The 1,153,433-nt window shown below is 46.7% G+C and overlaps 1 protein-coding gene across 2 annotated transcripts; it reads left to right on the plus strand.

Moving 5' to 3' along the window:
- Nucleotides 1–111,269: 111,269 nt before the first annotated feature.
- Nucleotides 111,270–971,054, plus strand: DIS3 (DIS3 homolog, exosome endoribonuclease and 3'-5' exoribonuclease). Of its 2 annotated transcripts, XM_069639429.1 has the most exons (21): nt 111,270–111,557; nt 138,559–138,716; nt 167,690–167,883; nt 207,854–207,927; nt 249,046–249,213; nt 292,356–292,520; nt 307,266–307,379; nt 307,484–307,621; nt 322,639–322,785; nt 429,816–429,932; nt 456,284–456,385; nt 524,552–524,616; nt 525,377–525,461; nt 554,906–555,033; nt 632,888–632,974; nt 712,569–712,725; nt 762,874–763,088; nt 839,140–839,308; nt 846,706–846,864; nt 878,051–878,173; nt 970,814–971,054. In XM_069639429.1, the coding sequence occupies exons 1-21, from the start codon at nt 111,330–111,332 to the stop codon at nt 970,898–970,900; spliced, it is 2,880 nt and encodes a 959-aa protein (XP_069495530.1). In that variant the 5' UTR covers nt 111,270–111,329; the 3' UTR covers nt 970,901–971,054. The 2 variants fall into 2 exon arrangements, with proteins under 2 accessions (XP_069495530.1, XP_069495531.1); XM_069639430.1 differs by lacking the exon at nt 138,559–138,716 and having other exon boundaries at nt 111,273–111,557.
- The last annotated feature ends 182,379 nt before the right edge of the window (nt 971,055–1,153,433 follow it).

Here is a 1,153,433-nt window from a genome sequence, read left to right on the forward strand (position 1 = left end):
GGGAACATTGGGCACAATTACGCTTATGGCTGAAACAATAAAAATAATGACGTGGAACGTCAGAGGCATGAACAGTTATGTGAAACAACGCCGGATTCACACATATCTGCGACGCTGCAAGGTCGGAATTGCTATGCTCCAAGAGACACACCTAACGGAGGAGAAACTGAAGGAGCTAGCCAAAACATGGCGAGGGACCATGATCGGATCCACCTATTCCTCATATGCAAGAGGGGTCCTGATATGGATCGACCCGACCGTCCCCTTCAGGATAACGAGCACCAAGACGGATGAGGAGGGTAGGATGGCACTTGTGCAGGGTACGGTGGAGGGGAGAGACCTGTGCCTGGTTAGCACTTATGCACCTAATCACGACGCCACCCCCTTCTTCCACTCCCTATATTCCAGACTAGGCCCATATGTAAACTGTGTTGTGATTTGGGGCGGTGACCACAACTGCACCCTTGACCCACTTAAAGACAGGTCCGATGCCAAACACTCCCGCCCATCCCCCCCAGCCAAGATATTGTCCAAACTAATGACCCAACTATCACTCTGTGATCTGTGGAGGGAACTAGACCCGGAGCGACGAGAATACTCCTTCTCCCCACCGCACAAAGTCCACACCAGGCTGGACTACATGCTGGTCAGTCAGGAGCAGCAAGCCACCTTTCGTGAAGCACAGTACTTACCTAGAGTACTGTCAGACCATTCCCCCTTGATAGTCACGTGGGAGGTATTCCCGCCCAGACCCCCGGTTCCCACGTGGAGACTGCGGGCCGAGGCCCTGCTGGATGCTGCCTTCCGGGATCACATACAAGACAGCACAGACGAATACTGGCAAAACAATCTAGGCAGTGTAGATTGTATAAGCACCGCATGGGAGGCATATAAGGTGGTCATGAGAGGGGACATGCTAGCAGCGGGGGGAGGGGCTCAGAGATCCATTGTGAACTCCCTGGTAGACGCAGAAAAGAAGCTGGGGGAGCTGGAGAACAAGGTAGACATGACTCCCGAGTGTCTACACGAAATAATCAAACTGCGACAAGCCTGTCTGTCCCACTGGGAGACACTGGGGAAATTAAATTATGCCAAACATATAGAAAGGTCACACGCCCTGGGAGATAAACCTGGCAAACTCTTAGCTTGGCTGTACAAAAGGGAGACCCCTAGCACCCCCATTTGCCACATACGCAAACCCGATGGCACCACCGCACACACACAAGCTTAATAAGGTTTTTTCTGAGTTCTACCGTGACCTTTATTCCCAGACCCCTCCCTCATCCGACACCGGGATCGAAGACGCCCTAGATTGCATTAAGTTACCCAGGCTAGACCCGCAACGGGTTGAAGCCCTAGACGAACCGATTACCCCTGATGATGTGAAGACAATAATCAGATCACTACCCTCCGGAAAGGCGCCGGGCACGGATGGCCTCCCTGGGGAATTTTATAAGACATACGAAGAGACCCTCTCCCCCCTGCTTGCACAAGTATATAACGAGGCTTTCGAGCGAGGCTCCCTCCCGAACTCCATGAGTGAAGCAATAATAATTCCCACACTGAAGCCTGGTAAAGATGGGACAGATTGCGGGTCGTATAGACCACTTTCTATGTTAAATGTTGACAGCAAAATACTGACGGCGCTGCTCGCCAATAGACTACGCAGAGTGATTCCCCTTCTAATCCATCAGGACCAAACGGGCTACGTGCCCAGGCGTTCTATTACCGAAAACTTACGTAGGTTACACCACATCATATATAGTACCGAGAGGAAATCCCAGAAATACGCCGTAGCGTCACTTGACGCCACCAAGGCCTTCGACTCGGTTAGATGGGAGTGGTTGTATGCCACCATGGTCAGGATGGGGATCGGACCCGCCTTCCTTAAATGGACTAAATTGATCTACACTAATCCCACCGCCAGAGTGCGCACCAACAAGACTTATTCTGACAAATGGTCCCTCCATAGAGGCACACGGCAGGGATGCCCCTTATCCCTCATGCTCTATATCATAGCTGCAGAGCCGGTGGCCGCATATCTCCGTCAGGAATATGGTGACGGAGGCATTGAACTAGATGGGTGTCACATCTCATCTCCATGTATGCAGACGACATGCTACTCTACCTGCATGATCCCGAGCTCCGTCTGCCCTACATTCTGGAGACATTAGATTGCTTCCACACACACACAGTCATACAGATAAATAGGGATAAGTCCTGCCTCTACCCCCTCGCTGCACTGTATAGCGGGAAGTACGGATCCCTGCCCCCACTAGACCTCCAGTGGCAAGTAACATCCTTTAGATACTTGGGTGTTACCATACACCGCAACCCGAGTACCGAACACATCCTTAACACGGTTAGGGCAAAGGACGCACTTGCAAAATCCATGGAATTTTGGGGGAAGCTCCCTCTCTCTGTGGCTGGGCGGGTGGGACTCCTCAAAATGGTAGCGCTCCCACGCCTACTACACTGCTTCACTAACGTCCCCTTCAACATCCCCCCCGCTTTCTTCAGAGACCTGAACAAGCTCTGCAGGGGATTCCTGTGGCGGGGGGGGGGTAGGCACAGGGTGGCGCTGGACATTCTCCAAAGACCCTATGAGAAGGGGGGATTGAAAGTCCCCAATTTCGAACTGTATTACCTGGCTAGTCAACTGAGGCACGTAACGCACTGGATGGCGGATGAAGCCACCACTGACACCCGACTCCTCCAACCGGCCCTGCCGCGACTGCTACTCCGAGACCTACTTTGGGTCGAGAAGGGGGCTCTTCAGCATCACCCTTACCTAATCAAACTTGGAACTCAGCTCTGAAAGCGAGCCTGCAAGGCAGTGGGGGTGGCAGACCCATATTCCCCGCAGATCCCCATTGCGGCCGTCATGGTGAAACCCTCATGGGGATATACAGACACGCGCACTCAGTGGGAACCCTATGGGGTGGCGGTACTCGGAGACCTCATCCATGAACAAGAGCTCATGACGTTTACTGACCTCAGCGAGTCCACGGGCCTGCCCACGGGCCAGTTCTTGCTCCACAGAGCAGTAATGAAGGCCCTGAAGGAGAGATGGCTAGAGGCCGCCAACCAACTCATGGAGAATGAAGCCATCGAATCATTGCTGGATACTGCCGAAGGAGGTCATGAAACCTCCAGAATGTATGAAGCCCTACTGCAGAGCACGACAAAGGACGCACTGAAATGCAAAAGTAGATGGGAGAGTGAAATGGGCCTCGAATTTGAGGACAAAGCATGGGAGAAAATAACCCATTACCATAAAAAAGTCTCCAGAAATGCTCGCCTCCAACTTATTCAGCTGTACAACACCAATAGAGCCTACCTTACGCCCGACGCCATATCTAAGTTCAAAGGAGCCACGATCCAGACATGTCCCAAATGTCACGAGCCAAGGGCGGGTATGACCCACATGTTTTGGAGCTGCCCGATAGTCGAGAGGTTCTGGGCCCGAGTGAAAGAAAAAGTGGCGACAGCTGAGATTGAGGTGGAGATCCAGGAGCCAGCAGCCTGCATATTGGGGAGTTACAAGCGAAACAGCAAGAATAAGTCCCTAAATAGACTCACTGACTTGATATACATAACAGCAAAAAGGCGCATAGCCATGGGTTGGAAGAGCGCAGGGGGGCCGAGCGAAGCCCTTTGGTGGGACGACCTCAAGAGATGGATAGCCGCTGAGACTGCGGCTTGGGAAACGGCGATTCAGGTACAAAGGCTGGACTCCAGCGCAGATCTACTCCGATGGGTAGCGCTAACGGTGCCACTACTCCACCCAGTGATGCATGATGGCGCCTCGAACAGCACTGACAGTCCCGACCCGGCTCGTGCCTAAGGAAATCTGAGGACTTCACTGTGGTCTCGGAGGGAGGGGGGGGGGGGAAGGTTGGGTATGTTAAGACATGTTGTTCCTGATTCATACATATTGCATTGTCTAACCACTGTTTCATATGTGTTGAAAAACCAATAAAGAAATTAAAAAAAAAAAAGAAAATGGCTGCAAAACCCCTATGCGTGCCAAAACCCATGGAAATCACGCTTTGCAACACGAAAAGATGGCTGCCAAATCTACCATTCATATTGCCAGTGATGGAATGGAGAACTCACCCCTGAAACATGACACCTAACAAGTAAAAATGGAGACTGCATGAAAAGCAGTGTTTTGCTGAAAGGAATCCAGAATCTTGTTTTCAAATCCTTTTTCTTGGTTGCTGAAACTGCAGAATGCCGGTCCAAAACACCATAAAACATCCAATATTCTTGCTGGATGTTACAAATCACTTCATTCAAGAAATCATTATGAACATACAATGTCATGAAAAGCGGAATCTGTCATCAAAACATTCACAGCAAAAATGTGCCTGCCAGTGAAATTTGTCAAAATATGGGGGAAGTACCAGCGGCTGCCTGTATGACAGCTGTCAGTGGATTGCATCATAAGGATTTAAACATGTACAACTGAAATCTAATGTCTGAAATTTAAGTGACCTGTCATTGAGAGTAACCTAGGTTGTCACTATTTATATCTCATGGTTTAGAAGCTGAAATAAGTGTTGTAGCTGCTTGTTTGGAAATTAGAAAGTTTATTTTAAACCAAGGAAAATTTGCAACAAAATGACATTTGAATTTAAGCCTGACTCAAACCCAAACCAGTATAACAACTTCCCCCCACAAAGTCTAGGCCTCTCTCTCCACCAGGAACTCACATCCATGTGATGATTAATGGGTAGGAGGAGATTTTGGGCTGCTGTAGGAAGGGGACAATGGACTTCCTCCAGCTCAAGGAGATGCTAATTAGGAAGGATCGTAAATGGCCTCTGCCAGAAGGAAATGGGAGGAGATTGCCCTTGAGCTGCAAGAAGAGGAAGGAGGCGGGGACAGACAACCATTTGTTGATTCACAAGGACAAAAAGCAAATGTTAAAAAGACTGATAATTTATTGTGTAAAATTGTGAAAAATATGTAAACCCCAGATTTATGAATCACATTTTTGGCTGCACATTGTAAGAGGTGCTAGAACTCTGTGCTATGTTCTGAGAAGTAACCATGGAAATTATGGTTTTATACCAAATGTATTTATGTCAAAAGCATGAAACTTCACACGCTTATGCCCATATACAATGCGCACATTTGTGGAAATTTGCCCTGAAATTCAACCATGCGTTCAGGACAAAAAGGCCAAAATTCTGTCAAAAGCAGACCCAAGATCCTACAGCAACGGGGCTTGGAAGAGGATCTGTTCCACAAAATATGTAATTTATATGTTATTGTTAGAAAGATTGCACACTTGTAAATATGTATTGTACAAAAAGTAGATTTTATGTTCAAAAGCCAAGGGGAGGATTCTCTGACTCATAAACCCACATCATCATGGTGACACCCTGTTTTCTCCTCCAATCAAGGGAGAGAGGAGACTCTAGACAAGAGTCTGAAAGGGGGCGCGCTTAGGATTATCCAGCATACACCCCCCCTTATCATATGCATAAATAGAAAAAGCTGAGGACTTAGAAAGACACACAGATTCACCCACTAACCAATTGCTGGCGTAGCACCCTGTTTGAGAACTTGACATCTTCATTGCTCCAGACTCCAGAAACCTGGAAAGCAGAAAGGCCCATTCCATTAGTTGAATCATTTTGAACTAGGCCTTCTAATTCCAGACACCAGAAGTCACCCCCAGAAACCTAAGGGGAACAAAAGAAACAGCTGGGCTGTGCTGTAACTGCTTTCCTGCTAAAAGAATTATCACCAGAATCAAAAGACCCAATCCAGTTGTGCTGTGCCGTGCTGTGACCAGATAACTGTGACCAGAGCCATTGCAGACCCAGTCCAGTCCGGTGTGCCCAGCATCCTGTCCAGCCCAGTGTGCCCAGCAGAATTTCTGAGCAGAATCCCTGATCTTGACGGACCAGAATTCTTGACGGTTCTGTCAAACATATATAGTGAGTATCCATAGTATAGGACTGTGTCACTAGCATATGTTCTATCCATAGTCTATCCCTATCCGAATCCATCCTATCTTGTCTTCAGGACCCGCATTGTTAGAAATCTTTTTGAATTGCCTGAACTCTCTATTTTATCCCTACTATCTTCCTTCTGTACTGGTATTGTTAAAAATATCTTTGCGCTGATATATTGCATCTGAAGAAGGCAAGCTCCTCAGCAAGGCGGTCGCCCTGATCCAGTGGCTGTGCTTCCGTGTGGTATTTCTTCTTCATAGTCATCCCCTAGTATAAGAAATCCTATTTGTCTTTTAAAAGCGTTTCCCTGTTTTTCCTTTCTTGCGCCTATCTCAGAAAAACGACCTCCACTAAACAACTTTCTCAATTTTCATGCTAGAAACGAATTCTGCTTGTAGCCAACATCCTCTGCTTTCCATAGAACCAAAAACCGCATCTCAAATCCATATAGTTTTCCCGCAATCACGATTACTGCGCATGGAAAAGTTTGCAGCGAATTTTGTTTTAGGAAATTTCTATAACGTGTAAAACAACTTTTCAATGCACCCGACCTCAGTTCTAAGTTTTCACCCTGAAGACACAGAATGCACGTATGCATACTCCTGTCACGACCCAAGAAAAGATATGCACACCTCCATCCACCTTCCCCAACCTAAAAGGTGCACTAATTAACGCTAGATCCATGATTGCTCATGCCATTGAGATTGCTGATCTTATCTAGACCAAAAACCTTGACTTCTTGGCCATTAAGGAATCTTGGCTTCATGCCGCCGCAGGACCGTCCATCATGTTAGCGATCCCAAATGGTTACACCATCCTAAGATCAGACAGAAGCGAAGCCCGCGGAGGAGGCATAGCCCTTATTGTTAAATCTAACTTATCTACCAGGCTAGCTCCATCTAATGACACTAATTCCTGCGAAAGCCTAACAGCTAAATTAGATATTAACAACTCTCAAACCGTCACCATCCACCTTATTTATAGACCTCCAGGCCCTATTGGAGCCTTCGAGGAGGACATCTCCACCATTCTATCTCATAACCTAAAACAATCATCACAGGTTATCCTGCTAGGGGACGTCAACCTGGGTTTCAACGACCAAAGCGACCCACATGCAAGCAGAGTGGCTAACCTACTCACTGAACTAGGCTTCTCACAAAGAGTACTTCACCCTACCCACAACAAAGGTAGAATACTCGACTAGGTGGCAGACTACAATTGTAATGCCTCCATCCTATCGATTTCCCCCCCAATTTGGACAGACCACCACCTTATAACATTTGCTCTAGAAATGGACATACCTACTCCTATCTTAGCCCAGCCAGTATTGTCCATCCCGACAAGGAATAAGAAAAACATCACCCCAGATAACCTACTTCCGCTCATCCTCCCTACACTTAATTCACTACCAGATAACTTGGACCCTGAAATTTTAGTGAATGAGTACAACAAAATTATGTCCTCTGCCCTGGACGTAATTGCACCACTTAAATTGAGACAAAGCAAACCCAAAACCCACCTCAATTCCTGGTAGACTGTCATGATGCCTACCCCCGGGGACCCAGACCACGTCCAGCAACCCCGGAAGCAGGCATCAAGTTATCCTAAGCAAGAGCAACAAACCCTGCTAGGGGCTATTTAGGTCCAGTCCTGGCACCTATGGCGCCAAGCTTATATGGAGAGTCAGTCCTGGCGCCATAGGCGCCAGGCTCATAGATTAAAACGTACCTGATGCAGTCCATGCTGCAAACTTACCTGATGCAGACCATGCTGCAAGAGCTCCAAGACATTAGAGGCTTGGAAGGGACTATTTTTATTTTTTTTACTCGGGCGGGGCTGCGGAGGAATACTTACCTGGGACTACTTTGGAGGCTATTTAAACCACAGCCGAAAGGTGGCAGCCAGTGTACACCGTATGTTTCCATCATTTCCTTGTGAACCTGAAGTCAATATGGCACTAGGATACATTTACACAGGGGGGACTCAGAAAATTACAGCCTCCACCTTGTATAAAATTATAGTACAGACACGACCAGTGGTGGTCCATGCAGCCAAGGGCAGATGGGAGCATGATTTGGGGCAACTGATATCATGCAACTCAAGATTCAGGCTGATTCATTATAAGATAACACATAGGACACACTACTCCCCGGCTAAGCTTAAGAAAATATACCCCACCATGCCCGGAACCTGCCCAAGATACCACACTGAAAATGCTAAGATATTTCATATGTTGTGGGACTGTACAGAACTGAAACAATATTGGTCGGAGGCCTGCGGAGCACTGGATATGATGGCAGATTAACCAGTCGAGTGGTCTCCACGAATATGCATGCTAGGGGCGGTGGGGAAAATTAACCCGACGTGGCGTAGATTGTTAAATCTGAGTCTGCTGATAGCCAAAAGAATAATATTGATGAGGTGGAAGAATGTACAACCGCCGACAATAAAAGAGTGGACCAAAGACATGATGTGGGCTAACGATAATGAGGAACTGTATATTGACTCAGTGTTGCATCCCTCCAAACCCAGGAACATATGTGCAAGGTATAAACAATACTTGACAGAGCTAGCAGAGCGGGAATGCCAGACATTAGAAGGAAGCCAATTAGTGTAAGTTGTACAACCACTGAAATGATTGTCGCAAATGTATGTGTATAACCTGTGTGCAAATATAAATAAAGAGTTAATAACCCCGCCCGAAGAGCAGCACACGCTTCGCGTTATTCTGCATCCAGCAGCGTAATGCTCACCGTGCCTGCAAGTCTGCATCCAGCCTTCTGCCACGCCTGCCTCGAGTTTGGAGCCCCTAGAAAAAGGGAGAAAGAAGGAGAAAAGGTTAGAACAAGAGCAATACCTTTAATCCTTACCTGAATTCCCGATCCATCGCACCTTCGAGCTGGAAGAAAGAAGTTATTTTATGCGCGTCACCTTGCCTGCTGCAGCGCCGCGCTGAACTCACCGGCCTTCGCAGCATCTTCACATTCCCCCGCATCCTCCTGCATGTTCCCACCGCACTCCGGCAACTAAAGAGAAGACAAGAACAGCAAGGTGAACTAAGGGAATACACAGAGAAATATTAGTTACCCCCGCATAGACTTACTTAATTTTACCACCGGGGGTACTATTCCTCTTCATGGGTCGGCGCAGCTTCCACTGCATCTTCGCCAAACCCCGGCCCCTAAGGGGAAACAAAAGGACAGCAAGGTGAAACAAAGGGACTAACAAGGGGAACCCTCCTCACCACAATAGACTTACCTGATTTTACCGCCGGACGTATTATTCCCCAAGACTTCATACTTTCTCTCAGCGCCTGAATAAGGGAGAAAGCAACAGGTTACATATTGACATTATTCTATCGAACTGTGTTGGAAAATACAAATCCTTACCAGAATACTACCGGTTGCCACGAGGAACTCTTCATTAGGGTCAAGCTTTAACCTGCAAGGAATCGGACAAGAGTGAAAGTCAGGCATTTGAACTCTTACGAACTTTATACTTACGGCGTCTTGCCGGGAATCTCGGAGTCAATGTTGTTCTGGAACTCACCAATTCCTTCGAGCCAGTGAAGCAACTGGTTATCAACGCGCCCCTGCGCTCAATGCAGGATGGAGAGCTCATCTTTTCAAACCATCAGATGAGACTATAAGAGGGGACATCAAAGGTGATCTGTGGGGAGAACAGCGGAGGTGGGGCTATTTACGCTCAACTCCACGGGTGGTTAATTCCCTTTCTCCATTTGCAGAAGAATATTCCTATGGGCCAAGCAAAACGAAGTTAGGTGGGCCAATCCAGTCCGTCATCTCGACCCTATGCTTCACATTGGTGGAGACCACAGCTGTCCAGTTCCGATTGACGCCTCTGTGGGAGCCAGGTGAGCGTAACATACACCCCCTACTTAAAAACTCTTCGCACTGAAAAAAGACAATGTGAGGTCGCATGGAAACTACAACCCTCCGAAGAAAATAACAGCACTCTGAGAGACATATCTACCCTCTACAAAAAGGAAATACTGTCGGCTAAACGGGAAACCTACATAGCTAGAATAGTCCAAGCCAACTCTAGCATGAAGGAACTCTTCATCATCCTAAAGGAAATAGAATCTCCCATTCCAGTGCCAGACAACTGTGTCAAAGATAAAATATGGTGCACCAATATTCAGCAAGCCGTAGCTAACAAAGTGACAACTCTCCAATCTAAAATTGCCAAGAAAAAATCCTCACTTAGCCTGGATACTAAGCCCAAAACAACTATCACCCCTCCTAAAATTAACATTGACAATCCTCGTTTCAAGTTCTCTAAAGTATCTATTATTGAGACTGAAAAAATCATACTATCACTCAAACCATCTAACTGCCAGGGGATCAATGCCCGGCCCAACTGATAAAGGACGCAGCTAGAGACCTGGCTCCCTTTATCTCAAAACTCATTAACGCTTCATTCGCAACAGGGTCTATACCTAGTAACCTAAAAGAATCCTGGGTACTCCCACTGCTTAAAAAACATACACTAGACCCAGCCATACCCACGAATCACCGCCCAATCACCACCATTCCATTCCTCCTAAAAATCATAAAGTGGCGTATTGAAAAATTCAGAAACACCTTGAAACTAACAACTTGCTAGGAGTATGGCAGTCTGGCTTCCGTCCTCAGCATGGGACCGAAACAGCGCTCTTAGACCTAAAGGCGCAAATCGATGAGCTAAGGGATCAAGGCAAACCAGCCTTACTCCTCCTTCCTGACCTATCAACTGCATTCAACCTTGTTGACCACAAGCTCCTTTGTAGGCATTTGGATATGGCTGCGCACTTCTCTGAAGAAGCCACAGATTGGATCCAATCTTTCCTCAATAATAGGACCATGAGAGTCTTCTCCACCACCGCGGCAGCAGACTCCATCCCCATCACATGCGGCTTGCCCCAGGGATCTTGCGTTTCTCCTACACTCTACAACATCTTCACGAAGCCCCTTTTTGATGATCTAGACCTTCTTCGTATCACCTACACTAATTATGCAGATGATACTCAGATTATCTTACCACTTACTGGTGATTATGACAAGGATTTGGCCTTGGTGAACAGGGTGTATCTCATCATCCAGGCATGGATGGCCACTCACGGACTATGCCTAAATGATGACAAAACTGAAATCATTATCCTTGGCACACCCTCTACCCTCAAAAAACTGGGCCCCAACTACTCCTCTTTTAACATTGATAATAACCTAATCACAACCGCACACATGGTAAAAACTCTGGGCTTCTACCTGGAGTCCATCCTCTCTTTCAACAAGCAGGGCAACGCGATGGCTTCTGCCACCGCCACAGCTGCAAATCGATAAGAGCAGGCAAACCCTTCCTATCAAACAACAGCTGCATCACACTTGCGAGAGCGCGTGTGTTATCAAAGTTGGACCATTGCAATTCGTTCTACATTGGGGTCAACAAGGAAGTTATCAAAAGAATTCAAATCTTGCAGAACAACGCGCTTAGAGCAGCACTAGGTATTCCCAGGAGAGCCCACATCACTGCACTTAGAAGAGCCAATAAATGGCTTTCTACTCAGGAGAAAATCCAGCTAAAAGTAACCTCACTTGTTTACAAATGCCTAAACAATGCCGCACCACGTTACCTTTCTGCGAGATTCATGAAAACAAAACCTACTATACTCACCAGATCTGCTCACTCCAACAATATTTCTACACCTAGATTTAAACTGTACAGAGTCGATGGCTGCAGCTTTCAGGTGAAAGCAGCTCCACTTTGGAACTCTCTACCATCCACCCAGAGGACAGATCAACCATACCTCACTTTCCGTCATAACCTCACAAGGTGGATCAAAGACGCAGACAAACAATAGACCACCCATTGCCTGGACCTATCCTGCACGTCCCTCCACCTTTTGTACTTTTGCACATACCTTCTTCCTAGCAGTTTCTGCCTGCCTGATTAGGACTGTAAATACGTGTATCAACATTTTTCCCTATTGTATATTCTTGTATATTTCGTGTTTCTCGTGTCTTTCTATTGTATATTGTCATGTGTTCTTGTAACTAAGCTGTAAGTTGTCACTTATTAGTGCCAAATCATTGCTATTGTTTGTTTGTAACTATCTAAAGTGGCTCCCATTAGAATTTAAAGAATTTCAGCAATTTAGTCCAAATTTTGTGTTTCACCCAATCCATTCCAAGATAACTTTAAGGCCATTTTGACAGTTTGCCAATCAATTCTGTTTCTCTCTTGCATTTGCTGGGGTGGGAAATCGGGATTGACATTTTGTTTGAATTCTTGTCATGATTCCTGCCCCTCATGTCCTCAGCCCTCCAAGATGTCAGGCCACGATCACCTACATGGCCCCCAAGGGCCTCTCCATCCCTCCAAAGACCCACTTGGAGTCAGACTTGGCGCTTGTGGCACCAGACTCACTCACTCCCATAGGATAACATTGGGGATTGGACTTGTAGTGATTTGATGGGGACAAGATGGATGCCCCCACATATTTCGGTGCCCAGAACTGCATGTGCAGTCTAGTCTTTTGGGTGTGGTTCAGCCCAGAAACACCTGGGATACCCAGAGACTATTTAAGCCACGCCCAGGCTGATTAATATGCTTTGTGTTTTCTGCACCTGCAGCGTGACACTCACCGTGTTCGGATCGGTCTCCAATAGGCCCGCATCTTTCTTCTGCGCTCAGCTCCTGCAAGAACAAGAACACCGTTAGGAACAGCCTTACCTTGCGGGGCGCTTCTGCCCATCAGTCATCGGTTCTTCTGTTCTGCGGGCATCTTCGGCGGTGTCATTTCCATCCCGGCACGCCGCTTCCTAAGGAAAAGGGAAAAGAACAGAAAAAAGGCATTAGTAAGCATTCAGCAAATCTTCGCTTATTTTTAAAGACTGTACGAGCTTCAAACGCTTACCTGAATCCCAGCCACTCTGGGGGAACTCTGTCTACGGAACTTCTCATCCATCTGCAAGAGGGAAAAGACACTCCAGGTTAGCGTGGAAACATCTAGAGGCGCTGCATACCGCGCTTACTCACCGCATTTCTTCTTCATAACCGGCTTCCACGCTGAAAACGTCGCGGCACCTGAAAGACACAGAAAAATAATGCAGTTCAATACAAATACGAAAGGGTCGCATCGCGCATCGCACTCTCACTCACCTTCAGCGCTACTCATCTCAGCAGCACGTTGCCATCCCCGGACGCCGGCCATCATCTAAGGAAGGAAAGGAACGAAGTAAGAGAACTGTTCAAAAGACTCATTATACTTACCTGTCGGACTCTTGCCAGTGAAGTAACTAGGCAGCAACGAGCCAGCATCAATCAACGCGCCCCTGCGCTGAAAGCAGGAAGGAGAGCACAGTTTCCAAGAAAACAAGGTGAGCTGTGGATCAAAGGGGAGGGTTGGACCCCGGGGAAGAAGGGGTTCAAGCACACAGAGACAATAGGGAGTTAAACTCTATCAATCCTGTGTTTCAGGCCCAGTCTCCTGTCGAGTAGACTCCAGGGAAGGGTTCAAGGTCGTAAGAGGTCAGAACAGGCTGACTGACATCCCCGTGGATACCAGGTAAGCGTTACATCAAGACTAAGTTTAACTTTAAGTTTACCTATATCTTTCATTTAAACATATAAAATTAACACAGTTTATAGGTGGATTTTTACATTAGCAATCCTTTGACATTTCTTAAAGAATTAAGCCTTTGCACAAAAACATGCTTTCACAACAGGCGATTTTGCACTTTCTTCATGGAAAAGCACATTAAACTGAGTTATTTTAAATCTGATTTTCCTATGCAGCACATACACATTTTATTCAGCATTAGGTCTTCCCTTGAGTGCTGGGATTGTTTGCAGTCTGGATACATTAGAGTTTCTCCCTGTACTGCAAATTCTGTTACTTGTTGCAATTTTAGCCGCGTTTTTCCTGTGGAAATGAAAACAAAGGTTCCTGGTTTGTTTTTCCTTAGATACATTTTATAGAGCTGTCAGACAATGAGGCCTGGTTCCTCTGAGCCACACTGGATGATCCTGGGCATTTCAGTACCCTTTTAATCTCAATGATTCACTGGAAATAAATGGATCTAGCGCCAAAAGCAGCACTTTTTAATGTTTCAAAGCTAACATTTTCAAAGGCATTTTCGGTTTTCAGCACAATTCTGCTGCTTTGCTCCATGTTGACTATGGCAGAGCCCACTGGCATGCTCCTGCAGTGAAAACTCTGTTTTTCACCCCCCTGGAGTTGTAGTTTGTAACATTGTGATAATGTTTTTAAAAAATAATGTTTTTATTGGTTTTTAACAAATTAACGTATAGACTTTACAAATGTTCACAAGATCATGAAACACAACATTGCGCCTGCACAAACACCCCCAACCCTCCTCCCTAGCCTATTCCACTTATATTGTCTACTTGTGTTATGCATCTGACTATACCAAGTGTGCCTAAAATTCTATCCCACCGTTTGCATTGGTGCTTGTGTCTGAGTCTGGTTGTCCTTGTGTGCAGCGGTCAATAGATCATGCAGCATATGTTTCCAAGCATCTAAGTATACATTCTGCTCTTCTAGACCCCAGGGGGATGCTTCTTGCCACACTGCAGTTTCTGCCAGCGACCATGTCTGGAGGTCCCCCAGCCACACCCTTACTACTGGACTTTTGTGTGCTTTCCAACCCAATGCTATCCTTCGTATCGCCAAGATGTATGCTAGGTCTTTCAACTTACTAATGTGTCTCTCATGTTTTGGTCTTGGAAATATTCCTAACAAGCCAGCTGTGGGAGATTCGGTATATATTGTTATGCCTGCCTTAGCCAGGGCCTGAGCTATTTCTGCCCAATACTGACAAATCTTCGTGCAGGCCCAGAACATATGCACCAGGTCAGCATTGGTTAGGCCGCATTTTGGGCGAGACTGTACCGTCGCTTTGCTGAACTTAGCAATTTTCATCAAATCAGCTGGAGCCTCGCCGTTCTGGATATGCCATCGCCCTATCCCAGACTTCGTCTGACAGTTGCTCTTGCAAGTCCGCTTCCCAGCTACGCCTGTCTGTATTGATTTATCGGCTGGCCTTGCCATTAATAACTCATATTTTCTTGATATTGTAATACCACCCTCTGAGATATCATAGAGCGTTTCTATCGTCTCATCTGCCTGCAGCACTCAGTCTACTCCCCACCATCTCTGCTTTATTATATGGACGAGTGAGGCATAAATTATGTGTTTCCCTTCTTGGACACCTGTTTCTGAAGTGACTGTACTGAAGGCCATCGGTCTCCCTTCCCGTAACACATCACTTATTATCACCTCCCCTTTGGGCTCCCAGTGCTTCCTCAAATTCAACCTAAGTTGGGCGTCATCACTCTTTAGTGCCACCAATGGGATCTGGGGGAGTAAGGTGTGTCTTTATTTAAAAAGCGACAAGTCTGATGCCAAATTTGTCCCAGAAAGTCATGGATTTCTCAATTATGCCGACCGCCTTTAACGTATTCTGTATGGGTTCTTACTTGATCTATTGGCGCCGTTCGATTTGGTAGACCACATAGTCCTCTGTAACCATATGGACTCGGCTGTGCACTTTTCACAAGAAGCAATAGGCTGGATACAATTCTTCTTGAATAACAGGACCATGGGGGTCTTTTCACCATCAGCATCTGCTGACCGCATGCCCTTTACCTGCGGGCTGCCACAGGGTTTATGTGTTTCACCTATGCTGTACAACATATTCACTAAGCCCCTTTTCGATGATCTGGATGATCTTGGTATCACCTACACTAACTATGCAGATGATACCCAGATCCTCATACCGTTGACGGGAGATTATGACAAGGATTTGGCCTTGGTGAATAGGGTTTACCTCATCATCCAAGCATGGATGGTCACTCATGGTCTATGCCTGAATGATGACAAAACTGAGCTCATCATCCTAGGCACCACCTCTAATCGTAATAAACTCGGTCACAAATACACCAGCTTCAACATTGATGGCAACACCATCATAGTTGCTAAAGAAGTTAAAACACTAGGTTTCTACTTAGACGCCGCCCTCTCATTCAGGACAGGTCAACTCCATGACCTCCGCCACTGCTTACACTTGAAAGCTAATTAGAGCTGCCAAGCCTTTCCTCTCCACGCACAGCTGCATTACACTGGCCTGAGCCCTCATTTTATCGAAACTAGACTATTGCAATGGCCTATATCTGGGGGCCAATGAGTACATTATTAATAAAAATCCAGATAGTACAAAACAACGCCCTTAGAGCGCAGCTGGGCCTAGCTAAAAAAGTTCACATCTCTGAGACAAGGAGAATGAATAACTGGCTCACCAGCAACAATAAAATTCTGTTAAAAATGGCCTCACTTACACATAAGTGCCTTAACAACGCTGCCCCTAGCTATCTTATAGGAAGATTTAAGAGACAAACCTCTAACCGTCCAACAAGAATGGCCAAAACCAATCTCTTGACGGTACCTAGGTTCAAACTCTCCCAAACTGGAGGGTGTAGCTTCCCAGTAAAAGCCGCTCAGCTGTGGAACTCCCAACCCCCTGCCTTAAGGGAAGAAAAAACATACCCACTCTTCAGACACAATATCACCAACTGGATTAAAGAGAATGACCACTAAAACTGGGCGCCTCCCAGTGGCTCCACTCTACTTTCCTACACTGTATATAATGGCGCTTCTCCACTACACACCACGTGTTAGCTCTTTGCTATCTCCACCTGTATATATCACGCTGAATCTGTCGACCATTATCTGTGTTGTATATACCTATTGTCTTTATCCTTCCTGTATTCTCTTGTACAGCATTGTAACCAAGCTGAAAATATTCTTGTCTTTTTCTGCGCCCTGATACCCCTGGATCTGGCACGCATTATAAATAATAAAACAAACAAACAAATAGATCCGGGTAGCCTGCTCTATTACCCAGTCTAGGGTCCTTTTATCATGAAAATCTCTCACCAGCTGGGTCATGATGTATTTTGGAAGTGCATGAAAGTAGGTAGTTTGTGCAAAGGCACGCTTTAGCTCCTGCACAAATTCTCGTGAGGCCTGATCTTCTCTGCATTGCAAATTGTAGGCCACTTTGCGAGCCTCTTGAGGGTTTCTATGGGCAGAAAAGTGCCTCAAGATGGCCGCCTTGTAGGTGGACCATCTTGAATGGTTTTGGTCTTCCAGTCCAGCAAAGAAGCTGGAGTACTCCGGAGAGAATGTCCATTTGACATAATCTATGCAGTTCTGGCTATCTTTAAGGTGAAAAGTGTCCATCATTTGTTCGTAGAGTTCCAAATGCTCCCAAACAGATGATTTTGTGTTTTTGTGGTACGTGTTATGAAATTCCTAATTGCCTTGATTTGCCTAATGGGGTCTTTCACCAGTGCTCTCTTTTGTTTATTTGCCTTCTTTTTTCAGGTCACCTGATTCCACTCGCCCTCTGACTAAGAGGCGCTACTGTTTGAGGACCCCTCATGATCTTCTAGGCGTTCCCTGATTCTTTGAGCTTGTGAGGGGCTCGCAGAATGGTGGGGCATAGTTTCTTTCCCCCTGTGGCACACAGGGGAGTAGTCTTCTGACTCCTCCCTGCTTCCAGGGTTGGCGGAGGATCCCCCCACTGGCCTGATTGGGTGGAGGTCTTGAGAATGCTCTTTTGGGGCCTGATTTCCTGTTTTTTCTGTACAAATCGAACCAAATGGTCCCTTTGGAGATAGTGCTTTCGCAGATCTAATTCCCTGATTTTCTCCTCATAGGAGTTTTCCTGGTCAGAGACATCAACCAAAATATTTTTGTATCTATACAGGGACGCCCGTCCGTCAATTTTTGAGGGGCGCTGCCCTGTCAGCTCCATCATGCTAGGCCTATTTAATTCTGATGGCCTCATGGTTTCTGGCTCATGTGAACCAGTAAACATGAAGTCAGCAGTGCACAAAATGTACACCAATTGGTATTCTCTAAGGTCAGGAGGCAAGGAGTTCCACAATTGGGCTGCCTTAACTGGGAAGCTGTGTCCCCCAATGGTGGTGACTTTGAAACGTGGTACTAGGAGGCAATTAGAGTTGGCTGATCTTGTCGGTCTGAGAGAAGTTTTTCTGCTAATCCTATCAGTGAGGTATGGCGGTGCTTTATTATTGAGGCATTTGTGGGTGAGGAAGGCAATTTTAAGTTGGATTTTGTCAAAGGTTGATTGTAAAGAGCATTACAGTAATACAATTTAGAGAGTATGAGGGCTCTAGAGAGGATTAGGCAGCTGTCAGTGGAAAGGAATTGTTGACTTGCTCTAATTAATTTACATGTATAAACCGTAGCAGAGGCTAGGGAGTTGACTTGTTTAGTGAAGTTCAGGGTGGCATCCAGGTAGAAACCTAAGGTCTTCACTTCCTTAGCTACTTTTATGATATTACCATCAATGGTGAAGTTGCCATAATCTGGGTTTAGTTTAGCTAGGTGAGCCGTGGTGCCTAGGATGATAAGCTCAGTTTTGTCATCGTTCAGGCATAATCCATGGGTGGCCATCCATGCCTGAACGATGCCATACATTCTATTCACCAAAGCCAAATCCACAACGTAATCCCTGGTAAGAGGTAGGAGGATTTGGGTATCGTCTGCATAGTTTGTGTAGGCGATACCCAAATGGTCCATTTCGTCAAAGAGGGGCTTGGTGAATACATTGTAGAGTGTCGGTGACACACATGATCCCTGGGGTACACCGCAGGTTATAGGGATATGGTCTGCTGATGCCGAAGGTGAAAAGACTCTCATAGTCCTGTTGCTCAAGAATGACTCAATCCATATTATGGCCTCCTTAGAGAAGTGTCCTACAGAATCTAGGTGGCTACATAAGACTTTATGGTCAACCAAGTCGAATGCAGCCGAGAGGTCTAGTAGGAAGAGTAGGGCTGATTGGCCCTTATCTCTAAATTCATCCATTTGGGTCTTGAGGTCAATCAGAGTTGTCTCTGTCCCATGTTGGGGGCGGAATCCGGATTGGCGAGAACCTAGTAGGAGGGTAGATTCCAAGAAGTTCTGTATTTGAATGTAGGCCACTTTATCCAGAATTTTTAAGAGAAATGGCACAGTCGTGATAGGTCTGTAATTCGTGGGTATGGTGGGGTCAAGGGTTTCCTTTTTGAATAATGGTAGTACCCAAGATTCCTTCAAATTATTCGGGACAGTACCAGTTGTGAATGAGGAATTGATAAGTTTAGTTATGAAAGGCGCAAGTTCTCTCGCAGCGTCCTTAATGAGTTGTGCAGGGCATTGGTCACCCTTACAGTTGGACGGTTTGAGTCCCAGTATGACCTTCTCCACCTCAATGACAGAGACTTTTGAGAAGCTTAAGCGTGTTTCTTGTTTGCAATGCGGCGGCGGTACTATGCTGGGAGTAGTTGGAGGTGCTAGTGAAGCTTTCTTGTGGGCAGTTTTGGTTTGTAGATTGGAATCTTTGTTAGTTAATGCGTGCTGGATGCTGGAGCACCACATTTTATCTTTGGTACAATTTTCTTGCGGTATGATAGGTGTTTCCAGTTCCTTTAGAATGGTGAACAATTCTTTGATGCTGGATTTAGATTGTGATATTCTGTTGTTGTACTTCTGCTGTTTGGCTAGGAGAATGTCTTTCTTGTATTGGGTTGTTATATTGGTAAGGTTTAGTTTATTTTCTGCTGAGGGTGAGAGTCTCCAAGCAGTTTCAAGTTTTCTTTTGAGTAATCTAAGGTTTTTTAGGTGAGGGGTGAACCAAGTGTTGAAGTGTTTTTTAGGTTTACTCTTCCTTAGTTTGAGGGGTGCAATATTATCGAGGGCCGTTGTCATGGCTTTGTTGTAATGTTCGACTAGAGAATTAGGGTCCAGGTTGCCTGGTAGGGAGTTAAGATTGGGTAGTATGTGGGGCAGCAGTTTGTCAGCTGTCATATTTTTTTTTGTTCCTCGTAAGGGTACGTGGGGCAGGCGGGGTGGTCTGAACTGTGGCTAATTTAGTTGCCAATGTAAATGCCAGGAGATGATGGTCAGTCCAGATCTGGGGAGCAATAGACGTGATAGTAACATTACATTTGTACTCTGCAATCCAGTCGAGAGTTCGACCTTTGTCATGCGTGGGTAGGTTCACTTTCTGAGTAAAGCCTAGTTCTTTCAAAGTAGTGGCATGACGGTAGAATGGGTATCCTTGACATCGTTGTAACCTAAGTTGAAATCACCTAGCACTAGGTTTGGTAAGTGTTTTTTAAGTTATTGGACAAGGTCATGGATATATCTTCCAGGAAGGTTCCAATAGGACCTGGTGGTCAATAGATAAGAAAGATATTCAACGTTTGGGAATTGGCAATGGGTACTTTGACCGAGAGGCATTCACAGGAATTCATAGTGGGTGGGTGTGGAAACTGCTCTCATAGCTAGGTTGGTTTTAGCAATAATTGCAATTTCTCCACCTCGGGAGATGTGTCTGTCTGCTCGCAGGATGGTGTAATGATCAGGGACTGCCAGAGAAAGGGCGGGGCCTGCGGCATCAGGTAACCACAATTCTGAGATGGCCAGGAAATCAAGGTTGTCTGTTAGGATAATGTCAGATATTTCGGTTTCATGTACGACTAAGGACCTTGCATTTATTAGAGCTCCTTTAAGATTCGGTAGGTGGCTTTTTGAAACATCAGGAGAGATGGCACTAGGAATGTCTATAGTCATCTGCCTGGGACGGTTGGGTTTAGGTCTTTTATGATTGGCGAAGCTTGTAGTAAGCTCTGTGGCTACTTTGTGAGGTAGGCACTTATTATTATTATTTTTTTTTTAACTTTTATTTTTGTTGACAGCGGCCTATAGCATTCACAGACAGCAGAGCAGTCAAAAAAAACAAATTTGGTACATGTATAGATAACCACAAGGGCATATAAACATCAGTAGGACAACAGTGGTTAAGTCACGAAATATCATGGAGCTTCAAGTTTTCAAACAGTTGCTGAAGAGGGCTGGGGGGACTCGTCCACCGAGGAGGTGTCATTTAAGCTATTCAAGTAGCTGTTGAAGGCGGACCATATATTTTGGGGATGAGAGCGGTCTGGGAGCATACCCAGGAACTCTTCCTCACAATTCCGGGACCACATGAATACATTTTTACCATTTCTGGAATGCGGAGCGGGGTCGGGCTCTTCCAATTCTGCAAGACACATTTCTTGGCTACTACACAACTCATGTTTAGGAACTTATCAATGTCTTTAGCCCCCCCGGACTGCCACACCCCAAACAGAACCCCCATCGGGTCAGGATCAACAGCAGAATCAGTGATTACATACAGCGTTTCCATGATCTTACTCCAGAATGTGGCTAATTCCGGGCAATCCCAGAACATGTGTAAAAGACCCGCATCCTCTGTGCCGCAGCAAGGGCAGAGCCGGGGGTCAGAGCGCATAAACCTGGAGATCCTGCGCGGGGTGTAATACAGCCTGTTTAGCAAATTTATATTGTATGGTGCAGTAGCGGAAATTTAGGGACACCCTGTTGGTGTGAGAGCACATCCTCTCCCACTGTTGATCAGTGAGTTCCAACTCCAGCTTGGATGCCCAGTCGTCCCGGGCCTTGGATGGCTGGGAGGAGGCAGTGGTCAGTAAGAGTTTGTATAGTGAAGAAACCACCCCACGGGCGCCACCTGAGTTGGCGATGTAGGCAATCCCAGGGGAGTCCTGGGGTTCATCGGGAAAGTCAGGCCATGCATTTTGGAAAGCAGCGCAGAGTCTGTAGAACTGCAAAAGTTCCAGAACGGAACCCGAGTGACCTGGCCTCCATGTCTGCGGTGTTATAAACTGCCCCTCTGGATAGAAGTCAGTGAGGGCGCGGTATCCCAGGGCCTCCCAGTGTCACGCCAGGGCGGTATCATGTGTGGGTTCCAACCCGGGAAACTTCCAGGGGGGGCGCCACTTGTAGTATGGGTATTGTTCGGCACAAGTTTTGAACATCTGACCCCAGGCTTGCACTGTGGTTTGAACCGGGTCAACGGGCGAATCCGGTTCGTACTGCCGGTTTAGAATCAAGGACATTACGTTGGTGCCTGCCGCTGCCAGAGCCTCCAGTTAGACGTGAGGACGGGGTGGGGCCCAGGGTACCAGTAAGATGCGAACTGTACCTGTGATGCGGTCCAATATCGTAGCATATGTGGGGCGGTGAAGCCCCCTCTATCATAGGGTAGTGGCATGTCTGACCACTTATTACGCACCGCGCCAGAGTGCCATAAGAATTGGGCGAACAGCTTGTGCAGGTTCGCAAAGTATCTCCTACCTGGCCAGACGGGGACATTACTGAATATGTATAGCAACTTGGGGAGCAAAATCATCTTTACCAGTGAGAGTCTTCTGGCTAGCGATAGTGGAAGGGTGCGCCAGCGCATAATTTTGGCCTTGGCCTGCTCTGCCACAGCCCGGTAGTTGTCTGCTAGTACCGAATCTTTGGTAAGGGACACCTGGACTGCCAGGTAGTTGATCCCATTCGGGACCAGCGGAGCGGGTACTCAGTGGTGGGTTGTAGCGTGGAGCTGGTAAGGGGGAAGATCTCGGTTTTAGTATAGTTTATAGTGAACCCAGAGTATGTGCCTATACGGGTGATATCGTGTAAGATTGGGTCTAGATGAACTGCTGGGTCTCTTATGAAAAGTAACACATAATCCGCGTAGAGCGAGATAATCTCAGGGGAGTCTTTCAACCGTATCCCCATGCGTGCGTGCCGCCACCTGACGTAGTCACCCATTAGCTCTATAGCCACGACGAACAGGATCGGGGAAACAGGCATCCCTGTCAGGTGCCTCTAAAGAGAGGGAGCAGACCGGACGTCTGGGAGTTAACCCGAACCGTGGCCACGGGGGAAGTGTACAGCAACTTAATATATGCGATCATATTAGGCCCTATACCCATAGTCTCCAACACCAACCAAACATACTTCCAAGACACCATGTCGAACGCATTCTGGGTATCCATTGTGACTGCAACTGCGCTCGCACCTTGGTCAATGCGTGACATGACATTAAGCAGCCTTCTAATGTTGTGGGATGTTGATCTTCCAGGTACAAAGCCCGACTGGTCGTCGTGGACCATGTACGACATGACCGGGAGGAAGCGGTTGGCAATTACTTTGGCAAAGATTTTGGTGTCCAAATTCATTAGCGAGAGGGGTCTGTACGATCCGCACTCGTCAGTGGGTTTACCGGGTTTGAGTAAGACCGTGATGATGGCCTCACGCAGTGTTGGGGGAAGGGTGTCCAGCCGGAGTGACTTGTTCCAAACTTCAAGCAGTTTGGGGGCCAGAATGGCCACGTGCTCCTGATAGAACTCTGCTGTCAGCCCGTCGGGACCAGGTGCTTTTTCTTTGGGGAATTTGGATATAGCCTCAACTATTTCGTCCAACAGGATGGGGGAGTCCAGTCGGTCTCTGGTTGAGGGGGAGACGGTAGTCATGGGGATCTGTTCGAAGAGATCACGCATATGGGACTCACTATGCACGGGGGGTTGAGAAGAAAGTTCTGAGTAGAAGTCTGTGAAGACTTCCAAGATTTGCTGGTCGGACCATCGTTCTGACCCCAGGTTGTCCTTGACGCAGGTAATCTGAGTTTGGCCCCACTCACCCCTAGCCAATGCAGCCAGCGTCCTGCCGGGTCTATCCCCCTCTCCATATTTACGGGCCGCCTGTGGGCGGCTGAAGTATTGCACCTCCCTGGTGGCCTGTTCATTAAAGAATTGAAGTTCTTTGCTGATCTGGGAGAGGGTGGCTGGGTCGACGGATGAAGGGTGAGCACTCTCTAGTTCACGCAATTTAGCTTCAGAGCGGGCAAGGGCCGCTCTAATGGCTTTGAGGACTCGCGCCTCCCTTGAAATGGACATTTTCCTAATGAAGACATTGAAAGCCTCCCAACGGACCCCCAAGAAAGTGGACTGGGGTGTCGGAAAAAATGTCAGCCTTAAATACTATATCCTATAGGGCTAAGGACTTAAAACGCCATGTATTAATGGTAGGGGCAGGCACCCCTAATTCTAGGGATATCCGGATCGGCGAATGGTCTGTTAGGGTACGCGCCAATATCTGAGTTTCCACCACCCTCCCCAGCAGTGCACTGGACAGAAGGAACATATCAATTCTGGAGGAGCTATCATGCACAGAGGAGTAGTGGGTGTATTCACGCGTCTGTGGATGCAATGCCCGCCATGCGTCTCGAATGTCAAGTGTCATGCTGTGTACTAGGAGTCTACGCGCCGCACTGGAAAGCGGTCTGGGGCTGTGCCTGTTCTGTCCAGTGTGCAGTCTAATATAAAATTCATGTCCCCCCCAGAAGATCTGCACCCCCACATAGCCCAGCAATTTGGATACCACCTGGTCGACAAAGTCGGGAGAGTCCACATTAGGGCCATAAGTATTCACTAGTAAGTATTCCCTGTTAGCTATTGCGCAATGTAAAATAATATATCTCCCCTCTGGGTCTATATAGCTCTTGTGGAGTACAAACTTAAGTGACCTATGGATCATTGTCAATATCCCTCTAGCATGGGTCGAGTAAGAGGTGGAATATCTATGGGGACCCCCATTAACCGCACTGTCTTGGGTGAAGCACCTGATGGGAGTCTAATGGGATATCGAAGGTACATAATGACAATAAGTTATAAGCAATCCTAGTTAGCCCCAAGGGCTGGGTTTTAAAGGCCAGTGATGTACTTAGTACAGTGATGTGCTTAGTACAGGACAGTGATGTACTTGGTGCACAGGGCAGGTTAGTTTTGGCTACGAGGCGTTGGCTAGGTTACAGCAAAGCAAATAGGTGCTAAACAATAAGTTGTGAGCAATCCTAGTTAGGCACGAGGGCTAGGTTGTACAGGACAATGCTAAGCAATGGTAACATGGGCGATTAGATAGGCAAGTGCCTAAACATTTGTAGCATGAAACAATGGACTACTGAGCCATTAAGCACTGGTAACATGGCAAATTAGATGGGCGAGTGCCTAAACATTTATAGCATAAAACAATGGACTAACTGGCTGAAAGAAAATGACAAGTAAATACCCTGATAACCATCCACTTACCATGTATACTCGTTATCATTGTATACTCTTCTGTATTTTGTTTCGCTTACCATGGGGGTCATTACGACCCTGGCGTTAAGGGTTTAACGGCGCCGTAAAAGGTGTCGGCACCGTTAAACCCTTAACGCCTGATTACGAGGTCCCTTTGCGGGACCCGACCTTAACGGCTGGTTTTACCAGCCGTTAAAGTAGGGTGCCGCAAAGGGACCTCGGTGCTAATTACAGTACCACAATTTGCGGTACCGTACTTAGCGCCTTCCCCAGTCCCATTGAGCCCTATGGTGCGAAAATGGGAATGTGGAAGGGCCATGGTGAAATGGGGAAATACCGCCCCGCCAACCTTGGAATGGGGCGGTATTTCCCCATTCCACCATGGCGGACTCGTTACAACACCGGCACCAACCATGGTGCTAATAGCGCCATGGTTTAGCGCCGGGTTTGTAATGAGGGCCCATGTGTTAGTCTACTTGGACACCCTCTCTGCGTTGTACCTTGAATACTTTGTATTTAGCCATTCATGTATGTTACACTGTATTTATTCCTTTGCATCTTATGTACTATGTAACTAAGCTTAACGTATCCTTTATATCTTGCGTCCTGATGCCCCAGGGTCTGGTGTGCACTATAAATAAAACAAACAAACAAACAAACAAACAAACAAACAAACAAAGTACTAAATGGGTTTGAGTCCCTTGGTACAGAGCGCACGACACTGGGATCAGGGGTAGCCCTGTCCCTCTCTACTTGTTCAGGATCCCTCAAGTTTGGATTTAGCCTAGCATACTCTTTCTCCAACCTCCCTAGTTTTTCCTTCTCAGCCCCTACCTCTTGATAATAGGCACAGGTCTGAGCTTTTTGCTCCGCTATCAGGGCTTGACTGGCCTCTATGACCCTCTCTATGACCCTCTCTTGAGCTGCCATCTGCTTGTTGAGTCCCTTGTTCTCCTCACAGAGGCCCTCATTTTCTTTTTGCGCTGCCTGTACGGTTTGCGAACAATGAGACAATTTCTGTTGCAGGAGGTGAACCTCCTTTTTCTGCACATTTAGAGCCTCTATGGCCTGCTCTAACTCGATTTCCATTTGTCTCCTATGTCCCATTAATTTTTCACATTCTTCTTTTATGCCAGTCAGTCTCTGGTGGTCTGACTCCCTCCGCTCCAGATTGTTTTTTAAACTGCATATTTCCTGGTATAGGGCCTCTTTCTCCTTATACCGAGCGCCCCTTTGTTCAGCCAGATCATCCCTTTGTCGTGTTATGGCACCTAATTTCTGGCACTCTTCATCAAATTCTGATTGAGGGTGGAGTTCTCCCATAATTAATTTATTATTTTCCTCTTCCAATGTTTTTATCTGATTCTGTAAAGTGACCATTTGCTCTGCACTGGCGTTATTGTATCTCACTTGTTGTTTTAATTTCAGTTGACCCTCTTCCAAAGAGTCAACCTTTTCTTGACACTCCATTCTTAAGGCATTTAATTGGGCCTCTTGGTCTGCATCATTTTGCTGTTGTAGAGCCAAGTCCTCTTTTAACTGTTTGATGTAGTTTTCAACTTGGACCTCAGAATCTTGGCTCTTTTGAAAATTTTGTTCCGCTAATTTTAGCTCAGTCTGGATTTGAGTTAAGAGTTCAGATTGGTTTTGCGCAAGAGTTCTAATTACTTCATGTTTTGCCTGAATCACTCCCATATGGAGATACATGTAGGCTGTGATTCTGACAATTTTCATCTGCTCCTCTTTAACTTTCGGAGTCATGTACAACTCGCTCAAACCTTGATGTAATAGGGCACCATCCTGCCACGTGTCCATTGCAGTAACCTGTTGCATCATTTCTTCTAGCCAGACTTTCTCATCTTGTTCATGCCATTCCCCTCTGACAAATAATTTATGCATAAGGTGCTCCCTGGCCATATTTATCTCTACTGTGGTCATTTTGGAAAGTGTTCTTTCTTTAGTAATTTATTTATGTCACGGTAATCTGTACTCTGTTGCTCTTTGTCTATTTTGGGGTTGATTTAGCTTTATTTATTTATTTATTTTAATTTATTTATACCTTTTCAAGAAAACAGAATTAATCAAACAATAATAATAATGCAAGAGAGAAGGAGCACATATGTCAATTCATCAATTTTCAGTCCAGAATGCCTTCCCTCAAGTCCAACTGTATTCAGAAAGACATAACATTACATTATCAGTTCATCAATCCAACTTTAACTAAACCATGAACAATTCATTTGTCAACAATCAATTAGGGAACAATGCAATTTTGACCAATCAAACACAGCGGAAAGAAAGAAAGAGGAGAAGAGAAAAAAAAAGGAATCAAAATCAGAGCCTGTGCAAACCATAGCAATGTCCATTCTGTGCAAGGTACGCAGTTTCAAGTCTGTCAGGAGTTCATAACGTGCCTCATCAGATCTGGCCTAAAATACATCTGCTTCCTATCCTCCACATAGTTCAAGAAGGGGGTCCAAATCCGCCTGAACCGCAATAGCTTCCCGTCTAATGTTGCTGTGAGCTTTTCAAGACCCATCAATTCCCACACCTTCACCCACCAATATGCCACCTGTGGTCCCTCCACCGTTTTCCAAAACCGTGCCCTGGTGATTCGTGCCGCAGTAAGCAACTGTGCAATTAGGGCTGCTCTGGACCCCGTCATCGGGAAGGATCCATCCACCGGCACGATTTAGCTTTAATTTTATACACAGGCCTGGTGCTTAGGGTCTATGTTTGAGGAGGTGCTTTTTACAGCGTAACAGAGTTTTCTAGCCATACAAAGTATCACTACCTTGAAGCCTGCTGTGTTAAGCTGCCACGGGTGGCAACACTTAGCCAATCCCCGGCACGAGCCCCCATTTTGTTAAGAATTCTAATCATGCGTCACACACCGGACCAGGACCCTTGCCCTTAGCCTAGGATGTAGCGCTCAATGAGAATATATATATATATATATATATTATTTAAACTTTTATTTATTAGCAGGAAGTTGTGACAGGTACAGCATACGTTTCATGGATGCAGAAAGGAACTATAGTATTACATTGTCCATAAACATTTACAATATTTCGAGCATTGTACCATGGGGGGGGTAAGCCTACGGCATGATTGAACGTGCAGAGATCAGGACTTAGGGGCCTCCAAGCGGTGAGAGGGTGGATCTCCACTCGACACTGTCTCTATTGTTCAAATAGGTACAAAACTCAGTCCACACATTTCTGGGTCGAGATCAATGAGAATATTTTTGACTTTATTTCCTATAATTCAGATTGAGCTGGCACCCAACCCGTCTCACACCCCCTTTCACAAATACCCCGGGTCACAATGGACCATGATCCAGGCCGGTTGGTGGAATACAATATTTATTTATTTTAAATTCAAAGAAAATCACACAATTTTAATATTGGGCAGCAATCACCAATGGGGTGATAATTACAATGTAAACTGATGAAATACACTTGGTTGACCTTCTACTAGAACATATCCAAAGCACAAATGAACAGGAGCAATTTTAGTGTTCGGGTAGATAGCACCCGAGTTAAGATTTTACCCTGCAATTCTGCCTCAAACCCAAATTAATCAAGTGGATAGAAAGGAGCAGCAAGGAGCCAGGGATACTATGCAGCAAACAGAATGAAAATCCGACCTTCCCTCACGAAATGGGAGGCAAAATCTAGTTTGAAAACCGTTGCAATTGCATTAATGACACTCAGAATTGGTAAATAATTAATTTACGTGTGCGGTTGAATGAATTAGGTAAATATGATTTCTAACAGTATCAGCGATGTAAGAACACTAGCAACTATAAGGCAAGGTATGAACAAAGGACATACAGTTCAAAAATCAACTTGAAAGTAAGAACACAGTGCAGCCAAAATTACACGTTGGAAAGTTGCATTTTCTGCTTTTTACAGTTTTAAATGTCAAAACGGTTTTGAAAAGAAATGGGTGAAATTGACAGAATCAGAATGTGGTTTTTAGGCTGGATGATAGATGCACATCACAGGGATGATAAGAGTCTGAAAGAGGGACTGTCGCTGGAGAACTGGATGAGATTTTCAAGGTGAAATGATATTCGGATTTGGGAAAATAAAGCAGTTAAAAGAGAAAATCGGTTTAATTCACTTAAACTAGATTTAATAACTAGGTTGTTAAAGAAAGACACGGTACGCTCCAAGGTTAATTTGCAAGGTTAACCTTTTCACCCCGCATTCAGCTCTATGTGGGAATTAATTTAAATGATTCAAAATATGACTAATGAACTATGCAAGACAGAAATGGATGGAAGAATTGCACTAACACTAGAAAATCAAGGAACAGAATACACAGAGGATTCAGACTATCTTAAACATGTTATCATGGTATTGATGGGATTACTAAGAGAGTGGAACAAACACAAGGGGCCTCATTACGAGTTTAGAGGTTGCCATGCCCTTAAGAAGGGCATGGCTGCCTCCAAACTCGGGTCCGGGTTCCTTGAATGAGGAATTACCGGGCCATTCCAACCTTGGAGGACCTGATAATTCCTCATTCAAAATACCCATCCCCGTTCCCATTCGAGCCCCCATAGGGCTCAATGGGAATGGAGAGGGAGCTAACAACGGGCCTGTCAAAAACTGGCCCGTTGTTAGCTCCCTGGTCCCCTCCCGGGACCCGCAAAGGACGTCTGGTCTGACCAGACGTTCAGAGCGGGTCCCGCAAGTGAACCTCGTGATAGGGCGGAATGAGTTTAACGCACCAACACCATTACCGGTGCCGTTAAACCCATTCCGCCTGCCTCATAATGAGGCCCAAGGTATCAAGATAGGGTATACTATGTGTTACTATGGGATTATGGGATGGGGAAATGCTCACAATCAGCGCTTACGTTTGGGATTTGGGACAGCCAACAGGGTTTCTGGACTCAAAGGATCTGCTCACCGCGGCAGACTCTCCTGGCAGAAGACAGCTGGACAAAGGTCTGGTCACGGCACAGCGATGTGTCAGCTGGATGTAGCGGGTAGCAGGGCAAGCAGGCGGCACTGGAGAATCCCAAAGCGGGCTCAGCCACCTTTCCCCTTTCTCCCTGAATTTAGTGGGATTTTGTTATGGGGTTTAGTTCTGAAGGGTGGTTCTGCCTGGATAAGAGGGCCTGAACCAACTATCCCTTTCCTGGCAGTGGAGTCTGGAATCTGCAGGGTGGGTCTGGAATCAGCACGATGAATATGAAAAGTCTGGATACGCAGCAGCTGGAAAATTCAGAAGAGTGTCCCTTGTCTCTGTGAGCCTCTACCTTTTATGAGGCGGGTGACATCACAGGATTTATTGTTGGGCAGAACTAAGCTAGACCTACCCCTAAGAGTCGGATAGGTCAGCCTATGTTATGTCGCCTCCTCCTTAGGGGCAGATTGAACTGAAGGAGGGGACTGAGTTTTATGGGATGTGTTTTTATGAGGTACAAAGCCATCCCACATTCACTTTTGCCAAAATCAGTTTAGGACATAAATCACACATTTTTACAGTAGTGGTGCTTCCACAAATCATATAGGCAAATTACATATTCCACACAGAGCATAATACTCCCACTCCCACATTTGTAGGACTTTGTTTCGTCCTTCTAATCATTTGTCATGATTTTCAGTGAAAAATATTTTACGTAAAATTCTATAACTTTATACATGTACACCTAATATCATAAGGCATGCTAGTATCGAATTTCAAAGTGGCACCATATACACCTTCCTCAGAATATACAATTTTCCATCATTTCAGGCCCCAACATGCTAGAGAAGGCTACCACGTCTTAATTTAAAGCCACCAAAATTGCCTTTAAACTGCAAAACCTTTACATTCTGGCGTGGTCCAGTTGCAGAGATCAACGTTGCTGCTGCGTGTGTTTGTTGCAGTATTATGGCGGTCCAGCAAAGTTGTTTTCCGGTGGCGTCTCCTCGCCCTCGGCTGAGGCTCCTGCTCTGTTGGCGGCAATGCGCGTGTCTGGGCTACAGTAATTGAGGGCCCTCTGTTCCGGCGCCGATGTGGTAGTGGGTCTGTCTGTCATTGGGGCCCCCGCTTGGGCTCATGGTCCATAGCTTTGTGTGTTTTCGGTCATGGTACGGCCATGGGCTCTTCCTGTTTGCAGCCACTATGTTGGTGTGCTCATGGCCGTGGTGCAGTTGACGTGGTTTGGGTCCACTGTGGGCCTTTGTTCCTTAGTGCGCGTCTGCGTTTTAGCTCTCTCCTCCTGGGGTCGTTTGGTCCAGGAATTTCGTTGGGTGGCACTGTTCTGCTCTGCGGCCTGCTGCTGGGGGAAGGGCTCCTCACCTCCTCTGCAGCCTGCGTAGCTGGGCTCACTACGTTCTCCTGTCCGCTCGGCACTGCACTGCTGGGCCTCCTGCACTCGACCCTCTGCTGGGTCGTCTCCTGCACCTCCCGTCCTCTGCAGCCTGCACAGCTGGGCACTCTTCGCAGGCCGCTCCTGGGTTGCGGTACGTGTTGCTGGGCTCTTCACACCCACCTCACCTCCTGCGGGGCCCCTCTCACCCGTCATGCTGCAGGGTAGCCCTCGTCTTCTGTATTGCTGTCCTGCCGTGTCCGGTCCGCTCTGCTGGACGATCCTCGCCTGTCACTCTGCTGGGCTCTGCGCGCCCCATGTATTGCTGGGCTCACTGTGCCCCCATCTGTCATCGACCATGCACCGTATCATAGATGTAGTTCCATCAGCTGCACAACGTAGGGTTCGACTGACTTCGTTGCCAGTTGTTGTAGTCCTCATTTGGACCACAGTAGGGTGTCAGCATACACTCCTGCACCTGCGAGCCAAGAGGGGGCCATAGCATATAAAGACACGCGGTAGCCAGTTTATGGAACAACCTCCTTTATTGCCCTCTACATACTTCTGGTCCCAGGCTCTAGTAGCCCCTCCTCTTCGTCCCCTGTCCCTCGTGTCAAGTCCTTCCTCCTTGCCTTAAGGTGGCCCGCTCACTTTCACCCTGCAACAAACCCTAGGCAGCCATCTTGTCGGCTGCTCAGCAGCATCCCCCACTTGAGGCCTTTTCAATTGCAAAGGCAGCTGCTGCCAAAGATTGCTCACAAGGATAATGTCCTTCCATGACTGGATCTAAGATCCCACTGTAATAAGCCAATGGTTTATGACCATATCCTAATGTGGTTTTCTGCGTGAGCACTGCCGTCATGACTTTTTGATGAGAGAATAAATAACATTCTTCACTATAATTTGGAATCCCTCATACCAGGGCTGTGCAGATTGCCTTTTTTAATTCCTGAAATCCTCCAGTCATCTCTTCTGTCAATTATTAGTTTATTTCTAGCCATCTGTGCCTCTTTAAGCCCTTTTTAAAGTGGTTGAATATATGTACTGTAATCGAAGACCCAGGCTCTGCAATAGTTTCACAGGCCTAAACATTGTTGCATTTGTCTTACTGTATTTGGCTGTTCAGTCCTCATAATGGCCTCTGCTCTTTCGGGTGTCACTTTTCTCTCTTCGTTTGAAATCAACTGCCCTATATATAATACTTCTTCTTGGCAATATTGTAATTTCTCCTTAAACTCTTTGTACCCTTTCTCTGCTAATATAGTCATAAGCTTGACAGAGTCTTCTCTGCAACTTTCTTCTATCTCACTGCACACTAAAATGTCAACATATTGAATTATGGTACTCTCAAGTTGAACATTACCCAAGTCCATCTGAAGCACTCTGTTAAAAATTGAGGGGGACTCACAATACCCCAGAGTCAAACGAGTATGTTTCAGACAAATTGTTCTATATTAAAAGGAAATTAAATATTGTGAGGTTTCATGAGGGTGAATTGAGAAAAATGCATTTTGTAACTCCACAACAGTGTAATACCTTGCTTTTGATGGAATGTTGCACAATATTGTTGCAGGGTTCGGAACAAAAGGAAATTCTGCTTCAACTACATTGTTTAGGGGTCTCAAATCCTCTATAAATCTCCACGTCTCTCACGTTGATTTTTTGACAGGGTACACGGCCGTGTTACACAGAGAATCAGATGGTACCAAAATGCCTTGCCTCATTAAAGCGGATATGGTTTCAAATATACCTTCATCCACTTCTATAGAGATAGGAAACAGTTTTGCACGTGGCAACATTTCTCCTGGTTTGAGCTTACATTTCACTGCTCCTACTCCTTTCAATAGACCCACATCATATGGACTTGTCGTTCATAGATATTGGCACCTTTCCCAGGTTTTCCTGAAAAAATGGAGGTTTCTTTTTTGCCAATGCTATTCTCTGCAGTATTTCTAAATTCTCTACTTTAATCCAATAAGTAAGATTTATGAAAAATACTGTCTCCTCATTTGAACAATCATCTCATAATAGTTCCTCATCCGTCAAATCTGTCAAACTGTATCTTTTATCGAGAGCTATCACCGTTCTCCATCTCCTTTCCTCAACGTCTGTCCCATGAAGCATCACCCTTTCTTCTCTCACTTTGGATGCTTCTAGTTCTAAAGGGATCGTTTGCCCTTCTTCATCATCCATAGGAATCTCTGGCCTGAACAAAAACGTATAGTTACTCCATAGAAAAACATGTCATCGTCTAACGGTACACCTTGTAGAGCTTTCTTCCCTGTAAATGCTAATATAAGCTCCCTCAGATTTACATAATGTATTCCTGGAGTGAGAGACACTATTCCTTCATCAGAAAAAGATATTGGGCCTCATTACACGGTAGGCAGAGAACCATGGCGCTATTAACGCCATGGTTCATGCCGGTAAAATACCGACACCACCTTGGTGGAAAGGGGAATTACCGCCCCATTCCAAGGTTGGCGGGGCGGTAATTCCCCCTTCCACCATTGCCCTTCCCCATTCCCATTTTTGCCCCATAGGGCATAATGGGAATGGGGAAGGCGCTAATTACGGCACCGCAAATTGCTGTACCGTAATTAGCTCCCTGGGTCCCTTTGTGGGTTGGTTTTTAACGCCTGCAAAAAGCAGGCGTTAAATACACCAATGCGCAAAGGGACCTCGTAGTAAGGCGGTAAGGATTTACCGGTACCGGTAAAATACCGGTACCGGTAACCCCTTACCGCCTACCGTGTAATGAGGCCCATTGTCATGTTAAGTTCTGTCATCAATTTGCAGTCTAGCATGTTTACCAGCGTTTGTTTAGAATATAATAATGGCATACGCATGTTGTGTTCAACTACAGAAATTGGTAATTCGTCTGTAAATGGAACTAAATTTGTTGCCCCGGAAAATCGCATTCATGATAACACCTGAAATTGGATATTTGTCCTCACAGACACGGGAACAAGTTGCCCCAGTGTCCACAAGAAATGAAAACGTCTTGCCTCCTATCGTCACCCTGACCCTTGGTTTCTCTTTGGGGTCCGGTGTTACAGATAGCACTGAACACATCAGGGCCCTCATTACAACTCAGGGGTTAAGGGTTTAACGGCGCCGTCGGCGCCGTTAACCCTTAACGCCTGATTACAAGTGTCCCTTTGCGGGTTGGTGTTTAACGCCTGCTTTTAGCAGGCGTTAAAAATCCAACCCGCAAAGGGACTTTGGAGCTAATTACAGCACCATAATTTACGGTACCGTAATTAGCGCCTTCCCCATTCCCATTATGCCCTATGGGGGCAAAAATGGGAATGGGGAAGGGCAAATGGTGAATGGGGAATAACCGCCCCACTCACCTTGGAATGAGTTAAACCCTTAACGCCTGAGTTGTAATGAGGGCCCTGATGTGTTCAGTGCTATCTGTAACACCGGACCCCAAAGAGAAACCAAGGGTCAGGGTGACGATAGGAGGTTTTGAAATCCCCCTCGTCCTCCTCCTCAAGGCCCATTCCCTCTGCCTTTCTGCATAAAATTATACCCATTCTGATTCATGCCGTGTGCCGCATTATTTGGTTGTGGCAACTGTACTGCCATTACTCACTCATTATTTGTCAATAATGCTCCTTCTATGGTATATTTAGATACTTTTTTCTGCGCCAACTTCACATCTTCCTATTTTTCCATGATTCATGCGTTTCCAAATTCCATCTGTCCGGAATCTCCTGAATAAAGGCAATGGGGTCTTCAGTCTGCCCCAGCTTCCTAGCCATTATTGGCCCAATATCCGATGTATCAGGATATTGTACTCTAAGTGATCGCCATACATCTGCTCCACAATCATTAAATGGCGCAACATCGTGCACCGTGTTTTGTGCAATGACTTTAGGATACCCTGCTCTTTTCCACACGTCATGAGCTCTCTCCCCTAGGATGGCTGATAATAGGCCTTTAATATCGCCTATGGCTAAAGTCGCTCCTGACAGTCTTTTTTCTAGCTCAGAAATCCATTTCCCCATGCCCCAAAGTTAAGCCTGGTAGCATACACTTTAAATTCTCTTTATTCATCTGGGGCCATGGAATATATTGTGATTGACCCCCCGCTTTCTCTAATAGTGGGAATTGCGACAATCTTGGTTCGCAATCATACCCACCCACGCTCCTTGTTTTCCAAGCAGCGTTTTCCTCGCTGGTTTGTCTTTGACCTGGTAATGCTCTTAATCTGCTTATATAAGGCAGGGACATATCTTATCTTATCTTAACAAAATGTATACAGCGCAGCATAAGCCCGAAGGCACCTTGGCGCTAGCGAGAGGCAAGGATCAAGTTCACAGAATTAAAACAGGAAAGTCTTGAGGGCACGGCGGAATGCAATGTAGGACTCTGTGCTGCGGAGCAAAAAAGGAAGTTGGTTCCAGGCTTTAGCAGCAGCCACCGAGAATGCACAGGGCCCTGTACGGGATAGCCTGAACCTTGGGGTTGTAAGGTCCTCAGATCCTGAGACTGAAGGGGCCGAGCAGGGGTGTACAAAACAAATTTGTTCTGAAGAAATTCCGCACCCACACCATGAATAGCCCTATGCACAATACAGAGTGCCTTGAACCGTATAAACTGCTCAACAAGGAGCCAGCGAAGTTCTCGTAGCAGCTGGGTCATGTGGGCTTCCCAGGGAGGATGAACAATAGCCCTGGCGGCCGCATTCTGTAAAAGCTGAAGGCGGCGCAAGAGGTATTTAGGGAGAGCCAAGTAGAGGGCATTACAGTAATCAATGTTACTGATAACTAGGGCTGACACAACCGGTGCATGGAGCTTGGCCAGGATATACGGGAGAACCTTGCGCAGCATACGTAGCTTGAAATAGGCCATTTGACATACAGAGGAGACCTGATCAGCCATAGACATAGAAGCCGAATGCTTGACACCCAGATCTTTGACAGATGAAACCGGTTGGGGGAAAGGGCCAAGACTCACTGGCCAAAACTCTGGGGTCCAATACAGAGATGGCGTAGTGGAACCCACCACCAATACCTCTGTTTTTCCACTGTTGAGCTTAAGCCAGTTTCTTGCCATCCACTCACCAATAGCTAGCAGGCATTTTTCAGTTGGCCAGCCGATTCTGAATTGGAGAGATCCAGCCATTTAAAGATGTGGGTATCATCAGCATAAGAATAGTAGAGCAGACCAAAAGCGTGAATTATAGCCAGTCGAGGGTGGATGTAAAGATTGAACAGAATAGGAGAGAGAAAAGAACCCTGAGGAACACCACAGAACAGAAACATAGCTCAGGAACAAAAAGGGGGCAAAGAGACAGAGTACGACCTGATAAAAAGGAGGAGAACCAAGCCAGTACACAGCCCAAGATACCTGCGGTGGAGAGCCGGGAGATCAGGGTAGGGTGGTCGATGGTATCGAATGCTGCTGATAAATCAAGCAGAATCAGAGCACCAACCCACCGTGATAAACCAGGCGAGTCAGATCATCCTGCACTGAGATCAGGACTGACTCATTTCCTCTACCAAGGCGAAACCCAGATTTAAATGGATCAAAAGAATTAGAGGATTCAAGAAAAGTGCTAAGGAGGGGGACACCAGTGATTCCATAAGCTTTATCAGACAAGGAAGCAGGGAAATGGGCCGAAAATGTGAAAGGACCGTCGGGTCAAGCCTCGGCTTCTTCAGCAGCGGAATTACCAGAGCATGTTTCAAGTTATCGGGGATGATGCCTGAAATAAAGGAGTCATTAACTGCCTCAGTGAGTTGGGTAAGAATATCCCAGTAAATGTTTTTAAATACAGAAAGAGGAACCGAGTCCTCGGGAGAAGTTGACTTAAGGCGCTCCAGTGCCCCAAGCACTTCATCCTCTGTGACCACAGGGAAGGAAGACCACAGAGAAAGCTGTGGGATAGAATCGACAGTACTCATGCTCACAGAAGGATACTGTACAACAGGCAGACAGGAGACAGCAATACCATTTCATATATTTACAATTTTTTCCTCAAAAAAGAGAGAGAGAGAGTCGCATATTTCCTGGGACACAGGAACATCTGACTGAGGATGTTGCCCTCACCGCAATGACCTCAAATAGAGCCCTATGCTGATGTATGGCCTGTTCAATACTATAACTAAAATAAAGCTGTTTTGCACCCCTAATGGCTTTATGATATTGAAGAGTCGCACGCCGATAAAGAAGTCGATGCTCAGCTAAATACGCATGTCTCCATGTCCTTTCAGCTTGTCCCTTACAGAGTTTGAGAACTTTTAGCTCTTCAGAGAACCAAGGCTCAGAACGCTGAGTCCTAATAGGACAACATTGACGAGAGGCCAATTTATCAGCCACACAGGTCAAAGTCTGCGGAAAAAGTAGCCAAGATACAATTGGGAACAATGGCCAGTTCTTTAAGGATAGTAGACAAGTGTTCTGGGAGAGAGACTTTGTGCCAGCCGCACTTAAGTGCGAACTGCCAAGGGCCAGACACTGGGTGGGACATTATAGGTATAGAAAAGAATACCACCACATGGTCGGACCAGATAATGGGTAGTGCCGGGGCAACAGAGAAGGATGTGGGTACAGCAAAAATAATATCAAGGGTATTTCCAAGCCGATGTGTGGGATAATCATTCAATTGAAGAATGCCCAGGAAGCACAGATCTTCCATAGAGAGCGAGAATTGCTTGGCCAACAACCCACCGGTTTCATTAATGGGCAGATTAAAATCGCCCATAACATCCAAATCCGGATATTTCTGAAGGAGCAGAGTAATCAGCCCAGGACATTCCTCACAAAGCCTCCTGTCATAACCAGGAGGGCAGTATATCAAAAGTAGGTATAGCGTACTTGAAGCAGATATAGACAGACCGACTAACATCGCATCCATACTAAGATCATGCACCAATGGTAGAGCACGAGGTTGAAACTTGGATTTAGAAACCACAGCAACACCTCTACCTATCCCGGGGGGTTACGGTCACACCTAAGTATAACATATTCAGGTGGTAGCAATTGAATGATTACAGGGTCAGGGTAAGGGCCTTACCATGTTTCTGATATAATCAGGCTGAATATCCTCCAAGAGGTCACAGCAGCTTAGTGCATGCGCTCCCAGGGAGCAGGCATTTAATAGTAAGCCAGCACCTGAGGATTTAGAGCGGAGCATGAGGTGACAGTACCGGGAAAATTGTACAGGATGGTGCCAATACTAACAGCTCGTCACGCGTATAACAGTGAGCATGTGAGCAGAAATTGGTGCTGTAGCGCATCCAGGGTCCATCCTGGGCACGGACGGGCACAGACGGGCTTGCCTTAAGCGCGCCTTTGGTGTGCTGACGGCACGCCCGCTGCGCACACCTGCTGCGCGGGTGAGACAGCTGACACATAAGTGCCGGCGAAGATCTAAAACGAGGCGTTGGAGTGCCTATTACTCATAGAGAGAGGACTAGCTACGTAACAGTAGTCTAGCAGTAATAATCACAGTTCTCAACAGTGTGCAATGTTATAGTTTCACAGTATTCTTATTATTAAAACATACAGTTTAAAATATAGAGCCCAATAACAGCAGTAGTAGGCTAAAACAATTACAGCACCGAGTAGCTTTAAAATGGTAATACCAGAGCAGGACACCTCACCTCTCGTACGATCGCGGGTGAGACAGCTGACACATAAGTGTCAGCGAAGATCGAAAACGAGCAGCAGGAACGCCTATTACTCATAGAGAGAGTACTAACTACGTAACAGTAGTCTAGCAGCAATAATCACAGTTCTCAACAGTGCGCAATATTATAGTTTCACAGTATTCTTATTATTAAAACATACAGTTTAAAATATAGAGCCCAATAACAGCAGTAGTAGGCTAAAACAATGACAGCACTGAGTGGCTTTAAAATGGTAAACCTAGAGCAGGACACCTCACCTCTCGTTCCCCTGTACCACGCGATCGTGCTTGCGGTCGTTCAACATATGATGTTAATTCTTGTGTTTTTCCCATGGTGTCTTCTAAATCTGGCCATTTTATCCCTTCATCTGTGCTCAATCCCCATGAAAATCTGGATGCACCCTCTTTCTGTGCCCTCTCTTTCTTCGTCTGACATCATTATGCCCCAAATCGTGTGGCTGTTATCTTCTTCTATAACCCCAAAATCTAACCTATGTAAGGAAAGCATGGTGGCAATAGTAAGACAGACACAAGTGACCACAGTTCAAGGGTGTTTATGGAACTTTCTCAAGGGTGTGATAAACGCCTATCTAAACCTAAATCTACAGATGCGAGCAAGCTACGACCATCAAATAATAAAAATGCAGTCGTATTGGAGTCTTGTCAAATAAGGAGGGTCTGTACTAAAAATAAAACTATTGCCTATCCTTACCACTAATTTACAAATAATGTGGGGTAATGTTCATGAAAAAGAAAGAAGTGCTCACAAAATGATATGGCAGGATGCTCGGCCTCCCTTCCCCACGTTTTCAGCACGGGTCAAGGCGGGTCACTCGAGCAAAGCACACTCTCTGACTTCTGCGGCACGAGGATACAGTTCCGTTTTCACAGTTCAAGACTTTTTGTGTTCAAGTCTCTTTACTTCTTGCAAGTCTCTTGACCCAGAGGGTCTGCTGCACAAAACAATAAGAAAACGTTGTTTCCCCTTCAGTATTTTGCATGTACAGAGTTTGTGTGTTCACCCTGGATCCCCCTCAGCCGGGCTCAGATCCCTTCAAAGCAAAAGTTGAACTCAAAAGTTCCAGGTTGGAACCCCCTCTGCTGAGCTCAGATCTTTTCAAAGCAAAAGTTTAACTCAAAAGTTCCAGGTTGGATCCCCTTCTGCTGGGCTCAGATTCCACTCAATTAGTCTCCCTCAGCCGGGCTCGGACCAATGGCGATGTACTTTAAACTATCAAAGACTTTCGAATGTGCACAGGGTTTTAGTTTGACGGCTGCATGACTACTTTGATCTCATTCTTCCTTTTCTTACACTCAGCATCAGTTAGATACCAAACAGAGACTTTTTAATGAGCGCCCACGTGGCTCCGGACCACTCTGTATATGGTATCTTGGCTTGACTTCCCAAAGTCCAATTACTCTTGTTAGTTTCCAATTATATTTGTGTTGCTCATCACCAATGCCTTTCACACTCTTCTCTTTTTACAAAGTTGCTGCTTGCAGCCTTCATTCAAATCACAAGCTGGTTTGGTATCAGTCTCTCCGACACACCGGCTGTGCTGTCTTTTCTGATGCCACTTTGTTGTAGGAGCCAAGGACAGTACCACGGCAGCAATCGCTCCTCTCCGCCTGGGTTATTGACGCGGGAGAGGCCCGGGTACCCTCGACACACTGCACAGGTTTGCTCAGCCTTCATTCCTGGTCTTTGCTTTCTTACGTTATTTATTTATAATTTACATAGCGCAGCCACTGACCAGGGGATTTAAGGGCGCTAAACATATACAACATAGAAAACAGGCCGATTATACACTGAAAGGGCATTATGTCAGATGGACACGGAAGCTGGGGAATGTTACTAGTTAAATAGAAGGGTCTTCAGTCCCTTTCTAAATATCCTGATAGAGGGTTCTTCTCTCAGGTTGATGGGAAGTCCATTCCAAAGAATTGGAGATGCCGAGAAGAAGGCTCCAGTTTTGGTGTGTGTAAGCCGGCAGACGGGAGTCTTAAGAAGGGAGCAGTTGTTGGATCGCAAGTTATCATTACTGGTTTTAGGAACCAGATCATCCTTAAGATAGATTGGGCCCGCATTTTTCAGGCAGTTAAAGGTGATCACCAATAACCGAAACCAAATTCTCTCCTTGATTGGGAGCCAATGTAGGTCTCTTAGGTCTCTTCTTGCGTCCGAGATGTGATCCCTTCTGTTCCAGTTCACAATGACTTTGACAGCATTATTCTGCATCACTTTGAGTCTATTGATCTGGCAGTTGGGTAGACCAATCAGGAGGCTACTACAGTAGTCCATTCTTTAACTAATTAGAGCATGCGCTAATGATTCCCTGCTTGTTCTAGATAGGAAAGGTTGGGCATGAGACAAAAGTTTGATGTAGAAGGCTGTGGAGGCAACAAGACTGTTGACCTGTGCCTTCATGTTCAGACTACGGTCCAAACAAAGCCCTACATTTTTTATCTTCTTTTTAGTTTCAATAGTGCAGCTCCAAGGTTCACGAAAGTAACGGTCTTTAGAGTCCAAGGTTACATCCCCCCCTTGTGACCCACGCTGGTCTCGCTGTCTTTCTCCTTGAATTAAACTGCCATCTTGGAACTGCTGTCTCCTCGTGTATTTTGCCTCGCTCAGAGTGTGCTTACATGCTCCGCCTTTTATCCACATGGGGAAGTGTGAAGGAGGTCAGATGTGTTAAATGATCTGTAATTGCCTGACCTTACCTGACCATGGTGTTGAGACATGTCAGGTATATGGCTCTGGTGTTAGTCTGTTGTCGCTTTCAGTGGTCTGTCCATGAGAAAGTGTTTGTGTTGGCAAAGGGGGGGTTGTGTTCCTAGGTATCCTACCTGGTAGGATGGGGAAAAGGTGTTATAGGGAAGGGGATACCACGTCTCACCCTCCAGTGTCCCACTTCCACTCCCCAAATACCCCTCATCCAGGTGATCCTCCAACACTGGTCCATCCTGTCATGATGCCTACCCCCAGGCATCCAGACCAAGTCGATCAACCCCGGAAGCAGGCATCATGTTACCTGGAGCAAACCCAGCAACCCCTGCTAGGGTCTTTCTGGGTACAGTCCTGGCGCCTATGGCGCCAGGCTCATATGGGACATCAGTCCTGGCGCAATAGGCGCCAGGCTCATATGTTAAAACTTACCTGATGCAGACAATGCTGCAAGGGATCCAAGCATCCAAGCCCATGTGAGGCTTGCAGGGACTATTTTATCTTAGGGACTATTTTGTTACTCGGAAGTGGCTGTGGAGGAATACTTACCTGGGACTACTTTGAAGGCTATTTAAACCAAGCCCGAAGAGCAGCACATGCTTCGCGTTATTCTGCACCCAGCAGCGTAACGCTCACCGTGTCTGCAGTCAGCATCCAGCATCCTGCCACACCCGCCTCGAGTCCAGAGCGCCTAGAAAGAAGGGAAAGAAGAAGAAAGGTTAGAACAAGAACTTTACTGGATTTCTTACCTGATTTCGGATTCAGCGCATCTTCGAACTAGAAACAGACTTAATTTTAAACGCGTTGCATCGCCAGCAGCAGCGCCGCGCCATACTCACCTTTCCTCGCAGCATCTCTACGATCCAGTGCTGTCTCCATCACCTGATTGCCGCATTCCAGCACCTAAGGGGGACAAGAAAACAACAAGGTGAGCCAAGAGAACAAACAAGGACAATCTCTGTAACGCTCACCTGATTCCCGCAGAGGCGCCGGTCTTGACTGGGTGAATGCCGTATCTTCAAAGGTGATGTGTAACACATGGTTGGCTCTTTGGGCTGGACCTCTGTGCACTGTATGTCTGACTCGAAGAGTAAGATGTCTGCAGATAGAAAATATGGGATTAATGAACTGGGGTTTTTGGGTGCCTCTCTCCTCTTCCCTTTCTCTTCTCCTGTAGAACCCCAAAGGTTAACACCCTCACCTTAGGTAAGTGAACGCCGAGCTCTCCATCTGCCTCGGGGCAGGGTGCCGTAACCAGTTTCTTCACTGGATAAGGGTGCAGGCCTCTTGACCTCAGAGGACTGCTGTCCGTCGTTAACTGCACGAATGGTAAGTTCTGGGCACTTCAAATGTCTTAAAAGTCTTTTGTAATGATATCTCTTGTTTTGCAGGGTTCCGGCGATGGCGGATGGCGGGCTGATGAGAGTTGAGGATCGAACACGCGTGAGGAATAGAAGCGCCTGGAAGCACGTAAGTAAGCGCTTGTAGCCTGCTTCACGATGCGCACTAACTGTCCCTTTTATCTTGCAGGTACAAGTTCGGAGCTTTAGAGAAGCTGAAGGGTGCTGGAATACCCACTGGATTCGGCGTGGGAAGGAGTAATGGCACGTGAGTAATAAAGTTGCCCAATGTCTTTAAACGCACCTTCTTTTGTCTTTCAGATGCGGGATGCAGCGCCGAAGGCCTCCGGAGCGTGCAAAGAGCTGGTAAGCTTTTGTCTTTCAGATGCCGGAATGCAGTGCGAAGACCTCCGGAGCATGCGAAGAGTAGGTAAGCCTTTGTCTTTCAGATGCCGGAATGCAGCGCGAGGCGTTGGTGACAGCCGATGGACCAGGTAAGAGATGCGCTGCCACTGAAGACCGTAGTGCTAACCTGTTCTTTCTTTGTCTTTACAGGTGCTGCTGAAGACTGGATTCCAGGATGGTAAGCCTTTGTTCCCTTAGGCCCAGGATCAGAAGCAGAAGACACGATGAGCGTTCGGAGCTTTAGAGAAGCTGAAGGGTGCTGGAATACCCACTGGATTCGGCGTGGGAAGGAGTAATGGCACGTGAGTAATAAAGTTGCCCAATGTCTTTAAACGCACCTTCTTTTGTCTTTCAGATGCGGGATGCAGCGCCGAAGGCCTCCGGAGCGTGCGAAGAGCTGGTAAGCTTTTGTCTTTCAGATGCCGGAATGCAGTGCGAAGACCTCCGGAGCATGCGAAGAGTAGGTAAGCCTTTGTCTTTCAGATGCCGGAATGCAGCGCGAGGCGTTGGTGGCAGCCGATGGACCAGGTAAGAGATGCGCTGCCACTGAAGACCGTAGTGCTAACCTGTTCTTTCTTTGTCTTTACAGGTGCTGCTGAAGACTGGATTCCAGGATGGTAAGCCTTTGTTCCCTTAGGCCCAGGATCAGAAGCAGAAGACACAATGAGCGTTCTGCTGCAGAGAATGCAGAATAACGCAAAGCAAGATTCATCCATCGGGTGTGGTTTAAATAGCCTCCTGTAGTGCTTAGAAGTCTCCTTCCACAGCCACGCCTAAGAAAAGAGTTCCTGCTTTCCAGAAGAGTTCCAGTGTTCTGAACCTAGGGAGTGGCTCCTGCCCCACCCAACAGGAAAAGTAGTCCCAAACAGAAGAGGATCAGGGGTTCAACTGGCAGGTAAGTAAGCAGCATGGTCTGCTGCAGGTAAGTCCACCCAAGCATTATGAGCCTGGCGCTTCCAGCGCTGGGACTGGGCATCTTTATGAGCCTGGTGCCACTGGCGCCAGGACAGGGTCCAAAAGGTCCCAACTGGGACTGGCTGGCACTCGGAACCGGGGTTATGGGTCTGCTTCCAAGGGAGTCAGGCAAGTCCTGATCTTTTGGAAGCAGAGATCATGACAATCTCTTGCCACCACATGCTTACCTGATTTTACCGCAGGAGGTATTATCCACCAGCACTCCAAATCTTCCTACGGTGCACCTGCAAGAAAAGAGAAAGCAGCAAGTTAAACCTTGGCATCATTTACCAGACAGTGTTACAAAACACAGACTCTTACCTGAATGCTTTCAGCTGCCACAAGACGATCATCTTTTGGGTCTAAGCTGCAAAAGAAACAAGGAATTGGACAAGAGTGATTAATCTAACATTTTGAACTCATTAGAACTATATAATTACGGCCTTTCGCGCAGAGGTTTGGAGCCAAGATTTGTCCAGAACTCTTCCAATATCCTCAAGCCAGTGAAGTAACTGGCCATCAACGCGCCCCTGCATTCTTCGCAGGATGGAGAGCTCATCATACAAAACTATAAGGTGAGCTTTGTGAAAGGAAATGTCAGAAGTGATAAGTGGGGACGCAGTGAGGTGTTAATACTCAAATCCACGGGTGGCTAATTCCCTTTCCCCGTCTTTAGGCGACTACTTCTACGGATCAAGCAGATGAAGCTAGGTGGGCCAGTCCAGTCAGTCATCTCTGCACTACGCATCACGTTGGTGGAGACTGGCTGTCCAGTTCCGCTCAACACCCCTGTGGGAGCCAGGTGAGCGTAACACATCCCCAGGAACTGGATCCAAAAGCGATGGCTGTGTCCTGGCCACCTCTATGACAGATCCCTGGGGATTAGCGGGTGAGACACCTTCAGGTTTCTCACATACCCTTCTCCTATGTGCGGTGGATATGATTGGTCTTTGTCCAGGTACTTCAATGTTAAAACCTGGGAAAGAACAGAGATGAGGTATATCCAGGGACTCTTGCATAATCCACTGATCTTTTTTTGATGATATAGTTAGAGGTGCAGTGGTTTCATGGGTTTCTCGAAAATAACCCACAAACTGGTCTCTAGAGGTTGACTCTGGTTTTATAGGTTCTTTATATCTTGGAGGGGTTTCATGGGGTTCTGTCTTTTGCCAATCCCATATTGGAGAGTTCTGGGATTAGTAATTGAGTGCCAGCAGTCCTGGGGTGAAAACTCTCTATTGGGAGGTGGGGTTTCCTGCAAGAGAGTGGAAAAGGTAGGGAAATCCCGACCTAGAATAACTTCTTTGGGGAGTCCAGGAAAGATGGACGAAGATATTAAACAGGCTTCGGCCCTGATGTAATGTGTACGGGTATTTTTGGGTATACTTCATTGACCCCATGTACACAGGTAACTCTAACTAGGCTAGCATTCTCGAGGTCTCTTGTTGTGACCAAGTCAGCTCTTAGAGCGGTTTGCTTGCTACCTGAGTCGAATAGAGCCTTTACTTGCTTCCCATTCACCCAAGCCTTTTCATATGTGAAGTCAGCGGAGGATTGACACAAACATATTCTGAAGGTCTCTAGATCTTCTTTGGGTTCTTCCCACTATTATCCCTTTTAACAGCCTATCTCGATAGGTTTGTCTTTCAAATTTTTCAGACAGTGCCTAGCCAAATGCCCAGTTTCTCTACATGAAAAACAGATAAGAGGGGGTGGTCTGCTTCCTTTAGGTTCCTCTCTTTTACTTTTGTCTTTGGTTTTAGGGTCCGATCTCTTGACTTCTCGTCTTCCTTTTGGTATCCATTCTTTAATTGTATATGACCCTCCTTGTTTGTCTATTCCCTGAGGTTGGGGTCGGTGGATAGGTTTGTAATCTTTCCGTTCCTCACCTCGATCTACCAAGTGGAAGTGTTTGGCTGCATCTGAGTGGTTTTGGGCAGTTTCAATGACCATGGCTAGGGTAGGTCGACTTAATTGTAAGACTGCTTTTTGTAAAAAAGGGGGCAAGGAATTGGTGAACTGTTCTAGTGTGATAATTTCTACTAACTGTTCTAAGAATTTGTTATTGATCCAAAGGGCTACAGTGTTTTTGATACGTTCACCCATTTCCAGGGGGGTTTCTCCCAGATTTAATCTAATGGCCCTCAATTTTTGCCAATAGAAAATACAAGTTTGCCCCACTCTTTTCAAAAGCCTTTCTTTGATGGATACAAAGGTGGCTTCCTGGGCAAGATTAAGTAGTTGGTATGTGGTCTGTAGTTCACCTTTCAATAAAGGACCCAAATAGCATCTTTTTAGGTTTTCTTCCAATCCTAGCTGTTCGCCTAACTGTTTGACATTCAAAAAGAAGTTCCCTAGATCTTCGCCTTCTAGGTACGGTTGAAGTACCCCCTGTGGTAGTAGGGGTCTGGCTTGCAACACAACCAATTTCGTTACGTTTTCTTGGATCCTAGCTTCGGCCTGCATTTTATTGGCTGCTAATTGGGCTAAAATTTCTGCTAGATCAGCCTTTTCTTCCGGTGGGGTAAGGGTTCCTTCGGTGGTATTTTCTAAATTGGAAAAAAACAGTTCTCGACTCATTCGGACAAACTTTAGAAGTCGTCGGATTCTTCTGAGTCTCACTCCGCCGAAGGGAATGATTTTGCTAGGTTGGTCTCAAACCCTGATGGCCCCGCAACGGATGGTAATTGGGTACCAAAGGCTCACGAGCAGGGGGGTTTAGGGCACTAGGCCGAATAAAGGTAAAGGCTTGTATAACTTTCAGTATTATTCAATCACACTGTTGTATGTTATAATGAGAGAGTGGAAGGATGTCCAAGAGATCTTGTTGACCAGTCGGGATAAGTGGTGAGAAAGCAAAAGCTCTTTTAAAGTGGATACACGGTCAGAGTCCAGGAGTTCAATTATTCTATTTTCCCCTTCTGATGGTACGACAATTATCAGCATGGATTTTCAATTTTTATGAATTGAATCACATTCCACTCCTGACACCATATGCAAGGAACGCATGGAGGCAATAGTTAGACAGACACAAGTGACCACAGTTCAAGGGTGTTTGTTGAACTTTCGCAATGGTGTGATAAACGCCTATCTAAACCTAAATCTACAGATGGGAGCAAGCTACGACCATCAAATAATAACAATGCAGTCCTAGTGGAGTCTTGTCAAATAAAGAGGGCCTATACTAAAAAACCTATTGCCAATCCTTACCACTAATTTACAAATAATGTGGCGTAATGTTCATGAAAAAGAAAGAAGTGTTCACAAAATGATATGTCAGGGTGCTCGGCCTCCCGTCCCCATGTTTTCAGCACGGGGCAAAGTGGGTCACTCGAGCCAAGCACACACTCTGGCTTCTGCGGCTCAAGGATACAGTTCAGTTTCCACAGTTCAAGACCTTCTGTGTTCAAGCCTCTTTACTTCTTTCAAGTCTCTTGACTCAGAGGGTCTGCTGCGCAAAACAATAAGAAATCATTATTTTCCCTTCAGTACTTTGCATGTACACAGTTCGGGTGTTCACCCTGGATCCCCCTCAGCCGGGCGCAGATCCCTTCAAAGCAAAAGTTTAACTCAAAAGTTCCAGGTTGGATCCCTCTGCCGGGCTCAGATCCTTTCAAAGCAAAAGTTTCACTCAAAGGTTCCAGGTTGTATACCCCTCTGCCGGGCTCAGATCCCACTCAATAAGTCTCCCTCAGCCGGGCTCGGACCAATGGCGATGTACCTTAAACTATCGAAGACTTTTGAATGTGCACACAGTTTAGCTTGACCTGCTGCATGACCACTTTGATCTCAATCTTCCTTTTCTTACACTCAGCATCAGTTAGATACCAAACAGAGACTTTGGAATGAGCGCCCACGTGGTGCCTGACCACTCTGTATATGGTATCTTGGCTTGACCTCACAAAGTCCAATTACTCCTGTTAGTTTCCAATTATATTTGCGTCGCTCATCGCCAACGCCTTTCACACTCTTCTCTTTATACAAAGTTGGCGCTTGCAACCTTGATTCAAAACACAAGCTGGTTTGGTATCAGTCTCTCCGACTCACCGTCTGCTTTGTTGTAGGAGCCAAGGACAGTACCACGGCGGCAATCGCTCCTCCCTGCCTGGGTTATCGATGTGAGAGAGCCCTGGGTACCTCTGGCAAACTGCACAGGTTTGCTCAGCCTCCGTTCCTGGTCTTTGGTTTCTTACGTTCTAAGATTCACAAAAGTAACCGTCTTTAGAGTACAAGGGTACTTCTCTCCTTGTGACCCTCTCTGGTCTCGCCATCTTTCTCCTTGTATTAAACTGCCAGCTTGGAACTGAAGTCTCCTCGTGTGTTTTGCCTCGCTCAGAGTGTGCTTGCATGCTCAGCCTTTTAGCCGTGTGTGGAAGTGTGATGGAAGTCAGGTGTGTTTAGTGATCCGTAATTGCCTGACCTTGCCTGACCATGGTGTTGAAACATGTCAGGTATACGGCTCTGGTGTTAGTCCGTTGTACTCACGGTGGGCTGTCCATGAGAAAGTGTTTATGTTGGGAAAGGTGGGGTTGAGTTCCCAGGTATCCTACCTGGTAGGATAGGGAAAAAAGGTGTTATAGGGAAGGGGATTCTGGATCACATTCAGGGAAACGATGAGTAATGGTTCAAAGTTTTTCCGAAGTGTTAATTGAAACAATGTTTTAACACACATGAACACTTTTGGGGTGGTCCACCTTATTTCAGTGTGGAAGCTGATTCTTGCTCTAGTGCCGATTAGTGGATGACCTCAAAGAGCAATATTCACAGAAGATTCCTCATATTATATGGGGGCTTATGTCCTTAGGCATGGGGTGTATGGGGCTTCTGCCCATTTCTGGGGTGACTGTTTTGTTTCAGAGGAACTTGGGGCCACATTTCAGAGAGGAACTGTTTTATCTTCTTTTAATGACCTTCATAGGAAGTGTGTGGTCCCCGAGTTACAAATCACTCGTTGATGGTTCAGGAAACAAACAAATAGTTCGTAAAAAGTGGTTAAAAACAAGGAACTACATCCATAGTACAGTGTTTTTATGGTCTAGTTCACGGGGTATCCCTGGTTAATTTCTGAGATATCCTTGGTTAAAAGGTGGTCGACCGGTTTCGATGATGGCTATTTATTATCTTCTTCAGGACCATAATTTTCTTATGTCTCAAGGAGATCAAGGGCAGGTGAGGGGCATGTGGTCTGTTGGCCTATTCACCTTGGCTTGCCTGCAGTTACGGTCATCTCGCGGTTTGGGACAAGGCAATACAAGGTGCTCCTGCTTGGTGATGGCATGCTCCAGCTCTCCTGCTCCCAGTTCTGTGCACAGGATACAGAAACTCCCCTCTCGTGTAACTCCCAACGGCTTCCACGGCAGGCCTGTCCGCATGGGCAACTTGTAATGTTCTCCCGTTCAGAAAGGCAGACAGTCACTTTTGTGGTATTTTTTGCGGGTCTTGTATGCACTGCCGAGTCCACATGCCGCCAAAGTACAGTTCAAGAGTGCTTGGAGCGGTACACCCCATTTCCGCGCGGCCAGTTCCACGCGGGCCGATTTGACATGAACCGGTTGGCGGGGAAATAGGGAAGGGGATACCACATCTCACCCTCCAGTGTCCTACTTCCACTCCCCGAAGACCCCTCATCCAGGTGATCCTCCCGCACTGGTCCACCCCCAGGAACTGGGTTCAAAAGTGATGCCGGTATTCTAGCCCCCTGAATGACAGATCTCCGGGGACTAGAGGGTGATACACCTTCAGGTTTCTCACACCTACTTAGGGACATCGTTCTATGGTTTTCTGTTAAGGTGCCCCTTGTTTACCTTCAGTTGCCTTTAGTCAGGAACTTTCAATATTCTCTTGAGTCTCATACCTTTCGCTATCCCTCATCTGCCTATATCATTTCCTAAGCCTCTGCTCGATGTCTTCTGTGTCCTGCCCACCAGTCCATGTTGATTGTGGCATTCCTTGCAAATCCCTTCAGGGCTGTTTTGACCCTCTTTCTTCTTCCAATTGTTCTTGTGCTTCTATGGGCACTATACTTCTGTGGCATAAATATTTTACGTTGTGACATCTTAATCCCCTTCTCCTGTCCATTTCTTCCTTTCTTCTCCTTAAATCCCTTACCTCCCCTTTTTATCCCCTTCGTTACAACCTACATACTTTCAATCTTTGGGCTTCTGCCTCTTTTTGTTTCTCCTCTTCCAATCTCTCCTTTTCTTTCCTTATCACACACCTTTTTTTGTTCCACCCTTTGCTTACATTCTTGGTCCATTTCTTCTTTGTATAATCTCTCTTCTTCTTTCTCTTTCTCTCTTCTCTTGTTACCCACTTTCTTCTCTTTCCCATTGTTCATCTATGCCCTTAGCATCTAGTTTGAGCAATATTTGTCCTCCCATCCATACATTTAGCTATATTCTTTGTTCCCTTCTGCCTTTGTGCCCTTTCCTCTATCTCTATTTGTTTGTTTTGGCTTTCCTTTCTCTCATTACGCTGTTTATTTTCATTGCATGTTAATATACTTTGTTGTTATCTATTCCTGTCTCTTCTGAGGTGTCTTTGCTGTTATAAGCAAGGGCCTCATATATTGGATTAACTTATCCCGCTGCTGCCTTTAATTCCTTTAAAGGATAAAATCCCTTTTCTTCAACTTTTACATCTTGCTTTTCACGAGGTAAAATAGGAGCCAAATGTATTACATCTTCTCATTTATTCTGATTAAGCATCCACTCTCTCTCAACGGGCTCTTGTTTCTCACTCTGATACATTTTCTAGAGTTCTAAAACTGCCAACCTTTTCCAACTTTTCTCCTTTCTGAGTGGCATGTATGTTGTCATATGAAGTAATATCGATTTCGATAATGAACCCTCTTGAGGCCATGACATAAGTGCTTTATTAGTTGTGCACTTGACCCATTCGGAATGGTATTTTTAAATTGTGGCTGTATGTATCAGCAATGTTCTGTATAGGTGTAAAAGTGGTGTGTCATCCATGGTGACAAGTCAATTCAGACTGTCAATACTTACCCAGTCTGTTATTCTTCTTCCTATCTTTATTAAATATATTGTTTTAGTCCTTTTGAGCGAGCACTATCATCGCTGCTCATAATCTGTGAATCATTTAAAAAGAAACATTTTGCCCCACTAGTCTTTTCGCTCCTTCATTTACACTTTCTATCAAATATTTTTATATCGTTCTTGGTTTTCTAGTATCTTAAGGTTCTCTTCTTTATATATTAATTTCATCTGATTTTAACCTTCTGATTTACGTCAATCCTTTGTTTAAAAAGTGCACCAAAAATCATTTTTATTGATCTATTTTTATTCGTTTTATATCCATCAGTTTAAACATGCAAAAAACTTTATAAAAATGTATTAATCCCCATATACATGTGCACTTCAATGTATTCCTCTATGTACATCTTCCTTTACTTTTTTTAGTAAATGTATCTCATCTCTTATTGGCTCCATATCGGAGCTTAATACACGTCCTTCTTATTGGTTTTTAACGTTTCAGGAATCCCTTAACACTCCTAGATGGAGTTATGGCATCTTTTCTTTCCGTCCTTCATGGGCACGTAAAATCGAGGTATCCTTCTCTTCTCTATGATCCCTAAAAAATCCAGTTACTCTTTCTATATATGTCTATCCAACACATCACAACACAATCCCTCCCCCTTTTACTTTTTACCATATTCAATGGTCTACTCACATCCACTACTCAGCTTGAGTCCCTCTGCATCGACTCTCCGACAATCGACCAGTTTGTCTTCAGTTTGCGGGTCGCCTGCAGGAACCGGACCTGAATTTCATCAAACGAGGACCTGAAAAACCGAATCTTGATCACATGATTTTGTACGCTCCATTCTCCTAGGGAAACTCTGTGATCACCTGTCTAGTGGTAGCAGCCAACGATTGTCGGGGTCTGGATCTGGGGCTAGATTAGACCAGAACCATCATCTGCTACCAAATGTGCTCTAGCACCTTGAAGTGTCTTCTGTGTGCTAGATGGAATTACCAATAATTATCACAGACCAAATAATCGGACAGACCAAAGGAAGACGGTAAAATACTGCTTTAATCTCAATGAAAGAAAGCAGGGAGAAATACAGCTATCAAGGTAGATGCTCGATATTCACAAGTTTGCTTGCACAGAGTTTATATACTTTTACACACGTCATTCATGACGTCATCCTACGTGGCATTTCACAAAAACCTAATGCCAGGAGGGATTGTGTCATGCATCCCCGATGGAAACTGTGGCATTCATGGAGACTCCATTGACTTTGCTGCCACATTCTTGGCCGTTCGTCTTCATTCTTTGAGCTTACGCTCTGTCCTTTTCTGTCTCTGCACTCTCTGTCTCTCCCTTGCAGTGGTCTCTTCGCCCGAACCTCTTGTACTGGACCAACCGACCTTTGCGTATCTCCAGCGCTCCTTGTTGCTCGGGGCTCTCTTGTTCTGGCTTTCTATCCCTATTTCTCCTGTTACCTTCGACTAACGCCGGTAGCCTCTTTCAGTTCTGTCTTCACGGACTACAGTCCTACCTCGTTTGATTTGACTTCATCAAAGAAAAGACTGTTCACCAACATTTATACTTGCAACAACCTGCTCCTGTTACGGGAATTACACCCGGGATTTCTCCGTCTGCTACCTTCAATACAGGAGAGACTATACCAGGGTTTTTTCAGCCAGGAGGCTTTTTCCCTGTTTGAGGACTGGCTCCCGGGATACCCGGTGGTCTGGTGCTGTAACACCCAGACAACGTGGCCTCCAACTGAGCCCGTTCTTACTTGCATGACAAAAAGATAAAGAAAAGATCAGGAGAAACAAAAGCGGTTTGCAGAAGAAGAAAGACAGACACCCAAGAAAGTTCCACAGAAGACCCAGGTGAGGAGTAAGGGGGGGAGGCGTTCACTGAGTTTGACAGCGTACAATGCCCGGAAGTGACCATGGCATCTCTTGAGCAATACCAAGAATTGGTTGGAGTTATACAGAGTTTAACAGCAGAAGTGCAGACCCTCCACAATGAGAACTTTGCATTAAGACAACAGGTTAACTCCCGGGATGAGAATAGAGGAGATCAGCCTCCTCTTCCCTTACCCTTCGGAAAGTATGATGGTAACCCGAAGACGTTAAGAGAATTCATGGACTCCTGCTTGATGTATTTCACGTTTCGTCCAAGGGCATTTGACTCAGATAGAGCGAAGGTGGGTTATTTGGTGTCGAATCTAGTCGCAATACCCTGGCATGGCCCACCCCCCTTATAAACCAGTCGGACCCTGCAACTAATGACAACACCACCTTTACACAATTGTTCAAGGCACGCTTTGAACGTCCAGAGGTGCAGTTCTCCTCATTTGAAGCAATACTTGATCTCAAGCAAGGGGCACAGGATGTGCAGAGATATGTATCAACCTTTATGAGGCTGGCTACTCATTCTGGTTGGCCTGACAAGGCTCAACAGACACTGTTTCGCCGAGGACTTCATGAAGACATAAAGGATGAGCTAGCCAGGGTCACAAGGCCTCAGTCCTTTCAAGAACTGGTTTCACTCGCCCTACAAACAGAATTCCGCTTAGGAGAAAGGCGGCAAGAAAGGAGAAGGAATCGTCCTGTGCAGATGCCCTTATTCAATACATCTGCATCGGGGGAACGTGCTGTGCCTCAACAGGGAGATGAACCAATGCAAGTAGGAGCCGCAAGATGCCTACTGACTGCAGAGGAAAGAAGGAGGAGAAAGGAACTTGGTCTCTGTATGTACTGTGGGTCCCAGAAACATCTCCTACGGAACTGCCCGGAAGTCCCTCCGTGTCGGCAGGAAAACGCTACACCCTGGACCTGAACAGGGAAAGGTCCGGGGACAAGTGTCAGAATCCCTGCATCAATTAATTACCAGTTTCATCTAAGGAAGACACGCAATTTATGGTATTCCACGTACATCTCGCGGTCGATGCCTCTACATCTTGGGACGTGATTGCCATGTTGGATTGCGGAGCAGCAGGTAATTTCGTAGATATACAATGGGCAGAAGAAAATGGCCTACCCTTCTGCAAGAAGATCTTGTCAGTCCTGGTGGAAGGGGTAGACAGAACTCCCCTGTCTTCTGGTCCCATCCACTTTGAAACAGAACCCATCCAGGTCAACCTGTTCCAGCATCATGAGATAGTGGTATTTGATCTGATCCGGGCAGCCCACTTCCCCGTCATTCTGGGGATTCCCTGGCTGCGTCGTCATAATCCCACCATAGACTGGTCAGCAAATACCATACACTTCCAGTCCTCGTTCTGTTTGGAGGAATGTCTGCAACAATTGGAAACCCCTCCGCAGGCCAATCCGGAAAGGTCCATGTCTGCTGCTTCAGTACATTTGGTTCCTCTGCATTACCAGGACTTCCTTGAGGTATTTTTGGATCATCAGCCTCGCACCATTCCTCCTCACAGGAATGAAGATTGCGCCATTGAGACCATATCAGGAGCTTCCATACCCTTTGGCAGGATGTTTCGCTTCTCCTTACCCAAACGTCAGGCACTCAAGGAGTATCTTTATAGCAACCTTCAACATGGCCTCATTCAAGAATCTAGGTCCCCAGCTGGAGCCTCACTATTCTTTATCCCGAAGAAGGGATCTTCTGAACTAAGACCCTGTATTGACTATCATGGGCTCAACCAATTAACCATCAAGGACCGGTATCCGATGCCTTTGATAAAGGAAGTACTCCAGGCTGTCCAAAGGGCAATAGTTTTCACCAGGTTGGATCTGAGGAGGGCCTAGCATCTGCTCAGGATCAGGGCCAGCGACAAATGGAAGACCGCATTTCGCACACCCCTTGGGCACTTCGAATACAGGGTGATGGCCTTCGGTTTGGTGAACACACCAGCGGTTTTCCAGCGGTTTATTGGTAAACTATTTGCTGACCTGTTATATTCCACTGTGGTGGTTTACCTAGATGACATCTTGGTTTTTTCCACCTCACTCCCAGACCATCGCAAACATGTCCGTGAAGTCCTTGAGAGGCTCTTACAGAACCAGCTTTACGCCAAACCCGAAAAGTGTATTTTCGATTCTTCCGCCGTTTCCTATCTGGTCTTTATTCTCTCTGGAGATGGGATCCGCATGGATCCTGGTAAGATCAGAGTCATTCTTCAGTGGCCAGCACCCAAGAACGTGAAGGACATTCAGTGTTTTTTGGGCCTAGCCAACTTTTACAGGCAATTCATCTTGGGTTTCTCTGACATGGTGCTTCCCATTACAGCTCTACTCAAGAAGGGTGTGCAGTTAGTTTGGTCTCCAGAAGCAGATCAAGCTTTCCTTACGCTGAAGCAGGCTTTCACCTCGGCACCCATATTAATACAACCCAAACAAGACCGTCCTTTCATTGTCGAGTCCGACGCTTCAGGAGGAGCTATAGGAGCCACCCTGTTACAGAAGGATGCAGACGGTCAGGAACACCCCGTGGCATACCTGTCACGCACCCTTTCGCCCAGTGAACGGAATTATTCTGTGATAGAGAGAGAGTTGTTGGCGATTAGACAAGCATGCAAAGAGTGGCGTCATCTTTTACAAGAAGCCTTACATCAGTTCACTGTTCGAACAGACCACAGCAACCTGAAAATCCTTCAACAGATGAAGAGATTTCTCCTGTTACCTTGGACTTACCTCTCACACCGGTAGCCTCTTTCAGTTCTGTCTTCACGGACCACAGTCCTACCTCGTTTAATTTGACTTCATCAAAGAAAAGACTGTTCACTAACATTTATACTTGCAACAACTTGCTCCTGTTACGGGAATTACACCCGGGATTTCTCCGTTTGCTACCTTCAATACAGGAGAGACTATACGAGGGGTTTTTCAGCCAGGAGGCTTTTTCACTGTTTGAGGACTGGCTCCCGGGATACCCCGTGGTCTAGTGCTGTGAGACCCAGACAACGTGGCCTCCAACAGAGCCCGTCCTTACTTGCACGACAAGAAGATAAAGAAAAGATCAGGAGAAACAAAAGCGGTTCGCAGAAGAAGAAAGACAGACACCCAAGAAAGTTCCCCAGAAGACCCAGACTGATTGGATTAGGGGAACATATCTACTTATAGAATAATATAAGTGTTAATATCTCATTGGCTGTCCCTTGTCTGTAGGACATGCCTGAGCTACTTCTACGTACATCACATACTGATAATAGCAGAGAATATGGCAGTGAGCTAATAACTGCAACATTGTATATGAAAGTGCTTGGCAGGGCTTGTGATTGGTTGGCAACCCTATACAACCTTGAACTTTCGGCTTGTCTAGCAGCATGTGGACAGAACGAAACTTAGGTATTTATGCTGCGTCAACTTGTTCTCTTTTTTCCCAATTAGTCCATTGTATGTCATCGACCTGTTCCTTAGCCAAGGTCTATCGTTTTGTAGTTGACCTTGTAGTCTGCTCACTGTTCTGACACATTTCGAGGGAGTGTGAGCACACCACTATCTTAACTAAAAGCTCTAATGAATAGCCTTTTGTTAGCAATATGTATTAAAATTGTAGGCTTTGCAAGTGTTTAACATAAATTCTCCAAAAACACTTACTGCAAAAATGTTTTAAAGAAGTCTTAGCCTACAAAAACACAGACTGTCCTTGCTAGGTCCCAGCTGTTGGGCCTGCGTCGAGAGCACATATGAACAGTGTTAAATTAGCCAAGAGCAGGTGTAGGAGGAAATGTGAAACTAGGACTGCCTGTTCAATTTTAGCACTATGTCAATGGCTGTTGTAAGGTAATACATGTTGTAAATTGTATTAATAGTCTCTTTATGAATAGAAGAGAGGAGAGCCGGAGAAAGGGCTCAGATGGATTCTTCACACCATGCTGAGTAAATCTGCAGCAGTTAATAAACCAGTCTATCTCTGAGCGTTTAAAAAACAAACACTCTGTCATGGTGCTTCATGGTGTCTTGAAATTATTTGCTAGACTCAAAGGAAAATAGAAGTAGTATTATTTGTTTATCTATCACTTTGTTTTGAGTTCTTCAACATGTGTTAGGAGACCACGATTTCTTTCATTTCAGCTTCTCAATTACTGTTATTTGATTTAATTAAGCAGGGTGCCATTACCCTCTCTGGCCTTTAGAGCCTTGCACACTCCACCTCACATAGGCTTTTGCATTTGTGGATATCCAATACTTGGCATCCTCAAATGTCCTTGTACTCCTAATCTTACCAGAAATATGCCTCATGCACGTTGTCTATTCATTTGCCCGTCTCTGTGCCTTGTGCCCATCTCGTGAAATAGCTCCCTTGACTTCAGGCCAACATACTCCCTTATTCTGCACATGAAAACAGCTTTGTCATCAATTCTTCAATTTGAGATTCTAGGCTTGTTTGGTTTTTTGAGGTAGCTGGGTTTATTCTTTACCACGGGCCATCACACATTTTCTTCCAATGGTCGTCCTAAATGTTATATATACCTCTTGTTAGCAAACCTCTATATGCTTTTTCTACCTTACGTTACAGTGTATTTACAGTTATTGGCCGACAAGTTACTTCATCTTCTTATTTTCACAATAACATCATCTGTTGGTACATGTTTCTCTTAGTACTTCTGTTACACCGTCAGTCTTAAGTATTTTCATATTGTTTCGGTTTAGGCTTATGTATCGTCTTTATGACATCATATTGCTGTTGTCAAACTTTTGTTTAGAGTTCATCCATGATTCTCATAGCCGCTTCCTGGCACTTAGACAATTAGTGTGGAACAGTTGCAGGGGGAACAACGCGTTTGCAAGAGGGAGAATGGGACAGACACGAAAGGTCACAGGGTTGCGTGGAGAGTAGCAATGCTACTCTCCCTCCCCACACCTTCCTACCTTGCGGCCGCAGAATGGAGGGTGTAGTCATCCACGCTCACAATCTGCGCCGCTACCCCATCGCTGCCAAAAACATGCATTGCTCAAAGGCTCGGAAGCGTGGACATAGCATTGCATGCTACGTATCGTCGGGCAGCGTCTCCAGCACACCTGCGTTGCTCAACACCACGGTCTTGTCCTGCCAGGGCTTTGCTGCAGAGGGTCCGATCCTCGGTTCTTAAAGGCTCGGAAGCGTTGATGTAGCATTGCATGCTACGTATTGTCGGGCAGCATCTCCTGTGCGCCTGCATCACTCAAAACCGCGGCCTTGTCCTGCAAGGGTTTAGCATAGGCGTATCTTGTGTTTCCCTCCCATTACACAAACATCCCCCCCAAAACCAACCAAACAGTAAAAGTTTTGAATCTAAGAACATGACTCCAATACAACTCTGAAAGCAAAAGAGAGCCAATGCAAGGTAGCAGACAGGGACAACCTCACTGCCGCTGCCTGCATCCTTGCATGCTTGAACTCCCGGGTCAAGAATGATAGCCATGGTGCCTGAGCAGTGCCATAGCCTCGCAACAGACAAGTAGGGACCAGCAGTTACCCCCCAGTGATGAGCCCCATCATAGCAGCCCTTCCCAGCAGACCTGTTTTAGGAATTTCAGTGATTCAGCCTGCAGATAGGTGTGACATTGTACATCACTAGCGGCCAAGAGGCGGTATTGCTTTGACTTTGTGTATTTGACAGACCAAAGTGTTCAGCAGTCCCAGGAGGACAACATATTCAAGCTAGGGGACACTTGGCATCCCCGTGAAGGAGCACATACTGCTATCAAGCAGCCCACTAGGATTATAGCACTGGATCCTCTTGCCATCTACCCAATGCTCAGAGCTGCCCACCTTCTTGCATCCTTCTCAAGATTGTGTTTGCTGTTGTGTGCGGGGCTGTGTATGTACCCCGTCTGGTTGTGGCGCTGCTCCACCCCAGCGGTATATTCTGTGGTGATCACATCTCTCCATTTTGAGAAGTGCCATGCTTACTCAGGGTCTTCGAATGAGTGCCATTGGCGGTTCAATTAGATGGACCATACTGATGGGAATTTGAGATAGCGTTTATGTTTGGATCCTTTCAATACCTCAAATAGCGGGTTGAAAGCCTTCCTGCGTTTGGACACTTCAAGGGAATAGTCATTGAATATGCATATTGTGTTGTTCTCCACTCGAAGGGCCACAACTTCCCGTTAGGCCTTGAGTATGACCAGCTTATGCTGGAAGTTCAACAGGTGCATCGTGATGGTACGTGGGTGCTCGCCTGGCGGAGGCTTGGAGATGGGGGCCAGTGAACTCACTCATTGATGTAAGTTTGGGGGTTCTCCAGATTATTTATTATTATTTAGCATTTATATAGCGTTACAAACCCTTAGGTATCTGAGCGCTGCTTATTTCTCACGGTGTGTGGTGCTCATTTATTGACCTCGGAAGGATGAAAGTCTGAGTTTGGCACTGCCGGGGTTCTGCACAGATGTCAAAGCGAGCGCTCTACTCGCTGTGCTATTGGACCGGCTGTAATTTGTCCTGTAGAAGACCGTAGATAAAGTTCTCCAGGTCACTCCGCTCAGCATTTTCTGGAAGGCCGACCAGACAAAGGTTGTTGTGCCTGGATCTATTCTCTTGATCCTCCATCTTGGCCCCCAGACGTTGCACCTCTAAGATAAGCCTGTCCAGATCCGTATTTGCTGCTTTGTAGTTATCTTAGAGCGTGCTTGTTACGCTCACCTGGTATCCACAGGGACGCCACCCAGCCGGGTTACTCGCTGGCATGCTTCTCAGCTTTGCCCAGATATGGTCTGCGGTGAACGTTCTGCCTGAAAATACAGGAGGACTGTGTTCAAGACTGACCGACCGGGGTAAGTATCCTCCCTCCAACCCCGTATGATTTCTGCCCCTCTGGGGCCCTCTCCTCACCTTGTGGTAGAGTTAGACGTGCTCTCCGTCCTGCCTTCTTTGCAGGGGCACGTTGTCTTTAATGGGCATGTGCCGTCCAGTTACTTCACTGATGCCGGCCCGTTTGATATTGTTCAGGTAGGTCCTATTGCTGTTCTTTAGTTTTGTTGCTATCCTGCATGCATTTCTTTGTTTAAAATGTCTCTTTTTTCTCTCTTTTTTCTCCCTTAAGTATGCAGAGCTTCAGCGTGGCGAAATGGCTTGGTTGAGCCCCGCTGGTAAATGATTGTGCATTAAGAGCGCTATGATGCGGTAAGTAAGCGCTATGCGCAGCGCTGCAAAGTCTTGCCTTTGCTAACTTGTGTTTTCCTCCCTTGTAGGTCATGGTGTTCTTCAGCGCGAGTGGGGTGTCCGGAGTGGTGCCAGCCGTGAGGCAACCAGCCAGGTAAGCCTTTTGAGCAGTTCGTAATTTACAAATGTCCCTACTGCTTTCTTTAATGTTGCCTCTATCTACCTCTTTCAGGTCGTTCTGTCCGGGAGGCGTGCAGATTCGAGGTAGCTGTTCTCAGTAGCTGCGAGTGGTAAAAGATGAAGACTGCAGGTAAGATGCTGCTGCTAATGATGTTCCTTTTGTCTCCTTGCAGGTTCTGCTTCTCCGAGGATCGAGGGAATAGCTGGACACGGTGAGCATCACGCTGCAAGCTGCAAAGTAACGCAAAGCGTGTTGTCTTGCTCGGGTGTGGTTTAAATAGCCCCAACAAAATAGTCCAGGTAAAGTAGTCCCTAGGCTGCCACACCCAAAACACTAGACCGCATAGCTTGGTTCCTGGGAACCAAGCTATGTGGATGCCTCCATGTTGGCTGACAACACAATAAGTAGTTCCCAAGCACATGTTTCTCATGGTGCCAGGAGTGGCCCCAAGAGGGTTTTGGAAAAGGATGCCAGGCTCTAGAGGCCCGAGTCCTGACTCCACCTGGCCAATGGGTTTGCCAGAGGGGTTTTGGGCGAGGGTCGTAACAGCACTCCCCCCTAAGGCCCCTCCCATGGTGTTCCTTCTGTCTGGCCCAGGTTTGGTTGGGAAGTTCCGATTGAATTTCCTGGTTAGACGTGGTGCGTGGATATTCTCACTGGGCTCCCAGGATCTATCTTGTGGTCCAAATCCTTTCCAATCGACGAGATAATATAGCTTGTTCCTAGAGTATTTAGAGTCCAAGATATCTTTGAATTCGAATTCTGGTTCTCCGTCAACAAGTATGGGCTTAGGTGGTGTCCCAATCCGTGTGCCGGGTTGCATTGGTTTCAGGAGGAACACATGAAATACCGGGTGGATTTGTAGATTAGGTGGTAAATCCAGTTTCACGGCTACTGGGTTGATAATTGCCTTAATCGTATAGGGTCCTAAGAATCTGGGATGAAAGGTCCGGGTTCCCTTGATGGGTACGAATTTAGCGGCTAACCAAACTTTGTCTCCTACTTGATAATCAGGGGCCTTTTTCCGGTGTTGGTCGGCGAATCTCTTTTGTTTTTCTTTGGCATGAATAAGGTGTTCCTTTGCCCTTTTGAAATCCTGGGTAATGGTTGTGTGTAGAGTCTTTACAGCTGGCATTTCCAAGCTGGCTGGAAGGTCTAGTTCAGAGGTACGTGAATGTCTGCCATAAAGGGTATAGATGGGCGTTTGTCCCGTGCTTTAATGCAAAGAATTGTTATATGCATATTTGGCTATCCATAGTAGATCTTTCCAATTCCTTTGTTCGTGGTGCAGCATGCACCGTAAATATTGCTCGAGTGTCTGATTGGTTCTCTCGGTTTGGCCGTCCGTTTGGGGATGGTGACTGGTAGATAGCTGAATGTCGATCTGCGCCATTGTACAACATTTTTTCCAGAAGTTTGAAACAAACTGGCTGTCTCGATCAGAGACCAGAACCGAAGGGAAGCCATGTAGCTTAACCACACCCTCCAGGAACACTTTTGCTAAAGTGGCTGCGTCTGGGAGGCCTTTGAGGGGAATACATTGGGCCATCTTTGAGAATAAGTCCACAACTACAAGGATGGTGTTGAACCCTTGGCTTGGAGGTAGATCAGTGATGGAGTCAAGGGAAAGAGTGTGCCATTGAACTGGAGGAATGTCCAATGGTTGTAGGAGACCAGATGGTTTTTGTTTCTGTGATTTATTTTGTGCACAGACACCGCAGGACTGAATATACTGAATGATGTCCTTACGCCAGGTAGGCCACCAAAAGTTCTCTTTCACCTTAGCTAGGGTTTTGGCGATCCCAGGATGCCCTTCGATCAGTGAATCGTGATAGTTTGAAATAATATGCTGTTGTAATTCCTTCTTGGGTACATATAGGCGATCCCTAAAAAAGGGTAGATGGTCCTTGATGGTATATTGTTCTCCTTGGGTTTGCCATGCGAGGAAGGCATCGGGATTCATTGGCTGTTGGATTTCTTTTCGTAGTTCTGCTTGTGTTAAGGCTGTCATGATACGCAAGAGTTTGTCTTCAGGTATAATAGGTACTGGGTCTGGAGTTGTATATACCATTTCGTCTATGCCCATGCGAGATAAGGCATCCGCCTTTCCGTTCCTGACTCCTGGTCGAAATGTGATTACATAATCATATTGGGCGAAGAAAAGGGCCCACCGTAATTGGCGCGAGGACTGGGCCTTGGCTGTTTCGAGATATTGCAGGTTTCGGTGGTCTGTGATGACTGCAATAGTGTACCGGGCCCCCAGAAGGTAGTGCCTCCAGGCTTTAAAGGCAGATTTGATAGCCAGGAGTTCCTTGTCCGTGATGGCATAATTAATCTCTGGAGGTGAGAACTTTTTCGACCAGAAGGCCACAGGATGTAGCTGGCCGGTTTCCGGGTCTCTCTGTGAAAGGACAGCCCCCATTGCGAGACTGGACGCATCAGTTTCAATGACATAAGGGATGTGTGGACGAGGATGTCGCAGGATTGGAGTGGAGGTAAACCTTTGTTTAAGTTCCTGAAAGGCTTCTTCTGCTTCTTCGGTCCAAGCAAACTTTTTATTGTTTTTTTGTTATAGTACTGTGATTGAGTGCACAACCTGAGAGAAGTCTGGGATGAAACGGCGGTAGAAGTTCGCAAAGCCCAGCATGCTTTGTACCCCTTTCAGAGAGGTCGGTGAAGGCCATTTCAGAATGGCATCTTCCTTGTGCACGTCCATTCTGATGCCTCCTGGAGTAAGGATAAAACCAAGAAACTCTACTTCGGTGATGTGAAAAAAGCATTTTTCAAGCTCTGTAAACAAGCGATGTTGACGGAGCTTAGTGAGGACTGAACGTACGTGCCTGACATGATCTTGTTTCGAGGCTGAGTATACTAAGATGTCATCTATGTACACTAAGGCGCACACATCAATCAACTCCCTTAAGATGTCATTCATTAAATATTGGAATGCCGCAGGAGCGTTGCATAACCTGAAGGGCATGACTTGATATTCAAACAAGCTGTACTTAGTACGGAAGGCAGATTTCCATTCATCTCCTTTTCTGACTCGGACCAGGTGGTACGCTCCTCGAAGGTCCAGTTTGGTATAAATCTGGGCATCTTTAACTTGGTCTAGCATCTCAGGGATATGTGGCAAGGGGTAGCGGTTCTTCACGGTGATCTGGTTCAATGCGCGGTAGTCAATACAGGTTCTCAAGTCTCCTTCCTTTTTCGGTACGAAGAACAAAGGACTGGCTGCGGGGGACTTCGAAGGACAGATAAATCAGTTTGCAAGGTACTGGTCTAAATAAGATTTCAAATGAAGGTTTTCCGGTTCTGTGAGAGCGTAGATCCTGCCGTAAGTGATTTGTGCAACAGGAACAAGGTCGATCAACAGTCATAGGGCCTGTGCGGCGGCAATATATTGGCTTGATCCTTTTGGAAAACATCCTGGAAATCATGGTATTCAATTGGCAAGGTATTAGTTGCCCCCAGGGTTGATACTGTCGCTCCGGGAGTCATGGGGATACAGATGTCGGGTTTCTCCTCCTGGTAATAGCAAGCAGGGGAGCAGTCACCAGGAAAGGTTAATCTTTGTGCCCGCCAGTCTATCAAAGGGTTGTGAGCAACCAACCATGGCATCCCTATTATAAGCCTGAACTGAGGTGCCCTGATGAGATCAAATGGAATAGACTCCCGATGTCCGTCCTGGCATAGCAAGGTTACACTGGCTGTGCACTGGGTCACTGGTCCGGAAGCGATTTCTGTCCCATCCACGGTGGTTACCTTGCCCATAGTTGGCTTAGAACACAAAGGAAGCCCCATCTCTGCTGCCAGTTCTTGATCAGTATAATTTCCAACTGCTCCGCTATCAATGTATACTTCAACGGCATGCATTCTTGACAACTGTTGGTGATTAATTAAGATCACTGGTATTGCAAAGTGCGAGGTCAGCAACTCTTTCTTCTCACTCGACAAACCGACCTCTACGTTTGTCGAGGTTGGTAGTTTTCCGATTCCTTAGCTTCATCCTTCTCTGTGGCCCCGACTGTTCTTCTTGGGGGTTTTACTGGGAAGTCCTTCAGGAAATGTCCTGGTTTCCCACAAAACAAACAAAGTTGTTGTTGTCTTCTTTTGTCCCGCTCTTGTTTTGTTAATGGAGGCCGTATCCCTCCAATCTGCATGGGTTCCACAGCATTTTCAGGTACACGGGGTGTGTTTTCCCTTGGTCGAACATACATGGTCCGAGGGTCCGTCTTAGACTGGTCTGTTTTTCGGTCCTGCAACCGGTGGTCTAACTGCACAACCAGATTTATGAATTTGGCACAGTCTCTGGGTGGATCAACCACCTGGGCTAAGACGTCCTTTAATTCGCCTCGTAAGCCTCGATGGAATAACGTGGTTCTTTTGTTTTCTGGCCACCTAGCTTCAGCAACCAGTCTGTTGAAGGTAGCAATGTACGTTAACAAGTCCTGATTCTCCTGTCAGAGGGACAAGAGTTGATGGTCTACTGCTTGTTCCTGGGTATGGCGAGCAAAACGTTTTTCCATTTCTCTCTGGAACCCCCCAAAGTCATGTAATAGAGGATCGTCATGGGTTACCAACGCACCGACCAATCTGCTGCGCTACCACTCAGGTATAATAAGACAAAAGCTACCCGAGCTTGGTCATTTGGAAATGCTCCCGGCCTACAAAGAAAATGAAGGCGACACTGATTGATGAATGCCGCATACTTCCGTGGATCGCCTGAGAACCTTTCTGGTGGCGCCAAGGGAACTGTTCCAGGTAACGTGATCTGTAACGGAGTGGATGATATGGCAGGGTTTTGCATCATTGGATTGCTTCCAGGTAGAGGCGTCTGTCCTGCCTGTGATTGCAAGTATTGCCTACTAATCTCTTCAGTGCGTTCTTTGGTCACTATTAGGTCTCCCCGGAGGGCATTAGTCTCTTGTCGAGCAGAATGAACCTCAGCACGGAGCTCTCCTAGTAATTGGGCCAATTGGTCCATTTCTGATTTTTCCATGGCGCCCAGGTGGATTTGTTATGGCAGGCTTTGCGTTCTGTTACGCTCACCTGGTATCCACAGGGACGCCACCCAGCCGGGTTACTCGCTGGTATGCTTCTCAGCTTTGCCCAGATGTGGTCTGCGGAGAAGGTTCTGCCTGAAAATACAGGAGGACTTTGTTCAAGACTGACCGACCGGGGTAAGTATCCTCCCTCCACCCCTGTATGATTTCTGCCCCTCTGGGGCCCTCTCCTCACCTTGTGGTAGAGTTAGGCATGCTCTCTGTACTACCTTCTCCGCAGGGGCGCATTGTTTTTCATGGGTGTGTGCGGTCCAGTTACTTCACTGACGCCGGCCCGTTTGATATTGTTCAGGTAGGTCTTATTGCTGTTCTTTAGTTTTGTTGCTATCCTGCATGCCCTTTTTTGTTTAAAATGTCTCTTTTTTCTCTCTTTTTTCTCCCTTAGGTATACGGAGCTTCAGCGCGGCGAACTGGCTTGGTTGAGCCCCGCTGGTAAATGATGGCACATTAAGAGCGCTATGATGCGGTAAGTAAGCGCTATGCGCAGCGCTGCGAAGTCTTGCCTTTGCTAACCTGTGTTTTCCTCCCTTGTAGGTCACGGTGTTCTTCAGCACGAGTGGGATGTCCGGATTGGTGCCAGCCGTGAAGCGACCAGCCAGGTAAGCCTTTTGAGCAGTTCGTAATTTACAAATGTCTCTACTGCTTTCTTTAATGTTGCCTCTATCTTCCTCTTTGAGGTCGTTCTCTCCTGGAGGCGTGCAGATTCGAGGAAGCTGTTCTCGGTAGCTGCGAGTGGTTAAAGATGAAGACTGCAGGTAAGATGCTGCTGCTAATGATGTTCCTTTTGTCTCCTTGCAGGTTCTGCTTCTCCGAGGTTCAAGGGAATAGCTGGACATGGTGAGCGTCCCGCTGCAAGCTGCAAAGTAACGCAAAACGTGTTGTCTTGCTTGGGTGTGGTTTAAATAGCCCCAACAAAATAGTCAAGGTAAAGTAGTCCCTAGGCTGCCACACCAAAAGCACTAGACTGCATAGCTTTTTTCCTGGGAACCAAGCTATGTGAATGCCTCCATGCTGGCTGACAACACAATAAGTAGTTCCCAAGCATATGTTTCTGGTGGTGTATGAGCCTGGTGCCATAGGCGCCAGGAGTGGCCCCAAGAGGGTTTTGGAAAAGGATGCCAGGCTCTAGAGGCTCGAGTCCTGACTCCACCTGCCCTATGGGTTTGCCAGAGGGGGTTTTGGGCGAGGGTCGTGACAGCGCTAAACCATTGTTCATTGTCTGCAATCCTGTTGCCCTGGGCCTTCATCCGTGTGTTAACATCCTGAATCTACTTCTTGATATCCTGGACTGTAGCATTGGTCTCCTGCATTCACTGGCCAGTAAGCTTCATTTCCCCCAGGATTGCTTGCAATTGCATCTGACGATCCATTTTTATGGGGCGTCTGGCAGATCTACGAAGCTAAGTGTTGATAGGGTTGCTATCTTCTCTGCTATCTGACTCAGGGACCCTGGTGTGTCTTGCATGCCCCTGCGTCCACAGTGCCATTAGTGTAGTAGAGCTGTAGTTTGTGACCCTCCAGATCTGTGGTGCTATGGGTCGTTCCACCCTCAGACAGCGTGCTCAGCGTATGTGTCGTCTTGCCTTCACTGTACCCCATTAATAGCGTGCTGTCAGCATACTGTAGTGGGGGTGTTGGTGTGCAACTAATGATGTCTCCAAGAAGGTGATAGAAGCGCCATATACCTGGCATCAGATATTGCGATATACCCACCAGATTTAAAGGATTATGCTGGAGTGATGTGCCGAAAGTACATGACGCATGGCCCCCCTGGGGGCCTCCTCTGAGTCCAGGCCAGTCAAGCACACTAATTAAAGTCTCAGAGGCCGTAGATGGGCGCTACAGCGGTGGGAGCCCAGCCCTCTAATGCCTTCTGCTCCGCCTCTATTTGGTGCCGTGGAAATCATGGGGCTGCATATCAGGTGTGCATAGTATGGTCACAATCGGGCACCGGGCACACCTAGGCACAGAATGCAGTGGATTTTCACAAGCGTCTTGATTGCCTGCTAGGAAGCGTGTGCAGAGCGTGTTGGTGCTGATGGGCAAATACAGTGGCTCCCACGGCAGTGCCACTCCGCCGAACTCACTAAGTGTTTTGTCGGATGCGTCCGGTACATGGCGGGAGTAGGAAGAGTAATTGTATAATATGGGTAGCTGCAGCAAACTCTTACCCTGCTCCTCGCCTGACACAACAAACCCCTCTCCTCCACAGTGGCTTGGATCCTCTGACAGGGCTCGCACTCAGTCCCACGTCGCACTCTTCTCCACTGTTGATGTGCGTTCTCCCACGTAACGGGTCATCCGGTGCTGGTCTCATTGGATGGGGCACTGTTTGATGCAACGCTTGGTTTCCCCATTATGCTGCGTGCTCACTCAGTTAAAAGCTCCCGGGCACTGGCTCCCGGTCTCAACCCAGTGGCGTAACACAATATGTGGCGGCCCCCCTACGAGCCATGCTGAGTGGGCCCCCCAACTCATCAATAAATTACTGGTCACGCCACACTCTGGGCCTCCATAAATCATCACGCTTGTGCAATACTCACGAATGTGCTGCTGAAGGTATATGCTGCACACTGCACTAGCAGAACGATATAAATATGTGTTTTAATGCACACACCCTCGCTCCAGCCTTGGCCGATTTCTGTAATCACACTTTCACCACTGGCACGTTCCCCTCTCCCCTTAAGCACTCCCTTATGCATCCACTCCTCAAGCAGCTGTCTGCCGATCCTGCCTGCCTGGCAATCTATCGCCCAATCTCCATCACCCCTTTCCTGGGCAAACTGTTGGAAAAGCTGTCCATCTCCCAGCTTACTCTCCAAACGGAATCTGTTGGTTGTGCTGCATGACCTTCAGTCTGGCTTCAGAGCTGCCAGAGTCACGGAAACTGCTCTCCTGAACACCTGTGAAGATCTGCTCTCTAACCCTGATTCCAGCATTCCTTCTGTCCTCATCCTCCTTGATCTTTCCTCTGCTTTCGACAGGGTCAACCATGCCATCCTGATCAATCGACTCCATGAGAACATGGGCATCACGGATCAGGCCCTTGAGTGGCTGCCCTTCTTCCTCTTGGACATCCCCTCCCAGGTCCAACTTGGTCCCTTTCTCTCTGCTCCATCCTCTCACCCTGGTTTTTTCAACCTCTACTTGGCCCCTCTGGCCCACCTGATCTCTACCTTCGCCTCTAACCTTCAGTGTTATGCGGATGACACTCTGCTTTCCTTCAGGCTCCCCTCAGACTCCTCTCCTCTCTCGCTCATTCCTGACTGTCTATCTGCGATTCAGGATTGGTGTGCCTCTAATGATCTCTGCCTTAATGTCAGTAAAATGGAGATCTTTCTCATTTGGACGCCTGCCCCTGCTTTCCCTCTCTCACTCTGGCAGCCCGACTTGGGCCCTCTTCCTTCGACATTCTGTGAGGCCAACAACCTTGGTGTCATCTTTGATTCCACTCTCTCATTCTCTCCTCACATCTCGGACGTCGCCAGGAAGTCCCACTACCAGCTGCCCCTCCTCAAAGGTACTTTTCCCTTTCTCACTTTCCCCCAGAAGCTCACTGTCTCCATAGCCTTGGTTCTCTCTAGGCTGGACTACTGCAACGGCCTCTTTCTCAATCTGACTTCCTCTACTCTCCACCCTCTGCAACTAATCCAGAACAGGACTCAAGCCCAGGGAATCGTATCTCTCCAGCCCTGAAATCTCCCCACTGGCTCCCAGTCTCTGCAAGGATCAAGTTCAAGACCCTTTGCATTGTCTACAAGGCTTTCTGGGCCTGGGGCCCACACTGCATCCAACGCTCTCTTCCAAAATATCTTCCTTCTTAAGCCCTTTCCTCTGTTACCTACAACTTTCCAAGAGTTAAACACTTTTCCAGGCAGAGAGTGGGTGGTAGATCTCTCTCCTCTGCAGGCACCTCCCTCTGGAATAGCCTCCCTGCCCCTCTCAAACTTGAGCCGGACCACCTGAAGTTCCGGAAGCAGCTCAAACCTTTCCTCTTCTCTTCTGCTTTCTCTCTCTCCCTCCCCTTCTGGCCTACCTGACCTACCTGTCTGCTGTACCTACTGGTTGCTTGGCTACCCTCAGAGTCTCACTGAGTCCAGACTCTTTCTTGACAGTCACCATTGCACTGCCTCTGGGCCTACCACGAATTTAGGGACTGTAACTGTAATCCTACAGTCCCTTGTTCTCCTTGCACTACCCAGAGCCACGCTGCACTTACTCAGAGCATTGCTGCCCTGTTTTTCCCTCTCCTCTCCCTTGCACTTCCCCCCTCGCTTTCCCCTTGCACTTCTCCTTCTTGCACTTGCACGATCTGAATGACACAAGGCCTAGTAAGATTGTTTGTCGTGTCCTCCCTCTATTTTCCCGCATTTTTCTTGTTGCGCCTAGAAACACTTGTGTACAGGCGCGTTATAAATGACTTATATCTTATCATTTGATCACAGATGCCCAGAAAAATATACAAAGCCGCAGTAAGAAGCGGCAGCACCCAAATGGCAGTCTAGCCAGGGAATTCACTTAGCAGGAGTGCTTTATTAGAAATGGCCAGTTAAAAAAATGTCATACCAAACTGAGGAATGACTAGACTGGCTACACCAAAATGCCTCTCTAGCCACTAATACCACATATCATGCCTGATTAGCCTGGAGATGGACAGCCTTTATGATTTGTTGCACAAGCCTGCACCTCTCACACATCCCTTCTCCCTCCCAACCCTACCCCAACCTCCAAACTCAGCTTCTGTGCTCAGAATTACCTCCACGTCCCTCTTCCTTGTCCCAGAGCTTATGGATGAGGCTCTTTGCCTCTTAGGTAAGTACTGGGATGAGGAAAAGTGGGACTAGGAGTAATGATGATTACAGGTAGTTAAGTTAGGCATTACCTCCATGTACCTCTACCTCATCCCAGTACTTGTGTATAAGGCACTATGCCTCTTACACAAGTGCTGTCTCATACACACTGGGACGAGGAAGAATAGGGCTAGGAGTAATGAGTAATCAAGGCGTTAAACACAAGTATTGGTGCAACACCATTGAGTTAACTGGGATTCAGCACTCCCTCCCCCCTGAAATTTTGGGCTATGATGACTCAACCTGGTCGACCTTCACAGCAGTTGCCAGACAGAACAGGACACAGATCTTAAATGGCACCCGGGTTTTTCTGTTAACAAGAGCCCAGCAATTACTAACATAAAGCATTTCACTGTTAGCACCTGCATTCAAATGCACCATTTTTTAGGCAATTGAAATCGTGATGTGGGTTCAATATTTGCATGCCAGTGGAGTGATTGGAAGGGTAGGAAGGCAGCAGGAGACCGCTCATTCTCACAGCAGTCCATAAGTGGGTGCTTTCAAACTTAAAGGAGAGAGTTAACTGCTTGTAACATGGAAGCTGCACTAGAATAGTCTAATTAAAATGCGTAAAGAAATGAGATGCCCCAAACAAATAAGTTTACCCCTCCCTCACCGCCCATGAAATTAGCACCTCTATCAACATTTGAAGGGTTAGCCCCCCAAAATGTATATTTGTTGAGCCCCTGAACGCAAGCACACACACCATTCTCCATATACACACACGCACCCAGCAATCCATATATTTGAGTGTGCATTCTTTCACCATACAGGGACACCCAAGCAGCCACCCGTACATTTAAGTGTGCACCCTTTCACCATAGAGGCACACACTACCAGGCACCCACCCATACATTTAAGTGTGCACCCTTTCACCATATGCTCACACAGGCAGCCACCTATACATTTAAGTGTGCACCCTTTTACCATACAGGCACACCCAGGCAGCCAACTGCACATTAAAGTGTGCACTCTTTCACCATACACTCACAAAGGCAGCCACCTATACATTTACAGGGTAATTCATAGAATTTCGTGAAAAGTGTCGCAAGCGGCTGGCGCAGAGTGTCCGCGTGCGATTGACTGCGCCAGGCACGTGCGCTAAAACCGATTTCCGCGCACAGCGTATTCATGGATTTCATGCTCCCAAACCAGCCGTGGCGCAGAGTATCGCAGCGACCCTGCAGCAGCGCCAGTAACGCCCCCAAGAACGCCCTCGCGCAAGGAAAAGCCATCAAAATCGCTAAATCATCGCAAAGGGCTGCGCTAACCCTGGACCAGTTTACAGGGCTGCCAAACAAGGAACGCAAAGCGGGTAACGTGCATATCAGGGGTACGCGTGAAGTCATACACGCGATTAGCCAGGGTACGTGTATTACAGGGGTACGCGGGAAGTTTAACACGCGATTGGCCAGGGTACGTGTATTACAGGGGTACGCGGGAAGTTTAACACGCGATTAGCCAGGGTAAGTGTATTACAGGGGTACGCGGGAAGTTTAACACGCGATTAGCCAGGGTACGTGTATTACAGGGGTACGCGGGAAGTTTAACACGCGATTGGCCAGGGTACGTGTATTACAGGGGTACGCGGGAAGTTATACACGCGATTAGCCAGGGTACGTGTATTACAGGGGTACGCGGGAAGTTTAACACGCGATTGCCCAGGGTACGTGTATTACAGGGGTACGCGGGAAGTTTAACACGCGATTGCCCAGGGTACGTGTATTACAGGGGTACGCGGGAAGTTTAACACGCGATTAGGCAGGGTACGTGTATTACAGGGGTACGCGGGAAGTTTAACACGCGATTGGCCAGGGTACGTGTATAACAGGGGTATGCGGGAAGTTTAACACGCGATTAGCCAGGGTACGTGTATTACAGGGGTACGTGGGAAGTTTAACACGCGATTGGCCAGGGTACGTGTATTACAGGGGTATTCGGGAAGTTTAACATGCGATTGGCCAGGGTACGTGTATTACAGGGGTACGCGGGAAGTTTAACACGCGATTAGCCAGGGTAAGTGTATTACAGGGGTACGCGGGAAGTTTAACACGCGATTAGCCAGGGTACGTGTATTACAGGGGTACGCGGGAAGTTTAACACGCGATTGGCCAGGGTACGTGTATTACAGGGGTATTCGGGAAGTTTAACATGCGATTGGCCAGGGTACGTGTATTACAGGGGTACGCGGGAAGTATAACACGCGATTAGCCAGGGTAAGTGTATTACAGGGGTACGCGGGAAGTTTAACACGCGATTAGCCAGGGTACGTGTATTACAGGGGTATGCGGGAAGTTTAACACGCGATTGGCCAGGGTACGTGTATTACAGGGGTGCGTGGGAATCATCACACGCGATTAGGCTGGGTGGGTCCTCACAGGTGTTCCCTGTACACCCTCCATGGCCCCTGCAGGCAGCCTACAAAACAGGGGACTACCCTGCACACCTGCTCATGTCCCCCTGCACCCCCACCCCCCAGCAGTGCAGGGGCAGCCTCCACCAGGCCCCCACCCATGTCTCCCACCACCCCCACCCCCCCGCCACCAGGGGCACTCTCCACCAAGCCCCCACCCATGTCTCCCACCACCCCCACCAGTGCAGGGGCACCCTCCACCAGGCCCCCACCCATGTCTCCCAACACCCCCACCCACCAGCACTGTGGGGCACGTGGCCAGCAGGCAGTCAGGCAGCAGCAGATGGCAGGTGGGAGCGTGCTCAGGGCTCTGGGGGGCAGTAATTTGGCCTCCTGGCCAGGAGCGTGGTCTCTCGTGTGTGAACGCGTGGACAGCCTGATAGGGAGTGAAATCCCACACGTCAGCAAAGGCCCTTAGCGCGTAAACCCGTCAACAGCATATGCGCGCCTAGAGTCACCTGCACGTGCAGGAAATTGTTGCGTGACACGTCCCAGTGTCAAAGCGTGTGATTGGTGAAAATGGATGTACACGTAGAAGTGACAAAGCGTGTGAATGGTGAAAATGGATCTACACGCAGAAGTGACAAAGCGTGTGATTGGTGAAAATGGATCTACACGCAGGAGTGACAAAGCGTGTGATTGGTGAACGTACACGCCGCGTAAGTGACGCTGTACGTGTGGGCCTGTATATAAGGTACATGTAGAACACCATTTCCTTGTACGTGCTTTTCGTGGAGAGCGAGTGGGTGAATTCTGTACTTCTTGTCGTTTCACACGCGATTTACTTCACGGCGTTTCCAGTTCGTATTCCCTGTTACCTCTGACAGCTTTTTCTTTTTTTTCTCTTTTACTGGTTTACCTGGGCCTGTTCCCTCAAACAGTGTCCCCTTCTACTGTTGTCCTGTCTTCTCAGACAGCGTACACATCTTCTTTTGGCGGGGGTTTAGCCAGCCAAACGCGCTCATTCTTCACGCTCTTTTACCTGGCAGACGGTGAGTCACGCACGTATCCAACTTCTGTGCTTGCCCCGTGTGTAGCCTACCCCTTCAGAGGTCATTCTAGGCTGCGTGTGACACGCATACGTTCATTCTTGTGTTACTGGGTGCCACAGCGTAGTGCAGGTTTTTCTTTCTGCACACGTGGTCTAGGAGGGGTTGCGTGCACGTCATCTCCCTTTTTTGGGCCTCCTGTGCGTTGCGTGACCCGTCATCTTTCCCCAGGGGTTACAATCAGCCGTGCTAGAGCACTAGGGTACAATTACCATCTGGTACCCAACCCCTTTGACCCCCAATTGCCCAGGACAATTGTCTACAGCCACTCCCATACGCACATTAATATCAGTGCCATGGCTGGGAGGCGAGGATTCCGTAAGGGTGGCAAAGGTGGAAGAGCCACAAGTGGTGGCCGTGGTGGATCCGGTAGGGGACGTGGTCGTAACTTGCAGGGTGAGCCTGTCCCCCCATGTGTGGAGGACCAGTCAAGGGCACCCATCATCCCCCCCCCCCTCCCCCCCTCCCGTTGAGGCTGAAGTGGCTGACACCATCCATGCTCAGCCCTTGTTGGACCAGCCCATTGTGGCACCAGACCTGGCTGACTCCATGGCTGACTTCCAGGTCAGCAGGGCTACGACACGTGCGCTGGTGCACGTTGATGCCATCATGCCACGTGGATCTGGGGCAGCAAGGTCATCTGCTGCACCAAGGAGGCAGGGCGGAGTGGCTGCAGGGGCAGCTGCGGCTCCATCCACCCCAGCCCTCACACACCCAGCCAGGACAGTGTCGGTCCTAGTCCATGCTGCTGACATTCCCCCTGACACCATCACACTAGAGCCAATGCCTGCACCAACTCCCATGCTGAGTGTGCAATCCCACACTCCTGATACAGAGTCCACCAGGGCTCCTGCCCCTAGTGTCCAGAGCGGCGCAGGACACTCAGGATCACCACCACCTTCCAAGCGGAAGAGGAAGAGTGCTCGTCCGGCACAGGCTGATGCCCCAGACACGGCTACACAGTCCGGCCCGTCCAGGAAGCCCAGCTTCACGGATGACGAACTGAATGCACTTGTCGAGTATGTGTCCGGACATGACAACGAGATGGTCATTGTTGCAGGATCCAAGACCACACCTGCACAACGCCAGGCACACTGGCAGACCGTTGCGGACATCGTAAGTGCCCTTGGAATCGTGAGGCGCACAGCCAATGATTGCCATAAGCGCTGGAATGACCTAAAGCGCAGGGCAAAGAGTAAGCTGGCCTCAAGTCATGCCGCAACTCTAGTGACTGGAGGTGGGTCTCCAGTAGTAGACATGGAACTCACTCCACATGAGTCAGTCGCTGGGACCTACGTCACGGAGGAACAGATCCAAGGCGTGGGAGATCTGGCTGATTACGAGGCATTGTCCGGTGAGTGCACATGCATGGGTGTGTCATCCATGTGCATGGTGTGTGTGTGAGGGCTTCTGTTTGGGTGCCAGGTGAGAGTGTGTGCGCCTCAGTCGTATGGGTCAGCCATGTGCTTCATGCAATACTTCCTGCGCAGCTGCATTTGGCCATAGCAGTATCCCTTCTGCCAACAGTAGACATCTAGCACAACTGCACGCCAGTTGCCCTTGAAGTGTCACCTTGACACAACATATTTGCTTATTTTTCACTGTTCATTCAGTCAGTTTGTTTGCATTCCACCACTTTCACTAGGCATGTCGCTGTCCACTAGTCACATGTCTGACATGGGTATGGTAAAGTGGAGTGACTTTGTTACCTGGATATCATTTGTACACACATGTCCCTGTGCAATTTGACCATTTCAGACTGGCAGCTCCAGGTGAAAAATCTGACCTGTTAGAATCAGAAAAGCTATTACATGCGGGAACTGGACTGAATGAATAGGTGCTGCCCTCCTCTCCATCTTCACTCAATAGCAATGGTACATGCCATCTGTGTGATGGCATGTGTGTTTCACCTGCCAATCACAGGCCAATGTGTGATGCCACTGCCAGGCAGCATGCAGAAAATTTGTTCATCTACCATCTTGGTGTCATCAGTGTGTGCCATTTGCCTGCACTTCATACGCAGTGAGGGTGCATGCATGGGAGGGTTTTAGTCATGTGGGACATGTGTCAATCAAGTACTGGTTCTCTTGCTTCTCAGCCCTCAATGTGTGCCATGGTGCTAATGCCTGTTTCCATTACTTTGTTTTCATGTCTTTGCAGGGGAAGACGCACCTGATACTGCTGGGGTTGTGGAGATGGTGCAGACCCAGGAGGTGTCCCAGGGCCGACCAACCACCAGTGAGGGACGTGGTGTGGTGGTGGGGGAGAACCCACAAGTGCTGCAGGTCGTGCTCTCAAGGGGTGTCTCTGGCTGCACCTCCCCCGAGCTGTACTCAGGTGTTGATTCGGATGAGACCTACGTGCCGTCGCTGGTGAGTGTTCCAGGGAGGGATTCTGTTCTGTCTCACCCACCTGCACCAGGGTCAGTACCCTCCATGGGGATGTCAGTGTTGGCAGCTACGCCTTCGGTGGTTACGGATGCAGGGTCACACTCCGCGACATCTGATCCTGTTCCTGGGCCAGCAGATCAGAGGGGGAATGTAGTCCTGCAGCCTCAGGCAGTGCCGGCACAGCAAGGCGCAGTTCGCCTTGCCCCAGACAGGTGTGGTGCCCGCCGACGTGGTGGCCGTACGCCACCCGGCAATACCGCATGGGAGCAATCCATTTACGGTATGGCTACCCAACAGGCTGCATCATCCGAGATGATGGCTCAGGCCATGGATAGGGTGGCCACTTCCATTGTCCCCCCAGAAAGGCTGATGGAGCGACTAGAGCAGGCAACCGACTCCATCTGCCAGTCACACAGGGAGGACATGTTGGGGTCCAACAGGGACAGGCGGGCGGCACTGGCGACTCTGCAGGAGGCCATCTCCATTGAGTCCCAGGGCCACAGGGAAGCCCTGAGGCAGGAGCTCCTACACCTCAGGACGACTCTTGTTGAGCTTGAGGCTTCAACACACCAAAGGACAGAACAGCAGCTGGAGCGTCTCACCTGTACGCTCTCAGCTGAGATGCAGGCAACGAGGGCGGAGGTCCGGGCATCCCGTGAGTTGTTGCATGGGGACCTCCGCACACTCATCCTCCAGAACCAGACCTACCACACCCGCATGCTTGCAGCCATGGAGGAGCAGACTAGGGCCTTGCGTGGGCTGCCTCCCATAGTGCAACCACCTCCGGATGCAGCTGCACAGGGTGATAATAGCGACAGCAGTGATACTCCCACAATAGGGTAGCCGTGTGGGCCATGAGCCCATGGAGGTGTTTTATCTTCCCAGGATCCACGCAGGTGGGTTCTGGTGTGCATCCTGTCCTCGGACCTCCTGGGTGGCCTCCCCAACCCCCCCGGGCCCATCAATGGCCATTTTTGATTGTTTCTTATTTTTATTTTTATTTTGATTTCTTTTATTCCCAATTTTTTTGGGGCGATCTGTTGGCTCCGATCTGTTGGCTCCGATCTGTTGGCTCCGATCTGTTGGCTCCGATCTGTTGGCTCCGATCTGTTGGCTCCGATGTGTTGGCTTCGATGTGTTGGCTTCCGTGGTTCCTGTGGGCATACGCTGCATTGTGGCTGGGCACATGCAGGCTTGTAATGTATTTGGTTCAGATGCTTGGGTTTGAGTCACACACACCCCTCCTGCTTCCCGTTTCCATGGGCTTGCAAAGGGTGTGCCCAAGTGACAGTGAATTACACAGTGACGTTGGACTCCCATGAGCTGTGTGGCCAGTCTGTAGTCAATACTGTGTATACATTCATAGTGCATATTGCTGTTGTGTTGTACACTGCATGTTGCATTGATGTGTAACTCTTCTTCTGTGTCTACCTCCCAATTTGCAGGTCCCTTCCTCAAGTCCACACAAGGACCTCTAGTCTGGCGATGGGGACCATGTTGGCAGCAGTGCACCTACAACTCTACATGGCGCCAACACTGCACAGTTGGTAGTGGTGGGAGTGCAGGCATTTCCAGGTGGTGAGACTACTAATATGTAACATTTTTGATGTCATGTTAATGGTACTACGTGCTCAAGTATGTTGTTGGTCCGGCATTGCTGTGAGCATTTCAGGTGTTGCAGGTTTCTAATAGTGCCACTGTACATAGTGAGAGTGATGTCATGTTGTGGGGATTACTTTGTTTACCTGCAATTAGCATGACATGGCACGGTGTGTCGTGTGGCAGTGCTGGGGTTGGGTTGGCTGACATGGCACTGTCCTCTTGTTGCATTTTGCAAGTGGGTATTCATTTTAGCTGCTTCAATGTGTAACTTCACAAAACTGCATTGGTGGTGTCTGTGTGGGTAGGGATGCACACATTGTGACACTTCCAGGTGAACAATCTCAGGCTGACATGGAATTCCCGGTTCATTCTCCACACATTCAGGATCAGTGTCAGGTTGAGTCATCATTGATTGTCAGATGGAATGTGCCAGGGCAGTGTGCACTCCACAGGGGTGTGATTTCTATGTGAAGTAATTAGCCACTAGCTGTGTACGGGCTGCCTCCCCCTGTGCCCTTTCCCCTCCCATGCGCAGCGGCTGTGCATGTGGTTGGGGATGTGGGGCCACCACCATGTCCACGGCCAGGCCCCGGCGTGTTGCAAAGTTGTGCAGGACACATGCTGCCACTATGATCCTGCACACTACTGGGGGAGCGTATAACAGCTGCCCGCCAGAACGGTCAAGGGAGCGAAAGCGTGACTTCAGCACTCCGAATGTGCGCTCCACTATGCCCCTGGTTGTAATGTGGGCTGTGTTAAATCTTACCTGGGGTGGCGTGGTGGGGTTCCGAATTGGCGTCATCATGTGGGGGCTGAGAGGGTAGGCACTGTCCCCTGTGGAGGTGGGGATTGGTATCATTGGTGAGGTTGTGACCTTGCTCAGTATCCAACATGCATGCATGTGCAGTGGCATACATACTCACCAAGCAGCCATGTATCGCCATGCCGCCCAGCTTCTAGGTCCCGGCTTAGGGTGGACATTCGGTAAATGAAGCTGTCGTGGGTGGAGCCGGGATAGTTGGCATATACTGAGGTGATGATTCCCTTGGCATTACATGCTACCTGCACGTTGATGGAATGCCAGTGCTTGCGGTTCCTATAGATGTGCTCAGATGCCCTGGGGGGACGTAGAGCCACATGGGTGCAGTCGATGGCACCTAGCACTTTGGGGAATCGTGCCACTGCGTAAAAATCCAGGGCGGCAGCATGCCTTTCTGCAGGTGTTCTGGGCAGGTATATGTGCCTGCGGACTGATGGGCGTGCAGTCATGATGTTCAAGACCTGGTGTAGGCAGCGTGACTGGGTGGCCTGTGACACCCCACCCACTATGGCACTTGTCCGCTGAAATGATCCAGTGGCTAAGAAGTGCAGTACATTGAGGACCTTCTCCAGGGGGCTGAGTGCTTGGGAGCACAGGGTGGGTGATGTGAGGTCATCCTCCCACTCACTCACCAGGTCCAGTATGATGTGTGGTGGAAACCTGTACCTCCCATACACCTGGTCATCAGGCATCCCGAAAAGGCTGGTTCTGGGTGTGAATATTCTGGCCCTGACTATCCTCCTCCTCCTCCTTTGGTAGCCCACTGCCACTGCTGCTAGGAACGGTATGTTCATCCTGGCGTCTGAGCTTGTTATTGTTGAAGTCCGCAATTTATGCTTAGCGCGTGTTCTAGGCGAGCGTGTGACCCGCGCACCCCTGGAATCCAGTTCCCAGTCCAATAGCGTGTGGAAATTCACACGCACCACGGGATACAGCGTGTGACCCGCGCAGCCCTGGAATCCAGTTCCCAGTCCAATAGCGTGTGGAAATTCACACGCACCACGGGATACAGCGTGTGACCCGCGCACCCCTGGAATCCAGTTCCCAGTCCAATAGCGTGTGGAAATTCACACGCACCACGGGATACAGCGTGTGACCCGCGCACCCCTGGAATCCAGTTCCCAGTCCAATAGCGTGCGGAAATTCACACGCACCACGTGATACAGGTTCGCTGACGTACTTGCGTGTGTAAGTGGCCGCGCACCCATTAAATACACGTACATAGGCCAATCGCGTGTACGCGCACTTTTGTCCAATTACACGCGATGACACTCTGACGTGCAGTATCTCCACGTGTGCCCCGTCATCACGTGCTGAGTGGGGAACACCCGTGCGGGTCACGTCACAGACGCGCTTACGCGCTGAGGGACTCTGGTCCAATAGAATCGCGTATGCGTGCTGACGCGCTTACGCGCTAAGGGCCTTTCCTCGGATTTCACGCTGACGTGCAGGATTTTCACGTGCCAAATCACTCCGTATCAAGCTGGCCACGCGAAAACACACGGAAGCCCACGCTCCTGCCCAGAAGGCCGAGTTACTGCCCCCCAGTGCCCCAAGCAGCCTCCCACGTGCCATCTGCTGCTGCCTGCCTGCCTGCCTGCCTGCTGCCACCGTGCCCTGCCATTTGGTGCCTGCACATCAGCCATCTGCAGGGGTCCAGTTGCTGTGTCCACCCCTGCTGGAACTGAAGACTCCCGACTGGTATTACATCGCTCCACAGCCCAGCCCCAGGACCCAGTTGCCCACCCACACCTGCCTCTGGGGTTGCCATGTCGGGCACTTCCACATCTGGCACCAGTGGCAACCCCAGGCCAGAGGGGCAGAGGGGCACCAGCTTCACTGTCACCGAAGTTGGTGTCCTGGTGGAGCATGTCCTGGGGCAGTATGATGCCCTCTTTGGATCGTCCCGCGCCAGCAAGGAAGGACGGCAGAGGATCTGGGCCGACTGTGTGGTTGCCATCAACGCGGAGGGGGTGGCAACCCGCGACGTCCTGAAGATCAAGAAGCGCTGGGAGGACTTGAGGTCCAGGACCCTTGTGAAGGCCCGGCGCCTCGTGGAGGGGGGCCGGGGCCGCATGAGTTCCATCCAGATGAGGGTCCTGGAACGCGTACGCCCAGCGCTCCACGCCCAGATCCTTGAGAGGGAGGCCCGTCTGGAGTTGAGCGGTAGGTGTCCATGCATTACTGTGTGAGACAGGGCATGTTGCGGTGTGCTGGTTCTATGATACTTGCCTGTATGTGTGCCATAGGCCATGTATGCATGTATGTGTGCAGGGACATCATGGTAATGCATGTGCGACCAGTGATGTGTGATGCACATGGTTGTTGCATGTGTTGAAATGCCGCATGGGGAGCCCTATTCAGATTTTGAACATGAGAGCATGCCAGTCTCTGTACGTGGACATGGGTGGGGGTGAGGGATGGGTGCTGATGCCAGGTACATATATGGTAGCCATGTCTGTGTGCCTGACCTGCGTGTCTGTGACTTGTGCATGCCATGGATGCATGACACATGTGTGTGACAATGCAGAGATACAGTAAAGCAGCCAAATTACCCTTGTAACCGCTGTGTTTGGTGTGTTTGGGGCCAGATGGATGTGACTGAGGTGAAGTGTGTGCATGTGATGGGCATGAGGCATGATGCATGTGAGTTACATATCATTGAATGTTTCAAGAGTCCATTGGACATGCATGGAAATGTCCATGGCATGCACCATGCCTGTTACTGTGTGTGTTTTGCCTGGACTGACCCATGTGTTGTGGAGGGACATGATGGAAGTGTACTTTGACAGTGGTGCTCATCTGCTATTGCTTCCTGTCTAGGGGACCATTGTACAGTGCCCTGATGCTTGTGTTCTTTGTCTCCCTCTACGCAGCGGCTAGTGAAGAAGATGGCGGAGACGGCGCTGTGGAGCAAGGCGGCGGGGATGCCCCACGGCTGCAGCGGAAGGGGTGGGTGAGCCCCCACAGGGGCCTGCTACGGTGGGAGACGGTGAGGAGCCATCCAGGTTGGTGGTTTGCACAGACGAGGAGGAGGCCGCCACTGGGGCACACATGGGGCCTGGTGGGGGCATCCCTGCTGGTGCAAGTGGTGCAGTCCAGGGCCAGGGGCAGGAGGCAGCACAGGTCACCGTGGAGGGGCCTGTGCATGTCGCTGTCCCTGACCCTGTGAGTGCACCACCATGCACCAGCAGGGATGCCCCGTCCCAGGCCTGTCCGCAGGTAGAGGGGATGTCCATGTCACCTGACTCCCCTCCACCTGCGGACGTGGGAACCCCTGGCCGTGCGGAGAAGGTCCTGATTGGGGTCGCGATGCGCACGGCTGTGATTCGTGATGCCGTGCGTGCTTCCCGGGAGGAGCACGCACGTCATCACGAAGTGCACCGTGCCGACGTGGCCCAATTGGGATCGGCCATGTTCGGGGGTTTCCTGCATGTGTTGGCCAATGTGGCGGCCCTCTCCTCCTCTGTGCAGGCTATCCACCATCCCTGCCACAGTCGGGAGTCAGAGATCCAGCAGGGGTGGACACCAGAGCAACTGGACCCCAGCAGATGGAGGATGTGACGGCATCATCGGGCAGGGCACGTGCACGACGGCGTCGGTGGTTTCCATCAGCCTGGATGCCGTCGTGCTGGCACAGGCAGTTGCGTCGGAGGCAGCAGCAGGCTCAACGTGGGAGGCATCATGGCTCGGGGCCATCAACATCAGGGGTGCAGGCATCGGCCGGAGGGCAGGAGAACCCTGGAATGGGAGTGGCTTCCGTGTGGGAGAGGTTGTGCCAGCGGATAGGTGCGGAGCGGCAGCGGGCAGAGGAGGAACGGCTCACGATGGTCAGGGCGGAGGACTCCATGCGGAGGGCGCTGAGGCGGGCTGAGTGCCTCGAGGGTCTTCGCAGGGAGTTTGAGCTGGACACTGCGTTATCCCTGCGGGACCTCGGGGCCAGGGAACATGCCCGCCTCCAAGCCATTGACCAGGAGTTCGATGATGCCCTGGCCCATGACAACAACCAGTGAGCCGTCCGAATAGCCCGCTGCCTTTGTATATAGTTGTATAGTTAGGGTTAGGTTTCCTTTGTTTTTTTTATTTTTTTTTGGTTGCGATTGGACAATGCACCACTTTTTTGTATATAGTTCACTTTTTAGTTAGTAGTCAGTTAGGTTTAATTTGGTAGGGCTCATGGACCCAGGATGATCTTCTTAATTGGCTTATTTTAATTTTTCAGAATTTTTTCTTGGACATTCATCTTGTTTTGTTTGATTTGCTTTGTGTTTTTTCTTATTTGCTGTTCAATACATATTATTTTTTTAATCTTCAATGTGTCGTATCATCTCATTGCTTTCAGGCATGTCATGTTGGGTGTTTTGTCATTCACTTGCAGCCATTGTGTGTGACAGACATGTGTTAAATTGCATTATTTACATTGGGGGTGTAACATGTAATTGCCTTTGATATGTGGGTGGGTGTGATAGTTGGTTGGGCCTTTTGGCAGGGGAGGATGGGCATTACGGACATGATTGGGGAATGTTGGGACCCAGGTGCAGGGGGGCATGGATTGGACATGGGTGGGGGCCTGCTGGCAGGTCCCACACAGTGCTGGGGGGTGGGGGTGGTGGGAGACATGAGTGGGGGCCTGGTGGAGGGTGACCCTGCACTGCTGGGGGGTGGGGGTGGTGGGTGACATGAGTGGGGGCCTGGTGGAGGGTGACCCTGCACTGCTGGGGTGTGGGGGTGGTGGGTGACATGAGTGGGGGCCTGGTGGAGGGTGCCCCTGGTGGCTGGGGGGTGGGGGTGGTGGTAGACATGAGTGGGGGCCTGGTGGAGGGTGACCCTGCACTGCTGGGGGGTGGGGGTGGTGGGAGACATGAGTGGGGGCCTGGTGGAGGGTGACCCTGGTGGCTGGGGGGTGGGGGTGGTGGGAGACATGAGTGGGGGCCTGGTGGAGGGTGACCCTGGTGGCTGGGGGGTGGGGGTGGTGGGAGACATGAGTTGGACATGGGTGGGGGCCTGCTGGCAGGTGCCCCACAGTGCTGGGGTGTGGGGGTGGTGGGTGACATGAGTGGGGGCCTGGTGGAGGGTGCCCCTGGTGGCTGGGGGGTGGGGGTGGTGGTAGACATGAGTGGGGGCCTGGTGGAGGGTGACCCTGCACTGCTGGGGGGTGGGGGTGGTGGGTGACATGAGTGGGGGCCTGGTGGAGGGTGACCCTGCACTGCTGGGGTGTGGAGGTGGTGGGTGACATGAGTGGGGGCCTGGTGGAGGGTGACCCTGGTGGCTGGGGGGTGGGGGTGGTGGGAGACATGAGTGGGGGCCTGGTGGAGGGTGACCCTGGTGGCTGGGGGGTGGGGGTGGTGGGAGACATGAGTTGGACATGGGTGGGGGCCTGCTGGCAGGTGCCCCACAGTGCTGGGGTGTGGGGGTGGTGGGTGACATGAGTGGGGGCCTGGTGGAGGGTGCCCCTGGTGGCTGGGGGGTGGGGGTGGTGGTAGACATGAGTGGGGGCCTGGTGGAGGGTGACCCTGCACTGCTGGGGGGTGGGGGTGGTGGGTGACATGAGTGGGGGCCTGGTGGAGGGTGACCCTGCACTGCTGGGGTGTGGGGGTGGTGGGTGACATGAGTGGGGGCCTGGTGGAGGGTGACCCTGGTGGCTGGGGGGTGGGGGTGGTGGGAGACATGAGTGGGGGCCTGGTGGAGGGTGACCCTGGTGGCTGGGGGGTGGGGGTGGTGGGAGACATGAGTTGGACATGGGTGGGGGCCTGCTGGCAGGTGCCCCACAGTGCTGGGGTGTGGGGGTGGTGGGTGACATGAGTGGGGGCCTGGTGGAGGGTGCCCCTGGTGGCTGGGGGGTGGGGGTGGTGGTAGACATGAGTGGGGGCCTGGTGGAGGGTGACCCTGCACTGCTGGGGGGTGGGGGTGGTGGGTGACATGAGTGGGGGCCTGGTGGAGGGTGACCCTGCACTGCTGGGGTGTGGGGGTGGTGGGTGACATGAGTGGGGGCCTGGTGGAGGGTGACCCTGGTGGCTGGGGGGTGGGGGTGGTGGTAGACATGAGTGGGGGCCTGGTGGAGGGTGACCCTGGTGGCTGGGGGGTGGGGGTGGTGGGAGACATGAGTTGGACATGGGTGGGGGCCTGCTGGCAGGTGCACCACAGTGCTGGGGGGTGGGGGTGGTGGGAGACATGAGTTGGACATGGGTGGGGGCCTGCTGGCAGGTGCCCCACAGTGCTGGGGTGTGGGGGTGGTGGGTGACATGAGTGGGGGCCTGGTGGAGGGTGACCCTGGTGGCTGGGGGGTGGGGGTGGTGGGAGACATGAGTTGGACATGGGTGGGGGCCTGCTGGCAGGTGCCCCACAGTGCTGGGGTGTGGGGGTGGTGGGTGACATGAGTTGGGCCTGGTGGAGGGTGACCCTGGTGTCTGGGGGGTGGGGGTGGTGGGAGACATGAGTGGGGGCCTGGTGGAGGGTGACCCTGGTGGCTGGGGGGTGGGGGTGGTGGGAGACATGAGTTGGACATGGGTGGGGGCCTGCTGGCAGGTGCCCCACAGTGCTGGGGGGTGGGGGTGCAAGGGGACATGAGTTGGTGTTCATTAGTTCAAGGAGACATGTGCCTTTGCTGGGGGGCATGCCCATGGTGGGTGGGCTGCCTGCGGGACATGACCAGGGATGCAGGGTAGTCCCCTGTGGTGTGGGCTGCCTGCAGGGGCCGTGGAGGGTGTACAGGGTACACCTGGGAGGACCCACACTGTGAAATCACATGTGGAACTTCCCGCGCACCCCTGAAATACACGCGCCCAGGCTGTTCGCGTGTGGCACTTCCCGCGCACCCCTGAAATACACGCGCCCAGGCTGTTCGCGTGTGGAACTTCCCGCGCACCCCTGAAATACACGCGCCCAGGCAATTCGCGTGTGGAACTTCCCGCGCACCCCTGGAATACACGCGGCCAGGCTGTTCGCGTGTGGAACTTCCCGCGCACCCCTGAAATACACGCGCCCAGGCTGTTCGCGTGTGGAACTTCCCCCGCACCCCTGAAATACACGCGCCTAGGCTATTCGCGTGTGGAACTTCCCGCGCACCCCTGAAATACACGCGCCCAGAACTTCCCGCGCACCCCTGAAATACACGCGCCCAGGCTGTTCGCTTGTGGAACTTCCCGCGCACCCCTGAAATACACGCGCCCAGGCTATTCGCGTGTGGAACTTCCCGCGCACCCCTGAAATACACGCGCCCAGGCTATTCGCGTGTGGAACTTCCCGCGCACCCCTGGAATACACGCGCCCAGGCTATTCGCGTGTGGAACTTCCCGCGCACCCCTGAAATACACGCGCCCAGGCTGTTCGCGTGTGGAACTTCACCCGCACCCCTGAAATACACGCGCCTAGGCTATTCGCGTGTGGAACTTCCCGCGCACCCCGGTATACACGCACAGGTATTTTTTGTCCGCGGGTGTCCGTGTTTGTGGGTACCCCTTTGCACGTCTTTTTTCCTGGAGGGCCACAGTATGGGACATTCATCATGGCAGTATATAGGTGCGATTTGTTGGCGCACCTTTTGGCGCACATTTCTTACAGCCGCAGAGACGCTACCGCCTGCTTTCTTGTGGCGGTCGTGTTTGTGCCTGTGCGCTGGTTTGAGCGTGCGCTTTTTTCCCCTATTCTATTCCATGAATACGTGTTGTAGGCGAGCGTGTGGGCGTTCCGCGCACTTGTGCCCTGTACTTCCCCCGTGACGCCCACGTTTTGGCAAGTTGTTCCCCATTCCGAGTGTTACGCCCGTGTTCCGCTTACTTTTGTTGCGTGCGCCGCGCTATGTGCGATTTTCGCTGTGGCCTGTGCGATTTTCGCAGTGACCTGGCGCACGCTGTTAGATGGCCTGTGCGCCAACGTGCGCCGCGCACTTTTTATCGCACATCCGCTGGTTTTCTCGCGCACGGCCTTCCATGAATCAACGTGCGCTGCTTTTCGTGCGATTTTCGCAATTGCACTGCGATTTTCGCTATTCCACTGCGATTCGCACGTTTTTGCCCACTTGCGCCGCGCTAATTATTCCATGAATCGGCCTCTTAATTGTGCAGCCTTTCACCATACACTCACACACACACACACGTCATGGGGTTGAGGGGAGCCCTAATACTTCCCAAAGAATTGGGCCTCATTACAACTATGCCGGTCCGGAAACAATGGTGCCGGTAAGCTTACCGGCACCGTTGTTTCCGGACCGACATATTACAGCTCTGCGGACGGTTGCTATCCCGCCCGGAAGGTTAGACCAGACCTGCCAGGTGGAACGACACCCACCCGCAGAGTTTTCATGGAAGCACCGGCACCATTATTAATGGTGCCGGTGTTTCCATGGACCCCATTCCCATAGAGTCCAATGGAAATGGGGACTTATCGTTTGCCGGCGCCTGACTCCCCGGACTGACGGGCTTGTAATCTCCTTGTGTTCCCGGGAAGTCGGGCACCGGTAAATTATTACGGGTCCGGCAGCAACCTGCTGGTAGCACCGGCACAGTTACCGCCAAACCCGTAATGATACCCATTGTTTCTTTTTGAAGTCACTCTGACTTCATAAAGAAATTATTTCCGTTAAGGACCGAACCATAACGGCAGTAATTTCTTTGGGAAGGCAGAGTGACTTAAAAAATAAACTATTTCTTTTTTAAGTCATAGGGCTCCCACCACCCCATGTCATGGAGGCCTCCAGCCTAGGGTCAGCCATGCCATGGGGGGGCGGGCAGAGCCCTCAGACTTCAAAAAGAACATTTATTTTTGTAGTCACTGCCTTCATAAAGAAATGATTTATGTTACAGAAATAATTTCTTTATGAATGCAGAGTAAATTGAAAAAGAAAAAAAAATGTTGGGAAAAAAAACATTTTTCTTTTTTTTATCCGGGGGCCCCCCCCACACAACATGTGCTGGCGGTGCCCCCGCACCGTGGGGGCTGCGGGTGCCCCTGTTACACCAGTGTCTCAACCCTGCATTCGGCCTCCCAGCAGCAAAATTTGCTTCTGCATTTGCAGATTCTCAGCATGCATGCAGGCGATGGCTGGGTCAGGTGGGCCACATCCTCATGTCCCGGGCAGCTTTGCTGCTGTTCTGCATCGTCAAATTGTCGGTCGGCCAGTAGGGTAGAAGCAAGGGGACCTCCCCACCTCATCAGCAGGTGGTGTTACAGTTCATTCAATCGCTTTATTTTTCAGTCTGCTCCTTGGAGTCACAGTCACTCCTATCCACCTCCAGGCGTCCAGCGTGGCTCAATGAGCGGCGTTGAGAGGAGGCTCCAGTGATCCCCCAAGGCGCTGCAGGTCAGCTCCAGACACCATGATGCCCAGGCATAGCAGACCAGCTCGTTCACAGTCCCTCTGTCACGCCAAGCTGTCCCCAGCAGCGAGCTGTATGCCACATGTGGATCATCTAGCCTCTGGCACCTTCAGCACCAGAGCACGGGAAGCTGCCTGGCCTTCGCGCTCAGAGTAACGGCTCCATTAGCATCCACTCGTCAATCTGGGGCAGGCAGTCGGTAGGAGTCCCCAATGTGTTACCGGTATTGCCCCACACGCTTAGGTACAGCCTGAGGCCATTCTTTCCAAAAACCGATGCATGGAAATTGACGCTCGTCATATTCGGAGCTCGTTCACCCGGCAGTCATCTTGCTCGGGCTCTCGAGCGCCCCCCATGGTTCAGTTTTAAAAATAGTCAACCTCTGTACACTTGCTGTCAACAAACATGCCCTTTTGCCTGTCGCTATCCCCCCAGCATCTGTAAAATACCCTAATTTGACACTTGCTGGGGAGATGCTGAGAATTTCAACAACAACTTATGCTAGCTTGTACAAGACAGCTATGTTTTCTGCCTGTACTGGAGGGGTTTACTTAGGGTATTTATCCTGCATATGGGGTGTTACAGGCTCTGAGACTCTAGACGGACCATGCACATCTTGAATATGAGACACCAGCAAAGAGTCCAACACCTGAAAGGTGGCAATCACACTAGAGGTTGCTGCATTTACCCGTGCAGGGAGGCTTTCTATCCCTGTTGTGATGAATCACAGGATTCAGTCATGTCTCCCCAAGGGGCAGCCTTTCCCTCTGATTTTAGGGGTGAGCTACGCAATACCCTTCCAAGGGATAGAGGTAAGCAGGACCTCCCCGGGGGAGAGTCTCCTTCTGGGGACAAGGACTCTGGTTTTTGTGAGGAGCTTGCTGAGCTACAAATCACGAACACACCTTTAAGGACATCTCCTGAAGAAAGATATGAAGAACAAATCAGAATGTATGATTGTAGTCCAAATACTTCAATTGTACCTGTGACGGAAAACCTGTGTTATACTGAGACAAAAAAAACCATGCAAAGAACACAGAATACAAGTCAAACAGAAAGGACTGACTTTGATGCTCCGCTGCGGTCGTCTTCACTTAGAACGAAGAAAGAGAAATAGAGAAGGCCCCGGAGGCAGGTGGCTATTGTAAGGGTGCAGAAGTGCGAGTCTGACACAGTGGTGGCATGATTGTTGGCAAATACTTGTATTATGAAATTAAAGAAAAGGAGAAACCTATCTTGCCCTGCTTCTATGAGGGGTTGCTCTACCTCAACAAAAACACTAAGGACTCGGTCAGAATGTCTTGTAAGATAAAATGTCCACCATCCTGTGTCCAAACCTATTCCCGTCACTTACACTAAACTAACTAAGAAAAACGGGGCATCTTCTTCATCCAGAGGGAGGCTTTCCTTGTTCTGGATACAGCCCCTGTAAAGTTCAGTTTGTGTTGTGAAAACACAATGAGTGACTCTTTAAGTATAGTTCCTCAGTATCAAATGGAGGAGTCTCTTCCACTTGTTCTTGTCTTGAATTCAAAACTGTAGCGCCAGGTCTGGTACACTATCCTGCCAGACTTGACTATTGAATTCAGAATTCCACCAAATGTCTATTCCTTTAGAAGTGGCTCCTCAACCCCTTGGTTCAACTTCTTGTACTCTTTCATATGAATCCCAGATCCCTCTGGGTTCTCCCCGACTCGTCCTTTCTCTTCTGTGTGGGTCGCAGACGCCTTTATATTCTCTCTGGCTCTCCCTGACTTGCTTTGGGCATCAGTCCCTTAAAAATGTCTCTTCCTCGTGCATGTTTCCCTGACCCATGTGCCTTGCTCTTGTGGGCCTTGCCGAACCTCATACGAGTCCCAGAGCGTGGTGTGTTCCTCTCGCGGGTTCTCTACCCTTACTTCACTCTCATTCGATGTCCAACTGAACAGACCTGGTGTACTCTCCTGCCAGGTACTGTTCCTCGTAGGTTATTCTATAAAGTTCCTTTTTGCTTTTCATTTCCCTTGTATTTCTTTCTGGTCTTTGACCTGTTTTTTGGGGTTTGCCTCTGTGGTTCACTTGGGTCCCAGACCCCTTTGTAGTGGCCCTCGAGGACATTTGGTTTACTCTCTTGCCAAGTGTCCACTGATGCGGCATATGACTGTGTCCTTATATTTCTCTTAGGGTCCTTGACCCATGTATTATCAGCTTTAGTTCGTATCGGGTCCCTGGCCCTCTTTAGGTTCCCCCTGTTTGGTTCCCAGCCCCTCTCATGCACCTAGGCAGCACCTGTACCTTGTTTTCGGGGTTCCCGCTCCATGGCGGCCTGCTCGGGCTCCTTCGACTCTCCGGGCAGCCTTTAGATTTTCCTCTCTCAGCGGCCGCTGTCTTCCGCATCTCTGCTTTGCCTCCAGCGAGGTGTCCCAAGTCTTCCACGTACTTCGTTCTTTTCTGCTTTCTCGTGGTCTGCCGGTTCTTGCAGCACCTTTAGAGACGGAGTCTCCACTCCACCATCATCCTGGTCTGCAGGTTCTTCCTGTGTCTGTCTGCGGTATTCAAACTTCGCTCTCGCTTCCTCGGGGCAGGCTTGACGTATGGCTTAGTCCTTCTTCTAATCTGTGGTCCTGGTAACCAATAGGCAGTCTCCTGCAACTAGACTGTGTATTCTGGTTCCTATAAGTATTTCTCATTGTTCTACCATTCCTCCTCTTCACAGTACTGAACTGATGATCATTATAGAGATCAGTATCACTCTTCTTCATCCCAGTAGTCTTTTGGGACTGGGTTTCCTCATCTCTACATGGACAGATAGAGGTGTGGGGTACCATAGGGTACTGAGTGGGGTGAAAGGAAGGAGGGGACAGAAATGAAGGAGGGAATACTGCGTTCTCCCAAGGTGATTGCCACTGGTCCCATGGAGGGCTTCCCTCCCCATGAGAGCCACCTGCTGAGTACCACCCCCAGGGGTACTAACGGGTAGCAACCTCACCTGCCTGGCCTCATGGAAAGGGGCTTCCTCCATGGAAGCAGTGACAATACCCTGGAATTCGTCACACTATCTACTCTGCTGAAGAGTGCCACTGACCCCTGGCTCCAGTTTTAAGATGTGCACTGGGCCACGGGTGATTGACCACCAGCGCAATCCCCTGGCAACCATCCCAGCATCTTTTAGGGGTCACCAGGGCAGACAAGGGAACGAACCACCTGCTCCCAGTGTGACTGTCAACTGGGGAGGCCTATCCTCAGTGTACCTGGACCACATACATTGCCATGTGGGGAAGCCCACAAAGAGTGACAGGGTTCTGGAGTGATTTCGGTTATCCACATGTACAAGTTGGAGAGCCAAACGAAAGCCTGTTGCACTATGGCAGTGAGGGCCGGCGTACAGACAGCTGAAGTGTGATCCAATTGCACCGTGCATTCCACCAGCACCTCTCGTCCCCTCTTATGTGGAGGTGTTGCATGAGTGTGCATGATAGGACTTGAGACATGGTGCCCTATGCCTGGGCAGGGTGATGGCAGAGGGTACTGTGGTGGAGGTCCATAGCGGTCATGACATGCTAATCGTTTGTCCGGCATGGGTATAGGGTCAGATGAGCCATCAGACATCTAGTGTCTGGTTCCCTCTGATGTTTCACTCCTCCGGATAGCTGGCACTCAGATACCCCAGTTTAATCTGCTGAGGCAAACGATTAGAGGTCTTGGAGGCCAAAGAACCTCAACCCACTATCATACACAATATGGCTGAGGAGGCAATAGGGAAAATCTGCCATCTGTGTGATTATAAATAAATGCCTCAAAGTCAGTGTGCCCTCAAAACAATGATGCTAACCCATCACTGTGGTGCCTCGGTTGGCCTGAGATAGACAGCCTGTGTGCCGGTGCACAGAGCTGCTTGCATCAGGACTCATTTGGGGACATAAGTGGTCAACCTCTCCCACCCGTCGTGCAACTCATGTTTGAGGGGAATGTGGTGCATGATGATTTGTAGACAACCTGATTCTGGGTCAGGTGTTTGTGAGTGGCAGAGCAGCTACCTCGATGTAATCTGTAAGTAGTTATACTCTGAGGCAGTTTCATCAATGGCGCTGCCGCAGTACTGGTACCACAAGGTTCTCTATCCTTCCTGCTTCTGCAGCACCACAGTGTGCACAGGAAACTCCCATGCACCCTGGGTGCACCTGTGGGAATGTGGGATGACGGTTGAGCTCTGTTCCCCCTTTCCGGTAAGCCCAGCAGACCAGATGGGTTTGGCCCAGCCAACGGCAGAGTGGAAGGATCCAACTCATGGGAGTCTGGAAAAAGAGGGAGGCCTTGGTTGCATATAGCAAGACCCTGGATGGTGGCCTTAAGGCAGACAGAGCCTCATGGCTGCCTCATGGCTGCACAGCAATGTGGTAATGTGTGACTGTCCCAGGCTATCTGGTTCTTCGACTGGGCCAAACTTGCCATATGGCCACAGAGTCGCGCCTGGCACAGTTGTCTCTTACATTTGTCTGCAGCCAGGCTCCATGATAGCAGATGTGAAGTGTCTCACCGTGGGACAGATGTGTGTCATGGGAGCTGGACGGGCTCCTCCATTTTGGGATGTGTTCCCAGAGCGGGTTGGGAGCAACAGACCTGGCCACAGAGGAAGTGGCTAAGGCAGCCAGCAACTGGAGACCCAGGTAGATACCACGGTCCAGTAGGTGTCCCAGGGAAGTGCTACTGGGGCGGGCCAGGTGGTCAGGGTCAACAGCAGGGCTCACGTAAACTCCTCATCCGCTCACATAGACATGCAGTGTGGGTAATCAACAGAAACAGGACTGGGGGAAGAGGTCCTTCATGGAAAAAAGGGTGACTTGACAGCTAGGGTTTACCAAGTGCCACCCCCAGCTGTCCGGGGCTCTGCCCTCAACAATTTAGAGGTTGACCCTCCTGAGAGGGCCAGGGCTCCCTCCAGTTTCTTTGGGATCCTTTGTGTTACCGCACTGTACAGCATGAGGGCACCCATCTCTGCCACTCCTGGTTTGGGTATCCAAACCAAACTCCCTTTCAATCAGCTGAGGTCAATGGAGGCCATCGCCCGTCCCTTCCGAATTGCTCCCGCCCTTCTCTTGGGACCAACTTTCCCATGTTCAACTGTTGTCCACATGGAACCCTCCTGCACTTCAGCCTTTAAAGTTGTCTTTTGAAATGTTGCCACCAAGATCTGCACCTGTGGTGGCTCCACCCAGACCTTTGCCACAGGCGTCATTGCGCACGACAGCGGCCCTCCTACTCATCAGGGCTTTGCCCCATGGCTCTCAGTATCGACAATGAGCACTGACAATGGTCTGCTATGGGCCTGACGCTCGGGCTCCATCCATTTCAGGGCCAGTTGATTAAGTAGGTGAGTTGTTATTAGCAGATTCCATCTTCCAGGGCCACTGTCCAGCTGTCTGTATCAACCACACATTTTCTGAGGTCTAGTGAGTGTTGGCATGGGTCGTCTTAACCCAGCATTAGGTTCATCCCTCAGTGCCAAGTCAGGAGTGCTACAGGCCTCCACCAGTGCTTCCTCTAGTTTTACCCTGCCCAGGCATTGTTCACCATCTTGTTGGTCTTATCACACATGCTCATGCTCCACTTCCCCTGGCTATCGGTCTCATGTTTGTATTTGGCCTTACATGAAGTTTACCACCCACTTTGGCCTGCATTCCCAAGCAACCTAACTCCAAGATTACCCGATTCCAGTTTGCCCGGGGAGGAGGTGATGACGTCCTCACCCTGCTGCCGGACGTGGATTCTGCACTGGGTTCTTCCCTCTTCACTTGCCATTTGTGATGGAATACTGGTTAGTCTCTTTTCCTCTGCTTACTACTATGCTTCAATTCAACAGGTCGCCAAGTCTAATCTGAGGTCATGGTCGGGGAGCCAAAGTTCAGGAAGCCTAGTTGAGGGCCTGGGCTGTTTGAGGGGGTTTGCCTCAGCCCTGTGTCTCTGGCACAGCCATGTGTGCGCTGTTCTGATCTGCGCTGAAGAACGCCTAGGAGGGGTTGGCCATTGGATGCAGTTGCAAGACCTGCACTCCAGGGCTGTCCCACGCAGGCAGACATGGGACACCACAGATGGCGACAAGTGGCATTGCCAGCTGCCCTGGGGTAGGGGAAGGTGCATCAGGTATTTAGGCTGCCGCCACCACCACCACTGGGGCCCACCGGATGCCTGCCCTTCCCAACCTTAAGGGGTGGGAAAACGGAGGCCAGGATGCTCCAGCAACAAGCCTCTGCAGCGGGTCCAAGGATCTTGCGACTGTGCTGATCGTGGTCTGACCTTAGGGGGACGAAGGGAACAGGGTCCGTGCAAGAGCCCCAGCCATGCAACCCGCGAAGTTTCCCTGAGCTATTGACATTTAAGAGACCCTCAGACAGGTAGAGCCATAGGAGGAATCCAAGGCTTCATAGACACGTGAGCTAAGTGGTTCACCCCCAGGAGTCACAGGCAACGTTTTTCTCCAGACATCGGCCCAAACCTGCAAAGGCAGGAGGGCTGGGGGAGACAGCACCACTTGTCCCACCCACCCTTGCAGCGGGACAGCCAAATGCCCCACCTAGCTTCCCAGTAGGGAGTCAGCCAAGACCATTGCAGCTTTCAAAGGAACATGTTCCAGATGCTCAGCCTGGGAAGCCCACCCACCATCTCCTGCAGAAGCTCAACAGAGACTTCCCAACATAACGAGGGCAGGCAGCTCCACAGCTGGCCCACCGCTTATCCACTAGTAGAAGTAGAGTAGGAGTAGTAGGAGCAGAGGTAGCAGTAGTAGTTGTTGGGTGTAAAGGTAGTAGGTGGTGGGAGTAGCGACCGAAGCACATTAGTAGTAGAAGGGTGAGCATGGCACCATATCCCTGGAAGTCCCTGAAGGTTGAATAGAGGCTATTAGAGGGTGGGAAAGGCACCATAGCCCTGGGTGTCTGCAACAGTGAGAGTGGTGTGCAGGGCAAAATATCTCTGAGTAACTTGGAAGGTAGTAGAAAGAGGTTGTGGTATTAGGGAAATAGGAACAGTAGTAGAGAGGGATGAGTGACAGTTAGTAGGAAAGTAGGAGGGGCTATTGGCATTAAATCAGACAGAAATGATAACAAGGGGAATAGCAGGAGGTGGGGAAGTAGAGTGAGAGGAAGGAGTAACGGAAGTAGAAGGATAGTTGGAAGTAGAAGTTTTAAAGAATAGAAGTGGGAAAGGAAGTGAGATCAGAGGGTGGAGGTGGAAAGGCAGAGTGAGAGATTGGAAAGGACAGTGACGTGGTGGGAGGAGAGTAGCTTACAGGGTCAGATTAGTGACGGGTCAGGAGTGAGAGGTTGTGAAAGGAGTGTACGTGATGCAGTGGGAAAGAAGGCACCATTCCCTATTCCCAGAGAGACTAACCAACGATAAGAGAGGGAAAGTTAGTAGTTCCCTAAGGAGCCAAATAGCCATTGTATTAGGGTATACCCCTGAAGATTAGAGAAGTAGAAGACAGAGAGGGTTTACCGATCTGAAGATTAATAACAGCCCTATAGGGACGTCTGGGGCTGGGAGGTGGGATCCACGCCTGTGGAAGTCGAGAGAGGAAAGGGACGGCCCTAGCAGGAATCATTCCCAGTCCCTTAGATCCCAGAGAATTAAGGAGAGAAGCAGCCATTCTGACCATTTTTATTGAAATAAACACTCTTGGACTTTTCATAAGAGTCAGCGTGGCTATTTGTGGCAGACCGCCCGGTCTCACCCCCTCTAAACAATTGCTTATATCTCCTGTTCTGTAGCGGATCTAACGTTAAAAATTGTTGATCTTACCGGATCGAACAAATAAGTATTGAAATTAATTTGTTTATTTCCAAAATTTTGTTGAGGGGGACCAGCCCCTGCTCCTTTGCTGCCAAGCATTTCAGCAGCTGTGTGTGATCTAACAAAATAAATGCCTGATCCTACTGGATCTAATATATATCTAACCGATAACATTGATTTTTGTGCAATTTTGATTGAGCGGGGGCTAACTAGCTCACTACGGGTTAGCCCCCCCTAAATAATTGCAACTCCTGTTCTGTAGCGGACCGAACATTGAAAATGGTTGATCATACCGATCTAGTGAAGATCTAGCAAATCACATATGTTTTTGTACTATTTTTGATTGGGGGGTGACTAGTTTACCACAGGTTAGTCCGCCCTCTAAATAATTGCTTATAACTCCTGTTCTGTAGCAGATCTAATGTTGAAAATGGTTGATCATACCGGTTCTAACAAAGATCTAACAAATGACATATGTGTTTGGACTATTTTCGATTGGGGGGGTGACTAGCTTACTATGGGTTAGTCCGCCCTCTAAATAATTGCTTATAACTCCTGTTCTGTAGCAGATCTAACATTGAAAATGGTTGATCATACCAGATCTAACAAAGATCTAACAAATGGGTGATTTTGTCAGCAAGGGCTTGCTGTATTTTAGTGCACCATTCTGCATCTTTAACGCAATCCTGGGCGGCAGGTGTGGGAGCTTCGAGCTCTTTTAAGATGCTGAAGGGCTCCTTGATGCTAGATTTGGCGTTGTGGATTCTTAGGTTGTAGGCTTCTTTTTTAGCCGATAAGATTGCTGTTTTGTAATTTGTGGATGCTGACGTGAATGCACTTTTGGTTTAAGTGGTAGGCGATTGCCGCCAGGTGGATTCTGTTGGTCTTTTAATGTTTCTGAGGATTTTTTATGCTGGTGTGTACCATTTATTGAGGTGTGCGATAGGTTTCGCTTTTCTTAGTTTGAGTGGTGCTGCAGTATCTAGTGCTGATTTGAGAGTATCATTATAGAGGAATACCAATGTGGTAGGATCAAGGCTGGTGAACTTGGTCTCATCGAGGGTATTATTGATGAGAGGCTGGAGGCTTTCAATGGTGATGCTATGACAGTTTCTGGAGAGGGTAGGGGGGGCTGATATGACTTTGGAGTGGGAAGATCCATGAATGGATAACAGGATGAGGTGGTGATCCGACCAAGCAACTGGGGAGTTTTGGAGGATGGTGATGGTACAATTAAGGTCTGACACCCAGTCCAGTGTTCGCCCTTTGTAGTGTGTGGGTGATGTCATTCTGTGTTTGAAACCCTGATTTGTGATGGTGTTTTCCAGAGCTAGGACCGGTGTATCGTTAGGGTCATTGAGACCAAGGTTACGGTCTCCTAGGAGTATGGTTTGGGAATTAGTTTTAGTGTTGGCAGAGAGGAGATTAGTAATGTCTTCCTCGAAGGAGAGAACTGGGTCTGGGGGCCTATAGAGGAGGTGAATGAGAATAGTTTGAGAGGGCGAGAGTGTGAGTTTCACTGAGAGGAGCTCTGCAGAGGTGAAGTTGGTAGGGGGTTAATGCTCTGCTGGCGAGATGCGATTTGGTGATGAAGGCGACCCTTCCGCCTTTGCTAGAGTTTCTATCAGCTCTAATGATGGTATAGCCATCTGGAAGGGCAAGGGAGAGTGCTGGGCCAGCTGCGTGGTGTAGCCATGTTTCTGTGATCGCCAGGAAGTCCAAGCTGTTGACTATGATGAGATCGCCAATTTCAGTGGCATAGGCTACAAGTGAACAAGCATTGATAAGTGCTCCCTTAATGTCAGTAGGTGACAGTGTGTGACTGGTGTTTTTAGCACATGAGACAGGTGGGGGAGCGCTGTTCGTTGAATGAGTTAGCCCCCTTTCTCTAAATATTTGCTTATAATTTCTGTTCTGTAGCAGATCCTATGTTAAACATTTTTGATCTTACCGGATCTAACGAATATGTATTGAAATGAATTATTTTTTTCCCAAAATGTTATTGAGGGTGGGCCAGTCCCCTCCTTTGTAGGCAAATATTTCAGCACCTGTGTGTGATCTAACAAAAACAAATGCCTGATCATAACGGATCTAAAGTATATCTAACCAATGACATTGAATTTTGTAATTTTTTTGATTGGGGGGCTAACTAGCCCACTATGGGTTAGCCCCCCCTCTAAATAATTGCTTATAGCTCCTGTTCTGTAACTAATCTAATGTTGAAAATGGTTGATCATACCGGATCTAATGAAGATCTAACAAGATCTAACAAGTGGCATCTGTTTTTGTACTATTTTTGATTGAGGGGGGGTGACTAGCTTATGACGGGTTAGCCCCCCCTCTCTAAATAAATGACTATAACTCTTGTTCTTTAGTGGATTTAACGTTGAAAATGGTGGATCTTACCGGATCTAACGAAGATTTAACAAATTACATACATTTTGGTCCATTTTGTTAATTGAGGCAGGGCTGGCTACGGATTAGCCCCCCTCTAAATAATTGCTTATAACTCCTGTTCTGTAGTGGATCTAACGTTAAAAATGGTTGATCTTACCAGATCTACCAAATATGTATTGAAATTAGTAACTTTTTTCCACAATGGGCTATCTAGCTCACTACGGGTTAGCCCCCTCTCTAAATAATTGCTTATAACTCCTGTTATGCAACTAATCTAATGTTGAAAATGGTTGATCATACCGGATCTAACGAAGATCTAACAAATGACATCTGTTTTTGTATTATTTTTGATTGAGGGGCGTAACTAGCTTACTACGGGTCAGCCCCCCTCTAAATAAATGCCTATAGCTCTCAACCATTTGTGTCACAAAGGCTGGTGAAAATATCCAATTTTGTTTTTGGCAGGTGAGAGCTCATTGAAATTAATGGGCATGCAGGAGGCTTGGCAGTGAGTCCGCTGTTTACAAGGCGGGTGACACCCACCAAAAGCATGTGAGTTGAGAGCTATGGCTATGCTATAACTTGTGGGGACATCACGTGATCACGGGAGCGCGGTCTCGCGAGATCTCGGCCAACGTGATCTCGCGGACCCGCGCTCTGCATGCGGGAACTCTTGGCGCGAGGTTGGAGGCTGGTGGAGCGCCAGACAGGTCGGTCTGGACAGCACTGCTCCTTATGAGGGGCCAATGTGACTGAAGGCCCAAGTCAATACCGGCTCACTTCCAGGGCGTAAGTCCAATGCCATAGGAGGCCTCCTGGGGGCCCTGGAAGTACACTGCGTGCAGTCCCCTGCACACCCGCTTCCAGTGGGGTTAACTGGGAAGCCCAGCCAAGACTGTGAGTACTCGCCCTGTCCAATCTCCCAGAATATTGCTACCTCCGTTCTGTTGTTGAATAAAAGCAGTTGCAACTACCTTGGGCGTCCTGTCGTCCTTCGAGGCCACAATATAACTGGCGACGAGGATACCTGAATACCCACGGCCCACTATGCAAGGCGCCACGCCGCCCCCAGCGTTTCTCCCCTTGCCCGGGATCACGGCAATTCCGTGGATGCAGTGGGAGCCACTTTTCTCCACGTACCTTGAGGCTGTAGGCGGCACGGGATACGCCCCTCCCAGGAAGAAAGCGATGTTGCTGAACGCAATGGGAGTCGAACGGCAGCGCATTTTTGCCAGTTTGTCAGCCATACCAGTGGACGACGACGAAAACGTCTACAAAGAGGCATTGTAAAGCGTTTCACCAACAAGGAGAACATAGTCTTACACAGGCTGAGGTTCTACACCCGCAAACAAGAAGGGAGCGAACCCGTGGACGACTACATCACCCAGATGAGGGAGCTGGCGTCCTTATGCGCTTTCAGTGAAAACCCTTGGAACAGGTCATCTGCGTCCACACAAACTCTAGAAAAGTACAAGAAAAGCTCATACAAGAAAAGGAGGTAACCCTCGACAAGGCTGTCCAAATCGCCACGGCGGAGGAAGAAACCTCCAGCAGGCGCAAGGAGACGGGAAGCCATTCACCCGCACCGGAATTGACGGCGCTGCAATGGAGAGGGCGCAGAGACAAGCAGTCCCGCGACAGCCCCAGAGAAAAAGGCCCCAAGCAAAGGGATTTTCCCAAATTCTACAGGTGTGCCAGTGCCAAACACATGGCGAACGATCGCGACTGCCCCGCCAGAAACAAGGAATGCTCGAAGTGTGGACGCATTGGTCACGTGGCTCCTGCATGCACGTGGTGGGTAAAGACCGTTTCCCGTGTCGATGGCGACCGTGCTTCAAGCGATAAGGACGAGTCACATGACAGACCGATGGTCGTCATGGTCAACGCCCTTCACGCCAGGAGGGAAAAGCCCCACTGCACCATTAAAGTCGATGGGATGGAAACACGTGTCATGGCGGACTTCGGTTCAGACCTCACCATCCTTCCAATAGACACATATAAGGAGATGATGGGGAAGGACAAAGTGGAGATCAGATCGACCCGACAAAAACCGACCGTGTTCAGGGGCGCAACCGTCGACCTACTGGGCTACATCAGGGCTCAAATTGAGTTCAAAGGGAGGTCTACCAACTCCAAAGTGTACTTCTCGACTAGAGGGCCGGCTGTGCTCGGGTGGGTCGATCATCACAGACTCAGCATCAAACTAGACCCCAGCACTCCGGAACAGGTACTCATGGTCTCCTCAGGAGCAGCGCTAAACTTCAAGGAGATGTTCCCAAGCCTGTTTTCCGAGAAACCTGGGAAAGTGAAAGACTTCGTCCACAAGATTCGGCTGAAACCAAATGCTGTACCGGTGAAACACAAGGTCAGACCGGTGCCCGCCACAGCAAGACCGGCACTAGAGGCCCACCTCCGAAAGATGGTTGAAGAAGGGACCATTGAGACCGTGGAATCCTCAGAGTGGCTGAGTCCGGTGGTTCTAGTCAAAAAGAAGTCCAGCAGCGACCTCAGAATATGCATCGACTTGCGGAGTCTAAACCTGGAGGTCATTCCCGATAGCTTCCCGCTCCCCAGTATCAGCGAAATTGTCTTGATGATGAAGGAAGCAACAATTTTTTCAAAGCTCGACATGTGCGACGCTTATCACCAGATTCCGTTGCACAAGTCTTTGCGCCCCCTAACGGCTTTCATCACTCCTTTCGGCACCTTTCAATACACCCGCATGCCGTATGGGCCGTCCTCGGCAGCGTCAGCATTCCAAAGGATGATGAATGCCCTCCTCAAGGACCTCACAAACGTCTCATTCTTTCAGAACGACATCCTCGTATATGCCAGAGACAACGAGACTCATGACCAGGCCCTCAAGGCAGTCCTAAGCAGGCTCCAGGAGGCAGGAGTTCATCTTCGCCACGAGAAATGCATCTTCCGAGTCAGGAAAGTAGAATACCTAGGGTACTGCATCTCGAGCGAAGGAGTGAGCCCCAAGAAAAACCTGATGGAGGCCATAGCAGATGCCCCAGCTCCGAGGTCCAGAGAGGAACTCCACTCATTCCTGGGCCTAGCGGAGTACTACGCGAAGTTCGTCCCTAGGTTCTCCAAAACCACTTCCCCCATGAGGGATCTCTTTGTCACAACTCAGAGGTTGTTTTCTGGTCGTTGCAGATAATCCTTCCCCTAGGGAAGCTCCTTTCACTCAAGGAACCTTGGGTCTTTATGGTGATGTGCCAAAGACTTCCCTCCCAAGAGCTCAGCCTACAGGGATCAATACACCTGGCAGGCCGGGGGCTTGAGCGAAAAGGCCGGAGCAGAATCTTCAGAGCTAGAGGGACAAACAACAATACAGTTGTTCAGGAAATGCAGCCAAGTTGTGCCGGAGAATAAACAGCCAACACCGCCCACAATTACCCACTCTTACCTGCTCCGTAGGAACTAAATACCAGTAACCTACTAGTATCGAAATGCAGAAAACAAGGAGGATGAAGGGGTGAAGGGAAGGTGTGCCAGTATCCTAGGAACACCACGGTGAAAGCAGCAGGGCGTTCCAAGAAATGTTCAAAGTAATCCAGTGTCAATGCAGCAGCACGTCCCAAAAAGATTCAAAGCAATCCAAAGTGTAAACAGCAGAGCGTCCCAAAAAAGGTTCAAAGCAATCCAAAGTGTAAACAGCAGAGCGTCCCAAAAAAGGTTCGAAGCAATCCAAAGTGTAAACAGCAGAGCGTCCCAAAAAGGTTCAAAGCAACAGGAGTGGGCAAGGAAAGAAATTAAAAGATCAGGGAAGCGAGCGTTCGCCTCACGCTATTTCCCTTACGGAAATGTTCGGGTTATCGTGTCATCAAAACTTAAGGATTTAGAAGTGGGAGGTCAATAATGGGTAAGCCGGGTTCATATAATCCAAGGGGAACAATCGAAGGAGGCAGGCGTCGGGAGGCAGACAAGGACAAGGCAAAGACAATAACTTGATTCAAGCGCCAGGTAGTCAAGGATTGAAACGGGTATCCGGGAACAGAGCTCGTAACTAACAGCAGTTTAGGAGCACTCGATCTCCGGATAGATGGGAGTTAAATGTAGTTCCCAACAAATGAAAACACAGCAACGTCATGCGTGTATGTCACGTGGCTATAATAGCAAGAGTTGTGGGAGTTGTAGTTTCAAGGAGTTTTACGTGCCGGATAGCGCTCAGACAATCGCCAAGGCAGTTTCCAATTTAGCCGTGACGTGACAGTACCCCTCCACAATGAGCGCTCTCTCCTGAGTCTTCGCAAGCGTTGAGACCAAAAGGCACGTAACAAACGGGGTGCGTTCAAATTAGAGGCCGGTTCCCAGGACCTGTCCTCTGGACCATACCCCTTCCAATCAATCAGGTAAGACCGAACCCCACGACATAGGCGAGTGTCCATGATGGCACGCACCTCATACTCGTCCTCCCCATGGACGTTAACTGGGGTGGGGACAGCAGGTAACCGTGTGCCAGGTACAAAAGGGCGAAGCAAGGAGACATGGAATACCGGGTGCACCCGCCAATGAGATGGAATCTCTAGACAAACAGTGACAGGGTTAAGGCACCATAGAATCGTATAAGGACCCAGGTAACATGGCAACAGTTTCCTTTTACCGTTAATGGCCAGATGTTTTGAAGAGAGCCATACACGGTCACCACAAGAATACGAAGGAGCCGGTGCGCGTCGCTTGTCAGCCTGCATTTTGGTACGACGTTGCGCAGTTTGTAAATGGGATAACACTGATTTACGGATGGCAAGTAAGGAATCCTTCACGGCATTAGCTGCGGGAAACTGCTTTAAAGAAGGCAAGAAAAGCGGCAGAGTCCTTGGGTGCAGACCATATAAAGCATAAAATGGAGAGCAGCCAATTGATGAATGTATAGAATTGTTATAGGCAAATTCTGCTGCACCCAGTAGCGAGAACCAGTTAGACTGATGTTGCAGACACAGACAGCGAAGAAACTGTTCCATAGTGCCATTGGTACGTTCAGTCTGGCCATCCGTCTGAGGATGGTAGGCCGAGGACAAGCGGGCATCGATACCCAAAGAGGAAGTAACGGAGCGCCAAAAGCGCGAGGTAAATTGAGACCCCCGGTCAGAAATCAGAACCGTAGGAAGTCCAAAAAAAGTACCACATGGTCAAAAAACAGACTCGCTAACATAGAAGCAGTAGGTATTCCCGAGCACGGTATAAATCGTGCCATTTTGGTGAAAACATCCACAACCACAAGAATGGTGGACATGCCCCCGATACAAGGGATTTCCACCACAAAATCAAGGGTGACCGTATGCCACGGATACGGGGGTAATGGCATGCTCATTAGAAGACCTACGGGTTTGCCCGGTTGTCTTTTGCACTGTGTACATACGGCACACTTGGAGACATATTGTTCGGTGTCCTTCTTCATACCAGGCCACCAGCACCATTGGTGGAGAAGATCATAGGTTTTAGCCCGACCAGGGTGAGTGAGCTGCCAACGGGAGATCATGGGACCATTCGAGAGCTTTTCGCCGAGTTTGATTATCAGGCAGGTATAGTAAGCCTTTGACATATGGAAGACCGGTGATGAGTTTGGCGTCCAACTCCTTAAGAATAGGAGCATGATCCTTAGCCCATCTTCTTAACCCATCTAGGATGGACGGAGAAACCGAACAAACACACACTACAGTCCCTGAGGACAATACTGGGGTTGACTGTTTCATAGTTTCCATATCTGTACCAATACGTGACAATGCGTCCGCCTTTCCATGTAACGGACCGGGGCGATATGTCACCGTGAAATCAAACATGGTAAAAAACAAATGCCACCGTATTTGCCTAGCATTGGTGCATTTCACATGGGACAATGCTTGGAGATTCCGATGATCCGTATACACAGTAATGGGATGCTTAGCACCTAATAGATGATGTCTCCACTCATTAAATACCACCTTAATCGCCAGTAATTCTCTCTCCATGATCGTATAATTTCGTTCGGCTGGCGTAAGTTTCCGAGAATGGAAAGCCACCGGATGTAGTCGATGGGTAGCTGGACAAATTTGCGACAGTATGGCCCCCACGGCAATTGCAGAGGCATCGGCTTCCACGATAAATGGAAGGGCCGGATTAGGGTGCTGCAAGACGGGAGCGGTGGTAAAAGCCTCCTTCAATTTGTGAAATGCAGATTGCGCTTGTTCATCCCAAAGGAAAGGGACGTTCGGACTAGTCAACCGAGTTAGTGGCGCAACTATTTCGGAAAAGGAAGCGATGAAGCGTCTGTAGAAGTTAGAAAAACCCAAGAATGATTGGAGGGCTTTTACTGAAGTCGGGACAGGCCAATCCAGTACTGCCCGGACCTTGGAGGTGCACATAAGCACTCCCTTTTGAGATATTTGAAATCCCAGGAACTCTACAGACGATGCATGGAACACACACTTCTCCAGTTTTGCAAAGAGGGAGTGCTCTCTTAGACGGAGTAGGACAGAGCGTACATGTTGTATGTGCTGAGATAAGGATTCTGAATATATCAGGATGTCGTCCAAATATATTACGACGCAACAATCCAACAAGTCCCTGAAAATATCATTAACAAAGTGTTGGAACGTCGCTGGGGCATTGCAAAGCCCAAAGGGCATTACACAATATTCATAAAGCCCGAATTTCGTCTTGAATGCGGTTTTCCATTCATCCCCCTTACGTATCCTCACCAAGTTGTATGCTCCCCGTAAATCCAACTTGGTGAAGACGGTAGAGGAGGTCATTTTATCAAGGAGCTCCGTGATAAGTGGCAGTGGATACTGGTTTTTTATCGTGACATTATTGAGGGCAAGATAATCCACACATGGGCGTAAATCCCCTTCCTTCTTAGGTACGAAGAATATCGGGGAGGCCGCTGGTGAACGGGATGGACGTATGTGTCCCAAGCGCAAAGCATTGTCCACATAGTCTCGCAGGTGTTCTTCTTCCTTTTGAGTAAGTGAGTAGATACGACCGTGTGGAATGACTGCCCCAGGTATGAGATCAATGGGGCAGTCATAGTCTCTGTGTGGAGGCAGTTTTTCTGACAAGCCTTTATCGAACACATCCGAGTACTCTCAGTATTCCAATGGAAGTACAGGGACCGGGATAGAGGATAAGGCACTGATGGAAGGAACACTAGTCACCAGGGCCAGGCAAGGAGAGAAGACTGCTGCCTCGTGAGACCCAAGGCATTTCTGTATGCAAAAAGAGGAAGAGAACCGCACGGTTTGTTCAACCCAATCGATTACAGGATTATGGGTTTGCAGCCAAGATAGACCCAGAATCATACCGAACTGGGGGGCCGTAATAAGGTCAAATGTGATAGATTCTGAATGACCTTGTAAGGTGGACATTTGTAGTGAAGTCGTTTGCTCCGTAACTTGTCCGGATATCAAACGGGAACCGTCTACAGCATGTATGTCCTCAGGTCGTATTTTGGGAATTATGGGTAGTCCGTAATGTTCGGCCAACCTAGAATCCATATAATTCCCACTAGCCCCTGAGTCTATCATTACAGGCTTGGAAAAAGATTTGATGCCAGGGGCCTTGAAACACATAGTAAGATACACATGTGAAGACGGAAAACACTCATCTGAGCCCGGGTACATTTGACTCATCCTAAAGGCCCGGTTTATGGACGAGTCCTGGCGTTTCCCGCCGGTTTGGCGGGCCTTTTAGGACATAACCGAATATAGTGTCCTGACTGGCCACAATATAAACATAGAGGTTATTCAGTACCCGTTTCTCTCGTTCTGCCTTGGACAATGGACCCCTGACGGCCCCAATTTGCATGGGTTCGGCTTCGCCTTGAGAAACAGGAGTAGTGCCATCTGATCGGGAAGAGGTACGAATATCAGGATACCGACGTTCGCCCCGTCTTTGCCGAATCCGAGCATCAACTTGAAGAACCAGGTCGAGTAACTCGGGAAAACCAGGTGGAAGGGCGGGCACCACTGTTAAGGCATCTTTTAGATCATCCGACAAACCTTTGTAGAAAACAGCCGCTTTCTTCTGTTCTGGCCACGTGGTCTCAGCCGCCAACTGGTTGAAACGAGCCAAGTAGGTCAAGAGATCCGTCTTGCCTTGATTAATAGCCAAAAATTCCAAATCCGAGGTTTGTGCTTTATATCGCATATCAAAAACGCTGTTCATGGATTGAATTAGCATATCGAAATCATAAAGAGCCGGATCATTAGCTTCCAGCAAAGGATTAGCCCATGCTGCGGCAGTGCCACCTAGATAGGAGAGAACGAAGGCCGCCTTAGTGGTAGCGTCTGGGAACGCCAAGGGACGACAAAGAAAGTGAAGGCGACATTGATTCACGAAAGTCCGATACGCCTTGGGATCCCCCAAAAAGCATTCGGGTGGGGCCAAAGGAAAGGGCCCAGGAAGGACAACCGGAGCTGGAGCTGGGGGGATACAGGAGGAGGTGTTGCTGCAGCGGCATCACCGAATTCCTCAACATGGGGTAATGGCTGCACGAAGCTCTGTAATACATCCATGCGTTGATGTAAGGTCACATGGGCGGATGCCATATCGGTACGCAAGGCAGAAAAAGCCTGCATGAGTGCTGCCATCGGGTCTGATGCAGCCTCCATAACCAATAGGCGTTATTGTAAGGCTCCTAAATCTGTCACAACTCAGAGGTTGTTTTCTGGTCGTTGCAGATAATCCTTCCCCTAGGGAAGCTCCTTTCACTCAAGGAACCTTGGGTCTTTATGGTGATGTGCCAAAGACTTCCCTCCCAAGAGCTCAGCCTACAGGGATCAATACACCTGGCAGGCCGGGGGCTTGAGCGAAAAGGCCGGAGCAGAATCGTCAGAGCTAGAGGGACAAAGAACAATACAGTTGTTCAGGAAATGCAGCCAAGTTGTGCCGGAGAATAAACAGCCAACACCGCCCACAATTACCCACTCTCACCTGCTCCGTAGGAACTAAATACCAGTAACCTACTAGTATCGAAATGCAGAAAACAAGGAGGATGAAGGGGTGAAGGGAAGGTGTGCCAGTATCCTAGGAACACCACGGTGAAAGCAGCAGGGCGTTCCAAGAAATGTTCAAAGTAATCCAGTGTCAATGCAGCAGCACGTCCCAAAAAATTCAAAGCAATCCAAAGTGTAAACAGCAGAGCGTCCCAAAAAAGGTTCAAAGCAATCCAAAGTGTAAACAGCAGAGCGTCCCAAAAAAGGTTCGAAGCAATCCAAAGTGTAAACAGCAGAGCGTCCCAAAAAGGTTCAAAGCAACAGGAGTGGGCAAGGAAAGAAATGAAAAGATCAGGGAAGCGAGCGTTCACCTCACGCTATTTCCCTTACGGAAATGTTCGGGTTATCGGGTCACCAAAACTTAAGGATTTAGAAGTGGGAGGTCAATAATGGGTAAGCCGGGTTCATATAATCCAAGGGGAACAATCGAAGGAGGCAGGCGTCGGGAGGCAGACAAGGACAAGGCAAAGACAATAACTTGATTCAAGCGCCAGGTAGTCAAGGATTCAAACGGGTATCCGGGAACAGAGCTCGTAACTAAAAGCAGTTTAGGAGCACTCGATCTCCGGATAGATGGGAGTTAAATGTAGTTCCCAACAAATGAAAACACAGCAACGTCATGCGTGTATGTCACGTGGCTATAATAGCAAGAGTTGTGGGAGTTGTAGTTTCAAGGAGTTTTACGTGCCGGATAGCGCTCAGACAATCGCCAAGGCAGTTTCCAATTTAGCCGAGACGTGACACTCTTGAAGAAAGGGTCAACCTACTCTTGGGGCCCAGAGCAAGACGGGGCTTTCTCTGAAATCAAACGCAGAATTCTGCACGCACCGTGCCCAAAGCCCTTCAACCCCGAATGGGACACCTGCATCACCACGGATGCCAGCGCATACGGATTGGGGGCCACCCTGACCCAAAGAAAGGGAGACACCGAAAACATTGTAGCTTTTGCATCCAAGGCCCTGTCACCAGCGGAGAAGAATTACTCCACCGTGGAGAAAGAAATGTTGGCGTGTGCCTGGGCCGTTGACTACTTCAGGTCGTACGTTTGGGGCACAAGGTTTAGGCTGGTCACAGACAACAAGCCCCTCATCCACATGTTGAGCTCAGGTGGCACCAAGACTGCCACCCTGAGACTGGCCAGAATTGCCGCAAAACTCCAAGAATACACGTATGAAATAGCCCACATTGCGGGCTGGAGAAACGCACAAGCGGACTGCATGTCCAGGCTCCTTAAACAAGATGCCCCAGGGACCACATTCCTAGAAGATAAATGTGTCGTAGCCTCAATAAGCGACCCAAGGAACGGCGAGTATATGGACATGAGTGAGCGCCACTGGCAGGTGGAGAATGATCAAGACGATGCCCTAAGGTGCGTGACAGGCTGGGTCCGCGGAGGATGGCCTGACGAGAGGGCGATTCCCGAAGGTATATGCCCCTACTGGAAGGTGACGAAGAAATCACTGCCATGAACGGCCTCATCTTGAGAGGCGACCGAGTGATCCCGCCAAACGGAATTCACAAAGTGATACTGTGCAGAGCGCACTCAGGCCATTTGGGGTGCAACATGACCAGGTGCAGGGTACGCGATGCCTACTGGTGGCCAGGCATGGATCAGGACATACGGCAAATGGTTGAGAGGTGCCACGAGTGTGCCAACAGTGACAAGCGCTTGTCCTTAAGGCAAGCCCCCATGCTACCCACCGATGTCCCCAAAGGTGTGTGGCGGAAACTGGGATTGGACTTCATCGGACCGCTGGATAGCATGCCCCCAGAACACAAATACGGCATAGTCACGGTTGACTATTTCTCTAAGTGGGTCAAAGTCGATTTCACCTCGGACATCACCACCAAAACCGTCATAGAAGCACTTACCGCCATATTACAGCGCGAGGGCCTACCCGAACAAATTGCGACGGACAATGGGGTCCAGTTTACCTCTCGTGAAATGAAAAAATTTCTCAAACACAACAACATCCAACAGCGTAGAGCAAGTCTCTAACATCCTCAGGCCAACGGCCTTGTCGAGCGGGCTAACCGCTTCATCAAAGGGGCGCTGCAACTTGCGAATGCCTCAGGCTTGGACCCACATAAGACGGTCAAAGAGGCCGTTGCAGCCCACCGCATCACTCCAAACGCGGTCACCGGCGTTTCACCTTTCCAACTGCTGAGGGGGAGAAGGGCAGCATCCACACTGGTACCACCGTGGATCCAACAAGTGAGAGCTGACGAAGAGGTGGACATGGATACGTAGTCTTCCGCATGCAGCGGAGCAAGGAAGCCATGAGGACGCAAGGAGACATGCGGCGGGCTGCCCGTCGCACATCAGTCAACAAAGGCGACCTGGTCAAGATACGGCTTCCCCACAAGGACACAGTGACAGGCTCCAGGTACAGCAGTCCCATAGAAGTCGCAGCCAAAGGGCCCAACCACATCTGCATCAGCGACGGAAGAAAATGGAACCTAGAAAGCTTGGCCATGTACCGGCGCAAGGAACCTTGCACACAGCCACCGTGGGAAACCGGAGAAGACCAAGACCCTCCAGAACCACCTGAAAGTCCCTGCCAGCCAGAAAGGGGTGCCCCAGAGCCACCCTACAGCATTGAGTACTAAAGCAGCAGCTCCCCCGCTTCACCCAGAGAGTTGCAGCAGAAAGCAAGACAAGGAGGACCCGAATCACCTGCACCTCCCCAGGAGTACCCCCACAACCCTGCTCCCCGCTTAGACCAGGACAGACCGCAAAGGGAGAAGAGAAAACCCAGCAGGTTTGCTGACTTCGTCATGGGGTGACTCTCTGTCCTTTTTCCCAGCAAAGGAGGTGCGTGGGGACATCACGTGATCGCGGGAGCATGGTCTCGAGATCTTAGCCAACGTGATCTTGCGGACCTGCACTCCACGAGCGGGAACTCTTGGCGCGAGGTTGGAGGCTGGTGGAGCGCCAGACAGGTCGGTCTGGACAGCGCTGCTCCTTATGAGGGGCCAATGTGACTGAAGGCCCAAGTCAATAACGGCTCACTTCCAGGGCGTAAGTCCAATGCCATAGGAGGCCTCCTGGGGGCCCTGGAAGTACACTGTGTGCAGTCCCCTGCACACCCGCTTCCAGTGAGGTTAACTGGGAAGCCCAGCCAAGACTGTGAGTACTCGCCCTGTCCCATCTCTCAGACTATTGCTACCCCTGTTCTGTTGTTGAATAAAAGCAGTTGCAACTACCTTGGGCGTCCTGTCGTCCTTGGAGGCCACAACATAACTCCTGTTATGTACCAGATCCAATGTTAAAAATAACCAATAACGACCTAACACATTACATACATTTTCGTCAATTTTTTGATTGGGGGTGGGGTGGGGCGAGGGGGGGGTTAGCCACCCAAACCCCCAACCCCCTAAATAATTGCTTATAACTGCTGTCCTGTAGTGGATCTAACCATAAACAGAGATCTAAAGAAACAGATCATATTTTGTAAAAGATCATGAAAAGAAGGGGGTTAACCCGGGTGAGGTGTGAGGGGGTAACACAGTTTGAATACCACTGCTCCAAGAGAAGAGGCTGGACACCGTATATACAGAAGACGGAAAGTTCGAAAACCAGAATTAGTAAATGAAAAAGGACAAGAGCAGCAGAACCGTGGACTGAGGGTAGTAAACGCAGCGCCATTTTAAAATGGGGAAGCTCGATTGATTCAGCATAGAATAACTAAAATGTAAAGCTATTTCCCTGTGAAAGGATTATATAAATGATGTTTTAAATATTTAGTTACGTTTTGTCTTTCTCGTAATATAATGTGCGTAATGTTTGTTGATTTATATCAATACTTTATACATATATTACTTCATACAACAGTTTCTATTATTTATACTGTTGCTGAAAACCTTTTTTTTATGTTTCAAGTGTTTTCTTTTTTGGGTATTTCGGCCTTTCTGCTTTTACAATTAATGAGAAGCTTGACCAGTCTAAAATGGCCTCCGCGTTTGCTCACTGTCCCCAGTTGAGGGCGGTCACTGCATTGTTTAGTTCCGCCTCCGTATTGGAACCCATGCTGCGGGCTGCAGAGTTGTTCTTACTGGACACGTATCGGGTTTTGGAGAGATGCTGAAGTCTAAGACTTTTATGAAGAAGACCCGCTCGGGTGGGGTACTGAAGATCGTCCGTGAGCATTACCTTCGTGATGACATCGGCTGTGGAAGCCCGATCTGCCTGCACTGCCCCCCGCCTGAGCCCGACAGGACTGTCCTGCAACCACAGCCACCTCTGCAGAGTCGTCTACTCCCCGGGTCTCACTACTTGCTTCCAGACACCAACGTGTTATTGCACCAGGTGAGCCCTTTAAAATTGATACAACTGCTCCTTGCACCACCTCGTCTTTCAATTTCAGCACCCCGCTGGTTCCAAAAATTGCCTTCTTCAGAAGTTCTTCTCCTCACAATTGCCGAAAAGTGCCCTTGTGAAAACACTTCCAGACTGCTTCCATTTAGACATGCTTCAGAACTGTATCCTTTTATTTGCTTTGCAGAACTGTACCCTTTTCGTGCTCCTTCCAGAACTGCACCCTTTTCAGGACCGTCACCAAACTGCCTGGGTTTTGGCACAGTCAGTTTTAAATGGATGGGGGTGGGCAGAGAGAATGGAGTGTTATACCCTCCCTATATTTATCCTGATGTCAGGACCGTCTTTTGAAATTTGGAGGTGTACGTGGTGGTCAGAGCTGTCAATAGGGGTTCACTAAAGACCCCTGCTGGTTTGCCAATTATTTTGTACGTTTTTCGCGCATTGTTTCCAGGGACTGCTAGGGAAATGTCTCCTCGAGGGTATCTCGGAATTCATCTGCCATGAGCTAACCTGGAAGAACACTGAAAGGTCCATAACTGGCACCCTGCTTCCTCACACCACATTATACTGTAAAAACAAACCTGTCCTTGGCCCTCATTACAACACCGGCGCTAAACCATGGCGCTGTTAGCACCATGGTTGGTGCCGGTGTTGTAACGGGTCCGCCATGGTTCAATGGGGAATTACCACCCCATTCCAAGGTTGGCGGGGCGGTAATTCCCCATTGAACCATGGCCCTTCCCCATTCCCATTTTCGCCCCACAGGGCTCTATGGGAATGGGGAAGGCGCTGCGGTACCGTACTTGGCACCAAGGTCCCCTTGCAGGTCTCTACTTTAATGGCTGGTCTAGACCAGCCGTTCAGGTCGGGTCCCTCAAAGGGACCTCGTAGTAAGGCGCTAAGTGTTTAACGGCGCCGCAGCCTTTTACGGTGCCGTTAAAGACTTAGCGCCAGGGTCCTAATGAGGCCCCTTATGTCTGAATTTTGGTAAATGGGGCAAAGCGATTTTCTCACTGCATTGTCAAGACTTGCACAGGTCTCCTGCTTGAAGTCTGTCATAATCTTAGCTTGCAGCTTGATTATGTGGCTCACTGCTACTGAGTGGGTTGTGACATCAGAATGGAACCTGGGAGGGGACTATTGGATTCCAGGGTTGGCAGTTGGTCTTGCTGATCTGGATGGGAAAGAATGTCCCGGTATTTTCTCCACGTATTAACTTATGCGTTAATAAACTCACATTGATAACTTACCTTTTGGTAGTTATTTCACTGGCGACAAGGAGGTTTGTGCTGCCTGGAAGGGGCAGCTGGAGTGGAGTACCGCCTTCCAGAGGTGACATTCCACATTTGAACCGGGTTCGGACGGCCAGAAGGAGTTGGCTCGGTGGATCCTGCCAACGGGGCGGTAGCAGGAGCAACTGAGGTGCCCCATGTGAGGTGTTTTGACCAAGGGGGAAGGATCACATGGTCGTTTGATCCGCACGTGCGCCAGGTGGCTGTCGGAAGGCTGAGGTGGCTGGGAGGAACAGCTGCTGGACCGTGGGCTGACTGGAGGCTGTGTTGCCCGCCGTCAGCGGGTGCACTGTGCAAGTTGGCCGGTGTACTATTTCCGTGGTCTACTAGAGGCTGTTGTCAGTGGTGTGCCGTGGAAGATTGCCAGTCTCTGCAGTGGATGTTTCTGCAGCAATTAGGATGACTGACTGCAGGGGATCTGCGCCGCAACAAGGTATCAGGGGTTTGTTTGCAGTGGTTGGGCAGGCAGATGGCGGTGGTTGCCCTTCGCTGCCAGATAAGGGAATGACAACGTATGCGGGTATTCAGGGTGACCGCAGCACGGGTGCTGATAGCCTGGGCCAGCAAAGTGGTGCGGCTCTGGAGGGGCTGAGGTCAGCTTTTGTCTCAGCTGAGTCTGTGTCAGGAGCTCCAGGGCTAAGTGACTGTGTTGTGTGGAGCAGGGGCATACGGCCCGTCCCAGTAGAACCCGTTGTTCATTTGTCGGAAACAAAGGCTGGCGTTCCTGGACAAGGGGCTTCATGGCGCTGTGAGGAAATTGGTCTCAAGGGGCTGTGGTGTCGTTTCGAACATTGACATGGTGCAGAGAATGGACATGGGACAATGGACGACCATGGCAAGGGAAAAGGTGGTGCTACTGTCGGAAGAGCCCATGAGGGAAGTTCCATGCAGCAGCCACAGGTTTTCTGCAACAAGTGTTGTGGCATTGCAGAAAGTTTGAGAGACTTGGATCCGGATCTGTGGGGTTTGTACATCTGGATGAAGGCTCTCACGAGTCCTGAGGACTAATTGAGGTAGGTGTTGGGGGCGGGGTAAGACGGTCATGCTGTTGTGTATATGTTGTGGCCTCGGGGTTAGTACGTGTATTGGGTTGGGCCCTGGGTTTGTTAGCTGTTTAAGGCCTGTAAATTAAGTGCAGGGGATAGTTGTGTTCATGTTGTGGTCTGTTTTTGTTTAGGACACTGTGGGGGTGGCGGTGAGGACTTGTGGGTGCAGGGTTCTTGGCCATGTATTGTGTTGATGTGACATAGCTTCTTTTTGCAGGGGGGTGGACTCTTCTCTGCGGGGCTGTTTGCATTTCTTGTATCGTAGGACATGAGGGTACGGGGCTCGGTGCTGATTTAGGCGCGGTGACATTTGGTTGTAAGTTTACCCACGTACGTCCCTATTTGGGATGTAATACTCATTTGTCATATCTGTTTGTGCAGTGGTGTTTTGTTTGTAGGGTAGTTTTCTCCTGGTAATTGCTGGAGTGGCCGGGTGGGCTCTTGCGGGGGCAGTGAGGTGCTGTCCATTTTGCCGGTGGCAGTTAGGTGCTGTCTATTTCGCGGCTATGGGGCAGTGGGTACTGTCTATTAGGTTGGGCAGTTAGGTTTTGCATTTGCTTGGGTTGCCTTGTAGTGGGTATGTTGGGCATGGACATGGTGGCCACACGTCTGTGTGGTGGGTGGTCTAGTTTAGTGGTTGTGGTGTGCAGGGTGCCTACTGGGTAAGGTCTGTCATGATTTAAATGGTTGTTTCATCAGCGGGTTGTTAGCTGGTGTGGGCGTACAGGCTTTAGGGATGGTCTGTGGCATTTTGTAATAGTGGTTTGTTTGTTTGTTTATAATGCGTACCAGACCCAGAGGTATCAGGGCGCAGGGTACAGATAAGGTTACAAGATTACTTTCAGCTTAAGGATAATTGGGATACAAGGATACAAAACAGCAGTAAGCAACAATCCCTAGTACAGAACAATTTAGGGAGTGGTAAACATAGTTTACGTGTAGGCAAATTACAATGATGATCATCACAAGTGAGCAGATATATGAATATATAAGGTCAATTATAAATTCCATATTTACAAATGTTATAGGTGCCTGAAGCACATGGGCCAGTAGGGGATCATGCGATCCTGTCAGATTTGTGTGAGAGCCATAAAGCATGCTAGTTGGGTAGTCAGTATGATGGTTAGTGATCGTTTTCCCTTAGCCAGTTGATTTCAGAAATGTTTGGTCAGTCCTCAAGGCTGGTGGGAGGGAGTTCCAAAGCTGGGCTGCCCCACTGGCTTTGGCTAGTTTGAATCTAGGTACGATTAGACAGTTGGCGTTGACAGTTCTAGTGGGTCGATAAGACGTTTTGTTTGGTGATTCTCTGCACAAGGTATCGTGGAGCAGCGTTATTGAGGCATTTGTGAGTGAGTGACACCGTTTTCAGTCTGTTTTTCAGTATAAGATTCTTTAGGGATTTTCTGAGGCATGGCATGTTTGTTCCAGTGGTAATTTTACCTCTGGGCTAGTGTGAGTCGCAGATGTCCTTTATGATGATATATACTTTCTTCCATCTGTTTGGTTGGTGGGGCGCAGTGTTGCAGATAGGATGTTGTTCACCAGCGGGTGTTTGTTGTTAGCAGGGGTTGTTAGGGAGAATATCTTCTAAGGCTAATTTCCATTACCTATAGAGTCCCCCAGCAGCTTTGCTGGACTTGAAGGGTTTATTTTTTTTCTCCTGCTAAGAGTGAGACCTTTTTTCTCCCACTCTTAGACAGATTGCTAGTGTGTGTTTTAGGCTATCTTGTGTGCTTATGGTCTATGGGGATTTTCTCCCCCTCATAGGAATCATCTTTTTAACGTGTGTTACATAGCACCCTCAGTGCAGTACCACAGGGGTGTCGTAGCGACCCCCAAACATAGACTCCATACCCTGGCACTGACTACTGTCTCCCAGGGCATGTAAAGTCCCCATTGACTTTACTAGTCAATAATTATGAACTAAACCAGTACAACCCATTTTACTATGGAAGTACTGGAAAGGGTCAATAGTTTTTCCCTAGTGTTCATTTTCGAGGGGTTACCGTACAGTCCCTCTCTCCAAAAGTTTCTGGCTGGTGGCAGTGGTTACTACTGTAAATATTCAACCGCCAATATTTCCCTATGGGATTTTCCCATTGTTCGAGGCTACCACTTTTACTGATGGCCTCTAAAATACTGCTGGTTTATTTTAATATTAACTTTACTCCAGTATGTTTTTATTGCCAGAACTTTAATAATATTTCTTTCTCGTCTTTCTCTGAAATCCTAACCCAGGTCGGGGATCCTTTGTTCGTCCTTTTGGCGGGCTTCTGCACAGAAGCCCTCCTTTTGGCATCACTGAGTCTGGGGTTGACGGGATGTGTGGCAGGGAGAATAGGCACCCTGGACAGGGTTACCTAGGCAACCCAAGTCGCACTCTGCCCTGGTAGGCTGGGGGGGTTATCCCGCCAGGATAGCCACCCCACTGTGAGTGACAGCTAGGGTGTATGAATGGGGGTCTTGCTGCATAAAAGCAGGGTCCTGAGGACTGGAGGACAAGACTTCGCCACTGGAGGAGAGAAGCCAAAGACATCTGCAACGACTGAACCACCAGTGAAGCCCTGCTGCAGATCCTCACCACTTTTCTCCAACGACTCGAGAAGATCTTCACCTGCAAGAGTCTTCTTCCCTTGAGCTGGTGGGGCAAACCAGGTCGCCAATCGCCTTCCAGGACCTGCCTTGGTTGAATCGCCAGTGCCAAGCACTAGGAGACCGGATAGCCAGACACCCATCCACTACAACCGCTATTTAAAGGAGTGCACCTTTTATTCCGTTTCGGCAGCACCGCAGCTGGTTTCATCCCTGGGCAGTGCAGTAACTTGAACCTTCCTCCACGACGAGAGCCTCTCTTCCTCTGCAGGATCTTCCGAACTACCAGGAACTACCTCCAACGCAGGAGCCTCTTCCACTTTCAAGGTACATTGTTCCGCCAGGCCTCCCTTTTCGCTGGGTATTGCTGAAGGTGTTTTAAATCCTTTACTTACCTTCTGGGCTGGCCACCTTTTCGTCCAACATTATCTTTCTACGTCCTGCAACTGCCTTTTCAATCGTTTAACAAAGACTTGACTGCAGCTACTAGAACATTTTGAACCTAGGCACTTTGCCTTGCACCACTGACTCTGGCACAAGCCTCTTGACTCTGGCTAAATCTGTTACAACTGCCTTCTCTAGACTGTTTCTCTTCAAGAAATGTGTTGGTGCACCTAAACCTCTTATAACAACCTTTCCTTCCCCTTTATCAATTGCTGAAGTGCCATTTTGCTCGGTTTTCACCCAAGTACTGTTGATGCTAAAGTGCTGACTTGCTTGATTTGTTCACAATCCAATTGGGAAGTGTTGCTGGTGTGTTGTAGGGGTTAAAACCTGTATAACTTGTTCTTTCCCTCCCTCTGAAGAAATTGATAGAGTGCCATTTCTGCTTAGTTAACACTGTGCCGTTTTGCTCAGTTTTCACTCTTGCTCAAACTTGTCAACAATTTAAATGGGGAGTTGTGTATACTTTTCCTGATGTTTTTAACTTACTTTAATAATAGTGATTTGTGTGTGAACATCAGAGGGTGTAAAATAAATATATATTCTTTTTGATACAAAGCTTTGGTCCGTGTTTCCTTGTTCCATAGTATTGTAGTCCTATGGTGTAAACCCTGAATACTGCTCATCTCCCTCTTGAGATAAGTCTGACTGCTTAGCCACAGCTAAATCTTTGTGGTACAGACTGATACCAACGGGGGTTTATTGCATATACCTGTAGTCTTAATCTTCTGTAGTGCTCCCTAAGGGAACTGCACAGGATTCTGCCAGGGGTAAGGAGGGAGAAGTGTCATAATCTTAGCTTGCAGCTTGATTATGTGGCTCAGTGCTACTTAGTGGGTTGTGACATCAGAGTGGAACCTGGGAGGGGACTTTTGGATTCCAGGGATGACAGTTGGTCTTGCTGCTCTGGATGGGAAAGGATGTCCCCTTATTTTCTCCATGTATTAACTTATGCGTTAATAAACCCACCTTTATAACTTATCTTTCGGTAGTTATTTCAAAGTCCTTGTCTAGCGGATGTCTTTTACAGAGCAAGGGTACATGTGAGTGGCTCAGACAGGCTTGGGCATGCAAGCGGACACTGAGATGATCCCAACCAAATGAATTACCAAACGAGTATTCAATGCTTGGCATCTTACCACACCTCTTACCTGACTCACCTGGATCCCGCTGCTCCCTCGTTCTGAGGTAGCCACAGGACTTTCTGAAGGTACAGACTTGATGAAAGGGTGGTGATTTCGGGGCTTTTTCAATGTTAAAAGCATATGTCCATGTGGATTCCATTCTAGACAGTTCCATTAGTCCCATTGCTGGCGGACCTTTTTGACATGCTCTTGGCCCCCAAAATCGATGGACAAAGTTTCAGTCCCGACAAATGAGGCTCAAGGTGGGCTGCCATTTATGAACTGTGTCAGTACCTGGCCCAATCCTACCAGGGCGCACACTGTATGCTGAACAGGTGTTTAGCGACATTAGCAGCTTGCATGTCACCAGGTATGAACTTCTTATTGTAACTATGAGACATAGAACCTAATGCAGACCGCAGAGAGAAGGCCAGGGAAGGTAACACGGTTTGTTTATTTATTTATAACACGCACCAGACCCGAGGGTATCGGGGTGCGGGGACAAGGATATTTTCAGCTTACAAAGTTACAAAAATGCAATGCAAAATACAGTGTAAAGTACAGTAGATGGTAATGACAGGCAGAAAAGTATACAGTGGATATGTTACAAGATATCAAATGCATAGTCATTTTTGACAGTATATTACAGTAGTGAGGTAAGTATATACAGTACATCTGTGGGGCGTGGGGGTGAACTACATATATACGAAAGGTAGTAAAGATTCGAAGGGTCATGCTAGTGTTATTGTTTGTTTTCTTTGAACCAGTTGATAATGTTAAGTCTGAAGTTAGAATAAGTTTGGTTCGCCCTTAGAGATGGAGGGGAAGGGAGTTCGAGAGTTGGGCAGCTTTGACTGGGAAATTGTTGCCGCCAACTTGCGTCATTTTGAATGTGGACGCATCAGTAGAAATCCATGCTAGACGGTAGAAATCCATGCTTCTTCATGCCAGGGATCACTCTCCAACTGCCCGTTGGCAAGTTTTTTTTTTTTTCCCCCACCAATACTCCAGAGCAGTCCAGGTATACCATGGTGGCTTGTGGTATATTCCTTTTAGACATTTAAATGATTATGGAGAAACCAGACTTTATTGATTTAGACATTTATAGCAGCGCACATAGCCCGCAGGCATCTAGGTGCTAGTTACAGTACAGAAGTTCAGAGCATAGAGAAAAACAGTGCAGTAATTAGTTAAGAAGGTGTGTTTTAAGTTTCTTTCAGAACACAAGGTACGATAGTTGAGCCTGCAAGTGAGTGGGGGAGGTTGTTCCAGAGGCTAGACGCACAGACTGGGAAACTTTAGCCTCCTGCTCTTTTGCGGTTGAATCTTGGTACAGTCAGGCAGTGTTAGTAGGCAGGTCGCTGAGACCTCATGTGGGCCTGTCTTTTAAGTTTCTGGGTGAGGTATGTTGATGCATGGTTAGATAAGCAACGGTTGGTGATGGAGAGAGTCTTGAATTTGATTTCTCTCTCTGACTGGGAGCTAGTGAACGTATCTCCTTGCTTCAGAGATGTGTGCGTATTTACCCAGGTCCATAGCTCCCCGGAAGGCATTGTTCTGTGTGACTTTGTTTTACTTCTCAAAAAGTGCACGATATATATTGCTTATTTTTCTCTCCAGTACACTAACTGAAAAACAACCTTGGACGCTGGGAGACAATTATTCACAGACACAGACACACACTCAGTTAGATTATAAAATGGCTCTTATATGGCCTATTTATTCACCAAAAGCATAGATACATGCATAAAAACAACAAGGATAAGTAATAAAAGTAGTTAAGAAAAAATACATCACCGTTGATACAGGGTTTAAAGAATGCCTTCATCTTGCCAGAAAAACTGCACTGGAAAGCACCTCCACAGGCAGGCAGAGAGATCTTAATATCAACAGGCCTGGCACGATGCGTCTGTCTACCAGCAAAGCTTTCTCTGTCTGACTTTCCGGGCGCCCCCTTTATAAGCTATTGCAAATGCATGATGGCATTTTCCTACACTTTCTGGCTTTTTTTCCAAGTCTCTGCCGATTTAAAAAGTTCCCATCGGCCCCGACCGGAGTGACCCATAGCAACCCAAAAAGGCAAAGCTTTTCCCTTTCTCATGAAAGCAGTAAAATAGCTACATTCCACAACGTTATCAATTACCAGATGGCACGTGGCTCAGTTTTAGCTGTCTATTTGTGTAGCTTCTCTCCAACGTGCCCTTGAAGAATTGCAAAATAACATGAGCACTAGACAGTATTGAAAACATGTTTACCAATGGAATAAAATGAAGCGTGCATCGAGCAGCTTCCACTGAGGCCTGAAGCAATTGTTCATTATAGCTCTGGGTGTACTGCACACAAGCGGTATATTTTTGTAAAAAGCGCACATTGGCGCTATGCTTTAGTTAAAATCATTACAGACTTGTAGTTTATGTACGTTTTTTTCTGAGGTGCCATAGAGTAGTGAATTGCAGATGAGTGTTCTGGCGACAGTAAGGCTATTTTTTCTTTGGAGAGAAACAGTTTACTAGCGTTGTTAGGCTTTGTGGCGTAGGCTGAATTTGAGGCGATGTGGTTGATCTGCCTGTGACATGTTAAGGGAGGCATCTAGGTAGACGCCCAGTGATTTTGTGGCCATCAATGATGAAGGATTTATTTCTTTTGTTCTAGAGGTGTGTGTATTCTGTTTAAAAGGAACTTGTCGATTACTGAGATGAAATGTGAGAAGGATGATGAAGGGAGGATTGTCTGTGTCACTGCAAATATTCAGGATGTTCTGTATTGATTCTGCAACATATATGCTCCGAATTGTGGAGATGGTAGTTTTTTCGTCTAGCACAGTTTTTACAGAATATGCAAGTAAGTAATGTTATTGTGGGAGGGGACTTTAATGTTGTTCTGGAGCCTGAACTTGATAAAAGCATGGGGGCAGACGACAGTGCAAATCATTTGAAAAGGACAGCATTAAAAAGACTAATGGGTGAATGGAACCTCTCGGATGTATGGAGACTGCAGAACCCTTCAACGAGACAATACACTTTCTTCTCTGCCAGACATAAGGTATATTCAAGGATTGACCTCCTTCTGACTTCTGGTCTCTGCATGCAATCATTCCAAAGGGGAGACCTTGGAGCTTTATTGATTTCAGATCATGCTCCGATCTCCATAGACTTGCAATTGGCCTTTTCTGTTCCGAAGTCTAATACATGGCGGATGAATGTCACACTGCTGGAGGACAATGAAATTGTGGATAAAATAGTTCAAGAGGCAAAATTCTTTGTAGTGGAAAATTGGACTGGAGAAGTCAGGGTGGAGTTTGTGTGGGAAGCCTTCAAGGCATACACGAGAGGTATGCTGACTGGATTGTCAAGCAAGAAAAAGAAATTGAGGGATGCTGAAGTGAAAAAGCTCAATGAAGAAATTCAGGGTCTTGAAAGGGGTAATATGCAAAGCTCTTCAAGTGATACTTTGAGAGATTTGAGACTGAAAAAAGAAAAATTGGAGGATATGTATTCTACGAAGGCTGAGTGGTTACTTTTTCGAACCAAGAGTAATTACTATGAAAAGGGAGAAAAATGTGATCAGCTTCTTGCTCATCGTTTGAGAGTCATGGATAACGAGAGAACTGTTAATGCAATAGAGAAACCAGATGGGGTGGTGACTTTTGATCCTATGGAAATTAATGCAACGTTTCAGTGATATTACAAAACCCTATATTCTTCAGAAGTCAACTTATCTGCGAGTGAGATATGTCAATTCATTGATGACTGTCTTTTGAAGAAAAATAGTTCTGAATCTTTGGAATGCATGGAAAGAGAGTGAAGTGTGGAGGATCTCAGGACGGCAGCTTGTGCAATGAACTCTGGGAAATGTCCAGGTCCAGATGGACTGCCAGCGGAACTTTACAAAATATTTCCAAATGAGGTTTTTGAACTTCTGTTGGAAATGTTGCATGTATCTCTAAGGGATGGTTGTCTTCCAGTTTCAACAAGGCACGCATCGATCTGTTTTTCTGAAGGAGGGGAAACCACCAGTTAAAACGGACAGTTATCGTCCAATAAGTTTGCTGAATATTGACAACAAAATTTTAGCCAAAGCATTGTCCTTAAGGATTGAGACTTCTCTAATGGATATCATAGATCAAGGTCAGTCAGGTTTTGTGAAAGGAAGACCTACATCGGAAAATATGAGAAGACTTTTGCTGACTGTATTTGAAAGCAGGGAACATCAGAATGATGTGGTGACGTTATCATTGGATGCGGAAAAAGCATTCGATCGTATTGAGTGGAAATATCTTTTCAGTGCCTTGGAGGGATTCGGATTTGGGGGAAACGTGATCGGATGGATAAGACTACTTTACTCACGCCCTACTGCATGTGTTCGGACTAATGGCATGAACCCTGACATTTTTTAACTTGAAAGAGGCACGAGACTGGGTTGTCCATTGTCACCCATCCTGTTTGTAATTGCTATGTGTGAGGATAAGGGAAGAGGTGAGAATTGAAGGTATTTTATGGTGAAGCCAGTCAAAAGGTTTGGCTATATGCGGATAATATGTTACTGGTAGTGCAGAATGTTGAGAACTCCATTCCTGTGCTGATTGAGTTGATTGGTGTATTTCACAGAATATCTGGATACAAAATCAATTGGTCCAAATCGGAAGCACTACCAGCGGCGAATTTGTGCACTGTAACGCTCACCTGGTATCCACGGGGACGTCACTCAGCCTGTTCTGACCTCTTACGACCTAGAACCCTTCCCTGGAGTCTACTCGACTGGAGACTGGGCCTGAAACACAGGATTGGTAGAGTTTAATTCCCTATTATCTCTTTGTGCTTGAACCCCTTCTTCCCTGGAGTCCAACCCTTCCCTTTGATCCACAGCTCACCTTGTTTTCTTGGAAAGTGTGCTCTACGTCCTGCTTTCAGCGCAGGGGCGCGTTGATTGATACGGGCTCGTGCTGCCTAGCTACTTCACTGGCAAGAGTCTGACAGGTAAGTATAATGAGTCTTTTGAACAGTTCTCTAACTTCGTTCCTTTCCTTCCTTAGATGATGGCCGGCGTCCGGGGATGGCGACGTGCTACTGAGATGAGTAGCACTGAAGGTGAGTGAGAGCGCGATGCAACCCCTTTTTCGTATTTGTATTGAACTGAGTTCTTTTTCTGTGTCTTTTAGGTGCCGCGACGTTTTCAGCGTGGATGCCGGTTATGAAGAAGAAATGCGGTGAGTAAGCGTGGTATGTGGCGCCTCTAGATGTTTCCACGCTAACCTGGAGTGTCTTTTCCCTCTTGCAGATGGATGAGAAGTTCCGGAGACAGAGTTCCCCCAGAGCGGCTGGGATTCAGGTAAGCGTTTGAAGCTCGTACAGTCTTTAAAAATAAGCGAAGATTTGCTGAATGCTTACTAATGCCTTTTTCTGTTCTTTTCCCTTTTCCTTAGGAAGTGGCGTGCCGGGATGGGAATGACACCGCCAAAGATGCCTGCAGAACAGAAGGAGCGATGAATGATGGGCAGAAGCGCCGCAAGGTAAGGCTGTTCCTAACGGTGTTCTGCGCTCAGCTCCTGCAAGAACAAGAAGAAAGTTGCAGGTCTACTGGAGACCGATCCGAACACAGTGAGTGTCACGCTGCAGGTGCAGAAAACACAAAATATGTTTCTCAGCCTGGGCATGGCTTAAATAGTCTCTGGGTATCCCAGGTGTCTCTGGGCTGAACCACACCCAAAAGACTAGACTGCACATGCAGTTCTGGGAACCGAACTATGTGGGGGCATCCATCTTGTCCCCATCAATGCACTACAAGTCCAATCCCCAATGTTATCCTATGGGAGTGAGTGAGTCTGGTGCCACAAGCGCCAAGTCGGACTCCAAGTGGGTCTTTGGAGGGATGGAGAGGCCCTTGAGGGCCATGTAGGTGATCGTGGCCTGGCTCCAGCCTGACATTTTTGAGGGCTGGGGACATGAGGGGCAGGAATCATGCACTATTTTGAAAATTAGCAAATTTGCCTTCAATTGGTGTCCGAACAAGATGAGATATCTTGGGATTTGGTTGACCAGTGATGTCTCAAAAATTATGGATGTCAACCTTACTAATGTGGTTCAATCCTTGGAGTTTGATTTGAAGAGATGGAGTGAGCTTAAGTTGAGTCTATGGGGGAGAGTACATGCAATCAAAATGACAACACCGCGGGTCCATTATGTGCTTAGTATGCTCCTCTTGAACATTAAAAAGAGCTTTTTGAAGAAAATTGAAAGTCTAATCCAGTCCTTTCTCTGGGAGAATAAACAGCCGCGCCTTAAATAGTGGAAATTGCAGTTGCCCCAGGACTGTGGAGGTTTAGGGGTTCCAGATTTTGAAAATGACCATTTGGCTTTTGGTGCCAGACATCTGGTTCCCTTTGTTGAAAATTCAAATGATGTCTGGATGCTGGGGGAGTCAAGTCGTTCATCTGCGTTGCCGCCTAGGGCTATGCTGTCCACGGTGGATGGATCTGGATATCTGTCATTTCCGCCAACAAAATTTCTACGAACATGTTGGAAGGAGCTTTGGAAGAAGAGTAAACGTAAGGTCTGTGATAATGATTTTACCCCAATCTGGCTGAATCCAGGGATATTGTTGAATGGGAGACCGTTACATTGGTTGAACTGGTTCCTGAGTGGAGTAATGTGGTTGAGCGATTTGATTGAAGATGACAAATGGATCAGTTATAAAAGACTTGCGAGAGTTAAAGATCTCAGAGACTGCACGATGGGAGAATATAGGAAATTGAGGAAAATACTGCAGAATGAAGGTGCAGTATTGCAGTATGGCAATGGATGGCAGATTTGGTTGTCTGAATATAAGGCAGGAGGTGGTATGGCGTCAAAGGTGTACAAAAATCTGGGCCTTCGTCATTGACCGGCAGAAGGATTGTTGTCAAAGTGGTCTGAGATAATTGGCTCAGATATGTCTGAGGACAGATGGAGGTATATCTGTAAAAATGTGGCTCTGACTTCTATTAATCTGGGAGAGCAAAGCCGACAAATCAAAATTCTAAATAGGGTATTTTGGACTCCCCAAAGACTACATGCGAGAGGAATGATTGATTCAGAGGCTTGTTGGAGGTGTAAACATGCAGTTGGCTCTTTTGAGCACATGATCTGGGATTGCTACGAACGAGGACTTTTTGGAGGAAAGTCACTGAGCGGATGAATGAGCTCCTTTTGTTGCAGGAAGATTTTGATTACAATACAGTCATCTTAGGTGAGGATGATAGGGTGGAAGAACTCACTTACCCACAGAAATGCGGGTTTTTCAGGGCTGCAAGTTCGGCAAAAAAAATCATTTTGAGGAAATGGAAATGTGATGAGAGACCAACCTTTTCAGAGTGGGTGGAGGACTTAAGGCAGGTTTCCAGAATTGTGAAGATTGTTATTCGCAGGAACACAAAAATGAATTTGTTTGATCAAATGTGGGGTAGATTTTTGGATGAGTTATAACACTGTTTTTCGATAAATTTCTATTGCTTTCTGTTAAGGTATAGGGTGGTGGTACTTGATGAGATGAATTGTGAAGAGTTCTATAGTTGTAATGTTGATAAATCTGACGTTCTGCTTGGTTATATGTAAATTTCAATAAACTAAATAATAAAATTAAAAAAAGAATTTGTATTAGATTAATGCAATTTTTATTATTGTGTTTTATGTACATTTTGTAATTTTTATGTTTTCACTCAAAATAAAGATAAAGCATAGAGTTTGCATAATTAAACTGATGATCATGTCTTAGCTACTGTACCACTACTTAAACATACAGTTTGAGAATGCTGGATAATGTAAATTAGCTCCCAGAAGTGCCCTGTCTCTGCCTACGAGGTGTCATGCCTCAAACACAACTATCACAATCTCTTTGAAGTTCCTAGCAGGCCTCAATAACTTCCAGGAAGCCCAGTCTAGGGCCTGTAACTTTCTGAACAGTGGAGAAGGTTGCTGATCCCTCAGACCTGGCCCGGGTGGGGGTGGTCATGCAAGGGGCCTAATACTAATGCACAAAATACTGTTTGCCATGCTTGGGCCGACATTCTAAGATGGATGCCGCTTGCCAAGATGGCGCTCACCCCCGCACCTTCCATATAGCTTATAATGCGTGCACTAGGTGATTGCGTACCCCCCTATATGTGAACCACCCTACTCCCTGGAAGTGCTCTATTAGCGTCTAGTTCTTGTTCGGTATCGCCTAGGGGGGTTGGAAGACCCTCTTTCCTTCCCAGCAGTACCTTCACCCATGATTACAGCCCTAATGTTGTTCCATAGCCATCAACGAGCCATCACCAGGAACAACCACAACATCCTTACTCCCGCTAACTACGCGAACCTAGATGCTGACAAACCTGCTGACCTCTATAATAAAACACTCGAATCAGCAGTAGATCTCATCACCCCTATCAAACTCACTAAAGCTTAACCAGCAGCTCACCTGAACAAATGGTTCACCCCTGAACTTAAAATCCTCTGGAACGCCAAACGAGCAGCAGAAACTACCTGGAGAAAAACACCCAACAGGCTAACAAAAAACTACTCACAATAGCAGCCACCACTTACAAAACCTCTATCCTCAGGGCCAAAAAAGAGACCTATGACCACAGAATTGAGAACGCCAAATCTGAAACAAAAGCGCTCTTTGCCATCCTTAGGGCACTTCAGTCACCCTCCACACCCCCAGAAACCTGTGTGAAAGATGCAGACTGGTGTGAGAGAATCCAAAAAGCCTTGGAATACAAAACTGCCATGCTTCAAGCCAGGATTTTACAGAAAAAGCTCAGCCTAGCAAAATCTCCAACATGCCCCTCCTTTTCCATTACCCCGGTGTCCACAAAAGAAGTGGAAAGCATCATCAAAGGCCTGAAGCCACCGAGATGCCAAGGGGAGTCCTGCCCAGCTCCCATTATCTAGGAAGGTGCCAACAACCTGGCCCCTTTCATTACAACCCTAATCAACGCCTCCTTCAAAAGAAGCTCAGTCCCTAGCAGCCTCAAGGAGGCTTGGGTCATGCCCTTCTAAAAAAAACCTAACCTAGACCCCAATAACCCAACCAACTACAGGCCAATCACCACTGTCCCCTACATCCTAAAGATCTTAGATAGAGTGGCCTACCTGCACAAATCCAGAAGCATCTGGAAGAGAACAACCTCCAGGGCCTTAGACAATCTGGCTTCAGACCATGGCACGGAACAGAGACTACCCTCCTGGACTTAAAAATCCAGATGGACGAGACAAAGGATAAGGGCAATTTAGCCATTCTCCTGCTCCTTGACCTCTCGGCAGCCTTTGACTTTGTCGACCATCAGATCCTCACAGAACATCTGACTGCCTCTGCTGCTTTCTCTAACCAGGCGACTGCCAGGGTCCAATCCTTCCTGGCCGACCGATCCACCCGGGTCTTCTCTCCGGGGGCTTCACCCCATCCCCATCCCCATCCTCTGTGGTGTTCCACAAGGCTTGTGCGTCTTGCCGACCTTATACAATATTTTAACAAAGCTATTGTTCGACCGCCTTGATAACCTGGGTGTCACATACACTAATTATGCTGACGATACCCAGGTTCTCATCACACTATCAGGCTGCTCTGAGGAGGACTCCACACGGATTAACAACCTCTATCTGGAGATCCAAGCCTGGATGGCAGAATACGGCTTATGCCTCAACGACGAGAAAACTGAGCTCCTTCTTGACGGCTCCCAACCACGGCTAAACAAACCGGACCCCCGTTATATGCTTCTACCAACATAGATGGTAATCGAATCACTGTGGCCAAAGAAATTAAAACGCTAGGGGTCTATCTAGATTCCACACTATCGCTCAAAAAACAAGTGAAAGCCACAGCCTCCGCCACAGCTTATACAAATAAGCTCATCAATGCCTGCAAACACTTCCTCTCACCCTCCAGCTGCATCACACTAGCCAGAGCGCTAGTGCTCTCAAAAATGGACTACTGCAATACCCTCTTTCTCTGCTCCTCAGAACGCAATTCAAACAAACTGCAGGTGCTTCCGAACAATGCCCTCCGACCTGCTCTGAGTATCCCGCGATACTCGCACATCTCTAGCTTCAGACAAGATGCCCACTGGCTCCCTGTACCAGACAAAATCTCCCTCAGATCCCTCGTCATCGTCCACAAATGTCTCTCCAATGACGCCCCCAAATACCTGGCAGACAAGTTCTCCAAACACACCTCTTCCAGACCAACCAGAACGTTGTACTCACACTGCCTCTCCATCCCCAAATTCTCCCTGAAAAAAGCAGGCAGATCCAGCTTCCCGGTCCTAGCAGCCAAACAATGGAAGGCTATACCGCTGAACCTCAGAGCAGAACCTTCCTTCTGGACCTTAGAGCAAAAACAAAGGCCTGGCTCACCAAAAAGAATTCCACCACCGTCTGACACACTTATTAATGTACTCGTTCCTTCGTCAACCACCATGTAACCCGGTCAACTGCACTTACTGTTATTATCATGCTCGTCTACACTCTTCTATGTATATATATACTCTGTTGTAACCTCTTCCTAAGTCTCCGGCGCCAAGTTACCTCGAGGTTCGGCGCGCGGTATAAATTAACAAATGAAACTAAACTAAGTCCTTCTCTCCTTAGTGCCAGGCTTGCAACATCTCCTAGAACTCATATCAACCGACCACCATACTGCGCCCCCTCCCCCCACCCCCTCACCACCTCCCTTATGTTCTCCAACCACATTCCAACTTCCACATGGTCTGTTGCTGATGAGCCACTCCTGGCCCAGGCACGGCAGTTTTCCTGGAATTACCTTTCCAGATCTGACTGAGTCGTATATTAACAACAAACCAGGTCAAAAGCCTCCACCAGTTCAACTAAGCGGTTCTTCGCCCCATCACTTTCCCAAACCCTGTAAGAGCATTGCATAAATATTATCCCTGGAAGTCCACTTGCATAGATAATTGAATTTGAGCAAAGTATATCTATACATCTGGGGGGGAGGGGAGGCGAGGGACCCATTTCAACCTGGAGTAGCTGGGCAAATATAGTTATGAAAACATATTCTTCTAGGATTAGCTGAACTGTTGTCAGGCCTATTATGCTATTATTACTGTATATCATTCAGAATCTCCAAGGCCTTATGAATAATTGTATCCCATGTTCCCCCTCCCGTCTTGGAGCGTCTTGAAGCACTCGTTTTGTGTATAAGCGCTTTATAAATAAACAATACCATACTAGTCACTAGATTATGATTATACTTTTTTTTTCTTTTTTTTTTTTCAAGAAGACCTTTTATTGAGATTTATGTTAACACACAAAGATGCTGTAGCCATCATTCAGGTCATTATGCAGTAAAGAGCAAATAAACAACTTACAAAACATAACCTCCGGAGAAGATAGCAAATCAGGGGGAAACTATCAGGGGGGGATTTCTGGGAGGGAGGGCAGCTTCAGTTCATGGCTAAGAAAGTCGCACAAGTGACACATGGTCCACTCAAAGAATCCACATGCATCCAGTGTCGGGTTCAAAGGAGGCAGAGGGACACTTGGTCACTTGATTATGCGAAGTTAAGAACCATAATGTGTTACAATCCCCACAATCAATTCAGTGGATTTTATTGATATGTTTGCAAATTTGAATCTTTTCATAACTTTACAAAAATTATTTTTTAGTGAGCCTACGCACAGAAAGACATATAATAAATGCTCTGACTTGACATTGTAGTTGCTTAATCAGTTGGGCATAGAGCATAAGTGGTTGGGATACAGAGCAATGGGGAACATGCGGGCAGTTCTGGACTTGTGATATTTTGATCTCTTTGATCAGGCCTGGTTTTACACTTATTGGTATTATAAAACCTCTGTGTTGGTACATGCTTGCTTATTAAGGTACATACACACACTTATTGGCCTCAAAATGTTCTGGTGGACCCATTGTACGGGCATGTGCTCTTCACACCAGGGTGGAAACCTCTGAACCCTGTTGCGCTTAGCTGTTTTTGTACAGGATTGAGGATCACTTGATTACTTTAGAACCCAGGATTGTCAATGGATTGGATGATTTGGGCTTTGTTAAAGCTCAGTATCTGCTCTCAGATGGGAGTTCTTTTCACTATTTACACATATCGAGATTAGGAGCAAGACCTCTATGTAGCCCCTCTGATACTGGAGGGTTTACTTCTCTAGCTTTCCAGATGAAGTCCCGAAAGTGTGATGCTGTGTTTGCTAACTGGTCCAGATTTCTAGCCTAAGCCACTCACTGTATTATGTACATTTGATTTTATCCCTAAACTGTGGACTGTTGCCCTAAAGAGGTGTTTGGAGAGGAGGAGGTCGGCGGCGGGGGGAGGCTACTGGGACATGATTTATCAGATGGCACATGGAATACTCTCTTGGAATTGGCACACTCCAAAACATTATCCTTGAACTATATACATGTGTTTCAGTGGAAGTACGTCATGCAGGTATTTTACACATAGGTAAAATTGCTAGCTCTCCAGTGGAGTCATTTTGGGATGTAGTGTGAGCCAAGATCACTCTGATAATTTACCAATCATTTCTCAAGGCTCCACAGATATGGCTATTGGTTTCCCTCAACACTGTAGCAAAACGGTCCAGAAATGTTGGGATACCATGCTTAATGGCTGAACTCATTATAACAAAGAAATGGATGGCTGGGTGGATGTGGCTCGGTGCATAACCATGGCAGCCGCACTCCAGCTGAGCTCTGTGACTCCAGGGCCTCTTTACAGCGGACAAGCCGTACCTGAACACACAAGGAGGTACTGATGGCGTGTGGAGGAGTTCTAAGGGGCAGTTGTTTGGTGGGGCGAACTGAGAGTAGTCCATCCGCAGAGGAAAAGGAGAAAAGGATGGTGCCTGTTGCCGTCAGCCGGAGCAGTGGGCTCTGCCTCTGTGGCAGCCCACACTGAAATGCCATGAGGCCAGGTGGCTTTTGCAGCAAAGACATTGAGAGGGTCTGCTCAGGGGTGGTGGTGTTAGGGGGTATTCAGCTCACAGGGGATGAGCCCTCCGTTACACAGAGCATGGACACACCTGTGGATCTATTCGGTAAGTTAATATTTGCTTCATATTTGAGGGGAGACACTGAAGAGGAATGGTAAATCAGAGCTGTTTCTTCCTCAGAGGACTTTCAGCTCAACCCTGAAGAGGGGGACTTGGGTGGTGAGGGGACGGTAGCTTGAAGAAGACAGCCAGCGGTAATCGAGCTATGAACAGGGATCGTTAGCTTGGAGGTCCAATGGGCAGAAATGGAAAGGCTTGCGGGTTGAAGAGTGAAACAAGGTCTACCCCTTGATAAAGAGTAGCAGCAGAAAATATGCAGCTTTTTGAATGGGGTGGGAAATCGCCATGGGTCTCAAAATATTATCCTGCGTTCAGGTGGGTTGAGAGGTCTGTCGGTTCACAGATCTTTCCTGGAGGCCTAAATGGTTCCACTCTTAAAGAGATACAGTTTAAGTTTAGCCTTTTTCAAAGAGGGCGATATAGATATATTTAATTGAGACATTGGATAACCAATCCCTCTGTTAGGGCAGTTGCTACTCAATAGGCAACCCCTCAAACTCACCTTGCAAGATTACATAACTGAAGGCAAAAGCTCAAAATGGTGTCGCTGCTCAGAAGACTGGTTGCAATTTATGGTACGATGGGAGGAAGACCTGTGGATAGGAATTTCAAGTGGGGCTAGGAGAGGGAAAGCTACAAGGCCCCTAAGGAGTTACTCAGCCAACTGCTCAGGGAAAACAATGCAGCACCAGATGGAAAACCAACTCGCTAAGGCCAACCTCCCTGTTAGGTACGCCTGGGCTTGGGAGTTGGACAACCGTTGGGAATAGAGTATGAGAGGGACGGTCTTAGCACCAAGTTTCCAAAGCATCACAGTGTGCCCAAAGTTCCCAGGCGCATGCATCTGTCATTCTCTCTTTTTTGCTACAAAAATAAACATCCTTGAAACTTTCATTGTCCGGCTGGCTGATTTTAGTGACGCTATGTGTCGCATACCTACCTGACATTAACACTATGCGTTTGTAAATGTGTCTAAAGGAGCATTAGGATCCATTTAGAACATTTTGGAAACTATAATGGGTAACATATGAAGGCCAAAAGGTTATAGATTGACTCGTATGAAAGTTACATTTGCAACTATCTATGCACAAGCGCCTCATTCATCAAAAGTTGCTCCTGCTTTTTGGGTGTTTGGGCAATTTTACTCAAGCCCTGTGGTCCGGGCTTAAAGAATTGCCTTCCTGACTAAGGGGTACCAGACCAGCGATGAGGCTGGGGTTTGGGGGTTGAGTAGAGATAAGGGTACATAGTCCTGTCTCCTGTTGCTTGTGGGAGTGTCATGCAAGCTCAGGGATGTCCTCCTGGCAGGGAACATCACAACTATTCATCTTATAGCTGCAAAGCCAGCCTTTTTAATTGTCTGCGCTCTCTAACTATTCGCCAGGACTTGTCACTTGTCCTCAAGGGGGAGCTCTTTTCTATGAGGCTAGGAAGGTGAGGCAGTTGCCCAATAGTTCGCCTAGGGGTGGTAATATGCGGGAGGACCTCATAGGGAGGGACTCCCCTCCTGGGGATAAGCACAGTATAGATTTTTTGATAATCTCCATGTTAAATCGCGGTATACTGTGGTTATCGTGATACAGCACACGCGCACAGTACAGTCAGACACATGTTATTAAATAGGGCAGTGGCAAACCGCAGCAAGTGTAGTGTAGCAACGATGGTTAGGGTACCATTAGTGGTCAAAGAACAGTGCTATTGGAAAAGGGACCCAATCACTGAGTGGTTCGAGCTTGGCTTTACCAGTCGTGAGGTTGGACGTTCAAATCCAAGTACTGACTTCAAATACTCAAATGAGTATGTTGTATGCTTCAAAACCCTGGAGAAGATTTCCATCATCCGAGTGTTCATTGGAAGCAAATCAAGCGATGAGTTTTTCTACTTCCCAAGTTTTCTGCAAAAGTGCTTAAAGACCACTGTGGAGAACTTTTATAGAAGGAGAAGGAGAAGGGAGTCATTCCCCTGATCCCTTGTGATGGAACATTGAAGGAGTTACTTCTACTATAAGACTGAAGCAGCCAGGACAATGGAGCCATTCTCCTGGTGAAGGAAACGCAGACACCACTTGTTATGTTTATAGTATTAGATTAGTTGGTTTCTGACGGAGAACATTTTATTTAGGCGGACATTCTGAAAGCTCACGAAAGTTTTCCAAGGTTGAAGCATTGCAAGCCCCTTAGAATTAGTGAGAGATTTTTTTATTTAATAGTGTGTAGCCCACATGACCCCTCCTTGTCAGTTTCCTTCTTCTACACCCACACAGCTCTCACACTGACGTTAGACAACTTCTGAATTCTGTCCAATTTAATAGGCTTGTTTTCTGTTTGTGTGTAGTGCATGAACCTATGTGAATGGCTACACTGCTGAAGTGGGCGGATCCTCTAATTTGGCCCACAGAGATCTTCATCTGTATAATGTACCAATTCTGCTCTAGATTTATGTATATATGTGTGTGAATTTGGCATTGTGCATTGGCTTTTCTTCGAACACTATAAGGCAAAACTAGCACAATATTACTAAATTTAACGAGCCTATCCTTCACCTACGAGCAAGTATTCAGCAATGTTTCAGGTAAGTAAACAAGCGTTGGGGACTCTGGAGTATAACAGCTGTCTGTTCAATAGGTGAGTACAATTGAAAGTGAAACATTTCATAATAAAATAAAGATAGGTTTCCCTTGTAGGGTGGCGCAGATGCCAATCCTAGATGCCTATTGCGACCCCAGACAGGATTCCTATACCTGGGTTCCACTACAGGTATGACCAGGGTTGCTGCAGGGTAGGACTTTATGCCCAGTAAGAATGAATGGGGAGCATGTGAGATTGACAGCTATGCTCACCAGCCCCTCAAGCCCCAATCAGGACGACCGACCACCATGGGTAGGTCTATGACCAGGGCTGCACAACTTGTTTCACTGGAGGGCCGAATGTACCACACAAGTGCTATACAGTGGGCCGAACTATCCATGTCAAAGTTGGTCGGTAGCGGCATCGGTGCGTGAGAGTTTTTAAAAAAACATGGCTTTTTAATTTTTATTTTTTTTAAAACAAATTTTATTATTTTATTTTTTTTTGTAATACGTGATACAAAGCCTTCTGATTTATTAGTATTGTGGCACTGAAATTATGTTTTGTAAATATAAAAAACGGCATGTAGCATGATGCAAAGACAATAAAGAAACCCCAGATGCTTCACACACCTGACATGACACACTTAGTGACTGATTATCTGACCAGGCAATACTTCATAATTAAACTTGTGGCTTGGAGGGCCATACATAATGCCCTGAAGGGCCGCTTCGTCCCAGGGGTTGCATGGTGTGCACCATTGGTGTAGGCCATTGGGGATGTCTGTTCTCACTGTAGTTGGGTGAGGGGGGGGTGGGTTACAGGAGTCGCAGGTGCAGCACTGCTTCTTCTGAGAAATATGAAAGCTGGGTCCTGCGGTTCTGATCTCCGTCAGTGACCTAAGTGTTCCAAAGACCGCCAGGATGAATAAGGGCTTCCACAATGATTAATCGCCACCACGAGATGAGAACCAGCAATGGAAGGCAGGACTCAAGCTCCATCATGGCTCCTCTTCTTGGCAATGAGTAGTAGTAGCAGCAGCTGCAGATGTACAGTGTTCATGCCCAGCGACGAGGATGCACTGCATGTTTAGCAGCAATGCACTGCACATTTCTCAGCACCATGCTGTCCCAGGTCAAGGCAAAATGAGTCGTCCCCAGTCCGGATGAAGTGTGCCAACTACAGGCCCATGACTGTTCTGATCTCCAGGACGAGACTCTCGGTGATGCAGAACTCTGAGGCACGGAGGCCCCCCAGTTCAAGGGATGGTGGCACTGTAAATCTCCCCTGTCGATGAAAAAGCAGAGCCTTGCCTTGTGGTAGATGGCTTGGGCGATGGTTTTCCCAGCAGCAGTGTTCCAGCGTCCCATAATGGCCTCTGGTGCTTTGGAACCTTGGCTCCAATTGTTGACTAAAACAATGGCTCCAGCTCCTCTCCTGATAAACAAAATCCCTGCTTGGCAGGGACCCCAGCCTGACGATCGGGTGGTCCGCAGTGTTAAAACTCCAGGCAGCGCTCTAATCATGGACAGCACGTTCAGGTACAGTCATAACTGAACACATAGTAGGGGATGTCTGAGGACTATCAGGAGCCCATTTTCCCAAACCAAACCAGTTCCACACCCAAAGGACTCTTGCCAGGCTCCTGCAAAAAGAGACTATACATGGACACCAGCTCAAACAATCCATTGAAAATCCAGTGCATTTCGAATGTATCACGTATCGCGCATTATAATCGGCCATGTGTCGATTTCTACCCGCACCTGAGAATAAGGCGGCCAAAAGGACAGTGAGCTACAGTGGCTGGACATAAACAACATGAGGAGCCATTTTGACCACTAGTGAACATAAAGCTGCAAATCAGTAAAATATAAAGGGTGCATGGCAGTGTACCCAAAATGTGCCCACTTTAACACTGCCATCAACCAGCCTGTCTAGTCTTCTCTGTTCTTTGGCTGCATAGTTCATTTTTTGGGGAGTTTTGATGTCTCATTTTATAGCACCTACAATGTTTGCTTTCCATTATCTTTTGCATTTTCTAAGTTATTTTGGTGGTCATAAGGACTCTATTGAAGTCCCCTTGCCACTACATCCCTTTTTACCTTACTTAAGTCATGTGGTATTAGGTTCGCTAATAAGGCACCCTGTCCTAGGGGTGACTCTAAGGCAACACCATGTTGGCAATAGGGGGATTATTTTTTGTATCGCTCTACATTGGCATTGGAAGATAGGTTGGTGGCAGCTAATATTTAGATATGGCTTCACCAGGGGTGCTAATGTTTTTTTTTTTGTTTTTTTTCTCAGCCATTGTGTTATAGGAATTTCCTTTGCTCGGGAAAACCGAGGAAGGCCTTAAAATGGCCGTTAGGCCACTGTAGGCTATTTGTGAGACCAGGATGGCAGCCACAATATTGGCTTGGACTGGTTTAGAGCAGATCCTGACCAGCACACTCCGTTTCTTGTGGGGGTGGGGTATAGGTGTTTAAATGTCTTTGGAGCCAAACTGAATAGCAGGCTGACACTTATTTTTAAACTCTCCTAATAGGATTGGTGGGCTGGCATCTTGACACCCTTTTTATATGTGTATTCATTATTTTATTCCGTGGAGCCTATAGGCCTTATTGACATTTATACTGGCATAATAAAGGAAGTGTTGACGTGTCTTGATTTTCAATTGGCCTACTTTACTAGTGATCAGCCATGCACCTTTTGTTAGGCAAGATTGTATGCAGTAACCTTTTGGGTGCACTAGAACAACCCTGACCTCCTGGCAATAGGAACCCAACCTTTGGTATAAGTCTGTACTGCACAGGTTGTTCACGTGTTGAGCAGTCATATTTATCTTAAGAGGGGTCAATGTGAGCTGTAGGGGAGTTAGACAGAGATTCACAGTGCCAAGTATTCAAATAAACTCTTACACACAAGGTTTCCTGATTAAACCATTATTAATTTATTGAACAGTCAGTTTGAGTAGGCCTTATTCAAAAGGGGCAATATCGTAGTAACACACAAACACGCTCCAAAATACACACTCTTAGATTCTCTAATTCAGCAAATACCCATTTGGGATGGCACACACACTTCCTACACCCTCGGGTGACTTAAATAACTAGGACACTGTGGACATTAATATATCACTGTTGCATTTAGAGTAATACTGAGGAGTATGTCAAAGAAAAGGATTATTAGAATACAACAAGAGATCACGCAAATATTCTGAAACAGGTAAGTACTTTTGAAACCCCCCAATATAAAGTTAACCGCTTCCTGGAAGGAAGACCAAACACAATGTCAGAGGGAAGATAAGTCAATCAGCGAGCCAGACAACGCCAAAGTCAATTGGGCAAAAGTATAGGTGAGCTGAAGCACTTCTTGCAGGTAGGTAAAAGTCTTGCACAATGTAAGAAGTCTTTGTAGAAAAGAAGAAATCAAAGCAGGACCACAAGCTCATTAGGCTTGTGAGGTAAAGAAGCTGATAGCAACTCTACAAAAGCAACCAAGACAAGTCCCAGCTGTGAACAAGTGAGGTTACACAACAAGAGATACGTTCTCCGAGTGTACAATAACTTTGGTTAGAAGAAAAGATCTTTGGCTGGCTTCTGTTCCTGAGCAGCTCTGAAGATACCGTGTTTTTGGGCCTCAATCATGGGGACAAAAGGGAGGACGTCTGGAGGACTCCTGCACTGCAACGGGATGGTCGGCGACAGAAAAGGACCAACTTCTATTTGGTGGCACTTCACGGTTTCAGCTCCTCGTGTCTAAGCAAATAGCAACACTGCAGACTCTTGGCTGTCGAGATGGGCTTTCCTTGCATCTGGGGTCCAGCACTCTGTTGTGGTGGCTCAGGCTCGGTCAGTCCTGCTTCCTGGGAGTCCGGAGCATCTTCCTGGAGCTCTTGGCCAATTTAAAAGCAACGCACATGAACTGGTGTTCCTCTCGCTGGCTCTACGGTTTACAGCAGCAACTGCAGTGGAAATTCAACCAGATTCGAGAGGATGTCCAGGTGGCTTACTTTGGAGTTGATTGGTCACACCAACTCAAGGGGAGAAGTCGTCCTTGTAGGGCTTCTCTAGACGAGGTGAATTCGGAGCTTAAGCTCAGCAGCAGGGCTTCACCAGGCAAACCGATCGTCTAGGAGTTGAAGCAGGCGTCTCTTCCAAGTTCTTCTTCGGATTCCTTCGTCCCAAGTTCTTCTTCGGATTCCTTCGTCCAGTGGTCGACTCTGCCTTCCAAGCCAAAAAGCCTCGCCTTTTATGCAGGTTTCTCCCATTCATTCGAGCCTAGCTGTCAATCACACAGCATGGTATATACCAAAAGTTGTCAAAGAGGATACAGTTAAAAGGACACTATGGAGAGTCTTAAAAATGACACCTGTGAGTGTGGAAATAGGTCCAGCAAAAAGTTCTGGGGTTCTCACAAGTCGGGTCGATTTAGCTCTAGAGTTAAAATCTTACCCAACACTTGCCTTCCCTTGAGTTGTTTATGGTTCATACTGGAATATCTGGGTCGGAACTAAGAGTGCTGCCAGTATTGAAAGATGACAATATTTACCACTGAAAGAAAATGTCTTTTATTTTACTAAATATTTGGTGATGCCCCTTCTTAATATAAAATCATCAAAACAATTCGTTTTGTGCTGGAATCTGAGTGGATTTCTGTGCAATGTTCACAGATCGACACTGTTAGAATCCCTCTTTGCATAATCGCAGAACAACGTTTCCTTTTTTTTATATATGCAAGAATTCCCATTGTTACACTCCTGCTTTGCAAGGTTCTCAATTGAAACAATGGAAAGACTGTATTTGCAGAAAGAAATCAATTTGTGGTGATTGGAATATCCACTATTTACAATGTGACTTTTTCTTTTAGATTGACATTTTAGAAGATCCACTTATTCAGAATGTCATTATCCTTCAAACGGTTCTTCAGGAAGTTAGGAATCGAAGTGGGCCAGTGTACAAGCGAATTAAAGATGTGGTTAACAATCCAGACAAACATTTCTATACGTTCACCAATGAACACCACAGGTAAAGTATCCTCTTTTTCAAACATCTTTTAAACAGTAATAATTAAGAGTGCACATCAGAACTCGGCTCATTTGCGTATATTAACCAATACATTTTGTAATACCAACATTGATATAACTGTCTGCAACGCATTAACATACTGTCTACACTGCATTAACATACCAGGTGCACAGATTCTCTCTAGGGTGTATCTTGCCACTGTCAACGTGTTAATTTTTCACCAACTCAGTGATCATTTTGTTCTCAGTGTACGTACAGTGTTGGGTAAGATTTTATAAATATGAATAATCTTCCTGACCTGTGTCAACCCCAGAACATTTTGCTTGGACTTGGTAATTATTTTATCTTGTCTTTAGGTGAGTGGGAATCTTTTTCCCCATCTCTCCTAGTCTTTTGCTCTTTTTATGGGTGACCTTTTTATGTCTCTCCCTAGTGTGCGCGCTTGGATTTATAGTTCCCCCATAACTTTTGGGCTTAGGCTGAGTTGCCCCTTTGGGCTTCCCTTTTTCATTCGCTTATTATTTCTTGGGTGAACTACTGTGCCAAAGTAGTAAAGTGGGATTCCCATCCCCTTTACATTTATTTTAGTGAGTCAGCACACCCCACATTATGTGGAGTTCTGGGGGAGGGGTGCGGTACAGTGTATCCCCTTCCTTACTTACCTGGTTACATTTGCAAGTTTACATGAATGGCTGGTGGCAGTAAAACTGCTTTTATGACTTTTCTAGTCATTATTTCTTTCAGGCTGTCAAATCAGCCTCGGTATTGCACAGTAGGGTCACCATTCTGCTAGAATGGTGGGCTCCTTTTTTTCACCATTTCCCGTTTGCTTGTTGTTTCCTCAGTCGTCCTCTGCCATTATAGGTGGGAAAGACCTTAGTTGAAGTTTTGTCTTCAATGAGAATCCTTTGTATTCCCTGCCAAGTCTACAGAATCTCTGAGAAGGCAGGAAGTGAGGGAAGAGTCCACAACTCTGCAGCCCTTTGACTTTCACCTTGCCTGAAAGGAACCAGGTCCCACTGGGGGTGCTGGCTGTCCTTATTGGACAGCCAGACCGCCCCTTTCTGTAAACTGCAGGGAGAGTTTGCAGAAGGTGTGCTGTAGTTCCTGATAAATACCCTGAATCTGGAAGCTGCTGACAAGTTGACCACTGGAGTTGAATCCGAAGATGAAGAAAAAAGGTCTGTAGCGATTTCCGGAGATCCTGCTGTGTAACTGCAGCCTGATGCAACCCTTCCTTCCAATCGACCTGTGCATCCCGAATGCGATGACTCCTACTCAGAGGCTGGAGAGAACTAGTCTTGAGAAGCCCTGCAAAACGAGCAATCCCTCAACGTACTGTGACCTTGCTCGGATGTAAGCGGCCATTACTAGGGGACCTCGAGCCTAAGTGCAGTGCAGGGTCTTCCGAAGTTCAAATCCTGCTAAAACTTTGGTGGACACCTGCTTGGTTTCTAGAGACACGCTTCAAATCCCTGAAGTCCCCTCACCAGAATGTAGGAGAAAGAGAGTGAAGAGAATCCAACTAGCCATATTCATTCTTCATCTGGCTCCTGTAAACTGGTGCCAAATCCAAAGAGCCACGAGAATCTTAGAGAATCCTTTTGTTAGACTCCTCCGTTGATGAATGCCACCAGTTTTCCTTCAGTGTCCATTTCTTGAGTCTCCAGAAAAATAACTGAAGGACCGGATCCTGTGCTGCTGCATCCTGAAGGCATCCACCCATTAGCTCTTCTTTTCCCCAAAGGTACTTTGTTGCTTGGGTAATACCTTTTAAGTCTTGTGTGCATCCAGTGGGGCTGAGTTGGTGATTAGTGTGGTTGGGAATTTGCCCATACCATTTACCCAGGCCTTATGCTAGACCACATATAGGGAGCTTTCTGTGAAGTCCCTGAACACTTTCAACTAACTCTTAAGTGATACTTGTCTGAAGAGAAATCCTCTGGAGCTCTGACTTTCCTGCAACTGAATCCTACCCTGACCTGCCTACAGCTGGCTCCTAGATCACTAGGCCCCTCTTCTGCCTCTGAGAAAACTCATGCTAAAGTCTAGTTGAAAATATAACAAGTGTAAAAGTACTTACTTGTAAATGAGTTGACGTGGTAACTGTATCTCTGCAATAGAATAAGTAGTGTCTAAGAGTTAATACTATACTTATCTTCACGTTGCTGGTTGCTCCTTTTAAAAGTATAGACGTTATATTACTTACTTTGGTGCCCCCCCCTTCCTTCTAAAAAGTAATGCCTGTTAGTACTGTTTTAATATTTCTAAAGTGAATGAGTGTAAAAGCTAACCAATATGGTTTACTGACCTTGAATAACTGTGTGTTCTTCTTAAAGTGTACCATTGGGTTGTGCTTTCCCTGATCTACGTTGGACAGAGGTAATACTTGGCTTTGTGTTGCTTGTAGCCCCTCTGAAAGTATAATGGGTTACTTGCTGATCTTGAATAGCTGCTGCTCTTCTTAAACTGTAATACTGCTGAGTTAATTCAAATAAGCGCTCTTACTTGTCTGACTGAAGTCACTCCGTGTGTTGGTAGAAGAGTACATGGTATATTACTCACCTGTTGGGTTGTGCTAGCCCATAAGTGCTTCTGGGCACTTCGAAAATAGTTTCACTAAGTTTATACCCATCGTTGATTAACTGAAAGCCTCTAGGTAGTATACAAGTTAAGTTACTCCCTCTGAACTGTGTTCTAAAAAGTAACATTGGTGTATAACTGTATCCATTCTTGTTAGAAGATAGTTATTCTTGCTGCAAGATATCCTTGTAACAGTGTTGGTCTAATTAAGTGTGTCTAAACTGAATAACACTGTATATTGGGACTAACCGGGTCTACTACGTTTGATTTCTGATTGTAATCAAAAAGTAACTTGAATGTGGTTTTACTCCCCAAGAATAGCTTAATTCCATTCTGAATGTGTTAGATGTTTGACTTGCCTTGACTGCTGATTGTAATCTAAATTAGGTTATTCCTTGGTTTGTGTACCAAAAGTATTGTTTTTTATTTTTATAATTGTGTTTATATGATATGTTTGACTTCCCCAAGATTTATCTTGGCCTACTTGTATTTAAATAAACCATGCATTTTTACGGTACATAGAGTTTGTGTTTATTTGGACCATATGTATAATACTACTACTACTTTGTACCTTCCTGCAGCCCTCTCTCCCGCCTAAGATAAGCCTGGCTGCTCTGTCCATTCTACCAATATTCTCAGGTGGTACAACCATATACTAAGAGTGGAGTTTTGTACTTCCTCAGATATGGTTTTATGACGCCCTTAGTTGGACTTTAGAAAAACTGTCCCCAACATACGGTAGGCCCAAAACCCGATCGATGAAAAAAACAATCCAAGGAATCACCAAGGAGTGCACGATTTGCAAGAAAAATAGGAATTACATGCAAATACATTTCTGAGGGGGGTGTGGTGCCGGGACGGGGGGTGGGAGGGGGTCATTCAGCTTCGTAGAACTGAAAACCATTTTGAAACGCTCATATCAGTTACCTGTTTTTTTTAGACGAAATCCACAAAACATCATTTGTTATAAATATCAAGTAGATGTTAATCCCAGCCTCCCCATTGGCTAGCCCATTTACAAAAATCTAAACACAACCTAAACCCATTGGTCAGAATGGGTTCCCTTGTTATAACCGTAACACACACAAATAGAACATGATAATGTGTGATGTTTACTGTTCAAGCTTTATATATTAACTAGTAGAATATATGTTGCTTGGTTACATAATAACAGTGTGTTAGTAGATTGGTGACTTGTTGTCATACCCAATACTAGAGGAAGGTGTGTCGACACTCTCCCCCGAACCACAGAAGCCGGATGAAGTCGACCCTCCACCCGTGGTTGGCACAGATACCTGATATATATAGATACAGAATACCACATGGCAGCCAATGGGGGGGGAAGAGGGTTTGGAAGAGGTTGTGGTCAGGGAAGGGAATGTTAGGGAAACCGGATAGAGGGTTAGGAAACAGCTAAGTTGGACAGGATGGGGGACGTAACCAGGAAAAAACCCTACCCTGCCTAACATGAGATAAGTACCAAAGAACCTAAAATACACACAGGGCAACAGTAATGTCCTCTTAATACTAGACACTACTGCACCACTACTAAGGTCGCAGCACCTCCTAGTACCTTCTTGCTACAGGTACACATAATACTCCCGTTACATGAAATACATATATGCAAGCACGAAATGAAACAAACTCATGGGAGAGTATCACAACATGAAGCACATAACACATGGCCCTATGGGCAAGCAGTAGCACATTGACACACATAAAACATGCAGGACCCTGTGGTCTGAGTAACAACACTAAACATAGCACTGTGTTCCCAAGAACCCACACGGTGTAACTAGTTCATGGCCCTAGCACTCAGACGTAGGCTGTCCTTCTTGTCAGGTTAATGCCCTTACACATAAAAAACACCAAGGGTCCATTTTAAACCATTGCAAGTGGCAATTGCCGAGTTCAGTTCTGCCCAATGCAACTACACAAAAAGAAAACCCAACCAGCACTTATCATAGTGTCTGGGAAGCTCGAAAGCCTTCCTAGACGTAAGCTGATGATGCCGTAATTGCAGCGCGAGTCAGACCTCTGCCGCCTCGCGTTCTCCGTGCCGCGTTCAGGGAAAGAATGCAGAGCGGCAACCTCCGCCGCCTCGCGTTCTCCGTGCCGGTTTCAGGGGAAGAAGGCAGAGTGGCATGGGAACAGCACGTAGCCTCGGTGCGCTGCTCTTCCTTATTTCAATTTCCTGCTTGGACCTGCAGGCGGGCGTTATTCCGCGAAATCCTCCGGCATGGCTTCGCCTCCAAACACAAAAAAAAAAGCCACACCTGCCGTGCGCCATTGAGCCCTAATAAGCTGTTACTAATTACAGACAGCTGGCTCAACGCGCGTACGGCCAGAACAACACAATTCCCAGAGGCTGCTGGGTAATGTTTTTTGTCATTATCACGTCTTTTAAGCGTTCTGAGGACCCTGACACCTCTTCCTCCTCCACCACCCCAAATTCCTGACACTTGTAAACCTGACATATTAGTCTAATGTGCCGCCAAACCCATTGGTCACTAACCTATCCATATAATTTAAATGCCACCCCCTACGGATTACCTAATTATGTAGTCCGCAAAGAATTCCCAGTTTTGATTGAACAACATTATTGATATTACTGTAGCTACAAAGGCCTTTTCCCATTGGCCAGTACGACTTCATGATGTGCATGCCCCCCGAGATGACCCAATCCTGAAGCAAGCGTGAACAGTGAAGTCCGTACCCTGTGGCAACAGAAGGGACACAATACTACTTTCTCATGATGGCAGACAACCTGGCACCACTCAGAGACTCTGACCTTGCAGTTGTACATTTGGCAACACCTCAGGCGACTCCCATCTTGAAACATGTTGCTTTCCTAGCACATATCCTCCAATTTCTCTCTTGGTAACCAGCCGTCTTCATAAAAACGCAACCGAGGTACTGCTGTTGTGGTCTAATTCCTCCGATGAACTTGCTATTTAGCCTGTCAACTGCAGTTCGAATGGCCAACCACTTCTCAATGGTGGCAGTATAAACACAACCTAGTTCAATACACTAACTAGTTCTTGCCTCTCGGTCTTGTTCACACTAAAATGTGTCCTTCACTGTCATCATACTTATCTAATGTTGGGAACACAGCGTTACCTACTTGAAACCTCTGGGAACAGTCAAGTCTTAAGTCTTGCAACAACAACAATCTGTGTGGCTCTTCACCCTTCCTCAAAGGGCCTTGGCTATCTGGACACTCGCCGGGCGATTGCAGCGAGGTGGGGGGGGCAAGAATAAAATCTAATTAAACAGAACAGAAGCTCAGAAATGCGGCCTACTGTCCTAAATGGCAGAAAGCGACAAACTCTTAACTGGGCCTAGTTCAAAATGGCAGGGCTGTGGCTAAGGTGGCAGGGGGCCTTTATGTTCATAATGATTAATATCTACCCTACTGAATGCTTACACTACCTAGCACTTCAGCAATATACTCAACACTAACAAAAAGTGTGTCCCAATGCAATAGTGACACAATCTAATTCTTCCCACTGCAACAAAGACATAATCTACTTCAATGATGCTTGCTAGGAAACTATGGCTTACTAGTGTAATGGGCAGTATATTTTTCTGAAAAAGGGGAGAATGTGGGCACCACCAGATTTCAAAATCTGGTTGGTCACAAGATTGAGAGGTCTCAGCCCTGATGAAGGAGTATGGCACTCCGAAATGCACAACTTATCCATCAGTTGTGAAAGAACATAAGGATAGTGAGGCGTTATACTGTTCTCCAAGAACCTTGCAATAACAGTTTGTTTTTAAAACTTATAATTAAAGAAATATGTGCAAAACAATTGGGTTACCAGATTGGCAGCAGCCCCTGTGCTTACCTTGACCTCCAATTGGGCCCCCACTTCCCTAACCCCTATTCCCACAATGATTCTCCAATATTGGTAGACAAGCACCAGGTGATCCCTTCTGTCTAGATCTATCCCTCATCTAAGTGGGAGCTGGGGCTAAAGACCGTGACTCTCTCATTCAGTCCTTCTAAGGTTTTTTTCTATGTTTGACTTTACATATCCCCTCCTTCACACTCTGTCTCCATCTCCCCCACTCTCCTTCCCCCGAATTTACTGGTCCCTCGCACTTCTCCTATTTCCACCCTTCAACTGGTCTCTCCCCGCTCCATGTGTTTCACTTTGTGGTTTTACCCTTCTCCCCTTACTCTCTGCCCACACTGTTTTCACTTTCTCACTCTTTCCTCTTTAACCCCTTCTCTCAAAGCACATCTTCTGCTCCCGACCTCACTCGAAGAGCTTTCACCCTCCTTTACGCCTGGTGGCTTTTTATAACCCTGTTTTCCCTGTCTAAACCCTGCCATTGGACATTTACGTTTGCTGTTTCACTTGGCTAATCTCTAGCTGAGAATGCCCTGGGGTCCTGAAGTTCCCCTGGAAATATTTAAGAAGACTTCTAGCCCCAAGACCTTTTCTGTCTTTGTTCTTATTCTGGCAGGCATGTGCTCGGGCTGCTCATTTTCCCTGTGTTTCTCTTCAAACTTTGTTGGATTTTACTACTGTATTGGGGTCTGGATGATCCCACCTCTTGAGGCCACCTATGACCTGTGGTGTCAGAACACCCACTTTCATAGACATTTCAGTAAGGGCTGTCCCTTCTCTAGGCTCTGCCAGGTGGATCCGTCCCTAGCCCAGGAGTCTGTCCCACTCCAGGATGGTCACTAGAGATAATTAACCCCTACTCTACAATCTAATCATCGACTGGCATTCGTGATTGCCAATGGACAAATACCCTTTCTATAGGTCTCCTCCGTGAATGTTCTAGGGCAACCTAAGTTTGGTTCCACAACACAATTGATAAAAGAAATGCCTTCTAAACACTTGGGTCTCTTGTAGTCCATTACTGGCACACCCTTGCACTCCTCATCCTGATGTTCTATCCTGCCTTTCCCTGTTTTCTAATTTCCTCCCTTTCTTCCTCCAACTCTTCTCTCCCTCGCTCTTCCCTTCTGATTTTCACCTTCTTACTCCTACTCTACTCCGCTCTATTATGACTGACCCTCTCCACACAGCTATTCTTCCCTCTCCACTATTATTTCTCTACCCTCTCCACATGGCTACTCACCACTACTACTCTCCCCTGCAATTACTCCCTCCTATCCACTACTAATCTCACCTCTATACTACTGCTCTATTCTCCACCCACACCTACTACCTCAGTTAATCTCTTTTCATTCTCTCGCTCACCATCTCAGTTACTCTCATTCACACTCTACTCTGCCACTATAAGCTTCACTCTTGAATGCCCACTCCAACCGAAGTACCGCTTTCTCCCATCGCCTAGTACGTCACCTTGCACACTCCTTCAGCAATCATTCTCCATGCTCCTCTGCAACGGTCTTCCTCTGTTTGGTCTTTTTGTCCTACTTCTCATCCCTTGACCTAACCCAAACTACCCACACCTTCCTGTGCCCTGTTTTTATCCTCCTCTTTACCTGCCGTTTGTTCTCCCCCTTAGCTGGTTTCCACAGAAAACTGCTAGCTTCTCTTCCCCAAGGGCCGGGTTACAAATGCAGAAGTGTACATATGCGGGTCCGGTCCGCCTGTGACTGGAAAATGGTGGTCCACTAAACCTTAAGTTGATCACAGAGCATGTGACCTATATAAATTTAGTGTCCAGATTTCCACTTTGATGTACGGACTGTGCTGTAATCTCACTGATAGTATGAACACGGTTACAGTCTGTCAGCTGGAGCATCTAGATTGCTGGTTTGACGCACAGACCGTTCTGTGGTCTTGCTGCAGGTAAGATTGGGGTTTCAGTCTGGCCCCTGGAGTGTGTTTGGATCACCTGTTAATTATGAGTGTAGCACAGCGGTGTGGCAGTTTCTTGCTGGTTCTCTCCCAGTTGGGTTGCTCTATTCCTTCTTGTTTGGGAGATTTATCATGTTTGCGCTTCATCCCCTCTCCTAGTGAGACCCCAGGCATTTTTGCTGGACTTTTGTACCTTTTCCTTTAATCATGAATGAGTGGAGCCCTTTTCCACCCCTTCTTTCTTGTGGGCTCTGTCTTTTGGAAATTCTTTGTATTCTACCTGTACTAGTCTCCAGAGTGTCTGGGCAGGCAGGAAGTCCTAAAGGTTTGAATACCTTTTCTTGGATAAACTACTGTTTCCAAGAGCAGTGAATTGAAATTGATTTTACTTAAACTTGTAACTTTCTAGACCCAGCACACACTACCTTGCAATAGTGTGCTGGAGGGGTTTGTTAGTATCCCCTTTGTCTAGCTTCTCATGTAACAGTTTTGTTACCCTTTCCTCGATTAATGGCTGGTGGCAGTGGTTTACTTTTAACTACCTTGGTGTGCATTTGCTGCGTTCACGGCTGCAGTAAAGAACCCAAGGGTGCCATTTTGTTGTCAAAATGGCCCCATTCTTCCTATTTAGCCATTTCTTTGTGGAAAGGTCCTTCTTGAGATTTACCCTGTGCGCCAAACCAGTTTTGGTTCGTTTTGCCTTTGGTGGGATTCACGAGTGAAGCCCACTTCTGGCTCCAGGGTGTCTGGCGGGGGCAGGAAGTGAGGGAGGTGCCCCGAACTCCTGTGCTTAATCTCCTAGGAGACCCAAATGCACTCTGGCGTGATTGGCTGGCTGACTGTCCGGCAAAGACAGCCACCCTGCTGGATGAGGGGCAGCTAGGCTGGAATGAATGGGAGAAAACTGTTTAAAAGTCGAGTCTCTTGGACTGGAAAAGGGAGTTGACCACTGGAACGAAAGAATCGAAGACGGGCTGGAAGAGGACGGCTGCTGCAACTCCTGGACCGTTGGTTTGCCCGGTGAAGCCCTGCTGCAGGTCCAAATTGCCAAGTTCATCTCGACCGAGAAGCCCCTTCAAGGACGACTTCTTCCTTTGAGTTGGTGGGACAAATCAACTCGTAAACCACCTGGATACCATTCTCGAAGCTGGTTAGGATTAACCAGGGGGAAAGGACACCAGCTTGTGTGCTTGAATTACAGACGATCCCGTGCAGTGCAGGAGTTCCCCGACATACTCCCTCTTGTCCCCATGACTGAGGCTCAGGAACCGTGAGATCAGCAGGAACTGCCAGGAACCAATGTCTTCAGCTGCATCTTTTGCTTCATACTAAGGTACTGTGCCAACCCGATTGAGAGAACACATCTCTCGCGGTGAAAGTTCGTGAAACTTTCCCAACTTGCAGGCCTAATAGCTTGTGAGCCAACATATGATTCTTTTTCGTACAAACTACTTCTGAGAACTTTTGCAAAGACTTGAACGTTTACTTCAAGAACTGTTCTTTCCTATCCAAGACACTAGTCCATTGACTTTGGCCTAGGTCTATTGAACTGAATCGAGTCCTCTAGTGAACTGAAACTATTTGCACTGCCTAAGAAAGTATTTGTGATCTATTCTGCTAACTTGTGCCTTTTTACTCCCATTGAAAGTAACTGAAATGCCATTTTGCTCCTATTTCAGGGGAGCCTAATTTGTTCAGAAACTCCTTTGTTATTGAAGTGTGTTTGTGTATAATATTAAGTTGCCTCCTTCTGGTGAAAGTTTTCTGAATGATTGTGTAATAAATTAATAAGGGTTTTACCAAGAAACCTTGAGTGTAAATGTCTACTTGAACCACTGTGATTGTAAGACCTCTGTGTAACCTCTTGTACTGCACACATTCCCTCTTGAGATAAGCCTGGCTGCTCAGCTTGCTACCACAAAACTGTGTAGTACAGACTTATACCAAAGGTTGGTTTTGCTTACACCTGTAGTCCTAATTGTATGTGGTTGTCCCAGAGGGTACTGCATGCAATTGTGCCTAACAGAGAAGGCCCTGCAAGGACGACTTCTCCCCTTGAGTTGGTGGGACCAGTCAACTCCAAAGTAAGCCACCTGGACATCCTTTCGGAGCTGGTTGAAATTCCACTACAGTTGCTGCTGGCACCGAATAGCCAGGGAGAGGAACACCAGATCGTTTGCGTTGCTTTTAAGCTGGCCAAGAGCTCAAGGAAGATCCTCCAGACTCCCCGGAAGCAGGACTGACCGAGCCTGAGCCACCTCTACAGAGTGCTGGACCCCAGATGCAAGGAAAGCACATCTCGACAGCCAGGAACCGCGGTGTTATTTGCGGTAAACGCGAGGAGCTGAAACACTGAACAGTCACTGATTTGAAGACTGTCTGTTGTGTTCGGTGACCGTCCCATTGCAGTGCAGGAGTCCCCAGACATCCTCCCTCTTGTCCTCACGACTGAGGCCCAGGAACCCCAGGATCTGCACAGGAACTGAAATCATCTGCTGCCCTTTTTCTTCAACCTAAAGGTACTGTACAGTCTAAGAGAACTTATCTCTTGTTGTGTAACTGCACTTGTTCTCTGTTGGTGAGACCTATTGTGGTTACTCTGTAGAGCTGCTGACAGCTTCTTTACCTCACAAGTTTAAACAGTTTGTGGCACTGCTTTGAATTCTTCTTTTATACAAAGACTTCTAAAACATTGTGCAAGACTTTTACTTACCTGCAAGAAGTGCTTCAGCTCAACTAGACTTTTGCCCAATTGACTTTGGCCTAGCCTGGCTCCCTGGATGACTCTTCTGCCCTCTGACATTGTGTTTTGTCCTCCTTCCAGGAAGGGGTTAACTAACTTTGCGTTGGGGGTTACCAAAAGTACTTACCTGCTTCAGAATATTTGTGTGATCTCCTGTTCTGTTCCAATAACTCTTTTCTTTGCCAAACTCTTAAGTCTGATTCTAAATGAAAACTGTGGTATATTAATGTCCACAGTGTCCTAGTTACTAAAGCCACCTGAGGGTGTAGGAAGTGTCTGTGTGCCATCCCAAAAGCCGTGAGGCGAAGCCGGGTCCGCGCATTTAAGGGCAGCGCTTAAGGGCTCCTTCCTGTCTTTTCCCTGTCCTTTCCATGGACTTGCCTGCAACCTACCCCCCTGGTCACCCAGCGTTCTTGGCAACACCATATTGCAGAGTCACGGCACAAAGGTAAGGTGTGCAAGCACCTCCGCTTACCCCTCCTGTTCCTGTTCCGCCTCCCTCCTCAGAACCTACCGAATAACCCAGCACCGCTGTGATCTTGACTTTTGCAGCACGAACGTGACTCTTCACTGCCCTCCATCACCAGTTGACTCTTGTTTCGGCCTCTCTACCTGTCAGTGGACCCTTACCCTCAGTGCCACTACAATCACTCGCGTTGTGGGGATATCTTATCTGCATGCCATCTTCTACAGTCTCTAATTCCACCGCAGTGGAATATTGTATCTTAACACTGTTAATACTGCTTGTAGTGATCTTTGCACTAATTCTGTTACCACACATCTGCCGTCCATTGCTTTAGGGGACTTACCCTAACCTCATTCATGTTTCCCCCTTCCTCTAAACAAACGCACTGCATTTGCTTGCTCCATCATCTATGCATGTTCCTGTGTTGCATTCACTGTTTTTTAACTGTTTAAACCCACCTTGATTGCCTACTTCTGCATACCTGTGCCCTGTACACCTGCTCTGACCCTTCCACCCTCCTCTACTTCCTACTCTCACTTGCTTGCATCTCCCCCCTCCTCTTGGGACTTAAACTCTTCCTCGAGTTCTTTCCTCCTTGCACTTACTCCTATCATCTGTTCTTGACCGATGATATCAGCTTGTCTGTCCCCCCCCTCCTACCCTTTGTACTCCTTTCCCCCCCCCCTGCTTCTAAATTTACCTGATGAATTTGGCTCAGCAGTTGTCTCGTTCCTCCTCACCGCCTCTATCCCTGCCCCCCCCCTCCCAACCCTCCTCCTCTTGTATTCCTCCTGCACTGCGTAAATTGTCGTCAGACATAGTAATGTTACTGCTTGCTTTGTTCTCCTTCTCCATTCCCTCATACCCTACGTGTTTTTTGGCACTTGCACTATCAGAAATGTCGTCAGGCCTATTATGGTAGCTATTTTTCCACATTCTATATTGCTCAAGGACTTTACTGAATGTACTGTATTTCCCATGTTCCCTCCCTCCTTGAAGCGCTTTGAAACACTTCTGTGTATAGGCGCTATATAAATAAACAATCATATTTGCTGATTTAGAGAAACTAAGTGTGTATTTTGGATTGCATTTGTGTGTTACTATTATATTGCCCCCTTTTGAAGAAGGCCTACTCTAAGTGACTGTTAAATTAATAATTGTTTAATCAAGAAACCTTGTGTGTAAGAGTTCATTTGAATACTTGTCACTGTGAATCTCTATGTAACTCCAGTACAGCTCACATTGACCCCTCTTGAGATAAGCCTGGCTGCTCAACACGCTACCAACCTGTGTAGTACAGACTTATGCCAATGGTTAGTGAGCTGGGTGTTCTCTCAGACAGCCCTTTAAGATAAGTAGCGATACCCTGGAGATGCAGATTTTATTCATACATCAATAATTAAGATGACACAAATAGTTTATCAAAGTTTGTCTGTTTTAATGTGTCAAACAGGGAGTACAACGAACACCGGCAATCGCTCAATCCTCTGACTCTACATACTTCATTAAAAAACTGGGCTTTTATACCCACAATTGGTCATCATTGACATTTTGAACTGCGTCATTACCAACGTCATCCTACGTGGCAAACTACAAAAACCTAACAGAGGGTGTGATTGGGTCTTAGTGTATTTCTAGGTATAGGCTCTATCTCTGTATAGAGCAGTGGAGGAAGGTGATAGGATACTTAACATCAGGTGGGGCAACTAAGCCCTCCCCTCAAAATGGCCACTATGAACGTCACTAAATGTATGACGTTCCATTGGCTAAACAAACTATAGGACCCTTAATTACATGGTCCCCTACAATTGGTTAGCTCCTAACCCCCGTCAATACTTTTCCACCTACGTCTAGCAGCACGCAGACTGACCAACCAGGTGCGGGTGAGCTAGTCTTAGCACCAGCTTCCCACCAATTAGCGTATCATCCATCACCTCAATGGTCCAGTGTCAATTAGTGTCTGAAGTATGGCCTTGAGTCTGTACTGTGTTCTGAGAATTTTTAGGGAGTGTGGGCACCAGCCGGCCTTTTTGCATAGGTCTGACCATCTTGCCTGTCTTCCCTCTACCACGTGACTGGACACAATGAAATAGAGCTTTTAGTGTATTTGATTTTATTCTCCAATAGTCTTTTGTTTTTGCTTGACCTCTCTGAACAGGAGGCTCTGTTCTTTCACGTTAATTGTATCCAATGTCAGCCAATTCCAGTTTGATAACACCTTTGCTTTCTTTGCTCAGTCATTTTATTCTGTTTAATTCAATTGCATTTCTTAACTGCTTTTTGACACAGGGACATAAGCTACCCCAACTGTATGACACTTGCCGGTAGTGTGATGTCGCATAAAAGATTATAACATTTAGTCTTTTTATAAATTGGAGAGCACCAATATTAGTTTTCACATATAACAATTTATTTTCTAGTTAATACTTAAAAAGCCTATTTAGGCTACTGTATGTATGTCACAATTTTTCAACTTCCTTTTCATGGGGAGTTACATACAAAAGCAATCATATTAAATCTTCATATGACTAACACATTGCAGTGCTGATATTTTGTGAGGGTTAGTACAAGTTGTGACTTATGATGTGGTTAATCTACACAACACATCTATCTAGTCGACACTTCTGGTGTTTCTGGCACGAGCTTGGTGGTTGGCTGTGCTAGTGCCGTCTTCAGAACTATGTAAGTGGACTTGATGGTATCCCTTGTGAACCCCTATGGTGGGACATCTAAAAGAATAGAAAAATAAAATCAGATCTTGGTGTCTCTCTGCAGGGGCAATAATTGCCTGCTTGGTGTGCTGCGACATCGTCCTACCTGAGCCAATAATTGTGGTGTCACAGGTGTTGAGAAGAGTTGCAGCGTTCTTCTATAAAGGTGCCTACTGTGCGCCTTATGTGACTTGATCCTAATCGAATGTGGTCTGGTCAGTACCCACGTGGATAAACTGCAAAGTTAATGGAGACTATTAGTCTATTGCAGGTATCCATGGCTGTTTAGACAGATAACATGTTTAGTTGTAACTTTGGCATTGCTTGAGTCATTCGTGAAGGCCATATAGTTATATTGTGCTTAATGGCTAGTGTCGGCAGCCCTGCCAGGCGACTGCCAGCTCGTGAGTCGCTAAAAGCATTTGTAATAAATTACGTAACAAAAATGGCTGTGTGGCCGTAATTTGTTCAGGTGCCCCAAGTGGGGGCATCCTTACGTTATGTCATTTACATGAAAACTCTGCCCCTCGCATGGTGGGGCCGCTAGGTGGGATCCACCTGATTTGGTCATCCTTGAGCCTCGTAGTGGGTGTGGGAGCAAAAACACCCCCTGAGCAGGGAGACGGTTTTACCTGCGTGCTGTTCCTTCGCAGTGAAGCTGTGTCCAGGGTAGTGATCCTGGCCCGCGCATAACTACATATAGACGCGTCACGCGTGGCTAGGCAACCCCAATGAGAACCACGCATGCGCGTATGAATATTGTTCCTGTGAGCTGGGAATCGTCTTGGTAACAGGGTATACAGGAAGTTTTGAATGATGTGGGAAAGCCTAAGTGCATTCTTCTTTGAACACTTGCATGCTATGTCAGACATTATTGGGTGATGCATGCTACTCTGCAGTCGTGTAGTGCCTTCGTGTGGCTGTGCTACTGTGTTTGTGCATATAAGATTGCTACAGGGGCTGGTTACTTATTAGAAAGTCAGCGGATCATAAATTGTTATACATCAAATTTGCATCACCATAATTCATTTTGTTATGCTAGTTTGTACAATCTTAAATACAGGTACAATGGATCATAAAACACGGGACTTTCAGCAGATATTTTTTACATGCACATATTGTGTGGAGAAAATGTCTCTGTGATGTTGCTGCTTTGATGACGGGGAATGGCCATTTGAGTATGCATAACATTCATATCAAATTGCAAGCGTGAGCCCCATTTTATAGAGCTGGGAGGTGTTTTGGTGATGTCACTCAGAGATAAATATTAAATATTATTGTGCCTGTACACTTGGTTTATCAGTACCCCACGAAAAAAATATTTCTAAAAATTTCTTCAAAAAAATAAGTTCCACTCAATTGAAACATTTAGTCCGTTTTTCACTGTGTCTAAACGGTGTATTAATTTCTGTTCCAACTTTGAGTTCCAGATCTCGATCTCCTCTGGCTTTGGCATTGACAGTTTGGATGACACACCACCTTAGTTCTGTGTGTTTATGCTTTTCTTTGAGAAAATGGGCCAATGACGTTGTTTCTTAGGCAAGATCTGTGTTCACAGATTCTTTGCCGCACTTCTCGTTTAATTTTCCCAATGTACATCAGATTGCATGGGCATTTTATCATATAGATGCTCCATTTGGTCTGGCAGTTGGAGAAGGTTTTGTATTTCCAAGTGATGTCCTTGAGTAAGATTTTTTTGATCTTGTGTGAGATGGCATACTGAACACTTGCCGCATCTAAAGTGTCCGACTACAGGGGGAAGGTGCCATAGCGTGGTTTGGTCTGTCTTTTCGATTTTCGCAGTAGGGTAGGTGTGTACTAGACAATCTTTCAAGTTCTTACTTCTTTTGAATGCAACCTTTGGTGTTTCTGGGGCAAACGTCTCTGTTTGTAGTAAATTCCAGTTCTGCAAAATCGTTTTTCTGATGGCATTGCTGACTGGAGTGAATGTCGTCACGCATGTCATTTTCTCTTTGTGTTCCTCTCTTGGACATTTCGTCAGACAATCTGTCCTGTTGGCATACTAATGACGGCTGACGGGTATCCTCTGGCTTTGAGGCGATTCTCTAACTCCTTGCCAGGTGGTCGTACTCTGGTAGCGTGGTGCAGTTCCTTCTTATTCTCAGGAACTGCCCGTACGGCAGATTTTCTTTTAAAGCCTGTGGATGGAAGCTGGTAAATTTAAGAAGCGTGTTCTTGTCCGTCAGTTTTCGGTATAGAGTGGTGGTAATGGTGCTGTCTTCTGACCGGATAATGTTAAGGTCTAGAAAAGCTATGCTGGTCGTATCATGGTGCATGGTAAAGTTTATGCAGGGGTCAACACTGTTGAGCCAAGTGTGGAAGTCCTGTAGTTGTGTCGTCGTTCCTCTCCAGATGGTGAAGATGTCGTCTATGTATCGAACCCAACCAATCAGGTGGTCTTTGTGTATGTTGTTGTCGTCGTAGACACATTTGTTTTCCAAATTGTCTATAATTAAGTTTGCAGTGTCCGGTGCAAAGGTAGAGCCCATGCTGGTCCCTCTCAGTTGATAGAATTGATCCTTGTGTATGAAATAATTCTCAGTGAGTGCCAGTCGGATGCATTCTTTGATATAGGAGGTGGGCGTTGATAAGTCTGTTCTTTCATCTAGATATCCTTTCAGTGTGTTGATGCATTCATTTTGCGGGATAGGTGACAAAAATGTCTTGTTGTGATGTCTGTATGTTATTGAGATGGTGTATCATGGCTGTAGTGTCCTGAATAAATGATTTCATTTTCCTGACAAATGGACGAAGGTAGAAATCTGTGTAGATAGATAGGGGCTCCAGAAGTGATCCAATTGCGGATACTATTGGTCTTCCTGGTGGTTTGGTGACGTTTTTGTGCATTTTGGGGATGCAATAAAATGCTGGTATCACTGGGTGCTCTTTGATTAGGAAGGACTTCTCATCTTCGTCGATCCAACCTTGTGTGGTGGCAAAAAGCATGAGACTTTTTTGATTTCCTTGAGGATACGAGTAGTGGGGTTGGTATCCAACTTTTTATAGAAACGTGTGTCGCTCAGTTGTTTAATGGTTTCTGCTTCGTATAGGTATTTGCCCCACAGGACAATGCCTCCACCTTTGTCGGCCGGTTTGACTACAAAGAGGTCATTTGTTTCCAGATTCTTTAAGGACTGTCTTTCCGACTGTGTGAGGTTGTCTCTGTAATTATTTTTGGTTTTGAAGAGGGTTTCCATTTCTCTTAGAATGTTGTTTTCAAAGGTGAGTATTTCTGGGCAGACCATAGATGTGATGGGTGTGAAAGTGGATTTAGGTTTAAGTCCCGTCTTGGTGTGATCTGTTGGTTTTTTTCCTGTGGAATTTCGGAAGAAATATCGTAGCCGTATTAGCCAGAAAAATTTCCTGATTTCGACCTCAGTGTTGAAGCGGTCTGCTTTGCTTTTTGGAACAAAGCTTAATCCTTTGCTTAGGACCTCTGTGTCTTGTGCTGTCAGGATGTATTTGCTTCGGTTAAATATTGGGATCACCAGGTTTGCTGCTGGGGTTGCATAGTCCACTGCCGTGTTCGCATCCCGTGGTAACCCTGTTGTCGCGGTCTTCCCCGTTTGCCCCGACCTTGAAAAAATGGTTGTCCTCTTGATTTTTTGCCTCCTGTTGATGATGTTGATGGTCCCCTTGGTGGGGAACCTGACCCACTACTGTTTGATGAGTTTGAGAAGGATACAAATGTTCTTGATGGCCTTTGTTGGTTGTACGGGCCTCCCCTTGTAGCGTTGTTGGAGTTTTGTTGTTGATAGAAGCCTGGTTGAAGGTCCGTCTTTTCCTCCTTATAATTTTGGATGTCCTTTTTTGAGTTTCCAAATTTTTTTGTCCTGTGTGAATTCCTTGAATTTCTTGATTTCTTCTATTTTTTCTAATCGTTTCTTGATATCTGGAATTATTGATTCTGTGTTCATTTTGTCTTCCAATTGTTTGATCTCCTCTGTCTGTTTCTTCCCTTTCTCTTCGGCTGTTTCTATGATTAGTAGAACCCAGTCCCTGTAACATTTGTTCCCCACTCCGCTTAATCTGACCTGGAATTTAGTGTTGTCGATAAACACTTGAGGTATATTTTTTACCTGCAGGCCTTCTGGGATAACTCCCGCCTTTTAGATATTCCAGCATAAGTAATCCATGTGACTCGGTACGTACCAATTTTTTCTTTTTCTGTAAGTGTATCCAGTTCAGATGATGAGGTGTTCGTTGCTTCTGCTGCTATCGGTGGTGCCTGTCCCAACAGAGATGGTTTGTCTAAAAAGTGGCGATATTGATCGTCTGAGATTGACACAACGTTGACATTCTCCATTGATTTCTTTTGTGAGTGATTTGCACCCACCAACCGTACGGTTGTCCAAACACGTTTATAATACCAAGGGGTGTATGTAGCCCTCTTTTTTGATTAGGGGGGCCTATGTCATGAGGTTGTAAAATAATGTTTTTTGACACAGGGACATAAGCTACCCCACCTGTATGGCACTTGCCGGTAGTGTTTTCTTAACTGCAACACTGAAATGAGGCCCTCTTGCTTTGTTCAGTTCTGCTTATATGCGTAGTGGAAACATCCATCCTTTTACTTGTCCATATGTGTGTGTATATATATATATATATATATATATATATATATATATATATATATATATATATATATATATATTGGTGCTTGCCGCGGTCTAATCTATTCAAAAGCATGTGGCTAGCTTCATGATTGATTTGCTGCTTGCGTTTCATTGCATCTGTACACGTTTAAACTAATTTAAGTATCTTCATCAGACCTATGGCATACGTTTTTTCATCTTAATCCCAAAATGTCACTTATCCTTGATACTTTCTTGCTGGTTTATAAATCGTCTGCATCCTCTTGTCTGTTTATCTCTTCTATGGGTGTCAATTCGATTTTGTATGACGTCACCATTCATCTTTGCCTTTTTAGTTTCTCAGCTTCTTCAGAAATCTCGTTCAAATGGCCATCATATTGACTTGTATGCAGGCATGGTTTCCTTAATGGGTACTTTACCTCCCATATTCTCTTAGGTATATGTACTCTTAGGGTTACTGCACAGAGCCCATGCTCTTCTCTTTGTTGGTTTAACTGTTCTGTGTACGTCACATACTTTGGTTCATACTTTTCAGGTAATGTAGGCGGGCAGTTGGAGTGGTTGTACTTGGCTCCTCCTCTACACTGGGTTCCTATTGCCAGGAGGTCAGGGTTGTTGTTGTACACCTAAAGGGTACTGCATACAAGCTTGCCTAACAACCCTCTAGCACCTTTATCATATTGTGTATGCCCTTTCTCTGGATCATGATGCACATTAACACCCAATTATCTAAATGTGTGCTCTTTCCACTGCAGGGCCAGCACTGGTAGTCTTCCTCGCTTTGTTTTACACAGTCCTGCTATCGGAAATAATGCAGATTTTATCCATGCTTAAGGTGATCTCCAACAGTTTCTCAAAGAGAGCCATAGCCTCTAACAGCAGCTCCCAGTTATCCTCCGGATTATGAATATGAGGTGTCGTCTGCTTACAAGGATATCAAGTGTCTGGTCCTGTCTATTTCGGTACCTGCATCCCTGTATTCCATCTTAAGATACTGAGCAGTCGTCTCCATAGCTAGGACATAAAGCAGCAGTGATGAAGGGCAGCCTTACCTAGTGCCTTTACCGAGTTCCCACGCCTCCGAAATATGTTTACCCGTTTTAACCCTTGCCATGGGTCTGGTGTATACCAGTTGGACTCATTTAATGTACGCCAGCCCAAATCCAAATCTACGCAGTTGTGCTTCGAGACAGTCCCAACTCACTGAATTAAAGGCTTTTACTGCGTCCAATGTGGCTGTGACACACAGGGTGTCCCAGTTTGCTATCCTGTCTATCACACGGTGTAATCTCCTCAATTTCCAGGCCATACTTCGACCTGGGACATAACCTGTCTGATCCGCTGTACTAACTTGTGTATCACTCTTTTCATTCTCGTCGCTAGTATAGATGTCAGTATCTTATTATCCTGGATGAGCATCAAGAGAGGTCTATAGGAGCTACATTCCGTCGGGATTTTATGGGGTTTGAGTAGGGGTATAATAATAGATTCCCTCAGGCTGAGTGGGAGTATGCCTTCTTCATAAGAATCATTGAAGGTACTAAGCAAATTCACAAGGTAGTCCATCAGACCCTGGCATTTTCCTGGTCCGCAACCCCTGAATTGTGCTTTCAATATCGTCCAGCATAATGGGGTCTTCTAGGCTTTCTCTCTCCTCTTGGGACAGTCCAGGGAGCTCAATCTCGTTCAGCGCATCCATCAAGTGGTTGCCTGGTACCTGGGGCCCCTCTTGGTATAGTTGCTGGTAAAAGTCACAAAAAGCCTTGTTAACCCCTTTCTAAGTATAGCATAGGTTCCCCTGTCGCAGGTTCACCGCGTGTATGGGGCCCCTGCGCCCTTCATTCTTATATGACCATACTAGCAGTCGGCCCGTTTTGTCCCCCTCTCAATGTGGTCTTTCTGTGTATTTGGCAAAACTGTGCTTGCCCAGTTTCTGAAGAACGCACTTGGGGACTATTAGTGGGTATTGGACCTGATGGTAACTTAATCACACATATGACGACAGGTCTGTAACTCTATTCATTTATATTGTTTAGGGTTACCCTGTGTGTAACTAGAAACAACTTGCCCTTCAACCATTCTATCTAGTCCCTCATGTGGTGTCTGACCCTAGATTGTGCTGGTGTGCCATTTTATTTAGGGTTAGGGTATGGATGAGAAGAGGCTTGCCCAAACTCATTCTGGCAATTGAATGTTTTGTCAAATCCTAATGACATCAAAAGCACATCTATCTATGGGTCTTTTGAAGTAAACCCTAGGGTGTGCTGCGGGTTATACATGTGAAACCCTTTCTCATTTATTTTTTCCCTGTAGAAACACTTTGAAGGTTTAAAAAGTTTGTGAACCCTGCTTCGCGATTATACACATAGGGTCCTCAAAGTCCTGGCAGGAGGTGCAGGTTTAGTACATTTGGTGTCCGACCTGTCTAGGGTTGGGTTCAACGTGCAATTGAAGTCTCCTCCCCAGAACATGTTCCTCTCCCTGTAGGGGCCTAGCCATGGGTATAAGGTCTGAAAAAATTCAGCTGCTGTGTGGTTAGGAGCATAGGTGTTGACTAGACATGTTTCCACTTGTTCTAGGAGGCCAGTACCATCCTGCCCGCATTGTCCTTTTTAATATGTGTGACTTGGAATGGCACCAAGGGCGCTATCCATATTAATACCCCATAAGCGTAAGCAGAATACGTGGAACCAAATGTTTGCCTTTTCATTTACTCGTTAGCAATGCCTGTTTTTCAGTCATGAGATGTTTTTCCTGCAGGAAGGCGATATCCACTTTGTTCCTTATGAGGCATGCAAACGCCCCATATAGTCCTTGCCATTTGCTTCCATTCCCAGCCATTCGACCGCCCCTCCTTAATAGTCCCGTAAGCATCTGCTTCCATCCTCGGTGTTCCCCACAAAATGCTGTGCTGTTCCTCCATTTCAACATACGTGAAGGCGACCCAATTGTCCCACAAACTTCCCCAACTAGAAACAACTGCCTAGCTTTGTTGGCCTTGCTCAGGCTTATATGCTTCCTACAACCCCTCCACCCACCAAGCTGACCAGCCTGGGGCTGGTTCCCAATGGTTGGGCCCAAAAACAAGTTTCCCTAAAAGAAAAAACTTCGAGAATGAGGTGGGGGCAGCCATGGGTACAGGCTCCTCTTCCCTGTTGTATAGCTTAACTGCTAATAGACCCCGCCATATAAAAAACCCATTTGCAAGCAACTAGGATCCATGTGCCAAGTACGTGACCCATAATTAAAGCTCTCTGGGCTAGTATGCCGTCCCTACTCGGTTCTGCCGGCACAGTCCTCTGAGTAAATCATACAGTCCAAAGTACCTTAATTATCTCTCGCTTCGGGTTGCGTAGTGCTCTCTTGGTGTCTTCCTCCATTGTCCTCTTGTTCCTTTCTGCCAGGCCCAATCCTCTTTGTCCATTCATGCTTGTGCTTCCTCCGGGAGGTCAGAAAACCACTAGTTGCTCTTATATATGACCTTAAGTCGCGCTGGGTATATCAACATGTATTTCAGCCCAGCTTCTCTGAGTCTTGCTTTGGCTGTTACGAACTGTGGGGCGCTCCAGGAGGGGGGTCGCCTGGTTAGTGCTCTATGCGCTCTCTCAATCCCCGGGGTCAATCTCCTGGAGCAGCAGATTTTCCACATACGCTGTCGGGTCCGCACCTTCCCCTCCTTCAGGCAGGCCTACTATTCAAATGTTATTCCTTTGGGCCCGTCCCTCTGTGTTAGGACAGTTTTTCTGAAGTCCAACTAAGGGCTTAGTAAAACCATTCACCTGAGGCAGTACAAGACTCCACTCTTAGTATAAGGCTGTACGGTTTATAGTGATATTTTCAAATTCCATTATGTCGAAAGTCATAATGTCGGAAAAAAAGTTTAATATTTTTTTTCGAATGTCTATTTTTGTTTGTTTTTTGTTCGCAATGGGGGGGTTCCCACCAACCCCCCTTTTTTGTAATTTATTTTGTTTTACCCCTTTTTTTACTTGCGGAACCCAAAAAAACCATGTATATAAAAAAAGAAAACATTAGAAAAAAAAATGTCGACATTTTTTTCGACATTTTTGGCATTCGACCTAATGTTTTCGACTTTTTCACTGCACACCAGGCTGTACCACCTGAGTTCAGGTTAGCGTAGACAGAGCAGCCAGGCTAATGTTAGAAGGGAGAGAGAGCTGTAGAATCAGTACACATACAAATGGTCCAAAGAAACACAGAAACACTATGTATGTAAAAATAAATGATTTATTTAAATACAGTTAGGCCCAGATAAATCTAGGAGTAAATAAGTACCATCACACTGTATTTGTATTCACAATTATAAAAACGCCACACTATACTTGAAGGTACACAGACCAAAGTATAAACCTTATTTGGAACACCGGGAAGTCACAACCTTTTCATACATATTCAGTATAGGTCACACCTATTCTTGGGGAGTAAAAACCAATTGTTACTTTCACAATTACTGTTAAGGATTTCAATCAGGCGACACACACACACACACCTTGGTCTCGGCCTAATATGTAGCGCCTAACTGAGGTGCTTTTCTCCTTATTGATGTGGATTCAAATTTGGGATGATACACCACTCGTATCACACCCCCTTTTCAAATACCCCGGGTCATAATGGACCATGAACCAGATTGGTTGGTCAAATGCAATATTTATTTAAAATTCAAAAGAAATCCCACACTTTTTAATATGGGGCAGTATTCACCAATGGGGGTGATGAATGACCATGCGAATGTGAGCAATGCACTGGGTTTGACTTTTTAATGGAGCATACACAGCACAGCAGAATAGGAGCACTTTATGATTTGGGACAGATGGCACCCAAGTTAGAATTTCCCCCTGCAAGGTTCCCTCAACCCACAAATAATCAATTCTGAGTGGATACAAAGAAGCATTCGGGGAATATGAAACTGAAAACGGAATCTAAATCTGACCTTCCCTCCCCAAATAAGAAAGGAAACGGATTTTAAACCCCTTGCAACGTTGTGAAATGACACTCGGAACTGGATGAATCAATAATGAATGTGTGTTAAACCTTCAAGCAGATACGATTCTTTACTAATGCAACAATGCAAAGATACTAACAATCACAAAGAATGGGTTACCAAAAGTATACAGTTGAGAAATAAGTGGAAAGTTTAAAACAGATTGCAGACAAATAACGCGTTTAAAATTTAAACTTTTGCAATTCCCGCCTAAAATTACCCAAACGGTTTTTAATGAAAACGGGTGAAATACACTGATTTGGAGTGCAATGTTTATGTTGGGGAATAGATATAGATCACAGGTACCAAATGGAATTGGAAGCAAGTGTCTAGCTGGTAAATTGAAAGAGTTATGCAATATAGAAGGAGGCACGCTTTGAGTAAAATGAAGGGTGAAATTGGAAAGGAAATCAGTTTGTGAAAAGAACCGTTTACTTTAACTAGATTTAAGGGCTAGGAAAAGAGGAACACCACCCGTGAATTCTCTAGGGTATGCTGCAGATGTAACCCTTCACGTAGTGTACCCCTTTTCTTTAAGGAAAATTACTTTATTTAATCAAAATATCGCTAATGACATATGCTCTATGTGAGACAGAAATGAAAAGAAAAGTAGCGCTAATGCTTGGAGATTAATGACAAATTGCACAAAGAATTCTGAGTGTTGGACAGGTTATCGGGATAAGGATAGAATGACTTGTAGAGGGGAATAAGGACAAGGCAAGGTATACTATAGATTTCTATGGGTTGATGAAATACGCATAATCCACTTTTCAGTTTTGGGCTTTTTGGACAGTCAACCGGGTCTGGCCACTACACGGCAGGGCATCTGGCAAACAGCTGTGCGGTTCTGGTCACCGGCTGGCAAGGATTGGACAGGCAATTATGGTCACTGGATACTAAAGGTCATCAGGGTAGCAGGATGGCAGCAGCATGCAGTGAGTGGCAGCAAGCCAGGCTGGATCAGGATGCAAAAAGGTACTACAGCTGTCCCCTTGTTAATGGGAGATTTAGTGTTTTTTTTAGATTAGAGGCCTTGCTGGGAATGGGACCAGCACTGCTTTGGTTTTGCAGTGGTCCCTGGAGCAGGATCAGCAATGCTCTGGCCTTGTAGTTGGAGTCTGGATTTGGAAGATGACAGGAACACAGCACAGGAAATCGAGAAGAGTGTGTGTCTAGAGTCTTGTCGGGGACCCTTATTTATAGTGCATAATGACATCATCAAAGTATAGGCTGGGCAGGGTTAACTAAGCACGCCTCTAAACTACTTGGATTGGACAGGGGAGCTAATCTCTGCCTCACTCTGAAGTGGTTGGATTTCCAAGAGAATGATGTCAGATTTATGATGGGGGTTTTACAATGTCCAAAAACTCCCACATTTACTTTACTTCAAATCCGATTTTGCCAAAAACATACATTTATACAATTGCAATCTCTTAGCAAATTATATACACAGGTTACATATTTTGTGCAGCACATATCAGTCCAATCCTCCAGTCTGTGGGACCTTGTTCCGCCCTTCTGCTACGTTTTGGTAATTTTGAGCATGAAAGATTCGGCCTAAAATTCCATCACTTTATACACAGATGCGAATTATCCCAAGGGATGTATGTATAAAACTGTATGTTTACAACATCGATACTTTTCGATTTATCCTCAATACTCTACCCTTTCTGTCCCCAAGGTGTCAGTGACTTCTATCACGTCAAAAGAAAGCACAAAAATATAACTTTTAAAACTGGGAAATGTTTACAATTTTTCAAAGTCTTGCTGCAGAGATAGAAGTCTTTAAAGTTTATTCCTGAAATAGTCTTTGGGAACAAATGGCAGTCCCTTTGTCCCTGCGTCATTTTTTTTTCTTTCCTTCAACTGCTGCCAACTATCATTTCCTTCAGAGCATGGTGGGGGTTTCTTCCTTGATTGAAGTTTTATTGCCATCTTCACACTTCAGACTGGGAGCTTCATTGTCAGGGTCCCAGCAGAGACGAAAGTCTGTTCAACCCTGTAATTATCAGGGGGCTGTTAGTATCTGCTGAGAGAGAGCCCTCCTTTTGGTGCCACCCCTCCAAGCCGAAAACCTGTTTTTCAATTTGCAGCTCCAGCCACCATAGTTTTAACATTTTATTTTCTGATCTTAGATCCAGAATTAAAACAGGCCTGTTGCACAAAATAACACATGTTATATTGTCTCACCAGCAACAAACCTCTCCATATTGCTAAAGAATGCAGGCTTTCATTCACCAGTGTACTGTTCCAAAACACAGGCATTTGTTTTTCTTTAATTTGCGAAGGCCCAATATTTTTACACGTGGTGCAACTGGCCTTCCTTCTTAAATTCAACTTTTCATCTCTAGCAGATTCACACATTGTCTTGTAGCTATAGTTATTCTCTTGAAATGCTGGAGTTGGTCTGAAGCATGGATACATTGAAATAGGGAGGACTCAGCTAGTTAGAGTCTCTCTGAACAGTTGAGTTTTGGATACTTTTCCAAGGAAAATTAACGCGCTTCCCGTGTCAGTAAAAGTAAAGTTCCTGGTTGATTCTTATTTAAAAAAAAAAAAATTTAAGAGTTGGCTTGACAGGGCTTGTCAATTCAGAATCATGCCTGGTTTTGCTGAGGCACGGTATGACACACAGGGCTTGGTAGGACTTATTAATCACAGTGGCTTTAAGGAACACAGGGAATTATCGTCACAGCAGCATTTTTTTAATGGTGAAAAAGGGTTTCTTTTCAATGGAGATTTCGGCTTTTGCAGCAAAACGCTGCTTTTTCCACCTTCTTCATTTTGTTTGTCGGAACCCACTGGCAATCTCCTTCAATGGGCCCCTTTGTTCCATCCTGCTCGATGTGTGCTTTGGCCGGACGGTGCAGCCATTTTTGGTTGTTGTTGCAAAATGCAGTTTGGAGCCATGGCACTCTCAGGAGCCAGCGCAGCCATTTGGTTGTTTCTGCGCAAATGCAGCTTGGTGATGTGGGGAAATGCTGTTGAGTGGGTCAATATATCCCACATTACATTCAGTAATGCAAGGGCAGAAGACTCTACCAGTTGTACAGTGACTGTCAGTAAAAATCACATAGTCTTACTGGACAATATACTTTTTGTGTATAGTGGAACACTTATTCCAGGTACAGTTAAAAACCTATAACTACCTTTCTGATAACACACTGTTATAATAGGTGAGTAAATCCTAAGGATGTAATATTCAATTACAGGTGCTTCTAAGATCGGTGAAACTCAGATTGAGATAAGCAGTAACTGGTGTAACTTATTTTTGGGATGGCACACAGCTAACTCAAGGTAAGTAAACCCCATATACTTTTTTTAACCTCACAATGGAGTCCAGGTTAGATCTTTCCCAGCTATACAAGTACCTTAGGTATGACTCATAAGGGACAGTTAGAACCGAAGACTCGGTGTGAGTCTGACTACAACAGTACAGGGAAAGCAAAGCCTAATGTTAAACTTTACTGAATGACTCAGTTATTCTAGGTAGGCAGCAACCTAATACAGACCTATTGTGGACAGGCTAGCAGCAAGTCAGAGGAAGCAAGAGCCAGTTGGGGGACACTCATACAATTATCCTGCAGGAATAATCTGGTGAAACCAACATATTAAATTTGGGAAGCGGCACAACCAAATCACAGGTGAGTAATATACCTTCACATCTACTTTCTATTAGAATGGCAAAACGGTTTCTAAGGAAAGAAAGATGTTAACCATACTTTTGAGAATAGTTCATCACACATCCCAGATAAGTAAGAATGTTTGTAACTGTTCACCTTTAGAGTTACAGTTACCAACCAACTCTTTACAAGTAAGTGCCTTTTTAAACACTTATTTTCTTTTCTAGGCAAAAGGCCCAATCCCTTAAGTCTTTCCCTGGTTCTTGGAGCATGAGTGTTCTCAGTGGCAGAAGGGGGCTCACTAGGGACTAGTGACCAACAGACAGTGTCAGAATAGGTCATTTGGTAGCAAAAGTCAGAGTCGTTAGGAAGACTGGGCAAATAGGTAAGTACTTTACTTCTAGGCTTAGAAGTGGGTCCAGGGGCTTCGCAGAAGACACCCTGGATTCTAGCAGTGGGACAGTGTGTACTGGATGAGAGGCCTCCTAATCACAGAAAACGCCCCACAGCTACACAGAAATCCCAAGAGACTTAAGTTAAGTACATACTAAAGCCAACACAGTACCTCAGCATTGAAGATTTTGCAGCAGGAGGACATCAGGATCTGCAGCCAAAAACCCAGTCAGTGGATTCCTTGTTGTGGTGACTGAAAACTGGACCTTGGAAGGGCCTTTGCAGCAGGGGCTCAAGGCAAGGTTTTCCTTGTGGCTGAATGTGGTTCTATGGATTTGGCGCCTTTTAAAGGAGCACAGAAGATGACAGAAAATCACAGTTGAATTCTTGTTGTTACAAAGGTCCACCACTCTGTTGAGGGGGCTCGGGCTCGGTCAGTCCTGCTTCCTGGGAGTCTGGAGGATCTTCCTGGAGCTCTTGGCCAGCTTAAAAGCAACACGCACAATCTAGTGTTGGTTCCAGCAGCAACTGCAGTGGAATTTCAACCAGCTCCGAGAGGATGTCCAGGTGGCTTACTTTGGAGTTGATTGGTCCCACCAACTCAAGGGGAGAGTGGGGGGGGGGGAGGGTCTCACTCTCTCCAGGTAGAAAATCAAAGTCCTAGAGTCCTGCAAAAGAGCTGGGGGTCTCTAAGGTAGAGAGGAATTAGCACATTTCGGAGAATTCTCCCTAACAAGGGATACCGCTCACACAACCAAGACCAAATAACTACAAAGCCCTAAGTTGTACCCCTCGAAGGTGACGTTTTTATAAATCACAGTTCTAGCACAATTTTATAACCATTCTGTAGAGCTCTTGTTTTTTAATTGTAGTACTGCAAATGTGAATTGTAAGGGCCTCATTCTAGAAGTAACTTTTCACAAAGAAGGCGCAGCACTCGGACAGTAAATGTGATTGACCTTAAAACCTTGACAAGTGTGCTGGTCCCTGCAGTTGTATGGTTTCAGGCTGATTTTATCTCATTCATAAGTATGTTTTTTGTTTCAGAGATACGTACATCGAGCAGGAGCAAGGTGAGGGTGCCAATGATCGAAACGATAGAGCCATACGTACAGCTGCAAAATGGTACAATGAGCACCTGAAACAATCAGGAGAAACACAGCAGATTTGTATTCTTTTAATTACAAATGACAGGAGGAATAAAGAGAAGGCTGTGGAAGAAGGGATAATTGCTTATACATGTAAGTGGGATCCATGTCATAAATTTAATCCTTTTTGTGAAAAATGTCAAGTTGCATGCTACTATTTGGGAAGAGGTCACTCGCCCCTGCCATTATTGCCATTTCTCCACATGCACACAGCAGGCCTTTTCTTGGTCTCCAATCACTTGTCAACCACTAGTGGTGAATGCAGTATTGAATACTGCAAAGTCATATATTCCAAATGTTTTTTAAAAACCAGAAGTCTACCATCCCAATAGTTCAATGTCTGTGTGTTGTGTAGGGGATTACAATAATGTTATTTCTAGTGTGCCATGAAGGTTTCCTCTTGCTTGAAGTACCATTGAAATGGTGGCGTTATTACCCGATTTAATGGTAATCCATCGATCTTGGAAGGGTGTAGGGCTAGGTTGGCCTTTCATTGATAACACTTGCTAACATCAAGCTGGTCCCATATCCGATTCAAAGAGTTCACTAGCTGACCATTCTTCCTTTTGTCACAAATGGTCTTAAGAACACACCAACTCCCAAGGACAGTTCAGGGGTTTTTATTTTTATTTGTAGAAAAGGGCTGTCTAAGGGCCGTCCCTCTCTAGCTAGCCTATAGATGGTCAGTCCCACCCTAGCCAAGGCTGCACTGACACTAGACTGGTCACTAGAGATCAGTCACCCCTACTGTCTAAATACTGCCTTGCTTAAGGTGATGACCTAAAGCAAAGCAAAAGATTGTCTGTTTGATCTTACTCAGGGAATAATCTAGGGGCCAGTACTCTAAGCCCCAATAACATGTTTTTGTGCCATCCACACATGCAAGCCCCACTTGATCTTTTTCTTCCACGCTCAGTTGCTCCTCTCCCTATATCTCCATCACTCTGCTTTTTATCTTTCTACCCTCTTGTTAGGGAGTTTTTTCTAAAGTCCATCAAAGGACTTTATAAAGCACTCTACTTGGCTATACAGAGCTCCAACTTCTAGTATAAGTCTGTACCACTCAAGGTAAGTAGCAATGTTGGAGCAGCCAGTCTTAGCTTAGGAGGGAGAGAGGCCTGTAGGAAGGTACAAAGAACTTGTAGCATACATATGGTCCAAAGGAACACATATACACTTAGATATATAAATGGAGAAATAATGGTTTATTTTATATAAACGCAGGCAAAGAGCAATTCTTCAGAAAGGTAAGAACTATCGCAATTTAGCAAACACAGTGTAAAACCAATACAATACTTCCGGTAAGTAAACCACAAGGTAAAAGACTTCTAGAATGGCAGTATGCTTTTCAGGGTAAGTAAAAACCACTTTGTAGTAAACTTTGTTATACATTTTAGAATGGCAGTATGCAATTCAAAGGAAAGTAATAACTCTGTAACACTTGTAACGTATTCTGTTTCAGGAATAATACAGTTAAACTACCAACAGTAGCAATTAAGTACTTGGCAACACTTGGAATACTTTTCTTCACAGAAGCCTTATGCTTTAGAAGTCCTTCCCGAATCTAGACATGAGTGTTCTCAGAGGCAGAAGGGGACACTGGTGGTCCAGCGGCCAGCTGTACACTGAACAGGGTAAGGCACAAACTGTAGGAAAGTCAGAGTTGCAGAGGATTTCTCTTCCAACAAGTAAGTACAATACTTTGGGGTTACTTTTTAGAATAGTAGACACAATTCAAAGATAAGTAAGAACTTTACATTGTTTCAGATCCTTATGTCAGAAACAGCACCAACACAAGGTAAATTGCTTAACAATCTCTTCACAGAGCTTAGGCTTTAGGAGTCCTTCGCTATCTAGTTCTGAGTCTCTTTAAGGGTCAGATTGGAGGTCAAAAATGCAGGCACAAGCTGTAGAAGGAGCAAGAGTTCCTGTAGAATTCTTCTGTAGCAGTAAAGTAACAGTTCTTGTGGGGGAAAAAGGGTTCAGGGACTTCGTAAAAGGTGTCCTGAATGTGTTCCATCGTTAGGCCTGGGCGAACCTCCAACTACACGAATTACCCTCCTAGCCACTCGGGAGCACCAGAACTACTCTAGGTAAGTATTATATCGAGTCTCACAGTACCTCAGCAGTGAAGATGGTGACGCTGGTGGATTCAGCAGCTACAGGACCCGTTCACTGGATTCTTGGTCTTCAGATGAAAACAAGAACACTGGAAGGAATTTTGCAGCAGCAATCGAGTGGTAAATCTCCCAGCAAAGGATTCTTCTTTGCTTCTCGCATCTCTGTTATTTTGGCTCCTTTTTCAGGATAGCAGATGAAGAGTGGTTCTCGCCCGAATTATTCACCTCGCTATCTCGGACCAGCACTCTGGTGAGGGGACTTCAAGGAGTGGAATCTTACTTCTGGAGGTCGAGCAGGAGCCAACCTAAGTTTCGGAGAGATTTGTTCTTTGGAAGACGATGCACAACACTCAGCCTCGAGGTCCCAGGGTATTGGCGGTTTGCAGCCCGGGAAGGTCAGAGCTTGTCTGGGATGGTTCTAAATGCGGAATTAAGACTGATTGGTCCCAGCAGTCCAAGGGAAGGAGACGTTGTTGGGCAAGAATTGATGTAGTAACACTGTGTGAGACTACACAACACTTGTCCTCTTGGCATTAGGTAACCCACATTTTGGTATAGGCAAGTACAAATACAAGTAGCCAAGTAACACTTACACTCAAGGTTTTAGTTCTAAATAGTTATTTATTTAACATCAGTTTTTTAAATAAGCATTCTTTAAAAAGGGCAATATATGTAACAATCAAATATACTTTAAAATACTTTTTCCAGAATCAGCATAAGTTTAGTGGATATTCTTTTGAGAGGCTTTTTACACACTTCCTACACCCAGAGGTGTCTTCATTCACAAGGACAGTAATGGCATTTATACCTTCCCGGGCTGCATCTCGGAGGTAAGAAGCAGAACTATAACATACCTCGTACATACCCATGCCTTCATACTAGATGCTTCAGATTACACAGCCGCATGCAGCAGGCCACCCTCAACTCCCATCCCCTCCCCACGAGCACCCGCAATGCTCGCCTATGCTCACGCACCTTGCCGCCCTCGCCACTTGTGATCACGGCTAGACTCCTCCGCCCAAAGCCTACAGCTACTACGAATACAGACAATATAGCGGAAAATAATGTACTCTACCACTCCGACATTTGTACCACTCCCAAACAAAATGTGTTAGCACTTGTGTCCACCACCACTGAAAAAGAGCCCCCCAGTGTAAAATCTGTGATTTGCAATTCTTCTACCACCATTTTGAATGCTACTGTGCCAAATGTGTTACCACTTGTGTCCACCACCACGAAAATGAGCCCCCCCAGTGTAAAATCTGTGGTTTGCAATTCTTCTACCACCATTTTGAATGCTACTGTGCCAAATGTGTTACCACTTGTGTCCACCACCACTGAAAATGAGCCCCCCAGTGTAAAATCTGTGGTTTGCAATTCCTCCTACTCCCGTAGCACAACCATGCACACCACCCCACCTACGCTCCCCACTCCCCACCCCCGAACCCCACCTTAGATATACACGACCTCCTAACCACCCACGACCTCGATCTGCTCATGGTCTCAGAAACATGGCTACACAATGCCTCCGGCCCGGCGCTCGCCCTCGCACTACCACTTGGATACTCCATCACTAGACAAGATCGGCTATCCAAAGTTGGAGGTGTAGCAATTATTGCCAAAGACTGCTTTTCTATCAGGAAGGTAGAGAAATCCTTGCACAACAACAGTGGCTACCTTCAAGTTAAAATCAACCTATCTCCCCAATGTACCATTGCTGTCCACATGGTCTACCGCCCCCCCAGGCCCAACCGGTGGCTTCCCAGCCTCTCTCATCCACCTCCTCTTTGACAACCTCAAAAAACAATCGAAAGCCATTCTCCTTGGGGATGTTAACCTAGGTCTCCTGGACAGTAAGGACCCAGCAGCCAAAATCCCTTGACTCAGCCTTCAAAGCTCTGGGCTACAATAACACCATCTTTAGCCCAACCCACACCCAGGGCAGAACTCTTGACTGGATCGCACAACATAACTGCCCACTCATCACTGGAAACTCCCCCACCCCATGGTCAGACCACACATCACCTTCAGCATCCTCACCACCTGCTCCACCACCCCCTAACCCCGACCACTGCCACCCTGCCTTGCCAGAAGCTTCCGTCAGCTCACTAAGGAAAGGCTACTGCCCTTCCTTCAAGGCCCAGCCTTCAGACCCCCTTTTTCCTCAGACCCAGAAACACTTGCAACAGCCTACGAAGTTGCCATCAAAGCAGCGATTAACTCCATTGCCCCCCTTAAACACCGTAAGTCCAGACCACCACCCATTCCAACTCCTGGTTCACCCCGGACCTCCTCGCTCTCTGCATCGAAAAAAAGGCTGCTCTCACTCAGTGGCAAATGTCTCACTCTGACAGACAAGATGACTTTTAAATCCTGCTCCACTAGATATAAAAAAGCAATCACCCAAGCTAAGGCCAAATCCTTTGAATCCAGAATCTCTGAAGCCCAATCCAGCACTAAAGAAATCTTTGCCATTTTTAGGGAGCTAGAGACACCCACCCCACCCCCCAAAACTTCACCAAAGACCAGGCCTGGTGTGATGATATACAAACAACCATGAAAAGTAAATTGAGCCTGCTCCAATACAAAAATACTAGCCACTAAGCAAGCCCTACCCAACACACACACCCCTGTCCCACCACCAGCTCCGGATCCTCCCCAACCTTTTTCATTCAAACCCATTCTAGAAAAAGACATCACTAACATAATGAGGAACATCAAACCCTCCAACTGCAAAGGTGATGCATGCCCAGCCACCATTATCAAAGACTGCTCTGTAGCATTAGCTCCCTTCCTTACAGCCTTTGTAAACGCCTCCTTTTGCTACAGGGAAAGTCCCTGCCTCCCTCAAGTAAGCCTGTGTACGCCCTCTCTTAAAAAAAACAACTCTCAACCCCACCTCCCTCAACAACTATAGACCCATCACCACTGTCCCTTTCCTCCTCAAAATACTGGACAAAGAAGCCTACCTGCAGGTTCAACACTTCATTGAAGAGAACAAACTCCTAGGACTCAGTCAATCTACTTGACCTGAAAAACCAAATGGACGATGCCAGAGACATGGGCAAACCAACACTTCTCTTATTTCTCGACCTATCCGCGGCTTTCGACCTCATAGATCATGACGTCTTATGCCACCACCTCTCCTCTACTGCCAAATTCTCCCCTGAAGCCACAGCATGGATCACCTCCTTCCTACAAGACAGAACCATGCAAGTTTTCTCGGACCTAGCATCCGCCTCACCAACTATCATACTCTGCGGTGTGCCCCAAGGCTCCTGCCTCTCACCCACCCTCTACAACATCTTCACACGACCCCTTTTTCTCATCCTCGACACCATGGGCATTTCATACACCAACTATGCCGACAACACACAGCTCCTCTTCACCCTCACTGGCAACTATGACACTGACTCCATGACCCTCAACAACCTCTACAACGCCATCCAAGCCTTGATGGCAGACAATGGACTATGCCTCAACTCCGACAAGACTGAACTCCTCCTGGTAGGCTCATCCGACACGCTGAAAAATCTAGACTCCCAATTTAGTCATTTTACCATAGACTCCATCAAAATACCTGTCTCAGAATCAGTCAAAACCCTTGGAGTTTACTTGGATTCCAACCTATCCATGGACAAACAAGTCAACGCTATAGCCTCTGCAGCCGCATATCATGCCAAACTAAACGCAGTCAGGCCCTTTCTCTCCAAAGAGAACTGCACTAACATAGCCAGAGCCATCACTGGATCTAGGCTTGACTATTGTACTCTTTCTAGGCACCTCCAACAAAAACCTAGAGAGGTTACAAATCCTACAGAATAGTGCTCTCCAGGCAGCCCAAGGCATTGCCAAAAGAGAACACATTTCGGAGGCCAGAAAACTAGCACACTGGTTCCCAATAAAAGAAAGGATCATCTTTAAGACTCTGACACTGACCCACAAGTGCATTCATCTTACTGCCCCCGACTACCTCTCCCAAAGGATCCACCCCGTCTCCTCTACGAGGCCAACCAGATCACCGTATACTAACATGCTCTCTGTGCCATTAGTAAAAAAAGCCAGAGCAGGCGGATCCAGCTTCCCATATCTCGCACCCACTCACTGGAACACCCTACCTCCCACAATCTGAGGTGAGGCCTCCCTCAGCGCCTTCCGCAAAACCATGAAAACCATCTTATTCACATAAGATGCCTCGCACCAGTTGAATACATATCATATGTTCCTAATGCATAAACAGTATTGTAATGACTAACTGTACCAACCAAAATATCAGCTCTATGCCTTTTGGAATTCATAATGTACCACTGAATGCCTCTATTCCTGTAACTAAGCTCTTGCAAGTAACAGCGCCTCAATGCCCATGGACTACTTGCGCGCTATATAAATATAAATAAATATCACTAGTACGCTTTGCAGATTCAGAGGTTGCAGAAAGGGAAGGTTAGAGGAAGGAAAAAGGTTAAACGGGTTCTCGGGACATGTGAGCATACTTAAATCTTCTTATGGTATGGTATTTATTCATAAAGCGCCTATACACGGGCAAGTGTTTCAAAGCACTCAAGGAGGGTGGAGCAGGGGAGAAAACAGTCACTCGGAGCCTTTGAAATTCTGAGACGACAATGGTCTACACAGGCAGAGTAAGTGCGTAAAATACATTTAACACTTTGAGATGCAGCAAATGGGCCTGACAGCGATTCTGCAGTTTAACCAGTGCACATTGAGGGGTGAAGACAGGGGGGAACAGACAGACGATCTTCAGGCATAGTGCGTACGCATCGTGCAAGTGCACAGATGGTCCTAGGAAGGGGGAGGTCCGAGTGCACCCAGTTGGTCGAGACTGGCGTACGTGCAGAGATAGCCAATCTCTTGGGTTAATTCTCAAGTGCAGTGAGTGTGAGTGAGGTGTAGGGCCCCGAGGCAAGTGCGAAAGAGGAATGGCAGAGGTGCCAGGGACCTGTGAGACTCTGGGGTACACCTGGCTGCAAATAAGCAAGCTGTAAGGAAGAGGAGGGAGAGGGGACAGAGCAGAGAGCTAGGTTTGCAGGGTAGAGGGAGGGAATGAAGTCTAGACAAAGCCTTTCCCAGCAATAACAATCTAAAACCAAGTTATCACCACTGAGGGACAGAAAATATCAAAGTCAGTGGACTAGAGCAGCCTACAGGGAGCCGGGACAGTCAGTCAATTGGAGCACAGTCTATGAAGCTGAGGCACTTCGTAGTTAATAAATGTCTTGCATAAAGTTAGAGAGTTTTTGTAGAAAATCACTGTAGGGTCACAAGCTGTTATACTTGTGGAGAGAAGAACTGAAATCCACTCTAACAAAAGTAGCCACTGCAAGTCTCAACTGAGAAGAGCAAAGCTAAAGACACTGAGGTAAATACCTCAAGTCTGAACAGTACCTCTGGTTTGAAGAAGAGTGGTCCATGTGGCTTCTGTCCTGTTGCAGCGATGCAGCTCCTGGGTTCCTGAGCCTCAGTCGTGGAACAAGCGGGAGGACTGCTGGAGGACTCCTACAACAGCAATTTGGAGGTTGCGGCAGCTACTGGCTCTTTTCGGATCAGCAGCACTTAGTGGTTTCATCGCGCGGTAAACAGCACCACCGCAGATCTTGGATACTGGTTGGGCTTCCTTCACTCCTTGAGTCCTGCACTCTGGTGAGGGGACTCGAGCTCTGGTTGTCCTGCTTCTGGAGGGTCCTGGAGCTTCTGGCCAGATTGCAGACGTTGCACTCGACTATGGATTTCTCGACCCCTGGCACTTGGTTCCTGCAGCAGCAAAGAAGTACAGCCAGTCGAGGAAGATGGTCCAGTGGAGTTCGTCTCGGGGTAAGTTGGCCCCACTAACCCAAGGGAAGGAGTCGTCCCTTCCAAAGCTTTTCTTGTCGATTAGAAAATGGAGTTTCAGCACAGCAGCAGGGCTTCACCGGGCAATTCAAAGGTCCAGGAGGATGCAGCAAGCTTTGTGCATGGTTTCTTTGTGACGGTGCACTGAAGGTGCACCAAGGAATCCGGAGGTCGGTCCAGAGCTGCAACATTGTGGAGCATCTGGCACAAACATTTTGTTCTAACCTAAAGTCCTGTGGGGGGAAAAAGGTATTGCTTACCTGATTCCAAGAAGTCGCTCCAGATCATTGAATTGCAACTAGCGGTGTCCAGGCCTCCACCCCCTACCTCTGACTCAAGCCGCTGCTTGTGTCCCTTCATCAAGTCCTCTTACAGGTTTCCCTTGTTAGTTGTTCACTTGCTGCTTCTATACCACTAGAGAATGGAAGAAATCCTCAGGAACTCTTTGTATTCTGCGGCTTGCCAAGACTTTGAGCCCTCTTCGAACCGCCTTTAGCTAGGGTTGTGTTTTTGGAACCAGTAAGCCCAGCGGGAGCGAATGGGACACAAGGGCTCTTCAGGGTGAATGCCGGGTACCGTTGACAGCACGAGAGAGCCTAATTAAAGGAACTGGAATAGTTAATGCAAACATTGTTAAAGGGTTGGTAACCCAGTCATTGAAAAGCATTATTTCCTGGATGCAAGAGAGAGTAGAGAATGGAAAAGACTGGGTAGGATAGTGAACCAGGCAAACAATGTGTCTGGGACTCACACCAATGAGAGGACATAAAAAGCCCTGACAGGAAAGTAAACCAGGCAGTGTGTGAGTCTGGGACTCGCACCCAAGTGCGATACCCTGGCAGGAGAGTGAACCAGGGGTAAGAAGAGAAGTGACATAGTCAGGGGTAAAAAAACCTGTCCTGAAATTGTAGAATAGTGATAACCAATATAAAAAGGGAAGAACTATACCCCTTTTAGGAATAAGTAACACAGTTGCGAATACCCTGGCGGGAGAGTACACCAGAGGTGGAAAAAAGATTAAGTAATCTCCGGGTTCAAAACCCCCTCCTTGAAATTTTGAAACAGTGACCATCATTGGAAAAAGGGAAGAACCATACCCCTTTAAGGATAATTGAGATTCAGAGAGTGAGAGATTGAAACATTCAAAATAACTGTGTGCTTTAGGGAGAATCAAGGTGGGAGTCTCCCCCCTTGAAACAGTGAAATAAAACATTGTATGAAAGGAGAAACACAGGGGAAGATTTGTTCTTCTTTGAAGCAGTGGAACATTATCGACTCTTTCCGGAAGTACCAGTGTTAGGCAAGATTTGGAGCAGTACCCTTTGGGTGCACTACAACAAACTTGTCCTCCTGGCAATAGGAACCCAACTCTTTGGTATACGTCTGTACTACACAGGTTGGTAGCATGATGAGCAGCCAGGCTTACCTCAAGAGGGGTCAATGTGAGCAGTAGGGGAGTTACACAGAGATTCACAGTGACAAGTATACAAATAAACACTTATACTCAAGGTTTCTTGATTAAACAATTATTAATTTATTTAGCAGTCAGTTTGAATAAGCCTTCTTCAGATGGGAGCAATATAGTATTTGCACACAAATAACTCCAAAATACACACTTAGATTCTCCAAATCAGCAAATACCCATTTGGGATGGCACACAAACACTTCCTACACCGTCAGGTGACTTAAATAGCTAGGACACTGTGGACATTAATATATCACTGTTGCATTTAGAGCAATACTTAGAAGTATTTCAAAGAAAAAGGTTATTAAAATAAAATACGAAATCACAGAAGCAGGTAAATACTTTTGGAAACCCCCAATGCAAAGTAAGTTAACCCCTTCCTGGAAGGAAGACCAAACACAAAGTCAGAGGAAAGAAGATTTATATCATGGAGCCAGGCCAGGCCAATGTCAATTGGGCAAAAATCCAGGTGAACCGAAGCACTTCTTACTGGTAGGTAAAAGTCTTGCACAATGTTTTAGAAGTCTTTGTAGAAAAGAATAAGTCAAAGTAGGGCTACAAGCTGTTTAGGATTGTGAGGTAAAGAAGCTGTTTGCAACTCTACAGAAGCAACCAAGACAAGTCTCAACTGAGAACAAGTGAGTCTACACAACAAGAGGTGAATTCTCTTAGACTGTACAGTATACCTTTGGTTAGAAGAAATTGTTGCAGCTGGCTTCTGTTCCTGTGCAGCTCTGCAGATCCTGTATTCCTGGGCCTCCGTCGTGGGGACAAGTTGGAGGACGTCTGGAGGACTCATGCACTGCAATGGGATGATCAGCGACGGAAAAGGACCAACTTCTATTCAGTGGCACTTCACGGTTTCAGCTCCTCGCGTCTCACCAAATGGACCACTGCAGTTCTTGGCTGTCGAGATGGGCTTTCCTTGCATCTGGGGTCCAGCACTCTTATTGAGGTGGCTCAGGCTCGGTCAGGCCTGCTTCCTGGGAGTCCAGAGGATCTTCCTGGAGCTCGGGTCCGACTTAAGTGATGCACTCCAATCTGGTGTTCCTCTCCCTGGCACTTTGGTTCCTGCACAGCAAGGAAGTCCGAGAGGAAATCCAGACAGGCTTATTTTGGAGTTTATTGGTCCCACCAACTCAAATGGAGAAGTCGTCCTTGCAGGGCTTCTCTAGTCAAGGACTATTCGGAGCTTTAGCACAGCAGCAGGGCTTGACCAGGCAAACCAACGGTCCAGGAGTTGCAGCAGGCATGTCCTCCAAGTTCTTGTTCGGATTCCTTCGTCCAGTGGTCGACTCTGTCTTCCAAGCCAAAAAGCCTTGGCTTTTATGTAGGTTTCTCCCATTCATTCCAGCCTAGCTGTCAGTCAAACAGCAGGGTTGCTGACCTTGCCGGACAGCCAGCCGGCCAATCCCCTTTGGTTGCCGTTCTGTAACCAAGGGGATTAAGCACAGGGAGTTTCGTGCAACTCCCTCACTTCCTGCCCTTGCCAGATTCTCTGGAGCCAGAGGCGGGCTTCACTCGTGAATCCCACCAAATACAAAACAAAGGGACCAAACCTGGTATGGCGCGCAGAGTAAACCTTTCCACAAAGAAATGGCAAAAAAAGACAACTTGGGCCATTTTAACAAAAATGGCACCTTTGGGTGCTTTGCTGCAAATGCAGCCCGCGGTAAAAGCACACCACAGTCATTAAAAGTAAACCACTGCCACCAGCCATTCATCGAGGAAAGGGTTACAAGAAGTTGTTAGATGAAAAACTAGACAAAAGGGGATTGTAAGTAACCCCTCCAGCACCCTATTGTGAGATAGTGTGTGCGGGGGTCTAGAAAGGTACAAATGGAAGTAAAGTAAATTTCACTTTTCTGCTCTTGGAAGTGTTTATCCAAGAGAAGGTATTTGAACCTTCGGGAAATCAAGAAGACTTCCCTGTGCCACCGCACGGAAGGTGCTGTGCGGCACAGTTTAAAAGATGATGCCTATGGAGTTTGTCAGACTCCACAACCAAAAGAAACAGTGTTCAAATTATGCCAAAAATACATGAGAGAGTGGGGAAAAAGGGTCTCGCTCTCTCCAGGTTATAAATGACGTCCTGGAAATCCAGCAAAGTTGCTGGGTGTCTCTAAGGTAAAGAGGAATTGGCACATTTCCAAGAATTCTCCGTAACAGAAAAGTATCTATACATCTATTGTCGGCCGGACCAAATAGACACAAGTAACTTTAGCTATGAGAAAAACAATGATCACTCAAATCCTTAATCTATACAATATATTTCTGAGGCTTGTGGAATCTGCTTAGATCACATGCTGTGCATAGGCCGACATCTAGTGGAAGCTGCGGAGTATTAGTTTGTTTTTCGAAACTCGAAAATGGGCGTCGATACAGGGCGTGCCAGTAATACTATCCCTAGTGTGACGTCCCCTGTACCCATGATCCCTCACGCGTCTAGGACCCTCAGATTGTTTTTTTCCGCCATACTGGTCGGAAGCATTTCGCGAAGTTCCTTGCACTAAGCCATAATTTTGCAAAATATTGATAATTTTACCCCTTCTCCACCCCAACGTCGAGATACCAAATTTCTACACTTGACGCCCGATCGGAGAGGATTTCGACCGTCGACTGCACGACGACTTTGGGCCTCGAGGCTTCCATCTCGGCCCGGGCCTGGGCCGCTGGCCAAGGCCCTGCAAGTAGGGAGAGTGGGGGGTGGTCATACTCTACACTCTTGTAATATATAGACACACTTATATATTCCTACATTTACCAGTCCGCTGCAACAAGGTGCGTATGGAGGGTACCTCTTTCCAATTGTGCCCCAAGTGCAATCGCAAATACCCTTGGGTCGACGGGCACGCCACGTGCAACCTCTGCTTGCCGAGGGACCACCCCGAGGCAAATTGCAGAGCCTGTAGTAGGTTTAAGCCTAAAACACTTAAGGACCGTTCAATCAAGCGTTGGGCCCACCACGCCAGGCGTCAAGAGGCCATGGCAGCGGAGGGCGGCTTCAGCAACGGCAGCGACGCCGTACTTTCAGACGGCGAGGGCTTTATGGTGTCGAAAGACAGCCGAGCGCAAGTCCCCGACCTCGGAAGGTCGACCGGCAGGCCGGCTATGGGGAACACCCCCGGCGACACAAGCGCTTCCCATGACACCTTCACAAAACACACAAAGTCCAACCGAGACTCGACGCGCATGTCGAGTTCTCGGAAAGAGGCACGTAGAGAACGGTCCGAATCAGCGCCCTCTGGGCGCTCTCGATCTAGATCGCCACACGACGCCAGGCAAGCATCCACTATTGCCAAGAGTGCCTCGCTCCCTAAGGTCACGGAAGCTCGATCGTCGGGAGACGAAGCTGACTTCCACCCTCAGGCCGCACTCCAAGAGTCGGCGCCCGCAGACCGAATTACTACAGATCCCGAACCCCTACCTCCACGCTCGAAGGATAGGGTCAAGACCCCCGAACCTCGACGCCAGGCGTCGAAAAGCTCAGAGGGCCCTAAAACACACAGGAAACACTCCTCCAGTCACGGGGAGGGAGGGAAACAGCAAAGGAAGCAGTCTCTACCCACTTCCAAGCCCGTAGAACACTCCACTCCTCAAAAACAGAAAGACAAGTCCACGTCTTCTAATAACACCAAAACCCCTGCACAGGCTACCAAGTCTAGTCAGGATAAATTTGGAAAACTCCCAGAAAGGGTCATTCCCAGTTCCAGAGAATGGACCAGTGTTGACATATTTAGGGTAATGTCAAGAATGTCATCTTTGGCAGATTTGTATGCAAAAAACCCAGAACACTTTCTTGCTTATACACCCGACGGGTCAGCACCCTCTGGCTCTAAGGATCCTATACCTCCAAGTGCAAGGTCCCACTTTGAGACACCAACAGGGTCTTCAGACCCCTTCTACGTCCAGCCCTACTCTCATTACCAGGGAGAGACATCCTTTGTTGAGGATCCAGATTTGGCATTGGTGGAGGAACAAACTGGGACAGGCTACTATGGGGATGATGAGGATCAAGATGAGGAGGAGGAAGACCCCTACAGGGTAGACTCCCCAGTAGAAAGAGAGGCCCCCATTACCGACTCCCCTGTCGACAACCAGCCACTCCTGAATGAAGTGCTGTCTCGAGCAGCCGAACATTTCCACGTCGACACCCAGGGTGCCCAGGAGGAAAGAGACTTCGCCGAAGAGTTAGTGGGGGAGAGGAGGCCTGTTGCTCAGGCCATCCCTATCCTAAAATCTATTCAAAGAAGAATAGACCCGTCACTCCTCAATCCTAACCTCACCAGAGCAGTGAACCCTAGGATTGAAAAACTTTTCAAGGCGGCCCAATCAGACCCACTATATATAAGAGGGCATCTGAAGCCCGACTCTCTGGTTGTTACTAACACCCGTAAGAGGGCTGGAACACCCTTATCATCGTCTGAGGCTCCTCCCGACAAGGAGAGCAAAAAACTGTACAGGTTAGGCAGGAAAGTGGCCTCCACTTCCGCCTACCAGGCAAGGATTGCCAACTCCACCACCCTGTTGGTCAGCTACAACTGCCATCAGTGGGAAGAGGTCGCGGCACTCATAGACTCCGCACCAGAACCCTTAAAGAGCCAATTGGCACGAGTTTCAGCGGAGGGAAGAGCCTTACACCCCACCACTTTTCTGTGAGACTACGCAGAGTTGGCGAACGTCTCTTGTCCAGAAGAAGGTTGAATATAATACACAAAGGGAATCAATTGCCCACGTTAAGAACTCAATCGAAACATGTTGACAAACAGTTTTTCTATCCTCTGAATGTTTTCAGATGGACACATTGTAAATTAATCAAGTGTTGAATTAAGAAATGCTTTAATTGCCATTGTTATTGTGATATGAACAAAATATAATTTTCTATCGTTTGTGAATATGATGAATGCATGAAGTTGTGAATGAAGTTTGTATGGAGGGATGTGTTTGTTCTGGTTCAAAGAGCCACATTTTTACATGAATATAATTGTCGTGTAATTTGATATACGGTTTTTGTAAAATAAATAGCTAACGATTACAATTGAAAGAGTAATCAGATGTCATCTCTGGTCTGGATGGTCTAATTTTCTACAGTAGAATTCAGAGCGCTTCAAGCTTTCGAACCCTACCTTTTAAACCTGTCAGTGCAAATCCGGACAGACAGCACTACAGCCATGTTCTACCTGAACAAACAAGGAGGGACTTGCTCGCCAAATCTGTCCAAGCTTGCCCAGAAAATCTGGATATGGGCACTCGGACGGAACATCTTCCTGTCATCACAACATGTTCCAGGGGATCTCAATTCCCTAGCGGATGCTCTGAGCAGAGACTCCCTCCCAGAGGAACACGAGTGGTGTCTACACAGAGAAGTCGTAGAAGACATCTTCTCTCAGTGGGGTTTCCCCACTATAGACCTATTCGCCACAAGCGAAAACAGACAATGCCCAGGATTCGCATCCAGGTTCCCCCAACCAGACTCCCAGGGGAACGCCCTGTGGATGAACTGGTCAGGGATGTTTGCGTACGCTTTTCCACCAACTCCTCTAATCAGGAAGGTGGTCAACAAGATGAACAGAGAATCTATGACGCTTGTCCTGGTTGCTCCCATGTGGGCGAGACAACCATGGTTCCCACACCTACGCAGACTGGCGGTGTGCGAACCCATCAGACTTCCGAGCTGGTACAACCTATTGTCCCAGCACCAAGGTCAAACGGTGCACCCTCAACCCAATGCAATGAACCTGGCAGCATGGCTCCTGAGGTCATAGAGTTTGGACATCTCAAATTACCACTGCTACCTTGACAAATGGAAGAGATTCGTAATCTGGTGCCAGAGTAAGCAAATCAACCCAGTTGATTGCACTCCTTCCACTATTGTTACTTACATGCTCCACCTGCTGGATGCGGGGCTGGTTTTTAACTCACTGAAGGTACACCTGGCAGCCCTGTCAGCATACACCACTTCCCATAACAAGCTGTCCTGGTGGAAAGTACCAGTAGTTAAGGCCTTCATGGAAGGAGTAAAGAGACTTCACCCTCCTATTTCTAACCCACCACCAGGATGGGACCTGAAGGTGGTGCTATCTAAACTCATGGGCTCCCCATTCGAGCCCATGCATAAGACGAGTCTCAAACACCTGACCTATAAGACTGCCTTCTTAGTAGCCATTACATCCATAAGAAGGGTCAGTGAAATTCAGGCTCTGTCAGTGCAGGATCCTTTCTTTACTATTCATAAGGATAAATTGGTTTTAAGGACACACCCTAGGTTCTCACCTAAGTTTATTTCCAAATTCCATGTAAACCAGTCCATTGAGCTTCCGGCTTTCTTCCAAAACCCACAAAGCTCGGCTGAGGTTAAACTACACACCCTAGATGTGCGTAGGGCGGTCCTTTACTACGTAAACAAGACCAGACTGCTTAGGAAAACAGATCAACTGTTTGTCTCCGTAGCCACAGGCAAGGAGAGAGATCGCGTCTCTAAGGGTGCCATCTCCAGGTGGATTGTAAACTGTATCCAGTTGTGTTGCTCTCTTTCTGACAAAACTTTGCCTTTTACGCCCAGAGCCCACTCGACAAGAGGCATTGGGGCCACTCTGGCTTTCATTGCAAATGTTCCCCTTGACACCATTTGCAAAGCAGCTACTTGGAGCTCTATTCACACTTTTACTCAGCACTACTGCATTGACACCCATTCCAAGACAGATACTCAAGTGGGACAAGCGGTTCTAAGACATTTATTTGCTCATGACCCTTCTCAAATCCCACCTCCTTCTAACACTGCTCGCTAATCTATGCACAGCATGTGATCTAAGCAGATTCCACAAGCCTCAGAAGGGATACATTACTCACAGTAATCGTATTTCTGATGCTTGTATCTGCTTAGATTCACATGCGACCCACCCTTCCTCCCCTCTGAGAGAAGGCGCATGGATGCTTGTAGTCTTATCTTATCTATCTTCTATCTGCTTGGATCATCTGTACTCGCGCTACTCCTCATGCTACCTCATGTCAGAAAAAATACAATATGAGGGTCCTAGATGCGTGAGGGATCATGGGTACAGGGGGCGTCACACTAGGGATAGTATTACTGGCACGCCCTGTGTCGACACCCATTTTCGAGTTTCGAAAAACAAACTGGAATACTCCGCAGCTTCCACTAGATGTCGGCCTATGCACAGCATGTGAATCTAAGCAGATACAAGCATCAGAAATACGATTACGGTGAGTAATGTATCCCATAAATATATATTACATTTCCTAGTGCAATTTAGTTATAAGCTACAACCACAACCTGTGAAGAGAGGGTGAAGTTTAGTACACAAATGGCAATAGGCAATTCTCCAGAGTTCGTTCCCTAACTTTTGAGTCCAACCCTAAGAAGTGGGGAACCTTCTGCTCAACAGTACAGTTGTGCGTAAAAACGCACGATCGCTGGCGGTTCTATCTCTGGATGCACATAAAGCCTTTGATTTGGTGCACTGGGGGTACATCGGAGCTGTGCTAGAGCACTTTGGCTTCGGCCCAAATTTTACCACATGGGTGATGGCCAATTATCAAACTCTCCCACTACCCAATTACAGGTTAACGGCACCAGATCTGAGGCAATACGCATATCTATGGGCACTAGGCAGGGCTGCCCACTCTCGCCCTTAATTTTCGCCCTTTCCATGGAACCTTTCGCAGCGAGAATTAGGCAGAACACGAAGATAGAGGGGATTACCGTGGGAGGCCACAAATAGAAAATTGCGTTATACGCGCACAACGTGACAGCGTCAAATCTGGCGTTGTCTCTGGGGGCCCTATGGCAAGAAATCAAAGAATTCAGAGATCTATCCGGGTTCAGGATAAACCTGGACAAATCCTCTTCCCTAGCAATTAACCTCCCTAAACTGGAAAGAGATAGCCGATCCCATGGGTGAAAGGAGCACTCGAATACCTTGGGGTACATATCACCAGAGACCCGTCGCGCTTGTACTCAAGTAACTTCCCGCAGTTAATTAAGGAATTCCAAAAAGACTTAAAGCAATGGAAGACCCAAGAAATCTCCTGGTTCGGGCGGATCTCAGCCTTAAAAATGAATATAATTCCCAGGTGGCTGTACCACTGTACAGCATTACCGATCCACATTCCGGGTCCCGTCCTAGCAGCTCTGCAAAAGAAAATGCTGGAATTTGTCTGGGAGGGAGGGGGGGGGGGGGAGAAAAGGCCCCGAATCGGAAGAAGAATTATGATGCGGGGGAAAGTGCAAGGGGGCCTCGGGGTTCCCGATGTTGCCAGATATGCCCTAGCGGCGCAGTTGTCGCACGCATACTCCTGGGTCCAAGAGTTGGATCTCCCACGATGGACTCAAATGGAGGAGGTCTGGTCCCCGGTCACCCCATCAGAGCTCACACACCTGCTAAATATAAAACCACAAGCAAAGTATGGGCCCCTCTCCGCGACAATCACAATCGTTCGCAGCTGGAAAGCCGCTGCCCGGAAATGGGAAATCCGAAGCCCGTTGGGTCCCCTGACCCCCATCTGGAACAACCCCGATTTTTCACCAGGCAACCCCCCACGTGGCTGGAAGGAGGGAGGATTACAAAAAACAAGTGACTTCCTAGAAGAGGGAATACCCATACCGTTCGAGAGATGCAAGGCAAAATTCGGGGTGGGTGAGCAGTAAAGATTTAATTTATGCTCAAATTCGACATTGGCTGTCCCATAGGGTCACCAGGGAAAAATGCTCCAGAGAGTTAACTGCACTGGAACTCTCTCTTACTACCCCAACCAAAAAATGGAGAACATCAGCTCTTTATCGACTTCTAGATAGGTCAGATCCCTCCAAAAAAGAAAGGTACATGCTGGAGTGGGAGAAGGACCTGGGGCGGGAAATAGAGGTTGAGGAATGGCAGAAAATCTGGTCTAGATTGCACAAGAGCTCACAGTGCATCACGTACAGGGAAGGGGGGCTACAAACTCTGTTATAGGTATTATGTTACCCCAGTTCAGCTAAACAAGGCTAACCCTGACATCCCCTCGGCCTGGGTGTCCCGCTCCTGGGTCGCTATTTCACATGGTCTGGACCTGCCCCAAAGCAGAGGGATATTGGAGAGAGGTAACGAGCCACATCAAGGAAATCACCGGTCTCTCCATTCCCTGGGACCCTGGGATAATCCTTCTGGGGGAAACAGGAGGCGGGGTGTTCCCAGTTTTGGGTTATATCCCTCGTTTATGCACGCACCTACTCCTGGCAGCAGAAATTGCAACGGCCCGGTTGTGGAAAAATGAAGATGGTCCTTCGGTAGCGTTATGGTGGTCCAATTGTTGGGACATAGCCGTCGCCGAAAATGTTACAGCAATTCGAGCAGGCTCTCTGAACCGAGCCCTAAACATTTGGGACCCCTTTATGGACTATGCAGCTAAGTTTCCATTGCTCACCAGAAGACCACCATTCACCAGATGGCTCCAAGGTAGTCCGCTTTATTAAGCTAGAGATTCGGGCAGGAATGACCCAGACCACGGGTTCCTACTCGGCCTCCCCGGGAACAACATGGCCAGGGTCAATTATGGACAGGACATTAACTATTGCATCCCCTATTATCCGGCTTGATCTGCATTGGTGTGTTGGTATGATTTTTGTTTATTGCAATGCTGATGATGTTGTGTTAAATTGAAAAACCAATAAAATATTGTCATGAAGAAAAAAACGCACGATCGCGCAGATGAACAAAAAGCAGGTCTTCTTTGCAGGCCTGTAGCAAGTCAGGAAGGGGCTTGAGGCAATGAAGAATAAGTTCCCACTATTCGAGTAGGCTCTGCCCTTGGCGGCAAAGCCCTGTTGAACAGGGGAGAATAGCTAGGGAGCGCAGGCTAACCCGGCCAAGTTCGAATACCTTTAAGGGATACTTGTGCGTAAAAACGATCGGCTGTGCCAGGGGGCCACAGGTAAGTTATGCAAGTACTCCCCGACCCGTGGCACAATCCAGACCAAGCTTTGCCAGTTCAGTTGTGGTTGCTAGTAGGTTCGAGTCCTGCACTTTTGCGGTGCTCTGGCTCTCATTGGCTGCGGTGGAGAACGATCCTCCGTGGCGGGACAGTTGCCTTTCCTCAGCTTCCGAAGGAGGTATGAAGAAAATTCCGGTGCAGCGACCTTCAGGGCACAGGAGAGCAAAACAGCAAGGGGTATACAGCAACCGTCATCAACCAGTATTGGCGCTGAAATCAGGAGTGTGCCGTGTTACGCACTTTCCTAATTCGGGACCCAATGGAGCTAGGCCTGCAAAATGTGGCAGGAGGATGCACAGGACCACAGGCAAGCGATGTCCCAAGTCCCGGGTTTGCACTCAAGACTGCGGCGGTTCTGCAGGATACCCTGAGGTAGAACTGGACAGTTCACTGGATGTCCTAGGAACACTTCCAAAGAGGCTTGTTCGGTGGGGTAGCAAGGGGGGCGCATAGAGTAGTTGGTCCCACTACTCCAAAAGTGCAAAGCGCCTTGGCCGGCCTTCTGGTTCGATGAAGAATGCAGGGATCCGAAGGGACAGCAGAGGGCTAAGGGTGCCAAAACCTTCCAAAGCGTCTTCAGCGGTTTCGCTTGTATGTTTCTTTGTGCAGGAGTCTTGGCTCCTTCTGTAGATCAGTGAGAACATAGGTGATCGACCTGGAATGGCTGCGGAGCCCCTTCTCTTATCCAAGATTAGCTTCACGCCAAAATCGAGGACTTCCAATAGAAGATCTGCTCTCTTGTAGGAATCCCAGACGTGGACCAATCACGGCCCACAGTGGTTTGTCATTCCGGCACTCCAGAAATCCTGGGACCACTAGTGTGGATTGGGTCTAGACAGTCCCAGCCCTCTTCCTGGGCACACATACGTGACCGCCAGAAGCCTGCGAAAGAGATTGGTTTTTGCGGGAGGCTGCATGCCCAAATAAAAAACACCCGGGTTACTCGACCTGGGTAAAGGCAAGGGACAAAATGGGCCTGGGACAGAACAAAAGACTTTGTGGCTCGCCCATTTTCGCACCTGGCCACAGTCTTCAGCCAAACGCAGCAAACACGGTTTAACTCAGTAAAAATAAGTAAAACATTAGAAAAAGTAACTGATTCCAACAGTTCGTCCCAGGCACACTCGCACAGTCACCCAAAAAATCCTTTGAGGGTGTCTCGAGCCTTAAACCAAAAAGGGACCCCAGCGCATTATACAGGAAGGTACATTGCGCACTGTTAAAAAGTTACAAAGAAATGGCAACATAGTCAAAGACATAGTTTCCCAGTACTGACAGTCTGAAAGATGTGTCAGTTTCCCCATAACAAGTGAGCAAAAGCCCAGGGGAGTTCAGCAGAAGGCTGGGCACCACTGAAAAAAGTATGATTAGGCTAGCCAAACAAAAGCAAAGTTTGGGGAGTCCATAATTGGAGGGAAAATTACACATAAATGAAATCTTTCCTAACAAAAAGTCTGTGGTCCAATATTCCCAAACTTACGAGGTCCCTCCAGATTCAAGAAATATGGGTAAAGCTTGTGCTACAATGGCACCTAACCCCAGTAAAACACCACAAATTCTACCCCTCAGTGTCCAACTCATGCTGGAGGGAATGTGGAATGGAAGGAACCTGGAATCGTATCTGGTGGGAATGCCCGCGTATCCAACAGTATTGATGGTAATACAAGAGGCACTAGAGGAAACCCTCGGAGTAGAGGGAGGGAGTAATAGAGGCATGGCAATGATAGGCATAGGAGGAACCTTGGATGAACTGCCCTTGAGAGCGCAACACAAATTTACGTGATCCTGATCATGGCGGAAGCACTAGTACTAGCACAAAAGTGGAAATCAAAGGACCACCCGAAAGAGCACGAATGGGTGGGAAGAGTGTGGAACTTTGCAGCTCTTGAATGGGTATCTTACTTTCTAAAAGTTGATCACCAAGGCTATTTGGCTGATTGGTCCCTGGTGCTGATGTTTCTACAGAAAGGAGCCAGGGGGGCTTGGTGCCCGAGGAGAATGAGACTGTTGGGCTATTGTGATTATTCTTGGACATTAATTCCAGGGGAGCTAGGGTCGCTGGTCTCCTAAAAAGAGGGGACTTCCAACAACCTAAGGGAGCGCAAGAATCAAAGGAGGAGGAAGATATGGAAGGAGGGGGGGGGGACGAACGAAGGGTCAAAATCGGACTGGGCAGGGGTGACAGGAAGGTGGGGGGGGGGAGTGGAAATGTTTTGAAAATGCTAAAAAAAATGTACTTGGAAAAAAAGAGTAGTTGCATTTCTTACGCAGTTGAAATCGCCTCCCCATATGACTAGTGCGTCCCGTTTCAATGCCATGATTTGGGAAGTAGGAATTCACAATATGGTTCCGGATTGTCGCAGTAAGCCTGTAGTATTAAGTATCTCCCTTCCTTGTCTTCTTCCATTTCTAGCAATTGGAATGGTATCGCCTCGTCTATCCACGTGAAGACCCCTCTTGCAAACTTAGAATATGTGGCTCTGTGTCACGTTCCTCCCCAGCGGGCTTTCCGCCGTGATATAGGTCTCTTGCAATAACGCTATAGTTAGTTTCTTTCTGCGTAAATATGATTTCATCCTGTTTATGTGCATGTAGGAACACATACCCCTAACATTCCATGTCATGACAAACTCTGTCAGCACCGCCATCCCAGTTCCCAAACTGCTTCCCCAGTGAATTGGCATGTCAGCCCTAGATATCCCGACTTGAGGTGCGAGGCCTGCACACCCAGATCTTTTTCCAACACACTCGGTGCATTCATAAGAAACATGCATTATCTCCTCCCCATAGTCGAGCAGCGATACAGAGCAAACCGTACAACACAACTCGCACAAAAAACAGAACAATGAACCAAACTCAAAAGAACATTGCCCAACAGGAGGTCCCTGTTGGCACACGCCTGTACGCCTTAGGCCTACCATGATATGATATGGTATGGCATTTATAACGCGCCTATACACAAGTGTTTCAAGGCGCAACGAGGCAAGGGAGGGGGAACAGAGGGAAAACGGACAACGATCTTACTAGGCCAAGTGTCATTCAGATCACGCAAGTGCATGGGAAGGGGGAAAGGAAAAAGTGCGAGGGGGAAGGGAGAGGGGAAAGTGCAGTACATAGGATAGTAGAATAAATAAGAGAAATAAACTGCATGATGGTGGCAAGTGCATTGTAAGAGAAGACATAAGTGCTGGTGGGGGACTGTAGGGATACAGAATACAGTCCCCAGGTGCGGGGTTGCAAGGGGGAGGCAGTGCAGGTGTGCAAATGACGGGGCCTGGGCCCAAAGTCACAAAGGGTGGCCATGTAGCCAGTACAGGTTTAGCCTGGATTTCAGCAGGGGATAGGGGGAGAGAAAGCAGAAGCAAAGAGGAAGGTTTTGAGGTGCTTCTGGAACCAGAGATGGTTCTCCTCAAGTTTCAGGGAGGCAGGAAGGCTGTTCCCGAGGGAGGCCCCAGCCGAGGTGAGAGATCTACCACCAACTCGTTGCTTGGAGAAGTGACTGACCCTGCGGGAGTTGGAGGCGGTTGAGCTAAGGCAAGTGAGCCAGCAACAGGCTGGTGCCAGTTAGCAACCTGAACGAGTCTGACCAAGCTCACTGTTAGGGAGAATTCTCATAAATGTGCAAGATGATGCCTTATGGGGTTGTCAAACTCCATAACCAAAGAACAAAAGAGTAAAACACATTAAAAATGAAAAGTTCAAAGTCCCAAAATATAGCAAAAGAGCTGGAGGGCTCTAAGGTAGAGGGAATTTAGCACTTGGGTGAGAATTCTCCCTAACAGTCGGGATAAATCATGGTAGTTTGTAAAACCACTGCCACCAGCCATTTTGATAGGAAAGGGTAGCATGTGACTGCTACATGAGTTTCTAGACACACGGGATACTAGGTAACCCCTCCAGCACTCTATAGGAAGATGGTGTGTGCTGGGTCTAGGAATTTAAAAAGACTAGTAAAGTAAATTTAACCTTACATTCTCTTGGAACTTTTGCAACTCACAGGCCTAATCAGCTTGTGACCCAACATATGATTCTTGTTGCTGCAAACTACTTCTAAGAACTTGTGCAGAGACTTTTCCGTTTAACTACCGGAACTGCTTTATCCTATCCAAGACTTGAGCCCATTGACTTTGGCCTAGCCTATTGAATTGAATCGACTCTGCTGGTGAACTGCAAGTATTTGCACTGTCTAAGAATAATTGTAACCTTTTATGTTCTAATAACCTTTGCCCTTTACTCCTCTTGAAAAGTATTCTGAATGCCAACAGTAAGATACTCATGTCCCCAGCACCCTTGTTACTCAAGTTACCTGTGGTTGTAGGTTGTCTGTGGGCCATCCCAAAAGGGTCTTATCTGATTCAGAAACTTAAGGGTGTACAGTATTGAAGTATATTTGTTATTATGATTGCCTGCGTCTATTGAGTGTTTTATAATTGAACTGATAAATGATTCATTATTATAGAAGAATCCTCAAGTGTAAGAGTCTATTTGAATACCTGTGATAGTAGACCTCTGTGTAACATAATTACTGCTCACATTTCCCCTCTTGAGATAAGCCTGGCTGCTCAACATGCTACCAAAACTGTGTAGTACAGACTTATACCAAAGGTTGGTTTGCTTACACCTGTAGTCATAGTTGCTTGTAGTGCTCCCAGAGGGTACTGCATTCAAACTTTGCCTAACACTTCTCTCCCAAGAGGGTCTGGAGGGCAGCTCCGTTATCCTTTCAAGGGTCCTTACCCTCCATATCCAGCAAATTATTATGCTCAAGCCACATGTTTATCGCATCTGGGCTATCGAACAAGTGTTATTTGCCACTGTACAGCACCTTCATCCTAGCCCGGTACATCAGCATATATTCAAGCCCCAGTTGCCTGAGCCTTGCCTTGGTGGGAATAAACATGTTCCTCTCTTTTTGCACTGCTGGTGTATAGTGTGGGTACATGGTGATCTTTGAGTTGTCTTTGTATTTCGCTCCCCTCCCTGGAGAACTGCAGGATCACTTCCCTGTCCCTGAAGTTTCATATTTTGGCTATGATGGGTCTGGGGTAGGACCCTGAGGTAGGACCCTGGTGGTTTTTTTTTCAGAAGTGATTGTTGTTCTCTTTTCCACCGCAAAGCCCTGTGATAACTTCCCAGGGCCAATTTTGTGAGGGATTACATTCTCAATGTAGGAGCTCCAGAGGTATGCCCGTACTACAGTTATCCTGGGCCGGGGTCGACAGCGCCTCAGTCCACTTTGACAGAATGCAGGTGATTTTCAAAGTTCAGGGCAGGCATCCCTCAAACGTCCGTCGCGGGATGCCCAGCATCCATACAGCTAGGTGTAAACTCTCTATGTAGCCTTGGCCATTGGGAGAAGCTCGCTGCATCTCCTACGCGTCTTATCACTCTCCCCACTCCGTTTGTCTCTGTGACGAAGCTGCTCCTGTAGAGATTGGGTTCCCCTGCAAGAATATGATTTTGGAATCTCCAGAAAATGCTTTTGTTGCCTCAATCGGGATCTGTGAGCAGGATTATGGTGGGAGTTCGGTGCAGCCATGACTTCACTGCATGAGCTCAGGCCACGCCCTGCCTACCCCCCACCCCCAATAACTGGTGGGTGCTTGCACTTGTGCCTGCAGGGGGCCAAAGTCTGGGTTGGAGCACATGGGCATAGCGGCTTGATCCCTGGTACCTGCACAAAGTGAAAAACCTGTGCACTGCGGCTGCCCCCCCCTCCACCCTGCGAGGGTTTGAGGGGAGGCTATTGCAATCGGTGACTGTGTGGGTCTTACACTTCCTCCTCCCCAATAGTGTATTTCTCCTCTCAGGGAAAAGCCTTGATCTGCAACATCAGATCAAGGGGTTGGTTCCACGATCCCCAGCTTTATTCAACACATCCATGGAGGATTGGTGGAGGTGGGGTCTCCATGAGATGTCTCTGACTTCCCCTGCTCCTTGACCGACGTCTCCTATCCAGCTCCCACACAAACCACTTGGCTCAGCTCCTTTCCAGTTGCAATGCTGGTCTGAATTTCATGAGGGGGCCCTGAAGAGCCTGGACACAGTCTTTGCTGCCTTCATGTCCTCAACCTCTTCTGTTTCACTGCTTGGCCGCCTTGTGAGTTTGCCGTGCATTGCGTAGTGCCTTTCTCCTTCTCTCGCTTGCTATCCTGCGCCTTCTCCTTCCTTGCATGGTGCTCTCTATTTCACCTATTTTTCCCAACTGCTACTCTCATCTATCCTGCCTCACTCTCAAAGCCTTGAAGAACAAAGTTCATAAAGGGCTTCCTGGCCGCCAATCCAGGCCTGCCTATTGCTGACATCTACATCAATGTCTTTTCCAGGCAGACAGTCACTGATATCATCTTTGTTGTTCCCTCTCTGGACCTATGGACTCCACATTTGGTGTCTGTCCTCTTTCCTTTCTTTTCAAATCAGAATAATGGGGGCACCAGATGGTAAGTGCTCTTGGCAGGCTTTTCTTCCATGTGCATCATTAATGTCTATCATAATGGCACTGCCATGGCCCAGGGCTCTCGGCCCACCATTCTCTTTCTGGACAGGCGTCTTCTGTCTCTCCTCAACTTCCTCCCTTCTCCAGCCACTCCTCCTATAACCCACCCCTCTCTCCTCCCCACTCTCTCCATCTCTGACTGGCGTACCACGTCCCTGTACCCCTCCACGGAAGTCCTTCAAAGGAGGCAACCTGCTCCACCTAGCCACCCTCAGTCATGACCCTTGCCCCTGGCCCTCACTGGCAAGTCAGCCTTCCAGTTAGGGCAGGTCAAAGGCCTTAAAACCTCATCCAAGACTCTCTTAGAGTCAGTCCTGGCGCCTTTGGCTCCAGGCTCATAACCATCATGAAGACCAACATTAGAATGGGACTATTTACTTGGGATTATTTAATTTGGGGGGGTGTGGGGGTTCAGCTAACATGGAGGGACACACATAGCTCAGTTACAAGGAACTGAGCTATGCGGTCTAGTCTTTTGGCTGTGGCAGGCCTGGGACTACTTTACCTGGACTACTTTGGGTGTGGCAGGCCTGGGACTATTTTACCTGGACTACTTTACCTGAGACTATTTAAACCGCACCCAAACAGCAGAACATGCTTTGCGTTATTCTGCTTTGGGCAGCGTAACGCTCACCGTGTCCAGTTGTTTGATGCAAGCTTCCCTGAAACAAAGGACCTGCAGAGAGAGAGAGAGAGAGAAAGAACACTGCGAAACTTACTGGGAACAGTATCCTGTCTTCAATCCATCGCTGACTTCAGTTCCACTCATCTGAAGGTATGAACTCCATCATCCAGCATGGCATGCATCCTGGAATACCATATCCTGGAAAGAGGAGAAAGAAAGACAGCATTAGTAAGCGTTTACTCACGTTTCCTCCCGAATGAAGAAAGCCACACAATTCTTACCTGGTTAGTCAGCTCCTGGTCAGTATCCTTGCTGGAACATTACGGCGCTCAGCAAGGAACATCGCAACCTGCAAGGAGAGAAAAGAGACAGGATAGCAATATAAAAGGCGAAACAGCGCCGCGCATCGCACATTACTCACCGGACAGCATTGTGTGCACACTGCGCTTTCGCCTACCGGCCCATGCTCGTATTCAAACTGCATGACAACACCAAAATACCTTTCCATACCTAAAAGGAAAGAAGCGAGACATTATTATTCAAACTAAGAGGAACATAAGAACTGCATATGAAGACTGTAAAGCAGCAAACCTACGGAGTCGCAGCAGGCCTGGATTCCCACAGGGGGGCTTGCATCAGTGAAGTAACTTGGTCGCTGCTCGCCCCCCCCCCCCCCACCTCTACGCACCCCTGCCACGAGGGGGAGGACGGAGAATCCGCCTTTTACAATATTGAGGTGAGGAGAGGGCCCAAGGGGGAGGAAGGAGTTGAGGCCAAGGGAGGTGGGAAAACATAAAGACAATCTGGTATTGAATCCAGCTCTCCTATATTGCAGACCCATCTTTAACCAGAGGCCTTACCAAGGGACCGGGAGAGGGTTTGAGAGTGCAAATCATCCAACCAGGGCTGGGTGGCGTCACCGTGGATACCAGGTGAGCATAACACCCTCAACTCTCACTCTGCCGTCAAATATGCTTCTGATATGTCTCCTCCTCGAAGACTTTGACCTCGACGTTCTCGCTCTCACCGAGATGTGGTTCACACTCCTCTCTGAGGGTTACAAGATCCTCTCCTATCCCATATCCAATCGGCCCGGAGGCAGAGTGGCCTTGATCTTCCCTGAGTGGATCCCTGCCACTATCATTCCTACTCTTTCCTATTTTTCCTTTGAATGCCTCGTCTGCAGGCTTGGCGTCTCTCCTACCCTCTCTGGCTATCACCACTATCTACAGACACCCTGGTCTGGTTTGTTCTTCCTCTCAAGTGTGGTCTGATCTCTCTTCAGCCCCTTCTTGCCCCTAGCTCTAACCATCTCCTCCATGGTGACTTCAATATCCACCTTTTTAAAAAAAAAAAAATTTTTTATTGCATATCCAAACAAATAAAACCAATACAAACCAAACACACAGTGCAAATGTCACTAATATAATTACACATTTTCATTACACAATTTTAGTCACTGTTCCCTTTATCCCACCCCCCCTTACGAGCATAATTGTACCATTCACTCCGTATCCGCTCCATGTGGTGGGGTCTCCTTTCCGGAGGATTCTGTCTGATCTTGTAACGTTCCGAACAGTTCCGCTATCAACAATTTCCATGCCATCAGGGTTCCTACTTCTTCCTCTCCCCCTGTGTTGCTTGCCTCCTGCCATACCATGGTCTCCGCTTCCGCCCACTTCTGCAGCTCCTTCCACCATATCTCTACCCGTGGTCTATGACAAGCTTTCCATCCCATGGCAATCCTTCTCTTTGCCAGTACATATGCTAAATCCTTCAGTTTATTGACATGTCTAAGCTTCTGCGGTCTGGGGAACCCCCCCAGCAAGCACGCCCAGGCTGAGTCTATAACAATATTGACCCCCCTTACCCGCTAGTTTCCTCGCTATGTCTCCCCAGAAACACTCGATCACCGGGCAGGACCAGAACAAATGCACCATGTCAGCCCGCTCTGCATCGCATTTAGGACATGTCTGTCTCCTGGCACCTTCAAACCTCGATATCTTCAGGGGTGTCATGTACGCCCTATGCGTAATATATAGTTGTATCTGTATTAATCTAGCGTTTCTTGACGCCTTTTTATGATAACCCAGGGCACGCTCCCACATCCCGTCCTCCATCGGGGCACCTACTTCCGCTTCCTAGTCTAGTCTCAGTTGCGTTAATTCCCTTTCAACCTTGGACATCATCATCTCATACAATCTGGCGATCTCATGCCCACCCTCCGCTATGTCGTATATCGTGTCTATGGTAACGTCTGGCTCTACCTCCAGTACTGTTTCAGGCCAAGTTTTCTTAAACTTCTGCACCATTCTATGATAAGTAATGTATTGACCTACATGTAACCCCATCTCCTCTACTAGCTCTTCAAAATTTATGATGATCCCATCCCTCCAGACATCTCCCATCGTTACCAATCCCACCAGTTCCCAGTGGTTCCTAATTGTCATCCGCAGCTGCGCATCTCCCCCAGCCAACGCAACCAACGGCATCTGCTGGGAGCATGGGACTGGGTTTCCCATCATCTGGCACGCTCTGCGCCACATCCTCCACCCAAGCAACATCATTTTAGGGCGCGCTTCCATTTCTGTCTTGGGCAGCCAAATCACCTCCTTTAAGTAAAATGGGGAACAGTCTGCCCCAAACAACCTGGATTCAGGGGTCACTTCATCTGAGAGCCATTTGGCGACATACTGTAGTTGGCTCGCTCCGTAATAGACCTCATAGTTAGGCAGTTTTATTCCTCCCCTATCATAAAAGTTCTGCAGCTTCCATAGTGCCACTCTTTCTGGTGCCATGCCACAGTAAGTCCCTGAATATGCCGTTTAGTTTGGTGAAAAACTTCTTAGGTATCAGGTGCGGAATGTTCCCGAAATGATGCAGGAGCCTGGGCAGGAACACCATCTTAAGCATTGCCCCTCGTCCCATCATTGCCAGGGGCAACTTCGCCCAAAATTTCATACTGTTCTCAATTTTCACTACGGCTGCCTCGGTATTGTGCCTATGTTCTTCCTCCACCGTGTGGTATACATCTATCCCAAGGTACCGAAAAGTATCAACCGCCCAAGGAATTTGCAACACCGGCAGCCGCCCGACAGGGATCCCCTTGTAACCACCCAGCGGGAAAATAATAGATTTCTGAGGGTTTACCGCTATGCCTGACAACCCCGCATATCTATCCATGACTTCTAAGATATACTGAAGATTCTCTTCCGCGTGCCTTAGGTACAGTAGAAAATCAACCGCCTACAAGGAGATCAAATGTCGCTCCCCTCCCACCTCGATGCCTATGGTGTCATACTGTTGTCTGAGGTATATCGCCAAAGGCTCCAAGGCTAATATGTACAGCATAGGGGACCATGGGCACCCCTGTCTGGTACCTCTGCTTAATTGCCACTTCTCGGAAATAACTGCTCCTGTCTTGACCCTGGCCAGTGGTTCACTATATAGCATCTTTGCCCATCTTGCGTATGCAGGCCCCATACCATAACTCGCCAAGGCCGCCAGCAGCCATGGCCATTTGATAGAGTCGAAGGCCTTCACAGCGTCTAAGGACACTATTGCCATTTCACTCTTATTCCCGTTCCCCCATTCAACAATCTGATGGAGTCGTCTGTGATTAGGAGTTATGTTCCTATTCGGGACGTAGCCCGTCTGATCAGGGTGTATTAGCTTACCTATAATTCTCCTTAGTCTACTTGCCAAGACAGCTGTCGATATCTTGCTATCCCGGTTGCCTGCACTGTCTCCATCATTATTTCTGACGTGGCAAAGACGTAGTCTAGCCTCGTGTGTAATTGTTGTCGGGCAGAATAGTGCGAGTACTGTCTTTCTTGGGGGTGTTTCATTCTCCACACATCTGCCAGACCAAAGTCATCTAGCAATGTCTGCAGCGCTCTTGCCGCCGCGGCAGGTCTATCGAACTTCCGATCGGTCTACTTTAGGGTTTAGTACACAATTAAAATCCCCACCCCAGATCACCGCACTCCCCATACACATGCTAAGGTTAGTACTCAGGGTTTTATAGTATGTTGTCGTGTTCTGGTTGGGGGCGTATGTATTCACAATGCTCATCTCCCTGTTCTCCACCAACCCCCTCAGCATGACCATCCTCCCATCTGGCTCCGCGGTTACTTGCAACACATGAAATGGGACATGCGGAGCCACCCAGGTGAGCACTCCTCTAGCATAGGCAGAATAAGTTGAGCCCACCACAACCCCCTTCCATTTCTTCACAACTGTTTCCAACTTTTCCCGTGTCAGGTGGGTCTCTTGTAGCAGTGCGATATCTATCTTTTGCCTGCGCAAATACAGCATAACTTTGTTTCTCTTTAAGTAATTATTGAGGCCCCTGACATTCCATGTAATTATTTTAAGGTCCCCCATGGCCTGCTAGAGTTCCCAGTCTCCTCCCAACAGTGCGGACCAACACTCGTCCTTGTATCTGTCTATATAGGCTCGTACCCCAATTCAAACTACCCTTAACTACAAACAACCCTTCCCTTCTCCCTCCCACCACCCTTCCCTTCCCAAACTTCACCCCCCAAACAATTGCCCAGCTCCATCCCTGGATCTATGGCACCCCCGCATCTAGCCCTTTCTGGCAATAGCCTCTACTCGAAGCTCAGCAGGTGAGGTAGCCCTAATGACTATCCTTCTACTTCTACTGCTATTGGGGGTTAGGTGCCTATGTTCTGCCGCTCCCATTTGCCACAATCCAGATACACACTAATATCTAATTTGCCCATACAATCAAGGCTCTATATTCCAGTCCAATGTTATTCGATAGGATCAAGGACATCCGAACCTGGTGTCCGCACTACTCATCTCTAGTATGCATGAATTGTTTCAGTCACTTATCTTATTCTCCTTGAGGCTGTGCAGCATCCTGTTCCGGGCAGCCCTGCTGGTCTAGCCATGCAGTGGCCTCCTCTGGGGTATCAAAGAAAAACATTCGACTCTTGTGTAGTATTTTCAATCTTGCAGGGTACAGAAGCATATATTTCATTCCAGCCGCGCGCAACTGTCTCTTCAATGCTACATAGCTATATCTCTGCCTCTGGACTAGCATTGTATAATCCGGATATGCAGTGATGGTAGCCGAAGCCCTATCTATCGTTCCTCCTTTCCTGAAATACTCCAAAATCTTCTCGCGGACTTTATAGTTCAAAATTTTGGCGATTATTGCTCGAGGGGGCGCTCCGGGCTTTGGTTTCCTCGTGAGGGCTCTATGTGCACGTTCCACCGTGAATCCTTGCGAAAGTTTGTCAGCGCCTATTTCCTGCAGGATCATGTTCTCCACATAGTCTGTAGGATCCTGCCCTTCCTCACCTTCCGGCAGACCAACCACTCGAATGTTGTTACTTCTCGCTCTCCCTTCCGCCTCCTCCGCATGGTTCTCCAAGTTAGCCACTTGCTGCTTTAGTATATGGACTTCTTTTGCATTGTCAGTGCTGGTGGTAGTGTTAGTTTTGACCGCACTTTCCAGGGTACTTGTTCTGTCCGCCAGCGCCCTGACATCCTGTCGTAGCAAGTTTACATCTATCCCCACCGCATCGATCTTAGCCTCTAGGGAGGTCCTTAAGTCTGCCATTGCTATCCCCCAGGAGTTCTTTAGTTCTGTTATGGCGGCCAGTATATGGTGATTATCAGTACCAGTTGGGCGTCCCATGGATACACCTGCGTCCGCTGTCGCCGATGCGGCTGGAGACTGCTGCGCCTTGGCAAACGCCTTCATCGTAGGTTGCTTGCTCTTGCCTTTGACCACTTGTCCAGTCATCTTGTGGTTCAGGGCGCACTGCTCTATCCATAGCACAGCAAGCCCACTGCTCTGTTCCACTGTAACTTTTATGGGGCAATACCGGTTTCAGTAATTAGTTCGGGTGCTCTCATGGATACCTGCGCACTGAGCGATGCACTCAAGTGGGTTGCATCCCCCCACGCAATTCCACACCTTGCGCCAATCAGATTGCGCTTTTGGGGTACAATCTCTATGTTGTACAGGTTATTCACCTCGATTGATGCAGGGAGCCCTCTCCTTTTCCTTTTCTCGCAAACACAGCCCTCCAATCCACCTGCTTTAGGCACTTCAGTGGGCCCCTTTATGCCCAATGGCTGTTATAATTGCTGCCTGACCCCAGGCCTCCGGTCTCCTCTATGGCAACACCAAGGGCCGCTGCACTTCGTTCCCACAGTGCTTCTTTACCGGTGCCTCCCCTCCAGCTGGCTTGCCGTGAGGAGGAAAGAACATATCAATGACGGCAATCCGATTTCCGTTTCCCTTAAGTACCTTTTTTTTATTGTTTGTGGCAGCAGGATACTATCCTTCGTTCTGCAGGCACTGTTATGTGTGATGCTGGTGCATCCAGCGACGATGGGGGCCCTCCCCCATACATCGCACCGGAAAAACAAGGAAATGTGTTTCAAAAGGTCGCACAGCTCCCCTATTGTGCGCGGCCCGGTGCCCAGCTTCACTGGACTCGATGAGTCCCGGCACTGTATCGGGTGTCAGTATATGCTTCCCAGGCGCCCGACACCCGTTCCTCAGGCCTCTGCTCTATCAGCGAACACACGGCAGCTGTCCGCTGCCCCGGCTTTCAGCTGCGCCTCCACCTTTCGTACGCGGCGCATGCACTGCGTCTGCGCTCGCAGGCAGCAGGGTGCTGCTCACTCGTTCCCCACGCTGTTGGGGGGGCCGCAAAGCTTCCAGTCACCGGCCCCCAACTTCTATATGCACGGCTTCCACAGCAACAGTGCTAGCACACACGCTCTTCTGCTCCTCTCAGGCTGCGCGGCCACACGCCCGGTCGCAGCCACCCGTTCAGTCGGCAGACCGACTTTAGGCAACAATGTGTCCCGATTCACGCTGCATTCTCTCCTTCTGGATCGCGTCCGAGGCCGCTCGCCCATTGTTGTCCGCCATTTTAGAAACAACATGTCAGGGTCGCCGAACGTTCCATCTCTCGTTACAATGTTACTGCTCACCCGATCAGCTCTGTATTTCCAGCGGTGGCAGAGACACTGTTCACACGCCTATGATTCAATTATTGAGGTAGGATGGTCGTTTTCAGTATGTGTAAGCACGGATCAATGTCGGATCTTCGGAGCAGCTCCCATCAGGCACGACCTGTTACATGGCCAGTTAGCCACGCCCCCCCTTCAATGTCCACCTTGATGCTCCCGTGGTTGCCTTTGGACTCTTCGCAACGTTTGCAACACTCTCCCTCACCATTCATCCCTCTGGCCCGACGCACTCTGCCGGACATACCCTGGATGCCCTAATTTCTTCGGACATTCCTATCTCCAACCTTCTCACTACTCCCCTTTACTGGTCTGATCATTCCCTTCTGTCCTCTCAGCTCGACCTTTTAGGTCCCCTTACTAAGCCTCCGCCTTCACTGCCGGTCTCCTTCACCGTCATTCGACAATGATCGAGTGTCATTTGATGCCTGTTACGCTCACCTGGTATCCACAGGGACGCCACCCAGCTGGGTTACTAGCTGGTATGCTTCTCAGCTTTGCCCTGATGTGGTCCCGGCGGAAGGTTCTGCCTGAAAATACAGGAGGACTGTGTTCAAGACTGACCGACTGGGGTAAGTATCCTCCCTCCACCCCCGTATGATTTTAGTCCCCCTGGCGCCCTCTCCTCACCTTGTGGTAGAATTAGGCGTGCTCTCCATCCTGCCTTCTTTGCAGGGGCGCGTTGTCTTTCATGGGCGAGTGCGGTCCAGTTACTTCACTGAAGCCGGCCCGTTTGATATTGTTCAGGTAGGTCTTATTGCTGTTCTTTAGTTTTGTTGCTATCCTGCATGCCTTTCTTTGTTTAAAATGTATCTTTTTTCTCCCTTAGATATGCAGCGCTTCAGCGCGGAGAACTGGCTTGGTTGAGCCCCGCTGGTAAATGATGGCGCATTAAGAGTGCTATGATGCGGTAAGTAAGCGCTATGCGCAGCGCTTCAAAGTCTTGCCTTTGCTAACCTGTGTTTTCCTTCCTTGTAGGTTGCGGTGTTCTTCAGCGTGAGTGGAATGTCCGGAGTGGTGCCAGCCGAGAGGCGACCAGCCAGGTAAGCCTTTTGAGCAGTTCGTAATTTGTAAATGTCTCTACTGCTTTCTTTAATGTTGCCTCTATCTTCCTTTTCAGGTTGTTCTGTCCGGGAGGCGTGCAGATTCGAGGAAGCTGTTCTCAGTAGCTGCGAGTGGTTAAAGATGAAGACTGCAGGTAAGATGCTGCTGCTAATGATGTTCCTTTTGTCTCCTTGCAGGTTCTGCTTCTCCGAGGTTTGAGGGAATAGCTGGACACGGTGAGCGTCACGTTGCAAGCTGCAAAGTAACGCGAAGCGTGTTGTCTTGCTCGGGTGTGGTTTAAATAGCCCCAACAAAATAGTCCAGGTAAAGTAGTCCCTAGGCTACCACACCCAAAACACTAGACCGCATAGCTTGGTTCTTAGGAACCAAGCTATGTGGATGCCTCCATGTTGGCTGACAATACAATAAAGTAGTTCCCAAGAACATTGTTTTTCATGGTGTATGAGCCTGGCGCCATAGGCTTTTGAAGAGGATGTCAGGCTCTAGAGGCCCGAGTCCTGACTCCACCTGGCCAATGGGTTTGCCAGAGGGGGTTTTGGGCGAGGGTCGTGACAATGCCTTTGCCTCCACTTACATTCCCCCTCCCACTTCTTCCTCTGACTCCCACACTGACTCTGCTCTTGCTAATCTTCACCTTTCTATCACTACCACCCTTGATATCCTTGCCCCTGTCATGAGGATCTGAATGAAGCCTACCTTCAAGTGCAACAGCTGGTACGGCTCTGACTTAACCTCTCTGAAAGGCTACTCTCATTAACATGCCCGTCGAGCCCAATGTTCTCTTTGGCTAGGCCGTCGAGGACGCCTTGAAGACAGCCAAGGAAGAATATGACACTCTAAAGTCATTGGGACAATTGTCCAATAAACCTCCTGGCCAAAGGGGAAATGTAAATTTTCATCGCTCACGCTGACAATTCTCCCAGAGGGGTTCCAACTACATCCAAAGTCGGGGAACAGTGTGGGGAAATAATCAAGGCCAAGCCTCTCAGAATTACCAGAGAGGACCACATAAATCTTGCAGCCAAGGAAGGGGTTCCTCCTCCAGAGGTGGTACCCCACCTCAGAAACTATGACATCCCGCTTTGGGTGCCCTTCCATGCCTCTCCAGTAGGAGGGCGCATTTCCAACTTCACCCAAGCATGGGAGGGAATCCCCTCAGACAGATGGGTGCTGTCCACCGTAGCAAGAGGATATTGTATAGAGCGCCTAGAGCAACCCCAGAAGAACCCCCACGCCAAAAGACCCACTCCAAAGAAGACCAGCGCATCCTCCTCGAGGAAAGGACGCCATCGAAATCGTCCCGGCCAACCAGGTAAACAGGGGTATTTATTCAACTTAATTCCTTGTGCCAAAGAAAGATCTAACTATGCGCCCAGCATTAGATGTGCGCCCTGCAAATAAATAGGTCAAGCCACAAAAGTTCTGCATGACTACACTACAAGAGGTAATCCCTCTACTAAAAAAGAAAGTTGGATTACATGGGAACGCCAGATATGAAAGATGCCTATTTTCATATTTCAATGTTCCCAGCGCACAGAAGATTCTTGCGTTTCAAGATAGCGAACCAGCACTACCAATTCAAAGTGCTGCCCTTTGGAATAGCATCTCCTACAAGGGTATTCACAAAGCTACTGGCGGTGGTGGCAGCACACCTGCGCAGGGAGGCAATCCCAGTGTACCCTTTCCTGGACGACTGACTGATTACAGGGAGTCTCCCCTAATTTGCAGGCAAAACATTCAAAGAACCATCAACCTTCTCTTTCAATTGGGCTTCTCCATCGAGAAAAAAATCAAGCCTAGTGCCAAGCACAACCAAACAGTTACTAGGAGCTGTCTTAAGCACACAAGAGGGATTGGTCTTTCCGTCAGAGGAAAGAGTCCAAAACATGTTACTGCAAATACTGCATTATCAGGCCGGCCGCCAGATAAAAGTGCGCAAAACAATGCGTTTGCTAGGTATGATGGCATCTTGCATTTACCTGGTACCTCACGCGCGCCTGCGCATGCGACCCATGCAGGAGTGGTTGGCAAAACAGTGGTCTCAGGCAAGTGGTCAATGGGACGATCTAGTGGTCATTCCGCCAACACTTGTACAAAATCTTTGCTGGTGGACAAGAAAAAATCTGTTGAAGGGGAAACCCTTCTACGATCCGGAAGTACAGGCGATTGTCTCAACAGATGCCTCACTCGCGGGGGGGGGGCTCATTAACTTCACCACACAGCTCAGGGTCTGTGGTCTCGTGCAGCGGCACAGAACCACATCAATCTGCTAGAACTACTGGCAGTATTCAAAGCCCTTCAGGCATTCGAAGTTCACCTAGCGAACCAATCTGTCCAAGTCCTGACAGACAGCACTACAGCAATGTTTTACATTAACAAACAGGGGGCACACGTTCTCCAAATCTGTCCAGGCTTGCGCAACAAATGAGAAATTGGCACTCAAACGGAAGATATTCCTATTGTCCCAGCACGTTCCAGGATAACTCGACTCTCTGGCAGACTCATTGAGCAGAGATCCCCTACCAGAAGAGCATGAGTGGCAACTACACGCAGGGGTCGTAGAACACATCTTCTCCCAATGGGGTTTCCCCACAATAGACTTGTTCGCTACAAACTAAAACAGTCAATGCTCAGACTTAGCATCCAGGTTCCCCATGCCAGTCTCCAAGGGGAATGCCCTATGGATGAACTGGTCAGGGAAATTTGCTTCTGCTCCCCCCCCCCCCCCTCCCCTACTCCAACACCTCTCATGAGGAAGGTGGTGAACAAGATACACAAGGAACAGGTGACGCTCATCCTAGTTGCTCCTATACAGGCAAGGCAACCCTGGTATCCACATCTGTGCAAACTGGCCATGGTCAATCCTGTGCCTGTACAATCTGCTCACTCAGCACGGGGGACTAACAGTTCACCCTCAACCTCACTCAGTGAACTTGGCAGCATGGCTCTTGAAGAGTTTGGACATCTTAATCTACCACAAAGGTGTATGGATATCTTGAAGGAAGCAAGAAAGCATAACACTAGGTACTGTTATTTCGACAAGTGGAGGAGATTTGTAATTTGGTGCCAGTCTAAACAAATTAACCCCATAGAATGTGCTCCATCCCACATTCTATCTTACATGCTCCACTTGCTAGATTCAGGGTTAGTATTCAACTCTTTAAAGGTCCACCTGGCGGCCTTGTCAGCCTCCACCACCTCCCACAGTAAGGTGTCGTGGTGGAAGGTGCCTGTCATCAAGGCATTCATGGAAGGGGTCAAGAGACTTCACCCTCCAATTTCTAATCCGCCGCCAGGCTGGGATCTCAACTTTGTACTTGCTAAACTCATGGGACCTCCCTTCGATCCGATGCGTAAGCCTAGTCTTAAACACCTAACTTACAAGACTGCTTTCTTAGTGGCTATCACTTCATAAGAAGAGTTAGTGAAATACAAGCATTGTCAGTGCAGGATCCTTTCTTTGTTATACACAAAGACAAGCTGGTTTTACGTACCCGCCCTAGGTTCTCCCCTAAGTTCATCTTTAAATTTCACGTAACCAGTCTATTGAGCTACCAGCTTTCTTTCAGGACCCAACCAGCTCAGCTGAGGTTAAGCTCCACACACTAAATGTGAGGAGAGCGGTCCTTTACTATGTAACCAAGACCAGACCGCTTAGACAAACAGACCAACTGTTTGTCTCCATAGCACCAGGCAGAGAAGGAGACCGCATTTCAAAGAATGCCATCTCCAGGTGGATAGTCTGATGTATACAATTGTGCTATTCCCTGTCAGATAAGAAACTGCCTTTTACGCCCAGAGCTCACTCCACAAGGAGCACAGGATCCACACAGGAGCCACTCTGGCTTTCATTGCAAATGTCCCTCTCAACGGCATTTGCAAAGCAGCTACATGGAGCTCAGTACACACTTTCACTCCGCATTACTGCATTAACACTCATTCCAAGAAAGATGCACAGGTGGGACAAGCGGTTCTAAGACAACTGTTCGCCCATGAACCTTCTCACATCCCACCACCACCTTCTAACACTGCTCGCTAATCTATGCACTGCATGTGATCTAAGCAGATTGCACAAGCCTCAGAAGGGATACATTACTCACCGTAATCGAATTTTTGATGCTTGTATCTCCTTATATTCACATGCGCCCACCCCTCCTCCCCTCGGAGAGAAGGCGCATGGATGCTTATGAGCTTGTCTGATACGTATCTGCTTGGATACAACTGTACTCGCTCTACACTTCATGCTACCTCATGTCAGAAAAATAACAATCTGAGGGACCTCGACGCATGAAGGATCATGGGTACAGTGGATGTCGCACTAGGGATAGTATTACTGGCACGCCCTGTCGACGTCCCTTTTCGAGTTTCGAAAACAACAACTGTAATACTCTGCAGCTTCCACTAGATGTGGCCCTAAGCACAGCATGTGAATCTAAGCAGATACAAGCATCAGAAATATGATTACGGTGAGTAATGTATCCCATATTTCTTTCTGCTTTTTAAAAAAGTAACCTTTTTTAAAAACATTTTTATAGCTACTGGCATACAGCGTTCCTTTTGGCTTTCGTTCGTTTGTTCATGCAGATAAGCCTGCAAAAATCCAAACAACCAACTTACTCTTTCAGCTGCCAGCATCCTGATGTTTGCACGGTCAATCTGTAAGTCTCCCCTCAAACTATTTAGGCAATGTACTGCATGTTTGGTGGTGTACAGAGCCGGTAATGGCCTTGGCAAAGCAGGGACTTGGGAACTTTTTTGGCCCTGTGTGCCCCTAAACATGGAGGTGATTGCTATTTGTATCCAGGTTGAAGGGATTTATTTTTTGGATGGGAGATTGGGACTAGCAATACCTGTGAAGCCCAAATCTTGGGCAACTCTGGAACTTTTTTGGCCTGGTGTGCCCCTAAACATGGAGGTGATTGCTATTTGTATCCAGGTTGAAGGGATTTATTTTTTGGACGGGAGATTGGGACTAGCAATACCTGTGAAGCCCAAATCTTGCATAAAAAAAGACAGCCGACACTGTGGGAGTGAGAAGGGCGAAAGTCCATTTTCTGATGCGGGCCCCAGGCCAAGCAGTTAAGTCGGATGCAGAGGATGGGGGCCATGGGATGGCAGGGGACAGTTGGGTACTGGGAGGCAGGTGGGGGCGAGGGCAAGGGGGAATCCTTACAAAATAATAGCAGCGAACTGGGGGCTCAGGTGGCCAGGAGAATAGACGTTTACTAGCAGATTCCGCACATCCTGACCCCCCTGACTGGCTTAACACTACCGCGGGTATGAAGATTTAGTTTTTCAATTTTTTTTATTGGTGGTGATGTTTTTCACATTTTATAAAAATGCTTATTGTTTGTTTTACAAAATTCAGGTTTATTTTGGTGAATGATCGTTTCATAGGATATTGGTTATTGGTAATAAAATTATGTTTTGACTTTCAGGTGAAGAATACATTAAGAGCCTGGATGCAAATCCCGAACTTGTAGACCGACTGGCGTGTGTATCTGATGAAGCGGTATGTTTGTGTTGCTTTTCCATCGGTTGATCGGACCTCTTAGGTTCACTTTTCTACTTAATTTTATCAGGCTGTAAAGCTTTAAAATGTCAGAGGATTATGTGAGGAATCTGAGGGCATGCTCACTTCTTTTCCACCTGTAGCCTCCTCTCGGGTGTTTAGTGTTTGGCAAGAATTGATGTAGTAACCCTGGCGGAGACTACACAACCCCTGTCCTCTTGGTATTGGGTAGCCCATGTATTGGTATAGGTCTGTACTACACAAGTTGGTAGTGTGACTGAGCAGCCAGACTTATCTCAAGAGGGGTAAATGTGAGCTGTAGAGCTGTAGCAATGAAATCCACAAATACAAGTATCCAAGTAACATTTACACTCAAAGGTTTTTAGTTAAAATTATTATTTAACAGTTGTTTTTAAATAAGCATTCTTTAAAAAGGGCAGTGTATCCAGCAACCAAATACACTTTAAAATACTTGTTCGGAATCAATACAAAGTTAGTAGATACTTTAGAGATGCTTCTTACACACTTCCTACACCCTGAGGTGACTTCACTAACTAGGACAGTAATTGCATTTATATATCACTAGTGCACTTTGTAAATTCTGAGTTCGCTAAAAGGAAAGGTTAAAGGAAAGATGAAGCTTAAAACTGGTTCTCGGAGCATGTGAGCACTTTAAATCTCCCAATGAAGTCTAGATAAAAAACCTTTCTCAGCAATATTAGTTTAAAACCAATGTATCACCTATGAGGGACAGTAAGACTCAGTCAAATGGAATAGAAGAGTCTGCAGGGAGCCAGGACAGCCAAAGTCTATGGAGCTGAGGCACTTCTTAGATAGAAAAAAGGTCTTGCACAAAGTTAGTTTGTTGAAGAAAAATCACTGTAGGGTCACAAGCTGTTACACTTGTGAACGTTGGAGCTGAGATCAACTCTAGTAAAGCAGCTACTGCAAGTCTCAACTGAGGATATCAAGCTACAGACAACAAGTTAAGTACCCCAAGTCAGAACAGTACCTTTGGTTAGAAGAGGGTCCATCTGGTTTCTGTCTGGTTGCAGCGATGCATATCCTGTGTTCCTGGGCCTCAGTCGTGGTGACAAGAGGGAGGACGTCTGGGGACTCCTGCAGAAGCAATTCGGAGGTCGGCGGCAGCTACGGGCTCTTTTCGGATCTGCAACACTTCGCGATTTCAGCTCTCTGTAAACAGCACCACCACGGATCTTGGAGACAGGTCGGGCTTCCTTCGCGCCTTGAGTCCTGCACTCTGGTGAGGGCACTCAAGCTCTGGTCGTCCTGCTTCTAGATGGTCCTGTGGAGACTCCTGGAGCTTTTGACCGGTTTACAGACGTTGCACTAGACTACGGATTTCTCGACCCCTGGCACTCAGTTCCTGCAGCAGCAAAGAAGTGCAGCCAGTTGGGGGAAGGTGTTCCAGTGGAGTTTGTCTCGGGGTTAGTTGGTCCCACCAACCCAACAGAAGAAGTCGTCCCTTCCGTAGATTCTCTTGTCGATCAGAAAAAGGAGTTTCAGCATAGCAGCAGGGCTTCACCGGGCAAATCAAAGGTCCAGGAGGATGAAGCAAGCTTCGTTCACGGTTTCTTCCTTTGGATGTCCTTCCCAGTGGTCGACTGTCTTCAGTCCCAAAACCCTCGCCTTTTAAGCAGGTTTCTCCCATTCATGCACAGCCTAGCTGTCACTCAAACAGCAGGGTGGCTGTCCTGTAACGACAGCCAGCCAGCTATTCAGGACTGGGAGCATTCAGGCATTCCTAACAAAGGACAGGGAGGTTTCGGGAACCTCTCACTTCTTGCCCTTCCAGACACACTAGAGTCAGAGGCGGGTTTCAGTACTGAAGCCCGCCAAAGGTAAAACGAACGAAGGGCTTAAACATGGTTTGGCGCACAGAGTAAAACCCAAGAAAGATCACACAAACGGAAAATGGCGAAAAAAGACGACCAGGGCAATTTTGACAAAATGGTCACCCATGGGTGCTATACTACAGCTGAGGATTCAGCCTGCGGTAGAAAAGCACAATGGTAGGAAAATTTAAACCACTGCCACCAGCCAATTAAAGTAGTGACGGTAACATAAACATTTTTACATGAGTAAGTAGGAAAAGGGACTACTACGTAACCCTCTAGCACTCCTGATTAGATGGGGAGTGCTGGACCTACAAAGAGAAAAGGTGGGTAAAGTCAATTTCACTTTACTATTCTTGGGAACAGTAGTTCTCGCATGAAAAGGTATTTAACCCTTAGGAGAAATCTAAAGGATTTCTCTGTGACACTGCACTGAAGATGTGTGTCACCATTCAAAAAGTTGATGCCTATGGATTTTGTCAGACTCCAAAAACAAAGGAAACACATAATCCAAATCAGATTAAAACATACAAGAGAGTGAGACAAAGGGCTCACTCATTCCAGGGTTAAAATTTTAAAGACCTAAAGTCCAACAAAAGAGCTTGGGATCTCTAAGGTTGAAGGGAGTTAGCACAGAAATGATAATTCTCCCTAACAGATAGGTAAAGGCCATCACTTGTGGATTCTGACCCTGGGGCTGGATATACAAGGGAGGATCACCTGGGAGAAGGGGACTTGGGGAGATAACGTCCTTAAGTGAGACATGGTATGCACCATTTCCCTTTCACAACAAACCCTCCATCCCTCAAGTCTTTATAGCCTTTGTCAGCCCTTTCCCTGTGCTTGCCCCAAAACACACTAGGATGCTACTGGGATGAAGAAGAGGATAACTAGAACACATCCTCATTTTATTAATGCAGACACATATCGACCCCACGCAAGTACTGAGACGAGGAGGAGGACAACACGAGTAAAGCAGGACTACTACTTTAATGATGAGCTGTCTAGACCTTTTTGGAAGACTCATTGAGGCAGGAACATTAAAAGCCAGAATAAAGAGGGAAATGGAGTCTGCTGTGAAGCTCGACGAAGCAGCCAGGAAAGCAACTCCAGGTCAGCGGTGTGCCAAGGGGAATGCTTGAGACCCGTGTGCAGATGCAGAGTTTATGCAGCAAGAAGCTGGGAGCAGTCTGTGAGAGGGAGACCGCCATAACCGAGCAAAGTGGTCACAGGAATCCCGACCTGCAAGTGGAGCATCGCTGGCGAGCCACACCACGAAGAGCTGCTGAGAGAGGAAAACCAGGTAACACACAGGAAAGCAGAGACCCGTGGAGGCAGAGACCTTGCAGCGCCATAAGCTCTGACCGGTGAGTGTGGGAGACACCGGGATGGCAGGCAAATATGCGGTGAGCATGCTTTTGAATGCTGAACGAAATGAAAACCATTACAAGTACTTTGAATAGCGAACAAACTGAAAAGTCATTATAAACACTTTTGAATGCAGAGCAAAAGCAACTTTTGAGCACTCGTGAGTGGAGTGAAATTAATGGATACTACGAACTGTATTTTGTGAAACACAAGTATTGGCAAAGTCAGTTTAACACCCAGAAGGGTATGGTATGAGAAACAAGTGCTAGCCAAGCCAATAGAACACAAAAACCTGCATGTATGCTAAGAGAAAGCAAGCATTGGCAAGAACCAAGAGAAGCCAAGAAAGGGGGCTTGGTTGCATGACCTGTAATGGGTGGACCGTGTGGTCCAACAACTGTGCCTAGACTGAGGGCCCCTTATGGAGAAGCCATTGAAAGTATTGTGAGGAACCTGACGGTATTCTCCCACCCACTCCCTCAAGATCTTCCATTAGGTGGCCAGGGAAGGGCCATCGCTTTTGGATCCTGACTCTGGGGGTGGACAAGCGAAGGAGGATCACCTGAGTGGAGGGTTACGAGAGATTGGAAGGAGGATACCCAAAGGAAAGACATGGTATTTCCCCAGTCCAAAAAATACCCCAACCTACTCTCCCTCAGCCTTTATGGGGTATCTCCAATCTCCCCTCCCCATTTTCAACAAGTACTGAGACGCGGAAGAGGCAACTAACATCAGTAAAGATTACCCATAGGCATAACATGGGGAAAGTAACGGCAACCTACCCTAGAAAGAACTTACGTTGTCCCACTCAGTCAGGCAGGATCAGGCAATTTAATAGTGAACACTTAACCCTGACTCCACGTGACTGTTTTTTTCACTATAAAAGGTGTGGTTTTACAGAGATGGATGAGCGAGCTGGGGAAGCATTTTGGACCAGAGAGGCCACAAAGCTGGGAGTTGCAGGAAGAAAGATCCGGAGGAGAGCGGCGTGCTCGACCCTGGCCCTTTGTGTAAGGAGGGCTGCAGCGTGGCTGGGGAGCCGTGTCTCCTGAGAGCCGGAGCGAGGCAGCTGGCAGAAGCCGTACAATTGCTTGTTCCTTTGGGCCGTGTGCCAGTCCCAAGGGTGTTTGATCGGCAGATGGTGAGACCCGGACCTCGATCCAAAGTATCCCGGAGCGACTGGTCACCAGCGCTACGCTACCCAGTGAGTTTTGCATGACGGAGAGAGAAACACGGGAGCGTGGGGGTGGCTGGAGCGGGAAAGGAAGGAAAAAGCAAGATTGGTAAAATGGCACAAGGCAGAAAGCAAGGACTGTTTTAAGAAGAATTGGGGAGATTATTGGAAGACAGAGTGGCAAAGTATAGTCATATACCATAAGAAAGTCTCTAGAAATGCTAGGCTGCATCTGCTCCAACTTTACGTTGCACAGAGGGCATATCATCTGACGCCAGCGGCGATAGCAAAGTTCAAAGGAGTGGGTAATCGGACCTGTCTTAAATGCAAGGAAGAAAACCTAGGCATGATACACATGTTTTGGGAATGTCAGAGTATACAGGAATTTTGGAGGCATGTGGCAGAGCGGCCCCTGGAGGCATTGACCTTGACATCCAGTCCAAGGAGGCATGCATATTGGGGCTATTCAATAGAGGCACTAACAAAAAACCATGGGGAAGATTAAAGATCTAATATGTGTTGGCCAAACGCAGCATAGCTATGCAGTGGAAATCTACCAATGGGCCGAGCATCAACAGATGGTGGGAAGACCTGAGGAAATGGTCAACAGCAGAAACAGGTGGGGGCGGGCAAAGGCACTAGGGGAGCAAGAACCTGGAACAGACATACTGCAGTGGATCGCCCTAACGGTAACATTGTTCCATCAAAGTAATGGCGTAATGCTGCTCAAATCATACAGGATGGAGCTGAGGCGAGTGTGTAGCAAAATGGGATCTAAATGTTGCAAGATTATACTCAGGCAGTTGAGGGTGGGGGGAGGGGAAGTCTCTCTACCCTCTCTACTCTTTCAGTAGTGGGTGGACCCACATACACCGGTGATCTGAGCGGAGCGGCGAGCGGAGCTAGAGGCGAGGTAGAGGCAGTCATCGGCAGTCTCTCTACCCTCTCTACTCTTTCAGTAGTGGGTGGACCCACATACACCGGTGATCTGAGCGGAGCGGCGAGCGGAGCTAGAGGCGAGGTAGAGGCAGTCATCGGCAGTCCGCGGTCATGTCCGCGGTTCGCAACCCGCCTACGATGAAACCTCTCGTATCCAGCGAAGAGCCTACGCTCTCTACACTCCTAGAACCCCAAGAACTGCAAGAAGTAAGTTCAGAGTCCACTTCGGAGCAAAGACTCCTTAGAAGTAACTTCAAAATTCCTGGTGCGATGGTGGCGGCGGCGAAACCATCTGGAATGAAACCAAGGGCATCAATGAACATTACGTTGACACCGGTGGCTAGTGAAAGTCCTGGCGACACCACGCTACCCTCGAAAATATGCTTCGATTTCAAAAACACCTTTAGCAGGAGCGGGAGCAGCTTTTCGTTACATTCGCCACATTCGCCACATGCATCCTCTGGCTCACCAACGAAGCCGGCTTCCAGTGCTACCAAGGATTTAAAAACTTCAGAAGCAGACCACTCTCTACCGACCCCTCAGTACCCCGCAATAAACCAAGATGCGTTTACCTTGGATTCTGGCGGCTCACCAGCTGTGGGGGGTTGTGGCGTGGATGGTCCCGCGGACTTGTCGGGACGCCAGGATGTGTCTCTCTTTCCAGTCCCTTTGCCTTTGGCCCTGCGGGGCCCGACTTCCTCCTCCCCTCCCGTATCGGCATCCAGTCTGTTCAGCCCTCCCGCCAGGCCCCGACGGTGGCTAGAGATGCGGTCGATTCGGCGGTCGGAGGACCGCCGGCGTCTACACCTGTGCTCGCAGGTTGGGTGCTCGGTCGAGAGGGGGCGGGGCAACATGAGATCTTCCAGTCTGGCACCGAAGGCGACATCACGGACTCAGAGGCTCAGCCCCAAGGTAGGCCGCCGACGTTTTCTCCTCATGGCAACGCCTTGTCTTCATTAGCGACATCTTCCGTTATAGTAAAGGAGCCCATAATTGATTTAACAGAGCCCTATAAGAGCCCGCCAACAGCCATTAAAACGCTCGATATACACCGGTCGCCGGTCTCTTTAGAGCCCAAATCCACGCCACCAGTGAACTTTCCCCTTTAAAGAGCCCACAAAGGAAAAACAACGTGGGTACTTATCCAGGACCCAAAAATCCCTCGGCGCCCGGACCACCCAAAGTAGACAATACAATCACTTTAAATTAACACATCGAGGGAATAGCGGAAGAAATGGCCTCAGAATTTCCCGCACCAAAAGTAATTGCTAAGATCCCAAATCATGATGCCCAACCTAAAAAAATATCAAACCTTAAAAAGAAATATAAGAAAAAAGACTTAGGGAAAAAACTCTACCTCGTCCACTGCTATCTTCAGCGCTAAAGGACTTTTTTAAAAAACAATGCAAAAGAAAACTGGATGAAGTCAACGAACTCTCGGATGCAGAAATCTTGGAAGCTATACAAGACCTCCCGCCTGCAACTAAAGCAAGAAAAACCTCTCCATATGCTAAAAAAACGGATTCAGTAGACACCAACAAAAAGGATCCCGACGTAGTCAATTCACAAAATAAAGAAATTCCTCCTACGATAACCAAGGTAAGAAATACTCAACCAACTCTAAACGAAAACATCCAAAATCCTATCTCCGATTTACGGAAACCTGTTCAATTATCGCCTCTAAGTTTGATCAACTTAGGCCCAACGGAGGCTCAAAATAATACCAAACCTCCTACATCTGCGAAAGGAAAAGAGCAAATTGGTGGATTGCTGCTCCAAACCATCGTACTACCTCCGGAAAAAAAACTTGACAGTGGTAATGTACCACAATGTCCTCAAGACCTAAGTAACCAACATCCGGCGGAGCTACAACCAGAGCCTCAATCCTCGTGGGAGAAACAAATACAAAAACCTAAAAATCAAGATCAGCTCACTCAAACAGATGAATGTATATTCTCTCAGGAACAATCTTCATTCACATCCCCACGTCCTCGTTCGCCATTAAGGAACAGGAGACTTAGTGAAATAATCCCTCCTAACCCAAAAGACTCCCCTTCAAAAAAAATGACCTAGCAACCATTATGTCGGCGATCACAATATCCTTGGCTCCTTTTGGGAAACTTTACGAAAACATTAACGATTCATTAAAAGACAGCATCACGGTGTCGGCAATGATGCACACAAAACTGATTTTCGTAGAAGGATTTATCACCGCCTTGGAGCAAACTAATAAGAATCACAGAGAAACTTGGGACCTGAAGTTATCAATCCTCGAGGAAAAACTACGGCAGTTACAAACGGCGAATCCTGGAAAAAGTCCACTGGCTGAGAAAGAAATCTCGACCTCAGCGCAAATACATCATACAAAAACAGCCCCGCTCTTTCTTAACGAAAAAATTAAATCTCCTTATAGAAAAGCGGAGTCTGTTAAAACTTGCTCACAAAAATAAACTCCAAAAAAACGCAATCTACATCTTTTAACCAACCTCTACTGAAGTTAACAAAAACTTCAGTACCAGACTCAGCCAAGAGACAGTTTGAATCAATAATAGAGCAACCATCTACCTCCAAGGAAACCTCTAAAGAGACAAACATTCTCACAACAGATAAAGAAATGGAATATGAAAATGGCTCTATGGACGTAAACCAGCCCATCCAATCGCCTCGTTCTGTCGAGGAGTTCATTTGCCAAAGTTCACTGATAGATGTCTCTCAACATGAGGATTTAATAGAAATCACTGAGTCTGATACCGCAACGGGAGACTTCAACAGACATTCCGATAAAACCAAATCCTCATCAAAAAAAGAAGAAAGAAATACACCTATACTTAGCCATGTTGACAAGGGTGAGAACGATCCCAAACAGGCGAAGGATCTGAGTATTGTTCAACTGTACGAAAAACTAAAATCCACCAATTCTCCCATCTCAAGTAGATCACCATCTAATAAGGAAAAAATAGCTCAACCTCAATACCAACAGGAAACTTTTGTAAGAGCCAACGAAAAAATCCTCGATTCAGTGCGACTCTTCAAGATTGAACAAAAACCAGATGAAGACTACTATATGATCTTGAATAGGAGATCCGTCCTCAAAATCCTCAAACGGGTCGACATACTTAACGCACTTAAATCTGACGATTTTACGCTCATTGAGCCGTACCACAGAAATAATCAAGCGAAGGCCTATCTTCATATCAGGAACTCAGCGCTTCAAGCCGTTCCTCAAGAAGCCTACGCAAAAGTGGCACAAGAAGGTTTCATTCTCACAGAGATCACACCTCAAAAAACCATCAAGAGCCAGTTGGAAAGTAACAAAACCCCAGCAGCAAAAAAAAAATACAGATATATATATGACAGACTGAAGATTTATACAGATCAAAAAGACGGGAAAGAACACCGCCGCGCTGGGAAAAACGAGTCTCCTATGAAACTAAAACGTCGGGGTTAGTACAATCTAGATCTGCCCATTCAAGGCCTTACCACCAGGCAATAGAGAGAAAGATGGACAGAAAGGACATAAAAAACTGGAAAGATTACAGAAGATCAACATCGCCAACGGACTCAGCGCGCTACCGAAACCAACGACGTCCCTCTCTAAGACATACTCCACGACCCAAACAAGATGCAGCCCAGTCCGCTCCACATCGACATGGCACATCGACATGGCACATCGATTAAGGACACGTGGTCCTGGCTTCGTAATGCTTTTACTCCGGGACAAAAGAAATAGCAGCAAACAAGGGGAGCCTCCTCTTTTCATCGGCGCCCCGAACTTATACATCAAGTCCAAACAAATGCTATAATATCCATAGCATCATGGAACACGAGAGGTCATACGCATCTTACTAAAATTGGCAGTTACAACTTGGGAATCCATGACATTATTTGCCTTCAAGAAACGTGGCTTTTGAATAAACCTGCACTTGATGGCTACACTATTGCGATCTCGCCAGCGCTACAAGGGCCTTTCGGTAGACTGTCCTCCGGCCTCCTGACCGCCATCCGGTCTGGGGCCAACCTCCAACTACTTAAGACAGTTGTTGCTACCTATGCCTTCTTGGGAGTGCTTGTAAGAACAACCTACGAAAATGACTCTGAGATCTGGGCAATTATTAATACATACTGGAACCCTCAAAGAATGTCTACTGCTAAATTCTGTGATGAAGCCACAAAGACCATCGATGAAATTATGATTGAATATAAAACCTCGAATATTCTCATCTGCGGCGATCTGAACTGTAACTGTCTAAAAACAACTGACTCAACGCCTTCATCTGAAAGAGGCACAACGTGGCTCGAGCTAATGATCTCCAAAAACGTACGCAATGTGGCGAACTCGTGTAACCATCCCACTATTCCTACATGGGAGTGGGAGCAATCTTCAGCAACCTTGGATTATATTTTTGTTGCAGAAAATATCTATTCGACCATTGTTTCCTTTGAAGTAACTAGAACGGAAAAAAGTGACCACAACCTGCTACATCTCACATGCAGAACGAAAAGATGTGATCAGCAATTTTACTACTCAAAGGTTGAGCCAAACATCCAGCTCTCTCGTTTGCGCATGACTGCAAATGACGTTAAATGTTTGACTAAAGATTATGTAGCGCTCACTAGGGATATCAAAGCCAAAGAAGAAACATCTAAGAGCAGCTACATCCCCTTACTTCTGCAATACAAAAAACCTCGGAAAGGAGGGACTAATCGACCAGAGAACTCTACCCATATTTATAATCGGGCTCTAGTGCTTAGACGGCGTCATTTAAGGAAACTAAAAAAAGAAGCATCTATGATGAACTCTCCTAACATATGGGAAGCATACCGATTAGAGCTCAGATCGTATAAACAGTGGCTTAGAAGTAACAGAGCGTCACTCTATCAAGCGGATGCGGAAAGCATGATCGCAACCATGGCCAACAAAAAAACGAGGGAATTCTGGAAATTGATTAACGATACGAAATCTAACTCGATTTCTTCAATGATAAATGCCATGTCGGAAGACAGGTGGTTTAACCATTTCCACAACCTATTTGATCATCCTCCTTCTGATACTGAGAGGGTACACCCACCACTTAAAGCCAAAGCCAACTGGGTGGACTTATCCGATATTGACGATATCAAGGAAATTATCGTGAAACTGAAACCCTCGCGTGCACCGGGACCGGACGGGCTGGCAAATACCGACTTGAAGCAACATCCAGAAGAATGGTCTTCAGCCCTGAGCCTGATTTTCAATCAGTGTATGGAACGAAGGATAATTCCAAGTTCCTGGACGCGAGCAATTATCGTACCGATATTTAAAAAGGGTACGAGGGACGATCCATCTAATTACCGCCCAATCGCTTTACTAGATGTTATTGGAAAAGTCTTCGCCACTTCTCTGTTGAAACACTTTCGGAACTGGACAAAAACATCGCCAGCTATGGATCCACTTCAAACCGGCTTCCAAAAAAACGCCAGCACTGCAGCCAATCTAATGATTCTTAACATCTTAAAAGAAAAAGTTCTGCTTGGTTCACCGAAAATCTACCTTGCCTTTGTCGATCTGTCTCAAGCGTTTGACAGAGTAGACAGAGACAAATTGTGGCTCAAACTGAACAAGTGGAATTGCCCGAGCCAGATCCTCGATCCCATCATAGCTTTGCATACGGGCACCCAAATATCGATCAGGTTAAACAACAGTGGCCTTCTCTCCAAGCCTATAAATTCAAATCGAGGAGTCAAACAAGGCTGCCCCCTGGCACCAGCCCTTTTTATCTCTTTCCTCTGAGATTTTCAAAACTCACAAGAATCTATCAGATCGTTTCTGCCAAAAATAGGAACTACTATGGTTGCGAGACTTTTCTACGCAGATGACCTCATTATTCTAGACCAGACGCAGGTGGGTCTCCAACGCCAACTGGACAACCTGCAAAAATACATGGAAGAAAACAACTTGGAAATAAACAACTCTAAAACGAAAATTTTGACCCTCGAAAAGCTAGGTTGTAAGAAAAAGGATACGTCGAAGTGGTTTCTGAATCAATCACAAATTGAAACAGTACCCTCTTTTAAATACCTGGGAATAACCATTGACAGTTCAAAAAAATCTTTCAGCATGCAAAAAATTTTGTGGTCTAAAACCAAAAATTTAACAGCACAACTTCGTGCAGTAGATAGAAAGTATGGTAAATTCAGTCTTCTTCCTGCAATTCAATTCTACAGGTCCAAAATAGTGCCAGCCTTGACATACGGCATGGACGCTAATCTTTCCATTCCAACGACCCTCTGGGCGAAGTTAGAAGGTTTTATTTGGAGAACAACTTTAGGACTGCCCAAATCGACAGCAGTGGCGCCGATAAGGCGTGAACTCGGGCTGCTCTCCTTGGAGGCGGTTGTTGCACAGAGCACGATTCAGCTCTACAGAAAATTGCGGGATCAAGATAGTCTGGAAATTTATAAAATGATTTCTGAAGAAATATCGAAGGGAACCAACAAATCCCTTACCAAATGCGCAGAGAAACAAAAACCTATGCTACAAGAAATAGCTTGCTCAGAAGAGGAATTAATTCGGAATCCCATGCGAATAAAATCAAAAATGGAATGGTTGGATTGGATAAGAACAAATGACAGTGCAATAATCGCTAACAAGCTATTAATCCATCTGCCACCAATTTGCAACAAACTAAAGCAACCTACGGACTATTGTCTGAGATATCCGAACAAAAGTCTTATGAGAACCCTACTTAAAGCCTGCGTAAATGTTCTCCCGACACAAGAAGTTTTGGCAATTCGGACCGCATCCAAAGTAAAATCCTGCAGACTTTGTAAAGACCCAAAAACAATAGAAACTATTAAACATCTTCTGATGGCATGCCCTTCGATTAATCACGAAAGAGAAGCCTTCCTTGGCCACATAGTCCAATCATCTTCCTACGTCATCGATCACAATGTATGGTGGAACCGTTTGATCACGGGTGCTAAAACAAGCTGGCTAATAACGGTCTCCATGCTAATAGACATTGCCTTGGAGAAAATCCGGAAAAACCATGAATTCCAAACCTTCGACCAACATGACGTTGTTGTTTGTTGAACATTTTTCTTACATAGGAGATGGAAGACTATTTCTATTTTTCTTCAGTTGATGACAAAGAAAGAAAGTTCCTCTTCTTCCACTTTTGTAAAAATCTAATTTTGATTAAATACAAAAAAAAAAAGGGGGGGGGAACAGTTTCATTTTGAGTTTGAAAAGAATGTGATTATCCATGCCACTGTATTGTAACTGTTAAATGTTTTAAAAATGTATGGATATTCCAAAAAAGAAAAGGACAGAAACGGACAGTTTTAAGAAACAGAAAAGAAGAAAGAGAGAAAGCGAGTGAAAGAAAGCAACAGAAGAGAAATGGTGCGCGTGAGTGGCGCAGAAATAAAGACAGAAAGCAAATGGATTTGAAAGAAAGGGCAACCGGCCCATATGCAAAAGTAAGGAAAAGGTGCGAGAAGGCAAAGGGAAGGAAAGTGACAGTTTAAAGGTGCAAGGATGCACAGCAAAGGAAAGAAAGTGCAAGTGTGCACGACCAGAGACAGAAGTGAGTGAAACGGAAGGGTGCAAGAAGCACAATAAAGCAGGAAGGTGCATGAGGCACAGAAGAGGTAGAGTGGAAAATAAAAGCGCAAGTGTGCACAACAAAGTGAAAGGAATAAAAGACAGTGCAACTGTGCACAACAAGGACCTGAAGATAAAAGGTACAAAGGAAAGTGCAAGTAGGAAACAAAGAGGGGGGGGCAAAGGATCAGAGTGGTCGTGTTTAGGAAAAGCAAAGAGCCTAGTGTTTTCGAAAGCCAGTGGTTCTACCTCATGAGAGGATTGAATGTAAGAAAAGCTGCAATTAAGGAAAAGGCATATCCTAACCAGCTGAATAGCTGTGATATATTTTGTTTTGTGTTGAAAGTTGGAAGAGGCCTGTGGTGGGGAATGGAACCCTGAGAGGCCTTCTTAAGAAATCAAAGTGCATCCTGATAAAACTGACTTTGTTTTTGAGCTGGAAGGGGCCTGATCTGGGTGAAGGGAACCCTAAGAGACCTGGCCGAGTTGGAGACTTATTGATTTGCTTTACAGTGTTGAAAGGACTGAAGCATGGGGAAGGGAGCCCTGAGAAGCTTCAAACGGAACTGTGATACATTTCTTTTGTGGTGTTTGAAACTTGGGGAAGTGAATCCCAAGGAACTCAAGGACGCTGAGGGTATTTGAATTCGCTGCAGGGACTCTGTGGCAAAGGTCTTGCAGGCCGTTTTGTTTGAACTCATTTCTTTTGTGAGCTTAAAAACACGCCTGGCAAGAAAGCCACCGGAAACCAACCCTGGTTTCCTTTTTTCCTGTTGAACCACTACTTTTCATTTTTGACAAAGGAAACCCTTAAACATTTTTGCATAGACTGAGGACAAGCTTTCACACACTTTCTCAGTGAGGTAAGTTCTCTCGGTCGGGTTTTCATAGTACCTTAGATTGAAGAAAAAGATGCACCTGACGACTTCTGATCCTGGCAGTCCCTGCCTATATTGCTGTTCCTGAGCCTCAGTTGTGGGGACAAGTGGAGGACGTCGGGGGACTCCTGCACTGCTCGGGGACTGGTCACAAAGCTGACAAACTGGCAATTCTTCGATTGCGGTAGCTGTCTTCAAGCACACAAACTGGTGTCCCTCTCCCTGGTTATTCGGTTTCCTGCAGCACTCTGAGGAAAATACAACCATCTCTGAGAATGGTGTCCAGGTGGCTTATGAGTTGATTGGTCCCACCAACTCAAGGGAAGAAGTCGTCCTTGAAGGGCTTCTCCGTCGAGATGAAGTTGCCGATTCGGGCCTGCAGCAGGGCTTCACCGGGCAAACCAACGGTCCAGGTATATGTTGCAGCCATCCTCTTCCAGCTCGTCTTTGGTTCTTTTGTTCCAGTGGTCGACTCTGCCTTCCAAGCCAAGAGACTCGCCTTTTAAACAGTTTTCCCCCATTAATTCCAGCCTAGCTGCCACTCACCCAGCAGGTTAAGAATTAGTCACAAGGCGCGCACTCTGTTGCCAGTCAAGTTTTCCTGCATTGACTTCTCCTCCAAACAACCGTTTTCATGACTCCATCAATCTTCAGGGAGGCTATATTTCTTTAACTTTTCAGACGTGTCTTCATTTCCTTTTCAGGTGTTGCAGGTTAATTGATAAAATGTCTCGAAGGATTCTGGTACTTGTATTGTTCACACTTTGTTTCTCTTGCAGGTGACTGGAAACAACTCCCTCCAGCTCACCCAGCAGGGTGGCTGTCCTTGCCGGACAGTCAGCCAGCCAATCACGGCAGACTGCATTTGGGTCTCCTAGGAGACTAAGCACAGGGCGTTTCGGGCACCTCCCTCACTTCCTGGCCACCCCAGACTCCTGAGGCGGTCTTCAGTCCTGAAGCCTGCCAAAGGCATAGGAACAAAGGGACGAAACCTGGTTTGGCGCGCAGAGACAAACTCTAGAAGGACCTTTCCAAAAAGAAATGGCGAACAAAGACCGGGAACCGTTTAAACAATGGCTCCTGCGATTTAACGCTACCAGTGTTCGCAGTCGGGAAAAATCATGGTAGTTTGTTGTAAAACCACTGCCACCAGCCATTTTGAGAGGAAAGGGTAGCATTTGATTGCTATAGGTGATACTAGGTAACCCCTCCAGCACTCTATTGCAAGATAGGGTGTGCTCGGTCTAGGAATTTAACTTTACTTTCTCTGGGAAACCGTACTTTATTCCAGAGAAGGTATTTCAACCTTGGAACAGCCTAAAAAGGCTTCCCTGTATCACTGTACTGAGGGTGCTGTGTGATGCACATGAAAAGATGATGCCTATGGAGTTGTCTGAAACTCCATAATCAAAGAACACAAGAGTAAAACACACATCAAAATACATGAGAGAGTGGGGGAAAAAAGGCTCACACACTCCAGGTTAAATAAATCAAGTCCTCGAAATCCAGCAAAGTTGCTGGGGGTCTCTAAGGTGAAGGGAATTAGAACATTTATGAGAATTCTCTTTAACAGTCATATTGCCCCTAGCCAATTACTGCCCTCTCCTCTGGAGCCATCTTCAGATTTTTACTGCACGTATAGGTGTTGGGTGTCCTCGTGTTTTGCTTCGAGAGCTTTTCTACGTTTTCGTACTTTTTTAAGTAGAAAAGTTCCTATTTTTGTCAAGAGCCTGTGTGCTCTTCGTTTCTTTGACGGGCAAACAGGGATCCGTTGTCAGTGTCTTTCACTGCCCGTCAAGGGCAAGAATCATCGAGAGTTCATCGAAGATTCCAGAAGGCCATCGGACCTACGCTGCACCATGTCGGAGGAAAAGAAGGAGGAAAAGAAGGACGGATGTTCCCTCTTCAAGCTCTGCTCCAACTGCGGTTTGAGAGATGTGTTTGTGGAGGACAAACACTCCCAGTGCCTCTGCTGTCTCCACCCGGATCAAAAAGAAGCTGATTGTGAGATCTGCTGCCTTCGTTTCATCAAGCTCACTGTCTAGGATCGGCACAGTAGATTGGCTGCGTGGCTCAACGCCAAGGCCTCTACCCCGTGTGGCAAACAGGGGCATGCCTCACCCAGGACCGGATGGTCCGAGGAGCATTCTTCTAAGTCCTTTGAGGGCACTCTATCCGTGGGGGCCCAAGACAAGACCAAGTCCATTTCCGTCTGGGTCGCCACACAAGCGGGTCCCGTGACAAGCAGGGCACACTCATCTTCACCATGTCCCTCCATCACAAGTCATCGCTTCAGCTCCTCCTCGAAGAGGAAGTCTGCTAACCCCGGGAAGCTGTGGGAGAAGCCGGAGAAGGCAAAGGCGCAGGGTAAAGTGTCCAACCTACCCTTGAAGGCCCAGGTAGTCCAGGAAAAGTCATCCTCGACGATCGAGCTGAAGGCGGACGCCCTCTCGAAGGCGAAAGGGGCTGACCAAGTCCCGGGGACCCCTGCAGCACCCAGAGTGGCTCTTACTCCCGGGCGGGAGGCTTTGGCCAAGCCGGTGGAGAGAACACCAGAGAAGAGGAGGCCGTCTCTGAGCCTGAGACCCCTCAGAACACAAAAGGGGGGGGCTTGGAGGCCTCCAACGTGCTGCAGGGCACAGATCTTTCTTCTTCAGAAGAAGAGGGGCTGGTGTCTGTTCACATGGATGGTCCCAGAGGACATGGGGAATGACGACGACGACAATCCGGAAAGGTCGAGGGGGACGATGTCAGCAGAGCCAGCTACGACGTAGGTGCTGGGCCCAGCGGGCATTCTACCCCACCCCCTTCGACACCTTCCATGGATGTATCACTGGACATCCTTTCCACTCTTCACATCCTGGTGTCAGAGATACAAAAGAGGATGCTGAGGGCATTCCCGGCACTGGTGGCACCGGGTGCCCTGGTGAAGAAGAGGAAACGGCACCCTACGCCGCCTCATCAACCGCCGCACCTGCCTCCCCCCCCCATAGGGACACAGGGACAGACACAGCGACGATGTACACAGACGACAGCGGCAGCATTCTCCTGCCGCCAAGAGCTTCTCCCCCGGACTAAGTGGGTTTCGTTCCACTCCATGGTCGCCCGCGCGTCTGCGCTCTTCCAGCTGTTGCCAGAAGAGACTAAGAAGGAAGGTTTACTTTACCAGCGAGGGGAGGCTAAGAGGAAGACCATTCTGGTGGTGCCACTCCTGGACGACGTTTGGTATGAGGGCCTGGCGGCGGTGATGACGAATCCCGCTTCAACCCCAGCAAAAAGAGACGGGCTGGAAAAGAAGTACTGGGTGCTGGACTCTGCACCCAAGTGCCTACAGTCGCAGCCCTCCCGGACTCGGTGGTCTCAGTGGCTGCGAGGAAGAAGTCCTCAAATCCATCATCTTTGGCCTCCGTTCCCCCAGACAGCGAGGGGAAGAAGTTGGACGCCATAGGTAGAAAGGTGATCTACTCGGCGGCGACGACGGTCAAGGCAGCAAATGTTCTTGCGATCCTGGCCAGATACGACAGGGAGCTTTGATACAAGATGGACCCACTGCTGGACTTTCTCCCCGACGATAATCTTGTTGGAGCACTTGAAATTCTCCAGGAGGGCGAGGTGGCATCGAACCATGCCATCACTGTGGCCCTGGACATAGTGGAAACAGGGTTCCGATAGATGGGGAACAGTATCTGCCTCCGTCGTCTTTGCTGGTTGAAAGCCACCAATTTTCGGCAGGAAGTTCAGACAAGGGTCCTGGACATGCCTTTCGACTGAGACAAAATCTGGCATTTCATCGAAGGGTTTCAGCAGGGGATCATCCTCGTACCGCCAGCACTCGCGTTCTACGACCCAGGAGGCCTACAGCGGTCGTTCCAAGGTTTTCGAAGGTGGCCGCCGTCATTGTCTCTCCCAAGGCGGCACGCAGTCCCCGAAGCAGGATTGAACATGTCAGGACGTCGGGCCCCACCCTTGCACCCCGGTGGGAGGCCGGCTGGTGGGCTTAGTCAGCGAGTGGGAAAAGATCTCCACCGACCGTTGGGTGCTAGAGGCTCTCTCCTACAGACACACTCTCGAATTCTAGCAGAGGTGTCCGCGGATACCACTGGTGGCCCGGCAGGAGCAGCACATCCCTCAACTCCTGCAGGAAGTAGTTACGAAAAGGGGCGATAGAGCTGGTTCCAATGCGACTCCAGAGTCTACCCCAGATAATTCATAGTAAAAAAGAAGACGGGGGCGTGGGGCTGGAGACCCATTCTCGACCTGCGACGTCTAAACAAGCACCTCAAGTCCCAAAAATTCAGGATGGTTACGTTGCAGTATGTGCTCGGCCAACTGGAGGTAGGCAATTGTGTCTGTACTGGCACTTGCTGAAACTGCTGTGGTTGTGGCATATATGCCTGATTTTGCGTGTGATCTTGGGCATCATATCCTTGTGCATCTGTATTGCATTATGGAGCATATCCCATGCCCCCTCTTGGAGATTGCCAGTTCTGTTATTTCTTCTGTACCAACTTCACCTCTTCTTGCTTTCTACCCAGAGCTTTCTTCTTGTCTTTTTCTTTTAACGTTCTGCAATAATGCACAATTGCCCATTATGTCTCTGGCCGTGGCTTTGCTTCCATTCCCACCTATTTCTTTTACTGTCTTTGTACTGGTTCTGGCAGCCCTTGACTTAGTATGTGATAAAATAACGCTACTGTTTTATCCCACAGTTCGTGCGTCTCTGAACTCCATGTATCCTGAATAAAAGCAATGGGGTCTTCATCCTCACTCATCTTCTAAGCCAGTGTATCTAGATATTGTACTCTAAGCGCTCACCATATGTCTGCTCTACAATTATTGAATGACACTGCATTGTGTTTTGCGCAGTTAGTTATGGATACCCTGCTCTTTTCCAACTGTCGGCTCTCTCCCCCAGGATAGCTGATAATAGGCCTTTTACGTCACCTATAATCATTCAGGTCGTGTTTTTCTCTAATTCTTTGATCCATTTTTCTGCACCAGTGGTTAAACTCGGCAGTGTGCACTTACATTTTCCTTATCCGTCTGGGCCCATGGTATATGTTGTAGTCGACCCGATCCTTTATCTTATAGTGGGAACTGTGAAAACCCTGGTCCTTGGCCATACCTACCCACACACCTTGTTCTCCACTTAGCATTATCATTGCCTGCTTGTTGTCTACCTGACAATACCCTTGGTCTGCTCACATAGGGCGGAGATACATCCCCAGTACTGTGCAATTGTGCTTGTGGTCGTACATTATATGGTATTGGTTCTGGTGTTCTTCCTATAGGGCCCTCTAAATCTGATAATTGTACCCCTTTGTCTATACTTGTTTCTCTTGCAAATCAATATGCACCCTCTTTTCGCGGCCTCTCGTTTTGTTTCCTTTCTTCGTCTGACATTATTACACCCCAACTCATATGACTTGTCCTCTTCCGCCTCATCAAGATCTAACCTACTGAAAGATAATTTTCATCCTCTTGAGTTCTATATGCTTCCTTATCCGTCACTTGGTCTGTGTCTTTTTCTGTCCATGTTGGTATTTCTAATAATTCTCGCAACCACCCACGGATGGTTGTGACCCTCTGTCCTCATCATCTTTAAATCCCCTACTTCTGCTCATTTCTTCCCCTCCTCTTTATTTCCCTCAGTTGCTCTTCCTCTCGCCTTGTTTGCAACCTGCGTACTTTCAATCTTTGGGCTTCTGCTTCTTCTAGTCTCTAATTTTCTCTCTTTTCCTCATGCTCTCTTCGTTCTTCCCTTTGCTTACATTCTTTGTCTCTTTCTTGTTTGTATAGTCTCTTCTTCCTTCTCTTTCTTTCTCATCTCGCTCTTCTTTCCTCTTTCTCGAACTCCATCAATACCGTTATCATCTAGTTTAAGCAATATTTGTCTTCCCATCCATTAGTTCTGTACTATGTTCCTACCTTTTAGCTGTATATTGTATTCTTTTTTGTTTCTCTGTCTCTTTCTCTATCTGTTTATTCTGTCTATCCTTTTTCTCATCACGCCGTTTACTTTCATCGCGCCTCAGTATATGTTTGCATTCTCTGCTTTTACTTTCCATCAGTCTCTCCACTGGTATAGGCAGGGTGTTCGTATGGTGGATTAACATACCCCGCTGCTGCTTTCAATTCTTTTAGAGGGTAAAATCCCCTCTCTTTATCCTCTATTTCTTGTTTCTCGGGAGGAAAAAGAGGAGCTGAAGGCGTTGCATCTTCCCCTTTATGTTGATTAAGCATCCACGCCCTATATACTGAGTCTTCTTTCCGATTCTGGTACATTTTCCAAAGCTCTAGTAATGCTAATCTTTTCTCTAGCTTCTTTCCCTTATGTGTAGCATGTAAATATGTTGCCAGATTACGTGATCCCTTATTTGACAAAGAACCTCCTGGAGGCGAGGGCATAAATGTCTTATTGGTTGTGCCCTTAATCCATTCAGAATATACTGCCTAATTTTGGCTGTATATCTTGGTAATGTTCTGCATAAATGTGTGAGAGATATTTATTCCATGATGACAAGTCAATTCAGACTGTGAATACTTACCCAATCTTTTCCTCTTTGTCTTTAGATACTTGCTCACTCTATTCTATATAACCTTTGTATGCTTTTAATTGTCCCATACTTGGCATCTGTAGATGTTCGTGTTCCTTCTAATCTTGAGAAATATGTCCTACGCAAATTATCTGCTCACTGGACTCCCTTCGTACTTTGCCTTCATCTCTGGAAATAGCATCCTTGTTCGCAGGCCAATGAACTCCTTTATTTTACAAGGGAATAACAGCCTCTTCATCGTCTTTTCACTTCATGATCCTGAGTTTGTATTTTGAGGTAGCTAGGTTGATTGACACAAGCCGTTGTTCATCTTCTTGTAATGGTCGTCCTTAACATTGAATATATACCTCTATAAGCAAGCTTCTATATGTTCTTTCTACCTTGAGTTACAGCGTATTTACAGTTATTGACCAGTCACTTCATTCTTCTTTGTGTTCATGAATACTGTATCATTGGGTACATGTTTCTCTTAGTGCTCCAGTTACATCGTCATTCTCAATTATTTTCATACCGTTTCAGCATAGGATCTTATATCTACTTTATGACATTCTTTTGCTGTCATCAGACTTTGTTTTAAGGTACATCAATTCTGTTAATGGCTGCATTTCAACAGCACGGCAAGGGGCATCCTTCTTGATGGCCTTACTCCACTATGTTAGCTTGTGGGGTACACTCTAAATAGTTGCCAGAGTGCATATGGTCTCTCATTTACTCAACATTGTACAGGAATATCGCAAGGAATCATGCACAGGTTCCCAATTGTGGCTCTTGGTCTGTCATTCCAATAGGATGGTGCTAAGGGGTGGGCGGAGACCAGGGAGAAGGTATCCACCTTCTCCTCTAAGACTGCGATTGGGCGAAAGGTCTGCTGGTATTCACAGTTTGCAGCTGTGGAACGCCACAGCACCTCAGCAAATGGCTCAAATTGTAGTTCGTCTCAGGGCCGGTTGGTCCCACCAGCCAAATGGAACAAGTCGTCCTCTTTGTAGTTCCTCTGTCGCATAGGAAACGGGGTCAGGACAGCAGTGGTCGCTTCAGTGTTGCAAAGGATCTGCAGGCGTCTCTGTTCGTCTTCTTCAGTTACTTCAGTTTCCAGGGGTCGGCTTGCCTTTCGCCTCAGCATCCTCACCTTTTATTCAGTTTCAGCAAACACACCTGTGCAATCTCTCTCAGCAGTTTACAGAAAAGGGCGGGTGGCTGTCCAATCAGGATAGCCAGACCCCCAGTTAGAGGTTGTTCCATTCAGGCAGACAAAGGGCAGGGGATTGAGAAACCCCTCTGTTAACTTCTTGCCTGCCCAGAAACACTGGAGCCTAGGCGGGGACACCCAAGGGTTCTCGCCAAAGGCAAAACGCACACAGACCTCCCCCTCCCAAAATAGTAGAAGAAAAGCGAACAAAGAACAACCACGCTAGAAATGGCAAAAAATGAAAGAAGGCACCAAGTTAGTATTTAGGTGACCCTATTGTGCACAACCGGGACTAGTTGATGGAACACGTCCACTGCCACTAGTCATAACTAGGTTGTCTGTGACTAATAAGTCACAGGAGCAGAGAGAAGGGGGATAATAGGTATTCCCTTGGCACTCCACATAAGGTGGTGTGTGCCAATCTCACAGAATATAAAGTTTTAGGAGGGATACAAAGTAACGGTCTATCCTTAAGAACTGTAGTAAGTGAAGATAAAGAAAGAATCTCAAAGGCAAACCCAAAGGTTTCCCAGCAACAGTGCCCATAAGGATCTGTGTGCTGCAATAGTAAAATACAGATGCCTTAAAAGAGATAGGGAGGAAAGTAGACTCCATAGTAAAGGTAAAACACAGACAACAGAGTTCCAAAAGACAGAGCCCATAAGAATGAATGAGTGAAAAAAGGCTCAACGCATTCTGGATTTAAAGAAAAAGGTCCATAAGTCGAGCAAAAAGTGCTGGGGTTCTTACTAGGAGAGGGGATGAAGCATACAAATGATACATCCTCCTAACACTGTGTACCAAGGGGGTTGTTTTTATAAAGTTCTACCATAAGTGGACGTTAGAAAAACGGCCCTAACGGAGAGCTCGAGAGAACTGAACGGGCACATGCCATATGCAAAACAGAGTGAAATAGATGCAAACACTTTATACCAAGGCTGGAAAAGCAGACAACGGTGTGAGGAACTGATAAAGCTGGAAAAGTATGCATCCTATGTAAAACACATTGAAAGGAGTATGAATACTTTGTAACATGGCCTGTAAAGCCCACTAAATTACAGGAAACTGCAACACCCGAGCGGGCAGGCGCCCTACATCTATTAAGTTGATGGAGAGCCAATATGCTACTTTTTTGAAGGCATTAAATGACTCTTATGGTAACATCTCTCTTAGAAATTTAAATAAAATTAGGGACTTGGACAGTATTAAACACACAATAGGATCTCATATAGTGTTTGAGGGAAGCATTGTGAGTTGTAAAGGGGCACTTGTTAATGCAAGGTCAGCAGGGGCTCATGCTACTGAAATTTCAGAGCTCATTAAACATCATGACCAGGATTTACTGCTCATCACTGAAACCTGGTTTACTGAGGCTTCTCAGAGCTCATTTCATGAGCTGGTTCCAGAGGATTGCTTGATTAAATATATTAACAGGGCAGCAAAAAAAAAGATGGAGGCATTGCAGTTGTTTACAAAGCTGCGCTGCATATCGCACACTTACATACTCTCAAGTAGGGTGATGATGCTCAGGTTGGGCAATTTACCTTTCACATCTCCCCTAAAGCCTCTATTCATATAATTCTGGGAAATAGAACACCAGGCCCTTGTAAACATTTTCTGGAGAACCTTGACACCTTCCTTAGCAGTGGAGGGAGTAAATATAAGGAATTACTATTGATGGGCAATTGGAACATCTGGTTGGATGATCAGACAAAACCACACTCTAATGAGTTATGGCATCTCCTGAACACTCTGTCTTTATCCCCTGGGTGTTTTGAAGGACATTATGCCTATCCACTGGTCTGATCATTTCGTGCAGTTTTTCTCTTTCAGCCTGCCCAAGGGGGATAAAGTTAATTTCAAGGACAGACTGTTATCTATTCTCGGAAAACCAAAGATTTGGATAGCATTCATGGTTATGAAATTATTGAGGCTCTTGCCTCCATTGATTCTTTGCTCCCTTGTGGAGATTTTTTTACAGCCAGAGTTTTGACCTTGGGCGCTATTTGCGCCAAGATCGCCCCATTTTAAAACCCAAAAATAAGAGAATCTCCAATCCCTGGTTTTCACAGAACCTAATTTCTCTGCGCAAACTACTCAGCAGGAACAATCGGAAATGGCAACAGAAGCAGACTTTGGAGAATAAAGCTAGGGCTAAGAGAGCATTAACGGACAATAAACTGGCTATTTTTCAAGCCAAGAAAGATTTTATGGGTAAAAATGTAAAAGCTGCCATTAATCTTCTGAGGGAATTGTTTTCCATCATTTCTAAATTCTGTAACCCTAGCTGTAAAGCTACTTAGATTGATCCTTCTGTGGTGCAGGGCAATCTTTTCAACTTTTTTTTTTTTTTATTGAAAGGATTGAACGCATCAAATTAGTTTCTTTATTTGGTAATGCGCACCAAACCCTGAGGAAGCTGGGCGCAGCAGTTGCAAGAATATTTTAAGCTTAGTTACAACATAGAAGTCAATACAACATAAACAATTACAGTGCATACAATTGTGTATGGGGGTGCAAAGTACACATAGATTAAATAAACGGGTCAGTAGAGTGATACGCATAGACGTATGCTGGCTATCCTGACGGTCTGGAGCATAAGTAAGTGGGGAGGGAAAGCAGTTTCTTAGGTGTCCTTGGTGGGAAGCCAGTGTAATAGATTACGTCTGAATCTAGGGTATGGTTGTTCCACTCTGAAGGCAGCGGGAGTGCATTCCAGGAGAGTGCCGCTTTGACTGGGAAGCTGCCTCTACCAGCTTTGGAGAGTCTGAATCTGGGAGTTTCTAGGTAGAGAAGGTTAGATGATCTAGTATGGCGAGGATATACTTTTCTGGTCAGTCTGGCAGAGAGATAGGGAGGTGCGGTGTTATTGAGACATTTGAAGGTGAGGGATATCGTTTTAAGGAGTATCCTGTCACTAATTTTCAACCATTGCTGGCCTCTTCTGATGGAAATGTGCTCTCTACGGGTTATATTCAATGCTGCTTTAAGGGCATTGTTTTTTAGTATTTGCATTTTGTTTAGGATGGTTTTGTTGGCTTCTACGTAGAGGGCATTGCAGTAGTCTAGCTTGGACATTATTAGTGCATTGGCGAGCGTAATGCAACTGGCTTTAGATAAAAAGGGTCTGCAGGCCCTAATAAATTTACAGGTAAAAGCTGTAGATGAAGCCATGGAGCTAACTTGTTTTTTAAGTGTTAATGTAGAATCAAGGTCAAATCCTAATTTTTTTACTTCGGTTACTATTTTTATAACGTTGCCATCAATGTTAAAGGCGGCATAGTTGGGGCTGAGTTTTTTTAGGTTAGAGTCAGAACCCAGAATCAGGATCTCAGTTTTGTCGTCATTCAGGCAGAGGCCATGTGAGGCCATCCATGCCTGAATTAGGAGGTATATCCTATTTACCAGAGCAGTGTCTTCGACGAAGTTGGCCGAAAGGGGTATGAGAATCTGGGTGTCATCAGCATAATTGGTAAATGTAACACTCAGTCTGTCAAGTTTGTCAAAGTGGCTTGGTAAAGATGTTATACATTGTCGGTGAGACGCATGAACCTTGTGGGACAAACACAACACCACTGGTGATTTGGATAGGGTCTGCTGCGGCTTAAGGGGAGAAGACTCTCATCGTACGGTTAGCTAGGAAGGAGTGTACCCAGGCTATAGCATCACTGGAGAAATGTGCAGCTGACTCTAAGTGTTCGCATAACACTGCATGATCCACCAGGTCAAAGGCTGCCGATAGATCGAGGAGGAGTAGCATAGCTGCTTTACCTTTTGTCCTTCAACTCGTCAATTTGTGTCTTTAAATCATTTAAGGCCGTTTCAGTCCCATGTTGTGGTCTGAATCCTAATTGGCGCGAACCTAGTAAGAGGTTAGCGTCGAAGTAATTATGGATTTGGAGGTAGGCTACTCTATCGATAAATTCTGAGGGGCAATGGACTGTAGTAATGGGTCTGTAATTAGTGGGGATGGCCGGGTCTAGGGTCTGTTTCTTAAGGAGCGGAAGTACCCAAGATGCTTTGAGATTGATTGGGACAGTGCATGATTTGAAGGAGGCGTTAATTAGCTTGGAGATGAAGGGTGCTAAATCTCTAGCTGCATCCTTTAATTATTTGGGCTGGGCAGCTGTCGCCCTGACAGTTAGATGGCTTCAGGGATAATACAACCTTCTCGGTTTCCAATATGGAGATATTGGTGAATCTAAAAGGTGTATTGCTTTTTGGAGTAGCAGTGGGTGGGGTAGGATGTGTCTCAGTGGAGTCCAAGGATGCTTTTTTTATCAGCTATCTTAGTCTGCAGAGTGGCTATTTTATTCGATAAAGCATTTTGGATGTTGGTGCACCATTGTTTATCTTTTGGGATGTTCTCTTTGGATGGAATGGGGTTTTCCATTTCATGAAGGATGGTGAAAAGCTCCTTGGTGTTGGAGTTAGCCTTAGTGATTCTTTCATTGAACGTATTACTTTTTGTGAGGATTATTTCTTTCTTGTATGTATTAGCGAAATTAGTTAGTAAGGTTTTGTTCTCGACCGTAGGGGAGTGTCGCCAGATGGCTTGAAGTTTCCTTTTTTGGAGTCGTAATTCTTTCAGCTGGGGTGTGAACCAGGTGTTAAGGTGTGACTTTTGCTTGCTTTTGCGTAATTTGACTGGTGTGATAGTGTCAAGGGCGTTGGTCATAGTTTTGTTGAAGGTCTCTACTAATGCGTTAGTCGGAATTGTTGGTCATTGAGGAGAGGGTAGGTAGGAGGAGGGGGGGGAGTCGTTTTTCAGCAGTGATGTCTTTTTTGCTTCTGGTTGGGAGCTGTGGTACTATTGAAATATTTTTCTGCTTTTGGGGTTCTATTGAAGAAGAGAAACTAATTGGGTGATGGTCGGTCCAAGGTTGTGGGGTTACTTTGGTGATGGTGATAGAACAGTTCAGGTTGGTTACCCAGTCTAATATTCGCCCTTTATATGAGTAGGAGCAAAGGAGCTGTGTGGTATCCTTAATGTTGTTGGTGAGGAGGCTGGAGAGGCGATATTGTTCAGGTTTGTTGCCATAAGTCCATCTGTGCCATTAAACAATCAACCTGTGGTTAACTTGACTGACCCACAGAGTCAGACTTTACTGTCTACTTTTGATTTTCGTCTAGTAGTAGAAAATGATATATATCAATTACTGGAGACTCTCAAGCCTATCATTGATTCTGTCTCCCCTTCCTGCTTGTGCAGCAAAGCGCTTGGCGCTGGATTTGACTCCTTTCGTAACTGTTTGTCAACAAGTCATTGTTATGTGGGATTGTACCTGATAGCTTAAAGCATTCTATGGTCACCCCCCTACTGAAAAAGACAACGCTGGACTGCAAGATTCTCCAGAATTATCGTCCTATTGCAGGGCTCCCTTGGCTGGCCAAAATCCTTGAAAAATTGTAGAACATGAACTGCTATTAGACATGTTCCGATCGGGTTTCAGACCAAGATTTGGAACTGAGACTGCTCTCCTATCTGTACAGTATGACTTGTTAAGGGCTGCGGACCAAGGTGAACTTTCTCTTTTGGTAATGCTGGATTTGTCTGCGGCCTTTGACACAGTGAATCATCACATCCTCCTTGAGAGATTGCAAGAGGTAGGAAGAGTTTACGATCTTGCTATAGGCTGGTTTAGGTCTTTCTTGACAGACCGTCAACAACAGGTGAGATTAGGTGAGTTCCCTTCAGATACCATTAGGCTGAATTGCAGAGTTCCGTAGGGATCATCCCTCTTACCTTTTGTTATTTCATTTGTATATTCAGCCTCTTTTGGAGATCCTGCGATGCCACGGTTGAACTTCCACTACTACGCGGATGATACCCAGATCTTCATTAGAATTGTCAACTTTGTGGAAGCATTTAGCAGATTGGGGCAGTGTCTGGATGAAGTAAGCGGGTGGATGTCCAAAAATCTATTACAACTAAATGCAGCCAAGACCGAACTCATTTTGTTTGGACCAAGACATCTGTTCACCGCAGCCAAGAAACTGCCCAATTCCAACCCTCCTATAAAACAGACTAATATTAGTATCCAGGGTAAAGAATTTGGGTTGTGTGTGGCAAGATGTCCTTGGCAGCAAGGGCCAGGTTGGAGCAAAGGTTCAGGCGGTGCATTTTGTTCCGAGACTCCTACGCCAGGCACTTCTCTATATCCCTAAAGAAGATCATGCGTCTGTGGTTGGCGCTTTGACCAGTGCTCATTTGGATGACTGTAATAGTCAGCTGATTGGTATCCCATCTAAACAAATCCAAAGACTCCAAAAAGCAGAAAACGCAGCAGTCAGGATGGTTTTTAAGCTGGGCAGAACTGCTCATTTGTCATCATTTCGCCGTGACTTGCATTGGCTGTTGATAGATCGTATAAGGTTTAAGGGAGCCTGTCTTTAAATGTGTAAATGGCACTGCCCCTCTATACTTGAGGGACCTGATTGATTTATACCAGCCTGCAAGACAGTTGAGCTCTAGTGATTGTCACCTTCTATCTATACCCCACTCAGTGTACAAATCACAGGGTGACGGAAGATTTTCTGTTTTTGGTCCAGAATTATGGAACTCCTTACAACTAGAATTAAGGACCCTTAGATCACTCTACCAGTTCCGTAGAGCATTGAAAAACCTTTTGTTTAGGTAGGGTTTTCTTATATTTACTGGTGGTCCTTTATATGGGCTGGGCCGTGTTCTGTATGACTCATGTTTCCACGTGCGCCTCTATATGGTTCGGTCCGTCTTGTGCGCATTACAAATTCTTAAGTACAAATACAAAAACGTTGAGCATAAAGACTTGTGTTTAAAGGTGATTCTGTATGGATTTGAATATTTATCAAAATCTGAGAAATGTGATCTGAGGAGAACCCTTCTTTTTCTAGCGGGATGAGAATACAGTACAGAGGATATTTGTCCTTTTAATTAACAGAATCTACAAGAAGACTGTGAACTGTCATTATATTCTATAGGAACTTTGAGACTGAAAATAAGTCATGCTATATGTTGTGTGTTCTATGTTAGCCTGTACGCTTGGTTCAGTGTTTTGGTTAGGATTGTCTACTAAATAAGTTAGTATACGTTTTTTTTTTAGCTGTTCACAGTATTTTATGTTCATTCAACTTCTCAATAAATATTCACATAATTGTTCCAGACATCAATGTTAATACAGTAATGCCAACAAACTCAGTTAGGAGGCACATGCATACATTTTGCCCTTGCTCTGGCTTTTTCAAGGCACAAGTATAATAAATCATTACATAATTTGATGTTCTTTTCCAACATTAGTCTTTTAACATATTGTCAGTTTTGTCTAAGCAGCATTCATATTAGATAAACATTTTTCTTCTTGTTATTGTAGTCTATGATGCTGAGTGGACGAGTGTCTTGTGGTTCTTAGGGTTAGGTAAGATTGTACCAGCTTGAGGTTATTAGTTTGGCATGTTCTTATTGCCTTGTGGGTTTCTGGGTGTCCAGGGTCCTTCGAGGTTGCTCATGTTGTGGTCCTTAGTTCTGTATCTTTCTGTTTTGGATCCTTATCTTGATTGAGTCTTAAATTCCGTGGTTATGGTTAGCTCCTGTGCATTTCATTCCTCCTGTGGAACAGCCTCAGGCTAACATAGAACACACTTATACCTACACATTTATTGACGGGTTGGTGGATATCAGTCGCTATAAGCCGTGCATCTATTGGCCCTCACAGACTTAACCAATTAGTAATAACAAAAATGTGAATAGCAGATGGGAAGAGTGCACTGACTAATTTACTCACCCTTGTATGAAAATAAACCATCTAGGTGTTTGGGGCAGACAGAGGCTGTTGCTCTGGCCTCCTTTTTTTCTTTTAGTTGGATTTTCTGAAGTGGCAGGGACAGTTGGTTAACTAGGATTTAGACAGTAGTATTTCTTTTGGAATTCGAAGAACACCCTTAGTTTTGTATTAGAATGTTAGGGAATTTCCCTCAAAGCAGTGGAGCCATATGGGTATTTTTCTTGCATTTCGAATAAATGCTCTTGAATCGTGACCCACTGTAATCCGAGTCCTCTGTGAGAAACCTGAATGTGTCTCAACCGCTAGTCCCCGGGATCTGTCATCCAGGTGGCCAGGACACGGCCATCTCTTTTGGATCCAGTTCCTGGGGGTGGACCAGTGCGGGAGGATCACCTGGATGAGGGGTTTTCAGGGAGTGGAAGTGGGACACCGGATGGTGAGACGCAGTATCCCCTTCCCTGTAACACCTTTTCCCCATCCTACCTGTTAGGCAAGATTGTATGCAGTACCCTTTGGGTGCACTTCAACAACCCTGACCTCCTGGCAATAGGAACCCAACATTTGGTATAAGTCTGTGCTACACAGGTTGATGGCGTGTTGAGCAGTCAGGCTTCTCTCAAGAGGTGTCAGTGTGAGCTGTAGGGGAGTTACACAGAGATATTCAAATAAACTCTTACACACAAGGTTTCTTGATTAAACACTTATTAATTTATTTAACAGTTAGAGTAAGCCTTCTTTAGAAGGGGGCAATATTATAGTAACACACATACACTCCAAAATACTCACTGTTAATATTTCTAAATCAGTAAGTACCCTTTTGGGATGGCACACAGACACTTCCTACACCCCCAGGTGACTTCAGTAACTAGGACACTGTGGACATTAAAATACCTCTGTTTGCATTTAAAATCAGATTTAGGAGTATGTCAAAGGAAAAAGGTTCTTGGAACAGAACAAGAGATCACGCAAATATTCTGAAACAGGTAAGTACTTTTGGTAACCCCCAATGCAAAGTTAATTAACCCCTTCCTGGAAGGAAGACAAAACACAATGTCGGAGAGAAGATGAGTCATTCAGGGAGCCAGGCTAAACCAAAGTCAATTGGGCAAAAGTCTAGGTGAGCTAAAGCACTTCTTGCAGGTGAGTAAAAGTCTTGCACAATGTTTAGAAGTCTTTGTAGAAAAGAAGAAATCAAAGCAGGGCCACACACTCTACAGAGCAACCACAACAAGTCTCACCAACAGAGAACACGTGCAGTTACACACAAGAGGTAAGTTCTCCTAGACTGTACAGTACCTTTAGGTTGAAGAAAAGTGCAGCAGATGGCTTCTGTTCCTGTGCAGCTCTGCAGATCCTGGTGTTCATGTGCCTCAGTCGTGGGGACAAGGACGACGTCTGGGGACTCCTGCACTGCAATGGGACGGTCACTGACCGCAACCGGCAATCTTCAAACAAGTGGCACTTCGGTGTTTCAGCTCCTCGCGCCTACCGCAAATAGCAACACTGCGGTTACTGGCTATCAAGATGGGCTTTCCTTGCATCTGGGCTCCAGCACTCTGTTGAGGTGGCTCAGGCTCGGTCAGTCCTGCTTCCTGGGAGTCCGGAGGATCTTCCTGGAGCTCTTGGCCAGCTTAAAAGCAACGCACACGATCTAGTGTTCCTCTCCCTGGCTATACGGTTCCAGCAGCAACTGCAGTGGAATTTGAACCAGCTCCGAGAGGATGTCCAGGTGGCTTACTTTGGAGTTGATTGGTCCCACTAACTCAAGGGGAGAAGTCCTCCTTGCAGGGCTTCTCTAGTCTATACGAAATTGGAGTTTCAGCACAGCAGCAGGGCTTCACAGGGCAAACCAACGGTCCAGGAGTTGCAGCAGGTGTCCTCTTTAAGTTCTTCTTCGAATTCCTTCGTCCAGTGGTCGACTGCCTTCCAAGCCAAAAAGCCTCGCCTTTTTTGCAGGTTTCTCCCATTCATTCCAGCCTAGCTGTCAGTCACCCAGCAGGGTGGCTGTCCTTGCAGGACATCCAGCTGGCCAATCACCTAAGAGTGCATTCCTGTCTCCTACGAGACTAAGCACAGGGAGTTTCGGGCACCTCCCTTGCTTCCTGCCCCCGCAGATACCCTGGAGCCAGAGACGGGCTTCACTCATGAATCCCGCCATAGGCAAAACAAACAAAGGGACCAAACCTGGTTTGGTGCGCAGAATAATTGTCAAGAAGGAGCTTTGCACAAAGAAATGGCGAAAAAAGACGACTTGGGCCATTTTGACAAAAATTGCACCCTTGGGTGCTTTAATGCAGCTGCGAACATAGCTCGCGGTAAATGCACACCACAGTAGTTCAGAGTAAACCACTGCCACCAGCCATTCATTGAGGAAAGGGTAAAATGAAATTGTTACATGAGAAGCTAGACAAAGGGGATACTAAGTAACCCCTCCAGCACCCTATTGTAAGATAGTGTGTGCTGGGTCCAGAAAGTTACAAGTGTAAGTAAAGTCAATTTCACTCTACTGTTCTTGGATACAGTAGTTTACCCAAGAGAAGCTATTTAAACCTTTGGGAAATCTGAAAGACTTACCTGTGCCACTGCACTAAAGGTGCTGTGTGACAGTGTAAAAGATGATGCCTATTGAGTTTGTCAGACTCCACAACCAAGGGAAACAGTGTTCAAAATCACATTAAAATACACGAGAGAGTGGGGAAAAGGGGCTCACTCTCTCCAGGTTAAAATGCAAGTCCTCAAAATCCAGCAAAGTTGCTGAGGGTCTCTAAGGTACATAGGAATTGGCACATTTCTGAGAATTCTCCCCAACAATTTATTTATTTTTTTTAACAAATTTTATTATTTGCCAAGTTTACAAACAACACAGCACACCTGACAGTGAAAGTTATAAATGTCCGAACATCATATGCATCACCATGTATTTGCCACTGCCATCCCATCCCTCCCCCCATAACTTGAGCTTACTCCATTGCACTTTTAGTCCTATTCCTCCAAAGGTGCCCCTCCTTCCATGCTCCCAGAGGTATCCTGTTCGCTTGGACTGGTCCGGATGGGCTTGGTTAATGAGGCCACTAGCTGTCTACATGCCATCAACGTTCCTACTTCATCATCCTCCCGCCGTAGGCCTCTTCATACCATGCTGCCGTTTCCGCCCATTTTAGTAGGTCATGTCACCACACTTCTATCCTGGGTCTCTGACCCGCTTTCCACCCCAAGGCTATTCTGCGTTTGGCCAAAATATAAGCCAAGTCCTTCAGTTTGCAGACATGCTTCATTTTACGTGGTCTGGTAAATCCTCCCATCATGCACGCCCACACCGATTCTACGTCTAACTTAATTCCTTTCTCAGAGGAGCGGTGGGTGACCTTCCTCCAACATTTCTGAATCCCTGAACATGCCCAAAACATATGGATCATACCTGTATATACTTCCCCACATTTGGGGCACATTTGTGCTTCTGTGCTCTTAAATTGGGCTATCTTTTGAGGGGTCCTGTACGCCCTGTGGGTTATATGTAGCTGGATCTGTTGTAATCTCGCATTTCTGGATACCTTCTTGTGGTACCACTGTGCTCTTTCCCATTGCCCGTCCTGCATAGGTTCTCCCGCGTCCTCTTCCCACTCCCGTCTCAACTGGGTCACCTCTTTCCCCACCCTGGACATTACCAGTTCATAAATCTGGGATACCTCATGCCCTCCCTCTGAGATATCGTATATTGTCTCTATGGCCGAATCTGGTTGGTTTTCTAGTGCTGTTTCTGATCATGTGGCTTGTATCTGCTTTACCAGTCTAGTGTAGGTAATGTACTGCCCAGGGTGTATTCCAGTTTCTTCCATTAGTGTTGTAAATTCCAGTGCCCTCCCATCCCGCCGTACGTCTCCCAGTGTTGCTATGCCCACCGGTTCCCAGTATCTGCGTATTGTCTTTCTTAGTTGTGCGTCCACTCCCTTCAGCGCCACTAGTGGCACTTAGGGGGGGGGAAACACAGTCAGGTTCCCCATGGCCTGGCATGCCTTGCACCATGTCTTCCACCCCAATTCGAACAGCTTTGATCGCCCTTTGAGCTCTGATTTGGGCAGCCATATCGGTTCTTTCGGAAAGAAGGGTGCGCATTCTGACCTCAGCAGTCTGGACTCTGCTATTGTGTCTTCATCTAGCCATTTGGCCACATACTGTAGTTGCCCGTCCTGATGGTATATCTCAAAGTTAGGCATTTTTATACCCCCTCTCTCATACGCATTTTGTAACTTCCTTAAGGCGATCCTATTTTTAGTATTGTGCCAGATGAAACCTCTACATAAGCTCTGTAGTTTATTAAAAAAGCGTTTGGGCAACATGTATGGGATATTCACAAAGAAATGCAACAGCCTAGGCAATACAACCATTTTCAACAGTGCCGCGCTTCCCATCATAGCCAGGGGGAGTTTAGCCCAGAACTTCATGCTGTTTTCGATGTTAACTACTGCCTTCTCTGTGTTATGTTTATGTTCCTCTTCTATCTCGTGGTAAATATCAATCCCCAGGTATCTGAACGTGCTAGTCTCCCAGGGTATTTGTAGTACCGGTAGGTTATCCTGCGCAATACTTTCATATCTCCCTAAGGGAAATATGCATGACATCTAGGGGTTAACCGCAATGCCGGAGAGTGACGCAAATCGTTCCATTACTTCGAGGATGTATTGCAGGTTTTCTTCTGGATACCTCAGATATAACAGCATGTCGTCTGCATACAACGATATTGGGTGCGGTCCCTCCCTAGTGTGTACCCCTGTCTCTTCATATTGTTGCCTCAAATATATCGCTAGGGGTTCCAATGGGAGGATATACAGCATCGGAGACCATGGGCAGCGCTGTCTGGTGCCCCAACTGAGCTGCCATTTGTCCGAGATGATCATTCCCATTTTGACTCTAGCAATAGGCGAGCTATACAACAGTTTCACCAACCTCATGTACCCAGGTCCCATTCCATATTCCTTCAAGGCCGCCATCAGCCATGGCCACCTTACTGAATCAAAGGCTTTCACCGCGTCTAGTGAGACGATTGCGACCTCGTTTGCATCTCTGTTCCATGATGTGATGTGGTTATCGGCTATACTCCTACACGAAACAAATCATGTCCGATCATGGTGTATCAGTTTGCTTATAACCCGTCTAAGTCTGTTTGCTTGCACCACAGTGAGTATTTTACTATCCTGGTTTAGCATGGACAGCGGTCTGTACGACCCACAATCTGTGCTGGGCTTATTTGGTTTGAGAAGCGGGATGATTATTGCCTCTCTCTGGGATTCCGGTAGTTTCCCTATCTCAAAGGCCTCGTTTAACATGGCCAGCAATGGGGGGGGGGGGCACCTCCGACCTGTATGTTTTATAAAACTCACTAGGGAGCCCATCCGTTCCCGAGGCTTTGCCAGTAGGTAATTGTCTGACAACCATTTCTAGCTCCTCCAATATAATGGGGGCGTCTAGGCTCTTTTTCTCTTCAGCACTCAGTTTGGGTAACCCGATGTCCTCTAGTATCTCCCTCATCTCGTTGTCATCCGCCCTTCCTGCATCTTCGTATAGGTGTTGATAAAATTGAAGGAATTCCCCATTTAAGCTCTCTTGGGTATCCGCTATTTGACCACTCACTCCCCTTATCTCCCTTATCACTAATCTAGGTGTCTCCTATTTGTATAGCCATGCCAACGGCCTACCCGGTTTATCTCCCCCAGCGTGTTGTCTTTCCATATATTTCTTGTAGTTTAAGTTGCATAGTCTCTCCCAGTATTCCCCGCATTCTTGTTGCAATTGGCTTATAGCTTCGGCATCTTCCTGTGAGATGCCCCCTTTACTCATAATTTCTTCTCATTCCCTTTGTTTTTTGCAGCTCTTTTATTATGCCCCCTTGGAGCCCTTTGGATTTTGATATTGCTGCCCCTCTCACCACTAGTTTGAATGCCTCCCACAAGGTGCTTTCCGATTCTACGCTACCGGTGTTCTTTTCAAAATATTCTATTATCTCCTCTCTGAGCCCAGTATCTTTCAGTGCCTCAGCCCTAAGCCCCCAGGTTGGGATCTTGGCTCTGGAGGGCTGATGCTGCCACATTAAGATCAAGGGTGAGTGGTCCGATAAAGTCCTTGCTTTGTATTCTGAGCTCACTATCTCCCCGGTAAGTTCCGGGTTGACGAACATGTAATCGAATCGTGCATACAGGTTTTGTGGGGCGGAGTAATGGGAGTAATGCCTATCCTCTGGGTGGTGTTGCCTCCATATATCTTCTAGCTGAAGATCGCCGAGCAGGGTTCTCAGGGTTTTGGCTGCAGGGGTAGGCCTGTCTAGTTTCCTATCTGATCTGTCCACTCTGGGGTCTAGCGTACAGTTGAAATCCCCTCCCCATATGACCGGGCCCCCTACATATGGACTAACTTTACCATAAAGGGTCTTAAAATAGGTCACGGTGTCCTGAATTGGGGCATATGTGTTGATAATACACGATTTTCTATTATTCAGCATTCCACGAATCGCCACCATTCTCCCATCTGGGTCTACTGCTGACTGCATTAACTGAAAAGGCCCGTGTGGTGCGACCCAAGTGGCCACCCCCCTTGCATATGCTGAATACGTTGCTCCAATAGTGGTCCCCTTCCGTTTTTTCTCCATCATCCTTGGTTTTTCTCTTGTGAGGTGAGTTTCTTGCAATAAGGCTATGTCTATTTTTTGCCTCCTCAGTTATAACATGACTTTGTTTCTCTTCAAATAGCTATTGAGTCCCCTGACATTCCAGGTTATTATCTTGAGGTCTCCCATTCCTTATCCATGCCCCGTCCCGCCCCTGTCCTCCCTTGTCCTCTGTAGAAGGCGCTTCAGCGCATGGGTGTAAGCTCAAGCCCCAAAAAACTCAACTACAAACTCCCCAACTCTCCCCCCCCGCTGGCCATCCCATCCCCAACGGTTCCCTCCCCTTTCCCCAATCCCCAACTGGTACCCAGCTCCATCCCTGGATCTCGGGCTATCCCGCATCGTGCTCCTTTCCTAGCTACTGCCGATACTAGGTGCACAGCGGGGGGTTATCGCCCTACTGGCGATCTGACTACTCTAACTATTGGGGGTAGGTCATGCTCCGACTGTGGTACTCCCTGTAAGCAATAGCTTGGAGCGTGATAGTCATCTTTATTTGAAGGTTTAGGCGACTATGTTCCAGTCCATACAAGTCCTTATGTTGAAATATTAATTCACTAATGCCCACACATTATTGGCAGGCCCCTGCGGCAACATTACATTTCCCGCTACTGTCCCCCCTTAAATCAAGATTTACTGGTGTAGCGTTGGTTCACTTATCCTGTCTGCCTTGCTCCGACCCATTTTCCTCATCTGGGCAACCCTAGGTATTCAGCCAGTTCGTCGCCTCCTCTGGATCATCGAAGAAGTGTGCTTTGCCCTTGTGTAAGATCTTTAGCTTTGCAGGATATAGCAGCATATATTTAAATCCTGCCACCCTTAGTCGCCTCTTCACTGCAACATAGCTGAAGCATTGCCTCTGCACCAACATGGTGTAGTCAGGATACACTGTGACTGTCGCTGGCACTCGGGTTATTGTTCCGCCCTTTCGAAAAACTTCCAGGATCTTTTCCCTGTCTCTATAATTTAAAATCTTAGCAATGATCGCTCGTGGGGGGCTCCCGGTTGCGGTCTCCTTGTTAGGGCTCTATGCGCACGTTCGATCGCAAACCCTTGGGAGAGCTTGCCAGCCCCAATTTCCTGCATCAGCATATTTTCAACGCAGGCAGTGGGGTCTGGTCCTTCCTCTCCTTCTGGCAGTCCCACCACGCGGATGTTGCGTCTCGCACGCCCTTCTGCCTCTTCCGCTCGGTCCTCCAAATTACGTACTTGTTGTTTCAGTATGTGGACCTCCTCGGCATTCGTAGTGCTGACTTCTGTGTTGTTCTTCACCGAGCTCTCGAGAGTACTTGTGCGCTCCACTAGCGTCCTGGCGTCTTGTTGCAGAAGGTTAACATCCACGCCAAGCGCATCGATCTTGAATTCAAGTGCCGCTCTGAGATCCGTTATCATAGTAGTCTACGAGGATTTCATGTCCGTGATGGCCTGCAGGATCAAATGATCCTCCCGTGGCAGGGCCAGCGTGTCCTGCGGGCCAATTTTCTCTTGTGCTGTCGTGGTCAGGGATTGGGGTGGTTTAGTGAAGATGTCCATCGTTGGTTGCTTTACTTTGGTCTTGCCACTCTTTTGCGCCATGATCTCTGTTGCCTGCCTGTTGGCTTTTCACACAAAGTCTTATGTCTGTATTGCAATGCTATTCTTTTGGTGGGTTGTAGACCCCTTATTGCTGGTGTTCGATGCCTTCAGCTTCTGCTCTGCACACGCGGTACGTCTCTTGTTGGTACAATGTATCAAGGCGTGTTTTATTGTTCGTCGCGTCACTCAGTGCACCAGCTGCAGGTGTACTGTGTGCTTCAATTTTCGATCTTCTGAAGCGCACTGCCTTTCTTCTTGCCAGTCTGTGCTTTGGCTCAATATATTGCAGCCCTCTCACGGCTCTGAGTCCCATTGTGATCTTCGGGCAGGCGCCATCTTCTTTTTTTTGGTTGCGAGGACCGCCGCACTTCCTCGATGTCGTGTGATTCAGTGCAGGCTTCTTTTTCTCAGGACGACAGTCCAGCGTATGCTATCCACCTTCATACCGCAGGAGCTTCAATACCATCTGCTACGAAGTGAATTCAAAGCTCTTTTTTTTTTCCGGATCGATGCCGGATCTCGGGAGCCCTCGGGAACTGCGACCTAGCTCGTGGCTCTGTGGCCACGTCTGTCGGGTTGCCTTAGACTTATAGTGTACTTTGGTGCTATCCTGACACGGCACCCGTCACCTGCGCCAGTATCTGTCTGCAGATTTCCTTATTACATCATTCACTATTTGTCCTATTATGGGCCATATTCGGTGGATGTATTCCGCATTACGTTATGTTGTCTGTGTTATGTGACCCTGCCTTCGCATGTGCTGGGCCGTCATTTTTCTTAGTTTCCTCACTGCTACATTCCCTATTCTGTTTCTGTGGTATGTCGTACGTGGCACCCTAGTGACCGGGTTTCCCTGCGAGCCTTTGGTGGTGTTGTAGCTCGCCTGGTATTATTTTTCTGTGGCCTACCTGGCCGTGTTATGCATCCATTTCGCTCCCGCAGCGGGATATAATTCCTATTGCTCTGTTCGGATGTCGATTTCACTGTATTAGCAGGCCCCCGCTCTGCCGTTCTGTGGCTGCTACAATGTCGCATTGCGCAGTTACTGTTACAATGTCTTTTGCAATATTCGAGGTGTTCCGCTTCAGAGCCGTCTGCCTGCGCCGCCCGTATGCTGCTTCCATGAAAGGCTACCAATCCCATCCGTTGCTGTGCTGATGTCCGACTTTTCCACAGTCATGAGTACCTTGCAGGCCATCCTTTTAATCTGCCATCGTGGTGCACATCCGTGTGACTCTGTATATTCGTGAGCTCAATCCTTCGCACTGCCGTCCTAAGTGTCCTTCTTTCGTGCTCGCCACTCCGGCACGCACGTCTTGACCTCCCAGACTTCCTGCTTGCTCGTTGTTAATTTGTATCTTCAAGCTGGCTCTCAACAACACTATTGCAGGCACTGTTGTGTTCAGCAGCCTTACTCACAGTCGCTATCGCCTGTCCTCCTCTCCCGATCCCTCATTCAGCTATCAGGGACCTCTCACATTGGACTGCGGTGCAGCTCTTCATTCTGCGGTGCAATTATCCTATGGCTCATCCCTTTGTTCTCTGCCGGGCGCCATCTTGTTTTATCAGCCGACTGGATTTTGCAAGCTTCTCCGGCTCCCGGTTCACTTCTCGTGCAGCAATTTGCACCAGACTTTCAACCACAGCATGCCCCTTACATTCATGTCTCTATACTTTCAGAGTGGCATCTCACCGCAGGCTCTGCACGCGTCTTATCTGCCAGATCATTGAAGGATCAGCAGGAGCACATAGGAAGCACGTCCTACTCCATGGCCATGTAGCCACGCCCCTGAAAAATCTCCCTAACTATGATCTTGGTATGTTACTAGCTCCGATCATTCTATGAGTGGCTAGGTCCCCAGTCTGCCATAGAAAGATCTTTCACCTCCCATACCTCTTTTTTCTGGGCTACCTACAAGGTTGTTTGACCTTACCTAGGTACCGTGGCTACGTGCTGTAATGCTTTTAGAGGGAAATAGTGCAGGAAATAACTACAAACTCTGACTGCTGTCCTGTGTGGGACTGTGAATTGCCATGTTTCTCTTCTGCAAAAAGAAGGAAGAGTGGTGGAAATGAGACTGAAAAATTGAGGCCTTCGTAAGTATTCAATATTTTCTAAAACGTAGAATCAGAATGCCTGAATGCACCCAGTCCTAATTGGCTGTCTGGCTGTCCTTTCAGGACATCCTCCCTGCTGTTTGTGTGACAGCTAGGATGACCACGAATGGGAGGAACCTGCTTAAAAGGCGAGGGTTTTGGGACTAGAGGCAGAGTTGACCACTGGAAGACCACCCGACGAAGAAACCGTGAACGAAGCTTGCTGCATCCTCCTGGACCTTTTTGACTTGCCCGGTGAAGCCCTGCTGCTGTGCTGAAACTCCTTTTTCTGATCGACAAGAAAAGCTCCGGAAGGGACAACTTCTTCCCTTGGGTTAGTGGGACCAACTAACCCCAAAACGACCTCCACTGGACCATCTTCCCCGACTGACTGTACTTCTTTGCTGCTGCAGGAACCAAGTGCCATGGGTCGAAAAATCAATTAGTGCAACGTCTGCCACCCCCCGAGAAGCTCCAGGAGTCTTCTAAGGGCCCTCCAGAAGCAGGACGACCAGAGCTCAAGTCCCCTCACCAGAGTGCAGGACTCAAGGAGTGAAGGATGCCCAACCGGTATACAAGATCTGTGGTGGTGCTGCTTACCTTGCGCTGAAACCAGAAAGTGCCTCTGACCCGAAAAGAGTCTGTAGATGCCGCCAACCTCCGAATTGCTGCCGCACGAGTCTTCCAGACGTCCTCCCTCTTGTCCCCATGACTGAGGCTCAGTAACCCAGGATCTGCATCGCTGCAACCCGACAGAAGCCAGCTGGACCACTCTTCTTATAACCGGAGGTACTTTTCAGACTTGGGGTACTTACCTCGATGTCTTTAGCTTTGCTCTTCAATTGAGACTTGCAGTAGCTACTTTTGTTAGTTGGTTTCAGCTCTACCCTCCGCAAGTGTAACTGCTTGTGACCCTACAGTGATTTTTCTACAACAACTCTCTAATTTTGTGCAAGACTTTTTTTTTATCGAAGAAGTGCCTCTGCTCCATATACTGTGCTCCAATTGACTTTGGCTGTCCTGGCTCCCTGCAGACTCTTCTAGCCCATAGACTTTGATATTTTCTGTCCCTCAGAGTTGATAACGTGGTTTTAAACTATTATTGCTGGGAAAGGTTTTGTCTAGACCTCATTGGAAGATTTAAGTATATGCACATGCCCTGAGAACCTGTTTAACGTTTTTCCTTTCTGCAAACCTCAGAATCTGCAAAGTGCACTAGTGATATATAAATGCCATTACTGTCCTTGCACTCCCCTCTACCCATTCCAGCTTCGCCTGCTACCTTGGCACCCTACTTATAATCCTATGGGTGCATCCCCTATGTGCAGAGCTCTATTGGTTTCCAGCTAGGTTTGCATTTTGTAAAATCTCAAACATACATTGATATCTTCTAGAGTAAAATGACAATACAGCACAAACTTATTTAATCATTCTGCCAGTTTTCAATTTGGTTCATGTTCATTTGTTTTCCTTCCCCAGAACGACATAGAAAGTGGAAGAGTTATTTTCCCAGATCACGTTGCCTTATCCAAGTTGCAGCAAGGTATCAAATCGGGCATCTACCTGCAGGGAACGTACAGAGCCAGCAGAGACAATTATCTGGAGGCCACAGTGTGGGTTCATGGTGACGGCGCTGACAACAAGGAGGCAAGTTATTACATCATACATTTTGCTATTACAGTTTAAGTGTTTGCTTTGATGAATTTAAACAAACTTTGTTTTAGATGTCAAATTTTCATGTTTTCAAAACGATTGGATAGGACTGATTTTATTAAGCTAAATGTTACCATTTTTTATTTTATTTTTTTAAATTGATCTTTCTTTTTTCATTCAGCTTCCTTTGTAGGTAGCTTCCTTTGTAGGTTTGCATACCACATCTCTTTTGTTACCCACTCAGTTGTTTTCTTTGTATTTCTTTTCAATTTTGCTCTTAACACGTGACCTAATGAACTTTTCTGATACGAGTAATTTGTCATTAAATTAAAAATGTGTTGACCGTCGATGTGTCATAACTGTGACAAAATTAGTGACATCCATCTATGAGTGCAGAGCTCTACAGCAGGAAAAAGTAAATGTTTTTCAATAAATAAATCACAGGATTTAGGCAATGATTTTAAAATGTGAGGATTGAAACAGTATGTTGGTGGGTACCGTAGACAGCCGGGATGTTTAGGAGTGTCATTTGAGCATCAGTCGTTTCTTGCTGGCGGAAGCATAACACTACGCATAATCTTCTGCTATTGTAAATATATTCTGGTGCCTCCATGCTGTTAATTGATGTGCTGTCCAAAAATGTTCTGGGCAGTGCAGTCTAATCGGCTCATAAAGAAGACCTAATCTAACAGCCTGATTACAGCATGATGAGTGCATTCAGCTTGATGGGAAAGATTAGAAATGTACCAGTGTTTTGATGCTCGCTCTTTGCCTCCCAATCGATCATTTTCTTTACACATCAAAAGAATACAAACTGCCTTTCTTTTGTGTGGCATAACATTTTTGAGGAGTTTGCTTCTTGTTTGAAATATGATCGAATACATTGAATGTATGCTTTGCTGATAGGGGCGTGGACGTTTTCTAGCCCAGAGACCTGGGAAAGTACTAGGGACAGCACTTTTTACAAGCAGTATATTTGCTATGCCCTTTTTTCTGTTGGTTCTCTTTAAATATAAAGATAAACACATGTTCACCCCTTTAGTGCCAAGGATTTGTGTGGTCACGTCATGGTTCTATGATATTTCACAGTAGAGATTTTGCTAAATTATCTGGAGTATTGTTTTATTTGATTTTATTGTTCAAAGCCCGTCCATTGGAATTAATCCTTGGTCAGGTGTTGTTAAAAGAGCCATGAGTATCTCTTGGAATTCGGAACTCAGCATGCCCATCTGCCCCGTACCAGCCTCAGTGTCTGCCAAAGGACTTGATCAGCTTTGCCCTTGACTTGCCAGATCAGTGAGATTTAACTTCTGCTTAACCTGTGCTTTACATGATGTCTCTGGACTAGTGCTCCAGGCACTGACTTGAAGCTGATATTCCTACCTGGGAAATGCATACAAGAGCCCGGAGAAGTCCCAACCTGCTCCGGCAGACTAAACTCCAATTCGTGCTAGTTATAGTCAATGACAAGTGCAGGGCCATGGGCCAACTTCCCGTTGGCTATAGAAATGAATGGTAGAACCACATGGCCAGGCTACTCCGAAATTTGGATTAAGGGTTGTTTGACATTTTTCTCCAATTTATTCTATGTTCTATAAATTGGCCTGCTACATTTGCTCATGTCTTCCAGTAAACAATTACAAAAAAAAGCGTGTTCGCATTCTGCTGGATTACTATAGGAGGCGAGTATACGACCTCACATTCTATGTTGTCTAGGTAATCTACCAGGTCCAAGGAGGAGCTCTAGATTCTCTCAAGCACGCTTGAGAGGGTGGGGATGGGGCAGGGAGAGGAGAAGAAAACTCAACCTCCTCTAGAGAACCAGTCTTGCTTCCAGTTTTAGATTCAGGAAGAACACAGGCACGGGTGTGTTATGTTCCTGGTGTGAGACTCCAGACACCAACCTGAGGTGCAAGTCCTACACAGGGCACAGTTCGATAAGTCACAGGTGGAATTTCAGACCTTTCGAGGGAGCCCCATCTGAGGCAAAGAGTTCATGTCTAAAGCAGGGAACTACATAAGCCCTGGCCCAACGCCCTTTGGAATAAATGTGACTAGATGGCCGGTATCTCTGGAAGTCAGATGAAAACGCATTTTATATTTTTATCAACTTGGGATGGACACATTTGCTCAAACTTCACCCACTGAGTCATTCAGGGTACCCAGAACGCATAGTTACCCTGCTACAGATTCATATGGGAAGTGCAGACTGAACCCAAATGCCTGGTGTTAGGCAGAATTGCAGGCAGTATCCTCTGGGACCACTACACACAATTAGGACTACAGGTGTTAGCCAAACCAACCTTTGGTATAAGTCTGTACCACACAGTTATTGGTAGCGAGCTGAGCTGCCAGTCCTATCTCGAGAGTGAATGTGAGCAGTACAAGGAGTTGCACAGAGGACTTTCAATCAGTGGTTCAAGTAAACACTTGTACTCAAAGTTTCTTGGTAAAAACATTTATTAATTTTTTACACAATCATTTAGAAAACATTTAACTAGAAGAAGGCAACTTAATATTAATATTAATTTTTTGGGACAGTTTGAGCTTCACTGAAATAGGAGCCAAATAGCAGTTCAGTACTTAGAAAGGAGCAAAAGGCACAAGGTAAGTAAAATAGATCATATATACTTTTTAGACAGTGCAAATAGTTTCAGCTCACCAGAGGAGTTCAATTCAAGTCAATAGGCCAGGCCAAAGTCAATGGGCTAATGTTCTGGATAGGAAAGCGCAGTTCTGGTATCAAACGGTGAAGTCTTTGTGAAAGTTCTTAGACAGAAACAGAATCATATGTCGGGTCACAAGCTGATTAGGCCTGCAAGTTGGGAAAGTTTCACGAACTTTCACCGCGAGAGTGGCGTTCTCTCAATCGGGCTGGCACAGTACCTTTTTATATGAAGAAACAAATGCTGCTGAAGTCCTGGTTCCTGGCCGGTCCTGCAAATCTCTCTATTCCTGAGCCTCAGTGGTGGGGACAAGAAGGATGACGTCTGGGGACTCCTACACTGCACGGGATCGTTGAAGAAAGCTAACAAGATGGTGTCACTTCAGTTCCAGTAGCTGTGGATTAAAGATCACAAACTGGTGTCCCTCTCCCTGGTTAATCCTAACAAGCCTTGCGAATGGTATCCAGGTGGCTTGTGAGTCGTTTGGTCCCACCAACTCAAAGGAAGAAGCCGTCCTTGATGGAGCTTCTCTGTCGAATGGAACTTAGGCAATTCGGACCTGCAGCAGGGCTTCACCGGGCAAACCAATGGTCCAGGAGTTGCAGCAGCCGTCCTCTTCCAGCTTGTCTTTCGTTTTTTCGTTCCAGTGGTCGAATCTGCTTTCCAGTCCTGGAGACTCGCCTTTTAACCAGTTTTCTCCCATTCATTCCAGCCTAGATGTCACTCACCCAGTAGGTTGGCTGTCCTTGCTGGACAGTCAGCCAGCCAATCACGCCAGAGTGCATTTGGGTCTCCTAGGAGACTAAGCACAGGGAGTTTCGGGCACTTCTCTCACTTCTGCCCACCCCAGGCACTCAGACGCCAGAGGCGGTCTTCAGTCCTGAAGCCCGGCAGAGGCAAACAAAGGGACCAAACTAAGCCCGGCAGACACCACAAATTAATGAAGATATCGTTAAGCAGATATTAGCTATGGCTGCTGTACTTTCTGGCAATAACAACAAACCCCAAGTGATGCCGATGACAACATCGACAGCATTCCCCTAACCATGTGCATCACAGTAAATTATTCAAATGTTTGTCATGGAACAGCTGTGGGATGGCAAACTTCAATAGATGGTGGGGTACCATTGATGAAAATGTACTTCCTGCTGTAATTTTACTCCAAGAAACTATGCATGTTTCCCATTTTAATACGGAAGGATTTGATTGCTTTTCGCAACTAGCAACCAGAGGGGCTAAGGGTAGACCTTCAGGGGGTTTAGCTATTCTCGTTAATAATGTTTGTAAATTTTCTACGAAGCTTATCTATAAGGACGCACATGTAATAGCTATAGAACTAACCCCTACTGATCTAAGTGACAATCCCCTTCTTATTATGTGCATCTATTTGAACAGAAGCATAATCTTTTTCAATGACATTACTGATATTTTGGACTCAATATTAGAAGGTGCGTATATGCGACATGCACAGGTGGGAGTAATTGCTGGGGGTGACTTTAATTCTTCCTGCTTGGCTCAAAAAAAAAGGTTCTGCCTCGATTTATATGCCATCTGCTAGTACGGTGAAGAGCGGGAAAAAATGGGTGGAATTCTTCCTCAACTGGGATATTCAAGTAATTCCCACTGATGAGAAGGATCCCTCCCACACATGGTCAAGAGGTGATTTGTGCTCACATATTGACAATTTTTTAAAATCCTCAACTCTTATTAACTTATTTGATATTGTTGTCATTAAGAATCTGGGTCTCGGTGATCCTCATGCCATTTCCATAAAATTGATACTAGATGGCTGGGACCTTCCCCCCCAATGAGACTTTAAAATTGATTGAAAATGATTGGGTAGGACTATCAGTGAGATGGAATCCCTCTATATGCCATCAGATATCACTGCAAATTAAAGCTGACCTTGAAATGAATTTGATCCTGCCAGCTTCCCTTTTCGATTCGCTTCGAGTAGACACAACCATCTCTAACAGGATTGATTTTCATCTATCTGAACTGATGAAGCATAGAAAAGCCGACCTTAATAAAAAACATCATACTCATATCTTTTAATGCAGAAATCTTTCAACTAAAGAAGCTGAAGAACTATAAACTTCACCAACTTTCTAGGATGTCTCAAAATATTATCTTTTAAAAAAGAATATCCTTTCAACCTATAAAACCTTCCGTGAATAACTTAAGATTAAAACTTTACTTGAATGATAACCGAAATATGATGTATTATATTCTTAAGTGACACACGGAAAATTTGGTCCATTTTAAGATTGATCAACGGCTCGACAGAAGGTCAAAAGGAAAATGGTATATCTGCAAATCAGTGGGTAAATTATATGAAAAAGAAATGACTTTCCCGATAATCTCGAATACATACCTACAGATGTATATCAGAATAGCATACTGCCGCGCTCTGCCTGGAGCCTAGAAGACGTAATTCGGGCTATCATGAAAGTAAATCCTTCGAGGGCTATGGGACCTGATGGGATTCCTGCTTGTCTATTTAGATCAGATGTACAATTATGGGCAGTGATTCTGAAAAAAAATGTGATGCAATATTTCTCTCTCAAACCATACCAATATCATGGTGCTCTGCAATTATTATTCCCATCTATAAAAAAGGTCCCATTGATGATCCCGGTAACCTCAGACCGATTGCCCTTACGGATGCATCTTCTAAGGTATTCTGCCAATTAATTCTCGAAGAACTTCAAGAACATATGAAAACAAATTCCATTCTCTCTAAATATCAGACAGGATTTCGACGCCAAATGGGTTGTACTCTTAATGCCACCTTGATTGCCCATGTTCAATGGAATTCTAAGCATAATCATATGGGTGCGGTCTATATGGCTGCCCTTGACATCGAGGAATGTTGGGGGAAGGAAATTATTTATCCCATTACAATTGGCCTGACTAAATTTAACTATATTGGTTTCGGGGATGATCTCCTCATCTTTGACAAAACCCCTTTTGGACTACAGAACAAATTCAATGCTTTTATTTGCTATGCTTCTGCTCATAATCTAAAGATAAATCATATGAAATCTCAAATTCTGATACTAACTGATGGGAAAAAAAGAGCTGCTCCTTTAAGTGGATGATAGATGGAACCAAAGTTTCTATTAATCAAGAAATTACATATCTGGGGTATCCTCTATCGGACTCTTTCTCTAAGGTTTGGTGGAAGGGAAAAATTCAAGAGAAAACCAAACCATTAGTCTCTCAAATGAGACTGATTATGGCTAAATTTTGCGCATTCTCGCTTTTACCTGTCATCCAATTCTACCTCCTTAAAGTGGAACCATCAATCCTTTATATTCTAGATATATGTATATTTGAAATAGATGACATCTTAGATACTATACAAGGTGGAATATGGAAGAGAGTTCTTGGGTTACATGTTTCTGTCCCCAATGACATTGTTCGTCATGAACTGGGTCTTTTACCTCTATCTGCTAAACGTAACTGGCGGTTACTAAACAATTATGCAAAAATTCTTAATCCTCCTGGTAACTCCCTTTATGAAGTCCTGCATGAACATCTTACTACAGGGTGTATGAGATCATTAACTAAGCATGCTGTAAGAATGAATGATGTATTAGAACTGCTAGGAATTGCAAAAGAAGATTTATTATTAGGTGTACCTAGTTGTAAATCTAAGTTGCATTTGTATTACTGGTGCTGCCAGGCACATAGAATTGGATCTTATCGATTGTACTATGAGTATGCCCAATTCATAAGAAAATGGGGTCATAGATCACGTTACATCATGCAATTTCCGTCTGTATTTGGTCGTAATTTATATCTGCGATACAAACTTAACTTATTTCACACCAACGAATGATTGTTACAATGGGGAATATGTAACAACAAGATTAGAAATGGCTCCTGCAGATTTTGTAAAGATGTGTCAACTCCTGAAACCCTAAAACATCTGGTTATGTACTGTGATTACTATGAGGGACTGCGACTCTCTTGGTTTGAGAACTATATGCACTCATGTTCTATCTTGTCTCGTGAAGCTTTTTGGCAGAGATGTATGTATGGTGATAGTATCAAGCTTATTATAAGATCTTGGCAGAAATTGACTGTAAATTGAAGGAAATCAATGAATTATAAGAGTATGATAAGTATGTAGATTAGAGAGTATTATTTTTGTCTCTTCTGCAATTTAGTTTGTACATAGTAAATTTTTTACAGTGTTAGCGAAATTGAAGTTTTTCTCCTATTATGTATCTGATGTTTTAACAAAATGTGAATATGTAATTTTGTAAAGGTTTTTAACCAAATACAATAAAAAAAAAAAAGGGACCAAACCTGGTTTGGCACGCAGAGACAAACACTAGAAGGACCTTTCTAAAAAGAAACGGCGAAAAAAGAGGACAGAGACCTATTTAAACCAAGGGGCTTAAGGTGCCATCTTGAAAAACATGCTCCTATGATTTTTAGCTAACGGTGTTCGCGGTCGGGAAAAATCATGGTAGTTCACTATAAAACCACTGCTACCAGCGTTTTCAATAGGAAAGGGTAGGATTTGACTGCTACATGAGTATTTAAACACAGGGGATACTAGGTAACCCCTCCAGCACTCCATTGTAAGATGGTGTGTGCTGAGTCTAGTAATTTGGAAAGACTAGTAAAGGCAAGTTCACTTTACATTCTCTGGGAAACAGTAGTTTATCCCAGAGAAGGTATTTAAACCTTTGGGAAGTCTAAAAAGACATCCCTGTGTAACACACATGAAAAGATGCCTATGGAGTTCTCTTAATACTCCAAGTACACAAATGTAAAATGGACATCAAAATACATGAGTGGGGAAAAAAAGGCTCCCACTCTTTCCAGGTAAAAAGATCAAGTCCTCAAAATCCAGAGAAGTTGCTGGGGGTCTCTAAGGTGAAGGAAATTGGCACATTTATGAGAATTCTCCCGAACACATGGCTAGCTGACCTCTCATGTCTGAGGTCCAGGAGGCTGGCAAGCATCTTCAGAGGAAGTATTTGGACTGCGGCTCCAGCCACCGATGCAAGGTGACTGTTCTAAGCAGTGCAGAGTTACACAGGGCCAGAAAGGACCGTCAACCTCTCACCCAGAATGCCAAGCTGCTCTGTAAGTCATCCTAGTTCAAGCTCCAGTAGGCCTGCAGACACATTAGGGTTGCTGGCCAGGGTGTTGGGCAAACCACCACCGAGATGGCTGTCCATATTCTGTTGCAGGTTTCACAAGCCCCTTGAGGAGTCCCATTCTTTTCTGGTGGGAGTAAGCTTTTGTGTACTGTCTGAGCCCTGGCAGTTCCAGCAGCACACCCTCATGGCTTCCTCTGGCTTTTGGTTTCAGCTATAAACACAAGTTGACTCTCCCTATTCTGTTGCAAATTTGACAAACCCCAGCCTTCCCTGGAGGTGTAAGCTCTAATGTGTCTCAATCTGAGCTCCAATTGTCCCACCACACTCATGGTGCTTCTCCTGGTCTTTGGCTCCAGCTGCCTTATGATGGTGTGGGTGCTATGAACCGTTAAATGCATCCCAGCCTCCTTCTGAGGGGTAAGGTTTGTGTTCCAGTGGAGAACCTCCAGCAAATGCTGGGTTGCATCCCTATTTCTACTCATAGGTGGCGCAGACGCATTCTAATTAGAAGTGATGTTTAAAGCAACATAACGGCCATCAACTGGATATAAGAAGACAGTTGCATGGGCAAATGCTAGAAAGGTTTGCAGTGCTTAAAATAGAATTGAAGTAATACGGCTGTTAATAGAATGTTAGAAAAAAGCTTAACAGCGTTCTAATTTATAATGGCAACAAAGCATATTATTGCTATTTACAATATGTTAGAGTATTTCAATTTGCAAGGGCTAAAAGCCAGTAGGTTTTGTGATCAGTGGGAGTCTGATGAAATTCTGTAAAAAATGGCTTATTGCTAATGAAGATGGTCTGAAAGAAACATGTAGGACAATGTACTGTGACTGATTAAATGTTTGATTTGAAGTCTGTATGTGTGTGAATGTATTGGCCAAAAGGGCTAATGCAATATTGAATGAATTGATAGGTATCTCAGCTGACACTGTCCGTTGCACTGCCAGGGAAGAAACCAGCCGCAGAGTTCTCTGGTAAAAGGAGCGGTCCTTTTATTCGCGGTCCAGTGGTAAACGGGGTGCTTGGCACGGGCAATTCGACCACAAGACGTCCTGGGATGCGAAGAAGAGAAGGTAAACTGGTTGTGCCCACCAGTCAGGGGAAGAAGCCTCTCCAGCCGGGAGATCTTCTCTGTCGTCGGGACGTGGTGAGTCGGGTCCGCAGGGCTCCACTGGTGGTGTCGTCGTGGTAGGTCGGCTCAGCTTCTCCCTCGTCGGATTCTCAGGTCCTGTGGCGACTTCTGAAGTTCCAGTCCCCAAAGCCATGCTTTTATGCAGCACACCCCCATTCACTCAGCCTAGCTGTCAATCAAACATGCTAAGCGGTGAGCCGGCCGGCTCACCACTTGGGCCAATCACACAAGAGTGCGACTTGAGTTACCAAGGTAACTCAGTCCAGGGTGCCTAAACCCGCTCCCACACCCCCTGTGGTACCCAGACAGAGTGGCACCACTTTTGGAGGCTTCTGTGGAGAAGCCCGCCAAAAAGTGGAACAAAGGGTTCGACTTGGGTTGGAGTCACAGAAGAGAACACAAACGCCAATTTAGAATCGAGTCCTGGCAAAAAATACCAACCAGCGAATTAATATTAAATAAATAAACCGGCGGTATGTTCGAGGCTATGAGAATTAAATAGTTAAAGTTGGTAGCCTCGAACAATTGGAAAATCCCATAGGGATATATTCGCGTTCGAATATAAAAAGTAGTATCCACTGCCACCAGCCAAAACTCGATCAGGGGGGATGGAGACGTGCCCCCTCGACTAACAGGCCCCGGGGCAATCGAATTGCCCCGACCAGTACGTCAACAATATGATGGTTTGTACCGGTTTCTGTAAATAATTTGGGACTAGTAAAGCCAATGGTGACTTTACATGCCCTGGGAGACAGTAGTCAGTCCCAGGGTATGGAGTCTATGGTGGGGTGTCACTATGACACCCCTGGGTTTACTGCACGGAGGGTGCTGTGTAACACACATAGTAAAAACACATGAGACCCTATGGAGTAAAGGACCCCATAGCCCATAAAACACATTAACAGTCAAAGGAACACCATAAATCATGTCCAAGAGTGGGAGAAAAAGAGTATCACTCTTGGCAGGAAAAAAAACTAACTCCAGAAATCCAGCAAAGCTGCTGGGGGACTCACTAGGTTAGGAAATTCAGCCTAAAGAGAGAATTCTCCCTAACATATACAACTAAAGAAAAGATTCTTCAACCATCGAGGAGCATAAGGCACCATACTGTTTCAAGGACAGTCCCTCCTGATCTTTCAAGACATCTGAACACTAACCCTCCAAAGAAGGCAAGCTTTTCAAGTAAACATGGAGATATTGCAAAAAGGTGAGGTACAGGTGGACCTTCTTTTTTGTCCTTTTATTCTGCTTGACTGGGAAGACGGTTCGCTGCACAACCCCAGAAGAGGCGGCACAGATCATCGGTCTGCAATTGGCGGTGGAACCAATGGACTCGGGTGGACAGGGGTTAGTCAAGGGTCCCAGCGAGAAGGGGGAGGGGTCACTCGCTGATGGGGGCCTGACCTCCACCACTGGAACGGCAGCAGCCAACTTAAGTACAATGAGCATTTTTCCCTCATGCAGTGTGTAGAGGGGGCATTTCCCCAGGGCTTTAGCAGGGTGGGCAATGATCGATGGAGGGCAGGGGAATGTTTCCAGTCTAGATCATGCTATCCTTTCATGCCTAGGTTTGATATTGTTAGGTTTTGTCATGTCATATTGGAAGTTTCTCGTTATGTTTTCAGTTGTGGTGTTCACAATCCACACCACCTGCTAGCTAGACTTGCAGTGTTCTCTGGGGTGATCCCTGACTATGCTCGTAGTGTCTGCTGTTATAAACCCACTTGGTGGGCACCCCCAATACTTCGCAGAGCCTCTCTTAATTCTAAACACGGACAATTCAAGGTCCTCGGGTATAATGTGAGGGGTTTGAATTCCCCTCGAAAGAGATTGAAGCTGCTTGCTTAACTTAGATGACAACGAGTGAACAGACGCCCCTGCTGAGGGGACACACGGTCAGGCTATGGTCCAAACAATTTCCTCATCAGTTCTTCGCGTCCACTGCGAAAAAGAACAAGGATGTGGGTATTTTGATTGGGAGCAACGTTTGATTTTGCCTGGGAAGACATAAACTGATAAGGGTGGTAGATATTTGTTCCTGGAAGGTTGGTTTAATGTAGTGCAATTTACATTGGCTTCGATAAACCACCCTAATACAAGACAGAATTAACTCTGCTGTTCGGTACTGAGGGAGTTGGTTGCCTTCTCAGATTGGCGGGAGGGTTATCTGGTCGTTAAGGGGGTTATCTGGTCGTTGAGGGGGACATACATTTGGCCTTCAATCCTAATCGGGACATCTTGGAGGGTTCCTATGTGGGCAAGACTCAACCGTCCCGGAGTCTTCACAGCGTTGTGGCCGAATCAGGGTTGACTGACTCCTGGAAGCATGTACACCCATGGATTAACGACTTAACTTTTTACTCCATTGTTCACAGAATGTAATCAAGAATTGATTACATTCTATTGGGTCCCGGGATTCTTCCGTAAATAGATGAGGCCGGAATAGGGGGATTCACCTTCTTGGACCATGCTCAAGTATAGGTGAACTGGGTTGTCCGACCCAGTCCTTTAAAACGAAGTAGCAATACATAGAGATGGATGGATCTGCAGAATATACTCAAACATCAATAATCAAACTGACTCAGGAAGTTGGCAAAGTATGTCTGTTTTAATATCAGTTATCTAAAACGGAGTTACAGCATACATCAACAAACTCACTCGATCTTCTCACTCGATGCAGGTTATGAAAAAAAAGCTTTTATACTAAAATCTCATCACTGACGTCAATCTACGTGGCAAACTACAAAAACCTACTTGGGGATGTGATCGGATTACAGGGAACATCTAGCTATACGTTCCATACTGGTCAGGGAAGGTGATTGGGTCTCTAACATCAGGTGGGGCAACTAAGCCCTCCTTGAGTGCAGGTTTCTACGAACGTCACCAAATACACAACGTCCCATTGGTTATACAAACTATAGGCCTCTCTATTACGTGCCCCTCTATAATTGGTTGGCACCCTTGTACCCCCCTGTAATAATCCACACACGCAAGCAGCACGCAGGCTGGCATCCAAGTGCTGGTGGGCTGGTCATAACCATAGCTTCCCACCAATTGGCTTGTCTTCCCTCATCACTCTTGCAGTCTGCCAGTCAATTAAGGCTTCGAACTCGGCCATGGAAATGTTCTCTGTGCTTGAGAATAAGAGGGAGTATAGGCATGCTCTGTCTTCTTGGTTTCGATACAGCTCGTCCTAGTGTCTATTTTCATCCAACCACGTGACTGCAGACCATGATCTTGAGCCTTTTTGTATTTCAAATGCCATTAAATGATGAACCTCTGATGTCTTCAATGTTCTCGCTCCTCACCTAAAAAAGGAGTTTTGTTCTTTTCACACGTTCTGAAACTACTGTTTGAACTTTCAGGCCCAAGGCCCAAACACTTCTTTGATTGACCGCCATGGTTAAGCCTTCAATTTCTAACTGTGACACACTGAAAAATCCTTTATGCCCACGGTGTCCAGCTCTGCTAAACTGTATTGTGGAATATCTGTAGTCCATGTATTCCTATACGTATATATTGGTGCATCGCCGCAATCTATTCACTATATAGCCAGCCTTTAAGAATGCTGGTCTACTTGCATGGCTGGCTGCGATATACATTTGTAAAATGACTTGAATATCTTCTTTATTATCTCTGTAGCATGAACATCTTAATTTCGAGCTCGAAATGTTTCTCATCTTTAACACCTCCTCCTTTGCTTCTATAGAATGCTTATGTTCTCTTGTCTCTGCATCTCTTCTGGCTGCATCAGCTCTGCTTCTCCATGACGTCACCCATCTGCACCCTTGCTTGTTTTTTCCACGTCCTCTGGGATTTCATTCAAATGGCCATCATATTGTTGTGAATGCATGTATGGCTTCCTCAATGGGAACCTTACTTCCATTATCCTTTTCGGTATAGGTATTCTCACTGGCATTGCACGTGTCTCATACTCTGGCTCCCAACATATAGGCAGCATGGGGGAGGAGCTTTGGGTGGGGGTATTTGACTCCACCTCTACAAGGGTCTTGTGGGTTGTATGCCCGCGGGAGCCTATGCCAAGGTCCTGGAAACTGATCCCACTCTTCTTAAAGACCCTGTAAATTTAAGGGAGATTGGGGAAGGAATTGACCATTGCTTCCCAGAAAACCCAGACGGGGACACAGATGACTGGGTCAGATGGAATGCTTTTAAAGCATATCTAAGAGGGACTCTTCTTTCCAAGGGGGTGGGGCTGAACCGTATTGGGACGGAAGAGCACTATCAACTTTTGGGCCAGCTTAAGGGTCAGAGGAGGCTTACCATTCTTCAGGATCTCGCAAGAGCTATAGAGAACTTCAGGCAGTGGGTAATGAGGCAGAATACTTCCTAATGAAAACTAAACAGAAGTATTATGAGCACAGTAATAAAGCTGGCAGACAACTTGCTTGGAAGTTAAAGACGATGGCCTCTCGCCAGAGTATTGAGGAGTTATGTGGGCCTGGCAGTAGAGCGGCAAGATATGAGGCAGAGAAGCTGGAAGCCTTTGAAGAATACTATAGGGCCATGTATGCTTCGGATGGGCCCAGCCGGAATGGCATACGCTCTTTCTTGGAGGGGTCCACATTCCCAGTGGCCTCAGAGGCCCGACAGCAATTGTTAAATGGGGAAATTACTAAGGAGATCATGTGTGCTACATCATCCCTGAAGTTGAAAAAAGTCGCTGGGTTGGAAGGTTTCACGCCGAGCTTCTACAAGGCATTCTCTGGGAATCTAATAAATCCACTTCATGTTCTCTTTATATGTGATGCTGGGGGCTGTAGGTCAGGCACTATGGGTCAATCAAGGATATAACTGATCCATAAGGAGCGGAGGGATCCTAAGTTCTGCTCCTCATACCGACCTATAGCAATATTGAACACCGCCATAAAACTATAGGCTAAGGTCTTTGCAGCCCGATTGGATAGGGTACGTCCTGATCTCATGGGGTGAACCAATCTGGCTTCGTAGCGGTTTGGCAGGCCAGGGACAATACACAGAGGATGATTAACCATAACGACATCGCACATAGTGTTAGGGGAGCTAGTCTTAATCAGGTTATGCTTTGTTGTGTATAGTGTTAGGTGAGTTTTCTTAAGTCCCACTTGGAGGTAAGACTTTAGTAAGCTATCCCAGTGGTTTCATGTGTGAGAAACCTGAAGGTGTCTCCCTACCTAGTCCCCGGGGATCAGTCATTTAGCTGGCCAGGACACAGCCTTCGCTATTGGATCCAGTTTTTGGGGGTGGACCAGTGAGGGAGGATCACCTGGATGGGGGGGGGTCCACGAGGAGTGGGACGCTGACGGGTGAGATGCGGTATCCCCCTTCTTTCAACACCTTTTCCCCATCATACCATGCAGGACATTAAAAAACACTACCCCCCACCACCCTTTTCCGACACAAACATTTTCGCACAACATAAAAGAGAACGGACTAACACCACGGCGGTTTATCTGACATGTCCCGATACAAGGGTCAGGCAAAGTCAGGCAATTGACCAGAATCACAGACTTGACGGCACTTTCCCTTCCTCACAGGGATAAAAGGTGGAGCAAGAGAGTACAGTACGAGCAAGACAGTCCGCACGACGAGACAGCTAATCAAGCCCTGCAGTTCAAGAGAAGGAGAAAGGCGGCGAGAATCTAGCGGGTGACAAGGAGAGACCTTGCCCTTTCCGACCCAAACCCGCAAAACCTTCAATGAAGAAAACGCAAGCCAGAGAACAATAGCTATACAGTCTTGCAGTAGATGTGAACGGTACACGGGGCATGCCTATGCCGATAAGCAGGAGCGAGAGACACCTGCTACTGTGGTACCATGTTGGACTCCAGATACTGAAGAAGCCAAGCGGTTTACACAGCCGGTGAGTCGAGGGGAGAGCCGATAATCAACCCAGCTGTGTTGAAGGAACGTTGCAAAGTGGCATATTGAGAAAAGTTCAAAGAACTGTAAAACTGTTAAGCTAAGACCAGCTGCAAAGGGGACCGGTACCACGTGGGTGCTGTCTCGATAAACTCTGGTTCATCCCATATTAATTGAAACTACTGATACCGGAAGGCCGTAGGAGAGCCGCCAAGACAGGCCAAATTGGTCATACAGGAGGTCTACCAAAATCCCAGTACAGTCGAAAGTCTTTGACCGACAAACTGTTAAGAAAGCAATGGAAGTGAATCCTTGTTACACATTATCAACGTTGGTCATGGTGGCAAAGCCGTAGAATAGGGAGAACGGCGCATAACGTGATAATGCAGGCTCCCATAACGGTCACTTTTCCTAGAGACAACAACGTTCTAGTTGTTTCACGTACATCTGACGCACTCGCGCCGAGTCACGTGACTCCTGATAAGGAAGGAAGTGCTGTCTGTATATGTGCCTTTGTGGACGCTCAGTAAGTTCGCTTCTAGGACTCGCACTCCTTTCCTCTACTGACTCAGAGTTTCTCCTTATTCCTTACTTCTGTTGTGATTTCTATTCCCTTGCTTAGACTCAGCTGCTGGCCGTATTTGGTGGGATTCGTGGGTTTTCTGGCGGGTTGGCCGCCCGTGTTAGTGAGTAAAATCAGACTCATCTCCCTTCTGTAGATTTCTCTCCCCGGCATTCTAAAGCTTACTTTCTATTCTCTGTTTGCTAGCGCCACCACATCCCCGGAACAGGACAGACTTCTCAAGCACTCTGACACTTCCGAGAGCAGTCTCTTTCCTTAGAGGACACCCTCCTTAATCCCTTGTACGTAGTTTCACACTTCCCACTCGCACTTATTTCTCGCTACCAGTCTTCCTGGAACTTACCTGTTCTATCTTGTTTCCTTGGAAAGGTCTCCGACCCTCTTCGTTGTCCAGCACGCATAGAGGATCCGTCCAGACTTCCACCTCCCGTTCCAAAGAGTTGCAGTGGCTCAGGGTTTTTTCCCCCAGGAGGGTTTCCCTGGGGATCCTGCTCTCCTCCTAACTGGTTTATCATTCAGGGAGCTGGGAAGCCGGACTCCCACGGGGGATTCATCCATTTCCACGACATCCGCCAGTTGTCTCCATTCCGGGTCGCAGTCTGCCCAGGTTAGTGCAATTTGTTACCGATTTGACAATCCTGCATCAAGAGAAAGCAAGGGAAGTGAATCCTGCAATCGTTGACAGCAAATGGAATTGTAAAGTGGCATCAGTGAACCCGGCAGAGGGTTGCCATTAAAGAGGTGCAAAGCCTTAGATGCAGAAAAGGCCTTTGACCGGGTTGAGTTGGCCTACCTGAGAGCAGTTCTTAGTACATCTGGACTGGGGGAGGATTTTGGGGGTGCTCGGTAAATGGATATCTATCAAGCGAGTTTTGGTTTGGGCTGACGAGGGTTACTAGGCAGAGGTGTCTGTTGTCACCCCTGCTTTTTGCCCTCTATGTCGAACCTTGTCATCCAGGGTGAGAGCGAACCCACAGTGTTTGGGAGGACAGTTGTTGTGCCAATTCCCCCAACATGAGGAACCCCCAGCACCTTTGCTGGATTTCTGGGATTTTTTGCTTTACTGTACTGAGTGAGTGGGACTTTTTACCACTCATTCCTTTTTGCTCTGAGATGGGAACCCTATTTTTTCTGCAACTATATTCTTTTTACATTTAATGGAGTCATGCTTCCCGCCATATATTTTACTCCAGGCATCTGTAATAAATTCTTGCAGCACACAGATCCATGTGTGCAGTGTTGCTGAGGAGTCCCTTAGATTCCCTTCCTATTCTTTATTACTATTGCCTTAGAACTACTGGTCTCAAGGATAGTAAATGTGAAGGCATCATGAAGCAAGACACAGAGAACAGATTCAAAGTTCAAACAAAAGGTTTTTATTAACTTACATTTCAGGATGGTGTAAGGCCTAACGTGCCCTATACTAAGTTGGGGTTTCCCTACCTAAATAAACTAAGGATAGTCTAAGTCAGTAAGTTCAACTAAAAGTCTTTCTGTGTCTAATCCAATACTTGCCCTCACAACTAAAGCTAAACAATGTGTAGGGATGTCTACAACCAAATACATTGTTCAAACTAAAGTTCTGAGCTTCATCCCGCTTCAGGTTTGCTCTTGGCTCCCCTTCCCAAGTTCAAACAGTTCCAACAAAATGGCCTTTGGGTTACCTTCCCCAAGTTTAACCCAGTTCCACAAGATGGACTCAGGATTCCCTTCCTCAAGTTCGACTCAGTTCAACAAGGCTTTAAATTCACAGTCAAATCCACTTGTTTAGATTGCCTTCTCTTTTCTATCACTTGAACAACTGATTTGCTCCAAGGAGAACGGTTCATCGGTCAAGGCGCAGCTGTCGGACCGCATGGTCCACCCATCACAGGTCATGCAACTGATAACCTTTGGTGCTTTACAACAGTTCATACTTTCTCATAGGATTTCCTTGACAACACAGGTTTCCTTTCTGCATCTGTGTTTTAGAAGTCCACGCATTCTTCAGGTGCATTTAAATGGCATCTTGCCTTTACCAACATGTGAATCTCACACACTTTCCTTCGTGGTATTTCTTCTAGTTAGCACTGTACTTTCACACTACCCAATAGTGTTTTGATTTGATCGCTTTTCACTTTGTTTGCAAATGCTGTCTCTTTAACTTCATCTCATTCGAAAATGCATTCAGTTTCTTTCATCCAATATTCTCATATCGTTTCTTCAATTCAGTATTCAAACTTATATGCTTGTCAGCTTGTTCAGTGTTAAATAGTAAATCTTTGGTCTCCGACCCATTCATCATTATTCAAAACTCGTTTCGTGATTGGCAATCGGTTCGGTATTCAATAATTCACTTTTTGGTCTCCAGACCCTTTTATTGTGTATTCCTGTTCATTCGAAATTCACAGTCACCCACACCATGCCCCCGACCCCCCCCGTCCTGAGTTGAACCTTCCCTGTTACTCACCTGTGTGCGGCTGCTCCTCCGGGTGCACTGGCTTCGCTCCTTGGTTCTCGATCACTCCTCCCTTAGTCATGACGAGCTCCAGCGAGCAACGCTCGCTCTCTTCAATCTTTCCAGCAGCAGTCAGCAGCGTCTTTGTGTTCCCCCACTCCCAACGGGGAACACACAGGGGTGGACTGGCCTATACGGAACTCTGGAGATTTCCCGGTGGGCCTCTGCACCCTGGGCCTCTTTTCTGTGGTATTTCCACATTTTTTCATAGGAAAAGCATTGGGCTTGCTGAAAATGTGTCATTTGGGGCCACTTTGAACTTTATTTCCAGGGCCTCTTTTGGTCCCCAGTAATTAGTTCCAGGGCCTCTTTTAGTTCCCAGTCCAGCCCTGGGAACACACAGCGATGGGCTTCGCTCAGCTTCAGGCCCTCTCCCGGCCCGCAGTGGCTTCAGTGTCTTCCTGACTTCCCTTCTCTCTGCGTCCTTTTCACTGGCCCATATGTTGCCTGCTCCACCTCGAATGGCTGCACTTTCCAGCCTAGCTGCTTCCCTGCTCTGCTGTTTCTGTCTCCTTTTATACACCTGCAACCATTTAACAGGTTGCGGGTGTGGACACTCAATTTCAACTGCCTGACCATAGTTATTGGGTCATGCCCGACCCTCGCCACAATTCCCAGGCCTCTTCCTCGTCTCAGTACCAGAGTGGTGAAATGACACATTGGTGTTCACTACTCTTAGTTGCCTCTTCCTCGTCCCAGTACTATAAAAAAAAGATTTGAATGTGGGAAAATGAGGGGACTTAGTTTACAACAGTCTGTAAAGGAAATGGGAGGGTAAGGTTGGTTCTCACCATAAAAGGGGGGATACCATGTCTTGTCTATGGACCTCTTCTTCTTCGCCCTCTTCCATGTGTTCCTGTATTGATGAGGTCTTATAATATTATCCCGGGAAATAGGAAAAGGGTAGCAATATCCCATGAATGCGGCGGGGACTGAGGGTTCATCATGGAATGGAAAAGGGGGATACAGCGTCTCACCCAAAGACATCAGCCAAGTCTCCCATACCCAGGTTATCCTCTCTCCCATTTCCACCCCCAGGGTTGGGATCCAAGAGCTCCCATTTCCACCCCCAGGGTTGGGATCCAAGAGCCATGACCCTTCCCTGGCCACCTGAGCAGAGGATGATGGGAGAAAGAAGTGAGGACCCCCTCAGGTTCCTCACATAAGATACGTTTATCTTACTTAACTTCTTTTTGTGGGATCAGCGCACCCCACATTATGTGGAGTGCTGAGGGCGTACATTTTAGCTCCTTTCACACTGCTCCTGAAACTTTTTAGTTAAAGTAACAGACCAACTTAAATGGCTGGTGGCAGTGGATACCCGTTTCCCATTTGCGTGTTAGTTACTCTCAGGCTGTTTTACCAGCTGCAGAACAGAATCCATGGGTGACCATTTTCCCAAAATGGCCCCAGTTTTCTTTTATCACAATTTTTCGTTTGTGTTCCTTCTTGGCCCTTCTTCTTCCATTCCAGGTGGAGATGGGTCCTCTTTTAGTTTTGCCTTTGGTGGGATCCCAATGCTCCAGTGTGTCTGAGGCAGGAATTGAGGGAGGAGCCCGAAACTTATCTGCCCTTTGTCTTAGGGTATGCTTGGCTGGCACCAGTTTGAACTGCAAGGACAGCCACCCCCAGGTGATCGACAGGTCCATAGGACTGAATGAATGGGTTCCTGCATAAAAGGTGAGGCTTTTGCGACAAAAGGCGAGTCGACCACTGGAACTGAAGCTCTGAAGAAGACGACGACCAGTTACTGCAGAAGCACTGCTGTTGTACCACTGCTGTCCTTACTCCGTTTTTGAATTGATGGAGAAGCTCTGCCAAGGATGGCTTCCTCTTCTGGGCTGGTGGGCATAACCAGCCTCAAGACACTCTTTAAATTGAGCCGTCCTGCGCCCTTCCTGGGCTGTAGAATCCCAATACCCGGGATACCTCGACCACGTGCATTGCCTTGCCATTGACGAATCTCGCTGGAACTTCTGTGGCATCTGTGTGGATCTCCGGAAGCACAAATCCTCTCCTCATATTTCCCTAACCAGAGTGCAGGACGAGAGAAACAAAGAAGATTCCACCGGCCGTGATCGTTAGCTACTGGTGCTAAGAACAAGACCCCAAAACCACAAACTGACACAGGAATAAGAATAATTATTTGCTGGCGAGTCCCTCTCTTGACTAATGCTGCAGGAGCCCATCCAGGGTCCCCCCTTTAGTCACCACGACCAAGGATCAGGAGACCGGGTTTGCAGGAATGGATCCAGAAGGCGCACAGCTGCATCATCTACTTCACTCTCAAGGTACTGTGGGGGCTGTTGGTAATCTATCCAGAAGCCACTTGTGTCGCTCCTTTGCTTTTGGTGCACTGTTTCTACTGTTTGGGTGTTCACTCCTTTTGAGTCGCCTAGGCCTAACGGACGATACGCAGATCCTGGGTCCCCTTGATCTCTCTCGCCCTGAAACTGCCTCCCGGCTTAGAAGCTGTCGAGAGGATCTGGGCGCCTGGATGGCTAATAACTCGCTAAAACACAGTGGCAGCAAGACTGAGGTTCTTGTGGTAGGCACAATTAGCCCACTTTCCTTCTGGACTCCTGAGTTCTGGCCAGTTTCTCTTGGTCCATTCCCTCTTCCATCCCCTTTAGTGAGAAATTTGGGGAGGAAGTTCTCAGGTTCCCTCTATGACAGAGCAGGTTGGTGCAGTCTGCAAATCTGGCCACTTCAAGCTGCGCACCCTGAGGAAGGTTCTCCCTTTTATTCCCTGTAATCTTCATGCCCCTGTGGTAGCTGCACTTGTTCTTAGTACAGCGGATTATATTGCTATTCACTGTACTATGGCCACATCATCTGATAAATCGCATCCAGTTACTCCAGAACGCGGCGGTCAGAGCAACCTTGCGCCCCTCTCCATGAGCACATATGTCACAGCTCTTGAAACGGCTGCACTGGCTTCCGATTGAGAAACTGATTTTGTTTAAATCAATGTGCCTGGTACATCGAGCCTTGTACAAGCTAGGAGCAGAGTACCTTCAGCAAATATTTGTCCACTATGTTCGTTCTCGTCCCCTCCATTCTCATAATGCCCTCTTGCTATCAGTACCTTGTGTTCGACGGTCACAAACTGGTGGCCGTGCCTTTTCTGTAGTAGACGCAAGGGCGTGGAATCTGCTGCCTTTGGCTCTCTGTGCGATCACCAACCATCTGGCCTTTCGGCACTCTCTGAAGACACTCCTTTTTTAGGTTTTCTCTATTAAATTACTTGCTCATCTCGACTGCTTAGCGCCAAGATGCCCTTGGGCGTATGTGCGCTGTATAAATACATAGAACACAACATATCTAGGTTAATGTACTTGTTGTAGACATTCCTGGTAGAAGTACAGAGGTGCACTCTGAAGACACTGTTAGGGAGAATTCTCAGAAATGTGCTAATTCCCTTCACCTTAGAGACCTCCAGCAACTTTGCTCGATTTTGAGGACTTGATTTTTTTTACCTGGAAAGAGTGTGGGCCTTTTTTTCCCACTCTTTCATGTATTTTGATGTGTATTTTACATTTCTGTTCTCTGATTATGGAGTTTTAGATAACTCCATAGGCATCATCTTTTCATGTGTGTTACACAGCACCCTCAGTGCAGTGACACAGAGATGTCTTTTAGACTTCCCAAAGGTTTATATACCTTCTCTGGGATAACTACTGTTTCCCAGAGAATGTAAAGTGAAAATTACTTCTTTTCCAAATTCATAGACCCAGCACACACCATTTTACAATGGAGTGCTGGAGGGGTTACATAGTATCACCTGTGTCTAAACACTTATGTAGTAGTCAAATGCTACCCTTTCCTATTGAAAAGGCTGGTGGCAGTGGTTTTACAATGAACTGTCATGATATTTCCCGACTGCGAACACCGGAAGCTTAAAATCACGGGAGCCATGTTTTTCAAGATGGCGCCTTAAGCCCCTTTGTTTAAACTGGTCCCCGTCTTCTTTTTTTGCCATTTCTTTTTGGAAAGGTCCTTCTAGTGTTTGACTCTGCGCGCCAAACCAGGTTTGGTCCCTTTGTTCGTGTGCCTTTGGCAGGCTTCAGGAGTGAAGACCGCCTCTGGAGCCCGAGTGTCTGGGGTGGGCAGGAATTGAGGGAGGTGCCCGAAACTCCCTGTGCTTAGTCTCCTAGCAGACCCAAATGCACTCTGGCGTAATTGGCTGGCTGGCTGGCTGACTGTCCGGCAAGGACAGCCACCCTGCTGGGTGAGTGACAGCTAGGCGAGTGACAGCTAGGCTGGAATGAAAAGGAGAAAACTGTTTAAAAGGCGAGTCTCGTTGACTGGAAGGCAGAGTCGACCACTGGAACGAAAGAACCGAAGACGAGCTGGAAGAGGACGGCTGCTGCAACTCCTGGACTGTTGGTTTGCCCGGAGAAGCCCTGCTGCAGGTCCGAATTGCCAAACTCCATTCGACAAAGACGCTCCTTCAAGGACGGCTTCTTTCTTTGAGCTGGTGGGACCAATCAACTCACAAGCCACCTGGATACCATTCTCAAGGCTGGTTAGGATTAACCAGGGAGAGGGACGCCACTTCGTGTTCTTGAATCTACAGATACTGGAACTGAAGTGGCTCCATTTTTTTTGCTTTCTTCGATGATCCTGTGCAGTGCAGAAGTCCCCCGACATCCTCCCTCTTGTCCCCACGACTGAGGCTCAGGAACAGCGAGATCTGCAGGAACTGCCAGGAACCACAACTTCAGCAACATTTGTTTTCTTCATAAAAAGGTACTGTGCCAACCCGATTGAGAGAATGTCCCTCTCGCGGAGAAAGTTTGTGAAACTCTCCCAACTTGCAGGCCTAATCAGCTTGTGACCCCTCAAATGATTCCTTTTCTCCTAAACTACTTCTGAGAACTTTTGCAAAGACTTTACCGTTTGATACCAGAACTGCTCTTTCCTATCCAGAACACTAGCCGTTGACTTTGGCCTGGCCTGTTGGCCTGAATTGACCAGAAGGTGTACTGAAACTATTTGCAAAGCCTAGAAAGTAATGATAAAGATAATGATGTGTTATTTATATAGCGCCTTTATTCAAAGTGCTTTGCAGAGCATATATTTATATACAATATCACCCAACCGAAATTGGTACTCATTTATCGACCTCGGAAGGATGAAAGGCTGAGTTGGCCTTGCTGGGATTCCAACCTGCGACCTGCAGATCACGCTCCGATCGCAGCAGCGAGTGCTCAACCCACTGAGCTATCTTAACGGCAAGTACCAGAAAGTACATAGAATATAATCTATTCTACTTACTTTTGTCCTTTTTGCTCACTGCTAAGTAATTGAACTGCCATTTTGCTCCTATTTCAGGGTAGCTCAAACTGCCTTAAAAGCATACAGTTCCGTATTGAAGTGTATCTGTTTGATATTAAGTTACCTTCTTCTAGTGAAATGTTTTACAAATGATTGTGTAAATAAATTAATAAGTGTTTTACCAAGAAACCTTGAGTATAAGTGTCTACTTGAACCACTGTGATTGAAAGTCCTTTGTGTAACTATTTGTACTGCTCACATTCACTCTTGAGATGAGCCTGGCTGCTCAGCTCACTACCAACAAACTGTGTGGTAAAGACTTATACCAAAGGTTGGTCTTGCTTACACCTGTAGTCCTAATTGTGTGTGGCGGTCCCAGAGGGTACTGCATGTAATTCTGCTTAACAGACACTTCAACCAGAAGTTGTGGCTTTTATTTCGTAGAACACCCCTCCCCCTCCCACCGAGTAGCCCACCCGACCCTTAAACAGACTAAAGCACAAGAAGGGGCTTGGCAGTACCTGCAGCGCCACCTTGAGGCCATCCAGGAACCTCAGATGCCTGTAGCAGGGACCGGAGTCCCATTCACTGCAGGAGAGGAGACGCGCAGTAAAATGGCTGCCGCAGCGGCACATGCTCTGCCGGGCTCTCAGCAGCACCAGATGCGCCGGCAGTCAGCTGATTGGCCGATGTGCGTAACCTATGGGCCACCAATACCTAGCCGGCAGGCGACGCCGTCCACCACCTTAGGTCAAGGGAGTTGGGCCGGAGCGTCTCTGCTGGTGCCGGGACCGCACCGCTTCACAGGTCCTTGCATCCGGAGGAGAAGCCGCAAGTCCACGTACTCCCTCCTGCAGCAGCCCGTATTACAGAAACACTTGACCCGGATCAGCTGCTGTGCCATCTGGTCCGGTCGGCATGTCTCTACTAGCATGGAAGGTAAGCACCTTGGCTCCCAGAAGGTATTTACTCCCACTGGCCTCTTTCCATAGCAGGAGGGCCCCCTGTCGCATGCTTTCCCCAAACTTGTCCTCGCCATTTCGATAGGTGCCTCCTATGACCCTGACCATGTAAAATATCCTCCCTTGTCAGCCAGGAACTTGTCTTGCAGTACCCTCTTGCCTTACCTTGCCACTGGATACCTACCGCCAACCGATCTCGCACCTCCGTCTCCACTACTTCCATTGGTGAGCATCAGTATGGCTCACAAGCTGCCTGTTCATACGAGTATCCCACCTTCCCTCTTCCTACCCACTGTGCTTCCTGTATGCAGCCATGGTCTCTCCATGCCAAATCCCCACACGCCCATGTGCAAAAACAGGGTCAATACATCCTGCACTCCTGGGGCTCGCAACAAGTGTCTTTTCACGCGCCTTATGAGCCATAATCTGGGGACCGCTACTCCTATCTCTAACTTACCAGAGAAATGCTTGGTTAGGCTCATGGACTGCTGCACCTTGTACAAGGCAGGCCTCTCACCAACGACTTCAGTTCTGGCCTTCACCATGCACGCTCCATTAGTTTAGTTTAGTTTTTTTATTTATAGAGCGCACCGAACCCGAAGGTATCTGGGCGCTATAGCTTAGTGAAGTTACAGCGAGAATAGAGACCATACATGAAATACAGGGCAGTAGCGTTGTGTTGAAGCCCCGGCTACATACTGTACATTACTTAAGTTACAAGCATACATAATTGAAGATACTTAACAGACGCCTAGTGTTACATGTCTAGGCATATATACGTAGATAGGTATCGAATAGCGCCAGATGTGTTTGTTAACAAAGGACCTGCTGGTTGAAGAGCCAGGATTTTGCATTTTTCTTGAATGTCCCAAAAGACGGATCAGCACAAAGTGAGACCGGTAGTGAATTCCACAGCTTGGCTGCAAGCACTGGAAGCTAGAACCACCAGATATTACTGCCCACTGCCAATTCTGTAGGTAATCGTACAGGGCCAGCCCCCGGGCTCACCTCCACACAATCTGGGCCTACGACTGACATTGCAACACTCGAGGTCCCCAAGATCTTCACCTCATGCCCACTCACATCAGAAGGCTGCACTATGGTCAGGCCGGCAACTACCTCCACAATCCCTGACGTTTAGGGAACAAGGAACCAACATGCCACCGCTTGCACATGTCACCCTGGACTTTAAACCAGTTGACAACTCAACTCTGCATTCGCATGTCACCCGCTGTCTAATTGCAATGTTTCTTTTATGTTATGTAATTCTACTGTCACCAGAGTTTATAAGGTCACTACGGCCAGGCCTGCACTGGTTAAAGATGCTCTTCCCGCCTTGTGCAATGCATCTGTGGCTGACGCCAAAGTGGCTAGCCCCATCTCTACCAATGTTATGCTCACCTGACTCCCACGGAGGCGCTGGCCAGGATCGTGCTGCTGTGACCTCTTCTAAGGTGTTGCCCGGGGCTCAGAAGATGGACTGGATCGGACTCCCAACTCCTGCTTGTCCGGCTTGCAAAAGTATCCTTCTGTAGGCGAGAATAAGGGATTAACTGTCTGCAGGGAATGCTACCAGCCTCCCCCTTTCCCCTCTCACCCTCCTCGAAACCCTTCTGTGCTTCCCGTGGCGTCTCACCTTAGGGTCTTGAAGGGCGAGCTCTCCTTCCTGCTTCTGATGCAGGGGCGCGTTGGTATCCAGTTACTTCACTGGATTCTTGGTTTTATGAGAACCAAACTTGCTTGGCTTCCAGGTAAGTTCCTTGAAAGGTTCCCCTTTTGTCCTTGCATCAATATGCTAATGTCAGTGTCTTTTTCCCCATAGGGGCCGGGGTACGGAATGCCGGGGAAAAGGCACCGACCCGAGATGCGAGGTGCAATACCTGTAGAAATCAGGTAAGTCTTGATGAGCGTTTTTGGGTAATGTCTTTTCATTCGCTCATTGACGCTAATGTCTTTTTCCCCATAGGGGCCGGGGTCCGGAAATGCCTGGATGCGGCGCGGACCCGAAATGAAGAGGGAATGACCCAACAGGTAAGTCTTAACATGGAGGTTTAGGTTTCCTCATTCCCTTCTCTCTCTCACCTTTGCTCTTGGCTTTTTCTCCCTAGGCGTGGAAGCATGTCTGCGAATCCGGGTGATCGCTGCTGAACATGGAGGCGCCCTGTGAAGGTGAGTGGAATGCGGCGCTGCGGCGGTCGATGCGATGTGCTTTTAAATTAAGTGTCTTCCTTTGCAGGACCGTCGGCGAGCTGACTCCGGAATGCGGATCTTGCAGGTAAAGTCTTTTCCTTCTCCTATTCTCTCTTTCTCTTCCTTTGTAGGTGATCAGGATGCTGGCAGGCGTGGCAGAAGTCCGAATGCAGGAGCAAACACGGTGAGCGTCCAGCTGCTAGATGCAGAACAACGCGAAGCATGTGCTGCTCTTTGGGTGTGGTTTAAATAGCCTGTAAAGTAGTTCCAGGTATGTATCCTTACACTCAGGTATGTATTCTTCCTCAGACCACACCCGAGTGATAAAGTAGTCCAAAAGATAAAGTAGTCCCATTCCTCAAGAGGGCCTGGATGTAGCAGCACGGTCTGCTTCAGGTAAGTGCACATTAAAACACTTACACACATGTCTTGCTTTATAAGCCTGACGCCTAAGGCGCCAGGACTGGGGTCCATAATGACCCTGGCGCCAAAGGCGCCAGGACTGCGTCCAAAAGGCCCCAACTTGGGCCCGCTGAGACGTCCTTGGGGAAAATGATGTCTGCCTCTGGGGTTGCTGGGCTGGCCCTGGCTCCTTGGAGGTAGACATCATGACAACCAATGACACTATTGCTAACTGTATTACTCTGCCTTGTGTAATACTTTTGTTAGCCTTGCTATTGCCACTAATGCTGTCACTCCTGCCTTGTGCAACTCATTAGTCATTGACGCCAAAATGATTAGCCTGACCTCTACAACTGATACCAATGCTGATCATGACAATGGGCCTCATTACAAGTGTGGCGGTCTGGAAATAAGGGTGGCGGTCGCACTGCACAACCCTGCGGGTGGGGGCAGTTTTGTAACGGCACCCGCCGTTAGCAATGGTACCGGTGCTTCTGTGTCCCAAATTAATGGGGACTTACACTTTCCGCTACCTTATATACCGGGCTGCTGGGACTTGTAAAATCCTGGTGGCACCGGGATCACAGGCAGTGGAAACAGTGTAACAAGTCGGTTACCGCCAGACTTGTAATGAGGCCCAATGCAACAAACCTTTTAGCCTGTGCACCTTCCAAGATCAGCAAACGGGATGCCACCCCAAGACTATTTGCTTGCGCCGGTAGGAAATAGTTACTGCCTCCTCCACTATCTGCACAGTGTCTGTCTCACTTCTCAAGGTTATCCCTCCGACTGAGCCCCAGCCCTCTTCCAACCCTAATATTAGCAACCATATAGATGCTATGACCAGTGCTGTGATCAAGGCACCTAGACTCCCTAGCCTTGATTCAATCACGTCGGCACCTTTCAAAGGAGCACTAATTCATGCCAGGTCATTACTGGCACATGCACTAGACATTTCTGACCTCATCGCCTGCAACCACGTTGACGTCCTGGCCATTGCAGAAACCTGGCTACACCCCGCCGCTGGTCCTTCACTTTCCTTGGCTATCCCAGACAACTACACTACCTACATGAAAGACTGACCAATAGCAAAATGGGGGTGGGAATAGCCTTCATCGCTAAAAAAAGTGCTTGCTATTAGAGAAATAAGTGAACCGGTATTCCAATCTGGCAAAATCCTGTCGATCAAACATACCCTCTCCCACACAACTACACTTACCCTTCACCTCATGTAAAGGCCCCCTGGGCCAATTTTGTCATTTGAGGAAGACCTCTCACTACTCCTCTCCCTAGAGGCCAAGCCCTCCTCCAGAATTGCTCTGCTAGGAGACTTTAACCTAGGCTTTAACAACCCTACAGATGTCCATGCACTCTCACTCGCCAAATCTATAGAAGTATTAGGGTTCTTCAAATGCATTTGTTAAGCAGGATTACACACAAGATTTCTTGATTAAACAATTATTAATTTATTTAACAGTCAGTTTGAGCAAGCCTTCTTCAGAAGGGGCAGTATAATAGTAACACACAAATACATTCCAAATACACACTCTTAGTTTCTACATCAGTAAGTACCCTTTTGGGAGGGCACACACACTTCCTACACCCTTAGGTGACTTAAATAGCTAGGACACTGTGGACATTAATATATCACTGTTGCATTTAGAACCATACTTAGTAGCATGTTAAAAATAAAGATTATTAGAACAAAACAAGAGATCTCACAAATATTCTGAAGCAGGTAAGTACTTTTGGAAACCCCCAAAGCAAAGCAAGTTAAACCCTTCCTGGAAGGAAGACCAAACACACAGAGGGAAGACTAGTCATTTAGGGAGCCAGGCCAGGCCAAAGTCAATTGGGCAAAAGTCTAGGTGAGCTGAAGCAATTCTTAAAGGTTGGTAAAAGTCTTACACAATGTTTTAGAAGTCTTTGTTGAAAAGAAGAAATCAAAGAAGGGCCACAAGCTGATTAGGCTTCTGAGGTAAAGAAGCTGTTAGCAACTCTACAGAAGCAATCACGACAAGTCTCCACTGGGAACAAATGCGGCTACATAACAAGAGGCAAGTTCTCTTAGAGTGTACAGTACCTTTGGTTAGAAGAAAACTGTTCCAGCTGGCTTCTGTTCCTGTCCAGCTCTGCAGATCCTGTGTTCCTGGGCCTCAGTCATGGGGACAAGAGGGAGGATGTCTGGAGGAATCCTGCACTGCAATGGGACGATCGGCGACAGAAAAGGACCAACTTCTATTCAGTGGCACTTCGTGGTTTCAGCTCCTCGCGTCTCTTGGCTGTCGAGTTGGGCTTCTCTTGCATCTGGGGTCCAGCACTCTGTTGAGGTGGCTCAGGCTCGGTCAGTCCTGCTTCCTGGGAGTCCGGAGGATCTTCCTGGAGCTCTTGGCCAACTTAAAAACAACACACACAATCTGGCGTTCCTCTCCCTGGCTCTTCCGTTCCAGCAGCTGCAGTGGAAATACAACCAGCTTCGAGAGGATGTCCAGATGGGCTTACTTTGGATTTGCTTGGTCCCACCAACTGAAGGGGTGAAGTCATCCTTGCAGGGCATCTCTAGATGAGGGGAATTTGGAGCTACAGCACAGCAGCAGGGCTTCACCGGGCAAACCAACAGTCCAGGAATTGCAGGTGGCGTCCTCTTCAAGTTCTTATTCGGTTCCTTTATCCAGTGATCGACTCTGCCTTCCAAGCCAAAAGCCTTGCCTTTTAATCAGTTCTCTCACATTCATTCTAGCCTAGCTGTCAGTCACCCATCAGGGTGGCTGTCCTTGCCGGACAGTCTGCTGGCCAATCACCACAGAGTGCATTTGGGTCTCCTAGGAGATAAAGCACAGGGAGTTTCGGGCACTTCCCTCCCTTTCGGCTTACCCCAGACACCCTGGAGCCAGAGGCGGGCTTCACTCTTGAATCCTGCCAAAGGCAAAGCGAACAATGGGACCAAACCTGGTTTGGTGCGCAGAGTAAATCTCAAGAAGGACCTTTCCACAAAGAAATGGCGAATGGTCCTCGGCGCGATCCTCATCAGGAAACTTTGAGGTCCCGTTCGGACAAGGCTCAGGATGGTCACAAGAGACGTGCTTCCAGGTCTCAGTCCTCGTCCCCAGCGAGACCGCAAAAACCTGTTAAGGGCTCGAGGTGCGCGTTGACTACCTCGGCCCCATGTCCGTCGGATACAGACGTCGAAGCTGTACCTTCATATCAGCCCTCGGCACCAAAGCTGTCGACGCCCTCTGCGCTGAAGCCATCGGCACACTCGACGCTGTCGGGGCCTTTTGGCCGGAATCTGCCATCGGAGATCCCTGGTACTGTGGATCCTCCCACGAAGGCTACTTCCAAGTCTGTGAGGCCTGTTATGGACTCCAGACCCTCGGCTGCTCCCAGACAAGTTTTCTACCTCCCCCTGGATGACATCTATGAGGAGGAGGAGCGGTCAGATTTAGAATTTGACCCTATTGAGCCTGAGGTGGCTCCTGTCTTCCCTGCAGACAGTCAGTTGGAGGAGTTGAGTCAATCTCTTCATGATGCCATCGGTTTGGACACTTCTCCGGAAGTGGAATTTGGCAGGCCTGAGCCTGGGGCTCATGTTGAGTCGTCCTACAGGAGGCTCATGGCTAGAGTAACGGAGTACCTGGGCTGGTCCAGTCCTCCTGAAGCTTTTGCACAGGATGATCTCACAGACATTTTAGATCAAGGTCCGTCCTCGGACCCGGTATTACCTTTTCATCTTGCATCACAGAAAAGGGTGGCGGCTGCTTGGCAGTCGCTGGAATCTCTTCCGGCTGTTAACAAATCGTTAACCAAAAAATATCACTCTTCCAGTAGTGACCCCAGCTACCTTTCATCTCACCCCACTCCTGAGAGTTTGGTGGTTCAGGCGGCTACGGCCACATCGAGGCAGGCGGCGTACCCTACCATCCCTCCTGATAGGGACGACAAACACTTCGACGGTTGGGCATGTAAGGTGTTTTCTGCGGGGAGTATGGCATTGAAATCAGCCAACTCCTCTTGTGCCTTGGCAAGATTTTCACACACTCTGTGGAATTGTGTTGCTCGTGCGGCTGAGCATATTACCAAAGGGGAAGAAAGGGATGGGTTCCTTGCTCTCGTGCAAGATGGCAAGGATACCTTCCAGCGCTACCTTCCTTTAACCAATTCAAACACAAAGCCAAGCTTTGGTTAGCAACATCCCACTAACAACCGCTCTTCTATTTGGACCGGCCTTCTGGGTCCTACTTCTGTTCTACTCCGCCCTGATTATTGCCCTGATTTTGTAACGTCATCTGTATACTCTGTGTACAACCTGCTGGGACCTCTATGATGATTTGTCTACTATGTTCCACTACCTGTAATGTAAAGGGACTTCTATGTTGCTATGTATACTACTGTAATGTAATGTTCCACTACATGTAATATAATGTTCCTCTAATATATGCGCCCGGTTGCCCTTGGGCCTGGTCTGCGCTATACAAATAAAACAAATACAAATGTGTGAATCCCGTCAGTCGGGTTTGACACGGCCAACTGTGTTAGCCGGTCCATGGCTGCTAGCACCGTTATACGCAGATTTGTGTGGTTGCGGAAGTTGGGTTTGCTCCGGATGTGCAAGCCTGTCTTTTGAACATGCCCTTTGATGGCGCGCATTGGTTTGGCAGCAAGGCTGATGAGGGCCTTGAGAGGTTGTAGACCTCAAAGGTTGCTGCTAAGTCTTTGAGCGCAACTGTGCGTCAACCTCTGCCTTTTTTGTCCTAGGGGACAGTGGTGGAGGGGAGGTTCTTTTCGTTACTACTACTTCTTTGCTAGAACGAAAGGAGCCGCCAATCAAAGGGGTCCGCGTAAAAGTATCCGTGGTGGGCGGGGAAATGGAGGTGCCAAAGCTACTCAGGCAGCTGCCTCTTTGCCTTCAGGCGCTGCCGCAGCCACTCCTCAACAGTCATGAGACCATGTCCCATGGTTCGCCAGTTGGGGGCAGACTGTCCCAGCATCTCGAAGAATGGTGAGCCATTACTTCGGATGGGTGGGTACTGGATATGATAGCCTACGGCTACTGACTTCCCTTCCTGTCACAACCTTAACCCCTGGCCTGGACACTCGGGGCCTCTGGCCCTCGCCACGGTATTTCAACAAAGCCCCAAGGGCCCAATCATGCCCCTCTCAGGTGCCCTGGAGCCCGTCCTGGCGCCAGGCTCATATGGCAGGTGTAGTTTCCATTGGGCAGCGGACCAACATGGCTGCCCCCACAAGGATCAACGTGGAACTGCAGCATGCAGTCTAGCATCCAGGGCGTGGCCTGCCCCGAAGGCACCTGTGATACCTGCTGGCTATTTAAACCACGCCCGACTGGAGGCACGCGCTTCGCGTTATTCTGCTCTTGCAGCGTGACGTTCACCGGGTCCTGCTCAGCATCTTTGGCCTGCATGGGTGAGAGAAGAAGAAGAAGAACCACATTATTTATCCTTACCTGCTCAGCATCCAGCTCCTCTAATAATCCAGAGTCTTCCCTGGAATTTGTTATCTTCATCCAGCAACATCCTAAGGAAAAGAGACGAGAAGACAATTAGTGACTATTCATCCAATCCATCATCGCCAGGCTTCACTTACTTATCAAACTCTCCTGGAAGTCTACTGCAGTACGGATACTGCCCATCCGGCGTCTTGTTCCATTTAGCCACAATCTTCCAGGAGTCTTCGGCATCCTGCAAGGAACAACGGCACAGGTTAGCCCAGTTCAAAGGACGCTCATAGCGCCGCGCCTTGCGCTTACTTACCTCCTCGAGCTTAGCCCTCCACATCAGCTCGACGTCTCAATCATCCGTTCCGCATCTGCAAGGAAGAAGGCGAAGGTTATTCAGGGCAACCACAATTACGGACATTCATTCTTAATCATCATACTAGAGACTTAACTAAAGAGTGGAGTCACAGCCAGTTTGGACTCCAGGGCCACGCCAGTGAAGTAACTCAGTGGATCGGTGCCCAGTCACGACATCCTGCTCTACACGGCTGGACGGCGAGCACACCTTAACGAAAACCAAGGTGAGAAGGGCTCCCAGGGAGGCATCACCAGGGGAGCACGGGGAAGGTGGGCTCCGAGAGAGAGGGTTGTAGCTAAACCGAACTCCTGTTTTCCAGAACTGGCCCTCAGCAGTGCGAGCCCCGGAGAAGGTGCAGCGGTCCCAGAAGCATTCCAGACCAGTCGGGTGGCGTCTCTGTGGATACAAGATGAGCGTTACATTCCTACAGCAGCCTCACAACAATCCACAATCCACCGGGGAATCTCTTTGAAGCTTCCGGATCCGCTCCTTGTACAGGAAATCTAGCACCTGCTAGAGAAAGGTGCTATAGAACTGTTGACTGTAGCGGAGAGGAACAAGGATTAGTATTCCACATATTTTTTGATTCCGAAGAAAGACGGGGGAGTGAGACCCATCCTGGATGTGCGTTGGTTGAACGAACTTCTCACTCAGGACAAGTTCAAGATGGTAACTCTTTCTCAAGTCCTCCAGGCCCTTCAACTTCAGTATTGGTTGGTGTCTCTGGACCTACAGGATGCTTACTTTTATGTGCCGATTCACCCCAAGCACAAAAAATGCTTGTGGCTGGCGACTGGCACTTTCAGTTCCGGGTCCTGCCATTCGTATTGACTTCCGCCGAGGGTCTTCACCAAGCTGATGGTGTTGGTGGCAGTGTATTTCAGGCGAGGGGGGGGGTCACGTCTACCCCTACCTGGACAACTGGCTGATAGGTGCGCGCTCTCCCGAGCAAGCATTGGCTCACCTCGGTCTCACCTACCGCTCCCTCCACAAGCTGGGCTTCTCCCTAAATTTCAAGAAGTTGCATCTGACATCTTTTCAATAGCTCCAGTACATCGGGGCTGTTTTGCACACGTCCTTGGAAGTGCTCTCCTCCCGAGGTTAGGGCTCATCACATTGTGCAGATGGTGGACAAGTTTCAACATGCCCAGAGTCTCCCGGCTTTCGAATTCTTAAGGTTGCTCGGCATCCTGCACTTTTCTTGTGCCAGAGGCCAGGCTGAGGATAAGATTCCCTGCAATGGGTCCTCAAAATGCAGTGGTCGCAGTTCTCAGGCAAGATGTCGTATCCTGTTCAGATTCCACTCTGTCTCCCAGGACCTTCTGTGGTGGGCCAACGAGGGGAACCTGATGAAGGGGGAGCCGTTTTGGCAACCTTGGCCATAGTTGACTGTTGTGACCGACAATTCCCTCACAGGATGGGGAGCTCATGCTGAAGACTTGACCTCCAGCAGTCGTTGGTCTCTGTCGGAGTCCAAACTCCACATCAACCTGTTAGAGCTGAGGGCCATCAGGCTGACCCTGAAGACTTTTCTGCCATCTGTGCGTGGAAGAAGGTCCTGATCATGACGGACAACACAGTGGCCATGCATTACCTCAACAAAAAAGGGGGGTAGGGTCACGCCCGTTGTGCAGAGGCGCAATACAGCTCTGGTTCTGGGCAATCCAGCAGGGAATTTCGCTCTCGGCAGTTCATCTGGCCAGAGAGGACAATGTGGCGGTGGACGCTCTGAGCAGGCAGAGCACGATCTCATGAGTGGAAGTTGGCTCAGGAAGTCCTTCTGGAGATATTCGCCCTTTGGGGAACCCCACAAGTGGATCTCTTCGCCACCACTGCCAACCGGAAGTGCAAGAGATTCTGCTCAAGGGAATTTCCTCCGAGAGGAGCCTTAGGAGAAGCGTTTGTGGTGGATTGGTCATTCCCACTACTGTATGCGTTTCCTCCAATCCCCGTCATTCCTCAAGTGTTACTGAGGTTACAGAAGTTTGGATCCCACATAATCCTCATTGCTCCGGATTGGGGCAGGAGAGCGCGGTACCCGGACCTTCTAGAAATGTCCATCTGCCCTCCACGCCGCCTTCCCTACAGAGAGGATCTGCTCTTGCGTGAAGGGGTTCAGGTTCTCCATCCAGAGGTCAGGACTCTCAACCATCACGCTTGGTATCTGAAAGGCTGAGGCATAACGATTGGGACCTCCCGGATGACGTGATGGAGGTGTTGCGTTCCGCCAGGCAGCCAGCAACAAAATCCCTGTACCGTTGCCGTAAGTTCTGCGACTGGTGCAGAGGGCAAAATGTTGATTCTTTTCAGTGTTCCATTCCCATGGTTTTGTCTTTCTTGCTTTCTTTAGCCCACAGGGTCCTTCAAGTGGGTACCATTAAAGGTTACCTGGTGGCGCTGTCGATCTTCAAGTGCTCGTCTGAACAATGTTCTTACTTTAAGATTCCTTTGATTTCCCATTTTCTTAAAGGCCTCACTAATGTGTTCCCGCCATCCCCTTTCCAGGTGCTGGTTTGGGATCTGAATTTGGTTTTGAAATTCCTTATGGCTGCTCAGTTTGAACCTTTGCACTCTTGTCCTTTGAGGTTATTGTCTTTCAAGACAGTGTTCTTGGTTGCGATTACGTCCTCTTGCAGAGTGAGTGAATTGCAGTCTAAGCCGTCCTTTAATGTTCCACAAGGATAGGGTTGCACTGAGGGTACGTCCATCCTTTCCATCTAAGGTAGTGTCCGAATTTCATTTGAACCAGAAAGTGGTTCTTTCTATCCTCCTCTTCATCGTGGTAAGGACGAGGAGCGACTCCATAGGTTGGACCCTAGAAGAGCTCTGAGCTTTTATATTTCTAGGATGTACAGGGTCAGAGTGGACAATCAACTCTTTGTGGGGTATGCTGGTCACTGATTGGGCCACTGATTAGGCCAGGTTGTTACAAAACAGACAACTGCCGAGTGGAGTTCCTATTCGGAATATTTGTAATGCAGCCACATGGGCTTCTATCCATACCTTTGTTAAACGTTACTCCCTTAATACTATTAATTGTCAAGATATGGCCTTTGGTAAGGCGGTACTTTATTCTGCCATCTGATTGGGTACTCTAAATTCTGTCCCTCTTCCATTTTCTGGTACTGCTTTGGGAGTCTGTCAAAGATGTGGAATACGTTGGAGGACACAATCCATTTGAAGAACAAGTTACTAACCAACTGGTAACGTTCTTTCAACTGGATGTTCCTCCAACGTATTCCACATCGCCCTCCCAGCCTGCCCTTCTGGAAAATGTCCTATTCGATTGCAGCTTACGTTTCCGCAAGGCTATGTGCAGTCAAGCAGACATTGGATATGTGCATGTCACACGTTATGGTGGAAAAAACATAAACGGGCACCGTGCGTCCTATTTATAACATCTGGTGACGTCGCCCTCGACGGAGACCTTCGAAGGACAACGTCCTGACGGCAACGACGCAGGACGCCCTCTGCCAAAAAAGTTTCTGAACTACACAGCTGTGGACATTACATATCAAAGATGTGGAATACGTTGGAGCAACATCCGGTCGAAAGAAAGTTACCTGTTGGTAAGTAACTTGTTCTTCTCTGGCATCCCTCCTTCAGGTTCACTCTTCCCATCTCTTTACTTTTGCTTTCACTTTCAGCAATTGTTGGGGAGACAACTTTTCACCTTTGGATCCCCCTCTGCCGGACCCCGACCTCGCTCAATTCTTTGCCTCCCTGTTAGGAAGAATTCTCATAAATGTGCTAATTCCCTTCACCTTAGAGACCCCCAGCAACTTTGCTGGATTTTGAGGACTTGATTTTTTTTTACCTCGAGAGAGTGTGAGCCTTTTTTCCCACTCTCTCCTGTATTTTGAATGTGTTCTACTCTTGTGTTCCTTTGGTTATGGAGATTTAGACAACTCCATAGGAATCATCTTTTCATGTGTGTCACACTGCACCCTTAGTGCAGTGACACAGGGAAACCTTTCCAGGCTTTCCCAAGGTTTAAATACCTTCTCTGGGATAAACTACTGTTTTCCAGAGAAAGTAAAGTGAAATTGACTTTACTAGTCTTTTAAAATTCCTAGACCCAGCACACCCTATCTTACTATAGAGTGCTGGAGGGGTTACCTAGTAGCCCCTGTGTCTAGAAACTCATGTAGCAGTCAAATACTACCCCTTCCTTTCGAAATGGCTGGTGGCAGTGGTTTTACAACAAACTACCATGATCTTTCCCAACCGCGAACACCGGTAGCGTTACTTCGCGGGAGCCATGTTTTTCAAGATGGCGTCTGAGCCCCCTTTGTTTAAACAGGTCCCGGTCTTCTTTTTTCACCATTTCTTTTTGGAAAGGTCCTTAAAGTGTTTGTCTCTGTGCGCCAAACCAGGTTTGGTCCCTTTGTTCCTTCGCCTTTGGCGGGCTTCAGGAGTGAAGACCGCCTCTGGCGCCCAAGTGTCTGGGGTGGCCAGGAAGTGAGGGAGGTGCCCGAAACTCCTTATGCTTAGTCTCCTAGGAGACCCAAATGCACTCTGGCGTGATTGGCTGGCTGACTGTCCGGCAAGGACAGCCACCCTGCTGGGTGAGTGGCAGCTAGGCTGGAATGAATGGGAGGAAACCGTATAAAAGACGAGTCTCTTGGCTTGGAAGGCAGAGTCCACCACTGGAATGAAAGAACTGAAGACTAGCATGAAGAGGACGGCTGCTGCAACTCCTGGACAGTTGGTTTGTCCGGTGAAGTCCTGCTGCAGATCCAAATCACCAAGTTCATCTCGACAGAGAAATTCCTGCAAGGATGACTTCTCTCTTTGAGTTGGTTGGACCAATCCGCTCGAACCGTAAGCCACCTGGATACCATTCTCGGAGCTGGTTGTATTTTCCTCAGGGTGCTGCAGGAAACCGAATAACCAGGGAGAGGGACACCAGTTTGTGTGCTTGACTACAGCTACCGGAATTGAAGATTTGCCAGTTCCCAGCTTTGCAACCAGTCCCAGTGCAAGAGTCCCCCGACTTACTCCCTCTTGTCCCCACGACTGAGACTCAGGAATAGCGAGATCTGCAGGAACTGCCAGGAACAGAAGTCTTCAGCTGCATCTTTTTCTTCATTGTAAGGTACTGTGAAAATCCGACCGAGAGAACTTACCTCTCACTGCGAAAGTGCTTGGAACTTTTGCAACTTGCAGGCCTAGTCAGCTTGTGACCCAACACATGAATCTTTCTTTAACAAACTACTTCTGAGAACTTTGGCAAAGGCTTTTCCGTTTAACTACCAGAACTGCTTTATCCTATACAAGACTTTAGCCCATTGACTTTGGCCTAACCTATTGCATTGAATTGGCTCCTCTGGCAAACTCAACAATTTTTTATTAACCTATGCCTTTTTGCTCCTACTTCAAAGTATCCTGAATGCCATTTTGCTCCTCCTTCAAAGTAGTTTAAATGCCTCAGACCCGTACCTTGTAAAGTACTGAAGTATATTTTTGTGTGATATAGATTGCCTCCTTCTAGTAAATGTTTTATAACTGACTGTGAAATAAATTAATAAGTGTTTTACCAAGAAACCTTGAGTGTAAGAGTCTGTTTAAATACTTGTGATTGTAGACCTCTGTGTAACATTATTCTAGCTCGCATTCCCCTCTTGAGATGAGCCCGGCTGCTCAGCAACGCTACCAAAACTGTGTAGTACAGATTTATACCAAAGTTTGATTTTGCTTACACCTGTAGTCCTAGTTGTGTGTAGTGATACCGAAGGGTACTGCATTCAAACTTTTCCTAACACTCCCTTCACCAGGTTTACTGTGACTTTCGATTAGGGTGATAGTGGCTCTCTTCTGGGCGCTGATCCCTCTTTACTTTCAATGTTCTCTTTTTACACAGTTCAATGTTTGCGGGATTAACCTCCCTTTCTTTCACACAGTTTGTAGATCAGTCTTTCGATTGTATGGGGATTTTGCTTGAGCCTCAGTATGACCACTTTGAGCCATTCTGCCGACTCTCCTACGACCTTCTGGTATCTGTAGTTTTTCAATCGGTGATCAACCAGAGTCTCTCGAGTTAGCACCCACGTGGTGCTGGCTCCTTCTGCAGATGGTCTCCCCTTTGCACTTTTACAGTTCTTTCACAGTTCTTTGAACATGGTTCAAACTTGACACTTTGCAATTCTGAATTTAAAACAGCTTGGTTCTTATCGGTTCTCGTCTCACCGGCTGTGATGAACCGCTTGGCTTCTCTCTCGTCTGGAGTCGAGGCTGGTTTCACGGGCGCGGGAGCTTCCCTCACTCTTGTTTATCGGTGTAGGCTTGCCCTGTGTGCCATTGACATCTGCTGCAAGCCACTTGTTCTATTGTTTGCGGTCTTAGCGTCTCTTCCACAAAGGTTCCGCGGGTCTGGGATGAAAAGGGCAAAGTCACTTCTCTCTTCGCCACCCTCTTGATTCCTGCCGCCTTGTTCATTCTCTTGAACTGCTGCGCTTGGTTAGCCGTCTCGTCGTGCTGTCTGCCGTGCTCGCCTTGCTCCTCTTGTGCTCTTTTGCTCCACCTTTTATCCCTGTGGGGAAAAGGAAGGGCCCCTTCGGTTGGGACATGTCGGGTATAAATCTTAATTCGACAATTGTTTGTGATATGCGCAAGTGTTTGTGTTGGAAATGGGGAAGGTTTGAGAGTCGGAAGGAGAAGAGGTTATATATTGAGTCATATCCTTTGTATTCGGGTTTGGGGTGATCTCGGAAGAGTAGGTTTTAGAGGGTTTGTTAAATTGTCGAGAATGACTTGGATGGTGAACAGAACCGAGGGGATTATGGGAACGTTAGTGTTTGGTCATAGTGGATTGGATGTTCAGAAAATGATAATCGGAGGGACGGGGATTTGTAGGATTTGTGAGGCAAATGGGAATAGCTGGGACCGTGAAATAAACTAGAGGGATTGTGGGAGCTGTAGTATTTTACCTGAGTAGGTTTTGAGTGCAGATAATAATCAGAGGGACAGGAAGAAGAATCATTGGGTTTGTGCGTGTGAGAGATTTAATGGGAGGAAGGGCGGCAGATGTGGCACAGCCCATAAAGGTCTCCTAGATTTCACCCTCCCCTTCTCCTTCCTCTGTAACATACTGCGTCTCCCTTTGGGCATTCTCCTGAGCATAGCCCCAGGTCCTCCTACCCAGGTGGCCTTTCCGTGCTTGTTTGCCTTCAGGGTTGGGATAAAACAGGGCCAGTTATTTTGTGGCCACCTGAATAAGGCGTTCCCGGGATCAACTTGGGAGAACACCCTCTGGTTTTTCACAGTGCAGACATGGTTATGACTCCAGGGGCATTAGGGCTCCCTGTGTGTGCCTGGTTTCAGCGTCCAGGCACTGTGTACCGTTTCTCATGGGCAAATGTAACAATGCTGCTTCGTGGGTTCCGTGGCCTGCGCAGCATGGGGTCTTTCCCCTCACTGCTGGGGCCGCGCCACTTGGCCCTCTGTCGGCCGTTGTTCCCCTTATGCCTGGCGGCCCCCCAGCACGTCACGACCAAGGTGGTGCTCTCGCCACAGGCCATCGGACCGCCGTTCTTCAATGCCCGATGCCCATGGGCTCCTCCAGTCACTGTTTCTTCTATCGCTGCACCACCGCTCTTCTCCCATTCTCAAATCCAGCTAGTTTCCCATGCAAGCTGGTACCGTGCCTACACCTTGCCCCTGGGCTCCTCCTCCGCTTCCAGTCCTGGGTGGCCCAGCTCTCAGCCGCTGCGATCGGGTTCCCCGTCTGCCATTTCGGTCGCTGCATTTGGGATTTTTGGTTGCTTTGTTCGCACCAGCTTCTCAACGGTAACACTCTGGCTTCTCCAGTGTTAGTTTGTGATGCCTCGGCTCTCCTTCCCCGCAATGCCACACAGAATCGAGCGGTAGTTACTATCATTTCTTTAGGATCTAGCGGGAGCTGCACGGAGTTGCTGCCTCACTGCATGCCGGCTGGCTGAGCCAACAAATAGTTGTGTTTTAAAAGTTCAGTAAAAACAAGAGGAAAGATTTTACAATACCTTCTCGCAAACCAACCACTTGGAGGAGACCATAGGGAGGATATAGGTTTGAACACCACCGTTCAGGTCTAGGCAAGGGAGAGATATAGGGCTAGAACGCCCATAGAGCCTTATGGAGACATGGGATTGGCGAGTGCCAAAAGAGGTATGTTTGTTCAATCGGGGGGTGGGGAGGGGCACTGTAGGAGTTTTGAAATAGTTGTGCCTTCTGGAATCTTGTCTTGGTTCTGTTGTAGGAAGCCCAGAGGTTGCGGGTGGTATAGAGGTCTCTTCAGATGTCTGGCTAGTTTAAAGTTCCATGCTTTGTCGGACTGGATTCTAGACAGGTGGACGTTCAGGACAAATGGACTTTGGGACCACCACTCTGGCGTCAACCTCTGGGTAGGGGGATTCTCAGGATGTGATGCAAGTGGTGTGCAGCTATGGCCACTAGAACAGAATGGCGGTTGACTACCCTTGCAGCACGAACAAAGACACTGGTCCTGTAAGGCCTCTCTTTGTGGTGGAGAGTTGGAACTTCAGAGAAATGCTTCCAGTTCTATAAGCTGATGATCTGCAGAGCCCTATGGCTCAACTCGAAATGGCGACTGGCAGCGAAGGAGCCCAGGAGTATATCTGGCTAGCCCACAGGATGGTTCTGGGACTGTTCCGAGCACTTCCAGTGTCCGGATCATTGAGCAGAGTATGGGACCGGTTGTTCCCACTGGTCCAGGAGTTGAAGCACAGATGAGTCTTCTTGTGATCGGCAGAGAGGTAGGTCTTCATGGGGCAAGTGAAGAAAAGGCTGCTAGCTATCTTCCAACTTCATGAGTTCCGGGTCTTCAACTGGCTGCCCTCCTTGGTAAGAGCGTCTTCGCTCCAACGATGATATGAAGAATGATTGCAGGAGTTTTTCTTTTATCCAGGATCCCGGCTGGATATAAGCCTCTGGCCACTGCATCTTCCCAGCAACGGACACACCGAGCCAGGATGCGGACTGGGTCCAGACAGACCCGGCTCAACTCATCCGGCAATGTACACAGACCACCACTTTGCCCACAAGAATTGCATTTCCCCGTGATATTGCTTGCAATATATGGAAAATATGGCTATGCAAGGGGAGGAAAAAACCCAGAAGACAATATGGTGAAAGGATGGGATAAAATCTGGTAGCATGGCCATTTTAGAGTATATGGTACTCTAATTGGCATTAAGTGGTACAATTCAAAAGTGCATCGGCTATAAAGAATGAAAATACTGTGAAGTATCCGCTGCCACCGGCCCATCCTGAGCACATCGTACAGGTAACCAGAAAGTTGCTAGAAGTAAAGTTACAGGGACACAGTGTACCTACCACAAGTCACAGAAGGGGGTGTGTGCAGGAAAAATAAACAAAGAACTTTACAACAGGAACATAATTCTCTTACAGTGACAATCTTAGGGACTGATCAGTGCTATTAAAACATATGAACTTTAGTCTTATGGAGGGAGAGCACTAAAAATTAAAATCAGCCTTCTTGATCCAGGCTTTGTTTACAATTCACTCAAAGTGCATTTGGCTACATTGGCAGCCTACACCAAATCTCAACACAAGTTATGTTGGTGGAAGGCTCCTGTAGTTAAAGCAATTATGGAAGGAGTGAAACTGATCTACCCTCTGGTGGCACCCACCTGCAGGTTGAGATCTAAATACTGTTCTACAAAAACGAATTCCCTCCCTCGCCCCCTTTGAATCTATGCATACAATATAGTTAAGAGCTTTCATATAATGTGGCTTTCCTTATTGCTGTCACATCAATTGGAATAATAAGTAAACTGCAGGCTTTATTGTTTTCTGGACTGTTTGTTACAACTCATAAGAACACATCAAAGAAGACTACCTAAATTTACATCCAAATTTCATGTCAACCAGTCCATTGAGTTTAGCAGCATTCTTTCCTCCTGCAATGTGCTGTACAGTTTTCTAATAAAATTATAGAAGGCCATAATTGCCCTAAATGATTTGTAAGTAACACTAGGCTGCACTTATTCTCACTTTACATGCACTATTTAATGCAGGGTTCTGGTAACCGGACACTCGCTTATCAAGTTTGGAAGAGTCTTGTAGTGTTCAGAAAGGTCAGTGTTGGCACCAAATGTAGTATCACCGTTTCACTCTTTTACTTGTCAACGGGTCTTGTCACTCTGTGGAACATCGCCAGAATGTTATGTACAAAAAGGTATTTTTTTTTAAACTGGGCACTAATTCCCAACTGCGTAGTTATGAGAATGTGCCTTTTCCCCCTCTACCCTTGACTTCTTTTATACAACTCACAAATGGGGGTGTTACTAGGTGTCTTGGCAACCAGCTCTTCAGATTACAGAAATGAATTTCGTCTTTTTCCATTAGTTTTGCTCTGAGTAAGTAATCCGTATCATTTCTATTTTTAGCTTTTCGGCAGTTTCTGTCACTTAACATCTATATTTGATTGTCCCGGTTTTTAACACATATTTGACTGCAGTATCAATACTGTGAGAGTGGAATATTTGTATGCAAATGGTTAATTAATAAAGAACAAAACCAGTATATATGGTCCCCTGCACAACTAGTTATGTAGCCATAACCGGAACCCAATTCACAGTTGCAAATTCTTTTTTGCAGATACTCATACAAGGGCTTCGAAATCTAAACCGAGCAGTACATGAAGACATTGTAGCAGTGGAGCTTCTGCCTAAAGAAAAATGGGTGGCGCCCTCCTCCGTGGTGCTGCAGGATGAGGCTGAAAATGAAGAGGACATTGAAAAAGAAGAGGAGAAAGAAAAGATGGTAAACCATATCAGTGTGGATATTCCTTCCTGCTAATGAGCCGCTCAACAAAATATTGAATAGATTTCACAAACATGCTTTAAAAATGTAAATGTAAAGTGGGCTCCAGAAGTAGTAATCCAAGTGGCAGTCTGCAATATTTGCCGATCTTTCTTCTTGCTGCCTTCCTGTTTGGCCTGCTGTGCTGTTTGGTGCTACCTGGCTCCTCCCACAACTTTTCATACAGCTCCTGCAGACGGGCCGGGAAGTGGTCCTCCAAGTGGCAGTCTGCAGTCCGGAGTCTGCTGGCAGCAAGGGGGCGGCCTCGTCTGCTTTGTGTCATTGTGAAGGTTTAGCACTATCGGGGAATTCCCTCCAGGTACATTTGTCAATCGTGAGCTCCATTTCTCCTCTCGCGCGCCTTGCATTTCCATTAGTCGCTGTGTTCACCGGCGAAGAATTCTTACTTGGTGCAAACCTGAGCGCCTGGGTTGGTAAATATGTAGGATGCAAAATTGACTGTGCAAAGTATTTTTGGGATCTACACGTTCACTAGTCCCTCCTGGGAGACAGAGTGGGAGGATTACTCTAACAAGTCAGCAAGGAGTTTTGTCTTTCTTCACGTTCTGTCTCTCAATAAATTGGGCCTCTGGGGGCCAAGGGCCGGTGAACCTAATAGAAACCTTTAAATCATTCCCATACTGGTGACTGTGGACTAAGAACCTTTGAGCCGGGGGAAAATTCATCTCATAAGCCATCCTGGTGACTGTGGGCCTGGTGCCTTTAAACCAGTTTGGAAATCAAATTATAGCTAACTAGGTGACTGCGGGCCAGAGGCCTTTGATCCTGTTGGTAGATCACCCTAACTGGGTGACTGCGGGGTGAGAGCCTTTGAGGCAGTTGGAAGTAATCATTCTTTTTTCTCTCTTATTCCAATTAGTGGACTAAGAGCGGATCGATTTTTCATTGGAACTAACTGAACACCTCATATGTCCTGCAGGCATATAAGGTGCTCGCCAATTAGGAGGAAAGTCTGTTGTGGTTAGAGCATCTTATTGTGCAAATTTAGTTTGTCTGGAGACAGTAAGTTATGTCCAGAATCTATTATTTAAGAAGCAGGCTCTTGGAGGATGATTTAAGAGCTCCGGAATTGGACTATTCAGTGATACTAAGCAACCTGAAAGACCAAAGAATTTAATCTAAAGGGCGGTTGGCTCAATCTTCTCAGAGGGTCCAGCAAAGGAAGCAAACTGGACCAGACCCCGTAATAGGGGTGCTAGATAATACCTGCGAGATGGAAGCAGAACTCCCCTCTAAATACTCTGTTACTGAAACCACTATTCTGGAAATCACTCTGACAGCAAGCACTATGATAAAAACAATAAAAAACGTTTTCCTTAGTCAGAAATGTCGTAGTGCAGGGGAGATTGACCAGTGTGACCAGTGACTATGAAAAGGATGATTGTGAGCATACAAAACATGATGGGGACAAAAGAAGTTGTTCACTGAAAGAGGGTCATAACAAGCGGGACCACACAGCTACTACATCCATTCCCATAGCCCCTGGCTTGGCTTTTAGCCCTATACAGATGCCTGGAGGCTCGCCGATGAAAACTATAGGTAAAGAGTATAGCAATGGGAAGTCCCCTGGGGGAAGGGGTCACCTGAGGAAGATTCATATAAAAGGACTAATGAAGCTACTCTTTTGGCACTTATCTTTTTGCTAAATTCCTTGCTGAATGTTCTTGAGCTGTTAAGGGGAGAAGTACAAACACAGTCAGGGATACTACTCAAACTTACTCCGGAAGTAGGTGAAGGCAAGCGTCCCCAACCAGCACGATCCTCCCCGCAATGAGAGACAATGACGGACTCTCCCAAGTCGGGAATAAATCCAAGACAGAGTGCGGGTGAGCTTAAATGGGAGTTTATCAATCAGAATAGGGCATGCAAAGAACTCTGCAAACTCGGAGAGCGCTCTGTCTGACAATAGCAAAGACAGGCGTATATATTTACAAAAAACGTCATAAGGACCTACATACTATAGGGGGCACAAGTTCAATGGGATTGGGTGGCGATGACTAGCTATAGGTGCTGCTGCGATGTGGTTGGCCTTGGCTGGAGGACGTCACTGGTCAGCCTCGTGGGTTGGGCTGGGCCTGGCAGGTCAGCTGAGTTCATCCGGGCGGTGTTGTTGTGCCATTGTGGCCAGTGTCAGAGATGAATGCCTTTTCCTGACTTATTTGCCCTATGCCATGCACACCGCAGTCATTCAGTCATTGCAATATTATCTTCTTTAGTAAATCTTCCAAAGGTTATTCTACAGGTTAATGCAACACAGGAGGAATGCACCTAGTGAGGGGTCTGATGGTCATTCGTCAGGGCATGGTTACCAGTGTCCTGTTGACCGGTGCCATAGGTTGAGGGGCTAAGCTTCAGGGCATGGGACGGGCGGTACATGCCTTCCTGTCTTGTTAGATGTTGTTATGAATGTGCCGCTGTGTGTTGCTACAGTATTGGGTGTCCTGATTGCACAGGGCCATAAGTCTAAGATGATCCGGTGGGTTGTAGGGTTTACGAGGGGGCGCCTTTGGATTTGTGTATTCAGGCAGAGGTTTACTGCTGTGCTGTAAATAATGCAGGTGGCGGGCCGTGGCCTTGGGTGCTGCAGAGGGGACTACAAATCTTTGAAGCGGCTCCAGTCTTGTTGGGGGAGGTGGAGCAGCGCGGCGCGGGCCTCTGTTCTCTTGTTTGGCAGTCTTTGCAGGGTGGGAGGGGGAATGGCCTTGCACATATTCACAAAAGGTATCTTCCTCGCGTGTTGCCGACTTTAGGTAAAAATATCACAAACATTTGAACACTCTATAATACTTATTTGAATCACTCGGAAACGTACATTTCAATTTTACTAAATGTGTCTCAAATATAGCCAGTCTGAGCACCTTATTCGTACACTATGTTTTACCAATTACAGCATTTAGTTATATGCATATACATTTTGCAGTGAGTGAGGTAGTAGCGAGGTTGGTGGAGCACATAGAAAATGGCTCGCCACCGTACGTGGCGGTAGTAGCACATGAGGGGCTTAGACACAAACGCATGACACGTGCATTCGCGCGTGTCCTTCACATGGGCCCTCTGTATGAGTACATTCGCCTTCCCTTGTACTCTAGCAGCATTAGTTCGGTTATTTTGCGGGTCCACGGGGTGTAAGCTTCTCATGAATGCACATAATGAACAGTCCCCTGGAAGGCTTCTTAATTGTTAGCACCCACCTGCAGTGGTGGGGGTTCTTTATTGCTATTATCGTGTGAGCATGCATTCTACCATGTTTATATATTTTACAGGTTTCCTAAATAGAAGAAGCTTTGTGGAGAAATACACACTTTGCAAGTAGTCCTGGCATTAATATTCGGGAATTTTCTGCTGTCATCCGATGACCATTTTACAGTTCTCTTCATCACCCAGGCCTTGCTGACCGGGTCATGCTAGGGGCAATGATACACTGCGGAAGGTGAAATGTTACAATGTTAGTATCTTATGCTAGCTCATGTCCGTCTTGTTGGTGGGAACGGGCTCACAGCGGATCTGCCAGGGTGCTGCGGTAACAGGGATAACAAACTCTCCGAGGGTGGGGGCCGCGCTACAGTGCGCTGAGCTCACACCATCTTTATTAGGCAAAATGGTTTCTGAGGCCTAGCTAAATTCAATACGTGTGGGCAATGTCTTCAGCAGGTGAGCCATCCACCACCTGGGCCCTGGTGGTATGGAGGGGACGCCCGATGAGCCATGGCCCTCACCTGGGGTGGGGATGTAGGCAAGGGGGGTCTTTTGGACCACTCCTCCCCTACATAGGCTCATCTGAAAGCTCAATGGTGGGCTTAAAATCCACCATAAACGTAAATCTTTCTGTACAGTTGGCGGAAATTAAAATTATAGATTAAACCGCAGTCAAAGGGAATTGATGAACTAAGAGGTATATGGTCTAATACCCAAGGTGCTATTGATATACTGACCGCCTTGGGGATTCAGTGGTAAAGGTAGCTCAAAGAAGGTCAGGGACAGAGTTAGGACCAGAGAATCCCAATCGGGAACAGGAATTATAGGAATTCAATGATACGCCTCTCTGAGTCTGTGATGGAGGAATTTATTTGCATGGCACAGTCCTGCGACCTCCCAGGGGATGGGATAAGGAAGAAGGGGGTATGTTGCTTACTGAGCAAAAATAAAAGTTGTAAGTGAGCTGGGGATCAAACCAACCAAACGTAACGGTAAAACAAAAAAGAAGCTTGAGAAAAGAAGTGCGGACAGGGCTTCTAATGTATCTCAAAGTACAGTCTCCAAACAAAAAACTTAAAATCAGAAAACTCCAAAGAAAAATAAGTCTGCTGTATTGCCGTTTGTAAAATCTATTACCATTGATGATAACCCAGAAACGTCCAAGTGTGTAGAAGGAAAAGAAAACTCGGGCCAAGGAAACACTATCTAAAGTAGACCCCCAAAAACAGGAGTGTTAACATCTAAATCAACTATTGGAGTTCTAGCTATGACCCCATTAAAACCCCTAAGAATTGCCCCTATATTTCTGAAAAAGCCTGAGTTAAACTCTACTCTTTCGGGGAGACCGATAGCCCAGGTGGAGACTGAGGGTACTGTTAGTCTAGAAACATGGATACCTCTACTTTGTGACCGCAAACGCATTTTGGTGGCCGTGGGTCAACCTTTTCATGCACGATATGACAGAATATAGGTTTTCGAGATTTGCCAATGAACGACCATTTTGATGTAACAAGAATCACCATTTTGTTTTCTAACCATTGCTCATTGCTTTCTGTTCCTATTGCTTCGCAGTATGTTTTCTGCTTACACTGCTCGACTGTAAAACGTTGTTGTCTGTATGTGAAAAGGACAAGGCCGCAGGCCCAAGAGAATGACTAGAGTTCGTTGAAACACAAACGTAGGCAGCGCCAGGAAGAATGCCCGGCTCCCTCCTGAATGTAGCCTTGAAGCATAGCTGCAGGGCATTTAATCATTTCGCAGCTGCCAGCCAGTCTCGTTATATGGTACAATATGTTAGAATAATACTGCTAAAGGCTTGAATTATGCTTTTCTTAAGGCCCCCCTTTGCTGAGCCCCCTAGAGCGTGTCGGATCCCAGGACCCGAATAGCACCTAATAGATAGCAATGTCCGGAATGCAACTCTTCCCCCACCCCCGTATGTAGCTCGCTTCCAAGAACAGAAGCGCTGTGTTCTATTCAACAACTGAAAGATGCCTTTGCACTCACAAATTGCAAATTGTTACTAGAATAGATGTTTGAAGGTGTCATAGTTGTTGGAGATGTCCATCATCACACCAAGTTGAAAGAAACCCAATAAAAGGGGGGTGTTGAACATGTCATAGCTGATTGTTTGATATGCATTTTGTATATATGTAACTGATGTACGTAATTCACTCTCTTGCGTCCCTCGAGGTCTAGAGATACATGTAGCGAGGCGTGAGACCGAGTTGGCCAACTGAGACTTTTGTTTTGCAATAAACCCTAGCTTTGGGAATACAACCTCGTGTCTGGCGTATCTATCGTGTGTGGTGACTCGCCTTGTTTCCATAGACGTCAGGGTCCCCTAGGGGCCCCTTTCAGTACGGTGGATAGGGTTGCTAGCCATAACATAGCTAATAACGTAAGAATCTGAAAAGAGTGCCAATCAATCTGTAAAACATGCAAGCCCTGCAATGCCCAATTTGATGGGAAATGGTGAAGGCCCAAATATAGAGTATAAACAAGTGAAGGGCGGTAGCATAGCAGAAAATCCTGCAATGGATTTAAATACCTTTGCTATATCTAAAATATGGGTTAAACGTATTGATGCCGGAAAAAATGCAAAATCAGTTAATAGAGGTGGTACCTTAACAATCTTTTGGCGAGTGGATGAATTATTCCTGCTCTCAACCCATGATATGGAGTATGTAAAATTCCCTGACTTAAGAAACAACAGTATATCTGAATTGGGGTTAAAATCTAGACTAGGAGAAAAGGCAATTCTAAATGCTGCTCCAATATTAAGGGCTCTAGGCATAGAGGCCTCTCCGGTGCCTTTCATTGAACAAGGAGCGCAGGTGAGCCAAAGAACCAAAAGTCAAGAGCCGGGAGAAAGCACAGGCGGTTCAGTGAATATCAATAAAATAAGTAACAACCCAAAACTAATCAAAACTTGGGTTACCTCACCGACTAAGCAATATAGGAATCCTAATCCTTGATCCATGGTTCTGGAGATAATCTATCAGGTCTTTCAGAAACTGGGACTGGTGGAGACCTCACTCTAGTCTCAAGAGATCTGAAATGATTAAACTGGAATACGAGGGGCTCCGGCTCCTTTGGAAATAAGACAATCGGAAATAAAATCTTTGATAAATACGATTGTTAGGCAAGATTGTATGCAGTACCCTTTGGGTGCATTAGAATAACCTTGACCTCCTGGCAATTGGTCTAAGTCTGAACTACACAGGTTGGTAGTGTGCCTGAGCAGCCCAGGCGTATCTCAGGAGGGGTCAATGTGAGCAGTAATGTTGTGATACAGAGTTTCACACTATAGTTATTCAAATAAACCCTTGCACTCAAGGTTTCTTGTTAAAACAATTATTAATTTATTTCACGGTCAGTTGTATAAGCCTTCTTCAGAAGGGAGCAACATATGTAACAATTAAAATGCACTTCAAAACACACTCTTAGTTTCTCTAAATCAGATGATACCCATTTGGGATGGCACACAGACACTTCTTACACCCTCAGGTGACTTAAATAGCTAGGACACTGTGGAGATAAAGCACAGAGTCAAAGGGAGGAAGAGTCTCTCAGGGAGCCAGGACAGCCAATGTTAATTGCACACTGTCAAAGGGAGCTGAAGATTTTCTTTGTAGGTAGGTAAAAAGTCTTGGACAATGTTTTTAGAAATGTTTGTAGAAAATAGAACACTTGAAGGGCCACAAGCTGGGAGGCTTGTGAGGGGCAAAGCTCTAGCAGCTCTGCAAGGTAACCAAGACAGGTCTCCACTGAGAGCAATTAAGGCTACACAACAAGAGGTACGTTCTCTTAGACTTTACAGTACATTTGGTTAGAAGAAATGGTTCCAGCTGGCTTCTATTCCTGTACAGCTCTGCAGATCTTGTTACTGAGCCTCAGTCGTGGGGACAAGAGGGAGGACGTCTGGGGACTCCTGCTCTGCAATGGGAAGGTCAGCGGCAGCAATGGGCAAACTTCAAATCAGCGGTCCTTCAGTGTTTCAGCGCCTCACATCTGACGGCAAATAGCAACACCGCGGTTCATGGATACCACTATGGACTGTCCTCGCATCTGGGGTCCAACACTCTATTGAGGTGGCTCAGGCTTGGTCAGTCCTGCTTCAGGGAAGTCCGGAGGATCTTCCTGGCGCTCGGGTCTGACTTAAAAGCAACACACACAATCTGGTGTTCCTCTCCCTGGCACTTCATTCCAGCAGCAGCTATGGAAGTACAGCCAGCTCAGAGAGGATGTCCAGACAGGCTTACTTAGGAGTTGATTGGTCCCACCAAATCAAAGGGAGAAGTCGTCCTTGCAGGGCTTCTCTAGTCGAGGCGAATTCGGAGCTTCAGCACAGCAGCTGGGCTTCACCGGGCAAACCAACGGTCCAGGAGTTGCAGCAGGCGTCTCTTCCAAGTCCTTCTTCGGATTCCTTCGTCCAGTGGTCAACTCTGCCTTCCAAGCCAAAAAGCCTTGCCTTTTATGCAGGTTTCTCCCATTCATTCGAGCCTAGCTGTCAATCACACAGCATGGTGGCTGTCCTTGCCGGACAGCCAGCCGGCCAATCACCTTTGGGTGCATTCCTGTAACCAAGGGGATTAAGCACAGGGAGTTTCGGACACCTTCCTCACTTCCTACCCCTGCCAGACATACTGGAGCCAGAGGTGGGCTTCACTCATGAATCCCGCCAAAGACAAAATGAACAAAGGGACCAAACCTGGTTTGGCACGCAAAGTAAATATCAAGAAGGACCTTTCCACAAAGAAATGACAAAAAAAACGACCAGGACCATTTTGACAAAATGGGTATCCATGGGTGCTTTGCCAAGGCTGCAATTGCAGCCCGCGATAAAATCACACAATGTTAGTAAAAAGTAAACCACTGCCACCATCCATTAACTGTAGAAAGGGTAACACAATTGTTACATGAGAAACTAGACAAAGGGGATACTAAGTAAGCCCTTCAGCACCCTATGGTAAGATGGTGTGTGCTGGGTCTAGAAAATGACAATGCAAGTAAAGTAAATTTCACTTCACTACTCTTGGAAACAATAGTTTATCCAAGAGAAGGTATTTAAACCTTTGGGAAATCCAAGAGACTTCCCTGTGCCACTGCACTGAAGGTGCTGTGTGTCAAAATGTAAAGATGATGCCTTTGGAGTTTGTCAGACTCGAAAGTTAAAAGAAGCACATTGTCCAAATAACATAAATACATGAGAGGGGGATTCCAAGATGGCCGCGCACTGATAACACCGCGGCTCCAAGCTCCCGACTCCGCGAGGGATTTAAGCACATAAAACAGCAGATATAGCCCTCTCTGGGGTCCGAAAATAACACGCTTCCTCGCCGGAACGAAGTAGCTACCTGAGGAGCACAATAAGACTACCCTGTGTGTTCCAACTCCACAGGCTCTAGGGGGTGCAGCGCTACGTGGCCCGGAGCGGCCTGCTGACGTGGGACGTAGTCAGTGGGCAAGACTGCCGGAGAGCACACCTCTGTAGGGCCGCCATAAAGCAGCAGGGGGATGGCCCATAGCCCGACAGGGGAGAGCCGGCTCCAGAGAAGAACTGCGCACCTGTGGGCTCAGCTTGCAATCAATACCGCCTGGCACACCATGCGGGCCCCGGTGATGGAGCAATCGGAACGCCCGCCCCACAGGCAATCTGAAGAACCTACTGGCTACCCCCATCGGCAGCAACGTGCTACAAGAGAAAAGGCAGAACTGCTAACCAGTGCAGGCCCGGATGCAGGACAAATCCTCTGGCCCTTCTGCCACTGACGCCGGAACCAGGTGGGTCCCCCCCTGCGTCTCAACAGGTCCCCCACCGAAGGCTAAGATGCAGCAGTTGTCTGATTGCTGCAGGAAAGGGGACGGGAACACCAGTCACTGCAGGGGCCGACTGAGGCCATTTGGGGGAAGGATCCTGCCCTGCACCCTACCGCTCAGCATAAGCGAACCGCAAGCACTGACATAAACCCCCCTCCACACGGTGACCGCGGGGGACTAGCACTCCATTCCCACTATGAAGCGTACTGCCTCACAGCAGGGTCATGGCAGCACCCTGCCAACGCTACCCACCCCCCCATACAGACCTTCCACCCGGACCTCCAGCTTGCGGAAGGGGTCCAGAGAAGAGAGTCGAGCCAATACGGGCAGAGCGGACTGGTAGGGAAGGATACACCACCCCACCAGGTGTCAAGTTCCAACACCCCGGACGGGGAGGCAGCAGGAAAGGGGGGTACTCTGGATCAGCCTGCAAACCCCATTCAAAAGAGCAGAACGGACACTTAAACCCCAAGCAAGGGCCCCAAGCCCCCGGGACAACATCGCTCAATTCTACAACACCAGAGCTCCCCCGCCCACTCTGGCTTCGGGCCGGGAAAACCTTGCAAGGAGAGGTGTAAGGAGCAGACAGGGGGGCAACAACCAACGCCTCCTGAACAAATGGGACCTAACAGGCACCTCCGCGCGCCAACTAGATAAGCTAGGAGGCTGTAAGTACTCCGAACGGGACGGCCACCTTGGGCTCCAACCAGCACACCCGGATTATAAAGGGTCATTGACGAGCACATATCCCACGACACCCCAGAGGGGACGCTGGAAAACTCTCTCTAAGCACACCGGGGAGCACAACCATAAGTAACTTTTTTTAGGGAGAATTCTCATCTATGGCTAATTTCCCTCACCTTTGCTGGACTTCTGGAGTGTATTTGTTTACACTTGGTAAGAGTGAGAGCTTTTTCCCCCACTCTTACCTGTGTTTTGCTATGTGTTTCTACCTGTTTTTGTGATTGTGGACTCTGAAGTACACCACTTCAGTAACCCCCTTCTTTTTGTGTGTCACACAGCACCTCCAGTGCCGTGGCACAGGGTTGTCTTTGAGACTTCCCTCGACTCCATTTCTGAGGAGACTACCATCCCCCAGAAAAGGGTAAAGTTACCATTAACTTTACTTAGTCAATCTACCACAGATCCAGTACACCCCATCTTCAATGGAGTACTGGAAAGGGTTAATTCGTATCCCTTTTTATCAGTACCTCCTAGAGCATTTTTTCGCTCTTTTAACATTTAGGCTTGGCTGGTGGCAGTGGTATCTACCCTAACTTTTCTACCGCGATTATATTAGATAAACGTGGTACTGTTCTTGGCTATTCTATTAGCCTCGAACATAAACCCGCTTGACCAAAATGGCTCTGGTTGGGTTTATTCGCCATTTCTTTTTGTTAAAGTCCTTCTTGTGTCTTACTTTGCGCAGCAAACTAGGTTCGCTGCCTTTGTTCACTGTCTTTTGGCGGGCTTCTGCTCAGAAGCCCTCCTCTAGGCGCCTGGATGTCTAGGTGGGCTGAATGTGAGGGAGGGGTGTAGTCACCCCCTGCACAGGGTATCCTAGGAAACCCAAGTCGCACTTTGTCATGATTGGCCAGGGTAGTTGTCCGGGCTGGACAACCCCCCTGCTGGGTGATTGACAGCCAGGCTGTGTGAATGGGGTTTTTTCGCATAAAAGGCAGGTCTTTTGGGCTAGAAGTCGGAGAGTCGCCACTGGAACTACAACGAACAGAAGAGAAGCGGAGAGAACGACGGCTGCTGCAACTACCCCGTCCCGGTGAAGCCCTGCTGCAGTCCTGAGCTATCTTCCCTTCAACGACTCAGAGAAGATCCAGTCCGGAGTCTTCTTCCCTTGAGCTTGGTGGGGATCAACAGCTCATCTTCCACAGCCAGAGGATCCTCTTCCTTGGTGGAAATCGCTGCACGCTGCTGTAGTAGTCCGGATAGCCACCTGAAGAGCCTCTCCTGTTTTTAAGGAGCGCACCTTTTATTCCTCGTCGCTGCTACCGGCTTCATCCCTGTGTGGTGCAGACACCCTTCAGACATCCTCCTTCACAACGAAGCGCCAGGAATCGTGGGTCTGCGGGAAACAAACAGGAACAACTGCCAGGGCACCAGCTGCACCATTGGAACAAGGTACTGTGTTCTACTTGAGGGAACTGGGTGAATCCCTTTTCTTCATTTCCAAGGCTTGCCCTTGTCTGCCCTCCTTCTTATAACTTTTGCTTCCTAACATTGACAATCTCGAAGTACTTTTGGCTACGTTGAATTGTGAACTGTGACTGTGTGATCTTCGGCAACAGACCCCGGTGTCTTTCGACCCTGGCTCTGGCCCTTTGACTTTTGAACTCCTGTCTCTGAGTGTTTCTTGATTCTGCCTGCCTAACCAAAATATTGCCTGTGATTTTTTGCCTCCAACTCCCTCTGGGTATCTCAGGTGCTAAGTGTGTTTTTGCCCCGGTAGCATTTCATGTCACCGATAGGCGTTTATTCAGTAGACCGAACTGTCAAACTTTTCGCAATCGTATTCACAGTAACATGTTTTGTTCGTAACACCGGTTCATTCAAACACAGGGTACTTACCTTGAGACTTCTGTACAAAGTGAATTGGTTAGTTGTAGTATTGTGTGGTTTTTATTTAAGTTTAATAGAAGTGTTTTGTTTATAACGAATGGTTTAAAAAATAAATGTACTTATATTTTTTACCTGAAACCTTGAGTCAGTGTTTGCTTGACTCATAGTAATTGTGGTCCCTTTGTGTAATCTCTGCTACTGCTCATATATTCTTGAGGTAAGCCTGGCTGCTCCGCCACTGCTACCACTCTGACATAGTAGTACAGGCTTGTACCAAAGGTAAAACTTGTATTGCCACCTGTAGTCTTAATTGTGGGTAGTGGTCCCTAAGGGCACTGCACAGGATTTTGCCAACAACCTTCAGGGAAGGTTGCCCAAACAATCTAACTGGAGGGCCCCCAATTACCTGCAGGCCCGACCCAAAAGATACAGGCCGACAACTGCAGAAGCTGGGGTTAGCACGGCAGGACAGAGCCCAACCACTCGCAACCCACGCCTGCAATGTCAAGAAACCGGAATAAGGAGATCCCGCAGCGTTAAAGAACACACAACACAAAAAATGGAGGAAAGGCCCTTGGAAAAAATATGGGCCAAGGAAGCTGACCAAGCGGGGGGCCAACCAGGGATCGACTGGTCCGCAGAACAAGACACAACCTCCACACAAGAGGACTGGGATAGACCAGTGACCCACGCCTCTCTAAAGCTATTCCTGGGGGAGATGGTGTAAAAAATCACAGCGGCAGGACAGAAACAAATGAATACCCTGAGGGAAGACTTGGCGGAGGGTATACAAGAAATAAGTAGGGACATTAACAAAATAGAGGAAAGAGTGGACACCAACGAGCGCACCATACAGGAACTCTGAGGGCACAAAGAAAGCCGACACTCTTCTGGAAAGTCTGGCAGCGGCTACACACAACCTCGAGCTACAAAAAGAAGACCTAGAAAATCGATCCAGTAGATCCAACATCTAAGTCAAGTGCCTACCGGAGGAGACACAAGACCAAGACCTAGCGCAGGCTCCCAAGAGCTTCTTCGCCTACCTGTTGGACTCGGGAGCAGGGCCTGAGATCCAATTTGACAGGATTGATAGGGTGGGCCCGAGAAGGTTGGAACCGGGTGCAAGACCAAGAGATGTCCTGGCAGCTTTCCACAGCTACACTGTCAAGGAACAAATTCTGGCAAAGGCAAGAAAGGCAACCCAAATCACTTATATCGGAGTGGAAATCTTCCTGTATCGAGACCTGTCACAAATAACCCTCACCAAAAAGAGGTGGATGGGCCCAGCCCTGGCCTATTTGAGAGCACAACAGATCAGATGCAGATGGTCACACCAGTTTGGGCTGAACTTCAATTGGCAGGGCAAGCAGCACAAGGTAACGACATGTGAGCAGGGAATGAGTGCTGGGAATCGAGGAGGAAGACCACTGCCCTCTCCAGCAGGCAACTAATCATGCAAGTGAATGCAGACCATGGGAATGGTCCACTGTGAAACACAGAAAAACAAAAAGGGGGAAAGGCACACCAGCTGCAAGACACTTATCGGCCAGCCAACAAATGGGAGGCGGAGGAAGCCCCTGCGGGACTACAGACTGATGGCAGAAGACGGAGGAGCGACATCCCCAAGATTGCTTGCCCGGGGAGGGTGCAAGTCAAGTTATGTGCAAGTGCTTTAATATAACCAGATGAGATATATGCTCCTAGTGGAGAGGTAGTGAGGAGGGGATCCTGGAATGGGATGGGGATTGGGATATCCCGCGTGAGACATTTCTGGGGCTGACCTAGCGCTCAACTCTCAAGCTCACAATTCGAGGGGGGGCCAAGAGCCAGTTGAGCCCACCCAGTAACAAGGTGTGAGCCTGTGGGGAGGTGGGAATGGGGACAGGTAGGGGGTATCCGGGGTCAACGCGAACAACAGGAGCAGCCATTCACGATGGGGGGAGAAGTCCCAAAGGGTCGCCCGCGAGACGACAGGGGTATGACCAATCGCCTAATACACGGGGGGGGGGGCACCAATGGATAGCGCTGTAAAACTCCTACTCGCTTGCACATCGATCACATTCAAGGATCTAATATATTTGGCTTTCCAGGGTGTTGCTCAGGAGGGTAACAAACATCAAACTAGGAGCCATTATACGCCCTGGCCATGCCCCAATAACCCTAGCAGTACAAAGGAACAGTAGGCCCTCTGGCCTATGGACATGGCTCTACCCGATCCCACTATTTAAGGATGTAACACTAACCTGAGAAGTAGCAGAAGAGGCAGAAGCATTCGTAGAGCGTAACCGAGTAGAAGATACCACTCTGCAGACATGGTGGGATGCCCTTAAAGCTACACTAAGAGGGAGGATCATAGCTATAAACGTGAGAAGGGAAAGGAAGATGAGTCTGCAAGAAGAGCAGCTAGCGGAGAGGTTGAAGGCAGTGATGGCCAAGATGGGCTCAGCACAGACGCCAGCTATAAAAAGGGAATACAGGGCGCTACGAGGGCAGATGGACCTCATCCAGACAAGGGCGGCAGAACGCAATTTATTGCATCTTTAGCAGAAGTACTATATCAAGGCTAATAGGTCAGACCGCCTCCTGGCCAGAATGCTGAGGAGGGAGAATAAAGATAAAACAATCCTGAAAGTCAAAGTAGAGGGAGGTACGACTACCACGAATAACAAGGCCATAGAAAGAGAGTTTATAAAAAACATTAAATTAACTTGGCTTATTGTTTGTAATGGCTGTATGGTGTTGTTTTTTTTAACCATGTAAGGATTTACTTAAAAACATTTAAATATTGTAAAACGGACATCATTCATACCTTCATTAGATTGTGTTTCTCTGTCCCAACATGTTATGTTCAATTGTGATACATTTTTGAGTAAAAAATAAAGTTGCACAAGCATTTTAGATATTGTTGGCATAGTAGCTAGAAATCTCAGAAGCCCATTGGACGGCTTCTTGGAACTATGCTGCATTATTATTCAGATGATGTCATAATCCCTATTGGCTTGTATCAGGAAATTGTTTGTTCTTCTCTATTTGATGTGCATCATGTAAGGTCCATGGCCTCCATCATAGCCTCTCTTAATCGTTGCCTTATAGTTGAAAACCACAGTGATAAAGAGCATGTCAAAACCTTCCGGACGAGTTATTGGCATAATCAAGCGAAATTGGAGACCATATTGTGGCATGCTGTCTAAGTCACTTATTAAGGAGGTAAGCCAAAACACTAGTAAACTTTGGAAATGTTGCTCTTTTATGTGCTGCCTCCTTGTGTACACCAGGTATCACCAATGCAATGATTGATGTATTATTGACAGGCAAGAAAACATTTATTCACGCCGGCTGATCGCTCCATTCCTAGAATACGAATCGAGACCCGACAAGCGGATGCCTTGGAAGGACAGAGAATTATTGTTGCTGTAGATGGTTGGCCCAAAAACTCCAGATATCCTAATGTAAGTTTCGCTCAGCCCTTTCTTTTTGTTTGATGCTTTACTTTAACTTTCCATAGATTTCTTGTGATTTAGGGGGAAAGGTAAAAATGTGTATTGTATCTTATTGGCATTTGTTGAGCACAACGTATGCCCAATGACATCTTGGCGCTATAACAGAAGGCATAGTTAGGCAGGCAGTGAGGGAAATGTATTTAAACAGAAAAGTCTTCAGTAGGAGACGGAAGTATAGGTGGTCCTTAGTAGCGCGTAACGGCTGCGGAAGCAAGTTCCACAGTTTAGCTGCGGCAACGGAGAAAGCGCGACCACCCACCCTGTTCAGCCGAACACTTGAAGGTAAGTGATTCCTGAGAGATTCCTGAGACCGCAAACGGCAATTAGGCAGATACGGGCAAAATTTGAGCAGCAAGTTTTCCGCTCCAATGCTATCAAGGGCCTGGTGCACTATGCACATAGATTTAAATTGGACTCTTTGAATGACAGGAAGCCAATGCAGCTGGCTCAAGGCAGGGGAAATGTGCATAGAAAGTGGGATCTGAGTTAACAGTCTAGCTGCTACATTTAGCAAGAGCTGGAGGCGACGCACCAGATAGTGGCTGGCCTCGGTAGAGGGAATTGCAGTCGTTGATTGAGCACCAAAGAGGCTGCTGCAGGTGCATGCAGCCATGGTGGAATGAAAAAAAAAGCACCATCTCAAGACCCTGAGTTTGTAGTACCCAGATTGGCAGACAGACGCTACTTGTGCCTCAAGAGAGAGAGGATGAGCGCTTGACACCTAAAACACTCGCTGATGACAACGGTGCCATGAAAGAACCAAGAGAGGGGGGCTAAAAAGATGCAGTCCAAAGAGAGAGAGCAGAATGGGTCTCCCCACTAAAATGTCCGTATTGTCCCCAATCAACTTTAAACTTTTGCCACTCATACAGCAGCACAGTCTCAAGGCATCCTCGCAGCTGATTCGCTGGACCGGGCTGAGACAAATCCAGCCAAAAGATTAAAAATTCTGAGATAGAAAAGAAAAAAGTTGAACACAAAAACTGTAAAATTGAGGTTAACGCATCTGGGTATAAGAATAAGTTGTTAACCTCTCTGGTACTCACTGCGACTGAATGGAGCCTTAGTGCTTAGGTGTGACATGGGTCAGTTGGGGACTGTGGCTGAATAGTTGTGGTTCAACCGGATCCAGGACACCCTGCTTCTTCGCGTTCTTTTTTTTATTTGGGCCTAGCCCTACATGCCCCCCTGTTACCCTCCACTCTCCCCTTTTTACTGCAGTGCAAAGTCCTGTGGAAAAATGCACTGAAAGGCTATAGGGAAATAGGAGGGATACTGAATGTACCGGTGGGTGCCCCTGTTGGGTAAGACTTTCATATTTATGATATATCTTACTGACCTGTCAACCCCAGAACTTTTTGCTTACTTAGTGATTATTTTTCCTTGTCCCTACATGAGTGGGAATCTTTTTCCCCTCCCACCTAGTCTTTTACTCTTTTTATGGGTGACCTTTTTATGTCTCTCCATAGTCTGTGTATGGATGTATACTTTCCTATAACTGTTGGGCTTAGGCTGGATTCTTCATTGCTTTCTTAGATTACAAATAACAGTTCTCAACGTTTCCTTGGCTCAACAACAAAAGTTACCTTCAAACTGTTTCTTTCTTTTTAGGAGTGGTCAGGATACATGGTGTATTCTCCTGGCAGGGTTATTTTGTCCCCAAGTCTCTTAAACCAACACAGCCTTGTTGGCTAGTCCTTGTGTCGTATTCACTTCCAACTTTCCTGGTATATTTCCCAACCAGGCTTTCTTGTTCACATTTACAACTGCCTGGGCTTCTTTCAAATGTGAGCTCCTGTTCACTCTCTCACCTTTGGTTCCACTCTTTAGCCCCTGGCTAATATACTTGGTTTCATGTATATTGCCTCTTTAGTGTCTCTCTTATATGCTGTCAACCTGCATTGACAAACTTAACAGTCTCCCCTCTTTGAAAACTGCTCTTTCAGTCTTTTGCTCTCTGTTTTTTTAAACCATTCGTTTTCTGTCTCTTTCTTGGTTTTGTTAAGTGTAATTATCTTAGTTTGGTGTGGCTGCCAATACGCCCCGGTGTTCCCTTTGTTACTCATTTCTTGATGGTGTTCTTGATGGTGTTTTTCGTTTCCTCTGCAGCCCGCTGGTGACGGTCTTGTGCTGCTTTGGCACTGCTTCTCCACTGTTTTCATTTTTCCTGAGGCTTCTACTGCGCTCATCTGCTTTTGCATGGGACTTTGGTGAGGAAAGCGCTGTTATCTGATGCTGGGGAACGCTCAGAATACTTTGAAGGAGGAGCAAAAAGGCACAGGTTATCAGAACATAGAAAGAATACAGTTATTTCTTAGACAGTGCAGGTTTTTTGAGTTCACCAGAAAAGTCAATTCAGTTCAGTAGGCTAGGCCAAAGTCAATGGGCTAAAGTCTTGGATAGGATAAAGCAGTTCTGGTAGATAAACTGAAACGTCTCTGCCAAAGTTCTCAGGAATAGTTTGTAATAAGAAGAATCATATGTTGGGTCACAAGCTGGTTAGGCCTGTGAGTTGGGAAAGTTTCAAGAACTTTCACTGCGAGAGGTAAGTACTACAAGTCTGGTTTTACAGTACCTTTACAAATGAAGAAAAAGATGCAGCTGGTGACCTCTGTTCCTGGCGGTTCCTGCAGATCTCGCTGTTCCTGGGCCTCAGTCGTGGGGACAAGAGCGAGGACGTCGGGGGACTCCTGCACTGGGACTGGTTGTCACACCTCAGGGAACCTGGCGGCTTTGGTCTAAATGGAAGCCATTGCTGGTTCCTTCACGCACGGCGAAGCGCAGAGTACGGGTCTAGTCTTTTGCCCCGCACATTCCGACGCCGGCTCTTTAGCCTCCCACTTCCGGAGTCGGATGCGTTGCAACGAACAGTTTCTCTGATCGCCTGCGCTGTCGTACTCCTTGTACTTCGCTCCTCAGACTTTTGTCTCCTTCCCGGTTCTAGTCTCCCTGTTCTATTTCATCCCTTTCTTCTTTCCAGCTATCATCTCGCCTCTGTTACCCTCGCCCTTCCTCCTTCTACTTTTCCGCTCCCGTCTTCCGCCCGTCCCTTCCTTCTGTGTTGTTTTCCCTCAGGCTCGTCTTCTTTCACTCCTTTCTACTCCGCCCCCCCTGCCTTCAGTCCTCTGTCATCCAGTGTATCGACCTCCGCCTGTACTACGGACTGCCTTGCCTTTTCCTGATCGGCATTATCCTGTTCTTTCTGTGTACCCACCTCTGCCTGTCCAACGGATTGCTTGCCTCTTCCTCGATTGAATTGTTACTACCGGAACTTTCTACCAGTGTTTCTCTGGCACTCAACTGCAGTTCATACGTTATTGTTTTCTACCCCTGGAGTTTCCTGATCGCAACACATCTCATCAGCAGAGGAGTACCTTACTGGGGCTTTTTATGCCACTGGCTTTTTCCCCACTGTTCAACGGCTGAGGGCAGCCAAAGTTCACCCATTGGGTGTCACTGTGGCGTCCTTTCACGGTTGTCCTTATCTACATAAAAAAAGGTGAAGACTCAAACCCAGGATAATCCGAAGCTTGCATTACACCGGAAAATAAGAGGTGAGGAGGAAGGGGAGGACAGGGAATCAGACTCTTCACAAGTGGAAGAGGATATAACAGATCTATCTGACACTGGTCAAAAAGATGGCAATGGCAAACTTCAATTCCGGTAGCTGTAGTCAAGCACACAAGCGGTGTCCCTCTCCCTTGTTATTCAGTTTCCTGCAGCACTCTGAGGAAAATACAGCCAGCTCCAAGAATGGTATCCAGGTGGCTTAGTGTCGAGTTGATTGGTCCCACCAACTCAAAGGGAGAAGTCCTCCTTGGAGGGCTTCTCTGTCGAGATGAACTTAGCGATTCGGACCTGCAGCAGGGCTTCACCGGGCAAACCAACGGTCCAGGAGTTGAAGCAGCCGTCCTCTTCAAGCTCGTCTTCGGTTCTTTTGTTCCAGTGGTCGACTCTGCCTTCCAAGCCAAGAGACTCGTCTTTTATCCAGTTTTCTCCCATTCATTCCAGCCTAACTGTCACTCACCCAGCAGGGTGGCTGTCTTTGCCGGACGGTCAGCCAGCCACTCACCACAGAGTGCATTTGGGTCTCCTAGGAGACTAAACACAGGGAGTTTCGGGCACCTCCCTCACTTCCTGCCCACCCCAGACACTCGGGTGCCAGAGGCGGTCTTCACTCTTGAAGCCCGCCAAAGGCGAATGAAGAAAGGATCCAAACCTGGTTTGCCGCGCAGAGCTAAACTCTAGAACGACCTTTCCACAAAGAATTGGCGATAAAAGAAGACGGCCCTGTTTTTACAGAGGGGGCTCCGACGCCATCTTGAAAAACATGCCTCCTGCGATTTAACGCTACCGGTGTTCGTGGTCGGGAAACAACGTAGTTTGTTGTAAAACCACTGCCACTTCGAGAGGAAAGGGTAGCATTTGACTGCTACATGAGTATCTAGACACATGGGATACTAGGTAACCCCTTAGGCACTCTATTGTAAGATAGGGTGTGCTGGGTCTAGGAATTTAAAAAGACTAGTAAAGTCAATTTCACTTTAATTACTCTGGGAAACAGTAGTTTATCCCAAAGAAGGTATTGAAACCTTGGCAAAGCCTGACAAGATTTCCCTGTGCCACTGCACTGAGGGTACTGTGTGACACAAATGAAAACATGTTGCCTATGGAGTTGTCTAAAACTCCATAACCAAAGAAAACACATTTCAAAACACATGAGAGAGTGGGAACAAGGGTCACACTCTCTCCAGGTAAAAAAAAAAACAAGTCCTCAAAATCCAGCAAAGTTGCTGGGGGGGGTCTCTAAGGTGAAGGGAATTAGCAAATTTTGGAGAATTCTCCCTAACATCCACTATTCACAAAACGTATACTGTCCAGGTGACTATGTGATTTGTTACTGAGCGTCACTGTAAAACTGGTAGGGTCTACTACCCTTGAATTACTCAATTGTAATCTGAAAGTAACCATTGGTTTTTACTCAACAAGAATAGGTGTGACCTATACTGAATGTGCATGAAAAGGTTTGACTTTCCTAGAACTACTGTTAGGTGTTGCAAATAAGGTGTATGCTTTGGTCTTTGCACCTTCAAGCATAGTGTTGTGTTTTTATAATTGTGATTACATATAATGTGTGATGGTACTTATTTACCCCTAGATTTATCTGGGCCTACTTGTATTAAATTCAGTGTTTTTTTGGACCATTTGCATTACAATTTAATTTGTACTAATTCTACAACCCTCTCTGCCTTCTAAGATGAGCCTGGCTGCTCTGTCTACGCTATGATGAACTCAGGTGGTACAGCCTTATACTACGAGTGGAGTCTTGTACTGCCTCAGTTGAATGGTTTCACTAACCCCGTAGGTCGACTTCAACTGTCGTAACAATTGTTTCACACACTATTTGTAATTGGAAGTAAGGATTGGCCATAGGTTTATTAGTTTAGGCCCTTTTTATTTTGACAGACTCGAATAGGACTGCGTTATTATCATTTGATGGTCGTAGTTGGCTCCCATCTTTAGATTTAGGATTAGATGGGCGTTTTTAAACCCAATTAAAGTTCAATAAATTCCCGTGAACTGTGATCACTTGCGTCTGTCTTACTGTTTGGTACCATGCCTTCCTTACACTGCCTTTGTACGGGAGTCGATAAGTAAAAATTAAAAACTGGACAGCCAAACACCCCTTTCTGTAAAATGCTGAGAGAGATTGCAGAGGAGTGCGTGCTGGAACTGTATAAAAGGTTAGGCTTCTGGAGTGTAAAGCAAGCTGACCACTGGAAACAGAAGTAACCGAATAAGACGACGACAAGAGACGCCTGCTGACCCTTTGCAAGACCGTGAGGCGATTCCTGCTGGCCTGATCCTAGTTTCTATGCGACAGAGGCGCTCCAAAGAGGAATCCTTCCCTTTGGCTTGTGGGAACAACCAGTTAGAAAACAAACTTTGAAACTAGCCATCTCCCGAGGTCCTAGGAGCTTCCAGAGCTGCGGAACCCAAATACCAGGAGACCTGCCCATTTCGAGTGCATCGTTGTGGAAAGGCCGTAACCGTCCAAATCTGTGCTGAGCCTGTAAGGACACTCCAGAAGTCAGATCCAACTTGCCCAGACCCACTCACCAGAGTGTGGGACTGCAGGAAGCAAAGAAGCTTGACCGGGCGATCTGTGTCTTCTGTTGGTGCTGCTGAAAAGGTGCCAAAAACACAGAGTGAACCACGAAGTTGATGAAAGTTGTGCTACAGGTCCTTTCTCGAGATTGCTGCTGAAAGACACCGTCAATTGTCTGCCTTTCGTCACCAGACCAAGGAATCCGGAGGTCGGGTCCAGAGTTGCTACATTGTGGAGGAACCAACACAAACACTTTCTTCAAACCAAAGGTACTGTGGGGGAAAAAGGTATTGCTTACCTGATTACAAGAAGTCGCTCCAGAGCATTGGAGTGCACGTAGATGTGTCCAGGGAAGCCCCCTCTTATCTTTGACCCAAGCTGCTGCTTAGTTGCTAACTTGCTGCTTCAATAACTTTAGACATTGGTAGAAATCTGCAGCAACTCTTCATTATTTGCTGTTTGTCAGGACTCCGAACTGCCTTAATTCGGGTGCGTTTTGGGACTTTAAAGACTTACCAGGCGAAGAAAGCGTCTCTAGAACCTTGAACTAAGCTCATGTTGCACGAACCACTTATTTCCCTTTCTTCAAGTGACTTTTCTGTATGTGTTTGCAGAGTAAATGCTTTGCCGTATGATCTGTTGAAAACCGCATGAGTGCGCAATTAACGATAGTACGAAAAACTCGTCTTTTTCCCTTTCTAATGTTGCTACAATTGTAACAACGAACAAACACAAAAGTGAAAGTGCCCTTTGAAGTGTATTATCTAATATTCCTAAGTGTTGTACCGTAAACATCTGAACTATTTAAAGTGATCCTGGTGTAAATATAATAAATATATATCTTTTATATAAATATGTGTAAGTGCTTCTTTGCTGTACCTTTGTAACTAAGATTCAGAGTACTTAACTAAAGCTCACATCTTCCTCTTAAAATAAGCCTGACTGCTCTTCCACACTACCAAGGTCCTGAGCTAGTACAGACTGATACTAAGAGTTGGATCTACAAACCACTGGGATAGCTTACTAAAGACTTACTGTCAGTAGGACTTTAGAAAAACTTCCCAAACACCATGTTCTCAAATAAAAAGGGGTGTGACAAACACACATCTTTCTCTAGCCTAACAAGGATTTCAAATGGATTGTGTCCTCCAACGTATTCCACATCTTTGACATTTAATGTCCACAGCTGTGTACTTCGGAAACTTTTTCGGCAGAGGGCGTCCTGCTTCGATGGCATCGGGTCGATGTCGCTCGAAGGCCTCCGTCGAGGGCGACGTCACTGGATGTTATAAATAGGACACACGGCGCCCGTAGCCTCAGTTACGTTTTTGCTGCAAATGTGTTTGCTTCGGAGACTCGGCGCGCCTCAAGTATTCCTTGTGACTAGGTCTTCTTCGACCCCTCCGACTCCACGGTCTGGCTTCAAGACTTGCCGGGACTGCAAGTCGAAAATGTTGATTTACCGACCTCCATCGTGTTTGTTTGTGGTGCTTGGGCGAGAGTCACGACACCAACGACTGTTCCAAATGCCAGTCGCTGATTGCTAAGGCCTTGCGGGAGCATAAGGTAAAGCTTCAGGGAGGTAGAGGTTCTAAACCCAGTAAGTCCCGTAAATCTAGGTCCCAGGGGATGTCCACCGAAGATTCGCGGGGCGACTCTCCATGTTGGAAGGAGTCCCGGGAGTCTCGGTCCCGGAGTGGTTCCCGCCATTCGTCCTCCTCGTCTTGGCATTCTAGGAAGCCCCGTCACTGGTCGCCTTCCCCGTCCTCCTCAGAGGATGGAGCCACGAGGAAAGTGGCTTGTCCAACCAAGTCCTTCACTCCGGAGGAATGGGCTGCCTTCAGGGAGCAGATGTTAGTGATTTTTCAATCGCAGGGCACAGTTCCGTCTGTGCCTTTTGATGAAGCCGGCAAGGGACAGTCTCGATCTGTGGCTCGCACGCCTTTGGGATTGGGTCCTCGATGCGACTCATTGGGAACCTTCGAGGTCCCGTTCGGACAAGGCTCAGGATAGTCGCAAGAGACGTGCTTCCAGGTCTCGGTCCTTGTCTCCAGCAAGACCGCAGAATCCTGATAAGGGCTCAAGGTTGGCGTCGACTCAGTCGGTGCCGTGTCCATCTTATACCGGCATCGAAGCTTTGCCTTCGCACCAGCCCTCGGCCCCACTATCGACGCCGAAGCCTTTGGCGCCCTAGATGCCTTTGGGACTTTTTGCTCGAAATGTACTGATGGAGATCCCTGCTACTGGGGATTGGGTTCCTCCAAGGAAGGCTACTTCCAAGTCGGTGAGGCCTGTGGTGGACTCCAGACCCCCTTCTGTTCCAAGGCAGGACTTTTACCTCCCTCTGGATGACATCTATGAGGAGGAGGAGGAGCGGTCAGACTTCGATGTTGAGCCTGATGTGGCTCCTGTCTTTTCTGGACACAGTCAATTGGAAGAGTTGAGGCAATGTCTTCATGATGCCAGTGGTTTGGACACTTCTCCGGAGGTGGAATTTGGCAGGCCTGAGCCTGGGGCTCATGCTGAGTCATCCTACAGCTGAGCCATGAGGCTAGGGTTACAGAGTATCTGGGCTATTCCAGTCCTCCTGAGGCTTTTGTACAGGATGATCTAATGGACATTTTGGATCAAGGTCAGTCCTCTGACACGGTGTTACCTTTTCATCTGATCTTGCAGAAAAGGGTGGCAGCTGCTTGGCAGTCACCAGAATCTCTTTGGGGAGTTAACAAATCGTTAACCAAAAAATACCCTCTTCCGGTAGCGACCCCAGCTACCTTTCATCTCACCCCACTCCCGAGAGTTTGGTGGTTCAGGTGGCTACGGCCACCTCAAGGCAGGCAGCGTACCCTACCATCCCTCCTGATAGGGACGACAAACGCTTCGACGGTTGGGCACCCAAGGTGTTTTCTGCAGGGAGTATGGCGCTGAAATCTGCCAATTCCACATGTGCCTTGGCAAGATTTTCACACACTCTGTGGAATTGTTTCTCTTGCAGCTGAGCATATTCCCAAAGGGGATGAAAGGGATGGGTTCCTTGCTCTCGTGCAAGATGGCAAGGATACCATGTGTGAATCCCTTCAGTCGGGATTGAACACGGCTGGCAGTTAGGCGGTCCATGGCTGCGAGCACTGTTATACGCAGATTTGCGTGGTGGCGGAAGTCGGGTTTTGCTCCGGATGTGCAAGCCCGTCTTTTGAACATGCCCTTTGATGGCGCGCATTTGTTTGGCAGCAAGGCTAACGAGAGCCTTGAGAGGTTGCAGAACTCAAAAGCTGCTGCTAAATCTTTGAGCGCAGCTGCGCGTCAACCTCTGCCTTTTCATCCTGGGGGACAGCAGTGGAGGGGAGGTTCCTTTCCTTTCTACTCCTCTTTTGGTAGGACGAGAGGAGCCGCCAGTCAAAGGGGTCAACATAAAAGTACCTGTGGTGGTCGGGAGAAATGGAGGTGCCAAAGCCGCTCAAGCAGCAGCCTCTTTGCCTTCAGGCTCTGCCGCAGCCGCTCCAAAACAACTATGAGACCATGTTCCATTGTTCGCCGGTTGGGGGCAGACTCTCGCAGCATCTCGAAGAATGGCGAGCTATTACTTTGGATGCGTGGGTTCTGGATACAATAGCTCACGGCTACTGGCTTCTCTCCCTCAAGCGGCTTCACGACAATCCACCGGGGAATGTCGCTTCCGGATCAGCTCCTTGTGCAGGAAATCTTGACCCTGTTGGAGAAAGGCGCTATAGAACTGGTGCCTGTAGCGGAGAGGAACAAGGGATGGTATTCCCCATATTTTTTGATTCCTAAGAAAGACATGGTTTGAGACACATCTTGGACTTGAGTTGGTTGAACAAACTTCTCAGGAAGGACAAGTTCAAGATGGTCACTCTTTCTCGGGTCCTCCAGGCCCTTCGACTTCAGGATTGGTTGGTGTCTCTGGACCTACAGGATGCCTACTTTCATGTGCCGATTCATCCAAAGCACAGAAAGTACCTGAGGATTGCGGCTGGCAGCTTGCAGTTTCAGTTTCGGGTTCTTCCATTCGGATTGGCATCGGCCCCAAGGGTCTTCACCAAGCTAAGGGTGGTGGTGGCTGCGTATCTCAGGCGAGGGGGGGGGGAGATTCACATCTACCCCTACCTGGATGACTGGCTGATCGGTGCGCGCTCTCCCGAGCAAGCAATAGATCATTGTGGTCTCACCTGCTGCTCCCTCCACAAGCTGGGCTTCTCCCTCAATTTCAAGAAGTCGCATCTGACACCTTCTCAACAGCTCCAGTACATCGGGGCAGTGTTGGACATATCCTTGGGGAAGTGCTCACCTCCCAAGGTGAGAGCTCTTCACATTGTGCAGATGGTGTGCAAATTTCAACATGCCCAGTGTTTCCCGGCTTTCGAATTCTTAAGGTTGCTCGGCCTCATGGCATCCTGCATTTTTCTGGTGCCAGAGGCCAGGTTGAGGATGAGATCCCTGCAATGGGTCCTCAAGATGCAGTGGTCACAATTCTCAGGCAAGATGCCGGATCCCGTTCAGATTCCACTCTCGGTCTCACAGGATCTTCTCTGGTGGGCCAACGAGGGGAACATGATGAAGGGGGAGCTGTTTTCGCAACCGTGGTCGGAGGTGACAGTAGTGACGGACGCTTCCCTTACAGGATGGGGAGCTCATGCTGATGATTTGACCGCCAGCGGTCGTTGGTCTCCGTCGGAGTCCAAACTCCACATCAACCTGGCCCTGAAGACTTTTCTGCCGTCTGTTCGGGGGAAGAGTGTCCTGATCATGATGGACAACAGTGGCCATGCATTACCTCAACAAAAAAAGGGGGTAGGGTCACTCCCGTTGTGCAGAGAGGCAATGTAGCTCTGGTTCTTGGCAATCCAGCAGGGGAGATCACTCTCGGCAGTACATCTGGTCGGAGAGGAGAATACGGCGGCGGACGCTGTGAGCAGGCAGAGCACTGTCTCTCACGAGTGGGAGTTGGCTCAGGAAGTCCTTCTGGAGATCTTCGCCCTTTGGGGAACCCCACAAGTGGATATCTTCGCGCTCAGTGCCAACCGGAAGTGCAAGAGATTCTGCTCAAGGAAATTTCCTCCGAGAGGCGCCTTAGGAGACGCCTTTGTCGTGGATTGGTCATTCCCACTTCTTTACACGTTTCCTCCGGTCCCTGTTATTCCTCAAGTGTTAAGGAGGTTGCAGAGGTTCGGATCCCACATGATCCTCATTGCTCCGGATTGGGCCAGGAGAGCATGGGACCTGGACCTTCTAGAAATGTTCACCTGCCCTCCACGCCGTCTTCCCTACCGGGAGGATCTGCTTTTGCACGAGGGGAGTGGTCGGATTCTCCATCCAGAGGTCAAGACTCAACCTTCACGCTTGGTATCTGAAAGGTTGAGATATAAGGATTGGGACCTCCCGGATGACGTGATGGAGGTGTTGCTTTCGGCCAGGTGGCGGCAACCAAATCCCTGTACCTGTTACCATAAGTTTTGCGACTGGTGCAGAGGACACAATGTCGATCCTTTTCAGTGTTCCATTCCCATGGTTTTGACTTTCTTGCTTTCTTTGGCCCACAGGGGCCTTCAAGTGGGTACCATTAAAAGTTACCTGGCTGCGGTAGCTATCTTCAAGCGCTCGTCTGAAGAATGTTCTTATTTTAAGATTCCATTAATTTCCCAATTTCTAAAAGGGCTCACTAATGTGTTCCCGCCGTCCCCGTTTCAGGTGCCGGTTTGGGATCTGAATTTGGTCTTGAAATTTCTGATGGATGCTACATTTGAGCCTTTGCACTCTTGTCCTTTGAGACTGTTGTCTTTCAAGATGGTTTTCTTGGTTGCGGTTATATCCGCTTGCAGAGTGAGTGAATTACAGGCACCTTCATCTAAGCCACCCTTTACTGTGTTCCACAAGGATAGGGCTGTACTGAGGGTATGTCCATCCTTTCTATTGAAGGTAGTGTCTGAGTTTCATCTGAGCCAGAAAGTGGTACTTCCTGCTTTCTATCCTCCTCATCCTGGTAAGAAAGAGGAGCTACTCTATAGGTTGGACCCTAGGAGAGCTCTGAGCTTTTATATTTCTAGGATGTCCAGGGTCAAAGTGGACAATCAACTCTTTGTGGGGTGTGCTGGACACCGATTGGGTCAGGCTGTTACCAAACAGACCTTGTCCAGGTGGATTATCCTCAATATTACTGAATGTTACAGATTGGCGGGCAAGGACCCTCCTGAGGGATTGAGAGCTCACTCCACTAAGGGCGTGGCTACTTCCACAGCCGTTCAGGGGGAGTTCCTATTAGGAATATTTGTGACGCAGCGACATGGGCTTCTATCCACACCTTTGTCAAACTTTACTCCCTGGATACGATCCGTGGTCAAGATATGGCCTTTGGTAAAGTGGTTCTTTATTCAGCCATCTGATTGGGTATTATAAATTCTTTTCCCTCCTTCATTTTCTGGTACTGCTTTGGGAGTCTGTCAAAGATGTGGAATACGTTGGAGGACACAATCCATTCGAAGAACAAGTTACTTACCAACTGGTAACGTTCTTTAGACTGGATGTTCCTCCAACGTATTCCACATCACCCTCCCAGCCTGCCCCTCTGGAGAATTTCCTATGCTGTTGCAGCTTACGTTCCCTCAAGGCTATGTGCAGTTAAGCAAGCATTGGGTACAAGCATGTTGCACGTTATGGAGGAAAAAAACATAAACTGAGGCTACGGGCGCCATGCGTCTTATTTATAACATCTGGTGATGTCGCCCTCGACTGAGGCCTTCGAGGGATATCTACCCGACGCCATCGACGCAGGATGCCCTCTGCCGAAAAGTTTCCGAAGTAACACAGCCGTGGACATTACAAGTCAAAGATGTGGAATACGTTGGAGGAACATTCCAGTCGAAAGAACGTTACCAGTTGGTAAGTAACTTGTTCTACTGTCCCTATGATTGAAGTCACCTCCGGGTGTAGGAATTGTGTAAGAAGCATATACAAAGATTATCCACTAACTTGTTCTGATTCTGAAAAGTATTTTTAAACTATATTTTCATGGTTACAAAAATTGCCGTTTTAAAGAATGCTAATTTAAAACTTGATGTTAAATGAATAACTATTTATAACTGAAACCTTGAGTGTAAGTGTTACTTGGATACTTGTATTGATGAATTTCATTGCTACAGCTCACATTTACCCCTTTTGACATAGGCGTGTCTGCTCAGTCACATTACCAACTTGTGTAGTACAGACCTATACCAAAAGGTGGGTTACCTAATACCATTGTGTAGTCTCACACAGTGTGACTGCATCAATTGTTACCTAATACACCCCACCCCCTTCCCATGCAGGGAGGGACCTTGGTGGGGGCCTCCTGTTCGTGCCTCCCCCCTTTCTCAATTGTTGCGCAGGGAGTGTAGGCATTTCTGTGAGCAGGAGTACCTGTGGGCACACGAACAGAGAGGCAGATCTCGTCTGGGTGTGGGCCCCATCCGGTTAGTTATGTTCTCACGTCCAAGTACGCCCAGTTTCATGCCCACAAGTGTGTATTACTGTCTACGAGAGTGCAGCCCGCAGAATGATTGTGCCCTGCGGTGAGTCGCTGTTATCTTCTCAAGTCTACAGATCCCGCAGACCGCCAGGGGGAGAGGAGGAGACGGGGCAGGAGCTGCTCTCACCTTGATGGTCTTCCCCCTCTCTACGGGCCCCATGAGGCCTCGGCGCGAGCGGGATCTCGTATCTCGTCCCACACTCCTGGATCTGCATTCCCAATGTGGGACACTTTCCGATCCGTGTGCTGGCGTTCCGAGTCCACGTTGGCCCATCAGGCTTGCGGGCAGCATCTCCAGGGCACCCTACCGCTCTGGCTATTAGTGCTCCGGTGGTTGGGGTGGCTCACACAGGTCTCGTTCACCCTTTTCCAGTGCTCCGACCGGGCTCTTGTGTTTTACAGCGCTCCACACACAGGTCTTCTCTCCTTCTCTCACCCTTATGTCCACAATCGGAGGGGGTCGCAAGTAGATCTCCTCTGCCTCTCGTTACTGCCGCACAGCTCCCGCGCCTCATGTCTCGCCCGGCTGGTCACGTCCTGATGTACACCATGCACGGGTGAGGCCCACCACTTGTTTGTGGTCTGTGTGGCACCCAGGACTCTAAGAGTTTCTGTGGGCGTTCCCCCACCTACTCAGGCACCCCGTCAGGCATTGCAGTGGCTGAGGCAATTTTGGAATTCCACAGGATATTTCCTGGAGATCTTGGGCTGCTCGGAGCTCACAGGCCTGCAGCCATCTTGGATGACCTCTCTAGCGCCCTTTTTTGACTGCTATGGTTAACGACTCTATGGGGTCTTCATCAGGAATGGGGCATGTTCCTTCTGAAATGGGGATTTTCGAAACCTTGCATAAAGGATTGGGCATAGATAGACCTTCCAGTAGGCCAATGAAAATAGTGCACACCTTTGGGAGACTGGAACACTGAGGTTCCTCTCTGGTGGAACAATCAGATTAATTATGGTAATTCACAAGGTGGAGCTCAGACTGACATCAATGAATGATATATATCCTGGGTGTGGTGTTATGTTTTTTAGCCCTAGCTTTTCTCTTAAGATGGTAAGATCAGTAGTACAACCAGAAGTGCACCAGTTGTATTGTGGGGTTGGGACGGGCAGGAGGGGCGGGAGGGGCGGTTTGGTTAGTTTATTATTGAATAACATTCAGAAACTATGCAATGTCTGTAACCTTGAGAAAAATGTTAATATCTATATATTTTTTAAAAATAGATTGGAAGCATACTTGTTTAAACCTACAGATGTTTTAAGAGCAGTTGAAAGTCATGTGGACAACATTAAAGGAAGTGCAATTCTAAACATATTGGCAAATTTGATTTTTAGGGTCACTTTGTCAGGAATTTGGGAACTGCTGGTGATAAGGAGACAGAGACCGAAGTTCTTTTGCTTGAACACGATGTGCCACACCAGCCTTTCTCCCAAGCTGTTCTCAGTTTCCTCCCACAGATGCCGTGGCGTATTAAAGATGAGGTGAGGAAACATAAATGCATTTGTTAACTTCTTGCAAAGTGTCATAAAGGTACCTGATATAGATAGGCTGGTGGCTAAAATTACCTTAGTTTAATTACAGTATTGTTCCTAGAGCACTGACCACATACTGGTTCCTTGTTAGCAGAGCTCTGGACATGGCAAGAGGCACACAAAGGCATTTGGTCTTGAGTCACCCATGGCATTTACACGTGTAGCTGCTTTCATGCTTTGAGTGGATGCCTTAGTCATCTCTTTGAAGGGGTGGGTTTTATGTTTACGATTTTTCCCGAAGGGGTCAGTATCAATGTTAGTGCTTAATGCCTGATGTCACTCGCTTGCAAGCTGAGCTGAGAATGTATGTTTTCAGTCTTTTTGGCGTATGATATTTCCAGTCTGAGGTAGTAGCAGTTTTATTTTGCAGAGGAGGTAATGTAGGGCGCAATAGCAATGGGTCCTATAGACATTGTCGAGGTGCTTCAACTCATTTCCATTGTATGGGAGCCAGCATAAGTGTCTAAGGCATAGGAAGATCGGATGCAATTTCCTGGCCTCCACTACAGCATGCCTCATTAACAAACTTGTTTTTTTAATAAACGGCAAGACTGATGTTCCAGTCGTGCAAATGCAACAGCACATTTTCATCCTTCCTAGTCAGTAAATTGAGTACCATATACTTTTGTAATGCATACTAGTTGGGTAGGATTTTCATTTGTGATACATTTTCCTGACCTTTGTCAAGCCCAGGACTTTTTGCTGGACTTTGTGATTATTTTTCCCTTATTTCTAGATGAGTGGGAATCTTTTTCCCCTCTCAACTAGTCTTTTACTCTTTTTGTAGGTGACCTTTTTATGTCTCTCCATAGTGTGTGCTTGGAGAGACATAACAACTTTTGGGTTTGGGCTAGGTTGGCCCGTTGGGCTTCCATTTTTAATTTCTCTTATTACCTCTACGATGAACTATTGTTCCCAAGAAGTAACGTGGGATTCTCATCCCCTTTACATTTATTTTAGTGAGCCAGCACACCCCACCTTATGTGGGGTGCTGGGCGGATACAATTTATCCCCTTGCTTAACATTTTTGTTACAATTACAAGTTACCTTGAATGGCTGGTGGCAGTTGTTAGGATAGTTTTTCTAAAGTCCAACTAAGGGCTTCATGTTAGGGAGATGTAACAGCTTTGTATTTATGATTGCCGTGCCTTTTGTTTCAAGTCTGCCGAGCTCCCCCCGAACCGGGGGAGCCTGGGAGAGTTAAAGCGATACTACCAGCAATTAAAAATACAACCTTGTTGTATTTATGATTGCTGCACCTTTTGTTTTAAGAAGTCCAGGCAATTGTGAATACTTCGCTGGCAGCCTGCAGAGTATTCATAATTGCAGCGTCTTTAGTTTTCAGTTTCCCGTGCTCGGGAAACTTTTTAAAAGAAAGTTGCAGCAATTATGAAAACTCGGCAGGCGAAGTATTTATAATTGCTGTGCCTTTAATTTTACATTTTCTGTGCTTCCGAAGGCTTGAGGAGCATAGAAAACTTAACATGACAGTCAAGACAAATACTGTGGCGGCCTCCTCTCTTCATGTTAAGCTCTGCTCTCTGGAAGCAGTAAGCAAAAGCTCCCAGTAGGGGGCTTTTGCTTGATTATTGCCACCAGAGCAGAGCTTAACATGAACAGAGGAGGCTGCTTCATTTCACAAAATGGATGCCCCGATGTCAAAACTGTGAGCCTCATTTGCACAAAAATTTACATAGGAACTTTCTTTAAAAATATTTTTCATATATAATTTTTCAGTGGCTACATGACCACGGAGTAGGCTGTGATTCCTGGGGGCTCCCGTGGATCTGTTTATCATCCTGGCAAGCAGAAGCGCTGAAACCTGGCAGACGAGTCTTGAAAACACCCACAGATGTGGGAACATACTGGGGATGCAGCGGACCTACGCTCGAGGGAATCGGAAGGAAAGTGATAAAGATATGAGGATATAAAGTTGAAAGCACCCAGGCTGCGGTGGAAACAAGATGGTGCAGCTGGAACAAAGGAGGATTAACAGCGAGACTGCGCAGCCAATCGTAGAGGAAACCAGCAGTCACTGAACTTCTACCCATAGGCAGACACAAAATTCAGTGCCATGTTAGACAGAGAACCAGGAACGGTGACTGAAAGAACAATCGGCTACAGCAGATTAGGGAGCCTGGAGAACGCTAATCAGACCCACGGCTTCATAGTGCACATATGAGGCGAACAAACATTTATTAGCATTGGACACAAATGTTGCGGAGGGGTGCATGGGGCACTCTGGGGATCGGAGGACTTGCTTGACGAGTGGAATGGAAAGACAGCTGGGAACGAGTTTATCTCTCCGACACAGCTGAGCGGGGGAGAGACGAGACAGCAGCATTACAAGTTGGGCGTGGCAGATTTCCCAAGTACGACACAATAAGAGGCAACATTGTGGCGGGTTGACAGAGCATATAAAGAAGCCAGAAGCCTTGCTGGCTTGGAAATTGACTTTGCCGGGAGGAGCGGCAGGAGCACTCAATCAGGCACAACATGGACATTATAAAACAGAACACCCAGCCAGAACGAAACAAGAGTGCTGCAGCGGATTGCTGCAGGACAGAAAGGTTGTGAAGTCCCCTACAGTAAACCGCCTTAGCGTTGTAAAAGGGGAGCTGAGGAGCAGCGCAGGTGGACGGCAGGGCGGACGAAGGAGGCCACGCTGAGGGCGACCTGCAGGAGGTTTACAAAAGGACCGGGAGTGTTGCATTGAAGGAGCTAAACACATGCTATGAGCAGCAGATTACCCAACATTCTCGGGGTTTTACACTACATTTAAATACCCACAAGCCTGACGCGATTAGATAGGCCCGGGTTAAGACCGAAGTGCACAGGTGTCCCCCTAAGGATGAGTAAACCCCCGTAACAAGGTGGACTGGGGGAGCTCCACAATAACCAAGAGGGTAGGCGAGGGTGGACGCCCCTCCTACTGAGAAGTGCCCTCAATAACGAGAAGCGCCCAGTTGTTGGGGTGACCGCTGGCTTGCGGCCCCTCACATAAGCGAAGATGGCAAACAGATTGCTAAAAGTTAAAGGGAAACAATCCACCATGGAAGAGTTCGCCAAGTCACTGCAGGCGATGGAGGGGGCCAGCGGAAAGAGTCTGGGCACACGAGAAGGTGAGAAGATGGCGCCCAACAACCAACAGATACTGGACGCTATAGCTGAACTTAAAGGAGCGTGGGAAAGTAAGATGGACACTGCGATCTCGGACTTGAGGACCGCGCTGGAGTCTAAAATTGACGCAGTGAGTATCGATGTGAATTTACTGCGACAAGATGTACGTACATTGGCCGACCGCACAGGAACCCTGGAAAAGGAAGTGAAAGCCAACATGAGTACATGCACGACTAATGCTAAAGAAGTCCACATGTTGCAACAACAGGTGCAAAATATCGAGAATAGAACTGAAGAAGCGGAAGGGCGGGCTCGTAGAAACAACGTGCACATAGTGGGGCTTCCCGGAAGGTGAGGAGGTATCGGACCCGACTAACTATGTCAAAAACATGTTGCTGCAGGAGATTGCGGGAGGAGCGCTGAGCCAAGGGTTCGCAGTGGAAAGAGCGCACAGGGCTCAGTCAAGAAGGTTGCCGCCGGGTGCCCTACCACGCCCTATCATTGTCAAGATCTTGAACTATAAAGAAGGGGAGAAGGTCCTGGAGCATTTCTGCAAAGTGGGTATGATAAGCAGAGCGTCAGCAACCATCACTTTATACCCAGACTATACACTCATGGTGCAGAGGCAATGCTTGAATTATGTGGCAGTGAAGAGAAGGGTGTGTGTGGCAGGCTACAGAAATATGCTGCTATATCCTGCGAAAATTAAGGTGCTCCTTAGGAATGAAAGCGATATTCTTCGAATCACCAGAGGATGTGACAGCATGGCTGGACTAGAGGAACGGCCCAATGGCAACGGAAGAGCAGAAGTAAAGTGCGACGGAAAAATGAACTGGAACCTCAACAGTGCCACACTGCTGCACAAGATGACTATATGAGAGATAAGTACGGCACACATAGTGACACTGGGACTGGATTACAGCAGTGAATAGGAGTTGATAGGTGGTTTATATGGTCCTACAGGGCAATGTGCTGTCCGCATATAGCAGGAGGCACAGCACCAGGAGACGCGCTACCAACCCCCCAGTGGTAGTTTGGTGGGATACTATTAGGGTTGTATCCCCCTGCAGAGTACAGAGTATCGGTTGTACCAAGAAAAGGGCTGGATGCGGGGTAGCCTGAGGTCCATGGATGGAGCTGGGCATCAGTTTGGGGAAGTTGGAGGGGCGTGGGGGGAGTGCAACGGTTGGGTTTGGGTAGGGTGGGGGGGAGGGAAGGGGCTTGGGGAGTTTGAAGGGATGTTGGGGTTGGGTAAGATGGATTGGAAGACAAGGGAGGATAGAGGCAGCACTGGATATGGATGAGACATGGGAGACCTTAAGATAGCAACTTGGAATGTCATGGGGCTCAATAGTTATTTGAAGAGGAATAAGATCATTATGTATCTAAGGAGGCAGAGAATAGACATCGCCCTATTACAAGAAACTCACCTTCCGAAGGAAAAACAGGATGTGATAAGGAAGAAATGGAAGGGGACCACTGTATGGGCAGCGTATTCAGCAATCGCTTGGATAGCACCACATGTCCCCTTTCTGTTATTACAGTCCACCGTGGAGTTGGATGGGAGGATGGTGGTGATACAGGATTTGTAGAATATAGAGAGCTGTGCATTATTAACACATATGCCCCGAACCAAGATACTGTGGCCTATTTTAAGACCTTATATAGCAAAGTTAGCCCGTACCTTTGGGGCGCAGTTATTTGGGGAGGAGACTTAAATTGCACGCTGGACCCCAGGGTGGACAGATCAGATGGGAAGCTAGATAAACCTACCCCTGCAGCCAAAACCTTGAGGACTTTCATCTGGAGGATGTACGGAGACTGCACCACCCACATGAAAGACAATATTCTCATTACTCGGCCCCACAAAACTTGTAAACATGGCTAGATTATATGTTTGCTACTCCGGAGCTGACGGGGGAGCTAGTTCTGTTGGAATACAAAGCGAGGGTCCTCTCAGACCACTCGCCACTGATCTTAACATTGCAATGTGTGCCTCCTAGAGCTAGGATCCCAACGTGGTGGCTTGGAGCCGAAGAATTGAAAGACACAGTGATCAGAGGGGACTTGAGAAAAGAAATTGTAGAATATTTGGAAAATAACACTGGAAGCGTACAATTGGCTGGCACTCTATGGGAGGCATTTAAGGTGGTGGTGAGGGGAGAAGCTATATCTAAATCCAAAGGTCTGCAAGGAGGTATAATGCAGGAGTTGCAAAAGGCAGAGGTGAAATTAGAGGCAATTATGCATAGAGAAGAGAACTCCCATGAGGAAGTCAAAACCATAAGACAATTGCAGCAGGAATGTGGAGGGCACTGGGAGAGATTATGCAACTTTAACTACAAGAAATACATAGAGAGGCAGCATGCTGGTGGGGACAAGCCGGGGAGGTTGCTAGCATGGTTGTACAAAAAAGAGACGCCCAGACCAACGATTAGAGCAATAAAGGGGGAGAATGGGCAAATACACGACACCCAAGAGGGCGTGAACGGTAGGTTCCTTGAGTTCTACCAACAATTGTATGGAGACGCTGAAGGGGGTGATTGGAATGAGATGGTTGAAACACTGGAGGATATTGGCTTGCCCAAATTGGGAACTGACGAGAGGGAGAACCTAGAGGCCCCAATTACTTTGGAGGAACTAGGAGTGATAAAGCAATTACCTACAAGCAAGGCCCCGGGAGCGGACAGACTCCCTAGTGAGTTCTACAAAACATCTAAGACTGAAGTGCTCCCCCTGTTACTGGCAATGTTGAACGAAGTGTTATAAATAGGGATACTGCCGGAATCCTTGAGAGAGGCAATTATTATTCCGCTTCCCAAGCCTAACAAACCGAGCATGGACTGCGGGTCACATAGACCGCTATCCATGCTGAACCAGGACAGCAAGATACTCATGACCGTGCTGGCAAATAGACTGAGACAGGTTTTCCACAAACTCATACATCCTACCAGATATGTCCCGCACAGAAGAATATCCGACAATCTCAGAAGGCTCCACCATGTCATAGAGCAAACAGAAAGGGACTTGCATGAAGTTGCAATTATCTCATTAGATGAAGTGAAGGCCTTCGACTCTGTCAAATGGCTTTGGCTGATGTCAGCCCTAAAAGAATATGGAATAGGGCCTGGGTACCTGAAGTGGGTGAAACTACTGTACAGTATGTCACTAGCCAGAGTCAAGACGGGAGTAATCATTTCAGAGAGGTGGCAACTCAGTAGGGGCACCAGACACGGATGCTCTTGGTCCCTGGTGCCGTTTATCCTTGCATTGGAACCCTTAGCGATATATCTGAGGCAACAATATGAGGAGGTGGGGATCTATACGAAAGAAGGGCCACGTTTAATATCAATGTATGCTGATGAATTGCTGCAGTACCTGAGGTATCGTGAGGAAAACTTGCAATACATCTTAGAAGTAATGGAGTGATTTGCGGTGCTCTCTGGCATTGCAGTCAATCCCAAGAAATCATGTGTAGTCCCCTTGGGGAGATAGAAGGGGATTGCGCGAGAAAATCTACCAGTATTACAAATACATTGGGAGACTAGAACCTTTAGATACCTGGGGATTGATATGTATCACACGGTAGAGGATGAATACACACATAACACAGAGAAGGCAGTGGCAAACATTGAGAATAGCATGAGATTCTGGGCTAAGCTCCCTTTGGCCATGGAAGGCAGGGTGGCACTGTTGAAGATGGTTGTATTGCCGAGGTTGTTACACTTTTTTGGGAATATACCACTTATGATACCCAAGCGATTCTTCGGTAAACGCCAAAGCATATGTAGGGGGTTCATATGGCATAATACCAGGAATAGAATAGCCCCGTGGAAACTGCAGAACATGTATGACAAAGGGGGCATAAGATTGCCCAACTTTGAGGTTTATCATCTGGCCAGTCAACTACAATATGTATCTAAGTGGTTAACGGAAGACTTAACATCAGAGTCCAGATTGTTGAGGTCTGAATGTGTTCCGTATTTTTTGAAAGAATGGATATGGCTGCCAAAACCAGAGCTAAAGGGGGGGCACGAGGATGTTAGAACTGGGATGGAAGATGTGGCGCAAGGCCTGCCAGGTCATGGAGAACCTGTCCCCGTGTTCTCCGCAGGTGCCGCTAGTGGCATTGACCGGAGTGGACGAGCAACTGAGGAAGACAATTCGTAACCATTGGGCAATGGTCGGCATTGCAATGCTGGGAGATGTATGGCAAGATGGGAAGGTGATGGAATTTAATGCATTGGTAGAAGACACTGGTCTACACTCAGGGCAGTACATTACTTACACCAGATTGGTGTGGCGGATGAAATAGACATGATCAGAAATAGTGCTAGAAGGTCAACCCGATACGGCCATAGAAACAATTTACGTTATCTCAGAGGGAGGGCATGAGGTCTCTCAGATCTATGAACTGATAATGTCCACGGTGGGAAAGGAGGTGACCCAGTTGAGACGGTATTGGGAAGAGGAAGCGGGGGAACCCATGAATGATGGGTTGTGGGTGAGGGTTCAGAGATACCACAAAAAAGTGTCCAGGAATGCGAGGCTGCAACAGATCCAGCTATATGTTACTCCCAGAGCGTACATGACCCCCCCCCAGAGGATTGCTCAATTCAAGAACGCAGGAATACAAACATGTCCCAAATGTGGGGAAGTGAACGCAGGGATGATGCATATGTTCTGGGCATGTCCGGAAATTGGAAAATTCTGGAAAGAAGCAGCCCACCACTTAACCGAGAAAGGGATCACAGTAGATGTGAAATCTGTGTGGGCATGCATGGTAGGGGGGGTTTTCTAGACCGCGCGAACTGAAACACGTGAGTAAACTCAAGGACATGGCCTATTTACTGGCCAAACGCAGAATTGCCATGGGTTGGAAAGCAAACAATAGACCAAAGATAGATGTTTGGTGGCGCGATCTCCAGAAGTGGGCAAAGGTGGAAACGGTGGTATGGAATGAAGCGGCCAATAGAGGGGGCGGGGGGTGAAGAAGCAGAAACTCTGATGGCCCTTGAGACACTTAGTGGGCACACTGTCTGGGTCCACCCAGGCCTGCCTAGGTTTGTTCGTTTGTTTCTTTATTTGATAATGCGCACCAAATCCTCAGGTAGCTGGGTGCAGCATGTACAAGAATATTTAAGCTTAATTACAACATGATAGAGGAGTATAGGCATAAAGTAATTACATTGCATGTAGTAAGGAAATATAATGTGGTAGGTGGTACAGGCACAGTGAGGACGTTGGTAGTGAGTAGTAACATACATAATGAAAAGCGGAAGGTGTCTTAACAAAGGGTCTGGGTGTTCTGGTGCGGGTGATGTCTAGGTGTCCTTGGAACGGAGCCAATTCAGTACGTTGGATCTGAATCTAGCATATTGCTGTTCCACTCTGAATGCTGTTGGGAGGGAATTCCAGGAGAGGGCCGCTTTGATAGGGAAAATGCCTCTGCCAGCTTTGGCAAGCCTGAATCTCGGAATATCAAGACCGAGATGGTTAGATGATCTAGTGTTGTAGGAGGGGGCTTTCCTCGTCAGTCTGGCAGAGAGATAAGGTGGTGCGATATTATTCAGACCTTCAAAGGTGAGGGAAACTGTTTTGAGGAGTATCGTATCACTAATTTTTAACCAGTGCTGATCTCTTCTGAGATTGGATATATGCTCACTTTGGGGTATGTTCAGTGCTGCTCTCAGGGCGTTTTGTAAAATTTGAATTTTATGTAGTATTTTTTTGTTAGCACCTACTTACAGGGTATTACAATAGTCTAGTTTAGACATTACTAAAGCGTTGGCAAGCGTTATGCATCTGGCTTTGGATAGGAAGGGTCTACAGGCCCTTATCAGTTTGCAGGTGTAAGCTGTAGATGAGGCCAAGGAGCTAACTTGTTTGTTTAGTGAAAGTGTGGAATCAAGGTAAAAACCAAAAGTTTTTACCTCAGTTGCTACTTTGATATCATTGTCGTCGGTATTGAAGGCTGAGTAGTTGGGGCTAAGTTTCTTTAGGTTGGAATCGGAACCCAGGATCAGAATCTGTTTTATCATCATTCAGGCAGAGGTCGTGAGAGGCCATCCGTGCCTGAATGATGAGGTATATGCTGTTCACCAAAGCCGTGTCTTTGACAAAGTTGCCTGAGAGGGGTATGAGGATCAGGATGTCATCAGCATAGTTGGTGTATGTGATGCCCAGCCTGTTAAGTTTGTCGAAGAGTGGCTTGGTGAAGATATTCTACATTGTTGGTGAGACGCATGAACCTTGTGGAACACCACAGGTGATTTGGATTGGGTCTGGTGAGGCTGAAGGGGAGAATACTCGCATCATACGGTTGGCGAGGAAGGATTGCACTGAGGCTACGGCATCCCTCGAAAAATGTGCAGCTGACGCTAGGTGTTCGCATAACACTGCATGATCCACCAGGTTGAATGCTGCAGATAAGTCTAGGAGGAGTAGCATAGCTGTTTTACCATTGTCCTTCAACTCATCAATGTGTGTCTTTAGGTCGATCAAGGCTGTTTCAGTCCCATGTTGTGGTCTGAAACCAGAGTGTTGTGATCGTAGTAGGAGATTGGCCTCGGGTAGCTTTGGATTTGGAGGTAGGCTACTCTATCAATAATTTTAAGGAGGAATGGTGCCATCGTAATGGGTCTGTAGTTAGTCGGGATGGCTGGATCAAGGGTCGTTTTTTTGAGGAGTGGTAACACCCAGGATTCCTTGAGGTTGATAGGGACAGAGCATGAATTGAAGGCAGCGTTGATAAGCTTGGAGATAAACGGTGCTAGATCTCTGGCTGCATCCTTGATTATTTGTGCTGGGCAACTGTCTCCCTGGCAGTTGGAGGGCTTCAGAGATAGTATGACCTTTCCCGTATCAAGTATGGAGATCTTAGTGAATCTGAAGGGTGTAACGCTATTAGGAATAACAGTGGGTGGGGTAGGGTGCATCTCAGTGGAGCGCAATGAGGCTTTTTTATTTGCTATTTTAGACCGCAGGGTGGCAATTTTATTGGAGAGAGCATTTTGGATGTTAGTTCACCATTGTTTGTCTTTTGGGATATTGTCTGTAGGGGGAATTGGATTTTCCATTTCGCGCAGAATGGAGAAGAGCTCCTTGGTGTTGGAGTTGCCCTTCGTGATCCTTTCATTGAATGTATTGCGCTTAGTAAGGATAATTTCTTTCTTGTAGATGTTTGCGAAGTTGGAGAGTAGGGTTTTGTTCTCGGCCGTGGGTGAGTGTCGCCAAATGGCTTGGAGTTTCCTCTTTTGAAGTCTTAGCTCTTTTAGTTGGGGAGTGAGTGAACCAGGTGTTGAGGTGAGACTTTTGTTTACTTTTGCGGAGTTTGACTGACGCAATAGAGTCGAGGGCATTAGTCATGGTATTATTGAAGGTCTCTACTAGTGTGAAAGAGTCTGGACTACTGGTATTAGAGGAGAAGAGGAGAGGGTAGGGAGGAGTAGAGGGAGTAATGTTTCGGCAGTGATGTCTTTTTTACTTCTGGAGGTAGAGGAGGAGCTATGTCAGTGTGTTTTGATTTTTTGGCATTAAGGAGGAGAAACCAATAAGGTAGTGATCGGTCCAGTGTTGAGGGGTTATTTTGGTGATGGTGGTGGAGCAGTTTAGGTTGGCCACCCAGTCCAGTATCCACCCTTTTATGTGAGTGGGAGCAAGGACTTGTTGGGTCAGTCCATGTTCTGTCAGGATGCTATTAATGGATTGGGCCTGTTTATCCTCGTGGTCATTGAAGCCCAGGTTGAAGTCTCCAAAGCACTAGGAGTTGTGAGTTGCTTTTGATATTATTAGAGAGGAGGCTAGAGAAGTCTTCCTCAAAGGTTCCTATTGGACCCGGAGGTCTGTATAATAGGAGGATAGACAACGTGCTATTATTAGAGGTAGGGAGTTTGGCTGTGAGCAGTTCAAAATAATTGATTTCAGGGGGGGAGGGTGGTATGTCTTAATGCCAGATTGGTTTTGCCTATAATAGCCAGGCCACCGCCTTTGGAATTAGGTCTGTCGACCCTAAGTATGTGATAGTTATCTGATATCGCTAGCATGAGTGATGGACCAGCAGCTTCATGTAGCCAGGATTCAGTGACAGCCAAAATGTCTGAATCATCATTAGCAAGTATGTCTGCAATATCAGTAGTGTGTGCCAAGAGGGATCTAGCATTAATTAGGGCTCCTGAAATGGTCATTTTGTTCTGTCCTTGGAGAGGGGGGCGTTTAGATTTAGGGAGGTTAGTTCTGCCGTGATTACGAGGAGAGTGGGCAGAGGGGTGGGTCTGCGTTTTTTGTGAGGGTCCAGGGGTAGGTATGGCCAGAGTGGGGTTGTTGTTGAAGATAATAGGTCTACGATGAGCGTCTAGAGCTCTGGTACTGGTCGTTTTAGGTTCATATATCCGAGATAGTCTTGCTCGGAGTCTGATGTTTCTCTCCCGCAAGGTGCAAGGTAAGAGGTTGTTAAGGGCCATAGTCATGAGGGCACAGAGGAGTGTCAGTTGTAGAATAGGCGATTGAGTCTTTGAGGTGTGCATAGTTCTGTAAGACTAGGAGGTTGTAGTTTCATGGGAAGAGGTGGGGCCACGGGTGGGTGCTGAGTGAATGGTGAAAGCTTACCAGGTATAGTGGTACCTTGGGTTAAACCTAAGTGGGCAGGTGAGTATTGTAGGGTACATTTATGGGCGGGTGGCTGAGCTGACTGTTAGTGCGATCATGTAGTCAGCTAAAGCAGATTAGGCAGATTCAGTGTCAATTCAGGTATCAGGTTCTGGGGTGACTGTAGGAGCAGTCGGGTATAGCCGACCCAAGCATGGGCACAATCGTATAGGGAAACTCTAGCTGCTGCAGGTGCAGTCAGACATATGATAGTTGGGCATTACAGTTTGTTAAATGTTAAAGGTATTTGTACCGCGCACCGTCACCAACGGAATTGGTCCCCAGGTGCTCAGGCGGATCTGCAAACGATAAAGGTGGAATGGGTTAGTAGGTTGAAGAAGGGAGTAGGATAGTGAGAGAAGTGGTGTGCTGTTGGCAGCTTCAACTCAGTATACACCGGGTGCTGAGCTTTGGTGCAGGTATCGGATTGGAGTCAGTCCACATGTGCTGTTGTTCCGGTTTATGTGTTGTTGCAGTGTTGTGAAGTGCGTGCGGTTTGTTGTGCGAGAGATGGTTGTGTGAGTTTTTGAGTGAGATAAGTATGCAGAGTTTGAGCTTATTGGTTAGTGGGTTACCTGACCTTTACCAATGCTAGTACTCGCGGTTCTGGGGAGAGTGGCACTTGTTGGCCCTCGCATTCCCATCTCGGCGCGGCGCAGGCCAATGATTGGGGCTCCATACTGGTGATCATGCCAACATTCACACTTTTATCTGGTCGCGGCGCAGGCTAGTGTTTAGAGATCGGTCCAGGAGTGGGCAAGCTAGCGTTCACAACTCCATCCGAACGCCACGCAGGTTGGTGTTCACGGCTTTGATTGTGGCATAAGCTAGCATTCACGTTTCCTAGGCGCGGGCGTGTTATCCTTCGAACAGTCCTATCCACATGCGACGCAGGCCAACGTCTATCTAGATGCGTCTGCCAGTCTGGCTGTGTTCGTCCGGTGCGTAAGAGCGGGAGAGTGTAGGTCTAGGTTTCGTCTGGGTCTAGTTAGGTGGTCAGTCTCTGTAGCCTTCCTTTGCGGCTGTCTTCCATGATGTCTTATGCTCTGTCGAGTGGTTGGTTCTTTGGCTTGAGCGTTTGTTCAATTTGAGAGTGGCCGAAGTTGGGGTTATTCTCATCATTGTTTTAGTGTATGGGCATTCCGGTGCGTCTCCGTAGTGGTTACGCTTTGAAGAGCCATGATTTGAGGAGTTTCCTGAATGCTAGGTGGTTTGTTGTATTCCGTATATTCTTAGGTAGGTCGTTCCAAGTTTTGGGTGCCTGGTGAGAGAAAGACGATCCTCCGAATTTTTTCCTGTTGTAGGGTTTTGGTTCCAGGCGTATATCTGTGCTTGATCTTAGTGTTCTTGTCGGTTGATGTAGGCGCAGTTTTGCGCTTAGGAATTCTGCGCCTTGTTTGTGTATTGCTCTGTGCGTGATGCACATGGCTTTGAACTTTATTCGCTGTTTCAGCGGTAGCCAGTGTAGTATTTTTAGCGCAGGTGTGATGTGTTCTCTTCTGGGTAGCGTGAGGAGAAGTCTGGCTGCTGCATTTTGTATGCGTTGCAGTTTTTTTAGAAGTCGTTCGGGCATGCCCATGTATAAGCTATTGGCATAGTCTACTCTGGACATGATCAGAGCGATGATGGTAAGTGTATTGTTGGTGAACAACTGGAACGGTAGGACCCTTTTTGCTGCTCGCAGGAGGAAGAAACATTTCTTGATTACTGAGTTTACTTGTGGCTCCAGGGTGAGGTTGTTATCCATCAGGACCCCCAGATTTTTCACCGTAGATGAAGGTTCTGGTGTGGTGCCGAGCTCTCTTGGCCATGGGATGTAGTTGATGTCTCTTCCCTTTTTTGAAACAATCATTATCTCTGTTTTACCTGGGTTGATTTTGAGATGGTTGAGGTTCATCCAGTTGAATATGTCTCGAAGGCAATTCTCTAGTGGGGTGCTTTCTTCTCCGGTGTCTTGTATGTTGAAGATTATTTGCGTATCGTCGGCGTAGTTGTAGCATGTGAGGCCGTGTTTTTTGATGAGTTTGATTAATAGTTACATGTAGATGTTGAATAGAAGTGGGGAGAAGGATGATCCTTGTGGTACTCCGCACGTGGAGACTCTGGGTTTGGATTTACAAGGTTTCATCCATATTGTTTCTGTTCTGTTTGTTAGGAAGGATTTGATCCATAGTAGGACAGTGTCCGTTATCCCTAGTCCTTCTAATCTCTTTATGAGGATGGCGTGGTTGACGGTGTCGAAGGCTGTAGACAGATCAAGGAGAATCAGGGCGGTGCTGTTGTTTGAGTCTGCGTTTGTTTTTAGGTCGTCCCATATTGAGAGGAGAGCCGATTCTGTTCCTCTCATGGGTTTAAAGCCAACTTGTGCCTGGTCTAGTAGGCAGTGCTCTTCTATGAATTCTTGGGTTATTTGGTAGACGTACGTTTCTAGCAGTTTGGCTGTGTAGGGTATGTTGGAGATGGGTCTGTAGTTAGATGGGTCCTCCACGTTTCCTGTTGTGTCTTTAAGTAGTGGCTTGATGTAAGCCGTTTTGAAAGCCTGCGGTACTTTGCCTGTTGAGATTGAGAGGCTGAGGAGATTCCTGTGGTATTCCATGGGGGTTCCTTGTTTGAGAATTGTTTTGTATATGTCCGGAGGGCAAGGGTCTTCAGGAGAGCCTGATTTGTTGCTTCGGTTTACCAGTTTGACGAAAGCCTCAACTGATATTTCTGGGAAGTTTCGTAGCTTGTTTGTGTGTTCCTCGTCTGTGTCGGTGGGGTTTGAGTTGTGGGCGCTCGGATTGTTTCGTATGGTGTGTTGGATGGAGGTTATTTTGTTTTTGAAGTGGTCTCCGAGGTCCTCGCAGAGTTTCGTCGATGGGATTGGCGTGTTGTTGCAGGCCGGCAGGTTTTTTTATTTCGTTTATGATTTTGAATAGTTCTTTTTGAGCGTTTGGTGCTCTGGTGATTCGGTTGTCGTAATGTTTCCTCTTCGCTTTTTGTATTTCCTTTTTATATGCGCGGATCTGTTGTAGGAATTCCATTTTGTTTGCAGTGGTATTGTTGGTCCTCCATTCAGCTTCTAGTTTTCGGTTTTTCCTTTTCATGGCGTTGAGTAGTGGGGTGAACCATTTTGCTGATGTTTTCTTGCGTGATGGGGTGAAAGGCTTTTCTTTGGCGATGTCGTCAAGGGTTGTTGTGATCCAGGTATGAAGTAGGGCAACTTTTTTGTCTAGGTCTGCTTCTTCCATTGTTGATGCTTGTGGTTTGCTTAGTTCTAGGAGCTCGGTTAGGTTGGAGTTTTTTATGGTTCTCCAGTTTCTTTCCATTACGATGGGTTGTTTTTCTTGTTGCTTTTTTGTCGGAGCGGCCGTTGTGATTATGAACGGAATAATGAGGTGATCGCTCCAAAGTATTTGAATTGGGGGTGCCGTGGTGATGAGATCCTTGTTGGCGAAGATTGCGTCAAGTGTGTGCCCTGCTGAGTGGGTTGCTCCTTTGACTAGTTGTTGCAGGTTCATGGTTGCTAGTTGGGCGGTTAATGATTTTTGTGTGGTTGTGGTTTCTTCGTCGAACCAGATGTTGAAATCTCCAAGGATGATCAGATGGTCGTGCTTGATGGCTAGGGTAGTGATTGCTTCCGTGAAGGCGTCTATGAAAGTCGCATCGTAGGTTGGTGGTCTGTATATCAGTATGAATTTCAGGTTGGTTTAGTGGGTCTTCCATTTTGATGGTCAGTTGTTCCTTGTGGATGATCGCTAGTCCCCCCCCTCTTTTGGATTTCCTGTTTGTTTAGATGCATTTGAAGTCTTCGGGCAGGCAGTTGTTGAGGGTGATCTTGTAGTTGTCGTCTAGCCATGTTTCGGTTACAAATAGGATGTCTATGCCTCCTTCTGACAGCAGGTCGTATATTTCCGTTGAGTGTTTGGCCATTGACCTTGCGTTTATTAGGTTACAGTGGATTCTCTGGGTGAGGTTCTGTTTTGAGGTTATATGTTGTTCGATTCTGTAATTGTATGTTCGTGGAGTTTCTGCATTGATGTTGGTAGGATGAAGAACGGCGACAGCTGCTTCTTCATTGAAGCGGTCTAGTAAGTTGATAACAGGGCTGATTAATCTTGGCATTTCTGCTGTGATGCTACTTGGATGAAGATCGGCAGTGGTTTCTTCTTTGGGTTCGATTGTTGGGTGGGGAGTGGCGTTGCTGGTTGTTCGTACTTCGCCGTGTTGTGCAGGGCGTGGTGGGAATTGGTGTTGTCCCTCTGTTCTTGTAATGTAAGGGGTAACGGGGTCGGAGCCTTCCCATTCTCTTTTTGATTGCCCCCGTCTTTTTCCGGCGTCTGTCAGGAAATTCTTTGCATGTTTCGAGGTTTCCGTGTTGGGGTGTCGGTGTACCGTAGTTGTTGCGAGGTAAGGTGTGAGGTATAGGGATTTTTCTCTTGTGGATTTTGTTCCGGTTGTGTCTGCTTTAGGCGTGTTTTCTTGCAATGGGGCTGTTTCTTGTGGGTTCTGTCGGTGTTGTGTGTTCGCGTCTCTTGTTGCTCGGTCTTGTTCTCTTTCTCGGCGTCCTTTTCTGGTACGGGCCATTTTCCAGTCTAGATGCAGGCGTAGTGTGGTAGTTGGTCCTCTATGCTGTGTTGTGCGGTTGCCGTGACCTCGGTTTCCTTCTCTGGGTACGCTGGGGTGTTCTCTGGCTCAGTGTTGCTTTCTGTCGGTGGGTGGGGGGGTGTTTCCTAAGGGTAAACTGTCAGGGGGTGTGGGGGGTTAGGGTGTTAGTGGTCTGTGGGTATGGAATTTAGTTGAGTTGGGTAGTGGCGGGTTTTCGGGATTAGTGGGTACTGAACTAAGCGCGGTTAGATTATTTGAGAGACCTGTATAGTGGGAGAGAGGCCTATCAGTGGAGTCTAGATATCATACAGTGCAATTAGGAGACAGAGCCCTGCTAAATTTGGGAGACCTGTATAGTGGGAGAGAGGCCTATCAGTGCAGTCTAGATATCATACAGTGCAATTAGGAGACAGAGCCCTGCTAAATTTGGGAGACCTGTATAGTGGGAGAGAGGCCTATCAGTGCAGTCTAGATATCATACAGTGCAATTAGGAGACAGAGCCCTGCTAAATTTGAGAGACCTGTATGGTGGGAGAGAGGCCTATCAGTGCAGTCTAGATATCATACAGTGCAATTAGGAGACGGAGCCCTGCTAAATTTGGGAGACCTGTATAGTGGGAGAGAGGCCTATCAGTGCAGTCTAGATATCATACAGTGCAATTAGGAGACAGAGCCCTGCTAAATTTGGGAGACCTGTATGGTGGGAGAGAGGCCTATCAGGGCAGTCTAGATATCATACAGTGCAATTAGGAGACAGAGCCCTGCTAAATATGAGAGACCTGTATGGTGGGAGAGAGGCCCATCAATACAGTCCAAATATCATGCAATGCAATTAGGAGACAGAACCCCTGCTATAGTGGGAGAGGAGCCCATCAATACAGTCCAAATATCATGCAATGCAATTAGGAGACAGAACCCCTGCTAAATTTGAGAGACCTGTATAGTGGGAGAGAGGCCTATCAGTAGAGTCCAAATATCATACAATGCAATTAGGAGACAGAACCCCTGCTAAATTTGAGAGACCTGTATAGTGGGAGAGAGGCCTATCAGTGCAGTCCAAATATCATACAATGCAATTCGGAGACAGAGCCCCTGCTATAGTGGGAGAGAGGCCCATCAATACAGTCCAAATATCATGCAATGCAATTAGGAGACAGAACCCCTTCTAAATTTGGTACATTGATGTTAAACATCTAGAATTACTATGGTCACAGCAGGCATGGGCAGTTAAGAGATAGTTGGGTACAATCAGGGGAGGCAGCTACTTAGAAGCACAATTCAGGTATGGGCATGTATTAATAGTAATAGCAGGCACAGTTTCGGTATCAGCAACAATAATGATTGCAGGCACAATTCAGGTCAGGGCAACAGTAATGATAGCAAGCAATCAGGCATGGGCCATCAGAAAAGCAGTTTCGGCACGATCAGGTGAGGCAGCTACTTAGAGGCACAATTCAGGTATGGGCATGCATCAATAGTAAAAGCGGGCCCAATTTCGGTATGGGCAACAATAATGATTGCAGGCACAATTCAGGTCAGGGCAACAGTAATGAAAGCAAGCAATCAGACATGGGCAACCAGGAAAGCAGTTAGGTGCGATCAGGTGAGGCAGCTACCTAGAGACACAATTCAGGTGTGGGCAATAATAATGGTAGCAAGCACAATCGGGCATGGGCAACCAGGAAGGCAGTTAGGTGCAATCAGGTGAGGCAGCTACTTAGAGGCACAATTGAGGTGTGGGCATGCATCAATAGTACTAGCAGGCACAATTTAGTTATGGGCAACGATAATGACGACAAGCACAAACGGACATAGGCAAGCAGAAAAGCAGTTTAGGTGCAATCCGGTGGGGCAGCTACTTAGATACACAAATCAGGTATGGGCAGAAATGATGGTAGCAAGCACAACCGGGCATGGGCAACCAAAACAGATTGGGCACAGCCAGTGGAGGCAGTTAGAGTTAATACAGGTGCAATCAGATGAAGTGGCAGTTGGGCTTAGTTATTCGGCAAGTTCAGTTAAGGGTAATTGTAACTGATAGTCAGATCAGTCAAGGCATGGACAGCATGGTCCGCTGGTTTATCAAGCGAAGCAAGGGGGACAGAGCGTGATGGTGCGAGGCCCGGAAAGCAGGAGCCACAGCTCGGGAGCTCTGTAGACGGTACCTACGAGGTAGGATCGGAAGTGTGCTGTGATCAAAGAGAAACAGGGGGCCTGTGCACTCGTGAGGCTGGAGCCTGATAGACGGCGGGTGTAGAGATGAGAGGGCGCCGACACGGCAGGAGGCGCATGTGCTGCAAGGCGTTTTGCGAGCAGTTGTGGATAGCTGGGTGATGAGTGAGGAAGGGCAATAGCAGGCTATCCTACCCAGTGAGCAGCATTGCAGGATGGGGTGGCAGCTGGAAGATTAGATGAATGAGTCAACGGTCAACAGCTCTTTCGGCTCCTGTCAGGCTCACGATAGGGGTCGTAGCCTTGGAGGTGTGCCTTTGCTGGTGGGTGAGAATAAAGATGTAGGGTATTCCGGACATCAGGTATGTCCACGACAAATTAAGGGGCAGTTTGGAAATTCTTCCGGCGCCCAGATGAAGAAGACTGCAATTCGATCTTTTGCAGTCTAATAAGCCCCACAGGCGTATCTTTGGGTGGGTGATGTTGGGAGGCTTCTCTGCTCTGGCAAGCACTGCTCCAGCAGTGTGGGGGCTCCTGCTCCCCAGGGCAGACACAGGCACTAGGTGAAAATGATTGCTCAGGAAATACAGAGGGGGAGGTACCCCTAGAGGAAACAATGGCAGATGGCGAAGTGGAGTAGGCTCGCGTTTGGGGGGAGGGTAATAGGGAGACAGTGGACACTTTACGAGATTGTATATGATGCTCGTTTCAAATGATATGCACTGTTGGGTTTGTTCCTTTTTTTGTTGATTGGTTGTTGTAAAAGTTAATAAAACATTTTTAAACAAATATATATATTTTTGATTATGGCCCATCTTTTGAGATAATACAATTTTTGACTGAACTTCCCCTTTAAGGATAAAGGGCTTCTTTGTATCCTTCCTAAAACTTTATACTATGAGAGATTAACACACACCACCTTATTTCGAGTGCTAAGGGGATACTGTGTATCCCCCTTCTCTCTGCTCCTGTGACTTTTTAGTCACATATACAACCCTATAGTTATGGCTGGTGTCAGTGGACGTGTTCTACAAATTATTGTGCTTTTTTTAGCGCACACTGTATTCAGTCTCGGTTGTGCACAATAGGGTCACCTGAGACTCCAAGATGGGGGCGACATGTGAAGATGTGAGTGGGCTGAGCTCCGTCCCCGACGAGGCCTTTGAGTGCTGGCAAACCCAAAATAAAGGCTGTGGAAAGGAGTTTGACACGGTGCAGGGTCCAACTTAAGCCTGGCGGATAGAAATATGAGGTTTACCGGGAAGCAGCTGGCAGAACTGGGCCTGACACCGGCCTGGGGTTGAGGCGTGGGTGAGCCTGGCAGACGTATCATGCGAAGGGACCCTTTGCGGTGGTCCGCCCTGGCGGCCTAGAAGTGTGACTGCACCATGACTTGGGACACTGCACTGCTCTGCCGTGAGAAAGCCAACTGTAGCACCCGGTGGTGAGAGCAGCACAAGAGTGTGCGTGCAGGGAGTGCCCGCCCCAGACCACAGAGAAGGTGCGGCGAGCGACTGACGAGGGCAACGGAGAAGTGGTGTCCCGCAGCAACGCAGTGAGTTCAGGGAATACCAAACCAGAAGCGGTGGGCTAAACTCCAGGCCGGTGAATGGAGGCCACAGGGCAGCCGACCCCGACAGCTAGAGGATGGAAGCAACCGAGGGCCCCAGCAGCGTTGGGCCGATCCAGAGGAAGATACCTACAGGGGCTGCAGCACTGACCCAGGGGGTTCTCTCCTGGCAGCGAGTTATTAGAGGCCTGCAGGAGGGTCACCCATCAGCTTGACCCCCACCCCAATACAGCCATTGGGCCCCCAGGGAGAGCCCGGGGATTCTCCATCGGGGAACAGCATGTCTCCAAGTGTTAGGGGGAATTTCATTTTAGTGCTCAATTCCTCCCACCTTAGAGACCCCTAGCTCTTTTTCTGGACTGTAGGACTTTTTAATTTTAACCCTGGAGTAAGTGAGCCCTTTTTCTCACTCTCTCATGTGTTTTGACCTGATTTGGATTTGGACCTGATTTGGATTATGTTTCCTTTGTTTTTGGAGTCTGACAAATGCCATAGGCATCTACTTTTTGTATGGTGACACTTGTGTGAACTACTGTTCCGAAGAACAATAAAGTGAAATTGACGTTACTTACCTTTTCTCTTTGTAGGTCCAACACACACCATTTTATGTGAAGTGCTGGGGGGTTACTTAGTAGCCCCTTTTCCTACCTACTCATTCAAAAAATGTTATGCTACACTCACTACTTTAAATGGCTAGTGGCAGTGGTTTAATTTTCCTTCCATTGTGCTTTTCTACCGCAGGCTGAATCCTCAGCTGCAGTATAGCACCCGGTCTTCTTTTTTTGCCATTTTCTGTTTGTGAGGTCTTTCTTGGGGTTTACTCTGCGCGCCAACCCAGGTTTGAGCCTTTTATTTGTTTTTTGCGGGCTTTAGTACTGAAACCCGCCTCTGGCTCCAGTGCGTTTGGAAGGGCAGGAAGTGAGGGAGGTTCCTGAAACTCCCCTGACCTTTGTCTTTAGGAATGCCTGAATGCATCCAGTCTTGATTGGCTGGCTGGCTGGCTGTCCTTGCAGGACAGCCACCTTGTTGTTTGAGTGACAGCTAGTCTGTGCATGAATGGGAGAAACCTGCTTAAAAGGCGAGGGTTTTGGCACTGTAGACAGTCGGCCACTGGGAAGAACAACCCGATGAAGAAATCGTGAACGAAGCTTGCTGCATCCTCCTGGACCTTTTAATTGCCCGGTGAAGCCCTGCTGCTGTGCCGATACTCCTTTTTCTAATCGACAAGAGAAGCTCCGGAAGGGACGACTTCTTCACTTTAGTTGGACCAACTAACCCCGAGACAAACTCTACTGGACCACCTTCCCTGACTGGCTGTGCTTCTTTGCTGCTGCAGAAACCGAGTGCCAGGAGTCAAGAAATCTGTAGTCGAGTGCAACGTTTGCGATCCGGCCAGAAGCTCCAGGAGTCTCCCCAGGACCCTCCAGAAGCAGGACGACCAGAGCTAAAGTCCCCTCATCAGAGTGCAGGACTCAAGGAGTGAAGGAAGCCCGACCAGTATCCAATATCCGCGGTGGTGCTGTTTACTTAGCACTGAAAACGTGAAGTGCTGCTGACCTGAAAAGAGCCTTTAGCTGCCGCGGACCTCAGAATTGCTGCCACAGGAGTCCTCCCTCTTGTGCCCACGACTGAGGCCCAGGAACCCAGGATCTGCATTGTTGCAACCAGACAGAAGCCAGCTGGACCACTCTTCTTCTAACCAAAGGTACTGTTCGGACTTGGGGTACTTACATCAGTGTCTTTAGCTTTACTCAGTTGAGACTTGGTAGCTACTTTGCTAGAGTTGATTTCAGCTGTACCCTTCACAAGTGTAACCACTTGTGACCCTACAGTGATTTTTCTTCAACAAACTCTCCAACTTTGTGCAAGACCTTATCTAAGAAGTGCCTCAGCTCCATAGACTGTGCTCCAATTGACTTTGGATGTCCTGGCTCGCTGCAGACTCTTCTAGTCCATTTGACTTTGATATTTAACTGTCCCTCGTAGGTGATAACTTGTTTTTTAACTATTATTGCTGGGAAAGGTTTTTATCTAGACTACATTGGAAGATTTAAAGTGCTCACATGCTCTGAGAACCTGTTAACCTTTTTCCTTCCCTTAACCTTTCCTTTCTACAAATCTCAGAATCTACAAAGTGTACTAGTGATATATAAATGCTATTGGGCAGATGAGGAGCAGGTGCTAGTGGGTCTAGGTCACCTGGCCTAAGCCCCGCGCACCTGGTGCCTTCCTGGTTGCTGCTCTTTTTCCCTACTTAAGGAGCCCTCCAGCCTCTTTCTTTGCAGATGGGGAGCAGGTGCTAGTGGGTCTAGGTCACCTGGCCTAAGCACCACCCACCTTCTTAGCCCTGCCTCTTCCTTCCTTCCTTCCTTCTCTTAACTCTTAGATCAAGGGCGTCTCTCGCCCAAGCATCCGAAGCGAAGAGCAGACAAAGAAAAGGGAAATTCCTGTTTGGACCAGGAGGACACTGGGCCTGAACCCCTGCTCAGACAGCAGGTAAGCATGCTGTGATGTTGTGTGCCGTTCTTGTTTGCATGGGTTTCCTGCCTTGGTTTACTCCTGTCTATCCTACCTTCCCATCCCCCTTAGCCCTTTCCCTCTGCCAATATCATAACAATGCAGGAGTTTTGTCTTGATACACTATTGCTCTTCCATCACTGTGTTGTTGCAAATGCTTGGTTGTGACTTTGTGGACTCTTTTGACTCTTGTATCATGCTGTGCCATTTTCACCCTGAATCCTGTCTTGCATTGGCTGTTCCCTGCAACATTATGTTACCACCGACTCTGCAACGGCATGAGTCTCTCCCTACGTGCCTCTCCACTCTTTTCCAATGCTCAATATGTTTTCTCCTCTTCTCCCCTTCTTACTTTTCCTTCTCTCCTCTCCTGCTTTCCCTTCTTTACTCTATGCACTTACTCCATCAGAATTGTTCTTGGACATAGTATGAGCGCTACATTGTTTGTCTCCCACCCCCCCCCACCCTCTCGTTTCCCTTCCTCCACTTTCCTCTCCAGCACTATCTAAAATGACGTCAGGCCTAGTACGAGAATTGCTTGTTTTGTTCCTCTCCTTCCTTCTCCTCACCCACTCCTCTTGTAATCCTGTGGCTCTATCAGTAATGTCTTCAGGCCTAGTACGTTAGACACCGGTCTGTTTCCTTTTCCTTCCTTCCCACCCACCTCCTCCCTCCCTTATCTGTGTCTTAGCTCTTGCACTATCTGAAATGTCGCCAAGCCGAGTACGATAGTAAATTTCACATTCTCTTGTTCAAGGTCTTGTAAGAATGTTCACTGTTTGTATTTTTCCCGTGTTCCCTCCCTTGCCTTCAAGCGCTCTGAAACACATTTTGTTATAAGCGCTATACAAATAAACTATCTTCTGATGTTTGTTAATCTGCTTAGAATCAAATGCTGTGCATAATCCGATATCCAGTGGTCACTGCAGAGTATTGCATCTTGTTTTTCGAAAGTCGAAAAGGGGACGTCGACATAGGCGTGTCTGTAATACTATCCCTATAGTGACGTGTAGTGTACCCAAAATCCCTCACGCGTCGAGGTCCCTCAGATTGTTTATTTCCGCCCAGAATACTGGTCGCCTTATGCGGAGCTTGTAAGAGACATTGCCATTTACCATTTACTCGACCCTTTGTTGATTTTTCACTTATTATTAACTTATACCACCTCAGCCCTCTTTTGACGGCCATTCAACATCCCCGCTGAGTCAAGATCTTCGACGGCGGTGGTTTCAACGGAGGTGATCCTATCGGCGCTGCCGAACACGTGGCCCGGCCTCGCCGCCCTACACAGTAGGGAGAGTGGGGGTTGGTGTGGACATATCTGCTTCTTCTAGAATGCCTTTCCTTTTCTCCCCCCTTTCCTTCCGGGTCGTTATCACTGGTTACGCCCTCAGCTATGTAGAGGACTCCTTTTAGATTTTGCCCACGTTGTAAGGGCAAATTTCTGTGAAAGGACAAGCATAAGCGGTGTAACTGCTGCTTACCCCTCGACCACAACGAGGCCGGGTGTGCGGCCTGTAAGCTCCTTCGTCCAAAAACTTTGAAGGAACGCAGGGTCAAAAGGTGGGCAGCCTATGGCATGTCGAAGGCTGATTCCTCACCTGCCGCCGCTGTGTGTGACGAGGGGGATAGTGATAACGCTACCTCCGTAACAGAGGTTAACCTCTCATTGGAGCGCTCCCGCTCCATTGCGTCTGTCCCTGTTTCCGAAAAGCTCAGCTCCGACCCTACTTATGGGGATGTACACCCCGGCGACGCTGACGCACATGAAAAAGTCACTAAACACACAACCCACGGCCATTCGTCGAGTAAATGGAAGACCTCAGCGCCAACGGAGACGTCGAATCAACCGGCTGCCTCCGCCGACCGTAAGGGCCGGCAGCCCCCCCCCCCGCAGCCGCATGCACGCCTAGCGACTGGGCCGTCTACAACTAAGGGCGCTACCACCAAAACATCTGTTGAAACGCCTCAGAAGAGGGCGTCTGTCGACGGTGAGGTTCTGGCTCAGCCGAAAACTATTCACAACCAGCCCTCGACTGAGAAGTTAGTCGTGGAAAGCATAGCTAGAATAGTCTCCAAAGACTCGCAGAAACGGCTGGTAAAGGAGTCACCAAAGCCTGCTCAGAAGGTCAGGGAGACGCCGAAATCTACGTAGGGTACGCCGGAACCTCCCCCCACGTCGAAGGGAAGACCCAGAGATACGTCCCCATCGTCGTGCCCACAAGAAGGTTTCTCAGAGGGTGACGGGGGTATATCCTCCACGCTATGGGAGAGATCTCGACGCCTAGAGGCGGAGCAGCAAGCCTTTCCGCCACTAGACCACTCAGGGTTATCCCAGTGGACTAGGGAAAGATTTGAATCATGTATGGACAGGCTAGTTAGGTTTGTGTCCACTTCTGAACACATTTCACCTAAAAGGCCAAGGGAGGTGCTCCCTGAAGACCCTAGAGCCAAATTCCCAAGACTTTTTGATCCACTTGAGGAAGACATAGATACATATGACCTCACTGAAGAGGATCCCCACTTTCAGGAAGAGGAAGAATTCTGTCATGATTCCTGTCCCTCATGTCCCCAGCCCTCCAAGATGTCAGGCTGGAGTCAGGCCACGTACATGGCCCTCAAGGGCCTCTCCATCCCTCCAAAGACCCACTTGGAGTCAGACTTGGCGCTTGTGGCACCAGACTCACTCACTCCCAAAGGATAACATTGGGGATTGGACTTGTAGTGCATTGATGGGGACATGATGGATGCCCCCACATATTTCGGTTCCCAGAACCTCATGTGCAGTCTAGTCTTTTGGGTGTGGTTCAGCCCAGAGACACCTGGGATACCCAGAGACTATTTAAGCCACGCCCATGCTGAGAAACATGCTTTGTGTTTTCTGCACCTGCAGCTTGACACTCCCCTTGTTCGGATCGATCTCCAGTAGGCCTGCATCTTTCTTCTGCGCTCAGCTACTGCAAGAACAAGAACACCGTTAGGAACAGCCTTACCTTGCGGCGCTTCTGCCCATCATTCATCGCTTCTTCTGTTCTGCGGGCTTCTTCGGCTGTGTCATTCCCATCCCGGCACGCCGCTTCCTAGTTAAAAGAACAGAAAAAAGGCATTAGTAAGCATTCAGCAAATCTTCGCTTATTTTTAAAGACTGTACGAGCTTCAAATGCGTACCTGAATCCCAGCCGCTCTGGGGGAACTCTGTCTCCGGAACTTCTCATCCATCTGCAAGAGGGAAAAGACACTCCAGGTTAGCGTGGAAACATCTAGAGGCGCTGCATACCGCGCTTACTCACTGCATTCCTTCTTCATAACCGGCATCCAAGCTGAAAACATTGCAGCACCTAAAAGACACAGAAAAAGAACTTAGTTCAATACAAATACGAAAGGGTCGCATCGCGCTCTCACTCACCTTCAGCGCTACTCATCTCAGCAGCACGTCGCCATCCCCGGACGCCGGCCATCACCTAAGGAAGGACAGGAACGAAGTTAGAGAACTGTTCAAAAGACTCATTATACTTACCTGTCGGACTCTTGCCATTGAAGTAACCAGGCAGCAACGAGCCCGCATCAATCAACGCGCCCCTGTGCTGAAAGCAGGACGGAGAGCACACTTTCCAAGAAAACAAGGTGAGCTGTGGATCAAAGGGAAGGGTTGGACCCCGGGGAAGAAGGGGTTCAAGCACACAGAGACAATAGGGAGTTAAACTCTGCCAATCCTGTGTTTCAGGCCCAGTCTCCAGTCGAGTAGACTCCAGGGAAGGGTTCGAGGTCGTAAGAGGTCAGAACAGGAGTGACGTCCCCATGGATACCAGGTAAGCGTTACAAATTCCTAAATACTGAAGATTTACAAGACCCTGTTGGGGACTTTGAGGAAGACCCAGACATATGTGAACCACAGCCCTGGCAGTCCCCAGGGGCGTCAACAGACCCTGATGTTTTAGATCTGCCCTCTCATCAGAGAACCTTCACCTGTGGACGATCAACCCACATTTAATGCAATGCTACGCAAGGCGGCAGCACATTTTCAAATTGATACGGGGGAGACTACCCCAGAAGTAGATTTTGTTGAAAGAATAATCAAGGAAAAGCCGCCTGCTAGCCAAACCATACCCCTTCTCGCCTCAATCAAGAGACGCCTCGTTCCCTCTTTATCTACACCTGCATTAGAGGTGTCAATCCAAGAATCGAGAAGCTTTTTAGCGCCTGACCTTCTGATCCCTTATATATTAGGGGTCATTCCATACCAGATTCCCTGGTAGTAACTACCACGAGGAAAAGGGTGGGGGGGGGTTCCGCTATCTACTAGCGAAGCACCTGTGGACAAAGAGGGGAAGAAGCTTTATGCCTTAGGGAAGAGGATTACATCCTCAGCAGCTTTTGCCACGCGTATTGCCAGCAATACAACTTTGTTGGCTAGTTACGCCGATGCCTAATGGGGACTGTTGCGCGAAGGCATACAAGAGGTCCCTGGGCCCTTGCAAACCCGCTTATTAGCCACTGTGACAGAAGGTACTCGGGTAAACCAAAGCATCATCAAGAACACCTTAGATGCTGTGGAAATGGCTAGCCGTTCCCTAGTCCAGAGCGTGCGTACTTAAGCGACATGCTTGGCTCAGAAACTCCGGTTTCAAGCCAGAAACACAGGCGTCCCTCATCAACAAACCGCTTGAAGACTCAAACTTGTTTGGTAAGGCGGTCGATGACGCACTGGAAACAGCTAAGAAGGAACACGAAACATTAAAAACCCTGGACCTCCTAATAAGCGAGGTTATGGCAACAGGCACTTTTTTCGTGGCCAACGACAAACTCAACAACAGTACACCTCAGCCAGCAACTGCTCCTCCCCTCAGGGAACCAGTGGATAGTATGCTCAAAGAGGACAACGTTGTGGCAAGGGAAGAGGTCGGGGCCCCACTCCTAGAGGCTCCCCGGCTACCACCACCACCAAATTACCCAAAAGTTCGGGTCCCCTCCCATGCATCTCCGGTCGGGGGCCGGTTAACATTTCTGCAAGCATGGGAGGGAATTACCACAGACCGTTGGGTACTGTCAACAATAGCCCACGGTTACTGCATCGAATTCAGTCGGTCCCCAACATTCAGACCCCCAAGGGGAAGACGTTTATCACCAGAACACCTCTCCATCCTGCTTCAGGAAGTCAAACTGCTGCTGGAAAAAGGAGCCATAGAGGTCATGCCTCGATCACAGGTAAAGGAGGGTATTTATTCAGTGTACTTCCTCGTACCCAAAAAGGATTTAACCATGCGCCCAGTATTAGATCTGCGCCCAGCGAACAAATTTGTAAAACCTCAAAAATTTAGTATGGTGACTTTGCAGGAGGTAATCTCCCTGCTCTCACAAGGGGATTACATGGCAACACTGGACATGAAAGATGCGTACTTTCATATTTCAATGTTGTCAGCGCACAGAAAATACCTCAGGTTCATGATCGAAGGCAAACGCTATCAGTTCAAAGTGCTACCCTTCAGCATAGCCTCAGCGCCAAGGGTATTCACGAAGGTACTGGCAGTGGCAGTGGCACACATGCGCAGGTTGTCCATTCCGGTCTATCCTTACCTCGACGACTGGCTCATAACAAGGGATTCTTACGAAACATGCTTCTCAAATACCCAAAAGAATGTAGACCTCTTGTTCCACCTGGGCTTCTCCATCAATGAGAAGTCGTCCAGTCTAGACCCCAGCCAAGTCAAGCAATTCCTAGGGGCTCTAATTCGAACAAAGGACGGCCTCGTCTTCCCCTCCAATGAGAGGGTCCAAAACATGCTGTTTCATATCCCTCAATATGTAGCCGGTCGAGAGGTGACGGTACGCAAAGCCATGCGATTGCTAGGAATGATGGCGTCATGTATTTATTTGGTCCCTCACGTGCGCCTGCGCATGCGCCCAATGCAAGAGTGGCTCAACAGCCAGTGGTGTCAGGCCAGCGGACAATGGGACAATCTAGTGGTTGTCTCGCAAGCCTTGGTTCTCTCGCTGCAGTGGTGGTCGAGGGAAAACCTCATGTTGGGGGGAAATCCTTTGCCACCCCCACAGTGGACGCCACTCTAACCACAGACGCATCCCTCACAGGATGGGGGGGCCCAACTATCCCATCAGACTGCACACAGAGTTTGGACTCCAAGTGTGGCGCCCAAACACATAAACCTGCCGGAATTGTTGGCGGTCTTCAAAGCACTGAAGGCTTTCCAGACACACCTACAAGGAAAAACGGTGCTGATCCTCACAGACAGCACCACAGCCATGTACTACCTGAACAAGCAAGGGGGCACTCACTCTCCAGGACTCTCCAAGCTGTCCCAGAACATCTGGAAGTGGGCTCTCAAACACATGTTCCTGTTATCTCAACATGTATCAGGGGAACTCAATCTTCTGGCAGACGGACTCAGCAGAGACTTCCCTCTGCCCGCAGAGTACGAATGGCGATTACACGAAGACATTGTCCAACGGTTTCGCAGAATGGGGCTTCCCAGAGATCGACCTGTTCGCAACTCTGGAGAACACCCAATGCCAAGATTACGCCTCCAGGTACCGCCAGAACCGCTCCAAGGGGAACGGTCTCTGGATAACCTGGTCAGGGAAATTTGTCTACGCTAACCCCCCACCCCCCCCTCCGCCGCCGACTCCCATTATCAACGAAATAGTGCACAAGATGCACCAGGAACCAGTTACCATGATACTGGTGGCCCCCATGTGGGCCCGCCAACCCTGGTTCAGTCATCTGATGGAGATGTCACTGTCTCCTCCAGTGAAACTACCCTGCCCGTAAAACAGTCACAGGACAGGGGCCAAACGCTGCATCCATGCCCACAGACCCTGAACTTGGCAGCCTGGCTCCTGAGGTCATAGAATTTGGACATTTGCAGCTCCCTCAGAGATGCATGGACATTCTCAGAGAGGCAAGGAAACCGAACACTTGTTACTGCTACTCCAGCAAGTGGAAACGGTTCGTCATCTGGTGTAACTCAAAGAGCATCAACCCCGTTGACTGCTCTCCCACACACATTGTTCTATACCTGACTCCCTTGCTGGACTCAAGTTTAGTCTTTAATTCTATTAAAGTTCACCTAGCTGCACTCTCCGCCTACACTACGTCTCAACATAAGGTGTCATGGTGGAAGGTTCCAGTTATTAAAGCCTTCATGGAAGGAGTAAAAAGAATTCACCCTCCTAGATCTAACGCAGCTCCCGGATGGGACCTGAACGTTGTATTAACCAGGCTAATGTGGGCTCCCCCTTCGAGCCCATGCATAAAGCGACCCTTAAGGATCTCACTCTTAAGACTGCTTTCTTGATAGCCATCACCTCCATTAGGAGAGTGAGGTAACTACAAGCGCTCTCTATATTAGATCCCTTTGTAACAGTTCACAAAGATAAGGTGGTTCTACGCACACACTCTAGGTTTGCACCGAAATTCATTTCAAAATTTCATGTCAACCAGTCTATAGAACTACCAACGTTCTTTCAAAACCCATCAATCTTGGGAGAAAAGAGCCTGCCCACACTTGATGTGCGCAGGGCGGTCATGTTTTATATGGAAAGAACTTGACCACTAAGAAAGACTAATCGGTTCTTTGTCTCAGTGGTGGTAGGAAGAGAAGGAGATGCAGTTTCCAAATCCACTATATCTAGATGGATTGTCCAGTGCATCACTCTCTGTTACACTCTTGCTAAGAGAGAACTGCCCTTGAAGCCTAGAGCACATTCTACTCGAGGCACTGGGGCATCCATAGCATTCATTGCAAATGTTCCCCTTGAGTCCATTAGCAAGGCGGCAACCTGGAGTTCTGCACGCACCTTTACAAAACACTATTGTATAGATGCCCATTCTAGATCTGATTCCCAGGTGGGACAAGCAGTACTAAGACATATTTTCTCTACTGTTCCTTCTCACAACCCACCTCCAACTCCGAGTACTGCTCGCTAGTCTGTGCACAGCATGTGATATTAAGTAGATTAACAAACATCAGAAGACATGCATTACTTACCGTAAAAGCATTTCTGATGGTTGGATCTGCTTAGATTCACATGCGCCCACCCTTTCTCCCCGTTCGGATGGAAGGAACATAGATGTCTTATTACTTTCTCTCTTTTCTGTACTCACTCACATTAGTCATAAGGCTCCCTCATGGCAGACAAAATACAAACAGAGGTACCTCGACGCGTGAGTGATTTTGGGTACACTACACGTCACTATTGGCTTAGTATTACAGACACGCCTATGTCGACGTCCCCTTTTCGACTTTTGAAAAACAAGATGCAATACTCCGCAGTGCCACTGGATATCGGACTTAGATACAACCATCAGAAATGCTTTTACGGTAAGTATTGCATGTCATATCATCTATCATATCATTACTGTCCTAGTTAGTGAAGTCACCTCACGGTGTAGAAAGAGTATAAGAAGCATATCTAACGAGTATTTACTAGCTTTGTGTTGATTCTGGAAAAGTATTTTAAAGTATATTTGATTGTTACATACATTGTCCTTTGTAAAGAATTTTTTTTTTTAAAATTGCTGTTAACTAAATAAATATTTATAACAAAAACCTGGAGTGTAAGTGTTACTTGGCTACTTGTATTTGTGGATTTCATTGCTAGAGCTCTACAGCTCACATTTACCGCTCTTGAGATAAGCCTGGCTGCTCAGTCACCCTACCAACCGGTGTCGAACAGGCCTATACCAAAAGGTGGGTTGCCTAATTGATATTGATATTTTATTTCTATCGTGCTCGTACACAAGTGTTTCAGAGCGCGACAAGGCAAGGGAGGGGAACAGGGGAGAACAAAACAGCAATCTTATTAGGCCCAGTGACATTGAGAATGCGCAAGTGCATGGGAGATGGGGAGGGGAAAAGTGCATGGAAGGGGGGAGAAGTGGAAAGTGCGAAGCGGAGGAGAAACAGATAAATAACAATAAATAAATAATAAAGGCAACAAACGGTGGTAGTGCAGCCAGAAATTTGCAAGTGCTAGGTTTAAGGTAGCAGACAGGGTAGGTCTGATAAGTGCAGGAAGAAAAAGGGGGAGGGCTGTATGGGTACAGATATAGACCCCAGTGCAAGGGGTGGCCCGGAGGCAGTGCGGGAGGGTGGCAGATTGAGCAGGTATCTGGGCCTGCAGGACAGAGGGTGGCCAGGTGCACATTGCCAAGAGAGAACAGATCAGTAGGGGGGAGGGGAAGCGAAGGCAGAAGAAAAGAGAAAGGTCTTTAGGTGCTTACGGAATCGGAGATGGTTCTCCTCAAGTTTTAGAGTGGCAGGGTGGCTGTTCCAGAGAGAGGCCCCAGCCGAAGACCGAGATCTACCCCAGCTTGTTTCTTTGAAAAACAACTGACCCTGAGGGAGTTGGAGGTAGAGGAGCGAAGAGCTCGAGAGGGAAGGTATTTGTGGAGGGATAGCTGAAAGTATTTTGGACTCAGGGTCCAGAAAGCCTTGTCTCTAATGCAGAGGGTTTTGAATGTAATCCTTGCATCCACTGGGAGCCAATGGAGAGATGTATTTAATACCAAGAGGACAAGGGTTGTGTAGTCTCCCACAGGGTTGCTACATCAATTCTTGCCGAACTCCAAGCGGAGAGGCGGCTCTCAGCCTCAGGCCCAATCCCCCTGGGGAACAACGACTTGAGCTCCCGGTAGGGGCGCTCGCCGCTCATCTCACATGGAGAAACATTACGAACAATTGGTATACCAGGATCTGGAGGAACAAGCTACATACCATCGCTTGTGTTAGGAAAGATTTCGTAATTGTAGGGAATTTTCCTTCCATGTGGCAACCCCTAAACTTTTTGCTATTGTTTTTAACCTTGTTCTTGACTTTGCCAGAGAAGTACAGCCTTCTGCCGCACTTGTCTGGGCTTTCGCTCCTTTCTTACGGGGAAACTGACATGCCCTTAAGACAGTCAGTACCGGGGAACGTGGTTTCCCGTAGTTTTTTATCGTGTCGCAGCTTTAGTGCAACACGACACAAGAGGGCACTGTAAGCTAAGTTACAGCTCTCTTGGGTCTCTAGCCTTCTACAGGCCCTAGATACTCTTTTAGGATGGTATTTGATCGGTGCAAGTCATTCAGGGACTGGAATGGTGGCAGCGATCGTTTTGTTTATTTTGAGCTCCTTTTGGCGTTCTGAGCCCGTTTTTGCACTGAACCCAAAATGGTGGCCTGGCTCCCAAAATGGCCAGACCACGAGGCTCCTTTGTCCTGTCCACTGTCCGTCTTGCTCCCTTCACCTTCCCCAGGTCCGGCGACCCGGGGCCTTCCTTATTTGGGCATGTACTTTCCCGCGAAACGTGGTTGCTTTCGCGGGCTTCTACATGTCGTTTGTGTGCCTCCAGGGTGTGGGCTGGGATGTCTGGTCCCAATACACATCCTGGGTGCCAGAGAGTCTAGGGTGGTGTGAATGCCTGGGCCCACCGTGGTCCGTGATTGGTCCACGTATGGTATGTGTGTTGATGAGCGGATCTCCCATTGGCTCCCCTCCGTTTTGGCGCGAAGGGAACCGTGGATAAGAGGGAGCTGGAAACACCACTACCAGGTCGATCTCCTGAGTTCTCACGAACGAAGGAATACAGGAGCCAAGTATCCTGCAACTACGAGGCTGGACCGAGGAATCGCTGGTGACCCGCTGAAGGAATCCTCCTTTGCACTGCTGTCGTCCGGAGAGCCCCTGTCCTCCTTTGATCGAACCAGAAGGCCTGTACTGGTGCTTCGACCTTTGGAATAGCAGGAACAGCTATTCCCGGCGACTTCATCATCTCCTGCCAAGTAAGCCTTCGGAAGTGTCTCTGGGCCATCCAGTTGACTGACCAGCTTACAAGGGAGTCCTGCTCTGTAACTGCCGCCAGGTTGTGTTGTATTTCGAGTCCTTGTCACTCTCCCACGCTTCGTACGCTTGGCGTCCCCAGGTCTGAAGGGAGGAGTGTACATTTGGCTTGAATACACACGGCCGCTCCGTTGTCCTGCTGCGGCAACAAACTGTGCTGGTTTCGTCGATTGGGACGTCTTTTTGCTCTACACGACTACGAGGCGTTCCCTGCTCTTCTGAACCTGCCAGCTGCTGAAACTATCGTGGAGAAGCCTGGGTCTGCTTGCTTCGGGGACCGGTGAGTAGTATATCTAGGATCTGGTCGCCCTCCTGCAGTATCCCATTGCTTTTCCCTGCTGTGTAAAAACAGCCACCTTTTGCCGCGCTCGCGCTCTGCTTCTGCCCGCTGTGGAGGCTGCGCTTGAGTTGCGGAACCTGTTCTTCTGCTGTGCACTAACGTGAACCGCCTGACTTCCTCCAAAGAGCTTCCCCTTGTGCCCGTCGGCACCGGCGTGGCAGGTACTTTGAGCACAAGGCTCCACTCTTCGCAGGGCTCGGACTTCCATCTAGTTAGGTGCCTATGAAGGCGAACTGAGTCGAAAGCATTATCGCACTGCCTGTTTTCCTTCCCTGGCAGGTGGACTACATATTTCGTGCTTTAAACGCTTGCGACTGTGTATTTGTATATATATTGTGTTGATATGGTATGTGTTGGTTTAATATTGTGATATTGTGATTTTCTCGCTACGGTCATTATTTTAAAGGCCTTAAAATAAATGTGTATCTATTTTTGATATAACAACTGTTTGGAGTAGTTTGTTAGCGCTCTTGCTTTGTGTGCTCATTGCGGGCCTTCAGTCACCCTCACCCCTCTTGAGACCTAGTCTTGACCGCCGCGATCGCTACCTTGATTGGTCTGGCTTGTCCAGAGGTTACCCTGTTCCAAGTAATTAGGTTGGCCTTCTGAACTTCTGCGCCACCAGGACAGAGTTCAGAAATCCGTCTTAACAGCTTGTGGAAAGGTGGAAGGACCCCCTCAACTATTAAAAATAGCCCCGGCCCCAGTCAGATGCAGAGGCTCTGGACAGGGCCCTTGAGCATTAACTGGTCCAACAGGGGTCTTACGAACTACAAAGTTTGATCAGTGAGCCCAATGCCGGGGGAAAAGGGAAAGGGCACCCCCGGTAAGCGACCACTGATTACAACGCTAGGAAATGGCATGCTGCAATGCTGCTGGTCCAAAGAACAGGAGCCCCTGGAGGACACAGAGATAGGAACAAACCTGAACATGGCAGCTCCAAAGCAGACATAGAAGCGTGCTTCAAGGACTTCCAGGACAGACTCATGTCCTCCTTTCAGGCGCAGTTCACAACCTTCCCCACTGAGGTCCTCTGTGCACTCGAACTCCTGGTCGCCCCATGACAGGCCCCGTAAGACAAAGGACGCCACCCTTAAACCTCCTTCGACCGAAAGTCTACAGATGGGGCGGAGGTCCCTTCCAATGCCGAAACTCGACATATTGCGTTGAAACCGGCTGGAAAGTACAAAAACACAAGGTTATCTCACCTGATTAAGAAACATGTCCCAGAGGACTGTTTAAGCCTTCTAATTCTAAAAAATCTTCCTTAAAAAAAACTCTGATCATAGAGAAAAGTCTCATAAGAACAAAGAAAAGGCTCATAGGGACAGGTCTACCCCTTCAAAAGATATTGTAACTGTCCCACAGGAAGAAGAAGAGGGTTCCTTAAGTGAGGCCTTACAAAAAAAGGCCTACCTACTTCTACAACCCAAGTCTCTGCCATACCCTACCCGGGGGTCATCCCTAGCTCGGCCCCATGGTCAGCAGATGACATGGAGTGATGTCCAGAATGACTTTTTTGCACATTTCTTGGAGAGAAAAACACTCATGCACTAGAACATTTTCAAAATACACCCCCTACTGCTCAAGCTCACAGCTCTTGTCGACATCTAGTGGAAGCTGCGGAGTATTACAGTTGTTGCTTTCGAAACTTGAAAATGGACATCAACAGGGCGTGCCAGTAATACTATCCCTATTATGACGTCCACTGTACCCGTGGTCCTTCACGCGTCGAGGTCCCTCAGATTGTTTTGTTCTGACATGAAATTGCATGATGTGTATCGTGAGTACAGGTGTTTCCAAGCAGATAGATACCAGAAAAGCTCATATAACATCTATGCACCTTCTCTCGTGTGAATCTAAGCAGATACAAGCATCAGAAATAAGATTACAGTGAGTAATGCATCTCTTCTGAGGCTTGCGGAATCTGCTTAGATCACATGCTATGCAGAGATTAGCGAGCAGTGTTAGGAGAAGGTGGTGGGTCGTGAGAAGGAGCCGCAGCAAATAGATGTTTTAGAACCGCTTGTTCCACATGTGTATCTGCTTTGGAATTGGTGTCAATGTAGTAGTGCTGAGTGAGTGTGTACTGAGCTCCATCTAGCTGCTTTGCAAATGCTGTCTATGGGGACATTTGCGATAAAAACCAGAGTAGCTCCTGTGCTCCGTGTGGAGTGAGCACTTGGTGTAAAAGGCAGTGTTTTGTTTGATAATGAATAGCATACTTGTATACATCTGACTATCCATCTGGAGATGGCATTCTTGGAAATGCTGTCTCCTCCTCTGCCTGGTACTACGGAGACAAACAGTTGGTCTGTTTTTCTAAGCGGCCTGGTCTTGTTTACGTAGTAAAGGACCGAACTCCTCACATCCATTGTGTGGAGTATTAACTCAGCCGAGCTAGTTGGATTCTGAAAGAAAGCCGGAAGCTCAATGGATTAGTTCACGTGAAATTTGGAAATGAATTTAGGGGAGAACCTAGGATGAGTACATAAAAACAATGTATCTTTATGGATGATAAAGAAAGGGTCCGGCACTGACAATGCTTGCAATTCACAAACTCTTCTTATGGAAGTAATAGCCACTAAGAAGGCAGTCTTGTATGTCAGGTGTTTAAGACTTGACTCGTGCATAGGATCGAATGGGGGTGGGTTCGAAATTGGAGGGTGGAGTCTTTTTACTCCCTCCATGAATGATTTGATGACTGAAATTTTCCACCACAATATTTTACTTTGAGAGGTGATATATGCTGATAAAGCCACCAGGTGGACCTTTATGGAGTTGAATACTAACCCTGAATCTAACACGTGGAGCATATCATTTAGAATGTGTGATAGAGTACATTCTATGGGGTTTATTTGTTTAGACTGGCACCAAATTTCCAGTCTAGTCTAGTGTTTGGTTTTCGTGCCTCCTTGAGGATGTCCATACACCGTTGTGGTAGATTAAGGTGTCCGAACTCTAACTTCAGGAGCCATGTTGCCAAGTTCATTGAGTGTGGTTGAGGGTGCACTGTTGTTCCCCCATGTTGGGTGACCAGGTGGACTGACACAGGAGTTTGATGGGATCGCACATCGCCAGCTTGCGCAGATGTGGATCCCACGGCTGTCTCTCCCACATTGGAGCAACTAGGATGAGCGTCATCTGTTCTCTGTGCATCTTGTTCACTATTCTGCTCATTAATGGAGTCGGGGGAACAGGGGTGGGAGCGTAAGCACATTTCCCTGACCAGTTCATCTATAGGGCTTTCCCCTTGGAGTCTGGTTGGGGGAACCTGGGTGCGAAGTCTGGGCATTGCTTGTTTTCTCCTGTAGCGAACAAGTCTAGTGTGGGGTAACCCCACTGAGAGAAGATGTGGTCTTCGACACTTGAGTCTAGTTGCCACAAGTGTTCCTCTGGTAGGGGATCTCTGCTCATAGTCTGCTAGAGTGTTGAGTACCCCTGGAACGTATTAGGTGGATAGGGCTATCCCCCGTCTGCGTGCCCATTTCCATATTTTCTACACCAACTTGGACAGATTTGGAGAGTGTGTGCCCACCTGTTGATATAAAACATTGCAGTGGTGCTGTCCGTTAGAATTTGAACCGACTGGTTCGTCAATTGCGCTTCGAATGCTTGAAGTGCTTTGAATACTAGTTCCAGCAGGTTGATATGATTCTGTGGTGTGATGTGAGTCCACAGACCATGTGCTGTGTGGTGAAGGTAATGAGCTCCCACCCGGAGAGTGATGCGTCTGTTGTAACAATCGCTTGCGCTTCCGAATCCTGGAAAGCTTTTCCCTTTAACAGGTTTTCTCTTGTCCACCAGTGTAGGTTCTGAACTAGTTGGCAAAACGACCACTAGATTGTCCCACTGACCTCTTGCCTGAGACCACTGTTTCGCCAACCACTCCTGCATCGGTCGCATGCGCAGACGTGCTTGTGGGACTAGATATATGCACAGTGCCATCATGCCTAGCAAACGCATTGCTTTGCGTACGCTTATCTGGAGACCGGCTTGATACTGGGGTATTTGCTGAAGCATATTCTGCACTCTTTCCATGGATGGAAAGGCTAAGCATGTTCTTATATCTAACACAGCTCCTCGGAACTGCTATGTTGTATTTGGTACACGATTTGACTTTTTCTCGTTTATTGAGAAGCCCAATTGGAAGAGAAGGTCTATGGTTCTTTGCATGTTTAGTTTGCAAAGATGGGGTGTTTCTCCTGTGATCAGTGAGTCGTCCAGGTAGGGGTACACTGGGATTGCCTCCCTGCAAAGGTGCGCTGCCACCACCGCTAGTACCTTGGAGAATACCCTTGGAGCTGAAGCTATTCCAAAGGGTAGCACCTTGAATTGGTAGTGCTGGTATGCTACCTTGAACTGCAAGAGTTTTCTGTGCGCTCGGAACTTTAAAATAGTTGAATACTGGGTGCATAGTTGGATCTTTTTTTGGCACAAGGAAGTATGTTGAATAAATTAACTTTTTACCTCGTTGGACGGTACAATCTCGATGGCATCCTCGAGAAGCAACGTGTTGATTTTTTCCATCAGGGTGAGCTGTTCTTCCTTTGGCACGGGGGATGGTTCGATGGTTTTTCGAGGAGCTCCACACAAATAACCTCCCTCTACTGTTGATAGCACCCACTTGTCTGTGGTTATTCCCTCCTATGCGTGGGTGAAGTGTGAAATCCGTCCCTCTACTAGGGAGGAATGGGATGGGACCTGTAGCGGCTTTCATTGTTTGGGAGGTGTTCCTCCACCTCTAGATGTGGAGGCTCTCCCCCGGCCACGGGATCTGCGCTGGCCTCTTGGGTATCCCAGGGACGCTTGACCCTGGTTGTTGTTCCATGATGAGTTTTGACTTTGTCCGTATCCGGAGCCTCTTTGGGAATTTTGGCCACGAAAACAGCGAAAATTACTCCCGTCCCTCTGGCAGGTTGTTTATTAGTCAGTTGCCCAAAAGATTTGAAGGATATCAAATTCGTCTTTGGCTGATTTCAGAGTGTCCTCGACCGATTTGCCGAATAGCACGGTCGATTCCACTGGCATGTTGAGTAACGTTGCCTGGGTCTCAAGCTTGAAGGCAGACTGGCGTAGCCAGCATGGCGCTCGATAATGGTTCCTTCTGCAATAATACGGCCTGCATTATCTGCAGCGTCGAGGTTGTTATTGAGAATGCAGTTGGCAGTGGCTTTGCCTTCTGCTGCTACTAGGGCAAGTCTAGACTCTAAAGGCTCTGGAGCAGAGTCAATGAGGGCAGTAATCTCATCCCATTTATGGCAATCGTAGCTCACCAACAGTGTGGAATTGTTGGCGATCCTAGTTTGAAACGCTGCTGAATTCGCAACTTTCCTTCCCATGGTATAGAACTTCTTGCTCTTCTTGTCTGGGGGAGCCTCAGAAGAGGCTAGTCGTGTACTTGCCCTGTTTCGGGTAGTTGTGACAATGAGCAAATCGGGCTTAAGCTGTCCCCTGATATATAAAGGGTCAGATGGCGCTGGGCGATAAAGTTTTTATACCAGCGGGTTTACTGCCCATGTTTAATTGGGTGTTTCCAGTGAAGGTTGGATTTTTCTCTGGATAGACTTTAAGATGGAGATGAACTGGGTGGCGGCTTTCTTGTCTCCTAGGATATCTTCGACAAAATCTTTGTCTTGCTGAGTCTCCTGTGTTTGAATACCGAAGTGCTCATTATGTCGTTGAATAGGGGCTGATTATCTACCATAGACTGGGGAATCCTGTTGAATTGGTCAAGACATAGTATACACCTCTGCCGCCGCCTCCTCTTCATCATCACCATCATAGTATTCATCAGTGTTTTGGTAGTCCTCATTTTCCCCTTCCCTGTCTGTATGAATGTCATAAAGGTCAGCAGTAGTGCGTGACCTTTTTGCTGTTGGCTGGGATGGAAGACAGTGGCTGAGAAGTGGAAGACAGGGGCTGCGAGCTGGAAGCCTGAGCAGTAGGTGCAATTTAAACATTTTGACAGCCTGAGTTTAAAAAAATTATGCAAGAAACTTAATTCTCGACATCACCCTATCTATAGCCTCTGCTGTCCATACGTCTCAACTGGGGATGACCCCAGGCTAAGGTGTGGCAGGGACTTGTGCTGAAGGTGTAGGAGTGGGTAGGCCCTTATTCTGTGGGATAGGTAAAGTTTCCTTAGAAGTGGTAAACTTGTCCCTATGAGACTTTTCTTTGTCCTTATGGGACTTGTCCTCGTGGTTAGAACTCTTGGAAGAAGATTTCTTGGAATGAGAAGCCTTTAACATGCCTTCTGGTACATGTTGTTTTTTAACCAGGTGCGACAACCCAGTGTTTTTAGTCTTTACAGCCGATTTCGACGGGATGTGTCCAGTTTCGTAATTGGAAAGGACTTCTGCCTCATCTGCCGACGTACGGCGTTCGGTCGATGTAGTTTAATGGGTGGCGTCTTTTGGTTTACGTGGCCTGTCATGGGCCGATCGGGACCTCGAGTGCCCAGATGACAGGGAATGTACAGATCCCCACCCAGATGCCGTATCCGGATGTTTGGTCGGCAAAGCCGACATATCGCCACAGGGTGTGTGCTTAGCATGGGAAGTGGGTGTGCTCTTGCCGCCGGGTGTCGTCACCGTAACAGGGCTACCGGCTAGTCTATTAGGGTCGGGGGCTTGCACTTGGGAACTTGCCTGTTCCCCGTCACCCTCGCTGTCTGAAAAGACGGCGACGCTGCTGTCACTGGAAGCTCCCTCCACATCCATGGCGTGATGGGCCCAGTGCTTGGGACTGCGATCTTTAAGGGTCTTAGATTTAAAGAGCTTGCAAGCTCGACAGTGCCAATCGTCGTGGTTCACACCCAGGTTGCACACTCCTGTGTTTGTCGATCCACTGACATTTTGTATTACATGTGGGGTATAATTTGAAGGGTGTTTTATCCATGTCTGGGAAAGGCAGCAAGGCGATAAAGGGAAGGGTGTCATGGTTAGGCACTTGGGACACCTATACAGACTGGGTGTCAATAATGTTTTTCCCACGACAGCAGCGTCTGAGAGTTCAGAGGGCTTGTTTTCCTGGTAACTGGAGATTGCCATGGAAGCTTGGGACTCTGTTGCTAAGAGGAAGGAGCCGGCGTCCACGACGTCGATCGTAATCTCACGTGACTAACCCTCATAGTCCCGCCTCTGCTGACATTCAATGTTTCTGATTAACGCTGTTTTCCTTGTATCTGAAGTTGTGTGATTTCCTTGTTTATGCCTATCGACCTTGCCTTTTGGAATTGCCCTAGTCGGTTCTGTTAACTTGGATTTGGTTCTTTCTGTGGTTGGTGAAACCGCTGTCTTCAACCAAGTAGCTACGCTTAGCATCACGTTTTTTGTACTGTTCTCGTCTGCCAAGCCTACGACCCGGACCGCTCTTTGGACATTGCCTCTGCTAACTCCCCGGCTGCTTGTATTTTGCCCGTCAGCTCCACCACCCGGACCGCTTCTTGGACCTCACTTCTGCTGAATCCCCTGCTTGTCTTTTGCCCTTCAGCTCCACGACCCGGACGGCCTTTTGGACCTTGCTTCTTTTCAACCCACGGATTTGTGTTTTCTTTCAGCTCTAGGACCCGGAACGTTTCATTGGATTGCTTACGCCTAGTGACTTTGTGCTGCAACATCCCGTAAAGTTTCTTGGAATTGGTTTCTACTTCACACACGGACTAGAGACTTCCTTTGTGTGTGCCTCAGGCGTCCTCGTTCTGTCGGGACAGGTTGTTGGAAACATTAGGCGTACACATGCCTATGGGAATAGTCTATTTTGGAACTTCTTTTAATTAACACAAACTTTGCCTCATTTTTTGGACTTTTCATGAATCAAGGACCCCTCTTGGTAAACCTCATATCTTTTTTACCTTATTTGATTGTCTTCTTACTCAAATCCATTATTGATTCCTTGCAGACCATATTAACATTTACTGTGAAAGTGTTGAACCTTAGAACTTTCACTCCAACTCATGGTACACGGAGGACTTATTAAAGCTACGCCAATGCAAGCGCCAAGCCCTCAAAACATGGCAGGCCAATCCCTGTGATGCCACCAAAGGAGACTTTCTTTGTATTTCTAAAAAATACAAAAGTGCCATATTTAAGGCGAAGTTAGAAACCTACAATAAACGTATCATGGAAGCCAACTCCCACTCTAAAGAGCTTTTCACCATCTTTAAAGAGCTCACTGTCCCCCCAATCTGTACAGATGAGATTGTCAAGGAAGAAGCCTGGTGCAATAGCATCCAAACAGCGATGTTAAATAAAATAGACCTTCTTCAAAATAAAATAGCAGAACACTTGAAGGCTCTGCACCCCAAACAGACCCTCTCCGTCAATACCGCTAAAGATAAGCACACCTCCAAATTCAACTTTTCTCCAATCACCGAATCAGATGCTCTCCACATCCTCAAACAGCTCAAACCATCTCAATGCAAAGGCGATATAAGCCCCCCCAACATCATTAAAGAGTGTGCGGCACCCCTCACACCGATCATCACAGCATTCATTAACGCCTCATTCAAGATGGGCAAAGTCCCTGACAGCCTTAAAGAGGCGTGGGTGCGCCCGCTCTTAAAGACACCTGCCCAACCTAACAACTACCGGCCAATTACAACGTTTCCATTTCATCTAAAAATCTTAGATAAAGCTGCACACATGCAGATACAGTCCTACCTGGAAAACAACGCTGTCCTAGGTAAAAGGCAGTCCGGATTCCGCAAAGGTCATGGCACTGAAACCGCTTTACTAGATCTGAAGAACCAAATTACCCTAATTCTAGATAAAGGCAAGCCGGCCCTTCTGCTCCTCCTAGACCTCTCGGCGGCATTTGATTTAGTCGATCATTCCATCCTCACGAACCATCTCACGCAGGTCACACATTTCTCCAAACAAGCCACAAACTGGATCACCTCCTTCCTCGAAGGAAGAGTGATGAAAGTGTTCTCCAATATAGCTAACGCAGAGCCTACCACCATCAGTTATGGAGTCCCTCAGGGCTCATGTACGGCTCCTACCTTCTATAATCCTTTTACCAAACCTCTCTTTGATAAACTGGACGCACTCGGGATCACATACACCAACTACGCTGACGATACCCAGGTACTCCTCCCGCTCACAGGACTCTACCATCAGGAAGCAGCCACCCTCCAGATTATATACGCCACCATCTAAGCATGGATGGCCACAAACGGCCTATGTCTTAACGGAGATAAGACCGAAATTCTCATCCTGGGTCAAAAATCCTCTCTCACGAACCTCGACCCACTCTACACCAACTTCTGCATAGACCATTGTGTCATCCCAGTTCTACCTTCTGTTAAAACACTAGGAGTCCACATTGACACCTCACTCTCCATGGACAAGCAAGTCAGCTCCATTGTTTCTGGCTACGCCCTGAGCACTAAGCTCATTAATGCCATCAAACCCTTCCTAACCAAAGATAATTGCCTTTCTATTGCCAGAGCCACCATTGGAGCCAAACTAAATTATTGTAATGCGCTATTGGCTGGCACCTCCAACTCCAATCTCAATAAACTCCAAACAACACAGAATAATGCACTAAGAGCAGCTCTCAATATAGCAAAAAGGGACCACATCGCGCAAGCCATAAAGGCAGCACACTGGCTACCTGTCAAAGAGCGCATTACATTCAAAATACTTACCAACGCACACAAATGTATCAACCTGTCTGCACCCTCATACCTGTCTGATACGCTAGCCAGATTTCACTCCACCAGACCAACTAGGCAATGTCACACAAACCAACTTAGGGTCCCACACATCAAATGAGCTAGAGCAGGTGGAATAAGTTTCCCCTACATTGCCCCTAAGCTATGGAACTGTCATGATGCCTACCTCCAAGGAGCCAGGTCCGACCCAGCAACCCCAGAGGCAGGCATCATTTCCCCCAGGGGAGTGCCAGCGGGCCCAAGCTGGGGCCCTTTGGACGCAGTCCTGGCGCCTTAGGCGCCAGGCTCATGTTGGACCTCTGTCCTGGCGCCTTAGGCGCCAGACTCATAAAGCTAGACATGTGTTCAAGTGTTTTAATGTGCACTTACCTGATGCAGACCATGCTGCCACATCCAGGCCCTCTTGAGGCCTGAATAGGAACTACTTTACCTGTGGGACTACTTTCCACCCGGGTGTGGTCGGGGAAGGATACATACCTGATCGGAGGAAGGATACACACTTGGAACTTCTTCCAAAGCTATTTAAACCACACCCGATCAGCAACTCACGCTTCACGTTGTTCTGCTCCTTGCAGCTGGACGCTCACCGTGTCAGCTCCTGCATCTGGACTTCAGCCACGCCTGTCAGCATCCTGGGTCACCTGCAAAGGGAGACAAGAGACCTATCAGCTAATCTGAACCACGGAGACATCACCGACGATCCTGAAAGGGAAGACATCATTTTTAAAAGCATTTTGTTACGATCGCTGCAGCGCTGCATTTCACTCACCTTTCCTGGGTTCCTCCATCTTCAGCAGCGATCATCCGGATACACAGCCACTTCCCAGAGCCTAGAGAAAAAGACCAGAATAAGAGGTGAGAGAAGGAAGGGAATAGGAAAAGCTCAGTTTCCTTCCAAGACTTACCTGTTGGGTCATTCCCATTTCATTTCGGGTCTTCCTGCTTTCAAGCATTTTCCGGACCCCGGCCCCTATGGGGAAAAGACATCAACATTAGCGCTTTGTTGCAAGAAGTCTCCAAAGGAATCTTCATTCATCACCTGAAAAAAGACAATGAACATTATTATTTAAAGCTTGAACTTTTGAACTTGCAACAGAACTTTTACAGCGCCTTACCAGTATAATCAAGCTTACCTGAACTCCCATCCAACCTCAATCCAGTGAAGTAACTGGGTTCAACGCGCCCCTGTGTCAGAAGCAGGATGGAGAGCTCGTCCTTTCAGACCCTAAGGTGAGACTTCACGGGGAATCGTGGAAGGGTATCGTGGAGGGTTGGAAGAGAGTGGGAGGCTTGAGCATAACTCAGTCAGTAGGTAATACTCCCCTTTCACGCACAGGGGTATATTCCTACGAGCCGGAGAAGCCAGAGTAGAGGGCCCTTCCTGTCCATCTTCAGAGTCCTGCGCTTCACCATTGAAGAAGCATCAGCACTCGAAGCCAGACCTGCGCCTCCGTGGGAACCAGATGAGCGTTACAGAAACGCACTACCTAGCACGCTCGGAGCAGAAACCTCTCTCACCGCCTCCCGAAAAAAAATGAAAACCACCTTGTTTAACTAATTCCTCTTCCTTCGTGTCGTTTACTCTCTCCTCCTCCTCCTCCTCTCCTGTAGCTACTACTCTTCTCTTGCAACTAAGTAATGACTTCACTGTATGTACAACAAGTCATGTTCATACCTGTAACACGCGCCACGATGCCCACTGGTCTGCCTGTGCGCTAAACAAATGCAAATAAATAAAACTCATTGGGGGATCTGTTACATTTGCACAGGTTAATGGGGTTCCGGCCTTGTTATTACTTGGAATACGTAGTGGTATCATTAAACATTAACCTTGCATTTTTCTCATGCAGCCACTGTTGTCTCTGGGGTATCCAGTCTTTCAATTAATTGATCCCTCTGCATGTTATTTATTACATCCAGAGGGTTACTTTAGTGAGAAGAATTCTTCTTCTTCACGACGGGGTCAAGTTTTGGAAGAAAAATTCTGACAAAGGCGAGGAAAAATGCATTGTACAATGACGGCCTCCACTCTCCCTACTGTAAGGGCCTAGGCCCGGTGGGCCTTCCAAGGCTGAAAGGGTCGATCAAAACTTGACTTTGTCCGATGGCGCTGTCTTGTGTTTTCCACCGCGTTGATAAATTTCTCGATGCCGGAAGGAAAAGGACAGAAAGAGTAACTATATTTAAACTTATTAATAAGCAAATGGCGTCAGCTGAAATTTGAACTCCGCAAGAAGCGTGCGCTCACGATGGCGGGAAAACACAATCTGACGGACCTCGACGCGTGAAGGACCATGGGTACACTGGACGTCACACTAGGGATAGTATTACTGGCACGCCCTGTCGACGTCCCTTTTCGAGTTACGAAAACAACTGTAATACTCTGCAGCTTCCACTAGATGTCGGCCTATGCATAGTATGTGATCTAAGCAGATTCCACAAGCCTCACAAATATATATATATATATATATATATAGACAAGCACTTAAAGCAGAGTTCCTCTTTCGGCTTATCGCCATTTATTATCCTCAAATTAACGATAGTTCTTCTTGCTATCCTTTATACTCACCGACTATCCATACAACACGGCGCCGGCGAAAAACAACAAATTACTGTCGAAAGACTCCCGTGGACGGATTGGTTCCGGCCTTGGAAGGCCGCTACGGGCTTCGGCCCTAACAGTAGGGAGAGAGGGGGGGGGGTCATTTTAGAATGTATATACCCTTTTTCGTACAATACATTCACCTAGCTGCCGAGTCATTCGGTTATGGAAAGGACCCCCTTTAAGTTGTGCCCTAAGTGCAACAAGAAGTTCCCGTGGGTCAATAAACACCTTGTGTGTAATCTGTGTCTCCCGCGAGACCACGTCAAGGGTTCTTGTCGAGCATGTACACTCTTCAAACCCAAGACTTTGAAGGACCGATTAACTATAAACGCGGGGCCCGCCACGCCAGGCAGCTCGAGGCCATGGAAGTGGAGGGTGCCTTCAGCGACGGCAGCAATGCCGCGGTATGCGAAGGCGACGGGGTTACTCCGGTTTCCCAGGCGCAGAACCCCAACAGACAGGCCGGTGGCCCTGTTACTGGGACAACATCTGGCGGCGTAAGCGCTCCCACTACCTCCCACACCAAACAACCCACCGCCGAGACTCGATACATGTGTCGCGCTAACGGCAACACACGACGTTCAGGGAAAGGTCTGTTGATTCTTTGTCCTCTGAGCACTCCAGATCGAGATCGCCTCATGACAAATCCCGACTGTCAAAAGGCAGATCGCACGTCGTGGATAAAGAAATTCCCGAATATTTTGAATCGGATGACGACACTTCGGATCGGCCCGTAGTCGAGATTCGACGTTTTACGTTGAAATCTTTTAAAGAGCCCATACAGGCGGGACTAGCCCATCTAATAGTAAAGCACGTCTCAGCAGGCCTTACTAAGACACCTCATGGAGATATATCACAGGAAGGCCCTTCTCAAGAGTATGGAACCTCACGATTCCCTATCTTCCACCTTAAAGAAAAAGTCTACGCCTTCTACTATACTCCCACCCACTCAAGAAGACTTGGGTCTCCCACCTCAACCTAGGGTCTTTCCTAGTTCTGCCCAATGGTCATCTGAAGATATAGATGGGGTCATGAGTAGAATGTCTTTCATGGCAATTTTGTATGAAAAGGACCCTAACTACTTCACAAGTTTTCATTCCACCCCTCCCACAACAGCAGCCTCTGGGTCTCTAAACCCTGTTCAATCCCCTACTAAAAGGTCTCGAGCCAGTGCACGATCCCACTATCATTGAACTTTATGACCCAGACACTGATCATGAGGATCTGTATAGTCAGGAGGCCGCAGATCTTTATTATGGACATAATGAGGACGATGAGGGTGATCCAGGCACGGTCATGTACAACATCGACTCCCCAGTGGATAATGACCTCCCTGTGGTAGACTCGCCCGTAGATAATCAGCCTCTTTTAAATGAAGTACTCATTAAGGTGGCTGAGCACTTCCAAATATCTACTCAAGAAGATCTGCAAGACAAGGATTTCCTTGACGAGATCTTGGGAGATAAAAAGGCTGTTTCTCAATGTATTCGCCTGCTATAATCTGTACAGCGAAAGGTACAACCCTCGCTAGAAACACCAAATCAAACGCGAGCGGTGACCCCCGCATAGAAAAACTTTTCAGGCCTGCCCCATCGGACCGGCTGTACATCAGGGGTCAGCTAAAAACTGGCTTGCTCGTCTTTACTACACGGAAAAGGGCAGGTACTCCTCTAGCCTCCCCTGAGACTCCTCCGGACAAGGAAAGTAAAAGGCTATACACAATGGCCATACAGGTTGCCTCTTCCACTGCTTTCCAGACCAGAATAGCTAGTCGAAATCGTCCTGGCCAACCAGGTAACAGGGGTATTTACTCAGCTTACTTCCATGTGCCAAAGAAAGATCTTACAATGTGCCCAGTATTAGATTTGCGCCCTGCAAACAAATATGTCAAGCCACAAAAGTTCTGCATGACTACGCTGCAAGAGGTAATCCCTCTACTAAAAAAGGGGATTACATGACAACACTGGATATGAAAGATGCCTATTTCAATGTTCCCAATGCACAGAAGATTCTTGCGTTTCAAGATAGTGAACCTTCACTACCAACTGAAAGTGCTGTCCTTCGGAATAGCATCTGCTCCAATGGTATTCATGAAGGTACTGGCGGTGTTCGCAGCACACCTGCGCAGGGAGGCACTCCCAGTGTACCCTTACCTGGACGACTGGCTGATTACAGGGGAATCTCCCCTAATTTGCAGGCAAAACATTCAAAGAACTATCAACCTTCTCTTTCAATTGGGCTTCTCCATCAATGAGAAAAAATCAAGCCTAGTGCCAAGCACAACCAAACAGTTCCTAGGAGGTGTCTAAACACAGAAGAGGGGTTAGTCTTTCCGTCAGAGGAAAGAGTCCAAAACATGTTACTGCAAATACCACATTATCAGGCTGGCCACAAGACAAGGGTGCGCAAAGCTTTGTGTATGCTAGGCATGTTGGCATCTTGCATTTACCTAGTACCACATGCATGCCTGCACATGCGACCCATGCAGGAGTGGTTGGCGAAACATGCAAGTGGTCAGTGGGGCGATCTAGTGGTTGTTTCGCCAACACTAGTACAAAATCTTGGCTGGTGGACAAGAGAGAATCTCCTGAAGGGGAAACTCTTCCACAATCTGGAAGTACAGGCGATTTGTCACGACAGACGCATCACTCTCCGGGTGGGGGGGCTCATTACCTTCACCACACAGCTCGGGGTCTGTGGTCTCGGGCAGCAGCTCAGAACCACATCAATCTGCTGGAACCTCTGGCAGTATTTTGAGGCATTTGAGTTTCACCTAGCAAACCAATCTGCGTAAATCCTGACAGACAGCACTACGGCGATGTTCTACATCAACAAACGGCGGGGGGCACACGTTCTCCAAATCTGTCCAGGCTTGCACAACAAATTTGGAGATGGGCACTGAAGGCGAGCGTCCCCCAGATAGCACGATCCTCCCCTCAATGAGAGACAATAATGGACTCTCCCGGAATGGGAATAAGGCCAGGACAAAGTTGCGGGTGAGCTTAAATGGGAGTTTATCAATCAAAATAGGGCATGCAAAGAACTCTGCAAACTCTGAGAGTGCTCTGTCTGACAATAGCAAAGACAGGCGTATATATTTACAGAATGCGTCATAAGAACCTACATGCTATAGGGGGCACAAGTTCGTGGGGATTGGGTGGCGACGACTAACTATAGGTGCTGCTGCGATGTGGTTTGCCGTGGTTGGTGGACGTCACTGGTTACCCTCGTGGGGTGGGCTGGGCCGGGCAGGTCAACTGGGCTCATCCGGGCTCATCCGGGCGGTGTTGTTGTGCCAGCCGCGACCAGTGTCAGTGATGAACGTCTTTCCTGACTTTCTGCCCTAAGGCCACGCACACCGCAGTCATTCAACATTGCAATATTATCTTCCCCGGTAAATCTTCCAATAGGTTATTCTACAGGTTAATGCAACACAGGAGGAATGCACCTAGAGTGGGGTCTTTTGGCGATACATCAATACATGGTTACCATCGTCCTGTTGACCGGGTATCATAGGTCGCGAGGTTGGGTCTCAGGGCATGGGACAGGCTGTCCGCCTTATCATGTCTCGTTAGAAGTCATAATGGATGTTTCCTGTAGTGTTGCCATAATATTGGGTGTCCTAATTTTACAGGGGCCATTAACCTAAGGTGAGCCGGTGGGTCGTGGGGCTTAAGAAAGGGCGCCTTTGGATCTGTGTTTTAAGGCCGGGTTTACTGCTGGGTTGTAAATAATTCAGGTGGCAGGCCATGGCCTTGGGTGCTGCGGGGGAATGTGGATGTTTGAAGTGGCTCCAGCCGAATTGGGGGAGGTGGAGCAGAGCACCACAGGCCTCTGCTTTTTCGTCTGGCAGGCTTCACTGGGAGGAAGGGGGAATGGCCTTGCATGTGCTCACAAAGGTATTTTCCTCGTGTGTTGCAGATTTAGGTGGAAGCGACATAAAAATTCACATAATATACAATACTCTGAGTCTTTTCAAAGCTCACGTTTTTGACATTGTTAGTGCCTTTCATATGGCCATTTCGAACACGTTACTTATACACTAAGTATTTAACAACCACAACATTTTGTTACATGTCTATACATGTGCGGTAAGTGAGGTAGTAGTAAGGTTAGTGGAGCGCGCAGCAACAACCCGCCAATAAGACTGACGGCAGTGACACATGGTGAGCTTGGACATACATATGGTGCATTTTCATGCACCCCTTACGTCAGCTCCCAATAGGGTTGCATTTGTCTTCCCTTGCACTCTAGCAGCATTAGTTCAGTTATGGCATGGGACCTTGGGGTGCAGTCTTCTTGGTGAAACACAAAACATGAAAACCCCCCGGGACACTTTTACTATTTGCGCATAGCTACAGGGATGTGGGTGCTTCATCCCGAATGTCATATAAGCACACATTCTGCCATCTTCATGGAGGTTACAGGTTTTTAGTCAGAGAGGTCGTGGAGAGAAAAGTTTCATCACAGGTGGTTTGCTCATTAGTATTTGGGGACTCTGCTTTTGTCAGGGGACCATTTTACAGTTCTTTTCCACCCCGGCCCTGCTGGCCGGGTGTCATACTGGAAACAGCGATACACTGCGGAAGGTGAAATGTTACAGGGTTGGTGTCTAACACTAGCTCATGTCCGTCTGTTCGTGGGAACGGGCTCTCAGCGGATCTGCCAGAGAGCTGCGGCCACAGGGATAATTGAAACTCTCCAAGGGTGGGGGCCGCGCTGCGGTGCACAGGGCTCAAACCATCTTTATTTCACAAAATGGTTTCCAGGGCCTAGCTAAATTCAGCATGTTTGGTCAATGTCTTCAGCCAATGGCCCACCCACCACCTGGGCACTGGTGGCAGGGGGAACCCCTGACGAGCCATGGACTTCACCGGGGGAGAGGATGCAGGGGAGGGGGGTCTCTTGGACCAATCCTCCCATACAGCACTCAAACAGAAGATATTCCTATCGTCGTAGCGCGTTCCAGGGGAACTCCACTATCTGGCAGACTCGCCTAGCAGAGATCCACTACCAGAGGAACACGAATGGCGACTACACACAGGAGTCGTAGAGCACCTCTTCTCTCAATGGGGTTACCCGACAATAGACTTGTTCACTACAAGTGAAAACAGTTAATGCCCAACTTCGCGTCCAGGTTCCCCCAGCCAGGCTCTAAGGAGAACGCCCTATGGATGAACTGGTCAGGGAAATGTATGCTTTTCCTGCAACACCTCTCATGAAGAAGGTGGTCAACAAGATCCACAAGGAACAGATTACGCTCATCCTAGTTGCTCCTATGTGGGCAAGGCAACTTTGGTATCCATATATGCGCAAACTGGCGATGTGAGATCCCATCAAGCTCCCGTGCCCGACAAACTACTCACTCAGCACAGAGGGCTAACAGTGCACCCTCAACCTCACTCAATGAACTTGGCAGCATGGCTCCTGAAGTCATAGAGTTCGGACATCTTAACCTACCACAGAGGTTTACGGATATCTTGAAAGAAGCAAGAAAACCTAACACTAGACACTGTTACTTTGACAAGTGCAGGAGATTTGTAATTTGGTGCCAGTAGAATGGGTATGCTTACAAACTATCACCACCGAAAATATCGCCGTACATATGGCATTTGTCTCGCCATAGGCAATATTTTTGTGGGGGATATTTTGTGGGAGCGGGGGTTGCGGAGGTGTCCCCCTCACATTTTAAAATAATGCAGGGGTGTCCCCAGCAGGGTCCATGGGTCAATATGGCAATATTTTTGCGGGGATATTAACACATGGAACCGTAGAATGTACTCCATCCCACTTTCTAATTTATATGCTCCACTTGCTAGATTCAGGGTTAGTCTTCAACTCCTTGAAGGTCCACCTGGCAGCCTTGTCGGCGTACAACACCTCCCACAGTAAGGTCTCATGGTGGAAGGTGCCCGTCATTAAAGCATTCATGGAGGGGGTAAAGAGGCTTCACCCTCCAATTTCAAATCCGCCGTCAGGGTGGGATCTCAATGTTGTACTCGCTAAGCTCATGGGACCTTCTTTCGAGCCGATGCACCAGTGTAGTCTTAAACACCTAATTTACCAAACTGCCTTCTTAGTGGCTATTACTTCCATAAGAATAGTGAGTGAAATACAAACATTGTCAGCGCAGGATCCTTTCTTTGTAGTACACAAGGATAAGCTGGTTTTAAGTTCATCTCTAAATTTCACATAAACCAGTCTATTGAGCTACTGGCTTTCTTTCAGGACCCCGCCAGCTCAGCTGAGGTAAAACTCCACACACTAAATGTGAGGAGAGCCGTCCTTTACTGTGTAAACAAGTCGAGACCGCTAAGAAAAACAGACCAACTGTTTGTCTCCATAGCTACAGGCAGAGAAGGAGACCGCATTTCCAAAAATGCCATCTCCAAATGGATAGTCAGATGTATACAATTGTGCTATTCATTATCAAACAAAACACTGCGTTTCACGCCTAGCGCTCGCTCTACAAGGAGCACAGAAGCCACTTTGGCTTTCATTGCAAATGTCCCTCTAGACAGCATTTGCAAAACAGCTACATGGAGCTTGATACACACTTTAACTCGGCATTACTGCATTGACACTCATTCTAAGACAGATACACATGTGGGACAAGCGGTTCTAAGATATCTGTTAGCCCATGAACCTTCTCACATCCCACCACCTTCTCCTAACACTGCTTGCTGATATATGCACAGCATGCGATCTAGGCAGATTCCACAAGCCTCAGAAGGGATACATTACTCACCGTAATTGTATTTCTGATGCTTGTATCTGCTTAGATTCACATGCGTCCAGCCTTCCTCCCCGCGGAGAGAAGGCGCATGGATGCTTATGAGCTTTTTCTGATACGCATCTGCTTGGACACAACTGTACTTGCGCTACACTTCATGCTACCTCATGTCAGAAAAATAACAATATGAGGGACCTCGATGCGTGAAGGACCATGGGTACAGTGGCCATCACACTAGGGATAGTATTACTGGCACACCCTATCGACGTCCCTTTTTGAGTTTCAAAAACAACTGTAATACTCTGCAGTTTCCACTAGATGTCGGCCTATGCACAGCATGTGAATCTAAGCAGGTACAAGCATCAGAAATAAGATTACGGTGAGTAATGTATTGTATTATATATATATATTTCTCTGAGGCTTGTGGAATCTGCTTAGATTCACATGCTGTGCATAGGCCGACATCTAGTGGAAGCTGCGTAGTATTGTGTTTTTTTTTTTAAACAATTTTTATTATTTTCAAAATAAACAAAACAAAACACCAACCAAACACGCAGTACAAGCAACAATACAGTTCCGCAGTATTAACACTCAATATTAACCACTGCTCCCCTTATCCCACCCTCCCCTTCGAGCCTATTGTTCTTCTCGCTCTGCGTCCGCAACGCGTGGTGGGGTCACCTTTCCTGTGGATTCTGTCAACTCTTGTTTTGTTCCGAACAGTTCCGCTACCATCAGTTTCAATGCCATCGGGGTTCTTCCTCTCCCCCTATATTACTTGCATCCTGCCATACCATGGTCTCTGCCTCCGCCCATTTCTGCAATTCCTTCTACCACATCTCCACCCGTGGCCTGTGACAAGCCTTCCATCCCATGGCAATTCTTCTTTTTGCGAGCACATATGCTAGATCCTTCAATTTGTTAACATGCTTAAGTTTCTGCGATCTGGGGAACACTCCCAGTAAACAAGCCCAGACTGAGTCTATGACAATAATAACCCCCATTGCCGCCAGTTTCCCTGCTACCTCGCTCCAGAAGCGCTCAATCACCGGGCAGGACCAGAACATATGTACCATATCGGCCTTTTCCTCATTGCATTTGGGGCATGCCTGTCTGCCAGCGTTCTCAAACCTCGATATCCTCAGGGGTGTCATGTATGCCCTATGCGTGATATATAGTTGTATCTGTTTTAATCTGGCGTTTCTCGACACCTTTTTGTGGTATCCCAGGGCACGCTCCCACATCCCATCCTCCATCGAGGCTCCCACCTCCACTTCCCAGTCTGATCTTAATTGCGTTGGTTCCTTTCCAACCCTGGTCATCAGCATTTCATACAATCTAGATATCTTGTGCCCTCCTTCCGTTATATCATATATCGTATCTATGGTAGCATCAGGCTCTCCTCCCAGTAGTGTCTCAGGCCAAGTTTTTTAAATTTCCTGAACCATTTTGTAATATGTAATATATTGACCCACATGTAGCCCCACTTCCTCTTCTAACTCTTCAAGATTTATGATAGCCCCTTCCCGCCAGACATCTCCCACAGTCACCAACCCCACCGACTCCCAGTGGCCCCTAATTGTCCTTCTTAGCTGCTCGTCTCCCTTGGTCAATGCCACTAGCGGTATCTGTGGGGAGCATGGGGCTGGGTTTTCCATCATCTGGCACGCTCGGCGCCAGATCCTCCACCCGAGCATCATCAACATAGGACGCGCTTTCATTTCTGTTTTAGGCAGCCAGATCATTTCTTTTAAATAGTATGGGGCACAATCTGTTGTAAACAACCTAGACTCGGGTGTCACATCGTCCGAGAGCCATTTGGCAACATATTGCAGCTGACTAGCTACATAATAAACCTCATAGTTAGGTAGTTTTATTCCCCCTTTTTCATAGAAGTTCTGCAACTTCCATAGCGCCACCCTATTCCTAGTACCCTGCCACAGGAAGTCTCTGCATAGGCCATTCAATCTAATAAAAAACTTCTTGGGTATTAGAGACGGAATATTTCCAAAATAATGTAGGAGCCTGGGCAAAACTACCATTTTGAGCATTGCACTTCGCCCCATCATTGCTAGAGGGAGCTTTGCCCAAAATGTCATGTTTTTCCGGTTTTTCTTATGGCTACCTCGGTATTATGCCTATGCTCTTCTTCTACTGTATGATACACATCTGTCCCAAGGTACCGAAAAGTATCAACAGCCCAAGGAGCCTGCAGCACTGGCAATCGCTCAGTAGTGAGCCCAATGGAAAAATAATAGATTTCTGTGGGTTCACCGCTATGCCAGACAGCCTCGCGTACCTGTCCATGACCTCCAAGACATACTGGAGATTCTCTTCTGGGTATCTCAGGTACAGCAGCAGATCATCCGCATATAAGGAGATCAAATGTCACTCCCCACCCACTTCAATACCTATCATATCGTATTGTTGCCTAAGGTATATAGCCAAAGGCTCTAAAGCTAATATGTACAGCATAGGGGACCATGGGCACCCCTGTCTGGTGCCCCTGCCTAGTTGCCATCTTTCAGAAATCACCGCTCCTGTTTTGACCCTGGCCAACGGCTTGCTATATAACATCTTTGCCCACCTTATGTATCCAGGCCCCATACCATAACCTGCCAAGGCTGCCAGTAACCATGGCCACTTGACAGAATCAAAGGCCTTCACAGCGTCTAAGGACACTATCGCCATTTCGCCATCATTTCTACACCCCCATTCAACAACCCGATGGAGTCGCCTATGGTTATGAGTTATGTTCCTGTTCGGGACATACCCTGTCTGGTCTGGGTGTATTAGCTTGCCAATGACCCTACGCAGTCTGCTTGCCAGGACAGCTGTCAGTATCTTGCCGTCCTGGTTCAGCATTGAGAGCAGCCTATAAGAACCACAGCTGTGTCCAGGCTTATTGGGTTTGGGAAGTGGTATTATTATCGCTTCTCTAAGTGACTCTGGCAGCCGTCCCATCTCAAATGCTTCATTTAGCATGTCCAGCATCAGGGGGAGCACTTCTGCCTTATACAATTTATAAAATTTGCTTGGAAAGCCATCTGCCCCCGGGGTCTTGCTAGTAGGTAGCTGCCTCACTACTTCTTCCAGCTCCTCCATGGTAATCGGTGCATCCAGTTCCTCTCTTTCTTCAATGCTTATTGTTGGTAGACCTATGTCATCTAGTGTCTCCCTTATTTCTCCACAACTGCTTCCCTCCACATCCCCGTATAGGTCCCTGTAATACTTTGCAAACTCCAGATTAACTTCCTCCTGAGTATCAGCTACACTGCCATCTTCTCTTGTAATTGTCCTGATGGCGGGCCTGGGGACCTCGCTTTTGTATAACCATGCCAAGAGCCTTCCCGTTTTATCACCTCCCGCATGCTGTCTTTCAACATATTTCTTATAATTAAGGTTAGACAGTCTATCCCACAGCTCCGCACATGTCTGTTGCCATTTGAGTATCAACTCCACATCTATCCCTGTATCATCTCTTCCCTTCAGCGCCTATTCCAATTCCCTTTCTGCATTATTTAGCTCAGCCAGGATTCCCTCTTGAAGGGCTTTAGATTTTGCTATGGCTGTGCCCCGCAGCACCACCTTAAAAGCTTCCCATAGCGTGCTCGCTGAGTCCACACAGCCCGTATTCACCTCAAAGTAATCTATAATCTCCTCCCTTATATCTTCTCTAAAAAGGGGGTCCTTGAGTGCATCCGCCCGGAGGCGCCACATCGGTATCCTCGCTCTTGGGGGGCGGTATTGCCAGCTAACTACCAGGGGCGAGTGGTCCGACAGGACCCGCGCCTTATATTCTGCTTGCACTACCTCTGCCACAGTTTTAGACGTGACAAAGACGTAGTCTAGCCTCGTGTGCAGCTGCTGTGGGGCAGAATAATGCGAGTACTGCCTTTCGTGGGGATGTTTTACTCTCCATACGTCCACCAGGCCGAAGTCGTCTAGCAGTGTCTGTAACGCTTTTGCTGCTGGAGCAGGTCTATCAAATCTCTGGTCTGATCTGTCTATCAGTTGAAATCGCCTCCCCAAATCACTGCGCTTCCCATACGCATACTAAGATTAGTACTAGGGGCTCTGAAATATGTCGCCGTGTTCTGATTGGGGGCATAAGTGTTCACAATGCATACATCCTTGTTCTCCACCAGTCCCCTCAACGTAACCATCCTCCCGTCTGCTTCCGCAGTTTCTTGCAACTTGTAAAGTAAAATGGGACATGCGGTGCCACCCAGATAAGCACACCTCTGGCATATGCAGAGTATGTCGAGCCCACTACGACCCCTTTCCTCTTCTTCACAACTGTTTCCAGCTTTTCCCGCGTCAAGTGAGTCTCCTGTAACAGTGCAATATCTATCTTTTGTCTACGCAAGTATAACATCACTTTGTTCCTTTTTAAATAACTATTGAGGCTCTGATGTTCCACGTAATTATTTTAAGGTCCCCCATGGCATGTTAGTATTCCCGTTCCCCCCCGCCAGTGCAGGCCAGATCCTCTTTCCATTTCTGACTATATAGGCTCGTTCCCCGATACCAACTAAAACACCCCTTAACCAAAAACACCCCAAACTTCCCGCTCCACCCCTCCACCCCCCACCCATCCCTTACCCAACAACTGTTGCCCAGCTCCATCCCTGGATCTCAGGCTCCCCCGCATCTAGCTCTTTCTGGCTCACGCCTGTACTCGAAGCACCGCAGGGCGAGGTCGCCCTCGTGGCACACCTACTACTACTACAACAACAATAAATCGGGGGTTAGGGTGCTGTCGTCCTGCCGCTCCTACTGAGCTTAAAGTTGACTACACATTGCTACACAGTTTGCGTATGTATTCGCGCTACTATATTCAGGTCCTTCAAATACGTTGCATTGGCGGCAACTTATAAAAAAAAATCAGCATCATTTTGCCACACCCATTAATCAACGTTTTTAACTAATCACCCCTAGAGTGCCCATCTTACACCATGACAATGTGTATACAATGTCATTCACTTATCCTGTTCCTCTCGGGCCTCCTCCGTATCTCCATCCGGGCAACCCTGCAAATCCAGCCATGTCGATGCGTCCTCCAGAGTGTCAAAGAACATTTTACTCTTGTGCACCACCTTCAGTTTAGCTGGGTACAGATGCATATATTTTATCCCAGCCGCCCGTAGTCTCCTTTTGATAGCCACATAGCTGTACCGTTGTCTCTGAACCAGCATTGTGTAATCCGGATACGCCGTGATGGTGATTGAAGCTCTTTCGATTGTCCCACCTTTTCGGAAGTACTCCATTATCTTCTCACGGTCTTTATAGTTCAATATTTTGGCGATCATAGCACGGGGAGGGGCCCCTGGTCGCGGTTTCCTCATGAGGGCTCTGTGTACACGTTCCACTGCGAATCCTTGCGAGAGTTTTTCGGCTCCAATTCCCTGTAAAAGTAAGTTCTCAACATAGTCCGTCGGGTCCCGTCCCTCCTCTCCCTCTGGCAGGCCCACCATGCAAATGTTATTCCTTCTCGCTCTCCCTTCTGCTTCCTCTGTGCGAGACTCTAAATTGGCTACCTGTTGTTTGAGCACGTGCATCTCCTTTGCGTTGCTGGAGCTGGTATACGCGTTGGTCTTCACCGCACTTTCCAAATTGCTTGTCTGTTCTGCCAGACCCCTGACATCTTGTCTCAGCAGGGTGACCTCTATGCCTACCGCGTCTATCTTAGCCTCCAAGGAAGAGCGTAGGTCTGACATTGCTATCCCCCATGAGTCTTTTAGTTCCGTGATAGCAGCTAATATGTGATGGTTTTCCGTTGCCGCTGCACTCTCCGCTGGTGTCATAGAGTTTATGGGTGTCGTGGCAGCGGTAGACTGTTGTGTTTTAGCAAAAGTGTCCATTGTGGCTTGCTTAGTCTTGCTTTTACTTGCGACCCCTCGCGCCGCCATTCTGAGGCCTGTGTCTTGCGCACAAGGTTGCCGGAACCCCGGTGTGACAGTCCTGCTTCCCTGTATCGATTTTGCGCCACTGCATCTTCCTAGCCGTGGGGTGATTACCATAGAGTAGCCGTTATTAAGAGTGGGTTGTGCCCTCCCACGTATTAAGTTTCTTACAGTGTCTCAGAGGCCACTTTTTCCATTTGTGTGGCCACCTTACGGACAGGCTTTGGGTGATCTGCGCATCATTGATTATGCCTTTTGCCACTGAAGCTTGTCTTCCCTGTTGTGCTTCCACGTGGTAAAGTCCTCCTATCGCCCCCTGGCCTCTCAGAGGGCAACTACCCCTTGTAACCGTCCATTATATCACCAGCCCCTTCCAGATGCCAAGGTGCCTTACCTCCTCACAGAGACTCAGCACCTAGCTATCATTTCGTGGAAGCTGTGTGCTAGTCATGCTGGTTATGGTCTCAAGTCACTGTGCCCCGGGGGTGTATATTGTTTCCTTTCCGTATGGGTAATCAGCCTATTATTTTGTCCTACTCGCTTCCTGCGCGTATTATTTGCCCTCTATTCGTGTGGGCTAAGCCTCCCCTCCTCAGTAGTGCATGGAGGGGTGCGACAAAGTTACCTCCACTTCTGTTCCAGTCAGCCGTGTCCCGGTTGGGAGCAGTGTGGTCACGTAGATTTAGGCAGGAATTAAATGCCTCTTGTGTTCAGTGTCCCCCCTGCCAGCCGCTGCACGCCTGCAGCAGAGGCACTCGCAGCGGTCCTCGCCGGGCGCTCCGAAACCTCACAGAGCCTCGGACGGCTCCCGCTGCTACAAATGTAGCCGCCTGAGCAACTTCTGTTCAAGCAGATGCCTGCCGCCGCCGCTCAGAGCTTCTCCGCTCCGCTATTGCTGCATACACTGTATTAATATTCTTCAGGGCTGCCGGCTCTGCAATGCGAGCACTCGCAGCCGGCAGCACTCTGCACAAACCCTGACTCATTTGCCTCCATTCCTAGGCGCCATTAGTTATTTGAAGCGTGTGTTTTCACGGATCGATCACGGATCCATAGAAGCAGCTCCAGAAGATGCGTCCTACAGCATGGCTAGCTGGCCACGCCCCCGCGCGTAGTATTGTTGTTTTCGAAACTCGAAAAGGGACGTCGACAGGGTGTCCCAGTAATACTATCCCAAGTGTGAACTCCACTGTACCCATGATGCCTCACGTGTCGAGGTCCCTCAGATTGTTTTTTTCCACCATGCTAGACGGATGCGTATAGCGGAGTTCCTTTTGGCCATAAGCCATTGACTTTGTATAATTACGATAGTTTTTCTTTCTATACTTTCATCGGCTACCGTAACACTATGCCGAAGAAAGAGAAAGAATACTGCCCGTCGGAGACCATCGCGATGGACCGTACAGCGTTGGAAGGCCGCCCAGGGCCTCGGCCCAGACAGGAGGGAGAGAGGGGGGAGGCTATTGTTAGGAGGCCATTTTAGAATGCATATTCTCCCCTTCCTACACTTTGTTCAACCAGCTGCCATCCCCATAACCCAGAATTATGGAAAACACACCATTTAAGTTTTGCCCTAAGTGTAACCGTAAATTTCCCTGGGTAGACAAACACTAGTTTGCAACTTATTTCTCCCGAGAGACCATGTCTAAACGTCTTGTTGAGCGTGCAGGCTCTTTAAGCCTAAGACGTTGAAGGACCGTTCCACTAAGCGCTGGGCCCACTACACCAGGCAACTCGAGGCCATGGAGGTAGAGGGAGCCTTCAGTGATGTCAGCGACGCCGTACTTTCGGACGGCTAGGGCACCGGTGTAACTTCGGCTACTCAGGCGCAGGCCCCAGTCCCCGTAAGACAGGCCGGCGGCCATGTTGTCGGGTCTACACCCGGCGGCGGCAGCGTTACAAAAGCACACACCACAAAACACATAAGCCCCAGTAGACATTCGACAGATGAGTCGAATACTCGACATTGTTCGACACCCCGTGAACGGTCCACTGAGTCCCGGTCCTCTGGGCAATCTCGTTCAAGATCACCACACGACAGGGTTAAGACGTCGAAAGACGCCAAGGGTGTCACATGAAAAACTCCTCCGAAGGTCGTTCGTCCGCTGACGAAGCCTCGGCTCCCGCATCCGAATTTCGACGTTCATCTAATAAAACATCAGGCCCCAAAAAGTCAGTTTCACACTCTTCTGGGGCACAGGGTGGGGAGAAACATCATAGAAAATCATCTAAGACCCCTCATAGGGGCAAGAGTCCTGTTGGAGACAAGTCTTCACAGAAGGGAATACTATCCAAATCCATAGGGAAACCTAAGGACTCTACACCTGAAATCATTCCTCCCTCTAATGAAGATATGGGTATTCCAACACAACTCGTTGTAATTCCAAGTTCAAAGGAATGGTCTTCACAGGACATCGATAGGGTTATGCGAAGGATGACCTTTAAGGCAAATTTCTTTGAAAAAAATCCAGATTTTCTTCAAAGTTTTCAAGCCACTCCTCCCACCTCAGCCCCTTCGGGCTCTCAACTCTCTACCCCCTGCTAAAAGGTCTTGCTCTGATGTCCCCACACATGGCAGAATTGTAGATCTATATGACCCTGAAATAGATCCAGAAGACCAGGAGGATCTTTCATTTGTGGAAACATCTGACCCTCAACATATGGATGAGGATGCAGACGAATTGTATTATGGGGATGATGAGGACCCAAACGCAGACCAGGAGGCGAACCTGTATTCTATAGATTCTCCTATTAATCAGGACACTCCAGTGGTATATTCCCCTGTAGACAATCAACCCCTCCTCAACAAAGTCTTAGCCAAAGTGGTGGAACACTTCCGTATTGACACTCAGGAGGTACAGGAAGACAGAGACTTCGCTGAACAATTATTGGGAGACAAGAGAACAGTAGGGCAGTTTATCCCACTGCTAAAATCGATGCAATGTAGAATTCAATCTTCCTTGGAGACACCCAATCTCAAACGGGCAGTTAACCCGCGTATGGAAAAACTGTTCAGGCCTGCACCCTCAGACCCCTTATACATAAGAGGTCAGTTAAAACCAGATTCCTTGGTGGTTACCACCACAAGAAAAAGAGCGGGCACACCCCTTGCTTCCTCCAAGGCTCCACCGGATAAAGAGAGCAAGAAAATATATGCAATGTTCAGAAAAGTTGCCTCTTCTGCTGCCTACCAAACAAGAATTGCTGATAATGCTACACATTTGGCAAGTTACAACTGCCATAAGTGGGAGGAGGTTTCCGCCTTACTTTCATCCGCACCAGAGCCACTTAAATCTCAACTAACTCAGGTAGCAGCAGACGGGAGAGCTGTATCTACTTGTCTTCTCAAGTCAAATTTCGACGCGGCTGACAATGCAGGGAGAGTCATTGCAGAAGGCAATATTATAAAGAGGCACGCCTGGCTTCGCGAGTCAGGCTTCAGGCCAGAAACATAGGCCACCCTAATAAATTTGCCAGTAGAACCTAATGTGCTCTTTGGCAAAGCTGTAGAAATGCACTTAAGACAGCTAAGGATGAGTATGACACTCTTAAATCCTTAGGTCAACTCACAAATAAGCCCAACGGGGAAAAGAGGTAACAGTAATTTTTGCTGCTTTCGGGGCCAAAATTCTCAAAGGGGATCAGGATACAGCCAAGGCCAAGGCTCCTATGGCAACAACCAAGGACAAGCCTTTCAGGGCTATCCACGAGGACAACGTAGAGGTTGTGGTAACCGGGGCAGGGGCCCAGCTCGAGGTGGCACCCCACCTCAGAGCAAGTGACATTCCGCTCCAGGTACCCTCCCATGCATCTCCAGTAGGAGGAAGCATTTCCAACTTCACCCACGCATGAGAGGGTGTCACCTCGGACAGATGGGTGCTGTCCACGGTAGCAGGGGGCTACTGCATAGAACTTCAACGTCCTCGCGACCACCCCCAGAGACAAAAGAGTCAACTCAGAGGAACATCAGCGGATCCTTCTTGAAGAAATAACAGCACTTCTATCAAAGGACGCCATAAAAGTGGTCCCAGCCAACCAGGGGTCTTTATTCAACTTACTTCCTTGTGCCAAAAAAAGATCTAACAATGAGCCCTGTATTAGATTTGCGGCCTGCAAACAAGTATGTCAAGCCACAAAAATTCTGCATGACTATGCCACAAGAGGTAATCCCGCTTCTAAAAAAGTGGGATTACATGGCAACACTGGATATGAAAGATGCCTATTTTCATATTTCAGTGTTCCCAGCGCACAGAGGATTCTTGCGTTTCAAGATAGCGAACCAGCACTACCAATTCAAGGGGCTGCCCTTCGGAATAGCCCCGGCTCCAAGGGTATTCAGCAAGGTACTGGCGGTGGTGGTAGCGCACCTGCGCACGGAGGCAATCCAGTGTACCCTTACTTTGGACGACTGGCTCATAACAGGGGAATCACCTCTGATTTGCAAAACATCCAAACAACCATCAACCTCCTCTTTCAATTTGGGGTTCTCAATCAACGAAAAAAAATCAAGCCTAGTGCCAAGCACTTCCAAACAGTTCCTAGGAGCTATCTCAAATACAGAGGATGAATTGGTCTTTCCCTCAGAGGAGAGAATAAAAAATGTGTTACTGCATATACCACATTATCAGGCCGGCTGCCAGATAAGGGTGCGCAAAGCGATGCGCTTAATAGGCATGACGGCATCTTGCATATACCTGGTTCCTCACGCGCGCCTGTGCATGCGTCCTATACAAGAGTGGTTGGCGAAACAATGGCCCCAGTGTGATTGTTGCATAGCGCCTCCTTGGCCCCACTGTGATTGTGCATAGCGCCTCCTTGGCCCCACTGTGATTGTTGCATAGCGCCTCCTTGGCCCCACTGCATAGCGCTACTAACTCATGCTCAATATGTACTCCTCGCACCTCCACACCTGCCTACTGAGTGCGATACTAACCCTCTCGAACACACCACTCCTCAGCAGCCAAGAGCCTCACCACCACCACCAAATCTCCCGAAATCATCCGTCCACGATGGGCCTCTTATCCACGCCCTCACACCCACTAGAAATCACCGCGCTGACTCTCAATACTAGCCTCAGACTAGACGGACTCAGAGCGCGCACCTCTCCCACCCAATAGCAGGCTACACCTGCACACACACCGCAAAGAAATTGTAGACTTAGCTCCCGCACCATAAAAGTCAACACACCCCACCGCCGAAAGAACATTGCCTCATGTCATAGCAGCACGCCAACATATACCACACCTAACAATAATCTCTGCTCTCCAGGAACTGCTATACCTAAAGTAGACCCTCTTACCACAGGCCCTAAGAACCCATGCCACACTCCATACAAATGCGCATTAATCAATGTAAGATCCCTCAATGCCCACACCTTAGAAATATATGACCTTATAACCACCCATGATCTAGACATTCTCGCCATTACGGAGACCTGGCTGCACGCAGCGTCTGGCCCAGCCATCACACTAGCCCTACCTCAAGGCTATGCCATCATCAGACAAGATAGGATCGCTAAATCAGGAGGGGGGTAGCCCTTATCCATAAAGAAACCCTATCTATCAGAACCCTACCCCACCAAGAGGAAGGAAATGTTGACATTCTATCAATCAAGCTAGCACTCACGCCCAACAGCACTATAAATATTAATACAATATACCGCCCACCTGGCCCTACCACCAACTTCCAAGGTCAAATTAATCACCTCATAGGAAATAATTTCAAAAAATCTACTAAAGCACTCCTGATAGGAGACCTTAACCTAGGTTTCAACGATCCCAAGGACAAAGCTGCTATATCCCTAGCCAAAGACCTCCACAACCTGGGCTTCTCCCAAAAGATCACTTTGCCCACACACGCCAAAGGACGCACCCTAGATTGGATTATAGACCACAACTGTAACATAGCAATCACCGCCGATTCTAGCCTCCCGTGGACAGACCACAATCTCATCTTATTCGACATCCCTGTCACAACAAGCTCTAAAGTGCCCACTACTGACTCGGCAACCCTAGCCAGAAATGCCAAAAAGCTCACGGCAGCCAATATCAGCGCTCTCCTCAACGTGTCTTGTCTAAAGCCCCCTTTCTCATCAGACCCCCAATATTCTCGCTGATATATTCAAAGAGTCCATTACAAGGGCTGTCAACACAGCTGCCCCCCTAGAACACAAAAAAAGAGAAAAAATCCTTCCACTCTAACTCTTGGTTCACGGAGGATCTCCAAATTCTGCACGCAGACAAACATCAGGCGCTAAAAAACTGGCAACGTAACCCTGGTGACAACACAAAAGAAATATTCAAAGCCATAGCCCAAAAATCCTTGCTAAATCTGAAGCCTACAACCGCTGCATCCCCGCTGCTAACTCCCAATCTAAAGAACTTTTCAGTATCTTTAAAGAACTAACTGTACCACCAACGTGCCCAGATGAGATCGTCAAAGACGAGGCCTGGTGCACAGGCATACAATCAGCCATGCTAAAAAAAATAAACCTCCTCCAAAACAAAATATCCCACCACTACAACTCCTTACCCAAGCAAAGTACACATGTACAGATGAAACCTAGCGTTAAAGCTACCAACTTAACCAAATTCACATTCACCAAGATTTCCGAAACCGATGTCATTAACATCCTCAAACATCTCAAACCCTCACAATGTAAGGGTGATGTATGCCCCCCTAAAATCATCAAAGACTGTGCAGAACAGCTCGCCCCTCTACTCACGGCTTTCATCAATGCCTCATTCAAGACCGGCATAGTCCCGGACAGCCTCAAAGAGGCCTGGGTACGCCCCCTCCTAAAAAAGCCTACGCTAGACCCCGCCAACCCCAATAACTACCGACCCATAACCAGAGTTCCATTCCTCCTAAAACTACTTGACAAAGCCGCCCACATTCAGATCAAACTCTACCTTGAATCAAACTCAATCCTAGGTCAAAGACAATCAGGGTTTCGTAAGGGGCAGGGAACTGAAACCGCCCTTCTAGACCTAAAAAACGAAATCACAAACATTCTGGACAAAGGTAAGCCCGCACTCCTCCTTCTCCTCGACCTATCAGCGGCATTTGACTTGGTAGATCACACCACTCTCACCAGTCACCTAACGCATGCAGCACACTTCTCTAAGGACGCTGCTTCTTGAGTAACTTCCTTCCTACAAGGCCGAGCTATGAAAGTATTCTCCAACACAGCTCACGCAACACCCGCCATCATACACTGTGGGGTCCCACAAGGTTCTTGTAAAGCCCCCACTCTATATAACCTTTTCACCAAACCCTTATTTGACAAACTAGACGCTATGGGGATCACCTACACCAACTACGCCGACGACACGCAGATTCTCCTTCCTCTGACAGGGAACTATCACCAAGACTCCACCACCCTACAACTAATATACTCCACCATACAAGCTTGGATGTCTACCAACGGCCTTTGCTTGAATGGGGACAAGACCGAAATCCTCATCTTAGGTCAGAAACCCACCCTGTCCAACCTAAACCCGCTATACATCAACTTTAACATAGACAACTGCATCATCCCAGTCTTATCCTCAGTCAAAACGCTAGGAGTGCACTTAGATGCCACCCTATCCATGGACAAACAAGTTAGCTCCATAGTATCGGCGTCTGCTCTGAGTACCAAACTCATTAACGCAATAAAACCCTTCCTAACTAAAGATAACTGCCTATCCATCGCCAGAGCCACTATAGGAGCCAAATTGGACTACTGTAATGCTCTCCTAGCCGGCACCTCTAAGAACAACTTATCCAGGTTCCAACCACTCAAAACAACGTGCTCAGAGCAGCCCTCAGCATACCTAAAAGAGATCACATCACCCAAGCGAGAAAGGCAGTCCACTGGCTCCCAGTCAAGGAACGGATCACCTTCAAAATTCTCACAACCACACATAAATGCATCAACCATACAGCACCCTCCTACCTATCCGACACACTGCACAGATCTCAATCCACCAGGCCTATCAGATCTACCTACACCAACCTACTTACCATTCCACGCATCAATAGAACCAAGGCTGGAGGTATAGGCTTCCCATACCTCGCACCTAAGCTATGGAACGCGCACCTCAGAGCCGAGGCATCTCTCCTCTCCTTCTGCAAACAACTCAAAACTACCCTCTTCAACTAACTTACCATTCTGATCTAGATGAACAAAACATGTATGTCATTAAAGTACAATGTATGGCCACTGTAACCACGGGCACCAATCTGTATGTAACTAAGTCTAAGAATCACTGTAACAAGCGCCACGATGCCTCCGGTCTGCTGCGCGCTCAACAAATGCGAATGAATAAATAAATAAATAAATAAATGGTCTCAGGCAAGCAGTCAGTGGGACGATCTAGTGGTCGTTTCGCCAACACTGGTACAAAATCTTTGCTGGTGGACGAGAGAAAACCTGTCGAGAGGGAAACCCTTCTACGATCCACAGATACAGTCAGTGGTCACAACGGACGCTTCACTGGCAGGGTGGGGGGCTCACTATCTTCACCACAAAGCTCAGGGTCTGTGGTCTCAAACTGCAGCTCAGAACCACATCAATGTGCTGGAACTTCTGGCAGTATTGAAAGCTCTTCAAGCATTCAAACCCCATTTAACAAACCTGTTGGTGCAGATCCTAACAGACAGCACCACAGCGATGTTTTATATCAACAAACCGGGGAGGGGGGACATGTTCTCCAAATCTAACCAGACTTGATCAGAAAATCTGGAAATGGGCACTCAGACGGAAAATGTTCCTGTCATCACAACATGTTCCAGGGGAACTCAACGCTCTAGTATACTCATTGAGCATATATCCCCTGCCAGAGGAACAAGAGTCGTAGAACACCTCTTCTCTCAATGGGGTTTTCCAACTATAGATTTATTCACCACAAGCGAAAATCATCTGTGCCCAGACTTCGCGTCCAGGTTCCCCCAGCCAGGTTCCAAGGGGAGCGCCCTATGTATGAACTGGTCAGGGAAGTTTGCTTACGCCCCCCCCCCCCCTTGACTTCCCTCATGAGGAAGTTGGTGAACAAGTTACACAAGGAACCGATGACTCATCCTTGTTGCTCCTATGTGGGCGAGACAACCGTGCTATCCACATCTGTGCAGACTGGCAATGTGCGATCCAATAAAACTCCCGTGCGAGTACAACCTACTCACCCAGCACGAGAGACTAACGGTGCACCCACAGCCACACTCTATGAACTTGGCAGCACAGAGATGCATAGATATCTTGAAGGAATCAAGAAAACTAAACACTAGGCACTACTACTATGATAAATGGAAACAATTCATTATTTGGTGCCAGACTAAGCAAATCAATCCCATTGAATGTACTCCATCTAACATTCTTACATATATGCTCCACCTTTTAGATGCAGGGTTAGTCTTCAACTCCCTTGAAGTCCATCTGGCGGCCTTGTCAGCCTACACCACTTCCCATAATAAAGTGTCATGGTGGAAGGTACCTGTCATCAAAGTGTTAATGGAAGGGGTAAAGAGACTCCACCCTCCAATCTCTAACCCACCACCAGGTTGGGATCTAAACATGGTACACGCTAAGCTCATGGGACCCCCATTCGAGCCTATGAACAAGTCTAGTCTCAAAGACCTGACTTATAAAACTGCCTTCTTAGTAGCCATCACGTCCATAAGAAGGGTCAGTGAAATCCAAGCTCTGTCAGTGCAGGATCCTTTCTTTGCTATACATAAGGACAAACTGGTTTTACGGACTCACCCTAGGTTCTCGCCTAAATTCATTTCAAAATTCCATGTAAACCACTCTATTGAGCTACCGGCTTTCTTCCAAGAACCCAAAAGCTCTGCTGAGGTAAAACTCAAAACACTAGATGTGAGGAGAGCGGTCCTCTATTACGTAGACAAAACCAGACTGCTAAGAAAGACAGATCAACTGTTTGTCTCCATAGCGCCAGGCAGAGAAGGAAATCAGATCTTTAAGAATTCCATCTCTAGGTAGATAGTCAGATGTATCCAACTGTGCTATTCCCTATCAAATAAGACACTGCCTTTTACGGCAAGGGCCCACTCCACTAGAGGTACTGGAGCCACTCTGGCTTTCATTGCAAATGTTCCCTTAGACAGTATTTGCAAGGCAGTTACATGGAGCTCAGTACATACTTTCACTCGGCACTACTGCATTGACAATCATTCCAAGACGGATACACGAGTGGTACAAGCGGTTCTAAGACATTTATTCGCTCATGAACCTTCTCACATTCCACCTCTTTCTTCCACTGCTCGCTAATCTATGCACAGCATGTGATCTAAGCAGATTCCACAAGCCTCAGAAGGGATACATTACTCACCGTAATCATATTTCTGATGCTTGTATCTGCTTAGATTCACATGCAACCCACCCTTCCTCCCCTTGGAGAGAAGGTGCTTGGATGCTTATGAGCTTGCCTGATACGCATCTGCTTGGATACAACTGTACTCGCGCTACACCTCATGCTACCTCATGTCAGAAAAATATAATCTGAGGGACCTTGATCCATGAGGGATCATGGGTACAGTGGATGTCATACTAGGGATAGTATTACTGGCACACCCTGTCGACGTCCTTTTTCGAGTTTCAAAAACAACAACTGTAATACTCTGCAGCTTCCACTAGATGTCGGCCTATGCATGTGAATCTAAGCAGATACAAGCATCAGCAATACGATTATGGTGAGTAATGTACCATTTCTGATGCTTGTTAATCTGCTTAGAATCACATGCTGTGCATATGGTCCGACATCCAGTGGTAACCGCAGAGTATTGCATCTTTTTCGGGGACCGAAAGGGGACGTTGGCATAGTCGTGTCCATAGCACTATCCCTATCGTGACGTGTGTAGTACCCAAAATCCCTAATGCGCCGAGGTCGCTCAGATTGTTTTTTTCCGCACAGATAACTGGTCGCCCTATAGCGGAGCTCTTACTAGAGACATTGTTCATCTTTACCAAATTGTCGGTTTATTCCCCTTTAAGTCACTTCGCCAATAAGAACATCTTTGACGAAGACTACAGGGGAATCGTCTACGGCTGTGGATTTTGGCGCCTAGATCTGGCGGACGGAATTTCCACATGGTCGGGCCCTCTGGCCGACCTATACACTAGGGAGAGTGGGGTCGGTGTGGCCATATTGTTTAGTATGTCTTTCCTCCTTTCCCCTCTTTTCCCTTTCAGTCTCATCATCCTTCCCTTTTGCTATGGAAAGGACTCCTTTTTTAGATTCTGCCCTAAGTGTAGGGTTAGATATCCTTGGAAGGACGAACACAGGACGTGTAACGGCTGTCTCCCCCTAGAGCAGGACGAGAATCGGTGTGCGGTATGTCACGCGTGGAGCCCCCCTCCCCCACGTCAGCCGAAAGTGACGGGGGTACTTCGGATGACCAAACGTCCAACGCGGATGTTCTAGACCTTGAGGCGGACACTTCTAGGTCTGCCACGCCCGTTCCCGACCCTTCCAGGCTTGACTCTGGTCTTGCTACAGGGACTACACCCGGCAACGGAGGAGTACAAGCGCATCGAACTAAGCACACAACCCCTACGCCAATTTCGACGCTTTCGTCGAAAAAGGCGAAAGTGCCAGCGGGGCGGCCGAAAACTTTGCCGGTTCCCACAGATCGCACAGATCTAAAGCCTTCCCCACATCCGCAGCAGCGTATTGCGACTGGGCAATCAAAACAAACCAAGCGTGCTACTCCAATACCCACATGCGTCGAAGTTCGGGAGCCCGACGCTTCGATTTCCAAGGCCTCTGTAGGCCCGAAAACTACGGCTAGGCCTCTACCCGGAAAACCGACCGCTAGGCCTCCTGGTGACGCGTATGGTATTTCTACTGCCGACAGATCATCGGAGATTTTGTCTCCCGACGATTCGGCGACTATCCAGAGTAGCATCGGAAGAATCGCAGCGGCGGTGGGCTTTACTCTGGTTCCACCTAAAGTTATGGGCCAAGCCGCAGAGAAGATTTTGACGGATTTGATCCTCGATTCCGATGTGTCTTACGTAGATGGTCAAGAGCCCCCCTCCGACGCCCTGAGAGGTTCCTCGCGACGCCACAGTGCGGAGAACACTGTTTCTCCTCATGTAGGCCCGTTTGGGTCCTCTAAGTGGACTACGGAAACATTTGAGGGTTACATGGATCGGCTGGAACAGATTATTGGTTCTTCTGATCATCTTCCCCTGAAAAGGGCTCGGGTAGACCCTAACGCCCAAATTCAGGAATTTCAGTCTCCTGTTTTCCAACAAGAAGACGTGGTCCATATGGACACATATAGAGACATCTATAATGAAGAAAAAGAAGCTGCTTCTTTTCTCGAACACTATGAGGAAGATTAACAGGATACGACGGACAACTGGGAGGAAACCCAGCAGGAAGGTCTAGACCATTGGCCTCCCCTGTGGATGACCAAATGGCTTTCAACTCCATGTTGAAAAAAGCAGCTGAATATTTTAAAATTGACACTCAAGAGGTGGTACCAGAGCAGTATTTTGTGGAGGATATTAAGGAAAAACCTCCGGCGAGTCAATCCATTCCCCTCCTTAACTATGTTAAGAGACGGGTAGCTCCCTCATTGGTCACACCTGCTCAGACACAGGCAGTGAACCCGAGAGTTGAAAAACTATTTCGACCTTCCCCCTCTGACCCTCTGTATATCAAAGGACACGCCATCCCAGACTCACTGGTAGTGACTACCACTCGAAAGAGGGCAGGGGTGCCCCTTGCCACGGGAGAATCGCCACAGGTCAAGGAGTCTAAAAGATTGTATGCTCTGGGCAAACGTGTCACATCAGCAGCTGCATACACCATTCGGGTTGCTAATAATACTACGTTATTAGCAAGTTATGCTGATGCTCAATGGAACTTACTCCAAGAAGGCCTCCAGGAGGTTCCTGAACCTGCTCGAACAAAGCTTCTCGCCATTGTTTCGGAGGGAAGACTGGTTAACCAGAATGTGGTGAAGAACACCCTGGACACTGCAGAAACAGCAGGCAGGTCTCTTGCACAAGGTACTCTTCTGAAAAGACACACATGGCTGCGTACATCGGGCTTCAGACCTGAGACTCAGGCCTCCCTCATTAATAAACCCATTGAGGAGACTAACCTCTTCGGGAAAGCAGTGGATGAAGCGTTGGAGACGGCCAAGAAGGAGCATGAGACTATAAGGTCCTTGCAACAAATTACACAGAAACCCTCCTCCCCAGAGGGGTAATAATTCTCGGCTGTCCTTTCGAGGGCAAGCCCGTGCTGGTCAGAACAACTACGGCACGGGTAACTTCAACACACAATCATCTGGAAGCCCTATTTACTACCCCTCAAGGGGTCAGAAACGTGACAAAGGTAGAGGCAGAGGCCCCAATCCCAGAGGAGCCACAGCCTATGGTCAGAAATGACCACCAAGTCCAGGTCCCCTCCCATGTCTCCCCGGTCGGGGGCGATTAACATCTTTCCTCAAGGCATGGGAGGGGATAACCTCCGACCAGTGGGTCTTAAAGACGGTCGCCCACGGTTATTACGTGGAATTCGCCCGACCTCCACAGTTCAGACCGCTGCGCTCACGGCGCCTTTCACCGTACCATCTGGAGATCCTGATCCAAGAGGTGAAAGTACTGCTGGGAAAGGACGCCATAGAAGCCGTCCCCATTCTTCAGGTAAAGAAGGGTATTTATTCAGTGTACTTCCTTGTACCCAAAAAGGATCTCACCATGCGTCCTGTTCTAGATCCTTGCCCAGCGAACAAGTTTATAAAACCCCAGAGGTTTCTCATGGTAACACTGCAGGAGGTGATCCCATTGCTGAAACGGGTGGACTTCATGGCAACATTGGACATGAAAGATGCATACCTTCGTATTTCAGTGTTGCCAGCGCACAGAAAATACCTAAGGTTCATGATCGAGGACAAACACTACCAATTCAAGGTACTCCCCTTCGGCATCGCCTCGGCGTCAATGGTGTTTACCAGTCCTGGCAGTGGCAGCAGCACACCTGCTCAGACTATCAGTCCCAGTTAACCTTACCTCGACGACTGGCTCATTACGGGGGACTCGTTCGACGCTTGTTTTTCGAACACCCAAAAAACAGTAGATCTCCTTTTCAGCCTGGGCTTTTCAATCAACGAAAAGAAATCCAGCTTAGTCCCCAGCCAAGTAAAACGATTTTTGGGAGTGCTAATTCGGACGGAAGACGGCCTTGTCTTCCCCTCCAGCGAGTGGGTTCAGAACATGCTCTCTCAGATTCCTCAATATGTAGCCAGTCGGGAGGTGACGGTACGCAAAGCGATGCATTTGCTATGGATGATGACGTCATGTATATACTTGGTTCCCCACACGCGGCTGCGCATGCGTCCCATGCAAGAGTGGCTCAACATCCAGTGGCGTCAGGCCAGCGGACAATGGGAAGATCTGTTAGTTGTCTTGCCAGCCCTCGTTCTGTTGCTGCAGTGGTGGTCAAGAGAAAACCTCTTGAAGGGGAAGACCTTCACCACCCCTGCAGTGGAAGCCACTCTCACGACAGATGCATCTCTCACGGGGTGGGGGGCTCACCTGCTTCAGCAGACAGCACACAGAGTGTGGTCCCCTCAAGTAGCGTCCAACCATATAAACTTACTGGAGCTACTAGCGGTGTTCAAAGCATTGAAAGCCTTTCAGGTGCAATTGCAAGCGAAGACAGTACTGATCCTAACCGACAGCACTACAGCAATGTATTACCTGAACAAACAGGGGGGCACTCACTCTCCAGGGCTATCCAAGCTGTCCCAAAACATTTGGATATGGGCTCTCAAAAACAAGATGTTTTAGTTGTTCCAACATGTTCCAGGGGAACTCAATCTTCTGGTAGACGTACTCAGCAGAGATTTTCCTCTGCCAGAAGAATACGAATGGCGACTGCACGAAGACATTGTATCCAACGTCTTCGCACAATGGGGTTTCCCAGAGATCGACCTGTTCGCTTCTCAGGAGAACGCCCAATGCCAAGACTACGCCTCCAGGTACCCACAGAACCAATCCAAGGGGAACGGTCTCTGGATAACTTGGTTGGGGAAGTTTGTCTATGCTTTCCCCCCCCCCGACTCCCCACAAGATGCACAAGGAGCCAGTTACCATGATAATGGTGGCCCCCATGTGGGCCCACCAACCTTGGTTCGTGCACCTGATGGAAATGTCCCTCTCCCCACCAGTCAAGCTGCCCTGCCAGGACAACATGTTCTCTCAGGACAGGGTGGAGACCCTACACCCATGCCCACAAACTCTGAACTTGGCAGCCTGGCTCCTGAGATCATAGAGTTTGGATACCTGCAACTCCCTCAAAGATGCATGGACATACTCAGGGAAGCGAGGAAACCTAATACAGGTTATTGCTATGCCAGCAAATGGAAACATTTTGTCATCTGGTGCAATTCCAAGGGCGTCAATCCCATCGATTGCTCCCCCTCACACATTGTGTTGTATCTAACCCACCTGTTGGACTCTGGTTTAGTCTTCAATTCCCTAAAGGTTCATCTGGCTGCTCTGTCAGCCTACACCACATGACAACAAAAAGTATTGTGGTGGAAAATACCAGTAATTAAAGCTTTTATGGAATATATATATATATATATATATATATCTCATCTTAGAAAAAGCCCTCTGTAACAAGTACATGTAGCCAGATGGACTGCACTCCCAGAGCAGCCAGAGAATAAGTGTGCACAGCGGATTTCGCGGTAGCAGCCCAGCTAACTCCAGTTAGCACCCACATTTTATTAGCAATGTGCTGAAAGGGAAAACCGTGGAACAGGACGACGCGTTTCGCGATGCTCTGACCGCTTGATCACGTGGTTCAACAGACACAAATGATGGACAAGAAATATACAAACAACTCTGTGGCCGGCAATACCTCCAGGAAGATGAGGAGTGTTTGGGTGGAGAGGAAGAACATGAGGAAGAGGGGTTTGAAGAAGACCCTTACACTAGTGCAGGAGCTTTTGAAGAAGATACAGCTACCTCACAGCCCTGGCAATCCCCATCAGTGCAGCCTTGGCAATCCCCATCAGTGCACTTAGACCCTGATGTCTTTCACCCTTCTCCCAAGGACTCACCTATTGGAAACACCTCCCCCATAGATGACCAACCTTCACTTAATGCACTATTGCGCAAGGCAGCAGCGCATTTTGAAATGGACACAGGGGAGACTCTTCCGGACATAGACTTTGTAGAAAAAGTTATTAAAGAAAAAGCCCCGGTTAGTCAGTCTATTCCGCTCCTGGCTTCTATAAGGAGAAGAATAACTCCTTCCCTTTCCAATCCGGCCTTAGTCAGAGGGGTCAACCCTCGGATAGAAAAGCTCTTCAGCCCTTCGTCCTCTGACCCTTTGTACATCAGGGGACATTCTATTCCGGACTCCCTTGTAGTTACTAATACAAGAAAAAGAGCGGGGGTACCACTATCCACTAGTGAGGCACCACCTGACAAAGAGGGCAAGAAGCTCTATGCACTTAGGAAGAGAATCACGACCTCCGCCGCCTTCTCAACTAGGATTGCAAATAATAATTCCCTACTAGCTAGCTACGGAGATGCACAGTGGAGCAAGCTGCGCAGCGAAGCAGAGGACGCACCAGAACCCCTGCGTTCACGCCTGCTACCTATAATCTCAGAGGGAACTCTCGTAAAGAACTCCTTAGATGCCGCAGAGACGGCTGGCCGTTCCCTGGTTCAGGGAATACTTCTCAAACGCCATGTCTGGCTGCGCAATTCGGGATTTAAGCCGGAAACCCAGGCTTCCCTGATAAATAGGCCCATAGAACAAACACATCTGTTTGGGAAAGCAGTTGATGAGGCCCTAGAACATGCGAAGAAAGAGTTTGATACCATCAAGACTCTTGACCAAATTTCTAGGCCTCCTAACAGACGCAGCTATGGCAATAGACGCTCCTTTCGTGGCCAACGCCAGCAGCAAAGCCAACAGCAATTTTACTCTGCTACCAACTGGCCCTCTAACCAAAGCACCCAGTTCAGTCAAAGAGGCCAACGTCGTGGCAGAGGAAGAGGGCGCGGCTCCAGTCCCAAAGGCCCCACGCCCAATACCAACAAATGACCCGAAGATTCGGGTCCCCTCCCATGCATCACCGGTCGGGGGCCGGCTAACATCGTTCCTTTCAGCATGGGAGGGAATAACGTCAGACCGCTGGGTATTATCCACCATAGCCCACGGATACTGCATCGAATTCAACGGTTCCCCGAAATACAGACCCCCACGGAACCGACGCATGACACCGGAACACCTCACTATTCTTCTTCAAGAAGTAGAAGAGCTACTGAAAAAAGAAGCTATAGAGGCTGTCCCCCTATCTCAGGTAACAGAAGGTATTTATTCAGTGTACTTCCTTGTACCCAAAAAGGATTTAACCATGCGCCCTGTATTAGATCTGCGCCCAGCGAACAAGTTTGTCAAACCCCAAAAGTTTCGTATGGTGACCTTGCAGGAAGTAATCCCACTGTTATCACAGGGGGATTACATGACAACACTAGACATGAAAGATGCATACTTTCATATTTTAATGTTGCCAGCGCACAGAAAATACCTCAGGTTCAAGATAGAGAACAAACACTACCAGTTCAGAGTACTACCCTTCGGGATAGCATCTGCACCAAGGGTATTCACGAAAGTACTGGCAGTGGCCCACCTGCGCAGGTTATCCATCCCGGTATACCCTTACCTCGACGACTGGCTCATAACAGGGGATTCTTACGAAACATGCTTCTCCAATACCCAAAAGACCGTAGACCTTTTGTCCCAACTGGGCTTCTCCATCAACGAAAAGAAGTCTAGCTTAGACCCCAGCCAAATCAAACAATTCCTAGGGGCTCTAATTCGAACAAAGGACGGCCTCGTCTTCCCCTCCAACGAGAGGGTCCAAAACATGCTGTTTCAGATCCCCTGTTATGTGGCAGGTCGAGAGGTGACGGTACGCAAAGCAATGCGCTTGCTAGGGATGATGGCGTCATGTATTTATTTGGTACCTCACGCGCGCTTGCGCATGCGCCCAATGCAAGAGTGGCTTTACAGCCAGTTGGTGTCAGGCCAGCGGACAATGGGACGATCTAGTGGTGGTCTCGCAGGCCTTGGTTCTCTCGCTACGGTGGTGGACAAAGGAAAACCTGTTATTAGGGAAAACCTTTGCCACACCCGCAGTGGAAGCCACTCTTACCACAGACGCATCCCTTACAGGATGGGGGGCTCACCTATCCCATCAGACTGCTCACGGAGTGTGGACTCCGAGCTTAGCATCCAAGCATATAAACCTGCTGGAACTACTAGCGGTGTTCAAAGCACTGAAAGCCTTTCAGGAACACTTACAAGGAAAGACAGTGATGGTCCTCACAGACAGCACCACAGCCATGTACTACCTCAACAAGCAAGGGGGCACTCACTCTCCAGGACTGTCCAAGCTGTCCCAGAATATATGGAAGTGGGCTCTCAAACACAACATGTTCCTACTATCACAACATGTACCAGGGGAACTCAATCTGCTAGCAGACAAACTCAGCAGAGACTTCCCCCTGCCCGAAGAGTACGAATGGCAATTGCACGAAGACATCGTCTTAGACGTCTTCACGCAATGGGGATTCCCGGAAATAGACCTGTTCGCAACCCTGGAGAACTCACAATGCCAAAGTTACGCCTCCAGGTACCCCCAGAACCAGTCCAAGGGGAACGGTCTGTCAATTCAATGGTCAGGGAAATTTGTTTACGCCTTTCCCCCGACTCCCCTCCTCAACAAAGTGGTGCACAAGATGCATCAGGAGCAGGTTACCATGATACTAGTGGCCCCAATGTGGGCCCGGCAGCCATGGTTCGCTCACTTGATGGAGATGTCCCTATCTCCCCCAATGAAACTTCCCTGCCCGTACAACATGCTGTCACAAGACAAGGGCAGGACACTGCATCCATGCCCTCAGACCATGAACTTAGCAGCCTGGCTCCTGAGATCATAGAATTTGGACATTTACATCTCCCACAGAGATGTACGGACATCCTCAGGGAAGCCAGAAAACCTAATACTCGCCACTGCTATTCTAGCAAGTGGAAAATATTTGTCATCTGGTGTAGAGGTAAGAACATCAACCCGGTTGACTGCTCTGCCACTAACATTATTCTGTACTTGACCCATTTACTGGATTCAGGTCTAGTGTTTAATTCTATTAAAGTCCACCTAGCGGCACTTTCTGCATACACCACTTCCCAACTTAAAGTGTCGTGGTGGAAGATACCAGTTATCAAGGCCTTCATGGAGGGGGTAAAGAGAATACACCCTCCGATAGCTAACCCAGCTCCCGGATGGGACTTAAACGTGGTACTTTCTAGACTCATGGGCACTCCTTTCGAACCCATGCACAAGGCAACTCTTAAATACCTCATTCTTAAGACTGCTTTCCTAATAGCTATCACCTCCATTAGGAGAGTAAGTGAACTACAGGCTCTTTCTGTACTAGACCCCTTCGTAACAGTTCACAAGGATAAGGTGGTTCTACGCACACACCCAAGGTTTGCACCAAAATTCATCTCGAAATTTCATGTAAACCAGTCTATAGAACTACCAACATTCTTTCAAAACCCTTCCAGCTTGGGAGAAAAAAGTCTGCATACACTAGATGTACGCAGAGCTGTCATGTTCTACATGGAAAGAACCAGAACACTGAGAAAGACTAATCAGTTCTTTGTCTCGGTGGCAGCAGGAAGAGAAGGAGATGCAGTTTCCAAGTCCACTATATCTAGATGGATTGTACAATGCATCACTCTCTGTTACACTCTTGCTAAGAGAGAACTACCCTTCAAGCCAAGAGCACATTCCACTCGAGGCACTGAGGCTTCCATAGCATTCATTGCAAATGTTCCCCTTGAGTCCATCTGCAAAGCGGCTACCTGGAGTTCTGTGCACACCTTTACAAAACACTACTGTCTAGATGCACACTCTAGATCTGACTCCCAGGTGGGACAGGCAGTATTAAGACATCTTTTCTCTACTGTTCCTTCTCATAACCCACCGCCAACTCCGGGTACTGCTCGCTAGTCTATGCACAGCATGTGATTCTAAGCAGATTAACAAACATCAGAAGACAATGCATTACTTACCGTAAAAGCATTTCTGATGGTTGTATCTGCTTAGATTCACATGCGCCCGCCCTTCCTCCCCGCTCGGATGGAAGGAACATAGACATCCTTTCCTATATTTCTCTCTTTTCTTTACTCACTCACGTCTAGAAGGCTCCCTCAGGGCAGAAAAATACAAACAGAGGGACCTTGACGCGTGAGGGATTGTGGGTACAACGCACGTCACTATAGGGATAGTGTTACAGACACGCCTTGTCGACGTCCCCTTTTCGACTACGAAAAACAAAATGCAATACTCCGCAGTGACCACTGGATGTCGGACCTATGCACAGCATGTGAATCTAAGCAGATACAACCATCAGAAATGCTTTTACGGTAAGTAATGCATTGTCATATATATATATATATCACATTACACAGCGCGCGGTAGTGGTCATGTAGTTATGGTTAAGTTGCTAAACTCATAGGAAGAACACTTTTTCAGCGGCTCATTACTTCGCTCCCCCTGGACGAATCCTCACCAAACTTTGCATAAAAAGTATATGGCCGGCTCAGAATTTTTTCGCTAAATTGGGTGAGGTTTCGTGCGGGGGGAGAGGGGTTATAGGGGGGAGCCCCAACATTTTTTTTTCTCCTAAAACTGAATGGGGAAAAACTTTGCGCACGGCTATAGCCCGAACGACTGGATGGATTTTCACCAAATTTGCGCCAGTAGCGGGGGCTTGGGCCAGACAGCGTGCTTTTGTGTGTCGTTGTTTGGAAATCTGACAAGTAATTTCTTAAATATTGAAATGTACGTCCCAAAGAAATTGAAATATGGGTCCGCTGGGCAGACCCATTTCCCTGTTCGCTCCGCGGACAGAAGGGTCATTGGATCATGGTACGGCGTGGTGTCGGAGAAGTTTGGACGTGGCCGGTGGATGGCTGGAGAGAAGCGTGCTGTGCCTCACCATTCTTTTGGGAAAGCTGCCATGGTGTATCGGAGGACATTACGGCGGCGGAAGGGTCTGGAAAATGTACCGTATGCATTGTGTTGGCCGCAATGAGGGAGCGAATGGCTGTGGGAGTGAGAAGTGGTTCATGTGACAAACGTTGGGTAGTATTTTCTGTGGCGATTGGAGGCAGCTGTCGTACCGGTCCCTTAACGTCTGCCGCGACCTGTTCGCAGAAAACTCTTTTCGTGGTGAGTGGTGGCAGGTCATTTGCAGTTGGGGAGTGAATTGCACATAGGTTGGGTGGGAGTGCGGGTGGCGGTGTGCTGCAGATGGAATGCGGTAGTTGGCCACATGGAGGCATGCATGGGTGAATGAAGGTGTGGTGGGTCTGTGGAAGTATTACACTATTGGGTGCATTGCCGAAGTCCGTAGGCTGTAGGGCATGCACGTAGGAGTGTAGGGCTGAAACATTCACACTGCAGGAAAGCATGTTTGACTCTACATGCGGTACAGGGTGATGCTTGCATAGTGCAATGTGTGCAGATTGGTTGCAATAGCTATAGTGCTGCAAACTGAATGTGGGTAGGTTGACAGTGACACAGTACTTTGTGAATGGGAGTGGGTACGCCTATAGTATGTGAATGAAAGTGTATAGGGGTGAACGAGAGAGTGTTTTCTTTCCACATTGTGTGAACTGTTGCAATTTGTTTGCTGGATATCTACATGGTGGTGCGCAGGTTGGGTAGGATTGCTGGTGGCAGTTGTGTGTATGTCAATGGTTTTAGTTTGTGAAAGGCATGGTGGCATTACGTTGCTGTAGGTGTGTTCAAGGCCTATGCTGTGTGCAGAATTGTTGAACTAGGCCGAATGTTGCGAAAATGTTTCGATTAGTGACACAATACTTTCTGAATGGCTGTGGTGGAGGATGTGGTATGTTTGTGCATTCTGGTAAGTGCGACCTGTGTTCGTGATTGGGTGTTTTATGGTGTTGGGGTGAAGTGCTGCTACCTACGTGTGGCACGTTTGTGCAAAATGGTAGCTGTCCACATGGCCATTATGTTAATTGTTGCTATTTGTTGCTGCGTAGCGCCATGGCGGTGTACAGGTTGGGTAGGAGTGTTATTGGCAGTGGTGTCTATGTGGATTGTCGCAGTTGCTGTTATGGAGACCTGCAAGGTGGCATTACGTTGCCGTGAGTGTGTTCAAGGCCTAGACTATTGGATGCATGTCCAAAGGCCATAGGCCATGCATTCAAGAGCATAGGCCTTGATGACACGCACTGCAGTAATGTATTTTTCATTGTGCATGAGTTAGAGGGTGGTGACATGTAAGGAATGGGCGTGGAGCACATTTAAGCCGTTATAGGCCACTGTTGCAAACAGATTGTGAGTAGGTTGGCAGTGGCACAATACTTTGTGCATGGTAGTGGGTACGCCCATAGTATGTGATTGAAAGTGCACAGGGATGCAGGAGAGAGCGTCTAGTTTGTACATTATGGTAACTGTTGCAATTTGTTACTGCATAGTTCCATGCCGGTGCCTTGTGGTTGGCGATGCTGCAGTGAAAAGTCACGCTGTTTGTGCACTGGGTGCAATGCTTGTATACTGTCAGTATGTTGCAGGGTATGGTTGAAGGGCAGCTTATATGTGGTTGGTTACTCTGCTGTGTACAGATTTATTGAAGTAGGCCCAATGTTGTGAAGGTGGTGTGCATAGGTTGGCAGTGACACAATAGCGTGTGCATGGTAGTGCCTAGGGGTGGTGCAGGCTGCGCTATGTTTGTGGCTTCTGTTAAGTGTGACAAGTTTTCGTGAATGGGTGTTTTATGGTTTGGGGAGATGGGTAGAACTGCTGCTACGTATGTAACGTTTGTGCATAATATCAGGTTCCCACATGGTTGCTTCTTTGGATGTATAATGTTGTGGTGGGTGTAGAAAGGGTTGCAATGTTGTGTGCATAGCCAAAGGTGTGCTGGGGGCGTGTTAGGATGTTTGTGGATGCTGCAATAGTGCATTCTTTAACAGAAGTTTCTGGTGGAGGGGCTTTGCAGTCAAACGGAACCTGTACTGAGAGTGTTTAACGGTAAATAAGGAGTGGTGTATAGAAATGACAGTGTGCAATGCAGAGGTTTTGTATGTGATTGGTGCATGCATGTTTTGAAATGTGACAGCACCCAATTGGGGGAGTGCTGCAAAAAGTAAACGTGCAAAGGGAAGAATTATTGTCGGAGGTTTACTGGGCCGTGGCCCTCACTGTAGATTGGAAAGCGCACATGCACATCCTCCCATTATGAGCAGGGTGGAAATGGAATTGTGGGAAATAGGCAATTAGGAGTTTAGGGCGTGGTGCATAGGAAGGGGGTGGTACCATTTTGTCACAATACTGTGTCGTGAGGGTGGTCGACATGGAGAGACGCACAGTGCATATCGTCGGTGGTACCTTTGTGCACCATCTGCACAGGTGTTGCATGCAAAGAGGTGTTGCCCGTAATTTCGGATTGGAAGGAGTGGACGCTTTCTGGGCCTGTCGGGGTGACAGCAGTTTCGGCGGGATGGTTCACCTTTGCAGATATGTGGTGTCCGTCCCAAACGTGGACTGTCGTGGTGCACTATGGAAGTAAACATTTGGGTTAGATGCTGTGTGGCTGATTAATCCGTCTCCTGAAGAGGTTGCTGACCGCAGTGATGCATATTTTTCCTACTGCCAAGGTGGTTTTCTCATGCATAACACCAAGAGCAGTGTGGGTCCATGACGGTCCAATTTGTCCCACGGTCAGAAGGTGTGTTATACACAGAATTATGCATCAGTTTATGCAGACTGCTGGCATGTTCTCCACCCACTATGGGATCATGAGGTCACAAAATATGCAGTGGTTTCGTAGAAATTACATATATTTGAGCGCCATTGGCAATGCCGTTTTTCTTTTACACTGCGCAAGAAGCATTGACCAGAATATTGTAAAAATGTGAGGACAGGCAAGCAAACGCATATAAAGAGAAAATACAAATAAAAATTGCTTGCACGCACGTAAAAAAGAAACAGCTTTATACATATACACTGGAAGACTGAATCCCCTGCCCAGTTCGGTTGCACATTATACTCTGCATACTGAGGGTGGCTGACATGGCGAAACATATTGTGTTGACTGTAGGTGATCCCTTTGTAATAGATCTGCACAACTATGCCCTGCAAAGAAACTTTGACAGCAATTTTGGTTTGTAAGGAGTGGACTGTTAGGGAGGAGTCTCAAAATGTGCTAATTCCTCCCTACCTTAGAGACCCCCAGCTCTTTTGCTGAACTTTGGGACTCTGTACTTTTTAATTCTGTTTGTTTTCTGTGTTTATTTCTTTTGGTTATGGAGTTTTAAGATAACTCCATAGCCATATTTGCATGTGTGTTACACAGCACCCTCAGTGCAGTGACACAGGGATGTCTTTTTAGACTTCCCAAAGGTGTAAATACCTTCTCTGGGATAAACTACGGTTTCCCAGAGAATGTAAAGTGAAATTGACTTTACTAGTCTTTCCAAATTCCTAGATCCAGCACACACCATCTTACAATTGAGTGCTGGAGGGGTTACATAGTATCCCATCTGTCTAAATACTCATTTAGCAGTCAAATGCTACCCTTTCCTATTGAAAAGGTTGGTGGCAGTGGTTTTACAACAAACTACCATGATTTTTCCCAACCACAAACACTGGTAGCTAAAAATCACAGGAGCCATGTTTTTCAAGATGGCACCTTAAGCCCCTTTGTTTAAACGGGTCCCGGTCTTCTTTTTTTGCTGTTTCTTTTTGGAAAGCTCCTTCTAGAGTTTGTCTTTGCGTGCCAAACCAGGTTTGGTCCCTTTGTTCGTGTGCCTTTGGGGGGCTTCAGGGCTGAAGACCGCCTCTGGTGTCTGACTGTCTGGGGTGGGCAGGAAGGGAGGGAGGTGCCCGAAACCCCCTGTTCTTAGTCTCCTAGGAGACCCAAATGCACTCTGGCGTGATTGGCTGGCTGACTGTCCGGCAAGGACAGCCACCCTGCTGGATGAGTGACAGCTAGGCTGGAATGAATGGGAGAAAAGTGTTTAAAAGGCGAGTCTCTTGGACTGGAAAGCAGAGTCGACCACTGAAACGAAAGAACCGAAGACAAGCTGGAAGGCTGCTGCAACTCCTGGACCTTCGGTTTGCCCGGTGAAGCCCTGCTTCAGGTCCGAATTGCCAAACTCCATTCAACAGAGATGCTCCTTCAAGGACGGCTTGTTCCTTTAAGTTGGTGGGACCAATCAACTCATAAGACACCTGGATACCATTCTCAAAGGTGGTTAGTATTAACCAGTGAGAGGGACACCAGCTTGTGTTCTTGAAGCTACAGCTACTGGAACTGAAGTCACTCCATTTTGTTTGCTTTCTTCGACGATCCTGTGCAGTGCAGGAGTCCACCAATGTCCTCCCTCTTGTCCCCACGACTGAGACTCAGGAATAGCGAGATCTGCAGGACCTGCCAGGAACTCCGACTTCAGCAGAATTTGTTTCTTCATACAAAGGTACTGCGCCAACCCCATTGAGAGAACGCCACTGTTGCGATGAAAGTTTGTGATACTTCCCCAACTCGCAGGCCTAATCGGCTTGTGACCCCACAAATGATTCTTTTTCGCCTAAACGCTTTTTCCCCTCCACCAAGGTGCTTTTCTCATCTATAATACCGCGAACAGTATGGCCTACTGCTCATGGATGTTCCGAGCCAGACGAGGGAAGGTGTCTTATCAACAGAAGCATGTACACGTTTTTGTCCGCTCGTGGAATGTTCTTCTGCAACAATGACCTTATTACTTGTGGAAATGCAGAGTTTTTCCAAGAAAATGCCATTTTGTTGTCATCCATTGGCAATGCAGTTTTCTTTGCTTGTATACAGGATGCTGTGAAGAGGTAACTGAACTAATGTGCATAGAAGAAAACACAAAAGCTACTAAAAACAGACAAAAAAGGTGTTTTTGTAGAAGGATCTACACCAAAAACAAAAAAAAAACACTCTTAAGAGTCGCCCCTTACTACGAACTCCCCCTGCCCCGGTTGCAAGTTATTCCTGCACGCCTGCACGCAGCACAAAAGTCGCATGCAGGCATTTTGCGGGTGGCGGCCACGAAAATGGAACTTTGGGGACTGTCCATTGAGTTGCTTAGGATGTGCGGCAATAGGAAGAGGGACTCCTGCTGCACTGGAGACCGGCCCTCGACGTACTTGGGGACCTGCACGTGCCACATTCGACACGCCCCACCATGCTGGCCTATGGAAATGGGACTGTAGCGATTGTCCTATCATGTGCTACTCAGGGTGTGCGTCAGCGGAAAGCATGCCAATAGGAAGGACGACGACTCCTGCTTTACTGGGGTGCGGCCCTGGCGGTACTTGGAGAAAGGCACGTGCCACATTCTGCGTTTGTGAGCATGCTGGCCAATAGAAATGGGACTATGGCCTTTGGCCTATCAGGTGCTCTGGGTGTGCGTCACGGGAAAGGGAGGCGTTCACTTTTCCATCTTTGTGTACACCGGCTGGCAAACATGGCAAGATGCACAGTTTTCGTCGTGGGTGATTATTTTGTGGAAGACCTGTGCGTGTATGCCCTCCAAGAAGACTTGTCTAGCAATTTAGGTTTGGAGGGAGTAGACGTTTTGTGGAGTGGTATGGAATCGTGCTGTTTCGGCGGACTGCTTCTAGAATGTCGACGTGTGGCCTCTTCGGCAACTGTACATGTTGTGACTGTGCAATTTGGAGGCTTCTTTTTGGGTTACATGCCTTGTTCCCGTGTGTTGAGTCACTGAAGATTTTGATGAAAGCAGTGCAGCACATTTTTCCTACTGCCAAAGTGCTTTTCTCATGTATACTGCAGAGAATTGTGTGGCATTATTCCAATGCTTCATGTCGCCAGCCAGAGGTTGGAAGGGGTCTCATCAACAGAAGCATGTGTGACTTCTTGAGTGCTGCTAGGATGTTCTCCTGTGAGAATGAGAACATTTGTTCCCGATACATACACATTTCAAGGCAAATGGCATGTCTTTGTCGGCCAGTGGCAATGAAATGTTCGTTCACAATCTACAGACTGCACCGAAGACCTTACTGTAAGAATGTGAGCTGAAGTTGAAAACGCACATTTCACGTATGAAAACCCCCAAAAAAGTGTTTCTAGGGAAGCACCTTAAAAAAAAAAAGTATGATGTCATATTTGATGTCATGGGTGTTAGTCCTTTCAGTGAACAGTGGTAGCGTGAGTTATGTGTGCGTAGCGTACCATAACTTGCGAATTTCTGGGTTTTTTAGGTTTTACCTGTAACCACAACGTCCCTGTAGCTACGGTTTTCCATTGAATTTCGTAGGTTTTGTAGTGGTGCAACTTAACCATAACGTCCCTTTAACAAGGTTTTCTGTTAGTGATATATATAGTAACCAGTATTTCTATATAACTCCCTAACTGTATGACGGTTTCTTTGGACCATATGTATGCTATAAGTTCTTTGTACCTTCCTACATCCCTCTCTCCCTCCTCAGATAAGCCTAACTACTCTGCCATAGCTACCCTTACCTTGAGTGGTACGGGCCCATACTACAAGTTGGAGCTCTGTTTTGCCAAGTAGAGAGCGTTTTATAATGTCCTAGATATGTGGACTTTAGAAAAACTCCCTAAGAGCTTCTCTCTGTTCTGCATAGTCAGCTATCCTCTATTCTTGATCTTTCTGCGATACAGTCGATCACCCTATTCTACTTTGTTCTCTTTCCTCTTTGGGCCTTTCTGGGTCTGTTCTCAAGTAGTTCATATCTTATCTTTCAAACCGTTGTTACCTGATCTCGTGGTAACAACTCGTGATCTCGTGATTACAACTCTTCCTGCCTGCCCGGTTCTTTTTGGGGTTCCTCATGGTCTGTGGCCCTTTTCTTTTCTCTCTGTTCTCATCAGCTCTTTTAATCTTTCATTTCACTTTTACGCTGATGGAACTCAAATCTTATTTTCCTTCTCTTCTTTCTCTTCCTCTCTCCAAGACACTGGGCCTCATCAGGAGTTGGGTGGAGTGGGACAGTGCGGCGGTAATGCTATTACCTCTGCATTTACCGCTCCGCCCTATCCCGAGTATGGCCATACCTCAATGCATTCACCTCCAGCTGTGCTGGAGATTAATGTGCCGGTGGTACAGGCATTTTTGGCGCCATTACCGCTGGCGGTAGCTGTGCTTGATATAATTGCGCCGTGCATACCCATTGGGTCCAATGGACCCAATGGGAATGGGGAATTTACCGCCCCGCAACTTGTGATCCGGTGCAAATTGCAGCAGTCCAAGTTGTGGTAATGCTGGTAGCGTTGGGTGGTATCCCGGCACAATTGAGGCCGGGATACCGCCCAACTCCTGATGAGGCCCACTGTCTCTCCCACTCTTATCAGCTGTTACAACATGGATGGCCTCACGCTTCCTTCATCTCAACAGTTCTCAGAACGAGATTCTCTAGTTTCCTTCGGCATCCTCTTACCCTTTTCCAATGCCCTCTGGTATTTAATTCCCCCAACTTTGCTCCGATTCTCCCCTTCAGCTCACAGTCTTAGGTTCATTTTTCATTCCTTTTTCTCTCTTCATATATCTACCACAGCTCATTCTGCTTGACATCATCTTTATAATCTTTGTCTTTGTTTTTTCCCAACTTAATTACTGTTCCGTTCTTTTTCATGGTGTCCTCTTCTCTTATATTGCTCCCTGGCCCTCGGTCTTTACTCCGCTATCCCACCTTTTATTTCAGCTCCCTTCCTGCTCCTCTGTAACTCCTTTTCTCATGTCAGCCTCTCTACTTCCCTTTATCTATTCTTTCACTTTTGTTTTCTTGGTTTTCAAATCCTTGCACAGTCCTGCTCCTCCATGTCTCTTTTCTCTGGTCTTCCTATAAGCCCCTGCAGTTTCTCTTCACTACCAGTCCCTCTTTCTTCTCTGTTCACAGACCACCCTGTGCCCCTTCTCGCTTTCGTTCATTCACGCTTCCTGCACGCAAACGCTGGAATGCCCTTCCCCTTCATATTCACTCCTCCTCTTCCCCTTCATATTCACTCCTCCTCTTCCTTCCATGTCTTTCGAAGTTAAAAACTAGTTTGCTTCAGATGCTTTCCCATTCATAATTCTGTTGTCATGCTTTGCCTACCCTTCATTGTTAATTTGTACTGTTGCTCAATCGTTATTGTCAAACTGCTTTTGCAAAAGCACTCTATTAAAGAAAATGTATATTCCAAATTCATTACTGAGAAGACCAGATGATCCCTTGTATTATTCTGAGCCTAATGAGTTTTCATGGCAACAGACAGTAAAACATTCCACACCAGATGGCCCAGCCAAGAATCTCCTGGGAAACGCAAACCTTTCCTCACATTTGACCATGTCTTTGGGGCTGGAGTGAAGAAAGGAGGTTGTCAGAGATTTCACTGGAGCGCTAACAAGCATTGCCCAAACCAACTCAGAACATCCATATTATGTGTATGCTTGAAGGGCTTATTGACTTCTTTTGTAATGAAAATGTGTAGGCCAATATTATGAAATAACATTTCAATTATGTCATTCCTTTGTGTTTCATGTTCTAAGAATCATTTGCAATTTAAACACTGCCAGTAAAGTAGAAAAATGGTAAACTGTGATGCTTCATTTTGAACACATGCCAACGTTTTGATTTATAGCATTACAAGTGAGTGCTTAGGCTTGTTTTCAACATTGTTTTCCTGCTTGTAGAAACGTGTGTTGATTTTCTTTAGCTTTGAGCACATTGTTCCAGTGGGACAAAGTACCCCTTTATATGACTACAAATAGTTATATTTTAGTAATATTTTTAGCACTTCTAGTTGTGAGTTTATCACAGTTTTACCTACCTGCATCCCGTAGTTACACCCTGTTTGAGGTAATTGAAAGAACCATACACACATGCAAATGAAGCAAGACGTTATTCTGGCGCCTCTTTCACTTATAATTGAAGCTCTCTCAATGTTTCTTGTTGGGTGATGTCCATTACGTGAGGTGTCAGCTATCTGCTTGCTTGATCAGCATAATATTTCTCAGTTCAATTAAATTATATGCACCACACACTATTCATTGCACATTTGTATGACGCCTATACACAAGTGTTTCCAGGTGCCACAAGACAAGATGGGGGATAGGGAGGGGGGCAGGAGAGGGGGAGCATGGGAATCACAAAGGTAGACAACAAAAACGGTTATATTGGCCTTGAGACAATCGTACCGTGCAAGTGCATGACAAGGTGGTAAGTGAAGGGGGGAGGCGGGGGAAAGTGCAGGAGTGGGGTGCCCACAAGGGTGGGGGCAGGCAAGTGCTGGACGGGCCAAAGGCAGCAAGTGCCATGGGAAGGGGGCTGGGAGAGGTTGAGTGCGGTGAACAGTGAGGACCAAGCTGAGCTAGTCAGGGAAAGGGGGCCTGAAGGCAAGTTCTGGCAAAGGATGCTGCGGGGACTGGTAGGGGGTGGTCTGAACCATGTACGACTCTGAAGGGACCATGCCCCAGTCGCCGCGGCAGAGGGAGAAATTAGCACGGGAGGGTGAGGGGAGGTAAGGAAGAGGAGAAAAGGAGTCTTGAGAGGTTTCTGGAACTTAAGAAGAACCGGCTCAAGTCTGAGGGGTGTTAGGGGGGGGCGTTCCTGAGGGAGGGGCCAGCCGAGGAAAGGTATCAACCTCCCACTGTCTGCTTGGAGGAACGTTTGACCTGCAGAGAGTTGGAGCCAGAGGGCTCAAGGACTCTAGCCGGGAGGCAGTTAGGGAGGGAAAGCTGGATGTAAAGAGGTCCCAGGCACCAGACAGCCTTGTGGATGATGCAAAGGGTATTGAATTTGATCCTTGTGGTCACTGGGAGCCAGTGGAGATATTTTAGGGCTGGAGAGAAGTGGTCCCTGGGCTTGAGGCAAAGGGTAAGTCTTACAGTCCTATTCTGGATTAGTTGAAGTGGGCGAAGGGACGAAAAAGGCATTGAGGACGAGGCTGTTGCAGTAGTCTATCCAGAGAGAACCACGGCTCTGGGGATATTGAACTTCTGGGAGAAGGTGAGGAAAGGTAAAGGCCCCTGAGGAGATGCAACTGAAAGTTGGACTTCTTGGCAAGATCCGTGATGTGTGGAGAGAAAGAGAGAGACAAGTCAAAGATGATCCCAAGGTTTTTTGCCTCACAAATGGATGATGGGAGGGGGCTGTGAGAAACCTAAAGGTGCCTCCCTGACTAGTCCCTGGGGATCTGTCATCCATGTGGCCAGGACACGGCCATCGCTGTTAGATCCAGTTCCTGGGGGAGGATCACCGGGATGGGGGTCCTCGGGAGTGAAGTGGGACACCGACAGGTGAGACACGGTATCCCCCTGCTTTCAACACCCTTTCCCCATCCTACCACGTAGGACCGTCAGAAACACTGCCAACCCTCCTCCTTTCCAACATAAACACTTTTGCATACCATGACAGACAACGGATTTACACCAAAGCTGTTTACCTGACATGTCCCAACGCAAGGGTCAGGTAATTGACCAGAATCACACATACACCTGACAGCCCTTGCCCTTCCCCAAAGGAATAAAAGGTGGAACACAACAGCACAATTCAAGCAATGCAGGACGCACAACAAGGCGGCTATCCAAGTGCAACGATTCAAGGGGAGGGGAGACTCTGCGAGCACCAAGGGGGCGACAAGGAGAAAAGACCAGCGAAACCTCCAGGAAAGGAATAGTAAGACCGCAAACAATAGCCAGCGTGTGTTGCAGCACATGCCAACGGTACAGGGAGCATGCCTATGGTGATTATCAGGACAGTGAGAGATGCCTGCTACCGTGGTACCGTCCTTGACTCCAGATACAAGAAACGCCAAGCGGTTCATCACAGCCGATGAGTCGAGGGTAGAGCCGTTAAGAAACCAGACTGTGTTGTACTGATGCAAAGGGAAAACCAGCTGAAGAGGGGTCCGACGCCACTTGGGTGTTCACTGGAGGGACTCTGATCCCTCCCGTGTTTGTTGAAACTACTGATACCAGAAGGCCTTAGGAGGACTGCAAGGGAACCGTCGAAGCGGTCATACAGGGGGGTCTAACAAAATCCTCTGTAAAGTCGAAAGTCTTTGACCGACAAACCATTGAAAGCTACGGGAGACTAATCCCGTTCTATGAGCAAAGAGAAGGGAACTGTGTGTTTGGCAAGAGTGAACCCGACAGAGGGATGTCAACAGTTCATTGTTTAAAAATACATTAAGGCTTGTGATTGCAACGGGTACTAGGGTTTTGAGCAGATGTTAACAGCCGAGAGGGGTCTCCGCCCGGAAGAGGGTGGGACCCAGAGGTGAAGAAACATCACCCTAATCGCCATAGAAAGGAACATTTATTATTTTGAATATACCAAATCCTCGAAGGCAAGAGACTTTTGAGAGAAAATAGACTTGCCCATCGAGGCTCCTGATATCTGAGAACAGCACTATCGTCTTGTGCTGGGAAAGCTTGAGTGTGTTGTGCTTGAGGGTCCCAACTTGTCCTGTGCTCAAAACCCGCAGAAGGGAGAACCCCAGCAACCACATCGTGAGTTATTATTTATGAACACTTTTTCTTTATTGTAAACCCTATCCCACACTCTTTCTATATTTAGTTGTAATGATTGGCAATAGTTTTTTTTTAGTATAGGCCCTTTTACTTTGACAAGACGCCACAAGGACTGCCTTATTTTTTGTTTGATGGTCGAAGCTTGCTCCCATCTTAGGTTTAGATTAGGCGTTTTTCCAACTTGTTTATTTAGTTTAATAAACACCCTTGAACTGTGACCACTTGTCTGTCTTTACTGTTGCCACCATGAGTTTGTTACAGGACCCAGGGAGTCATGCCATAGAGAGGGGGGAAACAAGGAGCAGGCGTCCCAATGAGAAGGATCTCTGTTTTACTGGCATTACAGAGCACCGTGTCTGAATAGCAGTCAGACAGTCCGGTATGAGGGAGCAGGTGGAGGAGGTAGGGGATGGCAGCTTGAAAGAGAGCTGTGTGTTGTCTGCATAAAACTGGAAATGAGGGAAGAAAGTGGATATCAGGGGGGCCAGGTAGATATTGAAGAGCCATGGTGATAGGATAGAGCCCTGAGGGACGCCACAGGTAGAGAGTGAAGTGAGGTGGAGGAAAGAAAAGGACTCATTTGCACTTGGGAGGGTCTGTTTGAAAGGAAGGAGGTAGGCTACGTCAGTACCCTGTCCGTGATGGCCAGGGTATCATGGAGACGGTTTATGAGGATGGAGTGGTTGACTGTGTCAAAGGCAGCGGAAAAATCGAGGAGGATCAGTACAGAGGGAGTGTTTGAGTCCATGTTGGAGAGTAGAACTTCACAGGTGTTCAAGAAAGCAGTTTCCGTGCCTCTTCGGTGTGGAGGGTCTGTTGGGGGATGACCAGCTTCTCCACGAGTATGCCCAAAAAAGGATTGATTGAGATAGGGTGATAGTTAGCCAGACAAGAAGGGTCAGCAGACTTTTTAGTAGAGGGTGCACAAGGGAGTGCTTAAGGGGAGGAGACGGTGGCAAATGAATGGTTGCAGAGATCAGCCAAGACTGGGGCAAGAGAGGCGATGTTGTCCTTGATGGTTCTGGAAGAGCAGGGTAGCACCTGTTTAAAAGAGACTTTCATGGGGGCGTGACCTGGAGCGCCGACGATGCGGTCGCTCCTTTGACGGCCTCCGTGGGATGCACGCTGCCGCAACATTAGGCTAGCTCGACGAACCGAAACATGACCAAGGCTTGTTGAGTGCCTGCTGCAGTGGTGGCCGCGCTCTGGGAGTCTTCCGAGGACCAGCCGCAGAGATATGATTCTTAATCCCCCCCACCCGTACCTTACTCCAAGATGGCGGACCGAGGCTTGGGAGACCGCAGAGGCCGAAGAGTGGCGTAAGAGGGGGAGGAGCTCCCACCCCCGGAAGATCACCGCTGTGGTCCCCCCATGGCGGCGGCCCCCGTATATAGTACTCTTCGCCTGGGGTTACCATCCCCCATCCTGTCTTTGCAAACAACGCTGAGGCCACGACAAAACAGCCCAACACGGCCCTAGCCGAGGCACACTGGCCTGGTGGCCAGAAAGAGGGAGCCTTCTGCGGACGTCCCGGCGGCCCTGCCCAGGGAGCTGGGGAGTGGCCGGGAGGATCCCGCTCCGGGCGCAGCTTGCCACGCCGACAACAATTGAATAAGCCCCGTCCTGGAGAGGAGGTGGGCCAGGGGAGGGGGACATCGATGGGGCTGCTACAGTGCCTTCCCACATTGAACCACCACAGGCAGCGGTGGCCGCTACAGCTCCGATCAGCTTGCCAGGCTCTGGGTGAGACAAGCTACTGCTTTGGAAATGGGCTAGGAGCTACACAGCGGGTCCTGTGCAGGCCTGGTGAGCTCCCTCCAGCAACCAAGAGGGGGTGGACAGACACAACTACCCCCTTACCTACCTGACACACGATAAGATCTTCCATCCTCCTGGGGCGCCCCGGCCCACCTTCTGCAACCCCCTATCTATCCACTCTGACTCTCTGGCCCCCAACACCCCAGTAATCTCCCCCTCAACGCCTCACAGAAGCCCTGTTTCGCATAGGGGAACAAGATGTTCAAACAAGCCAAAACCGTCAAAAACCGGACATTGAAACAATGCTGATGTCGATGGATAAATCTAAAAAACAAGAACCCCCTGGTTCCACCCTTCTGGAGGCCCCGGAAGACAAGGGTACCCTCACTACGAAAAATATTAGGGCTTTCATGGCGGACATTAAAGCAGAATTCAGATCATGCATGCTGGAATTATCTACCAAACTGGAAAACACCGACCAAAGAGTAACGGACACTGAACAGAGGCTAGGAGAAGTCGAAGATCGGACACAGGACCAAGCGTCCACCCTGGCGGAGGTTCAGCACTCAATCAAACTCCTCCAGGATAAATGTGAAATATTGGAATTTAAACAAGAAGATCTAGAAAACAGGGCCCGACGCAACAACCTGCGCATCCGAGGGGTCCCAACCTCAGTTCCGGATAGAAACCTGGCGGAATACTTGGGGGACCTATTCCAAGCTCTCCTACTGGATTTTGATAAGTCGCAACTCCTCCTGGACCGCACTCGCAGGATGCGCCCTCGCCGGGGAGTGGAAGCGGACTCTCCACAGGACGTCATTACCAGAGTGCACTTCTTCACGACAAAGGAAGCCATTTCTGCAATCAGTCGCTCTTGCGACGAAATAACTTTTCAGAGCACCCCATACAAATTTACCAAGATCTATCCGTCCTCAATCTCCAGAAGAGGGGAGCTCTTCGACCCCTGGCTGTCTTTTACAAGACCAACAAATTCGTTATTGTTGGCTCTTCCCCACAGCCCTACAATTCTCCTACAAAGGCACCCAAAGAAGAATCGGCCACCTGGAAGACGCCGAAAAGGTAATGAACCTGACGCCCTCTGAAGCGCGGTCACCCATGAATTCTGAGAAGGCCTCTAACTCCGACCTCTTGAGATTACCCATCACTAAGGCAAACTCCTGGACCAGAGTCCCGAGGTTCAGAAGGAAGAAATAGCCTCACCCAAAAGAACCCAATCAGCCATAAGAAACTAAAGATGCCCCCGACGGTCGGGGCGCGGGCCCCACCCCACGGCCTATGCCCACTTCCGAGGTTCAATCCATCTAAGTCTTTGGAAGGCGATACCTACAAGTTTAGCCATGTTGGCTATGAACAGTTACGTGGCCATGTTGGCCAAGGGGTGGTGCTGGACACACAAACCTGCCCCCCCCCCAGTTAAATCTCTGCCTCCTTGTTGGAGGCCGGAGCAAAAATCTCAATGGCAGGGAAACGCGCATCCGCAGTACCCACGAGATGCTGGCTGACACAACCTCATCCCCCGCACCACCACCAGACATAGTGACTCCCTCGTCTTGCATCCCAGATCACTGCACCCAGAATTTCGTTTCAGTGAATGTTAGAGGTCTAAACTTCCTAGCCAAACGCAAGTCAATATTGCAAAAACTCCAAAACAAAGGGGCCGCGGTAGCCATGCTGCAGGAAACGCACTTATTGCCAACCGACTTTGGACGTTTACGCTCCCGCCTCTTCCCGAAACAATTTGTTGCATCTGGAAACTCCAAAAAAGAGGGCACTGCCATTCTCTTCAGGAAGGGGGTGGACCCCCAGATTCTCGACACGAAGCTCTGCCTGTAGGGTCGGTTCGTTGCTGTGAAATGCCTGCTACTTGGGGGAACTATACTCCTTTGTGTCGATATATGCTCCTAACTCTGCTCAAACCACATTCTACGAGGCCTTATGCGCTACTCTTCCCTCCTTCCTAGAGGGCCAAGTCATCATTGGCGGCGACTTCAACGGAGTGCTGGACCCTACAATGGACCAATCCCACCCCCCATCATCCGGAGACTTCACCTTAGCTTTGGCACTGCTACGGCTATTCAGGACCCTGGATGTGGTAGACGCATGGATGGGTCTTCACCCCTCCGAAAAAGACTTTTCATTCTACTCGCACTTCCACAGAACATTCTGTAGGATTCATCTCCTTTTGGTCTCCCCCCCAAATCCTCTCATTCACCAATGAGGTCACCATAGGCCCGTGGATTCCGTCGGATCATGGCCCAGTGTCCTTGGAAATCCGAATCCAGGACCCCCCCCATCCGGCCCGACGTAGATGGACACTCTATGATCCAATTCTCAACGAAATGCTGCTTAGGGACTCGATCGCCACTACGATCAAGAACTTCTTTCTGGAAAATCCCGTAATGGACACATCGCCCACCAACACCTGGGACGCCATGAAAGCGGTCGTGAGGGGGGAATTAATAGCACAGGGAGTTGCCTTCCACAAAGCCAGACGTCAAACCGCCTGGCCCTCGAAGACGACCTCCGGAAAGCGGAGCAAACTCATAAAGAAAAAGGATGTTCCCCGAGAATCCAACGAGCCATTCGCACGGCACAGAAAAAGATTGAGGCCCACTACGCCAAACATACAGCACACCAAATGGCAAAGGCCAAGCAATTCTATTACGCCAAAAAACAATAAAGCAAATAAATTACTGGTGGCCAAACTAGCCAAAGCTAAACGAAACAACACGATTATTGGGCTCCGGGACACGTATGGCTGAATCCAATACGCAGAACAAGACAAACAACGCCTGGCAGCTGAGCATCTGAAACGGATAATGACTGCTCCACCACGGGACGTGAGGGAACAAAGGGAATACCTCCGCAAAGCAGCACTCCCTCGAATTCCGGACTCCACGCGAGACCTCCTGGACGCACCAATCTCTACTGAGGAGGTAGATGAGGCTATAAAATCACTTAAATCTCGTGCACCAGGCCCAGATGGCTACACAACCAGGTTCTACAGGGTTTTCAAGCACCAACTACTCGCCCCACTGGCACATCTGTTCAACTCCTTTAGAGAGACCGGCGTGATAATCCCCTCCATGCAAGAGTCAATCACCATCCTGCTCCCCAAACCTGGAGGTGACCTGAGATGTCCAGCTTCATATAGACCCATCGCCCTCCTCAACATTGATGCCAATATCTACTCTAAGATTCTGGCAACTTGCCTAGCCCACATCCTCCCGGATATAATTCAGCCCGACCAGTGCGGCTTCCTGAAGAACCGGTCTCCAGCGGACAATATTCGCAGAGCTTTGAACCTGGTGGATCTAGCCACACGTGGAGAAAGAGGGATGGTGCTCATGGCACTGGACGCAACCAAGGCGTTTGATAAGGTGGATTGGACATTTATGAGGCTTACCCTAGAGACATTTGGATTTGGGCCGAAATTCCACAAAATGATTCTAGCCAACTACAAAGCACCCAGAACCCTATTTAGAATCAATGGCAATCTCTTGGTCCCCATCACACTGACCTGCGGAACGAGACAGGGATGCCCGCTTTACCCACTTCTATTCGCCTTGATTATGGAGCCCTTCGCCCAACGGATTAGGCCGAACCACCTAATCAAGGGGCTCCAAGTAGGCCTCTCGCACCATAAACTGGCCCTCTACGCGGACAATGTCCTTTTAACCATCACTGACCCCCGCAGCTCCTTGGCAGACGCCTTGGCTGAACTAAACAACTACGGAAGGGTCACAGGCTTCACTGTTAACTTCAATAAATCAGCAGCGCTGGGAATAAGGATTTAATCGAGAGAGCGAGAAGACCTAATTCCAATGTGCCCGATCCAATGGAAAGCGAAAGCTATCAACTACCTGGGGGTCCAGATTCCGGCTAAACTGACAGATGTCTATTGCATGATCTTCCTGCCGCTCTTCCAAGAGTTGGAGACCGACCTGTAACGCTGGGTGTCCCAGGAGATCTCCCTGATGGGCAGGATCACAGCTTGTAAAATGAACCTGCTGCCGAGATTCCTGTATTCGTGCTCCGCCCTTCCAGTGATGATCCCGACCCCTGCACTTCAGAACCTACAGAGGAAAATGCTGCAATTCATCTGGAGGGGGAAAAAAGCCAGAATACCAAGAGACTCGATGATGGGGAATGCAAAGCTAGGCGGCCTGGGGGTCCCAGACCTCCAGAAATACCAGATAGCAGCCCAACTAGCGTGCACCCAAGCATGGCAAACAATTAATAATCGCCCCAGATGGGTGGACATGGAACAATCGCGCCTAGCTCTTCCCCTACGCTTTCTCCCCCACATCCCACCGGCGACTAGACGACCATGGCAAGAGCTATTACTGTCCACCAGGCACACTGTCGCCATATGGGATAAAACGCTGAAGCAAAAGAAGATCTCAAGGGGACTCAAACCCTCATCCCCAGTCTTTCTGAACCCTGCCTTTTCTCCAGGAACAGCTCCCAAAAATGTTTGTGGGCGGATTGGAGACTATAGGGCAACTCTTTGAGGGAGGACAACCACTCTCCTACGAACAATGTAAAGAAATCTTCCACCTCCAAGAAACAGACAGGTTTACTTACCTCCAACTGCGGCATTGGTGCTCCCGCCCACAGACACGCCAAGCAGCAACCTGACTTCCCACACCCATAGAACTTACTCTCAAAGACCTACCACTCCGAGTTAAGATTTCAGCATTATATAAGCTTCTCCAAAAAGACTTTCTCACCTCCAAATCCTAGGCCATGGCACAATGGGAGGCAGACCTGGGACACCCCATAGAGGACCAAGCCTGGGTGGACATCTGGCCCGCACCCAATCAGCATCCACCTGTGTTACGAATAGAGAATGCGTCCACAAAATCTTGCTACGCTGGTACTCCTCCCCCCCCTCCCCCTTAAGACTGCACCACATGAATCACTCGGTGGACCCAGCTTGCTGGAGACGATGTGGCCAAGTAGGATCCTTTTTCCACATGTGGTGGACCTGTCCCAAGGCCCAGAACTTCTGGAAGGAATGCCTGGCGGTCATTGCTGAAATCATGCACATTACACTCCCACTAGAGCCCAAACCTTTTCTCCTGGGCACCCCGGTCCCGGGGATTTATCCACGCACAGGCCCTAAAGCTAAACTGTTGTCCCAATGCCTGTTGGCGGATAGAATAGTGGTAGCCCGCACATGGAAATCGGTGGAGGGCCCACTCCTGCCCTTGTGGTGGGTGAAGCTTTGGGATGTGCTCATCGCTGAGAAGGTGACCGCGGCCAGAGCAGGTCTTCTCCACCGCTTACAGAACATTTGGAACCCGGTCCTCGAATTTGATCGAGACGTCCCAGCATTAACATACAAACCCCAGCTGGCCAGGAGGGTCCTAGAGAGCTGGCCCACCCCACAGAGACAGGAACAAGAAGAGCACCTGAATACGGGATGAACTCAGGGAGGGGGTGGGGGAAGTAATGCTCTTGTGTAATAATGCATACTAAATGTTGACTTCAAATGAATGTAATGTTTCCTGCCTTGTTCAAAAATAAACATATTTAAAAAAATAAATAAGAGACTTTCGCAGAGCAGACAACTGTAGAGATCTCATCTAGTGCAATGAGAAGGAAAGAAGAGAGTATGAGGGAGAAAAGGGAGGCCAAGGGAGGCGAGTGAAGCAGAGTGGGTTGCGGGGGTGGAGACAGATGACCGAGGAGACAGGATGTCCAGAGTTTTGGAGGAGAACTGGGCGGCCATTGCAGAGCAGAGGGCATGGCAGGGAGGGGAAGGCTAAGGTAGAATTGGCAAGTTCCTTGCAGATTTTAAAGAGTTAAGCCGTGGTGTTGGTGGTTCCAGAGATGGGGGCTTGGCCATGACCCCTCTTCTTGGAGCAGATGGCGAGATGATATTGCCTTTTGGAGTAGGCGGCAGGCTAGTTTGTCAGAGGATGAGCTAGATGCCTGCCACTTCCGCTCTGCAGCTTTGCACTTGTGTTTCAAAGCAGCAAAGTCGGAGCCATACCAAGAGTTGCACTTGGAGGCAGGCTTCATGCGGATCCTCATGACTGGGACAAGAATGTCCAGGGTGTTAGAGATAGAAAGCTGTAGGTTAGCTAGAACAGAGTCAGAAGGAGAGTCAAATTAAGGGGGAGGAGGAATGAAGGAAGAGGCAAATGCAGCGACTGACGCACGTTTAATCGGTCGAATGACGGAGAATGAGACTGTCGTTGCGGGCAGAGGCATCATCAGGGGAGTTCAAGGTGGGTAGAGAGGAGAGAGTGGTCAGGCCAGGAGAGAGGGGTAGTAAGAGGGTTGGAGAGAGGGATATCTGTTGAGATGAGAGCATCCAAGATGTGGCCGGCTGAGTGGGTTGGGCCAGAAGAAAGGGTTGTGAGGGAAATAGTGTTGCTAAAGAGAACAGCGGCCACATCAGGAGAGTCGAGAGGATGTTAAAGTCCCCAGGGAAGATACATTTGGGGGAGGAGGCAAGAAGAGAGAAAGACAGGTCGGCCAATTCAGAGAGGAAGAGGGAGGGAGGTCGGTCGGTCCGGGAGGCCGGTCCGGGAGGCCTGTAGATTGTAGCGAGAGTAAGAGAGAAGGTAGGTGTTAGGGAGAATTATCAAAAATGTGCTAATTCCCTCCACCTTAGAGACCCCCAGGAACTTTGCTCGATTATGAGGACTTGATATTTTTACCTGGAGAGAGTGAGACCCTTTTTTAATGCGATTTTATACACTGTTTCTTTTTGGTTATGGAGTCTAACCAACTCCATAGGCATCATCTTTTACAATTGTGTCACAAAGCACCTTTAGTGCAGTGCCCCAGGGAAGTCTTCCAGATTTCCCAAGGTTTAAATACCTTCTCTGGGATCAACTACTGTTTCCCAGAACAGTAAAGTGAAAATGACTTTACTTAGCATTGTAACTTTCTAGACCCAGCACACCCTATCTTAGAATGGACTACTGGAGGGGTTACTTAGTATCTCCTTTGTCTAGCTTCTTATGTAGCATATTATATTTGTATTTTATTGAATTTATATAGCGTTTTAATCCAAAACGCTTTACAAGAGGAACCAACAATATACAGCAAGCATTACATAACAATTGAATTAAACCAAAAAGCAGTACAAAAAACAATTTACATTATCGAAGGAGAAGAAGAGAAGGGAGGGGTCAAGAAGATAGAAGAGAAAGTGGGTGGGATGGAAGGTGAGAGTACAATGTTAATGTTAAAGGACATTGGTACCGCGCACTATCACCACCGGAATGGTCCCCTGGCGCTCTGGCGGCTCTGAAAGAGGAAGGGAGGGTGAGTTAGTGGGAGGAAGCTGGAAAAGTGCAAGAGAGCAGTGATGTGCTGTTGGCGGCCTCAACCAGGTGGGTCCGTTGGCTGGGCCTGGGGTGTTTGCGGCCGGTAGTCATCATGTACTGTTGTGCGAGTCTGTGTTTTTGTTTTGTTGTTGCAATGTAGTGAAGTTTGTGCGGTTTGTTGTGCTGTAGGTTTGTGGTTGTGTTTGGTTTGGAGTTTGAGAGATGTATGCAGAGGGGGAAATTGTTAGTGGAATTGGTTAGTTGGCATCTCTATCCTGAATTGAGGCGCTGACAGAAACCCACCTATGGCGCCCGAGTGTCTGGGGTAGGCAGGAAGTGAGGGAGGTACCCGAAATTCCCTTTGCTTAGTCTCCTAGGAGACCCAAATGCACTCTGTGGTGATTGGCTGGCTGACTGTCTGGCAAGGGCAGCCACCCTGCTGGGTGAATGACAGCTAGGCTGGAATGAATGGGAGAGAGCTGAATAAAAGGCGAGTCTTTTGGCTTGGAGGAAGGCAGTCGACCACTGGACGAAGGAACAGAAGAAGAGCTTGCAGAGGATGCCTGCTGCAACTCCTCGACCATTGGTTTGCCCGGTGCACAAGCCCTGCTGCAGTGACTACTTACCAAGTTCGCATCGACGGAGAAGCCCCTGCAAGGACGACTTCTCCCTTTGAGTTGGTGGGGCCAATCAACTCCAAAGTAAGCCACCTGGACACCCATCTCGCAGCAGGTTGAATTTCCTCAAAGTTGCTGCAGGAAACCGTATAGCCAGGGCGAGGGACACCAGATTGTGTGCTTTACTTTTAAGCTAGCCTAAAGCTTTTGGAAGATCCTCCAGACTCCCACGAAGCAGGACTGACCAAGCCGGAGCCCCCTCAGCAGAGTGCGGGACCCCAGAAGCAAGAAAGTTCCACCTTGACAGCCAGGAACCGCGCTTATAGCTATTTACTGTACCGCAAGGAGCTGAAAAGCGAAACAGCCACTCAAAGTGAAGTTTGCCGTTGCCAGTTTGAACAGTCCCAGTGCAGTGGAGGAGTCCTCTGACGTCCTCCCTCTTGTCCCTTTTGGGCAAAGTTTGAATGCAGTACCATCTGGGAACACTACAAACTATGACTACAGGTATAGGCAACCCAACCTTTGGTATAAGCTTGTAATGCACAATTTTGGTAGCGTGTTGAGCAGCCAGGCTTATCTCAAGAGGGGAAATGTGAGCTGTAGTGGAGTTACACAAAGATTCACAATTACAGGTATTCAAACCAACTCTTACACTCAAGGATTCTTGTATAAACAATAATGTATTTATCAGTCAGTTATAATCCTTCTTCAGAAGGGAGCAATAGAATAGTAACACACAAATATACTTCAATACTGTACACTTTGAGTTCCTGAATCGGACAAGGTCCTTTTGGGATGGCCCACAGACACAACCTACACCCACAGGTGACTTCAGTAACAAGGGTGCTGGGGACATTAAAACCTTATTGTTGGCATTCAGAATACTCTTTAAAAGTTGGTAAAAGGCAAAGGGTATTAGAACACAAGAGACCACAAATATTCCAAAGCAGTGCAGATACTTTTAGAGTTCACTAGAAGAGTCATTCAATTCAATAGGCTAAGCCAAACTCAATGGCCAAAAGTCTTGGATAGGATAAAGCACTCCTGTTAAGTAATGGGAAAGTCTTTGCACAAGTTCTTTGGAGTCTTTGATGAAAAGAAGAATCAAATGTAGGGCCACAAGCTGATTAATTAGACTTGTGAGTTGTGGATGTTACAAGCACTTCTACAGTAAGAGGTAAGTTCTCTTAGACTTGTTTTACAGTACCTTGGTAAAAAAAGAAAAGATGCAGCTGATGACTTATGTTCCTGTGCAGCTCTGCAGATCTCGCTGTTCCTGGGCCTCAGTCGGGGGGACAAGAGGGAGGACGTCGGGGGACTCCTGCACTGGGGCTGGTCAAAAAGCTGGAAAAGGCAGATCTTCCATTCCGGTAGTTGTAGACAAGCACACAAACTGGTGTCCCTCTCCCTGGTTATTCGGTTTCCTGCAGCACTCTGAAGAAAATACAACCAGCTCCGAGAATGGTATCCAGGTGGCTTACGGGTCGAGTTGATTGGTCCCACCAACTCAAAGGGAGAAGTCGTCCTTGAAGGGCTTCTCTGTCGAGATGAACTTGGCGATTCGTACCTGCAGCAGGGCTTTACCGGGCAAACCAACGGTCCAGGAGTTGCAGCAGCGGTCCTCTTCCAGCTTGTTTTCGGTTCTTTCGTTCCAGTGGTCGAATCTGCCTTCCAAGCCAAGAGACTCGCCTTTTATCCAGTTTCCTTGCATTCATTCCAGCCTAGCTGCCACTCGCCCAGCAGGGTGGCTGTCCTTGCCGGACAGTCAGCCAGCATATCACGCCAGAGTGCATTTGGGTCTCCTAGGAGACTAAGCACAGGGAGGCTCGGGCACCTCCCTCCCTTCCTGCCCACCCCAGACACTCGGGCGCCAGTGACGGTCTTCAGTCCTGAAGCCCGCCGATGGCGCAGGAACAAAGGGACAAAACCTGGTTTGGCACGCAGAGACAAACTCTGGAAGGACCTTTCCAAAAAGAAATGGTGAAAAAAGAAGACCGGGACCTGTTTAAACAAAGGGGGCTTAGATGCCATCTTGAAAAACATGGCTCCCCCGATTTAAGGCTACCGGTGTTCGCGGTCTGGAAAAATCATGGTAGTTCATTATAAAAGCACTGCCACCAGCCATTTCGTGAGGAAAGGGTAGCATTTGACTGCTACATGAGTTTCTAGACCTAGGGGATACTCAGTAACACCTTCAGCACTCTACTGTAAAATTGGGTGGGCTGGGTCTAGGAATTTAAAAAGACTAGTAAAGTCAATTTCACTTTACTTTCTCTGGGAAGCAGTAGTTTATCCCAGAGGAGGTATTTAAACCTTGGGACAGCCAAAAAGGCTTCCCCTGTGTCACTGCACTGAGGGTGCTTTGTCACACACATGCAAAGATGATGCCAATGGAGTTGTCTAAAACTCCATAATCAAAAACTCCATAATCAAAGAACACATTCAAAACACATGAGAGAGTGGGGAAAAAAGGCTCACACTCTCTCCAGGTAAAGAAATCAAGTCCTCAAAATCCAGCGAAGTTGCTGGGGGGGTCTCTAAGGTGAAGGGAATTACCACATTTATGATAATGCTCCCTAACAAGCACTCCTTGTGGATTTCCGCTAACTCGTGCAAGGTGCAGCAGTGGAGGAGGTTCCCCTCTTTCGAAGAGGCTTACGGTTCTACTCATGGATTTTTGCAATACAGAAAAAGAACCAGGCAGGCCTGCGAGTGGTCTTGAATCTGGCCTTCCTGAACCTATCCCTACCCCTCCAAAAGTTCAAGATCGTTACTCCAGCTCTGATATCGGAGTCTCTGTGTTGGGGGAGATTGGAGAGGCTCCCTGTACTTGAAGGATGCATATCTACAAGTCCAAATTTGGCAGCACCAGCGCTCCCTCCTATGGTACAGAGTGATGGGCTTGCATTTCCAGTACAAGGTACTCCCATTTGGGCTGAACTCAGCCCCACAGGTATTCACAAGGGTTTTGATTGCAGTGGTGGCATTGCTCAGGTCGGAGGGACACCATGTATACCCATACCTCGATGACTGGCTAGTCCGAGCGGAATCCCCAGGTAAGGTTCGGAATTCGGCCTCCAGACTCATGGATACCCTATACAAATTGGCGTTCTCCATCAACCACAATAAAACCCAGCTTTTTCACAAGGGTTTTGATTGCAGTGGTGGCATTGCTCAGGTCGGAGGGACACCATGTATACCCATACCTCGATGACTGGCTAGTCCGAGCGGAATCCCCAGGTAAGGTTCGGAATTCGGCCTCCAGACTCATGGATACCATATACAAATTGGCGTTCTCCATCAACCACAATAAAACCCAGCTTCAGCCTACCCAGACCTTAGTCTTCCTGGATCTGTTGTGTGATACAAAAGCGCAAAGGATTTTCCCCACCATGGAAAAGGTGATGGCTATCATGGCGGCTACTGGTCACTTGCTTAACAAGATGTGGACATCGGCCTGGTGGTACCAACATCTGTTGGGAATTATGGCAGCCTGCCTGCTAGCGGTCCTGCATACCAGACTAAAAATGAAAGCGCAATTGCACCTCTTGGCCTCCTGGAACCAGACAACGGGCTCCCAGGCAGCATCGATCTCCATCCCGGCGGACCTCCACCAGGATCTGATATGATGGAGGCAGGACAAATGTAAGTAAAGTCAATTTCGCTTTACTGCTCTGGGAAACAGTAGTTTATCCCAGAGAAGGTATTTAAACCTTTGGGAAGTCTGAAAGACTTCCCTGTGCCACTGCACTGAAGGTGTTGTGTGACGCAATGTGGTTATGGAGTCTGGCAAACTTCATAGGCATCATCTTTTAGAGAGTTCAAAATAACATTTAAAATGCATGAGAGAGTGGGGAAAAAGGGTCTCACCCTCTGCAGGTTAAAATAATCAAGTCTTCAAAATCCAGAAAAGTTGCTGGGGGTCTCTAAGGTGGAGGGAATTAGCACATTTCTGAGAATTTTCCCGAACAACCCTTCGCAGGGGCAGGGTATGATGCTCCTCTCCCAGCGGGGGAGGGCGTGGGGGGGGTGGGAGGCAGTAGTTCACCCCGCCCCGGAGCGGCCTGGTTCCTGAGCACGTAACCCTGCAACATCTTCATCCTTCTCTGGACAAGCTGAAAATAATTCAGTCAGCAAGAAGCGACTCCACCAGGAAACAATACAAGAGCAAATGTGCTAGGTTTTGCTTCTGGGACAAGGAAAGTGGCATAGACCCGTTAAGCTGCACATTGTATCAGGTACTATCGCTCTCAGCACATTTAGCAGTGTCGGGGGTTCAGGTGGACAAATGCTGCTCCTACCTAGCCGCTATAGGTGCATATAGCAATTCAAACGACGAATCATTCGCCACCACCAACCCGGTGGTTAAAAGTTACCTGATGGGGCTAACAAAGCTGTACCCCCCCACTCCCTCATCAAAAGACTGCACCCGTTATGGGATCTAAATGTGGTGCTGGGCGCTTTGGCGCATAAACCATTTGAGCCCATGGCTTCCGTGGACATAAGACTGGTCACAATCAAGACCGCTCTACTGATGTGCCTCACTTCAGCGCGAAGAGTGAGTGAAGTTCAGGCCCTTGTGGTGTCTGAACTCTATACCATGTTCCATCGAGACAAGGTGGTACTCTGCACCCACCCTACTTGGGCTACCCCCTCAGCATTCTGCCTGCACTATTGCCTAGGTGGCAGCGCAACATCAGACTCTGCTTTCGGTCCTTTTCTCTTAGAGTATGTCATCTCACCTCCCAGTGGCGTAAATCGTTGGTAATCACCCATGCAGTATGGAAGAAAAGGGACAGGACCTAGGAGAAATTAAAGTTACTCACCATAGGGACTAACGTACTCCTAGTCCATAGTCCGTCTTATGTCCCACCGTCCTTAAAAAGGTACGTAGTTAAGCAGTTCAACCTGGCTGACGCATCAAAGGGACAGAGGTGTGATGCGGAGTCAAGGGAGCCCATGCTCCCAGGGTCACGCCCCTCCACATGTCTTAATTTGAAGGGGCAGAGCAATGTTTTCTGGTAAAACTTCCGTTCCTATCACTAGCGAGGGACGCACATGCAGTATGGAGGAAAGGGACTATGGAATAGTCACTACGGTGAGTAACTTATTCTTTTACCGAGAAATGTTTACCAAAAAAATACTGTTTAAAAAAAATATATATGGGTGTGTGTAAGGTGTTACAACGGGTGGGGAGGGGTTTAAAAACATGGGGAAACATGGGGAAACAGTGCGGGGTTTGGGGATGTGAGCCCCCACATAAAAAACTTTTTGTATTTTTTCAGTAAAAATGTTTTGGTAAAAAATGCCTCACATAAAAGAATCTTCGCTAAAATTACATAGAACCCCATGAACATGTGTGCGTTGTGACTGTCTGGGACAGAAAACCAGGCTAAACCAGTTTGAGCCACAGTCGAGCAGCCCATATTAGTACAACACTCATTTTATGCCTGCCTGGGGTCCAAGCAGACAAAGGGATAGCCCAAAACAAAATGACGGGGGGTTTGGGGTAGGGCTTGGAAACATGCCTTAGTGGCCCAATTATAAAAATGCCTTCACTCCTGGTGAAGCCAAATCTAAAATTGCTGCTGCCACCAGTCTACTGCCCAACACAGAATCATATTGGGACCACAATGGGGCACTTAAAAGCATCCCTATCCTATGAGCCAAATGAGCTGTTATAGAACAGCACACGAGTTACATTGACTGTGGGCTTCAGTAAAAGTTACTCTGTTCACAAAAATAAAGTCACAGATTCAGGGAAAAAGCAAAACGTTCAGCAGTCCTGTGAATTGGGACACGAGAACCCCAAAAATGAAATTGTCCTAACAAAACGAAAAAGTGTACTGTTGACATTTTAACAGTGATATAATTGTGTTTTGGACATCATAATATCGTTTTGTTATTGCCATTTATTTTTCTGGCATATGCTCAACTGTCCACTAAACTATATTTGAATCTGATTGTAGGACATGAAGCACAGAATTGACCTGAGACACCTTTGTGTATGCAGTGTGGATCCCCCTGGGTGTACTGACATTGATGATGCTTTGCATTGCCGGGACATGGAAAATGGTAATCTTGAGGTAAGCATGCCTCTTTTTTTCTTACATTGTCTGCGTTTATTTATTTATAAGGGAGTCTCTGACTTTTAGATCCCTAGCATTACAGAATGTTAAAACATTGACATTGCAACAGACCAGTAAGCACTGCATAGGGAGCGAACACAATTGGTTCCGCTAAAAATGTTATTTTTTACTAAATTAGTATTTTGCAGCAGTACAACCGTCTGTAGAATAATGGGCTTAAGTGTGTCCTACTAGAAACCCAAATTGAGGTGGTCCAGGATAAGCCTAGGTAAAGGGCTCAAAGTGGTGTAGCCTGATAAAGCATGCTTTATGTAAAGAGTTAGTTGGGTTATCGAAGATAATGTTTGGTATTAGCTGATTACATGGCACTCTGTTAATTGATCCTGATCTTTTCCAAAGGTATGGTATTTGTTTTTTTAAAGCTAGATAACTCTATCAGTAGCTAGAGAGAACCGATTCTGCAAGCTCTACGCCATGTTTAGTATAGATATATATTTTTTAAAACATCAGAGTGATTCTTTTTTCTGATCACAATTGTTTTTATGAAAATGTTTTGCTGAATGGATCTTTCATGGTTTAGTTAGAAATGTCATTGGGTAAAGTTGCATCTTCAATTCCCATTTTGTGGGCATATGGCGCTACTTAGCTTTAATTAGCAGGAGATCTGGTGGGCGTCTGAATTTGTTGACTCTTCCCTTCTGTGGTTGACCTAGTGTTAGGAAAGATTTCTCTTTTTGAAACTTGCCCTCCAAACTTTCCTGTGCAACCCCATTCTTTATCTGCTTTTATGCTGTCCTGACTTTTTTAAAGGGAATTAAAGCCTGCAGCTACACTTCACCTGCCTTTTGCTCATTGTTATGGGGAAACTGATCCACCCTTCAGACTATCAGTACTGGGAAACAGTTTCCTTTTTTAATTCTTATACTTTTTAACATTGCACACAACACCTTACCATGCAGTGGGGATGCTTTTGTATCCCCCTAGCTTTTTTACACATGGGATTTTTGGTTACTTTTAAATGTGCCCAAAGACAAGCTGGTGGCAGCAGATATAGTTTTACTGTATTAGCATTAATTTCGGTGTGCGCATTCGCGTTTCCCACATATATCTACTAAACGTGACCAGTGCCCTAAAATGTCAGTGCCACGAGATTTTCGCTTGTTCTTTTGCGTATTGTAGATTGGCCTTCTTAGGTTAGGAAAGTCCTTATAACCGGGAAAGCTGATGCTTTCGCGGGCTATTAATGCCTTGTTTTGTGTTTGGTGGCCAGGAAGGAGGTGGGGCTGTCTAGTCCCAGTCCATTGGTGGGCTTGGCCTTGCTTCCAGCTCCGATTTTGGATAAGAGCAGGGTCGGTCTGGGGCATAAAACTGTCTCTGGCACCTAGAAAAAAGTGTCCCACAGTTGCAAATGACAATTCATTCCTTTTGTAACAGACTGTTTTGAGTAGTAACCAAGGGGGAAGTTTTTGATAAAATGTGATGCAAATTGTGCATTTAAAGAATATTTATTCAGCAACATTACTCAAAGCTACTAGCCGCACAGCGAAGTAACTCCTCAAAGTGGCCCACATTGGCCACAAAAGTGTCCCACTTTGACCAAAAAACCTGGCCCACACTAGCATTTAACATTCTTGTTTCAGGCATTGCCCTTTTGCCCTAAAGGCCAGTCTAAGCCTGAAGAAGAGGGCTTAATACCCTCTCCTAGTGAGACCCCAAGCCCTTTTTACTGGACGTCTGGTCTTTTTTCTTGTTCACCTGAATGAGGGGAGCCTTTTCCCCCTCATTCATTCTTACATGCTCGAACCATTGGAACTCTGTTCTTTGTTTGACCTATTTTTATGGAGTCTTGCTACCATATCTCTTAAAGGCATCTGTGTTACACTTTGGCAGAAACAGCACCCGCTGTGCAGTGTTGCTGAGTACCCTTTGGGTTCTCCTTTCTATATTTATTTAGGTTGTAGGTGAAAGGGTCGAATGAAAAGATTTGAAATACAATTGCAGCATTGATTAACTCCAGGTCCCACACTGCCCATGCCCTTGACATGGCTGATCTGATCACCACTCATGACCTCAACCTTATAGCCGTCACTGAAACCTGGCTCCATGCGGCCTCAGGACCTCTACTATCCCTTGCAATCCCTGAAGGCTACTCTATCATCAGAAGCGATCGCAACACTACCCAAACCAAAGGAGGAGGCATAGCTATCATTTACAAAACCGCGATAAATCTGCATCTCTCCACTCCTTGCCAATTTAAATCAGCAGAATCCCTCACAGCTAAGCTTGCCATCTCCCCTAACCAGACCATCACTGTCCACATTATATACAGACCTCCCGGCCCTTTATCCACCTTTACTGAGAATCTCGCCCCACACCCTGTCTGAAAACCCCAAGACTACCTCTCAAATCATCGCATTAGGTGATTTCAATCTAGGCCTCCTAGACCCCAACGATGCACCTGCCCATGTTGTCAATAGCCTACTACTCAACCTAGGCTTGACACAACGGGTTACCGCAACAACTCACTCCAAAAGCAGAATCCTAGATTAGATAGCTGACCTCAACTGTGACTCTGTCAATGCCAACTTACCATGTGCCTGGACGGACCATCACCTTATCACCTTTAGCATCCCCACTAAAACCATCCACTCCATCCCCAATATAGCACCTGCTACATCCACCAGGAACAAGCGCAACATAACCTGCGCCAAACTTCTCCCACTCATCCTCCCTGCCCTTAATGATCTAGCTTCTGCATGTGCGGATCCTACTGTCTTGGTAGACACTTATAATCAAACTATGCTAAAAGCACTCGATCTTATGCATCCCTGCAAACTACGTAAACCTAAACCCGGGGCCCACCTTAACTCCTGGTTCACCCCTCAGCTGAGAACCTTACGCAAGGAAAAAAGGACCCTTGAAACTCGCTGGAGAAGTCACCCTACGGAGTCTAGTAAAGCAAGTATAGCACTAGCGACTCTAAACTACAAAGAAGCCATACTGTCTGCTAAAAAAACGTATTGAAAGTGCCCAATCTAACACCAAGGAGCTATTCAAAATCTTAAGGGGACTGGAATCCCCTGTCACTCCCCCAGATACCTGTTCCAAAGACAGCACCTGGTGTACAAACATCCAAAAGGCTCTCTTGGGGAAAATCATCATGCTCCAAACTAAAATGAATGAAAAATAAACAGCCTGCACTAATTTATATCACAGCTTGCCCCTCAGGCTAACCACAAACCTAACACTGTATCCTTGCAACCTTTCTGCTTCTCACCTCTTTCTACCTTGGAAGTTGAACACATTAACAGCCTTTAGCCCTCTAATTGTCAGGGAGACTCTTGCCCTGCCACCATTATCAAGGAGGCCTCACATGACCTGGCGCGTTTTATTACCACACTCATAAACTCCTCCTTCAGTTCAGGGATTGTCCCTGATAACCATTGAGGATTCCTGGTTTTTTCCTCTTCTGGAAAAACCAACCTTGGACACTAACATTCCCACTAATTACAGACCAATCATCACTGTGCCATTTCTTCTAAAAATTCTTGATCAAGCTGCATACCTGCAGATCCAAGATTATCTCAAAACTAACAACCTCCTGGGCCTAAGGCAATCGGGTTTCCGCCCTCGCCATGGCACAGAAACTGCGCTTTTAGACCTAAAAACACAAATTGAAGACTTAAGAGACACGGGAAAATTACTCCTATTAGACCTCTTTGCAGCATTTGCCTTAGTTAATCATCAAATACTATGCCACCACCTTTAAAACTGCTGCCAACTTCTCGTAGAAAGCTACTGCTTGGATTACCTCCTTCTTGGACAATAGATCCATGAGGGTCTTTTCCCCCTTCGCCACTGCTGAACCTTCCCCCATCACATGTGGAGTCCCTCAAGGATCCTGTGTGTCCCTGACACTCTACAATGTCTTCACAAAACCCCTATTTGACATCTTGGACCGCATGGGTGTCTCGTACACCAACTACACTGACAACAACCAAATACTTATTCCTATCACAGGTGATCACAAAACTGACTCCCTAGCTATCAACGCCATTTACCAAGTCATCCAGGCTTGGATGGCGCAGCATGAACTGTGCTTAAACGACGAGAAGACTGAGCTCCTCATCTTAGGCTCATCTCAAAAACTCAGTAAACTTGATCCTTCATTCAAGTCCTTCACCATTGATGGTAACTCCATCAAAGTGGCCAAAGATACTAAGACACTAGGTATTTACCTTGATTCCACTCTCTCCTTATCTAGACAAACCAATGCAGTCTCTTCAGCCGCATCCTACACATGCAATCTTATCACAGCTTGCAGCCCCTTTCTGTCACGAGCCAACTGCACAAGTTTAGCCAGGATGCTGGTCCTCTCCAAAATTGACTACTTCAATGCCCTTTATCTGGGTACCAACCAATGCAACATCAGAAAACTTCAAATTATCCAGAACAACACTATTAGAGCGGCCCTCAACATCCCTAGGACCTCACATATCTCCGAATACAGACGGAACCTCCACTGGCTCTGTCACCCAAAGAGTCTCTCTTAAAGCGCTAGCACTTATACACAAAAGCATCGCTAACCAAGCCCCAAGCTACCTATCCAACAGGTTCACATCTCATTCAGCTGCAAGACCTCTCAGAAGTGCCCAATCTAACTGCCTTGTCATCCCACGCTTCAACCTCCAAAAATCGGTAGGTCGCAGCTTCCCGGTCCTCACAGTCAAGCTGTGGAACACATTACGTAACCCACTCGGAGCTGAACCATCTTTCCCTACCTTCAAGCGTAATGTCAAAGCCTTGCTATCCATCCATGACCTTGTATGACCTGGATTGTAACATCTAACTTTGTATAATAGGCCTTTTGCATTATTTCTTGCCTTTTTGCTAAGCATGTGTAACCTGCATACCCTATTATGAAACATGTATATTTTGTATATTTCAATGTAAATACGTCTAACTGTATCATGTCTGTAACTAAACAATGCGCCTGGTTGCCCTTGGGCCTTGTGCGCTATACAAATAAATAAAATGCAATAACAAATTGTTTCGAATCAAAAGGACCGAAAACCAAAAAATCGAATGCATTTTTTTTTTAAATATATTTTTTGGGGGGGGTGTCCCTGCCCAGACCCCTGTATTTTGCTCAAAAACCACAATTTTTACCTCTACCAAGCCCAAAAAAAACATTTAAAAAAAAGCATTCGATCATTTTATTTTCGATCCTTTTGGGTTGAGCGTATTGTATTCGACTCTTTTTCATTCGACCCTTTGATTGAACACCATTTTATTTTCCGTAATAACTACTGTTCTTAAGGAAAGAGGGATACTTTGTACCCTTCCTAAAAACATTACCATGTGAGACATTAGCACACCCCACCTTATGTGCAGTGCTAAGGGTATAGCTAGTATCCCCCTTCTCTCTGCTCCTGTGACTTTTTGGTTGCAGAGACAACCCTATAGATTTGGCTGGTGTCATTGGATGTGCTCTAACAGTGATTGTGCTATTGTCTACGGCTGGCTGTATCCTCAGCCCCGATTATGCACAAAAGGGTCACCTATGTTCTAAAATGGTGGCTCCTTCTTTTTTCACCATTTCTTGTATGGTTGTCCTTTGATAGCCCTTCTTCTACCATTCTGGCAGCGGGAGGTCTGAATGTGTGTTTTGCCTTTGGCGGGAACCCTTTGTGTACGCTTTAGTGTTTCTATGAGTACAGGAAGTATGGGAGGAGTCCGAAACTCTCCTGTCCTTTGTCTGCTAATGTGCCTGAATGGAAGCGCTTTCTCCTGGGGGGGGCTGGCTGTCCTGATTGGACAGCCAGTGCCCCTTTTTGTAAACTGAAATGAACTGGATTGAAATGGGAAATCCGAATAAAAGGTGAGGTTCCTGAGGTCAATCGACCACTGTAACAGAAGATCCGAAGCTGAAGATGACCAGAAATGCTGGCAGACCCTTCCAGTAACCATGCATGAAGCAATCACTGCTGTCCTGATCCCGTTTTCTTATCGACAGATGAGCTCTGAAGAAGACATCTCCTTCCCTTTGGCTGGTGGGACCAACCAATCCTAAGACGAACTGCAGATCGAGCCATCCCGCGACGTGCTGTGACCTTCCAGGGCTGCAAACCGCGAATACCAGGGGACCTCCGACCCATTTGCAGTGCAACGTCTTTGCGTGAACGAATCCTGACAGAACTTTGGTGAGCTCCAGCTGGACCTTCAGCGGCACAATCCCACTCATCCAAGTCCCCTCACCAGAGTGCAGGGCTGCAGAATCGAGGAAGATTTACTGGGCGGTAAACGTTCATTGTTGGAGCAGTTAAAAAGGCACCAAAGCCACAGACCGACGTGGGAGACAGAAGAAATCCTTGTTTAGGGTCCTTTCTCACGACTGCTGCTGTGATATCCCATTCAGAGTACTTCCTTTCGTCACCATTCCAAAGAATCGGGAGAATGGGTCTGTCGCTGCTGCACAGTAAAGAAACCAGCTCCATTTTAGTCAACCACACTAAGGTGCTGTGGTGCTTAAGGTAGAACTTGCATCATGCCGAATAGTCGCCCCAGTGTGATTGGAGTGCAATACTAGGTTTTTGGGTGTTGGAAGGGAGGCATGGTATCACAAGTATGACACTGACGCAAGAGCTTCAAAACCTTTATTCAATTCTTGGGGTTTGGAAAAACTCCTACTTTGCCCTATAGCTATGATGGGAGTAGTCTCTACAATCAAATAAAAAAGAAAGCACATTCCTAGTCAGTCTGTCAAATTAAAATGGCCTATACTAAAACAAAAAAATGCCTGCCCTATCTCTTATACCAAAAGTGTGTAAAGGGGCATGCATATGCAAAGGAAAGTCAGTGTTATAACATAAAGGATCAAGATGGCTGAGTCCGCTCTTCTCCCCACGTTGGCCAGTTCGTAGTAAGGCGGCCCCCGTAGACAGGATGACACACTCTGGCTCAGGTTATCCCAAAAATGTGTTCAAAACGTGGGTCGAGGCCCACTTGGCCTTCCATGTTACAGTCACTTAGTTCACCAAAAAGTGATTTCACGGTTCAGCATAATTCACGTAGGTCTCCCTCAGTCGGGCTCGTACCTCTTAAGAAAAAGTACTTGATTCAGGGTAGATCTCCGTCAGCCGGGCTCTGTCCTTGTAAGCACATTGCTTGTAGAGGCTCCCTTCCCCAAGCTTTATTCGCTTTCTTTAGAGGTTCCCTTCCCCTACCTTACCTCATGTTCCAGGTCTCCCTCAGTCAGGTTCTGACCTTTTGATGTCACCGACTTTCGAATGTGCGAGGCTTTGCCACAAACCTCTGTAGGACCATTTCGACTTTCACTTCAGCTCTCCCTTGTGGTATTTGCCCCAGTGTCTCTTGGTCTGGGTAGTTCCACAACACAATCGGGAAAGTTCAAAGAAATAATTCTCTTAAAGCAATCACCTTTTAGCTTCCTCTTTCGTCGGGGTTAATCTTGACTATCGCGTATTTCAGAGTTCATTCACTTGGTCGCTTTATAACAAAACATCAAACATTTCGCTGAGACTTTTCAGTGAGCTGTTTCCTTTCGCCGGACCTCTCTGCTACTCTATATCACTGGCTTCACAGTTACCGCTGGCTTTAAAGTTCACTACAGGTTTGCTTTCCTTCACGTCTCATCAGCATGCACGCAGCTTTCAATTCAGAGATATACACTGTTGCAGCTTCAATCTTTCGTTGACACAAACCGACCTTTCATGTCTTTCGCTAACTCACTGGTGTTGGGTAAGAATTGGTGCAGCCACACTGTGTGAGACTAGACAACACCTATCTGCTTGGTATTAGGTAAATCACCTTTTGGTATAGGCAAGTACTACATAAATTGGTATTGTGGCTGAGCTGAGCAGCCAGGCCTATCTCAAGAGGGGTAAATGTGAGCTGTAGAGCTGTACAAATGAAATCCGTGAATACAAGTAGCCAAATAACACTTACACTCAAGGTTTCAGTAATAAATATTTGTTTAACATCGGCTTTAAATAAGCATACTTTGAAAAGGTAAAAGGTTGTAACAATATGAATCAACTTTGAAATTACTTTTCAGAATTGAACAAGCCAGTGAATAATCTTTGGATATGCCTCATAGACTACTCCTACACCCGGGGGTGACTTCAATCCCAAGGATAGTATTTACGTTTATATATTCCCATGTTATACTTTGCAGATTCAGAGTTGCAGAAAGGAAAAGGTTAAAGGAAGCAAAAAGGTTAGAACAGATTCTCGGAATATGTGAAGACAACAAAACCTTCCACGGAAGTCTAGATAAGGCCTTTGCCCAGCAGTAACAGTGTTCACAAGCTACAACCTATGGAGGGACAAGCAGTATCAAAGTCAATGGATTAAGAAGAGTGCCTTCAGGGAGCCAGGACAGCCAAAGTCATTTGAACACAGTCTATGGATCTGTTGCACTTCTCTGATAGTCTTGCGCAAAATTAGAGAGTTCATAAAAATCACTGTAGGGCCATAGGCTGTAAAACGTGTGAGAAGGGAGTTGCAATCCACTTGAAAAGGTAAGCCAATGCAATTCCCAATTGAGAAGAGCGCGGCTAAAGGCAATAAGTTAAGTACCCCAAGCCTAAACAGTACCTCTTGTTAGAAGAAGAGTGGTCCAGCTGGATTCCGTCGTGCTACAGCTGTGCAGACCCTGGTTCCTGACCCTCAGTTGTGGTGACAAGAGGGAGGACATCTGGAGGGCTCCTGCGGTGGTACTTGGGAGGTCATCGGCATCTACAGGTTCTTTTCGGTTCAGCAGCACTTGTGGTTTCAGCGCTTAGCAAACCGCACACATGCGCATCTTGGATACCGGTTGGACTCTCTTCGTTCCCTCGCTCCTGCACTTTGGTCAGGGGATTCTAGATCTGGAGGTCCTGCTTCTCGATGGTCCTTAGGAGTCTACTGGAGCTTCTACCCGGATTCATTCCGCAGCAGACGTTGCACTCGACTATGGACACTTGACCCCTTGCATTGGGCTCTCGCAGCAACAGAGAAGCACAGCAAGCCGGGGATGGTGATCCAGTGGAGTTCGTCTCGGGGTTAGTTGGTCCCACTAACCCAGGGGGAGAAGTCGTTCCGCCCGGAGCTTCTCTGTCGAGGTGAAAAAGGAGGTCGGCACAGCAGCAGGGCTTCACCAGACAATTCAAAGGTGCAGGAAGTTGCAGCAAGCTTTTTTCACGGCTTCTTCATCTGGTGCTTCTCCCAGTTGCTGACTCTGCCTGTAGTCCCCAAACCCTCCCCTTTTTTTTAGTTTTCTCCCATTCATGCACCACCTAGGCTGTCAATAACACAGCAGGGTGGTTGTCCTGAAAGGACTGCCAGCCTGGCCAATCAGGACTGTGTTAATTCACCCATTTCTAGATACAAAGGATGGGGGCGTTTCGGGAACCTCCCTCACATCCTGTCCTCCGAGACACACTGGAACCAGGGGTGGGCTTCAGGGCTGAAGCCTGCCAATGGCAAGACAAACAAAGGGCTCGAACCTGTCTCCAGGCACAGAGTTAAACCCAAGAAAGACCTCAAAAACAGAAAATGGTTACAAAAGAAGACCCGGTGCCATTTTGACAAAATGGTCACCCATGGGTGCTGTACTGCAGGTGAGGGTTCAGCCTGTGGTAGAAAAGCACAATGGTAGGAAAAGGTAAACCACTGCCATCAGCTATTTAAAGTAGTGAAGGTAACATACACATGTTACATGAGAGAGTAGGTTATGGGGCTACTAAGTAACCCCCCAGCACTCCACATTAGATGGTGTGTGCTGGACCTACAAAGAGAAAAGGTAATTAGTCAATTTCACTCTACTATTCTTGGGAACTGTAGTTCACATAAGAAAAGGTATTTAAACCTTATAAGAAATCTAAAGGAGTTCTCAGTGACACTGCACTGAAAGTGCTGTGTGTCACCATACAAAAAGCAGATGCCTATGGAGTCAGACTCCAAAAACAGTGAAAACACAAAATCCAAATCAGGTAAAAACACATGAGAGAGTGAGAAAAAGGTCTCATTCCAGGGTTAAAATTAAAAAGTCCTAAATCCAGCAAAAGAGCTTGTGGTCTCTAAGGTTGAAGGGTATTAGCACGGAAATTAAAAATCTCCCTAATAACTGGTTATGTGCATTCTTTTCTGTTCTATGCGGCGTTTATTCACAAATCATGGTTAATATCACAGGCTTGGCCTCGCCTCCCCAACGCTGCCGTTCACCCGGGAGGGTCGCTGGTGTCCTTGAATCACAATGCAGGCTTCTTCTTGTCTGGATTTTGGCTTGCTCACGCACCCTTCAAGGTTTCCCAGAGGCAACAACCTCCTGTAGGGACGTTTAGGGTTTCCCTTCCCCTCGCTCTGGCCCCTCGATGGGTCGTCTTGCTCCAGTGGGTTTGCTGCTGCACTGGACGAACTGCTCCTTGTAGTATTCCACCTTGCTCAGAGTATGCCTCCATGTTCCGCCTTTTATCTGTGTGGGGGGAGCTAATGGCATCAGATGTATGTGATTAAGGTCAAGTGCCTGACCTTATTAACAGGACTTGTCCAATGGGATATGCAACGGTTAGCCTCTTACTGTGTCCTCTTCCTCTGCCCAGTTTTTGTTTATAAAGGGGCTGGGGGGGTTTTGGAACGTCAGAGAATCCTTTACAATAGGATGGGGTATGGGCACGGGAACCACATCTCACCATCGGTTGTCTCACCCTCACTCCCTGAGGATCCCTCACCCAGGTGATCCTCCCACGTTGGTCCACCCCCAGGGTCTAGATCCAAAGGCGATGGCTGTGCCCTGGCCACCTGAGAGAGAGATCCCCGGGGACTAGCAAGTGAGACACCCTTTGGTTTCTCAGTGTCTACCGATATCTCTGACCCAGACTTAACAGCTTGTGCTCTTTTAGGGAGTCCTTTGCGAGGTCCCTATAAATTGTGTTATTCTACTAAAGCATGTTATCCAATGTAACTGGAAGTTTGCCTTTTCTGCTGCTGCATAAGACTTTGCTCCCATCCTACACTGACTTTTTGAAGAACTCCTGACTAGTTAGGGATTGGACTGCTAAAGTATTAGAAGCCTTGAAATGTGTTGCTAAGAAGTACATCACTGTTGCTAATACTGAATAACCTCTTTTTCCGCCCTACAAACTTAGTCTGAGTGACTTTATAAATGAAAATCTGTCATTCCACTGTGACAGATGTGGGCGCGAGCCACTCCTATTGAAGCAGTCACCTAAGAAAAGTATTGCTTGTGTTTCCTATGTGTATTGGTTAGTTTAAAATAGTATTTACTTACTTTGCCTTGTCCAACGCAATGTGAGAGTTACAGTTCTGCAGGAGAGACTGTGCCAGAGAACGCTGTGGCAAAGCCAGTCTGCCTTTTCTTTCTACTTTTGATCACACACGCTCCACCTTAAATATCTAATAGCAGCACAGTGTGAGGTAGCGTGAGAGCTACCGTTCTGCAGTTCGGCGAGGGAGGCGTGCCGGGTGCCTATGTAGCGCTCCCATTCTCACAGCCGGTTTGTCTGCCGATCCGTTGTTTTCTGATTAAGTCGCGTGCCTCAACATGCTTGAACTTGTGTAAGGAGTGGACTTTAAATGAGGCGTTGTGTGACGGAGCGCCTTCACTTTGTTGCATGCCGACGTCTTTGTATGATTTGAGAAGCGGAAGTAACTCTCAAGGTAAGCCCACTCCAACGCTCCCTGACCAGGAAGTAGCGGGTTGGAGCACTGTAATGGCCTTTCTCATGCTGTTAGCAGCAGTGGCATGCACACACTCTGAGATGCTGCTCCCGGAGTCTAAATTGATATATAATGGTAAGAGTCCCTTTTTCTTTACCCCCCTTTTGCAACTACCTTTATGACTAAGAACATTGATACTGACTGGGGAAGCAACAAAGCAAATGGGGCCAAGCTTTTTGCCCTTCTTTTACTCAAGGAAGTTGAGAAACATATCAAAACAGAAAAAACTCTAAATAAAGTACAGACGGGCTTTAGAAAAAATATGGGGACTCAGCTGAATGCTTCCGTTCTTGCTCACCTACTTGCGGAGGCTCATAATTCTGCACATGGTCCGATTTTCATTGCATCACTCGACCTATCTTCAGCATTTGATTCTGTAATTCGTAATAGGTTGTGGAAAAAAATGATAAATCTTAATTTTCCACAAAGTTTGGTGGCGCTCATTGCTCTCTTGCACCAACATACTTCCATCAGAGTACGTATTTCAAGTAAAGGTATTCTAACAGATTCTATTCCAACGGCAATTGGCGTTAAACAGGGATGCAACCTCGCAGCAGTGCTTTTTAACTTATACCTCCATGATATTGAAGGCATTTGGGATCCCTCTAAATCTTACTCTGTGAAGTTGGGGAAGATTCATTTCTCGTGGTTGGCTTATGCCGATGACATATTACTATTTGATAGTACGCAATCTGGGCTGCAATATAAATTGGAGACATTTTTGTTGTATTGTAGAACAAATAATCTTACGATAAATCCCTCAAAATCAAATATCCTGATACTTTCTTCGAAAAAAAAGATTCGGAAGTTTCGGTGGCACTTAGAGTCCTCTATCATTCAAATTGCAGTCCAGATAACCTACTTGGGATATAATCTGGCAAACAATTCATCTGCACTTTTTTGGCAACGTGCGATTGCAGAAAAAGTGACACCTTTACAGAATCAAATGAGAATTATTTGCCGTAAACTTTGTAAATTCTCCCTAAGTCCACTATTTGAATTTTATTCAAAAAAAGTTGAAGCTATCATTCTTTATGGTTTGGACATGAACTTAAACAATCTAGCAAGCTTTTTGAATAAACTGCAAGCCAAGCTATGGAAAACAACGTTATGTCTTCCTTCTTTTCTTCCGAATGCTATACTTCGTCATGAGCTAGGTTTAAACTCTCTGGCAGCACGCTATAATTGGCGTCTTCTGAAAACTTATTTAAAAATGAGTTTCCCAGAGGAAAATTCGCTGTATGAGGACTTTTGTCATATGCTAAGAGCATCACAGCCGAGATCTATTGCTGACTTTAAGCAGCGTATATTATCTGTCCTTGAAAGTATCAATATTTCTGCTAAAGAGCTTCAAAGCAGATCTCATATTGCACATAGGCGTGTTTTTTTGAATGATTGGGCAGAGACTTGCACTCAAATATCGAGCTACTCTTCTTTTTCTGAATATGCACGTTTTAGGCACGCTCAGGTACCTCGGCAGCAATATCTCATTCTTAGTCCGAGTGCTGAAACCCGCTCAGATTACATGCGCTTTCGTCTGGATTTACTGCACACGAAAGCAAGAACGAAACAATGGGGCTCCAGAGTTAGAGAAGAGGTTGATATTAGTTGTAGATTTTGTAAAAAACTTGAATGCACAGAGACTTTGAAACATCTTTTTTTGTTCTGTACAGTGTTTGAATTGGCGAGAGTAAAAAATATTTCATTATTCAGTACTAGTAATACCCACATGGGAAGAGAATTAATCTGGACCCGTTGTATGTGGGGCTCTAGTAATTCCATAATTTTGGCAACGGTGCGATTAGTAAAAACAATTGAGTCTGCACTCTTTTCTCTGTGTTGATGGTAAATGTGTGGTTTGGACAATTTGGGGCCGTTATTGAGTCCCTGTGTTTCTGCGTTTTATGTTTTTACGTTTGATGTGTTTATATGATGTGACGGGCTTTGTGGTCCTTGTTTAAGTAAAGAATATGTTTGTGGTTAAGTAACAGCTAGGGAATATAAATGCTTGTTTTACGTAAATGTTAGTTTTTAAATAATATGTATTAATGTGTAATGTAATTGGTGTAATTGTTGTAAATTAATTTTGTAAAGATGCGTTTGCATCAAAAACAAAATAAAAAAAAAAGTAAAAAGTAAAAAAAAAATGGGGTTCTCGCTGTGTCTGCACCCCCCGTATTATCTTCACGCAAAGTGGTTTGCTTCCATGCTTATACCCCGTTTGCTTTGTCTTCAACCACCTCGGAAGTAACAAGTTCTGAAAATTCTAATTATGGCTTGATTGGTACTGCTTTGCCAGCCCAATGTGGCATTGGTGTGACAGCACTGAAACCAGCGTTTTTCATTTTTGGAAAATCAGGCTCTGGTAATACAACTACCGGTCCTCCTTTGGGCTACCGATGTTGGGGAGAATTCTCATAAATGTGCTAATTCCCTTCTCCTTAGAGACTCCCAGCAAATTTTCTGGATTTTGAGCACTTTATTTTTTTACTCATGTATTTTGATGTGTGTTTTACTCTTGTTCTTTGATTATGGAGTTTTAGACAACTCCATACGCATCATCTTTTCATGTGTGTTCCACAGCACCTTCAGTGCAGTGACACAGGGATGTCTTTTAGACTTCCCAAAGGTTTAAATACTGTCTCTGGGATAAACTACTGTTTCCCAGAGAATGTAAAGTGAAATTGACTTTACTAGTCTTTCCAAATTCCTAGACCCAGCGAACACTATCTTACAATAGAGTGCTGGAGGGGTTACATAGTATCCCATGTGTCTAACTACTCATGTAGCAGTCAAATGCTACCCTTTCATATCGAAATGGCTGGGGGCAGTGGTTTTACAACGAACTAGCATGATTTTTCCCGACCGCAAACACCGGCAGCGAAAAATCACGGGAGCCATATTTTTCAAGATGGCGCCTTAACTCCTTTGTTTAAACAGGTCCCGGTCTTCTTTTTTCGCCTTTTCTTTTTGGAAAGGTCCTTCTAGAGTTTGTCTCTGTGCGGCAAACCAGGTTTAGTCCCTTTGATCGTACGCCTTTGGCGGGCTTCAGGACTGAAGACTGCCTCTGGTGCCTGAGTGTCTGGGGTGGGCAGGAAGTGAGGGAGGTGCCCGAAACTCCCTGTGCTTAGTCTCCTAGGAGACCCAAATGCACTCTGGCGTGATTGGCTGGCTGGCTGATTGGCAAGGACAGCCACCCTGCTGGGTGAGTGACAGCTAGGCTGGAATGAAAGGGAAAAACTGTTTAAAAGGCGAGTCTCTTGGACTGGAAAGCAGAGTTGACCACTGGAACGAAAGAACTGAAGACGAGCTGGAAGAGGACGGCTGCTGCAACCCCTGGACCGTTGGTTTGCCCGGAGAAGCCCTGCTGCAGGTCCGAATTGCCAAGTTCATCTCAACAGAGAAACCCTTCAAGGACGACTTCTTCCTTTTGAGTTGGTGGGACCAATCAACTCGTAACCCACCTGGATACCATTCTCAGAGCTGGATAGGTTTAACTAGGGGGAAGGACACCAGCTTGTGTGCTTGACTACAGCTACTCAAACTGAAGTGACTCCATTTTGTCAGTGTTTTCCGACAATCCCGTGCAGTGCAAGAGTCCCCGACATCCTCCTTCTTGTCCCCACGATTGAGGCTCAGGAACAGTGAGATCTGCAGGAACTTCCAGGAACCAATATCTTCAGCTGCATCTTGTTTTTCATATTAACCCTTTAAGTGCCAAGGACGAGGTATCTCGTCCTTGGGATTACCTCCCCAGTGCCAAGGATGAGATAGCTCGTCCTTGGCACTTAAGGGGTTAATGAAGGAGAAAATGTTAGAAGGCTTTGCATGGTGAAATACTGAAATCACCAAAAAGGCCTTGGCACTGGGGGAAAACCCATGGCAGTTATAAAATGAAGGTACTGTGCCAACCCGATTGAGAGAACTTACCTCTCGCAGTGAAAGTTCGTGGAACTTTCCCAACCTGCAGGCCTAATCAGCTTGTGACCCAACATATGATTCTTTTTTCGTGCAAACTACTTCTGAGAACATTGGCCAAGACTTTACCGTTTACTACAAGAACTGCTCTTTCATATCCAAGACACTAGTCCATTGACTTTGGCCTAGGCCTATTGAACTGAATTGAGTCCTTTAGTGAATTGAAACTATTTGCATTGCCTAGGAAGGTATTTGTGATCTATTGTATTAACCTGTGCCTTTTGCTCCCATTTTAAAGTAACTGAAATGCCATTTTGCTCCTATTTCAGGGGAGCCTAATTTACTCAAACTTATTGATTCAGTACTGAAGTGTGTTTGTGTATAATATTAAGTTGCCCCCTTCTAGTGAATGTTTTCTAAATGATTGTGTAATAAATTAATAAGTGTTTTACCAGGAAACCTAGAGTGTAAGTGTCTGCTTGAACCACTGTGATTGAAAGACCTCTGTGTAACCTCTTGTACTGCTCACATTCCCTCTTGAGATAAGCCTGGCTGCTCAGCTCGCTATCACAAACTGTGTAGTACAGACTTATATCAAATGTTGGTTTGCTTACACCTGTAGTCCTAATTGTAAGTGGTGGTCCCAGAGGGTAATGCATGCAATTCTGCCTAACAACCGTGATGCATCTTCCTCTCGTATGCACTTAAAAGCCATGAAGCCTGTTCCATTTGTTTTGCCGGCTCCAGTACTTTTAGGTTGGCCTGTTCTGGAAGACTCTTTTCAGGCCCTGCTGTTAGCCAGCAAGGGTCTTCTATGGGAGTTGACTGATCTGGAAATCTTGTCTATACATGACTCTGCCGTGCAAGCTGAAAGGGGGAGGAGGCAGGGTTAAAGTTGTCAAATGTAAATCTTGGTCCTTTGGCCGTCTCTGATGAGGGCCCCATTTTGGATTTTCTTCTGATGGTGTACTATTTGGCTCTGGCTGGGATGGTCTTGTGGTTACGGAAGATATCGCAGAAGGGAGCGGAAGTTATGCTTAGGGCTGTTGTCAACTGCCATTGGCCCTCGAATAAAGAGCTTGGTGAGCTACTTGGGTGTAGTACCTCCCACGGTTGTATATCTTTATTTTTTTATTAGTGGCTTGGTTTTACAAACTTTTCACTTTCATCCTTATCTTAAACAGGTACAAAATGTACGTCCTTGTGCAACATAAAGTGTCAAGTTCCTTCCAGAATTGTAGTACTGTGAAAATGAATGACTGTTGTTCTCCCAAGAGGAAAGATTTCCATCGTTCTTCCGAGGTACGAGAGAGTGAATCAAAAAGAAGCCTATCTCGATATTTATTTCTGATAGAAGTCAGAGCCGTACAGTCAGTCAGCAAATGTCTGAGTTTCTTGGTGGGTGGAATGGTGCCTATCTGGCCATTCAATTACTTCCGGTGTGCCAAAACCTCCCAGGTAGGCAGAAGGCTTAGCCTCATGCGCAAAAAAAGGTCTATGGACTTTGCACATGGACATTTCTTTAGATACAATGGAAGTTGGTTCAGCGCATAACTCTCTATTGGACAGTTAATGGATAGTTTGAATCTTGCTTTCGCCACCTGTGTTTCAATCCAGTCCCTCCACTGGATTTTTTTTCCAGATCTTGTTAGGGTTGGACTTCAAGGTTTCTGATTAAACAACAAAGGGCAACCATCCAGTCCATACATATGGACTTCCAAGCATTGAGGTCACTTTGCTGGCTTATAGTGGTTGATCTCAAAATATTCACTGGTGGCTGATCTTCATCTAGAAGAGTTTTCCGGTATAGGTCTATTGATTTCCACACTACCATCGAATGCAGTCACTAGGTAGCTAGCTTGAATCTTATTCTAGCTACACGAAAGGATTGCGGTAGTGAAAGATCCCAATCCGCCATGTTAACTTGAGAGCTGGTTCCACTCCAGAAGTTAAAATAGGAGTAACGTTTTGACGGTAGAAAGTAAGAACTGGATGTTAGGCAAAGTTTGCATGCAGTACACTTTGGGTGCACTACACACAACTCTGACTACAGGAATAGGAAACCGAACCTTTGGTATAATCTTGTACTACCCAGTTTTGGTAGCGTGTTGAGCAGCCAGGCTTGTCTCAAGAGGGGTCAATGTGAGCTGAAGGGGAGTTACACAGAGATTCACAGTGACAAGTATTCAAATAAACTCTTGCACTCAAGGTTTCTTGAATAAACAATTATTAATTTATTTATCAGTCAGTTAAAATAAGTCTTCTTCCGAAGGGAGCAATATAATAGTAACACACAAATACACTTCAATACTGTACACTCTTAGTTCCTAAATCAGTAAAGACCCTTTTGGGATGGCCCACAGACACAACCTACACCCTCAGTTGACTTCAATATCTAGGGTGCTGGGGACATTAATATCTTACTGTTTGCATTTAGAATACTGTTGAAATTAGTAAAAGTAAAAGGTTTTTAGAACAACAAGCAACCACAAATATTCTTAAGTAGGCAAATACTTTTGGATCCCCTAAGCAGAGTCATTCAGTATAATAGGCTAAGCCAAAGTCAATGGGCAAAAGTCTTATATAGGATGAAGCACTTCTGGTAAATAGAAAAGTCTTTGCAAAATGTTTTAGACGTCTTTGAAGAAAAGAAGCATCAAATGTTGGACCACAAGCTGATTAGACTTGTGAGTTGTAGAAGATGCAAGCAACTCTAAACCAAGAGGTAAGTTCTCTCAGACTTTGTACAATACCTTTGAATGGAAGAAAAAGTGCAGCAGATGACTTCTGTTCCACTGCAGCTCTTCAGATCTCACTGTTCCTGGGCCTCAGTCATGGGGACAAGAGGGAGGACTCCTGGGGACTCCTGCAATGGGATGGTCACCACTTGAAAACCGGCAATCTTCCAATCAGTGGCTGTTCAGTCTTTCAGCTCCTCGCGTCTACCGCAAATGGCAACACTGCAGTTCCTGGCTGTCCAGATGGGCTTTCCTTGCCTCACTCCAAAGTAAGCCACCTGGACATCCTCTTGGAGCTTGTTGAATTTCCACAGAGTTGCTGCTGGAAACTGAAACGCCAGGGAGAGGATCACCAAATTGTGTGCACTTCTTTTAAGCTGGCCAAGAGCTCCAGGAAGATCCTCCTGACTCCCAGGAAGCAGGACTGACCGAGCCCGAGCCCTCTCAACAGAGTGCGGGACCCCAGATGCAAGGAAAGCCCATCTCGATCGCCAGGAACCGCTATGTTGCTATTTGCAGTAGACGCGAGGAGCTGAAAGACTGAACAGCCACTGATTTGAAGATTGCCGGTTTGCGAGTGGTGACCATCCCATTGCAGTGCAGGTGTACCCAGGAGTCTTCCCACTTGTCCCCACGACTGAGGCCCAGGAACAGCAGGATCTGCAGAGCTGCCCAGGAGCCGAAGTCATCGACTGCACTTATTCTTCAACCTAAAGGTACTGTAAAGTCTGAGAGAACATACCTCTTGTTGTGCCACCTTGCTTGTCCTCGTTGGAGACTTGACTCGGTTGCCTCTGTAGAGTTGCTAACAGCTTCTTTACCTCAAAAGCCTAATCAGCTTGTGGCCCTACTTTGAATTTCTTCTTATTCTACAAAGACTTCTAAAACATTGTGCAAGACTTTTACCTAGCTACAAGAAGTACTTCAGGTCACCTTGACTTTTGCTAACTTACCATTGGCTGGCCTAGGCTCCCTGAATGACTCTTCTCTCCTCTGCTTAGGGGTTGTGTCCTCCTTCCAGGAAGGGGTTAACTATTTTTGCATTGGGGGTTGCCAAAAGTACTTACCTGCTTCAGAATATTTGTGTGATTTCTTGTTTTGTTCTGATAACCTTTTTCCTTTGACATATTCGTAAGTCTGATTCTAATGTCCCCAGCACCCTAACGATTGAAGTCACCCGAGGGTGTAGGTAGTGTCTGTGGGCCATCCCAAATGGGCATTTGCTGATTTAGAAATATTAAGAGTGTCTATTTTTTTGGAGTGTATTTGTGCGTTACTATTATATTGCCCCTTCTGAAGAAGACTTACTGTGACTGTTAAATTAATGATTGTTTAATCAAGAAACCTTGTGTGTAAGAGTTTATTTGAATACTTGTCACTGTGAATCTCTGTGCAACTCCCCTACAGCTCACATTGACCCCTCTTGAGATAAGCCTGGCTGCTCAACACGCTACCAACCTGTGTAGTACTAATTTATAGCAAAGGTTGGGTTCCTGTTGCCAGGAGGTCAGGGTTGTTGTAGTGCACCCAAATGGTACTACATACAATCTTGCTTAACAGTGGTATAGACCTCCTCTAATTTAGTTAAACCTAGGAATAAGGGAAACTTCCCCTAGCTGTATCCTTGTTGGTTACAGAAAGACAAGACTTGAGTTTTTAAAGATTAAACAAAATAGGCGCCAGGGGGCAACCCTGTTTCAGACCATTCCAAGTTTAGATTTTCTCCGAAATGGCACCTGCTCCCGAGAGTGTCACCTGAACCGAGGTAGTTGAATAGCGCTCTCGTATTGCAGCAACTAGATCTGGGGGACAGTTACACGACGATAGTTTATGCCATAATTTGTTGCGGTCCACGCTGTCAAAGGCCTGTTTGAGGTCAATGAAGGCTACATGTGTTTTAGTTTTTGATCTAATCACTTCCAATTTAATAGATTGAGCAAAAGGAGATTGACATTTGTCCCCACTCCTTTAACGAAACCAGTCTGTCTAGGGTCTCTCCTATTTGTTTAGACCAGATGGTTAGATGAGGAAGGAGGTTGGAGGCAAACGGCTTTCCCAATGGTTCCAGGAGTGAAATTGGGTGATCATTTGCTGGAATAGATCTATCTCCCTGCTTAAAAATTGGGATTAGTCTAGCATTTTCCCATTATTCTGGTAATTGTTTATTGTCCATTATCGCAGTAAATAGCAATGTGCAGAAATTCTCCCATGCATCTGTATTTCAATTTCAGTATGCTATTGTTTAACTGTTCCGGGCTAGGGGCTCTTGAGATTTTCAATTTTTTGATTAAGCTCAATATTTCATCTCTGTCCCAATCAAGTTTCCATATACCTTGTTCGAGTAGTCCAAGTAGGTCTCTTTGCATAGAGGGTGGATAAGTGGGCAATCCGTGCTGCTTCTGGCACTGCAGCTGTCAATTGGTTGGATAATTTATATTGACCATTCAGTAGAGACCACAATTCTCATGTGTTATGATTGGCCAAAGTATTCAGCATTGTTTCAGCGTCCAACTGTATACATTGTGCCTTTGACATACGAAGCCAGTTAATATATTGTTTGCTTTCTTTTTTTGATTAGGCGCATCTGGTCTTTCTTTGCACACATTTTTCATTTTCTTAAATCTGCTCGGTAGTTCTTCCTCTTTTCGACCAGCTCGATGTTGTATGCGTGGTTGTTTTCGGGTGCAATTTTGGGTCTTTTTACATCTGGGACTCAATACGGTTTGAGCACCCAGTTGTATTCCTGCCTCAGCGAGTCTGCTAGAGAGTTAGATAAGTAGGTTTCCATCAGCACTGGGACGTCTGAGGGGAAAAACTGGAAACTGGTTTTTCCCAGTGGATGGGTTAAATTTCAGAAAATTACTCGGGGATCAACCTTCTTGCTTTCCTTTCCAAGGTAATGCTAGCAGACAATGAGCACTCTGTCATATGAACCACCTTCAAGGACTTCAGCTCCGAGATCATTTGTTTATCCTCCTATTGATGCTTCAATTCACACAACCCTGGAAAAAATGTGTGCCTCATGATTCAGTACCTATTATCACTCCTGGGTTGAATACGACCATCGATTTGTGCTTTTTTCCCCCGTCTGCCCTGAAGTTTTGGGATGCGTCATTACTCCTGGGTTGAATACGACAGGCGATTTCAGCTTTTTTCCCTGTCTGCTCTGCAGTTTGGGGATGCTTCCCTAATTTTAGTCATGGCGGGCTTGCGTTCAACAAAAGAGCAAGTTTCTGATGCTAGGGTCGATTCGATGTTAACCTTAATTTCTACCTTGCATGCAAGTTTAAAACTGGCTCTTCAGGCCCTGACCGACACTCGTGAAAGGATAGGCGGGGTCCTTGGGGACCAGGCTCTCGGCATCAACAGATTAAATGACAAATTCACGTATATTGAGGGATACATTAAGGTAAAGGAAAATGCGTGCATGCATCAAGGGTGTGGTGTGGGGTATGTTGTAAAGGCGGTGCATTTGGTAGACAGATCAGTATCCTTACCAACCCTGTCCGTGACCAATGGTAGTTGTAATGGCAGTAATGTTTCTGCAGAGGCGGGTGAGGTTATAGTTGTGGAGGATACATCTATTCCCAGTTCATTGCCACTGGTTGATCGTTGTTTTTTTAATCCATCAGGTGACAACTCCCCCCACCATTTCCCCCGGAGAGAAAGTGTTTTGCAGTTAGCAGAGGATTTGTTGGGAGAGGGGGAGATTGAGGGGGAAGGGGTCATGGATGCGGTTGCAGAGGGGGGGAGCCTGCGGGAGTGAGGTAAGGGATGAGTTCCCTATCTTCCACCAGAGAAAAAATAAGAAAGGTAAGAAAAAGGGAGAGGTGGTAATTGAGCTCCAAACACCTAAAAGCAAAAAAAGATAAGAAATTAAAACTGACGTGGTTCGCGCGCATTTTTGCAAAGGCTATTCTTTCCTCATGCTATTACTACCGCCTCAACAGGATGGTGGCTCTACTAACGAAATGTGGGTGGAGAGAGGGGAGATTATCCTAACAATCTGTCCTCTTCGGAATCTTCAGTGCCTGAGATGGTAACATCAGTGCCACCTACAGAAGTCACTGAGGTTTTGGGGCTTAGTCCGGAGGTCGTAGGAGGAGTGGGGCGATCGCTTTATTTTGCGATTTCCCCCAGGTGCCGTCTGCTGGTGCTTAATTGCCATCAATCCCTCTGGCTGCTGAATTCAGACCACTTTTCTCTTCTCAATGGGGGTTGAGGCAAGGACAACCCCATTGGAGGTTATTCAAGAATATTTGGGTGAAGTGACTATTCCAAACGCCCAGCCACTATCCCGTGATTTTGTGCATTCAGGGTCTGACCTCTCTGTGCCTATCTTCCATACTTTGGAGGAGAGGAGACGCATGAGTGTTACAGCCAGTGTAACCTGCAGTTTCAGTGGGGGAGGGGGCCTGCCTCAGGCTGGGTCAGTTCCTAATAAACTTTGGTTAGAAATGATAATTCAGGGCAGGGCGTACATGGTCCTTAATAGAGAAAATGTTCTCAGCCTACTGAGGAGTGTTCCCCTGCTCTCAGATAGAGCTACAGATGTTATCAATCAGGTTGCGTTTTGGAAAGCCCAACGGTTAGACAAGGTTGTCCTCCACTTGCATTCATGCTTGGTATTGAATCAGATTGTTGATGCTTCTGATTACATCAGAACGTGGGGTTATGATGTAAGTCAATTTGACTCAAAGCCGCTCTCTCTCAACTGAAAATTCTGTTACTATAGTGAGAAAGGGGGGTTTAAATTTACCATCGCAACCCATGTTTGAAATAAAATGTTTTTTGGGTGATGACAGGCGTACAGGTTTTTGCTCCTGGCGTCTGTTTGAATAGCATAAACGATAACTCAGACTGCAGTTGGTTGGCGCCCTTTCTGACCCCCAAATCCAACCTCCGGGGGTAGCAATCTTAAGCTGCCCCTGGTAAAGATGTTAAGGTTATCTCATGGAATACCAGGGGATCAGATCATTTATTTCAGGATTGCAGTGTCAATTTGGCAGAGGCAGAGTTTTTCTGCCTCCAGGAAACGTGGCACTTGGAAACTCCAACGCTAGATTGGTGTACTCTTCTGTTAAATCCTGCCTGTAAAGGGGAAATGGGGCGCACAGCATCTGGTCTGTAGTGTGGTATTCGAACGTTTCTCTCTGTTGATCCTACATTTTTCGCTCAACCGAATGTGAATATACAGGCTATTGACCTTGAGTGGGATCACTCAATATATCTGGACCTTACCCATACCCTCTTACTGAACCTCTAGTGCAATCTGATAAAAATCACCCAAGAAGAATTGTTTGACGGCATAGAAGAGATTCTCTTTAGTTGGCGTTGGCAAACGGATAGGAATTGAAATTGCATCATTATTTGTGGTTTTTTGAATGCCTTGTGCATTGATTGGCAGATAGGTAATAAGGATACCAAGGCCAATTCTGCTATTCTGCTGTGTCCTTGATGGAAGCTTGGAAGCTAATGTACTAGATCATTTTTTTGTTTCGCCTGAGATATTTATATCCGTTACATCTCTAAATATAAATCCCACCACAATGAGTGGTAACCTTTTTCTCCATTTGAACAGGAGAGTGTATGCTAAGGATCCTGAAGCTGTTGGTTATCAGCTGGTACTTAAGGTTGATCCAGGGGGGAAATTGCATGGCCTGGAATGACCTCAATATTGGGTCTTTCAATAACATTTTGGTGACCTTATTGGAGGGCAAAAATGTTTGTCCTATTATAGATAATTCTGCACAAAATGTAGTGTTAAACTCTGTTTTCAATCAAATGCATCACCGTACCAAGCATTGGTAGTTCATAATCACGTTAATGACCCGGTGACACAAGGTAATAAAAAGGTATTACGAGGAGTGTTAGGGAGAATTCTCATTTCTGTGCTAATTCCCTTCAACCTTAGAGACCCCCAGCTTTTTTGCTGAACTTTTTAATTTTAACCCTGGAGTGAGGGAACCTTTTTTCTCACTCTCCCGTGTGTTTTGACCTGATTTGGATGATGTGTTGCCTTTGTTTTTGGAGTATGACAAACTCCATAGGCATCTGCTTTTTATATGGTGCCACACAGCACCTTCAGTGCAGTGTCGAAGAGAAATCCTTTAGATTTCTTATAAGGTTTAAATACCTTTTCTTGTGTGCACTACTGTTCTCAAGAATAGTAATGTGAAATTGACTTTACTTACCTTTTCTCTTTGTAGGTGCAGCACACACCATCTTATGTGGAGTGCTTGGGGGGGGGGGGTTACTTATTATCCCCTTTTCCTAGTTACTCATGTAACATTTATTATGTTACCCTCGCTACTTTTAATGGCTGGTGGCTGTGGTTTAATTTTTCTACCTGTTAGGCAAGAATTGGAATAGTACCCTTTGGGTGCACTACAGCAACCTTGACCTCCTGGCAATAGGAACCCAACCTTTGGTATAAGTCTGTACTACACAGGTTGGTAGCGTGATTAAGCAGCGAGGCTTATCTAAAGAGGGATCAATGTGAGCAGTAGGGGAGTTGCACAGAGATTCACAGTGACAAGTATTCAAACTCTTACACACAAGGTTTCCTGATTAAACAAGTATTAATTTGTTTAACAGTTGGTTTGAATAAGCCTTCAGAAGGGGCAATATAATAGTAACACACACCTAGACTCCAAAATACACTCTTAGCTTCTCTAAATCAGCAAATACCCATTTGGGATGACAGACACTTCCTACACCCTCAGGTGACTTAAATAGCTAGGACACTGTGCGCATTAATATATCACTGTTGCATTTAGAGCAATACTTCGAAGTATGTCAAAGTAAAGGGTTATTCGAATAAAACAAGAGATCACACAAATAATCTGAAGCAGGTAAGTATGTTTGAACCCCCCAATGCAGAGCAAGTTAACCCTTTCCTGGAAGGAAGGTAAAAACACACAATCAGAGGAGAGAAGAGTCATTCAGGGAGCCAGGCCACACCAAAGTCAATTGGGCAAAAGTCTAGGTGAGCTGAAGCACTTCTTGTAGGCAAATAAGTCTTGCACAATGTTTTAGAAGTCTTAGTAGAAAAAGTAGAATCACTATAGGGCCACAGCTGGTTAGGCTTGATAGGTAAAAAAGCTATTGCAACTCTACAGAACAACCAAGACAAGACTCAACTGAGATCCAGTGAGGCTCCACAAGAAGTATGTTCTCTTAGACTGTACATTACCTTTTGTTTAGAAGAAATGGTTCCAGCTGGCTTCTGTCCCTGTGTGGGGTTTGCAGATCCTGTTGTTCCTGTGCCTCAGTCGTGGGGACAAGAGGGAGGACTTCTGGGGACTCCGGCAACACAACGGGAAGGTCAGCGACAGAAAAGGACAAACTTCTATTTAGTGGCACTTCGCGGTTTCAGCTCCTCGTGTCTCAGCAAATAGCACCACCGCAGACTCTCGGATACCACCTTGGACTTTCCTCGCATCTGGGGTCTAGCACTCTGTTGAGGAGGCTCAAGCTTTGTCGGTCCTGCTTATTAGGAGTCTGTAGAATCTTCCAGCAGCTCGGGTCGGACTTAAAAGTGATGCACTCCTAATCTGGTGTTCCTCTCCCTGGCACTTCTGTTCCTGCAGCAGCAAGGAAGTACAGCCAGCTTTGAGAGGATGTCCAGACGAGTCCAATATTAACCAGAGCTTTGCTTCAGAAACACCCAAAGAAATAGGACTCCTTGAAGGAAAATCTGGAACACCTATTTTGTAAAAAATGAAAAATACTTTGGGTATTGTGCTTTTGTGATGGTATGAAACATTCAGACTGCCAACAAGTATCCGCCTGACTTGTGTGCATGATAGATCACATTTATGATAACAATGACACTTCTAGGATTTCTCTTAAGTATTTTTAAATATTAAGTATCTAGAAATAATAGTGGATCAATGCAGTTTCTGTGAAGCAGCTTTATTGACCAATACTGTATTTCCGCTTTAATAGGTTGGGGTACACATTGCAGACGTGAGCCATTTTATTCGGCCAGGAAATGCTTTGGATGAAGAGTCAGCAAACCGAGGAACAACAGTGTATCTCTGTGACAGGGTAAATATTGATGGTCACTGTTATACCCTAATGTTTTAGATTGGTAATGCTTTTGTGTTTTGTACAATGAAATGAAATGTTAATATGAAGAGCTGAAGTGGCTGCGGAAAGAGAAGGTTTTCAGGTGGCTAATAGCCTCTTATTCACCTTTTGATTGCTGCTGTGTTAGACAACATAGTCCTATGTAGCCTCTTCAGTCACATACTGTTAGGTAAGATGTTAACTTAAGAGTTAAATCTACCTCACTTGTGAGAACCCCAGAACGTTTTGCTGGACTGGTAGATCATTTTTCCCTATACTTCAGTGAGTAGGAACCTTTTTCCACACTCACAGATGCTTTAACTCTTTATATGGGTGTCATTTTTAAGACTGTCCATAGTGTCCTTTTAATTGTATCCTCTTTGACAACTTTTGGTATATACTTTATTATTGTTACAGGGTTGCCCTGTGGGGCTCCCCTTTCACTTTCTCTGGCTAACTTTCTGAGAACTACAGTTCCCAAGGGTCGAAAGGATATTTCTATTCCTTCTACATTTTTTTAGGTGAAACCAGCACACCCCACCTTAGATAGAGTGCTGGGTAGATACAATGTATCCCCTTTCTCACTAGCAGTGTAAACATTTTGTTGCAGGGACAAGCTTACCTTAAAAGGCAGGTGTCAGTGAACCTTTTTACAAATGTGGTGCCCCGAAATGGCCCCTGTCTTTTGTGTGTTGCTATTTCCGTGCTTCTTGTCCCTTCTTGGTCTTACATCTGCCCTCCAGTGCGGGAAATTCCTTTGTGTGATTTGTATCTTTGGTGGAAGACCTCGGTCAAGCCCGCCCAGGCTCCAGAGTGTCTGCGAAGGCAGGAAGCGAGGGAGTAGTCCAAAACTCTGCAGCCTTTTGTCTTCCAGCCTGCATGTGAGAAGCCAGTTCAAACTGGGAGGCTGGCTCTCCTGAAAGGACTGCCACCCTCCCACCCCCCAAGTTTGAATGTTCCAAGGCTGTTTGATTGGCTGGGTTCCTGCATTAAAATCCGAACCTGGAAGCTGAAGAGGTAGTCGATCACTGGAACCAAAACCAAAGAGGAATGTGAAGAAACCGCAGCTGAGATGATTTCCAGCGACCAAAGAGCCTGCTGTGTAACAGGAGCCTGCGTAGCCCTTGCTTCCAATTGGCCTGGTAGTCCAGAACATGATACTTCGTACCCAGAGGCTGGTGAGATCCACTGGTCCCAAGAAGACCTGCATTTTGAGCCATTGCACGTCATGCTGCGACCTTGCAGGGCTGCAATACCCCGATACCCCGAGCCATTGTGCAGTGCACAGTCTTCCAAATCTCGCTGAAACTTTGTGGGCATCCTGCTGGATCTCCAGAGGCACGATTCAGGTCTGAAGCGTCTCCTCAGCGTGCTGGACCTTGCAAACGACGAGAATCCGACCAGCGATAATCTGTCTTCTGTGCTCCTGAAAAGGAGACCGATCCACAGAGCCTCATCCAGCCGCGAGGAAACTCTTGCCTGGAGCCTTCTCCTGTGATCCCTGCTGCAAGAGACCTTCTAAAGTACTGTCTTCCGTCTTCCTGACAAAGGAATCCATTGCCCAGGTTTTTGTCTGCAGATCCGGAAGTCTTCCTGCTGCAACTCTTCTTCTGTGCTGTGGTACTGTGTTGGCTGGGGTATTTTACCTACTTTAAGCCTTTGTGATTTCTGTATAGCTTTGAGGTGTTTTCTGTGATTGGGAGTCCAATCATCCAGCTCACCCAGGCCCACGGCGGAATCCTCCCAGGGTGTCTTCTCTGAAGTCCCTGGACCCGCAACTAACTTTAAAGTGAAATAATTATTGTTTGAAAAGTCTTCCTCTGGAACTCTGACTTTGCCTGCAACTGAACCCTGTCTCTCCTACAGCTGGCACCTACACCACTAGGGTCCATCTACTGCCTCTGATTAAACTTATGCTATAAAATAATGGAAGGGCTGGATAAGAACGGGTTATGCCTTGAAAAGAATAACAAGTGTTCAAAAGTTACTTACTTCTAAAAGAAGTTGGTTGGTAACTGTAACTCTGAGATGCACAGTTACAAAAGTTCTTACTTAACTTGAATGTGTTGCACTATTCTGAAAAATGTATATATAAGGCTAATTTACTCACCTGTGAATTGGTTGTGTCTCTTCCCTAATGCTGTTGGTTTCACTTTACTATTCCTGTTAGGATAGATGTACGAGTGTTCGTTCCCAAGTGGGCCTTGCTTCCCCTGACTTGCTGTTAGTCTGTTGCAAATGTCTGCCTAACGTTATACTTAACTTTAAGTTGCTGATATCCCCTTTAAAAAGTATATAGGTTTTACTTACCTTGTGTTAGCTGTGTGCCATCCTAAATCAAGTTAGAGATATTGCTTATCTCAATCTGTTGCACTGATCTGAAAAGCAACTGTAATAGTATATTACAACATTAGGTATTAACTGCCTAGAATAGCTGTGTGCCATTCCTGAAGTGTTCCTTTAGGTGTAGCGGACCTTAGTGTAAAGAGTTCATGCTTATCTTAGACGGTGTTCCCTGAGTGGAAAAGCAGCTGTAATTGTATATTACACCAACAAGTTCTTATTCACCTGGTATAAATGTGTTATCACAAAAGTAGTAGAGGTATATACTGTTCCTTGAATCTGTGTTCCACTATTCAGAAAAGTATATTTGGAAGTTGTTTGACTGTGTGATTTCCTTGTTAAGTGTCACTGCATAACTGACGGGGTCTAATACCTTTGTATTACTGAAAGTAATCAGAAAGTAATCTATGGTTTTATCCCCCTAGAAATATTGTTAGGTGTTCTAAATAAGGTCTGTGCTTTGATCTGTGTATTTAAAGCATAGTGTTGGGTGTTTATGATGTGTTTTTATGCTTTATGATATTACTTGCCCAAGAATCTCTTGGTCTGCTTGTATATAAAATAAACCCCTTTATTTTTACAATACATAGTGTGTCAGTGTTTCGTTGGACCATCTGTATAATACAATTTCTTTGTACTGATTCTACAGCCCTCTATCCCTCCTAAAATGAGCCTGGCTGCTACGGTCTAGTCTACCGAAGACTCTGGTGCTACAGCCTTATACTAAGAGTGGAATCTTGTACTGTCTCAGTTGAATGGTTTTACTAAACCCTTTGTTGGACTTCATGAAAATAAGACATCGGAAGATGAAAAATCTCCCATCAGTAAACAACATCCCCAAACTAAATCGCCTATCCAAAGTACTCCAGTTCAAACTTATCCCGCCTCTCAGAAATCCCCCATAACAAGTCTCTATTACACTCACTGGATGCAAGTGTAACACACCAACTAAGCTCTAAACTCACTCCTTTTCAAAGTGACCATGGGTTTTTAGAGGACGCTGCAATCAACACTGGCGGGGTCCCGGAGGAGGGAGGATCGGGACAATCGAGTCCAACAGGGGAATAGGCTGAGTTCAGCACGGTTGCAGAGGGGGTAGCCCGTGGTGAGACAGGATCAATTCTGCAACTAAACATTACTCCAAGCTGTATGAGCTTTGGGAAAATTGCGGATGAAAATGCCTCCTCGTTTGTGACAGAAGAAGTCTTCGAGGAGGCAGTGACTTCTGCCTATGAGCAGCCCCTGTGGAGCACCCCAATAAGAAACATCAGTAAAATGCACGCATCATTTAAACTCCAAAATGTACACAAATCGTCACCAACTAACTGCGAAGAGTTTGAATTTATAACAGAAGTAAGAAACGGCAAAAGCGAACAAACTCATGTGTATCACAGTGCGATCGCTTTGCAAAATGAAGCTTCAAAGGAAATCTTAAACAAATATACAAATATAACATTACGACCGAAATAGATATCCATCCGATACCGATTGTTTAAAACTCTTCAAAGTCCACCTACACAAACTAAGGACCACAAGTCTGCAAATGAAAACAACATAGAGGTCTCGGACAATAGAAAAAACGCGCAAATGATGGAAGAAAGAGACACATGCTCAGAAGATCTCTCAGACCTCATGAGAGAACTGGAAAACCTAATGACCTCAATTGGTTTAGATGGCCATTATTCTACATTGGAGGAAAAAACATATACTGAGACCCCGACTAAAAAGACTCAAGTAAAAGAAATAAGAAAAATAAAAATATAAAATCACTGAGAAAGACGGGGAAATCTCGTGGTCAACAACCTATAATTAAAAGAAGTTGCCTCATAAAACAAATTCAAAAGATGATAAAACTAAAAGATTCTACAAAATGATGAATACGAGGAAACAGGTGAACATAATAGGAGGAAGTTCACTATTGTATTTTTTTCACAAAAAAACAACCTGAAATTCAGACAAACCCTGGAGAGTTATCGGATGCAGACATTTGCAGGGGCCTGACACTGAACAACCAGCCCACGAAACCGGAACCCGGGGATTCGTGTGGTCCGTTCTTTCCTCGGTGATGAACAATCAGATCATTGATGCGGCTGATCCATCTCAGCCCACATCAGTGCCTTCAATAAATGAAAAAAACGAAAAAAGACTTTCATTTTGGAACCCCAAATGGGATTATGGAGGACCCAGGCAACGATGCAATGATAATCTCACATAAGAAAACATGTGAGAGTAACTTAAACATGGATAAACTGCAAAACAAGTGCCCGGTCCATTATAAATCCCTGATAGTGGAATTAAGAGGCTGATTAACATCTCCTGAGACTATACCCAGCAAAGTGACGGATTCAGTAATAAATGTGCCTCGAGGAGCACCATCAACGGGAGAGTAAAACACTAACCTCAACAGCTCGAAAGAAAACTTGAACGAAGGAACACCAATAAAAAGAACCATCCCACTAAACGTAATGAACCTAAGCAAACGGCGCAATCCCTTCTATCCAGAAAAAAAGATTAATGAAAACCCTGAATTAGATTATGTATCAAAACCATTCGTTTCGAGAAGGAGAAAATCTCAAGGCTATTGGAAATCAATGAAAAAGAAACTCCATCTAAAAAAGAAAAAAAAATCTTCTGGCAATTATGTCAACAATAACTATCACTTTAGCGCCCTTACGTTATATGAGGCGCTGAAAAATACATTGAAGGACCACACATCAATAATTGCCTTGATGTACACAAAATTGACCTACTTGGAAGGATACATCAATGCTTTTGAAAAAATGAAAGAACAAATAGAAATAAACAACATGAGAAATAAAACGTCAAATCGGAATGAAACTTAACATAAAGATAAAACTTCGGAAACAAACAAAAGTGAAATGGTACCACGTAGCATGCAGACAATTCCAACAAATGGAAATTTTGAGGAAACCAAGCTATCATCTCAACGTCAAATCGAGGAGGATGCCGTAAGGAAAAAAAAAACAAAGGGAGATTTTCAAACAAAACCTCCCTCCTTCACAAGGACGGAAACTGGGAGAAGAACAAACGTTACCTGGAGACAAAAAAAGTGTAAACAATCAACAACCGGCGAAAGTGACCCAAAATTGATGCGTTGTCTTAGAACTCAAAGTGAGTAACAATTGTCCATCTCTGCAAAACAAAATTCATGAACAAGACCAAATCGTTCAACTAAATACATACAAAGTCTACCCCTTATTTTCCCAACCAGTGGGTATCAGAACTTCAGTAGGGAGACAAGTGACTTTTGAAAGGGAACAACAGAAATTGACTACAGTGAACAAAATAGACCATGATGAAGGGAAAAAACAAACTTTAGTCTCAGCACCAAGAAACACTCCTGAAAGAAACAGTCTAAAGGATACAACAACATCAGTAGGTACTCAACCTCCAAGACACCCAAATAACAACTGCATAGTGATCAAAGAATCCTCTGATAGCATAGAACTAATGGAATTATCTCAATACGCCGTGGAGGAGTCTGAACCGGAGTTACCCAGTTCATCACTTGAAGATAAAAAGATGAAAAGGCAAGGGAAAAAAGTGGAGGAAAACAAACAAAAAAGCCACTCTTCTGAAAACACCACCATTTATGACCCTTGCAAACAGATGTCAAAAAATTGATAACGAAAGTCAGCAGATTTTAAATAACCTGCAACAGCGGGAAAGGTCACGTTCTATGGAATCAAACAAAGCCCAGAATGTTCACACACTGAAAAAAAGACTGAGCCCGCCTCGACAACCTCTAAAATAATAGAAATGGGTCTGATGACTACCGTGAAAGAGAAAGTCTTGGATCGAAAACGAGGATAAAAAGAGCAAACGACAGAGAAAGACAAGTCTCCAGGAGAGAAAACCAGAGATCGCAAATGAGAGAAGAACCAAGAAGGGAGGAAAGAGCCACGTACAGGGAAAAAAGAAACGGTGAGAAATTTTAGGCTCAAACTATTTTGGACAAAATCAGATGCCACTTTCTTAAACAGAAAAAATGTAATGACTCTCCTCCTTTATTTTATCCCAAGCCTGTGACTAATAAGAACGGATGATATAGCAATTGTTGAATTTGGAGTTAGAGGAAAATTAGATAGTGTTTACCACCACGTCCCTTCTCCAGTAGGTTAGATCACCGATATCGCAAGCAACTGAAAACTTTTTAATGTTGGGTTATGATCTAACTGGGTATCTGGATAACAGATTGAGATTATGTCACCCAGAACGGGACAGAAACCCTCCAGAAAAACTGAACTACTCATCCAGAGAAACAAAAATACGAAGTAAATCTAGGAGGGAAGAAGAGATGGCAGGTAGAAGATCAGAAGAAGACCAAACTGTGACCCAAGACAAAATCAACCCTAGGAAACAGGATGAACAGATCATAACGCAACGGAACTCACAACTTGAAAATCAATGTGAAGGCGACCAAATGTTGAAAACTGAATTTTCAAAAAATTTCAAAGTCCCCCTTGCAAATTTGATGTTTCCCTAAGGGCCCAATGCCAAAACTTACGATAACCTTTTTACCAGAGGAAAGTTCCTCATAGGAGCCAGAAGTATCAGACCACTGTGAGGAACAACTTCCATCCCAAGGAACCCAAAATTGGACCTGGATATCAAAAGCACTGGTGCAGGGAAACCAAATATAGCCATCCTTGGGGGTAGCCATGGATCCTAGAGGTGCAAAGGAATCCTTGGGGAAACAAACCTCCATAAAACTGGGATCTTGGAACACGAGAGGTTTCACCCATCTACTCTCACCCAGCGATATACATCTAGGAGAGTGACATTCTTTGTCTCCAAGAAACTTTGCTATTGGATAAACCCCACATGGATGGATACAAGACCTATCTTTCACCGTCAGCCAAAGGACCGCTAGCACACCCCTCATCGGGCCTATTGATTCTGATTCGATCAAACACTGAAGTTCATGTTGTACAAACCTTGGAATCAAGCTTATTCTTTCAAGTCCTGCTCTTAAACTGGAGGGGAAAAACCCTATTAGCTCATAGAACTAATGGAGATAGTGTAATTATAATTAACACATACTGGAACCCCCTAGTTACGAGCGTTGAACAGTTTTTAAACCAAGCGAGTAACATCTTAGATAAAATATCTACAGACCACCATCCAAAACATCTAATTCTATGTGGAGATTTAAATAGGTTATATCCTAAAATACGACTGGAAAACATCTCCAGAAGCTCTAAATCATTGACGATAATAAGAGGCAACAAATGGGCAAAAATAATGAAGTGGAGAGAGCTGCATAATCTCCACCTTTTGAGAGGTGAGGATGAAGAACTCGTCCTGACTTGGGAAAAGGATGGACTTTCTGCCACATTGGACCACATTTTTGTAACGAGAGAACTTCTCTCGTATATTATAAAATTTCATGTCATTCGCACCAAACATAGTGATCATAATCTTCTCGAATTTGATTGGGATTCGAAGCACGATACAAGAAAGCGAATGACAGCAAAAAGTGAGGAAACAAGTGGTGGAAACAGACTGAGACTAAACGCAATGGCGATTAAGTTTTTACTGCATCACTAACTCCGGTTTAGGTAAACACCCAAACGGAATAAATACTGAATTTGACTAACTGTTAATCGCCTATCGATAAGAACGCTAGAGGAAAAAACAAACAAACTGAAAATAGTCACATCTACGACAAACTGGTTGAAGAGAGAAGAAAAGTAAGAAAAGCAAAGCACTTAGCAAAAAAAACTAAAAACATAAAGTACATAGAAACAGCAAGAACCCTACAAAAATCCTTCCAAAACTGGTTAAGATCTTACAGAGCACTTCTGTACCAATCAGATGTAGAAGAAATGTTAAGTGTAATGAATGGACGTAAATCGAGATTTGGTTGTTCATGAAAGCGACAACAGCCGATGTCAACAACAGAATCCATAACTACGTTGGAGACGAGAAATGGATAAAGCATTTCACGGCCCTCTTTCAAAATCCTGTTGAGGGGATATCAGCAACGCAGCAATTATGGAAAGCAGAGTGGGCACTATCTTTTGACACCACAATAATTGCAGGCAAAATACGAAAACTGAATAGCTCGAGGGACCCTGGACCTGATGGCCTAACAAATGCCCACTTGAAACAGGCTCCAGATGAATGGGCTGAATTAATCTATGAAGTAATAACAAAAATTACGATGACAAAAATAATACCATTTACCTGGAAGACGTCTATCGTAGTTCCGATATATATAAACGGTGCCATAGAAAGTCCCAAAGACTATAGACCGATAGCGCTACTAGATGTCATTGGAAAGCTCTACGGTTCTATACCGTTGGACCAATTTCAAAATTGGGTGAAGGAGAAAGACGTTGTAGACCCTTTCCAAATGGGTTTTGTGAAGAACACTGGGACATCGGCTAATATCCTACTGATAAATATTTTGAAAGGTAGGATAAAGGAAGGTAGACCTCAAAATGTTGTGGCCTTTGTTGACCTGATCCAGGCCTTGGACCAGGTTAACCTATTATGGGAAAAACTACAGGTGAAGGACTGCCCAAGAAGTATTATGGAACACATTCAAGCACTGCACACAGACACTTCCATGTCAGTGCGACTGAACCAATATGGAACCCTTTCAAAATCTATCCAGACAGCAAGAGGGATGAAACAAGGGTGCCCACTGGCCTCTTCCCTCTTTAACATTTACTTATGGAATTTGAAAGATAGAGAAGTCCGTGTGATCTTTCCCACCGACTCTGGGAGGCACAACAATACCTTGCCTATTATACGCGGACAATCTAATTCTTTTAGATTAGACTCCCATAGGCCTGCAACGTCAGCTGCATAACTTGAGTCATTACATCAGAAAAAACAACCTGGAAATTAACACAACAAAAACAAAGATAATGATCCTACAAAAAGCACCAACAAAAAAGGACAAATTTAAATGGCACTTGACGTGTGTAAAAATCCAGACAGTGACAGAATTTAAATACCTGGGAGTCATCCTGAGTAACAATCCCACTGAAGTGAACATACAGTTAAGGTTATTGTATAAAATCAAAAGGTTGACAACTCAAGCGAAGGTAATCAACAGAAAATGTTGCTGCTACTCGCTGACCCCAATTCTTCAATTCTACCGGACCAAGGTAGTACCGTCACTGACCTACGGAGCTGATGCCATTTTAAAAATCCCAGACCAGCTATGGCAGAAGCTGGAAAGTTATTTCTGGAGAAATCTCTTAAACCTACCGACATCGACGCCAGTGACTTTGATCCGAAGAGAACTGTGTATATCTTCATTACAGGCCATTGTCGATAGAAACCGGCTGATGCTATTTAGAAAGATAATTCTACCAGAGTGCTCAAACATTTTTGAAATTATCTACAAGGAAATGTATGTATCAAAGTACAGCCTCTGACGTCTGGATATAGAACAACCAACATAAACTGGATGAAATAGGATGATCAGAAGAACTACTAAAGAATAACCCGACTAAAGTAGTAACCAATCTTGAAAGACACGACGATAACATCGGACAAAGCAGTAGGATATAAATTGGCATCCCACTTAACATCTGTCAATAGAAAATTGAATGACACAAGACCATACTTGAAGAAATTTCCTAATAAGCAGTCGTGACAAACATTCATGAAAGCTTGTCTCAACCACTTGATGACACTCTTTATCTTCCCCCGTCTCTCCTAAGTTCTCCTCTCTTCCTACTACTCACTTTACTCCCTACTCTTTCTCCTTCTTCCTCTCTTCTTCATCCTCATATGCAAATTGTTCTACATACTTGTTTTTTCTGGTTTGATTCATGTATATTATTGCTTCTACTGTTCATGTTCGATGTATTCTTGTTCAACAGTAGAGCGCCTTAGAGTAAGGTGCTATGTAAAAATAATAAATACAAATGAAATAAGGGCCTTTAGAGGAATATCGAGCACAAATACCTGTTTCTGTGAGCTGTCCGGACAAATTTGAAACAGTGAGGTGGAAGCGCTTGATAGAGGGTGAAAAGATAAGAGACGTGATTGCAGTGACACCGTTTTTGCAACAAATTGATTTCTTAAAAACATGAGTGGCCTCTGAGTGGAAAGAATATAGACACACCTAACCAAAAGGAGTATAAGCAATAGCTAACTTCAAGAAGAACTTATGAAAAGTTTGCCCTTGATGTCTCTCCTCCTTTCTCTGTCAACACTTTTCCCCTTTTCTCACCTGCCTGTCTCCATCCTTAATTCGCTTCTTTTTCCACCCTTCAAATGTGGATGAAAGTGATGCTTTACGAGGATGAAACAAATTGTAAAATAAATTTGCATGCATTTTAAACCAAGTAAAAAACATTATTTTTTTAAAAAGCACCCCAGTATGCATAAAAATAGTAATGGGTTGAATGAACAATGTTCCCTTCTACCACCAAAATCTTGTATAACAAAGAAATTCTTACAAGGAATTACCATAAATATATTATAGCTGAAAGGAGGGAGGAAAGTGATTAACCAATCGGGCAGAACAGAGGTCATCACAGCAGGTGAGTAATATAAAATAGTATACCACTGGGCCAATGCATGACCCAGTCCGCTCATAAAACCTAGCAGACAGAAGTAGTAACAATGTAGCTAAAGTAGGAAATGTAAAGGAATGAGAAGTAAGGATGTATAATTCTAAAATTAATTTTACATCACCAGTACTTTATAAAAAAAACTAATTGTCATGAAAACTCCAGGGCCCCAATGAACCCCAGGGAGAACTGTCAAAGTCCAGGTTTTAGTTACATGAACATAGTTTTCGGAGTTCTGTAAGGTTTACCTATAGGGAACAACAGGACAAGGATAATATGAAGTCGAACTAGGGAAGTATAACTTAGTCTAAGGATGCTGCATAAGGAGCAACCATCAGGCTGGTGAATCTGAGGCACACTCGGAGAAATCCCAGGCCAAAGATCAAATACGAACAGCCTTGAGACCGCTGATAGCCGAGTGATCCAAGCTCACAAGCACTGTAGTATGGTGGTGGTAAGGGTGCATGGAATCGAGACTGCACCTGAAGCAAGCAGACGTTGGAAGGAATTCACCAACTACGGAATCTTGGTTTAGGGACCCTGTGTTAGGGAGAATTCTCTTATAAGGCTAATTTCCCAAATCTAGTGAGTCCCCCAGCAGCTTTGCTGGATTTTTGGGGTTTGTTTTTTTCTCCTGCTAAGAGTGAGACTCTCTTACTCCCACTCTTAGGCATGATTTGAGCTATGTCTTTGACTTGTTATGTGCTTATGGGCTATGGAGTTTCTTTTTACTCCATAGGGTATCATCTGTTTTTCTGTATGTGTGGTACACAGCACCCTCTGTACAGTACCACAAGGGTGTCCCAGCGACCCCCAAACATAGACTCCATACCCTGGGACTGACTACTGTCTCCCAGGGCATGTAAAGTCACCATTGGCTTTACTAGTCCAAAATTGTGAACAGAACCAGTACAAACATTCATATTGTGGAAGTACTGGTAACGGGTAATTCGATTGCCCCAGGGTTTGTTTTCAAGGGGGCACTGTCCCGTCCCCCCTCATCGAGTTTCTGGCTGGTGGCAGTGGTTACCACGCGAAATATTCCAACAGAATATTCTCTATGGGATTTTCCCATTGATTTTAAATGCACCACTTTTTGGTGCAATGTTAAAGATACTTCCGGTTTATTTATTTAATATTAAATCACCGATTGGGTCTTTGTGCCAGAACTCAATTCTAAAATGGCGTTTGTGTCCGTCTCTGTAACTCTGACCAAGGTCGAGCCCTTTGTTCCACTATTTTGGCGGGCTTCTCCACAGAAGCCCTCCAAATGGTGCCACTCTGTCTGGGTTCCACAGGAAGGTTGGAGGGGGGGAATTGGCACCCTGGACTGCGTTGCCTTAGCAACCCAAATCGCACTCTACTCTGATTGGCCCAGTGGTGAGCCACCCGGCTCACCACTTAGCATGTGTGATTGACAGCTAGGCTGATGAATGGGGGGTTTTCTGCATAAAAGCAGGGCCTTTGGGACTGGAACTTCAGAAGTCGCCACAGGACCTAAGAATCCGAAGAGGGAAGAAGCTGAGCCATCTGAAACAACGACACCACCGGTGAAGCCCTGCTGCAACTACCTCACCACTTTCCCCACGACAAGAGAAGATCTTCTGCTGGACGAGTCTTCTTCCCCCGAGCTGGTGGGATCAACCAGTTCACCCTTTTCGCCTTCCAAAGAAGTCTCTTGGTCGAATCGCCCGTGCCAAGCACCCCGGCGGCCGGATAGCCAAGCTCACCACTTTTGACTGCAAATTAAAGCGCTCACATCTGTTCTAACAAATAGTAGTGTTTTAACCCTAACTTGTCTGATAACTATTAAGGGAGGTGTGTATACTTTACCTGACTGTGTTCTAACTTGCTTTTGATTGATTGCGAGTGCTAGTATATGCCAAAAAGTGTGTTTTAAATAAATCATTATATACTTTTTATACAAAGCTCTGGTCAGTGTTTTTTCTACTGTGTTTTGGCCCTATTGTGTATACTCTGCATACTGCCCTACTCTTCTTGAGAGAAGTCTGACTGCACAGCCACAGCTACCAGGTAAATCTGGGTGGTGCAGACTGCTACCAATTGGGTTTACTGCTTACTCCTGTAGTCTTAATCTTTTTGCAGTGTTCCCCAAGGGAACTGCACAGGATTCTGCCTAACACCCCGGGAAAGGGTACTCATTGTTGGGTGTGGTGCAAACACTTCAGGAACAGAGTGTGCACAGATGAGTTTCGCTCATGGATTGGCTCTCTCTAGGCAGTTGTTGGGGTTTCTGGTCAGTGTAACGTGAAACTCTGTTACAGAAAAGAACCAGATGAGATCCCAGCAATGAAAAGAATTGTGAATGGGAACAACGTGGAAGAAGACAAAGCAATAACAGAAGGAGCACTACGGAAGACTCAACAAGCAGATCAGATCAGCTCTGGGAAGAATCAAGGAATGTTAGGGGTGTTTTCCTAAAGTCCACCTGGAGGTAAGACTCTATAAAACGATCCCTTTGGTATACAGGTCCCCAACTCTTAGTAGATTTTTCTACTACCCAAAGGATTGGTAGAATGGCAGAGCAGCCAGGCTTATTTTAGGAGGAGGATGTGAGCTGTAGGTAAGTACAATTAACTCAATCAATACAATAGTACACAAACGCTTGCACGCTGAGAGTTATATTAAAATATACATTCATTCTTTGTTAGGAAGAATTCTCATTTCTGTGCTAGTTCACTTAACCTTAGGGAACCCCAGCTCTTTTGCTGGATTGAGGACTTTTTAATTTTAACCCTGGAGAGAGTGGGACCTTTTCTCACTCTCATATGTTTTGACCTAATTGGGATTTTAAGTATTTCAATCAGCCGATACACACTGGTCTCAGCCTAGTATGCAGCGCACAACTGAAAAGCGGTAGCGTCCATGTAGTTATGGTTAAGTTGGTGTTTCCATAGGAAAAGCATTTTTTGGGTGGCTTATAACTTCGCTCCCCCTGGACGAATCCTCACCAAACTTTGCAAAAGAAGTATATGGCCCACTCTGAATGTTTTTGCAAAGTTTGGAGAGGTTTGGTCCGGGGGGGGCAAAGTTATAGGGGGGGTCCCTAAACTTTTGTTTTTTCCCATAGACATAATGGGAAAAAACTTTGCGCACGCCTCAGCCCAAACCTCTGGACGGATTTACACCAAATTTGCGGCAGGAGCGTGGGTTTGGTCCCGAAAGCGTGCTTTTGCAAATTTGGTGTAAATCCATCCAGTAGTTTTTTTTAAAATGACTGAAATGTAAGGCAAAAAAATTAGTGCCCTGATTGGCCGAGCGGCTTGCGTGATGTCCGCGGACATGCAACGTGTTCGCTGATTGGACAGCGTGAAGCGTGTCAGATTTTCTGTGGCGCCCGCCATCTTGCATTCGTGGACGACCGCGGACAGCGTGGTGAAACTTGGATTAAAAATTGTATTTCGTAGAGTGTCTTGGTGTGTAAGAGTGTTTGGGGAGGGTGGGGGAGTATGAGATAGGTTCAATGTTCTGTTTTTTTATATGCTAGACACTTTTGTTGTGTTCGATATGTCTGCGGACAACACGGCTGTTCGGAAATTTTCTATATAAACTAAATGGTGGGGTGTTCTGAGGACAGAGTATGTGTCCATTTTGTTCGCAAGCAAGCTAAAATTGAGCTAAGAACACTCGCGGTGTCCTTAAATGTTCGTACATAATCAAAATGGGGGTGTCCTGAGGACGCTGTCCGTATTGTACTCTGGCAAGTTGAATGTGTTCTAAGAACACTCGCCGTGTCCTGAAATGCTCTGATTACTTACCGGTTAATCTTCATTACTCCTAGTCCTACTCTTCCTCGTCACATTACTGACGACCCTCCTCACCCTCCCTGCGGGGAAGGTCCCATGCTCCGGCTTGGTAATATGAAACTGAGTGATGTGGATGTGGGGGAGGAGTTATAGGAATTTAAAGAAATAGAAGAAGATCCTGTGTCGGAGGCAGGGGCCTCGGCCTCATGAAGTAAGTACTGGGACGAGGAAGAGTTGACGTGGAGGTAATGTTTGCAATTAAACAAAATGGGGGTGTTCTGAGAACGCTGTTCGTATTGTTCGTTGTCACGTTGAAAGTGTTCTAAGAACCCTCCTTATGTCCGTTGACATTACAATTTCCTATGGCCCTTACTCAACTTTTTGTCCACTAAACAAACGATAAATCAGGCTGCTGTGCGTCGACATTATGTGATAATCCTATCACTTGCCCCATCGACCTAGCTGACCTGCTTTTGCGACACTAAATCATATCTCCCGCCCCTAAGCCTGACATTATCAAAGCATTCATATTCCCCGTCTCTCTCCGTGACGATACAGGGTGCGTAGGCAAACGCGCCCAGTCGTCTCCAGTCCTACGCGACTTTACACAGAACCCGGAAAACAACACAGATCATCGCACAACACAGCGCGCAACAATTCGGAATATGAAACTGTGATTTAAAAGCAAACAGCAAGATTGTACATTTCGTAAAGTACTTTTATTTGACATCAAATGTTTAGAGAATATTCAGCGATTTGCATTTGTCTTTGCTGTCGATCCGCAAAAGTTCATCTTGAGTCACGCGCTGCTCCTTTGCGGTACACAGGGTGTTGGTTTATGATAAAAGAAGCACTATGGTCGCACTGATAATCGGAAGGCTGTTCCAACAACGAGGCATTAGACCACCATAATGGTTGGTATGTTGCTTCTAGCCGCTAGTACCTGGCGATTGCCCCATAAAATGGTGAGGGTCATGAAGTTGTTTAGAAGTAGCTGCACCTGGCAGTTAAAAAATCCATCGGCCGGGGTCTGAAAACCGTGGCATTGACAGTACGGAAGGACATACCTGTTTTAAAAAACATAAATTAGTCTCACCAGCCGATCTTCATTAAAAATATTCATTTTATTTATTAGGCCGTGAAACTATTTGCTAGCGAGGATAGTGCAACAGAGTATGTTAACTTATTCCCATTAACCCACCCTCTGCCTTTTTCAGAACCCTCTAAGCGACAGGGGACCAATTCGGCGGTGATAGTGCGCGGTAGAAAACACTATGCCACATTGAACGAACAAGTACAACTTAACCGGGCTTTAACGCCACGCTATTGTTATTATATTCCGGTATAAAATAATCTAAAGGGTTACTTACATTATATTGGCATTTTCCATTGTCTAAGCGTAGTGCAGTCCCAAAATACGACTCCGTCTGTGCCAACGATCTTTCTCATAGTGATATAATATATAAAAGTGGTTTCGTTTCAGAAATGTCATCCTTATCGTGTCTTACGTTTTTGCAACACTCCTTCAAAAGAAGTCTTTTAGCACGATCCCTGTCTGTCAAGGTCAAAAAACAATAGAACCTTATAGTGCCAGTCGTGGGCCTCTCCGGCACGAGAGCAAAAAATGGAAGCAGCTGACCTTCACTGTAAACGACCATACATTCTTAGTTTGCAACATTCTGTGTTCAGCCATCTCTGAGAAATTGCTTTTTACACTCCATCTTTGTATATTGTTTGCGTGCTAATAAAAAAACTTTGTTAAAGGGACGTTATGGTTCCAAGTAAAACCGAAAACCCCCTGAAATTCGCCAGTTATGGTAAGCTAAGTAAACATAACTCACGCTACCACCGTGCATTGCTAAGACTAACACCCAGGACATCAAAGATGACATCACAAATGTCATTGATGACATCACATGTGTATGTACTTTTCATGATATATGTGTACAAGGGATTCTTATTATAATGTTGCGAAAAAGTGTCAAGGATCATTGCAATAAATATCATACCCTAATTAGTGCTTTGAATGATGCATTGATATAAATAGCATTCTATTATGGGGTTCTATCTAGTATACTAAGCTACTAATGCAGAAACATAGCATTGTGTGCAGCGTACAAGATGAAGGTATAATATTCGTAATGTTAATATGTTGAATAATGAAATGATAATTGTTTTCTTAATAGATTTTTGTGTATTGTGAAATATGTAATAAGTAGCTAATAAAACCCATGTATTACATAATTGCATTACTATAGAGAAAACAAAAAGAGACAAGAACACATACCAATATACATATACATAGGGTAAATAGCAGCTTTGAAACAGAGAAATCATCATTTATTTGCTTGAAAATAATGCTGTCTTTAAAGCTTGTATCTTCCCCTCTGTATATGTTTCATATGATGTGACTGGACTCTAGGGGAATTACTATAAGAACCTACTTGTAGGATACGTCTACAAATAAAATACAATTTTTAGTTTGACTGTTACTGAAGAAAACCATGTGGCCTAGATATGTCAGCAAAAGAAAAAAGAGTGAGCCAGATGAACACTCGCGGTGTCCTGAAATGTTCTAAAATAAACAAAATGAGGGTGTTCTGAAGACGTTCTCCGTATTGTGTGACTGCTTAGCTGTATGTAATGAGGGAATGGCACAGAGTGAAGTGGAAATGGTAGAAGGGCTGTCCAAGAGTTACGTGGTCCGCGGACACCGCGGCTGTCCGTGGACAGGGCGTGCTACATCTGTGGTTTTCCAGCAAATCCAGCATGGAAAGAAGACTGTAGGGATCGGCCAATCAGATGTTGAGGTTGTGGATTTGTGTTGAAAGAGACTGTGTGTAGTGAAGATGGCAGAAGTGGAGAAAGTCAGGGTGTTGGTGCTCGGAGATATGTTTGTGCATGGTTTACAACCGTATGCTCAATACAGGCATGTTGCAAAGAATTTTGATGTTAAAAGGAGTGGAGGTCGTGTGGAGCACTGTGCCTGATTGCAATGTACAGGGAATTGTACAAGTTTGTGAAGATATGGGCAGGATCAACAGTCCCCATATGGTAGTTTTGCACTATGGTGCTTTCCGTTTGGACTATGTCAGTGCCCCTACTTTTTTGGCAGATTTGGAACACTTGGTTCAAGCAGTAATGAACATCCTTCCAAATGCCAAAGTGCCCTCAAGAGCAGCCGAAATCCTGCGCACCATTCTTCAACTGGTAAAAACGGCTGTTGTTGCATGAGCAAAGCATGTGCCCCCTCACTACCAGACGCATCATTCGTTGTTGACACTGCTAGAATATCCCTGCATTCGCTGCTTCCGGATCTTGATATCAGCAACTTCAGAAAATTAGCATCATTTGACACCAAGTGGCTCCTACCATACCCACCACTGTCCAACCACTTAGGCTTTTTACCCCCATTAACTAACCAGATCCAATAGTCCATACTGGGCACTGCTAGGCCGCTGAGACACTGCCCTCAATACATCAGACAATCAGACATAGTCTGCTTTAACTGTGTTGTGCCTTTTGGTCGATATCGGACCTCCTTAATTATGTGTGCCAGGATCATTAATAGACCACCTTAGTGCGCTGGGCCCTTTGGACGCTATCTGACCACTTTAACTTTGTTGTGCCTTATGATCGCCACTCTATTGTGCTGTGCCCATGGTCGCCATCAGACCACTTTAACTGTATTGGGCCTTATGGTCGCCATCAGACCACTTTAACTGTATTGGGCCTTATGGTCGCCATCTGACCTCATTAACTGTATTGTGCCTTATGGTCGCCTTCAGACCACCTTAACTGTATTGTGCCTTATGGTCGCCTTCGGACCACTATAATTTGTGTTGTGCCTTATGGTCGATATCTGACCACTTTAATTGTCTTGTACCTAAGGTCACTAATAGACCACTTTTAACTGCGTTGTGCCTTATGCTCGCTATAGTCCACATTGTTTATGCTGATTTGAGCCTGCACCCCTGGTCACTATAAACATCACTGATCTGAGCTGGTCACCAACAGTCCACATTGATTGTGCTGTGGCTCATAGCTACTTGCCAGCTACTTCCCGAACCACCATCTGAACTATGCCACCCTGGCTAGCTCTCATGTTCCCTTTCTGTATCATGCCCGACTGCACACCCTGCAGCAGAAATGGCTTTGTCCCACTCAATAATGGTTTAGCAAAGCTTGCCTGCCCTAGACACCACCCCATTCCCTGCCCCACTTCCTTCCTACCCTCCCTACCTCCTTTCTCACTCAGTGCATCATCGGACCATAGCACTAAAGCTAGTGCCACCTCAGGTTACACTCCACCTAACCGTACCACTGATGATCACGCAGACAACATCAATACCAACGATCCCTCGCCACTATGCTCACCTAGTGTCCTATCCCCAAGCCAACAGAGCAAACCTTGTCCCACTACAGTCAGGAATCTAAGACTTGCAACCAGATGTCACCATTGGTCCTACCACCGGAACACAGTCATTAGGTTCAACCCTATCAACTCTACCCAGACCATAGATGTCCCATCAGAGGCAGAGGCCCCACCAGCCAACATTCCCAAGCCCCTAGCTAATCTCAAAGGGGCGCTCATTAACGCCCGCTCGGTCCCTGCTCATGCGCTAGACATCGCTGACTTAATTGTGACTGAAAACCTGGACTTTCTGGCTATCACGGAAACTTGGTTACATGCAGCGTCTGGCCCCGCCCTATCCCTTGCCATACCAGATAACTACTCTATCATTAGATGCGATAGGGACAACAATCAAACCAAAGGAGGTGGTTTAGCATTTATATTTAAGAGCTCTCTCAACCTAAGAGTTGCTAACAATCACCAGCTGCCATCTGCTGAACTACTCTCAATTAAACTCCCAATCTCACCCAATTATACCGCCCTTGTGTACCTCATCTATCGGCCACCTGGTCCCACGTCCACATTCATAGAAGACATCTCTTCCATCCTAGCCTCTAGCACCAAGCCTAAATCCCAAATTATCCTACTTGGAGACCTTAACCTAGGATATCTGGACACAAACTACACTAAAGCTTGTGACCTTGCCAACGTTCTATCCGACTTTGGCCTAACCCAGCATGTCAATGTACCCACCCATATCAAAGGCTGCACATTAGATTGGGTCTCAGACATGAATTGCCCACTAAACATAACCTCAGCACTACCATGTGCATGGTCTGACCATCACAAAATAACATTCTCCCTCAATTCTTGCCCACCTGTGCACAAACCTTGTACTGTGCCACCCACACTTTCTCGCAACAAGAAGGATATTACAACTGAGAAACTACTCCCACTCATCTTCCCACTATTAAACTCTGTCTCCACAACCTGTGCGGACCCTACCGTCCTTGTGGACACCTACAATCGTGCTATGTTAAAAGCACTGGACACCATTGCACCTCTTAAACAGCGCAAAGAAAAACCACGCAACCACCTCAACTCCTGGTTCACCCCACACCTACGTGAACTTAGGAAAGACGAGCGTAAAGCCGAGACCCTCTGGAGAAATTCACCCACACCAGCAAATAAAATCAACCTTCTAACCATCACCCTCTTGTATAAAGAAGCCATACTAGCAGCAAAAAAAGAAGTTTACAATAACAGAATCATGCAAGCTCATTCCAATACCAAGGAACTCTTTAAAATTCTCAAGGAATTAGAGTCCCCAGTTGCTCCCCTTGACACTTGCACCCCGGACACCGAATGGTGCGCCAACATTCAAAAAGTTTTACTCAACAAAATCACCACTCTCCAAACCAAAATCAACACAAAAAAAAACTATCTCCTTGACTCAGTAGGTAACTCCCAACCCGCCATTCTCTCCTCCCACAATCACCACCTCAAACCTTTCAGTTTCTCTCCCCTAACCATTAAGGAAGTGGAAATTATCATCAAGAAGTTAAAGCCTTCTAATTGTCAAGGCAATGCCTGCCCAGCTCCTATCGTACGGGAAGCAGCGCTTGAGCTCGCCCCCTTTATCACCACCCTTATCAATTCCTCCTTTAAATCTGGCATAGTACCAGATAACCTCAAGGATGCTTGGGTAATCCCCCTAATCAAAAAACCTAACCTAGACCCTAACATCCCTACCAACTATAGGCCCATCACCACGGTACCATACCTTCTAAAAATCTTGGACCGGGCGGCATACATCCAAATTCAAAGCTATCTTGACAAGAACAACCTACTAGGACTTAGGCAATCCGGTTTCCGGCCGAGACACGGCACAGAGACCGCTCTAATAGACCTAAAAACACAAATTGAGGACCTGAAAGACAAGGGCAAACAAGCGCTCCTACTCCTCCTAGATTTATCAGCCGCTTTTGATCTGGTAGATCACCAAATCCTTTGCCAGCATCTTAAAACGGCTGCCCATTTCTCTGATGCAGCTACCTCCTGGATCAGTTCATTCCTTGCAAACAGATCCATGAGAGTCTTCTCATCTCATGTCGCAGCTGACCCAGCACATGTTCCTTGCGGTGTCCCACAAGGCTCATGCGTATCACCCAAGCTTTATAACGTCTTTATGAAACCACTCTTTGATATTCTTGACCATCTGGGTGTCACCTATACAAATTATGCGGATGACACCCAGATACTCATCCCTATCACGGGTGACTACGCAACTGACGTCAAAGCTCTCAATGCAGTTTACACCGTCATCCAGGCGTGGATGGCCCACCACGGTCTCAACCTCAACGACGAGAAGACTGAGCTACTCATCTTAGGCTCCCAATCTAAACTTGCAAAACTTGACAGCAAATATGACGCTTTCAACATTGATGGCAACATTATTAAGGTCTCCAACGTTACTAAAACACTTGGAATCTACTTAGACTCCACCCTCTCGCTCACCAGACAAACTAACTCAGTAGCTTCAGCTTCGGCTTACACGTGCAAACTAATCACTGCCTGCCGTCCTTTCCTAACTCTGGACAACTGCCTGATCCTTGCCAGAACCCTTATTTTATCCAAAATTGATTACTGTAATGCCCTGTACCTCGGAACTAATCAAAGAAACATCGACAAACTTCAGGTAACCCAGAATAACGCCATCAGGGCTGCTCTCAACATTCCTAGGCGCACCCACATCTCATCCACGAGACGCAACTTGCGATGGCTCTCTATCCCACAGCGTATTGCCTTCAAAACTCTTATCTTAAGTTACAAAGCACAGAACAACGCAGCACCAGCCTACTTGTCTGAGCGCTTTACACAACACACAGCGCACAGACCACTAAGAGCTGCGCAAGCACATACACTCATTATTCCCAGCTTTAAACTACAGACTGCCAGAGGCTCAAGCTTCCCGGTATTGGCAGCTAAGCTCTGGAACTCACTACCCAATGACCTCAGGAACGTCCCCTCCCTCCAATCCTTCAAACATAGAACAAAACAATGGCTCTATGAGCAAGACGAAGAGTTGACCACCATGTGGTAATCATCCATTGCATGCTCTACAACCCCACCCACTGTTGTATTTATTGTGACGACTTTCTATGTATGCTTATTTACTATGCAATTTGTAATCTGTCTTTCTGTTAACTTATGTAACCCTTCTAAACATGCGCCCTGATGCCTTTGGGCAGGCTGCGCAATATAAATAAATAAATACAAATACAAAGTAATTTTTTCTGGATTACTACCTAGGGCAATATGGGACAATAGTTCAGTTTTTTGTCCTCAGCAAAACAATGCTAGGTGTGTAATCAACCGAGGCATGTGTGCCTTCATGCTTAGAGAATGTATGTTCTTCTGTAATAATGAGAATATTGATTCCAGTAATGCTGTTTATTTTAAAGAAGATGACATTTCCTTATCTTTTATGGGAAATGCCATGCTGTTTTGGAATGTAATGGTTGCTTTGGAGAAGGTTATGTGAAGATTTTAGGAGTAAAGTAAGAAAAAAAATAAGAAAAAAAATAAAAAAATAACAGGTGTCTGTCAAGCATCTGCAAAAAAACTGTTAAAAACGTCTCTTTTCAGAGCCAACCTCAAAGGGGAAATAGGGCACACTATTTAAATTTACATTCACCACGCTCAGATTTTCGATATGTTCGCGGACATGGCAGTAGTCTGCGGACATCGAAATCTCTAGCTAAGGGTTCAGTATGTTCTATGTTACATGTATTTAAAGTCAGGGATATTATGGTTAAGTTGTGCTACTAAAAACCTATGAAATTCAGTAAAAAAACTTTGTTAAAGGGACGTTATGGTTAAGTTGCGCTACTAAAAACCTATGAAATTCAGTGAAAAAACTTTGTTAAAGGGACGTTATGGTTCAAAGTAAAACCGAAAACCCCCTGAAATTCCGCAGTTATGGTAAGATAAGCAACCATAACTCGTGCCATCGTGCACTGCTAACACTTAACACCCAGGACATCAAAGATGACATCACAAATGTCATTGATGACATCACTGATGACATCACACGTGCATTTACTTTTCATAAAAAACTCTGTACAAGGGATTCTTATAATGCTGACCAAAAACTGTCAAGGATCATTGGGATAAATATCATGAGCTAATTAGTGCATTAAGCAATGCATTGATATAAATAGCATTCTATTATGAAGTTCTATCCAGTATACTAAGCTACTCATGCAGAAACATAGGCAGTGTGTGCAGCATACATGATGAAGGTGCCATATTCATAATCTTGCCATGTTGAATAGTGAAATGATAACTGCTTTCTTATTAGAGGTTTGCGTACTGTGAAACTTGTAATAAGTAGATAATAAAACCCACTTAATACATAATTATTACAGACAAAACACAAAGAGACAACAACACATACAAATATGAGTATATACTGGGACAGTGAAGTAAACAAAAAAGCAGAAGTAGTAGCAGAAAGAGTTCATAACCTAACTGAATGTCTTTATGCAGAGAAACTATTGCTCTGTTTCAAAGCTGCTACTTACCATATGTATGTGTATCACATGATGTGACTGCATCCAAAGGAAAGGAGAGTGAGTATAATGTATACAAATATGAGCATATACAGGGAAGGTAGAGTAAAACTATGAGAAAGTGCTGATAACCCTAATGATTATCTTCATGCACAGAAAGGATTGCTCTCTTTCAAGCCTGTGTCTTCCGCTATGTATATGTTTCATATGATGTGACTTGACCCTAAGTCTACAAATATAGTACCTTTTCACTTTTTCTTCCTGACTGTTACTGAAGAAAACTATGTGGCCTAGATATGTCAGTAAAGGGAAAAAAGGGAGAGCCAGACATGTCATCAGTGATGTCATCAATGACATTTGTGATGTCATCTTTGATGTCCTGGGTGTTAGTGTTAGCAGTGCACGGTGGCGCGAGTTATGGTTGCTTATCTTACCATAACTGCCGAATTTCAGGGGTTTTCGGTTTTACTTTGAACCATAACGTCCCTTTTAACAAAGTTTTTTCACTGAATGTATATATATATATATATATATATATATATAATTTTCAATATTTGAGTGATGCACTACTCAGATCACACCCCTTATTCAAATACCCCGGGTAACGATGGACCAGCAATCAGGCTGGTTGGTAAAGGTAATATTTATTTATTTAAAAATTCAAATCAAACATATACTTTTTAATAGGGAGCAGCAATCACCAATGTGGTGACAATAACAGATAAGAAGGTATGTAATGCACTTAAATTCACTCTTTAGCAACACAGATGGAAAACACCAGAGAATTGCAACACTTCTGGCTTGTTTGGAAAGATAGCACTTAAGTTAGGATTTCCCCCTGCAATATTCCTCAACCCACAAATAAGCAATTCTAAATAGATATAACGAAACAGCAGGTAATCAGGATTAAGGAACAAGAAACAGAAATCAAATCCAACCTTCCCTCCCCAAACAAGAGAGAAAAACTGATTTGAAACCTGACAAGTTTAAATTGACACTCGGAAATGGCTGAATAAAACAATGAATGTGTGCAAAAATCCTTAAATAAGTACAAATTTCTATGGGGCCAACATTGGAAAGATACTAGCAGTCATACGCAATAGTTTGAGCAAAAGTAAACAATTTGAATGGAAGGTTGAAGACTTTAGAATAAAAATAACACGCGTAAAACTTTGCAAACATGTTGATTCCCGCCTAAAATTAACCAAACAGTTTTTAATAAAAACAGGTGAAATTGAATGCGGTTTTTGGGTCGTGATGTAGCTATAGGTCTTAGGTACACTCTGGAAGTGAAATTAAGTCTCTAGCTATAAAACTGAGGGGGATATGCAATGTGGAATGAGGGGCGTTTTTAGAAAATCGGGTAGTGAAAACAGAAAAGAAATTCAATTGGGACAAGAACAGTTTTACTCTACGTTTTACTCTATACTAGAGCATTCCGGCTAGAATAACAAAGAGGGACACAGTAAGCTCTAGAGTTGATTCATGACTTCAACCCCAGATCCCCAGCGCCCGCCCTGGCGGAACCAGTCAGATCACTCGAAATAGGATTGATAGTTTAGGATTTACACAAGATAAAAATGACTAAAGAAATGGCGCTTAGCAAGATAAATCAAGGACAGGGTTGCAATAAGGATTCTGACAATGTTACAAGTTATTAAGGTAAGGATATAATGGGTTAGAGATTGGGATAGAGCAAGGCAAGGTATGCTATCATTTTCTATGATTCTTATTAATACTTACAGTCCACTTTAATTTAGGATTTTGGACCGTCAAGGGTTCTGGTTATCACACGGATCGCGTCTAACCAAGGACAGCTGGGCAAATCTAGCGGGACAGGATCAGCTGGGCCGTTCTGGTCACCGGACTGGCACTTCTGGTTACTGGATACTACAGATCAGCGGGATGCCAAGTTGCAGCAGGCATGCATTTAGTAGTAGCAAGCCAGGTTGGATCTAGATGCTTCCCTTGGGTTTTTGGGATTTTTTTTTTTAGAGTTTGAGGCCTAGCTGAAAAGGGGTTCAGCAATGCATAGGCATTGGCTTTGCAATGAAAATCTGGAATCAGGATGAAGGAATCAGGAACAGAACGCCACACAGGAATTCAGGAGAAATATATATATATATATATATATTTGTGTGCGTGCGTGCGTGTGTTCGTGTGTGTGTGCGTGCGTGTGTGTGTGTGCGCTTGTGCTTACTACCCACACCCATAATGCAAGGATTGGGCAAGAGCATAGTTTCTAAGGATGTCATGTTTATGAGATGATTTTTTTTATAGTGTTTAGAAACCTCCCCTAGCTACTAGAACCAAAATCTAATTTTGCTACAAACGCATATTTATGCATTTGCAACCTCTGAGAAAATCAGATACACAGGTTACATATTTTGTTCGTCATATTTCAATCCAAACCCAAGTCTCTGGAACCTGGTTTTGCCTTTCTGCTACATTTTGTTAATTTTAAACATGAAAGATTTGGCCTTTCCCCATGATCTGTCATTTTTTTTTTATAACTTCTGTTCCTTATGCAGTAATGAGTTCTACCAAGTTTTCAAAGAAAGAGGATAAAATTAGATTTAGAACTACAAACTTTTCATATTTTTCCTCATTCTTGCTGCAAAGTTAAACGTCTTTAAAGTTCAGTTACAAAATAGGCTTTTAAAACCAAAAGAGGAAGTCCATTGTCACTTGATCAGTTTTTTCTTTCCCCCCAACTGCTGTCAAATTTCACTTCCTTTGAAGCAGGATGAGGGGCCTCTCTCTTGATTGAAGGTTTTATTGCCCCTCATACTTGACAGGTGAGAGTCTCAGCCTGCGATTGTCCCAGCCTGGAACAAAGACTAATGTCTGATGAGCTTGTGAGGTTTCTTTGTCCTAGTGCATTCAAAGTCTTCCAGCAGCAATCGGCGCTTTCCTGTCCCAGAAGTTTAAGGTGTCACCCTTTCTCAGGGCTAGCAACTGGCATAGCAAGTTTTTTTTATATAGTTTGCCAACTTAGCCTATGAGTTTTAGATTTTATTTTCTCATTTTACATCTTGACTTAAATCTGTGGAATCAAAACAGTTTATAGGTTTATTTTTACCAGCAACAAATCCTTTTAAATTAAGTAAGTAGGCCTTCACACAACAATTTACTTTTAAATAGGTGATTTTCTCTCTTCAGTCAGAAAAAGCACATTTTACTATTTCTTTAAATTCGGTTTTCATCTCCAGCAAATACACACTTTCTGCAGCTATAGTTCTTTTCTTGAGTGCTGGAGTTGTTTTGCAGCATTGATACATTAAACAAGCATCTATTTAGAGTCTCTTTCTGAACAGCTGATTCTTGATTCTTGAAAATAGACATGTTTCCCGTGTAAAATCAAAACGAAGCCCCTGGTTGATTTTTGAAAGATACTTTTGACAGGAGCTGTCATTCAAATGAGGCCCGGTTCCTCCGAGTCACAATGGATGATCCTGGGCATTGCAGGGCCTTTTTAACCACAGTGGTTCTAAGGACTGGATGAGTTTAGCGCCATGCAGCACTTTTAAAGGTTGAAAAAGGTGTCATTTTAAAGAGGAATTTTGGGTTTTCAGCAAAATAATGCTGCCTCTTTCACTTCACTCCATGTTAAATGTTTCAGAGCACACTGGCACATTCCTGCAGTGAATACTCTGTTCCACCCCACCTGAAATGTGTGTGGCAGGGTGGTGCAGCCATTTTCTGGTTGTTGCAAAAACGCGGTTTGGAGATCTTTGCACGCCCAGGAGTCAGCACGGCCATTTTGCTGTTTCTTGCCTCAATGCAGCAAGTGATGTGGTAAGGCACAATTTTGTGTTTTAACAGTTTTTGGAGTCTGACAAACTCCATAGGCATCTACTTTTTGAATGGTGACACACAGCACCTTCAGATTTCTCATAATGTTTAAATACCTTTTCTTTTGTTAACTACTGTTCCCAAGAATAGTAAAGTGAAATTGAGACTCTTACCTTTTTTCTTTGTAGGTCCAGCACACACCATCTTACGTGGAGTTCTGGGGGGGTTCCTAGTAGCCCCTTATACTACATTCTTATTTAACATTGTTTGTTACCCTCACTACTTTTAATGGCTGGTAGCAGTGGTTTAATTTGACCCGAGTGTTGGGGTACTTGACTTGCCAATTCTCCCCAAATTTAAATACTTCTAGTATAAGAAGGTGTTTGGTGTCTGTTTCTGTTGGCACTTGATCTTTGGGGACTGCGGGCCAGTTTTGGCCTTGGACCCAAGTGTAGCGGTCGGATACATCCTGCTCTGTTAATGTATGATTTACGAAGCTCAGCTCAAGGAGCTATAAATTCCGGCAGTATAAATTGTAAGACTTCTGAAATGGCCAAGAAGTCACAGTGCACTGAAAAAGGGGGACTAACGTCAAGTTGCTTTAAGCCCTACAAAACAGGGGGTGGGTATCTTTGAACCTCCCCTGAGTGTCTATCCAGTGGACAATCAGTCACCAGTGGGGTCTGGCTTAACGCAAGACTGAGTAGGTTTTAGACACAAAGGAGGTGAGTCTACCCCAAAAAAATCACCCCATTCGAGCTCTGTTTCAGGGAAACCTGGATTATACCTTAAGGGTGTTACGCTCACCTGGTATCCACAGGGACGCCACCCAGCCGGGTTACTCGCTGGTATGCTTCTCAGCTTTGCCCTGATGTGGTCTGCGGGGAAGGTTCTGCCTGAAAATACAGGAGGACTGTGTTCAAGACTGACCGACTGGGGTAAGTATCATCCCTCCACCCCCGTATGATTTCAGTCCCTCTGGCGCCCTCTCCTCACCTTGTGGTAGAATTAGGCGTGCTCTCCATCCTGCCTTGTTTGCAGGGGCGCGTTGTCTTTCATGGGCGAATGCGGTCCAGTTACTTCACTTATGCCTGTCCGTTTGATATTGTTCAGGTAGGTCTTATTGCTGCTCTTTAGTTTTGTTGCTATCCTGCATGCCTTTCTTTGTTTAAAATGTCTCTTTTTTTCTCCCTTAGGTATGCGGAGCTTCAGCGCGGGGAACTGGCTTGGTTGAGCCACGCTGGTAAATGATGGCGCATTAAGAGCGCTATGATGCGGTAAGCATAGCGCTGCAAAGTCTTGCCTTTGCTAACCTGTGTTTTCTTTCCTTGTAGGCCGCAGTGTTCATGAGCGCGAGTGGAATGTCCGGAGTGGTGCCAGCCGAGAGGCGACCAGCCAGGTAAGCCTTTTGAGCAGTTCGTAATTTGTAAATGTCTCTACTGCTTTCTTTAATGTTGCCTCTATCTTCCTCTTTCAGGTCGTTCTGTTCGGGAGGCGTGCAGATTCCAGGAAGCTGTTCTCAGTAGCTGCGAGTGTTTAAAGATGAAGACTGCAGGCAAGATGCTGCTGCTAATGATGATCCTTTTGTCTCCTTCCAGGTTCTGCTTCTCCGATGTTCGAGGGAATAGCTGGACACGGTGAGCGTCACGTTGCAAGCTGCAAAGTAACGCGAAGCGTGTTGTCTTGCTCGGGTGTGGTTTAAATAGCCCCAACAAAATAGTCCAGGTAAAGTTGTCCCTAGGCTACCACACCCAAAACACTAGACCGCATAGCTTGGTTCTCAGGAACCAAGCTATGTGGATGCCTCCATGTTGGCTGACAATACAATAAAGTAGTTCCCAAGCACATTGTTTTTCATGGTGTATGAGCCTGGTGCCATAGGCGCCAGGACTGGCCCCATGAGGGCTTTTGAAGAGGATGCTAGGTTCTAGAGGCCAGAGTCCTGACTCCACCTTGCCAATGGGTTTGCCAGAGGGGGTTTTGGGCGAGGGTCATGACAAAGGGCGACTACTATGAAAAATGTGATCGCGAATCACTTACTGACACCATCAGAACCTCAGACGAACAGGAGTGTGGAGGGTCTGCACACGCAAGGAGAGCCTCCAACTGAATATGAAGACCTCCAGTGTCAGGTGCATCCCAATCTTAGTGACCCGAGAAATGAAGAGCTATTGGAATTAGAAATTGATATCCCAGTTACCAGACCTAGTCAGCATGACTCTAGCATCAAGGGAAAAGAGCAAACGGAAGACAAGGCTATGGGCCCACAAAAATCCAGTAATCTTGCTCCAGGCACACAATCAATCTTAAGTTCCCATCCAGTAAACTCATCGTAGGAACTGGAACTCCCCCCCACCCCCCACGATATATTGGCTTTAAACTTTGTCCTAACATCGCTGGTCAAAGTGTTTGAGAACTTAAAGCTGGAAGTGCAACAACACACGGGTATATTACTGGAAGTCAAAACAGAATTGGGGATAAATGAATCAACTATGGTTGCTTTAAAAACTGCAATCAATGAGTCTTTAGGGGAAGCGGTGAGAGATCGCCAAAAAGAAGTCAGGGAGCAATCAGGTAAAATGGATCAGTTTACGGCTTTATGTGGAGATTTGGTGAAAAGTTCAGCTATCATCTCAGAGAAACTTGAGCTCAATGATAGACGATCGGAGAATCAAGAGAAAATTTCTCCTCAAAAAACTAGCAAGGAATCTTTCTCACAAGATACTCCGCTTTCAGCCTCCGTAATGGAAGAATTCCTGAGCATGGCACTGGCGGTGGATAATGATCTTTGGCAAGCGGACAAAGAGTGTCTAAGATATCTTCAGGTGAGTCTGTCCAGGCGGTTTCACACAAAGAAAGTGAATGGAAAAATGAAAAAGAAGAGAAAAAGAAGGGCAATAGCAATGTGTGAAACTTCACCCCAGTTGAATATTCAGGGAAAGAAAAAAAAGAAGTGCAAGTCTGCAGACTTTAACCAATTCTTGAAAAAGTTAAAGGAGGGCATGAAAAGTGATGAAAAAAAACAGAAATAGATTGCGTCTAAAAAGGCCCTGGGGAAAAAGGCGATGAAGACAATTAAAGTAACCAAAGAAGTCCTTAATGATTAAATGGAAAGAGGAAAAACTGTGGATACATTAACAGTGGGAAGTCAAAGAGAGATACCTGAGATTCAAACGGAAATCTTCGGCATCCAGGGCCATGGGACCGAATGGTCTGAGCAATTCAATCCTAAAATGGATCCACCATTGTGGGCAAGGGTTTTGAAAACATTGTTTGCTAATATAATCTTGAGGATGACCCTCCCCGACTCTTGGAAAAATTCCATAGTCATTCCGATATATAAAAAGGGAGACAGATTGCTAGCAGCTAAATACCGGCCAATTTCCCTGTTGGATGCAGACAGCAAAATGTTTGCAGGTCTCATCCTAGGGGAATTGGAAGCATGGGCAAAAAAGGTGGGTATCATACCAAGGCAGCAATCGGGTTTTAGAAAGGGTCTTTCCACTTCACGTAATGGTCTGGTTTTGAGTTGTTTGACAGAGTCGTCTCTCAGAAAAGGGGGAACTTCTCTGATTGGGGAATGGCTAGACCTGTCCCAAGCTTTTGATACTGTTGATAGGAACCTCCTTTGGAAAAAACTGGATGGTTGGGGTATTCCCCCCCCAATTTATTATCAATTCTGAGAGAGATGCATTCAAACAATTCGATGCGGGTGAGGCTGACTAGAGCAGGCCTATTGACATATCCGATCAGGATAGAGAGAGGGGTCTGTCAGGGGTGTCTATTAGCCCTGTTTCTGTTTATCCTGTTTATGGCAGACCTTGGGGGGTGGTTAAAAGACACAGGTTTAATATCTCCTGTAATTGGAAATTCAAAAATTAATTAGTTGGCTTATGCAGATGATGTTGTAGTCCTGGATCATTCTCAAGTAGGGCTGCAACGTCTCCTGTCTGCAGTAGAAAATTATGCCAGAAAAAATAATCTCACTATTAATGCATCGAAGTCCAAGATAATAAGGTTTAAACAACCCAGGAGGATAGTGAAGCACTATGTCTGGAACTTGGACCAATTACCTATTGAATTAGTTTTGGAATTAACCTATTTGGGAGCATCGATCAGCTCTTTTCCCAAAAAAAATGCAACCTGTTGCGATCAATTGATTTAAAAATAGTAAAGTTGGGAGCGTAAACGGAAACCATTTAAAATCAATTTTTGCAAATTTTCCTTACTCCCGTTAGTAAGATTCTATATAGGCAAGGTGGTGCCAATAGTTCTTTTTGGTCTGGATTATAATGGTCTAGCCATGGAGATTGAATGGGACACAATTGAAGCCAAGTTATGGAAACATACACTGGGGCTACCAGACTCTGTCCCTATGGCCTCTCTTCATTATGAATTAGGTCTTGCCTCTCTTAGATATTGGTTGCAATGGAAATGGATGCCCTTATATAGAGCGGTTTTAGATCCTCCCAAGAACTCTCTATTTGAGGAAATAGCATTAGAGCTTCAAGTGGGTAAAAATGTTTTTTTGTCCAAATTCCAGCAAAGATACTCAGAAATATTCACGAAAGCGTACTGTGAAGTTGATCTCCTCCTCCTTGAAAAACCGGATTGGGTGAAAGAAAAGATGAAGCAGAGTGATTGGATAGATACCATAGATAGCATGAGGAGGGCAAAGAGATCTGCCTCTTTCGCAAAGGTTGATAAGCGATTATCTATGCTCCCTACCTACCTAAAAGAAAAGTCACCGGATTTGCGTCTGGGATTAGCTATTTTAAGATTCAGTCTAAATCTACTTCAGGCTTTAGAGATTCTGGCAACTAGAGACAGTGATGGGAAAATATCTCTGAGGTGTGACAAGTGTGATAATAGTGATATTCAGACATCTAACACTTACTAACAAATTGCCCAGGTACTTTGAGTATGAGGACAAGAAGATTTGGTAGGTTTGTCCATCATGCCTCATGGTTAAATACCAATGAATTCTGGGGCAGATTATCCTCATGTCAAGAGTTTGCTCTCTCCATGGAACTTGTTAGATCTCTGAGGTAACTTAATCTGATCAGTGAATGAGTACAAAAGTGGAGAGAAAGAAGCGTAGATTAATTTAAGCTATGGTGGGAGGAATCTGTGTTCTCTACTTTTGTTTATCGAGTGTTGTCTCAAATGAAGTAATTCTTGCAGACCGTAGTCTCGATGAGACCAATGATTTTTAGTCTTTCAGAAATAAGTGGCTTTTTGATGCTTCTTTTTTCTTTTCTGTCCTGTTTCAGTTTTTAGTTTTTTTTTTTTTAATTCTAGATTTGCTGGTGTTGATGGTTAGGTTATTAATGTAGAAAGGGCAGTATGTATGTTTATTTGTAAAGTCTGAGATTTTATTCTGATGATATGTCTTATCTTTATAAGTGTTAAAAGTCAAATGTTGGCTATGGCACGATAAATACATTTTTTTAAAAAGGAGAGTATGGCGGGAAGGTGTTTATATATAAATGTTTAGAATATAGCAAAATGATGAAAAATGGAGCGACAATACATTTTTGCATAGGCTAGCATTATGTTAAGTAGCCTGTCCCAAACGGAACCCCGGCCATGCAACAAGGCAGACTGCAGCATCCCTGTTAAGGAAGAAGAGTTGTGGATGAGCTATGCTGGTATCCAGTAACCAAGTCAAACAGTATATAAGGCGCCTGCTTGGCATCAGCCTGCAGGAGCCAGCCACAGAAGACAGAATGCTGGTCGCAGTGGGGTAGAGTAATTTCTCCCCCCATCCTCATTTTTGTACAGATTAAAGTTTATCCTTGCAAGATAAACTCTCAGCCTTAATTCCCTAGAGGAGTGCATTCATTCTGGTCTGAGTGTGATTAGGGGTACCCCAATATATTTAAGGGGGTACCCCTGTAAATTGGGCTACCTTTCAACTTTTCGCTTTACTAGTGGGATATTTTTCCTTAATACCTCTGTGTGGGAACCTTTTTCCACATTCACAGAATCTTTTACTCTTTTTATGGGTGTCATTTTTTGACTCTCCATAGTGTCTTTTTATAGTTATCCTCTTTAACAACTTATTGGCAATAAGTGCTTGTTGTTGCTTGGTTGCCCTAGGGGCTCCCCTTTTAACATTCTTTTGCTAACCTTGAGAGAACTAGGATCTTTGGATTCCTTTTACATTTTATTCTGTGAAGCCAGCACCCCCACCTTATGTGGAGTGCTGGGGCGATACAATGTATCCCCTTTCACACTAAAAACGGTAACCATTCTGTTACAGAGACAAGCTTACCTTTAATGGCTGGTGACAGTGATACCTTGTATTAATTTGGTGCACCTTTACCGTGGGCTGTGTTCACAGCTGCAGTAAAGGCACCCAAGTGTGCCCATTTGATCAAAATGGACCCTGTCTTCTTATTTCGCCTTTTAGTGTTTCTTGTCCTTTCTTGTTCTTTTCCCTGACATCCAGGGTGTGAAATTTCTTTGTGTGATTTTTATCTTTGGCGGGAGTCCCCCGGACACCCTACCTAGGCTCCAGTCTGTCTGTGAAGGCAGGAAGCGAGGGAGGAGTGCAAAACTTTACAGCCCTTTCTTCCTCCTTGCCTGAATTTTGACAAATCCCAGTGGGGAGGGGGGTGGTGGGTGGCTGTCCTGATTGGACAACCAGACCGCCCCTTGTTGTAAAATGCAGGGACAGAATGCAGAAGTTGTGCTGTAGTTCCTGTTAAATACTGTGAACCTGGAAGCTGAAGACAAGTCGACCACTGGTACCGAAACCGAAGAGGATGATTAAGGAAAAAAGGCTGAAACGATTTCCAGTGACCAGAGAGTCTGCTGTGTAACAGGAGGCTGCTGTAGCCCTTCCTTCCAATCGACCTGGGGACTCTGAAAACGACGTCCCTGACAGAGCGCCCGATGAGACCCACTACACTAGAGAAGACCTGCATTTTGAGCCATCCCATGCATTGCTGTGACCTTGCGTTGCTGCAATACCCCAATACTCTGGAGCCACTGTGCGGTGCACGGTCTTCTGAATGTCGCTGAAACTTAGTGGGCATCCTGGTGGATCTCCAGAGACACAAATTGAGTCCGAAAACTCCCCTCAACAGAGTGCTCGAGCTTTGTAACGACGAAAAGGTGCCAAATCCGCAGAACAGCATTCAGCCGCAAGGCACACATTGCGTATCGCCTTCTCCATTGACAATCAACTGACCTCCTGCTGCAAATTCTTCTTCAATGCGGAGGTACTGTGTTGGCATGGGTATGTACTTAGCTTAAGTCTAAGGATTTCTGTGTAGGTACAGGGTGTTTTCTGTGATTGGGAGGTCTCTCGTCCAGTGCACCTATTACCACTACTAGAATCCTGCTAGTGTGTTTTCTGTGAAGCCCCTGGACCCTCTTCTAACCCTAGAAGTAAAGTACTCACCTGTTTACCCAGTCTTCCTAAGGAACTCTGACATCTACTTAGGAACCTATTCTTTTTTTTTTTTTTTTATTAAGTGTATTTGGTTTATTACAAACCTTTCACCATCAATAAAACATTTCATCTTACCAAGAGATCTGTCACAGCCGGTCAACATCAAGCAAATAAAAAAAAAGAATTAATTCACAATACAATGTACAATAAATAAATACATCAACACTGCACGGTGAATCCTTTTAGCCAATTCAATTCAGTTTTTGTAATGCATTTCCTTCATCAATAAGGTCTAGCCTTTTTAGTGTGTTTTCCAGAAATTTGACTGTTATGAAATTTATTTTTGGAGATTGGCAGGCATAGATTTTGCTCCACCATTTTTCTGCATCTAGGCCGCATAAGTCAGTGATATTACTGGTTAAGTACAAATTTCGCAGTTCTCTCAGTTCTGTGCAAAATAGCACTAAGTGATGTAGTGATTCTTCACCTTTGTTGCACAATCTGCACTTTGTACATATTTTTTCTCTAGTATATCTTGCCTTTGTTGTTTTGTTTTGCAAGGTATTTAACCTGAAACGTAGTAACAGATCTCTTTGTTTGGAGTTCGGAAACTTTCTCAGATAATCTGGTATGATAGTCATCACCCCACAATTAGATTTCAAGAGTGTGCGTTTTTGACCGAGCTCTTTCCATTTCAGTTTTCTACCAGTCCTCAGCCCAAAGTGCTCTCTTTATAGCTATCGGGTTTTCTGCTAAAGTTTGGGCTTTGAGGGTAAATTCTGTCAGAGTTTGTTCATTTTCTCGTTTCCAATCTTCTACCACTTTTTCTTCGTAGTTGTTGAATTTTGTAAATAATTCGAATTGGGGCGGCATTGTATTATTCGTTATCTTTCTATACAACATTAGTTTATTATAACGGATGTGTATATCTAACGATGTTAGGCCCAGTTCGTGTCTAATTACCGTCATTGGAGTAGCTTTTGGTATCGGTAAGATTTTTTTCCAGAACAAATCTTCTAGCGTGGTCCAAAACTTCTCTGGGATATTCATACAGGTTTCTGCTCCGTATATCAATGTCGGAATTACTTTCAATCTGTAAAATATGATCACTTGTCGAAGGGAGAATTTTCCATATCTTTTATTGATAATGGTAGCTTGAGCTGTTAGCTGTTTTGTCTTTGCCTTTAGCATCCTTTTCCAGGGCTCTTCGTTTTTTATTCCACTTATTTGTGATCCCAGATATCTAATTTCGTCACATGGTTTTATCCAGGTTTCATTTACTTTCCATTCTTCATTTTTTGTCTTTTTCCATCTTTTATCACCGAATATTAGTATTTCGGTTTTTTCTGCGTTTATTTCTAGGTCATTGTTTTCTATATATTTTCCGACCTGATTTAAAGCCCTTTGCAGACCAATTTGTGTGTGATCTAAAATGATCAGGTCGTCTGCATAGAGCAGATGGTTGATCGGTCTGCAATTCAATTTCGGTGGAAAAGTCCTGCTATTTCCAAAGCAGTGTTGTAGGTCTTCGATGTAAAAGCAGAACAAAGTAGCTGCTAACGGGCATCCTTGTTTAAGGCCTTTTGTTGTTTTTATCTCCTTAGATAGATTACCACTTTGATCTAATTTGACTCTCATTGAGGTTTTGGCATACAGTTCTTTGATGGCTTTCAAGAGATCTGTCGGGCAGCCTTTAGAGGCCAATTTTTCCCAGAGGCGGCTTCTTTTCACACTGTCAAATGCTTGCCGTAAATCAATACTGGCTGTGTACAGTTTTTGTTTATTTATATAGGCTCTTCTTTTCATCAGTCCTAGAATAAGCAGATTTAAGTTGCATCCCACGTTCTCAACAAAACCTGATTGTCTTTTATCATATATATTAGAATCCTTAATCCACGTTTTCAATTGTTTTAACAGGAGGGTGGCAAAGATTTTCCCAACACAATCTAATAGGGCAATTGGTCGATAGTTTTTCGGGTCCATCCTAATGCCTTTTTTGAAGATCGGGACAATAATGGCCGACTTCCATGATTTTGGTATTTGTCCCTGTTTCACAATCCTCTTAAAGAGTCTTTCGCAGAAAGTTGCCCATTTTTCTGGGTCTTCTTTTAACACTGCATTTGATAGTCCATCAGGTCCTGGAGCTCTTGAGGAGCTTGCTCTTAAGATTAGGGACTTTATCTCCTCCTTATCGAAATGGATTTCCCAGGGGCATGGTTTTTCTTCTTTAGTATTATTTTCCATATCCAGCGTTTTTGGCTCATTAAACAGTTTTGCAAAATGCTCAGTCCATACGGTTTCTGATATTGGATTCATGAGCGCCGCTGTTGATTGTTTATCATTTAGTAGGTCCCATAATGTCCTGCTATTTGCATTAGATATTGCTTTCTGCATGGCTTCAGCATCTTGTTGTAGCAGTTGTGCTTTATGGGCTTTCTGCCAGTTTTTGTATTTTTGTTTTCTTTTTTGCAGCATTACCTTCGTGTCTTTGTTCTTTCCATTTTTTAATGCACGTAGATCTTTTCTTAATAGTCTCTTTTCTATCGCTACTACTGGGTCATATACATGTAGTTTTTTAGTTCTTGGTTTTAGGTATTTTCCAGAGTATTGTCTAAATATCTGTAGCGATGTATCATATTCTACAGACTTTTTTTCTTTGGATTGCCACTTTTCTAGATTTTCCAATACAGTGTCAAAGTCACTTTTTGTCAACCTTAATCGATTTAGGCCATGTTCTAACTCTATTTTTACGTCCCATTTTTGCTTTATTCGGGTTTCCCAGTGTAGAAATTCGGCGATGATTGGTTCATGATCGCTATAGTTTGAAGGTGTTATTTTAAAACTTTGAATTTTCGTTAATAATCGTTCACACACAAACATGTAATCTAGTGTGTTACTTACAATGCCATTTGGCCAGGTCTTTGCTGGCGGTATATCTCCATTCGTGTTCCCATTTAATCTATGTAATCTCCTTACATCCATTTCTTCATTCCATTTTTTCCCACGTTTGCATTTTTGGTCATTTTTTTGAATTGTATCATGTTGGGTTGCTTTATTTTCTTCAAAGCAATCTGCGTTAAGGTCACCGCAGATGATGATATTTAGGTCTTTGTATGCTTCTATTTTTTCGTCTAAGCATTCCGTTATTTGGTCTATGAAGCATTCACTTTCGATGTTTTGGGGGTTCCAATAGACATTCAATATTAGCATTATTTGCTTAACTTTTGGAGCTTCGAGCTGGAAATTTATGACTGTTGCCTGTATATACGGGTTAATATTCTTAGATTCGATTACTTTTATTTCTGACCCGTTTTTGATTAATGTTAAAAGACCTGCAGATGGTCTTCCAAGCGCACTTCCTTTGGCGGGGTTGCATAGCACAGTAAATCCTTCCTTAAATGGGGCAATTTTTAACCAAGATTCTTGTATACATATTATGTCTAGCTCGTTTAAGGATAGATTGAAATCACTAAAGAGATGGCTGTGACCTCTGGTGTTCCAGCTTCCTATTTTCCATCGATCAGTGTAGGCTTTTTTGGATGGCTATAATTTTGGTTTAGTAGCAAGAGTGCCAGCTAGCCAGTTCCAATATTTCGGGTCCTCTTTTGTTATTTGTTGGGGATTTGTTGATTCACTTGTTTTTTGAGTTCTTCTTATGGTTATTTTTATTTTGTCTAAATGCTCTTTTTCGTGCCTTTGAATCTGATCTTCATTTCCATTTCTTTTTAGTATTCTATTTGATGGTTCTGTGGTTAAATATATTGTGTTTTTGCTTCCACCTGGGTCACTCTGATCATACTGGTAGTTCTCTCTCCGATTTGACTTTCTATTTTCAATTTTCGATTTAATGTGGTGTGCTTCTTCATCTTCCGAGAATTTCCTCTCAAAGAGCACAGTTTTACTTTTTTCACTGGTTCCTGGTTTATCATTGATGTTTTGGTAGTCTACTGGTTCTGAGATTTTGAAGCCCAGTACTCGAAAGTTCTCATGTGCCTCTAGCATAATGGTGGCAAGTAACACCGAGTTCGTCGTAATTTCTACCAGGTCGACACGCGTTTTTTCAGGGAAGCTTACTGTCAGTATTTCTTTTGATTTTATTGTTTTCAGTTGTGGAATGTATTGTAAAAGTTTCATTACTGCTGATCTATTGAGTTTCAGACCATCCGAATTTCTTGCTATTTTTTCGAGTATTACAACCCTATTTTTCGGTGGTTTAGGTTTTTGCTTCATCCATTTATGCTTTGTCAGTAGTTCTAGCCTTTCCTTGTGTGTCGCTCAAAAGCCAATTCTCTTTTCTTGTTTCATTTTGTTGTGTGTTGTTTGGATTAAACAGTTGTATTTTTTTTTGTGAAGAGCATTCATTCATTTCTTTTGGTTTGGAGTATTTTGCTGTGCATTTTTTTAATTTTTCACTTAGGGTTAGAAAATCTTCTTTATTCACCACCATAGGATCAATGCATACTTCTTCAGCTTCATAAATATTAAAATCCGTTCTTACTCTTTCCTGTATTTCGTTTGTATATCCAATTCCATCGTCATAAACAGAGCAATCTAGGAGTTCTTGGATAGTTCCATCATGTGAATTGTCGTCTTCTGAAGATACAGAGACCGTTTGGCTCTTTTCTAAGGTCAACTGAGAGTGGTTCTCTATTAGTTTGCTGTGTGGTATGGTATTATGCGACTCTTCTTCTGTTATATCTTTTGTGTTTCGCAAGAAACTCCTTGACCCGCCAATCTTCTTCTTTTCTTTGAAGATCGCATTTTTTGTTTTACATGTGCTTTTTTGACCTTTCTTTTGTGTAATATTTATATTTGCTACTTCTGTCTTCTTGCTTGTATTAGAATCAAATATAGGAAAAGCACTTTTTGCCACCTTTCCTGCATTTTCCAATGTTTTCCAGCAGTCTCGGATGTAATATTTTGGCTCCTTTCATTCTCGATCTGTGTTTGTTTCGGGGTTAATCTCGTGTTTGAGGGCATGGAATCATGGGCTTCATGATCTCCATGTTCCTCGGACTGTGTTAGTTCAAGTCCGGACACAGATGGAACATGGTGAACTTCTCTTTGTTCTTCATGTGTGTACGCTCCTGTTTTTGAATCAGTCCTGATCGGGTGGAGGGCGAAAGTTGTGATGATTTCTCGAATCCCTTCTAGAAAATGTTGTTTATCGGTTTTCGCGTCTTGCAATAAATCAATCAGTGTTTTTAGGACCACTCCCTCCATTTCTTTCTCTCGGCTTCGCTTTTCTTTAATATGGTCCATGACTGATTCCACGTAGATCAGTTTGCTGTTCATTAGGGCAATCATTGTCGATTGATCTCGTTGGTTTTCAGTTAAAGTTTCATATAATTTTAGGAAAGGAGCCATAGTTATCGATACAGATGCTATGATTGCTTCCTGTGCCTCTTTTAGCCACTTTTTTTCATTTGTCGTTCCATAAGTAACGCCATTTTTTCGTCTTTGTAAGATTTTTTCATTCTTCATGTTTCTCTCATTTGAGCTGTATTCTGATGAGGTTGAGGAGTTTTCCTCTGAAGACGTCAATTCTTTTGTGCCTTTTTTTGTGTGTGGTGAAAAATGTTTGATGTGATCTTGTAGTGCTTTTATTTCTGAGGCACGTTGTTTATTTATCTCTCTCTCTTCAAAAGGCCTTTGTCTGTGATTTTCTGTTTCAGACGTGACTATAATTATGTTGTCGTTGTTCATGGGTACTTTAGTTATTGTGCTTAATGGATCACTCAGGATATTTTTAAGTGAGTTTTTCAGGGTATTGTTCTCTGGTGAGTGAATTCGAGGGCGTTTGGAGGCCCAGGACTCGGTTTGTACATTTCCACCGCCTTGTTTTGCTGTATTTTCTTTTCGACTTATTTCGTATAGACTTTCCTTTGCATTAATGCTCATAGCATCGAATTTCCCTACAGATGGATTTTCTTTCTGAGTGTCTATGATCTCTGCTGTGTTTGATAATAGGTCATCATCCGTTATTTCAGAAGTCACGTTTCTTATAAATGAGGTGTCATTTTCCTTTGGCACAGTTTTTGAAATGGAGCTTTCATGTGTATTTTTGTTCGGTTGAATTTTGCCACTATTTGCGGCTTCGCTCATTTCCGGAGGGGCAGGTTTTCTATTGAAATGCCATCTTAGCGTGCCAATCTCGGATGTAGATTAGCATCTTTTTTTTGTCTGTTTCTTCAGATTTTGTAAACTGTGGGATTCTAAACCTTTCTCTTGATCGTCATCTGCACCAATATTCATCCTTTTTATACTGGTGCTTTTTTTTTGGACTTCAACATGTGTTTTGGGCACTTTATTTTTGTTCATTTCGTTTGGAAGTGTGGGGCTAAAGGAGACTGCCTGGTTTCCCTCAGGGGCCAGTTGTTTGGCCATGGCGTGCTGGTTGCAGGGGCTCAGCTGCCTTAGTCCTCCCGTGGAAGCATACCCTTCAGCTGGGCCTTCTACGTCTCCAGACAACAGAGGGTTAACTCTGTTCTCTGTGCGTGCTTCATCCGCAGTCCATTCAGGCTCCCGGCAGTCTCCGCCCACGGTCAGGAGCAGCTCTCCCAGCTCCTCGCCTCCGCGAGGCTCAGCGCTCGCTCCTCTCGAGTCACCCGCTCCCTCCCACCACGGGGCCGCGGCGGAGCTCGGGCCTCCAGCACCCACGCCCGCTCCACAGCTCGGCTCCCCCCGCCCGCGGCACGCCGCATTTGGGCCGCCGCCATCCGCGCCCGCCATCGGCTCGGCGCGTGCAGGCGACTCCTGCACCCCGCCCACTCCGCCCCCCCTGCACCATCCATCGCGCTGGTCGCTCCGGACACCAATCACGTCCACAGCGACCACGCGCCTCTCGTCGCGGGGGGGGCCAGAATCACAGTGGCAGCCACACGTCTCCCCAGGGCCCAGCGGTGACCCCCCAGGCGCCGCACAAGCGCTCAGCAGCGGCGAGGAACTGTCACCCGACGAGATGGGCGAAAACATCTCATTTGTGAGTGTCTTACTTGTCAACTTGCATGTTTTATTGGAACGTAGATCTACTGGCAATTTTTTACATTGCTTTCCAATGTTTTTTGACAGCTATCTTTGAATTAGCTGAACTGAATGTGGTGACTAATGATGAATTAAAGGGCTGTTTCTCAACCAGGTCGTCTAATGCACGTACCTTGCTCCGAGTTCTTGGATGTAACTCTCCTGATGTTTCGGGGTCCATTTGTTCACACATCGACGAACACTCGGCAAACACTCCGCTACGCTCCGCGTCTGTGGGTGGTTCTTATGGGTTCCAGATGTAGAAACAAAGAACAGACTCCAGCACAGACTCCTGCAGAGAGTATGGGTAACAGGGATTCTCCTTCTTCTCCTTCTTTGCTGCCAAACACTCGGCAAACACTTATTCTGACACTGTCTGTTGATCACTAGTCCCTAGTGACCCCCCTTCTGACAGTGAGAACACTCATTCTCCAAGAACATGAACCAAGAACCAGAGGGGGAGGGGGTTGCCTGGAAAAGAAAATACGTGTTTTAAAAGTGACTTACTTGTAAAGAGTTGGTTGGTTACTGTAAATCTAAGAGTGAACAGTTAAAAAAGTTCTTAGTTACCTTCGATGTTTGATGCACTATTCTTAAAATTATGGTTAGCATCTTTCTTTCCTTAGAAACCATTTTGCTATTCTCATAGAAAGTAGATGTGAAGGTATATTACTCACCTGTGATTAGGGTGTGCTTCTTCCCAAACGTAGTGTGTTGGTTTCACCAGATTATTCCTGCAGGATAATTGTATGAATGTCCCCCAACTGGCTCTTGCTTCCCCTGACTTGCCGTTAGCCTGTCCAGAATAAGTCTGCATTAGGTTGTTGCCTACCTAGAATAACTTTTTGAGTCATTCAGTAAAGTGTAACATTGGGTTTTGCTTTCCCTGTACTGTTGTAGACAGACACAAGAAGAGTCTGCGGGTTCTAACTGTCCCTTTATAAGTCATAAACAAGTTACTTGTATAGCTGGAAAAGATCTAACCTGGACTTCATTGGAAGATAAAAACAAGTATATGGGTTTTACTTATCTTGAGTTAGCCGTGTGCCATCCAAGAATAAGTTACAAGAGTTGCTGCTCATCTCTGCTTATCTCTATCTGTGTTTCACTGATCTCAGAAGCACCTGTAATTGAATATTACATGCTTAGGTTTTACTCACCTAGTATAACTGTGTTATTGCAAAAGTAGTTAATTGTTTTTACTGTACCTGGAATAAGTGTTGCACTATTCACAAACAGTATATTGTCCAGTTGATTGACTATGTGATTTGTATTGTAGGGTCACTGTACGTAAGGGAGAATTCGCAGAAATGTGCTAATTCCCTCCACCTTAGAGACCCCCCCAGCAACTTTGCTGGATTTTGAGGACTTGATTTTATTTAACCTGGAGGGAGTGTGACCCTTTTTTCCTCACTCTCTCATGTATCGTAATGTGATTTTGTACACTGTGTTTGTTTTGGTTGTGGAGTCCGACACACTCCATAGGCATCATCTTTTACATTGTGTCACACAGCACCTTCAGTGCAGTGACACAGGGAAGTCTTCCAGATTTCTACTGTTTCCCAGAGCAGTAAAGGGAAATTGACTTTACTTATCATTGTAACTTTCTAGACCCAGCACACACTATTTTACAATAGGGTGCTGGAGGGGTTACCTAGTATCCCCTTTGTCTAGTTTCTCATGTAACAGTTTTTATGTTACCCTTTTTCTCACTGAATGGCTGGTGGAAGTGGTTTTGTTTGAACTACCATGGTGTGTATTTACTGCAGGCTGCGTTCGCAGCTACAGTAAAGCACCCACGGGAGCCATCTTTGTCAAAATGGCCCCTGGTCTTCTTTTTTCGCCATTTCTTTGTGGAAAGGTCCTTCTTGAGATTTACTATGTGCGCCAAACCAGGTTTGGTTTCTTTGTTCATTTTGCCTTTGGCGGGATTCACAAGTGAAACCCGCCTTTGGCTCCAGTGTCTGGGGTAGGCTGGAAGTGAGGGAGGTGCCCGAAACTTCCTGTGCTTAGTTTCGTAGGAGACCCAAATGCACTCTATGGTGATTGGCCGGCTGACTGTCCGGCAAGGACAGCCACCCTGCTGGGTGACTGACAGCTAGGCTGGAATGAATGGGAGAGAACTGTATAAAAGGAGAGTCTTTTGGCTTGGAAGGCAGAGTCGACCACTGGACGAAGGAACCGAAGAAGAACTTGAAGAGGACGCCTGCTGCAACTCCTGGACCATTGATTTGCCCGGTGAAGCCCTGCTGCAGTGCCTAAATGCCAAGTTCGCATTGACAGAGAAGCTCCTGCACGGACGACTTCTCCCCTTGAGCTGGTGGGACCTATCGGCTCTAAAGTAAGCCACCTGGACATCCATCTCGGAGCTGGTTGAATTTCCACACAGTTGCTGCTGGAAAGCGTATAGCCAGGCAGAGCAACACCAGATTGTGTGCGTTGCTTTTAAGCTGGCCTAGAGCTTTTGGAAGATCATCCAGACTCCCAAGAAGCAGGACTGACTGAGCCTGAGCCCCCTCAACTGAGTGCAGGACCCCAGAAGCAAGGAAAGTCCATCTCGACAGCCAGGAACCGCAGTGTTGCTATTTACGGTAGACACGAGAAGCTGAAACACCAAACAGCCACTGAAAGCGAAGTTTGCCGGTTGCGAGTTTTGACGGTCACAGTGCATTGCAGGAGTCCCCTGACGTCCTCACTCTTGTCCCCACGACTGAGGCTCAGGAACAGTGAGATCTGCAGAGCTGCACAGGAACAGAAGTCATCAGCTGCATCTTTTTCTTTATTTCTAAGGTACTGTAAAAAGTCTGAGAGAACTTACCTCTTACTGTAGAGTGCTTACAACTTTTACAACTCCCAAGTCTAATCAGCTTGTGGCCCTACATTTGATTCTTCTTTTCATCAAAGACTCCTAAGAACTTTTCCATTTACTTACCAGAAGTGTGTCATCCTATCCAAGACTTTTGCCCATTGACTTTGGCTTAGCCTATTGAATTGTATGACTCGTCTTGGAGGATCCAAAAGTATTTGCCTGCTTAGGAATATTTGTGGTATCTTGTTGTTTTAATAACCTTTTGCTTTTGCCAACTCCTAAGAGTATTCTAAATGCCAACAGTACGATATTAATGTCCCCGGCACCCTAGTTATTGAAGTCACCTGGTTGTGTTTGTGGGCCATCCCAAAAGGGTCTTTACTGATTTAGAAACTAAGAGTGTACAGTAGTGAAGTGTATTTGTGTGTTACTATTATATTGCTCCCTTCTGAAGAAGGCTTATTCTAACTGACTGATAAATTAATAAATGTTTATGCAAGAAACCTTCAGTGTAAGAGGTTATTTGAATACCTGTAACTGTAAATCTCTGTTACTCCACTACAGCTCACATTGACCCCTCTTGAGATAAGCCTAGTTGCTCAACCCGCTACCAAAACTGTGTAGTACAAGCTTATACCAAAGGCTGGGTTTCCTATACCTGTAGTCAGAGTTGTGTGTAGTGGTCCCAGAGGGTACTGCATACAAACCTTGCCTAACACTGTACAACTGGTAGTCTACTGCCCTTGCATTACGGAATGTAATTGTGAAAGTAACCATTGGTTTTTACTCCCCAAGAATAGGTGTGACCTTTACTGAATGTGTATGAAAAGGTTTTGACTCCCTAGAACTACTGGTAGGTGTTCCAAATAAGGTTTATACTTTGGTCTGTGTACCTTCAAGTATAGTGATGTTTTTATAATTGGGATTACATATAATGTGTTAGAACTTATTTACCCCTAGATTTAGCTGGGCCTACTTGTATTTAAATAAATCATTTATTTTTACATACTTATTGTTTCAGTGTTCCTTTGGACCATTTGTATTCCAATTTCATTGTACTGATTCTACCGCCCTCTCTCCCTCCTAAAATAAGCCTGGCTGCTCTGTCTACTGTACCATGAACTCAGGTGGTACAGCCTTATACGAAGAGTGGAGTCTTGTACTGCTTCAGTTGAATGGTTTTACTAAACCGTTAGTTGGACTTCAGAAAAACTGTCTCTAACATTCAGTATAGCACCTATGGGTGACCATTTTGTCAAAATATCCCCGGTCTTCTTTTTTTGCCATTTTCTGTTTGTGTGGTCTTTCTTTGGTTTTACTCTGTGCGTTGAGCCAGGTTTGAGCCCTTTGTTCGTTTTGCCTTTGGCGGGCTTCAGGACTGAAGCCCGCCTTTGGCTCCAGTATTTCTGGAAAGGCAGGATGTGTGGGAGGTTTCCGAAACTCCCCTGTCCTTTGTCTCTAAGAATGCCTGAATGCAACCAGTTCTGATTGGCTGGCTGTCTTTTCAGGGCAGCCACCCTGCTGTGTGATTGACAACTTAGGCTGTGCACAAATGGGAGAAACCTGCTTAAAAGGCAAGGGTTTTGGGACTAGAGGCAGAGTTGACCACTGGGAGAAACACCTGACGAATAAACCGTGAATGAAGCTTGCTGCATCCTCCTGAACCTTTGAATTGCCCGGTGAAGCCCTTCTGCTGTGCTGAAACAAATTTTTCAATTTGACAGAGAAGCTCCGGAAGGGACGACTTCGTTCCTTGGGTTAGTTTGACCAACTAACCCCGAGAAGAACTCCACTGGACCATCTTCCCCGACTGACTGTACTTCTTCGCTGCTCCAAGAACCGAGTGCCACGGGTCGAGAAATCCATAGTTCAGTGCAACGTCTGAAATCCAGCTAGAAGCATCCGGAGTCTCCTAAGGACCCTCCAGAAGCAAGACGACCTGAGCTCGAGTCCCCTCACCAGAGCACACGACCCAAGGAGTGAAGAAAGCTCAACCGGTATCCGAGACCCGCGACGGTGCTGTCTACCGAGCGCTGAAACCGCAAAGTGCTGCTGAACCGAAAAGAGCCTACAGCTGCCGACAACTTCCAAAGTGCTGCCGCAGGAGCCCCCCCCCCAGAGATCTTCCCTCTTGTCCCCACGACTGAGGCTCAGGAACCCATGGTCTACATTGGTGCAACAGGACAGAATCCAGCTGGACCACTCTTCAAACCACAGGTACTGTGTAGACTTGGGGTACTTAATTCATTGTCTTTGAACGGTGCTTTTCTCAGTTGAGATTTGCAGTGGCTTACCTTTAGAGTTGATTCCAACTCTGCTTTCCACAGGCTTAACAGCTTTATTACAAGTGATTTTTCTACAAACTCTCTAACTTTGTGCAACACGTTGATTCTAAGAAGTGCCTCAGCTCCATAGACTGTTTCAAATTAAAGGAATATTGTGGTCAAAAATTGTATCCGTTGATTGATCGGCTTAAGTTCGAGTGCCCCTGCGGCACTAAGTCATATCACCCGCTCCCTGCAGTTTACAGAAAGGTGTGGGTGGCTGTCCAGTTAGGACAGCCAGCCCCCCAGTGGAAACTGGTTCCATTCAGGCACATTAGCAGACCAAGCACAGGGAAATGTCGAACTACTCCCCTGCACCCTGTCCCCACAGAGACACAGGGCCTGGGCGGGCTACCAACAGGGTTCCCGCCAAAGGCAAAACACACATTCAGACCTCCCCTTCCCAAAATGGTAGATGAAGGGCTAACAAAGGACAACCACACAAGAAATGGCGAAAAAAGAAAGGAGCCACTATGTTAGAACATGGGTGACCCTTTTGTGCATAACCGGGTGCTGCAGATACAGCCTGTGGTACAAAATAGCACAATAGTTGGTAGAACACATCCACTACCATCAGCCATAACTATAGGGTTGTCACTGTGACCAAAAAGTCACAGAAGCAAAGGGAAGGTATCTCCTTAGCACTCCACATAAAGTGGTGTGTGCTTATCTCTCATAATTTAAAGATTTAGGTAGGCTACAAAGTATCCCTTTATCCTTAACAACAGTTGTTTTTAAGGATAGTCAAAAGAATCATAAAGGAGAACCCAAACAATCCCCAGCAACACTGCATATAGGGTGCTGTGTGCTGCAAATGTTAAACACAAATGCCTTTAAAGAGATCAAAGCAAGACTCCATAGAATAAGGTAAAGCACAGAGTTCCCAAAGTTAGATCAAATAATAATGAATGATGGGGAAAAAGGCTCCCTTCATTCAGGAGGAAAATAATACAGTCCAGAAGTCCAGCAAAAAAAGCTGGGGGTCTCACTAGCAGAGGGAATTAAGCATAACACTGATATATCTCCTTAACCAGGATCAAGCCATCCAGCAAGAAAATGTTGCAGCTACGAAAACGGTGGAGGGGAAGACATTCTGCAAAGAGCTGAGGTGGTGCAGCAGCACAGCGCAGAGGGATTGAATCCATAGCCAAAAGGTTTGTACAGGAGCTGCAGGCAAGGCCGGCCAAACAATCCAGTCTGAAACAAGGAGTCGAGAAGTCCACAGAGTGAGGGATGCAGAGTACAAAGGACCAGGAGTACTGCCAGCATGGCAATACATGAACCTTGCAGCAGCCCTTTTCATCAGCAGTCTTCAAGTAAGTTCAGTTGTGAACCTGAAGAATGCACAGGGTCTCCCAATGATTTACCTAGTCTCTAGGGGGCTGGCTAAACCATCCCACCAACCCAGAGGCATACCATATTAATATTTTAGCAGCCAGCCAATCGAGACAGGTCAGCCACACTTTCCAGTACTCGGGCCCACCAATGCATTTCCACTTTGGGAGGGCTGTAAGACTTTAGCCAGTTTGGGAGAGCTAAAACCTAATGGGAGGGTTGGGGCGCAGAAGAGCCATCCTCCAAGTTGACTACATTGTCAAGGAACTCTGGTCAGCAACCAGCTTTGCAGCAGGACGTTGCGCTGCTTCTGCTGACCAGCTCTCACCGGCACTGAGGCTCACCAGACTCGTGCAAGAGGTCGTTTTTGCAATTTGCCTCGCTCCCCCTCCTAGGGTATCTCTTGTATTATAGATTTGACATTCCATGGAGTGTGTTAGGACAGTTTTTCTAAAGTCCACCCAGGGGCTTCATAAAAATATACCTTGGGCAATACAAAAACTCCAACTATTAGTATAAGGCTGTACCAATTGAGATGTTGGTAGCAATGAGGAGCAGCCAGGCTTATGTTAGGAGGGAGAGAGGGCTGTAGATAGGTAGAAAGAAATTTAAGCATGCATATGGTCCAAAGAAGCACTGACGCATTGTAAAAAGAATGGTTTGTTTTATATATACACAGGCAAAGCGAATTCTTTAGAAAGGCAAGTAGTATTTGTTAGAGAGATTTATAATGTTTATGCTTCATCCCTTCTCCTAGTGAGACCCCCAGCACCTTTTGCTGGACTTCTGGCCCTTTTTATTTCTATCCTGAAGTGAGAGGAGCCTTTTTCCCCCTGCTTCATTTTTATTTGCTCTGACGTTTGGAACTCTGTTCTCTGTTTTAACTGTTTTTATGGAGTCTGTGTTCCTTCATATCTCTTTAAAGGCATCTGTGTTTAGCTTTTGCAGCACACAGCACCTTATGTGCAGTGTTGCTAGGAACCCTTTGTTTGTTTGTTTGTTTGTTTATTTGGTATAGCGCAGAACCAAACCCGAAGGGGTAGCTGGGCGCAAACAGTACAAGATTACTTAAGAACTTAGTTACAGGAGAAATACAATTTATGCAGTTCGCAGTTAAATCAAGAAAAGTGCAGTTTATACAGTTCACGATAGATCAAAGGTAAGTATAGAAGGAAAGCAGAAGGAAAAGAAGAAAAAATGCGGAACTACGGTTCAGTCTAGTTGATCGGATGTCATTCAGCTGGTTGCAGACGTCTAGTGTCTATGTGGGAGGGGAAGGTCAAGCTAAGTGTCATTGGCATGGATCCAAGTGAGGACTTTTCGCCTGAAACTAGAGTAAGGTTGGTCCATTCTGAGATCCAAAGGGAGTTTGTTCCAAGTTTGCGCAGCTATGATTGGGAAACTAGAGCCGCCGGCTGTACTCTTTTTGTATCTAGGCATCACTAAGGTGAAGGCGTTGGTCAGTCTAGTGGGACGGTTTGAGGTTCTCCTGTGGATTCTATTGGCCAGATAAGGGGGGGGCAATGTTGTTAAGACATTTGGAGGTGAGGGAGAGTATTTTGAGGGTGATCCTGTCTTTGATTTTTAGCCAATGGATATTTTTCCTAAAGGTGGAGATGTGGGCTCTGTTAGGAATATTTAAAGCTACTCTGATAGCGTTATTTTGGAGAGTTTGTAGTTTGTCAAGGATATACTTGTTAGAGCCTGCATAGAGGGCATTGCAGTAATCCAGCTTGGATATGATGAGAGCATTGGCTAATGTGATGCAGCTAGTCTCAGTTAGAAAAGGTCTACATGCTCGGATCAATTTGCAAGTATATGCCGTGGAGGATGCTAGAGAGTTCGTTTGTTTTTTGAAGGTGAGCGTTGAGTCAAGATAAACCCCGAGGGTTTTGACTGCAGGCATCACTTTGATGACGTTATTGTCGATGTTAAATGAGGCATAGTTAGGGTCAAGTTTTTTGATAGCCAACGCTGAGCCAATGATCAGTAGCTCAGTCTTGTCGTCGTTCAGGCAGAGGCCATGGGATGCCATCCAAGCCTGAATGAGGAGATATATCTTATTTACTAAGTCCGTGTCTTCCAAGAAGTTACCCGAAAGGGGGATTAGAATCTGAGTGTCATCTGCGTAATTAGTGTAGACAACACCCAGTCTGTCCAGCTTATCAAACAGGGGCTTAGTAAAGATGTTATACATCGTCGGAGAAACACATGATCCTTGGGGGACACCGCATGAAACTTGTATGGGATCAGCGGCTGCTGAGGGGGAGAAGACTCTCATTGTCCGGTTTGCAAGGAAGGATTGGGTTCTCCTTACTAACTACAGTTCTAAAGGATAGAGGGATGCTTCATATCCTTCTTAAAACTTGCTAATCTGAGAGATTAGCACACTCCACCTTATGTGGATTACTCCACACTCTCTACTTGTGTGACTTTTTAGTCACATAGACAACGCTATAGTTATGGCAGGTGGCAGTGGATGTGTTCTGCCAACTATTGTGATATTTGTTTTACCGCACTCTGTATTGACAATCTCGGTTGTGGCTTCTGGCCATGCTCCTGTGTCATGGTGGATCCTTTATTTGCCATTTCTATCGTGGTTGTTCTTTGTTAGCCCTTCTACCATTCTGGGAGGAGGAGGTCTGTATGGGGGTTGTTCATTCCCCTGCCCTTTGTCTGCCAGAGTGCCTAAATGGAACGAGTTCCCACTCAGGGGGTGGGGGGCTCAGGGTGCTGGCTGTCCTGATTGGCCAGCCACCCGCCCCTTTCTGTAAAATGCTGTGAGGGTGCAGAGGAGTGTGTGGGACCTGAAGTAACCGAAGCTGAAGACGACCAGAGACACCTGCAGACCCTTCCAATCACTGTGAAGAGACAAGTGCTGTCCTGAAACTGTTTTCTACTAGGCAGAGCAGCTCTGAAGAGGCCGACTCCTTCCCTTTGGTTGGTGGGACCAACCAGCCCTGCGATGAACTACAAATTGAGCCATCTCCTGAGGTACTGTGCCTCTCCAGAGCTGCAGGCCGCGAATACCAAGTGACCTCTGACTCATTTGAAGTGCATCATCTTTGCTAAGACGAATATGAACAGAACTTTGGTGAGCTCCATTTGGACCTCCAGAGGCACGATCCTACTCGTTGAAGTCCCCTCACCAGAGTGCAGGACTTCAGAAGCAAAGAAGAACCAGGCAAATACCGTCCTTTGTTGCTGCTGAGAAAAAGACATCCCATTCAGAGTCCTTTCTTTTGTCACCAGACCGAGGAGTTAGGAGACTTGGTTTGTTGCTGCTACACAGCAGGAAATCCAGCTATGAGCATTTCTTCTAACCTAAGGTACTGTGGGATGAAAGGTATAACTTAACTTAAACCAAGAAGTTGCTCCAGAGTGACTGGAGTCTGTGAAGAGGTGTCCAGGGTGTCCACTCTACCTCTGACCCAGGCTAGGCAGTATGTGTCCCTTTAAGGTGTCCTTTTGAAGGGTCCTCTTCGTTGTGGTATCTTCAAGCAATCTTATCCTAGAGACTGAACGTATCCTGAGGAACCTTTGCTGTTGTTGAATCCACTCTAAACTGACTTTCTTGTATATGTAAGGATTGGACTTTTAAGGCGTTTGTTTGCCTGAAAAGTGTCTCTAGAACATTAAGATCTGCTGCAATGTGATGAACCAACCTTTTTCCTTCCTTAAAGAGTTTCTTATGTGGTTTTGCTAAATAAATACAATTACTGTATATCTTTGTCTTAACGCGAGTACGCGCTAGTACAGATAATACGATACAAAGGTCATTATTGTCCAACTCAGTAACCATTGTAACCGCAAAACTACCATTGAAGCAATGGCCCTTGAAAAGTAATATTAAGAATTACTATATTTGTTGGTTAGTGAATTACATATTTATCTTCCTTTAGTTGTGTAAATATAATAAATGTATATATTTTAATATAAAATTTTGTGTGTTTCTTTGGACTATTGTATTTATTGTGTTCAGTGTACTTAACTATAGCTGACGTCTTCCTCCTATGATGAGCCTGACTAGTCTGCCACTCTACCAAGGTTTCTTGACTAGCACAGACTTGTACTAAGAGTTTGGGACCTGTATGTCAAGGAATAGTTGTATCAAGTCTTACCTCAAGTAGACTTAATGAATGATAATGGTGTTAGGGGAGTTTTCCTAAACACCATTCTAACAACCAACACAATACTTATGAAATGAAAACCAAAGTATGAACCTTATTTAGAATAGCACTATTCAGTTCAAGGTGAGTAAAACCTAGTGATACACATTTATAATGGCAGAATGCCATTCACGGGGAGTACATCCACATTAGTAGAGTTTTAGAATTACTTTATGGAATTCAAGGTAAGCAGACCCCAGTGGTAATACCCTACAGTGCTATTCTGTTACAGGAATACTATAGTTGTACCAACACTATTACAAGTATACACCTTGCTACATATGCAACTTATTCTTCTTTCAGAATGGATACATTTACACTCGGATTACTTTTCACAATGCAGTTCAAAGGTAAGTAAATAACATGTATACTTTTCAGAGGGGCAGTCAGATACACATGGATCAGTAAGACATCAGGCTACACCTTTAGAATGGCACCAAGCTATTCAAGTTGCGTAAAACCTTATTGTTCATAAACCTTTAAACTATTTCTATTACAGGAATAGTTAGGTATATCAATTATACTTTTCAGAAGAGCCTAACACAATTCGAAGATAAGTAAAGAACTTTGTACTTTTCAGAGGGGCGGGATGCAACTCCAGGATAAGTGAGTGAAAGACTGTTTTAGAACTAACCATACTAACCCCTAAGCCAGGCAAAGACCTGGAGCTATGCTCCTCCTATAGGCCGATCACAATGATGGGAAAATCTTCTCTAAGATTCTGGCCACTAGGATGAGTAGTGTCCTCCCAAAATTAATAGAGCCTGGCAGAAGTACCCACGATAACAATAGGCGCACAATCGACCTAATAGAATCTGCGACCAGAAAGGGGTAGAAAATGGCTGTTATTTCACTAGATGCCAATAAAGCATTTGATCTCTTAGATTGGGTATATTATAGAGGGATGCTATCTCACTTTGGGTTTAGCCCGAATTTTGTAACCTGGGTGATGTACAACTATCAGTACCCCTCCACGCAATTAAGAATCAACGGGACAAGATCAGATAAGTTCCATATAAACAGAGGCACGGACAGGGATGCCCACTATCCCCGCTCTTCTTTGCCCTGGCAATGGAACCATTTGCCTGTAAACTGTGTCAGAATGTTAATATAAAGGGCCTGACGATAGGGAAGCAGAAATATAAAACAGCCATGTATGCTCTGCTCATGACAGATACGCAAATAGAGGAGTCGATGGGTGCTCTGTGGGAAGAGATATTGGCCTTTGGGAAAGTTTCTGGATACCAAGTGAACTATGCCAAGTCTGCAGTGCTTGCAATTCACATATCTCGTAAACAAAGGGAAACTCTTGCCCCAAACAACCCCATCCTGTGGGCAGACTCTTGTATCGAATACTTGGGGATACATATTCCCAAGAAAATTGAGCAGTTACACCAACACAACTTCCCACCACTATTTAAGGAGTTACAGAAAGACCTAGTGCGATGGGGTAAACAGGAATTATCATTGCTAGGTTGAATAACTGCGGTGAAAATGAACATTGTCCCAAGGGTTATCTATCACTGTACTGCCCTCCCAATAAACATCCTGGAGGTGGACCTAGTGAGATTACAGAAAAGTATAATGAAATATGTTTGGGCGGGGGAAGAAACTGCATATAGCCAAACATGCTTCGTTCCAGGGTCCTGGCTGGCCTTGGGGTTCCGGATGTGGCCAGATACTGTCAAGCTGCTCGGCTCTTTTACTCATTTTTCTGGGAAACTTCAGTAGACCAACCTTGCTGGAAGCAGATTGAGGAAGAATGGTGCCTGGGTCCTCTTTCTTCCATCCCACATATGGCTTTCACTTGGTCCCTGCCAGACGCAGTGCTTCTCTCGGCCACGAAAAATACTGTACTACACTGGAAACGAGTGGCGCGCAAGTGGGGCTGCAGGGGTACGATTGGTCCCCTTACACCGATTTGGAATAACCCAGACTTCACCCCTGGTATCCCCCACAATAGATTTGAGGCCTGGAGGGGGAGCATAGGGGGCCTAAAGAGAATAGGTGATTTCTTGCAGAATGGTAATCTCACATTCATAGAATGTAAAACGAAGTTCAAGGCCCCAGAATCTGAGTTTTTCCACTACGCTCAATTGAGACACTGGATATCACAAAGCGAGATTAAGGAAAAGGGAGGGAGGCAACTAACAACACTGGAAAGAACCTTGACTACATTTGCTCCCAGGGGTAAAATCTCAATACTATATCGATTACTGGACAAAACTGACCCTTCTAGAAAGGAGAAATATATGCTCAGCTGGGAATAAGACCTGGGGCGCACTCTAAGAATAGAGGATTGGGGCAGAATATGGGAAAGATTACATAATAGTACCAAATGTATTACAAACAGAGAAGGGGGGTACAAAGTATGCTTCCGGTTCTATTTGACACCTGAGCTATTAAACAAAAGCAATCCTGTGATTCCCCCAGGCTGTTGGAGGGGCTGCACAGACACTGGTACTTTGTTTCACTTACTATGGTCCTGCCCTAAATCTAAAGCATTCTGGTGGGTAGTGTTGGAGCATATCAAACTGATCACTGGACTGGAAATCCCTTGGGACCCGGGCACAGTTTTACTAGGGAACACCAATGAGGGTGCATTTCCATTGACGGGTAATATTGCTAAATTGATCACCCACCTCCTCACTGCGGCAAAATTCCCCATAGCCCGCTTATGTAAGCATCCCGAAGGCCCGTCAGTACCTATGTGGTGGACAAAATGTTGGGACATTGTGGTGTCAGAGAAAATCACTGCCATGCTACTGGGAAACATTGCATGCTTTCAGAACATTTGGGCAGCCTCTATGGACTATGCGGAAAAATACCCAGGTCTAACCTGCCGCTCTCCTGTGCCGCGCTGGCTTACATAAGCCTCAACATGGTAACAGACGCACAAAATCTCCCGCAACAGCAGCAAGTAAGCTCTATGGGGTGGCTGGTGTTCCTGATGGAACTGTACTAGTTCTCTTGTAATAGTGATACTTTGTGCTGAAATGCTCATACATGATTTTGATGTGTTTGTATGCTCTCCTGTAAACTCTTTAATAAAATGTTTTGTTGAAAATAAAAACAGGCAGTAAGCAGTTCAGGGTAAGCAAAACCCAACGTTACACTTTTGGAATGGCAGCAGCTGTTCAAGGTGAGTAAACCTTATTGGTAGACTTTTACACTTATTCAGTTTCAGGGGTAATGAAGAAATACCAACACAGTTTCTTGCTAGAAGAGTGGAACACAATTCAAAGGTAAGTAAATAACTCAAAGGTAAGAACTTAGTGACACTTGTAACCTATTAGAAATCAAAGTTTCACACTAACACCTTTACAAGTAAGTACTTTGCAACACTAGTTATATTTTCTAGTCAGAATCCCTATACTTAAGAGTCCCTTCCTGTTAGGGGGAATTCTCATTTCTGTGCTAATACCCTTCTCCCTTGGAGACCCCCAGCTCTTTTGCTGGACTTTAGGACTTTTCATTTTTATCCTTTTTTCTAACTCTCTCATGTATTTTTATCTGATTTGGACTGTTTCTTTTGGTATTTTGAATCTGACAAACTACATAGGCATCACCTTTTGTATTGTGACACACAGCACCTTCAGTGCAGTGTCACAGAGAAGTCATTTGGATTTCTCTTAACGTTTAAATACCTTCTCTTGGGTAAACTACTGTTCGCAAGAGTAGTAAAGTGCAATTGACTTTACTTACCAGGTTTTCCTATGTAGGTCCAGTACAACCCAGTTTAGGTGGAAGTACTGGGGGTTACTTAGTAGCCCCTTTTCCTACTTTCTCATGTAACAATTGTGTTACCCTCACTACAGTTAATGACTGGTGTCATTTTTCTAATTTTCATACCATTGTGCGTTTTTACTGCAGGCTGAATCCTCAGCTGCACTATTCCACCCATGGGTGCCAATTTTGTCAAAATCGGCCGGTGTTCTTTTTTGCCATTTCTTGCTTGTGAGGTCTTTCTTGGTTTTTACTCTGCGCGCCAAACCAGGTTTGGTCCTTTTGATGGTTTTGTCTTTAGCAGGTTTCAGTGCTGAAACCCACCTCTGGCTCCAGCGTGTCTGGCAGGGCAGGAAGCAAGGGAGGTGCCCGAAACACCCTGTGCTTAGTCTCCTTGGTTACAGGAATGCACCCAAAGGTGATTGGTGGGCTGGCTGTCCTTGGAGGACAGGCATCCTGCTGTGTGAGGGTCTGCTAGGCTGCGAATGAATGGGAGAAACCTGCATAAAAGGCGAGGTCTCTTGGAGAGAAGAGTCGACCACTGGACGAAGGAACCGAAGAAAGAAACTGAAAGAGAAGCTTGCTACACCCTGCTGGAGGGTTGGTTTGCTCGGTGAAGCCCTGCTGCTTAGCTGAACCTCCGAATTTCGTATCGACTAGAGAAGCCCGGAACAGACGACTTCTTCCCTTGGGTTGGTGGGTTTAACTGACCCCAAGACGAACTCCACTGGAACCCCTCTCCCTACTGGCTGTACTTCCTTGCTGCTGCTGGAACTGAGTGCTAGGGGTCAGGAACACCAGGAACGAGTGCATCGTCTTTAAGCCGGAACCGAGCCCCGGGAAGATCCTAAGGACCCTTTGCGAAGCAGGGTGACCCAAGCCTGAGCCACCTCAGCGGTGTGCTGGACCCCAGAAGCATGGGAAGCCCACAAGGTGTCCAAGAACCGCGGTGGTGCTCTTTGCCGTTAGCTGAAACCGCAAAGTGCAGCTGATTTGGAAAGAGCCTTTTGCCGCCGTTGACCTTCAAACTGCAGTGCAGGAGTCCTCCAGATGCCGTCCCTCTTGTTTCCACGACAGAGGCCCAGGAACCCAGGAGCCAGCTGGACCCTCTTCTTCCAACCTAAGGTACTGTCTTGACTAAAGGGGTACTTGTATTTTTTGGTCTGTAGCTTGTATGTCTCACTGGAGACTTACAGCAACTGCTTTCTCTGCAGAGTTGCTTGCAGCTATGCTTCCACAAGCCTTACAGCATGTGGCCCAACAGTGATTCTTTGCTACAAACTCTTCATATAACATTGTACAAGTCTTCTGTGATATCTTCCGGAAGTGCCTCAGCTCCCTAGACATTTTCAATTGACATTGGCTGTCCTGGCCCCCTGTAGACTCTTCTGACCCTTTGACTTTGTGTTTATCTGTCCCTCAAAGGTGGTACATAGGTTACTTGTATTGCTGGGAAAGGGTACACTTATACTTTATTGGGGGATTGTAAAGTACTTGCCTGTTCAGAGAACTTGTTAACCTTTGTTTCCTTCCCTAACCTTTTCCTTTTTTTACCACCTCAGTATTGCATTAAGTGTAAATGTGATATATCAATGTTCACAGTGTCCTAGTAATTGAAGTCCCCTCAGGGTGTAGGAAGTGTGTGTGTGACATCCCAAAAGGGTATCTACTTGCTTTACTTAAAGCTAAGGAAGTGTATTTTGAAGTGTATTTTATTGTTGCATATTGCCCTTTCTAAAGAAGGCTTATTTTAAAACTGAATGTTAAATTAATAAATAATTATTTTACTTGAAAACCTTGAATAGAAGTGTTATTTGAATACTTGTCAATGTGAATCTCTCTTACATCTCTACAGCTCACATTTACCCCTCTTGAGATAAGTCTGGCTGCTCAGTCACTTTACCCCATCTTGTGTAGTACAGGCCTATGCCAATAGTTGGGTTTTCTATTGCCAAGAGGACCAGAAGGCTGGTGTCTCCCACAGGGTTACTAGGGTTGCTACAGGGTTACTACATACAATCTTGCCTAACACTTCCCTATTCTAAGGCAAGAGTGATCTTGGGGTCAGAAGAGGGACGCTAGTGGTCTAGTGGCCAACAGTAGGCAGGTTTAGATGGGGCTCAGATGCAGGAAAGCCTCATTCAACAAGTGAGTACAGACTTTAGCGCTATTAGAAAGTGTTCTGGGACTTCGTAGAAGGCTCCCTAGATGTGTTCAAGTGTTGGGCCTGGGTGAACGGTATGGGCAAACTCCTAAAAACACGAATCACCCACACAGGAGTGACACAAAACTCTAGGTAAATATTAGCCAAGACCACACAGTACTCAGCAGTGAAGAAGAGCTTGCAGATGGATGAAAGAAAGGAAGGGTAGGTGAACGTCTTGCACAATGTTTTAGAAGTCTTTGTAGAAAAGAAGAAATCAAAGTAGGGCCACCAGCTGTTTAGGCTTGTGAGGTAAAGAAGCTGTTAGAAACTCTACAGAAGCAACCAAGACAAGTCTCAACTGAGAACAAGTGAGGCTACACAACAAGAGGTAAGATCTCTTAGACTGTACAGTACATTTGGTTAGAAGAAATGGTTCCAGATGGCTTGTGTTCCTGTGCAGCTCTGCAGATACTGTGTTCCTGGGCCTCAGTCGTGGGGACAAGAGGGAGGACGTCTGGAGGACTCCTGCACTGCAATGGGATGATTAGCGACAGAAAAGGGCCAACTTCTATTCAGTGGCACTTCGTGGTTTCAGCTCCTCGCGTCTCAACAAAAAGCACCACTGCGGTTCTTGGCTGTCGATATGGGCTTTCTTGCATCTGGGGTTCAGCACTCAGTTGAGATGGCTCAGGCTCGGTCAGTCCTGTTTCCTGGGAGTCTGGAGGATCTTCCTGGACCGCTTGGCCAACTTAAAAGCGATTCACTACAATCTGGTGTTCCTCTCTCTGGCACTTCAGTTCCTGTAGCAGCAAGGAAGTACAGCCAGCTCCGAGGGCATGTCCAGACAAGTACACTTTGGAGTTGATTGGTCCCACCAACTCAAGGGGAGAAGTCGTCCTTGCAGGGCTTCTCTAGTTGAGGCGAATTCGGAGCTTCTGCACAGCAGCAGGGCTTCACCGGGCAAACCAACGGTCCCGGAGTTGCAGCAGGCGTCTCTTCCAAGTTCTTCTTTGCATTCCTTCATCCAGTCGTCGACTCTGCCTTCCAAGCCAGAAAGGGTGACATTTTATGCAGGTTTCTTCCATTCATTCCAGCCCAGCTGTCAGTCACCCAGCAGGGTGGCTGTCCTTGCCGAACAGTCAGCCGGCCAATCACCTTGGGTGCATTCCTGTAACCAAGGGGATTAAGCACAGGGAGTTTCAGGCACCTCCCTCACTTCCTGCCCCTGCCAGACATACTGGAGGCAGAGGCGGGCTTCTCGTGAATCCCGCCAAAGACAAAATGAACAAAGGGACCAAATCTGGTTTGGTACGCAGAGTAAATCTCAAGAAGGACCTTTCCTCAAAGAAATGGCAAAAAAAGAAGACCGGGCCATTTTAGCAAAACTGCAGCTGCGAAAGCAGCCCGCGGTAAAAGCACCCCACGGTAGTTCAAAGTAAACCGCTGCCACTAGCCATTCATTGAGGTAAGGGTAACATAAAATGCTTACCTGAGAAACTAGACAAAGGGGATACTAAGTAGCCCCTCCAGCACCCTATTGTCCCGAGCCTAGAAAGTTACAAAGGTAAGTAAAGTCAATTTCACTTTACTGCTCTTGGAAACAGTAGTTATCCAAGAGAAAGGTATTTAAACCTTTGGGAAATCTGAAAGACTTCCCTGTGCCACTGCACTGAAGGTGTGCTGTGTGTTACAATGTAAAAGATGATGCCTATGGAGTTTCTCAGACTCCACAACCAAAGAGAAACAGTGTTCAAATCATAGGAAAATTACTTGAAAGAGTGGGAAAAAGGATCTCATTCTCTCGAGGTAAAACATTAAAGTCCTTCAAATCCAGCAAAGGTGCTGGGGGTCTCTAAGGTAGAGAGGAATTAGCACATTTCTGAGAATTCTCCGTAACAGTGAAGGTTCTAGCGAGTAAGCGCACTGCAGAGCTAGTCAGTCCACCGGTTAATTCAGGGACGCTTTTGAACCTCGAGAGCACGTTGAGACTGTTTGGTCCCACCAGCCAGGGATTGCAGCATTGCCAAGGGCCTTCGAAGATCAGGTAGTCCAACAGGGCTTTCCCGGGCCAGACACGGGAAGGGATGCTGGGCCTCTTCAAGAGTCTTCTTGGGATCTTCAGTTGGCTGTTCTTCTGCACAGCATTCTTAGCTCCAGTGCTGATCTGAAGACATGGCTGCAGGAGTCCTCTTCTAATCCAAAATCCTGGCTGGAAGCAAGTCCAAGCCCACCAGTGGTAAGGATCTGCACCATTCAAACAGCCAGCACTAGTCCATTCAGGCACCACTATTGGTTTCCCTCATGTCCCACGCCCAGACTTTCAGGCACCACAGATGTGGAGTAGAATCAGACAGACCCATGCCCTTCCTGAGCCACCCACACAAAGGCATCACTAGGCTGCAAAATCTGCATCTTTCCCAGGCAAGTTCATGACCTTATATTGGATTTCTTGACTTGGCAAGGCAGGAAGAAGGCCAAACAACAATATGGCCAAAGAACAAGCAAAGGGCTTGTGGTGTGGGGCACTAGCCACGCTTAGTCGCCATAGTCGGTAAGCGCAAATGTGCACACTCGAATTAACACAAAAATGGTAAAACTATATTTGCTGCCACCCAACATATCTTTAGGCACATATAAAAGTAACCAAATATCCCAAGTGTAGAAGGCTAGGGTGATTCAAAAGTATCCCCATTGCACTGCATTGTGAGATGCTATGTGCAATGTAAAAAAGTTACAAAAGTGTAAAAGTCAAAAGGGAAACATGGTTTCTGAGTACTGATAGTCTGAAAGACTGATAGAACTATGGAGGGAAAGTTGCTAAAATGAAAATCTTTTGTAACACTGGCTGGCCTGTGACCAACCCCCTTTCGCAGAGGTATTTCGGTTCTCCCCTGCCCATAACTTGCTCTCTTACTGGTTCCTGTAACTTGGAGGTAGCAGGTCTGCCGACCCGCTGGAGGAACGTTTTGCAGCAATTCCTGTCAATTTAACAGTTTTTTAACCCGTACCTGGCCATACTGGCTAGGTACGGTATTTTGGGCATATCCATGTTTTGTTTTTTTGTTGCTAGAAGTCCATTCTGAATTTCTTGGCTCCAGGTGACTCTGCATATCTGCTGGGTCAAGCCCTCAACTTTGGAATGATTTTGTGCCATTTTACTGCAGCATCCTGTCATTTACCATCAGGATCTTCCACTTGGCTGTGGGCTGCTGCAGTAGTCCTGAGGGGTGCTGAGAGTTTATATCGCCCCAGAGCTTCAGTTTGGGACATTGAAAGGCACCACCAGCCATTGTCTCCATCCTGGGACCATTTGTTGTCATGTTGCTGCCTTCTTTTTTTCACCTGTCTGCTTGGAGCCGCCTGATCGGATTCTCCCATTGTCCTGAAGTTTTCTTCAATTGATCTTTCATTTCTGGATTGAAGGTAGATGTTCTAGGAAGAACCTTTGTTCTTCCACCGTGTTGCTGGGATCACTGTTGGTTCAAGGTGGAAAGCCCTGGGATCCGGGTCCAGAATAGTGCACTTGTCGAAAAGAAACGTTAATGTACCAGGTTGTTTCAGGACACTGGAGCCATTTCCGCTGAAACCACTGATGTGAGCACATACATTGGGACTCTGGGAAGGGTAATCATTTGCGATACGATACCCCTGGGTGTCCCCCTGGTTGGTGGTGGAGATTCCTGGAATCTGATTCCCCATAGACTTTCATAAGGGGTCCTCCTGTTCTGCAACGTATTCTTCTGTGGTCCATCTTCCGACCTCTGGAATTTTTCCTTGGGACCTCCAGTTGCCTTCCCTCAGGCTGATTGGCACAGCATCTGCACTTGTGGGGTAGTTGAGACTCTCTTCCAGTGGTTTACTCCCAGGCTGTACTCGCAGCCCTGTTAGTGCACAGAAGGGTCACCATTGACCCAAAATGGTGACTGTTCTTTTTTTTCCCCCTCCATTTCTTGTTTGCTTGTTCCTTCTTGGTCCTTCTGCCGTGCTAGGTGGGGGAGGTCCTGGCTTGACTTTTGTCTTCAGTCAGAAACCTTTGTGAAGCCCACCCAGGATCAAGTGTGTCTGTGAGGACAGGAAACAGGGGAGGACTCCAAGACTATGCTGTTCTATGTCTTCTTGTGTGCAAGACTTGAACCAGTTCCAACAGGGTGGGGGCTTGCTTTCCTGAAAGGACAGCCTCCACTCAGAGTTTGAATGGTGCATTGGTGTTGATAGGCTAGGTTTCTGAAAAAAAGGTATTGACTCTAAGTCTGAAGATAAGCTGACCCCTCGAACAGAAGAATTGATGAGGAAGAAGAGAGATGTCTGTGTCTGCTTCCAGATGACCAGAGATTCCTTCTGTGTAATCGCTGCTGTTCGACCCCTTCTCCAAAGCATCAGGAGATCTCTAAAGAGGACGACTCTCCCCCTTAGATTGGTGGGACCAATCAGTCTTTAACCTATATTTCAAGCCATCCCACAACAAGCCGTGTCCTTCACGGGTTGAAAACCACCATTACCTTGCAACCTGTGGCCAGTGTGCAGTGCATAGTCTTCTGAAGATCGAATCTTCCCAAAACTTTGGTGGACTCCTTCTAGAGCTCCAGAAGCAGGATTCCACCCCTTGAAGTCCCCTCACCCGTGTGCTGGACCGGGATAGCGAGACAAATCGATCGGCGGGTAATCGTTCTTCACTGGTGCTTCCCAAAATGCACAAAAATCACAGAACCGAGAAGAATCTGTTGCTGAGACCCACTTCACTTGACTGCTGCTGCGAGATCCACTCCAGTGTCACCTCTTTCATCTGCCCGACTAAGAATCAGGTGACCGGTTCTTCTGCTGCTGTTGCATCGTGCTGCATTCACTTCTTCACGCCCAAGGTACTCGGAGACTCTTGGTAGAACCTACCTGGTATTGCTTCGTTCGCAATGCCTTTATAGTTGTCTGATAACCATGTTTCTGTGAGAAAAAGCATGTCTGTGCCTTTTTTGCTTAAGAGGTCATGGATTTCTATTGAGTGTTTTACCATGGATCTGATGTTGAAAAGGCTGCAGTGTAGTTTGTTTGCATTTCCTTTAGGGTTGTTGTTTGTATTGTTTGTTCAGCCCGGTGTGTTGTCTGTTGGGTTTCTGTTGCGGGTGTGTTTTCCCTGTTTGAACCTGTTGGGTGGAGCAGTTCTTTGGTGGTCACTCTCTTCGTCGAGTAAGCCGATAAAGTTTATGGTGGGGCTGGTTTTGTTTTGGGTTGTCCATTTTTTAGATACTGGTCCGTTGTTCCAGTCTTTGGTGATGTAGGGCGTGTAGAGAATGATGGATTCAACTTGTCCCTAATTCTGGTTGGGGTATTGTTCATAGTGAAGACTGGGTTTGGATGCGTTCTTAGTTTTCATGTTGCAGTTGGTGTCTTGGTGGGGGTCTGCATTCGTGATGCTTGTTTCCTGTCGGTTCCGTGTTGCTGTGCCGCTTTTGCTTTTCGCTCCATCGTATGTAGAGAGGTAGTGAGCAATGTAGTCTGTCTTGGTTATGTTATTTGTTTGTCGCCTTAGGCCGTCTGTGGTGTTGTTTGTGCGGTTTCTTGGTCTTGTGGGGTCCTGCTGGTCGGTGCCTTCCCGAGTGGGTGGGGTTTTCTTATTATGTCTGTTGTCTGTTCTGGCTTCTTGGTCTTTCTTGTGGCGAGGCATGATGTTTGGTTTGTGGGTTGTATCCCTTTTTAAGTGGACGTGCTCGTTGGATTTGTCTATTTCCTGGTCTTTGGGCCTTAGCGTTTGCGGTTTGTTGCTTGTATTTGGGGCGGTTGTGGGTAGGTGGTACCTCGGTTAAAAGACCTATGTGATTAGGTTTGTTTATTGCTCCTTTAATTGTGTTTCCTGTCTGGTTTTGTTGTTGTTTTTTATTTATCTTGGAGGCCCTTTTGGTTATGGTTGTTGATTGTTGAATTTAGACCGCGAGTAATTAGTAAACTTGTTACAGAAGACATCCTCTGGAACCTTTGAACTTTCTACAGTTGTGCCTACCTGTTTTGCCCTCCAATCTAACTCTGAGACGCTCTTAACTAGATAGGGATGGACTTCTGAATTGTTATGCCTCTCTGAAAATAATTACAAGTATTTACCTGATTTATATTGGTTTTGTTTCAATCACTCGTACCTGAAACAGAGGTTCTGAAAGTTATTCCAAACCTTTCACTTACCTTTGAATTGCATACTGCCATTCAAAAAGTATTCCAAAATGGATTTACTTACTGTAAATAATCCATTGGTTTTTCTAAAGTTACTTATTGTGTGTGTATTTTTATATAACTTTTAGTGTCAGAGTTTCTTTGGCCTATGTCTATACTCAAAGTTCTTTGCATCTCCCTTCAGACCTTCCTCCCTCCTAAGATTAGCCTTGCTACTCAGCCATTGCTACCAACACCACTTCTGTGCTTCAGGCCTATACTAAGAGTTGGAGTCTTACGTGTGAGTGTTCTAAAGTCCTTTCTAAGGTGGAGATTTTGTAAATCTCCGTAAAAAGGCTTAGCTCTCAGGTAGGGGTTAGTGTGTCGGCAGAGAGGTATAACTAGTTCACAAACCCAAATCTAGAAAATACACTACACTGATATACTGAAAAATATACTCTATAATAAATTCACAAATATAAAACTATCAGTTCAAATAAGTACTTCAGTCATAATACAGAGTATTAGAAAGCTGCCAAATGTATTTCAAAGAACAAAATACTTGCCTCTCTGTAATGTACTTTCCCATGGAAGTGCCTCCCACGGATTCCTTATCTTTGATAGAGCAGCTGCTCCAAGAAAGGTTTCCACCGCCAGGGGGTGAAGCGCAGCTCCACCGGAAATCTCCCTCGAAACCACCTCCACCCCTCACCCCCCAGCCCCCAAGCCGGACATCACACCAGGGACAGTTAATATTGAGGCACTGAACCCTGCTACCCTAGTGCCACCCTTTTTCCTTATGGAGGGACCGCAGAACCACAGGTGTACTAGCTGTCCACCAAGTGGGGCAGGTTGAGAGGGCAATAAGAAACCTGTGGGAGGAACATCCATCAGAAAGAGAATTACTGAGAGGTCAGTACTTTGTTCTTCTAATGAATTCCCTCCTCCACAGATTCCTCATTGTTAGGAAATATTCTTTTTTTGCTGATTTCCTCCCATATACTTCTATGGGACACCATTTCTGTTTGCTTTATTTTTGAATGACAACCTATTATTGAAGGTAAGTAAAGCCTCCTGTGCTACTTTCCTTGCTTTGTGCGAATTTATATGGGGAAATGGATCCTTCCATAGACTATCAGTAATGAGACACTATGGGCCTCATTTTGAGCTCGGCAGTGTGGCCAAAAACAGTGGTAATGCAGTGGTACAGAGTTACGGCTGCATTACTTAACTGATAAACTATGGGTTTGCAGGTAAGGTGTAGGTAAAGCCCCAGCAAAATGCTGGAGGTAATTCCACCACCTTCATGCCAAAAAATGGCAATTCCGGCAAAATTACTGTCTGTGGTAATTCCGGCAAAATCCCCATGAATAAATGTGGACTAACACTGTAATACCACCACTTGTAATCCAGTCGTAATTCCGCTGTACCAAGTGGCAGTAACAGTGAATCCGTTTCATGGTATCTCGGCTGATTTACCACCAAGATACCACCATATGTGTCTCTTTATGGATTTTTTGCATGTTTACAACTGCACATATTACCCTAAAGTGAGTTGTGGTTGGGATACTTGGTATCTTTTTAAACATTTTGTTTTATGGCATTTTGGTTACATATACAATATGTCCAGGTTGGGCTGGTGGCCGCAGATATTTTGCTGTAGTGTTTTGCACTTTGTGCTCATGCATTTATTGCAAATGGCTACTAAGAGTGGCAAGCTTTCTAAAATGGCTGTGCAACAAGACTTTTGCCTGTCCTTTGGTCATATTGTTCTCTGGCCTCCTTCTTGCCCTCTTGGGCCCAGAATTGCCATATAAGGAATGCCCTTTCCCGAGGGAAGCTCAAGCTTTACCAGGTTTGGTCTGTGAGTTTGACCAGATGTGGGGTTTGGGACTGGCTGTTCCCAGTCCACATCCAAGTCATGTGGTGTATGTTGCTGGGCAGAATGGGTGTGGCCAGTGGCTATCCGTTATTGAAGAGCCACTACTAGTGTGAATCATGCAGATCCTTAGCATGGGTGGATCTGGGCCTGCTTCAGACCAAATCCTTGATAAAAGCAGGACACCTGCAGCCATTCCTAAGGTCATCTTTGGAGCCAAGACCCCCAGCCACTGACCACCCTAGGATGGCATTTGCAGCTTATCAGCATCAACTCAAGTGAAGTCCCACTCATCTGCCTCCTCTTGGGAAGACCCTTGTTGGTGCTTCGCCCTCGGACAGACCGGTGGGGACAGCCAGTCTCACCCCATTTTCAAAGATCCGAGCCTTTGCAAGTGTCCCTGGACCAACTCTCTCCTGGTCTACCTCGCAGCTGTCACCATTGTATGTGCATCCTTGGAACTTGGAGGATCTTTAACTTGTCATCTGCTCCTGCATTTTCAGCCATCTAATACCAACTGAAGCTGGGCAGAGCCGTCTCCTTTGTTCACCCATAGAAGATCACCTGTTGCTGCCTGATCATGGTGACTCCTGTTGCAAACTGACTTATTCTCTCCCTTGAGGTGTCATGTGGTTTCGTCCCAAGGGTGTTCAGCTGGAAACTGCCTGGGACTGAGATTCGAACACCAAGACTGACCAAAACGTAATCCTGCATCCGAAAGTGACCTCTGTACCCGCGATCCCAGAGCCCCCCGGATGAGGCCAAAAACAGAAGAACGTGTCTCCAACCGATTCCGGAACCTCAGCAGTGGTCTCTGGAGAAATTCACACCCGTTCCTTTCCACCTATCCCCATAGGGCTAAAACAGAAACTGTCTAGTGAGGTTATGTTGCTAATGTAGCAATCTAAAAATACATTAATATAAGCAATGGCTAGAGCATGGATGGCGAAGTAGAGTATTCTTTATCTAGTAAATTTGGTCATTTGAATTAAAAGTCCAAACCTTTCAGGACCATGAATGTTAAACTACGAGCCAATGGCTAAGTATACAAGAATGATTAGACACGTGCGTGGATAAGTAAAGAACGGTAACATCTAATAATCTGTCTGGGGGCTACTTATTGTTCCATATATGTGCAATTACCTGTAAAATATATAATAAAACCAGTGCAAAACAGGTAAGTAACCCGATTGCATAAAACCTTGGAACAGCACTAGAATAATTCCCTATCACTTAATAAGCCCAGTCTTAAAATTGATTTGGGCCCAATGTCCTAAAGGTTTCGGTTCCAAAGTTATACTTGTCAGGTAGGTTTACTATGTGATTGGACGTTATCAGTGGTTGGGATTCTGAGTTCCAAAATTTAAGCAAAATTCAGATTACTAACTCTCTCAATCCCACTGCACTGGGATAGGCCCAGAAGGTGATCCTTGACCAGAACACCGATCTAGGTCAGGAAAGAGATGGAGACAGGACGTTATACCCCTGTGGTCTGAGTCCGTCCTCCAGGGTTACACAGAACCCTTATCATACCGTTGCTTCACAATTAGTACTTTCAAGCAGTTAGCTCTTCAAACCCATTTGTTATCAGGTCTAGATTATTCTTTCTGCAAATGTTTGTTGGAAAAGTGACCTGTGTACATCAGAATATCTTTCAATACACACTCCAGTCTACATTGGGAACACGGTCTACTATGCTGGATTTACCCACCCCAGTTAAAGTGATGAACTTTATGTATATGAATGTGTATTTAAAAGCTTTATGAAACGGTTAGATTGAATCCATTTTGTTTTTTTCCTTAGAGGATTGACATGGTTCCTGACCTACTCAGTTCAAATTTGTGCTCGTTGCGGTCCAATGTTGAGAGGTATGCACAGGCTTTTTTCAGATGCTTTTATATTTGTGTAAATTTAAAGGGCTTTGAATGGTCTTAAGAAATTAGGAAAATACATGGTTTTATTTTTAACTAAATCCCCAGCCTCTTGGTTAGATGAAAATGATATGGCTCAAGTGAAATTGTACTAGTATGTTCTTTTTGTTTATATAGAACTTTTTATTTCATTTTATAGAAATGTAGCCATACAAAGAAAATAATATGCTGTGCAGGACTCAGCACATAATAGAGAATGTGCCTTACATCCTGCCCAACCCTTTTCCAATCCCTAGGTCTTCCATCAGGAGGTGAGCACACGTGTGTGTACTTTTAAGATAGAAAAGGGATTGTTCACCTATAACGTTTTCTATTCAAGTGTGGAATAGATTTAAAATTTGAATAATTTTAAAAATATTCTATTGAGAGTATTGAGAAATGAAGCTGATATGTCCACTGATCGCTACAGCAAAAAACAAATGTTCTATTGGGTTAATAAAGGCTTTGGATTTAAAGAAACTAGTTTCAAACGTATGGATCGGTCCTTGTTAATTGCACAATAACTATTAATAAATATTTACTATTAATAGCCATTAATAAAGAATCCCATTTATATGAAACATGTGCATTCACTGGAATTGTATGTATAGTTAAGAAATGGATATATCACCTCTAAAATGCATGCATTTTTTGTGTTTATAATTTTCTTCTTCAGTTTCAATTTGTGTACTATAGTGAATATCATTTTTTTCCATAGATTAGCGTTTTCCTGCATCTGGGAGATCAATCACAATGCTGAAATTATAAACACCACATTTACAAAAAGTGTGATCAATTCCAAGGTTAGTTGTTTTTTACTTCTAAAGGCTTTCTTGCTTTCTCGTTAGTTGGGGAAAAACTAATTTGAAAGGATTTTTTCTTAATTTTGTTTCGATTATACACATTTTATAGTGCTTGTACTCAATGGTTGGTTGTTCTGAAGCTATTTGCATCTTTGAAGCAAACTTCAAGACTCCTCTGTAACAGAATGTAAGTATCACCTTCTCCAGCATTCGATGTCCTGCCTTGGTGCAAGTCACTGTTATCGCCTGAAAGGCTGGTGGGACACCACTAACCTGCCTCATCTGCTCTTTGGGCAATCCTAGGACGCCTCCACCATCTTTGTCACCGTGGGACCGTCTCTTGTGGCTGGCCCTGCCATCTTTGTCCACTTAGCCACTCAAATCCTCTTTTCTTCCTGGATTCCCTTGTCTTCCTCGCTAGTATTTTCACTTCTGGCTTGGGGAGGCTATGTCATGGGAAGACTGTCTAGTCTTCATTTCGGTTACTGGAGTCTTTGCTAGCTTAGGTTTCAGACCCCCTGGATCCTTGTGATCGGCATCAAGGAAGAAGCTCTGTACTTACCAGGTTGTTTTGTGTTGGTGAATCCATCATGAGTACTTGTTAGGGAGTTTTACACAAGTTACTATCTGTGACAGAACGTGGAAAAGCTCAGTTCAGAGGAAAGGGTTGTAACCCCTTAGGTTTAGCCTGAACTACCCAAAGCTTTGGTAGCAGTGGCTGAGCAGCAGATTTAGTCAAGAAGGAATAAGGGCTGTAGTGAGGCACAGAGATCTTTGAGCATACAATTGGTTCAAGGAAACACTGGCACACTAGCAGTTATATAAAAAAAGAGCTATTTATTTTATGTACACTATAGCTTTCGAAAATAAGTCATGTAAGTACAATCCACACAGTAATATCGCAGTAGAATAAAAGGTAGTACACTTTGAATCAAAAATGTAAAGCAACATGAAAGTGAGAGAAAACTGATACTAATAGCAAACTTTTCTTCAAATGTCCAACCCTATACAAAATGATTCTCAAAGAGTCGAGGGGGACACTGCGGGTCCAGCGACCAAAGTCTATGAAGGTTTCTTCAGCTTTGCAGGTAAGTAAGAGTTTGTTTTTAAGTATTTAAGAGCCCAATGGGTTGTTCACCCCAATGGGTTCCATGTAATAATGTCGCCAAAAAAATCTCGCCATGCAAAAATATCGCCGAAAAATGGCCGTTTTTTGTGGCGACATTATTGCATGGAACATGCGGGGGACACACCCGCAACCCCCAAACTTTTTTTTTCTTTTTTTTAAAAAAAATATTTTTTTTTGCCCCTGTCCCCATATATATGGTCACCCAAATAATATCGCCACAACCTTTTCCTGGCGATATTATTTACGGCAACCATATGTATGGCGATATTATTACCGGATACCCCCCAATGGGACTCAGGATACCCCATAGGCAGAGTGCAAATAACAGCTGAACTGCAGCCCTCCAAATAGCAAGGCAGCAAGACCAAGTTAAGTACCTATGCTTGAGACAGTACCTTTTCAATGAAGAACTTGGTGAAGCAGGTTGGTCCGCAAGGTGAGGCGACAGTTGTCCACAGTTCGGGTTTCTTGACCTTGGATGGCTGAAGAAGGAACTTTGGAGAGAACAGACGGATGCACTCAAGCAATGGAATGCTGAGCAGTGGATCTTCACTGCACTCGGATGGAAACATATTCTCAATACTCGCCCTCTGGGGTCCCTCTGGTCTGGGAGAAAGATCTTTTGGAAGCCAGTCTTTACTGCATTTCCCATTGGATATCATGGGGGCTCTTCCTGCTTTGTTGGATCACCTTCTAGTACTTTTGGTTCTTGAACGAATATCTGGATCTCTTCATTGGGGACTTCGCTGGTCCTCCCTGGGGAAGCTTGCTTAATCTGTGGAGTAAAACGGATACTTGTCTTAAATTTCCCCCTACACACAGCTGGCCTACTTTGTCCCATATAACTCAGTTGAACTTTTGACCCTCCTTTGAATTCTACAAAAGCGACTTTGGGGGCACTTTACTGTAACTGGGCATTGTTCCTGTATTCCTCTGGGGGTTCAGGGATTTTGTATGCAGTACCCTTTGGGGCCACTACACACAACTAGGACTACAGGTGTAAGCAAAGCCAACCTTTGGTATAAGTCTGTACCACACCTTTTTTGGTAGTGATCGGAGCAGCCAGGCTTATCTCAAGAGGGAATGTAAGCTTGTAATGATGTTACACAGAGGTCTACAATCACAAGTATTCAGATACACACTTAAACTCAAGGTTTCTTGGTGAAACACGTCTTAATTTATTTACACAGTCAGAAAAGATTCACTTAAAGGAGGCAATTAATATCACACAAAAATATACTACTATACGTCACACTAGCCGATTCTGAAACGTTTACACTCCTTTGAAGGAGATGCAAAATGGCATTCAGAGCAGTTAAAGTAGGAGCAAAAAGGCATAAGTTAATAAAACAAATATTACAGTTACTCTAAAACAGTGCAAATAGTTTGAGTTCACGAGAGGAGTTGATTCAATGCAATAGGTAGGCCAAAGTCAATGGACTAGTGCCTTGTATAGGTAAAAACGGTTCTGGTATTTAAAGGGATAAGTCTTTGCCACGGTCCTTAGAAGTAGTTCACGGAAGAAAGGTTCATATGTCTGGTCACAAGCTGACTAGGCCTGCAAGTTGCCAAAGTTCCACAAACTTTCATGATGAGATCTAAGTTCTCTCGGTCAGGTTTTCACAGTATTTTATATTGAAGAAAAAGATGCAGCTGAAGACTTCCTGCAGATCTCGCTGTTCCTGAGCCTCAGTCATGGGGACAACAGGGAGGACGTCGGGGGACTCCTGCACTGCACAGGGACTGGTCACAAAGCTGGCAAACTGGCAATTCTTCGATTCTGGTAGCTGTCTTCAAGCACACAAGCTGGTGTCCTTCTCCCTGGTTATTCGGTTTCCTGCAGCACTGTGAGGAAAATACAACCAGCTCCGAGAATGGTGTCCAGGTGGCTTGCGAGTTGATTGGACCTACAAACTCAAAGGAAGAAGTCGTCCTTGAAGGGCTTCTCAGTCAAGGTGAACTTGGCGATTTGGACCTGCAGCAGGGCTCCACCGGGCAAACCAACGGTCCAGTAGTTGCAGCAGCCATCCTCTTCCAGCTCGTCTTCGGGTTCTTTCGTTCCAGTAGTTGACTCTGCTTTTCAGTCCAAGAGACATGCCTTTTAAACAGTTTTCTCCCATTCATTCCAGCCTAACTGCCACTCACCCAGAAGGGTGGCTGTCCTTGCCGAACAGTCAGCCAGCCAATCACGCCAGAGTGCATTTGGGTCTCCTAGGATCCTAAGCACAGGGAGTTTCGGGCACCCCCCTCACTTCCTGCCCACCCCAGACACTTGGGCTCCAGAGGCGGTCTTCAGTCCTGAAGCCCGCCAAAGGCACAAAAACAAAGGGACAAACCGGGTTTGGTGCGCAGAGACAAACTCTAGAAGGACCTTTCCAAAAAGAAATGGCGCCATCTTGAAAAACATGGCTCCAGCAATTTTTAGCTAGCGGTGTTCGCGGTCGGGAAAAATCATGGTAGTTGGTTGTAAAACAACTGCCACCAGCCATTTCGATAGGAAAGGGTAGCAATTGACTGCTACATGAGTTTCTAGATATAGGGGATACTAGGTAACCCCTCCAGCACTCTATTGTAAAATAGTGTGTGCTAGGTCTAGGAATTTTAAAAGACTAGTAAAGTCAATTTAACTTTACATTTTCTGGGAAACAGTAGTTTATCCCAGAGAAGGTATTTTAACCTTGGGACAGCCTAAAAAGCTTCCCTGTGTCACTGCACTGAGGTTGCTGTGTGACACGCATGGAAAGATGATGCCTATGGAGTTATCTAAAATCACATAATCAAAGAACCCAAGAGTAAAACACACATCAAAATACATGAGAGAGTGGGGGAAAAAGGGCTTGCACAAAAAAATAAAGTCCTCAAAATCCAGCAAAGTTGCTGGGGGTGTCTAAGGTGAAGGGAATTAGCACATTTATGAGAATTCTCCCTTACAAATTTTATTTGTTGTCGGATGTGAATTGCAATGGTAACTGTGGACTGTGTCTAAAATAGATCTGTATTTTCTGGAGGCATGCAACTATGTTTTTGAATTATTTTCCACCCTCCAACACTGCTTTTAGCTGTGATAAGTGCATTTGTATATTACAAATACTATGCCCTATAGGGCGAGAATTAATGTGGATTGTTAGTATTGGCCTGTGGGGCACGTATGACTATTGTCTCTGTGTGTAAAAATGGCTGGTCCATTCAACTCATGTTATCTGTTGTGTGCCCACCACCAGGAGTGGGATGTGTTTAGTAGGACGAGGGTGTGTCCTGCAGGCACTATGCATTTTTTTGTATTGTTTGTTAGCATGTCCGATTCACCCCACCCCTCCGAAACCCCCTTGCCACTATATGTTGTAGACAGTGGACCCACATTAAACTATAGGGGTGGGAAGTGTGCTGAAATACATGTACTGTTTTTATAATGTGGTGTGTATTATTATACTGTCCCCAGTGCTCAAGTACTTATTTGAACTGATATATCTTTATATGTGTAACATAATAAATGTATATATTTTTCGGTATAGCAGTGTGGTTTAATTTTCTATGGATACATGTGTGGAGTATGTGATGGAGCCAGAAATCTGTCCCTGTCCGATGTGGAAGTTGGAGGGTCCCAGTCCTTATTCCTTCTGTCTGTGACTGTTTGACAGAAGTACCACTACCTATAGCCCCATGCCTGCACAGCAACCTTCTGGCCAGTGCCTTTCTCAGTCTTGTAGGATCTCCCATATCGGGCAGCCTAAATTGGACAGTTGGTTAGCCACCTGAGATAGACCAGACTGAGCGAGCAAGATGCCAAGTGAGCCGGGCTGCAGCTGGGACAAGACCCATACACTAGTGGACATCATGCTCACCTGCAGGGGACCTGTGGAGCAAGACCCTCCCCAAACTGGCATCTCTGAACATCGGGAAGTCCTCACAAACTGGAACATTGATTGTTGCGTGACGCCACAGCCAGAGGCCTGTGGTCCTGCGTACGTATGAACAAGGGGTGCAGATTAAGACCACTTTTTAAAAAATGTTTTAGTGATTCTAACACCTACCCTGGGGAAGGGATAGACAGCTGTTGGCTGGGGAACCAGATGAGGGTGAGGGCTGATGGAAGGTGAAGAGAGAGGAGACACAGGAGGCAGTAAGCGTGAAGGTGTGTTCGAGTGAGATTAATGGAGCAGGAGGATGACAGAGGGGCCAGTCAGGGAAAGGATTGAGCAGAGGGGTGTGAACGAGTATTGATGAGTGTAAAAGGTGAGGTATTGGTTAGTGGGGAGAATGCCACTTGGGGTGGAGTGTGCATAAAGGTTAGTGAGTGAGAGTAATTGAAAGAGAGTAGGGAGTGAATGAAAATGTGACTGGGGAAGTGAAAGAAGGGTGACTGTGAGAAGGTGTGGGTGGAGTGCTAGCAGTAGAGGGAAGAGTAGTTGTAAAGTGGAGAGGAGGGTAGAGCTAGTAGTGATGAGTAGATCAGCGGATGGAGGTAGGATGTGCTGGGTACAGGAGGTAGTCAGACGAGATAGTGGATGGAGTGGAATGGAGGAGAATATGGAACGTGACAGAAAGTCATATGGAAATAGCAATGTGGGAGGGTCTGAGCAAGTGGGGCCCGAGTGTCTGAAAGGCACAAACCGTTTGGTTAAATCATCTTGGGAAACTTATAACAGGGACCACCTAAATTGTTCCCAGAGGATGTTTTCTACAGGTAAGGTGTTTGCCTTCCAGCACCTTCAGCTAAGTGGCGTTTAGATAGTAGGGGTTACTGAGCACTAGTGGCCATCCTGGGGTTGAGGGATGCCTGGGTTAGGGAGGGAATTCCCGTCTCTAGACGAGATCGAGAGGGACGGCCCTTAGAGGGCCACTTTATTACTAAAGCAATAAAACATCTTGACCTGTCTTGGAGAGTAGGTGTGTTCTTGAGGCCATCTGTGGCAACTAATTGTACCTAGGCTGCTTACCCCTTCCTGAGTGTTCAGCCTGATTGCTATGCTACAGTACCCGTCTTTTAAAAGAGGTTTGGCTTACTTTTTGACTGGGTGCTTTTGCTCCACCCTACGGTTAGTGACCGAACAACTCTCAACAGGTGGTTGTACAAAAACTGCCTTCACAAACTGCCCAAGCCATCTCTCGTAAGACCAAGCTCTGCTTTTTCATCGACCGAAAAGAACACTTATGGTTCCTCTAATGCTTGAACTGGTGTGCCAGACCAGGTAAGGGTCCTTCATCACTGATATCGTCGTCCTGGGGCTGAGAAGTGTCAGGGGGCCTCTTCTGGCACACATCACCTGAAGTGGGGACCTCCTCTATTGCTAGGATCTCGGGCAAAGCTGGTGGTGGGAAACTTAACTTGAACCTCATAGCTCTGCTACAGCTTTCTGCGAACAAATAGAGTGGTGTTGCACCCCGAGCCCTTCCGTCCTTTGTCTTTGATCCTGCAGCCCATGTTCATCTAATTTGTGGCATCCTGGTTGTCATTTTTTATAATGGGATCAGAAACAAAGAGCCTTCTTCATAGGCGCGTTACAAATGCCATATCATATCATATCATTTATCAGCCTGGGTCCAGTCTGGTGAGACTAGAACTGGTGGACCCAGCTGCCTCACTTATTCAAAAGAAGCCCTGCACCCAAGACTCTAGGACCCTGAATGTTGCAACCTAGGATGAGGGCTGACCTCAATGTCATTAAGCTTACTTAAGGTAATTGGTCATCCTGATTGGAGTTTACATGGCTTGTGAGCATACCTCGTGCTAGGAAAGATTTGTGTTTTTTCTGCTTTCTCTCCATAGACCTCAGTGGGACACCCTTACTGTTGCTGTTATGAGCCTTTCCTGCCTTTTGGAGTTAAGGGAAGCATTTTTGCTCCACTTAGCTTTCTAAGCTCATCTGTTTTGGGGCCACTGATCAGGCACCATGGTTATCAGTGTGGAAGAACTGTTCAGCAGTTCTTTGTTTATTTTTCCTGCACATATCACCTTCTGTGAAGTGCTCTAGGGACTCTGTGTCCCAACAACTTTGCTTTACCAACTTAGTTTTCAGAAACTGTATGGTTACTTTGTTCGTGCAGGATGTGCTGGTGGAAACGGATACTTTTACAGTATTTTTTTTATAGTCTTTTGCACTTATTGCATTTTACTGCTTAATGCCAATTAGAGTACCATATGCTCTAAAATGGTTGTGACACAAGATTTTCGCCTTTCCTTTGGCCATCTTGACGTTTGACCTTTTACCTGCTGTGGGGTGGCTGGATTTTCCATATATGGTACCCCCTTTCCCAGGGAAATCTCCACCTTTTGTGGGCAAAGTGGCGGTGTGTGTGTTGGCAGGTGTATCTGTTGCTTGGCAGATGTAGTGACTAGATGCTGTCAAGGATTGGCATCCCTTGCAAGTTTGAATGGCGTAGATACTTGCCATTGGAGGGCTGGGGGCAACTCCACCCAAGATTCTAGATAAAAGGAGGACTCCCACTGCCATCCTGAAGATTATCATTGGATCCAAGACCCCTACGAAGGAAGGCAGCCTGAACTCGTCAATGAAAGATCGCCAGAAGCCCATACTTTACTTGCAAAGCCCTGTCCCTCTGCAGATCTAAAGAAGAGTCATCAGTGCTTCGGGAACAACCAATACTGACCTCTGATCAAAGTTCCAGCCACTGGATTTTCTCAGAACCCTTCAGTGGGCTAACCAGATGTTATCCTGGGCATTTTGCTGCACCTGTTGCCGCCTCAAGTTGAGCCTTGGGACTCTGCAGATTCTCAGCTGATGGAACAAGAAGCATTTCCTTGAAGATGCAGCTCCTACCATGAAGAGGCACCATACCGGACCAGTTTCTGTGTTCTTGCCACGAGGGTCGTCTTCTGCCATTTTCTTTAAGTGACCATTAGTGCTTGCTTTCTGCATCGCGTCCTGAGAGTCCTCTGAGGTAGTCACCGGATTGGTGGTCCCGAAGTCTGTGTCCTGAGTCTTCAGCATGCAGATATAGTCAATCTGAGCACAGAACACCAAACAAGCCAGACCCAAGAACCCGACGCATTAGGTGACCTTTGTACCCGCGACCCCTGGGCTTCCTCCAAAGCAACCAAGGCATAAATCAAGAAGGCCCAGCGATTTCAGGAACTCCTATGATGGTCCCTTAGTGAATCTGAGCACAGGGTGTGAGTAAACATACCTGTTGTGCCCTCCCTCTCTCTGGTATTTTGGCCTGGTGCTCCTTCCTGGGTCTCCCCTAATGTGGCTGGATTGGGAGAGGGTCTTTTAAAGACTTTCCCCTTGATTATATTAGCTGAAGCCAACACTTGTGCAACTTCCTAAAAGAGACTCCTAACCTACTGAAAAGGCTTATATTGGGACCTGTGGCTCTCTAGAGACTATCACTGCTGCTTTGCCATGTGTTAGGAAAGAGTTCTTTTTTTGCAACTTTCTCCTCCATAGTTCCTATGGACCCCTATTCTTTTTGTTATATTTTTAAACCTGTTCCGAACTTTTCAAGGGAAGTAAAGCCTTCAGCTTAACTTTCCTTGCCTTTTGCTCATTGTTATGGGGAAACTGATCAGTCCTTCAGACCATCAGTACTGGGAAACTGTTTCCCTTTTTGAATTCCTGTATTTTTAACATTGCTCACAGCATCTTACAGTGCAGTGTAATTTGGTTACTTCATATGTTTCTCAAGAAAAGCCTGGGACAGCAGGTACATTTTTGCATTACCTTTAGTGTGCACATGTGCAACGCATGGCCAGTAAACGTGGTGAATGCCTTAAAATGGCTGTGCCACGAGGTTATCGCTTTCTTCTTTGGCCATATTGTTTGGTGGTCTTCCTGCCTTGCCAGGTCAGGGAAGTCCTTATAAGGTCATGCACTTGCCCAGGAAGGCTGCTACTTTCACTGGCTAGTGCTGCCTTTGTGTGTGTGAGTGTAGTCCAGGAAGGTGGGGGCAGTCTAGTCCCACTCCACATCCTTGGTGCCAGACGGTCTAGCTGTGGGGCAAATGTGAAACCAGTAGGTGTCCCTGAATGGACAACTACTGGATGTTTGAATGGTGCAGATCCTTACAATTGATGTCTTGGACTTGCTTCTAGCTCAGATCTTGGATAAGCAGAAGACCTCCGGAGTCTTTTCTTCAGCCCATTGCTGGGGCCAAGAAGATAATCAGCCTGCTGAAGATGACGTCTCGAGTGGCCCAGCATCCTTTCTTGTGTCCTGCCCGGTGAAGCACTGTTGTACTACCTAATCTCTGAAGACCCTGGGCAGTGCTTCAGCCCTTGGAATAGTGGGACCAACCAGCCTCAGCGCCTTCTCGAGGATTCTGCCCTTCTGAGTCTTTGAAAGTGTCCCTGGACTTCGCTGTGGAAGCTCTCTCGTGAGCTACCTTGTCAGAAACGTCTCCGTTCTGCGTTCAAGTCTGGCATTTCAGTGGTTGCCAGCTCATGCCACATGTCCCCTTCTTCACAAATGTCAGCATCCCAGCACCAAGGGATCCTGTCCTGGAGCAGCTTCTCTGACCACGCCTGGAAGGACGCCTGTCGCCTGTGTGCGTAAACCATCGCTAGAACTAGCTTTCCTCCAACCCGTCAAGCATCCTGAAGATGCCTGCATTGGTGGTTCTTGTATTGCTTCATTTTACCATGCAGCTGCACCCGACCGGAAGAATCCTTGAAGCCGCAACTCCTGGGCACCTCTCACTGGAACCAATGGTGGAAGATCAAGCCCCCGGAGGCTCCACAAAGTCCTTTGGGAAAATTGGAATACGGGTGGGGGTAAGTAAACGCAGTGTATCTGTCCTCCCCCCGCACCTCCTCCCCCTTCTTCTAGAGAATAACATTGGAAACAAGTACTTTTGTCTCCTTATACCATGCCACTCACCTACTGGCCATCAAACCTGGGTCGATTATCCTGTCCCTGGGTTATCCCTTTGTTAGGCAAGATTGTATGCAGTATCCTTTGGGTGCACTACAACAACACTGACCTCCTGCCAATAGGAACACAACCTTTGGTATAAGTCTGTACTACACAGATTGGTAGTGTGTTGAGCAGCCAGGCTTATCTCAAGAGGGTTCAATGTGAGCTGTAGGGGAGTTACACAGAGATTCACAGTGACATGTATTCAAATAAACTCTTACACACGAGGTTTATTGCTTAAATACATTATTAATTTATTTAACAGTCAGTTAGAGTAAGCCTTCTTCAGAAGGGGCAATATAATAGTAACACACACATACACTCCAAAATATACACTGGGTTTTCCTAAATCAGTAAACAGCCATTTAGGATGGTACACAGACACATCCTACACCCGCAGGTGACTTCAATAGCTAGGACTCTGTGGACATTAATATATCACTCTTGAATTTAGGGCAATATTTAGGAGTATGTCAAACAGATTATTAGAATAAAACAAGAGATCTCACAAATATTCTGAAACGGGTAAGTACTTTTGGTAACCCACAATACAAAGTAAGTTAACCCCTTCCTGGAAGAAGGGCTAAACACAGAGTCAGAGGGAAGAAGATTCATTCAGGGAGCCAGGCCAAAGTCAATTGGACACAAGTCCAGGTGAGCTGAAGCAATTCTTGCAGGTAGGCAAAAGTCTTGCACAATGTTTTAGAAGTCTTTGTAGAAAAGAAGAAATCAAAACAGGGCCACAAGCTGATTAGGCTTGTGAAGTAAAAAAGCTGACGGCAACTCTATGCCAGTAACCAAGACAAGTCTCCACCAAGAACAAGTGAGGTTACACAACAAGAGATAAGTCCTCTTAAACTGTACAGTACCTTTGGTCAGAAGAAAAGGGCTTTGGCTGACTTCGGTTACTGTGCAGCTCTGCAGATCCGGTGTTCATGGGCCTCAGTCGTTGGGATAAGAGGGAGGACGTCTGCACTGCATCGGGACGGTCGGTGACCGAAAAGGACTAACTTCTATTCAGTGGCACTTTGCGGTTTCAGCTCTTCGCGTCTAAGCAAATAGCAACACCGCGGACCCTTGGCTGTCGAGATCGGCTTTCCTTGCATCTGGGGTCCAGCACTCTGTTGAGGTGGCTCAGGCTCGGTCAGTCCTGCTTCGTAGGAGTCCGGAGGATCTTCCTGGAGCTCTTGGCCAACTTAAAAGCAACGCACATGAACTGGTGTTCCTCTCCCTGGCTCGATGGTTTCCAGCAGCAACTATAGTGGAAATTCAACCAGCTTTGAGAGTATGTCCAGGTGGCTTACTTTGGAGTTGATTGGTCCCACCAACTCAAGGGGGAGAAGTTGTCCTAGCAGGGCTTCTCTAGTCGAAACTAATTCAGAGCTTCATCACAGCAGCAGGACTTCACCGGGCAACCATCGACCGGGAGTTGCAGCAGGCATCTCTTCCAAGTTCTTCTTCGGATTCCTTCGTCCAGGCGTTGACTCTGCCTTCCAAGCCAAAAAGCCTACCCTTTTATGCAGGTTTCTACCATTCATTCCAGCCCAGCTGTCAGTCACCCAGCAGGGTAGCTGTCCTTGCTGGACATCCAGCCGGCCATTCACCTAGGACTGCATTCCTGTTGCCTAGGAGACTAATCACAGGGAGTTTCGGGCACCTCCCTTGCTTCTTGCCCCCGCCAGACACCCTGAATCCCGGCAAAGACCAAACGAACAAAGGGACCAAACCTGGTTTGGCGCGCAGAGTAAATCTCAAGAAGGATCTTTCCACAAAGAAATGGTGAAAAAAGAAGACTGGGGCAATTTTTACCAAAATGGCACCCCCTTTTTTTTTTTTTCTTTTTTTTTTTTTTTAACATCTCTTTATTAATTGGTTGACATCTCCACATCAGACCATATCACAATAGCATCCGGATGATGCAAGCACAACAGCAAGTTAACATACAATAACGTGCAAGCCGCAGGGCACATGTGGCACACCTTATTATAGTCCTCTTCTCCTCGCGCTCACATCTGCAGGGTGAGAGAACGTACCCCCGCATCTCAACCCCTCCTTCATTCCCGTTCCACATCCCTCGCCATCAAATACACTGTCAATGGACCCCAGATATCTTTAGGTCTGTTCTGCGGCCCACACAGGCAGCGTAGTCTTTATCAGTGTCACTCAACCAGATTAGGTCCTTTAGCCACCCATTCATCTCCGGAGTGGAGGCACGCGTCCCTTTCATGAAGATGCATCTCCTAGCTACTATCATACAAGATGCTAACAGCTTACTGTACTTCTTTGGTATATCCGGTGACCACCCCAACATGCCACATAGCATCGTGCACGGGACATCCTGCCCCACGATTTCCGTCATGGTACTGAACACACCCTCCCAGAAAGAGTGCAGCGCGATGCACCCCAATAGCATATGAATCATATCCGCCGGATCCACCCAACACCTCGGGCATATAGCGGGCTTTGTTGCATCGAATTTTTGCGTGCGCGCTGGTGAAAATGTAAACCCTGTGAAGGGTCTTAAGTTGAATCAATTGCAACCTTGAACTGAACGCCCCAATGTGCGTGGTACCACATATTCTCTCCCACTGCTTGTCCCCTAAGGTGACCCCACTGTCTTGTTCCCAGTGCCCTTTGCTAGGGGGGGAATCTCGATGTGTATCTGCTAGAATCATCTTATATATTGTCGAGATCACCCCGCTGCACCCCAAGGAGTTACGTATATAATTCAGCAGGGGTGTAGTGTGGGGGATATCGGGGAAAACCGGTGACCATTTTCTAAAGGCAGCCCTCATCCTGTAGTACTGTAATGTACATTGAGGAACCTTGCCCATCATGTCCCCAAACTCCTCTTGAGACACAAACTTCCCGTCGGGATACATATCCTCCAATTGTTCAATCCACACCCCTCCGCACTCCCTTACAATGGACATATTACATGTTGGCGCCAGGACCTCGATCTTCCATAACAAGATACCCGGGTCAAATGGGTGTCCAGCTCCCATCCTTTTCATAGCTCGCCTCCAAGCGTGCACCGTACATGCTACGGGATCAAATCTACATTTGTCAGCTACCCTCCCCGAGATCAATAGTCCCTGCAGCGAACAATGGTGCACTGAGCCTCTCCCAAAATGCACATGTTGGGGCCCCTGCCCTCCCTGCATCCAAAATCTTGCAAAAGACAGCTGGGCCGCCAAGAAATACGCCTTGACATCCGGGGCTCCGATTTCTCCCCCTCTCTCCCATGCTTGCATTAAGGTCTCCCAGCCTATTCGTGGGGCTTTTGGATGCCAAGCTAGCCGTAACAGTTGAGATTTCACCTCACGGAAGTAACCTTTTCCCAACCAAACCGGTATATTTAAGAATTTATACAAAAGCTTGGGGATAACCACCATTTTGACAATGGCCACTCGGCTCATAAGTGTGAGTGGGAGCTTGCACCATCTATCTATCTTTGCTCTCAATGTCCTTAAATACGCCCCATGATTCTTATCCAGCAGGGACTGGGCGTTCCTACTAATTACCACCCCCAGGTATGTAACCGTGTCCTGCTCCACCCAAAACCCTCGGTGCTAGTTGGAGGAACCGTCACCTCATTCAGCGGGAACAGGGAAGATTTTGCTCGATTCAGGCGGAAACAAGAGAATCCCCCTAACTCAGCCACTTCCTGTGTGAGGGGCTTAAGGTTAACCTCAGGATTTCTAATATAAATGATTGCATCATCAGCATACAGTGAGATTAGCTCTTTCGGCCTGTCCATACCCAATCCTCTGTGTCCATGCATCTTCCGGAGTCTGCCCGCCAGCACTTCTATAGCTAATGCAAAAAGTAATGGGGAGAGCGGGCACCCCTTCCTTGTCCCCCTCCCGAGCAAGAACAGGTCCGACCAAGTCCCGCCTATATTTATCTGGGCTCTACATCCCGAATACAGCAGCTTCACAGCCTGCATGTAATATGGAAGGGTCCCCACCCACGCCAACACCTCGAACAAGTACTCCCATTCAACGGAGTCGAATGCCTTCTCCATATCTAACAGTGCCGCCACTGCCTGCGTCCCCGGATCTATTTGTGCTAAGATTGCGAATAAGCGCCCGAGGTTTAAGGACTTCGACCTCCCAGGAATAAACACTGACAGGTCCCGGTGAACTACCTGCGAAACATGTGGCAGGAGAGCGCAGCCTGCAATAAATGCACACCACAGTAGTTAAAAGTAAACCACTGCCACCAGCCATTCATCGAGGAAAGGGTGACATAAAAATGTTACATGAGAAACTAGACAAAGGGGATACTAAGTAACCCCTCCAGCACCCTATTGTAAGATAGTGTGTGCTGGGTCCAGAAAGTTACAAGTGTAAGTAAAGTCAATTTCACTTCACTTCACTTCACTGCTCTTGGAAACAGTAGTTTATCCAAGGGAATGTATTTAAACCTTAGGAAATCTAAAAGACTTCCCTGTGCCACTGCACTGAAGGTGTGTACAAGTGTACTGTTTGGCTGGGGACCACGAACGTTGGACTACTCACTGTCAAAGTGTGCACTTCCCTGAAGCGGCTGTAAGGAGAAGAGGAAGAGCGTTTACTGCCGCTGACGTGAAACATCTTTAAGGACCTTGAAATTCATACGGATTACAAAGGCCAAAGTAAATATTTGATTGGACTAGCAAAGGGGGGGTGTGGGCTGGGCTGAACTGAGTGTGGGCTGGGCTCTGGACTTTAAACTTGTTGACTTACCCGCCCTCTGAGTAAGCGTTATCGACGCTACTTAGGTTCATTGTGTTTCGTTTCACTCCTTAGACGCAGTGTGTATGGAAACCCTGCCCTCTTGCACCAGGAAGTCCTACTTGTACTAGGGTGCACGTGCATCTCACACACCCATCCCAAGTGTGGGCAAGTGTGCTGTTTGGCTGTTAGGGTGGGAGGGGGAGAGGGGTTGAAGCAGGAAACTTTATTCCCTGCCTGCATTGTGTTCTATCGTGGGTCTTGTTCTTAAGTACATCTAGTGAGAGCACTGTGCTACTTGTTGTGTGGAAGCCGGTGCGTGTAAAACCATGACAAGTGGCTTGCCTAGTGGCAGATGTACGGAGCCGTTAATGCCTGGTAACTTGAATATTGATCTCTTGGTGTGTTCAGGGAATAGCACCTATTCTGGTATGAGCACACCTGATCTTTTTCCCTGTACTGGTGATGCCCTACGTAGTAAGGAAAATGGTGTGCAGGATAAATCTTGCCTGTCTGTTGCATCAATCTTGCCCTGTGATGGGGAGCCTGCGGTGAGTGAGGCAATGAAACGGTCTGTGCACGCTGTCCAGGTGCACCTATCCGTAGAGGAGGCCTTGAACTCTGCAGCAAGTTCTCTCCCACTATGTGAGAGATTGGAGAAGGATCTTATGGAAGACCCTGTGCAATTTGATTGTGCCTCTGTACATCCACATGACTCGGGCTCACCAAATTCATCCTTATTTAATAAAGAGTTGTTGAATGAGATATCTAAGATTGGACCCAATGTTATGGCTGATTTGGATAAAGGTGTTAAGCTATCTAATGGTCTATTAACTCCTTTAGTCCCGCGTACTCTGGGAATAGAGGTGTTTAGCCATCCAAGGACTAATAAGGCCCTGCAGTGTGCCCATGGAAGCGGTGACATAGTTCCTAACACTACGAGTAGTACATGTGAGAAACATACTATAGAGGGCCATTTGTCTAATGGGGGTGGCGATTATATTACAGGGACTGCAAAGATAATCTTAGTAGCTCGCCGATTGGAGGCGAGGAGGACATCTCGCATGAAGTGGCTCCGGATATTAACCTGACGCCCCCAGTCGACCTAGAGAGGCCTTCCACTTTCCCTGTAATTATTTGAATATTAGACCTCTTGGATAAAGGGCACGACTTCACCCACCTGGAGATCAGGGAGATTAAATCCTCTATGACCGAAATCCTTGCTAAGATCAATTGTTTCGAGGGATTTATTATTGCAAGAGAGACCTGCACTAATAACTCTAAAGAATAAGCTAAGGAAGCTAATTCAGCCATGCTGTGTCCTACCCCAAAGGCCTTGACGTTGTTGGTCGAGAAAGGCAGACAATGTACAGCACCTGTAATAGCTTGAATCAGCGCAGGCCTGGATGAGCTTGTGCTCTACGATCCTGACACAAATAGTTCTTCTACCTCTGTCTATAGTATGGCTGCATTAGCAGCCGATATAAAGGCAATCAAATCTGCTATAGTGGAACTTAGACTTAATACTTTTACGAGCACAGGGGACCCAATGACTCAGATGCCGCAACAAGTGGTCGAGGTCTTGGATAGTCCTACTGCGCTCACAAAGATAGTTGATCAAATGGAGAAAGAGGAGGCTACGGCAACGGACACTAATAAAAGGGTTGGCTTTCTGTCCAGACGCACGAAGAAACTGCAGACGCGTGCAGTGAAAAGAGCTGAGAGGAGGAAAAAAGCTGCTGATAAAGAAGTTAAAATCAAAACAATGCCAGTGGTAAAAGTAAAGACCTGCATATTTAGCAGCGAAGAGAATTCCACTCCTAGTATTGACGAAGAGTAATTGATGTTGACCAACTTAAAGAAGAGAGTCAAGTTCTTCTTCGACCCAAATTAATCGTGCAGTTAGAGACTGCAGAGCCACCCAAAAAAAACAAGATTGGTGTAATGATTGTGACTGCACAAAAGTGCAGGATATACGCTGTTGTAGTGCCTAATGGGAGTTGTACTAATTAAAAAACTAGGCCAAGAATTCTCCTCATGTAACATTGACAGGAATTCCATGAAAGTCTCCAAGGAGGTAAAAACCCTTGGTTTCTACTTGGACTCCACACTGTCTTTTGATAAACAGGTAAAATCCCTTACCTCTTCTACAGCCTACAACTGCAAGTTACTCAGATCTAGCAAGCCATTACTCTGACAGCTGCTTGATCCTGGCCAGAGCCTTAATACTCAAGAATTGATTACTGTAATTCTCTATACAGTGGTGCTAACAAAACTGCCATCCAAAAGCTCCAAACATTACAAAGCAATGCCTTAAGAGCAGCCTTTGGCATAAACAAAAGAACCCACATCTCTTCCCTTAGACGGCAACACAAATGGCTTTCCACAGCCAATAAAATACAGCTAAAAACGCTCTCCGACTCATAAAGCTCTCAATGACGCTGGCCCGAGCTTCCTTACAGACAAACTTCAGAGAAGAATTTCTCTCAGACCAACTAGAATTGGCAATGTTAACTGCCTGACCATACCTAAATACAAGCTCACCACTATTGGTGGTAATAGCTTCCCTGTAAAGGCAGCAAAATTCTGGAACTCACTGCCACAAGACCTAAGAGCCGACCAACCTTACCTTCATTTCAGAAAAAATGTTATAAAACACATTACCACTACTGACCCTTAGCGTCTTACCTTCTAGGATATGTCCACAGCGGGAGTGACCTATTCACCCCACATTAATATTGTAATACTGTGTTGATATTTGAAGATCACGCGTAATATAGTTTACTTATGAGCCTTAGTGATATACGGAGGATATCACTCTGCAACTTGTATTTTTGCAAATTGTTTGTTTATTTTTGTAATTATATAGGCTATGTTATTTTTGTTCATATTTGCACACTTTGTATATTCTGTAATTATGTAAGTTTTGTATCTGGTGTATATTTTGTAACTGTAAGCTTCGCATCTCCATACTGCTGCGCCCTTTTACTTACGAGTCTGGTGCGCATAAGAAATGAATAAACCAACAAGTTGACTGAAATTCCCACACCAGATTTAATGGCTGAAATTGTGAAAAAAACTAAAGAATCTCAATAACTACTTTTGCAAAGAAGGAAGGAAACTCCCGTTTACGGCCCCGCCGGTCTGTACTGAAGGGGCTCCCTTCACGGCTTGTGTTGGGGGCACATGGGGGGAGGGAGATCAGCCATTCTAGTAATAGTGCATTCGCATGGGCGAATAAATGTTGCTCATATGCAGAAGTTTGCTCTGCAGAGATTGCCTGTTCCTCAGGGGGACCCTTGCTGGTAGAGAAAGGATTTGTAATAGTAAGGGGTTCTGGAAAATCAAGGGAATTACCGTTAGTGACTACGGTTGCGCAGTCTACACATGGCATTATTTTCCAACGTTGCACTCCTCCGGCTTCTCATGAGTCATGCAAAGCCCTTAAGACTTGCAGTTTTCCCAATTGTTAGGCAAAGTTTGAATGCAGTACCCTCTGGGAACACTACAAACAGCTATGACTACAGGTATAGGCAATCTTAATTGGTGGTGAGCTTGCACAACCTTGATATTCAAATTCGAATCTGATTCTGTTATGTATCACTGTTCATTAAACTTGGGGTACATACCCACTATTTAAGGTGCCTCCGTGATGTAACACTATATAATCCAAGAAAAGAGACCTTGGCCGCGAGGCCAGCGGCGTGGGCCTCACACCCTGATTACCGCAGTAAAGTGGTATAACTTTTTAATTTGCGTGCTGATGTAATATTATCTTGTTTCATTATGAGAAAGTCACTTCAAGAAACCTTATAATGTAATTCTTCCAATTCTATTTATTGTGAATAATGTTTGGCAGATGTATCACATTGTAGGACTATGCATTTCGGACAAGGATGTTCTGCCTCAGGGCCTGTGATAATATATCTTCTTGTAGCAAACTTTGGTCACAAATCATGATAAAAAATAGTATCCATACAAACATTCATGTCATAACAAAGAAATAAGTGCAATGATAATGTCCCATCATGGTTATATATATCGATGCCACGTGTATGGTATTGTGGTTAACCAATACATATTGTCAATGTCACAAAAATTCATCATTTTCATAAGCAAGCTGTTTTGAGGTTCACCATTAACATCCACAACAAGATTAATAAATATGCATGAGTATACATGTACATACAAATCATTCGAACACGTATTATGTAAATAAGCATTACCATCATATGTGTCCAGTTTAAGAAATATAGTCGAATGACAAGTTGCAACAAAAAAAAAGTAAACGAAAGAGAAAACATTGGAAAAAATGATACAAATGAGAACTGAACTGAGTCTATGTCACACTCTTAAAAAGAGTCAAACGTATACATTTTCACTGGTATTTCTGTGTATTTCAACTCGTATACCTCACTAACCTGTTATCAAAAGTCACCACGATGTATTCTGCGAAAAAGAGCAATGTGTGGATTCATGAGTCTATTTTTCACAATCTATTACAGTTATGTTCTACTAAAAGTCACAAAGATCTTACCTAGATGACGTTTACCGCATATTCAAATTTGTAAAGTCCCAGCCTCTGTGCAACATGGTTGTCTAAAAAGATAAGCCACGTGTAATAGTCCCTTAGTGTACGGTTGTAACAAAATGGGTCAAAATAAACACAGTAGATCTTGTCCCCTTATACCTGATCTGCAGCGTCAGGTTCGGCTGCTCAAAACGCATTCAAGCGCGTGCACGGCAGTTTCTTTGCTTTTGTATATGTTGTTATCTTGGAAACCGCTACCATTTCGCGTGGCCATTTTGGAATGGTCAATTTAGATAGTTAAGAAATACATCTATCAGAGGAAACTCTTTACTACTATTATTTCTATTGCAAAGGGAATCTCATGTACCAAACCAAGAATGCTTGTCACATTTGAGGCGTATCGATCGTTTTGGTACTCTAGATAGATTAATGTGTTGCTTCTAATGAGTACATGGAACGGATGGTAGGTATGTAGTGTTGTCTTAACAGTAACGTACCTCTTGACTCAATTTTAAGTGATCATTTTAGGATCATAGGAGATCGATAAGTAGAAATAGAATAATGAGGATCCAACCAGAATAAAGGATATAACTAAACTATACATCACATAAAAAATTAGATTGAGAAAATGTAAGCGAAATAAAAACCATAGAAACAAATAATAAACATTATAAATTCATATAAAAATAAATAAAAAGATAAATATATATATCACTAACATTTGATCGTAATAGATCAAGCATAAAAAATGATAAAAAAAACATTTTAAAAAGAAAAAATATTTAAAGGTCCAGGTCTGGGCAAAAAATACCAAGTTCTATTACACAGGTAGCAATTTAGATCAAACTCTTTGTTTATTCCTTCTGGTGCTAGGGCACCTAATCTTTCAATCCAGTGTGCTTCTTTCTGTGTTCTTAATCTTTTCATGTCGATGCTCTGACCTCTTGTTGGTATAACCTCCAATACTGCAAATCTTAGTTGTGCAACTGTATGTCAATTTTCTTGGAAATGTCTAGCCACTGCTGATGTTTGGTTATTCAGTCGAATGCATGATTTGTGTTCATTCATGCAGACACAAACTTTGCGTGCAGTTTCTCCAACGTAGTACTTCGCACACGGCCATTTGATTGTGTAAATTACGTTTTCTGATAAACAGGTGGCATGTTTGAGTTTTATTTTCTCTCCAGTCCTGGGGTGAGATATTATGGATCCTTTTATCACGTTGTTGCAATTGCCACAACTAATGCTTGGGTACGTGCCAGGATGTTTATCTGGTAATTTCTAGGGTTTTTTTGTGGCTGTGTGTGTGTTTACCAATAGATTTCGCAAGTTATTACTTTTTTGGTAGGCGAACACAGGGGGATTGGCAAAGAGATCTTTCGTTCTGTTTTAATTCTTCAAGATATTCCATCATACAGGTATAGGCAACCCAACCTTTGGTATAAGCTTGTACTACACAGTTTTGGTAGCGTGTTGAGCAGCCAGGTTTATCCCAAGAGGGGAAATGTGAACTGTAGTGGAGTTACACAAAGATTCACAGTTACAGGTATTCAAATAAACTCTTACACTCAAGGTTTCTTGCATAAACAATTATTAATTTATCAGTCAGTTATATAGCCTTATTTAGAAGGGAGCAATAGAATAGTAACACACAAATATACTTCAGCACTGTACACTCTGAGGTTCTGGATCAGACAAGTCCCTTTTGGGATGGCCCACAGACACTTACACTCACAGGTGACTTCAGTAACAAGGATGCTGGGGACATTAATACATTACTGTTGGCATACAGAATACTCTCAATAGTTATTAAAAGGCAAAGGTTATTACAACACAAGAAATTACAAATATTCTTAAGCCGGGCAAATACTTTCAGATAACAAGAGAAGCGTCATTCAATTCAATAGGCTAAGCCAAAGTTAATGGGCAAAAGTCTTTGTATAGGATGCAGCACTTCAGAGGAGTAAAGGGAAAAGTCTTTGCACAAGTTCTAAGGCGTCTTTGATAAAAAGAAGAACCAAATGTAGGGCCACAAGCTGATTAGACTTGTGAGTTGCAGAAGATACAAGCACTTCCACAGTAAGAGGTAAGTTCGCTTAGGCTAGTTTTACAGTACCTTAGTAAAGAAGAAAAGTATGCAGCTGAAGACTTCTGTTCCTGTACAGCTCTGCAGATCTCACTGTTCCTGTGTCTCAGTCGTGGGGACAAGAGGACGTCGGGGGACTCCTGCACTGTATTGGCACTGTCAAAGCTGTCAACCGGCAAACTTTACTTTCAGTGGCTGTTTCGCGTTTCAGCTCCTTGCGATACAGCAAATAGCAATAAGCGCGGTTCCTGGCTGTCAAGGAGGACTTTCCTGCACTCAACTGAGGGGGGTCTGGTTTGGTCGGTCCTGCTTCGTTGGAGTTTGGAGGATCTTCCAAAAGCTTTAGGCCAGCTTACAAGCAACACACACAATCTGGTGTCCCTCTCCCTAGCTCTACGGTTTCCTGTAGCAACTCTTTGGAAATTCAACCAGCTCTGAGATGGGTGTCCATGTGTCTTACTTTGGAGTTGATTGGTCCCACCAACTCAAAGGGAGAAGTCTTCCTTTGCAGGGCTTCTATGTTGATGCGAACTTGGCGATTCGGACCTGCAGCAGGGCTTCACCGGGCAAAACAACAGTCCAGAAATTGCAGCAGCCGTCCCTTTCAAGCTCTTCTTCGGTTCCTTCGTCCAGTGATCGACTCTGCCTTCCAAGCCAAGAGACTCACCTTTTATTCAGTTCTCTCCCATTCATTCCAGCCTAGCTGCCACTTACCCAGCAGGGTGGCTGTCCTTGCTGGACAGTCAGCCAACCAATCGTCACAGAGGGCATTTCTCCTAGGAGACTAAGCACAGGGAGTTTTGGGCACCTCCCTCACTTCCGCCTACCCCAGACACTCTGGAGCCAGAGGCGGGTTTCACTCCTGAAGCCCGCCAAAGGCACAAAAACAAAGGGACCAAACCTGGTTTGGCTTGCAGAGACAAACTCTAGAAGGATCTTTCCAAAAGAAATGGCAAAAAAAGAAGACTGGGACCCGTTTAAACAAAGGGGGCTTAGGCACCATCTTGAAAAACATGGCTCCTGCGATTTTTAGCTAACGGTGTTCGTGGTCGGCAAAAATCATGGTAGTTCATTGTAAAACCACTGCCACCAGCCATTTCGATAGAAAAGGGTAGCATTTGACTGCTACAGGAGTTTCTAGACATAGGGGATACTGGGAAAACCCCTCCAGCACTCTATTGTAAGATAGTGTGTGCTGTGTCTAGGAATTTGTAAAGACTAGTAAAGTCAATTTCACTTTACTTTCTCTGGGAAACAGTAGTTTATCCCAGAGAAGGTGTGTAAACCTTGGGACAGCCTAAAAAGCTTCCCTGTGTCACAGCACTGAGGGTGCTTTGTGACATACATGAAAAGTTGATGCCTATGGAGTTATCTAAAACTCCATAATCAAAGAACACAAGTGTAAAACACACATCAAAATACATGAGGGGCGCTGCTGTAGCGAGGCTGTGGCGGAGGAGGAGCTGGAACAGTGTGGAAGTGGCCGATCCTGGCGTGGGCCGCACGCTGAGGTGAGAAGCGTAGCAGGGCCCCCAACAACAGCGTGCGCATGCACAGGGGTGCGCGGGAAGTGTATATCAGTGCGCGGCGGGCCCGCAGGTGGAGATTAGTAGTAAACGGCCTCCCCCATGGTGCTCAGCCGTGCTTATAAAGCTTCGCCCCCCAAGAGCAGGAAGCAACACACAAGAGCGGAGCGCCAGGAACGCAGGGCCTCACACTCTCACTATCACTCTCTGGGCACAAGCAGTTCCTAAAACAGTACACCAGGGGGCTGGCGGCAGGAGCAGGCATTCTCCCTCCCCCCCAACACCACTCCGGCAAGCAGTCGGTAAGAACCTGGGGACCGCCCCCCGAGGCAAAGTAAAGTTCAGCGAGGCCCTCTCAGCTCAGAGCACCCTGAAAACGTGCCCTACAAACTCCAAGACAACCCAGCGGCAGACGCTCAGGAAGACTGCCCGGAGCCCCCACTCATCCACAGCGAACAAGAAGACGAACACCAGTGACAGGTAGACATCTGCAAGATACTCCTAGATCTCAAAACAGGAATTGGGAATCTAGACAGCAAGATGGATACGCTATTGTCCAAGATAGACCTGTTGCAACATCGCTTGGACAAACATAAAGATAAACTGGATAATGCCGAACCAAGAATATCAGACCTGGATGACAGCGCGACCGCGCTCACCGCAAGAGTGTCCATACTCGAAAATCAATTGAGAACGGTGGTGGCCAAGAGCGAAGATTTAGAGGGGCGATCCCGCCGCAACAATAGAAGCGTGATCGGAGTCCGGGAACAAGCAACACCCAACAAAATGGAAGAACATATGGCAAAAAAGCCCTAATCGGCAACACAACTCTCTCGCAATTATTTGTGATTGAAAGGGCGCACACGATCCCACCCACCAAACCAACTCCAGAAGCACCTCCCTGCCCGATAATTGCAAAACTGTTAAGTTATAAAGACTGAGATACCATTCTGAGACTGGCAAGGGAGAAAGGGCCCCTTCAATACGACAGTGATACAATCCAACTCGTCCCTGACTTCTCCCTAGTAGTCCAGGCCCAAAGAAGATCCTTTACAGTGGTCAAACTCCGGCTACGGGAGAACCAAATCCCATATTCAAAGCTCTTCCCCGCCAAGCTCCGCATTGAGTTTGAGGGGAAAGCCCACTTCTTCAATTCTCCCAAAGAAACCACCCTTTTCCTTGACGGGCACGGCTGCGCAGCCTCAAACAGTGGTCGGGCGACCTCTCGAAGGGAACTTGCCGAAAGAAACCCACCATGAGCCTCAGAAGTGTCGCAGAATAACCACGAAGTGCGACACTACAGGTCAGGATTGAACACACCAAGTCAAAAGGAGCACCTTCCTCTGGGAGGTCACTAGCGCCCCTTGTGCAGCAGCATTATGTTTACTTCGGGGGAGGGGGGGACACCAAACGGACAAGTTGGGGGTTGTCCGTGTAAGGTACTGTTCATCAAAGTTGTTATAGTTACGTTTTGGCCGACCCTGGCCCTGCTGTGCCTCATCCCGCCGCATATAGCAGCTAACTCAAGAAAAACAAACTTGCCTAACGATAGCACGTTGCTCCGTGACAGACCACCACTGGTCGGCTCCCAACCCATGCTGCGTGTACAGAGACCCCACCCGGTAGATTCAAGGTAGCTACATGGAATATTAGGGAAAGCAACATTCCCGCAAAAACGAGGAAGATCCTGCAGTTCCTCAAACGGCACAAAATAGATGTGGCAATGTTACAAGAGACGCACCTCCCCCACAAAAAGAACATCCCTGGGCCCGAAATTGGGGTTGCCACCGCTACTTCTCCTCCTACTCGGCCTACGCCAGAGGGGTAGCCACCATCATCAACCCTAAAGCCGGCTTCCGCCTGAAGAGGGTGGAGAAAGACCGTGAAGGCAAAGCCCTGTTGGTGCAAGGCATCATAACCAGGCAGGACGTCACGTTCATAAATTCATACAGCGCCAACGTGGATGGCCCGAATAACTTTGATTGGGTCCTCTCACGACTTGCACAGAGCGGACCAACAACCATCATCTGGGTTTGCGACCTTAATACCCTCCTTTTTTACCCGCAAAAAGACCGATCGCAGACCACCTCCGCGCAGACACCCAAGGCTGGCCTCCAAGTACCCGAGATTTGCAAAGCATACAATCTGATCGACATATGGAGGCACAGCAACTGGGAGAAGCGCGAGTACACATTCCACTCCACAGTCCATCATTCCAGCTCTCGCATAGATTACATATTCGTCTCAGCACACAGCACGCTCCAGTGGGGCGGTTGCCAGATCCTCCCCAAAACGTTCTCGGACCACGCCACAGTGACGCTTGAGTGCACCCTCCCTGATACCAAATCAACTGCGCCACAATGGCGATTTAAACCCAGAGCGCTGGCAGACCAGGTTTTCGCAGCGGAGCTATGTGAGGAGATTACAGCCTTTAGACCTTAATCAAAACTCAGTCTCCTCAGCGGGGATATTATGGGAAACGTTAAAGTGCTATATAAGAGGAGTGTGCATCGCCAAAGAAAACTGAATACTAAGGACTATTCGACGCGAGTTGGCAGCCAGCCAACGAGGAATGCTTGAAAGCCCTTGAACTACAGTGCACTGATACTAATTTCAAACACACTCAAGCCAAACTCAAAGAAGAACTGCTCAAATTTAGGACGCCAATATGGCGAGGGACAACGTCCTGCAGCACCTTTGGCCTGCATCATTGCTGCAAATATAAAGCCCACCCTGGTAGAAACAATCTGCACCTCACAAGGGTCCCTAGTACATACAGAAGCAGAAATAATCGACACCTTCTGCACCTACTACCAAAACCTATACAGTACTCAATAAGCAAACAACGCGGAACTGTTACATAACTATCTAGCCGACACAGAACTATACTGGGTGGAGCGTGAACTCCTCGAACCTCTGAACGACCCCATTACGCAGGAAGAGATCCTAGAAGTAATAGAGTTTACCCAATACCAAAGCCCCCAGCCCCGATGGTCTGATCGGTGAATTCTATAAAACATTCGGCCCATTAGTAACCCCCCTCCTCCTGAGAGGGTATGAAGAGGCACTGAAAACAGGCATCCTCCCACAGAGCCTAAGAGAAGCCAATGTAATTCTTCTACATAAGAAAAAAAGCCCCCGAAGGATGCGGTTCCTACAGACTGATTTCCCTAATAAATCTAGACAATAAAATACTAGCTAAAGTTTTATCCAATAGACTAATGCCTCTGATGCCAGCACTGGTACTTGCAGACCAGGCTGGTTTTGTACCCGGTCGCAACACAACATTCGGGATCAGGAGAATGTTCGGTGCCATGGCTGCGATAGAACCCACACAACAGGCAGCAGCAATCCTCCTAGATGCCGAAAAGCCCTTTGATTCTGTCAAATAGCCCTTCATGTTTTCGGTACTCAGACAACATGGCCTAGGCAACCAGTTTTTAAAACTTGTAGCATTACTATACAATAAACCCCAATCAACCATTGTCCTTGGCTCTGCGAAATCGACACATGTCCTTTTTCAACGCGGGACTATACAAGAATGGCCGCTGTCAGCGCTAATATTTGCACTAGTGATGGAGCCGCTGGCCTCTGGCTTGCGCACTCGACACCTACACAGAGGACTCACCTTAGGCCCCCACAAAGTGATCATCTCTCTCTATGCTGACGATGTGGTGCTATTCCTCCAAAACCCCATTGAAAATCTCAACCCCATAATGAAAGAGATAATACAATTCAGCTCGGTCTCAGGCCTGAAAATCAATCATTCCAAGTCGGTAATATTTCCCCTAGCTCCCAGCACCAGTAAATTCACAGACGACTTTAATTTCAGGTGGGAGGGTGCCCACGTACGATAACTCGGGATCCTGCTATCGCTGAACCACTGAGATATCTTCCAAGACAATTCCGAAACCACATTAAAAGCACTCCAAGAGAAGGTGCACAGGTGGAAGTCATTGCCACTGACGCTCTGGGGTAAAGCGTTGCTGGTTAAGATGGTGATTTTACCAAAACTCCTCTACCTGTTCTCGAACATCCCAATCTTCTGCGGCGCTACCTGGGGAAGCTAAAAGGTCTCATACTTGAGTTGATCTGGGCCGAAGAAGAATGGTCATACGTACTCTATCAAACTCAGAAGGTTGCCCTGAATTCAAGGTTCAAACTGATCCACTTCCATCATCTACAACAAACCTATTACACTCTAGCTAAAAGGTGCATACATAGACCAGAGTCAGAGGCAAAGTGCGAGAGGTGCGGAAAACCAGCTGCAGACTGGAGTTGCCCGGCACTGTCCACATTTTGGTCACAGGTCATCCAGGAAAAGGAGGCAATAATTGGGGAGGAACTGACACCTATCCCCACAGTGGTGCTGCTTGGGATGACCAAACACCTGAACCTGCAATGCAGAAACTGGCGAACATTTTGCTGATTCTGGCACGGAGGAGGGTGGCCATGGCCTGGGGTCGGGGCCCGCCTCCCTTGGCTACAGGGTGGCGGAGGGATGTACTCTACTGCCTGGACGTGGAGACGGAGTTCATCAAAACATTACCTTTGCATGCCCGCCCTCCGGACATCTGGGGGCCCTATGTTGCATATTTGATGAACTCCAAAAGCGACTCATCCTCCGCCTCATCCCTAGGTTGACCACCAGGAGGGGCACTGACAAGCGGACACCATATGGGAAGCGTCATGAATGATCAGTGTTGGGCATTATGGAACAGTATTGAGGCTTGGTGTTGCGGCGGGCGGGAGGATGGGGGGGACGGGGGTGGAGAGGGCAGGGTTGTTTTCGGGGCACGTTTCTTGGCCCACTGTTGGGCAGATTGAGTTTTTGACTTGTGATGGCCTTTTTCTGACTGATAGTTTTAAAAAATATATATAATTTAATCGGAACAACTTACATCAACTTTAGCATTTACACTACACATATGCATGATCAACTCCTCCCTTATCCCCTGCTTTCAATGGCATTATTTATACCTTATCGTTGGTCCAACTATCTCACCTCTCACTTCATTTTAATGACACTTATATATCAGAACAATCAATTGCAAAGTGTCAAATATAGTCCAAAAATTGTTTGGAAGTCCTACCCCCAAAGGTTTCTATAGAACACCTCTTTATATGCTCCAAAGTAGCCAGTCTACTTGCCCACAATTCCTTGCTTATTTTTAAGTTCTTAACAGTCTTACCCACTAACAGTACCACCTGGATTCACAATCTTATAAACCGGGAGCAGGTTTTGATGTCTGATCGACTATGAGCACCCTCACAGACTGATGGGCACAATAGGCGAACATGGAACATGGTCCAACTCTGGCAGTATATACCCTTCTACCGGACTTGGCAGTATCTTCTTTTCACTGCTCCGCCACACAATGGCCTCTACCCTCGCTCACCCTGCTCTCAACCTGCAGCACCAATAAGTTTGTATGGCCGACCCAGGTTTCAGCACTATATTAATTGTTTTGTAGCTGCCGTGCTATCTTTCCTTAACTTTTCCTGAATGGCCCACACCCTGCATGCAGTGTTTTATAGACTTGACTCCTTTGCTCTCCTGCAGTTTTTCTGCCACTCTGCCCCTTCGCCACATACGACCAGGTACTAAAGTGTTAAATATTTGCTATGGGGATGAGGGGCGGAGCCTAACAGTCCTGTAGTGGCCCTAAGTCCAAGGTGTATTTGCTCTTTCCACTCTAACCCTCACAGGGCGCTAGCGGGCTATTGCTGCAGCTGTTAACTGTTCATTAGAAAGTGTTCTTTGCTGCCACAAGTACATGTCAATTTCTCTAGCAATCTTTATTGGACAGTGAGAACTAATAACCATCCAGCAGTTATTCACTCTATAACCAGAAGCTGTGTGTAAATGCCCTCTTCCTTTTCAACTTCCAGTATTTACCAGTTTCTGAGGGATTCGGCCTGCTCATTTCTCTTGCTAGCGTGACAGTCTCATGCAGTTTATTTGTTATCTGGGGGTTGTCTGCAATATTGACGGCTTTGGGCCCCATACGTGTGCACTCGGGTCCTTATTTCATTCCAGATGCTAGACAGGTATTCAAAGTAGCAGTTATTTATTGCCATTACACTCATATAATCATATGATTTTACTACCAAAATAATTTTGCTCATATTGACCATTCATTTTATATGCACAGAGAATTGCATTGTGTTTTGCTACTTTATAGCAGGTGGCATCAACACCCAACTCGGTGCTACTCCTTTCATTGACCTTGGGATGATACCAGATTTGCAAGCATTCCCTTGCAAGATACTTGTGGATTGTTGCACTTGGCACTTACCCCAATGAGATGACTGACTAGTAATTGTGGCTAAATTATTTCTGTTCTATAGTGAGAGCAAAGCCTTCCACAGTTAATCTAAATTCAACTCAAGTTCTATGTATAGACTGCAAATGTCACTTCTTAAGGTGCATAGGTTTGACAAGGCACACCATCTGTATTTTATGGGATTAGAGTTTGCGAGAGTAAGTTTGGTTGATTTAGAACTTAAGATCACAGGATGTTATACTGCCAATAGTTTCACAAGGTCATGGCAGTAATATGTTGCTTTGTTTCTCAAAGGCTTCCCTTACGTATGCAGAAGCACAGATGAGAATCGACTCTGCCAGCATGAATGATGACATTACTCTGAGCCTTCGTGGACTGAACAAATTAGCAAAGATTCTGAAGAAGCGGAGAATAGATAATGGGTAAATATAAATTCTCTGGTTTGATTTCATCTCTCACTTCTTACTAAACAAGCTAATCTGATCAACCTTACAAGCAATATTGAACAGTTCAAGTATGAAGAATGGTAGACCTTTCCCATCTCCACATTTGATTTCCTGTAAATCGTTCTTAATCGTCCATTTGATTGTTTTTCCCCAGCCACCAGAGAACACTAGGAGTTATTGCAGGGCTTGAGCAGCCATTTGCAGGTATTTAATTAGTTCTGGGGGCATTTAAACTCCCCTAAGGTTGCCTCCACTTTGCATCCCGGACCAAGAGCCCGCTCCACCTCCCCCTCCCTCTGCCCACGCTCGAGTCCTATTGATGTTCTAGGTCATGAGACATTTTAGAATTTCTCCCAAGGCAGCATTGCCCGGCAGCCGACAAAGGGCACAGGCAAAGGGTGCCTTCCTTTGGCGCTTACCATCCCTGTTTGCCTGTTCGCCCTTGTGAGGGAGAATTCTCATAAATGTGCTAATTCCCTTCACCTTAGAGACCCCCAGCAACTTTGCTGGATTTTGAGGACTTGATTTTTTACCTGGAGAGAGTGTGAGCCTTTTTTCCCACTCTCTCATGTATTTTTAATGTGTTTTACTCTTATGTTCTTTGATTATGGAGTTTTAGACAACTCCATAGGCATCATCTTTTTCATTGGTGTCACACAGCACCCTCAGTGCAGTGACACAGTGGAAGCCTTTTAGGCTGTCCCAAGGTTTAAATACCTTCTTTGGGATAAACTACGGTTTCCTAGAGAAAGTAAAGTGAAATTGACTTTACTAGTGTTTTCAAATTCCTAGACCCAGCACACCCTATCTTACAATAGATTGCTAGAGGGGTTACTTGGTATCCCCTATGTCTAAAAACTCATGTAACAGTCAAATGCTACCCTTTCCTCTCAAAATGGCTGGTGGCAGTGGCTTTACAACGAACTACCATGATTTTTCTGACCGCGAACACCGGTAGCGTTAAATTGCAGGAGCCATGTTTTTCAAGATGGCGTCTGAGCCCCCTTTGTTTAAATAGGCCCCCAGTCTTCTTTTTTTGCCATTTCTTTTAGGAAAGGTCCTTCTAGAGTGTCTCTGCGTGGCAATCTAGGTTCGGTCCCTTTGTTCCTGTCGCCCGAGTGTCTGGGGTGGGCCGGAAGCGAGGGAGGTGCCCGGAACTCCCTGTGCTTAGTCTTCTAGGAGACCCAAATGCACTCTGCCGTGATTGGCTGGCTGACTGTCCGGCAAGGACAGCCACCCTGCTGGGTGAGTGGCAGCTAGGCTGGAATGAATGGGAGGAAACTGTTTAAAAAGCTAGTCTTTTGGCTTGGAAGGCAGAGTCGACCACTGGAACGAAAGAACCGAAGAGGAGCTGGAAGAGGACAGCTGCTGCAACACCTGGACCATTGGTTTGCCCGGTGAAGCCCTGCTGCAGGTCCGAATCGCCAAGTTCATCTCGACAGAGAAGCCCTTCAAGGACGACTTCTCCCTTTGAGTTGGTGGGACCAATCAACTCGAACCTTAAGCCACCTGTATACCATTCTCGGAGCTGGTTGTATTTTCCTCAGAGTGCTGCAGGAAACCGAATAACCAGGGAGAGGGACACCAGTTTGTGTGCTTGTCTACAGCTACCGAAATTGAAGATTTGCCTTTTCCAGCTTTTTGACCAGTCCCAGTGCAGTGTAGGAGTCCCCCGACGTCCTCCCTCTTGTCCCCACGACTGAGGCTGTGGAACAGCGAGATCTGCAGGAACTCCCAGGAACAGGCGTCTTCAGCTGCATCTTTTTCTTCATTGTAAAGTACTGTGAAAACCCGACCGAGAGAACTTACCTCTCACTGCGAAAGTGCTTAAAACTTTGGCAACTTGCAGGCCTAGTCAGCTTGTGACCCAACATATGAATCTTTCTTTTACAAACTACTTCTGAGAACTTTGGCAAAGACTTTTCCGTTTAACTACCAGAACTGCTTTATCCTATACAAGACTTTAGCCCATTGACTTTGGCCTAACCAATTGCATTGAATTGACTCCTCTGGCGAATTCAAACTATTTGCACTGTCTAAAAGGAACTGTAATATTCTTTTTATAAAGCTATGCCTTTTTGCTCCTACTTCAAAAACTCTGAATGCCATTTTGCTCCTCCTTCAAAGTAGTTTAAAGGCCTCAGAAACTGATAGTGTGTAGTACTGAAGTATATTTTTGTGTGATATATATTGCCTCCTTCTAGTGAATGTTTAATAACTGACTGTGAAATAAATTAATAAGTGTTTTACCAAGAAACCTTGAGTATAAGAGTTTATTTGAACACTTGTGATTGTAGACCTCTCTGTAACATCATTACAGCTCACATTCCCCTCTTGAGATAAGCCTGGCTGCTGAGCAACGCTACCAAAACTGTGTAGTAAAGACATATTCCGAAGGGTTGTTTTGCTTACACCTGTAGTCCTAGTTGTGTGTAGTGTGTAGTGGTCCCAAAGGGTACTACATACAAACTTTGCTTAACAGCCCTGGAGCCCTTCCCAGCCCTGTCGGACATCATTCTCACATGCAGCATCCCACGGAGTGCAGTTGATTTCCTCAGGAGGAGTGGGGGTAGTTCCAGCTGTTCACATAGCTGCACACATCATAAATGCACACTATTTGACTCCACCCTACCTTTAAAGATGCATCACGCTCGGCCCAACACCACCACCCATAGAATAAAGCGGAGTCCCACGCAAAATTCGGTCCAGTTGTTCACATAGCTTGACTCTTTTGACAATGTGAACACAGCACCCGTCCCACACCTGATAATATGGGCTGCTGTTAGTGACCGAGCCTTCCCTACCTACCTTTTGATCATGCTAGAAAGGTGCACACGCTGTTAGGGAGAATTCGCGGAAATTTGCTAATTCCACTGTACCTTGTACCTAAGAGATCCTCTTCAACTTTCTTGGATTATGAGGATTTACATTTTTTACCTGGAGAGAGTGAGACCCTTTTTCCCACTCTCTCATGTATTTTTTCTATGATTTGAAAATTGTGTTTCTTTTGGTTGTGTAGTCTGACAAACTCCATAGGAATCATCTTTTGCATTGTACCACACATCACCTTCAGTGTAGTGGCACAGGGAAGTCTTTCAGATTTCCCAAAGGTTTAAATACCTTTCTCTTGGATAACTACTGTTTCCAAAATCAGTAAAGTAAAATTGGCTTTACTTACATTTGTAACTTTCTAGACCCAGCACACACTATCTTACAATAGGGTGCTGGAGGTGTTACTTAGTGCCCCCTTTTTCTAGTTTCTCATGTAACATTTTTGTTACCCTTTCCTCGATGAATGGCTGGTGGCAGTGGTTTACTTATAACTACTGTGGTGTGCTTTTACCGCAGGCTGCGTTCGCAGCTGCAGTAGGCACCCAAGGGTGCCATTTTCGTCAAAATGGCCGCGGTCTTCTTTTTTCGCCATTTGTTTGTGGAAAGGTGGTTCTTGAAATGTACTCTGCGCGCAAAACCAGGTTTGGTCCCTATGTTCGTTTTGTCTTTGGCGGGATAGCCCGCCTCTGGCTCCAGTATGTCTGGCAGGGGCAGGAAGTAAGGGAGGTGCCCGAAACTCCCTTTGCTTAATCCCCTTGGTTACAGGAATGCACACAAAGGTGATTGGCCGGCTGGCTGTCCATCAAGGACAGCCACCCTACTGTTTGACTGGCAGCTAGGCTGGAATGAATGGGAGAAATCCGCATAAAAGGCGAGGCTTTTTAGCTTGGAAGGCCGATCCCTGGACGAAGGAATCCAAAGAAGAACTTGGAAGAGACGCCTGATGCAACTCCTGGAACATTGGTTTGCTCGGTGAAGCCCTGCTGCTGTGCTGAAGCTCGGAATTCGCCTAACTAGAGAAGCCCTGCAAGGACGACTTCTCCCCTTGAGTTGGTGGGACCAATCAACGCCAAAGTGAACTCGTCTGAGCTGGCTGTACTTCCTTGCTGCTGCAGGAACCGAAGTACCAGGGAGAGGAACACCAGATTAGGCGTGCATCACTTTTAAGTCGGGCCCGAGCTGCTGGAAGATCCTACGGACTCCTAGTCAGCAGGACTTACCAAGCCTGAAGCACCTCAACAGAGTGCTGGACCCCAGATGCGAGGAACGTTCAAAGTGGTATCCAAGAGTCTGCAGTGGTGCTATTTGCTGAGACGCGAGGAGCTGAAACCACAAAGTGGCACTGAATAGAAGTTGGTCCTTTTTCTTTTGCCGATCGTCCCATTGCAGTGCAGGAGTCCTCCAGACGTCCTCACTCTTGTCCCCACGACTGAGGCCCAGAAACACAGGATCTGCATAGCTGCACAGGAATAGAAGCCAGCTGGAACCATTTCTTCTAACCAAAGGTACTGTACAGTCTAAGAGAACTTACCTCTTGCGTAGCCTCACTTGCTGTCAGTTGATACTTGTCTTGGTTGCTTCTGTAGAGTTGCTAACAGCTTCTTTACCTCACAAGCCTAAACAGCTTGTGACCCTACCTTTATTTCATATTTTCTACAAAGACTTCTAAAACATTGTGTAAGACTTTTACCTTCCTGTAAGAATTGCTTCAGCTCACCTAGACTTTTGTCCAATTGACTTTGGCCTGGCCTGGCTCCCTGAATGACTCTTCTTCCCTCTGACTTTGTGTTGGGTCTTACTCCCAGGAAGGGGTTAACTTACTTTGCATTGGGAGTTTCCAAAAGTACTTACCTGCTTCAAAATATTTGAGGTTTCTTGTTTTGTTCTAATAACCTTTTCCTTTGACATGCTCCTAAGTATTGCTCTAAATGCAACAGTGATATATTAATGTCCACAGTGTCCTAGTTATTTAAGTCACCTGAGGGTGTAGGGAGTGTCTGTGTGCCTTCCCAAATGGGTATTTCATGATTTAAAGAATCTAAGAGTATTTATTATGGATTGTGAATCTCTGTAACTCTCCTACTGCTCATATTGAGCCCTCTTGAGATAAGCCTGGCTGCTCAACACGCTACAAACCTGTGTAGTACAGGTGTGTACCAAAGGTTGGATTCCTATTGCCAGGAGGTCAAGGTTGTTGTAGTGCCCCCAAAGGGTACTGCTCCAGATCTTGCCTAACACACACATTTTACCACCCCTCTCACTACTTCTCCACGCAGACTACGTGTTAGGCAGAATTGCATGCAGTACCCTTTGGGAACACTACACACAATTAAGACTACAGGTGTAAGCACAATCTCACCTTTGGTACAAACCTGTAATACACAGTTATGTGGTAGCAGTGGCTGAGCAGCCGGACTTATCTCAAGAGGGATGTGAGCAGTACAAGATGTTACACAAAGGACTTGCAATCACAGTAGTTCAAACAAACACTTATTCAAGGTTTCCTGGTAAAATAATATACATTTATTTACACATTTCATTAGAAAACATCCCACTAGCAAGAAGCAGCTGAATATCACACTATAATAATAATAAATAATAATAATAATTTGGCATTTATATAGCGCTACGAACCCTTAGGTATCTGAGCGCTGCGGTATGTGGTGCTCATTTATCGACCTCGGAAGGATGAAAGGCTGAGTTTGGCCCCGCCGGGATTCGAACCTGCGTTAGCAGGCTCTGCACGGATGTGAAGCGTCTACACTACTGTACACAACCAATACGTTTCCGAACAAGTTAGACTCCCCTGAAGTAGGAGCAAAATGGCACTTCAGTAACTTTCAAAAAGGGTAGAAAGACAAAGGTTATAAGAATCAATTACTTTCAGAGGCAGGGCACAAAGTTTCAGTTCACTACAAGAGGCCTGGGCCAAATTCAATTGGTTCAGTGTCTTGGATAGGATAGCACAGTTCTGGTAGTAAACGGTTAAGTCTTTGCCAATGTTAGAAGAAGTAGTTTGCCAGAAAGAGTTATATGTCGGATTAGGAGCGAACAAGACTCCAAAGTTGGGAAAGTTCACAAACCCGCACTGCAGCAGAAAGGTTTTCCACATACCTTATTGATGAAGAAAAGTTGTAGCTGAGGCAGTTGTTCCTGGCAGTTCCTGCAGATCTCGCTGTTCCTGAGCTTCGGTCATGGGGACAAGGAGGATGTCGGGAGGTTCCTGCACTGCCCAGGGAAGAAGCCACAAGCTTGGCTAAACATCGGTTTTTAAGGTGCGAGTGCTTTAAAAGTCCTCAAACTGGTATCCTCCTCACTGGCTATCTGGTTTTCAACAGCACTCTGAAGAAAATCTGACCAGTATAAAGACAGTGTCCAGGTGGCTTGTGAGTTGGTTGTTCCCACCTGCTCAAGGGAAGAAGTTGTCCTTGAAGGGGCTTCTGTGTCGAGGGTGTTTCAGGCAATTCGGACCTGCAGCAGGGCTTCACCAAGGCAAACCAACGGTCCAGGAGTTGCAGCAGTCGTCTTCCTTCAGCTCGTCTTCGGTTCTTTTGTTCCAGTGGTCGACTCTGCCTTCGAAGTCCCAGAGAACTGCTTTTAAACAGTTTTCTAAGCAACATGGGAGATGGGTAGACATCTACTTCACTGACAAAGAGGAAGAAACAATTATAATATACACAGTGTGTCAGCGGAATCAAAAATCAAGTTAAGGAGGAATCTGGCAAAAGGACAGGGAGAGGGGCCTCCAAATTCGGAAACCACAGATCAAACCACAGAAAAGAAAAAGTAATTAGAAAACATGAACATTTTATTTAAATTTCATTATTTGTTAAAACATACATATTAAATCATGTTTCGAGCTCATATCTAAATAGCAACATTATGTTAGAAAATAAAGTGCATAATCAAACACAGTGCTTATATAAAAACACACGACTGATAATTCAGTCAGTACTGGCTTAATGTAGCCGAGCAATCTGGACATCAAGCCGGTTGAAGGGGATCATCCGACTGGTGGTCAGAAGCTACGGCCACATTTATAAATGTAAGAACAACCACAAATACATAGACAAGGCAATAATGGTTACTTCGAAAGTAGGAACTACAAAGGGGTGCCGTACGTCAACTACTAAACTGTCATGGCCTAATCCATACACTAGGGCTGACATGAAAACAAAAAGTAGTTTTGATGGTACAGAGCATCTAAGCTGTTTCACAATTGATGCCCATCTTCTTCAGGACGGTGCACTCCCATCAAGATATATGCCACTAGAAATTATAATGTATTACAATGCATATATAGGGCAATAGTAAATTCAGCTATGGAGATTTGTGCAAGCTGAATCCATAGTTTTGCCTGAAACATCAAACAAAAAGAAAGACATAAGACATAATTAAACAAGTCCATAAATGATTTATACAAAAAAACTACTAGAGCTAAACTAAAATGTTAAAACGATGAACTGAGAATATATTATTAGTAAAAATGATCTGTGGCTAATGAACAGGACGCCTGCCTCCCTCTGAGATTGTCGGGCAAAAACCCTCCATATTGTGAAAGGGAAAAGAAGGTTTAACAATTAAATTATCAATTTACCATTATCTCAACCTTTGGACTGGTCACCTTTTCCCGAATAACGACTCTGAGAAATAAATATGGACCAACAGGGCCAGTTCTCTATCAAGTAGAACTGCAAGAAACAGGAACATGTTATAGTACAGGAGGGATAGTAAATGGCTAAAGACTACTCCAGAAAACAGGGGTAAACCACCGAAATGCAGTCCTTCCCAATGTAACAGTTAAATCAGGAAATAGTGCTCACCTAAATAAGAATGGGCAGAACCCAGTAGAATTCGGTCGCAACATTGTATCACAGCTGGCAATTGGCGTTTAGGGCGTCTGGAAAAAGATGTCCTGGCAGGACGGAATGATCAACGTACTGTCGTAGACGCGCCAATAACTGAAACCGCATGAATAAATGAACAATATAACCCACCAGTGTTTAGGGTTACATAGCAAAACATGCTTGTATTATGGCGGCCAGCCTAATTATAATTCAATTATATTCCTTAATGTTTTAAAATTATTTCAACAAATGGCTAAGGCAGTGAAGTCACTGCAAACGCCCGTAGAAGTGACAGCATAACGAAACATAATGTGGACAATTCCTTAATGTTTCGAAACGTTTCGAACAGTGTCTGAGGCAGTGAAGTTACTGCAACGCCCAGGAGAATGGCGGTATTATGAAACATAATGTTAGAAAAGCAGTGGCGGTTCCCCAATTGTTAGATGAGCTACAATGCCGGCTTTAAAACATTGTCGAAAGCAATGTCAAAATTCTCGGCGTGCAACTGAGGCTAAAGCGGTCCATACTAGCCCGACTCGCTGAACGGCTGCCAGCAGGTGCGAGTTTACAATCGCAGCTGCAGCCGTGATTAAAACTCAGTGTGTTACTGAGCACCTTGTCAGCACTGGAAATGCAATGCCCCGGCTCTCAGTAAGTAACTGAGCGCCTTACAGCCGCTAAATGGACACCCCCAACAGGCCGGCTTACCTTGAATATGTTCACGCATGCATACGTCCTTAGCCCTGGAATTTAAATACCCGGATGGGCGGATGCTGACGCCCTGCGTCATCCATTTTAGCGAGGTTGCCGGCTTATTAGCACAAAACGAGTCTCAGCTGGATGCACCAAGTCATAAACTTAAGTTGGGCAAAAAGCCCTCTGCAACGTTGCCTCAAAACGCGGACCAGAACCGAAGCAATTAATAAATACGCCAACTCAAAGCGCGAATACAAAGCCACAAGCAAAGGGAAAGTGAACCCTGCATAAGAACAATTACAAGTTAATAAACATATGTTAACCAAAACGTAGTATATCTATACATACCGTCAATTCAAAGTTAGAAAAGAAGAAAAGAGGAAAAAGCAAGAAAAAACAAACAATTTTTGATGAAAATAAAATGACAATGTAGAAAAAGAATGTTTGTTTACCAACTACTGGAGGGAAGAACCCGCCCAGAACTGTAGTGTGTCTAGACAAGATGAATAGACCACCTAAAGCAGAAGCTACAGTGTTATTTGAAAAAACGAAAATAAAATAATCTATAGTAATCTAGGCTGTAAAAGAAATTGTTCAGAATTAGGCAAATGTAGAGGCAGCGGCAGACCACTCTTCCTGTGAATTAATGCCTACTATATGGCTTTGGGTATTGTAGATCCACCAGTTTTCTCGAGTGGATAATCTATTGGCAGACACGTGGGGGGTCAGAACCTCTTACTTGTTCAACAGCCCACCAGCGTAAATCGTCGCAATTATGATGTTGTTCTGAGAGCCTAGAAGAGAACAACACTCAATTCCATTTGAAGACCGTATTTACACCGACTTCTCAAATGGTTTCTCCTGAAACCGTGATTTTTGAGCGGTCAGTACTCCGAGACTTCCATTCGATCTTTTCTATCCCTATTGATGTCAAACATAACAGGTCATACAATTTCTCTAAGAAGGAAAGGGAATGTCTGAAAAGACTCGAAGATTCTTCCATCATTATCAAGCAGGCTGACAAAGCGGGAGGGGTGGTTGTCTGTGATGCTACGTACTATGACTCCGAGGTGATGAGACAACTAAATAACACTGCTTTTTACTTTAAACTCAGAGGAGACCCAACAGACAGTATACGGGCTGAGATTCTCGCACTGGCCACACGGACATGTGATATTAATATCTTGAGTTCTAAGGAATTTTTATTCCTCACCACTAAAGGCACTAGAGCTTCGCTCTTCTACATCCTTCCTAAAATCCATAAGGATAGGTTGAATCCACCAGGTAGACCGATAGTGTCTTTATGTGGCTCTATTTTAGAACCCCATGGCAAGTATCTTGATTATTTTCTCGAACCTCTTGCTGGCGATACTCCTACCTATCTGGCAGCTAGAACGGATGCCATCGTACATTTAGAGGGCTTACCTTTTGACATTGCCACCAATTTATTCATCACTTTAGACGTGGAATCACTATACTCTAACATTCCACAGTCAGAATCTCTTCCCATCATAAAATTCTTTTTGGACATGAGAAGCGACCCACAGCAGGCCCCTAGTGAATTCCTCATTGATCTCTTAGAAATTGCACTCACAAAGAATTATTTTCGGTTCAAGGAGGACTTATTTTTTCAAATCAAGGGAACCGCTATGGGAGCCTCATTTGCTCCAAATTATACCACTTTGTTTATGTGGGCTTTTGAGAAGGTTTCCATCTTTGATGAATCTAATACTTACCTTCAATCTATTATCTTCTATCGAAGATATATAGATGATATCATAATAATTTGGGACAAAACTCTGGGCAATCATGATCCCTTTCTCACATGGATGAATTCATTGAATGACCATCTTCGTTTCACTATGACTGCCGACAACATGTCAATACCTTTTTTGGACCTCTTGTTGAAAGCCAAGGACGGGGCAATTGCAGTAGATTTATACCGTAAGCCCACTGACAAAAACACCATCCTCCAACACCTTAAAAGCTTCCATCCCCTATCTTTAAGAGTCAGCATTCCCTGTGGCCAATTTTTAAGGGCAAGGCGCAACTGTTCTGATAAAAAAGACTTTTCCAAACAGGCCTACATTATTGAAAGCAGACTTGCGGATCGAGGATACCCACATCATATATTGCGCCAATCCCGCAAGAGGGCATGCCACCAGTATCGCAAGATCCTTTTAACTAAGGACACTCGTGACAAATTGAATCAATCAAGAATGGTTTGTACGATGACTTCCAACACTCATCATTCGCCTATCAAGAAAGCAATTAGCAAGCATTGGCATCTTTTACAGCTGAACCATTCAGATTTGGACCTTCCTATGTTTGCTTTCAAAAAAGGTAAAAACCTTAAGAGCTGGCTTTCTAAAGCCGATAGGTCCCAGCTTCAAACAGGGCCCAAAACCATTACTGAGATGTGGGGCATGACCAAAGTACATGGTAATTTCCCATGCGGATATTGTTGCCACTGCAGATCCACCACAGCCACCTCCACTGTGAATATCAATAACAGGGTATGGAACCTCAGGGACCACACTACATGTAACTCCAAGAATGTTATATATGCAGTTACATGTCCCTGTGATAAGACCTTTGTGATGTTTGTTAATCTGCTTAGAATCACATGCTGTGCATACTCCAACATCCAGTGGTCACTGCAGAGTATTGCATTTAGTTTTTTGTAGTCGAAAAGGGGACGTCGACAAGGCGTGTCTGTAACACTATCCCTATAGTGACGTGCAGTGTACCCACAATCCCTCACGTGTCGAGGTCCCTCAGATTGTTTTTTTCCACCCAGATATTGGTCGCCTTAACGCGGAGCTTGTTCGAGAGAAATTGCAAAACATTTACTCGACCCCTTGGTCGTTATTTATTATACATTACATTAGATCCCACTTAGATGGCAAAGCTGTTTCACCGCCAAGTAAGAACTTCGACGGCGGTGACTTAGACGGAGGAGATCCTTCGGTGCTGCCGAACACGTGGCTTGGCCTCGCCGGCCTAAAACAGTAGAGAGAGTGGGGGTCATGGAACATTTCTTTCTCTTCTAAGAATGCCTTTCTCTTTCACCCCCCTTTCCTTCGGGGTCGTTATCACTTTTAATTGTATCCTCAGCTATGGAGAGGACTCCGTTTAGTTTTTGCCCACGCTGTAAGGGCAAATTCACATGGAAAGATAAGCATAAGCGGTGTAACCGTTGCTTACCCCTCGACCACAACGAGGACGGCTGTGCGGCCTGTAAATTTCTTCGCCCAAAAACTTTAAAGGACTGCAAGGTCAAGCGGTGGGCAGCCTACGCTCTGTCTAGAGCTGATTCCTCAACCGCCGCCGCTGAGTGTGACAAGGAGATTGATAACCTGACCTCCGTTTCTGAGGTTGTAGACCTCTCTAGGGAGCGTACCCGCTCCTCAGCGTCTGTCCCCGGCCCCGAAAAGTTCGGCTCACGCCCTACTTATGGGGATGAACACCCCGGCGACACTGACGAACACAGAAAACATAAACATAAGCACACAACCCACGGCACTTCTTCGACGAAGAAAGCCCTAGCGCCAACAGAGACGCCGGGTCCACTGGCGTCCTCCACCGACCGTAAGGGTTGCAAGCCCTCCCTGCCACCGCAGACGCGACTAGCAACTGGGCTACCTGCAGACCAGGGCGCTACCACCAACACGCCAGGCGACGCGCCTTGTAAGAGCGCGGCCGTCACCGAAAGAGACTCTGCACTGCCCAGCACGACGCCAGACGAACCCTCGATGGAGAAATTAATCGTCGAGAGCTTGGCTCGTATAGTTTCCACTGATGGCCAGAGACGGACGGCGAGTGATAGGCCGAAGCCTGCTTACAAGGCCAGGGAGACGCTGAGAATGCCGGAAGGGAGGCAGGGACCGCTCCCACCGTCGAAGGAAGGCTCTAGCCTACGAGAAGGTTTCTCAGAAGGCGAAGGGACTTTATCCTCTACGTTATGGGACAGATCTAGACGGCTACAGGCAGAGGAGCCTCCTTTTTCGCCTCCAGACCGTTCTGGGTTACCACCTTGGACATTTGAGAGATTCCAATCATGTATGGACAAGCTGGATAGATTTATATCCACTCCAGAACATAAAACACTCAAGAGACCAAGAGAGGTACTTCATGGGGACCCCAGGGCTAAATATCCTAGACTATTTGACCCCCTTCAAGAGGAGACTAATACTTATGACCTCACTGTAGAAGACACTCACTTCCAAGAGGATGAGGAGTTCTTAAATAGTGAAGACCTACAGAACCTCGAAGAAGGTGGTTTTGAGGAAAACCCTGACATAGGTGGGGGGGGGGCTTCGAAGAAGACCCAGATGAAGGTGGCTCACAGCGTTGGCAGCCCCCAACAGCCTCTACAGACCCTGAGATCCTGAACCTTTCCTCTCCTCAAACCACACCGGTCAGGAACCTGTCTCCTATAGATGACCAACCCACTTTCAACGCGCTACTACGGAAAGCACCAGCACACTTTGAAATTGAGACTGGGGAAATTACTCCCGATTTTGATTTTGTAGAAAAAATCATTAAGGAAAAACCTCCTACTAGCCAGACCATTCCCCTCCTCGCCTCAGTTAAGAGACGAATCATCCCATCGCTGTCTACACCTGCGTTGGTTAGATGGGTTAACCCGAGAATTGAAAAACCGTTTACTCCTTCTCCTTCGGACCCATTATACATTAAGGGTCACTCAATACCAGATTCCTTGGTGGTAACTACCACAAGGAAAAGGGCAGGGGTTCCGCTATCAACTAGCGAAGCACCCCCGGACAAGGAAGGAAAGAAGCTCTATGCCCTGGGTAAGAGAATTACAGCCTCGGCAGCTTTTTCCACCAGAATTGCCAATAATAATACCTTACTGGCAAGTTATGCTGATGCCCAATGGGGGAAGTTAGGCCAAGACCTCGAGGAAGTCCCTGAGCCCTTAAGAACTTGCTTGTTAACCACTGTAACGGAAGGAACTCTGGTTAACCAGAGCATCATTAAAAACACACTTGATGCTGCAGAAACGGCGGGCCATTCTTTAGTCTAGGGGATACTTCTGAAGCGTCATGTCTTGCTCGCAACTCAGGTTTTAAGCCAGAGACCTAGGCGTCACTCATAAACAAACCAATCGAGAATTCTAACCTCTTTGGGAAAGCGGTGGACGACGCACTGGAGACCGCGAAGAAGGATTTGGACACCCTAAAGACTTTAGACCAGATCTCAAGGCCTCCCAATAAGCGAGGATTCGGCAACAAACGCTTTTTTCGAGGCCAACATCAACAACAGCAGCAGCAGCATTACACTGCAGGAAACTGGTCCTCTACTCAGGGAACCAGTGGCCAATACACTCAGAGGACAACGCTGTGGCAAGGGTAGAGGTTGGGACCCCACTCCAGAGGTTCCCCGGCTACCAACACCAAATGACCCGAAGGTTCGGGGCCCCTCCCATGCATCGCAGGTCGGGGGCCGGTTAACATCTTTCCTACCAGCATGGGAGGGAATAACATCAGACCGCTGGGTATTGTCAACTATAGCCCGCGGTTACTGCATAGAATTCAGTCGGTCCCCCACGTACAGACCCCCAAGGGGACGACGCCTATAACTGGAGCACCTCGCCATCCTTCTTCAAGAAGTGGAACTGTTGCTACTAAAAGGAGCAATAGAGGTCGTGCCTCTATCACAGGTAACGGAAGGTATTTATTCAGTGTACTTCCTTGTACCTAAAAAGGACTTAACCATGCGCCGTGAATTAGATCTGCACCCAGTGAACAAATTTGTCAAACCTCAAACATTTCGTATGGTGACCTTACAGGAAGTAATCCCCCTGCTTTCACAAGGAGATTACATGACAACACTGGACATGAAAGATGCATACTTTCATATTTTAATGTTGCCAGCGCACAGAAAATACCTCAGGTTCATGATAGAGGACAAACACTACCAGTTCAGAGTGCTACCCTTCGCCATAGCGTCAGCACCAAGGGTATTCACGAAAGTACTGGCAGTGGCAGCGGCTCAGGTTGTCCATCCAGTATACCCTTACCTCGACGATTGGCTCATAACAGGGGATTTTTACGAGACATGCTGCCCAAATACCCGAAAGACTGTAGACCTTTTGTTCCAACTGGGCTTCTCCAACAACGAGAAGAAGTCCAGCCTAGACCCCAGCCAGATAAGCAATTCCTAGGGGCTCTAATTCGAAAAAGGGACAGCCTCGTCCTCCCTTCCAACGAGAGGGTCCAAAATATGCTGTTTCAGATCCCTCAATATGTGGCCGGTCGAGAGGTGACGGTACGCAAAGCAATGCGTTTGTTAGGAATGATGGCGTCATGTATTTGGTATATCACAAGCGCCTGAGCATGCGCCCAATGCAAGAGTGGCTCAACAGCGAGTGGTGTCAGGCCAGCGGACAATGGGACGATGTAGTGCTGGTCTCGCAGTCCTTGGTTCTCTCGCTACGGTGGTGGTTGAAGGAAAAGAAACCATTCACCACCCCCACAGTGGAAGCCACTCTAACCACAGACGCATCCCTCACAGGATGGGGGGGCTCACCTATCCCACCAGACTGCACATGGAGTTTGGACGCCGAGTGCAGCGTCCAAACACATAAACTTGCTGGAAATGCTAGCGGTCTTCAAGGCACTGAAGGCTTTCCAGGCACACCTGCAAGGGAAGACAGTGCTGGTCCTCACAGACAGCACCACAGCCATGTACTACCTGAACAAGCAAGGGGACACTCACTCTCCAGGACTGTCCAAGCTGTCCAAGAACATCTGGAAGTGGGCTCTCAAACACAACATGTTCCTGTTGTTGTACCAGGGGAACTCAATCTGCTAGCAGATGAACTCAAGAGAGCCTTCCTTCTGCCCGCAGAGTACGAATGGTGGCTACAAGAAGACATTGTCTTCGATGTTTTCACACAATGGGGATTCCCAGAAATAGATCTGTTTGAAACTCTGGAGAACTCCCAATGCCAACATTACGCCTCCAGGTACCCCCAGAACCGATCCAAGGGGAACGGTCTCTGGATAACATGGTCAGGGAAATTTGTTTACGCTTCCCCCACCCCCGACTCCCCTTCTCAACAAGATAATGCACAAGATGCACCAGGAACCAGTCACCATGATACTAGTGGCCCCTATGTGGGCCCGGCAGCCATGGTTCGCTCACCTGATGGAGATGTCTCCATCTCCACCGGCAAAACTACCCTGCCCGTACAACATGCTGTCACAGGACAGGGGCAAGACGATACACCCATGCCCACAGACCATGAACTTTGCAGCCTGGCTCCTGAGGTCATAGAATTTGGACATTTACAGGTCCCTCAAAGATGCATGGACATTCTTAGGGAGGCTAGAAAACATAACACTCGTTACTGCTATTCTAGCAAGTGGAAGAGATTTGTCATCTGGTGTAGAGGTAAGAGCATCAACCCCGTTGACTGCTCTCCCACACAGATTGTTCTTTACCTGACTCACTTATTAGACTCAGGTTTAGACTTTAATTCTATTAAAGTTCATCTAGCTGCACTTTCCGCATACACCACTTCTCAACTCAGTGTCATGGTGGAAAGTCCCAGTTATTAAAGCCTTCATGGAGGGAGTAAAGAGGATACACCCTCCTATAGCTAACCCAGCTCCCGGATGGGACCTAAATGTGGTACTTACCAGGCTTATTGGCTCACCCTTTGAACCCATGCACAAAGCATCCTTGAAGAACCTCACTCTTAAAACTGCTTTCTTAATAGCCATCACCTCCATTAGGAGAGTGAGTGAACTACAAGCGCTCTCTATACTAGACCCCTTTGTAACAGTTCACAAGGATAAGGTGGCTCTACGCACACATCCTAGGTTTGCACCGAAATTCATTTCTAAATTCCATGTCAACCAGTCAATAGAACTACCAACGTTCTTTCAAAACCCTTCAAATTTGGGAGAAAGGCGCCTGCATACACGGGATGTACGCAGAGCCGTCATGTTTTATATGGAAAGAACTAGACCTCTGAGAAAGACTAATCAGTTATTTGTCTCTGTAGCAGCAGGAAGAGAAGGAGATGCAGTTTCAAAATCCTCTATATCTAGATGGATTGTCCAATGCATCACTCTCTGTTACACTCTTGCTAAGAGAGAACTACCCTTCAAGCCGAGAGCACATTCTACTCGAGGCACTGGGGGTTCCATAGCATTCATTGCAAATGTCCCTCTTGAGTCCATTTGCAAAGCAGCAACCTGGAGTTCTGTACACACCTTTACAAAACACTACTGTCTATATGCCCACTCTAGATATGATTCCCAGGTGGGACAAGCAGTATTAAGACATCTTTTTTCTACTGTTCCTTCTCACAGCCCACCTCCAACTCCGGATACTGCTCGCTACTCTATGCACAGCATGTGATTCTAAGCAGATTAACAAACATCAGAAGACCATGCATTACTTACGTAAAAGCATTTCTGATGGTTGTATCTGCTTAGATTCGCATGCGCCCACCCTTCCTCCCCGCTCGGATGGAAAGAACATAGACATACTTTATCTCTCTCTCTCTCTTTTCTGTACTCCCTCACGTCTAATAGGCTCCCTCAGGGCAGAAAAAATACAAACAGAAGGACCTCGACGCGTGAGGGATTGTGGGTACACTGCACGTCACTATAGGGATAGTGTTACAGACACGCCTTGTCGACGTCCCCTTTTCGACTACGAAAAACAAAATGCAATACTCCGCAGTGACTACTGGATGTCGGACTATGCACAGCATGTGAATCTAAGCAGACACAACCATCAGAAATGCTTTTATGGTAAGTAATGCATTGTCATATTGGCAAGACGTCTAGACCTGTGAAACTCAGAATTTCAGAACACAAGTCTAGGATTTGCACTGGCAACTTTAAATCTCCCCTTGCACTCCATTTCTCAGAACAACATCATAATTGCGACGATTTACGCTGGTGGGCTGTTGAACAAGTAAGAGGTTCTGACCCCCACATGTCTGCCAATAGATTATCCACTCGAGAAAACTGGTGGATCTACAATACCCAAAGCCATATAGTAGGCCTTAATTCACAGGAAGAGTGGTCTGCCACTGCCTCTACATTTGCCTAATTCTGAACTATTTCTTTTGCTGCTTAGATTACTACAGATTACTTTATTTTATCTTATTTTCGTTTTTTCAGATAACACTGTAGCTTCTGCTTTAGGTGGTCTATTCGTCTTGTCTAGACACACTACAGTTCTGGATGGGTTTTTCCTTCCAGTAGTTGGTAAACATAAACATTCTTTTTCTACATTGTCATTTTATTTTCATCAAAAATTGTTTGTTTTTTCTTGCTTTTTCCTCTTTTCTTCTTTCTTTTTTTCTAACTTTGAATTGACAGTATGTATAGATATACTACATTTGAACGTTATGGTTAACATCTGTTTATTAACTTGTAATTGTTCTTATGCAGGGTTCACTTTCCCTTTGCTTGTGGCTTTGTATTCGCGCTTTGAGTAGGCGGCGTATTTATTAATTGCTTCGGTTCTGGTCAGCGTTTTGAGGCAACGTTGCAGAGGGCTTTTTGCCCAACATAAGCTTATGACTCGGTGCATCCAGCTGAGGCTCGTTTTGTGCTAACAAGCCGGCAACCTCGCTAAAATGGACGCAGGGCGTCAGCATCCGCCCATCCGGGTATTTAAATTCCTCCCGCAGACGTCTCGCGGGAGAGCCTTTGAGGTTCCAGGGCTAAGGACGTATGCACGCGTGAACATATTCAAGGTACGCTGGGCTATTGGGGGTGTCCATTTAGCGCCTGTAAGGCGCTCAGTTACTTACTGAGAGCCGGGGCATCACGTTTCCAGTGCTGACAAGGTGCTCAGTAACTCACTGAGTTTTAATCACGGCTGCATCAGCGATTGTAAACTCGCGCCTGCTGGCAGCAGTTCAGCGAGTCGTGCAGTATGGGCCGCTTTAGCCTCGGTTGCACACCGAGAATTTTGACATTGTTTTTGACATTGTTTTAAAGCCGGCATTCTAGCTCATCTAACAATTGGGGAACCGGCACTGCTTTTCTAACATTATGTTTCGTAATACCGCCATTCTCATGGGGGTTGCAGTAACTTCACAGCCTCAGCCACTGTTCGAAACGTTTCGAAACATTAAGGAATTTTCCACATTATGTTTCGCTATGCTGTCACTTCTACGGGCGTTTGCAGTGACTTCACTGCCTTAGCCATTTGTTGAAATAATTTTAAAACATTAAGGAATATAATTCAATTATAATTAGGCTGGCCGCCATAATACAAGCATGTTTTGCTATGTAACCCTAAACACTGGTGGGTTATATTGTCCATTAATTCATGTATTCATACTGTTTCAGTTATTGGCGCATCGATTTAACATTTTAGTTTAGCTTTAGCAGTTTTTTTTGTATAAATCATTTATGGACTTGTTTGATTATGTCTTTTGTCTTTCTTTTTGTTGATGTTTCAGGCAAAATTGTGGATTCAGCTCGCACAAATCTCCATAGCTGAATGTACTATTACCCTATATATGCATTGTAATAGATTATAATTTCTAGTGGCATATATCTTGATGGGAGTGCACCGTCCTGAAGGAGATGGGCATCAATTGTGAAACAGCTTAGATGCTCTGTACCATCGAAACTACTTTGTTTTCATGTCAGGCCTGGTGTATGCAGTAGGCCATGACAGTTTAGTAGTTGACGTACGGCACCCCTTTGTAGTTCCTACTTTAGAAGTAACCATTACTGCCTTGTCTATGTATTTGTGGTTGTTCTTACATTTATAAATGTGGCCATAGCTTCTGACCACCAGTCGGGTGATCCCCTTCAACCGGCTTGATGTCCAGATTGCTCGGCTACATTAAGCCAGTACTGACTGAATTATCAGTCGTGTGTTTTTATATAAGCACTGTTTGATTATGCACTTTATTTTCTAACATAATGTTGCTATTTAGATATGAGCTTGAAACATGATTTAATATGTATGTTTTAACAAATAATGAAATTTAAATAAAATGTTCATGTTTTCTAATTACTTTTTCTTTTGGCTGGTTTGATCTGTGGTTCTGAATTTGGAGGCCCCTCTCCCTGTCCTTTTTCCGGATTCCTCCTTAACTTGATTTTTGATTCCGCTGACACACTTTGTGTATATTATAATTTAAACAGTTTTCTTCCATTCATTCCAGCTTAGCTGTCACTCGCCCAGCAGAGTGGTTGTCCTTGACGGTCAGTCAGCCAGCCAATCACGCCATAGTGCATTCAGGTCTCCTAGGAGACTAAGCACAGGGAGTTTCGGGCACCTCCCTCACATCCTGTCCACCCCAGACACTCAGGCGCCAGAGGAGGGCTTCAGCACTGAAGCCCGCCAAAGGCCAATGAACAAAGGGACCAAACCTGGTTCGGCGCGCAGAGACAAACACTAGAAGGACCTTTCCTAAATGAAACGGCAAAAAAAGATGACCGGAGTCTGTTTTTACACAGGGGTTTTGGGTGCATATTGAAAAGAGAAAAGGGTAACATTTGACTGTTACATGAGTGTTTACACATAGGGGATGCTAGGCAATCCCTCCAGCACTCCGTTTGTGCTGGGTCTATGAATTTAACAAGACTAGCAAAGTCAATTTAACTTTACATGCACTGGGAGACAGTAGTCAGTCCCAGAGAAGGTATTTAAACCTTGGGAAGTCGGAAAGACATCCCTGTGCCACTGCACTGAAGGTGCTGTGTGACACACAAGAAAAAGATGATGCCTATGGAGTTTGTCTAAAAACTCCATATCCAAAGAACACAAAAGTAAAACACACATCAAAATACGTGAGTGGGAAAAAAGGCTCACACTCTTTCCAGGTAAAGATTAAAGTCCTAGAAATCCAGCAAATTTGCTGGGGGTCTCCATAAGGTCAGGGAAATTTGCACATTTCTGAGAATTCTCCCTAACACTATGGTCTTCCAAAGGGCGTTTATCCTCACAGCGCTTCGAGGACATACCTATGCATAACTATCACATAATGTGACTGGACCCTAAGGAAAGTAGTGTGAGTACAATGTATACAAATATGAGCATCCAGGGAAAGTACAGTAATAAAAAAACAGCTGAACTATAAAAAAAAGTGTTGATAACCTTACTGATCATCTTCATACATAGAAAGCATTGCTGTCTTCCAAGTCTGCGTTTTCCCCTATGTATATGTTTCATATGCTGTGAGTGAACTACAAGTCAATTACTGTAAGAACATATTTGAAGTATAAGTCTAGAAATATAGTACTTTTTGAATTTTTAGTTCCTGACTGTTACTGGCCTACATATCTTAGTAAAGGAAAAAAGAAGGAGCTACATGTGATGTCCTCAGTGAGTGATGCCATCAATGACATTTGTGATATCATCTTAGATGTCCTGGGTGTTAGTCTTAGCAGTGCACGGTGATGGCGCGATTTATGGTTGCTTAGGTTACCATAAATGGCGAATTTCAGGGGGTTTTCGGTTTTATTTGGAACCATAACGTCCCTTTTAAATGAAGTTTTTTTCAGTGAATTTCATAGGTTTTTAGTAGTGCAACTGAACCATAACGTCCCTATAACAAAGTTTTTTTTACTGAATATATATATATATAGTTATGGTTAAGTTGCTCATCTGATAGGAAGAGCACTTTTTGGGTGGCTTAATACTTTGCTCCCTCCGGACGAATCCTCCCCAAACTTTGCAAAAAAAAGTATATGGCCGGCTCTGAATTTTCTTGCAAAGTTTGGTGAGGTTTGGTCAAGGGGGGGGGGGGGCAAAGTTATAGGGGGGTCCCAAAATGTCTTTTTTTGCCATAGACTGAATGGAGAAAATCTTTGTTCACGCCTACAGCCGAAACCGCTGGATGGATTTTCACCAAATTTGGGGCAGGAGTGGCGGCTTGGTCTGGAAAGCGTGCTTTTGTAAATTTGGTGGAAATCGCCCAGTAGTTTTTTTTTTTTAAATGACAAAAAAGTAGGTGCAAAATAATTAGTGATATCTGGGTCAGCTGCGCTGACACATTTCCCTGTTCGCTCCATGGACAGAACGCCTATTGGTCAATGGACGTGCGTAATGTCCACGGACAGGCAACGTGTTCGCTGATTGGTTGGAGTGAAGCTTGAGGAGCGTCACATTTTCTCGATGCGCCCCCCCATGTGGGATCCTCGGACATCCGCAGACAGCGTGGCGTGGAACAGAGCTGGAATGAGATGAGTCAAATGCTGTATTTGTTTAGGTGGGAAAAGGCTGTGATGTGATTGCAGTGTCCGCGGTCACCGCGGATGTTGGCGTACATGCTGAGAAGGGCCCAAGAGGCAGCCTGCTGGGGACTGGTTGAGCAGTGTGAGAACGACCAGGGGTGCAGACTTGGGCCCAAGAAGCGGTCTGCTGAGGGCTGGGTGAGCAGTGTGAGAAGCAGCAGGGGTGCAGAGAGGATCTTGCTGGCATTTGAACCTGTGTCCTGTGAGTACTTTTCGCAGTTCTAGGTGTTGTTCATGCTTCCACTGGCTTTCTTTTGCTGCCCTTTCATAGGCATCGTTTCTCTGGGCCGACATCACCCCTCGCCCTAGATTTTGGTTTGAATCTTTATTGTTGTGAGTTCTCACTTCGAACAGGGAAGTGCCGTACATCTAGTCAGTCTTTCTCACTCTCTCATACACTCCCACATACAGACATTCTCTTTCACTTTCTCTTACACACACACACACACCCACACACACACAGTCTCTCTTTCTCTCTCACTCTTCAGCTTTTACTTCAATGAATTGGGGTGGGGGGGGGAGGGGTACATAGGCTCCAAAGCCCGAGCTCCCAGTTCTGATAAGTTTAAAATGTTTCAGACTGGCAAACCATTGACTGCACTACTGGGTATTGTATTATGCTCGGATGTATTGGTTTTGGGTAGTTAGTTGAGTATTGGGTGGAGGGGGCATGCATTGAAGAGTTTGTGCATTGGCTGCAAGTACTGTATTAGTATTTCAAGTGAAGTGGATAGGGTTTGAGGTGGTTGGGTTATGTTTTTGGGTTGTGGCGAGTGGTTAGGTGTTTGCTTTTACGGGTGTGTTATGTTGCAGTGTTTGACTCCAATCATTGTATACTTACTGTTTCCTTTGTTGACGTTGTATGTTGTTTTTTCATGGTATGGGAAACTGTGATAAAAGAAAATAACACATGTTGGTTAAGGTAGTTTGTAATGAGGTACTGCATTGCATTGCATAGCAGACATTTCGAGGGGATTGGGTCCTCCGACGTATTCCATATCTATGACAGGTAATCACCACAGCTGTGCTGCCTTGGAAACTTTTTTCTGCGTCGATGACGTCGATGCGCCGTCGTCGAGGACCTCCTCCGACGTCATCCGATGTGATAAGTAGGACGCACGACGCCCGTAGCTTCAGTTCCGTTTTTTTCGGCGAACGTGTTGCTTCGTGAATCTCAGTTAACGCCTCGACTCTTTGGAGTTCTGTTCTTCTTGGTTCTTCGAGCCTGTTCGTTTTTGTGGAAATCTCCTTCGTGTGAAGATGTCTTCGACCCCGCGTCCGGGCTTCAAGAAGTGCAGGGAGTGTGGGTCCAAGATGTCGGTGACAGACTCGCACGACGCCTGCCTCTGGTGCCTCAGGGAGGCCCACGACACGGATGGCTATATCGACTGCCAGTCGCTCACGTCCAAAGCCTTACGTGAACGTAAGAAGAAGTTGTCGGTAGGTCGGGTGTCCAAGCCCCGGAAGTCGAAGTCTGCGGGGCTTTCGATGGATGATTCGAGAGGAGACTCTCCGCGTCATCGTCGGAAGTCTCGTGGGTCTGCTTCTAGGAGTCGGTCTCGCCACTCCTCGGCCTCTTCGAGGCATTCTCGGAAGCGCCGACAGCAGTCGTCTTCCAGATCCTCTTCTGAGGACTCTGCCCAGCACGTCGCCGGAGGAATGGGCTTCCTTCGGGAAGAAAATGCTGCCGATTCTCGAGTCGCAGGGTACTAAGCCGTCCACGCCCCCGTGTGGGGTCGGTCGTGAGAGGTCGAGAGACACCGCTCGCAAGAGTGGTCGGCACGAGTCACGGGAGAGGTCCCGTTCAGACAAGGGGACTCGTTCTCGACATACCCGTTCCAGGTCCCGGTCCTCGACGCGTTCGAGACCGTTTGCACCTGTGATGTCTTCGAGGAAGACATCGACGTCTGAGGCGTCGAGGGCGTCGACAGGCTTTCTCGAGGCTCCGAGGAAGTCGTTGAAGCCGTCGACGCTCAGGTCGTCGAAGGACACGCTCGGAGCTCCGGCTTCGAGGACTGTGTCGACGCCGTCGATGCTGGCGGCGCTGCATCTGACGTCGACGCCGATTTACTCGACGCCGATGCCAATCCTCTCGGCGCCGATGCCTGTTCTCTCGACGCCTGCGCCGTTTAACTCGACGTCCTCGACGCCTTTCGAGGCTGGGGTGTTAGAGGTACCCCGTGGCACGGGGGAACCCCCTAGGAAGGCTCTGGTTAAGAGCAAGCACTCTCGGGTGCCTTCTTTTCGCCACCTGGAATATATTTCGGAGGTGGATGAGGATTCTGATGGCCTGGTTCCTAGTCAGGTTCCAGATGAAATTGTCTCGGGCCATAGTCAGTTTGACGATTTGAGGGAGTCACTGCATGATGCCAGTGGACTGGACACCTCTCCGGAGGTGGAGTTTTGTAGGCCTGAGCCTGGCTCTCATGCCGATTCCTCGTACCGGTGCCTTATGGCTAGGGTTTCCGAGTACTTGGGATGGTCTGCTCCCCCAGGGGAGTTTGTGCAGGATGATCTCACGGACATCCTTGATGTTGGTCCCCCAACTGACCCGGTACTGCCGTTTCATATGGATCTACAGAGAAGGGTGGCGGCGGCTTGGACTGCTCCGGAGAGTCTTACGGCGGTGGGCAAGTCCTTGTCGCAAAATACCGTCTAGCCAGTAGCGACCCTTGCTACTTGACCAGGCACCCCACTCCGGAGAGTTTGGTGGTGCAGGCGGCCACAGCCCCGGCAAAGCAGGCGTCGTACCCTATCATCCCTCCTGATAGGGGCGACAAACATTTTGATGGCTGGGCGAAGAAAGTGTTTTCTTCTGGTGGTATGGCGCTTCAGGCGGCCAACTCCATTTGTGCCTTGTCTCGTTTCACACACACTCTGTGGAACTGTGTTGCGTTAGCGGCTGAACATATTCCCAAAGGGGACGAACAGGATGGTTTCCTTGCTATGGTCCAGGATGGTAAGGATGCCATGTGTGAGTCCGTTCAGTCGGGTTTGGACATGGCTGAATGCGTTAGCAGGTCCATGGCGGCGAGCACCGTGATACGCAGGTTTGCGTGGTTGTGGAAGTCGGGGTTTGCTCCTGATGTGCAGTCCCGGCTCCTCAACATGCCCTTTGACGGTGAACACCTTTTTGGCAGCAAGGCTGACGAGAGCCTTGAGAGGTTGCAGACCTCAAAAGCTGCAGCGAAGTCGTTGGGCGCTGCAGTTCGCCAACCTCCGCCTTTTCGTCCTAGGGGACAGCAATGGAGGGGTGGTTCCTTTCGCTATTACTCGTCCTTCAGTAAAGCGAGAGGAGCTTGCAGTCAAAGAGGCCAACGCAGGGGTACCAGAGGTGGACGACGGGGTACCCATGGTGCCAAGGCCGCTCGGGCAGTTGCCTCTTTGCCCTCAGGTAACGCTGCAGCCGCTACCACTCAGTCATGAGGCCATGTCCCATGGTTCGCCGGTTGGGGGAAGGCTGGCGCAGCATCTTGTAGAGTGGCGTGCCATTACTTCAGATGTCTGGGTTCTGGAGATCATAACCCACGGCCACTGTCTTCCCTTTCGGCACAGGCCCCGCGACAATCCACCGGGGAACCTCTCTTTGCAGAGTCCGGATCCGCTCCTTGCGCAGGAAATTCAAGCCCTGCTAGAGAAAGGCGCCATAGAACTGGTGCCTGTAGCGGAGAGGAACAAGGGATGGTATTCCCCTTATTTTTTGATTTCAAAGAAAGACGGGGGATTGAGACCCATCATGGACTTGCGCGGTTTGAACAAACTCCTCAGGAAGGACAAGTTCAAGATGGTTACTCTCTCTCAAGTCCTCCAGGCCCTTCAGCTTCAGGACTGGTTGGTGTCTCTCGACCTCAAGGATGCTTACTTCCATGTGCCGATCCATCCCAAGCACAAGTAGTACCTGAGGTTCGCGGTTGGCGACTCGCACTTTCAGTTTTGGGTCCTGCCGTTCGGATTGACCTCCGCCCCGAGGGTTTTCACCAAGCTCATGGTGGTGGTGGCAGCGCATCTCAGGCAAGGGGGGATTCACGTCTACCCCTACCTGGACGATTGGTTGATCAGGGGGAGCTCTCCCGAGCAAGTCCTGGATCATCTGTCCGTCACCTGCCACTCCCTTCACAGGCTGGGCTTCTCCCTCAATTTAAAGAATTCCCATTTGACACCAACTCAGAGGCTCCAGTACATCGGTGCAGTGCTCGACACTTCCCTGGGGTAGTGTTTTCCTCCCCAGGTGAGGGCTCTTCACATTCAGCAGATGGTGCACATGTTTCAGCATGCCCAGACGCTCCCAGCGTTCGAGTTCTTGAGGTTGCTCGGCCTCATGGCATCCTGCATTCTTCTGGTGCCAGAGGCTCGCCTGCGGATGAGATCTTTGCAGTGGGCACTCAAGATGCAATGGTCGCAGTCCTCCGGCAGGATGTCGGACCCGGTTCAGGTGCCGCCCTCGGTCGCCCGGGACCTTCTGTGGTGGGCCGATGAAGGGGGCTCCATTTTGGCTTCCCTAGCCGGAGGTGAAGATCGTGACGGATGCATCCCTCACGGGATGGGGAGCTCATGCCAACGGGCTGACAGTCAACGGTCGTTGGTCTCCGTCGGAGTCCAGACTCCATATCAATCTGTTGGAGCGGAGGGCCGTCAGGCTAGCCCTGAAGGCTTTTCTGCCGACTGTGCGAGGAAAGAATGTCCTGATCCTGACGGACAACACAGTGGCCATGCACTACCTCAACAAAAAGGGGCGGGCAGGGTCACTTCCTCTGTGCAGGGAGGCGATGCAGCTCGAGTTCTGGGCCATCCAGCAGAAAGTTTCGATCTCAGCAGTTCATCTGGCCGGAGACGAAAACGTGACGGCGGACGCTCTGAGTAGGCAGAGCACGATCTCTCACGAGTGGGAGTTGGCTCAGGAGATTCTCCTGGAGATCTTCGCCCTTTGGGGGACCCCTCAAGTGGATCTCTTCACCTCCAGTGTCAACGTGGTGGAGTGGTCATTCCCGCTGCTGTACGTGTTTCCTCCAGTCCCTGTCATCCTGCAAGTGCTGCGGAGGTTACGGAAGTTCGGTTCCCGGATGATCCTCATTGCTCCAGCGTGGGCTCGGAGGACGTGGTACCCGGACCTTCTCGACTTGTCCATCTGCCCTCCACGTCGTCTTCCCTACCGAGACGATCTGCTCTCACGGGAGGTGGGTCAGGTTCTCCATCCAGAGGTCAGATCCCTCAACCTTCACGCTTGGCTTCTGAAAGCTTGAGGTATAAGGATTGGGACCTCCCTGAAGACGTGATGGAGGTGTTGCTCTCGGCCCGAAGGCCAGCAACAAAGTCTCTGTACCGTTGCCGTTGGCGTAAGTTCTGCGACTGGTGCAGAGTTCAGAATGTGGATCCTTTTGCATGCAACATCCCCATGGTTCTGTCCTTTTTACTTTCTCTGGCCCACAGGGGCTTGCAAGTGGGTACCATTAAAGGTTACCTGGCGGCGATGTCTATCTTTAAGCGCTCGTCTGAAGAGTGTTCCTACTTTAAAATCCCTTTAATTTCACAGTTTCTGAAAGGGCTCACTAATGTGTTCCCTCCGTCACCTTTCCTGGTGCCCGGTTGGGATTTAAACCTTGTTCTTAAGTTTCTTATGGGTGCTCCGTTTGAGCCTTTGCATTCTTGCCCTTTGAGGCTGTTAACTCTGAAAACTGTGTTTCTAGTTGCGGTTACTTCCGCTCGCAGAGTGAGTGAGTTACAGGCACTTTCAGTTAAGCCACCCTTCACTGTATTTCATAAGGACAGGGTGTCCTTAGAGTTCGTCCTTATTTTATTCCGAAGGTGGTTTCGGAATTTCATTTGGCCCAGAAGGTTGTTCTTCCGGCATTCTATCCTCCTCCGCATCCTGGTAAGGAAGAGGAGAGGCTCCATAGGCTTGATCCTAGGAGAGCTTTAAGCTTTTATGTTTCACGCATGTCCCGGGTCAGAGTGGACGATCAACTCTTTATTGGTTACGCTGGAAAGCGTTTGGGACAGGCTGTGACGAAACAGACTTTGTCTCGCTGGATTATTTTGGCCATCTCGGAGTGTTACTGCTTGGTGGGTAAGGAACCGCCGGCTGGCTTGCGGGCCCATTCTACCAGAGGTATGGCTGCATCTTCTGCCCTGCAGAGGGGTGTTCCTATTCGCAACATCTGTGATGCAGCCAACTGGGCTTCTGTACATACATTTGTACGTCACTATTCCCTCGATTCCATCCGAGGACAGGATCTGGCCTTTGGCAAGGCGGTCCTTTGCTCTGCTATTTGATTGGCAATTCTAAATTTTGATTATAAATTCTTTCCCTCCTCCTTGCTCTGGTACTGCTTTGGGAGTCTGTCATAGATATGGAATACTTCGGAGGACCCAATCCCCTCGAAGAACAAGTTACTTTCTTACCTGGTAACGTTCGTTTGATGGGATGGTCCGACGAAGTATTCCATATCGCTCCCTCCCTGCCTTCCTCGCTGCAGAATTTCTTTTGCGATTGCAGCTTACGTTCCGCAAGGCTTTGTGTCTGACTGGCAGTTGTCTAATGTCACACGTTCTGGGGGGAAAAAACTACAACTGAGGCTACGGGCGTCGTGCGTCCTACTTATCACATCGGATGATGTCGGACGTCGGAGGAGGTCCTCGACGACGGCGCATAGACGTCATCGACGCAGGACGCAGACGCCGAAAAAAGTTTCCGAGGCAGCACAGCTGTGGTGATTACCTGTCATAGATATGGAATACGTCGTCGCCCATCCCATCGAAAGAACGTTACCAGGTAAGAAAGTAACTTGTTCTTCTGTACTTTGTCGACCCTCATAATTAGTGCTTTAGAAGCACTATGCTTCAAACCAGTGTACTGTGCAATTTGCCCAGTTCCTGTGTTTGTTCGTAAAATCATTGGGGCTGTGGGATAAAAAAATCCATGAGGATTTAAAAAAAACCTTCATACATTATGGTACAATATTTTTCGGTGGTTGATTTCAGTAGGAGGAATTGAATAGATGTATGGTTTTTGGTTTGGAAATGGTGGTACTTTTGTTGTAATTAGACACCAGTTGGCATATTCCAATTGTTTATTTCTTGTTACATTTTAGCAGTATTGTTTTATCTGTTTGGTTGTTGCATAATTTTGGGGCAGTTAGATACCTGTTGGTGTATTCTAAAAGTTGATAGTTTTGAAGTTGTTGAGATTATTTTATACGTAATAAGTGTTGTAGGGTTTCCTTAGAAAAATGTATTTTGCAGTTGTCTGGTTGTAGCTAGATACCGGTTGGTGTATTCTAACTGTTTATTTCACTGTCAGGTAGCTGTTCTATTCTGTTAGTTTGTGGAGTTAAAGGTTGTTGAGGACATTTTGTAGATGTTTATACTCTGGTTAGTGAATACATTTTGGTTTTAAGAATATTAAGTAAGCATTTACAAGATTTGCTGGTAATCTTTGTGTTAGAGTAATGGAAGTATCATTACATTCGAACCATCCACATTTCTTTTTTATGTATGCAGTGTAGTGACCTGCATTGGTTGTGGCTCCTTCGTGGTAGATTATGCCTACTGTTGTGAAGGTTTTCTTACCAAGTGAAAAACAAAGTGTGGGTTGGGACGTTGTGCAATGTTTGTGTGCATTGTGCAGGAGTGTCTGAGTATGATGGTAGGCATGTATGTAGAGGTGTGTGATTGTTGAATGGGCAGTTACTTCAGGTTGCGAAGGCTATTCTCGTATGTGTGTGTTACTATACTGGTGTTGAGATTACAATACAATGTGTGCACCTGTTGAGGTGCAGTTAGTAATACTGAATGTAATGCTGTGGGGTTGATACAATTGTTTGTTCTACAATACTACAGTTTTACAGTGTTTGAGTAACAGAACATTATGACAGTATTGCACTTTGTTGGATGCAAAGAGAAGGTTTCTTCTGGTTTCCGTCTTGTAATTCAGACGCTGCTGGTTTTCAGGAGTGTGGTCAACATTACATTCACAACCCCTTGTAGGGACGTCCTATGAAAAGTAAATGCACATGTGTTGTCATTTGTGATGTCATCAATGATATTTGTGATGTCATCTTTGATGTCATGGGTGTTATTCTTAGCAGTGCACGGTTGTGGCGTGAGTTATGGTTGCTTAGCTTACCAGAACTGGCGAATTTCTGGGTTTTTTCGGTTTTACTTGGAACCATAACATCCCTTTTAACAATGTTTTTTCACTGTGTGTATATATATATATATATATATATATATATATATATATATATATGTGTGTGTGTACATTATGATCATTTGCAAGGTGTTATTTCTTCCCAAGGTGGAGCTCTTTTCCATCAGGCTAGGGAGGTGCGGCCTCTACCCAATAGTCCTCCTAGTGGTGGTTTAATGCGGGAGGACCTCATGGGAAGGGACTTCCCCTCTGAGGACAAGGACAATCACCTAGGGTACAGCCCATTGTGTAATGCCACTCCCCAACATTCCATAGTCCCCACTCTCCATTCAGAGCCATCTCATTGAGAGTATAAACCCATGTATGTTCGTAACACATGGAATATAGTTAAAGCAGAAAGTACTGGGACGAAGAAGAGCACATAAGACCTGAAGGTCACGGACTGTGCTAGTACTGGTACGAGGTGGCCCTGAGGAGGCATGAAGATCAACTTGTCAGCAGAAACAAAGGACTTCGAAAATCCTCCATGGCGGGACTGGCAACATTGTATAAGAAGTGACGTTGGACTAATAAACCTGTCAAGCACAGCCGGGAGAAGCAACCGGAGTGGAAACCAGCAGGAGTTTCAAACCATGTCGGCAGGCCGGAGTTTCAGAAGAACGGCGGACGCTGGCGAAGCGCAGAGGGAATTCTTAGTGGGTCTAGCTGCTGCGGACCCGAACGTAAAGCAGGAGGGAAGAGTCAGCAGCACAGCTGAGTCTGGAGCCACCGTGGTGATGTTGAAGCCGGAGAGAGAAGTCCGAAGAATCGGAGAGACAAACCCAGGCCGCGGAAGTCCCGGTGGTGTACCACAGTCCTTCAGAAGTTAACGGGATGTATGAGAGACCAAGAGGGAGAACGGGGGTGGAAGAAAGACGTGTCGGGGACCTAACCATTACAAACCAAGCATCCAAAGAGAGCTTCCATGTCGCAGTGGCAACAATAAGCTCAATGACCACCAGAGTGAGACCCTAACGAGTACGAACTGAGCATCCGAGGAGAACTTCCTCGCTGGTGTGGCCAAGATCAGCCCATTGAGAACCACCAAAGGATTTAGGACTTTGCCAACAGCAAGACAGAGTGGCAAAGCGTACAGCAAGCTGAAGGTCACGAGAAAAGCTTTTTAGACACTAGGAGAAGAGTTATTCTCCTGCAGAAGATGCTAAACCATTGGATCATAATCTAGAGATGCCAGGGTAAGGTAGTCATTCCCCCTGGTCTTATTGTGAACTGTACAGACTAATACCAGGAGAAGGAAATTATTATTGTGGTTCAGAACTGGGAGTTGTGTCAAGGCTGTCCGGAGCCCGCAAGCCTGGGGAAGGGAGTAATTCCCCTGTGCCTTCTTGTTGCATGGGAACATTCTTTTCAACTCTGTCCGAGTATCAGGAGAAGGGAGACATTCTTCTGGAGAAGGAACGTTCTGTTGGAATATTCTTTAGATGTAGTGTAAGGGAAAGAGGATTATGACAGTAGAGTTTGATTTTTGACAGACCTTCCGACGGATCCTTTAGTTCTAGGTTTGAGAAAGGGGAAACCCCTCTCAAAAGATGGGGGTAGTGATTACCTTTTTCTGCACCAATATATATATATATATATATATATATATATATATATACACACATATATACCTGATGGTATTCTCACTCCTACTCCCCCTGGGTCCTCTTCTCAGGTGGTAACGGAAAGATTTTCATATCAATGATAAATATTCCTGACCTGTGTCAACCCCAGAACTTTTTGCTGGACTGGTAGATTATTTTTCCCTAGACCTCAGTGAGTGGGAATCTTTTTCCACACTCAGTTATTTTACTCTTTTTATGGGTGTTATTTTTAAGACTCTCCATGGTGTCTTCTGAAAGTTATTCTCTTGGACAACCTTTTGGCAATACGTGCCTATTGTTGCTGGGTTGCCCTGGGGGCTCCCCTTATAACTTTTCATGGCTAACCTTGTGAGAACTACAGTTCCCAAAGGTAGAAAGGATCTTTGGATCCCTTTTACATTTTATTAGGCGAGTCCAGCACCCACACCAGATTTGGAGTGCTGTGGAGATACTGAGTATCCCCCTTCTCACTTTAAATGTAACATTTATGTTACAAAGACAAACTTAGCTTTAATGGCTGGTGGCAGTGAACCTTTTTATTAATTCGGTGCACCTTTACCTTGGGCTGTTTGCACGGCCCCAGTCTTGTTTTTTGCCATTTTAGTGTTCCTTGTGCTTTGTTGTTCCTTCCCCTGACATCTAGGGTGGGAAATTCCTTTGTGTGATTTTTTTTTTTATGTGGACTCCCCGACCAGGCTCCAGAATGTCTGTGAAGGCAGGAAGCGAGGGATGAGTCCACAATTCTGCCGTCCTTTGTCTTCCAGGCTAAGTGTGAGAATCCAGTTCAAACAGCGAGGCTGGCTGTCCTGAAAGAATTGCCTACCCCACCATTCCCCCCCAAGTTTGAATGTTGCAAGTCTGTTTGATTGACTGGGTTCCTGTATACAAGTCTGGTCCTGGAATCTGAAGAGATAGTCGATCACTGGAACCAAAACCAAAGAGGAAGATGAAGAATTTGTGGCTGAAATGATTTCCAGCTACCAGAGAGCCTGCTGTGTAACTGGAGTTTGCTGTAGCCCTTCCTTCCAATCGACCTGGGGACTCCAAAAACGACGACCCCGACCCAGAGCATGGTGAGACCCGCTAGTCTGAAGAAGACCTGCATTCTGAGCCATCCCACGCTGTGCTGAGATCTTGCAGAGCTGCAATATAGCCTGGGGCCTCAAGGCATTGTGCGGTGCACAGTCCTACAAATCTCACTGAAACTTCGTGGGCGTCCTACTGGATCTCCAGAGGCACGATACAGGTCTGAAAAGTTCCCTCACCAGAGTGCTGGACCTTGCAAACGACGAGAATCCGACCAGCGATATTCTGTCTTCTGTGTTCCTGAAAAGGTGCCAAATCCACAGAGCCGCATCCAGTCACAAGTAAACTCTTGCCTGGAGCCATCTTCCGTGATCCCTACTGCAAAAGTCCTTCCAAAGTCCTGTCTTCAGTCTTCTTGACAAAGGAATCCATCGACCGGGTTTTTGGCTGCAGAACCGGAAGTCTTTCTGCTGCAACTCTTCTTCTGTGCTGAGCTATTGTGTTGGCTGGGGTATCTTACCTACCTTAAGCCTTTGTGATTTCTGTATAGCTTTGAGGTGTTTTCTGTGATTGGGAGGCCACTCATCCAGATCATCCAGGCCCACTGCAGAACCCTCCTAGGGTGTCTGAAGTCCCTGCACCCTCAACTAACTTTAAAGTGAACTACTTACTTGTTTGAACAGTCTTCCTCTGGAACTCTGACTTTGCCTGCAACTGAACCATATCTCACCCTGCCTGCAGCTGGCACCTAGAACACTAGAGTCCCTCTACTGCCTCTGATTGAACTCATGCTATAGAATAAGGGAAGGACTGGATAAGAAAAGGGGTCTGCCTTGAAAAGAATAACAAGTGTGCAAAAGTTACTTACTTGTAAATAAGTTGGTTGGTAACTGTAACTCTGAGAGTGCACAGTTATAAAAGTTCTTACTTACCTTGAATGTGTGTTGCACTATTCTGAAAAGTATATATAAGGTTAATTTACTCACCCGTGAATTGGTTGTGCCTCTTCCCCAAAAGTAATGCTGTTGGCTTCACTTTACTATTCCTGTTAGGATAGATGTATGAGTGTCCCCAATTGGGTCTTGCTTCCCCTGACTTGCTGTTAGCCTGTCCAGAATAAGTCTGCCTAAGGTTATACTTACCTTTTAAGTTGCTTATAGCTCCGTTAAAAAGTATATAGGTGAGGGGCATGGCTTGGAGCGCCATCGATGAGGTCGCTCCTCTGAAGCCATCCGTGGGTTGCCCGCTGCCGGCGAAAAAACAATGCACTCCCCGCAGTGAAAACGGGCTGCTGATACCAGCTGAAGTGATCGGAACCACTTGAGCACACCTGGTGCTGAGATGAGTGGCCAACGCATGACCATTATGCCCAAAATCAACCGCTGAAGACCAGCACCCGACACCATCCGAAAATCCAAGATGGCGGGCGCCGATGCCGACTGGGAGTGAAGGCGGGCCTCACAAAGACGCACATATGGGGACCGGTGAGGGGCTGGACTGTGGATCCAGACTGGCGCTCCTCGACTACGGGATGCAGCCTAGTTTCAGCATCAGAGGTACCGGAGTGTCGTCGGAGAACCAGCCGAGCAGTTAACCTCGGCACCTGGGCGTAGTTACAGAGGCGACCGCGTCGAGGCTGCGACTGGGAGCCTCTGACTGTCAGAGCACCAGCAAAGACGGGTGGCACAGAGGGGCAGTCCACCCCACCCCCCGCAAGACATCAATAGGCGGACCCCAGCCCCGGGGCAGGACGTAAAGCATCGGGACTCCAGATGGGGAACTCCTGTGTTCGGAGCACCGGCCGGGGAGGCAGCCGCGTCGGGGCTTACATCCTCTTACAGCCGGTGCACCAGCTAATGCGGGCGGTATGGGGAGGGAGCACCCCCGCCCTTACAGGACTCCAAAAAGCAGACCCCGGCCCCGGAGTGTGACGTGTGGCGGAGGCAGCCATATCAGGGCTGCAACTGAGCGCACCCACCGGATTTGAGCCAGCAAGGGCAAACCCTCCTCAGCTGCAGACTCCCAAGAACCAAGGTAAACACTGCTTTGAGTCGCTTGAAAGCTGCTCCACCATTGCATGGTAGATGTTTAATACGGGGGACACCTTCTTGCCTCGCTTCTTGGCTCGGCTGGCCCTTGCCCCACGTAATTGATCCACGCCCGCCCAGACTGGTGAGACCGGGGGCTGTGTCCCCCCCCAACAGGGGGACGAATCGAACCCGCAATGACACCGCGGCCGCACCGGCTGACACGGCAGACAACAGATGCCATTCACCTGGGCCCCTCACAGCGCAGTATAATTAACTAAGCCACCAGAAGGCCCCTGCAGCCAAAGGGTTCCGCCGAGACCAACGAAAACCCCCCCCAATATCTACCCCCTGCTCATTTCCTGGGGCGCCCTGGCCCACACCTCCACTCAACCGCACCGCCCCTGTCCAGGGAACGTAATAAGCTTCTAGAATTCTCCTCTCCTCCTCCTCTCCTCCGGAGCAACAGGGTCCACCCACACCACTCTGCCTAACATTGGGAGGACACAATCTTCTGGTCCAGTAACACTGACGGGCCCAGTCCCATACCTGCAGAGCTCTCCCCCCCCCCCCCTCCCCTAGAAAAATCACTGAGGTCGCTACCCGCAGGATCAACTCTATGGCCACAGTTCCTCTACGGGAAACCTCGGCGCCACTCAACGCGCCCCCCCACACTGCCACCATGACCAAACAAGCAAAGACCGGCAAGAACTCAGACATAGCCACTATGTTCTCGACATCGGACAAAGGAAAGAAGCAGCACCCTCCTAGGCTTACCCTGCAGAAACCTCAAGAAGAAGAAGCTCTCGCTACCAAAAGAGACACAGCAGCCTTTATGGCTGACATCAAGTCCGAATTCCGTTCTTCCATGGCAGAACTCACCACCAAAGTAGAACAGACCGATCAAAGGGTGACTGAGATGGAGCAGAGGCTGGGAGAGATTGAAGATCGCTCACAAGAACATACAGCCACTCTGGGGGAAGTCCAACACTCAGAGCCCTACAGGACAAATGCGAAATCTTAGAATACAAACAGGAGGATCTCGAAAACAGAGCTCACCGCAACAACCTCCGGATCCGAGGGATCCCGTCCTCCATCCTCGATTAAAAACCTGGCGGAATACGTGGGGGACTTTTTCCAGGCCTTGCTCCCACATCTGGACAAATCCCAGCTTCTGTTGGACCGCACCCATAGACTGTGCCCACGCTGAGGAATGGACTCGGACCTCCCCCCAGATGTCATCACCAGGGTCCATTTCTTCACTACAAAAAAGGCCATCTCAGCTATCAGCCGTTCCAGGGACGAACTCTCTTTCCACTTTGCTGGATCGGGAGATGGCTGAAAATCCTGAGCCAGCCCCCTCCCCGAAACCTAGACGGGCGTCGTGGTCAAAAATGCAGCTGAGCAACAGGAGGAGATAATCGGGGCGGGTCCGCGCCCTGTAGACCCTCACCATATTTTACTCACCAGCCGCCCAGCCCTGCTCCACACGGGAGCACCATCCTCGATCCAGCGTGGCCAAGGGTGCGACTGCTCTTACAATGTCAGCCCACCCGCCAGTTAAAGTTACGGCCTCCCGTTGGGGGCTCGTGTTAAAACTCCAAGTGCAGGATGACACATTCTTAGCTCTCACCAGAGATGGCGGTTAACCCGCTTACCACCAACCCCCCCTCACCCTCCCCACCCTCCAGACGGGATGGCAGGGAAGGACCTAGCCCTGGAACATCAAAACTTAAAGCTCCTCTCTCTTAACGTCAATGGGCTGAACTCCCCCACCAAATGGAGAGCAATCCTGCAAAAACTTCAGGATGAGGAGGCTGTGGTGGCAATGCTCCAGGAGACTAACCTACTACCGGCAGATGTCGGGCGGCTCCGCTCCCGGCTGTACCCGCTCCAGGTTTTTGCCTCCAGAGGGACTAAAAAAGGGGGCACCGCAATCCTTTTCAGGAAGGACCTAAACCCGCAGGTCCTAGAAGGCCATTTTGTAGCAATCAAATGCCCCCTGCTGGGAGACCTATACACCTTCATTTCAGTATATGTCCCCAATTCTGGGCAATCGAGCTTCTATGACTCATTGAGTTCCTCCCTCTCACGCTTTGTAGGCCAGATGATAATTGGAGGGGACTTCAACGGAGTACCAGACCCTACAAGGGATAAATCTCACCCCCGACCCTGAGCGACTTCACCCAGGCGCTTAGCCTTCTGCATTTATTTAGATCCCTGGAAGTGGTGGACTTGTGGCGGGTGCTTCACCCCACCAAAAAAGATTTCTCCTTTTACTCTTACCTCCACCGAGCATTCTCAAGAATCGACCTCCTTCTGACATCCCCGCAGACTGTTGCCTTAGTAAACGATGTGTCCATTGGCTCAAGGATATCCGACCACGCCCGAGTAATCTTGGATATTCGGGCACAAAACCTCAAGCCCAACTCCCCACGTAAATGGTCCCTTTATGACCCAATCCTCAACGACATGGCGACAACTGCGATCAAGAACTTCCTTGAAGAAAATCCAGTCTCAGACACTTCTCTGGCAAATAACTGGGATGCCATGAAAGCAGTGGTTAGAGGGGTCCTGATTGCACAAGGGGTGGCCTCCCACCGGAACAGGCAGCAGATCCGGATGGCCTTGGAGGAAGAACTTGGAGCTGCAGAGGAAGCTCATAAGAAAAGTTGGTCTCCTAGGACGCAGCGAGCTATATGCATAGCCAGGAAGAAACTAGAAGCCCACTATGCTGAACAAACCACGCAACTAATGGCCAGGGCCAAACAATCTTATTATGCAAAGAACAATAAAGCAAACAAGATCGTGGTAGCTAAACTGGCTAAAACAAGACAAACTAATATCTCAGGCCTGCACGACTCCCAGGGAGTCATCCAATACTCAGAACTAAATAAACAACAACTGGCTGTGGACCACCTGACCCAGGTAATGACGGCTTGGCCACAAGATCAGCCCAAACAGGTGGAATACCTGCAAAGCGTGGCTCTTCCCCGAGTCACCGACTCGGCAAGAGAGAATCTAGAGGCGCTCATCACAGAGGAAGAGGTCGAGGATGCCATCAAAGCTCTTAAATCTCGGGCCCCAGGCCCAGACGGGTTCCCTGCCAGATACTACAAACTATTCCGACCCCAGCTGGTTCCCCCCCTGGTGGCACTCTTCAACTCCTCCAGGGAAACAGGAACAGTGACCCCCTCAATGCAGGAATCTACCGCCATCATCATGCCCAAGCCAGGGAAAGACCCGAGAGACCCTGCCTCATACAGGCCAATAGCACTGTTGAACATGGATGCAAACCTGTATTCCAAAATCCTCGCAAACCGCTTAGGTCGTATACTGCCGGAGATAATCCAGCCTGACGAAATGGGCTTCATCTTAAATCGAACAGCAGGAGATAACATCCGCAGAACCCTGAACCTGGTTGACCTCGCTGCCCAAAGTTCCCAGAGACTAGTATTAATGGCCCTAGATGCTACCAAGGCATTTGACAAGGTGGACTGGTCGTTCATGAAACACTCTAGATGCCTTTGGCTTTGGAACCACATTCCAGACAATACTGGCCAACTACAAAGCGCCAAAGACATTCCTGAGGACCAACTGATCGATCTCGGGCCCAATCCCCCTGTCTTGCGGAACCAGACAGGGCTGCCCGCTTTCGCCTCTGCTTTTTGCACTCACCATGGAACCCTTCGCTCAGAGAATCAGACGGAACAACCAGATTAAAGGCCCTCCGGTCGACTCATCGCAACACAAAATTGCCCTATACGCCAATGACGTTCTGCTCATGATCTCGGAGGCCCGCTCCTCCTTGGAGCACGCCTTGGCGGAAATAAGCAGCTACGGAGAGGTCTCTGGCTTATCTGTCAACTTCACCAAATCGGTGGCCTTGGGCATCGGCCTCCCCCCGGAGGAACGGGAGATATTGGCCAAGATGTGCCCAATTACGTGGAAAAAAAGGGCCATCCCCTACCTTAGAGTCTACATTCCGGCGAACCCAAAAGATACGTACCAAGCCAACTTTCCCCATCTGTTTAGGGAACTAGAAGGCGACTTTCTCTATGCCTGCTCCTCCCTCCCAGTGGCAATCCCTGCACCAACTCTTCGAGACCTACAGAGGAAAATGCTAAAGTTCATCTGGAGGGGGGTAAAAAGGCTAGAATCCCCCACAAGACACGGCTGGGCGGCTCTAGACTGGGAGGGCTAGGGGTCCCGGACCTACAGGCCTATAGGGTGGCGGCGCAACTGGCACACGTCCACGCATGGCAGACAATCACAAACCGCCCCAGATGGGTAGAACTGGAACAGTCGCAGCTTCCCCTCCCCTTGCGCTTCCTGCCACATATCCCACCCCCCCTCAGAACGCGCTGGGGGGGTCTTCTATTGGCATCCAAACACACGCATGATTCCTGGGACTGGGCACTAAAACGAAAGGGAGTCCCAAGGGGCCTGGGCCCACAATCGCCAATTTTCCATAACCCAGCCTTCTCACCTCGGTTGAACACTTGCAGCTTCCAGAACTGGATAAATTGCGTTCTCGAGACCCAAGACCAGCTATACATGGGAAATGTACCCCACACATTTGAACAGTGCAAGGCAAAGTTCCGACTCCAGGAAAAAGACAGATTCACGTATATTCAACTACGTCACTGGTGCTCTCACCCCCAGACCCTCCAGGTGGCAACGCGCACCCGCACCGTCCTCGAACTAACACTCAAGGACCTCCCAACTCGAGGCAGGATGTCCACCTTATATAGGCGCTTTTTGGGTGACTTCCTGGCTTCAGAAACCCGCTGTATGGCACAGTGGGAAGCCGATCTGGGACACCCAATAGAGGCCCAGACATGGGTGGACATCTGGACCCGAGCACACTCTTCATCCACCTGTGTCACCAACAGGGAGTGTGCCTATAAAATCATGCTGGGGTGGTACTAACCCCCCACGCCACTTAGGCTTCACCACATGAACCCCCAGGTGGACCATTCTTGCTGGAGAGGGTGCGGTCAACCAGGCTCCTTCTTTCACATGTGGTGGACATGCCGAAGAGCCAGCAATACTGGAAATTATGCTTGGCAATGATCGCACAGATCCCCGGGACAGTGATTCCGCTGGAGCCGGAACCCGTCTTGCTGGGGGTCCCAGTCCCCGCAATCTATCCACGATCCGGGAACAGAGGGAAATTACTGACCCAATGTCTCCTCGCTGGGAAAACGTTGTTGGCTCGTTTCTGGAAATCTCCAGACGGCCCCCTCATGGCCCAGTGGTGGACGAAACTATGGGACATACTGATCGTGGAGAAGGTGACAGCGGCAAAAGCCGGAGTCCTCCACCGATTCCAGAAGATTTGGGCCCCAGTACTGGAATACGAGCAGCGATTCCCTGCCCTGACCTACAAACCTATCAACGCCCGGTGGACCCTGAGGGACCAGGAAGACCCCGGAGGGGTCATATAGCCGATGGGGCCACAGAGTGGATGGCCTAGGGGGTGGAAGCCCGGAAACGGGGTTCAGGGGGGAGGGGGGAGAGGGGACTTGAAGGGGAATGCTTGGGGGTCATCGTGTCCCAACTACTGTTCATGTAATATAATTGTCAACCTGCCCTGATTTAAAATAAACATATTTAAAAAAAAATGCAATAAAAAAAGAAGTTATATAAAAAAAAGTATATAGGTTTTACTTGCCTTCAGTTAGCTCTGTGCCCTCCTAAAACAAGTTAGTTATTGCTTATCTCAATCTGTGTTCCACTGATCTTAAAAAGCAACTGTAATAGTATGTTACCACATTAGGTTGTACCTGCCTAGAATAGCTGTGTGCATTCCTGAAAAGTGTTCATTTAGGTGTAGCTAACCTTGGGTTGACTGGAGCATCCAAAAGTAGTGTTAATAGTTCTTGCTTGTGTTTCACTGAGCTTAAAAGCAACTGTAATTATTTATTACACCAAAATGGTCTTACTCTCCTAGTATAACTGTGTGTTATCACAAAAGTAGTAGAGGTATATACTGTTCCTTGAATCTGTGTTCCACTATTAAAAAAAGTATATTTACATGTTGTCTGACTGTGATTTCCTTGTTTAAGTGTCACTGCATAACTGACAGGGTCTACTACCCTTGAATTACTGTAAAGTAATCTGAAAGTAACTTCTTGTTTTACTCCCCATGAATGTGTGCCCTATACTGAATGCCTATGCAAAGGTCTTATCCCCTTAGAAATACTGTTAGGTGTTCTAAATAAGGTTATATGCTTTGGTCTGTGTACTTCAAGCATAGTGTTGTGTTTTTCTATAATGTGTTTATATGATCTGTGATAGTATTTATTTCCCCTAATATTTAGCTGTGCCTACTTGTAGTTAAATAAAGCATTTCATTTTTACAATACATAGGGTTTCAGTGTTTCTTTGGACCAATTGTATTACAATTTCATTGTGCTGATTCTACAGCCCTCTCTCCCTCCTAAGAAAAGCCTGGCTGCTCTGCCTACGCTACCATGAACTCAGGTGGTGTACAGCCTTATACTAAGACTCGAGTCTTGTACTGTCTCAGTTGAATGGTTTTGTTAAGCCCTTAGTTGGACTTCAGAAAAACTGTCCTAACACTGACCCCGGGGGTGGAGAAGCAAGGAAGGATCACCTGGGCGGAGGGTCCCTATGGAATACCAACCTAATCCCCTTCCACCCACCCCCGGCCTTTATGGGCTATTGTAGAACCTCTTCCCTCATTTCCCCCAATTCAACCTTTGATAGTACTGGGATGGGGAAGAAGCGACTAAGAGGAATGAAAAATAAACCTTCCTTTTACCACTCTAGCACTGGGATGAAGAAGATGCCTGCAGAGTACTTGCAAGGACAGGCATGTCCCTTTTAATCAGTCAGGCAGATCCAATTGGGAATACACACCTGCAAACTGGCAAGTGTTTGCAGGTGTATAAAGGAAAACTAGTGCAACAAGTGGGGAAAGCAACATGGATACCAAGAGGGAACCTGTGTCGTGAGGAGACAGTGGTGGTGGGATCTGTGAAGGAGCCAGGACGCCGGCCGACATCCCAGAGAGCTTGTGGTGTCCAAGGCAAGTGGGCCGTGCAGTTGCAACAGGTGTGGGCGCCTTCGGAATCGAAAGCAAACAGACAGAGCTGCGATCGAGTAAGGAGAGAGAGGACGCTGTCCACGCAGGAGCACTGGAATTGCTGATTTGCAGAAGAAATCACCCGGCATGCCAGCGACGCTCGCGGAGAAGCAGAAAGCAGCGGTAGCCACTGGAAAGGATCGCCGACGACCGGTGGGTGTTGGAGGAGGACACTCGCAAGCTGGAGCGTTCCTAGCAGACTGCATGGAGGTAAAGTGATACCAAACCTAATACAAACTTGAAACTGAATTGATTCATACATATTGCGTACCGAACTGAAATAAAATGAGCAACTAAGCAGGATTACGCATATTGATATCAAAATAAATGAAACCTTGAAGTTAAGCATTCTGAACACTAAATGGAAATAGAACTTTATGGGCAAAGTAAGTAACTGATGAAAGCTAAAACAGGAAAGTGCCCAAGTGAATGTAGTCTATGAAAAAGAGTGCAAGTGTGAGAGTGTAACAAAAAGGTGGGGCATGAATCAATCCAACATAAAGTGAACTTCTATGAATTGATACAGTGCAGCAAGATCAAAGTATGGCAAGAGGTGTGTGACACGGTATGGCAAGGCCAAGAGGCGAACCAGAAGAAGCCAAGAAAGTGTAAAACCCCCAATAAAGCCAAGAGGCTGCCAAAGAGAAACTAAGTGATTGCAAATCTGTGCAGAGGACCGGTACAGAAGAACCTGTGCGAGCTGATGAGCCTAGGGATCCTGGTTGCACGACATGTGATGGGTGCGCCGTGTGGCCCGGCAACTGCGCCTAGACCAGTGAGCCCTAAATTGTACAAGCCAAAGACATTGTAAAATATAGCCAGGCAGAAGCACTGGTAATGCCATTCAGAAGAAGGGTCAGGTTGACCAAAAGTTGTGTTGAACTTTGATAAGTAAATACTAGTTGTTAGATCAAAATCTTGGGAAGGAAACCCTGACACTTAAGGAGCTGCAAGTGCTGTCTTGAGGACGGAGCCTCAGGACCTGTTTTTTTTTTTTTAACTGCTTTGCTTGGAACTTGGGGAAGGGAACCCAGAGGATTGTGTAGAACTGCATTGCCTTGACCTGGAGAAAGGTAATCTTGAGACATTTGTGGAACTGTTTTAAACTTGGGGAAGGGGAGCTGAAGAAGAAGCTAGAGTTGGAAGACGCTCAGAACTTTGTGTTAATCATCATTTCTTTGGTTATTGACATCCCTAGTCATTATTTAGCTTTAGCATAGATAACGTTACGCCTGCTACCATTCTGTCATTTACTTTAATAAATCAGATTGTTTTGAACTTTGAATCCGTTGTCTGTGTCGTGCTTCGTGCTGCCTTCACAAAATATTTATATATTTATTTTTGTTATTTTGTTTTATTGGTTAAAATTCAATTCAACCTTTAACAACTACATTATCAAACAAACATTTATAGACTATATACACACAACACCAAGAAATGTATGGTGGGCTTATAAAGGTTTTTAAAAAACCCTTTCATCTGAAATGTGGAAGTAGGAAAGTCCATTTGAGCCAAGTCACACATTCCACAATGCCATCTAGTAGCCATCATTAGAAGTTCACCTCCAGTTTGAACCACAACAGCAAGGCATTGTGGGTATGCGAATTAGTCCAAATGCAAACCTTTTGTGTAGGAAATTGTCTTTGTCTAAGAAAATTGTCTTTTGAGGGGATTGTGTCCTCCAACGTATTCCACATCTATGACAGGTAATGTCCACAGCTGTGCTGCTTTGGAAAATTTTCGGCAGAGGGCGTCCTGCGTCGATGGCGTCGATTCTTCTCTTTGAAAACAGTGACCTCGTCTTCCTCTACTACCCCGAAGTCGGGCTTTAAAAAATGCCAGGACTGCGGTTCAAAAATGTCCACAACAGACCCATATGGCATCTGCCTCTGGTGCCTCGGCGAAAGCCACGCCACCGACGACTGCGATGACTGCCAGTCCCTGACGTCTAAGGCCTTGCGGGAGCGTAAGGGGAAATTGAAGGTAGCTAGGGTGTCTAAGTCCCGTAAATCGAAGTCCGCTGGGCTTTCGACCAATGACTCGAGCGGCGACTCTCTGCATCGGCAAAAATCCAGGGGGGTCTTGGTCTAGGAGTGGTTCCTGCCATTCCTCTGCCTGGTCGAGGCATTCTAGGAAGCACCGTCACTGGTCGCCTTCCCCGCCCTTGTCGGAGGACTCCTCAAGGCGGTTGACTTGTCCCACCAAGTCTTCGCCGCTGGCCGAATGGGATGCATTCCGCCAGCAGATGGCGATTTTCGAATCGCAAGGCACAGTTCCATCCACGCCTTCGAAAGAAACCGGCTGGGAACGGTCTAGGTCCACCACTCACATGCCTTTGGGCTCGGGCGGTCGGCGCGATCATCGGGAGCCGTCGCGGTCCTGATCGGACAAGGATGATCGCCATAGCCGTGCCAGGTCCAGGTCCTGGTCCTCGACGCAGTCGAGACCGTCGAAACCTGTGAAGCCTTCGAAGAAGGCGGCGACGCCATCGGCCCTGTGTCCATTGTGGGGCTCTCTCAAGGCTCCGGCCTCGAAGAAGTTGTCAAAGTCGTCTGCACCTAGGTCGATGCCGTTTCCCTCAATGCCGTTTGTGGAGGATTTGCCGGAGAGGGCCCGGGGGGCTGTGGAACCTCTGAGGAAGGCTGTCAGTAAGTCTGTGTGGCCTGTTTTGAGCCCTATTCTGTTCCTCCTACTAGATTGGAGTTTTTCCATCCTTTATAGGATATTTCAGAGGTTGAGGAACTGTCTGATGAGGTCTGGGTCTAACTTACACAGTCCCGCTAGGGGAAACAAAGCTGATTTGTCCATGCTAATTGTATTCCCCGACAATTTAGCAAAGAGCGCCATAGCTTCCAATAAAAGTTCCAATTTATCTTCGGGGTTTTGAATATATAACAGCGTATCATACGCGTACAGGAATATCAGATGTCTGGCCCCGTCCATTTCAATGCCTGCCCCTTTATATTCCGCCCTGAGATACTGGGCAATAGGTTCCATGGCTAGAACGTAAAACAGTGGCGACAATGGGCAACCCTCTCTTGTCCCCTTCTCCAATTCCCATGCTTCTGAGATGTGTTTTCCTGTTTTGACCCTAGCGATCAGTCTAGTATATACTAGCTAAACCCACTTGATATGTCTGCCCAAACCTACACAGTCAGGTAAAGCCAGTCCCATCTTACTGAATGAAACGCCTTAACTGCGTCTAATGTGGTTATGGTGCATAGTATATCCCAGGATGCACTACTATCTATCACATGATGCAATTGTCTCAGATTCCAGGTCATACTTCGTCCTGGTATATAGCCCGTTTGATCTGGCTGCACCAGGTTATGTATCACTTTTTTCATCCTATTTGCAAGTATGGTTGTAAGTATCTTGCTATCCTGGTGAAGCATTGATAGGGGCCTGTAGGAGCTGCACTCCTCGGGAGGCTTGTGGGTTTTAATAAGTGGTATAATGATGGATTCTCTTAAACTCAGTGGGAGAACCCCTGCCTCATAGGAATCATTGAAGGTGCTAAGCAAATGAGGGGCCAATTCTCGGGCATTTTCCTTATCGAATTCTAGGCAGCCCGTCTGATCCATTGTCTTCACCGTCGGCAGGGTTACTATTGTGTTTTTGTATATCTTCCAGGGAGATAGGTGCTTCTAAGCTATGCCTGGCCTCCTAACTCAACACTGGGAGTACAATCTCGTCCAACACCTCCTCTAAATGAGCCTTTGGTGTCTGGGGTCCCTCCTGGTAAAGGTTTTGGTCAAATACCACAAACGTGTCATTGACGCCCTTCGGGTATGGCACAAGTCCCGTCCTTTCGTGTATATCGAGTGTATGGGGCCCTTATTCTCTTCATTTGTATACAGCCATGCCAGCAGGTGGCCAGGTTTATCCCCTTCTATGTGTTGCCTCTCAGTACATTTTGCGAAACTGTTTGCCCAGCCTCTCCCAATATTCCATACATTTTTGTTTTAGTTCAATGATCCTTGCATTCTTGTCTGGTAGTTGCCCTTGAGACTGTTCTAATTGTCTAAAACTTTCCTCTGTGGAGGACAAATCCCTGTTTATATTTGCTTGGATGCCATTTGATCCTGCTATGGCTGTTCCCCTGATCACTACATTCAATGCCTCCCAGAAGGTCCCTGCGCTAGGGACACTTCCCTTACTATGCAAAACATAATCTCTGATGCAATCACGAAATGGGGGGGTCTTTCAGTGACTCACTTCTGAGTCGCCACCTAGGTATCGGAGCTCTAGGGGGCACATATTGCCATTGCAGACTGAGCGGGCGTGATCCAACAAGACTCTACCTTTTATACTGAGCATGCGTGATGAGGTGAGCTAGTTCACGTCCTACAAAGAAGTAATATATTCTTGTGTGCACTGCATGTGGTGCCGAGTAGTGCGAGTAGTGTCTGGTGTCCAAATGGAGATCTCTTCAGGCATCCTGTAGGGCGAAGGAATCTAGGAGCGTCTTAGCAGGCAGTGCCGGTCTAGTGTATTTAGTGTCTGATCTGTCCAGGAGAGGGTTTAGCGTAAAATGAAAGAAGCTTCCCTATATCATGTTGCTATTCCTATAAGGGCCCAATCTGGGGTATAGGGTTCGAAAGAACGCGGCTGCTCCACGGTTGGTTGCATAAGTGTTGACCAGACATGTGTCCACCTGTTCAAGGAGGCCCTGTACTACCACCATTCAACCCTCATTGTCCGTTTTAATGTGGGTGACTTTAAAGGGTACGGAGGGTGCAATCCATATCGGGACTCCCCTTGCATAAGCAGAGTATGTATAACCCTAGCTTTGCGCATCTTGCATTCACAAGGCAACTGCCCGCGGCTTACACATGCCGGCCGCACCCTATGCATGTCCAGTCAAGAATAACTGGCCGCCACTCGTGACGCCGCACAAACGGCCGCGAGGCACTCCTGGCAAATAATCCCTGTTACAGCCAGCTGTGCAATATCCACAACCCAGTGCGCATTACTAACTACCACTCTACCGTTGCACCGGCAACGTAGAGCCTTGTCACCGGCATACTCCGCCCTGACCGATCCGCCCATCCAAATTCATATAGGGCCACTAGCTATCGCTCATGTGCCACAAGTAGACTTGTATCATCTGCTTCTTCTTGTCTCATCTGCACTAAACGTCTTAACCGGCTTTGCACGGCCTCTCCTTGACTCTAACTATGTCTGCAACCGGTATTCCTGCACTGCAATCTATATCTAAATGTCTAAATGCCTAATCTCTGCCTGCATAACCTTCCTTCCGAACTGAGCTGCACCTACATTGGCACGCTGCTACTGTAACTTGCCTCAAATATGCCTAATGTTTACATGTGACCCAGTAACTGTATGATCATGCGCTTCATAACTTAATGCGTCCCACCGTTCTGTACTATGCCCATTCTTGATGCCCTGCTCCCCATGTGCTCTGTATACATTGGATGCTAGCCACAGTGTATCTGCAGCCTTTCCTCCAATTGCCTTCGCTGATTATCCTATTGCAGTGAAAGGTCCAAGTCACTCCTTTAGCATACATTCTACCTCTTGATTGCTGCATTTAGCCCAGTACTTGACTGTTGCATTTAGCCTAGTATTTGATTGCTGCTTTTAGCACTGTACCTGACTGTTGCATTTAGCCCAGTATTTGACTGCTGCATTTAGCCCAATATTTGATTGCTGCATTTAGCCCAGTATTTGATTACTGCATTTAGCCCAGTATTTGATTACTGCATTTAGCCCAGTATTTGATTACTGCATTTAGCCCAGTATTTGATTGCTGCTTTTAGCCCTGTACCTGACTGCTGCATTTAGCCCAGTATTTGATCGCTGCATTTAGCCCAGTATTTGATCGCTGCATTTAGCCCAGTATTTGATCGCTGCATTTAGCCCAGTATTTGATCGCTGCATTTAGCCCAGTATTTGATCGCTGCATTTAGCCCAGTATTTGATCGCTGCTTTTAGCCCAGTATTTGATCGCTGCTTTTAGCCCAGTATTTGATCGCTGCTTTTAGCCCAGTATTTGATCGCTGCTTTTAGCCCTGTACCTGACTGCTGCATTTAGCCCAGTATTTGATCGCTGCTTTTAGCCCAGTATTTGATCGCTGCTTTTAGCCCAGTATTTGATCGCTGCTTTTAGCCCTGTACCTGACTGCTGCATTTAGCCCAGTATTTGATCGCTGCATTTAGCCCAGTATTTGATCGCTGCACTTAGCCCAGTATTTGATAACACCAGTCAGGTACTGGGCTAAATGCAGCGATCAAATAATGGGCTAAATGCAGCGATTCTCCTACCACTTACCGGGGATTATGGGGAAGATCTGGCTTTGGTGAATAGTCTATAGCATCGTTCAAGCATGGATGACTAACCACGGCCTATGCTTGAATGATGACAAAACAGAGCTCATCATCTTGGGCACTGCAGCCCGCATCTCCAAACTTAACCAACACTACTCAGCATTTATCACCGATGGGAACACTATCAAGGTCGCTAGAGCAGTAAAAACCCTAGGTTTTTACCTCGACTCAACACTATCCCTCACCAAACAGGTGAATTCACTGGCCTCATCTACAGCCTATACTTGCAAATTAATACGAGCCGGGAAACAATTCTTATCAGATGACAGCTGCCTCATCCTAGCCAGCGCCCTCATCTTATCTAAATTAGACTATTGTAATTCACTCTACATTGGGACAACTAAACAAATTCTCACCTGAATACAAGTGCTCCAAAATAATGCACTTTGAGCGGCCTTGAGCATCCCTAGAAGAGCACATATTTCTGAAATAAGACGTAAACACAAATGGCTTTCCACCCAAGAAAGGCAGGCAAGCCCTCCCCCCAACAAAACCTTCCCATCATCCCCAACTATAAACAAATGCCCAGCTGCGTTCCTGTTGTTCAGACATGTCTGCATCTCGTGTTCGCCTCAAGCCGGCTTGCTTGAGGCTAGTGCACTGCGGATGGGCACAAAAACAAGTGCCCCAAAAAAATAACTTGGTTTGTGTGGCCGCAGCCGCAAGTACCTTCTCCCTCATCGTAGTGTACATTGCTAACCAATAGTGAGCCCCACCATCTACAAAGAAGGAAAAAGGTTAGCAAGCGTAAGAAGCACGTTCCAGAGAGAACCTAGGGAGTGTCTATTTGTCTTGAGGTGTCCGGCCAGCACTGCATCTCGCCTTGATCCTCTCTAGAGTAACCTAGATGCTCCTGGTCACCGGTTGCGTACAGCCTCCTTTATGTCTCCCTTCGTCGTCGTCGTCTCCCTCTTTACTGCCAGGGTATATCTTCTCCCGTTATACAGAAGCTGGTAAAATTGAATGGATTCACAATTTGGTATGGATATATACACAAATCGTTCATTAGGGATGTGCTCTTGCAAAACGTGGTTGCATGGAAGATTTCATATATAGCGATGTTTCTGGTTTTCAATACTTGTAGTAAGTACATTAGGGATTCTTGTGGATCTTCCTGTGTGTTTATGGTGAATTTTACCATTCCTGTACAGTAGTCCAATTCTTGCCTTATACCTGAGACACTAAGTGTGGTCAGGATTATTTGTGGCATTTCTATGAATGACTAGCATTTGCAAACCAAACTTGTCCAAGCCGTTTAAGTAAATGTTGTGAACAATTAATGGCAATTGGAAGAGAAGATTGATTGCTACATTTGCATAGCAATTACTCCAGTTGTGTTGCTGAATTTAAATGTACCAGAGAGATGTGACTCTGTATCCTTTGATGGGCCTGCAGTTGTTTTTTGAGAAGGGACATTTGTCTCTGTCTTTTGATGGACGTGTAGTTGATCTTGGACTAGACCGTTTTGTGGTTGTATTATTTGATGGAGCAGCAGTTGTTCTTTGTTTCTTTAGCGGTATTGTTGGTAGATCTGCTATAGGTTCTGTTTGTATTTGTTTTCTTTTTAAAGGTTCTATTTTTGGAGGTACAAGGTACATATATAGATGGGGGTGTACAGTGGACGTAGCCTGTTGTATTCTAGGATGCAAGAATTGTCAGCGTTGACTTTGTTTGCATCAAAGTTAACTAGGAATAGACCATCAAGTGTACGCAGATGCGAAAGTGCTACGAAACTCGTACCTTCTTTAAAGACTGTGCTGCCAATGTCAATCAATGCGTGATCTAGGGTTAGACCTTGCAATTTGTGAATAGTGACGGCATATGCAAGAGATCTATAATATTGTTCTCTGCATACTATAAGGTACTCATGGTGGCAACAGTAAAGACAGACACAACTGATCACAGTTCAAGGGTGTTTATTAAACTGTATGCGGGTTAGAAAAAACGCCTAATCTAAACCTAACTCTAAGATGGGAGCCAGCTTCGACCATCAAATGAAAAGTAAGAGTTCTTGTGGTGTCTTGTCAAAATAAAATGGCATATACAAAAAGAAAATATTGCCAATCTTTACAACTAAATAAGAAAGAGTATGGGATAGGGTTTACAATAAAGAAAGAAGTATTCATAATAAGTCAGGATGTGGTTGCCACATGTCTCTGTTCCCCACGTTTTGAGCACAGGACAAGGCGGGACTCAAGAGCACAGCACATGCTCAAGCTTTCCCAGCACGAGACGACAGTTCAGCATTCACGTATCGGGACCTTCAATGGTTGAGTCTCTTTTCTGGAGAAAAGTCTCTTGCCTCCGAGGGCCTGAAGCCTTAACAAATATAAACAAAAAGTTCCTTCTGTTCTAATTGGGTGATGCTTCTTCACCCCTGGTCCCCCTCTGACGGGCTCAGACGCCTCTCGAAGATCAGCCTCCCCCCGTCGGGTTCACTCAGGCTTTTCACAAACAAAACAGTTCACCTGTTGACTTTCACAAGTCTTAATGTCTTTTGAAACAGCGCTCGGTGGACACCCCTCTGTCGGGTTCACTCTTGTCCTTATAAACGTTCTTAGCAATATCAAGACCTTCAGTAGTTAGATCTCTCGCTTAGAGGGTCTGATATGTTCAGAATAACAAAATGACAATTTGTTTCTATGGTACTTACGGTGATGATTCTTCATCCCTGGGTCCCCCACTTCCGGGCGCAGACCCCTCTTGGATTTCAGTCTCCCTCTGTCTGGTTCATTATGACTGATTCACACAACGTGTTCTGTTTCCTTCACATGTCGGTGGGTGTTAGCTTTTCACCCCTGGATCCCCCTCTTCCTGGCTCAGACCTTTCTCGAAGGTTTGCCTCCCTCTGTTGGGTTCACTACGGCTTTTCAGAGAACACTTTCTTCTGTTACATTCACAATGTTCTTTAGGGTATCATTTTTCGCCCCTTGTCGGCATTTCTCCGTCAGGTTCACTCTTGCCAACCACACAATGTTCTTTCAACTTTTCCACTAAGCGGGATTCGCTCCCCTTTTCTTTTCAATGGTTTCTCTGTCAAAAACTTTCGACTGTACAGAGGATTTTGCTAGACCCCTCTATGACCACTTTGACCTTCGGTTTTCAGTTCTCCTAAGGCCTTCTAGTATCAGTAGTTTCAACAAATGCGGGATCAACCAGAGTGTCTCGAGTGAGCACCTACGTGGTGTCGGACCCTTCTGCTGCTGGTTTTCCCTTAATATTAACAGTTCTTTTAAATTTCCCCTACGTTGCTACTTTGCGGCTTTCGTTTAACACTGTTCGGTTTCTTATCGGCTCTCCCCTCTACTCACCGGCTGTGATGAACCACTTGTTCTTTCTTGTATCTGGAGTCAAGGACGGTACCACGGTAGCAGGCGTCTCTGCCTGTCCTGCTTATCAGCGTAGGCATGCTCCTTGTACCGTTGACATCTGCTGCAACACACAATGGCTATTCTTCGCGGTCTTACGATTCCTTGCAGGAAGGTTTCGCAGGTCTGGCTTGGAAAGGGCAAAGTCGTTTTGTCCTTGTCGCCCCTTCAGTTCTCACCACTTTTCTCCTCCTTTTGAATTGCTGTGCTTAGATAGCTGTGTCTTCGTGCGGTCTTCATTGCTCGTATCATGCTCTTGTGCTCCACCTTTTATCCATGTGTGGAGGGGAAAGGGCCGTCAGGTGTGGGTGATCCTGGTTAATTGCCTGACTTTGCCTAACCCTTGTTTTGGGACACGTCAGGTAAACGGCTCTGGTGTTAGTCCGTTATCTTTCGTGGTGTGCGAAAGTGTTCATGTTGGAAAAGGGGATGGGGCAGTGTTTCTGAAGATCCTACGTGTTAGGATGGGGAAAAGGTGTCGGAAGAAGGGGGACACCGCGTCTCACCCGTCGGTGTCCCGCTTCCAGAGGATCCCCATCCAGGTGATCCTCGCTCACTGGTCCACCCCCTGGAACTGGATCCAATAGCTATGGCCGTGTCCTGGCCACCTGGATGACAGACCCACGGGAACACCTTCTGGTTTCTCAAAGTACGTACATGTCTTTGAAAAGAAGGAAACGTCGTAGTGTGCTGCCTATTTTTTTAACTTCTGCAAGTTTGTCAAAGTGAATGTTGACAAACTGTTGTTGTCATGTGGATATGTTTGGAAGCCAACAACTGTACCAATTGCTCCATTGACTAAATCTTGTTCTACGTCAAGGTTACATTTTAGAATTACTCTGTAGTTAAGACACATAGTTAATACTTTTTCTAATCCAGCTGTGTTGGAGATACATTTTTCTAAGCTATTTAGTTGTGCTGCTGTTGCTTGTTGGCACTTACGGAGTGTCATGTCGTGCACTTCTAGTTTGTCTGTAGAGCTGATATGCAGTATGGGTTGCATTTATTTTTTCAACATTGTGTCGTTGAATTGAATACAGCTTGCAAGGGTTGGCATTAAGGACATGCATTTTATATTTTGTCGAGTTAATTGTTTTGCCCATATATCTTGTGGATTAGTCTAGTATTTTAGATATATTTTTCATATTTAGTAAGCAGACCAGTTCTAATGCTTTTTTATTAAAGTGTTCTCATAGGTGAGATCTGCAGATTGACGCATGTTTTAATGTAGTTCTCTGTAGCGAAAATGTTGCCAGAGATTTACATTTCCAATGCTGCCGAGTGTGTTACGGCATTGTTTCTGTCCTAATGTTTTGAAAATAGGTTGACCTTTTACTGGTGTTAACTGTAGGAGGTCTGTGAAAACAATAACGTGTTTTTCTCCAAGTAATTCTGCGTAGTTTGTTTTTAGGATGACTTGCATTCTGAGATGGATTAAAGCCAACATGAGTTTGGGAACCATGCTTTCTTCATCTAACCAGGAGCACTTTCATTTGTTTCAGAATTCTGCGTTCTTCAGTAGCAGCTTCTGCTGATAATGTGTAGTATTCTGATATGTTTTGGTGTTCTACTGGGAGGAACAATAGTCGGTGTAAAGTTACACCTCCTATGTTGTAGGCAGCTAAACCTGTGGGGGCTGTTAGAACAGTTGAAAGGTTGTTGTTTAAGTCTTGTAGAAATATGCTGATCATTTTAATTAAGAACGTTTTACCAGAACCAGCTTCACCACTTACATACAGGAGCAGAGGTTTATAATGATTATCTAGAAGTTTTAGTTTCATGTTTAAAACAATGTTCAATTTCTTCAATGACTTCTAGATAAATGGCAAGTTGACATTTTGTGATGTTATTTTTGATCTCCTTGGTGTTAGTCTTAGCAGTGCACAGTGGTGGCATAAGTTATGGTTGCTTAGCTTACCACAACTGGTGAATTTCAAGGTACTTTCAGTTTTACTTGTAACCATAATGTCCCTTTAACAAAGTGTTTTCACTGATATATAATTTATGAAGCTTGTGGATCTGCTTATTTCCAAGGCTTGTGGATCTCTATGTAGCTGCAGAGTATTGCACTTGTAGTTTTTTAAAGTTCAAAAAGGGTCGTCAACTGGGCGTGTTTAGTTCTATCCCTAGTGTGCGATCGACTGTACCCATGATCCTTCATGCGTCAAGGTCCCTCAGATTATTTATTTCCGTCATCGTGGTTAGATGTGTTTGTCACAGAGTCCTGCAGCTATGCTACTATGGAGTTATCTCTTTATTAATATTTCGACGATTACTGCTCAACGCTACTCCTTGACAGTAGACATTTTGACGACCAAAGCAGACGTTACAGCAACAGGCTTTTGCCTACACTGGGCTTAAGCCTAGCAGTAGGAAGAGTTCGGGGACTGATCCTTTTTTTTATAGAGAATGCCTACCTTCCGTGTTTTTACTGCTCCCGTCTTGCTGCCCTTAAATTTGCTTTTCAACACGGAGCATACATTTAAATTCTGTCCAACGTGTAATGGAACATTTCCATGGAAGAACACCCACACGGTGTGTAACCACTGCCTTCCCCGCAATCACCAGGAGACTCATTGAGCATCCTGTAAGCTTTTTAGGCCCAAAGCCTTAAGAGCGTAGAACAAAACAGTGGTCGGCACATGCCATGATGTGTGTGTTATGCTCACCTGGTTCCCACAGGGGCGTCGATCGGACCCGGACAGCTGCGGTCTCCACCAACGTGATGCGTAGTGAAGAGATGAGAGTCTGGACTGGCCCGCCTAATCTTGTCTGCTGGACTCGTAGAAGTATTCTCCTGCAAGTGAAGAAAGGGATTTAGCCACCCCTGGACTTTAGTGATGGCCCCCCCAACTGTTCTCGTTCTCCCCACTAATCACCTCCGATATCCCCTCTTGTTAACCTCACCTTATGTTTTTAAATGATGAGCTCTCCATCCTGCATGGCATGCAGGGGCGCGTAGATACCAGTTACTTCACTGGTTTGAAGGTACTGGAGGAGTTCCGGAGGAACATTGACTCCAGTGTCTATAAAGTTCAAAGAGTTCAATATGTCCGATGTTCACTCTTGTTCCATTCCCTCGTTAGGTTGCAGCTGGGTCCAAAAGAATATTGCCTGGAGGCGCTGATGGCGCTCAGGTAAGAGTCTGTATTACCAAACACTGTCCGGTAAAAGTTGCATGAGTTTAACTTGCTGTTTTCTCTCCCTTTATAGGTGCGGCATAGAAAGATGCGGCGAATTAAAGGATAATACCTCTGGTGGTAAAGCAGGTAAGCCTATGGTGGCAAAGAGATTGTCTTTGTCGGTTTTCTCAACTCACCTTGTTATTCCTTTTGTTTTCCCTCCCAGGTGCTGGGTTTCGACGAAGAAAATGATGGAGGCAGCGCCGAGTTGAAAGATGCGGTGGACTGGTGAGTATAACGCAGCGCTGCTGCTGGCGAAGCGACGCGTGCTGCAATAATGTCCTTTCCAGGCTCGGAGATGTGCTGGGTCCGGAATCAGGTAAGGAATCAAATAATGTCCGTGATCTAACCTCTTCTCCTTTCTTTTCCTTTTGTCTAGGAGCTCCGGATTCGAGGCGGGCGTGGCAGAAGACTGGCTGCTGACTTGCAGACACTGTGAGCGTTACGCTGCTGGATGCAGAATAACACGAAGCATGAGCTGCTGTTCGGGCGTGGTTTAAATAGCCTCCAAAGTAGTCCCAGGTAAGAAGTTCCCCAGAACCACACCCGAGTAAAAAATAGTCCCTGTAATAAAATAGTCCCATCCAGGCCTCACGTTGGCTTGGACTCATTTGCAGCATGGTCTGCATAAGGTAAGTAAAGTCTATGAGCCTGGCGCCTATGGCGCCAGGACTGATTTCTATGATGAGCCTGGCGCCTAAGGTGCCAGGACTGAATCCAAACAGCCCCCAGCCGGGGCTGTTGGGGTTTTAATGAGTATCTGGATGCCTGCTCCCAGGGCTGATGGACTCGATCCGGATGCCCGGGGGTAGGCATCATGACAGTGTGAGGAACCTGAGTCTTCTCCCCCTTGGTCCTCTTCTCAGGTGGCTGGGGAAAGGCCATCGCTTTTGGATCCAGACTCTGGGGGTGGATATGCGAGGGAAGATCACCTGGGTGGTGGGCACTTGTGAAGTGGGGAGAGGATGTCTTTGGGTGAGACATGGTATCCCCCTTTCTCTTGTAAAAGTGAACCCTCTATTCCCTATGCCTTTATGGGCTATTGTCAGTCTTTGTTCCTTTTTTCCACTCAAAATGTCCCACATACAGTACACCTAAATACTGGGACAAGGAGGATACAACCAGGAGCTAGGCACACTTCATTCATTCAAACTTCGCTTAACACCACTTTGGTACTGAGACAAGAAAGAGAGCCTCAGAGGATTACAGTTGTAGCCAGGCATATCCAGCTAATAGGTTTCATCATGGTCAAGCAATCAAAGTGAAGGACTCACACCTGTAGTCATTTGCTAAGTCCCAGGTGTATAAAAAGAATAATCGCCCCACACAAAGGGAGAGACGACCTGGAGAGAAAGACGTGGTCTGGAGAAGCAAAGCCGGCAGGAGAGGAACAGGCTTGAGTGAAGCCATGCAGAGCAGGAGTATGGAAAAGGCCCTGGGGCCAAGGCTAGCCATGAGAGGGTCTGACACTGTGCTTTCCTCCCTGCCCAGTGCTCACAGCAGGAGCTGTGGAGCACCAAAGCCTCCCGGTCGTTGCAAGTCTCTGAGAGAGCGAGCGGTGCTCTCCGTAGCTTCTGCTGAGGAAGAGCGGAACTACATGCAATAACATTCCAGGACGGTGAAACACTGCTCTTTGTCGCTCCCGCGAAAGGAGGGCGACGCTAAGAAGCGAAGCCAGGAAACCCAAAGGACCTGCCGCACAACACAGGTGAGTGACAAGAAGGGAACATTCATACCTGGGCGCTCTGGGGATTGCAAACAAACATGTATGAATGCTGAGCAAGCTAAGAACTGCAATAAATATTGTGGAAGCCCAAAAGTCTTATATGAGCTGAAGCACTTCCGGTAGATAAGTAGAAAAGTATTTGCACAATGTTCTAGAAGTCTTTGAAGAAAAAAAGAATCAATGTAGGGCCACAAGCTGTTTCTACTTGTAAGTAGTAGAAGATGCAAACAACTCCACAATAAGAGGTAAGTTCTCTCAGACTTTACAGTACCTTTGTATTGAAGAAAAAGTGCAGCAGATGACTTCTGTTCCTTTGCAGCTCTGCAGATCTCGCTGTTCCTGGGCCTCAGTCGTGTGGACAAGAGTGAGGACTTATGGGGACTTCTGCACTGCATTGGGACGGTCACTGCTAGCAACCAGCAATCTTTCCAACAAGTGGCACTTCAGTGTTTCAGCTCCTTGTGACTGCCGCAAATAGCAACACTGCAGTTCCAGGCTGTCGAGATGGACTTTCCTTGCTTCTGGGGTCCCGCATTCTGTTGAGGGGGCTCAGGCTAGGTCACTCCTACTTCCTAGGAGTCCGGAGGATCTTCCTGGAGCTTTTGGCCAACTTAAAAGCAACGCACACAATCTGGTGTTCCTCTCCTTGGTTATTCGGTTTCCAGCAGCAACTCTGTGGAAAGGCAACCAGCTCTGAGAGAATGTCCAGGTGGCTTACTTTGGAGTTGATTGGTCCCACCAACTCAAGTGAAGAAGTTGTCCTTGCAGTGGCTTGTCTGTCGATTCAAATTTGGAGTTTCAGCATGCAGCCGGCTTCACCGGACAAACCAATGGTCCAGGAGTTGCAGCAGGCATCCTCTTCAAGTTCTTCTGTTCCTTCGTACAGAGGTCGACTCTGCCTTCCAAGCAAAAAGCCTTGCCTTTTATTCAGTTCTCTCCCATTCATTCCAGCCTAGTTGTCAGTCACCCAGCAGGGTGGCTGTCCTTGCCGGACAGTCAGCCGGCCAATCACTACAGAGTGCATTTGTGTCTCCTAGGAGACTAAGCCCAGGGAGTTTCGGGCACCTCCCCACTTCCTGCCCCCATCAGACATCCTGGAGCCAGGCTTCACTCGGGTATCCCGTCAAAGGCAAAATTAGCAAAGGGACCAAACCTGGTTTGGCGCGCAGAGTAAATCTCAAGAAGGACTTTTCCACAAAGAAATGGCGAAAAAAGACGACCGGGCCTTTTTGACAAAAATGGCACCCTTGGGTGCTTTACTGCAGCTGCAAACGCAGCCCGCGGTAAATGCACACCACGATAGTTAAAAGTAAACCACTGCCACCAGCCATTCAGTGAGGAAAGGCTAACTTAAAAATGTTACATAAGAAGCTAGACAAAGGGGATACTAGGTAACCCGTCCAGCACCCTATTATGAGATAGTTACAAATGTAAGTAAAGTCTATTTCACTTTACTGCTCTGGGAAACAGTAGTTTATCCAAGAGAAGGTATTTAAACCTTTGGGAAATCTGGAAGACTTCCCTGTGCCACTGCACTGAAGGTGCTGTGTGACACAATGTAAAAGATGATGCCCTTGGCGTTTGTCAGGCTCCTTAACCAAAAGAAACACAAAGTTCAGAAATCACATTAAAATACATGAGAGAGTGGGAAAAAAGTGTCACTCTCTCCAGGTTAAAACAATCAAGTCCTCAAAATCCAACCAAGTTGCTGGGGGTCTCTAAGGTGGAGGGAATTAGCACATTACTGAGAATTATCCCTAACACCTAGCACAACATGTTCCAGTGGAACTCAATTCACTGGCAGACGTACTAAGCTGAAGTGTGGTGGTACCTTCGGAACACGAGTGGCAACTAAAAAGATGTGCCACACAACGTATTGTCAGCCTGGGGATTCCCAAAAATAGACCTCTTTGCTACTCAAGAGAATGCACAATGCCTAGATTACTCATCCAGGTTTCCCCAGAAAGTCTCCAAGGGGCACGCACTACTAATTAGTTGGTCAGGGAGATTTGCGTACTGTCAAGGCATCATGAAGGACACAGACAACAGATTCAAATTTCAATGTAAACACTTTTATTAACTTCAATGTCAGGACGGTTGTTAAGACAGGTTTTCTGAAGTCCAATTAAGGGCTTAGTAAAACCATACAACTGAGACAGTAAAAAACTCCACTCTTAGTATAAAGCTGTACCAACTGAGTATTTGGTAGCGTAGAAGTAGCAGCCAGACTTATCATAGGACGGAGAGAGGGCTGTAGGAATGTACAAAGAACCTGTAGCCTACAAATGATTGCAAATAAACACTTACACCCAGAAGTATTATAAAAAAATAAAGGTCTATTATAAATACAAATAGGCCATGGTAAATTTCGGGGGTAAGTACTTTGTCATAGAATCATAACCATGATATAAAAAACAAAACACAATGCTTAAGGTACACACACCAAAGCATAGACCTTGTTCAGAATAACTAACAGTAATTCTAGGACAGTCAGTCCCAATTATGCATGTTTAGAATAAAATAGACCTATTCAAGGGGAGTATAACCACTAGTTACTTTCAGATTAGTTTCAGTAATTCAAGGGTAGTAGACTGTCAGTCATGCAGTGACACTCGGCTGAGAAATCACATAGTAAACTAACCCTGTTACCAGGATACTTTTCTCAGTAGTGGAACACAAATTCATGGGACAGTATAAACCTCTAACTACATTCAGGATAACCCTCAGTTATACTAGGTGAGTAATACCTAATGTTGTAATAAACTATTAGTTGCTTTTCAGATCTGTGGAATACACACTAAGGTAAGCAAAAACTCTTTACACTATGTTAGGATGGCGGAAGGCAGACCAAGGTTAGTAAAACCCACAATATGCTTAGTAAGAATTGCACACGGCTAATCAAGGAAGGTAAAACCCAAAACAGCCTTATTCTAGACAGGCTAACCAGCAAGTCGGGGGAAGCAAAACCCAGTTGGGGAACTTATACATTAATTTCCTAACCGAAATAGTAAAGTAAAGCCCATAGCATTACTTTTGGGAAGAGGAGCAACCAATTCACAGGCAAGTAAAATGACCTTATATATGGCAAAACACATTCAAAGGTAAGTAAGACCTTTGGTACTGCTCATATTTCAGAGGGACAGTTACCAAAACAACTCTTTTATAAGTAAGTAACTTTTAAACACTTCTTACATTTCTAGGCAAAAGGCCCAAACCATATAATTCTTTCCCTATTCTTGTAGGATGAGTGTTCTCAGTGGCAGGTGGGGGTCACTAGTCTCTGTTGGCCAACAGACATGTCAGGATAGGCACAGGTGTAGGAAAAGTCAGAGTTCCTGAGGAAAGCTGTTCAAATAAGTAAGTATTTTACTTTAGAGTGGTAGAAGGGTTCCAGGGACTTCAGAGGAAACACCTTAGAAGGAGTCCAGCATTAGGCCTGGGTGAACTGGATGAATGAACTCCCAATCACATGAATCATCCCCAATGCTTTACATGAATCACAAAAGGCTTGAAGTAAGTAGTACTCGAGCCAACACAGTACCTCAGCCCAGAAGAGGGGTTTGCAGCAGGATGTCTTCAGGATCTGCAGCCAAAAAATCAGTCGATGAATTCCTTGTCGTGAAGACTGAAGACAGGACAGTGGAAAGGACATTTCTAGCAGGGATCAATGGGGAAGACTCCAGGCAAGGGTTTCTTCGTAGCTGGATGGGGTTCTGTGATTTTGGCGCCCTTTTCGGAGCCAAGAGAAGACTGAATATCGCTGGTCGGATTCTCGTCACTAATCTGCTCAAGCAGTCTGGAGAGGGCACTTAAAGGATTCAAATCAAGTCTCTGGAGGTCCAGCAGGATGCCACCAAAATGTCAGCGTGATTCGGACTTCGGAAGACTGTGCACCGTGTAATGGATCAAGGTCCCAGGGTATTGAGGTATTGTACCCCGGCAAGGTCGCAGCACGCCAAGGTTAGGCTCAAAATGCAGGTCGTCTTGAGTCCAGTGGGTCTTATCTGGCTCTAGGTCAAGTTTGTCCTTTTCGGGATCCCTAGGCGGCTTGGAAGGAAGGGTATAAGCAGGCTCTGGTTACACAGCAGGCTCTCGGATCCCTGGAAATCGCTACAGCCGTCTTTTCTTCATCTTCCTCTTCGGTTTTAGCTCCAGTGGTCGACTTGTCAGCAGCTTCCAGGTTGAGTATTTAACAGGAACTACAGTACAACTTTTGCAATCTCTCCCTGCATTTTAAAGCAAGGGGCGGTCTGGCTGTCCAGTCACAGGGAACGTCTATAAGATTTTTGAGGAATTGGTAAAATCTACCTCCTACCCGAAGTACATGTGGTTTTGTGAAGGTTTCAAATTATTGAGGAAATGTGGGGTTGAGTCGGTGAGCGCAGTTAATGACTCGTATCTGTTAGTTCACACATTATAAATGAAGATTTCAGAGCTAAGTGCGGATCAGGCGAAGGATCAGTGAGCTCTTTGAATCTGTACTCTTCTTCGAGATGCAGCTCTGCGGTTGGGGGCGGTGTGAGTATAATACCATCGCCAAACTGCTGGCGTCTCATTCCGATGATCCAACTAAACCGATTGCTTCTGAAGGCCCTTACTAATCGGGGAAAGGATGAACGAGCTAAATGTTGTACCTGTCAGCATCTAGCAATGGAGGATCTTTGCTATTTCATGTTGATTTGCAAACGGTATTTGGATTTCCGGAGGACCTGCTAAGGACCTTTGTTTATAAAAAAAAACATATTCGGGATCGCAAGGGGGCTTTGTATTTTATCCTGAATTGTACAGACATGCACTTTATTAATAAACTGTGCCACTATGTGAGATTGCCTTTGATCTGCTGGGTGAGAAAACTGTAAATTTTGCATTTTTACCAGGGATGAAGGGTTGAGAGTAGTGTTTGGGGGCGGGTTGGTTGTTTTACATTTTTCTAAGCTGTATTATTGTTATTGTCAATGTATTTGTTTTATGTCTGTTTGTGTTCATTCAATCAGGACAGCCAGCCCCACATTGGGAGTTGGTTCCTTTCAGGCAAGGTGAAAGACAAAGGGCTGCAGAGTTTTGGACTCCTCCCTTGCTTCCTGTCTTCTTAGATACTCTGGAGCCTTGGCGGGGAATCCAAAGGATTCCCACCGAAAACAAACCTCTCACTGAGGTTATTCCCGCCTAGAATGGCAGGGGAAGACCTCAGGAACAGCGAGCACACAAGAAATGGAGAAAAAAGGAGCCGACCATTTTAGCAAAATGGTGGCCCTTCTGTGCAATACCGAGGCTGAATTAACTAAACGTCATAAAGTTAAAACCACTACCACCAGCCATTCATGGAAACTCGCAATTGTTATGTTACCAGGTAAGTAAGAAAGGGGATACATTGTATCCCCCCAGCACTCCACATTAGGTGTGGGGTGCTATCTCACTTATACAAAATGTAAAGGGGATGAAAAGCCCTCTTTACTACTTGGGAACAGTAGTTCACCCAAGTACATGAAAGAGAAATTAACAGAGGAGCCCAAAGGGGCAACCCAGCCTAAGCCCAGAAGTTGTAGTAAACTATAACTCCAACCATACACTATGGAGAGACATAAAAAGATCACCCATAGAAAGAGTAAAAGACTAGGTGAGTGGGGGAAAAAGATTAACACTCACCGAGGGACAAGGTCAAATAATCATTAAGTCCAAGCAAAAAGATCTGGGGTTGGAACAGGTCAAGAAGATTAATCACTAATATGAAAATCTTACCCAAAAATGGTGTAAGGCCTAACTTGCCCTATGCTAAGATGGGATTCCCCTATCTAAAGAAAACTTGGGAACGTCCAAGTCAAGGAGTCCAACCGAAGAATCTGTCTTTGTCTAAAACCTATACTTTCCCTCACAATTAACTCTATACGATGTTTAGGGATATCAGCAACCAAAAGTAAACCGTGTTTGACCCAAAGTTCTGAGCGTCTTCCAGCTTGCAGCTTCTTTTCAACCCACTTCCCCAAGTGTGAACTAGTTTCATAAGTCTCAAAATGATCCTCCATAGACCATAGGGAAACAGTTTGAATCAGGACTTGGGGTTCTCTTCCCCAAGTTTTACAGTACTTCCCAATAGAAACTACTGTTCCCTTCACCAAATTCAAAATAGTTCACAATGGAAGCACTGGGGTTCCCTTCACCAACTTCAAAATTGTTCGCAATGGAAGCACGGGTTTCCTGTGGTGCTTCAATTATACTTGAATTTGGTTTTATTCCAATTTCTGACTTTTACCTTTTCTTGGTTGGTTTGCATTCAATCTGGTATTTAGGAAAAAGCCATTTGGTTTATTTTTATCCAGTTCGATGTTTTAAATAGGTTTCCGTATTTTATAAAATTGAGCGATAAAGATTTACACCATTGAAATTTCTAGATTGGAACCTTGGAGAAATGCTCTGCTTTTCTCAAAGTGTTCAGTCCTTTTAACAGTTTACGTGTTTGGTAATTCAATAAACAGTTAAAAAGGAGACTTTCAAGAACGTGTTATGCTCCTTTCAGACCCACGCGACCGCTAAGTTACATTGTATGCTTTCACAATCACTGGAAAATAATTCACAGCGCTCGTGGGCAGTTTCATACCGGGTTTCCTTATTTCTGAAACTCGCCGCTTCTTCTGCAGGCTTCCTGCGTACCGCGCTGGACTCGCTTCAACTTGATTACCTCCAGGGTGCCATCCTCTGCCCCTGAGGCACTTCTGCGCTCTTGCAGCGCCCCAGGAGAACAAGCATTCTGCCTCTTCATTAGAAGGCTAGCCCTTCAGTATGCTGCCTTCTCTTGCGTTGCAGTTGCGCCTGAGAACTCCTATTCTCACATCATCCCAGTTCAGATCGCAAGCTTCTGCAGCCCATGGTATTCCGACCCTTGTGACATGCAGCTCTGCATCCAATGACTCCCAGCAGTGTCTCGCATTTCTCTCCCTCTCCATGCTCTTTAGGTTTCCCACCTTTTGTACACCTGTGATTTGTGAATGAGCTGCAGGTGTGAGTCCTCTTTCAATTACCTGACTATAGTTAGGCTTATTAGTGAGACATGCCTGAACCTTGTAGTGATATTCCTCTGAGGCTCTCTTCCTCATCCCAGTACTAGAGTGGCATGATTGAGACAAATGAAGGGAAGTTGGTTTATAATAATTATAAAGGTTGGAGAAGGATTAGGTGGGTTGTCATTAGAAAAAGGGGACTACCCGGTCTCACCCGTTTTATATTTTTTTTTTAAAAAACTTTATTTTTGTTGCACATCACAGCTGTCACATCATGAATTACATATATACTTTACAACCATGTTATATTCATCCAAATCCGTATCAATTGTTACCAATTGGCATCGTAATTTTAACAGTTAATGGCCTGGGCGTACATCTATAAGAGTATGTATGGGAAGAAGTAGGGCACCATACAGGGTTAAGACACCTTAAAGTTCGTTCGCACTGTTATCATCAGAGCTTTCTGAATCCGAGGAATTTTCGGTTAGGTACTTCCTGAGCGGTGCCCAGATGTCCTTTGGTTTGCATGGGGTAGGTAACAGTCCCACATACTTTTCCTCACATTCATTCACATATATCAGTGTGGAGAGAAACTGCTCCAATGTCGGAGGCTGTGTACTTTTCCACTTCTGCAGGATGCATTTCTTAGCGACTGCACAGGCGACATTGAACAGTCTCCTAATTTTTTCGGGCACCTTTCCGATGTCTCCAAACAGGTATTTCGGGGGGTTAAGATTATCAGGGATTTGTGTAATGCCTTCTAGGGTGGTTGCTACTTCCCGCCAGAATTTTGCTATGAAAGGGCATTCCCAGTACATATGGTAGGAGTCTGCGCCGGGGGTGTGGCACTTTGGGCAGGTGTCGGGCACATTGGTGTAGCACTTCGCCATTTTTGCCGGGGCGAAGTGTAATCTGTTCAGGATCTTGAACTGTATTAGTCTTAAGCCCGCGTTTAACGATACCTTTTTGGACAGGAGACAGTATCTGGACCATTTTCCCGCCTCGATGACAGTGCCCATATCTTTTTCCCATGCTGACTTGATGGTACTCAAGGCGTCTGTGTGGGTCTGGACCAAGGTATACAGTTTGGACACCCCTATGCCAGACTGGGAGTGTAAGGATTGAAAACATGCGTGCTCTGGAGGTTCGTCTGGAAATGTGGGCCAGCGCTTCTTGAACGCTGCTTTCATTCTGTGGAACTGCAAGGTTTTTAGGGGAGTCTCGCCGACCGATTCTGCAAAGTCTTCGGGAGTTACAAATTTACCGTTTGGGAACATGGATTTCATTGTGAACTCATATTCTGGGAGCCAACTTCTTTGAATGCCAGTATCGTACGTGGGTGCGATGTCTGGGAAGTTCCAAAGCGGAGCTTGTGAGTCATACGGGACATCTATGTCCAGTCGCTTGACATGCTTTCCATGCTGTGATCGTGCATGTGGTTGGGTCAAATTTGCAGTCATCTCTGTGTCTTTTCGAGTAGATGACTGAGCGCAAGTCTGTTGGGCGGATTGAGCGGCGTTCTATGGATACATGTGGTGTCGTGTCCAGGGGGTTTTGCCAGAATTTCGCGTATTGGGCTTGTGCTACTTGCCAATATAGTTCGAAGTCCGGGGCCGCGAAGCCCCCCTTATCATAAGGTTCGACCAACTTGGCCCAGCTTATCCTGCTCGCCCCCCCGTTCCACACAAAGGTTATAACCATGGATCTGAGGTTATCGAAAAATGATCTGCCCGGCCAGATGGGGACGTTGCAGAAAATGTAAAGGAGCTTGGGCAGAACAGTCATCTTGAGCACTGCAATACGGCCAGCCAGGGATATGGGGAGCTTAGCCCAGATCTGAAGTTTTGAATGTATGTTTTGTAAAATGGTCTCGTGATTATCTATATACAGGGAGGCGCCGTCACGGGAGACCTGTATTCCCAGATAACGAATGTGTGCAGGAGCCCATGCTAGTCCATGTGTGTTTGTGGGACAGTTGGTGGTATCGGTTAACGGGAAGATTTCAGATTTGGTGTTGTTGACTTTGTACCCCGAATGTAGGGTGAAGTCGTTTATTACGGCCAGTATGGGACCCAGATTTTTCTCAGGTTCTCGAACATATAGCAGAGCATCGTCCGCATATAACGAGATGGCCTGGTATTCTCCTGACATATATATGCCTCGATGTTCCTGTTCTGCCCTCACTGCTGCCGCCACTGGTTCGATTGTTAAAGCGAATAGTATGGGAGAGAATGGGCATCCCTGTCTAGTCCCTCTGTGTAGTGAGAATTGATTGGAGAGCGTTTGATTAGTCAGTACCCTGGCTTTAGGAGACGAGTACAGGAGCCTAATACAACTGGTTAAATAGGGGCCAAATCCAAATTTATGGAGAACCTCAAACATATACATCCAGGAGACTGAATCGAACGCTTTTTCTGCGTCCAGGGATATCGCTACTGCCTGTGCTTGAGGTTTGATCTGTGCTAGGATGCAGAACAGTCTGCGCAAGTTTAGCGCAGTGGATCTCGTGGGTATAAATCCACATTGGTCGGGGTGTACCAGTGTGGGCATCTTGGGGAGCAGTCTATTTGCAAGAACTTTTGCGTAGACTTTAGCATCCGTGTTTATCAACGACAGGGGGCGATAAGAGGAGCGATCATATGCTGGACGTCTGGGCTTCGGGAGTACTGTTATAACAGCTTCTGTCATCGAGTCCGGGAGCGAGCCAGTGTTAATGGCTTCCTCCCATACACGGGTGAGGACAGGGACAAGGATCGTTGAGAAGGATTTGTATAGCTCGGCACCTAGCCCATCAGGTCCCGGGGTTTTACCTGAAGCTAGTGTTTTGATGGCTTCGGCTATTTCGTCACTGGTAATTGGCTGCTCAAGGATCTGGTGATCTGCCAGGTTTAATTTAGGGAGGTCAATCCTGCTCAGGTATTTGCGAATTCCTTCTTGTGTACTATTATCACGATTGGAGTATAAGTCAGTATAATAGCGCAGAAATACATCATTTATTTCTTTGTCGCCGTTGACAACTACATCTTCCTCTGTCAAGATGCTCGCGATTGGGGTATGGGAGTGTTCATTGCGGAGCATGCGGGCTAAGAGGTGGCCTGCTCTGTTGCCCTCCCCATATCTGCGTGCTCTGATGGGAATGGCCATGTACTGCTGTTCCTTAGTCGCCAGATCATTGAAGGTATGGAGCTGTGCATTGATGTCGGCTAGGGTGTGTCTGTCATGTGTCATGCTATATTCAGTTTCGAGTATTTGCAGGTGTGATTCTATAGTGTCTAGTTCGTTCCTCACGGCTTTGAGGAGACCAGTCGTTTTGGACATCAATACCCCTCTCACCCACACCTTAAACGCCTCCCACACAGTCGCCCATCTGTCTACGGAGCCATGGTTCAGAAGGAAGAATTCCTCTATATCAGTGTGGAGAGTCTCCACGACATTCGGGTCTTTTAATAAGTTGGGGGACATTCTCCATCGTCGTGTTGGGCGGTCTATGCCAGGGAGCAGCGTGGTCAAGGTGATCGGGGAATGGTCTGAAAGCGTGCGGGGAAGGATTTCGCATTGTTCCGTGTAGTTAACCAAAGGGGACGAGATAAGCCAGTAATCAATTCTAGATTCAGTGTCGTGCACTGAGGAGTAAAATGAGTATTTCCTCTCCGTAGGGTGAATACCCCTCCAGGCATCAGACAGGGTGAACTCTTCGAGGGCATGTCGTATAACATTCGCCGCTTTGGTGAGGGTTCTAGGTCTACTGGAGGACCTGTCTAATGTAGTGTCGAGAATGGTGTTTAGATCTCCTCCCCAGAGGATCCAGGCGTTAGCTGTGAGGCCTATCATAGCAAGGAGTTGTACATAAAACTGCGGGTCGTCATTATTCGGGCCATACGTGTTAATCAGGACGAGTTTTACCCCGGCCAGGCTACCCCAGACCACTACGTATCTCCCCTGTGGGTCTGTCTTGCATTTGTCGGTGGAGAACCCCAAGGAGGGGTGTATCAGTGTGATGACCCCTCTACTCTGTGAAGAATATTCCGTATAATGTCTATTACCACCCCATTGCCGAAGTATTTTTTCGTGTGTAGACTTCAGCGCGTGGGTTTCCTGAAGCATTACAATATGCGGATGGTGCCTGTTGATGTAAGCGCCTACCTTACTAGCTTTTGCTCTGTTATTTAACCCCCGAATGTTCCACGTGAGCAGTTTCAGGCGGAGCCCCTGGGGTGTCTTAGTGGTTTGTGCCATTTGTGGTCATGATGATAACATGTAAAAGTGTGAATAGTTCTGTAAGGAGGGGCAGCGAGTGAGCCAGTGAGTGCACTTTTAACCAAACGTAACCCATAACCACTAATGTAAGCTGTGCATTAAGTGCCCAACAGGGGCATCCAGAGGCCTCAACAATGGCCAACAATACCCATTGGCAACCCATATCGCCATATCCCACCCCCACCCACACCATCGCACCCAACTTGATGATGATCCCTTTACTCAGTACTAACTTGTGGGAGAACCCAAAGGTGGGGGTCGTGTACCGCAGCAAGACCGGCTACATACCAGAATTAAGAGCAGAGGTGCGTCTCTACCCCAGTCCATTGCCATACAAAGTTCACATGTCCGCCAGACTCACTGTGTACTCAATGTGAGGTGAATGTTCAGGTTACACCGGCTGTTGCAAGTCATCATGTTCAGCGCCCTGTCTTCCAGGCGGTAGAGGAATCGAAGCCTCCATATAGGATAGGGCGGCCGCAGGGGATTCGAAGAAATGTGCTCTTCCGCCATGTTGTATTCTAAGTTTAGCTGGATAGAGGAGTGCATAGGGGACCTGTCGCAGCCGCAGTTGACGTTTAATTGTTTCGTAGGATCGTCTTTGAGTTTGGACCCCTGCTGAGAAGTCCGGGTAGACGTGGATGCGATCATTTCCAATCTTTAGGGGGCCTTTCTCTCTGGCCAGCCGCAGGATGGTATCCCTGTCTCTGTAGTTTAACAATTTCGCTATGACAGTGCGGGGTGGGGCCCCAGGCCTAGGCGGCGGCACGAGGGAGCGGTGGGCCCTCTCCACCATAAATTGAGACGAGAAGGCCTCTTCCCCAAGGAGAGATTTCAGCAAGTCTTCAATCCGAAGTTCCATTGGCCCCTTACAAAACGATTCAGAGAGGCCGACAATACGGATGTTGTTCCGCCTGGAGCGAGACTCCAAATCGTCGCATTTACTACGAAGCGTGTCCATCTCCCTTTTCAGAAGGGTAATGTCCTACGCGTTTCGCCGGGTAGAGTCCTCGTTCGAACCAATTCTTCCCTCTGCTTCAGTGATCCTGGCACTTTCCTTGTCCACTCGGGCCTTCAGTGAGCCTATTGTGGATACGATATCGTCTAGTTTGACGTTTATAGCCAGGAATCCGCTCTGGACCGTGGTGAGCAGGTGGTCGAATTTAGAGTCCTCCGACAACGGAGATGTGGTGGAGGGTGGTGTGTCAGAGCTAACAGAAGGCGTCTGCGAGTTGGTGAACGAATCCATAGGGCCGGTTCTTCTGCACTTATTCGAGTTCTTACCAGGCATGTTGTGGGGTAAACAGGAGTTTGATGTTAACGGCTCAGCGTGCCGCCCCGGAGTCGAGCCGCGGCGGGGCACAGTCGGCCGATTCCAATGCAGGTATGGCCCGTTGTGTGCAGGCCTCTTGGCCACCGCTGACGCGAGTTATAGAAGAATCTCCCCAGCCCCACCCCGGGGCGGAGGGCAGGCGCCGCGACAGGCCTACACCAAGCCAAGCGCCAGGCCCGTCGGTACCCGCGATCTCCGGCGACGCCGCTCGGAGTAGTGGCGGCACAGAAGCACCTCTCAGCGTGTTGTTTTATCGCTTTCCCGCGCAGCGGCGCAGAGCCAGGGCCCACAGTCCACTAGGGTTCCTGGATCGGCACTCAGGAGCTTGTCCGTCGACCTCGCGCCCGCGGCGCAGCTCGCTCCACCCTCGTTCTCTCCGGTCCCAGGGCCGCGCCAAGGGATCGATTCCTCGCCTCGTATCGAAGGATCTGGTTTAGGAGACCGAGTCGCAGCTCAGCGGATGACTGTTCACGTCCACAATGGTCTCTGCGTAGGAGTGTCTGGGCGGTCCCAAGCCGCGGTTCCTGCGCGATAGGCCGCGGAGCCGCGCGGCGGGCAAGGCGAGCGAGACCACGGGACTCACCCGTCCGTGGGCTTACAATGTCCGATTTCAGCCAGGATTTTCCCCAGTGGAGTCTGGATGTGGCGGGAAGCAGCTCAGCTAGTGTGGGGGTTCGGCGCACTCTGGTTCCGGATAAAAAAGTTAACAAGGATTCATGCCGGAGTGGAGCTCCTCGGCTATGCGGCCATCTTGCCTCACCCGTTTTATATTTAACCCATCTTGTTCTCTTTCTGGTACATCTAGGCTGTAATCTTTTCTTGGTCAAGTGGACATGCATAGCAATACCCCATTACTGTCCTTGGAATGGAGGGTTCTTCTTGGAAGGCAAATGAAGAATACTGCGTCTTGTATGAGTACATCTCCCTCCCACTCCCCAGATATCCTCCACCCAGGTGATCCTCCCTCGCTTCTCCACCCCCAGGGTCAGGATCTAAGAGCGATGGCCTTTCACTGGCCACCTGTGTAGGAAATCCCAAGGCAGTAGAAGTGAGAATATCCTCAGATTTCTCACAGTGCGCTTTCCCCACAACACCTCTTCTCAACAAGATAGTCTGCAAGCTACACCGGGAACAAGTAACACTTATCCTGATAGCTTGTATGTGGGCACAACAAACATGGCTGTAACATCTGCAGATGATGTCCCTGTGTCCTCCTATGAAACTACTGTGTCCAACCAACATGTTGACACAAGATCAAGGGGCAACACTCCTGAGGTCCTAGAATTTGGCCACTTAAATCTAAACCAAAGATGTATGGAAATTCTCAAAAAGGCACGAAAACCAAACACATGACATTGCTATTTTTAACAAATGGAAGCGTTTTGTGTTATGGTGTAAGGCACGTTCTCCAGCATAGGGTCTGGCATGGATTCACATGCTCATGAATATTCCCAGTCAGTCTGGGAATCCTCGGTAGAGAACAAATCAGTATCAGTTTTGTTTCTGATCTGTCTTTCTTAGTAGTATCCAATCACTGGTATATGGGCCATACTGCCCCCAGCCAATGACTGCCCTCTCCCTAAACCCCTCCCCTGGCAGCCATCCTCAGATTTTTGCCTCCCGTTCAAGTATTGGGAGTCCTCGTGCTATAGCTCTCGAGCTTTTACTGCGTTTTGCGATTTTTCAAAGAGTTTAATCTAATTTTTTCGGTCAATCGAGCCTCAAGCTCCACCGTTGCTACTTCTGATCAACGGAGACCCGTTTCGGAATTTTCTACGCCCCTCAAGGGCGAATGTTTTGTCGAGTACGCTTCTTGGAGGATTCCAGAAGACCTTGAGGCCTACCCTGTGGACATGGCCCAGGACAAGGGAAGCTCGATGCCCGGATCCAAGCTGTTCAGTAACTGCCCTGGATGCGGATTGCACAATGTGTTCAAGGACCAGCATTCTAGATGCCTCTACTGCCTTCATGAAGACAAAACGCACGTGGAGAAGGAATGTGTGTTTTGCAAGAACATGTCGGAGCGGACCATGAGGGATCGAATGATCCGCCTCACCAACTGGCTGGAAGGAAAGAGCCCAGCGGTAGGTGAGAAGAATAGGTCCGAACGATCTTCCAAGTCCTTTGAGGGCGCTCCGGCGACAAGGGCCCAACAGAAGGCTAAGCACCGCGAGTTCGTGGGCACCGAGAGTGCTGAACGGTCGGGCTCTTCGGCTGCCAGGCAGGGGGGGACTTTCACCAACGCCATCAACCACGAGCCAACTCTCCCCTTTAGAGAAAGTCAGAGATCCCGGGTAAGCTTCTGGAGAAGCCCCAGTCGGACCCGACGGAAGCAGCCGAGGGAGAGCGAGGCGGTGCCCCTCCCCACAAGGTGAAGGCCTCAAGCACGCCAAAAGTCGTGAAGGCCCTGATTCACCCGGCTATGGCCTCTATCGAGGGAGTTGTGGCGGGCCCGGCGAAGCCTGTGGAGGCTACCCCAATGGAGACGACCTCGGGGCCCAGAGTTTCAATGCCACTGCGGAGGGAATCCTTTTCAGCCCATCGATAAGGCCCCCGTGAAGACCCCGGTGGAAAAAGAGGGGGGGCGGTGGCCATCACAGACACGGATACAGCCTCTGGGGGAAGAGCTGGTTGAAGTTGTGCAAGTCCTCAGCAAGAGGTTTGAGGAGGTCCGGTCCCACGGAAGGAATCCCGGGGAGGCGGACGAAGAGAGCGACGGTGGCGCCGACGAGGCTCCCGTGGAGGACGAGCAACCATGGTGCCCATCGCAGCCAGTACCCGACAACTCAGTGGCCATTTTGTTGGCAATCCAAACCTCATGCACGGAGATAAGGACGAGGTTGCCTCTACCCCCAACGGACGACCCAGCAGAACCGGGCCCGTCGGGAAGCCCTCCAAACAAGAAGTTCATCCCCCCACCCCGCCTTTCCAGCCCTTACGGCCCGCTCAGCCTCCATCTCCTTCCCTGATCCTAGGGAGGACACGGGAACAGATACGGCCACGACGGGGACTGATGACGACGGTGGTGACGACGGGATGGGCCTTCCATCACAACCCCCTCGGGCATGCTCGTCTGACGAAATTGGCTCCTTCCACGCCATGATTTCCAGGGCATCCAAGCTTTTCTAGCTCTGCCCCGAAGAACAGAAGGACGGCTTCCTCTATCAATGGCGCGAGGCCAAGAGAAAGACTGTCCTCGCGGTGCCGTTGCTTGACGACATCTGGGACGAGGGACTTGCTCTCCTGAAGAACCCGTCCACGACGCCTGCCAAGAGGGATCGGTACCAGAAGAAATACCGGGTCCCCGATTCCGCCCCTTTGTGTGCCTCAGGGCGCAGCCGACCCCAGATTCGGTGGTCTCGGTGGCAGCCAAGAAGAAGGTGGCGGGGGCGACGGCTTCAACTTCAACCTCCCCACCTGACAGCGAGGGAAAGAGACTGGACGCCATGGGACGACGAGTCATCTCGTACGCGGCGACGACAATTAAGGCGGCCAACGCCCTAGCGATTGTGGCCCGCTACGACAGGGAGTTGTGGTACATGATCGCCCCCTGCTGGACTTCCTACCGGATGACTAGACGGCGGAGGCCCTGGGGATCCTACAGGAAGGTGAGGTGGCGTCGGACCACGCCAGAACAGTGGCCACGGACATCGCGGACACTGGGTTCCGCCAGTTAGGCAACAGTGTTTGCCTTCGACCGCAGGAATGGCTCAAGGCAACAGATTTCCGCCAGGACGTGCAAACCAGAGTTCTGGACATGCCCTTCGATGGGAACAACCTGTTTGGAAAGACAGTAGATGAGTCACTTCAGGCCATCAAGACCGACACAAAGACGGCTCGGGCCTTGGGAGTTTTGCAGCAACTGCGGCCGTCCTTTCGGAACTCCGGAGGCACGCAAGGTGCCTTCAAAGGATTCGGCGGTGGCTCCTCGACGTACCGCCAGGCAGCCCGTTCATCGTCACAAGAAACCTACAGAGGGCGCGGCAAGTCAGGAGGACCCCGTCGCCAAGGAGGCCAGGGCGGCAAGGCTGTCTCCAAGCAGGACTGAACCGCCCTTAGCGTTGGGCCCCCACATGAGCACCTCAGTGGGAGGTCCGGCCGGCGAAGTTCGTCAGCGTGTGGGAGTCCATCTCCACCGACAGTTGGGTGCTGGATTCCCTGGCCCAAGGGCACACTCTTGAATTTCTAAGGAAGTGCCCCCGAATTCCTCCTGTGGTCAGGAAGGAAAATCACATTCCACAACTGCTGTTAGAAATAAGGGCGATGCTCAAGAAAGGGGCCATCGAGACCGTCCCGAAGAGGCTCCAGGGCTCTGGAGTATACTCACGATACTTCCTCATCAGAAAGAAGACAGGCGGTTGGCGCCCCATCCTGGACCTGCATCGGTTAAACAAATACATCAAGGCCCAGAAGTTCTGGATGGTCACCCTCGAGCATGTGCTGGGACAGCTGGAGGCAGGCGACTTCCTATCGTCGCTGGACTTGGAGGATGCGTACTTCCACATCCCCATTCTAAAAGGACACCAAAAGTTTCTTAGATTCGTAGTCCAAGGACAGCACTACCAATTCAAGGCCCTGCCATTCGGATTGAAGTCGGTGCCCAGGGTATTTACCAAGTGCCTAGCACCAGTAGCTGCTCCTGCAAGGGATCCACGTTTACCCCTACATGGACGATTGGCTCATCCGAGCAAGGACAAGGGAGCTCGCCGTCGAGCACACAGCGAAGACCGTCCAGCTGCTCACGGACCTGTTCTCCATCAACTCCCCCAAATCCCACCTGGTTCCGTCGCAGGTCACACTGTTTCTGGGAGCCAAGCTCGTTATAGTGGCACGATTGGCTTCCCCGTCGGAGTAAAGGACGAAGGCCATCCTGGGCAAGGTGCAGCGCCTGCTGGCCATGGACGTGGCCAGGGTGAGGTCCATCAAGTCACTTCTCGCATGATGTCCTCTTGCATCTACCTGGTGCACCTATGCAGACTGCGGGTGTGTCCTCTACAGGAGTTCCTCGACGCCCGTTGGATGCAATCAGCGGGCAGCTTCGAAGACAAGATCCCGCTCAACGAGGTCTTCCGCCAAGTGATTTGGTGGTGGGGCACCCACGCACATCTTGCGGCGGGCACGGACTTTCAGACCCCAGCACACCAGGAGACGGTGACGACGGATGCCTCCCTGGAGGGTTGGGGAGCGCACACCGGAGATCTTCACGCGAGAGGCCTTTGGCTCCCGGAGGAGAGCTCACTCCACATCAACATCCTGGAGCTCCGAGCAGTTTTCTGGGCTCTCAGGTCATTTCTCCCGTCCCTCAAGGGCAAGGTGGTAAGGATCTTCACCGACAACACCACTACGATGTTCTACATCCGGAAGCAGGGAGGAACCAGGTCCCCGGCCCTATCCAAGGAGGCCCAGGATCTGTGGCACTGGGCCGTTGCCCAGTGGATGTTTCTGGTGCCCTTCCACCTAGCAGGAATAAAGAACACCATCGCTGACTCGCTGAGCACGTAGCTGCCCTCATGCCACGAGTGGGAACTGCGTCAGGACCAAGTGGATCGGCTTTTCTGACGATGGGGCAAATCCCAGATCGACCCTTTCGCGACGGCGGCGAACTCCAAGTGCCAGAGTTTCGGCAGCAGGTTTCCCCAGCCGAGGAGCATGGCCGATGCTTTCTCGTTTCCCTGGGACGGCCTGTTCCTGTATGTGTTCCCTCCGTTGCCGTTGCTACTGCAACTCGTCAACCAACTCAAGAGGTCCCAGTGCAGGATGATCCTCATCGCACCGGTGTGGCCGAGACGGATCTGGTTCCTGGACCTTTTGGACTTGTCAGCGTCCCCCCCAGTCAAGCTATCGACAGACGCAGATCTTCTCTCCAGAGAAGGAAGCGCCATCCTCCATCACGACCCGGGGTCGCTGAACTTGCAGGTCTGGCTCCTGCGGCACTAGAGTTTGGAGGGTATGATATCCCGGCGGACCGCAAGGAGGTGCTTGCAAAGACCAGGGCGTCCTCAACTCTCAAGTGCTATGGACACAAATGGAAGAGGTTCTCTGTCTGGTGCCGTGCACAGAAGATTAACCCTCTACGAATTACGGCCACTCAAGTGCTGCCGTACCTGCTGTCACTGGCCAAGGCGGGGCTGGCTCATGCATCCATCAAAATACATCTGGCGGCGATCTCCCGCTACACCAGAACTACGGGACGATCATCTCTGTGATCTCATCACCTGGTGAAGGAGTTTATGAAGGGACTGTTCCGTTCATTCCCGCAGGTGAAGGCTCCGGCCCCGGAGCTCAACGTGGTGCTGACCAGGCTCATGGGTGCGCCTTTCGAGCCCCTGCATTCGGCACCGTTGAAGTTCCTGTCGTGGAAAACTGCATTTCTTGTGGCCATCACCTCCACACGACGATTGGGAGAGATCCAGGCCGTATCCTGCAAGCCTCCATACTTGACTTTTCATGAGATGAGGGTGGTGCTGAGGATGCACCCCTCCTTCATGCCCAAGGTCCCATCAGACTTCCATCTCAATGAGCACTTGGTGTTACCAGTTTTCTTCCCGTCTCCTTCGTCGCCGGCCGAGAGGACTTGGCACTCGCTGGATGTAGCTAGAGCGCTGAAGTTCTACGTGGACCGCACGAAGAGTTTTCGGAAGACATCACAACTGTTTGTGAACTTTGGACCTGTGAACCAAGGGAAGGCCCTCTCGAAGGCTTCCATTTCCAGATGGCTCTCCGGCTGCATCATGCACTGTCACCGGTTGGCAAACTGACCGTTGCCCGGCCGTCTGAGAGCCCATTCAACCAGAGCGATTGCTGCTACCACGGCGTTCTTGTCTGGTGTACCCCTGCTGGACATCTGCAGGGCTGCTGCGTGGAGGTCGATGCACACCTTCACGAGATGCTACTGTGTCGACTGGGATTCCAGGGAGGAGTGCAGGGTTGGCTAAGCAGTGCTTCGCAACCTGTTCGTCTGAAGGTGGGCCTATTGAGGAGGTAAGAGTTGCTTACTGTTGAGTATATGTAATGCTTAATGTTGAGCCTTGCCACCTCCCATGGTTGTGCACGTGTGTACTGCTATGTATTCTTATATTCATGAGCATGTGAATCCATGCCAGACCCCATGCTGGAGAAGGAACAAGTTACTTACCTGTAACTGTTGTTCTCCAGCATGGGTCTGGCATGGATTCACATGCAAACCCTCCCTCCTACCCCTCTGCGGCTCTTCACTTGGTCATACTGCCATTTTTCGTGCTACCAAATCTGAGGATGGCTGCCAGGGTAGGGGCTTAGGGAGAGGGCAGTCATTGTCTGGGGCAGTATGACCCAGAGACGAGTGATTGGTTACTACTAAGAAAGACAGATCAGAAACGAAACTGATACTGATATTTTCTTTACCGAGGATTCCTAACCTGACGACGGGGAATATTCATGAGCATGTGAATCCATGCCAGACCCATGCTAGAGAACAACAGTTACAGGTAAGTAACTAGTTCCTTCACTCAATCCAAATGAATGATCTCCGTCACATATAGTTCACTATCTGCTATATCTGTTAGACTCAGGCTTAGCCTTTAACTCACAAAGTACACCTGGCTGCTCTCTCATCATACACCACTTCACTAAGCAAAGATTTGTGGTGGAAATTGCCAGTGGTTAAAGCTTTCATTTAAGGTGTGAAGAAATTATACCCTCCAATTTCTAAGTCTGCTCTCGGCTGGGACCTAAATATTGTACTTAAAAGGCTCATGGGTGCCCCCATCGAGCCTATACACAAAGCTAGTCTTCAATACCTCATATAGAAGACAGCTTTTCTTATAGCTATTACATCTATCAGAAGGGTCAGTGAACTGCAAGCCCTATCAGTACAGGTCGCCTTTATTGGTTTCCACAAAGACAAGGTATTATTACGCACTTACCCTTGATTTTCACCTAAAATCATAGAGCTTCCTGTGTTTTACCAACACCCCACAAAGTCATCAGAAAGAAGCCTTTGTTCACTGGATGTACGAAGGACTGACATGTACTACCTACAAAAGACTAAAACATTGAGAAAAATAGACTTTATTTTGTATCCATAGCCACAGGAAGAGAAGGTGATCCGATCTCTAAATCAGCAATTTCAAAATGAATTGTCAACTGCATCCAACTTTGCTCTTCTCTTGCTAAGAGAACATTGCCATTCGAGCCTAGGGCACACTCAACTAGAGGCACAAGGACAATTGGAGTTCAGTGCACAATTTCACCCAACATTTCTGTCTAAACGCACCTTTCCAAGGGTGATAAACAGGTGGGACAAGCAGTGTTAAAACATCTATTTGCAGCGCTACCGTCAAATAACCCACCTCCTTCTCGGAGTACTGCTTGCTAATTCATGCAAAGCAGGTGATTCTAAGCAGATCCAAAAGCCTCAGAAGGCATACATTACTTATCATAATCGTATTTCTGATGCTTGTATTTGCTTAAATTCACATGCGTCCACTCTTGGAGTTGAATGTTCTTGGGAAAACACCTCACCATCTCTACCTACACTCAGTGCTTACACTTTACACTCCCTCTTGTCAGAAACAAATAATCTGAGTGCCCTCGATCCGTGAGGGATCATGGGTACAGTCAATGTCGCACTGGGGATAGAATTACAAACATGCCCAATTGACCTCCCTTTTTTGAACTTCGAAAACCTAATGTGCAATGCTCCACAGCTACCACTAGATGTCGGCCTATGCAAAGCATGTGAATCTAAGCAGATACAAAATTTGTGTGTGTGTGTGTGTGTTTTTGATATTAAGTTTATTTTATTACCATCCCCTCAAGAGGGAGAAGCCTGACTACCCGCTATGTTACCAATTGAGATCATTTTGTTGTAATTTAGGCAATGATGTGATGTTTGAAGTATGTTTTACTGCTGCACAAACATGAATCCTGTGAAATGGCAATAATAACACACCTTTATAAATATCTTTAAGGTTCACAGGTAGAGACTCCAAATTTCTTCAGTTGTATATGGATTTTCCTTTTAACACCATGTTTTCTTATTTTTCAGAGCATTGACACTGTCGTCTCCTGAAGTACGCTTCCACATTGACAGTGAAACCCATGACCCTATAGACCTTCAGACAAAGGAGTTGAAGTAAGTTAAATTGTACATGTTTTGTGGTTTGCAGTCATGAAATTAGCTAAATGTTGACATATATTTTTAATGCCATTATTTTAATAAAGGCTATTCTGTTTTTGAAGAATATAGTTAATAGCAAAATATGTTTGTGCTGTGAACAGTGAGGTATTAGTCATCAAAATGTCAATGGTGTTGCAAAGCTGATTGTTTTGCTTGTCTTCAATGACTGTTAAAATACAATTTCTTCTCACTCCCCTAGCAACTGAATCTCTTGCATATAGTACACAGAACCTCCAGTGAACACTCAGAACGTTTTATATAGTGCTTCATGCTGAATCCCTGTTGGTTCTTAGCTATTTCATTATAGATAAATCATCAATTTTATTACCCAATGAAATGCTACTCAATTTATCAGTCCATGAAGACGATGGGCTGAATCGGTCTGTGTTTAAATCTGTGACTGTGGATACACAAAGATCTTTGAAACCAGCATACCACCTACTGAAGTATCTTAGCATCTAGTTTAAGTAACTGGTGTCACAAATGGCAAAATAAATCACTTAAAATTGCTGTGGCAGTTCAAGCGTGTTTATTGAAATATCAATGGGCCATACAGCCGTCTCTCCCTGTCTCGTCTAAAAACACCTGCTCCTTTACCCAGATGTCCGAAGCCCCAGGCTAGCATATAGTGATTGTTTCTCCCTTTGTATGCTAAGTGCTAGATGAACTTAAGATCTTGGCCTTATCTCACTACACTCTTTCAGGGATTTCCTAACCTTAGTTAGAGCTCAAAGGAGAGATGGAATTTGTGCCTTGCAGACTGTCTGGGTCCTGCAGGCATGGGCATAATTTTAGGGGGGGGACAGAGGTGTTTGTCCCGCCCCCCCCCCCCAAATTCATGGCACGGCATTTTGTCCCCATTCATTTGGCTGGGGCACCTTTTCTTCAGATGTCATGTCCCCCCTAACCTTCTCAGCAAAGTTACTCCACTGCCTGCGGGGAAGATACTCGAGGAAGGTAAAGGTGGTGCACAAGGTTGGGGGGATGTTTTGCTTATTGGAAGTAGGCAAAACATTATTTGTGTGTGTTTTCACAAGCTAACTGTTTGCTTAACAGGTGTCATCAGGAGACTGGAATTGCCCATTTCCAAGATGGTGGAAACGTCCCTGGATTCTGATTGGTTAAAGGCATAGGAAAGGCAGCTTCGAATTTTCAGTGGAATTCTAAACTGCCTTTCATTCAAGACCCGATCAGAACAGGTCACAGCCAACATGAGCTCCTGACTAAAACTGTGAATAAGCTGAATTTTCAAGTAGAAACTAAAGAAGTAGTTTAATCTCTAAGAACCATTAAGCTAAGTGAATTTTGAGTAATAGTTTTCAATAAGCAAACTCAGTCTTAGGGTTTATTAAGCCTTGAAGAAAAGATGTAAATAGTTGGCCACTGTAAATATTCAAAGTGTATTTAAACTTGTGCATGAGTAAAAAGACTTTTTGGGCAGCAGGTAACTCGGACGATAACGAGCGCAGTTGCCAGTTACCTGTTAAGATTGTCACGCTACAGGATTATGCGAGCGGTGAAGCCAAGGAGCTTAGAGGAAAGCACCTCTTTGCGCGCAGAGACGTTGCGCTACAGTTCCTTTGCAATGCGATTAACAAACTAACCAGAGTACGGTTGTGCAGTGAATAGTTGCGGTGACAGAGTGTATAGAACTCCTGAAATAAGCAAAAGCACCGCAGTGCAGTGCATTGTTACTTAAACAAATAAAAGTAACAAGCGGAATGAACAAGAGCACGTCGGCGCAGTGATTCGTTCAGTGGCAAAGCAAAGACAAGCACAGCAGCGTGGTGCACGGAATAGAAAACCAATTTCAAAAGAGAAGGCCAGGCATGGCGGTGCAGAGAGATAAAAGCATCAAAGGTCAATAGGGACCAAAGAGAGCTAGAGCCTCAAGCAACTGCAGGCCAATAGAATAAAGGTAGACAATGTAAAGGTAGAGCAATAAACAGAGGGAACTTTTTCCTTAAAGGAAGAGTAAGTCATAAGAATTAACACTGAGAAAAGACTAGGATTGCAAACAGGTCAAGAGAACTTAAATGGAATACGCCTTGGTGTAAAGCGCTCTATAAATAAATAAATCAATCAATCAATACCAAAATAAAACAGAATAGAGCGGGTTAAACAAGTTTGAAGCAGTATAAAAGAATTGAGAAGTTCCAACTAGTCACAGAAAAACGAAGAGAGTTAAAGCTCAAGTGAGACATCCAAAGAATTCCCCTTGTAGAATCCTTCTGAGGAGTGTATTAGCTAGAACAGGACTACGGCCAGCACTGAGAAGATTAGTAAGAGGATTCAGAGGAGCCTTTGAGCTCTTAGGTAATTGGTTAGGAAAATGTTCAAGAGGTGAGGGGGGAAAGGGTAGTAGGTAAGAAGCTAATAAAGCCCAGATTTGGTTTCTAGGTCCACGCGTTTCAACTGGAGAACTGAGGGAGAGCGTCCCAAGCAGTGTCTTGTCATTTTTTTAAAATTTGTTATCCACCTCCACTTCTTCTCCTCTCCCCCCCCCCCCCCCCCCGGGGTTGTCGGTGTTCGGCAAAGTTTGTATGCAGTACCCTTTGGGTGCACTACACACAACTCTGACTACAGGTATAGGAAAGCCAACCTTTGGTATAAGCTTGTACTACAAAGTTTTGATAGCGTGTTGAGCAGCCAGGCTTATCTCAAGAGGGGTCAATGTGAGCTGTAGGGGAGTTAGAGATTCACAGTGACAAGCATTCAAATAAACTTACACTCAAGGTTTCTTGAATAAACAATTATTAATTTATTCATCAGTCAATTAGAATACGCCTTCTTCAGAAGGGAGCAATATAATAGTAACACACAAATACACTTCAATACTGTACACTTAGTTTTTAAATCAGTAAAGACCCTTTTGAGATGGCCCACAGACACAACCTACACCCTCAGGTGATTTCAATAGCTAGGCTGCTGGGGACATTGATATCTTTCTGTTAAATTTAGAATACTCCTAGGAATTGGACAAAGGAAAAGGCTATTAGAACAACAAGAGACCACACATTTTCTTAAGCAGGCAAATACTTTTGGGTTCCCCAAGAAGAGTCATTCAGTACAATAGGCTAAGCCAAAGTCAATGGGCAAAAGTCTTAAATAGGATGCAGGACTTCTGGTAGGTAAGTAGAAAAGTCTTTGCACAATGTTTTAGAAGTCTTTGAAGAAAAGAAGAATCGCATGTAGGGCCACAAGCTGATTAGACATGTGAGTAGTAGAAGATGCAAGCAACTCTACAGTAAGAGGTAAGTTACTTCAGACTTTTTACAGTACCTTTATATTGAAGAAAAAGTGCAGCAGATGACTTCTGTTCCTGTGCAGCTCTGCAGATCTCACTGTTCCTGGGCCTCAGTCATGGGGGCAAGAGGGAGGACTTCTGGAGACTACTGCACTGCAATGGGACGGTCACCACTTGCAACCAGCAATCTTCAAATCAGTGGCTGTTCAGTGTTTCAGCTCCTTGCGCCTACCGCAAATAGCAACACCGGGGATCCTGGCTGTCAAGATAGACTTTGCACTCTGTAGAGGGGGCTCAGGCTTGGTCAGTCCTGCTTCCTGGGAGTCCGGAGGATCTTCCTGGAGCTCTTGGCCAGCTTAAAAGCAACACACACAATCTGGTGTTCCTCTCCCTGGCTATACGGTTTCCAGCAGCAACTCTGTGGAAATTCAACCAGCTCCGAGATGGATGTCCAGTTGGCTTACTTTGGAGTTGATTGGTCCCACCAACTGAAGGGGAGAAGTCGTCCTTGCAGGGGCTTCTTTGTCAATACGAATTTGGAGTTTCAGCACAGCAGCAGGGCTTCACTGGGCAACCAATGGTCCCGGAGTTGCAGTAGGCGTTCTCTCCAAGCTCTTATTCGGTTCTTTCGTCCAGTGGTCGACTCTGCCTTCCAAGCCAAAAGCTTCACCTATTATCCAGTTCTCTCCCATTCATTCCAGCCTAGCTGTCAGTCACCAAGCAGGGTGGCTGTCCTTGCCGCACAGTCAGCCGGCCAATCACCACAGAGTGCATTTGGGTCTCCTAGGAGACGAAGCACAGGGAATTTCAGGCACCTCCCTCACTTCCTGCCTACCCCAGACAACCTGGAGCCAGAGGCAAAGTGAACAATGGGACCAAACCTGGTTTGGCACGCAGAGTAAATCTCAAGAAGGACCTTTTCACAAAGAAATGGTGAAAAAAGAAGACCTGCGCCATTTTGACAAAAATGGCACCCTTGGGTGCTTTACTGCAGCTGCAAATGCAGCCCGAGGTAAATGCACACCACGGTAGTTAAAAAAAAACCACTGCCACCAACCATTCAGTGAGAAAAGGGTAACACGAAAAATGTTGCATGAGAAGCTAGACAAAGGGGATACTAGGTAACCCCACCAGCACCCTATTATGAGATAGTGTGTGCTGGGTCTAGAAAGCTATAAATGTAAGTAGTCAGTTTCACTTTACTGCTCTGGGAAACAGTAGCTTATCCCAGAGAAGGTATTTAAACCTTTGGGAAATCTGAAAGACTTCCCTGTGCCACTGCACTGAAGGTGCTGTGTGACACAATAGAAAAGATGATTCCCGACGGAGTTTGTCAGACTTCACAACCAAACGAAACAGTGTTCAAAATCACATTAAAATACACAAGAGTGGGGAAAAAGGGGCTCACTCTCCAGGTTAAAAAAAATCAAGACCTCAAAATCCAGCCAAGTTGCTGAAAGTCTCTAATGTGGAGGGAATTAGCAAATTTCTGAGCATTCTCCCTAACAGTTGGCTCAGCAGTAGTCACTAAAACTCTTGGAGTCCACAACTTCCTAGGCGTTAGTGGGGTTCTTCTTCAGCCTCTCTGGGATCAGAAGCTGGGACCTGACGCAGACTGCTTGATTCCGTCTTTTTCGTTCACTCTTGTTTTCCTCTACCAAAAGTCTTTTCTCGTCTCCTCCCTTCTACTCCTCTTATCTTCTCCCTTCAGTTCCTGTCCCTTTTGAAGTCTCTTTCTCTCTCCCTTTAATGTTGCTGCATACTCTCTTAAGTTACTTCTTTCCCCTACACCACCACTACTCCCTCCTCCCGCTAACTACCACTCCTCCCCTGACACAACTGTTTGGAAAGATTTTCTTTTTGCAACTTCCCCTCCATAGTTTTCTATGGAACCCCATTCTTTATGCTTCGTTGTTGATCCTGTCTTGACTTTTTCAAAGGAAGTAAAGCCATCAGGTTCAATTCCCTTGCCTCTGGCTTATTTGTTATGGAAAAACGGACTAGTCCTTCATACTATTAGTACTGGATAACTTCTTTTTCCTTTTGAATTCTTACATTTTTACGATGCAGACAGCACCTTACAGTCGCTGCAAATAGGATACATTTATATCGCCCTCGCTTTTTACACATTGGATTTTTGGCTACTTTTATCTCATCTTAAATGAACTTATAAAGCGCATGTCCACCCTTGGGCATCTTGGTGCTAAGCAAGGTACTTTCAACAGCTCAGACCCTCTATGATGATTTAGACAAAAAGAAATGTCTTCAGTAGCTAGTGGAAAGATAGACAATCAGCTATTGCCCGAAGACGGACTGGAAGGGAATTCCAGCCCCTAGCTGCAGCAATGGAAAACACACGGCCACCTACTAGTTCGAGTCATACCCGTGGAATAGAAATGGTACATCACTCGAGAGAACAGAGTGTAACTTGCACTGCAGGTACTCTGTATCCCGGCCATGAAAGGCCCAGTGCACAATGCACATAGATTTGAACTGCACCCTCTGGGCGACAGGGAGCCAATGAAGCTGCCGAAGCACTGGGGCGATAAGGGGTATGTACCATCAACCTAGCTGCCGCATTCTGCAGTACTTGGAGGTGGCGGATCAGATATAATGGCTGAGCTAGATAAAGTTACAGTAGTCTAATACACTTGGCACCCGTGCCGCCACCACTGGTGCATGAAACTGTGAGGGGAGAAACCCCAGAACCCTACGCAGAACTCTCAGCTTGTATTACCCGAACTGATACACTGAGGCCACCTTGGCCTTCAAGGAAAGCAAGGAGGAGATTTTTACCCCCGGATCTTTCGCAACGGAAACTGGCTGAGGGCAAGGGCCAAGAGAAGAAGGCCAAAAGGCAGATGTCCAGAGAGAAGAAACGGAGGGGGCTGGGGGAGGGCAACCACCTGTCCGGTCATGTTTCTTGATCCGCAGGAGCTGCTGAGCCCCACAGTCCCCCTGGATGTGTAGTCTTCCACTGAATGGAACATGGAAAGTCTCAACATGCCCGAGGGAAAGGGGAAAGTGGATAAAATAAAACTGAACACAGGTCACTCCCACTCCAATCATCCGAGCTCCACCTGCAGAGGATAGAAAGCAAAAGGTTATTCCTCTTAAATACTGACCTTTTCCCTAAGATTACCCAAAGTTATATTACTGCTATACCTGTATTGTCGTCCTGGAACTCTGGAAGACAGAGGGAATTCTATTTTCCAATCAACTCTTTTGTATTGACTTGTAGCTTCTTTGAGTTTAGTTGTTTAGATTATTTTATATTAGATGCTTGTCTCTCTGTACTATGGACATTCTCCCTCTAAACTGAAGCTGCAGTGTTAAATTGAATTGTGAAGTCTCCATCTTCTGTGAAAGTTAATTGCTTAAACTTAATTCCTTTAATTTCTCCAGCTCTGAGTATGAGTTTATGAGAAAATGAAAGTTTCCTTTTTAAGATACTAGATGAATTATGAACACCCAGTTCTTCGTAGGGAAACTAAAATGAAAGGAAGCTGCTTTATGTCAAAACTAGCAAACGTGTGTCAGTAACGCTTCTCCTCGCGCATGCGCGCAACGACCCGAAGCACTACAACTCAAGATCATTGCGCGAGCGCAAATTGACTACTGCAACAGACACTTTCTTCCGATCAGCGCGTATTTACTGAAATCTGACGCTAGCTCGCAGGCGCAGAAGAAATCTTGAAGTCGCACTAAATTCCTCAAGTAATCAACATTTATCTCTATGCTCTGAACATGCGCGGGAGACTAGCGTCTGACTCCCTAAAAGCTAATGAGCTCCGAGCGCGCACTTGGGAATTCCGATCTCCTCAGAACGAGAAGATCAAGTAGCGTTTCACTCGATGCCCTAAGTACTTCACACAGGATGCGAGTGAAACTCCGTTGAGACTCAACTTTGTGCACATGAGAATTAATGCTGAATTTTCAAAATGAAGCGCACAACTTGTATTGAACTTGTAAGTTCCTTTCAGCCTAAATACCTAAAAACAGTCTTAACAACAACAATGTTATAATTTGATTAAAGTTTCAAAGCTCCAGATTTCTGAATCGGTTTTCAGTCTCAAATTAGTCTTTTTTTTTTTTAGAAGAGTAGAGCGCCGCGACCCCCCCCCTCCCCCCCAGCCCCCTCCCCCTAGTTCCTCTGCATGTCTTGTCTAACGTAGAATCTTGATTCTTCTGCTCTCTCACCAACCTGGAAAACTTATTGGGACTGAATTTGGGGCCTAAATCAGGGAGATTAAACTAAACGGGACCTTACTATAAAATGGAGGACAATGAAAGGCAGTTTAGAATTCTCCTACAGCCTCCAAGCTCCTCCTACCACCAATCACCTTGCAGCTTGTATCTGACCAAGACCCAGTTTCCTGACCACCATGATGGCTTGGGGAATCGTCCTGAGAACAATAGGAGTTAAGGTAATAAAAGACTAAATTAAACAGTAAATACTAAAGTGTTTGAATTACTGATTTATATCAAAATAAACTATTGTAAATGCCTAAAAATACCAAGGAAGACAACCCACCAAACAGTGAAACCTAACACCACCGTGATCTCGTTCTTGTCCCCATTTAACTTCAGCCAATTGTGGCCCATCCAACAATCCACGTCCTCCAAGCAACTATGCAGCTGATATGCCAGATCAGGATGAGAGAGATTAAGCAGCAGAATAATCTGGGCGTCATCAGCATAAGAGTAGCATCGGAGGCCATGAACGTGGATGAGCCTAACCAAAGGCTGGATGTAAACATTAAATAGCGTAGGGAAAAAGGCTGATCCCTGGGGCACCCCACAAGACGGAGGAACAGATACCGAATGAAAAGATAAGAGAAAAAGAGGTTGTGCCGATCAGCAAGAAATGCAGAGAACCAGGATAGAACCTGTCCAGTAATCCCAGCCCCCACGAGCGAGCAGGATGGGGGTGGCCTACAGTATCAAAGGCCACTGAAAGCGCTAATAGAACCAGGGGCCCACTCCCTTTTGATCCGAGAGACGTGCTAGGTCATCCACCACCGAGACCTGCACGCTCTTTGCGCCCCGACCGGAAACCAGACTGGAAAGGATAAAAAAAAATGGAAGATTCCAGAAAAGAGCTCAGAAGGGGGAGACCAAAGACTCCAGAAGCTTCCTAAAGAAAGGGAGCAATGAAATAGGACGCAAATTAGCAGGACAGGGAGGATCCAAGGAAGGTTTTTTCAAGAGAGGAATCACCAGTGCACGTTTTGGTGTGAAGGAATAGACCCCGACTGGTAAGAGTGGTTAATGGCTTGGGTCACCCAGGGGCCAATAGTCGCATTATATCCTTACACACCATCAATCGAATAGGATAATGATGATAATGATAAGGATGTGTTATTTATATAGCACCTTAATCCAAAGCGCTTTACAGAGCACATATTTACATGCAATATCACCCAACCAAAATTGGTACTCATTTATCGACCTCTGAAGGATGAAAGGCTGAGTTGGCCTTGCCGGGATTCAAACCTGCAACATGCAGATCAGGCTCAAATCGCAGCATCTAAGGCTGGTGAAGATTTAAGCATGGATTTGGCATTTACAATGTAGCTACGGAGGGGGACCCCCCAGGGCCTGGAACTGTGAGTGCGATCAGATTACGAATATTTGCAATTTTCTCTGTGAAAAAACTCAAGAGAGTCACAGAGAAACTGTGTGCTATGAGAAACCTGAGAGTGTTTTCACTCCTAGACCCCTTGGTTCATCTGCACAGGTGGCCAGGGAAAGGCCATCACTATTGGATCCTGACTCCGGGGGAGGAGAAGCGAGGGAGGATCACCTGGGTGGAGGGTCCTTTGGAACTGGGAGCAGGGTGCCCTTGTGCAAGACATGGTATCCCCCTTTTCATAATGACAATCAACCCAACTCTTCCCCAACTTTTATGGGCTGTTATAAGCCACCTCCCCTCATTTCTCCACAATTGACACTTGACAGTACTGGGACGAAGCAGAGGCAACTAAGAGCAATGAAGACTATGCGTTTCTACCACTCTAGCATTGGGACAACGAAGATGCCTGCTAAAAGTAGTAAAGGTCAGGCATCTCCCTTTAATTGTCGTCAGGCAAGACCGATTGGTCATCCACACCTGCAGCCTGTCAAGGGGCTGCAGGTCTAAAAAGGGAGCCCTGCCCAGCGGCAGAGGGGTGTGACAGGAGAAGGACAAGGAGGCCGGTGCATGCAGCAGAGTGTCACACCCCTGGAGTATCTCACAACTCATTCCTAGCCACGGAAGCCAAACCCAGTTCACCCCTCCCATCTTGGTTGGCACGGGCTCCTGAATTTCAGTATCCACAGGTAACCTTGAGGCAGCCAATGGGGAGAAGAGGGTTCGGGTTCTTGAATTGTATAGGTATGGGGGATAACAGGAAAAATCATGCCCAGTGTAACACAGAATCATGTACCATGAAATCACCACATGCACCTACTCCTAGCATGCGGTCAACACCCTTCTTAATTAGGATATTGCCGCTGGAAAACCTGTGTCCCACATCTTTCATACCTTTACCAGCATCTAACATAAGCACATGTGTTAACAGAATAACCTCCTGATAACGGCTATGGCACACAACATGAAAGACAAAAATTATATTTGCATGTGGTAATCGGCACTCCCCACTGGTTCCGACACCCCTTGCCTGCACACAACATGAAAGAAAAAAATTATATTTGCATGTGGTAATCAGCACTCCCCACTGGTTCCGACACCCCTTGCCTTACCACCATGCAGAGGTTATTGCCATAGGATGCACTTGAACTAGTAAAAAGCATTGAACATATTCCTCCTCTGTAGGAGTTGACAAGAGCAAGCAGCCACGGACAACATGTAGCGTCCCTCACTCCTTAGTTCACACATAAGGAAAGTTCAAGAAAACATCAATTCCATCTTCAGCAGCGTACACAGATGGAGTTTGTGAGAGAAGCAGCAGCGAAAAATGCATATGGTTGCAAATCACACACTGTGTCTTGGCGTGCCGGTAATTAGCGCTTGTAACTGACCAGCATGAGGCTTTTACACTAAAGAGTTACTGACAGTCTTTCCCGAGCTTACACGCCCTCCCTGGTTCCCCACGTGCACTTAACTGAGGCCTGGGGGGCCCGAGGGCATCTCCCCAGGCAATGCCAATCCAGCGTTGGGGTCATACCGCCATCAGTCTGGTTCGTTCCTCCGTGCGGGATGAGGCCAGCCGTGTCCTGCTACCTCCTCACCACCGGGACCCGGATTCCTAACCTCAGTCACCTGCTCCCCTCCGGCCCGTGCCTACGTCGCCAATTATCAATTATCACCAACAAGCAGCACGGACAGGGGATGGGTTTAAATAGTATGTGCGAGTGTGCTCATGCGCTGGTCCACAAAAACCCATGTCCTCATGGGAAATGGAGTCCTCGGGCCGTCTTAGCCTGCAAATGCAGTCCTCGGGCCATTTTAGCCCACAAACAACCCCTGGTCCTAACATTACCCCCTCATCTAGGGCCTTTCCCAGGACCTGGGTTACCCGGATATGACCGGTGAAATAGTCTAACCAGACGGTCTGCATGCACTCCCTCCGAAGGTTCCGAAGAATCGTCCTCAAGACCACAACCCAACCATGAAATTAAATACCAAAGTTTCTTGCCACGCCACTTGGAGTCCAAAACAGGCTGCACTTCAAATTCTTCTTGACCATGCTGCATCATGCTCTGAGCCTTCCATGTCACCACACCAGGAGCTGCAGGTTTAACCAAAGAAACGTGATACACAGCATGGATCCTGACATGCGAAGGCAGACGCAAATGCACTGCAGTGTCTGACACACATTTCACAATCGTATAGGGCCCAATGAAGCGGGACAAACATTTTCGAGACCCAAACAGCTTGATGTGCTGAGTGGACAACCACACCCGACCGCCCACCAAATACTTGGGAGTGGATAGTCTCTTCCTGTCAGCTTGCCTCTTATAGGTCATCGTAGCTCTGTCCAGATTTTGGCGTGCCTTCTCCTGTATCTTGAGAAGCTCCTGAGTGCGTTCGGTCACTGTCAGAATCTTATTGCACTCAGGAACCATCTCTGGCAACATTTGACAATTTTGTCCGTACAAGCAGAAATGAGGGGACAGCCCCAGTCGTTAAAGCAAAATTCTGCAAGCCATAAAGACCGGACCCATGAGGGTTTACCCTCTGCCAGAAAATACCTAAGATATTACTCCATAGTCTGATTAACTCTTTCCGTCTGACCATCCGTCTAGGGATGGTAACTGGTGGATAGAGAGTAGGAGGTTCTGAGCAACTTTCAGAAAGCATGCCAAAACCGGGAGGTAAAGTGAGAACACTGATGAGATATTGTAGTTCTTGGCAACCCATGTAACCTCACTACATGATGCAAAAACAATTCTGCCAGTGTTCCTGCGCTCATAATACCTTCACAAGGTACAAAATGAGCCTGTTTAGTCAGGTAATCCACCACCAGCACCAGGATTGTATCCCAGTCTCTATCTTGGTACAACTCTGTAACAAAGTCTATAGACAAACATGCCCATGGTTCCTTGCTTCCCTCAAATGGTCTGCCTTAGACCACACACAGATCTCGCACCCAGCCACATACTCCTGTACATAAGTGGCCCAACCATCCCACAAGAAGTACCGCTGCACCATATCCTGAGTCTTCCTGACACCAGCATGACCTGGCATGGGAGAATTATGGCACCAAAACAAGGCCTTCTTCCTCATGATCTCGGTGGGGAGAAACAACTTCCCTTCTTGATGGGGTGATCCCCTCCACCCCACCGAATGAGTCTGGCACTGCCCTTCTTCACCCATTCCATCCACTTCTTTTGGAAAATTATTACGTACCTCCCCAAGCACCTCCTGAGTCACTGCACCCACAATCCTCTCCACCAGAATGTTACATTGTTACACTTAACACTGCCCGCCCGTATTCTTCTGCCTGGACAGTGCATCTGCCTTCCCGTTACTCCTACCCAGCCGATACGTGACCACAAAGTCAAATTCCTCAAAGTATTGTGCCCATCGTAACTGTCGGGAATTCAAGGTTCTTGCTGATCTTAAGTACTGCACATTCTTGTGATCAGTGATAACTAGTATATGATGCCGGGCTCCCATTAAGTAGGAAAGCCTCCCTAATTGCCAGGAGCTCTTTATCCATAATAGCGTAGTTTTGCTCACAACCTGTCAGTTTGCAGGAGGAATAAGCCTCCGGGTGTAAAATGCCCTCCCTATCAGCCTGTGACAAGATTGCCCCTATGGCCAGATTGGAGGCATCTGTCTCCACCTGAAACTGATTCTCCAAATCAGGATGACATAAAATCGATGTTTAGTTAAAGTGGCCTTTAACCTCCCAAATGCTTCCTCAGCCTCCTGATCCCAATGGAACTTGGTTGCTTTCCTTAACAGTCGGATAATGGGTAAAATTATAGCCGAAAAACTCTTTATAAATCTCAGATAGAAATTAGAAAACCCCAGAAATGACTGGATGTCCCCACACTGGGGAGACAGCCATTTGGTGACAGTCTGCACTTTCCTGTCATTTATGACTACAGATGGCATCAAAATAAATCCTAGGAATTCTACTCTGGTAGTATGATACTCCCATTTCTCCAGTTTTGCAAACCAATGATAATCCTGTAACCTGATCAAAACTCCTTTAACATGTTGCACATATTGTTCAATAGACTGAGAAAATCAAAATATCATCAATATATACAATCACAAACAAATCCAAATTCTATCTTAACACCTCCTGCATGAAGTTTTGAAAAGCTGCAGGCACATTGCATAAACCAAAAGGCATCACCAGATACTCAAATAAACCAAACCTTGTACGGAAAGCTGTCTTCCATTCGTCACCTTCCTTCACCCTGATGAGGTGATACGCCCCTCTTAGATCCAGCTTAGTGTAAATCTTGGCAGATTCTTGATCGTTAACCTATCTAAGGCCCTATAGTACATGCAAGTCCTTAAGGTGAGTTGGGTGGTTGGAGCTTAACGGAACTGTGGATCTCTGCGCTGGGATATTCTTCTGCGTGTTCTTTCCTGCTGCCTGTGTGTGGGGTGGGGTTCCAAGGGACAGAGCTCCCGCAGTCCCTGTTTTGGAAAAGTAGGTTTTTTGGGGGGTTGGAACCCTGTTGTACAGTAGCGCTGGATCCAGTGTTCACCTGTTTCAATTTGGAATGCTCAAGTTTCATTCATCAATGATAGTTGACACCATTTTTGGGTTTTTTGAGAACACAATGTGTTTATTTTGCCAGAAGGTCAAATGCACGTTTTGTCAGGTAATATGTATCACTTTGCGACATCATCTTAGTGTACAAATTATCAGACAGGTTTTTAAGCTGCTTACTTGTACTTTCAGTGCCGACGCGTGTTTCAACCATAGGTTTTTCTCAAGGCAAGAACATAGTTGTTTCTTGTCCCGTGTGGGTCTGTCAGGTGTAGGTCCTATATGAGTGGCTGTGTAGCATCCGTGCCCGGCTGGGTGTTGGGAGCGCTGCTGGTCTCTCAGTGATCGTCCGATTAGTGATGAAACAAAGGATTCAAGCAAGCAACTTAAAAAACTTGTCTGATAATTTGTACACTAAGATGCATGTCACAAAGTGACAAATATTACCTGACAAAACGTGGATTTGACTTGAAAGTCAAACTTGGGTGAATCTTGCATTTAAATTGAAAGTCAAACTTGGGTGTATTTTGCATTTAACTTTGCCCATTGATTGTTACCTACTAAACGAGTGACTTTTCCATGCCGCTGTACTGCATACTCCTCCCTCGTCGTCCTCTATTCCCACCCATGGCGCTTTCTATTTCCCCCATCTACTCCAACTGCTTCTCTATAATCTATCCTTCCCTTCTCACTAGGTCTGGAAAGAAGTAGTTTAAAAAGGATGTCTTGGCCTCTAACTCTGGTCTTCCTATTGCTGATACTTATTCCAGCGCCTCTTCCAGACAGACCCTCACTGACATCCTCTTTGTCGTTCCTTCGCCGGATCTATGGACCTTCCTCATATGATCTCTGTGCTCTGTCCTGTCTCCTCCTCTCCCATTAACGGTGGCACTAGCTGGGAAGACCTCATGGATTCCTTCGACTCCTCCAGAGTCATCCTTAATGTCTATCTTAATGGCACTGTCGTGGTTCAAGGTCCTCAGGCCAATCGCCTCCTCTTCGATAGGTGTTTCCCTTGCCTCATCAACTTCCTTTCATCGCCGGCTATCCCTTCCCATCGTTCCTTGGCTACCTCGCCCACTCCTCCCTCCTCCTCTGCCCCACTTCAGGCTACCTCCACTCCTCCGCAGGGCATACCTCTGACTTGTACCCCTCCCAGGACAGTCTTCAAGGCTGGCAACCTTCTGCATCGTGCCACTCGCAACTCTTGCTCTGCTGTCAAACACTCCTCTGACATCTGTCACCTCCTCGAAGAACTTGACCTTGATGTCCACAGTCTTACTGAGACCTGGTTCACGGCCAGCTCTGTCACAAGCCTTGACACACTCCTCCCTGATGGCTACATGATCCTCTCTGCACCCAGATCCACCCGGGCTGGAGGTGGTCTAGCCCTGATCTTTCCTGAGTGGATTCTTGCCACTATTATTCCTACTCAGATCTACCCCTCCTTCGAATGCCTTGTCTGCAGTCTCTCTATTTCTCCTATCCACTACCTTACTGTTGCTACTCTCTATCTGCCCCCCTGGTCAAATCGCCTCTTTTCTCTGAGTGGGCAGACCTCTCCTCCTCCCTCCTGGCCTCAACCACTCAACTTCTCTTCCTTGGTGACCTCAACATCCACCTCGATTCTTCCTGTCCCTCTTCCTTGCTCTTTCGCGACCTATATGATTCCCTCCCTCTCCCTCTCCCTCTCTCTCTCTCTCTCTCTCTCCCTCTCTCCCTCTCTCCCTCTCTCTATCCTCCCCTCTGACCCGACTCATTCTGCAGGTCACACACTTGTCTTGATCTCCTCTGGCCTCCGTAAGTGACCACTGCCTCCTCTCATCTCACTCTCTTCCCCCCCAAGCCAAGCCTACTCCAACACTGCCACCTACCTTCTCGGACATCCGTCCCATGAAGCGTGTGTCAGTTGAGGCTTTCGCTGCTACCTTCTCTCCTCCACCACCCCTGGTCTGGCTAACTCACACCCGGACACAGCCCTGTCCCTTCTCCTCTTCTATTTCTGATACTCTTGATGCTCTTGCCCCTGTCATGAGGATCTGTTTGAAGTCCAAAGCCAAGTGCAATTCCTGGTACGACTCTGACCTAGCTACACTTTAAACGTAAGTCTAGGGCGGCTGAGAGGAAATGGAGGACTTTGTGCTCATCCTCTGACAAACTGGCCTGTCGCCTGCTCCAAAGGCAATAGCGACTCTCTGTCAGGCTGAGAGTTATCCTGTGTCCGTGGAAGCTGCTGAACCCCCGACAATCCCCATGAAGTGTAATCCTCAGAACCTGATAATTCTCGGCTCTGTTAACTACACCCCAAAGGGAAAGGGGAAGTGGATAACATAAGAAACACCCGGCTGGCGACGTTCTGACTAGCTGATGCGGAACCTACAGTGAATACATAAGAACATACAGAATCCTCAAATTACTTTACTACCTTTAAATTATGAAAACTTTATATCCTTAACTAAAATGTAAAGAATCATACCTGGTTCTTCTCTCATACCTGGTTCTTCTCTTTTAAGATCTTAGAGAAGATTGGAGTAATAGCTGATAAAATATTTCTACCTTTCTTGTTGCTTTGAAAGTCTTGAAAATAACAGCAACTCCTTTGATTATTGAACTCTTAAGAACCTTGATTCTTGCCTTATAAACTGTTAAATGTTCCAGTTAAGAAGACTTAGATGAATCCTGTTCGTTCTTCTTAATAAATAAAGTTCATAGTCTCTTGAAGAACTTGCAAACTTTTCCAAAGTCCGTTGAAACCTTTTTGCGCACATGCGCAAAAATGTACCCGCACAAAACACGCGTTGAAGCAAACACGCGTCAGAAAAAAAACACGCGCTGAGGAACACACGCGCTAAGAAAACACGCACTGAAAAAGTCACATAGCAGTCTTTTCTTACTCTCGCGTACATGCACTTTAAACACCCGCGCTATGAACACACGCGCTATAGAAATCACATAGCTGTCTTTTTCTTGCACTCGCGTGCTCGCGCTATGACTACACGCGCAGTGAACACATGCGCTTTGAACACTCGGCCGGGAACACACGCGCTATAGAAATCACGGAGCAGTCTTTTCTCGTACACGCGCAATAGTTTTCACGTAGCAGTCTTTTCTCGCGCTACGTTCACACATAACAGTCTAACATTGCTCGCGCGCATTTAAAAATTAAACGTTGAACTATAAACAGAGTAACATCAGTTCTTCTTTTGAACTTTCATTTACAATCTCCTAAAGTTTCTAATGAATCTGAGCAAAGATTTACATATCCAAATAAAGTCACTTAGCTTAAGAATTTTTTCTTCTCCAAAAGAACTTCCATAAACTCTCCTGTGAACCTGAATTCTTCTCCTGAACAACCCCGCATAAGTAGCCGCTCGACTGCCAGGATTTGAAAGTTCAAATCCACTTCAGCAGGAGCAGCTACAGACACGTCCTCTCAGCTGGGGTTACGACGATGAAAGGCAGAGAGTGACAGTTTAGAACGTTCATTGTTGTCCTGCAGTTCTCTTTAGCCAATCAAGGCTTCTATTGTAAAACTCCATCTTGCTTTGGGCCAGAGCCAGGAATCTGTATAGAAAGGTCAAGGCCAAACCCACACAGAAATAAAGGGAAATAATTAAAGGGATCCTAACAGTAATTAAAGGAAACCTGATGACAGTAATTAAGGAAACCTAACACTCTCTGTCCTCACCAAGAAGAGAATCCACATTCAAGCCCGTGTCTGAGGCATCTAACAACTCTGCTGAACTCTTTAAAATCTGCAAGGAGCTGGCCATCCCTGCTGCAGTCTTTACCCTTCCTGTTGCCTGCCAGGCTCTGTGCAATGCCCTTGCCGCTCGTTTTATCTCGAAAACCCAGGACATCCTGTCCACCCTCTCCTCCCCTTTCCCTCCACTCCCTTCTCCATCTGTGCTTACGGACCCTCCTTCAGCCGCCCCCTAACCCCCTTCTCGTCCTTTCCTCTTTTCTCCCCAATGAGGTAGCTAGATAAATCCGATCTATGAAAGCCTCGTCAAAACAGGTTCATCCCTGTTCCTCTAAAGCCATCAAGGACCACATTGACGCCCTCGCTCCGGCCCTTGCTGATTTTTGCAACCATTCCTTTGCCTCAGGATCCTTCCCCTCCCCTCTGAAGCACTCCCTTGTTCATACTCTTCGAGGGGATTGGGTCCTCCGACGTATTCCATATCTGTGACAGTAATCACCACAGCTGTGCTGCTTCGGAAAATCTTTCGGCGTCTGCGTCCTGCGTTGATGACTTAGATATGCCACCCACGAGGACCTCCTCTGACGGCCGACGTCACTGGATGTTATAAGTATGACACACTACGCCGTAGCCTCAGTTCCTTTTTTTCCGCGAACGTGTTCGCTTCGGAGATCTCGGCGCGCCTCGACTCTTTGGTGTTTCTGTTGTTTATCGGTTTTTCGAACCTGTTCGTTTGTGAAGTATATTCTTCGTGAGATGTCTACTTTGTCTTCCACCCCGCGTCCGGGCTTTAAGAAGTGCGGGGACTGTGGGTCCAAGATGTCGGTGACGGACTCGCACGGCGCCTGCCTCTGGTGCCTCGGGGAGGCCCATGACACGGATGAATGTGTCGACTGCCAGTCGCTTGCGTCCAAAGCCTTGCGGGAGCACAAGAAGAAGTTGTCGGTAGGTAAGGTGTCAAAGCCACGGAAGTCGAGGTCTGCGGGGCTTTCGATGGACGATTCAAGGGGCGATTCTGCATCGTCGTCGGAGGTCCAGTGGGTCTCGGTCCCGGAGTAGGTCCCGCCACTCCTCTGCCTCTTCGAGGCACTCCCGGAAGCGCCGTCATCAGTCCCCTTCCCCGTCCTCATCCGAGGACTCCGCCCGTCAGCGGGTCGCTTATCCCACCAAGCATGCGACGCCGGAGGAATGAGCTCCCTTCGGGAAGAAAATGTTAGTGATTCTCGAATCGCAGGGCACTGGTCCGTCCGCGCCTCCAAGTGGGATCGGTCGTGATCGGTCGAGAGACACCGCTCGCACGCCTTCAGGCTTGGGTGGTCGGCACAATTCGCGGGAAAGGTCCCGCTCGGACAAGGGGAATAGTTCTCGTCATGCCTGTTCCAGGTCCCGGTCCTCGACGCGCTCGAGACCGTGTGCACCTTTGGTGTCTTTGAGGAAGACGTTGACGCCGAGGTCGTCGACAGACTCTTTCGATGCCCCGCCTCCAAAGAAGTCATTGGCGCCCAGGCTGTCGAGGGACACGCTCAGGGCTCCGCCCTCGAGGCCTGTGTCGACGCCGGCGATGCTGTCGGCACCACGTTCTGCGTCGACGCCGATTCATTCGACGCCCTTGACGCCTTTCGAGGCTGTTTCGACGGGGGTACCCCGGGGCTCAGTGGAACCCCCTAGAAAGGCTCTGGCCAAGGTCAAGCATGGCTTTGTTTCACATTCTGTGCCTTCATGCCACCATCTTGAGTTTATTTCAGAGATGGATCAGGGCTCTGATGATGGCATGGTTCCTGATACGGTGCCAGATGAGATTCTCCCGGGCCATAGCCAAATTGAGGACCTGCGTCAGTCCCTGCACGACGCCAGTGGGCTGGACACCTCTCCAGAGGTGGAGTTTTGTAGGCCTGAGCCTGGCACACATGCCGACTCCTCGTACCAGCGCCTTATGTCTAGGGTCACCGAGTACTTGGGGTGGTCTGCTCCCCCAGGGGATTTTCTTCAGGATGACCTTAAGGATATCCTCGACCAAGGTCCACCAACTGACCCGGTACTGCCGTTTCATATGACTCTACAGAGTAGGGTGGTGGCGGCTTGGACTGCTCCGGAGAGTCTCCCGACAGTGGGCAAGTCTTTGCTGTGAAAATACCGCCCAGCCAGTAGCGACCCCTGCTACTTAACCAAGCACCCCACTCTGGAGAGTTTGGTGGTGCAGACGGCTACGGCCCCAGCAAAGCAGGCGTTGTATCCTACCATCCCTCCTGATAGGGACGACAAGCGTTTTGACGGCTGGGCGAAGAAAGTGTTTTCTTCAGGGGGTATGGCGCTTCAGGCAGCCAACTCCGTATGTGCCTTGTCACGTTTCACGCACACTTTGTGGAACTGTTTACTTAGCGGCTGAACATATTCCCGAAAGGGACGAACGGGATGGTTTCCTTGCCATGGTTCAGGATATGATATGATAGGTTATTTAAAACGTGCTTAATACCCAGAGGTTTCTAAGCGTGGACCCAGGGATCGAACCTGTGGTGCTCCGTATCGTCTTTCTTCCAAGGCGAGCACGTTGCCTACTGAGCTATCCTCCTGAGACCAGGATGTCATGTGTGAGGCCGTTCAGTCGGGTTTGGACATGGCAGATTGCGTCAACCGGTCCATGGCGGCGAGCACCGTAATACGCAGGTTTGCGTGGTTGCGGAAGTCGGGGTTTGCTCCTGATCTGCAGGCCCTGCTCCTCAACATGCCCTTTGACGGGGAACATCTTTTTGGCAGCAAGGCTGACGAGAGCCTTGAGAGGTTGCAGACCTCCAAAGCTGCAGCGAAGTCGTTGGGCGTTGCAGTTCACCAACCTCCGCCTTTTTGTCCTAGGGGACAGCAATGTAGGGGAGGTTCCTTTTGTTATTACTCATCCTTTGGTAAAGCGAGAGGAGCTGCCAGTCAAAGGGGCCACATTAGGAGTGCCAGAGGTGGAAAACAAGGTAGTCAAGGGGCCAAGGCTGCTCGGGCAGTTGCCCCTTTGCCTTCAGGCAACGCCGCAGCCGCTTCAGCTCAGTCATGAGGCCATGTCCCATGGTTCGCTGGTTGGGGGAAGGCTGGCGCAGCATCTTGTAGAGTGGCGTGCCATTACTTCAGATGTGTGGGTTCTGGAGATCATAGCCCACGGCTACTGTCTTCCTTTCCGGCAGAGGCCTCAAGACAATCCACCAGGGAATCTCTCTTTGAAGAGTCCGGATTCGCTCCTTGCACAGGAAATCCAATCCCTGCTGGAGAAAGGCGCCATAGAACTGGTGCCTGTAGCGGAGAGGAACAAGGGATGGTATTCCCCTTATTTTTTTATTTCCAAGAAAGTCGGGGGTTTGAGACGCATCATGGACTTGCGCGGTTTGAAAAAACTCCTCGGGAAGGACAAGTTCAAGATGGTTACTCTCTCAAGTCCTCCAGGCCCTTCAACTTCAAGATTGGTTGGTGTCTCTCGACCTCAAGGACGCTTATTTTCATGTGCCGATCCATCCAAAGCACAAGAAGTACCTGAGGTTCGCGGTTGGCGACTCGCACTTTCAGTTTCGGGTCCTGCCGTTCGGATTGACCTCCGCTCCGAGGGTCTTCACCAAGCTCATGTTAGTGGTGGCAGTGCACCTCCGGAAAGGGGGGGATTCACGTCTACCCCTACCTGGACGATTGGTTGATCAGGGCGCGCTCTCCCGAGCAAGTCCTGGATCATCTGTCCGTCACCTGCCACTCCCTCCACAAGCTGGGTTTCTCCCTCAACTTAAAGAAGTCCCATTTGACACCAACTCAGAGGCTCCAGAACATCGGAGCAGTGCTCGACACGTCCCTGGGGCAGTGTTTTCCTCCCCAGGTGAGGGCTCATCACATTCAGCAGATGGTGCTCAAGTTTCAGCTTGCCCAGAGTTTCCCAGCGTTCGAGTTCTTGAGATTGCTCGGCCTCATGGCATCCTGCATTCTTCTGGTGCCAGAGGCCAGGTTGCGGATGAGATCTTTGCAATGGGCACTCAAGCTCCAGTGGTCTCAGTCCTCCGGCAGGATGTCGGACCCTGTTCAGGTGCTGTCCTCTGTCGCCCAGGACCCTATGTGGTGGGCCGTCGAAGACAATCTGATGAAGGGGGCTCCATTTTGGCTACCCTGGCTGGAGGTGACGATCGTGACGGACGCATCCCTCACGGGATGGGGAGCTCATGCCAACGAGTTGACAGTCAACGGTCGTTGGTCTCTGTCGGAGTCCAGACTCCATATCAATCTGTTGGAGCTGAGGGCCGTCAGGCTAGCCCTGAAGGCTTTTCTGCCGACTGTGCGAAGGAAGAATGTCCTGATCCTGACGGACAACACGGTGGCCATGCACTACCTCAACAAAAAGGGGGCGCTGGGTCACTTCCTCTGTGCAGGGAGGCGATGCAGCTCTGGTTCTGGGCAATCCAGTAGGAAGTTTCGATCTCGGCAGTTCATCTGGCCGGAGATGAAAACGAGACGGCTGACGCTCTGAGCAGGCAGAGCGCGATCTCTCACAAGTGGGAGTTGGCTCAGGAGATTCTCCTGGAGATCTTCGCCCTTTGGGGGACCCCTCAAGTGGATCTCTTCGCCACCAGAGTCAACCGGAAGTGCGAAAGGTTCTGCTCGCGGGAATTTCCTCCAAAAGGAGCCTTAGGAGATGCGTTTGTGGTGGAGTGGTCATTCCCGCTGCTGTACGCGTTTCCTCCAGTCCCCGTCCTCCCGCAAGTGCTGCAGAGGTTACGAAGGTTCGGTTCCCAGATGATCCTCATTGCTCCGGCGTGGGCCCGGAGGACGTGGTACCCGGACCTTCTCGACTTGTCCATCTGCCCTCCATGTCGTCTTCCCTACCGAGACGATCTGGCTCTCACGGGAGGGGGGTCAGGTTCTCCATCCAGAGTTCAGATCCCTCAACCTTCACGCTTGGTTTCTGAAAGGTTGAGGTATAAGGATTGGGACCTCCCTGAAGACGTGATGGAGGTGTTGCTTTCGGCCAGAAGGCCCGCAACAAAGTCCCTGTACCGTTGGAGGAAGTTATGTGACTGGTGCAGGGTTAGGAATGATCCTTTTGCATGTGACATTCCCATGGTTCTGTCTTTTTTGCTTTCTTTGGCCCACAGGGGCTTGCAAGTGGGTACCGTTAAAGGTTACCTGGCGGCGCTGTCCATATTTAAGCACTCTTTTGAAGAGTGTTCCTATTTTAAAATTCCTTTAATTTCTCAGTTTCTGAAAGGGCTCACTAATGTGTTTCCTCCGTCACCTTTCCTAGTGCCCGGTTGGGATTTGAACCTTGTTCTCAAGTTTTTGATGGGTGCTCCGTTTGAGCCTATGCATTCATGCCCTTTGAGACTGTTAACGCTTACTGTATTTTTGGTTGCAGTCACTTCTGCTCGCAGAGTGAGTGAGTTACAGGCACTTTCAGTTAAGCCACCCTTCACTGTATTTCATAAGGACTGGGTTGTCCTTAGAGTTGGTCCTTCTTTTCTTCCAAAGGTGGTGTCGGAATTTCATTTAGGCCAGAAGGTGGTTCTTCTGGCGTTTTATCCTCCTCCACATCCTGGTAAGGAAGAGGAGAGGCTCCATAGGCTCGATCCTAGGAGAGCTTTAAGCTTTTATATTTCACGCATGTCCCGGGTCAGAGTGGACGATCAACTCTTCATTGGTTACGCTGGAAAGCGTTTGGGACAAGCTGTGACGAAACAGACTTTGTCTCGCTGGATTATTCTGGCTATTTGAGTGTTACTGCTTGCCGGGTAAGGACCCACCGGTCGGCTTGCGGGCCCATTCTACCAGGGGTAGGGCTGCCTCTACTGCCCTACAGACGGGTGTTCCTATTCGTAACATCTGTGATGCAGCCATCTGGGCTTCAGTCCATACCTTTGTACGTCGCTACTCCCTCAATTCCATCCGTGGGCAGGATCTGGCCTTTGGCAAGGCGGTCCTTTACTGCGCAATTTGATTGGGCATTCTAAATTTCTGTATTCTAAATTCTTTTCCCACCTCCTTGCATTGGTACTGCTTTGGGAGTCTGTCATAGATATGGAATACGTCGGAGGACCCAATCCCCTCGAAGAACAAGTTACTCTCTTACCTGGTAACGTTCTTTCGATGGGATGGTCTGACGACGTATTCCATTTCGCTCCCTCCCTGCCTTCCCTGCTACAGAATTTCTTAGGCGATTGCAGCTTATGTTTCCGCAAGGCTTTGTGTGGTCTGACTGGCAGAAGACTGGTGCCACACATTCAGGGAAAAAACTACAACTGAGGCTACGGGTGTCGTGCGTCCTACTTGTAACATCCAGTGACGTAGGCCGTCAGAGGTCCTCGAGGGCGGCGTATCGACGTCATCGACGCAGGATGCAGACGCCGAAAGATTTTCCGAAGCAGCACAGCTGTGATGATTACTGTCATAGATATGGAATACGTCGTCGAACCATCCCATCAAAAGAACGTTACCAGGTAAGAGAGTAACTTGTTCTTCTCAAGAAACCCACAGCTGATCCTTCCTGTCCGGCAAACTATTGCCCAATCTCCATTACTCCCTTTCTAGGCAAACTCCTGGAAAAGCTGGCCAACTCCCAGCTTAACCTTAATTCTGATTCCGTTGGCTGTCTCCATGACGACCAGTCTGGCTTCAGAACTGTGAGAAGCACGGAAACTGCTCTCCAACCTTGACTCCAACATTCCCTCTGTCCTCATCCTACTCGATCTCTCCTCTGCCTTTGACACAGTCCACCATACCATCCTGCTCAACAGTCTCCATGATAACCTGGGTATCGCAGATCAGGCTCTGGCCTGGCTGACCCTTTTCCTCTCTGATCGACCCTCCCAGCTCATACTGTGGTCCTTCTTATCATCTATCTCCCTCTATACCTGTGATGTTCCCCAGGGGTCTAACCTCTCGCCCTGGCTTTTCAACCAATACCTGGCAACTCTTGCCCACTACACTGCCCTTTTCTGCTCAAATGTCCAGTGCTACGCTGACACTCCTCATTTTCAGGTGTTAGGGAGAATGCTCTCTTTAGACTGAATTTCCTAACCTAGTGAGTCCCCCAGCAGCTTTGCTGGATTTCTGGAGTTTGTTTTTTTCCTCCTGCCAAGAGTGAGACTCTTTTCCTCCCACTCCTGGGCATGATTAATGGTATTCCTTTGACTGTTAATGTGTTTTATGGGCTATGGGGTCCTTTACTCCATAGTGTGTCATGTGTTTTTCCTATGTGTGTTACACTGCACCCTTCGTGCAGTAACACAGGGGTGTCATAGTGACACCCCACCATAGACTCCATACCCTGGGACTGACTACTGTCTCCCAGGGCATGTAAAGTCACCATTGGCTTTACTAGTCCCAAATTATTAACAGAAACCAGTACAAACCATCATATTGTGGACGTACTGATCGGGGCAATTCGATTGCCCCGGGGTCTGTTAGTCGAGGGGGCACGTCTCCGTCCCCCCTGATCGAATTTTGACTGGTGGCAGTGGAAACTACTTTTTATATTCGACCGCGAATATTTTCCTATGGGATTTTCCCATTGTTCGAGGTTACCAACTTTAATTATGTAATTCTCATAGCCTCAAATATACCGCCGGTTTATTTAATTAATATTAATTCTCCGGTTGGTATTTTTTGCCAAGACTCGATTCTAAAATGGTGTTTGTGTTCTCTTCTGGGACTCCAACCCAAGTCGAGCCCTTTGTTCCACTTTTTTGGCGGGCTTCTCCACAGAAGACTCCAAAAGTGGTGCCACTCTGTCTGGGTACCACAGAGGGTGTGGGAGGGGGTTTAGGCACCCTGGACCGAGTTACCCTGGTAACTCAGGTCGCACTCTTGTGTGATTGGCCCAAGTGGTGAGCCGGCCGGCTCACCACTTAGCATGTTTGAGTGACAGCTAGGCTGAGTGAATGGGGGTTTTCTGCATAAAAGCAGGGCTTTGGGGACTGGAACTTCAGAAGTCGCCACAGGACCTGAGAATCCGACGAGGGAGAAGCTGAGCCGACCTACCACGACGACACCACCGGTGGAGCCCTGCAGAACCGACTCACCACTTCCCTACGACAGAGAAGATCTCCTGGCTGGAGAGGCTTCTTCCCCTGACTGGTGGGCACAACCAGTTTTCCTTTCTTTCTTCGCACCCCAGCCCGGTTTGTGGTCGAACTGCCCGTGCCAAGCACCCCGGCAGCCGGATAGCCACTCACCACTGAACCGCGAATCACCGGACCGCTCCTTGTACCTGAGAAACTCTGCGGCTGGTTTCTTCCCTGGCAGTGCAACAGACTCCTGTCTTCCTCCACGACGAGATCCTCTCTTCCCCCCCGGACGAAGCACTGACTTGCACCCGCTGCCAGGAACAACTGCCCCCGCTGGAGCGTTCTCACCACTTTAAGGTACCGTGTCCGCCAGGCCTCCCTTTCTAAAGATTGCTACAAGGTAGTAATAAATCCTTAACCTTCTTGACTGGGCTGGCCGCCTTGACCCTCTAACTGGTCCCTTTCTGTGGTCCAACTCCTTTTTGAACCTTTACAAGACTTTTGTGCACTGCAACCGTGTGACCTTGGACACATTTCGTTTGGATCCTCTGAAAGTGGATCCGGCCTCTCGAACTCTAAACTTCACGGTTTTACTTTGCCTTCCTCTCTTGTTGTGTTCTTGAAAAAGTGTTGGGATCTGTTTCAATTTGTTCTCTGCTTTTCTCTCCATTTTTAAAATGAACTATTAGAGTGCCATCTACGTTAAGCGCTCACCGCTGTCTGAAAATAAGTGGGGCTTTACGCAAGACTTGTCTAATATTCTTTTAAGGGAGTGTATATCTTTTAGTCACCGTGTTTTTGAATTGCTTAATATTAGTGCCTGTGTGTTTTTCTAGATGTGGTTTTAAATAAATAATTATATCTCTTTTACACCAAGCCCTGGTCAGTGTTTACTTGTTCTATTGTGTGCTCTTGACCTATTTTGGATACTCTGTATACTGCCTAACTCTTCTTGAGGGAAGTCTGACTGCTCAGTCACAGCTACCAAGTGAATCTGTGTGGTACAGACTGCTACCAAGTGGGTTTACTGCCAAACACCTGTAGTCCTAAATCTTTTGCAGTGGTCCCAGAGGGAACTGCACAGGTTTCTGCCTACCATCAGGCTGCCCTCGGCCACCTCCTCTCCCTCTCTCATTTCCGATTGCCTTACTGCCATTCAAGATTGGTGTCCCGCCAATGATCTTTGTCTCAATGCCAGCAAGACTGAGATCCTCCTCATAGGCACGCCTTCTCCATCCTTTCCCCTCACTCTCTGGCTGGCCTCCCTTGGCCCGCCCCTTATCCCCACCTGCAAGGCTTAGAACCTCAGGGTCATCTTTGATTCTGCACTTTCCTTCTCCGCCCACATCTCTGATGCATCTAAAAAGTCAAACTTCCTACTGCACCTCCTCAGATGTACTCTGCCTTTCCTCTCCTTCCCCCAGAAGCTCATGGTCTCTCTAATTTGGACTATTGTAACAGCCTCTTTCTAAATCGACCTGCCTCTACTCTCCTCCCTCTGCAACGAATCCAAAACAGGACTGCAAAACTTGTCCTTGGCCTCAAAACCTGGGATCGCAAGGATTAAATTAAAAACCCTCTGCATTGTCAACAAGGCTTTCTGGGGCATGGGTCCAAAATACCTTCAGCTATCCCTCTGCAAATACCTCCCTTCTCGAGCTCCTCACTCTTCTACCTCTAACTCCGGGTCAGTCGTTTTTCAAAGAAACAAGCTGGGGTAGATCTCCGTCCTAGGCTGGGGCCTCTCTCTCGAACAGCCTCCCTGCCACCTTGAAATTTGAGGAGAACCATCTCCGGTTCCGGAAGCACCTCAAGACCTTCCTCTTCAGCTCTGCCTTCTCCCCTGCTGATCTGTTCTCTCTCTCGGCACTGTGCACCTGGCCACCCTCTAACCTTCGGGCCTAGGTACCTGCTCACCCTGCCACCCTCCTGCGCTGCCTCAGGGCATCCACTTGCACTGGGATCTGTATCTGTACCCATACAGTCCCCCTCACACTTCATCTGCACTTATCAGAAATACCCTATCTGACTATGCTAGCACTTGCCACTTGCTGGCTGCACTACCACTGTTTATCACCTTTATTTATTTTCCTTGTTAATATTTATTCCGTTCTCTCCTCTATTCCGCACTTTCCACTTCTCCCCACTTCCATGCACTTTCCACCTTTTTCCTCTCCCATACACTTTTTAAATAAAACATTTTATTGTTTTTCATAACACAGTCAAAACAACCACAGAACAAGAAAGTAAAAACAAAGCAAAAGCACTCCAGGACAGATCTTCAATCTTAAGTCAACATAATATTAGTATCACCGACCACCAAGATCATCACCCCCAATCCTCTCTCCAACTGTTCATACAGTGATCCCCATTGTCCATGGCCATCAAGACCCACCCCTTCCATTTCCCCCATATTTAAATGGTTTGGTTGGACAGCCTCTTGCACCATATATCCGGCGTTCAATCATAGCACATGAGTCCATGTCCAGTACCCACTTTTCCAGTGTCGGGGGGTCTGGCACTCCCCCTTTTTGTGCGATGTTACGCTTCATTAGGGCCGCCGCTGTATTTAAAAGCAGTTTTTCCCATTTATTAGAGTCGGACCCGTCTGGCACACCCAGGACTTAACACCCTTGGGTCCAGTTCAATAGTATGAGTGAGTGCCCTGGACAGTTCTGTACAGCAAGCGTTCCAGAAGGCAAAGATCCGGGGGCATGACCACAGGTTGTGAAAGAAGGTTCCTTCTTCCTCTCCACATCGGAGACAGTTTGAGTTCGTTGCCCTCTTCCAGCCATACAATGTAGTTCTAGGGTGGTACACTCTGTGCAGGATTTTAAGCTGCACCAACCTGAGCCTAGAGGAAATGGCCACCCGAAGGTGCATTAGAACCTGGATCCAGTCTTCTGGGTCTATCTCTACTACATCTCTTTCCCATTTAGTTTTTAGTCTCGTTGACTCGGGGGTAGAAAAGGATGTGATGGCATTGTAGAGGGTGGATGTGCATTTGCTAGGGATGTACGCTGGCAGCATATAGCGTTCTATCGGTGTGTAGTCGGGGACCGTGTCCCCTGAAGGTATATGGGCTCTCAGGGCATGGGTCAGTTGCATGAAGTGGTATTGTTCGGTATTAGGCAGTTGGAATTTGCACTGCATGTCTTCGAATGAGGTTAGTTTCCCGTCCCTCAGGATATCTTCTACCTTCAGAATTTCCGCTCTCACCCAGTGCGGGCACGGTTCATGTTTTTCGATTTCCTTTAAGTTGCTATTTTGCCTTAGGGGTTGTGCTGTGGTTACTCTGTTTCCCCACCCAACAAACATGTGTGCCTGTCTCCAAATGGTGTTGGTGTGGGTCATAGTTTTCAGCACAGGGGGTCGCTGGGGGGGACTGGTATAGTAGATGTAATGGATCTGCGCCTTGCATGGCATCCACTTCGGCCCTGATGTGAGGTAGTGCCCGGTTCCCATGAAGCAGGTCTTTGACCACCGCAAGTTGTGAGGCCCAGTAATAGGTTTGGAGGCGGGGTACCCCTATCCCACCCTCCCAAATCGACCTCTGCAATGTGCTCAATGCTATGCGTGATTGGCCTCCACCCCAAATGAGTTCCATGAGAAGGGTTTCTACCCGGTTGAATTCAGAGGCGGGGATCGTGAGTGGGGCATTCTGCAGGACACAGAGGAATCTTGGAAGTGCCATCATTTTAAAAAGTGCAGCTCTACCCATGAGAATCGGAGGGAGAAGCTTCCAGTGATGGACGTCATTTACAAACCGATCGATAATCGGTTGAAGATTGTGCATTGCATATTTAGTAAGATCAGTTGTTATCCAAATTCCCAAGTACCTAAAGCCCCGCCGCTCCATCCGGTACGAGCAGCCCGGTGGGCTGGCCTGCTCTCCCCCCTTCACCGGGAAGAGTACAAATTTCTTCCAATTGATTCTCAATCCGCTGAACTCCCCGTAACAAACGAGCATCTGGGTTACTGTAGGGCAGGTCCGAGCCGGTTCGGCCAGCTATAACAGGAGGTCGTCGGCATACAGGGAAGTTCGGTCTTCATGTCTCTCAGGCCATCTAAATCCCGTCCAGGCCGCGCTCTGGCGAAGCCATAGGGCCATTGGTTCAATGCGAGGGTGAAGAGGAGGGGGGAGAGGGGACACCCCTGTCGTGTACCCCTGCCCAAAGGAAAGGATCGGGAGGTCCACCTGTTCACTTTGACCTCTGCTTGGATATTTGTATACAACAGTTTTACCCATCCCAGAAAACCTTCTCCAAACCGCATACATGTCATGATCCCCCAGAGGCTGTCCCACCGGATTGAATCAAATGCCTTTTTGAAATCAATTGCCAAAAGGGCAAGTGGAATGTCAAGAATAGGAGCCCGTTCCAATGGCAGGTGGAGCCGACGCAAATTCATTCGGGTTGATTTATGTGGCATGAAGCCATATTGGTCTGGGTGTATCAAAGTGTCCGCTAACGGCTGGAGCCTATTAGCTAAGGGCTTAGCCAGGACCTTGGCTTCGCCGTTAATTAACGAGATAGGCCTGTAGGAGCGCACTTCTCCTGGGGCTTGTCTGGTTTAGGAATAACTAAAATAGTAGCCTTACACAGGTCCAGTGGGAGGGAGCCCTGTTTTCGGGAGTTCAGCAGCATCCGATGCAGGGGAGGCGCTATATTGTTTCCTCCTAGTTTCTGCCAGATTTCAACCGGGAACCCGTTAGGGCCCGGAGTTTTCCCCGGTTGCAATTGTGCAAGGGCTTCTACTATTTCTGCTTCCGAGAGGTCAGAGTCCAGTACCGCCCTCTGTTGCGCCGACAGGGTAGGGATTATTATGTCGTCTAGGAGGGTTGGGTCAAATGACAAGGTTGGGGCCCGGTATAATGTGGCATAGAATTGGGCAGAAGCTTCCGCTAGTTCAGCGTCTGATCGGCATCTCTCTCCCTGCTGGGTGATGATCTCCCGGACACAGCGCTGTCCCTCATCTCTCCTTTCTAGCCAGGCCAGCATTTTCCCGGCTTTGTCCCCCAGCTTGTATATCCTTTCTCTGGATTCCCAATGGGCTTGTTTGGCGTTATCTAACATTAGATTCCAGAGGCGTTCAGTAGCACGTTTAAGGGATGTTTGGGTCTGAGGGGTTGGGCCGAGGGTGTGTTTATTTTCCCAGTGGGTTACCTCCTCCTCTGCCTCACTTATCTTCTGAAGCCTCTCCCTCCTCCTATTCGACGTCCAGGAGATTATTTCTCCCCGCAGCACGGTTTTATAGGCCTCCCATATCACTATCGGGTCATTTTCACCAGTGTCATTAATCTCGAAGTACTCGGTTGAGACTTCCGTGAGGCGATCCACCAGTTCCGGGCAGCCCAGATAATAGTTATTTAGCCGCCACGTTCTAGGGGGATACTACCCTGCAGCTGCGACTCCACCATCAGGGTGAGTGGTCCGAGCCTCCCCGGGGAAGTAAATCCGCCGACAGTACTCTGAAGAGGTCGGTGTGCGGAACAAATAGTCAAGCCTGGAAAGGGAGCCATGGGCTCCCGAATGGAGTGAGTAACCTCTGGTTCCCAGGTGCAGTTCCCGCCACACGTCGCAAAGGCCTAAAGCGGATACAAAGTTGGACAGCCTTGTGGGGATGTTCGGATTACGTTGTCCAAGATGGGAGCAGTTCATAGTATTACACATGACGTCATTAAAGTTGCCAACAAAAAACCACTTATTAGGTTAGTGCTTGACCATGAGGGTGGTCAGCTCGTCCAGAAGTTCTTGCCCCAGTCCAGGTGGGGAGTAAATTGAAATGCACCCACATTTTTCCCCCCAGAGTGACCCTAGGAGTAACACATAACAACCCCGAGGGTCCTGTTCTAATTCCTGCAAGGCAAATGGGATTCGTTTGTGTATAAGAATAAGGGTGCCCCTGGATCCCATTGTATATCCTGCATGAAAGGCTGCCCTGTAGTTGGTCCGCTGGAAAAAATTAGTGTGATCCCGCTAGGTGTGTCTCGGTAAGCAGGGCCACATCGGGGGAGTGTCTACCGAGTAGTTGCTTAATCAGATGCCGTTTGATCGCAGAGCCCATCCTGTTCACATTCCAGGTGAGGACCTTAAGGGACCTGGGATGTGCTGTCAGTGGCAATTGAGATTGATCAGGTGCCATCCAGCAAGATTGCTAGAGGGTCAGGCAAACGACTTGCAGGGATAAAATCCCGGTGTGTGGCAGTGTGGTGTAAAACAAGCAAAGATTGGTGATGAATCGCTGTCCGGTCGTGCTGTGGTCCCAACTGACCTGGAGCCATACTATCCCCTGAAATCTACAGGAGCGCAATGGTCCCGGGATAACAAGAAACTCCTCCCAACTAGCCCATCCCTCCCCCTCCCCATACTCCACCCCAACTCGAAGTACCTGTCGCCCAAATATTGCTGACATTCAAAAAAGGTAGGGTGCCAGCATTAACAGTCCCTACTGTAGTTCAACTAGAAAAGTTGGGGGGGGGGGCTTTTCCCCAAGTGTGAGGGTAGCAATCCTCCGCTTACCGCATTGTAAATATGTGAAACACCTTTTTGTAGGCCGTTGAGGGTCTGCAGTAGTGTTGCCCATAAAGTGGTTGCGTGCCAGCCAGGAGGTTGAGCCTTCATTGGGGATCAGGGCGGAGCCCCTTCTCCCTCGTCCGCCGGTAGGTCCGTTAATGGTGGCTGGCCCGGTATTGGACGCTGATCCGCTGGTGGTCTAGGGTTTTATGTTCCTATTACCTCGGGGTGCCGACCAATCCCCCTCAATGTGCTGCTCCGCCCAGCACCATGCCTCACCAGGATCGTCAAAGTGGACCATTGTGCCCTTATGGTAAATTTTCAACTGTGCAGGAAAAAGCAGGCCATACTTGACTCCTAGTGTTTGCAGTTGCCTTTTAAGCTTCCCAAAGGATTGCCTCGCTTTCTGTACTTCCCTTGTATAGTCTGGGGAAAAAGGCTAACCTGGACCCATTGAAGGTGTTCGTGCCTGTTTTAAGAGTGCATCTCGGTCACTGTAGTTTAAGAACTTCGCTATCACAGTTTGCGGAGGAGCTCCGGGCAGTGGCCTACCTGTAGGCATGCGGTGTGCTCTTTCTATAGAGAAAGTTTTTTAGAAGGATTCCGTTGCGAACAGGTCCGTTATCATTTGTTCCAGGAAAAGTTCCATGCATGGCCCCTCCTCTTTCTCAGGAATACCAAGTATGCGAACGTTGTTGCGTCTGGACCTTCCTTCGCCTTCCTCGACCCTAGCCTCCAGGGTCTTGAGTTTGGCCGAGACTCCTTGGAGTTGTTGCACATTATGTAGTCCATCCTCTCTATTTGAGATGCACTGTTCTGCTTCTACAGTGCGCGCGGACATTTTCTGCAAGTCATGTCTGAGGAGGGATACATCCAAACTTATTCGGTCTATCTTCTGCTCCATAGATGAGCGAGAGTCCGCTATGGCGGCCATGACGTCTCTGAGGGAAAGCGTGTGTGTGGATTCCGTGTCTCCAGAGAGCTGCAGTTGAGGATCAGTAGATTGTAATGAAGGAACAGTATATTGTTTGATCCTTTTCTGCATAATAGGTTTCTTCGATTTTCCTTTGCCCATGGTTGCCACTCGGCAAGGCGGATGTGATCTTGTAGCAGAGGTCCTGCCTTTTGGTCTCGCGGGTTACTACCCAGGTCGATATCCCTTCAGCAGTGCAACGTCAAAACAGTGGGGTTACCCCAACCCCGAGAAGGGGGGGGTGCAGTGCAGTTTACTGCATGTTGTCGGTCCGTGGATGCTTGCGGACTCCAGTGACGAGCCGCAGCTTGCAGCTAAACAGGCAGGTGCTCCCCCTATCTCAAACTTGTCAGCCTCACGGGGTGTCTGTGCTTCTCAGGTGTTTTTCTTGTGGTATTGATCGTGTGGATCCCTTCGATGAAGTTGTTAACCAGAGCGTCTTGAGGTTGCGGTTCAGTGTGTCAGCCCTAGACCCTTTGTCGCACGTCGTGATGTCAGGTGCAATATGAATAGGTACTGCGACGGAATAACTCAGCACCCTACTTATCTCTGCGCCCCACTCAACTCAGCAATGTCACGGGTGGTATGTGAGGGATAGTCACCTTCAGATTATTTGGGGTCACCTCTTACCCCCTCTGGACAGCTCCAGGTTGGCCTGGCATGTGCTCTGCGCTGCTTCCGCGGGTGGACTCAATTCACACACCTGGGCCCCCAGGCCTCTGCCGCGCCCAAAGATCCAGGGGACAAAGTTGTGCTGCTCCAAACCTTGCATCAGACGGTCCGTTGTGTCTCACTTCACAACTGGGCACAGTTCGTTCCGATCAGTGGGGCTCCCTGCCAACCTGTGTCGGGGAAGCACTGTTATGGCCCACGTGCGTGTACTTAGTTTATGACCCAGCTCCTTGAATTGGGGCTGTGGCGTTGCAGGCGATCCGCTCAGAATCCTCCTCCCGCTCACAGCGTTGTGATCCCTCTTACCGTCGTCCCCAGACAGCGCCTGCAGGCGTGGCTCCCCTACGGCACTGGAAGGGTCCCGGGACGCGGTCTCAAACCGCACAGTCTGCCCGGGCTTTCTCCGGGTCTGCCTCCCCGAGCGGGAACGGGCACCGCTCCACTCTCCACTGGTGCGCCGTTCAGTTTATGGCTCCTTGGACGCACCCCACGAGGTCGACGGGGACCGCGGGTTACCCCTTCCGCAGGTCCCGAAAGGGCGACGGTTGTCACTGGTGTAGACTGTTGTATGTTAGGACAGCCGCAGCCGGCACGGTCGTCTTGCCGGTGTCCTAGCTCATGTAGGTGTTGCAGCGTCCCCCACCTCCCACGGCCAGCGCTGCTGCTCTTCGTTATCGCGTGTGGATGTAAGGTTCCAAGCCCCCCGCGGCCGCGACGGGGCACTCACGGCAAGTACAGGCAGCTCCGGTCCGATGCTTAGTACAAAGCACCGAGGGCGATCACCGTCTTCGAAGCCCTTCAGCACCTCTCAGCTCCGCCACGGTCTCGTCTCTGGTTCCCCACCAGCACGGCTTCATGGTTCCGGTCGCAGGCGCGAAGATCTGTTAGCGGCCATCTTGTTTCAGAGGTACAGCTCGCATCTCCGATTTTCGAACCGTCAGGATTCAGCTCAGCAGGCACCCTCGGCAGTCTAACTTCACGCAATTGTGCCGCAGTTAGTCAGCCTTCATAAGGTGCTTTTTGGCACAGCAAGTGATCACATAACAGGCTATAATTGCAGGATATCTGTTGAGGCAGCGGGAGCCCAAAAGACTTGCGTCTGCATCGCCTCACAGTTGGCCACGGCCCCCCTGCACTTGCGCACTCTTAATGTCACTCGGCCTAGTAAGATCGTTGTTCTTGTTTCACCCCTGTTCCCCTCCCTTTTGCCTGGTAGCGCTCTTAAACACTTGTGTATGAGCGCGATATAAATAAAACATCATATCCTATCCTATAGAAAGAAAATCTTAAAGGAAGACCCTACGGGGTCCCCAGCAACAATGCCCAAAAGGAGCTTTATGCTGTAGTAGTAAAGCACATATTCCTGTAAGAGCTATGGAGCAGACAGACTCCGTAGTACAGGTAGATTACAAAGAATAGATTTCCAAAAGACAGTCCATAAGAATGAATGAGTGTAAAAAGGCTCCACTCATTCAGGATTAAAAGAAAAAGGTTCGGAAGTCCAGCAAAACGTGCTGGGGTGTCACTGGGCGAAGGGATGAAGCACCATAATGATACATCGCCCTAACACCTTTGTCTTCCCTTCCTTGTCTTGTGGTGCCTAGAAACACTTGCGTAATAAATGCCTTACCATATCATATAATTATCTGAAGACACAGCAATAATTTTGGCTTATAGGTGGTGCTTTATTACCATCTTTTATGTAAAACTAAAAATAGCAGCGACGAGGAGGGTGTAGTTTTAGATGCAGGGTACAGATCAGTAGCTTTATAAAAAAGGTACACATAACCTAGCATAGATGGACTCCTCTTACAGAATGTAAAGTGCTCAAGCATGTAAACACTGAGAAAACAATGGGACATTAACTAATACCATTGCGCTGAGGAGATAGTGGATATAAATTAGAAGCTGAAAGGTGCATGTATGCTAATATAAGCATAGATTGGACCAGAACTATGATTTGCAATTTGTATTGCTATTAGTCACCTCAAAACAAATGGGTTGCTGATGGTACTCTTGTTCAGAGGAGAATTGCCTAGTATTTCGGTGCTGGACTGCCCTTGTGAGTGGGACAAAGACTGATATGCAAATGGATAGTTCTCCTCTGTGACAGGTGCAGTGAGCTAAAACATGGTTGTAAACCGTCCTGAGTGGAAGAAATTCCACAGAACAGGATATTTGACCCATGTTTGTTCTCAGTAGAGGGGATCCCATACTCCTCTTCAATATTTAAATAGAAAACTTTATAGAAGCATGTTATGCAAACAGAGAATGATTACAGCTTCATGTTCTCCCTCTTCAAGGTAAGAATACAAATACTAGAATACCAATTGGTGTGAGTTTAAATAATCTAATCTGGGGTTTTCTATTGTATTTTTAAGCTTTAAATAAACCCAACAGACATGTTGACTCTGATTTATTATGTGCAGAAGTACCTTTGAAATTTTGTAAGAAAGCAACCAGTTTTTTGTGCTAAATAAGCACATCTGAACATATTCTCACCAGAGGCTTTTGACATTTGGTCAGCTCTCTTCTGTGGTTAACCTCTTCACTCAATTGGCCTACATAGAAAGAAAGATCAGTGTTGGGTAAGACCTGTTTCTGTTGGAATTGGTGATTATTCTTCCTTGTTCCTGGGTGAGTGGGAATCTGTTTCCCCTCTTACTCTGTCTTTTACTCTTTTTATGGGTGAGCTTTTATGTCTCTCCATAGTGTGTTTGAATGTATAGTTCCCTATAACCTTTGGGCTTTATGCATTTTCCTATGGCAGCACACATCACCTTACAGGCAGTGTTGCTGGGTTGCCCTTTGGGCTTCCCTTTATTATTTTCTCTTAAATGTACCTTGGGTGAACTACTGTTCCTTAGGTTAGAGATGCATTTCCATCCTCTTTACATTTTATATTTGAGATCAACACGCCTCAATTTAGGTGGAGTGCTGGGAAGATCCATGGTATCCCCTTTCTCACTGGTCTAGTAACATTTATGTTACGGTGGCAAGCTAACGTTTATTGCTGGTTGCAGTTAATCTACTTTAATTAATTTTTAGTTCATATTATACACAGGCAAACCAGCTGCGGTAATGCACAGAAGGGTCACAATTCTGCTAGAATGGTTTCTTCTTTCTTGTTTCGCCTTTTTGAGTGTAGTTGTCCATTCTTGGGTCTTTTTCTGCAGTCATAGGTGGGGAAAGTCCTGGTTGAAGTTTGTCTTCCGCAGGAACCCTTTGGGTTTCCCGCCGAGATTCCAGATTGTCTCTGAAGGCAGGAACTGAGTCAGGAGTCAGAAAATCTGCACCCTTTTGTCTTCTGGTGTGCATGAAAGGAACCAGTTCCTACTGAGGAGCTGGCAATCCTGATAAGACAACCACCCACCACTTTCTGTAAATGCAGGGAGAGTTTGCAGAAGTTGTGTGTGGGTTCCTGGATAAAAGTCTGATTCTGAAACTGAAGACAAGTCTACCACTGGAGCCGAATCCAAAAAGGTAGATGAAGAAAAGACATCTGTAACTGATTACAGTGACCAAAGATGCCTGCTGTGTTGTTAGGCAAGATGTTCATATCAATGATAAATCTTCCTGACCTGTGTCAACCCCAGAACATTTTGCTGGGTAGGTTATTTTTCCCTATACCTCAGTGACTGGGAACCTTTTCCCACACTCAGTCTTTTACTCTTTTTATGGGTGTCATTTTCTAGACTCTCCATAGTGTCTTTTAAATGTTATCCTCTTTGACAACTTTTGGCACATACTGCATATTGTTGCTGGGATGCCCTTGGGGCTCCCCTTTTATCTTTCTGTGTCTAACCTTGTGAGAACTACACTTCACAGGGGTAGAAAGGATCTTTGGATCCTTTTTACATTTACTAGGTGAAAACCAGCACACCCCACCTTTCTCCTTTTAACTGTAACATTTATGTTCCAAGGAGACACTTACCTTTTAATGGCTGGTGGCGGTGAACCTTTTTATTCATTCGGTGCACCTTTACTGCGGGCTGTTTCCACAGCCCCGGAAAAGGCACCCATAGGTGCTCATTTTACCAAAATGCCCCCTGTCTTCCTTTTTCGCCAATTTGGTGTTTATCCTTTCTTGTTCCTTCTCCTGAAATCCAGGGCGGAGAAAATCCTTTGTGTTAACTTTATCTTCAGCGTGAATCCCATGATTCCCAGCCAAGGCTCCAGAGTGTCTGTGAAGGCAGGAAGTGAGGGAGGAGTCCTAAACTCTGCAGCCCTTTGTCTTCCAGCCTGACTGCGAGAATCCAGTTCTAACTGTGCGGCTGGCTGTCCTGAAACGACTGACAACCTCCCAAGTTTGAATGTTGCCTGGCTGTTTGATTTTCCTGGGTTCCTGTATAAAAGTCTGATCCTGGAAGCTGAAGAAGTAGTCGACCACTGCAGCTGAATCCAAAGAGGAAGATGAAGAAAACCGCAGTTGAGACGATTTCCAGTGACCAGAGAGCCTGCTGTGTAGCCGGAGCCTGCTGTAACCCTTCCTTCCAATTGGCTTGGGAGTCCCGAACACGATGACTCCTACCCAAAGTCTGGTGTGATCCACTAGTCACTAGAAGACCTGCATTCTGAGCCATCCCACATCATGCTGCGAACTTGCAGGGCTGCAATAGCCCAATTCAATGGGACCTCATGCCATTGTGTGATGATTGGTCTTCCAAATCGAGCTAAAACTTTGGTGGCATCCTGCTGTACCTCTAGAGATATGAACAGAGTCCAAAAAATCCCCTCATCAGAGTGCTGGACCTTGCAAACGATGAGAACCCGACCAGCAATTTTCAGTCTTCTTCCTGGCTCCTGAAAGGGCGCCAAAACCACAGAGCTGCATCCATCCACAAGGAAACTCTTGCCTGGAGCCTTCTCCCATGATCCCTGCTGCAAACATCCTTCCAAAGTCCTGTCTTCCCTCTTCTTGACAAAGGAATCCATCCACCGGGTTTTCAGCTGCAGATTCTGAAGTCTTTTTGCTGCAACGCTTCTTCTGTGCTGAGGTACTGTGTTGACTGGGTTATTTTACCTACCTTAATCCTTTGTGATTTCTGTATAGCTTTGGGGTGTTTACTGTGATTGCGAGGCCACTCATCCAGTTCACCCAGGCCCACTGTGGAATCCTCCTAGACTCTGAAGTCCCTGGACCCTCAACTAACTTTAAAGTGAAATACTTAATTGTTTGAACAGTCTTCCTTTGCAACTCTGACTTGGCCTGCAACTGAACCCTATCTCACCCTGCCTACAGCTGGCACCTAGACCACTGGGGTCCCTCTGCTGCCTCTGAGTGAACTCCTGCTATAAAATAAGGGTAGGACTGGATAAGAAATGGGTTCTGCCTTGAAAAGAATAAGTGTTCAAAAGTTACTTGTAAAAGAAGTTGCTTGGTAACTGTAACTCTGAGAGTGCACAGTTATAAAAGTTCTTTCTTACCTTTAATACCTGCGCATGTACATTGGAGCCTAAGTCGGAAGCGCTGTGAGGGTGCACAGTGCGGCTTAGGTGACTCTAGGTGCTTTCTTATCTCTGAGCGCTTGGAGAGCGTTGGTGGTGGTGGCACTCCTGCTCAAGTGCAGTGCTTGCAGCTTCCCTTGACTTACCTGGAAATCTTGTAGCAGACTCCGGCATTCCAGCACTCCGGCAACAGTCCAAGCGTCGGGCACCAAGTGAACAAAGCTTTGCTCTGCACGGAGAGTTTGGTGAGCACAGACTGCCAGTTGCAGTGCTTGTGCTCAGAGAGGTGCTTGGAGAAGTGCTGTGGGGCTAGGTGTGCTGTGGCGCTAGGGGTGCTCTGCTGTGTTTGTTGTGCTTGCCGTGCCTTGGGTGCCACGAGCCACAAGATACGAGCACAGAGTTGCTGGTTGGGCCTGTAATTGAGATGTTTTCCTATGTTTATTACCCTTGTGGCACCCGCGCCCCCCCAAACCTCCCCCACCACCCCCCTGAGTACATCTTGGTACACCTTGTGAGGAGCTACAATAAAAGAAAACAGTTACAGGATTGGTACTGGGAATGGGACTGGGCTGGGCCGGTGCAGGCATCCTGTGCTGTTCTTTTTGTGCTCTCCAGGAGGTGTTTCCTTCTGTCCTTCAAGACACGCCGGGGGCGGGGGGTAGTCTAATTTAGCACAGGGTGACCATGTGCCACTTAAATCAGGTACGCTGGCATTGGTGCCAGTGGGCGCCTGAGTATATCTAGGTTGCCAAAGGCAGCCAAAAGGTTTTTGGAAACTTTTTGGAAACTATTGCAGCCTAGTAGTTATAAAGGTTGCATAGTTTGTAAAGGCTCTTAAAGTGTGGCCAAACCTTGCATTCCCTTCAAAGAAGGCATTTGTAACATAACTCTCTCTGAGCTCATTCCAAAAGAGTGAATGAAAAGAAGAAATAACCCCCCCACCCATTCAGCGTTGATCTACCTAACTAATGAAAGCACTTTCAAATGAGTTTCCCTCCCACCAGCCACCTGCCTAATGCCTTCATCCATGCCCCATTCTCCAGGTCTAACCGGGACGTGTACCTGTGGGATCAATTGTTGCCTGGAAGAGATCATGGGTGTGGCGACTTCGTAATGCCAATCGATTGAATGTTCCTAGGGTGTTTTTCTTATGTCTTTTTCAGCTCTATAAAAATCTAGGAAAGGGAGCCATTCCGATTTTGTATGCGTGTGTTTCCACGAGGGCAGCTGTTAGGCTCTCCATTTCATACATTTCGTACGTTTTAGTCAACCCTTTCGAACTTCGTGGGGAGAGTGGCTCTTTTCCATTGCTTAGTTAGACATACCCTTGACGCTAATATCAGGTTCTGAGGCATGTGTGGAAGTAATGCATAATCGTTGTCCATTTCTTCCACCTCAAATAGCAACAACAATGGTGACTGCTCTGGAGATGCCATCTATTGCTTGTACCCAGCTCAACACCTCCTTCCAATAGCGCTGTGCCTCTGGGCAGCTCCACATTGATGCCTATAGTCACATATTGCTGTGCATCCCCTCCAATAATGTGGGCTTACCCCTGAGTACATTTGAGAAAGCCTGTGCCGAGTCAGGTGGCAGCGAACCAACAATCTACAGTTAAGCATTTTGTATTGCATTGCTATCGTAGATGACCACACTGCTCTGTAAATCGTAGGCCATATTATCTCTTTGTTGGCCACCCCTAAGTTTGCTTGCCACTGTGTTTGTGTGCGAGGAGCCGGTAAGCGTCCCCTGTTTAATAACGCTGTGTAACTGTGAAACAAGCCCTCTCGCGCCTGAATGTGTATCGAGGACTTGTTCGGCGGGGCGGGGTGATAGGGTGGTCAGTGACTGCTGCAGCTGCTCTCTCCAAGGGAATGCCTTTTATTGCCCTGCATCGCATGGTTAAATGGCAATCAGTGGATCCTCAGCGCCTGCAGAGTGTGGTTGTTAGAAATAACTGGCAGATTTTGGAAAGATTGCTTAGTTGGGGTATGGGGCAGGAGGCTGTTGGGTGCAGATCTTTTGTTACTTCTGTCCAATCTTTCGGCATTATTTAATCTGGGTGAGGGCAGAAGGAGGGCTAGTGCTAACCATGTGTGGTTTAACGCAGAATGTGCAAAATTGAAGATCTCTCTGCTGAAAAATCCTTTATCCACAAAACCGAATATTAAGGAGTCTCGTGCAGAATACCAAAAAAGCCATTGCATGCAGGAAGCGGACAATAGAAAGATAGACATGGGAGGACTGGATTAATTCTGCAGCCTCTAATTATTCCAAATTGTTCTGGGAAATCGTTGGGAAGGGACCATTCTATAAATTTAGGACGTGTGTGCAACCTGCGGAGGTCTCAGATCAGTCATGGGTAGTACATTATTCTTCCCTATTTGGTAGTGATTGTGCGATCACGTATAGGGACAGTTTGTCTGTCTGTACCATCGAGTTGGTAACTCGTAATGCGATAGCCAGTGTTATTTTTGCAGTGGAGGAGGTTTAGCTGGCTATCAAAAAACAAGGTAGGAAAAAGGCCCCTGTCTCAGACAGCATGCCAGTAGATCGGTTTATGGCCCAGCCGGATTTGTGGGCTCCCCTCGATTTAATGCTTCTGTGCCGGAGGACCTATCCCATCCTCCTGGTCTCGGGCACTGATCTGCCCAATATATAGAAATGGCCCAAGGGAGCAGCCGAGGGTCCTATAGGGCGATATCCCTGTTGGATTCAGCTTTTAAGATCTTGGGATGGCCTATTCTAGGGAGACTTGAGTCCTGGGTTGAGAATGCAAATATCCTCTCCCCTATCCAACTGGGCTTTAGGCCGTGTCTGGGCACAGCAGAGCAGGCTTTGAATCTCTACTTGATTGCAGCACATTTGCTGTTTGTTAAGGAGGAGCCAATCTTTTTGGCTTTCATTGCTCTGAGCACGACCTTCGATAAGGTCAATCGTGATAGGCTGTGGAGCGTTCTCCGATCCATGAACTGCCCTGGTCCATTGGTGGACCTGATGGAGAGATTGCATGAAATGATACAAGTCATTTATAACGTGACTGTACACAAGTGTTTCTAGGCGCGACAAGACAAGGAATGGAAAGGCAAAAGAGGACAAAAGAACGATCTTACTGGGCCTTGTCATTCAGATCACGCAAGTGTGGGGGGAGGGAGGGTGTGAAGTGCCAAGAGGGGGAGGAAAGAGTGCAAGGAATTCATCTCTCTACAATGGCCCAAGTGAGGAGTGGAGCTGTTGGACAATGCACCCTCTTTTTCCAAGTGGAGTGTGGGGTGCTTCAAGGGTGTATCCTGGCTCCACTCCTCGTCTGTCTTAATGCAAAAAGCCTATATGAACACTTATTGAAGTAGTCTTCTGACTTTCCCAAGCTGGGTAATAGGCGTCTGCCAGTACTTGCTTATGCTGATGAGGTGGTTTTACTTGCCTGCAACCCCTGATCATTAGTGTCTGGTGGACGACTTTTCTGGAGTTAATGCCAATCTTGGGCTTAAGATAAATGTCCAGAAATAGTCTGTTATGGCGTGTTGTGGAAAGAAACGCCCCTGAGGTCTTTAGTTATTCTTTGTAACTGAGCGCTAATCCCAAGAGTTAATCATTTTGATTATCTTGGGGTAAGATTCTTTGCAAATTTGGGGCCAGAGTCACATGCTGAGAAGCAGCTACAAAGGTTTAATCCGGGCGAGGGTATCCAGAGCTCTGGGCTCATTTAAAGCAAAACTGCTGAAATTGGTACTAAAAGTTTACCATAGTAAAGCCATGTCTGTGGCTAGATATGGTATGGAGTTGTGGGGTTTTGGCAGGTTTGAGCTCATCCAGGTGGCCGAGAATGACTTTTTTAAGACTGTTCTGGGTTTGCCTGGGTCTGCTCCAAATTTTGCAGACCATCAAGAGCTTGGCTGTCGGTTCTTGGACGATTTTGCTGTGGCCTTACCGGTCAATCACTGGCTCAGAATTTGGAGAAGCACTAGAGCTACCCTGACTCAAGAACTAATTAGTTATTTGGTGCCCAGAGATTGCCTGTGTTGGTGTGAATTCTCATTTCTGTGCTAATTCCATTCAACCTTAGAGACCCCCAGCTCTTTTGCTGGACTTTAGGACTTTTTAATTTTAACCGTGGAGTGAGCGACCATTTTTCTCAATGTCTCATGTGTTTTGATCTGATTTGGATGATGTGTTCCCTTTGTTTTTGGAGTCTGACAAACTCCATAGGCATCGACTTTTTGTATGGTGACACACAGCACCTTCAGTGTAGTGTCACAGAGAAATACTTTAGTTTAAATACATTTTCTTGGGTGAACTACCGTTCCCAAGAATAGTAAGGTGAAATGTATCTTACTTGCCTTTTCTCTTTGTAGGTCCAGCACACACCCATCTTATGCAGAGTGTTGGGGGGTGTGGGGGGGTTACTTAATAGCCCCTTATCCTACTTTCACATGTAACATTGTTTGTTACCCTCACTACTTTAAATGGCTGGTGGCAGCGGTTTAGTTTTTACTACCATAGTGCTTTTCTACTGCAGGCTGAACCCTCAGCTGCAGTACAGCACCCATGGGTGTCCATTCTGTCAAAATGGCCCCGGTCTTCTTCTTTTGCCATTTTCTGTTTGTGGGGGTCTTTCTTGGCTTTCACTCTGTGCCTTGAGACAGATTTGAGCCCTTTGTGTGTTTTGCCTTTGGCAGGCTTCGCCCTGAAGCCCGCCCCTGGCTCCGGTGTGTCTGAAAGGGCAGGAAGTGAGGGAGGATCTCGAAACTCCCCTATTCTTTGTCTCTAGTTGTGCACGAAACCAGTTCTGGTTGGCCGGCTGGCATCCTGAAAGGACAGCCATCCTGCTGTTTGATTGACAGCCTAGGCTGTGAATGAATGGGAAACTTGCTTAAAAGGCAAGGGTTTTAGGAATAGAGGCAGATTCCACCACTGGAAGAAACATCCGAAGCAGAAATCGTGAAGAGAAGGCCGCTGCAACCTCCTGGACCTCTAAGTACCGGTGAAGCCCTATTGCTATGCTGACCTGAAAGACAGCCATCACCCAGAGTTTGAAAGGTGCATGGGTGCTGATTGGGTGTGTTCCTGCATAAAAGGCATGGATCCTGAGGCTGAAGACAAGCTGAGCCCTTGTACGTAAGTATCAACGAGGAAGAAGAGGAGAGATGCCCACTGCCACTTCCAGGCGGCTGGAGATACCTTCTGTGTACTCGCTGCTGCTTGACCCCTTCTTCCAAGCATCAGGAGAACTCTGAAGAGGACGACTTCCCTCTTTAGACTGGTGGGACTAATCAGTCTTGTGACGACTTGCATTTTGAGAAATCCCACAACAAGCTGTAACCTTCACAGGCTGCAAACCGGCAATATCCTGGGATCCGTGGCAGTGCATTGTCTTCCGAAGACTGAATCCTCCTGAAACTTGGGTGAACTCATTCTGGACCTCCAGAGGCAGGATTCTACTCCTTGAAGTCCCCTCACCAGAGTCAACCAAGCGGTAATCGTTCTTCACCGATACTTCCCAAAAGGTGCCAAAATCACAGAACCCTGAAGAATCCTTTGCTGGAAGCCTCTTCACCCGACTGCTGCGGCTGCAAGATCCACTCCAGTGTCCCTTCTTTCGCCTTCCTGACCAAGAATCCATGAACCCGGGTCTGCTGCTGCATTGTGGTGGCATTTTGCTGCAACTACTTCTTCACTCCTAAAGTACTGTGAGACTCCTGGTAGAAATTAACTAGAGTTGTTTTGCTGCTCCTGTGTTGCCGGAGTGCAGATTTGTGTGTTTGTGTGTTTGGGAGTTTGCCCATGCACGTTCACCCAGGCCCAACACCTGTGAGAGCCTACAGGGAGACTTCTCTGGAGTCCCTGACCCTTTTTCGCAACAAAGCATTTACTTACTTGCTACAGAAGACTTCCTCTGGAACCTCTGAACTTTCTACAGCTTAAAGCTGTGCCTTAACTGTTTTGCCCTACAACCTGACTCGGAGACACTCGTAACTAAATAGGGATGGACTTCTAAAGTTGTAGGCCTCTGTGAAATGATTGCAAAGTATGTACTTACCTTATATTGGTTTTGTTTCATTTATCTTACCTCAAACACCTATTACAAAAGTATTTTACTTGGCTTTGAATTGCATACTGCCATTCGAAAAAGTATTACTTACTCTGAATATGTCTGTGTTTCTTTGGGCCTATGTGTATACCCTAAGTCCTTTGTACCAATGCAGCCCTTTCTCTCTCCTAAGATAAGCCTGGCTGCTCAGCCATTGCTACCAACCTACTTGTGTAGTTCAGGTCTATACTAAGTGTTGGAGCCCTGTGTCCCAAGTGTGAGTCTTCACAAGTCCTAGCATTGATGGACTTTTGTAAAACTCCTTAACACTCCGGTCACTATGAACCGCAGTAAAACATAAAAATGCATTTCTACCATTTTTGGGGTTGACACTGCGGCTCTCCCACTTCAAAGAAAATGCATGAAAAGTTCAGAAATTAACCTATTGTGCATTGCGACTTCCCCTGAACACCTAGTCCAAATAGGCACAATGGAATAGCTTTCATTTTTGCACATTTAAAAGCACATCCTATTTATAGTTTCGGGATGCAAATTGAAATGTGCAAAAAAGCCACCCGATTGTGCAAATGAGCACAGGGAGTGAAAAAGAGCATCTGCATGTGATCATCTAAGATACATCCATTACGAGACCCTTTGTAGATTTGGGAGCACCTTCTTTTGGCACAAGTGATAAGATCGGTTAGCACATTCAGTCAGTTGCTCCAAAAACCGTTTTAGAATCTGGCCGACTGTGGTGTTCTTTTTAAGGGTCAGCTTGTCTTCAGCCTCAGGATCCATGCCTTTTATGCAGGAACCCGGCAAATCAGCAGCCATGCCCCATTCAATCGCTGGGTGGTGTCTGTCCATTCAGAACAGCCGTCCATCCAGTTGGAACTGATTCCAGGAAGGCACACCAGAAGACAAAGAACAGTGGAGTTTCGGACTCCTCCTCCTCTGTTTCTTGTCCTCGGACACGCTGGAGCCTTGCTGGGCTTCACAAAGGATTCCTGCTGAAGACAAAGGTCAAATCAGGACCTCCCCAACCCGGCACAGCAGGAGGAGGACCAAGAAGGAAGAAGCAAAAGAGAAATAGCAGAGAAAGAATACAGCCACCATTTTGGGTCAGTGGTGACCCTTCTGTGCACTACTGCAGTTGTAAGTACATCTTTGGGGGAATAATTGCGCAAAAGTAGGTAGGATAAAACCACTGTCACCAGCCATTCAGTTTAACTTGTCACTGTAATCAAAATGGTCCAGAGCAAGGGAATACTATGTAGTCCATCAGCACTCCACATAAAGTGGGGGTGCTGATCTCGTAACAGAAAATAAAAAGGGAAGCCCAAATGGCTCCCAGCAACACTGCACAGAAAGTGCTGTGTGCTGCAAAAAGTTAGACATCTTCCTTAAACCTTGCAGGGAAAGTATAGAAAAAGGTATGAAAAGAAATACAAAGTATCCCAAAAGGTAGGCTAAAAGAATGAGTGAGTGTGAAAAAAGGTTCCCACTCACACAGTGGAACAGACCAAAAATCTGCAAGTCCAGCAAAAAGTGTTGGGGACTTGCATGTGAAGGAGATTATACATAAAAATGAAAATCTACCACAACACTGCCACCAGCTTGTCTTTAGGTGCATATAAAAGTAACCAAAAATCCCAAGTGTAAAAAGCTAGGGTGATACTAAAGTATCCAAATTGTACTGCATTGTAAGATGCTGTATTCAATGTTAAAAGGTTACAAAGGGTAAAAGCCAAAAGGGAAACCTAGTTTCCCAGTACCGATTAATTTCCCATAACAAATTGGCAAAAAGCCCAGGGGAGAATAAATGCCAGGACAGGTTCAAAAACAAAAGCTGGAGGTTTAGGGATCCATGGAACTATGGAGGGAAAGTTGCCAAAAGAGAAATCTTTCCTTACAACTCCTACCCCACAATTCACAATGTCGTATATTCTCATCAGCAGGCCAGTTGGCGTGTGTAGCTGGTAGGGAGTGCTGTAAAACGGTTGCAGGGTTCAGATTATATGGAGTGCTGTAGAAGGGTCACACGGTTCGGATTATATTCTCTTCTGGTCTCTTTCCTGCGTCTCTAAACTCGCCTTAAACTCTCAGACCCCTTACTCATGACTCCTCCTATTGTCGCATCCTGCCTAGGGCAACCTGGCCTGTCGCAACCTACCTCCACTGACTTGCAACCGTCTTGCTCTCCTGCTGGTCTCCTTCCTGGCGATATGATCTCCCTCGCTCCCTCTCTCCCCTTCTCCCTCTTGCTCTCTCTTGCTCTTTCTCTCACTCTTTCTCCCTCATTCTCTTTCTCTCTTGATATTTCTTTCTCCATCTCTCCCTTTCTCTTTTTCTCTCTCCCTTTCTCCTCTTTTTCTCTCTCCCTTTCTCTTTTTCTCTTTTTCTCTTCCTCTCCCAACCTCCTTTAATTCTACTGATTCAATCCCGTCGTGCCTCTGCCCTCTCTCCTCCTACTTCCCCCTTAAGGTTGGGACACAATAGCTCCTTTTGCACCACCTTTTGTCTTCCACACTTCTGGCTTGATGTGCTTTCTACCTCCTGGCACCTTCCTTACCCTGATGTCACCGCCTCATCCACTCTCTTAGTCTACCACCTCCTTTCTCTGATATTTAAAACTCCTCTTTTGTGCTCACCTCCTTTGATGGTCCCACATCCTCTTTCAGCTTACACCCCACTGCCTCCTTCTGTCCACTCTTCCCCTCCTGTTATTACTGCCTCTTTCAACTGCTCATATCGTTCCTCCTCCTCAGTCTACTAGCTTCCTCAGATGTCACACTCTCCCTCATGACCCTCTATGCTATCACCACCACCACCTCTTCTCTGCTTCTAACACTTGTTCAATCTCCTTTGTCTCACCAGCCTGTTTTTTCCAATGCTCTTCCATCACAACCCATAACCAAATACAAGCCTCCTTCTCCTACAAGCAACATGGCTGGACTGGGGCTAGCTTCTTTTGTAAAAGACCCCCCTTTCCCCCTGGATGGGTCTCCCGATGAGACCATGTGGCTGATAATTCAAAGTGTTTTGATTGGTTACCTCTTTGTGTGCTCTTGGCTTGGATGTTTGTTCAATGCCTCGGACCGAGTCAATATGGAACACCTTGCCAGCCTCCACGTCACATGGGATGGTCAACCTCTGACGAACCAGGAATGCGACTTTCTTCAAGAACTCAACACCACCCTCTCAACCATCATTAACTGTCATGCCCCAGTGAAAGAACGCACCCTTAAACAAACCTTCCTTTCCCTGGTATACTCAAGAATTTTACTTCTACAAAAGAACCATCAGAAAACTAGAAGAGATTTGGCATCAAACCTGCAGACCTTCCTACTTCTTCTTGCTCAAGGAACTCTGTGGTACATGCTGACGACTGCCAAGGCCAACAACTATCAAAACACCAAAGCCAAGGCCAACAATGAAAGCTTAGCCTTATGCAAAGCCATCAAGCATTGCATCAGCCCTCTGCCGAACCCACACGTACTTCACTCCATCAAGAAATCCACCACCATCAACCCTTTCTTAATCAACAAGATCAGCATGATCCGCCAGCACATAGTCCTACCAATCTGACTTCAGACCAGTTGCAGCATGGAAGCAAGGATAGCTCCGGGGCAACGACTTGTCTTGGAAGAAAGACAACACTGAGCAGCATGGATTGAACACCTGGTACCATGCTGAGAGCCCGAACTCTGGCTTGAAGCATGATTTAAATCCCCTAATAAATTTCTTTTTAAATCCTTGATGATGGCCATCCTTGCCTCATGGTTTTCCTCAACCTCTCAGCAGCATTCGACACAGTAGACCACCAGACACTCAACAGCATTCCCCCCGTCTGCCTGCTGACCACAGCCAACCTGGATCACTGATGTTTTCTCCTTTATCTGTTTTATATTGTATTGTTCTGTTTGAGTGCTCTGAGGCCTACGGGTTAGCTGGCACTATATAAAAAAACATTAGAATTCTACCTTGCCTCAGGTGATCCATGAGATCGTCCTACATTGGTTCAAATCCTACCTTGCTAACTGTTGAGATGGATTTTCAAAATTGGCCCTGGTGGGAGGCTTTTGGGAGGCCGCCCTATTTTTGGTAAACGGGGAAGATACTGAGAGGTTGACCAAAACCCAATCAAGGTAGGTGAGCGAGCAGTCAAGGTTTAGTCTCAGGAAAAGTGTGATTGATCTAGGGCTACAATGAGTCCACACAGAGCAACACTTAATAATTCAAGTTAGACAGTGGTGTATCAAAAATACTGTTATTTATTAGGTGTGACGAATCCCAGGATGTCATCACTGCTTCTGTAGGTGGAGCCCCTTGCCATGAGGCCAGGGAGGTGAGGCTGCTACCCGATAGTCCCCACTGGGGGTGGAACTCGCCCAAAAGTCCCCCCTGGGGGTGGTACTTGGCAGGTGGATCTCATGGGCGGGGAAACCCCCTGTGGGACCAGTGACGACTATTGTGGGATAACGCAGTATCTGCCGAACACCTACAGCTCTGCTTCACCCTACTCTCTCCACCCCTGCCTTCCTATCCCATATACTTCTATGATATGCAAGAAGTAGTAAGAGTAGCAGTAGCTATCATGAAGATCCAAGCCAAGAAACTGTGACAGAATGAGGTGCAGATCCGCAGGGATCAATCATAGGAACTTACATGAATGGTTTAGTCTCCGTACTGCAAACCCACATAAACCCTGAAAGCGGAATTATCCGGCAGGCAGATCCTCCCTGGAGGAACAAAGAGCATAGCAGATGCTTGCCACAGAGACCCGAAGAGGGAGACCAGAACGCCGGAAGGCGAGGAGCAAGGTGTCCAGGGGGACACACGAAAAGACTGAGAATTGAGGGGCTGGCTGGGGAGAATGCCAGAAGCGCCACACAAAGAGGGTTGGAAGCATGGAGCCGCTGCAGCATGCCGGAAATAGCCCCAGAGCACCGGCGAGCAGGAGACACACATAGGGAAGCCTGCAACCTACCGGAGTGCTGCAGCCAAGACCCTAAAGGTATTTGAGTGGCTGAGCCTCTGGTTGGGAGTCCCCAAAGGATGCAAGGAGCTCTAAAGACAGCAGTTCATGGAAAGTGAATAACCCCTACGGGAAGAATAGGATCTGGGACCCTTACAGGAGAAGGACATATCACGTAACAAAGTTACCTCATCTTCTTTGTGACAGTACTTGGAGAGGGCTGTCAAGTATTAGAAGAGGGTGTGAAGAGAGTTGAGTTCAGTACTTGGCAGGAGAGTAAACCAAATCTGCATATAAGAATAAAGGACTGTGGAAACAATTCATAAGAACACAGAACTTGGCAGGCGAGTAGAACAAGTCTGTGTTTGAGCTACAGTGCCTGGTAGAAGAGAACCAGTTCTGCCAACCATGGTCCGGGACCCACCACGCTTTGGAAGAGTATCCAAATCACACTTCAATGAATGGCCTTTCTCACACAGATTCCTCATCTGATGGATATCCTCATCCAACTTTGCTGCTTGAAACATTCTTCAAAAAGGCACCTCAACTCAGCCGTCGATCCGTCTTGCTGGGTGCTCGATCCTCGGCTCCGGATGTGATGTTGATCGTTGTATATATACCATGTCACTACGCCCTGCACCTCGGTCCCTTTTTTTCCCTGTGCTCGACATGCTGCTCCTGAAGAACATAGCGTTGGTTATCGAGTCCTTAACTCTAGTCGACAAAGTTTTCATCAGATTTTGTATTTTTTCTTAACCGCAAGATGTCCGAGCCTCGGATTTCAGGATTTAAGCGCTGCAATGAATGTGTCTCTTAAGATGTCAGTGACCGACCCACATGACATCTGTGTGTGGTGCCTCGGCACGGATCACAACACCGAGGGGTGCGTGTCATGTGGTAAAATGAATCCTAAGTCCCTGCGTGATTGGGCATCCAAGCTCACGGTGGGCCGACTGCCGTTGAAATCACCCCTGTGCGGTCCACTATCCAGTCCTCTGAGGCCGAGACAGAGGGGCCTACTCCCGAAAAAAGAAAGATATTTCCACAAGACAAAGAAGCGATCTCACTCACGGAGCTGCTCGTCATCTTCTCATAAGAAGAAAAGGCACCACCGGCACCGACGCAAATTCGACTCTTGTCTCCGAGAGAGGTAAGTCTGCGGCTGGGCTGACCACTCGACAGGAGTGCGAAGAATTTAAATCGTAGATGCTTGCGATGTTTAAGAAACAGGCAGATGTAGGTGTGGGTGCACCCAAAAGCAGCATGCTCCAGTGGCTGCAGCCGCGCTTTGTGGTCCTTCACCCATGCAAACACCTTTACCGTCAGCATCAGGACTAGGCAACGAAAATGGCACCAAAGCCCTCAAAGCTGGTGCCTTCCTGTGAGCCTCAGAGTTGGGGCATTTCCAATGCCCCTTCGGTGCCCAGGCCTCGCTCAACGCTGGACAGCTACCCCGTCGACGTTGACAGATAAGCCCTCGACACTGACCATCGGCCATCGATCCTTCGTTCCACTTTCCCAGAACGATTTCTTTGGCTCCATGGCATCAATCTTCCGTGCCTATGGTGGGGACGATCAAGGCGGTGTTGACCCTACATAAGCAGGGGCTGGTGGCGTCGACTATTTTGATGACCATGCAGACCTCCTGGCTTTGGCACAGGAGCTGCATGACACTAGTGGGCTGGATATATCCCCAGATGTAGAATTGCAACGGGCTCAGCTTTATACCCATACCCATGGCAATTTTAGGTCGCTAGTTGACAGGGTGGTAGACACCCTGGGGCTGAGTGCTGCAGCAGTTCCAGTCCAGCAGTATGAATTGACTGACATCTTGGATGAGGGTCCAGCTACTGAAAGACATATGCCACTAATCCCGGCTATCGCTGATCCAGTCGCCTCCTTGTGTCAACAACTCTGCTCTATTCCGTGGGCGTGGCTAGGACAGCCATGTAAAAGGACGTGCTCCGGAGGAGCTCCTTCAATCCTGTATTGATCCTGGGGAAAAAGTGCGTGCATGGATGCCTGCCAGCGCTGTGAATTAACATCCATGACTATGAAGGTGGGGGCCATACTCGCTGAACTTTTGGTGCACATGGGATGCACAGACACAGTTATACCCACTTGTATAACTGCGGGCCCCGACTCGAAAAATGGAAACAAAATGGCCGCGGGAACAAAGGGATCATCGAGGGTCATGGGCACTCTGCAGCGATAGCTGATGGAAGGATCAGACGGTACCAGTAATGGATTTCAGCATCCTGTTTTAAGCAATAGACCCGAAGGGGCCGTGGTGTGGAGAAGCGGAGGAAAGAAGGTGGACTGCCCGGGCCGCGCTTATGCTTCGCGAGCCGAGAGATGAGATCGAGACAGCAAGACACCCGAAGAGGCGTGCGCCCGGAGCCCGAATGCGCATAGATGGTAACTGACGAGACCCGCCACAAACTCACGGCTGATGCTGGGCCCGCAGTGAAGCCAGACTGAACTTGGAAGGTGCCCATGGAGTAAGGCAGAGACCGGGGTCACGACACCGAGAGTGCGCAAGTATGTGGGTGGACACAGCCCACTCTAAGGGTGAGGCGAGCGACCAAGACACACATGGGCATAGCCGCTACGGCCCTATACTGCCAAGATTGGCCTGGTGCCACGCAGACCTTTGTGCACGGGGAGGTGCAGCTGGGTTACGCCCGGACAACACAGCAGGATGTCTAATAAAGTTGTCAGACCCAGAACCAAACAGCCCACGATAGAGGCCTACACCAAGACGCCCCCAGGTGCGGAGGGAGGCAAAAACAAGGAGACACCCACGACAGAGGTGGAGGCACCGGGCACGATCCAGGAAGTGCTAGCAGCAATTGCAGACTTGAAAGTGGCCTGGGAGACTAAACTGGGCCAGGCAATGAAAGAACTGAAGGTGGGCCTGGACCTCAAGATTGGTGCTGTCCAAGAGGAAGTGAACTTGCTGAGACTGGACGTGCGGACGATCGCGAACCGCACCGGGAACTTGGAGAAGTAGATGGCCCTGAATACGGCGGCGTGCGCCGCACATGGATCGGGGCTACATGCCCTCGTGCAGCGGGTGGGCAACCTGGAGGACAGAGCGGAGGAGGCGGAAGGGCAGCCAGACGTAACAACATACAAATTGTCGGTTTGCCGGAAGGAATGGAGGGGCCCAACCCAACAGAATATGTGGAAACCATGCTCCTGCAGGAGATAACTGGCGGGGTGTTGACCCAGGGGTTCACGGTTGAAAGGGCGAACAGGGCCTTGACAAGAAGACCGCCCCCGGGAACCCCCTCCTGCGATCGCTGATCGCAAAAATTCGGAACTATCGAGATGGGGAGAAGATACTCAAATTTTTTTGGAAGGGAGGAACGATCGAAACGGGGTCGGCAAAAATCACGGCCTATCTGGACTATATGCTGCACGTACAGCGAAGCAGGATGAACTTTGGGTCGGTGAAAAGATTAAAAGAAGCAGGCTATCGTTATGTTGCTTTACCCAGCCAAGTTGAAAGTGTTCTACAAGAACAAATCCCTTTTCTTAGAAACGCCGAAGGATGCGATGGAATGGCTGGATATGCAGGGCCGCCCTCAGGAACCGGATATCCAGATGGGGGCTGCAGGAGATAAGTAGCACGCAGCTGTGTCCTCCTCGGGGACATGGCTAAGACATTGGGACTTGAATATAGAGTTAAATTAAGCTTGTGAAGAGTGCGCGGCAAGATAAGCTGGTGGGATCCGCTGGGCGCAACAAACCTAAACAGATAAGTGGGAACACCTAGAAGGCATCCCTTGAACCCATTAGTAGTATACCTAGTTAGGTCACTGTTAGATCGGTGACGCCCTGCGGGGTCCTAGTCCTCGGACGCTAGATAGGACCAGACGCGGGTGGGCCTGAGATCCAGGGATGGAGCTGGGCATTTGTTGGGGTAGGATAGGGTGGGGGGAGGGGTTGGGTTGTGTGCAGTGGGGTGGAGTTGGGGTATGGGGGGGGATTGTTGAGGCTGGGCAGGGTAAGAGTCGGTAAACGGGCCATCGCGGGAAGCATCGGAGGGAGGAGTGGACTGGGAGCACGCCGATTAGATGGCATCGGTTAATCTTAGAGTGGTGACCTGGAATGTGCAGGGCCTAAACAGTTACTTAAAACGCAACAAAGTGATGCTGTATCTAAAAAGGATGCGTATTGATATAGCCTTGCTACAAGAGACCCACCTCACTAAGGAGAAGCTGGAGGTGGTCAGGAGAAAATGGAGGGGTAGTGTCATGGGGGCCACATATTCGACATATGCAAGAGGGGAGGTCACATGGGTGGCACCGCACGTGCCGTTCCAGGTGCTCAGTTCGACAATAGACCCAGAAGGCAGAATGGTGGCGGTAACGGGACTCCTGGAGAACAGAGAGGTGCACATCATCAATTTGTACGCCCCTAACCAAATACAGCAGCTTACTTTAGGTCCCTATACAGTAAGATTAGCCCCCTGGCGGGTGGCGCGATAGTGTGGGGAGGGGACTTTAATTGTACCCTGAATCCTAGAATAGACAGGTCAGATGACAAATCAGGGAAGCCAGCGGGTAAAGCGCTGGGGACAATGTTGGAAGACCTAGGCCTAGTGGATGTCTGGAGGAAGCTGCATCCATTGGATAGACAATACTCTACGCAGCACCACATGACTTTCACACGAGGCTAGACTATGTGTTTGCAGCGTCCGAGATATTGGGGGAAATGATGGGAGCGGAATATAAGGCTCGGGTATTATCCGATCACTTGCCTCTGGTCATAGAGTGGCGATATCAACCCCCCAGGGCGCGCATCCCGACATGGAGACTCAGAACTGAGGCGTTACAAGACGCAGGGTTTCGAGAGGACCTGAGGGAGGCCATCGAGGAATATATTGAAACTAACACGGGCAGTGTACGCTCTGTGGGTACAGTATGGGAGGCGTTTAAGGTGGGGGTGCGGGGGGTCGCTATATCGAAATCTAAAGGGCTCCAAGGGGGCATTGAACGGAAACTTCAGGAATCGGAAAGAGAGCTGGAGGGTCTCATGCAAAATGAGGAGACAACCCCGGAGAACAGTGCCAAGATAAGACCTACAGTTAACCTGCAGTGGACTCTGGGATAGATTATGCAAATTAAATTACAAGAAATACACGGAGAGACTACGTGCAGGGGGGGATAAGCCGGGTAGATTGCTGGCTTGGCTGTATAAGAGCGAGACCCCCCGCTCAGTGATTAGAGAGATCAGGGATGCGGAAGGCCGAACCCGTAACACCCAGGAGGGGGTAAATGAGGAGTTCCTCAAGTATTATAGACAACTATATGAGGACACGGGAGGATATGAACCAAGACATACTGGGAACAATAGAGGATATAGGGCTGCCCACCCTGGATGACCTAGAACGTGCAGATCTGGATGCCCCTGTTACCTCGGACGACCTGGAAGTGGTGATCCAACATCTGCCCACATGTAAGGCGCCTGGGTCAGATGGGTTGCCTAGCGAGTTTTATAAGACATACAAGCAGGAGCTACTCCAGCCGTTGCTTGACATGTTTAATGAAGCCTACGAGCAGGGGGGAATTGCCACCGTCCATCCACGAGGCAGTGATCATCCCACTTCTGAAACCAGGCAAACAAGCCATTAAGTGCGGGTCCAATAGACCCATGTCCGTGCTCAATCAGGACAGTAAAATAGTCACGGCAGTATTAGCCAATAGGCTAAAGAGCGTGATTGGTAAGTTGATACACCCAGATCAGACGGGCTATGTCCCTGGTAGGAATATCACAGACAACCACAGGAGGCTGCACCATATCATTAATTACACTGGGGAAGACACGGGTGAGTTGGCTATCGTGTCGCTAGACGCGGTCAACGCGTTTGACACAGTGCGGTGGCCATGGTCCAAAGTGACCCTGAAAGGTTACGGAATGGGCCCTGGATCCATCAGGTGGGTCCAGATGTTATATAGCACCCCGGTAGCCGAGAGTTAAAACGGGATCCACAATTTCAGACAAATGGCAACTCAGCAGAGGGACCAGACAGGGATGCCCCTGGTCACCCATGTTATACATACTGGCACTAGAGCCGCTGGCAATATGCCTGTGACAACAATACGGGGAGGTGGAGATTCGTACGATAAGTGGCATGCACCCGATATCGCTGTTTGCAGATGACATGCTCCTCTATTTGCGCTACCCGGAGGAAAACCTGCAATATGTACTGGAGGTGATGGATCGTTATGCCACCCTCTCGGGCATATCGGTGAACCCCGGGAAGTCTAGTTTGTTCCCCTTGGAAAGGTATAAGAGTGTCCCGTTGGAGAGGCTGCCTATCCTGCAAATACCCTGGCAACCTGAGACATTTAGGTATCTGAGAGTAAACATTTATCACAGGACAGAAACAGAGCACAAACATAATACAGAGAAAGCGATCGAGGGAGTTAAGAATAGTATGGTGTTCTGGTCTAGATTACCCTTATCTATGATGGGGAGAGCAGCTCTGCTCAAAATGGTGGTTTTGCCCAGACTCTTAAATTTTTTTTGTAAATGTCTTGTATCTGATTCACAGAAGTTTTTCAAGAGACTTCCTGGTATGTGCAGGAACTTCATATGGGGCAACTCCAGGAACAGAGTAGCCCTGTGGAAACTACAGAACTCGTGTGACAGGGGGGGGGCATAAACTTGCCGAACTTTGAGCTTTATTATCGGGCGGGGCAGCTGTTGTTTGTGGCCAGGTGGTTGTCGTCAGAGGACTCGGCAGAAGCTAGACTTTTGCAGGGCGACTTGGCTCCATACTTTCTGAGAGAGACGGTGTGGCTACAAAAGAGTAAACTGGTGGGAAGAGGGAGACTATTGGAGCTGGGTTGGGAGGTCTGGCGCTGGACGTGGAGAACGGTGGTTAATCCAGATCCGTCCTCCCAGCAGGTTCCGCTGGTGGTGCTGTGTGGAAACGACTCCCAATTGCTTGAGGTAGTCCGTAGATACTGGGAACCGATGGGCTTGGCCACCCTCGGGGATATATGGCAGGAGGGGGAGGTATTGGAATTCGAGTTTGCAGGAGGAGACAGGGGTGCATAGAGTCCAATATATAACTTACACCAGACTCACGAAACGGGTGAGGGAGAGGTGGCCTGAGACGGTGTTGGCGGAAGAACCTGATGTCGCCCTGGAAACGATGTACGATGTTTCGGAGGGCGGGCGTGAAATATCCAGGGTATATGAGCTCCTGAGAGCTAAGGCTGGGAAGGAACTGCTTCAACTGAGGTAGGACTGGGAGGAGGAGATAGTAGGACCCATGACAGAGGGGCAATGGGAGAGAGCTCAAAGGTACCATAAAAAGGTGTCCCGAAATGCGAGACTCCAACAGATCCAGTTGTATGTCACCCATAGGGCTCATCTGACCCCCGGGGAAATAGCCAGGTTTGGAGGCTCGCCACACAGAAATGCCCCATGTGTGGGGAGGTGGAGGCGGGGTTGCTACACATGTTCTGGGCCTGTCGCGAGGTGCACAGATTCTGGGACGAAATAAAGACTAAGATGGCCGGTGGGGGAGTGGTGCTGGATGTGGGGTCGGCTTGGGCATGCATGCTCGGGATTTTTCCCAGGCCACGCAATCTAAAGCACATAAGCAAGATGAAGGACCTGGCTTACATCCTGGCCAAGCGCAGGATCGCAATGGGCTGGAAGGTGGCCCACAGACCCAGGGTGGAGACATGGTTGGCGGACCTCCTAAAATGGGTGGAAGCAGAATCAGTAGTATGGTTTGAAGCCGTTACCAGGGGGGGTGAGGAGGAAGTGGGCCCCCTGATAGCCTGGCGACAATTAGTGACCTCTATGGTAAACCCCCACCAGGTTAACCATGAAATGGAAGACTCAGACGAGTCTACAAGCACTGTGATTCCCGAAAACGCTCCCATAGATGACACGGATGAGCCGGCTCAAGTTTATGGGGTGGATGGGGAAAGGACGGAGAATAACACTGTATAATGTGACGGTTTGATATTGATTATGTACGTCCCGAAAAGCTGTATTGTTTGTTGGTTTTGTTTGTTTAAAATAATAAAAATAAATTAAAAAAAAAAACTCTGCTCTATTCCTCCTGTCAGCTGTACTTTGACTGGTAAATACAGGCCCGCAAGAGGGGATCCATCCTTTTTGTCCTCTCACCCTTCTCCGGAAGGTCTTGTGCAGGCAGCCATGGTTTCCACCAGGGCATCTCCCTCCTCTTCGAACCTGCCTCCTGACAGGGAGGGCAAGAGGCTGGAGGCAGGAAGCTGAAATGGTGAAGAAGGCCTTCACATCTGGCAGCATGGCCTTGAAAGCAACTAACTTATCCTGTGGGTTTGCCAAGTATTCTTTTGGCCTCTGGAAGGCGGTCGAACAAGCAACCCAATACGTCCCTGAAGGGGAGCTGCGGGATGGCTTCATATAGCTGGTAGGGGATGGGAAGGAGGTGGCCAGGCAGTCGCTGCAAACGGTCCTGGATGTGGACGACTGCGTTGGCTGTTCAATGGGATCGGCTGTGGCACTGAGGAGACACACACCTACGCTCTTCAGGCTTTTCGGCAAACGTCCAAAATAAGTTATTTGACAAGTCCTTTGTGGACGAATTCCTTTTCGGTCCGAAAGGCCCGATGACTCCTTAGAAAAGTTCAAGACGTCAAAGGTTGCTGCAAAATGGCTGGGCCTAGCTGCACAGCCGGCCAAGCCTCCCTTCAGCTTCACCTCTAGGGCATGAACTACAGGTGTTATGTGCCTTTGGGCAGGAAGACGCAGCTTCTGCAACCCAGGCAGGGGCAGAAGTGTTTCTCATGCTCCGGAAGTGGCAGGGGGGGCTTCCTGCGGCCAGGAGGCAGGGGCGGCTCCACCCTCAAAGCCGCTTTGATTTTCCCCTCCTATAGCTTACCGTTTGGTGGACAGCTGTCAGAGCATTGGCCCCAATGGCGGGAGATTGCCTCTGATGCCTGGGCCCTGGAGCTCGTGCAGTGGGGTTATCTGCCCTTCTTATGGAAACCTCCGGACAGACCCCCAACCACCACCATGCCAACGGGACAGGAGCTCCAGGAAGAACTGCAAGCCCTGTTGTTGAAGGGTGCCGTGGAAGAGGTACCTCCTAAACAGAGAGGTTCGGGCTGGTATTCCCGGTATTTCCCAGTACCCAAGAAGGGAAGAGGTTTCTGTCCCATTTTGGACCTTAGGTCCTTGAACAAGTTCCTGAGGAAAGACAAGTTCAAGATTGTGATGTTGAGAGAAATTCTCCACACTTTCGAATTGCAGGACTGGCTGGTGTCCATAGATCTGCAGGACGCTTATTTCCATATGCCGATACATCGCAAGCACAGGAAGCTCCTGAGGTTTCTCATAGAGGACAAGTAATACCAGTTCTAAGTGCTTCCCTTTGGGTTGACCTCCGCTCCAAGGGTCTTCACCAAGCTCATGGCAGTAGTCGCCGACTCACCACAATAGAGATGCAAAGTACATGTTGGGTACGTTTTTCTAAAGTGCAACTGGTGTTACTTTATAAGACTTAACTCTTGGTATTAGGGACCCAACTCTTAATATAGGCCTATATTACACAAGTCGGTAGATTGGCTGAGCACCCAGGCTTATGTTAGGAGGGCGTTGTGTGAGCTGTAGAGCAGTACAAAGAAATCAGTACTTACATAGACCCAAGAAAACTCTTAGTGACCTAAAGTTATATAAAAATATATCTATTTAAATATACACAAGGCACACAGCAAATCTAAAATGCAGCAACTACTAATCACATTAAATTTAAAATGGAATAGATTCAGAAAAGGAAAAATAATGCAGATGAGTAACTTTTCATATAGTTTTCATATCCAGCGCACAGGCTGACTTCAATTAAGGTCGGTAAAGGCACTTATATGAATAAACCTTTGGAAGGGGAAGTAAAGGTTACAGCTAGCAACTGGTAAGTAACAATGTAACATTCTCCAAGAGGGATTTAGGCAGTCTGTTTCCTAACTAAAAAAGTGTTCACACTTCAAGTTGTTGAGGAACCAGCATTGCCAAAGCTATTAGTATCAAGAAGATGGACCTTTGGGAAATCAGCAAAGCCACAGTCAAATGGACAGCACCAGTTCTGATGTAAATCTTCAGAGAAAAGTTAAGTAACCAGTCAGTGGTTCATGTAGAATGCACAGGAGCTCCAAGAGGAGCCTTCCTGTAGGAATACAGGTTGCAAGACCTGCACAGTGGAGTTGAGGTCAACTCCCAAATGAGGAAAACCGCAATCCCAAAGCAAAGGAGTGCCTAAAATGGCCTAAGGTAAATACAACCCAAGCCCCACAGTACCCGAAGAGTGAAGTTGAAAATGTAGCTGCTCGCCTTCTGGATGAAACGATGAAGACCCTGATTGCTGCTCATTGGTCGTGGTGACAAAAGTGGAGGCCTTCGGTGGGCTTTTGCAGCAGCTCTCTCTCTCTTGAGAGTGTGTGAGAGAGACGGCAGCATCAAAGGATTCAGCTCTCTCCAGCGGTGGTTTGTGGTCTTTGGTGCCTTTTTCTTAGCGCCAAGAGGCAACGGATATTGCCGGTCAGATTCTCTTTCGGTTTGTTCACCCTGAAATCTTGTGAAGGGTCTGTTGGAGGGGAATTGCAGTTCCTGGAGGTCCTCAAGGGTGCCTGTGAGGTTTCAGTCAGATTCATTGATTGCAAGATGATGCACTCGAAAAGGGTCCAGGCACCCCTGCCATTGGTGTTCTGCAGCCCGGAAAAGCCGCAGGACGTCAGGGATGGCCCATATTGAAGAAGGTCTTGAGGCTGATTGTTTCGACCATCCCAAAGGAGGAGGTTGTCTTTGGTGTCGAGTTGAAAACTGGGTCAGGGCAGCTGCAGGGCTTCACTGGTACTTCAGCAGTTCTTGAAGGTGCTTCTGGCATCTGTGCTCGTCTTCTACTTCAGATTTTCAGTTCCAGTGGTCCAAAAATCCTTGCCTTATATGCTGGAACCCATTCATCCACGCCTATGGAGCTGTCAATCACTTGGGGGTTGGCTGTCCTGAAGAACAGAAAGCTGCCCAGTTTAAACTGGTTTCAGCCAGGCACACCTACAAACAAAGGACAGTGAGGTTTTGGGACCCTCCCTCACGTCCTACCATGACAGACACACTGGAGCCTGGGCGGGCTTCACAGGAGAAGGCTGCCAAAGACAAAGGACCCGCCCCCATCTGGAAAAATAGATGAGCCCACAACGAATGTACAAATGGAAAATGGTGAATGAAGCAGATGGGAGCCATTTTGAGAAAATGATCACGCATAGGTGCTATACTGCAGCTGAGAAATCAGCCTGCTAGTAACCTGCACAAAAAGGTAGAAAAAATATCCACTGCCACCAGTCATTTAGGTGTTAGTTACTGAAACAAAAAGTTACAGGAGTAGTGGGAGAAGAGTTGCAATGTAACCCCTCAGCACCCCACATAAGGTGGTGTGTGCTGGTCCAACAAAATACATAAGTAAGATGTATCTTACTACTCTTGGGAACTGTAGTTCACACAAGAGAATAAAATAAAATATAAAGAGCATTCCAAGGGACTCCTCAGTGACACTGCACAGAGGGTGCTGGGTGTCACAAAAGTCAATAACATATGTCTGTATTAAAAACCCATGGAGGAAAGCATACTCCACAAAAGCAGTAAAATAAGAGTCCCAATCGAGGAAAAAAAATGAGTGAGTGGTAAAAAGTTCCACTCACTAAGGCGAATAAATCTAAAAATTCCAGAGTCCAGCAAAAAATGCTGGGGGTGTCTCGGGTTAAAGGGAATTAGCACAGAAACTGAACATTGTCCCTAACAGGAAATTTGCTGAACATTTGAGCACAAGGACCCATACATCTTAGTGATAGACTTCTGAAGCTAGGATTGTTACTCTGTAGACCTATAGTGCTTCTACTAATCTGTGCCTTCCTTTTTAGGGGTTTCATCGGTTTTTTGCCCTACTCCAGTGATTGTGTATATGTATCTATTATTAGTGTTGTGTGATATTACCTGTAATTGGCATTATTCACTGTTATTTAGCCATAAGTAAAGAAGTATTTGTATACCTGTTTTTCTAAGTGTGTTTCATGACTGTTTCACTGTATGTGCGCTCATTGTGGACTCCTTACAAGCTCACCGCCTCTTGAGACTTAGCTTAGACCCCCTTGCCTTGCTACCTTGAATTGGTTTGGCTACAGCCCCCAGAGTTGGCCCTGTCACAATACTAGGTTGGCCTTCTATACAATCTGTCCACCAGGCCAGAGTATAGAAAAGGAGTCCTTACAACTGCCACCAGCCATAAAGGAATGCTTGTCACTGTAACAGAAATGTTACAGGAGCAGTGAGAAAGGGCATACAACGGATCCCCTCAGCACTCCACATAAGGTGGGGGTGTGCTGATCTCACAATGGGAATTGTAGAAAGGATAATAAATATCCTTCTACCCGTGGGGAAATTAGTTCACACAAGGGACCCAAGAGAAAATAAAAAGGGAAGTCCAAGGGGCTCCCCAGCAACACTTCACAGAACGTGCTGTGCTGCCATAATAAAATGTAGATGCCTAGAAAGTTATAGGAAAGTATGATTCCCAAAATGTATTATGGAGAGTCACAAAAATGACTTCCATTGAAAGAGTAAAAGAAAGGGTGAGTGGTGGAAAAGGTTCCTGCTCACTCAGGAACATAGAAAGAGTCCACAAATCCAGCAGAAAAGTGCTGGGGTCTCACAGGTGAGGGAGATTTAGCATAACTATGAAAATCGAAACTAACAGGTGCTTTTGTAAAGTAATATAGTATTTACCCCAAATCAGGTAAGTACTCCCACTCTATCCTATTCCCAAGATAAGTCCAAGGAAGGGATCCATCGCCTAGGTTTGACGACCACAGGACAGGCCAGAGTGAGTTGGGGGCAGCGGCATTGCACCCAATGTTACCCGATGGAGAACTGTGGGGACAGAAACAGGTATGTTAACTTACCCCCTGACTCCGATTCTTCCAGATGATACTCCAGGAATCTGTTGGGGACACAATAGTTTGTACTTGGTTGGGGGCCACAGCTGCAGAGGTTACTTTTTGCACAGCAAACTGTTCCAGTCAGCTTCCATAGGAAGACCCTCAAATGAAAGAAAGGTGAAGACTTTGGTGGTGCAGACCCTTCAGGACATGTCATGGGATTGAACAAAGATTGTTCCAATGGAGTTCACCACGGTCAGGCGGCGGCAGGCGATTGTGCAGCAGAGAACACAGATGTTGCACCAGCACAGCTTCCCTTGGTGTTGGACGGCTGTAACTGCAAGGACAGGCAACTTGTGGCGTAAGCTGAAGATCTGCATGTCCGGGCCCTACGTGACACCCACAGGGAAGAAATCACTGGGGACACAGAGATAGCCCAGCTTCAGCCTGGGAAGACACCTGGGCCCAACAGGTTTCCGATAGTGGTATGGAAGCGACTGGGGGAGAGGATTAAGGGCCATTTACATCGCCTCTTTTTACAATGTAAGACAGACGGGGACCTCCCACCTGACCTCAAACAGGCATGCATAGTTGTCCTCCCAAAACTGGGCAAACCCCCAGAATGTTGTGCGTCATATAGGCCAATCTCCCTAATAAACTGGGAAGCCAAGGTCCTGGCACGAATTCTAGCCAACCGCCTAATGCCGGTGATAGGCTCACTAATACACCCGGACCAGTGCATTTATATGCCCTCCAAATTCACTAGAATGAATATTCGCAGGGCGCAGCTGTTACGCTCACCTGGTTCCCACAGGGTCATCGATCAGACCCGGACAGCTGCGGTCTCCACCAACGTGATGCGTAGTGCAGAGATGACAGTCTGGACTGGCCCGCCTAATCTCGTCTGCTTGACCCGTAGAAGTATTCTCCTGCAAGTGGAGAAAGGGATTTAGCCTCCCGTGGATTTTAGTGATGCCCCCCGCCCCCCCACTGTTCTCGTTCTCCCCACTAGTCACCTCCGATATCCCCTTTTAGTAACCTCACCTTATGTTTTTAAATGATGAGCTCTCCATCCTGCGTGGCATGCAGGGGCGCGTAGATACCAGTTACTTCACTGGTTTGAAGGTACTGGAGGAGTTCTGGAGGAATATTGACTCCGGGGTTTATAAAGTTCAAAGAGTTCAATATGTCCGATGTTCACTCTTGTTCCATTCCCTTGTCGAATTGCAGCTGGGTCCAAAAGAATATTGCCTGGAGGCAGCTGATGGCGTTCAGGTAAGAGTCTGTATTACCCAACACTGTCCGGTAAAAGTTGCATGAGTTTAACTTGTTGTTTTCTCTCCCTGTATAGGTGCGGCATAGGAAGATGTGGCTTATTAAAGGGTAATGCCTCTGGTGGTAAATCAGGTAAGCCTATGGTGGTAAAAGAGATTGAATTTGTCGGCTCTCTCGGCTCACCTTGTTATTTCTTTTGTTTTCCCCCAGGTGCTGGAGTTCGACGAAGAAAATAATGGAGGCAGCGCTGAGTCGAAAGATGCTGTGGGCTGGTGAGTATGACGCGGCGCTGCTGCTGGCGATGCAACGCGTGCTGAAATAATGTCCTTTCCAGGCTCGGAGATGTGCTGGATCCGGAATCAGGTAATGAATTAAAATAATGTCCGTGATTTAACCTTTTTGCCTTCTTTCCCCTTTTTCTAGGAGCTCTGGATTTGAGGCGGGCGTGGCAGAAGACTGGATGCTGACTTGCAGGCACAGTGAGCGTTACGCTGCAGAATGCAGAATAACGCACAGCGTGTGCTGCTGTTCGGGCGTGGTTTAAATAGCCTCCAAAGTAGTTCCAGGTTAGAAGTTCCCCAGAACCACACCCGAGTATAAAATAGTCCCTGTAATAAAATAGTTCCATGCAGGCCTCACGTTGGCTTGGATTCATTTGCAGCATGGTCTGCATGAGGTAAGTAATGTCTGAGCCTGGCGCCCATGGCGCCAGGACTGAACCCAAACAGCCCCCAGCCAGGGCTGCTGGGGTTTTAATAAGTATCTGGATGCCTGCTCCCGGGGCTGATGGACTCGATCCGGATGCCCGGGGGTAGGCATCATGACAGCAGCTAGCCATTGATTTAGCCACCACGAAACCAGATGAGTTGGCGCTACTCGCCATAGACTTCGAGAAGGCGTTTGATTACGTGAGGTGGGAGTCCCTCTGGGAAATAATGAGCAGAATGGGATTCGGCGAGAAGAACTTCCTGGCCTGGGTCCAGCTATTATACACCTCCCCTGTAGCCATAGTAAGGGTAAATGGGATCACATCCTTGACCTTCACACTGGGAAGAGGCACTCAACAGGGCTGCCCCTTCTGCCACTGCTTTTCATCCTTGCGATAGAACCACTTGCAATATGGCTCAGGGAGAGTCCAAACTGGGTGGGATTCAAATGGCCGTGGGGGGAGAAGGCAGGGTATCGCTTTACGCGGATGACCTTTTAATCTACATGAGCAACTCCAAGGTCTCATGCCCAATCGTGACAGGAATATTGCAAGAATACCAAACATTTTCCGAGCTTAAAATCAACTGGCAAAAGTCGGTTCTTTTCCCAATACAGGGCGAAACAACATGGCCCTCTCAAGAATGCCCATACACAGTGGCCACAGCATGCTTTAAATACCTTGGAATCCAGTTCAGCCCTCAACTGGGAGACTACACGAACTCAACATAACCCCGGTGATGAATAGGTTTGCATCCGACACCACCCACTGGCAATCCCTCCCACTGACCCTTCTGGGCAAGGCGGCCCTGTTCAAAATGCTGGCCCTGCCCAAATTTCTATATGTCCTGCAGAACGCCCCACTCCCAATCGCCAAAAAGACTTTCATTGATATTGCTGGATCCTTGAGGGGGCTCTTGTGAGGAGGGAATGGCACTGAAGACACTGCAGAGGTCGATATGGGAGGGAGGTATAGGCCTACCTAATCTGCGTAGATACTATTGGGCAGCCCAGCTGGGGTCAGTAAATGACTGGCTGCATGGGGACCAATCTCTCCCACACATCGCGGCGGAGAGGAGACGACTGGGAGGGAGGACCCCCAAGCAGGCCCTATATGGGGGGAAACAATACCACAAAACCCTACCCGGGCCAGCGAAACATACGTGTAGGGTTTGGGTAGAAGCTCACCAAGACATAGGGTGGGTCCAGAGACCGACCTTTGCACAACCCATTTGGCATAACGCACTCCTTGGGGAACTGTTGAAAGTAGGGTACCTGGAAAGCTGGTCAAGAAAAGGGATAGACAACCTGGCAGACATTACAAAGGACGGCAGGCCTAGGCCGTTATGGGAATTACAACTGCAGTATGGCCTGTCCACAGCAGAGGGGTTCAGATATAGGCAAATATCCCATGCTGTCTCAGCCCAGTTTCCTTCCCTCAGCGACATTCCAAGCAACTCCCCGCTCGATGCTTACTTATTCGAGGCAGGTATTCCCACTAAGGTAACATCCACCTTAGAATCGGTACTCGCTGTGTTTGGCGCAGAAGACCTAACCAACCTGCAGTGCAAAAGGGAGCAAGACTTTGGTAGGATCGAACCTGAAGAATGGGTTGAGGCCTTGATGTTCCCAAGAGAGGTCCGGATAGCGGCACGGCTGCGACTGATGCAATATAAAATCCTCCACTGGGTATATTACTCTCGCACAATGCTCACTAGATGGGGGAGGATCGATGGTGATACCTGCCTCAGATGGGGAAGAGAGGCAGGCACTTTCAACCACACACTCTGGGAATGTTCACAAATTAGAACCTTTTGGGCCAATTGCATCTGGAAACTGTCCACCATAATGAGGGCCCCGATTCCCTTGGAACCCAAACTGGCAATTCTGGGAATATGGGAAATAACAGACTTTAACAGCTATGAGAAAACCTTTCTGGCCGTAGCCCTAGGGCTGATTAAAAGACTGATAGCAGCCGCATGGTGTTCATCAGAGCGCCCCAGACTAAACCATTGGGTGGCGGAAATGGACCATTGTATGGGCCTGGAAAGAAGGGTATACAGAGCCAGGGGTAACCACTGAAAATTCACAAAGGTATGGGGGAAATGGGAAGACTGGGACTAACTGGATGATACGTTTGAACACTAAGATCTAGTATGTTCTCCCACAGACTCTCTGCACCGACGCCTGGAAGGTGCGCTCTCAGACCAGCAAGAAAACCAAGTTGATCCTTAACTGGATTTATGCATAAGTCATACCTTGTTTTGTATTGTTTGTTCTGTAAAAACAATAAACAGATTGGTAAAAATAAAAAACTGTTTCCTCCATATTTTGCCTGCCTGAACCGTGGTTGCTTAAATGTATGGCTGTCGTTAGAACGCAAATGCCGGCTTGAATGATTAATGGTCTGGCGTTCCGAGAGGTGGCCGGAGGGGGTGGTTTTGGGGGGAGGGGAGGGGTCAGTGGCTGTCCATTTGTACAAGAGGGCTAAAAGCTTGTGAGAAATCCTGTGCCTGACAGGAAGGCAGTGTAATGCCCTTCTAGAAGATGTTATGTGATCACGTTTAGATAAACCATAAACCACTCGTACAGCACTGTACTCTTACGTCCCGTCCCCTTTCCTCCATACTGCATGGGCGTCCCTCGCTTACGACAGAATACGGAACCTTTTTCACCAGAAAAAACCTTCTTCACCTTTAAATCTAGAGGCGCGCGGGGGTGCAGCCCTGGGAGCATGGGCTCCCCTGATTACGCCCACCGGCGCCACTCCTCAGCCCTCTTTTCCACGTTGACAGGAACGGAACGCTTTCACCAGCGCTCCTGGGTTAGGCCTCCGGCCTTGTAATTCCATGCACTCTTTCCCAGATAAGTATTTTCTTTTTATTTTCTTCTTATCTTTAATCAGATACCTCTGTCCTCTGGCACCATGCTCCTCCCTGGCACAGTTCGACATCAGCAGGCTCCAGCAGGTGTTCAGCCTGCAAGGGGCTCTTCCCTACATCTCACCCCCATGCTCTCTGCCTCCGCTGCCCTGGCCCTGACCATGGCTGGGAGTCCTGTACCGCGTGCAATGCGATTACAACACACTCTGAAGAACAGGTTAGCCTGGTGGACGGGGCTCTTTGGAAGCCAGAGGACTCAAAGGTGAACTGGGTTGCCCAGCCCTATAAGATGAGTAGCAGTACCCTGGAGATGGATGGGGACGAACATCAGCACTCGCTCGATCTTCTTACTAAACTAATCTTTAGTAAAAACTAAAGAGGTTTTATCATGCAAAATCATAATCAGTGACGTGTTAACCTGTGTCGCTTTGTGGGATGTATTAACCCACTTATGCTCTGCCCTGCGGCATCACTGTGTGCTGATGGTGCCAGAATCATCAAAATGGCCGCAAAACCTGTATGCGCGCCAAAAGCTATGGAATTCGCGCTCTACAACAAGAAAAGATGGCTGCCAAATCTACCATGCATGTTGTCAGTGGTGGAATGGAGACCGCACTCCTGAAACATGTCATTGGGCTGCCAACTAGTGAAAATGGAGCCAGGTGAAAAGCAGTGCTTGTTGAAAGAAATCCGAAATCTTGCCTTTTTAAATCTTTTCTTGGTTGCTGAAAATACAAAATGCTGGTCCAAAACATCCACAAACATCCAATCCTCTTGGTGGGTGTCACATTCTACTGAATTCAAGAAATCATTGTGAAATTGCAATATCCTGGAGAGCTGAATTTGTCACAAAAACATACACAGCCAGAGTGCTTGCCTGTGGGATTTGTCAAAATGTGGACGCAGTAGCAGCGGCTGCCTGAAAGCTGGTTCAAAAGCCTGCATTAGAATTTCAACTTGTACCACTAAGATCTAAATGTCTGAAATCTAAGTGACCTGTTATCAAGAGTAACCTAGGTTGTAACTATTTAAACTTCATGGTTTAGAGCCTGGAATCAGTGTTCTAGCTGCTTGTTTTAAAATTGAAAGTTTATTTTAAACATAGAAAAATGTAACAAAATGACTTTTTTAAATTCAGCCTGACTCCCAGCCAAAACCACAAACAACTTCCCCCACCGGGCCAGGCACCTCCCTTCTGCTCTCGAGACCAGGAACTCGCATTCATGTGTTGATTCAGAGGGGAGGGGCACTTGGGCTGCTCTGGGAAGAGCACAATGGACTTCCTCCGAGGCAAGAAGATGCTAATCAGGAAGGATAGTAAATTGCCTCTGCCAGAAGGAAGGAGACGGGGACAGACATTTGTTGATTCACAATGGACAGAAAGTATATTTCTAAAAAGACTGATAATTTACTGTGTACAATTGTAAAATAATATGTAAACCTCGGACTTCTGAAACTACATTTTTGCTGCACATTTTAAGAGGAGCCAGAACTCTGTGCTATGTTCTGGGACGTAACTGTAGAAATTGTGGTTTTATACCAGATGTAATTATGTCAAAAACATGAAACTTCACACTCTTATGCCCAGATACAATGCGCACAGTCGTACACATTTTTGGATAAAGTAGATATTGTGTTCCGGCCCAAAAGGGCAGAATTCTCTCAAAAGCCGACACAAGAGCCTACAATGATGGGGATTGGAAGAGCATTTGCTTCACAAAATATGTGATCTAGATATGCTATTGTTATCAAGTCTGCAAAATTGCAAATATGTATTATACTAAAAGTAGATTTAATGTTCAAAAGCCAAGGGGAGGATTATCTGACTCATAAAACCACATCATCACGGTGACACCCTGTTTTCTCCTCAAATCAAGGGAGAGCGGAGACCCTAGCCTATAGCCAGCCTAGGGGGCGTGCTTAGGATAATCCCGCACACACACCCCTTTACCAAATGCATAAATAGAGAAAGCTGAGGACTTAGAAACACACACCGATTCACCCACCAACCGATTGCTGGCGGAGCACCTTGCGAGAGAACTTGACATCTTCCCTGCTCCAGACTCCAGAAACTTGGCAAGCAGAAAGGCCCATTTCTATAGCTGAACCATTTTCAGCTAGGCCTTAAAAATTCCAGAAACCAGAATTTACCCCAGACATCTAAGGGGAACCAAAGAACAGCGGGCTGTGCTGTAACTGCTTTCCTGATAAGAATTATTCCCAGAATCCAAAGAACCAACCCAGCAGTGCTGTGCTGTGACTAGATAGCTGTGAACCAGAGCCATTGCCGACCCCGTCCAGTCCAGTGTGCCCAGCAGCCTGTCCCAGTCCGGTGTGCCCAGCATAATTTTTGACCAGAATCCCTGATCTTGACGGGCCAGAATTCCTGACGGTTCTGTTCAAACCTATCTAGTGAGTATCCTTAGTATAAGACTGTCACTAGCCTATGTACTGTCCATAGCAATCCCTATCCAAATCCATCCTCTCTTATATTCAGAGCTGCATTGTTAGAATTATTGTTGTATTCCCTGAACCCTCTATCTCATCCCTATTATCTCCTTCTGTACTAGTAGTGTTAAACCAATCTTTGCGCTGATATATTTCATCTGAAGAAGGCAAGCTTTTCGGCAGGCAAAAACCTGATCCAGAGGCATCCTGGTCTAGTGGCTGTGCTGTCGTGTAGTATTTGCTTCTTCATAGTCTCCCCTAGTGTAAAGAATCCCGTTTGTCTTTTAAAAGTGCATCTTTGTTTTCCCGTTTGCCTCTATCTGAAAAAAATGACCTCCATGAAAACGTCCATACCTTTTTTAGAAACGGAATTTAAGTGTCTGATTGTAGCTAACATCCATAGCTTTCCATAGAACCCACAACCACATCTCAAATCCCTATAGTTCTCCCGCAATCGTGATTACCGCACGCGGAAAAGTTTGCCGCAAATTTTGTCTTAGGGAATTTCTATAACGTGTAAAACAATTTTCAGTTTGCACATTGCTTATTGGTGTCAAATCATTGCTAGTGTTTGTCTGCAACCAGATAAAGCAGCTCCCATTAGAATGTACACCATTTCAGTGATTTAGCCCCTATTTAGTGTTTTACCTATTCCATTCAAAGCCAACTTTAAAATCATTTTGCCAGTTTGCCAATCAATTCTGTTTCTCTCTTGTGTTTGCTGGGGGGGGGGGGGTTAATTGGGATTGACATTTGCTTGAATTCTGCATTCCTGAAACCTGCTCTCTCTCCTATCTCTCTACATTGCATATTGGGGGGATGTGGGGTGTGCAGGGGGAAATAGTAACCACATTGCCATTTGATTGAAGAAACCCACAAACGTTTGCTGTGCTGCATTGTTTTTGCTCGGTATTACTCCTTGTGATTAAAGAGATTGTTTAGTGTGACATCACCCCATTGGTGATTGTATCCCCTTTAAGAATAGTGTGATAATATTGTGAATATATAAATAAATATTTTAACTTTGCAAAACCAGCCTGATTCCTGGTTCAGTGTGACCGGCGGTGGGGTGGGGGGGGGTCCAAGAGAGGGGTGTGATATAAGTTGCACATCGTTCAGAATAAAATAACTTTTAGACACAAATAAATAAGGATTTCAGTTGTGCATTATACGCTAGGCATTGACTTAGGTGAAGTGCCGGATTGAAATCACTTAAACACTTACCAACGTCGTCCTGCATGGCAAACTACAAAACCTACTGGAGGGAGTGATGGGCTCTAAGTGAATAGCTAAGTATAAGTTTCATATATGTATAGAACAGTGAAGGAAAGTGATAGGGTACTTAACGTCAGGTGGGGCAACTAAGCCCTCCCCTAAAAATGGCCACTAAGAATGTCCCTAAATACATGAGATCCCATTGGCTACACAAACTATAGGACCCTTAATTACGTGGTCCTCTATAATTGGTTGGCTTCTAACCCCCGTCGATACTTTTCCACCTACGTCTGGCAGCATGCAGACTGAACATCCAGGTGGTGGTGAGCTCTTCTTAACACTAGCTTCCCACCAAATCAATTAATGTATCAATCCATCATCACCTCAATGGTCCAGTGTCAATTAGTGCTTTTAAGATCGGCCTTGAGTTTGTACTGTGCTCTGAGAATTTTAAGGAGTGTGGGCACAGGCTGCCCATGTGCGTAGGTGTGACCACCTCGATCGTCCAACTTCCTTCTTCCACGTGACTGGAGACCATGGAATCGAGCCTTTTCGTGCATTTAATATTATTTTCTAATAGTCCTCTGACGTCTTTTGTTTTGCTCAAACCTTCTGAACAGGAGTCTCTGTTCTTTCACACGATTTATATTCAATGTCAGCCAATTCCAGGTTGATAAAACCTTGGCTTCTTTGGCTCATCCAAATCCTTCTGGTGAGATTCATTTTGTAATTCAATTTGCTTTTTAACTATGACACATTGAAATGAGGCCTTTTTGCTTAATGTTCAGCACTAATTATAATGTGTAGTGGAAACATTAATCTTTTACTTGTCCGTATGCATCTATATATATTGGCACTTACCACAATCTATTTACTATAAAGCTAGTCTCACGATTACTTTTCCTGCTTGCGCTTCTGTTGCATCTGCACATGCATAAAGTAGCTTAACATCTTCATCTGTTTCTGTGGCATAAGCTTCTTCACCTTGATCCGAAGATGTCACTTATCTTGGTACTTTCTTGATGCCTAATAGAATATCTGCGTTCTCTGGTCACTGCATCTCTTCTTTGTGCGTCATCTCTCTTTGTGTGACGTCACCATTCATCTTTACCATTTATCGGCTCTGCTTCTTCAGGAATCTCATTCAAATGGCATCATATTGTCTTGTATGCAGGTACAGTTGTCTCATTGGGTACCTTGCCTCTCAGATTCTTAGGTATTGGTATTCTTATTGGTACTGCGCAGAGTCCACGCTCTGCCCTTTGTTGGTTCAACTGTTCTGCATACGTCACATACTTTGGTTCCCACTCTATAGGTAATGGGGGCGGGGCAGTTGGAGTAGGGGTACTTGGCTCCTCCTCTACAAAGGAATTCGTCAAGACCAGTGCAGGCCCAAGGTAGGGGCACTGTTTTCATCCGCACATAGAGCAGGAAGGACCTCTCAGGTTCTTGTACCAGTGCAGGTACCGAGGCTACTACAGCTACCGGTCGTCAGGCCAAAGAGTCGCCAGATCCTACCGGACACTGCGCTGAGGGGCCGCAAGGTTCTATTACCGGGTCTAACCTGAGGGGCTATGCCCTAGTACCGGACAGAGGTTCGAGGGGGTGCCTGTACGCACCACGTACCCGGCAAAGGAGACTCCTTCTCCTAGGAGGCGCAAGAGCGGGAGGGACCTTTCAGGTCCTGGTACCAGTGCAGGTTTCGAGGCTGTTACAGCTACCGGTCGTCAGGCCAAAGAGTCGCCAGATCCTACCGGACACTGCGCTGAGGGGCCGCAAGGTTCTATTACCGGGTCTAACCTGAGGGGCTATGCCCTAGCACCGGACAGAGGTTCGAGGGGGTGCCTGTACGCACCATGTACCTCGCAAATGCAACTCCTTCCCCAGGAAGTGTAGGAGCAGGAGGGACCTTTCAGGTCCCGGTACCAGTGCATGTTCCGAGGCTGCTACAGCTACTGGCCGCAGGCCGAGGGGTCGCCAGATCCTACCGGACACTGCACTTAGGGGCTGCAAGGTTCTATTACCGGGTCTACACCTGAGGGGCTATGCCCTAGTACCGGACAGATGCCTGAGGGGTCGCCTGTACGCAACACGTACCCCGCAAAAGCGGTTCCTTCCCCAGGAAGCGTAGGAGCGGGAGGGACCTTTCAGGTCCTGATACCAGGGCAGTTACCAAGGCTGGCTACAGCTCCAAGCCATCAGGCAGAGGGGTCACGAGATCCTATAGGCGACTGCGCTGGGGAGCCCAAGGTTCAATTACTGGGTCTACACCCCAGAGGCTACGCCCCAGTAACGGACAGATGTCCAAGGGGGTGCCTGTACGCACCACACACCCCGCAAAGTCGTCTCCGTCCAGGAGGCACAAGCACTGGAGGGACCTTCCAGGTCCTTGTACCAGTGCATGTTCCGAGGCTGCTACAGCTACTGGCCGTCAGGCCGAGGGGTCGCCAGATCCTACCGGACACTGCACTTAGGGGCTGCAAGGTTCTATTACCGGGTCTACACCTGAGGGGCTACCCCCTAGTTCCAGACAGATGTCTGAGGGGGCGCCTGTATGCAGCACTACCAGCAGCATTGCCTGTGGCAATCTGCCTACCAGGTCCCATCCTGAGGTGCAGGGTAGCCCTCAACCTCGACCGCCAGGAGTCTTGGTAGAGACTGGGCCCAATGCGGCAAGCACCACGATACAGGCATGTGGCACGCAGCCTGACAAAAAGGCCGCCGGGCCAGATAAAATGGCGGCTCGTCTGACAACATCCCGCCTTTGGGGAACTAGTAGGGGAACGAGTTTCCAGGTGGGACTAGTCTTCACTAAGTATGTGACCCACGGCATACCCTTCATCGTCACAGGGCCGATTCTCCCCGCAGACAGCAAGGCAGAGTGGGTTCAGCACTCCGCGCCCATGCCTGCGCCTCCAAGCGCTCCACTGGCCTGTGAAGACGGGTTTTCTTGAAAAGCCATCACCCTCAGGGACATACTCCCTCCAGTTCTGTCGCTAGCAGCCACGGCCACTCCACCCTTGGTTCCAGCGCCTCCGGCTCCCGTGCAGCTCCAGCTGCCCATGCCAGTACCCACAACACCGGCTCCCGCGCCTCCGACGGTCTTGGCAGCCCCACGGCCTCCTTCTCAGCAGCCGGGTCAGCACGTCACAGCATGAACCCCATTCGGCACAGCCTACCAACATGTGCCTTGACACCACAGGGCTGGCGGCAGCCAAAGATTTTGTGGATTAGGAACTTGATAAGAGGAGGAACAGTCCCCGGACTGCTGAATCCTTATCCATCCTCACTAAATACACCCCTAGGGCGTATAGCCAGACGCGCACCCATGCTGGCGCACGAGATTCACTGACCCTTGGATCCTCCACGCAGTGTCCTCGGGCTACCGCCTACCGATCCCTCCTCCGCCTCTCCCCTCCCTGCCCCTCCCCTTCCACCCACAGATTCGGTCGATAACTCTGTGGGCGGAAATTCGCTTGCACGTAGAGTGGCAGGCAGTGGAGGAAGGTTCGGCCTCCCAGCGGGGTCTGGTCGCCTATTCACAGATTTTCGCCATACCATGGTTCCCCCAGCACGTATTGCAGAGATATTGTGCACGGGAGACTCCATGTACTCCCTGGTTCTGAAGGATGCTTACCTTCACGTACCGATCGGCAGCCCCAAAGATCCTTTCGTAGGTCCGGATCATGGGCTTCCATTTCCTATGCAAGTTTCTACCCTAAGAGTACATTGGTCACTACAGTGAGTAATTTGTAATTTCTGGGTGGTTTAAAGGGAATGGATATTCCCTTGGGAAGTCCTGATTAGAAGGCTATTGCAATAGTCGAGTCTGGTATTTACTAGGGCTGTGGCCAAAAGCGATTTATTGCTGATTGAGATATAGGACCTGATTTCTTTCAAGAGCTTAGTGATATAACAACAAGATGATCGTATATTAAAGCTTACGTAGGCTGGATACAATTTCTTGAGCCGCGGCCCGGTCCCCACAATGAAAAGCTCTGTTTTCTCATTATTAAACGCCATACAGGACTGGATGGCAGCATAGACCCCCCATCCAAGGTCTACGAGTCTTGAATAGTCACCTGACAACTCTAGGACCACCTGAGTGTCAGCGTAGTTGGTATAACGGACAACCAAGCAGCCTAGGAGGTCGAGAATAGGCCTGATAGAGCTATTAAATAGAACTGGGGCTATGCATGATTCCTGTGGTGCTCCGGTAGTGATGCTGGTGGGTGTAGATTGGGCATTCTCTACTGCCACTCTAGAAATTCTAGATCCTAGGAAAGAGGCAATCCAGTCCGAGGCTCTGTCGGAATATTGAGCTAGATCTTTCAATCTGTCGACAAGTATGGAATTTTCAACAGGATTGAAATGCTGCTGAAATGTTTAACTGCATGAACATAGCAGGTTTCCGCTGTACCTAATAAGGTTGAATTTGAGGTCCAGAAAAGCTGTTTTTCTCCCGTGTCTTGCACTAAACCCAAGATGCCATTGTTCTCTTTAAAGTCCTGGAGTTGTAGATATGCCACCCTGTCCAAGATCTTAAGCAGGAATGGGGGGTTATTTATGTTGCAATAGTTTTTGGCCAACGTTGGATCAAGGGTGCTCTTTTTCACTAGAGGCGTAATCCAGGCCTCCTTGTGTGATAGTGGCACTACACCCTCCCTGAATGACTGTTATGGAGAATTCTCAAACATGTGCCATTTCCTCTCTACCTTAGAGACCCCAAGCTCTTTTGCTGAACTTTGGGACTTTGTACTTTTAATTCTAATTGTTTTCTTTGTGTTTCTCTTGGTTATGGAGTCTAACCAACTCCATAGGCATCATCTTTTCATTTGTGTCACACAGCACCCTCAATGCAGTGGCACAGGGAAACATTTTCAGGCTTAAATACCTTCTCTGGATGAACTTCTGTTTTCCAGAGTAAGTAAAGTGAAATTGACTTTACTAGTCTTTTACATTCCTAGACCCAGCACAAACTATCTTCCTATAGAGTGCTGTAGGGGTTATTTAGTATCCACTGTGTCTAGATACTCATGTAGCAGTCAAATGCTACCCTTTCCTCTCAGAATGCCTGGTGGCAGTGGTTTTACAACAAACTACCATGCTTTTTCCCGACCGCGAGCGCCTGAGTGTCTGGGGTGGGCAGGAAGTGAGGGAGGTGCCCGAAACCCCCTGAGCTTAGTCCTAGGAGACCCAAATACACTCTGTGGTGATTGGCTGGCTGACTGTCCAGCAAGAACATCCACCCTGCTGGGTGAGTGACAGCTAGGCTGGAATGAATGGGAGAGAACTGAATAAAAGGCGAGTCTCTTGGCTTGGAAGGCAGAGTCGACCACTGGAACGAAGGAACCGAAGAAGAGCTTGAAGAGGACAGCTGCTGCAACTCCTGGACCATTGGTTTGCCCGGTGAAACCCTGCTGCAGTTCCGAATCGCCAAGTTCACATCGACAGAGAAGCCCCTGCAAGGACGACTTCTCCCTTTTAGTTGGTGGGACCAATCAACTGACAAGTAAGCCAGCTGGACACCTATCTCGGAGCTGGTTGACTTTCCTCAGCGTTGCTGCAGGAAACCGTAGAACCAGGGAGGGAGACACCAGTTTGTGTGTTTTGCTCACAGCCACCGAAATTGAAGTTTGCCAAGTGCTAGCTTTTTGACCAGTGCCAGTGCAGTGCAGGATTCCCCCGATGTCCGTCCTCTTGTCCCCACAACTAAGGCACAGGAACAGTGAGATCTGCAGGGACTGCCAGGAACAGAAGTCTTCAGCTGCATCTTTTTGTTCATTTTAAGGTACTGTGAAATAAGACTGAGAGTACTTGCCTCTCGCAGTGAAAGTGAAACTTTTGCAACTCGCAGGCCTAATCAGCTTGTGACCCAACATATGATTCTTCTTTTTACAAACTACTTCCAAGAACTTGTGCAGAGACTTTACTGTTTACTTACCAGAACCGCTTTATCCTATCAAGACATTGACTTTGGCCTAGCCTATTGAATTGAATTGACTCTTCTGGTGAACTCAAAGTATTTGCACTGTCTAAGAATAATTGTAACCTTTCATGTTCTAATAATCTTTGCCTTTTACTCCTCTTGAAAAGAATCCTGAAATATGATTGTTTGAGTATATTGCCTCCTTCTTATGAATGTTTTATAACTGACAGTTATATTAATAAGTATTTATCAAAGAAACTTGAGTGTAAGAGTTTATTTAAACACTTGTGATTGTAGACCTCTTTGTAACATCATTACTGCTCACCTTCCCCTCTTGAGATAAGCCTGACTGCTCAGCTCCGCTACCAAAACTGTGTAGTACAGACTTATACCAAAGGTTGGTTTGCTTGCACGTGTAGTCCTAGTTGTGTGTAGTGGTCCCAAAGGGTACTGCATACAAACTTTGCCTAACAATGACAGGTTGACCAATCTCATGATCCATGGGATCAACACATCTAGGGACCCTATGAGGATGTTTACTGGGCAGATGTTTCCCTGACAGGATGTGGGTTTTAAGTCAGTGACTATCCCGAGTATTTTCGGATTCAGAGAAGGGTCTGAAATCGAATTTGGTTATCGGAGGGTTGGAGGTGGGCAAGTGTAGCTGCAACAGCGCAGGGGCCATTATTCATAGCATTGAGACTGAGTTGCCGCGTGAGTATGGCTTTTTGGTGACCAATAATGTTGCATGAAAATTCCTTCTGAATTTCTTGGCACCAAGCAGAGTCTTGGACAATATTTTGACTACCTGTGTCTTTGCCCTCAAATTCCTTAAGAATTTTGAACAGTATGCTGGAGCTGCATCCTGTACCACTGATTCTGGTATTGAAATATTTAGATTTAGCTTCTGTGATGGTACTCTTAAATTTGTTCACAGAATTGTAAAATTGGTCAGTTAATGGAGTATGTGCAGAAGAGTTGTTGCACCATTCCCTTTCCAGGGCTCTTTTCTTTAGTCTCATCTGGAGAACATTGTCATCAAAACAAGCATTCTTAAGGTTCTCAGTATTTCTCTTTTGAATTTTTTCTGGTGCCAAAGCCTCTATGGAGGCGGATATAACAAAAGGGAGATGAGATGTCAGGTCAGTAACATTCTATAGAGATCCAAGAGGCAGCAGTTTAGATTCCAAGAGCGCTGATAATTTAGATGGTGTGACAATCCTAAAATTCAGGCTCTTTTTAAGAATTCTGAGCTGTTTGTCCAGCCGCACTGGGGCCATTGGAATGCACACTGTGGTGATAACCAGTAGGTGGTCAGACAAGGGGCATACAGAAGTAAAGCTATTTTTGATATGCAGTTGGTGAGTGAGAACCCAGTGCAGAGTGTGTCCATGTCTGTTAGTGGGTTCTTTAATCCATTGGGTATAGCCAATGGCATCGAGGGCTGCTAGTAACAATGTGGCATGTTTGTCATTTTTATCTTCAGCCCAGTAGTTAATCTGTCTCCTATAGCTGACTACACCTGGCAGAACAATGTTTTTGTTATATGGAAAACTCCTTCAATTGTTCATTTTGGGAAGAAAAATTGTGAGAATGTATGAAAATCGCTCCTTTTGACAATTTGAGGGAGTTAATGAAATGTCTGGTCTGAAATTATTGCTGTGAATGAGATACTTTATATTGTTTGTAATGGTAAAATGTTGTGAGTTGACATACATTTTATTCAATTAAGATGTATTTTTGTAATATAAATAAGAGAGTTAAGTCTCATTTAGATGAAAAGGCATTGTAGTTTGAATTTGGAGAGAAATCACTCACGTGGTACAATTTGTACAGCCTGGTTCGCAAGTGAAATGTCCTTTTCTTTTTAAACCTTAACAATTTTTTCTAACAGTCTGTGATTGAACATGTCACTTCAATTCAACTTCCAAGTACAGCCTGCCTGGTTTATGGCAGAGTATTTTCAAGTACATGCTGCAATAAAATGTTGATGATAAATTGATATCAGTACATTTATTTAACTATATTTATTGGTATGGCACAAGTTAGTATTAGCTAAAGCTACTATGTAATTTGCCATGTTCATGCTTTTTCCCCAGTCCAATGAGTGTGAAAAAGGAAAGCCATCCAGTCCTGTTTTTCTCTTGGAATTGTGGAATTTGTTTTTTTCATTTTAAGTTTAATACTACAAGTCCAAGAATTCAAATAAACAGAACTGGGTGGCTTTCTCCACATGGAATAGAGAAACGTGAGCGCTGCGAGGCATGCAACCCTTATATAATTCTGAAACATCCCATTCACAAAGGTCAGCTTTGTAACAAGTAGAAGGACAAATTGGCAAAGATTTGTAGTTATTTTTTCTCTTGTTGGATTTTTGATATTTTACAGAGAAACCAATTCCATGGTCGAAGAGTTCATGTTGCTTGCAAATATATCTGTTGCCCAGAAAATCTATGATGAGTTTTCAGAATTTGCACTTCTCCGAAAACACCCTGCTCCACCTCCAGCAAACTATGACATCCTTGTCAAGGCAGCAAGTTCCAAGGTAAGCATGGAGGAGGTTTTGTAGAGGGTGGGGTGTTTGAGTAGAATTCAATTTTTTGCCAACATTGTGTTCCCTAAACTTTGTGATGTTTTTCTTTGTTTTTATACTTTATTTTTCTTTTGGAGTGATGTCTACTGAAAGGTCTCCTGCTGTTTAAACTTGTTTTTGGTGTGTTGATGTTAGTAGCCTGTATTGCTATCTGGGCAGGTGTGCTCCTGGAGCACCCCATTTTGCATCTGGGTGAGTTCTCTCACCCAGAAATTGTTTGGTGGTAGGCTGGTGGCAACTCAGTCAACCATAAATTATGTTTGGGAGTAGCCTGGTGGGACCAAATTGGTATGCTAATGAGTACTCCTCTGTGAAAGGTATAGTTTGATAAAATGTGGTTGTAGACCCTCCTGAGTGGGAACCAACCCATACAGCACGTTATTTGGCCATGTTCGTTCAGTTGATGTGCTTCAGTATTGGTGTATATTTTACTTCGCTGTACTGGTATTTTTGCACTGGTTTTAACAGTGAAATATGTCTTGTTAACAACCTGTAACAATGTTTGCTGACTATTTCGAAGGGATTGTGTCCTCCGACGTATTCCTCATCTTAGATATATATCCTTCCAGCTCTGCTGGCCTCAGAAAATGTTTTTCTCCAGAGGGCGCTGCGCGTCGACGTCCCTCGAGTCGATGACCCTCGACAGCCGCCGTATCGACGCTCGATGTCATCCTGCCTATAAAGGCCGCGCGCAGCGTCCGTTGCTCAGTTCCGTTTTTCCGCGCTACTCGGTGCCTCGGAATACCGTTGCTCAGTTCTTAGTACTATTTACCTCGAGTTATTCGATACCGTACTCGATGGCTTCCTCGTCGGAACCGACAACTCCTCGATCCGGCTTCAAAAAATGTCGAGATTGTGGGAAAAAGATGTCGTTGACCGATCCTCACAGAAATTGTCTGTGGTGCTTGGGAGCCGAACACCATTGTTCGGAGTGCGAGGACTGTATGTCCATGACAGCTAAGGCCCTGAAGGAGCGTAGGGGGAAGCTGGAGAAAGGTAAGACTTTTAAAGCTTCTTCCTCTTCGACGAAGTCGAGACATTCGTCTCCTCGTCACCATTCACGCTCCAGGTCTCGGAGTGGGTCTCATCACTCCTCGAGATCGAAACACTCGAAGAGGAGACGTCGAAGATCCCCTTCTCCGTCTTCCTCTTCCTCTGTTTCGCCAAAAAGAATCCCTTGCCCCACGAAACATAGTTCCCGGGCTGAATGGGAGGAATTCAGAAAAAATATTATGAGCGTCTTCGAGAAAGCGGCCTCGACCCCCTCGAAGACTGCCGAGAGCGATGCTCTGGTCGAAAGACCCGAAGGTCAAAAACGCCGCGAGTCGCAGTACCCGGCGAAAGAAACCTCTCGAGCGCGTCTCGAACCCTCGAGTAGGACTATGACCTCCAAACCTTCCTCGAAGGTTCCGTGGACGCCGTCGACGAAGGTTCCGTCGACGTCGAGGTCTTCGACGCCGTTGTCGAAGGGACCTTCGACACACAGGTCTGTCGACTCGACGCCGGCCTCAACACCGGCGTCGACGCCGAGAAAAGTCACGGTGACCACACATCCATTGACGATTCCCAGGCCCTCGACGTCGATGGCGTCGATATTGTCGAGTAAAATTCCAATTCTGTCGAGGTCCTCGAGGCCTCCACCTCTGTTTTCGACGCCACGCTCGAAGCCTTCGGCGTCGACGACATCGACGTTTTCGAGGCCAATAATGACAAGTTCAGCACCCTCTGCCTTGGAAATGGGATTTACTCCCTTTATTAGTTCAGAACAATTGAGAACTATATCCTCAATTTTAGAAGAGGGTGATTTGTCCGAGCAAGACACATTTGAGTTACAGGGACCTGTAACCCCAGTTAGAGAGGAATTTTCCTCTGAAGAGCGCAGATTAAAGGATCTTCATGATTCTTTACATGAGGCAAGTGGGTTAGACACTTCCCCTGAGGTGGATTTTGCTAAGCCAGACCCGGGGGAGCATGCTGAAACCCCCTACAGAGCCTTAATGGCCAGGATTACAGAGTTCATGGGGTGGTCTACACCTTCACAATCTTTCCAGCAAGATGACCTCACGGATATTCTTGACAAAGGCCCACAAGAGGATCCAGTGGTGCCCTTTCATAAAGCTCTTCAGAGAAAGATCATGACAAACTGGGAAACCCCTGATGTAATACCAGCAGTAAATAAAAAACTGTCTGCAAAGTACAGGGTATCTTCCACAGACCCAGAGTTCTTGTCTAAACATCCATCCCCAGAAAGTCTGTTGGTACAAGCAGCATCCTCTACCGACGTCAAGACAGCTTATCCTACTGTCCCACAGGACAGGGACGATAAAAAATATGATGCTATGGCAAAAAAAGTCTTTTCAGCATGTAGCATGGCGTTAAAGTCTGTTAATGCTACTTGCACCCTTGCTAGGTTCAGCCATACACTTTGGGAGTGTGCTTCTACAGCGGCTGACTGCATCCCGGAGGGAGAAGAAAGGGATGCGTTCCTGAATATTATACAGGACGGTAAAGACGCTATGTGCGAATCCCTCCAGACGGGCATTGATTCGGCTGACAGTATCAGCAGAGCAATGGCGGCAAGTACATCAACCAGGCGGTTCGCTTGGTTGAGAAAGTCGGGTTTTGCCCCAGATGTGCAAGCCAGGCTCTTGAACATGCCATTTGATGGCTCTTCTTTGTTCGGGAAAAAGGCGGATGACAGTTTAGAGAAACTGCAAACTTCAAAAGCAGCAGCAAAATCCCTAGGAGCTGCAATCCGTCAGACTCCTTTTCGTCCCACAGGAACCTCTGCGAGGGGCAAGTCCTTTCGCTTCTACTCCTCATTCGGAAGAGGTAGAGGACGACCGGCTCAAAGGGGTCAAAGAAGAACTACCCGAGGTGGACGGGGTAGATATTCTAAAGCCGCAGCAACAGCAGGTGCCTCTTTACCATCGGCATCTGCATCAGCCGCCCCAAAACCACTCTGAGGACTTCCCTCACAGGACACCTGTAGGAGGCAGGTTGACTCAACATCTGACGGAATGGCAGGCTATCACGTCAGATGCTTGGGCATTGGAAACAGTTGCCCAAGGTTACTGCCTACCTTTCCTACGTATACCTCAGAGTCATCCACCGGGGATCAGCTCTCAGAAAGCTCCAGATCCGCTCCTCTTGCAGGAAATTATAGACCTGCTAGAGAAAGGTGCCATAGAACCGGTACCTGTAGCGGAGAGGAACAAGGGCTGGTACTCCCCTTACTTTCTCATTCCAAAGAAAGACGGAGGACTGAGACCCATCTTGGACTTACGAGAATTGAACAAATTCCTCAGGAAAGACAAATTCAAGATGGTCACTCTTTCTCAGATCCTCCAGGCCCTTCAGTTTCAGGACTTGTTGGTATCTCTGGACCTTCAGGACGCTTATTTCCATGTGCCTATCCATCTCAAACACAGGAAATACCTGAGGTTCGCAATTGGCAACTCTCACTATCAATTTCGAGTACTGCCTTTTGGGCTGACCTCCGCCCCGAGGGTCTTCACCAAGTTAATGTCGGTAGTGGCTGCAAGTCTAAGGAGGGAAGGGATTCACGTCTACCCCTACCTGGACGATTGGCTGATCAGGGCTGTTTCTCCGGAGCAAGCTCAGATCCAGCTAAATCACGTGTGCTACTCCCTTCACAAGCTGGGCTTCTCCCTCAATTTAAAGAAGTCTCAAATGATACCATCGCAGAGACTCCAGTTCATAGGAGCGATCCTGGATACTTCCCTGGGAAAAGCCTCGCCACCAGAGGTGAGGGCTCAAGATATTCTACAGATGGTTACCAAGTTCCAACATGCCCAACGTCTCCCAGCTTTCGACTTTTTGAGGTTGCTAGGCCTCATGGCATCCTGCATTTTCCTTGTGCCAGAGGCTCGCCTGAGAATGAGATCCCTCCAGTGGGCACTGAGGACTCAGTGGTCACAATTCTCACGGAGAATGACAGATCTTCTTCAGGTTCCCGTCAGGGTGGCTCGAGACCTTCAGTGGTGGGCCTGTCAGGAGAACATTCTGAAAGGAGAACAGTTTTGGCAACCCTGGCCGGAGATAACAGTAGTCACGGATGCCTCACTCACGGGGTGGGGAGCCCACGCCAACGGCTTGACCATCAGCGGTCGTTGGTCTCCATCGGAGTCCAGACTACACATCAACCTGTTAGAGCTGAGAGCCATCAAACTTGCGTTGAAGGCTTTCCTGCCAGTTGTACAAGGGAAGAACGTCCTGATAATGACGGACAACACGGTGGCCATGCATTACCTCAACAAAAGAGGAGGCGTAGGATCACTACCCCTGCGCAGAGAGGCGATGCAGCTCTGGTTTTGGGCAATCCAAGAAGGAATCTCTCTATCGGCAGTTCACCTAGCCGGAGAGAAGAACTTGACAGCGGACGCTCTGAGCAGGCAGAACACAGTCTCCCACGAGTGGGAGCTAGCTCAGGAAGTCCTTCAAGAGATCTTCGCCCTTTGGGGAACCCCTCAGGTAGATCTGTTCGCCACCAGCCTAAACAGGAAATGCGACCTTTTCTGCTCAAGGGAATTTCCTCCGAGAGGAGCTCTGGGAGACGCGTTCATAGTGGACTGGGAGTTTCCGCTTCTGTACGCGTTCCCACCGGTCCCTGTCATTCCTCAAATGATCAGGAGGTTGAGAAGATTCCGGCGAACCATGATCCTAATTGCCCCGGATTGGGCCAGGAGAACGTGGTACCCGGACCTTCTAGACTTGTCCATCTGCCCTCCATTTCGACTTCCTCTCAGAGAGAACCTACTCTCACAGAAGGGAGGTCAGGTTCTCCATCCAGACATCAAAACCCTCAACCTTCACGCTTGGCTTCTGAACGGCTGAGGTACAAGGATTGGGACCTCCCTGATGATGTTATGGAGGTGTTGCTTTCGGCAAGGAGGCCAGCAACAAAGTCTTTATACCGCTGCCGTTGGAACAGATTTTGCAGCTGGTGTAGAGAACAGAATATCGACCCATTTTCATGTGGTACACCAATGGTTTTGTCCTTCCTACTATATTTGGCAAATTCAGGCCTTCAAGTTGGCACCATTAAGGGCTATCTCGCAGCGCTATCTATCTTTAAGCGTACTGCGGAGGAACCATCCTATTTCAAATTACCCTTGGTAATACAGTTTCTAAAGGGGTTAACCAATGTTTATCCCCCAAGACCATTCCAAGTTCCCCTATGGGATTTAAACTTAGTATTAACTTTCCTGATGGGGACACCTTTCGAACCTCTCCATTCTTGTTCGTTAAGATTCCTTACCCTTAAGACTGTTTTATTAATAGCACTTACATCTGCTAGAAGGGTGAGCGAATTACAAGCTCTTTCTTGTAAACCCCCTCATACAATCTTTCACAAAGACAAAGTTGTCCTGCAAGTGAAGCCTAATTTCCTCCCAAAGGTAGTCTCTGAATTCCATATCTCTCAGAAGATTACCCTACCATCTTTCTATCCTCCTCCTCACCCGGGGAAAGAGGAAGAGAGGTTACACAGACTAGACCCTAGGAGGGTTTTAAGTTTTTACATTAGTAGACTAGCCAGGATAAGACAGGCAGAACAGCTGTTTGTAGGCTACGCAGGTCACAAGCTGGGGTTACCAATAACTAAGCAGACCATTTCCAGATGGATCATTCTAGCCATTCTGGAATGTTATAAACTGGCAGGGAAAGAGCCCCCTCAAAACCTTAGGGCTCATTCGACCAGAGGTATTGCAGCTTCATCGGCCCTCAAAAGAGGCGTGCCGATTAAAGACATATGTGCGGCCGCTACATGGTCGTCTGTCCATACCTTTACATGTTTTTACAATCTGGATTCCTCCTCTAGTCAAGAGACTAGGTTTGGAAGGGCTGTACTGCATTCTATTCACCAATAGAAGACAGCGTGAAGTCAGTACTCCCTCCTCCGAATATAGAATACTGCTATGGGAGCCTATCTAAGATGAGGAATACGTCGGAGGACACAATCCCTTCGAAGAACAAGTTACTTCTTACCTTGTAACGTTCTTTCGACGGGATGTTCCTCCGACGTATTCCTCATCGACCCTCCCATCCATCCCCGCAGTTTTACTTCCCTTGTTGTTGCAGCTTACGCTCCTTCAGGGTGATTAGTCTAGTCCAGACAGTAATACTGTGGGCTACAAAACGGAACTGAGCAACGGACGCTGCGCGCGGCCTTTATAGGCAGGATGACGTCGAGCGTCGATACGGCGGCTGTCGAGGGTCATCGACTCGAGGGACGTCGACGCGCAGCGCCCTCTGGAGAAAAAAAATTTCCGAGGCCAGCAGAGCTGGAAGGATATATATCTAAGATGAGGAATACGTCGGAGGAACATCCCGTCGAAAGAACGTTACAAGGTAAGAAGTAACTTGTTCTTCTGTTTGGCTCAGTTGGGGTCAAAGGGGACGGGAACCTCGAAAAGTTGGGAGAATGATGGGCCCGGGAGCAGTATGGGGATCCCCCTTGTCACCCACACTTGTCCCCATTGTAAGGCCAGGACCAGCCACAGGTGGCATGATAGATCACCCTCTCCTTTGGAAAGAGCTGCTGCCTAAGAGGGGTACTTGTAGGAAACCAGAATGCAGAAAGATAGGGGTCCCTTTTCCTCACAGGGTCCCCTCAGCACTTCCTTGAACAGACCGCAGAGACATACACCTAGGAAACGTAAACAGATGTGGTAAGGGAAATAAGCCGAAGCAGAATATTTAGGATTCCACTTAAAATAGGGTTCTGTATCTACTGCCCCTTTTAAAGGAAGCGAGGAACGGCAGTCCCATGAATAGGTCTCTGCCTGCACACTAGGACACTAGGCTCTCCTCACACGGGTCACATCTCAACTTTCAGAAGGAAGGAGAGTTACCTGAGGTTCTGGTACGGTTAGCGGGGGGGGGCTCTGTGGTCACAGGGAGGGGGGTGCTGTGTGGTCACAGGGCTTTCACTGTCATACAGATATGCCAAGATACTCCATGCCGGGCAGATTTAATCCATAGCAACCAGAGAGCAGACCACCCAAGAGGAGGTACTAGCCATCCTCAAGTCACACCTAAGAATTGGAAGACATCCTCAGAGGGTAGGGCACACCAGCCAATCCCTACACTAGCTGCCTGAAGACACATACCAGAGTTCACTTTACCAAGATGAGGCTGGAATGCATGGCCAGAGTGTGGCAGGCAGACGGAGGGACCACGCAAGGGGGAGGTCAAGTCCATCTCAATTCCTTTATCTCGGCTACAAGCCATCTTTTGGAGCTGAGGCAGACAGCCAAGCTCCATCCCAGCTAACAGATCAGAATCCATTTAACCCGGGAAAGGCTGAAAGGAGGGAACACAGCACTAAAATAACACACAGCTTTAGTCTGTCAATGAGGGAGTTTGGAGGGGTTTCATACTGGAGAGAGACGACAGGAGCTTGTTTGGAGCTGGCTGGATGAGGGTGCAGGATGCTGCTCAAGTCCCAGCCGACAGTAAGAGAGACTCAGAAGGCTATGCAACACTGATGCCTAAGAGCTTGATAGACTCTGATGCAGGACCTGAGAGCCCGATAGATGTACTTGACATGGCGGATGAAAGGGGAGAGGGTTGCAGCCATAGAGGGTGGTTTTACTTGGGAAGGGATTAGTGCTGTAAGAAACGTGAGGGCATCCTCTCGTCTATTTCCCTTGGAACCCCTTCTCGGGTGACCAGGGAAAGGCCATCACTCTTGGATCCCGGCCCTGGGGGTGGAGAAGCGAGGGAGGATCAACTGGGTGGAGGGTCCTTGGGGATTGGGAAGAGGACATCTCTGAGGGAGACACAGTATTTCCCCTGTCCATTCCATAAGTAGCCTTTTGTCCCACAACCTTTTTGTGAGATGTTCTCACATTCCCTTTGGTTAAGATAGCATCATAGAGAATGATAAACCTAAGAGATGCAGAAAGAGAAAGAGAAGGGTACCCACAGGTGAAACATGGTATCCCCCTTTCTCTAATAATGACCAACCCATGACCTTTATGGATTATTGCAAGACCTCTGCCCTCATTTCCCCACCTTTGACATTTAAAAATACTGGAATGAGGAATAGGAGACTCGGAGTAGTAAACAGTGCACATTTGTACTTGTATGTCCCGTCCCCTTTCCTACATCCTTGTGGGTGTCCACCAACATGGGGACGGTACCGGAATCTTTGGCAGCAAAAAATGTAGCTTCCCCTTTATATTTAGTATAGCGCGCGGGGGAGCGGCCTCGGCATGGGAACGCCCTGTTGAGGCCCCGCCTTTTGGCACCTCAACTCAGTCCCTTTTTCTACACGGACGGTGGTAGATCTGGCAGCCAGCGCAGAGACTTCTTTAGCTTTTCGCTTGCTCCCTGTTTATCAATTCTTATTTCAATTCCGTTCAGTGCCTCACCTCCCCGGCACATGTCGGCCACAGGAGGAGTCACGGGATGTGCCTCTTGTGACTGTTCGTTCCAGGCCTCGGACCCCCGTGCCCTCTGTCTTGAGTGTTTGGGGCCCAAACACCGCTGGGACTCATGTGCGGCTTGCAGCATACTCTGTCAAAGGGCATTGAAGAAATGTTTGTCGCGGTGGAGGGAGATCTTCCACACTTCCACACTTCTCTTCCACCCCACCTTTAGGACTTCATACCTGGGACCTCTCGTCAAGACAAGGTAGGCCCTCTGTTCAGCATGGCTCTGCAGCGTGGAGACTCCTTCTCTGGGGTTCCCACGGATCGGGTTCCTCGCATTCAGGTTCTGGCAGGCCTTTAAGGCTACCGGCTCCTAAGCCGAGGGGCCTGCGGGTTCCTCCGGGTGATCTAGTGACAGACCTAAGGGCTTCCAGTCTACCGGCTCCCAGTCTGAGGGGCTCAGGGGCCATACCAGGCTATCCTAGGAAGGACGATCAGGCCAGGGGGGTAAGGGATTGTCTAGTTCCACTTCCAAGAGTCGTTCCTCGGCTAGATCCAGCACAGCTACCGGCACAGGTGCCGAGGGCTCCCAGTCTAACAGGGCTCGCTCCAAGGCTGTTACCCAGGGTGTTTCGACTACCAGCCATCTGGCTAAGGGCTCAGCGCCTACCAGAGGGATCTCTGAGGTCAAAGCCTTTGCTTTGGGTGCAAGACCCAAGCTGTATCCTCCCTTGTCTGATGCCTCTCCTGGCTCAGCCTCCGTGCCTTCCCTCCCAGGGCGTGGCACAAGGTTTCAAAATGTCTGAGCGTCACCTGGCAGAGTGCCAGGCAGGTGGCCATCCTGGATCCGGCTCAGGGCCCAACAGTGCTTTCGATAATCGAGTGGGCATTACAGGATGATCCCAGCCCCCTTCCCTCCGGAAGCTGCAGCAGATCCTACGGTGGAGGGTTTTGGTCCCTGCAGGGGTACATCTACCCATCAGACTTATAACTACACGCACCAGACTCCTCCATGATTTGACCAGGATCTTCCTCATACTCATGCGTTCCACATTGTGAAGATGTCATCCCCAGTCGGTGCCATCCCGCCTCCTCCCCTGGGTGATCCTCCGGTTCCCAAGGCCCTTCCGTTGCTGGTCCCTCCACTGGTTCAGGCACTACCGGTAGTTCCAACTACTCCACCTCCTTTTGTACCACCTATGCCTCCCCCTGAACAGCCGTTGGACTTGTCTGTGGCTCCGGACCTGGGGGGGACCCCTCCGGCACCTGTGTTGCAGGGCCCGCTTTCCCCTCAGCCTGTGAAAAAAGGGGGTGATGACAAGGACGCCCAGGACGAAGAGCCCTATGCATCCTTTAATGTCTTTTCATGACTTCCTACAGGGCCTGGCGGACTTCTTGGGAGTCCCTCTTTCTGAGAAAGCCCCCCACAAGGCGGGGGTGCTCGCAGAGGTCTTGGGGAAGCTCGTCACAATCCGGTCTGGTGTTTCGACTACCGGCCGTCCGGCTAAGGGTCAACGCCTGAAATAGGCGAGGATCCAAGATTGGAACCTTCCCATCCTCTGCACACTATATGATACCGTTCAAAGACAGTTAAGGATTCAGTTTAGAATACATAAGAAGTAGTACATGCTTCCGTTAGTTAATTCCAACAAAGTACATTCAAGCAACTTTTAAAGTAAAAATAGCAATTTATTAATGAATGAAGAATTTGCAGCAAAGCTATCCGTGTGTCCAATGTGAATGGCTGACGCGTTTCAAGGGAAAATCCTCTTCTTCATGAGCCTAATTGGACTGCGGAGAAATATCACATTAAGATGCTATAAGTATGCTGCCAGCCTTGTTATCCAATACAAGTCGTACATTATGTCAGTCATTTGAGCTTTACATGACTAGAGTCAAATCTGTACATCAAAACATTGTTCCCAACTTAGATGAAATAATGGGCCAAATGGATGTGAACCGACCCATCTTATAACCTGGTTTCCCCGAGTATCACAGACGATACGCTTCACCCCAGTGAGACGTTCAACATTGTTATTCGTTCTCGAGATACCTTGCACTAAAGGGTAGTCTAAATATGCTAATAAATATTCGCTAAGCCACATTTATCAAGGAAAGTACATCTCTTGGCAGTCGATATTATCCTTTCATCATTAACAGTTGCTATGTTTGTTTAACATCACGATTCAAAATGTAAGCTGTTGTGCGCCACCATCTAGGGAAAAAGACACCACCTAGTTATCTCAACCCATATCTTATATGGGGTAACCTTAGTGCGTGATCGTTTTTGAGGTATGAGAGACTAAAGGATAAAAGACAACACTCCCCCCAGGTGCAGTGCCACCATCAACTTGCAAAGCCTGCGGTTGTTCTATGCACTCTTGGGTTATGCACTCTTGGGTTAATTCATGCTCTGCGTGGTGTCCGTGATCTTAAATGGATGTCAATGCAGTATACGGGTCACTGTAAAACAACAGTATTCTGTCAGTTCCCTATGCCCTATGCCAGGGACAAATAAAGTACTGTACTATATGTAGCGAAAGGGATCAGCACCTACCAGAGGGATCTCTGAGGTCGATGCCTTTTCTTTGGGTGCAAGACCCAAACTGTATCCTCCAGTGTCTGTTGTCTCTCCTGGCTCAGCCTCCACGCCCTCCCTTGCAGGGTGTGGCACAAGGTTTCAAAATGTCTGAGCAGCACGCGGTGTTGCCTGCCAGGCAGGCGGCCATCTTGGATGTGGCTCAGGGCCCGCCACTTTCACCCATTGAGTGGGATTTACAGGATGATCCCAACCCCCTTCCCTCTGGAAGCGGCAGCGGATCCTATGGTGCAGGGTTTTGGTCCCCGCAGGTTAGTGAGGACCGTTTCTTTGAAGACTTCCTCTTCCTCATGCGTTCCACATTGTGAAGGTCATCCCCCAGGCGGCGCCACCACGCCTCCTCCCTTGGGTGCTCCTCCCATTCCCCAGGCACTTCCGGTGCCGGTCCTTCCACCGGTTCAGGCACTATTGGTCGTTCCGACCCCTCCACCTCCTATACCACCAACGCCTCTCTCCCTCAACAGCCCTTGGACTTGTCTGCGGCTCCGGACCTGGGGGGGTCAGGTGGCCTCCGGCACATGTGTCCCAGGGCCTGCATTCTACTCGGTCTGTGAAAAGGATGGGGGGCGATGATGATGGGGATGCCGCCCAGGGCGATGAGCCCTCAGCATCCTTTAAGGCTTTTCATGACCGCCTACAGGGCCTGTAGGAGTTCTTGGGAGTCCCTCTTCCTGAGGAAGCCCCCCCAGGAGTTGGGGGTGCTTGCAGAGGTATTGGGGAAGCTCACCGTGATCCAGTCTGTTGTTCCCCCATCAGAGGGATGTGCTGCAAGTGGAGCAGAGTCTAGGAGAAGCCCAGGGCCAACGCCCAGATGAACAAGAAGTTGGACAGCCGGTTTAGGCTGATGGATGGGGAGCCAATCCTCCTTGCCTCCCACCCGCAGCCTCATTGGTGGCCGGGGGCTCTTTATATTCTAAACCATCGTCTTCGTCGTCTTCCTCCACTGGAGCCACCTCCAGTTGCCTCTCCAAGGATGACAAAGTCCTTGAGTCCTAGGAAAAGCGCTGTTACTCCATCTCAGGAATACATATGCGGCAGGCCAAAGCTAACCAGAAGCTGTGGCAGGAGATCTGGGAATTTCTGCCCAACCTCCCTTCGGACAAGCAAGCCTCCTTTAAGGCCGGTCTGGTAGATGTCCAGGCCATTGCGCAGGACCTCATGCAGTCTTCGGTCTCCCATATTACAGTGGTTGCCTCCAGAAATTCGGTTCGCAGAAGCAGAAACAACGCAGTAAGTAGCAGCTTCTTTCTAAAGGTCGAAATTAAGGTTCTGGTCACCCAGGGATTGGCATCCAGAGTCAACGTTGACCCCAACGGCCTAAAAGAATAACAGTGCTTCACTGGATTGGGACCCACCATCTATAAGTGGAATCCACGATTGGGATGGCTCCAGGAGGACAGAGGAACCTGCACACGGCAGACCCCAGTGGCTCAGCAGACCAACGTTGTCAGCACACACACACAGAAAGGCCCCTGCTGCAGGACATCGGTGGTGGCAAATTTGGTGGGTTTCGAAAGTCCCAACACTTTTCCAGGTAGAGTCGGCTTCCAAAATCGAGGCGGGATGCCTTGACAGGAAATGGCAGTAAAATGTGGTAAAATGGCCTGTAAAACAGCACCAGGGTGAGGGCCTGGCTCCAGCAGGTGAGCAATAAAAAGAGCAGGATGAGGAAATCTCAGGAAGGGCGCTGAGCAGCCAAGGATCCAAACCAGAGCTATGCCAGGCTACTGGATCCAGCCAATATGGCCATAAAAGTGCCTAAGAAAGGTATCTGGTCATTGCATCGACAACCAAAGCATCGACGGCCATACCATCTAAAAAGAAAAGCATCTAAAAAAAAAGCATCTAAAGCATTTTTTTAGATAGTAAAGGGTTTAGTTTAATAAAAATGGGTTTTAAAGGTTAAAAAAAGGTGGTGTGGGGGGACCTAATCCCCAATTAAAAAATAAACGAACAAAAATGCATTAGATGCTTTTTTTTTTTAGATGCATGTTTTTTTTTATTTTTTAGATGGTATGACATTCGATGCTTTTGGCTGTCGTTGGAATGACTATAAACCCCTAAAAATGCAGCAACAGTGGGAATTGGCTGAAAATCCTCGAGCAGGTATGCAGAAGTGCTTATCCTCCAAAAATCCAGCAGCTCGGAGTTCCGGAACAGGGTTTGCCCTAGATATTGGTTTGCTCACAAGGGTTGGCTTCTGCCAGCCCACCAATCCTGTTAGGGCATTTAAAACACCGCCACAGGAAGTGTAATGTCCTGCCCACTGACTGGAATAAACCAGTCCGAACCACCTGGGAGGCTGCCATCTTGGTTTCCCTGAACAAAGTAAGCCCCCTAAACAAAATGGCCACGCGTATGACTTATTGGCTACCATAAAGGCACATTGGGCTACTAATGCAGTAAATCATTTGGTGAAGCCAAAACTAAATATAAGTTGCCACTGGCTAGCCCCTAAAACCAATGTAGGGTGATAAAAAAAAAATACCTCTAGGGCAAAAATTAGGTTGCTGGGCACCCCTGGGACTCTGCCCCTTGTGGGCGACCCAATAACATATACCTTAAGTATAGAAAAAAAGGATGTAGTGGCAGGGGGACTTTAGCAGAAGTCCCTCTGGCCACCAAAGTAAATCAAAAACCCCAAAAAATAAACGGGTGGGGGGGGGCAAAAAGAGTAGGGGTCCCATAAAATGAGACTGCAGAACTCCAAAAATTGAATTATTTCTGCCCTAGCTGGTACCTAGAGGGCTGAAGAGTTTGAGGGTGATAGGGTGCTGAGGAGTCTGGTTCCGAAAAGTGTGAAGGTGAGGGCAGTGACAGGAGTGCCTAAAGAGATGAAGAAGCGGAGAACACAGACAGTAATGCCTAGAGGGATGAACATTTTGAAGTAGACAGTGGAATGAGTGAAAAAAGGGCTAACAGTGCCCAAAGTGGTGAAGACGTTGTAGACACTGATAGTTGTGAAGAAGGTAGTTGAGACTGGGAGTATACCAACCGACCAGCGTTCACTACGAAAAGAGAACGCCATAGAAAGGAGAAAGAGGCAGTTAGTCCCTCTATTTATTCAAGGAGTGCACTATTGAAGAGTGGCAAGAGGGAGTGTGAGAGAAAAGATTTGAGAAAGAGCAGTGTGGTGGAGAAAGGATACCCCAAGCAGGGAATCCTTAAAGAGGGACGGGCAGCCTGGAATTGCGTAGTGGTGGAGGGAGATTGAGGAGAGCAAGAGAGGGCCAAGCACTATGAATCTAGGTTGGTGGTTAGTAAGAGCCATCGAGAATACCCTAGACTAGTTGGTCGCTATTAAGGTGGTTTTTGCACAAGCCTCTGAGTGTTGCACAACCACTAAAAGTAAGGTATGGCAGAGCATCCAGTCCAAAAGGGAAGCCAAACATCTTAAATCGAAACAGACCGAGCAGTCAGGCTTAAATCTAAGGGGGAAGTGGGCCAACACAAAGGTACAATTAGTCCACACCCTTAGCCATAGAAAATACACCACAGTGCTATATTTACAAATACACACCTTTATTAAGGTTCATATATGTATACTTCTGTTAGTTAAAAAGTACTTTAGTAAACAAAGTATACAGTAAAAAAAATACCTAGTGTATTATAAAAACAGGAAATTCCTATAAATATACATCTCACTCTTACAATACATTGTAGGTCCCACTACCTGGTTGTTAGGAAAGATTTTTCTTTTGATAACTTTCCCTCCATAGTTCTATGGACCCCTGTTAGGACAGCTTTTTAAAGTCCACCCAAAGGGAGTTTATAAAGCGATATCTTGGGCAATACAGAACCTCAAACTCTTACTATCGGGCTGCACCACCTGATATTTTGGTAGCAATGACAGAGCAGCCAGGCTTATCTTAGGAGGGAGAGAGGGCTGTGGAAAGGTACAAAGAACTTGTAGCATACATATGGCCCAAAGAAATATGTATAAACTCATGTATTGTACAAATAATGATTTATTTTATATATACATAGACAAAGAGAATTCTTTAGAAAGGTAACTACTATTATAAGTCATAAATACAATTATAAAAACCAACACAATACTTACGGTAAGTAAACCAAAGCATAAACCACATTTAGAATAGCAGTATGCAGTTCAAGAGGAGTAAAACCACATTAGGAGACCTTTAGCGTGGCAATAGGCAATTCAAGGTAAGCAGACCCTATTGGTAATAAACTATGTTGCTTATCCAGTTCCAGGAATAATATAATTATACCAACAATGTTACAAGTAAGTACCTTGCAAGATATGTAATGTATTCTTTAAGGAATTATACAATTACAGCCATATTACATTTTGGAATAGTGGAACACAAATCAAAGGTAAGCAATAACTCTTAGACTTTTCAGAAAGGCAGTAAGCAGTTCAAGGTAAGCAAAACCCAATGTTGCACATTTAGAATGGCATTATGCTATCCAAGGTGAGTAAAACCCTATTGGCAATACACTGTTACACTTATTCAGTTTCAGGAATAATACAATAATACAAACTGTTACTTTCTAGAATAGTGAAACACAATTCAAAGGTAAGGACATAACTTGGAATACTTTTCAGAATGGCAGTAAGCAATTCACAGGTAAGTAAGAACTTTATAACATTTTGTAACTTATTCTTTTTCAGAGATAATCAGTTACGGCACTAACACTTAGTAGTCTGAGGCCTTATACTTTAAAAGTCCTTTCCTATACTAAGGCATGAGTGTTCAGAAGGGGGACAGCGATGGTCCAGTGGCCAACAGTAGGCAGGTCAGGATAGGCACAGATGTAGAGTTCCAGAGGCTTCTCGTCCAACAAGTACAGATTTTAGCATTAGTAGAAAGTGTTCAGGGACTTTGTAGAAAGTTCCCTAGATGTGTTCCAGCATTAGGCTTTATTAGGGAGAATTTTCATTTCTGTGCTAATTTCCTCCCACCTAAGAGACCCCTAGCTATTTTGCTGGATTTAGGACTTTTTTAATTTTAATTCCTAAGTGAGTGGAACCTTTTTCTCACTCCCACTTGTGTTTTTTCCTGACCAGGATTTTATGTTTTCAGTTTTTGCAGTCTGACAAACTCCATGGGCATCTGCTTTTTGTATGGCAACAGACAGCACCTTCAGTGCAGTGTCACTGAGAAGTCCTTTGGATTTCTCTAAAGGTTTAAATACCTTCTCTTGGGTGAACTACAGTTCCCAAGAATAGTAAGGTGAAATTGATCTTACTTACCTGTGGGATGTATTAACCCACTTATGCTCTGCCCTGCGGCATCCCTGTGTCCTGGTGGTACCAGATTCATAAAAATGGCTGCAAAACCCTATTTGCGGCAAAACCTATGGAAATTGCTCTCTACAAAGCACAAAAAGATGGCTGCTAAATCTACCATGCATGTTGTCAGTGGTGGAACAGAGACCTCACTCCTGAAACATGTCACTGGCCTGCCCAACCAGTAAAAATGGAGACTGCATGAAAAGCAGTGCTTGCTGAAAGAAACCCGGAATCTTGTTTTTAAATCTTTTCTTGGTTGCTGAAAATACAGAATACTGGTCCAAAACACCCACAAACATCCAGTCTTCTTGCTGGGTGTCACATTTTACTGAATTTAAGAAATTATTGTGAAATTGCGATATCCTTGAAAGCAGAATTGGTCATCAAAACACCCACAGCACAAGTGTGCTTGCCTGTGGGATCTGTCAAAATCTGGGCGCAGTACCAGCGGCCGCCTGAATGACTGTTTCAAAAGCCTGCATTAAAACTAAACTTGTACCATTGAAATCTAATGTCTGAAATCTAAGTGACCTGTTATCAAGAGTAACCTAGGTTGTAACTATTTAAACTTCATGGTTTAGAGTCTGGAATCAGTGTTCTAGCTGCTTGTTTGAAAATTGCAAGTTTATTTAAAACAAAGAAAAATGTAACAAAATGACATTTAAATGAAGCCTAACTCCAAGCTAAAATCAGTAGAACCACTTCCCCCACAGGGCCAGGCACCTCCCTTCTAATCTCTAGACCAGGAACTCTCACCCATGTGTTGAGTAAGAGGGGAGGAGATCTTGGGCTGCTGAGGGAAGAGCACAATGGACTTCCTCCAAGGCAAGGAGATGCTAATCAGAAAGGATCGTAAATGGCCTCTGCCAGAAGGAAGGGGGCGGAGATTGCTTCTGAGCTGCAAGAAGGAGGAGGAGGTGGGGACAGACAAACTTTTGTTGATTCACAATGGACAACAGCACATTTCTAAAAAGACTGATAATTTACTGTGTACAATTGTAAAAAATATGTAAACCCCGTACTTGTGAACCTAATTTTTGGCTGCACATTTTAAGAGGAGCCAGAACTCTGTGCTATGTTCTGGGAAGTAACTGTAGAAATTGTGGTTTTATTCCAAATGTAATTGTGTCAAAAACATGAAACTTCACACGCTTATGACCATATGCAATGTGCACAGTTGTTCACATTTTTGGATAAACTAGATATTGTGTTCTGGCCCAAAAGGGCAGAATTCTGTCGAAAGCCGACACAATAGCCTACAGCGACGGGGATTGGAAGAGCATTTGTTCCACAAAATATGTGATCTAGATATGTTGTTGTTATAAAGTTTGCAAAATTGTAAATATGTATTATACTAAAAGTAGATTTCATGTTCAAAAGGCAAAGGGAGGATTCTCTGAAACCCACATCATCATGGTGACACCCTGTTTTCTCCTCCAATCAAGGGAGAGGGGAGGTTCTAACCTATAGCCAGCCTAGGGGGCGCGCTTAGGATAATCCAGCATACACACCCCTTTACCAAATGCATAAATAGAGAAAGCTGAGGACTTAGAAACACGCACAGATTCACCCACCCACCAACCAATTGCTTGCAAAGCACTCTGAAGAAGATCCATCCATATTCCTTGCTCCAGACTCCAGAAACTTGGCAAGCAGAAAGGCCCATTTCTATAGCTGAACCATTCTCAGCTAGGCCTCAGAATTCCAGAAACCAGAATTTACCCCAGACATCTCAGGGGAACAAAAGAACAGCCGGGCTGTGCTGTAACTGCTTTCCTGCAAAAGAATTATTACCAGAATCAAAAGACTCCATCCAGTTGTGCTGTGCTGTGACCAGATAGCTGTGAACCAGAGCCATTGCCGACCCAGTCAAGTGCTTTGTGCCCAGCAGCCTGTCCCAGTCCGGTGTTCCCAGCAGAATTTCTGAGCAGAATCCCCGATCTTGACGGACCAGAATTCCTGATGGTTCTGTTCCAACCTATATAGTGAGTATCCATAGAATAGGACTGAGTCACTAGCCTATGTACTGTCCATAGTAATCCCTATCCAAATCCACCCTGTCTTGTCTTCAGAACTGCATTGTTAGAAATATTTTGAATTGCCTGAACTCTTTATCTTATCCCTACTATCTCCTTCTGTACTAGTAGTGTTAAACATATCTTTGCGCTAATATATTTCATCTGAAGAAGGAAAGCTCCTCGGCAGGCAAAAACCTGATCCAGAGGCGCCCTGTTCTAGTGGTTGTGCTTCCGTGTGGTATTTGCTGCTTCATAGTCGCCCCTAGTGTAAAGAAATCCTGTTTGTCTTTTGAAGGGGCATCCCTGTTTTTCAATTTTACACCGATCTAAAAAAACGACCTCCACTAAAACATCCATAACATCTTCAAATTTTATGCTAGAAACGCAATTTCCACAGCTTTCCACAGAACCAAAAACCACATCCCAAATCCATGTAGTTTTTCCGCAATAGCGATTACCGCGCACAGAAAAGTTTGCTGCAAGTTTTGCCTTAGGAAATTTCTATAACATGTAAAACAGCTTTTCATTGCACCCGACCTCAAGTTTCAGTTTGCACATTGCTTCTTAGTGTCAAATCATTGCTAGTGTTTGTCTGCAACCATATAAAGCGGCTCCCATTAGAATTTAAAAAATGTCAGTGATTTAAGCCATATGCAGTGTTTTTTCCATTCAAAGACAACTGTAAAACCATTTTGACAGTTTGCCAATCAATTCGGTTTCTCTCTTGTGTTTGCTGGGGGGGATTGGGATTGACGTTTGCTTGAATTCTGCATTCCTGAAACCTGTTCACTCTCCTTCTATCTCTTGATATTGCATATTGGGGGGTTGAGGGGTGTGCAGGGAAAAATAGTAACCATATTGCTATTTGATTTCAACACATACCCACAAAAGTATTATTGCTGTGCTGCATTGTTTTTGCTCATTATTACTCCTTGTGATTAAGGAGATTGCTTAGTGTGACATCACCCCATTGGTGATTATTGTATCCCCATTAAAATAGTGTGATTATATTGTGAATATATAAATAAATATTTTAACTTTGCAAACCAGCCTGCTTCCTGGTTCAGTGTGACCGTTGGGGTTCCAAGCGAGGGGCGTGATATAAGTGGTACATCATTCAGAATAAAATAACTTTTAGACACAAATAAATAAGGGTTTCAGTTGTGCATTACACGCTAGGCATTGACTTGGGTGAAGTGCCGGATTGAAATCACTTACATACCTTTTTCCTTTTTTAGGTCCAACACACACCATCTTATGTGGAGTGCTGGGGGGTTACTTAGTAGCCCCTTAGCCTACTTTCTCTGGTAAAACATTTTTGTTACCCACACTACTTTAAATGGCTGGTGGCAGTAGTTTAATTTTTACTACCAGTGTGCTTTTTTACCGCAGGCTGAACTATCCGCTGCAGTACAGCACCCATGGGTGTTCATTTTGTCAAAATAGTGTTAGGGAGAATTCTCAGAAATGTGCCGATTCCCTCCACCTTAGAGACCCCCAGCAACTTTGCTGGATTTTGAGGATTTGATTTTTTTACCTGTTGAGAGTGAGACCCTTTTTCCCACTCTCCCATGTATTTTAACATGATTTCTGAACACAGTGTCTCTTTTGGTTATGGAGTCTGACAAACTCCATAGGCATCATCATTTACTTTGGGGTCACACAGCACCTTCAGTGCAGTGGCACAGGGAAGTCCTTCAGATTTCCTCAAGGTTTAAATACATTCTCTTGGATAAACTGTTTCCAAGAGCAGTAAAGTGAAATTGACTTTACTTACATTTGTAACTTTCTAGACCCAGCACACACCATCTTACAATAGGGTGCTGAAGGGGCTACTTAGAATCCCCTTTGTCTAGCTTCTCATGTAACAGTTTTATTTTAACCTTTCCTCACTGGATAGCTGGTGGCAGTGGTTTACTTTTAACTACTATGGTGTGCATTTGCCTCGGGCTGCGTTAGCAGCTGCAGTAAAGCACCCTAGGGTGCCATCTTTGTCAAAATGGCCCGGTCTTCTTTTTTCGCCATTTCTTTGTGGAAAGGTCCTTCTTGAGATTTACTCTGCACGCCAAACCAGGTTTGGTCCCTTTGTTCGCTTTGTCTTTGGCGGGCTTCACCAGTGAAGCCCGCCTCTGGCTCCAGGGTGTCTGGTGGGGGCAGGAATTGAGGGAGGTGGCCGGAACTCCCTGTGCTTAGTCTCCTAGGAGACCCAAATGCACTCTGTGATGATTGGCTGGCTGACTGTCCGGCAAGGACAGCCACCCTGCTGGGTGACTGACAGCTAGGCTGTAATGAATGGGAGAAACCTGAATAAAAGGCAAGGCTTTTGGCTGGGAAGGCACAGTTGACCATTGGATGAAGGAACCGTAGAAGAACTTGAAGAGTTCGCCTGCTGCAACTCCTGGACCATTGTTTTGCCCGGTGAAACCCTGCTGCTGCACTGAAACTCCAAATTCGTATTGACAAGCCCCTGCAAAGGACGACTTCTTCTTTTGAGTTGGTGGGACCAATCAACTCCAAAGTAAGCCACCTGGACATTCTCTAGGAGCTGGTTGCATTTCCAAAGAGTTGCTGCTGGAAACCGAAACGCCAGGGAGAGGAACACCAGACTGTGTGCATTGCTTTTAAGTTGGCCAAGAGCTCCAGGAAGATCCTCTGGACTCCCAGGAAGCAGGACTGACTGAGCCTGAGCCACCTCAACTGAGTGCTAGACCCCAGATGCAAGGAAAGTCAGTCTGGATAGCCAGAAACCACAGTGTTGCTATTTGCGGTAGACACGAGGAGCTGAAACACTGAAGTGCGACTTGTTTGAAGTTTGCCGGTTGCAAGCGGTGACCGCCCCATTGCAGTGCAGGAGTCTCCAGAAGTCCTTCCTCTTGTCCCCACAACTGAGGCCCAGGAACAGTTAGATCTGCAGAGCTACACAGGAACAGAAGTCATTTCCTACAATTCTTCTTCAACCTAAAGGTGCTGTAAAGTCTAAGAGAACTTACCTCTTGTTGTGTAGCCACTTGTCCTCGTTGGAGATTTGCTTGGTTGCATGTGTAGAGTTGCTGGTAGCTTCTTTACTTCAAACGCCTAAACAGCTTGTGGCCCTACTTTGATTTCTTCTGTCTACAAAGACTTTTAAAACATTGTGCAAGACCTTTTACCTACCGCTGAGAAGTGCTTCAGTTTCACATAGACTTTTGCTCAATTGACTTTGGCTTAGCCTAGCTCCCTGAATTACTGTCACGATGAGCAGACCAGATCGCCCCAGCCCAACAGCAGTGGGAACATTGGGGCACATTAAGGGTCCTGACTGGATCAAGCCTCAAAGGAGGGCCACCTGGGCCCAGTCCTGGCACCTTTGGCACCAGGCTCATAGAGCTAACCCCAAGGAAAACCCAGGTGTAGTCGGTCTGCCACTGGATGATTGACTTCTGTACTAATTACAGTTAATGGCGTGGCTCTGAGCCATTAGCTTTTGCATTAGTCTGCAATTATGGGCGTGGCAAAGAACTTCTGGAACTCATTGCACCTTGGGAGTGGCAGGGCATGGTTGGCTATATAAGTCCCACCCAAGCCCTCAGGCATGCTTCGCATTATTCTGCAGTTAGCAGCGTAACGCTCTCCGAAGAACTCCTGCCAGCAATCTTCCACAAACCTGCAAAGAAAAGCCAGAGACCATCAGGCCTCGCATACTCACCTGCTTTGATTTACCTGTGCCTCCAGCAACGTCCCAGTTGTTCGACGAGGACTCCAGCTTTCATCGGTCGCCGGCACCTGCAGAAGCAAGAGAAGGAAAACCAGGTGAATCGCTGAGCTCCTTCATCGCACTCTGTCACCGCTGCGCATTACTAATCGCGTCTGTCACCATCGATCGGATTCATTCATCACGCCGGCTCACAGGTACCTGGGAAAGAGAAAGAAAGAACCGGTTAGATCACACAAACCGCACCTGAGCTCGCGCTGGCCCTGGACACAAGGCAGGCCACCCTGACCCACTGACTCCGCCGCTCACATGCAGCAGAGTCAGCGGGTGGGCTTAGTGCCACAACATTGAGAAGAACACAGAATGTGGCACGCAGCAAAGGACAACACAGATAACTGGACATGAACAGTATAAAATACAACTGATTACACAGACAATAACAAGCAGAGCAACACAAGCAACACGATCAAGGGTCAGTGAAGTAACTGGATCCTACAGGAAATTGCGCCCCTGCTGAGACTAAGCAGGAAGGAGAGCCCACCAACCAAATGCACAAGGTGGGGGTCACAGGTGGCAGGCACAGACAGTCTGTGACCACCCTTTCCCCTATCATAGGAGCTGACCTAAGGCCAGTCCAGGGAATATAGGACACGCAGCGCCTCAAATCAAGGAAGCAGACACTCCACGCACCAGCGCCCGACATCCCCGCGGAGACAAGGTGAGCGTAACAATGACTCTTCTTGACTCTGAATGTATTTTGGTCTTCTTTATAGGAAATGTTAGGCAGAAACCTGTGCAGTTCCCTTGGGGACCACTGCAAAAAGTTTAGGACTACAGGTGTTAGCAGTAAACCCAATTGGTAGCAGTCTGTACCACCTACCACCCAGAGTTACCTGGTAGCTGTGGCTGAGCAGTCAGACCTCTCTCAAGAAGAGTTAGGCAGTATGTAGAGTATACACAATAGGGCTAGAAATACAGTAGTACAAGCAAACACTGACCAGAGCTTTGGTATAAAAGTATATCATTGTTTATTTAAAAACACACTTGTAAAAATACACTGGCACTAATATTTCAAGCAAGTTCAAACACAGTCACTAGAAATATATACACCTCCCTAATTAATTATTTGACAAGTCTAGGTTAATACACCACTTATTTAGCAAAACAGAGGTGAGCGCGTAACCTTACATGGCACTCCAATAATTATTTAAAAAGGGAAAGAAAAGGCAGAAATAGGAAAAACACACAATACCAACACTTTTACAGAACCACAGCAAGTCAAGAAAGGCAGGGTCTACTATAGAGCAAAAAGTTCATAGGCCAGGCCCACTCTTGGAGAGAGCAAGGTGGAATGTGCCCAAGATCACACAGTGGAAATGCACTAAAAGTCTTTCCAGGAATGTCAAAAAGAGGTCGGATCAAATTAGAAAGGTAATGTTAACAGGTCCGAGGTCACCCCAGGATAGTCGAGGATTTACGGGACATCTTGGACAGTCTGTTGCAAGGGAGACCAGGCGGGACACAGTACCTGAAATGGTGAGAAAGCTCCAGCGGGGGCAGTTGTTCCTGCCAGCGGGTGCAAGCAAGGCTCACCACTGGGCCAATCACACAAGAGTGCGACTTGAGTTGCCAAGGCAACTCAGTCCAGGGTGCCTATTCCCCCCTCCCACACATCGACCCAGACAGAGGGGCACCACTTTTGGAGGCTTCTGTGAAGCAGCCCGCCAACAGTGGAACAAAGGGCTCGACTTGGGTTAGAGTTACAGAGGCAAACACAAACGCCATTTTAAAACTGAGTCCTGGCAACAAGACCCAACTGGGAAATAAATATTAAATAAATAACCCGGCGGTAATTTTAACATTGCACCAAAAAAGTGGTGCGTTTAAAATGAATGGGAAAATCCCATAGGAAATATTCAGGTGGAATATTTCGCGTGGTAACCACTGCCACCAGCCAGAAACTCGACAAGGGGGGACTGGACAGTGCCCCCTTGAAAAACAGACTCAGGGGCAATCGAATTACCCCTACCAGTTCCTCACCAATTTGTTGGTTCGTACTGGTTCTGTTCACTATTTAAGACTAGTAAAGTCAATGGTGACTTTACATGCCTTGGGAGACAGTAGTCAGTCCCAGGGTATGGGGGTCACTATGACACCCCAGTGTTACTGCACTGAGGGTGCTGTGTAACACACTCACCAAAAACACATGAAGCTCTATGGAGTAAAAGACCTCATAGCCCATAACACACCTTACAAAGTCAAAGGACATTCTCAAATCATGCCTAAGAGTGGGAGAAAAAGAGTCTCACTCTTAGCAGGAGAAAAAAATAAACCCCAAAAATCCAGCAAAGCTGCTGGGGGGACTCACTAGATTTGGGGAATTAGCCTTAACAGAGAATTCTCCCTAACAGGAAAGGGTTAACTTTTTTCTATTTTCTTTTATTTGCATTATTTTCGTACAAAACTTGTTAATGAAAGAATTAACCTTTAAAAAAGTTTAGTAGCCATTCCTCATTTCAAAAGAAAACACAAGGAAGGAAGAGAGAGAAAGCCATAGAAGCCTGAACACATTAATCATTCCTAGTTACTCAAAACCAGAGGAGGAAAAGGGAAGAAAGGGTGATAATCATATACACCAGAAGGACGCTATTTGGTGTCCAATTGTGCCTGAACTGGGAGCTCAGACTTCAATCTTTCAGTGTAGACTTTTTCAAAAGTCTATCAAGGTAATCAACAGTAGCACAGATCAGCATATAATTGTGGCCAGATAGTAAATGAAACCACCAATCCTTTTTTTCAGATAGTAAATTAAACCACCAATCCTAACTAACTTTGCATTGTGGGGGGTTTACAAAAGTACTTAGCTGCTTTGAGAAATATTTGTGGTATCTCTTGTTGTGTCATAACCTTTCTCTCCTATCTCTGATTCTAAATGCAACAGTGATATATTAATGTCCCTAGCACCCTAACTATTGAAGTCACTTGAGGGTGTAGGTAGTGTGCGTGGGCCATCCCAAAAGGGACTTACTGATTTAGAAATATTAAGAGTGTGTATTTGAGTGTTACTGTTATATTGCTCCCTTCTGCAGAAGTGTTTATTCGAGGGGATTGGGTCCTCCGACGTATTCCATATCTATGACAGGTAATGTCCACAGCTTAGCTGCTTTGGAAAATCTTTGGCGTCCTGCCTCGATGACGTCGATGCGCCGTCCCTGAGGACCTCCTCCGACGGCCGACGTCACCCAATGTGATAAGTAGGACGCACAACGCCCATAGCCTCAGTTCTGTTTTTTCCGCGAACGTGTTTGCTTTGTGAATCTCGGTACGCCTCGACTTGTTGGAGTTTGCTGTTTTCAATTCTCGGTTCGTTGAACCTGTTCGGTTTGTTGTGAATACCTGTTCGTGGCGATGTCTTCTTAGTCTTCAACCCCGCGTCCGGGCTTCAAGAAATGCGGGGACTGTGGGTCCAAGATGTCGGTCATGGACTCGCACGACACCTTCCTCTGGTGCCTCGGGGAGGCCCACGATACGTACGACTGTGTCGACTGCCAGTCGCTCACGGCAAAGGCCTTGCGGGAACGCAAGAAGAAGCTGTCGGTAGGCCGGGTGTCTAAGCCCCGGAAGTCGAGGTCTGCTGGGCTTTCGACGGATGACTCGAGGAACGACTCTCCGCGTCATATTCGGAAGACCAGTGGGTCTCCTTCCAGAAGTCGGTCTCGCCACTCCTCCGCCTTTTCGAGGCATTCCCGGAAGCGCCGACATAGGTCGCCTTCCCCGTCTTCTTCCAAGGACTCCGGGTCGCTTATCCCTCCATGCAAGCGACACCGGAGGAATGGGCTTCCTTCGGGAAGCAGATGCTAGCGATTCTTGAATCGCAGGGCACCGGTCCATCCGCGCCTCCGAGTGGGGTTGGTCGGCACCGGTCGAGAGACACCGCTCGTACGCCTTCGGGCTCGGGTGGTCGGCACGGCTCGCGGGAGAGGTACCGCTCGGACAAGGGTAGTGCTGTCTTCGAAGAAGACGTCGACGCCTGTGGCGCCAAGGTCGTCGGCAATTTCTCCCGAGGCTCCGCCTGGACGATTGGTTGATCAGGGGAGCTCTCCCGAGCAAGTCCTGGATCATCTGTCCGTCACCTGCCACTCCCTTCACAGGCTGGGCTTCTCCCTCAATTTAAAGAAGTCCCATTTGACACCAACGCAGCGGCTCCAGTACATCGGGGCAGTGCTCGACACGTCCCTGGGGCAGTGTTTTCCTCCTCAGGTGAGGGCTCTTCACATTCAGCAGATGGTGCACAAGTTTCATTTTGCCCAGGATCTCCCAGCGTCCTAGTTCTTGAGACTGCTCGACCTCATGGCATCCTGCATTCTTCTGGTGCCAGAGGCTCGTCTGCGGATGAGATCTTTGCAGTGGACACTCAAGCTCCAGTGGTCTCAGTCCTTCCGGCAGGCTGTCGGACCCTGTTCAGGTGCCGCCCTCGGTGGCCCGGGACCTTCTGTGGTGGGCCGTCGAGGGCAATCTGATGAAAGGGACCCCATTTTGGCTGCCCTGGCCGGAGGTGATGATCGTGACGGACGCATCCCTCACGGGATGGGGAGCTCATGCCAACGAGTTGACAGTCAGCGGTCGTTGGTCTCCGTCGGAGTCCAGACTCCATATCAATCTGTTGGAGCTGAGGGCCGTCAGGCTAGCCCTGAAGGCTTTTCTGCCGACTGTGCGCGGAAAGAGTGTCCTGATTCTAACGGACAACACGGTGGCCATGCACTACCTCAACAAAAAGGGGGCGGCAGGGTCACTTCTGCTGTGCAGGGAGGCGATGCAGCTCGAATTCTGGGCCATCCAGCAGGAAGTTTCGATCTCGGCTGTTCATCTGGCCTGAGATGACAACGAGACGGCGGACGCTCTGAGCAAGCACGTACGTCAAAAGGTTTTGCTTGCGGGAATTTCCTCCAAAAGGAGCCTTAGGAGACGCGTTCGTGGTGGAGTGGTCATTCCCACTGCTGTACGCGTTTCCTCCAGTCCCCGTCATCCCGCAAGTGCTGCGGAGGTTACGGAGGTTCGGTTCCCGGATGATCCTCATAGCTCTGGCATGGGCCCGGAGGACGTGGTACCCAGACCTTCTAGACTTGTCCATCTGCCCTCCACGTCGTCTTCCCTACCGAGACGATCTGCTCTCACGGGAGGGGGGTCAGGTTCTCCATCCAGAGGTCAGATCCCTCAATCTTCACGCTTGGCTTCTGAAAGGTTAAGGATTGGGACCTCCCTGAAGACGTGATGGAGGTGTTGCTCTTGGCCAGGCGGCCGGCAACTAAGTCTCTGTACCGTTGCTGTTGGAGAAAGTTCTGCGACTGGTGCAGAGTTCGGAATGTGGATCCTTTTGAATGTGACATTCCCATGGTTCTGTCTTTTTTGCTTTCTTTGGCCCACAGGGGCTTGCAAGTGGGGACCATTAAAGGTTACCTGGCGGCGCTGTCCATACTTAACCGCTCGTCTGAAGAGTGTTCCTATTTTAAGATTCCTTTAATTTCGCAGTTTTTGAAAGGGCTCACTAATGTGTTCCCTCCGTCACCTTTTCTGGTGCCAGGTTGGGATTTGAACCTTGTTCTTAATTTTCTTATGGGTGCTCCGTTTGAGCCTTTACATTCTTGCCCTTTGAGGCTGTTAACTCTGAATACTGTGTTTTTGATTGCGGTTACTTCCGCTTGCAGAGTGAGTGGGTTACAGGCACTTTCAGTTAAGCCACCCTTCACTGTATTTCATAAGGACAGGGTTGTCCTTAGAGTTTGTCCTTCTTTTCTTCGGAAGGTGGTTTCGGACTTTCATTTGAGCCAGAAGGTTGTTCTTCAGGTGTTCTATCCTCCTCCACATCCTGGTAAGGTAGAGGAGAGGCTCCATAGGCTTGATCCTAGGAGAGCGTTGAGCTTTTATATTTCGCGCATGTCCCGGGTCAGAGTGGACGATCAACTTTTCATTGGTTCCGCTGGAAAGCGTTTGGGACAAACTGTGGCGAAACAGACTTTGTCTCTTTGGATTATTTTAGCTATCTCCGAGTGTTACGCGGGTAAGGATCCTCCGGCTGGCTCGCGGGCCCATTCTACCAGGGGAGTGGCTGCGTCTACTGCTCTGCAGAGGGGAGTTCCTATTCGTCACATCTGTGATGCAGCCACCTGGGCTTCAGTACATACTTTTGTACGTCACTTCTCCCTCGATTCCATCAGAGGGCAAGATCTGGTCTTTGGCAGGGCAGTTCTCTATTCAGCAATTTGATTGGGCATGCTAAAATTGTATTCTAAATTCTTTCCCACCTCCTTGCTTGGTACTGCTTTGGGAGTCTGTCATAGATATGGAATACGTCGGAGGACCCAATCCCCTCGAAGAACAAGTTACTTTCTTACCTGGTAACGTTCTTTCGATGGGATGGTCCGACGACGTATTCCATATCGCTCCCTCCCTGCCTTCCCCGCTGCAGAATTTCTTTTGCGATTGCAGCTTGCGTTCGCAAGGCCTTGTGTGTCTGACTGGCAGAAGGCTGGTGGTACACGTTCTGGGAAAAAACTATAACTGAGGCTATGGGTGTTGTGCATCCTACTTATCACATCGGGTGACGTCGGCCGTCAGAGGAGGTCCTCGGGGACAGCGCATCAACGTCATTGACGCAGGACGCAGACGCCAAAGATTTTCCGAAGCAGCACAGCTGTGGACATTACCTGTCATAGATATGGAATACGTCGTCGGACCATCCCATCGAAAGAACGTTACCAGGTAAGAAAGTAACTTGTTCTTTGAATACTTGTCACTGTGAATCTCTGAGTAACTCCCCTACAGCTCACATTGACCCCTCTTGAGATAATCCTTGCTGCTCAACACGCTACCAACCTGTGTAGTACAAGCTTATACCAAAGGTTGGGTTCCTATTGCCAGGAGGTCAGGGTTGTTGTAGTGCACCCAAAGGGTACTGCATACAATCTTGCCTAACAAATGGTCCTGATCTTCTTTTTTCACCATTTTCTGTTTGAGGTCTTTCTTGGCTTTTAATCTGTGTGTTGAGACAGATTTGAGCCCTTTGTGTGTTTTGCCTCTGGCGGGCTTCAGCCCTGAAGCCTGCCCTGGCTCCAGTGTATCTGGAAGGGCAGGAAGTTGAAGCAGAAATCGTGAAGAGTAGCCCCCTGCAACCTCCTGGACCTCGAAGTACCGGTGAAGCCCTGCTGTTTCAAATCAACAGAGAAGCTTAGGACGGATGGCTTCTTCCAGTGGGTTAGTGGGACCAACTAACCCAGAGACGAACTCTGCTTTGGCGCAATCCCCGACTTGCTGTGCCTCTCTGTTGCTGCAGAAGCCCAATGCCAGGGGTAGAGTGTCCATAGTAGAGTGCAACGCCTCCCGTGGAATGAATATGGACAAAAGCTCCAGGAGCCTTCTAAGGGTACTCCAGAAGCAGAAATCCTGATCCAGAGTCCCCTCACCAGAGTCCAGGACTGAGGGTGCAAGGAAAGTCCTACCGGAGATGTTCGTTCTGCATCAGTGCTGTTTGCGAGGTGCTGAAAATGCAAACCCCCTTAGCCAGGCTCAGATCCTTTTAGCACAAAGTTTTGTACAGGCTTCCCTCTGCCGGGCATCAAGCCTGTCTTTCACCTTTCACTTTATCACACAATGTTTGTAGGTTATTCTTTTTCGGGTGACTCACGATTCACCCCCGGATGCCCCTCAGCCAGGCTCAGAATCCCTTAAACACAATTAGTCTCCCTCAACCAGGCTCGGACCAGTGTCAATTTCACACCCAGTATCGAGGACTTTCGAATGTGCACAGGGGTTGGTTGGCTCAATCTGTTGTAGGACCTCTACGATTTCACAATTCTCTCTCTTTTAACGTTTGCACCGTTTCGGTTGGATACCTAACAGACATTCGAATGAGAACCCACATGATTCCAGACCACTCTGTCTACGGTATTGTATTTTAGCTACAAAGTTAATTCACTCATCTGCTGTTTTAATAATCTTCTTTATACAATGTTGCCGCTTGCAACATTGGTTTCCACACAGCCCGGTCTAATATCAGTTTCCCCAACCCACCAGCTGTGCTGACTTCACTGGTGCTGCTTCATTGTAGGAGCCAAAGACAGTACCACGGCAGCAAACGCTTCTCCCTGCCTTGACTATTGACGCGGGAGAGCCCCGGGTACCTCTGACACACAATGCAGGATTGTTCAGCTATAATTCCAGGTCTTAAGTTTCCTATTCTGGAAGGCTCATGAAAGATGCGCTCTTCCAGTGAAAAGGTCAAGGTGTAAGTGATTTCAATCCGGCACTTCACCTAAGTCAATGCCTAGCGTGTAATGCACAACTGAAATCCTTATTTAATTATTTGTGTCCAAGTTCTATTATTCTGAACAATGTACCACTTATATCACGGCCTTCTCTTAGAAACCCCCCACCAAGTCCGCCCCACCCCCCCTCCCCTCTACCCCGCCCCCCCAGTCACACTGAACCAGGAATCAGGCTGGTTTGCAAAGTTCAAATATTTATTTATATATAATCACACTATTTTTAATGGGTATACAATAATCACCAATGGGGTGATGTCACACTAAGCAATCTCTTTAATCACCAGGAGTAATAATGAGCAAAAACAATGCAGCACAGCAATAATACTTTTGTGGGGGTGTGTTCAAATCAAATGGCAATGTGGTTACTCTTTCCCCCTGCACACCCTCAACCCCCCAATATGCAATGTAGAGAGCTAGGAGGAGAGAGAACAGGTTTCAGGAATGCAGAATTCAAGCAAATATATCAATCCCAATTTCCCCCCAGCAACACAAGAGAGAAACAGGAATGATTGGCAAACTGTCAAAATGGTTTTAAAGTTGGCTTTGAATGGAATAGGTAAAACAATAAAAATGGGCTAAATCAAAGAAATAGTTGAAATACTAATGGGAGCCGCTTTGTATGGTTGCAGACAAACGCTAGCAAGGATTTGACACCAATAAGCAATATGCAAACTTAATTTTGAGGTCGGGTGCAATGAAAAGCTATTTTACACGTTATAGATTTTGCCAAAAAGAAAATTTGTGGCAAACTTTTCCGCGTGCGGTAATCGCGATCGAGGGAGAACTATATGGATTTCAGATGCGGTTTTTGGTTCTATGGAAAGCTTAGGATGTTAGCTACAAGCAGACACTTAAATTTTTCATTTATAGCATGACATTTGAGGAAGTTATGGACGTTTTCGTGGAGGTTGTTTTTTTCAGATAGAGGCAAATTGTAAAACAAGGATGCACTTTTAAAAAGACAAACAGGATTTCTTTGCACAAGGCATGTACTATGAAGACGCAAATACTACACGACAGCACAGCCACCAGACCAGGACGCCTCTGGATCAGGTTTTTGCTTGCAGAGACTCTTGCTGCCTTCAGAAAAATATATATCAGCGCAAGGATCGGTTTAACACGATTAGTACAGAAGAAATAATAGGGATGAGATAGATCAGGCAGTACAAAAATAATTCTAACAATGCAGTTCTGAGTATAAGCGAGGATGGATTTGGATAGGGATGACTATGGATAGTACATAGGCTAGTGACGGTCCTATATTGAAGGATACTCGCTATATAGGTTTGAACAGAACCGTCAGGAATTCTGGTCCGTCAAGATCAGGGATTCTGGTCATAAATTCTGCTGGGCACACCGGACTGGGACACAATATCTAGTTTGTCAAAAATGTGTACACGTGCGCATTGTATATGGGCATAAGCATGTGAAATTTCATGCTTTTGACATAAATACATTTGCTATAAAACCACAATTTCTACAGTTACGTCCCGGAACATAGCACAGAGTTCTGGCTCCTCTTAAAATGTGCAGCAAAAAATTAGATTCAGAAGTCTGGGGTTTCCATCTTTTTTACAATTGTACACCGTAAATTATCCATCTTTTAGAAATATGCTTTTTGTCCATTTTGAATCAACAAAAATTGTCTGTCCCCGCCTCCTTTTCCTCCTGGCAGGTCTGAAGCAATCCGCCCCATCCTTCTGGGAGAGGCCATTTTTGACACTTTACAATCTGCATATTCTTTTCAGCCAGAGACAGTCCATTGTATCCTTACCAGAGCAGCCCAAGTGCCCTTCCCCTCTTAATCAACACATGAATGGGAGTTCCTGGCCTAGAGAGCAGAAGGTAGGTGCCTTGCCCGGTGGGGAAGTTGTTTGTAGTTTTGTCAGTCAGGCTTACTTTAAATGTCATTTTTGTTACATTTTTCTTTTTTTAAAATAAACTTGCAATTTTAAAACAAACATTTAGAACACTGATTCTAGACTCTAAACCATGAAGTTTAAATAGTGACAACCGAGGTTACTCTTGATAACAGTTCACTTAGATTTTAGACATTAGATCTTATTGGTACAAGTTTTCAGTTCTAATGCAGGCTTTTGAAAACAGCATTCAGGCAGCCGCTGGTACTGTGCCCAGATTTTGACTGCTTTCACAGGCAGGCAACCTGGCTGTGGGTGTTTTTGTGACCAATTAATCTTTCCAGGATGTTGCAATTCCACAATGCTTTCTTGACTTCAGTAAAATGTAACACCCCGCAAGAAGATTGGATGTTTGCGGGTGTTTAGGACCAGCGTTTCGTATTTTTAGCAACCAAGAAAAGATTTAACTACAAGATTTCAGATTTCTTTCAGCAAGCACTGCTCTTCATTTGGGCTCCATTTTTACATGTTGGGCAGCCCAATGACATGTTTCAGAAGTGTGGTCTCCATTCCACCACTGACAACATGCATGGTAGATTTGGCAGCCATCTTTTTGTGCTTGGTAGAGCGCAATTTCGCTCATAGGGTTTTCGCGGCCATTTTGATGATTCTGGTGCCACCAGCACACAGTGATGCCGCAGGGCAGAGCGTAAGTGGGTTAATGCATCTCACAAAGGGCACTTCCCTCCTTGCAATCCTCTTTGTTCTTGCTGTCTTCCGCCTTGTATTGAACTGCCATTTTGGAACTGCTGCTTCCTCGTGTGATTTGCCTCGCTCAGAGTGTGCTTTCGTGCTCCGCCTTTTATCGGTGTGGGGAAGGGGACATGTCCGGTATTTGGCTCAGTTGTTGTTCTTTTTTTGCTCACAGAGAGTTGGTTGTGGAAAAGTTAGTGTCGGAAAAGGTGGGGGGGTGGGCTTGAGTCCCTTAGTATCCTACCTGGTAGGATGGGATAAAGGTGTTACAGGGAAGGGGATACCGAGTCTCGCCATCCGGTGTCCCACTTCCTCTCCCCGAAGAACCCTCATCCACGTGATCCTCCCTCACTGGTCCACCCCCAGGAACTAGATGCAAAAGCGATGGCCGTATCCTGGCCACCTGGGTGACCGATCCCCATGGACTAGCGGGTGAAACACCTTCAGGTTTCTCACACCTGTAACAGTACTGATTAGCCGCCGCTGCTCCTCCTCAGAGGGACTTCTTTGGTATTTCTCAAGTGTCCAATGACTGTTATCTCTAAATGTAAAAAACGGTTCTATCCTTAACTGTTAATATATTCTCTTTCTCCTGTGTTCTTGGTTTATGTTCAAAAACTTGTTATTCCCACTATTGCGACACTGGAGGGTAGTCCTGCATTACTATTGGCTTTTCTTATGGTTTCCACAGTCACTGTGACGAGGGAGATTACTCCTGTACCACTCTTGGTTTCTCTTAGGGTTTTCACAACAACTGTGGCGAGGGAGACTGCTCCCGTACCACGCTTACCTTTTCTTATGATCTTCACAATCACTGTGACAAAGGAGCTTACTCCCGTAGCAATCTTTACTTCGCCTCAAACCCCTACTGGGTCTCCCGCCACTCCTGTTAACTTGAATTTGATGGGGGTGTGTCACCTGGCTTCCTGGGGTTGCAGGCTGGCTCGTTCTCTGTAAACACTCCCAGTGCCTCTCTCCCGACTTTCTTGAATGGTTCTGCAGCTCAGCCTTTGGCTTGTCGGTGTTGATGCAGTTGATGGACCACACAGTCCATTTCCCAGAGGTCACGCCAACGTCTGACTTTTTCCAGCTTCCAAGTGGACGGTTCTCAGTCGAGTCATGGAGTACTCCTCCGATCTTACCAGTCATCCTCTCGACCGAGAACCAGATTCTTTCCACAACCTTCTTGTTCCAAGTTTTGAGCTGTGCAAGCCTGATGCCGGCATCTTCCTTCAGCCAGTCCTTCCTCTGTTTTTGGGTCTTACCCAGCAGAGGATCAGAGTCCTTTTTTTGTTTACAAAGGTATTCTTTATACTTCCTTGGGGCCAACTCTTAACAGTACGAGACATCGTCAATGAAGGAGTAGTTTGTATTACTCCTTCAATCTTCTTTTCAGTACTTTTGGGTTCCAACTTATTTCCAGTGTTCATGTCTCTTTTACTGTTCCTTTTCCTCTTCTCAGTGGTTTCAGGTCTTGGTTGAGTAAAAGAAGAGATCTTATAATAGTAAACAGCATTTTCTTCAGATTGGACTTATTGGGACAATGAGGTTCTCATAGGAAAAAAATGATTAGGGAGTTCCTTCATGGAATGGGAGTCCCTGTCCCCAAGAGGAAAGTCTCTCCCTGTGAGGTCTTGCTTAACGCCACCTGTAAGGGGAGTGTTTCATAGCAGGCTCACCTCCCTAGCCTCACAGTGAAGGGCTCTCCTCTAGGGAAAGGTTGCAAGATCCCATAAATCGTCACACCTCCTAGATCATTATCATAGATGGTGGTTTAAACTGCAAGCTCTACAGGTTGTAGCATTTCAATCTAATATCCGTTATATTAAATTGTTTGTCGATAGGAACAATAGTTCAGTTGAAACGGTTAGCACACTGTGGCAAGCATTTCAAGTGTATTTGAGAGGCATTGGTATTTCTACAGAGCTAGGTGTACTCAAGACGATCAGTAAAGACGGAGATTGTGAGGACACCCTATGCCGGTTGGAACGGGACGGGCAACAAATTCCCCCCACAGTCTCTTATACACAAGTTAATGAAGCCATGGAGAAATTCAGGGGTAGTGATGACAGGGAACTGAGATTGTTTAGCACCCCAGCAGTGGCAAGACAATATGGGGAAGGTGAGCAGCCAGGGAGGCTACTGACGCATTTGATAAGGCAAAATGGGTGAAACAACATTATTCCGTTCATCAGAGATGGTGCTGGCAACCTAGTACATACGAGTGCAGATATCAATAGTATGTTCTGGACTTCTTATTCTGAACTGTATGCGCATAATGACATATGCTCTGTGACGCATATCATAGCGTTCCTAGATTATCTCCCTTCAACGCAATTGTCCTGTGATGCCAGCTCCTGATTAGACCTCCCAATCATAACTGAGATCATCATCCTGGCTGTTGGGACAAACTCCCAGGTATGCCAGAGGGCCAATAGGAGTTCGCGGACTCTCGGACGGCCCAACACCTTCCATTGGAGAAACGGAGGACGGAGTCAAACGACAAGTTCAAACTGCTGTTAATTACAGCAAAAACCGACAGGGATCAGTACAGGGACAGAAGCGATCTGTGGACGTCTCAACATCACCTTGCTCGCAAGCCAGTTTTGTACCCAAATTACATCAGAGTGATGCTACAACCTGGGCCCTTCTCCAAAAAACCTATCGGACCGCTGGATTGGGTACTGAGTAATAGTCCACCAATAGTGGACACTATACATGTTAATCTACTGGCTCTCGCATGTCAGGTGGCTGGCCTGGTCCATCCCCAAATCACTATAACAATGTTGCAGTGTGAGGGTCGTACCATTGGTTCTTGCCCGTTGCTACCCACCTCTAGGATACTAAACTGTGATTGGCTGCAGCTGACGTCCCCAGGCCTGGGATCTGCAAAGGTTCTCCGTTTTTTAAAAATGTTGTTATTGTTGCATGCATAGTTTACAAGAAACCTTACACAACATAGATAAACAAACATTTATCTCACATAAAGCAATGTATAAAAAGAAAATCAGTGTTAATAAAAATGTAGAACGAAAAAGAAAAGAAATTCAATTCAATTTCTAAGTATCTACATGACACAACATAGTAGTTATACACTTTTTAAGTTTTTCTTTTCCAGTTCTGATGTAACAAAAGTTAAAAAAGACATTTAAGGCTAAAACCAAAGATATACTAGTTCCCCACATGCATCGACACCAAAGAAGATTCTTGGATACTTCCAAACTGCTGACAATATTATCCTTAAAGCATGTTAAATGTTTTTCCTCAAAGTAAGAACACACAGTAACCAAGTGTCTCAAGGTTTCGGGAGAGTCATGAACTCCAAAAAAACCTACAATTATAGTCAGATAAGTTGTTAATAAGCAGCATTGAGGAGTCCCTCCAGTGCTTAATAGGGAGTTGGTTTAGCCTAAAGCGCATGTATGTCATGCGAATGTTGGGACAAGGAAAACGCTGGAGATCAATTATTTTTCTGTAAACAGAAAGCTGCTTCCAAACATACCTGGCCTTTAGAGAAACAAGACACAGCTCGTGCCTTATGACCGCGTTCAGGATAGCCATCGAGAGGCATAACACCTCCTTCCATAGCTTCCCTTGTATGATGTTTAACGTATGTCCCAAATCGTGGATAGATAGATCAAGGCCATACAAAATGATTGGTTTGAATTTGGCTAGATAGTAACGCCTCTGGGGGAGCAATGAAAATGTACAGACTCTATGCCTCAAAAACTTAAGTTGAACAGTTTGTTTTTTTGCTTTATCAAGTAGAATACTTTTCCAAAAATCAATGCTGACCCTATTAGTGAGGTGATAGCCCAAATAAATTACAGCCTGACCTGTTCCACATTTTCCGGCCCCATTGTCCATACACAAAGCTGCATCTTAGTTCTCCTTGAAAAGACCAGGACCTCAGATTTGAATGCATTAGGCAAGAGATTGTTATCAAAAGAACTGCATTTTCCTTCTCAGGCCTCGCAGAGTTCTGTCTAGCAGGATAGAAGCATCCGCTAAGGCCATCCACTCCAAACTAAAACTCCCCGAATTAGCGGGCGCAATGAAAGGACCCTGCCATAGTCTCTCCACGTGGCACACTTATAAATTGAAGAGCATAGGGGCTAAGGTGCACCCCTGTTTGACTCCAATGAATATATATATATTTCTGGTGATGGGGACCCTCCTTGGTAAGATGAACACGTATGGTAGTATATGTATGTAGTAACGCAATGAGTTGAACCAGCTTGCGAGGAATAATCATAGCAAGCATTTTCGGCCAGAGCCTGGACCTTACGACCCCATAAAAAAATAGACATCCCCCACTTGTGTATGATGAACATAGTGTCTTAGAGGGGCCAAAATGGTTGTGTTAAGTTAGGTGCCCAATTCTTCCCTAACCCCACCTGAAACTGGCTCAAGAGATTATTGCTTTTAATCACACGATTGAGATCCCTTAGGAGAAGGATGGAGAATACTTTGCTCGAAGCATCCATCAATGCTATGGGTCTATACTTATTCGGGTCTAGTATATCTCCCTTTTTATGGATGGTTATGATAGTAGATTGGGCCCAGGAGGCAGGAACCGTATGGGAATGATGGATATGGTCAAACATAGGCTTCAAGAGCTCGGCCCATAAGTCAGGTGCCTCTTTAAGAACATAGGGAGGTATACCGTCCTGTCCCGGAGCTCGGGACAGCTTAAGTCGACCTATAGCACAGGCAATGTCTTCTCTGTCCCAAGTGCACAGGTCATCAACAGGAGTTCCTAGATCAGATCCTCCAGTGCCCCTAAAGGTAACAGGTAGGGCATATTTGTTGGTATAATATTCTACCCAAGTGTCAGATTCTGTAGGACAGTCCATACCCCTCTTTGCATCTTTGAGGGTCCTATTAACATTGGACCAAAATAGTAATTCTTTCCCTTTACAGAGATTTTCCAACATAGTCTGCTAGAGTCTATGAAATGCATCCATCTTCAGTGATTTAACGAAGTTCTTATGCGTTTGTGAAAGTTTGGATTTACCCGCCACGTACTCCAAAGTGGTAAAAGACTTCCTTTTCAAAGCATCAAGTTCCCTACGTTTACGAATCTTAGATTGATAGATTCTATCATCACCCAAGTAACCACCAGATCTAACACTAGGTGGAGTACATTGGCCTCTGATTTGAAGAATACATGCCGGAATTAATCCTCAAAACCTACACTCGTATTGCTGAAGAGTAAGCAAGGAGTCAGATCCGTTAGAGAGGATGACAACAAATGATTGAATTTGTGGATAGTCTGCCTATTCCATACAACTATCGTCCCCTTTTTACTGGTAGATAACCCGACCCAATATGGTCTCATTTAGAAGGTAGGAATAGTCAAAGAGAGGGAAAGTGGTATATGTTTGCCAGCTCAGAAGGAATGTGCTTCAAATAGCTGCAGCTCTTCCTAATGCCATTTGAAATATAAAAGAAATCAATCCTCAAACTCTGACCCCCCTCTATACCAGGTGTATCTAGAGGAGAGTAAAGATGGAAATAATCCAACACGGCCATATACCAATCCTCCAGAAAGAGATCCCAACGGATACCTCGTTTAGTGTTCAAGTGATAAGTAGGGGTAGCCCCAATATTATTCCACAAGGCTCCTTCTGCACAAAATGAATTAAAATCTCCTCCCAGGATTATACGTTTAGCACAACCCCTCTCATGCCACGCACTAAAGATGTCACCCAAACCACCTTTGATGTTTCCAAATGGAACCCTCTTGGGGTTCCAATAGAGATTCAATAGCAAGATGGGATGAAGACCTGGCCCCAGTTCCAGCCTGATTGCCAAAAGCTATTAATTGCTGCATATAGTTTCCCATTCCAACCTCAGGTTACGATCAATGACTATTATAAATCCCCCTCTAGATCTCCCCCCATGCTCTCTATTTGCAGGACAGGAAATGGTGTGAAAGCCTTCCAGTAAGGGGTTGGCCGAAAGCATAGTTTCTTGGAACATATAGATTCTTGGAAGTCTTATCAGGTGGATTGGCCATGAATTTAAGCATATTAACACTTCCACAGACGTTCCAAGAAATCACTTCGATCTCAATACTGTCATGCATGTCCCAGCCCTTGCCTAAAGCTCTCTAGAGTCTTAAGGGCAGGCTGGATCCAGGACCAATCCTGACCATTACCCAAGAGATTTGTGATAAAAGTCAAAGCAGTACTTGAGTCACTCGGTGGTACAGATGTAGACATCCCCGCAACCTCTGCTGTTACGATAACAGGTTCCTTATATGCATTTTTTGCTTCAGCTGTATTTTGCAGTACCACCAGCTCAAGTCCCAAAGTCTCTAAGTTTTTCCCCTGACCCTACACCATGCTTCCAGCTATTTCCGAATGGAAATGACTAACCATTCTGCAGTTATCAAAAATAGGCAAAGAAATTCCATCAATATCGTCCGAAGTTATAGTTCTCAATAACGGAATCTTTTTGAAAATGGTCAGTAGATTTGTCCTGTTCAGCCTAGTCCCTTTAACGGATTTGTTGTTATTCACCCAGCCAAGAATGTTCCCACCGGTGCAATTACCCCATCCCGGGGTTCAATAACCCTGTGCTGTTCTTGGTAGCCCAGGGTAACCCCTTCAATAAGAGGAGTAACCTCCACTGTTGTTCTATTGTTCTAAGGATTAAGGCTCTTGGGTTGAGCACCAGGGCAACTCGGCTCCATCTCATTAGGTAAGGTTGTCTATACATTAATGGATGGATTACTAATCGGCTGTGGACCTGTAGATATACGAGCATGTGTTGTGCTAATGATCTTGCCAAAAGCAGTCATTTTGGTCTACTTTGTTTGTGGGCGTTCGAAAAACGTTTCGCTGTTGTCCCAGTGTATGCTCCCGAGGAAGTACTTGGACCCTCCACAGTCGCCTCTCTACACACGCCTGGCCCCTTCTGTGACACAGCCTGAGATGCCATCATCACTTTACCATCTCTACCATCACATGATTCTTCAGAGGCTGTTAGTTTCAGTATGTTTATCACATTCTGGTATTTGTCGAAGACAAGCCCCCTTAACCTTAACTGAAGGCACGTTCTTAGTTTTTTTTTACATGTTTGGTCTTCTTCTTGCACTTCTTACCTCTCGGTTGTAAGTTCCTCAATGTTCCTAATTCAACAACATTATCAGTTGGTGGAGATGTTTCGTCAACCGCCAATTCTGCCTCTCGTTGAGCTTCCTGTTCGTCCAACTGCCCCATGGCCTCCACCAGAGCTGATGGATTATCAGGAGCAATTACAGCCTGACTCCCGGTTAACTGTTCCTGGGTAATTTCTGAAATATTTCCCTGGTCCCCTCTAGGGTCCCCAATGGTATTGGAAGTGGCAGTATCCCTAGAAGAGAGAACATTTAATATCATTGAGATCTTGGCATCCAGATTTCATGGTCTCGGATTGTGTTTGTCTAGCATGTGCTTTTCCATAAGTGACTTTTTGTTCGCTGTAATCATTCCCTTTGCAAAACCCTCCAGAAACGCCATGCGTACCAGTAATTCATTAAATGATTTCTGTAGGCCCGCCAGGATCCCCCGCCCTCCCACCCACCCAAATTCTCCTGCAGCATGCAAGAGTCCATAAAGCCAAATTCAGGCTAATATGCAGGTTTGATAAAAGGGAAGAAATTAGCTCGCAGACCTCCATCACATTAGTCTCTTTTGTGCTTTTAACCAAATTCTGTGTGTCAGATCCCACACTAGAATTGGGAGCCACAGGTGCTTTTGAAGCAACAGGGGGGGTGCTCAACTTGGTAATGTGACCCTTCTGGGGAGGTGTTATGGCATCTCGCCCTTCCCTCATCCCACCTGCCCCATTACAGTGGTATTTCATCCCATGGTCCCTCATTGGACCAATACATTCATCCGACATGCCTTGCCCATACTTCCTCTGTGTCCCCCAGGTAGCTGTTTCTAATAAATTTGTTTCAGCCTGGTCACCATTTTGTCTCTCACCTCTTCTTGTACCATTAAAGGTACCCTCATTCACCTCTCCTCCTGTGAACTCCTTTTTTCCCTTATGGCGATAAGTGCATCAAAAATGGAAGGCATATCTAGGTCCAATAGTATCCCTGAGGGTTTATAGTGATAGCATTGAATGCAAAAGCATCGAAAAAATGCATTTTTTTTAAATAGGCCCTTAAAACCCATTAGAATAAAAATAAAACCTTTTACCTTTAAAAAAAAATGCATTTTTTCGATGCTTTTGCATTCGAGGCTTTGTATTCGACAGAAACACTGGATGCCATCCCTGAGCAGGTCCCTTGTAGCATTCGCAACTTGATGGAATGAGTCCTCTAAACAACAGCATCCCTGAAACTGCTCCAGGGAAGTTGTTTTGTGAATATCCCTTTTTTTTGTTCCCAGGGTAAGGGCCATGTTGGTCCTTAAACCCCCCAAGCACAGGGGTCTGGACTTGGTTCTGGATTCTTCAGTTGATCTACCAAAAATGAAAACATTAGAAAGTTCAGATAGGGAAGCCACCTTGGGAACCCCTAAGTCATTGACGGAACCACCAGTGCCTCCAACACAGACAAGTTTTTAGAGCATATAGATCCCCCAGCTCCTGTCTTGTCCCATAATCGTACAACTTGCTGAGGTGTGGACGTGTGAAATCTAACTAGTTTCCTTGTTAGTGGAGCAAATGGCACCGTGTGGCATTCTTGAAGGCACTCTGCATCAGTCAGCTCCAGTATATACCCTGTGCAGTGGGAGCATGCTCATGGATTTCTAAGTCCACATTATCTGTAGTCAAAATATCAGTGCAAGACCCCCCCCATACATTTTCAGGCAACACCTCGCTAACCAAAGCAACCAATGTACCAGCTGGCCACCCTCAGACCTCTTCTGTCCCCCCTCCTCAGACGCAGAGCTATTCAGCAGCCCAGAGTGGCTTAAAGTCGAAGGTAAAGGCTCTAACAGTAACTCTGGGGTAGTAGCCACTTTTGCCCTTGTATTAGATAGTTTATCAGAAGTATGGTCCGGTTCCTTCACATTGTGTTCCTCGCTTACACCAAAACCGCTCCTCACGGCCGCCATAGTTCCAGTACACGCAAGACAGGTAGCAAAAAGAAAAACAAATTCGAAGCACACAGGAGAGTATGACAGTAGTAGTAGATCTTAGACGTTGACCTTATTGTCATTAATGGAGCATAATCCTGAATAAGGACAATATCAACTTTCAGGTCCCATCTGTCCAAGATAGTTGAAATTGCTTGGATGGCTCAGGGGCAATACCCACAATGACTTCACACAAACGATTTGATTCCACACAAAAAACAGATTATAACCGTTAGTGCGCTCCCTTATCCAGAATGCAGTGCAAAGTTCCTCTTAGCCAGTTCCGTAAAGAAAGTGCGGCTCAAAGGCGCTTGGCCCGCTGTCGCTGCACTTCAGAATGCAGAACTCAAAGGTCAGAAATCCACTGTAACACAGTGCAGCTTTACTAGTCACAAATGCCCTAGGCCTGCAGTCACTGCACTTCAAGGTATAGAACTTGGAGTTTCGTTGCAAGAAAGGTACCTCATGTAAAAAAAAAAAATTAAAAAACCTGCTGATGACAATATACATACTCCAGCAGGGTGTTGATCATAAATGTTGATCGAAGAAAATGTCAAACGGATATCAACTCTGCTCTCTAGCGTCTCCAGTCAACTCCCCTCCCCGAAATAGGAGAGATTTGAAACACACCAGAATCACTCCCAATAGTGATTTGTAGTACGATGGGCAACCCTCAGAGAAAACGTGCACTAAGATTTATGTTAATATCAACATTCCAAACAGGACACAGACAGAGGCAGTGTTTTACCACAGACTTTCTTCAACAATAGTGTGCAATTTCTACCTCGTCTAGCCTCCACCAAGGTTGAGCAGCGAAATTAAACACAAGCCACACCTCCCCCAGCGCACCCAGTCACCCAAACACTACCTAAACATCCCTGTTTTAGTCCCCAGGTTTAGACCAGGCTATAGATTGTTCAATTTTCTTGACAAGTTTTCACACTTTCTTGTTGAAAAAGGTTTGCACAGATATCACTCAAACCTCAGTGGTAAAGTAAGAAACCACCTGAGGAGCGTGAAAGTGCCATGTGGATACAGTGGAAAAAACAATGAGGGGTTTTGGGGTGTTTCAAGGACTGTGTTTTTGGGGTGTTTTCAAAGACTCAATAAGTTTTGGGTATTTCAAAACTCCATACTAGGCAGTTGTTTTCCTGCTTACTGACCATCCGAGTAAGAGTGAGAGGTGCTGAATCTCAACAAAATGCAGTGCTCTCAAGGTGCTCTCTGGGTCTTGTGAGCCACATGGTCACTTCCCGAATTTCTTCCTGATGGGAGTTCCAACGTCCACTGGCTTTCACGGCACTTCCCCGGGGATGTATCAAAGCCGACAAAGCCAACAAAGCTTTCTTTCTCCGTCCTTCTTCGGCCTAGAGGAAAGGACCTACAATCACGGCGCGTCAAGCTGCAGTGCGTGCCATAAAATCTCAAAACACAGCCACTTCCAACACTCAGCTCTTGGTGTAATAAGAATGACTATGTGTCTGCATTATAACGTGTGTGTACCACCTTAATCTATGAGTGCTCTTTTGCTCAGTGCAACACTTGTCTCGCATTGTAACATCTTGTTGGGTAAGATTTTCACAGAACTGGTAAATCTTCCTGACCTGGGTCAACCCCAGAACTTTTTGCTTTACTGGTGAGATATTTTTCCTTAATACCTCAGTGAGTGGGAAACATTTTCCACACTCACATAATCTTTAACTCTTTTTATGGGTGTTATTTTTAAACCTCTGTATAGTGTCTTTTTAAAGTTATCCTCTTTAACAACTTGTTGGCAAGAAGTGCCAGTTGTTGATTGGTTGTCCTAGGGGCTCCCCTTTTAACTTTCTTTTGCTAGCCTTGGGTGAACCATGTTCCCAAGGGTAGAAAGGATATTTGGATCCCTTTTACATTTTATTCTGTGAAGCCAGCACACCCCACCTTATGTTGAGTGCTGGTGAGATACAATGTATCCCCTTTCACATTAAAACTGTAACAATTCTGTTAGTGACAGGCTTACTTTCAATGGCTGGTGGCAGTGATACCTTGTATTAATTTGGTGCACCTTTACCACGGGTTGTGTTCACAGCTGCAGCACAGGCACCTAAATAGCCCCTGTCTTCTTTTTTCGCCGTTTTGGTGTTTAACGTTTCTTGTTCCTTCCCCTGACATCCAGGGCAGGAAATTCCTTTGTGTGATTTTTATCTTCGGCGGGAGTCCCCTGGACTCCCCGCCCAGGCTCCAGTCTGTCTGTGAGGTCAGGAAGCGAGGGAGGAGTCTAAAGCTCCCCAACCCTTTGTCTTACGCCTTGCTTGAATGGGAACAAATCCCATTGGGGGACTGGCTGTCCTGATTGGACAACCAGACCGTCCCTTCTTGTAAAATGTGGGGAGAGAATGCAGAGGTTGTGCTGTAGTTCCTGATAAATACTGCGAACCTGAAAGTTGAAAAGTCGACCACTGGAACTGAAACCGAAGAGGAAAATGAAGGAAAAGCAGCTGAAACGATTTCCAGCGACCGGAGAGCCTGCTGTGTAACCAGAGCCTGCTGTAGCCCTTCCTTCCAATCGACCCGAGGACACTGAAAACGAGGACCCCGACCCAGAGCCTGGTGAGGCCCACTAGACTTAAGAAGACCTGCATTTTGAGCCATCCCACGCTTTGCTGCAACCTTGCTTTGCTGCAATACCCCAATACACTGGGACCTCAAGCCATCGTGCTTTGCACGGTCTTCCGAATCTTGCTGAAACTTCGTGGGTATCCTGGTGGATCTCCAGAGATACGGATCGAGTCCAGAAAGTCCCCTCAACAAGAGTGCTGGACCTTTGTAACAACGAGAATTCAACCGCGATTTTCTGTCTTTTTCTGTGCTCCTTGAAAAGGCGCCAAATCCGCAGAACCGCATTCAGCTGCCAGGGAAACCTTGCCTAGAGCCTTCTTCATCGATCCTTGCTGCAAAGTTCCTTCTGAGATCTTGTTTTCAGTCACCACGACAAGGAATCCACTGACCGAGTAGTTGGCAGCAGACCCTGAAGTCCTCCTGCTGCAAAATTTTCATCAATGCTGAGGTACTGTGTTGGCTTGGGTATACTTAACTTAAGTCTCTTGGGATTTCTGTGTAGCTGTGGGTTGTTTTCTGTGATGGGGAGGCCTCTCATCCAGTACACCCAGTCCCATGCTAAAATCCTGCTAGGGTGTCTTCTGCGAAGCCCCTGGACCCTCTTCTAACCCTAGAAGTAAAGTACTCACCTGTTTGCCCAGTTTTCCTAAGGAACTCTGACTTTTGCTACTAAAGAACCTATTATGACACTGCCTGTTGGTCACTAGATCGTAGTGACCCCCCTTCTGCCACTGAGAACAATCAAGCCCCAAGAACCAGGGAAAGACTTTTGAAAGGATTGGGCCTTTTGCCTAGAAAAGAAAATAAGTGTTTAATAGTTACTTGCTTGTGAAGTGTTGTTGGTAACTGTAATTCTAAGAGTGAACAGTTACAAAAGATCTTACTTATCTTGAATGTGTGATGAACTATTCTCAAAAGTACGGTTAACATCTTTTCTTCCTCAGAAACTGTTCTGCCATTCTAATAGAAAGTAGATGTGAAGGTATTTTAATCTCCTGTGATTAGGTTGTGCCTCTTCCCAAAAGTAAAGTGTTTGTTTCACCAGATTATTCCTCCAGGGTAATTGGATGAGTGTCCCCCAACTGGGTCTTGCTTCCCCTAACTTGCTGCTAGCCTATCCAAAATAAGTCTGCATAAGGTTGTTGCCTACCTATAATAACTTTGTTGTAACATTGGGTTTTACTTTCCCCTTCATTGTGTTTGCTGTGTGCCTTCCCAAAAATAAGTTTGAAGAGTTTCTGCTTTTCTGTATCTGTGGTTCACTGATCTCAAAAGCACCTGTAATTGAATACTACATCCTTAGGTTTTACTCACCTAGGATAACTGTGTGTTATCACAAGAGTAGTTAAAGGTTTTTACTGCACCTGGAATAAGTGTTACACTATTCACAAAAAAGTATATTGTCCGGTTTACTGATGAAGTGATTTGTACTAAGAGACAGTGTATAACTGGAAGGGTCTAGTGCCCTCGCATTACCGAATGTAATTGTGATAGTAACCATTGGTTTTTACTCCCCAAGAATTGGTGTGACCTATACTGAAAGTGTATGAAAAGGTTTTGACTTCCCTAGAACTACTGTCAGGGGTTCCAAATAAGGTTTATACTTTGGTCTGTGTACCTTTTAAGTATATTATTGTGTTTTTATATTGTGATTTCATATAATTTGTTAGTACTTACCCCTCGATTTATCTGGGCCTGCCTGTATTTAAATAAATCCTTTATTTTTACAATACAAAGTGTTTCAGTGTTTCTTTGGATCATTTGTATTACAATTTCTTTTGTACGGATTGTAACGCCCTCTCTCCCTCATAAGGTAAGCCTGGCTGCTCTGTCTGCGCTACCATGTACTCAGGTGGTACAGCCTTATACTGCCTCAGTTGAATGGTTTTACTAAGCCCTTAGTTGGACTTCAGAAAAACTGTCCTAACACATCTTTGTTGCGAGCTTCTGTCTGGCGGCGTGAGAAAGGTTCCCCCTTCTCATCACTGGTTGCTGTCCATTGTCTGTGTCGGCCAGGTCAAGTGTTCAGGGACCATGATTTGGAGCTCTGCAGCTCTGAATTATGAGGAATTATTCGCATTTACTGCAGCTGGGGATACTGTCGTTCGGGGAATGCAATGTCATTCGGATCTGGTGACATTGGCATCGGGTACTGTCTCACACGTTTGCTCTCTGTTCAGCCTGAATTCAACACAGCTTGGTCTTCTTAGAGGCCTTTGGCTTGCTGTAATTTTCCTAAACCATTATGCGGTTCCTAAAGTGTCTCTGCTATTCTATATTCTGCAGAGGTTAGTCACACTTGGCTCTGTCAGGTCCCATAGATGCTCCTGCAGCTCCATAAGGTTATTCGCATGAAAGCATCTGCAAGCTTTGCTCAGGATCTCTTGCTCTTGTGTTTTCTGCATTGCTTTGTTTAGCTAATGGCAAAATAATAAAGTAATGACAGTATGTATATGTATCTGTCCTCTAACTATAGAATTGTACGCCTGTGTTCTTTGTGTATTTGAGTGTGTGTTTATGTCCCGAAGTGCCAATGGCATGTGTACTTCATGTCTAACACTGCTAAATCGTGGTGTCTCTATTGACGTCAGCAATATGGCTTCTTGGCGCTTTAATCAATACTGTCAATTGAGGTGTCTTTGGTTGCAACCTGGGGCTCCTCATCCACTCTGGGGTAGATTTGTACCGCACTTGGCCTGTAGGGATGGCTGAGGGGGTACCTCTCAACATACTTGTCTCTCATTGGAGCACTAGGAATTGCTCAAATAGTATAGGCGCTCGTGGTGTCTTCTGGCCTTCTTCAGCGTCGTGTATCTTATTGGAGGGGGAGGAGGGGGTGAACTTCCCCATCCCTCTTTATGGCAATTGATGATATGCCTACAGGAAGGCCCCAGGCTCAGTCGGGAGACTGACAGAATTTTACAAGCACTATAAGCCAACCCTCAGCCCCTATTTACTTAAAATGTGGGAGGCGGCTCTGGCCGCCCTCATCCTACCTGAAACCATGCGGGAGGCCCTCATAGCAGTCCTTTTGAAACCTAATAAGCCAGAGGAAAATTGTGGTTCTGTCAATTTTTTTAGGAACTGTATACTGAGATTGCATACATTTTGTGGCACGCTGGGGCAGTTAGTCTGAAGTGGTCTACTCTTGCTAAGCCCTATGAGTGGGGAGGTTTTGCAGCGCCTGATTTTAGAATATATTGGATGGTGGCACAAGCCCAGTATGCTTTGAATTGGTTTATCGATAACAATACATACTAACGTGTCAAAATTGAGAAGTGCGCTGCTAGAGGCTGTGATATCAGATCTCTTGTAATCTCCTCGGGCTATGTGGATGAATGCCCATTTGATCCGACTAGTGTGATGCTTTTGGCGTGGCGTGAAATGTGGAGGCTGCTGGCGTTACCCCATCCTATCACAGAGACTTTATGCTTTGGAATTGTAAGCTACCCCCTTAGATGCAACTATTATACGAAACTGGGCGAGACTGGGATTTCGGGGACTGGGAGACTTGCACGCCCATGGTCGGTTCATAGAGGCAAACACACTTGACTACTCCTCATCGCAAGACCACACCATGGTTGCAATACTATAGGATACAGGGTGCATTCCAGACACAGTGGCCAGAATTCCCTGTGGAGCTTGCCTCCAATCCTATTCTGGCATATATTCAGAGTGAGGTAGGGTGCCGGAGGGTGGTATCAACCTTAAACAAGCTAATACTCTGCCAACAGCCGGATGCACCGTCCAAGCAAGAACCAAGTGGGCTATAGCCCTGAATACTGAAATATCAGGTGATTCTTGATGTGCAATGTGTAGGCTGGCATGTGTTGTATCCCTGAACTCGCTGTTCAGGCTCATGCAGCTGAAGATACTGAACAGGTGTACTCCTGCTAGGTTATGACTGTTCACACAGGAGGTGCACTGGGACTGCCCTTGGTGTGGTGGCGACATTCTGGTCGGAGGTATGCGCTTCACTCCCAGCCATTACAGGGGTTAAGATCCATGCCACACCACTTGTATGTTTTTTCTGCGTCTTCGACAAAACTAACCGAGGCATGTATAAGCTACCCAACTCATGTCTAAAAATGTGTATCCTGTGAAATTGGATAAATCCGAAGCCCCCAGCCAAAGAACAATGGTTGTGGGATATTATCTGGGCCAACAAAAAGGAAGACCTGTGGTTGGTTATGCAACCCAATACTGTCATAAGGTTTGATGATTGTATATGTAATGCAAAAAAAAACAGTTCCAAGGCTTCTGAATCTGCCAGGCCCACTTCATGTATTGGTACTGTTAAAGTGGGGTGTAAGAGTCGCTGGTGTAGAGGTCCCTTTCTATTTTATTTCTCACTTTTCACAGTTTGTATATGGGGGAACATTGCACTTACCTAAAACCCTTTCAAAGTGATTTTAGGGGTAATTTCCTGCTCCTAGACATTTATTTCTGCATCCAGTTTGGGTCCAGTGAGTTTGAGGCCAAGACTACAATTGTAGCTTGCAACTGTGATTTTTGATGTATTTTAATGTCCAGTATTCCACTTCTGCTAATGTGAATGCCTGATTACATCATAACTGGTTCTGGTCACTGTATCAATTTTTCTCTTGAAGTTTAATGTTTGGTGCTATTAGTCTAAATTGGATCTATCTTTTGGTGGCCTCTGGCTGTGTGTTTGAATTGTTTCCCCACCCAACCCCCTATGTGGACTGAAAGGTGCAATTCTATTTCCAAATACCCTGTTTTAGAGGCCTAGAAATACTGTCATCGTGTTGATGTTGGCAATTGGGAGAATGTTTGACTATTATTACTGTTTTCGAATGCTCTAGTTTACTTTTTTTCCACCTCCGCCCCACCCCTCCTTGTCACTGTTTCGTACTGGGTTTACATTTTTGTATCGTTATAAAAAGTGTCTTAGGACAACTGACAGTTTTTATACATGCACTAGGTATTTTTATTATGTTATGTCTATTTAAAGTACTTATGCAACATATGTATATATTCTCGTGTGTTTAATAAAGTTGTATATTGTTCAGGATCCCAGTGTGGTGCGTTTTCTTTGGATAACTTTGTGTACTAACTGTGTCTTTGTATTAACGTACTTGCCCTCCCTAGAGTTAATCATGACTGCTCTGCCACACAACCTAATGTACAGAGGTTTTGGCTTCACTTTTGAGCTGGGTGCACTGCCCCACCTTGAGGTTAGTGGTTGTACAGTCCTCAACAGATGGTTGTACAAAAACATCCTTAATACAGGCATGTTCGAAGTCCTATCTATAAGCAGAAAATGTTCCATTGCCTGCCCCCCTCCCTCCTGCATTTGGTCAGACAAATTGACATATTTGCATATTTCACGGTTGCAGAGGAAACCCACAGAATTCCCACAACACCATATCATTTGTCTTCCTGTATGTTTTCTCCTTTTCTTTTATTTTACACGAGTCAGTTTAAAAATGTAAAACTGGAAATTGAATGATTGTGCATGTTGGTTTATGCAGTTTTATTAAAGTTTACCAATCTACTTTCAGAATTTGGAGATAAAGACAGACTCTGCAAAGGCTCTGGCCGACTCTCTGGATCAAGCCGACCATCCCAGCTTCCCGTACCTGAACACACTGCTTAGAATTCTGGCAACCCGGTGTATGATGCAAGCTGTCTATTTCTGCTCAGGCATGGATACCGATTTTCATCATTACGGATTAGCCTCTCCAATTTACACGCATTTCACCTCTCCCATCAGAAGGTTGGTTGATTAGATATTTCTAACCGAATCTCATATTGTAGTAATGTTGAGCTTGCAGCCACAAACCAAACTTTATCATACGTCCCAACAAAATGTAAAATATGTTGATTAAAAGAAGACAAATTCTGCTTTTCATCACACCCAGCTGTTCCAGTTCTATGTCACTAAACCATATGCTGAATTCTGTACCAAAACAAACCCCGTTTTATTGGCCTAATCAGTGTTGCCTTTAACGTGCGGTTTTGTGACTATAATTGTGGGCTTTCACCCCCGATCTCCACTCCCGCCCCAACATGATCCACGGGGCTCTAAGCCCCGAACGCCTGTAAACGGACAACCTCCCCGCCCCTGTGGTATTCATAAATATCCTGCTTTCCCCCAAACCCTGCTCCCCCTGTGATCGTCCCAGCCCCCCCACACCCACTGTGATCGAACCCGCTCCCCACCACGACTACCTGGGTTTTGCATGATGCCGTTGTGAGGGAGGAGGGGGCTTTGGGTGTGTTCTGTTAAGATAGGCCCAAATATACCAATAAAGAAGAAAACTCAATAAACACAGTAACAAGTGCACAAAAATACACAGCTTTATTCCAAAAACAGACAGCCACTGGGAGAGCGTACAAAAGACAATCTCAGAATGGTGTTAAGAACAACTTTTAAAGGAAGAACTCATCATAGTTGACGTCATGGTTAGTGCAATCACAACAAACTTCTATTCTTGTATTTGATTTGTTGCTAGAGTATAGAATATATGGTTATCCAGAACTGAACCCTTTTATAATTGGTTCTTCTACAACTTGTAACCCCTCCTAGGGTCAACCCTCTACAGATAACGCATTTCAAATGAACACGCTATTGGTTGGCGTTCTAGTACTACATTTGTCGATAACAGTAACATAACGTGATTGGCCACTCCTTAGCTCGTTGGCCTTTGCACTTTTATGCAGTGCGAAAATGCGTTGGGAGGAAGAAGAGATTGGGGAACCGCTATGATCAAGTTTAAAGAAGATAATCCCAACTCGTTCCCAGGCCTGAGGCTTTCACTACCAGTCTTGTTTGTGGCCTTGGCATACCGCCGCTGCCTGAATGTTCTAGGAAAGTGGCAGGTGTGCTATCTAATTGGCCCCGGGCTGAAGAACCATTGTTTCAGTGACGTGGTCTATTTGTTGGATTTTCTACTGTTTTACCAAGCGTGTGCGTTCTCGTGGTATCCACTTGGGGCGCTGTATATTCATCCATTATGGGATCACTTGGCATAGTAGCTACTTGCACCTGGCATTCAAGGATATGTGTTTCTCACTGCTACCAATTAACACTAATTAACTTTAATAATTGTGTGCTGTTTGCCCTGTTTGATGTTGTTTGGTGTGGTTTCAGCTTGCTAAACCAAACTCTCCTCTGTGCACTGACATTTGTGTCTTGAGTTCATCTAAGCATCATGGGTCCTGGAAACTTGTTTTAAGACATTTTTTCAGGCTTCAGTATTTCAGAGCCAGTGCCTAGCAGAGTTTGGTCTGAATAATGGCAGTACTTCTGTTCATTCTCCGCCATGTTGTTTCCTTCATCTTTTGCATGTTGGCATTCTTCATGTCTACTGCGAGTGTTCTTAGTGTCTACTGCGTTTTGCCATTCAATTATTCCCTGCCTGTATATACAGCAGTCTCCTAATTATGTGACTGCAACTACCTGTTGCCCTATTTGTTTCACACACCCTATTGTATGCTTAATGGCCGCTACGTGGATCTTAAGAGTTTTAAATGTTTTACTAACTGTTTACAGACAAGTTCTCAGCTTGTACCTTCGTGTGTGCTCAGGAACGGGTGAGGACGCGGCCTTACCTGGTGCAACCCTCTTCAAATGGATTGTATCCCCCACATATTCCTCATTTTATGATATATGCTTTGGCTTCAGCTGCTTCGGAAAGCATTTTTCGGCAGAGGGTGCTGTGTATCGATGCGGTCGACTCGATGTCCCTCGAGGGCCTCTCGTAGTCGACGTCACCTTTTGGTAAATAGGGCACGTGCAGCACCATTTGGCTTCAGTAACATTTTTCTGTGACGCCATTTGCTTCAAGAATTATGTTGCGCTTCAGTTTTTGTGAGAACTTCGAGTTATGACCTCGTCTTCAGCTCCGAGAAACCCTGAAGACCGAGTTAATAAAGTGCTGCAATTGTAGCACCAAGATGTCCCTAACGGACCCCCACCGGGTGTGTCTGTGGTGTCCTGGCTCATGAAATGGCGGACTGTCAATCCTGTCAGTCGATGACCAGTAAGGCTCTGAAAGAGAGTAAAGGGAAACTCGTGGTGGGTAGGACCCCTACTAAATCCCCTTCGATGACCCCATTGAGGAAAAGATCAACTGTTGAGTCGAGAGATTCCTCTGCTCGAAGGAAGAGATCAAAAAAACTATCACCCTCTAGAAGCGGGTCACACCATTCCTCGTCATCTTTGAGGAAATCGAAAAAAAGGCATCAAGGTCGCTCTCTTTGAGTTCATCTGATTCCTCTCTGGAGAGAAGTATAGCTGGTCCTTCTAAATCCTACACCCTGGCTGAGTGGGAAGATTGCAGATGTAAAATTATGAAAATCTTTGCGAGAGAGGCCCCAAATCCCTCAAATGAAGAAGTGTGCCATACTCCTCTTGAGCCGCATAAGGCAGACCAGGAAAGACCAAAGACTACATTCTGCGTGCCCTCGAGCCTGGAACATCGAAGATCCTTCGAGAACGCGACACAGTCAGAAATCATCAGACTCCTTTGAGTCGAGGGTCAAGCCCTTAAAGGGCTCGGTCGAAGGCACAATCGACTGTGAAGTTGTCAAACGTTGATGCCCTTAGCGTCGACACCATTGAAGTCAGCGTCCTCAAAGCCATTAGAATCAAAGTCATTGGCGCCTTTATCGAAGCCATCAAAACCTTTACCTTCTAAACCAAAAGAAATTGATCAATCTTACAGGCATTATCAAAGAAAGATTTCTTTAAGTCTTTATCCTCAATTTTTAATGAATATGAGCCCTCAGATCAAGATACACCACCGTTTGGTTTAGAACTAAGCACACCTAATGTCCCAGAAAGTCTGATTTCACAAGAATCCTGATTTAAAGGATTTGTATGAAAATTTGAAGTCTTCTGGTGGGGTTGACACTTCACCTGAGATGGAATTTGGCAGCCAGATCCGGCAGACCATGACGATGCTTCTTATAGGCATCGTATGTCCAGGGTAATAGAGTTTATGGGATGGAGCAGGCCTGCTCTGCCATTTGAGCAAGATGACCTAACCGATATCCTGGATAAAGGTCCACTAAAGGATCCCATACTTCCTTTTCATGTAGCTTTCCACAAAATGGTAATGTCAAATTGGGATGTTCCAGAAGCGAACCCTGCGGTGAACAAGAATCTCGCCAGAAAATATAGCCCAACTAGTTGCGACGCTACCTATTTGTCGAAACATCCTGCACCTGAAAGCCTAGTTGTGCAGGCAGCAATGTCAACCTCAAAACAGACTGTGTACCCTACCATCCCACCAAATAGAGATGACAAGCGTTTCGACGAGAACCATTTTTTCTGCTGGAAGCTTGGCGCTCAAGTCTTCAAATTCCACTTGCGCTTTAGCATAATTCGTATACACCCTGTAGGACTGTGTAGCTATGGCGGTTGATCATATTCCCGTAGGGGAAGAGAGTGACTGCTTCCTGAGCATTATAAGAGATGGCAAGGAGGCAATGTGTGAGTCTCTGCAATCAGGATTGGACTCAGCTGACAGCAGCAGCGGAGCTGTGGTGGCAAGCACAGTGATACGCAAATTTGCGTGGTTGAGGATGTCCGGTTTTGCACCAGGCGCGCAGTCCAGGCTCCTCGACATGCCGTTTGATGGCACCCAGCTGTTTGGCAGCAAGGCCGATGAAAGTCTGGAGAAGCTGCAAACCTCAAAGGCAGCGACCAAGTCCCTTGGAGCCGCTATCAGACAGCCTCAACCCTCTCATCCCAGTGGATCGTCTTGGAGGGGTAAGTCCTTTTGCTTTTAGTCCTCCGCTGGAAGAGCGAGAGGATTCACAAGTCAAATGGGCCAGTGAAGATTACCTCATGGTGGACGAGGGAGAGGTGCAAAGGTTTTGGGACACCCCCAAAACCCTGACCCCTGTTACTGCATCCAAGGAGAGAGGGGGACACCCCTGCTGCGCTTGGGCACAGTAATGTGGGTCAGGAATTTTGTACCGCGCTCAGGCGCAGTGTTGGCAACGCCGCCACAATCGCGGCAACATTTTGGTATGATTACACAACGGCTACCTTACCATCAGCCGCTACTTCAGCCACCTCAAAACCTCTTTGAGGCCGTAGCCCACAAGACCCTGGAGGGGCAGGGGGGAAGATTCTCACTGCATCTGCAAGAATGGCGGGGCTTTACTTCAGATGCATGGACTTTGGAAACAATAGCCCAGGGTTACTGCCTCCTCTTTCTAAAAGGCCTCAGGACCATCCACCGAGGAGCCACTCTTTCAGGGTTCCAGATTTCTTGTGCAGGAAAGATTGAGCCGGTTAGACAAAGGTGCTATGGAACCAGTACTTAGAGGAGGAACAAAGGGTGGTACTATCCCTGTTTTCTAATCCCCAAAAAGGACAGAGGATTAAGACCCATCTTGGACTTGAGAAACTTTAACAAGTTCCTCAGGAAGGACACGTTCAAGATTGTTACCCTTTCTCCGATTCTTCAGGCCCTCCGGCTACAAGATTGGATGGTATCATTAGACCTTGAGGATGCTTACTTTCATGTCCCGATCCATCACAAGCACAGAAAGTACCTGAGGTTCGCAGTTGGTGGTTCTCATTATCAATTTTGAGTTCTGCCATTTGGGTTGACCTCCGCCCTGAGGGTATTCAGCAAGTTGATGGCAGTGGTGACAGCGTGTCTCAGGAGAGGCGAGGTTCATGTCTACCCCTACCTGGACGATTGGCTGATCAGAGCATGTTCTCGTGAACAAGTTGTTAGGGAGAATTCTCAAAAATTGGCTAATTCCCTTCACCTTAGAGACCCCAGCAACTTTGCTGGATTTTGAAGACTTTCTTTTTTTACCTGTAGAGAGTGTGACCCTTTTTTTCCACTCTCCAATGTATTTTGATGTGTGTTTTAGTCTTATGTTTTCTTTGGTTATGGAGTCTAAACAACTCCATAAGCATCATCTTTTCATTTGTGTCACACAACACCCTCAGTGCAGTGGCACAGGGAAACCTTTCAGGCTTTCCCAAGGTTTAAATACCTTCTCTGGGATAAACTACTGTTTCCCAGAGTAAGTAAAAAGGGAATTGGCTCTATTAGTCTTTTAAATTCCAAGACCCAGCACACCCTATCTTACAATAGAGTGCTGAAGGGGTTACTTGGTATCCCCTGTGTCTAGATACTCATATATCAGTCAAATTCTACCCATTCCTCTCAGAATGGCTGGTGGCAGTAGTTTTACAACAAAGTACCATGATTTTACACAAGCGCAAACTATTCGTAGCTCCGGTAAAGTTAAATTGCGTGAGCCATGTTTTTCAAGATGGCGTCTGAGCCCCCTCTGTAAAAACAGGTCTCGGTCGCCATTTCTTTGTGGAAAGATCCTTCTAGAGTTTATCTCTGCGTGCCAAACCTAGTTTGGTCTTTGTTCATTCACCTTTGGCGGGCTTCAGGAGTGAAGACCGCCTCTGGTGGCCGAGTGTCTGGGGTGGGCAGGAAGTAAGGGAGGTGCCCTTAACTCCCTGTGCTTAGTCTCATAGGAGACCGAAATGCACTCTGTGGTGATTGGCTGGCTGACTGTCCGGCAAGGACAGCCACCCTGCTGGCTGAGTGACAGCTTGGCTGGATTGAATGGGAGAGACCTGAATAAAAGGCGAGTCTCTTGGCTTGGAAGGCAGAATCGACCACTGGAACGAAAGAACCGAAGAGGAGCTTGAAGAGGACAGCTGCTGCAACTCCTGGACTGTTGGTTTGCCCGGTGAAGCCCTGCCGCAGGTCCGAATTGCGGATCTACGTGATCCGACCGCAGTTGATTTTGCCACAGCCAGAAAGTTTGCTTGAGGAAGGTGCGAACCACCAATAAATCGCACTTTTCTCATGCGAACACACGTACATACCCACACCCCCACCCACAACAACAACACACCCATGACACACCCCCACCCACACCACACCCCCAACCACACCACCAACATAAACCCCACATACCTTTTTCTTCACGCTGAGTCCCTGCGGCACCAGTTCACTTTCACTTCCGTGATCGGGAATCGGCGCAGCAGGGTTGTTTTTTTTGTGTCTTTTATGGGGGCTAGAGGGTTTTCCCCCGCAACACCCCGCTCACTATACCACACAGTATAGTGAGCGATGTGTTGTGGGGGACACCCCCGCAGCTCCCACGGTCTTTTATTTTCTTTTTTTCACTTACCTGCAATGCTACCACCAAAGGTTCGAACTTTTGGTGTTCAAACCTTTGGTGGTAGCATTTTTAGAACTTCTTGTTCGTGCAACCGTTTAGATACGATCTTTTTGTACAATACCCGAATCACCAAGTTCACCTCGACAGAGAATCCCTGCTAAGGACTACTTCTCCCTTTGAGTTGGTGGGACCAATCAACTCAACAGTAAGCCACTTGGACACCTATCTCGGAGCTGGTTGCATTTTCCTCAGAGTGCTGCAGGAAACCGTATAACCAGGGAGAGGGACACCAGCTTGTGTGCGTTACTTATAGCCACCACAATTGAAGTTTGCCAGTGCAAGCTTTTTGACCACTCCCAGTGCAGGAGTCCCCCGACATCCTCCCTCTTGTCCCCACGACTGAGGCCCAGGAACAGCGAGATCTGCAGGAACTGCCAGGAACAGAAGTCATCAGCTGCATCTTTTTCTTCATTGAAAGGTACTGTGAAACGAGACTGAGAGGACTTAACTCTCACTGTGAAAGTGCTTGAAACTTTTGCAACTCGCAGGCCTAATCAGCTTGTGACCCAACATATGATTCTTCTTTTTACAAACTACTTCTGAGAATTTGTGCAGAGACTTTTCCATTGGACTACCAGAACCGCTTTATCCTATCCAAGACTTTATCCCATTGACTTTGGCCTAGCCTATTGAATTGAATTGACTCTTCTGGTGAACTCAAAATATCTACACTGTCTAAGAATAATTGTAAACAGAAAAAGTGGTGAGGAACCTTTTCACAGTGGACACTTTTTAAAAGTAGACCTCAGCACCCTAATGCTTTTTTAAAAAAAAGTAAAAGTTGTCGCATGAGCTCGGTAACGGCGGAGTTTTGTGGTTCCTCAACTCCATTTTAGTAAACTTTTTTTGTGAACTTGTTTCCCTTTTGGCATTCATGCGCCAGGTGTTTAAAGAAAAACTCCACACAATAAAGTTGTAGTTATATAGCGGTGTATTATGCGAACAGTTGCCCTATAGTGATGACACGTGTTTCGACGGATCCAGCCGTCCTTTTCAAATCAGGGCAAAATTGTATTCCTAAATTAAATTTATACATTGACATACATTCAAAATGAAACAACAATCAAGTAAATAAGGTACATGTGAACACCGACATCAGGGAGGGGGGTAGGGGAGGATTGTTGAGGTTGAAGAAAACAAATATTGTTGCATATATAGACACACCACAGGGGGGGTTGGAAAAGTGGGGGAAAAAAAGAGGGAAGAAAAAAAGAGAGAATACAGTAAGTACATCTGTCTGTTAAGTCACGCTTTTAATAGCAGAGCAAGGTATATCTGATAGTCTGGAGAGTGAAAAGGAAATGCTCTTACCCAATAGTATTGAATTGTAATTTGGAACGCAGCCTGTCAGCAAAGCAACACAAATAAGTCATGGGTTCAATCCCAACCTGCCAAGTAAACTTGTGATAGTTAATCCTGTGTTGAGTTAAATGGCACCTCATAGTTATATTACTGGGGTACTACTTTTGGAATATGTTGTGTGGAATTTTGCTATCCCCAAATAAGATTATTCTTTGTGTATCATATATTTCTTGTAAGAATTTCAGTTCACACATACAAAATAGACGAACAGAAAAATTATTTCTGATGCTAAAAATACTAGCAATTTTAGTTTGGAAAAGTTGGTAAAATGAAAAGATCTTGTGTAAATTATTAATTCTCGAGGTGGAGCGAGGGTGGCACATTTTTTTGTTTAAACCAGAGTTCTAACAATATTATTGTATTTTGTGATTCATTATAGTCTATGATCTTCTGAAAGGCTAGGGGGGCTAAGCGTGCCGTGAAGGCTTCGCGCGTACAGTACTCAGCTCGTTCGTGGCTTACCTCTGTCATTCAGTAACCAGCTCTGTACAAATCTGTCCGCGTTCGTATGCGGACAAAATGGTGGCCTTAACTATTGTTGTTGTGGTCTCCTAGATGACCGTATTGGTCCTATCTCGGTTTCTATACCGGCCGCCATCTTTTGGACTAGATCCACTGAAAAACTGGTTTCCTCAGGAAAATAAGCCCATACTTGTGTATATGAGGAAACAAATATATACGTTAATGGACCGTATTTGCTGTTCGTGTTAGTTAATGAAAAAGTGCATCTTAATCGGCCTGTTCAGAATTATAATACGTATTAGGTCTGCTATAATAGTATATGATAGCTTCCCTTACAGGTGTTTGTTTCCCATTACCATGGCGATCATTTCTGCTGATTTCAGTTTACTGTTATATTAATTGCAAATTGACGAATAATCAACTTTGTTTAAGATAAGGACATTGGTTCTCTTAGCGCCATATTTATATTACTATTAAATAATTCAGCTATAGGTTTTCTAACAAAAAAAGGTAGCCGTTACTGCAGTTAGGAGGTTGGCCTAGCCTATTGAAATGAATTGACTCTTCTGGTGAACTCAAAATATCTACACTGTCTAAGAATAATTGTAACCTTTCATGACCTTTGCCTTTTACTCCTCTTGAAAAGTCTTCTGAAATAGTATTGCAGTATATGTGTGTGTTATATAATTGCCTCCTTCTTATGAATGTTTTATAACTGACAGATAAATGAATAAGTATTTATCTAAGAAGACTTCAGTGTAAGTTTATTTGAACACCTGTGATTGTAGACCTCTGTGTAACATCATTACTGCTCACATTCCCTTCTTGAGATAAGTTTGGCTGCTCAGCCCCGCTACCAAAACTGTGTAGTACAGACTTATACCAAAGGTTTGGTTTACTTACACCTGTAGTCATAGTAGCTTGTAGTTGTCCCAGAGGGTACTGCATTCAAACTTTGCCTAACACTGGAGGAAGGCGGTGAGGATAAATTGTAGAGTTGTTACATTGAGAGTTCTGCTTTACATTTGTTCAAATAGTAACCTTCACAAGGCTAAGCACCACTAGAAAAGCAATTGTAAAATGCCAGATATGGATAACTTCAGACAGGAAGCCCTGATCATTCTAACAGTAGAGCAACTGAAATAAATGTGTAAGGTCAGGAATCTCCCTGTTAAAGGAAAGAAAAATGAATTGATTGCAAGATTGTTGAATCATCAAAGTCTGTGTAATAGGCCTGTCACACCTACTAAACCAGGAAATGTGCAAAATGAGAATGAGGATGATAATTCAGAGTTTAACTCTAATGTCTTAGAAGATGAAGAGGAGTCTCAGGAAGGGGAGCCCCTCTTTGCCTCAATAGGCCCTTTTGCCTCAACCTTTAGCCACTGGCACCCCACAAGGTCCACTACTGAGTCCAGAATGTGTGTCTCTTGAGAAGATGAGACTTGAATTAGAAATTAAAAAGCTACAAGTCCAAGCTGAAACCAAACATCAGGACATCAAACTCAGGGAATTAGAAATGCAGCATTCTCTTGAAATGAAGAAATTGTCTCTTGAAAACATTTCCCTCCCAGAGTCCTCTGGGTCTTCCAGTCCAAAGACGCCTCGCGTGCCCAAAGAAGCAGCGAGTATGTATGATGTGAAACTTGATATTTTGGATTGGTTGGGTGCTTTTGAATACAATCCTGGGATTCGGGGTATCACAGGGAACAGTTTATTCCTTGGCTTTTGTCTAGGCTCCCCCAGTTTTTAACTGATGCTGTAATGGAGGTGTGGGAACTTGAAAGATTTGAGTATGAAAATGTGAAGCTAGCTTTGATAACTAGATTTGGGAAAACTCCTTCCCAGTACCTTAAGAGGTTTAGGACCCTCATAAAAACTGATGGTACCCCTTGGGCTACCTGGGTGTGTGCATGTTTGAGAAACTTAGATGGTTGGTTTAAGGGTTACAGAGTTAACACTTTTGAAGGAATGAGAAATCTGTTTGTTGGAATCTTTTTTTGATGCCTGCTCTCCTGAGCGGAGACAGCACTTGGTTGACTCTAAAGAGATTGATCCCAAGAAGCTAGCAAAAGCTGCTGGCTTGTGGGTTGCCAACAGGGCTACTCACAAGAATTTGGGGGCAACTCAGAAAAAGGATGACGGGAAGTAGCAAAAGAAAGATGGCAAAGAGGATTCTAATACCTCCAATCCAAAAGAGGGCCCCAAACAGAAAAAGGGTAAGGAGTCAAGGTGCAGAGTCCCAGTCTACCTCAGTTGCTGCTCTGTTTCCCTGGTGAGAGGAGCTGCAGTGACGTGGTTGTGAATTTGCTCCTGTTGCTTTAATTGGGAAAGCTTGTTCATAAATACTGAACTCTCGCGCGGCGCAGAGTCAAGGGGCAGAGTCTCAGTCTGCCTCACTCCGCCACGGGCTGTAGCGGGAAAATGACTGCAGGCGCCGGTCCTGTGACTAGGCGAAAGACGTTGCAACATCGCCAGATGCTGAATCCATGGACTGCAGCCACAGCTGCTTCGGCTAGCCTCGGAAAGGTAATCAATCAAGTGGGAACCCCGCTGCCTCATACAAATGACATTGTCTCACCATCCCTTTTAAGTCTGTCGTCTATGGAGGGGGAACGAGATCGTGACTGTGAGTCCGAATGCCCCAGCGAGCCTACGGGCGATGAGGCAGGCTCTAAAATACAAATGTTTTACTAACACTACTTGACTTGGCGCCTGTAACGTTTGACATACCTGCTATTGCCAGTGCGGAGAAGCCACAAAGTGTGGAAGCTTCCAACGTCTTTTTTTTTCTCCTTTCGACGTCACCGATGCCCAACTAATGGGAGTGCCTAACATCGAAACTGTTAACTGTGCCCTGAGCGCTCCAAGTGACGGACATTTATGCGCCAATACGCATCTGACATCAATTGCTAAATCCAGCGTGCAAGGCCTAGTACTTGAGTCAATCTTGGCTGGAGTGTTTGAGAGCAACAATCTGTCAAGCACGAGCAGATTATCATCTGACTTTCATGTAGACAATTTGGAGAGAGCCGAGCCAGGAGTTCCACTAGTTGGAACAGTAGCTGCAGATCTACAGTTGAATTAGACCACACGCCTACCATGAACATCGAGCTACGAAGTTCTCATTGCCCAAAAACGAATAATGACGAAAGCAAGAAAAATACAAATATAGTGACGAAACAACTTTATACATCCCAAGAAACTGCTGCCCATGAGCATCATCCATGAAAAACGGGCCAAAGATTGGGCCCTGTCTCTGCGGATTGTGAAGCCTGCCTGATAGAGCGACTAAAGGCTGACTTTTTTACGACAAAAAAAAAACTAAGGGCGAGTTATCCAACATCAATTGTTAATATTGAATCTAATAAAGACAAATCCTATGTAGAATTCAATGAGTCTGATCCAAGATACGACGAAGGAGACGCAAATGAAGTACTGAGGACAAAAAGCACATCTGTAGGAACAAGATTGCCTGTAAACACGACGACTGTAGCGCCAAATGAACAAATGTCAAAAATGAGATCAAGCACAAGTCTTGTTTTAAACCTGTCTCCATTTAAAAGCAGAGGAGTCTCGAAAGACAATGCTAGCACCCATTGTGCGAATGTTAAACATGCACCACCTGAAGGAAATGGGTCTAAACATTTGAATCAACCAACCTCTCTAACTGCCAACCAGAGTGTTGAAATTACAAACGTATCCTTGGTAGGGCCTGATCGTCCAATGGACGCTGGGTCAAAGGCTAGTCTCTCTGCCACAGCCTCAGTCGAAATACACAACAATGTTTTGGCGGCCTCATCACTTGCCATGATTCCCTTTGTAAAGCTATATGAATCTCTCAATGAGGCAATTATCGATCAGGCTGCCATGCTGAAGACCCTTATGACTATAATGGACAAAATTGATTTCTTTACCGAATTTTTACAAGCAATGATTAAAAGAGAAGCGGACCAGACAGTTCGCTGGCAGCAGCGTCTTGGTGATCTGGCAGCCAGACACCATTGTCAAAACGACAACCTATCTGGGGGTCTGTTCGAGGCCGTCAAATGGATGCGGCATAACGGCACCCATTTGGCCAAGCCAAAAATCCCTGTCTATGAGGAAATCGATTTGAATGTTGGTTCCAATGATGTGGATCGTTTGTCAGTCCCCGCTCAAAGGGCACCAAACTTACTAGAAATAATTCAATTTCAAGCAAGTGATGGGGCCAGTCCGACGACGACACAACAACGTAAAAGTCCAACTGGAAAATCCGTTAAATCTGCTCATAAACTCACTACTTTAAAGGTTGCTGACATGAGCGGCAAAGTTAACCTACTTGGAAGCACTAATAATATCTCTGCAGCTGACACTGGTTCTAACACGGCACCATTGTTGGGTCAAGAAACGATCAAAAGGCAGAACCGTAACCAGGCTGCTTCCGAATCAACTAGTTGCCAACATGTCTCGTTTGGTATGTTTACAGGTGCTGAAAAAACTGTATTGTGTAATACGAAGGAACTGGCTTCTGAAATTACCAATGAAAGTGTGGTCAAAGATCGGATACTTCCCAAAAAGGAAAAAAACGGACAGTAAAAAGCAAGGCCGGCCAAATGCCAAGAAATTCATTAGGAATTTGTCTTCTCCTCCAAAAATGTGGTTGTTTGATCGCCCAGGTGCAGTGAAAATCTGGCTTCTGACATGCGATAACAAACAGATCGGCTAACAAACAGAGGAGAGTAACTTCCGATGTGGGGAGTGTTTCCTTATTGCTCTCCTCTCCTGACATCAATCTATGTGACTTGTCAACATATTCGAACTCTGAAGAACCATTGGGTGCAAGTATCGCATGTATCATCGAGTCTCAAAACTCAGAGGATACACAAATCCTGATGATAGGGCCACTTAGCCGCGCTGCTATCAACAATCAAATGGATAGACCAGTTAAAGCCGTCGGCAGACGAGGACCGAGTGACGGCAGACCCGAAATTAACAACTAATCAACGAAAATAACGAGTTCACTATACCTCTAGATTTCATTTAAACAAAAGTTCTGAACCTTTAAGTCAAATATGGAAATTGAGACTTCAAAACATTCAGGCAGACGATAATGAAGTCAACTTGAATCACACGAATGTGATGAAGTTATTTTAATGTGTTCCATCATTACGAACCATTAATTCTGAAGATATTTACATAGTAGAATATCCTACTGAAAAAAACCTCAGACCAATTCCTACTTCACATTGTATCAGATGCTGTCCTCAACACGATTTTGAAAGCAACTGATGAACTTCTTTTCCTTAGCTTTGATATAACGCTTGAACTGGATCCAGAGTCCCAAAAGGTCCTGGGGCAACAATCAAATACTGGTATAGAACCAACTCCTGAACAAAGAAGTGTCGAGTTGAGAAAAACCTTGACCTCTGCACACTCCAGGAAACGACAAGGGACTTCCAATGGCACTGGGTCAAGTGGGCTGTCCACAAGTCTTGGGAAACGTCAACATCATCAATAGCCATGATTGGAGGTGCTTGAGCGCCCGTGTGTAATTCTATGATGGAATACCCAAGGTTTTGTACATCTATTTAATGACTTTGATGTATCCCTGGATATGGTGTTCATAATTTGCTTGCAGGAAACGTGGTTGCAGGATGCACCAATGAAGGACGGCTTTAGTACTTTCCTAAATCCCGCTGAAAGATATCCAAAAGGTCAAAACATATTCAGGCCTCTTAACCCTGAACAAATCAACCATTGGTGGTCTGTTCTAGAGTCGTTAAATCCGAACCCTTTTGTACAAGTACCAATTCTTCAGACCTAAAAAGTGGAAAATTCAGAACATAAATACATTCTGATAATAAATGGGTACTGGAAACCTGCCAAGGTAAGCACCAAGAACTTTGTGAATTCAGTCATTCAACTGGTGGATAAAGCAAGCCTGGCATATAACAAATTATCAATAATTTGTTGCGGAGACCTGAACTGCACATGGTTTGAACGCAATGGTGGACACCAAATAAATAAGCGTCTTCCAAACTGTGCAGTAGCTTCTAGAGGACAGATCTGGCTATCTGCCCTGTCTAACAGAAATTGCTTCATGTTGAACAGCAATGTGAGGGGAGACCAGCCACCGAAATCAACTTGGCATCGTGCTCAGAGTCACAAAAGTTTAGACTATATCTGGGCGTCGCGAAATGTAGTCGAAAAAGTTGTTTGATATGCAAGTGCTTCCCATGAAAAATAGTGACCACAATCTCCTACGTCTTTGCTGCCAAATAGAATGCGTGCCGTTCCTTCAAAGACACAATGCGCCTGTCACTACAAATGCAGGGGTCAAAAGACTTTGTATTAATGGGCTACAAATACAAAATTTGAGCAACAAGCTTTTTAACAACGCCTGTTTCCAGGCCATAGATTATGCACCATTGTTGACTGATTTCATGGTACTCAAGTGGCATCAAGGACCATGGGACAGGACAATAAGCACTTATATAGTAATGCAATTGACAGTGCAAAAAAAATCTTTGAGGAGAGATCTGAGAGTACTAAAAAGCTGCCTAAAGAAGATACTGTGGATGCTGTCAAAAGTAGGAGACAACAGTACCGAAACTGGCTTAAATCTCATGCCATAATCATTGAACAAGACCGAGGGGAAATAATGATGGAACTATTAATGAAAAATAACACAATAGACTTGGGGCCATTTTGAATGCAGGTCATACAAAATGCCCCCCACCATTGCAAATGAAATAGCTGGTGTGGTTTGGGAAAATCATTTTGCAGCAGTGTACAAGAAGCCTTCAATTGAACCACTAGCGATGAACAATAACTCAACCACCCGTTGGGAAGTGAAAAATCTGCTGCCAGATATTGAAATGGGGATCCAAGGCCTGAAAAATTTACGTGCTGCTGGCCCAGACCTGATTTCGAACGTAATGTTGAAAAAACACAAAATGCAGTGGGCTCAGTTCATTGAAGCCCTATTTAGGCGACTATCAACAACCAAACAGATTCCTGAATCATGGCTCAGAGCTGTGGTAATTCCAATATACAAGAAGGCAAACCGGGCGGATCCTGTGAACTACCGCCCGATTGCCCTCCTTGACACAATTGATAAGATCTTTGGATCATTTCTGAGGCAAAAGCTGGCAGCTTGGGCATTTCACGCAAGGATCAGACATTCGCAAAACCGGTTTCACAGAGGGCGTAGGTGTGGAGGTAAATCTCCTGATAATGAACATATTAAAGCTAGAGACTTTGAAAGCAAGGAAAAAAATGCACCTTGCATTTGTAAGTAGGAGAAAGGCATTTGATAGTATCAATCGTGGAATGTTATGGACGAAACTACTTCACTGGAAATGTCCTGCCTCATTATTAGAACCAGTAAGGGCCCTACACACAAACACCTCCATAAGAGTCAGACTGAACAACATAGACGACTTGTCGGACTCAATAAATACTGAGAAGGCTGTTAAGCAGGGCTGTCCCCTCGCTGCAGAGTTGTTTAAGTTGTTTATATCTGATTTGCCTTTGCAGCTTGATCAAGTTCAGTGCTTTCCACCAAGGATAAATGATGTCCCGATAAGATGCATAACTTATGGAGACGACTTGGTTCTAATGGATAGAACCAAGATTGGCCTGTAGCACCTGTTAAATAGACTACACAAGTATCTGGGAGATAATGATCTTGAAATAAACACCTCAAAAACAAACATGTCCATCGGTCCATCAGGCAACAAGAAAGGCAAATCATTCCGATGGACGATTGCCAGCGATTGCCTTATTGAGGAGCCAAGCGTCCTCAATAAGGTATTTAGGCATCACATTTAATAACTCAATATGTGAACATTTTTGGATCCAAGAATTTACAAACCGGATGACAAAATTTGGTCTACAAGGAGCAAAAATATATAAAGATTATGGTAAATTTACTATAGCCCCAGTATGACTTTCTACTTGCAAAAGGTTGTTCCTGCCATTACGTTTGGAACAGAAGCAGGATGGAACATCCAAGAGATTAACTGGCATATGAGAGGAGAGGGGGTGCTAGTGAGCTCACCAAGATGGCGGCTCTTCTTTGAGCTCCGAGACTAGCTTCCATTAATCCTGAAATAATTGCTGTTATTGCGGTGCGATCTGCTGACCACATCGGTGTGTGGGCTGTGTTGGACCGGACCGGAGGAGTGGAGGAGTCGGGGCGGCCGGGAGTGCAGAGGTGGAGGCAATGATCGGGCCGAGTTGCCCTCCATGATCCCGCACTGTGCAGTCGCCCTCGGGCACCTGTCGGGTGTCGGCAGAGCGGACACACAGACGCGGAGCGCCAGCCAGCTAAAAATCGGGGACATAGGTGGCCTGATCCCCCGCGGGTGCGTTCGCCACGGGTCTGAGAGAGCGTCATACCCCGTCACCAGCGGTGGGGGCTGGAGACCGTAGTCCACCCCGGTTCCGGTCTTCTGGGATGCTCAGTAGGAGGCGGGGGCGACAGGAATTGGAGTGAAGACGCGACACTGGCCCTGTGGGGCAGCCACAGAGACTGATGACAGTGCCATTGCTGGCGGCTGACGTGATGACCATCATGGCGTATGGCACTGGGAAGTAGTGCACACATTACAGCGTCTGGTGAGGCGTGTCGGCCGGGAACCCGCACTACAACTATACCCCTTGGAGCGGAGTCGCGGGAGGCGGCCGCGGCGCCCAACATGGGGCGTGCAGGGACACAGTGGCAAGAGGACTGAGTACTGCACAGCAGGTAGGAGTCATCGGTAACCGCCCTCGTCTGTCATGACTCCTGCCCCTGGCCGTAATAGGCAAGCCATTTGTGCTACATTACAACCCTCCATCATGGCCTTAAAGGCCTTGTCATCTCATCCAAAACTCTCATGGAGTCAGTCTTGGCGCCAGGCTCATATGTAAAGTGAGGAAAACTTGAGAACTGGGCTTGGCAATGGACTTTTGCACAACATGGATGCCCCCGCATAGCTCAGTTCAATGAACCGAGCTATGTGGTTTAGTGTTTTAGGTGTGGTCAGGCATAGGGATACTTGGGATACCTGGGGCCTATATAAGCCACACCGAGGCTGAGAAACACGCTTTGCTTTACTCTGCGCTCTGCAGTGTGACGCTCACCACGTTCTGCTCGGATCTTCGCCAGCATTCCGGAGCCGAATACCTGAAAGAACAAGAACACCATCAGTATAACACTTACCTGTGAGTGAATCCTGCTCCTGTCTACCGCTCTTGGGTCCAGAGAACGCAGCATCTCGGCGATGTCCCCTTGATCTTGAAAAAGCCACAACCTGAGAAGAAAAGAACGAAACAACATTAGTAAGCGTTCATACTCCAATTCCGAAAATAACTAATCGATCGCACGCTTACCTGGGTTCGAATCTCTCTTGGTCCACGTCCACTCCGGGCCATAATAACGACCTGCATGAGACAGAAGAGACACAGATTAGCACACAAAAGTTCAAGAAGGCGCTGCGTGCTATGCGTTACTCACCGCTCTCCATCTTCTCAGCTGCATCCATTCTGGGACATTAGAGCAGCCTGCAAGAAAGACAGAAAGACAGGTCAGCACAAGAAAAGACACATAGCGCCACGCATCCCGCTTTCACTTGCCATCTCGTGCTTAGCCCCAAGCAGCACGGCACCACTAGAGCTCTTCCTGCACCGAAGGAAGAACGAGAGACATTAACAGGGGCAAATGCAAAGAAAAGGACAAACTGCAAAAACCAGCAGACTCACCTGGACGAACTGGATTCACAGCAGGTCTGGACTCTGAGGGCCTGCACCAGTGAAGCAACTAGGTAGCGATGCGCCCATACCAACCACGCACCCCTGCACTGAGAAGTAGGATGGAGAGCACACCATACAATAAAACAAGGTGAGGAGAGAACTATGGGGGAAGTTGGGTCCACAAGGGAGGTGGGTCCAAGCAAGAAGAGGCAATAGGATTAAACCTGAATTCCTGTGTTTCAGACCCGATCCTCGGCCGAACAAGAGTCCAAGGGAGGGGTTTGAGATCAAAAGTGGTCCAACCAGACTGAGTGGGGTCCCCGTGGATATCAGGTGAGCGTTACACATATGCTTCCAATACAGGTATAGGTGCAGTTCTGAGTCACCTGGATGAGAACGGCAGGGAACACCCAATCTGCTTCATCAGCAGGAAGCTGAAGGAACCTGAGACAAGGTGGGCAACCATAGAACGTGAGTGTTTTGCCATTTTGGTCTCTGAAAAAGTTTAGACCATACTTGTATGGATCTACTTTTGTGATTCAGATAGACCACCAAACCTTGAGATGGTTAATGCAGAGGAAGGGGGAACATCCTAAATTGTTAAGATGGTCAATCAGCCTACAGGGGTTTTATTTTAGCATTGAACACAGGTCAGGGGGTAATCACCAAAATGCTGATGGTCTCTCCAGAATGTTTGACTGACTGGAGTAAGGAGATTCATCCAGGGGTGGATTAAATCCTCCTGTTCCTTAGTATGGGGGGGACGAGTGTTAGGGAGGATTCTCAAAAATGTGCTAATTCCCTTCACCTTAGAGCCCCCCAGCAACTTTGCTGGATTTTGAGGACTTGATTTTTTTACTTGGAGAGAGTGTGACCCTTTTTCCCACTCTCTCATCATATTTTCATTTGTGTCACACAGCACCCTTAGTGCTTTCCCAGGGTTTAAATACCTTCCCTGGGATGAACTACTGTTACCCAGAGTAAGTAAAGTGAAATTGACTTTACTAGTCTTTTAAATTCCTACCCAGCCCACCCTAGATGGAGGGGTTACGTAGTATCCCCTGTGTCTAGATATTCATGTAGCAGTCAAATGCTACCCTTTCCTCTCAGAATGGCTGGTGGCAGTGGTTTTGCAATGAACTACCATGATTTTTCCCGACCGCAAACTATTTGCAGCTCCGGTAACATTAAATCGCAGGAGCAATTTTTTTCAAGATAGCGTCTGAGCCCCCTTTGGAAAAACAGGTCCCGGTCTTCTTTTTTCACCACTTCTTTGTGGAAAGGTCCTTCTAGAGTTTGTTTCTGAGTGCCAAACCTAGTTTGGTCTTTGTTCATTCGTCTTTGGCGGCCTTCAGGAGTGAAGACCGCCTCTGGTGCCCAAGTCACTGGGGTGGGCAGGAAGTAAGGGAGCTGCTGAAACTCCCTGTGCTTAGTCTCCTAGGAGACCAAAAAAAAACTCTGTGGTGATTGGCTGGCTGACTGTCCGGCAAGGACAGCCACCTTGCTGGGTGAGTGACAGCTAGGCTGGAATGAATGGGAGTGAACTGAATAAAAGGCGAGTCTATTGGCTTGGGAGGCAGAGTCGACCTTTGGAACGAAAGAACTGAAGACGAGCTTGAAGTGTATGGCTGCTGCAACTCCTGGACCGTTGGTTTGCCTGGTGAAGCCCTGCTGCAGGTCCGAATCGCCAAGTTCACCTCGACAGAGAAGCCCTGCTAAGGACGACTTCTCCCTTTGAGTTGAGTTGGTGGGACCAATCAACTCAACAGTAAGCCACCTAGACACCTATACTGGAGCTAGTTGCATTTTTCTCAGAGTGCTGTAGGAAACCGTATAACCAGGGAGAGGGACACCAGCTTGTGTGCGTTAATTACATCGACCGGAATTGAAGTTTGCCAGTTGCGAGCTTTTAGACCAGTCCCAGTGCCGTGCAGGAGTCCACTGGCATCCTCCCTCTTGTCCCCACGACTGAGGCCCAGGAACAGCGAGATCTGCAGGAACAGAAGTCATCAGCTGCATCTTTTTCTTCATTGAAAGGTACTGTGAAACGAAACTGAGAGTACTTACCTCTCGCTGTGAAAGTGCTTGAAACTTTTGCAACTCGCAGGCCTAATCAGCTTGTAACCCAACATATGATTCTTCTTTTTACAAACTACTTCTGAGAACTTGTGCAGAGACTTTTCTGTTGAACTACCAGAAACGCTTTATCCTATCCAAGACTTTAGCCCATTGACTTTGGCCTAGCCTATTGAATTGAATTGACTCTTCTGGTGAACACTGAAATCGTATTGAAGTATATATGTGTGTTATATAATTGGCTCCTTCTTATGAATGTTTTATAACTGACAGATAAGTAAATTAACAAGTATTTATCAAATAAAGTGTGGGCGTGGCTTAACAGCCATGGAATAGGCTGCTCTTTCCGTGAGCTCCTGCAGATCCGAGAAGTGATCCTGAAGCGCATGAAGGAATGAGGCTATGGACATGAAATATAAAACGACGTGCAGCTAGCGGAATGCATGGGGCATACGTTGAGCGCCCAAAGGAGCAGAACTGCTGAATGAAACTATCGCTGTGGAACTGTAAAGGAAAGACTCGGTCCCCTGGAAAAAATAAACAAAATGACGGACGCATTCGGACAAAGGATTCTGTGAACAGTGACCGTGACAAGGACGGTGGCTGTGGAGCGGCACTGGAGGCTCAGATACAACTGGTGGCGGTGAATACATTGTATCCACTATGAGCATTACACTGCCTTTGGTGGTTCTCTGAAGCACACACGCCGCAAAGTTAGTGTTACACGTGGCGGACATTGCTCTAGTGAGATGAAGCACAAGCCCGATAGAAGGGGGCGGGGTGGCGTGTTTGGGGTCACTGCACTAGGTGGCCCCGATAAGTGCTACGCCACACAGATTTGAGGCGAGATGCAAGGGTGGCACGACTCGTCGAGGGAAGAAAAGAAAAGGATGCCACAGTAAAAGGAAGGCACCGTAGACCCATAGTACACATATGTCCGTGGAGCTGTTGTGAAGACAACGGAAGAGGGCAGGCAGTCCACAGTCCTCCGAGCGTACGCAACTATCTGCAATTTGGGACACAGTGGGCCCCGCGGAGAGGCGGATCACTGCCAAGAAACAAACTGAAAAGTAGATCTCAGATGAAGCGCGGGCGGCAATAGTGATCAGGAAAGAAAAGTGCTTGCCTGCGGTGCGATATACGTGCAGCAGATTGATTGATAAGTGGATAGCCAGACACCGAGTAGCCCCCATTGAACGGAGAAGGGACAGAACTGTGAAAGGGTGCAGAGCCGCTGAGGTGCGCACAGCCCCCAAGAGGTCACATGACCCACACAAAGACAAGGCACCTGGACAGGCCACAAGGGAACAGTAGTCAACGAGATACAGAGTTGATGAAGCAGGGTTGTACCCAGAGAATCGACAAGTGTGCATAAAGGACAGGGAAGACACTAGTGCATGATCCAGGCACTGGAAGAGTCGCTCCGTCTACCACAAGGAGTACAAGGGACAGGCACTGTAGCGTGTGCAACAACAGGACAAGGAGAGTGTTAAAGTCAAAGGAGGAGCACATGGATAATAGGCAGTGCCTGTAACCCTCATGAGGTTGCATGTGGCCAACTGAAGCAGTATTGAGATGGACTAGAAAAGTGGGGAGCTTTCTGGCATATCGCGGAAACAGTGCACATGGAATTATTCCCCCACCCCACTGCAGGGCTCTATACTGTACCCACTGTTGAGAAGCTACAGTAACTATACTGCCCTATAGGCGGACGCACAGAGCGGAACTCAAAGTCGGATCTAAGGTCCAGGACGCACAGCGGAACAATAAGACCCCGAGAACACTGCAAGGCACCAATGCAGAAGCTGAACCCTGCTGACCATTACAGCCGGACGCTGATGCTAAGGGCATGTATGGAGATACGGGGAGGATGCGCGAGAGCCAAGATCAAAAGGGCTGAGACCAGCCAAAAAATGAAGGACGGCTACTGCGGCCAGTGGATAGTCTGTGCGCATGACGAGGGCCCTGCCAGAGCGAACAACCACTTCAGCGGCCCATTGCACTACTCGTGAGGCAAAATTCTAGCGCATGTAGCCTAAAGCTGCAACACTACGAGAGGTGAGCACATGGTTCGTCCACCCTCCACCAGTCCATCACAGGGAGGCTGAAGGACATTCCTAATTGACAGACAGATATATCGTCTGTTAAGAAGTCCCTGACTGAGCAGCAGATGGCAACCTGAGACACGAGAGACTAGCATAATGCTGAGAAGGCCAGTGAGGTGGCAAAGGAAATGGCGTCCAAAAATAGCAAGGTCAAAGGTAAACAACCTACGATGGACATCTTTACCAAACCGTCAGTTACCAGAGGTGTCTGCACCCGCAAAAGGAGACACTCGAGGGACGATCGCCCCACCACAAGATGACCATCACATCCTAGAGCCCATAGCAGCGCTGAAATCCTCATGGGGGAGCAAGATCGACACGGCCATGGCAGAGCTGAAATCTGCACTGGAAATTGAAATTGATGCAGTCAGCGTAGATGTGAACCTCCTTAAAACAGGATGTAAGGACACTGGCGGAGCGTACGAGTGGCCTGGAAAGCAGGGTGAAAGCCAACGCAGAGGTCAGCACAGCCAATGCCAAGGAAGTGCATATATTACAGCGACAAGTGCGCAACCTGGAAAGCTGAGCAGAGGAGGCGGAAGGGCGAGCACGACGCAACAACATACGAGTGGTGAGCCTGCCGGAGGGAGAGGAAGGCATGGACCCTACAAACTATGTGGAAAACATGTTGATGCAGGAGATTGGAGCAGTTGCGCTCACCCAATGGTTCACATCGAGAGGGCACACAGGACTCTGCTTAGAAAGCCCCAACCAGGAGCCCCTCCCCGAGCGATAATTGCTAAGCTTCTGAACTATAAAGATAGAGAAAAGATCCTAGAATATTTCCGCAAGGGTGGAACGATAAGCAGAGCATCAGCGACAGTTACAGCATACCCGGACTACACAATGCTAGTACAAAGCAGCGACTACACTGTGGCTGTCAAGAAACAGCTGCGGGAATCTGGATTTAAGTACATGCTACTGTATCCGGAGAAACAAAGTCTTACATAAAGGAAAGGTGTTCTTCTTTGAGACACTCAAGGAGGCGGTGAATTGATTGGACGCACATAGTTGCCCGGCTGATGCAGGTGATCGTGACCAGAACAGACAGGATAAGTGAACCGGCTACCTACTGTTTGTTCTGGGACTGAGGTTAAGTTTGCGGTTCCAATATTGACTTGGTTATATGGTTGTATAGACACCCAAATGGGCCCACTGGGCATATATATAGGACAAAGTAGATATTGACAGCTGGTGCACGTGATGGGGTGACCCCAGAACTGGAATATGAGAAACGTAATGCACGAGTGGGTGTCAGAAATAGGTTTGCGTAGTAAATTGTCACATTAATGCGGGAGAAGTGGAGACGGCGTGTTTTTTCCCCCAGTAGTTAGTCGAGTTAGGATACCAGTAGGGTGGTGTCCCCCCACTGTGTTCTACGGGTAGAATAGATGCAGGATAGCCTGAGATCCAGGGATGGAGCTGAGCATCAGTTGGGGATGGGTGGGGGGAGGGAGTTGGGGAGTTTAATGGGATGTTAATAGGAGTTGGGAAAGGGGGGGAAGGAGGGCAACAGTTGGGGTTAGGGAGGGTGCGTTTGGGGAATTTTGTTGGGGTGTTGGGGGTGAAGGGGCGTTAGGGACAGGGAGCGAGCCTACACCCACATGCTACTGCGCATGGTGCGGAAGACAAAGGAGGACAGAGGCGGGTTGGGGTATGGATGAGAGATGGGAGACCTTAAGATAGCAACTTGGAATGTCAGGGGGCTCAATAGTTATTTGAAGAGGAATAAAATAATTACCTATCTAAGGAGGCAGAGGATAGATATCGCCCTATTGCAAGAAACGCACTGCACAAAAGAACAACAGGATGTGATCATGAAGAAATGGAAGGGGACTACCATAGGGGCAACATATTCTGCATACGCCTGAGGGGTGATTACTTTGATAGCACCACATGTCCCCTTTCAGTTATTACAGTCCACCGTGGAGTCAGATTGGAGAATGATGGCGATACAGGGATTGATAGAAAATAGAAAGTTGTGTGTCATTAATACATATGCCCTGAACCAAGACACTGTGGCCTATTTCAAGACCTTTCAAGGGGGGGGAGGAATGATATGGGGATGTGACTTTAATTGCACGCTGGACCCCAGGGTAGACAGATCAGACAGGAAGCTAGACAAACCTACCCCTGCAGCCAAAACCTTGAGGACCCTGTTGGTAGACTTTCATATGGAAGATATATGGCGGCTACACCATCCACATGAAAGACATTATTCTCATTACTCGGCCGCACAAAATCTACACACGGCTAGATTATATGTTTGCTACTCCGGAGCTGACAGGGAGTTAGTGCGGTCAGAATACAAAGCGAGGGTCCTCTCGGACCACTTGCCACTGATCTTAACATGGCAATACTCACCTCCTAGAGCTAGAATCCCAACATGGCGGCTTAGAGTCGAAGCATTTAAAGACAGTGTTCAGGGTGGACCTGAGAAAGGAAATTGTAGAATACTTCAGAAATAACACTGGAAGCGTAGAATCGGCTGGCACTCTATGGGAGGCATTTATTCTGGTGGTGAGGGGAGCATCTATATCCAAATCCAAAGGGTTACAAGGAGGTATAAGGCAGGAGTTGCAAAAGGCAGAGGCGAAATTGGAGGCAATTATGCGACGAGGAGATGACTCCCTTGAGGATGCCGAAACCGTAAGCCAATTGGAGCTAGAGTGCGGAGGGCGCTGGGAGAAATACATAGAGATGCAGCACACTGGCGGAGACAAGCCGGGGAGGTTGGTAGCATGGATATATAAAATTAGACACCCAGGGCAACGATCAGAGCAATAAAAGGGGTGAACGGTCAGATACTGGATACCCAAGAGGGCGTGAACAGGGGTTTCCTTGAATTCTATCAAAAACTGTATGGAAACGTTGAAGGGGGTGAATGGAGCGAGATGATGGAAACCTTAGAGGATATTGGCTTACCTAAAATTAGTACTGAAGAGAGAGAGAACCTAGAGGCCCCAATCACATTAGAGGAACTAGAAGCAGTTATTAAGCTATTACCTACTAGTAAGGCCCCGGAAAAAAGGACAGACTCCCCAGTGAGTTCTACAAAATGTATAGGATGTAAGTGCTCCCCCCGCTACTGGCAATGTTGAATGAAGCTTTCGAAATAGGGATACTGCCAGAATCCCTGAGAGAGGCAACTATTATCCCGCTTCTTAAACCTAACAAGCCGAGCATGGACTGCTGGTCGTACAGACCGCTAACCATGCTAAACCAGGACAGCAAGATACTCGCTGCTGTGTAAGCAAACACAGGTTATTAAATAACCTACACATCCTGACCAGACCAGATCTATCCCGCACAGAACCATATCAGACAATCTCAGAAGGCTCCACCATGTCAAAGAGCAAACGGAAGAGGACTCGCAAGAAGTTGCAATTGTCTCATCAGATGCGGTGAAGGCCTTCGATTCTGTTAAATGGCCTTGGCTGATAGCAGCCCTAAAAAAATATGGAATAGGGCCCGGGTACCTGAAGTGGGTGAAACTACTGCACAGTGCGCCACTAGCCAGAGTCAAGACGGGAGCAATCATTTCAGTGAGATGGCAACTCAGTAGGGGCACCATACAGGGCTGCTCTTGGTCCCCGATGCTGTTCATCCTCGCACTAGAACCCTTAGCGATATATCTGAGGCAACAATACGACGGGGTGGGAATCTACACGATAGGAGGGCCACATCTAATACCAATGTATGCCTACGATATGCTGTTATACTTGAGGTATACAGAGGAAAACCTGCAATATATCTTAGAAGTAATGGAGCGATTTGCGTTGCTCTCTGGCATTACAGTTAACCCTAAGAAGTCGTGTATATTCCCCTTGGGGAGATATAGGGGGATTCCGTGAGAAAATGTACCAGTATTACAAATACCTTGGGAGACTAGAACCTTTAGATACCTGGGTATTGATATCTATCACACGGTGGAGGCTGAATATAAACACAACACAGAGAAGACAGTGGCAAATATAGAGAATAGCATGAGATTCTGGGCTAAGGTCCCTCTGGCCATGATAGGGAGGGTGGCACTGTTGAAGCTGGTAGTATTGCCGAGGCTGTTAAATTTTTTGGGGAATATACCATATATGATACCCAAGCGATTCTTTGTTAAAGGGTTCATATGGCACAATACCAGGAATAGAATAGCCCTGTGGAAACTTCAGAATATGTATGATAAAGGGGCCATAAAATTACCCAACTTTGAGGTCTATTATCTGGCCAGCCAATTATAATATGTGGCTAAGTGGTTAACGGAAGACTCAACATCGGAGTCCATATTGTTGAGGTCTGAATGTGCTCCGTTCTTCTTGAAAGAATGGATATGGCTGCCAAAACCAGAGCTAAAAGGGTGCACAAGGATGTTAGAACTGGGATGCAAGATGTGGCGTAAGGCTTGCCAGGTCATGGAGAACCCGACCCTGTGTTCTCCGCAAGTGCCACTTGTGGCATTGACCGGATTGGACAAGCAATTGAGGAAGAGGATTCGTACGCATTGGGAACCGGTGGACATTGCAACGCTGGGGGATGTATGACAAGATGGGAAGGTAATGGAATTTAACGTACTGGTAGAAGAAACGGGTCTACACTTAGGGCAGTATATTACCTACACCAGATTGGTATGGCGGGTGAAAGAGACATGGTCCGAAACAGTGCTGGAAGACCAACCCGACACAGCCATAGAAACAATGTATGATATCTCAGAGGTGGGGGGGGGGGGCACAAGGTCTCTCGAATCTATGAACTGCTGATGTCCATGGTGGGAAAGGAAGTGACCCAGCTGAGACGGGACTGGGAAGAGGAAGCCGTGGAACCCATGAATGATAGGTTGTGGGAGAGGGTCCAGAGATACCATAAAGTATCTAGGAATGCGAGGCTGCAACAGATCCAGCTATATGTTACCCACAGAGCATACATGACCCCCCAGAGGATTGCTCGATTCAAAAGCGCAGAAATACAAACCTGTCCCAAATGTGGGGAAGTTAACGCAGGGATGATACATAAGTTCTGGGCATGCCCAGAAATTGGAAAATTCTGGCGAGAAGTAGCCCACTGTCTAACCGAGAAGGGGATCACGCTAGAGGTGGAATCTGAGTGGGCATGCAAGGTAGGGGGTTTCTCTAGACCTTGCAAACTGAAACACGTAAGTAAACCCAAGGACTTGGCCTGCATACTTGCCAAGCGCAGAATGACCATGGGGTGGAAAGCAAACAGGCCAAGAGTAGAGGTCTGGTGGCACGATCTCCAGAAATGGGCAGAAGCGGAAACAGCGGTATGGAATGAAGTGGCCAATAGAGGCGGGGGCGAGGAAGTGGAAACTCTGATGGCCTGGAGACACTTAGTGGCCACACTCTCTGGGCCCACCCAAGCCTGCCTATGTGAACACGATTCCTCCGGGAATACAGAGGGGGGAGGTACCCCTAGAGGAAACAACGGCAGAGGGAAGTAGGCTCGAGTTAAGGGGGAGGGTAATGGGGAGGCAGTGGACGTTTTACGATATTGTATATGATGCTTGAAGTTATATGACATGCACTGTTGGGTTTGTTTTTGTTGATTGGTTGTTGTAAAAACTAATAAAATAGTTTAAAAAAAAAAGTATTTATCAAAGAAACCTTGAGTGTAAGAGTTTATTTGGCCACCTGTGATTGTAGACCTCTGTGTAACATCATTACTGCTCACATCCCCCTCTTGAGATAATCCTGGTTTCTCAGCCCCACTACCAAAACTGTGTAGTACAGACTTATACCAAAGATTGGTTTGCTTAAACCTGTAGTCATAGTTGCTTGTAGTGGTCCCAGAGGGTACTGCATTCAAACTTTGCCTAACACAAGTCCTGGAACATCTCAGCGTCACCTGCCACTCTCTCCAAAGACTGGGTTTCTGGGTCCCACATGATACATCTCAAAGACTCAAGTTCATGGGAGCAGTCCTGGATACAACCTTGGGAAAAGCCTTGCCTCCTCCTCATGGCATCCTGCCTTTTTCTGGTGCCAGAGGCTCACCTGAGAATGAGATCCCTTCAATGGGCTCTCAGGACACAGTGGTATCAATTCTTGGGCAAGATGTCAGACGTACTTCACGTTCCAAACAGGGTCGCAAAGGATCTCCTGTGGTGAGCCTGCAAGGACAATATTCTGAAGGGAGAACCTTTTTGGCAACCATGACCGGAGATGATTGTAGTGACAGATGCCTCACTCACGTGCTGGGGTTCCCATGCCAACAATCTGACAATCAGCAGTCGTTGGTCGGAGTCCAAACTACACATCAATATTTTGGAGTTGTGGGCGATCAGACTTGCACTGAAGGCCTTTCTGTCCTCTGTACATGGAAAGAATGTCCTGATAATGACAGACAACACAGTAGCCATGTGCTCCTTCAACACAAGAGGAGATGTAGGGTGACTACCACCACTGTGCAGAGAAGCAATGCAACTCTGGTTCTGGGCAATACAAGAAGGAATATCTGTATCAGCAGTTCACCTAGCCGGAGATAACACGGCAGCGGATCCCCTGAGCAGGCAGAGCAGCCTCCCACGAGTGGGAACTAGCTCAGGAAGTCCTTCAAGAGATCTTCACCCTTTGGGAAACTGCTCAAGTGGATCTGTTCATAACCAGTGTCAACCAGAAGTGCAAACTCTTCTGTTCCAGGGTATTGTCCCCAAGAGGAGCTCTAGGAGATGTGTTTGTAGAGGACTGGGAGTTTCCACTGTTGTATGTGTTTCCTCCAGTCCCCATCATTCCTCACGTTCTCAGGAGGTTGAGAAAGTTTGGGAAATCCATGATCCTAATTGCCCAGATTGGGCCAGGAGGACGTGGTACCCAGACCTTCTGGACATGTCCATCTTACGTCCAATGCATCTTCCACAAAGAGAGGACCTTCTCTCGCGAGAGGAGGGTCAGGTTCTCCATCCAGAGGTCAAGACACTTGACCTTCATGCATGGTTTCTGAGAAGTTGAGATATAAGGATTGTGATCTCCCAGATGACGTAATGGAGATTTTGCTTTCGACGAGAAGGCCAGGAACAAAATCCTTGTACCGCTGCCATTGGAACAGATTATGCAGCTGGTGAAGGGAAAAGGATGTGGACCCTTTTATGTGCAGTACACCTTTTTGTTACATTTGGCTAATCTGGGGCTCCAGATTGTGACCATTAAGGGATATGTGGTAGCGCTTTCTATCTTCAAGCGCACCTCAGAAGAAGTATCTTATTTTAAAATGCCATTGGTGATAGTTTCTTAAGAGACTCACTAATGTGTTCCCTCCTACACCTTTTGAATTCCCAATTTGGGATCTTAATCTGGTATTAAAATTCTTGATGTGTGCTCCGTTTGAGCCACTTCACTCAAGTCTGTTAAGACTGCTTACATTTAAAACCATTCTATTAGTGGCGTTAACATCAGCCCGCAGGGTGAGTGAATTGCAGGCCCATTTACAATTTTTTACAAGGAGAATGTTGTCCTCATGGTTAAACCTTCTTTTTTACCAAAAAATCTGTCAGATTTCCATGAAGCCCAGAAAATTGTGCTTCAAACTTTCTATCCGCCACCTCACCCTAGCAAGGAAGAGGAAAGGCTACATAGTTTGGATCCAAGAAGAGCCTTGAGCTTTTAAATTTCTCGAATGACGAAGATAGGTTATCATGACCAACTTTTCATTCGCTATACTGGCCACAAAGTGGGACTTCCAGTTACTAGACAAACTGTATCCAGAAGGATAATACTTGCCGTTTCTGAATGCTACAGATTGGCTGGGAAATATCCCCCGGAAGGCTCAAGAGCACACTCAACAACGGTTATGGCAACATCTTCCGCTCTCCAAAGACGGGTGTCTATACAAGACATTTGTGCGGCAGCCATTTCGGTCTACCTTCCACACTTTCACAAAGCATTACTGTCTGGAAGGAGGATTTGGAAAAGCTGTCTTCTACTCAATCCATAGCAAACATTAAGACTGAAAATTCTTAATCCATCCTCCAAAAACCAACACTGCTTTAGGAGTCTATCATAAGATGAAGAATACGTAGGAGGACACAATCAATTTGAAAAACAAGTTAGTTACCCCTGGTAAGGTTCTTTAACTGGATGTTCCTGCCACATATTCGTCATCGCCCCACACAGCCTATCCCGCTCTAGAATTTCCAGATATTACACTTTATGCTCTTTATGAGTCTAGTACTGTCCAGGTTTGACTGATGCTGGTAATTCTGCATGAGGAAGGTGTAAAAAAACAACTGAAGCCAATGGGCGCTGCATGTGCTATATGTACCGACAGTGACGTTGATTACGAGACGAAGGCCCTCGAGGGATATCTCGTCGACCGCATCGGCCTCTGCCGAAAATCTTTTCCGAAGCAGCGGAAGTTGAAGGAAATCTTATAAGATGAGGGATACGTGGGAGGAACATCCAGTCGAAAGAACATTACCAAGGGTAAGTAACTTGTTCATCTCCATTATTACCCTCCCCCTTCTGGTCAACTTATTGACCACACCTACATTTTCCTTCATCCCATCGTACCCATCTTTGGGTATCCGTATCTTGCATCCCCCCTGCACACCCTCAGGCTTCCTCCTTGTTCTACGTGGTCTTCTGACCCGCATGTCATGAAGCAGCAGTCCCTACTTCCTTCAGTCAACCCAGTGCTCAGTATAGTTTTCTGAGTCGATTGAGGGCTCAAACACAGTGTCTGCGATTACATGCATTTAATGCGGTTTATCTGTTTGGATGTGTACCACGTTGTCTTTACCCAATAACACGTTATCATGTGCTGCTTTAGAACCTTTTTTCCCTATTTTCCTACACTGTGATAATATTAATTGCAGGACACAAAGACCTGTCAGTACCAATACCAGAACTGCTTGTAGTATTTCAAATGTCTTAACCATCCAACTAGACATCCATGAGAACAGAGCTGTAAACCAGTCCTCATCTTCAGTTTCACTTGTTTCCTGGACCATTATTGTGTCCACATTTTGCAGGGAATATCTCGCTTACGTCAAGCTCCCATTCTGCTCATCTTGTGCAGGTACAAATGTGCAGCAGCTTGAGACAATTTTTGCACACACGCCTCGCTCCATGGCAGTAAGGAGGTCGAGGACATACCTGTTCTGGAGAGTCATTCATTTGATAGCTCTCAGCTCCTCCTTAACTGCATTTAGCCCTGTTTCAGTGGCATTTATGGCCTGCAGTAACTCCCTTCTTGTTATATGCGGCCACTTGGCATTTGCTGCCGATTGTAAGCCTGGGACAAGGAGCCATGCTAAATAGCCTGTGTTCAGATGGCATAGCATCTAGTGCATTAATAGTCTTCCGAAAAATAATTCTCTTTTTTATGCGTTGATCTTTTCTTTTTCTGGTCACCTTTTACCATGGGGTAGTCTACTATTGGCATCATATCACTTTGAGGCAATGCTGCTAGCGAGCAGACACCACCTGTAAGGAACTCATGGTGGCAACAATAAAGACGGACACAAGTGATCACAGTTCAAGGGTGTTTATTAAACTGTGTGCAGGTTGGATAAACGCCTAATCTAAACCTGAATCTAAGATGGAAGCAAGCGTTGACCATCACATGAAAAATAAGGCAGTCCTAGTGCCGTTGTATCAAATTAAAAGGGCCTATTCTAAAAAAATAAAACTACTGCCAAACCTTACAACTAATACAAAAGGGTGTAGGATAGTTTTCAGAAGAAGAAAGAAATGTTCACAAATATGTCAGGATGTGGTAGCTTGGCTCTCCCTTCCCCGTGTTTTGCGCATGGGGTAAGGTGGGATTTTGGAGCACAGCACACTCGAGCTCTCCCAGAACGAGATGACAGTTCTGTTTCAGCTATCAGGGCCCGTCGATGGTCAAGTCTCATTTCTCTTGAAAGTCTCTTACCTTTGAGGATGTATTCAAATAACAAAATAAAAGTTCCTTCAACAAAATGAAAGATTGTGTTCCTTGTTTTACTTAGGGTTCACTTTTGTCAACACACTGTTTCTCTGGACCTTAGACTTCACCCCTCTTTATTGGCATCCCTCTGCCACGTTCACTCTTGCCACTTCACAATTCCTTTTACTTTCAAGCTTTGCGACAATCCCCTCCCTTGCTTTCGTTACAGTTTGAGGTCAAAGGCTTTCGACTGTAAAGGGATGTTGCTAGACCTCCTGTATGACCTTTTTGACCTGTCTTGGCGGCTCTCCTACGGCCTTCTGGTATCTGTAGTTTCAATCAACATTGGTTCGACCAAAGTCTCTCAAGTTGGCACCAACGTGGTGCCGGTTCCCTCTGCAGCTGATCTTCTCTTATCAATTTTACAGTTCTATGATCTTCCTTCAACATGCCACTTTGCGGCTTTCATTCACCACAGCCCAGTTCTCATTGGCTCTCCCCTCGAATGACCAGCTGTGATGAACCGCTGGGCTTTCCTCGTAACTGGAGTCAAGGTCGGTTCCACAAGTTTTCCCTCGCTCCCGCTTGTCAGCGTCGACGCACTCCGTGTACCGTTGACATCTGTTGCAGCACCCTTGGGCTATTGTCCTCGGTCTTAAGATTCCCTCTGCAGAGGTTTCGCTGGTTTGAGTCGAAAAGGACAAGGTCGTATCTCCCCTTGTCAGCCTCTCTGTATTTTCCGCCTTTCTCCTCCTCTTGAACTGCCAGACCTGGATGGCTGTCTCGTTGTGCGGTCTGTCTTGCTTGTACTGTGCTCTTTCTCCACCTTTCAACCCCATGGGTAAGGGAAAGGGCCGTCGGGTGTGTGATTCTGGTCAATTGCTTGACTTTGCCTGACCCTTATTTTTTTTATTTTTTGTTATACGCCCAGACCCGGAGGTATCACGGCGTAGGTTACAGAATGCTTACTTGTCTGGTTACAGCGCAAAATCAATACATTAGTTACAAGATGCTTACTAATCTGGTTACAGGATACAATCAATGCATACGTTACATATGAATCTGGTTACAGGTCACGATCAAGACTTCAGTTGTAAGAATACATAAGTTATGTTATTACTGTGCTTCTGTCATACAGGTTGAAAAGCCACGTTTTTAACATTTTCTTGACTATCTGGTGAGGGACATGTCAGGTAAAAGGCTCTGGTGTTAGTCCGTTCTCTTGCGTGCTGTGCGCGAAAGTGTTCGTGTTGGGAAAGGGGGGGCAGTGTTTTTGAATGTCCTACGTTATAGGATGGGGAAAAAGTGTTGGAAGAAGGGGGATACTGCGTTTCACCTGTCGTCCCACTCCCTGAGGGCCCCCCATCCAGGTGATCCTCCCTCACTGGTCAACCCCAAGGAACTGGATCCAATAGCAATGGCTGTGTCCTGGCCACCTGGATGACAGATTCCCGGGGACTAGCTAGCGAGACCCCTTCAGGTTTCTCACAGTACATACAATAGGAATCACAAATTACACTTAGACAGTATGTATAAAAATACAGTTATTTATTTATGGCCAAATATCACTATGAAAAAGGACTACTAACAGGTTGAAGTATCACATAACACTAATAATAGATTACATATATACAGCCACTAGAGTAGGGCATAAAACAAATCAAACTCCTGTAACAGAATGTTTTATGGTCTGAGGTTGCTTTTCCTGCTGTCAGCCTCAGTCCTTGATTCGCAGGGGTTGCAGGTTCGAGCTGATCTCTGGTCTGTGTCTTTCTCGGACGAAGAATGCATAAAAGCAGGACCCCTCTCAGGACTGGACTTGGCGCAGGTAAGCTGTTTCAGACGGTGGTCACCGCAGCAAGGCTATGCAAAGGGCCTCACTTGTCGCAGTCAGACTTTCCCTCCTATCTTGTGTCCCCTTGATGCTAGGACTCCGAATTTCAACGGAGGTAAGTCTTGTAGGACAAGCTGAGGGCCCCCCAAGTTCCAGGCCTCAACTCAGAACGGCAACGTTGGCAGTACGCTAGCCCAAACTCCGAGCTGGTCAGCCACAGGACGGTCCCGGGACACTTCCGACGGCTCTTCTTCGCAGGGTACAGAGAAAACATCAGGAATGGATGCTCCCTCCACTCCAAGGGTCGCAGCTCCCTCGCAGGACTGCTGATGATCAATAGCAAGACAGAGCTTCACCAAGAAATCAGCAGAAGTTGGTTGCCAGGCCTCCGTCAGACGGGTCTCTGGTCTCTTCACAGGTCTCACAGCTGGGCAGGAGTCTTGGCTCCTTCAGGTTCTCTCAAGAGTGGGTGCAGGGGTACTCTTCTTATCCTAAAAGCCAGGTAAGAGCCGAAACTCCTACTAGCCAATAGCAGGACTAGCTACACACACCCCAGCAGTGGTCCAATCAGGACCACTGGCGGGAACACTCATGCATAATCTAGTTTACTTTATTTGCTTATATAGAGCACCAAACCCAGAGGTATCTAGGCGCTTTTGCTTACATATACTACAGTTGTTACATGGACAGGCAGTGGTCTCATACAATGATAAACAGATACAGTAAAATACAGTGTGGGCACTTGCAGAGTGTTGCACATTTTTGGTGCTTACACTCGAACACACTGAAAGCAGTTTGTGGATTGGGACCAGACAGTCCCAGCCCACATCCTGCCAGCAAACACATATAGCCCTCCAAAAGGCGCTGCTTTCCCAGGCACAGGAAGTCCATATAAGGATTTTCCTGGCATCACAGGTCAGGAAGAAAGCTAAAGAGCAAGATGGCCAAAGGACAAGCGAAAAACCATGTGGCCCGGCCATGTTTGGACACTTGCCACAGTTAGTAGCCAAACGCGTTAAGGCTAAAACAAAAAGCACAAAAAATTGTAAAAGTCACTGCTGCCACCAGCTTGTCCATTTAGCACACCTAGAGTGACCAAAAATCCTGTGTTTAGTCTAGGGCAAAAACAAAAGTGTACCCCATTGTACTGCATTGTAAGATGCATTGTACAATGATAGAAAGTTACCACAAGTGATATCAAGTTACTAAAAAGTAGTAACAAAGTAATTAGACTAAGGGAAAGAATGTTTCCCTGTACTGAAAGCTTGAAGGACATGCCAGTTTCCCCATAAAAGATGAGCAAAGGACAGTGTAGTGAAGTTTAAGTCTTCACTGCACTGTACAAAGTACAGGTCAGGATCAAAAATAAAAGCAAAAGGTTTGGGCATCCATAGAAATGGATGGAAAGGTACATTACAGAGAAATTGTTCCTAACACTTGCCCCCTCCTTCCCAGACTACGGCCAGGGGGGAACTAATCCACCACTGGATGGGTACTCTGTTCCAGTCGATAATCCCAGTTGGCAGCCCATCAGAATTGCTAAATTTTGGATATGGCCTATGCCCAGTAGTGAAGTTCAAAGCCTGCAGACTCATGAACCACCTGAGCCACTTTGAAGTCTCTTCCTTAATATCCACCAACCACTTCAAACGCTTAGGGTGAGCATACACAGTGAAGTGAGTCCCATTGAGGTAGGGCCTCAACTTCCTAAAACAGTGTATGGTGGAAAAACATCATTTCTCCACACCTAAACTGTTAGCTGATGTGGCATATAGGTTGTTCCTTGCCTTTGTCATCAAGCTGTGGAAGTTTCCCAACTATCCCAGTATCATAGGCATCTGTCTGCACTAAAAAAGGTCTCTTCCGATCAGGTGCCCTAAAACCAGGGGCCTGACCGAAGGATTCTTTCAGGCCAGTGACGGCCTTCTCACACTCAAGGGTCCATAAGAATTCTTTAGGACCCCAATGGGTAGTGAGGTTGTCAGCGGGGCAGCTATTTTGCCATAGCCTGTCACTTTACTCCTGTGTTTCCCAGTGAGGCCCAGGAAAGTGCTCACTTGATGTTGGGTAGTGGGGTTGCCCAGGTCTGTGCATGAAGTACTTCACTGACAAGAGGTTGCATCTTGTCCCCACAAAAACCAACTTTATGCTCAGGGAAGGGCAATGGCTCCTATTCAGTTTGACAGTTGGTTGTCTCCCTGAACAAGTTGGCCTGATGAAGGTCCTGACACCCAGTTTCTTTAATTATTCCCAGTTCCTTCCAAGTTGGGGTTGAATCTGCCATGTCATCCAGTCACACACTGCCGAGATCCATTTTCCCATTCAGAACAGGAGCTAAGCTCATTTGGCAGGTATTAGTTGCAGCCACCAATCCAAAAGTCCATACACTGAAGTAAGGATCTGAAAAGGCCGACACTGCTCTCTCCTCCTCAGCATAGACTGCAAGGGATATGTTGCCATACCCTGCAGAGAGATCAAACAGGCAACTGTAATTTTCAGTAGAGAGCTGATCCACTAGGTTGTTACCTCTTAGTGAAGAGTGTGTCTCTGTCTTGGGGACAGAATACAGAGCTCTGGTGTACATACATAATCACAAACTGGCTTTAGCTGTATGTGCCTCCAGATCCTCTGAACTGTACTCTAGACAGGTAGAATGCTCAAACACTCCTTGTTCCAACCAGGGTGGATCTCACACCAACTGTCAGAACTCCTTGTTTGGTCTGAACCACCACAACACTCAAACTTGGTGGGTTCACCACCTCCCATAATATCGTCTGGTTGACACCATTCTGTTATAGAGGGTGGTAGTGACAACAAAGGGGGACGTTGCCTCAGCAAAATCTCCAGCTCACCTTGCTGATGTGGGGGTCAGGTGAGAAGACACTAGGTCATCCTCACTGAAGCCATTAGAAGGGCTACTTTGGCACAGGGCAGGGAGACACACAGATTTCTCTGGCTCCCTCTCTATAGCCTTTAGTAGGGCTCCCATTCTATCTCTCATGATAGAATCCTCCACGCTATCCATAGGAATCTTTATGGCAACCTGTACAGGTCCACCAAGGCCTTCTGAATAGTTTCCCTTGCCAAGCTGTGAAACATGGTGTTGGGGGGAGTTTTGCTAAAGTCAGACAGGCAGTAAGACTTTAGTAAAATATCCCAATGGTTTGTAGATCCCCCAACTCTTAGTATCAGTCTGTACTAGCTCAGGACCTTGGTAGAGTGGCAGAGGAGTCTGGCTTATTTTAAGAGGATGATGTGAGCTGTAGGTAAGTACACTGAATTTTTATCTAGACAGGCACAACAAAGACACACTTACACATATATTTATATGAAAGGTATATTTACACCAGAATCACATGAAATACTTCAGACGTTTACGGTAAAACATTTAGGAATACTTGATTATACACTTCAAAGGGCACTTTCACTTTTGTGTTTGTTTGTGGTTACATTTGCAGCAACATTGGAAAGGGAAAAGACAAGGTTATTGTATTATCGGTAATCACGCAATCATGCGGTTTTCAACGGGTTAAACGGTAATGCATTTAATCTGCAAACACATATAGAAAAGTCACTTAAAGGGAGGCAAATAAGTGGTTAGTGCAACATGAGCTTAGTTCAAGGTTCTAGAGACGCTTTCTTCGCCTGACAAGTCTTTTAAGTCCAAAAACGCAACCATAGCTAGAGGCAGTTCGGAGAGGGCTAGAAGTCTTGACAAACAGTGCATTTTATAAAGAGGTCCTGTGGATTTCTTCCAGTGTCTAAAGATATTGAAGCAGCAAGTTAGAAACTAACAAAGGAGACCTAAAAACAGACTTGAGAAGGGGACACAAGCAGCGGCTTAGGTCCGAGGTAAGACTGAGTTGCCCTAGGCACCTCTCTATGTGCACTCCAGCGCTCTGGAGCGACTTTGTGGAATCAGGTAAGCAATGCGTTTTCCCCACCGTACCTTTGGTTTGAAGAAAGTGTTCGTGTTGGTTTCTCCGTGATGTGGCCGCTCTGGACCCTACCTCTGGATTCTTTGGTCTGGTGATGAAAGGCATGGCAATGGATGCTGTCTCTTAGCAGCTATCTCGAGGAAGGACATGTAGCAGAATTTACAGCAACTTGTTGGATCACTCTGCGGTTTTGGCGCCTTCTCAGCAGCACCAACAAAGGACACAGATCGCCCAGTCAATCTTCTTTGCTTCCTACAGTCAAACACTCTGGTGATGGGGTCTGGGCGAGTTGGATCGGTTCTCTGGAGTGTCCTTATGGGTTCAACAAAGATTTGGACGGTTGGTGTTGGGGAGAATTCTCAGGAATGTGCTAATTTCTCTCTACCTTAGAGACCCCAAGCAACTTTGCTGGATTTTGAGGACTTCATTTTTTTACTTGGAGAGAGTGAGACCCTTTTTCCCACTCGCTCATGTATTTTAATGTGATTTTAAACACTGTTTCTGTTGGTTATGGAGTCTGACAAACTCCAAAGGCATCATCTTTTACATTGTGTCACACAGCACCTTCAGTGCAGTGGCACAGGGAAGTTTTTCAGATTTCCCAAAGGTTTAAATACCTTCTCTTGGATAAACTACTGTTTCCAAGAGCAGTAAAGTGAAATTGACTTTACTTACATTTGCAACTTTCTAGAACCAGCACATACTATCCTAAAATAGGGTGCTGGAGGGGTAACTTAGCATCCCCTTTTTCTAGCTTCTCATTTTATGTTACCATTTCCTCGATGAATGGCTGGTGGCAGTGGTTTTACTTAACTACTGTGGTGTGAATTTACTGCATGCTGCGTTCGCAGCTGCAGTAAAACACCCAAGGGTGCCATTTTTGTCAAAATCGCCCAGTCTTCTTTTTTCACCATTTCTTCTTGGAAAGGTCCTTCTTGAGATGTACTCTGCGCCAAACCAGGTCTGGTCCCTTTGTTCGCTTTGCCTTTGGCGGGATTCATAAGTGAAGCCCTACTCTGGCTCCAGGGTGTCTGGTGGGGGCAGGAAGTGAGGGAGGTGCCCGGAACTCCCTGTGCTTAGTCTCCTATGAGACCCAAATGCACTCTGTGATGATTGGCCAGCTGACTGTACGGCAAGGACAGCCACCCTGCTGGGTGACTGACAGCTAGGCTGGAATGAATGGGAGAAACCTGCATGAAAGGTGAGGCTTTTTGGCTTGGAAGGCAGAGTTGACTACTAGACGAAGGAATCCGAAGAGGAACTTAAAGACGATGCCTGCTGCGCTCCTGGACTATTGGTTTGCCCGATGAAGCCCTGCTGCTGTGCTGAAACTCCAATTCATATCGAAAAAGAAGCCCCTGCAAGGACGACTTCTCCCCTTTAGTTGGTGGGACCAATCAACTCCAAAGTAAGCCACCTGGACGTCCTCTCGGAGCTGGTTGAATTTCCACAGAGATGCCTCTGGGACCGAAACGCCAGGGAGAGGAATACCAAATCGTGTGTGTTGCTTTTTAGCTGGCCAAGAGCTCCAGGAAGATCCTCTGGACTCCCAGGAAGCAGGACTGACCGAGCCTGAGCCACCTCAACAGAGTGCTGGACCCCAGATGCAAGGAAAGTCCATCTCAACAGCCAGAAACCGTGCTGGTGCTGTTTACGGTAGACGCGAGGAGCTGAAACATCGAAGTGACTCTTGTTTGAAGATTGCCGGTGGCGGTCGGTGACCGTCCCATTGCAGTGCAGGAGTCACCAGAAGTCCTCCCTCTTGTCCCCACGACTGAGGCACAGGAACACCAGGATCTGCAGAGCTGCACAGGAACTGAAGTCACCTGCTGCCCTTTTTCTTCATCCTGATGGTACTGTACAGTCTAAGAGAACATACCTCTTGTTGTGCAACTACACTTGTTCTCTGTTGGCGAGACCTGTTATGGTTGCTCTGTAGAGTTGCTGATAGCTTCTTTACTTCACAAGCTTAAACAGCTTGTGGCCCTGCTATGAACTCTTCTTTTCTACAAAGATTTCTAAAAACATTGTGCAAGACTTTTACCTACCTCTGAGAAGTGCTTAAGTTTCACCTAGACTTTTGCTCAATTGATTACCCTGGACCCCCGAATTACTCTTCTTCCCTCTGCTAGTGTATTTTGTCTTCCTTCCAGGAAGGGGTGAACTAACTTTACATTGGGGGGTTTACAAAAGTACTTAACTGCTTTAAGAATATTTGTGAGATCTCTTGTTGTGTCATAACCTTTCTCTTTGACTAACTCTTAAGTGTGATTCTAAATGTCAACAGTAGTATATTAATGTCCACAGTGTCCTAGTTACTAAAGTCATCTGAGGGTTTAGGAAGTGTCTGTGCCATCCGAAAAGGGTACTTACTGGTTTAGAAATATTAAGAGTGTGTATTTTGAAGTGTATTTGTGTGTTGCTATAATATTGCCCCTTCTGAAGAAGGCTTACTCTAACTGACTGATAAATAAAATAATTGTTTACTGAAGAAACCTTGTGTGTAAGAGTTTATTTGAATACCTGTAACTGTGAATCTCTGTGTAACTCCGCTACAGCTCATATTGACCCCTCTTGAGATAAGCCTGGCTGCTCAACACGCTACCAATAAGTAGTACAGACTTATACCAAAAGGTTTGGTTCCTATTGCCAGGTGGTCAGGGTTGTTGTAGTGCACCGAAGGGATACTGCATACAATCTTGCCTAACAGATGGTTTCTGTAACGCTCACCTGATTCCCGCAGAGGCGCCGGTCTTGACTGGGTGAATGCCGTATCTTCAAAGGTGATGTGTAACACACGGTTGGCTCTTTGGGCTGGACCTCTGTGCACTGTATGTCTGACTCGAAGAGTAAGATGTCTGCAGATAGAAAATATGGGATTAATGAACTGGGGTTATTGGGTGCCTCTCTCCTCTTCCCTTTCTCTTCTCCTGTAGAACCTCAAAGGTTAACGCCCTCACCTTAGGTAAGTGAACGCCGAGCTCTCCATCTGCCTCGGGGCAGGGTGCCGTAACCAGTTTCTTCACTGGATAAGGGTGCAGGCCTCTTGACCTCAGAGGACTGCTGTCCGTCGTTAACTGCACGAACGGTAAGTTCTGGGCACTTCAAATGTCTTAAAAGTCTTTTGTAATGATATCTCTTGTTTTGCAGGGTTCCGGCGATGGCGGATGGCGGGCTGATGAGAGTTGAGGATCGAACCCGCGTGAGGAATAGAAGCGCCTGTAGCCTGCTTCACGATGCGCACTAACTGTCCCTTTTATCTTGCAGGTACAAGTTCGGAGCTTTAGAGAAGCTGAAGGGTGCTGGAGTAATAAAGTTGCCCAATGTCTTTAAACGCACCTTCTTTTGTCTTTCAGATGCGGGATGCAGCGCCGAAGGCCTCCGGAGCGTGCGAAGAGCTGGTAAGCTTTTGTCTTTCAGATGCCGGAATGCAGTGCGAAGACCTCCGGAGCATGCGAAGAGTAGGTAAGCCTTTGTCTTTCAGATGCCGGAATGCAGCGCGAGGCGTTGGTGACAGCCGATGGACCAGGTAAGAGATGCGCTGCCACTGAAGACCGTAGTGCTAACCTGTTCTTTCTTTGTCTTTACAGGTGCTGCTGAAGACTGGATTCCAGGATGGTAAGCCTTTGTTCCCTTAGGCCCAGGATCAGAAGCAGAAGACACGATGAGCGTTCTGCTGCAGAGAATGCAGAATAACACAAAGCAAGATTCATCCATCGGGTGTGGTTTAAATAGCCTCCTGTAGTGCTTAGGTGTCTCCTTCCACAGCCACGCCTAGGTAAGAAAAGAGTTCCTGCTTTCCAGAAGAGTTCCAGTGTTCTGAACCTAGGGAGTGGCTCCTGCCCCACCCAACAGGAAAAGTAGTCCCAAACAGAAGAGGATCAGGGGTTCAACTGGCAGGTAAGTAAGCAGCATGGTCTGCTGCAGGTGAGTCCACCCAAGCATTATGAGCCCGGCGCTTCCAGCGCTGGGACTGGGCATCTTTATGAGCCTGGTGCCACTGGCGCCAGGACAGGGTCCAAAAGGTCCCAATTGGGACTGGCTGGCACTCGGAACCGGGGTTATGGGTCTGCTTCCAAGGGAGTCGGGCAAGTCCTGATCTTTTGGAAGCAGAGATCATGACAGTTTCCTTCTTTGTTGGCCCATACTTATCTCTCCCCTAGGGGTCTCCTCTACCGGCGTGCTAGGTAGTTCAGGAGCCCTATAGGATCCAAGATTTTCTGGGAGTCTTTCTTCCAAACCAGGAATAGGGACTCTACCTTAACAGATGATGTAAGTAGGACAGGGGGAATATTCCTCTGCCTCTTCTTGCGACTCCTCTGGCCATCATTCCCTCTTAGTCCTAGGCGTTCCCTTAGGTTTGGCTAAGGCAGCCTGATTCTGAGACCAAGTGCTTGAAGGATCTGGTGATTGTCTATCAGGACCTAAGTATTCAAGATCGAGCTCACCCAGAACTCTTCTAGGAACAGCTCTCCTAACATTCACAGATGCCCTGACCAGTTCACTATTCACAGCTCTGACGGGTTCTGCTGGAACAGAACATTGAGAGAGAGCCTATCAGTCAACTTAGTATCCCCCACAGGACTTCTGGCAAGCCCCTGTGGGTTTACCATTGAGGAATCTACTTCAGTGAGACTGGGCCCAGTGCTCCTAACAGTAGAGGTACTTCCACCTTCCACCTGAACACTATCCTCAGAGAACACATGCCTAAGGGGCGGGTCTGGGATGGGAGCAGAAGCTCCAGCACAACTATATTCCAATTAATCTAGTCTAGCTTCTGACTTTTCACCTGAGGGGGAAGCGCACCTCTACAAACTCTTCTTCCTTGTACTGAGACAAGGCCAGACTTGCAGAGTGTACCCCCAAGGTCTTACCTTACACTTGGGGTCCCCATTCCTGTGGTCACTGGCTCCACATGTGTAACAGGTCCTGCTGGATCTTAACACATAGGGAGGTTTAGAAAAAAACACTCTCATGCTTGGGAGGATTAGTCCCACTACCCTGACCTAACTCTTGTGCCTTTCCTTTATTAAACTTTGCATGGGCCTTCTTGGACATAGTTTTAGCAGTACCCCCACCCTATTTCTCCTTCTGCTTCATTCCCTCCTCCTGCTTACCTGGAGCAGGCTTGTCCTTATGGGACACTCTATGTGAGACCCATACGTCAGCAGCAATGGCTAGTCTCTTTGGATTTAACTCATTTGAGTCAGCCCAATGCTGCCTTAGCACTGGGGAACATATGCCCAAGCATGACCAAATGAATCATGCCCTCAAAGGTGGTTACCTGATAACCTTCTACCCAGCCACAAACGTTTTTCAAAGAATCAGCAACAAAAGTCACATAGGTCATACATTCTTTCTTTTTGTACTCTGTAAAGCTCCTCAAGTATTGGGCAGGAGTCTTCCCAAACTTTAAGATAAGAGTTTGCTTAAGTTTTGCAAAATCCTGCCTTTCATCTTTAAATGTCACTGCAGCCATAACAGGGCAGTCTGCTGAGCAACCATCCAATTCTCTCAGCATCACCCACACCTTGTACTTCACATGCATTCTCAGAGGTTACAAGCCAATCAATTATATAATTCTTATCTTGATATATACTTAGAAGATCTTTTGGGAATCTAGGATGTGAAGAGGATCCAGAACCATCTCCAGATCTGGAAGAACTTTGTGAAGCCTGAATCTTGGCAAGCTCGATCTGGTGATCTCTGTCCTTCTCCCTTCCAACTCTCTTAAACTCTAACCTGGCCATATTGAACTCAAGCTCTTTCTCCTGGATCCTGAGCTTCTCCCTTTTCAGGTCAAATAATGCCTTGGCATCTGAGGAGGTTAGACAAATGTCCAGAAGCTTCACTTTCCTCCTCCCCCTCCCTTCCTCACCATTAGAAACGGCAGTGGCAGCAACTCAATTTCTGCTGCTGGGTCCACCCCCAGCCCGACTACCAGTACCTTTAGATAAGGGAGGTACGCATTTACTTTTAACAAAATCAAGAATTTTCAGAATTCTGCTTTAGTGCCAGAAACTGTTAGGCTCTGTCACTACTCAAACGTTTTCAAGGGATCCACTTTAGAAGAACTTAAAGTAGTGAAAGTAACTGTCTCCATGTTATCCATATCAGTAGATGACTGTCAACTACTAGGCAATCAAAAATCAAAGTGTACTGTGTAAGTATTATCTGAACACACCACCAGTGCACTACACTGAGGTACCCATTACTGATCCTTTTCACGAAACAACCAGATGTTAATTGGGGAGGGTCTTCCCACCGCTGTGCACCAATTTGTTAGCGCTGATATTCTATACTCTGGCCTGGTGGACAGATGTATAGAAGACCAACCTATATTGTGACAGGGACAACTTTGGAAGCTGTAGCCAAACCAGTTCAAGGTAGCAGTGATGAGGGGTCTAGGCTAAGTCTCAAGAAGGGTCCACAAGGAGTACACACAATGAGAATCACAAATTACACTTAGACAGTATGTATGCAAATGCAGTTATTTATGGCCAAATTACTACTAATAGGTAATAGGTAAAAGTATCACACAACACTAATAGATTACATATATATAGCAACTAGAGTAGGGCATAATACAAATCAAACTCCTGTAAAATAAAGTGCAGATTAGTTTTATGTACTACAGGCCCACAGAGAATTCACCCTAACTTCAAAAGTCCTTCCATAAGTTGTCTGGGGCCTTATGCCCAATTCCAACACAGTTTGTGATGCAGGAAAAAATTAAGGTAGGCTCTCTGGGATTCAGTGAACAGTTCTTAGGGTTAGAGTACAGTGTATTCTAACTAATATAAATCTCCCCAACCTTCGGAAGGCTTGCACGAGCAAGCAATGGCAAAGCCAAAGTATAGCAAAAGTTTTATAAAAGTTAGGCAAACTTTTAAAGGGAGTTTAGGGCAGGGAAGAACCACTGTAACTTACCCCCTCCCCCGTACTCCGATTCTTCCCAGGACTTGGCAGGTTAATGGAAGAAGGTCTGAGGTTGCTATTCCCGCTGCCAGCCTCAGTCTTTGATTCGCTGTGGTTGCAGGTGCGACTCCGGTCAGAGTCTTTCGTTGGTGCAAGGACTCTCTGATGAAGAATGCAGAAAAACACGATGCAGGACCCCTCTCAGGACTGGACTCAACGCAGTTGAGCTGTTTCGGACGGTGGTCACTGCAGCACAGGGACATGAAGGGCCTCACTTGTCGCAGTCAGACTTTCCCTCCTATCTCGGGTCCCCTTGACTCTAGGGCTCCGTGATTCTGCCGAGGTACATCTTGTAGGACAAGCGGAGGATCCCCCAAGTTCCAGGCCTCAATGCGGAATGGCGACGTCGGCAGCCACGGTAGCCCAAACTCTGAGCTGGTCAGCCACAGAACAGTCCCGGGACACTTCCACTAACTCTTCAACGCAGGGTACAGAGTATATGTCAGGATTGGATGTTCCCTCCACTCCAAGGGTTGTAGCTCCCTCGCAGGACTACTGAAGATCAATAGCAAAACAGGGCTCCACCAGGGCAGCAGCAGAAGTTGGTCGCCAGACCTCCTTCAGACGGCCCTCTGTCCAGCTGTGAGACCTTTGAAGAGACCGGGAGTCTTGGCTCCTTCAGGTTACTCCAGGATCTCTGAAGAGTGGGTGCAGGGGGTCTTCTTATCCTAAAAGCCAGGTAAGAGCCGAAACTCCCACTAGCCATTCGCAGGACTAGCCACACACACACTTCAGCAGTGGTCCAATCAGGACCACTGATGTGTACACTCATGCTTAATACCCAGACACACTGAAAGCAGTTTGAGGATTGGGACCAGACAGTCCCAGCCCATATCCTGCCAGTAAACAAACACACATAGACCTCCAAACGCCTCTTCTTTCCCGGGCACTGGAAGTCCATATAAGGATTTTCCTGGCCTCACAGGCCAGGAAGAAGGCTAAAGAACCATGTGGCCCGGCCATGTTTGGACACTAGCCACAGTAAGTAGCCAAACGCCGTGAAACAAAAAGCATCAACAAATTGTAAAAAGCCACTGCCGCCACCAGCTTGTCCATTTAGCACACTTGGAGTAACCAAAAATCATTTGAGTGTTAGTCTGGGGCAAAAACAAAAGTGTACCCCATTGTACTGCATTGTACAATGATAAAAAGTTACCACAAGTGATATCAAGTTACTAAAAGTAGTAACAAAGTAACTAGACTAAGGGAAACCATGTTTCCCAGTACTAACAGCCTGAAGGACATGTCAGTTTCCCCATAACAGATGAGCAAAAGACAGTGTAGTGCAGCTTAAGGCTTCAGTGCACTGTAAAAAAGTACAGGTCCGGATTAAAAATAAAAGCAAAACATTTGGGGGTCCCGAAAAAAGGAAGGAAAGGTGCAGTAAAGAGAAATGATATGCCCCGATGCAGAGATCTACTAGCATCCAAGGTCTGCAGCCCACAAAAGCGTTGTGTGGGCAAGCAACTATCCAGCAGTATAAAAATTCAGTGTGTAGGCACTTGCAAGATTATTTCCCCAGCGTTTGTCCTCGTGCACATTTGCCGTTATAGACCAGCAGAGCTCTTTGTCTGCAGCAGTAAAACGTGGCGCACCAGTGTTCAGAGCGCCGCATCCTCAGCGTCTGCCATTCGTCAACGCTTGCTTCCCTGGTACAACATCTCCCGCAGGGTTGCGCTTACCCACTGTCCACTCTCAGAACGCTGAGACAGAGCGCCCTGTATGCACCCTTTGTCAGGGCCGAACTCCAGCACTGCAGCAAAGTCCCTGCACTGCCTGCTCTTGCAACACTGCTGCTCTGCACCACAGCGTGTGTCCCCCACTTCAGGCTACTCCATCAGGGCACACAGGTCATAGCTCAGCTCCCCAGGCACACCCAAGTACAGCGGCTGCACTCATCAGGCCAACATGCCCACCATCTTGCCGAGAAAAGTGCGGGTAGGCCGCCTACTGTACCCCGGCTTCCAACAGCGCTGTCCCCTGCTGGTCTTGGTCGGAGTTGGCTATAGGCTGCGGCAACACTCCAGCTTGCAGATCATGCCAGTAAAAAGTCAAGTCACATCACGAAAAGGATCATATTTGAGGATCCGAACGGCAGCTTGCAGCAAACACGTCCTCGCATCATAGACCCTGGCCACGCCCCCATAGCACTGCTGTCATAAAGGACCAACTAACCCAGTCAAATGCCTTCTCAGCGCCCAGAGAAGGTATCCATGCACCTTCCTTCTGTCCCTCCAAGGAAGCAAGGAGATAGTGTCTTCCATGGATTGTCCGCCCACTTTCTATTTCCTACTAAACCAGCCTAGTTCGGATAGACCCTTTTCGCAGAAACCAACTCAAGCCTTGATGCCAGGACCCACATAAATATCTTGGCATTTATATTCAGGAGGGATATCGGTCTATAGTGTGAACACTGGGGCAAATCCTGTCCCTCTTTCATGAGTATTGTTTTCAAGGCTTCCAGGAATGCTGTGGACACCTCTCCACCAAGTCTGATACTATTAAACCCCTTGATCAAGGGAGGAGCCAGGAGGTCTACCAACAGTTTATAAAAGGATGACGTAAATCCTTCTTCTCCTAGAGCCATTCCTGTCTTAATATGTTCAATGGCCTTATTTGCTTCATCTAAGGTAATCTCAGCCTCCAAGGTCTCCCTGTCTTCTGACAACTAGGAGGGAAGGGTACTATCTGCCAGATATCCCTCCACCTCTGGATCCGATGCATTCTCCTCTGCACTATATAAAGTTTCACAAAGTTCTGCAAACCTTCAGAGGATCCTCCCCTGGTCTCTAACCTCATTGCTATCCTTTTCCCTCAAGAGCTCCACCCTTCTCTCAATTCTAGCAGCCCGTAGCTTATGTGCCAGAATGGACCCCACCCTGTCTTCCCCTCCTAAAAGCAGGGTGTGCAACTACTGCCTTTTTCTCTGAGTCCAATCTAGTGTAAGGGGCCAATAGTAAACGTCAGATACAATATTAACTTTTGTGTTTGAAATAACACTTTTATTTCAAGATAATAAGAGGGGGTTGCGGAAATCACACCAGCCCATATGTCTTATTTTTTATTTTTTTTTTTTTATTTTTATTGAATTGTTTCGGTAGTAAATTTTACTTTACACCTTTACAAATATTAATAAACATAAAAAACATCTAAAGATCTCTTATGTACAAATACAACCAAATTACATTTCCTCTAAAACAGACTTTAAAATAAAATCCTTCGGGTGAGCAGAGACAGTGTGTTTGCAATCATAAAACTACTACAATATACTGTGAACGTATACAACTTAACAGGACAACCTCCACCCAAAAGCACCCTTATAGATAATAGGGCAGAGGTGAGCGAAAAAGGAAGGGAGACACAACAAGCAGTCAATCAAAGTTCAATAACACACAAAACATAAGTAAATACGACAGTAAGTTCAGATCCAAACTAATCATATCGGCCAAACCTCCTGTTACCTATGCGAAAGAGCCAGCCTTATGCTGTTAAAACTTGCGTGATTCATCGTCAACAACTGTTCTTCAATCAGAGTAACCAGTCTAACAGTTGCTAGTATAATAGCATTCGAGGAACCCTGCATGCATCTTATCCATACTAGATTGGCTTCAAAGCTTGAGTAAGAAAAGAACAAAGAAGCCAAGCAACACAATCTTTGATTCGCAAAGAATTTACAGTAGATAAATAGATGTTCTAGCGTTTCCTTTTCCAATCTGTTCAAGCAAAATCGACATCCATGCCCCATTGCCAACTCTCCATAACCGGCCCAAGACCGAATACGCTCTCCCGTGTGGATAAGATCCAAACGGAAACGCATATAGGTCTGTCTGGCCCTTTTATCAGGAAAGCATAAGATATAGGGTAACCTTGGGGTCACGGCATGTCTGAACAACGCATAGGTCGCAAAGGAGGAGTATTCCCCAACCTTGTCAGAATTTAGAGCCCAAGCGTTGCAAAAAAAGCGAGTTCTAACTTTGCTTGGGGTTTTAGTTAGGTCTGTCAAGGTCATATTGAGCGAAGCCAGAGTCTCAATTATTTCCTCCTTTACTTCCCGAACCGAGGCCGGGCAATGATTTTCCATCATTATATGAAACTCCTCATAGAGTGAGTTAGGGGGAGGCACAAGAACTTTACAAAAGGCATTTACCTTCCTCCAAAGATATTTATCAGCTAGAGAATAGAGTCCCAACTCGTGTAATATGATGGCATTTGGTAAATAACTTGGTAGCCCTAGAATTTTCTTCCAGAGCTGACCTTGGATTTGATTTAACAGGGGCCCCAACTTCAACAGGCATATATCAAGAGTATAAAGCAGGATGGGCTCTATCTTCATCGTATAAAATTGGATAAGGGGCAAGAGAGAGAAGCTGCAGTATTTAGCGTTGATTATTCTCATTTGTCCCATTAACGGGCCAAGCTTCTCTTTCAGCAAGGCCCGCCATCCATCAATTGAGTTCCCATTAGACAGCTGATAGCCCAGGTATACGATCGCATCTTTCCTAGCAATGGTCTGCTGGTTGATAGTAAATGTAAATCTAGGCAGTTTTTTTTTAGCCGTAAAAATCATAATATGGGATTTCGCCGGGTTAATTGTCATGTTATTTTGCAGACAGTAATCATAAAGTGTGTTTAATTTGTTCTGCAGACCGAAAGGCACTCTGTCGAATAGAACAATATCATCGGCAAAGGCTAACCAATGTAAACGCAAGGGACCCAGTATTACGGGGAAAGAATTAATCTCTTTCCATAGATTCTCAATATCAGCGAGATATAGGTTGAATAAAACTGCAGCTAAATTACATCCCTGCTTGACCCCTATGCTCGTAGGAATAATAGCAGAGAGGAGCCCCTTAGCATTGATCCGAATCTGACATGAGGTATTGGTGTGGAGTGCGGCAATTAAGGCCACCAAGGAGGATGGAATGCCATAGGCCAACATCTTACGCCAAAGGCGAGCACGAAGAACATTATCGAAAGCACATGTGAGGTCCATGGCAGCCATATATATGGTGCCCTTTGATTCTCTGTGCACAGCTCTCCTAAAGTGTGCTAAGATTGAGGCGTTTAATTGGGTACCCAAAGCCCTACGAAAGCCCACCTGAGCTTTAGACAAAATATTATGGTTTCTTATATGGTCTTCTAAGTCAACCAGGAGCAGTCGTGTAAAAATCTTTGCCGCTGTGTCAATCAACGCAATAGGTCTGAAGTTCACAGGATTACTTAACACCCCCTTTTTATGAATGGGGATGATAATGGCTATGAGCCATGATGGCGGAATAATCCCGGTATGGTAAATCGACTGATAGCATGACAGTAGATACTTAGCCCAAAAGTGGGGATCAGATTTGTATACACAAGCGGGCAGCCCATCAGGGCCGGCAGCTTTTGATGGATTCAGTTGCTCAATTGCCCATATGATATCCTTTACTTCCCAAGGACAGACCACCGGAAGAGACAAGTGCACCGGAACGCTCTCTGAAGCGGTATGTCTATCAGGTAGCGAGAATTTCAAACTAAAGAACCTCTCCCATTCCGGGCCTGAAATCACCGCCACCATGCGAAGATCAACTTTTCCTACAGGATTTCTTAAGATGGCCCATAAGTCTCTGCCTTTTTTTTTACACAACAGGCCAATCATGTATTGGTTGGCTAGAATATAGGCTGCACGACGCAACAGGGTTAACTGTTGCTTATAGTGCGCCTGAATCATGTTCTTTTGGCGAATATACGTATACTGACATATCATTCGCTTCCTTAGTATGCGGAGATCGCAGTTTCTTTGCTTTTTTAGACATGCGACCTGGGTAGCATTGACCTGGGTAACCACAATAGAGGACTTTTCCAAAGGCTCTTTCGCGACATCTACCAAATGCATATGAATCATTTTAGCATTTATTGCGTTAATTTTGGTTACATTCGCTGTGGAGGCCTTAACATCCCAATGCACTAAAATATCCCTATTTACCAGAAATGACACTTTCCTGCATCTGGCAGGAGTCCAGTTTACAGATATTGTATTCCTGTCACATGACACTAAGGTTGCAGGGGCAGAAGCTAGATAACATTCCACTCCCATATGCAAGCAGGAATATAGCATATGATGGTCACTCATATTCAAATCTAATATCTGTATTGGTTCAAGCAGCCCAGAGCATGCTTTAGAGGCAAGTATGTAATCAATGAGGGAAGTGGATGAACCTCGCTGCCAAGAGAATTGAATGGAATTAGAAGCCAATTGAATTGGGTAAATCCCCCATAGATGGAAAAGCGATAGTAATTTCTGGCCTCTATCCTTGGCCTGTTGCGTGTAGGCTGAACTATTAGAAAAGGGTCGTGTTATACTCTTTAGATATAGATAGCAATTCAAATCACCTCCAATCATGATTTCATAATCAGGCCATTCCCTAGCTGCGATAGATAGAATCCGTTCTAGGTCTTCAAGAAACCTATCTAGCGAAACCGCTTTGGGATTCCAATAAATGGATAATAATAGCAGGTTCAGATCTTTGGAGCTCTTAAGCGTCAATTTTACCAGCACACAGGAGGCCGAGGAATCCACTAAAGAAGCTGAGACTTTCAATCTATTGTTAATAAGAATCGCTATACCTCCTGCGGGGCGACCTGTGGTAACCCTTTCTGCCACCCTGGAGAAACAAGAGAATCCATCTAGGCTAAAGAGCTTTAATGCCATAGTCTCTTGCAGAAATAAAATGTCAGGCATCTTGTCGGGCTCAACTAGCTTGTACCATGCAGTAAGATTGCCTAACCCACAACAATTCCAAGAGGCCACATTCAAAACTTGAAATTATGAGCCTGGCTTGGGCTCAGTGTTGGCGACAGACGCTTTTATTAAAGGTTCCAACCAGGCTAGACCACTTAAGGCTTGAGAAAGTGACGCCAATTGCAACGATAATTTATTGACTTGTGAGTCGGGAAGATCGCCCGCCAATGCAGTGGGACATGCTGGGTGAAAGGGTTGAATCCAATCAAGAAACGCCCAAGCAGATTCCATATCATAGAACAATCTAGGAGTAAGACCAATAGAATGAAAGTCTTCAGCAAACTCGAAGAGCATTTTGGTAATAATTTGAGACTGCACTCTACAGAGAACTCTGTTGTTATTATGGGACGCTAATTTGACCCAGTCCAGATCTTTGGATGAAAGATTTCTTAGTGCTGGAATCTGAAAAAATGAGTTCATTAAAAAGGATCTATTTATACGAGCCGGCCCATTTATCTCTGGATTACTAGACCAGCCTACTATTAGTTTCATATCCTTTGGTGTATGCACAAAGGAAGGCTCTGCCAGGTCAGACCCTCCCTGAGCAACTAGGGGAGGGGATTCAATATCAACACAGGGAGCGCTCGCCATAGACCTAGAAGCCAAGGCAGTAAGTGTTGGCCCAGTAGTGTTGTTTGGCTCAATATAAGGTACCTCCTGTGCGGCAGCGTGACCCACTGTCCCCTGGGCCTCCAGCTCAGCAGTTGCAGGTATTTCCTGGATGGCCAGGGGATTCTGTAGGGACGCAACCGCTGCTTCTAGCTTGAGAGCTGGCGACCCAGTAGCCACTTTTTTAGAGGCAGTGTTGGGGAAAAAGCATTGCATCTTAGGTTGTGATTTATCAGGGCCTGTCCTTAGAGGGAGGAGAGGCATGATCTGCACATTGCCGCTCTTCAGGGCGGCAATCTGCAGATGCCGCCTACTTTCCTCGTCTAGGTCGTATAAGGCCATTCCCAAGTCGTCATGGCACGTCTCATTTTTAAGACAAGGCCTCATCTCCGTCACCGAGGCCCTATCAGAGCCGGAAGTAGCCACATCGACTTTCTTGAGCCGCGCTTTGGTCTGTTTTAAGCGCTTCTGGGCTCTTAGGAAAGATTTCCTAGCTTTTCGCGAAATAAAATTCCTACCATCAAGTTCAACGGGTTCATCCTCGGGTTCTGAGGATGGTATAATGGCCATGTCAGAAGACCTAGACTGAGCATTTACCAAATCCACCAGAGTGGAGGGGCTGTCAGGCGGGGAAGTTTGCCTATCTTCGGCCAAGACAGCCTCTCCTTCAACATCCTGAGGGCCTGGAGTACGCGGAGCGGCAACAAGCTTATATACAAGCTGCTCCATCTTCAGCAGCCGCTCATGTTGGAGTTTCAAAGCCTCAACCACGTTAATATCATCCACCCCCTCTTGTTCAATTCTGTCATCCTTCACACCACTCACCACCTGTGAATAAGATCTTTGTGGATGTTCTATCGCTAACACAACCCTGTCTGTTTGAGTACTTTGCGAGGAGGTCATGACACCAGTTGGAGATTGGACGTGGGAAGCTGCTATCTTTTCTAGAAGTGTTTCAACTTGGGCCACATGAGACGATCTAGAACGTTCTTCAGCTATAATAAAGCCCTCCATTTTTGCCATTTTATCTCTCATTAAAGAAAGCGAGCCCTGCATCTCTCTGATGGAATAGTGCGTGAGTTCGTGACCTCTATCCAGTAGGTTGAGCAAGCTTGAAATTACGGGAAAGTTAACTGCTTCATTGTTGGGGGCGGGTATCCTCAACTCCTCCGGGGTTGAAGCTAGACTGCCCTCTCCCTTTGGAGCAGCAGGATCAAAGCCCTCTGATCTGGAATCGAAAGGGCTGCCGCCAGCTGACTGAGTGGGACCAGTAGGCGCAACTCCCCCAGCCTTGTGGTCCTCATGCAGGCAGGCGGCCCCCCCGTCGATATCTCTGCATGACATCAACCCCAGCTTACTCGAGGTGCCTCCCGCATTTTCGCTGCTATATAATAGGGGCTGGTGTAGGTGAACTTGTTCACGAAATGGGAAGGAGGAGGCAGCTGGAGACGACGGGCCCAACGAAAGCCGCATTCTTCAACCCAATTCGTTAGCAATTGTGGGGGCCAAAATCGAGGTATCAGAATTGCAAGAAGACCTTTGCTGAGCCTGGGGATGAGAGCAAATTGCAATCTGACCCAAGCAATAACCATAACCCCCCTCACCTACGGCATCATTCGCCTCCTGTAAGGAGAAGGATGATTGCAGTAAGAACGAAGGCTTTCCAGCCAAGGATGGGGGCTTGGGCGAGCATAGAGAAGCCTCATTATCATACTCAAGTTTGCCCTCGCACGTCGCCCCCTCTACCAGATCCTCCTGGGGGCCACTCATAGACAATGGCATATTACTAAGCGGAGGCGACAGAGGGGGCAGCGCGTTATCTAGGATGTTGGACAGATGCTGGGTAATCCCTTTGGAGGTAGAACCGGATTTCCCACTTCTTAGAATGGGACCCATTTTCCCTCGGTCCACTGGCTACCAGACCAACTGTGCGGCAAAAACGAAAAATAGCCGCAACCCTCTTTTAGGGTAGCGTATATAGCCGAAGCCAAACAAGGGTAGTTAAAGCCTAAATGCCCCTCACCTCACGTCCCGCGAACCGCGAACAGCCAACAGTACTTAGGATGTACTTGGCAGGTGCGCGGCGCGGGTGCGCGAGGAAGCTGAGGTTAACAAGGCTTCCTGGGCGTCACTCGACCCAAGGGGGCGGGGCCTAAGGGAAAAAAACACAGAGAGAGCACATTACCACCCCTCCAGTCACACAGTGGAAACAACAAAAGGACAAAAAATAATGTAACAGAGAGGGGCCCTAACGCAGTAATCGAAACAGGGGAAGGTGGAATGATAAGGCAGTTCAATGGGAAGTTCAATGGGCAGGGGCAGGTCGGAGCGTACTAGACAGTCACCTCCTATCCACGGGCAGGGGCCAGGCAAACTGTGTGTAACACAGAAAGACGTCCTCCAGGCGTGAAAAACACTCCGAGCTGTAGACACTACGGCCAAAGACAGATGGTAATACAGCGCAGAGCAGAGGCGGCGCTGCAAGGAGAGTCCAGGAGACAGCGCAGACCAGTCCGAGTCCACAGCCAACAGTACTTAGGATGTACTTGGCAGGTGAGCCCATATGTCTTAGGGGTTTCCCTGCCTCAACAAAGCTAATGAATGTCTGTGCCAGGATGTTTCACAATTAGAGCGTCCTCTGTCCTATGTCAAAAACTCTAAACTAGAGCCTTACATGCTAAACTGAATACAAGGTGCAAATGGGGTTTTCTTTGAGCTATAAACGTATAGCTCCAGAACGGGATGCTCTCAGAAAGCTGGGCATTAAATGGTAGGTGCAACTGGGCGTTTGGTAGTTGGATTTTATCATTGTTAGGAATTTAGCCGCAAATCCTATAATTCAACTTTGTCAGCTTTCATTATGAATGGTAATCTTTTAGGCTTTCCAACCATTCACTTGGCTTTCCTCCTCTTCAGTCACTTTCAGACTGATCAGGCAAAATACCTTCAATCTCTTTATTTTCCTTGGCTCACTCAAGAAGGAGTTTCTAGGTCTAGGCGCAGTTGTCGGACCACACGGTCAACCCATCACAGGTCATGCAACTGGTAACCCTTGGCACTTTATAATGTTCACTGATTCTCATTGGACTACATTGCCACCATATGTCCTCTCTGCACTTGTGATATTAGTCTATCCGTACTCTTGTTTCTTCTTGGCAGTCTCTTGAATCTGCCAGCACGTGCCTTTCATACAATTCACTTTGTGGTGTTTATTCCTCGTCACCACCTTGCTTTCAAACTAACCAATAGTGCTTCTCTTTTGCCTTTCACATGCTTCACCAACTCTCATTACTGCTTTTCACTTGGCGTTGTGCTTTCACATTGTTCATAAATGCTTTTTCCTTATTTCCATTCCGCTCGTCAGTACACATCACTTTGCGCTCCACTCATGCAGTATTTTTATATATTGTGCATAGTTTTTGGTTAGTTCTGTATTCAATGTTTGTTAAATACTTGGAAACTTTCTCGGAACTCCATAATGTCCATTTGGTCTCCAGACCCATTCATTATATGTATTCATTTGTTCGGCAACTTCCTTGGCCCATGTTAAGCCCCCGGTATGAGTGCTCTCTCCCTGTCACTCACCGGTGTATGGCAGCTCCTCTGGGTGCTTGTGCGATCCTCTTCTGCTTTCGATCGCTCCCCTCTCACATCGGGAGCACCGGGAAGCCGTGCTCGCCTCTTCCAGATGTTCTTGCTGGCTCCTGCAGTGTAGTGGAGATTTCTGTGTCCCCCAGCTCCAGCTGGGGACACACAGCTCGGAGCTCTGCAGGGCTCTCGACTCTCTCGCGGCTCTCTCCAGCCCCAGCATCCTTCCCGCTCTCCTGCAGCCGCTGGCGTCCTTTTCACTGGCCCCTCCTCTCCAGTCTGCTCCACAGCGCCCTTGCATCCCAGGCGGTTCTCCTTCTGCATGTGGGTCACCCCTTTGTATATGTACCTGTAGACTCCCAAGGGGTTGGAGGTGCAAGTCCTTTGCCTGACTACAATTACCTGTATCACTGGGACATGCCTGACCTTTAGAATGGTGTTCTTACAGTCCTCTTCCTCGTCCTAGTAGCAAAGTGGTGTGCACAGGTAGAAGTGTGCATTACTCCTAGTCGCCTCGTCCTCGTCCCAGTCTTAAAGGAGCCTGAATGGGATACAGTTGGAGTGTGTGACAGTGGGGAAGGGTGGTAATTACTTATGAAGGTTGGGGAAGGGTAGGATGTATTTTGACAGTTTCTAGATTTAATCAGAGGGGGTAAATGTGCATCTAGTCTGCACACAATAGGAGGTGGTGTTCTTGTTTTCTTCCTTGTCCCTCTATAGGGATGATTTATCTGAGGTCCAGTTTTCCAGGAGTAAAGGGGGAGGTGGGGTTTGCAATACTGCAGGATTCTGGGGAGAAGGAATTGAGGATGCCTTCAGGTTTCTCACACCTCCTTGTCCTGGAAGTAATGGCATTTAGCCATGACAGATCTACGGCCCACTCTAGAACCAGCTCCTCTATGAATCCTATCGAACACCAATGTCCTGGTTACCTCTGGACCCTAGATCAGTGGGTGTTTCTCAATCTTTCTGGGGGAAGCCCCACAGGCTTAAATTGTTCCTGCATTCTGTTTTCAGCATGCAACACATCTCCCTCTCCCTGCTTTTCAGGTCTTTTAACCATGAGTTAATCTTCATTGGAAGGACCTCTGTCGAGAACTGGTTATGTTCTAATGCCTCCACCCTCTCCTCTACCTTCTCCACTCTTTCCTTAAGCACAGACCTAATATCCTAAACCTCTGCTTGAAAGGCCTTAATTTCCTCCAGCACGCTATGGATGTCCATCTGGGGAGCTCCCCACTCTCCCCTGCAATTTGCCTGGCTGGCTTCTGTGTCATGGCATTGGTTCTACACAATAACTCGTAGACCCTGAGTGGGGTTCCATGTGACAAAATCGCAGCAAAAATGGCTGTGGACACAAAGTATCGTGGCTAAAAGGCTGTGGTTTTGCCGCCGCAATCCATGTAAAGGATGTGGGAGACACCCCCGCAACACCCAGACCATTATACCATTTAAGGGGAGCGAGGGACACCCCGGGAATCCCTGATCCCCTTAAATGGTGTAATGGGGTACACCTTTAACGGGTCAAACCACCGCTTTTTTGGTGCGATTTTATTTATTTTTTATTCTTTTTTTTTTGTACAGGCGACCTTTTTGCTGAGATTTTATCACTGCATAACCCCCGAAGGGCAGTGCAGAGTTAAGGAGTGTATGTCCACGGCCCCATGGCCAGTCTCTCCTGTTTCATCAGGTTGGGTTTGGGTGAGTCCTCCCCTCTACCGACTATTTGCCCCAAGAATACTATCTCCTTCTTCGAGCACTGAGGAGAAGCCCCAAGACAACAGGGCCCACAGTCGTCCAGGCACGAGTAATGCTTCAAACCATCTACTCACCCCTCATTCCTTGCCTCACATCGCCCCCTCACTCCAGACTGTGCCACCATCAAGGGCCATGCCGCCTTCACAAATGAAGCCGAAATCATATAGTTCCCACTCGGGCAATCTGTATCTTCATTGGCCCAGGGCGTCTCCACTTCACAGACTTAGAGCAGCTATCATAGCCAGCCCTGGTATGGCTGCCTTTTCTCCTCCAGCCTCAGCGTCCATAGGCTGACACAGCCACCCAGCAATTACTTTGCACCCATGTCCCTACTGAGCCTCATCTTCACCGGTTCTGCTCCAAGGTCCTCCCTTGCATGTGCAGCTGTGACCAGCGCCTCAATTCAGCCCCCTGTGCAGCCAGCCGAGCTGGTAGCAGAACATGGGCCTTTCTCAGTCCCACAGCCAGCGATGTCGGTGGCTGGACTGCTTGTTGGCTGCCACAGGCTCCAGGAGCCCTGTGTCAAAGTCTGCACTGCAGGCCGTGCCCTGGTACCTCGCCTTGCGGTCTTCCACTGGCTAAACGGTGGACCTCATCACCACTCACTACAAAGCAAAATGGCCAGGACAGGGGGCCTTACAAACAGTGCCTACGATCCTTAGGGGCACTGCCTCTCTGAGCGGGGCTCCAATATCCATTAGGACCATGGCACAGCTCTGTGTAACAACTGGGAGCCGGGAGCTTCATCTTCAGGTGGCCATCATCGTCCTCGCCCCCTAGTAGTGTCTGGTTTTTCATTTCTAAGAGTTTGTCTGAGGCCTATATTAATACCTGTGTATTTATACATTTGCCTAAGGTGTTTTATTAAGAGATCTTTGTGTACTTAACTGTACCCTTCACCACTCTCTCATTCTAAGTCTATGCCTTGCTGATCAGTCGCACTACTTGGATAGTTTGGCTAGCCATTATCCTTTCCTATTCACCAGAACAGGGAGGCCTCTCCTAATCGGTCCACAGGGCAGATTCTGAAATTCATCTTGACACCCTCTACAAGCATAGATATTAGTTTGTCTTGTGCTCCTGCTCCTGGATGCCAAAATAATACAGTTCTTGGGGAATACTTCCCAGTTTGGTTACCTTTCACCAGCTTATAAAGTTCAGTTCCTCACTTTCACCTTGCACAGGTTTTCCTTTATTTAATCACAAAGTGGCTTTTCCTTAGGTGGTATATTCGGTCTAGGCGCAGTTGTCGGACCACACGGTCCACCCATTACAGGTCACGCAACCGACACACCTTACTTGCATCTGCTTCATAGATATGTTGCCACAGTTCCAGCTTCACAATAAGGCTTGGCGTATTCCTTTCACTTGCCCTTGGAGCGTTATTGTTTCTTTTCTCACCAATCACTGATAAAATAGCTTTCTTTTGCAAAGACCAACATAAGCTAGGAAACGTTTTCACTGTTTCAGGTCTTGGTATTACAATCGCTATGCCATTTAGCCAAATTTCTCTTGCATACAAGCTTACTCTTCTAACCATTCATTTCTCTTAATAATGTGCAATAATATCTGCTGGACTCTTGACAATGCTCACTTGACTCTTGGCAATGTGCATACCAATCATTTACTTATGCTTGCTTACTTGGTTTTGCTAACTAACCTTGCTTTCAGGTCTGTTTATAACCAATTCACTTCACTGGTATTTATCACAGTTCATTGCCTTATTCTACTTATTCTGTAGTTTCCCCAAATTGACTTAAATGTGGGATTTCACGTATTTACAGTCTTTCTTTTATCCGCTTGTCATATATAGCAAATATCCCCTTGTAACCCGTGTTGGTACGCCCCGGGGCTCCCAGCGCTCCTGGGCAGACTCACCGTTGTTACTGGGCATATCCGACAGGTGGCGTGGGTCTGCAGAGCTTGTGTCTCTGGGAAGCATTCTCTATCCTGCCGGTTGTTAGGGCAGTTTTTCTGAAGCCCAAGTCCAACTAAGGGCTTAGTAAAACCATACAACTGAGACAGTACAACATTCCACTCTTAGTATAAGGCTGTACCAGCTGAGTATATGGTAGCGTAGCCGGGGCAACCAGGCTTATTATTATTATTATTATTATTATCTTAGAGGGACAGAAGGCTGTAGGAAGGTACGAAGAGCTTGTATACCAAGGGTTCAACAGAAACACAACCAGAACTATTATAGAAAATAAAGGTTTATTATAAATACAGTTAAGCCAAATTAAGTCTTGGGGTAAGTACTTTGCCATAGAGTCATAAACACATTATAAAAACACAACACAATGTTTGAAGGTACACTGACCAAAGCATAAACCTTCTTTAGAATAACTAAAAGTAATTTTAGGGAAGTCGGACCTTAACATGCACATTTAGTATAGACCACCTATTCATGGGGAGTAAAACCATCAGTTACTGTTAGATTACTTTACAGCAATTCAAGGGTAGTAGACCCTATCAGCCATACAGTGAAACTCAGTTAAGAAATCACTTAGTAAACCAATCCTGTTACCAGGATACTTTTCTGAATAGTGTAACACAAATTCATGGAACAGTATAAACCTAGAACTATATTCAGGAAACGTGGAACTATATACATAACAGTTATACCAGATAAGTAAGACCTTATGGTTTAATATACAATTACAGTTGTTTTTCAGATCAGTGGAACACAGACTAAGCTAAGCAATAACTTTCTACACTAATTTAGGATTGAACCAGGCAGACCAAGGTCAGCTAAACCTACAGGATACATCTTAAGAATGGCACACAGCTATTATAGGGAGGTAAAACCTAAGGGTGTAGTATACTATTACAGTTGCTTTTTAGTTCAGTGGAACACATACTAAGGTAAGCAATAACTCTCTAACTTAGTTTAGGATGGCACAAGGTAGACCAAGGCAAGTAAAACCTGCAATACACTTATTAAGAATTGCACACAGCTATTCAAGGTAAGTAAAATCCAAGGCAGACTTATTCTAGACAGGCTATACAGCAGGTCAAGGGAAGCAAGTCCCAGTTGATAAACCTGTACACTAGTATTCTGAAAGAAATAGTTAAGTGAAGCCAACACCATTACTTTTGGGTAAGAGGCATAACCAATTCACAGTTGGGTAAAATAACCATACATATACTTTTCAGAATGACAGAACACATTCAAGGTAATGTTGGTTTCCTCCCCGTCTTATACATGCAACATAAAATAAAACAGACACACCTGGGGCGGGGAATAAGGCAAAAGAGAGCAGGCTGCGAGAGTTCAAGGAAAAGTTTATCTAGATCTCTGAGAGCGCTCTGGCAAAATTAATGTTACAGTACATTACATAGGCACAATGACATATCTAACATATGATGCTACGTTGGACCCGGATTGGTCAGCCAGGGTGGTGTCTTGGGTGTGGGCATCATCTCTTCCTGCTGGTTGGTTGCTTGGTTGGCGGGAGGATGGACGTCAGATATCTGTGCTCCGAATGGGTGAAGGTCAGGTCACCGTGAAGCAGGGTGGTCACTATCTAAGCTAATGAATACATTCTAAATAATGCATGCACTAAATAATGGTTGATCAAAAGACTCTCAGTAGTTTATCATGTCACTATACAAATCGCACAGGTGTCTATATCATCTATAACATTTGGGTTATACAGGTCACAGGTTTAAGGGTCTTGACCACTATAATACTCTCATTGAACTGTAGGGTTAGTCTCACAAGAATCTCATGTATGTGGCATTTGTTAGTATTAGGCACGATAAACTGCAGCAGGGGTCTAATGTTATTTGGGGGTCTGCTGGGTGGGCATTATGACATGGTCGGTGCTCTGGCACATGAAAGGAATATCTTGCAGGGACACAGGGACAGAATGGCAGTAAGTTTCCATCGGTGTGGGGGCAAGGACACGTTTGTGGAGATGAACGAGCTATGTGCTTAGTTCATGCTGGTTCACATGCAGGACAGTGATCTCGGAGGAAGACTGATGTGATACATTTATTAGTTGTTGCGAATACCTCCGGCTTCAGCGTGAGAATGGAGCCGCAACGTTTTCCAGTCAGAGTGGGAAAGATGGTGGGGGCCATGTGCTCTGCGTGCCTGATCGCAGTGGGGAGAGGGAGAAAAGCGTTTCGTACTATCGCAGTGAGGCCTGGCCACCAAGATGGAGTCGAAAGGCGGTACAAAAGATGGATGCCCTGTGTCCTGCTCAGTGGTCCCATCTACACGAAAGTCAACGAAAGTTAACATCGCAGAAGGGCAAGGGGCGAACCCACTACTGAAGGCACTTTGTACTGAGAAGTCACGGCAGAGAGGGGCCTGCTGGCCCCTCGCTCCACACATTCCCCCCTTTTGTTAAATCTAAAGTAACAAATATTTATTTTTTATCCTTTTCATTCTCCCTTCGGTAGTACTCAGCCTCCGCAACTGCTTCGTCCTTCGCTGCGGTGCTCTTTATTGGCATCCATGCCCTGCATACACTTCTTAAGCTATTCCCTCTTCTGGCATATTCGTCTGGTGTACACATCAAGTATATCCCACCATCTCCATCTAAATCCACCCATACCTCTCTGTACCATTGTAGCTCTGTTGGTTCCTTTATTGTTGTGTGGTGCAAATTATCAACCCTGTCTCCATATTGCCTGTAAATGGCTGTCATCCTGTATTGTGTTGTGTTGTATTCTCCTGTCTGTATTTGTGTATCTATCATAGTAGCTACCGTTGCCGGTCGGCCCATTGTTACCATCATCATAGTTGAGGTAGGCATGCTCTTTTCACAACACCGGAGTCCCAGTTGGCACACACAGAAGAATAGGAGCACAAAGACGATGATGGGGACGAGTATTTTCATTGCCACGTTTACCCATCATGGTATCCAGCTGAACAGATTGTCGAACCATGTGCTTTCCTCTGCGCCTCCTTCTGTTCGCATCCTCTCTTCTAAATTATGTACTGCTGTTATCACATGTGAGAGTGTCCCGTTATCAGCATCTTCAGTTGGCACGAACGTGCAACACGCCCCCCCCAATTTTTCACCAAACACCACCGTCCATTGCCGTGAGGAGATCTAGGACATATCTGTTTCGCATTGTCATTAGGCGCAGTGCACGGAGCTCTATTTTTATGACGTTGAACCCTTCAGTGTCGTTAGCCAGTTGGATGAGCTCCCAGTGCACTATCTGCAACCATTTGGTGTTTGTTCGTGCTTGGAGTCCCGGGACAAGGAGTGATGCAAAAAATGTCTCTGCTGATAAGAGCTTGTATTTCTGCGGGATCTCAGCAAGGAGTTTCGATGATTCTGATGAGATGTAATTGGAGGACCTTTTACTTCGTGTTAGTTTTTTCTTCAGTTCATATTCTGACAATAGTTTGTAAGCTGGAGCTTCTGTTATCATTAGTTGGGGCGCTAGCAATGGTTGAGCCGATTGCCCTGCTGCCGATATGCCAGCCGATTCTCCTTCTGTTCCTCATATATGACTCTCTGGTATTACCATCAGGGCTGTGTGGAGGGTGGCCAAGGCACAAGTACCTTTCCATGCTGTTGGAAGGTGTAGATAGGCTTGTTTGCCGCAAATCCAGTACATGTCCATTAGTGCAGCGGTGCCTTTCTTCATGTCGGGTATGATTACCGCCTTGTTGCATTTCTTTGTTTCCCCCATGTTCACTCTTCCTTTCCCATGGAAACACAGTTCATGTGGTGGTACTTTCTGTATTTTGATAAGTTTTTCCAAAGCTGTGACCTATGTTAGCTTCGTGACATGTTGCGACCAGATGGGGGCACATACTTCCTTTATCCATTGGAAGGTGTCATTGGATAGGCCTTGGAGTGCTTCTGCTTTGCATTCGATAGTTTCCTCGTGCCATTTATTTTCTGCATACCTCGTCCCGTTTATGACAAGAAATGGTTCTTTAAGGCAAATTACTCCTTGGCGTCTGCTTGTGCATGTTCTCTCATTTTCCAGTTTTTCCATTGAGATGGTGTGTGCTTGGAAGGTGTTTTTTATCCTGCACAAAACCAAATGAATCAAACATTGGGCCTCCGACAAGGGCACTTCCTGTTGCACTAACATTTTCGGTGTCCCTGATGCATGTGGTATGAGCGAACAAACGTAACAGCTTTCGTTTGTCGCCTGCTTTGCCGTGACACTCATGTCCGAATACCACTTGTTTGATTGATCTGGGTTACGGGGGTCTTCTTTCTCATCTAACCCCAGGTCATGATAAATGTCATATCTTTTCCCTTTTGCCCCCCTTTTCCTTCTCCTTTTTCCTCCCTCCTTGTTGCTCTTCACTCTTTGGTAGTGTATTAGGAACATGCCCGCCCAAGCTCTGTCATTACCATTAAATATGTTATCATGTATGTACTCATTGGTGGCAGAAGCGTAATATGAGGTGGGCTCTACTGTTGCTTGTGCATGCGAACTTGTGTTAGCTACATTGCTCGGCCAATAGTAGTCGCCATCATATACATTCAATTCATAATCATTACTTATATTTATACTCGGATGTAACAAGGACACACTTGTTGGATCGGCGGCAGAGTGTTCTGAAGGTTGCATTGCATTTGTACCATTAGCATTAATGTCATATGTTTCTTTCCACATTGTCTTTACTCCAGTCCATATTAAGTGCGAACCTTCTCATATCAGGTTAGCCCCGCTCCCCCCCTTGTGCATACCATTAACCAAAGATAAAAGTGTATAGTACCAGGCCATGAAAAACAACATCACTGAAATCAAAACTGCAGCACATTTCAATACACATTCAACATTGCTGAACCTATTAGCCCTAATGGCGTCCCTATCGCTATCTAATATAATGGTGTTTTCGTTGATTGCGTTGTGTTGGTCCATTTGCCACATGGAGGGGCGATACAAAGTTGTTAAGTCACCATAATAAATACAGTTGTATATCTACTTTTCATTATTTACTCATTTCTTCTATTCACTTTGTTCACTCTTATTTTAATTACGTCCTTTGCTTTAAGCATTTCATATCAGGATTGAGAGAGAGAGAGAGAGAGAGAGAGAGAGAGAGAGAGAGAGAGAGAGAGAGAGAGAGATAGTGATGAAAAGAAAGTGGAAGGAGAAAAATGACATGGGCATAGTTCACTTTAACCAGAGGGCGTGTCGTCACTTTCACCCTTTACATGTTCTCCTTATTTGAATCACATTATCATTGTGCCTGAACCTCATCCGCGGTTCCGCTTGCACATTCCTGTTCAGTCTGAGGGAGTGTACTATCGCGTGCCCTCCTCACATCTGAGAGGTGCACCCAATATTTCAGTCCCTTAACTTTAACTGCAGTGGGCGTTCTATAAATGACCTCGTAGGGGACATGAAACCTCGGTGAATTCCATCTCCTCACAAAACTCCTAACGTAGACCTGTGCTCCTGGCATCAGTGGCCCACTTGGGCTGTCTGCAGCTGGCGTGGTTGTATCAGTTGCTACATTCTCAGTAAATGGTGGTGCAATTTGTTGCGCTATGCTGCGTACTATGTGCGTCATCTGAGTCATGTATTCCTTAAATTCCTCCCCCAACACTGTGGCAGCTCTGTGTGCGTCTGATGCTCTCCTAATCAGGGAGAGCGGTGTGTGTATTCGCCTCCAAGTCACAATCTCATGGGGGCTCAGATGGTGGTCCTTGCATGGTTGTATTCTGAGTTGAAACAGTGCTAGGGGTAAGCAATACACCCAGTTCTTTTTCAGCGTATTACACAATTTTGATAGTTTACTCTTGAGTAATCCGTTGATCTTTTCCACCATCCCATTCGCCATCGGATGATAAATGGAGCACAGTTTGTGTTTCACCCCCAAGAGTGATGTCACTTCCTTGAAAAGGTCATTCACAAAGTGTGTGCCGTTGTCGGATCTTATCACATCGCATATTCCCCAACGAGAAAAGACCTCTCGCACCAGGAACTTCGCCGCACACTTCGCGTCTGGGTGGGGACATGGACCCGCTTCTACCCACCTTGAAAAGGGACATACCACTACTATTAAATACCTTGCTCTGTTACATCGCTCTCCCATGTCAGCGTAATCTATGTGTAGTTCTCAAAATGGTCCTACTGGTCGTGGCAGTGTGCCACGCAGTGTTCTGAATGTCATTCCTGAATTGTATGTTTGGCATGTTGTGCATTCTACTACAGATTTTGACAAATGTTCCTGTAAATTGGGGACAAACCACTGTTCCTGGATGTCTGCGGTAACATGTTGTTTTGCTACGTGGGCTGGGAAGTGCAGCTGTTGGAATGCTACCTCTAGTAATTCTACTGGCATCACTACTTTTCCCGTTGTCTCCTGTCTCCAAATTAGGTCTGTGGCTGATTGTTTGCACCCCCGTTTGCTCCACAACTCTTGCTCCTCCTGTGGTGCTCTCCTTTGTAGTTCTATTGTCTGCGCTATTGGTGTGTTACTGTACGCCTCTTCTAATGGTTCTGTAATGGTTAATTTTACAATGCATTCTAGTGTTGGTGCCGTATTGAAATACGAAGCCTCCTTCGCTGGTGCGTCGGCTGCCACGTTTCCCAATGAGACTGCATCTATGTTGTTGGTATGGGCTTGGCATTTCACCACTGCCACTACCGATTGTTCTGCTAATGCATCTATCAGTTCAGTCAATAGTGCGGCGTGCTGTACTGGTGAGCCATCCGCTATTCTGAACCCCCTCCTACGCCAGCGGGATAGCCCTGAATGGACTGTGGTTGTTGCGTATGCTGAGTCTGAGTATATTGTTACTGTGCATCCTTTGGCTGTATGCAGTGCCTCAATCAATGCAGTTAGTTCTGCTGCTTGTGCAGAGTAATGGGACGGGAGGCACTTCTGGACAATTGTTTCATAGCCATCTTCCTCCATGCGTACTACTGCCATCCCTACATGCTTCTCCCCTGTTTCAGGGTTTATCGATGCTGACCCATCTATGAAATATATCTCTCCTTCCTTCAGGGCGTTTTCGCTCGCTTTGGGAATGTCATCGCCCTCCCCTTCATAGGTGGCGCAGTCGTGTTCCTGCATGTCCTCTGTGGTGCATGGTTCTGTAATAAATGTTGCTGGGTTTACTGTTTTGCACCTGACAACGTGTACGTTGGGGCTCGAAATTATTATCTCATATGCTGTTGCTCTCTGTTTTGTTAATGTTGATTTTGACCTCTCAAGAATTGCAAATAAGGAGTGTTCTGCATATAGTGTTACCGAACATCCCATCACGATTGTGGCACTTTTTTCAATAGTGAAATCTGCTGCAGCGAGGGACTGTTCGCACGCGAAGTGTCCTTGCATCACTGCATCTGATGTTTCACTGTAATAGGCCAATGGTTTGTGTCCTAATGATGTTTTCTGTGTGAGCATTGCTGTCATCAGTGTTCCATTGCAGTGTGAAAATAAGAAAAATTCCCTCTCATAATCTGGGTTCGCGAGTACTGGAGCATCTGCAATGAGGTCTTTTAATCTAAAGTACTGTGCCATCATGTCATGTGTCCATTTTATTGGGGCCCTACTCTTTTGTGCTTCTTTCAATGCTTGTAGCAGTGGGCGTGTGTATGCTGCGTAATCAAGGATCCATGCTCGGCAATAATTACATATGCCAAGGAATTTTTGCATTTCTTTAACTGTTTTACGTATGATCATGTTGCGTATAGCAGCTGCCCTGTCTGGGAGTATCAGTTTAACATCTTTTCATATAGGCTGTCCGAGGTATACAACGTCGGCCAGGCAGTATTGCTATTTTTCTTTGTCCACTTTATACCCCTTGGCAGCCAAAACATTTAGTAGTGTAATGGAGTCTTCTCTGCACTTTTCTTCTGTAGGGCTGCAGACGAGTAAATTGTCTACGTATTGTATAATGGTGCTCTCTACATCTATGTTTCCAATATCTTCACGCAATACTCTGTTGAAAATGCTGGGGGTTTCGCAATACCCCTGTGGGAGTCTGCGATGTTCATACCTGTTGTTTCCTAGTGTGAATGCTGTCAGGTACTGCGAGCCTGGGTCAAGTGGTATGGAGAAGAAAGCATTCTTCAAATCAACCACAGTAAAACATGTATATTCTTTGGGTATGCTGCACAGTATTGATGCCGGGTTAGGCACTAATGGGAGCTCTTTTTGAATGATGTCATTGAGTGGGTGGAGATCTTGAATCATCCTCCACGCCCCTCCTTTTGCTTTCGTGATCGGGAAAAACCTGTGTTACAGGGGGAGTTTGCCAGCACTATAATACCTTGTTTTAGGAGTGCATTTATTGTTTCCCTAATCCCTTCCTCTGCTTCTCTTGATATGGGATATTGTTTCACTTGTGGGGGTATGGCACCTGGTTTTAGTTTTATCTTTATTGGTGTCACCTCATGGAGTAATCCAAAATCGTGGGGGCCTGTAGTCCAAATTTCAGGTGCCCCTTTGCCATGTCTTCCTCAAATTTCGTCGGTGGGGCATTAATGCTAGCCATAAGTGGGTTGTGTACCTCTCTGTACTGGATCATGATGTCACATGGTATGCTTATTTCCATTATTATCTCTCCGTCATCTTCGTTATCAGTGAATAATTCCTCATCAGTTATGTCTCGTAGCATTATGTTGGGGTCTATGCATAACCCAGTTCACCACTCACACCCATGCGCGTCCAATCCTATGACCACAATGCGTTTGCTTGATACTTGAACTGCCTCAATGTCTATGGACATGATCGTGCCTGGCACAACATCTGTGTGTGCAATTGGACGGAATATAAAATCTGATGGTGTTCTCCATTCCTTTCTCGTTATCTCTGGTACCACTCGGGCTAATACTTTGATGCCGTAGATAAACATGTCTATGTCAATGGGTGTTCCTCGCATAAAATTTCATTCATCACTGTGCTAATCATCAACATTGCTCGTACTGGGCATACTCCTGGGGTGGAACACACTATTCCCCTCTCAGTAAACGAAATTGTCATGTTCAATTTACTTAGCAAATCTCTGCCCAGTGAGTTGATTGGCGTGTCTTCGTGGTACAGTAAGGGTGCGCGCACGGTTTTTCCCCCCACCGTTATATCAAGTTCTTTAGTGTAAAGAACTTTTAAAATAGCCCCAGAGAACCCCTGCGTTTCCAAATTCCTGCCTGAGAGTGGAAACCGCCCTTCTATAAGACATGATTTCTCTGCTCCTGAGTCTACCATGAAGATAAACTGCTTGTTTCCTATCTCTGCCCCCACTAGTGGTTCCTCTTCTGCACGTAGGGTGGTGGATAGGACTGGACACGCAAGTGTTCCCTGTTGGCTGTCCTAGTCTGCATACCTTTCTTGCCCTGGTACCTGGTACTTAAAAGGCATTGTCTCCGACCACTGTCATGCCACGGAATGGCGCCGGTGCGCCATTTGCAGCCGTTGCGAAACAGTTACTATTTGCATTTCCTACAGCGTTTTGTCCCGCCATGGGTTGCTGTGCGCTGTGATGTGGTTGTGGGGGTGGCTGTCTTTGCTGCATTTGGAGTTCATTATAGCACTGGTCTTGTTGTCTTCCCCCTCCCATTGGTAATCCATAGGGGCTACCTGGGTGTGGGCATCCCCATCCTTGTTCATTTTCCATTGGCTGCTGCCCTTGGAAATACACTGAAGGCCGCATTCTGCAATCTCTTGAATAATGTCCCCATCTCCCACTGTTCCAACAAGACCCTTGCGGTCCTCCTCTCATCCCTTGTCCACCAAACCCTCTATTCCCCATACCTCCAAATCCCCCTCTCTGGCCTCAGTACCCACCTCTTCATCTTGCTTGTCTTTCTTGCCACTGTGGTCCGCTGTATGAATCCTCTCCGTTCCACGGTCCTTGTTCTCCTGCTGTCCGCAGCGCTGCTATTGTCACTGGCCTACTTCCCGCTCCTTCATCCCCCTCGTTTTCTCTATCTGCGGCTACGCTGGCTTTTACGGTAGCGACCTTCACCAAGTTTTTCTGCACCAGTTTTGCTTCGTCAGCCAGCCTTTTTTGTGTAATCTCCTTTCTCTCTCTTTGATCCTCCTGCAGTGGTGGTACTCTGAATCTCAGGCCAACCCTCGGCTTCTATCCCAGATATTTTATCCAAGGCCTTCTGTACCTCCTTCGGGAGCCCTTTTTTGATGATAAAATAGAACAAGGCGGTGGACTGGTTCCATGCCGTGCCAGTTTCGCTTCTCCACAAATCTTGCACCCGTAGTATGAATTGCGTAGGATCCTCGTTTTCCTCCATTGTACACTGCATCACTAAATGTAAATCTGGAATGTCTGGAAACGTGCGCCGCAATGCGTCCTATACTTGCGCTCGAACGTTGTTGAACGGTGATCTGTCGTGGCGGTCACAACTCATTGTTACTTCTGGGAATCCTGCCTTCTCCCATACTGTGTTTGCCTGATCGCCAACTGCTGACACTAACAAACTTTTTACATCGCCTATGGCTAGTGGCACCCCAGCCGTTTTTTTTTCGAATGCGTGTATCCATTTCCCAGCCCCTCCCGATAGTGGAGGGAGAACTTTCAACAAGTTATTTTTGTCCATTTGGGCCCATGGGATATAGTGTGGCCTACCTGCTCCCTTATGTATCAGTGGCATCTGTAACTTATGTTTTTTTCCTGTTTTACTTACCATACCTTTCTTCTCTTTATTCACCAACATATTCCCTGTCTTAATCTACCCTGCCATTGTGGCGGTGATGGTTCGTCCCAATCGTCAAGCTGCGATGGTAGTGGAGATCCCAGAGCGGCTGCTGCTTCTTCGTATTCATCTAAGTCACTCCATACCTCTTCTATTTCTGTATTTTCTTCGCCATTCTCCTCCTGTCTTTCCCCTTGCTGGCTTTCTGGAGTAGCTGAACATATAATCCTCACTGGTTTGTCATTCAGATGGAACAGGAACTCTCCTGATCTCCACTCCTTTTCTCGCCCTTGTGGTATGTGTGTCCCTTGGGACGTTATGGATCGTGCTGGCTCTGATGTTGTTGGTGCTAGTTCCCCTGTTGTGCTTGGTGGGGGTGAGAGATCTGTTACGGATAATGGAGGCACCTCCCCTCCCCCAGGCAGCATTTGGCTCTTATCGCAGAGTGCCCTTAGCCATGTTATCTCCATTTGTGCATGCGCTAGCTGGCGGTCTAACTCTCCTGTCAAGTGTGCTAAATTCATGTGGGGTGCGCTCGTTGGGCAATACAAACCTCCTTTGTCATAGGGTGGTGGTGCTGTGGCTACCGCTCCATTTGAGGGAGTGGGGGTGGGACATGCTGGTATGTACAGGGGCTCGCTGTATCCTACTGCTGGTCTTGTCGTTAATGGATATATTCTGGTTGTATCGCCCTCAGCTGTGGATGTTGTGCACTCGCCCTTTGGCATTCCGCTTACCTCTTCTTGTGGTTTTTGTTTTTCAGTTGGTCTTTCTTTACCTACCTCTGCTGTGGGGGTCACTTCCTCGAACATTTGCAATAGATCCAGCACTTCCCTTCTATTCTGTAACTGCTTCCGCTTATATCTTGCTAGCAAGTGCGTAGACACTAAATCTAACACTCTCTTATCAAATGACCCTCCTTCTGGCCAAATCGGCGTTACACTGTCTCCTTTTATCTCTGTCAACCACTGATCATGGTACTTTTGTATCTTTTCACTGTATAATGGTAGTTGTTGACAAATATGAGCTACTGGTGTTATTCCTCCCATGACGATGTTTTCTCCCCTTAATCACCTTTCCACCCACTCGTCCTTTCTTTCAGACCAACAATATATCAAGTGCTTCACAATTACTACTGGTTTTTATGGATCAGTATTCATTGCTACTTTTGTAATTATTGCATTTTCAAATTCAATAGTTCACTTTCGCATGTGTATTACTTTACCAATAAATTAATTACAATTCGTTGATATTCGTGACCAACAATTAGACAGAACATGAAAACACATATAATACATAACATGCACATGCACTACCTGCGCGCCTTTATTTCCTCTTTGTTCCCGTTACCAGCCCGTTCCCATTTCCATCTAATCTACTCATTCACTCCCCACCTCTTACACCCTCTCACTTCCTTCCAAGAATTCTTTCTTACATGGAAAAAGAATGTTCTAAATAACTACTCCGAGTCTACTCAATATACAAGACCCCTACTATTTTCTCTTTATCTTCACTCATTTTATCTGCACTGGACGAGACAATGCTACGCGGCACCGCCTTCTACCCAGTTCGGGCTAGGATACCTCTTCTCTTCTTCTTTTCACTGCTCACAAAACCTAATGGCCATATAAAGGACAGATCAGAAAAGCCTCATCATCACTCACACAGACCCTACTCTTCGCTATAACCCATTACCACCTGTTCCCTCCTATTCCCCCTTACCTTTCCTTGGTAACCTTCGCAACCAGCACTCGCGTGTTCAGTCAGGTGATCCGAGGGTCACCGTTCACGGTCCGACCCCAGTCTGGTCTGCACCCCAACCAAGCCGTGGCCCGCCTCGGTGAGCAGCTTTTCAGTCGGGTATTCGTCAACCAGGAACCCTTGACCCTTTCTTGTAGTGCGCACAGGCCGGTCGGCCGCGGAGGTGATGGTTTTGCTGGGGGTCGTCCCGGATCTCGCCGCACATTGCGGGCCTCGAGGCACCTCTCCAAATAACGTTGCAGGGGTTCACCAAATGTTTGTGCCCTCCCCGTCTTATATGTGCAAGAAAATAAAAACAGACACGCCCCGGGTGGGGAATAAGGCAAAAGAGAGCAGGCTGCGAGAGTTCAAGGAAAAGTTTATCTAGATCTCTGAGAGCGCTCTGGCAAAATTAATGTTACAGTACATTATATAGGCACAATGACATATCTAACATATGTTGCTACGTTGGACCCGGATTGGTCAGCCAGGGTGGTGTCTTAGGTGTGGGCATCATCTCTTCCTCCTGGTTGGTTGCTTGGTTGGCGGGAGGATGGACGTCGGATATCTGTGCTCGAATGGGTGAAGGTCAGGTCGCCGTGAAGCAGGGTGGTCACTATCTAAGCTAATGAATACATTCTAAATAATGCATGCACTAAATAATGGTTGATCAAAAGACTCTCAGTAGTTTATCATGTCACTATACAAATCGCACAGGTGTCTATATCATCTATAACATTTGGGTTATACAGGTCACAGGCTTAAGGGTCTTGACCACTACAATACTCTCATTGAACTGTAGGGTTAGTCTCACAAGAATCTCATGTATGTGGCATTTGTTAGTATTGGGCACAATATACTGCAGCAGGGGTCTAATGTTGTTTGGGGGTCTGCTGGGTGGGCATTATGGCCTGGTCGGTGCTCTGGCACATGAAAGGAATATCTTGCAGGGACACAGGGTCAGAATGGCAGTAAGTTTCCATCGGTGAGGGTGCGGGGGCAAGTACACGTTTGTGGAGATGAACGAGCTACGTGCTTAGTTCATGCTGGTTCACATGCAGGACAGTGATGTCGGAGGAAGACTGATGTGATACATTTATTAGTTGTTGCGAATACCTCCGGCTTCAGCGTGAGAATGGAGCCGCAGAGTTTTCCAGTCAGAGTGGGAAAGATGGTGGGGGCCATGTGCTCTGCGTGCCTGATCGCAGTGGGGAGAGGGAGAAAAGCGTTTCGTACTATCACAGTGAGGCCTGGTCACCAAGATGGAGTCGAAAGGGGGTACAAAAGATGGATGCCCTGTGTCCTGCTCAGTGGTCCCATCTACACGAAAGTCAACGAAAGTTAACATTGCATAAGGGCAAGGGGCGAACCCACTACTGGAGGCACTTGGTCCAAGCTTTGTACTGAGAAGTAACGCCAGAGAGGGGCCTGCTGGCCCCTCGCTCACACACATTAATAAGAGCTTTTGGAGCTGCTCACTCTCAGAGGGGCAGTTACCAACCAACTCTTTTCAAGTAAGTAACTTTTAAACACTTTTGTCTAGGAGCCAGCTATAGGCAGGGTGAGATAGGGTTCAGTAACAGGTAAAGTCAGAGTTCCTGAGGAAGTCTCTTCAAACAAGTATTTCACTTTAGAGTTAGTTAGGGTCTAGGGACTTCTGAGAAGACACTGTAGGACCATTCCATCAGTGAGCCTGGGTGAACTGGATGAGAGGCCTCCCAATCACAAGAAACTACACAGGAATCACAAAAGCTTAAGGGTAAGTAAATACCCCAGCCAAAACAGTACTTCAGCACAGAAGACTTCAGGATCTACAGCCAAAAACCAGGTCGATTAATTTCTTGTCACGAAGACAGGACACTGGAAGGGATTTTGCAGCTGGGATCAACTGGCTAGGTTCCAGGCAAGAGTTTCTTCATGTCTGGATGCAGCACTGTGGTTTTGGCACCCTTTTCAGGAGCCAGGAAAAGACTGAATATCGCTGGTCGGATTCTCGTCTCTAATCTGCTCCAGCACTCTGCCGAGGGGGACTTCAAGGATTTAAATCGTGTCTCTGGAGAGCCAGGAGGAGGCCACCAAAGTTTCAGCTCGGTTCGGAAGACCATGCACTGCGCGATGGCTCGAGGTCCCAGGATACTGGGGTATTGCAGCCCTGCAAGGTTGCAGCACGACATGGGATGGCTCAAAATGCAGGTCTGCTTGAGTCTAGCAGATATCATCAGGCTCTGGGTCAGGGTCGTCCTTTTTGGGATCCTCAGGTCGATTGGAAGGAAGGCTTTACAGCAGGCTCCAGTTATAAAGCAGACTCTGTGGTTGCTGGAAATCGCTACAGCCGTCTTTTCTTCATCTTCCTCTTCGGTTTCAGCTGCAGTGGTCGACTTGTCAGCAGCTTGCAGGTTCAGAGTATTTAACAGGAACTACAGCACAACTTCTGTATACTCCCCCTGCATTTTAAAGAAAGAGGCGGTCTGGTTGTCCTATCGGGACAGCCAGCCCCCCCATTGAGACTGGTCTCCTTTCAGGCAAGGTGAAAGATTTCAAAGGATTCCCACCGAAGACCACATTTCCACTGAGGTCGTTCCCACCTAGAATCGTTGGGGAAGATCTCAGAAACTACGAGCTAACAAATGGCAAAAAGGGAGCCCACCATTTTAGAAAAATGGTGGCCCTTCTGTGCCTTGTCGAGGCAGAAGTTACCGCCTAGGAGTAAAAATGACTAAAAGTCATAAAGGTAAGACTACTGCCACCAGCCATTCATGTAAACTTGCAATTGTAACAAAATGTTACCAGGTAAGTAAGAAAGGGGATACATTGTATCCCCCCAGCACTCTGCAAAAAGTGGGGTGTGCTGGCTCACTTATATAAAATGTAAAGGGGATGCAAATCCCTCTTTACTACTTGGGAACAGTAGTTCACCCAAGTACATGAAAGAGAAATTAACGGGGAACCCAAGGGGCAACCCAGCCTAAGCCCAAAAGTTGTAGGAAACCATAACTTCAACCATATAATATGGAGAAACTTAAAAAGGTCACCCATAAAAAGAGTAGAAGACTAGTTGACAGGGGAAAAGGATCCCTCTTCACCTAGGGGCAAGGTCAAATAGTTACCAAATCCAAGCAAAAGGTTCTGGAGTTGACAGGTCATGAAGATTTATCATAAATATGAAAATCTTACCCAAGACCTGTCCTCCTGCTGCCTCATTGACCGCTTCTCTCTCTCCCGCCAGTATAGTCGATGCACCTCACTTCCTCTGTGACACTGCCAGCTCCTTCTCTGCTGCGGTTCATTTGGCGGTGCTTGTCCGGCTATCACCCGGCCTCCCCAGATGCTTCTCTGATTCGGAGGCAAGTACCAGCCTTCCTCTGCAGACCTTTCTTGGGACGGCCTGCTTTCCACCTGGCTTTCCACTGCGCTTGCTCTGCATCCCTCTCCGGCTTCTCTAAACTTCCCGGGGTCTCTCTTCCACACGACTGCTCTCTCCTTCACCCTCCTATTCCAGCACTGGCCTTTAAATATCCCACCAGTTGGATTAGGCATTTGACAACTAGACTGCACAGAGTTAGTTCTGTCGTCTGTCAGTCTTTGTTGCATCTTCGTCGTCCTAGTACTAAAGTGGTGTTCGTGTGTGTGTGTGATGTATGGCTCTGGTGTGTCTCTTCCTCGTCCCAGTACTAAAGTGGTGTTCACTGGGACATAAGTCATGCAAAAGATGGGGAAGGGATTGGTAATAACCTACAAAAGCTGCGGCACATTTTTTCCATCAGAAAAGGGAAATGGGGGGATACCATGTCTCACCCAAGGATGCCTCATGCCCACTCCCCAAGTCTCCTCCACCAGGTGATCTTCCCAAGCATATCCACCCCCAGGGTCAGGATCCAATAGCGACGGCCTTTCCCTGGCCACCTGGAGGAGGATATGTTTGGTAAAGAATTGAGAACGCCCTCCAATTCCTCACACTTGTTAATTTGAGAAATGCACATTTTGTACTCCGAAGTAAAATGATAACCAGGAATCATATGGCGTTATGTCATTTGCTTGTCATAGTCATTTAACCTTGTGTGCCAACATTCTTCTTCACTTGTTTGATCCACTGTGGTGTTTTGTACATTTGGGTGCCATCCGTGAACCAAAGTGATTCCATTGGTAATTTCCTCTCTTGGCAGGTATGCTGATGTAATTGTCCATCGGCTGTTGGCTGCAGCTATTGGAGCAGACTGTACGTACCCAGATCTCACGGACAAACATAAACTAGCAGACATCTGTAAAAATCTCAACTTCCGACACAAAATGGCTCAGTATGCACAGAGGTCATCGGTAGCATTCCATACACAGGTAAGTCTTTTGAACCTTGTGAGGAGGCAAGGCTCTGGAATTTACATGATTGGGTAAGGCCCAAAGTGCAGCCCAACATCACAGGCTCAGTGAAAGGAGGGGAAAAGTAACTTTTTACCATCTAATCAGTACCTGATTGTGCAGGATTGGCCAGAGGAAGAATTTCTCTGCATAGATTGTCAACAAGGTACTTCTCACAAGTTTACTTGGAATCCTCCCCCATCTCAAACATTGGTGATCCATGCAGTCATCTATATTGCTTATTAACTCTTTCGACTTTCCTCTACACTTCCTTAATATGCCAACCTTGGTACCTTTCCCTAGGAAAAGGGACCTGGATCATAGCGGATCAGGCACATTGTGGTCTTAATGGACTTGAAGTATTGAAGTATTAGCTTTGACTAGGCAGTTAACTTCTTAACGTCTATGGTATGAGTTGCAAAACATTATTTTTGCAGCTTTCATATCTCTTTCAATGGACACCCCTCTCCCCCGCATATCTGCAGACGGTGTGTGATCCTGGACTGCTCTTTGTTTTTTGGTAGTGATGTCATTTTCATCTTCATTCACACAATGGGTTAGCTCATTTGTTTGTGCGGCTGCCATATGCTTAAAAGGTGCATGAGATATGATTGGAGGGCTGGGGTCACCACCAGCCGTGTGTGTACATAACTTTGGGGGCCCAGAGTCATTCACTGGAGTACTCCCTAGAACTACACCTGAGTAATTTTAATAAGACCACGCTGAGGATCCTGTTTGTAAACTCGGTAGCTGCGACTCCTGATCCTACTTGGGGCAAAGATCTGTTCCTTCCCGACCCAAAATATCCCATTTCAGGCTCTCCTTTGACTTAATTTGACGACAAGGCTGGTCAGTCAGATCTTACTCATTGTTAGGGGAGTTTTCCTAAAGTCCCACTTGGATGTAAGACTTTAGTAAGCTATCCCGGTGGTTTGTAGATCCCCAACTCTTAGTATCAGTCTGTACTACTCCGAGACCTTAGTAGAGTGGCGAAGCAGTCAGGCTTATCTTAAGAGGAAGATGTGTGCTGTGAGTAAGTACACTGAACCCAGTCAGTAATACAGATCAAAGTAACACTTACACATAAATGTATATTAAATTATAGATGTATTATATTTATCCAAGAGTCATTGTTAAATACTTAGCACAATAAACCAACACAAATGGGTATACTTTTCAATACTTTCAGAGGGTCACTTCTTAGTTGGTAGTTGCTGAACGCATACATTTGTTACAGGAGTTTGACAGTTTTATCAGTAATACCGCGCACCCACCAAGTAATACAGTAATTGTATTTAGTCTGCATAAACATACAAGATAATGATTTTTGGGAAGGAAAACAATTGATTAGTGTTCTCCTAGCAGAGCTTCAGGTTCTAGAGGCAGTTTTGCAGCACAGCAAGTCTTTCAAAGTCAAAAAACACGACCCTAGCTAAAAGGCAGACCGTAGCAGCTTAAAGTCTTGCACAGCAGTAGAAATCAAAAGTTTATGTGGCTACTTTCTAGTCTCTTGGAAGGAAGATACAAAAAGACTTAACCAACGTTGGAGACTGTGTAAAGTACTCACTAAACGACACAAGCAGCAGCTTGAGTTGGAGGTAAGAGGGTTTGCCCTGGACACCTCTCTGTGCACTCCAATGCTCTTGAGTGTCTTTCTGGAATCATGCAAGGAATACCATTTTCCTCACAGTACCTTGGGTTAAGAAAAAAAGTCACGGTGGATGCTCCGCGATGTTGCAGCTCTGGACCCGACCTCTGGATTCCTTGGTCTGATGACTGAAGGAAAGACAATGGACGGGATCTTGCAGCAGCAGTTTCGAGGGAGGATCTCTGGCACGGCTTTCAGCAACTTATTTGGTCACTCTGTGGTTTTGGCGCCTTTTCTGCAGCAGCCTGGTCAATGTTCTTCGCTTCCTGCAGTCCCACACTCTAGATGAGGGGGTCTGGGTGAGTTGGATCAGATCTCTGCAGTGTCCTTGAGGGCTCAGCAAAGATTTGGATGGATTCTGCCTTTCCACGACGATGCACTCAAAACAGGCAGCGGGTCTCCTGGTATTGGGGTTCCGCAGCTCTGGATACTCGCAGGACCTTTCAAGATGGCTAAAATTCATCTTGGGACTGGTTGTTCCCACCAGTAAAAGGGAAGGAGTCGTCCTCTTCGGAGTTCCTCTGTCACACAGAAAACTGGATCAGGACAACAGTGGTCATTCACATGTTGCAAAGGGTCTGCAGGCATCTCTGGTCATCTTATTCTTAGGTTACTTCAGCTTCCAGTGGTCGGCTTGCTTTTCACTCCAGGAGCCTCAGTTAGGCAAGATTTGGAGTTGCACCCTTTGGGTGCACTACAACAACCTTGACCTCCTGGCATTAGGAACCCAACCTTTAGTATATGTCTGTACTACACAGGTTGGTAGCGTGATTGAGCAGCCAGGCTTCTCTCAAGTGGGGTCAATGTGAGCAGTAGCGGAGTTCCACAGAGACAAGTATCCAAATAAACTCTTACACACAAGGTTTCTTGATTAAACAATTATTCATTTATTTGTCAGTTTCAATAAGCCTTCTTCAGGGGCAATAGAAGGGGTAACACACAAATGCACTCCAAAATACACACTCTTAATATTTCCAAATCAGTAAGTATCTTTTTGGGATGGCACACAGACACTTCCTCCACCCTCAGGTGACTTTAGTAATTAGGACACTGTGGGCATTAATATATCACTGTTAGCATTTAGAATCAGACTTAAGGTTATTGTAGTGCACCCTAAGGGTACTGCTCCAAATCTTGCTTAACGGGGCAACTTAAGCAGCTTTTTGTTGAAGAGCACTCTATTGAAAAGTAGACAGACATTTTACGAGCATGGGAATAAGGTTGGGACGATGCTAGCGAGGCAGTTAAGCGCCAAGGAACAGAGAGCGTTCATAGCTAACTTGGAGGATAAAGGCAGAAGGCTGGTAGGGACAGAGGGAGATGAGCGTAGGGTTATTAGGAATTCTTTGCCAATCTTTACAGGGAGGAACCATGCGACACAGAGGGACAGTGTGTGCACCTGGCAGGGTGGTCAGGACCGTGGCTATCCGCCGAACAAACAGAGCAATTGGAGGAACCAATATCATGTGAGAAGGTGCAGCGTGCGATAGCACGGCTGAAACCGCATAAAAGTCCAGGGGTTGATGAATTAACAGCAGTGTTTTACACAACATTCAATGACTTCAGAGAAAGGGGCAGGATCTCAGCATCCATGGAAATGGTGCACATCACTCTCCTCCCCAAACCGGGGAAAACCCCCACAGCTGAAATCCTCATACAGACCGATTGCACTTATTAACATAGATGCCAAATTATATACAAGTGTGCTAGCGGGCAGGCTAGATAGGGTGCTTCTGACCTCAAAAGTCAAGACCAGTGAGGGCTCATCCAGGGGCGGAACACGTTTGTCAACATAACAAGGGTGCTGCACATAATTGACAAAGCCATGAGAGGGGAAGCTCTACGTCTACCTGCTTGCTAATGCTTGATGCCGAGAAGGCGTTTGATCGCGTTAACTGGGGTTTCATGAGCCAAACGCTGAGAAAGGTGTGGGAGGGACCAAACTTTGAGAATGGTCCAGGCAAATTATCAGACTCCCCAAGCTAGGGTCAAAGTGAACGGGGAGTTGACCAACCTGTTTTCAATCAGTCGGGGAGCCAAGCAAGGGTGCCCGCTTTCTCCCTTGCTCTTTGTGCTGGTGATAGAGCCCTTTGCACATCTGTTAAGGGAGAACAGGGAGGTGCAGGGGGTCAGGTAGGCTAACAAAATTGGCTTATTTGTCGGCGATGTGGTCCTCATAAACCGGAAATCTCACCGCCGGTGATAATGGGTGAGAAACAGTCTTTCTCTGAGGCATCTGGATTCAAGGTGAACTATGCAAAATTAGATATCCTAAATCTGTCGGTAGGGAAAGAAGAGTGGGAACGGTTAGCAAGCAATACCCCATTTAGAAGGGTGGCGGGCCCAGTTAGTTACCTGGGGTTGAATTTGACGGCAACGAAAGACCAAATAACCGGTGCAAACTATCCACCACTGATGAGGCAAATTAGAACCAATCTTGTACGATGGAAGGGATTATATGTATCATGGTTGGGACGAATTACCATTGTAAAGATGAACATCCTTCCCAGTTTATTATATCTCTTCCAGGCGAGCGATTACCTTACCAATACGGGGGAAGATGATGAAGGCGATCCAGGAGGTTATCATGGGTTTCATATGGAACGGGAAGAAACCTTGGATAGGGAGGAAGATTCTGTTTCGAGTTAAAAGGCAGGGGGGGTGGTGTGTGGGCTGCCCTAGCGTGGTGAAATATTTTCAGGCAGCACAGCTGAGAGCCCTAGCACAGTTGGGGGGAGCGAGCACAACAAGAAGCACTGAGCAGCTGGTGGCGGGAGAATATCTCTGGAAAATGTTCTAGATGAGAATGGATTATAGGCCAGGTGGGCTTATGGAGAATCCAATCACAAGGAATACCCTGAGGATCTGGGATTGGTTGAACAAGAGGTTCAGACTAGCACCATGACCATCGCTGCGGACCCCAATCTTCGTAATCCCGTATTCCCGTTGTGGATGGATTACAATAGGTTCAAACAGTGGATTGCGTAAGGGGTACGGGGAATCAGGGATTTCTATGAAGCTAATCATCTCAATCGTTTGCAGAGTGCTGTAGGGAGTATGACCTTGGAAAGGAAGACTTGTAGGCTTACCATCAGTTAAACAGATAACAGAAGGGGCCACGAGGGATATGACAGAATGGGAAAGACTATCATTCAGTGAGAATAACAGGGGTCTGATTTCGGCCATCTATAAGATCCTTTCAGACAAGGAGGGGCAGGAGCACTGGGCAGTGAGGAATAAATGGGGAGGCTGGCCTGGGGGTGGTTGGTATTCACGGATAGGGAGTGCGGACAAGCTTTAAAGCGGTAGTATAGCCCATTCACTTCGGTACAATATCGGTAGCTGAAATATAAGTTGTTAAATAGGTGGCACTACACTCCGGAGAAGCTCCATAAAATGTACACCTTGCACTCTTCATTGTGTTAGCGGGAATGTGAGGGGGTAGGGACAACGGAGCACATATTGTGGGGATGCCCTCAACTCAAGCACTTCTGGCAGGAGATAGTCAAAGGTGGCCTGGATATTGGGATTTGATATAGAGGTGGATGGGGGCATGCCGCTCCTGAACATTCCAATAAGCGGGAACCACCGACGGGGGGGTCGAGCAGGAACACTGTGGGCAAACTTACTGAGCGCTAGATGATGCATAGGGAAACAATGGAATCAAAAAGAACCGCATCCATTATACAATGATACTACGCAATCTGAGACGCTGTTGGTGTGGAAAAAATTACAGCGATGGTGTGTGGTATGGTAGGGCAGTTTGGCAAAGTTTGGTCAGCCTTTCTTAATTTTGCACTTAAAGACTGTATTTACTCATCCTGAAGAGACTCAGAACACTTGGAATATTATTGGGGGGAAGAGGACTGAGCCATGAGGGAGATGATAGACAGACACTGAAATATCTAGACTAGTCGGTGGGGAGGCGGGGGGGGGGTTGACACAGTTATCATTGAAAGCACTGGATGTTGTTAAGGTCGTGTGAGAAAAACTAAGCAAATGTTAGATTACTGAAATTGTGTATGTTCATGTTTGGATGAAAAAATGGCGAAAATGAAGGAAGCCACCATTCTAGCAGAATGGTGACCCTCCTGTGCATTACCGCGGCTGATTTGACAGCCTGCTAGTAATGACTAAAAGGTTGTTGAGGTATAACCACTGCCACTAGCCATTAAAGTTAGCTTGCTATTGTGACAAAACTTTTATCGGGGCAGTGGGAAATGGGATACAATGTGTCTCCCCAGCACTCAAATAAGGTGGGGTGTTCTGGTCTCACCTATACAATGTAAAGGGAATTGGAATCCCACTTTACTCTTGGGAACAGTAGTTCACCCACAATATCGAGAGAAATGAAAAAGGGGACCCCAAAGGCAACCCAGAAACACTGCACATAAGATGCTGTGTGCTGGCATAGTAAATTGCATACAGCCCAAAAGTTAAAGGGAACTTCAAATCCATATATCCACACACTATGGAGAGACAAAAATAGGCCACCCATTAAAAGAGTAAAATACTAGGTGAGAGGGAAAAAAGATTCCCACTCACCTAGGAACAAGAACACATAATCACAAAGTCAAGCAAAAGGTTCAGGGGTTTGCACAGGTCAGGGTTTTTACTAACCTGTTACCCCCTTTTTCTTGATAGGTAGGACTCTTTGTTGACTCTAAAGAACTCCTGCTTAAAATGTACATTGTAGCATCTTCTGTTTTGCAAAGACATTTACCTTTGAATGTATTGTTTCCCTCTTTCCCTTTTCGTAAATATAAATCTTATATATTATATAGTATGTGTACCACTTCTTGTATATTAATGAAAAGTGTGTTCTGTATCAGTGAACCACCCCACTTGAGAGTTCAACCTGGGCTCCTCTGTCACAACTACACTTAAAGAGCCCGGGGAGCTTGAGCAAAGCACTATAGCAGTACCTGAGACATGAAGAAATGCCTGAGGACCCTGGTCCTGAGGGAAATCTCCCTAACACATAGGAACTGTTTTGAAAGTGTCCGCTTTTTTGGTCACATCTGCTTCATAGACGGAGGCAAGGCCAGAGTGTCTGTGCATGCCACATTTCCTCTATTTATACAAGAATATTTGCTTTTAGTTTATTTTTGCATCTTGTTAACCTATCTATGTTTTATGCAAAGTCTATATGTGAATGTCATATTCGGTGTAAATTGTGGTGTTTTTTGTTGTGCATCATGCTTTTGTGTGGGTTGCTGTAAATACTTGGAGATCAACTCATTCTACCCCCCGTTGTTTCTATGTATTTTTTCAGCAGCACATTTTACTGAGACCCAAATCAAAAATGTCTCAGGCCATTCAGTGAATGGATGGGTGAGGGGACGTAAGGGCAACACAGAACACAGCTGTTTGCTGCGGGGTTGAGAGCTTCTAAGTTCTGTGGTGTGTTGTAAGAGTTCTATTTTAAATACACAAAGCCTTTGGATTGTACTCCATGCTTGAACACTCATGGTATGGATTCCATTTTCCTCAGTCATTCAAATGAAGCATCGTCTATAAGAGATGTGACCTGCTCTATGTTAAGTAATGTGTGTAGAGCGAAAGCTGCCAACGTGATTGCTCCTTTAAATGTCCAGGGCACATTCAGTGATATAAACACATGAGTACGACAGTTAAATTATGTTGTTACGAGTCAGTGTAACTGAACATAACTTGATGATGAATGTAAATAGACAAGTTCCTGAGCCGTTTTTTAATTCTCTTTCAGCTGTTCTTCAAAAACAAAGGACTTGTGGATGAAGAAGGATATATTTTGTTTGTTAGGAAAAATGCAATTGTGGTCCTTATTCCTAAATTTGGTTTAGAAGGAACTGTCTTCTTCGAAGAAAAAGACAAGCGGAAGGCAAAGATACTTTATAATGATGAGGTAAGTCGTTAATTATATAGGACACCAAATACTGAACATGTGTAATAGCAGTCAGTTGTGCCTATTAAATACAATATGACAGTGTTATGGGTATTTAATGATTGCTTATAGCACACCATGCAGCCGACTGGTCGCTTCAGACAGCTCTGCATTACCAATTTATTGTTGTGGTGTATTTGATACATACATTATATTCTGGGGTAACTACTCCTTTCTAAAGATGCAATGACCAGTGAAAGAGTGGTGCTGTAATGGCTTATTTAGTGTAATCACGCCCTGGGCTTTTTACAGAAACAAGTAAGGTTGCCATCTGCCGAGTACCTTGTGTGATGAATCCAATAGCGTCATCACAGATTCCCCGACGGTGACCTCCTCCCATGTGGCCAGGGAACGGCAGCCATTACCTGATCCTGACCCTGGGGCGGCTATATGAGGGAGGGTCACATGGGACGAGACGACTACCGGGGAGATGTCATCACGTCATTGGACAAGACTGTTGGGTAAGATTTTCATAAATATGAATAATCTTCCTGACCTGTGTCAACCCCCAGAATCTTTTGCTTGGACTTGGTAATTATTTTACCTTGTCCCTAGGTGAGTGGGAATCTTTTTTCCCCTCTGAACCAGTCTATTACTCTTTTTATGGGTGACATTTTTATGTCTCTCCATAGTGTGTGCTTGGGCTTATAGTTCCTGATAGCTTATGTGAGCCAGCACACCACACTTTATGTGGAGTGCTGGGGGGGGATACAATATACCCCCTTTCTTACTTACCTGGTAAAAGTTTTGTTACAATTGCAAGTTTACTTGAATGGCTAGTGGCAGTGAAACTACTTTTATGGTGTTTAGTCATTATTACTTGCAGGCTGTCGAATCAGCCTTGGTAATACACAGGAGGGTCACCATTATGCTAGAATGGTGGGCTCCTTCTTTTTCGCCATTTCTCGTTTGCTTGTTCGCAAGGTCGTCTTCTGCCATTCTAGATGGGGAAATACCCTCGGCGGGAATCCTTTGTCTTCTCCGCAGAGGCTCCAGAGTGTCTGAGAAGGCAGGAAGCGAGGGAGGGGTGCAAACCCCAGCAGCCCTTTGTCTTTCACCTTGCCTGAAAGGACAGCCAGACCACCCTTTCTGTAAACTGCAGGGAGAGTTTGCAGAAGTTGTGCTGTAGTTCCTGATAAATACACCGTACCTGGAAGCTGCTGACAAGTCGACCACTGGAACCAAATCCGAAGAGGAAGATGAAGAAATGACAGCTGTAACCATTTCCAATGACCCAGCGAGCCTGCTGAGTATGCTGTGTAACCAGAACGTGATGTAACACTTCTTTCCAAGTGACCTGGAGGTCCTGAAAAACGGAGAACAGCGAAGCGATTGACAGATTGGACACAACAACACGGAACCTGGAGATTAGAATGGAAGATTTGGAAAACAGATCTAGGCGGATCAACATTAGGCTAAAGCTTCTGCCGAAGACAGTCCTGGATAGACTTAAAAGAGACAATCCAGGAAATATTCACAGATCGGTTGGAGGAGGATACACCAGATAAAATCGAGCTGGATAGAGTGGGCCGCCTCAGCAAAAACCGGAATGCAAGACCAAGAGATGTGCAAGCGGCCTTTACGAGGTATGCACAAAAAGAGCCAGTGCTCAGAGCAGCAAGACCTAGGGAGCCGATAACGTATAAAGGTCAGAGAATTGCGCTCTGCCAGGACCTCGCCAGCAGCACCCTAATCAAAAGGAGACAGATGGGCCCAATATTGGCGAAGCTCCAGGAGCAAGGGGTCAAGGTTAAATGGGCATTCCCTTTCAGGCTTCCATTTGAATGGTCTGGTACTCAAAGACGGATCAACTCGCTGCAGGAAGGGACGGACCTTCTACAAATTGATCTAGATCAGGATCAGGGGATGGCCAGTCTAAAGAAAACACTTGACCCAGGAAATGGACCTAGGCCCAGACCATGGGAATGTTCAGTTGCGGAGGAAGGGAAAAGAAGGCGGCCAGCTCTACGGGGCCCAGTCGGTAGAGGAAGAGAGAGGGGCTCTGCTGCCGATCAAGGGGACGAGACTGATGGGGACTAACACAGAGTGAGTACATACAAAAGGGGGTGGTGGACAGAAAGGTTGACAACAAGCGGAGGAGGGGTGAGGAGCAAACATCATGGGATCGAAAAAGGCGTGGAAGCCTGAGAGAGGGGGGGTTGGAGGGAAGGTCTGGGGAAGAGGCCTTGAGGGGGAATAGGGGGAGGGTATAGGGGAACAGGAGGAGGGGGATTAGGGTTAAGCCACACAGTGATAATTCCATTAGAGGAAAGGGAAAACCAGAGCAAAAACTCAAGAGAAAGGCAGGAGGGTGGAACCAGGGGGGGGGGGAATCAGGGAGCGGGAGATCACCAGTCCTCGTCATTCAAGTGGGTCACACATAATGTTAGGGGACTCAGTTCCCCATAAAAGAGGTAGAAGCTCGAACTATTCATGAAAAGAATTAGACCAGCCTTTTTGGGCCTGCAAGAGACGCATTTACTCCATAGGGATCAGCAAAGACTTAAATTAAGGGGATATGACCAAATATTTCATGTATCGGGTGCAATGAAATCGGGAGGGGTGGCCCTGGCTATCGGCAATACGGCTAACTTCAGGGTTGAAGAGACGAACAGAGACAAAGAGGGCAGATACCTAATAGTGAGAGGCTCAGTTGGGGATGAAAGCTACACGATAGTCGTAATTTATGGTCCGAATTTAGGACAGGAAGCGTTCCTTTGGTAACTCCTGGGGAAAATTGGGGAACATTCAAAGGGCCAAATAATTCTAATGGGGGATTTGATTATTGCGTGGGATAGAGCAAGGGACAGGTCAGGCAAGAAAAACAGCGGGGGGTGCAGTAGCCTCAATAGACCTGCGGGAAAGAATGTCCGCTATGGACCGAAGGGACGTTTGGAGGGAAGTAAAAGGGAGCGAGGAGAGATTTACATTCTTTATTCTCGGAAGTCCATGGGACACAGTCGAGAATAGATTATTTCTGGGTCTCATCAACCTGGTGGGGAGGGTTAAAGAAGTAGAGGTGAGCCCCATGGGAATAGCAGACCACAAGATAATCATAATGCAGCTCAAACTGGGAAGAGGAGGGGGGTCTGGGGCTGGAAATACCCTAAGTATTTGTTGAGGGACCCCGTCACTATGGGAGAGATAGAGAGTAAGATAAGAGAATACTTTGAAAGCAATAAAAGGGGAGAAACGGGGGAGGACATACAATGGGATGCATTCAAAGCTACAGTGAGGGGTGAAATTATGGCAGCCAAAGCACATAAACATAAACAGATGCTAGCCCTGGAGACCCAGCTGGAGGCAGAGGTGGAGGAGGCAAGGAAAAGAGTAGCAGAAGCACCCAACAGACGCAAATATAGGGACTATAGAAGAGCGGTGGGCCAAATTGGTTTGCTACGGACCAATAAAGCAGAAGGGGCTCTACTATCCATAAGACAAAAATACTATGCTAAGGCCAATAAGACCAGCACCCTGCTGGCGTGCCTTCTTTGGGGAGCAGAGTCGTGCAATACTCATTTTCCAGGAAAACGGAGGCGGGAGACAGGGTCACTCTACTTGAACATATTCAACAAACCATGACTAAATACTATGAATCATTATATAGGTCACAAAACCCCCAGGCGCGAATCCAGGAGAAGTTCCTGGAAAGGATTAAGCTACCTGTTATAAGCAGGGATGCTCAGGATATCATAAATCAAGAGATAACGGAGGATGAAGTGAGTGGGGTCATAGGGAAGTTGCCCTCGGCAAAGCCCCAGGCCCCGACGGCTATTCGGCCGCATTTTACAAACGGTTTGCCGGGATACTGGTGTCGCACTTAATCCACCTTTTTAACACCTTTAAAGTTAGTGGCCGAATAGCCCCTTCCATGAAAGAAGCTAAAATCTCCCTGATTTTGAAACCGGGTAAAACAAAACCTGGAAAGATCCTCCTATAGACCGCGATAGCCCTTATCAACATTTTTTTTTTTATAACTCTCTTTATTGAATTTTAACAACATAACATAAAGAAACGTACATGAATAAGACCTGAATCAGCGGTGTACACGTTGAAGGCAATTATCCATAGCAACAGGGCCCTTAGGGCAGAGGACCGTAAAACATCAATAGGACAAGGCAGGCAAACAATGCTAGCAGCGTTACCGGTGCACCCCCACCCGCGGGGCTCATTGAGCGTCTAGCCATTTACCCCATACTTTTTTGAATTTGCGGAGACAGCCCCTTGTATTATAGATCCGGCGCTCTAAGGTTGCGCACCTGTCCAACTCATTACTCCAGCGGTTTAGGCTCAGTGGATCGGCAGATCCCCAATTGGCCGCAATAAGTCTTTTGCCTGCCCCCAACGCAATAGCCAAAAACATTTTCTCATATTTGGACAGGTCTACTTCACCCCCAATGCCCAAGAGTATCAACTTGGGGTCCCTAGGAATTGGTGTCGCCAGAGCAGCTGAGATTGTGTTGACACAGCCCACCCAGAAGGCCTGTATCGCCTGACAGTCCCATATCATATGGTAGAAGGTGGCGGGTTCAGTTTTGCATCGGACACATGTGCCGTCCTCTATTCCACCCCATCTGGCCATTGCAGTGCGTGAGTGGTATGAACGATGGAGAATCCTCAGCTGTATTAGTCTGAGCTTGGATTCTATTCCAATTTCTCTGGGGGACATTAACGCCTCCACCCATTATTCAGGTTCCAGGCGGCCCAGATCCCTTTCCCACTTTGCCTTTAGCCGGTCGAGTTGTGTAGCCCTGAATGAGTTAAGGGCCTGATAGAGAGTGGAAGTGACCCTAGAGGAGATGTGCTGTGGAAAGATATTGGTCTCGATGGGAGAGCAGGGGGGTACGACCGTAGTGTCGGGGAATTGGGTGCGGATGGCGTGGGACAGTTGCGCATGCCGAAACCGGTCCATGGGTGCCAGGTCGAATTGTTCGCGCATGGTCTCAAAGCTCAGGAGGCGACCCTCTTGTATCACGTGTGCTAATGTGTGTATTCCTTTTGCCAGCCAGTGACCGAAGGAGCCCATTTTCACTAGTTCCGGGAGGAGCGCATTGTGCCATATGGGTTGCGACAGTGTTGGCTGTTCTTCCCAGCTGATTAGTTTGTGTGAGGCTCGCCATGCGCGCCGGATGTGGTGGGTCATTTTGGGCAGCACCGGGAGTTGATCGTGGGTGGCGTAGAGGATTTGGCCCTTATCAACATTGACGCTAAAATCTACACAAACATTTTGGCTAATAGATTGGAGGGGCTTCTTCCAGACCTGATTCATCAGGACCAATCGGGTTTTATTAAAGGCAGGCAAATGGCAGATAATATCAGGAGGGTGGCGCATTTGCTGAAAAAAGTGAACAAAATTAACACTCCCGCGGCCCTTCTCTCGCTAGATGCTGAAAAAGCGCTGGACCAGGTGGTGGTCGTTCCTCTTTAGGGTCATGGAGGGAATGGGGCTTGGAAGAGCCTATTTGCAAATGGTCAAAGGTAATTGCGACGGGCCACAAGCAAGGGTGGTAGTTAATGGAGCAGCATCCAGAATGTTTAAGTTAAAAAGGGGTAGAAAGCAGGGCAGTCCCTTGTCGCCCTTACTGTACGCAATATACTTGGAACCATTACTCCAAACTATATGGGAGTCGAGGGAAATGCAGGGAATTCCGTTTGGAGGGAGCCAGCACAAGGTGGCAGCCTTTGCTGACGACATGTTGCTTACTCTCACTAATCCATCTCAGTCTAGCAAGGCCAGTAGAATACTGCTTGAAAGTTTTGGGGAGGCATCAGGGCTATGCATTAATATGAGCAAATCGGAGCTATTGGATCTAACTTTGGGGAAAGAGGAGAGGGAAGAGCTCAAAAGGACATCACCGTTTGCATGGCGCCCCTGGGGGATTGTTTACTTGGGAGTGAAGATAACCGCAGTGCCCCCAGGGTGGTACGGGGCTAACTACCCTCCTCTAGTGAGAAACATTAAAAAGGACTTCATCAGGTGGCGAAATCTCTGCATTGCCTGGTTCGGGAGAATTGCAGCTACAAAAATGGTCATATTGCCGCGTCTTATGTACTTGTTCCAAGCTATCCCCCAGGTGTTCCCGGAGAGCTTCTTTAAGGAGCTTCGAACCATAACAAACAAATTTATTTGGCAAGGTAAGAAAGCGAGGGTTCGTAAGCATCAACTCACACCCCCGAGGAAAGAGGGCGGACTGCCCCTCCCTAACTTTAGACAATACTATGAGGCAGCTCAGTTGAAAGTTATCGGAGAGTGGCTTCAACAAGGGGAAGAGAAGCACTGGGTGAAAATGGACAGGGCAGTAACTAAGTACGACTTAGGAGAGGTCCTATGGCTCCCTAAAAAACATCGGCCGAAACACATGTACATGAGCTCCATCACTAGATTGGTGGCGGACAATTGGGATAGGCTGGTCCAGTTAAGCGGCATCACTACTTTTCCGTCCCCGTTCACACCAATATTCAATAACGGGGACTTTACACCTAGGTTGGAGAGGGGAGCTTTTAGAAAATGGCAGGATGGGGGATGAAGGAAGATGCGGGACATGTTTTATTGGAAAGAAATCAGCTCCTTCCCGGAGTGTAAAAGGGATTTTGCCCTGGGGAAGGAGGAGATAATGCGGTACTACCAACTGCGTCATTGGCTTGTGCACCCAGAAAATAAAGAGGCGGCTACCAGAGAACCAACTACGTTCGAAATGTTTTTTAATGACCAATGATGGCTCAAAACGGCTAATCTCACAGCTATGCAAGGTTCTGGATGAGACCACCCCGAGGCAAAGCTGGACCTTTATGGAAAAATGGGAAAGAATTCTGGGAAGAGGAATGCAGAAGAGGGAATGGGAGAGACTATGGAAGAAAATTCCGAAATTAGCAAGAGCATCTCAAACCCAGGAGGCATGGTACAAAATAATATATGGGTGGCACTATACCCCAGCCCGCTTACACAGACTATACCCAGGGACATCGAGTCACTGTTGGAGAGGGTGCGGGGCGGAGGGAACAGCGGAGCATACCTGGTGGAGAGGCCCAAAAATAGAGACCTTCTGGGAGGAAATCAGACCAGCCCAAGAGCAGGCATTTGAACCAGGGAAAAGTAGACCCCTGGAACTGACTCTGTTGGGCATTATGCACGGTGATGCTGCAAGGGAATTGAGAGCCAGAAAAAGTGTGCAGGTGATGCGCACCATAGCAGGAATGACACTGATTGCTCAGAACTGGAAAAGCTCGACCGTACCAACATTTCAGGACTGTCTTCGGAAAATATGGGAAATAGTCGCAATGGAATGGGCGACATATGCCATGAACAATGCACTGCAGAGCTTTGCAAGTGAATGGTGGGAAAAATATGGCCTTTCTCAGGGATGACTTCAGGATCGGATAGCGTGTGCAGCGCTATTGGATCTACATTGACTGTTCAGGGTTAGATCGCGCTATAAAGTACAGAGGAACATTGGGAAGTGGCTTTTTTCTTATTTGGGGTGGGGGGCTTAGACAATCAGGATTCAGACCCTTGCATGGGACCGAAACAGCCCTTCTAGGCTTGAAAACGCAAATAGATTTGATAAAAGATAATAGACAATGCGCATTACTTTTGCTACTAGACCTTTGATCTGGTTGATCACAACATACTCTGTGAACACCTTTCATCGGCAGCTAACTTCTCCTTGGAGGCCACAACCTGGATTAAATCCTTCTTGAACAGAATGATGAAAGTATTCACCCCCTCGGATGCAGCCGACCCCATACCCATCACTTGTGGAATGCCACAAGGTTCTTGCGTCTCCCCTACACTATATAATGTGCTTACCAAACCTTTATTTGATATACTGGACCGACTGGGTGTCATCTACACCAACTACGGAGATGACGCCCAGATACTGATCCCACTTACTGGCAACTACGACCTTGACAATGACAGACTAAACAAAATCTACCGAGTCATTCAGGCATGGATGGCCACCCATAGTCTGTCCTTATATTAGGCGCCCCCATTTTCTTCAAAAAGCTTAATCTTAAATACATCTCATTCAACATAGATGGGAACTTGATCACCACAGCTAAGGGAACGAAAACATTAGGCTTCCATCTCGATTCCGCCCTAAACTTCAAGAAACAAGCTAACGCCACTGCCACAGCTACCGCTTACACATGCAAACTTATCCATGCATGCAGAACATTCTCTCATCCAATAGCCGCATGATATTGGCTTGAGCACTAATTTTGTCCATATTCTATTACTGTAATGCTCTCTATGCAAGTGCCAACAAACAAGTTCTGAACAAACTTCAAACCCTATAAAACAATGCACTAAGAACTGCCTTGAGTATCCCATGAAAGGACCACATTTCCGAAACTAGAAGAAGCCACAAATGGCTCTCCATAAAGGATAGAATCTTCTTTAAACTTGTCTCTATCTCTCACAAATGCCTTCAGAACGTGGCCCCTAAATACCTGAGTGACAAAATTGTCCTCCCTCCGAAAGGAGATTGAAGCCTATTTTCTAACAAACGACATGGGAGAAACATCGATGGTCACAGTTTGGGAGGCGACCAAGGCCACTTTCAGGGGCCTCCTCATAGCAGAAGGCTCCAGGAGAAAGAGGGAAAGGGCCCTAATTGAATCTGGGCTACGGGGAGACTTGTGAGCCCTGAGGACACAGCTTATTAAGGGAGACATAGATCTGGCAACCGTCCTGGGGGAAATGAGAGAAAAGAGGCAAGACCTACATACAGTCTTAATTGGTGAAGTGGTTAAAAAATGAGATATACCAAGCAGAAATACTATGAAAAGGGAGACAGAGGTGGGACCCTTCGGGTGCATAGGCTGAGGTGGAACAGGGCGGACAGACGGGTGGAGGGTATCAAAGAGGGGGGGGGATAAATATCCAAACCAAAACTGAGCATATAATAGTCTTTTGCGGAGTTTTACCAAAAACTATATACCAAACAGAAAGGGGGGGGTCCCCAGATGAGCTCTGGAAATATCTAGAAGATCATCCTCTCCCCCGGCTCACAGAACTAGAGAGGGAGGTCCTAGAGGGGGACATAACGGAGGAAGAGGTGGAGCAGGCCATCATGCGATTGAAAGTAGGGGGATGGATATACTGCTGATTTCTTTAAACAATTTCAAGCGGTTCTGATACAGCCGATGACTAAGCTGTTTAATCAGATTAGAACCCCTGAGACCATCCCACTAACATTTTTACATGCCTTGATCACAGTTATACCAAAGCCAGGCAAGGACCCTACCGACTGTTGATCTTATAGACCCATTTCACTTTTAAACATGGATGCCAAAATATTTACCAGAATCCTGGCCACATGTCTGGAGAGGTACCTCCCCGATTGATCCCCCCAGACCAAGTGGGTTTTATACTCAATAGGCAGGGCGCCGATAGTATGCGCAAAACCTTACATATACTGAGCTTGAAGGAGGTTAGAGAAGGCGTTCAACAGGGTGAGCTGGTCTTTTATGAGGGGGGTCATGTCGTCTCTGGGGATGGGGCCGAGATGGCGGGGGTGGCTCTCCGCCCTTTACTCCAATCCCTCAGCAAGGGTTGTAGTCAGTGGTGGTGAATCAGCAATGTTCCCACTGGAGAGGGGTACCAGGCAGGGGTGTCCCCTATCTCCTCTCATTTATGCACTAGTGATGAACCCTGGGCCATAGCGATTAGGGGGAATTCAAAGATTAAAGGCATTGGGATGGGGACATAAACTGCAAGGTGAGTCTATTTGCAGACGATGTACTGCTCTACCTTCCAAACCCTTCCTAGTCGGTTCCTGAACTTCTGAACAGCTTAGAACAATAAGGGGCTCGCGGGCTACAGGGTTACCCTGGGGAAGTCGGTTGCATTTGTGGCAGGGCGACTTAATGAAGTGGCTAGACAGTATGTTACAGACCTCCCGTTTTGCAGCCGGGAGGAGGGTTTTTGTCATTTGGGAATCCAGATACCACCTAATTTAGCGGACATTTTTACAGCCAACTACCCACCCCTGTGGTCCGCAATCAAACGAGATATGTAAAGATGGGCAAAATCCGGTCTATCCTGGATGGCTCGACTTAACTCAATTAAAATGGTGATTCTCCCCAAATTCCTTTACCTGTTCCAAATGCTCCTGACCCAGATACCAAGGCCATTCCTCCTTGAGATCAGACGCGCCCTTCTGTCCTATCTCTGGGCGGGGAGTACTTACAAGGCCCAAGGAGGAGGGGGGAGGTTCGCACAGGGCACAAAGAAACAATGGGTAGCTCTGGATAACAAACTCTTTTCTCTGGTTACCCTCGATGAATGGCTGTGGGTCCCCAAGAGACATAGCCCAAGGAGTATCCTGAACCATCCGGTCCTGGGGGTACTGTGGTCCATATGGAAAGAGGGGGGGTTACTTTAGATGGCTCACGACATGGCACTCGCCCCTGAGCTGCATTTGGGCTCCCCCACGGATGGATGGGATTGATGAACCACTAGCTTTTCAGAAATGGTATGAGGCGGGCCTGAGCAGAGCAGGAAAGCTTTGGGTGGACGGCGCATTCATCTCCCTCTGAGACCTCAAGGACCTCCTGTGCTTGGGCGACCTCTCTCTATTCCGATTCTTGCAACTTAAAGGGGCCCTCACCGAAAATAGATGGGGAGACACCCTTAGGAGGGACTTAACAGACTTTGAAAAACTCCTAATTACGCATGAAGGTACCAAAGGGGTAATATCCAGGCTTTACGGCCTCCTATTGCTGTCCACCCCGAGGGATCCCCCCCCCACCCGGCCCAAGTGCAGTGGGGAAAAGACCTAGGTACACCCATTACTGATAGGCGGCGGACCAAGATGTGTAGACAGACCAACTGCTCCACAGCTGCACCCCAGTATCGCCACCAGGCCCTGAAGTTAATCCATAGATGGCATTACCCACCGCAGAGAATAGCCAGAATGAGGAAGGGCTATGACCCACATTGTTGGAAGTGCCGCACTGAACGGGGCAACTATGTACACATGTGGTGGAAGTGTCGGGTGGCACAAACCTACTGGAATGAGGGCCTATCCTGGATAAAAGAAGTGGATGGTATTGATAGAACCCTATCCCCATGGTTGGTCTTGTTCGGCATTGAGGTTGAGGGAGGCCCGAAAGTGACACATGACCACATGCTACAGTTCATGCTGGTGGCGGCCAGGTGTTGTTGGGCTCAGAGGTGGAAGGCTCCCCAACCTCCAGGGGAAAAGGAGTGGGTTGTTAAACTCAGCGCCATATATGACTTGGAGTTCCTTACTCACTTGATCGACGAATCCAAGACCAATATTGAGGGTCTGTGGCTCCCTTTCTTCGACAAATATGGGAGGACAAACTGAGCTTGAAGGAACATTTTAGAGCTACCACTTGAGTTGAAGACTGGCCTCACCGAATACTACCCTCAAGGATTGAGGGGGCCCAACGAGGAGGACAATTTGGCCCTGGGGCCTCAGGGCCTCGGGCCCTTCGTTTTGAGCGTTTACACAAGAACTGGCCACTATTTGTAATACATTTCATTATACTGTGTTGGACCCTTGCAATATCTGTTACTTTATGAACCATGACGGGGGAAGTGGAGGGGGGCTGATTGTAGGGGGTATAAGTTGTGTACGTATTCTGAATCTACCTCTAAGGATGTGTGATTGTTTTATTAATGTCATGACCTAAATGTTTCAATAAAACTACATTTTCAAAAAAGAAATTGTCCTCAAAACATCATCCAGACGTATGAGATCAGCTAACTCCCACTGTATTATTGCACCTCGCTACAACCTAAAAAGAGCCGGGGGTACTAGCTTCCCAGTGCAAGCAGCACTAGCATGCAATGCCCTTCCTCTCAACCTACGTACTGACGGCAACCTTCATAGTTTCAGGACTAACACCAAAGAATGGTTACTTACTAAGGACACCGTACTCATTGCCTGATGCGACAGAATCTAGCCTGCAACTGCCTCTTCACTGACTAATGTACTTCATTTACACTTAGCTTTCGGAAGAAACCGTATGATTCTACTGTTATTTCTTTGATGTACTTTGATGAATACTTTTCACTGCTACCTGTATCATTACCCTTCTCTTATGTATGCATTTATGTATTCCAAGTTGTCTTGAAAGCGCCCAGGTACCTCCAGGGTGTGGCGCGCTGTACAAATAATAAACAAACAAACAAAATCTTAATGTCCTATTGTTAACTGTTTTTTCCCCCTGTAGAGGAAGTAAATAAATCTCTTCCCCATGTTCTTTAGGTCAAAAACCCATTCATGACCTGAACACACAAAGCTCCAACAGAACCCTTTTTGCTTCTGATATACCTTTTTGTGAAAGTGTTTTCTCATGTAAATACCACAGAGAAAAACTAACAAAATGCTATATTTATGATGCCATCCCTGGATTCCAACTCCCATAATCATCGCAATACTGAGATGAGGAAGATGGAGTTGATCCAGGGGAAAAGGAGCTCAAAGCCTAATGTTCAGACTCGTTGTTTTCCCGAATCATTTGTGCACGGGACATTTAAAGATGGCAAGCAATCACACTGAGTGTTGCAGTGCAGGAGAAGACGTTGGCTCCTATGCAGCGGCTTCGGAACGCGAGAGAGACTTACCATTGTGGTGGAGAAAAGGAATCAGTCGAGGCAAAAGGAGAAACACAGTGCATAAGTAGGAAGAGCTGTGGAGACACCGGGAGCCATGAGAGAGTTCCTTGGCGCTCGGCAGCTCAAAGAGACAGCGTTCTCCAGACCGGGACCTGAAAGGAAGCAGGGATGTGACCGCAGAGCCACGATGGAAGCCAGAAGGACGTCTGCATGATCCAGAATTGGAAGCGAGCGGCAGAGCCACCCTGCTGAAGCGCGATCAGGACCACAGATGCTGGAAAGAACCGGTGAGTCGACCCGAAGCAAGTGGGGTCCTGGGGCATTCCGGCATCTAGTGCCTGGGGGTGGACCAGTGCTGGAGGATCACCTGGATGGGCGGTCTTGTGAGAGTTGGACGCCGGACGGTGAGACGCGGTATCCCCTTCCCCGTAACCCCTTTTCCCCATCCTACCAGGTAGGATACTTAGGAAGTCAACCCCCCCCCCCCCACCTTTCTCGACACAAACACTTTCTCACAGGCAGCTCACTGTGAGAGAAAACAGACTAACACCCAAGCCGTATACCTGACATGTTCCAACACAAGGGTCAGGCAGAGTCGGGCAATTACTGATTATTACACACACCTGACTTCCATCACACTTCCCCACACGGATAAAAGGCGTAGAATAAAAGCACACTCTGAGCAAGGCAACACACACAAGGGAGCACCAGTTCCAAGATAGCAACTGAAAGGTGTCAAATGTAAATTGTGAATTGTGAAATTGAAGTGGTCCTGCAAAGGGTCAAGCTAATCCCTGTGTACATTCGAAAGTCTTTGATAACTAATACAAACTGCAATTGGTCCGAGCCTGGCTGAGGGAGACTAATTGTGTAAGAGGAAGGATCTGAGCCCGGCTGAGGGGGATTCGGGGTGAACCGTGACTCACCCGAAAAAAAAGGATATTCTCTGAACACTGGAGAAGGGTATATGAGACCAGAAGAGGGGGATCCAGGATGAAGAGTGAATCGCCTGACTTGAGTACTTGCAAGAGGAAAGGAACTTTTTGTTTGTTTTGGTACATCAGGCCCTCTGAATCAAGAGACTTTGGTAACTTAAGAGACTTGGGCACAGAAGGCACTGATGCTGGTAATGGAACTGTCCCCTTGTGTAGAAGAAGCCCGAGAGTCTGCTTTGCTCGAGTGAACCACCTTGTCCCGTGCTGAAAACGTGGGGAAGGGAGACCAACGGCCTGAACATCCTGACCTGTCATGTCATTTTGTGAACACTTCTTTCTTTTTCATGAACACCACCCCACACTATTTGTATTTAGAAGATGAGGATTGGCAATAGGTTTTTTAGAATAGGCCCTTTTATTTTGACAAGGCTCCACTAGGACTGCATTATTATTATTTGATGGTCATTGCTTGCTCCCATCTGTAGATTTGGGTTTAGATAGGCGTTATCACACCCTTGTACAAGTTCAATAAACACCATTGAACTGTGGTCACTTGTGTCTGTCTTACTATTGATACCATGTCATCCTTACACAGCTTACTGGAAAAGTCAGACATTACTCCTGCCTTGCATTCTGCTACTTTTAGCTTCTCTTTGAGACAGTTGGTATTTGTGCTGGCTCATTTGTTATCTGGACTTGAGTTTTAACCTCACATAACAACTCAGTTACTGGAACTGAGTTTTTGAATAGGCGATGCCCTGTCGGACCCTATGGCTACCATGTCGGGGTTCATTTTTACCTCTTGTCTCTGGCTAAGTCCCCTAGCCAACGCTTTTACTGGCAGGTGACAGTGTCTTAGAGCTCATTCTACCAGAGGCCTGTCTGCCACCTCTGCTCTGCAGAGATTTGCCAGGCGGCTACGTGGGCCTCGCTAATAACTTTTGTCAAACATGACTTCCTGGTTTCGAAGTCTGTGCAGGACGCCTGTTTTGGTAGGGCGGTTCTCCAGAGCTTAATGATATAGGTGGTGTCCTTGTTCTGCCCCCTCCTCCAGAGCCACCTATTTCTATGGGAGGCTATCCTAGATAAGGAATCTGTGGGAGCAATGAATCCATTAGAAGAACAAATTACTTACCTCTCTGTGATGTAATGTCTCATGGATGTTCCTCCATGAATTCCTCTTCGCCCTCTCTACCTGCCCCACTTGGCAAATAGCTAGTACACCTTTGGTTCCACGGTCCTTCATTGTCAAGGTTCTAGGAAAAAAGGGTGGAGCTGAGGTTACAGGGTGCGGTGCCTGAATATATACTGGTCCTGACGACATGTCCAGCACATAGAGGTGTTGGGCAGATATGTGCCCTCTGTGCAGAAATGTTTCTGAAGATCAGCTGCACTGCGGATAGGATATCATAGATGAGGAATCCGTGGGAGGGACATCCATCAGAAAGAACATTACAGAGAGGCAAGTTATTTGTAAGTCAGGCGAGTATAATGTTCACATAGAAATCAATGGGCCAAAGTTAGTAGGCACCCTGCATGTATGGGGGAAAAGGCAGACAGTCCCAGTTCTCCCTACTTGTGCGGATGTGCCGGTAAACCTCAGAGAAGACCAGCGACTCCCCCAACCAGCCCCCAGCGAAGAGTTCCAGTGGTCAGTTAAAAAATCAGGAGCCCTCCAAAAAGATGTAGCACATTAGGAGAATCCCCAATGGGAAATAAAAGTTGAGACCCGCCAGTAAATATTCTCGAACCAGACCTCGGGTATCTCAAAAAACCCACTAACCCAGGATCCAGAGGTCTGTACTCAGTTTTTGCTTTCTGAAAATCGGTCCGAGGAATGCTGCACAACTGTGCGAGTCCAAGATTTCTTTTCTAGGTGCAGTTTACAGGATGCGTCTTGAAAAGATTTTCACCCCAGGCCAATGATGGCTCCAATGACGAAAAAGAACTAACAGACTTTGCGGGGGGGGGGGCGCTGTTGCGCGGTTTCAAAAATGGCCACGGCCTTAAAGGAACACAGGAACTTCGTCCCATAGGGAAGCAACAGCAACCGTCGGCTTCGCTCTCTATTGAGATTTTATTTTAGGAACAGTTGGAGGACCCCCGGGGTTCTGCACAGTGAGATCCGACTGCATCCTGCGCTGTAATTGACTTGGGGCCTGCGGCTGCGGTGGCCACGTGGAGCTCCTGCTCCCCCCTTACCTCACGGAGCATTGATGGTGCTGGATTCTGGGCGGCACGTGGGGCTGCCGCCCGCTGACTGGGACTGTTCTCGCCGGGCTGGTGCTGGTGTCCCTGCCCCCACTGGGCGCCGGCGTGTGGCGGTGCTGGGGGATGCGGGCTTTCCCTCAACAAGAAGACCTGGTGGCTTAGCCCTTCATGGTCCCTGCGGTCAGGTCGACTCGCTGGCCTCAAGTCGCCGCTTGATCTGTGAGTGGTCCGGGCTGGTTGGTCTGCGCCCAAGTTGCGGAGGCAAGGCCGTGGAGGTGAGTTGGGTGCCCCCTCCTTCCTGACATATTATATACGGTGGGGGTTGCCACGAGCCCAGATACGGCGTCCGCCCTATCTGCAGTTGGACAGTGTGGGGTCCTGTGGGCTCCTCTCCCTCCTGGACAAAGATACGTGCAGCTGAGCCGCAGGAGATGGTGGCAGTTTGGCTTGGTTGGCTACGTGGAATGGTGGGCTGAGCTTGGTGGGCTATCACCTCTACGCCCCTCTCCTGGTGGGTGGTACTGGGGGCCCATCCTATTCCAGCAGTGGGTTCTGCTGAGGCTGGACATTTTATCTTCTGGGCTGGTCTAGCTGTAGTGATTGTGTCAGCGACTCCTTGCTGGGGCTGTGAAGAGCCAATATCCCAACTGCTGAGCTGATCGTCGCAGGTTGATTGTCGGGGGGGTGTGAGGGGGGAGTGTTCAGTGTGTGCACCGGGCTAAACCTAGAAGTTCGTTGGGGCCTTGCGGAGGAGGCTGGAGGTTAGTTGCATCTCCCCCCTGGGCCCAATAGTCCTGCAGTAGGTGTGAGTCCTGATACTTTTGAAATGCATTTGGCCCCCTTCCTGCCAGTGCCCATGCGGCGGTCAATTATGCGCAGGCTTGGGTTGACATACTCTGTTTCCCTTGGAATGGGCAACCAGAAACGACAGTCCAAGATGGAACAATATCCCAGAACGGATCGGGCCTCGTCCAGTCAGGATGGGGAGCCCGGCGATTCCCGTATTGACATTTCTGCCTTAAATCAAACCCGCTGGCCCTAAAAGGCAGTACGGACAGTCTTGGGGCCAAAATAGATGCTTTAACCTGTAAGGTAGATGTGTCGGCGGTGCAAATCGGGAAATTGTGTGGGAGGATGTCAGAGGCGGAGCAGAGGATTGGGGAAGGTGAAGCCAAGATTGCCGTCTTCAACGAGAGGTAGCATCCCTGCAACAGACAGTCAAGGAAGTTACTGCTAAAAATTATGATCTTGAAGGGATGTCTAGGAGAAATAATATTCGGATTACAGGGGTGGCCAAGAGCACACACATTGATAATATGAAACTTTTTGTTGAACAGCTCCTTAAATAAGTCCTGGACAATCCACCAGTCACTAGTATGTTTATGGTTGAATGACCCCACCGCGCGCTGGCGATCAGGTCCCCCACCCCCTGGGCTCTGGAAATTGCTATCATTGTCTGAATTTTCAATTATAGGGATCGTGATACTCTGCTGCGAGTGGCGAGAGAGAAGAAGAATTTGCAGTGGGGCTCAGCGACAATTCGATTATTCCCTGATTTCAGCCAACAGATGCAGGACCAGAGGAAAACGTTTGTAAATGTTAAGGGCACTCTGAGGAAAAAGGGGATTCGCTATTCGATGATGTGCCCAGAGAAGATTACAGTGGTGCAGAGGTTTGCCATGAACATTCCGGATCTTAGCCCCTCCTCACCAGGGTCCTCTTAACGGAGTTGGGGTCTGAGTGCGCATGTGGTTGCCTTGTGAAACTTTGCCAATCTGTGGCTGTAGCTGAACTTGAAGTCAATCTGCAATGTTTGAATACAGTAATTGGTGCTCCCTCTATGTGGGTTAACATAGTATAATGTAACAATGGTATCGAGCCTCCGAGCTTTAGGAGGCGCAGTAGCCGCCAGCTCCCCCGTGCCCAGTGGCTACTTAGCTATGTTTTGAATTGATGCTTGTGGGGGATAGGGTGGGGGAGTGGGAATGGGGGGGCCAGTAGGTTGGGGTTTCTGGCGTGGGCGGGGGGGGGGGGGGGTGGGGATTTGGGTTAGTCCTGTTAATTTGTTGGTGTTGCTGGTCTGGGGTGGGGGAAAGGGAGGGATTTCCATTTGCTAAATGTGCAGGCAGTATTATATGAACTGGCATTGGTACCGACAATACACAAGGTGCAAATCACAAAGGTATAAGTCTACAACTCGCAGTGTTCTCCCGCAAACTGGGTAAGAAGCAGCATCCTCCATAGTGGGTGATGTTCAGTGGGGTGGGGATATAATCATATTAACGTGGAATATATGTGGGTTCACAAATAGTAAAAAAAGGCGCCTTATTACAAATTATGCAAGGAACCATCATGCTAATGTTTTGTGTATCCAGGAGACTCATTTGGCTAGAACACACAACCTCCCTAATTTAGTGGACTGGGGGATTCACAGGTATGGGTCCTCCTATTCCTCCCACTCCCGGGGAGTAGCTATATACATACATAGAACTCTTGAGTTCAAACTGCATAAAGTGGTTTCTGACTCGGAAGGCAGATTTGTGTTGGTTGCGGGAGAAATCTCGCGGTGGCTTATACTGTTTATCAATATATATGGTCCCAATTATGATTGCCCAGAATTCTTTCAAACATGCGCAGATCACCTTCGTACATTTCGTCAATATGACGTGGTTTAGGCAGGTGATTTCAATGTCGCACTTATATTGGATATGGACAGATCCTCATCCACTCGAACCTCGTTACCTCGGCGGCCCAGAAGTGGTGGTCAATAGCGAGGGATTACTCCTTGGTTGACTCCTGGAGACTGTTACATCCCTTGGACCGGGAATTCACCTTCTATTCGGGGGTCCATGGCAGTTCATCCAGGATAGACTATATCCAATTGTCCTCAGAGATAGCCAGATCAACCCAAACCGCTCAAATCCTCCCCCGTGCCCTGTCGGACCACTCCCCAGTAGTGGCCCAATTTAGTTAACCCCAAGTTCCCAAGAGTCAGCTTAGATGAAGGTTCAGAGGTTCAGAGAACGGGCGCTGGAGGATATTGCCTTTAGGGAAGATGTCCGTCGAGATATAGCTGAATTTTTTCTTACTAATACGGATTTGGTGGCGGACCCTAGGGTGGTCTGGGAAACCTTTAAGGTCTCTATCCGAGGGTGCTGTATGTCTAGGGGGGGGGTCCTGAAGTGTATACGCAGGTCTATAGCGACCCTTGAGAAGGAGCTGAAGGATTTGGAAAGGGAACAAACTCAGGGCGATTCTCGGGAGTTACAAGATCGGCTGGGGGCGAGGAGGGCGGAAGTTTGCTCACTAATGGACAGCAAAGAGCGATTTTTAGGGGACCTTATAGCAGCGGCCAGATATGCTGAGGGGGACCGCCCCAGTTGGACCCTAGCTTGGGCGATTATACAGGAACAGCGTCATGAGGCTATTCTGGAGGTGGAGACTGAAAACGGGGATATGGTTAGGGATTTATTGAATGTCCCCCCCCCCCCCCCCTGAACAGGAGATTCTTAAAGCGATACACTCCCTCCCAAACGGTAAGGCACCGGGCATTGATGCCATTACTGCCGAGATGTACAAAGCTTATGCCGAACTACTCATCCCGCCACTACGGAACATGTTTGAACATGCTAGGCTTGCAGGTACCCTCCCAGAGACTACAAGGACGGCCTGGTGTTGCCGGATCAGGCTGGGTTCATCCCAGGTCGATCCACCCAAAATAATTTGAGGAGGTTATTCTCATTGATGCACAATGTCAACAGTGAAATTCCCATGGCCGTCGCGGCCGTCGGTGCAGAGAAGGCCTTCCACTCTGTCGAGTGGCCCTTCCTGTTCAAGGTGCTCCGCCGGGCTGGTCTAGGCAACACCTTTCTGCAGTAGATCCGACTGTTGTATACAGCCCCTAGGGCAGTGGTTTATAGTAATCAAACGCAGTCAGCAGCAATATTCCCTTCTCGTGAAACCAGGCAGGGGTGCCCCCTCTCGCCCATCCTTTTTGTTTTGGTGATTGAGACGGTGGCATGTGCATTGCGTGAATTTCACTCTCATAGGGGTATAAGTATACATTCATGCACGTCTATTATGTCATATGCGGAAGACATGTTGGTTTACATGAAGCCCCCAAGGGATAACTTAATTCCAATTCTGGGGGAGATTTTGGAGTTTGGGGCCCTTTCTGCTTTACAGATCAATTGGTCCAAGTCAGAAATACTTCCTCTTACGGCGCGGTTATCACAGGATGATATTGGGGATGAGTTTGCCTGGTGCCCTCAGGGGATCCGTTATTTAGGGGTTTGGGTATCCACTTCTCCCATTAAGTTGTATGAGGACAACTATTTGTAGACACTGGAAAGTATGGAACATAAGGTGGACTCTTGGGTGTGCCTCCCGATCTCCCTGGCGGCCAGAGTCGCGCTATCCAAGATGGTGATTCTACCCACATTTTTATACATCTTTAATAATGTGCCAATCTGGCCTCCCTCGAGATTCTGGGTTCGTATTAGGAGCCTGCTGAACAGATTGATTTGGGCCGGGGGTCATCCTAGGATCTCGTTAGATACACTATGCCGTACATACTCGCAGGGTGGATTTGATGTTCCTGACCTCCCCGTTTATCAAATGGTTGCGCAAGCCCAGTATGCAGTTTGGTGGTGGGCCCCTTCCCTGGATCTCCCTCGTACATGTTTGGAGAAGGTTATAACTTACCTGGATAATTTGGATTATTGGGGGGGGTGCGAGCACATGGTGCTAGGACGGAGGTACAGCCGATAATAATCACGCTTAAAGCACTTGACTGTCTGGCGGATAAGCTAGGCCTGGATTGCTGGTACTCTCCGGACATGGCCATTTACAATGTCTGGGGCGTTCCTCTTACTCAGGAGGAAGCTTTCTGTAAGCAATTTAGGGCTATGGGTATTCATACATTGGGGGGACCTGGTGTTGGAGGGTAGATTTGTTACTTGGGATGAGCTAAAGGAGAGGGGTGACTAGACTCCTATAACGATGTTCCTCTACTATAGGCTCAGGGAGACGCTGCAGTCTATTTGGCCGGCCTTCCCAGTCGCCCCGCCGATCTCCCCGGTATTGACCTATATAACTTCTACACAGCACAGGAGTAAAGTGATCTCTGTTATATAGAATAGTGCGGGCTGACACCCTTCCCCCGGGGGAACCAATTCAGAAGTAGATGGGAAGAGTGTCTGGGATTCTCATTGTCGGAGGCTCAATGGGGCATAGTGTCCACACAAACTAAGCAAATCGCTATGAATACTAGGCTGTGTCTGATACACTTTAAGTTTTTCACCAGATGTATTATTCTCCAGCCCGTCTGAGTGCATTCTACCTGGATAGGTCCCCCAGCTGTAAGCAATGTGGTAGGTCACCCGCTGATTTTCTTTATGTGGCCTGGGTATGCCCCCGATACAGGCCTTCTGGACTAGGGTTCAGCAAACCATGGCTACTATTCTTGATACACCAATACCCGAATCCCCAGCAGTGTGGCTGTTGGCTCTGGTAGAATCCGGAACCAGGAGTGAGAAGCGTCTCCTGGGCATGGCTTTGATCGTTTCAAGATCCTTAATTGCTAAAGCTTGGGGGGCATCAAGAGCTCCGACTTTCTCAGATTGGATCTCCTCCATGTCCAGATTCGAGAGGCTTGAATTGTTGTATATACAAACACTGCCGCCGAACAGTAGACCCTTGGACTATTGGACCTTGTTTAGGTGTTTCCAAAGGGAGATGGAAAGGTCCCTGGACCCTTTGAACTGTGATGAGGTGACCTAATAATGTATTTGTGGACTTGCTGAGCCTGTTAGTTCCACGTTTGATATGTAAATAGGACTGTTCAGTATAAGGGTCGGAATGCAGGCCGGAGGGTAATCTTCCCCATTTTGTTACGATATATTGTTTTTCTTTTGTTTTGCTGTCAGTACCACCCAACATGGAGTGTCTGTGCAACTAGGGGCAGGGGTGGGAGAGGTTTGGGAGGGGGGGGAGTTGGAGGGTGTAGGGGTTATTGTTGATTGTTTGTGTTTCACATGTTCACGTATAAATCGATAAAAAACAGAACTAGCAGACTTCGTAGGGGCGAGCCCTCAAGCCAGAAGGAAAAGCAGCAGTGTTCGTAAAGATTTTCTTTTTGCAGCTTTCCCTCTGTTGGCATCAACGAAACCCCCTCCAACGTTTTGCTAGGATTGGATTCCTGTCCTGACTTTTGGAGGGAAGTGAAGCAATTTTGCTTTACTTCCCTTGCCCAGTTCAACTATTTTGGGGCTACTGGGCAGTCCCTAATGCTACAGCCAAAGCATTCCACTATCATCACCTGGAAAGGACACTGATCACAGCAACCATGATTGGACCCTTACAGAAGACTTGAGATGGACCAATCTGTTGTGGCAGATTAACTATATGTCGGACTGAAACAATCCCTTTCATTGAATCATCTGTTCAGAAGGAGGAGGATGTCGCCTAGATGTTTATCGGGATAGTCTGCCCAAAGACCTCTGTCATAGAGGTGATTATAGAGACTCTGAGCGAGAAAGCCATCTCAAAGGCACATTTGGGGTGAACTGCTGTGTGGGCGAGGCCTACTGGCTGTGTGAACACTGGATCCTGCTCTCTGGAGGTGCCTGTCTTTGAAAGTGTTATTTTGCAACCTTCCTGGCTGGGAGGATAGAACAGGGATTCCCCTTTTCCTATGAGATCCTGGACAACTGGGTCCCCCAGCTACCAATGAGACAAGGAATGACTCTGAGCTACGTTGCCTGCCTCGATCCGCTTTCAAGCCAACTCTATCACTTTTGGGTTGTTTTTAAGCTGCTGCAGGCCCCCTGAATCTGCTTTTGACACCAGTCCCTTTTCAAAATGATTTGAGTTTCTGAATCTACCATCACCTGCCAGCACTCCATCTTTTTCAAGCAGATTGGCATTGGAGGTCCATAATGTATCATTCGATTTCATCAAACTGACTAGGCAGCTTTGAGACTCTGACTCAACCATCACCAGCCTATTCTTCACCTGATTCAAGCTGATCACCATGCAGTACTGCATTGCATCCCTGTACAGTGTTGAACTGATTGGATCATCTCGATGCACCAATGTATTGGGAACAACTGATTGGACTGTCTTGACACATACTCTACCAGTTGTAAAGCACCTAGAAGCCTGTTGCGATGCTGTCGAGCTTCAGAACCAAGCCTAAAAAGTAGTGGTTCTGTCCCCCTTTGCCAGCCGCAAAGTGATATAGTGACCTTTAAGACCTAGCTCATTAGCTTTTTAAAGACGTCTTCATTGAACCTGAACATTGGTGCTGAATTAATGTTTTAATTAGTTGACTGTTTTTGGTTTAAAGTCTGATATTTGTTGTAAAGCCTTGGTTGTACATTGTTTTTTTCGGATCGCAATTATTTGGATGCTTCTTTGCTAGCTTGCATTTCCACCTGAGACGCATAGCTTGCCCTCAACCCATGTTACCACAAGACGCGAAGGAGGTATACCTGTCTATTTGTGCCCGTTGCCCCTTTAGGATTGGGATCACTGCTGGTTTAGTAGTGTGGGGCGGGGTTGTGTCCAGTAGTCACCACTGTACTCCTGCAGAGCAGCAGTTATTTTTTCACATAGTCTCTTATGTCCTTTTATTGGTTTGACGCATGCACTTTTTCTATGTGTTATGTTTAACCCAAAGTTCTAATTTCCTGACATAGTCTGTGTGATTGTATAAAAAGTGTAGATTTTTCACTGTGTCAGTGTATTGTATTCTCTGGGAGTAACAGTTGGGAATAACTACACTTCCCTACCAGCTTACCTCCTCTGTTGTCTTAAGCCAGACTGCATTGCTACAGCCACCATTTTAGAGAGTTAAGTCTACATCTTGTTTGAAAGCCATGTTTGGTTTTTAGTGTGTATGGTTTTACATCCCTTACTAGGTGGCTGTGGATAAATCTGACAACTACGCTCTATTGCTTCTTGCTCATAGGCAAAGAAAGCTCCCCTTTGGCAGTGCGTTCTGTATTAGCAATACAAACTGATTTAGAACATTTCTAGTACAATAGTAAAAAATACAATAACAAATACAATTTAAATGGTGCATGGATATGTTTGCATTTTTCAGTTTGCAAGCAAAAACTGTGCACATTTGGGAATGTTTTGAGCCCCTTCGCTCATTTGTATGACGGAAGGGACTCAAAAGCCTAAGGTTTTGAAACCTCTGCCCAAGGACTTTATCAGCATTTTCTTATACATCTAATCTCCCACATGAGTTAAAAATGTAATTGCTGATTGGCCACCAGGGGGCGCATGGATGAGTATCTCTCCTGCGTGAGCTCCGTCCCTGCGGTCCCGATAAGCGGTATGAGCCCCCGCTGATGGACCCCCCTCCACGAAAGTTCGAAATTCTGTGATCTGAACGGACCCCCCCGCAGCTGAGAAAAAACCCGACAAAAATCGGATCCGGTTTGACCGAGAACTCGGCAGTTCCAGAAATGCCCATCCGCTGCGCCACGGAGGGCGTGAAGTCTGGCGTAGTGTGGCCCGTGCGATAGGCGTAACCCGCGGTGCACATCTGTGCCCCAGGCTTGTGGTGGTGATCCCTCGCTCGCGTGAGACAGCGAGCCCAAAGACTCCCAAGGACACCGGGCGGCTGCACGGGGTGAGTGAGAGACTTCTACGCAAAACTCTGCGGTACCAGAGCCCGTGCCCGGCGGTGCCGCGTAACACGCGTGACCCCAAACCCTGCCGCGGGGCTCATGCGGTGAACCGTAACCCGGGGACTGCGTGCCACCCGAACCTCCCTGCAGTGGCACTGCACAAGACCCCCCTGAATGCTGTGTGGGAAGAAGGGCATTGGATACCACGCGGATTAAAGGACACATTGCGGTTTAGAGGAAACGCCGGTCCCCACACTTGCTTTCCGCTCCCTGCCTATCTAAGCCATACGCTCCCTGCACAACATACTACGGCGGAGGGATAAGAGCGGTCGGTTGGACTCCCACCAATTGCAGTGTAGCCTCTCTGCCCACGCACACTCCAGAACCACACATACCCCACGTTAGGGGCCTGCGTTGCGGACACCCATGACTCCCCCCCGCGGAGCTGAACCGAGGAGTTGTCCCACATCATACGAAGTGCTGGAGACCGGAGACAATACGGATCCCACAACCCGAGCATCCCCATAGAGGGTAGGGCCCCCTACTCAGGGGCGTGTGCCTCCTCTAACCCGGATTTTGTCGCATGGACCTATGCCACAAACTGGCCAGATTTGCCTATGAACCGTAGGTCCCGCCTTGCGGATCTACAGGTGCAATGACCACGGACCCATCGGAAGCGGGTGCCACCGCCACCAAAGGAGACATTGCCACACTATTGAACGAAATGAAAAACATGGGAGCCAACCTAGGTGGCAAAATCGACAAAATCACTCAGAGGATGGACAGATTCGAAGAACGATTGGAAAGTGTGGAAAATAACCAGGCCTCGATTGACACCCTTGAAGTTCAGATGGACGTACGGATCCGAAACATCGAAAAAAGAGAAGTCGAGGCTCGGCTCAAGATGGATGACTTAGAAAACAGAGAAAGGAGGAATAACCTCCGCTTTTTTGGCATTCCGGAACGCGAAGGCGAAACTGAAAAAGATCTCAAAGACACCATCCACGACATCATTAGAATATTGATCGCCGATGAAGACATCGATGAGCCCAAAACCGAACGCATACATAGAGCCGGTGGGCCACCTGGCGGTCCGCGGTCTGTTCTGGCCAGATTTCATCGATACCAAGACAAAGCTAGAATTCTTGAGAAGGCCAGGTCTGGAGGCCCGCTCACAATGGGAGGCGCTCAAATCACCATCTTTCAAGATTTATCCTCGCTAACTTTAGCCCTGAGACGCCTTTGCAGCCCCCTGACGAAATGGCTCAAGGACCAGGGCATAAGGTATAGATGGGGATATCCCTTCTCGCTTACCTTTGAGCACGGCAGCAGGAAAATAGTCCTACGCTCTGAAAACGAAATCAAAGACTGCATCGTCGATCTCCTCGGTGCAGACCCGCGGAGCAAGGAAGGCGGCGACGATGGACGACTGGGATCGCAGTGGGAGCTCCAGGGCCCTAGGCGCAAGAGGTTAAAGGGATCGAGAAAATTTAGACGCCCCAACAACACCCCCGATCATGATTAAACAAGAGAAGCCGCTTTGGAATTGTGCTGGCTACAGTCATATCTAAAACACGTGGCACTGTCTCCCACGGAGGATGCAACATAGCGAAATCACCCGCTTTGGTGCTGCTGCGGGCAGTGCACCCCCCAGGAATGGGAGATGACGTGAACTCCTGCGGAAAGACCTGAAAGCCACACGTAACGTTGAAACTTTCACATGTTTGTTGTTATTACTGTTGAAATTGCATAATGTTTGGGGGAGAGGGGGAAGAGATGGGGGCTCACCCTTAAGTTACGATGGTAAATTTGCTCCAGACCATAGGTCAACGGTCCCAACTGATGGTCCGCCGACGGACTGCATACTCTCATCCAGTCTGTCCCGGATGCCGTCAACAGCTGCCGATGCAGCATCCCCTGTTTGCAAGCTCAAGCGAGCACCATCAATTATGGTGGAATACGGGAAAAGGGGAGAGAGGTAACGAACACTTGGGACATGTACAGATAACAATACGTTTGCTCCAAAGTATCACAGCCAAGATGGCACAGGGTACCCACTTGCCTTTCTGGCCGCTGATGGTGAGAGATCCTAGTCTGCAAACCGCTGATGGCATCACATGAGAAGTCTAAGGGCAAGGGTCTCCTCAGAATTGGGACTATCAATGTGAAGAGACTGAATTCCCCTACTAAGAGATCGCTAGTGCACAGAGAGTTCCGAAGATCCGACATTGACATTCTCCTCATACAAGAGACGAAATTTGCCAGAGGAGAGGAGCGAACGGTCCTGGGGAATCAAGGAGGTATGGAATTCTGGGGCTCTGGCCCACTCAGGAAAGGAGGGGTTGGGATTCTCATCAAGAAGGGAGTAGGCTTTGAGCTAGAGAAGACCTGGTCGGATGTGAGTGGGCGGGCCCTCCTGCTAGTGGGGAAAATCGCAAGAGTTCAGGTCACGATTGCTACCATATACTCGCCTAATAGCGGGCAAGCTGCATTCCTTCGGAGAACGATTCCCAAAATAGTACTAGAGACTGCAGGCCACCTCATTATAGGAGGCGACTTTAATCAGTGGGTGGACCCATCTGTTGACTGGAGGCCAGGCAACCCTGACACGCGGGCCCAGCATAGAGGGGACCGTACTGAATTCGCTGTCATGATGGAACTTTACGATCTACGAGATGTGTGGAGAATACAACATCCTGACGAAGGGGGTTTCACCTTTTACTCGAACCCCCATCGCACATTCTCACGCATAGACTTATATATTCCTCGCACCTGACCTTGCAAGGTCAACAAGTCATACCAACTTTGTCCCGACAACATGGACAGACCATGACATGGTCCTAGCAGATGTCGAATGGGCCGACCTGCCTGTCGCTTAGGGATCCTGGCGATGCAATGAGTCCCTCTAGACCGACGCGGCGTTCAGAAATGAAATGGAGACCGAGATCGAAGAATATTTCAAGACGAATGACAACGGGGAGGTCTCCAAACAAGTGATCTGGGAAGCGGGGAATGCCACTTGGAGAAGTATATTAATACGTGAGGGCTCCTCTAAAAAAAGAGAGCGTAAAATTGTAGAAAACAAGCTCTGCAAAGAAATATACCAGCTGGAGGCGGAAACAAGAGACAAAACGTCGGTGGACTCCTCCAAACTAGACATGGCCCAGCGTAAAAGAGAGGAACTACGGCTGTTAGAACACGGCCAGGTGGTGCGGAAATTGCAATTCCTGAAACAGACATATTATGAGAAGGGGGACAAGGCTGATGCACTCTTAGCCGCCAGGCTCAGGGAAAGGAGGGAAGAACGCAAGGTGAAAGAGAAAAGAGCCCACCAACCCTGCGATGCACCCACCCCACTCGATACCCGAGAGCTTCGCCAATTTCTACGAAAACCTATATACCTCCGAGCTGCTTGCGGCTCATTCTGATATATCCTCTTACCTGTCCCCAATTACTATGCCTACAATAACACACACAGAGACCGAACTCCTCGATAGCCCAATAACTGGACACGAGAGGCGATCAAACGGCTTACACTGGGGAAGTCACCGGGCGAGGACGGTTACACGGCCGGCTTCTATAAGACCTTCGCTAAGCAACTGTCACCCTTTCTCACGGAACTCTTTAATGAGATAATGAGTTCTGGGATCGCACCAGATTCCTTTAAGAAGGCCCTCATAACTGTCATCCCTAAAGAGGGTAGAGATCCCAAATTATGCGGGTCATACCGCCCCATTTCCCTCCTCAACCTCGATGCGAAGATTTATGCACAAGTATTGGCAGCCAGACTGGAAACTTTAATGCCCAATCTGGTCCACCCTGACCAGGTGGGATTTATCCTTGGGAGGCAGGGCGCCGACACCATGCGTAAAACTCTACACCTTGTTCACGTGGGGCACAGTATACCAGATGATCTGGCCCTCCTATCGATTGACGCAGAAAAAGCCTTCGATAGGGTGGAATGGGATTTCCTGGGTGCAGTACTCCAGAAAGTAGGGATAGGCTCTAAATTCCGTGATGGGGTACGAGCAATATACACCTCTCCCAAAGCATCAATATTTGTGAACAGGGAATATTCCAGATGGTTTGAATTGCAACGGGGGACCAGACAGGGATGCCCACTCTCCGCGATCCTGTCTGCACTTTCCCTGGAGCCCTTAGCCCAAAAAATAAGGAACGACCCCCGAATAGAGGGAATACGGCTGGGAGGGACGGAATACAAGGCAGGGTTGTACGCTGATGATATCCTTCTTCACCTAACTAAACCTACGACCTCCATCCCCCATGCCCTAACTCTAATAGAAGAATACGGCCGGTTCTCTGGGTTTAAAGTAAACATGTCCAAATCCATACTCTTTCCACTCCAAGGTACCCCAGATGATAATGACACCAAGTTCCTCCCCTTAGGGCTCAAGGTAGAACACATGACATTACGATACTTGGGCATACAGATCACCAAAACCCTAGATGACCTCTATGAGGCCAACTTCCCCCCGCTCCTTCGAAACTTCGAGAGAGACCTTGAGAAATGGAGCAAACTGACAATCTCTTGGCTGGGGCGCATCAATGCCGTCAAGATAGTGTGCCTCCCCCGTTTCCTCTACCCCTTTCAGATGTTACCGATAGAGATACCCCAAAAATTCTTCGTGGATGCCCGAAAGATCATGCTGCGGTTCCTCTGGCAGGGAAAAAGACCGAGGATCTCTTACGACACACTTATTCTCCCCAAGGATAGGGGAGGATTAGGTCTTCCCAATCTGAGAAAATACTACAATGCCACTCAGTTGCGTGTCCTAATTCCACACTTCAGGGACCACAAACACCTGCAATGGGTCCAGATGGACAACCACTACTTGTCCCCCGCCACAGTGGCAGAGTGGCTGTGGACGCCATACCAACGGGTCCAGAAGATAATTAAGCACCACCCCATACTAACCACCATATGGGCTATATGGCGCACTGGGAAAGAGATGCGAGAGGTTACCACCTGGCCATCCCCGCTCAGTCACTTGTGGTCTCCTGGCATAAATGACCAAATCCCGAACCTAGACCGGTTCCGGTCATGGTACGAGGCAAGCCTGGAGAGGGTGGGACAACTCCAGAGAAAGGATGCATTTATCACACTACCTGACCTGACCTGACAACGGCACTGGGGATAGGTACTCTATCGACATTCCACTTCATCCAGCTAAAAGGGGTGTTAACGAGAACCGAATGGAGAGAAAAACTGAGAAGAGATCTTACCGCCTTTGAGAAACTCCTAGACTCTAGAACAGAAATGAAAGGCCTTATTTCAATAATGTATCAAACGCTATTGGGAGCAGGCGGTGGGACTACGGAACCCCTTAGGGCCAGATGGGAAAAAGTCCTCGCGAAGAGATACTTCCCGAACAATGGGACTTAATGTGCAGATCTGCACCTAAATCCTCCATATCCAACCAATATAAGCTGCATGCAATAAAACTCCTACACAGATGGCAATACGATCCGCTTCGACTCTCCAAAATGTCCCAGTCCATGAGCCCAAAGTGCTGGAGAAACTGCAGAGAAAATGCCAACTACTGGCACATGTGGTGGAGCTGCCCGCACATCAAAGTGTTATGGACTGAAGTCCTGGGATGGATCAAAGAAGTGGATGACATCCATAGAGAACTTGACCCACACCTTGTTCTGTTTGGCCTTGAAAGAGTCGAGGAGGATTGGTTTCGGGTCAAAGGCCTGGCTCCCCAGCTATTACTGGCTGCGAGAACCCTAATAGCGACCAAGTGGAAATCCCCCCAGGTTCCTGGTAAGACCGAGCGGATTAAATTGGCCACGTGCATTTATGTGATGGAAACAATCACTGCCTCCCTGCACAATAAATCGGTGAAATGCGAAACTCTATGGATGGACTTCAAGAATACATATATCACACCTACTTACGACTCCCAACCAGAGGGACCCCCAAAAACCTCACCGAATGATGCTACACCTAAGGAACATTACAAAGGATGAGACTCATTTCCAGCGACCATGGTACTATCGGATGTGACACTGTGTCAATCATATGATACTAATACTTTTGTCAAACTATTGTACCCGTGAAGTACACCAACCCAAGTGGGGGGGGGAGGGATGGGAATGGGTTATGGCGAACAGTCAATGAAATACTTCCAGATAATCGGGACTGTCGCACTACCAAGAGATTCTAGTATACTGTTTTATTATGCACCATTTGTTCGACTTGTACCTCTTTTAGACGTATGATCTTGTTTGAATACTGTTTGCTTCTTTTTGTTTCTCGCAAAACCAATGAAGCTAAATTAAAAAAAAAAATGTAATTGCTGCATGGTCAAAAATTGGTCATCTGGTTTTGTTTCTGTTAACTTTTCAAACCACTGTTTAAAAACAGTGCAACCAAATGTTGAATTACACTGATATTGTAAACATAATTTACCTATACTCGGCTTTGATCTATGTTTTAAGGACACCAACTATCACATAGAAGTGCTTTCAGCTATATTTTTCAGATATAATCCCTAATTACACTGGTAGTGCCTCCTCTACAACTGATGAAAATGCAGAGTACAGGATCAAAATTGTGCTGAAAGTTAATTATTAGATGAAAATGAGGTCTCCTCAGTAAATTGGTTTTAGAAATCTTGGTTTAGTGATGGGATTGCCACACTTACCATATTAAAGCACAATGATGGTGACAGTGACTTTGCTAAAGTTTTTGATTTCACAAAATGTACTTTTTTTTAAATCACAACCGTTGTTTCTCTTAGATCCCAACAATTACTGTTGAAGGTACAACATTTTATATGTTTGACAAAGTTAAAGTGAGAATTACTTTAGATGCTTCGAACATCCAGCATCAAAAGATCCGGATGGGATTGGTTGAACCAGAGGTATGTTTCTGAGTTAAATTGAATAATGGCATTTTGTGAAATGAGCAACTAAAAAGTAAATGTGATTTATTTTCAAAATATTTCCATACTTGTGTGTTGAGAGAACGCTGGCAGACACTGAGGGCAGGACTATAGCGTTGGTAGGCAAGCTGGAAGAGAGGGATATATGCGTCGTATATTCATTCGTATGCCCCCAACACGGATGATGAGAACTATTTTCCTTCAGTATTGAAAATGGTTGGAGGTTACAGGTCCGACTTGTATATTTGGGGGTTAGGGGGATTTCAATTGTTTTCTACATCAAGAATTGGATTGGACAGGGAAGATGGGTCCTTCCTAACCAGCATCTGAGACACTATGCTAGGTCACTGCACACCTAGATTTGGTATAACTGTGGCAGGAATCTCAAAGGCGGGAAAAGGGTTATCCATTTCATTTGTGTTCACGATTCATATTCCAGATCGAATTACTTGTTTGTGGGGAGGGAACATTTTTACTTATTTACAGGCACCAAATGTCTAGGAAGAGTTATCTCGGACCACTATCTGTTGGTAACGTCCCTTAGAGGACCACTGAGGAGGTTTACCATTTCGCTATGGAGGTTGGGGACAGGGACCTTGGAGGATGCAGCCATTTCTATGACACCGAGGGAGGCCATAACTTTGTTTTTTTAATTGAATGAAGGATAAGTGGCTGATGTAGGCATACAATGGGAAGAATGAGAGGGATATGTATGTCCAAGATGATGGGAGTTAGAAAAACCTTAAGTGAATCCCTGAAAGGAAAAGAGATGGTGATCCAGCACCTGGAAGGCGACCTGGCAAAAGGGGCTCAAGTAGGAGACGAACTAGCAGAGGCAATGAGGTCTCACAAGGAAAAACAGGAGTCTGTCCAAATTTGACCATAGTCATTACACTATGAAAATACATGGGAAAGGGGATAAGGCAGGCCGGGCCACCCGTTGGCATGGCTTACAAAGCAAAAACATCTCAGGTCTACGATAACCCAGATGCAAGATCAGGAGGGTAATATAGTACTGTCACAACAAGGGATAAACAAGGTATTCCAAAAGTACTATATACAGCTTTATACAACTAAGGGCACATATTCAGAATTGGAAGCTACGGATCTGGTGAACCTAGTGAAACTGCTGAGTTTGGCAGGGGATAGTAGTGACGGGTTGGAGGCAACGATAGAAGAGGGGGAAATTCTACACGCCATTACATCCATACAAACCAATGAAGCTCATGGGAGTGAAGGGTTCCCGGTCAAATTCTATTGAGACTTTGCAGAAATTCTTATCCCGCAACTGAAAAGGGTACACACTGTCCTCCAGATAAGATTTTGTGGTGGGAGTATTTTACTCCTTATTTTTAAACTTTGAGAGTAAATGTGATTGAAAGAGAGTAAACATTACTTTTCTCCTTTGCAAGAGAGTTAAATGTATGTGACATCCAGCCGGTGTGTGCAAAAACTGTATGGAAATCATTACTATGCAGTAGCTTTCTGCATATTGACAGAATACACCTTTCATTATTTCTCTGTCTGGCCATTGGATCTCTACTGTATATATTTAAATGTTGAAAACAGAAAAACCTAGCCAATTACATAGTAAAGCAAGCATGAATTGTATTCGGTTTTGAGTTTCGATAGCAGAATTGTCTTCTGATGTTAAAGTCCTCGTTTCCTGGAGCTATTCGTACCTAATGGTATGCCAGTGTTATGATACAACAGTGCAGAGAGGCAAGGACTCCATGCTAAAGTCTATATCTAATCTCGTGGTCAAATGGTTATTTATATAGGGCTTTTGGCAAAGCACTGTACATAGAACATATTTTTCCCAATTGCCACCAAACCGATGTCGGCACTCCTTTATCGACCTTGAAAGGATGAAAGGCTCTGTTGGTCTTGCTGGGATTCGAACCTGCAACCAACAGATCACGCACAGATCCCAGCAACGAGTGCTCAACCGGCTGAGCTATCATATTGGCTAAAATCCTTCAGAGGTTGGTTTAATGAGTATCGACTAAGGAATAATAATCACAGTGCCTCGATGTTAAATGAACCATGTAGGCAGGGTCGGACTGGGGCAAGAAATAGGCCCGGACACCCAAAAGAAAGTGGCCCACCCCTCATCACAAAAAGTGGCCCACCCCTCACCTCAAAAAAAGTAGCCCTCAAACCATCATCCGTAAATCGCGTCAATTCACGACTTTACAGAAAATGCTATTTATGGAGGGTTCATGTGTCTGTTGCGTGTTATGTTTTGTATAAACGCTTAAGAAAGTGATAACATTCCTTTTCTTTTTTTTTTTAATAACGTCATCACATAATAAAATACTTATTTTGCAGAACCAGACTCAAAGCATGTCAATAATGAAAATAGAGTTACATTTAATAAGCAGTACAGCCAAATGATGACACAATAACAACACAGCTCATAAAATAACATAACTTTGCATACAGTTCTGTGTCAGGGTTCACAGCTCCTGGAAATCCTATGAAGCTGGAAATCCTGCTTCTAGCTTTATGAAAATCCTGGAAATTGTTCAATCAAGAGTTCCTGCAACAATGCACTTTTATGTGCAACCAGGTCGATTATGTCTGGATTTTGCAATTGGGCAAGCACATTCCACTCCAAAGACATGAGCATAAAGGCTTCAAGGTTGTCCTGGCAGAGGCGGTTTTTTAGGCGGGTTTTAATATTCTTCAATTTCGTAAAACTTCTTTCACATGCTACCTGTGTGCAAGATAAGGTCAAGATGAAGTTGTATGCCAAATAAAATTGCCGGTAAGCACTACTAAAACGTTCTTACCTTTTTAGAATTGCATAGCAACATATTGCACAGTTACAGCATGTATTGCATTTCTGTACTAAAGGTAGCTCTCCAAAATCTTGTAGTGCTGGATCTTCACTATGTAGGGCTTCAAAGGCATACTCTTCTGGTAGTGTTCTCCTCAGTTTAGTCCACTTGCTTGCAAAGTCTGAGAGTTCTTCCCTTAACCCCTGTAGCTTTATGGAGTCATCCAGTCTTTCGAGCAAGGAGCAAATATTTGTAAGAGCATTGTCGGGTAGACTTTCATTGAAATGTTTGGGATCTAGGCATGCTATATCTGCGGCAAGAGATGAGTGGGTTTTAAAACGACTAGTTAGGCTTTGAAGAATGTTGTCTATAATGGCATTATGTACAGTAACTCTAAACCGGTCTTTAGCCAAGGTGATTGGCTCATCCATTGCATTCATTCCAGGCATCCTCTTTTTGTGGGACACTCTCCCCTCTGGAAGTGCAGTTTCCACCCCTTTATCTTAGCCTCTCTCTTCCAAAGCCACGTTGGCCCGTTCTGCAAATTTTTCTGCTGCAGAAAACATAGAATCAAAATTTCTTGACTGTGCAGCAAGCGCTTTTGTAGTGTCCGAGCAGGGCATTTAAGCATTTTTGGGGCCCGGGGCAGGGACACCTGTGGGGCCCCCCCTCCACAAAACAAAAATGAATTAAGGGGTCTGAATATCTGGTTACGTCACCCCCACAACCCCCATCGCGATCATCACACATAGCTTGATGTGATGCCTCGCAAAATAAGCATAGGTTCTCCCCTTCAATCCCATCACCCTCTTTATTCTTGCTTTAATCAGAATGATAAAGAAGTAGCATTTCAAGGACACATTAGCAATCCACAATAGGGGTACTTGTGTTGTAGCATAGGTACAGAACACTTCATCACTAGCAGCCACGAGGAAGGTATACCATAGTATGAATGCAGGACACAGATCATATGAAAAGGTGCAAATAATCCAGAATAGGCAACTCGGATTAGCCGCCTCACATAATGCAAAAGTGCTTAAGCATGGATGCAGGAGACCAATTGGAAGCAAGAAGAAAGCTACCCATATAGCATAGATAGTGAATGAAGATTAGAAGCTTCTAGGAAGGTGTCTGAGACTGAGATTAAAAGGGTATATTTTTCAAGTAGTGTTTCCATTGTAGAGCAAAGAAATAAGTGGTTGTGTGCAATATATAAATGCTCACTATTATTATAGGGGAAGTAACACTAGCCATTGAAAGCAAGTGTGAGGCTTTTTTGAAGACCATACCCTGAGAACAAAATCACTCTGAAGGGTGACATTTTTGAAAGGTAATGGGACTGGTAATTTTAACAGATTAGGCAATATGAGATTAAATGAGACGAGGATCAAACATTGGTTAGGCAGTGATGCTGGGATTCGGCCCATTCTGCAAATTCTGCCATGTTCTTTTCAAGTTCTTACCATGAACTATGACAATGCAATGTTATAGAAGTGAAATGGAAAGTACACAAATCGCATGACCCAACATGAACGTTTGTTTAAAACAAATTTTTATAGAAGCGTATTATGCTAAACGGCGATGATTCTAGCTTCATTGTCTTCATCATCAAGGGAAGTATTAAAGTACTAGCAGTTTAACTGATGTGATCTTAAAAAGGTTTTATCTGGATTGCTCGTTTGTATTTTAAAGCTTTAAATACGCTAAAAACAAAGGTTTGTGAAATAGTTATTTATAAAAGTGCAGATAAACCTTTTAATTGGACAAAAAATAGAACTGTTTTTCTGTCAAATGAGCAGAACTTAAAATGTGCTTGCCAGAGGCCTGCAATATCTGGTTACTTTATTCTGTGTAGAACCCTTCCCACTCAAATGGCCTATTTAAAAGGAAAGATCAGGTAATGGGCTAAAGAATGCCATCAGCATGTGAGAAGGCAAACCTTTTTTCACAGAACACAGCGCAGTACTGTCAGTGATATAAGATGATTTGTCCAGGATCACTATCATCTGCTAACAAAGCACGCCAGGACACAAGAATGAATGCCTTGGTTTCACAGTCTTGAATATGGTTACCTAATCGCCTCTCCAGACTCCCACTTATGCTCATCATTAGGGGTTGCTGCCTACTTTTCTGAAAAAAAAGATTTCTAATTGATAGACTGTCACCATACTGATGCTTTTTGTTTTTATAGCAACTGCTATCTGGTGCAGTTACATTGCCAATAATAGCACCTGCTGTGCTTCAAAACAAAGTACATATACATGCAGGTTTATTGACGTCAGACATAGGAAAGGCTGAGTCGGCCTCGCTGGAATTGATTTTGTAATCTTGCATATGAACACAGACATCGCTGCAATGAGTGCTTAGCACACTAAACTATCATCTGAACCATTGCAGCTCTCAAATGTATCGATATGCATTTCAACTTTGGCTGATGTACATGATCAACAGGGTCCCCACAGAAAGGTGAGAATGCTACAGGAGGTGTGCTATAGTGAAAGCGCAAACTATGTACAATACAGTGAACACAGAAAGCATTAAAGGATGAATTAATCAGAGCAGAACGTTCTCATCAACAAAAGACAGACAATAGGTTTAACCTCAGCAGCATGCCATAAAATATCCCAATGTGTGCCATTTATGTTTGGTCAACAATGGAAACTGACTTCAAAAGATCATGGAGCCTTGTGGGGCCCCCTTCAAGGTGGGGGCCCGGGGCAAGTGCCCCTTTTGCCCTCCCATAAAGACATCTCTGTGTCCGAGATCATTCTTTGTGCCTGGAGGATGTCCATTCCACCTGTCTGGAGGTACTTAGATAATGGGGTTGTCGAATTACATACTCTGAGATATAACTGGCCTGTGAGCACTGTTTAGAATTTGCACAGAGCCTCAGAAAAGTTTAAAGCTTGGTAACGGACGTTTGCATTGAATTTATCTGTATTTGAGCCACAATTATTGCGTGCAGCAACCACATCATTGAACATTGCTTTGTTTGGGTTATTAAAGGAGCCAACAACTTTCCGTAGTGCTGTATCCTTTGCCCACCACCTTGTTTCTCCTGTTATTTGGATTGTGCAGCCTTCCACAGACAGCTCACGCCACACATCCATCCTTTTGTAGGACTCCCTGAAAAAAACGGCGCAGGAGTTTAACAGGCCAAACAAAGACGTGGATTCATTTGATGCTTGTGTCCCTTCTACAAGTACAAGATGTAATGCGTGTGCATAGCACCAGACATGTATTAGACCAGGGGAGTCCTTACTGAGCCAGGATGTGAGACCATTGCACTGGCCCTGAAAAATGGATGCACCATCAGTAGAATTTCCAGTGCACTTATTTGGGTCAAGACCATTATCCATTATCTTTAATAACACTCTGCACCAACTCAAACTGATCCTTTCCAGTAGACAAAGTGCAGTTGTTTACTGCTAGCAGGCATTCATTTACAGTGTCTGTAACATATCTAATCATTATAGAGCACTGATCAGTAACACTCGATCTTGGGTTGAGTCTATCTGAATGGAAAATATTCCTGCTTCCTTTATTTCTTAACAGATTACTATTTTGATCAGTTTGGAAATGGCTTCAGTCACATACCCAACTGTAGTCTTTGACATGAAGGTCACAGAAGCACCCCGTCCTTGCCCAGTTTTCTTTTGGGATTTGGTTTGAATGGCCTCAATATGTTCCTTTAGAGGTCAGTTATTTACTTAGGAGCAGAAGGATTTCAAGGAAGTTGCCATGATCCAGCTATTTGTTATCCAGCTCGTACATGGACTCTGATTACCCACGAAAACTGAGCCCCCTTTAACCAATGACATTTACAGCATCAATAACGCACTCCAATATGTCTCTCCTTTTTCTGATTTGCTCACTTCAAGCTAATTTCTGTCGGTGAAAGAGTAAACTGCCTATGTCGACCCCTGAAAAGTTAAACATATATGAATCTCTGCACCTCTGGTGACCTTGGCCTGCCTCATGTTCTACAATGCGCTGGTAAATACGCCTCCAGTTTTTCATCCCGTTGATGAAAAGACCCCTCTCTCCACGTTTAGTAAACACTAAACAAACTATGCAAAAAAGGGCCTTTTTTTATTTCAGAGTAACTTAACCAATACCGTTTTCCCCCATCTTTCCTCCAAAAGGCTACCCTTGCTTTAATGTGTCTATGTTTGGGAGGTTGAATTGGATGGTGCTGAAAGAAATAGGAAAGTTGATCTGGTTTTGGACGCTGAAACAAATAGTCGGCCACCTGTAGATCATCTTTCGGTGCTCTGCGCTTCACACCCCTGTTCCCTGAGTCTTCAGTATGTTGTAAAGCAGATAAAGATTCTTCCGAATGACTAGTACCTGCCACTTCCTCTTGGGGGGATGATGATGTCTCCAATTATTTCTGGCAGACTTGATTCCGACACTTCCTCTCGGGGGGCACCTTCAATGATTGCTGACTTTGTAGTTGCTGCAGCATCTGCCTCTGTTGAGATGTCTCCAATAACTGCAGATACTCTGGCTTCTAGTCTTCTCACATCTTGAGCTCTTGTTGATGGGTCCAGTGAAGAACCAGGTTTAACACTTGTACCTGAAGAAGATGGCTGGTCACCCTCGTCCACTTTTCTCCCTGCAATACCACGTGACATTTTGATGGTCTGGCCTTTAAACAGATCTTCAATTCTTTCGTTTTGCCGGATTTCCTCTTCAATTTGCTTTTTCTTCTTTTCTCGTAGTTTTTCTGCTCCTCCCTCTTTTATTAAAATCCATTTCTCTCCGAAAAATAAAATTAGCTTAATTGTGCATCAGATTCCTACCTTTATCACAGTAGGTCTAAGTAACCTGGCTGCCAACATCCAAAATATCATTTCATTAAGAGGAAACAAGTGCATTTTCAGATTTGACTGTTCCCCAGCCTCACCATAACCTCCCTCCCAAAAAAGAGAACAATATCCAGCTGGGTCTATAAAATGCTGAGTCTAACAGTAATCCAGTCCCATGGCATGGTAAATGAACTGGATGCATTCATGTTATTTCTCCTGGCCTGGAGGTTGTATTATGGTATGACGTCTCAGAAAAACAACAGTAGCCAAAAAGGAAAGCTGCCTTGTAATTAACTTATGAAAAACACCAAGGGTGCATGCAGCAACATACATATACCAAGTGAATTCCTGCTGCATGCACACAAATGCACACGTTTGTGTAATCGTCCTACCTTCCACCCCATTGTTTGAGAGGGGTATAATCCAGGTTTTCCTTTTGCCCTAGCACACATTAGGTCTGGATGCAATGTAAATTCACAATAAAAAAAACAAACTTGGCTTGATTGAAAGAGGAGGAATAGGATAGGAGTTCTGCCTGGTCACTGTGCTGCTTATAGGCTGGACTGAAGCGTAGGATGGCCGTGCTTCTGGGGGGAGACAACAGGTGTGCATAATAAAGTCTGCCAAAGTGGTTTCAGTGTGCGATACAGGACCACATTACATTGCACTGCATTGAAGAAATACAGTCACCAGTGGTTACTTACCCACAGGGATGGGCTCGCCTGGCTGGCTGTTGCCGGTAGCTCCGCGCTAAGGCCTGACTAGAAATTAGAATGGATACTTGAACAGCAACCTGCCTGCAAAAAGAAACAAGGTAAAGATGACGAAAAACCAATAAACACAGTATATTTCATATAAATACAGTGCATGGCTTGTAACAAAGATATGATGTGCGCAGAAGAAGCATCCCCCAATAGCTAGGAGGTAAGCCATCAATAGTCTGTCACAAAAAAAGGAGTAGAGCGTCCAGGTCCATAAAGGCTGTATACAAATTGTCCAATTGAGCTAACAAACAATAGAGGATGGTTTGTGATGTGTTGATGTATTCCTTGTTTCATTTGGAGGATGCAAATTGCTAAAGAATTTCCGGACTGGTGATGTCTGTGGCGCAATAGAGCTTTCCCCCGCTCTTTAGATGAAAGTTGAAACCCCGCTTTTAACAGTGTGGTTTCTCTATGCAGACATGTAATTTATAAGCTATTTTCAGTTAAATATTAATGGGCCAGTCTTTTCGCTGAATTGTTCCCTCTCTTGCAGAACAGCAGCAGCCTTCTGTCTAATAGCATTTCTTAATGGCTATTATGTGGGAAATTGTGATGGGGTGAGCTGTGAAAGTAGCAAGGGGCATGTTTATCCAATAAATATTTCAAAGTGAGCAGAATTCTCAATGCTTAATAATGGTTGCACCATAAAGCCTTTCTTTTTATCTAGATATGGGGAGGCATTCAGAGTCTGTTATGAACGCATTGAGTAGTAAACCAACATTGGAATTGGAAAGGGAAACACAACTCAAGGATGCAACAGGGACACCTATGTGTATGGGTGGAATGCCAACAAGGGTCTGTTGGAGGGCCCGGCCCCCACCCCCAAATAAAGGGAAGGCGTATATTAAAAGGAACAATTTCGTTTTAACATTAAACAACATGGTACCTAACAAGCCAACATTGCTTTACATGTCCCAGTAGCTTAATATGATATAGTATAGCATGAGCAGCATACAAATATAACATAGTATACAATACCAAACCTAAGAAAGAATAGCGGTTCACACAGCAATTAAGAACCCACTAACCCACTAGCATTAAGAACCCACAGTAGCATAGCATACAACTATGCAGAAAGAAAGCTGGTCCTGGGAGCATACATACACTGCATGGCAGAGGCCTCTAAATCCTGTAGCCGGTGTCTAATGCATTATTACGGTAAATGATATGATTGGTTATTTATAACGCACTTAATACCCACAGATTTCTAAGCGCCACAGACCAAGTAGTCCTCGTGCATAGAGCACTGGTGACTTCTGAGAGCCACTGTGGTGGCGCCTGGCACCCTGGCATTGGCATAACTAGAGGCCATGGACGTAGAAGGGACATTCAGCGATGGCAGCAACGCCGCCGATTCGGACAGCAAGGGCAAAGGGGTGACTTCAGACACCTGTGCGCATGCCCCCGACCCCGAAGGAATGGCCGGCAGCCACATTGTGGGGACAACACCCAGCGGCAAGAGCGCTTCACATCATACCACCTCTAAGCACATCAGCCCCAGCCGTGACTTGACAGCCAGTCGAGCGATCGGCGCCAGATGACACCACGAGAGCGGTCCAATGAATCTTTATCCTCTGGGCATTCCCGCTCGCCTCATGACAAAACCCACCCGTCTTCGGATGATCAGGGTGTTGCAAGATCAACAGCTCCGAGGCCCAATCGTCGGATGACGAAACCGCTCGGCACGCTGAAGAGGGTAGACGCGTCGCATCTGACCGCACTCCTGAGACTACACGTCCTTCTTCGAATCCCACCTCCGAAACTCGACGCAATATGTCAAAACCATCGGAGGCCCATAAAAAATCAGCTAAACATTCCTATAGCCATGGGGGCGGGGTTTAACAACACAAGAAAACATCTTCAGGTGCCCATGTTCATAAGGAGAAACAGAAGTCCCCAAAGGAGACAGGTAAGGCTAAGGTTTCAGAACCTACCACAAAAACTAAAATCGTTCCTCCCACTGCTGAGGATATGGGCACTGATGAGGACCTAGAACCTGTTGTTATTCCTAGCTCCAAAGAATGGAGCTCAGCAGACATTGACAGGGTCATGAAAAGATTAACATTCATGGCTAACTTATATGAGAAAGACCCTAACTACTTTTGTAGTTACTCCAGCACCCCTCCTGCCTCTGCCCCTTTTGGGTCCAAGGCAACACTGGAGTCCTATCAACCCCCTGCTAAGAAACTCCACTCTGAAGCCCCTTTTCAGTGCTTGGTCACAGACCCCTTCGTGGTGGAACCTTACCACCCTGATTCATATTGTGATGAAACAGTACCTCAATTTGTTGATGACCAGGCGGGTGACCCTTGTTATGGGGATGACGAGGACCAGGAGGAGGAGGAGGAGGAGGAGGAGGAGGATGAGGCCTACAACATTGACTCCCCGGTTGCTAAAGACCCCCGGTGCATGAATCGCCTGCAGACCACCAACCCCTCCTCAATGAAGTACTGGCTAAGGCAGCTGCCCATTTTTGTATCGACGCACAGGGTGTCCAGGAAGACGGGGATTTCGCTGAAGAAATCCTAGGAGACAAGAAAGCCATTATTCAGGCTATCCCTTTGTTAAAATCCATCCAGCGCAGAATTGATCCCTCGCTGCAAACACCAAAGCTCACTCGAGCGGTTAATCCGCGAGTCGAGAAATTGTTCCGTGTCGCACCCTCCGATCCCATGTACATTATGGGCCAATTAAAGATTCCCTGGTCGTAACAACCACCAGAAAGAGGGGCAGGTACACCGCTTGCTTCCTCGGAAGCACCACCTGATAAGGAAAGTAAACGTCTATGCTCTGAGGAGAAAGGTTGCCTCCACTTCAGCCTATCAGGCACGAATTGCCAACAGTGCTACCCTTTTGGCAAGCTACAATTGCCATCAGTGGGAGGAAGGGCCCGCTTTGGTTTCCTCTGCACCCGAACCCTTAAAGAGCCAGTTGGCTTGGCTGGCAGCAGATGGAAGGTCTGTATCAGGCTGCATGTTAAAAATAAACTTTGATGGAGCAGATAATGTTGGGAGGTTAATCGCTGAGGGCACTGTCATAAAGCGTCACGCTTGGCTTAGGCAGTCGGGGTTCAAGCCGGAAACCCAAGCAACCCTGATAGATATGCCCGTGGAGCCAAATGTACTATTCGGCAAGGCAGCGTAGGAAGCTTTAGAAACGGCAAAGGATGAGTACGAGGCACTAAAATCTCTTGGCTAACTCACCAATAAACACTCTGGACAAAGGGGTAACGATTTTCATCGCTTTCAGGGCCAAAGTTCCCAAAGGGGCTCACATTATTACCAAAGCCATGGAACCTCATGGGGTAACAACCAATCCCAATCCTCACAGGGCTACCCCAGAGGGCAGCGCAGGGGTCGCACTAGGGGTAGAGGCAGCCCCGCCAGAGGTGGTACGCCACCCAACAAGCAGTGACGTTCCGCTTCATGTCCCCTCCCATGCATCCCCAGTAGGGGGTGCATTTCCACCTTCACCCACGCATGAGAGGGGATCACTTCGGACAGATGGGTGCTGTCCACAGTGTCCGGAGGATACTGCATAGAGTTGCTAGGGCGCCCCCCGACCATCCTCCGCAACATAGAGTACACTCGCAGGAACATCAGAAGATCCTCCGCGAGGAGATCACCGTTCTGCTAACAAAGGACGCCATAGAAGTCCTGGTTAACCAGGTAAACAGGGGTATTTATTCAACCTACTTCCTTGTGCCTAAAAAATCGGACAATGCGCCCAGTATTAGATTTTCACCCTGCAAACAAGTATGTCAAGCCACAAAAATTCTGCATGACTACACTACAAGAGGTAATCCCTCTACTAAAAAAGGGGGATTACATGGCAACATTGGATATGACGGATGCCTATTTTCATATTTCAATGTTCCCAGCGCACTGAAGATTCTTGCGTTTCTTGATAGACAACCAGCACTACCAATTCAAGGTGCTGCCCTTCGGAATAGCCTCGGCTCCAAGGGTATTCACCAAGGTACTGGCGGTGGTGGTGGTGCATCTACTCAGGGAGGCAATCCCAGTGTACCCTTACCTGGACGACTGGCTCTTTACAGGGGAATCCCCCTGATTTGCAGACTAAACATCCAAAGAACTATCGACCTCTTCTTCCAATTGGGCTTCTCGATCAATGAGAAAAAGTCAAGCCTGGTGCCAAGCACCTCAAAACAGTTACTAGGAGCTGTTCTAAATACCCTAGAGGGGTTGGCCTTTCCATCAGAGGAAAGAATTCGAAATTTGTTACTGCAAATTCCTCAATATCAGGCCGGTCGCCAAATCGGGTGCGCAAAGCTATGCGTTTGCTAGGCATGATGGCATCTTGCACTTACCTGGTTTCCCCATGTGCGCCTGCGCATGCGACCCATGTAGGAATGGTTGGCGAAACAGTGGTCTCAGGCAAGTGGTCAGTGGGACGATCTAGTGGTCGTTTTGCCAACTGTTAGGCAGAATCCTGTGCAGTTCCCTTGGGGAACACTGCAAAAAAATTAAGACTATAGGAGTAAGCAGTAAACCCAATTGGTAGCAGTCTGTACCACCCAGATTTACCTGGTAGCTGTGGCTGAGCAGTCAGACTTCTCTCAAGAAGAGTAAGGCAGTATATAGAGTATACACAATAGGGCCAAAAACACAGTGGAACAAGCAAACACTGACCAGAGCTTTGTATCAAAAGTATATAATTATTTATTTAACACACACTTTAGAAAATACACTAGCACTCTAAATCAAAAGCAAGTTCAAAACACAATCAGAAAAGTATTTACACCTCCCCTAGCAATTACTAGACAAGTCTAAGTTAAAACAACACTTTTTGTCAAAACAGAGGTGAGCGCGTAACTTAGATGGCTCTCCAATAATTAGTTTAAAGGGAGAGAAAAAGGCAGAGCATAAAAATAAAACAGTTCCCAACACTTTTCTAAGTCCAAAGCAAGTCAGTGAAGGCAGTATACACTGTAGAGCCAAAGTTCATAGGCCAGGCCCACTTTAAATGGAGCAAAGCGAAATGTGCCCAGGATCACACGGTTTAAAATGCACTAAAAGTCTTTGCAGAGTGTTCAAAAGAGGATGGGGTGATTCGAGAAGTAAAGTCAGAAGGTCTGGAGCCAACCCAGTTGGAAAGCCAAGGATTTAAGGGTCACCTTTAGCAATTTGAAGAAAGGGAGGCCAGGTGGAACACAGTACCTTAAAGAGAGAGGAAGCTTCAGCGGCGGCAGTTGTTCCTGGCAGTGGATGCAAGTCATGGTTCCGACCAGGGGAAGAGAAGATCCCGTAGAGGAGGAAACTTGTAGTCGTTGCACTGCCCAGGGAAGAGACCAGCCGCGGAGTTCGTCGGTAAATGTGCGTTTCTTTTATTCGAGGTCAAAGTGGTGAAGCTTGGCTATCCGGTCACCGGGGTGCTTGGCACGGGCGAGTCGACCAAGAGACGTCTTTGGAAGGCGAAGTGGCAAACTGGTTGATCCCACCAGCTCAGAGGGAGAAGACTCTTCCGGCAGAAGATCTCCTCTTGTCGTCGGGAAAGTGGTGTCGTCGTTGTAGATGGCTCAGCTTCTTCCCTCTTCGGATTCTTAGGTCCTGTGGTGACTTCTGAAGTTCCAGTCCCAAAAAGCCCTGCTTTTATGCAGAAAAACCCCCATTCAACAGCCTCACTCAAACATGCTAAGTGGTGAGCCGGGTGGCTCACCACTGGGCCAATCAGAATAGAGTGCAACTTGAGTTGCTAAGGCAACACAGTCCAAGGTGCCAATTCCCCTCCCCACACATCCTGTGGAACCCAGACAGAGTGGCACCATTTGGAGGGCTTCTGTGGAGAAGCCTGTCAAAAAGTGGAACAAAGGGCTCGACCTTGGTCAGAGTTAGAGACGGACACGAACGTCATTTTAGAAAAGTGTTCTGGCAAAAAGACCCAGCCGTTAATTTAATATTAAATAAATAAACCGGAAGTATCTTTAACATTGCACCAAAAAGTGGTGCGTTTAAAATCAATGGGAAAATCCCATAGGAAATATTCCGGTGGAATATTTTGCGTGGTAACCACTGCCACCAGCTAGAAACTCGACAAGGGGGGACTGGACAGTGCCCCCTTGGAAACAGACCGAGGGGCAATCTAATTAACCCCTTGCAGTACTTCCACAATATGATGGTTTGTACTGGTTCTGTTCACAATTTTGGACTAGTAAAGTCAATGGTGACTTTACATGCCCTGGGAGACAGTAATCAGTACCAGTGTATGGAGTCTATGTTTGGGGGACACTATGACACCCCTGTGTTACTGCACTGAGGGTGCTGTGTAACACACATACCAAAAACAGATGATACCCTATGGAGTAAAAAGAAAACCCCATAGCCCATAAGCACATAACAAGTCAGAGACATACCTCAAATCATGCCTAAGAGTGGGAGAAAGAGTCTCACACTAAGCAAGAGAAAAAAACAAACCCCAGAAATCCAGCAAAGCTGCTGGGGGACTCACTAGGTTTGGGAAATTAGCCTTATAAGAGAATTCTCCTTAACACCAACACTAGTACAGAGTCTTCGCTGGTGGACAAGAGAGAATCTTACAAAGGGGAAACCCTTCTACGATCCAGGCTGTTGTCACAATAGATGCCGCCCTGGCACGGTGGGGAGCTCACTACCTTCACCCCACAACTCAGGGTCTCTGGTCTCACACGGTGGCTCAGAACCACATCAATCTGCTAGAACTTTGGCAGTCTTCAGAGCGCTTTGGGCATTCAAACCCCTCCTATCCAACCAGTCAGTGCAGATCCTAACAGACAGCACGACTGCAATGTTTTACTTAAAGGATAGTTCCGGGACTTTTTTTTTTATTGTCCCTACGGTTCGGCCATGTGTTTTTAAGCATAACTCGGTAGATCGTAGAAAACTTTCCTATGGACCTTACCTGACTTTTCGTCCATTAACGCACTCGAAATCAGCCGCCATTTTCTGATAATCCTATCATTTCCCCCCATCGCCCTGGCTCACTTGCTTTTGCGGCACTAAATCAAATCCCCCGCCCCTGAAACAGACTTTATCAAAACATTCATATTCCCCGCCTCTATCCGTGACGTGACTGTGCCGCGTAGGCAAACGCGCCCAGGTGTCTTCTACGCGACTACACACAGAACCCGGAAACCAACACAGATCAGCTCACAACACAGCGCGCCACAATTCGCAATATGAAACTGTACTTTTAAATCAAACCGCAAGATTGTAAATTTGGTAAAGTACATTTATTTGACATCAAATGTTTAGAGAATATTCAGCGATTTGCATTTTTATTTGCTCAGGTTCCAAAAAGTTCGTTTTGAGGCACGCGATGTTCCTTTGCTGTACACAGGGTCTTAGATCATCTCACAATACAGCGCCACAATTCGGAATATGAAACTGTGTTTTAAAAGCAAACTGCAAGATTGTACATTTGGCAAAGTACATTTATTGGACATCAAATGTTTAGAGAATATTCAGCGATTTTCATTTTTCTTTGCTCTCGATCCAAAATAGTTCGTCTTGAGGCAAGCGATGTTCGTGTGCAGTACACAGGGTGTTGGTTTACGATAACATAAGCTCTTCGGTCGCACTGATAATCGCATGGCTGTTCCAACAACGAGGCACTAGGCCACCACAACGGTCTGTATGTTGCATCTAGCCGTTAGTACCGCGTAAGGGCATACTTGTACTTGGCGATCGTCCCATAAAATGGTCAGCGTGGTAACGTTGTTCACGCGGAGAAGCAACTGGCGGTTATAAAAGCCATCCGCCGGTGTCTGGTACTCGTGACACAGACAATAATGGGTGAAGTACCTGTTTGAAAAACATAAAAAATGAAATTAGTCTCACCATCAGATCTTTATTAAAATTATTCATTTTATATATTCGGTCGGTAAATTATTTCATAGCTAGGACAGTGCAACTGGGTTTTAAACGTCAAGGGGGGGCTGTAGGATACTGAGACAGTCCCCCAGTGCAGGGGTTGACAGGGAGTGCAGGTGGAGAGTGGAAGGGCCCAGGACCGAGATCGCAGACAGTGGACCAGTTGTAGCAGGGGAGAGGGAGAGAGAAAGCAGAAGCAAAGAGGAAGGTTTTGAGGTGCTTCCGTAAAAGGAGACGGTTCTCCCCAAGATAGTGCGCGGTACAAAACAATATGCCACATAGAACGAACAAGTCCAACTTAACCCGTCTTTAAAGCTACTGTATAGTAATTAAATTGCGGTATAAACTCATCTAAAGAGTTACTTACATTATATTTGCATTTTCCATTGTGTCTGTGCGTAGGGCAGTCCCGAAATACCACTCCTTCTATGCAGACGTTATTTCTTCTAATGAACGAACATGAAATGGCTTTCGTTTCTGAAATTATATTCATTATCGTTTCTTACGTGGTCCCGGCCTGTCAAGGTCAAATAACAATAGAACCTTATACTGAGTCGTGGGCCATTCTGGCACCCTAGAAAAAATCAAAGCAGCTGACCTTCACTTTGAACGAGCACACATTCCTAGTTAGCTACATTCAGTGTAAGGCCGTCTCACAGGACTTGAAATTTACACTCCATCTTTGCATTTTGTCTGCGTGCTTTGCAGCCCCACAGAACCATAAATACGTAGACATTCTATATTTTTTGAAAAATGATTTATATTACTGTTTGGTTTAATTTAATGCGCAAATGAACAAGGGTGTAGAGACACATTGCATGTACACTGAGCAATCACTTTTATTTACACAATACATAGCTACACATATTCAATGGGCCTGCGACATGAGGAGACTCGAGAGAACAGACAATCAAATTACAATCATTTAAACCGTGATGTGTATTTCTCAATGAGTTCTTCTTTAGGTGGACATGGAACAGAGGCAATGTTGGGTGGCAATGCAGTTGTCCCCTGCACAGGTTCGTTCACAACTCCATTTATGTGCCTATCTAGGACGTCAACGATAAGTTTCTCAATAAACTCATATTGCATATCCTCAAACACTGGTTTGATCACCCATTGTTTACTTCTTTTAGTGAAGGCCTTATTGTAGCGAAGCGTCCCTAAAGTTCCGGTCGTCCTACTTTGTTGACGGCCAACATTATGGTTATGTGCCAAGACTGCTAAAAGAGTCCGATTTATCATGCCCTCCATGCCAAAATGCAATCGTTTTGGCCTGTACTTTAGGCACATATTGTGGAACACCTCCAAATCTCCTGTGTGGCAGAATTCCGTGAGTCCCCTCAAAGCTTTTGTTATAGTTTTATCAAATACAATCTTTTCAATGGCTTTGTGAGTGGGTGATGAAGGAATCAACCACTACTTCTTCCGTGCCTCCTCTGTGGACAAATGGCCATGTTCACAATTGTGGAAATGTTGGTTCGTGTTCCATCGGTGAACGTTCGTACAGTGTGGCATTACTGACCGCCATTTTTCCAGTAGAATTTCCAACGACCCTCCACATGTTTTTGAGCTCCACCAAAGATGGTTGCTGATTGACTTGGACCACTGTGAAATACCTTGCAATTCTTTTTTTTTACCTGCAGCCGACAATTTTTTATTGATTGATTTTGCAAGATGCCAAACGTCAAATTGGTGATTTATATTTTTGTACTGTTCTCTCATTGTCTTGGCAATTGAAACGTGTCTGTCCGTGGCTATCAGGTCGATCACCATTCCCCGCGATTGTAGTTCTTGCAATGATGCTACAAAGCCAACTTTCTCCATGGCCACTGAGGATGTACTTTGTGACACCTGCACGACCACCGAACTCACAATTTTCTTACTTTCCATGTCCTGAAAGTGGTAGGTGCAGTACTTGGCTGAAAATCCTGGGCTGTCGCACTGTCCATCACCGGCTAGCCTGAACCGTTTGCCCGCGAATGTACTATCAATAGACATTTTTTCCATTCTCCAAGCTTCGCTAATGGCTGGAAATAGATAATCGGTTTGGTATTTGTAGAACTGAGTTTTCGCAATGAAATGGATTCCCACAAACTGAAAGAAAGACTCTAATTTTTTAAAACTTGAACCACTAAAAAGTGCAGCCGCTGCACAAAGTAGATTGCCTGCTGGCAGTTGTCCCAGCATAGGTTGTGCAGACCATGAGAAAGGATGATATTTTGTACAGGTGGCATGTATTTTAAGGTTAGTGCCTCGAATTGCACGAGTCACATTAATGAATGGCTCCCCACATACTTCCCCACCAACCGAATGCCCACATTTCATCCGAATAATAATATCAATCAAACAACTATCGAATACAATGAATTTGGCCTTTTTCCTTATACTGTCACTCTTCATCCCAGCTGGTTCGGCCTGTAACGTTGAGGACATGTCACTCACATGAAAGGTAGAATCACTGATATCGTCTTCCGCTATGTTCAGTGATATTGATGGTGTTTCATTGTCGTCCACTTCATTCTCTTCCATTGCAACATCTGTTCCTTCTCCGGAGATGGGTGAATAAAACAATTTCTTCAACTTTCTCGCGGTCTTAGTTTTTGCGGGTGTGGATTCTGTGAATTGATCTCCGACTGTATCCGAACTACCAGGAGGACATTCACTATCAATGGCTGGTGGTGGTATAGCTCCGTTGTCAATCACTTCATATTCTTCCCATTGGCACGATGCATCTCAAGTCCCTGCCAAAAGGTTTGACAAGCAACATCTCTCGCTCGCTTCACTGTCTGTGTAGATCTAGTTCGTACACCCACTCGCAACTAGAGGACAGATTGGAAAAGGGATGTTCAGTTTAAACACAACTTACAGTATTGAACTATTAACAGTGAAAAACAACATAATATAGTGACCAGGACACTAACCTTCTTTTGCTTTGTTTTCTTTGAAACTTTCTTGCCTCGAACTTCAACATCAGGACGCTGTTGCTCCGACTCGTGTGTGCATGTCTCCACTTCCTCTTGCGCTGCAACGACTATATTTTCATGATAAGCACATCCATCACGCACTGACGCTCCATCGACTCCCTGAAACATAGAACTTTCATTAGTATGTATAATAATATCGAAAACACAAAATGTACTTGGGGACCAATACCCACGTACATCTCAATAGCAAAACACGAATGAACGCTTTGTGTAGAACATTCAAACGACAATTATTCACGCATTGTTGATCTAGTTAGATGGAACTGTCAAGATCCATACCTCGGGCTCCTCCTAGACTTCCATTGATGATATTATTGAAGATGATGCTTCAGTGACTCCCTGAAACACAGTAATTGCATTAGTATGGTTTTCTATTTTGATAAAAAGAACAGAAACTTTGTGCAGGCGTGAACGGCTCATCTAAATAGACCTGCACAAATGATCAGTTGTCTAAAATAAATAATGGATATGTAAATATGATTCGATTTGCTCGATCGTTGGAAGTGTCACCACCCAGAGATCTGCATCAACTACTAGGGGTGATGTTCTTGTAGAAGAAGCTCCGTCATCTCCCTGAAACATAGTACTTGCGTTAATAAAGAAGGAAGTATAGCGGATGTAATCACGTCATATGATTTCGCTTGATTGAACTGTCAGTATCCATACCTCGAAATGCATAAGAACTGTAGGGTATTTTGTGGAGATTTGGGGCCTGACGGTATTTTATTACCGCCGAGAAATAACTTAGCAATAATCACTCTTTGTATTCAGATTTGGCCATGTGCAACAATAATACAATGGACATGCATTATTTCAGCACCCAGACCTGCATATTTGGTATACGTGGTTGGTGGTATTTTGGTGAGCATAATTCCCTTGTTTTATTTGTGGCCCCAATGTCCAGAATCCCTTATCTTCGCTTAGATTTTTCGTGTGATCACTAGAGAGACCTCAGACCTGCATTCTAGGGAAACCACAATTTCCAGTGATAGTGTTGGTGCGCCACCATGGGCAAACTCACTGACTTATTTACGACAGAGAGCTATATGTGGTAGTCTTGTGGTAATTTCCACTACCTTATATACGGTAGGGAGCTATGTTCAGAGAGTCTCTCTTCCCGTTGGCTCATGTACCTCCAACAAGTTATACTACAGTCACTCACAATTATTCATACTGATTCTGACATACACACATCTGTCTTAAAATGACCATTGCACTGTTTAAAAATCTCCCCACATCATTGGCATTGTAATGGTAAATAGAAAATAAACCACCCGTCTGTTTTCAAATATTTTCTGTATTATAAAATTTTCATTTAGACATGATCTCATTCTTCACAGCAATAAAAGGGAACAATCAAAGCATTTTCAATGACACACTGCAATTATAGTGGCGGAGAACAGAACTTAAATTGCAACATTAGCACTTGATTAAGACACGCACGGGACTTTCATTTTTCTACACTGACTGCATACTTTCGTGCACACACACAGCTCCCCCAGTTAGGTAATTACCTTATCTGTTCAGAGTCTTCTCTCTGTGAATGTGGCTCTCTTGGCTTAACTCCAACAAAAAGGAACGCTTGCCTTCTCAAGCCGGAGTCATTGCCTGGAATTCTCAGCTTTTTCAGATAGGACTGCCTCTGCCAGTGGAAAGGTAATTCTTTCAGCTTTCCCCAGTCTCGACTGCAGCAGGACACCCCCACAGCCAGGTCTTCTCCCCAGTAGTGCAGAAAGATGTCTGCCTGTCTTTTTCCCTGCTACTGCCCACTAAAACTTTCCTCTCAGCCCTCTTTATGACGTGTTCCAATGAAATCCATCATCTCTCATCCTCCTACTTTTAAACAATAGCTTCGCTTATACATTTGCAATTGTTGCAAATCTGACTTCCTTCCTCCTGCAGTTACTGTGCACAACAACACGGATAATCAGGCAGAGAAGAGAGGAAAAATCTGCACACTCATTTAACTGGTTTTCAAAATATGCCTAATTCTGCAGTAGAGAACACATTTTATTAGTGAGTTATAATAAAATAAGGTTTTATTAGTCAGGTTAATGGTTAATATGTTAGCTGTTAATTTTCAAATGTGTCTCTAGCAATATAGGCATTTCAGGTGAAAAATAGTGTGCATTTTTAAATGAACACGTGTGCTTTTAACTGTAAAAATAGCTTTGCATCTTATATGTTAAAATCGTTTTTTGACTGAATAGCCTGTCTTTCCTTGTTAATCTGCTAACCCATATAGCAATGCACCGCACCCTTGTGGTGGTGCTGCAAAAAAAAAATGCTACTTGTGCAGTAGTGCTGTAATGCTACTTGTGCAGTAGTGCTGTAATGCTACTTGTGCAGTAGTGCTGTACTCTGTGCTGTAACATGCCAAATATCCTTACAGAACATCAAGGGACGATGTAACTGCGGTGCACACTTCTGCAAGCTGTTGCGCCGACCCGTAACTGCACGCTCCCCCTTCTTCTTGGACTAATGCTCCATCGACTCCCTGAAACATAGGACTTTCATTAGTAATGAACACAATATTGAAAAAAGAAGACACATAGGAGGGCGACGACAGAAGCACATATCAATGGCTAAAAACGAAAGAAACATTGTGTGTAACAATCACGCTACAAGAATGCAAGATCTGATGATCTCCATCGATGGAACTGTCCTGAAACGTACCTCGAGCATCTGAGTGACATCAACGGTAGTCGTCAATACGTTGGACTCCTCAGCATCTCCCTGAAAGACCGTACTTGAATTATTTTGGATAACAATAATTATAACTGAAAACAAAGACTAGAGGACGAGTACAAGGGTGTACCATTAGGTAAAATAATTACACGATAAATTAAAACTATTGATTTACATGCCTAAAACAAGTCAGTGGCAGAATAGCCAAGTAAGATTACCCGATAGGCGCTTGAAGTGGCTGATGACTGCAATAACGACACGGATGGAGAATCTTCCGCCTTCATATTGAGTGGATACATAAATGGGGAAATTATTGTTAGCTAATGCTACACACTACCGCAAGGCCGAGAGATAAATACGTAAACTTGACTCACCAGTGGAGGGATGTGGACGAATAGAGTGGGAATAGCGGTTGAGAGCAATTTTCGCCTCGCTCGCGGTGTGTTCTTCTTTATTAGCAATGATGTGGAGTACATGTCAGAGGTAAAGTGCCTGCTGCAGATGCGGTATCGATCACCCCTCTTGTCCGCAAAGACTTCTAGGACTCTACTTTCAAGCTCAGAGGGTGCAGTAGTGCTGTACTCTGTGCTGTAACATGCCAAATATCCTTACATATACCCTCCTTTTGTTTTTAGAACTTGGCTATAATCCAAGCCAATTCCTAAAAACAACTTGTTCTATTTTTTTTTACAATATAGCAATCCAACAAAATGAATATTCATGTGCATCAATGAAAATTTGCAATTAACATTTCATCTGAGTCCATCAGTTCATAAAATGTTCCACATTTGCCTTCTCAGTGGAAGTGGCATTACTTTAAGTTTAAATTTTCCAAGTCAATTAAAAACAATGAAATAAAATAATTAACTAAAACAAATAAGTAATATAACAAGTTAAAATAAATAATTAAAATAATAAATACGTGGAACTTCATATGCCGGAACTTTTGCTTTGTCTCTTTTGGTATATCCCGACCAGCGAAGTTATTCGGTTCATTCGAGTACTCTTTCATCTTGGCAATCTTGAATCCACAGTAGTCATCTCTTTTGGCATTCCGGTCATTTTGTCTTCACCTCCACCTGGAGGCAGGCATCTTTTGGTCTTCATCCAGGGGACTCCAGGACTCCATCGTCTCCCGTGGCCTCTGATCCCGGAACCTCCGATCAAATAATGTTAATCGTCTAAATCAAAATAGAAAATAAACAGATTAAGTACATAGCACAATACTAACTTCATCCTTTTGCCAAAAATAAAACATGCTTGGTAAAAATACTTCGTTTTTTTTTTTTTTTTTTTTTGAAATTAAACACAAGTTAAAAGAAAACAAACACATATAAAACAGCATTCAATATTTAATACACTTTCTCTCTGCACACCAACCACGAGCTTCCGTTATATGTGCATTTATTTATTTATTTATTTATTTATTTATATTATATATTTTCACATATATTACAGTGTTTATGTGCCATCATTACAATCAACTTTTTTTTAACTTCTTTGTCACTGCCTCCTGATCACACCCATTTATTTTCTCAAGGGACTCTATCCGTTTCCACATGCTCAAGCTGCCTGATCTCATGTCTGGGATGGCATGGTTTGATTTGATTTACATGGACAAACTGCTCTATTGCTGTTTCACCTTCATTTTTCAAAATTTTATACACTACAGGAGATACTTTATCTATAATTCTATAATCTTTACTTTATCTATAATTCGAAATGGCCCCTGCCAGGCTGCCAGAAATTTAGAATTTTTCTGTTTACTTTTTCCAAAATGAAACTTGTACACCTGATCCCCTACATTGTATTCCTTTACTGATGTCTTTTCGTCATAATATGACTTAGCACTGTCAGCAGCTCTTTCCAGATTTCTCTGCACAAAAGCAAATGCATGTTGCAAATGCCTCCTCAGTTCATCAATATATTCATGAACTGTGGATGCACTCACTAGAGTTTGCTCATGTGTTCTGTATAGTAGGTGTTGTGGTAACACCATTTTCCTACCTGTTAAGACCTCATGGGGGCTAACACCTGTTGCTTTGGCAGGAGTCGACCTGATTGCCATCAAAACCAATGGTAAACGCAAATCCCAGCTGGAACCTGCTTCTGCCACAAATTTCTTTAAAATGTCCACAACAGACCTATTGCTTCTTTCAACTGTACCTGAAGACGCCGCCCGATATGCGATATGTAGTTTCCTTTTCACACCTAGTATTTGCCATACCTTACTCATTAGAGTACTTGTGAAATGACTTCCTCTGTCTGACTCAATTCTTTGTGGCAACCCAAACCTTGAGAACACATGGTTCACCAGCAATGTGGCTGCTGTTTGCGCACTACAATCTGGTGCGGGAATGCACTCAATCCATTTTGACATCAAACATACCACACTCAAAATATAGCGGTGTCCCCTGCTCGACCTTTTTAAAGGACCTACATAGTCTATTTGCAAATCTGACCATGGGAGAGTTAGGCCTCTTTTCATCAATGGTGCTCTATGCATTGGTGAAGCAGGTTTAAATTGGGCGCATACTAGACATCCTCTAGTATATAATTCCACATCTTGGGACATATGTGGCCAGTAAGCATAATCTTTTAGTATTTCTAATGTCTTTTGTGAACCTCTATGGCCTGCAGTTATGGCATCGTGTGCATGGTGTAGCATTAGTCCTCTGAATGAAAGGGGTACTACCCACTGTATTTGCCCTGTTATGGACTCTCTAATCATGAGTCCATCCTGTAATCTAATTCGTGTTTTGTTCTTTAATAACACCCTCAACTCTTCTTTTCCCATACAATCATTTTCTGTTAAAGGATTTTGTTCAGGATCTATCAAATGATTATAATAGATTCCTAAAATTTGATCATTCTTTTGTGCCTCAATCAAATCTTGGTCTGGCGTGTCATGACTCCACTGCACCACCGGTTGATCTACCTCCTTTGGTGCTTTAGAACGTGTGACTGCATCAATTTGTATTTCACCCATTAAATAATCAATAGGTAGCAATTCTCCCATCACAGCCCCAATCTTAGCCAGATGGTCTGCCTTATCATTTCCCTCCTTATCCTCTCCTGGTGTTTTTAAATGCCCACGAATTTTTCTCCAGTATATTGTTAAATTATTTTCTGACACCAATTTGTCTATGGCTTGTATCATTTTTCCATGTTTAAGTGGCTTTTTGTTGTATGTAACCATGCCTCTTGCTTTCCAACCAGGCAAATACTCCACAAAGCTATTCCGTGCATAGTCAGAATCAGTCACCAGGACAATTTCACTGAACTTTTTATCAACTGCAGTCGCAATTGCTTTATAGATGGCTGCCAATTCCGCTACCTGACTGCTCCTATCTCCAATCCTCATCCCTATACTAGGAACGCCTTCACATTTCAACCAGACATTTCCTATTCCTGCCACTAATTGTTTATTACTGTCATTTTCAATGTGAAAAGCACAACCATCCACATATACAGTTGGCAAATCCTTGCATGTTTTTTCATCAAAAGCTTTGTGTGGTGATTGTTCAAATTCCTGTAAACTAGCTTCCACATCCATTTCATTTGTTATTTGTTCAGCTGCACAGTCATGTAAGTCAGCTAACCCTTGAGCAATTGGGCTCTTTTTATTTTGTCCATATCTTACTTCTACGGGAAAACCTTGTAATGCCAGTGTCCATGAAGTGATTCTGGATTGCGCTAGATTGCCTGATCTAATTCTTTTACTCTCTAAAAATTGCAAAGGTTGATGATTTGTTTCAATAATCACCTTTTCTCCCTGAACAATGGGGCGGAAATGTTGTAGCGCCCACACAGTGGTTAATAGGGCCTTTTCGCATTCATTAAATTTCATTTCAACTTGGGAAAATGCCTTACTTGCATATGCAATGGTTTTGTGATTCAAATCGTGTTTTTGTGATAACACTGCTGACATACAATGTTCAGAAAAGCCTATTTCTATAAAGAAATCCCTGTCCTTTATGGGGTATGCTAAACATGGTGCCTTTACAAGACATTCCTTCAATCTAGCCACTGCATCAGACTGCTCTCTTTCCCATTTCCAGGGAGTATTTAGTTTAAGCAGTTTAGTCAATGGTTGAGTGATTTCTGCATAATTCTCAATAAACTTTCTGTTATAGCCTGTCATCCCTAATAAACTTTTTACTCCTTTCACATTTTTAGGATCTTTTAATCTTTGTATGGCCTCTATTTTCTTCCTTTGTGGATTTAGCCCATGTTCAGTCACTTCATGCCCTAGAAAGTTCACTTTTTTCTTGCACCATTGTGCTTTTTGCAAAGATACTTTGGCGCCTGCTTTCTGCAATTGGCCAAGCACATGTCTTATTTCATCAAAATGGCTTTTAAGGTTTTCATTTTTTATCAAGACATCATCCACATAAACTATTGTCCCTCTTTCCGCTGCATCTGGCATGGCCTTTCTCAAAAATATGCCAAATTCACTCCCACTATTGATGTACCCGAACGGAGCTCTAAGCCAGGCATATTGAGTCCTGTCAAATGTAAAGGAAAATAGGTGTTGTATCTCCTCTGCCAATGGCACACACCAATATCCAGATGTGAGATCTAACGTGGTAAATACATTTGAACCATGTATCTGAGCTAGGCCCTGATCAATGAATGGTAGTGGCCATCTAGATACTGGTACTCTTTTATTTAACTCTCTTAAGTCTGCACATAGCCGCCATTGACCATTTGGCTTTAACACACCTAAAATAGGCGTATTGGATGTGCTATGAATGGGCCTAATTATTCCCCGTGATTCCAAATTTTTAATAATCTCTGCCAATGATTCTAAACATGCCAGCGGTAGTCTATACTGGCGTACAAACACTGGATTTCTGCTACAACCTTCTGGTAGTGTGGCCACATGTAAATCAGTTAAACCACAATCATAAGCATCTTTTGCAAATGCATCCTTAAACTCCATAAATATTTCCCTCAGATTGCGTCGATCCTCATCGCTGTTACATGCATCCGCTAAGGAGATCTGCTCTTCTACCATTCTGGAAAATTCTGGAAACTCTTCTGGTAAAGGAATCTCAGCGCTTTCCTCTAACTGTGTGGCTGTGTCTTTTTGTAGGGCTGCCACTTTCAAATATTTTGGCATATCAGCTTCCACTTCAATGGGCTGATTTCCTGTTTCATTTTCATTTAAATTAAATATTATGCAATCCTCTTGATGGCAGCACACTGTCTCATTTGAATCATAAGGATACACAGAATGAATTTTAAATATTCCTTTGGGCTGAGAGTCCAGGTGTTCTGGCAACTCGCCCTTGGCATCTACATATTTTTCAGGAATATTCCCAATCACCATGTTATTTAAATCTGCCGTATAATGTGATTTTTGTATGGCCATTCCTAATGGGGAGTTTTCCTCTAAATGAATATCCTGACAACCTTTATTATTCACCATGATTTTTACAGATCCCTCACCAATGTCTACCAATGGAATGTATTCATAATCCAGGCCTTGCTGTTTTATGGATTCATTCAGGCATACAAATGCATCAGAGCCTTTCATCTGCTGTCCATTTTTGCATTTCAGTGTTATTGCAAACTGTTTTGTAAATGCAGGAACAATAGTATTTTTCCTCATCTGTAATTCGACTGCATAAGGAACTAGTTGTGCACAATGATAAGCCCTTCTTTTGTCTCCAAATTCAGGCGCCGGCCCACCTAGGCGTGACCATATTTTTTGATTAAGGAAATCTAACACCATACACATTCTGTGCATGATGTCATTGCCCATGTAAAATTCATTTTGTGCTCCACTCACTATCCATACATTATGGTAAATTGCTTTCTGCCCAATGCTAATTTTAAGCATGCATCTGCCTGTAATTCGGTTTTCAAAGTCTGGACTGTCCAACCCAGAAACATATTGGTTTTTAATCCTAAATTTCGGGATTTCTTCCCTCTCCATAATTTTTTGCAACAATTTCTCATTAATGAAACTCCTTTCATGTTCAAGCGCTAAAGTGGCTTTTATTGTTTTAAGATAATCATTTATACCAGCGTGAACCCATGGTTGCTCATCTTCCATGTGTATCTCTGCCAGAGTGGTAATGTGTTTTTCTGAATCTGTTTTAGGAACAATATTCTGTTTGCATGTATTCTCTTTTAAATAGAAACGTAATGTGTGTTCGTCTATGGCAGTCTGCCAATCTTTCCTTGGGTCCAAGTATATTTGTACAGGTAGTTTTTCATTGTCGCTCTGATCTTTGTCTTGACACCTTAATATAACAGTGACACTAGGTATGCAGCTATTCTGGAGATATACCTCCACAGCATCATTTGTTTTGGCAACGGTGTGACATTCTTTTATATTGCTGTTTTGTGATTTTAGTTTCTTAGGCCTCAATGGTTTTTTGGTTAAGGACCACAGCACTCCATTCACCCCATCTATGAGAGGAGACAATCTTTTCAGGCAATCTGTCCCCATCAGAAATGGAATTTCACAAATAGATGTGATCAATACCTCTTGTTTCATTCTGTGCTTTCCTATTTTTATGTCAACCTCAGTTACACCTATGATGGGCATCTCCTCCCCATTAAAGTTATGCACTGGGCCTTGATTTGCCTTCACTGTGATCTGACTCTGTGGAGGCCTCCCTTCATTGATACTCTTTACCAGCTCCTTGGACATAATTGTGGCCTGTGCGCCAGTGTCAATCATAGCAAAGGTGTGGCATTTTTCTTCTACAGTGATGGGTGCATAATATCTGTCCTCAACTTCCTCTAATACACATAAGAAATGTGAATTCTTACTGATTTCAGGGCTCACCTTTCTCAGGTCTTTTTCACTTTTGGCTAAGCACATTGGTAAATGAAAAGACATTTTTCCCTCCTTTTTACCCATTTCTGTGCGAGATATTTTATTCATTTCTCCATGTTCAGAGGTTTTTTGGAGTGTGGCCACCGTTCGCCCATCCATCTGGGTAACATCAGAGACCACATTACAACCTTCCAACTGAACATGTGTCACAACATCATTCAGCAATTTGTCATTTTTTAATTCTGTGCATTTGTGATCATTTAGTGTAATACCAGCCCTTTCAGCCTCTTCAAAAATATGTGGCTCAAAGAATTTTTCAGGTGATTGACTTGTACCCTCCTTGTGAGTATTTCCTTTTTCTGTCTGTGTTTGGTAATTGTTTTGCTTGCCCAGGGAAGGAGCTATGGCATCCCCACTTACTCCCTGTTCACTGGTATTCCCCATGCATGAGTCATTTTTCTTAAATCTGTCCCTTTGTTCTTTTGGAATTCCTAATGTTTCTTTTTCATTTGTGCAAATCTTTACTGTTTTATTTAGCTCTAAGTTAAACCGTACCTCTTTTTTAGAAGTATTTGCACTTTCTGTCACAATTTCATTTACTGGTACTTTCATTTTTAATCCATTAGACATCTCAGAGTCGTTATGCAAAATTATATCAGAGCAATCTGTCATTTTGGCACTGCAGTTATCATGAGTACTTAGTCACTTTTCGGAAGCCCCCCGGTCATTGCTATGGCCATCAGCCCCCTCTTTGGAAGGTTGTTTTTGCGCTGTATAGAGCTTTCCTATTTGCTCAGCTAACATTTTCACTTGGGCCTCAAGGCATTGGAACCTTTCCACCTCTCTAGGATCCTCTTTCTGTGGCCTAGGTCGATATTGGTTGTTTTCCCCCTGATTGGATCTATTCTGATACCTCTCAGGTGATTGATACCGGTTGGGATGGTTTCTGAACTCTTGATTCATTTGTGGAGGGGAGCGGGTTGCACCCATCCTTTGATTATAGTCCCCTGGTGGGGAATCATTGTACTGGCGTGGACTGTAGTTCACGTTTTGCTTCATGTCCTGTCTCGCAGATTGTGGGTACTGGCCCCTATATTGATTTCCATTATCAGTAAATCGATCCACATATCGGGGCCTATCCTGATTACCATATATCATGGTGCTGGGATCAAATCTGCTCTGTGTCCCCAATGACTGGTAGGGACCATCATTTCTTTGATCTTGATTTTGTCTCTGGTTATTGTTCATACCTGCCATATCAGACCGTCTTACCCGGGGTCTATCTCCTAAATATCTAGGGCTGATGTAGCTCTCTCTATTACTAGGATCATGTGATTGGAACATTGGTACAGGAAATGGCGATCTTTGTTGATTACCCCTTTGTTCAGGTGTCACATTATTTTTACCTTGGCTTTGAGCAGACTCAAGGGACATTTTGGCTGACCTGATTTCCATTACTGTGGCTGAGGGTTCTTTAGATTTAGGCCTAGTATCTTTCATTTTATCACTTTCTCTACCCTGACAATAGAGTACCTCATATAGCTTGGTGCTTTGATGTACAATCCATTCAAGGGACTTGTCACGGTCAAATTCACGGACCAATTGGGATATGATGTCTTTCTGTAGCCCATAGAAGTATGCGGTTTTAAACTCATTGGAATTTGAGTCAAAAGATACATCAAAGCGAGAGAATGCTCTTTTTAAGTCTTGTAAAAATTGGCGAGGTGATGTATTAGGTCCAGCAGTAATAGTGTAAAAATGACGCCTAATTTCTTTTTCAAACTCCAGCCATGTCATATTCTGCTGTTCATTTAATCCCCTTATGATGCTGGCCGTCGGGGCATCTAAAGTTAAATGAAAATATTGTCTGTACTGTTCCTTAGGTATCTGGAGCGCTTTAAAAATGTCATGCACCGCTTCTAAGTGATCCTCAATGCAGCATTCACCTCCCTTTTTAAATGGTTTGATCAGGGCTTTAATGGATTTCATTATTTTTATGGGGCTACTTGTTGCAATGCATGGAATTGCACTATTTTGTGATTCAATCCTGTTTTCAGGTGTATGAGATTGGTGGCTGCCCCCAATGGGAGTATCAAATCCCCCAAGGGCGCTGCAACCAAGTTCAGTCACCGGCCCAGTCACTGGGGCACTAGCTCTCTGGGCAGAGCTAGAATTCACCTCCACTCCATTGAATGTGGTACCCTGCCGCCTCTCCTGGGACCTGGGAATGCACATTTGCTGTTCTAAGTCCTTACACTTTTTAAGGAGTCTGTTGGCTTCATCATGCAAATAATTATTTTCATCACTCATTTTATTAATTGCCTCCTGCATATCGCACATTTGCATTTGGCATTCATTGAACTCTTTACTTCTCTTGTCTCTTTCTTGGATCATTTTAATCATTTCTTGTTCTACACTCTGGAGATCACCTTCTTTTTCGCAATGTTCTTTTTGTAAAATCTGCATTTCTGAAACAACCTCATCTTTATCCTGCCTAATGTGATCCACTAAGGCTTTTAAGTGTGTCAATTCTTGCTCACTATCTTCAAATTGTTTCTTGCTTTTGGATAACTGAGTATCAAAGTCTCTGCATTTTAATTGCATGTCTTTTTGGCATACATCCAATTCTGCTCTCAACATTTCCTGATTTTTACTTGCCCCATCTAATTCAGTCTTTAACCTGTTAATTAGCTGAGTATCATTCTCTTGCATTCGCAGTGACTTGTTTAAAATAAACCATATTTTGCCGCATAGCCGTATTAAACAGTCTTTCTCTGCACTTTTATCGGCTGCATTCAATAATCTTGTAAGGCAGACCTGAATTATGCTGCCTTCTGCAAAAATATTGTCTAGTTTTTCTTTCTGCACCTCACCCTGAATGCGGTTACTCCATTCTAAGGTACTGTTCGAAGACCAATTCCCATGTGCAAATAACTTTGCCTCTAAATATTGCACTAGATCTGAGAATGTGGTTTCCCTTTGTGACATTCTGAAATTCGTTTTTAGTGGCACACTGCTATTATAAAATGGGTTCCCTTTAATGTGCAAATGGCAGTGTGAGACACGCTTGCCACGCCCAGTAGGTACTCTATGATCACTTTCCCGGCCTGCAACGCACCATAAATATGTAGGGTATTTTGTGGAGATTTGGGGCCTGACGGTATTTTATTACCGCCGAGAAATAACTTAGCAATAATCACTCTTTGTATTCAGATTTGGCCATGTGCAACAATAATACAATGGACATGCATTATTTCAGCACCCAGACCTGCATATTTGGTATACGTGGTTGGTGGTATTTTGGTGAGCATAATTCCCTTGTTTTATTTGTGGCCCCAATGTCCAGAATCCCTTATCTTCGCTTAGATTTTTCGTGTGATCACTAGAGAGACCTCAGACCTGCATTCTAGGGAAACCACAATTTCCAGTGATAGTGTTGGTGCGCCACCATGGGCAAACTCACTGACTTATTTACGACAGAGAGCTATATGTGGTAGTCTTGTGGTAATTTCCACTACCTTATATACGGTAGGGAGCTATGTTCAGAGAGTCTCTCTTCCCGTTGGCTCATGTACCTCCAACAAGTTATACTACAGTCACTCACAATTATTCATACTGATTCTGACATACACACATCTGTCTTAAAATGACCATTGCACTGTTTAAAAATCTCCCCACATCATTGGCATTGTAATGGTAAATAGAAAATAAACCACCCGTCTGTTTTCAAATATTTTCTGTATTATAAAATTTTCATTTAGACATGATCTCATTCTTCACAGCAATAAAAGGGAACAATCAAAGCATTTTCAATGACACACTGCAATTATAGTGGCGGAGAACAGAACTTAAATTGCAACATTAGCACTTGATTAAGACACGCACGGGACTTTCATTTTTCTACACTGACTGCATACTTTCGTGCACACACACAGCTCCCCCAGTTAGGTAATTACCTTATCTGTTCAGAGTCTTCTCTCTGTGAATGTGGCTCTCTTGGCTTAACTCCAACAAAAAGGAACGCTTGCCTTCTCAAGCCGGAGTCATTGCCTGGAATTCTCAGCTTTTTCAGATAGGACTGCCTCTGCCAGTGGAAAGGTAATTCTTTCAGCTTTCCCCAGTCTCGACTGCAGCAGGACACCCCCACAGCCAGGTCTTCTCCCCAGTAGTGCAGAAAGATGTCTGCCTGTCTTTTTCCCTGCTACTGCCCACTAAAACTTTCCTCTCAGCCCTCTTTATGACGTGTTCCAATGAAATCCATCATCTCTCATCCTCCTACTTTTAAACAATAGCTTCGCTTATACATTTGCAATTGTTGCAAATCTGACTTCCTTCCTCCTGCAGTTACTGTGCACAACAACACGGATAATCAGGCAGAGAAGAGAGGAAAAATCTGCACACTCATTTAACTGGTTTTCAAAATATGCCTAATTCTGCAGTAGAGAACACATTTTATTAGTGAGTTATAATAAAATAAGGTTTTATTAGTCAGGTTAATGGTTAATATGTTAGCTGTTAATTTTCAAATGTGTCTCTAGCAATATAGGCATTTCAGGTGAAAAATAGTGTGCATTTTTAAATGAACACGTGTGCTTTTAACTGTAAAAATAGCTTTGCATCTTATATGTTAAAATCGTTTTTTGACTGAATAGCCTGTCTTTCCTTGTTAATCTGCTAACCCATATAGCAATGCACCGCACCCTTGTGGTGGTGCTGCAAAAAAAAAATGCTACTTGTGCAGTAGTGCTGTAATGCTACTTGTGCAGTAGTGCTGTAATGCTACTTGTGCAGTAGTGCTGTACTCTGTGCTGTAACATGCCAAATATCCTTACAGAACATCAAGGGACGATGTAACTGCGGTGCACACTTCTGCAAGCTGTTGCGCCGACCCGTAACTGCACGCTCCCCCTTCTTCTTGGACTAATGCTCCATCGACTCCCTGAAACATAGGACTTTCATTAGTAATGAACACAATATTGAAAAAAGAAGACACATAGGAGGGCGACGACAGAAGCACATATCAATGGCTAAAAACGAAAGAAACATTGTGTGTAACAATCACGCTACAAGAATGCAAGATCTGATGATCTCCATCGATGGAACTGTCCTGAAACGTACCTCGAGCATCTGAGTGACATCAACGGTAGTCGTCAATACGTTGGACTCCTCAGCATCTCCCTGAAAGACCGTACTTGAATTATTTTGGATAACAATAATTATAACTGAAAACAAAGACTAGAGGACGAGTACAAGGGTGTACCATTAGGTAAAATAATTACACGATAAATTAAAACTATTGATTTACATGCCTAAAACAAGTCAGTGGCAGAATAGCCAAGTAAGATTACCCGATAGGCGCTTGAAGTGGCTGATGACTGCAATAACGACACGGATGGAGAATCTTCCGCCTTCATATTGAGTGGATACATAAATGGGGAAATTATTGTTAGCTAATGCTACACACTACCGCAAGGCCGAGAGATAAATACGTAAACTTGACTCACCAGTGGAGGGATGTGGACGAATAGAGTGGGAATAGCGGTTGAGAGCAATTTTCGCCTCGCTCGCGGTGTGTTCTTCTTTATTAGCAATGATGTGGAGTACATGTCAGAGGTAAAGTGCCTGCTGCAGATGCGGTATCGATCACCCCTCTTGTCCGCAAAGACTTCTAGGACTCTACTTTCAAGCTCAGAGGGTGGATATCCGCAATATCGGACCCATTCTCTTATCTGATCTATTGTCTTAGGGGAAAACATGCATTATAGTACCTTCAGATTTATTATGGGTCTTCGAAGGGCAACCGCCAATGGAACAGGCAGGCATTGTGGAAAGTTCTGAAAAGTAAAGATCAACAATTCTCTATGAATATCAATGTGTTAAAAAATTAAATGACACATAAAAGGTTCAATGCAAGGTATGTTTTGGTTCTTGGAACTATACACGTTATTCACATGCGGATAAGTATTTGAATAACTTTAAAAAAATAGAAAAATTATTTGACTAAACTCAGAACATGTGACTAGTTCCTTGCATGTACTGTCTTGAACGAAAAGAAATTGGACGCAAAATGAGTATGGTACATGGCCTTACCTTGACGAGCAAACAGTTAGATGCAGGGATCAGAGTAGTTTCTTGTCGTAGAACAGGGAGCAGTTCACAGGTTTCAAACTGACGAGTTTCCTCGAAGTGGTCACGGAAGTTCACAGAGACGAAGAGCAGATAACCAGCACCTTCACGGGTTGACTAGCAAAGCGCAAAGAAGTTCTCATTAGAAATATGAAGTGGGTTATAAAGAATTCGAAACAGGGGTGTGTTTGTGAATGAATGACGTGTATATGCCGTGGCATTATGCGGTTTGCAGGGGGCCGTCCAGCGTGAGGGGGGATGCTTGGCAGGAGACACGGGGTCTGGAGGTATACATGGGAACAACAACCCATGCTCTATAGACCACTTTGAAGTGTACATGGTCTTTGGCACCTCTTGGCCTTTATCGCTCCCTGACAGCTCCACTTGGCAGCACAAGTACCCCGGTGCGAACTGCCTTTGATAGGGCGGGGGGTGGATTGGGGCGGTGGTCGTGCAGACAAGACACAGGAAGACTCGTGAATGGAGACACACTTATGTGGATTGCAGGGGGCCGTCCAGCGTGAGGGGGGATGCTTGGCAGGAGACACGGGGTCTGGCGGTAGACATGGGAACAACAACCCATGCTCTATAGACCACTTTGAAGTGTACATGGTCTTTGGCACCTCTTGGCCTTTATCGCTCCCTGACAGCTCCACTTGGCAGCACAAGTACCCCGGTGCGAACTGCCTTTGATAGGGCGGGGGGTGGATTGGGGCGGTGGTCGTGCAGACAAGACTCGTTTGCCGCAGGGCCTCACCAAGGAGAGGCCATCTAACTGCATGTAAGAGGCAGGCTGCAGGATCTAGTACATGGAAGGCAGGGGGGTGAGTTTATAAATACCTCACCCTCCCAGGAGAATATATGGGTGCAGTTCACCCTGGAGACCCTGGATGCCTAGGCAGTTAGTCAGCAGCAGGCTGGCCTGTGGTGGCAAGGCGGCACGTGCCAGAGGGGGTCATCTCTGTACCCGGTGCCCAAAAGGATTATTTATTATGATCAACCATATTGATTATTTACCTATAACCATGTTTTGTATCAATAAAATCCAACGGCCTTCCTTTTATTGCCAACGCTTGAACAAAGTGGTGTGGTAAGTATTTTTGGGGTCGGAGGCAAGGCCGGGAGGCTTGATGCCAACCCGCAAAATAACATATGTATGTCTGCTGCATATGGGTTCAACGGTTATGTGGATTGAAGGTGGGCGGCCAGCGTGAGGGAGGATGCTGGCCCGGAGACATGTGGTGTGACAAGACAAGGCACAGGAAGACTATTCAATGGAGACACACTAGATTCATTTAAAAAATCAAAACAACCATTGTTAAAATATATGTTGGGTTTTATTTTAGATCTTAATTTCAATTGAACATAAATAATAAACATTACACATTGTAAAGTTGCGGTTGCAGCACATCCAGGGAAAATCCGCGGTATTGTCCACTGTCGCTGGGGAAATGTTGTCTAATGGCAAGTACCGCACAGGCAGGTATTACTCTCCGAACGCGGTGTCCGAGCCTCCCGTGAAGCCACCAAGTGAAGCAACGATAGGCCACCAGCCTGTACCACCTGTGAAAATGAAAGATGCAAACTGTATTAAAATGACAACTTTCTTATCACTGTCGATTCAGGTAAAAAATGTCATTCTGCTTTGAAAAAAATTCTAGAAAATGCACAACATGGAACCAATTTACATGCATTCGAATGATGAGACGACCATGAAATAGTAGTGGCATCACTGACATCACAACCAGAGTATACTTACTCGTTACTCGGATTACGCGGACGAACAGTGCCGCAAAGTTCGTGCATAAGCACCATCATCATCCTCAACACGGTCCGTGAGAGGCAGGCTTCCCTGAACTCTGGCAGCTCGGTGATGCATTGCGGACTTGGCTCGCCTTCCGAAATGTAGGCCAGGCATCCCGAGTTTTCTCGGCAGCAGCAGTTCTCCTCCTCAGTTGGCATTAGCTCGCACCGATTGCACGTGCACCACGTGGAGACGCCGTCCATGCGACATGGTCCAGGCTCTTCATCCGTTGACTGGTCCTCCCAACTGCCGTCCGAATCCCCATCGTTTTCGCGTGCTTGCCTTTCCAGTAGTTCTTCCTCGGTGTACTCGGGCTCGTACATATACAGCATTATTGTAGCCATTGTGTGGTAAAGAAAGTAAAATAATTTACAGAGATGGTACAGGTGTTCACAAGGCCGAGAAGCGGCGAAGGTAGCTGACCAGAGCACAGAAACGAGTCACAGAATACTCAAAGTAGCACAGAGAGAAGAATGGAATCAAAAATCTGCTGCTGTGTGTTGTGAAACGGTGTGTTTATACTTATTGAGGAAAGAGGCGTCCTGCCATTTCCATGGCGACACGTCATTAGCTGAGGCGCAGCGATTGTTGACACGAAACGTGCTTTGGCGTTGGGAAATGGGCGGTACGCGTCTGCTGATGTCAGGCTCAGGGGCGGGGGATTTGATTTAGTGCCGCAAAAGCAGGTGAGCCAGGGCGATGGGGGGAAATAATAGGATTATCAGAAAATGGCGGCTGATTTCGAGTGCGTTAATGGACAAAAAGTCGGGTAAGGTCCATAGGAAAGTTTTCTACGATCTACCGAGTTATGCTTAAAAACACATGGCCGAACCGTAGGGACAATAAAAAAAAAGTCCCGGAACTATCCTTTAAACAAGGGGGCACTCGTTTTCAAAATCTGTCCAAGCTTGCCCAGAAAATTTGGAAATGGGCACTCAAACGGAGGATTTACCTGTCATCCCAACATGTTCCGGGGGAACTCAACTCGCTAATAGATGCTCTGAGCAGAGATCCCCTCCCAGAGGAACACGAGTGGCGACTACACGAAGAGGTCGTAGGAGACCTCTTCTCTCAGTGGGGTTTCCCCACTATAGACCTATTCGCCACAAGCGAAAACAGACCGTGCCCAAACTTCGCATCCAGGTTCCCCCAGCCAGGCTCCAAGGGGAACCCCCTATGGATGAATTGGTCAGGGATATTTGCCTACGCTTTTCCACCAACCCCTCTGATGAGGAAAGTGGTAAACTAGATCCACAGGGAACTGATGACGCTCATCCTGGTTGCTCCTATGTGGGCGAGACAACCATCGTATCCACACCTGCGCAAACTGGCGTTGTGCGACCCCATCAAACTCATGTGCCTTTACAACCTACTCTCCCAGCACAAGGAGCTAACCGTGCATCCTCAGCCCAACTCGATGAACTTGGCAGCATGGCTCCTGAAGTCAGAGTTCGGACAGAGTTCGGACATCTCAATTTACCGCAGAGCTGTATGGATATCTTGAAAGAGTCAAGAAAACCGAACACGAGGCACTGTTACTATGATAAATGGAAAAGATTTGTTATTTGGTGCCAGAATAAACAAATCAGCCCCGTTGATTGTACTCCTTCTAATGTTCTGATGTTCTGACCTATATGCGCCACTTACTGGATGCAGGGTTAGTGTTTAACTCGCTAAAGGTACACCTGGCAGCTTTGTCAGCCTACACCACTTCCCATAACTAGGTGTCAGGGTGGAAGGTACCAGTCGTCAAAGCATTTATGGAAGGGATAGAAAGACGCCACCCTCCAATTTCTAATCCACCTACAAGTTGGGACCTTAATGTGGTACTCGCTAAGCTCATGGGACCACCCTTTGAGCCCATGCACAAGTTTAGTCTCAAACACCTGATTTATAAAACTGCCTTCTTAGTAGCCATAACCTCCATAAGAAGGGTCAGTGAAATCCAAGCTCTGTCAGTGCAGGATCCTTTCTTTACTATAGGTTTGTTTGTGCTTTGGCTCCAGCAGCCGTTTTCCACTTGCTTTGTGGCAGTTTGGAACCAGCTTTAGGGGCTGGTTGATGCTGAGTGAGTAGTTTCACAATGATTGTAATCCGTTTTTGGCCTGCTTTATGTACTCTATTGGAGTGGTATGAGTGTTTTTTCAGTTGTTTTTGGTGAGCACTGTGTGCTAATCTGGTGGGTTTGTCTATTGTTTTTGTGTCCTTTTGACCCTGTTTTTCTGTGCTGGCCTGCAACCAGAGGGTGCAGTCTGTGGGTTGTGGTCCTTTGTTTGTGTCTGGCCTTTTCCCAGTCCCACCCTCCCCTCTTGGAATTGGTTGGAAAAGTCAGGTGTGTTTGTGCTTTGGCTCCAGCAGCCATTCTCCATTTGCTTTGTGGACTGCCATGAGGAAGGATGTGGCAGGGGAACCAGTTTGGAAGCAGCTTTAGGGGCTGGTGGATGCTGAGTGAGTAGTTTCACTTTGTCACATGTTTACCCTATCGCTTTATATACGTATGCCACTATGTACGCCCCTGGTCCTGCTGTCGTGCTTGGTCGCAGGCACTTTACTGATGAGCACCTGTTGGGGAGAATTCTCTGTTAAGGCTAATTCCCCAAACCTAGTGAGTCCCCCAGCAGCTTTGCTGGATTTTTGGAGTTTATTTTTTTCTCCTGCTAAGAGTGAGACTCTTTTTCTCCCACACTTAGACATGATTTGAGTTATCCTTTGACTTCGTAATGTGTTTAATGGGCTATGGGGTCTTTTACTCCATAGGGTGTTATGTATTTTTGGTAAGTGTGTTACACAGCACCCTCAGTGCGGTAACACAGGGGTGTCATAGTGACCCCCAAACATAGACTCCATACCCTGGGACGGACTACTGTCTCCCAGGGCCTGTAAAGTCACCATTGATTTTACTAGTCTTAAATTGGGAACAGAAATAGTACAATCCATCATATTGTGGAAGTACTGGTAGGGGTAATTAGATTGCCCCTGGGTCTGTTTTTCGAGGGGGTACTGTGCAGTCCCCCCTCGTCGAGTTTCTGGCTGGTGGCAGTGGTTACCACGCGAAATATTCCACCAGAATATTTCCTATGGGATTTTCCCATTCATTTTAAACGCACCACTTTTTGGTGCAATGTTAAAGAAACTGCTGGGTTATTTATTTAATATTTATTCCCCGGTCGGGTCTTTTTGCCAGGACTCGGTTTTAAAATGGCGTTTGTGTTTGTCTCTGTAACTCCAACCCAAGTCGAGCCCTTTGTTCCACTTTTTGGCGGGCTTCTCCACAGAAGCCTCTAAAAGTGGTGCCACTCTGTCTGGGTCTACAGGATGTGTGGGTGGGGGGTTTAGGCACCCTGGACTGAGTTGCCTCAGCAACTCAAGTCGCACTCTTGTGTGATTAGCCCAGTGGTGAGCCGCCCGGCTCACCACTTAGAACGTTTGAGTGACAGCTAGGACTGATGAATGGGGGTTTTCTGCATAAAAGCAGGGCTTTGGGGACTGGAACTTCAGAAGTCACCACAGGACCAAAGAATCCGAAGAGGGAGAAGCTGGGCCGACCTGCAACGACGACACCACCGGTGGAGCCCTGCTGAACCGTCTCACCACTTCCCAACGACAGAGAACATCTTCATTCCGGAGAGTCTTCTTCCTCTGAGGTGGTGGGGATAACCAGTTCGCCCTCTTTTTCGCCTTCCTGGATCGTCTCGTGGTCGAATCGCCCGTGCCAAGCACCCCGGCGGCTGGATAGCCACGCTTCACCACTACCGCGAATAAAAGGGTAGTACTTTTTAACCGGGAAACTCTGCGGCTGGTTTCTTCCCTGGCAGTGCAACGATCTCCAGCTTTCCTCCACGTAGTGATCTCCTCTTCCCCTGGACGAAGCACCGACTTGCACCCGCTGCCAGGAACAACTGCCCCCGCTGCAGCTTTCTCACCATTTCAGGTACTGAGTCCCACCTGGTCCCCCTTGCAACAGACTGTTCAAGGTGTCCCGTAAATCCTTGACTTTCTATCCTGGCGTGACTTGGGACCTACTAACTAACTTTTCCTGACTTGAGCCAACCCTTTTTGAACTCTTTGCAATGACTCTTTAAAAGTACTATTCAACTGTGTGATGTTGGACACATTCCGCCTTGCTTTCTTCAAGAGTGGGCCTGGCCTATGACTGACTTGCTCCTCGGTAGATTCTGCCTTTTTTGACTTGCTCTGGTTCTCCTAAAGTGTTGGTATTGTGTATGTTCCTAATTTTGCCCTTTTCCCTCCCTTTTTAATTAACTTATTGGAGTGCCATCTTAGGTTAAGCGCTCACCTCTGTCTGAAAATAAGTGGTGTTTTAACTAAGACTTGTTCAATAAGTGATCAGGGATGTATATATATATTAATAGTGACTGTGTTTGAACTTGCTTGCCATATTAGTGTTAGTGTATTTTACAAAGTGTGTTTTTAAATAAATAATTATATACTTTTATACCCAAGCTCTGGTCAGTGTTTGCTTGTGCTACTGTATTTTGGTACCTATCTTGTATACTCTATATACTGTCTAACTCTTCTTGAGAGAAGTCTGGCTGCTTAGCCACAAGTACCAGGTAAATCTGGGTGGTACAGACTGCTACCAATTGGGTTTACTGCCAACACCTGTAGTCTTAAGCCTTTTGCACTTGTCCCTAAGGGAACTGCACAGGTTTCTGCCTAACACCACCATATCTTACTACTACGCTTACTCTCTCTATACACCATCATTCAACTAGAACACAGCTATGCTATGACACATTCGGCATAGCTGTTCTCACAGGCCTCTCTCCCACTATACAGGTCTCTCAAACTTAGTAAGGGCTCTATTTCAAGGCTGCTACACTTTGTGATATTCAGATTGCATTGATGGGCCTCTCTCCCACTATACGGGTTCCTTAGGTTTGGTAAGGGTTCTAGTTCCAGGCTGCATCGTGTGATATTTATATTGCATTGATAGGCCTCTTCACAGGTCTCTCAAATCCCGCTGACCAACTCACTCTAAATTGAGACAGAACCCACCAGTGAATTACTGTGGAGTGACACCCCGATTAGGGGCTCACACCTCATAAGGCACCCCCCCAAAATCACCCTTCAACTAGTAGATATCCTTCTTAAACCCACATTGCTAGCTAGCTCACTGCAGTGAACTGCATTTAGGGAGACGGCGACTAAAGAGAGCCACCGATAACACCCAACTTTATATCCCCTAACCACCTCCTCCAACCCTCTCAAGACAGGGACTGAACGAGTTGACAACATCAGCCGGAAATACCACCTACAGACAGAGCACTAACTGTTAGCGGCAACTCCCCACACCCATTACTACACCACAAGACAACCAGACCAAAGCAGAACCAACTGGGCATCAGCAAACAAATAAAGACTAAACAACTCTCTATCTTATAATGCCACGCAAACGACCCATTCCGAGGTAACGAAAAAGACGAGAAAGAACAAACACTCCGGAAAAGCAACAAAGAACCACAACTACAGAACGCACCCCCAAAGTCAGGAACAAGAATCGACCAACACTGAGAGAAGACACAAATCCCTCTACTTAACTCCTTATCTCGCTGACAACTGGTCACCAGATCAAACCAACCCAACGCTAGAGTCAGCAACATCAAACTACCCAACACAAGTGCGCAGAAGGATGAACAACACAAAAAACAACAAATACATGACCGATGCGATAACACCCTACATCACCAAAGGAAGAATGACGTCCAATCCACAACCACAACTCATGGAAGACGTACCTGATGAAAACAAAAACCCAAGACAGAACCTAGAAGAACTGTTCGAAGACAATGACACCCTAAAACCTACACCTCAACAAGAGATTGACCAGGAAGGAAACCCCAAAACTGATCAGAAGATAACCTCAACAAGAAAGTCCAAACCAAACAACACCTCCAAACTCCACTGCAATCTTATAAACGCAAGATCCATGTCAAAACACTCAACAGAGATCTTCGACCTACTCGATGACAACGGCATTGACATCCTGTTCATCACAGAAACATGGCTGGACGACAACTACAAAATCACACTCCAAAGCTGCCTTCCAACCAACTTCAAATGACTTCAAATACACAGGAAAAACAAAAAAGGAGGAGGCATCGCAATAGCATTCGAATGACACCTGAAAGACGAACCGCTCAACATCCTCAACTGCAAAACCATGGTAATACTCCTAACAGCAATTCCAAAATCCAACATCACATTCATCCTGGTGTACAGACCACCGACATATGATGGAACCTTTGTCGACAACTTCATAGAAGCCATCAGCAACATAGCCAACAACCGCGAACACCTAATCATCCTGGGAGACATCAACATCTGGTTTAAAGACAGTCAAGCCAACTCCCTAAACTCACTGATCAAACAACTCGCTACCATGAAACTACAACAACTAGTCAAAGGGGCAACACACTCGGCAGGACACACCATCAACACAATTTTCGCCAAGGAAAAACTCATCACCACGGCACCACTGATACAAATACTGTGGAGCGACCATCTCATCATCCCATTCGTGATCACTCTGCCTACTCAAGTCTGCATTCAACCTCCTAAACTCACAACCACCACAAAAAGAAACTGGAAACACGTCAAAGAAAACAACCTATTCGAACAACTGGAGTTAAACAAACCCTCAACTACAGAACTAGAGCTAGCTGACCTAGACGGGAAAACAAAGCTACTACAGAAATGGATTGCAGATACAGTCGAAAAGATCGCCCAGAAAAACCATTCACCCCATCAAAAAAAAGAGCAATGGCGAAATGGTTCACCACACTATTAAGCACCATGAAAAAGGAAAACAAAAAGATGGAACTGGAATGGAGGAAAGAATACAACCCAGACAAAAAAAACTGTGTCACAATCACCAATGCCACCAACACACAAAAAGAAATGTTTAACATTAGTAAAAAGATGAGAAACCCTCCGGGCTGTGACAACACCCCAACCCCCTTAGAGAAACTATGCAACGACCTGGCAGACCACTTAGAGAAAAAAAATCAATGACATCCGACAAACCATACAAAACATACCAACGTACCACAACATACTACCAAGTGAACCTATCACAGAACCTCAGCAGAAACTCAAAAACTTTCCCGAAATATCAGCAGAGGCATTTGCAATTCTGGTGAAACACAGCAGGAAAGCTGGATCACCCATGGATCCCTGCCCCCCGGACATCTACAAATCCATCCTCGCACAAGGAACGCCAACAGAATACTACAGAAACCTTCTGAACCTATCACTAGCAACAGGAACTGTACTGAGGACCTTCAAATCAGCATACATCAAACCACTTCTGAAAAACATAAGTGGCAATGTAGAGGACCTCTCCAACTACAGGCCGATTTCAAACATTCCCTACCCGGCAAAACTCCTGGAAACCTACGTATATAAACTAACCCAAGAACACGTACAAAAACACCACCTGCTAGACCAAGCTCAAGTCAGTTTCAGAACCGCACGAGGATCGGAAACAGCACTACTATCCATCTGGGACGGCCTAAAATCTAACTCAGACTCAAACACAACCTCAGCCCTTATTCTACTCGACCTGTCCGTAGCCTTCGACACATTTAGTCATGACACCCTAACCAAAAGACTAGAAGACATAGGCATAACAGACACAGCACTACTCTGGACTAAATCATTCCTAGCAGACAGAACAGAAGCCGTATGGATTAAACCCTTCAAATCCACTCCACGAGTTCACGACTGTGAAGTGCCACAAGGATGCTCAATATCACCACTGTACTTCAACATCTACCAGACTCCGGTTATCAGAATCTTAAAAAAATACAACATTGCATGCTACAACTACGCAGATGATACTCAAATCATTGACAAAATCAAAGACACCGAAGCCGATCACTCAACCCTAACCGAGTGTCTAAAAGAAGTCTTCAACTGGATGAAGGCCAACAACCTGAAAATCAACCCGGGAAAGACAGAAATCATGATCATATCCAAAGACCAAGAGAACGAAACCGCCATACCTTGGCCAACGGAAATGGTAACCGCACCATCACCGTCTAAGGTAGTAAAAAATCTGAATCCTGATGGACAACACCTTAACCCTAGAACCACAAATAAATGCAACAGTCAAGAAATGCTTTATCCTCCTCCACACAGCAAGAAGAATCCTACCTTTCCTCTCATTCGCGCACAAAACGCTCACTATCGTCGCCCTCATCATGTCAAGAATCAACTATGCAAACAGCCTCTACCTCGGAATACCAGAATACCTCCTGAAGAAACTACAACAGATCCAAAATACAGCAGCCAGACTACTCCTCAAACTATCAAGAAGAGAACACATCACTCCTGCCCTAAAAACACTACACTGGCTCCCAGTAAAACATTGCATCACCTTCAAAACAATGTGCATAACGCACAGGGCAATCAGTGGACAAGGAGCAGAATTCCTACAAAAGAAAATAACAATCTACAAGCTAATAAGACTCCTCAGGTCAAGCAACGAAATCCGCCTGGAACCAAAACCATACCTCAAGAAAAAACTTGGAGGCACCTCCTCACCACTTAGCCACAAAAACCTGGAACAACATCCCAAAAGAAATAAGAAACACCAAAGATCACCTAAAATGTAGGAAATTACAAAAAACCTGGCTCTTCAACACCACAGACTCAAACTGAAAACCGAAACTGAAAGGAAAAGGGATGGCTAAACTGGAGTGGACACGGACAACTCCCAGAACCGACTGGGAAGCTCCCACGGCACCTGGACGGGTGACACAGAGTAGAGTGGAACACAAGCGACACCCATGTTGACAGAGTCAACAACCCCACCCTAATCCCACCCAACACCCGCACTCGCCCCTTTGTTGCCACCAGGTACCACAGTGGTGTGGAATTGTCGGGATATTAGCAATCACCACACTAGCTGAGTTGTGGACATTGGCAGGTGCAATGGCCGTATGGGTGGGAAAGGAAGACAGGTTGGGCTGCGATGGAGGCTGGTGAAGGAGGGGCCAGATGCGAAAGGGACCTTGAAGGCCGGACGGGCCCAGATCAGGACAGAGGCGCAGGGGTGCTCCCGAACCCCATCTGGGGAGATTACACAAACCCAGCGCCTCAATTCAGGATAGAGATGCCAACTAACCAATTGCACTAACAATTTCCCCCTCTGCATACGCCTCTTAAACTCTAAACCAAACATCTACCGCACAACAAACCGCACAAACTTCACTACATGGCAACAACAACACAAAAACACACATAGACTCGCACAACAGCACACAAGGACTACCAGCCGCAAACACCCCAGGCCCAGCCAAAAGACCCTCCGGGCTGAGGCCGCCAGCAGCACATCAAAGCTCTATTGCACTTTTCCAGCTTCCTCCCACTAACCCCCCTTCCCTTCCTTTTTCAGAGCCGCCAGAGCACCAGGGGACCACTCCGGTGGTGATAGTGCGTGGTACAAATGTCCTTTAACATTAACATACTAACATGACCCCACAAGCACCTCATCATCCTAATAAAACACAGCTAACTGAGCCGATACCGGTTAGCTTAGGCGTCTCCTCAGGCCTAACGCAGCTAGAACTGTCTGGGTGTCCACCCTCCAGACTGAACACATCCAACTGATTTCCTCAGCACAACACTGAATGCTAAGGGTCACAGTGGGTCTGCTGCTGCTGGCTGATCAGGCGGCTGTGGCTCAGTGGTGGTGCTACGGAGTGCAGACGGGACCAGTGCGTGTCCTCATCACGGTCTTCTGATGCTGCTGGCAGGCTGCCTCGTCGTGGGGTGGGTCACTGTTACGGTGGCCAAAAAAGAATGCCCAGTGAGGAGGGAAGGCCCACTATATTCTCTGAGACTCAGACTCAGTCACTCACTCTGAGAGAGTCACATGTCTAATTGTGGCGGCACAGGCACAAGTTGCTTTCAAATTTGCAGGGCAACAAATTTGTTGTCGTTAGTTCCTGCAAAGTTGAAGTTGAAAGGAACCGCCCCCCTAGCCCCGCCCCCCAGCCCAGCCCTACAGGCTGCTGCAGTAGCACTAGGCAGCCAGGCCCGGTGTTCGTATTAACATAGATAACAAACAGTCAGTTCATCACAAGGAGCACGGCCACAGCGGCCTGCTGCGGCCGGCCCTTGATGTGTCCTGCATATGATATGCATCTGCAATTTGTGCAATTGCAATTTGTAAATCATCAAAGCAAGGTAACAAGTTGTTACTTGTGTTGATTTGATGAATAATCATGCTCCCGCTCCAGAAGTGGTACCAACCCCCCCCCCCCCCCTCCCCTCAGAGAGAGAGTCTGTTTCCTTTTTGGCGCCCGGTGCGGCCCCGAGCCTCAGGCAAGCTGCTGCTCGGGCCACGCCCAGTCAGTGACGGCACACACACACTGTCATCTCTACAAAATTTCACACATGAGTTGAGACAAGCAACATCGATTCAGTTGATAAAAAGTGAAGACCCATGTAATAATTGTCGTACCACCAGAAGGGGAAAATAGATTCTAATGCTTGTTAATCTGCTTAGAATCGCATGCTGTGCATATGGTCCGACATCCAGTGGTAACCGCAGAGTATTGCATCTTGTCTTTCGGGGACCGAAAGGGGATGTTGGCATAGGCTTCTTTGTAACACTATCCCTATCGTGACGTGTAGTGTACCCAAAATCCCTCACGTCCTGTGGCTCTCAGATTGTTTTTTTCTGCCCAGATTACTGGTCGCCCTATTGCGACGCTCTTTCATAAGAGACCTTGTTACCACCTTGTTATCGACTTTGATTTCAACGGTGGTTCCCGTACTACACCGAAGACTGGAGTGGGCTTTTGACGCCTACGATCCGGCAGTAGAGCCGTCCACCTGGCCAGGCCCTCTGGCCGGCCTACACAGTAGGGAGAGTGGGGTCGAGGTGGCCATATCCTTTCAGCTATGTCTCTCCTTTTTCCCCCTTTTTGCCCTCTAGGTCTGGCCATCACATTTATTGCTTTTCGCTATGGAAAGGACACCATTTAGGTTTTGCCCCTCTTGTAGGGCCAGATATCCTTGGAAGGACGAGCACTTTAGTGCAATAATTATCTAACCCTTGACCACAACGAAGCGCGGTGTATGGCCTGTAAACTCCTGAGCCCTAAAACGCTTCAGGAGCGCTGCAAGTGGGTGGCCTACGGCATGTGGCTGGCTGGATCTTCTTCCCCCACCTCCCCCCCCCACTGCCGCACCTGCCGAAAGTGACGGGGGTACTAGTGATGACCAGGCATCTGTGTCAGATGCCATCGACCTTCATGGCAGACACTTCTAGGTCTGCCATGCCCGTCCCCGCTAGGCCTGACACGAGTCACGCTGTGGGGATAATACCCAGCGTCAGGGGCGCACACTATCAAAGCCACACTAAGCGCACAACCCCAACCCCAGTTTCGACGGTACCACCGAAACGGGCAAAAGCGTCAACAGGACTGCCAAAAATTTCGATGGGATTCTCTGATCTTCAAGATCAACTGCCTTCCCCGCATCCGCAGCAGCGTCTTGCGACTGGGCCTTCTAAACAAAAGGGCGCTACCTCGAAAACACATCCAGCCGTCAAAGCACGCTTAGTTGACACTCCGACGCCCTCGAAGACCCCTTAGGAGAAAAACCTTCCGCTAGGCCTCCTAGTGAACCGGCACATCACCCCGCTTCGCCGAACACCTCCGAAAGCATCACTAGGATTGCTTCGGCAGTTGGGCTGAAGGAGAGGTCTAAAGAGACAACGAAGCGCAAGGAACGGGCCGTGGACACGTCGAAAGACGCGCCACAGCATCCAGATGCTCACATGGACTACGTAGAGAGTCCTGTGCCTTTGTCTAGCTCTATTGGAGACAAATTCCGGCGCCATAGGGAGGAAAATGAAAATTTGACACCCTTCTGGTTCATCTAGATGGACCAGAAAATAATTTGAAGGTTGTATGGACAGGTTGTCTCGCTTTCAAAGCAACCTACTGCCAAGAGACCTCGGGAGGACCCTCCCTCTGTACCTTTGTCTAATTTTCTAAGAAATGTAGGACCTTCTCAGGAGAATTAGACTCCCATCCACTCCGAAGACGAGATCCAGATGGACAAGTATCAGGACATTTATGATGAAGAGGAGGTGACTAACTTCACTGTGGATGACCAGGCAGATCCCACGGGAGACTGGGAGGACAGTAACCAGGTTGAGGCGGAACCATGGACACTCCCTACCCACGACCAGGACCCTGATGTCCTATGTTTGGATTCCCCTATCTCCACTCCGGTCCGTCAGGCTTTCCCAGTGGACGATCAGATGGCGTTCAATGCCATCTTGAGAAAGGCGGCAGAATATTTTTCAAATAGCCACCCAGGAGGCTTTGCCTGAACAGGACTTTGTGGAGGATATCCTCAAAGAAAAGCCCCCCACCAGCCAAGCCATACCTCTTCTGAATTCCATTAAGAGGAGATTGGCTCCTTCCTTGATCACACCAGCCCAGACTACGGTGGTAAATCCAAGGGTGGAAAAATGATTTTGCTCATTTCTTACTGACCCTACATATATTAAGGCCCATGCCAGCCCCGATTCACTAGTGGTAACCACGACCTGAAAAGGGGCGGGGGTACCCCTGGCTACAGGAGAGGCGCCTCCCAATAAGGCATCGAAAAGGCTGTATGCCTTGGGGAAAATGAATCACCACGGCAGCTGCCTTTTCCCACGCGCATAGCAAACACTACGTTGCTTGCTAGTTATGCTGATGTGCAGTGGAATCTACTGCAGGAAGGTCTCCAGGAGGTGCCTGAGCCCGCTAGATCCAAATTACTTGCCATCATGACCGAGGGCAGACCGGTCAACCAGAACGTACTGAAAAACACACTGGATGCTGCAGAGATGGCAGGAAGATCGCTAGCTCAAGGCACCCTGCTCAAAAGGCATGCTTGGCTCAGGAACTCTGGTTTCAAGCCGGAAACCCAAGCAGCTCTTATTAATAAGCCTGTTGAGGAGACAAATCTCTTTGGTAAAGCAGTCGACGATGCCCTTGAGACCGCCAAAAAGGAGCATAAGACTCTTAAGTCCCTTCATCAAATCACCCAAAAGCCCCCCAACCCCGAGCGGGGAAGTGGTTCCCGCAGGTCCTTTCAGGGCCAATCCGTTCCACACAAAACCTGTATAATACGGGAAATACTTCGAACTCAGGACAGGCATCCCGCACAACCGCCAACTATCCACCCAGGGGACAGCGGCGTGGGAAAGGCAGAGGCCCCAACTGCAGTAGAGCCACAGCCTCTGGTCAGAAATGACCTACGGATCCAGGTCCCCTCCCATGTCACCCCGGTCGGGGGGCACTTAACATCTTTCCTTTCGGCATGGGAGGGGATAACGTCAGACCAGTGGGTTCTCAAGATGGTCGCCCACGGGTACTGTGTGGAATTTGCCTGACCACCACAATTCAGACCGCCCAAAGCACGATGCCTGAGGCCAGACCATCTGCGAATCCTTATACAAGAGGTGGAAGCACTTCTGGAAAAGGACGCCATAGAAGCCGTCCCTATTCTTCAGGCAAACAAGGGTATTTATTCAGTGTACTTCCTTGTACCCAAAAAGGACCTCACCATGCGCCCTGTGCTAGACTTGCGCTTAGCGAAGAAATTTGTCAAACCTCAAAGGTTTTGTATGGTAACTCTGCAGGAAGTAATCCCACCTTTGAAACAGGGGGATTGGATGTCGACACAGGGCATGACAGATGCATACTTTCATATTTCAATGTTCCCAGCACACAGACAATATCTAAGGTTCATGATAGAGGACAGGCACTATCAATTCAAAGTACTCCCCTTCTGCATCGCCTCAGTGCCAAGGGTCTTTTTGAAGGTTCTGGCAGTAGCGGCAGCACACCTGCGCAGACTATCCGTCCCGGTTTACCCTTACCTCGACGAACGGCTCATAACAGGGGAAACATGCCTATTGAACACTCAGAAGACAATAGACCTTGTGTTCAGTCTGGGATTCCCCATCAACGAGTAGAAATCCAGTCTAGAACCCAGTCAAGTCAGTTTCTGGGGGCTTTAATTCGGACCAAAGACGGCCTTGTCTTCCGCTCCAACAAGAGGGTTCAGAACATGCTGTTTCAGATCCCTCAATATGTAGCCAGTCGGGAAGTGACGTTACGCAAGGCCATGCGACTGCTAGGAATGATGGCGTCTTGCACTTATTTATTTCCTCATGCGCGGCTACGCATGCGTCCCATACAAGAGTGGCTCAACAGCCAGTGGCGTCAGGCCAGCGGACAATGGGAGGATCTGATAGTTGTCTAGCAAGCCCTCGTTCTATCTCTGCAGTGGTGGTCGAGGGAAAGCCTCTTGAAGGGGAAGACCTTCACCACCCCTGCAGTAGAAGCCACTCTCGCGACACTAATCTCTCACTGGGTGGGGGGCTCATCTGCTATGGCAGACAGCGCATGGAGTGTGGTCCCCTCTTTAGCGTCCAACCACATAAACCTGTTGGAGCTATAAGCAGTATTCAAAGCACTGAAGGCCTTTCAGACACAGCTACAGGGGAAGACAGTTCTGATCTTGACAGACAGCACCACAGCCTGTATTACCTAAACAAACAGGGGGGAGCACACACTCTCCAGGGCTATCCAAACTGTCCCAGAACATCTGGGTGTGGGCTCTCAAACACAAGATGTTCCTGCTGTCACAACACGTTCCTGGCAAACTCAACCTTCTAGCGGACGTGCTCAGCAGAGATTTCCCACTACCCATAGAGTACGGATGGCGTCTACACGAAGACATCGTCTCCAATGTCTTCGCAGAATGGGGCTTCCCAGACATCGACCTGTTCGACACTCAGGAGAACGCCCAGTGCCAAGACTACGCCTCCAGGTATCCCCAGAATGGCTCCAAGGGGAACGGACTCTGGATAACTTGTTCAGGGAAATTTGTTTACGCTCCACCCCCCCCCCCCCCACCCGAATCCCCTACTCGACAAGATTGTGCTCAAGATGAACCAGGAACCAGTCACCATGATATTGGTGGCCCCCATGTGGGCCGCCAACCGGGGTTATCACATCTGATGGAGATGTCCCTTTCCCCTCCTATGAAGTTGCCCTGCCCATACAACATTTTGTCTCAGGGCAGAGGGGAAACACTACACCCATGCCCACAAACTCTGAATTTAGCGGCCTGGCTCCTGAGGTCATAGAGTTCGGACACCTTCAACTCCCTCAGAGATGCATGGACATACTTAGGGAAGCTAGGAAACCTAACACCAGGTATTGCTATTCCAGTAAGTGGAAACTCTTTGTCATCTGGTGCAATACCAAGGCCATCAACCCGATTGACTGCTCTCCTACCCACATTGTGTTGTACCTGAGACACCTTTTTAAAAAAAAAGGTTTTTATTAAATTTTACAAACAAACAAAAAATAAACCCAACAATCCACTTTTTTAACTTCCTAACCACTACTCCCTCTACCCCACCTCCCTTGCGAGTCTATTGCATTGAACCTTCAGTTTCCACACCCTGTGGTTCGGTCACCTCCTCCACAGTCTCCGTCGGGTCGTCTAATGACCCAAACAGTCCGGCTATCAGTGATTTCCAGCCCATCAGGGACTCATTCTCCGCCCCCGCCCCGCATTGCTACCCGCTTCTTGCCATGCCGTGGTTTCGGCTTCTGCCCATTTTTGCAAGTCTTTCCACCACACCTCTATCCTCGGCACATGGCATGACTTCCATCCCATGGCAATCTTCCTTTTTGCTAGCACATAAGCCAGGTCCCTTAGTTTGCTTACGTGCCTGAGTTTCCGTGGTCTTGGGAACCCCCCCAGCAGACAGGCCCACACCGTATCCACTACAATCGTGACCCCTCTTCCTTCTAGTTTCTCTTTTACACCCCTCCAGAACCTCTCTGATCGGGCATGACCAGAACATATGCACCATGCCCGTGTTCTCTTCGTCACACTTGGGGCATGCTTGCCGACCTGCATTCTCGAACCTCGATATCCTCCAAGGCGTCATGTAAGCCCTGTGTGTTATGTACAACTGTATCTGTTTCAGCCTCGCGTTTCTAGACACCTTCTTATGATACCCTTGCGCCCTTTCCCACATCCCATCTCCCATTTGGGCCCCAACCTCCGTTTCCCAGTCCATTCTCAGCTGCGTGACCTCCTTCCCCACTTTAGACATCAACATCTCATACAGTCTGGAAATCTCATGACCCCCCTCAGCTATATCATATATCACATCTATGGTGGCATTCAATTCCTCATCCAGCACAGTTTCAGGCCATGTTCTCTTAATCCTCTGTACCATTCTGTGGTACGTAATGTACTGGCCTTCATGCAACCCAGCTACTTCCCGCAGCCCCTCAAAAGTAACACTAGAGCCCTCCTGCCAGATGTCCCCCATTGTTGCCTCCCCAGCTGGTTCCCAGTGGGTCCGGAGTATCAGTCGCAGCTGAGCGTCCGCCCCCTGTCAATACTACTAATGGCATCTGCGGTGAGCATGGGGACGGGTCCCCAATCATTTGGCGTGCCCTGCGCCACACCTTCCACCCTACTAGCATCATTTTAGGGCGCCCCACCATTTCCGCTCTGGGTGCCCACATGACTTCTTTCAAGTAAAAAGGTGCACAGTCCCGCCCAAACAACCTATGTTCGGAGGTCTCTTCATCAGATAGCCACTTGGCGACATACTGCAACTGGCTCGCCACATAGTACGCCTCATAGTTGGGCAGCTTAATTCCACCTTTGTCATGGAAGTTCTGAAGCTTCCATAACGCCACTCTGTTTCGCGTGCCATGCCACAGAGTCCCTACACATGCTATTTAGTTTAGTAAAAAAAACCCTAGGAATAAAGTACGGTATATTCCCGAAGTAATGTAGGAGCCTCGGCAGGACCACCATCTTTAGCATCGCTCCCCGCCCCATCATCGCCAAAGGCAGCTTCGCCCAGAACCGCATGCACTTCTCAATGTTCCTGATGGCTACTTCTGTGTTACACTTATGCTCCTCTTCTACAGTATGGTATATATTTATCCCCAAGTACCGAAACGTGGGAACCGCCGATGGTACTTGCAATACAGGTAAGCGCTCCGATGGAATCCCTTTGTACCCCCCCAATTGGGAACATGCTGGACTTCTGGGGATTCACTGCTATACCAGACAACCCAGCATATCTCTCCATCACTTCTAGGATGTACTGGAGATTTTCTTCTGGGAATCGCAGGTACAGCAGCATGTCATCTGCGTATAGGGAAATCGGGTGCCGCTCCCCTTTCACCTCAATGCCTATAGTGTCATATTGTTGCCTCAGATAGATTGCAAGAGGTTCCAGTGCCAGTATGTAGAGCATAGGAGACCACGGGCATCCCTCTCTAGTGCCCCTGCTAAGCTGCCACCTCTCTGAAGTCACAGATCCTGTCTTAACTCTAGCCAGCGGTTCACTGTATAAAATCTTCGCCCACCTCACATAGCCAGGCCCTAACCCATAGTGTTTCAGGGCCGCCAGCAGCCACAGCCACTTGATGGAGTCAAAGGCCTTGATCGCATCCAAGGACACGATTGCCATTTCCTCATCCTTTCCACTGCCAAACTCAATGATCCTCTGGAGTCGCCTATGATTATTGGTGATGTTTCTATGGGGGGACATAGCCCGTTTGATCCGGGTGTATTAACTTGCTGATGACCCTCTTCAGTCTATTCACCAAGACTGCAGTTAATATCTTGCCGTCTTGGTTCAGCATTGACACAGGTCTAAAGGAACCACAGCTACGCCCAGGTTTATTTGGTTTAGGGAGAGGTACTATGACAGCCTCTCTCAGTGACTCCGGTAAGCGGCCCATCTCGAATGCTTCGTTTAACATTTCTAGCAGCGGGGGGAGGACCTTGTCTATATATACCTTATAAAATTCACTCGGCAGCCCATCTGTCCCTGGGGTCTTACTAGTAGGCAACTGCCTCACCACCTCCTCCAGTTCTTCCAGGGTAATCGGGGAGTCCAGTTCCTCTCTTTCCTCCTCGCTTATCTTGGGCAGCCCCACATCCTCCAGCGTTTCCTCTATCATTACACGGCTGCTTTCCCCATCTTCCCCGTATAACCCTTTATAATAATCCACAAACGCTTGATTAACTCCCTCCTGGGTATCCTCTACGCTACCATCTTCCCTCTCTATAGTTCTAATTGTGGCTCTGGGGGTCTCGCTCTTATATAACCACGCCAAAAGTCTCCCTGGTTTATCGCCTCCCGCATGCTGTCTCTCTATGTACCTTTTATAATTAAGGTTACACAACCTCTCCCAGTATTCCGTACATTTTTGCTGTAGCTTAAGTATCAAATCTAGTTTTTCCACTGTATCGTCACCGGCTTTTAAGGCCTCTTCCAATTTTGCTTCCGTCTCCCTCAGTTCAGCCGAAACCCCTCCCTGTAGGCCCTTGGATTTTGCCTTGGCCTCCCATAATGTCCCCGCCGAGTCCACACTCCTAGTGTTGGTTTCAAAATAGTTTACTATCTCTTCTTGCAAGTCCTCTCTAAAGAAGGGGTCCCTCAATGCCTCCGCTTGTAGGCGCCTTGTCGGGATCCTCGCCCTCGGGGGGCAGTATTGCCATGCAAGAATCAGGGGCGAGTGGTCCGAGAGGACCCTGGCCCTGTACTCTGTGTGCCATCTCCGCTATCATTTCAGGTGATGCAAAGACATAGTCCAGCCTCGTAGATAACTGCTGTAGGGCCGAGTAATGTGAATATTGCCTGTCCCCAGGGTGCCACACTCTCCGTGCATCTTCCAGCCCAAAGTCATCTAGCAGTGTTTGTAGCGCCCTGGCTGCAGGGGCCGGTCTATCTAATTTCCCATCCGATCTATCCACCCTCGGGTTCAGTACGCAATTGAAGTCCCCTCCCCAGATCCCCGCGCTACCCACACACACGCTCAGATTCGCACTGTGCCCTAATGTACGCCGCTGTGTTCTGGTTCGGGGCGTACGTGTTAACAATACTTATCTCCCTGTTCTCTACCAATCCCCTCAGCATAACCATCCTCCCGTCTGTCTCAGCCACCACTTGCAACCTCTGAAACGGGACATGAGGTGCTACCCATATAGGTACTCCTCTTGCGTAGGCCGAGTAAGATGAGCCCACCAACACCCCTTTCCATTTTCCCGCAATCATGTCCATTCTCTCCCGTGTGAGGTGGGTTTCCTGCAGCAATGCAATATCTATTTTCTGCCTGCGCAGATACAGCATAACCTTCCTTTTTAAATAGCTATTAAGCCCCCGTACATTCCATGTGAGTATCTTAAGGTCCCACATGGCCTGGTATGGTCCCGTTCCCCCCCCCCCCAGGTGTCGTTTAGCTTCAAGCTCCAATCCAATCCATATAGGCTCGCATCCCACTCTAAAACCCCCACCAAACTTCCCGTTCCCTCTCCCCCCCCGCCTCCCATCCCTTCCCCAACACTCTCCCCCCCAACTGTTGTCCAGCTCCATCCCTGGATCTCAGGCTCCCCCGCATCTAGCTCTTTCCGGCTTTCGCCAGTACTCGAAGCTCTGCAGGGTGAGGCCGCCCTAGTGGCCAACCTACTACAACTATAATTCGGGGGGTAGGGTACTTCCGCCCTGCGTTCCAATAACACATCAATTAACTACACATTGCTAAACAATTTAAGTATATATAACTGTCACTATATTCCAGTCCATCAAATCTCTCACAATCGGCAATATGTAATCGAACATCAGCCTCCTACAGCCAGGCCCATTGTTCTCAGCCTTCGCCTAGGCGCCCTCGGGATGTTCGCTCGCCGCCATAGCAATATGCATACTGTATCTGAGTCACTTTTCGCGTCCATTTTGTGTCTCTTCCGTGTCTTGATCCGGGCAGCCCTGCTGATCCAGCTATGCTGTTGCTTCTTCCAGAGTGTTAAAAAAATGCAATTTGCTCTTATGCACGACCTTCAGTTTCGCAGGGTACAGCAGCATATATTTTATCCCAGCTGCCCGCAGCCTCCTTTTGATAGTCACATAGCTGTACCGCTGTCTTTGGACCAGCATAGTATAATCCGGGTATGTCGTGATAGTGCTCGAGGCCCTCTCAATTGTTCCGCCTTTCCGAAAATATTCCAATATTTTCTCGCGGTCTTTATAGTTCAGTATTTTAGCAATTATCGCTCGTGGAGGGGCCCCTGGTCTCGGCTTCCTCATAAGGGCCCTATGTGCTCGCTCCACCGCAAAACCCTTTGAGAGTGTACCGGTCCTGATTGCTTGTAGGAGTAAGTTCTCAATGTAATCAGTCGGGTCCTGGCCTTCTTCACCTTCCGGCAAGCCCACCACGCGAATATTGTTTCTCCTCGCTCTCCCTTCTGCTTCTTCTGCTCGGGACTCCAAGTTGGCCACTTGTTGTTTAAGGACATGGATCTCCTTTGCATTGTTGGTGCTGGTGTCCGTGTTAGATTTCACTGCACCCTCCAGGCAGCTTGTGCGTTCCGCCAGTCCCCTTACATCTTGTCTCAGCAGGGAGACTTCGATGCCCACTGCTTCAATTTTAGCTTCCAGGGAAGTGCGTAGGTCCATCATCGCAACCCCCCAAGATTCCTTCAGCTCTGTGATGGCTTCTAAAATCTGATGATTATCAGCCGCTGTAGCGCCCTCAGCCTGTGCCACCGGGCCTTTGGTTGCGCTGGCCGCAGGAGACTGCTGTGTTTTCGCAAAAATATCCATCTTGGGTTGTTTGTTCTTATTCTTACCCACGGCCCCTCGCGCTGCCATATTCCGGTCTCCGTTGGGTCTCCCTAGCGTCCGAGTGTCTTCCCAACCGTAATGTCCGCTCTTTACCGACTGTCTTGGTGATCTCCAGGCAGTCGCGACATCCTCTTGCCGCTGCTAGTTGCTGATCAGTGCCGAGCGAGCGCCGCTCGTGCTTGTCGTGGTGCGGCCTGCATTTTCACACCTCTGTTGCTCTCGGGCCCCTGCCGTCCGGGCCAGCCCCCAAGCCTCAACGACCCAAGGCCCACAGCCCCCAGGGGTTTTGTTCCGTCTTCACCTCGCCATTGCCGTTCTTTCCGCGTGGCCTCCGCCTCTGTTCGTCCTCTTCAGGTACCCCAGAGTCGTTTCCTTTGTTGTCCGCCATCTTATGTGACAATGGACCAAACTGCCGCCGTCGTTCGCTGAGCAATTCCTCCAGACTCCCGCTTACGATTCTCTCGATCTTTACACAATGAGCAGAGCCTACATTCCCGTGCGTGTATGATCAATTCTGGAACCAATGGCGCATTTTCAAAGGTAGTTTTTTCGGATCATCTGTCGGATCCTCCGGAGCTACACGGGAAGCACGTCCTACTCCATGGCTGCTCAAGCCACGCCCCGTACCTGACACACTTGTTGGATTCAGGGCTGGTTTTTAATTCCCTAAAGGTTCACCTAGCTGCTCTCTCAGCCTACACTAAGTCACAACAGAAGATGTTGTGGTGAAAAATACCTGTTATTAAGGCCTTTATGGAAGGGGTTAAGAGAATTCACCCCCCCCCCACCCTCCCTTTTCGATGGGAGCTAAATGTGGTATTGACCAGACTCATGGGGTCTCCCTTTGAACCAAAGCATAAAGCAAGTCTAAAAGACCTTACTTATAAAACGGCCTTCCTATTGGCTATCACTTCAATTAGAAGGGTTAGTGAACTTTATGCCCTTTCAGTTCTAGTCCCTTTTGTTACAGTCCACAGGGATAAGGTGGTTCTGCGCACTCATCCCTGATTTGCGCCTAAATTCATTTCGAAGTTCCATGTGAACCAATCAATTGAACTACCCACTTTCTTCCAGAATTCCACTAGCATGGCCGAAAGAAGCCTACACACAATAGATGTGCGCAGGGAAGTCATGTTTTACCTGGAAGGAACGAAACCACTGAGGAAGACAAACCAGTTTTTCGTTTCAGTGGCAGCTGGTAGAGAAGGGTATCCTGTCTCTAAATCCGCTATCTCAAGGTTGGATTGTCAAATGCATCACACTATGTTAGACTCTTGCTAAGGGAGAACTGCCCTTCAAGCCTAGTGCATACTCTACTCTGGGCACTGGTGCTTCCATAGCATTAATTGCAAATGTTCCCCTTGAGTCCATTTGCAAAGCAGCAACCTGGAGTTCTGTACACACCTTTACAAAACACCATTGCCTAGACACTCATTCTAGATCTGATTCTCAGGTGAGACAAGCAGTATTAAGATGTCTTTTCACTACTGTTCCTTCTCACAACCCACCTCCAACTCCGGGTACTGCTCGCCAGTCTATGCACAGCATGTGATTCTAAGCAGATTAATAAGCATCAGAAGACATGCATTACTCACCATAATAGCATTTCTGATGATTGTATCTGCTTAGATTCACATGCGCCCACCTTGCCTCCCCGCTCTTGTGGAAGGAACATAGACGTCTTACTACTCTCTCTATTTATGCACTCACTCACAATAGCCTTGGGCTCCCTCATGGCAGAATAAATACAATCAGAGGTACCTCGGCGCGTGAAGGATTTTGGCTACACTACACGTCACGATCGGGATAGTGTTATTTACACACCTATGCCGAGGTCCCCTTTGGCACCCCGAAAGACAAGATGCAATACTCTGTGGTTACCACTGGATGTCGGACCATATGCACAGCATGTGAATCTAAGCAGATACAATCATCAGAAATGCTATTACGGTGAGTAATGCATGTCATCGCTGACCTCCTGGACTCTGACCGTGTATCCACTTTAAAAGAGGTTTTGCTCTCTCAACTACGTATCCCGACTGGTCAACAGGATCTGTTCTATAAAATGCAAGTATTATTAGATACCCTTCCTCTCTCCCATTATAATATACAACAGTGGGATCAAATAATTCTGAACATTCGACCAGCCTTTACCTTTATTAGGCCTAGTGCCCTAAAACCCCCCCGTTCCTGAGACTTTTTTTTATACCCATTTACCATCCATTGCAGGGCCATCAGGGTCAGAGACCAACCTACCAAAGTTAGCTCCTTCAGCAGAACCAGACTCAGAAGAATCAGACGAATTTGAAACTTTATCCAAGGGATTCAAATCCTGTTTCTTTTCTGATTTGGAAAAAACCACCAAAGGAACCCTTACTCCACCAGAAGAAATGGCCGACCTACCAGCTATTATACCCCAGTTGGCGGCCCATCAAATGCAGGTTGAAGCTAGTTTCCAGAAAAATTTAGCGAAATTGGTAAAGTTGCAAGGCAGACCCCTACTACCACAGGGGATACTTCAACCATGCCTAGAAGGCGACGATCTAGGTATTTTGTTTCGGAATTTCGAAAGATTAGCCGAACAACTAGGATGGGAAGAAAACCTTAAGGTGCTATTTGGGTCCTCTGTTGAAAGATGAACTACAGCCCACCTATCCAACTATTTGATCTTGCCCAGGGAGCCACTTTTGTATCCATCAAAGAAGAGCTGTTAAAAAGGGTGGGACAAACTTGTGATTTCTATCGGCAAAAATTGAGAGCCATTAGACTAAATCTGGGAGCAACCCCCCTAGAAATGGGGAAATAGGTAAAAAAACAGCATAGCCCTGTGGATCAATAACAAATCCCTAGAAGTTAATAGAAATTATCACCTTAGAACAGTTCCCCAATTCCTTGGCCCCTTTTTTTGCAAAAGGCCGTTTTACAGATAAATCGACCTACCCTCGACATGGCCATCGAAACTGCACAAAACCACTCAGATGCAGCCAAACATTTCCACTCAGCACATTGAGGTGAGGAGCGGAAGGATTATAAACCTATCCACTGACCTCAACCTCAGGGGAGTGCACTTACAAGGAGGGTTGTATATAGAATCAAGGAATGGATACCAAAAGAAAAACTAGTCAAGCGGTCCGACCCTAAAAACAAAGACGAAGGTAAAAGGGAGGAACCTAAAGGAAGCATACCACCCCCTCTTATCTGTTTCTCATGTAGAGAAACCGGGCATTTAGCTAGTCACTGTATCAAGAAATTTAAAGAACGAACCTATGGAAATAGGCTGTTTAAAGGGAGAAGAGTGGGAAGAACCTGAAAAAGATCTAGAGACCTGTACCATATGTTTGTGTCAGTCTTCTGCTGACTTCACATATGAAAAGGCCTGGGTGAATAGGAAGCAAGTAAAGGCACTAATCGACTCAGGTAGCAAGCAAGCTGCTATATGACCTGACTTGGTCACAACCACGGACCTCAAGAACGCTACCCTAGTTAGAGTTAGCTGTGTACACGGGGACAATGAAGTATACCCCAAAATACCTGTACACATTACCATCACGGGCGAGTCCCATTTTTAATATTTTCAGCCATCATTCCTGGACTCCCTGAGGAAGTTATTCTGGGTCAGGATTTCCCTACCTTTTTTTACTCTCTTGCAGGAAACTCCCACCTCCCTCTGGAGAGTTTCTACCCCAGGATTATTGGCGGTCCAATTCCTAATCCCAAAATTCTCCAATATGGGACTGGGAAAAATCAGAACCCCACGAAACCTCTCCAAGATATAAAACACAAATCAACCCCTAGAGACCAGTTTGTGGGTTATCTCAGAGAGACCTATAAAACCACTCCACCTCTACCTACACCACCAAAAGAAAATCGGGCCCTACGAGTAAAGAGACTTGGAAGAAGTGAAGAGGCTTGGACAGAGAAGGTCTTGAACTGCGAAAGTGAAACTGTATCCTTGTGCCGCAAAAGCCCAAGTGTGTGCTTTGCTCGAGTGAATCGCCTTGTCCTGTGCTGAAAACGTGGGGAGGGGAGGCCATTAGCCCGAGCATCCCGACTTATCATTTTGTGAACACTTCTTTCTTTTTCATGAACATCGCCCCACCTTATTTTGTAAAATTAGTGGTAAGGATTGGCAAGTTTTTTTTTTTAATTGTTTTTTTTTTTAAAGTATAGGCCTCTTTTTATTTGACAATTGATGATTGTAGCTTGCTCTCATCTGTACATTTAAGTTTAGATGGGCGTTTATCTCGCCCTTGTGAAAATTCAATAAAACGCCCTTGAACTGTGGTCAGTTGTGTCAGTCTTACTGTTGATACCATGCCTTCGTTACAACAGAATCACTTGCACTTTGAGGAGAAGGTGCACAAGGGAGTGCTTGCGGAAAGGCGGGAAGGAGTACAGTGGAAGGAGTCGTCGTAGAGTCTGCCAATGCTGGAATAACAGGGGGATGCTGTCCGTGAAGTTCAGGAGGACAGGTGAATATACCTGTTGGATGAGAATTCTCAGAGCGGGCCGTCAAGAGACCTCACCAGGTGATGTGGGAGAGAAGGAGGCGAGCAGGAGGGAAGGTGAGAGGGGGGCCAAGGGAGGCGTGAGAGCGGGTGAGGATGAAGAATGAAGCAACTTCAACACAACAGCAATGCAGCCATCTAGGAGCATGAGTCCAGGATAAAGGGAAGCCTAAGTTTCAACAAACAGCAGAAAAGCAAAACACCTAGATGTGAAATTCCTGAAAAGGGGGGAAAAATTCTATGTTGCAACAAACAGCAGAAAAGAAAGAACAGCAAGATGCGAGTTACCTGTACGGGCTTAGCTGCCTCAGATGGACAACGTACAATTGTGGGCGACGTACAGCAGACTAAGGCATTGGTGAAAGGATTAATAAGAGAGGTTCGACAGTTTAATAGGCGGCAGCAATGGCTGATTCCCCTTGCACGCACCATTCTTATCTTGTCAGTCGCTGCTGTTGACTACTACGCTGCATGCTCTACCGGCGAACACAGGCAAACACAGGCCGGAACTGCTACTGAGGGAGCTGCCCTTTGTCTCAATGCCCTTAGCCAGAGGGTCTGCAACGGGCAGTGGGGCTGCCCTTGGGACTGTACTAATGAGCGAGGTCAGGGAAAATGGGGGCAGGTCAATTGGGAGAGGAAACGGAGGAACAACGATGCAGGCAGGGTAGGGGACACACACACGAGCGCTGTATAAAACAAGACAAAAGCACATAAGGACAGAAGGGGAGAAGGAAGTGGTCCGGGGCACAAGGGAAGGGGTCTTACTCGCCTACATGCTGTTTACCTATGGGAATAAAACATGGAATGGAATAGAATAGTGCAATTTATGAAGGTTCTGACGAATTGCAATATCTTGGAAGTGCTGTAGTGCTCCATTAGAAAGGCAGCGGCTCGAGGATGTAAAGCGATGAGGCTTGGCAGAGGTGGAATATTTAAAAAAACAGAGTGACTCGGAGGGAGAGGGAGGTGCTGAAGTTGATTGGAAATAACTATTGAGTGAACTGGCTTCCACACTGGATCTGAAACCCCTATGCGACAGACAACCACAGATATACATGAAACAGATAATATGTCGACGTTGAATGGAGAAAGGGGATCTCCCTTTATTGGGGTGTGTGATAACAAAAGAAAGAAAGCAAATGGGAAGAATCAAATGGAAATATGTATGGGATGGGTGCTCAAGGTGTGATGTTCATATGTATGTATAATTTGTGGGGGAAGTAGGAGGGGGTTCAGGATTCGTGAGGGAATATGTGATTACCTATACTGACTGGTCATGGTGTGTTATAGTCACTAAAAATTGTAATTAAAATAATTTTTAAAGATAATTTCCATACCAGTCCCTCTACCACTCTCCTTTTATTTCTCTCCCCCTTCACTCACATTCCTATCCTCTTTTTTTTCTCACCATGTTTGCTGCACTTTTCTCCTCCTTACCAACGTAGTTATGTCAATCTCAGCACGCTTCAAATATTCAACTCTACGGCGACCAGTCCACACAAGAAAGCGGCCATTGCAATACTCCTAATAATGCATACTGTGACATTGCCTATGTTGAGAGTGGTACACCATTCCGGAGCACTGGCGGGCTGCCATACCAAACCCTATGCCCATTATATCTTTCTTTACTTGTAATCCAAATCGTGGGGGAAAGAGGGGAGGCAGACAACGGTTGGGCTGGCAATCCGAGGGTGGGAGCCAATGAAGGGGAAAGGGGAGGATAAAAAGGGGCACCAAAAACAGGAATGTGTGGGTTTTTCTGTTTAGGTCAAGGGAGGATAAGGAGAACCAAAAGACCAAGCAGGGGAAGGACAATGCAGAGGAGCATCGAGAAGGATCGCTGAAGCAGTGTACAAGGTGAGGTATTGGTTTGTAAATGAAAATGGTACTTGGGTGTCAGGAGTGAAAGTTAGACAGAGTAGGGAGTGAATTAAAAGGTGACGGAGGGAAAGGAGGGTGACTGGGTAAAAGTGTGGTTAGAGAATAGTAGTCGTTTGGAGAGGTGAGTGTAGTAGTAGGGGGAGTACTAATAGTGTGGAAAAGGTGTTAAGATGGATTTCTCAAATCTGGCCTGCTACAGAACAGGCCATCCTAGTTATAGTGAACAGGGGAACCATGAGAGTTTAGCCAAACCCAATCAAGGTAAGCTTGGAGAGTGGTCAAGGCTTAGTGTCAGGAGAGGTGGGTGGGATCAGGGGTCCACAATGAGTCCACACAGTGAAATACACAATGATTATGCTTAAACAGGTAAGTACAAAAATACAATATTTATTATAGGGCCAAAGAGACACTAGAAAAATAAATCAAACCGGTAATATCACACAACATATATACAGTCACCATTGGTTATAGAAATGCACATAATTCACCTACACACCAGAAAGGAAGCTAAGTAGTTATGCAATTGGAAAACCAGTTCACAAGAATAGCAGCCCTAACTTTGAGTCCAATCCCACAGGCACAAGTGACTAATAAAAGCACCTACAAATGAACCTCTACGCAAGACTCTGCTCTAACTTCATATATGAGCCTAGATTCAGCAAAGTGTCAGTGCATGGTTTGAGTTCCGTTCCCCTGGCTAACCCAATTTGATCTCCAATTAAGACGTCAGGGTACCGTCTTTCCTGGAACTACTCACCTGCTGCAGGATGGAATAGTGAACACTGTGTAAAAGCGCAGTGATCTGCTATTTCCAGAGCCTCGCTCTTCCCCCTTTGCTTTTTGGAAAAAGATCACTGCAGCTCATCACAGTCAGATCTTCAAACATGGTGGAAATGGTGGAATATCTCCTATCAAGAAATGATGACATTAAATCACTATTTACCCGACAAGGATCAACCATGCATGCCTTTCTGCCCAGATCTAACGCACCACCTGACCTTGCTGGCAAATGGCAAGAAAACCTTGTCACATTGTCTAAAATCATGCTAGAACTACTAATTGAACATGCAGACATGGAACACAAGAGAATTACAGCTGACATAGATACCATTAAACAGGAAATTGAATCTTTGAATGCTCCAGCAAGTACCAAATACAAGAACTACAGAACGATGTACGATATCCTAAGACTACACCAGGATGATGTGAAATTAATGAAGTGCAGAAAATTCTCTATAGATGAAAGAGATTATAGGGATGACTGGGTATTTACATTTGAGCCCAAATTTGATGACCACTACAAAAGTGCCTCACGAAAAAGCACACCGAACAACTCACCTTCCAGCTCAGATGTGGAGTGACCCAGTGGCCATCTTTGAGCCAAGAGCAGCCGCATTACGTAACAGAACTTCAGATGAGCCGACTTCAGCACCACACACTAAGGACCTGACTGGATCAACTTTTTAGAGCAAATCAAAAGGTATAAAAAAGGCAACCGTATGAACAACACTAAACACGTACGCTTCCAGGATCCCCTAGAGGTAGATACAGTAATGAACAGAGGACAACCAGAGTCAAGAGAGGAGGATGCAAGAAGCATAAACGCAGAAGCCGAAGGGGCAGTCTGATTGACAAGATGACGTTCACAGCTCCAGCAGAGGGAACCATGCATTTGAATCTGGTACTCAGTCTCTCCGACTATGAACTATCTACCTCTGAGCATGCTGAACAAAGGGTTGTCCTTTGCACCTACCAACTTGACGGAAGCGCACATTGATCTCTTCAAAAACAGCAGAAAACTGAAACTAAAGAAATGTTTTGCCAAGAAAATACAATGTAAAAAAGACATATCAGCCAAACCACCAATCAGCAATGGCAACCTTGCCCACCTTGATCACACACACCTCCTACTTAACCTGGAAAACGACACAAGCAACAGCATCACAAAACTAGACATCCTCCAGGACCTAGACATTGAGGAACAATGCATGAGGGTGCATGAACTGAGGAAAAAAAATTGAAATTCACTTCCAACCTCCAAGGCAATAACGCTATTGACATCTTTCACAAAGCAGTGACACAAGACTTGTAAAAGCTGGAGGACAACACCAACAAATCCAGGAATAGAAGCAAGAAAAGCCTTAACGTTGAAGAGCTTTGAACAAACTCAATAAGAATTCCGACATCATTAAGGAAGCACACACAGGCGGCAACATGGTCATTGTGAATAGGTTGGACTACATCTCAATGGCCAAGACGCACTTAGAAACACCAGGCTGTTATGAAACCCTGGCCTCTGACCCTACAAGCAGTATCAAAACACAAGCCAATGAGCTGACCAAGAAATGGCATAAACATGGTCTTCTGACCAATGAGTTTAACTTCCTCAAATCGAAACCAGCCATGAATGCTAACTATTTACTTTCTACCAAATGCCCACAGGTACAAGTGACTAATAAAAGCACCTACAAATTAACCTCTGCTCAAGACTCGGCTCGAACTTCAGATATGAGCCTAGATTCAGCAAAGTGTAAGTGCATGGGTTGAGTTGAGTTCCCCTGCCTAACCGAAGTTGAATGGGCCTTTGTGCCCAAAAGACATAAAGTTCTTTTAGGAGAGGGGACAACATTAGGAAATGTTCCTCTGATGGTGAACAATTTTCCTGAAGACTTCATAAGGCGTTTCCAGTTAAGTAAGTAAGGTAAGGTACTTATTCTATCTTTTATAACAGCTTTTTAAGTAAACTGTTAAAAAGTGAAGGAATGGGATAAACCAAAGTTATTCACAAACCTTTAGAATAGAGGAGATGGGGGCAGCTGTAAGTATTGTGATTACTCAGGGCCCTTACAGCGATTTTCCCAAATGACTTGCCAATTCAACTGGAAGTCTCTGGAAGTAGGTTTTCACAGCATTGGATCCATTAGAAGATACCCAGCAACTGCAGGTGCAAGGAAGATTATGGTCGGGTCCAGGAGCTGAGTGCAACCCTTTCCGAAGAGGAAATGCAGCACGCACTGATACAGGGGTCTTAAGGACACTCTACCAGTCAGAGGGGAGCCGTTTCCAATGACATTCACCACACATAGTCTTCAGCAGGCATCTCTCCAGTCTCAAACAAGGTCTTCCAAGAAAGGATTCCTTGATGCTGGGACGCTGAAACTTGTCAGGAAGGCAACCTGTAGGCCAAGCTGGTGACCACCGAAGTTCCAGTCGAAAACATGGAACAGTGACGCTTCTGGTGCGGTAGCCCAATTCAGAGCTGGACGGTCCACGGCTGTGGCCCAGGGACAATTCCAAAGGCTCAGAGCTGCAGGAATGCGAGAAGACGTGACTGGTTGGTCTCACCTGTCCAGGGTTGTAGCACCGACAAGGAACTTCTCAGATCAGGTAGTCCAGCCGGGCTTCACCCGCACAGTTGCAGGAAAAGTCGCCAGGACTCTTCCGAGTTCTCCATGTGTCTTCAGTTGGCTGCATAGCTACACAAGATACCTGGCTCTGTTTCTGAGCTACTGGAATGGCTGCAGGACTCCTTCTTATCCCAAATTCAGGTGAGTGATCAAAGTCAGCCCTTCAATGGTAAGGATCTGCATCAGTCACTCAGCCAGCCATTGTGCAATCAGGGGCTACTGTGGGTTTTACTCATGCATGCACACCTGCTTCCTGGGCCCACGCACAAACGGTATGCAGTAGGCCACGAACATAGCAGTCTTCCCAGGCATATGCAGAACATATTAGGGATTTCCTGACCAGAAAGGGTAGGATGAGGGTCAAGAAACAATATGGCCAAGGGACAAGTGAAGAACCTTGTAGCATTGCCATTTTGGGACACTAGCCACGTTTAGTAGTCAGACGATGGTCAAAATGTAATTTGCTGCCACCAGCTAGCCCTTAGGCACATTAAAAAGGAACTAGAAATCTCCACTCTAGGGTGATACAAAAGTATCCCCATGCACTGCATTGTAAAATGCTGTGTGCACAGTTAGAAAGTTTACCAAAACAGGTAAAAATGTAAAGACAAAGGGGAAAGAGTTTCCCAGTACTGATAGTCTGAAGGACTAATCAGTTTATCCATGACAAATGAGCAAAAAGTACAGGGAACTTCTCAGTAAAAAGTCAAGACAGGTTATAAAACAAAAGCAAAACGTTTGGGAGTCCATAGAATATGGAGGGAAAGTTGCATAAAAGAAAACCTTCATAATGAGGGGGGAGCGAAGTTGTGGTGTGGAGAGCACAGAGTAGTGAGTAGAGGGAGTAGAGAGAGAGAAGAGTGGAGAGAGAATAGAAGTGTGAAATAAAGGAAGAGACAAAGGACAAAGGAGAGTGGGAAGAAGATGGGGAGGGAAAGGAAGGATAGACAGTCGGAGAGAGGATTACATGAGTGTGTAAAGGAAGGACCAAGAGAGCCTGGAAGGCAGCTATTCTTATCCTGAATTGCTTTGGCAAACCCCCAGGTAAGAGAACTAGATTTATTCCAGAGGGGAGACAGTTGTAAAGGGTGTTTACACTTAGGCCATCACCACCAGGCAGACAGAATTTTACATAGTTGGGGTTACCGATTTCTAAAGACCATCCTGGGGTTGAGGGACGCCTAGGCTAGGGAGGGAACTTCCTGCACTAGATGAGAGTTAGCTGGCCTTTAGTGATCCCCTTTACAACTTCTTGGTAAAAACCATTAACTGTTAATACCTCCACCAACGGTTTGTGGTCTGTGTTAATCACAAAATGATTTGCCCACACATACTTCCTATAGTGGCTCACTCCCCATACGCATGCTAACATTTCTTTTTCTATAACTGAATATTTAATTTCAGTTTCAGTTATGGATGCATATCCTATAGTTCTCTCTTCTACGGATAACCTCTGTGATAGCACCTCCCCCAATTTTCCCCTACTGGTGTCCACCGTAACTTTAGTAGGTTGACCAAAAACAAAACCTCCCAAATTACACAGACCATCTTTAATCATCTCCATGGCATTTTCATACTCTGAAGACTATTCGAACACTATTCTTCAGCTAAAGATGGCCGACTTCGTCTTTGTTTTTGATGGTCCTGCCTAAACACCACCCTACCATGTTCCCTATTGGCTGCTGCCCTCCTCTTGTGGGCCAATCCGCAGCCGACAGGCGATCAGCCGGCCCAGAAGCACTAAGCCAGAACACGAAGGCTGACTCCTGTCTTAAGCCTGTCCGCAGCCTCTGTTGCCTATTGCTAGTAACCCTTGACCAAACACACGTTGTGTGCCCCCTGCGAACTACTGTCCTAGCACTCGATTCATCAGTCTACGCGCCTGGTTGCTGTCACACCTAAGTGCTGCCATTCCTGGGCCACCACAGAGTAAGACGTTCTCTCTAAGCGTATCTTCATCAGTATACTCTACTGTACTTTACCCCTCCTCATACATGTGTTTGCATTACACGTGCTGCAGTTCTACTACACAACTGCTGGACTCTCGCAATTGCCTGTATCAGTCGCTCTGTTTGTGTGCTTACCCCAACTGTTTGGACGTGCCTCAATAATCAGGTGGGTCCTAATCCGTGACACTGTATGTATTACCGTAATTCTCAGTAAGCTCCTTCTGTCCCGCTGCGCTGCACCGCATTTGTATTTTGCCTGCTGCTCGCTGTATACTGTCACCTCATTGCTCTGCATTACGCTCTGTTATGCATTGTTTTACATTCCCATGTTAACGCCCTGCCATCACCAGACAGTTTTTATACATTGGTCTTTCCCTGCTTCTGGCTATTTACAGTGCCTGTTGATTTATTGTCTTGATGTGCCTCGCTTACTTACCAAATGCATCCCCCTTGTATTCTCTAATTTATTTGAGCTCAGTACTTTAGCGATTGCCTCTCTTTTCCCACTATCCCCAATGAGACTAGTACCCCTTATAGCCGTAGTCCTTCCTTCCAACATGCTGCACTCCATGTTGATCTCTCTATGTGCCTTTGCTTAGCTACTGACTTCTGTAACTTGCACATTGCTCCTCGACCTACTTCAATATTGGTCATACCTTACTATTGTAGACACTATGCATTGTCTGTACACTATGCATTGTCTGTACACATTTGATGCTGCTAAATGCTCTGCACTGTGCCTCCTCCTTGAATTAACTGTTCTGACTGTGGTATTTTCCCACTACAAGAACGTCACACTAGCAGATTCTCCACACATTAGGCTTTGCACACATTCCTTGCTACTCGCCACACAATCTAGGTTCAACATGCTTCCCAGCCCACCTGGACAAAGTTCCAGGCCCGCCTTGCACAATATCATATAGCAACACCACCTTCCTACTCTGGGTCCTACACATGCCATTAACCCCTACATCAATTCCCCCACCCTCTGGAATGAACACTTTGCCACGAAACCTACACCTAACCAACCTTGCGCTACACCGTTACGGAACATCAGGCTTGGCTCTAGACTCCCCCATGCTTCCCACCATTATGCCACTACCACTAGACACTCTAACATGCATTCACCTCCTGCAACAGCCTACGCAACCTCACCTCCCTCACCTGATACGAACACCCATCATGACACAAGCTCACCTCATACCCCTTTGACCTCAATCAAGGGGGCTTTGATTAATGCCAGGTCACTTACAGCACATGCACTTGACATAGCTGACCTTATTCTTACACTTGATCTCAACTTTGCCATCACAGAAACATGGCTACATCCGGCCTTAGGACCGCTCCTATCGTTAGCTATCCCTACAGGCTACACCATCATTAGAAACGATCGCAACACTAATCAAACCAAAGGAGGTGGTACTGCATTAATTCACAAAAGTACTATTAATCTCCGCATATCTAACCCACAGCAAATCTCATCAGAAATACTCGGTCAAATGAACACTTACCCCTACCCAGACTACCAGACTCCTTCTAAATAACAGGCCCCCCGGATCTATCTCCACATTTGCTGAAGACCTATCTCACACTCTTGCCTCTAACACGAAAACCAAATCTCAAATCATCGTACTAGGTGATTTCAATCAGGGCCTACAAGACCCTAATGACTCTGCAGAACACAACGTCAACAACCTGTTTACCAGCGTAGGTTTTACGCAATATATTAATGACCCAACACATTCTAACGGCAGAATCCTCGACTGGATAGCTGGCTTAAACTGCGAAATAAATGTGGCTTCTAACCAACCGTGTGACCATCTAATCACATTTAGCATCTCTGCTAAAATTACCCGCACCAAACTTGACATCGCACCTGCTATCTCTACTAGAAACGAGAGACCTAACATGTGAAAAACTGCTCCCACTTATCCTCCCTATCCTCAATGAACATGACTCTATCTGCACCAATCCAACAAGTGCTAGACCTAATTGCACCTATTAAACTAAGGAAACCTAAACCTCGGACCCACCTCAACTCCTAGTTTACACCTCAGTTGAGAGTCCTACGCAAAGATAAACGCAATCTAGAAGCATGTTGGAAAAGTAACCCTACTGAAATGAACAAAGTGAGCTTAGCATTAGTCACCTTGAACTACAAAGAGGCTGTACTTCAGGCGAAAAAAGATACTTATAATGAGCTAATTGAACAAGCTAAATCTAACACCAAAGAGTTATTCATAATACTAAAAGAACTGGAATCCCTCGTCTCTCCTCCTGACACCTGTATTAAAGACAGTTCCTGGTGTGCAAATATGCATAAGGCACTCCTTGGTAAAATAGCTACTCTCCAAACCAAAATTAACAACAAAAAAATCAGCCTGCAGATCGACCCACAAGATAATTCTCACCAGATCAGAACAAACATCAACCTCCACTCACAGAAACTATTTAACTTTGCACCCCTTACTATCTCTGAAGTTGAAAATATTATCAACAACCTTAAACCTTCGAATTGCCAAGGCTACTCATGTCCTGCCACTATTATTAAGGAGGCATCTCATAACTTAGCACCTTTCATCACTGCATTCATAAACTCCTCCTTTAGTTCTGGGATTGTCCCAGATAACCTTAAGGACGCCTGGGTCATCTCACTTCTTAAAAAACCTTCTTTGGATGCCAACATACCTACTAACTTCAGGCCTATCACTACAGTGCCAGTCGTGATAAAAATTAGTGATCGTGCAGCCTATCTGCAGATGCAAGACTACTTAGAAACCAACAAACTCTTGGGACTTAGACAATCTGGGTTCCGCCGGCGTCATGGAATGGAAACTGCCTTGATTGATCTTAAAACACAGATTGAGGATCTTAAAGACAAGGGTAAACTACTTGACCTTTCCGCAGCGTTTGACCTAGTTAATCACCAAACCCTCTACCAACACCTCAAATCTACAGGCCATTTCTCGGATAGAGCCACAGCCTGCATTAGCTCCTTTCTAGACAACAGGTCCATGAGGGTCTTCTCCCCGTCTGCATCTGCCGAACCGGCACCTGTCACATGCGGAGTACCTCAAGGATCTTGCGTTTCACCCACACTCTACAATGTGTTTACTAAGCCACTTTTTGATATTCTGGATTATCTGGGTGTCATCTACACAAACTATGCGGATGACACCCGGATACTCGTACCTATTACCGGCGATCATACAGCTGACACACTCGCCGTTAACTCTGTATACCAAGTCATCCAAGCGTGGATGGCGCAACACGAACTGTCTGAATGACGAAAAGACAGAGATTCTCATCCTAGGCACCCATCAAAGACTCAACAAACTTGATTCTTCGTTTAACTCCTTCGTCATTGATGGTAACATCATTAAAGTTACAAAGGACACCAAAACCCTAGGCATTTACATCGACTCCACCGTTTTTCTCTCTAGGCAAACCAATGCAGTATCATCCACAGCAGCTTACACATGCAAGCTCATTACAGCCTGCCAGCCCTTCTTATCTCCAGCCAACTGTACTACACTAGCCAGGACCTTGGTAATGTCTAAAATTGATTATTGCAACGCCCTCTATCTTGGCACTAACCAAGGGCACCTCAATAAGTTACAGATTATTCAGAACAATGCTATCAAAACTGCACTAAATATCCCCAGGAATCATCACATCTCTGATAACCAGCTGAGACTTTTTCTAATGTCAGTCACACAACGAGTATCCCTAAAAACCTTTGCTCTACAAATGCATTGCCAACCAAGCACCTTGCTACCTCGCCAAGAGATTTACTATCCATACCTCTAACAGTCCCCTCGGAAGTGCCCAGTCCAATTGCCTAGCTATATCCTATTTCATCCTGCAGCGATCAGGGGGGGCGGGGGGATCAGCTTCCCGGTCTTGGCAGCAAAACTATGGAACTCACTACCAAACCCCCTCAGAGCGGAACCATGGTTGTCTGCCCCCAACCACCCTTGATTTAGACTGATCACTTCACGCACTTGCATAGACAAACCATCTTTGGTCTGCTGTACACTTGTACATTTTGATGTGTATTTAATCGTGACTGTTGTTTTCTTGTCAATTGATCCCCTCGCCTGTTTAATTTATAAATGCTTCCTTGTATATTAACTGTAATTGCTTAGTATGTCTGTATATAACTTGTAAATGCCTCCCTGTATATTGACTGTATCTGCCTACTATGCCTGCATCCCAAGTTATGCGCCCGGATGCCCTTGGGCCAGGTGCGCTTTATAAATAAATGAAATACAAATATTCCCTTTTTCAACAACTTCCTCAATGGTCTATGATGCTTGCAAAACCTTTTATAAACATGTTGTAATATTCTGCTAACCCTAATAAAGATCTCAGCTCCTCCTTGTTACTCAGATTAGAGGCTCCCTTTATGGCCTTAATTGCATCATCCCCAGGCCTGCAACCTTGCCCACTGGCTACATTGCCCAGATACCGTTGGGTACGATTTTACATATCAATGATGCATCTTCCTGACCTATGTCAACCCCAGAACCTTTTGCTTTGACTAGGTAACTATTTTACCTTGTCTCTAGGTGAAGTGTAATCTTTTTCCCCCTCACCTAGTCTTTTACTCTTTTTATAGGTGACCTTTTTATGTCTCTCCATAGTGTATGGTTGACGTTATAGTTTCCTACAACTTTTGGGCTTAGGCTGGGTTGCCCCTATGGGCACCCCTGTTAGTTTCTCTTTCATGTACTTGGGGGAACTAACGTTCCCAAGTAGTAAAGAGGAATTTTGATCCCCCTTTAAATTTTATATAGTGAGCCAGCACACCCCACCTTATGAGGAGTGCAGGGGGATACAATGTATCCCCTTTCTTACTTACCTGGTAACATGTTGTTACAATTGCAAGTTTCCTTTAATGTCTGGAGGCAGTGTAACTATGTTTATGACTTTTTAGTCTTCATTACTCGCAGGCTGTTAATTCAGCCTTTGTAATGCACAGAAGGGCCACCATTTTGCTAAAATAGTGGGCTCCTTCTTTTTTCACCATTGGTTGTGTGCTTGCTGTTTCTGAGGCCTCCCCTGCTATTCTAGGTTGGAATGGAACAACCTGAATGCTTTAGATTACCTGCCCAGGCTCCAGGGTGTCTGGAAAGGCAGGAAGCGAGGGAGGAGTTCAAAACTCTGCAGCCCTTTGTCTTCCACCCTGCCTGAAAGGAGACAACTCCCAGTGGTGGGCTGGCTGTCCTGATTATACTGCCAGACCGCCCCTTACTGTAAAATGCAGGGAGAGAATGCAGAAGGTGTGCTGTAGAACCTGCTGACAAGTTGACCACTGGAGCTGAAACCAAAGAGGAGGAAGATGAAGCGACAGCCTTAGCGATTTTTAGCCTACGGAGAGCCTGCTGTGTAACCGGAGTCTGATGTTCCCCATCCTTCCAATCAACCTGGAGAGCTCAAAATGGATGCCCCCAACCCATAGCCTGGTGAAATCCACTAGACTCAACAAGACCTGCATTTTTAGCCATCCCACGTTGTGCTGTGGCTTTGCAGGACTGCAATATCGTGGGACCTCTAGCCATCGTTCGGTGCATGGTCTACAGAATTCCGAATCGAGCTGAAACTTTGGTGGCATCCTACTAGACCTCCAGGGACGTGAATCGAGTCTGAAAAGTCCCCTCACCAGAGTGCTGCACCTTGCAAGTGACGGGAATCCAATCAGCGATTTAAAGTCGTCTTTTGTCTCCTGAAAAGGGAGCCAAAACCACAGAGCTGCGAAGAAACTCTTGCCCGGATTCTTACCCATTGATCCCTGCTGCAGAAGCTCTTCCGGTGTCCTGTCTTCATGATAAAGGAATTCTTCGACCAGGTTTTTGGCTGCAGATCCTCAAGTCTTCTTGCTGCAACTCCTTCTGTGCTAAGGTAATTTTGGCTGGGGTATTTACTTACCTTAAGCCTTTGTGATTTCTGTAAAGCTTTGGGGTGTTCTTGTGATTGGGAGTCCCCTCATCCAGTGCATCCAGACATACTGCTGGAATCCTCTTACGGTGTCTTTTCAGAAGTCCCTGGACCCTAACCAACTTTAAAGTGAACTACTTACTTGTTGAACCGTCTTCCACAGTAACTCTGACTTTTGCCTGCAACAGAACCCTGTCTCACCTTGCCTACAGCCGGCTCCTAGGCTAGGGTCCCTCTTCTGCCCCTGAGTGAACTCATGCAATGGAATAGGGAAGGATTGGATAAGTAAAGGATTCTATCTGGAAAAGTATAACAAGTGTTTAAAAGTGTACTTAATTGTAAATGAGTTGGTTGGTAACTGTAACTCTGAGAGTGAACAGTTACAAACGTTCTTACTTAGCTTGAATGTGTGTTGTGCCATTCTGAAAACTATACATAAGGTTAATTTACTCACCTGTGAATTGGTTGTGCCTCTTTCCCAAAGGTAATGCTGTGGACTTCACTAACTATTTCTTTCAGAGAATAGGTGTATACGTTCCCCAACTGGGTCTTGCTTCCCTTAACTTGCTGTATAGCCTGTTTAGAATAAGTCTGCCTTAGGTTTTACCTACCTACAATAACATTGTTATAAAGTGTAACACTGGGTTTTGCTTTCCCTGGTCTGTTTTAAACAGATGTTAATGTTAAAGGATATTTATACCGCGCACCATCACCCCCGGAGTGGTCCCTTGGCGCTCTGGCGGCTTTGAAAAAGGGAAGTGGGGGGGGGGTGAGTTAGTTGGAGTACGCTGGAAAAGTGCAATACAGCAGTGATGGGCTGTTGGCAGCCTCAGCCCAGTGGGTCCGTTAGCTAGGCTTGGGGTGTTTTACGGTCGGTAGTCATTGTGTGCTGTTGTGCGAGTCTGCGTGATTTGTCTTGTTGTTGCAGTGTAGTGAATTTTGTGCGGATTGCTGTGCTGTAGGTTTGTGGTTGTGTTTGGTTAGAGTTTGAGAGGTGTATGCAGAGGGGTGAAGTTGTTAGCGGATTGGTTAATTGGCATTGCTGTCCTTGCAATTATGTCTAGGTGTGGTGCTTGCTATCATTCACCATTCCATTTGAGTGTGGCAATTGCTAATATTCAATATCCCATCTAGATGTGACACAGGCTAAGGTTGTGCATTCAATCTAAGTGTGGCACATGCTAACATTCACATTTCTATCTAGGTGCTACGCAAGCTACAGTTGAGCATTCCATCTAAGTCCATCTAGGTGTGGCACATTTTAACATTCACATTTCTATCTAGGTGCGATGTGGGCTAAAGTTGAGCATTCCATCTAAGTGTGGCACATGCTAACACTCGCACTTCCCTCCGGATGCGACGCCGGCCAATATTCACAGTTCTCTCTAGGTGTGGCACTAGTCAGCATGGGCAAGTAAATAAGTGTGTTTGCAATGCAACATTTACAGTCCAGCCATGGATAGATTTGGGCTGGTGGTCACAAATCTCTAAGTATGCATGGTGTAAGTCTATGGCAGTCTACGTTATCGAAAGGCAACGAAGAGTGGCAGGGGCTTTCTGGAGTAGAGTAATTGCTCTACACCCCACCCATGCCACACTTAGTTTTGTTGGTGTCTGTTGACTTCATTGGCTTCCCCTGCGGACACCTGCAGACACATCTTGGAAACGCCAATGTAGGAGCCGCCCTTCGCTTTTAAAAAGTATGTAGGTTTTACTTTCCTTGAGTTAGCTGTGTGCCATCCTAAAATAAGTTAAACGAGTTATTGCTTATCTCAGTGTTTGTTCCACTGGCCTAAAACACAACTGTAATATTATATTACAACATACCTTTTACCTCCCTAGAATAGCTGTGTGCCATTCTTAAATAATGTTGTTTGGATATATCTGACCTTGGTGTACCTGGTGCAATCGTAAATTAGTGTAAATAGTTCTTGCTTAACTTAGTCTGTGTTCCACTAAGCTGAAAAGCAACTGTAATTGTATATTACACCAAAAGATATTACTCACCTAGTATAACTGTGTGTTATCATAAATGTAGTTATAGGTATGTATATACTGTTCCTTGAATCTGTGATACACTGTTCAGAAAAGTTGCCTGGTAACAGGTTTGGTTGGTTATGTGATTTCTTTGCTTAGTGTCACTGCATAACTGACAAGGTCTACTACCCTTGTATCACTGAAAGTAATCAGAAAGTACCATATGGTTTAACTCCCTCTGAATAGGTGTGGCCTATACTAAATGTGTTTGACAAGGTCTGACTTCCCTAGAATTACTTTTAGGTATTCTGATGAATGTTAATGATTTGGTCTGTGTACCTTCAAGCATTATGTTGCGTTTTTATAATGTGTTTATGACTCTATAACCAGTACTTACCCCCAGACTTAAATTGGCGTACTTGTATTTTTAATAAACCTTTATTTATTTTTTTATAATACTTATCGTTGTAAGTGTTTCTATTGAATCCTTGGTATACTTCAGGTTCAGTGTACTTTCCTCCAGCCCTCTCTCCCTCCTAAAATAAGCCTGGCTGCTCTGTCTACGTTACCATATACTCCGGCGGTTTGGCCTTTTACTAAGAGTGGAGTCTTGTACTGTCTGAGTTGAATGGTTTTGCTAAGCTCTTAGTTGGACTTAATAAAATCTGTCCTAACAGATACTCCACTCAGTTCCTCCTGTACTTGCTAGCTTCAATATTCAATCCTCTTTCCTGTAATCTGTTCAACACTAACTTGAGTTTCTCATTTTCCTTTACCGTACACTAAAATGTAATCCTGGTACACCATAGTGCACTTTAAACCCGCGTAATGACCCTTTGGAATACTGTTGCTGCTGATGGAAGTCAAAACTGTATCCGACGATACCGGAACAAACCGATTGGAGTGATGAATGTAGTATGGTCTCAGCAATCCTCAGTCAAGGTAATCTCATCATATGCGGATGAAAGGTTCAAGGTAGTGGACATATTGGCACCCTGCGTGCAGTTTAACATCTCAGATATAATGGGAAGCAGATATTTGTCTACTCTAATTTTCTTCCCACTTGTTTTCTTTGCTGCTACAATGGGTCTGATCCATTCTGCAGATTCAGTACTCCATTACCCCTTCATTCTTTAGTCTGTACAATTCTGCCTCAACTTGTTCTCTCGGTGCAAGTTGTATGGGTCTGTGTTTATGTGCTATTGGTATTGGTCCCGGTTTCAATACAATTTTATGTGCAAATCCCTTCAGTTTGCCCATACCTCCTTGTTCCTTTGCGATACTCTTCTGTTGATCTTCTTTATTTGCATTTATGTTCAATACTGGTTCTGCCGAGCATGGGTCTAATCTGATCTTCAAAGCAGCTTCATCCTTCCATCCCAAAACATTCACTCCCTTCCTTACCACATATATCTTTATCCCAGCTATTCGATTCTTGAATTCGATCGTGGAGCTGAACCATCCTTCTATTTAAATAACTGAGCCTTTCAACCCCCCTATTTTTTTTGTTTAATTAAATATCTGGCTTCTTCAACTTTGCTCTCATGTCCTTGTCTTTTAATTCTTCACTCAGTTATAATGTTATTTGACGAGCAACTGTCAACCATAACACTGATCTTTCAGTTTTCTGTCATAATTTCACAACTGGGGCTTTTTAACTAATCACTGCCATCTTTCATCTCTTGTACTTTCACCATTACAATGTGTCGTTCTTCAGACTGTTCCTCACCTTGAACTGTTGATATTCTGTCTTTATTTCAACACGCTGCAGCAAAATGTCCTTGCCTCTTGCATACCATACACATTTGATTCAACTCCGGGCAAAATTCGGAGCTGGCGTAGTGTCCTTTCCTTCCACATCTACAGCATCGGTTGCGACGGAATTCATATGTTCCCTTTATCAGTAAATACTGCTTCTTCCTCACGTCTTTTGATTGTTTGCCTTATTAGTCTCCTTTTCCTTCGCCGGACCCCTTTTTCCTGCTCTTTCCCTACCTAACTTGTTGAGCACTGTTCTCGTTTTTATTTATTCTTCTCCTTAATCTCTTTAGAACATAGCAAAGAAGATAGAAGATACTCAACTATCGCAATATTTCCTGCAGTGAAGGGTCTCCACACATCCACAATCTCTCCTGAATGACTGAGCTGTTCATGTGAATAATTATCTGGTCTCTTTTTACCTCTGCCGCCTGCTTCATCCCCTCTGCTAGTGAGACCCCAGCACTTTTTGCTGGACCTCTGGACCTTTTTCCTTATATCCTGATTGAGTGGAGCCTTTTCCCACACATTCATTTGTATGTGCGCTACCTTTTGGAACTCTGTTCTCCTATGGAGTCTACTTTCCTCCAAATCAATTTTAAGGCTTGTGTATTTTACTTTTGCAGCACACAGCTCCTTATGGGCAGTGTTGCTGGGAACCCTTTGGTTTCTCCTTTGAGATTTTCTTTATCCTTACTTTCTACTGTTCTTAAGGATAGAAAGGTACTTTGTATCTCTCCTAAAATGTTATATTCTGAGAGATTTGCACACACCACCTTGTGTGGAGTGCCTTCTCTCTGCTCCTGCGACTTCTTGGTCACATAGACAACCCTCTAGTTATGGCTGGTGGCAGTGGACCTGTTCTACCAACTATTGTTATCTTTTACCGCAGAGTGTGTGCACAGTCTCGGTGGCGCACAATAGGGTCACCTAAGTACTAACTTGATGGCTACTTTCTGTTTTTGCCATTTCTAGTGTGGTTTTTCTTTGTTAGCCCTTTTTCTACCATTCCGGGAGAGGGAGGTCTGTATGTGTGTGTTTTCCCATTGGCGGAAACCCTTGTGTCCCCCCGCCTAAGCTCCTGTGTGTCTGGGAAGGCAGGAAGAGGGGTGGGGGGCGAATTTTTTCACTCCCTTGCCCTTTGGCTGTCCTGACTGGACAGCCACCCGCCCCTTTCTGTAAACTGCTGAGAGAGATTGCAGAGGAGAGTGTGCTGAAACTGAATAAAAGGTGAGGTTCCTGTGGTGAAAGGTAAGTCGACCCCTGGGAACTGCAGTAACCGAAGCTGAAGACGACCAGAGATGCATGCAGACCCTTTGCAACACCGTGAAGCGACCACTGCTGTCCTGACCCCATTTTCTATGCAACAGAAGAGCTCCAAAGAGGATGACTCCTTCCCTTTGACTGGTGGAACAAACCAGTCCTGAGACGAACTACAATCTGAGCCATCTCCAGAGCTGCAGACCGCGAATACCAGGAGACCTCTGACCCAATCATAGCTCATCGTCTTGCCAAGGCCAAATCCATCCAAATCTTTGCTGAGCTCCAGAGACACAATCCAACTCATCCAAGTCCCCTCACCAGAGTGCAGGACTGCATGGATCAAAGAAGATTGACCGGGAGAATCGTGTCCTTTGTTGGTGTTGCAGAAAAGGCGCCAAAACCGCAGACTGACCTGAGAAGCTAAAGAAATCTGTGCGAGAGGTCCCCCCTCGAGACTGCTGCAGAGATATCCCATCCATTGTCCTGCCTTTTGTCACTAGACCAAGGAATCCGGACGTCGGATCCAGCGCTACTACATCAGAGAGACTCCAGCCACAAACATTTCTTCTAAACTAAGGTACTGTGGGGAGAAAAGGTAATGCTTACCTTGATCCGTGAAGTTGCTCCAGCATGTTAGAGTGCACATAAAGGTGTCCAGGGTGCCCCCCCTGTCCCAAGCTGCTGCTTGTCCCTTTTGCAAGACCTTTAACAGGGTCTCCGATGTTGTTAATCTTCCAGCATCTTTGAACTAGAGACTAGAATGTATCCACAGGAGCTTTCGGTGTTCTGCTACTTTACAAGACTTTGAGCCCTCTACGAATTGCCTTTTAGTTAGGTTTGTAAATTGGACTTTAAAAGTGTTTACTGTTTGACTAACCAACTGTTTTCCTTCCAAAAAGACTATATATTATGTGGTTTTGCTAACTAAATGTAATTACTGTATTTCTTCTGTCTTACGTGAGTGCGAGGTAGTACCAATAATACGGTAGAACTGTCATTGGTGTGAAATGCTGTAACAATTGTAACCGCGAACAACTACAAACTAAGCAGTGGCCTTTGAAAAGTATCTACAAGTAATCTTATTTGTTTTGGTTTAATATGCTAAGTGTTTTAAAACATTTCTTGTGTAAATATATATTTTATATACATTTGTGTTTCTTTGAATTGCATTACTAACTGGGTTCAGTGTACTTACCTACAGCTCACTGTTAGGCAGAATCCTGTGCAGTTCCCTTGGGGAACAATGCAAAAAGATTAAGACTACAGGAATAAGCAGTAAACCCAATTGGTAGCAGTCTGCACCACCCAGATTTACCTGGTGGCTGTGGCTGAGCAGTCCGCCTTCTCTCAAGAAGAGTAGGGCAGTATGTTGAGTATACACAATAGGGCCAAAACACAGTAGCACAAACAAACACTGACCAGAGCTTTGTATAAAAAGTATATGATTATTTATTTAAAACACACTTCATGGCATATACTAGCACTCTCAATCAAAGCAAGTTAAAACACAGTCAGGTAAAGTATACACACCTCCATTAATAGCTATCAGACAAGTCAGGGTTAAAACACTATTTGTTAGAACAGATGTGAGCGCTTAACCAAGATGGCACTCTGATAATGTAGTTAAAGGGAGAGAAAAAGGCAGAGCAGAAGAATAAAACAGTTCCCAACACTTAAGAGTTCAGAGCAAGGGGAGAAAGGCAGGTTATGCTGTAGAGACAAAGTTCATAGGCCAGGCCCACTTTAAATGGAGAAAAGAGAAATGTGCCCAGGATCACACTGTTTAAAGTGCACTGAAAGTCTTTGCAGTGTGTTCAAAAAAGGTTGGGGAGATTCAAAAGATATAGTTAGAAGGCCTGGAGCCAACCCACTTTAGAAGCCAAGGATTTAAGGGTCACCTTTAGCAATCTGTAGAAAGGGAGGCCAGGCAGGACACAGTACCTTAAAGAGAAAGGAAGCTCCAGCGGGGGCATTTGTTCCTGGCAGTGGTTGAAGTTCGTGGTTGCGACCAGGGGAAGAGAGAATCTCGTCGCGGAGGAAACTTGGAGTCGTTGCACTGCACAGGGATGAAACCAGGCGCGGAGTTCCTGATTAAAAGGTGTGGTCCTTTTATTCGCGGTCAAAAGTGGTGAGCTTGGCTATCGGCCACCGGGGTGCTTGGCATGGGCGATTCGACCAAGAGACGTCTTTGGAAGGCGAAAAGGGCGAACTGGTTGATCCCACCAACTCAGGGGAAGAAGACTTGTCCAGTAGATGATCTTCTCTTGTCGTCGGGAAAGTGGTGAGGTCGTTGCAGCAGGGCTTCACCGGTGGTGTCGTCGTTGCAGATGGCTCAGCTTCTTCCCTCTTCGGATTCTTAGGTCCTGTGGCGACTTCTGAAGTTCCGGTCCCAAAGGCCCTGCTTTTATGCAGAACCCCCCCCCCCCATTCATCAGCCTAGCTGTCAATCACACAGGCTAAGTGGTGAGCCGGGCGGCTCATCACTGGGCCAATCAGAGTAGAGTGTGACTTGGGTTGCTAAGGCAACGCAGTCCAGGGTGCCAATTCCCCCCTCCACCCTTCCTGTGGAACCCAGACAGAGTGGCACCATTTGGAGGGCTTCTGTGGAGAAGCCCGCCAAAATAGTGGAACAAAGGGTTCGACTTTGGTCAGAGTTACAGAGACGGACACAAATGCCATTTTAGAATCGAGTTCTGGGAAAAAAGACCCAACCAGTGATTTAATATTAAATAAATAAACTGGCGGTATCTTTTAACATTACACCAAAAAGTGGTGCGTTTAAAATCAATGGGAAAATCCCATAGAGAATATTCCGGTGGAATATTTTGCGTGCTAACCACTGCCACTAGCCAGAAACTCGACGAGGGGGACAGGATAGTGCCCCCTCGAAAACAGACCCAGGGGTAATCGAATTACCCCTTACCAGTACTATCACAATATGATGGTTTGTACTGGTTCTGTTTACAATTTTGGACTAGTAAAGCCAATGGTGACAGTAGTCAGTCCCAGGGTATGGAGTCTATGTTTGGGGGTCACTGTGACACCCCTGTGGTACTGCACTGAGGGTGCTGTGTACCACACATACAGAAAAACAGATGATACCCTATGGAGTAAAAAGAAACCCCATAGCCCATAAGCACATAACAAGTCAAAGACATACTTCAAATCATGCCTAAGAGTGGGAGTAAAATAGTCTCACTCTTAGCAGGAGAAAAAACGAACCCCAAAAATCCAGCAAAGCTGCTGGGGGACTCACTAGGTTTGAGAAATTAGCCTTATAAGAGAATTCCCCCTAACACTCACATCTTCCTCTTAGGATAAGCCTGACTGCTCTGCCACTCTACCAAGTTTCCATGAGTAGTACAGACTGATACTAAGAGTTGGGGATCCGTATACCATTGGGATAGTTTTATGAAGTCATACCTCAAGTGGACTTAAGGAAAACTCCCCTAACAGTGTTTTCAACAAGGATACTATTCCTCAGTTTTCTCTCCCTCATCTGTGCGTGCGAATCACCATCAAGTGAAGGGAACTGCGACAGCAGTTGGCCAAATTATTTCGCTCTCTCCCCGGTTAGTCCTGGACAACGCAGCAAAAGATGTTTCAAAGTTTTGACACTTTCTTCCCCTCTAAAAAAATGACACACAGTTTGGATTAAGCTTGTATTGCGATGATTTCGTTTGTCAGTAGGAGGTTCACACATATTCAGAGAAAGTGATCTCGATAGAATCTATTCTGGAACTTTACGAGGCAGCCTGGAGGTGCATTTAGTTTTCGTGGCTCCACTGCCAAATGAGTAGTTGACTGGTAGCACGAGTTGCTGGCAAGGGTAATTATCCAGTCGTTCTCCCCAGCTTCTTTTTTACTCTCATCGGGTTTAGTTTCAAGTTGTCTTCACTGCATTCAATTGCCTCATCGAGGATTAAGGGCCGAGAAGGTAGGAGGCACTTTCTGAACAAGGCCAGACTGTTCCATTCCACCATGGCTTTTAGAGAGAGAAGGCCAAACTCTCTATGTATGATCTGAATAGGTGTTCGGCTCCCCAGGTGAGGGCTCATCACATTCTGCAGATGGTGGACATATTTCAACGTGCCCAGAGTCTCCCGGCGTTCGAGTTCTTAAGGTTACTCGGCCTCATGGCATCCTACATTTTCCTGGTGCCAGAGGCCATGCTGCGGATGAGATCTCTGCAGTGGGCTCTAAAGATGCAGTGGTCGCAGTTCTCCGGCAGGATGTCGGATCCCGTTCAGATTCCACCCTCAGTCGCCCAGGATCTTCTGTGGTGGGCGGTCGAAGGCAATCTGATGAAGAGAGCTCCATTTTGGGAACCATGGCCGGAGGTCACGATCGTGACAGACGCATCCCTCACGGGTTGGGAAGCTCATGCCAACGAGTTGACAGCCAGCAGCCGTTGGTCTCCGTCGGAGTCCAGACTCCACATCAGTCTGTTAGAGCTGAGGGCCGTCAGGCTAGCCCTGAAGGCTTTTCTGCTGTCTGTGCGGGGGAAGAATGTCCTGTTTATGACGGACAATACAGTGGCCATGCACTACTTCAACAAAAAAGGGGCGGGCAGGGTCACTCACGTTGTGCAGAGAGGCGATGCAGCTCTGGTTCTGGGCAGTTCAGCAGGAAATTTCGATCTCGGCAGTTCATCTGGCCAGAGACGAAAACGCGACAGCGGACGCTCTGAGCAGGCGGAGCACAGTCTCTCACGAGTGGGAGCTGGCTCAGGAAGTTCTTTTGGAGATCTTTGCCCTTTGGGGAACCCCACAAGTGGATCTCTTCGCCACCAGTGTCAACCGGAAGTGCGAAAGATTCTGCTCGCAGGAATTTCCTCCAAGAGGAGCCTTAGGGGATGCGGTCGTAGTGGAGTGGTCCTTCCCACTACTGTACGTGTTTCCTCCAGTCCCAGTCATTCCGCAGGTGTTGCGGAGGTTACAGAGGTTCGGTTCCCGGATGATCCTCATTGCTCCGGCATGGGCCAGGAGAGGGTGGTACCCGGACCTTCTAGACATGTCCATCTGCCCTCCATGCCGTCTTCCCTACCGAGACGATCTGCTCTCACGGGAGGGTGTCGGGTTCTCCATCCAGAGGTCAAGTCTCTCTGTCTTTATGCTTGGTATCTGAAAGGCTGAGGTATAAGGATTGGGACATCCCCGAAGACGTGATGGAGGTGTTGCTTTCGGCCAGAAGGCCTGCAACGAAATCCGTTGCCATTGGAGACAGTTCTGCGACTGGTGCAGGGTACAGAATGTGGATCCTTTCCAATGTTCGATTCCTTTGGTCTTGTCGTTTCAGCTTTCTTTAGCCCACAAGGGGCCTGCAAGTAGGTACCATTAAGAGTTACCTGGCGGCGCTGTCCACATTTAAGCGCTCGTCTGAGGAATGTTCTTATTTTAAGATCCCTTTGAATTCTCAATTTCTAAAAGGGCTAACTAATGTGTTTCCACCGTCGTCTTTCCTGGTGCCGGGATGGGATTTGAATTTGGTTTTAAAGTTCCTAATGGGAGCTCCGTTTGAGCACTTACATTCTTGTCCGTTGTGACTGCTGTCCTTTAAAACTGTATTTTTAGTTGTGGTTACTTCCGCACGCAGAGTGAGTGAGTTGCAGGCACTTTCCGCCAAACCACCCTTCACTGTGTTCCATAAGGACAGGGTTGTCCTTGGGGTGTGGCCTTCTTTTCTTCCGAAGGTTGTGTCGGAATTCCATTTGAGCCAGAAGGTAATTCTTCCTGCGTTTTATCCTCCACCACATCCAGGCAAGGAAGAGGAGAGGCTCCATAGGTTAGATCCTAGGAGAGCTTTGATTTTCTATGTCTCACGGATGTCCCGAGTTGGAGTGAACGATCAGCTCTTTGTTGGTTATGCTGAAAGATGTTTAGGTCAGGCTGTTTCCAAGCAGACCTTGTCCAGATGGATCAATTTGACGATCTCTGAGTGTTACCGTTTGGCAGGAAAGGACCCTCCAATAGGCTTACGGGCTCACTCTACTAGGGGTATGGCTGCCTCTACGGCCCTACAGAGGGGTGTTCCGATTTGCAATATTTGCAAAGCAGCCACATGGGCCTCTGTCCATACTTTTGTGAGACATTATTCCTTGGACTCTATCCATGGGCAGGATTTGGGCTTTGGTAAGGCAGTCCTCTATTCAGCAATTTGATTGGGCATTCTAAAATTATGAAATTGTAAATTCTTTTCCCACCTCCATAAGTTGGTACTGCTTTGGGAGTCTGTCATAGATGTGGAATACGTCGGAAGACACAATCCCCTCGAAGAACAAGTTACTTACCCTATCTGGTAATGTTCTTTTGATGGGATGTTCCTCTGACGTATTCCACATCGAACCCTCCCAGCCTGCCCCTCTACAGAATTTCTTTTGCGATTGCAGCTTACGTTTCTGCAAGGCTTTCTGCAGTCATACTGGCAGGAGATTGATGCCACACGTTCTGAGGAAAAAACTACAACTGAGGCTACGGACGCCGTGCGTCCTATATATAACATCCAGTGACGTCGACCCCGTATCGACGTCATCGACGCAGGACGCCTACGCCGAATAATTTTCCAAAGCAGCACAGCTGTGGTCATTACCTGTCATAGATGTGGAATACGTTGGAGGAACATCCCATCGAAAGGACGTTACCAGGTAGGGTAAGTAACTTGTTCTTCTTGCAGAGCATGCTGGGGGTGACCAGGAGCTCCTCAACTATTTGCCCCATCAAGAATTAAGCATGGATTACATATTAGATCACATAACTCTGAAACCGGTGGTGTTTTGGCTGAAAATATGGGCACAAACTGAACCGAAACTCGCCTAACACATGTAAACAATAATTAATGTCCCCAGATATTCATAGAAAGATTAATTGGATGAATAATCTGGGAAAAATATTTGATATCCTTGGTTTGCCAGGCCTCTATGCTGTCCCAGTAAATGTATCCAGAGTCTATATCAATTTAGTAAAGGAAAAATACACAGAGCACTGACAGGAGCAGTGTAGCCTTATTAAGATGATAAATCAGTCGGTCTCCAGGTATGTTGATTACGGCTGTAGTGGCCTTAATGCTGATTATATGCACTGGTTTTATCGTAACCGAATAAGGAGTGTTCTGTTTCATCTGACTGGCCGTCTTCTATAATTGATTGAGGACTGTGGCAAGATATATTTGCATCAGAAATTAATAGTTTGCTGTCCTTGTAATGTGATTTTAATTCATAATATGGCTCTCTTCCTGCTTCTCAGTCAGTCCTTTTACGAACCAAGGAAAACGTTTTTAATACCAGTACTAAGGAAATTAAACTGTAGGTTGTTTAATGAGGCATTGCAATGTATACTCTTTACCATCCAGAGAGGTAGCACTGGCTGCTTACATGTTACAGCAAAGCAGCCCCTTGTGGGTATGTTACAAAAAAGGTTGTGTATGTAACAAGGTTTTATTATGGACTTTGAATTGAATCTTTTTGTATAGAGACTTCATCATGTAATGTATTTGTTGTATTTTAAAAGTTTATATTTTGTATGCTGTCTTTTATGGAGTGAAAGTGAGAAGTCCCCAAAATGCACTTAATTCTCCTAATAAGAGTCAGACAGGACACATCCCTGGAGGAAATGAGACCAAGACCAAGTGCTGGTGATATCAAAAAAATAATTTATCTAAAATGGGGCAAGCAGAATCTACTCTGCTCATGCCGAGAGCGCTCTGTAGAAACCATGTTACAAATCATTTTTATACAGCTTTTGCGTCATCGAGGAGAGGGGAGGCCTAAGGGGCACATGAACAGTTGGGATTGGTCACTAGGGACAGGCACCTATAGGTGCTATAGGGTTGCTGTGCTATGGTTGGAGTAGAATCACATGGTGCTGTGATGATGCTTCTTAGGTCAATCGGTCAGCTGGGCTCATCGGATTGGCACGCGGTGTTGGCAACTGTTGTAGCGTTACAGATTCAATAGACACTTGACATTTGCCCTTGTGGCCACACATTCCCATTCATCCAATACTGTAATCTGTCTTGTCCGGCTTACTCTGAGACCTGTGACTCTGGCACCAAAGGAGATATATTTCTCAAATACAGGTTAAATATCATTGGGCATAGGTCATAATACATTTGTTAAACTCAGTGTTAGATCCATCAATAAGCAGCTTAACTGTGTGTTAGTATGATACAAGATATACTGTGTAAGGGGGTAGGACTTTGAGGTCACTGTGTGGTCTGGAATGTCCATCTGGTGCAATAAAGAGAGCGCTGACTTTAAAACTTAAATCACACATTAAAGGGATGGTCAAGCATGGCACTTACCATAATGGTCATAAGTCATTCTGTGGGGGTTAAAGGCAAGTTGTCTAAACATCATAAAGTATCTTCTAGTCTGATTTAGCACCATAACTGGTGGGGGAGGAATCGAAACACCTTCGAGGTGCATTTCTGCATTGCATGGGGAAACAGGACCTCCTGTGATATTTTTACATAAGGCCTTTTTGCACACAATTTATTACATTGCATGTATGACAGTCTAAAGCGCGTGATCATCGTTACATGGTTGGGTGGTTTTATGATTATAAAACTCACAGTAATGTCTTGTGTATGCACATGTCCTTTTCCATACTAAATAAAACAGTCCATTGCTTGATTCTTCACATATAGGCCTTAACACATTATCACAATGGGGTCATACTGGGTATGGCATATTACGTTACTGTTGCATGAAGCTGTGCATATATTTACATTGAGCTCAAAATGAGGTAGTTTAGTGCGGGCATGTGCAGTTTTTATGTTACATCATGCATTTCGTATTTACTATCTATTTCTATTCAACTTTATACTACGCTTTAATACACTTCACACTTATATAAATGGGACCTAACTTTAGTGCTGCGACTATATTATGTAACACACTAATATACTTGTTGTCTACTGCAATCCATACAATATGCCTTGTGTAATAAAAACAGTTCATGAATAGCTCATTCTAATGAAGAAAGGCACTTCTATTTTCTCATATTAAGGTGCGAACAAACATTACATACTCAAGGGCCATTCTTAGCTACTTGAACATGTCCAAAGGATATGGGGGTGGTATACTTTATGGCCTGTGTCTGCAGGATGGGGGCAGGTTTATAGGGATGAACGACTTTCTGCTGCCAGGCTTGAGCTTGGCTGCAGCAGGGTCAATGAGGTAAGACGGAAGACAGAAGATACAGTGGGAAGTTTGTTGCATTTGCGCGGCTAGTCTCCCATGAGAACCGGATGGCTGCAGAAATGATAGAGGGGAGGAGGTGGGGGGAATATCTTGTTCATTGTGTGCGCCTTGAGTGGAGAGCTGCAGGCCTGCGTTCTAAGTTCATGGCTGGCCTGCTATTATGTGAAAACAAAATGGAGTCGGTGGGCATACAAAATGGAGTGCCACTGAGGTCTTGTCTGGGCTGGTCCCACGGGCTACAGTTCGCTGGTGGCACTTCCGCACGGGTGCCCTGTGCCCAGAGCAGCCGTGCTAGAATAAAACCAGGAAGTGCTTTGACTCAGAATGCATGGGGTCCAAGACCCACTCCCTCCACTCAGGAGCTATGCTTTGAAATAAAGATTAATTCATTCAAGTATTTATTCACTTTTAGAGTTAGCTTAAGTGTTTAGGGACTTCACAGAAGGCTCCCTATATGTGTTGCAGCATTAGGCCTGGGCAAGTGGTATGGGCAAACTCCCAACCACACGAATAACCAACTCAGCCTCACAGGATGCACACCAGACTTAAGGTAAGTATTACCCAAGCCCACACAGTACCTTAGGAGAAAAGAAGAGCTTCGGAGTGGATGCCTTTAGGATGCAGCAGCACAGGACCCGGTCCCTGGATTCTTGACCTGGAGACGAAAGAACTGGACACTGGATGGGAACTTGCAGCAGCAGTTATCAGATGAGGCTTCCAGCAAAGGTTTCTTCACAGATTCTCGCGGTTCTGTGGATTTGGCGCCTTTTTACAGCAGCCAGATGAAGAACGAATATCACCGGTCGGATTCTCTTTACTCTCTTGGTCCTGCACTCTGATTCGAATCGTGCCTCTGGAGGGCCAGCAGGAGTCTACCAAAATTTTGGACGAATTCGGACTTCGGAAGACCATGCACCGCACAATGGATTGATCTCCCAGGGTATTGAGGTATTACAGGCAAGCAAGGTCGCAGCACGTCATGGCATGGCTCAAAATGCAGGTGGTCTTGAGACTAGTGTATCCCATCAGCCTCTGGGTAGGAGTTGTCGCTTTCGGGATCCCTAGGTCGATTGGAAGGAAGGGTTATATCATGCTCCTGTTACACAGCAGGCTCTCCGGTCATTGGAAATTGCTACAGATGGCTTTTCTTCATCTTCCTCTTCGGTTGCTGCTCCAGTGGTTGACCTCTCAGCAGCTTCCAGGTTCAGAGTATTTGTAAGGAACTACAGCGCAACTTCTGCAATCTCTCCCTGCAGTTTACAGAAAGGGACAGTTGGCTGTCCAATCAGGACAGCTAGCCCCCCACTGGGAGCTGATTCGTTTCAGGCAAGATGAACGATAGAGCTGCAGAGATTTGGACTCCCACGCTTCCTGCCTTCTCAGGCACTCTGGGGCCTGGGCAGGGAATGCAAATGATTCCTGCTGAAGGCAAAACTTTCACTGAGGTTGTTCCTGCCTAGAATGGGGAAGATCCTCTCCAGGATCGTCTTCGTATCTTCAGCAGGTTTTGCTACTTCGAGGGATTCTTGGTTCCAAAGATGATCTCACAAACCTGCTGCAGAGGGTCCTCTTCTTATCCAAAATCCAGCCGGGAAGCAAGTCCAAGCCCACCAATGGTAAGCATCTGCACCATTCTAACAGCCAGTAGTTGGACAACTACTGGTTTTGCATGTGCCCCACACTTGGACTTGCAACTCCCCCTTAGATGACACACACGCAGGCACACACGCTTTCCTGGGCTAGTGCATGACTGTATAATGGATTTCCTGACCTGGCAATGCAGGAAGAAGGCCAAAGAACAATACGGCCTAAGGAGCAATGAGTGAAACCAATTGGTGTCCCTGATTAGACAACTACTGGCTGTTTGAATGGTTCAGATCCTTAACATTGGTGGGCTTGGACTTGCTTCCAGGCTGGATTTTGGATAAGAAGTGGACTCCTGCACACATTTCTTCAGATCATGCTGGAGTCAAGAATCCTGTGTAGAACAACCACCAACGGAAGAGCCCAAGAAGACTCCTGAAGAGCCCCAGCATTCCTTCGTCTGGCCCGGTGAAGCCTGGTTGGACTACCTGCTCTGCGAAGGCCCTGTGCGGTGCTTCAACCCCTGGACTGGTGGGACCAGCCAGTCTCTGCGTGTGCACAAGGATCCAGCTGCCCTGTGCCTTCGGAAGTGTCCCTGACTGCCCAATCACCTGACGAGCTCGCAAGTGGGCTACTTTGCTAGAACCGTCGTCCTTTGTTTGCAAACGGAGCCTTGACTGCTCTCTATTGCTAACTTGATTGGGTTTTGGCTCACCTCCGAGTTCCCCTATTCACTGTAACTAGGGTGGCCTATTAAAATTCGTCCACCATGCCAGGTTTAGGAATCCATCTTAACCGCAGCTTTCTCTGTTTTTAGGAGGATGCATGAACATGTTTATTTTCCATTCCTACAGTGATACAATTCCTGAAATGGCTGGTTAATTCTTTTTCATTCTTGAAATCCAAATTTGGTGTGAACATTTTTGTTGAGGCTCCTTTAGAGGTTCTGCATTCCTGTCTGATACACATCCTGAACGTGGTATATGTTATTGCATGAATTCCTTCTGGACTTTGAGCAAGCTACAAACACTATTTTATTACAAAGGGAAAGTTACTCTTCGGTTGAGCGCTCCTGTACTTCCTGAAAATTGCCTAAATTGCTTTCACAGGAAAAAGAATCCCTGTGTATTTTCTTTTTCTGATCATCCTAGGTATGTTTTCAAAGGCTGGAGTGAAACGGGGTGTTTAGTATTTATGTATTCAAATCAAAAGAATTTTAAGTTGATAACATTTGATTTTGTTTCTGGCCCCTGCAAAGGTAGATATCACTAAGTAAATAAACAATTTCTCACTGGATAGTGCTTTGCATAAATACAGAATTGGCTAAGAAGGGGGTTGCTTTATGGTCATAGTGAACATTCTTAGTAGCACTCTGATACTTAAGCCAGGTGTGACAGCACTGAACATCTGCAGATCTCAAATACAAGATTGTTAATAACATTGTGACAGTCAGAACATTCCTTGGCCTGATCAGTTGGATTGTGCGACTCTGCTAAAGTGAATCTGAATTTGCTGCCAGTGCCAATAATGCGATGAGAGAACATGTAGAGAGCTGCTGTACTAACAGAGCTATTGGAAGCTTAAGTGGAGCCTACACCAGGGGCTATTTCACATGATGAGTAATCTGTGTAATGAATACTGTAGCCATCAGAAAGAACATTACGAAAGCCAAGTGGCATGTTCTTTAATGCTAAACTCTAAAATTGGGACGTGTTCTCCCACAAAAACATACATTCATCCAGTGATTTCTATTACGAAAAAAATCAATATTAACAATTGTTTTGTATTTTCCCTTTTCAAACAGATCCCCGGCATCAGTCTGCCAAAAGTGCCTCCTCAGAAATGTGCAAATGGAGAACCACAGATAAAGAAGAGCAAGCACGAACCATAGCTGTGTTTTAATAGCTAACCAACTGGAGACTTTAATTTTTATCAGAGATTGATTGTGTATATTTGGGGACTAAATTCAATTTTAACATTGTGGCTCCTCTCAAACCATATTTTAAAAGACTTGTTTTGCATTTTTATTAAACTCTTGTTCATAATGTTGGTCTCATTTGTTCCTAGTAAAATGTGCGCCATTCTTTCAGAAATTTGAAAATATATTGGTTAGCCATATCTAGAGTTCACAAATGGAAATACTGCTCGAGCGGCAGGAATAGTTAGTTAACCACTATAGGCTGAAAGAGAGCACCATTTTTAAACTGCATAATTTTACTTTTCAATATTGCTATTCCACCCCTCACCACTAACCCTACAGACAAGCAGACACTGCTGTAAGGTTGGAGCAACAACTGTGCGTATGGCCCTGGAAATATGGTAGTTTGGTGGGAACTGACAAGATGGCGTTTAAATCATTGAGAAGCTGGCAGATGTTTTTATTTTTTAAAATATGTTATTGATTTTCACAACATACAAAACATAACCAACACATCCGACTTTTCCGGTTACTTCCAGCATAGCTCACGTTTCATGTTATATGTTACAGTCATCCCTCCTCCCTCCCCTTTAACTTGAGCTTCCCCTCAGTTCCACAGGTTTCTATAATCCGGGGGCTAGTCCCTTTCGCCGTTCTCAGGAGTGTCACTTTCGCTGGATTCGACAATGGAAGATCCCGCCAGTGCGGCAACCATTTGCCTCCACGCCATAAGTGGCCCACTTCCTCTCCCCCCCCCCCTTACTGACTGCCTCATACCATGCCATGGTCTTGGCGTCTGCCCATTTCAGGAGGTCATTCCACCATACTTTTAATCTGGGCCTGTGAGCCGCTTTCCACCCCATGGCTATTCTCCTTTTGGCCAGGATGTATGGCAGGTCCTTGAGTTTGCAGACGTGTTTTAAATTCCGTGGTCTGGTAAATCCCCCCCAACATGCCTGTCCATACAGATTCCACATCTAGCTTAATCCCCTTCTCAGATAATCGTAGCTTGACTTAACCCCAAAATTTTCCCACCTCCGGGCAGGCCCAGAACATATGGATCATCCCAGCATCCACCTCCCCACACTTGGGGCATTTTTGTACGCCTGGGCTCCCAAATCTGGCAATCCTTAGGGGGGGGGTCATGTATGCCCTGTGGGTGACATATAACTGCATCTGCTGCAGCCTGGCATTCCTGGACACCTTTTTGTGATATCTCTGGGCTCTTTCCCACTGTCTCTTGCATGGGTTCATCCGCTTCCTCCTCCTACTCTTTTCTCAATTGGAGTAGCTTCTTGCTCACTCTGGCCATCACTTCTTCGTATATCTGAGATATTTCTTGCCCTCCCTCTGAGATATCATACATCGTCTCTATGGCAGCGTCCGGTTGCTCCGCTAGTACTGCCTCGGACCATGTCTCCTTTACCCATTTAATAATTCTAGTGTACGTAATGTATTGCCCACTATGTACCCCAGTATCCTCCACTATTGTTTGAAAGTCCAGTGCCTTTGCCTCTTGCCATATACCTCCCAGGGTCGCCAGGCCCACCGGTTCCCAGTATTTGCGGATCCCTTTCCTTAGTTGCTCGTCCGCCCCGCAAAGCGCCACGAGTGGCGCCTGCGGGGAGCTAGGAGCCAGATTTTCCACCACCCAGCACGCCTTGCGCCACGTCTTCCAACCTAGTACCAGCAATCCCAAACGCCCCTGCAGCTCTGATTTAGGTAGCCATATTAGTTAGTTTAAGAAGTAGGGATCGCATTCACCCCTAAATAGTCTGGATTCCGCTGTCTCGTCTTCCGACAGCCATCTAGCCACATATTGTAGCAACCCTGCCAAGTGGTATATCTCGAAGTTCGGCAGATTAATGCCCGCTCTATCATACGTAATCTGCAATTTCCATAAGGCTATTCTCTTTCTAGAGTTATGCCATAGATAACCTCTACATAGGCCCTGGAGTGTGGTGAAGAAACGTTTGGATAGCATACACGGGATGTTTGCGAAGAAGTGTAACAGTCTGGGCAGGACCACCATCTTGAGCAGGTCCGCCCTCCCACCATGGCTAGGGGGCGCTTTGCCCAGAACTGAATGCTGTTCTTGATACCTTCCACTGCCCTGTCTGTTATATTTATGCTTGTCTGCGATCGAGTGGTATATATTAATCCCCAAGTAACGGAATGTTCTGGTCTGCCATGGTATCCGCATGATGGGCAAACTACCCTGTGGGGCGCCTGTGTACCTACCCAAGGGGAACATGTATGACTTTTTTGGGTTTACTGCTATGCCCGAAAGAGTAGCATAGTTCTCCATCACCTCCAGGACGTATTGCAAGTTCTCCTCAGGGAAGCGCAGGTATAACAGCATATCGTCTGCATACAATATCAGGTGCGGTCCCCCTTTAGTGTGTACTCCTATTTCCTCGTATTGCTGTATTAGGCAGATTGCTAATGGTTCCAGTGCCAGGATATACAGCATCGGGGACCATGGCATCCCTGTCTCGTGCCTCTGCTGAGCTGCCATTTGTCCGATACTATCGCCCCCTTTTCAACCCTGGCTATTGGGGAGTTGTACACCATTTTCACCCATCACAGGTACCCTCGTCCCATCCCATACTCTTTCAGGGCCGCCAGCATCCATGGCCTCCTTACTGAGTGGAAGGCTTTCACTGCGTCTAGTGAGACGATTGCTATTTCGCCCGGGTCATTCTTTGCCTGTTCTATGACATGGTCTAGCCTTCTGTGGTTATTAGTTATGCTCCAAACTGGGACGTAGCCCATTTGGTAGGGTGTATGAGTTTGTTAATCACCTTTTTCAATCGGTTAGCGAACACTGTCGTTAGGATTTTGCTTTCCTGATTTAACATGGATAGGGGTCTGTACGACCCACAATCTGTGCTTGGCTTGTCTGGTTTAATGAGCGGGATGATTATCGCCCCCCCTTAGGGATTCTGGCAGTCTCCCCCTCTCAAAAGCCTCGTTTAACATTGCCAGCAGTGGGGGAGCACTTCCTGCCTATGTTTTGTAAAATTCACTGGGGAGGCCATCCGTCCCCGGGGCCTTGCACGTAGGCAGGTCTAATACCACTGTCTCTAATTCATCTAGAGTTATGAGTGTGTCCAGATTCTCCCTTTCTTCCTTACTCAATTTTGGTAAGCCAATGTCTTCTAGCATTTCCTGGATCTCCTGCGCTGCGGTCTCTCCTGCGTCTTCGTAAAGGCGTTTATAAAATCTATAGAATCCCTCGTTCACTCCCTCCTGGGTATTCCAGACCTGGCCCTCTTCCCCCAGTATCTCCCCGATTGCTGGCCTCTGTGTCTCGTTCTTGTATAGCCATGCGAGCAGCCTCCCCGGTTTGTCCCCCCCTGCGTGCTGCCTCTCAATATATTTTTTGTAGTTCAGATTACAAAGCCTCTCCCTTAGCCCTACACACGCCTGTTGTAGTTGGCACACCTGTTCAGCGTCCTCCTGTGAGGTGCTCCCTTTTTGCATGATTCCTTCTAGTTTCCTCTCTGTCTCCTGCAGCTCTCGCTCTATGCCCGCTTGGAGCCCTCTAGATTTAGATATGGCTGCCCCTCTAACTACCACCTTAAAGGCCTCCCATAGGGTTCCCTCTGACTTCACAGTCCCTGTGTTGTTGTCGAAATACCGGATTATTTCCTCCCTGAGGTCCTCTCGGAAAGCAGTGTCCTTCAGTGCTTCGGCCCTAAGCCTCCACGTTGGAATTCTAGCTCTGGGAGGCTGGTGTCGCCAAGCCAGGACCGGAGGGGAATGGTCCGATAATATTTGCGCCTTGTATTCTGAGTCCGTCCTTTCCCCAACAAGTTCCTGGGTGGCGAACATATAATCCAGTCTTGTGTACAGGTTGTGTGGGGCGGCATAGTGTGAGTAGTGCCTATCATTCGGGTGTTGCTGCCTCCATATGTCTACTAGGCCAAAATCTCTCAACAAGGCCTGTAATGTTCTCGCCGCAGGGGTGGGTTTGTCTGGTATCTGACCTGTCCATTTTGGGGTGCAATGTACAATTGAAGTCCCCTCCCCATATGACTGCGCCTCCTATGTGGGGGCTAATTATACAGCATAGTGTTTTGAAGTAGGCCACTGTGTCTTGGTTGGGGGCAAATGTATTTATGATGCACAGTTCTCTGTTCTCTAGCAGCCCCCGCGTCACTACCATCCTCCCATCTGGGTCTACCATGGTCGGGAGCAGTTGGAAGGGCACATGTGGTGCCACCCAGGTGATCACCCCTCTGGCGTAAGCTGAATATGGCACGCCTATGGTGGTCCCTCTCCACTTTTTCTTCACCACCTCTTGTCTCTCTCTAGTGAGGTGGCTTTCTTGCAACCGGGCTAGGTCTATTTTTTAGCCTTCGGAAGTACATCATAACCTTGCTCCTCTTCAGGTAGCTGTTGTGGCCTCTGACGTTCCAGGTCACTATTCTAAGGTCTCCCATCGTCATCTATATTTAGCCCCTTTTCTCCTCCCCTCTCGTCCCCCTCTTCCAGTTAGCTTGGCCTGAGTGTAAGGTCGTTCCCTGTGCCTGTTCAACATAAACTTCCCAACTATACCCCCGCCCCCGGTCTCCCCAACTAAATACACTGCACACCTCCCCATGCCCTCATACCCACCTCAGGTCTCCTGCAATTTGCGCTATTTTGCCCAACCTGGGCTCCCATGCATATGCTACCCATATCATACCTATCACAGCTGGCAACACCCTATTTTATAATCCAGTCCCAGTGTCTGGTTGAGCAGCGCCACATGGCCTGCCGCCGCAATTCTACTTATCTGCTCCGGATTCCTTCTGATTATCTGATTCCGACTGGCAGTTCTGGGCATCCAGCCACTCTGTCGTTTCCTCAGGGGTGTCGAAGAACAGGGCTCTATTATTGTGGTACACCTTCAGCTTCACGGGTACATCAACATGTATTTGAAGCCCGCCTCTCGCAATCTTCTCTTCACTGCCCCATAGTTCATTCGTTGTCTTTGCACCAGGAGTGTATAGTCCAGGTAAGCTTTGATGTTCGCCGATGCCCTTTGTATCGTACCTCCTTTCCGGAAATGTTCAAGGATCTTCTCCCTATCTTGATAGTTCAGGATTTTGGCTATTATCGGTCTTGCGGGAGCGCCTGGTGGTGGCCTCCTAGTTAAGGCTCTGTGCGCTCTTTCGACTGCAAAGCCCTGAGAGAGCACCCCTCCATCTGTTTTCTGCAGCAGCATCGTCTCGACTTATTCCGTCGGGTTTGATCCCTCTGCCCCTTCCGGTAACCCCACGAGGCGTATGTTATTTCTTCAAGCGCGTCCTTCCGCTTTCTCCGCTCTATTCTCCAGGTTGCTCACCCGTTGTCTCAGGATGTGGATCTCCGATGTGTGGGACGCACATGCTGCAGTGTTTGGGGCCACGTCTCTTTCCAGTTCGCCTGTGCGCTCCGCTTACATCTTGCCTAAGGAGGTTCACTTCCTCCTGGACTTCTCTGACTTTGAGCTCCAGTGCTGCTTTCAATTCCGTCATGGCCGACTCCAGCTTGGTGTCCCATGTGAGTTTCAGATCGCCGATCGGGGACCTAGCAAACTCCTCCAGCATGGATTTTTTAGCTTTGGTCTTAGTCTGTCTGCAAGCCATCTCGCTGCTGCCCCAAGACTTCAATTTGGCTTTCCAGGGTGTAACCTCCAGTATTGCAAGCCAGTTTTGTGGTCCGTCGTGGCACCAGCGGAAGGCTGCGGTTTGGCCCCCGTGTGCGCTTTGTATTGGCTTTCAAATGGGTTGTTTCCTCCCACGTCGCTGGCTGCTGTCGCCACTGCTACATTGGTGCACAGGCCCTTATTGGGCCTTATGGCAGCTATCCCCCTACTGCCTTTAATGTTCTTGTGCCAGCTCTGTGTTGCGGTCGGCCGTGCTTGTTTGCGTCTGCAGTGCTACCCTCTGGATGAGCGTCTTGGCCTTGTCCCACTCCTTTAAGGCCCTGTAGGACCTCACTTTCTCTGCTGTGTTAGTCCTGGTAGCAGTTGTGTATGCCTCCCAGTTGTGTGCTGCGCCGTGGTTTGCCCCTCCAGTACGCTCCCGTAGGGCACCCGTGTCACTCCTTTCGCTTCGCTCTCTACCTGATCGCTGGCGCTTTCGTTTGGTATATTACTGTGCACTCCCTGCCATGCAATGTTTGCCAGGCACCTAGCGTTGTGGCTCAGCGCACTTCCTGCCCACTTTCCCTTGCAGATTGTCAGGGCCGTGTATGGGGAGCTGCACGTTGGCACCGGCTGCCGCCTGGATCAGGGCCGGGTGCCGCGACCTGCAAGTTTGCCGCCTGACTCGCGGTTGTTACCGGGTCCCCTGTCCCCGCTGCTGCTTTTATGCTTCCAGTGAGGTCCGCCAGCGCCCTCGCGGGCGACCCCCACCAGTTGTACCTCGGGACCTCACCACTGGTCCCAGTCCATCCACGGTGGCAATCTGCGCTCCGATGTGTTGGGCAGTACCAGTGCCGCCCACTTCCTTTGTTCCCGGCGTCTCTTGCTCTGAGATTTCTTGCTCACTTGTATATATCATATAAGGGTTACATAATTCAAAAGTCAGTCTTCCCCCCTCCTGTCGCTCGTCCTGCCCTGCCCTGCCCTGCCCTGCCCGTCAGCTCGCGCTCCGCTCCTCGCATGCCCCAACGAGCTTGCGAAACAAGTATGAGCTGCTGTTCCTACTGCTTGCCCGCTTCCTCTTCTTCGGGGCGCGCTGCTGCAAAGAATGGGGAGCGCACCGTCCTTCTGCACATTCTGCTGCTGGGGCTCTGATTTCGGTGTCGGCTTCTCTTCACATGCTGTTTACATCCCTGAAATATGCGTGCCCCTTAATTCCTCTGCATGCGCTGCATTTCTGGTTGATAGCGGGTGCTTCCCCTCGGGGCGTTCGGCGGGCTCACCTCTTCAGCGAACTTCTCCCTCCTTTGTTCGGCGGTCAGGTCCGGCCGCCATTTTCCTCGGGGTGCGCCGTCTTTTGCCCTTGCTACAATTTCCGCCGTAGCTGCATAGCTACCATCCAGATTTCGATCGGGATGCGTTCATTCCGCACTGCAAAGGTTCCCACAGCTGTAGGTGTTCTGCCAGTGGCACATGCTCCAGTTTAGGAATCCATATACCACAGGATCTTGCAAGGATCGTCGGGAGAAGGTCTGAGGCACGGCCTATGTCATGGTTGCTTAGCCACGCCCCCCCCCCGAGCTGGCAGATGTGGTTGACTAACTCAACAACTCCTGGCAACCACAGGGCACTAGCGCCTAGCCGCAAATTCTTTCCAGCAGCTTTCCTTTATTGTCAAAAGAAGATTGGCATTGGCATCTGATAGAGACGCTCTGCCCTGCCCGCCACACTCATTCTCACATAACTGCAACATCTGAACTCTGTGGATGACAACCTCAAGCTCTAAATCCCCAAACACACTAACAGGAGCTCCTCAATGTCAGACATTGGGCAATAAAGTTGAACTGATTGCAGACCTTATGTGCGGAACAGTTGAACAATGTGGCAATCATGGTAACATTGTTAAGGACAGTCATAAAGGATGTCTGGGTGAACTTGTCCTGTTTAGTCACAATATGTAGTGATGAAACAGTAGACGTGGTTAGAGGGGTTTTGACTCTGGCTATCAATCTTGCATTAGAACATTGTTGGAGTGATTAGCAGTCCTTTGTGCATGGGGATGTTATGTTAGCAGTTATATTTTGACACCCTGGGTTTTAACACTGAATTCCACGAAGAACTGCACACCTATCTGAAGTCTCCTGTTGTTGCCAAATTGCCCGCCCTCCCCTGTTCCCCACTCCCTCGTATTGATCCCATGTGTAATGTGCTTCTCTCGCCATGTATTCTCCCCATGACTTGTAAAACTCTGTTACTTCCCATGTTCAATAAAGACCCTAATAATAATGACTAACAAAATGCTAGTGTAATGTCTGGGATCTTTAAATTGACACATTCACTCCCAGTTCAAAACTAGGCTGGTCTCTCTGTGATGTTCTGAGCCAAAATCCCGCTAATTATTAATACTACAGACAATGTGTTTATGCTAGAGACCTAGTAAATTAATGGAATATGGGTAGAAAGCCGGTGTACATGTGTGCCATTTTTGGTAAACGTCCGATATTGGTAAATCAACTAAAAATTAAAATAAGTTGTCATTTTTTAATGCAAGCTCTTAGGAAGATCAGAGTTGAACAAGCATGGACCTGAAGTAATCTGTAATATGTACATGTAATGTCAAACTACTGTGTATCTGGGAAATATGTGTAGTTATGAAAAATGATTTCTAAGGTAAAAGCAAAGGGGCGTTTCTTCAATAGATCTTAATTGGCTGACATCACTCTGACACACTATCCTTTCTCAAATCAGGGACCAAAGAATCCTTTGGCCTATCAAATCTTGAGAGGGTTGGGCTGCCCCAAAGCATCTGTTCGGTAAAATTCAAGACTTCAACTGAATCAAGTCAGAATGGTGATCCCTATATGCTGGACAGATCTGTTGGCCAAGGACTATCCAACATGTTGAATCATCAGTCTTTCAATTGGTTTGGTATGACATTTTTCTTATGCATGTAAGACCGAAAGGCCATAAAATCCTGAAAACGTCTAAAACCTTATCTTTCTACAAATAAAGTATGTAACACAAGTGATCTATAATTAATGTGTCACCAAGTGGCAAACCCTTCTGTTGAGGGCAGATCGAGAGGGGGATTAGAACACACTTCTAGAATGCCCTGTTAGAAATATTTGGGGCCTGATTCACAGAACGTTTTCCTATGGGATTGCGCCATTATAAAACGTATCTGTGAATCAAGCCCTTGATGTGTTGGTTCTCCCTATTAACAAGAACGTCCTGTCCAAATTGTTTACCCTACATATTGGGAACTATGATAAAACATTAGGAAACAGGAGCAAAGGTTAAAAAAAAAAGACTACATGATGAAATGAGTGTCAGTTAAAGGGACCAAAGGAAGCTTAGAAAACCTTAGGTAGCTGTTAGGAAAGATTTCGCTTTAGGCAACTTTCCCTCCATATTCTATGGACACCAAAACGTTTTGCTTTTGTTTTTGAACCTATCTGGACTTTTTATACAGAAGTGACACCTTCAGCTTCGCTCCCCTGGCCTTTTGCTTATTTGTCCTGGGGAAACTTATCAGTCCTTCTGACTATCTGTACTGGGAAACTCTGTTTCCCTGTTGTCATTTTACCTTTTTGGTAACTTTTTAACTGTGCACACAACATCCTATAATGCAGTGTCTTGGGGATAATTTATCACTCTAATCTTTTACACTTGGGATTTTTGGTTACTTTTATATGTGCCTAAAGACAGGCTGGTTGCAGCAGATACATTTTTACCATTTTTGCCTTATTTTCTATTTAGTGTTCACATTAGCCTTTACTGCTTATGGCTAATAAACATGGCTAGTGGCCTAAATGGTAGTTTCACAATATTTTTTGCTTGTCTTTGGCCTTCTTCCTGCCTTCTCAGGTCAGGAAATCCCTTAGATGGTCATGCATTTGCCTGGGAATGCTGCTCTTTTCGCGGGCTTCTGCTGGCCTGGTGTTTGTGGCATCAGGATGTGGGTGGGACTGTCTGGTCCCACTCCACATCTGGCGCACCTGAAAGTCTAGCTGTGAAGCATGAGTGAAACCCTCAGTGGTTGTTGATTGAACCACTGCTTGCCGTTCGAATGGTGCAGATCCCTTATCATTGTGGGCTTGGACATGCTTCCAGACAGGATTTAGGGTAAGAAGAGGACTCCTGCAGCCATTTCTTCAGATCAGTGTTGAAGCCAAGTATCCTATGTAGAAGAGCAGCTGACTGAAGATCCGTGGACAACTCGCGAAGAGGCCTTGCATCCCTTGCTGCGTTTAGCCTGGTGAAGCCCTGCTGGACTACCTGATCTGCGAAGACCCCGAGCAGTGCTTCAAAGGTGGGACCAACCAACCAATCTCAATGCTTTCTTGAGGATCCAGCCATTCTGAGCCTTCGAAGTGTCCCTGGATCACCGGGTGGACCGACCAGCTCTCCAGTGGGCTGCCTCGGCAGAATAAACACTGTTCCGCATTGGTCGCAGGATCTTCGGTGGTCACCAGCTTGTGCCACAAGTCACCTTCCTACCAAGTTTCACCTTCCCAGCATCACGGGATCCTGCTCTGAAAGGTCTTATTCAACTGTGACTGGAAAGACGCCTACTGTCAGCCGTGGGCGGTAGCAATAGCTGAATCATGCCTTCCCCTGTCTGATGAAGTGTTCTGAGGAGTTCTGTAACAGTGTCTTCTGCATTACTCTTAGCAAAGGGTTGCACTCTTCTCCTGGATCTGACCAGAATAATCCTTGCATCCACAGCTCCTGGGCATCTTCTAGTGGATCTCATGGCAGGAGACCCTACTTCTAGTGACTCCCAGTCGACCTCCCTAGCCACTAGGGAAAATTGGAATAAGGTGGGTAAGTAGTTGCAACACGTTCACCTCCCTCTGTTCTCCTTAGAATAACCTTTGGTTATTCCATTCCATCGCTTTTTGATCATCTGAATTAAAAGCTTGTATCTGAAAGATGGGAATAATATTTTACATACCTGTAACTTGTTGAATATCTTCTGGAACATTTCCACCACCACAAGAACTCTTCCTACATCTGTCCTCTCTCCTAAGAAGGTTTGTGACTTTTGGGCAGAAGTCCCCATACATCTTAGCTTTTGGACTATAAAGTTACGGCATAACGTGAGATCTGGTTCTTCCTGAACCTGCAGAAGCTGCTGATCCCCACAGACCCACTTAGGTGTCGCATAAACTGAATTTGTTAATGCTTACAGTTGGACCCGAAACACCCTAGGGGCAAAAGGGAAAGTGGATAAAATAAAAAACAGACTTCCTTGCTTCTGACTATAACACAGAGATTTGTTTCCTTCTACTTAAGGCTTAAAGGAAATTTTATCGCAATGTGTAATTTTACTTTGCAGCATATCTTTATTTTCTTTGACACTTGAAACCTTTTGAGCTAAATTGACTTTGAGATAAACTGCTGAATCCATAAGAAGCTGAATTTTCTTCACATTGCCTGGACCATTTTATTTAAACAAATCCTGAACTGAAAACTAACTTTCCCTGACTACTTTTAACTAGCAACAAACTCTCACTCAGGAAATCTCTCCTTTCCTTCCGAGGAAATTCCTTGTCAGAATGGATTATTTCCTACTAGGTACTCCAGAGATACACTAATCTCCAAACCCCCCTTGAACAAGGGGCTTCTGTATTGAATACTATGTGAGAAACTAGTCCCCAAAACTCTCTAGAGCTCAGTGGTCCTCTGCCTGTTCCCTGGAGTTCATTGACTTGTGGCGTGGAATACAATTCACCCGCTTCAAAAGTCTATCTTAAGCACTCCTTGATGTTCCAGCGGTACAGAGTTCAAAATTAATTCTCACTCGAGCCTCGTTCTCGTCTTCCCATAGAAAGCATTGCCGCAGCGCTAAAGAAAGACACTAACTTCTATGCGCAGCTTCAAAGCATTTACAAAACGCTTCCTAGAAATCAATGTCTTGGTAGCAAGCAGTTAAAACGTACAGTATGCGCTTCTTTCCTCCGACGGAATACGATGAATGAGCTCCTTTACTGTGACCTACAGTGAATGCGCTGCAGTGTCTGTCACACAAAGTCACTATTTACAAAGACACGGACGAAGCAAAATTCTCCACCGAAGCTACTGTAAGAACTGAAACGTCAATTACAAAACCTGAATTGAAAGTCTTGTATGTTAGTTTTCATGCCAGAAATGCTACGCTCCCACCGTAACTCCCCTGTTATCCCACAAAGAATTTTCAAACCTGTAGGTCCTACTAAATCTATTTTTTCGAGGTTCCTGATGGCCAAATAAGGCCTGAGTAGTAGAGATAAACCCAAACTGGACCTTCCTGCATGAAGTCAATTATTAAAGGCAGTTTAGAATGTTGGCACCAATTCCCATGTAACGTCTCAGCCAATCAATGCCCAGGTACTCTTCCACCATCTTGTCTTGGGAAACCCACGTGCTCCTGAACAAATTGATTAAGGGGTATAACTTTTTATAAATTTTGTTTTCCTACACAAACCCCATACAAGACAGAGAATTCCCAAACTACCACCTCCTGTATCTGAAACTTCCACCACCTTATGAAATCTTCTTGCTTTTATGCCAGACCGGACAATTCTTGTGAACTGATTTCATTCTACTGCATCACTTCTTAACTTTGCTAGGGATAAACTCCCAGGCAAGCAGGGCGGGTTGCTCGGAGCTCATAGACCTCTAACTCCTTCCCATATCCCAAAAGGAACGCAAGTCCAGACAAGTAGCAAGTAAACCTGAGGTTTATTACAGTCAACAAACCACAGAAATAAAATGCGCGTAGACGATTCCATGCACAACTCAAAGAACTCTGGCGAGCAGGCCAGTTTTGATACTCTTTCGCGCCATTGGTGCATCACACCCTGGGCCCTACTTCAAAAGCCTAACCCCACTCCGGATAGGTTACTGAGTGTCCCCCCTCCCCCCATAGAGGTTAGCAGATTGGCCATGGCCATGTCAGATGTCGCGCCTGGACCATCCCCAAAAACTGTTACTAAATGTTACAGTATGTGGACCCACTGATTGGTTGGTGGCCCCAGCTACCCACCCCTTTGGCCATAACCTGTGATTGGCTGAGCCATGAGCCCCCAGACCTGGGACAAAATCAATTCCCAGCTCGGACTGCATCTGTTCACGGTGCTATGTGTCTGTGATGTAACCGTGTGTAGACCATTATTGCCGTACGAGTACTCCTTTCCCATCGCACAACTGTAGCTCACATGTAACCATTTTGTTGCAACCATCGTCTTGCTCCGTGAGTCGGCTGCATTTCTCAGCGATCAATTCTTGGCTCACTCTCAGCTCGGCCGCGTCACGTGCTCAGAGACCATGTTTGGGAGCTCTGGAATTCTGAATTAGTCTTCATTTATGGAGAATTGTGCTTTTCCATTGCAGGTGTTACTTGGGCTCTTTTCAACAGTGCGACCTTGGTGTTGGCCTTAGTCCCTGCCGCAGTAGTTCTGCTTGCACAGCACTCAGCAGCTTTGGGTTATCTGAGATGGCTATGGCCTACTATGATTTCTTGAGTCCTGGCCTGGCCTTCCCTGTGTGTCCTCCGTATAGCACCCATAGGTTTTTTTTTGATTAAACACTTTTATTGATTTTATTGCATAATACACAAAAAAGAACAATGACCCTGACTGGGTCCAACAGCCAAGAACATCACAAAAGAAAATAAGGTCCATCTTTCAACAAAGTAAGGATATTTTAACAATTACTTGTACACTCATTTCAATTACGTTCTGGCCACAGGCCTGTGTCGTACAAAAGTCTTATTGTGCGTTCTCCCACTTTTCCCAGATTTTCCCCGCTTTCCCAGGACATCCTCTGGCCGCATATACTCTTCGCTCCATCGCAATGCATGCATCTACATCATCTATCCATTGTGCATGCTCAGGGGTTACATCCGAACCCCATAGCTTGGCAATGTTGCGCTTGATCAGTGCCGCGGTGGTTGCAAATAGTAGCTTATCAGTGCGAGACATCTTACCCTTGTCCTCGACACCGAGCAACATCAATTTCGGATCTCTGGGCACAGTCCGACCCAGTACCTTAGTGAGTGTATCGCAGCAGCGTTGCCAGTATAGCGTGATGCGCGGACAGCCCCATATAATGTGGAAAAAGGTGCCCTCTTCCTGGTGGCAGCGCAGGCAATTCGGGTCTGTGGTTTTACCCCATCGGTACAATGCCACCCTTGGATAGTAGACTCTATGCAGGATTTTAAGCTGGACAAGGCGTAATCTGGCCGAAATGGCGTTTTCGCTCGGGTACATTAGGATTGTTATCCAGTCTTCAGGCAGTATTTCTCGCACATCCCTTTCCCATTTAGACTTTAGACTCGATAGCTCAGGTGTGGCAAACGAGGTGAGAACATTATACATCACTGAGGTGATTTTGGCGTCTATGCTATCTAGGACCAGGTTCCTCTCTATGGGGGTGCAATCTGTCATGTCCCGCAGGTTAGGCAAGTACCGCTGTAGGGCATGACTTAATTGCATATGCCGGTATCGGTCAGTGACAGGGAGGTTGAACTCCTCCACCAACCCTTCAAATGGCACAATTCCCCCGTCCCGAATCACATCCCCCACTTTTGTTATTCCCGCAGTTATCCAGTTCTGCCATTTTGGGAGCCTGGCCAGTTCAGGGATGTGTTTATTTACCCACAGTGGCTGCACCGGTGTAGTTTTCCCTTCCCAGTTTGTGTTTATGCACCTCTGCCCAGATTAATGCCCGGTGAGCCGCCATTGTTTTGGTAGTGTTGATATTAGTTTTCTGGTATAGGGACTCTAGTGGGGTTATGCTCGCTCCATCCAGGGTATCAGATTTAATGTGAGGTAGCGAGGGGTTGCCGTGTAATAGGTCGTTTATTACTGCCATCTGACTCGCTCAATAGTACGTCTGTATACGCGGCAATCCTATGCCTCCCTCCCAGATGGAACACTGCAGGATGTGGAGCGCTATTCTCGGGTGTCCATTGTTCCACAGGAGTTTCCGGAGGAATCTGTCGATTTTGTGAAACTCCCTTCTGGGGATGTGTAACGGGGCATTTTGGAGTATGTACAGGAATCTAGGTAGTGCCATCATCTTAAATAGTGCTGCTCTCCCCAGTAGGGTCAGTGGCAGGGCATTCCAGTGTTTGACGTCCTCTGCAAAGCGGTTTATGATTGGGTGGAGGTTTTTTTCTACGTAATCGTTTAAGTTTGTTGTTATCTGAACCCCCAGGTAGCGAAACTGGTCGACTTCTATACAAAAGGGGCAATTCTGTATCCCTACGCTACCCATCTCTCTCAGTGGAAACAGTGTGGATTTCGACCAGTTTACCTTCAAACCACTAAAGGATTCGTATTCCTTCAGTAAGCGTATCACTGCAGGACAAGAGGTTATGGGGTCTGATAGATACAGGAGCAGGTTGTCCGCATATAGTGAGACCTTATCCTCCCAATCATCTGTCCACCGGAAACCCTTCCACATTTGTGATTCTCTTAACAGAATCGCCAACGGCTCTATGGCAAGCGCAAAAAGCATTGCAGACAAGGGGCAGCCCTGTCGTGTCCCCTTGCCCAATCTAAATGGCTGCGAGAGCCACGCATTTACTCTGGTCATGGCCTCTGGGGACTTGTATAGCAACTGCACCCATCCCAGGAATTGGTCACCGAAACCCATTCGACGCATTATTTCCCACAGTGCTGGCCAGTGCACCGAGTCGAAGGCTTTCTCAAAGTCTATTGCTAATAGCGCCAAGGGACCTTGCAGGAGGGAGGATTTTTCGAGTGCAGCGTGCAGTCTGTGTATATTCATACACGTAGATCTCTGGGGCATGAAGCCGCATTGGTCTGGATGTATCAGTGACGGGATAGCTTTCTGCAGTCGATTTGCTAATGCTTTCGCCAGGATTTTGGTTTCAGTGTTGATTAGCGAAATCGGCCTGTACGAACTACATTTCCATGGAGGCCTATCTGGTTTGGGGATCACTATTATAGTTGCCCTCCTTAGGTCTGGGGGGGGGAGCTGTCCTTTCTCCCTCGAGTGTGTGTGTACATCTGCAGGAGATGTGGGAGTATCGCACTTGGTTCTATCCTTTTCCATGTCTCCACCGGGAAGCCGTTCGGCCCCGGTGTTTTCCCAGGGTGTAATTGTGACATGGCCAACCCTAGTTCCTCTTCAGTAATGGTTGCCTCCAGTAGATATCTCTCTGTGCCCGTTAGGCTAGAAAGGGTGATCCCATTTAACACAGAGAGGTTAGTGGGGGCTTCCGGTGACCCATAGAGCGTTGCATAGTAAGCTGCGAAGCCTTCTGCAATAGCCTGATCTGTCCACAGCGGTTCCGAATTGTCGGGTTTGATCATCCTGACCTGTTTGTGCCCTTCATCCCTGCGCTCCAGTCAGGCTAACATTTTACCCGCCTTGTCTCCAGTCTCATATAATCTGGCGCGCATCGTGGTGTGCGCCTGTTTAGCGTTGTCTAGGGCTACATTGTGCATTTTTTTTTGGGCAAGAACCAGTCGTATATCATCCATAGGTTAATGCGTAATGACTTGGTCAGGTCCCTCGGGTACTCCTGCCATTCCATGGGGTTATTTGCATGTAAGCATCTGCAAGCATGTGAACGTGATCTTCTAGCTTCTGGAGTTTCTGCGTTGCTGCGATAAGCTAGTGGCAAAATAATAAACGTGCAGAAAATATGTACATGTCACCGTCCTCTATCTCGTAGAGCTGTGTGCCTGTGTTCTTGGTGTATTTGGGTGTATGCGAGTGTCCCGAATGTGCAGATGGCACATGTGCTTCATGTCAGCATGGCTTCTCAGCGCTTTAGTCGATTCTGTCCATATAGCCGCCTGGCTCCGTCTTGTGTCTCTTCATCCACTCTGGGTAGTGCTCGTACTGCTCTGGGGTTGTAGGGACGACTGAGAGGATACTTCTCATGGTACTTGTCCAGCGTGGGTGCAGTGGGCGTTGGTGTGAGCTCGTGCAATCGGCGGCCATGTTGTCTTTGGTTCTTCTTCCGGTTGGGGTGTCTCTCGGGACGGGGGGGAATAGTTCGACCTCCTCTCTTCACCTTCTTTAAATTGTCCAAGTTATTGTAAGAGGAGTGTTGGCCATACTGCTGCTTAGGTCTGCCATGCTGTGCTTTGTGGTAGCTCTAACCTACACGCTACCTTCAGTGTTTGTCCGAAGGCCGACCCTCATCCCTACTCTCGCCTCTCACGAAGCAGAGCATCGCAGAGTATTGGCAGAGTGTTAGCAGAGGGAGAGCTGATGGAGGTGACTACTCCATCTGACTGCTTCCAGAGGACTCTTGAGTCAAGCCCGTTTATGAGACCAGCACATCCTGTCAATTTCCCAACCTGTGACATCTCGTCTCTCCACCTCTGATGCCCCGAAAAAGGCTACCCCTGCCTTATCAGGTACGGCTTACGAAACTATGATCATGCAACCTTGCAATTATGCTGTATTTAATCATGTGTTTCCTGACACAGCCCCTTCTGGTAACACTGTGCTGACAGACATGCCTGTGCCCATAACATTAACTGCACACTTGCATTTCAGAATGGACAGGCCAACTAGTAACACTAGCTCCTCCAGCATTCTTAGCAGCTTGGCACTGTTAAACAAAATGTCTTGTCTAAAAACCCCTGACTAAGACATTGACGAAGAGCCCTGTGCAAAGGATCAAACCCTGGCCCAGTCCCTGAACAGTGTACTCCGAGAAGCTATGCCTATTGAAAATGCTACATCCATAAAAAGTACTGCCCTGATGTCAAATGGAGCGTGCCAGAGTCAAAATTTGAAACGGATGACAATAAGAAGCAAATCGGTAACAGACTTGACTAATCAGAGATGGCACTTCAGATGCCCAAGCGATGAACATACATCAGTAACTAAATCTAAACCTGTGGATTGCAGAGAATACCTTAAGAGTCTGGACAAGCTTAAAAACGATTCTCTGAACTGCCTGATGATCCCTGCTGTTGCACCGAGAACTACCAACAGGCCTTGCCGTGTAATGTTCCATCTGATGCGAACCTGCTGGAAAGTTCTATTGCAGCATACTTAGATGCCGGCTACCCACCAACAAACAAGATCTGCCCAACAAATGAGAGCGCACCTACACTGCCCAGAGAGAGGGAGGAAGCCAAGAGCACCTGCATACCACCGAGTGATGGCATTGCGATTTCCAAGCGCCTCGACTCCAACTCGCAGCCCCTCTGCATGTTCACAGATGACCTCAGCCTCTCATGAAAACCAACAATCTAAAACAAACCAACTTGTACATAATCAGCCATTACACTCCATGAAGAATTTAACATTGGCAGCGCACCTAACTAAAGATATTGAAAATTTGACACTTGGCTTAGAGGCCAATAGCCTGAATGACAAGAGATTGTGTTTAGCCGATGAAATCAGAACTACCATCCACGCCCCTTCCACTAAAAGACCAAAACTCACTACCCTAATGATGACTCATGTCACTGTTGCAGAAGAGGGAGTTACTTCCAATCATACCTTACCATCCAGCCCTCATCTAACTCACGATCCATGCGACAGTGAATTTTCAGACATGCGCATCTCCCATTAACAATCTCCAAGTTCAAGAGAAGAATCAAGTGATGAATCCAAATCTGAAGGAGAAAACACTGATGTGTAACTTAAAGCCAGAGCCACCATCAATTGAAAGTCCATCAAAGGACGAAAAACGTACAATACAACTGAACGGGACTATGGAACAATGAGCACTGAGTTGGCTCAACTGCAGGCAAGCATAATTTCTGCTGTCTCCATTATGATGGCTCCCTACCTGAAGCTTTATGAAAATGTAAGTGATAACTACAAGGACCAGTCAACTCTAACTGCACTAATGCACTCTAAACGGATTCATATTGAGGCATTTATTGAAGCTACGCAAGAAACAACATGGGATAAAGAGTTAGAGGGCGTGCTGTTAAAGTCCCTCATCGACCCCACCTATGAAGCCAGAGCAGACAAAGAATCTCTCTTGGATGGTGTGTGTGACATAGTTTCACAATCCAAAAGTCAAGTCCCACTGATGGCACACCCTCAAATGTCAATAGTGGACTCTAGTTCACAAACCTTCACCATTGTCATATGTGGATTCTACCTCGTGAGCCCCCGCCATCGCTTTCACACTAACCTATCTCTCCAAGGAACTGAAATGTGCAGATATAGAAAGGGTCCTTACACACGAGTCCTGGAATTGTGACCCTGGCACAAGTCCATCAAGCGATCAACGTTGCCCAAACCAAGCTCACAGAAAGCAAAGACAAAACCAGTGACACAGAGGTAATAGACTTGTCTAGGAGCAATGACGAGACGACTCCGCAACCATTAGCAACATCTAACTATTCAATCTTTGAACAGAAACCTCAAAAAATAGCAATTCGACAGCTAACGCACCCAAAGTCGATCAAGCAAAAAAACAAAACAAAAAAGTCACTGGGGCGTGGTCTTTCATAAGAAATCTGAAAGTTGTTTTGATAGAACAGATTGCCTCTACCTCTCATTTCAGTCATTGAGCAAAACACATTCAGAGCAATGAAAATAATATGAACACCAGTGGTGCAGTAAGTGATCCACTTGACCAATCTGTAGAAGATTAACATTTTGAAGATCAACTACTTCAACTTTCAACATAAGACGAGACCCACCCAGATGAACTCTTGCAGACGGACTTGATCGTGGCCTCTTCTGTCACCACCTACAGAAAACATCAGATGCAGTACTTAGCAAAAAGTCCACTCAACAGCGATTTAGATACCCCAAATAACACTCCCCGTTTTCTTACCCTGGCAGAAAGAAGAGCGAAGTCAAAAGCATTGTTAGGCCGAGTTCAGACTTCATCCTTTTCAATGAACAAAATTATGAATCATTTGAAACAAGGCCACCATTCTCGTGGCCACAATACGAAAGATTATAGGGCAAATCTTTCAAAAAGACACCATCGTCAGACCAAAAATAAACCCCAGACAAGACCAAGATCTCTTGAAATAGAAATTGGATCCCACATTGTCATCCTAGAGCGTGTACTACGAGCTGATGGCGGCCTGATATTAAACTGCTCAAATATAATGTGCCTTCTCCACTACGTCCCCAGACCACAAGTACTTCACACGAAAGACATAAAGACTGTAGATTTCCCAAATGAAAAACAGAACAACCGAGTTCGACTATACATGGCCTCTGCCTCGTATTTGTCTCTACTTATGGATGCGTGTGATGAAATCCGCACCCTGGGTTTTGACCTGAAGAAATGTTAGACATCTCCTAAAGCGCCTATGCAGAGCATAGAGGCTGAAACAAGACAGAGGCAGAGCAAACCTAGGAATTACACACGTGAAGGCACAGTCGAAAGATGGTCCCCGATTGACCTGTCAAGCAAACCCTGCAGAGAACAAAAAACTGTGCTAACCAGCCCCGATACAATTAAAATAACCATACAAGGGGCAAAAAACCAGCTAGCGCAAACAAAAGTGGCACTTAAAGAGGAACTAGAACCTCTGACAGCTGACGAGGAGCAATCCTGGAACTGGATGCCGAGAGCACTAATCTTGGGTGATAAACAACAGTGCCAGAAGGTGGACGGCTCATGGAAGTTGGATAATTGGATCTTGGAAAACTCAAGGGTTCGCGCACCTCTGTAAAGGTCTGCCCTCCGCGTTGGATGATCTTGAGATACTTTGTTTACAGGAAACATGGCTGCTTGAGACTCCCTTCCTAGACGGCTACTCGGTAGATCATCATAAAGCCATAAAAAGTGTATCCGGTAGACCCTTCTCTGGGCTCATTACCTTTATAAAACACAGCTCATACCTATAGGTCACCAATGTCATCCACCCAAATCCCTGTATCCAAATTCTAATCATCAAAATGAAAGATCAAACTAAATGCAACCAAGACCATCTCGCTCTTTTCAACCTTTACTGGAATCCGGTGAGACAAGAAGTGAATCCCTTTGTAGAAACTGTGATGTCCGGGTTAGACGAAATGTACTTAACTCTGAAGGAACCTTTGATAATTTGTGGAGACTTCAATATCGACTGTCTGAAACTAGGCCAAAAATCAGCTGATGGCCACATGAACGGATCCAAACAATGAAGACGAAGATACAATCAATAGTCTGACGAGATTGAAAACAAACATCTGCATATGCTGAACAGACATGTGAAAGGAGACACACGGAGCCAAGACATGGCATAACGGGCATTCAAGCGCAACCTTGGACCACTACTTGTATCTGGCAACTTGCTACCGAGAGTATCTACTTTGCGAGTAGTCACCACTCAATTCAGTGATCATGACCCAGTCATTCTGTCTTGCATGATGTCAAGCGGGCACAAAATCAACCTATGGAAGCAACGGGTTGAGCTAGAACCAGGAAAAAACAGCCTACGAATCAAGCCGAATGAAGTTCCCAGTTTAACCAATAACTTGGTGGCCTGGCAAGAGATTGATGATTTGAGCGCAGAGTACGAGTGTGTATTAAGCCACTTAAAAAAAAAACAACATAAGAGAACCAAACCCAACTTTAAGGCGAAACACACTTTTGATACAGAAGTTCCAGAACAAAAATACGCACTCCCTAGAGACCTAAGAGGCCTTTGAGCACTCCCACTAATCATCAGAAATTAAATGATTAGAAAAAGGAAACAGCGACATAAAAACTAGATTACCTGCCACAGAGCTATAATGTATCAGAGAGATGCAAAGCAAATGCTGCTGTCTCTGGCAGCGCAAAATACCAGGAATGTGTGGACCATATTGAACGGCAAGAAATTTACCAGCTGCCCACTGCAATTGAATCCGATACCCAAAAATCAATGGGTGGCACATTTTGATAATCTATTTGCAAAGTCCAACAATCCAGATAATGTTCCTCAGAGTGAAGAACTAAGGCAGTGGAATATCCGCTTCGACAGAGATTAAATATCAATAATCGAAGAAGACAAGCAAGTCACGGGTGCCATGCCCAGATGGCCTGACAAACGTAATGCTAAAACAGAAGCGTGGGCAGATTTTTGTTAAACACTATTCCAGAGGATCCTCTTGACAGGGAGGGTCTCGACGTCTTGGAAGCAGGCGGTAGTGGTGCCAATTTTTAAGAGGGGCGACAGGGCTGAACCCAAAAAACTACTGCACGATTGCACTATTAGATGTCTTGGGCAAAGATTTTGCAACAGTGCTACTGTATTGGCTAAATGAGTGGGTGACCAAAGCAGAAGCCTTTGATCCCCCGACAAACAGGGTCTGTAAGAGGAGTTGGATGTAACCTAAATCTCCTCCTGCTGAGCTTATTAAAAATATAGACTTTGAGGGGCAACTGCAAGACTTACATAGCATGCATCGATTTGGAACATGGTTTTTATGGTAGTATGTGCAGAGAACTACTATGGAAGACGATCATGTTGGGCTGCCCATGGGACTTGCTGTCTGCCATTAAGGACTTGTATACGGGGACCTCATTATAAATCAAGCTCGACCAGGAGGGTAGCGTGACCAGAAAGATCTATACATTTAAGGGCCTGAAGCAGGGATGCCCTTTGGCCGCATTGCTATTTATTATATTTATTGCAGATGTGCGACATGTGCTAGATCCACTGCCCTCGTGATCCCCGAAGATCAATGGCTCAACGGCAGGGTGGCTGCTATACGCTGATGATCTAGTTATTCTAGGCAGAACACCCATCGGCCTACAAAGAAAACTAGACACCCTCCAACGCTACATGGACCAAAATGGCTTGAAAATCAATGCCACTAAAACAAATCATGATCCTCGAAAATAAGAGGCCGCAAATGGAGACCACCGAGCTGGATCATAAGCGGGAATCGAGTTAGGCAAGTGCCCTCTATAAAATACCTAGGCACCATGATAAGCGTGAGTGCCTACAAGACCCCCATGGAAAGAACATCTAGAGGGGAAAACTAAACCAGTTAATTGCACAGGGAACCTTGATTGGACAAAAATACCGCAAGGTTTCTCTCCTGCCGATTTATAAAATGTTAGAATCAAAAAGTTACCCCAGCTGGAAATATGGGAGGGATTTGAGGGACTTATTGGAAAAAAATGTTGCGCCTCCCTAACGCCGTCCCGACCGCCATTATAAAACAAGAGGTTTGCCTCCTGTCCCTGCACGCGATAGTAGTAGGAAATCACTGTACTCTTTAGAAGATTGAACATCCCTGACTGTCCTGTGCCTTTCAAGATTCTTATAAATAAACTAACCATACCGGACTAGCCAGTTAATTTGTGGCTCGAGAGATGTAGAGACACCCTGCTAAATCTAGATTGAGCAATTGATGTTCTCTACAGAAATCCAACACTTGTGAAAAAAACTCTCTAGGCTGATGACTGAAGAGTAACGGAAGAAAAAAGAGCTAAATCCAAAGTGTACACACTCTAACAACTTATGCTTGTTACCCAATTTAACCCTGCAGTACCGGAGGAGGTTCCCAAGTGCGAAATACCGACATCTGTTTCTTAGATTTAGATTAAACCTACTACACACTAAGGTCACCTTACGAAGATATGGCATGGATCTGAGAAACGATAAATGTAGGCTGTGCAACACCTAAGCAGAAAACTCTAAAACATCTAATTCTGTTTTGTCCCGAGCTGAAATTGAAGAGAACTTTATATCTTTACAATCTGATGTCGAAAAACATTTGGAACCGACTCCAAAGCATGGTGGGAGACCCTATACAGTGGTGAAAAGAACGTCCTGACTTGTGTCGTGGTAAACTTTTTAGATATGATCTTCCTCAAAAAATTCAAAGACCCGGTAGAGAGGCCCCTGCTTACTTGAGTGGTCTGCTGTAACAACACACCTTAATGGACTTAAATTGTCATATTGATTTCTTTGATGACCCCGTTTATTCACAGAATTGTTTCTTTTTTTACATGGGTTTGCAGAATAGACGTTGACTTTTCTCTTTTATGATTACCCTTTAAATGATCTGATTTTGACTGAATGACTCACTGGCAAAAGTTTGTCATTAACTAAATGCTTTAATAAAAAATAAAAACAACATTGTATGCATTCCTACAAACCTAAAGGTGATTGTATATATGTTTGATAATTGAGTATTGTGTTATATTACCGCCTGCTTGTTTTATTTTTCGAGTGTGTGTTTTTGGGCCTATAATAAATATTTGTGTACTTACCTGTCTAAATTGAATTATTGTGTGCTCTGAGGACTCCTGACCACACTCACCTTCTCTTGCGACCAAGCCTTGACCGCTCTCTACATTTAGCTTGATGGGGTTTGGCTAACCTCTGAGTTGGCCTGTTAACCATAACTAGGGTGGCATCCTAAAATCTGTCCACTATGCCAGATTCTAGAAATGTATCTTAACAGTAGCAAAAAGTATCACTTTAATTTGCCAAACATATTGAATCTGAAGGTGATAATATTGGTGAATTGCTTAAGGTGTTAAAAAAAACTCACCAACTGAGGCTGAGTGGAATCTCATAGACTTGTGGATGCATTCCTCTCACAGAATCCACATCTGTGAAATGTATTCCAGGTGGAGACTTGTCTAGACCTTTTTCCAACAGAGACTAGCTTGTGCCACGTATTCATCAGTGTCGGAGGTATCTCTTTTGCCAAACGGGGATGAGTTTAGAAAATGACTTTTATAATTAATTTCAAGTTATAGTTTTGACCACCTACCCTCACTGCAGCTAATAATAGATTAGACTCCTTTTAAGTTTTACCCAAAGTGCAACACAATATTCCTGTGGTTAAAAACTGATGGTGTGTAATAATTGGCTTCTTACAGAGCACATGGTGGAGACTTGCCAACAATGTTTTAGATTGTTGAGTTGGAAACAATGTTTGGGCTGTCCCTGCAGTGGAGACCACCAAAGTGAGTAGCCTTGGATCAGGGGCCAAAGACATTGAGGACGAGTCACTGGGGGGGGGTATGTAACAGAACCCCAAGGAAACCAAGTCAGTTTGGACTCTTAAATAAAACCGAACTTGCATATCTCCTGCCTGGCAATTTCCCATCTCCGAAGGACTCCATGAAAATGCAACCCAGGATATACCACATGGTGCACACACACTTCATCAGATTGGCTTCAAACCCACCCAGAAATCAGTCACTTAGGACCAGGCAAAGACCCACAAGAAAAAAGGGGAGATAATAATTTTTCAACGGAGCACAAATGACAGCAAGCAACTTGCAAAGCACACAGTGCAACCATACAAGATGGCTTCACCCCGAAAAGTATGGGCTGTGTTTTTCACCACCGAAAGGCAGGTAGTAGGAATGTTGGCCACTTAGAAACTCAGCGGTCAAGGCCTTGCAAAACACACATCACAGGAAGAGAGTTTCAGAAACAGCATCGAAACATGACGCTGGAAACAAGGTAGCGCCCAACACATTGCATCACCCTGCCTTATTAGCCTGATGAAAATCCAAACATTTTGACATAAGGGGATACATCTATTGTGTACGTATTCCAATCCACCCTGAAGTACATGAACAAAATAAACTCACTTGTACACATCCTGCAGAAACCATTTCTATATCCTTATGCAGCCCAGACATGGAGAAAACACCTTTTCCCTATGAGAAAGGGTAGAATAAGGACTATGTGAGAAACCTGACGGCAGCCTCACTTTTACTCCCCTAAGATCCTTTGCTCAGATGACCAGAGAAGGGCCATTACATTTGGATCCCGACCGTGAGGGCAGACAAGGGAGGGTCACTTGATGGGGTGGGGTAGTCTTGGGGAGTGGGAAGAGGATGCCTAAGGGCGAGATATGGTACCCCCTTTTTCCAATTGTGACTTAACTTTCCCTCTCTCAGATTTCGTTGGATATTGTTGTCCCTATCCTACCCTTCCCATTGAAATACGACCAAGTACTGAAAAGAGGAAGACAACCCCTACAGTAATGCAAATTACACATATAAAACACCACTTTAGTACTGGGACGAAGAAGAGGGGTCCTGAAGACAACAGAGCTGCAGGTCAGGCATGTCCAATAACTGGAGTCAGGCAGAGAAGGCGAAGGACTTGCACCTGAAACCCCTTGACAGGGCCGAAGTGTATAAAAGGTGGAGCACACAACAGTGTCAGTCAGCAGTTAGGAGAGCAACAGGGAGGCTGCTTGACTGAGTCCAACAGAGGATCCCTTTTTGTGTGGAGGCAGCCGTGTTGGGACTGGGACCAGAGCTAGGTCACCGGCAGAGATCCCAGGAGATTTGTGGGTACCAAGGCAAGTGGGCCATATTGTGGCCATAGGTGTGGGAACCTCCAGCACAGTGAACTGAAGAGAAAGTAGCAGAATGGTCAGCGCACAACCTCAGAGAAACCAGAGGAGAACAGGACGCTAAAGGAACATTAGACATTCATCCGTTTATTTAGGTAGGGCAATCCCCACCATAGCTATAGGGCATGATATAAGTTACAAAATAGTCCATGGGCACCCCTCTGCGAGAACGAACATGGCCCATTGACCTGTTCTTTGGGAAGATACCCACTCTAGAGTCCGTAGCCACACTTTAGCTCACTGTACCTTTCACAGATCCATTTGCATCAGTCTTTGTCCCTCCCACATTGGCAGTCCAGCACCGAAATGCTATGTCAATTCCCTTCTGAACAATAATACCAACAGCAACCCCATACACTTGTTTTGGCCTTGTTGGGCCTCATCAGTGAGGTGGAGCTGTGCCTCTGAGCACAGTGAGCAAGGGGTCCACGTCTGGATGATCCTAGTATACTTAGGGTGACTAAACCGAAGTCCCTTAAAGAATGATAGGAGTTACACCACCCTGACAATTTAAATAAAGGTTTTGAAAAATATTCTTCTGTTGTCTGTGTCAATCTCTTGATAACATGCATATCTCACCACTATGAAAAAGAATATGAGGGTGAATATGAGCATGACTCATTGCAAAGAAAGAAAATGTACACCATGGCAAAGCCGCGCCTTTGCCCAGACCATGGCTGGTGTGGAAATATTCATGCGAGAAACGTATCATATGGAGAAGCGAAGGATCCTGGACAAGTTAGTGGATTGGCAAGCCACGTTCAAAGTTAACATAGGGTTGACTTCATTCATCCTGACGTTTTACAGGGAGAAGATTCTGATACAAAATTGGATGACTTTCAGGAAGACACCTGCATGGGGAGGACAGTCCTGATCCGTACCCTATTGACTCATCTGACAAGAACAAGCTATTGTCTAATTCGCCTACAGAAGACCAGTGTTTGTGGCATTGCTGAAGAGGGCAGGAAGCCAAGGCCTGTGACTGCACTCAGATTACCCAAGTGTGAAAGAAGTGTATTGAGGTTTATTAATAGGAATAATGATTTAAAGCATGCTGGTAGATAAATGGGCTCACTTCCAAAGCCCCAATACTATAATCGGTCAGGAGCTGCTCAGAACACAACCGCACACTTCCAAAAGGTGAACTGGACGATTCAAAGAATTCAATTATCTGTTTAAAGACAATGTTTTAGCAAAGCAGACATCAATTTAATGTAACAAAGTTCAAAAAGGAACCAAAAAATAATTCAAACACATTTTGTATAAAGTACAAATCCCTTAAGGGTATTCAACCTGGGAATGGTAAAAAAACATACAATGACTGAATGTTTTAGCAAGAGAGCAATATTCATAGCAAAGTAAAGTCCATATAGGTGAGGTTTGTGGTTTAGTCAATCCCACAACAACAGTTTATGAAACAACGATTTACCAAACTGTCATGATGCCTACTCCCGGGAAGCCAGTTCAGGGCCAGCGTCCCCGAAAGCAGACATCATGTCACCAGGGAGGGACCCAGCAACCCCTTATATGGGCTCTTTGGACATTGTCCTGGCGCCTTTGGCGCCAGGCTCATAGAAGGCATCAGTCCTGGCACCATAGGCGCCAGGCTCATTATGGGAGTGCTTGGATGGACTTACCTGATGCAGACCATGCTGCCGAATCCAGACCTCCTTGAGGTCTGAAAGGGACTATTTTACCTTTGGGACTATTTTACCACTCGGGCTTGGCTGAGGAAGAATACTTACCTGAAACTACTTTGGGGGCTATTTAAACCACGCCCAGACAGCAGCTCACGCTTCGCGTTGTTCTGCATCTAGCAGCTGGACGCTCACCGTGTCTGCTCCTGCATCCTGGCTCCAACCACGCCCGCCTGCAACCTGGAACACCTGAAAAGGAAGGAAAGGAGAGAAAGGTGAATAATTGAACTTTACCTACCTCCATCAGGAGTCCGGAACATCACTCCGACGATCCTGAGAAAAGACATTATTTTTAGAAGCGCATCGCATCGCTCGCTGCAGCGCCGCGTTCCACTCACCTTCACGAGGCGCCCTCAAGCTCTTCAGCCACCATTGGCACCATCCGTCGCCTTTCAGTGCCTAAGGAGAAAAAGAGACAAAACAAAGGTGAGCGAAGGAACAGATTGAGGAAGGCCTGATTCTTCCACCTTAAGACTTACCTGATTTTTGTTGGGACAATATTTCCACACCTCGGGTCGGCGCCGCTTCTTTGGCACTGCCGTACCCCAGCCCCTAAGGGGAAAAAGAGACAAAACAAAGGTGAGCGAAGGAACAGATCGAGGAAGGCCTGATTCTTCCACCTCAAGACTTACCTGATTATTGTTGGGACAATCTTTCCTCACCTCGGGTCGGCGCCGCTTCTTTGGCACTTCCGTACCCCGGCCCCTAAGGGGAAAAAGACACACGCATTAGTGGGTGAAAGCAAGATCACTAAGGGAACCATCCATCAAAAAGACTCACCAGAGTTACCTTCGGCGAATCCATTCCTCTACGCGGATTCTTCATCCTACATCTGAAATAGAGAAAAGGACAACGGACAATTAAGGCTTGAACTTTTGCAACTGAATACTTACGGCCTCTTATCGGAAAAGTCAAGCAGAGTTGAATACTCACCAAACCCGAGATCCAGTGAAGTAACTGGAAATCAACGCGCCCCTGCATCGGAAGCAGGATGGAGAGCTCGTCCTTTCAGACTCTAAGGTGAGACTCTACGGGGAATCACGGAGGGGATTCGAGGAGTGTGAGAGGGGGGGGGGGAATCCGACACATTATCCAGCAGACAGTTAATCCCCTTTCCCATCTACAGAAGGATTCTTCTACGGGCCAGACAGGCGAGGTTTGGGGGTCCGGTCCAGTCCGTCTTTCGAGTCCTGCGCATCACCTTAGAAGAGGTCATAGCAGTCCAGAACAGATCGGCGCCTCTGTGGGAATCAGGTGAGCGTTACACAAACAATGAGGGTAATTGGTATGACCAATCCTACGCATTTCGGGACAATCGTGTCCCATCCTCAGGATGTACCCTAATTTTTCCTAAAAATAAGAAGACTAGTGTTAAAATAAGAAGACTAGTGTTGCATTATAACCAATCTTCATGATGAAGCAATAATATTTTAAAGCAATTCAATAAGGAGGCTACCCAATCTTTAGATTGTACACCGTTGCCAAGAAAAACAACATATTGCAGGGAAAGAAACTCAAAAATAATCAACTTTCTGTCTGTTGAATCGTAAAAAAAATTATACATGACTACCACCATACCTATAGTGCCATTAAACTAACCAAATGTACCTGATACATAGAACTTCAAGTTCAGAAATACACTGAAGCTCCATGCTGACTCGCTAAGGAGAAAAAACAGAAGGTAAAGAGTAAGAAATAAAACATTTTCATAATCTGATGAAATTCACGATAACCCAAAAATGCTCAATTCTAAAGCAAGTAAAGACTAATAGGAAGTCGCATGAACTTCCAGTTCATGAGTACGACGAATCAAAGGGCGGACTCGCCATGTTAGAGGGGCAAAAACTACTCAACAGGGGACCCACACAAAACATATGTCAGAAAAAAATAACCAGGGAGAAAAAGTATAATAACAAAACACATAAAATTAAATATAGAAAAATTGAGAGGGGGAAAGAATGTGGATGCCCTATAAAGAATATGCAGATTGCAGATTAAAAAGGAAAATAACTTCTCTAGTACCCCAGCAAAGGGAGATACTGGGTGCCTGGCTCCCCAGGGAACCAGACACCACCCCCAGCAGTGGCACCTTCAAGCAAAACTGAAAGAAACACACATAAAGGTTTACATTAAGACACATGCCAGGGTAAAATTAAATCAAGGCAAAGAGGCACAAGAGGAAGGATGTAATAAGGACCACACACAAAGAAATTAAGCAAAAATATAATTAAGGAACCCGAACACTCTAAGGACATTATAAAAATAAAGTTGGAGAAAACACCAATTGGGCACCACCGCAACGGGAGAGGCCGGGTCCCTATCTCCCAAGGGAGCCAGGCAGCCAAGCATCACCCCCATCAGGAAGAACATCAAATGGTAAACAATAGGGCCCAGATCTACCAGAGTGAAAATGTAAAGAGGCTTGTGAGGAAGTTGAGAAATCAACAATGGTGAGAAAGTTAAAATAAAAATAATAATAAATTCAGGTTCAGGAAAAATTACCCATCAACCAATACCTATATCTCTTGGGGGAGTACAGTGTGGGAAGAAAGGCAACCAGTAGACATAGGTTAATAACAATCATATAGAAAGGTACTAGACCCATTACAGCAAGTGACCACTAAAAATCTCAGTATTTGTAGATACAACAAACCAATATCTTCAGATAAAGCAGTTTAGATCAAAATCCATATTCACGACTTTGGGGTGAAGAGATGAGTCTGTCAATCCACCATATTTCTCGTTGGTGTAATCTTTCAAGGTTACTGCTCTCCTCGAACGCTGGACTTGTTCTATGATTACAACTTGCAATTGTGCCACCAAATGCTTATGTTCCTTGAAATGCATCGGCACTGGAGAGTGTGGGGTTTGAGTCCGAATTGGTGACTAGTACTCAGTCCATCTTTGCTTGGATTTCCATGTCATGAGGACCAATGTGGAGGCATCATGAAGCAAGACACAGACAACAGATTCAAATTTGTACTCAAATTAAATTCATTTAACTTAAATATTGGGATGGAGTAAGGCTTAATTTACTGTATGCTAAGGTGGGATTTACCTACCTAAAGAAAACTAAGGATAGTCTGTGTCAGGATGTCCAACTTAAGTCTCTTTGTCCAAAACCTATACTTGCCCTCACAACTAACTGTATACAGTTGTAGGGCTGTCAGTCTCAAAAGAATAATGTTCAAAAGGAAGTTCAGAACTCCTTCCAGCTCTTGGCTTAGGATCAGCTTCCCCTTCCCCAAGTTCAAAATAGTTCTCAAAATATTGGGATTCCCTTCCCCAAGAGTTCAAGCCTTCTTGTTTCCAAAATAACACAGTTCCTTTGGACACCTCCCAAGTCAGGGTTTCCTTTCCCAAGAGTTCAAACTTCCAGCTTTCAAAATCAACACAGTTCTGTTTCTTAACTCCAGTTTCTCAGACAAAGATACAGCAACACAGAAGCTTGACTTCAAATATACTTTCCTTGGATTTTTACAAATAGGGTACTCATTCGAGGAACAGTTGTCGGAGCATACAGTCCACCCACTACAGGTCACGCAACTAATACCCCATCTTACTGCTTCGATTCAACACTTAGCCACTGGTTCCATCTGACAGTGATGCATAGTTGATCACTCAGTGTCACATTCCCCAGACACTGTCCCGTGACTGCTTAAGCCACCATACACTTTATTATTCTTGTTTGTATTTCTCTGGCTCTTGCCAACACAAGTCTCTCTCAGCTTGCCATACCTGGGCCCCTGTGGTCTTTGGGCCACTATTTCGTTTTCCATCTTTGTACCTCCTTAGTACTCTCTTGACTTTGCCTTTACTTGTTTCACACTCTGTACTCCGTGATTCTGGTTTCATGCACTACTCTGCCTTTGTGCCGTTCATGAGCATTCAACAGACTTTGTGCGGCATTCACAAGTGCTTTCAATCTGTTGTAGTTCATTTGATATCTTAATACTTGTTCTGGCATTCAACTGTACTTTTAATCACTTTGCCTTTCACTCGCCAGTTGCAAAGGACTTTGCTATACGTTAGCAGAGCGCACTGGTCAGAGTGTATATTGGCTTTACAGTCACTGGTTGTACACGGCAGCGTTCTTCCTCCTGGCGTCCTTCATGACAGGCTTCTCCAGGCTTCTGCTGTTTCTTGGCTTCTCCAGACTCTGCCTTCCTCTTGCAGCCCACACTATGTGTACCGCCCGCTCTAATGGCTTACTTTGGTGTCAGCTACGGTTCCGGGGATCTCCACGGCTTCTCCCCACCAGACCCGCTTCCACGGATAGCAGGATCTCAGGACCCTCGTACAGCCGACTACAACTATGGTGCCCTCTTCTCCTGCGCAGCACTGCTCCAGCCGCCTGGATCTACAGCTTTCTTTCCCCCAGCCCGGTCATTGTCCCTCAGAACGGCAGGCATTTTTATATCCATCAGGTGTTTTAAGTGACCCTAGATGTGGGTCGTTCAGTTCTCTTCCCTGACTCTGCAGGGCTCCATTAGGCAGAAATGCCTGGTTGTTCCTCATTATGGCTCCATAGCACTCTTCCTTGTTTCAGTACCAGAGTGGTGTTTGGAACGGTCTGATTTTAATAAAAGAAGCCTTTTCACCTCTGTATGGTCCTGATATGTGTGTGTCCATGAAATGAGTATGTGTCCTCCTAGTTGGTCTCTTCCTCGTCCCAGTACTAATATGTTGTTTCTGGGGAACAGAATGAAAGGAGAAGAAGAGAAGGGGTTGACAATATCCAACAAAGGCTTTAGGGATAGAGGGCTCATTATGAAAGGGAAAGGGAAAGGGGGATACTGTGTCTCATCTAACGACCTCCTGTACCCATTCCCCAACTTCGCTCCACCCAGGTGATCCTCCCTCGCATATCCACCCCCAGGGTTGCGATCCAAAAGCGATGGCCTTTCCCTGGCCACCTGAGATGCAGATTCTGGGGAAAAAGAGGTGAGGACACCCTCGGGTTCCTCACACCACGTAGAAAATGTCACACAGGCATTTCAGTCCATAAACCACATTGGTAGAATCACAAGTACATGCAGACTTCAATTTAATCTTCCTTCCAGAATAAGGGTGATTAATGGTTGAACCCTTAATAATGTTGTAACAGTGCTGCACAAGTAACAAGTACCCAGTGTAGTAAGTCTCAACTGTTTGGTAGCCTCACATTCTGCATGACCCAAATATTTTCGCAATGAGATTTTATGCTTGTAAGCAAAAATAGGTTTGCTATAGAGCAGATTAGCAGTAATGTCATGTTGCAGGATATGTTTTTTTTACTTTTTTTCATTGTCTTTCAGCCTAGAAGAATAAGCTTTTCACAAAACAATAATATATGAGAAACAAAAAAAAGAATGTCAATTAGCTCAGTTAATATTTCATGAAGTGCAACCAAGTGGTTAAAATGCAGCTTGTTTCCCTGAAAGAAAAACGCATACAGCGCCAAAATTAATTTCACCATGTTTTCCCCACATCAGCCTAACCTAAAACATCTCGAACAGTAACACTGACCCAAATTAAATAACCTTGGCTCCGCAAAAGCTGGACAAAGCAAGACAATGTGTTTGAGTGTTTCCATCAATTTGGTCATGTAGAACCTACAGTCGGTATTGGTTACTGACTTGTCCCACTAAGACCTCCATTCCAAAGTAGAAAATTGATTCAGACGGAAGCACAGATATACACCCAAATCTTTGGGCAAGGAAACAAGGACGCATACATCGAGAGATCGGATCACTCCCCAGTAAGTCCAAAGTTTCTGCTCAGTCCGTTGCAAACAATTTTCGCTTCGCCATCCCAGGAGCTGCCTTCTGGTGAGGACCCTATCAGGTGCAAGATGTTGCACATAGTGGACTTGTACTGACTCAGAGTAGAGGCTGATTGATGGGAAGACAGCTTGCCAGGCATTGATATAGGGAATTGTTTGGAGGTTTTAGGAATTTGGCATATTCTGCCAACTTTCGCCATAAGGTTCTTGCCGCCAAAGAAGTGAGTCATAGCTCATGTCTGACAACTACATTGGGCACAGAATTATTCAGGCCCAACCTTCTTTTTCCCAAGCAACCCCTGAAGTGTGTTAAGAGATACCTCCATGTCGAAGGAGACAATATCAAGCCCATTGAGGACTGACTATAGGTTCCACGTTCTAGAGATGGAACCTAATCAGGAGTACCAAGGAGTAGCGACACAGCTGTGAGTATATTTGCTTCATTTTAGTTAGTAAAGTAGAGAATCCCCCTTTGAAGAGAGCCTCGCAGGCCTCCCTAGACTGATTGTTTGAAAGATTGAATCCAAAGTATCTCATGGGTGACGACACCCTTTCCAGAGGCGGGTCACTCACCTTCCACATGAAGGCTTTTCGCCGTTTTTTTGTGCAAAAAATGACAACCTTGGATTTTTGCCCATTTATTTTTAAGTTGTTTTTGACAGCATAATGATGAAATTGGGTCAATTTTCTGTGGAGACCAATCTGAGTCTTATTGATAAGGATAACATCTGTGAAAGCCAGCCTGTTTAGAATGACTGTTCCCATTTTTACTGGATTTGTCGTTCCTGACTCCCACAGGGCAGCAATGTCACAAACATAAAGATTGAAGAGGGTAGGAGCCACCACGCAACCCTATCTGAGCCCCACAAAAGTGAGGACAGGTGCCGAGGTATCCCCCTCCCTCATCAACCTAACCCTTAAGGACGAGTCACTGTGCAGCAGCACCAGGATCTGAACGATTATCAGCGGCACATTCCACTGTAGGAGTTTTCTCCACACGGTCTCCCGACTGACTGTGTCGAATGCGTTTGACATATCTATGGAAGCTGTGTAAACAGGGCCCACCACCCCCTTTTTTGCTGCTGCGGATAGGTGCAAAATGATGATGCTCTTGAGGGAGGTCCCTATACCAGGTCAGAATCCCACTTGGTATTTGCAAAGAAGGTTCAGATCCTTTATCTGTTGGGAGAGGCCATAGGGAGCCGAACATTTTACTGGAGGCGTCCAGGAGTGAAATTGGTCTAAAGTTCTTGGGATCAGACATGTCACCCTGTTTGTAAATGGATATTAGAATAGATTGTTTCCTAGTATTAGGTAGGCTGCCCACCAGGTATATACTCTTTTAAAGGGTCAACAAAGGTCCCACCCATGCCTCCGGATCCTGCTTGAAGTGCATTGGCGGAATGCCATCAGGACCAGGAGCTGCAGATGCCTTCGCCCTCCCTATAGCCCACCGTACATCCTCCTGGTACTAGGGGTAAACGCCCCCCTGCCCTCCCAGTCCTTCCGGGCCATATTAAGAGCTGTACACTCGACCTCATCCCTGGGTCACATTTATTGTGCAAGTAGGCCAACCAAATATGCTCTGGTCTATCACAACCCTTCTCAACAGCTGAGCCATTTTTGGTTTGCTTCACCATAGACCAGAAGGTGTCGTGGTTATTCCCTGCCAATGTTTGAAGTATTGCCTGATTAGCTGCGAAGTGGGCTTCTCGCCTACATTGGCCAACCGTTCTATTCTAGCAGGCTTGAATTTTATTCTTAGCTGCCACATAGTCTGATGGCAAGAGGGAGGCAAACTGTAAGCCTCTCAAGTCCTTCTTTTACGTTTTTTGGCCAGGGCAATGGTACTGATGTCCATGCCTTTTGTCAGGATTGTATTTACCCGTAGTCGGCAGACGGGCCAAACATGTGTGCAGTGTGAGATTGAAAGACTCCACTGAGATACTGTCAGTCAAGTACCCCTTCCCCCCCGACTTTATCATAGCGTTGATAATATTCCAAAGGTTCTTAAAATGTACTGCATTCAGTTGCAGGATACTCCAGTGTTTTAAATTAATTGGTTTGACTCTATTGATTTGGCATGAATGAGTATCAATAAACACTAGATTTGACGGTATCTCTTGTAGCCGTATATCACGTGTCAACATGGAGGAGGCTTTTTCTTTAGCAGCTGCTAGGTCTGTTGAATTGTAATTTCTTGCTCTAAAGCGTTCCAACATAAGGTTACATTATTAATCGTATTCAATAGGGTCAGAGATAATGCGAATAAGGGTAACCACTTTAGAGTACTTGGGGGTAAAAACTTTTAGCATGTAGTAGAAATCTATTCCTGTCTTTTGGCTTGTAAAATGTAATGTGAAGAACTTTCCCTCCATTAATTGCACATGGGTGGCCAGGAAATGTATTGCGTTCTGGTCAATACAAAAAGTAAATTTAATTCGGTCATGTTAAGAATTCAGGTCTTCCAAAAAGAAAAGAATTGAGTGTAGGTACCTTGCCAAATTCCAAAGCATTTATATAACGTTTGTAGAAGACAAGATGTGATCTAGGTCTCTTGGACGACAGTATCATATGTTGCTCAAACTGATGCATGAAAACATTGGTGTAACAAAGGGCCATGATCGCCCTCATGGATGTCCCAGATGTTTGAAGGAAAATATCACGTTTAAAGAAAAAAAAGTCATTATTCAACACCAGTTTCCGTAGGTTAAGTACAAAGGTTTTATCCGCTCCTATTTTATCATGTTGGAGGAGCAACCACTCCATGGAGCTCAGGCCCTCCTCATGCTTAAGAGGACTGCCATACATGTTGGCATTCACAAACGGAAGCAACAGTATGATGGGGATTTCATTGAGGAGATCCCTCATGAACCCAGGCCAATGGCTAGTGTCTCTATACTGGAATGTGTCATACTATGGATATGAAAGAAATGTAATCCATCACTTCAGACCCCTTATGCTTAAGTGGACAATTACAGCCAGATTCTACTGTCGTATACACTGTTTGAAAAGCACTGTGGTGGAACACCAGAGTCGACAACTGATCCACCAACTGACAGGCAGCACATTTCTTCTATGGTTAAGAACTACAAACGGTGTATTAAATTGGAATAGTGTTAGTCAATAGGTACAATCAGACCAAGTGAGAGACATTCAAGCCTTTCTTAAAGATATGCCCGAAGGGATCGCAACTCGCACACTGGCAATATTTCAGAAAGGACAATTGGCTGCTAATTCTGTCATTAAAAGCACCTAGATGCAGTGGAAATAGCAGGGCAGCAGACAGCGAACACAACTGTACTGAAATGTTATACATGGCTACGAGTAACTGTATTTAGGCCTTAAATGCAGGAAACACTTATCAACATGGCAATAGATGGGAAAAATTGGTTTGGCAAATCAGACGATGACTCTCTTAGTGAAGTAGCATGAAACCGTGTAATCAATGACACTTCTATCAGGCCGGACCATCTCATGTAGAAGATTGGTCCACACTAGAAGGGATTGTAGGGTACAACCCGCTTCCTCTTCCGGTAGTACTTTCCAGGGCGTTGAAGCCGCCCAGGATTATGATCGTGAAGCCGATAAGGTTCCAGCAAGACTCACTACCAGCAACGTCGATAATGGGATAAAATACGAGGCTGAGGAAGCCATCAATATGCCCTCTGCCTGAAGCAGAATTGCCCCCAAAGGAATTATGTTTACCCACAGTCCACAGTTCCGAAACTGGACCCGGTGAACTAGACTTCAGTGAAAATGGACTGCAGAGAAACAACATAGAACCCTTTGTATCTATGTACCTAGAGTCAGGGTAATTTGGTAATGATCTCTGGATGGCATGGTCAGGGACATTTGTTTACACATTTCCCCCTTAAACCTCCAATACAGATGGTAGTGCACAATCAAAGGGTTGACCTTCAACAGATTCTGCCAGAAATTCTAACAACTCTCACGGAGATCGCTATGACGAAAAATTGACAGACTAAGGGCACTCACGTGGGAGCCATGTTTGTCCCTAGCATAGATAATCTCTATATGGATTCATTCGAGAGATCATTCATATCAGTGGACAGGAACCCGTACTACTCGCATATCAAGCTATGGCGAAGATACATTGATGTTGTAATCATAATCTGCGAGGGTTTGGCTAAAACCCTTCATTTGTTCCAGCAATGGATGAATGATTGAATAACTCCCATTAAGTTCAGCATAGTCAAACCTGCATATTTTTTAGACCTACATATCTGGTTTGAAAACAGGATTTTGAAAACTAGATCATTCTCTAAAGAAAACGATAAGAACATGCTACTACATTTGGACGGTTTTCACCCGTAAATTTTAAAACCTGCCCTTCCTTATGGACAATTCCTAGGACATAAAAGAAATTGTACGGCTCAGTCCGACATTATCAAGGAAGCATCCAACCTTAAGTCGAAGCTCCAAGAGTGAGCATACCGTCTCAAAATCATGTCTGATGCATTTGAACAAGCAACATATACAGCTAGAGAGTATTTACTACAGCCCACAAGGGAACACAAACACTAATTGCATCACTATATTCAATTCCAATAGTGAACGCATCAATCGCATAACAAACGCAATGGGAACATTTTAACAGAAGGGGAACACATACACAAATCTCCACTGCATGCAAATAAGGCCTGTACCTGAATCAAAAGTTAGTTAACATGTACAGATAACCAAAAGTCCAGTCTGTAAAAAGGATGCTGTGATCTCCCAGAAATATGGGGACGTTATCCCTATGGAATGTGTGTATCATGTAGTACTACAATGGCCTACAAATGTTTGAATATAGTCACTTGAAAACGGAATGCCGATTCCACCCTAATTGTAATTCTAGTAACTTGATATATTGTATCATATGCCCTTTCAATTTGCTTTACATAATGTACACAACACGCAAGTTCTCAATACTCATGAAGGAACATAGATCACGAATGACAGCTGAGACGGCTCCCAATAAACTTGTAAAACATGTTGAGCACTCTCACTCAGACACAGAAATTATGTGGACTGTCATAGATAAATTGGTGCAGTCACGCATAAGAGGTGACATTGTCTGCCAATTGAAGATTAGAGAAAGGTATTGGATGCTAATAACTGACTCTGTTAGAAATGGTTCAAATGACAAGGATGAGTTTGTTACGTAAATGTGTGATTTCTGTCCAAAAATGTCCTCAAGGTCATTGTACAATTATGGTTCTGTCTAACATAGCGTGTTCTTTGTGTATGAAAACCATATTATACTATTTGACTACAGAAGCATGAAAAAGATGTTGGAATAATGAACATACATAATAGGTATCTTCTGTTGCAGTGCGCAAATCAAACTAGACCTGCACATGTAAATGTTTGCAATTATTTTTTACCCATCTGTGATTTTTGCAACCTGATGATTTATTTCAGCTTCCGTGTCGAAAAAGGTCATCATCAATACTAGTACTGTTGTCACGGCCTCTGGGACATATTTTGTCAGTTGTTCAGGCATCCCACATGGTTGAACTTGGATAGTACACTCATGCACAAGTATCATGATCCTGACATCAGGTTCGTTCCAAACCTTACACTTAACAAACTATCTTTGGGCGATGTTTCACCGAAAGTCTAGGTATCTATATCACATAGACACCACGTGATTAGATGTTGTGTCAATAGATACTATTTCTCCAGCATTGGATCATTCATGGATTCACATGCTCATGAATATTCCCTGCCTTCCGCCTGGGAATCCTCTGTAATATTAAAGCAGTTTAGCTTTAAAGCCTAAAAACTGCCTGGCACTTGAATATCCTGTTGCTGTCACTTTGGGTCATACTGCCCCAACCAATCCCAGTAGCTCTCTCTAGCTCCATCCATTGAGGCCATCTGCAGATTTTTACTGCATGTTTGTGTGTTGGGAGTCCTTATTGTTTCGCTCCTCGAAATAATTGATTTTTGAACTATTGTTGAGATACTTCAACTTTTTTCTTCACAATGCGTCACTTTTGTGTCTGCCGGTAGCGGGGTTACATTGCTGGTGAAGATCCGGACCATCGAAGGATCTTCTCACCGCGAGGCCGCCTTCTCCAGTTTGAGGCCTTCTCCACACACCATGTCGGATGCCAGCAAGAAGAGCATTTTCAGGCCCTGCTCCACGTGTTGCCTCAAACATTTTGTGGAGGATCGGCGTTAAAAATGCATATATTGCCTGCATCTGGGTCACAATGTGAAAAACTGCTCCATTTGCCAGTGCTTCTCATCTAAACCTCAGAGGGGTCGTCCTCGCAGGTTAGTGGCTGGAGGAGGGTGCCAGGGCCTCTGGCCCGGCCTCGGTCCAAAGTCATGACCCTGCTAGGGCCGTACAATGGACTCCCTCAACAAAGAGGCCTAGGACACTTCCCTGAGGCAGAAACCTAAAAGTGGACATAAGTCACTTATTTTGACTACCCCCCACCCCCGTCAACGGCATCGGCAGATACCTGATCTCCGCCTGAATCTGCATCAACGGCTCCTTCAACGGCAGCACCACCTGTCTCACTGATGCAGGAGGGCATTTTCTCAGGAGATATAGAGCCTCTGGCTGGAGGCTTTACTCTCTGAACATGAGGAAATGGAGAAAGAGCCAGACCTCTTCCTCCGTTTCCATTCTTCCTCCATTCTGCCAGCACCTCGCCAGCCAGTCCTACCACCTGTTCCACCACAGGCTGTGGCTACAGTTCTCATGGGAATACCATCAGCAGCCAGGGATATCTCATTGACATTCTGTCCACTTCACAAACTTTAGGCACTGATTTAAGCAGTGGCTAACTCTTGCGGCCTGTCAAGATGACAGAATTTCCAATGCAGGCTCCAACACTAAATAATTATTTTCCATCCTTAGAGAGCTTGAAACCCCCATGACCCTATTGCTGGTACTTTGATCGGATAAAACCTGGTGTACCACAATACAAGATGTAATATCAAACAAAACAGAGACGTTACTTATCAAAATCAATACTAAAAAGGCTTTGCTTGCAACCAAAGCCCCCACGCCTGATGCGGCCTTCGACCAACCCAGTGGGACCCATTCCTCACCTACCCCCCTTTTGTGTTCTACAAGTTACTCAAGAGCAAGTGCTTGCCACTATCTGATCACTAAAACCCTCAAACTGCAAAGGCCCTGCCCACATAGTGAACCTCAGTGCTCCTACGTTAGCACCCATCATCACTGAGTTTGCCAATGCCTCCTTCCTGACCAGCACTGTGCCCTCTAGTATCAAGTCTGCCTGGATCACACACACCCTAAATAAAAACCTCTCTAGACCCCTCCACACCTACTAACTACTGCCCCATACCCACAGTCCCTTTCCTACTCAGAATTCTTGACCAGCTGGCCTATGCTCAAGTCCAACAGTTCCTGGAGTAAAACCACCTACTCAGAAAATGCAATCCGACCCTGCTGGATTTGAAAATCCAAATGGATAAGATCTGTGGCTCATGCAAAATTGCCATCCGCCCCCCCCCCCTACTAGATTTCTCAGTTGCGTTTGACCTGGTTGACCATGACATCCTCTGCCTACACCTCAGCCAACACATGGATTAAATCTTTCCTCTGTCGTTGCACCACAGAGTATTATTTGGCGAAGCAGCAGCCAACCCCATACCTGACCACTAGGTGTCCCACAAGGCTCCTGCCTTTCACCCACGCTTTACACCACATAGACAAAGCTTCTATTCGATCTCCGCGATACACCAGAGATCTATACTAACTTTGCGGATGATACCCAAATACTCATCCCTATTTCTGGCGATCGCGCCCGAGACACTGCCACAATCAACACAGTGTACAGTTTAATCCAAAACTAGATGGCCACCCACAATTTGTGCTTTAACGATGATAAAAATGAGCTCCTCACTGGTGGTTCCCCATACTGGCTCAAACACCTCGATGTTTGCTTCCTTCCCTTCTGCATTGATGGTACAACCATCCCTGTCGTAAAACAAATCAAAACTTTGGGAGTCCAATTCGAAGCGGACCTATCCATGACCAGGCTTATTAATGCCCCAGCATCAGCCACTGCCTGTGCCGTCAAGCTCATCTCTTTAAAAATAGGCAATTCCTCTCACCAAGCAACTGCCTCACATGCTGTGGAACTGGACGATATCCCACAAGATGTTCCTCATTCTGTTTCACCTGGCCGGCATCCACAACGTCATCATGGATTCCCTCAGCAAGGAACTGTGATCCTGCCATGAATGGGAAGTTCTTTGTCTTTTTTTGAAATGGGGTCGTCCTCAGAACTACTTGTTTGCCACAGCAGCCAGCTCCTAATGCGCCTAGTTTGCGAGCAGGTATCCTCAAATCAGGAGTCTAGAGGATGCTTTCTCCATCCAATAGGAGCATCTGTTCCGCTATGCATTTTCTCCAATCCTACTTCTTCTACTAGTCATAAATGCACCCAAGCAGAGCTGATGCAAGATAATCCTCATTGTTCCGGCATGGTTTCATCAGATTTGTTACTCCGACCTTCATATGTCGATAGCCTCTTGCGTCAAACTGCCTCCGCTACCGGACCTGCTCTCTTGAGGAGGATTTGTCGTTCACCATGACCCAGCATCCTTGCAGTTGATGGCTTGGCTCCTGCAGCACTAGAATTTGGAAATTTTGGATTACCTTTGGAATGCCATAATATTCTAGCGAAGGTGAAAGCTCCGTCCACTCTTTACTGCTACAAGCAAAAGTGGAAACTTTTACCAGATGGTGTCAGTTGCAGCAGTTAGACTGTCTTTGGATGAAAGCTAATCAGAGCCAGCCATATCTTCTATCACTGGCTGAAGCATGCCTGTCTCGTGCTTCCATAAAGGTCCACCTTACTGCTATCTCTCGTTATACTTGCAACACTGGCCATACTTCTCTCTGGTCACACAGACTAGTGACAGTTTCTCAAGGGACTGTTTTGAGCTTTTCCTCCAGTAAAGACGCCTGCTCTGGCTCGGGAGCTTAATGTGGTTCTTGCCAAGCAAATGGGGCCACCATTTGAGCCTCTATACCAGGCTCCTATGAAGTTTCTGTCATGGAAGACTGCTTTTCTGGTTGGCATTTACATCTGCCAGACATGTTGGAGAGTTGCAAGCTCTCTCCTGTAAGCCACCATATTTGACTTTCCATCAGTTCGGGGTAGCGCTACGCACTTATCCTTCATTTATGCCTAAAGTTCCATCATCTTTTCATCTTAATGAGCTGTTATTCCAGCCAGTGTTATTTGGATCAGCCACCACTCCTGCAGAGAAGGTGTTCCATTCACTGGACATTGCCGTGCTTTGAAGTTCTATATCAAACGCACGAAAGAATTTTGCAAAACCGCTCAACTTTTTGTATTTTTTGGACCTGTTGAAGAAGGGAAGGCCCTGTCGAACACTTTCATTTCCTGATGGCTATCTAGCTGCATATTGCATTGTCATTGCCTTGCAAACAGGCCGCTTTCAGGTAGACCGAAGGCACATTCCACCAAAGCCATGGTCTCTACTATGACTTTCCTGTCTGGTGTGCCCCTGCTCAACATCTGCAGGGCGGCAATGTGGAGGTTACCTTCACGAAATTCTACTGCATTGACAGATATTCCAGGGAGGATTCTCATGTGGGGCAGGTAGTGCTTTGCAAAATATTTTTAGGTCCGTGTTGCAGAGGAGTTTTCATTGCTTTTGTTGAGCTGTTCTGCCTCCCAATGGTTATGTATGTGTACTGCTATGTAATCGTATTCATAAGCATGTGAATCCATGAAAGATATAATGCTGGAAAAGGAACAAGTTACTTACCTGAAACTCCTGTTCTCCAGCATTGATATCTTTCATGGATACACATGCGACCTTCCCTCCTACTCCGCTATGGCTCTTCTGGTTCCTACTACAAGTACTCACAGGGGTGACCCTGTGAGAACCACAGGCTCTCATTTAGCCCAGAAACTGTGCTTAAAGCAAATGTATCTAAAGTTTCCAACAATTTCACAATAATTATATAATCAAATTCATATATTCGCAAAAATAACTCTGCTAGAAAATGTAGACACAGATCATATTTTATATCCAAATAAATATATAACGCGATGAGGCAGTGTTACGCTAATAAGGGTTTGTTGGGTGCCTATTTTCAATCATGTTGTGCAGACTCCAAGATGTATTCAAACTGAGAGCCCATAACTCTGTACAGAAATACAGCAAGTAAGCAATGTTATCATTTGGAACTACATCGTATAGTGTGACCTAACGTTCACTGCCGTTTTGGTAAGTTTGTTTTTCCGCGTTAAAATGGCACTAAGTGACTCCACATCAAGGTACACACCTACGTACGCATGTGGCTTGATTACGGTCTCATTTCTTCTTCAAGATATTATGTCATTAGGACAGGGGATCACACAATTTTTTAGTTACACAAAGCATGCCTCAGCCAGGGTGAATTGTTTCCACTCGTCCTGTAGGTCGAGTTGAGGATTGGAGTAGGTCCACTGTGCACATTGGTGTTGTATTTGGTAATAGGGGTAGGCATAATTCAACAAGAACTAGTAGGTTGATCAAAGACATGCTGAGCCATTGAACTCCATAGGAATATTAGTTTTATGTCTGTTCTAGACCTAACAGAACAACCACATGGACATGGACAGCAATTAAAGGCACCATAAACATTTGCGGCCGGCTTCAATAGCAATGGACCTTCTTTACGATACAGGGTTGGAGGTTCTATGTTGGCCCATGCGCATTGGAAATTGGCAATTTTGTTGTGTATACTTTTTTCCAATAAACACATCATTCGCGCAGGACGAACGGACGGAGGAGCAACACGCTTTCCCAAAACGGAATGATAAATACGCTGACCACAATCTGAGATTAAATGCATACAGAAGTCGGACTGCAAGACGTTGCAATTTACCCACTTCTAGCAAAGAAACACAATCTTGAACCAGCTTACACAGTGTTAAGATTCACAGAAATCCAATCAGAGGAATAATTCAAGAACACAATATTGTAAAACCAATATATATGAATATTGAGGCACTATGAGAATGATAAATGCACCATGCATGTGACGAATACAAAATGTTTTGAACCTATGTATTAAGTGCCTTGATAAAGCCCAAGGAAAGGGCGAAACTAAATCGCTTGCCTCGTAGCGGAGAAAAGTTAACGTTGACACAGCACAAACTGCAAAAACTATTAGAAACTGATACGGGAATAATTGGCACAAATTGTCACAATATGATACAACAAGCAATGTTGTAAAGTGAAATTCAACTTTTCAGATATATGTATGGTAACTCACTGATTGATGTGAATGAAAAATTAACTGTTTTGTAATCACTTATTAATGTACTGAAGTATTTAATTGGAAAAAGTATAGGCAACAAAATTGCCAATTTCCAATGCGCTTGGGCCAACCTAGAACCTCTAACCCTGAAGCTTACATTTACAGATCGGTTGGTGGATACGGGTCTCTATGTAGCCATGCAGCCACGTGCCACCACATAGAAGGGAATAACTAATAACCCACTATAAGCCCATCATAAACCCTCAACATTTCAAAGGGGTAGAGCGCACAGACCAATGTTATTCATCAACTTCAAGAATAATTCTTTCCTTTACTGCTTGCATAAACTGAAAGCTGTTTAGTGTATCTAAGGCGGGTACATTTGATTGTAATGTTTACTTAAAATTGTATATTTAACAAAATGTAGTTAAACAAAGTGTTTATGAATTTGCTAAATACCCTTGTAACATATAATAATAATAATTCTTTACACCGGTGCACCAATATTCATGCCCTGAAGAAGACGAGGGAGGGTGTGACCCATTCATCACCTACGTGTGACAATACCGTACAGTGATTCTATTATCAATAATCAATGTGGGTCTATCTGCTCTTTGACACATGAACACATGTAGGTGATACTTGTAGGGGTTGAATAATAACAGTGACACACCCATGACGGGCTGCTGGGCGAGTTATTCAGGTCACAATTTGCTTGCATGAATAATTGTTATATAAGTGAAAGGTGTCAAATGCCACCGTCAGGCATTTTCGGTCCTACAATTTGGTGATTCTTACTCCAGGCATGTCTTGCTGAACTACTTAAATTTGTATTGCGCTTCTGAGAGTAATGCACTAGCATTTTTTTGCACAATGAAACTTTGCTCATCGCACACCATGTCGTTTCTCAAATATGTTTTTTGCAATAAAGACCCAACCGTGAGCACGATTACTCTTTTGAATGTGCAGAATCTACCACAAAAACGCGTGACTTTCATCTTGATCACATAACCATGGGTGCTAGTAGTATGGTACCCTGGGAGGGGGGGCTATAGACCCGGGTCTTTTGGCTGTAGCCCCGGATAGATGCTCAGGAGCTACAACCAAAAGGCTAGCTCACCTCGGGTCCCGACAGTCCCACTATTAGAGTAGCCCCAGATCTTTTCCAGACCTAGCAACACCTCTGATGGTATCCGCATCTGCTACGCATGGTGGTGGAACCTTCAATGCATCCAGTTAATAATCTGCCACAGCAACATTGACAGATCACACACCCAAATCCACAAACACAATTGAGCAGCTTGGCTCCTCTGCCATTTACAACTACCACAAAGGTGCATGGACATGCTGAGAGCGCAAACCGGGTCCATGAACATGCTGCTTCAACAAATGCATGTGGCTTGTAGATTGGTGCGACAAGCATGCAATGAGTCCAGTACTGTACCCTGCATCTGATGTGATGAAATGCTTTACTTTCTATAGTCTGTACACTCACTTGCACTCTTGCTGCATGCACCACCTCGCAGCATATGCTATCATAGTGGAATCTGCCAGTAGTTGGACCTTTCCTGGATGGGTTAAAAAGAAAATACACCAACTAGTCTTTAACCCAACGCAGTGCTGGGATCTCAAAATAATGTTACCATGACTAATGTTCCCACCTTTTGAGTCCATTCACAAATGTTTGCTTACGCTTTTCACTTACATAGTAGACCTCCTGATCGCATTAACTGCATTCAGAGGAGCGAGAGAGATACGTGCACTGTCAGTACGTGAACCTATCGTGGCTATTCACAAAGACATGGTAGTCTTTCATACTCATCCGGCTGGGAGGTGCTCGGAAAGTGATGCAGGGTATGGCTGTAGGGCCTGGGATGATGAGTGAAGGAAGGGTCAGGGATAGGGGTGGGATGTGGATAGGACCGTGAGATCATGTGTGGGGGCACTGCAGCAGACAACCAGGACTGCTTAGGTGAGGAGAGCATAGGCCCTGTAGCTGGTGAGTGTAGGAGGAACCAGTTGGGTGAGGAGGTAGGCGATTTTAGAGTGGGGCCTTGTTTTGATTGTGTGCTGGGGTGGCCAAGGGACAGACTATCCGGTTTGGCATCTGTGCCTCTGGAGATGAGGAACAGGAGACTAGAGAGAGACTGGGTTGCTGGGCCTGCTGTTCCTGAGACTGATCAGGGAGGAATGTAGGGGGGGCTGCTGCTGGATATGTGGTGTGGAGTACTGTGTCATTAATTATGCCCTGTCTTGTAATTATTTGATTTTGTTGTTACATTTTGAAGAACAGTTCTGTGGCGATGAATGTATACAAGATGATGTAATATTCTTGAATAGACCATATACATTTCTATTTAGAGATCAACTTCTAATGGCATCCTTCCTTCCACGGATTCCTCATCTTTGATATTCATCTCCAGGACAGCTGCTTTTTTGAAGCTGTTCCTATGCAGAAGTCTCACGCCAGACATGACCTCAGGGCCAGTATATATGGAAGCACCGTGCCCAGTGACCTTAGTTCCCTTTTTCTGCACACTGTGCTCGCTATAAGAACACTGCTTCAAAGCGTTCTCATTTTTCGTCAATATGCTGAATCCATCGATGTCGTAATGGTGCAAACCCTGCGTTGACTACTGATGTCAAATGTCAAGTTGGATCATCAGGAACGGTCTTTATTGTCTCCATTAGGGACACGAATCACACAATTGCAAGCCATTTCAGTATTTGCACCCCAAGGCTCTTTGTGAAAGGGAAACAAAACTGTTTGCCTTCCTCCACAAGGAAAAAGGTGATAAGCAACCTTGTTCCAGGTCGCCTGGTGTTGGTTGTTTCATCGAGGAATTTTCCACAAGGACAAAAAGAAAAATAAGCACTGCAAGAGGTCTCAGTCTCCAGGCAGCTCTTCACGGCACCATTCTTCTTTTGAAGCGGTGCCTCCAATCCAGGGACTCCAGGGTGATGAACTAGGACCCCCTATGCTAACCTGCTCACCGTACCAATGGTAAAAAGAGCAAGAGCAGGTGGCGCCATCTTCCCCTACTTAGCCGCCCTGCACTGGAATGCCCTCCCCACTGCCCTGCGAGCTGAACCTTCACTCACCACCTTCCGTAAAACCATGAAAACCACCCTATTCGCCTGATCACTTTACCCCCTGTCATGACGCCCATCCCCTACATGGATACTATGAACTGTGTACGTTTTTGTGCATAACCTCTGCTCTCCAATACTGTAACATATGCGTAATGTAACTAAGTCTACAGCAAGTCACAGCGCCACAATGCCCCTGGGCTGTCTGTGTGCTATATAAATGTAAAAAATAAAATAAAATAAATGATCAGATTCTGCAGGTACCTTTTCAACCCAATTCTCTATCCAAGTGAAATGGAAGGCCAGCAGCCTCAGGCTGTCAAGGCGAATCTTGATCCAGTGCAGAGGCAGCACAAACTCCTACCTCCCCTTGAAGGTCTTGGCGCCTGTAGTAGGGGAAACACAGGCTACTGAGACCCTCATTGGGAATGAGGGTTAGGGTCAACGGGTTGGATGGGTAGAGGGAAGTGGGTACACTGTAAAGAGGGTTAGGGAGAGGTTATGGATGGGTAAGGGTGTTAGGGAAAAACATGCTCCTTGGCTCTTGTCTTGCGGTTCTCCTCCTGCTGGCGTCTTGCGGGAGCGCACGCTGGTGCACAGTACTTACTGTACTCACATACACACACATACAAGCTTACTCTCAGAATGGGATATAGCCATTCAGTTGTGCTGTCAATAAGTTTTCCCCATACACCCTTGTGTGGGTGCGCTCTGTGATTCCCCTTCCTGTTTGTGGGGCATGTGGTTGCTCCTTAACACTGATTCTGGAGCCTAGTCTCTGACAAGAACCTCTGACCAGGATGCCGGGCCTTGGCACCCAGACTTAGTTTTAAGCACAACCCTTAGCATGAATGAGCACAACCCTGAACATGAATACCCCAGAGCATGGCTATGCAAGAAAAACTACTCTCACAGCACGAGAACTACACTTTGCACACATTACAATATGTCATTAAATAAATCCGCACTTAGCTTCAGCTGTTCGTGCGTTCCGGAGCCTGTCCCGGTAATCTGCTGTCTCCGACCAACCAAGTAACCGCGTCTGCGGTCTGACAAAGAGGGGAAAGTTAGTACGTGCTTCTGACTGACTGCGCTCGGTACATCAAAGGCATATGCAACGTAAGAGGCACAAGCCCCGAACACTTGTCATGTGTGTTAATGGTTTAGGACGATTTTCCTGAATCAAAAGGTTCGCATGAACCCTTGGTTCTAAAAATGCTACCACCAAATGTTCGAATACCAAAAGTTCGAACCTTTGGTGGTAGCATTATAAAAAAAAAACAGGGGCTGTGGGGGTGTTCCCCGCATCACCCCGCTCACTATACTTCATGGTATAGTGAGCGCGGGCTGCGGGGGACACCCCAGCAGCCTTCCATTTAAAAAATGAAACAAAGAAAAGAAAAGGACCTTGCAGTGCCGGTTACCGATCACGGAAGTGAAAGGGAACTGGCACTGCAGGGAACCAGCGTGAACATGAAGGTAAGTGGGGTTTGTTTATGTTGTGGGTGGGGGTGTGCCGAGGGTGTGGGTGGTGGGGTGTTATGGGTGTGTTGTGTGTGTGAGAATGTATGTGTGTTCGCATGAGAAAGGTGCAAATCTTTGGTAGTTCGCACCTTTCTCATGCAAACGATTTGCCCGCAGTAATTTCAGCCGCGGCAAATCACTCGGATTCATGTTAATTGGCTCAGTGTTATTTGCTCCCCCCCAGCCGCAGTGCCCGCTCTCGTTCCCAACTGCATGCAATTAATTTCCGTTTTGCCAAGCCGTTATATTGAGCTCCCCTTGATGCAAGCACCCGATCCACTGCATTTATCTTTGAGCCCACGGGTCCTGGGAGGACAGCTGCAGGTGAGAAATGGCCCCGCAAGGTAGTTTGGCTGCTGGAAACTTCTCAGGGCGTTGGTTTGGGTGTTGCCCAGAGCATTTGCAGGCACGCTTGTTCTTCTTCTTGCTGATAGATTTTTATCCATCAGCGGGGTTTTTGGATACCGAGGCTTGAGCCTCATTACTCCATCTTCTCGGGTTGGGTGTGTAGTCGTGGGTTTGTATTCTTCTTGGTCTGTGTGGTCTTGTCACAGTAGGGCTGGTTTCACAGGGTCTTCGCAGTGATGGGCCGCGGGTAGCGGTCGAAGGGGTTTGCAGTGGTGGCAGTGAGTCTTCTGATCAGAGGGTTCGGGTTCTGATCCAGTTCTTGGCAGTTCTTACTCAGCTTCGCTAGATGTTCAACCAACATCTCGATGTCCAGGTCTCTGTGAAGGTCTGCTATCCTTGTGAAGATTGGAGCTCCAGACGATATCCGCAGGGCCTTGTTCTGGACTATCTGAAGACTCTTCCGGTGTCGCTCATGGCAGGTCATCCATGCTGGGGAGGCATAAGTCAGGGTTGGTCTGATGATCGCCTTGTAGACGTTGATCTTTTTCCGGAGGGGCATGGACTTGCTCTTCAGGAGTGGGTACAGCGCTGCCATCTTTCCAGTTGCCTTCTGCTGAGTATTCTCGATGTGGCTTTCCCAGTTGAGTTTGCTGTCCAGGGTCACACCGAGGTAGCGGATGCTGCTCTCCCATTTGATGGTCTCTCCGTTGAGGCTGATGTGTGGGTGCTCCTTGATCTTCTTTCTGATGAACAGCGTTGCAGTTGTCTTGCTGGTGTTGAGTTCTATCCGCCAGTCGCTGTACCACTTTGCGATGGTATTCAATGAAGCTTGCAGGTTCTTCGCCACTTCCTTTTCGCTGAATGACTGGGAGATGACTGCAACATCGTCTGCACGTCTGCATACAGCGCCAGGTTCGTCTTGTGGAGATCTTTCGGGATGTCGTTGGTGAAGAGGTTGAACAGGAAGGGTCTGAGGTTCGATCCCTGTGGCACGCCTGCTCGGATGGGATGTGAAGAGGACATCTCAGACCGCATGGCGACATGGAAGGTGCGGCCTCCCAGGCTCTGTGGGCTGTGCCTTTTGTATGGTGTTGAGGCTGCTAAGGCTGCTGGGGATTGTAGTCCCTTCCCCAGTGGGCTTGCTGTTGGCTTGTGTTAGCTGCAAATGTTTGGTGCACCTGCAGGAGGGACAAATATGGCGCCTGCTGTGATTTTGGCCCCTCATAGTGCCTGCCACCCTATGTATCCTGGTTTGTCTAGTTTGCCTCTTGACGCAGACTTGGCACCGACTGCTTCAGCACCAACAGAGTGCACTGCATTCTGACGAGCCGGCAGAGAAGCCGACAAATCCACCGGGCGTCCAGTTCTTGCCTCCGGACCCTCTCCTACTGGAAGAGGGTTCCATAGACCTGGTACCCTGCTCAGAACGAGGCAAGAGCTGGTATTCATCATACAAAGAAAATATGGTAGGGAGAGTCCCTAAAGCAAAAAGTGGATTGGGACATTCAGGAAAAATATATATGCCAATAGTATCCACTATGCTAGAACAAATTCATAATAAGTTTAATTAATTTCAGCTGGTGTGTATCCAAAAACAGCTATCACAATTATTTTAAACCTCTTTAGATGCTGAAACAGTCCTTGTTGTTGAACAACTTTAATAGAGCATTTTTAATTGCAAAGCAGATTTTATAGAACATTTTTTGTTGAAAAGGACATTACTTGTTAAAAGAGGAAACAAGATTAAAAAAAGGGATGGCAAACAAATGTTGAATCAGATTACAAAAATAAACTGAAAACCTTGGTTAAGGTAGTGCAGTATTCAAATCTTGAAATAAACATAAAAAATACAAAATCAAACAACATTAAGAGATAAGACAAATGACAAGCAATGAATGCATCAGAATTGGATCATAACTAAGAAAACCAAAAGGAAAGAAGAGAAGGGCTGCGGCCTCTATTAGTAGTCAAAGTTCCACCGTACCATATATGCAGGTCTACCGACGTGCTAGTGTCATAAGAAGATCCAGAATCAGAAATTGACTCAAAATGGACTCAGTTCAAATAGAACCTCCGTATCCGGTGTAGAATTTAAACCACAAGAGGTCCAAAAGAACTGCAATTTTTTTTGTTGAAATAACATCTGTGTCACGTTTTGGCGAGAGTGCCCCCTGCTGGGCAAGATATTTGGATCAAAGCCTTCATCAGGGCGAAAAAAGGAAGAACAAAACTTTACCCCTGGTCATTAGCAAACACTAATTAAGTGCTCACTCTGCAAGGGTCGGGGTCCCCTACTGGTTCAAAAGGTGCACCACGGACTTGAAGGCAGACAGGCTCAAATCCCTGTCATGATGCCTACCTCTAAGGAGCCAGGCCGGGCCCAGCAACCCCAGAGGCAGACATCATTTTCCCCAGGGAAGTCTCAGCGGGCCCAAGTCGGGGCCCTTTGGACTCAGTCCTGGCGCCTTAGGCGCCAGGCTCATAGCGGACCCCAGTCCTGGCGCCTTAGGCGCCAGGCTCATAGAAGAGGATATGTGTTTAAGTGCTTGGGTGCACACTTACCTGATGCAGACCTTGCTGCTTCATCCAGGCCCTCTTCAGGCCTGAATGGGACTACTTAACCTGTAGGACTACTTCACCACCCGGGTGTGGTCGGGGAAGGATACATACCTGATTGGTGGAAGGATACATACCAGGAACTTCTTCCAAGGCTATTTAAACCCCACCCGAACAGCCACACATGCTTCGCGTTGTTCTGCACCTAGCAGCTGGACGCTCACCGTGTCAGCTCCTGCATCCTGACTTCAGCCACGCCTGCCAGCACCCTGGAACACCTGCAAGGGGAGAAAGGAAGAGAATAGGAGAAGAAAAGCCCTCACCTGCTAAATCTGCATCCCGGAGTCATTTCTCCAACGGCCCTGAAAAGGAAGACATCATTTTAAAGGCATTTCGTTTCGATCGCTGCAGTGCTGCATTTTACTCACCTTTGCAAGGCACTTCCATCTTCAGCAGCGATCTTCCGGATTCAGCTACGCCCCGGCGCCTAGAGGAAAAAAGACAAGAACAAAGGTGAGAGGGAGAAAAGGAATAAGGAAAGCTCAGTTTCCTTTTAAGTCTTACCTGTTGGATTATTCCCACTGCATTTCGGGTCCTGCCGCTTCCTGTCATCTCCGGACCCCGGCCCCTATGGGGAAAAAAGACAAAGACATTGAATGAGCGAATGCAAAGACATTACCTGAGCGCTCATCCAGAACTGTTTCACTTCGGGTCGGCGCCATATCTCCGGCACTCCGAACCCCGGCCCCTAAGGGGAAAAAGACATAAGCATTAGCGCTTGCTGCAATTAGACAACGAACATTATTATTAAGCTTGAACTTTTGAACAGAACTTTTACAGCGCCTTACCTGAACAGTCAAGCTTACCTGAACTCCCATCAATCCTCAATCCAGTGAAGTAACTGGGTTTCAACGCGCCCCTGCATCAGAAGCAGGATGGAGAGCTCATCCTTCCAAACCCTAAGGTGAGGCTTCACGGGGAATCGTGGAGGAGGTATCGTGGAGGGTTGGAAGGGAGTGGGAGGCTTGAGCATTGTTCCACAGTTGGTAATACTCCCTTTTCACGCACAGGAGGGTATCCAATGAGCCAGGGAAGCCAGAATAGAGGGGCCCTTCCTGTCCATCTTCAGAGTTCTGCGCCTTCGACGCCGCGCCTCTGTGGGAACCAGGTGAGCGTTACAATCCCACAGCAAGCGTGTTGGTTCTGTGCAGCTCCACCAAGCTTGGACGTATGACGCCGAACCTGCAGCAGGCACCTGTTTCTTGCCCTCTGTCCCATCTTGGATCTGAGACTTTTGAACGTGTACATGCACAAAGACAAGTTAACAATGGTTACCCTAGCTCAGATTCTTAAGACTTCTGACCTGCAAGATTGACTTGTCTCCCCACATCTCCAGTATGGAATAAGTTACTTACCTGTAACTCCTGTTCTTCAGCATTGGTATCTTTCATGGATTCACATGCTCTTGAATGTTACCTGTCGTTAGGTTTGGCATCCTCTGTAACATTAAAGCAGTTTATCTTTACATTTCTAAACTGCTTGTCATTTTAGTGTTCTATTAGTCATTTTAGGTCATACTGACCCAGCCAATTAGACAGGTTCTCTTAGCGCATGTAATGTGGCAGTAATAACCAAGAAGAGCCAGAGAGGGCTGGGCGGGATGGTCACATGTGGATCCATTAAAGAGATAAATTCTGGAGAACAGGAGTTACATGCAAGTAACTTATTCCTTCTCCAGCATTGGATCTTTCATGTATTCACATACTCTTGAAAAATATTATACAGCAGTACATATACACAGCCAAAAAGGGCGAAGGCACAGCTCAACAGAAGTAATCATCTCACCTCTGGAACACACACCTAATGTGAAAAGGTTGTGAAGCATTGCCTGGCTGACTCAGGACTCCTCCCTGGAATCCCTATCGACAGAATAGAACCTTGTGAAGGTATGGACAGGCCTCCACGTGGCTGCCCTGCAGATGTCGAGCAGAGGAACGCTGTATAGAAGCCACAGCCTTGGACTAGTCTGCTCTTGGTCTTCCTGTAAGAGGCCTGTTGGCCAGACAATGGCAGTAGGAAATGAACACCGGCAGCCATCTCGCAATGGAAGACTTTGAAAAGGCATTGCCTTTGCTGACAGGTCTGAAGTCAACAAATAATTGTGATGACTTTCAGAACTCTTTAGTGTGAGCCACATAGAATTTGAGGGTTCGGGCGACATCAAGGGAACGTAAGGATTGCTCCGTCAGAGACTTAGGAGAGCCAATGAACACTTGTAGAAGAAATGGTTAATAAGGTGGTATGCAGACAGGACGTTCATATAAAGGACCACCTTCAACTGATGGAAAGTCAAGTAAGGAGGGTTGCAGGAGAGGGCCTACAGTTCACCCACTTGTTTGGCTGAAGTAATGGCAACTTGGAATGCATTCTTCCAGGAGAGAAACTTCAAGGAGGCTCAGTGTAGAGGCTTGAAAGGAGGGCCCCTAAGTTCAAGAGGACCATGTTGAGCTCCCAAGCAGGAGCTTGGACAGGGGAAAAGCGCAAAACAGTCAGTTTAGGAATTCTTTCACCAATCTCTGCGACCAGAGGGAAGGCATACCTGAGGCACGCATATAGCGTGAAGTGGCTGCTAAATGCACCTTGATAGAAGTGTGTGCTCGACCAGCATGTGCCAATGACTGGAGGTATGGCAAGACGTCTGCATCCTGAATGTGCAGCGGATCTAGGTGTTGAGTTGCACACCATATCGTAAAGTGCTTCCTGTTGCTCCTGTAGCAGGACAATGTAGATGGCAACCTTGCCCTGGCCAAGATGTTTCTTCAATCTAGAGGCAGAGGCATAGCTCGGAATTCTAGTGCTGCAGGAGCTAGGCTGTAAAGCTGAGGGACGATGGGTCGTAGTGCAGGACAGTCCCACTGTCTCTGAAAAGGAGGTCGGGGAGCGAGGGCAATCTGATGCAGGGAGCCACATATAGGTGAGGTAGGTCTGAGTACCAAATTTACCACGCCAAGCCGGTGCTACCAGGATCATCGTACATTGGTTCTGTTTGAGTGTACTGAGAACACAAGGTAGCAGAGAGCTGGGGAAAATCAACAGTTCTTCCTATGGGACCAAGAACAGGTCTCCAGCTCTCACTGTTGGGGAAACCTGCTGGCAAACCTTTTTCACTTCTTGTTCATCGTCGCGGCAAACAGGTCGATTTGTGGATGGCGCCACTTGGAGAAGAGACAGAGAGCTTGGCCTTGGCAAAGTTACCCTTTGTAGCAGGTCGTGAGTTGCCTGCTGACTGAATCCACTATGGTATTGTGAATCCCTGGCAGATGGAAGGGAATTGGGAAAATGTGCCCCAGCTCCCATGTCCACAGTGCCTGTGCCTCTACAGAATTCGGAGAGCAAGTCCCACCTTGCTTGTGAATATAGAACATGGTGTTGGTGATGTCTGTGAAGACATAAACCACCCATTTCTGCAAGTGTGGCGTGAACGACTTCAGAGCCCAGAACACTACCCTTAGCTCCAGTGCATTGATGGTAGGGCTTTTTCTTCGGGTAACCACAGGCCTCTGGCATGGAATTCCCCCATGTTAGCTTCCTACCCTTCCAGGAAGGCATCTGTGGTATTTGTCACTTGGTGTGCCAAACGGCGAAAGGGAGCCACCTGAGTGAGGTTGAGATGCTGACCCCACATTGGAGGGCTTTATGAAAGTTTGTTATCCCAAGATCCTGATATTGGCTGGCAATGGGTGTCCAAGAACTCTTGAAGCGGTCTCATTCAGAGTCTGCATGATCTGGGATCAATGGGATGCATGAGAACATAATTCCAAGGAGGGACTTGAGGGAGCGGACTGATGCAATTGGAAGGCATGACAGATACTGAACCTTGTTCAGGATGGTATTCACCCTCTTCTCCGAATGTGTGGGAACACAAGCAAAAGAGTGTTGAGGTGTGAGCCCAGGAACAGCGGGTTTTGAGCAGGATGTAAGCAAGACTTTGCAAACTTCACAGAGAACCCCAGTGATGTTAGGCGCAGGAAAGTATCTTGGTTTGTTGTTGCTAGTGTAAGTGATGGGGCATGCACCAACCAGTCATCCAGATACGGCAAACGTGAATGCCTGAAAGCTGGAGCCTGGGCTGCTACTGGAGCCAGGCATTTGGTGAACAACCATGGCGCTGATTTTAAGTTGAAAGGCAGAGCCTTCAATAGGTAGTGTTTTCCTGCAACCTTGAATCGGAGGAAACGCTGGGGCCGCCCATGAATGGGGATATGAAAGTACACATCGTCTAGGTCTACAGAGGACAGGACACCCCCTTTTTTCAGCTGGTCCAAGATGTGCTGGAGGTGTACCATATGAAAGGTCTGTGACTTGAGGTATTTGCTGAGTCTTTTGAGGTCTAGTATGGGTCACCAATCTCTGACATTTCTTTCACCAACAAGTATCTGAAGTATATTTGAAGTATATTCTGCTGCCCCACAGGTGCATTGGTTCAACCTCTCCGTTTTTTAAAAATATTTCTTTTTTTTTTAAAGGCTGGACTGCACTTCTTGTAGCTGGGGTAAGTGTTTTTCAGCTTTTGGAAGAATGGAGGGTAGGGCCATATAAACTCCAGGGTATGGCCCTGCTGAACAATGGATAACACCCATTTGTTATTGGTGATGTACTTCCACTGTTCGACAAAGTTGGCAAGCTGCCCACTGTGGCGACAAGGCATGAAGAGACTGACCAAGTGGTGCCATAGTGGTTGCTATAGACTTTCATTAACTGAAAAACCAAACCCATCGTTCACTAACTCCAAGGGGATTTCCCTACCTAAACTAAAGAAAACTCAGGTGCTCGTCACGAAGTCTGTGTGGGTCGAAACAAAAAGGCACTGCCCTGGTCACAAAGGCTCATACTCTATCCCTCTCACTACAACAAAACACCATAAAGTCCAGCTACTGTTTGTAATCCAGGAGATTGATCCCCTTCTCCTGGATGCAAAGCTTCCAATCGCCTCTCTGATTTTCAAACCAAAAGTTCCTTAACTGTTCTGGCTTCTCTTTAACCCAATAGAAAATCAAATAAACACATAAAGTTCTCGTGGGGCTAGGAGAATGAATCCCTTCTCCTAGCTGATTCACCAATGTCTTTCACAGTTCTTAATAAGGTTTGTAGTTCCTTTTTGGAAGTTTTCACAATCTCTGGGTTTTGCGCATCTCTTTATCCACCCCACTGGGACGATGAAGCCATTCCTCTCTACTCTCCAGCACCACACTTTTGTGGAACTGGCCTGGGAACCGTATACCAAAATGGTTTATGATTTTATCTGTTTCTTCATGGCTTACAGTCTTGTACCTTACCAGACTTGTGCGTGTTCCCATTATCTTCTCCCGGTGAACTCTTTACCGGTTTCACCAGGGGCTGCAGGGCACTCTTCCTACTTCGACTTCTTCCTTTAGTAGTCCTTCGTGTCTCGCCTCTCTCCACCTTGAGTTATTGTGGACTGACTCGGCATAGCTATCAGGCCTCTTGATCCCGCCGTGACAGGTTACACCTCCTCCACGGTGTATCGCCCTCTCCTGATATTCACCTACATGGTTCTGCTGTAGGCTACGGTACGCGGTCTCGACACCGTTGTGGGACAAAACGGTCCACCCACTACAGGTCGTGCCGCCACTTCTCAGTCTCTGCAGGTTTATCACGCCGGGCCCCAACTTACTCGCAGGACACTTCTCGGGTGTCCTGCTATTCCTCTTCTCATCCTTGGAGATGAGCCTCGTTGCAGTCTCCAGAAGCTCTGCATAAGCTTTCCCGGTTTCGATGCAGCCTCCTGGTTCTCCTTCTGGTTGTATCACAGCTTCCAGCTTACCAGAACTGCATGTGTCATTTTACGGACGGGTCAGAGGATGACGAAGAAAACAGTCCTTCTTTGCTATTCAGTTTAAATAACTGGGGCGGCCCCAATGTAACGTCTGTTCAATTGACCGCAGCTGTTCAAGCCTTTGACACTCTCGAATGTAGCGTTTCTGAGCACTGCTTCGTCTCAATACCTATGTCATCAGGAGGATTTGAAATTTTACAATAACACATGGTTTCAGAGGTGATCTAATGTAGATGTGATTTGGATGTTATCAGCCTATGTGGTGGGGTTTTTACAGGCGCTTTGCCTCCTAATGTCATCCTTATCCCCAGGAGAGGAGTCCCTCTCGATAAGATCCTCCCGCATGTTACCACGCCTAAGGGAACTACTGGTTAGCGGTCTCTCACCTCCCTAGCCTCATGGAAAGGATAAAGGCTATCTATGGATTGTCACCCCCCCCCCTACTGGGGTATCGAAGTGTGGGATCGGAACCGGGGCCTGGTCAGGCTTGCTTATGTGTCTGTCCTCTGGAGGAAATCCTTTGTCATCACTGGTTGCCTCTATAAAAAGACTGTGATCTTTCTTTATAATCCTCTTGGCAGAATCCTGTATCCCTGATGTTGACAGCAATAGAGATGGCATGATATGAAGCTGCTTCCCCCCCTCATGCAGCAGTGTAAGTGCCTCATCCCGTTTATCGTCCGGAAGAAAATCCAGAATTGCTGCCAGCTTGAACCATAGCTCCTGGTCCTAGCAGGATAGTATTGCCAATGAATTAAACGCGTTGATGGTGCTAGCAGCTGTAGAGATGACCCTCTTGACAAAAGCCTCCAGCTATTTACTGTCCTTGCCTGGGGGTACCATACAAAGGACAAAAGATTGGCCTAGCACTTACAGGCGGCTGCTGAGATGACTGAGTGCCAGGAGGGCTGCATTCATAGGCATTTGGTGCCGAATCTGGGATATTGTACTTATTTTCCAAGCAGTCTTTCTGGGGTGGCGCTGAGAATTAATTCATCATTACTAAAAGGCTGTCCTCCCAAATACCGTCTAGCACTGTAATGGCTACCATTGACATTCTGGCAGATTCCCGCCCCTGATAAAGGAATCCTTCTTTCTTCTGCTCCTAAGTGAGATCAAAGATCTTAGTAGCTCATGACATGAGGGCTTGGAAGGAGTCAATCTCATTGGGAGGTGAATCTCTTGGAGGTATATCTGCTGTCTCACTGTCGCCTAGCACCAGATTCTTGAACTTGACTGCAGAGTGAATGTGTGGAGAACAATCAGTTGGATAGTCCTCATCAGGGTCAATATGTGTGAGTACTAGTGGGAAAAGGGGCCCCATGGATGGGGTCCAGGGGGTGGTGGAGGAACCAAAGCTTCCTTTGCAGACAACAGACAGGGCTGTCCTGGACAGGGCAATGGTGAAGCTGGAAGTCATTGCTGTAGCTCCGAAACCAGTGTCTGTAGTGTGGACAGGATGTCCATAGACTTGTCCCTTTAGCCATAGGACAAAGGAACCACAGGACAGGTGGCCATGCCCTCTGGGACACGTGAAACTGGAGAATATTGAGCAGGGCCCTATTTAGGTAGAGAAGAACCTTCCTTTGGCAGAGCCAGTGGCGACATATCCGCAAAAGAAGGCACGCCATCTTCCTTGTCATCTGAGAATACTTCCTCTGGTGCATCCATGTCAGAATCAGCATGGTTCTAGGTCATTTGGTCGAATACAAATGGTCGACACCAAAAGGTCGACAGGTCAAAGGGTTGAATTCTTTTTTGTTTTTTCACTTTTTTTTGGGGGGGGGTCCCCCTAACCCCCTTTTTTTTTGCTAAAAACCCCTTTTTTCCCCAAACAAAAACCTAAATATATATATATATATATATATATAAATTTAAAAAAATCGGCCATTTGACCTGTCGGCCAAATTGTGTCGACCATTTGTCTGTCGACCATTTGTCTGTCGACCATTTGACTAGACACCAATCAGCACCATTCTGTAACAGTTGTTCAGGCGGGCACATGGTCAGAGAGGTGAATGCAGGTGTTGCATATGGAGCCAGTGAAAATGATGGCTGAGCACGAGTTGGCCTGCGGAGGTAAAACAATGCTCACAGGACATCCCTGTCCACAGCAACTCCCTTTGGCAAAAAGGAAACCAAAGGCTTTTGGGCAGGCATTGTGGACGATGAAGACGTGCTTGGCGAAGGATTAGGTCTAGATTACAACGATGTAGTTGGAGTAGTACCCTTAGACATAGATGATGACCAAAGTAATGGATTTGATCACCGACGTAGATGATTTGGTCGCTGACAAAGTGGTAGCTAAATTCGTCGACGAGGTGATGGTTGTTGTTGACAAAAAGGATTTGGATGTCTATAGGGATGATGTAGATCAGGGTTGTCCATCTCCAGTCCACAAGGGATGGGATCCTGACGTTTTTTCAGGATATCCCTTGTCAATATTCATGAGGAAAAATGTGCATACATTTAGAATCATTGTATGCAAATGTACCTCATTAATTTTTATTAGGGGTATCCTGCAAACCCAACATGGATCTGGCCCTCGAGGCCTGGAATTGGACAACCCTGATGTAGATGGAGGAACTGTAGTCATGGACAAATGTAGATGAAACCGGTGCCAAAGAAGGTGTTCTCTGCACTTTAATGGACAAAGCAGTGACTATTGGCGTAGACAAAATGGTCAACAACATTGTCGATGAGGGGGCAGCCCGAACATGAGATCTGTGTCCTTCTTTTTTTATTTCCTTCTTCCCACTGGAAGGTTCTTCATGGGACCTCAACCGCTTTGATGAGGGAGTGTGCTAAAGGAGTCTGCTATGCCTGGCAGAGGAATAGCTACGGACATAGACTGAGTCAGAGGCCCTGACACCTTCATCCAACCAGGCCACTAACCTCTTGTGGGTCTTCGATGAGAACAACTGGTAGATGGTACAGTTGTTCAAGTCGTGGTGCAGGTACAGACATTGCTCTTGAAGACCCGCAATGTACATGTTCTTAAGGTGGCAAGTCGAGTAGGCATTGAACAGGCTTTTCTTCATCATGTCTGTCATGATGTTCATGGACTCCTGAAGGTGTTACGCTCACCTGGTATCCACGGGGACGCCACCCAGCCCTGGTTGGATGATTTTCACTCTCAAACCCTCTCCCCGTCCCTTGGTAAGGCCTCTGGTTAAAGATGGGTCTGCAATATAGGAGAGCTGGATTCAATACCAGATTGTCTTTGTTTTTCCACCTCCCTTGGCCTCAACTCCTTCCTCCCCCTTGGGCTTTCTCCTCACCTTAATATTGTCAAATGTGGATTCTACGTCCTGCTCCTCGTAGCAGGGGCAGGTAGATGTGGTGGGGGAGCAGCAATCAAGTTACTTCACTGATGCAAGCCCCCCCTGTGGGAATCCAGGCCTGCTGCGACTCCGTAGGTTTGCTGCTTTACAGTCTTTATGTTCCGCTTCGAATAATAATGTCTTACTTCTTTCCTTTTAGGTAGGTAAAGGTATTTTGGTGTTGTCATGCAGTTTGAAGATGAGCATGGGCCGGTAGGCGAAAGCGTGGTGTGCGCGATGCTGTCCGGTGAGTAATGTGCGATGCGCAGCACTGTTTCGCCTTTTATATTGCTAACCTGTGTCTTTTCTCTCCTTGCAGGTTGCGATGTTCCTCGCCGAGCGCCGTAATGTTCCAGCAATGATACTGACCAGGAGATGACTACCCAGGTAAGAATTGTGTGGCTTTCTTCATTCGGGAGGAAACGTGAGTAAAGGCTTACTAATGCTGTCTTTCTTTCTCCTCTTTCCAGGTTATGGTTTTCCAGGATGCATGCGGTGCCGGATGATGGAGTTCGTACCTTCAGGTGAGTGGAACTGAAGTCGGCGATGGATTGAAGACAGGATACTGTTCCAAATAAGTTTCGTAGTGTTCTTTCTCTCTCTGCAGGTCCTTGGTTTCAGGTAAACTGGCGTCAAAGAACTGGACACGGTGAGCGTTACGTTGCCCACAGCAGAATAACGCAAAGCCTGTTCTGCTGTTTGGGTGCGGTTTAAATAGTCTCAGGTAAAGTACTCTAGGTAAAATAGTCCCAGGCCTGCCACACCCAAAGTAGTCCGGGTAAAGTAGTCCCAGGCCTGCTACACCCAAAAGACTAGACCGCATAGCTCAGTTCCTTGTAACTGAGCTATGTGTGTGCCTCCATGTTGGCTGAACACCCCCCAAAGTTAAATAGTCCCAAGTAAATAGTCCCATTCTAATGTTGGTCTTCATGATGGTTATGAGCCTGGCACCAAATGTGCCAGGACTGACTCCAAGAGAGTCTTGGATGAAGTTTTAAGGCCTTTGACCTGGCCCTTTCTGGAAGGCTGACTTGCCAGTGAGGGCCAGGGGCAAGGGTAATGACAGAAGGCCTCAGATGGAAGTATAGCAGCCCCAGAGGCAATAGAATGGGCTGAAAATGTCACACCCATAAGCAAGAAGCAACACAACACCAAACTGGATGATATGAAGGAAAAAACAAATCAAAAATAGACAACATCGTTGGAAAATGTAGAAGAGGTTTCTTGAGGAGTCTCAACACTTAACGTGCAGTACAAAATCAGAAGATGGCCCCCCGGGGTGGAGATAAGGGAACCTGTCTAATTGGTTGTGGGTAATATGTCCCAAAATGACTCTAATAGAGCACTAACGTGACAAGCAGTTTAGACATTTAAAGGTGAACTGATTTAATTTAACTGAGTATTCTCAGCCTGATGAGGAATATTCAAGAGCATGTGAATCCATGAAAGATCCAATGCTGGAGAAGGATACTTCCATGTACCCAGCCACAGAAAGCACAGGTAATACCTGAAATTCATGGTGGGAAACTGCCATTAACAGGTCAAGGTCCTGCCATTCGGCCTCATTTCGGCACACAGGCATTTCACCAAGCAGTTAGCATTAGTGATGGCTCACCCCAGAAGGGAAGGAGTTAATATTTTTCCCTATCTGGTTGACTGGCTCATCCTAGCTTGATTACCAGACTAGATGTTGGTGCACTTACAGCCTATTGCAAAGCTTGGGCTTTTCCCCGAACTTCAAGAAGTCTCAGGTTTCACCATCCCAGTCCCTCCGAATCATCGGGGCATTTGACTGGGCCAAGCATGACTCCTAAATTGCGAACATGGTGATGGTGCATGTCTTCAGATCTCAGGAAAAGATCCCTGCCTCAGCTTTTCTATGCTTGCTGGGTCTTATGCCTCCTGCATCTAGGTGGTGGTAGAGGCTTGCCTGCACATGAGGTTGCTCCAGTGGCTTCTTAGTTGCCAATGGTGCCAATTTCAGGGACATACATCAGACATTCTTCAGGTCTCGGAGTGGGTTTCCAGGGACCTAGAATTGTGGTCCTGTGGGGACTATATGCTGAGAGGTGCATTGTTCCAACAACCCTCGTCACAACTGACTTTAGTCACAGATTCATCTCGGAAGGGCTGGGGTGCACACCTCCAAGACCTCATGGTGAGTGACCTTTGGTTGCCACTGAAGTTCCTGGAACACATCATTTTGCTTTAGTTGAGATCGATTAGGCTGGCCTTGGCCGCTTTTCTCCCGTCCGTACGAGGAAAAACTGTATTAGTCCTGACTGACAACACAGTGGCCATGCTCTACCCCAACAAACGAGGTGGTGTGGGCTCCTTGTTTCTGTGCAGAGAAGCGGTGTGATTGTGGTTTTGGGCTCTGGAGAACAGCGTGTCTCTGATGACTGCTCATCTGGCAGGCAAGGAGAATGTGCTGATGGATGCTCCAAACAGACAGTCCTCGTCCTCCCATGAGTGGAAGCTGTGTCAGGATGTTCTGGAGGAGGTGTTCTTCTGTTGAAGAACCCCTCAAGTGGTGGACTTCTTCACTTCCAGTGTCAACATGAAGTGCAGGTGGTTCTGCTTCAGTGAATTACCTCAGCAGGGCACTCTGGGGGATGCTTTGACACTCAATGAGACTTTGAACTGCTCTATGAATTCTCACTGATCCCCATCATCCCAAGCTTTAAGGAGATTACTCCTGTTCAGATCCATGATGATATTGATTGCTCCAGACTGGGCCCAGAGAATGTGGCACCCAGAGTTGCTGGACATGACTGTCTGCCCTCCCTGATACCTTCTGCAGAGAGCTGTTCTCCTCTCCTATTCGGTGAGGCAGTTCCTGCACCCGAACATCAATAGCCTGAACCTTCCTGCCTGGCTGTGGAAAGATTGAGGTACAAGAAGTGGGATTTACTGAAGGAAGTCTTGGTCCTTTCTGCTAGAAGGCCAGCCACCAAGTCCACCTATGAAAGTTGATCGAGTAGGTGTTTGGCTTGGTGCCAGCAGAGGGATCTGGACCCTTTTTACTTGCTTTACATCCTGTTTTGGATTTTCTGCTTTCTTTGGCCCAGACCTGCCTGCAGATTGTCACTGTGAAGGGGTACTTTGCTGCCATTTCGGTTTTCAAGAGAACCCCAGACCAAGGCTCTTTGTTCACGATACCGACAGTCATCCAATTCCTACAGTGTCTATGCAATCATTTCCGTCATGCAAGTTTGTTGTTCCAGTGCAGGATTTGAATTTAGTGGTAACGTTTTTCATGGGCGTCTGGTCAGGATGCTCATTTTGTCATGGGTGTCCTTCATAATCTTCTGGTTTGAGTGGTATCCTTGCTATCCTCCCTCGTCTAGGTCTGCATACTGCTATGGGAATCCATCAAAGATGAATCGATGGGAGGAAGGAATCCATTCGAAAAAAAAGACTTACCTCTTAGTTGGATATTCCTCCCACTGACTCCTTTTCGCCCCCCCCCCCCAATCCCCTCCACCTCTTACAGATAGATCGTGCACCTTGGTTCTGTGGTCCCTCAATGTCAGAGTTGTGTGGAAATAATGTCACAGTGTGTGGTGCTGGGGTCTTTCTCTCTCCTTTCTCTTTCTCTCTCTTTCTCTCTCTCTCTCCTTCTCTTTCTCTCTTCTCTTCTTCTCTTTCTCTCTTCTCTCTCTCTATATCTATCTATCTATCTATATATATATATATATATATATATATATATATATATATATTACATATCCACAGTAGTGGCTGTGTAGTTATGGTTAAGTTGCTAATCCCATAGGAAGAGCACTTTTTGGGTGGCTTAGAACTTCGCTGCCCCTGGACGAATCCTCACCAAACTTTGCAAAATAAATATATGGCCCACTCTGAATTTTGTTGGTGAGGTTTGTTATGGGGGGGTCCCAAAATGTATTTTTTTCCCATAGACTGAAAAACTCACGACTACAGTTGAAACGGCTGGATGGATTTTCACCAAATTTGTGGCAGGAGCAGTGGTTTGGTCCCGAAAGCGTGCTTTTGTAAATTTAATGAAAGCCCGTCCAGTATTTTTTTTTTTTAAACAATCAGAAAGTAGGTCTCAAAAAATGAGTGATATCTATGTCCGCTCTGCGGACACACTTCCCTGTTCGCTCAGCGGATAGGACACCGATTGGCTAATCGGTCGCATCATGTCCGCGGACATATGACGGGTTCACTCATTGGATGGTGAAGAGCGTGAAGTCTGTCAGGTTGTTACGATGCACCCACCATCTTTGATCCGTGTTTTGGTGTCCGCGGACATCGCCGCAAAAACATATATAAAAAAACACACCATTGCACTTGTTAAACTTATCAAATACTGTCTGGGGAGGAGAGGGTTGATGAGGATGGGATGGGATGTGACGTGGCAGCAAGAAGCAAAAAAGTGGTGTTTTTGTCACGAAAGTCATACAGTATATTTGGAGGTGTTCCTCAATATAATGTGTGTAAAGTACAGGCGAAGGACTAATGTGTCTGTGTTGTGTTACAATGTATTTAAAATAATATTCGAGTCAGACTGGCGCCCCTAAAGTCTGGCATCTGAGGCAGCCACCTGCAGTGTTTGATGGAAACAGTGGCCCTGTACGTATATGGGAGTACGAGTTCTCATGAATGCGTTGAGCCATGTTGTTGCAAAGTGAGAATGTATTTAGATTCTGAGTGAAGGTCACCAGCTTTGATTTTTTGGTTGTGAGCTAAGGAAGTCCACGCTTGGGACACAAGTATAAGGTTGAATTGTTTTTTGACCTTGAGAGAAAGGGAATATTTCAGAAGGAATGCAGTGAGAGGAGGTTTGCAATAATGAACATTTGATAAGGTTATGCATTCCAAAAGTGTTTAAGGAACATGTAAAATCAGTTCATGAAGATTCTTTGGTGCGTGCGCAGTGAGCATTACGGTCTGAGTTACGCCAAGAAAATGGAAATGGTGAATATCATGTAAGTTTGATTTTGACGACTATACAACGGAACAAACTTTAACTTATTACCTGAAGATTAATTTTGGCAATGTAACTCAAGTACTATCTTTCTGTGTGGTTGTCTTTTTTATGTGGTTATGGGGAGTACAGAATCTAGGTGCATGTAGACTATCACTAGATTCACCCAGGTTCAACGCTAATATTTCTTTAAAATGTCATGTATGACCATATCAAATTGCGTATCAGTTTCCAGGTTGTTTGTCTTTTTTTAGATTGTTTGATGTGTGTGCTAATCGTTAGTTTAAACTCTATGCTGAATTAAGAAATCAATAGATATATTGTAATAAAGGTCAGGTATTGATACATATTTTCTGTTATGTTTTCCAAATACCTACATGCTGCCTTTCTGGGATTGCCATAGATTCCAGATGCCAACTGATGGTTTCTTAAATCGGCAGGTGCCCGTAGTCGTGAACGGCTGGATCACTGTGACTGTTTTGTGGGACGATCGCCCAGGGCCCATGTACCCGTACGCTGCTCTAGTGATTAGGAGTAACATAACATCTTTTATGGTGGTCTAAGCCCAAGTTGATGCAGAAGCCCTGGAATTCACTGTGTGACCCAATCGGTTCCTTTATCGAAAATGAACACATTGTGTATGGAAAAAGAACAACGTGTGCCTCACGATTAACATTTTGGATCACGAGCGAAGAAACAAATTTGCAATTTGATTTAATATGGGAATAGTCGGATGTTCTCGTGGAGTTTATTGTGTAATAAAAGTACTTTACAAATTGTACAGTGTTATTATTTTCTTTTAAAGACTGAGTTACGATTTCGAATTGTGATGTGCTATGTTAGTCGATGTGTGTTGATTTTTGGGTTCTGCGTCACGTAGGTGCTTATGGGCGCGTTTGGGTACGCTGAGGAGGAATATCACAGAGAAAGGTGTTGAATATCACTAGGGTTGGTGATGTGAGGGTCAGGGGCGGGGCATATGATTTAGTGACGTCAGGCCAGTTTACCTTTGGCAGATGCAGCAATGGATTACAATAGCACAAGATGGACGCGCCCTGCTGCCACATTTCGTATGTTTCTAAAAGAGGAAAAATGAGGTAAGGTGAATTGGAAATGTTTGCGATAGATCAACGTATGTATAAAAAATACATGGTCGAACCCTCGGGACAATAATATTTTCTGAGCATTGCAGTTGTGAAACTTATGAAATAATGTTTGGGGAGGTGAGGGGTGATGATGATGGGTGGAATATTTCTGACGTGATTTCGAGTGAGTTTACAAAGTTTGTTGGGATTTTGTGCACAGCTTATATTACAAATCATTTGTGCATTCATTTGACGGTTTTGAAAAAATAAAACGTGGGTGGATTTCCAGCAAATTTGTATAAGGCTCATTGGCAAGGATCGAAAAGCATGGTTTTGCAAATGTGGCAGTATTTTCTAAGAAAGATAGCGGTATAGCTTTAGTGACTGAGGGGTAGGCTGTAGCCATGGGCAGTGGCCAGAATGTCGGGGTCATGGTATAAGGTCATGATCCGGACAATGTGGCTACTGGCCATGACCAGAAGGGACAAAACATAGGATTAAAGTGGTCATGTCCACCTGGGACTGGCTCTGTGGTAAAATTATTCGAAATTACGATAGATTTGAAAGGGAAGAAAAATGTGCTCGTGGTAATATGGTCACAGGGATTTCTTTTTGCCTTTTGCAGGCTGCCATGGAAAGTGAAGAGGGGCCCTGTATGGAACTGCCGCTTTCCCTTTCCATGGTGGCCATCTTGGAAAAGGATTTTCCTTCCTAAACCGGGACGCCAAAGGTGTCCCGGTATAGGACGAAAAATCCTCTTTTTTAGTAGCACGGGTTACCGCTTTGGAAACCTAGGCTGCTAATGGCCTTCATCCCCCATTTCAGGGGCTGGAATGGGGGTAATGGTCCAGAGACCTCGTTATCCACCCTCGCTTCGCTTGGGCTGATAACTTGGGCTGCTGGGCCATTATCCACCGTTCCAGTCCCTGGAATGGCACGTGAACGCCACAATATTCCCATTAGTATAACACAAAATGCAAATGGAAATGTTGGAAAATCTTATTGCGTCTATGTAGTTTACTGAGAAATACAAAGTAGATGGAGCCTATGCGTTTTTTTTTTTAGTTCTATTTTTTAACTGTGGAAGGTGGTTTCTAAAGGAACATTTATTTTGTTTTTGGATGGATTTTTTTTGGCAGTTAGAGTTAAGAACGAAAGGTTGGGAGGGAAATGAGGGAAGAGGCACCAAACACTAATATTGAGGGGCAGGTGGAAAGCGGGAAATGTTGTGCGTGTGTTATTTCTAAGGTAGTGGGCAGTGTTTCTCATGCTCGTTGATTACAGCAGTGGTGATGTCTCTTGGGGAGGAGGGATGGCCTTAGCTGATGTAATTTTAAGAAAAATAGCAGTTTTGCTAAAAGTATGTACTGTGTATTAGATTGTTAATGGATGAGTACGAATAGGTGTTGGAGCTGTGCAAGGGAAATGTTGAAGTTGCAAGCTCCTACATCAGTAGAAAATGTAGTTCCAAACTGTCCACGAATTTTCCCCCTTACCGAGAGTGCAGATTGTCCGCGTTCTCAGGCTATGCGTTCATTCACCCTTGTTGAACGCTAATATATTCCCTTTAAGATGTCATGTTTGGCCATATCGGTAGCTGTATCACTTTGCACGTTCTTTTGGTCTTTTCTGAAATCACAAGGTGGCATTTGCAAATGCTTGCACATTACTTTGGCCTTGGTAGCTGCAATAGTATCTGTGTATAGATGTCATTTTTTTTTAAAGTTATAGAGAGTGCAAATTGTTGACACTTGTAGCCTGTCACTAGCTATACCCATGTTGAAGCCTACTATTTACTTAACATTTTTTGTATGGCAACTTCGATTTGTGTCTTAGTTTCTACGTTCTTTTTGTCTTTTTTTAAATTGTTTGGTAAAGGTTGGTTATTGATATGTGTTTTCTTTACATTTTCCCGACCAGCTACTTCCTTCCATACTGTGCATGTCATGGTTTCCAGTTGCCGAGTGATGGCTTCTTGAGCCGCCAAATGCAGTTGCTAGTGACCGGGTGCCTGCCCGTAATAATTCTATGGTTTGATCGCGCCGGCCCACACTGTCCGTACGCTGAAGTGTCTACTAGGAGCAACATAACATCTTTTACGGTGTTGTAGCCAAAAGGTCATGGCAACGTTTTGAAAATAATTGCGGAAACAAAGGGGTTGCTTTATAGAAAATACCTAATTTGTGTTTGGAAAAAAAACATGAAAAAACATGTACTTCACCATTAACATTTTCGATGTTAATGGTGAAAAAACCGAAAAAACAAATTTATTTATAGTGATTGACAATGGGATTACTCCGATGTTCGTGCACAGTTTATTGTGAAATAAAAGTACTTTAGAAATTCAAAAATGTTACTCTTTCTTTTAAAAACTAGTTTATTACTTCAAAATGTAACATGCTACATTGTACGTTCCTGTGTGTTAATTTTCAGGTGCTGCGGCACGGCACGTAGGTGCTTATGAGCACATGTGGCTATGCTGGAGAGGATCGTCAATGAGAAAGGTACTGCATATCACTAGGGTTGGTTATGTGAGGGTCAAGGGCGGCCATTATGTTTTATTGACGTCAGGCCCACTTATGTTAGGCAGCTGCAGCAATGGCGAACATTAGAACAGGATGAACACGCTCTGCTGTCAGATTTAGTATGTTTGGCAAAGAGGAAAAATGAGGTAAGGTACACTGCAAATGTTTGTGCTACATCAACGTTTCTGCAAACATGCGTGGTTGCATCCTCGGTACAATCTTATCTTCTGACTTTTCCATCTGGGCACCTTGTGAAAATATGTGTACGAAGATGAGTTCTAATGCTCATGGTTTCAATATGTCTGCCATGATTGCGATTGAGGCCACAGAGTTTGTTGGGATTTTTTTCCACACGTAATATGACAATTAATTTGCGCAGTTATTTTACAGTTTTGGGGAAAAAAAACTTGGTGCATTTACTGAAAATGTGTCTATGGCAGATTGGTAACGCCCGAAAAGACTGGTGTTGCAGATGTTGCAGTGTTTTGGTGTTTGACAAGTGTCGCTCTTTCAATAAATAAAACAACGCTACAACTTCAATTGCTGAGGGGTAGGCTGTACCTATGGGTAGTGGCCACAGTATCGGAGTCATGGTATAAGGTCATGATGTGCCTAATGTGGCTACTGGCCATGACCAGAACGGAGAAAAAATAGCATTATAGTGGCAATGTCCACCTGGGACTGGCTTTCTGGTAAATTGTTGCACATAACCATACATTTCAATGGGAATAAAAATGTGCTCATGGCAATATGGTCACACAGTTTCCATTTTTTTTTTGTAGACTGCAATGGAAAGCGAGCAAAGACTATGTATGCAACACCCAGCTTCCCTTTCTATGGGCGCCATCTTGGAAGAGGATTTTATTTCTTAAAGCGGGACGCCAGAGGCGGCCCGCTTCAAGACACAAAATCATCTGTTTTAATACCACGGGTTACTGCTTTGGAAATGTACATTGCAAATGGCCATTTCCAAATTTTAGGAGTGGAAGGGGGGGGGGTTAATGATCCAGAGACCTCGTTATGCACTTTCGGTTCCATTGCCCTCATAACTTGCCCTACTGGCACTTTGTCCACCGTTCCAGTCCCTGGAACGGAGGATGAACACTACAATATTTCCATTAGCATAACAGAAACTATAAATGGAACTGTTTGATAATATTATTGCGTCTATGTACTTTACTACGAAATATAAAGCAGATGCAGTGTATGCGTTTTCTTTTTCATTCCTTTTTGTGACTGTGAATGGTGGGTACCCAAGGAACATTTCTTTTGTGTATGTATGGCTTTTGTTTGGAAGGATAGCTAAAACCGAAAGTTGCGGACAGAACTGAGGAAAGAGGCAATTTACAGTAATATGGAGGGGTAGGTGGAAGGTGGAAAATGTAGTGGGTGTGTTAATTGTGAGCTGGGGCCAGTGTTTCTACATCTGCTTCTTCACAGCACTACTGGTGTTTTTTGGGGAGGAGGGATGGCTTTAGCTAATGTCATTTTAAGATGAATAGCAGTTTTATTAAAAGTATGTGCTGTGTACTACGTTGTTATAAGCTGTGTACGATTACGTGTTGGAGTTGTGCACGGAAAATGTTGCGGTTGCATGTTCACACAGCAGCACAAAATGTACCTCCACGCTGTCTACGAAGCACATATCTTATTGTGAATTGTGTATGGGTTTTCGGACATGTAACCATGCTGTGCGCCAGCATATGATCATGTGGTATTCTTTGGAAGATGTGCAGTGAAGGCAAATGTTCGTAGCTGGTATGGTTACGTGTCACTACTAGAAACCTATTGAATTTACTAGAACAATTTTGTACAAGACACGATATGGGTCAGCTGCCCTACTAATAACCTATGAAATTCAGTAAAAAAAAAAAAAACTTTGTTAAAGGGACGTTATGGTTAAGTTGCACTACTAAAAACCTATGAAATTCAGTAAAAAAAACTTTAAGGGCACATTATGGTTCTAGGTAAAATCGAAAAACCCCTGAAATTTGCGAGTTATGGTAGGCTAAGCAACCATACTTGTCCGCACAACTGTGCACTGCTAACACTAACACCCAGGACATTACCAATGGCATCACAAATGTCATTGATGACATCACTGATGATATCACATGTGTAGGCCCTTTTTTTTTTTAGGTATTTTTTACTGAATATATATGTATATGTATTACACGGCCACAGTAGTGGCCATGTAGTTATGGTTTAGTTACTAATCCCATAGGAAGAGCAATTTTTGGGTGGCTTATAACTTCGCTCTCCCTGGACGAATCTTCACCAAACTTTACAAGAAAAAGTATATGGCCCACTCTGATTGTTTTTGCAAAGTTTGGTGAGGTTTGGTCCAGAGGGGGCAAAGTTAGAGGGGGGGGTCCCCAACATTTTTTTCCCCATAGACTGAATGGGGAAAAAACTTTGCTCACACCTACAGCCCAAACCGCTGGACGGATTTTCTCCAAATTTGCGGCAGGAGCAGCGGCTTGGTCCCAAAAGCGTGTTTTTGTACATTTGGTGAAAATCCGTCCAGTAGTTCTTTTAAAAAATGACCAAAAAGTAGGTCACAACAAATGAGTGTTATCTATGTCCGGTCGGCGGACACACTTCCTTGTTCGGTCCGCGGACAGTGTCCTGATTGGCTAATCGGCTTGCGTCATGTCCACGTACATGCGACGTGTTCGCTGATTGGATGGTGAGGAGCGTGAATTGCATCAGATTTTTGGAAACGCCCGCCTTTTTGGATTCACGGACAGCAGTAAAAACATATGAAAAAAACACAGCATTCCACTTGTCAAACTTATCAAATAATCTCTGGGGAGGTCAGGGGTGATGAGGATGGGATGGGATATGGCTGCATGAAGCAAAACAAACAGGTGTTTTTTGCCGTGAAAGTCTGCGAACAGTCCTTATGTTCGCGAACAGTCCTGTGAAAGTTCGCGAACACCTTAGCATTACAGGGTTGGTGAAATGCAGTTCTTGGATGGCTTATAACTTTGGCGCCACTTAATGGAACCGCATGAAATTTTGCATGTATATTCCTGGGCTGATTATGAGTGAGTATGCAATGTGTAGGGGAGGAATGGCCACGAGGCCCTCCTCACCTACAGCTCCCTCCCCAGGTGAGGACCATGGCTCGGTGGGAGCACCCTCATGCCACCCGGGCCCAGGTGGAGGAGGGTTCACCCGCCGACGACATTGCCCACACGCACCCTGTCCTTGCATTTACCGAAACTTAAGTTAGGCCTAGACGCCATCTTGCACAGCAAACATGGTGTGAGTTCAGCACACTGTAACGAGGCCCCCACCTTTGGAGGGCCTTTCATGCATCTCTGCCGCCTCAGCAGCCCTGGCAGATCCGCTGCGAGCGCGTTCCCATGAGAAAGTCGGAGATGAGCTAAACCCGAGATGCCAACACGGCAACATTATATTAGTAACAATGTGATATTGCACCCCGTATGACCCGGACCGCAAGGCCGGGGCAACGGGGAAAAAGCTGAAGCATCACTATCTGAAGAAGGTAGAAAATAGTTCAAGTATTGGTATTAATGAACTACCTCTGTTTAAAATGTGAATGAACCATAAAAATGTAACGTTATATGATATCCCTCCAGGTCTGGACTAATGCTGCTATAACCACGGAGAAAGATGTTGACCAAACGTGTAACCTCTATTTGTAAAAGTGTTTTTCAATAGTATGTAGAAACTTGAACTCATATATGTTTTGAATCACCCAAAGCGGCGAGCATCAATCTCTGTAGGCCATAACCTAGATATCCCTCGTATAACGTCTAATGTACATACAATACGCACACAATGTAGCGAACATAATGTTAGGTAATGAAAAGGTACTGGAACCGACTGTATTAAAGAAATGTGTAACGAAAATGAAATATATATATATATATGTGTGTCTGAATAACGTTAAAATAAGGCAGAACAGTATAAAACTTCTGCATTCACTGATCAGCAACGCACGAGGAAAATACCTTTGTGAGTATATGCAAGGTCATTCCCTCTCCCACCCCACCAAGCCTGCCAGATAAAAAAGCTAAGACTTGTGCCGCGCTCCCTCACCTCCCCCAACCAGGCTGGCGTTACTTCAGAGAGTCAGAGGCCCCGGCGCCGCAACCAAGGCCACAGCCCGCCACCTGTGTTATTTACAGCACGGTAATAAACCCACGGATGAACCCACTGATCTACCAGCACCCTCTCATAAATCCCACGAACCCCCCAAGAATCCTGACCCCGTGTAAGGACGACCCCCATCATTGGGACAAGACACAGAGACCCATCTATATAATAACTTCTAACGCAGCAGACAGACATGTATCACTCGGCCCAGGTCCCAGAGCCCCGTCCCGTGACCTAAAATACCGGTCAATAAGACACAGGTAAATCTCACCCCAACCGACAACCACCAGACCTCTCACAAGGTGCATTCCTCATGTGTTGTGTTTATTTTATAAGATAAGCTGGTGAAGCGATTTATTAATGAACGTAAATGTCATTTTCTGAATAACTGTAGTGTGCATGGCCTAGGGCAAATGAGACAGGAAAGGTATTCGTCATTGTCACAGGCTGCCCCAGCACATCAACACCGCACGGATGACCTCCAGCCGGCCTGCCAGGCCCAACCCAACCCACGAGGCTGACCAGTGACGTCGTCCCGCCAAGACCAACCCCGCGGCAGCAACACCTATAGCTAGTCGACACCACCCAATCCCAATTGACTTGTGCCCCCTATAGTGTTTAGGTGTTGATGACGTTTTTTGTATTAGAAATACGCCTGTCTTTGCTAATGTCAGGCAGAGCGCTCTCGTAGGTTGCAGAGTTCTTTGCATGCCTTATCTTTGGATAAACTCCCACTTACGCTCACCCGCACTCTGTCTTGGTCTTATTCCCACTACGGGAGAGTCCCTTATTGTCTCTCATTGCGGGGAGGATCGTGCTGAATTGGGGGCGCTTCCTTTCAGTGGTGACCCCGATAGCGTGATATCTCCAAACTATTTTTCCTAACTCCTTCTTAAACGACCCCCTTGTGGCACGAGAATCTCCGGTCAAGAAGGGAGACGCACGGTGAGCCGTCTCCGGGAGGCCGCCCGCCAACGGCGACCGGCACAATAAGAAGTGCGCACTCAATGAGAAAGGGTACGGGATCCCGATTGGAAAAAAATCCCCTTTGAGTGCCGCTCGCCGGAGCCAGGGGCTGACCGTTGAGTTACCGGTGACGCCGCCTGGACGGACCCAGTTTCGGAGAGTATCGGTTCAAGACGGGCACGTGAGTACCGAGTGCGAGTGATCGTCAAGGGGAAAAGAAAGGGAATTGGGAATAACAGAACGGGGACAGGTAGAGGAGAAGAATATCGGGGGTCTACTACAGACGGGTCTTGAAGTTTTCTTTATTCTTTCTTTTGCATATGGCCATTAGGAGTAAGAAATAAGTGACGTGGTAGAAGTGACGGAAACCTAGCTCCGAGAGGGGGTGGAAGGCGGCGCCGCATAGTACTATCTAGACTAGTACTGGGAATATATGAAGAAGTGAGAAATAAGTTATTGGTGTCTAGCAAAAGGAGACACCGGGAATATTTTTAGTGATTGTGCTCTCTCTCTCTATTTCTTCTTTTTCCATTTCCACGGGGTAGGGGGCGAAAATGAGAAGGGTATAAAGAAGTTAGAACATCTTAAAAAGCGGGGACTCAGCAGTGGCACGTACAGACGTGAACACAGTAACCGTAGCAGGAAAACAGGGACAGCTGGCTAGGGAGGAAAGGGAGGAGAAGGACAAAAGAGTGAGTGGAAAGCATTGTGAAGGGTGCGCGCACCGTACGAGTGTGAGAGACGAACGGGTGGCCGCGAGGTGGTGTCAGAGAGTGTGGCCATAACCAGTACTTGATCAATTACAAGTGAGATCACATAAGAGTGCCTGGGAATGGGAAGGAGATGAGATATGGTGAGTGAGAAAAGATTTGTGCAGTGAATAACGGTGGGTGATAATTTTAAGAGGTCCGCTCTTGTCTGTGCCATAAAGGAATACATACGCATATTTACAGCTAATAAAAGATAACGATAGCGAACGTGGTAGCGCTAGCGATTTAAAGTATGGGGGCTGAAACTCCCTTATCACACATTTGCAAGAGCTTGCCGGGATATGCTGAACGCATAAATAAATATCATGATCAATGGTTAACAGAATTGAAAGGGGAGGGGTTGCCCCAGATTTGGCCAGAAGGAGGGTCCTTTGACAAAAGCGTTCTTGATATGGTATGTACATGTATTCGCCTCAAGTATAAGGGAAAACAATGGCAGAACAGGAAGGAGATATTAGATCTTTGGAGATTGTTTGAGGAAGTACCCCCACCCAAAGCTCCAGCTCCAAATATTGATTTACCCTCCACCACAGACAATCCACTAATGATCCCGCGAGAGGAAAAGGAACAGTTAAGTACAGAACAGCCTGCGGAAGTGGTTATGTTGTACCCAATATTACCTAAACCAGCCCCTGCAGCAGGATATAGCGACCCGATTTATGTGCCTCCCCCTTCAACCAGCACGCCACAAAGACCAACTGCACCCCCACCATACGAAAACATCAGAGAGCGCACCCAGGGAGGCACACAGAGAGTGGACATAGAGAAGTTAACGAGTGACTTAGAGTCGAGGCTTACAGTGGCACGAGATGAGCTCTCAAGAATAAAAGACATATGTGAACGCACAGCATGCGCCCCCACACAATCTGGACGCACGTCTAGAGCGTCGAGCGAAAGTAGACAAATTGAGGAAGGATGGAAAAAGGGGGAAATACTGTTCAGAATTGAGGAAGAACCGACCAGGATAATAGAAGTAGGGACAGCAGAAGGAAGCATTGGTGATGTCTCGCGAGAGAGAGGGATCAGAGAGGATTTGTTATGTGATGTCAGAGGAGGGGGGGATGAGAGTGATAGATTGAGCATGGCAGTAGGAGGAGAAGGCGAGGAGCTAGATGGGGCATGTTCACTGGGGACTATAGAGGATGAATGGATAGGACGACTAAGAAATAGGGTGGGGAAGATGGCGTCATTAGAGTCAGCAGTGACTAAGGAAAAGGAAGCTGCAACGGCAAAAGGGAAACTACAACTACCATTACTCCACAGGGGAGGTGGGAGGCCGAACTATATACCGTGGGCTCAGATGGACAAGGCTAACTTAATGAAATTACTACCACAGCTGTCAGGAGGGGCAAGCAAGTGGATATATGCATTTGAGAAACATACCGCGGGTATACCGCTGGCGGTAGGAGATGTGAAAAGCCTACTAGTGTCCGCAGTAGGGGATCAGGCAGACAGAGTGTGGGCTAAGGCGGGTTTTCCAGCTGTAACTTTAGAGTGTGATCGCCATGATGGGGCTTCTTTTAACACCGTGCGAGCAAGGGTGTGGGACGCACTGCGGGAAACCTTCCCAGATACCCCTGATTTGCAGTCAGTAATGCAATGTACCATGAATGATGGGGAGGACGCTATGGATTACATTCTCCGGGTGCAGGAGATGTGGAGAGCGGAAACGGGTACGCCCTGGCACCAATCCACGTCTCTATTTTACTTCATCATTAAAAGAGGGCTCCCAAAGGAAGTGCAAAAGGCACTAGATAAAATAGCAGGTGTTGAGGCAAAAGGCTGGCCGGAGATCCAAAGCATAATAGTACACCATTGTAAACGGATCAAAGAAAGAGAGAGGGAAGTAGCACAGAAGAGGTTGGCGGACGAGGCGAAGTTGGTGCAATCAAAATTGGTGAAGGTCGCAGCAGCGGTAGCGGGACTCCCACTCATACGGGAGGGAGAGGAAGGAGAGGAGGGGCAAATAGCAATACAAGGAAGAATAGCAGCGAATTGGGCAGGACAAGGGCAACGACAGTGGACAGAGCAGGAGCAGAACGGAGGTCCAACGTGGCAAGAGTGGGCCCCAAGAGGAGGAAGAGGTGGGTACAGGGGGCGAAGAGGAGGACAAGGGTATGGAGGAATGGGAGGAAATGGGTGGCAGGGTCCCAGAGGTCCACAGGGGAGCTGTTGGAATTGTGGGAGATGGGGGCATTACTCAAGGGAATGTAGGAGCAGACAAAACAACGGTTTCCAAGAGATAGAACAGTACGGACACCCCCATCCAGGAAGCCCCTACGGCCTCCCCATGGGACAATACCAGCAACCAGACAATGTAGTACAAAGGAGTAACGCACAACTACACGGACATCAATACCGAACACAAACCAGCCCACAGAATAATGACAATGTGCACTACACGCCTGGTAATACTTTCGCCACAGGAGCTAATGGGGCACCAGCCCCCGCACCTTACAGTGGAGTGTCAGTAGTTTCGGGGAACATTTTCGATCAAGGGGGGGCAATGAGACACCCCGCATAGGACAGCCCACAGAGAGCACTTGCGTGTCCAGTACTGTCTACGACCCACAATGCATCAGAGGAACCATTGATAGGAGCGCAGATAGGAGACAAGCAATTCATATTCATGGTGGATTCGGGAGCGGAGAAATCATGCATTAGAGAGGGCCGGTTCCCGTTATCTAATAGAACGTTAGAGACGCAGGGGTTCTCTGGGGCTGTAATTGAAGTTCCTTACACAGAGGTATTGGATGTGACAGTGGGGGGTAAAACAGTGAAAGCACCCTTACTGTACTATGAAAACTCTCCCATCAACTTACTGGGGAGAGATCTCTTGAGCAAACTAAACATGACCATATCATTCACAGGGAGCGGCATCGTATGTTCAACGCCAGGCATATGCCCCCTCCGTATATTAGCAGTAATACACGGCCACACAATAATAAAAGAGATCAGAGGGGTACCAAGAAATGAGGAGATGTTTGTTGAAGGCATGAGAACATTGGCTCTCATAGTACCAGAACTAAAAAGGGTGGAGTGGAGAATCCCAGCCGAATTCCTTTTTCGTCCCATAGCAAGCCCTGACACTGCTCTTGGGGAAGTACTATCGTTGGATTTGCATGCAATACATGTATCAGCAAACAGAATATGTGTGATTGGTATTGACATGGAAGGGTGTGAGTGGCGGACAGTATTGTGTACAAATGCAAATATCCCGCTGAGAGAGCTCTCGGACGAGGAGCTATTTTCTGACACTGAAGGAGATGGTGAAGTAGTGATGGAACTGGCAATGCCCTGCGACATTGTAGTTACAGCCAGACAAACTAAAGTTGAACTAATGGCGGTAGTAGGAGCACCGCATACATTTTTTGATGAAGACATGAGTTCAGTACCCGCTAACTTATGGACTAATGGCCCCCACGATGTAGGGTTGCTACATGAAGTTCAGCCTGTGGTGATAAAAGTAAAACAAGGAGCAATACTACCTCGGGTGAAACAATATCCACTGTCGCGAGAAGCAGAAGAAGGGATCAGAGAGACAATAGAAGCACTGCTAGCACAGGGTATAATAGTGCCCTCAAACTCCCCATGCAACACATGCATTTACCCAATCAAAAAAGCGAAGGGGGGTTCATGGAGGATGATACAAGATTTACGCCCATTGAACGATGTGGTAATGAAGGAGTTCCCTTTAGTCCCGAACCCGGCGACAATACTGTGCAACATTCCAAAAATAGCATCACACTTCACAGTAATTGACTTAAAAAATGCGTTCTTTTCGATTCCCTTGGCAGAAGAGAGCAGGTACTTGACAGCATTTACATTGGGAGGAAGGAGGTTCGAACACTGCAGACTACCACAAGGATATTGCGAGAGCCCAAGCATATTTAACAGGGTACTACATGAAGATCTGGGGAATTTGTCTGTAGAAAGCACAGTGATTCAGTACGTTGATGATTTATTGGTTTGTGCACAGGATGAGGAAGAATGCAGACAGGACTCGATAACACTCTTGACATTATTGGCAAATAAGGGGTACAAGGTGGACAAGGGGAAGTTACAATACTGTCTGACGGAGGTCCTATACTTGGGTCAGTTGATATCAAAGGATGGCAAGCGAATTATACCAGACAGGGCACAGGCGATTAGAACAATTGGGGAGCCCAAAACAGTAAAAGAGATGCAGAAATTTCTGGGTATGTGTAACTATTGCCGAGCATGGATATTGGACTATGCGGCGTACACAAGGCCCTTGCTACAGGCACTGAAAGAAGCACAACAAGAACACAAACACATAGAATGGACAGAGGTGATGAACACAGCATTTAACTCACTAAAAGAGCTGATATCAAGCGCTCCAGTACTAGCAAACCCAGATTATGGGCGCGAATTCTTCTTATTTTCACACTGCAAAGGAACATTGATGACAGCAGTACTGACACAGAAAACATCTTTAGGGCACAAACCACTCGCTTACTATAGCGGCACCCTAGACGCAGTAATGCAAGGTCATTTCGCGTGCGAGCAATCCCTAGCTGCAGCCGCGTTCGCAATTGAAAAAAGTGCCACGATAGTGATGGGCTGCCCGGTGACACTGTTTGTGGAACACTCACTTTTTGCAATATTAGAGCGAACAAAGAGCACATTGACAACACAACGCGCCACAGCATATGAGATAATACTGTCCAGCGCTAACATCCATATAGTAAGATGTAAAACAGTGAACCCAGCCACATTCATCACAGAGGAATGCACTGTAGAGGACATGCAAAACCACAACTGCGCCACGTACACAGGTGACGAAAGTAAGGATCCAGTGATTTTTGAAAATGCCCTGACCGAGGGTGAGGTGTATTTTGTGGACGGGTCAGCATCAATAGACATGGAGACAGGAGAAAAGCATGTGGGTATGGCAGTGGTACGATTAGAGGAAGATGAATATGAGATACTAGTACAACACCGCCTCCCATCACACTATTCAGCGCAAGCAGCAGAACTAATAGCGCTAATAGAAGCATTGCATGCCGCCAAGGGGTGCGCAGTGACCATATATACAGACTCAGCATACATGACAACAACAGTTCACGGCGGGTTGGCCCGGTGGGGGCGGAGAGGGTTTCGGCGAGCAGACGGAACGCCAGTCCAGCATGCAGAATTATTGAAAGAACTGATTGAGGCCCTGCAAGACCCCACGGCAGTGGCCATCGTAAAATGTCAAGCTCATACCACAAATACAGATTTTATATCTTTGGGGAACGCGGCAGCAGACGCCGCTGCCAAAGCAGCTTCATATCTACAAAAAGGTGAAATAGGAGAGTACATGTTGCACCACACAGCAAGCCAAGAGGTCCCCACAGGATACAACATGATGTCCACACAGGAGATAATAGAGCTGCAAGAGGGAGCTAGTGCAGAGGAAAAATTGCTGTGGACTAAGAGAGGATGCAGCAAATCACCGACTGATTTATTGTGGCGACAAGAGAGTTCAGGAAAAGTGGTAATGCCAATCACGCTGTTAGAAATAGCATTTCAACAACTACACTTTCCTGCACACAACACAAAGAAACACATAATGGCAGAGATACAAGAAGATTGGTTTACACCTTGCCTCCAGGAACACGTCACAAGATTAGCTCTAGAATGCACGACATGTCAAATTTACAACTCAGGTATGACATTGCGTACACTAAGGGGTACGATACCAAAACCAAGTGGCCCATTCAGAGAGCTCCACATTGATTATGTAGACATGGGAGAAAGGTGTAACGGGGCTCGATACATGATTGTGGTTGTATGTCCATTTTCGAGGTGGGTGGAGGCAGGCCCTTGTGCCCGCCCTGACGCGAAGGGCGCCGCGAAGTTCCTAGTGCGGGAAGTGTTTCCGCGCTGGGGAATTTGCGACGTTATTCGCTCAGATAACGGGACGCATTTTGTTAATGAACTCTTTAAAGAAGTGACTACATTATTGGGAATAAAGCACAAATTATGTTCGATTTATCATCCTCAAAGTAATGGCGTCGTAGAAAAGATAAACGGCCTGTTAAAAAGCAGATTATCAAAACTTTGTTTTTCCCTTAAAAAGACTTGGATGTACTGCCTGCCTTTGGCCTTGTTTGAGCTACGAAACCAGCCAAGTAAGGATCACCATTTGTCCCCGCACGAGATCGTCACGGGAAGAAGAATGCACACAGCGCATTCGCCTCTCCGTGAGCGTTCTGATGCACACAGAAGCGCAGCTATTTTGGGGGAGGAGTTCACAGAATACCTGCGAAAATTGACACGGGCAGCGCGCGTAATTTCAAAGCAACTAGCCCCCCCCTCGACAAGAGAGGAGGGGAACGCGACTGAACCAAACGGTTTGCCTGAAAAACCACTACAGCTAATGCCTGGTGACCTTATATATGTTAGAAGTTTTGTGCGGAGGTGGAACGCACCACGCTTCCATGGCCCCTATGAGGTAGTGTTTTGCACGCCTACAGCAGTAAAGGTTAAGGGCCTGCGATATTGGGTGCATTTGACAGATGTACGTAAAGCTTACAGCGCTGCGGAGAGTGAGGTGCAGGATGAGGCACAGGCAACAGCGGACGATGAAGTTGTGCGGAATGAATGATTGGAATTTTGTGGGCTTCATGAGATGAACAGTGAACACAATTAGCGCGCAACAAATGTCCTGGACTAAAGCATGTACACATGTATATGTAAATTTTCTTTTTACAATTTTTGAAAGTTTTGCGTGGGGTTCTTTTTTTCCCTTCTTGTGCTCTTTAAGATGTTTTTATTATTGTTGTTTTTAAAATGTCATGTTTTTTATTATTTATATATATATATAGTAAGGTACGAATAATATTGACTGAAAGCTACCTTGTCTGTCAACAAACCCCCTTCCTCACCCAACCCTATATTTTATCACCGAAACGTCACAATGTGGAAATGCTTACATGTTTGTATTTAATGAACTTTTGTGTCTCAAACAGGATTTATCATGGCATCGAATGGGCAGCCTGCAACTAATAGATATGTTAGATTTAGAGAAATGTTAGTGGCTAGATTAACATATTCATTTGAATGTGGTTTATCAATGTGTGCTATCGTGTTCTTCATCTCAATGTTTTGTCTGGTGTTACACTGGATTATAGCGTTCATCTCTACCGAGATGAACGAGGGGGGAGGGGGGAACAACACCACCCTTGCTCCTGGAACGAAAACAATTCCGACTGTAAATGTCAAAGACGGTGATTTCTTGATCTGGGATGGATCACACTTTGTGTGGGGATACTATACTACACCACCCACTGCTGTCCTCTCACAATGGAGAACCAAAAATGTAGATAATGACACAATGTCCCAACCTGGCACATACAACAACCACACGATCCCTCCCGCCCCAATGTCAAACAACGATCTCTTGTTTATTAAGGAGGATGGAAAAGTGATTATGATGACAGAACACAAGTCCCTATATGAAGAATTAGAAAAGGGGGGTGGGAGGGAGGAAGGGGGGCCTGGTTCTTCACCTCCTATAACGAGAAGGTACAGAAGAAGGGAGAAAAGTAGGCGGAGAAGAGAGACTGGTGGAAAAGGGTATGATGAGTATTATGGGCTAGGGTTAGACAAAATGGAAGACCCACGACACCCTCACCAAGCAAATAAATGGTATGCAGATATGAGCACAACAGCTAAACAAACAACCAATGAGAGCTGTTATGTCTGCTCACTTATCCCCCATGCATCAGGCACACCTAAAGTATTGTTGCCACGAGAATTGCCCATTGTGGATGCCCAATGTCTCCTTCATCTCACGCTGTGTAGAATAAAGAACACTTTCCAAGCACACGATGTCTCTTTCAGAATGGTACAGAACAACAAAACGTGCTATTCGCAAGCGTCTGGAGTGATCTGCCTTAAAGAACCTTTCTTTGCAATACAAGGGACACTGTTTTCCGAAAACAAATGGAAAGACGAAGAAGTGCTGTGCAAGGCAGAAGCACTGAAGGGTGTCCAACCGGAAAAGTTGCGGTGGATGGAAAGAACGTGCTTGCCAATATGGAAAGAACACATCCCTAAATTAACATGGGTAACAGCGATGGAAAAACCCTTTAAGCTACAAAGTGAAATACAAAACGAACTATGTTTCAAGGGAGAAGGAAAAATGGCAATGGGAACGAATAAGAACTGTAACAAAACTCTCACCATCCCAGATATGAAAAAGGGAACAGCAGCACTAATGGACACCTACTGGGTATGCGGAAACAAGGCGTACCTGCACCTTCCCCAATCATGGAGTGGTAGCTGCTCAATGGCCACTTTGCATTCAACACTAATGGTGATTCCCGAAAGCCATATTGACAGAAGTAACATGGTGAACGGAGGCTCGAACCAGAATGCAGCGTCTCCAACTACACAAGCGCACCTTTATGTCCTGTCTTCCGGAGGGAAAGGAGAAGAGCTTTCAAGGAACAAGCGAGCCTCGAACTACATATCACAAGCATCATCTGATTTATTGGCACAGATCCCAGACAAGTATCGCCTGTTCAGCTCCGTGGAAACATTCTTTGCTTCGCTAGTATCAAGTGTCCAAGCAAGAGCAAATGCAAAATGGCTCCAGATCACACGGTGGGAACTGATCCAGTTGGCCAATGACACTGAAGAAGGGTTTAACATAATAAAGGTGGAACTACGAGCTCTGCGATTAATGACCATGCAGAACAGGTATGTTCTAGACCTGTTAACAGCAATCGATGGAGGTGTTTGCCGAAAAATAGGAAGTGCATGCTGCACGTTCGTACCTTCCGAAGACGCAGAAAATGGGTCCCTGTCCCACGTTATTGAAGCAGTGCATAACCTGGGCGAGAAGATGAAAATGGAAGGTGGAGCTGAGGATAGCTCGTGGTTCGACAATATCTTCTCTTGGGTTCCCTCATGGCTTGGAGTGACAATGAAGTTCCTGATACCAATAGTGGTGATCATCCTTGTGATGTTCTGCCTGTGCCAGGTGGGCCTCCGATGTTGTGCTAATGCAGTCCCTAACGGTGCAATGATGATGGTGACAATGGGCAACTCCGGTGGTACAATTAAAGCAACACAAGAAGTACATGTGCAGACAGGAACAGACAACACCCCCAGGTACCAGTTAGTGCCTATGTGCCGTGACAAGTACATAGTAGATAAGCTATGGCACACCACGATTAAAGAACAACGAGACGTAGAACTGGAATGGTATGAGGAGGTCTGGGTAGATCTGGAAGAAACTGGCGACTGTATATATTTGACATGTACACCAGACGAGTATGCTAGGAGAGGTGAGAGCTTAAGGGGGGTGTGCAGAGCATGGATGCCCATAAAAGGAACCCCTGCATGGGATGGTGCAGTGTTAGAGGAACAAGAATGTAGAAGATTAGAAGAGCTAAAGAAATTCGTTACTTTAAGTAACGAAAGGGGGGAAATGTAGGGGAGGAATGGCCACGAGGCCCTCCTCACCTACAGCTCCCTCCCCAGGTGAGGACCATGGCTCGGTGGGAGCACCCTCATGCCACCCGGGCCCAGGTGGAGGAGGGTTCACCCGCCGACGACATTGCCCACACGCACCCTGTCCTTGCATTTACCGAAACTTAAGTTAGGCCTAGACGCCATCTTGCACAGCAAACATGGTGTGAGTTCAGCACACTGTAACGAGGCCCCCACCTTTGGAGGGCCTTTCATGCATCTCTGCCGCCTCAGCAGCCCTGGCAGATCCGCTGCGAGCGCGTTCCCATGAGAAAGTCGGAGATGAGCTAAACCCGAGATGCCAACACGGCAACATTATATTAGTAACAATGTGATATTGCACCCCGTATGACCCGGACCGCAAGGCCGGGGCAACGGGGAAAAAGCTGAAGCATCACTATCTGAAGAAGGTAGAAAATAGTTCAAGTATTGGTATTAATGAACTACCTCTGTTTAAAATGTGAATGAACCATAAAAATGTAACGTTATATGATATCCCTCCAGGTCTGGACTAATGCTGCTATAACCACGGAGAAAGATGTTGACCAAACGTGTAACCTCTATTTGTAAAAGTGTTTTTCAATAGTATGTAGAAACTTGAACTCATATATGTTTTGAATCACCCAAAGCGGCGAGCATCAATCTCTGTAGGCCATAACCTAGATATCCCTCGTATAACGTCTAATGTACATACAATACGCACACAATGTAGCGAACATAATGTTAGGTAATGAAAAGGTACTGGAACCGACTGTATTAAAGAAATGTGTAACGAAAATGAAATATATATATATATATGTGTGTCTGAATAACGTTAAAATAAGGCAGAACAGTATAAAACTTCTGCATTCACTGATCAGCAACGCACGAGGAAAATACCTTTGTGAGTATATGCAAGGTCATTCCCTCTCCCACCCCACCAAGCCTGCCAGATAAAAAAGCTAAGACTTGTGCCGCGCTCCCTCACCTCCCCCAACCAGGCTGGCGTTACTTCAGAGAGTCAGAGGCCCCGGCGCCGCAACCAAGGCCACAGCCCGCCACCTGTGTTATTTACAGCACGGTAATAAACCCACGGATGAACCCACTGATCTACCAGCACCCTCTCATAAATCCCACGAACCCCCCAAGAATCCTGACCCCGTGTAAGGACGACCCCCATCATTGGGACAAGACACAGAGACCCATCTATATAATAACTTCTAACGCAGCAGACAGACATGTATCACTCGGCCCAGGTCCCAGAGCCCCGTCCCGTGACCTAAAATACCGGTCAATAAGACACAGGTAAATCTCACCCCAACCGACAACCACCAGACCTCTCACAAGGTGCATTCCTCATGTGTTGTGTTTATTTTATAAGATAAGCTGGTGAAGCGATTTATTAATGAACGTAAATGTCATTTTCTGAATAACTGTAGTGTGCATGGCCTAGGGCAAATGAGACAGGAAAGGTATTCGTCATTGTCACAGGCTGCCCCAGCACATCAACACCGCACGGATGACCTCCAGCCGGCCTGCCAGGCCCAACCCAACCCACGAGGCTGACCAGTGACGTCGTCCCGCCAAGACCAACCCCGCGGCAGCAACACCTATAGCTAGTCGACACCACCCAATCCCAATTGACTTGTGCCCCCTATAGTGTTTAGGTGTTGATGACGTTTTTTGTATTAGAAATACGCCTGTCTTTGCTAATGTCAGGCAGAGCGCTCTCGTAGGTTGCAGAGTTCTTTGCATGCCTTATCTTTGGATAAACTCCCACTTACGCTCACCCGCACTCTGTCTTGGTCTTATTCCCACTACGGGAGAGTCCCTTATTGTCTCTCATTGCGGGGAGGATCGTGCTGAATTGGGGGCGCTTCCTTTCAAATGTTTGGTGGGATTCTGTCATGAGGGGGCACAATTGAGGTGGGTCCCAAAATAATGTAAAGGCTTATAAATGAGGTGCCATTTGATGAATCCTCACTTGATTTGGGAAACTGATAATACATTTAGATATCAATATCTTTCCGAAGTTTTGTAGGATTTTGTGAAGAGGGGGCAAAATTAGAGGGGAGGGGGGGTCCCAAAATAATGTAAAGGCTTATAAATGTGGTGCCTTTTGACAAATCTACACAAAGATTTGCAAAAAGATTATAGATCTAGATTTAGATGTTTTCGTAAAGTCTGAATGGATTTTGTCAAGTGGGGGCTAGGTTATATGACGATTGTGTTTACATTTTACACTTTTGAAAAAATAAAACATGGGTGGATTTCCAGCAAACGTGCGTAAGGAGCATTGGCAAGGACCTACAAGCATGGTTTTGCGAATGTGCCAGTGTTTTATTATTTGACAAGTGTCATAATGTAGCTACAAAAAATAGCGGTATACCTTTAGTGACTGAGGGGTAGCCTATGGCCTTGGGCAGTGGCCACATTGTCCAGGTCATGGAATAAGGTCATGATCCGGACAATCTGGCTACTGGCCATGACTACAAGGGACAAAACATAGGATTAAAGTGGCCATGTCCACCTGGGACTGGCGTTCTGGTAAAGTTATTTGAAATTAGGATAGATTTGGAAGGGAAGAAAATGTGCCCGTGGTAATATGGTCATAGAGTTCTCTTTTTGCCTTCTGCAGGCTGCTATGGAAAGTGAAGAGGGGCCCTGTATGGAACCCTCACCTTCCCTTTCCATGGTGGCCATCCTGGAAAAGGATTTTCCTTCCTACACCCTTTGGGAACCTAGGGTGCTAATGGTCTTCATCCCCCATTTCAGGGGCTGGAATGGGGGGATAATGGTCCAGAGACCTCGTTATACATCCTCGCTTCGTCCCTGGAACAGAGGATGAACGCCACAATATTCCCATTAACATAACACAAAATGCAAATGGAAATGTTGGAAAATCTTATTGAGTCTATGTACTTTACTGAGAAATATAAAGTAGATGGAGTCTATACATTATTTTTTAGTTCTATTTTTTAACTGTGAAAGGTGGTTCCTAAAGGAATATGTCTTTTGTTGTTTTTGGATGTATTTATTTTGGCAGGAGAGCTGAGAACGGAAGGTGGGGAGGGAAATGAGGGAAGAGCAACCAAACACTAATATGGAGGGGTAGGTGGACAAGGGAAAATGTTGCGGTATGTTATTTCTAAGTTAGGGGGTACTGTTTCTCATGCTCCTTGATTACAGCAGTGGTGGTGGCTCTTGGTTAGGAGGGATGGCATTAGCTGATGCCATTTTAAGATAAATAGCAGTTTTGCTAAATGTACGTGCTGTGCAATAGATTTTTTTATGGATAATGAGTAGGAATAGGTGTTGGAGCTGTGCAAGGGAAATTTTGAAGTTGGAAGTTCCTAGATCAATAGAAAATGCAGTTCCGAACTGTCTGCCAAGCAGAGATCTTATTGTGAAGTGCGGACGGGTTCTCAGACATGTCATCATGCCGCGCGCCAGCGTATGGTCATGTGGCACTGTCCGGAAGGTCCTCTATGAAGTCAGATGTTCGTAGACATCTACGGATGCAAAACTAGTTGAAATAGTTGCAAGAAGTGTATAGAAGTGTTAAAAATTATTCCAGATGGTGGGAAATGGCAGAGTTTTAAGGTGTAACTTTGGAAATTGGACACAAAAATTGCTACATTGGGTAAGTATGATATTAGTAAGTTGTAGGAAAATAGCATGCACTGGTAAGAACCTATGAAATTCAATGAAAATACTTTGTTAAGGGGATGTTATGGTTAAGTTGCACTAATAAAAACCTATGAAATTCAATGAAAAAAACTTTGTTAAAGGGACGTTATGGTTAAGCTGCGCTACTAAAAACCTATGAAATTCAGTGAAAAAACTTTGTTAAAGGGACGTTATGGTTCCAAGTAAAACCGAAAAAACCCTGAAATTCGCAAGTTATGGTAAACTAAGCAACCATAACTCGCGCCCCCACCGTGCACTGCTAAGACTAACACCCAAGACATCAAAGATGACATCACATGTCTGGCTCACTCTTTTTTCCTTTACTGGTATATCTAGGCCAGTAACAGTCAGGAACTAAAACTTCACTATACTATAGTACAAAGACTTATACTTCAAATATGTTCTTACAGTAATTCACTTAGGGTCCACTCAAAGCATATGAAACATATACAAAGGGGAAAATACAGACTTGGAAGACAGCAATGCTTTCTATGTATGAAGATGATTAGTAAGGTTATCAACACTGTCTTATAGTTCTGTTGTTTTTTTATTACTGCACTTTCCGTGGATATGCCCATATTTGTACACATTGCACTTACACTACTTTCCTTAGGGTCTAGTCACAGTATGTGATAGTTATACATAGGGGAGTAGAAGCTTTGAAGCAGAGCAATCATTTCTGCGCATGAAGATAATCAGTTAGGTTATGACGATTGTCAGGTAATACTGCTGTTTTTTTGTTTACTTCACTTTCCCTGTATATGCTCTATTTGTATGTGTTGTTGTCTGTGTTTTGTGTGCATTAATGCAATAATGTAGTAAGTGGGTTTGATTAGGTACGTATTAAATGTTTCACAGTATGCAAGACTCTAATAAGAAAGCATTTATAATTTTAGTATTTAACATGGCAAGGTTATTTAATATTGCATCTCCATCATGTCTGCTGCACACTATGCCTATGTTACTACATGTGTACCTTAGTATATTGGAAAAAACTTCATAATACAATGCTATTTGGATTAATGCATTACTTAATGCACTACGTACCTCATGATATTTATTCCAATGATCCTTGACACTTTTTTATTAACATTACAATGAGAATCCCCTGTACAGACTTTTCATGAAAGGTAAATGCACATGTGATGTCATCAGTGATGTCATCAATGACATATGTGATGTCATCTTCGATGTCCTGGGTGTTAGTCTTAGCAGTGCACTGTGGGGGCGTGAGTTATGGTTGCTTAGCTTACCATAACTGGCGAATTTCAGGGGTTTTTCGGTTTTACTTGGAACCATAACGTCCTTTTAACAAAGGTTTTTTCAACCATAACGTCCCTTTAACAAAGTTTTGTCATTGAATATATATATATATCATTTTTCTTTTTAAAGAATGGTTTCATAGCCGCGGCTACCACGGATGCATGCGTGACTAAATGCGGCAATGACCGACCGGTGTGGGTTTTACCTGAGTCTACTAAAGGTGATAACCGCAGCTATAATAAAATACGGAAGGGAATGTCATTTTTTTAATAACACACACTGTATTGAAATGATCAATTAAAGGTCTTTGATCCATAAATACAGTTTGTGTTTTGTCTATTTTTTTAACTGAAAAGTTGCCCCTGAAAAGGAACATTTTGGGGATAAGGAAAAAAGAGGTGGGGACTCGGAATGGACGGACACTATAATTCATACATATAATAAAAGGTTTAAAAAAAAAAAGAGAAAACTCATTTTTTTTTTGCATTTTATATTTTGTACATTTTTTGTGTTTTTTATCTAAAGAATGGGGTAAAATAAAATTGACACTTAAAAATATTCCTAGCATTGGCAACTGGCCGTATGTTCTGAAAGAGCCCTGCCCAAAGAGTCTAGGGTGCCACCTCCTAACTCGATCAAGCTGTGACAGGTTTTGCACATCACAATAAAGTTAGAAAGATCTGATGCAGGCAGGATAGACTGAAGGTTGTGTGTTAGTTGGTGGAAAATAACTAGTGATCGTATTGGAACTCTGTGGCGCAGATGATAAATAATGCTGTGCTGTTCTTGCTCCATGCGCTTTCACCACATGAGCCTTCCTATACGATTCGTCCACTTTTTCCCAATGTCCGCAGACAAGATGTTGAATTAATGTTGAAGTTCCCAAACTTTGCAACAGCAAAACCTTAACACAGAAGTTGCGCATCACTTTCTCGATCTCCTTCTTGCTGTGTTGGTCCTTTACCTGGAAGTATTGCAAACTGTCAGCAATTGTTTTTTTGTGCACATTGCATCTTCCGTGGAGGTAAAGCTCGAAACCACCCACATCACCTTATCATCTCTGCTGGTCGTAGTCATTATAAATTGCAAGATCATGGAGGAAGAAAGAAAACTGTAAAAATACACAACACAAAAAGGACTTTGCCACTTAATATAAAAAACGTTTTTTAAAAAAATAATAAGCTAAAATGACAAAGTACAAGACAAAGGTATAGGAAGAAGAAGACAAAAGAAAAAGGAATGGATAAATCAAGGTACTGCCTTTTAAAAGTTCCTGAAGGATTACAAAGAAGTGCACCTACCAAGAGAGGTATAACCGGGGTTACCTGATATAGCCAACCGGAATGTGTTTTCTGTATGCGCGGGTACGCCCAAACGCAATGACGTGTTTGTGCCTAAATTATTGACTGATTGCCTGAGTCAACGAGAAGACGCGCCTGCACATGGCCATAGGTCCAATCACTTTGAAAGCTGCTTTGATGCAGCTACACGGCTTTGCACCTGTTTTTAACATCCAATCGGATCATGGGCTGCGGTCACCGGCCTAGCCGCATCAACGAAAGAGCGAATCTGCAGTGTACTGATGCGGCTACGCCCATGCAGTGTGACAAAATTCATGCTTCATCGACGCGGCTACTCATCTTCGTACCTTTGCACCAGCCAATCATATTGTGGGATGTTTTTCCCCACTAGTCCAGGTCCTGCAGCATTCCTGTGCCCTGCTTGCATCAGGAACATCAGAATGGCCGCTGGAAAACATTATGCACGTTAAAATCACCCAGAAGTGCGCAGGAAAAATCTGATAAATAGGCCACCATCCACTTTTGCCTATGTCAGTGGTAACACAGGAGACCACTGCCAAAATCGATCCCTTGGCTGCCCACAAAGGCAAAGGGAACTATTTGAGAAAGTAATGCTGCATTGCAAAGAGAAACACAGAGCTGTTTGAAAATCAGTTTTTCTTGGTTGTCAAATTTGCAAATTTCATGGCTCACAAACCACCCAAAAGATCCAACCTCCTTGTGGGGTGTTGAACATCATTCTACTTCAAGAATCCACATAAATATAATGTCAGCAGAAGTATATTTTATCAGAACAAAATCCACCTTTAAGATACTTGCTGGAAAGAAATATGTCAAAAATGGGTGCAATACCGATACTCGCCTCTGTCAGACGCTGGCGATCTCTAAATCTGTCAGGTGAAACTTGTGTCTCAAAAGCTAAATATGCCAAAGAAGGGACTTCCATCAAATGCAATATAGGGTGCCATACATTGATATTCATGTTGAAAAAGACTGGAATTGAAGATATGTTTGCTTATTTTTAAATTTGTAACTTAAATTTTTCACAAGGAACAATGTCACAATGTACTGTAGGTAACCTGATTCAGCTAAACTTCAAAGAGATTTTCCCCACTGAGAACACACCATCTTGTTCCTTCCTGCCAAAAGGAGAGGATCTCTCAGCTGGATGCTAATGAGAAGCGGAGGAGATTTGCTCTGCTCCCCTGGGAAAGAGACAATGGGCCTCAATACGACCCAGGCGCTAAGTGGTTAACGGCGCCGTAAAAGGCAGCGGCGCCGTTAACCACTTAGCGCCTTACTACGAGGTCCCTTTGCGAGACCCGACCTGAACAGCTGGGTCTGGACCAGGCGTTAAAGTAGGGACCCGCAAAGGGACCTCGCAGGAAATTATGGTACTGCAATTTGCGGTACCGTAATTGCCGCCTTCCCCATTCCCATTGAGCCCTATTGGGCAAGAATGGGGAAGGGACATGGTGAAATACCACCCCGCCAACCTTGGAATGGGGTGGTATTTCCCCATTTTACCATGGCGGACTTGTTACAACACCAGCACCAACTGTGGTGCTAATAGCGCCATGGTTTAGCGCCGGTGTTGTAATGAGGACCAATGGGTTCCTTGAACTGAATGGGAATGCTAATTCGGGTGTGAACAGAAACCAGCCCTAGCAGGAAGACAAGCCCATGTGACTCTCTAGCCCAGCCAAGACCTTGGAGGCGGGCCAGACTGAAAATGTGGATTTGAAACTGGAGTAAATATATGTTTAAGAAAAAGACATAACAAATTGTACTGAACTGGTAAAAATATGGAATTTAGAGGTTATTAAAATGAAAAGGTCGCTCACAGTTTAAAACTAATCTGGAATCTGTGCGATGTTCTGAGACTTAACCACGAAATTTGTAATATTGTAGCTATTGTGATTATGCTATGAAGATGAAAATGTACAGAAGTATGCCCAGATGGTATGTGCATGTATGTGTAAAAAATTGTACAGATCCGAAAATGTGTAACCAAACAAAAGCGCGAAAAATTGTCATTCGTAAACCCAAACTTGTGGGAATATGTGACATTGACAGAAGCGTACCTTAAGTAATCTGTAATGTAAATATGCATTATCAACAAGTTTGTGATATTGGAAATATGTTTTTTTATGAAAAATAGATTTTCTGGTTGGACACAAAAGGGAGTTTTTTTTCTTTGGACCATAAACAGTGTCACTCTGACACATCATGACACATCATGACACACTGTTCCTTTCTCAAATCAGGAGAGGGGGAATTCTCTGACCTATCAGATCCTTAGAGGGTTGGGCATTGTATAATCAGCCTCCCCACCCCTTTGGAAGATTGATAAATAGGGACTATTGAGGACCCAGAGAGGACACACACTTTCACTCATCAACTGATCCACTGGCGAAGCACCCTGCATGAAGATCCAGACGCCAGAACCTAGATCCAGACTCCAGAACCAGAATCCAGACTCCAGAACTCTGAATCAGAAAGGCCAATCAGAAAAGCAGAACCCTCCTCAGCTGGCCTTTGGAATCTTTTGCAACCTGATTCTAACCCCAAACTTTTAAGGGTCACCACGAAATCCAACAGCCTGGCTGAGCTGTTTTGCTGCTTCTGGCCAAGAACCCGTGCTAGAACCCAGAGATCCAAACCGGTAGAGCAGTGCTGTAACCCAGAACTCGTCAGATCCAGTCCAAGAGGCCGTGCAGACCAGAGTGCCTTGCTGAGAGCAGAACCAAGCACCTGAGACCTGTCCGGTGGCGAGCAAATCCCAGCCAAAACCTTGACCAGATCTTTGACGGGCCCATTCCATTCCAAAGCCATAGTAGTGAGTATTTAGTATAGAACTGTCCATAGTCATCTCTTAGTTTAAAGTAATCCTATTCAATCCATTGCAACCTATCCAGAACTGCATTATAGAATCTTGTGTCCATCCTGAATCCTTCTTATTAAATAGTCTTGTGATAACTGTAGCGATAATCATCCTTGCGCTAAATATATTTTCTGAAGAAAGTCAAGTGTCCTGGTGGACAAAAGTCGGAGTGGAGGCACCACTGCTCTGGTGGCTGGCTGTTGCGTATCTTGCATTTTCATAGCCCCTTAGTATAAGCCTATTCTTGTTGGTAAATCTTCAAAAGCGCAATCCCATTTGTAAAATCTTGACCCTTTTTGAGAAAAATCGACCTTCACTAAAACCTCTGTAACTTTTGAACACCCTAGAAATGAAATGTAAATGTCATTTTGAAGCTGACATCCTCAGCTTTCAAACGAACCCAAAATGACATTTCAATTCCGTATAGTTTTGTTGTAATTGCGTTTTTCGTGCGCTGAAAAGTTTGTAGCAATTTCACATTTGGCTAAATTTCACCACATGTAAAAAACGCTATTTCTTGCTTTCAACTTCTGAATTTCGTTTTCCATCTGCCAACCATTCAACAATCATTGCTAGTGTTTCCCTGAACCTATCAAAAGCAACTCACTAGTTCTGAATCCCATTTAGCAAATTAAAATCATTTTTAGCATTTTTCCCATTCAATTCAACCCACATTAAAAGCAATTGACTTGTTTTAAAAGCATTTCTGTTTTCTCTAAACTTGCTGGGGGATTGGGATTGAAATTGCAATTGTTGATTGCTGATTGTTATTCCTGACACCTGTGTGCCCTCATTCCATCTCTTCATATCGCATATTGGGGGGAGTGAGTAGTGACAGGGGGAAAGAGTGATCACATTGTCTTTGACTGAATTCATATCAAGTTTTATTTCTGTGTTGCATTCTTTCCTATCATTGCATTCCTTAACCTATACAAAGTTATTTTCTGATACCTTAATCTTCCTATTCCTACTCCTAATTGATTAAAGAGATTGTTGATATTGTAATATTACCATTGCGGATCATTGTTCATATTCATAATAGTGGGATTTCAGATGCTATTCATATTTATAAAAGTGTGATATATATATTGTTCAGTTCTTCAAATAAATCTTTTAATTTGCAAAACAAACCTACTTCTTGGCTCAGTTAGGCCGGAGGGATTCAAAGGGAGGGGCGTTATATAAGGGTACATCATCCAGAAATAAAAGAACTTCAGACATAAAAATATATAAATAAGGGTTTCCATTGGGCATCCCATACTAGGCATTGACTTAGGTGGAGTGCTGGGTTGAAACCGCTTACAGATTGGGGGCTCGTTGCAGGATTTCTGGATTAGATCTACCACTTGTGCAGCTTAATACAGTGTGCTAACTGACAGGATACATAAATCCTGTTGGGCTACCACGCTGTGTTACACTGTAAAAGCACCCCTCAAAAGGGAACGCTCTAAGGAAACGGTCTGTTTTGCAAAAATAAAATAAAAACTTCTGTAAGTCAGGAAGGAAATTATTATTTCCAAAATGGCGACATTGGTAGACATCAAGATGGCTAGAGAACACCTTTTACATAAGTTATTTGTGAGAGGTGAATGGACTGAGCAGGACCAGAATGTGTGGTTGCAGGCAATCACCAACCGATCACTGCAACAGGGTTAGATATCTAGAGGGATCAGGGTCCCTTACATGTGGCCCTGAGTGAACTATATATGGCCCCTAAGGCCAAGGATGAGCAAAATAAGATTGCCAAGATAGCGGCATATCTATATTTATCTATGGGAGCCATACAAGATAAATATGCTGAAGGCCAAGATCTGACAAGTAGGCAACTGATGTCATTAGAAAAGGCCCAATCTGATCTGGACTCTTCTGAGCAGAGGCTCCAGAGGAGCAGGAGTCAGAAAATGAAAGTTAAAATAAAAGAGGACATGGGTATCCTGCAACAGGAAAAGGTAGAACAGGATACCAGAATTCTGGCCTTGCAGAAGGAGTACCAAGAATGTTTGGATTCCCTACTGCAGAGCCAGAAAAAGCTGGAGCAACAACTGGATTTCAACATGGCATGCACAGAGCAGATAGTCACCCTGCAAAGCCACCAAGATAGAGAGAAGGCAGAGAGCAACAAATTAATTCTGAAAGACCTGGACAACCAGACAGAGTTTGATGAAGAGCGCCAGAAAGCTGGTGCTCTTCAAAGACAGAGGGAAGACCTGGCAGCACAGAGGCAAGATCTTGCTCAGGAAAGGGACACGTTAGGACAGGAAGTCTGTCACTTAAAAGGGAAACTGGAAGAAAATCACCTGGCCCTCCAGGGACTGGGTGACCTCCAAAAAGAGCATGATAGATTGTTAGAGCACACCAGGAAGGTGGAAGATGCTCTGGCAAGGAAGGAGCAGGCCAGTATGGACAGGACTCGGGAGGTAACCCTCCTCCAGCAAAGACTGGCCCAGTACTCAAAGACAAACCAGGAAGCACAGAGAGAAAATGAGGCTCTCTGTGAGAACAATGATAGGCTCCGCAGACAGGTAGCCATGCAAGAGAGACTGATAGAGACTAGTAAGGCCTTGATTGAGGAACAGAAAGCTCAGGTTCTTACATGGCAACAGGGAGCAGGGACTGATAGAGATGAGGTTCGCTGGGAAAGGGAAACACCTGAGCATAACCTCAGGAATCCTAGTACCAGAGGCCTTCATCTCTCCGAGTCCCTGGACTCAGCCACCCCCATGTCCACTGGCACACATGAGCCCTGGGCCAGAGGGATGGCAGATTACTATCCAGTCAGAAGTATGGGACTCATAGACCAGCACCTCCCAGGAATGGATGGGCGGGCATCTGGGTATGGGTAACCAAGCACTGTGAAATTTAGTGGGGAACTCCAGGAGAGTAGGCCCACTAAGGGCATCCTAAAAACCTCTGCCCAGCTAGGACAGTGGGGGGGTATCCATCAAATCCTGGGAACAAGGAGGAATCAGAAGACTCCTCTGAGCACCCCAGGACACAGGAGACTAGGTCCCCACATTCTGCCAGCCATTCCCAGGCTCGCAGAATCCCGGAGGACCTAAAAGACCAGACGGGCACCTCTGGGAGCAGTGCCTCTGAGTCAGAGGAGGATTGGACCAGGGCTACCTGAACCAAGAAGGCCAATAAGGCAAACAAGGGCCTTGAGTAGGGGCCCCTTAAAACAAATCAAGGCGATAAAGAGCGTCATCACGCCTTATCATAAGAACGTTAAGTATTCTGTTTGGGAACACTTAGAGCTCTTTAAGCAGATGATGGAAACTTTCCATCTGAAAGACAGCAGTAGCTGCATTCAGAATGTGAAATGGACCTTCTCACCAGAATACTCCAGTTTCTTTGTGGGGCTGGAGAACCAAAATCTTTCAAGATGGTCCACATATAGCGCAGCCATCTTGAAGCATTTTTCTGTTCACAGAAATCCCCAAGAGGCTTGCAAGGCAGCCTACAACTTGCAATGTGGGGAGGATCAGGCCCCACAAGAATTTGTGCAGGAGTTAAAGCATGCCGTTGCGCAGACTACCAGAAGGGTGCGCACAGACAGCAAAGAATTTTGTTAATACTTTTTTCCATGCTCTACCAAAATACATCATGACCCAGCTAGTGAGAAATTTTCATGATAAAAGATCACTAGACTAGGTCATTGAACAGGCCATCCGAATCTATGAGGTGCAAAAGCACATAGAAAACACGAATACTAAAAAAAACAAAAAAAAACAACACCCCTGCTGCTGCTAAGGTGGCAGAGGTAAAGGTTTCCCCCATTTTAGATTTGGAGATGGGGGGGGCCTAAAAACCCGCCTGCACAGCAGAATAATTCCAAGCCCAGAAGGCCCTCGGGCCAGTCACAGACAGGGAACCAAGGGGGTAAACCAAAAAATGGGATCCCACACTCCATTGACTATGTAAATCCCCGCTACAAGGGGAACCGACCCATCCTGGGTTATGTGTGGACTCCTCCAGCCCAAGGGGGGGGATCCAACCAAACAGCCCCTAATCCAGGGAACTTCCCTCCTCACTTCCCCCAGGAGGGCAGAAATTCCCCAAATCCTGGGCAGAACTTTTTCCCCAGGTATCCACAAAATGTTCAAGCCCAGAATCATCCATCCTTCTTTCCCCACTTTCCTGAGCCCAGACAACGTAATTCGGGAGAGGGGAGGCCAAGGGTGGAGAGGTACCCAAATCTTCCCAACCCGGGGTATTACCAAAGAAGGGATAGCTACCCTTCCCAGGATCAGCCCAGGGGAGAAATGAGAACCCTGTATCAGCCTGAGCGGGTTTCACAGCTAGGGCGCCAGATCCAGAATATGGCACAGGATCTGGGTTGCATGCTGAGGGCTCAGCAGAACCCTCAGATGGGCATGCCAGCACAGAATGCCTTCAACTCTGGACCTGGTGCTCCGGAACAATGACTGGAGCAGCACCCCGACAACCCACTGGTTCCTGGGGAGGAGGCACAAGGGGGAGGGGGGTGGTAAAGCCTTGGAGGAAGCTTCCTTCCCCATTTGTAGAAAGCCAGGAACCGGAACCAAGATGATCTGCCCCTGAAAGTCTGCCGCCCAAGGAGCAGAGGGGGGGTAGGAGAAACAAAGGACCCAAACAGACCCATTTTGAGGAGGAGGTACAAATCTTCCAATTTGAAGGAGAGGGATCCTCAGAGGATTCTGGGGAAAGGATCTTCTCCTTCAGAGATGGGGGAACTCCTCTCAAAGAGAAATGGTTCCCAAAGTATTCAAATCCAGACTGGGTAGATGTGGGGACTGAGCTAGCGCCGCCCATCATCCAATACCGGAACCAACAGCATAAAAATCCCCTGGTTCAACCCCATCCTGGTGACTGCCTCCAAAAGGGGGAGGGGGCGGCCCAGCACCAGAACCAGTGGAACTCAAAACCTCTCCCATCTCTAGTTGTCACCTCTTTCTGTCAGATTCCCAACACTCCCCACAGAATCTGCCCAAATCTTCTCTCTCTCAATGTCCAAAACTAAAAAACTAGCCCACCAGTTGTCCAAAAATGTGCATTATCTGTGCCCCCTTACGGAGAAGGTGGGAAGATACTATGCCCCGGTTCAAGTACAGGGGCAGGGTACAATTTTGGCACTGGTGGACACCGGATCCCAAGCTACCCTTCTGTCCAAAAAGGCCTTTGATGAACTGAACTCAGGAAGGGGGGAGAATTACCAAATTCCTCTCACCTCTCTTCCTGGACAACTCCAGAACTTTGACCGGAAGGAAATTCCTGTCGAGGGGACTGCGGATTTGGACATTAAAAATGGGCGACACAAGGTGAAGCACCGGGTCATAGTGGTGACTGCAGAGGGCGCCCCTTGTTTACTAGGGAATGACCTCCTGCAAAGGTTGTCACCCCTCATAGATTGCGTAAACAAGGTCCTCTGGACCCAGGCTAGCCGACCAATAAAATTGAAACAGAGTGTCAACCATGTTAGTTTAAACGGCACCTGCCACATGGTTGAACAAAAATATGACCAAGTAGAATTTCACTTCCAGAACAATCAAATTCCAGATGTGACAGTAATAGCAGTAGGACAACAGACTGGTAATGGGGGGGTCCTCTCTATTTCTGAAAATCAACCTTCCTTCCAGTTTAAGGTGGCATTCCACACTGGAAGGAAACACTCTGAAATTCTTTACCAATCCACAATCAGACATTCCCACTTCTATAGTCCAGAAAGATGAAAAATCAGCTCAGAGCCTGGCTGATATTCAGCAAATTGGACAGCAGTTGTTCATCCCGGTTCAGTTAAATGAAGGGAAGGACTCTGTTCTCGCACGAGTGTGTGTGAACAACAGTAAGAACTTCATCAGTGAAGCCATGTTCTGCCAACTCCCAAAAGATCCAGCCATTCCCACATTTAGACTTGAAGACAAATGGGAAATGGATCTGGAAACACCCAATTCCAAACATCTCCTACCGAGCAGGTGTATGCTCAAAATCTCCATAGGCAACAAGAGCATAGTCCATAATTGTTGGGTCGTGCGAGACGTCACTGCCGCTTTTTACTTAGGCAGTGACATTCTCAATCGCTTTGCTGTTAGTTTGGACCTAATAAACTTCAAAGCTTGGTCCCCATTAGTGGATAATCCCATGGGCTTTGATGATCCAGAGGAAGCATTTAGGTCAGCTCAACTGCTGCCTTATGCATTTGAAATTCAGATTGGAGAGGAAGTCACCATCCCAGAAAGGACCCGACAAATCTCCCTGGAAGTGAAAGTTAAAAGAGGACAACCCTGATGCCTATATTCATCTAAATCCTTCTCTCCAACAGCAAGGGTTGGGGGTAAACCCAACACCACTAGTCAATATAGAACATGACAGCATTCCAATAGAGGTGGATAACAGCGACTTAAAGAGTATCACTCTAGCCGCAGGCACCATTATTGGAATGGCGGTTGATGACCGACATTTTTCCATTGATTAAGGAAATTAACTTTTAGGACCAATCCCCAAGGACTGTTTTGACAGTGATAGTGATGACAACACAACACCAGACAGGAACTTTACCCGGCATGGGGGGAACTTCCTGGTGTACACTTCCTGACCTTATGGTAAGGAAGATGTGACCTGTGACTTCAGGAGGGATGAGGTGATTTTCCAGGTCCGTGAGGACTGCCTTCCCCCACCTGAAGCCACCAGTCCAAATCAGCACTCTGACCAGGGACTTCTCCACCCAGCTGGAGGAGGCCGCTGAGATAGCGAAACCAGAAGTCTTTCCAGGCTTCAGGCAGATGGTTGAAGAGAGAGTCAACCTAGCTGATGCCTGTGAGACTCTGGAGCAGAAGCAAAAGTTGAAACAAGTTTTCTTGGATTTTCAAGATTTCTTTGCAGTGGATTCATATGACTGTGGTCGCACCGACATCCACACAACAACAATTCCAACGGGCCCTGGCATGACTCCAGTGTTTGTGAAACAATATTGCTTGCCTCTCGCATCAGTGGAGTCCCTTAATGAAATAGTTAAGAACCTTGAGTCCCGTGGGATAATCCGTCCAGTCCACAGCACCTTCAATAATCCGGTGCTGGGGATATTGAAGCCAAACGGCCAGTGGAGACTCTGCGCCGACCTTAGTGAGCTCAACAAACGGGTCCCGATGGCCTCTTCCCTACATTGACCAAGGGCTGGCCCAGATCCAGGGGTCACAGGTATTCACTGCAATAGACCTGACCAATGGATACTGGACTGTACCTGTCAGTTGGGAGGACCAATACAAGCTGGCCTTCACCTTTGGGGGGCTGCAGTACACATGGACCCGGACTCCCTTCGGAAACATCAACTCCGGCAATGAATTCAACATTTTTCTACATAAGGCCATGCCCGCCCTGGGTGAAAGGGGTAACCTGGCTTATGTAGATGATGTCCTCATCAAAAGCTCAACTGTCGAGGAACACGTAGCAGAGATCTGTTATGTTCTGACACAGTTGAGGGCCGCCGGGGCAAAACTTTCCTTTCAAAAGGCACAGTGGTGCAGAACCCGTGTCAATTTCTTGGGGCATGAGATTACTCCTCAGGGTCGCTGTCCCCAGGAAAAGAAAGTGGAAGCCCTCCAGAAATTGAAAGACCCCACAACTCTGCGGGAACTAAGGAGCCTCCTTGGACTGACTAATTGCAGCAGAAAGTTCATTGAGGGCTACGCAGAGATCACAAGACCCCTGATTCATCTTTTGAAGGGGGGGTCAAGTGGGAGTGGGGTCCAGAACAAGTCGAGGCAGTAAGACAACACAAAAGAAGCCTCTCACAAGCGCCTTGCCTAGCTTACCCTGTCAATAACAAGGAGTTCTTCTTGGAGACAGGGTTGTCTAATACATGCTTGACTGCAGTATTATACCAAAAGCAAGGTCAATAAAGTAATCTCCTATGCAAGTAAAACGTTATCCTCTGTGGAGGAGAAATTCAACGATTGTGAGAAAGCACTACTGGCAACGGTGTGGGCATTGAAGAATTACCGCCCGTTTATCCAGGGGGAACACATCATAGTGGAGACTCCACACCAGCCTCTGCAATATCTCCAAAGTGACAGAATCTGGGCCGGAAATGTAAGTAATTCCTGAATTACTTCTTGGATTCTGTCAATGCAAGGCTTTCGTGTGGAGGTCAGATATGGCCAAAACAAGAAGAGTCCACTCGCGCAAGGTCTGGCTGACTTGCATGATTGTACCAGAGAAAACTGTCTCGAGGACGAGAGTCTAAAAATCAAGGACAACATGGAGGCATACCTCAATTCCCCACACAAAGTCTTTGAAGAAGATAAGTGTGAGGGAATGCCCACTGTCTATGTGGATGGATGCTCTTACCATGTTGACAACCACGGTGAAAAAGAACTTGTGGCCGGCGTAGGGAATGCATGGGTGAATGAGACCCCAGAACCCTCAGCTGGGTACAAGATTGGTCCCCGAAGTAGTCAAGTGGCAGAGTTGATGGCTGTGCATCAAGCCATCCTCACTGCTGTCCAACATCAACTCCACGAACTGGTCATAATCACAGATTCGGATTATGTACGGAAGAGGTTCGTGGAGAACCTGGTTAACTGGAAAACCATAGGCATGCTATGTGCTAATAACAAACCCTTGAAACATGGGAAATTAATCCAAAATATTGATTATCTGGTCAACTCGAATGGGATGACCATCTACTGGAAAAAGATCAAGGGTCATTCCAAAGTAGAGGGACCAGACAAAACTGGAAATGACTTAGCTGATCACCTGGCCAAAACCGGGGCCATTCAAGGGGATCTAATTGAGACCGAGTCCCTGTTGGGGGAAATACAGGTCACTGCTATCACTAGGTCCCAGACAAATGCTCACAATGATCTCTCAACTGCACAATGGAGTAAGGAGACCCCAGATGCTGATTTGATTACGGCTCAAAAAGGGGATCCAATAATTGGTAAGTTTTATCAACACATTGAGGACCCTGAGAACTTTCCCCTGACGGATACTGATTACGTAGGGAAAGAGGACCTCAGAGTGTTGATGAAATGTCCAAAAATGTTCCGAATCCAAGACGGTTTGTTGGTAAGGAGATCCCCAGCTACCTCATTCCAAAGCCTGATGTTAAATCACGCCCATGATGCGGCCACAGCCGGTCATAGGGGGTTTCATACAACACTTGAAATCTTAAGAGAGGTTGCATACTGGCCACACATGGGGCAGGACCTCGACCAATACTTGAAGGGGTGTCTTGTGTGTGCACAATTTCAGCCAACATCCCTCACACACCGAGCACCTCTCCAAAAGAGGGGGATGACACTGCCATGGTCAGATTTGCAAGTCGATTTCATTGGCCCGTGATTCGCTCCTCTAGGGGGAACAAGTACATGTTGACTGTGACATGCTTGTTTAATAAATGGGTGGAATGTCTCCCGGCCCCAAACTGCAAGGCAGAAACAGCAGCTGCCCTGATGATCAACCACATCTTTTCACGTTTTGGTCTACCCCAAAGGATCGAGTCAGACAGAGGTAGCCATTTCACCAGCGAAGTAGTTAAGATTTGGGAGATACTTGGGGTCAAAAGGAAGCTACACATTGCTTACCGGCTAGCCTCTAGTGGTCCAGTGGAGAGATACAACAGAACAATTGTGAGCATATTAAAAAAGTTTTTGGCAGATTCTGGGCCAAGTTGGCATATTCGATTACCTCTTGTCCTAATGGCCATCAGATCTACCCCTTCATCTGCAACTAAAATGTCACTGTTTGAGCTGATGACTGGACGCAGGATGGTGCTACCCCAGCATCTGCTCTACAGAACCCAAGAGTAGACATTGACCAATGCCTCCACAACTCATGAGTATGTTGAAAATCTAAGAAAACGCCTTCAACATGCTTTTGCCTATGCTCAGCGAAATCTAGAAAGATCAGCCGACAGCATGAAGACCCACTATGACTTGAAGGCTACCAGAAAAGAATACAATGTAGGAGACCGGGTCTACTTATACAATTTCCAAAGGAACCAGGCCAAACAGCATACATTTTTGCCTACCTGGAGGGGTTCTTTTGAAATTGTAGACAAAATCTCACCAGTCGCCAACAAAATCCGGATCCCAAAAGGCAGTTTGGCATAGGGGGAAAATAAGTGGGTCCATATTAATCAACTAAAGTGTTGCCATCCTAGGCACACTCTGCAGTAACTGGAGGAGTCTTCTGGAACCCCAGAGGGGGTCACCCCAGCTCCATAAAACTCTAACTCTAAAATACTCCATATATAGTCCATGATTACCATATAAAAATGTGTCCTGATTTATCAAAATGTATGTGTCTTTCCACTACATTAATAGTGGTGGGGAAATGTCTACAAATATATTTTGTTTTGTCATCATAGTTGATTGGAAACCATGGAGACTAACCAAGGAGGACTACCTGGGGACCGGGAGGAAAGATCTGAGGGGCCCGGAGTATCGCTCAATACTCACATCAGGACTGGCGAGGAGAACCGATCGATCCACCCCTGATAGAGGAGAAGATGATGAACTTTGCCATTTGTGGAACCAGAAGAGCTGAGACTGACATCCCAGTCTTGTAAATGCCCATTGATGGTCGATCAACGCCAAATCGCAAGAGGGGGGCTTGTGGGATGTTTTTCCCCACTAGTCCAGGCCCTGTAATATTCCTGTGCGCTGCTTGCATCAGGAACATCAGAATGGCCGCTGGAAAGCATTATGCACGTTAAAATCACCCAGAAGTGCGCAGGAAAAATCTGAAAAATAGGCCACCAGCCACTTTTGCCTATGTCAGTGGTAACACAGGAGACCACTGCCAAAACCGATCCCTTGGCTGCCCACAAAGTCAAAGGGAACTATTTGAGAAAGTAATGCTGCATTGCAAAGAGAAACACAGAGCTGTTTGAAAATCCATTTTTCTTGGTTGTCAAATTTGCAAAAATCATGGCTCACAAACCACCCAAAAGATCCAACCTCCTTGTGGGGTGTTGAACATCATTCTACTTCAAGAATCAACATAAATATAATGTCAGCAGAAGTATATTTTATCAGAACAAAATCCACCTTTAAGATGCTTGCTGGAAAGAAATATGTCAGAAATGGGTGCAATACCGTTACTCGCCTCTGTCAGACGCTGGCGATCTCTAAATCTGTCAGGTGAAACTTGTGTCTCAAAAGCTAAATATGCCAAAGAAGGGACTTCCATCAAATGCAATATAGGGTGCCACACATTGATTTTCATGTTGAAAAAGACTGGAATTGAAGTTATGTTTGCTTATTTTTAAATTTGTAACTTAAATGTTTCACAAGGAACAATGTCGCAATGTACTGTAGGTAACCTGATTCAGCTAAACTTCAAAGAGGTTTTCCCCACTGAGAACACAGCATCTTGTTCCTTCCCGCCAAAAGGAGAGGATCTCTCAGCTGGATGCTAATGAGAAGGGGAGGAGATTTGCTCTGCTGCCCTGGGAAAGAGACAATGGGCTCCTTGAACTGAATGGGAATGCTAATTCAGGTGTGAACAGAAGCCAGTCCTGGCAGGAAGACAAGCCCATGTGACTCTCTAGCCCAGCCAAGACCTTGGAGGCGGGCCATACTGAAAATGTGGATTTGAAACTCGAGTAAATATATGTTTAAGAAAAAGACTTATAACAAATTGTACTGAAATGGTAAAAATATGGAATTTAGAGGTTATTAAAATGAAAAGGTCGCTCACAGTTTAAAACTAATCTGGAATATGTGCAATGTTCTGAGACTGAACCACAACATTTTTAATATTGTAGCTATTGTGATTATGCAATTAAGATGAAAATGTAAAGATGTATGCCCAGATGGTATGTGCATGTATGTGTAAAAAATTGTACAGATCCGAAAATGTGTAACCAACCAAAAGCGCGAAAAATTGTCATCCGTGAACCCAAACTTGTAGGAATATGTGACATTGACAGAAGCGTACCTTAAGTAATCTGTAATGTAAATATGCATTATCAACAAGTTTGTGATATTGGAAATATGTTTTTTATGAAAAATAGATTTTCTGGTTGGACACAAAAGGGAGTTTTTTTTCTTTGGACCATAAACAGTGTCACTCTGACACATCATGACACACTGTTCCTTTCTCAAATCAGGAGATGGGGAATTCTCTGACCTATCAGATCCTTCGAGGGTTGGGCATTGTATAATCAGCCTCCCTACCCCTTTGGAAGATGGATAAATAGGGACTGTTGAGGAGCCAGAGAGGGGACACACTTTCACTCATCAACTGATCCACTGGCGAAGCACCCTGAAGGAAGATCCAGACTCCAGAACCTAGATACAGACTCCAGAACCAGAATCCAGACTCAAGAATTCTGAAGCAGAAAGGCCAATCCAAAAGGCTGAACTCTCCTTAGCTGGCCTTTAGAATCTTTTGCAACCTGATTCTAACCCCAAACTTTCAAGGGGCACCACGAAATCCAACAGCCTGGCTGAGCTGTTTTGCTGCTTCTGCCAAGAACCTGTGCTAGAACCCAGAGATCCAAACCGGTAGAGCAGTGCTGTAACCCAGAACCCGTCAGATTTAGTCCAAGAGGCCGTGCAGACCAGAGTGCCTTGCTGAGAGCAGAACCAAGCGCCTGAGACATGTCCGGTGGTGAGCAAATCTCAGCCAAACCCTTGACCAGATCTTTGACGGGCCCATTCCATTCCAAAGCCATAGTAGTGTGTATTTATGTAACGCTCACCTGAATCCCTCGGAGGCGCAGGTCTGGGCTGGGGGTTCTCTGAGTCTTCTAGGGTCACGCGCAGGCCTCGAATGCCACCCTGGAAAGGCCCTCTCCTCACTGAGATCTTGATCTGAAGGGTGAGGTGTCTGCAATTGTGAGAGCAAGGGGTTAATAGGATATATAAGCCTGACAGGCAAGCTGACTCCCCTTCCTGGTAATCCCCACGTAGTTCGTAGGCTAAATGTGCTCACCTTATATAGGTGAAAGCGGAGCTCTCCATCCTGCGTCTGTGCAGGGGCGCCGAAGCCAGTTACTTCACTGGTTAATTGTCCAGCCTCTTGGTTGCAGAGGATGAAGATTTGGAGCTAGGCCGTCGTTAGCAGCACGAACGGCGGTTGCTTGAATGGAGAGCGATGGAAATGCGAAGGTATTGCAGGCAAGTAAGTAAAAAATGTCAATTCGAAGTTTAAAGCACTTCTTAATGTCTCTTTTCCTTTTTCAGGTTGCAGAAGCAGCTGGGTAGAAAAATAGATGTCGAGGAATGCGCCGAGGAGTGAGAAAGATGAGAGCTGCCCAAAACACGTGCGTATGGATGGAGTTTTGTATTTCTTAATGATGTCCTTTTGTTTTGCAGATGCGAGTAGCAGCGTCGGCGGAGGCGAGAAGAATGCAGCGCAGGTAGGAAAGGTTTCACAAAGGTTACTAACCAATGTCCTTGCTTCCACAGGGTGCCGAAAAATGGAGAGCTGCAGCCCGTGGCTTGAGATGCACCGATGGATTGGGTAAGTGCTGCGCTGGTTTTATCTCGTGCTAACCTGGTGTTCTTTTCCCTTCTCAGATGCTGCAGAAGACAAAGATGGTATTTCAGAAGGTAAGATTACGGATTTCTCTTCCCTAGATGCAGAAGTTGCAGATTCTCTGGAGCTGACACGGTGAGCGTCCTGCTGCTATTGCAGAATAACGCGAAGCACGTTGCTCTGATCGGGCGTGGTTTAAATAGCCTACTGGAGTGCTTAGGTGTCTCCTTCCACAGCAGCCTCGCCCAAGAAAGAAGTCCCAGCTTCCAGAATAGTTCCAGTATCCAGTCCCAGGGAGTGGTGCTGGCCACACCCAGAAGGTAAAGTAGTTCCAGCCATGGATGGATGAGGATTTCATCCTGCAGGTGAGTGAGCAGCATGGTCTGCAGCAGGTAGGTCCACCCAAGCACCATTCCTTGCATCATGAGCCCGGCACGGCCTGTGCCGGGACTGGGTCCCCTTATGAGCCTGGCGCCACTGGCGCCAGGACAAGGTCCATAAGGCCCCTATGGGAGCCGATGGGTGCCTGGAAATGAAGTTGTGACCCGGCTTCCGAGGCAGTTGGGCTAAACCTGACTCCTTGGAGGCTGCGGTCATGACAGCATCCCCCCTCAAGGCCCCTCCCAAGCTTGTCTTTTCCGGAGGTTTTGGCTTGTTGGGAAAAGCCCGGTGAAATTTTCGGACTAGACGAGGTGCATGTACATATTCTGAGGGTTCCCAAGATCTCTCCTGGGGTCCATATCCCTTCCAATCAATCAGGTAGTATAGTTTTGATTTGGAAATTTTGGAGTCCAAGATGTCTCGAATTTCAAATTCGGATTCTCCGTCAACTTGGATTGGCTCAGGAGGTTTAGTCAAACGGGTTCCGGGTTGCACAGGTTTCAGGAGAGAAACATGGAAGACAGGATGTATCTTCATTCGAGTAGGTAATTCTAGTTTGACAGCCACTGGGTTAATCACGGCCGTGATTGAGTAGGGCCCTAAATATCTTGGGTTGAAGGTGCGTGGCCCTTTTAAAGATAAATGTTTAGTGGACAGCCAGACTTGATCTCCTTTTTGATATTGAGGAGCCTCTGTTCGATGTTGGTCTGCTCCTTTTTTGTATGACTCTTTAGCTCGTTGAAGATGAGCTGTGGCTTCTTTAAATGCTTGAGTTATTGTCGAATGCAGATGGTCAACAGCAGGTGTTCCGAGAGCTTGAGGTGGGTCCAGATTTGAGGTTCGAGGATGACTTCCATACAGCAGGAAAAAAGGGGTTTTTCCCGTCCCAGAATGGATTGAATTATTGTAAGCATATTCAGCAATCCAAAGGACATCCTTCCAAGTACCCTCGGATTGATGCAACATGCAGCGCAGATATTGTTCTAGAGTTTGGTTAGTTCTCTCAGTCTGCCCATCGGTTTGAGGATGATGGCTGGTGGAAAGTCGTACATCAATTTGTGCTAAACGACAACAACTCCGCCAAAAATGGGAAATAAATTGGCTCCCTCGGTCAGAGATTAGTACTGAAGGGAAACCGTGTAACCGGACAATGTTTTCAAGAAATTCTCGGGCTAGAATGGAAGCTGTAGGTAAACCCTTCAGTGGGATAAAATGAGCCATTTTTGAAAAAAGGTCTACGATCACTAGAATTGTGTTGTATCCGGAGCAAGGGGGTAAATCCGTGATAAAATCCATCGAGAGCGTGTGCCAAGGGCCTGGTGGAATGTCTATTGGACGTAATAATCCTGCTGGTTTTTCCTTCTGACTCTTGTTTTGTGCGCAGATACCACAAGAAGCCACAAACTCCTTAACATCTTTCCTCCAAGATGGCCACCAAAAATGCCTTTTAATTTTCTCTGAGGTTTTGGCAACTCCAGGATGTCCTTCCATTAGAGAATCATGGTAGCAGGTGATGACCTGTTTTTGTAAGTCAGCGCAGGGTAAGAATAGTCTTCCTTGGAAATACAATAGGTTCTGATCTATTGTAAAATCCTTTCCTTTCAATTGCCAATTCGATGAATCTTCGGGAGTTATGAGCTTATTGACCCTTGCTTTAATCTCTTCGAGGGATAATGTGTTGATTACTCCTAGTATCTTTTGTTCAGGAATTATTGGCACCGGCTCTGGATTAGCTGTAAGTTCGTCTACCCCTATCCGGGAAAGGGCGTCTGCTTTTCCGTTCCTAACGCCTGGTCGAAATGTGATTACAAAATCGAATTCTGCGAAGAATAAAGCCCAGCGTAGTTGCCTCGAAGATTGAGCTTTAGCTGACTTCAGGTACTGGAGGTTACGGTGATCCGTGATTACGGTTACTGTGTGCCGGGCTCCCAAAAGATAATGCCGCCAGGCCTTAAAGGCGGACTTAATTGCCAAGAGTTCTCTGTCCGTAATTGTGTAGTTGATTTCAGGAGCCGAAAATTTGTGAGACCAAAAGGCTACAGGGTGTAACTGGTGCGTTTCGGGGTCTCTTTGTGACAGCACCGCCCCCATTGCAAGACTGGAAGCGTCTGTCTCAACGATGTAGGGAAGTTCTGGACGGGGATGCCTTAAGACTGGAGCAAAGATAAATTTGGCTTTTAATTCTTGGAAGGCTTGTTCGGCTTCTGGAGTCCACTCAAATTTTTTATTCTTTTTCAGAAGAGCCGTGATAGGTTGGACTACCCGAGAGAATTCAGGAATGAACCTTCGGTAAAAATTAGCGAAGCCCAGCATGCTCTGCACACCTTTAACGGAAGTTGGGGAAGGCCATTTGGTGATAGCATCCACTTTTCTTGAGTCCATGTGAACTCCGTTGGGTGATAAGATGAACCCTAAAAATTCCACTTCCTTTGCGTGAAAGGTGCACTTCTCCAGTTTAGCAAACAAGCGGTGTTGGCGAAGTCTCTGTAAAACCGCTGTGATGTGTCTACGATGATCAGTTTCTGAGGCTGAGTATACCAGGATGTCGTCAATATAAACGACTACGCACACATCAATAAGTTCTCTGAGGACATCATTCATGAAATACTGGAAAGCGGCCGGTGCGTTACATAGTCCGAAGGGCATTACTTGATACTCAAATAATCCATATTTAGTGCGAAAGGCCGTCTTCCACTCGTCGCCCTCCTTAATGCGTACCAAATGGTAAGCTCCTCTGAGGTCTAACTTTGTGTATATGCAGGCGCCTTTTACCTGGTCCAATAATTCAGGAATCAATGGCAACGGGTATCGGTTTTTGACTGTAATCTGGTTCAGGGCGCGATAATCGATACACGTTCTTAGGTCACCTTCCTTTTTCGGGACGAAGAACAAAGCTGAGGAAGCCGGGGATTTCGAGGGGCGGATGAATCCGTTAGCCAAGTACTGGTCCAAGTATTGCCTGAGATGAAGGTTTTCTGGTTCAGTGAGGGCATATATTCTGCTGCACGGAGGGGTGGACCCAGGTATCAGGTCTATCTGGCAGTCGTATGACCGATGCGGTGGCAGGGTGTTGGCTTGATCTTTCTGAAAGACGTCGCTGAACTCTTGGTATTCCAGAGGTAATCGGGGGTCTTCGGAAGTGATGGCTGCTAGCTTGATTTCGGACTGAGGATAACAGGTTGAAGCGCATTCTGGAAACCGAATTACCTTGGCTCGCCAGTTTATCTGAGGATTGTGCTTTTCTAACCAAGGCATTCCCAGAATCACCTGAAACTGCGGGGCCTTGATTACATCAAACACGATCTTCTCCCGATGTCCGCCTTGACATAACAGCGTTACCTCCATGGTGGTATGAGAAACTGGTCCGGAAGCTATTTCAGTACCATCCACTGTAGTGATTACGTCCTTTACCATCTTGGGACATAGGGGAAGATCCATCCTGGTAGCCAAGTCGTGGTCCACATAATTACCGATTGCTCCGCTATCAATGTATACTTTGATAGCATGCATGCGATCTGGTCTATTGGGACTTATGAGGACCATAGGCATAACCAAATGCGAGGTCAAGGAACTGGTTTTAACGCTCGGCAAGCGGACCTCTACGCTTGTCGGGCGAGGTCGTTTCCCGATTCCAGTTTCTCAGCATTTTTATCAGAAGCTCCTACGGTCTTCTTGACCGGCTTCACTGAGCAATCACGAAGGAAATGTCCAGAATTCCCACAGTATAGGCACAGCTGTAATTGCCTTCTTCTTTCCCGTTCTTTCTGAGTTAATGGTCCTTTTACTACTCCTATTTGCATTGGTTCCACAGAGTCATTCCCTTTAGCGGAGCTCTGAGGTCTTGAAAGTACCCGGGTTTCAAATCTGGATCGATCGGACTTCCTGTTCTGTAGCCGATGATCTAATTGGACCACTAGGTCGATATAATCTGATCAGTCTTGCGGCGGATTAACCACCTGTGCTAAAACGTCTTTAAGTTCCCCACGTAGGCCTCTGTAGAAGAGCGTGATTCTCTTATCTTCAGGCCACCTGGTCTCAACCACCAGTCTATTAAAGGACGCTATGTAAGCCAGGAGATCCTGATTACCTTGTCTGAGTGACAGGAGTTCATTGTCCAAGGCCTGCCCCTGTGAATGTCTTGCGAACAACTTTTCCATACTGGTCTGAAAGTCTTGAAAGTGATAGAGGAGCGGGTCATCCTGTGTCACGAGAGGAATGGACCAATCTGCAGCACTACCGCTAAGATAGGAGAGTACAAACGCTACCTTGGCTTGGTCCGTTGGGAATGCGGCGGGTCTACACAGAAAGTGCAAGCGGCATTGATTGATGAATACTGCATATCGCTTTGGATCTCCGGAAAAACGTTCGGGCGGGGCCAAAGGCACATTCCCTGGCAGATTAATTTGCACCGGATTACTTGAAGTTGTGGGCGTGCCGCCCCCTCCATAGAGAGGCAGTGGCGTCTGTCCCGCTTGAGCCTGTAGCAACTGTCTGGCCAGATCATCAGTCCGTTCCTTGGCCATGATCAACTCCCTTCGTAAAGCGTTTGTTTCTTGGCGAGATGCGTGTACTTCTGCCCTTAGTTCCCCAAGCATTTGAGCCAGTTGATCTGTGTCCGAGGTTTCCATTGCGCCTGGGTGGGAATATTGCGGTAGGCTTCGCGTTCTGTAACGCTCACCTGAATCCCTCGGAGGCGCAGGTCTGGGCTGGGGGTTCTCGGAGTCTTCTAGGGTCACGCGCAGGCCTCGAATGCCACCCTGGAAAGGCCCTCTCCTCACTGAGATCTTGATCTGAAGGGTGAGGTGTCTGCAATTGTGAGAGCAAGGGGTTAATAGGATATATAAGCCTGACAGGCAAGCTGACTCCCCTTCCTGGTAATCCCCACGTAGTTCGTAGGCTAAATGTGCTCACCTTATATAGGTGAAAGCGGAGCTCTCCATCCTGCGTCTGTGCAGGGGCGCCGAAGCCAGTTACTTCACTGGTTAATTGTCCAGCCTCTTGGTTGCAGAGGATGAAGATTTGGAGCTAGGCCGTCGTTAGCAGCACGAACGGCGGTTGCTTGAATGGAGAGCGATGGAAATGCGAAGGTATTGCAGGCAAGTAAGTAAAAAATGTCAATTCGAAGTTTAAAGCACTTCTTAATGTCTCTTTTCCTTTTTCAGGTTGCAGAAGCAGCTGGGTAGAAAAATAGATGTCGAGGAATGCGCCGAGGAGTGAGAAAGATGAGAGCTGCCCAAAACACGTGCGTATGGATGGAGTTTTGTATTTCTTAATGATGTCCTTTTGTTTTGCAGATGCGAGTAGCAGCGTCGGCGGAGGCGAGAAGAATGCAGCGCAGGTAGGAAAGGTTTCACAAAGGTTACTAACCAATGTCCTTGCTTCCACAGGGTGCCGAAAAATGGAGAGCTGCAGCCCGTGGCTTGAGATGCACCGATGGATTGGGTAAGTGCTGCGCTGGTTTTATCTCGTGCTAACCTGGTGTTCTTTTCCCTTCTCAGATGCTGCAGAAGACAAAGATGGTATTTCAGAAGGTAAGATTACGGATTTCTCGTCCCTAGATGCAGAAGTTGCAGATTCTCTGGAGCTGACACGGTGAGCGTCCTGCTGCTATTGCAGAATAACGCGAAGCACGTTGCTCTGATCGGGCGTGGTTTAAATAGCCTACTGGAGTGCTTAGATGTCTCCTTCCACAGCAGCCTCGCCCAAGAAAGAAGTCCCAGCTTCCAGAATAGTTCCAGTATCCAGTCCCAGGGAGTGCTGCTGGCCACACCCAGAAGGTAAAGTAGTTCCAGCCATGGATGGATGAGGATTTCATCCTGCAGGTGAGTGAGCAGCATGGTCTGCAGCAGGTAGGTCCACCCAAGCACCATTCCTTGCATCATGAGCCCGGCACGTCCTGTGCCGGGACTGGGTCCCCTTATGAGCCTGGCGCCACTGGCGCCAGGACAAGGTCCATAAGGCCCCTATGGGAGCCGATGGGTGCCTGGAAATGAAGTTGTGACCCGGCTTCCGAGGCAGTTGGGCTAAACCTGACTCCTAGGAGGCTGCGGTCATGACAATTTAGTATAGAACTGTCCATAGTCATCTCTTAGTTTAAAGTAATTCTATTCAATCCATTGCAACCTATCCAGAACTACATTATAGGATCTTGTGTCCATCCTGAATCCTTCTCATTAAATAGTCTTGTGATAACTGTAGCGATAATCATCCTTGTGCTAAATATATTTTCTGAAGAAAGTCAAGTGTCCTGGCGGACAAAAGTCGGAGCGGAGGCGCCGCTGCTCTGGTGGCTGGCTGTTGGGTATCTTGCATCTTCATAGTCCCTTAGTTTAAGCCTATTCTTGTTGGTAAATCTTCAAAAGCGCAATCCCATTTGTAAAATCTTGACCCTTTTTGAGAAAAATCAACCTTCACTAAAACCTCTGTAACTTTTGAACCGTACGTCCTAGAAACGAAATTTACCCATAGTTTTGCTGTAATCACATTTTCCGTGCAGAGAAAAGTTTGCCGCGATTTTGTATTTGGCTCAATTTCCCGCCTCTCCTATCACCTCACCCGGGAGACACACAGCGGCACGATGCCTCAAAGCTGGCATCAAGAAACAGTGTCCATTGAGGCATCCCAGCAGACCATGTGGGCAACCCCATCCTCCCTCGACGCTGTGGTTTCCAAGGGTCTCCACCCACCCTAAGCGTCTCATGCATGTCCAGTAACCTTGTATGTAACCAGCAGCGTTTCCGCTTTAACCCGTTCAGCAATCACGGGGCATTATTCCTACGTTCTGGGAACTGCGAGATCCCCTGAGCATCCTTTCCAGAATGTGCAGCCCCTGTGCCCTTTAAAAAGTGGGTCAGGCCACCGTGGATTTCCTTAAGTTTCGCCGGGAACAGTAGCATATACTATACACTCGCTCTCCTCAGCCGATTTTTTAGTGGGGCCGAACATTGCCCTCCGCTTTTGCACCATCATCGTGTAAGCAGGGTAAATGGCGAGCTTTGCCAATGGCTGCACTATGCTGCCCTCCACTCTCGAAAAGGCTAAGATCCGCTCTTTATATTTATAGTTCATAATCCTGGCGACCACTGGTCTTGGCGGGGCTCCCAATGGCGGCTTGTGGCCAATGATTTATGAGCCCTTTCAACAGGGAAACCCTGGGTCAGCATCCTCGGGCCCACCTCCTGCAGGATTAGATTTTCAACATACTGTTACGCTCACCTGGTCCCCACAGGGGCGTCGATTGGACCCGGACAGCTGCGGTCTCCACCAACGTGATGCGTAGTGAAGAGATGACAGTCTGGACTGGCCCGCCTAATCTTGTCTGCTGGACTCGTAGAAATATTCTCCTGCAAGTGGAGAAAGGGATTTAGCCACCCGTGGACTTTAGTGATGGCCCCCCCCAACTGTTCTCGTTCTCCCCACTAATCACCTCTGATATCCCCTCTTGGTAACCTCACCTTATGTTTTTAAATGATGAGCTCTCCATCCTGCATGGCATGCAGGGGCACGTAGATACCAGTTATTTCACTGGTTTGTAAGGTACTGGAGTAGTTCCGGAGGAATATTGACTCCAGTGTCTATAAAGTTCAAAGAGTTCAAAATGTCTGATGTTCACTCTTGTTCCATTCCCTCCTTAGGTTGCAGCTGGGTCCAAAAGAATATTGCCTGGAGGCAGCTGATGCCGTTCAGGTAAGAGTCTGTATTACCAAACACTGTCCGGTAAAAGTTGCATGAGTTTAACTTGCTGTTTTCTCTCCCTTTATAGGTGCGGCATAGAAAGATGCGGCAAATTAAAGGATAATACCTCCAGTGATAAAGCAGGTAAGCCTATGGTGGCAAAGAGATTGTCTTTGTCGGTTTTCTCGGCTCACCTTGTTATTCCTTTTGTTTTCCCCCCAGGTGCTGGGTTTCTACGAAGAAAATGATGGAGGCAGCGCCGAGTTGAAAGATGTGGTGGACTGGTGAGTATAACGCGGCGCTGCTGCTGGCGAAGCAACGCGTGCTGAAATAATGTCCTTTCCAGGCTCAGAGATGTGCTGGGTCCGGAATCAGGTAAGGAATCAAATAATGTCAGTGAAACCTCTTCTCCTTTCTTTTCCTTTTGTCTAGGAGCTCTGGATTCCAGGCGGGCGTGGCAGAAGATTGGATGCTGACTTGCAGACACGGTGAGCGTTACGCTGCTGGATGCAGAATAACACGAAGCATGAGCTGCTGTTCGGGCGTGGTTTAAATAGCCTGCAAAGTAGTCCCAGGTAATAAGTTCCCCAGAACCACACACCCGAGTGAAAAAAAATTGTCCCTGTAATAAAATAGTCCCATCCAGGCCTCACGTTGGCCTGGACTCATTTGCAGCATGGTCTGCATAAGGTAAGTAAAGTCTATGAGCCTGGCGCCAGGACTGATTTCTATGATGAGCCTGGCGCCTAAGGCGCCAGGACTGAATCCAAACAGCCCCCAGCTGGGGCTGTTGGGGTTTTAATGAGTATCTGGATGCCTGCTCCCGGGGCTGATGGACTCGATCCGGATGCCCGGGGGTAGGCATCATGACACATACGCAGTCGGGTTCCCGCCTTCCTCACCCTCCGGCAGTCCTCGGATCCTTATGTTATTCCTTCTCGCTCTCCTCTGAGTCCTCCTCATGATGTTCCAGTGTGTGCACCCTCATCTCCAGCTCCGATATTTGTGCTTGGGCAGTAGCCATGCTGGACGTGTTCTCTCTCACTTATGTCTCTACTGTCCCGATCCGGTCGGAAAGGGATCGTACGTCCTGCCTGAGCAACCCAACATCCACGATGATCGCATCCACCTTCTGCTCCAGGCATGCCAATATTTAACTTTACACGTGAGTCCCACCACGAGAGGATGACACATTTCCCTCCTCATTCAGGGCCAGCGGTGCACTTTTCTCGGCATCCCTCTTAACAAATAACTCCATGGTGGACTGTTTAGCTTTGCCTCAATGGTATTTATCTGCCATCTGTGCAGCTTTGTTGTACTTGGCAGACCACCTCTAAATATGCCACTGTATCCCAGTTGCCCACACCAAGCAGCGCCCACTTCAGTCTATATTTATCTGCACACCCGGCTCAGCAGCACCCTGCGCTCCTGTCTTTGAGAAGTTGTGGGGTTCCCATCAATGAAGCAAGAGTCACCAACACAGGCAGGCCCGCCCGCCCTCCCTCCCTTCCTCCCTCCTTACTTGTGTATGGTGAGCGCAGGCTCTCCTTTAGGTGACAGCGCGGCTTAGGTTTTTCAGTTTGATTCCTGCAGTCTGGAGGGCTCTGTCACGTGGGAGCCTACCACCCAGTCACACTGGCGTATGGACTTTAACGATAATCTCCTGTGCCATAGTTCCTCCATGCAGCGGCCTTTTGGGTCCCTCCAATATCAGCAACTCCTCTGAGTTTACGTGTTAGCGCTGCTGCCACCACAGGGTCTGGCCTCCTAAATGCCTGGGTCCTCATCAGCCCACCATTCTCAGTTGGTGCCCTCTCAGGGTGTGTATTGAGAGCGCTGCTGTCTACAAGTGTCTCATGAAGGCACCCCAACTACGACAAATATATGGGCAGCCCCAGACCAAACTCACTCAAGTCCTCTCCAAAACAGATCCAGGGGATCGCTATGCAGTAAGTCCCAGGCTCCTCAATGCCAACCTCGGCTTCTGCTTCTCACCGAACACAGAGCAGGATGTATGCTCGCCCTCGCGCATCAAGCCAGGGTTGCAGGCCACAGGGGATATCCCTGTTCTCACTGCTCTGGGACCCGCTCCCGGCTCCTCTGCGCAGCTCGCAGAGCACTTCTCCAAAGTCCGCTAAGGGTCGTGCCAAACAGCCCACAGACCGGCTGTCCACCTTTCATCTGCCGGCCAAGTGCCTTGGCTCTCCCACAGTCTCAGCTGCTTCAGTGCACACCTGTGTCAGTCACTCACCCCAGCCGAGCTCCGGGTGCCTCCTTAACTGCCGCTCAGCAGTAGAAGAGGGGAGGCGGTCCCTCGGCCACCGTCCCCTCCTGCAGCAACAATCTGAACTTAAAGGTGCTCGGGGTGGGGCGGGCGCCTTGTGATGCTCCCCCACGGAATCACTCAAGTCGCTGCAGGAGTCTCCTAGAGTTAGGCATTGACCTCCAGTGGCTAATCTGGGCTCCTCCAACTCAGTGCGACGCAGAGAGCCCCACGACCCGGCAGCCGCCATTTTGGAAGTGCATATCGTAGGTCTCCGAGTCAATATCTGCAGTTGTTACGACCCCAGCCAGCACCGATTCACCACTGGTGACTTCCTGGTATGTTTCGCTCCAGCCAGCAGTGTTTATTAAAGCAAATCTACTCGGTGAAGACTACCCATAACTATCGAATTCAGGATCAAGCGGGGGCTCCCAGGGAAAGCAGCCTCAATCAATGGCTGCTGGCCACGCCTCCCAATGTCAGTAGCACATTTAATGTGAATAAGGAAGATTCATTGTGTCGTACATACCATGATATATATTTATATATATTTTCAACTAAAGCCTCTGTGACTTTGCGCCTCATGTTGCGCAGCCTATGACCACAATGATGACATCACTGATTAAATGTTCTATCAGATCACTGTTCACATCACAGATCGCATCACTCATGCCATCACTGGTAACAACAGTAATTACAGTTTTCCTTTTCCACTATATCCTGAATGTGTTCATTTTCCTAATGTTAGCCAAGGAGAAATTTTATAGCACAATTAGTACCCGACAAGGGACAATCAAATCGTTATACATGATCTGATTGGCCCTTGCTGGGTCCTTAGTAGCCTGACAAGGCACTGGGCGCCGCCATGTCCCTTAGTGTTCCTTCAGCGAGTGGCTGCAATAGAAAGGGAGAAGGAACTCATCTTACTTTCCATGGCAGCTATTTACTTTGTTAAATCTTTTTAATGGCAACCCAATGTTGGCATATGCAGCACATTAACTTCCTAACAGATAAGGTGCCAGTAACATAGCAACAGGTGGAATTGAAGCAGGGGCTGCAGAAGATGAGGGTTGACTGTTGGTGATGTCCCACTGGTGTATGCAGGTGCTGGAGGTGGTGCTGATTCGCTGCGATGTAATGCATGAGACGTATGCATTTTTATTTTGTGGTGCTCACATGGTTTACAGTACTCATCATCCATATCATCCCAATGGATCCGCACCAGATGGTTCATTTGGACTGAAGTTCCCCGGCTTTCAAAGAGAATGCTTGAAGGCATACATCTCCGTTTTATTTTTGCACAATGTGCATTTGTTATCCTCTGCTTCTAACGCCAAGTGTCTGCAATGGTCATTGCAGTTGCTTCTTCTGGGGTGGGGTTGGATTGGGGACCCACACAACATCATCACTGCTACTATGATTGTGAGACATGTTTAAATGTCTAACCGGGGAAGAAAATATAAAACAACAGAAATTGCAAGACTAAAAAGACAATGCCACAAAAAACGATGTTTTCATTATTCATCATGTACATTGTTCCTGTGGACCTGTACCCAATGGTGTATTAGAAAGACTGATAGCAATGATCAATATAAAGTTATTTACTTTGGGTATGGTGATGACTCGTAGATATGGAATCTGTTGTGTGCTGATTGGTCATGGGTATTGTTTTTAACGGTTTCTACTGCAAATTAAGCTCGAAATATTTACTGACACGATCTACATATCCAAAAGATCCACCAATGTTTTCATCAGCATCAGAGTCTGCATTTGCACAGTCTGACTTCTGCAATCATAGCCTAAATTGTTATTAAGAAATTCAAAGCTTTTATAAGCTAACTTATATATAATATTATTTCTAATGCCATTATTGCTTTAATCTGTTGCATGCAATGTAATTACTGTTGAAACCCCCAAAAAACAACATCGGAGGCTGCTGGTGCATTGCCACCTAGCAATGATTACTTCGGTGTGCGGATGCGGTCATCCTCTTCTCCTGGTGTGGTATGCGCATGGCTGGCTTGAGAAAAGTGGGAGTACATGCTCCACTCAAAGTTCTCATTGCCAGCCGTGCCCAGACCACACCAGCATGGATCCTTGGGCAGGCTGCATCAAGCAATAAGGAAAGACCAAATTGGTTGCTTCAGCCTGTCCTCTGTGTTTGCAAGAGATAGGCAATCAGAGAAAGCAGAGAGAGAGATAGATGATCATAGAAGGCGGACATTCGGCTCCAAGTGAGTATTCACAAAGGTATTCGGCCGAAGCGGAATATCTAGATTGTGGGCAAAATTCGGTAGGCACAAGGAGCAGTGTCTCTTAGGCAACGCAAACTATACATCACTGCAGAACATTGGCATTCAATTCTAAAACTAAATTTGTATAGATTTATTCATTAAATCACATTTGAATTACCCGTAAAATGGATATTGAAATTAATTAATAAAACATTTGGACAAAGTGGCTCAAATGGTCAATTTCATTAAAAGTAGACCTCTTCAATCACAATTATTTGCTCATATTTGTGAATAAATATGAGCAAAGTTTAAAAAGCTTCTACTGCACACAGACTTTCTTTGGCTCGCAAGTGGTCGAGTGCTTTTTCAGGTATATGAATTGGGGGAAATGATGCTTAAACTTCTTCACGAAAATCAGCTAAATGAATTCTGTGATCTAATTCAAAACAAATTTTGGTCAACACAATTGGGATGAAGTGGATGTAGACTTCTGGCAGCTGCATTGACATGAGAAAGAAGAGATCCTGGAAAGGCCTCTCAATCATCCAAGTGGTACTGCTGGAGATGGAAGCAGCACATCTGTAGACACTTCATCAAAAGCCTCCTCTCTAGCATTTCTGATGACTGTTTGAATTGAGTGCTCCAGTGCTGCAGGTGTTTCCAGACGGTGGCTGTTGGTGGCAGTACCTTTAATGGGTGGAGGATTCTGCACAACCATGGCTCACAGATCCAGTGAAGAGGGAAGACCACATGTAAGCCAAAAAAGGCTACAGCCCAGTATGGGACAGACCATTCAGAAGACATTAAGTTCTAGTTTGAGACATACTTTGCAGCATCTATCCCTCATGTAGAATCGGTTAAAGTTCTCCCAAGGCATGGACGAGATCAGAGGTAAAATTGGAGCCGCCAATTAAAATAGCAGCGTACCTGATGAGGAGGTTGAGAACACCACTGGCCAAAGAAGCCAGAAACAAACTACAGACTGAGTATCCCAGACCACATCTGCCAGAAGGAACTGCTGAAACTCCTGAAATAGACAAAAGAATGCTCACCTGCATGGGCAAATATACTAAACCCATCAAGAAATGGCTTCATGGATCTTGGAAATCATGGCAAGATAAATTAGTGGATGTTTTGTTACAAATTATAAAGGTACGCCACCTGGCTGATGAAGAGAAAGGGGGGGAGCATAGAGCCTACGGTTCTGACAAGATGGGCCTAGAAATCCATATGCATACTGCGTAATGCCAACAGTACAATCACAATGGCAAGGAAAAGGACCATCCTAGTCAAAATTGATCCTAAACTGAGCGAGCTAGCAACATCGGAGAGACAGCAGTACCAGCCAATGGAAAATTATTTGCCGACTCGTTCATCAAGGAAAACCCTAAAAGAAAATGTTCATTTTTATTCATTCTTTTAGACTTTGGCCATCCCCTGTTTAAAAAAACACAAGTTTGGTGAAAAATGAACATTTGTTACGTGTTTTGTTAGATTTTTATATAAATCACAAGCTTAAAAAGCTTCTACTACATATCCTGCTGACAAATTTCAACATATAAATAAACACCAAGAATATGTCTAAGCCTCTGAATACCTTCACCACCCTACATAAGACTCGATCTACACTAAAAAGAGTATTCACCCCTCTGGTTTTTGCCAGGACAGGCAGAGGCTGCTCATCAAGCCGCAGAGGCAATCAAAGGCCCTACATAGGAAACAGCTGACACCAAGAGGACAGTATGCACTGTGCTGGTTACGTCAGTTCCATTTTTCTACACTTCACTTCAGATATGCTGCAGTTGTTTCTATCAAGTACTAGTGATGGCACCACAAGCGTAGCCTTGACAAGGACCCACTATTTTTTTGTATTTAAACATGTTATGGTTTATTACAAACATTTCATGATGCATTCCCTCCCTCCACAAACAAAAAGAAGAAACAACAATCCCTAAAACATCCTTAAAATAAAATAAAAACAAAACCTTAAAAACGCAAAAGGGAGGCAGGGGAAGAAGGAATAACGCGCAAAATTATGAGGCATACAAAAACTCAAATAACAGTTTTGTTAACCCTCCTAACAATCACACCCGTTCGCCCGATCTTAATATAATCTGGCCAGATGCCCAGGTCCCTCAAGACATCATTCACCACTCCCCCTCTCTCAACCTTCTTCCACAAATACTCCCCCCCCACCCACCTCTGGACATTAGACGCTTCTCCATATCTCATTTTAACTCTAATACTTCAATGAAAAACATTGTGATTGCCAGTACCACTGATACCCTTTCACCCTACAAAGACATGTCCCACCATTCCTATCTCGTTAAAGTCCTATACTCAGACACTACATCACTTATAAACGTCCTCCTCATCTCCACTAAAGCCCCACAGTCCAGCAGGAGATGTTTCGTTGTTTCTACCTGAGCCTTAAAGTGCCTACAACAGGGCGAGGAAACAGCCTTATCCTTTCTAGTTCAGAAAACTTCTTTTGTCGGGTAAATGTTTAACCTCAACCTTAAAAAAAAAAAACATTCTTATGTCTATTAGAGGGACATTTTACCAGGTACTTTGGGAGTTGGTTAATGGCCCTTTGCTTCATCTTAAGACTGATTGTTATGTGCAGTTCTTACATCCATGGTCTCAATCCAATCTAGCCTTCTGAACTTGGTTTTAGCTTTATCCGGGATATTCAACAACATATCCATATTGCACCCATAACTTCCAAATACTCTCTGCACTTGATTTTCCAGGAGTCAACGATCCCATCTATCAAAATCCTTGAGTCATTCTTATCACTTTTCAGTATACCCTGTTACGCTTACCTGGTCTCTGCGGAGGCATTGGGGCACGGTTGCAGCCCTCCCTGAACTTGAATCATCTCCTACAGGCCTCTCCCTCAGTAGAAAAGCTGTGAGCGGTGGTACGTGGTGATACTGCTCCTGCGTGGAGATAACAGTGTGTGAGTGTGCCAATCTGTGATTGTTGTACCTCTCGAACCCTTCACCCCAAAGTACGTTTCTGTGAGCATACGCCGGCCCATAAAGCTCACCTGTGAATTATAGAAGATAAGCTCTCTGTCCTGCTACTTCTGGCAGGGGCGCGCCGAGTGGGATCTACTTCCTTCATTGATCCCATATAAGGATTAGTCCAGTCCAGTTGCGACTATGCTTCTCCTTATGATTGGTAAGTCTTTTTTGAGCTCTTGTGATGCTGTTCGCCCTGTTTAATGTCTTTATATGTTGCTCCTATTTATGCCTGCAATAATGTCTCTCTTCTGTTTTCTTCCCTCAGATGGAAATGCGGCCTCAATGCAGCTGTGAGACGCGAGACACGGTCGGATGGAAGATGGATCCTACCGCAATGTTCGACAGCAGGTGAGTGATGCTTCAAGGAAAAGCGCAACCTTAAACTGACTGTTTTTTCGATGTCTAACCTTGTCTCCTGTTTTTCCTTGCAGGCGCTGCTGTCGGCGATGGAGTGTGTCGTGCTGCGGTGCCAAGATGAAGATTCTGGCGTTCCGGAAAGTGTAAAAATGTGGAAAAATTGAAAAAGATAAATACATGGTTCGCCAAAGAGATGTACGGGTAAGAACAGCTTCCCCCATTTGATAAGTATGCTGGTAAGTATGCTGACAGGAAGCAGGATGTCCAGGAAGCAGGATCTTCAAAGGTAAGTCTGACCTCAGGCGACGGTGAGCGTTACGCTGCTTGAAAGTGCAGAATAACGCGAAGCGTCTGTCTTGAGGATTGGGGCAGCTTATATAGCTGAGATCGTGGGCACGCCCATTAGAGCTGGTTTACCAGCCACGCCCTGCCAACTCCTAGAGAGTGAGCACGTGCGAAGGCAATCCATTAGCAGCCACACCCAAGAATACACTTGGGGCTGCTTAATCGATGGAATGTTCAAGGTTAATGCATCCCGCTTAACGGATGGAATGTTCAAGGTTAAAGCATCTGAAGTGCTATGTCCATAATAAAAGCTTTTTGGTGTTAAATGGATGTTCTTGTTTACTTTTGTTCATGAGCATGGTGCCAGAGGCGCCAGGACTGTGTCCACCCAGGTCTCCTGTGCATACGACCCCTGCATGCCTGTGCCCCTGACTTCATGACCATGACAGCTCAGGGCTGGGGAAGCAATTCCCCACCACACTTTTCCGGTAAAGACATAAGGACTTCCACTTAACCATAGGTTTAAGTGACAGAAGTCACAATTCAAATATTATTAGCGCAACCGGCAAGGAGTTAGGCAAATCCAACACTCGCCTCCAAAAAATCCCTTACAGCAGATTCCAAAAAGTTGGTGGAACACTAAGAGCTGTTTCTGCTCCATATAGTAAAATTGGAGCAACCTTTTGTTTGTAAAAGGCTAAACTAGGGATGAGCGTGATTCTGCCAATTTTCCTTAATATTGGTTTGAGTCCCCAATCTAATACATTTGTGCTTCAGCTCATCAGTCCACAATTTATCCTTTACCTTGTTATTAATTAAGACATCCAAGTAAGTTATGGGCTTTACATGCTCGATCTTCTGCGTGCCTATGTACCATGACAACTCGTTTGTCATTCCTCCTGGTGCTGGTAAAAGCCATGATTTTCGTTTTGTCTGTATTTATTCTCAACTCGTTGTTCTTAAAGTACGGATTCAGATGAGTGAGTCTCCTTTGGAGGCCTATTGGTGTACAGTCTGTGACCACCAAAGCATCCGCATACGTGACCCAAGGGATGTTCTGCCTGTAAGGTTGCGGAGGAGAGGCTCTAACCCCTTCTTGACTTGAAGCCATGTCTGACAGGAATAAATTAAAGATTGTAAGTGCCAAGGGGCAACCCTGTTTCAGCCCCCTAAGTGTTGGAATTGAGGCTGAATGTAACCCCTTGGCAGTCAATCTCACCTCGATTGAAGTTCCCAAGTATAGGCTCCTGTATCGGTCACCTGGTATCCACGGGGACATCACTCAGCCTGTTCTGACCTCTTACGACCTCAAACCCTTCCCTGGAGTCTACTCTACTGGAGACTGGGCCTGAAACACAGGATTGGTAGAGTTTAACTCCCTATTGTCTCTGTGTGCTTGAACCCCTTCTTCCCCGCGATCCAACCCTTCCCTTTGATCCATAGGTCACCTTGTTTTCTTGGAAAGAGTGCTCTCCGTCCTGCTTTCAGCGCAGGGGCGCGTTGATTGATGCAGGCTCGTTGTTGCCTAGTTCCTTCTTTGGTAAGAGTCCGACAGGTAAATATAATGAGCCTTTTGAACAGTTCTCTAACTTCGTTCCTTTCCTTTCTTAGATGATGGCCAGCGTCTGGGGATGGCGACGTGCTGCTGAGATGAGTAGCACTGAAGGTGAGTGAGAGCGCGATGTGCGATGCAACCCTTTCGTATTTGTATTGAGCTGGGTTCTTTTTCTGTGTCTTTTAGGTGCCGCGACGTTTTCGGCGTGGATGCGGTGAGTAAGCGCGGTATGCGGCGCCTCTAGATGTTTCCACGCTAACCTGGAGTGTCTTTTCCCTCTTGCAGATGGATAAGAAGTTCCGCAGACAGAGTTCCCCCAGAGCGGCTGGGATTTAGGTAAGCGTTTGAAGCTTGTACAGTCTTTAAAAATAAGCAAAGATTTGCTGAATGCTTACTAATGCCTTTTTTCTGTTCTTTTCCCTTTTCCTTAGGAAGCGGCGTGCCGGGATGGGAATGACACCGCCGAAGATGCCCGCAGAACAGAAGGAGCGATGAATGATGGGCAGAAGCTCTGCAAGGTAAGGCTGTTCCTAACGGTGTTCTTGTTCTTGCAGGAGCTGAGCGCAGAAGAAAGATGCAGGCATACTGGAAACCGATCCGAACACGGCGAGTGTCACGCTGCAGGTGCAGAAAACACAAAGCATGTTTCTCAGCCTGGGCGTGGCTTAAGTAGTCTGGGTATCCCAGGTGTCTCTAGGCTGAACCACACCCAAAAGACTAGACTGCACATGCAGTTCAGGGAACCAAAATATGTGGGGGCATCCATCTTGTCCCCATCAATGCACTACAAGTCCAATCCCCAATGTTATCCTATGGGAGTGAGTGAGTCTGGTGCCACAAGTGCCAAGTCTGACTCCAAGTGGGTCTTTGGAGGGATGGAGAGGCCCTTGAGGACCATGTAGGTGATTGTGGCCTGGCTCCAGCCTGACATCTTGGAGGGCTGGGGACATGAGGGGCAGTAATCATGACAACACTCCCCCCAAGGCCCCTCTCAAGGTGGCTCTTCTGTCTGGTCCTGGTTTGTTTGGATGGTTTTGATGAATTCGCCTAAGCAAACGAGGTGCATGGATGTACTCACAAGGCTCCCATGTCCTGTCTTGTGGACCATACCCCTTCCAGTCTACTAAGTAGTATAATTTGGATCTGATGTACTTTGAATCCAGGATGTCCTTGACTCCGAATTCTGGCTCCCCAGCGACTACTACTGGCTGCGGTGGCATTGCTACCCGTGTCCCAGGTTGAACAGGTTTAAGGAGAGACATGTGGATGTGAATCTGCATGTTTGACAGCAAAGCTTGTCTGACCATCACAGGATTTATCACGGAGGTGACCGTGAATGGGCCCAGGTATCTTGGACGGAAAGTTCGGGTTCCTTTAATGGACACGTGTTTAGATGCCAGCCAGACTTTGTCTCCCACTTGGTAGTTGGGGGCCTTTGCTCGGTGTTGATCAGTAAACTTCTTTTGGCGATATTTAGCTTGAAGTAGGTGTTCAGCTGCCCTTTTAAAGGTTTGAGAAATGGTTATGTGCAAGGTTTTGACTACTGGCATTTCCAGGGTTGTAGGAACGTCCAACTCAGAAGTACGTGGGTGCCTGCCATACATGGTATAAAAGGGTGTCGGCCCAGTGCTGGTGTGTAGGGAATTATTATAAGCATATTCAGCTATCCATAATAGGTCGAACCAGCTTCCTTCAGCTTGGTGTAACATGCAATGCAGATACTGCTCGAGCGTCTGATTTGTCCTCTCAGTTTGACCATCCATTTGGGGAGGGTGACTGGTGGATAGCCGGATGTCGATCTGGGCCATAGAGCAGCATTTTCTCCAGAAGTTAGATATGAATTGAGTACCTCGGTCTGAGACTAAAACTGAAGGAAACCTATGGAGCCTTGCGATGCCTTCAAGAAATACCTTTGCCAGAGTGGAAGCATTTGGGAGACCCTAAGAGGAATGAAATGTGCCATTTTTGAAAATAGGTCCACGACCACAAGAATAGTGTTAAACCCTTGACTGGGTGGTAAGTCAGTAATAAAACGAGGGACAACGTGTGCCAGGGTGCTGGTGGGATTTCCAATGGTTGTAATAGCCCAGCCCGTGTTGCCAGCTATGATCCACCAGGACTGTCGCAAACTTTTTGAGATACAACAGACAATAAGTGAAGCCCTGGCCGAGCAAAACATGGCAGGGGGAGATTTGAGTATCATACTAGGAGGTGATCTTAATGCTAACCTACTAATAGATGATTTGGGCATGCTAACTTTAGATTTTGAAACCCTGATCAATACTTATAGTGACAATTATATATTACAAAGTAGAATGGATTTGCACATGATACCACCTGCTAGAGATGCAGTGGGGGAGGTTTATAGTAGCAGCAATGGTACAAGAATTCGCTGGTCGGATACTAATTTGGTAAAGGCCAAAAGATGGAGTAAAACAATTGACCCGCTGCAGCTACTTGATATCTCCGTAGATAACATGTTTGCCTGGTTCTCCCATAGTCTTTCTGATATGATGCCATCACCAGGGAATGTGTGCCCACAGAAGGAAGTGGATACCTATAGTAGACCGTTTGACATAAACATAAGGGACATGAAAAGGGAGAAGCGCAGAAATCTGAGACAATTACATAAGTTATGCTTGAGCTATGAAGAAAGCCAGAAAGGTAGAAGGCAGATTTGTAATAAGTATTCCAACATGATTAAGTTTTATCAGATTTCAGAGAAGAATGTAGTCTGGTAAAATATGGCTAAAATATTAAATGAAGGAGATGCTAGGAAATTCTGGGCCTGCTTCAGAAACATGAATAATGCTGGTAACCCAGAGCTGTTAATTCCCATAGATAGCCATACTTGGATAAATTTCCTTACCGAAAAGTTTAAAGGTGAAGTGTTAAAACTTGAAATCTGCCCAATAACCAACATGAAAATATGTAGGGAAGATATACTGTTAATAATAAAGAAGTTAAAGAACTCTAGAGCCCCAGGACCCGATGGCCTTTGCAATATTATCTTAAAAGATAATCCAGAAGTTTGGGCTGACATTCTGTTAATTATGTATCAAAAAATCATAGATACCGGAAGGATGCCTAACTGCTGGAAGACCACTAACATCATACCTATATTTAAGAGTGGTCAATGCAATTTGCCAGAGAATTATAGATTAATAGCACTTACGGATGTTCCTAGTAAAATCTTCTGCACTCTGATATTAAAAGAAATCAATAAGTGGATCATTAGCAAAAATATACTAGATAAAGCCCAAACAGGCTTTAGGAAAGGCTGTGCAACGACAGATAATATCTTTATACTAAATACACTTATTGAGCAGGCTAATCAAGCTAAAAATCTACCATTATATGTTCTCTTTGTTGATTTTACCTCTGCCTTCGACTCGATAGAGCGGGGGCGTCTTTGGAAGAAACTCAAAGCTCGAGACATGCCTGCAAATTTGTTATATCTGTGCAGGATGGTTTATGATGATAGCAAAGCACAGATATGTTTAGATAATCGAGGAACTCTATCTGAACCCTTCAATATTCTAAAAGGTGTGAGACAAGGTTGTGCTTTAGCACCCATCTTTTTCAATCTGTTTATGTCCGACTTTGGTAATATCTTTAAAGATAAAATGAATGCTTTCCCAAAATCGGTTCCCATAATATGGAGTGGATCTGCTATGCAGACGATATAATAATCATGGACAACACATATGTGGGTATTTGTAATAGTGCCTCGGCCCTAAGTGAATATGCAGAGATGAATGGTCTTATAATTAACCTAAAAAAACTCAATTTATGAGCTTTGGGGCCCATTGCTGTAACAAAAAAAATCCATATTATGCCCATTGGGAACAATAAAAAAAGTTAATAGCTATAAATATCTTGGCCAGGAAATATGTGGTGAAAGGAAGAAAATGAATCCACTAGTTCAAAAGAATAAACAAACCAAGATAATGGCAACGTTAGCAGCTGTTGTAAACTTCTCCAAAAAAACAACGGGATTTAGCCTACTGGGAATTATTAACCTATATAAGCAAAGCTGGTGTCAATGTTCCTGTATGCTTTGGAAGCTTCCTTCTCTGATTGGTCGGATTGGGCGGATGTGATGGAAGGTGTGATATGGAGGAGAATATTAGGCCTCTCTAATTATACACCTATCCAGGCTATCCAGTTAGAACTGGGGCTGATATCTCTATCTACCCAAATCGACCTAAACAGAGCAAAGCTCTATATTAAAATGAAATATGCACAGCAAGGTTTACTACTGCATATAGTTCATGATGGGTTTAGGGAGGAAATATGTGGGCTTTGAATAATTTCCTGAAAGGAATCGAGAATATCTTTGAGAGAACTGCTTTTGTCCCTAAATGGGAATACGGAGAGGGGGCGGTGTTGAAGTCCCTAAAAGATTCCTTGGAAAAGTGGGACTGGACTCATAGTAATGATAGGGTTGCAGAATTTGGGTCTTTAGGTTCATATGCAAAACTTCCTTTCCTGTATAAAAAATCTCAGTTTTATCTAAAGCTTATGCCCTCAAAGGTTAATCAGAAAATCTTCCTGGATATGAGGCTAAACCGACTTAATGTTCTCGGTGTGCGAGGTGCCTGGTTAAATATCCCGGAGGAAAAAAGAATGTGTAGACTGTGTGGCAGTAAATAAGAGAAAGAAACCATAAGACATGTGATAACCTGTGCTTTATATATGAGAAATATATTGAAAAATATCTAGCAGAATATGAATATGATTTTAACCATATTGCTAGTGAAAGGTTTTGGTTGAGATGTTTAGCAGGGTGGAATAAGAATCTTATAATTGCAACCACTCAAATCTGGAAGGTGGTAAACATCCGTCTAAGGCAGTTTGAAGCAAATGTGAAATTATTAGCGCATTTATAGGTTGGCTCTATATAAGAGTAGGGCTTGACCTGAGCTATGAAGTTTCTTGGGGAGAGTGGGGGGTAACCCGCTGCTGAAAAGGAAATGAATGGGATCTAGCTACCTGCAGGAGAAACGTACATAGGTATGACAATTTAACAATTTAGTGCAAGAAAATATGAAAGCCCCTTATTTTTAATTTTAATAATTGTACCTAGATCTGTGACAGATGTAAATGTAGGTACTTTTATCCCTATCTTTTATTCTTGCTGTATAATATTGACTTTGTATGAAATGTTTGGATTTTCATTTTAATTTGCTACTTGTATGTTTATACTGTTTTGTGAAAAGTTCTTTTGAACTGAAACACAATAAAGAAAAAAAAAATAGCCGAGTCGGTTTCTGCTTGGAGGACTTGTTTTGAGCACGCACTCCACAAGATAGGATGAAATGGATAATGTCTTTACGCCACGTGGGCCACCAATAATTTCATTTTACCTTTGCTAGGGTTTTAGCGATTCCGGGGTGGCCCTCAATCAAGGAATCATGATAACCGGACAGGACTTGTTCTCGTAGTTCTTGGTTTGGTAAGAATAAACGATTCCTGAAGTAGGGCAACTGATCTTTTATCATGTAATGTTCTCCTTGTGCACTCCATGCTTGTAATTGCTCCGGACTCATCAGGTTTTGGATTTCTTCATGTAATTCTTTCTGAGTTATGGTTGCTGTGATTCCTAGGAGCTTGTCACTCGGGATGATTGCTATTGGGTCAGGGGTCTGATACCCTTGCTCTTCCACCCCCATACGGGAAAGGGCATCGGCCTTCCCGTTTTTCACCCCTGGTCGAAATGTAATCACGTAGTCATATTCAGCAAAAAAAGAGCCCAACGTAGATGTCGTGAAGATTGGGCCTTTGCCGATTTTAGGTACTGGAGGTTCCGGTGGTCAGTTATTATGGTGATTGTGTGTCTGGCGCGCAAGAGGTAGTGCCGCCATGCCTTAAAGGCTGACTTAATGGCCAGGAGTTCTTTGTCTGTGATAGCGTAATTGAGTTCAGGGGGTGTGAATTTACGCGACCAGAAGGCAACAGGGTGTAACTGGCCCGTTTCGGGGTCCTTTTGTGAGTGGACGGCTCCCATAGGCATGCTTGAGGCGTCAGTTTCCACCAGGTATGGGAGATCAGGGCGAGGTTGGCGTAAGATTGGGGCAGATGTGATTCTTGCTTTGAGTTCCTGGAAAGCTTCCTCGGCTTCTGTTGTCCACTGGAACTTTTTGTTGCTTTTCCTTAGCAATGACGTGATGGGATGCACGATTTGCGAAAATCCTGGGATGAACCGGCGGTAGAAGTTTGAAAAACCCAGCATACTTTGAACCCCCTTGAATGAATTTGGGGATTGCCAGTTCAGGATAGCATCTACCTTGTGTACATCCATTCAGATTCCATTCGGGCTGTGAATAAAGCCCAAGAATTCCACCTCGGAGACGTGGAATGAGCACTTTTCGAGCTTGGCGTAGAGCTGGTGTTGACGCCGTTTCTCCAATACGGATCGGACGTTTTTAACGTGGTCCTGCTTTGATGCGGAATATACTAGAATATCGTTGATGTACACTAGAGCACAGACATCAATCAATTCCCGTAGGACATTGTTCATGAAGTATTGAAATGCTGCATGCGCGTTGCAAAGGCCAAAGGGCATTACTTGATATTCGTACAAGCCGTATTTGGTGCGAAAAGCGGTTTTCCATTCGTCCCCCTGTTTTACGCGAACAACGTGATATGCCCCCCTCAGGTCTAGTTTTGTGTAGATTTGGGCATCTTTGACTTGATCAAGCAATTCAGGGATCAGTGGCAGGGGTAGCGTTTTTTACGGTAATCTAGTTCAGTGCGCGATAGTCGATGCACATTCTCAAGTCCCCCTCCTTTTTCGGTACGAAGAATAGAGGACAGGCTGCTGGAGACTTCGAGGGACGGATGAACCCATTGGCCAGGTATTAGTCAAGGTAGGCCTTCAGGTGTTGGTTTTCTGGTTCCGTGAGTGCGTAAATTCACCCACAAGGGATTTGTGCACCGGGTATCAGGTCGATTTGGCAATCGTATGGTCTATGCGATGGCAGGGTATTAGCCTGTTCTTTCTGAAAGACATCTTGAAAGTCCTGGTATTCACTTGGTAGGGTGCCAATTGCCACAGTCGCAAGCGTGGAGGTTCTGGTGTCTATTGGTTGTTTCTCTTGGCGATAACATGTGTGGGCGCAAGTCTCGGGAAAAGCCAATTCTTTTGCTCGCCAATCGATTCGAGGATTGTGAGCTACCAACCATGGCATTCCCAAAATCAACCGGAACTGTGGTGCCTTAATGAGGTCGGAAACGATAGATTCTTGGTGTCCATCCTGGCACAGAAGGGTTAAAGCTGCAGTGCATTGGGATACTGGACCAGAAGCTATTTCCGTGCCGTCGACAGTGGTAACAGTGTCGGTGGTTGATTTAGGGCGTAACGGAAGCCCCATCTTTGCCGCAAGATCCTGGTCGATGTAATTCCCAACGGCTCCACTGTCAATGTATGCTCTTACTGCGTGCATCCGAGATGGTTGTTGGTGATTGATCAAGACGACAGATAGTGAAAAATGGGAGGTCTGTAGTTCAATTTCTTCGCTCGACAAGTGGACCCCTACACTTGCCGGGCTGGGGAGTTTTCCGATTCCTTGATGGTATCTTCCTTGTCCGTGGCCCCTACCATCCTCCTTGGTGGCTTCACAGGGCACTCTTTAAGGAAATTACCTGACCTTCCACAGTACAGACATAACTGCTGCTGTCTCCTTTTATCCCTTTCCGCTTTAGTCAAGGAGGATCTGACCCCCCCCACCCCCGATTTGCATTGGTTCTCCTGAACCTTCCGTTGTGTGGGCAATATTGTCCTTTAAACGCACATACATAGGGCGAGGGTCCGGTCTGGTTCGATCTGCTCTTCGGTCCTGCAACCTATGATCCCGTTGAACAACAAGGTCAATGAATTCTGAGCAGTCTTTCAGGGGGTTCACTACTTGTGCAAGAACATCCTTGAGATCCCTCCGCAACCCCTGATGAAATAACATGGTTCTCTTCTCCACTGGCCATTCTGCTTCAACTACGAGTCTATTGAACGTGGCTATGTATGTTAATAGGTCTCGATTCCCTTGGCGTAGGGACAGAAGTTGGTTGTCTAATGCATGCCCATGAGTACAACGGGCAAACAGCTTTTCCATCTCCTGCTGAAAGCCCCTGAAGTCATGCAGCAAAGGATCGTCTTGGGCCACAAAGGGTACAGACCAGTCCGCGGCTCTACCACTCAGGTAGGATAGCACAAAAGCGACCCGTGATTGGTCATTCGGAAAGGCTCCTGGTCTACAAAGGAAGTGCAGGCGGCACTGGTTCATGAACGTTGCAAACCTCTTGGGATCCCCCGTAAATCGTTCGGGCAGGGCCAAGGGAACTGCCCCAGGAAGGGTTATCTGAATGGGATTGGCTGATGGTGCTGGCATCGAGGGCACGCTTCCCGGCAATGGTGCATGCCCTGCTTGTGACTGGAGAAGTTGCCGGCTTAAATCATCAGTGCGTTCTTTGGCTACTATCAGCTCTCTCCTCAGGGTGTTGGTCTCCTGCCTGGCTGCATGTACTTCGGAACGTAGATGCCCCAACATGTGGACTAACTGGTCAGTTTCTGACGTTTCCATGACGCCCAGGTGGATTTTGATGTGAGGCTTTGTGTTCTGTAACGCTCACCTGGTATCCACGGGGACAGCACTCAGCCTGTTCTGACCTCTTACGACCTTGAACCCTTCCCTGGAGTCTATTCTACTGGAGACTGGGCCTGAACACACATTGTCTCTGTGTGCTTGAACCCCTTCTTCCCCAGGGTCCAACCCTTCCCTTTGATCCACAGCTCATCTTGTTTTCATGGAAAGTGTGCTCTCTGTCCTACTTTCAGCGCAGGGGCGCGTTGATTGATGCAGGCTCGTTGCTGCCTAGTTACTTCACTGGCAAGAGTCCGACAGGTAAGTATAATGAGTCTTTTGAACAGTTCTCCAACTTCGTTCCTTTACTTCCTTAGATGATGGCCGGCGTCCGGGGATGGCGACGTGCTGCTGAGATGAGTAGCGCTGAAGGTGAGTGAGAGCGCAATGCGTGATGCGACCCTTTCGTATTTGTATTGAACTGAGTTATTTTTCTGTGTCTTTTAGGTGCCGCGACGTTTTCAGCGTGGATGCCGGTTATGAAGAAGAAATGCGGTGAGTAAGCGCGGTATGCGGCGCCTCTAGATGTTTCCACACTAACCTGGAGTGTCTTTTCCCTCTTGCAGATGGATGAGAAGTTCCGGAGACAGAGTTCCCCCAGAGCGGCTGGGATTCAGGTAAGCGTTTGAAGCTTGTATAGTCTTTAAAAATAAGCGAAGATTTGCTGAATGCTTACTAATGCCTTTTTCTGTTCTTTTCCCTTTTCCTTAGGAAGCGGCGTGCCGGGATGGGAATGACACCGCCGAAGATGCCCACAGAACAGAAGGAGCGATGAATGATGGGCAGAAGCGCCGCAAGGTAAAGCTGTTCCTAACGGTGTTCTCTTTCTTGCAGGACCTGAGCCCAGAAGAAAGATCCAGGCCTACTGGAGACCGATCCGAACACAGTGAGTGTCACGCTGCAGGTGCAGAAAACACAAAGCAGGTTTCTCAGCCTGGGCGTGGCTTAAATAGTCTCTGGGTATCCCAGGTGTCTCTGGGCGAAACCAGACCCAAAAGACTAGACTTCACATGCAGTTCAGGGAACCAAAATATGTGGGGGCATCCATCTTGTCCCCATTAATGCAATACAAGTCCAATCCCCAAGGTTATCCTATGGGAGTGAGTGAGTCTGGGGTCACAAGCGCCAAGTCTGACTCCAAGAGGGTCTTTGGAGGGATGGAGAGGCCCTTGAGGGCCATGTAGGAGATTGTGGCCTGGCTCCAGCCTGACATCTTGGAGGACTGGGGACATGAGGGGCAGGAATCATGACAGCTCCTTATAGCTTCCAAAAGATCAGGCGGACAAGCCCAGGTAGACATCTTCCCCCACAATATCTCCCTGTTAATACTGTCAAAGGCTTGTGCCAGATCAATGAAAGCAATATATACATTTTGCTTAGACTCCATAGCTCTTACCTTAAGGACGTTGAGAATAAAGAGGTTTAAACTGGTTCCCACCCCTGGAACAAAGCCTGCTTGTCTTATCTCAAAATGCCCAGACTCCCGGATCCATGAATTTAAATGTTTTAATAATTTTGAGGCAAACCTTTTCCCAAGGAAGTCCAGCAGGGCAATGGGCCTATAATTTTGTGAATTGTCCCTTTTGCCTTTTTTGGAAATAGGGACCACAAGGGCAGTCCTCCATGATGCAGGGACATCTCATACTGCCAGTATTTGAGAAAACAGGATTAAACAAGGGGGCGTGACTAAGGAGCCATGGACTAAGTCGTGTTTCTGTGCTGCTCCTGATGATCCTGCAATTATCCTTTAGGAGCGCTCGCAGAAACCGTGGCTTTTGTGATATAATCTTAACTACTGCTGTGGGAACATGAGACGCACATGCTGAACAAACTCTGGTGAAGCAGAACTACAATTATCATAAGAAATCTCCTAGAAGAAACTCCGGTACGAGGCACTTAAAATGGCACCCGTGTGACAACAAAGGACAAAGGAACGGATCGGAAGATAACGGAGTGCGTCCGGAGCGGACTACAGCAGCTGAAAACATCTGATAAAGACGGGAGGTCACAGCCACGCATGCTGGACAGAGACTGTGCACAGCTTAAGCTCCTGGGCGTAGGAGATGAAACAGAGTGAATGGGCCCCCAATGCCAAAGTGGACATACTCATGGAGGCAGCCCCTTCTTGCAGGGATGTGTGGTAATTAGGCGGACATCCAAAATGGCACGGGGAGGAAATCGCAACCGGCATGGTTGTGTGCACTAATACGCTCTCCAAGAAACATCCGTCGCAAGCTCTGCAGGGGCGGTTTACATAAGGAGGCACCCCGGTGCAGGCTAAAACCGGACATAAAAGTTGCATTACTCGGACGCAAGGTGCTCTTCATTATTCTTGATTATTGTCACGAGACGGGTTTCACCCGCGTGAGGCGGGGAACAACTGCAGCCGCTCCCCAGCCGACAAGAGGAGGACGGCAATAAAGTCTCCCTGTGGACGCAATACCAAGTACACAGGAGCCTGGAGTGGAGCTGGATTGCTAGTAGTACGGGCACTCCAGTATAAGAGGGATACATTGTTTCTTGCCCAGGCGCAACGGGGCGGGCCAACTGGTGCCTGCCCATAAAAATAGCTTGTGAGGAAAGCCTACAGTAAACTACGGAGTGAATCCTTGCTCTCCTACACACTGTGCATGATTGCACATACTAGAAAATACCGTGGGGCCCACACAGGAAGGAGATTGCACTGCATGAGGAATACCCCTCATAACCCCAAGGTATAAGCGCCACCGAAGACCGGATATCCCTGAAACAGTGGCAAAGTGAGAGACCATGCATTTAAACCCAAGCCTCATGTGAGGAAGGAAGCAGGGGAAGGAGCCCTTACAACATTGCCTGCTTGACACAACTCAATGGTGGCGCCCCCTATGGCTGACGATGATGACGTAGAGTTCAGGAGCACCCCTACAAAGATGACCTACACTAATTGATGTACATTACAGGACACACCGAGCATGCAAAACAGCTGAAGAGGGAAGTATACAGGAGGAGTTGTAGGAGGAACGCCCCGCTGACTAAATAAAAAAGAACACTGAATGGACTGCGGTACACAGAGAGCCCCCAGTAAGCGCACATTGCCAAAATAAGTCTACAGACCGGTGATGTGGACATTGCACCCAGGATGGAATTATTCACGGCAGTGAAGAAGAGCATATGCATAAATGAAGTGTAAGCAGCAGGGACCAAGGAGCAAATACAAAGGCTCCCCTACGCAGGTGACACCGCACTGAGGTGACAAGCGCTGCCGAAGAAGCCACGGTCCCTGGGAGGGCGGGCTAAATGAATGCCAATCTTGGGCCGACATAAATCAAGTAGCAACAAGGAAGAGCCAGAACTCCACTGAGGTGTAGAGGATTGTTTCACCACGTTGAAGCGGGAAAACCTGGACAGACACTCTGGCCGTCACTAGAGCAATACCAGCCCCTTGGCACAAAGCCAAGAGGCACTGAGCCAGCGCAGCTCGTACAACAGACACCCAGCCCTATTAGAGCAGAGGAGAACACGCCAGCAGTTGCTGAAATGGCCTCTAAACTTCCCAAAATGAAAGAGAAGCAACCCACCATGGAGGAATTTGCCGGGTCATCCCAAATCAACGGAGGGAACCAGCAACAAAGAGAGGCGCCCACAGACGGATACCGGAACAACGAGAAGTGAAAGGCTGATCCTAGAGGCAATAGCAGACTTAAAGGTCACGTGGGAAACAAAACTGGAAGCAGCTATGGTAAATTTCAAGACCTCACTTGTACAGCGTCCATCTTGAATTCAAGTGGACGTCAACCTATTGCGACAAGACGTCAAAGCGATAGCCGAACGCACAAGTGAATTAGAAAAAGAAGTCCAGTCAAACACCACCTCCTGCAAGGCGAACGCCTCCGAGATTCACATATTGCGCCAACAAGTGAGTAACTTGGAAAGCAGAGGTGAGGAGGCTGAAGGCTGGGCCCAAAGGAACAATTTACGCATCGTAGGGCTTCCGGAAGGTGAGGAAGGCTCAAACCCCACATACTATATAGAAACCATGTTGCTGCAAGAGATCGAGGGAGGGGCACTCTCCCACGGATGCACAGTGGAGAGAGCCCACTGCGCACTGTCAAGAAGACTGGCCCTGGGGGCACTGCCGAGGCCAATCATCGCCAAAATACTGAATTACCGGGATAGGGAAAGAATACTGGAGTATTTTCACATAGGGGGTACTATAAGGAGAGCATCTGCGGCAATAACAGCATACCCAGACTACACACTCCAGGTGCAAAGACGCTGACTAAACTTTGGAGCAGTTAAGAGGCGGCTGCGGGAGACTTGCCTCAGATAGATGCTGATGTATCCTGCGAAACTGAAAGTCTTTCATAAAAACAAGCCATTGTTCTTCGAGACCCCAGAAGAAGCCATGAACTGGCTGGATGCACAGAATGGTCCGCAGGAGGCGGAGGAGCAATGCGAGAGCAGAGACGAGAAGTGAAGAATTGGCCCAGAACACTGAGGTGCTGTATACATAATGACAATGGGACCTGAATATAGTTTTGCATAGATTTGGGAGAAGTTGGGATGTATACGTGGCGGTAGAAAATATTGAAGCCACATGCAGGAGGCACAGAGGACCCATCTCATACCCCACTAGACAGACTAGTTATGTTGCCAGTATTGCGGCAACCTCCTGCTAGGTTCCTAATACCGACATACAGGGTAGGACCAGATGCGGGAAGGCCTGAGATCCAGGGATGGAGCTGGGCTACAGTTGGGGATCGGGAAGGAGGCGAGAGGGGGGAGTTTTGGGGAGTTTGCAGTGTAAATGGTTATGGTTGTAGGGGTAGTTGTTAGGGAACGAGCTTACACCCATGGGCCCCTGTGCATGATTCACTCCAAGTACAATTGGAGTGAAGGACAAGGAGGGAGGGAGGAGGGACGGGATACAGACGATAATGGGAGACCTTAGAATAGTAACCTGGAATGTCAGAGGACTCAACAGCTACCTGAAGAGAAACAAGGTAATGATGTACCTGAGAAGTCAAAGAGTGGACATAGCCCTATTGCAAGAAACCCACCTCACTAAAGAGAAGCAAGAGGCGGTAAAGAAAAAGTGGAGATGGACCAACGTAGGAGCAACGTACTCAGCATATGCCAGGGGAGTAATCATCTGGGTGGCGCCACATGTGCCCTTCCAGATGCTACAGGCCACGGTGGAGCCGGATGGGAGGATGGTAGCGATTCGGGGGCTGCTAGAGAATTGTGTATTATAAACAAATATGCACCTAACCAAGATACATTGGCCTATTTTAAGGCACTATATAGTAAGATCAGTCCCCACATAGGAGGAGCGGTTATATGGGGAGGGGATTTCAATTGTATGCTGAACCCCAAAATGGACAGGTCAGACATGAAACTAGATAAGCCCACCCCCGCAGCGAAAATACTACAAGCCCTGTTGAGAGACTTCGGGCTGGAAGACATATGGAGGCAGCAACACCCAAATGATAGGCAATACTCACACTATGCCACCCCACACAACCTGTACACGAGGCTAGATTACATGTTTGCTGCTCCGGAACAGGTGGGGGAAATGACGGCTTCAGAATATAAGGCGAGAATATTATCGGACCATTCCCCTCTGGTTCTGACGTGGTGACATCAACCCCCCAGAGCCAGGATCCCAATATGGAGGCTTAGAGCCGAGGCCCCGAAGGACACCGCATTCCGAGAGGACTTGAGGGAGGAGATAATTGGATATTTTGAAAATAATACAGGAAGTGTGGAGTCAGAGGGCACCCTGTGGGAGGCCTTTAAGGTGCTGGTGAGGGGAGCGGCCATTTCCAAATCCAGAGGGCTTCAAGGGGGGATAGTGCGAGAGCTACAGTAGATAGAAAAAAGACTAGAAGCATTTATGAAAAAAGGGGGCACCTCACAGGAGAACGCCGAATTTGTAAGCCAATTACAACAGGCATGTGCTGGGCTCTGTTAGAGATTATGCAACCTGAACTATAAAAATACATCGAGAGACAACACGCGGGGGGAGACAAACCAGGGAGGCTGCACGCTTGGCTATACAAGAACGAGACACCAAGGACAGCAATAAGAGAGATAACGGGAGAAGAGGGCCAAGTCTGGAACACCCAGGAGAGTGTGAACGAGGGATTCCTTAGATTCTATAAACACCTATTGAAGATACAGGAGAGAAGGCAGAGTGGGAGACGCTAGAAGACAGTGGACTTCCCAAATTGAGCGAGGAAGATGGGGAGAACCTGGATGCCCCTATTACAATTGAGGAATTAGAGACAGTGGTAATACACCGGCCCACGAGCAAAGCCCCTGGGGCGGACGGGCTCCCCAGTGAATTTTATAAAACATATAGACAAGAAGTGCCCCCCTGCTACTAGCAATGTTAAACAAGGCCTTCGATAGAGGGGAAACTGCCAGAATGTCTGAGGGAGGTGGTAATTATTCCTCTCCTTAAACCTGACAAGCCAAGCACAGACTGTGGATCGTATAGACCACTGTCCATGCTAAACTAGGACAGCAAAATTCTCACGTCGGTGCTGGCGAATAGTTTTAAGCGGGTAATAAATGAACTCATACACCCTGATCAAAGCGGATGTGTCCTAGGTAGGAGCATATCTGATAACCACAGGAGGCTCCATCACATTATAGAACAGGCAGAGGGCGACCCAAATGAAATAGTAGTTTCGCTAGATGCAGTGAAAGACTTCGACTCTGTAAGGTGGCCTTGGATGATGGCGGCCTTGAAAGAATATGGGATGGGACCATGGTACCTGCAGTGGGTGAAAATGGTGTATAGCTCCCCAACAGCCAGGGTCAAAACAGGAGCGATAATTTCAGATAAATGGCAACTGAGAAGAGGCACGAGTCAGGGCTGTCCATGGTCCCTGATGCTGTACATCCTCACCCTAGAGCCACTAGCGATCTGTCTGAGACAGCAGTACGAAAAAATAGGGGTCCGCTATAGGGGGGACCGCACTTGATATCATTGTATGCTGATGATATGCTGCTAGACCTGCGATACACAGAGGAAAACTTGCAATATATCTTGGAGGTGATGGAGCGCTATGCGACTCTCTCTGGCATAGCAGTGAACCCCAAAAAATCATGTATGTTCCCCCTGGGGAGGTATAGAGGAGTTCCGCAGGAGAACCTACCTATCTTGCAGATAGCCTGGCAGACCAGAACATTTAGATACCTGGGGATTAACATATATCACACGATTGCAAACGAGCACAAATATAACACGGAAAGAGCAGTAGAAGGTATCAAGAACAGAGCATGAGGTTCTGGGCAAAGCTCCCCCTAGCCATGGTGGGGAGGGCGTCCCTACTCAAGATGGTGGTCCTGCCTAGGCTACTACACTTTTTTTGTGAATATCCCACACATGCCGCCCAAAAGATTCTTTACCAAACTCCAGAGCTTACGTAGAGGCTTCTTGTGGCACAACTCTAGAAACAGGGTGGCCCTATGGAAACTACAGAATACGTATGATAGAGTGGGTGGAAACCTGCCGAACTTCGAGATGTACCACATGGCAATGCAGCTACAATATGTTGCCAGGTGGCTGTCGGAAGACGAGACAGCAGAGTCTAGACTGTTGAGGGGCGAATACGACCCTTATTTCCTAAAAGAACTGATATGGCTACCCAAACCAGAGATGCCTGAGCGATATAGATTGTTGGAAATGGGGTGGAAGATGTGGCAACAAGCGTGTTGAGCTATAGGAAACCCGACCCCATGCTCCCTGCAGGCACCACTTGTGGCGCTACACGGGGTGGATGAGCAACTGAGGAAAGGGATCCGTAAATATTGGGAGCCGGTAGGCCTAGCAACCTTGGGTGACATATGAAAAGAGGGGGAGGCACTGGACTTTCAAATGATAGTGGATGAAACTGGGATACACACGGGGCAATATATCACAAATACCAGAATAATTAAACGGGTGAAGGAAACATGGCCCGAAAGAGCACTAGCAGAACAACCTGATACCACCATAGAAACTATGTATGATATGTCAGAGGGAGGGCATGAGACATCTCGGATCTACGAACTGGTAATGTCCAGAGTGTGTAGGGAGTTGCTCCAATGGAGACAGGACTGGGAGGAGGCGGCGGGAGAATCTATGCAATATGGACAGTGGGAAAGAGCTCAGATACCACAGAAAGGTGTCCAGGAATGCAAGGCTGCAGCAGATTCAGTTATATGTCACCCATAGGGTGTGCATGACTCCTCGAAAGATTGCCAGGTTTGGAAGTGCAGAGGTACAAAAATGTCCTAAGTGCGGGGAGGTGGATGCCAGGATGATCCATATGTTCTGGGCGTGCCCGGTGGTGGGAACATTTTGGGATGAAATCAAGCTACGACTATCTGAAAAGGGAATCAACGTAGATGTGGCATCGGTGTGGGTGTGCATGATGGGGGGATTCACTAGACCACGCAACCTGAAACACCTCTGCAAACTCAAGGACCTGGCCTACATTTTGGCAAAAAGGAGAATAGCCATGAGCTGGAAATCAGCCGGCGGACCTAGATTAGCGGTATGGTGGAATGATCTCCTGAAATGGGCAGACGCTGAGACAGTAGCATGGTATGAGGCAGCTAACAGGGGGGAGGATGATGAAGTAGGACCTCTGATAGCATGGAGACAAATGGTAGCCACACTGTCAGGATCCTCCCGGGCCAAATCCAGTGAATGCGACACACCCGAGAGCGGCGAAGGGGATTAACCCCAAGAGAAGGGAAGCCTGGAGAATGAGGCGGGAGCTCGCGTTAAAATGGGGGGTGGGAGGAAGTAATTAATACATAACATGCAAATGTACGCTAAAAAACTTGTAACTGAAAATGTCTGGTGTGATGATTATATTTTGTTTGTTGTGAAAACCAATAAAATATGTTTAAAAAAACAAGATTAAACAAAAATCCAACCATTCTTCCAGGTTTTGTTTGATGATGTAGTTATTTAAACCATCAGGACCTGCGGTCCTCGACGGGTTAAAATGTTTTATCCAATTTAATATGTCTCCCTGTCGAAGGGAATAACCCAAGGCACAAAGCTCTTTCCATCTTTGAGCACTCGTTGCTCCAAGGCAGAAAAAAGGTCGGTAAAGAATCGAATCCAGACCCTCTCTGGCACCACTGGTGTCATGGAAGCCAACTGAATAGCAACCTTGTTATTAAGCAGCTTCCAGAGATCCCGAGTGTTTCTATTTGCCAAGACCCTCATCATGGTTTCAGCATCTTCTTGAAACCGCTGAGCCTTAGAATCTAGCAGCCAATTCCTAAATTGCTGTTTCCTTAGTTTTCTTTCCTTCACTTTATCACTGGATTGCTGCTGATCTATAGCGCTTAGGTTAGACCTTAACTCTCTTGTCTTCTGTTTCACTACATTGCTTGCACGTGTAACCTCTTCAAATCAGGTTTAACCAGTGAGAAGGATTTCTGCTAAAAAGCCAGAAATACAGTCTAGTAGTCAATCCCCCCCACCATTATTCAAAATGACTCCCCCCAAGTCTGCTCGAGCTATTGCTAACCTCTTTCCAGGGATTTTTCAGGTGGTTAAACCCCTGATTGACCTGCAAGAGGCCATCAGTTGAAACCATCACTTCCTTGATTAAACCCTGAAAGGTTATATTTAGCAAACAATGGTCACTGTTTACCATCGGAGTAACTGCTAGGTGCTCTAGCCATTCATACATATCCTTAGACACAAAAATGGAGTCCATATGAGCTCTTAGAGAGCCTCTGGACCAAGTTGCTTTCCCCGGAATGTCCCCTTTCACATTGCCATTTACCATTGTGATATTCCTCTCCTTTAATTCAAACACCCACAGCGCTGCCTTCTTAGATAGTTTATCTTTGTGGAAATTTAATGCCCCTCCCGCGCATCAACGCATTTGATATTAAGGTCTCCACATATCAAAACTAGACGTTTGTTATATTCCACCATTGCTGAATCCAATGCATGTGTCACCAGGTCCAAAAAAAACCTTGTCCCTAGTGCCTGCTGGGTTCCAATACACTTTAAAGAGCAGTAATGTATATAAGGCCCCCTCCTTATTTCTTGCCCATGACAATACCACCAATTGCACAAACTGACTCAAATGTTTAACCTCTAGGATCATACATGAGCACCCCCTTGTCACCAGTTACTTTCCTCCCCCTTACGACATTCAAATGTGACCTTCAAGCGGCCTATTCCCTCACTCCCCCAAGAGGTTGAATCCTTCATTGAATTGCCAATCCTTCCCCCAGCTGCAGTAATATCCGCCTTATCATCCATGGAAGCCTTCACTTCACTCACACGAGAATCATTCTTCCTACTTTGTGGGCCATAACATCTCCTCTCTGTTAACTCAAAGCCCAAAAGGTAAGAAGTCCATTGCAGCTTCCAGTAGACAGTTCTTCACCAAATGTCAAAGATGACAAATGGAGCGTCACCCAATCCAGATGCTCCTCCGCCACAAATTCCACAATCTTTATATCCTTTGGGGAAATAAACCTGAGTCTAGGCAAGCAATGGTGAAGTTTTAAGACGTTTGACCTATTCATTATTTGACCGTCCCATTCCGGTATCAATCGCTTGATGGTAATGAACCTCTTTCCTGAGTCTTCCCCAACTCAAATTGGAAGAAACCTTTCTTCTTTCTGAGTGCAACATTTCCGTGAAGTCCATCCAGCATCAGCCATAGAAGGATTGCTATCCTTTTCGGCCAGACGTCTTTTTTGCTCCATTTTACAGAAAATGGGTGACTTCAGCCAGGAGTCACCCCTCGGCTTTCGTCGATCTTCATAGCTAGTCTCCCTTACTCTGTCTTCCTTCAGCGAGACCTCCAGGCTAAGCTCCTGATCCTCCACTTCAAAAGATGCATTCGTCCAGTCGCTCTCTGCCATAGAGGATTCCTCTGCATAAGTTGAGAGGTTCAATAACAGTTGTATGCCCTCTTCCGGAACCTCTTTTTGTTGCAAGCATCCATTCTCTCTGTCCTCTGCTGTTGCAGTTATATGACTGACCCTCTGCGGAGTTGTCGCCTCTTCGCCTGTTTTAGGGAGCAAGATATTTCTCGGGAAAGTACTCGAGCCACAGGGAGGCCCCCTTCTGCTTGCCAGCTGGTTTTGGGCTTTTTTGTTGTTGAAAGGACATGGATTTTGCTTTCGACAGAGGGCTGTTTTTCTTGTTTCCAAAGACAGTAAATACTTTCAACTCAGCCCCAGGAAGGACATCCTTATCTTGCGATTTGGGGATATCCTGCGAGTCTGCCGCAGTGGGGGCTTCCCCTCTAGGGTCGCTGTCCAGCCTTTGTATAGACCCCACCTCCATCACAAATTTGCCTTTATCAGTCACAACCTCCTGAACAAGCTCAGATTTCCTTGCTCTAGAAGTGAAGGTATTTCAAGCAGTCGAGGCCCGGATCCTGGAGGAAGCAGTCACTAACTGTCACACGCCCTCTCCCACCTCTAAAGGGTTGGGGTTTATAGTGATAATGTAGAAAGACAAAATGTAGAAAGTCAAAATGTCGAAAAATAAATGTAGAAAAAAAAATGTTGAATTTTATTTTATGACGTTTTTTATTCGAATATTCAACCCCCCCTTTTTTTCTTTTTTTTTTTGTTTTACCTATTTTTTTTTAATTCCCAGACCCCAAAATAAATATATAATAAAAAAAGGGAATTCAACATTTTTTTTTTCTGCATTTATTTTTTGACATTATTTTCATTCTACATTTTATTTTCAACATTTTGACTGACCACCAAGGGTTGGATCTCGGGACCCTCAGGGCTGGGGTCTCCAAGTGAGGATCAGGTAGCACCTGCCTAATGTGAGTCTCATTCTGATGTCCCTGCCATTTCATTAGGTCCAATATTGCTGACATCATTGTTGCTTTGTCCGTAATCACCCCTCTCGCTAGGTCAAAAACCTGGCCTGCCATTGGGCTGACATCTGCGCTTCTTTATAGAGTCTCTCTTGGACGGTACCCACAAATGACTCCAGAAAGATAAGTTTTGTATGAGACAAGGCCAACAGAGTGGCTTCATCCTTAATCGTTTCTTGAAGATTTTCATATAGTTACATGAAGGGATTAATTGATACCGCCAACAATGCGATGATGGGGTTTTGCATCTGTGCCGCATCCATCCCTAAATTGCCTCACCTGCGGGTTCGTTCTCGGGCTGATTCCGGTTAGGAGAAGACTGGCTGAGTTGTGATACACTTCATGCTGAAGATTCAGACTTTGTTTTCTGCAGAGAATACGACGGTGACACCACTCGATCATGTAAGATATCCTCTGGCGCATTCCTGCCCAGGAGATCCACTTGGAAGGATATGTTAGCTCCCTCCATGTCTTTTTCGTGGAATATAAAATGCAACCCTTCCTTTGGGCAAATGGCAATGCCCGTTAGGGCAGGGGATACCAGATGTTTTCCCGGCACTCCTGACCCACCAGGGAAAGAGGTTACCAGCTCATTGAAGGCACTCAGCCTTCTCTGAAAGGAGCGCGTCATATTGAGCAATTCAGCATCCTTCACCAGTCTGTTTGCTAATGCCAAGTGCTGCTGCTCTAAATAGGATACCAACAACAAAGGTGGTTGAGGCGACGAAAAAGTTAGTTGTCCAACTCCCCCCGGAGCACCCACATAATCCGGGGAGTCTGGTCTATTGAACACATCTTCCAAGTACAAGCGGTCCTCTACACAAACAGGCTCCATCATTGAGGACAGACCACCTTTCTCCCTGCCTTTGTTGATGCCCAATGCCACCCCCCTCAATAGCCTTGGCCATCGTCTGAGAAGGCACATTAGTCATGGAGCCAAACAATGAACTCCCTTTGGCGACTTCCTCCGTGGCTGCACCCGCGTTCTGGTTTCTCCTTCCAGATGGTGTTATGATCTCAGCCTCAGACGTTGAGGAGATGTGCTTGCCCCCCTTTTCCCTCTCTGAAGAGTCTCCACTTTACCACTCGAAGCAGGCTCCCCCACCTCCACCTTGGAGAGAAACCTTGTCCTTCCAGTATTCTGGGACAATGGTAAGTCTCTTTGCTCCATCAAAGGGGGGGGGAACACTTTCCTGTTGAGTAAACTGTTGGCCTGAAGATCATTTTGTTACAGGAGCAGAGTGGAAGGATTCCTCCGTTTGAGACAGATTGGAAGTATTTAGGTCCTTAGTTGCTTCACAGTTTTTAACTTGGTGCCTCATGCAGGGGTGAATGGGGGGCATACTTTTACTTTGTCAGCCACAAGGCTGTGTTGTCACTATCTTATCCACTGACAGAGGGCAGATCCACGCTCACCCAATCCACCTGAGAGCCCCCCGAGAATTAATTGGTTCAGGGACCCTGTGAATTGTAACAGGTGAATGCCTGAGTGTCTGAATTTGAGTGCAGAGGGACCACTCACTCCCTGGCTGGAGCGGCACTTCACACCAGTGTCTGAATTTGAGTGCAAGGGGGGGGGACCACTCACTCCCTGGCTGGAACGGCACTTCACACCAATGAATTTCTTTTTAGATGAGTTGTTTATTGTTCGTTTTTCTCTGAGGGAGACTCAAAAGGAAAGCTTCCCTGCAGCCATCGCCCCACCAATAGGCCTTGTACCGATAGGATTCCCAACACACACAGGGGCTCTTCTTGCTGATCGTATCCAACTGTATCGGAGTATGTCAATAAACCAGTTAGTATTTGATGTCCAACTTACTCAGCCCACGATTCCATCGAACCCGCAGACCACCAAGACCACTTTCACCCACTTTCCGTTCCACAGTCGGAATGGGCCTTTGAAATCCTTGCACTGCTCGCAGCTCCTCAGCACATGCCTTCAGCAAAAGACACAGTACACAGACTGATACAGAGTCTGCACCACAAAGACCACTTTCTGCTCCAGTACCCACTATATATTTTGGAACACTACCAAAATTGGATAGCCCATGGCATAGTATCTTCCAAAACAGCTTGCATTGGACATTGTCACTTTCTTGGGGCATTTGCAAATCACTAGCTCAGACCTTACAGGGAAACCTGCTCTGCCCAGAGAAGAAAAAGAAAGTTATGAAGATGTGCATGGGCATGCTAAAAATTCACCTTAACTCCATGGAAGAACTGGTGTGCCTAGAAAACCTTCACCGACCGCTAGCAATTTTTCTGTGTCAAGTAGCAATGGAGTAAAAAGGACATCAAATAAGTTCAGTGTGTTTTTTATTGTAAGCTGTTGCAGATGAAAGCTTCAAATAAACCATCCCAAACTTTTGCAGCCGCTAATTTGATTCAGCACCCCATCCGGTTCCATTACAACAATGTGGAGGAAAAACTATGGGAAGGCTAATTTCCATAAAAATGTACAAACCCGTGGCCTATCATCTGCGCACAGGTATCTGTTGTAGAAAAGCACATCTCCATTACTCTCTTCCACGTCTATTGCTGCCTCTGTTCCAGCCGCCTCCACCCAAACTCCTCCCATCCTAACTATAATTAATCTGTATGACTGCAAAGTAATGTGTTTGAAATATGATAATTGCATCATGGTGTGACATCGCACCCTACATGGCTGCAGAACAACTATTTTAAAACACCAAAGCAATTGCTCCCCCTACAAATATATATACATGTTTTTCAGTGTCAATTTTCTTTTTTTATCCCCTTATTTTACAAAAGTAAAAACAGAAAACAAAATCATGAAAATAGTGGGCACAACAAACCCATACTATAAATATTATTTGTGGTCTGAAATTGCATTTCTGAAGCCCATGGTGCACCTTTATTTATTGGGGCAATTTGCACCGGAAAAAGCATTCTATTTCTTTTTGACATAATAGGAGTTTGCACAAATAATACCATTCCTATATTGCTTATGAGTGCATCTTTAAACATCCAACCAATCAAACATAAAATTAAACACTGAGTGTTAGTCTTAGCAGTGCATGGTGGTGGCGGGAGTTATGGTTGCATAGCTTACCATAACTGGCGAATTTCTTGGGTTTTTCGATTTTACTTCTAACCATAACGTCCCTTTAACAATGTTTTTTCACTGAATATCATAGGTTTTTACCAGTACACTGTAATTTCATAAATCTTCCTTGTACCTATGTTTGATGATTACACCTAAAAACCACACTCCCCTCCAATGTAGCAGCTCTAGAGTCTGCAGACAGTATAAAAGTCCACGGACAGCAGGTAGCATCAACAAAACCCAGAAGCACAGGTGACAACAGAACATTTTGTACCCTTCTAATAACAAAAACATACACATAAACCAAAATTACTGATACTACACCCAAGTATACACGTTTATACAATTAAATAATTACAAATTAAAAAATATATTTTTAATTTAGCACACAATATTATGGAATGTACCAAACACACAGCATGACTGTACACATATTATCAGTTTAGTGCAACACTTCATATGCACTGAGATACAGCAAGAACACATTGAAAAATAATGTGTTACCAAATAGTAAGTAAACTTTATTTCTCTATTATTACCACTCATTATATAAACATTTTTCATCAGTAAATATTACCATTTTTAATTTTGACAGAAATGGCACACACTTGAGTGGCTAGAAGAGTAGTTTTCCAAAGATTAAATGAGTGATGATGAAATCTCTAATGGTAAACAATATATCTTTCAATGCAAACAAATAATGTAAGTTATTCAGAGGTTATTGAAATCATAATTTCTTATTTTATAGTACATGATGTAGATGAAGAAACCACACCACAGAGTAATCATGGAGAATCTGAACAACCAGAACCAGATATTATTCCTAGCTATTAAAAACCTCCACTCCCTTACTCAATAACAGCAGTACTGCCCAACACATTCTACTATCAATACTTTATTACCCATTCCCCATTATATGAATATACTTATTGTATACACCACCCGATTTCAATATCATATTTACCCAAGCCCATCACAACTATACAGCTTTCTACTCTTGCAACCTTCCCAACCACATCTATCATCCTGCTACACAATCGCACTGCACTCTAGTAGTCTCTATAATAATACCCACACACCCATGCATAGTACATACATAAACATTCCACAACATTGAAACACAAAGTTTCTTTTCTTCCCCAAGACAGAACAGAATGTCTACTAACAACCAACCCTGTAGAAAACAAAGAAAATATAGAGCAGATAAAAATAAAAACAAGCCATATAGTCACCCGCCTCTAGATCAATTTATAGAAAATATTAAAACAGAACAGCTAGTAACCTCACACAACAAAAGTAAACCAGCCTGCACTAAAAGAAACGTAATTCCCCATCTTGCAAAAATGTAAAGTAAAAAAAGATATACAAATAAATGCAGACCTAAAAATGAACCTAACACTATATCTACCAATGTTAACACAGCCACAGTAAAGCATTCCAGATTACAAACAAATCCACTATAGAGTTCTTAATCTCATTAAACAAATCTAAACGGTCACGTTCTATGCTTAAAAACTACCACAGAAACGAACTCCTTGGTGCTCTAATTGACTGTGCATTTCTACTAAAAGAAAAGTTATTTAAATACATTTTAAACCGAAAACAACCACTAACTAAATGAATCAATACATTACAAAAAGTACTTCTAAAGATGCGCAATGTCAATATAGACACTTTTTCAAACTTTGATCAAGTTGACTGGTTTCACACAAGCAGCACAGAACCATATTTCAATGAAGAGGCTTACAAAGAACAACAAATAAACCCAATTGCCTGACAATAATGGGCAAGGCTATGAAGTGGTAGAAGACACCATTATGGCAAAAAAGCCCTTATAGAAAAGAAAAAACCCCAACAAACAACCAAATGTTCTTTTTGTCCAAACCCAACCATCCAGTGTACAAATGGACATGCAGGTCAGTATCTAACATACGCCAACAATCCTTCAAATCTTTACAACAATTCCTCAATCACTATGTGAAACTAAAAGACAAAAGTAGAATCAAAACTTTACATCCCATGGACTCCTGCCCAGTAGGCATCCACACTAGACTGCTAGGACATTCATTAGCCTGCATTTCAGGAACTGCTTGCAAAAGCACCTTCCATCACATCACAATATTAGCAACACACCATTCCACTATACAACACCTTGTGCATAGATTGTCCTATGCAAACGGTCCTGCTCTAGAACTGCAAAAATTAAATAACATTCTCCTACATGAAGCAGCCAAAGAACTAGAAATATCCAAAGAAAATATTTTGGAACTGAAGTTGAATTAGAAAATTCTGCAACTTTAGAAAACATTAGCGAAAACCTTACAAACACCAACCTCCTTACAAACACATACAAAAAACAAATGGCAAAGTTTCAAAACACATCTGCTGAAATTCCAGACAAAGTACGTGTCTGTGGGGGCGTGGCTTGGAAGCCATGGGATAAGCTGTGTCTCTCGTTGTCTCCGGATGATCCTCCAGTATCCTGCTGCACATGAAGGTTAACACTAACGTGTTAGTGCTACAAACAACACTGCTGCTGGGGGACTAAGCGTAGCACATGATGATCGCACCCCAGGGAAGATTCGGAGCGAGGAACTGCAGCTGGGAAGAAAAATGCTTTGTGCAAATTCCAAGGTGGAGGAACTAAAATGGCGCCCGGCATGAACAAAGAATAATGTTTTATGTGCCCGACCGAAAACAAAATCATACCGTAACGAGATCGGGTCGGACCACTGAAGCGGAAAGCCAGGAATGCTGCATAATTACAAGCAGCAATGGTCACATAAGCCTGCCCAACACTGCAGCTTAAGTCAGCCTCCGGAACAAAGTGAAGTACTGTATCCCGACAACGAGGCACGTAGCAGGAGTGCGGACCTCCCCTCCCAGTGTACAGGGAAGAGGTTTGTGCACTAATGGCAGCTCATTCCGGGGATTCCAGCTGGAAATGTGCACTTGACGGGTAGCGGGAAGAAACAGACGGACAAGTGAAGGGTTACTATACGCCCAGCTATGGCAGCATGACCGCGGGAGCACGAACATGGAGCTCGATAATGGGCACTGGACTGGATTGATAAAGTAGACACTGCCCATGCAGTGGACTAAAACGAACAGAGCACACAGAAACTACAGCCTGGCCGCATTAGATCCGAATTCAGTCTCATCAGGGCAGCACCGGAGACTACCTGAGCTGCTACAGCGGCTGAAGCAGAGGGCTGCTGCGCATGTCTCAGGCAAAGAGGAACTGTTGCACAGCAGTGCTCAAACACTCAACAGGGACACATTGTATATGCTGCGACGCAACACCAACAGTAAGCGCAAAGGCACAGCAGAGGCCCACCGACAGGGATACACTTGCAACGTGTCTCTTGGAGTATCGGAGAAGATTGGGCAAATGAGGTAAAATGGGGCGTATAAGGGAATACGATCCGTTGCACCAGCGGACACCAGCCCAGAAGCAAGGCAGCTTCATAAGTGGGCTTGCAGGAAATCTAACGTGTACGTTTTTCCAGCTGCATACGTACCGAGTTGTGACTCACTGAAATAGACATTACACTAACACTGGCGGACAGCCTTGATGATAATCCTGTGAATGTGGATGGACAATCAGACACAGGCTGCACAATGTGATGAAAGGGGAATTGCAGACCCAGATAACAAACCCCAAGTCGCTGCAGGAAAACACACAACAGCACGGCAAGGCCCTGCGCTTGAAGTAGGTCAGTTACATACACAAGCCTGATGCTGGACTGGAAAGCAAAGGGAACGTTACTGCTGCCTGCTGTGCTTGTGCTTGCGGCACTGAACTGCAGAGACACACCACTGCACTGTTACAACAAGAGAGATGGTTACAACAACCCTACCGCTGAAGTGAACACATATTCGACAAAAGCACGTAATCATCGCTTAATAGTAGCTGGACTGTATCATCCTCCCCAGAGTGCTATTTACCCAACAAAGGAGCGAACATCGAGGCAACAGACACAAGACTATACAAACCCATGTGCCACGGTTACGAGAGTGGTGTAGCGAAAAGTGCAGCAACGACTGAACGACTGGTTGACGTGGGAGAGCACAACCAACTCGAGGAACAATATAGATGCATCCCAGCATTGGAGTGACATCTGGGAAGGCATTTAGCAAAGACTAGTCGGCAGGGGGGACCACAAATGAATGGTAGACACAACCAGCTCATCACCCGGGAGGGCCCACCACTAGGCCCACTAGAACTAACCTTGAGGTGGGTCGCACTGCCTAACCCAACACACCACAGTATACAACAAACTGTGGTTGCCACCCCCCCACCCAGGAGGGGCAAATAATAAAGCGGTAGCAGGGTGTGGGGGACCCACGTGAAGACGGGCGGACTAGCCCACAGAGACTACAGCTGCATAAGCACAGTAGAGAGGCAGAGTGCCTCGACGTCTGTTGCCTGGATCCTCTGCAGGCCACCATGCTCGCCATTTCAACTTTGGCAGAGCGGGTGACTGCAGCGCTGTCTTCTTCCTGGTGAGGGCCTTCCGAGGCTTGTGACTGTTTCATGTTATTTTAATTTTATCTTTTATTTTCTTTCCGCCGCGTGTGTTGCTGTGTGGCCGGTGTGCCCTGTTCCCCGCTCCCCCCTCTGCTTCCTCCTTCTCTGTTTCCCCTCCTTCCCGGCCACCTACCAGCACGCGCACCCCCACCTGATTGGGTTTTCCATCCTTATCCCTGACCTCCCCCGGGCAGCCCCTGCCCGGCAGACGCACGGCTAAGGGCCGCTTAGGCAAAGGGCGGCTTCCACTGTAACAGCCCCTGCAGTGTCTACAGGTGTCCGCAGGGGATGCCAGTGCCAGTCAGTTTCCCAGGATTGTCCGACCTGCTTCCTTGCCTACCCCCCCTTCCACCGCCTGACGCCTATACTTGGGCTGTTTTCCATGTGTTTTGCTAATACACACTGTACCAATACTTAAAAAATGTGCATTGTGAAAACTAGGCCTTTGTTCCCCAATTCAGGATTCTCACACCTAGGTGTGTGTCCTCACCTGACTTAATAATGTGAATCTTGTGTGCTCCTTAACCCTGAGTATCGCCTTCTTATCCTATTGTTCAATTTGCTTGCCTCTCGCTGCCTTGGCTAGTGTCTCCCCCTCACCCTTCCACTCCCACCTACTCTATTGGTGCTCTCTGTCTCTCCTATCTTTTCTAACTGCTTCTCTATTGACTATCCTGCTCTCCTCACTGAATCTGGTAGGAAGAAGTGTAAAAAGGACATCCTAGTCTCCAACCCAGGCCTCCCTATCGCTGACACCTACACCAGCGTCTCCTCCAAGGAAACTCTCACCGACATCCTCTTTGTTGTACCTTTGGCAGACCTATGGACCCTTCATATGGTCTCGGTGCTCTCTCCTTTCTCCTCTTCTCCCATTAATGGTGGCACCCATTGGGATGCCCTCCTGGCCTCCTTCCTTTCCTCTCAGGTCATCATTAATGTTTATTCTAATGGAACTGTCTTGGTCCAAGGCCCTCAGGCCAACCTTCACCTTTTTGATAGACACTTCCCACGCCTCATCAATTTCCTTTCTTCTCCTACTGTCCCCTCCACGGCCTCCTCGCCTCCCCCCGCTGACTCCTCCTTGGCTACCTTGCCTTCCCCTTCCCTCTCGGGCTCCTTCTACACCTCCCCAGAGCATACCTCTGATCTGCACCCCTCGCGGAAGTCCTTCAAAGATGGCAACTTTGTCCATATTGCCACTCTAAACTCTCACTCTGCTGTCAAGCACTCCTCTGATATCTGCCGCCTTCTGGAAGAACTTGACCTTGATGTCCTCAGTCTCACCGAGACATGGTTCACGACCAGCTCTGTCATTAGCTTTGATACACTCCTACTTAATGGCTACAAGATTCTCTCTGCGCCCAAGTCCAACCGCCCTGGTGGGGGTGTTGCCCTGATCTTCCCCAAGTAGATTCCTGCCTCTGTCACTCCTACGCAGGCCCACTCCTCTTTTGAATGTCTCGTCTGCAAGCTCTCTCTCTCCCATAGCCATTCCGTTACTGTGGCTACTATCCATCGGCCACCTGGTCATATCTCCTCCTTCCTCTCTGAGTGGGCGGACCTCTCCTACTCACTCCTAGCTTCAACCACTCAACAACTCCTTCTTGGAGACTTCAACATCCACCTGAATGCCTCCTGTCCTTCCTCTGTACTCTTTCACGACCTCTGCAACTGTCTCCCACTCCCTATTCTCCCCTCTTGCCAGACTCACTCTGCTGGGCACACTCTGGATTTTCTGATCTCCTCAGACCTTCCCCTCTCTGTTCCTCTCTCCTGGAGTGATAACGGTCTCCTCGCTTCTCACCTCACCCTCCCTACCCCTTAGGCCAAGCCATTTCCATCACTGCCACCCACCTTCTCTGTCATCCGACCCATGAAGCGCGTGTCAGCTGAGGTCTTCGCCGCCACCTTCTCACCCCCCGCCCCTTTGGCTGACTCATCCTAACATAGCCCTCTCCACGCTCCACTCTACTATAGCCGATACTCTTGATATCCTTGCCCCTGTCATGAGAATCCACCTGAAGCCCAAAGCCAAGTGCAACTTCACAGATTCGGCTGTTCCAGGCGGTGATTACTCTAGAGTGCCTCGCTGGATTGCCTGGATGAACGAAGCATCGGTGAGTACTTCGCTGCTCTATGCTAATTGTTCTTGAAATGTTTCCTTGAATACGCGGTCGCTGGTGTTCCTTCCCTTGCAGGTACAAACTCCCGAATGCTTGCAGGGGGTGAATCCAGGTGAGGTCCTTGCTATAACCCGTTCTCTTCTCTTCTCTTCCTTTGCAGATGCAGATCGAGTAGACAGATCGGGCGTGGCTGAAGACTGGACCGGAGCTGCAGGCACGGTGAGCATTACGCTGCAGGAGTGCAGAATAAAGCGAAGCGTGTTCTGTTCTCCAGGTGTGGTTTAAATAGCCTCCCAAAAGTAGTTCCCAGGTAAAGTAGTCCCAGTACCACACCCAATGAAATAGTCCCTTGAATAAAGTAGTCCCTTCAAGCAGCCTCATGGTGGGCTGTACCTGCCTTTACCACTTGGTAATTTAACTTGCCTGAAAAAGGCCATATGAGCCTGGCGCCAGTGGCGCCAGGCCTTAGTCCAGGAAGCACTTAGACAATCTTTTGGGGCCTTATAGGTCCCCATGGGTGCCAGGATTTTGGGTTGACTGGTCTGCTTCAGATGTCTGGGGCAGGCACTGTGACAGCAACCCCAAGATTTTTGTTAGACAGGATGTCAGTTTTAAGGCATCACGCTGCTGCGAGCCAGCCCCATCTCTGTGGGCAGTGCACGAGAAGCAGCGAGGCCCAAGCAGGGTGAGGGTGGTGGGCGTTTGGTTAATAGTACAGGTTAGTGTGTATTTCGACATGAAGATTGGAGGCACGAGTGGGGAAGAAAGCATCAAGTGATAGGAACCGAGCACACACGGCAGGCTGATGAATACGTATCCTGAGGGAGGCTACCGAGGAAGCAGAACAAAGCAGCAGACCCGCACCAAATCCACACGAGTAAGACTCAGCACATACAGGGAGGGACGGACCCAACCCATGCGGGAGAAACCAGTGGAGGAAAGAACAAGAATGACCACCAGCAGACAAGCAGACATGCAGGCCTATGGGAACAGAAGGGCCACTGCAACCAAACGGGACAAAAAAAAGGTAATAGAAGGAAACAGAGTAAAACCACCTTGGAGATTAAACTAAATCCTCCTAAAAGACATTGCACTAAGAGCCCATATGGAGACCGCCATCAACAACTACTTCAAAGAAAACGATAATGGGGAAACGGCCTGGGGGGTAATATGGGATGCAGGAAAGTCAGTGATCAGGGAGAATTCATGTCACAAGCAGCGGCATACCACCGCGAAAGAGCACTAGTGACAAACCAACTAAAAAAAGAGGTGAAAGCAGCACAAGTCCAACACAAGACTCAGGGCTCAAGGAAAACCTTAAGAGCACTATGGAAAATCAGAGCTCAACTGGAGAATCATACGGCGGATTGGATAGCTCAGTCGCTGCTAAAAACAAAACAATCCTACTATATACATGGGGGCAAGGCTAATCGATTCCTGGCACCAAAACTGCGAAAACAGAAAACCCGGAATTACATAGTGCAGGTAATTAACTCCCATGGGAAACCCCACACAGCAGAGCCTGATAAAAAGGAAATAATGAAACGATTTCACGTGGAACTATTAAAGAGGGAAAATCTAGACTCAGAACATCAACTCGCCTATATCAACTCTCTTTGTTGCCCCAAATTGTAGAGAAAGACAGAACCAATCTTGGGAAACCAATTACGGCCCAAGAAATCAGCGATGCTATCACAGCACTACCAGCAAATAAGACTCCAGGCCCAGATGGTTTTGGCAATGGTTATTATAAGACATTCCGTACACAATTGCTAGGTCCGTTGTCGAAACTATTCAATACAATTAGAGAAGAGGGGAAGGTTACGCAAGATATGGGGAAGTCCATAACTATACTACCTCTAAAGCCAGGCAAAGATCCCAAAAACTGTGCAAGCTATCGGCCTATAGCATTGCTGAACACAGATGTAAAAATCTACACGCAAATTTTTACAACTCGCCTAATGGAAATCCTACCAAATATAATACAGGATGACCAAGCAGGGTTCATCGCCGATAGACGCACACAAGACGTCAGAAGGGCAGTAAACGTCATAGATGCTGGGCGATGTACACAACAATCATTTGATGTAGCAGCTCTAGATGCCACCCGGCCCTTCGACAGCATGGACTGGGGCTATCTGAGTCTGATTTTGGAGCGGTTTGGGTGTGGTCCAGAATTTATGAAAATGGTGCTCGCCAATTACCAGCATCCATCGACAAGCTTCAGGATCGATGGTTAGGGCACAGAATTCGTGGAGATCGGAAGAGGCACACGACAGGGCTGCCCTCTCACCCCTCTGATTTTTGCAATGGAACCACGTGCAATGCAGATCCGCCAGGACATCAGTATCAAGGGAGGTACAATAGATCAGGAAACACACAAAATAGCCCTATATGCGTATGACATCATGCTCTTCATGGGAGACCCAAAAAATACAATGCCCAGAGCCATGGCCCAGTTGGAAGAATTCAGACAGGTCTCTGGGTTCTCAATACATTTCTCCAAATCAAGAGCTATGAACATAACAGCAAGGAGAGAAGATATCGAAACATTGGAGAGATCATTCCCGATGTGCTGGGTGGGAAGAAAACTGGAATATTTAGGAATTCACCTTGCCAGTGATCCACACAAACTATATCAGACAAACATAATTCCGCTGTGGAAACAACTACAGGAAGACATGCGCAGATGGGACTCCCAGGAGCTGTCATGGTTTGCGCGCATCACAGCGGTCAAAATGACCATTCTCCCTTGTCTCCTCTATGTAGTAAGCTCACTGCCAGTGCCAATACCACCAGTCAAGATCTGAGAGCTGCAAGACGTGGTATTCAAATTTATATGTCATAATAAGAGACCTAGAATCCAGAAACAAATCCCAATACGCTCCCCTCTCCTTGGCGGTCTGGGTGTTCCAGAAATGGACAGATACATTTTGGTTGCACAGTTAGCACCAATGCTGAGATGGGTGAAACCAGAGGATCATAAAGGATGGTGCAGAATTGAACAAACAGCTTCATTGGTTCCCCTAATAGACCTTCTGAGCCAGCGAAAAGAAAACCGAAACAGAGAAGCCATACTGGAAATGACAAAATGGTCTCTACTAAGCTGGGACAAAGCCCGGAAAAAGAAACTCATTCCGTGTGGATTGGGTCCATATACGCCACTGATGGGCAACCCAGATTTCACACCGGGTCTTCAGCGAGGATATTGGGTGGGCTGGTCAGGGGCAGAAGCGACGCATCTGAAAGACATGTACAAAGACGGCGCTCCATTGCTCTTCACAGATTGCCGGTTCAAATGCAATATAGGGGAAAATGAACGCTATAGATATGCGCAAATAAGGCACTGGATTACCCACCCAACGGTGAAGAAGGCGGGCATGAGAACGCCATCAGCCTAGAACTGTTGCTTCAAGGCGGCGAAGGGGGTCTCTAGACTCTACAAACTCCTCTCCAACGACCAGCCAACCGATCATCTTGCATACACAATGAATTGGGAAAGAGACATGCAAGAGTCACTACCGGAGGAGAAATGGTACCAAATATGGGCACGTGCACACAGCACCTCCAGATGCACCACAATAAAGGAATCTGCGTCAAATTGTGCCTCAGATGGTACATGTCCCCGAACGGCATTCACAAAATTGCAGAGTCTTATTCACCGAACTGCGGTGAGAAGGGAGACCTGTTCCACATCTGGTGGACGTGTCCTAAAGCAGTTGCCTACTGGAAGGAAATACTAAGCTACATAAAAGACATTTCAGGGGTGGATCTGCCGAGATCCCCGAAGACAATTCTCTTAGGAGTCCCTATAGAAGGGAAATACGCAATGTCAGGAGCGACAGCCAAGCTTATCACCCATCTACTATCAGCAGCCAGAATGACTCTTGCACAAAATTGGAAAAACAAAGAAGGCCCAATCTCAGCATGTTGGTGGGTTAAGATCTTGGTGGGTGATGGCTATGGAGAAGATATGTGCCATCAGTACTGGTAAATACCTAAGATGCTTAACTACATGGAATCCATTTCATGAACATGTACGGGACAGAGAAGCCTTTTTCTTCAAACCCTGCTTGCTCCGAAACACACATGCACCTTGAACTCCCCCAAAAAACAAAGACAACGAGATGTTAATGTTAAGAGGGGGAAGAAAACTCTAAATAGTCTGGACTCTGAAATGTAAAATAATACTTAAAGTTGGGGGGGAGAGGATCTTACAGCGGGTGAGAGGCTAATAAAAAGAAGTGGGTGAGGTACGGGAGGGGGGTAGGAGGGATGGAGAGAATTGGGAAATCTTTGGAGGTAATGCAAATTCTAACGATCTGTAAGACATGAACATAAGTAAAATGTAGAGCATAGGAGTTTAATGTTGTCAAATGCTATGTTGTAATCATTTATATGCCGTCGAACCAAACATAAACATGGTTTAAAAGAAAATGGCTGGGGGATGCCGCATCCATAGATAGACTGCTTTTTCAGCCAGCAATACGACACTATTACCTGAGGATGGACAAAGCCTTAGCAAAACCACTCGCTACTATAGTTCAGCTGGGCCTGACCCTCTGGAGGAGAGCGTGGAAGATGCAAGGGGCGAGGGACCCCTACTCCGGACAAATCCCCCTGGTGGGACTAGTTGACGTCCACACGATGCCCCTATCTATTTACCATATGCAGTGGGAAGACAAAGGAGTGGCACAGACCGGAGTCCTATGGAAAGATGGGCAGTGGGTGGATTTCCAAACCTTGATGGATGAACAGGGAGTACACAGCAGACAATTCCTACGGTGCAATAGTATGAAACAGAGGATCAAGAAAAGTTGGAGGACATTGCCGGGTGAAGGGGACAGTGAAGGAATACTAGACGCGTGGTTCGATGTGTTGAAGGGAGGACACACGATATCCAGACTCTATGAACAGCTCCTGCAAAGTAATAATAAGAGGGCTTTGCAAGCAAGATGGGAAGAGGACCTTCACGGATGAGGAGTGGAGCAGGACACTTCAGTATGCAAAAAAAAGTCTCCAGGAATGTGAGATTCAAGCAAATGCAGTTGTACCTCATGCACAGGACATACCTCACAACCAAGAGAATGTCGCACATGAGACACGATCAAGCCCGAAGCGGCCCACGTTGTGCGACAGAAGAGGCGGATATGACACATTTGTTCTGGTCCTGCCCGGTGATACTTAACTTTTGGGACACAGTGAAAACGAGGGTGGAGGCAGGAGGGATTCAAATGCAAGTGTGGTCGCCGGAATCTTATCTCCTGGGGCTGTTCCCGAGGGGTGGCAAACAGAGGACACATATAGCGATAATTAAAGATTTAATGTGTATTCTGGCGAAACTCCGCATAGTGATGGCATGGAACTCTAGCACAGGGCCATCAGTAGAAATGTGGTGGGCAGACCTGAAAAAATTGCAGATAGCGGAAACATCAGTGTCGACCAGAGCGATGCAGAGGGGAGAGGGGGGGGGGGGAGTGGGGCCAAATTACTTGCATTGAACTCTCTCATACAGGACCTGTTTAACAGCACAGGAAGACAAGATACGACAGTGCCTAGTGGGCCGGAGGAGGACTGATTTCCCGGTGACAATGTAAACAAAGGATCTCAGTGGGTGCTGTGGACATGCCGCTAGGGGCCTAATGCGGGAGCCAGGGATGATCCAACACTGAACATTATTGACAGACAAGGAGGGAGCCATGCCGATGACGCCAGAGAGATGGATGATAGAGGGCGGACCCCAACACGAAGTGCCAGTTGTAGTGCAATGTTTGTTGTTGTTGTTGTTGTTGTTTTTTTTTTTTTTTAAACTTTTATTTTTGCAGGCAGAGGTTCACAAGGCACATACATCAAAGCAATACATGTGTATAACATATTATTCTTGAGCAACACAGTAATCACAGTACAGCAGTCATAGCAATAGCATCAGGGCGGACCTTAAGCAGAGGATATAAGGCCTCATGATGCGGGGAATGTCCCTTGTGGGGCAGGGGACAAGTCAGTTGTGGGTGTACTTTCACTTTGGTTGTTAAGATAGGTGTCAAATTCAACCCAGGTGTTCTTGGGGCGAGAGTGGGCGGGGAGCATGGCCAGGTATTCCTCCTCGCAATTTCGCGACCAGGTGAGCAGATTCAGCCATTTCTTAAAGGCCGGAGGGGAGGAACTTTTCCAACTCTGGAGTATGCATTTCTTGGCTATCATACAGCTTATGTTTAAAAATTTAGCCAGACGTCTAGTGTCCTCCGTTCTCCAGGCCCCGAAGAGGACTGCTAAGGGATCAGAGTCGACCTCAGTTCCGATAATCTCGGTGAGTGTATTTAGAATACTTTCCCAGAATTCAGATAGTCTATTACAGGACCAAAACATATGTAGATGGTCAGCTCCCTCTGCTCCACAGCGAGGGCAGGGGTGCACCCTGGTGCGGGTGAACTTCAAAGTCTTGTGCGGGGTATAGTAAAGCCTATTTAGGAGTTTGTATTGCATGGCCCGGTGGCGGAAATTGAGAGAGACCTTTTGGGTGTGTAGGCACATTTTCTCCCAGACTCTGTCGGATATTTCTAGGCCCAGTTCAGCTGCCCAATCGTCGCGTGCTCTGAGCGCTGGGATCGGAGTGGTGTCTTGTAGGATCTTATACAATGAGGAGACGACGCCGCGGGCGCCGCCCGAGTTGGTGATATATGCGATCGCCGGGTTGTCAGTGGGCTCATCTGGAAATGAGGGCCATTTAGTGCGAAACGCTGCTCGGAGCCTATAGTATTGGAGGGTCTCTAGAGCGGATCTGGTGTGCCCCTGTTTCCATGTTTGGGGGTTAATGAACCGGCCTTCCGGATAGAAGTCCGATAATGCCTGGTATCCCAGTGCGCCCCAGTGGCGGGCCAGAGCAGTGTCATGCGTGGGTTCTAGGCCCGGGAACGCCCATACCGGGAGCCATTTTTAGTAAGGGAAGGAGTCGGATGACAGGCACAACAGGCGTGCCCAGGCGCGCAGGGTTACACTGATTGGATCGATAGGGGAGTCAGATATATAGTGCTGATGCAGTATGAGGGACATTATGTTAGTGCCAGCGGCTGCCAGTCGTTCCAATTTAACATATGGGCGAGCAGGAGAACCGGGGTACCAATGAGTGGCGTGTTGGGCCTGGGCCGCAGTCCAGTACAGCATCAGGTCCGGAGCAGAGATTCCCCCTCGTTTGTATGGAAGCACCATATCTGTCCACTTCTTGCGTACCGCACCGGAGTGCCATAGGAACTGTGCACATAATGCATGTAGTTTGGAGAAGTATTCCACCCCGGGCCATACGGGTATGTTGTTGAAAGTATAGAGGTGCTTAGGCAGCAGAATCATTTTAATGAGGGAGAGACGACCTGTCATGGATATTGGGAGGGTGCGCCATCGTGAAAGCTTGGTTTCAACTAACTGTGCTACAGCTGAGTAATTATCGGCGAGCAAGGTGGGTTTGGTTAGGGATATTTGCACACCCAGATATTTGACGCCATCCGGGGACCAACGAAGGGGGTATTCGGTGGTGGGTTGTGTAGTAGATTTAGTAAGAGGGAAGATCTCAGACTTCGAGTAGTTAATTGTGAACCCGGAATGGGTGCCAATGCGGGTGATATCTCTTAGTATAGGTTAGTATAGGGTCAAGATGGGCCGTGGGTGTGCTGATGTACAGTAGGACATCGTCGGCGTATAGGGAAATGATTTCAGGATCTTCAAACAGTCGTATTCCTTTGCGGGCATGGCGTGAGCGGACATAGTCCGCCATCGGTTCTATCGCCAGTGCGAAAAGGATCGGGGAGAAGGGGCAACCCTGTCTGGTACCCCTGAAAAGTGTGAAGAGGTCAGATGTTAGTGAGTTAGCTCTTACTCTTGCAACGGGGGAAGTGTATAGTAATTTGTTGAACCCGATCATGTTCGGGCCAACGCCCATTGTCTCAAGTACCAGCCACATATAGTTCCAGGAGACCATATCAAAGGCCTTTTGAGCGTCCAGAGTGACTTCTACAGCCTGGGCGTCCTGGTCTATACGGGACATAACGTTGAACAACCTTCTGATATTGTGGGAGGTGGACCTACCTGGGACGAAGCCTGCCTGGTCCTCGTGAACCAAGTCTGTCATAATGGGTAGAAAGCGGTTCGCTATGATCTTAGCAAAGATCTTTGTGTCGAGGTTCATAAGGGAAAGAGGTCTGTAAGACCCGCATTCGTCGTCAGGTTTACCAGGTTTAAGCAGCACCGTGATGACAGCTTCGCGCATGGAAGGGGGAAGGATGGAGACACGTAATGCTTCGTCCCAGATCTCGAGCAGCCTAGGGGCCAAGATGGCGACATGCTCTTGGAAAAATTCAGTGGTAAGCCCGTCGGGGCCCGGTGCTTTCCCTTTGGGTAGGTCTGAAATGGCCGTCACTATCTCATCCAATGTAATCGGGGAGTCCAGTTGGTCCCGGGTGTGAGGGGATATCTCAGTGGTGGGGATCTGGTCAAGGAGCTCGCGCATGTGTTGTTCGGTGTGTTCGGTAGGTTGGGAGTAGAGGGATCTATAGAATTCGTTAAATATGTCTAAGATACGTTGGTCCGCCCATTGTGGGTTGCCATGTTGATCTTTGATGGAGGTAATCTGCGTCCGGCCAGATTCCCTTTTAGCTAGTGTTGCTAGCGTTCTCCCGGGTCTGTCCCCCTCCCCATACTTCCTGGCGGCCTGTGGGCGGCTGAAGTATTGGATTTCGTTGATAGCAAGTGTATTATATACCTGGAGTTCATCACTGATTTGGGCGAGTGTACCGGGGTCAGCAGCCGTGGGGCATTGGAGCTCTAGTTGTTTCAGTTTGGCTTCGGAGCGCCCAAGGGCAGCTCTTATCGCTTTCAGTACTCCGGCCTCTCTGGAGATAGACATTCCTCTAATATACACTTTGAAGGCGTCCCACCTCACCGCAGCTGATGTATCTTGAAGAGAGTTGCACTCAAAGAAAGATTCGATGTCAGCCAATATTTCAGCTTTGAAGACAATGTCTCTGAGGGCCTCGGATTTAAAGCGCCAGGTGCTGAACGTCGGGATGGGCATCCCCAGTTCCACCGAGACTGTAATTGGGGCATGGTCTGATAGTGTGCGGGATAGGATCCAGGAGCCCTCCACCCTGCCCATAATTTCCCTTGACACCAGGAACAGGTCTATTCTAGATGAGCTGTCATGCACAGAAGAGTAATAAGTGTACTCCCGTCGCTGGGGGTGCAGTGTCCTCCAGACGTCGCAGATGTTCAGTATCTGTATATGGCTACGTAACTGACGTGCAGCACTGGACAGAGCTCTGGTAGCAGTTCCAGTTCTGTCCAGGACAGTGTCCAAAATAAGGTTCAGATCACCTCCCCATATAATTGGTACACCCACGAAGCCCAGTAGTATGGTGGCTACAGCACCGAAGAATTCGGGAGAGTCTATGTTGGGGCAGTATGTGTTGACCAGAAGATATTCTTTATTAATCAAAGTGCAATGTAATATAACATAACGTCCCTCCGGATCTATGTAGCTTTTATGCAATATGAATTTGATGGATTTATGGATCATCGTGAGTACGCCCCTAGACTGGGAGGAATAAGAGGTGAAGAATCTGGCGGGGCCCCATGATGGGGCTATGGTCCTTGGGATGTGACCATTGGAGTGTGTCTCTTGTAGAAATAGTACCCTACAGATATGCCTATTAGCATAGGCCATGATTTTACGGGCCTTGGTGTGGTTGCTTAAACCCCGGATGTTCCAGGACATTATGACAGTAGCCATTTCATTGGTGGATATTTAATCGCACTATGCACGACTCAGTAAACATCCCATGTCCAGTGATAGTGTGAGCCCAAGAAGTCAGGGTTGAGAGTGCGCTTGCTGCCCTTCAGTACGCGCGCCGTGAAACCTGGTGTGCCTTTTTGGAATAATACCCCATTCCCGCCCTCCACCCTCACCACCAACCCAAGATTAGTAGTGTGAACATCCCCCTCCCCAAGCTGTATGCAGCTGAGCCGTCCCCAACTTGGCTCAGACTGTCCAAAAGCCCAACAGGGGCTAACCCACAACAAAGGTGTATCCAAGAACAGTGCAATCGCAGTGGGGTGCGCCGTTGCCGTGCGCTAGCACGCTTGGAACCAGGTGGTTCCGTTACAAGACGAGCAGTGTTGGCGGTCACGCAATGTATGGCCCCGCCTGTCTAAGTGGGAAACAGGGACCAGCATATGCGTCGTAGCAGTTCGGTTACAATACAAACATTTACAGCAGTCACGTGGCGGATGCCCCCTCATCTCAAGTGGGGAATAAGGGCTGCCGCAGAGGCATCGGAGCATTGCGATTTAAGCAACAAGTGCCAGTAATTATTAAAGGGCAGCCCGGATCAATGATGCATTGGCCCCATGGAGTGTATCTCCGAGATGACAAATGAAGTGCGCTTGCCAGAGCTATGTATCCTGGTGAGTGCAGAGACGAGGTTTACGGGGGGTGCCAGCCTTGACTAGTAAGATTCCTGGGTCTCGTGTAAGCAAAGCCCCTAAAAGGCACGGGCCGTGGTCTAGCATTAATGGGATGAGTTGTCACTACTCAGCCGTGAATCTAAGCATACCAAAGGCAGCATGTGCAGACCGGGACATGTTACTGCAACGGGCGGATTATAGGGTCGGACCCCGGAGCCCGAGAGCACCCCCCATGTCAGCCAAGGCCGAAGGCTGGGGCGGTTGGTCAGCCCCCAAGTCCGGCAGGAATGAGTGACCAGCACCTACCCTTCAGGAGCCAGGCCACGACACAAATACATGCAGTAGCGAAACACAACATCATAGTAAACAAAACCATGTTGCCTATAGCATATCACAAATCAGGGATCAGCAGACTCAGTAAGTTCCGTTGGGCCACACAGTGTGTGTTCAGATGCCGCCAGCGTGGGCGTCCCCCGGATTGTGGAGCGGTATTTGCATCTCGATGAATTTAACCGCCTCATCTGGGACGGTGAAAAAGTACAATTTGCCATTATGGGTGATCTTGAGCCGCGCGGGGAACAGGATGGCATATGGGACGTTGCGCTCCCTGAGCAGTTTCTTAACGCCGAGAAATTGACGTCTCTCCTGCTGCACCGCCACCAAGAAATCTGGGAAGATTCTAATGGTGTGGGCCTCCAGACGTAGGTCACCCTTCTCTCGTGACAGGCGGAGGATGAGGTCCCTGTCTCGGTAGTTGAGGATTTTAGCGATTATGGGCCTGGGGCTATCGCCCGGTTTAGGTCGTGGTGATAGGGCCCGGTGGGCGCGCTCCACCGTGAAGTATGGGGAGAGGGCCGGATTGTCAAGCAGATCTTTAAGCAATTTCTCCACAGCGTCTTCCATCCGCCCTTTGAGGCCGTTCCCAGGGCCCCGATGATGCGCAGATTATTCCTGCGGGAACGAGATTCCAAGTCGTCGCATTTCGCCCTTACACTCTTCATGTCCCGCGACAAGGAGGCCACAGTGTCTTGGAGCGTGTGTATAGCATCTTCATTAGTGGAGATTCTATTTTCGGCCTCCGTGATTCTGGATCCCGCCTGATCTACCCGTGTTTTAAGTGAGGCAACGTTTGCATTGATGTCATCAAGCTTTTCGTGGAATGAGGCAAAGTTTTTGGCCATCGATTCCATTAGTGTGGTAAGATCTGGCGCCACAGCCCCGGGAATGGTTTCATTATCGAGCTCCTCGTGTGGGGGCGACATGTGGGCCGCTTCAGCTCGAGGAAATCGCCTTAGCGAACCTGTCCATGGTGCCCCCTTTGGCAGTTCCCTTGGAGCGGCTCGACATTGCAGGAAGTAGGAGTCTGGGTGCGGTGTGGTCGCGCCATGGGGGGAGATGGTGGGGAGGAGGAGCGGGCCACTGTGGAGTGGAGGGTTTGCAGCGGGTATGACAGCGTCGGCAGATTGCACTAGGCGTAGTGAGGGCAACCAGCTACTGTGGGTATGCAGTTAACCGACCATCCAGTTGGTCGAATTATGGGGGGGTCCCAATTTCGGGGAACCCAGTCACGCAGTCACCGGGGGGGCAGGGGCCCTCTTTAACGTGAGCAGCTCCAGTGGGTCACAGGGGTTGTTATTAGGCAGTCCGGGGGGGGAAGCAGCTGCCGCGGGGACAGGGCCGGCAGATGGACCCACCGCAAAGCTCCTCACCTATAGGCCGCAGTTCAGAGCGGGAAGAAATCAGCAGGGAGCCCCAGAGTTCCAGCGGTGGGCAGAGGGCCCCAGGCAGGAGCGCCGCCGCGCACCCCAGCGGCTCAGCAGAGTCCGAGCGCCAGCTCGTAGTGGCGGGATGAGCTCCCATCGTAGGGCGCCGGGCCCCCGCCGGCGGTCAGAGCGTGATCCTCGCTGTAGGTCCAGAGAGCAGGCAAGGAAGTGCAGGTCACCGCAGCGGCGCCCACTCCAGTCGGCGCAGGACCGGAACACCCCACCGCCAGGGCGAGCAGCAGCCGCATGCCACACGCGGGGGGCGGGTGTCTCCGGCGGCCCGGGTCCAGTCGGGAAGGCTGCGCGCGTGGAGCGGACCAGCCTCCGGGGCAGGCGTTGGGTCCGGAGGCTCCAGAGCGCGGCACTCAGCCGGCTCACAGCGGTCACCGCGGTACCCCGCAGGCCCGGAGTCGGCCCCCAGCGAGGCACAGCGTAGTGTTCCGTTGGGGGCCTTGGGGGGTCCGATTCGCTTCGAGATCAGGCGTGCAGGTAGCCCAGGCAGTCAGCAACACAGGGGGCCCGATGAAGATGCTGGATTATGACAGGAACCGCCGATGTAGTCGGATAATCAGCGGCTAGGCACGGAGCTTCCGAGCTAAGCAGCCATTTTGTACGCTGCTCAACAGCGCCCCCCCCAGTGTTTGTTGTTGTTAATGTTTGTGTGTTTTAAAAAAAAAGTATGCGTCTGTTGTCACAGAATGTTTTATAAAAACAGCATACAAATAGTAGCTATGGCCAACAAAATAGAGGACAATGAGGAATCCCAATGGTTCCAATTAGCTTTATATCTAACATCAGAAAATAATCACAAAATAATGGCCACCTGTATAGTTTGCACGTAGTGAAACACAAAGCTTGACAATAACCAAATGCCATCACAGGCTATCACTAATAACTTAGAAAGCTTCCCACTTCCAAAAGCTTTCCAATAACTTAACTTGTATGAGAGCATTATAATCCAAACAGTACACCGATTTCAAGCTATAATACGCCTTCAACCCAAAACTGCCAAACTGCCTTCATCCGAGTTACTATAAGGTATTCATGGCAAAGTTGTGTATTTGTCATTAATCCTAAAGAAAATGTAGAAACTACAGGGGTATGGCGGACAATAGAACAATCTTTGATTGTACTAGTTAATGGTGTACCAACAAAAGACAAAACAACTTGGCAACAACTAGTCAACATAAACCAAGTTAGACAAGCCCTACAATATCTTAAAGAAAACAACGAATACTACAGAGATATAAACAGAGGAAAACGTAAGAGAAACCACCCAAATAATTTAAAATTCACCACAAACTGGCCAATTTGAATGTGTGGATCCCCAATGAGCATAGGCAAGAGAGGTGTAGAAGCACATTGTTCTCCTCTAATCTTTCCTACAGGAAAAGGAGGAAGATATGATGAAAGATCAACACAGGTTAGTGCATCAGAATATCACTATTTACGAAAGTATTCTGAAGACCCAGGATTCAGACAAAACGTAAAATACATTTTCCACCTCCAGTTTGAAAGCGAACTAGCAACTGTTTTCTTTTTTTTTGAAAGAACTTTTTTTATTGACGTTTTGAGCATTACTTTCCTGTCATCCAATTACAACAATGGATTATGTAGCGTCTTACTTTTTACATTTTGACCCATCTGTCTGCATGACAACATGAGGACCACAGTTAGAACACTGAAACATTTCCAATTCCCACCCCACCCCAACTCCTGTACCTTCCCTTCCCAGGTTGTCTGCAGTGTTGACGTCTGGCCAGTGTATATGCCGTTTTCTGAGGTTGGGTAGGGTGTATTGATGGCAGCAGAGTGTCTAACAATTAGTGTAATGTCTTCACTGGTGTACGAGGAGCTCAAATGTATTGCTCGCTTCCAAGCTACAGTTTCCGCTGCTGACCATTTTTTAAGGTCTCGCCACCAGTCTGCTATATTAGGTCCATGTGGACATTTTCATGTCATAGCTATCCCATGTTTGGCCAGTATATATGCCAAGTCCTTCATTTTAGATGCATACCTTGTAGTTTTTAAGGTGCGTGAAATATCCTAGTAAACAGGTGGATGGCGTTAGTGGGTTTGTGTTAAGACCTGATTTTCCCAGTTTGGACAACACTTCTCCCCAATATCTCCCTGCAGTTGGACATGACCAGAACATGTGTAGCAGCCCAGCATCTGGGGCGTTGCATCTAGTACAGTGTTTTATGGCAGCCCCCGGGAAACTTGATATTCTAAGAGGCGTTAAATATGCGCAGTGAGTAATTAACAGCTGAATTAGTTGCAGTCTGGCATTGCAGGATACTTTCTTGTGATACGTCAATATCCTTGACCAGTCTGTGTCACTGAGCGGAGCGCCTAGGTCCTCTTCCCACTTGTGCCTGATCACCAAATCCCAAGGGCCCGCTAGTCAGTAGGGAGTCATATATCCTGGATATTGCGTGGCCACTTTCTGCTATGTCGTACAATGTGTTAATTACTGAACCTGTTTCCATTGTTTCTCTATACATTGGCCATCTACGCCTTATTATGTTCTGGAGAGTGCGGTGCAACAGATACTGACCGTGGTGTAAGCCATTGTTGTTTGCTAGTACATTAAGGGGTAAAAAGGAAGTGCCGTTCATCAGGTCCTCCATAGTAGCGACCCCACAGGGTTGCCAATGTAAGCGTATGCCCAACCAGGCCTGGGATGCAGTGGGACCAAGTGAGGCTAAGGGAATTTACGCTGAGAATGGATCCGACATATCTAATGATTTCAGCGCCATTTCCCACATTAGGATGCCTAACGATACGAGGTGTGAGTGTCCAGTGCGCCGTCTTTTTTTGTACCATAATAGCTCTTTGAGAAAGTAAGTCGGTGTAGGGGGCTGAAGGAGCTTGACATCTGCAGTAGGCTCATCTGCCAGACAACCCACCACAACCTGCAGTTGTCCTGCCATGTAGTATGACTCAAAGTGAGGGGTCTTGATGCCACCCTCCTCATGGGGCCTTTGTAAGGAGGTTAATGCTATTCTGCATTTACCGTTGCACCATAGGAACTCTCTACATAGGGAATCTAACGTTTTAAAAAAGGGTTTCTGAATATTGTATGGGACATTCGCAAAATGATGTAGTAGCCTAGGGAGTACTGCCATTTTCAACAGGGCAACTCTGCCCATTAGTGACAGGGGTAATTTGATCCAGAACTTCAACAAATTTGTTAGGCTGTTTAGGGCTTTTATGGTATTGTTGTCATGCTCCACCACTGGTTCATGATATATGTTAATTCCTAGGTATCTGAATGTGTCGGTACTCCATTGCAAAGGTAGGTGGTCGTGACGTGTTTTGGTAAAACTCGCTAGTGTGAAAAGGGATGACTTGTCGTTACTAATTATAACTCCCGAGTACCGTGCAAAGTGCTCTAGAGCCTCCATGATGAGTTCCAGGTTGTCTTCGGGATTGTGAACATAAAGCAATGTATGGTCAGCGTACAATGATATGAGACGGCGTGTTCCGTCGATGAGTATGCCTGCACCTGAGTACTCGGCCATGGAGCCGATAGCAGTATACCTAATGGCGAAGACATAGAGCAAAGAGGATAATGGGCAACCTTGTCTATTATCCCTCTCTAGTTCCCATGACCCCGAGAAGTGTTTGCCTGTCTCAACTCTCGCCGTTGGTTCGGTGTACAGCCTCATCCATCTAATAAACATCTGCCCAAAGCAAAACCGGTGCAACGTGGCATACAACCAGTCCCATTTAATGGAGTCAAATGCTTTTATAGCATCTAATGAGGCTATCGCACAGGGAGCATCCATTGTCGCGGTGCAGTCTATTGCGTGGTGCAAGCGCCTTAGGTTCGAGGACATATGTCTACCTGGCACGTACCCTGTCTGATCGGGGTGCACCAGCGAGTGCATCACCTTTTTCAGCCTGTTAGCCAGTAAGGCTGTCAGAATTTTGCTGTCCTGGTTTAGCATGGACATGGGTCTATATGAGCTACACTCGAATGGTGATTTATGTGGCTTGAGTCTCTTAGGCTTTGCGGAAGGATGCCAATTTCAAATGCATCCTTTAGCGTATTTAGTGGATGGGGTGCAAGAACCGCAGCAAATTCTTTATAGAACTTGACGGGCAGGCCATCTGAGCCCAGGGTTTTCCCTGATGGCAAAAACCTTATTGTGTCCGTGAGTTCTTCTAATGTAATGGAGGCATCCACATTATTAGTAGTTGGGAAAGTTTTATCTCTTCTAGCACTTCCTGTGCACATGCCCGTAGGGACGTAGGTTCATTGCTGTATAAGTTATGATAGTATTCATGGAAGACAGTGCTAATACCTTCTTGTGTGGAACAAGTGGTGGCTTGTGGTGTGTGTATCGAGTAAATGGGAACTCGCTGTTACTCTTTCTTGTATAAACAGGCTAGGAGCCGGCCTGTTTTGTCCCCCTCAATGTGCTGTCTTCCTATATATTTATTTTAATTGTGCATGCCCAATCTTTCCCAGCACTCCATGCATTTTTGTCTTAAAGTTGCTTCATTGGGGCCAACATACTGTTGGCCCTGTCCCAACTGTGCAAGCTTTTGTAGTGTTTCTTCTATGGAGGTAAGTTATTTGCATAGTGATGCTTGTATGCCTTTTGATTTGCCAATGGCTGTGCCTCTGACGACCACTTTCCTCACCTCCCAAAGGGTGCCAGCGCCAGTGAGACTGCCAGAATTATGTGTGAAGTATTCCGTAATACTGTCTTGGATATGGTCGCGAAAGAGGGGGCCCTGCAGTGCCTCTGTTCTGAGTCTCCAAGTCAGGATTGGTTGTCTAGGAGGTGCATACCACCATTTCAGTAAGAGGGGGGCATGGTCTGATAAAATCAAACTCATACTCTGCGTCTATTTTTTTGAAAAAAATATTTTTATTGCCATTTGCTAATAGGCATACAATTGGGCCTTATCGTTCAATACGCTTTAGTCACAGCAAAATGTCTTTTCTTTTTTTGTAGGTAACAACAATTAACAATAACAAGACAAACGGTTAACGAGAACTGTCTTCGGGCTATAGCGTTTTACATCAGTACTTCGTCTTAAGCGGAGGGCGTAGAGGACTAGGAGTTTAGGTGTGGGAGTTCTTGTGTGGGTTATAACTGGTGGTCTGGTGGGGTATTTCATCAAACCTGTTGGGAGGGGTGTGCGAATCATGGAGGCTTGTAGTCAGCGGCAAAGTGTATGTCTCTCAGGAGGGCCTTCCATTATTCGAGTGTGTCATTTGTACCTTCTTCTCCTGTGGTGGCCCCTTAGTTCTCTTTGCCAGGATGCAGGATATGTCCATCAGATTGACGATGTGTTTGTACTTGCTTACTCTGGGATGTGTGCCTAGTAGACACTCTTTCGGGAGCCAGTTGTATCTTGTTATCCCTGCACCTGTGCAGGTTTGTTTTACCCTGGCCCAAAATTTCATCTGGCTACAGGTCCAGAACATATGGATTAGGTCTGCGTGGTCATTGCCACACCAAGGGCATTTTGAGGAGATCTGTTTGTTAAAGCTGGCCACTCTTTGAGGGGTCATATAGGTCCTGTATAGGATGTTTAGTTGTATTTGCCTAAATCTGGTATTCCTGGACACTTCTTTGGGATAAACTAGTGCTCTCTCCCACTCTTCCTCGGTCAGCGTAGTTTCCAAGTCCGTTTCCCATTTTCCCTTTAGGTCTGCGCTTCTGGGGTTGGGCTTGTCCGTCAATCGGCTGTACAGCTGGGTCGCTGGTTTCCAGCCGTCGGTGAGATCATGCATCTCCTGTAGGAGGGGGTCTGGGGTGGGTTCCTCAGGCCATTCGTTCCATTTCTTCTTGGCAATATGTTTGACTCGTTGGTACCACAAGAACTGGCCCCTTGGGAGTCCCTCAAATGTTTGTAGCGATTCGAAGTCCCTGAATCTGCCTTCCTCAAACATGTCTCCCCATGTGTAAATCCCAACACTTTCCCAGCTTCTCATCATTGGGAGGTCTGTCCAGGTTTTGCACACGTCTGCCAGTATGGGGGTATTAGGCGAATAGGGGTGTTTCAGATGCATCGTAGATCAGGTTTTGGCCCATATCTGCCTGCCTAGTTTTGCGATCATAGGGGCATCTTGCGTTTGGATCTTTGGGTTCCATAGTATCTCCTTAGGGTGCAGCAAGGAAGGTGTTTGTCGCAGTAGTTCAATCTCAGCGGTTGGATCGTCTGGGAGCCATCTCGTCACGTGGCTGAGCTGTGCCGCTAGGTAGTACATCTGGAGATCGGGTAGTTGAATCCCTCCTTCTTTGCATGGTAGTGTGAGGAGTGCTAGGGGAGGTTTGTATCTGGATGGTCCCCATAGAAAGTCTTTAATTAATACCTCTAGTTTCCTGAAGAAGGGGGGTCTAATGCAGTGGCAGATATTTACAAAGTAGTACAGGAATCGTGGGAGGACTATAATTTTGATAATAGATGCTCTGCCCATCATCGAGAGTGGAAGCTTTGACCAAAATTTCATGGATTTACGCAGTCCTCTCATTACAACTTCTGTGTTACATTTGTGCGTAAGCTCTGAAGTGTGCTTTATAGTCACCCCTAAGTATCGGAACATTTCAGGTTGTCACTTTATTTCAATTTCTGGTAGGTCAGTTTCCTCCAAATCCCCGACTCTGGCCAGTGGAAATGCGCAGGATTTCTGCTTGCTGAATCGGATCCCCGAGTAATGTGCATAGTTGTCGGGTTTGTCTAATGCGATCTGTGCATTGACTTGCCGGTCTTTTAGGTATAGAAGTACATTGTCAGCGTACAGTGATATTATAGAGTACTCATTGCCCAGTTTTATACCTGCATCGAAGTACTGCTTTCTAAAGTAAATGGCTATCGGCTCAAGGCCTAAAATGGCATCTAGAGAGAGCACCGCCAGGTCTTCATCTCGTGTGAGGGTTTCCGCCATGATGTGTTGAAGCCTCCTCAGGTTGGCTGTGGTGTTGCATCCTGGAACAAAACCGTTCTGGTCTCCCTGGACTAGGGTTCCCACCACCTTTGCAAGCCTTTTGGCCAGTATGGTAGTTAGGATCTTGCGGTCATAATTTAACATCACTAACGGGCGATAGGAGTCCCAATCATTGGCTTGTTTGTTTGGTTTAAGCATAGGGAATATGACCGTTTCCTTCATGGTGTTGGGTAGGATCCGTATGCTTCCAGGAAAACCTTGTGCAATATTGGAATTAGGGTTGCTTCATAAGCTTTATAGAATTCGGGTGGCAGGCCGTCGCTTTTACACGTGGCAAGTGATCTGATTGCTTCTGTCATGTCCTCCAAAGTTATCCCTTCATCTAGTGGCTCCCTTTGTTCGGCGGTCAGTTTCAGAAGCCCTATTTCTTCTACGGTGGACTTGATCTCTTCCGTGGGTACTTGTTTGTTGTGGGCGTATAACTTGGAGTAGAATTCCGCAAACGTGATATTGATCTCCTGTTGCGTTCTGTACGTTCTTCCACCTTCGTCCGTGATTTCAGTTGGGAGGTGTCTTGGGTGTTCTCGCTTACACAGCCAAGCCAGCAGTCTGCCTGGCTTGTCAGCTTCTTTGTGTGCCCTGGCGGTGTATGATGCAAAGTCTTTCCCAGGCTGACTGGCATTCTTCTCTGATCTACTTCAGTTTCGCCTCAGCCTCTACTGTGGCATTGGTGCTGTTTTCCGGGTGCGTTATTTCCTCTTTCTTTTCCTCTAGTTCTCTTTTCAGCTGCTTCCGGAAGCCTCCCACTCCTGCTATAGCTTCTCCTCGTGTCACCACTTTCATAGCCTCCCATAATGTGCCCCAGCTTGCCACAGTGCTTTTGTTAGTGTCTATGTATTCCTCCAGCTTGGTACCGAGGGCCTCTCTGAACTCGTGGTCGGCGAGTGCTGTGGTGGGCATTCTCCACATCGGGATCGGTGGCCTAGGCCCCTTGAGTTTTCACTGCATGAGTAAGGGCGAGTGATCACAGATCGACCTGCCCCTGTATTCTGTGGACTCTGCTAGCGGACGTTGTTCCCTGTCGATGAACAGGTAGTCTATCCTTGTGTGTATCTTATGCGGGGATGAATAATAGGAGTAACTTCTCTCCGTGGGGTGGTGCTCTCTCCAAATGCCCACCAGATTCAAGTGCTCAATTGTGTTGCTCAGCGCTTGTGTGGCGGCGTTGTTTGGTTGCTGGGGCGGCTCGGATCTGTCTGTTGTTCAGTTTCTGACACAGTTGAAGTTGCCTCCCCATATGAAGGTTCCTTCTCGTGATGTGCTATCTTAGCATTTAGTGTGTCAACATGGGTGGGTATTCCATGTTGTGGAAAGTAGGAGTTCACCAAGCATATTTTAGTGTGTTCAATTGTCCCCCACATTATTAGGTACCTGCCCTCCTTGTCGGCCTCTAATCCCAATAGTTGGAATGGTACGTTGGGGTTCACCCATGTAAAGACTCCTCATGCATATTTGGAGTAAGGCGCCCCTCTTCCAAGTCCGCCCCACCGTTCGGATAGTTTGGACGCGGTTTCTTCCGTGAGGCGGGTCTCTTGGAGCATTGCAATCGAGACTTTCTTTCTGTCGAGAGAAGATTGAATCGGATTCCTTCGTAGATACGAGCCCATCCCCCTCACATTCCATGTCATCACCTGTGTTGCCCTTTTTTAGGTGCAATGGGTTCATTATTCTGGTCCCCATCGGTTTTTCGGGGTAGTCTATGCCTCCAGCTGGAGGATCTCTTATTTGGGTTCCTGAGTCTTTTTGGTCTTTGGTCTTGAGGTTGTCCTGTACTGCGCCTCTCTGTACTGCGCCTCTCTGGTTTCCGTTTTTTCGAAGACAGTGTAACAAACAAAACAGTTAACATAAACAGAACTGTTGCACCCAGCAACTGCATTTTTCTTGCGGTGCTCAGGCGCTCTTGCGCCGTCTGGACCCTTCTCGGCTATCGGGCACGAGCAATGTCGTACAGGCAACTGGCCTGTGCTGGTCTGTTCGTGGGGGTTGTGCTGTGGGCCTGGTGGGAGGACGAGCGTGGGCCGTATCAATTTAGCAACCCATTTTAAAAATAGGTTGTGCAGTGGACATTCTTCTCCTATGTTACTTTGTGTTGACACCTCAGCCTTCTTGGGGAGGAGTATCTTTGCCGTCTGCCAGGTTATTATGTTCCATCCACATAATGGTGGCTGCTGGAGTCTCTAGGAATATTGCACGACCTTTGTAAATGACTTTCCATCTTGATTGGTAGAGCAACATATATTTCAAATTCAGTTGTCAGAGTCTTGCTTTGATTTGCACAAATGAGTTTCTTGCCTTTTGAACATTTGGAGTGTAATCGGGGTAAATGGCAATTTTGGAATTGCGGCGTTCTATGATCCCCCCCCCTTAGAGTATTTCAGAATGGTTTCTCTGTCCTGAAAGTTAAGTATCTTAGCGATTATGGGGCGAGGGTGCGAGCCCGGTGGCGGTCTGTTCTGGAGGGACCTATGTGCCCTTTCTACTGCAAAGCCTTGTGTTGGTTTTTCCGCTCCCACCTCTTGTTGTAGTAGGGCCTCTATGTAGGCAGTTGGGTTCGAACCTTTCCTTCTGGCACCCCTAATATTCTAACATTGCCCCGTCTGGCGCACCCTTCCGCCTCCTCGGATCGTGCCTCGAGTGTGGCCACTTTCTTCTCTAGATCTGCCACTCTAGCCTTCAGGTCTGCGGTGTCTTCTGCTGTTTCTTGTAAAGTTGTCTCAGCATTAGTTTCTCTCAGTTAGGTTCCGGGCGTCTTGGCGCATTAGTTGCAAGTCAGCCTTGACTTCATCAATCTTTGTATCTATAAATGTTCGTAATGCTGTTATAGCATCCAACGCTTGGATATCTTTGGATTCCCCTTCTTTTAACTTAAAAAAGTTCGGGAGTTGAGGAGGGGGATTGAGTTGTGGGCTGAGACTTGGTATTGACATATGTGTCCATGGTGGCTGACTTCCCCTTATTTCTGGAGGACATGATGGGGTTTCAGCGGTATGTTGCACTGCTTGGTCTAGGGACAGTGTGGTCTGGTTATCAAAACTATCCTGTGTTCAGGATTTCAGTTCCTGGCATAAGTCTCTGATGTACTTTGGGAGATCTTTGCTTGTATAGGTGCCAATCTTACTGTCCTCCGGTTCCGGTGGTTGTGTTTTGGGAGTTACAGTGTCTCACCCAACTCCTCTGTGTGCTCCGTGGAGCTCCCTTTGGGAAGACCTGGTGTTCGCCGGTGGCCGCTCAGGGCCTAGTGTCTATGTTTCCTGATTAATTTTTGGGGGGGGGGTCTCTGCAGTACAGGTGGAGCTTGCCAAGGTTTGCACAGGTATAATTGTTCCAGTACCTCTGCCGCTCGTGTGTCCGACCTGCAGCCCTTCTCACCTTGTGTACAATATGGGCTCCTCACTGGGGCCAGACCTCTCGCAGGCTGTGTGGGAGAGGATACCTCCGTTCGCTTGTTGGGGCTGGTTTGTGCCGCTGGATCTGCTTCCCCGCAGTCCCAAAGGGCGCCTCCCTCTTCTCCGCAGCACTCCTCGTCCTAGATGGGGCTCTCGCTTGAGGTTCTTCCGCGGCTCTAGAACGGAGTCGTGGGTGTGTGCTCCAGCTGAATCCCAGAGTCGGAGATGCACTGTCACCCTCCGGGTCGGGTTCTCTGTGTCTCCTCGTTCTCTAGCAGTGCTCCCCAAAGTCAAGTGCCGGCATAAATCTTTTCCTTCTCCCGCGGCAGGGTGGGCTATCCTCCAGGCTCGGCGGATCCCCTGGGTCTGCTGTTAGTGTCCGCCTCTTAAGGCGGAGGCGGCTCAGGTTTGGGTGTCGCCGACTTCAGGGTACGGCCGCCATCTTGGATGCGTCTCGAGGGCGTGGGCGGGGAGGGGTTTGGTTCGAGTGGGAATCCTTGCTCTCAGCCGGTCTGATTCTTTGGCAGATTTGCAGCACCGAAACAGGCCCCGCTTCCGACACCCTGTAGCTATATTTTACAGTCGGTATTGTTCATTCGACCATCGAAAAAGGATCAGAATACAGCGCCACGGCCGGAGCTCGGCGTCTCTGCCTCCTACACCATGAGCTCCAGGCCACACCCCTATACTCTGCATCTATAAGATCAGGGGCCAGGTCTCTTCCAACAAAGAAGTAGTCTAGTCTGAACGGCATGCAGTGCTGAATAAAATCTAGAATCTGGGTGGAGCATTCAACATGCGTCTAGGAGATCAAAGGATGACAAAAGTGTTATTAGAGACCTGGCTGGCGGGTCAGGTCTATGTAATTTGGTATGGGACTGATCCAATAGCGGGTTTATAACGCAGTTGTAGTCTCTTCCCCATATGAGCTTGCCCTCTCGGTATTGCCCAAGGTGTGGATATAGTATTTGAAAAAAGGCGGCTGTGTCATGGTTGGGAGCGTATCTGTTAAACAAGTATCAATGTTTTCTAGGAATCCCAGTACAACCAACATCATGCCTTCGTCATCCGTTTTATATTGGGTCATTTTAAAAAGGTACTGTAGGAGCTATCCAGATTAACACACAACAGGCATACGCTGATTATGAGAAGCACACGGTACGCCCGCCCCATTTTCTGGTGATTAAGGCCTGTTTATCTACAGTGAGGTGGGTCTCTTGTAGGAAGGCAACGCCTATTATGTATCTGGCTAGGTATGTGTAGTAGGTATGTGTAGACTCGGTTCCTTTTCACAAAGCTATTCAGGCCTCAGACGTTCCAAGTGAGCAGATTCAGTTTGTTGGCCATATCCAGTTGTTAGATTTGGCAGGATCCGGGGTGTTGTACCACGTGCCTTGATTTTGCCACCTCATTGTAAGGGCTGTGTATGGTTGACGTTCCAGGGTTATCTCCCAGGTTCTGTGTCTAGGGCTGGCAGTCCTTTGTCTTATAGTACATTTAAAGTGGTGGGCCAGATGTACTGGACGACCTTATTAGTGTATTCAATGGTGCAGGCAAAACCAGATTCCCAATAACTTCCCCAACTTTCTTAACTGATATAGTTGCCTATGTTCAGGCACATCTGCATTTCGCGTCCACCTCCAGTATGCTTCCCCGAGGCTTGCACGCAGTGGATGGGAGCAGAAACAAGTGTCCCTTGTAAAAAAAAAAAAAAAAACTTTTAGGGCAGGTTGGTAGCAGCCCAGGATTGGGCACTTGCATGCAAGAGTCATGGCTGCATACGCAAGGTGGGTCCTGCCATATGCCGTACGTGAAGTGACACCTGGTATACTGGAAAGTAGCCTGTTTCAGTCTGCCGCTCGAATGTACTGTGGTGTGGTGTACCTGCGCCAAGTCAGAGCTGAACAAGCTTGATCAAGAGTGGGTGATGACTCCTTACACCAAAATTCTTGTGTACTGCGTTCATTCGAGAGTGCCTGCTTTAAGTCGAGGCGTCGCCGCCATCTGTGAGGTGGCCAATTTTTCCTTTGTCCATCCACGCATGTGCTTCTTCAGGGAAGTCAAAGAACCAGGCTCAATTTTTGTAAAGGACTTTTCATTGTGCCGGGTACAACAACATGTACTTTAGTCCTGCTCTACAGAGCCTGGCTTTAACGGATGAGAAATGGGCCCTGCTTTTATGGACCCGGAGGATATAGTTTGGGTATACCACCCGGTTTGCTGAAGCTCTCTGTATTGTGCCACCTTGCCTTGAGTGGGAGAATATCTTCTCCCTATCCTTGTAGTTAAGGATGTTAGCTATGATTGGTCATGAAGGGGCTCCTGGTGGAGGTTTACAGGTCAGGGCCCAATGCACTCTTTCTATTGTAAAGCCTAGTGAGAGATTCCCCGGGCTGACCTCTTGCAGAAACATGTTGTCGACATATGATGTGGGATCAGGACCCTCTCCTCCCTCTGGCAGCCCGATAATGCAAACATTATTGCGTCGGGCTCTCCCCTCTGCATCCTCAGCCCTGTCTTTGAGCAGCCTAACTTTCTGCTGCAAGATATGGACCTCTGGGTGAATTTCGTTGAGCTTGGCAGCATTATCTTCTACTTGTTTTTCTAGAGTAGGTGTCCTGTCAGCCAGTTTCCTGACATTTTGGCGCAGTAATTCCACGTCACCATGAGCGTGTCTATTTTTGAGCACAGTAAGGATTTTAGTTCCGCAATCGCTTGCAGAATTTGGTTGTCCGCCCCCCCCCCTTTAGTTTTTTTCTTGTGCAGCTGCCATCTGCTCAGTTGGCGTCTGTGGCTGAGGTTTAGTGTAACAGTCAGTGGTTGTTTGGCTGCCTTTTGTTTTAGGCGCTTTAGGAGGCATTCAGCCCTTGGTGTGTAATGCTCATTTGGTGCTACTTATTGTGCTCAAAGCATGGGTGCGCGCTTTCCTTACTTCAACCAAAGGTGGGTGTTGATTGGGGATAGAGGAGTCTTTTCGTTCTTGCGTGACATGCCCCTCGGATAACGTTGGGTGGTGGCAGTGCAGAGAGACCCACCCAGCACATGGTCATTCGCGTTCTGCATTTATTCTGATTTGTCGTTTAGTTTCCCTCTTAATTTATTGTTTTATTTACTTCCTTTTATTTTACCAAGCCTCCAGGCTATAGAATCTTTATATAGCGCTTTGGGTGCCATCTTCCCTCCTCTGCGATAGGATACATGCAAAACACACAAGGCTTTGTTCTAACAACCCGCAGAGTTTAAGTTCGCATCCCTCAAGTTCTTAAGCAGGTTTCTATTACTTGTAAAGTAGAATCCACTTGGCAGTCATTCTTGATCATATTGTGCCGTATCACGCAGGAGCTCACCGAGAAGCCTCCTTTCTCCATGGCTGCTAGACACACAACTAGCAACTCTAAGTTCTGGAGTTGCACACACATAAAAAAATAGGCTCCAATTTCTTAAACATGTCAGCTACTCAACTGCTTCAAAAGATAAAAGACAAAGATGAGGTTTTGCAGTTAAATATCACAAATCTGTTGGCAAATGTGTGGTACAAAAGAATACTGGTTCCAACATCACACTGATGTATGTTGTATGCTAAGGAACCTAGGCCCACCCACATGGTTTCTTACTTTAAGTTGTGTAGAATATGCATTGGATGACTTCCATGACTTCTTACACACTGCAAACCAAAATAAAGAGGGAATAGATTTAAAAACACCAGGAGAACTCTGTTCCCTTGACCATGTCTATGTTTCAAGATAATTCCACCATCACTTCTTTGCCATGATGAACTTCATCTGAAATAAAACTACCCCTCCACTCTGAGAACTAGAGCACTTCTTTTGGAGAAAAGAATATCAATCCAGAGGAGCACCACACATCTACAAGATTTTGTGGATAAAAGATGCTCCTAAATGTGTCCATGACAGTGATGCCACTGTTTTAAAATGTATTAAAAAATATATCACCTGTGACGTCCCCTCAGAAACCACACAGTGACCTACGTACACAAATCTTACGCTTCCAAAAACATAAGTGTGGCAAATACTGCCCACATCGATAAACCAACAAAGGTAAATACTGTACCAAATGTCCCTTTGGTTTCCCTAGACCAGTTTCCACTAAAGG

This window comes from Ambystoma mexicanum, chromosome 7q, assembly GCF_040938575.1.
Source record: "Ambystoma mexicanum isolate Mex_15411 chromosome 7q, UKY_AmexF1_1, whole genome shotgun sequence".
Lineage (NCBI taxonomy): Eukaryota > Metazoa > Chordata > Amphibia > Caudata > Ambystomatidae > Ambystoma > Ambystoma mexicanum.

Bases quoted from the DNA above. Each gene is read 5' to 3' on its own strand.
- DIS3 (XM_069639429.1), top strand. From the start codon at position 111,330: ATGCTGAAGTCTAAGACTTTTATGAAGAAGACCCGCTCGGGTGGGGTA. The intron at 292,521-307,265 runs GTAAACCATATC...GTTGCCTTATAG, and splicing joins AAGAGGAGAAAGAAAAGATG to TTGAAAACCACAGTGATAAA. The intron at 456,386-524,551 runs GTAAATATTGAT...TTTTTTCCTTAG, and splicing joins CAGTGTATCTCTGTGACAGG to AGGATTGACATGGTTCCTGA.